This window comes from Pan troglodytes, chromosome 11, assembly GCF_028858775.2.
Source record: "Pan troglodytes isolate AG18354 chromosome 11, NHGRI_mPanTro3-v2.0_pri, whole genome shotgun sequence".
NCBI lineage: Eukaryota > Metazoa > Chordata > Mammalia > Primates > Hominidae > Pan > Pan troglodytes.
In genome coordinates, this window is record NC_072409.2 from 27,882,159 (window position 1) to 28,953,559 (window position 1,071,401).

The 1,071,401-nt window shown below is 41.2% G+C and overlaps 6 protein-coding genes, 3 long non-coding RNA genes, 3 other non-coding genes and 1 pseudogene across 28 annotated transcripts; 9 read left to right on the top strand and 4 right to left on the bottom strand.

The window, feature by feature from the left end:
• Positions 1-1,659: 1,659 nt before the first annotated feature.
• Positions 1,660-206,715, top strand: SVEP1 (sushi, von Willebrand factor type A, EGF and pentraxin domain containing 1). Of its 2 annotated transcripts, none has more exons than XM_016961409.4 (48): positions 1,660-2,669; positions 31,489-31,744; positions 35,299-35,475; positions 67,239-67,397; positions 68,240-68,419; positions 78,024-78,237; positions 82,035-82,232; positions 84,339-84,457; positions 91,512-91,641; positions 97,597-97,704; positions 98,799-98,930; positions 99,885-100,079; positions 101,568-101,689; positions 105,009-105,120; positions 109,002-109,166; positions 109,728-109,961; positions 112,222-112,383; positions 114,997-115,158; positions 121,915-122,076; positions 122,464-122,555; positions 123,659-123,755; positions 125,313-125,426; positions 129,614-129,727; positions 130,744-130,945; positions 133,932-134,089; positions 134,951-135,152; positions 137,269-137,444; positions 144,467-144,591; positions 145,604-145,727; positions 146,466-146,636; positions 148,328-148,501; positions 148,929-149,048; positions 150,512-150,688; positions 150,958-151,042; positions 151,627-151,818; positions 153,220-153,387; positions 163,140-163,812; positions 165,928-168,719; positions 170,255-170,480; positions 173,826-173,981; positions 182,969-183,032; positions 185,434-185,607; positions 186,807-186,983; positions 193,344-193,514; positions 195,483-195,578; positions 197,378-197,473; positions 202,824-202,917; positions 206,331-206,715. In XM_016961409.4, the coding sequence occupies exons 5-48, from the start codon at positions 68,273-68,275 to the stop codon at positions 206,350-206,352; spliced, it is 9,594 nt and encodes a 3,197-aa protein (XP_016816898.1). In that variant the 5' UTR covers positions 1,660-2,669; positions 31,489-31,744; positions 35,299-35,475; positions 67,239-67,397; positions 68,240-68,272; the 3' UTR covers positions 206,353-206,715. The 2 variants fall into 2 exon arrangements, with proteins under 2 accessions (XP_016816898.1, XP_520182.3); XM_520182.8 differs by having other exon boundaries at positions 78,058-78,237.
• Positions 41,604-41,712, top strand: LOC112204534 (U6 spliceosomal RNA). Its single transcript, XR_002938166.1, has one exon. It is a non-coding gene; the product is annotated as a U6 spliceosomal RNA (small nuclear RNA).
• LOC112204528 (U6 spliceosomal RNA) lies at positions 203,142-203,248 on the top strand. Its single transcript, XR_002938160.1, has one exon. It is a non-coding gene; the product is annotated as a U6 spliceosomal RNA (small nuclear RNA).
• Positions 206,716-235,878: 29,163 nt separating the features above from the next.
• On the top strand, positions 235,879-270,073 carry TXNDC8 (thioredoxin domain containing 8). Its single transcript, XM_063788429.1, has 5 exons — positions 235,879-235,961; positions 239,072-239,176; positions 247,145-247,210; positions 268,982-269,047; positions 269,930-270,073. The coding sequence occupies exons 1-5, from the start codon at positions 235,956-235,958 to the stop codon at positions 269,990-269,992; spliced, it is 306 nt and encodes a 101-aa protein (XP_063644499.1). The 5' UTR covers positions 235,879-235,955; the 3' UTR covers positions 269,993-270,073.
• On the bottom strand, positions 257,054-316,867 carry LOC134807725 (uncharacterized). Of its 2 annotated transcripts, XR_010148883.1 has the most exons (5): positions 316,564-316,867; positions 314,022-314,131; positions 298,806-298,988; positions 260,952-261,108; positions 257,054-257,483 (listed from the first exon to the last, which is right to left on the bottom strand). It is a non-coding gene; the product is annotated as an uncharacterized LOC134807725 (long non-coding RNA). The 2 variants fall into 2 exon arrangements; XR_010148882.1 differs by lacking the exon at positions 257,054-257,483 and having other exon boundaries at positions 260,693-261,108.
• On the top strand, positions 316,701-329,494 carry TXN (thioredoxin). Its single transcript, XM_001142154.5, has 5 exons — positions 316,701-317,127; positions 322,009-322,113; positions 322,612-322,671; positions 328,672-328,737; positions 329,291-329,494. The coding sequence occupies exons 1-5, from the start codon at positions 317,104-317,106 to the stop codon at positions 329,351-329,353; spliced, it is 318 nt and encodes a 105-aa protein (XP_001142154.2). The 5' UTR covers positions 316,701-317,103; the 3' UTR covers positions 329,354-329,494.
• A 4,972-nt stretch (positions 329,495-334,466) lies between these two features.
• C9H9orf152 (chromosome 9 C9orf152 homolog) lies at positions 334,467-346,268 on the top strand. Of its 2 annotated transcripts, none has more exons than XM_054658380.2 (2): positions 334,467-336,124; positions 337,596-346,268. In XM_054658380.2, exon 2 carries the CDS (start codon positions 339,990-339,992, stop codon positions 341,535-341,537), a length of 1,548 nt encoding a protein of 515 aa, XP_054514355.1. In that variant the 5' UTR covers positions 334,467-336,124; positions 337,596-339,989; the 3' UTR covers positions 341,538-346,268. The 2 variants fall into 2 exon arrangements, with proteins under 2 accessions (XP_054514355.1, XP_054514357.1); XM_054658382.2 differs by having other exon boundaries at positions 337,909-346,268.
• A 12,560-nt stretch (positions 346,269-358,828) lies between these two features.
• Positions 358,829-376,089, bottom strand: LOC134807726 (uncharacterized). Its single transcript, XR_010148884.1, has 2 exons — positions 374,789-376,089; positions 358,829-359,179 (listed from the first exon to the last, which is right to left on the bottom strand). It is a non-coding gene; the product is annotated as an uncharacterized LOC134807726 (long non-coding RNA).
• On the top strand, positions 365,050-373,796 carry C11H9orf152 (chromosome 11 C9orf152 homolog). The gene is made up of 2 exons (XM_001145187.6): positions 365,050-365,993; positions 371,903-373,796. Exons 1-2 carry the CDS (start codon positions 365,801-365,803, stop codon positions 372,427-372,429), a joined length of 720 nt encoding a protein of 239 aa, XP_001145187.4. The 5' UTR covers positions 365,050-365,800; the 3' UTR covers positions 372,430-373,796.
• Positions 374,768-374,840, bottom strand: TRNAR-UCG (transfer RNA arginine (anticodon UCG)). The gene has a single exon. It is a non-coding gene; the product is annotated as a tRNA-Arg (tRNA).
• An 18,674-nt stretch (positions 376,090-394,763) lies between the features above and the next one.
• On the top strand, positions 394,764-399,125 carry LOC129135978 (uncharacterized). Of its 2 annotated transcripts, none has more exons than XR_008537167.1 (3): positions 394,764-394,805; positions 396,551-396,622; positions 398,722-399,125. It is a non-coding gene; the product is annotated as an uncharacterized LOC129135978 (long non-coding RNA). The 2 variants fall into 2 exon arrangements; XR_008537168.2 differs by lacking the exon at positions 398,722-399,125 and adding an exon at positions 397,797-398,244.
• Positions 399,126-400,499: 1,374 nt separating this feature from the next.
• On the bottom strand, positions 400,500-931,987 carry PALM2AKAP2 (PALM2 and AKAP2 fusion). Of its 13 annotated transcripts, XM_016960329.4 has the most exons (13): positions 931,909-931,947; positions 792,296-792,341; positions 705,304-705,384; positions 692,188-692,318; positions 648,969-649,083; positions 647,737-647,758; positions 640,782-640,883; positions 629,386-630,081; positions 557,630-557,715; positions 434,434-436,846; positions 416,481-416,659; positions 410,860-410,898; positions 400,500-404,603 (listed from the first exon to the last, which is right to left on the bottom strand). In XM_016960329.4, exons 1-13 carry the CDS (start codon positions 931,911-931,913, stop codon positions 404,505-404,507), a joined length of 4,014 nt encoding a protein of 1,337 aa, XP_016815818.2. In that variant the 5' UTR covers positions 931,914-931,947; the 3' UTR covers positions 400,500-404,504.
• Positions 931,988-1,038,554: 106,567 nt separating this feature from the next.
• Positions 1,038,555-1,039,642, top strand: LOC464649 (Y-box-binding protein 1-like; annotated as a pseudogene).
• The last annotated feature ends 31,759 nt before the right edge of the window (positions 1,039,643-1,071,401 follow it).

Sequence of the window (1,071,401 nt, forward strand, 5' to 3'; positions counted from 1 at the left end):
AAATAACACAGAGTAGATGATATTTGGAAAAACTTTTTTTTTTTTTAAAGTCCCAGCTCAAATGAAGTCTTACTCATTCCCCAGGAAGAACAAGATCTTTCTCCTCCTTGCTCTTTCTTCTCTGCTTTTGCAGTCATCCTACTGCTTTGTAATTGTTTGCAAATCTATGTTCTTTTCTAATGTTCTTTGAACTTCTGGAGGACTGGAACTCAGTCTTATTCACCTTTAAATCCTCGGTATCTAACATGCCAGCACATAGCAGGTGGTCAATAAGTATTGTTAGGAAAATAATTTGAAGAACATTCATGATTAAAGGTGGCAATAAGAGCAACCAGCCAGCATTTATTGAGTACATGCTATGTTCCAAGCATTGTCCTAAGAATTTTACTTTTTTATGACTTAATCCTTATGACAACCCTTAATATGTTATCGTTATTACTCCATTTTACAAATGAACAAACTGAGTCAAGGCTGTACAACTAATAAATGGCAGAGTCATGATTTCGTCCAGGAAAACTGATGCCAGAGCCCTAACATGTTACACAATACATTGTGATACTTGTCACTGAAAGTATTTTGTTAAATACAGATGGAGTTAAATCATTCACTATTAGAAACAGAGGAAACTGAGATCACTGAATTCCATCATGAAATAGATACTGATGCTGAGCCAAGGATTGGAAGTGACTCAGTTCAGGTGGTTTACATAACCGTAGGCTTACCTACACGGTGTTCCTGACTCCCAGCTGGAATCTTTTAACCAAAGGCCCCACCCTCACGCAAAGTGCACCTTTTCTTTACACGTGCGCTCTCCCCTTTGGAGGTCTTGCTTTGGAAAAACCACCCCAGGTAGCAACTTGTTTCAAAGCAGATATATGCCAGGTACCACTTAAAGCCAGGTGGATCTTATCTGTTGAAATAGATCAAGAACACATGAAAGGGGACTGGGGACCCCCTACTTATGCTTCAGACTTCAGCACAAACTTTCCGTCCTCAGAGAAGGCTTCTCTGGCCTCTCCAAGGTCAAGTCTGTCTACCTAAACTCTCCTTTATTTAGCATGGTCACTTGTAATTACATATATTTTGTATGTTAATATCTGGTTAATGGTCACCTCACTTGTTACCCTTTAAGTTCCTTGAGGATAGAATCCCTGTCAATTTTTGTTCCTTATATTTGCAGTGCCTCACATAGTTCCTGGCACACAATGGGCATTCAAAAAATATTTGTTAAAATCAGGAAAGAATGAACAAACAGACGAATGAATAAATGCACGACTGAAGTACCATGACAAATCATTCCTATGGAATGCATAAGGTTAGATGCAACTCCTTTATGGTGTGATCTGAGGGGGCCCTTAAGGGCTTAATCTGCACGCTCACACACACCACTGATTAGAAATCCCCATCAGGAAAATGGTACAATCATCTATTTGGCGAGGGCTTTGGGACACTGAATGGGGGAAAAGAAACACAAAAGGTGAGCAAGCAGTTTTCAAAGGATGCTTTCAACTCCCTGGCCAGTCCGCGTGTATGTTTTCGTCTACAAAGTGTTTCCAATTACTGTGGCACTCTCGGTATCTGGATCCATCTCCAGTGAATTCCTCTGCAGCTCCTGCCAGACATATGGGATCAATCAGGGCTTCGGCGCTGGTGCGCTTGCTGCGGGAATGTTGACAGCCTGACAGACGCGGGGTTCTGGTGTCATGGAATCTCCGAGCCTTTGGCTTGATCCCGGGAGGAGAATGAGAGGGGGAGGAGGGAGATAGAGTCACAGATACAGAAAGGAGACAGGAGCGGGGAGAGGGAGAGAAGGAGGGAAGCGGGAGATTTTTCTTGACTGCCCCCTTTCCTTCAAACATTTTATAGGCTTCAGGGAGAGAGAGGAGGAGGAGAGAGGGAAGAAAAAAAGAGGAGAGCGAGAGGGGTAGAGAGCGCGCGCCGTTCCCTCCGGAGTTCCCGAGCTGCTGAGGAGTCTGGATTGTGTCTGTCCCCAGTGTCAGATGAAAGGGCGCTGAGGCTCTTGGCCGCTGCCCCGCGCCCAGCTCCGCGCACGCCCCTCTGCGAGTCCGGCCGCCGAGCGCCTCTTCCCGCCCGAGCCGCCGCCTGCGCTCCGGGGCAGCCGCTCTGTCTCCAGCGCGATGTGGCCTCGCCTGGCCTTTTGTTGCTGGGGTCTGGCCCTCGTTTCGGGCTGGGCGACCTTTCAGCAGATGTCCCCGTCGCGCAATTTCAGCTTCCGCCTCTTCCCCGAGACCGCGCCCGGGGCTCCCGGGAGTATCCCCGCGCCGCCCGCTCCTGGCGACGAAGCGGCGGGGAGCAGAGTGGAGCGGCTGGGCCAGGCGTTCCGGCGACGCGTGCGGCTGCTGCGGGAGCTCAGCGAGCGCCTGGAGCTTGTCTTCCTGGTGGATGATTCGTCCAGCGTGGGCGAAGTCAACTTCCGCAGCGAGCTCATGTTCGTCCGCAAGCTGCTGTCCGACTTCCCCGTGGTGCCCACGGCCACGCGCGTGGCCATCGTGACCTTCTCGTCCAAGAACTACGTGGTGCCGCGCGTCGATTACATCTCCACCCGCCGCGCGCGCCAGCACAAGTGCGCGCTGCTCCTCCAAGAGATCCCTGCCATCTCCTACCGAGGTGGCGGCACCTACACCAAGGGCGCCTTCCAGCAAGCCGCGGTAAGGCGCCCGCCCCTCCCGACCCGGCCCCTAGTCCCCGGGCCCTTCGACCCACCGCTGCCTGCCCGTCTCTATCCCGGGGTTCAGTCCTGGGCAAGGCATAACCTCCCCAGGTCAAGCGTCCCCATCCACAAAACCAGAGTCATCGCTACCCGCCTATTATTGTTGTGGAGGTTCCAATGGGATAATGGATTTTAAAACGCTTAGAGAGATGTCAGGCTCCTTAGATAGTCGGCTTCGAGGACCCTGTTAGGAAGGGATCCTTGAAACGCTAATCACATTCACGTTTGTAGGAGCAGGCGGTATCCAAGCTGAAACAGGTGAGCATGGTTTACAAAGTGTTTCTAAAGGTAGGACATGGAGTGATATAAACCTAATCCCAATTCTTTTTAAAGTTATGTTATGCTTTCAATGTAAGATTCATGCCCTTCCTATTTTTGCTCTAATCCTTTATTAGATTTTTAATATCTGGAAGAGGAAGTCAGTTTGGGATGTCGGACTTTTATAAAGTGTGTCTGTTTTTCTGATTACAAATTAATCCATATTCAGTGGGGAAAAAAGAAACATATAGAAATATCTAACACATAATAGCAAGCCAGTGTTTGTGGACCGAATTAAACAAAAAGTAGGGAAAGGAAAAAAAAAAACCCTAAAATTTCATCACTTTAAAAAAGCCACTGTTTGCAGGTTGTTGAACAGTTGCCCAGTATGTACATCCATTCATACTTTTAATATCTTGCTGTTTTGTAGCCTACGTTTTTCATTTGTTATATCCTAATTTAAATGTTCTACATTAGCTGCATACTATTCCATTGCGTGCAACAATCACCTATTGTTGGACACTTAGGATTTTTCCTTACTAAGTTATCGTGAACATAAATATTTGTGGACTCCTCTGTTTACATCTTTAGGAAGAATTTCTATAAAAGTTCCTGAACTAAAGGTTATGAACATTTGTAACTTCTTGATACTATTGTCCATTTCTCCCTTGGAGGGTTGTATAAGTTTATATTCTCATCAGCAGAGTATCTCAGCAGTAAATTTGCCACATATTCACCAATATCATACTATTCTTTTTAATATACTTGTCAATTTAAGAGGTGATAGAGGCATCATTTTAGCAAATACACATTTTTGATTTTTGAGGATGAACATTTTCCAGTACATCTACTGGACATTTGTATTTTTTCCTTTGATATTTATAGTTTTTGCCCATTTTGCCATTATAGTGCTTGTTTTTTTTTCTTAACACATTGGCTTGTTTTTTTTTCTTAATGATTTGCAAAAGCTCTTTATATAGTGAGGCCAGTAATTCTTTTGTGTATATGCTGCAAATGTTTTTCCAGTTCACTGCCTTTTATTTTTGTTTATGGAAATGTTGTTAGATGAATGGTTTACATTTTTATACACTCAAATCTATCAAACATTTTCCTTAAGATCCTATATTTGTTCATAGTTTTAGAATAGCTCTCTCATTTCCCAAATCAGAGAAATAGTTTTCCATGTAGCAGCTTAATCCATCTGGAATTTATTTTTGTGTATGATATGACAAAGAGGTCTAACTTGATTTTAAAAAATAGTTAACCAGTTGTCCCAGCACTACTTGCTTAATAGCCATCTGTCCTTTTCCAATTTAATTGAATGTCATGTTTATTATGTGCTAAATGCTTATGGGTATTTGATCTCTTCCTGGCTTTCTATTTCATCCCATTCTCTATCTAATTTGTATCATTGCCAAAATGATTTAACTATTGTAACTTTACAACATATTTAAATATCTGGTAGTGCAAATTCTCCTTTTAAAAAATCTATTCTTTTTCTAGTTAATTCTTACCCACTTATTATCTAATATGAATTTTAAATTCATTTTTACATATTACCAATGAAGTCAGTAAGGATTTTGATTTCAATATAGAAAATATTGAATTAACTTGAGGATTATATGTATTTTATAGTAATAATTCTTCCATTTCAAAAGTGTAAGACCTTATATTTTCTCAAAGTATTAGAATAGCCTTCTCATTTCCCAAATCAGAGAAATAGTTTTCTATTTAGCAGTTTAATCCATCTGGAACTTACTTTTGTGCATAGTGTGACAAAGATGTCTAATTTTATTTTTTAAATGAATAAGCAGTTGTCCCAGCACTATTTGGTTCATATAATTTGCTTAATAGCATTTATGCGTATTCTTTATACATATACATTTATACATCTTTAACAAAGTTGTAGATGTTTAGAAATTAAGTCCTGTATCTATTTTTCAAGTTTAGATCTAAATATATTCTGTTCAATATTACTGTCATGAATAGCATCTTTTAAAATTAAATTTCAAACAACTTTTCTTGATGTATAGAAACACTGATTTTTAAAAATATGCCTTCTATATTTGGATTCTTGTTGAAGTCTCTTTGATTCTTTTTTTCTCTTTATATATATATTTTATTTTACTGATAATAAATATTTATTGCAGAAAATAAAATAATCAGGAAAACTATTTCCTGAAAATATACTGTCATAGTTTGGTACATAGCTTCCTTGACTTTATTCAGTTGTCTAGGTAATAGGCATGTTTTCATACATATATTATGCCTAAATTATGTTTACCCAGGAAAAAGGATTCAATTGTACATCCTCTTGTAATTTGACTTTGTATTCCCACCATATATTTCAGTCTTCTTTCCAAAATAAGGAACATATTTCTACTATCATTATTTTTCAGGGTCACAGTTTTCCACTGTAGAATGTGCTTTTGTGTGTGAGTGTGTGTGTATGTGTGTGTGTGAGACTATTACTATGTATTTAGGCTGTTACAAACATTGTGTAACTAAATCTTTGCCCATATCTCTAATCATTTCCTTAAGGCAAATTCTTGAAGTGCCATTATTGCATCAAAGAATATTCATGTTTTTTTAAGGCATTTAATACATGTGTCAAGTTGCTCTGCAGAAAATGGTGCCAACCTGCCCTCCACATGCAGCCCCAGTGTCAGGACCTGGGGTTCAGACCAGCCAGTGCTGGCTAATATCATTTGAAGATTCCATCCCCCACCCCCTAACTTTCTAAGTGAGAAATGGAGTCCCATTTTAAATTGCATTTCCCTATTAGTGAGGCTGAATATTTTAAAAATATGTTATTGTCCATATATAGCTCCTTTTTTTGAATACCCACTAAGATATTTGAGGATTATTATCCAGTTTTTAACTCTCTATGAGAGTTATGCTCACACTATGCTCTCTTTCTTATTGATTTGCAAATGCTCTTTAAATCTTAATGGTATTAACCCTCAGCTGTCAGTGACCCAAGTGTGTGGCAAATATTTTTTCTCAGCGCTTTAATTTTGTTTAAGGTGATAGCAACAAATGTTTTGTTAGTCTATTGGATCTATTTTTTTTTTCCTTTGTGCTGTTTTCATTGCTTATGAAGGTTTAAAGGCTTTTGCCTTTAAGAGATAAATAGCTACCCTAAAAATGCTGTCTGTGTGTTGAAGCAGTCGCGCCAGGCAGGGTATAGTTTTGCAGCTGTAGTTCCCTGTTGGACCTGGTCTCCGCTCTAAATACTCATGAGGTCCTGATGGCTGGCCTTATTCCTAATGCCATGGTCTACTCCATCAAGGAAGAACCCTGCCGCATCAGGGAAAAACCTGCCATGTGCCAGCTCCTCTGTTTGGCTTGGCCAGACTTGCCCGGGGCCTCTGAGAATGTTGATCCAAAACAGTAAAATGGGTAATGAGTCGAGTACACAGTGCTCCCCTCAAGACCTACTCTGTCTTCAGCTTTCCCCTTCCAACTACTACATCCTGTCTTGAAAAGAGGAATTGCCAACAAGGTTCCCAGTGCTGCTCTTCAGCCTGGATCCATTTGTAATCTAACAAGCAGGGATTTCTCGAAAGTTTGTATTAGCTGATCTTCCCTTTGACTTTTTTATTTTTATTTTTTCTCATTTTGGTTGGGCTATGAGAAGGTACAAAAGAAGGTCAGCTGGACTCGGCCAGGCGCGGTGGCTCACGCCTGTAATCCCAGGACTTTGGGAGGCCAAGGCGGGTGGATCACGAGGTCAGGAGATCTAGACCGTCCTGGCTAACACGGTGAAACCCCGTCTCTACTAAAAACACAAAAAATTAGCCGGGCGTGGTGGTGGGTGCCTGTAGTCCCAGCTACTCGGGAGGCTGAGGCAGGAGAATGGCGTGAACCCGGGAGGCGGAGCTTGCAGTGGGCCGAGACCACACCACTGCATTCCAGCCTGGGTGACGGAGTGAGACTCCGTCTCAAAAAAAAAAAAAAAAAAAGGTCGACTGGACTCAGTCCCTGTCTAAACTGGAAGCCTACATGTCTGCATTGTAACTTTTCCAAGCCTCTGATGAGCATTCTTAGGTATAACTAAAATATAAGATTTAGAGAAAATTGGTAGATGACGACCAACATTTAGAAATGGTGTTGGTTGAGGCTTGAATTTTTGCATAGGGATCAGGCAGAAGCATTTAGCTGCAAAGTTAGTTTGAAAATGGTAAGCTATCTTGAGTGGGTTTTGACCTGAAACTTTGTACATTTCATCATGGAAATGAGATCGTTTGTCAGATTCCCACGTGTGTGCAGAGTGGTATTATTATAACTGATTGTGACCTAGCCTTTGTGTGAAATTGAAAATCACAGGGACATTTCTGAGATTATTAATTACTCCCTGGAAAAATCAGTTTTTCAAACCTTTTCTGTTTGAAACTGAATGCTCACACAACTGTTCACAGACACAATCACAGGCAAACACATAAACATGTATGGTGCATAGGCACACTGTGTAAGCACACAGTTACCCCTCAGTCAGACATCTTATTCCTCTTATATAAAAACCGCGAGATGTAGAAATTTTCTTTAACAACATGAAATTTGCTGTTATTTCTCAGCAGATGGGACTGACCAAACAAAAAGGATTAACAGTGTTGCTTCTCTTTTTAAATGATTATTGTTTGGTGTCAGAATTGGACAACTCGAGGGGTAGTATATGAGTGGGTACTCACCATTATCACACCTGATTTGAATGGATAAAGTGCAGTGTAGACATAGTCTCTTCAGAACCACCCCCTAGCACTCTTCAAAGAGCGCAAGGACTAAAGCAGTGAATTCTGTAATTAGTACACAGTCAGTAGCCTGGGGGAAAGTTTAGCACCTTGAACTTAATTACATGAAATCCTTTTACAGAATTAATAAAAAGCTCTTCAGCTGTTTGTTCCGGGGGAGCAATTATCTCATAACGACCTTTCTTCTTGGTTTTTCTTCCTGCCATGTGTTTGTAAGTTACCTTTCCTAAAGTGAATATGTTTAAGTTGGTCCCACTGTGAATGCCAGGCTCTTCTCAATCCTACGTATTTCACATCAAAATAAAACCAGAGCCCCTCATTTCCACTTCGCTTTTGCTAAATATCCGTTAAACAAACATCGCATGAAGCTTCCTTTGAAAAAAAAAAATCTGCTTTCCTCATTGTTCCAGAATTCCAGAAATGTGATCCTCTGGTGGGGGATGCGCTGTCTCGCCAAACATCCAAGCTTTAGATGGTCAGAGGACTGGGAATGTATGGGCAGAAGTGCTTCCTAGCTCAGGGAAAGAGCATCTTCCATGATGTGTCCACACTAGTAGATATTCACACCTTTACCTGGAGAGTAATCTTCTCTCCCAGGCTTATGGGAAGAAAGTGTCTCTTTTTATGTTTTCTAACAAACCCTGAAGATCTGTGAGATGCCACTAGGATTTGTTCATACAACAGGCTGATAATAGCCTTTGTATGTTTTGCAGTGGTCTCTCTGATGGCCCCAGTGCTGAAATAATAAGGAAAGTTTGGGTTCTTTTTTTTTATAGGAAGGGGTGGGGGTACTTATGTAATCTGCAGTGGACTCAGTTGTTCCACACTCAGAGGGTAGTTTTAACATCAAGAATCGCTCACTGTTGCATCAGCTAAGTTCTTTATGCTGAAAAGATATATTTCCAAATTTACGTCTGGAAATGTTCTCTCTTTTGTGCTTCTTAAGCTTTTGAAGAATTCTCAAATCATCCCTAGTATTATATAGGAATCTCTTTTTCAACCTTATCAGAACTTTAGAATTATAAGTGGAATGGAATGGAATGAATGAATAATGAAAAAATAAATCCTCAGTACGTACAACAATTCCAGACCTCACATATATTTCCCAGGCAAAAAAGTAGTACTCTTTTTTTTTTTTTTTTTTGAGAGAGAGAGAGAGAGGGTCTCCCTCTGTCACCCAGGCTGGAGTGCAGTGACGCCATCTCGGCATCACACCTGACTAAATTTTGTATTTTTAGTAGAGACAAGGTTTCGCCATGTTGGCCAAGCTGGTCTCAAACTCCTGGGCTCAAGTGATCTGCCCACCTCGACCTCCCAAAGTGCTGGGATTACAGGTGTGTGTCACTGTGCCTGGCCTAAAATTTTTAATTTGAAGAGAGAGTGAATAATTCTTAAATGTCGAATTCAAATTTCTTCTTAATCTAGCACTACATGTATTTTATTTATTAGTTTTGTTATTTCCTGCATATAGGACACTGGTAAGTAATAAGAATGTGTACCTACTGCTACTGTTAAAGGCACTTATTATTATTGGCTGCCAGTGTTATATTCTGTTTGGTTGAAATACATCATGAAAATGCTTGGTCAAAGACTATAAATGCTTAGACACATGGAGAGAGCCAACTGCTTTGTCCTCCCTCACAGCTGTGGCCAAAGGGTAGGAAAATTCTCCACCAATGACCTAATGATACAAATGTGCATAGAGAGGATTTCTCTTAACAATGACCATAATTACACACAAATCACATAGCTAAGTAAATGCCAAAGACAGTCTATCCAGTCTTCTGATTTATCACCTGGTCTTTTTGTGCCCCCTCTTTTCCTATATCTTACTATATTACCTTTGGAGGTAGGTATCAAAAGCTAAGGAGAAGTAGGGGATTCCATGTCCAGTGTTGCTAAACTGTTACACAAGATGTAAAGCCAAACAGTGTAACCCAGAGAACGTAAACCATGGCTGTAAAATATTCATTCCAAGGGTGCATTTCACTTGGCGTGTGTGTGTGTGTGTATAATTTAATCACACATTTTAAAATCAGGAGATAGCATGTTTTCAAAAATCTGGCTTTTTGGCTTACTCTTAGCAAATTGTAGCAATTCTGGGTGTGTATTCTTTCAGCTCACTGGAGTCCTTGCCTGGCACTTGGAATTTCATACTGTGGTCTTTGAGTGCTATTTCATGGCCTGACATGGAACAATCAATGGCAGAGGCTGAGATGGTGTTAACCCCCTAGATGGTGTAAACTAGAATGAATGAAGTGGCTAGGAGTAGCTTAGCTGGATCTAATAGAAAATCTGAGGTACCACTAGCTTAAACATGATGGACATTTATTTCTTTCTCAAATTAAGCCTTGAGTAAAAATTCAGAGGGAAAATGACAGGTCTGAAATGTCTTCTGGGATCCAGTTCCCTCTTTTCAGCTCTGCTCCATCATCTTCAGGTCACCTCATGGTCTCAGTTGGCTACTGGAGCTCCTACCATCAGGGATTCATTCCAAATGCCAAGAAGGAGAAAAGGACAGAGACAGTCACGCTCTTAAGGAGACTCTGTGGCAGTCCACACAGTACTTCCACATAGATCTCATTGGGGAACACTTGGTTTCATGCTTACCCTTAGTTTTATGGAGCTTTATTACTGAAAAAGAAGGAAAATGTGGATGCTAAGCTTGGCTAGGCATGGTGGCTCACGCCTGTAATCCCAGCACTTTGGGAGGCTGAGGCAGGTGGATCACCTGAGGTCAAGACCAGCCTGGCCAACATGGTGAAACCCCATCTCTACTAAAAATACAAAAATTAGCCATCTGTGGTGGCACATGACAGTAACCGCAGCTACTCAGCAGGCTGAGGCAGGAAAATCGCTTGAACCTGGGAGGCAGAGGTTGCAGTGAGTTGAGATCGCGTCATTGAACTCCAGCCCAGGCGACAGTGCAAGACCTGTCTCAAAAAAAAAAAAAAAAAAAAAGGAGCCATCTGGAAGAGTGTATGTCTAACCAGGGAGATGACGTCGAGAAATCCCATTCCATTTCTTCCTCAAATGCCACTGGCCTGGCCAGGATCAAGATAAAAGACTCTGGCCTTGACTGAAAATACCTTAGTCTTTGGGGCAGATGATGCTTCTTTTAGTAAAAATTATCGGAGTTCCTAAGCAACTCATTTAAATATTGTGGTTCATGCCTATAATCCCAGCACTTTGGGAGGCCAAGGCAGGCAGATCACCTGAGGTCAGGAGTTCAAGACCAGCCTGGCCAACATAGTGAAACCCCGTCTCTACTAAAACTACAGAAATTAGCCGGGAGTGGTGGTGCACACCTGTAATCCCAGCTACTTGGGAGACGGAGGCAGGAGAATTGCTTGAATCCAGGAGGCAGAGGTTGCAGTGAACTGAGATTGTGCTACTGCACTCCAGCCTGCACGACAGAGCAAGACTCTGTCTACACACACACACACACACACACACACACGCAACAGAAACTTTTTGTCTTAGTTTCCCAGAAGTCAGAAGCTTCTAAATAATATGAAATTCACTCACAAATAAAAGATGATACTGATAGAGACAGGGAAAATTGTATACCACAAAATAAAATTAATACTTTAGTGTTAATTTGATAAATACAAATGAACGTTTCTTAGGAAGACATGGTTCTTCATCTTTTCTCTAGTAAGCTGCCAGGTGAAGACATGTCTACATTGAAAGGAATTTCCTGTTATGTATTGTCTCTGCATTTCCCATAGATTTTAAAGACTGTTCTCTAAATCTCTCCAGACCATATGAAGACTGGATTGCCGGCATAGAGTCAGAGTCTGCTTCCATACAGTAACCTGCTCTGGTTTAGAGGTCAGCCGTGGATAGGAAAAACTCTGTGAGAGTTGTTGTTTAGCACGAATGTTGTTACAATGCTTCGCTTGAAATGAAAGATAGCACTCAGAAAATGCAATATGTGAATCATCAGTAGATGCATTTTCCCCTATCCATCTTTATGAAAAGATTTTTAAAGTATTCATCTTCTCTGCTATATGTCTTTCTCATAGGGTCATTCAAGAAATTAATAGTTTATTTCTGTAAAGGGTGAAGCAATAAAGATTTTTCAAGTTCAGAGCATATAGTTATTTCATAGATGTACTAAATGTGTAAGCTGTAAGCTTGAAGATAGATTCTAATTACTACATCTATTGAAATAGTGATAGCTACCTTGTTTTATGTGAATAAATGTAATTTGAAACTAATTAAGGAAAAATTTAATTCCACAAGATAAATAGAGAAAAAAATAATTTACGGGAAGTTCTTAGTAGGACTTATTACATGATTGAGTCATTTACTAAGAAAAAGTAATAACACCAAGTTAAATATTTTCCCAGTTGTAAGCTACTGCCAGAGTATATAAAGTATATTTTGAGGACATGAGTTTGATGAACTATTTTCTTAATTTCTCTGAAACAGCCCCAATAGCTTCAATTTTGTTTTGTTTTTGTTTTTTTTTGAGACTGAGTTTCACTCTTGTTGCCCAGGCTGGAATGCAATGGTGCGATCTCGGCTCACCACAACCTCCACCTCCCGGGTTCAAGTGATCCTTCTGCCTCAGCCTCCCAAGTAGCTGGGATTACAGGCATGCACCACCACGCTCGGCTAATTTTGTGGTTTTAGTAGAGATGGGGTTTCTCCTTGTTGGTCAGGGTGGTGTCAAACTCCCAACCTCAGGTGATCTGCCCACCTCGGCCTCCCAAAGCCTCAATTTTTTAAATTGCCCATCCTATAGCACTAGCAGATAGGATGTACCAGTTGCTAATGCCAAGTATGTTTGTTTGTTTTCTAATTTAATTTAATTTTTATTTATTTTATTTTTTTGAGACAGGGTCTCACTTTGTCTCCCAGGCTGGAATGCAATGGCATGATCATGGCTCACTGCAGCCTCAACCTCCTGGGGTATCCCCCCACCTCAGCCTCCTAAGTAGCTGGGACTACAGGGTCACAAATTATGCCTGGCTAATTTTTGTATTTTTTGTAGTGACAGGGTTTTGCCATGTTGTCCAGGCTGGTCTTGAACTCCTGGGCTCAAGCAATCCTCCCACCTCGGCCTCCGAAAGTGCTGGGATTATAGGCATGAGCCATCACTCCTGGCCTATCTTTCTAATTTCAAAGATGGTGTTTAAAATGTATATTTGTGTATCTGCATGGTTAAAATGCCAACACTTCTAATTTTATTAGATATAAACTCTTACATTTTCAGTAGTTCAACCCATAAACTTGTGCATTTGTAATCATCCTTATTTTCTTACGTTTGTCAGAGTAAGGGTCCCTTCCCTCAGCAAGGTAGAACTTTTACCAAGCATTTTCCCTTCTTTCTTGTGCATTCGAGATCTTCCTCTTCACAGGCCTTTTTCTCTGAACATAGAGCATTCACAATTTATCTACATATTTAAGAAACTGGCATCATATTTCCAGAGCAATATGGTAAATTGTCAGTATGTTTGCAATAAAAGTATAAATCCTAAAACTAAATATTTACCAATCAAGGAATTTCCCATGAGAAAATAATCTGAGATAAAATTCCCTATAAAAGAATGTTCATCGCACCCTCTGTGTGTGTTTACCATGAGTATATAAAACTCTCTAAATAATGTAAGTTCAATTTCATGAACTGTGTGCACTCTTAGAACTTGAGCGGGAGCCTTGATTTGCCCCTGTGCCTACTTATGGAAGAAGAAGTGAGCTGGAGACCCATCTGATGTCTCCATCTAGGCTCTGCCAGAAGCACAACCTAAGATGAAGATTCTAGTGTAAGTAGCTTATTTGGGAGTTGGTCCTAGTAAATATTGATGTGAGAGTGGGGAAATGAGACAAGGAAAGGAAGCCAGCCAACAGCACCATAAAACAGTTTTTGTTCTTAATTCCACTAGGGAACACTGGGAGCCAGTGTAGAATTCAGGCCTTAGAAGTATCGCAGCTTAAGGGTGATAGGTCTCAGGTATTTAGAGACTACCTCATGTCAGTCACTGCCAAGGATTGGTCCCTGGAGGGCAATAATTCTCTGTCACTTTTCTGTCCCTTGCAAGTAGGCAGAGTCATCTCCAGGAACCCAAGAAAGCCCTCAGGCAGAGATGCTGATGCTGGCAGGGGATGTCTAGGAAGTCTGGGTGGGCCATCAGCAGGGTCCTCTGTGGCAGCTTGAAAGGGAGGCTAAGAGGACCAGCCTGCACTATCAACTTTTGGCCAAGCAAGGGTATGTGACATTTCCACAGGTGAAGAACTATGGAAAATAACTCAACTGAAATCACTTTATTGCCCACTAAGCAGACAACTCCAGCAGTAAGAAATTACTAGGTACAGTACTGGAAGTGGGATCTGAGAAAATGTGGAGTGTTCTTCAAAGAACTCACACATGGGCCAGCATTTGAGAGTCCACAAACACAGAAAGCACCAATGCCTTTTTCTTTATTTCCTTTCACTTTTTCTCTTTCAATATTTCCTCTTTCTCCTATTGTTTCATGGGATGAGACGGAGTATCAAAATTTAGTAGGCAAAGGTGGCTGAAGTCACAGCAGCATCGTTCTTGTGGGAATTTTTCAGAGTTAATTTGTGTTCACCAATTTGATATTTTGCCAAAATGTGGGGAAATACTGTAGGGAGATATTAGATAAGGAAATTACAGAGATGTATATACATGGTTTATAACTGTCTTGTGGTGTTTGTTGTCTTCCCTCTGCTTGCTTAGGACAAAGATCACATCTTAGTTGACTTTGTACCTCCTACAAGACCTAGAAAATTATATTCATTAGAACTTTAGAATTCTTGAAAAGATATATCTTTAGTGCATTTCATTTTAGTATATCAAGCATTATATTGTGTTTTCCTGAATGTTTCTGTTGCAAATAACTGAAACAAAATAGTTGTAACATCTCAAAGGACTATTCAGTGGATGCTTGACTTTTGAAATGATAGGATAATTTTAGCAAATTCATCCTTCAGATCACTTTCCCGAGAGAGTAATATAAAGTGTTTAGAAGGATCTCAGACAGATGTGGACTCCTACCTGTTTTCCCACAAATTGTGATCAAGGAGGTAAACTTTACAGCACCTCTGGAGAGAGAAGCTCATCCAGTGAGTTCTGAAGAGAATCTGTAGGCTCTGGGCTTTTAAATTCATGTCCTCTCTCCATATCACTGTCACAACTGCCCTTTAACCACTCCTGTAATGTTCTCCTCAATATTGCACAGATTCACATAGTTCTTTTTCTGCTCTTCTGCCAAAAGCATTACCACCTACTTTTTGGCTCAGGTGGAGTTGTGTGGTTATTGGTTATACAGTCACAGTTTTCCCTAATCCCATGTCCTACCAGTGATAAGCATGATTACTGGTTTTCATTCACTGTTCTGCATAAAATGTTGGTTGCATTGTAATTGGTTTATCTACTTGACAGATGTATTCTAGCAACATGTTAAAAGTTCCTTGGATGAATCATGGTATATGATAATGAATGATTACTACTTGTCAGGCACCACTTTAAGCACTTTACCCATATGAATTTATTAAATCTTCACAATAGCAAGCTTTCTTACTTAGGTTATTATTTATTTATTTATTTATTTATTTATTTATTTATTTATTTATTATTATGGAGACAGGATCTTGCTCTGTTGCCCAGGCTGGCATGCAGTGGCACTATCACGACTCACTGCAGCCTCAACTTCCCAGGTTCAAGTGATTCTCCCACATTAGCCTCCAGAATAGCTGGGAATACAGGTGTGAGCCACCACACCTGGCTAATTCTTTTTGTGTTTTTTTGTAGAGATGTGGTTTTGCCATGTTGCCCAGGCTGGTCTCAAACTCCTGGCTCAAGCAACCTACCTGCCTCAGCCTCCCAAAGTGCTAGGATTACAAGTGTCAGCCACTGGACCTGGCCGGTTAGGTTATTATTATTATTACCAAAATGCAGATGAAGAAACTGAACCATGGAGAATGTAAGTAACTTGACCAGGTGATACTACTGGTTAGGTTGAGGAACTAGGATTCAAATCCAGGCAGTCTGGGCCAAAGTCTAAATTCTTAACCACCATGCAGAACTACCTCTATGTCATGTTGTCAGATCTAGTACATGTAAGACACACTGATACATACTCACCAGTGAAGTTCATTGCAAAGTCAGGAGGCAGAAACGGCAGCCATGAAAGGGACTTGGGTATGTCCATGACCAAGCGGAAGGCAGGTTGGAGCAGCTACAGGACTAAGAGAAGGGGATGTTTGGAGATTGTCATTTGAATGGGCACTCTCTAAGTTGCCTGATAATCCCAGCTGACCACCCTTATCTCACACCCACTTCACCCTCTCTCAGATGCCATTCTTACATGATATAATCATATCAGCTAGCATCTCCTGCCTCATATACTTTAACAGATATTTCTACCAGTCCTTGCAGAGACCAAGCCACTGAGGCAGTAGGAGATCATATCTTTTAGCTGCAAGATATCTGCCTCTTTCCTTTTTATTTATCTAGCTTTCTGAAGTCTTAGGTTCCTTTAATCCAAGGTCAGCACTCCACCTCACACCCTTTATTGAAATAAAATGTAACCCAAGCAAAAATCAAATTTTCTTTTAGTCCTAAGTGACCTTAAGTATTACTCTCAAACAATCATTCAGCCTACACTTAAGTTTGTAAATGTATATGCAGAACCTCAGTACAAGACTTGGTCTTCCAGCTAAATTCAATTTATCCTAATCTGAGTTACTCAGCGTTCCCCTGCATCATAACATTCCTATTCTTTTCATACACTACCCATTTCACAAAAGAAAACAAAAACCCAATTCCTTTCGACTATTTTAGTACTTTCTTCAGGTAAAAAACAAAACAAAACCCCAAAACCTTGCTGTAGCAATTAGCTCCATGATCATCAGTGCTTACTAAAATCTTTCTTCAAGTATGGTAGGTAATAAACTAGATTCATTTATATGTCCAGTGCATATTTAAAGAACACTGCCCCTATTGTAAGAGGAAGCATGTAACTGAATTGTAAGGATTGTTTAATCCACCAGAGACTACATTTTATTCAAAATAATTTTAAAAGTCAACACATTTGAAAGATAAGGTATATAAATATGACTACTGTCATTGATTGATAATTTAAATACAGATAATTAATCTTCTGATCTATGAATCATAGTCAACCCTGAATCATTTGGGGTTTAATTTCAGTTTCTTAAAGATAAGAAACAGAATATTTTGCTCCATCCTGGTTTATTTATGTGGTCATATGGTCAATCATACAAACAAATAAAAAAATGAAACAAACTTCCAAATGTCATTTATTTGGAATGCTAATAAATGTCACAAATTAAATGTGTTTTTTTATGAATTTAAGATAACTATAACAAAGAAAGTACACAGTAAGTTCATGAACTTAAAAAATCTCCCTTCAACCTCCACTCCTTTGCATCCCCCTTGTGTCAGATTTGATTTGAAATATATTTGGCTTTTTCAAGCATTCCAGAGTTGGCTTGTTGCTGAAGCCTAAGTATTTGCAAGGTAATGGTTAGATTTTCCATGTCTTTCATGTGTTCTAAATTCCTGCTAAACTTTTTCTTTATGGTAAGTATTAAAATACCTGGTAAGAAGACATTATTTCTTTTCTAACAGCTTTGAATCATAAATCACATTTTTCTTCTTTCTCAGTAATATTTTTACACTTGAATTCTCCCAATCTCTATGCATGCTTCCTGGCATTTGGTGCTCTTTTGGAAGAACAGTTTGACCTGATACATTTCCAAAATAATTGTTCTACTGGCTAAGCCTAAGCATAGCATTAAATTATTTCTTCTCTTCGTAGCTCGTAGTTTTTTGCAGTCAACAGCCACTTTCGCTGAGGACCATGCCTCTCCTCTTCAGTCCACTGCTTGCCCATGAGGATTGTCCCTTTCTGTTTGGATTGCAGGTGGCAATCCAGAGATTGAGATAGTTCATTTATATTCTTTTTCCTGGGAATTTGAATTAGGGCACAAACAACCCTGAGAGAGTAGGTGTTTTTTGGTTTTATTACTGGTAGACAGGTACTACAGAGTTAAGACTGCACAGAGAACCATAGAAATCTCATCAATGTAAGGAAGAGAGAATGAAGAAGATACACAAAGAGAAGTGGAGACACCATACTGTGTAACTCCAGAGGAAATAAATGTAAGGTTGGAGGAAGTAGCCACCATGGCTTCTACTGGCTTGCTTGTTCCTGGTTTCAATCCCTCTTGAGAACTAGCTCTTCTCCCTACTTTCAGGTTAGAAAAAAATATTCCTATATACATCCAGTAAATCTTTGTTTAAGCTAATTAAGTGATTATCCAACCACACAACAGAGTGTGGTTGCCCTCATTCTTTGTGAATTTGGCAAATAAATTTGCAAAGGCCCTATAAATTGCAAAATTTATTTACACACTTGTGAATAAATTTAATTCAAGGGTAACCATTAAAAGTCTTTACTAACTTTCTTCTTCTATTTGCATGTTTCTCTAAAATAATTTTTGCTTATTTTCCTTATTATGGAAAAATACACAAATTAATAGCTTAGATAAAGCAGGAAAACATAATAATAATTACAGTTTTTGTCTCTCACTCTTTTTATGTATGTGTGGGCATATGTAATTATATGTCATATGTAGTAAAAGCACATGCTGTCATTTTTGTTTTTAAAGTTGCATAATGAAAATTTTTCCATATAATAGATTCCTCTAAAATTACCTTTCAAGTATATTTTTTCATGTAGATATACCACAATTGAATTTTAGAAATCTCCTATTGCTGGTCAGTTACCACAAAATTTTGCAGTTGAAATAGTTATTCTTGTATATAAATTTTTCTCAATACCTCTCAATATTATCTTTCAATTTATTCTCTTTCATCTGAAACATGATTAAGTTCTTTTACACTTATTTATATTTCTTGCCTTGTTACAACAGCTAAACTTCTCACATAAAAGTGATGAGGCACTTTCAGAGGCTGAGGCAGTTGGATCACCTGAGGTCAGGAGTTCAAGACCAGCCTGGCCAGCATGATAAAACCCCATCTCTACTAAAAATACAAAAAAATTGGCCGGGTGCGGTGGCAGGCATCTGTAATCACAACTACTTGGGAGGCTGAGTTAGTGAGAATCATTTGAACCTGGGACATGGAGGATGCAGTGAGCCAAGATTGCGCCACTATACTCCAGCCTAGGCAACAAGAGCAAAACTCCATCTCAAAAATAATAATAATAATAATAATAATAATAATAATAATAATAATAAAGTGATGAGGCATTCTTGCCTTGTTCTTGAATTTAATAAGAATGCTTCAGGCATGATTTTGGTCATTGGTTTATGATAGCTCTCTTGGTCATATTAAGTAAGTACCTCTCTGTTCTTTCCCTAATTTGTTTGTAGAATCATACACTGATGTCCAAATACCATATGTAATACTTGGGCCATTTGAGATTATCTTATTTTCTCCTTTGACCTCTTGACATTAGCATGTGAATAATTTCTCTAATATCTTTGATTTTTTTGGACTAAGTGCTACTTGATCATATTGTATAGGAATTTAACATCTCAACTGAAATGATAGAGTTACTCATAACAATATTGATAATAAAATTAAATTTGATTTTTTATCCTGTAATAAATTAGCATTTGTTTAAGAATGATAGGTCATTTAGCCTCCAATTTTCATTTGGATTCTGATGACTTTTTTTTTTGCTATTCATATTTTCTTTATTCCCTATGTGCTTTTATTCCAAATGGTGGAATTTGTCATTATTAGAAATTTGTTTGGTCTTCTGCATGTTTTTTTTTAAACCATTTTAATTAAGTCTGCTACTCATCAACTCCTGTGCGTACCATTTCCCAATTTGATGTACTGTCCCTATGGGTCCATTTCAAAATGATTTGTATCCATGTTTAATAACTAAAATATGTATGTGGGTGGAAAACCTCGTGACCATAAATTTGAGACTTAGTTCTTCTTTGACCCTCTGGTTCTTCTGTGATTAGGCTAGACTATAATAAATAGCCTAAATGTTATAGGGCCAACCAACCTTTTTCTTTCTTTCTAGACTCTCAGTCTATGAAGCCCAAGTAAATACTTAAAATAAATGAAGCATACTAACAGTGATTGACTTAAAATTACAGTATAAATAGGAAAGCTCAATTACTGCAGAATGCTTTTTCCAGTTTATGCTTTTGTCATTGTTTTATCTATTTATTTACTTATTTTGTTTGTTTTTAGTTAATGGTTGTGTCATCAAATAATACAATTGGTAAATCCCTAGTATAGTGCCTGGTATATGATAGATGCTCAATATGGATCTGGTAAAATAAGTTTACATATAATATTTAAATGAATTTTCATTTTATGATTGCAGGATAGAATTTACTAAAAACGTTTTGACCTAGAATGTATTAGTTTATTCTGCATGGTGGACATATAGCTAGTACAAATTAAGGCAATTGCTTTCATTCTCTTACTTCATAGTTAATCTTTGTTATCAATAGAGTGAGAATATAAGATTCAATTCCTGCCATAGAGTATCTTGCCATCTGGCTTGGGATGTAGTCAGACCTACAAGAATTTATTACGATGGGGTTAATATAATGGAATGTGAGTGGGGGCACTGATTTTATGCATAGCAGAAGAATTTGGGAAAGTTTAAAAAGAGGAAACTTTGATCTAAAGTTTGAAGAACTAGTAAAAATCAGAGGTGGACGTATCAGGAGGTGGAAAGAGTTGTTAAGAATTTCCAAGCAGAGCAAACATCAAGAATGCATGGTGTATTTCAGAACCTCCAAATGGATTGGTGTAGCTAAAATCGAGTGCAGAAGTGGGGTTGGGGAGAAGGTAGACAGGAGGCAAGGGTGTGGTAAGGGTTGTGGTTGGAAGCATTATTTAGCACTAGATAGTAAAAGGACATGTAAAGAAGTTTAGACTTTATTTTGTAGACGGAGGGAAAACATTGGAAGTTTAAAGACAATCAGATCAGTATTTCAGAAAGATAACTTTGATGGCAGGTCAGAAAATGGATTTGAAAGAAGAACAGCTTCAGCTACAGATGTTTAAAACAACTCTTGATTTTCAAGAAGCCAGATTGAAATTCCTGAACCATGGCTGGGACGATTAGATTGTGATTTAGATAGATAACTTGGAAATGTACGCATCTGGATGGTTACTAAAAGTGATAGGTCAGAAAGAAGGCACCATAGATTACTCCCAGATTTCAGACTTGAAAGATATTTGATATATCTTGAAAACAGGAGGAGGGAACCCCTATTTGTGTGTGGAGAGGGTATGTTGAGTTTGAGGAGCCTCATGGTGCATTCAGACAGAGGTGTATACTGGGCCACTGGAACTTCACGTTGGAAGTTGAAGAGTTTGACATTGATTTAGGAGCCATTAGACTGTAAGTGAGACTCAAAGTTCTGAGTTCACATGATACTGTCCAAAGGAAGCATAAAAGAGAAAATTTGGAAATGGCAAACAACAACAAACTATAAAATAGAAGTAAATGAAAAACCCTAAAGACACTACTAGGAGACAGTCAACATTTTGATGTACAGTCATGCATTGCTTAACAATGGGGATACCTTCTGAGGAAAGCATCATTAGGCAATTTTGTTATTGTGTGAATATCACAGACTGTATTTACACAAACCTGGGTGGTATAGCCTACTAATCACCTAGGCTATATGGAATAGCCTATTGCTTTTAGGCTATAAGCCCTTACAGTATGTTACAGTACTGAATACTGTGGACAATTGTAACAGTATGTTAAATATTTGTGTATTTCAACATAGCTATAGAAAAGGCAGAGCAAAAATATAGCATTATAATCTTATGAGATCACGGTTGTACATGTGGTCTGTCATTGACCAAAACATCATTATGTGGTACATGAGTGTATACATGACTATGTACTGTATGAGTCAGTCACACTCATACATACGCAAACAGACATACAGTACATTTCCACATACATGCACACTAATGTAATGTACATATAGGTAATGAAATCATTGTGTTTGGTTGCCTACTTCTTAAATTTAATAATGTTCAATAATATCATTGTAATAATATTATGTGATTACCCTATAATTTATTTAACTAGTGTACTTGTCCTATTGTTGGAACTTTATATTGTTTCTAATTTTTTATTATTGCAAATTATTCTGGGATACACATACATCCTTTTGATCATTTTGTGTGTGTATCCGTTGTTATTTCCTTAACATATTCTTAGCTGTAGAATTTCAGTTCAAATCGTGTGAAAATTTTAAGGCTTTGATCACTTTGTCAAACCGTCCTCCAAATATTACCAGGACAGGTGGTATTCCCAACAAAAATATCTGTTTTCCTATGTATTTTGCAATTTTGAAATTTAAAGAAAACCTTGGCCATTTGAGAAGTTAAAAAAAAAACAGTGTTACTATTTTTAAACTTATGCTATTTTGGTATTAATGAAGTTAAACATTTTTCATATTTTCTGGCAAATACAATTTCTTTTTTTGGTCTTTGTTTGGTCAAAAATGCTCAACTGTATTTCTGTTATTTTTTCTCTTCTCCTTAGAGAGCTATAAAAATTATTTATATTTTAAAGACATTAATACTATATTTGATAAGCATAATACATATATTTTCCAGTTTGTTGTTTTCTTTCTAATTCTGATTTTTTTAGAGGGAGCAGAAGCTTTAAGAAGTATAACACTTTCTATGGTTTTGTGTCTTATTATGTTAGCTAGGAAGTTCAAAAGGATTTTAAATAATATTGAAAATACTTAATACTACTGATTTATTTCTTATCTACTTGGGAAATCTGCTGTTTTTCTAATAGTTGAACATGGTTTCCATTATTGTTTTGAGATAGATAATCTATCATACTAATGAGGTATATTTTTATTCCTAATTTTTATTGATAAGCAAAGCAAAAATTAATTTTATTGAATGTCTTTTCAGCATATTGGATTATTACTTCCTTTTAATTGGGGTAATAATTGTGTTGCATTGGAGCAAAAGGCTTTCCAATTTTAATATATATTTATATTTGAGGAATAAGCCTTATCACATAAACGAGAAAGTTTCTTTTAATATTATTTGAATTCAGTTTGGTAGTATTTACATAAAATTTTGTGGCTATGTGAGATTAGTCAGCAGCTTTCTACACTAAAATTTGTACTAAACTTTATCAATTTGAATTTCTGGCATTTTTATCTCACTATGAGCAATGTGGATCTCTGTCTTTCATTATTTTGAGTTTTCATGCATTAGTTTCTTATCAAATTCCTCTCTTACACATCTCTCTTTTCATTTTAGCCTATTCTCTTTCTATGGCTTTCAGTTCTTGTTTTTTATGGAGGTTTTGACTTTCTAAATCCTAGTAATACAAGCACCATTTTATTATGCTTTTTTTTTTTTTTTGAGACAGGGTCTCATTCTGTCACCCAGGCTGGAGTGCAGTGGCACCATCGTGACTTACTGCAACATTCACCTCCTGGGCCCAAGTAGTTGTCCCACCTCAGCCACCCAAGTAGCTGGGACTACAGGTGTGCACCACCACACCCAGCCTATTTTTTGCAATTTTTTTTTTTTTTTTTTTGTAGAGACAGGGTTTCTCCATGTTGCCCAGCCTGGTCTTGAACTCCTGGGCTCAATCAATCTGCCTGCCTCGGACTCCCAAAGTGCTGGGATTACAGGTGTGAGCCACAGCACCGGGCCAATTATGCTTATTTTCTTATTTTAGTATTAAATTACATACTCTTCCAAATGCTCCAGTTGATTTTGTATATCTTGGATTTACAGAATATTTTCATAGGCCTTCTCTAGATGTTTTGTGTTTTTTCATCCTGGGATGAGGATATATCTATCTTGGTTTACACTGTCCCGTATTATAGCCACTAGCCACATGTGTCTACTTAAATTTAAGTTAATTAAAATTAAACAAAGTTACTAATTCAATTTCTCAGTTGCAGTAGTCTCATTTCAAGTGCTTAATAGCCATATGTGGCTACTGTATGAAACAGAACAAATGATAATGTCAAGCATTATAGAAAGTTCTATTGGGGATTGGTGATCTAGGCCATCCATTTTCAGACACAGGCTGTGGCTTATTTGTTACAAATAAGAGGGTTAACCTCTTCACTGATCATTTGGGCAGGTTATCAGCTTGCTTTAATAATATTAATAATAATAGATAGCAAAATTTACAACCATAAATTCCAACACTCATTTTACTTTTACCCAGTTAGTTGTTCATTGTTTGTTGGAAACACTATGACTGAATATATGTCTTCATTCATGGATGGTGAAAAAGCAGAATAAAAATCCACAACTCTATCTGGCTTCTTTGAAAATTTTCTGCTAAATAAAATAAAGGTAGAATGTAAGATATAAAGTATAAGAATTCCGTATGAAAGAAAGAAAGAAAGGGAGAGAGAGAGAGGGAGGGAGGGAAGGGGTTACATGTGCTTAACATGAATTAATAAAACTTTGAAATGGAGATGAGAAAAGAGAAGATAAACAACAGATTAAAATTCAAACAAAACTGGCTGAGAAGATGAAAAGAATAAAGTGAGAACTGTATAAAAGACAGAAATATTGTAATAAGGAAAATAAATGCAATGCCGGGATTCAATCTCAATTAGAAGTAGAGAAGAGAATGACACTGCATACACCCGAAACAGTGGTGTAGAAGAAAAGCTTGGAAGTAGGATGAGATAAAAATGAAAACATACTAGAATATATGAAGTCCAGAAAACAATGAACAGAATAGATTCTTTTCCCATAAATAATGTTAAATATAAAACCAGTAACAGCCTTTGAACTGAAGAACACCTGAGATTCAAATTAGAAATATTAACTAACAGACAAAGCGTGGTGAAATTTTAGAATTTGAAGGGTCAAGTATTACAAGTAGCTTATGGTGTGTTGTTTGGACTAAATGTTTCTTAACACAGAAACAATATATGTGGAAAACAGATTGAAACACTGACATAATTTACTAATTTTCTGCCCCTTGGAAAATAGCTGTCATATAGTCATTGTAGGTATTAGTTCATTGTATTTATTTATTTATTTATATTTCTTTCCATTGGCTCATCAAGATTGATCAACTTCTTTAAAAGATAATGTTATGGCCGAGTGTGGTGGCTCACACTTGTAATCCCAGCACTTTGGGAGGCTGAGCTGGGTGGATCACCTGAGGTCAGGAGTTCAAGACCAGCCTGACCAACATGGCAAAACCCCAACTCAATACAAAAAATTAGCTGGGCGTGGTGGCACATGCCTGTAATCCCAGCTACTTGGGAGGCTGAGGCAGGAGAATTGCTTGAACCCAGGAGGCGGAGGTTGCAGTGAGCCAAGATCACACCACTGCACGCCAGCCTGGGTGACAGAGTGAGACTTTGTCTCAAAAAAACAGAACAAAACAACAACAAAAAAAGACTTTATTAGCGTCTTTAGTTAGTATTTTCAGTGAAGGCTGGTCACAATGGGTAATTGCAATTAAGGTTGTGTTGCAGTTGGTATGATATCGGCACGTAGTTTAATTAATGCAGCCCAAGAGCAAACACTGTCCCCATGCCAGATCTGCTGTGACCTCTCTTTTTCTTTCAAGACCATTTTTCAAAACAGTTCTCTTGCAGCCTGACATGGAGTGGGGGTGCAGTCTTGTGTAATGGTGATGGATCTCGGGTGTTAGAACAATATTACACAACCCTGCATTTTTGTCATTCTAATGACTGTTGCTGGACAAGGGAAGCTTACTTTCCTGCCAGATATTTATACAAGCTAATCGGAGGCTTGATACAATACAGATGGTGATAACCTTTTGCCATACAAAGTCCATGTTGAGTTTTTCTTTGGCAGCAGAGGGTTTGTCTCATTCAGTATTCTGGACCAAAAAATTCTGTTTCTTAAATGTCTCACAAAGGCTAGCAGATGTTGTAAACTATTTCAGGAACATTGAAAAGAGAATCAAGTGCTGGCCTTCTAATACATTCCACAAACATTACCACAGATCTATTTACTTCTTAAATCTGGGGTATAAAAATGTTCTGATTGAATTAATGTTTTTATTCAAGTACGATGAAGCACAAAGATTGGGGCGAGGGGTAAACTATTTTCAGTAAATCCCCCACCCCTCCTCTATCCTTAAAGTGCATTCCAAACCCAGATCTTGTGTAATTCTTTGCTTGGACTACTAGTCCTGCTATTCTTGCTATTTTAAGCTTAATATATTGTCTTGCCAACAGATGTAAGGGTTCCTGTAAATATTCACCAGTTCTCTGTAAAAAGAGAAGAAAAATAGAATCATGGCTTGAAGTGTTTTGTGTGTAATGAGTAGTACAGCAAGAAATCACTGCTAAATCCTAATGTGGATGTTAAAGAATGTTATTGACAGGAGCTAGATCAATATTAAAAATAGCATTCATTTGTTTCAGAAGGACAATAAAGGCACACATAATTTTATCTTTGGTGCACAAAACTATACAAAACATACACATGTGCATGTACCCAGACACACTAACTACTCACTCAAGACCAACTCATTCAAGTAACTCTGCTCCAGACTATCCTGTAGTTTATCCACTGCACTCATTCATTCATTCATTCATTGAAGAAATAGTTATGAACATGTACTCTGTGCCCGGCACTATTGAGAATATCACACTGAAGAGACAATTTCCTTTTTTTTTTTTTTTCCACTTCTCCTCCTTTCTAGGAAAATTCTCACGTTTTTAATGTCTTGCTTACAGTTAACTGCTGTGACCTTGTAGAAGAAGCAGTAATCAAAATAAGCACAAGCTCAGGGTGGGTGTCCGTGGAGGTGAGAATGTGACTTCAGAGGGGAACAACTCAGACAGAAAGCAAGTTTATTACTTGGTAAAGAGCAAGGATGGTGTAAACACAACTTTCCACCTCTTGGCATACTAGAACTAGGAGTTACCCTTCGAATATGGAAAAGTATAATTTTAAAGACAAATAATGTCTCATTTCATCTCAATCATAACAGATAATTGGACTTTTCCTCAAAGGTGGTTCTAAACAACAACAACAAAAATGTGTGTGTATTTGTGTGTGCATATTTCACTTTGTTCCAATTATTATTTATGTCAATAACACTTTTCCCCTGGAATGTGTACTAACTGAAAATGTAAATACATACACACACACACACACACACACACACACACATCTATACATACACATAAATGTCTATATTATACTTGATACATTTAAATCCATTTCAATTATTATGTTTATTGATACTCAAATTGACCTTTATTTGGCCAGAAGGAGCCTCTTCAGGCTGGCTCCTGATTCTTTTGGTCATGTTTTTAGGGATCTTGAACAGCATCTTTGTTTTCTGACATGAGAGGATGTTGCAAACTCATTTTGAACATTCCCTGCCATAGACCTGAAATCAACCATTTCTTCACCAATTCCTGGTTCCTTTTAGTGGGTAATAGTATTTGGAGACCACAGTAGGGGGCTTTAGAGATGCCCATTTCTACTGGGGCTGGTCCTTGGTCTGTCCATTTTTGTGTATCTGCCAGTGTATCTTTGGGATAGATTCCTAGAAGTGGGATTACTGGATCAAATGATTAGATAGAAACATTTTAGTGAAGAATTTCATAAGCAGACTCTCAAGCTCTATTGGAAAAGAAAAATTCAAAGTTAACCACAAACATTTTAATAGAGAGAAAAAAAGGTGGTAGACTTTCCTTACCAGATACAAAAAAAAATAGTATAAAGCTATAGCAGCCGAGACAGGGTGGTGTAGGCCAAGAATAAGCAAGTAGAGCAATTAACCTGGATGCAGAGATTATACCCAGGGAAAGAACAGTTTAATCAGTAAATAATTTGCAGGAAAATTGCTTATCCTGTTTAATAAAAGTAAAAGTAGTCTCTATGTCACAGCAAAGACAAAAGATATCTATTTGGACTTAAGAAATATTTTAAAAATATAAGCATTAAGGAAAAGTATGTGAGAATATTTAATAGGCTTGCGGTGGGGAAACTTTTTAAAGCAAGATACAGGAAGACACAGGAGATAAGGATGATTCCAAGGTTTTTGCTTGAGCAACTGGAAGAATTGCTGCACGATGGGCCACTCCTTAGTGACAAATATTTATTAAGCGCGTATCATTTGTCAAGCACTGTTCTAGTCTCTGGGTTTTTATGACTTTAAAAAATACACAAAAATACCTGCCTTCAAGGAAGTTACATTTAGGGAGAAGACTAGGCTTCTGTTTGAAGCCATCCTTGGCCTTGAAATACCTGGGCCTGTCTCCCCTGGATATCTTTGAACTGTGTCGCAGAGGGGTTAAAGTGACCTCCTTCTCTTCCAGCCTTGGCCTTCATCTCTAGCCCTTGCCTCTCCTTCTAAATAGGTGGTGATGGCAGGATTCCAAAAAGTTTTCTCTATTTACTTTCCAAGATATCACAAGGTTTCATCAGGAAGAGAAACTGTGTTTGTAAAAGATAAACAAATTCAGTATCTGCTGATTAAAATTTTTTAATCTCTATTTCCCCAATACTAAATTTAATTTACATTTTGTGACCCCAGTTCTCCTGATGACAGAAACCTCATGTAGGCACATCTAAGCAAACTCAAAATCAGAAGGCTCTCAAGCACTGCACTTTTGAAAACAAAGTCACGTTGAGAAATATTACCTCTTCCCTTCCTCCCTGTAGTTGACTTGAAGCTCTGGGGCTTGGGCAGTTACAGCAAAGGAAGAGATACTCACCTCTCAGCTCTGACATGTCCTGTGCTGCCATCCTCTGAGATGCCCAGTTGTCTCATCAATAGTCATGATGGTCTTGGCTGGCCATCCGCATGTCTATTGGTTAGTTTTATCCCTTTGATGCAGCTATCTCCTGGGGCTTCCAGGATCTCTTCCCATGGATATTGCCCAAGAGAGACACATCTCTTGTTGGCTCACAAGGTCTGTGGTGTCATCTACTGCCATACCTTTATTATTGCAAGACTCCTTCAGGAGTCTTAAAATTGCATTGATTCTTTCTCTGCTACACCTCTCTGGAATACATAAACTTCATCAGGTGCCCTCTCCTTTACCACCCAATGGAGTAGTTTTACTCTACTGCAGGGGGCCCCAGTACCCAGGCCGTGGACTGATGCTGATCCATGGCCTGTTAGGAACTGGGCCACACAACAGGAAGTGAGCAGTGGGCAAGTGAGCATTACCACCTGAGCTCTGCCTTCGGTCAGATCAGCGGCAGCATTAGATTCTCATAGGAGCGTGAACACTATTGTGAACTGTATGCGAGGGATCTAAGTTGTGCACTCTGTCCCTGTCTCCCATCACTCCCAGATGGGACCATCTAGTTGCAGGAAAACAAGTTGAGTGCTCCCACTGATTCTACATTATAGTGAGTTGTATAATTATTTTATTCTATATTATAGTGTAAAAATAATAGAAATAAAGTGCACAATAAATATAATGTGCTTGAATCATCCTGAAACTGTCCTCCAGCCCCATTCCACTCCATGGAAAAATTGTCTTCCAGGAAACTGGTCCCAGGTGCCAAAAAGTTTGGGGACTGGCCGGACGTGGTGGCTCATGCGGCAGGGCGTGGTGGCTCACGCCTGTAATCCCAGCACTTTGGGAGGCTGAGGCAGGTGGATCACGAGGTCAGGAGATCAAGACCATCCTGGCCAACATGGTGAAACCCTGTTTCTACTACAAATACAAAAATTAGCCGGGCGTGGTGGTATGTGCCTGTAGTCTCAGCTACTCGGGAGGCTGAGGCAGGAGAATCGCTTGAACCTGGGAGGCGGAGGTTGCAGTGAGCTGAGATCGCACCACTGCACTCCAGCCTGGGTGACAGAGTGAGACTCTGACTCAAAAAAAAAAAAAAAAGGTTGGGTACCAGTGCTCTATTGTCCGCTGTCATTATGACCAAGGGCACTTCTTTGGGACGTACCACCATCCCAGATATCCAGATGGAAAGAGGACCTGGGGACCTCTATGCCTAAAGGGAGGCTTGTCAATCATCTCTTCTGTGACAGAGTTAGGGGTGTGGAGAGAGTGTGGAGAGTTCAGGGTCTCACAGCAACATCTCACATTTCTCATTCTCCCCTAACTCTTTCCCTCTTCCTCTCCTCAGAGGTTTTTTCTTCTCTAGAGTGTGGAAAAATTTCACACTTACCAAGCATTCATTCCAAATCTTCCTGTCATTCATCAAGAGGGCAGCTTTTTAAACTTTAGGAGCCAAGAATTTTGAGAGTGTTGATTGGGCTTCTTGGTGTGTGTATTTGGGGAATGTCTCCGGTAATGTCCCGAATGCTACTCCATCGCATAAGCCACCCTCTGTGCTTGTCTTTGGTGTGGTCCCATCTGTACGATTTTCCTTGATCTCATTTGGTTTTTGAGAAAGAGTGTGGTGAAGTGTTTGAATACCTCTTCTCAAACTGCTGGCTTTCCAGATATTTCTGGAGGCATTGTTAGTTTCACTTAATTTTCCTTAAATTCAGGTTTAGCAGCGTTAGCTTTGCCTCACAAACACTAACTAAATTTAGGTAAGAATTATTGAATTGTAATGAATACCCACTGATTATATACTAATAAAGATTGCTTTCTACGGACATGAATCTCATAGTCTGAGAGAATCTGGATCTTATAGTGAGTCTGCACCCTAAAGTGAATTGTATCAAACATTTTAAAAATCACAATATTTCCTTTTCACTTTAACACAACGTAGGATGCAGTTGTCACTCTTCCTGCCTACCTTCTGAAAAACATGTAGTGTTTCTTGAATTCTTGCGGAATAAGCATGAAGTTCTTTTTTAAAAATTAATTTATTTTTTAATAGGAATTTCTTCTAAGAACTTACCAGAAAATATACGCTGGTGCTTCTTTATCTTTTCTACTCATCTGTAGTGAAAAGCAGCAACAGCAAATTGAATTAAATGCCAGATTCACCACTGGAGTTCTTGTGCCTTTATAGTCTGGTGTTACAAAGCATCAATGGCAATATATAAATGTCTTTTTAAAAGGTTTCATTTTTTAAAATTCTATCTGTAGAGAAGGAAGAGCATATATCATTGTAAAACAGAATTCACTTGTCCTAAAATAATAAAGTCCCAGTGTCAGATTTAGTGAATCAGTATTTCTGGATACCACCAAAACTAGCTATTTTTATGCTAGTACCGGGTGGTCCAAAAAGATGAAGTATTGAATCAATTCTACGTTTTTTGGAGGAGCAAGTGGAAAAACAAATATAGGAAGCAGGTCAGCCATTATTGACTCTGGAAAAGACATGTTCTGTTCAATTTCCTTCCCATTAGGATTTTGGTGTATGATCATGCAGTGGTTTGGATAGAGATGATAAGATAGATAGATAGATAGATAGATAATTTGTGGAATTTGGATTCAGATTTTGTTCATATTTTGAGAGCCTGAGAATCAATAAAAATAATGTAATAATAAGTGATAATATTGATTAAAAATTCATTCCATAAGTGTTTGTTGTACTTCATTAGCAAGCTCCATCAGCAATGTTGATGATGATGATAGTTTTTAAATGCTTTTGAGGTTTATTGTGGCTCTGTGAGAAGATCATTGTAGGCTCTCATCTGTGCCTATTTCTGTTTTACTCTGACTAGGGCTTCCATCCCTCATGCCTGTGAAATACTAATGATCTTTGCAAGTACTGCCTTACGTAAGAAGAGAAGCACACAGTAGGCAAGACAGTACACACTCATATTAACTTTCCCCATTTCATTACAGCAAATTCTTCTTCATGCTAGAGAAAACTCAACAAAAGTTATATTTCTCATCACTGATGGATATTCCAATGGGGGAGACCCTAGACCAATTGCAGCGTCACTGCGAGATTCAGGAGTGGAGATCTTCACTTTTGGCATATGGCAAGGGAACATTCGAGAGCTGAATGACATGGCTTCCACCCCAAAGGAGGAGCACTGTTACCTGCTACACAGTTTTGAAGAATTTGAGGCTTTAGCTCGCCGGGCATTGCATGAAGGTAATGGAAACCTAATGGCATCACAAAGGTACTTTTAAATGAGGCTTCCTTCCCTCTCACTGCTTGAAACCCATGGGAGGGTAATATCAAACCCTCACAAGGTCTTTGCTGAATATGATGCCCATGTGTCCTATGGGCATCATGAAATGTGCTAAACTTCACAGAGATGACATTCTGACCTTGCAACAAGAGTTCCTTTTGTTTTTTTTCTTAGCAGCTGTTATGTGTTTTCACTAAAATATCCATATGCTCCCACCTTAGAATCACTGGAATGAATTTAGGTGTGTTTTGAGGCCACACACAGAGTGGGAAGCCTTGACTTAGATCTCTTTACAGTTATCTGGACAGAGGAAGTAAACATTCAGAGACATGCTCAGTGAAACTTACCAGAATGTTTCCAGAAATACACATGAAGATACAGGAACAATAAATACTTAACACATACTTCTTGCCCTGACCATTTGAAGATAAATATGCTTATGTAAAAGCTTAAGAGCATTAACCCTAAAAGGGAAGGAAATCAGCAAATGTATCATTATTAGAGCTTTCTGTGCATCACTTATAATTTGATTATAAATTATAATTTAAAAATTAAATCATAATTATACATTATAATAAGTTAGCTATGTAATATAAATTAAACTTCCTATCAGAATATAGGTTTATGTCTTAGTGAGCTAGGAGAAGAAAATACAGACTAGGAAGAGATCACAGGAAATCTAGCCTCAGATTAAAGTGATATGGCAAATTAGGCTTGATCCTTGCAGGTATCCATGTGAAAGATTCAGTTTGAGGGGAAAACCATGGCAACATGAGTTCTAAGAAATTAGTGATGTTCATAATAAGTGGGTTAGCTCTACTGGAGTTTCTTTTTAAAAAAAAAAAAATAAAGATGGTGTCTCGCTATGTTGCTCAGACTGGTCTCAAACTCCTGGGCTCAAGCATTTCTCCCACTTGGGCCTCCCAAAGTGCTAGAATTATAGACGTGAGCCACCATGCATAGAGCAAAAAAGATTTATCTCTCTGAGGGATGATGCTGGCCAAAGATTTTGGAGGCTGGGATTTTAGTGAAGTGAGCAAGGACTTAGGACAGGGCTTAGAAGCAGCAAGAAACTGAGTATGGGAAATAAAGTATGGATTTGCGTTTAAACAGGTTTGGATCTAAGTTCCAGGCCTGCAACTTAATGAAATCTAATTTTTAAGAGCTAAGCCTTAAAAATCCAGAATGTCTGGATTTAAATCCCGATTTTGTTACCTGCTAGCTGAGGTTTTCTGTTTTTTTGTTTGTTTGTTTTGTTTTTACATATCATTTGTCTTTTATATTCCTTAAGTTTCTTGTAAATAGAATAGGAAATGAGAATACTACCTACTTCATAAAATTGTTACAAGGATTAAATGGGTTAATACATATAAAGGGATGAGAAAGTTCCTGATGGCTTGTTATACTCAGCACTCAATAACTGTCTACTATTACTGATATTTATTATTTATTAACAAATTATCATTATTAATTCCCCTAGGCAATTTATTTAACAACTATAAACCTCAGTTTTCTCTCCTTTAAAAATGGAAACTATTATTATATGTATCACAGAGGTTTTCAGGAGGATTAAATAAGATATTTAAAACACCACCAATATAGCATGTAGCACATGGAAGAAGTTCAGTAACTGGCTACCTTTGTTTCTCCTTTTCTCCAAGGAAAGTGATATGTTAAGAGGGAAAACAGGGTGGTTGCAGTTGGAGATACTGGGTGTTGCCAGATGGGATTATGAAATTATGAGTGCTATCAACAAATTTCAGCTCCTGTCATCCCTCTGTCTTCTAGGAGTGGGGACTTCTGTCCTGATGGAAGTTGACCCAGAAACTACAGTCAACAAGGAAAGGGTTTTGGTTACCATAATGCAATAGGGTTTTAGAAGACACCACATTTATTACACTAAACTAATATCTAAAATGTGTAATACTTTAGTTGAGTTTCTAGGTTTAGTAAGTAAAACCCTGTTTTTACTGGAAAGACATGATCAGATCAAAGGAAATGAGCCTCATTTCCCCTGCCTCTGTGTTCTCTGCAGCTACTTTCAATTTAGACGGATCCACTTTGGGTTTCACTGCTGTTCATGTTTCTGGCCATTCTCGATAGACATAGGTTACAGAATAATAGCTTTCCCCATTTGTACCTCCTCCACTTATCTCTCTTCCAGACCTGAATGCTGGTACACTAGTCTTGACAGCTATGTTTGTCTTGTCTTTTCTTCTCACCCTTTTTGATACAGGGTCTCATTCTGTCACACAGGCTGTAGTGCAGTGGTGTGATCACACCTCGCTGCAGCCTCCACCTCCCAGGCTCAAGTGATCCTCCCACCTCAGTCTTCCAAGTATCTGGGACAACAGGCGTGTACCACCGTGCCCAGCTAATTTTTTAAAAAATTGTTATTGTTTTTGTAGAGACAGAGTCTCACTGTGTTACCCAGGCTGGACAAGTAGGTTTTCCTTGCTCCCTAACTTGCTTTACTGCCAAATAAACCTGTGGTCCAGTGTCTCAGAGCTGAGTCCTAAGGGCTGTGTTACAGATCTTTTACCCACACCACAGTCTATTGAAAGGAGCTTACCAGGGTACCTGGTTGCACTGGTTTCTTTCCCTTGGGGCTGGAGTCTTCCCTTTGCTTTGCCCCTATCTAGATGCATGGAGATGGATGTTCTATATTTGAGTCTACCACCAATCTCCTTCCAAGGTGTCCAATTGCAGCCCGTGTGTCTTGCTGGAACTCACCCACTTGAATTCCTACTATAAGCCCATCACAGTATCTGGGCTTAGAGCCCCATGGACCTAGTATTGGAATTTAGTCTAAAACTTTCAAACTTCTTGAAAAGAATAAAGGACTTATTGTTTGTGTGATTCTAGGCCATCCATTCTGGGTCAATCATATTCAACCTTACCCACCCTGTCAAGTCACTTTCTAAACAGGTCTGCCTGAGTTATTGCATTCCCAGCATGCCTCACTTCAGAGCATGGCTCAAGTAATAAGAATGGTCTTTATTTACCTACTCAAATACCATAGAAGTGACGGTGTTTATTCCAAAGTTGGTGGCTCACAATTAACATCTCTGTGCAGTGATCAGGATGGTGGCTTTGTTTCTCATTGGAACAAGGATTTGAGGACTCGTTGCTGGGGCCTGACCTCACCCAGAGGCAGTGGAATGCTGCTGCTTTGGAAGCCAGGGGAATGACCTGCAGAACCGACTGCACTGTTTCCTGCAGCATCTGGAGATTCCTCACTACACTACTTAATTTCTGCCTGACCCTGCATGGCCTTGAGAACTTATGATGAGGTCCCAGACTGGAATAACTTAACTGGCTTCAACAAATTCCCAGAGCGCGCTAGTACAAATAACACACATTCGTATTTGGGTGGGAGCAGGAAGCAGTTGGGAATTAGAGGGATATGGAAAGATATTTTCTCCAGCTTGCACTTAAATTTTAATGACCAGAGAATGTAACATTGAACTGTGACTCATTTTTTTTATCGCCCTCTGTCATATGTTATTTGTAGATCTACCTTCTGGGAGTTTTATTCAAGATGATATGGTCCACTGCTCATATCTTTGTGATGAAGGCAAGGACTGCTGTGACCGAATGGCAAGCTGCAAATGTGGGACACACACAGGCCATTTTGAGTGCATCTGTGAAAAGGGGTATTACGGGAAAGGTCTGCAGTATGAATGCACAGGTGAGTCTCCAATCTGTGTATATCAGTTGTCTGTTGCTGTGTAACCAATGATTCTAAAATGCAATGGCTATAAGGAATACATGCTTGTTATTGCTCATTAGTGTGTGGGGTCAGTGGCACAGCTCTTTGGGGCTTCAGCTGTGCTGACTCACTTATTTGCCATCAGCGGTGAGTTGAGTAGGCTGCTGGCTGATCTCCGCTGGATTCTCTTATGTGTTTGGGTGTCTGACAATAGTCTGACCTAAAATGGCTTTGTCTAGGACAACAAGGCTGTCCTTTATGTGGCCTCTCATACTCCATCAGGCTAGCCCAGGCTTGTTCAGGTGGGGACGGCAGGGTTCCAAGAAAAAGAATGGAAGCTTGTAAGGCCCCTTGAAGCCGAGGTTCAGAACTGGGAGGAGAAAGATTTGGGGTCTTTGTAATTAGTCTAATAAAACAGCCAAATCTGTCCTCTAGGCGTGTAAACCAAAATGTGCCTCAATCTGTCTATGAGATTGGAGCCAGTGGAATTCTTGTCCCCAGGCCACGTGTAACTGGTAAGATTTACACATAAAAAAATGCATCGTTCACTTGACGGCTTTTTAAACTCTTCCACTTCAAAATGGAATTGGAATGGCTACTATCAAAAAGACAAAAAATTACAAATGATGGCAAGGATGGAGAGAAAGAGGCACTCTTAAACACTGTTGGTGGGAATGTGAATTAGCATAGCCATTATGGAAAACAGTATGGAGGTTCCTCAAAAAACTAAAAAGAGAACTACCATATGATCCAGCAATCCCACTACTGGGCAGATATTCAAAGGAAAGGAAATCAGTATGTCAAAGAGACATTTGCACATGCATGTTTCTTGTACCACCATTCACAATAGCCAAGATATGGAATCAACCTCAGGGTCTATTCAATGGAAGAACAGATAAAGAAAATGTGGTCTATATACACAATGGAAGACTACTCAGCTATAAAAAAAGAATGAAATCCTATCATTCGTGGCAACATGGGTGAGCCTGGAGTTGTTAAGTGAAATAAGTCAGGCACAGAAAGACAAACACCACATGTTCTCACTCATGTGTGGAAATTTTTAAGAGCTGATCTCGTAGAATTAGAAAGGAGAAGAGTGCTTCCTAGAGGCTGGGAAGGGTAGAAGGTATGGGGGATGAAGAGAAGTTGGGTAACAGATATAAATTACTACTAGATAGGAGGAATAAGTTTTAATGTTCCGTAACACTGTAGGGTGACTATAGTTAACAAATAATTTATTGTACATCTTCAAATAGCTAGAAGAGAGGATTCGAATGTTCCCGACACAAAGAAATGCTAATTGAGGTGACAGATATGGTAATTGTCATAATATGATCATTACACATTATATACATGTTTTTAAAATATCTTACTGTGCCCCATGCGTGTGAATAGTTGTTATATGTCAATTAAAAAATAATAATGAATGGGATTTATTTCATTGACATTTGTAATTTTTCCGTCTCTAGGTTTTCTTATAAGAAGATCTTTATATTTTTATATCTTATTAGAGAGGCAAGAAAGGAAACTTAGGAATCTTGGGCTCTACATTATATTTTAAGAAAATCGAATATTTTAAAGTAGTAAATAGTTTTTCTGTGTTGGATAGCATTTGTTGGATTTGTTTTTTACCTAAAGAGCAACTTTTTTTTATAGCTTGCAGCTCTTTCATGATTAGCTGTTTTGGAAAACTGTATCCCCATGGAAATTAACACCCACAGGGAAAATTTGGGAGGACTGGGTTCGCTTTATTTTGTACCATGTGGTCATTCATTGCTTGTTTCGTGTGAACATTATTTTATTCTGGCATTTTTTAGATGGGTCTGCTCTCCACATAGAAATGTGGTTCTCTTGTCTGTCTGAAAGTTTCTCTCTTCTTTTCTCCTTTCTTTTTTCCTTCTTCTTTCCTTCTCTTGGGACATTTCCTCCTGCATCTTTCTTTTACTCTCTTTTATTCTTGTTGCCTCTCATCTCCTTTCCCTTAATTTTTCCTGCTTCCTCTGGCCTTGATCCCAGCTGGCAGAAACCTCCTTCCTGGGTCCAACCATCCATGCTCACCCAGCAGAATCACTCCTTTCTTGGCCCTGCTCCCACCCCACCCAGCAGGATTTCTCACTTAAGCAGAAAAAAGGTGGGGGGTTGGGAGCGGATCAGCTCAACTGCCTCTGAGTTGGCAAAGTGCCTCCCCTTGTTTTTCCTTCCCTTTGAATCTTCCCACACTCTCATCAACAGCCCAGCTTGGCACTCTCTCCAACCCCCATTCCTTACTCCCCCATCCTAGCCCACCAAACCCAGGCAGAAGAGCTCATTTTCTTTGCTGGATGCTGTAGTCAGCATGTCTGCTTTCCGTGTGGTCCTAAACTGAACTGCTCCCTGCCAAACAGCCAGTGGCCTGTGGCTGCCTACAGCCTTAGCCACTCTGTGCTGCGACTCTTGCTGTTCCACAGCACTAGAATTTTGCATCCCAGGGGACAAGCAGCAGGAAGAAAGAGGGGGCAGTTCACAAAACCACTGCCCCCAGTTACCCAAGTAGCCTTGTCTACTACCAATAACACATTCCAGGATGAAAGGCGCAGCAGTCTGTGAAATATATGTAGTTGGGTGGGCCTGTCATTAGTGCATCAGTAGAGGGGACTGGAGCACTTCTGCTGTTGGTTCTAGCCAAGAACACCAGGCACATAAGGATTAGTTTATCCATCCCTGCCCTTAAATTAGTAAGCCTCAGCTTACTGATACTGAGTGATGCTTTCTTACATACAAGATTTAAATTATATAGAGTTGCATCAACACAAATTTTCATATGGTCATCTTCAATATTTGTTTCTAAGAGATTAGGAAATGTGGAACTGGAACTCCAAGAGGTGCCCCTGTCTTTATGTAGCTGTAGGAGGCAGTACTGATCACTGGCTTCTCTGGAACAATAGGAGCTAAGAGAAAAGAAATTATATCCTTCCTATGGCATGAAGGACTCATGACCAGACTCTCCTTTCAGAAAGGCAGAAAGAAATCTTAGCTCTAAGTCATCCAGGACCAAAAATCTGGAAGCAGTGAGCCCCTTTATTTTTCTTTATTTTATATATATATATATTTTTAAATTATACTTTAAGTTCTAGGGTACATGTGCACAATGTGCAGGTTTGTTACATACGTATACATGTGCCATGTTGGTATGCTGCACCCATTAACTCGTCATTTACATTAAGTATATCTCCTAATGCTATCCCTCTCCCCTCCCCAAAAGAAGACATTTGTGCAGCCAACAGACACATGAAAAAATGCTCATCATCAGTGAGCCCCTTTAAAATCCACTTGGTAAATAAATGTTGAGGATGTTCTCCACACCAAGCCCACTGCTAGGTATGAGGTAGGTATTCAATAGTGAGCAGACAGATATAGTCACTACCTTCTTGGGACTTACAGTCTAACTGCAAAAATCAGTTTGTAATTGCCAACAATGTTATGCGTTATTAAATTTTATTTTTAAATGTCCATAGTATGAAGAACAGATGACACGGAAGTTTCAAGTTAGACAGCTGAGATCTGAAGGATGACTAGACAATAGCTGTTTTATTACTTAAGGAGAGGATGTTAAATTTCATTCTGAATAGTTGGAATTCTGAGTATTTATCCTCACTGCAGAAACAATGCCTTTCAGAAGGAAATCATTCTCTTTTAGATCCAGAAGTAACCCTAGAGATTATCTGCTCTAAACTCCTCATTCTACAAGAGGAAATTGAGGCCTCAGGAAAGATGAGTATGTTGCTCAAGATAACATCCCCAAACATCAGCAGAACCCCGGGAAGAACCCCAGACACTTTTCTCTAAGTCCTATATTATTTCCAAGATATCACACTGCTGTCTTCCCCCATGTTTGAAAATAACATCTTATATACATTGCTTCTCAGAGACAACAGACACTGAACTGTTCAAAATGTTTCGCAACACAGAAAGGGCTGGCTTAAATTCAGCCTCTGCCAATTACAAACTGCATGGCTATGAGCAACTTAATTTCTTCTGTTCTGAGTTTTTTCTGTAAAATGGGCTTACATTATAGTATAATTTTATACATATCTACATGCATATATATGCATGACTATGTACATAGATATGTATAAATGTAATATGTAGATATCTATGTATATACATATATATAGATATCTATGTATATAGATGTATGTAGATATGTATATAGATTGCATGTGTGTATGTGTATGCAAAACTAGTTGGGTTAATAGAGAATATACTTAGAATACATAAGATGGTATGTGGCACATCAATTCTCAACCGGGGGTGGATTTTATTATTAACGATTATTTTGAGATAATATAATTGTCATGAGAAAGCTAATGAATGAGCATTAAGATAATTACTTCAAGTATGAAGTGACAACCGTATATCTTATGAAGTCTACTGTTCTAGGCTAGACTAGTGGTATTATCCTGTGCATTCACCAGTGCATGCTGGCGCACAGGCCTTGCACCTAGTAAAGAGCCCTTGCACCTACTAAAGGTGGAATACACTTTTAATCTGATGAGTATCCAGTGAAAAGCAAGAATATTAGATGGGAGAAAGCAGAGGAATAATGTGCCATTGAATGTTGAAGAAAGCAGATGTTATTAAGCTTCAAGTCAATGACAAGTTAAAAAAAATAATAATAAAACAGACAAAAAGTAGAGGTTGTTTACCTTGATTAGGATAAGGACAGATGCTGAGATGAGTTACGTTTGTTAGTTTCATAGACAAGTAGAATATTAGAAATGCCCATAAGGGTTTTTCCTCATCATTTGTTCAGAAGATGAGGAAATCCCATCCCATCATCATATAGTAAATTTGTGGCAGAGCTGAAGTAGAATTAAGGTATTCCAATTCCCAGGCCAAGGCTGTCTCACAGGTACCCTTGAGACCAAAGATAGCTGACCATCATGATATTACTGTGGTCTTCTCTTTCTTCCTCGTTGTTGTGGGAGATTGGTGGTCTGGGTTAATTGAGTCTTCAAACAATGACCTCTCAAATCTGTGGCCAAGGCGGTGGCTTCCCTTGAAATGAACGCCACTGTCACAGTAAGCAGCTACTTCATGGACAAGATCCTGATGCACAAAAATATTGTAATAATTGTAGATCTGTTCCATGTCATGAAAATCTTAACTTGAATACCAGTCTTTGTTAGAGGTATTTGTTAGAAATCACTGACAAGTAATAGTCTGTCAAAGAGTTCAGTTTTATAGTATATGGTATGTTTGAACTGGTTTATAATTTCCCTTGACTCAAAACTTCAATGAATTAGTTTCAAGTTAATCATGTGCTTTTAGCTAGTGGTCTTGTCGTTCTTGTTCTTTTCTCTTGATGTTACATTACTCCTTAAGAAACCAGAAATGGAGAAAAACAGGAATACCCAGATATCAATACTTTTCTTGTGGTAAATCAATCAATGTTTTACAAAAGCATTGGTATTTTGCTGTTGTTGTTGTTGTTTTTTTAAAAAACCCTACATAACTCTGTTTCATTTGCTGCAAATATTTTGGATGACTCAGGAATGTAGGTCTGGTATTTTAACACCACATAATTAGATTTAGAGGATGGAGAAAATATTATTCTGGGTTTAGTTATTAAATTTCAGCTAAGGGAACAGTATTGCAAAACTGTGGATCTAATGAAAAGAAGGTGTTACTTACATTTCTACCTCTGTTACTAGTATGACTGTCTTCATCCTTTACCTTTCACCTAGGCATTTGGATAGTGAGAATGATGATGATGATGATGATGATGATAGCAATAACTGATAATAACAATAGTAGCTAATATTAAATAGTGCTTACTATATACCAGACCACTTTCTAAGCATTGTTTATATTAACTCATAATCTTTACAATAACTCTCTGGAGCATTTTTTCATTTTATAGATAAGGAAACTAAAAGTCTGAGAACGTAAGCAATTTGTCCAGGGTAACACGCTAATAGAGCTGGGATATGAGCTCGAGTTTTCTGGCTGCACAGTCTATAGTCTAGCCACTTTGGTCACCGAACATTTAAAAATTAATTTCAATTTTTATTATTCTATGGGATAGAAATTTAACAAACAGAGTCATAATTAAGAATATAATTTTTGTGCTTGCTTTGGCAGCATATATACTAAAATTGGAGTGTTACAGAGAAAATTAGCATGGCCCCTCTGTGCAAGGGTGACTAGCAAATTCATGAAGCATTTCTTATTTAAATATACATATATATATATGTAATGTACATATATTATACATATATATGTAACACATACATATATGTGTATATATATATACTTTAAAAATCTGTAAAGTATTAGTTTGTCCCTTATAATATTATCAATATTTATTATCAATATTTGATCATTTTAAACTTACAAAGTAGCATCTTCATATTGTTCAACCTAATACTCAGAAGGAAAAGAACAGAATGAGTTATATAAAATTCAAATCTGGTCATACTCTACTCTGTTTAATGTTTTCGAATTATGACCCACTCATACAATAAAGTTCAGGCTCCTTCCCATGGTATAAAGGCTTAGCATCACTTGACCTCTCCTTTATTCTTTGAACTGAGAGCTCGAACTAATTCTAGTTTTCTGCAGCTCGTATGCTATTTCATTCCTTGGATCTTTATTCATGCATTTTCTGGCTGCCTTTCCCATCACACCTAACTATTGTCTTTGTTCCTCCTTCATAAGTGTTGCTAACAGGCAGTGACTTTCTAATTCCTTTGGTATCCCCACTGCTTGTCTTCAGAGCCTATAGTAAGTAAGTGCTCAAGAAAAAGGATGTCAGTAAGAAGTAAACTTTAATACCAGAATTTTAAGTGGAACAGAACTCATTACTGAAATCTTAGGCAATTGCAAGATTTTCATGTTTGCCTAGAGCACCACAGGATTCCTAGCACAAAGGTACTAGGTAAGAAATTCTTAAAATGCTTTTAATTTATTTAAGACCAAAATATTTACATTTGATTAACCTTTGCCAACAACAAATCAAATAAACCATGTGGTTGCTTTCCTAGATTAGTCATTTTAAGATGGATAGATCATCAAATCACATTGAGAGTAGTCAGTGAACTCTGGTCGTAAATCCAAGCAGTTGCAGCTGTTCTGAATTTCCTCTGGAGGGATTTGAGAGACACAAAGTATAGAGACAACAGGCATCTTGAGGACAGTGCTCTTTTGCAGAGATTGACTATATTTCAATGAGTTAGGCATGATTAGCAGATTGAACATTATAGCTGGATAGAGGCCAAGGCTGAAGGCCAGATAACTTGAGCCAAAGCTCCAGCTATATTATTTTCATAAAAGGAGGAAACACTATCGAAATAGAAACACTGGAATATTTATTTGGGAGTATCTTATTATACATGTAAATATATGCACACAAATCTCCACTCCTACCCTGCACACATACACACTTTCCTGTCTAAATATTATATCATTTCTTTGGAAAGAGAGAGGACAAAGAGCTCTAGAAATTCTTGAATGAAAACCAAAACATTTGGAAATCTTGTTCTGTAAGCAGAGCTTGGCTGATTTTTTTTCCCCAAAAATATCCTCAGTGGTATGTAATAATGGATTTGTAAGGTATAAGGAATTTATACAATGTATTCCCATTTGCTTTTTATGAAGGAATATTGCTAGCATGTTGACACTGGTTCCATCAACTTAAGCTGGAGAATTTGTAACTGTTGCCTAAATCAGGCTAGTTTGTTCCATTTCTATTGAATGAGGTAGGTATTCAGCCCTGATAGTGCATTTTCCAGTCTATCATGATTGTAACACACATAAAATTAGACTATTGGTGTGAAGCATCACAAACCCCCAAAGTCAGTGTGTTGTGTTCCTTAGAAATACTCAAAAAATATATACAGTTGCCAAGAATTCTCAAGATAAGGATTGTGATCAATATCTGCTTATTGTTATAAGATCTTATCTTTCTCTTCTTCCTTTCCCTAGCCCCATTATAAGAGACTCTCTCCAATAAAAATGATACGTGAACAAAGGGAAAACATTTAACATCTACTAACTGAATCATGATCTTCAAACACTTGCTCATGTAACCCCTAAAAAAAAAATGGAAAATTTACAAATCCCTTGTTGATTTTTAAATGGCCATCTAAATTTTTTGGCAGGACTTTAAAAGATGGTAATTCATAATACTGTATTGACATTTTAAAATAAAATGATTGTATCAGTTTCAAATATACCTACTAAAATCTAAATATTATAGCAAATGTTTTGAGTATCCATTTGTTAACAAGCACCCTTTTCATTACAGAAATTTTGCTGGCTTCTTATTTTCTTAGTCCTCTTCTATTCTACTTCCACTACATAATTCTATTCTAATGTAACATATTTTTTTTCCAAAGCCTTCTGTTGATCACAGAATTGTACTTCTCCACTACAAAAATTGTGGATAAAAATTGAAATTAATTTTTAAATGTTCTGTGACCAAAGGTGCTACTAGACTGAGTTATTATCACAATTGCTGTTTGTATATAATTTGTCATGCATGTTGTACATTTTGATACTTTCTCACACATAAAAATACTATTGAAAATTCACTTCTTAATAAGATGCATTGTTAATTAGTTCATGTATCCATGGATTTTTATTATTCATTGTTAGGTTAAGAGAGCATACAACATCAATTTTATTTCCTTTTTTCACTTTTATGGATTTTAGTGCTGAAAACCTTCTTCATGTAAATATATACATGGGACTTGAATAAGTTGTGTTAAATTGATGTCACTCAATTCTTGGAGTTCCTCCTGAGTTGCATGCCAAAAATAACATCGGTTATCTATCATCAAAAAAGTCTCGTAAATGAGTTATTAGCTTACAAGTCCCTTAGGTCCTTTACATCTTTATTGAAATTGAAGAATTTGAAACATTTTGACATACAAAAGGAGTTGTTACACAATCATCGCAATCATTCACTTTCTCAATTTCTGGGATGCCCTCCAAAAAGACTTTACTAGGACTGTTAAATGACTATCTGTTAGTTTTAGTTATGCAAGATGAATAAGTTCTGGAGATATGCTGTAAAACAGTGCCTGTAGTTAAGAAAAACTTCTTATAAAATGAGTTAAGGAGGATACCTAATGTAAATGACGAGTTAATGGGTGCAGCACACCAACATGGCACACGTATACATATGTAACAAACCTACACGTTATGCACATGTACCCTAGAACTTAAAGTATAATAAAAAAAAGAAAAGCTTCTTAAAGACCCTGCTTATTATTTCTTGATTAAAGAAGGGTTTCCAAATGTCAAGATTTTGAATCATGCTAAAGATTTTTCACCTCGGGGCAATGTACCCTAGTAAAATTTGAAGGGGTGAGAAGTTCACATTTCTTTTGAAAAATGAAAGGCAATTGTGAAAAGGTGCCATAGACACTTTCTCCAGCATACTAATTTAGTTATATATGTATGTTGAGGTTCTGGAAATTGGTTCTTTTAAAATGATGCATGTAACATTCACATGCCACTTGCAAAGTCTTTGCCTTACATACATTTCTCATTTGCAGAACAGGAAACAGTTTTGAATAATTTAAGTAGTTTTTCTAATGTCATTCAACTATAAAGAGGTAGAGTTCACTGTGACCAAGTAGGCTTCATCCCTGGGATGCAAGGTTGGTTCAACATAAGCAAATCAATAAATGTGATGCATCACATAAGCAGAATTAAAGACAAAAACCACATGATTATCTCAATAGATGCAGAAATGGCTTTTGATGAAATTCAACATTCCTTTATGTTAAAAACTCTTAATAAACTTGATATTGAAGAAGCATACCTCAAACTAATAAGAGCCATCTATGACAGATCCACAGCCAGCATCATACTGAATGAGGAAAATACTTGAAAACTGGCTTAAGACAAGGATGCTTTCTCTCACCACTCCTATTAAACATAGTATTGGAAGTCCTGGCCAGGGCATTCAGGCAACAGAAAGAAATAAAGGACATCCAAATAGGAAGAGAGGAAGTCAAACTATCTTAATTTGCAGAAGACATGATTCCATATCTAGAAAACCCTATAGTCGCTGCCCAAAAACTCATTCAGCTGATAAACAACTCCAGCAAAGTTTCAGAATATAAAATCAATGTACAAAAAAACCAGGAATGTAATTTCATTCACAATTGCCACAAAAAGAATAAAATACCTAGGAATACAGCTAACCAGGGAGGTGAAAGATCTCTACAATGAGAATGACAACACACTGCTCAAAGAAATCAGAGATGACACAAACAAATGGGAAAACATTCCATGCTCATGGGTAGGAAGAATCAGTATTACTATGGCCATACCTCCCAAAGCAATTTACAGATTCAATGCTATTCCTATCAAACTACCAATAACATTCATGACAGAACTAGAAAATACAATTTTAAGTTCAAACCAAAAAAGACCCAGAATAGCCAAGACAATCCTAAGAAAAAAGAAAAAAGGTGGACGCATCATGTTACTCAACTTCAAACTATACTATGGGGCTACAGTAACCAAAATAGCATGGTACTGGTACAAAAACAGACACATAGACCAATGGAACAGAATAGACAGCCCAGAAATAAGGTCACACACCTACAACCATCTGATCTTTGACAAAATGGACAAAAACAAGATATGGGGAAAGGACTCCTTTTTCAATAAATTGTGCTGGGATAACTGGCTAGCCATATGCAGAAGATTGAAACAGAATCCCTTTCTTATACCATATAAAAAATCAACTCAAGAAGGATTAAAGACTTAAATGTAAAACCCAAAACTATAAAAACCCTGGAAGACAACCTAGACAATACCATTCTGGACACCCAAAGCAATTTCAACAAAAGCAAAAACTGTCAAATGGAATCTAGTAAAACTTAAGAGCTTCTACACAGCAAAGGAAACTATCAACAGACTAAACAGACAGCCTACAGAATGAGAGAAAATATTTGCAAATGCTGCATCTGACAAAGGCCTAATATCCAGCACCTATAAGGAACTTAAACAAATTTACAAGAAAAAAAGCAACCCCATTAAAACATGGGCAAAGGACATGAACAGACCGTTTTCAAAGGCATACACGCACCCAATGAGCATATGAAAAAATGCTCAATACCACTGATCATTAGAGAAATGCAAATCAAACCACAGTGAGATACTACCTCATACTAGTCAGAATAGATATTATTAAAATGTCAAAAACAACAGATGCTGATGAGATTGCTGAGAAAAGGGAACACTTACACACTGTGGGTGGAAATGTAAATTAGTTCAACCATTGTGGAAAGCAGTGTGATGATTCCTCAAAGAGCTAAAAATAGAACTACCACTGGACCCAGCAATCCTGTTACTGGGCACATACCCAACGGAATATAAATCAGTCTACCATAAAGACACATGCATGCAAATGTTTATTGCAGCGCTATTCATAATAACAACAACGTGGAGTTAACATAAATGCCCATCAATGACATTGGATAAAGAAAATGTGGTGCATGTACACCATGGAATACTATGCAGCCATAAAAAGGAATGAGATCATGTCCTTTGCAGGAACATAGATGGAGTTGGAAGCCATTATCCTGAGCAAACTAACACAGGAACAGAAAACCAAACACCACATGTTCTCACTTATAAGTGGGAGCTAAATGATGAGACGTCATGAAGACAAAGAAGGAAACAATAGAAACTGGGGCCTACTTGAGGGTGGAGGGTATGGGGAATGAGAGGATCAGAAAAAATAACTATTGGGTACTAGGCTCAGTACCTGGGTGATGAAATAACCTGTATAATAAACCCCCATGATGTGAGTTTACCTATGTAACAAACCTGCACATGTACCCCTGAATCTAAAGTAAAAGTTTAAAAAAGTGGTGGACTTAGCCTGCAGACCCAGATCTCTGACCCTAGAGTTCATGCTGTTACTTGCAATTCATCCATAGCACTCATTGCTCAGTCATTATCCATCAAAGAAATGATCCAGAAATATTTTGCTGCTATTTCCAGGTTATATTTTCAATAAACAGTTGCTTCTAAATTGTAGCTTAGTATTCCCAGTGTTTGGTTCCACAGGGCCTGCATGGGGTTATTGTTCACTAAATGTTACATGATTAGCCAAGTTTAGATGATGGCCAATGTTAGCAATTTGAAAATGATAGCCCAAGCTAGAGGAAATCGGGCTATGCTTGTTCAAATTGCCCATCATTCCAAACTCATTGAAAACATGGTGTGCCTTATAGTGTGCTAAGTGCTGGTGATGCCAAAATACACACACACACACAGACACACAGAGATAGTAACCCCGGGTATCCACAATAGATTGGTTTGAGGATACTAAAATTCAAGGATGCTCAATTCCCTTACATGTGGTTTGTGAATGATTCAGTCATTATGCAACTCTGTGCTCATATCATGTATAGTTATTGATACCAGTTAGTGGGATGAATCCTGATTCTGTCACCTACTGTGTTTTTCTGGGCAGTTTTTCATCTCTATGACATGAGTTTCCTAGTCTATGAAATGTGGTTAATAATAGTAGGCTTGTGAGAAACATTAAATAAGATGTGAATAAAAGCTTGCTAAAGGGCCAGGCATGTAGTAAGTGCTGATTGGCATAAATTACTGTGCTCCATCAGTGGTAGTTCTCTACAGCAGGAGTTCCCAACCTCTGGGCCATGGACCGGTACTGATCTGTGGCCTGTTAGGAACAGGGCTGCATAGCAGGAGGTGAGCGGCAGGTGAGCAAGCCTTACCGCCTGAGCTCTGCCTCCTGTCAGATCAGCGGCAGCATTAGATTCTCATAGGAGAGTGAACCCTATTGTGAACTGCACATGTAAGGCATCTAGTTTGCATGCTGCTTATGAGAATCTAATGCCAAATGATCTGAAGTGGAACAGTTTCATCCTGAAACCATCCCCTACCCTAGTCAGTGGAAAAATTATCTTCCATGAAACCAGTCCCTGGTACCAAAAATGTTGGGGATTGTTGCTCTACAGGAAGCAATTTTGCCCCCTCCCCAGGGGACATTTGGCAAAGTTTCTGGAGGAAACTTTGGTTGTCATAGCTGGAAAGAGCTACCATTATCTAGCGGATAGCAGTCAAGGATGCTGCTAGACATCCCACAGTGCCCCACACAGCCACTGAGAGGCTACAAACATCAATAATACTGACGTTAAGAAACCCTGTTCCATATTAACAGATTGGATTAGTGCATTAAAATGATTCAAAAAACACTACTGTAATTCTTTTTAAAAACTTTTAGAATAAATATCAAATTCTGTGATTCTACTAGGGTTGAATGATCTCTTGGGTATGATCATTGCAGCATCTTATGCTCCACATACCCCAAGCTGCTAGTGGCTCCTCAGTCACTTCAAGCCTTTTCATGAATCCATGCTTGTGCAGTTTTGTTCCCTTTGCCTAGAATACCCTCATGCCTTGTGTGTCTGTTCATTTCTTACTAGTCCTTCTCGATTTACAGCAAACTAACTTCTATGACACCTTTCCTCTTATCCCTTCTCCCTTAGATTTATAGCTCTGACACAGCTAGACCTGAAATTTGAGGGTCATAAATATCTTCTCTCTGTTCACACTTACCATATGGTATTATAACGTTTGGTAGGTTTTCTTTTCTCTAATATTCTATGAATTCCTTTGGGGCAAGATTATGCCTCCTTTATTTTTTTATAGCCTCTCCTAAAAAACATATGGACTTGGAGTAAGCATTAATAAATTTTTGGTGAATGAATGAAGGAGTAAATAAATAAAGTGAGATGCATGTTTAGATACTAGAACACAGCATATGGGAACTCTGCTTGGTTCCCAACTTCCTGGGAATTTTCCATTCCTTTTTTGGAGAAGTGAAGGTGAACAAGTCTACTGACCCTGGGAAGCACTGGCTTAGTATCAAAATAAGCCATCTGGAAGGCTGAGTTCAACAATAGGAAGTGGCTAATCACACATTTATCTCTTTTATGTTATCTGGTTACTAAGATTGTTTCCAAATTTATTCCTAAAACCACAGTAGTGCACATGTGTGTGTCTAAAGCTATTTGCATATATTGATGATTTGGGGTAGTGTTTTAATTCATGCAACAGTGCAAGACATAGCATTCAGGGTACTGTGGATTTTTACTAAACGAGCTATTTAACAAATCCATTAATCAAACTATTTCTACCATAGGTGGCTGTATTAGTCTGTTCTCACACTGCTAATGATGATATACCTGAGACTGGGTAATTTACAATGGAAAGAGGTTTAATTGACTCACAGTTCTGCAGGGCTGGGGAGGCCTCAGGAAACTTACAATCATGGCAGAAGGGGAAGTAAACATATCCTTCATGTAGTGGCAGCAAGGAGAAGTGCTGAGCAAATGCAGGGAAATCCTTTTATAAAACCATCAGATCTCATGAGAACTCACTCACTGTCACGAGAACAGCATGAGGGTAACTGCCCCCAGGATTAAATTACCTTCCTCTGGGTCCTTCCCATGACATGTGGGGATTATGGGAACTACAATTCAAGATGAGATTTGGGTGGGAACACAGCCAAACCATACTAATGGCATAATATTTTCCAATAAAACTTGAGGTTTACAAATGTCAAAATATGGAAGCAGTTAAATGAAAGTAAATCATGAGCTATAGAACAAGTTATAAAAAAATCAAATCACTATATATGAAATATTTAAGACAAAATCATAAATGTCAATAAAGCAAGGTTACTCTATTCTACAATTTAATATTCAAAACAAAGAAAGTTGCTTTATTATTTGCATGCCATATTATCATTCACTTGGAAAATCCAAAGGAATCAACTGAAAAATGCTAATATTAATAGAATAGATGTGCAAGGTGGCAAGATAGTTTAAAATCAATAAAATTTGTTATGGAGAAACATTACACTTTTTTAAATGTGATAAAGTTCCATTTATACTAACAAGAAAAAAATACATTTTCTAAGAATAATTTGAAAGAAAATTGTGTGACCATCATGAGAAGCTGTAAAAAGCTGTACAATTTTACTGATCCTGATATATGAATAAAGACTGGGCACGGTGGCTCACACCTGTAATCTCAGCTGTTTGGGAGGCTGAGGTGTGAGAATTGCTTGAGCCTAGGAGTTTGAGACCAGCCTGGGCAACATGGTGAGACCCCGTCTCTACAAAAAATATAAAAATTAGCTGGTCACTGTGGTGTGCATCTGTGGTCCCAGCTAAATGGGTGGCTGAGGCAGGAGAATCACTTGAACCCAGGAGGTGGAAGTTGTAGCCAGCCAAGACCATATCACTGCACTCCAACCTGAGCAACAGAGCAAGACCCTGTCTCAAAACAAAACAAAATAGAAACAAAAACAAAAAACTGATGTATGAATAAGAATACCAATTTATGAATTTATGCAGGAGGAATTGCCCTTTCCAGTTATTATAATACTTATGTATACTTTTCATCATATTCTATTCCATGTATCAAAGTGTCCGTAAAGCAATGGGTAGTCATGAAGACATGTCCCTAACATCCAACCAAGCATGTCTCTGTAGTGACCAGGATATACCAATTTCCAAAACGTAGTTTCTTACAGACCAATATCTCTGATGAACATAGATGCAAAAATCCTTACCAAAATACCAGCAAATCAAATCCAACTGCGCATCAAAAAGACAATTCACTTTAATCAACTGGGTTTCATCCCAGGGATGCAGGGATGGTTCAACATACATAATTCAATAAATATGATTCAGTACATATACAAAATTAAATACAAAAACCACATGATCATCTCAATAGATGGAGAAAAAGCATTTGATAAAAATCCAGCATCTCTTTATAATAATAACCCTCAGCAAACAAGGCATAAAAGGAACATACGCAAAATATAAAAGCCATATGTGATAAACCTACAGCCAACATACTAAGTGGGAAAAAGTTTAAAACCTTCCCCTTAAGAACTGGAGCAGGACAAAGATGCTCACTTTCAACACTTTATTCAGCATAGTACTGGAAGTCCTTGCCAGAGCCATCAGAAAGAAGAACTAAAGAGCATCCAAACTGAAAAAGTGAAAGTCAAACTAACTCTGCTGACGATATGATTTTATACCTAAAAGACACTAAAGACTCCTCCAAAAGAATCCTAGATTTGATCAATGAATTTAGTAAAGTCTCAGATTACAAAAATCAATATACACAAATCAATAGCACTGCTATACACCACCAACAACAATCAAGCTGAAAATCAAATAAATAACTCAATCTCTTTTACAATAGTAACAAAAAAAAACAAACTTCCTAGGAATATACTTAACCAAGGAGGTGAACCATCTCTACAAGGAGAACTACAAAACACTGATAAAAGAAACCATAGATGACACAAACAAATGGAAAAACATCCGATGCTTATTAATGGGAAGAATCAATATAAGGAAAATGACCATACTGCTCAATGTAATGTACAGATTCAATGCAATTCCTATCAAAATAACAATGTCATTTTTCACAGAATAAAAAAAGAATCTTAAAATTCATATGGAGCCAAATAAGATCCCAAAGAGCCAAAGCAAAAAGAACAAATATAGAGGCATCACATTACTCAACTTCAAATTATACTACAAAGCTATAGTAACCAAAACAGCATGGTACTGATGTAAAAGTAGACATATAGACCAATGTAACAGAATAGAGAACACAGGAATAAAGCTAAATACAACCAACTGATGTTCAGCAAAGCAGACAAAAATATACACACTGGGGAAAGGACACCCTATTCAATAACTGGTGCTGGGAAAATTGGATAGCCACATGTAGAAGAATGAAACTGGATCCCTGTCTCTCACCATATAAAAAAATTAACTCAAAATGGATGAAAGACTGAAATCTAAGATCTAAAACCCTGAAAATTCTACAACTAAACCTAGGAAAAACTGTCCTGGACATTGACCTAGGCAAAGAATTTGTGACTAAGACTCCAAAAGCAAATGCAACAAAAATGAAAATTAATAAATTAAAAATTAAAATTCATTTTTAAAATTAATAAATGTAATTTAAATTTTAATTTAAAATATATTTATTTTAATAAATTGATTTTTAAAGCTTCTGCATAGCCATAATAATAATAATAATCAACAGTAAACAACCTACAGAATGGGAGAAAATATTTGCAAACTATGGACCTGACAAAGGACTAATATCCAGAATGCGCAAGGAACTCAAACAAATCAGCAAGGAAAACAAACAAATAAATAATCTCATTAAAAAGTAGACAATCAACTTAAACAGACATTTCTCAAGGAAGATATATAAATGGCCAACAAACATATGAAAAATGCTCAAAATCACTAATTATCAAGGAAATACAGATTAAAACCACAATGAGATACCAGTTTACTCCAGCCAGAATGGCCATGATTAAAAAGTCAAAACATAAAATATGTTGGCATGGATATGGTGAAAAGGAACACTTATATACTGCTAGTGGAAATGTAAAGTAGTAAAACCTCTATGGAAAACAGTATGGAGATTTATCAAAAAGCTAAAAGTGGATCTGCCATTCATTCCAGCAATCCCACTACTGGGTATCTACACAAAGGAAAAGCCATTACATAAAGAAGATAAACATGTGTGTTTATCATAGCACAATTCACAATTGCAAAGATACAGAATCAACCTAAGTGCCCATCAATTGATGAGTGGCTAAAGAAAATGTGGTATATATATATACCACACACACACGCACATGTGTATGTATGTATATATGTATATGTGTGTATGTGTGTGTGTGTATATATATATACACATACACCATGGAATACTATTCAGCCATAAAATGAATGAAATAATGTCTTTTGCAGCAACTTTGATGGAGCTGGAGACCATTATCCTAAGTGAAGTAACTCAGGAATGGAAAACCAAATACTGCATGTTCTCACTTATAAGCGGGAGCTAAGCTGTGGGTATGCCAAAGCATACAGTATGGTATAATGGACATTGGAGACTCAGAAGTGGGGAGAGTGGGAGGGGAGTGAGGGATAAAAAAACCTACCTAGTAGTTTTCTATAATTGTGTATGATATATACCATTTGAGTGATGCGTACATTAAAACCCTAGACTTTATACAATTCATCCATGGAACATAAACCACTTGCACCCCTAAAGCTATTGAAAAAAAAATTTTATGAAATTCACTTAAGAAAATTACAAATAGGCAATAAACATAAGTAAATATGCACAATCTCACTAATAATGGACAAATACAAATTAAAATGAAAATATTTCTGAGCCATAGTATTGGCAAACATTAATTGATACTTTCCTCTAATTAAGGATGTAGGTAAATAGGAAGTTTCATACAATGATGATGGAAGTATAAATTAGTGAATCCTTTATGGAGCACAATTTTTACATTTTTATCAAAATATTAAACATTCATACTATTCACCTCAATCTTTAGGAATCGATCATTAAAGAAAAAATAAAAATCCTTTAAAAAATGCAGTTTCTCTGCTTTGAATATTTCTGGGTATAACTTGAAATTTTCCTTCCCTGTTTTCTACTTTTAAAAAACATTTTTTATTACATTTTTTCTTTTGAAATAATTATAGAGTCACATGCAATTTTAAGAAGTAATATACAGAGATCCTCTATATCCTTTCCTGCTTTAAAGGATATCCTCTATATCCTTTTCCCCAATGGTAACATCTTGAGATACTATAGTACAGTATCTCAAACAGGATATTGACATTGATATGGTTTCAATACAGAACATTTCTACCACCACAATAATCCTTTTGTTGCTCTTTTAGAGCCACAGTCACTTCCCACCAACCCATAGCCACCGCCTCCACCTTTAACCTATTGTAACCACTAATGTATTATCTATTTCTATAATTGTGTCATTTCACAAATGTTATATAAATGGAGCCATGCAGAATGTGACATTTTGAGCCTGGCTTTTTTCACATGGCATAATTCTCTAGAGATTTTTCCAGGTGGTTGTGTGTACCAATAATTCATTTCTTTTTATTGCTGAGTAGTATTTCATAGTATAAATGTACCACAGTTTAACTGTTTGCCTGTTGAAGGACATCTGGATTGTTTCCAGGTTTTGGCTTTTATGAATAAAGCTGCTATACACATTTGTGTATAGGTTTTAATGTGAACATAAGTTTTTAATTCACTAGGCTAAATGCCCAGGAATGTAATTGTGGGATTGCACAGTAGTTGCACATTTTTGTTTAAGAACTTGCCAAAATGTTTTCCAGAGTGGCTGAACTACTTTACATTTCCATCAGAAATGTATGAGTGATCCAGTTTCTCTGCCTCCTTGACAGCACTTGGTGTCGTCACTATTTTTCATTTTAGCTATTCTGATAGGTGTGTTGTGATGACACATTTTGGTTTAATTTGCATGTCCCCAGTGACTAATGATGTTAAACATCTTTTCATATGTTTATTTGCCATCTATATCTTTTCTTCAGTGAACTGTCTCTTCATGTCTTTTGTTCATTGTCTAATTGTTGTTTTTGTTTTTCTACTTTTAAGTTATGAGAGTTCTTTATATAGTCTACATACTAGTCCTATGTCAGATATGTAGGTTGAAAATATTTTCTTCCATTCTGTGGGTTGACTTTTTAGTTCTTCTATGAGAGGCTTTTACAGTGCAAAAATTTTTAAGTTCAAAGTCCAGTTATCAATTTTATTTCTATGAATTCTGCTTTTGGTGTCAAGTCTAAGAACTCTTTGGCTAATACTGGTTCCTGAAGATTTTCTCCTATGTTTGTTTCGAAAAGTTTTATAGTTTTATATTTTATACTTAAATCCATGATATTTTGACTTAATTTTTGTATAAGGTTTGAGACTTAGGTCAAGGTTAATTATTGTACTTATGGATGTCTGATTGTTTCAAAACCATTTCTTGAAAAGGCTATCTTTCCTCTGTTAAATTGTTTTTGCACTTTGGTTAAAAATCAGCCAGGTGTAGATGACAGGTTGATGGGTGCAGCAAACCACCATAGTACACGTATACCTATGTAACAAACCTGCACATTCTGCACATGTATCCCAGAACTTAAAGTATAATTTTTTTAAAAAAGTAAAAAAAAAAAAATCAGCCAGGCATATTAGTGTAGCTCTATTTCTGGATTGCTCTTCTGTTCTGTTGATCTATCAATACTGCATAGTCTTGATTATTATAGCCGTATAATAAGTCTTGAAAGAAAGTAGACTAATTCCTTCTACTGTATTCTTCTTTATAATTGTCTAAGCTAATTTTAATTTCTTTGCCTTCCCATACAAATTTTAGAATATTGTCTACATTTAAAAAAATCTTCTTGGGATTTTCCTAGGAGTTGTATTATATCTGCATATTAATTATGGAAGAATTAACATTTTTACCATGTTGAACTTTCCAATCCACAAACATGATATATTAATTTAGATATTTGATTTCCTTTTCAGCATTGTATAATATATAAGTTTTGTACATGCTTGCTTTATTATTTTTGAGCAATCATAAATAATTGTAAACATATTTTTAATTTCATTGTCCACATGTTCACTGCTAGTACATAGAAACAACTGATTTGTGTTTGTTTCCGTTGTGTCCTGCAACCCTGCTTAACTTACCTGTTCTAGGAGTGTTTTGGTTTTTTGCTTTTGGTAGAGTACTTGAAATTTCTTATAAGGAGAATCACATCACTTATAAATAGGTATAGTTGTATTTCTTCCATTCTAATCCGAATACGTTTTATTTCATTTTCTTCCCTTACTGTTCTGGTTAGAACTTCCACTACTGTTTTAAAAGAGAATTGCTTTATTTCCAATCATAAGGGAAAAACATTTGGACTTTCATTATTAAGAATAATATTATTTGTGGCTCACACCTGAAGTCCTAGCACTTTGGGAAGCTGAGGCAGGCAGATTGCCTGAGTCCAGGAGTTTGAGACCAGGCTGAGCAACATGGTAAAACCCCATCTCTACAAAAAGTACAAAAATTAGTCAAGCATGGTGGTGCACACAGGTAGTCCCAGCTACATGGGCAGCGAAGGTAAGAGGGTCACTTGAGCCTGAGAGGTCAAGGTTGCAGTGAGCTGTGATTGTGCCACTGCACTCCAGCATGGGTGACAGAGTGAGACCCTGCCTAAAAATAATAATAATAATAATAATTGTATGATCTTGAGGTTTCTCTTCATTGAGTTGAGTAAATTCTCTTCTGTTACTACTTTTCTGAGAGTTTTCATCATAAATTGGTGACAGTTTTGTTTGCAGAAATTTTTCTTCATCAATTGACATGACCTTGTGCATTTTCTTCTTTAGCCTGTTAATATTGTTAATATGATTACATTGATTGATTTCCAAATATTGAACCAGCCTTGCCTCCCTACAATAAACCTGACTTAATCATGATGTATAATTCTTTTTACATATTGCTGAATTCCATTTGCTAACATTTTGTTAAGATTTTTTTGTGTCTATATTTCTAAGATGTTGTTCTGCAGTTTTTTGTTTATTTATACTCTGCATCTCACTTAGGTATCAGGGTAACACTAGCTTGATAAAATGAATTTGGGCATGTTCCCTTCTCTTCTGTTTTTTGGAAGAAATTATGTAGAAGTGGTGCTGATTTTTTTTGGTAGATATTTGGCAAATGTTTGGTAGAATTCTCCACTGAAATCATCTGGACCTGGATATTTTTTGGACATTTTAAAGTTATGAATTCAATTTTCTTAACCATAGGGCTATTCAAATTATTTTTAATACTGTATGAATTATCATAGTTTATAATTTTTGATGAATTGGTCTGTTTCATTTGAGTTGTCAGATATGTAAGTAGAGCTGTGCATGGTATATAGTATCTTTTCCATGTCCATGGAGTCTGCTTACCTGATATTGGTAATTTGTGCCTTCTCTCATTTTCTCTGTATTAGTCTTCCTAAATCATTTTTTTTATCTTTTCAAAATCTTTATTCTATATTTTCTCTTTTGTTTTTCTGTTTTTAATTTTATTGATTTCTGCTCTTATATTTACTATTTCCTTCCCTCTGTTTAATTTGGGTTTATTTTGCTCTTCTTTTTCAAGCTTCTTCAGGTGGGAACTTAGATTATCGATTTGAGACTTCTTTTCTAATGCACGCATTTAGCACTATAAATTTCCCCTTCAACTTGCTTCATCTGATATAACATACATTCCTTCTTTCCTTTCATTAATGTTTGCACAATGTATCTTTTTCTATAATTTTACTTTGAACTTGCCTATATTATGTTTAAGTGAGTTTCTTGTAGACAGCATGTAGCTGGATCATGTTTTTAATCCCTATCACTTAATTGGTATAGTTAGACTACTTATATTTGATGTAATTATTGATATGGTAGGGCTTAAGTCTGCCAGTTAATTTTTTGTTTTCTGTTTATTCTCTCTGATTTTTGTTTCTCTGTTTATTTTTTTCTGTCTTCCTGTGGGTAAATTGAATGTTTTTTAGAATTTTATGATTGAATGAAAATAAAAGTAATGTGACATCAAACATATACAAAATGCTATAGGCATTTAAAAATGTTTCCCATTAGTTGTGGGGGTGACAGGATTTCAACTTGGTTTGAATGATAGGATTTGGACATGAAGTTAGTTATGAAATGAAGACAACTTGCAGAGAATGAAAAGTATAAGCCTGTGATGGGGACTGGAGGTAGCTTGCATGGGTGGGAAGGTAGGAAAAATCTATGGGTATAGTGGGATTCAAGGCAAGACAAGTAAGAGTAAGGACTATAATCTAAATTGTACTGGGACTTGAATTTCAGGCTGAAGACATGGCCTTTGGTTAACTGGCAATAGTGAGCTATTGAAGATCTTGGGGCAGAAAAGTGGCATGATAAAAGCAGTATAACAATAGGAATTTAATTTGGCACCTGTGGCTGAAAGTCACCGAGTGTGAAGCAAAGTAGAAAAGGCAACCTATGTATGGAGGTTAGAGACAATCAAGGCCTAAAATAAAAAGGCTTTTAAATTAGTGTACCAATAATGGAAATGGATAACAACTGATATAATCCGTATTTCCAAACTACTACAGACTAATTTCTTATTGAATGTGAGGTAGAGGAGTGAAGAAAGAAAAATATCAAAGCCAACTACAGCCTGAATGTTACTCATAAGTTACCACTCTTTATAGGACCCAAAGGGAAACACATTTGACAATAAACACCAAACTACACTCAGAATCTTTCCTCCTTCCTAGCTGCTAAAATCAAGGGTCATTAGGGCCGACATATGCCGATTCTCTCTTTCCTTAGGACAGGCTAACATTCAGCAAGTATGCAACAATACAGTTGTAAAAGCTGTTAAAATCCTGAAATACTTATGTGCTGGTTGGTAAATTGCTATTGTTCAAGTGCCTTGAGTGCCTCTTTGCTGATCTGACCCCCTTTGCTGGCCCACTGGCCTATCCCACAATCCAGCATCTATAAAGGTTAACATCTGGCAGATAAGTTGGTATGCAGAACCTTGCTTTGCTGCTACAGTGGATGTCTGATCTAAGTGATCAACAATCATGCCGTTCTAAATTGTAATTTTTTTAATGTTATCCCCACCATGGATGGAGTTTTCTCCCAGAAGGCTCTCAAATTCTTCACACAAATCAACTTCTGTTGGGCCTACACAAGTCTGAATCCCAGGGATGGATCTACTCTAGGTTCAAGTTGAAACCCTGTTGCAACTGAAGTTCACAGACCTTCATATTTAAATAATTATCCATTGGTAATTTTTAAAACTGCTAATACCCAGTGAAAATGAAGAGTACAATAAGTCATGTACTTTCAATCTTGATAATGGGAATATAAAGTAGTTTAACAAGAGACTCGTGAGTTTAAAAATTTAATATTCCTTTGCCTAAGAAAATTTTTAAAAAATGAATCAAATATTTAAGGGAACAAAATGTTTAGAGAAAAGCTGTTCAAGTTTGTAAAAAATTAGAATCAACCTAAGTGTCAAACATTAAAAGAGTAGTTAAACCAAACTTGTTTAGCAATTTTTTTCTCTTTCTTACATGATTCTGAGTTATTAGCTATTTTAGAAAAGAAAAATAACATTAAAGATAATTCTAAAAAATCTCCAGAGGGCCTCTCCTAAAAGTACTTGCCAATGAAATTTTAATTATAAAAATCAGGATGATGTCACCTTTCTCATCCAGATGGTAAACACTTTAAGACAATAAAGAATACAGAGCTTTCAACAACAAAGGATTCATTTAAATGTTCTCTACACAGCTGGTTGTATTGATGTGTTAATATATGTGTGTATTTTTGAGTGTGTATGTGTGCATACACATATATTGATCCCCAACATATAAAAATTACTTTGCTGATGCAACCTCTTTTGTACACAGTCCTTTGAGGTTTTTGTTTTTTGATAGACTTGTCCTGATCCATCACTAATCTCCTGGCAAGTCTGAGCATGTGCTTACATTTGCAATATGGCATCCTGTAGTTAGGGTGCCATTTCCTGGCGTGGCACCACATCAGGGTTCAAATTCACAACTTTGTCCAAATAGTCTGTACTCCGGCCAAATGAGCTAACCAGTCACAGGGAGAACAACAGGCTGCTAATGCATTCTACAGAGGTACAGATGTATAGAATTCAGGGCAATTGAAAGTCTCCTTGTCTAATTCATTGAGGAAAATAGAAAGGATCTTGGCTGCCTCATAAAAAGAAAGTCCCTATATGCACACCTGGGTCCTTGTCTTATTTTTGAAAACATTGGTTCAACATGGAGAAAACACGTTCTCTTCTAGAGCAGTGTATTCCTATGTTCAAAATCTTAGCACAACTCTTTGTAGGAACAGATTCCTTATTCAGATCAAATCCATAAAGTCGAAAAGAGAATGCGGGCCCAGATTTTGCTTGGTTTCTTACCTATTTATAGCAGAAAGTAGAGGCTTGGTGTTGTACAACTCCAGGGGATGCCATTATTATTCACATAAACAGGCACCCTTGAAGTTGTGGAGTGCACAGCCTAAATGCAGCTCATGCAACTGCCCTAAAACTCTTTAAAGTGATTTGTTAACTTTTAAAGATGAATTGTGCAAGGAAATAAAGGCTCCTAATATTTATCAGGATTTTTAGAAGTTAATCTAAGACATGTATGAGGAGAAATTTTGTAAAATGTAAGTCACTGTCTAATATATGTTATTAATAGTAAAATAGTCATCTAAGGAATTGATATTTAATGGGTAAGATATATTAGAAAGAGTGGAGATTTCTTTGTGTTTTACAAATTCCAAACTGATTGGTGTTTTTATTTACTTCAGTCAAAGAATTGCATGGTCAGCTGAAGAAAAATCTAATGTTAGTACAACGTGATAACCTCAAGAATTCACACTTCCAGTAATAGTAGCTGATAACCGCCAAGATGTTTCTGAAAAGAGAAAGTGCTTACTTTAACAACAACAAAAGAACAATTAAGAAATAATATTTGGTACATTTCCAGGAAGGAAACATCGCATATTAAAAAGGGAAAACAATTCATAGCCCTTTACGGAGACTTGTGAAACTTGTTCAAACCAAAGATTTATTTCATTTTTTTCAACTTTTGCTTGGTTTGGGATGAGGAATTTTCCCCCTTGGGAATCAAGGAAGTTGATTACACCTCTCCCACTAGAATTGTGCAATGCCTTTAAATAGTTCTCCTAAAGTCTGTTTTTCATTATCATTATGAATTTCACAATACATTTCCAAATGTACTTTTGGGTATTTTTATTCAAAACTCTGTTCTCCAGTGTTTTAAACTCTTGATTATTTAAAAGATTTTGGAGAGTAATACTATAAGATTAGGTCCTTTTCATGCAGTATTATTTTAAAAAATAATTTATAAAATCTGTAGCCAGAATCTGACCATTCATATGGAGGATTTCTTTAAGTTGCTTTTTAGTATTATTCTATTTATGGAATCATCTTATGTTAGCCTTGGAAAGATCATAGACATCCTTACTTGTAACTTCTGTATATTATAGTGAAAGAAAAAAAAAGTCACTTGCCAGTGACCCCATAGCTTGTTAGTGGAAGAGCCAAGATTGCAACTCAGTTGTCTTGACTCCAAGTCTACTGTCCCTTCACTTCATTCTGTTGTTAGTCTTCCTGACTTTACTACTCTCCTTGCACACCAAACCCACCCTCCACTCTCCAGCAGGGCTTGTTTTCTTTTGCCCTCCTTTGATTGAGTGACTGCCAGCTCAGGCAATTGGCTGGACAATGGCCAGGTCAGGTAATTGGAAGACTCTTTGAACATACAGGAGCACACTTCCCACTGAAGGAATGAGAAACCTGTGTGTTACAAAGAGTGTGATGTGTGCCAGTGCAGAGGAATGGGTAGTGTACTCTGTGGGTTCCGCGAGAAGGCAACAAAATTTGTCTGAAGAAGTTAGAGAACCTTTAAAGAATGAGTTAGGGTCTTGAAGGATGCCGGAGATTCACTCAGAGGCAGGAAGGCAGAAATGCCGAAGTGGAAGATAGGAAAGGGAAAGAAAGGAAGGTAATATTTACCAAGCGCCAGAGCATCTATCTGGCACAACAAATCTATAAAAGCAGCATAATCATCTATTTTATGGTTGAGAAAATGAAGGGTTGGAGACATTATTCTAACATTTCCCAAATGCCAACAACATGCCAGCCATTGTTGCTTTACTCACATGATCTCAATTAATCCTAACAACAACAACAAAAATATACAAGGAAAGTACTACTCCTATTACACACGAAGAAACCAAGTCCCAGAGAAATGAAGTAAATTGCTCAAACTCCCCAAAAATGTGGTGGGAGTCAGGGGAAGGGGACAGTACAAAACTAGGCACTAGTTGATCTTGAAGCAGGTTCTAACCAGCTTATGATATGCCGGTTCATTGCAGCTGCAGAGGTGGGAAGGTTACAGACAGATCAAAGATATCTTTGTATTCCAGGCTAAAGAGAGGGGGGCTTATCTGGTTGGTACAGGCTTTAGGTGGAAAATGATTTGACTGAATTTATAGTTTTGAAAATTGTTCAGGTCGCAACATCACAAATGGATTGAAGGGTAGAGGTAAGGCCGAGGGACTAGTAAGGAGGGTGTTGTAAAAACCAGAAGAGAGATGATGAGGTCGCATCTAAGATAAAAGCAACGTAGAAGATTTTTAGGGAATAAGAACCAAAGAACAAAAGTTTTATTTAGATATTGAAGGAGATAGAGGAGGAATGAGAAATCATAGTGGTCTCCAAGGTCAGAGAGCCGATAACCATGAAATGAAATCTATGATTTGAAGCTGGGCATGGTGGTATGTGCCTGTTGTCCTAGCTATTTGGGAGGCTGAGGTGGGAGGTTTGAGAGTTTGAGCGCAGCCTGGTTAAAGAGCAAGATGGGGTCTACAAACAAACAAACAAAATATATGATTTGAGACAATACTCTCTTTTATATATAACTGCATTTACTTTTTTTTTTTTTTGAGATGGAGTCTTCCTCTGTCATCCAGGCTGGAGTGCAATGGCGCTATCATGGCTCACTGCAACCTCCGTCTCCCAGGTTCAAGTGATTCTCCTGTCTCTGCCTCCCAAATAGCTGGATTACAGGTGTGCACCACCATACCCGGCTAATTTTTGTATTTTTAGTAGAGACGGGGTTTCACCATGTTGGCCAGGCTGGTCTCGAACTTCTGACCTCAGGTGATCGGCCCACCTTATCCTCCCAAAGTGCCGGGATTACAGATGTGAGCCACCATGCTGGGCCTAACTTAGTTTACTTTTGGTTTTGCCCACATAATACCTATTCATTGTAACAAAACTAGAAAATGTAGATCAGCAAAAATAAACAAACCTGAAAGCCTGATAATTCTCCCATGAATACATACCTTATAAAACCATAAAGATCATTTTCTTCAAGTCTCATATATTAAATATGTATTTATAAGCCAAATAGAATCTTTTGCTTTCTTAGACTTTCTTTAGTATTTGTTTTCATTTCCACAATTATTTTAGTTAGCAATTTACTATATGTTCCACAGGTTTCCTAATCTCAAACTATTAATTAAGTACCTTTTTTTCTCATTCTTGAAATCTTTTTTTAATTTCTTTCTCAGTAAATGAAGTATGGCTTTTTTTTTTTTTAAGAGACAGGTTCTTGGTCTATCATCCAGGCCCCAGGCTGGATTGCAGTGGTGCAATCATAGCTCATTGCAGCGCCTTAGCCTCCCAAGCAGCTGAGGCTACAGTCAAACACCACCATGCTCACCTAATTTTTAAAATTTTTTTTTTTTGTTTGTTTTTTTGAGATAGCGTCTTGCTCTGCCACCCAGGCTGGAGTGCAGTGGTGTGATCTTGGCTCACTGCAACCTCCACTTCCCGAGTTCAAGTGATTCTCCTGCCTCAGCCTCCCAAGTAGCTGTTATTACAGACACCTGCCACCATGTCCAGCTAACTTTTGTATTTTCAATAGAGATGGGGTTTCGCCATGTTGGCCAGGGCAGTCTTGAACTCCTGACCTCAGGTGATCCACCCACCTCGACCTCCCAAATTGCTGGGATTACAGGCATGAGCCACCCATGCCCAGCCTAATTTTAAAAATATTTTTAAGAGATGGGTGTAGCTATGTTGCCCAGGCTGGTATTGAAACTCTTGAGCTCAGGTAATCCTCCTGCCTCAGCCTCCCAAAGTGCTGGAATTACAGCCGTGAGCCACCATGCCTGGACATAAAATAAAATGGCTTTGTTTTCGAAGCTATGCACATCCTCGAATGTCTTTCTCTTCCCACCTACTTACCAATAGCTTGCCCACATAATAAAATTTGGGGTTCATAATTTTTTTCACAAAGCTATGTATCTTATTCAGTTTTTTCCTGGCATTTGTTTTTGCAAAGAAAAAATGAAATATCAGTCTGATTTTCCCCTTTATGAGTATCTTAATTTCCTTTCCTATAAGCTTGCAATATTTTTCTTTCATCCTGGATGTGACTTTTGTTAATTTTTCCTGGAACTTAATGAGTACTTTTGCACTAAAGCTCCAGGTTAGGAATATATCTGCATTAATATCACAACCATTACTTCTCGTATCTTTGCATTAATGTATCTTTGCACTAATATCACAACCATTACTTCTACTCAATTCTCTTGTTCTGGAGTTATATGGCTTCTTTTTACTGGCCCAATGACAATTCTAATTTTTCATTTACATTTTAAACTTTCTTTTCTATCTCTCTATTTATCTCGATCATTTTCTTCTACAGCTGCTGACTCCTGTTTAAAGGAAACCACGTTGTCTTTTATCTCTTTGAGGATCCTGATCAGATATTTACTGATATTTTATAGAAAGAAATATTACAATATTATTATTCAGTAATATAAATAATTCAGTAGTTCGATATCGCTAATACAGTGCTTCAAAGTAGTGTTTCCTTTATGCTAAATTATTTATCATGTCTTATATCATTATTACTATTTTTAAGTGTTTCCTTCATTCATAGTCACAAATCTCTCCAGATCTGGAATTTGCTACTATATATCATGAGAAAATGGTATCTTTTTTTTTAAAGAAAGTCAAGAATTTTAGAAGCATGGCTTTTCAAATAATGACATATTATGAATCCCACCTTTCAATATGTTTTTTTAGTATATTATAATGTTTTAGATTTAGTTTATTATAATGTTTTAGTATATTTTTATTTTATATTTTAGTTTTAGTTTATTATATGATTTAGTTTTAGTATGTTATATTTTAGTTTTAGTATATTATAATGATTTAGTATATTATAATGATTTAGCTTTAGCATCCAAGTGGCCTGGGTTTGACTCACAGCACGTGTAGTGGTGAAGAACATGGACTCTTGTTCTGAATTGTCTGGATTCAAATCCTAGCTCTGCCACTTAACTCACTGTGTAACTATGACAAGTTATTTAAACTCTTAGTGCCTTTGTCTTCCCATCTACAAATGGGATTAATAACATTAGGTACTTCATAAGGTATTAGGAAGTTAACAAGATAATATTTATAAAATATATAGAACAGTCCCTAGGACATAGTGAATGGTATATAAATATTTGCTTTAAAATTCTATCTCTGTCACCCACTAACTGAGTAACGATAGTCGTCATTGAATCTTTCTAAGCCTCCATTTTCTGATGTTTAAAATGGATATAATAATACTAATGAAATTAATGCAAATATTGATAGTAGTAATCTTGTAATGCTGCTTATTAATACTGTGAGGATTAAATGAGATAATTTATGTAAAATATCTCCACATAGGCCAGGCGCGGTGGCTGACGCCTGTAATCCCAGCACTTTGGGAGGCCGAGGCGGGCGGATCATGAGGTCAGGAGATTGAGACCATCCTGGCTAACACGGTGAAACCCCGTCTCTACTAAAAATACAAAAAATTAGCCAGGCGTGGTGGCAGGTGCCTGTAGTCCCAGCTACTTGGGAGGCTGAGGCAGGAGAATGGCATGAACCAGGGAGGCAGAGGTTGCAGTGAGCCAAGACCGCACCACTGCACTCCAGCCTGGGGGACAGAGCGAGACTCCATCTCAAAAAAAAAAAAAAAAAAAAAAAAAAAAAATCCCCACATAAATGCACTTGCTTGGTTGCAACTGTTATTTAATAATAAAATGCAACCTGGGACTATGCCACGTTTAATTGGCTTAACTGAGCATTGCAAGTCTCTTGATTCCACAATTTCTCTATTATTGAATTTCTGAAATTTAAATTATTTTACAGATGCATAACTCCAGAGGGATTAAGTTACAAATTCAAAGCTACATTGTCTGTGCAGAGGAAAGATTTGAAGCAAGGTCAATTAGATTCTGCTTTTAATCTTTTTTTTCCATGAGCCTGGGAAAAGCAGGGTCTTTAATTATTTTTTCTTCAAAGGGCCTAGTTCCTGTCAGTTGGATTATGTCCCTCAAGCTCTTCACTTTCTCCTCATCCTTTCTCAAGATCTGTGAACAGAAACAATGGGCTAAGTGCTTTTTGCATATCTGCAGTTATTCTCCTTTGCTAAGAGAGGAGCTGGGGCTCAGGGCTAGAGATGAGGTGCATAGGATGGGGGAGTTGGGCTATAGGGGACATCATACTTATCAAAGTTTTTTTTATCTATTGAGGATCATTGATTCCTCCTGGTGACTTAATATAAGTTGCTATTTTGAATTTTCCCACAAATCAGCCCAGACATTTCATGCTGTGTTGTGTTGTATTTGAAACTAATTGTGGGACATAAGAGGCCACTTCATACCTTGCAAATAACAAATTACATCATTCTTTAGAAAACAAAAATGTTGGTTTCTCTCTTTGCTTAAATTATATTACGATTTCTTTTTCTTTCTTTCTTTTTTTTTTTTTGAGATGGAGTTTTGCTCTTGTTGCCCAGGCTGGAGTGCAGTGGTGCTATCTCAGCTCACCGCAACCTCCAGCTCCCAGGTTCAAGCGATTCTCCTGCCTTGGCCTCCTGATTAGCTAGGATTATAGGCACACGCCACCACACCCAGCTAATTTTTTGTATTTTTAGTAGAGACAGGGTTTCATCATGTTGGCCAGGCTGGTCTCAAACTCCTGACCTCAGGTGATCCACCCGCCTCTGCTTCCCAAAGTACAGGGATTACAGGCGTGAGCCACCACACCCAGCCTACATCACTATTTCTATGGAAAACTATTGTTTGGCTTTCTCTCCCATATTAATTTCAAACGTTTCGTTAACTACCAGCTGATGTGCCACATAACATGGACTTCTCTCCGGCTTGTCTGCCCACAGCTTGCCCATCGGGGACATACAAACCTGAAGGCTCACCAGGAGGAATCAGCAGTTGCATTCCATGTCCTGATGAAAATCACACCTCTCCACCTGGAAGCACATCCCCTGAAGACTGTGTCTGCAGAGAGGGATACAGGGCATCTGGCCAGACCTGTGAACGTGAGTCTCCCACTGTTGGAAAATAGGAAATATAAAAGCTGATTTCTCTGAGAGAAATAGTGCTTGTGTTTGCATCTAATTCATTTAGAATGATCTTTAATGTTCTTTTCTCTAATCATATTTTTGGGGGGAGTGGGATGATTTACTTTTATAACATTCTTATCACGGAACATATCCCTATCCTGCTCCAGAGAAAGGGGAACTGAGATGCTGGGGATAACATCACCTTGAAATCAGAAAGGCTTAGTACTTGGAAAACATTTAAAATGAATCAAAAAAAGAAAAGCCACAATTTTAGCAACAAATTTGAATAAAAATGAGCTCATCTTGGCTCTGGAGATAGTCACATTTATCTTTGAAATAATATATTTTTATAAGTAAAGGGTCTCAGTATTATTCATGTCAAAAATTACAAATATTTAAATAGCATATGCCATGTGCAAGAAGCTGTGGCTCTTGGGGTTTGTGGCAAATATACTTTGCTAGCCTTATTTGTTTTTTGTTTTATTCTACCTTAGTCAAGAGGGAAAATATCTAATGACATATAAAGGTCAAGAACTATAAAATCTCATATCCATATAGATATCAAAATAAATTTTTTAAAGCTTAAAAAATAATATTTAGTTTGTATTTAAAATTTAATTGGAAGTTAGTACCTAATAGGAATCGGATATAAGGGTTCTTCTTCCAAATACGTACTTGAAAATCCAAATGCGGTAAATGGAAATGCTGTAGGCAATTGACACATAGGCATAAATGCCCCCTTGAAAGAAAAAAAAAAAAGGATATGTCATAGACGAAAGGCTAACTTTGCTTTTCAATTTTATTTTTGTAAATGTTAGTTGTCCACTGCCCTGCCCTGAAGCCTCCCGAAAATGGTTACTTTATCCAAAACACTTGCAACAACCACTTCAATGCAGCCTGTGGGGTCCGATGTCACCCTGGATTTGATCTTGTGGGAAGCAGCATCATCTTATGTCTACCCAATGGTTTGTGGTCCGGTTCAGAGAGCTACTGCAGAGGTATGCAAACTGCCAATTTACATTGTTTATTTACTGTCTTGCCTGATTTCCTTGATTTAAACTCTAGTAAACCAGTCAGTTCTTCATTTCTTTTTGGATTTCATAGACCCCACACTACAGAAAGAGAAAAATTATAGGAAATTTGAAATCAGAATTACCAAGTTCAATTGACCACATAATTGTAAACTACGCCTTTTATAGCCCTTTTATGAACAAGCAAAGAAAAAGTTTGCCTGGGAAGTAAATGGACAGGTTACCCCAAACCTCAAATTTCAAGCCTCTAAGACATGATATAAAGGAGAGTTTAGAATAATCAGAGTGGAGACTGATGCCTCTTGGAATTGTAGGACTTAAGGAATCACACAAGTATCCTGCAACAAGAGCAGTTAGCCAACTTGTAATCTCCAGCCTTTACTTCGGCTAGTCGACCCGTTATAGAAAGTAGAGAATTTGTCAAAGCGAGAGTCCAAGGAGCCTACTCAGGCCAATAGAAAGTGGGCACCACCAATGGAATCTGAGGCTCCCATGTCAAATACAGAGAAGCAATAAAAAAAAAAAAAATAGTGCCTCAATCTGCCTCAACTTGCCAACTCCAGGACCTACTTTCCTACTTCTTACAACTGTCACACAACCAACTTCCTAGGGTTTTACAAGTAGGGTTAGAAGAGGAGGATATTTAAGAAAAGGTAAAAGGGGGGCGAGCAAAGGGACTTGAGGACCTCCATCAGAATCCCTGCCCACAAAGCTTCTCAGTACAGTACCTGCTCCCTACCTACGGTTGCCAGTTGAAACACAGGATGCCAGTTAAATTTGAATTTTTGATAAATAATATTTTAGTATATGTGGGTCCCCTGCAAGATTTGGAACCTCCTTATACTAAAAAATTATTTGTTGATTTTCTGAAATTAAAATTTAACTGGGCGTGCTGGTTCATTGGTTTGTTTGTTGCTAAATCTGGCAACTTTACTCCCACCACATCCACTAGTCATTTTTTGGCAGAACACTTTGCTGAGGATTTGACTACTCCAAAACCCCACAAATCAGCTGGACCACTGGTTAAAGATTAGTTCTGTCTTCTGGTCTTTTCTTGGCATCCATATCCATAAGGGAGAACCACCTACTCATGACTCCAAGATCATTTGTGAATCCCAGGAGACATCTATGTTGGTACCAATTTATTAGGTACCAATACTGAACTCATCTATAAATGTAAATTGGCCTACATGGTATCCCCAAAAGACAAGGAAAACTGAAAACGATCAGCAGATTGAACAAAAGAGACCTGACAGAAAAGAAAGAAAAATGGAATCACTGAGATTCAAAGGCAACTACATTGCTAAAATAAGGCCAGGATTCCAAGCAATGAAAGAAATTTGAGAGGAAAAATATGTATTAGAAGTAAAAAAAAAAAAAAAAAAAGGTACTGACACAATGAATGGACCTAGTTAGAAGTCAAATTAATAAATTAGAAAACTAACTCAAGAAATTCATTTGAAGGTCAATCAAAAAAATCCAAAAATAAAAATATGAAAGAATAAAGTAACATGAGAATAGTCACAGGAAATAGACTCTTTTCACGTGAGGAATCCAGAGAGAGAACAGAATGGAGGAGATGCACCAGTAGAAGATCTAAAGATATATCCCTGAGCTGAAATTTTGAAAATACTCACAACCCAAATCTTGGATATTCAGTTTAAAATCACTTAGTAAGTGCCACAAAAAAAATATTAAAAACAGATTTATGTCCGGAAATAATCTTAGTGAATTTTCTGAATGCCCTAGAAAAATGGAAAACTGTGTCCATTTCATAGTTAGAAACAACACTACCTACCAAGGAGAAAGAATCAGATTAGCCTTAGGCCGCTTTGTTGGCCATTCTCAATGTTAGAAAATAAGACTGTGTTGCCAGGATTCTGAGGGAAAAGAATAGACCCTAGATTTCTAAACTCAGGCAAGCTACTGTTCATGTGTGAAGGCAAAGGAAAGACATTTTCAGTCATGCAGCCTCAAGTGGTAAAAAGCCACATACCATTACTGAAAAAAATGAATCCTTGAAAACTTGTAAAATATATTTTCGTGAAGTCAATAGTTCTAAGTTCTGTGTAAAATCTTTACCCCTTCTTCCAAATACCTTATGGTAGAGGGTGGGAAATATTACATTTTAACTTGCCACTCAGTAGCCTTCCAAAGAGGAGTGAGAAAATCAGAGAAGACTGCCCTTTCAGGATAAGGTCTGGCCCCTGCCTCTCAAGCCTGCACCCTCCATAACCAAGCCTTGCGTCTGACCCTAAAGCTGTAAGAAATAGCCATGCTCTCTCAGGAAGCCGGCCCTTTGAAGCTGTTCCCACAGCCTGGCTCTGCCTTTGCTCTGGGTCCTCTCAACCCTCCACTGTTGCCAACTTCCTCCTCTTGAATGGGGTGACCTCTACACATGCATCTGCATCTGCAGACCTGCCCCCACCCCTCATTATGTTTCTTATGCTATGTGTCAGGGTCAGTCAAGGAAGCACAGTCACCATGCATGTTATGGGATGAGGGATTTATTTCAGGGAATAGAGCTTACACAATTTTAGAAGGAGCTTGGAAACAGAAGAGGAGTGGGAGGATCAGAGGAGTTCTTGACAAGTCAACTTGAGAGGCTACCCAGCTTTTGAAGTGGAATTGCTAAGGAGAAACTCATGGAAGGTCTAAGAGAAGCTTTACCTCTGTGTAGTTATGCCCCTGTGGCTCTGCAGCCAAGAACCTTGCAATGAACATGGGGCCACCACTGGTCATGGGATCAGCAGTGAGGATGTGGAATGGAGGCAAGCAAGGGCAAGCTGCAACCCCCTGGGCATCACTGCATTTTTCTATCACTGGCTCTGACGACAGTGACCACTTCCTCACTTCTGCCTTCCAAAATCAAGTGCAAGTTCCTCTTTTGATCAACCCTAACTTGGAACCACAATAAAGGGATTCTGGCAAACCTATTTCCCAATGTAACTAACTTGTCACAATACAAAGCATCACACTTTTATTGGTAATTAACTTGTCTACCTCCTCTGCTAAACCAAATTCATTATGAGCACAGAATTTATTTCTGCCCCTCAATCATTGATGATATCTCTGGTGAATGAATGGAAACTTGAAGTTAACAAATACACATATCGATAAATGTATACGTTGATGTACAGTGATAACTACAGTATATACATTGATGACCTGCTTCTGTCACTTCATATTAAAAACCATGCATGGGTGTGATGGCACAAGCTTGTAATCCCAGCTACTTAGGAGACTGAGGCAGCAGGGTCACTTGAACACAGGAGTTGGAGGCTGCAGTGAGCCATCATCACACAACTGTACTCCAGCGTGGGTTATAGATTGAGACCTTGACTACAAAAAAGCGTGCTTGTTCTCTTTTTTGTAATTTCAATTGCAATTCCAATATAAATAAAATAATTTAAAGCAGAGTAAGGAGAGATGCTACAATTCAACTTCACCACCAAAGCTACAGCTAACTTACCAGTATACAAAGTTGTACTGAATGAAGGTACTTACCCAGGCCCTTACACTTTCACTAATGCTCAGTGTATTTAGTTACATCAGATATTGTTCTATGAAACGCATACCATATTTCACTAAATCTGAAACACATGCCATATTTCACTAAATCTGAAACACATTTTTTAAAACATTTTAACATCTCTAAAATGGAGGTGCATCTTAAAATCAGTTGCAGCAAACCCTTTAATTGGCATTATTGTTTCTTTGTTAGTGGCACATAAAATAATGTTGTGTCTTACAATGGGGATTCAATGAAATATGGCCGTTGGGTAGGAATTCGTGTCTGTTTCATGGTGGGTAGTATGGAGAAAGTAGTATATTTTTACGGACTTAATTATAAGAACAGTGAATAATTTTAGTTATATTATACTTTCTCAAAAATATGTGTAAGATTGAGGCAGAAATGAAAGACCTGCATAAAATCTAAAGCCTTTTACAAATATCATGTTACATTGTTAATGTTTTTGTGGATGTTGACTAATAATTGGTAAACTTGATTCTCACTTCTCCTATGCACTTTTCATAAAGCACTTATACTCATTTTCAGTTTTATCTGAATTCTGCATTTCTTTCTTTCTTTCTTTTTTTTTTTTTTTTTTTTTGAGATGGAGTCTCGCTCTGTTACCTAGGCTGGAGTGCAGTGGCACGATCTCAGCTCACTGCAAGCTCCGCCTCCCGGGTTCACGCCATTCTCCTGCCTCAGCCTCCCGAGTAGCTGGGACTACAGGCACCCGCCACCATGCCCGGCTAATTTTTTGTATTTTTAGTAGAGACGGGGTTTCACCATGTTCGCCAGGATGGTCTCAATCTCCTGACCTCATGATCCACCCGCCTCAGCCTCCCAAAGTGCCGGGATTACAGGCGTGAGCCACCGCACCCGGCCAGAATTCTGCATTTCTTTCTAAACAGGAAAGGATTCTTTTGTGGTTTCTCAATCTTAACTAACTAAACCTGAGAAAAAAGGTTCAACCAATGAGAACCTTACATTTAACATCAGATTTATTTTATTTTCAGCAATAGATATCACAATTTGGAGACTAACAGGAAGCACGTGCCTGGAAAAAAAAAATCTGATTAGTCTTTAAGATGGGAACCAGAGTAGCTTCTTACATTGTCTACTACAAGTAGACTTTTCTCTTAAAAGTCTAAGTTGCTATTTTCTAAAAAGACCAAATAAATATTTAGGAATTGTGATAACATAAATGTAAGTCAAGAAATATTAATTGCAGGATTTTTCGGCATGTTGAAATGAAAAAACTATAAGTTGAAAATTCTTTAAGAAGTGTGTACCTATTAAAATGGTATTAAGTGTTCATTCTTGAGTGAAATGTTTAAGGAATAAGTAGGAATTATTGCATATGTTTTGTTTTCAGTGGGGAGCAATGGAAGTTTATTAATACCAACATCTGAGAAGCAGTATAATTTGCATCTATATGAGGCACCGACTCTAATTTATTATCAGTAATAAATCCATTTTGTCTCCGGTTAGGAAAGCTGGAGTCATCTTGGCAGTTTGTTGAAGCCAAAACATTGTTTAATATGGTTTTCCAAATTTTATACATCAGAATTTATCTGATTCACCTTTTAATCCCACCTCATACTTTGCCTTGTGATACACATGAAGGACACACTCAATAAAAGTCAAAATGCAGAAGACAAGATGTTTCATGCACTTGATAGACACAATAAAGATTCTATTTGCATAATGGGCACATTCAGGAAAAATTAAAACACGGAAGGCAAAATGTTTCGGATCATTTTTTATTAATACTTGACTTTGGTCCAAGCCATTCCAGGGATAAAAGAGGCTAGGGCTTATGATCTAATCTCTAATCTAACTCTTGCATTTTCTCTAAGGAGTAATGGATCCTAAACTTTTATTTAATGCACACAATACTTATGCTCTGCTGATTAATATAATTTGAATGGGTTCATTGTAGAATAAATTCAAACAATGACTTCAATTGAATATGCACTTGAACATTTTGCCCCCAGCTTCCTTTCCTGGTATTTTAAGGTTGTCTTTGACGTAACTAAATATATGCATGGTATGAACAATTGGCAAATGCAGAAAAGTAGAAGAAGAAAAAATATATCCCACCCGGAGTCTCAACAAAATTCTTGAGTCCCAAATGTTTTGTTCAAAAATCTTTAGAGATCGTTATAAGAGCTCTCTGAGAGGAAACTGAACTTTATTCTTTTGTAGGGGTTATTTCTGTCTTTTGTACGATGTCCAATGCTTGTAGGTTCTATCTATAATCTATCAAGATGAATATACGTCCCCATCATTTGGCATATTTAACAGGCACCAACTCTTTTTTCCTCTCCAATCTCTGTTCGTGACTGAAATGTGCATGCCTTCTGACTGAGAGTGCATTTTCCATGGGTCTTGACAGCTTCCCCATCTTCCTCTTTCTTTTCCCTATTTATTCTTTCCCCTACCCCTACTCCTTTCCTGCTCTGACTTCCCCTTCCCCTCACCCTGCTCTTCCTCTTCTCCTCTCCTCTCCTCTTCATCTCCTCCACCTATGTTTCCCCTCCCTTTCTCTTTCCTTTCTTCTCCCCTCCCTTCTTCACGGCTTTTCCTTTCTCCTTTATGCTCCTCCCTCCTTCCCCTGCTTGGAAACCCTGATTGGAGAGAGTCTAAGTTAGAACTAGAGGACAAGAAGTGTAGGACAAGATTATAAACTCTTTCAAGAGGGTTTTCTCTAAAGAGGAGACTACGGAAGATGATAGATCAGAGGCTCCTGGAGGGTGTGGGAACTGATGGATTGAAGCACTTGAAGGAGTGATCCCAGAAGGTAAGAGGTGATTGTCAGAGACTAGGAGACTTGGATTGGTGACAGCGAGGTCTAGAGGGCATGGCAATGGTAGAAGCTGAGATAAGGTGAAGGATATGATCATTAGAAAAGAAGAGATCATTCTGTAGGTTGCCTGTTTACTCTGATGACAGTTTCTTTTGCTGTGCAGAAGCTGTTTAGTTTAATTAGATCCCATTTGTCAATTTTGGCTTTTGTTGCCATTGCTTTTGGTGTTTTAGTCATGAGGTCTTTGCCCATGCCTATGTCCTGAATGGTACTGCCTAGGTTTTCTTCTAGGGTTCACGATAGCAAAGACTTGGAACCAACCCAAATGCCCATTAATGATAGACTGGATACAGAAATTGTGGCACATATGCACCATGAAATACTATGCAGCCATAGAAAAGGATGAGTTCATGTCCTTTACAGGGACATGGATGAAGCTGGAAACCATCATTCTCAGCAAACTAACACAAGAACAGAAAACCAAACACTGCATGTTCTCACTCATAAGTGGGAGTTAAACAATGAGAATATATGGACACAGGGAGGGGAACATCACACACTGGAGCCTGTCAGAGGGTTGGGGACTAGGGGAGGGATAACATTAGGAGAAATACTTAATGTAGATGACAGGTTGATGGGTGCAGCAAACCACCATAACATGTGTATACCTATGTAACACACCTGCATGTTCTGCACCTGTACCCCAGAACTTAAAAGTATAATAAAAAAAAAAGAGAGAGAAAAGAAAATAAGAGATCAGGAATATAACTCCAGGATACTGGAATGATCATTTACATAGATAAGGAAGTCACTAAGGTGTGGGCATATGTGTGTGTGAGAGAAAGAGAGAGAGAAAAAGGAGAAAGGAGAGAGAGAGAGAATTTAAAAAAGGATATTGGATATATAATATGATACTTCAAAGGAGCTGGAAGTTTTTAGGAAGGAAGGAGAGAGAATGATCTGGGAAGACAATCAGGAGCAACAGAGACACCTCCTCACCTCCAGTCCCTGTTACAGAAGACAATATGATTTTTATTAGGGCAATCAAGTGAAGGAAAAGTTGCTCAAAAGGAAGTTTAGGATATGAGGGGATTAACTGAAACCCATCGTTATTCTAGGGGGCAGGTCCAAGGGTCTATGGGGATAGATTTGGAACACAGCTGCATGTGGATAACCCTGGTGGATGAGGGATAACTATAGAGCCTTGGACTTTCTAAGTGATTGCCATCAACAGGAAGAGAGGGCATGATGAAATCAATGGAAATGGACTCTAACATACGTTGTTGGGTTTGAGTGGGCAGTTGGAGACTCTTACCAGGAAAACTCAGAACACAGACATCATTGGGGAACCTGCAGAGGCTGGAACAGTGTGAGTGCTCTCTGGTAGCTTCTCTGATGTAATGTTGAGGACAGAGACTCAAAGGTGGCAGAAGCGCGGAAATGCAGGTTTCTCTGGATAACTCGTGGCACTTTTTCTGATGGTGATGTTGAGGCTGGCTGAGGTATGGGGGCGTTTTCAGCATCCGCAGTTTAGTGAATATCCTTCCTACTGCTTTCTCATGGTGAATTCCAAGAAGATGAAGAAAACCATGTCACCAGTTGTGCCTGCTCACTTCTCTGGCCGGGGAAATGTGCTCCTAGATAACATGCTCTACCCCGAGCACGTTTGGAGCACACACACATCCCATGATCCAAGAAAGGGGGAAGATCTTTCCCTAAAAAATTAACAAAGGAAGAGTTAATGGATGCTGGGCAGATGGAATTAGAAATTGTGTATAGCTGGTATCAAGGACCCAAATGCTGGGCAGAAGGAATTAGAAATTGTGTATAGCTGGTATCAGGGACCCAAATAACAATGTGTTAAGCCAATTAAGGCTTCATTTTTCTTTTAACTAAAACAAGGACAGAAGTAGGTAATCCAAAGTTGGTGTAATAGCTCCACTGTCATCAGAGACCCAGACTTCCTATGCTTTTTGCTATACCATCATGGTGCATGATATGTTCCCACAGTATCATATACTTATACTCTAGTATGCTGGGCTACCATTCCTCATGTCTGTATTGTGGAAGAAAAGGAGAAGGAAGTAGGGAAGGGAAAGAAGTACTCTCTCAATTGAGACAGCCCCCTTTAAAAAGCTTTCCAAGGGCGGGTGCGGTGGCTCACGCCTGTAATCCCAGCACTTTGGGAGGCCGAGGCTGGCGGATCACAAGGTCAGGAGATCGAGACCATCCTGGCTAACACAATGAAACCCCATCTCTAATAAAAAAATTCAAAAAAAAAAAAATAGCCGGGCGTGGTAGAGGGCGCCTGTAGTCCCAGCTACTCGGGAGGCTGAGGCAGGAGAATGGCGTGAACCCAGGAGGTGGAGCTTGCAGTAAGCTGAGATCACGCCACTGCACTTCAGCCTGGGCAGCAGAGTGAGACTCCGTCTCAAAAACAAAAAACAAAACAAAATAAAATAAAATAAAATAAAATAAAATAAAAAAATAAAAAGCTTTCCAGAAGTCCTGCTCAATCTCAGCTATATATTATGGGCTCTCATTAGTTGAGGTAGAGAGTTGAGGTAATCTTTTAGCTGGGCATATTACTATGCTTAATAAAACTGGTGAGAATGGCTATTGGGTGGGCAACTATAAGCCTCTACCACAGCAGCAAAAATAAACTGATGTTAATGCATAAGTCAAGATTCGCATCATGAGCTATGATTGGCAGGAATATTTGTGGGAAGGAGAAGTGAAAAAGCTGGAAGAACAAGAACTGGGGTTGGACAGTAGTATACCACAACCGAAGATGGCAGAAGTTGGGTAGCTTTGCAGAGGCTAACACTATTAGAAGGCCTAGGATATGCCCATGAGGTCTAAGAACCAAGTCGATCATGAACCTGAAAACTCTGTCCTGGAAAATACCACTTCCTTTTGTTGGAATGTAGCCTGAAAAATCACAGGAAAGGCCCAGCTGAGAGCATCAGGTACCTCCCTTTTTTGATCACCTCTAATCTACAGTTACCATCTTCCATGTAGGGCCAGGCCTCTTAGACAGGTTAAGTTTCCCACCTATGGGCAGAGGGCTGCATGCGATGATATTATTTAGGCAATGCATTTGGTAAAACATGAACTTTCAATTGTCCCATAAGAACTCAAAAAATGGTGGTGTATTATGTATCGTTTGCTATTTTAAGAAAAGAAAATTGTCTTGCTTGCAATGTGCAGACATTGCTAAACTTGTAATTATTATTTTTATCCTTATTTAGCAAAATGTGATCGAATTGCTTTCATTTTACATAGTAAGAACATGTCCTCATCTCCGCCAGCCGAAACATGGCCACATCAGCTGTTCTACAAGGGAAATGTTATATAAGACAACATGTTTGGTTGCCTGTGATGAAGGGTACAGACTAGAAGGCAGTGATAAGCTTACTTGTCAAGGAAACAGCCAGTGGGATGGGCCAGAACCCCGGTGTGTGGGTAAGTTTCTAGAAGGTGTAATGCCTTGAGTGATTCATTTCCTCTGCTCTGATTTCTCCAGTATTCTGTGAAGACCTAAAACTAAACACTAGCTGGTCATGAGTATAAATACATATCCACATGTACAGGTGCAGGTGTTACAGATACAAAAACAAATGTGTTGTCTTACTCCTCTCCACTAGTAAAGGAACTTCTACAATGAATTCTGTTTTCTAACTCACAGAAGTTTATACCTTCAAATGACCATGCCTTTTTTCTTAGTTTTAATTGAGGCCAATTTGGATGGATTTTTTTTAAAACGCAAATGCCTCATAATACCCTTGCTTTGTTAAACATGTTTTACATTTACCTTATTAATGGAAGGACAAAATTAGGAACCAGTGAATCTTAAAAATTGCTTTATTATTAAACAAGAACAAATAAAAATAACTGAACATTCAACTGAAAAGTTAGGAAAATAAAACAACTGCAAGGAAAATTGAAAGAAGGATATAACCAGAATTGTTTAAGTAAATGAAAAAGAACTATAAAGGGAGAAGGGATGCAGTAGAATGGTTAAGAAGCAAAGCTTTAAATAAAGTAATAAAATAGAATTTAAAATATAAGTAAGAAAAATTCAAAAATAGAATTTTTCTGGCCAGGCAAGGTGGCTCACACCTGTAATCTCAGCACTTTGGGAGGCTGAGGTGAACAAATCATGAGGTCAGAGCTGCAGACCAGCCTGGCTAACATGGTGAAACGCTGTCTCTACTAAAAATACTAAAAAATAGCTAGGTGTGGTGGCAGATGCCTGTAATCCCAGCTACTCAGGAGGCTGAGACAGGAGAATCTCTTGAACCCAGGAGGCAGAGGTTTCAGTGAGCCGAGATCACAGCACTGCACTCTAGCCCCAGCGACAGTGCAAAACTCTGTCCAAAAAAAAAAAAAAAAAATTCTAAGAACTTTCCATACCATATAGTTTGGCCTAAATAATGGAAAGCCAGCCAATTCATATTCTTGAAGTATTATTATTTAATTGTCAACCTGACAATTATTACCAAAAAAGATAGAAAATTATAGACCAACATTACGTTGGTCTGTAAAAGCTGTAGAAACAAATATACTAGCAACCCACACTGAAAAAAGAAAATAGTCTGCCAATCAAGTAGAGTTTATTCTAGGATTGCAAAAAGGAGTTAAAATTAAGTAATCTATCAATATAATAAATTACTTCATTATAGCAAATTGGAAGAAAATTGTATGGTTGCTTAGTAGAAGATAAAAATTCATTCATTATCATTTAAAACACATTTTCAGTAAAATGTTTTAAAACTCATATTGATATAACTCAATAAAAAATATCAATCTGAAATCTGCAGCCACTTATGGAGAAACAATATAGACAGTCTTATCAAATTTGGCAAAAGAAAAATATACTCACATTGTTTAGTACTATTCTCTAAGCTTTAGCTCTTGTAAGAAATTATGAGATTAGAGATATTGGGATTGAAAATCATCATCATTTGTAGACTACAAGCCCGCCCCCCCAACAACAAAATAGAATGAATCTACTAATCAACGAGAGCTCATTAAAGTCATTAAAATAGCAAATTTATCTGCCAGCAGACATTAGAAAAAATAAAGAAAAATAAACAGCTTTTCTATATACAATGATAAACAGAACATATGGTAAAATATGACATTCAAAAGATCTATGGAAAATATAAAATATGTCAGAATAACCTTAAATAGAAACGTGTGGAACCTGTATTAAGCAAACCAGAAAAATGTTACCGAGAGATGAAAAGAACATTTTAATATTTATATAAAATGTTTTCAAAATGTTAAGTTCTTTCCAAATTATGTATTTATATATAAATTATTTATATTAATTTGTATATATATTACTACATAATTTATATATGTATTATAATTTTATAATTTATATATGTATATTAATTATATTAATATATAGTACATATATTTATGTTAAGTTCTTTCCAAATTAACATAAGGAAAGAACTTAACACATTACATATATATGCATTACATATATATGTACTACACTGAATGCATACTCATTCAATAGCTTAAAAGGGATTTTCTTTTTTGCCCTTCTTTTGGAATTAGGGAATGATTCTAGGGTTCATCTAGAAAAATATTGTAATGAACAATCACTAAAATCAGTTTGAAAAGGAAGAGCAATAGGAATAGTAAATAGAAAGTAGCTCTATCAGGTTTTCAAATCTTTTTTAATCTGCAAAGATTAAGAATATGCAAGGATTGCCATACAGATTACAATTAAGGAAGTATCACAGGTCAGTTGAGGGAAAAAAAATTTATTTAACTGATCATAGGGGAAATTTGACTAGCTCCTTGTGAAAAACAAAACAAAATAAAGTTTCCTGTATGTTTTCAATTCACACTGAACACAGAAATAAATTCTTCTTAGATTTTAAAGATAAGGTAAAAGATAAAACCATTACAACCTGGAAGAGAATGTATTTAACATATGTAAGCGAATGCTAACCAGTCTCAGAACTTACTAAGCATAAAAGCAATGGAATACTTCAAAAAGAAAAACACTCAGTAGATTAGACTATATAAAAGTTAAAGACACGCTCACCGAAAGTACCATAAACAAACAATAAAAAAAGAATAAAATTTTCAACAACTTTGACAGCCAAAAGGATAATTTTCTTACTTTATATAGGCCCAGCTGTAAATAAAGGATACTGAGTCCCACATTGTCATTATCGTCGAACCACAAATTTGGCTTTGATTTTCCTGTTGATCAAAGTAGACTAGGAGGTCTGGGATGGCATGCAGTTCACACCGTGCAGAAATAAAGAGACAAACCATTTCTTGGAAAAAAAAAAATGGCTTTTGCTGGCACAGTTTGGAAAGAAATTATTTCATGGAGGAAGTATGATAGTGGAGTGTTTAGTAGCACACAGATTTTGCCACTTACTTGCATGGTGACTTTAGGAAAGTTACTAGTGTGCTCAGTTTTCATTTGTAAGTTGGAATACTTCTTACAGCATATGATTAAATAATACATGCAAAGTGCTTAGAATAATGCCTGGCACATAGTAGGTACTGAATAAATGTTAGCTATTTATTCAGCTATTCCAATAACATGGAAAATAGAGACCAAAGATGTGAGTAATGCTGCCAGTAGATTCTCTACTACAAAAAACAAATGTGCCTATGGGTGTATGCACACGCTGCCCCCTCACATGCACTCCCTGTATTAAGTCCTAGCCTTGATTTTCCATTCCATCTGCATTCTGCCTAATTCATCTGCTATTCTTTTTCTGTGCTAAATATAGCATTCAAGGTCAAGGCCCTAAATATAACAGTGATTTTAGGAAGGCTATTAGAAACTTTTCTCATTATATGCTTGCTTAAAAATAGCACCAAAAAGCTCATAAAATAGAGATTGCTGAATATATCACTTAATCCATGAAATATGGAATTCGATTTATGACTTTCTACTTCTAAGCCATAAAATAATATTCTGCTAACTAAATGAATGTGCTCCAAGCAAATGATAAAAGTCAAAATCAGTGTTAATTAAAATATCAGAAGTTTTTGAAAGTTTTGATGCACTGGCAAAAATAGCAAAAGATAACTAAAGAGGTATAGGTTAGCATTATTTACAATATGTTATACATTCAATGTCATATATAGTTATCATTTAGCAATTTACATAAATCCTAAGGCAGCATAATTGTATTTTTCTTGAGTAAAAAGAATCCATGGCATTTCCAATTTGTGGGAACACAAATAACATTCTCTCTGTTTCCCTACCGTAGAGCGCCAGTGTTCCACCTTTCAGACGCCCAAAGATGTCATCATATCCCCCCACAACTGTGGCAAGCAGCCAGCCAAATTTGGGACGATCTGCTATGTAAGTTGCCGCCAAGGGTTCATTTTATCTGGAGTCAAAGAAATGCTGAGATGTACCACTTCTGGAAAATGGAATGTCGGAGTTCAGGCAGCTGTGTGTAAAGGTAGGTCTCTACACTAGTCAGGCTAAAAATCAAATTTTTAAATAATGCCATATGGGTGCAGTATAGGACAATCCTTCTTTGCAACTTTTGCTGCAAACCCATGATAATATGGTAGGTGCTACCCCAATATCCTCTATGAGGATTTCTGGTTCAAAGTGGTGGATTTACAAAATCTGATTACAAAATGCCAGACAATGACAGAAGAAATACACAAATAAGGAAAATAGTAGAGCTGAAAATCAGGTAAGTTTTCCATAAGACTAAAATCTTTAGGGAAGTCTTGGTCTATATAAAGCAGGTGAGACTGAATTGATTTTCAAAAAGAAGCTATCAGCACTTTGAAACCTGGCATCACATTCCATTCACAAGAGGACATTGCCATTTTCTCTGCAACAAGAGCAGACCGCTATGAAAAAGGAGTTACTGAAAACAGAAAAGAGTTCTTAGAAGTAAAAAATGTCCTATCTCTAAGAGAAGGACAAGGGCAGATGAATGGAAGGAATGCTGTTGAAAACTATATTAGTAATTTAAAAGACCAAACTGAGAGTTTCCTCACAATGGAGAACTGAATGAGTAAACAAAGAAAGTGCTTGAATTTCCCAATTGATCAAACCAAAAAGATGGAAGTTGAGGGATGCCAGTGGCAGAAGGAAAAACCCCAATGTCCATTTAATAAGGAGTTCCAGAAGGAGAGAGGAGAGGAGATGGAGAAAAATTTCTCTACCAAGAGAAGAAAATTTCTCTGAGCTGGAGAGTGGCTTAATCCTTTAGACCACAGATAACTCCTCAGTGTTGGGTTGGCATACTTTGACTACTACTAGTGAAATTTCTGAGTTGCAGAGTTAATGGAAAAATCTTAAATAACTTTTCATGGAGAAAGAAAGAAATTGCACAAAAGAAACAAGAATTAGACTCACGTTACCTATTTCATTTACAACTTTAAATGCCACAAGGAAATGTAGCAATGTGTACAGGATATGGAGAGCAAATAAATATAAACTTTAGATTCCAGGTCCAGTCAAGCTATTGTTTAAGCATGAATGAAAAATCAAATACTTTTTAAAACATTTTTTCAGAGTTAATACGCTATTACGTGTTCCTGTGGGAGAGAGTTGTCCAAGTATAAGCCCCTTTGAGAAAGAGAAAATATAAATTGAATTAAATTTTGAAGAAACAAGAAGACATGAGACACAATGAGATCAATTCAGATATATTCAGCCAGAAGTTACAGAAGACCTAATTTAACATAAATTAAAATAAAAGATGTATTTTATCGTATAACAAAAGCTTAAGCACTACCATAACTGGCGTGCATCTGTGTAACGTTAGCACGTCTAATTCAGCACCATAGTATAAAGTAAAAAATATCATTGGCTTTAATTTGTTGCTTGCTTTGACAGTACGTTTCAGTTTCTGCTAGTTAATTCTACTTGACAGCCTCATTTTCAAGTGTAGTTTCTTCCTGTCACAGTCAACATTTTTTAGTTTAGTTCATTCAAAAAATATTTCTCAAGCTCCTATGATATGTCAGGTACCATATAAGACAGTGGGGCAAGACATCCTGACCTTCAAATAACTTAAATTCTATTGGGGGAGAAAATTCAATTTCAAAATAGCTTGTTGAGTTTTATGGTTGGGAAATCCAGAGGGCTATGGGAACTTGTGGAGTGGGGACCTCAAATGGGCCTGGAGAATCAGCAAGAGCTTCCTGAGGAGCTGTGTCTAAGCCTGTTCAAGAGCAAGGACTAGACATCCAGGTAAAGGGAGAAGAGGGCACTAATTCAGGCAAATAAAAGAACATAGGTAAGGGCCCAGGTAAAAGAAAGGCAATGGCCTGACAGTAACTCAATGTGGAGAGTGAATTCCTGTAGGAGAAAAGGAAGAAATGAGGCTAAGAGGTCAATAGGTACTAGTTCAGGATTGGGCTCGTAAGCCATGCTGAGATAAATGATCAGGAAAGCAGGTGGGTGCAGATTCCGAACAATCAGTAACTGGGATGTACAAATGTGTCACAGTGTATTAATATAACTAGATTTGTACCTCTTCCTTAAATGATCTAGGACCACATATCAGTGTATTAATCTACTTGTGTATTTTCTGAGTTAGACGTGGAGGCTCCTCAAATCAACTGTCCTAAGGACATAGAGGCTAAGACTCTGGAACAGCAAGATTCTGCCAATGTTACCTGGCAGATTCCAACAGCTAAAGACAACTCTGGTGAAAAGGTAAGGTTTGTGCAATTATGTGCATCCTTTTCAAATGAATTCTAAATATACTGCAGATATGTGTGTTGAAGACTTACTAATATGCTCATGATAATACTTGTATTAGGGTTCTCTAGAGGGACAGAACTAATAGGATAGATGTATATATGAAAGGGAGTTTATTAAGGACTATTGACTCACACCATCACAAGGTGAAGTTCCACAATAGGCCATCTGCAAGCTGAGGAGCAAGGAAGTCAGTCCAAGTCCCAAAACCTCAGAAGTGGGGAAGCCGATAGTGCAGCCTTCAGTTAGTGGCCAAAGGCACAAGAACTCCTGGCAAACCACTGATATAAGTACAAAAGTCCAAAAGCTGAAGAACTTGGAGTCTGATGTTCAAGGGCAGGAAGCAGCCAGCACGGGAGAAAGATGAAGGCTGGCAGACTCAGCAGGTCTGCTCTTCTCACCTTCCTCTGCCTGCTTTATTCTAGCCAAGGTGGCAGCTGATTAGATGGTGCCCACCCAGACTGAGGGTGGGTCTGCCTCTCCCAGTCCTCCTCAAATGTTAATCTTTGGCAACATCCTCACAGACACACCCAGGAACAATACTTCGTATCCTTCAATCCAATCAAGTTGACGCTCAATATTAACCATCACAATACTCTTTGTGTATGAACTCTACTCGTAAATGTGAATGCGGCATCTGACAGAATAATGATCAACCTTGAATTTTTAATTAGAAATCTCAGATAAAATCCTCAAAACCAGAAACTTTTCATTCTATGGATTTGTTGTATTATTGTAGCCAGTAAGATTACTTGACGAAGAATTCTTTGCCCTTTACTAGGTTCTGAGGATCTTTTAAGAAAAGAAAAGATGTGGACTCAATCCTAATTGCTATTTATGAACCTATCTTTTAAAATATGGGCCCAAAATGATTGTGTATTTTTCAGTCAGAAAGAGATAGCATTGGTGTTTCTTCTTCAAGCTTGTCTAAATCCAGCATTATTCAGAACACAGTATTTTAATTTTCTTTGTATAGTAGCTTGAAATAATCCATCAGATGTTAGAAAAATAGTTCATTTAGGAATTTTACTTCCTCTTATATGTACATGGTTAGTATTCATATACATTAAGATGCACTTAAATATTATGTTATTTCTACACTTACCTGTAAATATATATAAGTTGTACCAATCAGGATACACTGGGGGCGGCGGGGTGGATGCAGAGCGCAACATAGAAAAAATAGCTGTTCTGATCATTGTGTTGAATATACTTACAATCAAGGTAGCTTTTAAATCTGATTTGAAAAGGGCAAATGTGATTTCTAGGGCTGAATGCACTTTAAGTGGTTTGTGTGTTGAACAGTCTCTCATGTGTGATATTTCCACCACATCTTTTTCTTTTCACTCTGACCCTCCTGCCTTCCCCTTATAAGGACCCTTGAGATTACATTGAACCCATCCTAATTTTAAGATTCTTAATTTAGTCATGTCTGCTAAGTCCCTTTTACCATGTAAGGTAACGTGTTCACAGGTTCCAGGGATTAGAACATGGATGATCTTTGGGGGGGCCGTTATTCAGCCTACTACATGGGGGAAGAACTTGAATGTGCTTAAAAGAATAAAAATAGAAATGGAGAGAACCAATTGAGATGGAGAAGTTGAATATACAAGGAAAAGAGGGGGCAATTCATTGTGAATGGCTTCTGTTCAGAAAGTGATCAAACCTGAAGCGTAACTAAAGGGAATAAGTAAGAGAGTTTTGAAGTTTTAGGAGAATTGAGAAGTTTTGAAAAACTCATTCTGAGAAGGAGAGTGAACAGACCAGAGAAATATACTAGGATTATTTGGCTACAGTTGGGGGTCCATTTGAGTTTTGTGATCATAAACTTATAGAGAGATTAATCTGCACTACTGTGTGAATTTCTCCAAAATTGATGTGATTCTCTAGTGTAGGCCTGAAAAAAGTAAATAATTGGGTTTCTTTATAATGTAGAGGTTTGAAAGAAAAAAAAGACAGAGAAGGCAGTTTAGACAATTGGGGAAAAAACCCCACTATATTTATTGTAATAATAGAACATGAACTCAAAGCAGGGTAAGAAAGAATAAAAAGAAAGAACTCACGATGCTGTCATGAACATCCTTGTACTAAGTCTTTGTCTTTTGTCTCTGATTATTCCTTCAGAAAATTTCCAAAAAAAGAAATTTCTTGGTAGAAAAGTAAGATGCTAAATTATATGTACAGTGCAATCAAAACTATAATTGTGTAACTGATATTGAATAGTCTGAACTAGGAAAGGCACCAATAGAAAATAACCATTATTCTACAGTCACAAGCTTTGGTTGCTCTAGGGTATACCAATAGTTCTTTCCATAATTAAAAACCACTTTCAAGGATTAAAAAGAAGAGTCTTGCTGTCTAAATAAAAGCTTGAATCTTGTATCCACTTCAAAGCTTTTTCCTCTTGCGGCTCAGAGGAGGCCTGACTGACTTGAGGAAAGAGGAGCAATTGATGCTATTTTCCCCCTTCTATGCCTCCCCGTCTCTGTCTCTGGCCTCTCTAGGGTCAGGGCTGGTGGGATAAACAGAAAAATGGCTACCTCAAAGATATCCTTGTCCTAATCCCTAGAACCTGCAAATATGTTTCCTTACATAGCAAAGGAACTTTGTAGATGTGATGAAAGTAAGGACTGTGAGATGGGAGGATTAGCGTGGGTTACCCAGGTGAATCCAACTTAATCACATGAGTCCTTAAAAGAGAAGTACCTTTCCCAGCTGTGGTTACAGAGCGATGCTATAACAGAAGGATTTGAGAGATGTGCAGAGAGAAGGACTCAATCTGCCATCAGTGGCTTTGAAGCTAGAGGAGGAGGACCATGCAGGCAGCCTCTAAAAGCTAGAAGAGGCAAGGAAGCAGATTCTCCCTCAGAGCCTCCAGAAAGGAACTCAGCCCTACTAACACTTTCATTTCAACCCTGTAAGACCCATCAGTGTCTCTAACCTATAAGACCACAGGATAATACATTCTTGTTGTTTTTGTTTGTTTTTTTGCTTTTTGATTGTTTGTTTGAGACAGAGTCTTGCTCTGTCCCCAGGCTGGAGTGCAGTGGCATGATCTCGGCTCACTGCAGCCTCCACCTCCCAGGTTCAAGCGATTCTTCTACCTCAGCCTCCCAAGTAGCTGGGATTACAGGCAAGTGCCACCATGTCAAGCTATTTTTTGTATTTTTAGTAGAGACGGGTTTTCACCATGTTGGCCAGCCTGGTCTCGAACTCCTGACCCAGTGATCTCCTGCTTTGGCCTCCCAAAGTGCTGGGATTACAGGCATGAGCCACCGTGCCTGGCCCATTTTTTGTTGTTTTAAGCTGCCACATTTTTAGGAATTTGCTATGGAAACAATAGGAAATGAACACAGCTCTGAAAGGAGTATTTTTGAGGAAAGGTTCAAAAGTCTTTCATTTGTTTAAGGCTGTGTGGCCCTCTCTGTATTGCTGATGCACTCTGAGAAGCAAAAAAAAAAAAAATTATCTCTCTTGTGCAGTCCATGTGCACATTCTGCAGGAGGCCCTGTAGAAGCACCACCCCCTCCCCAACCCCTTACAGTTCCCTGCCATGAAGGTGCATTCTGGCAGGACCTCTGCTCCCCTTCCCCTTAGCTCCAAGCCCTGTCATACATCCCACAACCTCTCAAAACCCCTAGAGCAGAGTGTAGGGCAGAACAACTCAAGTACTACCATCTCCCCTTTCAGCCTATGTCACTTCACCATGCCAAAAACTGGGAGTGCAGGCTGACACATTTTCAGAACAGCCTTCCTCCCAGTCTGTCCATATTGCTCAAATAAGCCTCCTGCCTTCAAAATTCACCAGGAGAGCTGCAGCCACCTGTCTACATTCATATGTGCCCCTAAACTCCAAGGCATGGGTGTCAGCCTCACCCAGCACTCCTCACATTGGGGTGAATCTATGGATTTCTTCTGCCCAGCAAGCATCCAGCCTGGGAATGGGATGCTGGTCTCCCTTTTCTGTGGGCACCCCCTGCCCCCTGCCAATGTTCTATGAGTGGTTGTCTGAAGCCCTGCCACTTGGTTTAAGGCAGTATTCCTCCCCATTCCTTGCCCCATGGAGAAGACGGGAAATATCCCAACACTCTACCCAAGTCAATTCTCCTATTTCATATATATATATATGAAATATATATATCCAGCCACTGCTGTGTCAGCCTCCTGGCGATTTTTCCATTCTTAGGAGCTCTCTTTAGAATATGCGATTACTTAACCTTTATAATCTTCAACTTTAGGACTGTAGCTGCAATTATATATGGAAGGAATATAGTCTTTTTAATAAAGTTTTAAAAACATGCATAAGCCTTTCATTACCCAATTATCTGTGGCAAAAAAAAATAAGAGTATCTATTGCATTTCACCCAAGTAAAAGGAGTAAATTATCAGTTTAACTTTTCAGCCGCTTATAGTTTGTTGATATAATCTGGGATTCTTATTCTAATTTATTATAGATTAATTAATATAGTTTTTTTACATCCCTCCAAAAATCTTTGATAACACTCGAATCCTAACAACCACAATTTTTCACAATGAGTATATGTTTACATAGTTTTGGTGTTTGCTGACAGTTCTTCACACCATGACTTTTCTCTCTCATGAGGGATTTGTTGTGATTCATCTCATTTGGTAGGTTCAAAATCCATTCTTTCAGAAAAAGTATATACAGGTGGTATATTTATTAAGCCTTTGCATGTACAAGAACATCTTTTATTTCCAGACTAGCATTTAATGACTAAGAGAAAGATAATATATGCTGATTATTATCTTTTTTTAGATAATCTGTTTTTTTTTCTTCCTGAATGCTGTGGGAATTTTTTGTTGTACATTAAGTTATCTGGGATTTGTTTAAGTGATGATTGTTCTTTATCAACTTTGGCACATCAAGAGTCCTTTTTATGTACAGTCATAGCTTTCTTCAAATCAAAGTTTTCTTCTATATCTTAGAACATTTTTCCTATTCCATTCATTCTGTTTTTTTAGGAACACTGATGATTCGTAAGTTATATCTCTAATTTCTATTCTGTATGTCTATTATCTATTCCATGATTTGTACTCTAAGTTTTCCTCTGTGTCCTGAATGAGACTTTTAAACTTACTCTTTGTATCCCTGATTTAATTTCCTGGAGCAAAATAACTATTTGACTACCAAGATACAGATAAATTCACACACACGCACACACACACACACACACACACACACCCCATTCTATAAAATATGTAATGCTATATATAGTAATAGGTTACTAAAATAGATTAAAAAGGGATTCTACTTACAATGCAAGATAAAATGTAAAATATTTAGGTTTCTATTTAAAAAGAAGGGTAAATGGCACCTTAAAGGAAAATATAAAACATTGGCAGGTGAAATAATGAAATCAAACAGAAATACATGCCATATTTGTAGATTAAAAAACAAAATGTTTCATTCTAGTTTTTCTGAAAGAAAAAAAAGCAAAATATTTATAGAATAAATGTATTTCAAAGGTACTGTTAATATATTTTTGAGCATGAAAAGTGATTCTGTAATGGAAAGTAGAAGAATACCTAGATTAAAGTATTGAAAAGAATAATAAGAAACAACTGGGTCTATTAGAAATCAAAATATTTAATGAAATAAAAATAAACAGAATGGTGCAGTACTACTTCATAATAGATGGATTTTAAAATATCATAAAGGGGAATCAGTGAGTGATTTTTAAGATGTAAAGTTATACTCTCAAATCATACCACACAGAAAATATATTTCCAAATTATAGTTTAAATCGTAAAAAAAACTACCATCAAATATATTTGGATGCTTATCAAATCATTTCATGAATAGCTTTCTAATCTTATTTGAAATATTTTTAAAACTACAGTGAAAAGGAAATTTATCAATTTTCAGTGGATGAAGAAAATAAACGTACAATTCAAGAAGTAAAAAATATAATACATGCAAACTTGAGAATTTAATCTTAGCATATGGCATTAAGAAACAGTTCATTAAAACAATGACCTGGTACCAGATTTTTGACTTACCAAAAATTGATGATATTTAATATAGATCAGAAAATGTGGTTGACAGTGGGAATATGAATTGTTACCATGCATTTGGAAATAAGTTTTATATTATCTACTAATAAAATGTTAATGGTTGGGTTTAATAATTCTGTTCATGGAACTCTATTACAAGGAAATAATAAATAAGCAAAATAAGCCAAGCACAGAAAGACAAATATCTCAGGTGAGAGCTAAAAAAAAAGTAGATCTCATTAAGATAGAGAGTAGACTGGTTGTTATCAGAGGCCAAGAAAGGTGGGGGAGGGAGAGATAAGAGAAGAGAATTAATGGGTAGGAATACATGTTTTGATAGAAGTCATAAGACCTTGTCTTACGTAGATCAGTAGGGTGACCATAGTTTACAATAATCGATCGTATATTCCAAAATAGCTAGAAGAGAAGAATTTTAAAGGTTCCAGCATAAAGAAAAGATAAATATTTAAGGTGATGGATATCTGAAGTGCACTGATTTGATCTTTATAAACTATATGAATGTGTGAAATTATTACATGTACCTTGAAACTATGTACATCTATTATGCGTCAGTAAAGAAAAGAAGAAGAAAAAATATGTTTAAATTATCTGTTCAAAACTGTTTATAATGGAAATGTTTGGGTCAAACTAATGTCCTTCAACAGATTTTTCTTAAATTATCTTATATTTATTCTACAGAACATTATGGAAACATTTAAGAGTCATCTTAAGTTTTAAGGACTACATAAGAGCATAAAAGATGTTTGAAGGTATTATGTTTAAAAAACAAGGAGAAACATTTCATATGTGTGCCAATTCTATAAATCACGTAAATAGAATAATCTGGAAAGAAATATGCCGGAAAGCTGTGCCTTTTTCCTTTCCTCTTTGTGAAATATTGTATCATTGTTAACATTACTAATAATATATAAATCAGAAAAGAATAAATGCACTTTTGACATTAACTTTCAAAATATTTGTGTATCTCCAATAGGTGTCAGTCCACGTTCATCCAGCTTTCACCCCACCTTACCTTTTCCCAATTGGAGATGTTGCTATCGTATACACGGCAACTGACCTATCCGGCAACCAGGCCAGCTGCATTTTCCATATCAAGGTTATTGGTAAGTGATATAGTTTGGTTGTTTCCCCATCCAAACATCATCTTGAATTGTGGCTCCCATAATTCCCATGTGTCGTGGGAAGGACCCAGTGGGAGGTAATTGAATCATAGAGGTGGGTCTTTCCCATGCTGTCCTCATGATAGTGAATAAGTCTCACAAGATCTGATGGTTTTATAAGGGGGAGTTCCCCTACACGTGCTCTCTTGCCTGCCACTGTGTAAGACGTGGCTTTGCTCCTTCTTTGCTTTCTGCCATGATTGTGAGGCCTCCCCAGCCATATGGAACTGTAAGTCCATTAAAACTCTTTCCTTTATAAATTACTCAGTCTCAGGTATGTCTTTATTAGCAGCATGAGAACAGACTAATACAGTAAGTCTTCATTGAATCATTTGGGCAGGTTTATGAAAGCAATCCAGAACCCCAGAGACCACTTCTCCTTTATGATCAACAACTCCCTTGTCACTGATTCTTCCAACTGGCATTGAAGCTTGCTCAAAGCACTCCCCGTTTGAAACCTACAAACCCTTTGACTATTACCACTTCTCTTTGATTTCTTCCCATATGAGCCCACATGAAAGTTCCCAATGCTTGCCATGTCTTTCTGCTTAATTGCCATTTATTCTGAGTCACCCAAATCTGGCTTCTATCCCCTTCACTCATATAAACTACTGTCATCAAAGTCACCAATGATCTCTGGTGTTACTCTGCACACTTTTTGGTCCTAATTTTACATAATCTTTCCTCATATTTTACATTTATTTAATTTTTTTCAGAGACAGGGTCTCACTCCGTCCTCCAGACTGGAGTGAGTGCTGTGCCACAATCATAGCTCACTGCAGCCTCAGATTCCTAGGCTCAAGCAATCCTCCTGCCTTAGCCTTCCAAATAGCTGGGACTACAGGCATGTGCCACCACACCCAGCTAATTTGTTTTGTTTTTTTAAATTTTTTTTGTAGAGACAAGGTCTCACTGTGTTCCCAGACTGATCTCAAACTCCTGGCCTCAAGTGATCCTCTCACGTTGGCCTCCCAAAATGCTGGGATTATAGGTGTGAGCCACCACACCCAGCTACGTTTTACATTATTAACCACACACTTCTTACCAAAACTTTTTCCTTCCCTTAGCTTCTTTGATGTTAGTCTTTCCCGTCTTTTTTTTCCCTCCATTATTTTTACCTAACCTTCTTTATCTCTTTTGTAGGCTTCTCTTCCTCAGGCTAATTCTCAAATGTTGATCTTCTCTAGGGTTTCAGCCCTGGTCTTCTCTATCGCTCTCTGTAGTTTTCCTGAGTGATTTTGTTAACCAACAACTCCCATATTCCTATTTCCAGTTCAAATCTCTTTTCTGGAATCCAAACTGGACTCTGAAAGCCTCCTGGACTTTCCCCATATTAATGTCTCACAGGCATTTCAAACTCACCTAAACCTAAATTATTTCCTAGCTCAGAAAAGGACACAGCCAACCACCTAGCTACCAAGCGAAAACCTTGGAATCATGCTTGACTCCCTGCCCTCTCACCAATATCCAAGAAGGTATCAGGTGCTGTTGGTTTCACCTACTTGATATCGCTGAAGTTTGTCCCATTCTCTCCATCCTCAGAACCACCGCTGCGGATCAGTCCTTTGAAATCTTTTGAGCCTGGTTTACCGTATCATCTCTCAATTGGTCTTCTGCTCATTACCAAAATAAAATACATGGAGAGGTAGGCTACATAGCAATCTGTAGTGGACAAGAGCATGGACTCTGAGCCCAAGCTGGTTGGGTTCATGTTCATCTCCACCACTTAAAGTCAAGGGGACCAGTTCCTGCTCTACACCTCAATTTCTTTATCCAAAAATAAAATAATGAATGTATTACCTCATTGTGAGATTTTTAATTTGCAATAATATATAAACCACTTGATCTAGTGCCTACCATACTTTAAGCTCTGTGTGAAAGCTAGATGACAACATACTGACATTTTGCAACATTTATCTCAGGTCTATTTTTCTTATGTTTATTTTAAAATTCACTATGTTAAATTCATTTTGTTTTAAAAATGTTACATAACTTATTGAAATAACTAACATATATTAAACTGGTTCCTTACCCTATACATTACAGGTTTTGGTAAAAGTAGATGAAAGAAATCCAGTAAAAATCAGACTATTTCACAATGCTTAGTTTTTTAAAATTCCTTTTTCAGTGTTGTTTTAAACATGAGCTTTACCATTTGCATGAAAAATATGTTGGATTCTCAAAAATCTGACACAGTGATTTTAGACTTGGAAATATGGTTCAGGAGTTTGCCAAGTTTTAATTTTTCATAATGAAGAGTCAGCATAGTGAAATGTGAAATGTGTACTTGAGTGACTACTAGACTTTAACTGAATTCCCAAATTCTAAAAGAGAGAGGGCCAGGTGTGATGGCTCATCCTGTAATACCAGCACTTTGGGAGGCCAAGGCAGGCAGATCACCTGAGGTGGAGAGTTCCAGACCAGCCTGACCAATGTGGAGAAACCCCATCTCTACTAAAAATACAAAATTAGCCAGGTGCGGTGGCACATGCCTGTAATCCCAGCTACTCGGGAGACTGAGGCAGGAGAATTGCTTAAACCTGGGAGGCAGAGGTTGCGGTGAGCTGAGATCGCACCATTGCACTCCAGCCTGGGCAACAAGAGCAAAACTCCGTCTCAAAGAGAGAGACAGAGAGAGAGAGAGAAGGTCCAGGCGTGGTGGCTCACACCTGTAATCCCAGCACATTGGGAGGCCGAGGCAGATGAATCACCTGAGGTCAGGAGCTCGAGACCAGCCTGGCCAACATGTTGAAACCCTGTCTCTACTAAAAATACAAAAATTAGCTGTGTGTGGTGGCGCACACCTGTATTCTCAGCTATTCAGGAGAATGAAGCAGAATTGCTTTAATCCGGGAGACGGAGGTTGCAGTAAGCCAAGATCATGCCACTGCACTCCAGCCTGGGCGACAGAGAGAGACTCCATCTAAAAAAAGAAAGAGAGAGAGGGAGAGAAAGAGAAGGAAGGAGAAGGAAGATGAAGCAGGGGAAGAAGGAAGCAGAAGCAGAGAGGGATGTAGGGAGTGAGAGAGACAGACAGAAAGGGACAGAGAGAGAGAGAGAAAGAAAATACACCAAAGCTTACATTTTTCTTATTTTCTTCAGGGTGTTGGTGTCACCCTTATGATAAATGAGAGTCAAGCCAGGAATGCTTCTCCTTGGCTGCCACAGAGTATTGTCTCACTTGCTTTGAAGTGGGCTGTCCCTCTCCTTTGGAGACAGTACATCTGCTGGCGCCTCCAATTCTTTTGACAGTAATTGACTGAGCCTTACTGCCCTCTTGCACCTGTGATTTAACTTTAAAATGTCTGAATAAAATCAGATATGCCCAGAAAATCCTTGAATATTCAATTGTCATTTCTTTTGGCAAAATAGTAAATACTGCTGGATTTGTAAATTTAGCTATGAATTGACTTGATTCAGCATTCTCAAAGTACACTTACCTGCTATGAGCATTGCTTTATCCTTTATCCAGCAACTTGTTTTGAGCACCTGTTATAGGCCAGATGCTGTGCTATCTAGTGGAGATCCAAACATGAGCAAAAGAGACTGCATCACTGGTCTACAGAGTTTACTGGTCTACAGTGAAATAATAAACTGCATCACTGGTCTACAGTGAAATAATAAACCTAAGGTCTGCACTAATAACAAACATGAGGAAAAGACAAAAATTGAACATATGTTCATGAGACTTGGCTTAAAATGGGAATCCATATATTCTCACAGGTGCAGTTCAGTTAATTTCAGAGTATGTATTTGCATATATCTTGGATAGGAATACTTGGTCTTAATGCTTGTGGCTACAATTTAATAGCTTACTGACCTCAAGCAAGTTTCTTAAGTTTGACTTGTCTAACTAACATTCCTCACCTACAAAATCAGAAAAATAATGTTTTTGCTATCTCCCTCAAACCTCAAAGGCATGTAATAAGAACACTTCAGATGTATAAAATGTATAATTAAATTAAAATTACTTTCTATACACCCTCTTTTTAATTTAATTTTATTTTAAGTTCCAGGATACAAGTGCAGGATGTGCAAGTTTGTTACATAGGTAAATGTGTACCATGTTGATTTGCTGCACCTATCAAACCATCACCTAGGTATTGAGCCCTGCATGCATTAGCTGTTTATCCTGATGCTCCCCTTCTCCCCCAACCCCTGAAAGGCCACAGTATGTGTTGTTCCCCTCCCTGTTTCCATGTGTTCTCATTGTTCAACTCCCACTTATAAGTGAGAACATACGGTGTTTGGTTTTCTTCCTGCATTAGTTTGCTGAGGATAATGGCTTCCAGCTCCATCCATGTCCCTGCAAAGGATCTGATCTTGTTCCTTTTTATGACTGCATAGTATTCCATGGTGTCTATGTACCACAATTTCTTTATCCAGTTTATCATTGGTGGGCATTTGGGTTGATTCCATGTCTTTGCTATTGTGAATAATGCTGCAATGAACATACACGTGCATGTATCTTTGTAATAGAATGATTTATGTTCCTTTGGGTATATACCCAGTAATGGGATTGCTGGGTCAAATGGTATTTCTGGTTCTAGGTCTTTGAGGAATCACCACATTGTCATCCACAACGGTTGAACTAATTTACATTCCCACCAACAGTGTAAAAGCATTCCTATTTCTTCACAGCCTTGTTAGCATCTGTTGTTTCTTGACTTTTTAATAATCACAATTCTGACTGACGTGAGATGGTATCTCATTGTGGTTTTGATTTGCATTTCTCTAATGATCAGTGATATTGAGCTTTTTTTCATATGTTTGTTGGCCGCATAAATATCTTCTTTTGAAAAGTGTCTGTTCATGTCCTTTGCCCACTTTTTAATGGTTTTTTTTTTTCATGTAAATCTAAGTTCTTTGTAGATTCTGGATATTAGACCTTTGTCAGATGGATAGATTGCAAAAGTGTTCTCTCATTCTGTAGGTTGTCTGTTCACTCTGATAATAGTTTCTTTTGTTGGGCAGAAGCTGTTTAGTTTAATTAGATCCCATTTGTCAATTTTTGCTTTTGTTGCAATTGCTTTTGATGTTTTCGTCATAAAATCTTTGCCTGTGCCTATGTCCTGAATGGTATTGCCTAGATTATACACCCACTTTATTGTTCTTTACTGACATCCTAAAAACTCCACCACATTCAATCATGGCTTTGAAACCTGGCTCACTCACCCCACCTCACATCCACCCTTCAGCCAGAATTCCAGTGCTCAGCAACACAGACTCCCAGTGCTTTAACTTCTGCTGTGGCTTTCATACTCTCTCTCCTTTCCTCACTTCCGGGTTCCCACTCTTTTCTTTGTCTTCATCTAGAATTTGTCAACCTTAGAAATCTTTAGCTCCAACGTTCCACCTCTGGACATAACCTCCTAGCCTCCCAGCAATAGCCCACTCACACTAACATCTTGCTTATTCTGCAACATAACTCAGATCTCTGGCCCATGGTCCTTCTATTTAGCCATCTATTAGCCCTTGTCTTGACCCTTCAGATAAGAGGAACATCATGGGAATGACAGATGTGGTCATTTCATTCCTTCAGCTTGTCTGGAATGGTTCTCTTCCCTTCCAGTTGGGTCAGCTCAACGACCGTGGACAGAACCCACAATTCAAATGCCCACCACATCAGGAATTGCCTTTCACACACTTGTGACCAAGGTGATTTTAGAAAGGTGGCATTTTTTTCTTCAACAGATGGGGGAAGTATAGCAAAAACAGCTCTTTCCTTTGGTGTTGGGGATCAGGGAAAAGATATCACAGGAGCCACAGAGTCAGCCTTGTTTCTTGCAAGCTCAAGGCTGTCTGCCAGCACAAGCCGACTTCAGTTCTCTTTTGAAAACCTCCTCATCGTTTGTGAATATCAGCTGTGACTTCTTTGTCTGATTTCGTGTTCTTCAGATGCAGAACCACCTGTCATAGACTGGTGCAGATCTCCACCTCCCGTCCAGGTCTCAGAGAAGGTACATGCTGCAAGCTGGGATGAGCCTCAGTTCTCAGACAACTCAGGTGAGGTGACAAGGACTTTGTTGTCAGCATAGTAGCAATGAATTCTTTTTTATTTTAAAAAGCTTTTTAATGGGATAAAAGAGAAAAAGCAAATAACAACTGTCTAGGGAGAATGAATAATTATATAAGTTAACATGTTTTAATGCTAGAATAATTATAATTTAACATTATCAATCTTACCTATCAATGAGAGTTTTCCTAATTCAGTATTTCATGGGCATTTGTTGAACCTGCACTAGGTGTTGTACCTAGCAGGGTGCTAATGAATTTCTTTAGTCTCCAAGCTTATGTTGCTCTAGAGGTATAAACCATGCATTTTATCGGCATCTCTACTGCACATCTATATATTCAGACTCAGTTCTTAAATACTTGACAAATAAAATTATAAAAGGTCATAAGAAAGTAGAAAAAAACTAAGCAAATACAACTGAAGTTTATTTTAAGGGTTTCAGTAAAACTCAGAAAACAACAAAAAATGCAAATTAACTAATTTCTTAATTTAAGTCCCAATGTCGTAGCAGACTTACCTATTGCCTAGTTGCTTTGTAGGACATCTCAAAGGACTTTGAGAAAATCAGTTGTTTGTCAAAAAAAGCCTTAATTTAATGGGGTTGTTGAATCTACTATTTCTATGTTACTACATAAAATTAAATCTTTTATTTTCTACTAGTAGGCTAAGCAACACGGAATGCCCAACAGATTTGCATAAGTAGGACATGAAACTTCAAATTAAATAAGAGACTAATAAAGTGACTATAGGCTGGGCGCGGTGACTCACACCTGTAATCCCAGCACTTTGAGAGGCCAAGGTGGGCAGATAACCTGAGGTCAGGAGTTCAAGACCAGCCTGGCCAACATGGTGAAACCCCGTCTCTAACTAAAAATACAAAAATTAGCTGGGCGTGGTGGCAAATGCCTGTAATCCCAGCTACTTGGGAGACTGAGGCAGGAGAATCGCTTGAGCCTGGGAGGTGGAGGTTGCAGTGAGCCGAGATCATGCCATTGCACTCCAGCCTGGGCAACAGAGTAAGACTGTTTCAAAAAAAAATATTGTGAATACAACCCAAAAATTGGCTGCCTTCTTTCCTTTCCAGGGGCTGAATTGGTCATTACCAGAAGTCATACACAAGGAGACCTTTTCCCTCAAGGGGAGACTATAGTACAGTATACAGCCACTGACCCCTCAGGCAATAACAGGACATGTGATATCCATATTGTCATAAAAGGTATTGTCTTCATAAGCCCCCAGAATTCTAGTTGACATTTGACACATGTCATTGCTATAGTGCTCTGTTTTATGAAAGAACATAGGCTATGAGCATTAGATTTTTACAGTTAGAAGACTGACAGGTTTTATTTAGGTTTTCCATTGTCATTCCTTGACCTTGTGATAGATAAAAATGTTTTCTCCCAGAATAGTCTTTAGTTAACATTTTGTTAACATTTTCTCTAAGGTTACAATGTATTATTGACATTATCCTATTTTAAATGTTTGAGAAGACAGATTCTGAAAACATATTTGCTGCACAATGTTATCCAGTTTTTGTTTTTATTAAAGGAATGTCAAAAATAAGGGCAGGGCATGGTGACTCATGCCTGTAATCCCAGTGTTTTGGGAGGCCGAGGCGGGTGGATCACTTGAGATCAGGAGTTTGAGACCAGCCTGGCCAATGTAGTGAAACCCTGTCTCTAATAAAAATAAAAAAATTAGCCAGGCATGGTGGCATGTGACTGTGGTCCCAGCTACTCAGGAGGTCAAGGCACAAGAATTGCTTGAATCCAGGAGGCAGAGGCTGCAGTGAGTCGAGATAGCACCACTGCATTCGAGCCTGGGTGACAGAGCAAGACTCTGTCTCAAAGTAGTAGTAGTACTACTACTACTACTACTACTACTACTACTAATAATAATAATAATAACTCCAAGTCAGAAGTACTTTAACTTTTTTATAAAAATATGCACAACCTCTAATTACACATAGGTACAGCTTTTCAATGTATGTCAATCTAGGAACCAAAAAGCATGTGTTGTCCTTCTCCTGCACTAAAGACATATGGTAAAAGCTTTTCTAGAAATAGCGATAGACAGGAGGAGTCCTTTTCAAAATTCTGCTTAAGCTCCTGGAATTTAATTTATGCTTCTTGTACCACTATATATGAATAGTACAATTTTTTTTACACAGGTTCTCCCTGTGAAATTCCATTCACACCTGTAAATGGGGATTTTATATGCACTCCAGATAATACTGGAGTCAACTGTACATTAACTTGCTTGGAGGGCTATGATTTCACAGAAGGGTCTACTGACAAGTATTATTGTGCTTATGAAGATGGCGTCTGGAAACCAACATATACCACTGAATGGCCAGACTGTGCCAGTAAGTTTTAATTTTATTCTAGACTTCTTTAATGTGTGTGAATGTGTGTACATTTCTAAGTGTTAAAGAGGAAAATTGCCTTACGATAGGAATTAATGGAAAATGGTGCCATGAATTTGAAATGTTTGTGAATAAGAGAATTACTCTTTCCTGGATTTAAAATATTAGTCACTAAAGTCTTATTATAGATTGTATTGCTGTAGGACAAGATTCAGTTTAAGGCAGAACCATCTGAGCCCTCTCATTATTTATCAGAAATATCTGGAGACTTGACAATATGTAATTCTGAACCTGTAAATATGAATTTCAAGTCTCATAGTGGCCAGGCATGGTGACGTATACCCGTAATCCCAGCATTTTGGAAGGCTGAGGCGGGTGGATCACTTGAGCCCAAGAGTTCGAGACCAGCCTACCATCTCTACAAAAATATTAAAAAAAAAAAATTAGTTGGGCCTGGTGGTGTGCTCCTGTGGTCCCAGTTATTCAGGAGGCTAAGTTGGGAAAATCGTTTGAGCCCTGGAGTTCCAGACTGCAGGGAACTTTGATCACATCACTGTACTTCAGCTTGGGTGACAGAATGAGACCCTGTTGCACAAAAAAAAATAGAGAAAAAACTCTCATAGTGTGCAGAAGAGCTACTTTAAAATAAAATCTAACATACATGATGGAATAAAATACGTCAATCATAGTCTCTTCATATTTGATTTAGATTTTAAACTATTCTATAATCTTAAATATACATTGTTATAAAAATAACCTAATGTATTCATTTAGTGTAAATAAATATTCTCTGAAGTGAATCTTTGATCCACTACCATAAACGGAATTTAAATACCAGTGTCTTGGAAAAAAATGTGAAACCCACTTAACAGAGCTATTTCCCCCCCAAACTGCAGTAGTAAATAGAAACAATACCATTCACCTCTTTCACAGATTGAGACGGTGGGATGCTAGTAGGAGACGGTCCCTGAATTCTTCAGGGGCATTTTGCAAAGTCTACCATGCAAGCTTTTGATCCAGGGAGAAATTTGTCTTTATGACAATTACACTTTCAAGGAATATGATTGCACAAAAATAATATTTAGAAATGTTTCAATGCCTATTTTTTAAAATTATTATATGTGCTATATAAGATATAACAACTTTGAGCCAGCCAGGATTTTTCAAAAATTCCCAGGAATATAATGAAAACAATTTTTATGTATCTTCTTCCCTTAAATACTCACTTTTTGTATGAATGGAAGATAAAGAATCATATATCAAAAGCAAACTCTTCACTGGATAACTGAGTCCAGTGCTGCTTGGTGCATGGTTTATTATGATCATTTAATGCCTAGAAACTCTCCTTAACTGTCATCTCTTGTTTTTATAACAATCCCACAAATTATGTTAGAATTAAAACATTAAGTTTCAATTATTTCATAGAAAGTCAAATCTTTGTTTTAAAAACACTAACCAACTGAAGCTGTTTTGTCCAACATTTTCTAGAAAAACGTTTTGCAAACCATGGGTTCAAGTCCTTTGAGATGTTCTACAAAGCAGCTCGTTGTGATGACACAGATCTGATGAAGAAGTTTTCTGAAGCATTTGAGACGACCCTGGGAAAAATGGTACATCAATAGTGGTCATTTATTGTGTGTTCTTTTATAAGGCTTTCATAACCTTTCTGAGTCATTTACAACTGCAATTTCTCATCCTATTTCCCTCTTCTTTGTGATCCAGACATGTACCTAATATTTAAAATTATTCATAGATTTTGAACTTCTAGAATGACTTAGAAGTAAATATGCATTAAAACATTTTTGAATCTTTAAAAACATCCTTAGGAAGTCAGAGAAGCTTAAGGTCTGGATGGTTGGAGAATGCCTTTATTATTTAAAGTTTGACAAAAACGCCGAACATTGTAAGTGGTATTTTGTTTATGATAAGAAGATAATTGGACACTTAAAAGATAATTGTACATTTAAAAGATTTAAAAGATGCATTTTTGTTTAGAAAGGACTCTTACAACAATTATTAAAAAAACAGACCAGGCGCGGTGGCTCACGCCTGTAATCCCAGCACTTTGGGAGGCCAAGGAGAGTGGATCATGAGATCAGGAGTTCGAGACCAGCCTGGCCAACATGGTGAAACCCCGTCTCTAGTAAAAATACAAAAAAACTAGCCAGGCATGGTGATGTGTGCCTGTAATCCCAGCTACTCAGGAGGCTGAGGCAGGAGAATCACTTGAACCTGGGAGGTGGAGGTTGCAGTGAACTAGATCGCGCCACGCACTCCAGCCTGGGCAACAGAGAAAGACTCCGTCTGAAAAAAAAAAGAAGAAGAAAGAAAAGAAAACAGAGCAATATATGTAACTGTATTGAACATCTTCAAGGCAGGAACCATGCTAGATACATATCTGTATGCCCTGCAGACTTGGTAGCACTTTATTTATTTGCTAACATTTTATTGTGCTGCTTACTGTATGCCAAGCACGTTACAAGTACACCTAACATATTAACGAATGTCCATTCAAAAACACTTGGTAAAAACGTTATATTTAAATCTATTCAATAAAACCAAATTCCAAAAAGAGAAATAATGTTGTCACTGTTACTAGCAAACCAAGAAAATATTACGCCCATTAGGCCTCTGTTACTATAGACCTATACTTGAAAGGCAACAATACACTCATACTAATTATACTCCACCCCAAAGTGGTGAAGAAATCTTTAAAATATTAAATATTTTTGTGTGTGTTAGACTCAGCGTCTATCAGACACTAAATTGTAGCAGGTTAAAGATGCTATAAGGGAATAGAATGTGCTGTTAAATGCTTATGTATTCATTTAATAAATATTTAGTAAGTAGGTCCTATTCTAGACACTAGGGATTTAGATCTGAATAAACAGGCAAAACTCCCTGTGCTTATAGAATTTACATGTTAATGAATAGACCAACAATAAACAAATTACAAGGAAAATATGTAGCATGTCAGATGGCGTATGCTATGGAATAAAATAAAGCAGAAGATGGGAAAGCCTCACTAGGTTCCTGTTTGAGAAGAGACCTGAAAGAATGAGGCAGTGAGCCACGAGCATATCTAGGGGAAGAGCGTTCCAGGCAGAGGGAGTAGCAAGTGCAAAGTCCCTGAGGCAGGAGTGTGTTTCAGAGTTTGAACCACCGTAAAGATGTCAGAGTGGCAAAGGTAGAGAAGATGACAGGCTGAGTGATAGATGGTCAAAAAGATCACATGTGGAAGAGGAGATGGGGGTAAGAAGAGAAATCAGACTGTGGAGAGCCTTGAAAGTCATTGTAAATCTTTGCCTTTTACTCTAATTAAATGGAAAGCCATTTGAGGGAACAACTTACTGATGACTTTGGGCTCTAGGAGGAGAGGGTAGGAGAGAGTAAGAAGACCACATAGGAAATGAAAGCAAGAGATGATGGTGGCTTGGGTGGCACTGGAGGTGGTGAGAAGTGAATGGATTTTTTTTATATCTTCTGAAAGTAGATTCAGTAGGACTTGCTGATACATTGGAAGTAGATAGTGGGATAAAGAGAAGAGTCAAGGAGGCAGAGCATACAAGGGCATAGGTCCAGGTACTGGGTACTCATGGGGATGGAAGTGTGTGAACGGAGGCTCTTTTCTGAGTTCAATTTTGATCGGCATAAAAAAAATGATCATCTGAGAGTAAGAATGGGGAGGAGTTGTTGGAGGCTTAAGAAGAGAGAGGTGGTGTAAAATAATTTTCTAAGAAAGGATGAATAAGTATGCTAAAGAAATGTAGTAAGATTGGCAGCCAGCAGGGTTACATTTTTTCTCAAGCCTTAGTTGACTGTGTAGTACAGGTGTGGGGAAGCAGAACGATTAATTTAACCAAGGGTAAGTGTTGTCCAGCCAAACAAATTGAGGAAGAGGCATGCAAGGGAGGAGACATTCCATGGTGATGGATCATGGAATCTTAGATGGGTAAACAAGGACATGAAGACATGAGTGGCTAAAGGAGAGGCACTAGGGTCGATGGATTATACATTCTGATGAAGTCAAGGAACTGTTGGATTCCTGAGAAGAGGAGAAGGTGCAGTTTCTGACAATGACAAGGTCTGAGGGTATGACTACAGGAGTGAGTGACAGAGTAAGGCTGGAATACAAGAGAGAAGAGGGAAAGGAACTGAGAATCCAAGGAGATGGAAGAGTTTGCTAGGTGACTATAGAAATCACCAAGAACTATAACAGGGACAGTTATCAAATGTTCTTGGAATGAGGGAGTGACGCAGAGGGGAAATGCTGCAGGTGACTGTCACCAGAAGGGTCAATGAGTGGTAGAGTTGACAGCATGAGCTTCAGAACTGTGAGCCTTTAAGGGGATGTGAGGGAGTTTGATCTGGAAACAGCAATGAAGAGTGAGAAGGACCTTCCTCCACCTTCAGGCCTGCCCCCAATTCCAGAATTCTGGAATTTCTAGTATTTCTAGAATATTATCTGGGAAATGTTCCAGAAAATTGGAAAGGTTTTAGGGCAAAGGTGAAGAGAACATAAAGAGAGGAGGTAGAAAATAACAGATTTGCTGATTACTGACTGAGCTTCAGAGGGCATAGAGGAAGGCTTGGGGGATTGGGGAAGAGGAGTGGGAGATGGGGTCAGAGAAAGGGTTCCAAAGAGCCATATAGCCAAAGTTTAGAGACAGGAGATATCCCAGGAGCGCTGGGCTTCTTATGGTGAGTGACATAAACAGAGATAAAAGGTGTGAAACTAATCCTGGTGACCAACAGACAGTTAGAGGCTGCAGGGGAGGAGGGTCAGAATCCCTTTGAGGAATGTGCAGAGCTCTGGGGCCCTCCCTTCCCTCCTGCTGATGGAGACGTGAAGGCCAGGGGAGCAAAGTGTTTATCCAAGGCATGCAGAAAAGTGATTTACACTTTATCCTCTTCATTTTTTACTTGCAGGTCCCATCATTTTGTAGTGATGCAGAGGACATTGACTGCAGACTGGAGGAGAACCTGACCAAAAAATATTGCCTAGAATATAATTATGACTATGAAAATGGCTTTGCAATTGGTAATTAAATTCTGTGGCATCGGTAGTTGGCAAGACTAATCTGCAAAATAAGAATAATTCCAGAAAAGTGAGGCAAACTAGAAACATTAACTTCTATTAATTTATTCATCAAGTATTTTAGGATGGCTAAATAATTTGATAATGTGCTGAAAGATCATTAAGGTTATATCAAATTTTAGTAACAAATTATTTAAAATTATTTGCCAGGATTCTTAAAAATGACAAAAACTGAGAAAACTAAGTCACATATGCTGGTAAAATTCAAATGTTGATGTATCCTAAAAGAGAATAGTAATAAAGTCCTAACAGCAACTTTTATATGGCATTCAGTGTAAGTTACAATGAAGTCATTAACATAAAACAGTTACACATGTAAAATATTCAGATTCCTCACCAAAAATATGTTAAGATTCCATTTATTCAAGTCTAATATATCTTTAAGTGGAATTTTGATGTTTTCTCTATGTATACTCTGAACATTTTTATTAAGATTATTTTTTGCCAGGCATGGTGGCACACACCTGTAGTCCCAGCTACTTAGGGGGATGAGGTGGGAGGATCCCTTGAGCCCAGGAGTTCGAGGCTGCAGTGAGCCATGATTATGCCACTGCACTCCAGCCTGGGCAACAAAGTGAGACTTTGTATCAAAAAAAAAAAAGATAATAATAATAATGATATTGTTATCAAAGTAGTGTAGTGGTTAAACACGTGGACTCTACAACCAACTACTTAAGTCTAAATCCTAGCCTCACTACCTACTAGCTGTGTGATCTTGAGCAAGCTATCAACACACTCTGTGCCTCAGTTTCCTCACCTATAAAATGGGTATATAAGAGTATTCACCTCATGTGACCATTTTAAGCATCAAATGAATAAGTACAAGTCATGTGTTTAGAAGGTTATGAGATGGTAAGTATTAATTCGCATTACGGCAGACATCTTTTCCATTTCGAATACTAGTCATGTCTGTAATATTTTTGGTGATTTGGCATTAAGAGTGATGTTGACTGTTGCTTTTGATTTTTAAATTTTTTTAAATATCATTTGTGCATATGTTTATTACACAATTTTTAAAATGCTTAAAAACAAAAAATGAAATCAAGATAATCCACAACCCCAGAAATAAGACTGTTAATACATGTATATATTTATAAGTATATATGTATGTAGATACACATATATATACCATACTATATATACTGTATATATACCATACTATGATATATACATATTATATATATAAAACTGCTTATTGTGTATATACTGATGCTATTTTGAACACAAATTCTTAGTTAACATTGTATTGAGGACATTTTTATTCACTAAATATCCTACTTCAGTACAGTTTGAATAGCCACATATTATCCCATCGATCAGTTTACCATAATTTATAGAAATAGTTTCCTATTGGTAGATTTTGGGTTATTTTCGGTTGTTTACTATTATGTACAGCACTTTAGTGAACATTTTGGAAATTAAGGTTTTAGATAGGAAAAAGTAAGGTGGCATTGTCAGTAACATATCTAGAATAATCAACCCTCTTCTGTTAAACACGATCCAGGTTTCCCCTCCCAGATTGTTGCGGTAGGTTTTAGGGGCACAAGGTTACACCTAGAGAGAGTCAGTTGTCATCACAAGTCTATGAGATGAGCGATATTTGTCACCTAATAAGGGTCCAAATGGCAGTTCTTGAGAAAAAAGCATGGGCAGGTGGCACATGTGATCCTGTGATCCTAAAAACAAGCATTGCTCCCCAAATGTATTCCCAGTAGAAAGTCACAAGATCAGTGTAACATTTATAACCATGCCTTGGAAGGTCATAATGTATGAAAAATAAGCAACCAGTAAATATAACAAAATCAAGTTGACTTCATAATAATCATGTAATATAAAATTAAAACTAGGCCAGGCAAGGTGGCTCACACCTGTAATCCCAGCACGTTGGGAGGCTGAGGTGGGCAGATCACTTGAGGTCAGGAGTTAGAGACCAACTTGGCCAACATGGTAAAACCCCATCTCTACTAAAAATACAAAATTAGCAGAGCATGGTGGCACGTGCTTGTAATCCCAGCTACTCGGGAAGCTGAGGCAGGAGAATCACTTGAACCCGGGAGGTGGAAGTTGCAGTGGGCTGAGATCATGCCATTGTACTCTAGCCTGGGCAAAAAGAGCAAAACTCCATCTCAAAAAATAAAATAACTAAAGTGAAATGCAATTTTTGACCTGTCAGATTAACAAACAAGAATTATAATACCCACAGTTGGCAAGAATGTAGGGGAAAAAATCATATTCATACATTGTATAGAAAGGAGAAATTAAGAGGGCATTTGACAATATGTATCTAAAGGATTTTAAATGCCCATGCACTTAGACCCAGAAATTTCATTTCTAAGAATATTTCTCAAGGTAAAAATCATGCCATTGTGCAAATATGTACTATATTTCATAAATTTTGAGATGCATATTTTTCCTTTAGACCTGAAATTGGGATGTATCTTCTAACCGATGGTATCTTAGATTTGATTAAATACCGTTATGTGCAAGGATATTCTAAACATTTGAAATAACCTAAAAGTCTAAAAATAGAAACTGTAGGTTGTTTGTGTTGTACCATACAAGAGAGTATTATGTGGCCATTTCACATAGAAATGCCATAAAATTTGAAAAAGATTACTAAACAATACATACATAGCATAATCTTGTTTTGTTAAAAGTGTGTTGTTTGTTTTTATTCCAGGTTTGTGTGTGTGTATATGTATGTATGCACATATGCATAAATGTATATCTGTGTGTATATTTATACATTCATAGTGGGAAAAAAGCTTGCCTAAAATGTTCATGGTGATTATTTCTATGTGGTAGCATTGTAGTAATTTTTAATACTTTTCTCTTTGCTCATTTTTTTTTATAACAGCTACTTAATGCTTGTGGAGAAAATGTTTAAGTAAAAAGATGATATTAATCCCAGTTAATTTTAATAGCCAAAGCATAAATAAAGCCAAAAAGTTCACAAAACAATTTACTTGAGAGGCCTATATAAATATAAATTATTGTCTAAAGTACATAACAAAACAATAGAATGGCCAGAATAATATTCATATAGTTTTATAATAAGTCAAATACTGAGTTTGACAGCTTATATATTTTGTCTCATTTAATCCACAGACAAATCTATCAGGTAAGAATCATCTCAATTTATAAATCAAGAAACTGAGGCTCAGAAAGATGAAGGTAACTTGACTAAGATTATACAGCAGCCTACATCAAGAAGCCACAATCTGAACCCATGCAGTTAATCACAGTGATATCAAGGGCATCTAGAGAATTCCATGTACCCTTGTTGCCTCCAGTGTGGTTGTATGATAGAATCATTTAACTTATGTGCTGCCTTTGAAAACTACCCTTACCTTTAAAATACGATGAAAGCATCTTGAGTAATCTTCATGAGAGGAGATCTATTTATGTATATTAATAGTTTATAAGGCCAATTTTAAAAAAAGAAAAAAGGATTGGAGAAAGCCTTGCAAAGAAATAGAAATTGACTAGAATTTTGCACCCAGCTCTTATTTACCTCTAAAATTTACCTCTAAAGCTAAAATAATTAACTATTAACTCAAAGATAGAGTGGTATAAATGCCCTAGTAGTTCCATAGAGACTTTTCTTTCTTCTTTTAGTATTATTCATTGGTAATCTGTATTAAATATGAAGTGATCAAAAATTACAATATATATAACATTGTAGACCAAACCCTGTATGCAGTATGTTATGGGCATTTGAGGAAATGGTCAAGTGTAATTTCACTTGTGGCTTAACATTAGAACCTAAACGCTGACGAAAAAGCAACTGTGTGATCATTTGTGTCTCTGCCCTGACTATCCAGGACCAGGTGGCTGGGGTGCAGCTAATAGGCTGGATTACTCTTACGATGACTTCCTGGACACTGTGCAAGAAACAGCCACAAGCATCGGCAATGCCAGGTCATCACGGATTAAAAGAAGTGCCCCATTATCTGACTATAAAATTAAGTTAATTTTTAACATCACAGGTAAGGATAAACTGTCTATTTGAAAAAGCAATATAATGGAAAATTCTTGGTTGGAAACCTGCTTCTCAAATCTTCCATTTGTTATCATTATTAGGAAATGACTCTGGAATTGAGAATTAGGGAAAGCACAGTTAACTAAGCCTTGTCATCTTTTGCTGTCAGTATCATAGATGTCTTTTGTAGGTCTCACGGCGAAAAGCACCCTACTTCGTTCTCATCTTGGCATGATTAAGGTGCGCTTTTAAAATGCAAGAATTTACAGGAATTTATTATGTTATAATAAAGAACTCCCAAAAAAGGTGATATAGATTTAGCATCTGAGAGGACTGAAACAAATTGTATAGTTCTTAGTCTTATCCGTGTACTTAACTTAATTGTTCACTAAATAGTGGTTAAATTTATTTTGAATTAATTTTTCCTGAAAGATTTTTATTTTTTTTCTATAGACCACTTATTAGTACTAAAAGATTTTAAGTATTTCTATTTGGTAAAAAATTAACTACAAATGACTTTCTGAAACACCATGTGTTTGTGTTGTGTTTTATTTTGTTTTTATCTCAGCTAGTGTGCCATTACCCGATGAAAGAAATGATACCCTTGAATGGGAAAATCAGCAACGACTCCTTCAGACATTGGAAACTATCACAAATAAACTGAAAAGGACTCTCAACAAAGACCCCATGTATTCCTTTCAGCTTGCATCAGAAATACTTATAGCCGACAGCAATTCATTAGAAACAAAAAAGGCTTCCCCCTTCTGCAGACCAGGCTCAGTGCTGAGAGGGCGTATGTGTGGTAAGACTGTTCCCTGTGATCAAAAATATTTGGTGCATACTGGGTCAAATGAGATGGGTGTAGCCATTTTACAACTATAAAGGTATATTGAAATGAAACATATTTTGCTCTTGTTGTGTGGTTGTTATTATTACTATTTTGTCTCAAGAGTCTAAGGAACTACTGTTGGTAGGGACAGGAAATCTAGTTCAGGGAGGGACTCAAATCTGATTTTTATTTAAAGATCTTTAGACCTCACAGCTTTCAGTAACAGCTCCAATAATAATAATGAATACTTTTTGACCACTTCTGTATTCCAGCTGAGCACCAGTCATGTTTAATCCTGTTTAGCACCTCTGTGAGGTACCATTATTATTAAACACATTTTACGGATGAGAAAACTGAAGCCAGAGAGGCTAAGAATTTGCCCGTAAGACTTACCCATTAAGACAGTAAGTGGGGAGGAATAGCATTAGGAGATATACCTAATGTAAATGACAAGTTAATGGGTGCAGCACACCAACATGGCACATGTATACATACGTAAGAAACCTGCACGTTGTGCACAGGTACCCTAGAACTTAAAGTATAATAAATATATATATATATTTATTTTTCTATATATATATATGAAGACAGTAAGTGGAGGCCAGGCTCGGTAGCTCATGCCTGTAATCCCAGCACTTTGGGAGGCCAAGGCGGGAGGATCACTTGAGCCCAGGAGTTCGAGACCAGCCTGGGCAACATGGCAAAACCCTTTGTCTACAAAAAATACCCCAAAAATTAGCCAAGCATGATGGCACATGCCTGTAGTCCCAGCAACTCGGGAGGCTGAGGTGGGAGGATTACTTGAGCCCCAGAAGTCAAGGCTGCAGTGAGCTATGATTGCGCCACTGCACTCCAGCCTGGGCAACAGAGTGAGATACTCTCTCAAAAATAAAAATAAAATAAGACAGTAAGTAGTGTGGCAAAAATTCCCATCCAGGCAGCCAACACGAGTCTTAGCTTTTTTTTTAATTGAGGTGAAGTTCACATAACATAAAATTAACCATTTTAAAGTGTATAATTCAATGGCATGAAGTACATTCACAATGGTGTGCAACCATCACCTCTCTTCCCAAAACATTTTCATCACCCTCAAAGGAGACTCTATGCCCATTAAAGTCACTCCCTATTCTCCCTCCCCACTCCAAACCCCTTAACTTTTAAGCCCGATTCTAGACTGCCATGATCTGGGTCAATTCCAGCCTGTTCCCCAAAGAAATCATCATTTATAGATAAGGAAATCTCCTGTAATGGAGCTGTGTACACTCAGCTGAACCGAATGGCATGAATCTTACGTTCATCTCTCCATAAACGTGGGTTCTTGTGCCCTTCTTCCACAGTTCTTATTGCTAGTCCAAGAGCTCCGTTGGGTTTTTTGTAGTGTGACAAATTCAGCCCATCAAAAGCACATTAAAATTGTTGTTCTAAGCCTGCATTTGTTTCCTCCCCACCTTGTGAGTAAAAATTAGGAATCACGTTGAGCGGTGTTTCTCATTTCTCAGTGTGATCTTGCATCACATAAAATGCTTGTAAAGTGCATCTTGACTCAGGCCCCATCCTAGGACTAATGCATTTGGAGTTGGGGTCTTGAAATCTGCGTGTTTAACAAGTACATGGGTAATTATTACACACTTTTTAACATCTCAGAATCACCTAGGTACTAATCTCAAGTGTCTTCCCCATTAAGGATATTAACTTTGGTAGCAGGCTTTTCAGTTTAATGTTGTATTTTGGTCTCAGAATTTCTGAGCCACCCCAAACCTACCAAATCTCAAGAAAAGGAGGGTGCTAACTGACAAGCAGTCAGTTTCAATGGGGAAGCATTCAGAGAAACAACTAAGAAAATGTTTGTTGTATCTGAAATCCTCAAAGGAACCTAACTAACTGTTTTTTCCTTTTTTCTCCATCAGCTTTTTCTTTGTTAACTGTCTTTCCCGTGATGATCTGGCTTATCACAGCTTTAACCCACACTTTTAAACCCCCATTATATAAGCCTTAAGCTTGGTCAATAAGAATTTGCTTTATCTTTAAAAAATAAATGAATGTCTTACTGTTGGTTCCTGGGAATATATTTCTGAAAGGTTTACCTTGTGAATAAGCCTCTGGCCGTAAAATTTAACCCATAAACAATAGCACCTTCAAGCATGCTTTATTACTTTCATGTCTTAGGAAAAAAAAGCCCAGTGTGTTCCACCATTGTAGTTTATTCAGTGTTTCCTGTTTGCTTTTTCTGTAGTCAATTGCCCTTTGGGAACCTATTATAATCTGGAACATTTCACCTGTGAAAGCTGCCGGATCGGATCCTATCAAGATGAAGAAGGGCAACTTGAGTGCAAGCTTTGCCCCTCTGGGATGTACACGGAATATATCCATTCAAGAAACATCTCTGATTGTAAAGGTAGAGGCTTACTGGACATTTCAACTAGAAGCAGCCCAATTTTTGTTTCCCTTTTTGGGGGAAAGAAAGATTTATTTTCTTCACCCAACACTCGGCTCTTGTCTGAGGCCCCTGTGGCAAAAGATAGATTTGCAAGAGAAAAGCATACACATTTATTCAATATAAGTTTTAGGTGACATAGGAGCCTCCAGAAATGAATCAGGGAAACCTGTATATTTTTATGCTAAATTGGATAAAGAAGAGGATAGTTGTGGAGAAGAATGATCTATTGGGAATAAGCTAGGTGGAGCTTAGCAAGTCTTGTTTGTTCAGATTCTTCAATGTGTCCCTGTGTCTTCAGGGCTAAGAATATTCTTTTCCTCTGAGTATAGGGTGGGCATTTCTCACATGAGGGTTTTACAGTCTGCTTCAAAGGGGAAGGTCCAAGAATTATTTCTAGGTTTTATGATCTCCTAAAGGAAAGAAAGGCAGAAGTTCAGAGACACTTTCCTGCTTCTATGGTTTTCTCAAATTTCCTTCGGCTTGAAATATTCAGTATGCCAAGGCAAGGTATGATATTTAGGGGTAGGGTGTTCTAAGCCCCATCACAGTCCTGAAATCTAAGTGGCAAATAAAATGAAATAATAGTATACAGAAAGCAATTTTATTTATTTATTTTTTCTTTCTTTTAAACATAAAATATTACCTGAGTGTTTCCCCCACTTTAAAGAAGTCCATTTAGCTTTCCTTTTGGAAATATTCCATTGCTGTCTCTAAGTCAAACTCCAATCCACATTCATCAGTTAGCCTGGTGTGTTAGGCCATTCTGGCATTGCTATAAAGGATTACTTGAGACTGAGTAATTTATAAAGAAAAGAGTTTTAATTGGCTCATGGTTTTGCAGGCTATGCAGGAAGCATAGCAGCATCTGCTTCTGGGGTGGCCTTTAGGAAGCTTCCAATCATGGCAGAAGGCAAATAAGGAGCAGGCATGTCACGTGGAGAAAGTAGGAGCAAGGGAGGGGGTTGGGGTGGGAGGGGGGAATATATGGTGGCTCACACCTGTAATCCCAGCACTTTGGGAGGCTGAGGCAGGCAGTTTGTTTGAGCCAAGGAGTTCAAGGCCAGCCTGGGCAACATGGCAAAATCCTGTCTCTACAAAAAATACAAAAATTAGCCAGGCATGGTGGTGCACACCTGTAGTTCCAGTTACTCAGGAGAATGAGGTGGGAGGATTGCTTGAGCCCGGGAGGTGGAGGCTGCAGTGAGCTATGACCGCACCACTGCACTCCAGCCTGAGGGACAGAGCAAGACCCTATCTCAAAAAAAAAAAAAAGTAAAAAAGACAGGGGAGATGCCACATACTTTTATACAACGAGGTATCACGAGAACTCTATCACTAGAACAGCCCCAGGGGTATGATGCTAAACCATCCATGAGAAATCCACCCCCATGATCCAATCACCTCCCACCAGGCCCCACTTCCAACACTGGGGATTATATTTCAACATGAGATTTGGGCAGAGACACACATCCAAACTATATCTATCAGCTGGATTCTTTTCTTGAATCTCACATTAATTAATGGAAAGAAGTCTCATGACACTTTGCAATTATTGGATTGCTTTTTGTTAGAATAGTGTCTGATGTGATGAGATCAGTTCTCAGTTTACTTGGAAATGAATAACTACAGGCACATGTGCACATATTCTTGCTACTAAAATATTCAATATTTTCAAAATATTTTCACTATTATTCTCAGTAAGAGTTCCTGATGGAAACGTTTTCTCTCATAATTAAGGCTACAGCAAGACATGCCTAAAAGAAGGAATTTCAAAAGTGTGCTTCTTTGCCATAGTTCTGAATGCAGGTGTGGGTGTTTAATGACTGATGTAAACTCTAGAGCAGTGCTACGTAATTGGAAATGCGCTAAACATGTTAGCAATGGTGAAAAGGAGAGTTGTTTGGAGGTCAAAAGCAGAAAGAAAGGCCAGTACTCTGGGAGTCAGGGCATCTGGCCAAAGTCCTGTTCTTCTACAAATCATCCTTATGAATTTTAGCAAGCTGCTTCACCTCTCTGGGCATGAAGGTATGTCTGCTTTTATGTTCTACTCCCCACTGGCCCTTGGATGAAATGGCGTGTCTAGGTAGGAGGAGGTAGCAGAGCCGGTTCTTATTTAGAGCAGCCAGTTCTTTTTTAAAGCAGAGATTTCAGAGTAGTTTATAAGGCTCTAGCTAGGTTTGGGGTTTTGTTTCTGCCACTCAGGATAACAGTGTACATATTGAGAACTTCTACATGAACAAATTCCCAGTGTACAACTTGTTCCTATCATAGTGTCCTTCTGTGCTATGTATTTCTAACTTCATTCGACAACTATTTATTAAACGTGTTCTATGCGTCAAACACTGTAAAAGGTCATAATGGAAGTAAATGGAAACAGTCTAAAACTTAGTATAGAGAAGCATGGTGGTGCCACAATATGTGTATGCTTAGCTAACAGGAGAAAGAGCTCTCTGGGTCCCTCATTCTGTCCTTCTGTCCTAAACTAAAGTGCAGAAAACCCTATCCCGCACAGTGCTAATTTTATGCAGCTTAATATCATTATTGATAGTAATATTACCTTTTTCTTTTCAGCTCAGTGTAAACAAGGCACCTACTCATACAGTGGACTTGAGACTTGTGAATCGTGTCCACTGGGCACTTATCAGCCAAAATTTGGTTCCCGGAGCTGCCTCTCGTGTCCAGAAAACACCTCAACTGTGAAAAGAGGAGCCGTGAACATTTCTGCATGTGGAGGTTATCAAAGCCTTAGACATTGATATTTCTTTAAACCTACTAGGTTCTATGCATGAAGGAGTGGCATATTTTCCGCAAAAACTTACATCTACTCTATGCACAGAATGGAAATAACTGTCTCTTCATAAAAAGGTTTTTTTGTTTGTTTAGTTTCTTTTCTCAGCCAGTTAACACTTAGGTATAAATACCTGCCGTGTAAACACCGGGCTGGGTTAGGAACACAAAAGAAGTACGAGACTTGGTCCCAGGCCTCATACAGTAATAAACATGTGGCTTCATGATATGGTAGAAATATATCTAAACTAGGAACTTCATTCCCTCCTTTATAAAGTGAAGTTCTGTCTAGTGTTTCTTGAAACTCTAAAAATATTTTATTCTGTGGATTATGAATTTCATTCCTTACGAGTTGAAGGTTTTCGTGAGTAGTTATTCAGTAAGGCAGCACATTAGAATCATCTTCACATTTACATGGGTATTTTTAAAATACTGAAACCTGATCTTCTCTCCCAGAGATTCTGATTTAACTTGTCTGAGTAGAGGCTGGGAATTGGTTTTCTTTTTTTTTTTTTTAAGTTTCTCCAGGTGATTATTTGAAGTGATTAGGAAAATATGAGAGCCACTAATTTTGGTTCTCAAATGTCAGCATGGAGAGCTTTTTAAGACAGATTGTGAGGCCCTACCTCCAGGGTCTTTGATTTGGTAGGTCTGGGGAGGGGTCTGAGAATTCATATTTCTGTTAGCAAATGGTTTCAAGTAATGCTGATTCTACTGGTCCAGGGACCACACATTGAGAACCACTGGTTTAAATAGAAAAAAAAAAAGATTAGAGTTCCAATTTTTCAGTATTTCTGACTAACATCCCTACTGAGGGATGTTTTCCAGCAAAATACTCATGAACATGTAAACAGAAACAAAAGATGAAAACTTAGAATGACAATGAAATTAGGACTGACAGTCAAGGTCAGCCTACTTCCAGAAATTCCAAAAAATTGCAACTACTGTAATTTGCAAAGTCAATAGAACTGGACTAAAAATGTTGTTGGCCTACCTCTGCTACTCACTGGGAACCTAACAAACATTCCTTGATGAAAGATTTTTTTTTTTAATTGTGTATCCTACCTCTATAGTTTTATTTAAAAACCTAAGGTCTATGGCAACTGAGAAATGAAGAAGCTGTTCCCACATTGAATGATGTTTTTAAGAAGCCAACCTACCGGTTCCCTACTTCTCTCAGGCTACACAGAGACACATAGGCACACTTCCTACTCTCACTGCACCCAGCCATGCTTAACTTCATCCAGTTAGAGAGAGATCACCAGTAAACAAGAGGTAGGAAAAGTTAATGTGCAAGGGCAGGAAGGGGCGTTTCCAGCATTGCATCTTGGAAGTTGTAGTCCTCATAAGTGCATTGGGAGAAAAGGAAACAGGCAAAACACACTCTGAATTATAGGTTTATATATACTCCATCTGTTTAAATTATCTCAGTCTAGTAGGATCAAGGTAGATATAAGTCTGAGACCTGAGGCATTGGGCAAGTAATATTCATCAACCTAATAGTTTCACTGAAGAGTTGAGAAGAAAATTTAGGGCCTAACTGAAACTCATCAACCATGTCTGTTGGATAATACCAGCTTTGGATCTTTTAATTAAAAGTCTCACAAGCCTTCACATTCTGATTGAAATAGATCTGCTAGAGACTCTTTTGTCAATATAAGAAATAATTTTGGCAGAAAGTCCACAGTAAAAAATTCTCTCTTCCTGCCCACTTCCTCCAACCACAAAAGCAACTAGGATTTTTATAGTGAAACAAGTTCACATTTGACAATTTTTTTTTTAGCTTTCTAAATAAACCTTGAGGTTTGTCTAATACTAAATTATTATAATTAAGGAGTTATAATTCCCAAAAAGTCTCTAAATTTTTGGCCCTACTCTCCTAATATTCCTAGCATAAGTTTAACCACATTCTGCTTGTCATGAGTGGGAATTAGGAATGACAAAAGTTAACATTCTTCTGCGGTGCTGGATAAACATTTTATTTTAAACTTAAATGTGTGCAAGTTCTAAAACGGTCCCTTATATATATTTTTTGTTAGTTTTTAACTCCTTTCTCACTTTCTCTCGCTTGCTTGCTTTTGTCTTTCTTTCTCTTTCTCTCTTTTGCCTTTCTGTCTTTTTTTTCACCTGCCTTTCTTTCGCCTGCCTTTCTTTCATTGGCCTTTCTTTCTTTTTCTTCCTTTCTTTCTTTCCTTCCTTTTTCTTTATTTTCTCTTTTGGTATTGATTTATTATTTTTATTACTGATTTATTTTCTAGCAGTATTGATTTATTTTTATAGTGTACTGTTTATCTTATTTTGTGCTAAGACATTGCTTATGCATTTCTCTATCACGTGGCACTTAAAATATTATTATTCAAGATAGCAATCATATTTAAGTATCACAAAGTATATTAGTTAAAGTAATATATTCTTTGTACATTTTACTTTTTATAACTTCTTAGGTTATTACATATTGGGTTTGTAGGTACACACTCAAGAGTCTGAAATTTTTCATTCATTAAAAATGATTTTCATCAGAAGAATAAGTTCAATAGGTACTTGTTGTTGTTGTTGTTAATATATGATCTATAGGAGAAGAAAAGATGATGTTTAGACTAGGATGACACCACCTTTCACCCTGACTCTCCAGGATGAAGTTAAAAGGAGGCTCGGGAAGTCATTGACCTCTGACCTCATCTTAGGAAACTGATTTATTTATTTAAAATGATCTATAATTAAGGTGTACAAAATGACGTTATGATATTCTTATGCACATATACATCATCTCACATAGTTGCCGTTCTTTGGGTGTGTGTGGTAAGAGAACCTGAAATTCTCTTAGCAAATTTCTAGTATACAATATAGTATTATTAATCATAGTCAGAAAACCCATTGAAAAGGCAAAATCCACTTGGCTCCAGGTCTATATGTGTTGCCCTTAACACTGTCAGAGAACAGCACAAGTGATATGACATTTTTTTCCTGGTCATTTCCATGCACTGTTTGTCATTTGATTTTAATATCATTTTGGCATACTTAGATTATTTCTCTCTCTCTCTCTCTCTCTCTCTCTCTCTCTCTCTCTCTCTCTCTGTCTGTCTGTCTCCAATAGAGGAGGTGAAAAGAGGGTTTTGTTGCATTTTTCTTGACTGGGAGACTAGTTTCTTTGGCCAAGAATCAAAATGAAACATTCACCCCTCTTTTCTCATGACACTAGTTCATTAGGAATTGCGTATTTATGTGTGTGTGTACATGTACATGTTTAGTATTACATACTAGATAGTGCCACTATTATGTATATATGTATGTTTATATATACATATACATATATATGTGTGTGTGTGTGTGTATATATGTTTACTACATATATAAATACTCTATTAAATGCTAATTGACCACTGCAGGAAAATATATTTCTGAACACAACTGTCTGCCCTTGGACAATAACTTAAACTAATAAAATTGCACATGCAAATTTATTTTATATTTTCTATGCTAAAAAGTATAGACATTACAATGATGAGTTGGGTATTTTTAGAAGCTAATAGATTTATTTTTAATGTTAGTATTTTATTACTATTACATCTTAGTACAATTTTTTACCTTCTGTTAGTTTCTAGGGGCATAAACTTCTTTTCTTTTTGAGCATCTTTGTGCTGAAAATTATATGTAAAAAAAGTTTAATTCATTATAGCATCTTGAGTTTTACTGATGGAATTTATCTTTTCAGCATTTCATACATACTCAGAGATATTCTCTCAAACAAAAGTTTTATACTTTTACCAGCAGAAGATTGATGCTTTCAGTTAACTAATTAGCTGTGTGTAAGTTACCTTTTCCAAATAGGCAATCACTTTTGGAAACTTGAGATTGAGGAAACCCATTTTAAACTAAGCAAGTTTACAGTTTGTGCGAATAACAGAGCTCTACCTAGCACTCTGAGATCTATCAATCAAAGAGTAAATTAGCTTGTTCTTAGTGAAATAAAGATACAGTTTAAAAATGTAAATTTTATGCATGTAAAGACCAAACCTGCAAGAAATATTTTTTCTAAATTTGCATAAAAATCTATGATATTTTCTGCCATCTCTTGATTGAATTACCATCTCTTCATTGAGCTCTTTTGTTAATTGGGTAAAAGAGCTCTTTAGCAAAAAATTTGGCTATTTTTGTTTTAAAATTTTGATCTAAATGTCTTGAGATTATCACAAATGCTTTGTTTTTTCTCAAATCAATTAAAAAAAGATGCTATGACATGGCATACCCTGCTCCCTTGAACCTCAGTCCATCTCTAAACTTTTCAGCCATACTACTAATTATCTCTGCTGTACTATTTTTATTATAAGGACACCAAACCCTAAATGATAAGGATGCTGACATCCTGAGTAGCTACTTTTTGTGTTCTGTCTTCCATATTTACATTTATGCAGACAAGTCTTAGCATTTTTAATAGTTTTCTCAGTTTATAATGGCTTTAATATCTATCCAGATGATGCCAGTTCACCCAAAGAAAGGACACACCCAACCTGAATTCATACTTGGGTTGCTGTCTAAAACCCCAACCAAAGAATTAAGTCATGAGTGCTCTGTTCCCCTGCCCTCTGCTAAATGCAACAAAACATCATGGAGGAAAACCCGAGCTTGTTTTATGTTTGAGGCCATTTTTAATTTTGTTAATATTCCACTCGTTAATGGCAAGAGAATTTCAGATTTGGTTAAATGGCAATTCTCAAATGAATGTTATTTACAAAAAGCCTAACACAAATGGCGGTGAAAGGTTAAAAATAATAAGATTTCCAGACCCATGAATACAAAAAACAAGCAGGTAGGGGTGGTAAAGGGTATTTATGAAAAAGTTCAATTCAAAGCCCAATAGCATCACATGAGGAAGAAAAGAGTTATTTTTACGTAATTCACAAGCAGTATAAGTTAGTCATAATAAAGCTTTGTCATCAAATAACAGCAGTAAAATACTTCAAAATCTGTATGTCTCACAATGGTAAATTGTAAAAATAAAATTTTCATGGAAGATTTTAATACCTTCCTTGAATTTTTTTTTTTTTTTTTCGAGACGGAGTCTCACTCCGTGGCTCAGGCTGGAGTGCAGTGGGTGCCATCTCATCTCACTGCAACCTCTGCCTCCCGGGTTCAAGCAATTCTCCTGCCTTAGCCTCTTGAGTAGCTGGGATTACAGGTACCTGACACCACACTGGCTAATTTTTGTACTTTTAGTAGAGACGGTGTTTCGCCATTTTGGCCAGGCTAGTCTGGAACTCCTGACCTCAAGTGATTCGCCCACCTCAGCCTCCCAAAGTGCTGGGGTTACAGGCATGAGCCACCATACCCCACCACTCCTTTGAATTTATAAAGATCATGTAGGCAATCAGTAAGTACACAGAAAACTTACAGTACATGATTGATAAGGCTGAACTAATAATACACGTTATACTTTTTACTCTACTGTGATAACACTTTTAATGAAGTATTTATTATTTTTATCTTTAGATATAATGAACAAAAAAGTCTCAATAAAATTCAAAAGGTAGCAATTAGTTATGCAATATAAATTATCTGACCATAAGATGATTAAAAACAGAAATTAATTAAAAAAGCATATTCCAAATATTTATACATTTTAAACCATCTTTCTGAAAAATAATTGTGTCAAAAAATCAAATTACAATTCATATTACTTAGAAAATAGCCAATAAAAATACTAGCGATAAAACTACTGATTTCGCTAAACCTCTCATAGGTAAATATATTTACCTTATATTATTGTAGTGTTAAATAAGGAGGAGTCATAATTACTTGGTCATGAAAGCAGTTAAAATTAACAGGCAAAGCACAAACTGGCAAAAATAATTAGTCTAAGTGTGTCAAAGGATTCATATTCTTAATATATAAAATAATCATAACCTCCATAAATAATAGACTATTCAGGAGAAATAAAATTTCTAATAAGTAGAAGAAAGCAACTTCATTTATCATCAAGATGCAAATTAAAATAACTAATTCCGTTTTCACCCTCAAATTGGAAAAAAAATTTAATAATACCAATGCTGAAGAGCATGTGAAAAGAGTGATTTCATACACTACTAATGGGAGTATAAATTGGAACGACTTATTTTTTTAATGATTTGGCACTATATATCAATGGCTTTAATCTTTTCAAATCTTTAGACCTAACTATTCAACTACTCAAATCCAATTATTCTAATTCAACTACTCAAAGTCAACTATTATCCCAAGGAAATAATCAGAGCTAAATACAAAGATTTATGCAAAAAATTTACTTCAGCATTATTTATAATAGCAAACAAATGAAAACAATCTAAATATCCAATAGTAGAAAAAAATGTTAGATCAATCATGGTCTGTCAATGAGATGCAACATTTTTATTTTTATTAAAATCTATACTATTCAATAATCTGGGGGAATGATTTGGGAAACACTTATGATATCGTGTTAGGTGGAAAAATCAGAATACAATTATATGGCCAATTCTAAACTTTATTAAATTAACATGTGTTACTAAAGACAGGAAGGAGACCCAACAAAACATTTACCTGGGTGATAAGATGGTATGCGTATTAAATATATGGAAGAGATTATATAGATAATTCAGTAGGTTTCTTATATGCACAGATTAAATCACTTCTTTCAAATGTAGGGTTTGTTACTTTATATGCACATATGATTTGTTTTTACCTCTGCAGTTCCTTGTCCAGAAGGAAAATTCTCACGTTCTGGGTTAATGCCCTGTCACCCATGTCCTCGTGACTATTACCAACCTAATGCAGGGAAGGCCTTCTGCCTGGCCTGTCCCTTTTATGGAACTACCCCATTCGCTGGTTCCAGATCCATCACAGAATGTTCAAGTAAGATGAACTTCATTTCTTATGTAATCCTATGTTGGACATTTACTTTTCCCTGTCTCTGTTGTAGCTTCAGTTCTGAATATTACTATTTTCGGTGGATTTGGGCATCTGGACTTGTTAAATTGTCCTTCTGAGGTATTTTTGATGACCATGACACAGAGTCTTGTTTTGGAAACACTGAACTTGATAACTTCTAAATTTCTTTCTAAGAGTCTAGGATGTAATGATGTATGCCATCCATCTCGATTTTCTTTTTTAAAATATAAGTGAAACAAAATATATGTGGCTTTACCCACTCTGACAACCAGAATCTTGACCATAGTGTTAGATATAGTCCATTTACTGGCATATTTGCCACACTGACATGTTTTTCTATTAATTGATTAGGTTTTAGTTCAACTTTCTCAGCGGCAGAGGAAAGTGTGGTGCCCCCTGCCTCTCTTGGACATATTAAAAAGAGGCATGAAATCAGCAGTCAGGCAAGTTCATTTTGCATAAAATTTTCTCTAGTGGAATGCTTGGAAAGCAATTTGTCATTTTACACATCACACACAGGAAAAGGACCAGGATTGAAACTTTAAGTAATCAAGATGTATGAATTTTATAAATGAATAATTGTATTTACAATGACTCCTGTTTAGAACATTCCCAAAATGCAACATTAGATGTTCTAAGTACCAAAAATGAGAGTTTTTCCCAGAAATGCCTGGCAATAAGAATGAGTAGATCCAGGGAGCCTTTTGATTCACTATAAGCACTTACCACAAGCACAACCCATCATTTGAGTAAGAGAATGTGGTTTAAGGAAAGGCCTTTTCTAATTGGCAGGCAGAGTTACCCAACTTTCATGAAAATTATTTAAATTTCTTTGCCAGAAAAGAAAAGATTTCTTGGGGAAAAGTAGGAGTCCTTAAAAATTAAGAAACATAAATTAAGAATATAGCTAAACCAAATGCTTTATATTTTTTACAAGACTAGTTGTTAAGTCTTGGTTACTTTAATAGATTCAGTCATTACTCTGAACTCACCTTGTCCAATGTCATGAATTCCTTGCCTTTTAGTATTTTCATGGATAATGGGGATATTTTTCTGATTACAACTTCCTACAGCCTAGTCCAAACATAATGACTTGTTAGGACTCTATAAATCATATTTCAAACTGAGCCTAGTGGACATAGGAATTTGTAGGATCCCCTAAAGCAGTGGCTGTCACATGGAGGCGTATTAGAATCCTGGCCAAGTTTTTAAGACACTAATGTACAGACTTCACTCCCAGAGATTCTGATTTAGCTGATCTGGGTTGACGCCCTGACCTTAGTATGCCTTCAAAATATCAATTGTATTCTAGCATGCAGCCAACATTTAGAAACACTCCTTAGGTTTACCAGAACATCACCCAAGAATGATATATATCATTTGCTCCCCTATATGGCAGGCACCAGTGTTATTCAGGCAGCAACCCACCTAGCTTGAGTGAACTTACCTGGAAACAGGAACGAGCTGTCTAATGTTGCAAACCTGACTCTAATCAGGACTGCTTTGAGTGCTTTGTCTCTGACTGATTTTTTTATGCTACTGGCAGGTTTTCCATGAATGCTTCTTTAACCCTTGCCACAATAGTGGAACCTGCCAGCAACTTGGGCGTGGTTATGTTTGTCTCTGTCCACTTGGATATACAGGTAAATAACCAAGAGGAATGTAGATTTTAATATATTTTATATGAAATCATTATGACTTGCAGTATCAAACTTTAGTACATTAACTATATCTGATAAGATACATTAGACCATGTAAATGTGCCAAAATTTGTTGAACAAGATAAACAATAGGTGAAAAAATTATACATACTTCACAAATGACAGTTTTCTTTGCCTATTTTGGATAAAGAATAAAGACTCATCTTCCCTATGAGTCTTTGTCATAACCCACAATTTAAATTGAAATACAGGGGTCATGTTCAAAGTTTCATTCTATCAAAAATTATATGCATGATACTCAACATAGAACAGATTGTCCAGTATAAACATTTTTAAATGAACTGGCAGCTTCTCTGATTTGCTACACACTAATAGAAGTTCTTATGAATAGCTATGCTTTGTTTCTATCTTTCTGGAAGCTGTGCTTAGAAAACAATTTGGCTTTGGGCTTTATTATGTAGGAATTATGTATGAATTATGGGGGTTTTTAACAGTTTGGTTCACATTTGACTTAAGTCCAGAAACATAATTTTTGAGGGGAAATGAACTATACCTTAAAATTGCAATTAATTTAAAATAATCATTTTCTTCTAGACAGTTTTTTTTCAATGTTATACAACCAACTTGAAAGTTTTTCATGAGAAGTGCTTTTAAGTAAAGGAATTCACCACAAAATAAGCAAAAGGAAAGTCAAAAAACAAAGTATAGCCAAGATCTATCTAGAATATTGGCATCATATTTATTATAGCTGGCTCGTGTTGTGTGCATGTGTGTCTCTGTGAATTTTTATAAAAATATTTACCTTGACGTTCCATAAGAAATAAAGGATCTTGTTTGGGAATTCTGTAAATGAGTGGTGGTTGAGAAAGGGTATAATATAGGACAGTGGTTCTCAAACAATCTTGTGCATCAGAATCATCTGGAAGGCTTGTTAAAAACACAGATTGCTGGACTCCAGCCCCAGAATTTCTAATTCAGTAGGTCTGGAGTACAGCCTGAGAATTTGTATTTTTATTACATTCCCAGGTAATGCTGATGCTAGTGAGGAGGACCCTGAGAAAGAATATGGGTTTCCAGCACAGCTAGCCCATAGAAAGCCTGTGTGCACCCTGTGGGAAGATGCAGCCACTCTGGGACACCTGGCATGTGAGCTGTGATCTGGCAGGCTTTAGCCCCACCTCCACCCCTAAGCCAGGTGACCTTGGTAGCAAGTGCAGATGATATTGTAACTTTCACTTTGAAATTAGCATAATTCCTGGCTCCATTTTATGCTTCCAAGTGCTCCTACCCGACTTCTAATTTGGGATCTTTTGCTATCTTCTATGTATCTTTATAAGAATATCTTAAATTTGTTTAGAAAGATGTATTACCCTCATTAAATACTTAATAGATGGTAGCACTTAATGAATATTACCCTTTTCTTTACCACTACCCATTTAAAAATTCTGATTATTGAGATAATTACCTTTAAATGATCATAGTTCTATTTCGGTTAATCCCATCCTTGGATTGTCCCTCAGCATTTGGTTTACATTGTAGGCTTAAAGTGTGAAACAGACATCGATGAGTGCAGCCCACTGCCTTGCCTCAACAATGGAGTTTGTAAAGACCTAGTTGGGGAATTCATTTGTGAGTGCCCATCAGGTTACACAGGTAAGGGGAAGGTCTCCTGTTTTCAACAATATAAATCTTTGAATCATTAACATTTCATCACTGAGATAAATTTGGAATGTGTCAAAGATACATTTATAGAATATTATAAACATATTGAAGAAGCATATTTTCTAATATTACTTATTTGCATTGGGAAAGTGTTCTTGTCCTTTTCCGGTTATGTAAGGAGAACAAGATATCAATATGGCAGTATGTAATTGCTTTATAAAACAAGCAGGCGTGTTCCCATCTTTGCCAGCTAGATGTGTGACCTTGGACAAGACATTTAACTTCACTGAACCTGTTTCTTCATTAGTAAAAATGGAGGTGAGGAAATGACAGAAAATATGTAAAACCTACTACAAATACAAGGTCATCCCCAAGCTTTTTACTAGTATTTTACTGAATTTATGAAGTGTGTATGCCAATTTCTGTGGATGTTCATGTGTGTGTGTGTGAATGTGTGTGTGTATAATTATTACTAACTGTGGACTTCAGGCGCATGTATCCTTGAAATTGTTATGGACCACTATGCCTCTCCTTTTAACTTAAATAAATACATATTTAAGTGTTATCTTATTTTTTAGCATTCAAAATCTTTGTCTTTATTTATAACTTAAATAATTTCAACTTTTATTTTAAATTCAGAGAGTACAAGTGCAGGTTTGTTACATGGATATATTGCATGATGCTGAGGTTTGGAGTACAGATAATTCCATCACCCAGGTAGTGAGAATAGTACCTAATAGGTAGTTTTGCAGCCCACACTGCCTTTCTTCTCCCCTCTAATAGTATCCAGCATCTATTGTTCCTATTTTTATTCCATGTGTACTCAATGTTTAGCTCCCACTTTAAGTGAGAACATGCAGTATTTGGCTTTCTGTTCCTGCTTTAATTCACTTAGAATAATGGCCTGCAGCTGCATCCATGTTGCTGCAAACGACATGATTTTGTGGAGTTTTTATGACTACATAATATTCGATGATGTATAAGTACCACATTTTCTTTATCTAATCCACCATTGATGGGCACCTAGGTGTATTCCGTGTCTTTGCTATTGTAAATAGCACTGGGATGAACTTACAAGTGCATGTGTCTTTTTGGTAGAACAATTTATTTTCCTTTGGATGTATACCCAGTAATGGGATTGCTGGGATTACTGGCCAACCATATGCAGAAGAATGAAACTGAACCCCAGCCTTTCACCATATACAAAAATTAACTTGGATGAAAGATTTAAATGTAAAACTTCAAACTATAAAAATCCTAGAAGAAAACCTAGGGAATACCCTTCTTGACATCGGCCTTGGCAAATGATGTATGGCTGAGTCCCCAAAAGCAATTGCAACAAAAACAAAAATTAACAAGTGGGATCTAATTAAATCGAAGAGCTTCTGCACTGCAAAAGAAAGCATCAATGGAGTAAACAGAAAACCTACAGAATGGGAGAAAATATTTGAAAACTATGCATCTGACAAAGGCCTAGTATTCAGAATCTATAAGGAGCTTAAACAAATCAACAAGCAAAATACAAATAACCTCATTAAATAGTGGGCAAAGGACATGAACAGACACTTCTCTAAGAAGACACACAAGCAACCAACAAACATGAAAAAAAGCTCATCATCGCTAATCATCAGAAAAGGCCAATCAAAACGACAATGAGATACCATCTCACACCAGTCAGAATGGCTTTTTTTTTTTTTTTAATTTTTGTATTTTTTGAGATGGAGTCTCGCTGTGTCGCCCAGGCTGGAGTGCAGTGGCATGATCTCGGCTCACTACAACCTCTGCCTCCCAAGTTCAAACAATTCTCCTGTCTTAGCCTCCCAAGTAGCTGAGACTACAGGCGCATGCCACCATGCCCGGCTAATTTTTTGTATTTTTAGTAGAGATGGGGTTTCACCATATTGGTCAGGCTGGTCTTGAACTCCTGACCTCAAGTGATCCACCCACTCCAGCCTCCCAAAGTGCTGGGATTACAGGCCTGAGCCACCGCCCCTGGCCAGAATGGCTATTATTAAAGAGTCAAAAAATAACACATGCTGGCAAGTTATAGAAAAACATGGATCACTTATATACTTTTTTAGGAATGTAAATTAGTTCAGCCACTCTGGAAAGCAGTTTGGAGATTTCTCTAAGTGTATATCTTAAGAGTCGCAGCTTCCAGCACCTTCTCACAAAAATAGTTCAGAAACAGTGATCTTATTCTCAATTCCCTTGTTAACCCACATTATAATTATTATAATATTGATGATATATTCTAATAAAATAGACTAGGATTTACTACTTTATAAATAGTAATGACCCCATAATATTATTATGGAGAGTACTGAGATCATCTAAATCATCCAGCATTGTACCTAACTCATCATTATTATACTAAAAAGATATCTGAATATATATTTTAATACGTGTGGGTATATAATTTTCTATATTTTAAAAAGTTTAGTAAAATCCTGATAACATTTCAAAGGAACCAGATTCTAATAATTTTATTGTGTATCTAAAAACAACTTCCATAAAGACATAAAAATGTTTAACATAACTTACAGTAGTAATCATTTGGAACAACTCATATATTTTCTCTATTTCACATCCATGCAACACTGGTAGTCCCAGGCTTATGAAAAGATATATTGAGTTTATACAGTAAAATTGCATTTCATCTGGAAGTGTAATTTGAAAGTTTATATATAGGGAGACATTTTAAATAGTCAAAGTTGCCCTTGAAAATCCTTCAAATAAGCCATCAAGTAGAGTGGACTTGATATTGCACTTGATAAAGTGATAGCATACTCTATCAATTATAGTGGACAGGCATGCTGTTTAGAAATATGCCTATTTTACCTCAACAACAGAAGAAATCATTTTTGTCTTATGAACACCAAAGCGTGTGGCTTGCATTTAGGGGCCACATCACACATATCTTGAAACAAATTTCTCTCAGCTTATATTCTAAGAGGCCCACATGCTGTGAGACCAACTGCAGACCAGCAGACTCATCACCCCTAACCAAGGGTGTGTATTCAACAGCTGGAACCACATCCAGATTGCTTGCCTGGTTTCCATTTTCTTTCTCATGCTCTTTCCTCTCCACCGTCTGCCTATGGTTGCATTTCCGTAGACAGTATTAAAATTATGCACCTGTATCCTACAATTCTTTATTTAAAATTCCAAATCTCATATTAGCGACACCTGGTGTTGAATCATAGTAAAAACTTGTGACAAGAATGGCAGACACATACTATGAGAAAAGTAGAACCAAGTTTCTAAATAAAATAAATATACATTTACTAGATGTGAAATGTATTATCTATTTTATTTATTAGACATTAAATTTATTTTGTGGATTTACTGTGAAAAAACAAGTGTTCATAATGGTCTGTATGAAAGTGTAGATTTTATGTTAGATTTACTGTTCTCAAAAAACAACTTTTATTATGAAATTTCCTTTTAGCATATTTTAATGTCAAGGTACATAAATTATTAGATATGTGTTACATAATGTCATGAGTTATAAATTTAAGCATCCTGAACTCTTCAACCCAACGAGTCTTTGTACGTCTTTTCTTGAACATGAAGATTTATGGTTCTAGGCTCATTTCTGTGCCTGTCCTTGGCAATGTCACAGACCTCTTTGGATCTGTTTCTAGATGTGTAAAATAAAGGCTATGAATAACATTAGTTGTTCCCAAATTATGTTCACACAAAACATGGGACAGCTGCACAGAAATTTGGCTGTGTTTCCCTAATTTGCAGAAGAAAGTGAGTTATTTTCTTCATTCAATATATTTCTCCCATAATTTTGCCAACTTTGTAACTGTAATGCTGTAACTGTTACCACTTAACTCTAAAGGGAATAAACTCAAAAAGAGAACAACTAGCAAACAAATAAGGAGAAAAAATTTAAAACAAAATCACACATCTTTTTCACTAAAAAAAATATGGTCAGATATTCGTGGTTATCATTTTCCATTGCATGCTGAATATGTTAGGTTTCTTGCTAGAAAAATTTTGCAGTTCACAGAATAGAAGAAACATTTTATTTCAACATGTTTGTCACAAACATGTTAGCCATGATTTCCAATTTCCCTATTCCAATGCCTGAACAACTTGCTTGGAAACTATTGGTCTTAAAGTCCTGTCAAGTTTTCTCCAGCTCAAAGATGAATGATTCTTTGCAGGTCAGCGGTGTGAAGAAAATATAAATGAGTGTAGCTCCAGTCCTTGTTTAAATAAAGGAATCTGTGTTGATGGTGTGGCTGGCTATCGTTGCACATGTGTGAAAGGATTTGTAGGTAAGATGTTTCCAGTCTTCCTATGTTGTCTTAAAATCTTGTAAACCACCGCAAATTAGTACATTTCTTAACATATATATTAATGTGAATTTTGGGATTTTATTACTGTATGGTGATTATGTAAGAGAAAGTCCTCATTTTTTGAGGACATACACACTGAGGGGTTTGGGGTAAAAGGGCATGCAGGTCTGCAATTTACTCTCAAATGGTTCAGCAAAAAATAATTTGTGTATGTGGTGTGTGTGTGTAAAGGCAAACTTTCAAGAAGGAACTGGAGACAAATCATGTAATATCATATTGCAAACAGATGTAGAATAATATGGTTTAAAAGTGTATGCTTAATTTCTAAAGAGTAAATCCAAGAAAGTGGCCAGTGAAGGAAAAAGGCAAGATCAAAGAAACAGGCAAGTTTTGAATGGAATTTACTAGCTTTATTTCTTAACATTATCTCAATTAGATGTCTATTACCAAACTTAATTTCAACAAAAAGTAAGATTTAAAAAAGCAGATTATCGGCTGGGCATGGTGGTTCACGCCTGTAATCCCAGCATTTTGGGAGGCCAAGGCAGGTGGATTACTTGAGCTCAGGATTTCAAGACCACCTCGGCCAACATGGTGAAATCCTGTCTCTACTAAAAAAAATACAAAAATTAGCCAGGTGTGGTGGTGGGTGCCTGTAGTCTCAGCTACTCAGGAGGCTGAGGCAGGAGAATCTCTTGAACCTAGGAGGTGAAAGTTGCAGTGAGCCAAGATCGCGCCACTGTACTCCAGACTGGGAGAGAGAGCAAGACTCTGTCTCAAAAAAAAAACAGATTATCAAAAACTCAGAGTCCACAAAAAAATGACTTACAAAAGCCAGAGCCCATTACAGAATGGATCTCAAACCAGTTTGATGGGCTCCACAGCCTCCATTCCAATCCTCTAGAAGCAGCATCCTCCAGGGAGTCAACACTTTAGTTACAGTGTTCCCAGGGAGTTAATCATTTGGGCTGTTTCTCTTCCTTCTCCATCCTCAGGCCTGCATTGTGAAACAGAAGTCAATGAATGCCAGTCAAACCCATGCTTAAATAATGCAGTCTGTGAAGACCAAGTTGGGGGATTCTTGTGCAAATGCCCACCTGGATTTTTGGGTACCCGATGTGGAAAGAACGTCGATGAGTGTCTCAGTCAGCCATGCAAAAATGGAGCTACCTGTAAAGACGGTGCCAATAGCTTCAGGTAAAAGGCTAAGTCTGATTCTTTTCACTGTTTTTATTTTTTAAACTATTCAGTGATAATGCAGCCTTTATGGAGCATTGCTTTGAGTCTCAAGTCAGTCATTCTCGAATGCTGGCCCGAGGATAGGCTACAGTTGAATATTCCCACCACCATTTCTGCTTCACTAAGCCTGAAGTAGAGCCTATCATTTTAAAATAGGCAACCTGTTATGGCTTAAGTTTCCCAATGATTCTGATGCACAGCCATGTTTGGGAACTAACGTTCTATACTTGGGAAGTCATAAAAGATGAAATATAATTACTCAGAAGCAAATACAGTAGTACTAGACAAAGCCCATATTTTAATTATTTATTTATTTTCTGAGATGGAATTTTGCTCTTGTCGCCCAGGCTGGAGTGCAATAGCACGATCTCGGCTCACTGTAACCTCTTTCTCCCGGGTTCAAGCGATTCTCCTGCCTCAACCTCCCAAGTAGCTGGGATTACAGGTGCCTGCCACCACGCCTGGCTAACTTTTGTATTTTTAGTAGAGACGGGGTTTCACCATGTTGGCCAGGCTGGTCTTGAACTCCTGGCCTCAGATGATCCACCTGTGCTTTAGCTAAAGTTTTTATACCAGATAAAATCAAAATGGAATCTGCAATCATACTGTGATAGTGCTCATCTTTATTCTATGTCCATGATTTTCAAACTTTTTTTTTTTAGTTTAGTAACCTTTGGTTCAAAAGAAATCTAACACGAATGTAAAAAAGTAAAATAATCAAAGCTAAGCTTTTGTGGCTGAAAATAGTAGTATTTGAGGGGCAGAAAGACTATGTCTCCCTGAGGCAGCTCTTAGGTGTCAGTAGAATACAGTTTGAAAAACAACCCTCTCCTGTTGTCATTATCAAGACTATCCCATTCCATCCCCCACTCTTTGCAGGGAAGTACAGAAGACAGCACATCTGTAGTATACAAGACAGATTTCTCTTGCTTGCAAAATTTTAGAAAACTGTATTGTCCTCAAGATGCTGCTGGTTTTATAAGTTTGCAAAAGTAAAAACCAAAAAGAAAAAAAAGATCTAGCCCAATTGCAACATTTCCCAATCCCCTTTCTTCTAGTTCAGCCCCCTTCCATTACCATCCTCCCACAAACAGCCAAGGCGCTATCCAGAAGAAATAAGAAGGCAACTCTGCCAATGAGACTTTCACCTACAATGTGGAAATGAGGTCTTATCATGTAGCATCGCTTTCTCATGGGTGTTTGACATTTTCGGGCATATAGTACATAACTGTAGACAATGAGAAATTTCCAGATGAACAACAAGAGTTCTAAATTCTTTCCTGGGTTTAAAACGATTGATGAATACCAAAGTTGTCTAAATCCTAACTAGAAGAAAGGTGAAGGTACACGCTCCCAATTCAGAAGGAACATAGGTTGTTGACAAAGTGAATCTATTTCATAGATGAGGATATGATAGTGTTGTAATGACACCAAACACAGGAGGATAAAGGTGAGTGAAATTATAGTCAAAATAGATTTACCGTCAAATGCAGAGACCCAGTAAAGATCCCTCAATTCCAACTGAGATTTTGTTTACATCCCCCAAACACCAGTTATTCCTATTAGTCACTGTTAGGTCAATATCAAAGAGGTCTTTGTATGACATGCTAGTAACAATAACATTAACTCGCATTTATTGGACCAGTCCTTTTAAATTACAAAATATTTCAGTCACACGGAAAATTACAATAATAAAAGTCATGTACTGATCACTGTGATTATCAAACCTTAGTATTTTGCCATATTTGATTCACATCTTCTGTTTTAAAGACGTAAGTTTTAAAGGTAGGGCTGGATTCCCTCCAACATAGACACATGCATACACACGCGCGCGAGTGCGCACACACACACACACGCACACACACACACACATTCACTTTCTTCCCCCAGCAGTAATCACCGTCCTGCAGTCTGAATATATCTTTCTTATTCAGGTTTTACATTTTGCTACATATATGACTTCTATAAACAGTATATAAGTTACATGTTACATAAGTGGTATCATAACATACATATTCTTTTTGCAATTCGGTTTTATTTTCCGCTCAGCATGATATTTTCAAGTATTATCAAGGAGGTTACATTTGGCTTTGGTTTGTTCATTTCAATTGCTCCTTAGTATTCCATTACATGATGGAATTAACTACACCATCATTCATTTTCTCATTCTCCTCTCCATAGACATTTAGAAAGATCCTGCTATGAACATTTGTTATATGGGTCCCTGTGCACCTTGTGCAATTATCTCCTAGAGCAGAAAACAAGAAATGGATTTATAGGGCTCTGGGAACACAAACTCTCAACTTCTCATGACATTGCCAAATTGTAGTCTTACTCACTATATGGGACTTCCTATTTTATGACACTCTTGTCAACATTTGACATTACCAGATATACTTTCCATTCTGATGAGTTTAAAATGGTTTGTTGCATAGCACAGAAACTATATAGCATCCTGATTAAGAAAAAGGGTATAGGTTGATTCAAAACCCCACTCCACCACTTGGTAGCAATAGAACTTGGGTAAATTCTTTAATCTTTCTGAGCCACAGTTTAGCTTATCTGTAAAATGGGAATAATACTAGTATTACCTCATTGTTATGAAAAGTGGCTTAACATATAAAAGCCTTTAGAACAGCATTTGAACTTTTCATATTTTTCTGATAACTCCTATGAGGAGAGAAACCACAATGTATGAATTATATTTCACCTGTACCAGAACTACTTTCTACTTTATTTTTGCTACTGCACATTTCTAATACATCTTGTCTTACATAGATTTAATCAAGTGAACTGGAAAAAGTAACCTGCAATTAAAGCACTGTTTTGGTGTAGAAAATGTGTTCCAGCATTTCGATTTTCAAAGTCTTTCAAGATAAGATTATCATAAATGGGAGACTTCCTACAACTGTTCTAATTGTTACAACATTTTGTTTTCTTTCAGATGCCTGTGTGCAGCTGGCTTCACAGGATCACACTGTGAATTGAACATCAATGAATGTCAGTCTAACCCATGTAGAAATCAGGCCACCTGTGTGGATGAATTAAATTCATACAGTTGTAAATGTCAGCCAGGATTTTCAGGCAAAAGGTGTGAAACAGGTATGTATCAACTCAGTGTTATTAATAACAATACTAACAATAGTAATATAATAACAATAATACCAATTTTGCCTGCACCAAGCAGTGCCCGTAGGCCAAAAACTATGCCAAGCACTTTGTACTCATTTAATCTTCACAGCCATCCAACAAACTAGGTACTACTACTATTATCCTCAGTGGCACAGATGATGAAATTAAAGCTTAAAAATTTAGGGGGGAAATAGAGAAAATTGAATTTAGTAGAACTCTTCATGTTCTACTTATTTATAATAGAAATGATACTTTGATAAGCCGCTTGACTTCAGAGGTGAGAATCCATGGACATGTTTGAGAATCAGCAGATCAAATCTAAATACTTTCTCAGGAGACTGGAGTCTTTTAGCTGTAAGACTTGTTTTATTGAGTGGTCTGTGCAGGTTTGGGGCAGAGCTGAATTGCTCATGAAATAGGGAAAAGCCAGAGCCTTGAGTAGGGCAGCATGTTGCCCTTGCAGCACCTCCTCCTTCTCTCCTGTGACATCAATTACTTCCTCTCTACTGAGTCATTCTCATCAGCATACAGACATGCTTTAGTATCTCCTGGCTTTAGTAGCATTTCAATTTCACCTCTCCTTCCAACTACTTCCTGTTTCTCTGCTTCCTTTCACTACTGAATGCTTTTCCTCTCTTATATACTCACTGGTTATTTTATTTAAAAGAATGCACTATGTATTTTGTAAATAATATGTATTTAATTTTGAAACTGCTTCTTAGATAATCATATTCACTGAAATGAGCTTCTTTGACAATAGCACTGCTTCCTCTGACAATTGGAAATGTCTTTCAAGTGCCACAGTCTGCACACTTTTCTTATTCATTGCAGAACAGTCTACAGGCTTTAACCTGGATTTTGAAGTTTCTGGCATCTATGGATATGTCATGCTAGATGGCGTGCTTCCATCTCTCCATGCTCTAACCTGTACCTTCTGGATGAAATCCTCTGACGACATGAACTATGGAACACCAATCTCCTATGCAGTTGATAATGGCAGCGACAATACCTTGCTCCTGACTGATTATAACGGGTAAGCAGAAGTGTCGGGAAGGCTATGCTTAAGACCTTATCTTGGAACCGAATTAGAACTGACATTGAGGATGGGAAATGGGAAAGTAGAGGGTCAGGTGTTCCCAGAAAACAGCAGGGTGTCAATAATCAAATGGAGCATCTGAACAAGTTCTGTAAGAAGGTAAATTTTTAGTGATAATACCTCAAACATGTATTGTGTTTTGCTGTTTACTAAGTCTTTTCATATGTATTACTTCATCTGATAGTCACAATGACCTGAGGAGCTGTGCCCATCTTATAGACAGTAGAATAAAGTTTCAGAAAGTCTAAATGACTTGCCCCAGATCTCACACCTTGGGAGTAGCAGGGCTAAGTCTCAAACTCTGACTCAAATACTGATGCTCTTTCTTTTATATAATAGGATCTCTAAAAGTTAAGGGATTTCAGTGACATCATTGACCTTGGGAGACAAGTGTATTGCATACAAATCAGTATACAAACTCAGTGTGCATATTTTTTTTAGAATGCACTAATTCCAACTCCAGGGCCCCATCGCCATGGGTTGTCAGGAGAGCCAACCTTAGTTGTACCCAGAGTCTTGCCGAAGAGCCACAGACTTGAGCAGGACTTCCATCGTTGGCCAACTGTCCACATTATTTATCACTGAGCTGTCCACTGACCCAGCGTTTGTGGTCCCTTTAAAACCACTGCTTTTTTAAACATGTGAAATCCTTGGCAAAACTTCAGGTTCATAACTTCAGTGTGGTTGATTCTGCGGTGCACCACATGGCCTTTTCCTCTCAGATCCACTGAAATCGTTGGCCTACTTATGAGCAGGTTGTTGGTGTTCAAAACCCACTGAGCTTTTTTTTCTATCCCCAATCCAAGGGAATCTCACTATTCTGGTAGAAGTCTCCCATCCTCAAATACTATTCTTCTTAATGTACTTGATCTGTCAAAAACAAAAATCCAAGAAGTTTGCAAAAACCCTCCTTTGAGACAAAATATATATAAAGAGAGAATTTGTCACCTCCTTGAATAAGGAGAGAAACTGGAAAAATGCAGAAAGGAAACCATTAATATTGCAAAAATATTATTTTTTCATAAACATCTGTAAACAGGATCTGATAAGATGCTGGGAGAAGTGGTCAATGAATTTTTATCTCCATTATCAACTTTCTCTAATCGTTTCTTTTTCTCCATTTGATTTTGAAGACTTTTTACTTTACACTGCTTATTAGCTTTGTCATTTCCCTGAATGACACAGTTATTGGAAACATCTTCTGGCTGGCCATCCTTGTTGTTTCAATTATTCTTTTCTTTGGATCAGCATACTTTGTCTGACATATGACTACATGAGCAACTGTCTTAGTCCATTCAGGCTGCTATAATAAATAGCATAGACTTGGTGGCTTGTAAAGAACAGAAATATATTTCTCACAGTTCTGGAGGCTTCAAGATCAAGGTGCCAGCATAGTTAGTGTCTGGGGAGGCCCTACTTTCCTGTCCACAGATGGCACCTTCTTACTCTGTCTTCACATGGCGAAGGTGCAAGTGGTCTCTTCAGAGCCTTCATGACCTAATCACTTCCCAAAGACTCCGCCTCCTAATCACATTGGTGATTACATTTCAATATATAAATTCTGAGAGCACACAAATATTCAAACCATAGCAGCAACCATCAAACAGACTAATTGTTTGTTTGATGAAGTATCTATGAAACATCTGAAATTTGTTCTTGGTCTTAAGAAACTTACATTCTGGAAGAAGGATGTCAGTTTGACATTTACACAATTCTCACCCTTTCCATTCTTGACTCATTCTCTCCAAAACAGCCAGTTGGTAAATTCTCTCAAATTGGAGCAACTTCTCTTGGCTCATCCTAAGACTTTTTCCTACCCCTCAGTGTTTAAGAAACACAAACCAATTTTCAGTGAGCTACAGTAAAGTATAATTAGTAAATCAAATCTGCTTCTACAAAATGTGACCAAATGGAGAAAAAAAAAGAGTAATGGATTTACACAAAGTACTTTACCCACAAAAAAAGAAAAAGAAGAAAAATTGTAACATGCCCCACAGTAAGGATTGCAACATATGGCTAATGACTACATTCCCTGGAATCTTTCTCTCTACAGCTGGGTTCTTTATGTGAATGGCAGGGAAAAGATAACAAACTGTCCCTCGGTGAATGATGGCAGATGGCATCATATTGCAATCACTTGGACAAGTGCCAATGGCATCTGGAAAGTCTATATCGATGGGAAATTATCTGACGGTGGTGCTGGCCTCTCTGTTGGTTTGCCCATACCTGGTATGTTTTAACAAAATGAGTATAATTCTGTTGGACTCTAGAGGTGATGCTGCTTAAATGGACATCAGGTTTGCTAGCATTGTTGTTCTTGGTTTCAAACAAAGATTAACAGCTATCTCTCTCATTTCCTACTCCCTGATTATCCTAACTGTGGGTTATTAGAAGCTTTTTTCCTAAGTAAGCTGTTTGCCTCTCTGTGTGAGAAATGCCTTTGAAGATCTACATTAAGACTACCAAGAAGCATGCTGAACAAGCAGCTGGTTGCTAAACTGTCTTCCAAGGAGATTAATTACTGGTATTTTTTGTTTATTTTAAGGATTGTTTTGTTTTGTAATCAGTATATAAGCAGGACCACTGCTATCCATCTTTTATGGCCATTTTCAAATAGATCTTGGCTTGTCTTCTAAAAAATACTTTTTAATAAATATCCCAGGAGTTTTAGTTTGAAGAATTGCAAACTAAATTTCATTAGGTGACCCAGGTTCTCAGCATTGTACATGGCAATAAGCTTGTTCTATCTGGATACATCTATAGAAGTATATGCATATGACATTATTTTTTACTTTGCTCATTTGTTTCAGGTATACTAAAGGAAAATTAAATAGACAAAAATGAATTAAAGTATTAGAAACTGACTAATACATTCTAGAAGTAAGTTGTATGAAACTAGGATACGTATACTAATAAATATAGCACAAAAATACTAAACTTCATAAAAATGCGGTGAGATGACCCTTGCGAAGCCTCAAATACAATACTTATTTTATTTATTAGAAATTATTGGCCAGGTGCGGTGGCTCACGCCTGTAATCCCAGCACTTTGGAAGGCTGAGGAGGGTGGATCACGAGGTCAGGAGTTGGAGACCGCCCTGGACAATATGGTGAAACCCTATCTCTACTAAAAACACACAGAAAAATTAGCCAGGCATGGTGGTAGATGCCTGTAATTCCAGCTACTCAGGAGGCTGAGGCAGGAGAATCGCTTGAACCCAGGAGGCGAAGATTGCCGTGAGCCGAGATCATGCCACTGCACTCCAGCCTGGGCAATGGAGAGAGGCTCTGTCTCAAAAAAATAAGAAAAAAGAAAGAAATTATTGTCCATGTATTGTTTCACTTTAATACTATGAAGATCCATGCCGATCAAACCAAAATTGATCTACTTGTGAATGTAAAGAATACGTCCTAAGCACTCACTAGGAGAGCCAGGCACCTATGCAAGGCACTGGAAACCCAATGGTGGGCAAAAGTCGTGTGGTCCCTGCTCTCCAGATGCTTTTATTGTGGTCAGGGAGTGAGGTGTTCATCACATAATCACACTAAATTATGTGTAATTTCACACCGAGGCAAGCACTATGGAGGAAAGGAACATCATTCTATGAAAGCCTGTACCCAAGGAGCTGATGTAGAATGGGGAGTCCATCGAGGCTTGTGGATATGTCCCTAACTCTCCAGGATGATCAGGCACTAATTTAGTGAAGGAGCCTGGGCCTTGTTGAAAGCGCTAGAAAAAGATTGATGTATCTGAAATGCAGGCTGAAAGAGGGAAGGCAAGGCATGCAGGTAGAGAGGGCGGACATGGCCAAATCACGTAAAGCCATGTGGTGTAGGTTAAGGATTGAGGTTTTCACCCTAAAATCAATAGGGAGTTACTGAAGCATTTTAAGATGGCTGGGGGAGATGGCAGGAAGGGCAGCTTAGGTGGTTCTGGGCACGAGCAGAAAGAAGTAATAGGGTGTATGTGAAAATTCCTAAACAACAAAGAGGTTTCCAACCAGAGGACAAAAGGACTCCCCAGTGCAGGGACAGCACTGAGAGTTAATAACTGAACTCTAAGAAGCATTTATTATGCTTCTCCTGGGAGGGAAACTTGGGACAAATGAAAAATAAAAGAGAAAGCCACTCTTCCTTAAACCCCAGAATAACTGAAGAGAGGAATGAAACATACAGACAGATCCTTGGATGTGTATCCACACACTGAGCATTTGCCAAGCGCCAATCCAGCCAGTAAGGCAACATCTGAGTGTTGAGGTTCCAGAAATGGAAGACCCAAAGGACAGAGCTGTAGAGTCAAGGACACATGCATTTTGTTATGAGGAGAGGGCAGAGAAGGAGGCTCAGGATGTTTAATGAATTTAGGGAGCAAGGGTGATTTATAAAGAAATGGATTGGGGAGATTAATTTGGAGGGGAAGGAAAGAGAAACACAGACAAACTAGAAACATTAGGTTGTTGTAAGATGGGAGTATTGGGAGATTAATATAGAGGCTGCTTTTGAAAATCATATAATTATTTCATAATACTAGGGCAATATCTAATAAGATAATTTTGATGAAAGCACTCTTGATAAATTTAAAACGTGGTCTATCATCCTTTGCTTCTTTGTAAAATATGCTTGAACAGGAAGCCAGTGCCAAAACCGAAACTTCCTTGTAATACCATTTATGCCTAATTACCCAAATATTTTTACAAAATTTACACAATATTTTTGTCACAATGATCATGTGAGTTTAATAGAGTAGTTATGCTACTATTTTAGAAATGAAGAAACAGAGAATTCCGGACGAGTTAAAATGAGTCTCTCAAATTGCATTCCTATGGCCTAACTCTTTTAATTTATGGCTGTGCCCTTTTCATGGCCCCTTCTGCCTTCACCACTTAGATTAGCTTATTGATACATGCCCACAGATGGAGCAGGTGTGGGACCATTAGAAGCTGTAGCACTCAGAATGGAAGAGGGGACCTCAGGGGATGTGGATGGACACCCTCAGTATCTACCATACACATCACGCTATACAATTCTTTCTGGCATTCTACCCACTCCTTTGCCTAGAAACTCTCTATATCTTCCTTCTGCATGAGATTAACTCTTAATCCTCAAGATCCAGGTCTGAAAGATTTCCCTGAGCCCAGCCCTTTCTCACTGAGCTTTTTCTTTCAGTTCTTCTTTGACTCTGCATGCCTCCATTGCTGCATTAACCACACTGTATCGGAAAGTATTTATGCATGAATTTTCCCTTAGAATTATCATCTCTTAGAAGAAGAAATGTTTTTTCATCTGTCTAAGTCCAGTGCCTGGTATTGTCGACAGCACATTATTGGTAGCTTCATAAACATCTGCTGAATTTAACCAGCCTGTGTCTTGAAGGATGAGTCAGAAGAACAGGGAAAGGCAGCTCAGACAGAAGGAGCTCTGCGTGCAGAGGCAGGGGGCCATGAATGGGGTTTGTGTGAGGAAGAATGGTTGGCTGATCCCCAAAGTAGTAGCATAGTGTATATAGAAGAGAAGAAAAGGAAGACGTGATAAAGAAGCTGAAACATAACATAGTGTTGGGCTGTAATGAGCCTGTTTATGTTCCCCAAGAAATGCACATTTTCTCCTTCAGTGAATTAACAGACATTAAAGGTATTTCAAAAGGAAATGGCATTATCAAGTGAGGTGGGGCAGTGGTTTGTGTTCATTTCATTTAGTGTGTTCTTGTTTTCAACTATCTCTTCTCTAAGTGGTGCGATTACAGGTGATTTTTATTGACTTCATTTTATGTTATTTTCATAATGAACGTATATTTATTTTCTGGTTAAAAAAAGCATTTTTATCTTTAAAATATAAACAATGATGGAAGAGTAAAAAGTAGATTGAAGGAACAGGAGAATAAAACCAAGAAACTCTTACAGTAACCACCTAAGGAAATAGCTTGCTGACCAGAGGCATAAGGATGGCCAGGATGTTTGAGAATCCATAAATATTGCAGAGTTCCAATTGACACCCTTCGTGGCTGTCTTAGTCTGCTTGGGTTACCATAAAGAAATACCGTACACAAAGTGGCTTAAATAACCAACATTGGCCGGACGCAGTGGCTCACACCTGTAGTCCCAGCACTTTGGGACGCTGAGACAAGTGGATCACCTGGGGTCAGGAGTTCAAGACCAGCTTGGCCAACGTGGTGAAACCCCGTCTCTACTAAAAATACAAAAAAAAAAATTAGCCGGGCGTGGTGGCAGGTGCTTGTAATCCCAGCTACTCAGGAGGCTGAGGCAGGAGAATTGCTTGAACCCAGGAGGCAGAGGTCGCAGTGAGGTGAGATTGCACCACTGCACTCCAGCCTGGGCAATAAGAGTGACACTCTGCCTCAAAAATAAAAAAATAAAAATACCCGAAATTAATGTTCTTGTAGTCCTGCAGGCTAGAAGTCTGAGATCAGGGTAGCAGTATGGTTGGTTCCTGGTGAGAGCCCCCTTCCTGGCTTGTAGACAGCCACCTTCTCACTGTATCCTCACATGGCAGGGAGAGAGAGAGCAAGCTTTCTGGTGTCTCTTCTTATGCAGGCACTAGTCCCATTACGTGGGCCCTACCCTCATGAACTCATCTAAATCCAATCACCTCCCAAAGGCTCCATCTCTAAATATCACCATGGTGGGAGTTAGGGCTTCAACATATAAATTTGGCGGGGACACAGTTCAGTGCATAGCAGTGAATGACTGGCTTCAGTTTGAGTAACCAAGTTTATTGAAGAGTCTGTTAGCTAAAGTAAGAATTCTAAGAAAAGGAGTTGGTGAGAGGGGAAAAGATTGTTTATATGGTTTTCGACATACTGAGTTTAAGGTCTATGTTGAATTTCTAGTCACAAAAATACAGCTAACGATATAGGTGTGATACTGCTTTATATCAAATTGGCAAAGTTGTTTTTAGTGACACCATAAAACTGGCTAGGATTCAGCATAGCAAACCTGTGTATAGAGCACTGGCAAGTATGTAAGTTGATACAGTCTTTCTGGGAAACAATTTAGAAACTCGTATCAAAAGCCTTAGAGAAATTCTTTGCCTGCGACCATCAGTTTAACTACCAGAAATCAATCTAATGGAAATAATCAATAATTCAAACATACGTATAATTATGTATAAATAAACAGGTTTATCTCAGTGTCATTTTAGTATTAAACTTAGAAACAAGGCCAACATCCAGTAATAAGGGGTCGTTTAATTAATGAAGCAAATTATGTTTTGTTGTCCATTCATGTGTTAAAATAGCATAGCTAGACCAGGCGTGGTAGCTCACATCTGTAATCCCAGTACTTTGGGAGGCTGAGGTGGCTGGATCACTTGAGACCAGGAGTTGGAGACCAGCCTGATCAACATGCGTGGTGAGGGTGGGCGAAACCCCATCTCTCCTAAAAATACAAAAATTAGCTGGATATGGTGGTGCATACCTGTAATCCCAGCTATCTATTTGGGAGGCTGAGGCGTGAGAATCACCTGAATCTGGGAGGTAGAGGTTGCGTTGAGCTGAGATCACACCACTGCACTCTAGCCTGGGTGAAGGAGTAAGACTCTGTCTCAAAAAAAAAAAAAAAAAAAAAATAGCATAACTACTAAAACTCATGAAATGAGAACACGTCCAAGATGGTCTCACAACACCTTCAACAATATTCAAACATTCTGTATAGTATGATACTGAGTTACATGTTTTAAAATACCTCACACATACATACACATACACTAAAAAAAACTGGAAAGAAATACAAAAAACTATTAAATAATTATTTCTAGGTAAGAGGAGTTCTTTATAATTTATTTTAAAAATTTTCTTCTGTGCATGTATTAACTTTAAAATTATTAATACAATTTAAAAACACGTAGATTGGGAAATCATGAAGGAGGGATCTTTGGACATAGATTGACCAACAAGGGAGATCAAATTGAAAGAGTAGTTGACTTTGGGGACTTGAGGGAAGGGTGAGAAGTGGGTGAGGGATAAAAGAATACACATTGGGTACAGTTTACACAGCTCAGGTGATGGGTGCATCACAATCTCAGAAATCACCACTAAAGAAGTTATCCATGTAACCCAAAACCACCCGTTCCCCAAAAACTATTGAAATAAAAAAAAAGAGTAGTTAAAGGAAGAAAGTCATGGGGTAGAATCTTGGGGTCACTTCTAAGAGGCAGGCAGAGAAGGGAGACTGAGAATGAGCAGAAAGGTTCAAAGAAAACCAGGAGAGAATGCTCTGATAGAAATCAAGCATAGTGTAATCAAGTCAGGCTCCTGGCAGGAAACAGGTAGCATCACTAAAGTGAGTTTAACGAAGGGCTGTTTTCAAAGGTGTAAGCATGGTTAAGAAGACCAAAATATGACAGTAAAACACATATGACTAGCAACAACAGATGGTTGTAAGGGATGGGCCTGAAGTGACAAGGGTTAGGCATTGTTGCCAGAATTTAGGAAACTGTAGTGCTGGAGAGAATCCCCTGATCTCTTCAGAAATAGAAAAAGCCACTCCTAGTTGGTTGCCTGGCAGGAAGGGATACAGGAGTTTCAAGTTCTCTCTCATCCCTTTTTCTTATCTCATGCTGGCTCTTCATTGGCCAGAAACAAAGAGAAGACAGGGGACAAGGAAGCTGGGTGATGCAGCTCACGGGCACAACCGTTGGGACACAAAGCTGAGTGGAGAAGGGTGGAGGGCAGTTCTGGCAGTGCAGACACAGACTGTCCAGCACACCCAGAAAGGCAAGTTGAATAGGATGAAATGCTTAACAGAAACAGCTGATACAGAGAAGTCACAGAGATGAATACTGAAATTTTTATTGAATTTGGCAATTACAAGATGCCTGGCAACTTTAGAAAGTTCCCTGGATTTGGCGATAGAAATTATATCATTGTAGCTTAAGGAATAAGAAAGATAAAGAGCAGTCACTTCCATGGAGGGTGATTTTCTACAAGAAAGTAAGCAAAATAACACCTAATTTGTCAACATAAAATATTATATGCATATATATGTATTGAATACAGTTTTTGTAGTTACAGGTTTATAAATCAACATTCTAAATCCTGTCTATTTTTAAGTTGCTATATAAAACATTGAATTTGTTCTTATTGATAAAACCTGCAGTAAATTTACAGAATTTTGCTTTTCAGTAATTTTCTTTCATTTATTTGTATTAGTCATGCTTTCATTAAATTTAGATTTTAGGAATAACAGACCATCAGGCCAGTTTTCCTCCTTTTCTTTCTCTTTCTCTCTCCTTAGGTGGTGGTGCGTTAGTTCTGGGGCAAGAGCAAGACAAAAAAGGAGAGGGATTCAGCCCAGCTGAGTCTTTTGTGGGCTCCATAAGCCAGCTCAACCTCTGGGACTATGTCCTGTCTCCACAGCAGGTCAATTCCATTTTCAGTGTATGACAGTAATGAGATGCAAAGGTACAAACCTAGTAAAAATGTGAACAGCCTAATGATGACATAACTTATTGTAAGCTCTTGGTTATCAGAATTTATCACCAGTATCATTTGATGCTGTGGTTATAGATGAAGTTAGGCAGAAGTTACAGTAATTTTCAGTGAACACCCTTTTTAGTTTCTTGGTGATATTCTTAAATTTTATTGGAAAACATTTTAGATTTTGCAAAATAATGTTCTCCAATAAAATTTAAGAATATCACCAAAGCAGCAGGAGAAAATCATAAAGAATAATGCTTCAAATCCCTCTGACTGAAGATGCAGAAATTTAAGGCTGGCACAAGATCATCCATAGAGAGCAACATACGACCTAGTGGCTAAAACCAGCCTAGAGTCAAACAGCTGGGGTTCGAATCCCAGTCTTACCCCAAACTCACTGTGATGATTTTGAACATGTTATTCCATCTCACTGAGTTTCAGTTTTCTTATCTATAAAAGATAAATAGAACTACATAGCAGAGTTTTGACAAGATTGAACAAAATACTACATATACATTTGTGGTATTATTTGGCCCATAGTAAAGGCTTAATAAATGTTTGCTCTTATTACTACAGAGGCTGAGCCTCTAAGAATCTCTAAGCCTCAGCTTCCTCAATTCTGTGTCAGAGGTCAAAGACATAGAATGAAGAAGGGGAGAGCCTCTACAACCCCTTAAAAAACCACATGGCTTTACATAGGGAATTCTAGGTGTAGGATTCCAAAATTTCAGGCAACAATGAGTCTAGTGGGAGAAGTAGCTGGGAGAGGGAATGATAGAGCTGGGAGAGAGGGAAACGGAAGAGAATCTCCTGCTGCCCCTGAAATCATACCTGCTTCCCTCCACCCCCATCTCTAAAAAATCTGTGAATGTTTTCAATAGGACTAAATTAATGTATAATAACTCCATCTTAATGGAACAAGTAAGGCTTATCTAAAGTGTTATTAAACTTTCAGGTGAAGTCACTGGCTACCTCCTGCCCAGAGGAACTCAGTAAAGGAAACGTGTTAGCATGGCCTGATTTCTTGTCAGGAATTGTGGGGAAAGTGAAGATCGATTCTAAGAGCATATTTTGTTCTGGTGAGAATTTCCTTCTTTCATAGACTCCACTATCTCTTGACCACCCTGGGACTGCCTAGCAAAAGAAGACAATTCAGAATTCTCTATCGGTCCAATCGTATGTGACTGTCAATCTACTTTTTGTAACTAGTAATTCATATTTACCCTATTTTCATCCAAAGGATTTGTTTTTTTAATGCAAAAATATATTATGTATAACAAAATATAATTAGGGAGGAAATTTGGATGAAAGTAAAATAATATCAGGAAAATTAGAGAAGAGATGAGGTTATTTTTTTCAAGGCCCACCGACATACTATGCACCTGTTTGAGATGGGGTATTCTTTTGGTTCTATAATTTGTAGAAGGTATCTAGGAACAGGTAGCACAGGGAGAAAAGCGATGGATGTTGCAATCTGCACACTAAAACTGAATGATCAAAACTGTATCATAAAATCAAATTTATTTAAATGAGTTTCTTAGACTGTCCTAGAATTTATGACTTTTGATAACTTACAAGAACATTTCATTAACATTCCTAAAATATTTTGCAAGAGGGAGAGTTATTGACTTAAATGCTTTTTTTTTTTCTTTTTTTTAGTTATTTTGCTTGCCAGTGATCTGGTTACATGTTAACTTGTTTTCACATCAGTAAGGTGGCTCTCAAATGCTGATACAGAATACAGTTTGAAATCATTGACTTGGTGATGCTACCACTATGCCGCTGACAAGCTCTGCACCTGTGTTCTTTGCCCTCAGATTGCCCACGCTTAGGAGGGTCAGTGCCTCATCTGAGAACTGCATCTGAAGATTTAAAGCCAGGTTCCAAAATCCATCTGTTCTGTGATCCAGGCTTCCAGCTGGTCGGGAACCCTGTGCAGTACTGTCTGAATCAAGGACAGTGGACACAACCACTTCCTCACTGTGAACGTGAGCTGCCTTTCTTGAAGCCATTTCAGTGACTTTTGAAAAATATTGAAAACATAAGAACTCTTTCAGGAATGCTAGACAAAGAGTGAATACTTCACAGTAGCAAATATACCAAATATTCATTGAACCTTTTCTTTGTTTAATGAACTGTGCTGGGCATCATGAAGGAGATGGGTGATTAGGATCCAAAGGGACCATTTGTGCATGCATCCAAGGTGATGCAAGGAACTGAAAGGGTTGGAAAGACACACCCTACAGGTAGAGGCCCAGAGATAGATGGGTCATTGCTGGAGGGGAAAACAGGGAGAGCCATCTTCAGTCGAGTGCATTCATTCATTCATTTATTCAGCAACTTTTAAAGTACCTATTATGTGCTAGGCACTGATCTAGGTCCTGGAGATGCAGCAGTTCGGGGGAAAAAGCTCCTATTCTTATGTAGTTTACATTCTAATAGGAGAGACAGAAAAATAAGTAAATATAATATTTATTTATAGTAAATAATAAAGGTAAGGGCTAGAAGCAAGAGCTGTGAAGAAAAATAAAAGAGGCTAGGAAAATACAAAGTGTGGCCAGGTGTGGTGGCTCACATTTGTAATCCCAGCACTTTGGGAGGCCAAGACGGGCGGATCGCTTGAGCCCAAGAGTTCAAGACCAGCCTAGGCACATGATGAAACCCTATCTCCACAAAAAATACAAAAATTGGCCAGGCGTAGTGGTGTGTGCCAGTAATTCCAGCTACTCAGTAGGCTGAAATGGGAGGATCGCTGAGCCCAGGAGGCAGGCAGAGGTTGCAGTGAATTGAGATTGCACCACTGCACTCCAGCTTAGGTGACAGAACTAGACCCTATCTTAAAAAAAAAAAAAAAGTAATACAAAATGAGGGTTAGGTGGAGGCTAGACTGCTATTTTAGATAAGCACCTGTTACCACCTGATATATTCACCGTTTTGGTTTTTTTTTTTTGGCCTATCTACCCCACTAGATAATAAGCTCCATAAGGCAGGGATTTTGTTTGTTTGGCTCACTGCTGTAACTCCAGCACCTAGAACAGTGTCTATGTGTTAGGCCATTTTGCATTGCTATAAAGAAATACGTGAGACTAGGTAATGTATAAAGAAAGGAGATTTAATTGGCTCACAGTTCTGCCGGCTGTACAGGAAGCATGGTGCTGGCACCTGCTCAGCTTCTGGGGAGGCCTCAAGGAGATTTTACTCATGGCAGAAGGCATCAAGAGTAGGCACATCACATGACAGGAGCAGGAGCAAGAGAGACAGTGGAGGGAGAGGTGCCACACGCTTAACCAGATCTCATGAGAACTCACTCACTATTGCAAGGACAGCACCAAGCCATGAGGGATCTGCCCCTATGACCCAAACACCTCCCACAAGACCCCAATTCCAACATTGGGGATCACATTTCAACATGAGATTTGGGCAGGGACAAATATCCAAACTTTATCAGCGTCTAGTGGGTAAATGTTTTTTGAATAAATGAATTGCATGCCTACTGTGAGCCAGGCAATGTGCTAGATGCTGAGGGTTCAGGCTGCTGCTATCCCTAGGACACCCTCAGTCTGATGTTTGCATTCAGTAAAAATGTCATGCTTAACTGAACTGCTAGTTTAATACAAATAAAGTGTTCTTGGAGTATTTTGCTCTTAATGTCGTTGTCTTCTTCCTGGTCACCTTACAGGCATTAGCTGTGGGGTGCCACCTCCTTTGGAGAATGGCTTCCATTCAGCCGATGACTTCTATGCTGGCAGCACAGTAACCTACCAGTGCAACAATGGCTACTATCTATTGGGTGACTCAAGGATGTTCTGTACAGATAATGGGAGCTGGAACGGCGTTTCACCATCCTGCCTTGGTGAGATAAATGTTGGCAACTACTATATGAGATTATTCTAGCTCTGTAGATGACAGTCATCCCAAATTCCTGAGGTTCTTGAGGCATTGCTTTGTTAACTTTATCTCATCCCAGTAAGCTCTGGCCAAGCCATAGTGACAAAGCAGCTGTATGTAGAGGTGCCAGAAATGTTTTAAATTTTTATCAGGCTCCATATTAAGACTATATTTATATATCCCTGTCTTATACTTGCCCACCTATAAACTAGGGAAATAATAGCTTTTATTGTATATCTGCAATGTGATTATGACTGTTATATTTAAATTCTATACAAATATATGAAGTGTTGTGCATTACGTGATATGTAATGATTTAAAAGTAAAAACAGATGTTTGATACATACGGAAAAGGAATCAACTTTAATATTTATAAGCTGTCTTCATTTTAGATGTCGATGAGTGTGCAGTTGGATCAGATTGTAGTGAGCATGCTTCTTGCCTGAACGTAGATGGATCCTACATATGTTCATGTGTCCCACCGTACACAGGAGATGGGAAAAACTGTGCAGGTAACCAATATATGTAGAACTAAAAGTTCCTAATTCCATTCTTTTATTCAAGTACATATTTTAAGTGTATGTTATTTCTAAGTGAGATAATTGTTTCAACTTCAAAGGGCATACAGGTAGGCAGATAAGAAAAAGTTCTTACAAAAGACACATCAGTAACAACTAAAAGTGCTTTAAAGTAGCATTGTGCCTCCCCCAACTTCCCAATTTCTCAGAAACAAAACTGACAGCCAACTATGATGCTACAATGTTGAAATGTCTACATAGTACAAGAATAATAGAGTGGATATAGAAATATAATCAGTGACATCCCTGCCTCAGTCAGAGCAAGGAAGATGCTTTATCACATCTTCACTATCAATATCTTTCCTCTGCCTCAGTCACATAAAATTATATCATTGAAAAAAAATAGACATCTTGCCTCCCCAAGACATCTTGCATTACAATATTTTGAAATAGCTTTGATAATACCAGATCATCTCTCAACCCGTTGTTGTATTTCTTCATTTGTTGTGAAGAGTAACTCCTGGAAAACAATAAGATGTCTATATGAACACACCATATAAACAGTTCTTTATTTTAGTTATTTCATGTAATATTATATCAGGCACATTTTTGATGTCACAAAATAGTTTGAGAGCAGGATTTTAATTCCTGTTTTATAATTCACTTTATGGATTTTCCATAAGTAACTTTTCTCTGTATGTTAATATTAGGTGATATTCACTATGGAAAACAGTTTAATAAGCATCTTCGGACATACATCTTTATGCTTACCTCTGGCTGTTTTCCTCAAAATCAGCTCATAATTGCATTTACTTTAAGAATTTGTTTAAACTCCTTGACTTATATAGCTCAAATGGCCTTTGAAAAGATTGATGCGATATATCCTCCTGTTTTGAGAATTCAAGTATTATATTCACTTTTCTTGCTCAACACTGGCCCAAACCTTGCTTTAGCCTTTTCTCCTTCCTATTATAGCAGTGGAGACCGACCCTGAATCTGTAGATAGGGAGAGCCCAGAGCCCATACTCTATTTGGGAAGGGAGGCTGGAAACTTTCCTGAGTCTGCTTTATTCAGCCTTTCCATCAGCCTGACACCAAGTCAATTGCTCTGAAAAACTGGGTATGAAGAGGGAACAGATGAAAGAGGCTAATGCCCTTCTAAGCCACTCTCTGGCACCACCACTACTTTCCCAATGAGCGCCTACCTTTGCAGCCAGAAAAATTATGTATATTGTTGTTAGGCATTGCTGTTTCAAACTATTATTGCTTAAATGCTTATTAAATGTATGTTCTGGTCTAATGTCCAGTGTGTCTCTGGGCCCTCATGCATTTCCCTTCACGAGGTTTTCTCTTGCGATTTTAACAGGTTTCTTAACTATAGTGGAATTCTTTGCTGTGAGACTTTGCATGGTTGTGTGAAAGCCACTTATTATTCCACCAAAACTGTCTGTTTCTAGAACCTATAAAATGTAAGGCTCCAGGAAATCCGGAAAATGGCCACTCCTCAGGTGAGATTTATACAGTAGGTGCCGAAGTCACATTTTCGTGTCAGGAAGGATACCAGTTGATGGGAGTAACCAAAATCACATGTTTGGCGTCTGGAGAATGGAATCATCTAATACCATATTGTAAAGGTATGTTTAGTAAATTTACCATGTTTCTTATATTTGGCAATCCTAGAAAGGTAAGGCGTAGACATATGAAGTGTTATGTTGTATCAATGTTCTTTGTATTTGAACTGAGGTATTAGGCTCATGTTTAAACATGACCCCACACACACACACCAAAAAAAAAAAAAAAGAAAACAAACAAACAAAAAAAGATCTTGAGCTGCCCCTTGAAATTTCAAAGATTTTTGCACACAGTCTCAAAAAAGTCACGTGTTTGTTTTTCCTTTGTTAAGCTGTTTCATGTGGTAAACCGGCTATTCCAGAAAATGGTTGCATTGAGGAGTTAGCATTTACTTTTGGCAGCAAAGTGACATATAGGTAAGTATCTAAGATTAAAACTATATTGTAGAAGATGTTGATGGCATACTGGTAGTGATATAACACTGAAAGAAAGGGGGTGGGAAAATAATTCCAGAGGACATTTTTGAATTAATATGTAATTAATCGAATGATACTTAGTGTGAACAAATCGTAATCCAATAATTTAATGGTAGTTATATCTAGAATCCTTAAATCCCCTGACCAATAATCTATCATTACCTCCAGTGCCCCCTTGAGGCACCCTGAGAGTGGATGCTCCTAGCTAATGAATACTCTTGATGTCTCAGAAACAGACTAGACCACACCACTCTCAAGCCAAGGATTCCCTGTTTGTAGTTACTAATCCATGACACAAACTGAAGGCAAGCCAAATTCTTAAATCTGTCCTACTTCCCTATGGGGAAGATATACAGTATTCAATCTTGAAAAAAAAATTAATTTAAAAGCATTATTTCAGTAGGAAAAAAAATCAACTTTTCCAATATGTATAAATTCTTAATATTTTTAGAGGTTTTTGGCACAGATAAAGGCATGCAAAATAAAGCAAATTATATCCTGTAATTTTCCTCTATCTTCTTTAGGTGTAATAAAGGATATACTCTGGCCGGTGATAAAGAATCATCCTGTCTTGCTAACAGTTCTTGGAGTCATTCCCCTCCTGTGTGTGAACCAGTGACGTGTTCTAGTCCGGAAAATATAAATAATGGAAAATATATTTTGAGTGGGCTTACCTACCTTTCTACTGCATCATATTCATGCAATACAGGATACAGGTAACATATGTAGACACCAACCAAGCTTTCTACAATACTGTGTTACTCGCTCCCTATTTTAATTTTTTTGAGACATGGTCTCACTGTGACACTCAGGCTAGAGTGCAGTGGCGCAATGTCAGCTCACTGCAATCTCTGCCTCCCAGGCTCAAGCGATCCTCCCACTTCAGCCTCCTGAGTGCAGGGACTACAGGTGTGCGTCACTATGCCCAGCTAATTTTTGTATTTTGTACAGATGGGGGTTTCGCCATTTTGCCCAGACTAGTCTCGAACTCTTGAGCTCAAGCAATCCACCTGCCTCAACCTCCCAAAGTGCTGGAATTACAGGTGTGAGCCACCGTGCCTGTATTCTTTACTCAATAGGTTTCATTTGTACGTGACTGGCTGACTCTAAAAACAAATTTATAAATATGAGGATGTTCTCAAATCTGTATGCTTCCCGAGGCCTACATAGCTAATGGTAAATGCCCAAGGAAATATTCTATCTAACTATGACTCTGAGAGTCCTAGTTCAATTGCTGTAAGCATTCAGACTTTAAACATGAAAGCAAAAATAGTTTATGAAGCATAAACAGAATACCCGATAAATGCTTTTGTGATGGATTTCTTTATAAACAGCTTACCAAACGTACTCAACATTGCATGGAATGTTATGAAAAAGCATGTCAAGATAAGGGGCTAGGTTCTTAACACTGTAGGAGATTAACTAATGGTGTGTGTGTGTGTGTGTGTGTGTGTGTGTGTGTGTGTGTGTGTGTGTTTAAACAGAGGGGACAATGGAGAAAGTCAGACTGTTATCAGAAACATGATCAACAGGATCTGAAGTGGAACAGATCGAGTGAAGAGACAGTGGAGTGAATTAAAGCATGCTATCAGAATCAAGTTGAGAAGAAAGGCAGATAAGCCATGGCATAGGGATGTGAGGTTTAAGTCAAAGGAATACCAGAGGTCAGAGTCAGGGGCAGCATGGTTCAAATGCCCAGGCTCATGGCCTGGACAGTTCCCTTTGACCTTAGTTGCCCTGATTTCCTGGCTACTTAGGTGAGTGTCTTTCTTCCTGCTGGATTCTAACCAGTCTAATGAACCCCTTCTCATCCAAGTAATCTGCTCTTCACAGGTCTGGAGTGCCTTACACCACTGCCCATAAGCGGATTCAATATTTTACTATGCACCAAGTGATTACTGTTGTTATATTGTTTTCACCCATTCATTGTTTCAAATGGTATATAGCTTGTTTAGATTTCTCTTGCTTTCATATAAAGCAATCTAATATGAAGAAATGCTATTTTTGTGTACTCAAATTCCTCAAATGTCCCTTATTTTCTCCAGAGTTCTTCCTGTTTTATCTCCATAGCAGCAAATCCATAGCCAATGAAAGAGTAACATCATTCTTTCCTGCAGCTTACAGGGCCCTTCCATTATTGAATGCACGGCTTCTGGCATCTGGGACAGAGCGCCACCTGCCTGTCACCTCGTCTTCTGTGGAGAACCACCTGCCATCAAAGATGCTGTCATTACGGGGAATAACTTCACTTTCAGGAACACCGTCACTTACACTTGCAAAGAAGGGTGAGTAGAGCCTGTGAAGGAAAGGATCATTGAGAGCCAGGGAAGTGGATGCTCCTGACTGCAGAGATGGGCTCCATTGGACACGAAATTTAATTTCCTGGCAGCCAAAGACAAAGAGAGCCTTATGCTTTTATTTCCTACCTGCAGAGACGGAGTATATTCTCCTGTGGAAATAATATTTTCCTGGAATTTGAGTAGTATATCAAATTAGACCCTCAATAATGGACATTGGGAAATGCAGTGAAAAAATATCTTCATATTATACTTTTTTTTTTTTTGAGACAGAGTCTTGCTCTATCACCTTGCCCAGGCTGGAGTGCATTGGTACGAACTTGGCTTACTGCAATCTCCACCTCCCAGGTGCAAGCAATTCTCATGCCTCAGCCTCCCAAGTAGCTGGGACTACAGGCGCCTGCCACCACACCCGGCTACTTTTTGTATTTTTAGTAGAGACAGGGTTTCACCATGTTGCCCAGGCTAGTCTTGAACTCCTGACCTCAGGTGACCCACCCGCCTCAGCCTGAGATTACAGACATGAGCCACTGCACCCAGCCTTATATTGTACTACTAAGATGCAAAAAGTACCTTTAAGTGGGCGTTCGTGTATTTATATTCTGCCAAACCAAAGGCAAGACTTAAGTCATAACATAAAGATGACATATCTACAGGGAGGAAAAAAGATAATAAAGTTCAGGTTTTTACATTTCTAAGGATCTTATTTAATTCAGAGATCATCTTTGGAAACCAGGAAACAAATTACGAAGGGCTTTCAGACTCATTGTCTCATTTGATCTTCGCAAAAGCCCTGTGAGGGACAGAGAAGGGAAAGACTCCCTTTGGGATGATCAGTTTAGGGTCTCAATGCAGCCAATAAAGTATGGAGGGGTGGCTAAATCTCAGGTCGTCTGAGTTGCATTTCATTGCAATCATTGTTTTTTCTCTACGCATCCTCAATAAATATTTTCATCAATAGGGCTTTCACACTCCAGATTTACTACAGTTGTTCTTCACAAGCTGACACAGCAGAAAAGTTGCCATTTTCTGGATTTGTATCTCAACTCTGTTGTTCACTAACTGTGGGGCCTTAGGGAAATAGTGTGACCTCTCTGCCTTGATGGTCTTCCTGCATAAAATGAGTTCATACTTATGGATATTGTGAGAAATACAATGATATAATACATGGCCTAACCAGAAAAAAAAAATCAATGAACCCAACAAACTTAGCCATTATTATGATGATTGGTGCAGTTTCTGTATTTTCATGGAAGTTGGATTTTACTTCACAGGAATAGAAAACCATTCCACTAATACATGACTGCCAGCAGGTGGCAACAATATTTTCTTGCGAAAAGATAATAAGAGTTAAAGACTTGCATAAATAACTGAAGCCCAAATCTTAACATCTTCTTAAGTGAACAAGGAATCTTTAATATTAAAATGTCAATGCAGGAATGGCTTTTGATGGTCCCATCTATCCCCTGTGGACTCACTCACATAAGAACTACCCCTAATGAACTGATAGGACTATTTAAAATTAGTCATTTAAATGTTTGTGAAATCTTAGCAAATATACATGTTCCAAGCAATATCTAGATATTGACTATTGCTGGGGCTTTTTCTGATTTAAAAAGTAATGCATGATCACCATATAAAACTAGAAAATACAAAATCTATATTTAAAAGTCACCCATGATTTTATTACCCAAAGACAAATATTGGTAATATTTTACTTCATTTCTTCCTAGAACTTTGTCTTTGCATGTATTTTTGAATATTAAAGATGATGCTACATGTACAGATTTATACCTTTTCCTTATACCTTTTCCTCTTGTCTTCACAAATCATACACATCTTCACAAATTGTTCACTTAGAAGATATAGTAAGATGAGTTTTATGTCTGCCTAACGTTTATCTAAAAGTGATTTAAAGAATCAATTAAGACAATTATGAAAATGATTAAAAAATCTATTCATTTGAAGAGGATTTTTTATTTAGAGGAATTCTATGTGAATCATCTCATGTACTTCCTTCTACAAAGATGGAGTTTGGCAGAAGAAATATTATTCCCACTTTATAGCTAAGACATGAAGGTGTTGGTCCACATTCTCTTACAGGCCCGTTTGTTCTATGCAAGATCATAGTCTGTGGAAACTTTTTCTGTCATTGAAAAGATTGAATCAGATCTGCCCATCTAAATTATGTAATTGTTAAAGGGTATGAGACCATTTTTATAAAAGTGTGTTATATATATGAAGTATGATGTAAATATGGCTTTATTGTTTTCTGTATCATTATTAGCATATAAAGTGATGACATTTCAATAATATATGGGGAAGCTATCTGAGCTAGCTAATCAAATTAATATGAAGTACACATGGTCCCAAATCACTACCACGTGTAGTCTTTTTCTGAAAGGAAAAAAAAATAACTATTAGGAGACAGTTTTATTTTTCTGAAATTAAAACTCTTGATGAGAAGAAAAATGATGCCCCTTTAATATGCATTTTGCCCTTTTAGGGGTGCTCTGAAAGTGGCCAGACTGGAAGGAAAGCCTCTCTCTTGTTCATTTCTTCTGGCCAAATTTTTAACAAAACATTTGAAATATATAGAAATGCAAAAATTAGGCTGGACGTGGTGGCTCACGCCTGTAATCCCAACACTTTGGGAGGCCAAGGCAGGTGGATCACTTGAGGTCAGGAGTTCAAGACCAGCCTGACCAACATGGTGAAACCCTGTCTCCACTAGAAAGACAAAATTAGCTGGATGTGGTGGTGCATGCCTCTAATCCCAGCTACTCGGGAGGCTGAGGCGGGAGACTTGCTTGAACCTCGGAGGCGGAGGTTGCAGTGAGCTGAGATCGCACCATTGCACTCCAGCCTAGGCAACAAGAGCGAAACTCTGTCTAAAAACAAAACAAAACAAAAATGCCAAAAAATAAAATTCTCTCTATTTAAAATCACCCATGTATCCATTGCTGAAATAAAAGTGCATGTTAAATTCTTGTCGTCATTACCTTAGATCTCTATTTATAAAAGAAACACAATATTACAGATATAATTAGAAGCCATTCTCATCACTCATCTATGTTCCTCAAAGTAACAAACATGGATATTTGTCTTTATTAAATACATATTCCCCCATAAACAAATATCCTATTAATTTATATATTTTAATTTTCGTATCTGTTGCTTCATATTCTAAGCATCCTTTTGAAGCTTTGATTTTTCACTTAACCTTATCTTTTTTTACGTTTATCCCTCTCGATACATGTAAATCAACTGAATTTATTTTCACTGATAGACAGTATTTTCTTGTCAGAACGAGCTATCTCTAAATTACCATCTTACTGGTAGAGGGTTAATTTATTTACTTTGTTTGAATACAAGTGCTGAAGTAAATATTCTTGCATGTTTCCTGGCACACATGTAAAAGAACATCTCTGACCTAGACACGAAGAGTTGGAATTGTCCAGTCATGGAAGATGCACATTTTTAACTTTGCAAGATAGTACCAAATGCTCCCAGGAGTGACCATACCAGTTAACACTCTAAACAATAATATGTGAGATAGCTTCCCTAGCTCCATAACTTTGCCTACAATAGTGTTTATCACAGTTGATTCTTCTTTCCAATTTCATCATTGTTTAAGGTTTTCCCATTGTTTCTTCCCAGAAATTACTTTATAAACACTTCTCAAATTGTAGTTTAACTGGGTATACAACCTTCCAAAGGGTTATTGAAAGTGCATATTTCTTATTCTAGAGATGAATTGTTTGTGTCTCTTTCCCATTTTGTTTTTCATATTGACTTATATTTTCAGGAAACCAATCCCTTTTTTATTACATGAGTTGCAAAGATATCCTGCTTATCTGTGGCTTCGTTTTTACTCTGTGGTGCCTTGTGTTATAGAATTTTTTATTTTAATATAGCCATATTTATCAGTTGTTTCCTTTAGAGTCCTTTAGGGGTTTTTTTTGTCAGGCTTAAGACATTTTTCCATACCCTAGGATCATACTTAATATTTCTGCCTTCTTCCTGAACAAGTTGAAGACTTTAGAAAGCATTAACTTCTGGCAGCACTCCCATCTTAAATGTCTTATCACTATGTACCTTTTTACTTCCCTTTTATCTTACAGCTTTCCAAATCAGTCATTTTTTAAATGCAGTCACTGCTTATGTATATTTATTTACATGTCGATTAATTTTTTCACCACTATTTCTTTTTGCATCACACTCCTTCCATTTGAGTTTCATGTTTCTACTTCCTGAAGATGTTCTTTGCATCTTTTCCAGCAAGAGTCATGAATTACACAGTCTTTGTCAGAAACTAATAGTATTTTGCCCTTGCTCTTGAATTGTAGTTTAGCTGAGTATACAAATCTACATTGACAATTTTTCCATAAGTATTTTGAAGCTATTATTCCGTTGCCTTATGATTCTAATGTTGCTATCGAGAATTCCATTATGAGTCTAATTTAGTGATCCTCAGTCAAGGACAATATTGCCTTCCAAGGACATCTGGCAATGTCTGGAGACATTTTTGGTTGTCACAACTGGGGGGGAGATGCTACTAGCATCTAATAGTTAGAATCTAGGAAAAATGCTAAATATCCTACAATGTACAGAACAGTCCTCCACAACTAAGAAGTATCTGGTCCACAATGTCAGTAGTGCTGAAATTGAGAAACTCTGGTCAAATTCTTGTTTCTGTATAAGTAATATGTTTTCTCTTTGGTTACTTTTTAAAAACTTGTCTTTGTTGTTTTAGTGTTTCGCCATGAGATGACTATGGTGTATTTATTGTCATTCATCTTGTTTGGGACTCATTGTACTTCTTACATCTGAGAATTTATATCTTTCACCAATTTTAGAATATTCTCAGTCATTTTCACTGCAAATATTTTCTGTTTCTCACTTTCTCTTTTATATCTTTATGGATGTCTTACTAGATGTATGTTGGGCCTTTTCATTCTATTTTTCATGTTAATTAATCTGTCACACTTTTCATCTCTTTCAAAACCTATTACATTTGGATAATTTCCTCATATATTTCTTCCAGTTCACTGATTTTTCTCTAATATCTGTAGCCTGTTTTTGAATATGTCCATTGTTTTTAATTTTTATGTTCCACATTTTTATTTCCAGAATTTCTATTTATTTTTCAAACATTTTTTTCATAGTCACTTTTAATAGAATTTTGAGTCTTTCTTTTGTCCTTATTTCAACATACTTATTTCATACTATTTTTTATATTTTAGAGCTTTTTTTCTATTATCTCACTTATTGGTGCTCTACCCTTGCAGTTTTTTCTGTCTGCCGACCCATTTGTGATGGAAAACATGTTTGTGTGTGTTATAATTTCAGATTGTGCCCTTATAGTAAACAGGGCTTGTTTTATCTATGGCAACCCCTTATTTTCTGAGTATGTAGATTTTTTTTTCTACCAGGTGTTTCGGGAGTATCACCAGCCAAGAACCTAATTTTACATTAATTTATCAATTTGAAGATTTTCCATACAAAGTGAATGGTGTAAATTCTAAACTCCAATCCACATGAGGTACAGACTCCACTATTGCTATTTTAACTCCGAAGCTATATTTTCTATCCTCTTGACTTCCCTTCTTTGTCTAATCCAAGGTCAACCATAGCATCCATTCACAAGTTTACTTTTCTGTTTGTAATTTCCTCTTCATTTCTGGCACATGGAAATTTCCTTTCTTGTCAGCTCAGCTATGCATTTAAAATAATTTGTGTTGTAATTCATCAAGTATTATAGAGGGAGGGTTTTCAGACTGTTGTAGAGCAGAACAAGAAGTCAGCACTCATCTTATCTCTCTTTACTTATTTTCTATTTATTTCCCCCAAGGAGTTGATTGGCATAGGTCTACATGCCCTGTGTCTTGTTCCAGTCAAGGATGGCATCGCTCTGTTCAAGTCATGGCCTTTGTAAAATATGACCTGTCTTACCGTCTTCTTCCACTTCTCAAGATGCTGTTGGCCTTATTAGAGTATTAAAGTTTATTTCCTTCTCCAGTCGCTCTTAACTGTCTCCTCCCTTGGGGCTGCCTAGCGCAGACCATTGCCCTGCACACAATGTAAGCCTCCTGGGCCTTATATAAGCCACATGCTTACCATGTGTACATACACACATTTTTGCATCTGTCTCACCGAGTTTTCCTCCTATACTGGTGTTGTGCTTTTCATTGGCCTTTCCTTGAATTATAAGGGCAAGATCCACTCTTAAGCTTAGGACAAAAATGCAGAGACTTTAAGAGACTTAAGTGATATAATGAATGCCAGGGAAAGAAAGAAGCAAGAAGTCTCATTTCTGTGTCCTACCCTAAACTTGGCCTTCCAAATTCATCTTTTATCAAAACATTTATCTTTTTTAAACCTTTTATCAAAACCCTCAAACGTAGGGGGTTTTCAGTTGTTTGCTCAAATACGTAAGTGGTCATTTGTTTCTCATTTTCCTTTTCATGCTCATGTTTATACTCCTTGGTGAGAAACGCAGAGGGAAGAAAGGGTTATTGCCACCCTAAAATCCTAATTAAATTTTTCCTTTTGATTCTTCTCAAATATAAACTTCTAAATGCAATTATTAGATATGTTCAGACAAAAATCTTTATGATTGAAAACATAATTATTGATGCTGATTTATGCTTCCTGTTGTTCTTATTAAATTGCAGCCGTTTAAATATCTAGTAGGCTGCTCTTTTAAGGCTTTTTTGCTAAGACAGAAGAGCTAATAATGCATTTGGGAGCTCTGTCATAAAGCTCTCCAGGCACATGCTCATTAGTAAGCTTCTACCCAGTGTGTCAATCAAATCATTGCAAATTGCATCTGAAAATTATTCTGCCCATTTTCAAAGGATTTTTTGTTACGATTCCAGAAAAATGCAAATTTGTTCCAGCCAGTTTATCCTAAGATGTGTTCTTCTAAAGCATCACTGTGATATTGATAGGCTATTATTCCAAGCTAAGTTCAGATCTTCATACAAAGAACTGAGCCTATCTAAAGCAACGAAATGCAGCAGGCCCTAACTGGGGGCTGTACTCAACTATTGGGAATGTCTGAGTATTCATTTTGAGACCACTTCCATCCATAGCATGATGTGTGAACTTAGGTAAGGTGGCTGCATATAGCTCTGCTGATACACTGTTATTTTTTTCCTGATTTCTCTGTCTCTTATAGATTTCATAAATATTGCCAGTTAGGATGAAGGAATTTCAACCTCTCTATGATAGCTGATGCTTTATAAAACTAAAAGAGATCTCAGGAGAAATATTTGATAACTAATGAATTAATCTTTGCTAATGGGTGGGTCAAATAATTTGCATTAGTGACACTGCAGTACAGTTTGCCCAGGACACCCAGAAAGTATGATCTAACCTTCTTCACTTTCAAAACAGAGAGACAGAGAGCAGTGTTGTGGAAAAGGTGTAGGTGTTGGAATCTGATCAACCAAATTCTGATCCCAATTCTGCTGCTTACAGCTGTGTGTCTTCAGGCAAGTTTCTAAGCCTGTCTGAACCACCATTCACTTTATTTTCTTACAATGAAAAAATCATTACATCTAAGCAGGATTAAACTAGGTACTCAATTATTTTATTTCCCTTACCCTTCATTAGTAGCAAAATGACAGGCTAATCAGGTGTTAGAGATTTTTTCAAAACTCCATCAATTTTCTGTTCAGTAAGAGATCAGTGATGAAAATAAGCATGACTCAAATATAATTATTCTAATACTGCATATCCTAATCTTTTGTTCTATCTCATTGACAGAACACTTGAGAGTAATTTTAGATTTTTGTAAGTCATCAATCCATCATTATATATGGGCCAACATCTGTGCATAACGACTGGGAATTACTAAGAAAAATTTATTCATACTGATTGAATAGCAGAGCCATATGCAGAAGACACCTTTTATTTTATTTTATTATTATACTTCAAGTTTTAGGGTACATGTGCACATTGTGCAGGTTAGTTACATATGTATACATGTGCCATGCTGGTGCGCTGCACCCACTAACTCGTCATCTAGCATTAGGTATATCTCCCAAAGCTATCCCTCCCCCCTCCCCCCACCCCACAACAGTCCCCAGAGTGTGATGTTCCCCTTCCTGTGTCCATGTGATCTCATTGTTCAATTCCCACCTATAAGTGAGAATATGCGGTGTTTGGTTTTTTGTTCTTGTGATAGTTTACTGAGAATGATGATTTCCAATTTCATCCATGTCCCTACAAAGGACATGAACTCATCATTTTTTTATGGCTGCATAGTATTCCATGGTGTATATGTGCCACATTTTCTTAATCCAGTCTATCATTGTTGGACATTTGGGTTGGTTCCAAGTCTTTGCTATTGTGAATAGTGCCGCAGTAAACATACGTGTGCATGTGTCTTTATAGCAGCATGATTTATAGTCATTTGGGTATATACCCAGTAATGAGATGGCTGGGTCAAATGGTATTTCTAGTTCTAGATCCCTGAGGAATCGCCACACTGACTTCCACAATGGTTGAACTAGTTTACAGTCCCACCAACAGTGTAAAAGTGTTCCTATTTCTCCACATCCTCTCCAGCACCTGTTGTTTCCTGACTTTTTAATGATTGCCATTCTAACTGGTGTGAGATGGTATCTCATTGTGGTTTTGATTTGCATTCCTCTGATGGCCAGTGATGATGAGCATTTTTTCATGTGTTTTTTGGCTGCATAAATGTCTTCTTTTGAGAAGTGTCTGTTCATGTCCTTTGCCCACTTTTTGATGGGGTTTGTTTTTTTCTTGTAAATTTGTTTAAGTTCATTGTAGATTCTGGATATTAGCCCTTTGTCAGATGAGTAGGTTGTGAAAATTTTCTCCCATTTTGTAGGTTGCCTGTTCACTCTGATGGTAGTTTCTTTTGCTGTGCAGAAGCTCTTTAGTTTAATTAGATCCCATTTGTCAATTTTGTCTTTTGTTGCCATTGCTTTTGGTGTTTTAGACATGAAGTCCTTGCCCATGCCTATGTCCTGAATGGTATTGCCTAGGTTTTCTTCTAGGGTTTTTATGGTTTTAGGTTTAATGTTTAAGTCTTTAATCCATCTTGAATTGACACCTTTCAACTCTAGCCACATGGGGTAAAGGTTTAGGAGACATTGGAGACTGAAATTATAATCACTGTTTTAAAGTTCTCTAGGTGTCAGTACATAACAATGAGCTATATGTAGGCTAAATATGGCATTGTACATTGTAGCTTAAGAACAAACAATAAAGACAAATGCTAAAATCAAGTTAAAACCATCTAAAGGCAGATAGAATTCCATATTTGAGTCAAATAGCACTATACAGCTTACTCCTTGATTTTATTTTTTAAATATATAGCAATTATTAGAGTTCCTTAAGTAGCAAAAAAATCTCAAATCCATTTCCCTTTCTGAGCAAATATTAATATCACAATGTATTGATATATCTCAAATGCAAGTCATTTGATCAAGAAGCTCAATATTCAAAGAGTCAATATTATTTTAAAGATAAAGTCGTTGGGAAGATTTAAATACATGTTTCTGAACAAACAATATCACAATGTATTGACATATCTCAAGTGAAAGTCATTTGATCAATAAGCTCAGTATTCAAAGAGGAAATATTATTTTAAAGATAAATTTAAAGTCATTGTGGGAAAGATTTAAAAAATAGAAGAAGACACAAACACTTTTTCTCAAATATTATGCTTAGTTATTCTTTCTTTCTTCCCAACCTCACAGCTATACTCTTGCTGGTCTTGACACCATTGAATGCCTGGCCGACGGCAAGTGGAGTAGAAGTGACCAGCAGTGCCTGGCTGTCTCCTGTGATGAGCCACCCATTGTGGACCACGCCTCTCCAGAGACTGCCCATCGGCTCTTTGGAGACATTGCATTCTACTACTGCTCTGATGGTTACAGCCTAGCAGACAATTCCCAGCTTCTCTGCAATGCCCAGGGCAAGTGGGTACCCCCAGAAGGTCAAGACATGCCCCGTTGTATAGCTCATTTCTGTGAAAAACCTCCATCGGTTTCCTATAGCATCTTGGAATCTGTGAGCAAAGCAAAATTTGCAGCTGGCTCAGTTGTGAGCTTTAAATGCATGGAAGGCTTTGTACTGAACACCTCAGCAAAGATTGAATGTATGAGAGGTGGGCAGTGGAACCCTTCCCCCATGTCCATCCAGTGCATCCCTGTGCGGTGTGGAGAGCCACCAAGCATCATGAATGGCTATGCAAGTGGATCAAACTACAGTTTTGGAGCCATGGTGGCTTACAGCTGCAACAAGGGGTTCTACATCAAAGGGGAAAAGAAGAGCACCTGCGAAGCCACAGGGCAGTGGAGTAGTCCTATACCGACGTGCCACCCGGTATCTTGTGGTGAACCACCTAAGGTTGAGAATGGCTTTCTGGAGGTAAGAGACCAATTAGCAAATGGTCTATGGCTTTTGTCACAGGGCCCATAATACATAAATAAACAAAACAAATAATTGAGTCCAAACACTGCCAAGTTCACTAAGGCATGGAAACTGGAATTTACTATTATCACTAACAAGGAATCATGATAATCTTTTTAACATTTTCATAATTAATTCATCTCTTGATGAATTAATTCATCTGCCTACGGTTGTGAATCACTTTCTGGAGGTAAGAGACTAATTAGCAAATGCTCTGTGGCTTTCATCACTTACAGGGCCAGCCCACTGTGATGAACCCACTATTCAGAAGCGGGGCAATGAACAAATTAATTATTGAAAAACAGAAATGGCTAAAATCTACAGGTAGTGAAGACTGGAAAAAAAATTAATGAAGATGATTATGAATCTTTAATATATAACTTTCTGCATTTTACTAGTGTATAGGCATTTCAAGTGCTTTGTGGCAACAGCTTAGTCCTAAATAGGAAGTTAGAATAAACCAATTTTAATATAATATTTTGTTTTACAGAGGTTTTTCAGGATGGATATATGCTTTATTTTATAGAAGGCAAGGTCTAAATGGAACCTAGAGAAATATATTATAATTTTAAATGCTTAGACAAAAGATAGGGTAAACCAAATAATGTAGTTTTTACAATTCTGTTTTGGTAAACCTAAAGGTAATTTCACTGTGATGGACAAAAGAGTTCAGTCCAACCCAAATATGTCCTGCTTTCACGCTAATGTGTGTCTTCTCAATAAGCCTACCAAGAAAATAGGAATGAGAATCTATTCCCCCAAATCAAGGGCCATTTGAAATTGACCATATTCTAATTAAACACTTTTTTAAAACCCACATATATACACAGTACAACCTTTTCTCCTTTACATTCAAAATAACAAAACAGTAAAAGCCTTTTATTTAAGGCTTTTGCTTAGATTTAGTAGCTTTTCATTGGAAGAGGGTATAGAGTATAAGTAGAGAGGTGTTCATTTATTAATTGGAAGAGGGTATAGAGTATAAGTAGAGAGGTGTTCATTTATTAATTTAATAAATATTTCTAGAGCTCCTGCTTGGCACCAGGTACAGTTCTGAGAATCAGCGACCTAGCATTTAACAACACAGATTAGATGTGTAATGGCATGGTGCTTACATGCATGGGAGACACACAAGCAATGCATAAACAAAATGAGTAATTTTGTTTATTTGTTTATGACCTGTTATATTACATGTGTTTGAATTTTGAGATCACGAATATTAATGTTTTGTTTTAAAAGATAGGATATTGTTTATTTTCTATTGTTACAGCAGTAATTTTTAAGAAATATGTTAAGAATATAAACAAAATTTTGATAGTATTCTTAAGACATACCCATAAAAACATTTTATTTGACTATTTATGATCTAACAACATTAACAAATACATGTTAATTGTTTATGTGCTTCTTTACTAGCATTTCTTTGGGCAGAAAGTTTTTTTGAACTGAGTAATTTATCATTTTTAGTGTTGCCTCCTCAGTTCACCAATCAATATATAGATTACTGATCTTTTACTTGTTATGGGCTCAACACTGTAGTAAAGATTTCTGCAGTGGGGATTACTTAATTTGATTTTTTTTTCTTTCTTTTCTTTCTTCCCTTTAGACAGAGTCTTGCTCTGTCTCCCAGGCTGGAGTGCAGTGGCACAATCTCAGCTCACTGCAACCTCTGCCTCCTGGGTTCAAGTGATTCTCCTGCCTCAGCTTCCCAAATGGCTGGGATTACAGGCACATACCACCATGCCTAGCTAATTTTTGTACAGGTTTCACCATGTTGGCCAGGCTGGTCTTGAACTCCTAACCTCAAGTGTTCCTCCTGCCTCGGCCTCCCAAAGTGCTGGGATTGTAGGCATGAATCGTCATGCCCAGCCTAAGTTGACTTTCTACTATCATTTTCACTTATTTAAAAAAATAGAATGGACCTACTGGAAAAACCATAAATCATTATTTGCTTACTTCCTAATTGATTCATTTTAACATAGACCTTTTAGTTTTTTTCACTATCCAAGGATTTAGTTAATGCCATCATCTGTTATACAAATCGCACTCACTTGCTTTCTTCCTGTTGCACAGCATACAACTGGCAGGATCTTTGAGAGTGAAGTGAGGTATCAGTGTAACCCGGGCTATAAGTCAGTCGGAAGTCCTGTATTTGTCTGCCAAGCCAATCGCCACTGGCACAGTGAATCCCCTCTGATGTGTGTTCCTCTCGACTGTGGAAAACCTCCCCCGATCCAGAATGGCTTCATGAAAGGAGAAAACTTTGAAGTAGGGTCCAAGGTTCAGTTTTTCTGTAATGAGGGTTATGAGCTTGTTGGTGACAGTTCTTGGACATGTCAGAAATCTGGCAAATGGAATAAGAAGTCAAATCCAAAGTGCGTGCCTGCCAAGTGCCCAGAGCCGCCCCTCTTGGAAAACCAGCTAGTATTAAAGGAGTTGACCACCGAGGTAGGAGTCGTGACATTTTCCTGTAAAGAAGGGCATGTTCTGCAAGGCCCCTCTGTCCTGAAATGCTTGCCATCCCAGCAATGGAATGACTCTTTCCCTGTTTGTAAGATGGTTCTTTGTACCCCACCTCCCCTAATTTCCTTTGGTGTCCCCGTTCCTTCTTCTGCTCTTCATTTTGGAAGTACTGTCAAGTATTCTTGTGTAGGTGGGTTTTTCCTAAGAGGAAATTCTACCACCCTCTGCCAACCTGATGGCACCTGGAGCTCTCCACTGCCAGAATGTGTTCCAGTAGAATGTCCCCAACCTGAGGAAATCCCCAATGGAATCATTGATGTGCAAGGCCTTGCCTATCTCAGCACCGCTCTCTATACCTGCAAGCCAGGCTTTGAATTGGTGGGAAATACTACCACCCTTTGTGGAGAAAATGGTCACTGGCTTGGAGGAAAACCAAGATGTAAAGCCATTGAGTGCCTGAAACCCAAGGAGATTTTGAATGGCAAATTCTCTTACACGGACCTACACTATGGACAGACCGTTACCTACTCTTGCAACCGAGGCTTTCGGCTCGAAGGTCCCAGTGCCTTGACCTGTTTAGAGACAGGTGATTGGGATGTAGATGCCCCATCTTGCAATGCCATCCACTGTGATTCCCCACAACCCATTGAAAATGGTTTTGTAGAAGGTGCAGATTACAGCTATGGTGCCATAATCATCTACAGTTGCTTCCCTGGGTTTCAGGTGGCTGGTCATGCCATGCAGACCTGTGAAGAGTCAGGATGGTCAAGTTCCATCCCAACATGTATGCCAATAGACTGTGGCCTCCCTCCTCATATAGATTTTGGAGACTGTACTAAACTCAAAGATGACCAGGGATATTTTGAGCAAGAAGACGACATGATGGAAGTTCCATACGTGACTCCTCACCCTCCTTATCATTTGGGAGCAGTGGCTAAAACCTGGGAAAATACAAAGGAGTCTCCTGCTACACATTCATCAAACTTTCTGTATGGTACCATCGTTTCATACACCTGTAATCCAGGATATGAACTTCTGGGGAACCCTGTGCTGATCTGCCAGGAAGATGGAACTTGGAATGGCAGTGCACCATCCTGCATTTCAATTGAATGTGACTTGCCTACTGCTCCTGAAAATGGCTTTTTGCGTTTTACAGAGACTAGCATGGGAAGTGCTGTGCAGTATAGCTGTAAACCTGGACACATTCTAGTGGGCTCTGACTTAAGGCTTTGTCTAGAGAATAGAAAGTGGAGTGGTGCCTCCCCACGCTGTGAAGCCATTTCATGCAAAAAGCCAAATCCAATCATGAATGGATCCATCAAAGGAAGCAACTACACATACCTGAGCACGTTGTACTATGAGTGTGACCCCGGATATGTGCTGAATGGCACTGAGAGGAGAACATGCCAGGATGACAAAAACTGGGATGAGGATGAGCCCATTTGCATTCCTGTGGACTGCGGTTCACCCCCAGTCTCAGCCAATGGCCAGGTGAGAGGAGACGAGTACACATTCCAAAAAGAGATTGAATACACTTGCAATGAAGGGTTCTTGCTTGAGGAAGCCAGGAGTCGGGTTTGTCTTGCCAATGGAAGTTGGAGTGGAGCCACTCCCGACTGTGTGCCTGTCAGATGTGCCACCCCGCCACAACTGGCCAATGGGGTGATGGAAGGCCTGGACTATGGCTTCATGAAGGAAGTAACATTCCACTGTCACGAGGGCTACATCTTGCACGGTGCTCCAAAACTCACCTGTCAGTCAGATGGCAACTGGGATGCAGAGATTCCTCTCTGTAAACCAGTCAACTGTGGACCTCCTGAAGATCTTGCCCATGGTTTCCCTAATGGTTTTTCCTTTATTCATGCGGGCCATTTACAGTATCAGTGCTTTCCTGGTTATAAGCTCCATGGAAATTCATCAAGAAGGTGCCTCTCCAATGGCTCCTGGAGTGGCAGCTCACCTTCCTGCCTGCCTTGCAGATGTTCCACACCAGTAATTGAATATGGAACTGTCAATGGGACAGATTTTGACTGTGGAAAGGCAGCCCGGATTCAGTGCCTCAAAGGCTTCAAGCTCCTAGGACTTTCTGAAATCACCTGTGAAGCCAATGGCCAGTGGAGCTCTGGGTTCCCCCACTGTGAACACACTTCTTGTGGTTCTCTTCCAATGATACCAAATGCGTTCATCAGTGAGACCAGCTCTTGGAAGGAAAATGTGATAACTTACAGCTGCAGGTCTGGATATGTCATACAAGGCAGTTCAGATCTGATTTGTACAGAGAAAGGGGTATGGAGCCAGCCTTATCCAGTCTGTGAGCCCTTGTCCTGTGGGTCCCCACCGTCTGTCGCCAATGCAGTGGCAACTGGAGAGGCACACACCTATGAAAGTGAAGTGAAACTCAGGTAAGATCATGGCTCTAGGGTCTCCAAGGGGTGCGGGCAGGATTATGAAATGAAATGTGATCGATCAAAAATTTTGCTGATTGGGAAGAAAACATCATCTCTGAACTGCTCTCCAAACACTGGTGCTTTTAACACTTGGCTTTATTCTACAATTATGTAGAAATCCACTGAGTATAAAAATAAATCGATACTTTTTTCAGACATGTTTCCAATGTAATTATCATGACTATCATATTCTGTTGAGCTTCGTGAAACAAACAGCAAGATCCTCTAGCTAGCTTGAAAAGCTCTGGAATCGTGAAGCTGTTTTTTAAACATCAGGATAGTAAATTTCTTTATGATTATAACTTTGTGATTATATTTACACATGCAAATATTGGGGACATAAGGCAAAAATCTGAAGAATTCAGGCCATGTTCATGCCAAATAATCAGGATTAAAAGAAATATCTTATGTAAAGGACCTAGAGCAGCACTTGGCACAAAGTAGGTATTCATAATACATATGAATTATGCTGTATTCCTACTAGTATCTGAGTCCATGTAGGTATTCATAATACAAATGAATTATGCTGTATTCCTACTAGTATCTGAGTCCATGTAGGTATTCATAATACATATGAATTATGCTGTATTCCTACTAGTATCTGAGTCCATGTAGGTATTTATAATACATATTAATTATGCTGTATTCCTACTAGTATCTGAGTCCATGTAGGTATTCATAATACATATGAATTGTGCTGTATTCCTACTAGTATCTGAGTCCATGTAGGTATTTATAATACATACGAATTATGCTGTACTCCTACTAGTATCTGAGTCCATGTAGGTATTCATAATACATATTAATTGTGCTGTATTCCTACTAGTATCTGAGTCCATTTTGGACTGTCTAGAATTTCCTGAACTGTTAGCTGTTTATAGAATAAAAATGAATTCAATAATAATAATATCCACAATAAGGTAAATAACATCAAAAACACTTAAAGTAATTTTAGTCTTGACTAACTTTTCATGTGGATAACTGAGAACTGATCTGGTTATTACCGGTTTTTTGTTTTTTGGTTTTTTGAGACAACGTCTTGCTCTGTCACCCAGGCTGGAGTGCAGTGGCATGTTCTTGGCTCACTGCAGCCTCAACCTCCTTAGTTCAAGCAATCCTCCCACCTCTGCCTCCCAAGTAGCTGAGACTACAGGCATGTGCCACCATGCCCAGCTAATTTTGTTTATTTTTTATAGAGATGAAGTCTCACTATGTTGCCCAGCCTAGTCTCAAGCTCCTGGACTCAAGTGGTCCTCCTGCCTCAGCCTTCCAAAGTGCAGGGATTACAGGCATGAGCCACCGCACCCAGCTCAACTGGTTGTTATTGTTATGTTGGTGTTTTTGCATGGCAATGCCATCCGCCTGACAGTAGAATCAATATGTTGCACAAAATATCTACTGAGCCTTGTAACAGCTTCCTAAATCCAAGGATAGATCAGAAACTATATTGTACTTCCTTTAAGGCACTCATTTTTGCATTTCCATTGCAGATGTCTGGAAGGTTATACGATGGATACAGATACAGATACATTCACCTGTCAGAAAGATGGTCGCTGGTTCCCTGAGAGAATCTCCTGCAGTCCTAAAAAATGTCCTCTCCCGGAAAACATAACACATATACTTGTTCATGGAGACGATTTCAGTGTGAATAGGCAAGTTTCTGTGTCGTGTGCAGAAGGGTATACCTTTGAGGGAGTTAACATATCAGTATGTCAGGTAAGATTCTGTCTTAATTAGAATGTGTAACGCCTACATATACATATATTGCCAAGCAAGCAGTATCTATAATAGTAATCCCAAAAAGAAAAAAAAGTCTGAAGTTGTCACTCATTTCAAAGGATTTGAGAAGTTTCTTGGTAGAAAATATAGTAAAATGTATCTTTTTTCTGCAGTATTCCCACTTTAAACTAAGAAAGCACCAGGGTTAGGTAAAATATTAAGATTTCTGTAACAATATATTTATAACAAATTAGCCACAAATCTTATTAAAAGAGGGTCCTTGTGTAGAAATCAGCCATGGGCTATGCCCAATATGTTTCCAGTTTTAGTGGAAAGACAAAAGTTTGCAGAAGCAGACAGATAATTGGTGTCAAATCCTCTTCTCTGCTATTTGCTGCTTGTAAGCAGTAGAGAAAGTTGCTTAAAATTTCTGAACTTTGGTTTCCTTATTTGTAAAAAAAAAGTGTATTATTACACGTATCTTGTATTGTTGGTGAGAAATGAGATAAATAATGGAGGAAAGTGCCTGCTTCTACAACCTTGGTCTTTCCACTAAATCTAGAAACATATTGGGCATAACCCATGGCTGATTTCTATGCATAGACATTCTTTTGCACATAAGATTTATGATTAATTTGTCATGAAATCTTATTATAGATATTTTCACATTTTTTTTTACCTAATTTTGGCACTTTTAGTTTGAAAATGGGAATCGGGCCGGGCACGGTGGCTCATGCCTGTAATCCCAGCACTTTGGGAGGCCGAGGTGGGTGGATCACAAGGTCAAGAGATTGAGACCATCCTGGCCAACACAGTGAAACCCCGTCTCTACTAAAAATACAAAAATCAGCCGGGCATAGTGGCGCATGCCTATAGTCCCAGCTACTCGGGAGGCTGAGACAGGAGAATTGCTTGAACCCGGGATGCGGAGGTTGCAGTGAACCGAGATTGCGCCACTGCACTCCAGCCTGGTAACAGAGCAATACTCCGTGTCAAAAAAAAAAAAAAAAAAAAAAGGCGGTGGCGGGGAAGGAATCAGCACCGTAGATAGCAGACTTTCCTAGCCCATCCCCTTCTCCTAACTTCCATAAGATATACCAGGAGAAGAAAAAATGTGTCACTGATACACTCTTGCTGGAGTTGGGGTTGGTGTCAGGGGATTAAAAGCAGAGGAATGTGGCAGAGTATAGCAGACTTTCACTTCAAGCATACATTTTTGTTTAAATTCCATCTCAAATATTTATAGGTTCTATGACCTTATATTCCTTCAGCTTATTTTTTTATTTGTAAATCTGTGATAATTGAAAGGATTAAATTACCTAATGTAATAGAAAATTGCTAGTACTTGCCTGACATATAGTAGGGACTCAAGAACCATTCCCTTCTCCCAGTTTTCCATTTATAAATCATGCATACTCAATGATTGGTCAATGTCAAACCTAAAAGCAGAAACATTAGGGGGAACAAGTTAAATAATTGCCAAATTATTAACTTACCTTCAAATTTTGTATGGTTTGTTAACATGCCTTCAAATTTTGTATGGTTCCAGATGGTCCCTTTTAGATATAGGGCTGAAGAAGTTTTAGAGGAAACTTTGTCTAAGACTCTGAGCTGTCTGACACAGCGTTCTGCCATAATTAAGTGAATCAAATTGTTGTTCTCCAGGTTGGGTGTGTAGACAACTGGGTCCCCTTGTAAGCCCTGGAGAACTCTGTGATACTGGCTAAAAAAGATACTAAGCTCTTTTTTTTTTAAGTCAGTAATTTATTTTTCACAACCTTCATTAGTTTCTTCACACATAGTATGACCCCCCTCTTTTGCTCAACTGGGTTTTGGTTTAAATTTTTGGTCTGAAAAGTAGAATAGACCCTTTTTAAGGTGTAAACTGTGTAAAACTATGTTCAGCACCTAGGAGTATTGTGTAATGTGACAAAATGATTCTGTAGTTCATAAAATAAATACGTGGATAAGGAGATCAATACAAATTTTGAAAAATGAATACTGAAAGAGGACCAGTCTCTCCAGAAACTAAAATATATCACAGAGTTACAAAACTCTTAGTGTAGTATTCATGTAAAATTACATAGGAGTAAAAATAAATGGAACAGAAGTAATGAGTCAGAAGCTGATTCTGATAAAGGAGTCATCACAAGTCTCTGGAGAAAAAGAAATCATTAATAAATGATTAAAATAAAAATAACCAAAATAAATTTCACATATAGCAAAAGAAAACAATAATATGTAGCTTTTAACAGTTACTGGTGTTATAATACCCAGAAAGATTTCTGCAAAATAAAAAATTATTAAGGCATTACTTACAATATTGAAAAATTAAATGCAACGTATATACTAGGAAAATGGTTAATCATGATGCAGGCATATATACAAAATTACTTTTGGTTCATATGTAGAATGAGAGTTTAGCCTCAAATCCTGTTTAAGACTGTTATCCAATTCATATATATTTCCACAAAGAAAACAGAAAAATATTAGCAATAGAATAACAATCTTCAAGAGATATATCTGTGTGTGCCTCACCTCACCCAACAGATTAACCATTTTCCTAGTATATATGTTGCATTTAATTTTTCAATAGTGTAGGTAGTGCCTTAATAATTTTTTTTGCAGAAATCTTTCTGGGTAATTATAACACTAATAACTGTTAAAAGCTACATATTATTGTTTTCTTTTGCTATATCTGGAATTTATTTTGGTTATTTTTATTTTAATCATTTATTGAGGATTTCCTTATAAAATTTATTTTAATCATTATTGATTTCTTTATGGATACAAAATTATATATATATATATATATATATAAATTTTTTTCTACATGACCCCTTCAAAAATATGTGATAAAATGTTTTCAGGTATTCTCGTTGGAATGGAGAAAAGGAAGCTGATTTTCTTAAACTTTGAGTAGTATGCCTAAAATTTACTGTTTCTCATAAACTTTATTATAAAATATAGAATCTTGAAATTTAAGAGTGCATTAGTGTAAGTTATAGAATATTTGTATTAACCTCCAGTTCTCGTGCATTATAATGAAAATATATTTCTTGTTGCTCGTGATTTTTGAATAGATTCTATTAGGAAGAAAATGCCTGTTTTATGGGCTTAAGAAATGTCTAAAATTGTCTGTGGGTGACTATTAAGACCATCTAATAATTAAAGTGTGTTTTTTAAGCCCACATATAATAAGTAGCAAAAGTAGGACCAAACTCTAGGTGCTTTTGACTATCATTTTGGAGATTATTCTGCAAATAACCAATATTTGCAAATTTCTTCATTCATATGTATTAACTTCTAAACATAACTTACATTTTGTTATTTGTCACTTAGCTTGATGGAACCTGGGAGCCACCATTCTCCGATGAATCTTGCAGTCCAGTTTCTTGTGGCAAACCTGAAAGTCCAGAACATGGATTTGTGGTTGGCAGTAAATACACCTTTGAAAGCACAATTATTTATCAGTGTGAGCCTGGCTATGAACTAGAGGTAAGCGAACAAATTGTTTAACTAGAAATAATTTGTTTTTCCAATATACTTGGGGATACTTTCAGTATTAGCACAAATTTGTTTTACTGACTTTGGTCTCAAAAGATTCTATTATACTTTGTTCCCTTATACTCTAACATTTTCCAAGAAATATTTAAGGCAACTTAGAGTTTTAAAAAGTAAAATAAACTGGGTGCAGTGGCTCATGCCTGTAATCCGAGCACTTTGGGAGGCCGAGGTGGGCAGATCACTTGAGGTCAGAAGTTCAAGACCAGTCTGGCCAACATGGTGAAACCCCGTCTCTACTAAAAATACAAAAATTAGCTGTTCATGGTGGCAGGCACCTGTAATTCCAGCTACTTGGGAGACTGAGGCAGGAGAATCGCTTGAACGCGTGAGGCATAGGTTGCAGTGAGCTGAGATCATGCCACTGCACTCCAGCCTGGGAGGCAAGAGTGAGACCATCTCAAAGAAAAAAAAAAGCAAAATAAGTCTCAAATAAAAAACATGAAAGCCACGATAAGGAAGGAAAAAAGTAAGTTCGCAAACCACAAGACAGATGCTGTGACTTCAACTGACCGTTTAAACTGTGTTTCGGCTTGCTGGTAATCATATTCTGCAACAGGGAAGTCCACCGGTCACCATGGAGAGGTAACCACAAGGATTTAGGTATGCAAAGCCAGGATTTCTTCAAACAATGGGCTCATATACCTTGGCATTGAGATGCCAAGTTCCCATAAGCAAATCTGGCTTGAAAAAACCACAGAACAGTTTTAACTAATACCAACTTCATTCCTGAGACAGCTGTTGCTTTGTAATATTAAAATCCCCTCCGCAGCACCTAAGTCTCTGTTTACTTTAGTGGGAGAGCTAGATCAATCAGTTTTGCTGAAAGCATTACCATATCACTAAATTTGAAATTTAAGAGGCCTATTTTACATTACACCATGTTGTCATTTAGTTATTCAGGAAACTCTTTTTTATTTTTATTGTTATAATGGTACTTAAAGGTAGGTTTTGGCTGGGTGTCGTGACTCACACCTGTAATCCCAGCACTTTGGAAAACCAAGGAGGGTGGATCACTTGAGCTCAGGAGTTCAAGACCAGGCTGGGCAACATAGTAAGACCCAGTCTCCACAAAAAATACAGAAAATGGCCAGGCACGATGGAATGTGCCTGTAGTCCCAGTGACTCAGGAGGCTGAGGGAGGAGGATCGCTTAAGCCCAGGAGGCAGAGGTTGCAGTGAGCCAAGATTGCACCATTGCACTCCAGCCTGGGTGACAGGAGTGAAACCCTGTCTCAAAAACAAAAACAAAAAAAGTATTCATCACCAGTTTTCTTTTTTTTTTAAATTTTATTATTATTATACTTTAAGTTTTAGGGTACATGTGCACAACGTGCAGGTTTGTTACATATGTATACATGTGCCATGTTGGTGTGCTGCACCCATTAATTCGTCATTTAGCATTAGGTATATCTCCTAATTCTATCCCTCCCCCCTCCCCCCACCCCACAACAGGCCCCAGTGTGTGATGTTCCCCTTCCTGTGTCCATGTGTTCTCATTGTTCAATTCTCACCTATGAGTGAGAACATGTGGTGTTTGGTTTTTTGTCCTTGCGATAGTTTGCTGAGAATAATGGTTTCCAGTTTCATCCATGTCCCTACAAAGGACATGAACTCATCATTTTTCATGGCTGCATAGTATTCCATGGTGTATATATGCCACATTTTCTTAATCCAGTCTATCATTTTTGGACATTTGGGTTGGTTCCAAGTTTTTGCTATTGTGAATAGTGCCGCAATAAACATACGTGTGCATGTGTCTTTATAGCAGCATGATTTATAGTCCTTTGGGTATATATCCAGTAATGGGATGGCTGGGTCAAGTGGTATTTCTAGTTCTAGATCCCTGAGGAATCGCCACACTGACTTCCACAATGGTTGAACTAGTTTACAGTCTCACCAACAGTGTAAAAGTGTTCCTCTTTCTCCACATCCTCTCCAGCACCTGTTTTTTCCTGACTTTTTAATGATTGCCATTCTAACTGGTGTGAGATGGTATCTCATTGTGGTTTTGATTTGCATTTCTCTGATGGCCAGGGATGATGAGCATTTTTTCATGTCTTTTGGCTGCATAAACGTCTTCTTTTGAGAACTGTCTGTTCATATCCTCCTCCCACTTTTTGATGGGGTTGTTTGTTTTTTTCTTGTAAATTTGTTTGAGTTCATTGAAGATTCTGGGTATTAGCCCTTTGTCAGATGAGTAGGCTGCAAAAATTTTATCCCATTCTGTAGGTTGCCTGTTCACTCTAATGATAGCTTCTTTTGCTGTGCAGAAGCTCTTTAGTTTAATTAGATCCCATTTGTCAATTTTGGCTTTTGTTGCCATTGCTTTTGGTGTTTTAGCATGAAGTCCTTGCCCATGCCTATGTCCTGAATGGTATTGCCTAAGTTTTCTTCTAGGGATTTTATGGTTTTAGGTCTAACATTTAAGTCTTTAATCCATCTTGAATTAATTTTTGTGTAAAGTGTAAGGAAGGGATCCAGTTTCAGCTTTCTACATATGGCTAGCCAGTTTTCCCAACACCATTTATTAAATAGGGAATCCTTTCCCCATTTCTTGTTTTTGTCAGATTTGTCAAAGATCAGATAGTTGTAGATATGCAGCATAATTTCTGAGGGCTCTGTTCTGTTCCATTGGTCTATATCTCTGTTTTGGTACCAGTACCATGCTGTTTTGGTTACTGTAGCCTTGTAGTATAGTTTGAAGTCAGGTATTGTGATGCCTCCAGCTTTGTTCTTTTGGCTTAGGATTGACTTGGTGATGCAGCTCTTTTTTGGTTCCATATGAACTTTAAAGTAGTCTTTTCCAATTCTGTGAAGAAAGTCATTGGTTGCTCGGTGGGGATGGCATTGAATCTATAAATTACCTTGGGCAGTATGGCCATTTTCAAGATATTGATTCTTCCTACCCATGAGCATGGAATGTTCTTCCATCTGTTTGTATCCTCTTTTATTTCATTGAGCAGTGGTTTGTAGTTCTCCTTGAAGAGGTCCTTCACATCCCTTGTAAGTTGGATTCCTAGGTATTTTATTCTCTTTGAAGCAATTGTGAATGGGAGTTCACTCATGATTTGGCTCTCTGTTTGTCTTATTGGTGTATAAGAATGCTTGTGATTTTTGCACATTGATTTTGTATCCTGAGACTTTGCTGAAGTTGCTTATCCACTTAAAGAGATTTTGGGCTGAGACAATGGGGTTTTCCAGATATACAATCATGTCATCTGCAAACAGGGACAATTTGACTTCCTCTTTTCCTAATTGAATACCCTTTATTTCCTTCTCCTGCCTGACTGCCCTGGCCAGAACTTCCAACACTATGTTGAATAGGAGTGGTGAGAGAGGGCATTCCTGTCTTGTGCCAGTTTTCAAGGGGAATGCTTCCACTTTTTGCCCATTCAGTATGATATTGGCTGTGGGTTTGTCATAGATAGCTCTTATTATTTTGAGATATGTCCCATCAATACCTAATTTATTCAGAGTTTTTAGCATGAAGTGTTGTTGAATTTTGTCAAAGGCCTTTTCTGCATGTATTGAGATAATCATGTGGTTTTTGTCTTTGGTTCCGTTTATATGCTGGATTACATTTATTGATTTGTGTATGTTGAACCAGCCTTGCATCCCAGGGATGAAGCCCACTTGATCATGGTGGATAAGCTTTTTGATGTGCTGCTGGATTCAGTTTGCCAGTATTTTACTGAGGGTTTTTGCATCAATGTTCATTAAGGATATTGGTCTAAAATTCTCTTTTTTGGTTGTGTCTCTGCCAGGCTTTGGTATCAGGATGATGCTGGCCTCATAAAATGAGTTAGGGAGGATTTCCTTTTTTTCTATTGATTAGGATAGTTTCAGAAGGAATGGTACCAGCTCCTCCTTGTACCTCTGGTAGAATTTGGCTGTGAATCCATCTGGTCCTGGACTTTTCTTGGTTGGTAAGCTATTGATTATTGCCTCAATTTCAGAGCCTGTTATTGGTCTATTCAGAGATTCAACTTCCTCCTGGTTTAGTCTTGGGAGGGTGTATGCATCGAGGAATTTACCCATTTCTTCTAGATTTTCTAGTTTATTTGTGTAGAGGTGTTTATAGTATTCTCTGATGGTAGTTTGTATTTCTGTGGGATCAGTGGTGATATCCCCTCTATCATTTTTTATTGCGTCTATTTGATTCTTCTCTCTTTTCTTCTTTATTAGTCTTCCTAGCGGTCTATCAATTTTGTTGATCTTTTCAAAAAACCAGCTCCTGGATTCATTAATTTTTTGAAGAGTTTTTTGTGTCTCTATTTCCTTCAGTTCTGCTCTGATCTTAGTTACTTCTTGCCTTCTGCTAGCTTTTGAATGTGTTTGCTCTTGCTTCTCTAGTTTTTTATTTGTGATGTTAGGGTGTCAATTTTAGATCTTTCCTGCTTTCTCTTGTGGGCATTTAGTGCTATAAATTTCCCTCTACACACTGCTTCGAATGTGTCCCAGAGATTATGGTATGTTGTGTCTTTGTTCTCGTTGGTTTCAAAGAACATCTTTATTTCTGCCTTCATTTCATTATGTACCCAGTAGTCATTCAGGAGCAGGTTGTTCAGTTTCCATGTAGTTGAGCGGTTTTGAGTGAGTTTCTTAATCCTGAGTTCTAGTTTGATTGCACTCTGGTCTGAGAGACAGTTTGTTATAATTTCTGTTCTTTTACATTTGCTGAGGAGTGCTTTACTTCCAACTGTGTGGTCAGTTTTGGAATAGGTGTGGTGTGGTGCTGAAAAGAATGTATATTCTGTTGATTTGGGGTGGAGAGTTCTGTAGATGTCTATTAGGTCCGCTTGGTGCAGAGCTGAGTTCAATTCCTGGGTATCCTTGTTAACTTTCTGTCTCATTGATCTGTCTAATGTTGACAGTGGGGTGTTAAAGTCTCCCATTATTATTTTGTGGGAGTCTAAGTCTCTTTGTAGGTCACTAAGGACTTGCTTCATGAATCTGGGTGCTCCTGTATTGGGTGCATATATATTTAGGATAGTTAGCTCTTCTTGTTGAATTGATCCCTTTACCATTTTGTAATGGCCTTCTTTGTCTCTTTTGATCTTTGCTGGTTTAAAGTCCGTTTTATCAGAGACTAGGATTGCAACCCCTGCCTTTTTTTGTTTTCCATTTGCTTGGTAGATCTTCCTCCATCCCTTTATTTTGAGCCTATGTGTGTCTCTGCACGTGAGATGGGTTTCCTGAATACAGCACACTGATGGGTCTTGACTCTTTATCCAATTTGCCAGTCTGTGTCTTTTAATTGGAGCATTTAGCCCATTTACATTTAAGGTTAATATCGTTATGTGTGAATTTGATCCTGTCATTATGATGTCAGCTGGCTATTTTGCTCATTAGTTGATGCAGTTTCTTCCTAGCCTTGATGGTCTTTAAAATGTGGCATGTTTTTGCAGTAGCTGGTACCAGTTGTTGCTTTCCATGTTTAGTGCTTCCTTCAGGAGCTCTTTTAGGGCAGGCCTGGTGGTGACAAAATCTCTCAGCATTTGCTTGTCTGTAAAGGATTTTATTTCTCCTTCACTTATGAAGCTTAGTTTGGCTGGATATGAAATTCTGGGTTGAAAATTCTTTTCTTTAAGAATGTCGAATATCGGCCCCCAGTCTCTTCTGGCTTGTAGAGTTTCTGCCGAGAGATCAGCTGTTAGTCTGCTGGGCTTCCCTTTGTGGGTAACCTGACCTTTCTCTCCGGCTGCTCTTAACAGTTTTTCCTTCATTTCAACTTTGGTGAATCTGACAATTATGTGTCTTGGAGTTGCTCTTCTCGAGGAGTATCTTTGTGGTGGTCTTTGTATTTCTTGAATTTGAATGCTGGCCTGCCTTGCTAGATTGGGGAAGTTCTCCTGGATAATATCCTGCAGAGTGTTTTCCAACTTGGTTCCATTCTCCCCATCACTTTCAGGTACATCAATCAGACGTAGATTTGGTCTTTTCACATAGTCACATATTTCTTGGAGGCTTTGTTCGTTTCTTTTTATTCTTTTTTCTCTAAACTTCTCTTCTTGCTTCATTTCATTCATTTGCTCTTCCATCACTGATACCCTTTCTTCCAGTTGATCGCATCGGCTACTGAGGCTTCTGCATTGGTCACGTAGTTCTCGTGCCTTGGTTTTCAGCTCCATCAGGTCCTTTAATGACTTCTCTGCATTGGTTATTCTAGTTATCCATTCGTCTAATTTTTTTTCAAAGTTGTTAACTTCTTTGCCATTGGTTCGAACTTCCTCCTGTAGCTGAGAGTAGTTTGATCGTCTGAAGCCTTCTTCTGTCAACTCGTCAAAGTCATTCTCCATCCAGCTTTGTTCTGTTGCTGGTGAGGAGCTCCGTTCCTTTGGAGGAGGAGAGGCGCTCTGATTTTTAGAGTTTCCAGTTCTTCTGTTTTTTCCCCATCTTTGTGGTTTTATCTACCTTTGGTCTTTGATGATGGTGACGTACAGATGGGTTTTTGGTGTGGATGTCCTTTCTGTTTGTTAGTTTTCCTTCTAACAGACAGGACCCTCAGCTGCAGGTCGGAGTTGGCTAGAGGTCCAATCCAGACCCTGTTTGCCTGGGTATCAGCAGCAGAGGCTGCAGAACAGTGGATATTGGTGAACCGCAAATGCTGCTGCCTGATCATTCCTCTGGAAGTTTTGTCTCAGAGGAGTACCCGGCCATGTGAGGTGTCAGTCTGCCCCTACTCGGGGCTGCCTCCCAGTTAGGCTACTCGGGGGTCAGGGACCCACTTGAGGAGGCAGTCTCCCTGTTCTCAGATCTCAAGCTGCGTGCTGGGAGAACCATTATTCTCTTCAAAGCTGTCAGACAGGGACATTTAAGTCTGCAGAGGTTACTGCTGTCTTTTTGTTTGTCTGTGCCCTGCCCCCAGAGGTGGAGCCTACAGAGGCAGGCAGGCCTCCTTGAGCTGTGGTGGGCTCCACCCAGTTCAAGCTTCCTGGCTGCTTTGTTTACTTAATCAAGTCTCGCCAATGGTGGGCACCCCTCCCCCAGCCTCGCTGCTGCCTTGTAGTTTGATGTCAGACTGCTGTTCTAGCAATGAGCAAGACTCTGTGGGCATAGGACCCTCTGAGCCATGTGCGGGATATAATCTCCTGGTTTGCTGTTTTTTAAGCCTGTTGGAAAAACACATTATTAGGGTGGGAGTGACCCGATTTTCCAGGGGCTATCTGTCACCCCTTTCTTTGACTAGGAAAGGGAATTCCCTGATCCCTTGTGCTTCCCGGGTTGAGTGTATATATATATATAAGTGTATATATACCCCTATATAAGTATATCCTTACATAAGTATATATATATAAGTATATATCCTTACATAAGTATATATATACGTATATATATACTTACATGAGTGTATATATACGTATATATATCCTTACATAAGTGTATATATACGTATATATATCCTTACGTAAGTGTATATATACGTATATATATCCTTACGTAAGTGTATATATACGTATATATATCCTTACGTAAGTGTATATATACGTATATATGTATATATATACTTATATACGTATATATATACGTATATAAGTATATATATACATATATACGTATATATACTTATATATATACGTATATATGTATATAAGTATATATATAAGTATATATATACTTATATAAGTATATATATACTTTTATATAAGTATATATATACGTATATAAGTATATATATACATATATAAGTATATACTTATATATAAGTATATACTTATAAATATAAGTATATATATTTATATATATACTTATAAATATGTAAGTATATACTTATATATACTTACATATATACTTATATGTAAGTATATATATAAGTATATATATACACTTATACATATACTTATACATAAGTATATATATACTTATATATAAGTATATATATACTTATATATAAGTATATATAAACTTATATATAAGTATATATAAACTTATATATAAGTATATATATACTTATGTATAAGTATATGTATAAGTGTATATATATACTTATATATAAGTATATATATACTTATATATAAGTATATATATACTTATATATAAGTTTATATATACTTATATATAAGTTTATATATACTTATATATAAGTATATATATACTTATATATACACACACTTATATAAGTATATATATACATACATACTTATATAAGTATATATACACACATACTTATATAAGTATATACATACATACTTATATAAGTATATATACATACATACTTATATAAGTATGTAGGTATATATACTTATATAAGTATGTGTGTATATATACTTATATAAGTATGTATATATACACATACTTATATAAGTATGTATATATATACATACTTATATAAGTATGTGTATATATACATACTTATATAAGTATGTATGTATATACTTATATAAGTATGTGTGTATATATACTTATATAAGTATGTATGTATATATATACTTATATAAGTGTGTGTGTATATATATATACACACACACACACACACAGACACACTTATGTGTATACATCACATGTGTTTTTATGGCCAAATAGTACTCTATTGTGTATGTATGTGTATGTGTGTGTATATACATATATTATGATACACTATGATTCATATATTTCTAATACTACTACTATTTGACTACTTCTAATGCATTCTTTGTCAGTCTTAGCTACAGATTATAATTAGTTGCCATTTAAAATAAAAGGTGAATCAAAGTCTGTACCTTAATTATACCGGTCTGCCAGAGTGTGAATTTTGAAGCAATTTGATAAAAACATTTTTGAAAGTCTAAATCTACTCCTTAAACTGTATTTATTTAACATGTTTATTTAGCATTCCAGTGCTGAGCGATTCAAGGCCATAGCTAAGATTACTTTGCATTTCCTTATTATCTTTCTATCGTAGAGTTATGATCTTGATGACCTTTCTCCATTGTTTCACAGGGGAACAGGGAACGTGTCTGCCAGGAGAACAGACAGTGGAGTGGAGGGGTGGCAATATGCAAAGGTGAGTTGAATGACACTTAGCAGCCCCCAAAATGACACTGAGGACACAAAATAACAGTGTGGCTACATTTTCTTTATAGGTTAGTTTTGTAATTAAAATGTAAGCCAACTCCATAAGCCATATGAGAACCTTTTAATGGGCTTTTTCTCAAGGGCAGTAAACCAATAAAAGGGTCAAAAACTGTAGTAGGGATTAACAATTAACTGCAATAGGACACAAGATTACTGACTCTGGAATGGCAAACAGTTTGTTTAAAAACTAGTTAATTATTGAGTTTAGTAGCATTTTGGGGGGTTTTTTCTCAAATAATTATAAATTAGAAGGCTTAGAGCTGTTGTTTTTTGGTGACAGTACTAGCCAATACTTTTAACGTGCTGTTGGTCCATCTGTCAAATCAATTAATATTAATATTTTGCATGGAATTTAACTCATTTTATGAGAACAACCAAGTTTATTTGGCAAAATGTGGGTTAATGCACATAACTTTATCCCCAGTATTCCTTTCTCTGCCAAAGGACAATGTATGTATGTATTTATGTATTTTTATTTTTATTTTTAAATAGAGTCTCACTCTGTCACCCAGGGTGGAGTGCAGTAGTGCAACCTCAGCTCACTGCAACCTTCACTTCCTGGGCTCAAGGGACTCTCATGCCTCAGCCTCCCGAGTAGCTGGGGCTACAGGCATGCTCCACCATGCCCGGGTAATTTTTTGTATTTCAGTAGAGACGGGGTTTCACCATGTTGGCCTGGCTGGTCTCGAACTCCTGGCTTCAAGCAATCCATGCTCCTCAGCCTCCCAAAGTGCTGGGATTACAGGCATGAGCCACCATGCCTGGCGCAGCATCAATAGCATTTTAAAGCTCCCTATGTGGTTTCAAAGTGCAGCCAAGGTTAAGATCTGTGATCCCAGCGTACTCAACTTTGGGCTGAAAGAAGTCTATTAGCATCTGGTCCAGGGACTCAACTCTGAGTTCACATTTGAATTGTTTGGGGAATTTTTAATATAATACTGAAAAGTAGCCCTCAATATAAAGATTTGGACTCATTTGGTCTGTGATAGGCCATAAATGCTTCCCAGGTTCTCTAAGGTACGGCCAAACTTGAGAAGCACTAGTCTAGAACCACCTTTTCTGCCTTCACAAAAATTATAAAATTAAGACTCAAGCCCATTTTTTGAGATTCTTGAAAGAGTGATCCTATTTTCCTCATAGCATCCCTGTTAATAACATTTCTCACAATAATGCAAAATCATTCTTTATAACTTTACTATAATACTCACCAGTTTTTTTTTTTTTTTTTTTTTTTTTGAGACAGAGTCTTACTTTTCGCCCAGGCTGGAGTGCAGTGGCGCGATCTCGGCTCACTGCAAGCTCCGCCTCCTGGGTTCACGCCATTCTCCTGCCTCAGCCTCCCGAGTAGCTGGGATTACAGGCGCCGACCACCATGCCCGGCTAATTTTTTGTATTTTTAGTAGAGACGGGGTTTCACCATGTTAACCAGGATGGTCTCAATCTCCCGACCTCGTGATTCGCCCGCCTCGGCCTCCCAAAGTGCTGGGATTACAGGCGTGAGCCACCGCGCCCGGCCAATACTCACCAGTTTATGAAGTCAGCATATTCCTCAAAAGCCATATAAAATGTCATTTATAAAAGCCATATAAAATGTCATTTATTCTATTCCCCACAAGCTCTTGGGTCCCTGTTCTTTATACTTTCCTATTGTCTTTTACCTTCTGATAATTTTATCTCTTTTTACAAGCAGTATGACCTTGACCAAATTATTTAACTTCTCTAAGCCTCACTTTTTGCCAACTGTTACATGAGATAATCTCAGAGTTGCTGTAAGTAAGGTTGCCAGATTTAGAAGAAACAAAAATACAGGACATGCAGTTATATTTAAATTTCAGATGAAAAATAATTTAAATGTAAACTTATAAATATGCAATATCGGAGACACGCTTATACTAAAAATGTATTTGTTATTTATCTGATACTGAAATTTAACAGGGCATCCTCTATTTTATTTGGGCTTACAACTTAAGTGTTGTAAGAAATAAATTTAGTATTGTTTGAAAAGTTCTTGGCCATTGTTAGCAACTTACAATGAGATTGTTATATTTTACCCACCTGCTCATCCATACTCCCTGTCCCCAGCATTATTAATAATACATAAAGACAGCTGGAGTCAATAAGACTAACTCCCAATCTTTAATTGCATGCATGTATTAATCCAATACTTAGGTATGCTATATTTTTCTCCTTCAATGAATATCACTGTGCTTCACACATGAGTAGGCCATAATATTTTATATATTCCATGAAATATCTTTGGCAATCATAGGAAAAGAAGGAAAGAGGAATTGGGGAAGCAATTAATATGAGGCTTTTATTCTTGTTTTTAGAGACCAGGTGTGAAACTCCACTTGAATTTCTCAATGGGAAAGCTGACATTGAAAACAGGACGACTGGACCCAACGTGGTATATTCCTGCAACAGAGGCTACAGTCTTGAAGGGCCATCTGAGGCACACTGCACAGAAAATGGAACCTGGAGCCACCCAGTCCCTCTCTGCAAACGTGTGTGTTGACTTTAGGAGAAATTTTAATCAGATTCAGTTTCACGATTAGCTTCCCGCATATCCAAAACATAGAGGAAACTCCACTCATAAGGGATATGGGCCCAGAGAAAGCAATTAATGCCTATCCAAGCTGAATTCTCTGGGATATTTTAAAAATATATTTGTGTTATCTGAGAATCAGCTTTTGTTAGATTCCATGAGTGATTACTAAGTGTTAGATTCCATGAGTGATTACTAAGAGAAAATGCAACTTAATGAAAAAATTTTGACATACATGTATCATGAATTCTACTGGGGATAGGAAAGAAATGAAAGAAAATACATTTAATATGTGATGTTAATATAATGAAGTATATATAAATATGATAAATTAAGATAATGAGTTATAACCATTTGAATGAAAACAATATTCACAAGCAACATAGAAGTTGAGACTGCTCTTGTTAACTGTTTCAAGTTTCAAGTATCATCGTAATGCAGTAACAGCGGAAGTGTACCTCACTCTAATACTTCTATGCCCATTTAAAAATCTGAAATTGCTTGAAGTATGTGTTGACATGTGTGTCACACACTTGTGCTAAGCACGCATAATGCCATCATCATTTCCTGTGTTTCCCTATAAAATGAATCCTATAAAAATGAATCCGTCTTTATCAATAAAGCATGCAAACTCCACTAATTCTAATATCCTGCCCATAGCAGTATGAGTCTAAAGTCACATTCAGCTCACATAGAAATGTCTGATGGTTTCCTGGTTCCATCCTCCTGAAGGATGTTCAATAAAAGAAAGTAAGGTGACAATGAGAAGTATTTGATATTCTTCAAATAAGGGAATATTTGATATACCCCTTGATTTCTAGTATACCTTTTGTTTTCACAATGCTGATCAAAAAATCAGTCTTAAACGAATGTTGTGGCCCATAATTTCAGGCATAAATTGTCATCTTCAACTTTTAGGACCTTGCGTTAGTGGTTGAATAACTTCATGCTTTCTGATCTTATCTGGCTTTATCTTTACACATAATTTCATGAGGATGCAAAACAAGTCTGTGTCTAATGTTTGGAGTTCCATATTTTTAAACCTTATATGATCATTATTGAGAACCCATCTCTTATAGGACTACTACTCCACCTTCAAAGAAATACATTAGGAAAAGAGGGGAAATATCAGTAAGCATTTTCTTTTCTTTTTGACAGCAAATCCATGCCCTGTTCCTTTTGTGATTCCCGAGAATGCTCTGCTGTCTGAAAAGGAGTTTTATGTTGATCAGAATGTGTCCATCAAATGTAGGGAAGGTTTTCTGCTGCAGGGCCACGGCATCATTACCTGCAACCCCGACGAGACGTGGACACAGACAAGCGCCAAATGTGAAAGTAAGTCAGCAGGCAGAAGCCAGTTCATGCCGCTAGTGCGAAATGTTTTCCCATCCCTGTGAAGTTGTTTTCAATCAAGTCACTTAGTTGTAGATACTTAGATCTCTGTGCTATCACAGTTATCATCTTCCTCATTAATGTTTGTAAATTTCTTTTAATCTTTGAATTTCAAACATTTTTAAAAAAGCTTTCCAGAACTAAACTAAAACCCACCTGACTAGGATTCACTGAACAGATTTTCAAAATGTGCTCCTCTAAGAATGAGCAAGATATTAAATTCAAAATACAAATTTTTCTCCACACTGTCAGAGTCCCCAAACTATCCTTTAGCAGACTATGAATGTTTTGCAACAGAAAAATTATTCCACAGTGGTTCTCAAACTTGAGCCTGCATCAGAACCACCTAGAGAACCTGTTAAAACACATTTCTAGATGTTGCTGATGAGGATGCTGCTGGCCCAGGAAACACAATCTGAGAACCACTAGCAAGCACTATGTTGCTAGCACCAGCACTATAGGTTAGTGCTTTGTTACTGCATTTATGCAATCTGGAGGCATCTTATGCAGCCTTGTGATAATGCAACGTTTTTTAACACACACTTTTTCTAACTCCATTTAAAACATCTCACTGCCAGCTGGGTGCGGTGGCTCACACCTGTAATCCCAGCACTGTGGGAGGCCAAGGTGGGCAGATCACCTGAGGTCAGGAGTTTGAGACCAGCTCAGCCAACATGGCAAAACCCTGTCTCTACTAAAAATACCAAAATTAGCTGGGTGTGGTGGCACACACCTGTAATCCCAGCTACTCAGGAGGCTGAGGTAGGAGAATCTCTTGAACCTGGAAGGTGGAGGTTGCAATGAGCCAAGATCACACCACTGCACTCCAGCCTGGCAGATAGAGCAAGACTGCATCTCAAAAAATAAAATAAAAATCCCCCTGCCAACATCCTGCTCTCCAGGCTTATTTGTTGTCCAAGCTACTCCCTCTACAGTAATCAATTAAAATATTCATTGAGTCTAACCAGAGGCAAGGCACAAGGCTGCATAGTGTAAGAATGTATCATGCCTACAATGGTCTTCATCTTCAGTACACTTGCACTCCACTTAATGAGATAAGAAATATGCCTGTGAAGGTCATGGGGATTCTGAAGTCAGAAAGACCTGAGTTTGAAGAAAGACCTGAGTTTGAATTCTGTCCTCAAAATGTTTAACTCTAAACTTATGCTAGTGCCTTACTTCTCTGAGTCTTAGGGCTGTCATTTGTTAAGAGTCTCAATTATACCTTTCTTATAGTTATTATAGATTTGAAGAATAAGTGAATTGGTGCATATTAGCAATATTTCCTAATAGGAAGATATACACAACAGCCCAAGTCCCTGAATTTTCAGCTAGCAGCTTATTGCAGTATTAGAATGTTTATTTTGCGGGGAGGGGGTCAAGATGGCCAACTAGAAACAGCTGTGGCCAGAGCCTCCCACCGAGAAGAACAAAAACAGTGAGTGAATCCTGCACCGGCAACTGAGGTATCCAGGTTCTCTCATTGGGACTGAGTAGGCAGTTGGCGCAATCCACAGAAAGCGAGAAAAAGCAAGGTGGCACAACGGCCCACCTGGGAGCCACATGGGGCAAGCAGAGCTCCCACCCCCAGCCAAAGGAGGCAGTGAGTGATTGTGCTACCCCACTCAGGAAACCACACTTTTTCCATGGATCTGTGCAACCTGCAGATCAGGAGATCCCCCTCATGAGCCCATACCACCAGGGCCTTGGGTCCCAAGCACAGAGCTGTGTAGATTCTTGGCGGCCACTCAGCTGAAAACTGCCTAAGACTACTGAGTTATCAGAGGGAGGAACAGCCACCATCACTGTGGCTGCCTGCTGCCTAAGATGTGACTGAGCTTCTGGGGGAAGAGGCGGCCACCATCACTGCAGCTCCAGTCTACCATTTTTTTCCCTGCTGGTGCCAGGGAGACTGGGCAATTTGGACAGAGGAGGAATTCCCCACAGTGCAGCACAGCAACTGTGACAGATCGTGGCCAGACTGCCTCCTTAGGCTGGACCCTGACCCCTTCCTCCTCATTAAGCAGGGCCTCCCTGCGGGAATTTCAGCAACTCCAGCCAGGGGTTTATGAACAGAACTCTGATCTCCCTGAGATGGAGTCCTTGGGGCTCCATGTGGCCATGGTCTCCACAGATCAGCAGGCTTAGTCCTTCCCCTGCTAGCTCTGAGGAATCCAGGCAGGCTGGACTAGTAGGATTCCCCACAGCACAGTTTACCTGCTCTGCCAAGGGGCAGCTAGAGCGCTTTGTTAATCGAGTCCCTGATCCCATGCCTCCTGATTGGGATGAGACCCCCCCCACAACAGGGGTCACCAGACACCTTATACAAGGGTGTTCCTGCTGGCATCAGGTCAGTGCCCCTCTGGGACAGAGCTCCCAGAGGAAAGAGCAGGCAGCCATCTTTGCTGTTCTGTAGCCTCTGCTGGTAACACCTTCAGGTGCAGGTGTGACCCAGGCAAATAGGGTCTGGAGTGGACCCCCAGCAAATCACAGCAGCCCTACAAAAGAGGGGCCTGACTGTTAAAAGAAAAACAAAGAGAAAGCAGCAACAACAGCCATCAACAAAAAAGCCCTCACAAAAGCCTCATCCAAAGGTCAGCAACCTCAAAGATCAAAACTGGAGAACTCAGGAAGATGAGAAAAAAAATCAATGAAGAAAACACTGAAAACTCAAAAAGCCAGAGTTCCTCTTCTCATCCAAATGACTGCAACACTTCTCCAGGAAAAGCACAGAATTGGGCAGAGGCTAGGATTGATGAATTCAAAGAAGTAGGCTTCAGAAAGTGGTAATAATGAAGTTCGCTGAGCTAAAGGAACATGTTCTAAACCAATGCAAAGATGCCAAGAACCAGGATAAAACATTACAGGATCCGTTAGCCAGAATAACCAGTTTAGAAAGGAATGTAAATGACCTGATGGAGCTGAAAAACACAACACGAGAACTTCACAATGCAACAAGTATCAATAGCTGAATGGACCAAGTGGAGGAAAGAATTTTAGAGTTTGAAGACTATCTTGCTGAAATAAGACAGGCAGACAAGATTAGAGAACAAAGAATGAAAGGAATGAACAAAACCTCTGAGAACTATGAAATTATTTAAAAAGACCGAACCTATGATTGATCGGGGTACCTCAAAGAGATGAGTATAGAACCAACTTGGAAAACATACTTCAGGATATCACCCAGGAGAACTTCCCCAACCTAGCAAAACAAGGCCAACATTCCAGTTCAGGAAATCCAGAGAACCCCAGTAAGATACTCCATGAGAAGGTCAACCCCAAGACACATAATCCTCAGGTTCTCCAAGGTAAAAATGAAGGAAAAAATGTTAAGGGCAGCCAGAGAGAAAGTCCAGGTGACCTACAAAGGGAAGCCCATCAGACTAACAGCAAACTTCTCTGCAGAAGCCCTAAAAGCCAGAAGACATTGGGGGCCAATATTCAAAGAATTTCCAAGCCAGAATTTCATAGCCAGCCAAACTAAGTTTCATAAGTGAAAGAGAAATAAAATCCTTTTCAGACAAGAAAACACTGAGGGAATTCATCACCACCAGGGCTGCCTTGCAAGACTTCCTGAAGGAAGCACTAAATATGGAGAGGAAGAATTGTTACCAGCCACTACAAAAAACATCCTGAAGTACAAAGATCAATGACAAGATGAAGCAACTACATCGACAAGTCTGCAAAATAACCACCTAGAATCATGATGACAGGCTCAAATTCACACATAACAATGCTAACCTTAAATGTAAATGAGTTAAACGCCCCACTTAAGAGACACAAAATGCCAAGCAAATGAAAAGCAGGAAAAAAATAGGGGTTGTACTTCTAGTTTCTGACATAATAGACTTTAAACCCACGAAGATCAAAAAAGACAAGGGCATTTCATAATGGTAAAGGGTTCAATTCAACAAGAAGAACTAACTATCCTAAATATATAGGCACCCAGTACAGGAGCACCCAAATTCATAAATCAAGTTCTTAGAGACTTACAAAGAGTCTTTGACATTTACACAATAATAGTGGGAGACTTTAACACCTCACTGTCAATATTAGATCATCAAGACAGAAAATTAACAAGGATATTCAGGACTTGAACTCAGCTCTGGATCAAGTGGTCTTGATAGACATCTACAGAACTCTCCACCCCAAAACAACAGAATATACATTCTTCTCATTGCTACACAGTACTTACTCTAAAATTGATCACATAATTGGAACTAAAACACTCCTCAGCAAACGCAAAACAACTGAAATCATAACAAACATTCTCTCAGACCACAGCTCAATCAAAAATTAGAACTCAGGATTAAGAAACTCAAAACCACACAACTACGTGGAAATTGAACAATCTGCTCCTGAATGACTCCTGGGTACATAATTAAATAAGGAAGAAATCAGAAAGCAATGAGAACAATGAGACAATGTACCAGAATCTCTGGGACACAGTTAAAGCAGTGTTAAGAGGGAAATTTATAGCACTAAATGCCCACATCGAAAAGGTAAAAAGATCTCAGATTGGCACCCTAACATCACAACTAAAAGAACTAGCGAACCAAGAGCAAACAAACCCTAAAGCTAGCAGAAGACAAGAAATAACCAAGATCAGAGCATAACTGAAGGAGATACAGACACAAAAAGCCCTTCAAAACAATCAATTAATCAAGGAGCTGTTTTTCTGAAAAAAGTAATAAAATAGACCACTAGCTAATTAAAAAAAAGAGAAGAATCAAATAGACAATAAAAATGATAAAGGGAATATCACCACTGATGCCACAGAAATACAAACAACAACCATCAGAGAATACTATAAACACTTCTATGCACATAAACTAGAAAATCTAGAAGAAATGGATAAATTCCTGGACACATGCACCCTTGGATAAATTCCTAGACAGATATACCCTTCCAAGACTGAACCAGGAAAAAATTGAATCCCTGAATAGACCAATAACTAGTTCTGAAATTGAGGCAGTAATAAATAGCCTACAACCAAAAAAAGCCAAGGACCAGACAGATTTATAGCTGAATTCTCCTAGAGGTATAAAGAGGAGCTGGTACCATTCCTTCAGAAACTATTCCAAACAATTGAAAAGGAGGGACTCCTCCCTAACTCATTTTATGAGGCTAGCATCATCCTGATACCAAAACCTGATGGAGATACAAGAAAAAGAAAACTTCAGGCCAATTTCCCCGATGAACATCAATACAAAAATCCTCAATAAAATACCGGAGAACCGAATCCAGCAGCACATCCAAAAGCTTATCCATCACAATCAAGTTGGCTTCTTCCCCTGGATGCAAGGCTGGTTTAACATATGCAAATCAATAAACATAATTCATTTATTTCCTTCTGATTTCTGTTGCATAGTAGGCATTTTGTCCACCTTAGAGGGGAAAAAAATTTAGAAAAATCATACAAATTTATTATCTCCTCTAACAAGTTTATGGTAGTATTATGACAACAAAGTGATCTTTTAGACGCCGGCTTATAAGGACTCTTCATTCAAAAGTTGAACAAACGGGATTCTGATTAGAATCCTGACACCAATCTAACCCTTGCCCACCACAGAATAATTCTAATTATCTTGAGGCTTCTTGTAAAATTCTCAAAACAATATCAGTTATAAAAATTTCTATTTAAATATACACATATGTCCCTCTTAAAAGAGAGGATTGTCATCCAATCTATCACAGATCCCAAAAGCAGAAAGTCACTCTTTTACAGTATTGAAAAGAGGAAAACTAACATGAAACCTTGAATTTCATAAACCTCATCAAGTTGTATTCACTGAGCATCTATAGACTAGAGACAATATTCATTCACTGACTCATTTTCAAGAGCATGTTGCATGCTAGGCACTGTTCTAGGCATTAATAAAATAGCCCTGATACAATATGCAGTACTACAATTAATGATCTTTACTCTGAAACAGTAGACTACAATCATCATGCTTTCTCTCCTAATTTAATAAGCATCCTGTTTTGAAAGTCTCTTGCAGCCATTTATTTGATGAGGTACAAGAGCTAATTCTTGGTGTCCTACAGACTGCTTTCCTTAGGTTTAAAACAGGCTCACCTTCAACATTTGAATCAGAAGACAAAAAACCTTTGATCTTTGTGTGTCTAATTTTTCTCAACAGCAGCAGTTAATTCTTTTAGTTCTTACTATTCTAGATAAGTAGGTGAAAATGTTTCCCTTATGTATTTTATTTTTGCTCTTTAATTCATTCTGAGAGATGAGACTGTGTTCTCAGTCTGTGTTAATAGCACAAGCTTAATTGTTGTTTTGTTTTCCTGTAGAAATCTCATGTGGTCCACCAGCTCACGTAGAAAATGCAATTGCTCGAGGCGTACGTTATCAATATGGAGACATGATCACCTACTCATGTTACAGTGGATACATGTTGGAGGGTTCCCTGAGGAGTGTTTGTTTAGAAAATGGAACATGGACATCACCTCCTATTTGCAGAGGTAAGGAAATATTTGGTTATTTCTTAGTGAAACTGCAGGGAAATGTGTATAGAAATCTGATTTGTCCAGCAATTAATATGCATACTACTTTATTTTTCCTTGGCTTTAAAATTTCTCTTAGCAGCTGTGTAATTTTCTTTTAATGTTATGGTTTGAGTTTTAAAAGCACATAGAACTCTTAGGTTCTGTGCTTGAAATTTTGCAAAATAGAAAGAGGTAATGAGGCACCCTAGTATTATATCCTTCTAAAACTTACTTTTATAATAAAATATGATTTTTATACATCATAATAATTATTTCATTCATTCTACAAATATTTGCTAGAAGTCAAGAAGTACGCTAGTACACACAGATAAAACCAAGGAACTAAATGAGTTGTTGGATGAGTTGACCACAAACTGTTCAGATTTGGACTTTTTTTTTTTAAATACTTTAAGTTTTAGGGTACATGTACACAACATGCAGGTTTGTTACATATGTCTACATGTGCCATGTTGGTGTGCTGCACCCATTAACTCGTCATTTAAGATTAGGTATATCTCCTAATGCTATCCCTCCCCCCACCCCACAACAGTCCCCAGAGTGTGATGTTCCCCTTCCTGTGTCCATGCGTTCTCATTGTTCAATTCCCACCTACCATTCAGGACTTAGGCATGGGCAAGGACTTCATGTCTAAAACACCAAAAGCAATGGCAACAAAAGCCAAAATTGACAAATAGGATCTTATTAAACTAAAGAGCTTCTGCACAGCAAAAGAAACTACCATCAGAGTGAACAGGCAACCTACAGAATGGGAGAAAATTTTTGCAATGTACTCATCTGACAAAGGGCTAATATCCAGAATCTACAATGAACTCAAACAAATTTACAAGAAAAACAGATTTGGACTTTAATAACTGGTGAAGCAGGGAAGATTGAGGAAGTCAATGGATGAATGGCATGAGCCTCAAAAGAAACAGAGGCTATTGCAAGAGAAAGAGGACTCATTGTCTGGCAGCAACAATGAGAAGTGAGATCACCAATACATGGGATGTAAGAGAATGTAGAGCCTTTTGAGAGGGTTGCTGAGGGGGGACATCTTAAAGGAATATCCCAGACTTCACTTAAAGTCTAAAGTCAGAATGAGTGTTGTGTGTGTGATATTGAACAACATAAATGTCTGTTGACAGATAAATGGATAAAAAAAGTATGTTGATAGATGATGATGATGATGATTAAGAAGATAGATTAGATAGACATGCAGATAAAAATAGGCAGATACAATGAAATATTATTCAGCTTTGCAAAAGAAGAAAATCCTGCCATTTACAACAACATGGACTAACCTGGAGGACATCATGCTACATGAAATAAGCCAGACACAGAATGACATATACTGCCTGACTTTGCTGATAGGTGGAATCCAAAACAGTCAAACTCATAGAAGCAGAGAGTAGATGGTGGTTCCCAGGAGCTGGGAGGGGGTGAGGATAGGGAGATGTTGCTCAAGGTATCAAAGTTTCAGTTATGCAAGATGAATAAGTTCTGGAGTTCTAATGTCCAGCAATGTGACTGTAGTTAACAATACTGTATTGTATACTGAAAATTTGCTGAAAGGATAGATCTTGTGTTCTCACCACAAAAAAGAAAGAAACAATAACTATGTGAGGGGATGAATGTGCTAATTAGCTCCATTGTGGTGATTATTTCACAATTTATACATAAATCAAAACATCAGGTTGTAAAAAATATATACAATTTTTATTTGTTGCACCTCGATAAAGCTACAGGGAAAACTGAAATAGCAGCAGCCAATAAAATGCTGTACTTCTCCACATACTGAAATTCCCTCTTGAGATTTGATTTTTGTCTCTCTTCCTGAAAGCTTGACTCAAGGAAATAGTATGAGATATAAAGGGGCAATTCTATTTTCTGACTCCTTCCCTTCATAATTCCCTACATTTGTGACCCATCCTGCTTCTTTTCCAGCTGTCTGTCGATTCCCATGTCAGAATGGGGGCATCTGCCAACGCCCAAATGCTTGTTCCTGTCCAGAGGGCTGGATGGGGCGCCTCTGTGAAGAACGTGAGTTGCTCTTCAGATCTTACTTAGAGTCCTGACAAATTGCCTGGATGCTCCCACCTGAGGGGAGTTACCAGGAAATGGTTGTACTGTTGGGAAGAATTCATTTGCTGTAAGTCCTTGTCCACACCAAACAGAGCACATATGTGTCAACAGGTTGCAGAAGATCTATAATATTAATGACTTTGAAAATACTGTTATTAAGATCCATCTAAAGTCATCTTCACATGCTCCCTGGCACAAATTTGCAAAAGTCTTCTTGAGAAGGAGCTTGTTGTAAAGTCTCCAAGCTATCCTCTTCCCTTAACTCAGGGTCTACTATGTGCTATGTCAGTCATTGCTCAGTTGGTATAAACGTGCACCACTGCAAAACATGTACTTTGCAGGTAATATTTGCAGCTCACCATTTCCTCTTTGTTGTTAAGAATAGTTTCTACTAATTAAGAAAATAAGGAAAGCTAGCACTCCTATATCCATATTTGGTAAATTAATATAGAATTTTGATCCTTATAGAAACATTTGAATTTGAAATTCCAGGGAGGTATGGATAGTGATGTTAAATTTTTAAATATCTCAACTACACTTTATTTCAATATCTTAAAATATATATAAGGATAAAATGGTTTCATATTTCAACGGGAGCAGTGTATGTAAACCATTAAGAGTGATTCATGTGATGGCCATTGGTCTATACCAGTTTTTCCTACAGAGCAGGAATTTTATAAGAGACTAAAATGTTTTAAGTGTGACTTTTTCAACTAATCTATAAAGGAAAATGTATGATGGAAATAAATTTAGGCTGCTAACAACTCACCAAAACAAGTATTCTCAAATGATTAAAAAAGAAGAGAAATCACACTTTTCTCTTCCAGCTCACCCCAATCATTCCATTTCACCTAGAGCTCCCAGACTTAGCCTGCCTTTATGTCAAGAGTCCAAAGACTTAGTGAGCATTGACTTTGGGGTACCCCACGACAGGCCTGGCTTGGCTGCCTTAGCTGGTCTGGCTCACTGAGCATGTGCCTGCCCTCCTTCATTATACCAGCGCTTCCCAAGCTTTGCTGTGCATACAGATCATCTGGGAGATCAGCAGATCTGGGTTGGTACCTGACATCTGCATTGCTAACCAACTCCTAGGTGATGCAAAGAATATTGGGGTTAGGGAACTTGATTTTGGGGAGCAAAGCAACAAACTCACATCTTTTAAACAGACTATGCCTCTTTAAAGATTTCAGTGATTTCTAGGAGGAGGAATGATAGTCATGAACGGTGTTCGGGAGGCATCATTCAGTCACCATCAGTCCTCAGCTTCTCGGAAATAAAGGGTGTGTTGTCCCATTGCTACCAAAATGTTGCAAACTCCAACCCTATGTTACAGCTTATCTGATTCCCATTCTCACATTTAGTTCAAGACAGGAAGAGCCTCAAGGCAGCCAAATCCTCTTAGAACATTTTATGTAATTTGTAATGGAAATTTGAAACTATAATAAATGGAGACCGTTCTGCTTATTTTGTGAAGAGTTAAAGCAAAGCACTTTGCAGACACTGATTACCGAGTGTCTTCACTGAAAGTGGATTTGGCCTTAGAGTCATTACATGTGGCTAAGAATCCAGGCTTACTTTCCTGATTGTGTTTTCCCAATGATACTCATTAATAAGCAGAACACATGCAGGAAAGTTATTTAGTGAGTCATATAAGGTTTCACTCCTGCAAAATGTTTTCTGAACCCTTGAACCTAAGATGTGTACTTTTATCAACGCCATTTCAATCCCCCCCCGCCTTTTTTTTTTTTTTTTTTTAGCAATCTGCATTCTTCCCTGTCTGAACGGAGGTCGCTGTGTGGCCCCTTACCAGTGTGACTGCCCGCCTGGCTGGACGGGGTCTCGCTGTCATACAGGTAGGCCTCTTTCGTGGTTTGTTTTCTTGGTGGCTCAGGCCCATGAAACTCCAGAGGACATTGAAGAGTGTGACTTAGACTCAGAAGTGGTGGCAAAGTGAAAAAGTACTGATGTTTCTCAAAAGTTCCTCAAGATGATCCCTTGATTGGTGTCTCAACACTGAATTTTATGGTTGCCTAAACATGTTTCCAGGTCATGTGCCGAAGAATAGCATCTAAGTCTACTCAATTATCTGTCTTCTTTATGTCATCTGCTTCATTTTGCAGAGCATAGAGAAGACATTACACAGAGGTTCAGAATAATACTTATTTTAATCTCTAAGAAGCTAAATTACTAAATTCATGCTTACTCTTTAGAAAGAACAAGGTTATACATAAATACAATTTAAGTTAAAATGAAAAAAAAAAAACACTTTATCCAGTCTACCATTGATGAGCATTTAGGTTGATTCCATGTCTTTGCTATTGTGCATAGTGCTGAAATGAACATACACGAGCATGTGTCTTTATGGTAGAATGATTTCTATTATCTTGGGTATATACCCAGTAATGGGATTGCTTGGGTTGAATGGTAGTTCTGTTTTTAGGTTTTTGAGGAATCGCCATACTGCTTTCCTCAATGGTTGAACTAATTTACACTCTTACCAACAGTGTATAAGTGTTCCCTTTTCTCCACAACCTCCCCAGCATCTGTTTTTGTTTTGTTTTGTTTTTTGAGAACAGAGTTTCACTCTTGTCACCCAGGCTGGAGTGCAGTGGGGCAATCTCGAATCACTGAAATCTCTGCCTCCCAGGTTCAAGCAATTCTCCTGCCTCAGCCTCTCGAGTAGCTGGGATTACAGTCACCTGCTGCCATATCCTGCTAATTTTTCTATTTTTAGTAGAGACAGAGTTTCACCATGTTGGCCAGGCTGATCTTGAACTCCTGACCTCAAGTGATCCACCCACCTTGGCCTCCCAAAGTTTTGAGATTACAAGCATGAGCCACTGCATCCAGCCTATTTTTTTACTTTTTAGTAATAGCCCTGCAGCCATAAAAAAGAACAAGATCATGTTCTTTGTGGAATATGGATGGAGCTGGAGGCCATCATCCTTAGAAAAGGAACAAAAAACCAAATACCACATGTTCTCACTTATAAGTGGGAGCTAAATGATGAGAACACGTCAACACGTAGGAACAATAGACACTGGAGCCTACTTGAGGGTAGAGGGTGGGAGGAAGGAGAGGATCAGAACAAAATAACTATTGGGAACTAGGTTTAGTACCTGAGGGATGAAATAATCTGTACAACAAACTCCCGTGACACAAGTGTACCTGTATAACAAACCTGCACATGTACCCTTGAACCTAAAATAAAAGTTAAAAAAAAGTTTAAAGAAAAAGAAATGGAAAAATATTACAAAACTCATCAAAGAGATGGTTTCTTATCATGGACAACAGTAACAAATGGTAGTTGATTGATTAGTAACAAACATCCTCTTAGCACCTCTTGCGGACCTCAAATACAGCATTTGGCCCACTATACTTTGACATCTGTTCAATTGCTTGATTATCTATCCCTTCCCCCACTAGATTATACGCCACTTGAGGGCAAGGATTTTTTTTTTATCATCTTTATATCCCCAGTGCTTAGCATAGTGCCGAAATATAGTAGATATTTATAGTAAATGTCAAATAACTCAATTTAAAATGACAAACTACCTCCTAATGTCCTAAAATTTTAAGCCACCATTTAAAACATAGGGCTTGCTATATTTATGAAGTATTAATTCTGACATACCACTATTCCTCCTATAAACAATGTTTATACCACTTCCTCAGTGGAGTAAAACATAAATGGCATGTAAAGTATAGACAGGGCTTCCTAACACCAGAGCTTGTCATGAACCCTAAGGCTGGGAAGACCATATAATTTAGCTTCCAAACCAGGACATTTTTGAGAGTAAAAGAGGCACTATTAATAAGTAAACCAGAGAAATGAGACTGAAAAGTACTGTTACAGACAAAAGCAGATGTGCAGTCGTCACCCTACCTAAAGCCAAAATTGAGCCATTCATGAACGTAGAGAAGGAAATATGTCCTGGAGGCTGAATTTGAAGGCCTTATTTGAGACTCTGAAAGCAGTCTATATAGTGTTTGTTTATAACACATCAACTTTGATATTTACCCATGTTTCTCCTGCTCATCTATAAACAAGCTCTGCTTTTTTCCAGGTACCTTACTGGTACAGGTAATGAATGAATTACTCTTGATTCACTCTCCCTTTCATCTGAGGTTACAGCACCATCACTATTTTTGTTCCTTCCTGCTCAGCATCTCTCACATTCCACTCCACACCACTGTCACCAGTCAGTAAAAGACTTTGGATCATGGCCTAGTTGACCTTCTTGTCTCCATGTCCCTCCAGACTGAACATCATCAATGTACTACTTTGGCATGTCTTTGCCATGTTTAAGAGGCTAAAATGGTTCCCTATTTTAGTCTCCACATCCACCCTGAATTCTTCTGATTTCCAAGGTGCTGCATAAGCCAGCTTCAGCACAGATGAAGCACAACTCACTTGTTATCCTACCATCACACACTGTGCCCTGCAGTGCCCCTGCAAGCAGCCTCTTCTCCTCCCCAGTCTCCTTACATTTGCACATGATCTTCCTCTTTCCTCCACCTATTCTAGCCTCACTCAACCCCCAAGTCCTGCCTAAGTTTCCTCTGATCTCTAAACTTGTTCAATATCACAATAATCTACTTTCTAACATTCCATTGCTATAAATGTTACACAACTAGTTAGAATCATGCAGTTTAAAGCTAATAAATAGATCTGATTTATTTGCATTTCTTTTAACACCTTAGCTCTCTAATAAGAATATGCTCCTAATGACACTGAACTCTGTAGCCTTCGTTTTGCCAAATCTTACAGCAGCTACCTCAGCATAGATCCTACTTACACCCTTAAGCACTAAGCATACCATAACCATATAAAACAGGGGCTCCTGCCCTCCAGAATTTCAATCTAGGAAAGGGGAAGGGATGTGGAATGGCCTATAAATAGATAACTAGGACGTGTTAAGATAGAGGCTAATCAAAATCTATAAAATGGGCTATGACAACAGTGAAATGGGTAAACTAACCAAATGTTGAAGTTCAGAAAAAGCTACTCAAGCATAGAATCTGAGGAGAAACAAAAGGAGTCCCCAGAAGAAAATCATTGCAGCTAAAGGCATGGACCACAAAATATACAGGTGTGTTCAGCAAAGGATAACCAAAGCCATAGAGGAAATGCAGGGGAGTGGCTGGAATCAAGCTCTAAAGATGGGCAGCATCCGATCAGGAAACACATCACATGCCAAGTGCAAGATGCTAAATTATGTTTTGAGAGCAACAGAAGCCACTGAAGGATCTTAAGCAGGAAAATCATGTGATCGGATTTTATTTTAGAAAACTGATTTTGGCAGCAGTATGAAAAGTGGAAGAAAGCAAGACTTACAATAGAGAGATTCATTGCGGGGTTGTAAAAGCAGAATTGGCAAGAATTAATGAAGTCTGGAGAAACAACCACAAAAGAGCAGATTTGAGAGACAGTAAAGAGTAAGAATCAATGCTACTTGGTTACAGATCTATTGTGAGGAGTCAAATACTACTTGGAAGACTAAAAGCTGTTTCCAGCTTGGGCACTGGAGTGGAAGGTGTTGCCATTTACTGAGATAGAGAAGCCAGGAGAAGCAAGCTTGAGAGTAGAGATAAGAAGTATGGACACGCTGAGTCTGAGAGGACTGTGAAACATACAAGGGGAGTGATAAGCAGTTGGATGATAGTTTAGGTTCCCAGAAAATGCATTTAGATGAAGATAGAGATTTATAAGTCATCATTGAAAAATACTCATGGGAGGAAAAAATAACACTGCAGAAGACACGCAACATGAAAAGGTGGCCCTGAATGGAACACTGGGACCACCGACGTGATAGGGAAGGAGGCTTAAGCTTTTAGACAAGGAAGTAAATGTAATGACTAGTTTGTTAGTGCAGTCAGGCACTGCTAATTCAGCATAGTCCTGAAAAGGAGTAATGTGCTCTTATATCAGCAAGCAGAAACTATGGGGAGTTGGTTTTCAATTATTGAGTTGTATTTTTGCTTGTTTTAATCCTGCTTTGTTTCATAATTTTCTTTCCCATTAGATTGCTAATAAGTGCATTCTGCTGGCCAGCTCTTACTCTTAACTTACCAAGAGAGCTCCCTAACGGGAAAGACGTATTTTACTTGTCTTCTCTTGTTCTCTCTGGACAAGGACCAGTGCTTATCAAGTGCCTACTACTTGCTTAGCAGACATTTTCTCCATATTTTATGAATGAATGACTGAAGAAAGGACATTTACTTATAATTCACCAAAAATATGTATATTATATACATATAATATAATGGTGAATTATAAGTTTTTCATCCAGGAAAGAGCCTGCCTTTCTGTGCTACAGATATTGGAATGGTTCTTACTTCCAGCTTTCTCCCAACAGACATTTTATTTCCTTCCTACAGGGAGTTCTCCTTTCTCTTTGATATGTTACACTTGCTAAAAATTCATCTAGACCAAATACCAGCATCTTCAGGTTTTTTAACAAATAAATTTATGCAGATGAAGAGTTTGGTTATGAGATTATGGATTTGTGAGAAAAACACCTAGATAGTAAATCTTTCAGTGTCCTCTCAGGGTTTTGATAGTAAATCTTTCAGTGTCCTCTCAGGGTTTTATCTGTGGCTAACCAGTTTCTGTAATTCTAGTTAAAGCTGACAAAAGCCGCGAAATATGTCTCCTCTCCAAACACAAAGGGATGTTGAATCATCTGTTATTTTAGACAATCCATGTGCCTAATTTATTATCATAAAAGTTGACGTCTGACTTAATCACCCAATCAATCATAGAGCTCAATGCTAACTCCCTCGAGGAATTTACAATCTTGAGCTTCAAGTCAGTGGAAAGAAATGTACAATCTAATTGAACACAAAAAAATTTATAGTTCAAAACATTCAAAGTGTCAGATTGGTTGCATAAATTAAAAGAGATTAGAGAAGAGGAAAATCAGTGGACTTCGAGTGATCAGCAAAGGCTTCAATAAGTAGGTAGAACTTAATCTGGGACTTAAATGTGAAAATTGACCAGCTTGGAAGGAAAAAGGGAGATGGTACCACATAAGGATGTGAAGTCAAGCAGAACAGCAGAAATGGATAATGCTAACGGTATATGAAGACCAGCCGTGGCTGCTGCAGGAAGTAGAGGCAAATCTTATCCTACGTGCCTTTATGGATATCATCAGAATTGCTAAGTATTAATTAAATAAATGCATGGGTTTTTTATTCCAGCTGTTTGCCAGTCTCCCTGCTTAAATGGTGGAAAATGTGTAAGACCAAACCGATGTCACTGTCTTTCTTCTTGGACAGGACATAACTGTTCCAGGTAAGATAACCAAAAACTAATGTTCGCCTATAACATGAAGACTCTAAAATTCAAGTAAATTGTCCTAAGAGCCAGAAGTTATCTCTGTCTAGTTTGACTGTAAGTATTTTGTATGTGAAAACATCCATTTTGAGACAGGCTCTCTAAATTTGAATTAAAGCCAAAGCTAAGAAATATTAGTTCAGGATTGACAAAACAAGAATATCTCAAAAATAAGCAGTCTTGTGCTCACTTCAGCAGCACATATACTAAAACTGGAACTTCACAGAGAGGATTAGTATGACCCATGCTAGAGGATGACACACAAATTTGTGAAGCATTCCACAGTTTTTGCAATTAAAAAAAATCGGTTATATAAATAAATAAATCATCTTCTTGAACAGAAGATTGCATCCTATAGATGCAAGGATGTAAAATAAATAAACTCAATGTAATTTTATTGAAAATGACCCAATAGATGTTTAAGTTCTTCATTACAATAAAAATAGTATTGAATTGATAAGAAACGTTTATTTTAAAGTAAAATATTTTGTATTTTAGTGTTTCTATGCGTAGCATTTCATTGACTACAAAAAGATTATGTAAAAATATGTTTTTTCATCGGTTTCTCATTTCTGACCAGATAAATATCACAGTTTAAAAATACTATCACAAAAATAAGTCAAAGGGAAAATACTTAAAAGATCATTTATAACTTTTTAAACATCAGGAAAATATCAGCCATATTGTGTAATACCATAGATAAAATATTTTCAATATTCAAACATTGTCCTCACCAATGTTGCAATGTTGAAATAGTATCAGATATATTTTAAGACTTTCAATATATATCACTGCACTTAGATTTGTATTATGTACACTTACCCCTATCATATAGGACTCATTAAAAACAAATGGGTATTTCCATATTCATTTTTTAAAGTGGGAAAAATTCAGTTAACTGAAAACAAACAACTTTTATTTTTCATTTCCTGATTTGTTATTTTGATTGGAATGTCAAAGTCAACTTGCAAATATAAAAAAAGTAATTAAAGTAAAACCTAACAACAACAAAAAAATCTGTCTAATGCCAGTGAATTTCCTCACATCATCTCAAGTATATGCCATCTCTGCAAAAGGAGAAAAAATAAACTGGACCCTAAACAGCAAATTTGAAATGGACAAATATATTTAGAAGCTGCCAAGATTATACCTTTACCTGAGAGCAGAGTTGAATTTAAGAATGAGAGCCAAAAGAGAGGAAATAAAAGAGAAAAAAAAAAAACAGTGACTCAAAAAAAAGTATTTAGTACTTTTTTATAATATTAGATTTTATATTTCAACCTCTTCATTTTTCAGATAAAGAAAAGCCCAGAGAGAGTTTGCGTGATTTAAAAACCGTCAATAGGAGCTCTTTCTTGATTGAGGAAAGGATAATTATTAGCATGTATTAAAATACTGTACATTAATCAGGAAAACAAGATCTAGATTTTTTATGCAAAAGTTTGATGTAGGCATCCAAGAAAAATGATGGCAAATTAAGCTGAGAGGTGTAGCTCACCTTCAAGGGAAGGCTAACTAGCAACCCAGAGGACCAGGCAGGTTCCTCCTCCTGTATATACTGTAATTCTTGTTAAAACTCTAACTAGTTTAAGCAAAGAAGAGAATTTATTATCACAATAGAGGGACCTTGCATGGAACCCAAAGACAGAGGAGTGGTTGAGCATCAGGAGGACCAGACTGGGGACTTGAAAGCCACGTGTACCTCTCCACCTCCCATGTCACCACCTCTTCCAGGGTCTGCTCCATCGTCTGTCTTGCTACAGAGTGGTTTTCTTCTGTTTAGTTCACGTGGAAGGGAAGGACAGAATTTCTCTTTTTTTTTTTTTTTTTTTTTTTTTAAGACAGAGTCTCACTCAGATGCCCAGGCTGGCATGCAGTGTGCAATCTCGGCTTACTGCAACCTCCGCCTCATGGGTTCAAGCGATTCTGTCTCAGCCTCCTGAGTAGCTGGGACTATAGGCATATGCCACCACACCCAGCTAATTTTTGTATTTTTAGTAGAGATGAGGTTTCACTATGTTGGCCAGGCTGGTCTCGAACTCCTGACCTCAAGTGATCTGCCCGCCTTGGCCTCCCAAAATGCTGGGATTACAGGCATGAGCCACCATGCCTGGCCAGGACAAAATTTCTTACAGAATTTTTTACATGTCACCATACAGTATCCAGAGACATATTACACTGTCCCAGTTTAAAAATCCAGGACTCTGATTGGTCCAGATTGATTGAATGGCCAAGCATGAATCAATGAACTGTAGTCCTAGGTTGGATTATGTTGTACCAACATAAAGGGTAATTTTGGCAAAAAACTGGGTAAAAGGGAGGAGAGTCTGTCAATTCCCAGAAGAAAAGAAAGTGGGAGGGGGGAAGAGTGATTTTCTGAGAAATAAACAATAAATGTTACCGTATAATTTTTTCCTGCTCTCCTATGAGACTGAATGCCTTAAAGTTTGTATGCTGGGCCGAGTGTGATGGCTCACACCTGTAATCCCAGCAATTTGGGAAGCCAAGGCAAGCGGATCACTTGGGCCCAGGAGTTCAAGACCAGCCTGGGCAACATAGGAAGATCCTGTCTCTACAAAAAATACCCAGAAAAATTAGCCAGGCATGGTGGCACACACCTGTAGTCTCAGCTACTGAGGAGGCTGAGGTGGGAGGATTGCTTGAACCCAGGAGGCGGAGGTTGCAGCGAGCCAAGATTGTGCTACTGCACTCCAGCCTCGGCAACAGAGTAAGATCTTGTTTTAAAAATATATACATATGCCTAGTGCCTTGTACAGGCACAAAAGTCGCTGCTCAATAAAGGCTTGTTAACAGATGGAGCAATTTCCTGGCATGAATGTCAGTTGGTAGAGAAATGCCTTGTGGCAACCATTAAATCCCTCAATGTTTAACCTTCTCTACTGATAAATAAGACTGACCTGGCCTTTTCCCCAGATAATTCAGTTGTTCAGAAGGAAATTGTGTTTCCTCTGACCTCTGTGCACATCTTCAGAAAACTGATCCTAAGCAAATATCATAATGAAAAACTGTAGATTGTTAATGGACTAAGAGACCTTTAGGTTCATTAGCTCCAAACCCCTCATTTTACAGAAGAGAGAATTGTAAGATAGATAGATAGAAAACTAGTGGCAGAATCAAGACTAAAACTCAGGTCTGATGCTTCTCAGATCTTTCCATAAGTTAGCACTTGTTTCCCATGCCTCTTAGTTATCTCAAAGAATGACCCCCATCCGTATAAACATCATAGATAATGCCCAGGTATCTGGGACTTTCAATCCTGTTTTCATCAACCCCTAAAGAGATGTTAGCTCTTCAGTTCAATTTTTTCTTTTGAATCTATTTGGCTGCTTTTTTTTTTTTTTTTTTTCCAGGAAAAGGAGGACTGGGTTTTAACCACTGCACAACCAGCTGGCTCTCCCAAAAGCAGGATCATCTCTCCTCGGTAGTGCCTGGGCATCCTGGAACTTATGCAAAGAAAGTCCAACATGGTGCTGGGTCTTGTTTAGTAAACTTGTTACTTGGGGTTACTTTTTTTATTTTGTGATATATTTTGTTATTCCTTGTGACATACTTTCTTACATGTTTCCATTTTTAAATATGCCTGTATTTTCTATATAAAAATTATATTAAATAGATGCTGCTCTACCCTCACAAAATGTACATATTCTGCTATCTATTGGGAAAGTTCCTGGTACACATTTTTATTTAGTTACTTAAAAAGATTTTTCAATTAAAATATATTTTGCTACTAAATAATATTTTGCTGGATAGTACCATTTTATGAGGTGGCCAAGGGATTCCTAGAGAGGACTCATGATCTTTCATCTGTGCCACTGGCACCACATAGGAGACCCCTTACAATAAAGGAGACCCCTTTGTTCTGGTTCCATCTTCTATACAATATGTGTAATAATAAAAGCTTTCTCTTTCATTTAATCAGAGAGTAACTGTTGGACCTGGTACTCTCCACCACATAATTATGTCCTGGTACTTAGGGTAGCCTGGCTAATTCTTTTCTCAACATTTGAAAAGCCGTAGGCATTAACTTCATGGATGTGGAGAAACAGCATAATGACCTTGGTTCACAATGAAAGTGCTAGCCTTCTTTCTCGTGGCTGGAATAAGAAATGCAAGAACTGGAAGATTAACAGAGAGCTGATACCCGGACTGGTAATCCCACAACTCACTATTTTGGGAGGAAGGGGAAGACAGGGAAAGAGAAGGAAAAAGGCAAATGGGAAACATTCCCCAGAGCTGTGCTCCTGGTCTCACCTGCAAAAAAGAATTGCAGCCACCTAAGAGAAAGCTGAGCTGCCCCTCAGTCCTCACTGTCACCTACCTCTATCACAATAATTGTACCAAGATGAAGACTCCCCAGACTTCAGAAAATAAAGTCAAACCCTAGATTTTGTTTTAAAATAGGAAACTCACAATCAACTTGCCTCCATCCTCTGGGAAAACTGCTCCCACACAGACCTTGGAGTGTGTTGTAGCACTGTGGAGGAATGCAGAAAGGATGAAAGAGATCTTGATTCTCCTAATGGTTCTCTTCACTACCGTAGGCATCCCTCAGCCATTGACTCCTCCTTCTTTCTCTTGACATTCACTTTCTTGACCAGTCTTACATGCTTATGAGTCTACCTTCCAATAAATTTACTCATAGTCCATTAACTTCCAAACCTTGTTGATCTTTGTCATTTATAATCATAAAAACAAAAATACAGCCAAAAAAGCTGGGTGCAATGCCTCACACCTATAATCCTAGCACTTTGGAAGGCTGAGGTGGGCAGATAGCTTGAGCTCAGTAGTTCGAGACCAGCCTGAGCAACATGGAGAAACACCATCTCTAAAAACTAAATAATATAATAATAAAATAAATTCAAAAATTAGCCAGGCATGGTCATGCCTGCCTGTAGTTCTAGCTACTTGGGGAGGCTGAGGCAGGAGGGTTGCTTAAACCTGGGAGGTCGAGGCTGCAGTGAGCTGAGATCGTACCACTTCACTCCAGCCTGGGTGACAAAGTGAGACCCTATTTCAAAAAGAAAAGAAAACAAAATACAGCCCCAAATCTGAGTAATAAAAAAATAGTAGCAGAAAAAATTAAGCTAAGAAAGCAATTGGAAACAACACTCAGTTCTGAAAGTACCTACTAAATAAGTTTACCTTCAAAGTGGAGTTTGTATTGGGTTACTTTGAATAGGCTGAAAGGTTTATATTTTCACAGTAAGTCAAAGTAGTCCTGGCGTATAGAGAATATAAGGAAGTAAAGCACCATACAAGTGAGGTGTGGAAATAATACATGTTTAGAAATGTGAGTCACAGAGTAATGATACTAAAAATAGTTGAAGAATATTATTTTTTAATCTTCCATACTATGCAGAGAAGACCAGTGTAGGAAAACAAAAATTTTAAAAAGAAATTTTAAAATCTTTCATACTAGATCTATCTTGTAGTGAATTTTTGAAGGCGGAGCCATTCACCATGCTATATAAACTATCCCACAAGCTGGAAAAGATGACAAACATTGAGTAATATTTGCCAAATATTTACCAAATGTCACTCTGATGCAAAAACCTAACAGAAGAAAATGAACTATAAATCAATCATATAATTTAGCTTTCAAACTAGTTTTTGAACAACTAATAATACATGCTACACACTGCAGTAGGTGTTTTAAAGAGATTAGGTCTTTGAATCTTCACAACAATTCTACTGAGATATGTATTATTATCTTTATTTTATGGATGAGGAAAGTGAAATGCTGAGAAGTCAAATAACTGATCTAAAATAAATGGCAAAGCCAAATGAACCCCAAGCCTGATTTACTCTAAAACTCAGGAACTTCCTACTCTACTGTTTCTGCATTTTTGGCCTACATCTAACACTAGGTAATATTTAGCAAATTTAATGTTTTAAAACAATACTTGACAGGCAGATGGTATTTTACAATGACACAATATGAAATGCATGATAAGAGCAATAAATATGGAAAAGGCATTTGATAAAATTCAGCACATTCTTAAATTTCTACAAAAGTAGTAAGTGTCTAGCATACTGAAGTTTATCTGTTTCAATTATAATCAATCCTATTATGAACCACTACATGCCTCACTTTAAAATCAGAAACAAAGCAAAATATTCCCATTCACCTTGAGTATTATTCTTCACTTCTAGCCAGAGCAATAATATATGAAATAAATAAAGAGTATAGAAATGAGAAAATTGTCACAGTTTCATTTTGGCAGGAGATATAATAATGTGTCTTGTAAGATGAAAACTCAAAGGCATGAAAATCCATTAGAAGCACTGAGTCCAGTAAACTGGATGAGAACCAGATAAACATACCAAAAAAGAGAGCTTCCCTGCATATTAATTATAAATAGAGAATATAGTAAAAATCTTCTACTCACAATATCAATAAATATATACATATGGATTATACAAATAAGAAATTTATGTAGTCTCAAGGAAGAAAATTAGAAAAACATACCTATAAACATTCATCAATGCTCAGCTCATGGAGAAACATGCCATTTCTTGGATAAGAGAACTGTATGTCCTAAAGATGTGATTTTTTTTCCAAATAAAGTTACAAGCTTCATATAGTTCTAATTATATTTGCCATATTGGGTTTTGGGGGGGATCATGACCAAATTATTTATTCTCATGTTTATTACAAACAAAAGCAAAATGGAAAATTACAATATTTTAGGGAAAAACAATGAAAAAGATCTTTTTAAAAATTAGCATAATAAAAAGCTACAGTAATTAAAATAGTATATGCTGGAACAAGAATCACAAAAGCATCAATGTGATAGTCTCTATATATGAATTCAAATATTTTATTTAAAAACTCATAAGTGGCCAGGCACAGTTGCTCATGCCTGTAATTACAGCACTTTGGGAGGCCAAGAGGGGTGAATCACGAGGTCAGGAGTTCAAGACCAGCCTGGCCAATATGGTGAAACCCCTTGTCTACTAAAAACACAAAAAATTAGCTGGGCATGGTGGCACATGCCTGTAATCCCAGCTACCTGGGAGGCTCAGACAGGAAAATTGCTTGAACCCAGGAGGCGGAGGTTGCAGTGAGCCACGATCATGCCATTGCACTCCAGCCTGGGTGACAGAGTGAGACTTTGTCTCAAAAACAAACAAAAAATCTCATAAGTGATCAAGAAAGCCTTCCAAAAAAAAAATGAAGCCTCAATAGTCAGTGAAATGTTTATCATAAAATATTAGAAAGCAAGAGAGAAAAATATTGAGTGACTGGTATTAGACAATTAGTAAAAATTTGAAAATCTTTTTGTTTGAATTCTTACCACATAAAAATAAATTCAAGGTGGATTGTGAAGTAAATATTGATATGAAAACCATAAAAACTGTCTTTAGAGTTAATTTTCTCAAACATTTGAAGGATTAAAAAACCTAGAAGTTACAGTAAAATCACAGTGGGAATGGTGAGCAGATTTGACAGCATAAGTAAATTGAGAGTTCTGGATGTCATTCAAAAAATCGTAATCAAAATGTTGTCAAATTTCTTACGACAGACCAAGGAATCATGTTATACTACCTATATCATATAAATGGGAAAAAAAAAACTTAATAAAGCTCAAGAACACAGACAACCCACCAGAGAAATGCAATAAACTCATTTTCGTATGTATGTGAGAAACTATTCCACCTCACAAACACAGCACACAAATTCAAGTAACAGTGGAAACTCTTTGCTTTTCGGATTAGCAGAGACTTATTTTTAATGTTAATAACTAATGCTAGCAAATGTGGGATGAAATAGAAAATTTTATGCATTGTCAGTGAGAGTGTAAGTTGGCATAATTTTCTGCCTATTTTATTTTTTCCAGCTTTGAGGTATAATTGACAAAAATTGTACATATTCAAGAATGTACAATGTGATAATTTGATACACGTATACATTGTGAAATGATTAGCATAATCAAATTCATGAACATAATTCATCACCATACATAGTTACCATTGTTGGAGGAGTTAGGTGGTGGTGAGGACATTTAAGATCTATTCTCTTAGCAAATTTTAAGTATACAATACAGTATTGTTAACTATAGTCACCACGCTGTAGATTGGATTCCCAGAACTTGCTCATCTTATAACTGAAGGTTGGTACCCTTTGACCAACATCTACCCATTTCCCCCACTCCTCCCCTTTCTAGCCCCTGGCAACCACCATTACATTCTCCACTTCTGTGAGTTTGACTATTTTAGATTCCACATATAAGTGAAATCATACAGTATGTGTCTCTCTGTGTCTGGTTTATTTCATGTAGCATAATGTCCTTCAGATTCATTCCTGTTATTGCAAATGGCAGGATTTCCTTCCTTTTATGGCTTAATAGTATTCTACTGTATGTGTCTATGTGTGTGTGTACCGCATTTTCCTTTTCCATTTTTATATTTGTAAATATGTTTTCATATTCATAAATAAAATCATCTTCATAAAAATTAATTGAAGTAAAAGTCCCACATTAATGTGTATGCATATATAATTTTTCTATTTACCCTAATTAACCTGACAAGCACATTGGCATCTATTCTATAAATGTAAAGATCTTGTCTCTGTTTAGTTTTGTTTAAACACAACTTTAGGAATCTGTAGTGAAGAGTTCAGATCAATATGATTAGTTTAATATAGAAACAGAAGCTATTCCCAAGAGAAAATATTGATAAATTTTGAGCCATTTGGGTACACAGGAGGAAAATATTTGCTTGTCAAGGAATTTTAAAAATCAATTATTAAAATTATCAGTACATTTTTACAGCATATCCTTGTACTTCATGGGTTCTCCAGGTAAGAGACATCCAAAGAGGTGGACACACTTATAATATCTCAAGTTTTCCAGGCAAGTTACATCAGAATCACTTTTTTATGCTTCCTCAACAACCAATATAGCAGCAGCAACACTCATTTCTTTGAAAAGATCATATTTAATTACTCATGATTTTCTCCTAACTCTGACCTTAAGCCAGGGCCGTTCATTTTTTTCCCTAATTATCTTATAAGCCACCATTCAAGGTGGCCTGGGCCGAAAGTGTAGGTTTGGATGGAACTAGAAAGAAATTGAGTAATTTGAAAATAATGAGAAGCAGCCAGTCAGGATGGTTATTATTAGAAAGACAAGAAATAACAGATGGCAAGGATTCACAGAAAAGGGGACACTTATATACCAATAGTGAGAATGTAAATAAATACAACCTCCACAGAAAACAGTATGGAGATTTCTCAAAGAATTAAAAATAGAACTACCATTCAATCCAGCAATCCCTCTACTAGGTATCTACCCAAAGGGAAAAAAATCATTATTTTTAAAAAGAAAACCAAACACTGCATATTCTCACTCATAGGTGGGAATTGAACAATGAGATCACATGGACACAGGAAGGGGAATATCACACTCTGGGGACTGTTGTGGGGTGGGGGGAGGGGGGAGGGATAGCATTGGGAGATATACCTAATGCTAGATGACGAGTTAGTGGGTGCAGCACACCAGCATGGCACATGTATACGTATGTAACTAACCTGCACAATGTGCACATGTACCCTAAAACTTAAAGTATAATAAAAAAAAAGAAAGGAAAAAAAAAAAAAAGACATCTGAGTGAACTCCCATTCACAAATGCTTCAAAGAGAATAAAATACCTAGGAATCCAACTTACAAGGGATGTGAAGGACCTCTTCAAGGAGAACTACAAACCACTGCTCAATGAAATAAAAAGAGTACACAAACAAATGGAAGAACATTCCATGCTCATGGGTAGGAAGAATCAATATCGTGAAAATGGCCATACTGCCCAAGGTAATTTATAGATTCAATGCCGTCTCCATCAAGCTACCAATGACTTTCTTCACAGAATTGGAAAAAAATACTTTAAAGTTCATATGGAACCAAAAGGAGCCCGCATTGCCATGTCAATCCTAAGCCAAAAGAACAAAGCTGGAGGCATCATGCTACCTGACTTCAAACTATACTACAAGGCTACAGTAACCAAAACAGCATGGTACTGGTACCAAAACAGAGATATAGACCAATGGAACAGAACAGAGCCCTCAGAAATCATGCTGCATATCTACAACTACCTGATCTTTGACAAACCTGACAAAAACAAGAAATGGGGAAACGATTCCCTATTTAATAAATGATGCTGGGAAAACTGGCTAGCCATATGTAGAAAGCTGAAACTGGATCCCTTCCTTACACCTTATACAAAAATTAATTCAAGATGGATTAAAGACTTAAACGTTAGAACTAAAACCATAAAAACCCTAGAAGAAAACCTAGGCAATACCATTCAGGACATAGGCATGGGCAAGGACTTCATATCTAAAACACCAAAAGCAATGGCAACAAAAGAGAAAATTTACAAATGGGATCTAATTAAACTAAAGAGCTTCTGCACAGCAAAAGAAACTATCATCAGAGTGAACAGGCAACCTACAGAATGGGAGAAAATTTTTGCAATCTACTCATCTGACAAAGGGCTAATATCCAGAATCTACAATGAACTCAAACAAATTTACAAGAAAAAAACAAACAATCCCATCAAAAAGTGGGAGAAGGATATGAACAGATACTTCTCAAAAGAAGACATTCATGCAGCCAAAAGACACATGAAAAAATGCTCATCATCACTGGCCATCAGAGAAATGCAAATCAAAACCACAGTGAGATACCATCTCACACCAGTTAGAATGGCAATCATTAAAAAGTCAGGAAACAACAGGTGCTGGAGAGGATGTGGAGAAATAGGAACACTTTTACACTGTTGGTGGGACTGTAAACTAGTTCAACCATTGTGGAAGTCGGTGTGGCGATTCCTCAGGGATCTAGAACTAGAAATACCATTTGACCCAGCAATCCCTTTACTGGGTATATACCCAAAGGATTATAAATCATGCTGCTATAAAGACACATGCACACGTATGTTTATTGTGGCACTATTCACAATAGCAAAGACTTGGAACCAAGCTAAATGTTCAACAATGATAGACTGGATTAAGAAAATGTGGCACATATACACCATGGAATACTATGCAGCCATAAAAAAGGATGAGTTCATGTCCTTTGTAGGGACATGGATGAAGCTGGAAACCATCATTCTCAGCAAACTATCGCAAGGACAAAAAACCAAACACCACATGTTCTTACTCATAGGTGGGAAATGAACAATGAGAACACATGGACACAGGAAGGGGAACATCACACACTGGGGCCTGTTGTGGGGTGGGGGGAGGGGGGAGGAATAGCATTAGGAGATATACCTAATGTTAAATGACGAGTTACTGGGTGCAGCACACCAACATGGCACATGTATACATATGTAACTAACCTGCACGTTGTGCATATGTACCCTAAAACTTAAAGTATAATAAAAAAATAAAAAATAAAAATAAAAATAAAAAGACACCTGCACTCATACATTTATTGTAGCACTATTTACATTAGCAAAGATATGGAATCAACCTAAGTGTTCATCAGCAAATGACTGGATAAAGAAAATGTAAAATGCAATACTATTCAGCCATATAAAAGAATGAAATTATGTCTTTTGCAGCAACATGGATGAAACTAGGGGGCATTATCTTAGTTGAAACACCTGAGACACAGGGAGTCAAATACCACATTTTCTCACTTACAAGTGGGAGCTAAATAATGTGCACCCATGGACATAGAATGTGGACTGACAGACAAGGGAGATTTGGGAGGGCAGTGGGAGTGGGCTGGATGAGGATAAATCACTTAATGGGTATAGTATATGTTATTCAGGTAATGCATATCCTAAAAGCCCTGAGCTCCACCACTACATATAATCTATGCATATTACAAAATTATACTTGTACTCTATAAATTTATACAAATAAAAAAAAAAGAGCAGACACATTGCACTGCAGCTACATGTTCCCAGCTGCAAGAATCAGCAGGCAAACCCACTTAAAATACATGCTCCTGGGTGCAGCATTTCTGGGCTCTTAAGTTTTGTGAAGCAAGACAACCGACTTTAAAAAGACACACAAGGCCGGGAGCAGTGGCTCACGCCTGTAATCCCAGCACTTTGGGAGGCCGAGGTGAGCAGATCACGAGATCAGGAGATCGAGACCACAGTGAAACCCCGTCTCTACTAAAGAAAAATACAAAAAATTAGCCGGGTGCGGTGGCGGGCCCCTGTAGTCCCAGCTACTCAGGAGGCTGAGGCAGGAGAATGGTGTGAACCCGGGAGGCGGAGCTTGCAGTGAGCCGAGATCGTGCCACTGCACTCCAGCCTGGGTGACAGAGTGAGACTCCATCTCAAAAAAAAAAAAAAAAAAAAGACACACAAATATATAGACTGGGTGTTTGTAAGAGTTACAGTACAAACTGCTGTCTCTCTGGAGGAACTGCTGATCACACCCACTCCTTGCAGACATCATTTTCAAGTGAGTTCACTCCGCCCTCCTAAGTCCTGACCTGTCTAATTACAATGCCGAATCCTCACCCTTCTGAATCATGCACATTCCACCTTTCATTATGTCCCCCTGGATCTTTTTACTTTCCCAGCAGTGGTCAAGCTAGTTTATGTTTCTGTAAGTTAAAGTGTATCCTATCAGCAAGGGCAATAAAGAGAAAACTGACAAACCAGAAAAACCTGCAAGAATGGATCAAGGTAAAGACCACAAAAAAGTAGCAAAAGCTACCCACATACATTTCTCAATCATACCACATTCTTCACAAGAGCGATGACTGAGAATCTATAGATCATATGTTCAAATGGGGAAATACTTCCAAAATCTTTATTACATACCTTAGAGTTTGCATTCTGCTTTGTAATTTAAAATATATTTTCTGTTACACTATCTCATAAATTGTGGGAACTAAAAACTATGTGGATGCCTAACATGTAACAATGGCTGAATAAATGTCAGTGTCCCTTTCTCTGCTCAACCCTTCTTCAATCTGTCTCATTGAATTCTGCAAAGCTTCCTCTTCTTTCCATTTAAGAAACCTGAGGCACAGAAAAGCAATGACCTGGAAATTACAGCCTAACACCTGAGACCCAAGGCTGGGGCTCAGAGCAGTCAGTCATAACACTCTTTCCAGAGAATGAACCTTAGCTAGGCCATGTCCCTGGCATTTTCAACACCACGTAAGCTTTATAACTATGGTGGTTTATTATTACAGTCTATGTTTCTGGTGTTTGCAAAAAAAAAAAAAAAAAAAAAGTTCCTAATCACAAAGTAGTGTTGGTTTATGTGAGAATTCCACCAAATAACTTTAGGCTATGTTTAAAAGACAGCACAAAATGTTCCATAAGTCATAACTGCAACATTGAGAAGACCTCATGATGAACAGCTTTCAGTTCTCTGAATACACCATGTTCTCTTCTTGAGGCCTTTGCACAAGTTATCTCCTTTACCACTGCCACTTCCCTTTACTCCCAGTTCTCACCTAACCCTACCATCATACTCACCATCCCCCACCCTATTTTTTCTACCATTTGTTCTTGAGTTCTCAGATGCTGTTGACTTTGCCCTAAACCTCCCATCCCCACTCCAAGTCCAACTTTTATGGGGTGCTGGGAGAATGCACTCTGCTCTTTCCCATTCCAGGGTTCCTTTGAACCAAGAAGTATTAGTCTGTTCTCACATTGCTACAAAGAACTTCCCAGGGGCCGGGAAAGGTGGCTCATGCCTGTAATCCTAGCACTTTGGCAGCCCAACACAGGAGGATCACGAGGTCAGGAATTCGAGACCAGCCTAACCAAGTTGATGAAACCCCATCTCTACTAAAAATACAAAAATTAGCCAGGCGTGGTAGCACGTGCCTATAATCTCAGCTACTCGGGATGCTGAGGCAGGAGAATCACTTGAACCTTGGAGGCGGAGGTTGCAGTGAGCTAAGATTGCGTCACTGCACTCCAGCCTGGGCGACAGAGTGAGACTCCATCTCCAAAAAATAAAATAAAAGAACTACCTGAGACTAGGTAATTTATAAAGAAAAGAGGTTTAATGGCTTACGGTTCTGTAGGCTGTACAGGAAGCATGGCTGAGGAGGCCTGGGGAAATTTACAATCATGGCAGAAGGCAAAGGGGAAGCAGGCTCATCTTACATAACTGGAGAAGGAGGAAGAGAGAGAAGGGGGAGGGGCTACACACTTAAACAACCAAATCTCATGAGAACTCACTCGCTAGCACAAAAAAAGCAAGTGGGAAGCTTGCCTCCATGATCCAGTTACCTCCCACCAGGCCCCTTCTCCAACACTGGGGATTACAATTTGACGTGAGATTTGGGTGAAGACACAAATCCAAACCATATCAGAAGCCAATGTGGACATCCAGCTATAGAATGAATATACTCTGTGTGTGTGTGTGAGAGAGAGAGAGAGAGACATTGAGATCCAAAAGAAGTGTGACAGATCAGATATATCCAGAAGCACTCTTAAACCCAAACACACACACATACTTGCCAAAAACATTTTGTCCTTATCAGAATAGTTTGACTTTGGTGTTAAGCCACTACCCAGCTTGCTATACTTGAACCTTGAGTAGGTCCAAAAATACAGAAATAAAACCCAGAAACCTCTCATTATGGTGCAAGATGATGCTCATGTTAATAGAATAGATTATTGGGTGCTAAGGTGTCTCCAGGAAGAGTGAAAGGTACAACAGCTGTGGTTGATTCTTCACTCTACACAGGCTGCCGAGATCATCAAACTTTGATAACCCCACGTGGTAGAACTAGGGAGGCAACAGGAAGACACACCCACTCATTTGTATTCTTGATCTCATGGAAATCACCATTCTAATATTTTGCTAGTTTGGTAGTAAACTAAAGGAAAAGCCAATCTATACAAGTCAGAGTCTTCCTTCTCCCTAGTTTAAGAAGCAGCACCAATCTTTGTGGTCTGGTCCAGCTGAAGTAGTCTAGCATCACAAACCATACCCACCTCCAAGGTGAAGCTAACTAGACCACAGGTAGTTGTTCTTCAGACTATATTTACTTTAGGCTTTATACTTTGAGACAGTTGAATACAGTTCTTATAATTTACAGTTCCTATAAGACAACCAGGGTATAAAAGTGCCCAATGGAGGAATAAGAATGAGACACTGAACTCTACAGAAACCTATTGTTATTTCTTGTTCCCATCCTCTTGTACTAAAAAAATTGCAAATCATTCTGAATAGTTCCAACTGGTTTCTCGCCTCATTTCACCTTCTGATATATGGCACACCTGAACTCACCAACTTGTTTCCTTTCCTCCCTGCTGCCTTTCCCTCCTCCTGTATAGTAAACCTTTTTTCTGAACTCCCCCTGACCAATAGTTGCCCTTCCACAATGGTTCCAGGGTTAGCCCATGGCAGACATTTATCATTTGCCTGTCTCTCTTCCTCCTTGAAGACAAGCATTATATTTGTTCACCAATGTATACTTGGTAATACTTGACATGTAGTAAACGCTCAATAAATGCTGAGGAAAGAATGAAATAATAGAGACTGATGGGAGAAGAAAAGCTTTTAAACAATTTCAAAAAGCATTTAGGAGGCCAGGTGCGGTGGCTCACGCCTATAATCCCAGCACTTTGGGAGGCCGAGGCAGGCAGATCACCTGAGGTCAGGAGTTTCAGAACAGCCTGTCCAACATGGTGAAACCCCATCTCTACTAAAAATACAAAATTATCCCAGCATGGTGGCAGGCGCCTGTAATCCCAGCTACTTGGGAGGCTAAGGCAGGAGAATGGTTTGAACCCGGCAAGCAGAGGTTGCAGTGAGCCGAGACTGCTCCATTAAACTCCAGCCTGGGCAACAAGAGCAAAACTCTGTCTAAAAAAATATATACATATATATTTAGGGAAGGTCCCAGGAATACAGTGTCATAAAAAACAATACAATATTTTACATAATGTTTCTGTACATGTACATATACACATATATATACATTTTTTCACAGAGGAAAACAACCTAAGTTTTCAATTCTGTTTTCATCATTTGCCTTTCTAAAGTCAAAGACAGAAAAACACTGAAAGATAAAATGAGCACAGTTACCTTGAAGACTGCGTTGGTTCAGAGGGCGCCTGAGAAAAGTTTAGCACATACGACATCCAAATGAGTTTTTGGAAGGCATTCAGTAATGACAAATGACGTTGATCAAAGAAAAAGCATGAATCAGAATTCAAGAGTTACTTGCTCAGCCTTCCTGAGCAAAATGACCATCTTACCCCTCAATTTGTGAATTTTTACCGTGCACTTCCTCAACAGGACTCACCTGGGCACATGCTGGGTCAGCTCTATCATTGCCAGGTGTTTGTTTTAAAATCTACTTTGGGTCTTTAATCTTAAAGTTATACTGCATGCGCTGTTTATAAAAACTATTCATTTTATTTATATTTCCTAACAGCCTAAATTGCTCATCAGAAAGGTTTTGCGTTTTTGCAAATATGGCCTAAATAGGTCTGAGAGGAAGAACTATCTACTTCTAGTCAACACAAAAGAAGTAAAAGTTTTTCCATTAAATCACATTTATTAATCAGGAAAAACTGAACAAAGACTGGGTATTAGATGAATATTTGGAATTATTGTTAATGCCTTTGGTTGGAATAATTTTGATTATTTTTAAGATCTTGTATATTAGATAACTATACTGAAGTATTTACTAGTGAGATTATGTAAATGCTTGGATTTGCTTTCAAATCCCCCCAAAAGAAAAAAGTGTATAAGGAGATGGGGAAGGTGAATATAGCCAAAGCAAGCGCAGCAAAATATTGATAATAGCTGAGTAAGGAGTAGATGGGAGTTCAGCATATGCTCCTCTCTACTTTTGTGTATGCTGGAAATTTTCTACAACCAAAAAATTTGTTTAAACCACATTTACTGACCATGAGGTAATGAGCCTTGTGTCGATATTCATGAATCTTGGAGTAAATACATTGACTATTCAGTCCACAAATATGCAAATGCATGGTATCTAGGAAACCCATGGTCTGCAATTATAGAATATTAAGATGAATCCCTTCTTAAAAAGACAATGTATCTCGCTTGCTCTTCTTTTTTTTTTTTTTTTTTTGAGACAGAGTCTCACTCTGTTGCCTAGTCTGAAGCGCAATGGCGTGATCTCAGCTCACTGCAACCTCTGCCTTCCAGGTTCAAATGATTCTCCTGCCTCAGCCTCCTGAGTAGCTGGGATTACAGGCATGTGCCATCACGTCTGGCCAATTTTTGTATTTTTAGTAGAGATGGGTTTTCGCCATGTTGACCAGGCTGGTCTCAAACTCCTGACCTCAAGTGATCCACCCGCCTTGGCCTACCAAAGTGCTGGGATTACAGGTGTGAGCCACCGTGCCCGGCCTGAGGGCTTTTATTAATATGTAAGATCCCTGAACTTAGTTGCTTTATCCTTCAGGCTCTGCATCACTTTACACACATCTCTATCAAAGCACTTTTTTCTTTATATCATGGCTAGTTTACATGTCTGAATTGCTTTGATAGCAAGGTTTATTTCCCATGGATGGGTGCAGTGATTAAAAGCACAAGCTCTGGAATTCGACCGCCCATATTCAAACCCTGGTCCTTCCCTTTACTAGCCATGTGATTTGGATGCCTCTTTCCTCATCTGCGTGATGGAAGCAATAATAGGGCCCACTCTTACTGATGTTGCTGTAAGGATTAAGGGGTCTCACAAACAATAAGTACGCACACAAACTTATGAATTTTATGCTTTAGTGTCCTTAAAAGAAAGGCCAGTATTGAGAGATGTACTCTGTCAAACCCTTGGAACTGAACTTGAAGAATACTCTTGTCCTTGCCCTGCTGTGCTGTGCTATCAATTCGCCAAGACAATCTATTTTCCTATAACTTACCCACCTGGTGTCCCTGCTGTCAACACAATACCAGTGACTCTCCCAGTGGAATTTTACAGGCTTGGTGTTCAGGATTCTTACTCAGGTATTAAAATAAAGCCTTGGGGATGAATAAACTCTTGGCAGAGTCAGCTCACCATATTCTCAGAGCAGTGTCTAGGTAGCAGTTAGACTTAAACATAAATCACAAAATTCAACAGAGTTAAGCTATTTAACCTGTTTTATTCATCCAATATAAATATAATATGTATTTTACATATCTTAACATCTCTGAAACAGGAATGCATCTTACAATAGCATGGCATAGTATGATTGGCAATTTAATGATTTATCTTACAAACATGATATCTTAGGTTCAACAAGAACTGATAAGATTAAATCTTTGCTGGGCGCAGTGGCTCATGCCTGGTGACCCAGCACTTTGGGAGGCCGAGGTAGGTGGATCACCTGAGGTCAGGAGTTCGAGACAAGTCTGGCCAACATAGTGAAATGGGAGGCTGAGGTGGGTGGATCACCTGAGTTCAGGAGTTCGAGACAAGTCTGGCCAACATAGTGAAACCCTGTCACTACTAAAAATACAAAAAATTAGCTGGGCGTGGTGGTGGGTGCCTATAATCCCAGCTACTCAGGAGGCTGAGGCAGGAGAATCACTTGAACCCAGGAGGCAGAGGTTGCAGTGAGCTGAGATCGCACCATTGCACTTCAGACTGGGCAACAGAGTGAGACGCTGTCTCAAAATAAAAAATAAAATAAAAAGAAAGAAAAAAAAGATTAAGGGCCGGGCGTGGTGGCTCATGCCTGTAATCCCAGCACTTTGGGAGGCTGAGGCGGGTGGATCATGAGGTCAGGAGTTCGAGAAAAAAAAGATTAAATCTTCAGAACCTGGCATATGTATTTGGCATATGGAAACCTACAGGCTTAGGCAAATTACTGGCCAAAGACTCAGAGGTTTTTTTCTCTACCCAGAAATAGAGGTATTTTCCAGGTCTGTGAAAAGCCTTATGGTGTTTTTCTCTAGGGCTATGTTCTCAAAGCCCTGCTGTTTCTAACAAAAAATGATCATCAAGATAAAAAAACAACATATGAGCTCTTCGAAAACCTGAGCCTTGATTTGAGAAAGGCTCTTTCCTAAGTGTCATTGTTTTGGTTTGTATGAGTCATTGTAGAATGCCACTCTAGATCTTAACAAGTCCTCTCCAACCCCCACCCCATTGGTTTCCCTAATAGCTGAGTGGAGAATATAAAAAGGAGGAGTTGGCTAGATCCAGCTTCTTCCCTGCTAAGACGCCTCTTATAATAGAGTCTTTCCCTTTCATACATTTAAACTTCCTTCTCCACCCAATATCGGCCTTGTCATCAAGCTCCCTGGTGATTCACATCCACAGGCACTGGAGGCCTGTCTTTTTTGGCAGCAATATCTAGGCTACACCCTACACCCTTACTTTGCCTTCCTATTGCTGATATGATAATTTCTCCTGTTTTTCCTGGTATGATGACCTTCAGCTTGACATGCTCTCCCAGGAAATGTGTCCTTCCCCAAAGCAGCTTCAGCAGTAAGAATCTTAACTAGTCAGTACCCTTGACAGCACAAGTCTCTGCAATGTTGTAACCAGAGGAGGAAAAGGCATTAGTAAAGTCCTTAAGATCCTTAAGGACCGGGGCCTCTCTTGATTTTCACATTTTACAAATGAGGCTCAGAGAGTGAGGGACTTATCCAGAGTGACACCGTCACTTCTAAGAAAGTGAAGAACAGAACCTTGGCCATCACCTCCAGCCCTTCCTTCAGGAGGATGTGCTTCTTCCCTCAGTTTAGATTCTCCCCAATCACAGTCTCAAAAATAGCAGATAAATTGCAATCCTGGACAGCTATCATGCTCTTTGTAATCTTTCTGGATTATAATAAAAGGGTATGAGAATGCACTGGACATCACTGTCATAATACAAAAGGTGGTGACTCTATAAGTGTAGCAGCGTGCTTGGAAGTAGAGCTTGAAGGTACATGTGCATATGACTTTATTTAAGATTAAGAAAGAATCAGTTGTCTGCATTGAAGCATGGAGGGTATGTGGAAAGGGTAATAGCATGACCCAACCTATGTCCTTGGCATCCTCACTCAACCAGGCAATAGGTTCCTCATCTTTGACCCTTTGGATGCCTTCCCCATTTGGGGATCTTCCCTGACTAGGTCCCTTTATCATCCATTCTTTATGGTAAAATTATATGACATTGACTTGGGGATGAACTCTCCTTTCCCATGCTAGCAAACATCTTGGCTGCATTCCCTTTTGAACAAAAACACATGGGAACACACACACACAATGCCAAAAAGTTTCAATAATTTTGCCTTAAATAAAGGCAAGAAACCAAAACTTAACAGGCTTAGTAATAGTTGGGAGTAAAAAGAATCTGGCATTTGCCCCTCTTATTCCAACTTAGTCCTCTTGCTCTCCAGAAAAGTAGGAGGCCTCTCTGCCCAGATGCTCATGATGTTCCCTCATAGATGTTCCGTAAAATCAAGGAGAGAGGCCCAGTCCAAGTCCCCCCTTCTCTCCTCTTCCCATTTTCCTTTCAACATTTCTTTTCCTCCAGAAGTCTCCACCTCTCTTCAGCTCTGGATCCTTAACATGAGACATCTCTGCAATCTATGTTGTGAAGTGACTTTCGACATTTGTTGTCACTGTCCTTCCCTGCCAGGAATCCATGTCCCTGCAGTTGTCCTGTGCTCAACATACTGGCTTATGACATGCTACTAAGGAAACAGAAGCCCTTTTCCCACCCACTCATTGTTGCAGCAGTGTAGCACGATGATCACCAAGGATCATGGCTCACATTCCCAACATCTTATGAGGAGTGTATGTGGGGAGGGTGTGGTGGCTTACACCTGGAATCCCAGCACTTTTGGAGGCTGAGATGGGAGGATCATTTGAGCCCAGGAGTTCAAGACCAGCCTAGGCAACATAATGAGCCCCCCATCTCTGCAAGTAATAAATAATTTTTTAAAAAAACTAGCCGGGAATGGTGCCATGCACCTGTTGTCACAGCGACTCAGGAGGCTGAGTTGGGGGGATTGCTCAAACCCAGGCAGTCGTGGCTGCAGTGAGCCATGGTCAGGCCACTGCACTCCAGCCTGGGCAACAGAGTGAGACCCCATCTCAAAAAAACAAAAAGTGGTAATATAATCTCCTCCACATGTCTGCGTTGGCTTTGCTCCTTGTTTTGTCTTTTTCTCTTCGGGGAGGAGAGGAGAATGGAGGGGAGAAAGAAAGGAAAGCAACTGGGGAAGTGATAGAGGGAAAGGAGTGCAAAAAATTTTGATCAAGCACCAAACTGTTTCCAAGTGACAGGGCTGGGTGATTAAGCACCAACTACAGGGTCAAGAACTGCTCCCACAAGGTGTTTGTGTTTCCAGAATTCATATTAGGCAAGCCAGGAATCACAGGCCCTGTGCCTTTCCCACGTCCTGCAGCACATGCAGTACACTCTGGTAGAATTCTTGATTACAGCAAATGTCCCAAGGAGCATCATTCAAAAAGTAACAGTCTAGAAAGTCACAAACAATTGAGCTACATACCTGATCATCAAAGAGCTTCTAGAAAAATGGACTTGCATACACTAAAGTCTACCTCTTCTATGACCCAAACACTTCTTTTACTTGTTACATCATATGTGAAAAAGTGTGGATTGAGACCCCCCCACACACCAAAAAAAAAGAGAGAAGGTAGCCTAGCTAAGGAGCTGTGTGCTCTAAATCTTCTATTTGAGTTGTTTTGCTTTTATCATGAAATAGCATTATCAAAATCCAGAAGAGGATTTTTCCTAGACAGGCCAAAGGGAAACTCTGTTTCAATAAACTTAAGACCTAGGTTCTACCTAACTTCTAAATGTCTTAACTCTGTCATTCATCTTTAGACCCTAGTATAGGTGCACAGTGACAGTTGGCTTAGTATTAAATGAATGAGAATCACAATCTCATGCATTTGTGGAGCACTTCATTGCTTTCAAAGCCAGTTTCTCTTTTTATTTTTACCTTGCAACAACTCAGTAAATTAGGTAGGCCAAGTCATCTAATCCCCACTTTTTTTTTTTTTTTTTTGAGATGGAGTCTTGCTCTGTTGCCAGGCTGAAGTGCAGTGGTGCGATCTCAGCTCACTGCAACCTTCACCTCCCTGGTTCTAGCAATTCCCCTGCCTCAGCCTCCTGAGTAGCTGGGACTACAGGCACCTGCCACCACACCCAGCTAATTTTTTTGTATTTTAGTAGAAATGGGGTTTCACCATGTTGGCCAGGATGGACTCCTGACCTCGTAATCCACCCTCCTCGGCCTCCAAAAGTGCTGGGATTACAGGCGTGAGCCACTGTGCCCGGCCCTATCCCTATTTTTATAAATCACAGTGTTTAGGTTTAAAGCAATAAAAGGTCATGGTATCCTTTGAGGAACAACATGATCTACTGGCACTTTAAATTAGATAGCAACTTAAATTGTAGATTCTGGGGCAGGCAATGTCTGACTACAGGTCAGGCAGAAACCATGCAGACTATTGGTGAGTATATTAGTCAAAGTTATCTGGACAAATAGAACTGATTGTGTGTGTGTGTGTGTGTGTGTGTGTGTGTGTGTGTGTTTATGTGTGTGTTTATTATGGGGAATTGGCTCATAGGATTATGGAGGTTAAGTTCCACAATCTACCATCTCAAGCTATAGGCTCAGAAAAGCCGTGGTATAATTCAGTCCAAGTCCAAAGGCTAAAAACCAAAGGAGCTGATGGTATAAATCCCTGTCCCAGCATACAAATTAGATGAGATATTCAGTTGCCGCAGTGAGACAGGAAAAAAAGGGGTGAACTCCTCCTTCTGCCTTTTTTTCTATTCAGGCACTCAATGGATTAGATGGTGCCCAATCAAATGGGAAAGGCGATCTACTTGACTGAGTCCACAGAGTGAAATATTCATCTCATCCAGAAACACCTTCACAGACACACCTAGAAACGATATTTAATCTGGGCATGTTAGCAGCAGAACACCTCAATTCAATTAAAGAAACACCTGTGCTCTGGAGAAGCATGGTTTCAGACCAACGCCTGTAAGTGAAAATACTGATTCATAAGGGATTAAGTGGCTTTCTCACGGTCACACAAGTAATCAGTAACATAGTCAGAGTTCAATCCTTTTTCCATCAGACCAAGTAGCCTCTTGAAATTTAGTTAGCATGAAAATCATTTTTTTTTTTTGAGACAGAGTCTCACTCTCACCCAGGCTGCAGTTCAGTGGTGCAATCTCAGCTTACCGCAACCTCCATCTCCTGGGTTCAAGCAATTCTCATGCCTCAGACTCCTGAGTAGCTGGGACTACAGGCACCTGCTACCATGTCTGGCTAATTTTTGTATTTTTAGTAGAGATGGGGTTTCACCATGTAGGCCAGGCTGATCTTGAACTCCTGATCTCAAGTGATCAGCTCGCCTCAGCCTTCCAAAGTTCTAGGATTACAGGCATGAGCCACTGCACCTGGCTAGCATGAAAATCTTAAAGCTTGATTAATAATCTAGGAGATATAAAAGAAAAGTGATTGAAGTTCAAATGGCTCTAGAACTTCAATAGCAGAAGCCATCTAACCCATCCCCCTCTTATCTATAGAATCACACACAATTCTTCCCAATCTGGAATGACTGGAAGGTGCTCAGATAGGGTTGTGTCACCTTATGATAAACCACTGTGTCCAACTTGATGTGTAGTGATTCACATACTTATTTATGTCTCTAGGTATTTGTGTTCTCTTTGATTAACTATATATATATTAAATAGAGACAGGGTCTAGCTATGTTATCCAGGCTGGTCTCAAACTCCTGGCCTCAAGCAATCCTCCACAGCCTCAGCATCCCAAAGTGCTGGGTTTATAGGCATGAGCCACCATGCCCAGCATGATTAAACTACATTTTAATCTAGGACGTGGACCATGAAACAAAGGCCTGTGGGCTAAATTCAGCCCAGTGCCTGTTTTGTAAATAAAGTTTTATGGGAACACAGCCATGCCTGTTTATTTATCTATTATCTATGGCCACCTTTGTGTGACTATCTGGCCCTTCACAGAAAAAGTGTGCTGACAGAGTCATCATACAATTACTTTACTTTCTCTCTAATCATATTCGAGTCTATAGGTATGCCTTTCTTACAGCAATCCTACTTACATATAAACACTGCATTTTTAATATGAGATAAAAAGGGAGTTTGCAAAAAGTGTAAAGTATTCATGCTTGCTGGCATAGCTGCAGTGATGACTTCAGAAATTTTGTTTTCTTTTTTTATAATGGTCCTTATGCTGGATTCGTTTATCGTGAAATGGCAGGCAACCGCAGCTGCAGACCTCAGTCTACAGTACATATCAAGCGATTCAGCTTTTTCTTGTAATGTCATGACTTTTCTCTGCTTCTTGGGAGCACTTCCAGCAGCACTAACGGCACTTCATATGGGTCCCATGGTGTTACTCAAGCTTTATAGTATTGCACTAAACACTATGAAAAATATGCAAGAACTGCCAGAGATCACATCTTACAGTGAGACACACTTTACTGGAGTGACAACGCTCAGAGATGATGAGCATCAGAGATGATGAGCATCTCACAGAGATGATGAGAGCATCTCATCAGAGATGATGAGCATCTCACAGTGCTTTAAGAGAATACTTGTAATACTTAAGCTCACCACAATGGCAACAGGAGATGGTTATAAAATTATTACAGTAGTACAGTTGTACTAAATTGATCTAATTTGTACTAAATTGTACTAAATGATCTAATACTGCATCTTTGCATTTGTTCATATTTCTCTCGACTATGAAACGTACCATGTGCGATCTGTTTGTGTATGTAAGTTTTGATAAATTTTAAGTTTCTATAATAGATTTGTGTCAGCCGGGTGCGGTGGCTCATGCTTGTAATCCCAGCACTTTGGGAGGCCGAGGTGGGTGGATCACCTGAGGTCAGGAGTTCGAGACCAGCCTAGCCAACATGGCAAAACCCTGTCTATACTGAAAATACAAAAATTAGCTGGGTGTGTTGACAGGCACCTGTAATCCCAGCTACACAGGAGGCTGAGGCAGGAGAATCGCTTGAACCCAGGAGGCAGAGGTTGCAGTGAGCCAAGATCACGCCACTGCACTCAAGCCTGGGTGACAAGAGCGAGGATCTGTCTTAAAAAAAAAAAAAAAGACTTGTGTCTATTTTATGGTAGTAAATTATAAAATTGGTATTTATGTGTGTTTCTTGGATTCATGACATACCTTTTTCTTAATTTTTTTATATTCCCAGGCTGCGCAGTTGGGCTTCAAGTTTTTTCAAATTGTCGCAAATTTCCAAAAATTTTTCTAAAATATTTATTGAAAAAAAATCCACATAGAAGTAGACCTATACATTTCAAACCCATTTTGTTAAAGGGTCAACTGTATAGTAAATACATTCATCAGTAGCATAGTTGTTTGTCGCCATTATCGAGTATTCTGTGCTATACATAACTGTATGAGCTACATTTTGCAGATCTGGCAGCACGACATGTTTGCAACAGCATTGCCACAAACACGCAAGTAAAGTGTTAGCAGATGACAGGAATTCTAATCCTATGAGACCATTATCATATATTCGGTTTATCCCTGATGAACCAAATTTTCTTCAAAAATGTATATTCATCTTCTAATCAAATACATGTTATTTTTAAAACTATTTTGTGAAATGCTTAAACAAAAAAATAAACACTTTAAAATTATTTCCCTCCAGAGCCTTTTCTGCTACTGCTAAGTTTTTTTCTATACGATGGTATAATATTACTAAGCCACATTATCGTGCACAAGACAGATACAAGATACAGAATTGCGCAGGAATAGACTCTTACACTGATAATACATTATAAGTTCTGTCTACAAGCAATATGCATTTGGGGACCCTCTTTAATAATGCCATCTCTTAGCCCGGCATGGTGGTGCATGCCTGTAGTTCCAGCTACTCAGGAGGGTGAGGTGGGAGGATGGCTTGAGCCTGGGAGATTGAGGCTGCAGTGATGGGGCAACTTGCATATCAGCGCCACTGCACAATGATGGCACCACTGCACACCAGCCTGAGTGACAAAGCAAGACCCCATCAAATAAAATACATAAAATAAAAAATAAAATAATACCATCACACGTTTTTCTATCCTTTCCCAATAGTAGGCTGCTCCAATGAGGCAGTTTTCCTGAATTTATTACAGTGACTTTTTTTCTTGCTAAAACATTAAAACTTGATATTCTTTCTTAACGTTCTTGTCCCTATTCCTTGGTTTATGCAAGGGCACACTGAGGTTCATTTCCGTTTTCACGAAATATGTTTGTTGAATCATTTTTTTTTTAGATGGAGTCTCACTCTGTTGCCCAGGCTGGAGTGCAATGGCGCAACCTCAGCTCACTGCAGTCTCCGCCTCCTGGGTTCAAGAGATTCTCCTGCCTCAGCCTCCTGAGTAGCTGGGATTACAGGTGCACGCCACTACACCCAGCTAATTTTTTTATTTTTAGTAGAGACGGGGTTTCGCCATGTTGGTCAGGCTGGTCTCGAACTCCTGACCTCATGATCCGCCTGCCTCGGCCTCCCAAAGTGCTGGGATTATAGGTGTGAGCCACCGTGCCTGGCCTGCTGAATCATTTTTCTAAACTGACCCACATGTAACAGCTCCCTTACTGTAAGTGCTTGTTTACTACAGAGAGGCAGGCATTTCCCTGACCTCAGTCTCTGTCCCAGCTCTTTTCCTGCCTGAAGGAAAATCCAAGGACTTTTACGATCAGAATCTACAAAGTTTTAGACAATGATGTACATGTTTGTCCTCATTATGATCAATTTCTGCATATCTCACAACAGCACACAAAGATACAGCCTACAAAAGCCAGAGGCATGAGTTTGCCCCGTGCTGGCGATAATTGCCGTCAATACTACATAACTCACTTTTGTGGAACATTTTGTCCTTGGCATAGGTTTTGCACATGTAAATTCATTCATGGCCCTTAATGCACATTGCAGGGGTAGAATGAAGAGTGAGAATGGTCTTTTCTGTCTTGGTATTTTGTTCAGTTCTTGGCCTCGTGGATTTCTTTTTCTCCACACTTTTCAAGATGTGCACTATCCATGGTATCCAACCCCTCAACTCCTGCTCAATAACCTGGGGCCAGCACTGAGTGCCCTTCAATTAATAGAGCTTTTTCCGGTCCTGTCCTTGAGATCAGCTATTGGCCCAGGGACCTAGCAGAGTTTTGCTTCCTAACAATAAGGAGGGTCACTGAAGGTTATAAATGTATCAAGGAGCCCCATGTTCATGTTGAGATTCCAAGCAAACTGACTAATTTTGTTTTTCGGGGTTTTGTTGATGTTTTGAGACAGAATCTTGCTCTTTTACCCAAGCTGGAGTGCAGTAGCATGACCATGGCTCTCTGTAGCCTCGACCTCCCAAGATCAAACAATCCTCCCTCCTCAGCCTCCTGAGTAGCTGGGACTACAGGCATGCAGTAGTCCCAGCTAATTTTTTAAATTTTTTGTGGAGATGGTGTCTCGCCATGTTGCCCAGGCTGGTCTCAAACTCCTGGGCTCGAGCAATCTGCCCACCTCAGCTTCCCAAAATGCTGGGATTACAGTCATGAGCCACTGTGCCCAGCCACTAATTTCAAATAAACATTTTTTTTCTGATAAATAAATCAATTTGTTGCAGTTGACTACTTGGCATTTAGGAAGAGCGGTTGTTGAATTTATCATCAACATCACAAGGCTAATGTTTAGCTGACACACACAGGAATGCTCATAGCAGTTGTTAAATTATTGAAATACATAATGGTTGATAAATAGGCTCTGCCCCCCACCCTATTCCCACGTCCTACCTCACTGAGGCTGACCTAATCTGTTCCCTAGGACACACTGGATCTCCCCCAAATCCAGAAACTAAAAGGGTTTATGCCTGGCAAAGCAATGAGCTGAGCAGATGCATAGCTGTTGCTCATTCTGACTGATCAGCATCCAAGCCACTCAAATTGTTAAATATTTTGAATAATAATCCTGAGCCATCACGGTGTCGAAGACATGATACACCTGAGCAACATAAACCCATCCAGTGGTTAAAAAAAAAAAAACTCTAGCCCAGCGGTTCTCAAACTTGAACAGGCAGCAGCGTCATCTGGGGAGCTTGTTAAAACATACACCGTCAGCCCTACCCTCAGAGATTCTGAGTCAGCGGGTCCAGGGTGGGGCCTGGGAATTGGCATTTCTCACAGTTCTCAAGTGGTGCTGATGCTGCTGGTTCACAGGTCCACAGGTCCACAGAACAGTTCTCTGTTAGAAATTCTGTCTCCAGAACAGTGCTTCTCAAACATCAATGTTGACAAGAATCACACAGATTATAATTCAATGGATCTGGGGTGGAACTAGAAGTTCTATAGTTCTATCAAGCTCCCAGGTGATGCTAATGTCTATGTATGACCACGTAATGAAAGTCTTACTTATATGTTTTCTGGTTTTCTTTTGTTTTTGTTTCTTTTTTTCTTTTTTTTTTTTTTTTTTTGAGACAGAGTGTCACTCTCACCCAGGCTGGAGTGCAGTGGTGCGATATCAACTCACTGCAGCCTCCACCTCCTGGGTTCAAATATTTCTCCTGCCTCAGCCTCCTGAGTGGCTGGGATTACAGGCACACGCCACCAGACCTGGCTAATTTTTGTATTTTTGGTATACTGAGACGGGGTTTCACCATGCTGGCCGGGCTGGTCTCGAACTCCTGACCTCAAGTGATCCACCCACCTCGGCCTCCCAAAGTGTTGGTATTACAGGTGTGAGCCATCACGCCCAACCCCTAATTATAAGTTCTTTATCCTCTGTCTATAATTACTTTTTCACCCTTCTTTCATTTAATTTTTAAACTTTGTCTTCTTTTGCTCTTCCTTTCTCCCTTTTCCTCTTACCAGTTTTCTTCTCTTCCTTTCCTTTCCTTTCTCTTTTTACTTCTTTTCTTTCCAGTCTGTTTTTCTTGTAGATTTTTCAAGATTTAAAATTCCCAACCCACTCTCAGGATTCTCTTCCTGGTTAAATTTTTTAAAAATCAAAATAAAAACAAAAACAAAAAATGCAACTCTCACTACTCAAAAAGAGACTCCACCCAGACTGTCTTGGAGCTTTGTGAGTCCAACGAAGTAAGAAATTAGTCTAGGGAAACAAAGGAGGCAGTCAAGTGCAAAGGGAAAGCCCAGATGGCTCTTTTCTAGAAAATACTAGGCCAGGAGCCTTTTTCCAGGACTAGAAATTTGCCATGCTTACTGACTAGCTCTGTCTGCAAAACATAAAAAAAATCAATTTTAGTGAATTTGGCCATTTTCTGGATTGTAGTAGTGTTTATTCTAGTTGAGAATAAATAAACCTCTGTGAGCCATCAACTTGTACTCTCCCTGTCCTTGGGCTAGGCAAGCTTCTTAGCAGCAAATTCCACGAAAAAGTCTACAAGCCCTAGCACTGAAAGGTAGAGGTACGGGCCTAGCCTTGCTTGACTTCCAGAAACCCCAGGGACATGACCAGAGTTTGTTGGTGTAGCAGCTGTGTCTGAGCGTTCATTATGAACCATCTTCTTTTCAAATGCTGTGGAGAGAAGTTCAAGAAGAGCTAATTCCACAAGGAAAAGGAGAATGGAAATGGTAGATGTCTTCCTGGTGCAGAGAAAAAAGGAATTCACTCTGAATTCAGATCATCCAGTGCTAAATGGCTAAGAGACCTATATATTTTAGCTGACCCTGTGTTCCTTCCTACATGAGAAGCAACCCAGGCTTGGATTCCAAATTAATTCTACCAATCGTAAGTTATCTAAACTTGCTGTACCTGGACCATCTTACCTGTAGATGGACGCAATTACCTTAGCTAACTGGGCACTTATAAGATGTATGAAAATAATGCTTACAATGGAGCTCACACTTTGAAGTAGCGGTTTTCCAGTGGGGACAATTTTGCCCCCCGGGAGACACTTGTGGTTATTACCACTTGGAGGTGCTACTGACATCTAGTGGGTAGAAGTCAGGGATGCTGCTAAACGGCCTACAATGCACAGGACAGCCCCCTATAACAAAGCATTATTGGCCCAAAGCGTCAGAAATGCTGTGGTTAAGAAACCCTGCTTGGAAGATGTTCAGTTTGTGTCAACATCCATTTTCCCTTCTTGAATGAAAATGAGAGAAAAGATGGAGGAGAAATAGATGAGGATAAGATCTACAATATATAAGCATGAATAACATTTCTGGCTGTGATGGAGGATGCATCCCAGTGAAAAAGAGAGAGAGAGAACAAGCAATGAACAAAGACATTGAAAATACTTCAAGTACCTTTTTTAATTTTTTAAGCCAAAATTGACAAATGGGATCTAATTAAACTAAAGAGCTTCTGCACAGCAAAAGAAACTACCATCAGAGTGAACAGGCAACCTAGAGAATGGGAGAAAAGTTTTGCAATCTACTCATCTGACAAAGGGCTAATATCCAGAATCTACAATGAACTCAAACAAATTTACAAGAAAAAAACAAACAACCCCATCAACAAGTGGGCGAAGGATATGAACAGATACTTCTCAAAAGAAGACATTTATGCAGCCAAAAGACACATGAATGCTCATCATCACTGGCCATCAGAGAAATGCAAATCAAAACCACAATGAGATACCATCTCACACCAGTTAGAATGGCAATCATTAAAAAGTCAGGAAACAACAGGTGCTGGAGAGGATGTGGAGAAATAGGAACACTTTTACGCTGTTGGTGGGACTGTAAACTAGTTCAACCATTGTGGAAGTCAGTGTGGCGATTCCTCAGGGATCTAGAATTAGAAATACTATTTGACCCAGCAATCCCATTACTGGGTATATACCCAAAGGATTATAAATCATGCTTCTATAAAGACACATGCACACGTATGTTTATTGCGGCACTATTCACAATAGCAAAGACTTGGAACCAACCCAAATGTCCAACAATGATAGACTGGATTAAGAAAATGTGGCACATATACACCATGGAATACTATGCAGCCATAAAAAATGATGAGTTCATGTCCTTTGTAGGGACATGGATGAAGCTGGAAACCATCATTCTCAGCAAACTATCACAAGGACAAAAAAACCAAACACCGCATGTTCTCACTCATAGGTGGGAATTGAACAATGAGAACACATGGACACAGGAAGGGGAACATCACACACCGGGGCCTGTTGTGGGGTGGGGGGAGGGAGGAGGGATAGCATTTGGAGATATACCTAATGTTAAATGACGAGTTACTGGGTTCAGCACACCAACATGGCACATGTATACATATGTAACTAACCTGCACATTGTGCACATGTACCCTAAAACTTAAAGTATAATAAAAAAAATTTTTTTTTGTTAATACGTGTATTAGTCTCTTTTCACGTTGCTGATAAAGACATACCCAAGACTAGGTAATTTATAAAGAAAAAGAGGTTTAATAGATTCACAGTTCCATGTGGCTGGGGAGGCCTCACAATTCTGGCAGAAGGCGAAAGTCACGTCTTACGTGGCAGCAGGCAAGAGAGAATGAGAGCTAAGCAAATGGGGAAACGTCTTATAAAACCATCAGATCTCAGGAGATGTATTCACTACCATAAGAACAGTAGGGAGGAACTGCCCCCATTATTCAATTATCTCCCACCGGTCCCTCCCACAACCCTTGGGAATTATGGGAGCTACAATTCAAGATGAGATTTGAGTGGGGACACAGCAAAACCATATCAATACATAATACTTCTACATATTTATGGAGTACATGTGATATTTTGTTACACGCATACTTCAAATACCTCTACAGAGGCAGCCACTGTCTCCATCTGAGAGTTTTCATTGCAACACATGACTGAAGGCCCAGAGCTGCATATATAGAAAAACAGAAAGAAGGATTTTGCTATTTTTGTTTTATTATAGAATCTACTATTTCTCATTTTGGTTGTTCTTGTTGCTCTGTAGATTTGAAGAACATTGGCCATGGCCATGTTCAGAATTTTTCTGACATCAATTCTGAAAATGGCAAACCATCAAGTGCAGGGGTCAGCAAACTGCTGCTGTTCCTTGTACATCCTACTGGCTGCGAATGATTTTTACATTTTTTAAAGGTTGCAAAAACATAAGGAACATGCAACAAAGACTGTATGAGGCCCATAAAGCTAAAATAGTATCTGTTCCTTTAGAGAAAACATTTGCCAACCCTTGATCTAGTGCATAAAAGTGACATTTCTTTACTCTCTAAATAATTAGAGCAAAATAACAAAGTTCAGGGAATTTATGACTCATGAAATCAAACTTACAGGAAACTCATTATTATAGGGTTAAGACTTTAGTATTTTTCTCAACAGCAAAATCGCATCTTCAAATTCTTAATTGAAAATCTCATCTATTTAATATTACTCTGCTTACTTCTCATTTGGTGATGGGATGGAGGGATTAGAGAAGGGAGAAGGATATTTAGAAATAGGTTATAAAAGATGAAAATAAGGCAAACACATTACTGATTCTGCATATAAAGCCCTCAGTTTTCTGATTCTTGGCTGTCCACAGGTGAACTAGTCATGGCATAAAAGTGAAATAGGATCCAAAGTCTGCCAAAGTTCCAGGTTCTGAGATGACATGTTTAATGATGTCATAGAGAAGTTACCCATGTATTCCAGGCAGGATACTGTAATAAATAGGAGACAGCTACAGTGATCCAACTAAACCAACAGGGGATTTTCATCAGCACTTCCCTGGTGTAATCATGGTACAGATTATTAAAGACATTGCAAGTATTTATTTGGCTTCACTGAATATTTCAAATGTGGCCATCTTGGGAACAGATTTGAAAAACTTTAAGAACATGTTCTCTCTATCCAGTATTCTATCATTGCACTGTAGCAAGGGGAGAGTTCTAAATTCTTGTTCTTTATCTTGTTCCTTGAGGGATGGTACTATCAAGAAAAGCAGCCAAGGGGCAAATTGATAAAGAAGGGCTTTCTTCCTCCTGGACTTTTATTTCCTGCATGACTTCAGGTGAATCCCAGACCAGCTCCTAGTACATCCCATCCTGTATCTGATCCCATGGATCCTACCTCAGTTGTGCTTGGAAAATTCCATGGAAGTAAGGAAGTCCACATCTTTTCTCTTATCCAAGGAAAAAGAACAGAAACCCCAGATGTGGAATGGGGTGGGAAAATTGGGAACAGGCCAATGTTGCTGTCACAACAAATCTAAATTCATGTATAGGACAGAGATAATTCTTGATTTATAAAGGAGAAAATTGCCTCTAAAAGAGAGGTTCAGGGCTAGTTCGTTTAAGAGGTGGTGTGGGCATTAGAACCCAGACCTTCTGATGCCTGCCCTCATTACAAGAAGTCAAGAGCTGGAGGAGGGGAGGGGGTTTGTGGCCTGAGCCTCATGTCCACCAGCACTCTCAGATTTAGACTTGTGACATTTTCCCCAAAGGTGGCTATACAGATCACAAAAATGACACCAGCTTGAAAGAGAGTACTGCCCTGTAACTTTGACATAAGAACATGTTTTGAAACATCACACATTTGCTAATGCTTTTGACACTTATTGTTTTAATGTTCTGGGGATGTCACAGAATAGCCTGGAGCCTTATTCCCGCAGAAGACCTTTCATCTCCTCCCCAGGGACCTTTCCGGAGGCCCTGATCTCCATCCCATCTTTATTCAGATGCCACCTTCTCTTTGAGGTTGACCTTGACCATCCGGACTACAGTTGTAATCCAACCCCCATTCTTCCTTCCTACTTCATTTTCTTTTTATTTTCTTTATTAGCAATTAGCACTAATATACTACAAATATTACCTATTGACCTTATAGTAAGCTTCCCATTCTAAAATGTAAACTCCATGGAGACAGAAGGCATAGTTTTTGTTTTGTTTTGTTTTGTTTTTGTCCACAGTGGTATCCTAGCAGTTTGTGCAGAAGCTGGCATAGTATAGGCCTCAATACGCATATGTTAAATAAATACCTATACTATGAGAGTATTCCCTTCAGATAGTTTAGTCAAGTCAAGTTCATGGGTCCAACTAGGCCAGCTCACACCCAAACAAAAACTATTGGAAAGTGAAGAGTGTTGGGAGCTTGTGAGGATAGCATCTACCTTACAACTTCAGAAGCAAGTGAGAAATAAAGGCTTGGCAAGGCTCTCTGAAAAGTTAGTTACTCCCTCCTAGAGGAATATTGATAAAGAAAGAGAGTGCATCTTCTTTGAGTCATCACTTTCACCTGATTGAAACTAAACAAAGTAGCCACATAATTGTCAAGGCTATTATAGAGCAGGCATGTTGTATTAGTCTATTTGCATACTGCTATGAAGAAATGCCCAATACTTGGTAATTTATAAAGAAAAAAAGAGCTAATGAACTCACGGTTCCACATGGCTGGGAAGACCTCACAATCATGGTGAAGGTGAAGGAGGGGCAAAGGCATGTCTGACATGGCGGCAGGCAAGACAGCGTGTGCAGGGGAACTGCCCTTTATAAAACCATCAGATATTTTGAGACTGACTCACTGTCATGAGAACAGCATGGGAAAAACCCACCCCCATAATTCATTTACCTCCCACTAGGTCTCTCCCATGACATGTGGGGATTATGGGAGCTACAATTCAAGATGAGATTTGGGTGGGGACTCAGCCAAACTGTATCACATGTCATTTGTATGGATTAAACCCATCCATAGTGGGAATAGGCCTTGCTTGACTTAATACAATTAACAATCCCATCCCCCTCCTCTTAATGTTTGGTCCAGGAATAAGCACACAATGCAATTAGGGCCAATGAAAGGGAGAATAAGTCCTAATTCTATAATGAACTCAGGAGTGGATTTTCTGCAGTGGTTAAGGAAATAGGAACTGGAGTCAGGCTGCCTAGGATACCAATGCCAGCTACACCACTCACCAGCTAACTGATCATGATAAAGTTAGTGAACTTCACTTTTCTCATTTGTAAAATGGAGATAATAATAGCACACACGTTGTAGTGTTGTTGTAAAGATTATGGGAGAGAATATAGGGCACAGAGTAAATTAGCTACAGTTGTTGCAATTCCAGTGAGAAAAGGAAAAATCTTGAACAGAGTACCATGTATTAGCAAATCATTCATTCATCAAGAAGACACGCAGGCTGGGCGGGGTGGCTCACACCTGTAATCCCAGCACTTTGGGAGACTGAGGTGGGAGGATGGCTTGAGTCCAGGAGGCAGAGTCTGCAGTGAGCTGAGATCGCACCGCTACACCCCAGCCTGGATGAACAGCCAGACCCTGTCTCCAAAAAATAAAATTAAATTAAAATTAAAATAAAGAAAACACTCTATGAGCACTTACTCTATGAGTACACTATGAGCACTTATGTGTCAGTTAGGGATCATGGGAGGTACAGGAATGAGTCAAGATTAAATCCTGTAAGGACTTGGGGAGATCAATCATGCATGAAATAACTAGTGTAGGACCAGTCACTTGTCATAAAGCAAGCAAATATAGATGCAGTCATCTGAGTCCCAGGAAGGGAAACCTTTATTTACTTAGATGATACAAACAGTTGATGGGAAATTCACTTGACATTCAGCAATAAGCATGTCAAATCGTTAAATGTACAGTTTTAACTGTAGCTGTAATAATGGTCACTTCCCCCCAAAAAAACAAGAAATTACTCAAGGTGTGAGATTAATTCTTCTCCTTTTAAAGTTCACTAGTCATGCATGTTTAGGCCCTTGTTTAATAAAAATCCAGTACTATAGATATCCACCCTCCAGCCCCCATCCCTCCACCCTCCAGCCCCCATCCCTCCCTGGCCAACCTGTTTCTCCTCAGAGGTAACCACCGTTATCGACTTCCATTACCAACCTTTTTGGTGCATAGACTTCCATGATTTTTATGTACTTACAAAGAGAAATATATTTGACATGAGGGACATTTAAGGTGGGGTCAGCTAGAGAACAATGGCATGGTACACCTGGTTAAGGTTTTTAAGAACTAACATGGCCAGATAAGGTGGCTCACACCTGTAATCCCAGCACTTTGGGAAGCTGAGGCAGGAGGATCACTTGAGCCCAGGAGTTTGAGACCAGCCTGGGCAGCATAGTGATACCCTGGCTTTAAAAAAACCAAAACCAAAACCAAACTAATCTGTCATCTTCTTCTCTACAAAATGTCATGAGATTCAGTGATTATGCACATTTCCTCATTTATTTTCTGTTTTCAGAATGAATTTAAAACATTTTTGACAGCTGCCGGACACAAACTCGCAGTGGTTCAATTTTCTTCAAAACGGTGTGGTCCCTGCAAAAGGATGTTTCCTGTTTTCCACGTGAGTACAACCAGTATCTATCTCATAGTTTCAGAAGAAATTTAAAGTTCCAGAATATTTTTCCCAGTAATTCTTAAAAGTTTGGCAATTATGAGCCATTCTGGAGCCATAGATTTTTGAAGCACCCTGATTAACTGAAGATAATATACTGAGATCTAATTAGATAATGAGTGTACACACCAGAAGATTAATACTACTTGTCCACAGGTAATTCTGCAAGAACATCCCAAGATGTGCAAAGGAGTCCAATTGTACAAATTAATGGATTCTTCATATTATAGCAATGACATTTTACCAAAGTTTCAAGAGTTCAGAACTTTCAAACACTGGATTAGAATACAGATAAATATGATATTTGTTTTTAAATATAACATAAAAGAATAAATTTCTCCCAATTCTTCAACCTTATTATCAGAACAAACCATATGTCTTTGTTATTTTTCCTACAGCTTTATTGATATATATTTGTTAAATATCTTTATTGAGGTATAATTGTTAAATAAACAAAATCTGTTTATTTAATGTATACAATTGATGTTGGGACATATGTATACACCCATGATATTATCACCACAATCAAAATCCATCACCTCCAAATGAAACCTTGTGTACATCTGCTTTTGTGTGTGTGTGTATGTGTGATAAGAACACTTAACATGGAATCTACACTAAATTTTTAAGTGTGCAACACCCTAATGTTAACTCTAAGCACTATGTTGTATATCACAGTGGTCCCCAACCTTTTTGACACCAGGACCAGCTTTGTGGAAGACAATTTTTCCATGGACTAGGGCTTAGGGTAGGGGGTGCCGGGATGGTTTCAGGAAGAAACTGTTCCACCTCAGATCATCAGGTATTAGATTCTCATAAGTAGCGCAACTTAGCTCCCTCACATGCACGGTTCAGAATACGGTTCTTGCTCCTAGGAGGATCTAATTCCACGCTGATCTGACAGGAGGCAGAGCTCAGGCAGTAATGACAGCTCGCCCACCACTCACCTCCCGTTGTGCAGCCTGGTTCCTAACAGGCCGTAGACTGGCCCTGGGATTGAGGATGCCTGGTATATCAGATCTCTAGAACTTATCATCCTGTACAACTGTATCTTTATACCCATTAAACAACTCATTTACTCCTTCCCTGTTCCCTGGCAACCTCAATTATATTTTCTGCTTCTGTAAGTTGACTATATTTTACATACTTCATAAAAATTGAATCATGCAGTATTTATTCTATGGTGACTCACTCGTTTCACTTAGCATGATGTCCTCCAGGTCCGTACATGTTATTGCAATGAGGTGAATAATACGTCTTGCATGTTCCTTTCTTGTCCTTGATTTACTTTGTAAAACATTCTAGCGAGTTGTAATTATATATTTATATTAAATCTTTTTCCCACATACACATTGGTTCATGTTTTCATAGTCTCCAAATGAATCTTTTAATATCTATACAATATTTTATCTGGTTAATTTCTGTAATATCCTACTTAACAGTTTTTAACATTTTATATATTTATTTTTGGTATAACATACTGCAGAAAGAATCTCAGGGCACTTTTTTTCATTTTTCCTTAGTGTATAAAACTTTACATGGTTTTATGGTCACTTTTGTAAAGTTTATTCCTTCAAATATAAAGAATACTCTATACAGCTAAAAATACTCTGGTTTATTTTTAGCAAGGTTTCTAACATTTCTACTTTTTTTAATCCACCTGAGCCTCAGTCACAGCCTGAGTTAATTTTAACCACAGTCACAATCTTTGATATTTAATTTAAAATGAACTTATATTCCAATAGAGAAACTGGCTACATAACATCACAACATCCCTTATCTGCCTAAAATTCTTAGAATATCTAGAAGGGAGGCCAGCCGTGGTGGCTGATGCCTGTAATCTCAGCACTTTGGGAGGACAAAGAGGGAGGATTGCTTGGGGCCAGGAGTTCCAGACCACCCTGGCCAACGTAGTGAAACCCTGTCTGTATTTAAAAATAAAAAATGAAGAATATTCTGAGGGAACATTTTAGTTTCTGACAGGTCCTACCATGCTGACACTCAAGACTTAGGAAAGAGGATCTCCTTGACTTTGCCACAGAATATCTAGTGTTCAGTTTTTTAACCACTCTTCAGAACAGCACAGACCCACCTGTGGAGATTCTAACTTCGCCATAACCAGTTTTTTCTTGTAATGTTTGAACTTTTGCAAAAGAAGACATTCCTGTATTATGTGTGTAATTTTTTTTTACTCATAGTATATGAGGGGGTTGGAGGAAGACTTTACTTACCCTAGATCAGGGGTCCCCAACCCCCAAGCCATGGACCAGTACCACTCCACAGGTCCATGGCCTATTCGGAACTGGCCACACAGCAGGAGGTGAGCGGCCAGCGAGTAAGCATTACCTCCTGAGCTCTGCCTCCTGTTATATTAGTGGCAGCATCAGGTTTTCATAGGAGTGCAAACCCTATTGTGAACTGCACATGCGAGGGATCTAGGTTGCACCCTCCTTATGAGAATCGAATACCTGATGATCTGAGGTGGAACAGTTTCATCCTGAAACCACCCCCCCACCCCCAGTCTGGGGAAAAAAATGTCTTCCATGAAACTTGTCCCTGGTATCAAAAAGGTTAGATGACTGTATCAGTCAGAGATCAAAGCAAGAAACATAAACCACATTAGAACCAAATTAGAAAAGAATTTTAATACAAGGAATTAAATGCTCATAAAATCATCAGAAGACTGGGTGAATGGGCTTGGGACAGAAACTCCACGAACCACTCTTCAGAGCACCACAGACCCACATGTGGAGATTCTAACTTTGCCATAACCAGAAGTCACGGGAAATGGGAGGCCATGATTGGGAGTTAAAGAACCAACAACAGAGCAGTGGTCAGAGTCAGAAGCAGAATTAGGCAGCTACTACAGCCACCATGGCCTCTGGACATCTAAGAAGTTAATTTCTGGACCCTGAGTCTGGCTGCCACCACTGCTTGCCTCTAGCACAACCAGTACCCATGACCTCGCTTTCCACCAAAAAAGAAGAAGAAAATAGCTTCTGTCTCATTTACACTGGCATGCATCTGACTGGTAAAATGAAATTTGCATCCAGAACTCTAGCTGCAAGGGAGGCAAAGAAATCTTCACCACTTTTCCTTTCCAGGCTCTCCAGGATGGTGAAATGGAAGTTAGTTAGCAAAACCATTATTCAAGAGAGGGAAAGAATTCAAGATATTTTCAGACACACAAAAACTAAAAGTTTACTAACCACAGAATCTCTCTGAAGAAATTGCTAATGGATGTATTACAACAAGAAAAAAAAAAACAGTGAATCATAAGAAAATGTGGGTTTTAAGAAGTGATTGAAATTATGCAAGAGCAGGGTTCAACAAACTTTTCCTGTAAAAGACAAGATAGAAAATATTTTCAGCTTTGCAGGCTATATGATCTCTGTCACAGTTACTCAACTTTGCTGCTGTAGTGCAAAATCCAGTGACAACACAAAAACAGATGGGCAACTAGTTCCAATAAAACTTTATTTAAAAAAACAGGTAGAGGGCTGGATTTGGTCCACAGGGCATAGTTTGCTGATCCTGGGCTAAGAGGATCACTAGGCATAGATCCCTGAAAAGAACATTTCTGGAAAAGGAGAGGCTAAAATTTTGTTGAGAAATTGTATGATGTGATCGGGGGAAGGCAATATGTAGTCTGTGAGGCTTACATATAGTGTGCAATGGAAGTGGCAAAAAATGAGCCTCAAAAAGGAAGCTGAGGCCAGATCAAGTAGGATCTTGTGTTATAACTTAACAAACTGCTGTGGAGAGTCCAATAGGACAATTTTAAGAAGGATTTTGCCACAATCAAATGTGGCATTTAGAAAATATTTTTGGAGGTTGCACAAGAATAGATTGGAAAGTCTAAAAGCAGGAAACCCAGAGTGAATGTCAGTAATGATAGGTTTTTCCAAAACTAGAGCAGTGACTTTCAGAGGAAAAGGAAAGATCAAAATTCAGGAAACATTTTAGAGTTAGATCAACAGAAATAAGCGACTAGAAATACATGAGATATGATTTTAAGCAAACAATTCAAAATGCCATCAAGTGCCCTTAAGGTATGAACACAGCTGTCTGAAAAGACACCCAGGAGCTGACATTTACAGGCCACTGTTGTCACTGCTGCTGCTGTGGCTGCTGCCACTTCCTCCTCCCCTAGGCCCACTACCAGCACCATGGTCACCGCCACTGCCAAAGATGATTCCAGAACAAAACAGAAGTAGGAGGGAGTTACTTCTTCCCTCCTCCCCTTCCATTTCCTGCAAATACTTCCCATTGGAAGAAGCTAATTGGAAGTCAGCCAGCAATGGAACCTGGAAAATCTAGTTTCCACACATAGTAGAGCACAGAGAGACAGCAACAGGAGTGCAAATAAATTAGGTTAATGGTCAGCATTAAAATGTTGTCATCGCTTCAAGCAGAACAGCCTTCTAGCACCAGTAGCACCAGCACCTCCCAAAATGCCAGGCAAGAGAAGGTAGAGTTTGGCTCGGAGAACTGTATCTCAAAGATCACTGAAGACAGACTCCCCCAACTGCTCTCCCAGGAGAAAGCTACTCTACTATCCCTTCCTCCACCCCACAAAGTAAGTCTGGATCCACCACGCACATTCTGTTATGTCTTTGCCAACCTCGAAACTCTAATCTTCAGTTTGGTTCTTTGACTCTGCTTCTGCCACTGGTCCTTACATCATCTGACCTTGGCATCATCTGGTATTTGACTTGATGCTTCAGGCTCTAGGCTGTAGTGAAATGTCAGAATGATGCTTAGTCCTCTTTAACAGCCTTTTTGTTCAATTTTCTTTTCTACTGAAAAGACACTTCCAGTGTGTATTTTAATATTAACACCAAACTAATGGGAAATATTTATTTTTTATTTTGAAGGCTATGTCTGTGAAATACCAAAATGTATTTTTTGCTAATGTGGATGTGAACAATTCTCCGGTACGAATCTTAAATCTTCTGTGCAGATACTCAAAATCCAAAGGCATTGTAATTGAATAGCACTGTCTCAGTAATTATTAATACATGACCAATTTAAAATCAACTAGAATTTTACATTTTTTCTAATAACTACAGTAAACTTCCTAATTATGCTCTTATATGTTTTGTATTACTTAAAAGCAAAAAAAAAAAGATTAGCAAGAAAAAGATTAGCTCTCCTGATACCCCTCTCCCCTCTTATGCTGTGGCAGGCCTCACTAATCAATCCCAGTTTTCTTCACCACTTGCTCTGCGTTCTGCCTCAGAATCCTCCTCAGCAGAGTTGCTCTAGGGAGACAATAGAAATCTGTTAAAGTTGAGCTCAAGGTGAAAGATGGTTTTCATCCCTGTGATGGATTGTTAATCAATTTCTTTATTTGGGGGGTGGGGGACAGAGTTTCACTCTTGTTACCCAGGCTGGAGTGCAATGGCGTGATCTTGGCTCACCATAACCTCTGCCTACTGGGTTCAAGTGATTCTCCTGCCTCAGCCTCCCGAGTCGCTGGGATTACAGGCATGTGCCACCACGCCCGGCTAATTTTGTATTTTTATTAGAGACAGGGTTTCTCCATGTTGGTCAGGCTGGTCTTGAACTCCCAACCTCAGGTGATCCACCTGCCTCAGCCTCCCAAAGTGTTGGGATTACAGGCGTGAGCCACTGCATCCGGCCTTGTTAATCAATTTCTAAAACCTACCTCAGTGCATTACAGACATCTTAATATATTTTGCTTTTCTCTTGCAATATCTTATGCTTTTTGTGTGTTTTTTTGAAGCATCATAAGAAATTCCCAGAAATCCCTTCTTCCTGTCTCTGGAGCCATCCTTCCTCATCCCATCCCCCCCAAAAATAATCAACCCCATAACCTCAAACAAAGTGTGTCTTATTAATACACACAATGTTTCTACAAAATTATTATTTTTAACATCTGTTCATTTGTAATGATGAGAGGTACCAACAGGTGGTCTATCCACATGTTAGAATGCATTTGAGCTTTAGAATGAAAAAAGTGATATCTACCATTCTGCCCTTTAATGATTTTATGACCCATTATAGTTCAACCTCCATAAACTTCAGTTTCTTCATTTGTAAAACAGGATAATAACACTTAACCGAAGATAAAATGAGATAAAATACATTAAATAAATGACATGGTGCCCAGAGCATAATAGAAGTTCCCTTTCTCCATTTCCTTCAAGCTTCATTAAAGTGTGAGTGTTTAATTGCCCTTTAGGATGAATCATAACCTATAAATTCAGAATACACAGCTAGTATGACTATCTCTTTACCTTTTCTATATTCACAGAGTTGTGCAATCATCACTACAGTCAATTTTAGAACACTTTCATCACTCTAAGAAGAAACACTGTACCCTTTAGTAGTTACACCCAATTCCCTCCATCCTCCACCCCCCAGTCCTAGGCAACCACAAATCCACAGTAAGCAAAATAGATTTGCTTATTCTGAACATTTCCTATAAAGGGAATCATAGAATATGTGGTCTTTAGTCTCTGGCTGCTTTCACTGCATACATTTTCAAGGTGCATTCATATTATAGAATGTATCAGTACTTTGGCCAGGCACAGTGGTTCACACCTGTAATATCAGCACTTTGGGAGGCCCAGATGGGTGGATCGCTTGAGGTCAGGAGTTCAAGACCAGCCTGGCCAATGTGGCGAACCCCCATCTCTACTAAAAATACAAAAATTGGCCAGGCATGATGATGCACACCTGTAATCCCAGCTACTTGAGAGGCTGAGGCAGGAGAATCGCTTGAACCTGGGAGGCAGAGGTTGCAGTGAGCCCAGATTGCGCCACTGCACTCCAGCCAGGGCGACAAGAGCGAAATTCCATCTCAGAAAAAAAAAAAAAATGGTATAAACATTAGTGTACAAATTTTTGTGTAAACAAAATTTCCATTTCCCTTGGGTATATATCCAGGATTGGAATTTTGGGGTAATATGGTAACTCTGTGTTTAACTTTCTGAGGAAGTGGCAAACTGTTTTCTAAAGCAGCTGCACCATTTTACATTCTCACCAGCAATGGATGAGAGCTCTGATTTCTCCACATCCTTGCCAACCTGTGTTATTGTCTGGCTTTTTGATTAGAGCTCATTGTCTTTGAAGGTAAAACAAAATGCGTAATTGTCTAATAGTAATTTATGTATCAGTTGTTATCACTGTGTGGTCATGAAAAATTATAATACAGTATGTCTTCACATGTGTGTGTGTGTGTGTGTGTGCATGAGTAGCAGGGCAAGAGATTTAATGCCAACAAAATGATTGGTATATTAGAGAGAGATGTCCTGTTCTGTTGATCCTGTGGGTGACTAATTTTCTTTTGACTCCTAAACAAGAAAAACAAAAACTAACCTTTGAAAGTAGTTTGAAATAGATTAAAACAATTGGGATTCTGGCATATTTTCTCATATTTTGGCTCCAAATCTTTCACAAAGATTGGCAGTGAAGGACTTAAAAGAAAGACATGTATAAGCCTTACTTAAAATGCTAGATCAGGATGCGTTCCACGTCTCAAGTAGAGTTATAAAGATTTGTTTACTCTTTTCTATTTTTGCAATAAGCCCTTCTTATACTGAGTTCCACTGGGGCCCCTCTGTACTCTTTCACGAGGTCCTTTAAATGCAGCTCATATTGTTAATAAGCATCTATTCTGTTGTGGCCTCCATCTCTTACCCACCTCCTGGTTCTATGGGATGAAAAAGCCCAGGAACGCTGTAACGATCATTTTCTATCAATCATTTTATGTCAATCATTGTGACATTCCTGAAGGAATGTCAGAAAAGTTCATAGCAGGAGAGTCTGTAAAGTGTCAGGTGTCCTTGGAATTTCAGACACGCCTCCTAAAAAGTTACCAAATAACATGCTTGGTACAGAGAGAGGACACCAATACTGTAACTTCATGCCATTTCTTTGCTTTCCCAGGAGCTGGCTGAAACTTGTCACATCAAAACAATACCCACATTTCAGATGTTCAAGAAAAGCCAGAAGGTATGTTTCCAGGGTAACCAGCAGGGTTGAATTAGATTATAGAACCATCAGAGTCCCTCAAAAAAGCCTGGCTGTCCTGGGTGGATGAAATAACTACATTTATTTTTAATGCTTACCAATATAATCCTTTACATACAAGTATGTTGTACTTTACATACAACAACTTTACATACAACTTTACAAAGGGTTAAAAAATGTATGACTTATTAATAAATCTCCCCATTCAGACCATCTGAGGTATCCAAGTCCATAAGTATTTTCCCACTATTATCTCTACACTGGGGCAAAACCATCAAGAAAGACTCTTTCAGAGAAAGACATTCTGAAATTCTTACAAAAATGTATACAAGTTGCAGGCCAGGCGCGGTGGCTCACGCCTGTAATCCCAGCACTTTGGGAGGCCAAGGCGGGCAGATCACAAGGTCATGAGATCGAGACCATCCTGGCTAACATTGAAACCCCGTCTCTACTAAAAATACAAAAATTAGCCAGGCGTGGTGGGGGGTGCCTGTAGTCCCAGCTACTTGAGAGGCTGAGGCAGGAGAATGGCATGAACCCAGGACGCGGAGCTTGCAGTGAGCCAAGATCGCGCCACTGCACTCCATCCAGCCTGGGTGACAGAGTGAGACTCCATCTCAAAAAAAAAAAAAAAAAAAAAATGTATACAAGTTTAAACAATACTTGAGGAAATGCTAACCAAAACCTATCACAAAGCAATATTGCCCAGTGGTTGAGCACGCAGGCTTGGGATTCAGGTTCCCATGATTCACATACTGCTTCTAGCACTTCCTAGCTGTAGCGCCTTGAGTAGTGTATTTAATCTGTTTATATCTTAGTTTTCCTATTTATACATGGATCATAATAAATTTTCCCCTCATAGGGTTGGTGTGATAATTAAATGAATTAACATGACTCATGTGTTTAGACCCATCCTGGCATTAAGTGCTTACTGTGTTGTTAGTTATCTTAAAAATATTAATGGAATGAAATGTCTAAAATATTCAGCAAGTTATGAAACTAGTACTTTGTTCTTTTTTTTGTCGGGGGCAGGGGGATGGAGTCTTGCAAGGTCACCCAGGCTGGACAGCAGTGGCATGATCTCCCGATCTCAGCTCACTGCAACCTCCGCCTCCTGGGTTCAAGGTATTTTCCTACTTCAGCCTCCTGAGTAGCTGGGATTACAGGCAAGAATCAACATGCCCAGCTAATTTTTGTATTTCTAGTAGAGATGGGGTTTCACCATGTTGGCCAGACTGGTCTCAAACTCCTGGCCTCAAGTGATCCATCCACCTTGGCCTCCCAAAGTAATGGGATTACAGGCATGTGCCACCGCACTTGGTGGAAACTAGCACTTTCTTATATGGCCGGGGGCATTGGCAATTTTCCATACCTTATGAAACGCGATTTTGCAAACATATGTAGGAGACACAAAATGTTTATTTTGTTTTACACAATTACCCCATTCCTGGGAACTTTCGGTGCAGAAATACCTCAAGGAAAAAAAAACAGCTTCATGTATAATAATATTTGTAGCACTATATCTAGTTTTAAAAAATGAAAGCAATCTCAATGTCTTTAAGTAAAAAGGCTAAGTAAATTCTGATACATCTACTCCATGAAATAGGATGCAAGCAAAAAAAAAGTTATAAAGAATAATTTAAAGCAAAATGCATGCTTAAGCTTTGTAAAGATTATGTCTGAAGTGTAAAGAATGAAAACATTGGATATGCTAGCTGCAGAATTTTATTTTCAATTTCTAAGTATTTTCTGTAATATAGCTGGTGCAATATATTTAAATTATTTTTTAAAATAACACTACGTATTCCCTCATTTGGATTTTTACTTGAAAATTAAAGTTATTTAACATATGCTCCCTCAACTTTCCTGACTTAGATGTCCAACTGTCTACATATCATCTTTTATTATCTTCTCCTTCACTCCCATTTTGGAAATGAGAATGCTTCCTCCTTTCAAAATCAGTTTCATCCATGCAGCTTGATTGCATTCCCTACCTTCTGCTTCAGGCCTCTATCCATCAGTTACTCTCTTTAAAACTTGGAGTTTAGACACTTCTTTTTGGCACCCAGTACCCATTCTCTATTAATAGTACTCTGATTTTCCTCCAAGGAACCACTCCCTTTTGCATTCTTATCCCATGTACTTCCTTAGGGCTCCATCTCCAGGCCTACACCAACCAGTGAACTCCATCCCCATCAGAAATGGACCCTTGACTCCAGTCAAGCCAATCCAAGTCAAACCAGAGCTAATTTCAGGACTTTGCTTAAGCAGCTAGGTAAATAACCTTCTCTTTTGATATCACTGGATTTGAATTTGGGAAGATATGAGTCTGAAGCTACTACAGCTTGTCACCATGTAAAACCTGAAAACAAATCTACCACACAGAAGAAAACAGAGTCAAGCCAAGAGGTACTAATGGCATTGACTGCACCCTGAATCTATCCATGCCTGAAGCCTACACTATCCCCATAGATTCTTCAGCTATGTAAACTCTGGGTTGGTTTCTCTGTCACTTGCAACCCAAAAAATTCTGATGAACATATCTGGTGTTCTCCCAGGCTACTCTCCTTCATTTCATGGTGTAATTGTTAAAAGAGTAGAATATATTTGCAGTTTCCAATTCTCATTTTCCACTCATTCCCTCATCTATCTATCTATTTATCTTTCTGTCCTCTCTAAAGTCACCAAGGATCTCCCTGCACCTAATTTAAATAGCCATTTCTCAATTCTTGATTCCTTAGCTACACAGAAGCACCATTAACTAATGAGCTTCTATATTCTGGAAATTTTCTTCACTTTTGACTTTATCTCTCATCCCTCCCTATGCTCTCCTCTGGCTTGTCTCCTGTTACAGTCAAATATATCCGTTTTGGATATCTATCTTTTTGATTCAATCCATTTCCCATTCTACCTCTCTCCTTTAGCAATGTCATTCCTACTTCTAGTTCCATCTATAAATACTTTTTTACTTAGACAATTGCAATGCCCCCTCCTCACCCTCAACTTAGCACCATATCTCTGTTCTCATCTCCAGATTTGTGCACAGCTCCCTGTATGGCATCCCCTTTTTTAACATGTGATGCCCTCCCCCTCCGTTGCCTATAGAATCAAGGCTAAACCATTGTATTTAAGGCTGGCATTCAAGTTTCTGCATAATTTTGACCCAATCTACTGCTCCAAGCCTTTCTCTGTTTAACTCAGATCTTCATGTATTTTTCTCATACTAGTCCAAGCACCTGAAGGAGGTCATGTCTGATTTGAAAGCTCAGTGACTAGAAGAATCCCAAGTGGATAGAAAATACTCATCGTGTGTGTGATGAATGAGTGAGTGCATGAATGAATGAATGAATGCTTCTGTTTTTTCCCTGCATCCCACTGCCAGCTCAGCCTCCCCTCCTGATTCTGTCCTGGTACCAACCTGATTCAGGGCAAGTTTCTCTCTAGTTCAGTATAATTTTCTGGTTTTATTCCTTCTGCTGCTGATATTGTTTGGTAGCTGCTGCCACTCAACAGTTTTTACTCCATTTTATGATGACACAAGACTCTGAGTTCTCAACTGATTATGTGTCTATGCTCTTGAACCAATTCAAGCTATGCTTTTGAGGAAAGGCATGGCCCTGCTTGGTCTCAATTCTGTATGGGGATGGAAGTGCCCTCAATAAGCTGGGGAGAGAGGACATTTATAAACAATTATATCTTAACTGGTCTCTAATGGATATGTATCTCTTTTGAATTGATAGATCCTGCATTCCAGAGATCACTAAAGATCTCAAATCTGAATTTTCTGCCAGGCAGCTATTAGAAAACAAATTAAACCATTAAGATGATTACACTTCCATATTCTAATTCCAGGGTCACCCAACAAGCCTCTGATTATAATGTGGATACTCATATCTCAAGAAGTTTTATTGGGGATTCAATTTATCATTGAATATTAGTAACTTAGCATCCTGGTTATGAATTAAAAAAAAAAAAAACTTGAGACCATTTATGTCACATTATACAAATGAGTCTACTTCTAAACGTTTTGTACATCGTAATCATATCTTTGACAGATTCATACCTGGATCAATTTAGATATCATTTGAAAACCTCCAGAAAAATTTGTAATACTGACTTCATTTGACAAAGAATATCAATTTTCTATGCAAAAGATACAAAAAGGAGGAGGAGATCCTAAAGAGAGGGTATTACAAATCGTTTACCTCTTGTGACTCAGCCTGCAGGATTTGGTATCTGAGCAGCACTGTCAGGGTCAGTGAGGTCCCCACTTCTACACTGCCTCCAGAGCTGCAGTTAAGCCATGACACCTCTGAAACTCTCCCCTGGTCCTACCTCACGGTGACCTGCAAGGAAAGTCACTAGAACCAGATGAGGCAGGTTTGGATGGCCAGCCAAAAAGACATGTTCCTATAAATTTCCTTTTTTTTTTTTTTTTTTTTTTTTTTCATAGAACTGACTAGGAAGGTGTCCATGAACATCCACTGTTTTCCTGGTGGGTCAAGAAAAATCAAATGCACTTTTTTGAGGACTACCTCCATACATGTGCTCCTCTCTTTTATCTGGGACAGCACAACTGAAAACTGACTTATTGAAGCAGTTAAGTACTGTGTGTACTTTATTATTTTAAAAAATAAAACCTAGAGTTCAGTTCCTATTAAGGCTTCTTACAAGAAATGTCTTACATTTCTGATAAAACATCTGGCAAAGAGCCACTTGTCCATTATACCCTTTTAAATGTACATTGTATAAAAAGCTTTATGATAATTTCTCCCAGAACACAAGAGTTAGGAGAATACTCACCTCCCTTGAAAGCATGGCTCTCTTCTCTGCATTGGATCAGAAAAGTTAGGGAATCCCTTGGGCTTCTCTTTTTGCCATGGCCACCAAGAATCTCAGGATTGCCTCCTCTGCTCAAACACAGTAATCTCCCTTACCAGCAGTTTCCTGGCACTCCCTATCAGCCACCCCCACACTGCAACATCCTTGAATGGTTTCATTATTTTTTCTTCCCCTTGATTCTAGCTCATTTCAATTATTTTCAAAGTATATAAAACATCGTAAAATAGAACTTGAAAAAACTAAAACAAACAAAGCTATATACACTGACCTAGGACCGTGGCAGATTATGGGCCATCCCTGGTTGCTGAAGTTTTCATGCAGAGATTGAATGAACATCTGGCAGGGATGCAATATAAGCAGTGGCTGAAGTTATGTCCTAGTTCTAGGGCAAAGAAGAGCCTAAGCAAATTCCAGGTAATAAATAAGGGGAGCTTGTTCCTTCCTGCTGTACTCCTTAGTGTTTTCATCTAGGACATCACACCATGTTTCAGGAAGATTAATTGTGGTGAATAAGATCATTCCTGTGGTTTCTTCCAGATGGGGGACCCAAAACTTTGTCTGGTCTTTGTAACCAGAATATTAAACTGCATTCTCTTGTAAGTTGTTCATAAATTGGATTTATAGAACCTCTTAAAATCTAATAAAGGCTATGAACCGTCTCCATCCGGACAAAAGAACATAGGCACATAAACTAAAATGTGAGATAATACTAGGATATTCAGTGACCGTCTGAAGCCTATCAATGGATCCCCAAAGTGAATAACTTTGGTTGTAGACCCATTGTATTAATCCGTTCTCATGCTGCTAATAAAGACACACCTGAGACTGGGTAATTTACACAGGAAAGAGGTTTAATTGATTCACAGCTCCACATGACTGGGGAGGCCTCAAAATCATGGTGGAAGGCAAAGGAGAACCAAAGGGATGTCTTATATGATGGCAGGCAAGAGGGTGCGTGCAGGGGAACTCCCCTTCATAAAACCATCAGACTCTCATAAGACTTATTCACTATCACGAGAATAGCACAGGAAAGACCCGCCCCCATGATTCAATTACCTCCTGCTAGGTCCCTCCCATGACACATGGGAATTATCGGAGCTACAACTCAAGATGAGATTTGGATACACAACTCATGGTTGGTGTATGTCTATGGAGTAGGGAAAGAGAAACCAAGAATTAGCAAGTTTGGGGCAACTGCTTAAATATCAGCCAACCATCAAAAGTTGACTCCATCTTTCATTCTTTGATTATAGAATAAAATAGTTTCCCAAAGCACTTAGATTCACTCATAAGAGAGATGGGATATGAGTACATAGATGCTACTAAACAAATTAGTCACAAATGAATAATTCAGGAAAACCCATCTGCTAGACTGAGCTATCACATAAAGTGGGAGGAAGCTTGTGCCCTTTGTTTATGAACTGTAGGGCTCTTGCTGAGATTATAAAAGTCATTTCAACAGCATGCTCCTTCAAGTAGGTACAGGAATTAAAATAATATCAAGGAGGTGATACCGTGGTATGCTAGAAAGAGGACAAGATTGGAAGCAAGGGTCACACACTCTGTGTCTTCAAGGACCAAGTAGGGACAATAAGGTAAACAATACTTTTGAGGAAGATGTTGGTGCCTGGAGAATCACGTTCCCAACTTCTCTCTGTTCAACTTCATAAAACACAGTGCTTGATCCATCTCCCAAAAGAGCATCTTCAGTAAGTTTTTGCCATCTATAGAGTCAGACAACTGCAGGTTGAGCCCCAGGTCTGCCTCTTATTAGTGGCAATGTACCATAACCACCTTGAGGCTTAGTTTCCTTCTCTGTAAAATGGGGACACCACCTATCTTTAAACAACTGTCAGACAAATTTGTGATATTGTATCTAAAGTGCCTAGCACTGGACTTGGTAAATACTAGAAGATGTAGCTATCATTAGAGTCCCAGGATCTAGCTGTGCACAGCCATCTCTCTGAAAATGTATAAATAAATAGTAATTTAGAAATAAAGTTTATGAAGACCTCTAAGGCTCTTTCAATAACTACAACATCCATTTAAGCTAAGTCATCTTAGCATTCAGGGGTTGCCTACCCAATAATATTTAACCTGTCAAGGATTGTGTTACACACAGATGTTCTGCATGAGGAAAAAAAGAAACCTCTCAAGTGCAGGACTCTGAAGGGTGCAGATTCCTAAAAGGGGTTCCTATCAACTCCATAAACAGTCGATGCACTGGCAGAGATTGACTGGGGGTCGGGGGGCAAGAACTAAGTGAGATGGAACAAAAGTAGGCAAAGTGTAGTAACTATTTAGAAACATCTAGCAACCTTCAGCACCGTTGCTAAAGATGCTGCTCTCTGCTTTGACAGTTCAAAGGCTCACGTGTGTCTCTTCTCCCAGGCAGGGATTAGGGTGCAGCAAGCAAGTCAGGATATGACAAGTGCAGGATTAAATCTTACCTTTATTTAAATTTTTGATATTTTGTTCATCATGTATTTTTTGCACTGGGTTTTAATACTTTTATATAATACTTATTAACATAATATTTATCTTGATTACTGAGTTTTGGCAGTTACCCCTTAATTTTTTTTTTTTTTTTAGACGGAGTCTTGCTCTGTCGCCCAGGCTGGAGGGCATGGTGCTATCTCGGCTCACTGCAAGCTCCGCCTCCCGGCTTCACGCCATTCTCCTGCCTCAGCCTCCCAAGTAGCTGGGACTACAGGTGCCAGCCATGATGCCCGGCTAATTTTTTGTATTTTTGTAGTAGAGACAGGGTTTCACCGTGTTAGGCAGGATGGTCTCGATCTCCTGACCTCGTGATCCACCCGCCTTGGGCTCCCAAAGGGCTGGGATTACAGGCGTGAGCAACCGCGCCTGGCCACCCCTTAAATTTTTTACCCCAGTACCTACCCTGCTCTTCTCCTCTGAATTTTAAGTTGTTGAAATATAGGAGTGATATGTTTGGTGATTCACCAGAAGGACTTACAAGACCCAATCACAAGTTATATTCATAGCTAAGATTTAGTACAGCAAAGAATACAGAGAAAAAGCGCAGAAAAAAAAAAGATATGCATTGATGGAGTCCAGAAAGGTCCAGCAGAGACTTCTGAGGTCTTTCCTTGTCAGATACATAGGAATGCTCTCTCTCTAGCAATGAACTTCGGGTAGCTATGTGGTATGGCCCTACTTAGGAACACCACTTTGAGCTCAGAGACTGAGGTCTTTGTGGAAGTAGGGGAGTAGTTGTGACATACACTTATCTTGTGCAACCATTGCTACACAACAGGCCATGGCAATAGAAACTCAGAACCCCAACAATAAAACCAGGGGCATATCATCAATATTGATGTGTATGCAAAGCAACTTGACACGCCAGCATGGCATGGTCCATCCCTCCAGGAATATATAACAAAGTCCGTCAATCACCAGCACAAAGAACACCTGGAGGGCCACATTTCTAGGGGGTGGTGAAGGGTCAAACATAGTTCTCTTGGAGACACACAGGAAGAAAGCAACCAGACCTGCTGCATAACTCTTTTCTCCCAAGGAGTCACGTGGCTAATCACAATATCACCTTTGTTATAAGTAGTCATAATGCTACACTGTGCTCATTGAACAATGTGGCTGGGATCTATGTCAACAGACTTCCTACTATTCTCTTGAAGCCTAGACGTTGGGGTGACCCACCTGTGGGAGAATCTGGGGCTGCAAAGAAGAAACTTACCTGTGCAGGTAAAAGAGGTATTGGTGCTTTGCACAACTATCAAGCCCCAAAAGTGAGGATATAGTATGATGGCCTTCCAGATCTATCTGGGCAGGTTTAGGGCCCACTTCCCATGTGTTGTGCAGAAAGACAGTGGGAAGAGAGCATACCTGTCCCTTGAGCAGAGCATCCCCAAAAGGAGAGAGGATAGGCACAAGTTCATTCCTTTGTGTCAGCTTAACAGATAAGCTCACCTCTAAACATGGGGAGAAGTGAAGGGATATAGGAAACAAGCATATTTTCTCAATACTGGGCATTTGAGCAGATTTTCCAGTGGAAACATGAGAACAAGTATATGAGCCATTGAAGGGAATGGCCCCCAAACCATGTTTATCCCTGAGAATAAAGTTTCACCCTACACTTCCAGTAATGGGGAAAATGACATCTCCTCTAGCCAGAGTCCAAAATCAGTTTTCCTGTTCAAGGTGTGGCTTGAGGTGAATTCCCACGACGTTAGATGCACACGCTTTTGCCCTTCCACAGAAAGCCACATTGTACTGAGTACCTAGCTCTTAGGCAGTTGCATGAAGCCTCAACAACTTCAGTTGATGGCACAGAATAAGAGTCGGTGAACAGTCCCAGGGCCAAATCCGACCCTCCACTTGTTTTTGTAAATAAACTTTCACTGGAACACAGCCATGCCCACTTGTTTATGAATTGTCACTAGCTGCTTTAGCATTACAACAGCAAATCTGAGTAGTTGCAACAGAGACCAAATGGCCTGCAAAGCCTAAAACTGGTATTATCTGATCCTTTACAAAAAAAGCTTGTCAACCCCTACACAGAAGAAAAGCACTCTTGCATTATTTATGCCACCAATGCTCAAAGAATCAGATCTGTAAGCAGAGTTTCTAAATCAGCTACAAGAAAATGAAAGTAAATTTGTATTTTGCTGATATCGCACTATTAGAACAAGTTGAGAAGAAGGCCAGTATAGATAAGGAAAAAAATTAACATTGTTTTTATAGGCTCTTGTTCTTGAATTCGAGTGCATATAAATTCAAGCTGCTTGCTTGATTTTTATTTAGCTCCTCCAAAAACTTTAATCAAGCCCCTTGCAGTTGCAAAGCCTGTCTTGAGTCTTGTGAAAGTCAAAGGGGAAGTGTTCAAATACCTGCAACGTGATGCAGATGGCTCTGGGGAACAGATGGGCGGGGAGGAGTCAGAGAAAGGGGCCCAGATAGGATCAAACAGTAATTAACGTTGCCCACCTCTCCACAGAAGGTAGAGAAATTTTAAAAATTTTTATTAGACATATTCTTTTCATCTTATTCATACTATTCAATGCTTTAGTAAACTCCTCTTTTTAAAAAAGAGAATATAATATCATTATAAATTATAAAATTATATTGTACAGGCCAGATGCAGTGACTTACACCTGTAATCTCAGCACTTTGGGAGGCCGAGGCAGGCAGATCACTTTGAGGCCAGGTGTTCGAGACCAGCCTAGCAGGTGGTAGCCTAGATGGTGAAACCCCATCTCTTCTAAAAATACAAAAAAAAAAAAAAAAAAAAAATTAGCCGAATGTGGTGGCACATGTCTATAATCCCAGCTACTCAGGAGTGTGAGGCAGAAGAATCACCTGGACCCGGGAGGCGGAGGTTGCAGTGAGCCAAGATCATACCACCGCACTCCAGCTTCAGTGACAGAGCAAGACCCTGTCTCAAAAAAAAGAAAAAAGAAATTATATTGTACATACATTTCTACAGCCTGCGTCCCCCGCCCCCTCAACCCCCTCCCCTGCCACCAAAAAAAAAGTGTCTTGTGGCTGGGCACAGTGGCTCACACCTGTAATTCCAGCACTTTGGGAAGCCAAGCCAGGTGGGTTCCTTGAGCCCAGGAGATCAAGACCAGCCTGAACAACATAGTGAAACCCTATCTCTACAAAAAAAAAAAAAAAAAAAAAAAAAAAAAAAATTAGCCAGGTGTAGTGGCAGGATTCTGTAGTCCCAGCTACTTGGCAGGCTGAGGCAAGAAGATCAAAACCAAAATTGCATATCAACTGGCCAAGATATTTTGCTATAATTATCTTTTGAGTGTGTCATTAGTCAGACTCTGAAGTCTAATTGGTACTTTTGGAAGTCCATTTATGAGGAGGGGACCGCTGTCTCCAGCCCCTTCACATTTCGCAGCAGCAGTACTAGAATTTTTGCAGGTGATTCAATGTCTTTGGCATTAAAAAAAATTGCCCCTGGGCCGGGTGCAGTGGCTCAGGCTTGTAATCCCAGCACTTTGGGAGGCTGAGGTGGGTGGATTACCTGAGGTCAGGAGTTCGAGACCAGCCTGGCCAACATGGCAAAACCCTGTCTGTACTAAAAATACAAAAATTAGCTGGGTGTGGTGGTGGGTGCTTGTAATCCCAGCTACTCGGGAGGCTGAGGCAAGAGAATCACTTGAACCCAGCAGGCGGAGGCTGCAGTGAGCCAAGAGCACGCCATTGCACTCCTGCCTGGGCAACAAGAGCCAAAAAAACAAAAAACAAAAAAACCTGCCTCTGGATGATGGGCAAATGCAGGGGATAGGAGGGTTCACTTCATTATTTTATTTTTGTGGATGTTTGAAAATGTTCATAATAAAAGACTTAAAAACTGATCATTGAGCTTAATTGGTTCTATTATGCATGGACAGCCACACCCCATTCTCTTGGTCTCAGCAAACCAGAGCTTATAATTTTCATTAGCAGTTATTACTAGGGTTGCAGCAGTGCATTGAGGAGAGAGAAGTAAACTCGCTCCCTTAATATTTCAGAGTGGAGCATGCCTTTGAGAGGCATAACCCGACATCGGAATAAAATGAGAAAACAATGTGAACCCTGAATATCTGAGACATGTCTCAGTTAATTTAGAAAGTTTAATTTGCCGGCCGGGCGCAGTGGCTCAAGCCTGTAATCCCAGCACTTTGGGAGGCCGAGGTGGGCAGATCACGAGGTCAGGAGATAGAGACCATCCTGGCTAACACGGTGAAACCCCGTCTCTACTAAAAATACAAAAAATTAGCCAGGCGGGGTGGCGGGCGCCTGTAGTCCCAGCTACTCCGGAGGCTGAGGCAGGAGAATGGCGTGAACCCGGGAGGCGGAGCTTGCAGTGAGCCAAGATCGCGCCACTGCACTCCAGCCTGGGTGACAGAGCGAGACTCCATCTCAAAAAAAAAAAAAAAAAAAAAAAAAAAAGAAAAAAAGAAAAGAAAAGAAAAAGAAAAAAAAAGAAAGTTTAATTTGCCAAGTTTGAGGACATCCACCTGTGACACAGCCTCAAGAGTCCCTGATGACATGTGCCCAGGTGGTCAGAGCACAGCTTGGTTTTATACATTGTAGGGAGGCATGAGACATCAATCAACATATGTAAGATGAACATTGGTTCAGTCAAGAAAGGCAGGACAACTCAAAGTGGGGAGGGGGCTTCCAGGTCATAGGTAGATAAAAGACAAATGGTAGCATTCTTTGAGTTTCTGATTAGCCTCTCCAAAGGAGGCAATCAGATTTGGATTTATCTCAGTGAGCAGAGGGGTGAGTTTGAATAGAATGGGAGGCAGTTTGGCCCTAAGCAGTTCCCAGCTTGACTTTTCCCTTTAGCTTAGTGATTTTGGGGTCCCAAGATTTATTTTCCTTTCACATTTACCCCCTTTTCTATTTAAAAATCTTTTGGAGAAATCATTTTAGAAGAAAATGAGTTTCTGGTCTCAGGTTTCATCTGATCTCTCATGGCTAGGATGGTTTATTCCTAGACAGGTAGGTGCCAAGTTATTAGGAAAGCTTATTTTTAGCAGCTTGTGAAGCCTCACATCCTATGAAAAGAAAATAGGGGGAAGAAGGGAGAAGAACAACAACAAACAAAAGAACAATCCTGGAAAATCTGTTATAGGCCACATTACTCCATTTTGGTTGTTTGTTATTTGTTTGTTTTGAGACAGAGTTTTGCTCTTATCAACCAGGCTGGAGTGCAGTGGCACGGTCTCGGCTCACTGCAACCTCCACCTCCTGGGTACAAGTGATTCTCCTGCCTCAGCCTCCCAAGTAGCTGGGATTACAGGCATGTGCCACCACGCCTGGCTAATTTTTGTATTTTTAGTAGAGACAGGATTTTGCCACGTTGGCCAGGCTGGTCTCAAACTCCTAACCTCAGGTGATCTGCCCACGTCGGCCTCCCAAAGTGCTGAGATTACAGGTGTGAGCCACTGTGTCCAGCCTAAGTCATATTACTCTGAAGTCTACACATGGACTTCAGAAAGTGGCTTATATATGTAAATAGATTGCTGTTATTTTCTTCGGAAGTTTAAATTGTCTAGCTTCAGTTTGCAGGGCTTTAAAAAACCACAGCTTAGTTTTCAGTGACTCCAAATTAGGAAAAATTGGGGGAAAAGATAAGAAAAAAATTGAAACATTATTTTGAAGACTTGTAGGGCCAGGCATGGTGGCTCACACCTGTAATCCCAGCACTTTGGGAGGCCAAGGTGAGCACATCACCTGAGGTCAGGAGTTCAAGACCAGCCTGGCCAACATGGTGAAACCCTGTCTCTACTAAAAACACAAAAATTAGCTGGGTAAGGTGGTGGGCACCTGTAATCCCAGCTACTTGGGAGGCTGAGGCAGGAGAATCACTTGAATGTGGGTGGCAGAGGTTGCAGTGAACTGAGATTGCAAGATCATGCCACTGAACTCCAGCTTGGGCAACAGCGAGACTCTGTCTCAAAAACAACTAAAAAAAGAAGACTTGTAGCCAAGAGAAATTACAATTTAGTCCAAACTGCAGAAAATAATATAAATGGAAAAACATTAGGCAAGACTAGAATCTAACAACAGATGTACTATAATTTTTGAAACAATTTTCTCTCTCCAGGTTCCCATTTCTACTAAAGACAAATCATGATAGGACGGATTTGCTTTATTATACTTGGACTGAGTATTTGTATACAGTGCAGCAAGAATAATTTTTTTAACATAGTCTTTTAAATTGACTTTGATGGAACTTCGTTCCATAGAAAGAATCTCAGATAAGACTTTTTTGAAGCTGAGCCCAGCCATAGATGGATTTGTATCATCAAATGCCTATGGGAATTCCTCTCTTCTTGAGGTTCCATGATAAACTTGGGGCTCCTGGGCCTGTCAGAAAGTGACATTCTTTACTTACCACAGGTCAGGAATCCTGTACAGAAACTGTGTAGACAAGGTATGAGGCCAGTTTTCCCAAGGGACTTTTATTGTTTCCATAAGTCAAATTTGATTCCTTAAGGGAAAGTACACCATTCCAAAGCTTTGGTAAAATAACCGGTTTCTCCAATTGTGTCCTGTTACAAATGAAAACAGGTTCTTATTGCACTTATGCCATAACTGTATTGCCATAAGTTAAGAATACTCACAAATAGTTTCCAAATTCTGGAGAAATCAGGTAGAGAGAAACAAATATGCTCCAAATTTTGTTCATAGGAGTATACTAAATTATTAAAAGCTGTCAATAAAGCAAAAGTTTCCTTGACTCTGAAAAACAATACAAAGGATCAGCAACATTTTAAGAAAAAGTCAAAAATATTACTTCGTTTTTTTTTTAGTTCAGTCCATGCAGATAACTCCTGCTCTGCTTGATATTCATGAACATTTCAGCTCTCCCTGGAGAACTGCTTGAACCTGGGAGGTGGAGGTTGCAGCAAGCCGAGATAGCACCACTGCACTCTAGCCTGAGCAACAAGAGTGAAACTTCATCTCAAAAAAAAAAGTTAAATTAGTTTACAATATCCATATATATATAGTATACAGTATATCCATATATAGTATATATATAGTAGATCTATATAGTATATAGTATATCCATATATAGTATATATAGTATACATATATACAGTATATAGTATATCCATATATAGTATATATATAGTATATATATGGGTATAGTTATATCCATATATATATATATGGATATAGTAATATACTATATTACTATATCCATATATATATATGGATTTACTATATTACTATATCCATATATATGGATATAGTAATATAGTAAATCCATATATATATATAGTATGGAGAGAGAGATATATATCTATATATAGATATATAGATATATATAGATAATATATATAGATATATAGATAGATATATAGATATATAGATATAGATATAGATATCTATATATAGATATAGATATCTATATATAGATATATAGATATCTATATATCTATATATAGATATCTATATCTATATATAGATATCTATATCTATATCTATAGATATATAGATATAGATATATATCTATTACTATATCCATATATATGGATATAGTAATAAAGTAATCCATATATATATAGTATGGAGATATATATATACCTCTTTATTTTTGTAACTTTCTTTACATCGCTCTTATTTCCTGGTTTCTTTTACCTTGTTTTATACATAACCTTTAAATAAGCTTCGAATTAGACAAAAATTATTCACCTTTTTAAAAAGGACACACTTCTTTAAAAAAGAATGTTTTCCTACAATATATTTTTATTGAAAAATACCCAAATAATGAAATATCTATTAATTTAATATAACTTTAGATTCTCAATTATGATGAGTTTGTCTACAAGTATTTTTCCCGTTGTATTTACCTGATTATCTTAATCATTTACCCAGATTATTTATGTAAATTGTGATAGTCATCATTTAAAGTTATGGAACGACCACTGCAAAATTATTACTGAGACAGTGAAACAGATCTGACCTAACTGAATCTATCATGCTTCTAACCTCCAAGCTGTCTTTGTTCATTCCTGGGCATAGGCCAAACTAACTTTGGGAGGAACTTAGTTTATAGCTTAGCTTTGAAACAAAGATGGTAACAGTCCTTTCCTAAAACAAACTTTACTGCCTGTGGACTAGACTGCTTGAAGCCAAAAGATTAGAAGTTACTAAATTCAAGATGTAACTATTTTCATTAAACCAATATCAATGTCTTATTTATTAAAAATTACACAAGCAAAGTTGATTCTGTTTTGGGCTGGGTTTATAGTTTTGTAACCCCTATGCCAAATTTTGACACCTTATAGTGTTTAGCAGGGATAAGTATGAAATTGCTTGATTAATAAATGCAAACAAAAATGTATGCTGGCAATTCTGAAGACATTTCTAATATTACGTTTCCAATAATTTTAAAGCCAGCTTGTTTATTAAAGATTTTACTTAAGTTACATAAACTTGAAAAAGCATTTGACCAGTCTTTTATTTTTTCCTGATAAAGTATTTGATTCAAGTGCTTTTATTTTCTTAAGCCAATTAATTAGAGCTCTTTTATATATTTTCAGGAATGAAACATTGTGTAACATAACACATAAATACATAGATGTATTAGGCATGCCAATAGAAGTACATCTTGTAGATTCATAGACTCTATTTTTTCCTATCTTATACTTTCAAATTCTTGATAACCTGTTTCACTACCCTAGACAATTGTCAGCTAAATCGCCTTAAATTTGCATATTAAATTTAAACAAGTCAGGTGAAAAGCAGCAAAATTTACATAATCAAGTATGGAGAGAAGATGTCTGGTGTGCTAGAGGGAAATTAAAATGGATTTAATTGCCAACTAAACAAAAAATTATAGAAATTATAAAGGCCTTTCCAATATACACATGCACACACACGCACACACACACACACACACAAAGATCCTATAACTTAGGAACTCTGTAGTTTGCAGATGGATCCTAGGACTCTTTTTTCTTTAACGTGAATGTGCACAAAGACCATGTTACTTCCATTTTACATAAACTCTGGCAAGTAGAGGTGCCATAAAACCTACGGAGTGCTTGAAAGGGGAGTCATTCTCCTTGTTTTCTTCTCATTCTTAGATTATTGGTTTCCCACTTTCTTTTTCTTAATAAAAGGAACTGAGATTATTAATAAGGAACTTAGATTATTGGTTTCCCACTTTTTTTTCTTAATAAAAGGAACTGAGCCGTGGCCTAGAGTTTTTGTGTGATGAATTGATGTGTGCTGCTTGTAAGCAGGACTCCACACCACTGAGTTGTTTCTACCCTCTTACATGCCTCAGTTTCTCTCTCCAGAGGTCTATTATCTCTGAGAGGGCTCAAAACACTAGGTAATCAGCCCTTATATGTGTTTCCTGGACGAGCCTTTTTTAAAATTAATTTTTAGGCCAGGAGCGGTGGCTCACGCCTATAATCCCAGCATCTTGGGAGGTCAAGATGCGCAGATCACCTGAGGTCAGGCGTTCAAGCCCAGCCTGGTCAACATGGTGAAACCCCGTCTCTACTAAAAATACAAAAATTAGCCAGGCATGGTGGTGCATGCCTGTAATTCCAGCCACTAGGGAGGCAGAGGCAGGAGAATCACTTGAACATGGGAGGCAGAGGTTGCAGTGAGCTGAGATGGTGCCACTGCACTCCAGCCTGGATGACACAGCAAGACTCTATCTCAAAAAAATAAATAAATAAATAAAATTAATTTTTGTTGGGGATTTTCCTGTAGGGCTGCTGCATATTGTAGGGGGGTCAAGCCCCCAGATACCCCCTTGAGGCCCCAGTCACCCAGGGGCAACTTTCAGCTGGAAGGAGCAAATGTTGTTTCTCTTCCGAGCTAAGAAAATTCAGTCTCTTTTGCAAATATACACAGACAAACCAAATCAAGATTAATTTTCAGAGAAAAAGCAATGGAGAAGATCCTTTAGAATGCATATCTGAACTAGAATTAGGATCCTTAACAACTTCCTAGGAGAAAAAATAAAATAACAGCCAAGACCACTTCCTGTAAACTGTGCTCAGCCATCCCTAACTTTGTAGTTCTCATTCGCCATTACACACGCTAAGGTCAAAACCTCTCACAGTACAAGGTCATCTCTGGTACCTACAAAGCCAAAGAGGTCAGGTCATGCAATACAGGAAAATAGAGCTTTAGACCTAAGAAGAATCTGCCCATGTCTCTTGAAACTCCACAAAGAAAACAGAACACATCAAAAGGGGTGAGTGGCACCTTTGTTCTGAGTTCTTTAAAGGGGTTCAAATCATTAGAAGCCTTCTCTAGATTTTTTTGGTACTGCAGGTGGCAAAGGGGAAGGAGGTATGTGGTAGAAGAAAAGTAAATGAAAGAACCTTTTTTTTTTTTAAAGACAGGAAGCAAACACAGAAACCAAGTGCATGGTTTTCTGTTTTGTTTTCCCTCTTTTGCAGCTGCAAGGAATTTTAGCCAAATTAGAGAGGCCTTGTTACCCATAATTTGGAATTCTCACTCAGATTTGAGCAAGTCAGGTAGAGTAGGTCAAATCTGATGGGAGAAAGAAAAGAACAAACAACAACAAAAAAGAAAAAAAAAAACAATGTGATCTCTGAGCATGCTAATGGTAAGGAGAAATTAAGAACAGCTGGTTATTAACTTTAGCCAAGACAAAACCCAAATTCAGATACTTACCTAGGGTTGGGTCTTGGGCTGAAGAAGCAGCAAAAAAATCAAACTTGTCTCCCTTGTTGGGAGCAACCTCAGACTCTATAAAGGAATTACCTGCCTTCCATCATCATGAAAGCAGGAAATCTTGCCTTCCTTGTTGGAAGCAAGTAAAACTCCAAAAAAAGGGAGTTGTACAGCAAAATAAACTAGATCTTGACCAAATCTTGGGAGATTGGGGATTCTCTGGAGTGGGGTGCTCCCAGGCCTCAGCAAATTGTCCTATTGGTTTGAGCCATAAAGTTAGCTCATGCTGGTATCAAGCACCAACAGGAGATTTGCCAAAGGTCAGGGGTAACTCCACTCAGAATCCCTTTGTGGTTACCAAATGTGAACCCCAAACACCTGAGATAGGTTTCAGTTAATTTAGAAAGTTTATTTTGCCAAGGTTGAGAACGTGTGCCTGTGACACAGCCTCAGGAGGTCCTGATGCTATGTGCCCAAGACGGTTAGAGGACAGCTTGGTTTTATACATGTTAGGGAGATAGGAGACATCAATCAACATATATGATGAACACTGGTTTGGTCCGGAAAGGCAGGATAACTTGAAGCGGGGAGGGGGCTTCCAGGTCATAGGTAGATAAAAGACAAATGGTTACATTCTTTTGAGTTTCTGATTAGCATTTCCAAAGGAGGCAATCAGATATGCATTTATCTCAGTGAGCGGAGAGGTGACTTTGAAAAGAATGGGAGGCAGGTTTTCCCTAAGTAGTTCCAGCTTTACTTTTCCCTTTAGCTTAGTGATTTGGGGACCCCAAGATTTATTTATTTTCCTCTCACAACACTTTGGGCAGAAATTAAACTATTTGCCTTGCATACATCTCTCTTCAAAAGAAAGCTATCTGTGCAATAAGCTCTTATCAGTAAATTGCTCCTTATCCATGAACTCCACCTATTAAGTTCCTGTATGCAAAGCCCAGTGCTGGATAGGGAGACATGAATGTAACATTTCTCTTTGGCAAACAAGATAAAGATAGAATAAGACAGGTAATACCTAGTTGCTGAAACTTAGCTCAACGCAGGCCTATGGTCATCAATGGTACACTTACTCTGTGTAAGGTACTAGATTAGATACTAAAACTATAAAGCCAGGCACAGTGATTTATGCCTGTAAACCCAGCACTTTGGGAGGGGAGGCAGGAGGATCTTTTGAGGCCAGGAGTTTGAGACCAGCCTAGGTAACACAGCAAGATCTCGCCTTTACAAAAAATTTAAAAATTAAAAAAAAAAAAAAAAAAGCCAGTGTATTGGTGCATGCTTGTAGTCCTAGCTATTCAGGAAGCTGAGGTGGGAGGATCACTTGAGCCCTGGGGTTCAACACTGCAGTGAACTATGATCGCATCACTGCACTCCAGCCTGGGTGACAGAGCGAGACCTCATCTCTAAAATAAATAAATAAATAATATATGGGAAAAAATTTCAGGTATAGTCTTCATCCTTGGTGTAGTGGGAAAGATAGATGACAAAAATTAGTTAATACTGCGATGCCCAGAGTACTATGGGATCACAGAGAAAAGGTTCAAGGAAGGCTCCATGAGTTACTCAAACCATCTTGAGGGATAGTTAAGAACAGCAAGTGAGAAAAGATGACAGGAAGCAGTGTTATAAAATAACATGGGTATATGTCAGGAATTCTTTGGATAATAACACAACGATAGTAAAAAGTTATCACTAGCAGATGAGCTCATGAGAGGATTTTGTCAGTTTTGCTCACAGTAAGTGTGGCTCATAGTAGGCACTTATTAAGTATTTGTTAAATGAACAAATGGATCTGACTGAGTTCAAGCTTTATGGCAAGGAGCAACAGGGAGGGAGACAGGACAAAATTAGGGAGACCTTGGAAGAAGCTTGGATTGTATGGTGATGGGGAAAAACTGAAGATGTTTACAAAGGATGGCATGCCTGGATTTGTGGTTTTGAGCTTCAGGGATGAGAAAGGACCTAAGTGGCACAAGACTGGAGACCAAAAGAGACAAGTTATATAGCCATTGCTAAAGTCAGGTGAAAGCTGACCAAGGTAAAACATATGGAATTCGGTAGCAAACTTGTCCCCTAAAGCCACCAGAATTGTTAACATGAAAAAGACTGGCAATATCAAGTGTTGTCAAGGATGCAGAGCTAGAGCTAGAACACTCATCCTCTGCTGGTAGAGTATAAATTGAAAATATATGCAGGCCAGGCATGGTGGCTCACACCTGTAATCCCAGCACCTTGGGAGGCTGAGATGAGCAGATCACTGGAGGTCAGAAGTTTGAGACCAGCCTAGCCAACGTGGTGAAAGCCCGTTTCTGCTAAAATTTTAAAAATTAACCAGGAGTGGTGGTGGGAGGCAGAGGTGGGAGAATCGCTTGAAGCCGGGAGGCAGAGGTTGCAGTGAGCTGAGGTTGCAGTGAGCTGAGGTTGCAGTGAGCTGAGATTGCGGCACTCCAAAGTCGGTGACAGAGAAAGACTCCGTCAAAAAAAGAAAAGAAAAGAAAAGAAAGGAAAGGAAAGGAAAGGAAGAAAAGAAAGGGAAGAGAAGGGAAGGGAAGGAAGGGAAGAAAGAGGAAAGAAAGAAAGAAAAAGAAGGAAAGAAAGAGGAGAAAGAGAGTAAGAAAGAAAGAGAAAGAAAGAAAGAAGAAAATAGAAAGAAAGAAAGAAAGAAAGAAAAGAAAGAAAGGAAGGAAGGAAGAAAAAGAAAAAAAGAAAGAAAGAAAGAAAGAAAGAAAGAAAATACTTGCAGTATAATTTCAAAAACTGTGGGTAGCTTCTACTGAAGCAGAACCCACAGTCCCACTTTTAGCTATACAACAGAAATCAGTGCTTATGTGCTCACAAAGATATCCCTACAAAGATATGGACAAGAACATCCACAGTAGCACTATTTGTCACAGCAAAAATGGATAAACTGTGTTACATTCATGCAATGGAATACCAAAGAAACACTGAAAAATGACTGTAGTGACACTATCCAGGTAAGTCTCATAAACGTCATGTTGAGTGGAAGATGCCAGACACAGAAGAATACATATCGTAGAATTCCATCTTTCTTTTTTTCTATTTTTTAAAAACAATTACATTTGAATCAGTGCACCATATTCCTCTTTTTTTTTTTTTTTTTTTTTTGAGACAGAATCTCTCTCTGTCACCCAGGCTGGAATGCAGTGGCTTGATCGTGGCTCACTGCAATCTCCACCTCCTGGGTTCAAGTGATTCTCGTGCCTCCGCCTCCCATGTAGCTGGAATTACAGGTGCACACCACCACGCCTGGCTAATTTTTGTATTTTTGGTAGAGATGGGGTTTTGCCATGTTGGCCAGACTGGTTTCAAACTCCTGATCTCAAGTGACCCACCCACCTCAGCCTCCCGAGGTGCTCGGATTACAGGCATGAGCCACTGCACCCGGCCATCCATCTTTAAAAGTCCAAAAACAGGCAAAATGAATTTATCATGTTTCCTGCCAAGTCTGGTCATTCAGGTAGCCAAGCCTTGCCTATGTTTCCACCAGACGTTCTTATCTCCGCACGAGCTCTGACCTCAGATTTTGCACAGGATCATGAACCTCCCTTCATGCCAAAGAGCCACCACCCAGCTGCCACCTAACTCTTAGCAAAGAGAAACTTTTGCAGATCCTTTCTGACACCTTCCTTCCCTGGCCAAGGCCAAAAGAACTAGTTATAGGGGAGATAGTTACAAACCAGGCAACTCAGATCAATTATGAAATTCTGCACCCACACTTAGGTAACCCTATTCTCAAGAATCAAAAGAATAATTTGCTGTTATAGAAGTGGATTCATGAGCAACCTGGTAAGTGAAATGGGATCAAGTTAGAGTTAGAAATCTGGGGTTTACTTTGAAGGAATAAATATAATGACACACTCAGGCAGAATGCTGCTGCCTGGAGAAGTAGAAGCCTTTGGTGTGGGGATGGTTTCTCCCTGCAGCACACCGGGCAGTAAAGTTAGTTCTAGACTTTTCCAGCCCCTGCCCCAAAGTCCTAACACCATTCCTGGTGGCTCAACCGCCCCTTTACTGGGAACTCAAGTTTTCACCCAATCCCAGCCTCACACTCTTCCTTGTCTTCAACCATGTAATATATTTTGAATTCCATCTTTGAATTCCATCTTTCTTCAAAAAAGATGCATTATTTTATATACCACTAAAAAGTGTTCCAAGTGAAATATAACATACCATCCACTATGAAATGCATTCTGATTCAGAGATGTAAACATTTGAAAAGAACATGTGCTTCTTAGAATCAATGAATTATAATACTCTTACCTGGGGAGAAGTCAGGGAATGACAAATCCCAAGCCATTTGATTTCAGGAGATTGTGCATATTAATTAACAAATCCTCGATACCAATGTATAAGAGCTCTGAGAAGTTCCAATGATGGAGTTTGTTTATTTCCGACATTATTATACGTTTTAGATCTTAGATTAAAGGTATATTATGGAGAATTATAGAGATCTGGCAAAGTTTTAGCAAAAGTAATTTCGAAAGGATGCCAAATATGAAAATATTATGAATTTAATGTGTTTAATGTATATTTATATTTAAAGTGTCTTGCAGATGATGGAAATGAGTAGGATTTAACTTTTCAATCAGGAATAAAATTCCTTAAAGCCTCAACATTTTCGCAGTACTTGAATCAATAAATGTTTCACCTTTGTGCATCTGTGAACAGATTTTTGAATTTTGTGGGGCTGATGCTAAAAAATTGGAAGCCAAGATTCAAGAATTAATGTAAGCCGATCTCCAAGGCAAAATACACTTGTGACATTTGAAAAGGCAAGAGCAAATGTGTTTGTGCTTTCATTTCCAGCAAATACTGCAGTGTTCTACTGGTCTCTCTCCTAATGCTTTGCTGGTTGAATACCATAATGCAATCTCACTGCACAATTGCTAAAAACTGTTGCAATATCAGAGATTGCATCATTTCCATTCTCCAACTTGGGCTTCCCACTTGCTCTGAGCACACTCCTTGGGCAGTGTTTTTATGACCTTCACAAGAGAGGTCCTGCACAGCTTAAGTATTACCAGGTCATCAAGATTTTCCAGAGATTAGCAAAGATCCAATTCTTCCCAGTGGTCAAGGAACAAATAAATGTCTTAGTGCCCTCGTGCACTTTGAACATATGAAAGCCTTCCCCCATTCAGCCATTTCTTATGGTACAAAATTCTTCTCCAATGCATCATTTTTTTTTTCTTGAGACACTCTTGCTCTGTTGCCCAGCCTGGAGTGCAGTGGCATGATCTCGGCTCACTGCAACCTCTGCCTACCAGGTTCAAGCTATTCTCCCACCTCAGCCTCCTGCGTAGCTAGGATTATAGGCAGGCATCATCACAACTGGCTAATTTTTGTGTTTTTAGTAGAAACACGGTTTCACTATGTTGTCCAGGCTGGTCTCGAACTCCTGCCCTCAAGTGATCCTCCTGCCTCGGCCTCCCAAAGTGCTGGGATTACAGGCATGAGCCACCATGCCCAGCCATCATTTTATGTTTGAACTGTGTCATTTTTCTCTCTCTCTCACTCCCTTTCTAAAGTCCTCCTATAAACACAGACACACACACAGACCCACACACATACAAACCAGAAAGTCCTTTTACTGCCTATTGAAAAAAAAAAAAAAAAAACTGAGCTAACTCAGACATTTAGAGCCCAGAGGAGATGGCTTCTTCTGTACCATACTAATTGTGTCTATGCTGAGGCTGCACCAGATAAACACTGGAGTCTTAAGTCATAGACAGAGTGGAGCTGGCTTTCCTAGGCATTAATAACTGAGATTTTGACAAAGCATAGGCTCCATATGCTTTTTTAGAATTCTGTGGAGTAGGCAGAGCACAGTGGCTCACGCCTGTAATCTTAAAACTTTGGGAGGTCAAGGCAGGTGGATTGCTTGAGCCCAGGAGTTTGAGACCAGCCTGGGCAACATGGTGAAACCCTGTCTCTACAAAAAATAGACAAATTAGCCAGGCATGGTGGCTTGCATCTGTAGTCCCAGCTGCTTGAGAGGCTGAGGTGGGAGGATCACTTGAGCCCAGGAGTCTGAGACCAGCATGGGCAACATAGCTAGACTCTGTCTCTATAAAAAAGAAAAAAAAAATACAAAAATTAGCCAGACATGGTAGTTCATGCCTGTAGTCCCAGCTGCTTGGGAGGCTGAGGTGGGAGGATCACTTGTGCCTGGAAGGTGGAGGTTGCAGTGAGCCGAGATCATGCCACTGCACTCCAGCCTGGATAATAGAGCGAAACTCAGTCTCAAAAATAAAAATAAAATAAATAAATAAATAGATAAATAAAAATAAAAAATATTCTCTGGGCTATAGAGGAAACCAGCACATACTAGTTTAAGCGAAAAGGAGAACAAATATGCATTGAGCACTTACTCTGCCAAACACTGGAATAGGCACTTAAAATAAAACTTGATTCATGGAATCCAAATGCAGAGATACATGAGATTAGAAGCAGGGAGAGGAAAGCTATGGGGGACTCAGGATATTTCCAAGTATTTCTGTCCTCTGCTTTTCATCTGAATCATCCTTTATGTTGCTACAGATAGATGTTCTTTATTTTCCAGTCTTCGTGCTGGAAAGTAGTCCCTGCCAATAACTCCCAAGCATGTATTATCTCCTCCATTCAAGACACCAGCCAGACTATTCCTTCCTGAACAACTCTAGCCAGGGGGCAGGATCACAACAATAAAGGCAATTTTGCTCCTATTATAAGGGTGCAGGTGGAGATGGTGGGCACCCCAGAAAAGCAAGAGGCTGAAAAGACTTAAAATGTTGTGCTCACTGCAAAAAATAAACTTTTAAAATAAAATAACAATTTAAAGCAAAAGTTGTCTGATAAAAATCTGTATATGCCATGCTCACATATATATTTAGTGTATTTGCTAGACAATATCCTAAACCCTTTGCATTCATTGCCTCATTTAACTTTTGCAGCAATCCTATAAGTGGAATTGTGTTGAGAAATGTTTAACAACTGGTTCTCTGGGAGAAAAATACTGCCTGGTCTGAAGTGGTTGCCAATTTCTGTGGTGTAAATACTTGGTAGATTTCAAGCTACCCAATGGCATCACTGAGCATGCAGTTGGGAAGAGATGTACACAATAGGCCCTCATGAGCTGGTAAGATTTCGCTGTAGCACACCAGTACCTACAGTGGAGGTACTACTTTTATCCCTATTTTCTTGCACAGGAGAAAACTGACACAAAGAAGTTAAATGACTTGCCCAAATTTCCCCAGAAAAATTCGCATTGGACCCCAGCTCTATGATGCCAAAGTTAAGACTAAAGGTTAAAGAAAAGTTGTATAGTCAAGCTTATAAGCATGGCATATAATGATGCCATGCTTATCTTAAATTCTACCAGTCACAGTCACTGCTTAACAAAATTAAGCATCAAAAAACTTCAGATCATCTTATCTGGTGACCTCATTTTAATAAGACCTCATTTAGAGGGGTTTAGAGTAACATATATCAATTTGAACTTTCAAGGCTAATGCCTAAGTTTCTGAACCATAACTGCGATCTACCCAATTATTTGCACCATACTGTATCTAGATCATCTCTCTCTTTCTCTCTTTCTTTCTTTCTTTAGATCATCTCTCTGTCTCTCTCTCTTTTTTTTTTTTTTTTTTTTTTGAGACAGGTTCTCACTCTGTTGCCCTGGCTGGAGTGCAGTGATGCGATCACAGCTCACTGCTGCAGTCTCCATCTCCCAGGCTCAAATGATCCTCCCACCTCAGCCTCCCAAGTACCTGAATCCACAGGTATGTGCCACCACGCCCAGGTAATTTTTGCATTTTTTGTAGAAATGGGGTTTCACAATGTCGCCCAGGCTGGTCTAGATCTCCTGGGCTCAAATGATCTGCCCTCCTCGGCCTCCCAACGTGCTGACGTTACAGGCATGAGCCACCATGCCTGGCCTGGGGCCTCTTTTTAACCTCCACAAAGAATACTGCAGTTCCGCCGGGCACAATGGCTCATGCCTGTAATCCCAGCACTTTGGGAGGCCAAGGCGGGTGGATCACGAGGTCAGGAGTTCAAGACCAGCCTGGCCAACATTGTGAAACCCCGTCTCTACTAAAAATACACAAATTAGCCGGGCGTGGTGGCAGGTGCCTGTAATCCCAGCTACTCGGGAGGCTGAGGCAGGAGAATTGCTTGAACCTGGGAGGCGGAGGTTGCAGTGAGCTGAGATTGAGCCACTGCACTCCAGCCTGGACGACAGAGCAAGACTCTGTCTCGGGAAAAAAAAAAAAAAAAATATATATATATATATATATATATATATATATTGCAGTTCTTCCATCAGAGCCCATGGGCCCTTTAAGCCAGCAGTCTGCTTTACTCATAGTAAAGTGTAGTACCCTGCAGTATTCACTGAAGCAAGCCCGCCATCTTTCCTGACAGCCTCCTGATTTCTTCCATGTGCACCGAACAACTCAACAATATCTGCCCCAACCTCCTGGCTCCCAAGCACAGTTCTCTCACTTCTCAAAGTCTGCATTCATGACAAAATGCAAAGAAAAATATGTATCCAGATTTACTGCATCATTTCCTCCCAGTGAAGTTAAGAACATTACTTAACCACAACAAAGTATTTCATCTAGGACCAGGGATCGGGGCTCATGCCTGTAATCCCAGCACTTTGGGAGGCTGAGGCAGGAAGACTACTTGAGGCCAGGAGTTTGAGACCAGCCTGGGCAATGCAACAAGACCCCATCTCTACAAAACCTAAAAATTAGCCAGGCATGGTAGCACACGCCTGTAGTCCCAGCTACTCAGGAGGCTGGGGTGGGTGGATGGCTTGAATCAAGGAGCTTGAGGCTGCAATGAACCATGATCGTGCCACTGCACTCCAGCCTGGGAAACAGAGTGAGAACCTCCTCTCAAAAAAAAAAAAAAAAAAAAAAAAAAAAACCGCCTGAACAACATGGTGAAACCCCGTCTCTACCAAAAATACAAAAAAAAATTAGCTGGGCGTGGTAGCAGGCGCCTGTAATCCCAGCTGCTTGGGAGGGTGAGACAGGAGAATCGCTTGAAATCGGAAGGCAGAGGTTGCAGTGAGCCGAGATCGTGCCACTGCACTCCAGCCTGGGCAATAAGAGCAAAACTCTGTCACCAAAAAAAAAAAAAAAGAAAGAAAGAAAGAAAAAATTTACCTAGCTCTTGTATCTCCAATGAACACACTTTTAACATGCTAAGAAAGTTCTCACTTATCGTTAACATTTATTCACCTAGGATTTACAAATTCCAGTCTAAATTTAAAATCTTCCTCCCCAAACATTTATATTGGGCACACTCACCACTAGTCCTGGAAAAGTGTGAGGTGGGTCAAAAACCAAGTTGGGACCTTCCTCACTTTCACTACCTTCTCACCCAAGTTTTTTTCCTCATCCTAATCTGCTATCACCACCCAGCACACATTTTATGTCTTATCTCCCCAAAGCCTTTCTTGTTCTTACCAAAATCCATTTCTCCCACCATTCATTCACTCATTCATCCAACAGTCATTAATGGGGTGGTTTGATGCTAGCAGTAGGCCCATCCTAGGGATGCATAGAGTATGAATACTCTCCTTGAGATGCTCACACTTCAGCAAGAGAGACAGGCATGCGCAAACAAAGCTAAAGGAATTACAGTAAGAGATGCTCTAATCAATATTTATGCAAAGGCAAAGTGATGTAGAAAAACAGGTAAGAGTGATTGATTTGCCTGGAGGTTGGGCAGGGAATGGGATTGCATTTCAGTGGCTTCTGGGAAGAGCTGACAGTTAGGCTGGGCTTGAAGGCTGGGAGGAGTCTGTTAGATACCCAAGGGAAGAAAAGGCTGATAACACAGACAAAACAGTGATTTGAAAATGGAGGGCGGAGGGACAGTGGCAGAGTCTGCAGTGCTGGAATTTGGGGAAAATAGAAAAAAGCAGCTAATCTCAGTAGGCCCCCTAAAAGGCTTAGAGTGTCTCCTTCTTAGAGGCATTTGTTTGCATAGGAGCAAAGTTCAGCACAGTAACATTCAGTGTTAGAAAGCATGCTTGATTGGCCATCAGAAGACGAGTTCTCATCATAGTATATCAGCAGCTGTGTTGTTTGAGGTATGTCAATCTCTCTGAGCTTGATTTTTCAACACTTAGGAAGAGAAGCTGGAGTAAGGTCTCTAAAAGGCCCACTCATAAATATATCTACAGGGCAGGCACAGTGGCTCATGCCCGTAGTCCCAGCACTTTGGGAGGCAAAGGCTGGTGGATGACTTGAGGTCAGGAGTTTGAGACCAGCCTGGTCAACATGGTGAAACCCCAACTCTGCTAAAATTACAAAATTTAGCTAGGTATGGTGGCACACGCCTGTAATCCCAGCTACTCTGGAGGTTGAAGTGGGAGAATCGCTTGAACCCAGGAGGTGGAGGCTACAGTGAGCTGAGATCATGCCACTGCACTCCAGCCTCGGTGACAGAGTGAGACGCTGTCTCCAAAGATGAAATTAAAAAATAAAAGGCTGGGCCCTGTGGCTCATGCCTGTAATCTCAGCACTTTGGGAGGCAGAGGCGGGTGGATCACGAGGTCAGGAGTTCAAGACCAGCCTGACCAACATGGTGAAACCCCGTCTCTACTAAAAATACAAAAAAATTAGCCAGGCGTGGTGGCATGTGCCTGTAATCCCTGTAATCCCAGCTACTCAGGAGGCTGAGGCAGGAGAATTGCTTGAACCCGGGAGGCGGAAGTTGTAGTGAGCCGAGATCATGCCACTGCACTCCAGCATGAACACCAAGAATGTAACTCTGTCTCAAAATAAATAAATAAATAATAAAAATACATTTTCACTGTGGACCAACTTCTGGTACTATTTCAGAGGAGTAATGCTTGAGCTCAGAAAGAATGTTCTCTGTGCTGCTTTCCACAGCTTGTGGTGCTCCTATTCAGCCCCACACTTCACAGGAGCAGAGCACCCTCCAGGGTCTATTATGAGACCCCACATGTGGATTGTGAGAAAGCTCAGCATGAGATTCAAACCCCACTCCTGAGTAAGCCCTATTGTGTGGTCCAGTTGTCTAGCTGTTGTCCAAAATCAGAGTTATCCCACCTAAATCTGAAGTAGGTCCTGCCTGACACTGTCAAAGGAAAAAAAAAAAATTGCATAGGGCACTAGCGAACATACAGTGGTAGGCTACGCTCATTTAGAAGTTGTCACCCAGATGCGGTGACTCATGCCTATAATCCCAGCACTTGAGGAGGCTGAGGTGGGAAGACTACTTGAGTCCAGGAGAATGAGACCAGCCTGGGCAACATAGTGAGACCCTGTCTCTACAAAAATTACAAAAATTAGCCAGGTGTGGTGGTGCACACCTGTAGTCCCAGCTACTCAGGAGGCTAATGCAGGAGGATCACCTAAGCCTGGGAGGTCAAGGCTGCAGTAAGCCATGACCGTGCCACTGCACTCTGGGTGACAGAGTAAGAGGCTGTCTCAAAAACAAAAAAAGAAAGAAAAAAGAATTGTGCTCAATAAGAGAAACTACTCTGTCTGGCGCAGTGGCTCACACCTGTAATCCCAACACTTTGGGAGGCTGAAGCGGGTGGATCACCTAAGGTCAGGAGTTCGAGACCCACCTTGCCAACATGGCAAAACCCTATCTCTACTAAAAATACAAAAATTAGCCAGGCGTAGTGGTGTAATCCCAGCTACTCAGGAGGCTGAGGCAGGAGAATTGTTTGAGCCCTGGAGGTGGAGGTTGCAGTGGGCCAAGATTGCACCACTGCACTCCAGCCTGGACAATAGAGCGAGTAAGGCTCTGAGAGAGAGAGAGAGAGAGAGAGAGAGAAAAGAAAGAAGAAACTACAACAGAGTTTGTAAAAGCCCATCTGAGGAGCAGAGTCACTTTTCACATTACACTTTTATGACTGAGTCCTAGTATCAGGCATCCTTTCCTCCAATGAGAAAGGGGAAGAACTGTTTCAGACAACATGCTTGGATAGAACTACTCATCTCCAGAAAAAACAGTGGACTAAGGCAGTTGGCCTTCTCCATGGGTTAATATTCTGAATAGCACTTTGGTCCAGAGTTGAAGGCCTTCCTGAAGCTAGCCCAGCTCAGAACTGTTGCCACCTGGGAAGTCTTGATTCTCGGTGTGTTCAGCAAGGGCAGAAGGTCCTCCTGAAGACACCTGAGCACTCTTAGGCAGTAGTGTTCTCAAGGCTCCCAAGCAACCCTGGGAAACTGAAACAAACAGACATGCATTTCCCATGTCTCTGGACCTTCATTTCCCATCTCTGGGCTATAGATTCAATGTCTATTAAGGTTCCGTGCAGAATAGTGTTCATTCTTCTTGTATGCATGCTATATGTCAAGCACTGTACCAAGCAATATACCTCAGACTCAATTTACATTGCTCATCTAAGTCTCACAATGACTGAAATTGATATTATCATGATTGCCACTTTATAGATGAGGAAACTAAGATTTAGAATTTGTCTAAGTTCTCCGCAGCAAGTAAGTGATGGAGTAGTCGTTTGAGATACTGCTACGATAGCACCATAATGTTACTCGTATATGTAGCCATCTACACGGGGTGATTCAAGAAGACTCAAAAATTTCTCTTTTCTCCAAAAGACCTCTTCAGTCTCTCTAGCCTCTCCTGATTCCTGTCTCTTGTAGAGGAGGAATGAGTTTTAACAGTTTAGTAGTTTTGCTTAAAGAATATAGAGCAAGTTTTTGAAGACACAGTATATGTAACAGGTCAGTTTTGATTAATTCATTTAGTCAGTAAACATTTATTTAACATCTATTATGTACCAGGCATGGATCAAAGTTCTTAGGATATAACAGTGAAAAAAATAAACGAAGATCCTCTACCTTAAGGAGCTTATAGTCTAGGGAAAAAAGACAGAAAATAATAAATAAGTAAAGAGCAGATTATAATAAAAGGTGACAAGTCTTGCAAAACAAATGAAAACATAAGATGGGATAAAGAGGATCAGGAATGGGGGGGTGGGGGGTGAAAGAGGCAGGTAAATAAGATGTCAGTTGGCCTTAGTGTGAAACCACTGTTGCAAAATTGTAACTGTGAAGATTATTACAGTGATACAGTGAAAGAGAGCTGACCTAACTCACTCCATCTTGCTTCTAACCTCCGAGCTGTCCTTGTTCATTCCTGGGCATAGGCCAAACTAACTTTGGAAGAAACTTAATTTATAGTTTAACTTTGAAACAAAGACATAATATCCCTTTCCCAAAACAAACGCTTTTCCTGCCTGGGGACTAGTCTGCCTTTGCGGGACTAACAGTTAGCCACAAGGTTAGAAATTATGGTTTAGGAGTCATGCAGCTAGAGGCCACAAGATTCTGATCCTCCTCAAATTGCTCCTGGGGATAACATCACTATTGTAAAGCCTAACGTCAGTGCTTGAGATGTTTTGCAGTCCCTGCACTTGATGGATCAGCTGGCACCACCCAGATTGATAAAGTGGCTCATCTAGTCTTGTGGCCCCCATCCAGGAACTGACTCAATGCAAGAGGACAGTTTCTATTCTCTCTGATTTCATTTCCGACCCAACCAATCAGAACTCTCAACTCACTGACCCCTACCCACCAATATGTCCTTAAAAACCCCATACCCCAATTGTTGGTGAGACTGATTTGAGTAATAATAAAACTCCCGTCCCCTGTACAGCTGGCTCTGTGTGAATTACACTCTTTATTGCAATTGTCCTGTCTTGATAAATCAGCTCTGTCTAGGCAGCGGGCAAGGAGAACCTGTTGGGCGGTTCCAAGTGCAAAGGTAAGACTTAAGCAAAGGTTTTGAGGAGGTAAGGAAATTAGCCAAACTCTGTGGAGAGAATAGGAATTGAAGCAAAAGGAGCAGCTGGAACAAAAACCCCAAGACAGAGCGTGCCTGGTGTGTGTGAGAAAGCATATAACAGTGAAAAAAAAAAAAAAATAAACAAAGATCCTCTACCTTAAAGAGCTCTCAGTCTAATGAAAAAAGACAGAAAATAATAAGTAAAGAGTAGATTATAATAAAAGGTGACAAGTCGGCAGGTGACAAACGGCAAGGAGGGCTGGCTGAAGTAGGAATGAGGAAAAGAGTGCTGGGAGAGGTGGTCACAGAAGTATCTCAGAAGACTAGATCATACAGAGTTTTGCAGGACATCGTCAGGACTTTGCTTTTATTCTATGTCAGAATGGGGCTGGTGAAGTTTTGAGCAGAGGAGGGACAAAGGGAAAACCAGGAGGAGCCTGTTTCAGTAACTCAGGCAAGAATTAATGGAGCTGGCCAGGCACAGAGGCTCATGCCTGTAATCCCAGCACTTTGGGAGGCCGAGGCGGGTGGATCACTTGAGGTCAGGAGTTCGAGACCAGCATGGCCAACATAGTGAAACCCCCGTCTCTACTAAAAATACAAAATTAGCCAGGCGTGGTGACACACCTGTAATCCCAGCTACCTGGGAGGCTGAGACACTAGAATTGCTTGAACTTGGGCAACAGAGGTTTCAGTGAGCCAAAATGGTGCCACTGCACTCCAGCCTGGGCAACAGAGCAAGATCTGTCTCAACAGAAAAAAAAAAAAAAAAAAGAATGGACCTGAGACCAAGGTAGTAACAGCAGAGGGGGTGAGAAATGGATTTTTTATACGTATAAATAAATTGGGATTAAATTTCCTGATGGCTTGTATGGGGGGCCTGAGAGAAAGAATAATAATACCAAAGATTTTCCTGAGCACTTTGAAGGGTGGAGTTGCCAACCACTCTGACAGAGATGGCTGAGGGTGGAGCTGGTTTCTAGAGAAAGATCAGGGTTCAGGTTTGGACATGTTAAGTTTGAGGCATCTACTAGGCATCCAAGTGCTGTCAGTGAATAGGCTGTAGAATATATACATCTGCAGTGCAGGAGAGAAGCCTGGGTTGGGGATATAAATTTTTATTTTATGTTTTTTTGAGACGGAGTCTTTCTCCATCACCCAGGCTGAAGTACAATGGCACAATCTCAGCTCACTGCAACCTCCACCTCCCAGGTTCTAGCGATTCTCCTGCCTCAGCCTCCCGAGTAGCTGGGATTCCAGACACACGCCACCACACTCGGCTAATTTTTGTATTTTTAGTAGAGATGGAGTTTCACCACCTTGGCTAAGCTGGTCTCGAAACCCTGACCTCAAGTGATCCACCTGCCTCGGCATCCCAAAGTGCTGGGATTACAGGCGTAAGTCACCGTGCCAGGCCTGGGATATAAATTTCGAAGTAGTCAGCACATAAACCTTTTAAAATCACAAGCCTGAATATGACCTTCAAGGGAGTGCATATAGATTGAGATGAGGATGAAGGATCCTAGACACTTCCACATTATGAGGGTGAGAAGAAGAGAATAACTTACAAAGAAGACTGAGAATTCATGACAAGTGAGGTAGGAAGACAACAGAGTATAGTGTCCCAGAAGCCAAGTAAAGAAAGCGTATAGAGGAAGAGGGAGTGATCAACTATACCAAACAATGGATCAAGTACAATGCAGAGTAAGAATTGACCATTAGCTTGAGCAACATAGAGGCCGCTGGCAACAGTGGGGTGGGAAACTGATTAGTTGCCTCTGGAACTTGGGTTTTACTATTCAAGAGGACAAATCAAAAGGTACTGGTGGCCAATTAGGAGAGATGTATTTCCTAAAAGAATTACATTCCGAATAATTCCTAAAAGAGTTATTTCCTGTAGGTACCTGCTGGTTAGAAATTTGTCCCCTACGACCGACCGACCGGGCACCTGGTGGGAGGGACCGGGAGCCCGCACTGGGGAACTGCAGGACGCAGGCCCTCGGGCAGTAGCGTCTGGCAGAGCCGGGAGCGCGGCAGGCTCCCTCCTTTGCAGGACGAGGTGGGGCCTCTGCGGCCGTCCTGGACTGGCCGGGGTGGCGGCAGCTTTGCCCACGTGGAAGTGGGGCTGGGTCTCACTTGCCTGGTGGTGGTCTCTGGCTCCACCTTGCTTGCTGCAGCCCTGGGGAGCAGGCAGTGGATGGTTCTTCCGCCTATTTGCTGCTGGTTTCCCGGACAGTGCGTGGGCAGCGGGGGGGTTGTGGGCAGGGCTGGAGTTTAGTCTAAGGTAATGTAACAATGTTGGTTTCTTAGTTTTGACAAATACAGCATGGTAACTTAAGATGCTAACATCAGGGCCGGGCACGGTGACTCACGCCTATAATCCCAGCACTTCGGGAGGCCAAAGCAGGTGGATCGCCTGAGCTAAGGAGTTCAGCACCAGCCTGGGCAACATGGCAAAACCCCATCTCTACAAAAATGTACAAAAACTAGCGAAGTGTGGCGGCATGCACATGTAGTCCCAGCTACTCAGGAGGCTAAGGCGGGAGGATTGCTTGAGACTAGGAGGTCGAGGCTGCAATGAGCTGAGATCATGCCACTGCACTCCAGCCTGGGCAACAGAGCAAGACCCTGCCTCAAGAAACAAAAAATGTTAATATCAAGAGACTGAGTGAGGAATACACAGGTACTCTCTACCATCTCTGCAACTTTTTAAAAATAAATCCAGGCCAGCGCAGTGGCTCACGCCTGTAATCCCAACACTTTGGGAGGCTGAGGTGGGTGTATCACCTGAGGTCAGGAGTTCAAGAGCAGCCTGGCCAACATGGCGAAACCCCATGTCTACTAAAAAAAAAAAATACAAAAAAAAAAAAAAAAAAAAATTCAGGCGTGGTGGCAAGTGCCTTTAGTCCCAGCTACTCAGGAGGCTGAAGTAGGAGAATCGCTTGAACCTGGGAGGCAGAGGCTGCAGTGAGCTGAGGTCACACCACTGCACTCCAGCATAGGCAATAGAGCAGGACTCTGTCTCAAAAATAAATAAATACATAAATTTTTTAAAAATCCAAAATAAAGTCCATTTTTAAAAAAAATGCATTTGTAAGGAGATGTGCTATGAAGGAGAAGCACTCGTGCTTTGTGAGCATGTCCTAAGGAAAGGAAATTTGAACTTGCCAGAAGTCAGAGATGGCTTCCTGATGAAATAACTGTAGACCTGAGACCTTAAGAATGAGGGGGCATTTTTGAAAACCGCAGTTCTCAAAGTCAAACAAACTCATACTTAGACATTACAAGAGTATTTTGGCCATACACAGTGGTTTGAGTCTGTAGTCCCAGCTACTCAGGAGGCTAAGGAGGGAGGATTGCTTGAGGCCAGGAGTTCAAGGCACTACAATCGCGTCTGTGAATAGCCACTACACTCCAGCCTGGGTGACATAGCAAGACCCATCTCTTCAAACACACACACACACACACACACACACACACACACACACACACACACACAAATAAGCATTTTGCTTCCGAGAAAGTTTTTCAAGTAAAGATCATAAGTATTATTGCTGATGCATTGCACATTTTCAGCCCAGACCTCTGCCTAGTGAGGCAGATGGAAACCTTCAGTGGGTGAGGAGACTGTGCACTGCTTTTGAGGCCATTGCTCTTTCCCACAAACCTGATGTTGCCAGAGACAGGACTGGAAAACTCTACAGCCCGTAATTTTTAAATATTTGGGCCCAGATGTGATGCGTTCATTAAGTAGGACAAATGAAGTGTGTTCTTCACTCCACCAAAGCAGCCTATCCCCATGCATGCCATTCTTCCAAGCCCAGGTGATATGGGAGTGAGAAGCAGACAGAAGTGGGGCCAGACAAGATTTCCATGCCAAGGATGGAAGCCTGGAGCTAGCTTGCTCTAGATAGTCAGGCTGCTGAAGGGCAAAGAATATGACCAAGGAGGTGTGGACTAAAACAAGGTCCCTGGACCTACAGCAGCACTCGTATTAGTAAAAACGACTGAATATACCTGGCACCTTGGCTCAGGCCCCACCATTCCAGAGCACAGGCCACTGTAATGAGGATGGCTGGAAAATCATTATATAGCCAGTGACAATAGAAAGGCCAAATTATGTGCATGAAGGTTTAATGTCAATGTGTAGTATGTGCAAGTTAGACAAATGAACGTCAAAGACCACCTGTAAACCCAAGCCAACACTCACAAGTCACAGGCCCTCTGGAAAGAGCAGCTGTGAAAATGTCTTTACAGAAGAACAGGATGGAGAATGAATTTCATGCCCACATGTGGCAGATGTCACATGGAATCACTCTGGCAGCTCAGGCATTTTACGTTCTGTAGCATCTCTCTACATGTTGGAGCAGGCAGATGTTCAGTTTTCTTCACTATTATTTCAGTTCTGCCTTACATTGGAACAATAAAACAAGCCATATGTCAGAATCCAAGAGAATTCTCTGGAAACCAAAGGCTTCTCCATCTCACTTTCAGCAGCCAAAGTCTCGATGTGACTTCACTTGCTTACAAGTAGAAGGATCCATGCTTTTATAATGGCCTTTCTATTATAGGAAAAGAGAGAGGTGACTTAATTTTTGCCTGTTGTCTAATGAAGAGTCATGCATTTTTACCAGTGCAATTTTTGTTTATCAAACACTAACAGTGTTTCCAGCTGGAACATGACCCAGTAATGGCTCATCAAATGCAATCAGTGGGTCAGCATTTTCTTAAAATCTGACAAACAAACAAGAAAAATCTGAGGCCATGTGCGGTGGCTCACACCTGTAATCCCAGCACTTTGGGAGGCTGAGGCAGGCGGATCACTTGAGCCGAGGTCAAGACCAGCCTGAGAAACATGGCAAAACCCTGTCTCTACTAAAAATACAAAAAAAAAAAAAAAAAAAAAATTAGCCAGGCATGGTGGTGCAAGCCTGTAGTTCCAGATACTCAGGAAGCTGAGGTGAAAGAATTGCTTCAGCCTAGGAGGCAGAGGTTGAAGTGAGCAGAGGTTGTGTCACTGCACTCCAGCCTGGGTGACAGAGTGATACCTTGTCTAAAAAAACAAACAAACAAAAAAATCAGAGTGCATCTACTATAATAATGTGGGTTCTGGTAGTCAAGTTTGAAAGTCATTGTGGCAGGGGCCTCATCTTCATTAGGGATGACCTAGTTCAGGGATTCTCAAAGTGAAGGTCTGGGACCGGGAGTGTTAGCATCACTTGGGAATATGTTAGAAATGCACACTTCAAACCCCACTCCAGATGCCCCTAATCAGAAGCTGTTAGAGGTGGAGGCAGAGGACACATGCAAGGAAAATGGAGATGATTCTGATACACACTCGCTTTTGAGCAACCCTGGTGAAGTACACCAAAGGACTGATTAAAAATATCAATGAGGCATTAAAACAAAACAGTAAAGACAAAAACAAGTTGCAACCCTTTGATAAACAATGAGGCTCAACAATCCCAAATAAATAGCCAGAAAAACAACTACAAAAACTCTTACAGGGGTAAGTAAGTTTTCTTTAACAGAGTTGCGTCTTACACAAGGCTAGGATCTAAAGACAGAGGGTAAGAAAAAAGTAACATCAGTCAAGATCCTCCATAAAGTACAGTCAATCCTGTGTCCCAGTAAGGTCATTTTTGCTCTTCTGCACTGAAACCCATCATCATTTCCTTGATGGAGGGCCAGATGGAGTAGTTGGCTTGTGTCTAGGGCCGTATTGTTCCACAAATATTAATTGAAAATACTAGAATCTGTTCTGTGCAGTGAGATGGTATCCACCTGGGCAAACAAACTAATTTCCCAGTATGTGTGTGTGGCTGGGAGTAGGAGGTGTTTATATTATTTTCTCTCTCTTCGTATAGTTGAAGTCACCACAAGTTACCTTTGCAGCAGATGCAATTCCAGTTATCCACCATTTACTTAGTAACTTTTCCTTCCCCAAAAGGGATGCGCGCGCACACACACACACACACAATTTCATTTACTCCTTACACAACTCTATGAGATCAGTAATGCTTTTTTGGTTTTGGGGGGGGGCTTTTTTGAGACAGAGTCTCACTCCGTTGCCCAGGCTGGAGTACAGTGGTGCTCACTGCAACCTTTGCCTCTGGTGCTGAAGCAATCCTCCCACCTCAGCCTCCTGGGTGGCTGGGACTACAGGCATGTACCTGTATTAGCCACCACATCTAGTTAATTTTTTGTATTTTTAGTAGAGACGGGATTTCAGCATGTTGACCAGGCCCTGGCTGAAGCAATCCTCCCACCTCAGCCTCCCGAGTAGCTGGGACTACAGGCATGCAACGCCACGTCTGGGTAATATTTTTGTCTTTTTAGTAGAGATGGGGCTTTGCCATGTTGTCCAGGCTGGTCTTGAACTCCAGAGATCAGTAATACCTTTCTTATTGTACAGACACGAAGTTTAAAGGTTGAGGTAGCTTGTCCAAGGTCACACAACCAGCAAATGGTTGAGTGTAGATGTGAACCCAGGTATGCTAGAGAAAATTAAAAGCATGGTACACTAATATGACAAAGATTCCCTCAAAGCAAAGAAAATTTACTGCCTCAGTCGATCCTTTTATTGGTGTCACCCTTGGGCCCATGTGCCCTAGGATACAGGAAATGGATTTCAGAGAAATTGCCTTGGCTAGCATATTCCCCTCTCCCAGGAGTGTTCCCGAAAATCTGTGTGTGCCACTGATAGCTTTTTAATATACTATGTGTGCTCACTCTTAAAAAAAAAAAAATCCTGAGCCTGTCTTCTTGCCATTGTTGTTGTTCACATTAGGCGTCCTCTTAAAAGGAAGCATTAATTTTATTATTCCTCATTGGGGCTTTACAGAAGAGACTGGCCAGGCACGGTGGCTCATGCCTGTCATCCCAGTACTGTGGGAGGCCAAGGTGGGTGGATCACTTGAGCCCAGGAGTTCAAGACCAGTTTCGGCAACATAGTGAGACCTCATCTCTACAAAAAATACAAAGATCAGCTGGGTGTCGTGGCATGTGCCTGTAATTCCAACTACTTGGGAGGCTGAGGCGGAAGGATCGCTTGAGCCGGGAGGTGGAGGTTGCAGTGAGCCGTGATTGTGCCACCACACTCCAGCCTGGGTGACAGTTGTGAAATCCTGTCTCAAAATAATAATAATAACAATAATAATAATTTAAAAACTTATAAAAAAGAAAAGACTGGATGGGGATGAGGGGGCAGAGAAGAGCAGCCAAGGAAAGAAGGTTTAAGCAATATACGGTACAGTATTATAAAGCCACTGCTCCCCTGGGGCGATCCTTATTCCTTCTTACTAAAGAAGGTGGGGCTTTTCTCCAGAAAATTCCATCAACCCTGGAAAGATCAGATGGCAATTTACCATGAGGTAAGAATGCAACCTCTGCCAGAATTCCTTAGCCCTTAACTTTTCAAGCTTTAGTCATCAGCAAGTCACCTTTATCATCATTTACTTCACCTATTCACTTTTTGTATATGAATAGATTTTACAATGAAAGCTTTTATCACCACGCCTTAAAGAGAAAATGAGTGTTGCTCTCAGAAGTGGAAGAAAACTTCAAACATGAGTGCATTGAAAACAAAATGACTTTTTTCAATTCTAACTTGATATGTGGCTTGTCAAAGACTCAAAACATGAGTGTTCATTCTGTCTCTTTTCTTCCCTCTCTTCTTCCCTGTCTCTTTCTTTCCCTCCCCCACCCCCTTCAGCAGATGAGCAATTATCAGAGAGATGTTAAAGATACAACAGCACCAACTAAGACTTTCTTCTTGAGTAATCAATCAGTATTGAAAGATGATTGGTTTTTTTTTCTTTTTCTTTTTCTTTTTTTTTTTTTGAGACAGAGTCTCACTCTGTCACCCAGGCTGGAGTGTGGTGGCATGATCTCCGCTCACTGCAACCTCAGCCTCCCTGGCTCAAGCGATTCTCCTGCCTCAGCCTCCTGAGTAGCTTGGGATTACAGGTATGCATCACCACGCCCGGCTAATTTTTTGTATTTTTAGTAGAGACAGGTTCACCATGTTGGCCAGGGTGGTCTCGAACTCCTGACTTCAGGTGATCCTCCCGCCTCAGCCTCTCGAAGTGCTAGGATTACAGGCACGAACCACTGTGCCTGGCTTTTTTTTTTTTTTTTTTTTTTTTTTTTTTTTGGAGACAGTCTTGCTCTGTCACCCAGGCTGGAGTACGGTGGCACGATCTCAGCTCACTGAACTTTCTTCTGCCTCTGGGGTCCCAGCGATTCTAGTGCCTCAGCTACCCGTGTAGCTGGCATTACAGGCACACGCCACCAAGTCCGGCCTTGGAAGAGAATGAAAAGGATTCAAGAGGGGTCTATATGAGAACTCTCCTTACTTTCTCCTCAATTTTTCTGCAAACCTAAAACTTTTCTAAAAATTAAAGTCTTAATTTTTAAAAAGTGTACACATAGAAATAAAATTAAGACTTTTAATTTTTTTTAATAAATTAATCTTCTCCCTGGGTAAATCAAGGTTATTTAATTCTGCATTCCCCAGACTACCCTAAATCACCAGAATTTACCTGAAATTACCTCCAACAGTAACAACAGTCCATGGCCCACATTTTGTGAACTCTGCTAAGCTGAAGTTTGAAGAAATAAAATAAAAATAAAAATAAAAGGCCAAGCGCAGTGGCTCATGCCTGTACTCTCAGCACTTTGGGAGGCCGAGGCAGGCGGATCACCTAAGGTCAGGAGTTCAAGACCAGCCTGGCCAACATAGTGAAACCCCGTCTCTGCTAAAAATACAAAAATTAGCTGGGCGTGGTGGCACACACCTGTAATCCCAGCTCCTTGGGAGGCTGAGGCAGGAGAATTGCTTGAACCTGGGAGGCGGAGGTTGCAGTGAGCTGAGATTGTGCCATTGCACTCCAGCCTGGGCAGCAAGAGCAAAATTGAAAGAAAGAAAAGAAAAGAAAAAAGAAAGAGAAGAGAAGAGAAAAGAGAAGAGAAAAAAGAAAAGAAAAGGTGTTGTTTGGATGGTTTCCTATTGATGGCAGAAAGAAATTTTGAATGGTTCACCTTCCTGCCAAATCCCTTCATGACCTGGCACTCACATTCATTTTTTCCCTCCTCCCATTGCCCACACACCCCAGGCATTATTTCCAAACTCTATGGTCTTCCCTGTGTCTGAAACTTTCTTCCCCCATCTCTGCCTGTCAGATCTTTTTTTTTTTTTACAGTTTACTTTTGTTTTTTTAATTTTATTATTATTATACTTTAAGTTTTAGGGTACATGTGTACAACGTGCAGGTTTGTTACATATGTATACGTGCGCCATGTTGGTGTGCTGCACCCATTAACTCGTCATTTAACATTAGGTATATCTCCTAATGCTATCCCTCCCACCTCCCCCCACGCCACAACAGTCCTTGGTGTGTGATGTTCCCCTTCCTGTGTCCATGTGTTCTCATTGTTCAATTCCCACCTATGAGTGAGAACATGCAGTGTTTGGTTTTTTGTCTTTGCAATAGTTTGCTGAGAATGATGGTTTCCAGTTTCATCCATGTCCCTACAAAGGACATGAACTCATCATTTTTATGGCTGCATAGTATTCCATGGTATATATGTGCCACATTTTCTTAATCCAGTCTATCATTGTTGGACATTTAGGTTGGTTCCAAGTCTTTGCTATTGTGAATAGTGCTGCTATAAACATACCTGTTAATCATCCTTCAAGATCACCCAGCAAGTCGATAATTCCTACTAGCCAGCCCACGCAGTGCTATGAAGCCTAAGCTGGCACTTCCAGGCAGGGAAAAGTGTTCCTTCCCTTCAGTAGCTACAGAGACATGTACACACCCTTGACAGCAGCCATCTTTTTGTCAAGTGTGGTGGATTTTTATGACTGCCCAGAGTTGCCAGATAAAATACATGGTGCCTAGTTACATTTGAATTTCAGTTAAACAAGAGATAATTTTTTACTACGTCTTGTGTAATAATTACCTGAGTGTCCTGTATTTTTTTACTTGCTAAATCTGGCAGTGCTATGCCTTTCTCCAGTGAGATTCAGCTTCCTAAAGACAAAGACTGTGGCGTTCCAGCTTTGTGTGTGCGGTACCTAGGACATTACCAGGGACTTAGTGAAGGTTTGGTTATGAATCATTGCATGAATGACTGCACCGAACTCACCTACGAGATAACATAGCATTTCAACTAAGATCATGAGTACAGTTCTATTTCTACCTAGAAATGCAGGTTTGGAAGGGGGAAAGATCATGTGTTCAAATATAATACACTCATAATCTATAGACTGGTCCTGAAGGAAGGAGCAAAGGCATCTGTGTTATTCTCTATCTTGTCTTTAACACATAGAATAACAACTCACATACTGCATGGTTTCCCTATACTTTACGAGTCTGCAATCTGCTCCCACACAGATTGCATTATGAAGGTGAGAACTTACACTCAGTCCAAAGCCAGGCAGAATAAATAGCAACAGCAGCCAAGAGCGAATCTACTCCATGTTGAGACTTGTTCTGTCTCTATTAATCAGGCTGATAATTAATCACTGTGTTTGGGTTTAAAGTTTTCCTGTGAGGGCAGAGTGCATTAACAGAAGAGTCAATCACAGGCTCTGAAGTTGGACAGACCTAGGTTTGCAGTTATGACTCAGCTACTGCCAAGCTAAAGACCTCTCTGGGGCTCAGCTTTCTTACCTGTAAACCAGGTTATAATGGCTACCTCCAAGAGGTCACTTTGAGTATTAAATGAGGTAAGGTGCATGAAGTGTTTTGTAGGGTCCCTGCCCATAGCAGGTGTTCAAGAGTGGTAATGATGATGGTGATGAGGATTGTATTTTCATTTCTACTTTTCCAGCTAGATTTACAATCTCCTTTAACATATTAACTGCTTTATTTGTTTTTTACTTCCTTTTGTTTTTTGAGAAAGGATCTCCCTCTGTTTCCCAGGTTGGAGTGCCTCGGTGTGATCATAGCTCACTGCAGCCTCCACTTCCTAGGTTCAAACAATCATCTCACCTCAGCCTCCTGGGTGGCTGGGACATGCCACCATGCCTGTCTAATTTTTTTATCTTTTCTAAAGATGGGGTCTGACCATGTTGACCAGGCTGGTCTTGAATTCCTGGGCCCAACTGCTCCTCCTGCCTTGGCCTCCCAAAGTGCTGGGATTACAGGCATGAGCCACTGTGCCCAGCCCTTTACTTCTTTTATATTCCCCAGAAACCTCTACTGTAAAACACAGCGAAGAGTAGTTATCCTGTATACATCCAAAAAGACCAAAGTTTAGAAAATTCTCAGCGTTCCGCCTGCCTCAGCCTCCCAAAGTGCTGGGATTATAGGCGTGAGCCACCGGACCACTTGAGGTCAGGAGTTCGAGATCAGCCTGACCAACATGGTGAAACCTTGTCTCTACTAAAAATACAAAAATTAGCCAGGCATGGTGGCACGCGCCTGTAATCCCAGCTACTTGGAATGCTGAGGAAGGAGAATTGCTCAAACCCAGGAGGCAAAGGTTGCAATGAGCCGAGATGGTGCCACTGCACTCCAGCCTAGACAACAAAGCGAAACTCCGTCTCAAAAACAAACAAACAAAAAATTCTCAGTGTTTTAGTGCCTTTCATAAAGCTGACAATGTTTAACCACCGTAGAGTAAGGTATGAACAAAAATTAACCTTTGTAGGTGACGAGTGGACTGCAAATTGTCTTCCCTAAATCACTGATAGACTGAGTTTGGGCAGATAAGAGACATGAAAGAAATAAAGAAGTAGGCACTTCTTAAAATAGAGAAGGACGATTTTGGCATAAAAACTCCTCTTCCCACATTTCCCACCAAGACATTCTATTGGATACACGCCCTAACCACAGGCACCAACTATTGCTAACACATCTCAAAATAGATGGTGGTTGCCCAGCCATTCAAGAAAAGAGTTCAAAGTGATTGACAGTCTACTCTGGGCAAACGAACACTCACCATGGAGAAGCTAGTCTCCAGTTTTAGTCCTTATTCGTTCCTAGCTTAATTTAACTGCAGCTATCATTTCATTTGTTTTTCCATAATAAAATAACTTAACCCTAGCAAAGTCCTCATTGGCACCTGCCAATGTCACCCCTGCCCCAAAGCCTCTTCTTGGAACTCTGTGGCTTTGGACAGTTTACTTTGTCTGTAAGGTAAATTTTTAACTGAGCCAGCTTCTCCCCAGTGCTAAGTGTAAGTCTAGGAAAGACTACAGTGGTCTATTTTTTTCTAGCCATTTTAGCACCCATTCTAGGTCAGCTTCTATGTGTACTCAAGCTGATGAAACTAAGAAGGATCCAAAGGTTGAGGTTTGGCTCTCATTAGCCAGAAAATCCACTGACCTCTTCCTTTTTACAAGACTTGGAAACTGAAAGGAACTTGACAGCTGGAAGACATTCAGTAATTGTTGGTTGTGCCATTGCTGTTGTACTGGTTATCACTGCCATGGGGAAAATGAATGTATCAGAATTATTCCATCCTTGTCTCTGTCTTTGATTGGGCCTAGCAATGCCATGTACCCTGCCACTCTCTCTATTTGGTGAAGAGAAAACTAAGACACAGGAAGGGAGAGGAAAAAGGATTAGCTAAGAGTAATGGCCTGGATTGTTCTATATGCAAAGTGAGAATGCAGAATAAGAGCTTCCCAACTTTTCTCTACTGTTTGCTTATTCGATCACCCTGTGTATGTAGTTTGTATGAGGAGCTTAGTCATCTTACATAATTTAAAGGGGTCCAGATGCCTTAAATTATATGAATAGTTACTCATTTCCCTATGATAAACACTGTCGGTTCCCAGTGGTCTTTAAAATGCAAACATCCTACGTGTACCATAAATCTCTAACACTTTTTTAAAGTTAAGCTCCTTTAGAAAGAAAGAAAGAAAGAAATATCTGGAAAACAATTTAAAGTTGGAGATCAAATGGAAGAAAGGTAGTAGTGAAGTGGGGACAGAAAAGGATGCTGAGAGGGTGGTGGTGAGGCAGGGACAGAGAAGATACTCTCCACCGACTTTATAGTTTCACCTCTGGGCTACCCCCTGGAAGTGAGAAGTCAGTGGATTCCATTGGGAGCCAAATCTGCCACATACAGATCAAAAAAGCTCTGTACCTGTGGCAACTGTGGCTTCTCACAGCATCTGATTGCCCTGTTCTCAGGAGAACTGGAAGAAACAGCCCTGAGTCTACTCTAGGGATATTACTGAGAACATTGCAAATCACACCACATCAGAACAGATTTATCCTGGTTTCAGCAAGAGGAATTCTTCTTCAGAGTAGCTGGTTTTCACTTCGTGGACACTATGAACCATGAAGCTGAGCACGATTCTCATAGTGGATGCTGTAATGTTCCCTAAATCCCCACTACCAAGTAGAAGGTCTCAACCACTGCTTACTGTGGCTATTGGCGGCTAATGGCTCTCAGCTGCCCCACTTCTCCCAAGAATGACCCTTGTCTGATGGAAGTGCTTTGTCTAAAAGGTTACGACGCTTCCAAAGGCATCCATAGTCGATGACTCATTTTGGGGTACAAAAGGCCCCCATTCCTTTCAGGATGGAGACTACAATCCTTAACATGGTTACAGGGCCATATGTGATCTCATCTCCATCTACTTCTCTACCTTCATCTCATAACCCTCTGACCCCCACCTATACACACACACACACACACGCACACACACACAGGCACGCACATGCACACACAGAGACGTGCCACACTGGCTTCTTTCCAATATGGAAAGGTGGTGAGTTTGGTTGGGCATGGTGGCTCATGCCTGTAATCCTAGCACTCTGGGAGGCAGGGGTGGAAGGATTGCTTGAGGCCAGGAATTCAAGACCAACCTGGCCAACATAGTGAGACCCTGTCTCTATTTTTTAAATTGAATAAATAAAAGAAAGGCAGTAGGTTCTTTCCTACCACAGGGCCTTTTTTACATGCTGTTTTCTCCTTCTGCTATGCTTCTCCCTGTACCCTGTTTGCCTATTTACCTTTAGCCCAAAGCACTCCCCCTCCAGGAAGCCTTCCATGATTCCTCAGGTTATAAAAGGGCCCCTCGCTTTTACATTTTAACGGCATGATGTAGCTCTCCTGCCACTTACTGCACATTTGCAACTTGACATCTACTTCTGGGTTTTTTTGTTTTTGTTTTTGTTTTTTTCTGAGACAGAGTCTCATTCTGTCACCCAGGCTTGAGTGCAGTGGTGTGATCTTGGCTCACTGCAACACCCACCTCCCAGGTTCAAGCTATTCTCGTGCCTCAGCCTCCCGAGTAGCTGGGATTACAGGCACACACCACCACGCCTGGCTAATTTTTTTGTATTTTAGCACAGATGGGGTTTCACCATGTTGCCCAGGGTGGTCTAGAATGCCTGAGCTCAGGCAATCCGCCCACCTCAGCATTCCAAAGTGCTAGGATTACAGGTGTGAGTCACCGTGCCTGGCTCTCCTGTTGTTATTTGATTAAGACCTATTCCCTTTTATTAAGCTATGTACTCCACAGGGCTTTAATTTCTTTCTCACCACTGTACCTGTCCCCAAATATATGCCAATATCGGGCACATGGTGGGCACGCAATGAATACTGATTCACTAAGTAAGTAAATCAGGCTGTGGTAACCTCCCTCAGCCAGCTGCATTTATACTGACAGGCAGCATAGCACAATGGTTAACTGAGTATGTGAACTCTGAAACCACACAATTCTGGATTAGGTCCTGGCTCTGCCATCTCAAGCTGTGAAGTTTGGGGCAAGTTAATTCACATTATTGTGGCTCAGCTTCCTCCTCTGTAAAATGAGGTAATAGTTCTGTATTTCATTGAATCTAGGATGCCTTTGATTACAATACACACCATGTACTACAATGAAAAACAATCCTGTTACATTAGAATCCAATGCTTACTCAGACTTTTTCCATACAAAACTACCATCTGTTCCAGCAATAGGACTGGTGAAGCCGCATTTCCTAGAGAAATGCTCCACTGTGCATGCCTCATCTAACTCCCAGCTCCATCTTGGAGACTTTCTTCCATGCCGTTGGCACCCATTCTGCAAGATGATCTGAACAGCAGGTGTCAACAGAAGGTTTCAGACAAGAACCAGGAACATATAAACAACAAGTAACCCAACACATGCCGTATCAGCAATGTTCATAATTCACCTGAACTGCTGCAAATATGAACAGCTCTGGCCAAGTGCAACACCCCCAGTATCTCCATCGGCACTTCCACTCTACTGACAGTAATAATAAGAGACCATGGCTTGTAAGATGCATCTCAATTTCAGAAAAGTTAAGATATGAAAATAGTCGGTAAATTTATGAACTATGGTAGATCTTAGGTTGTTGTGAGAATTAAGCACATTAAAGTACATAAATTTTATATATTCAAAATTTGGGATCCATGGAGAGTTCCTTTGGGCACAATCTGTTCCTGTGAAACCTTAAACATCCAATAACAAATCATCATTATCTCCAAGCAGATATTACTGCCTCTGCCAGGCAGTCCTCCACCAAGTGTCCTCTCTCTTGGCACCTCTAGAAGGAACGAGACAACTGATGTCTCCCCCAAACACTCAGCACAGCTATCGGAGAAATCTATTCTCTTTTTTTTTTTTCTCTTTTCTTTTTTCAGACAAAGTCTCTCTCTGTCGCCCAGGCAGGAGTGCAGTGGTGCCATCTCAACTCACTGCAACCTCTGCCTCTGGGGTTCAAGCAATTCTCCTGCCTCAGCCTCCCGAGTAGCTGGGACTACAGGTATGTGCCACCGCAACCAGCTAATTCTTGTGTTTTTAGTGGAGAAGAGGTTTCACCATGTTGGCCAGGCTGGTCTCGAACTCCTGACCTCAGGTGATCCACCCACCTCGGCCTCCCAAAGTGCTGAGATTACAAGCATGAGCCACCACGCCTGGCTAGATGAATCTATTCTTTCATGCTGTGTAGTAATGGAAACAATTTGGAGCCTGGAGACATTCAGGCTTGTTCAGTTGTGCAGTGGTGGGATTACAACTGCCCACTAGAATATCGGTGCCATCAAGGAAGGAATTTTCACCTGCTTATTCACTGCCATATCCTCAGTGCCCAGAAGTGTGGCTGGCACTTGGCACCAACTGCATAAAGTTGAATGAATGATGGAATAATTTCATAATATTTGCAAGAGTTAATAATGGTGGGCTGAGATAATTCACACTGCAGAGGATATGATTCATAGCTGAGTCAAATGTAAAAAAGGCTTTGATCTTGAGTCTCTCCTTTTCCATGGAAGTCTTTAAAATATCCCAGTTTTATGGGATGGTCTTAGTGGAAATAAACTTAGTAAGTTGAAATTATATAATTAATTATATACTATGTCAATTATAATTACTTATTGATCCAAGGCTCATCATGGATCACCTGGCAACAGTGAACAAAAAAAAAAAAGTAGCAGGTGTTTGGACTTAGTTCGTGCTTGCTCATTCATTAGATGAGGATTCCCGCCCCCCCACCCCCACCGCCCACCTGGAAATCCTAAGCAGTTTTATTTGGCTCAGAAATTGAAAGCTGCAATCCAAGGGCTTCAGACACCTCTGTTTCTCTTTCTGGCTTCTGGCATGGAAGATATTTTATTGTTAAGCTGCTTTTCCATATATCTAATCCTATTTATTAGAAGTTGATTTTATATTTTAAGTTTCAGTCTTCTAATGATGCAGTTTTACACAATGGATAAAAAACACAGACTGAAGTCAGCCTCTCACAGCTTGGATCGCAGCTCCATAATTTACTAGCTGTGTGACACTGAGCACATTACTTAACCTTTCTGTGCTTTAGTTTCAGAATCTGTAAAATAGGAATAAATATAGTACTTACATTACTAGATTGTAATGAGGATTAAACAAATAAGCAATGCCTTCAACACACTAAGTGTCACATAACTGGTAAATGAATAAATAAATAAAATACACTTCGGTTCCCAAAAAGCTTTTCTTAACAATTGATTATATGATAGTTTAGGCATGTGATAGAAGTTACTATAAACAGGTTTATATCAGACTTGTATTTGCACGTCTCGTGAAAACATAAATGTAGCTCCTACATGAAGGCTTGATTTTTTTTCACAGACTTTTCTGGTGGAGTATGGTCTAAGGTCTTTGGTGGCATATGACAGAAACTCACACTGGGTACCTTAAGCAAAGCCATTAGAGGAGCTGGCTAGAATCAAGCTACACAGAAAGAACAGGAATCAGGTATTTCCATTTCTGGGGATTTCAAGAACAGGGATCCATGGCGAGTTCGTTTGGGAATAATCCCAAGAAGATTTTCCCTCTTGCATCACTCCCTTGGAGATCTAAAATCTGTGAGAAATCACACGCCCACCTTCGGGGCTGATGGTTGAGAGCAGATGTGGGACCTGGGTGGCTGGTCCCAACAGGACTGCAGGGCATGAAGGAGAGAGTTATACAAAGGAAAAGCAGAATGCTATTCTCAAAGAAGTGGGGAAAGTTGCTAGGCAGGCCAAAGTAGCAGCTGTCCACCATATGAAGAAAAACGGAGGGAGGGCAGTGTTCTCTAAAATCCTGTTTATGTTTGCACTGTAGGCCTTTCCAAAAATTTAAATATGTTTCTCTCCTCAGAGGGTACTCCCTGAGAGGCTGTCTCATGCTCCTCATCCTCCAAGCATTCATGCAAAAAGAGCAAGAATCTGGCAATCATCATAAATTGCTTTCTCTGGCCTAATGAAGCAGATCTCCAGTTGTTTGTGTTGCATTAATTTAAATACTAATCTTTGAAATACAGTTTCATAATATCAATAATTTCTAGTTCAACCAAAACAACATTATGCTAAACTTTCAGAATTCAGCAAATGATAAGGTTACAAAAGCACTTCACATATTCATGAATCTTCTTTTTAGTTGGGTTGGTTTTGGCTGTAAGTACCAGAACACACAACTTGAAGTTGCTTAAGCCAAATAAAAATGAACCTGTGCACATAACTGGATATCCAGATGGAGAACAGGCTTCAGGGAACTTAATCCAGTAGTCCCAGCTCCACACCTGAGCAACTACCAGGATGCTTTCTGCCCTTGTTTTCTCTCTGTGTTCATCTCTGGCTGGAAGCAGGATGGCTACAAAATTTCTAGACCTCGCCACTACACACAAAAATATCTGGATGAAGATAAGATCATTTCTTTTCTTATTACTATTATAAATAGAGATGGGGGTCTCACCTTGTTGCCCAGGCTGGTCTCTTAAGTCCTGGGCTCAAGCCATCTGCCCGTCTCGGCTTCCCAAAGTTTTGAAATTACAGGCGTGAGCCACCACACCTGGTCAAGATCGTTTCTTTATTTGGGTATCAGGAATAAGGTAACTTTCCCTGGAATCCTCCAGCAAACCTTCCTCTCATCTCATTGGCCCAGATTGGGTCATGTGCTCAGTCTTAAAATAACCCAGTGGCCACGGCAGTGTCATCTGCTAACTGGCTTGATGAAATTTTATTTTATTTTTTTCTTTTCCTTTTCTTTTACTTTTGAGACAGAGTCTCGCTCTGTTGCAGTGCGCTGGAGTGCAGTGGCGCAATCCGGGCTCATTGCAACCTCTGCCTCCCAGGTTCAAGTGATTCTCCTGCCTCACCCTCCCAAGTAGCTGGGACTACAGGCGTTTATTACCACCACCACACCTGGCTAATTTTTGTATGTTTAGTAGAGACGGGGTTTCACCATGTTGCCCAGGCTGGTCTCGAACTCCTGACTTCAGGCGATCTGCCATTCTTGGCCTCCCAAAGTGCTGGGATTACAGGCATGAGCCACTGCTCCCAGCCTTGCTAACTGGCTTAGATGTGGGTTCTTGAACCAGTCACTGGCAAACACACACACACACACACACACACACACACACACAAATCATGCCTGGCCCCCACTCACAGGCCACTAGACAGTAAAAAAGAGGAGGGATATATGTTAAAGAGAAAATAGGATAGGCATTTGTCTTCCCCACCAGCGCTCCAATATCTGGACCTCACTGCTGCCCACCCCCATGTTTGAGAAATTTAAGATTCAGTAGAAGACAGGGGCCACTTCCCACCAACAATGCTGAAGACACCATGAGCTTTCTGCTCCCTCGAATCGGACTTGTAGCAGAGGCTACACCGATCACACATACCTGACTCAGGTTCTTTTCAGAACCCATGATGCAAAGAGCCAGGAACCACCTGGAAAATCCATTTGAGTGGCAGGTGGTGGCTAATTTACAGGGACAGCCGTGGCAGTAGCAATGGGACATCCAGTACGGGGTTGCCAGATTTAACATGAAAATACAAGAGGTCCAGTTAAATCTGAATTTCAGATAAACAACTTTTTCTTTTTTTTTTTTTTTTTTTTTTTTTTGAGATGGAGTCTCGCTCTGTCCCCCAGGCTGGAATGCAGTAGTACCATACCAGCTCACTGCAATCTCCAGCTCCCAGGTTCAAGCGATTCTCCTGCCTCAGCCTCCCAAGTAGCTGAGATTATAGGGACCCACCACCATGCCCAGCTATAGAGACAGGGTTTCACCATGTTGGCTAGGCTGTTGTCAAACTCCCAAGCTCAAGCAATTCACCCACCTCGGCCTCCCAAAGTGCCAAGAAATCCACCCACCTGGGCCTCCCAAAGTACTAGGATTACAGGCGTGAGCCACCATGTCCAGCCTAAGAACAAATATTTTTAGTATAATTTTTTTAGTATGAGTATGCCTGATATATTGTGTGGAACATATTTATGTTCAGAAATATATCATTTATTTAAAATTCCAATATAACTAGGTACCTTGTATTTTGTCTGACAACCCTTATCCAATGGCATCCAGTTTCTGGTAGCAGCAGAGTGTTGAGTGGTGAAGGCAGGAGAGCCCTCATCAGACTGGGTTTATCAGGCATCTTCCAGGCTGCTAAATACCTTCCTGTCTTCTGCTTGGTTTCCAAGCCTACTTCTGCATCATTACCAGAAATTCTGTGAGAATAAATCATACAACGTAAGCTTCAGTTGTCTGCAACTATAAACCCTGGTCATACGAACCTCAACATCCTCTACAAAAATGTGAACCTGTCTTCTAGCACTGAGATCTGTATAAAACACAAAGTGGGGGAAATTTTTGTTTTAAAGCATAAGTAGCATGGTGGAGCCTTCTAAAGTCTGGGCCTCAGGAGAACTGGGTTGTTTGCAAGTTTCTGCTTTGTCAGTGGTTGAAGGAAATTCATGCAATGCTTCCTGCTTCAACTAAGCTAAATGTAAAATGAAAACAATTCTGGAACACTAGATGACTTAAAAATCAAGGATTGTAAAATTCTGGAATAGACGAAACCTTTCCCTTACTAGGACTGTTCCTTTTCCTTTAGCTCTCTCAACTAATACAACTAAATTCTTCCAATAAATAATAATCTCATTAAGTTTAAGACTATGAATACATTGAAACCTGTAGTGTGAAAAGCATTGTTTATATTTTTGGCTCCTAAATCATATTGCCTTCCTATTAACTGTCTTACTGTCCCAGAATAATGTATCTTCGTGGTTTTTAATTCCCTTTGGATCGAGGGATGATGCTAATTTACCAGTTGTCATGGAATGGTGTGATTAAGCAATTTAATTAACTAATGGCTGGCAGACTGGAAATACCGTCCTTCTGTCTTCTCCAGATCATGAAGGAAGCATGTTGGTTCTTGATCATGAAATTAGCCACCTAGCACGCATGCCAGGGAGTGGTAGGTCTCTTGAGCTAGTGGCTTATAAAGGTTGTTTGCTGAGATTGAGTGGTGCTCCTAAGGTGGACACAGCCTCTCTAGACTCTTCCAGCTTCATCGCCTCACAGCTGGAGCTGCTGACATGGCTCTAGAAACCAAATCTGAGGCAAAGATTCTCCCAATTGAGAACTTCAAATACGAACAGGCTGCTAAAGTATATATAGGTGGAGGGTTGTTTTTCCACCCAGCATCCATCCTTCTTTTCTCACACAGCTTGATTTCCTTACACAAAATATTGCTCCCAAACTATGGGAAAGTTTAAAGAAACAGTAAAACCAAAGCCTGCCTTTGCAGGTTTCTCTGAAGCCTCTTTATGCAGGATGCTACAGAATCTTTGAATCTGCAGAATTGCCTCCAGCCTAGTCAAAGTGGAGGAGCAAGTGACCAAGGTCTGGTACAACATGTGGCCATAGTGACATATGTCAACAGTAACATAGTGACTGATCCACTCAATTAGAGTCAATGGGACACAAATAAAACTTGGGCTGGGACTTCTGGGAAAAAAAACAAAAAAATTTTTTGCTCTTTTTTTCACTGGATTTGAAGTGATAGAAAGTTAGGTTTGGAACTACAGCAACCAAACTGCTACCACAATGAAGAAGCTTGGCTGAAAACAAGACAAATCAGAGAATGTAGAACAAAAAGACAAAAGAAAGACTAGGTCTTGGTAACATGACCCACTTCATCAAGCCATCACTGAAGCCAGACAGTAATCCCCTTTTTGAAATCCCCTTTTCTAGGTCAGTTTGGTTTCTGGTCTTGGAAAAAGAGAGTTCTAACTGATACCACTGGCTTTCCCCCACGTGTAAGGATGAGGCTGTCCAGAATGAATGGTCACAGCCAGGCTCAGGGCCAAGGCCTTAGACTGCTGGATGACGATTAGGCCGTCTCATTTAGGATCTCCTGCTAAGGTAGCACATAATTTCAGGCAATCACTTCACATGAGTGTCTCTGTCTCCTTCCCTGCAAAAGGAAATACTCCTACTTGCCCTAGAGACCCGCATGGTCATAGTGGGGATAGCAATGTGCAAGGAGCAGGTAGGGAAGAGCACTCGGTACAACAGGATTCTGTTCTAAGGTAGTATTCTCGTATTTGCTTCCCAAGCAGCCTGGAAGCTTTACCAAAAGGAGTAGCTTCATTGTTTTTGTCTTTCCTAAAGGGCATGATTTGTTCCAAAATCAGAGTGTTTATAAGACAAATTACCTTTGAATTCATTCACCTTGAAGTTCATTTTTTGCTTCATATTTAAGTTTTTTGTGGTCAAATCATATTTTCCACTAAGAGCTCATGGTTTGTTTTGAAGGAGGAATGGTTAAAAGCTAAACATATCTGTTTGAGTTCTATGAATAATTTAGATACTAATGTTCAACAAGTGTTATTTCACAAAACCACACCCTCAATGTAGGATTAAATTGACCTGCTGGTTTGTTTATTTTTCTTGGGAGGGAGGGGCAGTGCTAGATTATGTTTTGGTTAATCATATTTCTCCAGAGAAGCTGACAATTTCAAAATGTATGTCTTGAAAAAATGACTAAATGTGAATAACACTACATTTTTTTGTAAATTACAAAAGTGATAAATATCCTATAATTTGCAAAGGTGATATTGAAGGAGAGAAAAATCTTGGTGTCTTCACAATTGTTTAAGAATTGTGTTAACAAGGCGAGGCACGGTGGCTCATGCCTGTAATCCCAGCACTTTGGGAGGCTGAGGCAGGTGGATCACTTGAGGTCAGGAGTTCAAGACCAGCCTGGCCAGCATGGCAAAACCCCATCTCTACCAAAAATACAAAAATTAGCTAGGCGTGGTGGTGCACGCCTATAATCCCAGCTACTTGGGAGGCTGAGGTGGGAGGATCACTTGAACCTGGGAAGTGGAGTTTGCAGTGAGCTGTGATCATGCCACTGCACTCCAGCTTGGGTGACAGAGCGAGACTCTGTCTTAAAAAGAATTTAAAAAAATAATTGTGTTAACAACGTGCCTGGTACCATAAAACAACCCTTTTTACTATTACACAAAGTAGTAGTTTGTGAAATCAAAAAACAAACAAACAAACAAACAGAAAAAGGCCTGAAGTAAATAGAGATGAAACTCTATGCCTCAGTCCTTGTATTTCTACAAGAAAATGTTGGCTCCCAAGAAGGTCTGATTATAGCTGCACATCTAAACTTGTTCTCCAACCCAGTGCTTTTAAGAATAAAGCTGATATTTTTATCTCTGTCAGTCTGACCCTTGTGTTTTCTTCCTAGTTGATTCCAAACTCATGAAAGGAGGCTGGAGTGTGATCACTTACCTCTTATAAAGCCCCCAAAGGGGGAAAGTGCTTGGAGAGATGACCTGAGGGAAGCCTGTTGTGCCTGGAGATACAGTGAGTGCAGGTGGAAAGCAGAATGAGATGAGTTCATGGGATAGATGGAGACCAGATCATACATGGTCTTGTGGCCATGGTAAGTATTAGTTTCATTCAGAGCCAATGAAAAAAACATTGAAAGGTTTCAAGTAGAGGAGTGACATATGAAGATTTTCATATAGTTGTGTAAAGAAAGGCTTATAGGGGATCAAACATAGTAGAAGGGAGATGAGTTACGAGAGTATGGCTGTGGTGCAGGTAAGAGATGAAGTAATGTTAAAGCCCAATAGGTTCTTCTTGCCCACTGCACAGATAAAGCCAATACACTGAGATAGCAGAGAAAGAATTTAATTATCACAAGGCAGCTGAGCAGGAGGACAGGTGAGGTTTCCCAAATCCGCCTTCCTGAGAGCTCAGAGGCTAGGGTTTTTAAGGATAGATTGGCGGGTAGAAGGTTAGGAAATGGGAAATGTTGTTTGGCTGGGGCAGGAATGAAATCATAGGCACTGAGTTCATTCCTAGGTGGGGGTGACCAGACAGGTGGTATCATTTGTTCCATCAGAATGCGAAGTCTGAAAAATATCTCCAACACCAGTCTTGGGTTTTACAAGAGTGACGTTATTTATAGGGGCAAGTAGGGAAGTTTTAAATCTTTTGAACACCAGCTACATGACTCCTGAGCAGTAAGCACATTAGGAAACCATGACTAGTTATCATTTAACTATGCATAGGTGTTACAGAATTCAGGCCCCTCCCAAAATTCTAATTTTGTGGACTCTATTAGTTTTACAAAGGTGGTTTTGGTCCCCAAACAAGGAGGGGAATAGTTTCGGGAAGCAGCTATTATCATCCTTGCTTTAAGGTTAAACTATAAACTAAATTCCTCCCATAGTTAGCTTGGCCTACGCCCAGGAATGAGCAAGGGCAGTTATCTTCTGAGGTTAGAAGCAAGATTAAGTCAGTTATGTTAGATTTCTCTCACTGTCATAATTTTTGCAAAGGCAGTTCCAGTCTGACTCAGGGCAGTAGTAGTGGAATTTGAAATTAAGAAATGTGGATTAGGTGAAAATATTTTTTGGAGTTGAATTAGTACAATATATTCATGTATTATGTCTGGCAGATACTATTGGTTTTTGCCCCACCAAAATCCAGTCTTCTTTTTCTGCAGTACACAGAACTCATGCTTTTTACCTGGGCACTTGGCTATCTAGAACAAAGATTATATTTCCCAGCCTCTTGTAGCTTGATGTGGCCATGTAATTAAGTCTTTGTTTGTTTGTTTGAGATGGAGTCTCACTCTGTCGCCCAGGCTGGAGTGCAATGGTGTGGTCTCAGCTCATTGCAACTCCATCTCCCAGGTTCAAGCGACTCTTTGACCTCAGCCTCCCAAGTAGCTGGGACTACAGGTGCATGCCACCACACCCGGGTAATTTTTGTATTTTTAGTAGAGACGGGGTTTCACTGTGTCGCCAGGCTGGTCTTGAACTCCTGACCTCATGATCTGCCCGCCTTGGCCTCCCAAAGTGTTGGGATTACAGGCGTGAGCCACTGCGCCTGGCCTTTAAGTTTTAATCAATGATAGGGATATAATATGTGCAACCACTGGGACATATCCCTAAAGATAGAGGGAATGCCCTCCTTTTCTCTTCCCCCATCCTGATGCTTAGAACATGGGCTTTATGGCTAGAGCTGTCTCCTGAGCCATGAAAATAAGGACTAGAGTAGATTGCTTACAAAGATGGTCCCAGTGATTCATCTAATATTTATAGGTCAGCGCCTTTGCAACATAACTGTGATACTTCTTGAATAAAGAGATGTGGTCTATTTCCCCATCCCTTGAAACTGGATAGGCCTTGTGAATTTTTCTGACCAGTAGGTACAACAGAAGTAATATTGTAGGACTTACAAATCTAGACCCCAAGAAAGCTTGTAGCTTCCATTCTCACCCTCTTCAGACACTGCCCTGAAAAGAAGCTCAGTCTAACCTACTGGAGGATGAAAGGCCATGTGGACGGGACCAAAGGGCCCAGCCGTGAGCCACCAGGAACTACTCCACATACAAAACTAGATTCTTTAAAAATTTAATTTTCTGGTTTTATTTATTTATTTATTTTTGGGAAGGAGTTTCGCTCTTGTTGTCCAGGCTGGAGTGCAATGGCATGATCTCAGCTCACTGCAACCTCCACCTCCCAGGTTTAAGCGATTCTCCTGTCTCAGCCTTCTGAGATTACAGGGATTACAGGAGCCCGCCACCACACCCGGCTAATTTTTGTATTTTTAGTAGAGATGAGGTTTCACCATGTTGGCCAAGCTGGTCTCGACCTCCTGACCTCAGGCGATCCACCCACCTCAGCCTCCCAAAGTGTGGGGATTACAGGCGTAAGCCACTGTGCCCGGCCAATTTTCTGGTTTTATTATTTAAAAGTTACCAGACTTGGAAGTTTACAATGAATCAATATAAAAGCTCTTACATTTGAACTTTTTTTTTCCAAAAATCAAAAGACGAGAAAACCAGAACTAAATCAAGATTGAAAATTGCCAAAGTGATTTTTTCCCTTTCTCCTTACTTTATTTATTTGTTTGTTAGTTTATACAGCATCTTGCTCTGTTGCCCAGGTTGGAGTGCAGTGGCCCAGTTGCAGCTCACTGCAACCTCCCCCTCCTAGGCTCAAATGATCCTCCCACCTCAGCCTCCCAAAGTGCTGAGATTACTTATAGATGTGAGCCACTGAACCGGGCCTCTCCTTACTTTAAACACCTTATCTTTAGGGCATTTATGCTTCTTATCTATTTGACTACAGTCAAGTTTGATCACTATAGAAGTTAAGCCATGATGGAGAACAAAATTGGTGGTTTAAACACAATTCAAATAATATCAGATTTCGTACAGTCATTTTAGCCAGAATGCTTTCAATCGATCAAAAGTTCTTCCTTTTTGCCATTACAGCTTTACATTTCCTATTAAATATTTCCTAATTTTTTGGTCTGGAGAGTGTTTTTGCAAACCACCAATTGTGAACTCTCAGAAACACTTTTGTTAGCTCAATAAATTTATAGCATCTTTTTATGAATTAGGCTTTCCAAGCGCTTTATTGGAGTAAAGGCATCATTTATTAGCAAAGCAAAGAGGACCTCATATCTGGCAAAAGTTACTTACATTTTTTAATCATGTTGTCTCTTCTATTTCCCTTTGCTGATAAAGGTTCTTATTCAAGCACTGACCCTGTTTCCTTAGGAGGAGGGTTATGATAGAACATATGCTTTATAAACACGCCAATTTACCATGATAAAAGCTCAAGGCCAATACAACATAAAAATCCAGTGATAACACGTTACATCTTGGCATATGCCACCTTGACTGTACCCTCAAAGTTGCCAACATCAAGAACAATTTTGAGTCAGCCAGGCACAGTTTTGGTGGCACACACCTATATTCCCAGCACTTTAAGAGGCCAAGGCAGGAGGATCACTTAAGCCCAGGAGTTTGAGACCAGCCCAGGCAAATAGTGAAATCCCATCTCTACAAAAAACACAAAAATTATCCGGGCATGGTGATGTGTGCCTGTGGTCCCAGCTACTCCAGAGGCTAGGGTAAGAGGATTGCTTGAGCCCGGGAGGCAGAGGTTGCAGTGAGCCGAGATTGCACCACTGCACTCCAGCCTGAGCGGCACAGCAAAACCCTGTCTCAAATAATAATAATAATAAATTTTTAAAGAGAAAATGTGTGAATGTACTTGGAGCATTTAATGACTTTTTTGCAGTCAAGTGATTTTTGAATGGTTCTAAGGTTAGACATCCTTGACAACCATGCATTTTAATGGCACTTTTACATTTGTTTATGTCTAAAAGATCCAATCACATAAAAAGTCTTTTTTGGGATCAGTCTCTTTTCCTTAAAGTTTATCTGTTCATGGCCGGGCGCGGTGGCTCACGCCTGTAATCCCAGCACTTTGGGAGGCTGAGGCGGGCGGATCACGAGGTCGGGAGATCGAGACCATCCTGGCTAACATGGTGAAACCCCGTCTCTACTAAAAATACAAAAAATTAGCTGGGTGCGGTGGCGGGCACCTGTAGTCCCGGCTACTAGGGAGGCTGAGGCAGGAGAATGGCGTGAACCTGGGAGGCGGAGCTTGCAGTGAGCCGAGATAGTGCCACTGGAGTCCTGCCTGGGCAAAAGAGCGAGGCTCTGTCTCAAAAAAAAATAAAATAAAATAAAGTTTATCTGTTCATAAAAATAATCGTGCGTGATTGCATTGTTCATAGAGTGCTACAGAAAGATTCAGAACACCAACACCCATATGGGTAAGGAGCAGATTAGAAATATACACTTACTGGTTAGTAGACATAGATAAGCAAGTTGTCCTCCCACCACAGCCAGGCTGTCTCCTGGCTTTAGACCAGTTGTTAATGGTACTGGGCAAAGATATTCTTCTGGTATTCACTCCTGTAGGAGTGATAAGGTTTCCAAAGTATGATTACAAGAACTGGTCTCACCTGGCTTCTACGGGAAAGGTTTCTCTTTCTTTTTCCTTTTTCTTCTCTCTTCTCTCTCTCTCTCTCTCTTTTTTATTACAATTTGCAAAGCATATTTATTTACATTAGATTATTTGGTAAAGGCAGAATAGATATCCTTATCCTTATTTTTAACAGTTCAGTAGTTTTTAGCATATTCCCAAAGTTATGCAACTATCACCATTATCCAATTCTAGGATTTTTTTTTTTTTTTTTTTTTTTTGAGACTGAGTCTCACCCTGTCGCCCAGGCTGGAGTGCAGTGGCGCCATCTCGGCTCACTGCAACCTCCGCCTCCCAGGTTCAAGCAATTCTCCTGCCCAGCCTCCCGAGTAACTGGGATTACGGGCGTACGCCACCCCGCCCAGCTAATTTTTGTATTTTTAGTGTTTTTGTATTTTAATAATTTTTGTATTTTTAGCCCGGCTAATTTTTGTATTTTTGTATTTTTAGTAAAGATGGGGTTTCACCAGTTTGAGCTGGTCTCAAACTCCTGACCTCATGATCTGCCCGCCTCAGCCTCCCAAAGTGCTGGGATTACAGGCGTGAGCGCTCCCAAAGTGCTGGGATTACAGGCACACCTGGCCCAATTCTAGAATATTTTCAAGGCCTCAAAAAGAATCTGCAACCATACCATTACTAGTCACTACCCATTCTCACGTCCCCTGGTTTCTGGACCACTAATGTATTTACTGACTCTCTGGATTTGCCTGTTCTGGACATTTCATACAAATGTGGCCTTTTCTGTGTGGTTCATCATGTTGTGGCACATGTCGGAACTTTATTCCACTTTATGGCTGAATAATATTCCATCATATGAATATATGACCTTTTGTTATCCATTCATTAGTTAATAAACATTTGGGTTGTTTCATTCAAGGCTGTTAAGAATAATGCTCCTATGAACACTCACATGCAAGTGTTTGTGTATACGTGTGTTCAACTTTGTTGGATATATACAGAACAGAATTGTTAGATCATATGGTAACTGTGTTTAACTTATCGAGGAACTATCAAACTCTTCCACAGAGCTGCACCATTCTTCAGTCCCACTAGCGATATATGAGAGCTCTAATTTCTCCAGATCCTTACCAATACTTGTTATTGTCTGTATTTTTTATTATAGCCATCTTAGTGGGTGCAAAATATCTCATTGTATTTTTTTTTCTTTCCTTCAACTTTTAAGTTCCAGGGTACATGTACAGGATCTCATTGTAGTTTTTATTTGCACTTTCCTAATGTTGACCTTATTTTCATGTGCTTATTGTCCATTTGTATATCTTCTTTGGATAAATGCCTATTCAAATCCTTTGCCTATTTTTAAGATGGGCTATCTTTTTATTGTTAAATCCTAAGAGTTCTCTATGTATTCTAGATGCAAGTCCCTTATCGGATATGACTTATAAATATGTTCTCCCACACTGCGGGTTTTTTCACTTTCTTCTTCTTCTTTTTTTTTTTTTTTTTTTTTGAGACCGAGTCTCACTCTGTTGCCCAGGCTGGAGTGCAGTGGTACAATCTTGGTTCACCACAACGGCCACCTACCGGGTTCAAGCGATTCTCCTGCCTCAGGCTCCCAAGTAGCTGCTACAGGTGCACACCACCATACCCAGCTAATTTTGGTATTTTTAGTAGAGACGGGATTCACTATGTTGGCCAGGCTGGTCTTGAACTCATGACCTCGTGATCCGCCTGCCTCAGCCTCCCAAAGTGCTGGGATTACAGGCGTGAGCCACCTTGCCCAGCCCTTTTTTTTTTTACTTTTCTACAGTAGAATCAATCTTTTTAGTTTCTTGATGGTGTCTTTTGAAACACAATTTTTTTTAAATTTTGAATAAGTCTAATTTTATCTATTTTTTATGTGGTTGTTCTTTTGGTGTCATATCTAAGAAATCATTGCCTAATCCAAGGTCATAAAAATTTACACCTGTATTTCCTTTTAAAGAGTTTTAATTTTATGTATTTGATCCATTTTGAGTTAATTTCTGTTACTGGTGTGAGACAGGACCCAATTTCATTCTCTTGCATGTCTATGTACAGCTGTCCTAGCATCATCTGTTGAAAAGACTCTGCTTTCCCCACTGAATGATCTTGTACCTTTGTTAAGGTCAATTGACTATAGATTTATGGGTTTATTTCTGGACTCTCAATTCTATTATGTCTGTCTTATGCTAGTACCATACTGCCGTTTTTTGTTTGGTTGGTTTGTTTTTATTTTTATGGATACATAATAGTTGTGCATTAATACCATACTGTTTTGATTACTGTAGCTTTGTAGTAAGTGTTGAAATCAAGAAGTGTAAGTTCTTCAACTTTGTTCTTCTTCAAGATTGTTTTTGGCTATTCTGTGCCCCTTACATTTCCATATAAATTTTACAATCAGCTTGTCAACTTCAGCAAAAAAAAAAAAACAAAAGCACCTGAGATTTTTGATAAGAATTATGTTGAATCTGTAGGTCAACTTGGAGCGTACTGCCATCTTAACAATATTGTCTTCCAGTCCATAAACATGAGATGTATTTCCATTTATTTAACTCTTTAATTTCTTTTTCCTTTTTTTTTTTTTTTTTTTTTTTGAGTCAAGGTCTTACTCTCACAGGGTCTCAGGCTGGAGTGCAGTGGTGCAATCTTGGCTCAGTGCAACCTCTGCCTCCTGAGTAGCTGGGACTTCAGGCACCCACCACCATGCTCAGCATTTTTTTTTTTTTTTTTTTTTTTTGAGACGGAGTCTCGGAGTCTCACTCTGTCACCCAGGCTGGAGTGCAGTGGTGCGATCTCGGCTCACTGCAACCTCCACCTCCCAGGTTCAAGCAATTCTCCTACCTCAGCCTCCTGAGTAGCTGAGACTACAGGCGCACGCCACCACGCCGGCTAATTTTTTGTATTTTAGTAGAGACAGGGTTTCACCATGTTGCCCAGGCTGGTCTCGAGCTCCTGAGCTCAGGCAATCCACCCACCTTGGCCTCCCAAAGTGCTAGGATTATAGGCATGAGCCACCGCGCCCAGCCTTGGCTAATTTTTGTATGCTTTTGTAGAGACGGAGTTTCACCGTGTTGCTCAGGCTGGTCTCGAACTCCTGAGTTCAAGCAATCCACTCTCCTCAGCCTCCCAAAAAGCTAGGATTACAGGGATGAGCCACCATGCCCAGGAACTCTTTATTTCTTTCAACAACGTTTTATAGTTTTTGCTGTATAAGCCTTGTACTTCCTTTATTAAATTTATACCAAAGTCATTATTTTTTAATTTTATATATTTAGTTTATATCCTGCATCCTTACTGAACTTGTTTATTAGTTATAATAGTTTTCAAGTTCCTTAAGATCTTCTATATACACCAAGAAACCATTGATTTTACTTTCTGTCACTATAGACTTGCCTGTTCTAGAACTTCATATGAATGAATTCATTTAATCCTTAGTGTCTGGCTTCTTTCACTCATGTCATCTGCAACCGGAGACAGTTTTGCTTGTACTTTTCCAATCTGGATTCCTTTTATTTCTTTTTTTAATCGGATTTTATTTTCTTGTTTTTAGACACGCCCAGGCTGGAGTGCAGTAAAGCAATCTTGGCTCACTACAACCTCCACCTCCCGCCTCCCTGGTTCAAGCGATTCTTGTGCCTTAGCCTCCCAAGTAGCTGGGACTACAGGCACGAGCCACCAAGCGTGGCTAATTTTTGTATTTCTAGTAGAGACGGGGTTTCACCATGTTGGCCATGCTAGTCTCAAACTCCTGGCTTCAAGTGATCCACCCACCTCGGCCTCCCAAAGTGCTAGGATTACAGGCAGGAGCCAATGCGCCCCGCTAGGATCCCTTTATTTTTCTTGCCCAGTTGCTCTGTTGAGAACTGGTAGCACAACATTGAGTGGAAGTAATGAGAGCAGACATCCCTGTATTTTACCTGATCCTAGCATATAAGGAGGATTCTTACCCTACCTTTCTTAGTTATGTGCAGCTCTTGAAGCATTAATGTGGATGGCTCCATCTCCTTTGTAAAGAGGACACCAAGTTCTTTTTACTTGTATGCTTCCCTCAGTGGTTCTCCACGTCTCAGCATTTAAGGTAAGTTTGGTAGATCACCCAATTAACTTGTCTATGCTTAATATCTGTATCTTATTTGAAGGCTACCATTGCTATAAAAGGCTTATCAACTTTTGCATGCACTTTCACTTAGCCATGCTTAGAATTTTTGTGGCCCAAGTTAGAGCTCTGCTGAAATGTTTCAACTTATCTTTGTTCCCTTACATATTTTTATGTTTTTATGTATTTTAATGTCTTTACAGATGGTTTTTGTGCCTAGACAGGATTATTCAAAGACCACGTTTTACAGTTTAAATAAACTTTATTGAGGGTATTATTTGTATCCATAATAAAATGTACCTCTTTTTAGTGCATTTTTCCATGAGGTGTAGAAAATGTACAGACCTACGTAATCACCAAAAAGTTTCCCGTGCCTTACTGCAATCCTCCCACCCCAACACCAAGAAACCATTGATTTACTTTCTGTCACTATAGACTTACCTATTCTAGAACTTCATAGGAATGAGTTAGTACAATCTTTAGTGTCTGGCTTCTTCCACTCAGTGGTGCTTTTTATATTTACTCATGTTTTTGTGTATATAAGCATTTTGTTCCTTTTTGTTGCTGAGAAGTATTCTATTGTATGGACATATCACATTTATTATTATTTCACCTGTTGGTGAACATTTGGCTTGTTTTTAGTTTAGAGCTATCATGAATAAAGCTGCTCCCAACATTCATATGCAAGTCCTTATATACATGTGTTTTAATTATTGGAGGGTAAATGCCTAGAAGTGGAATTACTAGGTCATATGGTAAATGTGTGTGTAACTTCATTAAAAACAAAAACAAAAAACAAAACTTGCCAAACTGTTTTTCAAAGTGGGTGTACAATTTTATAATCCTACCAGTGAAGTATGAATTATTTCCAATTAGTCACAATCTTGCCAGCATGTGGTAGTGTCTGTGTGTGTGTGTTTTGTTTTGTTTTAATTTTACCAGCCTAGAGGTCACATAGTGGTATCTTATTATGGTTTTAATTTGAATTGCGCTGGTGACGAATGATGTTGAGCAATCCATCTGTTTATGTGCTTACTGGTCATTTATATATCTTCTCTTTCTTTTGAGAAAAAGTCCCAGGCTGGAGTGCAGTGGCACCATCTCGGCTCACTGCAACCTCCGCCTCCTGCATTCAAGCGATTCTCCTGCCTCAGCCTCTTGATATATATCTTCTTTTAAGAAGTATGTGTTCAAATCTATTGCCATGTTTTTACTGCTTATTTGTCTTCCCATTATTGAGCTGTAACAGATCCCTATACATTCTGAATGTAGGTCCTTTGTTAGAAGTATGTATTGAGCATACTTTCTTCCAGTCACAGACTGGGAGAAATTTATTTATTCATTTTCATTTATTTTTAAGCAATGGTTTTCAAAGAGCAGAGATTTTTAGTTTTTATAATTTATTCTATTTATTTTTATTTTCTTGAGATGATTCTGTTACCAGTGGAAGAGATCCAAGTTACCCTGAATTATTAGCGGCGATCTGTACACATCTGCAGCAACTTCGTCCTTGCCTCCTCAGAAGAATTCGACTTCATCTCAGGATTTTATAGGCTTACCTCTTTCCCGTGATTCTTCCCTCAGGGTGGGCTGCCTGCCTGCCTAGTGCCTGCCCCCTTACCCTTGGGAATTGAGCACACACAGCGTGTTTAGGAAGTCATATGCATGCCTATCTGAGACTTTCTTCCCTTTTTCCGGAACAGCCTGCCTGGAATGTCTTATTTTGCCATTTTGTCTCTTAGTGCACATGCCCAGGCAGTTTCTTCTCCCGGGCATCTGGATTCATTTAACACTTTAATGTTAACAGCTGTGGATCACCAGGAAATGGCCTCTCCCTGGCACCCTGGGTAGGCTGCCACATTATCGTTTTTAGAGTGGTGGTGTGATAATTGTCCAACCATCACCTGACATTCCTAGTGGGTGGGTGGAGAGCCCTCTCCTGCCTCACTCATGCCTATCTAACTACTTATAACAATACCCACTAGAACATACATCCCTTCACAGGGGATGCAAGACTGCTAGCTTCCCCCATTTTTAAAAAATTATTTTTTAATTGACAAGTGAAACTTGTATATATTGATGGTGTACAACATATTTTGATATATGTATACAATGTAGAATGGCTAAATCAAGCTAATTAACATATGCATCACCTCACATATTTGTGTGTGTGTGTTGTGAGAAGCCAAATTTATTAACTTTTTCATTTATAGCTAGTGATTTCTGTGTTCTGCCTAAGAAATATTTGCCTACCTCAAGGTTGCAAAGATTATCTCTAATGTCTTCTTGCAGGAGTTCCTTGGTAAATTTTAAGTAATTTTATGGCACGCTGTAAAGGTCAAGTTCCTTTCTCTTTCAAAAAAAATTTTTTTTTTTCTTTCTAAAAATCTGGGATTTTGGAAGAAGAAAGAATCTGGATGCAGCAAAGGGAAGCACTTGCCTTACCGCCTGGCCGTGACATACATGGAGCATTGTATGTCATGCAATGATATACACTGAGAGGGGCAAAACTTTTGGTTAAAGCAAAAGAAACATCTGGGAATACAGTGGTGCTTGCTGAATCCAGATGATTCCATGATACATGGTGAAAGGGCTCAAGGGGGCAGCAAGGGTGACCACTGGACCAAATTAAGGGCTATAAGGAGCAGTGATGTGCAGGGTAGGTTACTCACGGGGGTTATTATATTATCTGAAATTTACATTAAAATACTTGGCAATTAAAGTGCGATATAGTTATGCATAAATTAGTTTTTACAATCTAAATAGTTAACATTTGATGTGTTGTAATATACAGCACATTAGCATAAGGGATGTCAGATATTTTTCACTGGTGAAATGAGGGGTACTTAATATATGCGGATGGGCTTGAAAACTGTGCTGATACTTCCCACCCTTCATGGACAGAGTATAAGAATTAGTGAACATTGGATATGACTAGGTGACCTCTTTGAATCTCAATTTCTTTCTCTGTAAAATAGGAAAAATAATGTCTATCTTCTAAGGGATATTGAGAGGAATGATAAGACACGCCCAGCTCTAGGCTTGGCATTTAATGACTGTCCCACCCAGGTTAATTTGTTCCTTTTCCTTCTACCACTTTTTTTACTGTAGTACTTTGAGCTCCTGATTTTATGTCACTTACCACATTCTCTTTTGAGTCCCCATCTCAACTCTCTTGCTAGACACAGTCTTGAAGCTTAACTAATGCTGGCCTCCCTCTGAAGGTCCCACGGCAAAGCTCATCAAATCTTAGTGTACCCAATCACCTGAGATGCTTTTTAAAAATGCAGATTACAAAGCCTTACCTCAAAAGACTGATTCTGTATGTCTGTCTGGGTGTGGTCCAGGAATGTGCAGTATCATCGAGCACGTTTGGCTATGATGAATGAGGTGGTCAAGAACCACTCAGAGACACCTGGGATGTGAGAAAAACTTGTTTCAGAAATCCTACAATTGCATTTTCTTCAAATTCGAGTTGAGACACAAACAAAGACAGCTGACCCAGTTCTCCAGTCCCATGTGGAGGCTGGACTCAGCTGACCCAGGCCTGAAGCAGGCCCATCACCCTTGTTACATGTTTCCGCCCTTCTGGGTGACATAAAAATATCATTTTTGCTGGTCTGGCAGCAATCTCCCCTTTTCTGGTAACCCCCTGGATTTTCCCTACTCTTAGTGCAAAGCTTCAAGCAAGGCTAATCCCTTTCCCCACCATGAAAGTGAAGGTCAGCCTCTCAGACATTTACAAGAACAAGGAAGAGGAACACTCTTCCTGTAGAGATACTAAACTAGTAAGAACCTAAGTCTGGAGCTGCCTACTCCACTCTTACATAGAGTGCCTACTTGAGAATGAAACTAAGAGAGACGGTGCCCTTTGACATCATTAGGCCCCTGGGGTTCTTGCTAATCTGAGTTACTAATTCTCTTTTTGCTTTACGTCAGTTTGAGCTAGAATTTCTCCTTGCAACTGAAAATTCGGACTAACACACAGAGCCTCTACATTTCTCTGCACAAATGAACCCTTCCTCTCTGGGCAGTCCCAAATAATTCCCCTGTACCTCACTCTCCTTAAAGAACGTCACCTCCTTGCCACAAATGCAGGGAACCTGCTCCTTGGGACCAGGTCCGGCCCACTTTTCTTTCTTCCTTGCAGGGAAAAAAAAGGCCTTTTCCTTTGAGGCTTATGTTACGGAGCTCACTGTTCATTACTACTGTCTTCATTACTTAATTCATTTAAGACTGACACCTGTTTTATAGTCTCTCCTTCCACCCTAGCTCTGCCATCATTCCAGATGGATCTCATCACTCATTTAATAGCCTATAATCATAGTTCATGTAGCATTCACTACACACCAGGCATGGTTCTAACCATTTTACATATATTTTAGTTCACTCAACCCTTATAATAGCGCAAGCTATTATTACGCCCACTTCTCACATAAGGAAACTGAGGCACAAAAAGTCTATTTAGACTTGCCTAGAGTTACCCAGTCATGAAGTGGTAGAGTAGGGATGAGGACAACGGAGTCAAATTGCAGAGTCCAGACTGGCTTCCCAGTTCCTTATAACTGTACCATCCTCCACATCTACTCTGCATTGGTTCTGTGGAGGTGGGAGAGAGGGAGTACCTCCTTGACTGAGTCACTGGACATTTGGAAGGTCTTTGGAGAGAAGCCAGCTGAGGATGGCCTGCATTGCCCCTTCCTGGAACTCAATGATTTGTTGTTATCACCCATGCAAATTCACCAACAAACAGATAAAAGTCAGGAAGCTGGGATGCAGCTGAACTGAAAACCCAGCAGCAGAAAAGCAGGTTATAGATTCTGCTCTGGGTGCTCCATACAGCTCCTTCCTCTCTGCCCCAATAACCTCCCTCTCTTTGGGAACATTGCTGCATTCAGGGCAGTCTGTCTTCCCTCCCTATGGGCTGTCTATAGAATGTGTCCCTTGCCTATATCCATATTCATGCTCCGTGCTCCTCAGCCCCCTAGAAACTTTGCACAATAGATTCAAAACCTCTGGTTTCCTCCCTTCCTCTGTCTGAAAGAGTGAAAGAAGGAAGCCAGGGGTTTCAGGGGGCAGCCAGGCAGCAGTATTACCACCCCTAGGCAATCACACCTAGTTGCAGCTTCATCGGGAACAGCTCAGCTCTGAAAATACAGACCTGGGACTCTCCCTCCCAGCCTTCTGGCTCTCGTTCCTGTGAGCAGCTTTTCAACCTCCACTTCCAGCCGCTGACAGGCCCTCCTGGCTCCACAAGGCCAACTAACATACCCACCTTCCACAATCCCCAGCCCTGCCAGACATAACCTGCAACAGGCATTCCTGGATCAATGCAAACTCCGACTTCTGTTCCAGGAGTCTGCCTCTGTTAGAAGAATCTCACACAAATGTGCGTGCTGTGCCATTGTAAATGCTGTATAAGGTGGCCAGGCCCAATCAGTCCCTGCAAGACACCGAATAGTAAGAACTATCTATGGAGTGTTTACTATGTGCCAAGCACGGTCCTTTGCAAGCACTATTAACCCTCAAAATACCACCACCGTGAGACTGAGACCATCATGATTCCCGTTCTACAGAAGGAAACACCGAGACTTTAGGAGGTCAGGACCTTTCCAGGGTCACAACTGCTTAACTAAGTTGCAGAGCTCAACCCGGTGGCACTTCCATCTCACACGCAGCTGTCTGATGGTCAAGAGCCCAACCAGTCCCTCGGTCGTTTCTACCGCACTAAACCGCTGTGTCAAGCTGGAGCAGCGGGCTCAGCAGTGAAAATGAAAGAACAGAAGGAGGTTACAGAGAAGAGAACGGTCACGGTAAATTCCGGAGAGGAGGCAAGGACGTACACACCGAGATACTTCCCGGTCACCGTTACTCAGCACTTTGTGGGGTTCACGTGGCTGGGGGGGCCGGGGCGTGGCGGCCGTTTTCGAGGAATCCAGCCCTGCCTGGGCGGTCCCCATCTCGAGCGTGGGCGTGTTCGATTCAGGCCCGGCGGACGCATCCCCAGGTGACCCGGCAGGGACCTTGTGTCTCTGGGGGTGACTGTCCGTCTCCCCGCCTCCCACCGTCACGCGCAGTGCTGATCCCCACTTCCAGCTGGTGTGCGAGCTGGGCTTGGGGGTACAGGAGCTGAAGCCCTGGAGCTCCGCCCCACGCTTGCGCCAGCCCCGCCCCGATCCCGGCTCGCAGGCTCCAGGGGCGGGGCGTGGCCGGGGCGCAGCGACGGGCGCGGAGGTCCGGCCGGGCGCGCGCGCCCCCGCCACACGCACGCCGGGCGTGCCAGTTTATAAAGGGAGAGAGCAAGCAGCGAGTCTTGAAGCTCTGTGTGGTGCTTTGGATCCGTTTCCATCGGTCCTTACAGCCGCTTGTCAGACTCCAGCAGCCAAGATGGTGAAGCAGATCGAGAGCAAGGTACGCGCTCCCGGGGAAGGCCAGGGTGCCGGCGCCGCGCGCGGCCTCTGTAACTGGGGAAGGCGGTGGCGGGAGGTGCGGAGGCCGCCCCTCTGCATCGCCAGGGGAAAGGGACGCGGCGTCTCGGCCTGGGACTGAGGGAAGCAGCGGCCTGGGCGCGCCCGAGGCGGTGGAGCCTGCCCTGGAGGAAGGGAGGAGAGGGACAAGGGTCCCCTGGAGGGCGGAGTGGCGGTGCCCAGCGTTTCTCGCACCCTGTTCCCCGGGGGATTCCACGCACGCGGGGAGCGTCCGGGGGATGTGAGAGCGCAGACAGCGTGAGGAGTCCCCACGCTGCGCCTCCTGCACCCTCCCGTCCGGGCAGCCCCGACTGGAGGAAGATGAGGGAATGGAAGGGGTCCGCCCTTGGCCCCCCATCTGTATCCAGATTCAGGCCCCAGGCAAGGATAGGGAAGGCCCTTGCAGAAGGCACGGGTCGCTGGCCGCCGCTGCCTTTCCGTATGTGAAGTGATCCACCCGCAGCGGGGGTAGTGATCTCCCTTTGGGAGCGGGTCTAGGCCGGAGACCCCCGCCTGCCTCCACCCATGCCCGGCCCCAAAGGTGACGCGTGCTGTATCCGCACTAAGGGGGCGGATTGCGGCTGGAGACCCCCTGGCACGTGCAGGTCTGTCCAGGAGGCCCGAGGGCCCCAGGTGACCGCGAGGAAGTGAGGTCCGGGCCGCGCCCACGGGACTCCTGTGGCGCAGGGCGCGTTTCCGGCAGCAGTGGCTTTGGAATGACTCAGTCCCCAAGGTTGGGCCCGGGGGCCTCGGCTGCCCTGCCCGTCCATGATTCACCCTCAGTCGGTGGGTTTTGCTGGAGCCAGGGTTCCTCCTGGGAGCAGCCGCGCCCTGCTGCCTGCTCGCCGACCTATCGGTATCCCGATCGTTGTTTTGTCCTCTTAAAAATGCCCAAGGCGAAACAGCCTTCCCATGTTTGAAAGTTATTGCAAGCCTAAAACCTTGTAGACTGGGAAACCCAGAGCCTAACGCGCAGTGTCTAGTCTAATGTAGCCACTCCAGAAATATTTGTTAAATGCAGCGTCAGAAAAGTGAGTGGAGGAAATTGATACTGCTCGAATGGTAGAAGACCCCTCGCCAGCGCCTACCCTGCGATTACCCCTCCCCACCTGCGGGAAGCAGAGGAGGGCGGGTCCTCGCCCGCCTCGGGTGCCCTGACCTGTTTCGTGCCGGGTGGGCTTCGGAAACAGAAGTGTGTCTGCAATGTGTCCCCGATCCTTTTGTTCCTTTGATTATTATTGACTCTCAGTATTTTTTTCTCATATGTTGATTGCCACTGTCATCTTTTATCTTCCTCTCAATCAGTTTTTTCTTAGTGGGATTCTCATTTTAGCAGCCCTCATGTGTTGAAAAGATCCTTAGTAGTGAATTGTCTTTCATATACTTTTTTCCAAGCACCTATTGTGTGACAAATTATTAATCCATTCCTGGGGAAGGGAGTGGGGCTGGGATTCTGTTCTCCAGGGTCTGGCAACCTCAGTATAACCCAACTGCTAAGAACCCCCTCCACTGAGCCAGAAGACCTTTGAGTGGTCTATGTTAGTTGTCCCAAAATCCAGACACTACAAACAAAGTTGATGAGGATTTCTGGAACACACAGTTTAGTCCTCCCAGTTGTCAGAGCATGGTGGCACCTTCCTCCTCTACCGGTGACAAAGGTGTACAAGGGTGACAGGAACTTTAAAAAAAGCACTACAGCCTGGGGCCCAAAGGCCCTGATAATCAATTAATCCTCAAAATAACAATCCAAAGTCATTGATCGAAAGTTACACTAATTTGATTGTTATTTGTTTGTTAGTTTGTCTTTTTGAGATGGAGTTTTGCCCTTGTTGCCCTGGCTGGAGTACAGTGGCGCGATCTCGGCCCACTGCAACCTCCACCTCCTGAGTTCAAGCGATTCTCTTGCCTCAGCCTCCTGCACAGCTGGGATTACAGGCATGCGCTGCCAAAATGCCCAGTAATTTTGTATTTTTAGTAGAGATGGGGTTTCACCATGTTGGTCAGGTTTGTCTCGAACTCCTGACTTCAGGTGATCCACCAACCTCAGCCTCCCAAAGTGCTAGGATTACAGGCGTGAGCCACCACGCCCAGCCTGTTATTTGTAAATATTGAATACATGTTACATTTTCATCCTAATGGGCCAAATTGGCACCATTTGCCATCCAGAACAATTCTGTTTCTGAGGTACTCTGTTGGTGCTTTAGGGCCAACTGGGATCTATTTCAGAGAGGAATGGAATAATTGACTGTAAATGTGATGAGGAAGAAATCAACACTTTTAAAAAAAAATGACACCTACCATTTATTGAACTCCCATCTACAAGGCACTTGGCTAAGTACTTCAGAAACCACTCACACTTATTACCCTCAGAGTAGGTATGTTGAGGCAACGAGATCTTAGACTCTTGCTCCTATTTACCCCAACTACACTGTTTTGCTTCCCCCAGATTATTGGTGTCAGTGATGGAGACATTTATTAATCCTGTTAGTTTCTGGGAGCTAGAAATTGTGATTTCTTCTTAGTAATACAATCTTGAATAATTGTCAAGCTGATACCCGTTTAGAAGTATCAGAAGAGAATTTGTACATAAAGCCTGCACATACGTGGGGTGTAACTCATGTTCAGTTAGGCTAAAAGTTATTGTTGTGTGCCTCTTTTCAGAAATTTTAGGTACTTGTGCTTAAATTTGATTCAGAACTGTTTTGGAAAAGCCTTGAGTATGTTTGAAATACCTTCCCTCTTGAAAGTAATCTCAAGTTTTTAATGAGGGTTAATCATGTTAAAGAAACAAAAATGTCTATTCAACCAGACATTGGCATTTCTTGACCTTTTTTCCTGTCTTACCTGGATCTTGCAATAAAGGATGCCTGGTTTAACTTTCTTGAAAATCACATTAGGGAAGGCTTTGAATGAAATTGATCTGGAACAATAAGTGATGATTTGGAAAAACAATTGCTATACTTCTATGTACCCTGCTGCAGCTCTCCCCATGTCTCCACCTCTAGAGGTGGGGTTCAGGGATTTGCATAACTAAAAAATTTATGAAAGTGTTGTCCTACCTTTCTCAGGAACACCATTTGTGAATTATTTTCCCAAAAACATGAGGTAGAAATTAGAAATCTAGAGAAGTAACTATTACTACATGAGGTCATATTAGTGTTTTCTTGTTGGGTTTTTTTTGTTTATTTGGTTTTTTATCTTATGGTTTTTTATTTATTTGATTTCTTTCTTTACGAGACCTCTTGTGGCAGTGGGGGGCGGGGAATGTTCATTTTTTATTAAACCTACTTGACCAGCATTGTTTCCTTGAAGAAAACCTAGATTTCAGATATAGATGTTTATGTTTTGATTTATCTTAATTGCTCTGGTTTGGTTTTTGGGTTTGGTCAGCACTAACGTACTAATGTGGTTAAAATGAGTCCTTTGTTTTGGGAGGCCAAGGCAGGTGGATCACTTCAGGTCAGGAGTTCAAGACCAGCCTGGTCAACATGGCGAAACTCTGTCTCTACTAAAAATACAAAAATTAGCTGGGCCTGGTGGCAGAGGCTTGTAATCCCAGCTACTCAGGAGGCTGAGGCAAGAGAATCACTTGAACCCCGGAGGCAAAGGTTACAGTGAGCCGAGATCAGGCCTTTGCACTCCAGCCTGGGCAACAAGTGAAACTCCGTCTCAAAAACAAAACAAAACAAAAATGAGTCCTTGGTAACTAGAATATTCGGTTCCCAGGGTTACAGTATCTAGATAGTAAATAATTCAGGGAAGTTAGTGGTAAGAGATTTCTTGATCATTTCTACTGAGAATTTTATTTAACAAGCATTCCTTATGAAAAATAATATCTATGAAAAATTTCCTTCATGAGGAACGAAAACTTTCATTTAATGAATGACAAGGGTGTAGTTTTAAAATAAAGGGCAAAAATCAAAGGTTGGTAAACGTGTGATCTCAGCTCTGGAAACCCCATTATGCTTATGTCAACAGTGATGTCTGAGTGTTGAGGTTTGGGGAAGGTGAGTTTCCTTGACTTTTCAAAAAATTTTAGATTTTCGTATGGTCCACCATAGACAAATGAGTTTAATCAAAAGTCATAGCTTTTTTTTTTTTTTTTTGCGACGGAGTCTCCGTCTGTTGCCCAGGATGGAGTGCAGTGGCACAATCTTGGCTCACTGCAACCTCCGCCTCCTGAGTGGCTGGGACTACAGGCGTACGCCACCACGCCCAGCTAGTTTCTGTATTTTTAGTAGAGACAGCGTTTCACCATATTGGCCAGGCTGGTCTCGAACTCCTGACCTAGTGATCCGCCCACCTTGGCCTCCCAAAGTGCTGAGATTACAGGCGTGAGCCACCATGCCCAGCCAACTTTTATTTTTAAGTAACTTGTGATGTTTCAATTGCAAAATCCTATGCCTTTGTGACTTCAAGTGACCCCTTTCATAATCCATAAGTGTTTAATGAATGTCTACCATACACCTAGGCTTGACATGGAAACATTTTTAATACAAATGTCTATTTTTATTTTCCTTTTGTTTGGTGTAGAGAAAAAATAGCCAGTTCACAATATTTTATAAAATAGTCATGAAGAGAATGTCAGTATACTCTACACATTATATCTTGTTTCATCTTATCAAGTAACACTACCAACAATGTATAGAATTTCTTCAAACTGAGTTTTATTTGGCTTGTTTGGGGATCTTTTTTTTTTTTGGCTAAAAAGTAGGTCCTGAAAGGAGGACCTCCAGAATGTGCTTTGTGTCATTGTGTCGAGTCTTTCTTTTGAAGGTTTAATATTTAACTATTTATTTAATATAAGCTTTTCTTTTGCTGTTAGACTGCTTTTCAGGAAGCCTTGGACGCTGCAGGTGATAAACTTGTAGTAGTTGACTTCTCAGCCACGTGGTGTGGGCCTTGCAAAATGATCAAGCCTTTCTTTCATGTGAGTATTAAACAATGTCTACTTTGTAAGAGATTTGTGTTTTTTGGGTTGGTAGTCACAACGGTAGGAAAGAAAGACAGTTAAAGGATTTTGGTTTCGGTGGGGGAGTTTCTTTGGCTGGATCTTTGATCTAAAAGTAGTAGTATAACAAATAATTTAGGTTTGATACATGTAGCCCATTGAAAACAAATTTTAGAAGTTAATTTTGTCTTAAATAGTTCTTTTTTTCCCCACATTGAAACATGGGCCTTATTTGAAATCCCAGCCTCAGAATTTGAATCCCAGCCTCAGAATTTGATATGCCAAACTGTTTTATACTAAGAAAAATTTGATTTAGAGAAAATTTATGTCTCTTAGATCTATGTCTCCAAAGATCTAAATTTTTGGATCTTTAATTAGTCTCTACTTTTATTAAGTTTCCATTTAAGAAGCTTGAGTATGTTGATTGCCATTACCTAGTTCTAAATCTTTTTGGATTTTTCATTTTAAATTTTCCAGTCCCTCTCTGAAAAGTATTCCAACGTGATATTCCTTGAAGTAGATGTGGATGACTGTCAGGTATGTAGCTGGAAATATGAGATACTGCTGAGCTTTTCACATTGGCCTTTTTCTCTGAATTGCACAGTGCTTTTTTCCATAAATATGTCAAATAATTCTAGAACTGTAATCCTATCTAAAAAGTTCTATCTCAGAAGAGCAGGCAAGTTAGGAGCTTAATCCTAGCTATCAGGAGCTGTATATCACATCCTAAAGTAAACAAAAATAAATGAGTGAGACTTCTGAATCTTATCGGCCACCCACCTTTCTAAAACTCTACATTCTACTTTACACTCTGAGATGTGCAATAAATGGAGATTGAATTTAGCTATGATCATTACATCCATAGGCTTGATGGAGTCACCAAATTATGAGACCGCTTGTAGGGCTCTTTGTGAACTTGCAGTAGCCTGAGAACCTGCATTTGCAAGCCTATTCTAGTCTTGGTTGATTTTAGTCAATTAGAAACCACAAATGTTTTAACAAATAAACACCAAGGTACCTGAGAGAATAATTTGGAAGAAATTCCAGGGTTGGTTGTATTTAACAAATACTTGTTTTGCACTAGGTATATACCAGGCACTGTTCTGGGTAGTTTTTAAGTATCAGTTCATTTAATCCTGAGTGCTGTTATCATCCCCATTTTATAGATGAGAAAACTGAAACACAGAGGTTGTTCATGAAGTTTCAGTGAGTATGTGGCTGAACTAGGATTTAAAGTGAAGTGTTCTGGCTTCCCAGCCCTTGACCTTAAGCACTACCCATCAGAGGATGCTCTGTCTTGTGGTGGGTGTAGATCGGGTGCTTAGCACATGACCACAGACCTAGGAGAGCTGGTTGAGGAGGTATCACTTCGGGGCCCTTTACAGATATGTGAGCATTTTCATTTAGCCCTAGTGGAGAAGGAAAGGCCATGTGGGAGGGGTGCAGTGTGGCAACAGAGGCGCTGGACCTGGCTTCCAGTCCTGGCTCACTAGCATCTGCTTAGGCCAGTCACTCCTCTTCCTTGAGCTTTAAGACCTGCCCCATCAACCTCCCAAGGTTGCTTATTCATTGAGCAAACATGGAATATCCAATAAAGGCTGAAGGGTCACTTAAAACAGGCATATGGCAGTGCTCTCGAAACATGGGAGGGCGCAACAACCCCAGATTGTGTATTCTTAGCCAGTTTTTGACTCTGTGCCTTGGGCAACCCCTGCCTTGGCTTGTGCTGTCTTCTCCATCTGGCCTGTCCTTTCCTTTCCTACCTGACTAACTCCTTGTCATGAGCTTCACCCCTTCTCCACTTACCCCCTTGTGTGCCCTAAGTACTCAGTGAATCTTGGCAATTATTATAATGATCTTTATGTCTGTCCATTACCATTAGTCTCAGTAGATTCCTAGGATCAGAGACCCTGTCTTAATTCACCTTGGTTGCCCCTTCACCTAGCACACCTGCCTTGCATGTAGTATAGGTGTGGAATGAATGAATGATGAATGTGATATGGTTGTTAAGTTACTATTCTAGATGTGTCCCAGAGTTTTTTTTTTTTTTTTTAAAGAGTGTAATTGCATTTTTGTGAAAAATCCTTATTCCTTGTTTTAATCAAACTTAGTCTTATTAAGGTCAATTTAGCTAGGGGAAAATTGCACCTGGAATAGAGAAATTCTAACTGCCACTGATCCTATCAGATAGCAACTTGATTTTTTTTTTTTTGAGATGGAGTTCGCTCTGTCACCTGGGGTGGAGTGCAGTGGCATGATCTCGGCTCACTGCAACCTCTGCCTCCCGGGTTTAAGCAATCCTCTGTCTCAGCCTCCTGGGCAGCTGGGATTACAGGCATGCACCACCATGCCTGGCTAATTTTGTATTTTTACAAAATTAAAACCCCAGTGGAGACGGGGTTTCACCATGTTGGTCAGGCTGGTCTCGAACTCCTGACTTCAGGTGATCCACCCACCTCGGCCTCCCAAAGTGCTGGGATTATCCACCACGCCCAGCCTTGATTTTTATTTGAAAGTAATAATAGGTGCCAGATGCCATGATAAGCCCTTTGCATGCACTATGTCATTTAATCCTCACAATAACTATAGGAGTATTTTTTATTAGCACCCTCATTGAACAGGTAATGGCACTGCAGCACAGAAGGTAAAGTCAGTCCTTGAGGCAGACCAATGCACCATACTGTACTGAGGACACATCTTCTTACTGCCTTTGGGAAGTACAGTCATGTATCACTTAATGATGAGGATACTTTCTGAGAAATGTTAGGCAATTTTGTTGTGCACACATAGAGTGTACTTACAGAACCTAGATGGCATAGCCTCCTGTACACCTAGGCTATGTGGTAAAGCCTGTTGCTCCTAGGCCACAAACAGGTAAGGCATGTTACTGTACTGAATACTGTAGGCGGTTAATAACACAACAGTAAGTATTTGTGTATCTAAACATAGAAAAGGTATGGTGAAAACATGATATGAAAGATTAAAAAATGGTATGCCTTTATAAGGTACTTGCCATAAACGGGACTTGCAGGACTGAGAGGTGCTCTGGGCGAGTCAGTGAGTGGGTGGTGAGTGAATGTGAAGGCCTAGAACCTGTAGACGTTATAAACACTGTATGCTTACAAATTTTATTTTTAAAATTTCTTTTTTCAGCAATAAATTTATTGTAACTTTTTTACTTTATAGTTTTTTTATTTTTTTAACTCTTTAACTCTTGTAATAACACTTAGCTTAAAACACGAATGCATTGTACAGCTCTACAAAAATATTTTCTTTATATCCTTAGTCTATAAGCTTTTTTTAAAAAGACTTTTTAAACTTTTTGTTACAAACTAAGATTCAAACACATACATTAGCCTAGACCAACACAGGGTCAGGATCATCAGTATCACTGTCTCCCATCCCCACATCTGGTCTCACAGAAAGGTCTTCAGGGACAGTAACATGCATGGACCTTTCATCTCCTATGATAACAGTGCCTTCTCCTGGAATGCTTCCTGAAGGGCCTGCCTGAGCCTGTTTTATAGTAACTGTCTTTTTAAAAAAATAAGTAGAAGTACACTCTAAATTAATAATGAAATTAAAGTAAATACAAAAACCAGTAACCTAGGTGTTTATTATCAAGTAGTATATACTGTCCATAATTGTAGTGATACGCTTTTTTAAGTGAAAGCAAGTTTATTAAGAAAGTAAAGGCACAAAAGAATGGCTGCTCTACAGGTGAAGCAGTCTGTAGTGGTATACTTTGTATGTAATTGCAGCGCACATTTGTTTGCACCAGCTAATGCGATGGGCTATGACATTAACCCATCACTAGGTGAGAGGAATTTTTCAACTTCATTATAATCTTATGGGACCACCACAATATATGCAATCTGTTGTGGACCTAAATGTTATATGGTGCATTACTATAGGTGTGCAAAGCGCTCGAGGACTTCCGTATGACAGAGCTCCTCCTTCGTGTCTGCTTGGTGCACCCTCATCACCCTGAACGTATCTTTTTTTTTTTGAGACAGAGTCTCACTCTGTCGCCCAGGCTGGAGTGCAGTGGTACCATCTCTGCTCACTGCAACCTCCACCTCCCGGGTTCAAGCGATTCTCCTGCCTCAGCCTCCTGAGTAGCTGGGACTACAGGCATCCACTACCACACCAGGCTAAATTTCATATTTTTAGTAGAGACAGCATTTTGCCATGTTGGCCAGGCTGGTCTCGAACTCCTCACCTCAAGTGATCCACCCGTCTCGGCCTCCCAAAGTGCTGGGATTACAGGCATGAGCTACCGTGCCTGGCCTGAAAGTGTCTTTTAAAACCTTGAAGTGACCCTCTGACAAACTGAGGAACTTTAACTTTGCCTCCATAGATTGATAGAAAAGTATGAGTAGTAGCCCTTTTGAAAATGATAGACCAATCTTATTTCTCTGACAGCCAACAGGGTTATGATACTTATTTTATAAATGGTAACCTCCCTCTGACCCTTACTTGGAGTGAGTTTTCAATAGTATGCATTCAATAAACATTCACCATTTTTATTCCAGCCATTACTGTCCTTGTGCCTCTTACTGGAACCTGTACTTTCATGCTCAGCAGGTGTCCAGCATTACAAGAAAAAGTAAAGATTACCTAGAAAGAACTCCTCAACAGTAGTGCCACCCACCATCCTAGAGGTCGTCATAGTGTTTGTAGCTGGCCTGTCTTCCCCTTGAGAATTCTCCGTTGGTTTCCGTGATTTGGTTATCAACAGTCCTGCCTGCTTGCTTGCTGTCCTGTATAGCTTGTGCTGCTTAGGTTCTGAGTGGTTCTATATTTCTTTCCCAGTCCTCTTTTGAGTGCCTGGCTGACATTTTCAATCTCTATTGGGCTCCCAACCAAACCAGTTTCGTGGTATTGTCCTCCAAACCTTGCCCTCTTATAGCATGAACAATGTGTTGAGCATGGGGTATTATAAGAGTTCTCATTTAGCATTCCACAGTTGAGGAATGTGTGTTACTTCAATTACCTTTGAGCTGTAGAAAAATCTTTAGCTGTGGTAACAGCCACTTCTAGGAGAGGAGAAAATACGTATCAACTAGCCCAATTTGCAATGTTAGGAATTTGTCGATTTTCTTAGTAGGATAGCTTTCAAAGGTTAGAGCATCAGAGTCACCTGAAACCCGACTTCAACTGTAATGGTTTAAGATGGGGTTGATGGGGAAACTTGTAGTACCCCTCAGGTAATTCTGATACTGCAGCAAGGTTTGAGAATTCACAGAGTCTTTTTATTTTTCCTCCCGAGATAGTCTCATTCTGTCGCCCAGGCTGGAATACAGTGGCATGATCTCAGCTCACTGCAACCTCCGCCTCCCAGGTTCAAGCAATTGTCCTGTCTCAACCTCCTGAGTAGCTGGGATGACAGATGTGTGCCACCACACCTGGCTAATTTTTGTCTTTTTAGTAGAGATGGGGTTTCTCCGTGTTAGCCAGGCTAGTCTCAAACTCCTGATCTCAGGTAACCCACCGGCCTTGGCCTCACAAATCAGTTTTTAATTAAAAATAAGCAGGAGGCTGAGTGTGGTGGCTCACACCTGTAATCCCAGCACTTTGGGAGTCCGAGGAAGGCGGATCACTTGAGCTCATGAGTTTGAGACCAGCCTGGGCAACATGGAGAGACCTTGTCCCTATAAAAAATATATATATTTTTTTTTTATAAAAAATATGTATTTTTTTTATAAAAAATAAAAAAATATTTTTTATTAAAAAAATATATATATATTGTGTATGTGCGTGTGTGTATATATATATATATATACACACACACACACACAAAATTAGCCAGGTGTGGTGGCATGTGCCTGTAGTCCCAGCTACTGGGGAGGCTGAGGAGGGAGGATGGCTTGAGTCCGGGAAGTGGAGGTTGCAGTGAGCTGAGACTATGCCCCTGCATTCCATCCAGCCTGGGTGACACAGCCAGACCCTGTCTCAAAAATAATAATAATCAGTAAACCCAGTGTGGGGTTATTCCTTTAGATTACTATTATTTTGTTCTTGAACAATTGATTTTTATTTTTTTAGACTTTTTAGCCTTTATATAATCATTCTGTGTACTCTGCCTTCATAATAAAACTGGAAAAATTATGAGCAAGAAATAAGAGGTACTAGTTCTGAGGAATAGTTAAGATTATCATACTGAGTCCAATTGTAGCAGAATTTTTTGTTGCTTCTTTGTATGATACTTAAAATAGTTGAAAATTTGATTGGATTAAAGAGCATATTGGATCGCTGGGGTATCTGATGCTAGTAACATTCTGAACATTCTGCCTGTTAATGTGCCCATCAAAGGAAGTAAATATTAATAAAACTTCTTCATTGAGAATATAACCGGTTTGGCTTTTGTACTGCCATTATATTCATTATATTAATTTTCATATGCTGAAAAATGTCCTCATGCGGAAATGTGGGGTACATGACAGGGAAAAGTTTCTGGTTTTGGATTACTTCTGTCAAAGCTCGGTACTCGCAGTCTTGTATTTAATCCTCTCCCCTTGCTACTTTCCCTACCAGGATGTTGCTTCAGAGTGTGAAGTCAAATGCATGCCAACATTCCAGTTTTTTAAGAAGGGACAAAAGGTACGTACATCTGACCTTTAAAACTCTAACTGGGCAATAGGAAACCCAGTATAAGTGAATAAATCACTGGAGTGATGTTCCCTTTAAAGATTGAGGCATATCACCAAGTTCTGCTTTTAAGAATTTTTAAATATGCCAGAATTCATTGGCTTAAGTACATAATGTGACAGCTAACTGAAAATCAATCTTTCCTAGAACTAGTCCTATTTATATCATAAAGCACATAGAATTTCTTAGACTTGGGCAGTTCATTTGTTGTTAAGTATTGTGTAAAAGAAAATTTGTACTTGAGCCTTTTGACTTTTCTCTGATATTTTTTGTTTATAACTTAAATGAACTGTATGTTATTCAGGGAAGTTTATTTTAAATAAGATTATACCTCTTCTTCCCTCCACCCCTATTCTTCCTTCATTCTATGCTGAATACATATTTATACATATGTTTACATATACATATGTATATGTATATATATAAATACATATTTATACATATTTTATGTATAAAACAGTGCTACAGTGCTACGTCTAATGTCAATTCAATATTCTCTTAACAGGTGGGTGAGTTTTCTGGAGCCAATAAGGAAAAGCTTGAAGCCACCATTAATGAATTAGTCTAATCATGTTTTCTGAAAACATAACCAGCCATTGGCTATTTAAAACTTGTAATTTTTTTAATTTACAAAAATATAAAATATGAAGACATAAACCCAGTTGCCATCTGCGTGACAATAAAACATTAATTCTAACACTTTTTAAAACCGTCTCGTGTCTGAATAGCTTTCAAAATAAATGTGAAATGGTCATTTAATGTATTTTCCTATATTCTCAATCACTTTTTAGTAACCTTGTACGCCACTGATTATTTTAAGATTTTAAAAATTATTATTGCTACCTTAATGTATTGCTACAAAAATCTCTTGTTGGGGGCAATGCAGGTAATAAAGTAGTATGTTGTTATTTGTTTTCTTTTGACAGAGAAAATAGCATTCTCTGTTTTAGCAGGTGAATCCTCTATGCTCTCCAAAAGATCAGCATGACCAAAATTGATGTCCACTCATGAAGGACTTATTCGTTTTGTTTGTTTTGCCACGAGGATCGGATCGTGATTCTCCTCGAAGTATCTGAGAAAGTCTAGTTGTATAGGCCAGACATAGGTTCTGTCTTGAGTGGTAAAAGTTGTGGGAAATTATTACTTATATCATTCAAAGAACATTGTTTCTTGTGTTCTAAGCACAGTAAGGGGTTGGGGGGTTGAAGAAACTTTTTGAGTTTACATAATAATGAAGAGCAGAATTATCATATGCCAGGTATCATCTTTCTATTAATTCATTTAATCTTTGTAACAATCCTATTAGATATAGATACTATAATCCCCATTTACCTGTGAGGAAACAGACAAAGGGTGGTAATTTCCCCAGCATCACAACTAGTCATTGGAGGAGCTGGGATTTGAACCAAAGAAGTCTGGTACCAGAATATGTGCCTTTAACTACTACATTGCCCTCAGTGCAACAATCTGAGTAAGTAGGAAAATGATGGGCCCTTAGTTGAGTTTCTTTCCTCATATGAAATTAGGATGCCAAACTTAGATGATCTCTCAAAATACTAATGGAATGCCTGTTATGTGCCAGGCATCATGCTAGGCTTGGGATAAAGCTGTGACTAAGACACCCTCATCCTCATACAGCTTACATTCTAGAAGCAGAGACAAACTGGTGAATAATAGACTGGTATATTCTACAAGGCAAAACCAAAAACTGGGCGCAGTAATGAGAAGAATAGGGGAACCCGCTGTGCATCAGGTGGTTGGACCTGGGTTCTTTGAGGTGACTGTAAACAGAGCTGTTGGATAAAAAGTACTCCAACCTGCTGAGAGCCAGGGAATCAGCTTTCAAGCAGAGAGAATGACAGACACAAAGGCTTGAGTCAAGAAAGAGCTTGGTACCTTATAGAATCATCAGAGGAGCATGAAATAAAGCTCGATAGAGTGGCAGGGCCAGGTCAGCCAGGGCGTTATTTGTTCTAGAAGGGATGAGAAACCATCGAAGGGTAAGTCAGGGTACATGCTTTGTTAACAAGTAATTTTGGCACCTGTACAGAAAACGGAAACTAAAAAGTGGAAAACCAGTTGGGCTTTTTTGTTTGTTTTTTGAGATGGAGTTTTGCTCTTGTCAGCCAGGCTGGATTGCAATGGCGCAATCTCAGCTCACTGCAACCTCCGCCTCCCAGGGTCAAGCCATTCTCCTGCCTCAGCCTCCTGAGTAGCTGGGATTACAGGCACCCGCCACCATGCCCAGCTAATTTTTGTGTTTTTAGTAGAGATGAGGTTTCACCATGTTGACCAAGATGGTCTCGAACTCCTGACCTCAGGTGATCCACCCACCTCAGCCTCCCAAAGTGCTGGGATTATAGGCGTGAGCCACTGTGCCCAGCCCCAGTTAGGCTTTTGCAATTACCTAGATCAGAGATAATGATAGCTGTGACTAGGAGGACAGTGGGGAAGTGACAGAGATGGAACAAAGCCTAAGGGCCTGTGAGAGGAAGACCCAGGAGTGAATCTCAGGTTTCTGGCAGAAGCCCTGGGTGTCGGGGTATGATGTGATGTCATGAGTGAGGTGAGGATGGGAGGGAGAAAGGGGTGGTGGTGAGGGAGTCAGTCTCTGGCCCTTCTGAGTTGGGTGCTTCTGAGGTGCACATCCCACTGAAGGTGCTGTGCAGGCTGTTGGATACCTAGTTGAGAGCTCCAAGGACAGGTCTGGACTGGGATAGAAATTTGCAAGACATTGTCATGTAGATGGCACTTATAAACAAACACGACATCACCCAGGAAGAGTCCAGAGTGAAGAGGGCTCAAGATAGCCTGACTCAATATTTGGAGATCAAGTAGAATAGGAACAGACAAAGGAGACTGAAGGGTGGCCAGAGGGGAAAGACAAAAACCAGAAGAGGGTTTTATCCTGGAAGAACAGAGGAGAACATTTCAAAAAGGAAGGAGTATCATTTACCAAATTCCCTTGGAGCTAAGAAACATAAGGTTGAGAAAACAAAATGGAGGTTGGTGATTGCAACACAAAATTCCTATGGAGTGATGGGGAAGGAAGCCAGATTGGAGGGAACAGAAATCACACTTCTCATATCTGTCAAGCAATCCGGCCACCTCGGCCTCCCAAAGTGCTGGGATTATAGGCATGAGCCACTGTGCCTGGCCCAAACTTGTAGTTATAAAATGAATAAGTTCTGGGGAGCTAATGTGCACCATGGTTACTATAGTTAATAATACCATATTGTTCACGTGAAATTTGCTAAGAGTAGGTCTTAAGTGTGCTCACCCCACCCTCCACACACACAGACACAAATGGTAACTGTGGTGATAGATATGTTAAGTAATGTGATTACGACACAGTGCATTCATATATCAAATAATTACATTGTACACCTTAAATATAAGCAATTATTGTCAAATATGCCTCGATAAAGCTAGAAGTTAGAAGAAAAAAAAAGAATAGACTCAGACCACAATAGGAGAGATTGGTGTTGGTTATGTCTTTCCTCCACCATAATCAGTGGGATGGAAGTGAGCGCAAGGTTAGAGAGCATTGTCGATTTAGGGATGGGAAGACGGCATTTCCATCTGATAGTTTCTGTTTTCCAAGCAGGCAGTTTTGAGGAGAAGGTATGAAATTGTTATCTTCACAGTGGCAAAGCAAAGCATGGTTTCTGGGCATAGTTGAGTGTCTGCATGAGGTTTGTTAGGACCTCAGAGCCCTGCTGTGTGTGCAGGCAACCGAAGGTGGAGAGTTGAAGCCGGAGCGGGATTGGGTTTTTGTAGTTGAGTCCAGTAGTGAGTGGGGATGCAGAGAAGCTGACAGTACTTTTGAGGGATTGATTATACTGATGCAGTATAGAATCAAGCCTGGAGAAGTAGAGAGGAGAAGCCAAGAAGAGGCTGGTGAGCCACAGAAAAAGGAGTGTCTAAGGATTAGAGGTCTTGACAAGGTCAAAGAAGGGTGGCAGTGGGAGTGACTGAGCAAGCAAACTTTAAGAAGATGAGAGGTGGTAAGCAGAGTGAGATTTAAAAAACAGATTTGAGAAACAAATTTCCAGAGAAGACAAAGACTAGGGTGACCATGAGAAGGAGGTGAAGTGGGGTAGAGGAAGATTGGAACTCAGCAGGTCAAGGATTTGAGGCCAGGAGCATACATGGGTTTCAGGGAAAGAAAATGGGAATAGGGATGGAAAGAGAAGTCTGTGAAGTGAACCATCTTTAGTGAGTGAGGAGGTTGATAGCAGATGGCAGCAGTAAGGCAGGTAGGAAGTTGGTACAACTTCATGAATGAGTTTCAGAGTAGTAGGAGATTTTGCAAGAAGGAGAAGTGGTTTGGAAGGGGCCTTAGGTGGGGAGGCAAGCAAAAAATCCAGTCACCTCCTGACTTGGGTATGTGGAGTGTAAAGTGTAGGGGAGGGGGAGCCTTTAGGATATTTCTGTTAAGGAAGGAGTTGATGTTCCAAGAACACATTAAAGATACAGAAACGATTCCTGATCCAAAGCAAACTTCCAGCAGGTACTGTGAAAGGGACGGGGAGGGAGGGTTTGTTCAGGTTAAGGGCATGGGTCTAAATTTTGGCAGCACTTAGAATCAACTAGGGAGCTTTCCAAAAACAAAAGTGATGTTGGGATTCCAGTCCCAGAGATTTTGCTGTAAATGGGCTTGGGTGTTGCCTGGACACTATCTGATGTGCATTCAAAGTTGAGAACCAGCAGTTTAAGGGATATGCAATATAGCCAGGAGATGATGGGTGACCAGCTGATCACCCATCTCTGGCAGTGATTGTGGTCAACACAATGAAATTCATTGATAGTCTCTTAGCATGAGATGGCAAACATCCTAATTGTTGCAGAAGGTAGTTAACAGATGCTTTTTATTTCTTGATTCAAAAGCAGTTTAAGAGACGAACATAAATATCATGGTGTTTCTTCTCATTCATATCGTTTCATAGCTGTTTACTGCCAACCTCCAAAAAATTCACAGATGCTAAACTTTGTTGCTTTGTTATGGAACAAGTGTTTAGAGTAGATGCTTTATAACTTGAATATATTATGACCTATTTAAAATAGTAAAGATATTAGAGTTAACTAAAGATCATACTTTATAAAAAAAATCTCAGTAACTGCACAGCACAATTCAATGTCACATAAATTCTATTGTCCCCAAAGTGGATTACTTATATTAATAAATCTAGAAATATTAGTGAGCACTTTTTACTTGTCAATACATAAAGTAATGAAGGTAAATATAGGATTTATAGTTCCATAGAATATAGACTAACTAGTCATTAAAATAAGGCAAATATTGGCTGGGTGTGGTGGCTCACACCTGTAATCCCAGCACTTTAGGGGGCCAAGGCGGGGAGATCACCTGAGGTCAGGAGTTCGAGACCAGCCTGACCAACATGGTGAAACCCTGTCTCTACTAAAAATACAAAAATTAGCCGGGCTTGGTGGTGAGCACCTGTAATCCCAGCTACTCAGGAGGCTGAGGCAAAAGAACTGCTTGAACCCAGGAGGCGGAGGTTGCAGTGAGCCGAGACCAAGATTGCACCACTGCACTTCAGCCTAGGCGACAGAGTGAGACTCTGTCTCAAAAAGAAGAGAAGAGAAGAGAAAAGGAAGGAAGGGGAGGCAAGGGGAGGGGAGGGGAGGGCAGGGCACAGCAATGGAGGGGAGGGGAGAGGAGGGGCAAAAAGAGTATTCTGTTACATGAATACTGCAAAATGTATGGTATAGCACACTACCCTAGAGTTGTTCGTGGTCATCCAGAAGAAGCATGAGCTTAATGGCATGGCAGTTACTTTGGAGGAAGGCCAGGAATCCAACAGCTAGAATTTGAAGCAGAGCACCAGATGAAGCTGCAACGGAAGGTTGGAGCCTTGAACGCCTTGGAAATAATGTGGTCTCTTGTTCCCTGCATCGCAATGTGTTTTATGTCATGGCACACAAAGAAAACAATATTTGAACCCCCCACTGGGTTACAGTGGAAAGGATTTGGGAACATCTGTATGTGGCTTAGTGAAAAAATGACATTTTTACTTTAAACCATTTTAACACAAAAACCAAATGGAAACCATTACAGAGACTGTTAACTCCTGAATTTGTATAAAACTTCCACAAAAATATCTTACCTAATTTTTTAGTGTGAAACTTCAAGGTCATTTTCATGAATGTAACTTCTCTAAAAATGTTTAATTGTGAAATACAGAAGAATATATAAAACACATGCACAATTTTAGAAATATCAACAAAATGGCTAGCTGTGTAGTGATCGCCCAGGTTATGAAACAGAACATTGCCAATATCTTAAAAGTCCCCAGTGTATACCTATCATACCTTCTTCCTCCACCTGCCCAGAGATAACCCCATATGGCTCTTGTGATAATTATACCCTTGCTTCTTTCTTTTTTCTTTCTTTCTTTTATTTTTTTCCTGGAGACGGAGTTGCACTCCTGTCGCCCAGGCTGAAATGCAATGGCACGATCTCGGCTCACCGCAACCTCCACCTCCCGAATTCAAGCGATTCTCCTGCCTCAGCCTCCTGAATAGCTGGGATTACAGGCATGTGCCACCATGCCCAGCTAATTTTGTATTTTTAGTACAGACAGGGTTTCATCATGTTGGTCAGGCTGGTCTCGAACTCCTGACCTCAGGTGATCCACCTGCCTTGGCCTCCCAAAGTACTGGAATTACAGGCATGAGCCACCACACCTGGCCCATATTTGTGTATCCTAAACAAGACAATTCACCTGGTTTTGAATGCTAAGTAAGTGGTGTCATCCTGTGATCTGCTTCTTGCACTCAACACCATGCTTGTGAGTGTCACTGTGTTAATGTGCATAATTGTAGTTCATTTGTTTTTCCGATCCAGAGTATTCCATTATATAGCTACACCACAATTTGTTTGTCCATTCTGCTGCTAATAGACTGGAGTTAGCCTCAGTTTTTATTTACAAAAAAAAAATGCTGCCACAAACATACTTGATCACATCACTGGAATACGTGTGAAAGAGCTTCTTTAAGGTATGTGTTTGGAGTAAAATCTCTGGGTCATGGGGCGGTGCTTCTCAAACATTAACATGTGCATGACATTCTGATTTAGCAGGTCTGAGGCAGGGTCTGAGATTCCACATTTTTTATTTACTTACTTACTTATTTATTTATCTTATTTTATTTTTGAGACAGTCTCTCTGTCGCCCAGGCTGGAGTGCAGTGACGCGATCTCAGCTCACTGCAACCTCCACCTCCCAGGTTCAAGCAATTCTCCTGCCTCAGCTTCCCGAGTAGCTGGGACTACAGGCCCACGATTCCAATGCTGCTGGTCCAGGAACCACATACGGTGAGTAGAGTACAAATTTGACCAATGTTACTAGATAATGCCACTTTTCCCAAGTACTTATAGGAATGAGTCCCTGCTATTCTACATACTCCATAGTATCATTAGACTTAAATTTAAATGAAATAAAATCAAATTTAGCAGATGTGTAATTATATTTCCTGGTTTTATCTTGCATTTCTTTCTTTTTTTATTTTTATTTTTTCGAGACAATCTCACTGTGTCACCTAGGCTGGAGTGCAGTGGTGCAATCTTGGTTCACTGCAATCTCCACCTCCCAGGTTCAAGTGATTCTCATGCCTCAGCCTCCCGAGTAGCTCAGATTACAGGCATGCACCACCATTGTGGCTTTTTTTTTTTTTTTTTTTTTTGGTATTCTTAGTAGAGACAGAGTTTCATGTGTTGGCCAGGCTGGTCTAAAACTCCTGGCCTCAAGTGATCCTCCTGCCTTGGCCTCCCAAAGTGCTGGGATTACAGACACGAGCCACTGTGTCCAGCCTAATTTTACATTTCTGTAACTACTAGTGATGCTGAACATTTTCAATATGCTATTGATTATGTAGATTTTCTCTTTTGTGATCTGTTTAAGTCTTTGTCCCCACTTTCCTATTGAATTGTCCATTCTTTACTAAGTGATTTGTAGGCATTCTTTATCCATTGTAGATACCAGTTCTTCATGGACTTTTTGGTTGCAAATATATTCTCAGTGTGGCACTTGTCTTTTCACCCACTTTGTGGAGTTAAGTAAACAGAAGTTCTGAATTTTGATATTGTTGAAACTTTGAGGTCAGGGAGATAATTGCTTTTAACATTGAAAACACTTTTTATGATAATCATTTTTTATGATAGCTTATGCCAGACACAATTCCTAATCAAGCTTTAAAATTTTATCTTTGTATTTTCACTAATAACCAATAAAAGAAAACTTTAATCCAGCTACTTGCAAGGCTGAGGCAGGAGAATCACTTGAACCTGGGAGGCTGAGGTTGTAGTGAGCTGAGATCATACCACTGCACTCCAGCCTAGGCAACAGAGTGAGACCCTGTCTCAAAAAAAGTTAAAATAAATAAATAATAATTTAATTTTTGTTTGTTTGTTTTTGAGACAGTCTCACTCTGTTGCCCAAGCTGAAGTGCAATGGCGTGATCTCAGCTCCCTGCAACCTCTGCCTCCCGGGTTCAAACAATTCTCCTGCCTCAGCCTCCCAAGTAGCTGGGGCTACAGGCATATGCCACCATGCCCGGCTAGATTTTTTTGTATTTTTAGTAGAGACGGGGTTTCACTGTGTTGGCCAGGCTGCTCTCAAACTCCTGAACTCGTGATCGGCCTCCCAAAGTGCTGGGATTACAGGCGTGAGCCACTGCACCTAGCCTAATAATAATTTTTTAAAAAAGAAAAGTTTAATCACACAAATAGGTGGCAAAAATTTAAAACACTTTGACAGCCAGCATCTGATTGTTAAACCAACATCTAGGAAAAAGCCAAGATGGCTGAATAGGAACAGCTCCAGTCTACAGCTCCCAGCATGAGCGACGCAGAAGACGGGTGATTTCTGCATTTCCATCTGAGGTACTAGGTTCATCTCACTGGGGGAGTGTCGGACAGTGGGTGCAGGACAGTGGGTGCAGCATACCGAGCGTGACCTGAAGCAGGGCAAGGCATTGCCTCACCCGGGAAGCGCAAGGGGTCAGGGAATTCCCTTTCCTAGTCAAAGAAAGGGGTGACAGAGGGCACCTGGAAAATCGGGTCACTCCCACCCTAATACCGTGCTTTTCCGATGGTCTTAGCAAACGGCACACCAGGAGATTATATCCTGTGCATGGCTCAGAGGGTCCTACGCCCACGGAGCCTCGCTCATTGCTAGCACAGCAATCTGAGGTCAAACTGCAAGGCAGCAGCGAGGCTGGAGGAGGCGCGCCTGCCATTGCCGAGGCTTGAGTAGGTAAACAAAGCGGCCGGGAAGCTCGAACTGGCTGGAGCCCACTGCAGCTCAAGGAGGCCTGCCTGCCTCTGCAGACTCCACCTCTGGGGGAAGGGCATAGCCAAACAAAAGGCAGCAGAAACCTCTGCAGACTTAGATGTCCCTGTCTGACAGCTTTGAAGACAGTAGTGGTTCTCCCAGCACGCAACTTGAGATCTGAGAATGGACAGACTGCCTCCTCAAGTGGATCCCTGGCCCCCGAGTAGCCTAACTGGGAGGCACCCCCCAGTAGGGGCAGACTGACACCTCACATGGCCGGGTATTCCTCTGAGACAAAACTTCCAGAGGAACGATCAGGCAGCAACATTTGCTGTTCACCAATATCCACTGTTCTGCACCCTCTGCTGCTGATACCCAGGCAAACAGGGTCTGGAGTGGACTTCCAGCAAACTCCAACAGACCTGCAGCTGAGGGTTCTGACTGTTAGAAGGAAAACTAACAAACAGATAGGACATGCACACCAAAACCCCAACTGTACGTCACCATCATCCAAGACCAAAGGTAGATAAAACCACAAAGATGGGGAAAAAACAGAGCAGAAAAACTGGAAACTCTAAAAATCAGAGCACCTCTCCTTCTCCAAAGGAACGCAGCTCCTCACCAGCAACGGAACAAAGCTGGATGGAGAATGACTTTGACGAGTTGAGAGAAGAAGGCTTCAGACGATGAAACTACTCCGAGCTAAAGGAGGAAGTTCGAACCCATGGCAAAGAAGTTAAAAACCTTGAAAAAAAATTAGATGAATGGCTAACGAGAATAACCGATGCAGAGAAGTCCTTAAAGGACCTGATGGAGCTGAAAACCAAGGCACGAGAACTACGTGATGAATGCACAAGCCTCAGTAGCCGATGCGATCAACTGGAAGAAAGGGTATCAGTGATGGAAGATCAAATGAATGAAATGAGGCAAGAAGAGAAGTTTAGAGAAAAAAGAATAAAAAGAAATGAACAAAGCCTCCAAGAAATATCGGACTATGTGAAAAGACCAAATCTATATCTGATTGATGTACCTGAAAGTGACGGGGAGAATGGAACCAAGTTGGAAAACACTCTGCAGGATATTATCCTGGAGAACTTCCCCAATCTAGCAAGGCAGGCCAACATTCAAATTCAGGAAATACAGAGAATGCCAAAAGATACTCCTCGAGCAGAGCAACTCCAGGACACATAATTGTCAGATTCACCAAAGTTGAAATGAAGGAAAAAATGTTAAGGGCAGCCAGAGAGAAAAGTCGGGTTACCCACAAAGGGAAGCCCAGCAGACTAACAGCTGATCTGTCGGCAGAAGCTCTACAAGCCAGAAGAGAGTGGGGGTCAATATTCAACATTCTTAAAGAAAAGAATTTTCAATCCAGAATTTCATATCCAGCCAAACTAAGCTTCATAAGTGAAGGAGAAATAAAATCCTTTACAGACAAGCAAATGCTGAGAGATTTTGTCACCACCAGGCCTGCCCTAAAAGAGCTCCTGAAGGAAGCACTAAACATGGAAAGGAACAACTGGTACCAGCTACTGCAAAAACATGCCAAATTGTAAAGACCATCAAGGCTAGAAAGAAACTGCATCAACTAACAAGCAAAATAACCGGCTAACATCATAATGACAGGATCAAATTCACACATAACGATATTAACCTTAAATGTAAATGGGCTAAATGCTCCAATTAAAAGACACAGACTGGCAAATTGGATAAAGAGTCAAGACCCACCAGTGTGCTGTATTCAGGAAACCCATCTCACGTGCAGAGACACACATAGGCTCAAAATAAAGGGATGGAGGAAGATCTACCAAGCAAATGGAAAACAAAAAAGGCAGAGGTTGCAATCCTAGTCTCTGATAAAACAGACTTTAAACCAACAAAGATCAAAAGGGACAAGGCCATTACATAATGGTAAAGGGATCAATTCAACAAAGAGAGCTAACTATCTTAAATATATATGCACCCAATACAGGAGCACCCAGATTCATAAAGCAAGTCCTTAGTGACCTACAAAGAGACTTAGACTCCCACACAATAATAATGGGAGACTTTAACACCCCACTGTCAACATTAGACAGATCAACAAGACAGAAAGTTAACAAGGATACCCAGGAATTGAACTCAGCTCTGCACCAAGCGGACCTAATAGACATCTACAGAACTCTCCACCCCAAATCAACAGAATATACATTCTTTTCAGCACCACACCACACCTATTCCAAAACTGACCACACAGTTGGAAGTAAAGCACTCCTCAGCAAATGTAAAAGAACAGAAATTATAACAAACTGTCTCTCAGACCAGAGTGCAATCAAACTAGAACTCAGGATTAAGAAACTCACTCAAAACCGCTCAACTACATGGAAACTGAACAACCTGCTCCTGAATGACTACTGGGTACATAATGAAATGAAGGCAGAAATAAAGATGTTCTTTGAAACCAACGAGAACAAAGACACAACATACCAGAATCTCTGGGACACATTCAAAGCAGTGTGTAAAGGGAAATTTATAGCACTAAATGCCCACAAGAGAAAGCAGGAAAGATCTAAAATTGACACCCTAACATCACAATTAAAAGAACTAGAGAAGCAAGAGCAAACACACTCAAAAGCTAGCAGAAGGCAAGAAATAACTAAGATCAGAGCAGAACTGAAGAAAACAGAAACACAAAAAACCCTTCAAAAAATCAATGAATCCAGGAGCTGGTTTTTTGAAAAGATCAACAAAATTGATAGACCACTAGCAAGACTAATAAAGAAGAAAAGAGAGAAGAATCAAATAGACGCAATAAAACATGATAGAGGGGATATCACCACCAATCCCACAGAAATACAAACTACAATCAGAGAATACTATAAACACCTCTATGCGAATAAACTAGAAAATCTAGAAGAAATGGATAAATTCCTCGACACATACACCCTCCCAAGACTAAACCAGGAAGAAGTTGAATCTCTGAATAGACCAATAACAGGCTCTGAAATTGAGGCAATAATTAATAGCTCACCAACCAAAAAAAGTCCAGGACCAGATGGATTCACAGCCGAATTCTACCAGAGGTACAAGTTGGAGCTGGTACCATTCCTTCTGAAACTATTCCAATCAATAGAAAAAAAGGGAATCCTCTCTAACTCATTTTATGAGGCCAGCATCATCTTGATACCAAAGCCTGGCAGAGACACAACAAAAAGAGAGAATTTTAGACCAATATCCCTGATAAACATCGATGCAAAAATCCTCAATAAAATACTGGCAAACCGAATCCAGCAGCACACCAAAAAGCTTATCCACCATGATCAAGTGGGCTTCATCCCTGGGATGCAAGGCTGGTTCAACATATGCAAATCAATAAACGTAATCCAGCATATAAACAGAACCAGCAACAAAAACCACATGATTATCTCAATAGATGCAGAAAAGGCCTTTGACAAAATTCAACAACCTTCATGCTAAAAACTCTCAATAAATTGGGTATTGATGGGACGTATCTCAAAATAATAAGAGCTATCTGTGACAAACCCACAGCCAATATCATACTGAATGGGCAAAAACTGGAAGCATTCCCTTTGAAAACTGTCACAAGACAGAAATGCCCTCTCTCACCGCTCCTACTCAACATAATGTTGGAACTTCTGGCCAGGGCAATCAGGCAGGAGAAGAAAATAAAGGGTATTCAATTAGGAAAAGAGGAAGTCAAATTCTCCCTGTTTGCGGATGACATGATTGTATATCTAGAAAACCCCATTGTCTCAGCCCAAAATCTCCTTAAGCTGATAGGCAACTTCAGCAAAGTCTCAGGATACAAAATCAATGTGCAAAAACCACAAGCATTCTTATATACCAATAACAGACAAACAGAGAGCCAAATCATGAGTGAACTCCCATTCACAATTGCTTCAAAGAGAATAAAATACCTAGGAATCCAACTTACAAGGGATGTGAAGGACCTCTTCAAGGAGAACTACAAACCACTGCTCAATGAAATAAAAGAGGACACAAACAAATGGAAGAACATTCCATGCTCATGGGTAGGAACAATCAATATCGTGAAAATGGCCATACTGCCCAAGGTAATTTAGAGATTCAATGCCATCCCCATCAAGCTACCAATGACTTTCTTCACAGAATTGGAAAAAACTGCTTTAAAGTTCATATGGAACCAAAAAAGAGCCCACATTGCCAAGTCAATCCTAAGCCAAAAGAACAAAGCTGAAGGCATCATGCTACCTGACTTCAAACTCTACTGCAAGGCTACAGTAACCAAAACAGCATGGTACTGGTACCAAAACAGAGATATAGACCAATGGAACAGAACAGAGCCCTCAGAAATCATGCTGCATATCTACAAGCATCTGATCTTTGACAAACCTGACAAAAACAAGAAATGGGGAAATGATTCCCTATTTAATAAATGGTGCTGGGAAAACTGGCTAGCCATATGTAGAAAGCTGAAACTGGATCCCTTCCTTACACCTTATACAAAAATTAATTCAAGATGGATTAAAGACTTAAACGTTAGAACTAAAACCATAAAAACCCTAGAAGAAAACCTAGGCAATACCATTCAGGACACAGGCATGGGCAAGGACTTCATATCTAAAACACCAAAAGCAATGGCAACAAAAGCCAAAATTGACACATGGGATCTAATTAAACTAAAGAGCTTCTGCACAGCAAAAGAAACTATCATCAGAGTGAACAGACAACCTACAGAATGGGAGAAAATTTTTGCAATGTACTCATCTGATGGAGGGCTAATATCCAGAATCTACAATGAACTCAAACAAATTTACAAGAAAAAAACAACCCCATCAACAAGTGGGCGAAGGATATGAACAGATACTTCTCAAAAGAAGACATTCATGCAGCCGAAAGACACGTGAAAAAATGCTCATCATCACTGGCCATCAGAGAAATGCAAATCAAAACCACAATGAGCTACCATCTCACACCAGTTAGAATGGCGATCATTAAAAAGTCAGGAAACAACAGGTGCTGGAGAGGATGTGGAGAAATAGGAACACTTTTACACTGTTGGTGGGACTGTAAACTAGTTCAACCATTGTGGAAGTCGGTGTGGCGATTCCTCAGGGATCTAGAACTAGAAATACCATTCGACCCAGCCATCCCATTACTGGGTATATACCCAAAAGATTATAAATCATGCTGCTATAAAGACACATGCACACGTATGTTTATTGCAGCACTATTCACAATAGCAAAGACTTGGAACCAACCTAAATGTCCAACAATGATAGATTGGATTAAGAAAATGTGGCACATATACACCATGGAATACTATGCAGCCATAAAAAATGATGAGTTCATGTCCTTTGTAGGGACATGGATGAAGCTGGAAACCATCATTCTCAGCAAACTATCACGAGGACAAAAAATCCAAACACCACATGTTCTCACTCATAAGTGGGAATTGAACAATGAGAACACGTGGACACAGGAAGGGGAACACCACACACCGGGGCCTGTTGTGGGGTTGGGGGTGGGGGGAGGGATAGCATTAGGAGATATACCTAACCCTAACTGACGAGTTAATGGGTGCAGCACACCAACACGGCATGTGTATACATATGTAACAAACCTGCACGTTGTGCACATGTACCCTAAAACTTAAAGTATAATAAAAAAAAAAATCTAAAATTTTATTTAAAAGAAACATGAGTTTTTTTCTTTGTCCAATGTAGTATTAAAATTTACTGTTATAATGCTGATAGATTTCAAATCCAATTTTATGTCTTCCAATCAAATTTTTATTTCTTTTTTAAAATTGTATTTTGAGACACAGTTTTACTCTGTCATCCTGGCTGGAATGCAAGGGCGTGATCAGGGTTCACTGCAGCCTCTAACTTCCAGGCTCAAGCCATCCTCCTGCCTCAAACTCCCCTGCCAGGCCCTCTAACCCTCAGTAGCTGGAACTCCAGGTGTGCACCTCAGCCCTCCCAAAGTGCTGGGATTACAGGCATGAGCTGCCACTCCCGGCATCAAATTGTTCAAAATGATAATGCAACTAATTCTAAAAATGCACATGCACTGTTAGAGCAATCACCCTGTAGCCACACAGAGGGCACATCAGTGATTATTGAGCAAAAGAATCAAATACATGTGAAGACAGAAATTTGGACCAGTACGCCAGCTTGCAGCATTCCCCCTTCCCCAACCAGCCATACCTTGGGTTGAGCTTCCTGGACACCCGGGCAACATTCTCCTTCTGCATCTCTGTGGGTAACATGTCTGCAGTGGGCAGTGGAGGACATGGGCAAACCTGGCCCAACTCAGGCTACCATCCAAGAAGCCTCAGGAGAAGCTGCTTTTACCTGAAGCTGATAGGCCCAGGAGCAGCCTGGATCACTGGCCAATTGATATTTTGTACCACACCTGTAGCCTGTTTCCCTTCCCTGGGATACAGGCTGGGAAGCTATGCTCTAGTAAAGAAGAAACCTTAGAATACTTTAGGGTGTAGTAAGAAAGACCACTGGAGGCAGTGGATGAATGAGAACAGCTGTTCTCAATTCTGGCTGCATAGTCAAATCTACCAAGTTGCTTTAAAATTATCCTGGTAGCTGGGGCCTCACTTCCAGGGAGTCTGATGTAATTGCTACGGATAAGGCACAGACATCAGTAAATTTTTTTGAGATAGGGTCTAGATTTGTTGTCCAGGCTAGTCTCAAATTCCTGGGCTTAAGTGGTGCTCCAACCTCAGCCTCCTGTGTAGCTAGGATTACAAGTGTGTGCCACCCTGCCTGGCCAGGCATCAGTAATTTTTTAAGAGTTCTCCAGATGATTTAAATAAGCAATTGGTCATGAAAATTGCTAGATTATGTGCTCCAGGGCAGGGATATCATTGGGGAGCATAGGCAGTAAGGAAGAAACTGGAGGACCTGGACTGTGTCTGCGAAGTTGAAGCGGGAGTGCTGGTGTAGACCAGTATTTTTTAGAGTGTAGTCATCTGAACTTCTAACACATATAGGTTCCTGGGCCTCATCTATATAATTAGAATGTCTTGAGTGGGACCCAGTGATCTGCATTTTAAATAAGCTCCCCAGGTGATTCTTAGAACACTGATACTTGAAACATGATAAATAATTTGCAGACAGAACCTACACCATTCTATCATTACCTACAGGTAATAATATAAAGATTTTTAAAACTGACTTCAAGAATTCACTGGAGTATCATATACCCAAATGAAATACATGAATAATTCACCAAAAGGCATGTCTTAGAATAAGCCTCAGTGAAACCAGCAAAAGAACATATCCGGCCAACTTTCAGAAAATTAATAAATCATTGCTATTATAAGCCATGGTTTTGAACTTGTTACATAGCAATATATAACGAACATAGCTGTGAATGGTATTCAATTTGCTGCCCACGCGGGAGATGAGCATTACTTCAGAGTACAGAAGGAAATTGAGTGGAAGAAGCAATAGTGCATTAGTTTGTTTTCACACTGCTAATAAAGCCATACCCAAGACTGGGTAATTTAAACAGAAAAGAGGTTTAATGGACTCACAGTTCCACATGGCTGGCGAGGCCTCACAATCACGGCAGAAGACAAAAACGAGCAAGTCGCATCTTACGTGGATGGCAGCAGGCAAAGAGAGAGAGAACCTGTGCAAGGGAACTCCTCCTCATGAAATCATCAGATCTTGTGAGACTTATTCGCTATCACGAGAACAGCACAGGAAAGACTGCCCCCATGATTCAATTATCTCCCACTGGGTCCCTCCCATGACACGTGGGAGTTGTGGAAGCTACAATTCAAGATGAGACTTGGGTGGGGACACAGCCAAATCATATCAAATAGGTAAGAGCAGAGAATAATTAACTTGTTGACTCTTCTTAGCCTACCAGCAGTTTATACTCATATTACAAAATGTCATTTCCTGATAATGCCAGAGAATCCACTTACTTGCTTTTCTTTGTGTTTCAGTCCTCAGTTCTGAGATACTCACAAATTAGTATAGTGTTGCAACAGTTGCACATAGCAGCTGAGGAACATTTTGCAAAAATCACAAAATTCATATTACTCTTGAATTTGTGTATAAATATATAGACCTAGAGGTAATGTGAATGGTGTTACTAATCATAATTCTTTCCATTGGAAAGTAGGTAGACATTGAATACTAGAATTGAGTAGTTTTATTTTCTATGAAAATATTTCATAAGATTAGTTTTTTAATAATTACAATCTTTGGCTTTATTGAATAATTTCTTCATATTTTCACTTTTTAATTTTAAGACAGTTTTGGATATTTAAAGAGAAAAGTAACTTTTGAAAATATGAGACCATTATAATTTTTTTATTTTCTAACATTTACATTTTTAGATAAAAATATATTCAAAGTTTGAATATTTGAAAACAACTACACATCATTATTTAAGCCTTTAGATCATTGAAATGAGTACAGGTCAAGACCATAACAGAAATAGGTAATATAAAAGTAAAGTTCATGGCCAGGCATAGTGGTTCATGCTTGTAATTCCAGCATTTTGGGAGGCTGACAAGGGAGGATCCCTTGAGCCCAGGAGTTCAAGACCAGCCTGGGCAACATAAGGAGACCTTATTTCTTAAAAAAAAATGTTAAAAACTAGCCAGGTGTGGTGGCACATAGTCCCAGCTACTCAAGAGGCTGAGGCGGGAGAATTGCTTGAGCCTGGGAGATTGAGGCTGCGGTGAGCTGTAATTGCGCCACTGCACTACAGCCTGAGTGACAGAGTGAGACCCTATCTTGAAAATAAATAGATAAGTAAATAGAATCAGAAGAGAAACAAACTGCAAGGGAAAAATAGAAAATTTTCAAATAAGAGGCTATTTAAAATTTTTTAACTGGCAACAATAAAAACTAGCAGACTTTATTGAGCATGTAAAGTTCAGACTTTATTGAGCATGTAAAGTTCAGAAATAAGGTATTGTAAATTATGAATGAAGACTACTCATGAAAATGAAACAGGTATTTATTCTTATCAAATTCACAACTTGAACTTCAAGTCAGATTCAATCTTAGCAACTTCAGATTATCTGGTAAATGATTCTTTAGCTACTGTATTAGTCCATTCTCATACTGCTATAAAGAACTACCTGAGACTGGGTAATTTATGAAGAAAAGAAGTTTAATTGACTCACAGTTCCGCAGGTTTAACAGGAAGCGAGGCTTGGAGGCCCCAGGAAACTTACAATCCTGGTGGAAGGTGAAGGGGAAGCAAGCACCTTCTTTACATGGTGGCAGGAAAGAGAGAGAAGGAGAGTGAGGAGGGGAAGTGCCACACACTTTTAAGCCATCAGATCTTGTGAAAACTCACTCACTATCATGAGAACAGCATGGGGGAAATCCACCCCCAAGATCCAATCACCTCTTACCAGGTCCCTCCCTCAACATTGGGAATTATAATTCAACAGGAGATTTGGGTGGGGACACAGAGCCAAAGTAAAAGTGAGATAGAAAAGAGAATTATTCATATCAAATACATAATTCAGAAGGAACAAATGTAACTCTGGGCTGCACCTTGCAAGATAGAGAAAATTATATCCATGAAATCAGCAAACTGGTCAAAAAGTTAGAACTTCTGGAGTGTCACTAGGTTTGTTGGATAATGATTCTGGAAACTGATCCTACTCCTTTTGACAGCATGAGATTCTTTGCAGCAAAACAAAATGTGCTTCAAATTAATCATTATGATTTTTCCTCAGATAATCATAACAGAAAATTTGGTATTTCATCTGTATTTGTCCGTTTTCACACTGCTATAAAGAAATACCTGAGACTGGGTAATTTTTAAAGGAAAGAGGTTGAATTGACTCACAGTTTTGCATGGCTGGGAAGGCCTCAGGAAACTTACAATCATGGTGGAAGGCAAGAAGCAGGCACCTTCCTCACAAGGCAGCAGGAGGGAGTGAGAGCAAGCAGGGGAAATGGCAGATGCTTATAAAACCATCAGATCTGATGAGAACTCACTCACTATCACGAGAACAGCATGGTGGGGGGGATCCACCTCCATGATCCAATCACGTCCCTCCCTGTACACGTGGGGATTACAAGTCCTTCCCCTGACACATGGGGATGACAATTTGAGATGCGATTTGGGTGGGGGCACGGAGCCAAACCACATCATTATCTAACACTAGTTCTTCTAAAAAGAGGGTATTAAGCATTACTTTTTATTCTGTTGTTTTGACATCTAGGGTCTTACTGACTATTGGGAGACTGGCCCTCCACAGGCTAGCCAGCCAATTCCTAGGGAGAGTAAAGGACTCGTCTGTGAGCTGTCTTTCATATGCTAACCTACTGATCCAGAGCCCATATCCCACATCCTGCTCTTACACTCAAGGCCACTATCCGCCTACCCTGGTCACCCCAGAGCCAGGTACCAGGCAACTAGGGACAGCCCCTATACCCCTAGAGACCACTGAAATTATTCAAACTAGCCAATTCTAAACCTGCTTACCCTGCCTCATCTGTTCCTTCCTGTAGAAACCACAGTACAGGCTCTTGCATATGTTTTCTCCTCACTCCTTTTGCTTCTTGACCAACCCTGGTGCTTACCTGTGTGGCATGTCCTCTTGTATTAGTCTGTTCTCAAGCTGCTAATAAAGACATACCTGAGACTGGGTCATTTATAAGGAAAGAAGTTTAATGGACTCACAGTTCCACATGTCTGGGGAAACCTCACAATCATGGCGGAAGATGAAGGAAGAGCAAAGGGAAGTCTTACATGGTGGCAGGCAAAGAGGGCTTGTGCAGAACTCCCATTTATAAAACCATCAGATCTCGTGAGACTTATTCACCACTATGAGAACAGCATGGGAAAGACTCACCCCCATGATTCAATTACCTCCTACTGGGTCCATCCCACGACACATGGGAATTATGGGAGCTACAATTCAAGATGAGGTTTGGGTAGGGACACAGCCAAACCATATCACCTCTCTTCTTGGAACTGTGAATAACAAACTGTCTTTTCAATGGCAGTCATCTCCTGATCTGTTGGCCTTAGCATACCAGAGGAATAAAACTTACATTTTAAAGCACAGAGAAAGACCCTGTAGAAACTGGCTTTTATATTCTAAGTCCAAGGAAAAGCATTTTTGTATTCCCATTATGTGTCTGACAAACCTAGTTTTCAGGATTATCTTTGGCCAAGGTGTGTATTGATGACTACCTAAACTAGATTCTGCACTAGAATTTAGTAATCTAGATTCTTCATTAAAGGAATATGAAACATCACATGTGCATAAAAGGAAGCACATATGCAATTACTAAAACTGGCGGGAAAAGGTGAGTAGGTTAGTCAACAGTTAACAATTGATGATATTGAAAAATAATAAGTCAATATTGGCTAGGAATATTGGCTTAAGTTTCTTGAAAAACAACAGTATTAAGCCAAGCATTTTTGTGTCCTCTTTAAGCAATCTTTGCTTAACTGACTGCACAATGTCTAAAGAAAACAATGGAAAGTACTATAAATGCTTTTGAAATTTGGTGCTAGAATGGCCAAATAGATAAAAACAGGGAGGCAAATGATTATTATCTCAGATGGATAATATTGATAATAATGATTGTAATATGAAAATATTACTATCATTCTTTACCTATAAATTCAAAATAGAATTTATAGGTAAAAAATTCAAAGTAAAATTTATAGGTAGAAAAATGATTGTAATATTTTCAAAAAAATTTATATTTGGTTCAATTTGATCATCAGAGACAAATGTTATTTCAACTAACAGTTATTATATGTATTGTTGAACTACCAGAAAAAGAAAACAAGAAATTTGATGTGAATATTTTATTCATTTTATACCTTTTGTAAAAAGCATAGCTATTGTCTTTAGTGATGTGGGGAGTTGAGCACCTTTCCATATGCTTATTGGCCTCTTTTTTGAAGTACTTGCTTGTTTTCTGACAATTTCTGTATTCGATGTCTATTTCTTTCTTTTTTGGTTTTTTTTTTTTTTTTTTTTTTTTAGAGATGGGGTCTCACTGTGTGGCCCAGGCTGGTCCCAAACTCCTGGGCTCAAGCAGTCCTCCTGCTCAGCCTCCCAAAGTGCTGAGATTACAGGTGTAAGCCACCATGGCCAGCCTAGATGCCTATTTTTTATTAATTAGTTCTTTATATATTGTAGGTACAAATCCATTGACTGACTTTTTATATCTACTCAGTGCCTTGCATTTTTAGTCTTAGTATCTGCGATGAGAAATTCAGAATTTCAAAATTTTAATGTAGTCCATTTTAATCAATCATATCCTTTATCATTGGTAGCTTTTCTGTCCCATTTAAACCATCTTTTCCTTCCCTGAATAAACAAAAATATTCTATGATTTCTTCTAGAAGATGTATTGTCTTTTTAGATGGGGACTTACAATTTATTTAGAATTGAGTTTTGTGTATGATGTGAGGTAGGGGTCAAGATGTGGATATCCATTAGGCTAAATACTGTTTATTGAAAAGGTCATCTCGGCTAGGCATGGTGACTCATGTCTGTAATCCCAGGCAGTTGGATCACTTGAGTCCAGGAGTTCAAGACCAGCCTGGGCAATGTAGTGAGACCCCATCTCAAAAAAAGAAAAAAGAAAAGGTCATCTCTTCCTTCCTCATTGCTCTGAAGTGCCACCTTTGTCATAAACATATTATGCTGTTTTATTCCAAGGGAGTTTTCTGTTTTGATATAAATTGGTACACGGCTTGAAATTGACTTCTCTTTGATTTAGATTCCCCTCTCCTTGGGCGCCCATGTGAATTCAATACAGGAGTTGTTTGGGGGTTTAATTATTGTCACTAGATCATCAGAGAGTGTATTCACGTAGTATATCAATTAGCTTTCAAGGTAAAGTACAAATTCTAATTTCTGGATGGATCAGAACTTTCTTCCAACTCTTACCTCATGCCTTTTTCCTTCTGCAGACTGCAGTTATGAAGATGTCAGGACTGTTCTAGTTGGTTATCTGTCTTCCATGTTCACAAACTTCCTACAGGCCCAAATTGCTTATCTTTTTGTCACAGTTTTATTGATATCTTCTTTTTCCTTTGACCATTCAAAAGAATACCCACTCCCTCAGGAGGGCTGAGCTAAAGCTGGGGACACAGGAGCTAAATAAAGACACATAAAAGACTTATTCCTAAGGCTAGGCATGGTGGCTCATGCCTGTAATAATCTCAGCACTTTGGGAGTCCCAGATGGAAGGATTGCTTAAGGCTAGGAGTTCAACACCAGCCTGGGTTAAATGGTGACACCCCCTATCTCTACAAAAAAAAAAAGTTTTTAAAAAAATAGCCAGACATGGTGGTGCATCCCTATAGTCCCGGAAACTCTGTAGGCTGAGGTGGGAGGATCGCTTGAGCCCAGGAGTACAAAGTTATAATAAACTGTGATAGTGCCAATGCACTCTAGCCTGGGCAATGGAGCCAGACCCCATTAAAAAAATAAATAAATAAAGACATTCCTTAGTGATTTTCCAGTGAGGAAGTGGGGAGGCCATCCAGGTCTGTCTCTATCCAGAGAACCCAGCAGTTGAGGACAAATTAAAACTTCCGTGAGGCTCAAAGTCCAGCAAACATCTAACTTAATTCCAATTCTCAAAGTTCCTTTAGTTCTTGGGCTTACCACATCTCCAAATCCAACAAAAGACAAACATAGCCAATTAGAATATCAGAAAGGGCCAAATTAAATGCCGAAACCCAAGAGGGAAAGTATGCCAAAATGAACAACTTTTACCGGTCTAGTTCAAGTTGGGTAATTTCTATAAGTCCAGGAGTCATTAACAAAACCTCTTGGGACCCAAAATTTATTCTCCAAAAGACACAGATGCAGCTGAAATCTTTGATAAAAACCAAAACAGAAATTAGTAGGACTTTTTAATTTCTCTGAAGTGTAGTGCACACATGTAGATTTGTGCACAAATTAACATGCTCTTCAGATGCGTCCAGTGTAGGTGAGCAACAGAGCAGAGGCCCACACTGGGATAATAGCCTAGGCAGAAGCTCACAGCCTGAGTAACAAGGCAGGGCAAAATTTACAGTTCAGATAGCTATGGGTAAAGTCTAGGCTGAAAATCTGTGAAACTGGATTCACTACTCTATTCTGAATCTGTGTGACAAGTTCAAAGTTCAAGGAGCAGTGCAGAGGGTACACATCTACCTATGTGACGACAGGGCAGAGAACTTAGAGCCGGGAATCTAGGAAGATGGAGACTGAAAGCAGAGCCCTTCCCCCCTCCCACTACTTCTCCAGTATAAATGCATTTCTGCAAACAGACCAGCCAGGACCATGAACAGAAAAAAAAGTTTCTCTGGGCCGGGAGCAGTGGCTCACACCTGTAATCCCAGCACTTTGGGAGGCCGAGGTGGGTGGATCACGAGGTCAGGAGTTCGAGACCAGCCTGGCCAGCATGCTGAAACCCTGCCTCTACTAAAAATACAAAAATTAGCTGGGCATAGTGGTGCGCACCTGTAATCCCAGCTACTCAGGAGGTTGAGGCAGGAGAATCGCTTGAATCCGGGAGGCAGAGGTTGCAGTGGCCAAAATCGTGCCACTGCACTCCAGCCTGGGTGACAAAGCAAGACTCGGTCTCAAAAAAAAAGAAGAAAGGAAAAAAGAAAAAAAAAGGAAAAAAAAAGTTTCTCTGAAAGTAGGTAGTTTGACAAGCAACCGTTTAAATAGCTCAGTGGTTCTTGACCTTGGCTGCACCCTGGCAAGTTTTGAAACAGGGTCTCACTCTGTTGCCCAGGCTGAAGTGCAGTGATGCGATCTCGGCTTACTGCAACCTCTGCCTCCCAGGCTCAAGTGATCCTCCCACCTCAGCCTCTCAAGTGTCTGGGATCTCAGATGTGCGCCACCACACCCAGCTAACTTTTTGTGGTTTTTATAGAAGCAGGGTTTCACCATGTTGCCCAGGTTGGTCTCAAACTCCTGAGTTCAAGTGATCCTCCTGCCTCAGCCTCTCAAAGTCCGGGATTACAGGCATGAGCCACTGTACCCAGCACCCAGTACACCTGCTCCTGTGATTTGGATTCAATTGGTGTGGGATGAAGCCCCAGTGTAAGTAATTTTTTTAAGTTACCCAAGTGATTCTTAACGTGCGGTCTGGGTTGAGAGCACCCGAATTTAATTTAAGCAACTTTGGACAGCAGTCATCTGACCACAGCTTAAACAGAGAACAGTCCCCAAGAGTGTGGGGCCAAATTGCTGGGAAAGACTTTTCAATGATTAGATTCAGGGTGAGTTGATTAAAGGAATACTCGAAGATTATGCAGCAAAAGATCAAGTTGTACCTAGGTGTTCACTTATTTTAAAGCTTGTACAAAACATTATCTGACAACTTGACTAAAGTTGTTTAACCTAGTAATTTTTTTAAAGAGGGTTTTGTTATAATAAAACGTGGGGAGAACATCTCATGACTCCAATAAACTCAGGCTTCAATACCATGGGATATGAGGTATGGGATAGTGGAATAAACATGAGCTTTGAGAACAGAACAAAGTAGGTATAAAACCTGTGCTGCCAGTTTTTAGCTGCAGGACCTGAGGTGGCTCACTGAAGCTTTCTGAGCCTGGAGTACTTCATCTGTAAGATGGGGATGATGATACCTGTTTTTTAGGAAGCTCGTAAGGATGAAATGGGATGGCGTATTTAAAGCATGTTTGTTGGTTAGACTCTTTGATGTCAGAGCCACCTGGGTTAATTTGGGTTTATGGTGAAGATGCTCAGGGAAGGTAACAGTCATGAGCCCTAGCTGGAATTCCTTGGGGCTACTGTACTGTCTTTGGGATGGGAGGCAGTCCTGGCCACCCCCGCATCAGGCATCATTCATTGTGGTGTTCTGTCATAATCGTGGTTCATATACTTTCCATGTCTTTTCTTTGACTGTGGATGAAGGGTCTCTTTCCTGTTTTATTTTGGAAGTCCAATTAGCTGGACCTGCTACCCTCCTGTATAGGAGCCCTGCTTACTAGAGCTTCCACCCCAGGCCACTTCACAGGCTTCTGGCTGACCCTAGATGGCTGCTCAGGGAGAGTGGTGAGGTCACATGGCACCGAGCTTGCATGGGGAGCCTTTGTGCTTCCCAGAAGGGGAGTCGATGGCAGGCAAATGTCTGGTCTGGCCTGTCTGGTTCTGTTCTGCGTGTTCCAGCCCTTAGGAGCTCACTAAATAGCAGCTGGGCCAGGCGCAGTGGCTCACATCTGTAGTCCCAGCACTTTTGGAGGCTGAGGCCGGAGGATTGCTTAGGGCCAGGAATTTGAGACCAGCATGGGAAACAGCTCAAGTGATCCACCTACCTAGGTCTCTCAAAGTGCTGGGATTATAGGCATGAGCCACCATGCCCAGGTGGCTGTTATAGTACATTGTGTTTTATCATTGGTAAAACTGTTTTTAAATTTTGTAATATCTTTTCTTAGGTATTTTAGATGAAATATTAAGTTTGGTTGTTCCATAGCGTTCCTTCAATATCTTTTATATGATATCTATTGGGGAATAGAGAAGCCTCATCTCTATTAAAAAATAAAATTAGGCCTGGCATGGTGGCTTACGCCTGTAATCCCAGCACTTTGGGAGGCCAAGGCAGGTGGATCACGAGGTCAGGAGTTCAAGACCAGTCTGGTCAACATGGTGAAACCCCGTCTCTACTAAAAATACATAAATTAGCAGGGTGCAGTGGTGGGCACCTGTAGTCCCAGCTACTCAGGAGGCTGAGGCAGAAGAATCACTTGAACCCAGGAAGTGGAGGTTGCAGTGAGCCAAGATCTTGCCACTACACTCTAGCCTGGGCGACAGAGCGAGACTCCGTCTCAAAAAAAATTAAATTTAAGTTAATTTAAATTAAAAAGAAAAAAAAAAGACCAGTTGTGGTGGCTCATGCCTGTAATCCCAGCACTTTGGAAGGCCAAGGCGGGCGGATCATTTGAGGCCAGGAGTTCGAGACGAGCCTGGCCAACATGGTGAAACCCGGTCTCTACTAGAAATACAAAAATTAGCCCGGCGTGGTGACACACACCTGTAATCCCAGCTACTCGGGAGGCTGAGACACAATAATCGCTTGAACCCGGGAGGTAAAGGCTGCAGTGAGCCAAGGTCGCACCACTGCGCTCCAGCCAGGGCAACAGAACGAGACTCTGTCCGTCTCAAACAAGGACAACAAAAAATCACCTGAAATGTCAAAAACCCTTTTTTTGTCTGGCTATGACTCAAAGTCCCCACTAGAGGGCAGGAAACTTACATTTAAGATGGATTTTATGTTCTAAAGGTTAATAAACTGGATAAATGATAATGATTATTGAAATCATAGTCACAGGTAACAATTGTCGCACACTTTCTAAGATCCAGGCACTCCTCTAAGCACTTTATATGCATTATAGTATTTAAGTTATTTACTGTATTCTCTTTACCTACTTCTTACCATAAATTGTAGCCATACAATTATCAGTTAACTTGCTCTTCACTTCTGTCCCCACCACTGGACTGGAAGTTCCATGAGGATAGTGTCTGTTTTTTTCACTATTCTATACTTAGTACTGTGTCTGGAATATTGTAGTGGCTGAATAAGTACTTGTTGAATGAATAAAAGAATCCTGACTTCAAAACCAAAAGATGGGGGCTGTTATTTTTATTTATTTGTTTATTTTTTAGTTTTTGGGACAGGGTCTAACTCTGTCTCCCAGGCTGAAGGGCAATGGCACAGTCATGGCTCACTGCAGCCTCAGCCTCCTGAGCTCAAGCGATCCTCCCAAGCAGCTGAGACTATAGGTGCACACCACCATGTCCGACTAATTTTTGTATTTTTTGTAGAGAGGGGTTTTGCCATGTTGCATAGGTTGCTCTTAAACTCCTGGGCTCAAGTGATCCACCTACCTCGGTCTCTCAAAGTGCTGGGATTATAGGCATGAGCCACCACGCCCAGGTGGCTGTTATAGTACATCGTGTTTTGTCATTGGTAAAACTGTTTTTAAATTTTGTAATATCTGTTCTTAGGTATTTTAGATGGATTATTAAATTTGATTGTCCCATAGTGTTCCTTCAATATCTTTTATAGGATATCTATTGGGGAAATCTCTGTTCTTTTGTAGAAAATTGACAGGCATTGTCAAACTAAAATAAATAAGGACCTCCTTATAGATTAAGAGCTAATTTATTATCTTGGTAATGGGTATTGTAATTATCCAGAGGAATCTGTGGATTTATATTCAACAAACGCTGACCTCATGCCAGACACTGTTCTAAAGACTGCATCCTTACAAAGTTTCTATTATTAGCTCCATTTTACGGATGAGGAAACTGAGGCACAGAGATAGTAAGGAACTTGCCCAATATATCACAAGTAGTAAATTGAACAGCTGGAATTCAAACTCAGGTATTCTGGCTGCGAACTCCAAATACATAATTGCTACGCTGCCTCTAAATTTCACTTAATGATTTTATACAATTATTACAAAAAGCAATAGCTTCATTGGTAATGATTCTGATAGGACACAGAAAAATAAATCTGGGAGAACTTCTGTGCATTTTTTCTAATTGACTTTCAATCCATTTGAAATAATAGGGATGGGAAAAGAATTACAAACAGGTCAGGAGCTGTTGTTTCCTGTCCAAATCTTGTTTCTAGCCAGGGAGTTATTTTGCCAGTTACATGGTGAAAAATTATAAACTATAATCCCCTTTCTAAAAGACCAAACACACTAACCAACTAACACACAAAAGCCAGCCTGCTATAGGGCAGAGCTCTTGGAATATCAACAGAAAAGCCAAAACATACAATGCAAAAATCTTTCAGTATCATCAAAATGCAACACAATTTCAGCCAAGTAAGTTTTGCAATAAAAATAACATACAACAATCATATGACCCAGTAATTCCATTCCTGAGTATATACTCCAAAGAATAGAAAATAGGTATTTAAACAAAAACTTAGCATGAGTATTCATATCAGCACAATTCACAATAGCCAAAAGGTGGAAACAACTCAAATGTCTATCAGTGAATGAATAGATAAACAATAAAAGATATATCCACACAATGGAGTATTGTTCAATCATAAGAAAGAGTGAAGTGCTGATATATGCTACAACATAGAACGAACCTTGAAAACATGATGAGTGAAAGAAAACAGAACAAAAAGTCACATACTGTATGATTCCTCTTATTTGAAATATCCAGAGTAGTCAAATGTTTAAAGGAAGAAAGCAGAGTGATTGCCAGTGGCTGGGAACAGAGGGAAGGGAGAATGACTTCTCTTTTTTTGAGTCTCACTCTTTCACCCAGTCTGGAGTGCAGTGTCTCCATCTCGGCTCACTGCAACCTCCGCCTCCCAGGTTCAAGAGATTCTTGTGCTTCAGTAATCCCAGTAGCTGGTATTACAGGCGTGCACCACCACACTCTGCTAATTTTTGTGTTTTCAGTAGAGACGGGGTGTCTCCATGTTACTCAGGCTGGTCTCGAACTCCTGACCTCAGGTGGTCCACCTGCCTCAGCCTCCCAAAATGCTGGGATTACAGGCATAAGCCACCGTGCCCGGCTGAGAATGACTTCTTAATGGATATGAGGTTTCTCTTTGGGGTGATGAAAATGTTTTAGAAGTAGACAGAGGTGGTGATTGTACAACATTGTGAATGTACTAGATGCTGCTGAACTGTTTGTGTTAAATGGTTAAAATGGTGAGTTTTCTATAATGTGAGTTTTACCCCACATAAATAAAAAGCTCAACCTACAACCAATTTTAAAATAAAACTTACCTGTGTGTGTTTTTTTTTTTTTTTTTTTTTTTTTTTTTTTTTTTTTTTTTTTTGAGACGGAGTCTCGCTCTGTCGCCCAGGCTGGAGTGCAGTGGCGCGATCTCGGCTCACTGCAAGCTCCGCCTCCCGGGTTCACGCCATTCTCCTGCCTCAGCCTCCCGAGTAGCTGGGACTACAGGCGCCCGCCACCACGCCCGGCTAATTTTTTGTATTTTTAGTAGAGACGGGGTTTCACCGTGTTAGCCAGGAACTTACCTGTGTTTTAAGACTATAAAATATTCCATTTTTATGTACAATGACAACCTACAAAGATTTCTGCATCCTTTTGGTTAAAATGTAACCAATCACCAAGTGCTATCATCTGTTTCTTTTGCCTTGTGTATTTGCTAAGCGGATAGCAAAGATCAAAGAACTTTCAGAAGAGATATAGAAATACAGCTAGATACAGCTAAGATCTCTTTGAACATGATAATAATTGAGTGTGCTGAGCTGTGTCCCAAAGGTCTATAGAATAATAAATGCAAAAGATATTTTGGGTGAAAAGAGTCTGAATTATGCAGCATAACTTTTTTAAACATTCCCTCTATTTTCTTGAGTCTTGCTATTGCTTGGTTATTTAGGAATTAGGATGGGTGGCTGTACTGTGGATTGCTTATTTCAATATCCATTTAAATCTTTTATCTTACAAAGGCCGGGGAGCTTTTAAAAGCTACATTTCCCAGATTTCCTTGCAGCTAGGATTCTGGACATGCTTTGGGTTGCGCAATCAGCTGTGCTTTCATAACATTCTACGGGCAAAGAGGCAGGATGCAGGCGCCCATTTTGTAGGTGTGGTTCATGGCCCAGGTGGTGTGGTTTGGGGGCAAAGAGCTGTCCTAGAAGTTTCCTAATTTGGCAGGTGGTTTTCCTGTTCAGCAGCTTCAGCAGCAGTGGTAGTATACTCATTCATAATCAGAAATATTCCAGTTATCTGTTGCTGTGTAATGAACCATCCCCAAACTTAGTGACTTAAAACAAAATTTATTATTACTTCTCATGGTCTAAGCATAAACTGGGCTCAAGTAGGTAAGCTTCCCTTGGGCTCTCTTATGAAGTTACATTCAGATGTGCACCAGGCTACAGTTATTTGATGGCTCAACTGGGCTGGATGTCCTGGGGGCTCACTCTCTGGCAGTTGAAGCCAGCTATTGGCTGGGAATTCACCAGAATTTGGTGGCTGACGCACCTACCATGACACACCTCACTGTGTTGTTCAGGCTGCCGATGACGTGGTGTCCAGGCTCAGAGGAGGCACATCCCAGCAGTCAGCATTCCAAACAGCAGGAATCAGAAGCTGCCAGAAGCCGCAGTTAGAGCTACACCAGGAACAGACACAGAGTCATTTCTACCACATTCTGTTAGCCAAATGATACCACTCAACCAACTCACACTTAAGAAAGTGATACAGGCTCCACCTCTTGATGAGGGAATGGCAAGCTCAGTTGCCAAAGGGTACATGAGATGAAAGATAGTGTTTATCCATCTTTGGAAAAGCTACAAGGGTAGAGCGAGAGTGGTCTGGAGGCCTAATGTTGCTCTTCCCGCTCTGCTAATAATTTTACCAGCACCAGTTCCCCATGTGAAATCTCTTTCTGCTTAAATTAGCCAGACTGGGATCTGTTGACTACACCTGGATCCTGATCAAGGCTGGAGGTGGGACTTTACTGTCCCCAGGCAAATAGCATTCCAATATATTACTCTTTATGTAACTGGCATAGAGCAGTGACGCTCTGGAGAGGAAAAGCATTTGGAGTTGGAAAGTCCCTTGCTGAGTTTCAAGTTTCCCATCTGGAAAATGGGGATGATAATAATAATAATTTGGCGTCTACCTTATAAACAGATTAAATGAGTCAACGCATGCGCAATATTGTCACGTGCCTAGCACCTGGAAGGCAATGCTTGATGAAGTCCGTTTTGCTTGTTTGCTCAGCTCAAGCCGGCTCCCTCTCTTTGGTAATCGCTCTATCTGCAGGCACAGTGAAGTTAAGTAACTGGCCCAAAGGCATACTGCTAAGAAAGGACATCTTAGGCCGGGTGTGGTGGCTCACGCCTGTAATCCCAGCACTTAGGCCGAGGCAGGCGGATCACCTGAGGTCAGGAGTTCAAGACCAGCCTGGCCAACATAGTGAAACCCCATCTCTACTAAAAATACAAAAATTAGCCCGGTGTGGTGCCACGCAACTGTAGTCCCAGCTATTCAGGAGGCTGAGGCAGGAGAATCGTTTGAACCCAGAAGGCTGAGCTTGCAGTGAGCTGAGATCACGCCACTTCACTCCAGGCTGGGCGACAGAGCAAGACTCCAGCTACTTAACTAACCCAAAGGCACACTTGACTCTAGAGAGCAAGGGGAGAGTAGCTAAGAATAGGGATGATAAGACGCAAACCCGCATAGTCTAGCTTCATAGTTCATGCTCTCAATCCTTACACTGTACCACTTTTTAAAGCTGAGAACTGAAGGTGTTTACAAGTTAGCTAGGGGACATGTGGTTGCTGCCAAGGATGGAAATATAATGAAGATACAGTTGAGGTGAAAGTAAGTAAAGGAATGTTCTAGAAGACAAAGAACAGCACATACCAAAGCTCCAAGGAGGGAAAGACATTGGTGGAATTCAAGAAATTCCTTCAGAGAAAGCTAAAGCGGTGAGAATGCTTTTCTCCCCTCTTTAACATCATGGCACACCTAGAAAATGACACTATTTGTATAGATCACTGGAATAAATGCAGAAGCTGTTTGTGGCTGGAGACACCTGGCCCAGGAGTTGTGGGTCTCAGTCATAGGCATATCTGGAACCCACTTATAGGAAATCTTGTCTAGAAAGTAGAGAGCAAGGGGAAAGTTGACACAGAGACTGGAAAGGTGAGACAGACCCAAGACAGGCACAACCCCCGGGCCATAAGAAGGATTTGAATGCGAGTTTGAGTGTATTGGGAGGCCACTGAAGGATTTAACTGGGAGAGAAGCCATGAGATCCAATTTGCTTTGTGTCTTTTGGAGAACACTAACTGCTGTGAGGTCAAAGGATCAATGGATGAGAGGACAGGTGTGGAAGTGGGAGGGAGGGGACAGGAAAGAGGCTGTTGCAGTAGTCTTGGAAAAAGAAATGAGGACAGCATAGGCTAGGTGGATGACAGTGGAGGTGGAAAGAAATACATGGATTTCAGGTATCTTTTTTTTTTTTTTGCAATTTCTTCCTCCTAGTTCAAGTGATTCTCCAGCCTCAGCCTCCCAGTAGCTGGGATTACAGGTGCCTGCCACCACGTCTGGCTAATTTTTTGTATTTTTAGTAGAGACTGGGTTTCACCATGTTGGTTAGGCTGGTCTTGAACTCCTGACCTCAGGTGATCCACTCACCTTGGCCTTCCAAAGTGCTGGGATAACTGGTGTGAGCCACCGCACCTGGCCAGATTTCAGGTATCTTTTAGAGCTTGTATCTCCCCGGCCTGGAGATGGTTTGGGTGTAAAAGGTGAAGGAGAAAGGATAGTAATGTTTCTTCTCTCACAGTGTTCTCATGAGAAATTAAATTTAATTTTGTCCAGGTTCCTCAAAAAAGCTAAACATAGAATTATTATATAGTCCAGCTTTTCCAAAAGAATTCACAGCAGGAATGCAAACACACACTTGTATATCAATGTTCATAGCAGCACTATTCCCAATAGCCAAAAGGTGGAAACAACCCAAATCTCCATCAACAGATGAATGGGTAAACAAACTGTGGCCTGTCCATACAATGGAATATTATTCAGCCATAAAAAGGAACGAAGTTCTGATGAATGTTTACAACATGAATGGGCTTTGATGACAACATGTTAAGTGAAATAAGCCAGTCCAATATATTACAAATATTGTATGATTCCACTTACGTTGGGTACTAAAGTCATAGGGACAGGAAGTATAGTAGAGGTTGCCAGGGATGTAGGGAAGTGGGGAGCATTATTTAATGGGTACAGAGTTTCTGTTTGCGATGATGGATATGCTGGAAATAATGGTGATTGTTGCAGGGCACTGTGAATGAATGCAATGCCACTGAACTGTACACTGAAAAATTGTTAAAATAGTCAATTTCATTTACACAAATATTACCATAATGAAAAAATTGATCATTTACATAGAGTGATTAGCACATATCTGACCCATTGCAGTTTTAGATCAATGGTTATAACTATTGTTTTCATATGTCTAGTCTAGCCTCTCTTTTTTCAGAGAGGAATCTCCCTTACTCTTAAGGCTGAGAGCTTTGAATTTTTTAGTCTGTCTGCCCTGAAGCACTTCTTGACATCCTGAGTCCTTCTTCGTCATACTTGGCTCTCCTATGGACACTGTCATTCATACACCTGCAAATCACAGTCCACTCCATAGGACAAGGTCCCCTCCTCATTGGAACCAGAGAGAAGAGAGCACAGGGAAGCCTCCATCCCTTGCAATCTTGCCCTCTTGATTCTCTAAGGCTAGATCACTAGGCTTCAGGGATGGGATAATCTCAGAGTGAACTTATTATAGGGGAGAGGAAAAGTGAAAGAACAGGGTAACTCAAGTTTTCCTGGAGTCTCCAGTGGAAAGAACCCCAAACTGAAGTTCTTCACAAGAACAGGATCCACCACTCCTGTCCTGCCCCCACTGTATACTGGGCTGACCCAGCCTGCTGCTCTCAAGCCAGCTCCCTAAGGGATTCCTTCTTCAAGTCTCTGAGTCTCTACCCACCAATGACTGGTCTTTGTATGGACAGGGTTATTGTCTGAGTCATTCTCTCTGGAGTGGTACCCCAGTTGTGAGTGATACCTGTTGCCACTCAAGTCTCACAGAATAGCTGGATCCCCTGGACAGGAGTGGACCTGGAGCCTCTGGTCTAAGTTATTTTACTGGAAGCTCCAGGGAGGGCTGTAGGGATGCTGGTTCCGGTAATGAACTAACCTGCTACATTAAGCACAGTCTTATCTCTCAACCAGAATGGGACATTTCAGGTTCCATACAGTTGACATATATACAGAAAAACAAGATATTCCCTAGAATCACAAGACATCTTATTCCTACTCCAGCGTCTCGAGCCCTGAACAACTTTGAAGCTTATTTCCAGTTCCTCTGAAGGATCTACCTGGATAATGAAAGTCACCCACTTAGTGGCAGCCACCCAGAACAAACTCCAGGCTTGATCATCTTTTTTCATTTATTTCTGAAGACTCCCTGGGATGAGATAGAGTTGTCAATTTTTTCTTATACTATTGTTATTGTTATCACAGACCAAGGAAAGGCAAGTTTATTCAGTAAGTGCTATTGAAACAACTGGTCAATTATTTGGAGGAAAAAACCCCTAGATCCTTGCCTTATACCTAACACAACACTAAAATAAATTTCAAATGGATTAAAGATTTGAGTTTTAAAAGAAAGAGGAACTATATGAACTAAAAGAAGGAATTTAAGCTCCTAAAAGGCATTCAATCAGCAGTAGATAGCCTCAATTTACTTCTCATCAAAATATCCACAAACGCACCCATATAGAAAAAGACAAAAACTGTTAATACTAAAAGATGAAGGCTGACAAGTAAATGCCAAAATATAGTAGAAATTTCTACTGCCATTATTTCTCTCCTCCTCTTCTCTTCTCTTCTCTTTTCTTTTCTTTTCTTTTCTTTTCTGAGACAGGAGCTCACTCTGTTACCCAGGCTGAAGTACAGTGGTGCAATCATGGCTCATTTCAGCCTCGAGCTTCTGGGTTCAAGTGATCATCCCACCTCAGCCACCCGAGTAGCTCAGACTACAGGCATGTGCCACCATGCCTGGCTAATTTTTGTAGATACAGAGTTTCACCATGTTGCCCAGGCTGGTCCTGAACTCCAGGGCACAATCAATACACCCACCTCAGCCTCCCAAAGTGCTGGGATTACAGTTGTGAGCCATTGTGGCCAGCCTACTGCCATGATGTCTACTGCCATGATTTCATGGCAGGTGCAGCTGGTCCAGCATGGATGGGTTGCTCTTGCCTTCATGATAGAGTGACCTACCGATAAAAAGGTATGAGGAAGCTTTGGCTATCTCTCTCAGTATTTTTTTGAGACAGATTGAGCTCTAATCCAATGTGATTGCTGTACTTATAAAAAGGGGAAAATTGGGCACAGAGACACCCACATAGGAAGAACATCATATTAGGCTGGGTGCGGTGGCTCACGCCTGTAATCCCAGCACTTTGGGAGGCCAAGGCGGGCGGATCACAAGGTCAGGAGATCGAGACCACGGTGAAACCCCGTCTCTATGAAAAATACAAAAAATTAGCTGGGCGCAGTGGCGGGTGCCTGTAGTCCCAGCTACTCGGGAGGCTGAGGCAGGAGAATGATGCGAACCCGGGAGGCAGAGCTTGCAGTGAGCTGAGATTACGCCACTGCACTCCAGCCTGGGCGACAGAGTGAGACTCCGTCTCAAAAAAAAAATAAAATAAAAAAATAAAAAGGAAGAACATCATGTCAAGATAAAGGCAGAGATTAGGCAATGTTTTTGCAAGCCAAAGAATACCAGAGATTGCTAGCAAACCATCAGAAGCAAGGTGAGAGGCATGGAACAGATACTCTCACACAGCTCCAAGAAGAAATCAACCCTGCTCACACCTTGACTTTGGACTTCTAACCTCCAGAACTCTGAGACAATAATGTTTGTTGTTTAAGACATCCAGTTTGTGGGATTTCGTTATGGCAGCCCTAGCAAAACTAACATATACTACCCAGTGAAGATTTGCTCTCCATCTTCCACGGCTCCCCCACATCAAATGACTAGATCTTGTCTGGTTAATGTCCAAAATGTCTTGTAGGTTCAGGCTCTACTCTGTTTCCATTGCCTCTGTAGACATATTGGGTAATTGGGTAATCAGTAAGCACCGTGACAGGAGAAGATAGAAAGGGACTTAGTTGACCAAATGCAGCAAGGCTAGGTCAAAGCTGGTGTAAGAGGGAGAGGGTCTGGGATTCAAAAGCAATGTGGAAATGTTGAGGCTGGCAAGCAGAGAGTGAGGGGATGCCTAATTTACCACTTGGTTGGAAAATGCTGAGACGGCAGAGGCCACACCAAATGTCCAAGGGGTAGGGCTGGCCAGAGGCCAAGATTCCCCTGGGCTCTGTCCCATGGCTGACTTTAGGGCTGAATTTTCACCTGGGGTGTGTGTTGGGGTCTGAGTGGAGATCTTGGGGAGATCTTTGCTACTGGGTTTCTTTAGGGTGTGGCCACGGGGCACACATCCAGAGGCACCGACCTTGTGAAGCTCCCGAGGGTGTTCTTTGAACTACTGCAAACCCAACCGGCAGGTTTGCTGAAAAGTGGCCACGTTCCAGTCCAAAATGTGTGAGCAGAGCGCGAGCTTAGCACTCCCCAGCCCCAGTCCCAGCTCTGCCAGGAAATGGAAGACTTCACCGTGGCACTGGGAATTGGATTCTAAACTTTAGGATCAAGCAATGGAAGGACCTGGAATAAGACACCTTCTTGACCCCCCTGAAGGGCTCTGAGCAGCTGGGCTTGCCTTTCTCTTTGCTCCCCCAGTCCTCCCCTTACTTCTCAGTCTCCCACTCCCCATCACTCCTTTCCCTGCCTCCTCCTGCCTGTCTCCATCTTCCTCCCTCTCTTTCTTCTCTCGCCCCATTAATCCCCCCTTGTCACTATCACCTCCTTCCTCCAGTCTTGCCCCCTTCGCTGCCCCTTCTTTCCTCTGACATTTCCTTCTCCTCTTACTGCCACTGTCTCCCACCTTTCTCCTCCCCCACATTTCTCCCTATCCCTACCTCCTCTTCCCCTTCATCTTTCTCCTTCCCCCTTATTTTTCTATCTCCTTCCTCAGTCCCACTCCTCTTTCCACCCTCCTTTTGCCCGTCACTTCTCCTTCTCCCTCACTGCCCCCTCCCTCTCTCTCCCCTCCCCAGGTCCTGCCCCACCCAGCTCTGTTTGCTTTTCTCCCGGATCCGGATGGAGGGGTTGCCCTGCCCGTGCCCAGCCCTGCCCCACTTCTGGCAGCTTAGGTCTCACTTAATGGCTGAGGGCTCCAGGACTCAGGCCCCTGGGAAAGGGCCCCCACTCAGCATCCAGTTCCTGCGAGCCCAGTATGAAGGCTTGAAGAGGCAGCAGAGGACCCAGGCCCACCTCCTGGTGCTTCCAAAAGGTAGGAATGGACAGGTGCTGGGGAAGGAGAGACTTACCATGGGAGACCTGAGTGGCAGAGCTGCAGGGAGGCAGAGCCAGGGCTTTGCCAGCCCTCCCTCCCAGTGGGGAAGAGCAGGGGAGGCGGGCTCAGGGCAGCTCTGCTCAGCTGTCCCACCTGCTAAGGGAGCCAGGGGCCTCAGCCAAGCACCTGGCTGCCAGCACTGTTCCTGGCCTCTGCTCTGATGTTCTAATCTTGCTAGACTGGTCAGCCTGGTGAGCCAGGCTTGGCCCCCCTGCTAGCCCAGGTATGGTGATAGGAGCTCTGCTTCCTGGCTGGGTCTAACTAAGGCACCTCCTACAAACCAGAGAAATTCACTCTGGAGGTAGAAGACATGGCGTTCCCAACAGCCTGGGAACTGTCTGGGCCAGAGGACGCCTAGGGCTCAGAGACCCATGAGGCATCCCAGGCTCATCCAGCCTCAAACATCAGGCAGGGAGGTGTGATTGGACACAGAAACCCCCTCATAGGGAGAAACCTCCTCCCTTTAGGAACTCAGATTTCATTCCAGGAGGGAGTTAGAGGCACAGGGCTCAGAAAGCAAGGGCATGTCAAATCCCAGCCCTTCCTCCTCTAACAGAGGAACAGGTTGAGGGAGAAGGGAAGATACCCTGAAAGGTCAAAGCTGGGCTCTGTGGGATTCTGTGGTTATTTGTAGAGTTCAGTAGACTCTTTGGGCTGCCCTTTGCCAGGCCAGACTGGGCAGGGATCAGGGGCCAGAGGGACCTCTCTGTCTAGGGCAGGAAGTGTGCTGCCTCTTGGGAACAAAAGTGGCACCTCTGAGCTGAAGGAGCCCTTCTCCCATTACCTGGGCTGTTGCCAACCAATGGAATCCTCGTTCCTGGCAGGAGTGAACTGGCACAGCCAAACAGTCACCATCTCTGCAGGGCATAAACTGAAAGGTTCCTAAAGCTCTATCCCCCCCTTGAGGGTATTTATTCATTCAGTTATTCAACAAACATTTATTAATTTAAATCCCTATCAAATGGAAACACAATGCTTAATACACCTGCAATTCAGACTCACAAATCTAATTGCTTAGTGGGGATGATCCAAAGACATCTCAAATTCAACATGCCCCCAGAGAATTCACTATACCCTGTGCTCGTCCTTTCTCCTGCTCTTGGTAACTCGGTACCCCCTTTCCCATCATTACTAGGTGCTAAATTATGGTTCATGCAAGGAGTGCCCAGGTGTGGCTTTCTCCGAGAAGACTTCTGACCTCCCAGCTAGGTCAGGGTCATTCAGGGCACTTTCAGCAGTTTGCAGTTCCACATTTTTTTTTTTTTTTGAGACAGATTCTCACTCTGTTGCCCAGGCTGGAGTGCAGTGGGGTGCAATCTCGGCTCACTGAAACCTCTGCCTCCCGGGTTCAAGCAATTCTCCCTGCCTCAGCCTCCTGAGTAGCTGGATTACAGGCACCTGCCACCACGCTCGGTTAATTTTTGTATTTTTTTTAGTAGAGATGGGGTTTCGCCATGTTGGCCAGGCTGCTCTTGAACTCCTGACCTCAGGTGATCCACCCGCCTCGACCTTCAAAAGTGCTGGGCGTGAACCACCATACTTGGCTGAGTTCCACATTCTTTATCTAACTGTGAGAGGCAGCATACTGTGTAATGGAGTGGTCATGTACTGGGTCTTGGAGCACAGCCTGAGTTTGAGTCCCAGCTCTGCCATTTACTTAATATGCAGCTTTAAACAAGTTACATAAATTTTCTGGGGCTCAGTTTCCTCACCTGTCAATTGGGAATAACTGTAGTACCCAAATCATAGGGTTATTGTAGGAATAAAATGAACTAATATGTATAAAGCTCATCAAGGCCTTATGCACTCACTGGCTGAGGACAAGATCACATATGTCACATGCATCTAAGTAGGAAGGCCACTTGAAACACTAGCACTGAATGTGAAGGAGTAGGTAATTCTCCAGGGAGAAATCAGGGTAAGGTGACAAAAATAAGGTGAAAATGACACTAAGGAGGCAAAAGAGCAATTAATTGTCCCCTATACTTTAGCAACAGGATAGATGGTGGTATCTTTCCTTGAGAATACAGGAGAAAAAGGCTTTTAGTAGAGAGAGATGAACTTGTTTTTGAATATACTGCATTGGAGATAGTTGCCTGTAGACCTTCCATCCAGCCTGGACCTCATTTGGGCTGGAGAGCTAGATTTGGGGTTATTCATCTATAGATGGTAGCTGAAGCCATGGGCATGGATAAAACTGTGGCAAATCCATGTGTAAATTGATAAGAAACTGGGATGAAAATTAGAGTTCTGGAATACTCAAATATTTAAGGAACAAGAGGAGGAAATGAAGCCAGGGAAGATGGAGAGAGCAGTCAAAATTTGAGGAGAGGCATATCATTCAGCCATAAAAAGGAAAGAAATTCTGCCATACACTACAACATGGATAAAACTTGAGGACATTATGCTGAGTGAAGTAAGTCAGTCCCAAAAAGACAAATACTGTATAATCCCATTTACATGAGGTATGTAGAGTAGTCATATTTAAAGAGACAGAAGGAAAGCAGAATGGTGGTTGCCAGAGGCTGGGGCATGGGGAAGTGGGGCGTTATTGTTTAATGCTTATAGAGTGTCAGAGAAACTGAAGAGTTCTGGAGATTGGTTCCACAATGTGAATGTACTGAATACTACTAAACTGTGCACTTAAAAATGGTTAAGATGGTACATTTTATGTTCTATGTATTTTACCACAATTAAACATATTTTAAGTGGTATAAGAAAATCAAGAGCAATTAATGTCATGAAGCCAAGCTGGTAGAGGGATTTTAGAGGACCGTGATCCTCAGTGCCCAGTGCAGCAAAAAGACCCAGGAAGAGAGAGTGAGCATTGAGACTGGGCTCCTACTAAAGCTAGAAGTCAATGTCTCAAGACACTGGGTTGCGTTTAGAAGCTCAGAAATTCTAGGAGCTGATCAATGAAAGGAAGGGCTCCGAAATTAGCTTTCTTCACCCTGTCTTAGCATTATGCGATGGATCCAGCTTCTGGAAATGCAGTTACAAGTAGCAGCGTGCCTTCCCTGATGCAACGTAAGTTCCCAGGGGACCTTGAGCTACTTTCAGAAGTCTGTGGAGCCCCAATTACCCCCAGTGATTGGTGTCCAAAAGGAATATGCTTTTGTCACAGTCAGACACTGTGTGACTCACCTTATGTAGAAAAAGGGATTAGGGTCGGGACTTATATCTGGGCTGGATGTTTTATATTACATTTCATTGAACATTCCTGGCAGCCTTGTAAGGTAGCTCCCTTTTTAAGATCTCCATTTATAGATGAGGAAATGGAGGCCTAGGATCTCCTAGTGAGTCAGTGGTGAACTCAGGACCAGACCTCATGTCTGCCTGACTCTGGCTTGATGAGAGAGGTTCCACCAAAGGTCTCAGGCAGTTAGGGTGAATTTCGATTCTTCTTTCCTCCCTGAGTCTCTCTACCACTCTCTTCGCTCTTCTCTCCACCCACTTCCTTCATCCCCACTGAAGAGAGAAATCAAGGAGGGGCTCAAAATACCCCTTCTCCAACTTCTATCTTCTGGCAAAGTGAATCAAGGGTGGAGAATGAAGAAGGTATTATAGATAACGAGTACATTTCCTTCATCTCCAGTCCCCAACTTACCAAAACCAAAACAAAACAGATAAAAAACATGACATGAAATTTCCCTGTACTCTTCAGTCAATTACCCTAATTCTCTTTCTCTTGTACAGTGAAGAGCAGGCACCATCCCAAGATGTGGAGGGTACTGCCACGAAAGGCTCATGGTGATTCGCAGCAGAGGCTGCTCTGGGGTGGGGTCCCTGTGTACCTCCCAGCCTAACTCTTTTTCCTTTCCTCTGAACCGCAGGCTGGGACTGACAGCTGAACAGGCCTGTCCACCTTCAGTCCTTTCCTTCTAAACTAATGCTAGGATACCAGTTTCTAGGTTCTCCTGTTGTGTCTCCCTCCTTCCTTGTTCTCAAATAAGTACATAACATGTTGGATATTTATAAAAGTTTCCTTTGGCTGGCCGCGGTGGCTCACGCCTGTAATCCAAGCACTTTGGGAGGCCGAGGCAGGCGGATCACAAGGTCAGGAGATCGAGACCATCCTGGCTAACACGGTGAAACCCCGTCTCTACTAAAAATACAAAAAAAAGTAACCGGGCATGGTGGCTGGCGCCTATAGACCCAGCTACTCGGGAGGCTGAGGCAGGAGAATCGCTTGAACCCGGGATGCAGAGGGCGGAGGTTGCAGTGAGCCAAGATCGCGCCATTGCACTCCAGCCTGGGTGACAGAGCAAGACTCCATCTCAAAAAAAAAAAAAAAGTGTTTTCGTCATTTCATGCTGGAAAATAATACTAAAGAATTAAGCAGTTACAAAGCTGGAACAAATCTTGAGTCACACTAGAGTTAGTGTTGACAGGAGAGTAATTGTTGGCTGAGATGGCTGCAGCTGGTCTTCTGTTTCTTTGGGATCCCTGAATTGGAGCTCAGGGGCTTCTTTCTGACTTTATTCTTCCAACATCATCTCCCCACTCTTGCTCTGCACATTGTCACCTCCAGGGCCTCCTGTGATAACAGGTGCTGGTACAGATAAGTGAACCTAAGTGACACCTCTGAGGAGCTCCAAGCTGGTCACACACCTGCTTTCTATAAGGAAAATGCCTTTCAGTCATTCCAATCCCTCTCACTGCCACCAAGAGTTAACAATGAACTGTCATATTCCACTAGGTGGTTTAAAAAAAAGTCCCCAAGAAAGAAAAGAGACATTGGTCTGCCTCTTCCACCTTAAAGCCAGTTCTGAGGAGCCGTAAATGCTGCAGATGTCCTCCCAGAGCAGTGCCTGTGGACTAGGAGAAGGATAATGATTGGTTCTCTAAAAGGAGCTGCTTCAAAACACAACTCCTCCCTCTTCTGCCTTGGGCGGTAAACTCACTATCAGAATCCCAGGACACAGCCGAGCACAGTGGCTCACGCCTGTAATCCCAACACTTTGGGAGTCTGAGGCGGGCGGATCACTTGAGGTCAGGAGTTCAAGACCAGCCTGGCCAACAGGAGTTCAAGACCAGCCTGGCCAACATGGTGAAAATCATGTCTCTACTAAAAATACAAAAAGTAGTCGGGCGTGGTGGCAGGTGCCTTGTAATCCCAGCTACTCAGGAGGCTGAGGCAGGAGAATCGCTTGAACCCAGGAGGTGGAGGTTGCAGTGAGCCAAGATTGCACCACTGTACTCCAGCCTGGGCAACAGAGTGAGACTCTGTCTCAAAAAAAAAAAAACAAAAAAAAGAATCCCAGAACACAAAACCCCGTAAGTTAAGAATAATCTTTTCCACTGGTGAGAATATGTGAACCCACATGTGTGTGAGTCTGTGTGTGCTCTTGTTCCTTGCCTTTCTTTTAGCCCCAAACGCTAGTTCCCTATCTCCTCCCAGAGTTTACTCCTCCACTTCAGTGTTTGACCCTCTATTATGCTTGAGATTTTCCATTGCATTGATTGCCACCCGAAATTTTATTATAAATATGCAATTTTGTCTCTACTCAACCAGGACACACCCCGGAAGGTGTGGGTTTTGTCTCAATGTTCATTGCTGTATTCCCAGGACCTAGAATAAATAATGCCTGGCACATATTAAGTGCTCAATAAATATGTGTTGAATGAATGAATAATTGTGTGTGAGTATATATGGGTGAGGTGTAAAAGGGCATGTGTGTGAGCATGCAAGTGAGATCTTGTGTGTGTACACATGTACACACACGAAATGTACCAGGAACCTTCTGGGGATGGCCTTCCTTCAGCTTGAAAGCAATGAGACCCCCTAAGTGAGAGCCGCCCCTGTCCCTTCAAGTGATGACCCTGCTGGTGCATTCTCTTTTCAGGAGGAAACACATCTGCTCCTGCAGAATCGATGGTCAATGCTGTTTGGATTAACAAGGAGAGAAGAAGCTCACTGTCCCTGGAAGAGGCAGATTCTGAGGTGGAGGGGAGGCTGGAGGAGGCTGCCCAGGGCTGTCTTCAGGCCCCCAAGTCTCCATGGCACACGCACCTGGAGATGCATTGTTTGGTCCAAACCTTCCCCCAGCACACCAGTCATCAAGTACATCATAGGGGCAAGCTTGTGGGATCTGACCAAAGGCTCCCTCCTGAAGGAGACACACACTTGTTTGAAACCAATCAGATGACTCAGCAAGGAACCGGAATCCCAGAGGCTGCCCAGCTTCCATGCCAGGTGGGCAATACCCAAACAAAGGCAGTGGAATCTGGCTTAAAATTCAGCACTCAATGTCCTCTTTCCATAAAGAACACACACAGGTCTGGCAAACCAGCTTACTATCCATTTCCCCAGAGGAAAACACCCAGGATCTCCCAAGCTGCCCGGAACCTGGGCTTATATGGCTCAGCGTGAAGCTTTCTATTCTGCCAGATGTCTTGACCTTGAGGCCACCTATGGCCTTATAGAAGAACCAAGGAGGCAGAGCCACAACGAGGTCTCTAGCTATGAGCAAGAATTGGACTAACCTAATTATAGGAATTGTGGGAGATGAACTTCACAGTGGTAACATGGTTTTACCCTTCCAATAAGAAGAGACTTCCCAGGCCAAATTGCCCACAGTTTAGGATGAAGAGGACTATCTGGTCAGTGCAGCCCCATTCTGACATTACTATGAGGTCCTGGATATCCATTCCTTGGGGAGGACCAGTAAGACATCTGCTCCATCCCTGGAACTGGAGAATTTTGGAACACAAACCAGGGACCTAGCCAACAGAATGCCTTAGCAATGCCCAGGGGTCAATGGGCGTGGCATTCTTGTTTTCAATGTCTTCTGATGATTTCTCACATATTCTGGAGAAGACAAGCTCTGAGAATTCAGATGCTTTTTCTGGTGGCTATGTCTGGGGGGCCATCTCACTTAGAAGTCACAACACTCATTGGCAGTGATCACATCATTTCAATTTGGGCTTCCCAAAGTATGGTCACCCAGGGTATGAAGGTGAGATCAATGCTACCTACCATTTTGTGTCTTTAAGGGGTCTTTAGAAAGGGCTAATCATCTGTCACTGCTCACTGAGACATGTACATTCCAGCATCATCACAGAGTTATCTCCTTCCTTCCTTCCTTCCTTCTGTCTCTCCCTCCCTCCCTCCCTTCCTCCCTTCTTTCCTTCTTTCTTTCCTCTCTTCCTTCTTGCCTTCTTTCCTGCCTTCCTGCCTATCTTTTCTCTCTCTCTGCAAATTAAGTTCTTATTAAAAACTGCCAATCATTGACGATATATAATGATGAGATCCTGAACAAAAGAGGCAAAGAAATGCTCCTGCTTGAAAAATACACATTCCCTATAGACTGCCTCCTGTTTAGTCCAACTTGGATCACTCAGATCCTTCCTGGGATCAAATACATATTTTTAAACCTAAGACAAAGCGAAGCAGGTGTCACTTGGGTGATAGGGAAAAAAGCTCGTATTTCCTGGTTAATGTTTAGCTTTTGTAATGCTATTTAAACACACCTAAGGTGCCTTTCCCTCATCTCAGGTGCTTTCTCTGTAAAGTTTCACTCCCACCTTTCTTTTCTCTGCATGGCCATCCAGTCTTGCCCATCTACATCCAGAGCTGTTAACTAGTAGTGTCATTACCTGTGAAAAACATGTAGAAGCTTCCTTGAACCACCCAGAAATCCACTCAAATTTGGGGATTGTCATTCCTTTTGTGAATAATTAATACAATTCAGTTGTTTTTTAAATATTCTAATAAAAAAGGAAATTTTCTCAAAAAAATTTGTCCTTTGCTTTTGTTTTTAAAGAAGTGTCCCACAAGTAACGTATCTTTCTATAGGTTTGCTTTTGTTTCCTGTTTTTGGAGATAGAGTCTTGCTCTGTTACCCAGGCTGGAGTGCAGTGGTGCAATCCCGGCTCACTGCAACCTCTGCCTCCCAGATTCAAGCCATTCTCTTGCCTCAGCCTCCCAAGTAGCTGGGATTATGGGCGTGTACCACTACCCCAGTTAATTTTTTGTATTTTTAGTAGAAACGGGGTTTCACCATGTTGGCCAGGCTGGTCTTGGACTCCTGACCTCGGGTGATCCGCCTGCCTTGGCCTCCCAAAGTGCTGGGATTACAGGTGTGAGCCACCACACCCAGCCAATAATTACATCTTTTTTTTTTTTTTTTTTTTTTTTGAGATGGAGTCTTGCTCTGCCTCTCAGGCTGGAGTGCAGTGGCACAATCTCGGCTCACTGCAACCTCCACCACCCAGCTTTAAGCGATTCTCCCACCTCAGCCTCCCCAGTAGCTGGGGTTACAGGTGTGCACCATCATGCCTGGCTAATTTTTGTGGTTTTTTTGTAGAGACAGGGTTTCACCATGTTGCCTGCCTCGGCCTCCCAAAGTGCTGGGATTACAGGTGTGAGCCACCACACCCGGCCCCTTTTTTTTTTTTTTTTTTTTTTTTTGAGACAGAGTTTCGCTCTTGTTGCCCAGGCTGGAGTGTAATGGTGTGATCTCAGCTCACCGCAACCTCTGCCTCCCAGGTTCAAGCGATTCTCCTGCCTCAGCCTCCCGAGTAGCTGGGATTACAGGCATGCACCACCATGCCCGGCTAATTTTGTATTTTTAGTAGAGATGGGGTTTCTCCATGTTGGCCAGGCTGGCCTCAAACTCCCGACCTCAGGTGATCCGCTTTCCTCGGCCTCCCAAGATGCTGGGATTACAGGCATGAGCCACCGCACCCAGCAAAATATAACCCCTCCACGACCGCGGCAGGACTCGAACCTGCAATCTTCTGATCCGAAGTCAGACGCCTTATCCATTAGGCCACGCGGCCAGCCGGTTGGCCAAGTCTTTGTTCAAAATGTCAAGAGCCTGGATGGTCTCCACCGATAACATTAGCAGAAGGTTTTCCTCTTCTCTTCCTAAGATAGAGAAAAACCAGCTCACATTGTAAATCCTGCATCAGGCAGGCCACCTTTACCTAGGGTTCCCCAGGCTTCCACTTCCCAGTGTGGACTCCCCATGCGGCTGCCTGGCACACACCATGCCTCAGTCTCCCCTGGCAGAGGAGGACGGATCAGGCTCTAGTCTGGGCACTGCCATTGGTAGAGGTGTGACCTTTGTTGGGTGAATTAAAGCCAGAGATTTCAGAGCCAAATCTCAGAGCCACAGATTTCCCAGTTTAACTGAAGGCGATAATCTTCCCTGGGGTGGTGAGGGACGCAGAGGAGAGACGTTTTCCCTAAGCTAGGAACAGAAAAGCTCTTTTCCAAGAACCAATTCAGCTGGATCGAACAGCCTCTTCCCCACTAGGGGACAGGCTGCCCTCACACTATCTCAGTCAGATTCCCTAACTTTTCAGTCACTTCCTGACATTAAAGCCATTCATTTCAGTTGTTAAAGCTTGGAACTGTTCAAATGTTAAAGTTCATCTCATAGTCAAGTCAGAGTCTACCAGGCTCCACCTCCTCCCAGCACAGCCTTGATTGATGCCTTTAGGGCTGGAGGGAGAGGCTCATTCCCGCACCCTTCTGTCTGTGTTTACACAGATTTTTGACAATGGGGTAGGAAGGATGGAGAGGAAGCACAGATAGCTCTTTATGTGACTGGCTGTGGTGTAGTTTTGGTCTCTCGCCTTGGCCATTTACGCTGGCCTGGCTTGTCATCTATAGGCTTGGTATGGACAGGTGGTGGCCCCAGTGGGCTCCTGCTGAGGAGGGACTCATCCCAAGCATCCCGCTAGCGTGTCTGAGGGTCTCTTGGGAAGATGGCTATGCCTGGTCAAGCTGCCTCCACCCCATTGCATCAGGAGCCCATTCTTTTTACCCTTTGCCCCAAGTTCATCTACCTCTGCTAGCCCAGCTTGGCCTGTAGACACATAGGCAGGAGACATTTTCTGCACCTATGTGAGGTGATCATCCCTGCACCTTCTCTTTCTGGCCATTCTATACTGTCTTGTTTCCACTGAAGTCTCCCCTTTCTGCTGAGCAATCATCTAGTGGGGGGATAATGTGTCAGTCCTCCTTCTTGCAGACACTACTTTATTTATTTATTTATTTGTTTATTTTTGAGGCGGAGTTTTGCTCTTGTTCCCCAGGCTGGAGTGCAATGGCACTATCGCGGCTCACTACAACCTCCGACTCCGGGGTTCAAGCGATTCTCCTGCCTCAGCCACCCGAGTGACTGGGATTACAGGTGCATGCCACCATGCCCAGCTACTTTTTATATTTTCAGTGGAGACGGGGTTTCGCCATGTTGGTCAGGCTGGTCTCGAACTCCTGACCTCAGGTGATCCACCTGCCTTGGCCTCCCAAAGTGCTGGGATTACAGGCGTAAGCCACCTCTCCTGGCCGACACTACCATCTTTAAAAGAAAGGTTCTGCTGGGTGCGGTGACTCACGCCTGTAATCCCAGCACTTTGGGGGGCCAAGGCAGGTGGATCACCCGAGGTTAGGAGTTCCAGACCAGCCTGACCAACATGATGAAACCCCATCCCTACCGAAAATACAAAAATTAGCCGGGCTTGGTGGCTCACGCCTGTAATCCCAGCTACTTAGGAGGCTGAGTCGAGGAGAATCAGTTGAACCCGGGAGGCGGAGGTTGTGGTGAGTCAAGATCCTGCCACTGCACTCCAGCCTGGGCGACAGAGCAAGACTCTGTCTCAAAAAAAAAAAAAAGAAGAAGAAAGGTTCTTTGCCCTCCCTCTTTCCCCTTTGGCTTTGAGAAGAACTAGTCAAGTGGGGTATGTGTGTATGTGGTGTTTTCTTTTTTTTTTTTCTTTTTTTTTTTTTTTGAGACAGGGTTTCATTCTGTTACCCAGGCTGGAGTGCAGTGGTGCGATCACAACTCACTGCAGCCTCAACCTCCCAGGCTCAAGCGATCCTCCCACCTCAGCCTCCTGAGTAGCTGGAACTATCCATGCATACCACCACAGCCAGCTAATGTTTGTATTTTTTTTTTTTTTTTTTTTTTTTTTTTTGAGACAGAGTCTCTCGTTCTGTTGCCCAGGCTGGAGTTCAGTGGCGCAATCTCGGCTCACTGCAAGCTCCGCCTCCCAGGTTCATGCCATTCTCCTGCCTCAGCCTCTGAAGTTGCTGGGACTACAGGCGCCCACCACCACGCCCGGCTAATTTTTTGTATTTTTAGTAAATACGGGGTTTCATCATGTTAGCCAGGATGGTGTTGATCTCCTGACCTCGTGATCTGCCTGCCTCGGCCTCCCAAAGTGTTGAGATTACAGGCGTGAGCCACCGCGCCCAGCCATGTTTGTATTTTTTGTAGAGACAGGGTCTTAATATGTTGCCCAGGCTGGTCTCGGACTCCTTAGCTCAAGTGATCCACCTGTCTCAGCCTCTTAAAGAGCTGGGATTACAGACGTGAGCCATAGTGTCCGGCCTTAGTCAGGTGTTTAATTCCATGGAGAGGAGAAGAGGGAATGAGCTCCATACAAACACTGAATGTCCCTATTGTGGCTCAGAAAACAGTGCCCCCAAGAGAAGGCCTCAGAAGCAAAAACTTTTCTCTGACCTTCTCCTGCCCTCCTGTCTCTCAGTGCCATTCTCCCCCAGGGCTACCATAGAAACTAGAATGCCTCTTTTCTAAGGTGGGTCATAGAAACCAGAATCCTGGCCTGGTGCGGTGGCTCACGCCTGTAATCCCAGCACTCTGGGAGGCCGAGCTGGGTGGATCACCTGAGGTCAGGAGTTTGAGCAGCCTGGCCAACATGGTTATAACTCCATCCCAACTAAAAATACAAAAAAATACAACACAAAACTCCAGCCACTTTCTAAGTCCAAAACTTCTTTCCTGAGTCTTTTTTTTTTTTCCCTCAGTGGCGCCATCTCGGCCCACTGCAACCTCCACCTCCCTGGTTTAAGCGATTCTCCTGCCTCAGCCTCCTGAATAGCTGGGATTATAGGCATGTGCCACCACGCCTGGCTAATTTTTGTATTATTAGTAGAGACGGGGTTTCACCATGTTGGCCAGGCTGGTCTTGAATTCCTGGCCTCCTGATCCGCCCACCTTGGCCTCCCAAAGTGCCAGGATTACAGGCGTGAGCCACCGTGCCCGGCCGTTTCCTGAGCATCCTGATTCCAGGCAGAATATGTAGAGAAAATATTGCAACTTGCCTGTGGCTGTCTCCTCGCCCTCCCTCTAGGCACTCAGGCTCCTAGGGGGATAGCAACTTAAGACCCTACCTTAGGAAAGGACTTATTCCAAGGTCCCTGCTCACTCACAAACTAGGACTTCATTAGTACCTGTGTGTGCATGTGTGTGTGGAGGGAGATTCCCTACAGCGGCCAGGGGGAGGTTGGTGGGGATGAGTAGAGAGAAGGGAACTAAGAAGTCCAGCTCCTTACCTCTTTGGGGAGCTAGAGTCAAATTCCCTCGGAATGTCACACCCATCCAGGACATGTCCCCGTGGTGGTGGGAGAAACTGCCTCAGAGAGGGGTTGGGTCATGGCCACTACTTAATGCTGTGAAAGGAAATGAAAACGCAGGACCTCGGCCGGGCGCCGTGGCTCACACCTGTAATCCCAGCACTTTGGGAGGCCGAGATGGGCGGATCACGAGGTAAGGAGATCGAGACCATCCTGGCTAACACGGTGAAACCCCGTCTCTAATAAAAATACAAAAAATTAGCCGGGCGTGGTGGCGGGCGCCTGTAGTCCCAGCTACTAGGGAGGCTGAGGCAGGAGAATGGCCTGCAGTGAGCCGAGATTGCGCCACTGCACTCCAGCCTGGGCGACAGAGCCAGACTCTTCTCAAAAAAAAAAAAAAAAAAAAAAAAAACGGCTAAAAGCTGAGTCATACAATGAAACTGCCTTTCCTTTTGTTCCTAAACAGATAGCACAGATAAAAGGTTAAATATCTCCACAGGCAGCTACTTCACTTTCGCCTTATCTTATGTAAACACTCAGTTACTGATTGCGAAACAAATCCATAATTGACTATTCCCCTACCTTCTCCTTTTCCCTTCCAACTTGTGGATTTCCAGACCCTCCCTTTTTCCCCTCCAGCCGCTTTTCCCCTTTAAATAGTGAAGTCCTGGAAGTCATCTTTGGAGAAAGGCACAGACCACACAGACTGTGTCTGTGATTCCGTATTTTTCCTTCTGGGCATATCCTTAACCTTGGAAAAATTAACTCATAAATTGATTCAGGCCCGTCCCAGAGCAATACTTGATGTCTGGTCCCTGTTTTGATCTTTCATATTTGAAAAACATTAATTTTTACTTGGTTTTCTTGGGTTTTGAGAGAAGCATCTGCAATTCTTTTTTTTTTTTATTATTGTATTTGAAAGTTTTATTTTAGGCTGCAAAAACAAAAACAAGCAAACAAACAACAAATAACTTGAACAATTCTTTTAGTCTGGAAAAACTATAAATCTTCTCCAGTGGCACCTCCAGCCTCAGGTTCTTCCTGAAAGGATGCTTCTTCTGTTCATGTTATTTGTTTAAAAATCCCTGCACCCCAGCTTGTGAGTAGGGTGCCCCATATTGAAGGTAAAAAGTCTAACAAGGTGATATCACTTGCTTAAGGTGGCACAGCTAGCAAATTGCACAAGGGAACAGCAAACTCAGGCAGCCACAAGCCATATACCAGAGTCTGAACTCTTTTTTACTACTATTATTATTATTGAAACGGAGTCTTGCTGTGGTCTGTGGTCCAGGCTGGAGTGCAGTGGCGAGATCTTGGCTCACTACAACTTCCGCCTCCCAGGTTCAAGCAATTCTCCTGCCTCAGCCTCCTGAGTAGCTGAGATTACAGGCACGAACTACCACGCCTGGCTAATTTTTGTATTTTTAGTAGAGGTGGGGTTTCACCATATTGGCCAGCTGGTCTCAAACTCCTGACCTCAGGTGATCTGTCCGCCTCAGCTTCCCAAAGTGCTGGGATTATAGGTGTGAACCACTGCACCTGGCCTTTTTTTTTTTTTTTTGAGTCTAAACTCTTAACGTTAAACTATCTCCTCCTGACTCCCTGCCTTCATTTATTTTTATAACATCATAGCTGGGAAATCCACCCTCCAAATATTTTTCAACTGAAACTGCCAATGGTGAAATTGCTGCTTCTAACTGGAGGCCAGAGAGAATCCTAAGACTTTTCCTAAATTCTTCATAAAACCTCACCTTTCCCCAGCCTCTCAGGCACTGGTTGACCCTCCACATTCTTCACAAACATTCCTTCAGACCACTTCCTTATTGAGAAAGACTCAGTCATGACTTCCAGCATTTTCTGTCTGCACATAAATTCTGAAAGCTTTCGCCAGCTGTGACTGTGTTTCTCCCACAGCTAATGAACAACACACTTCCTAGAAACAGAAAGTTCAAGGAACTGAACTTGTAATATTTTTTCTTGGCCTTGTGTTTGTGACAGTTACATTAAATTTCCCCCTCCAATTCCATCCAATAAGATGATACACCCACTGAAGTTGCCTTCAGTCTCTTCCCAGTAATTAACCATGATTTATTCTGTGTTATTAATCCTTGTATTTCTCCTCTGTCTGCTCACTGATAACTCCCCCATCCTGTGTGAATCCACCCCCTGAATTCCTCAAATCCAGGATCATAATTAAGACTTGGTAGCACACCAGCCCCCGAGCCCTGGCTGAGAAATAGGAGAAGGAGGAAAAAGCTGGTCATAGCAAATGCTGTCTTCTGCCAACCCAAACCCCAAATGTTTTTAGGGGGGGGCGAGCTGGCTCTCAAAATCAGTATCAGCCCCAGATCCAGATTAGCACATTTTCTCCCAATGCAGGAACTGCTTCTCTTTACAAGAAGTGCAGGTGTGATGGGCATGGTGGCTCACACCTGTAATCCCAGCACTTTGGGAGGCAGAGGCGGGCGGATCACCTGAAGTCAGGAGTTCAAGAGCAGCCTAGCAAACATGGTGAAACCCCGTCTCTACTAAAAATATGAAATTAGCCGGGTATGGTGGTGTGTGCCTGTAATCCCAGCTACTCAGGAGGCTAAGGCAAGAAAATAGCTTGAACCTGAGAGGTGGAGGTTGCAGTGGGCCAAGATCTTGCCACTGCACTCCAGTCTGGGCAACAGAGCAGGACTCCACCACAAAAAAAAAAAGGGAAATGCAGGTGCTCTCGTGGTGGGAGGGTTCTAAGAGCGAGACCTGTCTCTCTCTTGCCATGGGTCCCTTTCTCTGCCAGCTTCAGATTGCACTTGCTGGATTCTCCCCCAAGACTGGAGCCTTGCTCTCCTTTTAAAGCACTGTTCATGATACCAGTGGCTGCATTCACAACCTGAGGGCTGTGGGGATGCCCCCCGCAAATCCCAGGATCCTCTCTGCTGAGCATTGCCACAAATTAACAAGATCAATGAGAAGACCCCTGACCAGTCAGGTACCACTACCAGTCCCCAAAGGGTGCATGTGCAGAGGAAATTCCAAACAAGTGTGTACTATGGCAAAACCCTGATGAGTCCAGCCAGTCTTAGATGGCCTACAAGGCCTCTTTTTGTTTCTCTAGCCTCAGGCCCAGACCAAGGTGGCCCTATCCTCTGAGACAGTGTTTCTCAACATTGATTGCACAAGAGAATCATCAGGAAGCTTGGAAAATATTCAATTAAATGACAATCTCTGAAGTAGGGCTTGAGCACTGGCATTGTTTCTGTTGATCAAGGCATAAACTATGTAAAGTGTGGGAAGTGTGTTAATCTTGAGTATAGCTTATGTGTTAATTATTATGTATTATATATGTATTAGTCCATTTTCATACTGCTATGAAGAAATACCCAAGAGTGGGTAATTTATAAAGAGAAAGAGATTTAATAGACTTACAGTACCATATGGCTGGGAAAGCCTCACAATCATGGCAGAAGGTAAAGGAAGAACAAAGGCACATCTTACATGGCAGCAGGCAAGACAGCAAGTGGAGGGGAACTGCCCTTTATAAAACCATCAGATGTTGTGAGACTTACTCACTATCACGAGAACAGCACAAGAAAAACCCACCCCCATGATTCAATTACCTCCCACTGGCTCACTTCCATGACACGTGGGGATTATGGGAGCTACAATTCAAGATGAGATTTGGGGCTGGGCATGGTGGCTCACAGGTGTAATCCCAGCACTTTGGGAGGCCAAGGCAGGCAGATCACTTGAGGTCAGGAGTTCAAGACCAGCCTGGCCAACATGGTGAAACCCTGTCTCTACTAAAAATACAAAAATTAGCCAGGCGTGGTGGCCTGTACCTGTAGTCCTAGCTACTCGGGAGGCTGAGGCAGGATAATCGCTTGAACCCAGGAGGCGGAGGTTGCAGTGAACCGAGATCACGCCACTGCACTCCAGCCTGGGCAACAGAGTGATACAGTAAGACTCCATCTAAAAAAAAAAAAAAAGTTGACATTTGGGTGAGGACACAGTCAAACCATATCTGTATCTATATATACATCTATATCTGCTTATTTTCATAGATACAGATACATACACACACAGATCAAGATATACATTTTGAGCATTCTAGAAAGTCGCCTTCAGTCTCTTCCCAGTAATTGACTACAATTTATTTTTCCATTCTCCTGTTTCTACTTTTTTGCTATATGCATACAGTAAGCGTTGTTCATTTTACACATCCTTTCGTGGACATTTGCTTCCATTTCTCTTTAAATCTCCCCACCCCTCTTTTTTTACAGATGCCTGTCTGGGTGAGCTGGTTTCAAGCATGGGTATTTTTTGAAAGCTCCCTCTGGTTATTCTAGAATTCTAAGATTCAGCATTGAGACCCACTGCCTTAGGACCACACTGATTATAAACTGAGGCACAAACGTGCTCAATGGATAGAGGCTTCTCTGTGAGGCTGAGTACAGAACTTGTGGGAATCTTCATGTCCCTCCTCCTTTGGGTGCCACTCTTATATTCCACTTGAGTTCCCATGGTGGGGAGAAGGGGTTGGGGAGGGTCCTATGGGGGAGGCAGCCCCATGCGTATTTTATCACACCAGCTCTGTGAGTAGAAGGCAAGGAAGTCACCCAGATGAGTCTTTGAAAAAGACTGTAGGCCAGAAGACCCTTTTGTCCCTCCTACCAACAGGTAGGCCCTGCTGTATCCTTGAGAACCATCTCAGAGGGGACCCTCTTTTGGGATGCAGCTTCCTCATCCCAAAGCTTTGGAAAACCCTGAGCTTCCGCACTAGGGCTGACCTGTCTGCCTTTCATCATTACATAGAACCAGAAGTGTGCTGATGACTTCATGTCTTGGAGTTTCTCTAATTTCAGCATTATTCTTGAGATGAACTGGAAGTCATATGAAGATCAGAGAGAATGCAGTGATTACAACGAGGCAGGCTTCAGGGCAAGGGCCTGGAATGATTTGGGCAAGAAATTCCTGGAAAACCTCTCTCCGGTATTTAGCCAGAGGTGAGGAGGGTGGGCAAAGAGTTATTTTCAGGGTATTTTTCAGACACTTTAAAAATTTTAGGGTGGTTAATTTCAGAGTGATTTTGAATCCCAACAAATCTCCTATGTCTCACTCAGGGGCTCTAAAGTGTGTTCTGCAGGCCAGCAGCATCGGTGTCACCTGGAAACATGTCCAAAATGAAAATTATTTGGCCCCACCCAGACCTGTTGACTGAGAAACTCAAGAGGCGAGGGCCAGCAGTCCGTTTTAGCAAGCCCTCCATAGGATTCTGATGCACACTCAACTTTGAAAACCACCATTTGTGATAGAGTCTACCCCCTGCCTTAATAGGTGATCAGTATGGAGAAGTCACATTTGGTAGATTTTCCCTTGTAAACATTTCTTCTTTTTTGAGTAAAAAAAAAAAAAAAAAAAAAAAAAATCCGCCTTAGTGTCCCAAGCATTTGGACAGAGATACAGAGAATTGCTTACTAGTTTTGGGGAGATTATGACATTTTTGCAAGATAAGTAACTTTCAGCTCCATTTTCCTATCCAGTCTACAGAATGTCCATTCTGTTAGTCTCTGCTGACGGGGGAAAGGAGGTGGCAGGGTAAAAGATTCACTCCCTACCTATCCCCATAGGAAGGGCACAGAACGTCTCACCCTTTGCTGCACTAGCCTCCAGGCCTAGGGCTGTGAAGCACGCCTTGTGTTTGCTTGCTGAGTTCTAGCTGGAGTGCTTGATGAGGAAGTAAACAGAGTTTATGCACAAAGAGAGAACATGTACTCAGTGTCTCCGCATGCCAGACTCTGGTACAAAAGCAACAGATACAGAGGAAGTCACGAGCTTTGTTCTTAAGGAGGGTAAGTAACAAAAATTTAACCACTTGGAACAGGTACAACTTCTGGGATATGTCTGAGTCAGTTCAGGCTGCCATAATTGAATACCGTAGACTGGGTGGCTTATAAACAGCAGAAATCTGTTTCTGAAAGTTCTAGAGGCTGGGAAGTGAAAGATCAATGCACTCGTAAACTCAGTGTCTAATGGGGGCCTGCTTCCTGTTCATAGATGGCCATCTTCTAGCTGTGTCCTCACATGGTGGAAGGATCAAGAGATCTCTCTGGGGTCCCTTTTTTATTTTCTTTTTTTTTCCCTGAGGTCTCTTCTATAAGAACACCAGTGCCATTCATGAGGTCTCCATCCTCATGACCCAATCACCTCCCAAATACCCCATCTCCTAATATCACCAGATTGGGGTTCAGGATTTCAACATATGAATTTTGGGGTATGCAAACATTTACTCCATAACAGGAGATAATTAATTATAAACAACTTCATTTTTACCTTCCAAGGCCTTGGATGAAATTCATGGCTGGGTGTGTCACTCATAGGAATGAAAACCACTCGTTCAGTTCAGAACTTAGTAAGTCCTGCCCAGCACAAGTTTAAAAACAAAAAAGCCTTCCAACTTCTTTCTCAGGAGCTCTGGGCTGGACGTCTGCAGTGAGGAAGGACGGGAAGCTTGGTTAACTGCTCTCCCAACTTGAGCTTCTAGCTCTCATCCCAAGTTACTTAGAGAAGTTTCATCCTCTCCAGGGTTGGGAGTGTACAATAACTGGGAGGGAGGTGGGGTAAGACCTTACTTGAGTAATACTGTCATGAGATGCACGGGGAAGGAATTAAATGCTGACACTTTTTCTTTCCTCATTTTGGAAATTCACCCTCTAATGGATGGGATCCTCCCTGGACATGGGAGGAGGCATCTCTGCTTTTCCTGGTTGCTTAGAATCCATCTGCAGCTCCTCGGCATGCAGGAGTCAACCACCAGCTTGGTTTTGCTCTTGCTCCACACCTCACCCCTCCAAGGCAGTGGTTGTAACCAGGATCTAAGAAAATCTTACACCATCCGTCTTAAATGCGAAGCCCCTCTCTGCTTCATGGGTCGCACACACGCTTTGTGCTCACAAACTCAGGAGAGGAGGCCAACCTCATGCAGCCATTAGGGACACCGTCAGCTATGACCTGGAGCCCTTTGGAGTTCTCAGGTGTGTCATGTTCTCCAATTTACAAGGAACAAATAAAAGCTGCTTGAGGGGCCCTTTTGAAAACCTCTTTCCCACAGCTTGAAATGAGGCAGGCATCCCCTACTACCCGCTCTTTATGGGGATAGGACTCTCAGCTGACTGACAGTTCTCTCCAACAACCTTCTGCTAATTGCCAACCACTGATGCGGCTGAGCTTGAAAGTTATGTATGAAGTTAAACAGAAAATTACCATATGACCTCACAATTCCATTCCTAGGTATACACCCAAAAGAATGGAAAAAAGGGATTCAAATAAGTACATGTACACCCATGTTTTCAGCACTGTTCACAATAGCCAAACAGTGGAAACAACCCAAGTGCCCACCAACAGAGTATGGAGAGACAAAATGTGGTCTATCCATATGATAGAATATTATTCAGCCATCAAAAGGAATGAAGTACTGATTCATGTTACAACATGGATGAACCTTGAAAGCATTATACCAGGAGAAAGAAGCTCATTCACAAAAGGGCACATATTGTATGATTCTTTTTATGTGCAATGTGCACAATAGGCAAATTCATGGACAGAAAGCAGCTTAGTGGTTGCCAGAAGCTGGAAGTGAGGGGAATGGGGAGTGACCATTTACAGGACACAGCACAGGATTTCCGTTTGGGATAATGAAAAGGTTTTGGAACTAGAGGTGGTGGTTGTATAACATTGTGAATGTACTGAATTGTCTGCTTTACAATGGTTAATGTTATGTGAATTTCCTCTTAATAATTTATTACTTTTGTTTTTGTTTTGTTTTTTTTGAGACAGAATCTTGCTCTGTTGCCCAGGCTGGAGTACAATGGCATCATCTCCATTGACTGCAACCTCAGCCTCCTCAGTTCAAGCAATTCTCCTGCCTCAGCCTCCCGAGTAGCTGGGATTACAGGTGCCCACCAATGCACCCAGCTAATTTTTGTATTTTTAGTAGAGATGTTTCACCATGTTGGACAGGCTGGTCTCAAACTCCTGACCTCAGGTGATCCACCCACCTCGGCCTCCTAAAGTGCTGGGATTACAGGTGTGAGCCATCACCCCTGGCCAAGTTATTACTTTTTGTAAAGTTATGTGTGCTTGCCCTCTGGCTCCCCTCTGACCTTTCTGCCTGAATCTTTCTGTCTCATCCACATGGCTCTGTCCCAGGTGCTCATCCCATTTTTTTGTCTGCATTCCTCCTTGGCGAGGTGGTCCATGGCATCACCTCTCACATCTATGCAGGTGATTCCCTGGGGAATATCCTGCCCTGCTCACTCTCTTGAAACCCAGGACCCATTTTAAATGGGCTTCTGGAACGCTATGCTTTAATGTGAACCCCTTGCACCAAATTCACTCCCACATTTTTGCTCCCCAAACTTATTCTTCTCCACTTTTGATGTAGGCTCAGATGGAACTGGATTAAGCATACCAATGATAAAGCTTCCAAGGAGGGGTCTGATGTCAGAAGACGATTCATACTTGCCTCAACCTGCCCAGTGCTCACTTTCCTCTGTCTGCCTGGAGTGAGCTTCGTGCTGTGGCACCTCAAACACAGGTAGAAAAGATAATCTGAATTCTCTTTGGTGATGTTTATGGAGTCCAGAGAGTTACGGTAGAAAACCCTCATCATACCCTTATAATGAGCCTGTACCTTTCCAGTGTACCAGACTGACGGCCAAGGACCAAGTAAATCACTTAATGGTTTGGGTGACATTATATGAGTATGCAGGTGTATCTAGAAGAATATGTGCATTAATTACACATTAATTACCTTAAGTGTTATACTTAAGGTGCTGAGTTTATACTCAGACAGCTTTATTACAGGTAAAGGGTACAATAATGCAACCACAGGAGAGAGAAGAGTATCAAAAGGGATCTGCAGCTCTCAGGCACAGGCTTCTTTGTCTTCCCATTGCTGAAATCACACAAGACATGCTTGGTTTCTAGGTCTCAGACACCATCAGCGTTCACACAGAGAATATAAGAACTGGAAACCCAGGTCTACTTGCAGGGAGGGTCTCTTCTAGTGAGCTGGTCCCCTAGGCCATTCCAGCTACATGGCCAGGCTCAAAGGTCAACCCAGGCTCCACCAACATCAGATGCATATAATAATTATTATGATTACTAAACATTGCAGGTAGACTGGTACATCCTTTCGGGAAACTACTCAGGAACTCATGGTTAAAACACGTTATTTCTCTTTAGTGAATGCATTCCATAGTTTTAGCTAAGGTCACTACCATGCAGCAGGTAGCTCTGGAGATAAGCACGCAATCAATCCAGACCAGCTGAAATGAACCCAGACTAAACCACATGGCAAACGTGTTCGACAGCCACAGCCATTTTCTTCAGGTCAGTCTGCAAGGCTTGCAAACTCAGAATTAGAGAAACTGCCACAAGTACAAACACCCGCATGACCCTGAGAGGCTCTGAAAAGCCCTCCTTAGCTGCCCTGGAGTGAGACATAGGTAACATGGCTAAGGGACATCTGAACATAGTCACTTTATTTTTACATGTATTTCTATGTGTCTGTGATGGAGCCTTCTTAAGCACAAGAACACTGCTCCCATGAGATGCAGGATTTGTGGATTGTGAGCATTCAGATGATAATGCTGTCTCGTGTGCATATAGAGGATCTCCCGAGCAACCCAGAGGCCTTTCCAGGATTAATGGAAAGTTCCTCTGTGTTTCTCCCATCTGTCCTTGGAGCTATTCTCCTCATAGCTTTTGCTGTTTTAACTACGGGAAGGAATAAACTAGGTGCGGACTGAATAATGACGGAGGATGTGCACCCTTAATCAGCTTCTAACAGCTTATGCTTTGGGCTTAGTTTGAGTTGTTCTTTTGCCAGCAACTATGGTAGCAGCAGGAACCCTGGCATGGCTGTTTCCTAATCTTCAGAAGTTGGTCAGCTGTCTGTCCCAATCAAGGCAAGGAAGCTACAGCTACTGGTTCAGGGAGTGGAACCACCTGTATTTTCAATAAATGCTTTACCGCACCTTACAGTTTCCTAAGGCTGGACCATGCCCATGACAACAAGGTCGTGGAGGTAACCGAGCAACAGGGTGGAAAGAGCTTGAGCCTCTAAATGACTGCTTAGAACAAATCTGCCTTCAGATCTCAAATGCTCCCCTTGGGCTGTAACGTGAGAGAGAAAATTCTATCTTCTTTCAGCCACTGAATTATTTACTGGGTCACTTTATTGGCTGTTTAGCTTTATTCTACCCAATATAGAAATGGGCATCTTAGTACTGTGGTGATTCTGTAAAATGTGTGTGTGTGTGTGTGTGTGTACTTGTGAACAGCAGGAGGTCGGGAAACAGACACTGCAACTGCAGGATGGGGAGCTGGAGATTGTTCTTATGGCAGGCCAGAATATTTGCATAACTCGGTAGACATTTGTGATAACTTAGAAGGCAGGCCGCATGCCTATGTGCTCTCCAGGCAGCAGCTGGCAAGAGCCAGAATTTTAGCATGTGTTGGCTCTTAGGGACAGTGGGTGCTTTTTTTTTTTTTTTTTTTTTTTGAGATGGAGTCTCGCTCTGTCGCCCAGGCTGCAGTGCAGTGGCGCGATCTCAGCTCACTGCAAGCTCCGCCTCCTGGGTTCATGCCATTCTCCTGCCTCAGCCTCCCGAGTAGCTGGGACTACAGGTGCACACCACCATGCCCAGCTAATTTTTTTTTTTTTTTTTTTTTTGTATTTTAGTAGAGATGGGTGTGTCACTGTTGCCCAGGCTCGTCTCGAACTCCTGAGCTCAGGCAATCCACCCTCCTTGGCCTCCCAAAGTGCTAGGATTACAGGCCTGAGCCACTGCGCCTGGCCCAGTGGGTGCTTTTATCAGACACTGTCAGCACCCCACCCTTATCCCCATGTCTGAGCCACTTCATTGTACACAGCCTAATTTCCAACTCAGTTGTACCATCTCCCTTCTTGGCACTGGTCTGTGCTGAAGGTAGGCGCCACTGGTCTGAGAAAAAGCAGACTTGGCCCAGGACCAAGACTAGGAGTTTGTTTGCTATTGAATGAAGCTGATGAGAAGGAAAGTTTGGGAGGTAAGAGCACAGGCTTTGGCTCCGACTGCCTGGGTTTGGATCTCTCCTTTCATGCAAGTTAATTAAACTCTCTGAGTTCCTTCCTTCCTTTGTAAAATGGAGGTGAAACTAGTTGTATGTATCTCAAAGGAGCATTGTAAAAATTTAATGGAATAATCCATAGCAGATGCTCAGCACAGTGCCTAGTTCAGAGCTAGCCCTTGAGAAGGATGAGCCATGACTGACAGAAGCATGCAGGTATCCTCTGCCATCTGGCGACAAGGTCAGTTTTCTATTTAAATGTGTGTAAGTGCCACATTTGATCTACAGATAGGATGGCACACATGTGGGTGTTCATTTTAGTGTTTTGGGAATAGCTATATGTACATCTCATGGATTCCTGGTTAGTGTGAAGGGTAAGAAAAGTCCTCCTGGCCTCCGAGGAAGGCTCCTAGCTATAGAAGCTGCTTTTCCTTTAGGGACCACTGCCACCTCCTGGTCACATTCTATACTTGCAGGTAAAGGTGAACATCTTGAGTTAACTGAAAACACTGAAAGTAGTGCGAGGAACCCTTTCCATTATCTTTAAGTACCTGTAGATTTTAATTCATTAAAGAGGGATTGTAGCCACCTGGGGTTCAAGCCAGCATTTTTCCCTGAGCCTGTCAATAGTTTTGATTTGATCTTTAACCCTTTCCATTATCAACGAAGGAGCTTCTGCCACCTTCATGCTTATCTTGGGAAGTTCCTTCCTAAATTTCTCCTTTAGAGCGCCTGGAACCTTGTGATCCTCTACTAATGAGTTCTGAAATAATTCTCATTTTTACCAAACAGTCTCTCTCATGTCCAGAAGAATACACAATTAGATGAATCCAATAGTGAGTGGAAAAATTAAAAGCATGCTAAGACAGTACAGGTTCTCACTGGATGGTCTATTGAATAGTTAAGGAGACGCAGGTGTGAAAACATTGCCTGACCTCAGAGCAGCTATGTTCCCAAACTCCCAGTACTAAGAGAGAACTTAACATACTTCCCCAATTCCAGTTGAAACCATCCTAAGAACCCCCCTTTTTAATTTGTTCTTTATATTCATAGAACTTGACATAGTAGGCACTCAAATAAGTATTCCTAAATGTAGGAATTTAGAAGGAATGAACTCTAAGCACAACTGTATCAACCTCTCATCAAACACTTTGCATATGACATATGGCTTAATTCTCACGGCAACTTTGTAAGTCAGAAATCTGATCTCAAATAAGCAAACTGTCAACAATTCCACAGAAAACGCGTCAGGCCCCTAATTTGTGTTCCCTGCCTGATCCCAAAGGTTGAACCCTTGTGAGAAAAGACATCAACCCTCTAGCAGGGGCAGACAAATTAAAGTCTGGGATCCAAATCTGGCCTGCCACTCGCTTTTGTACATCCTGAAGGGATTTTACTTTTTGACATAGTTGTTGTTTTGGTTTTTTTTTTTTTTTTTTTTTTGAGACAGAGTCTCATTCTGTTGCCCAGGCTGGAGTGCAGTGATTTGCTCTCGGCTCACTGCAACCTCCACCTCCCAGGTTCAAGCAATTCTCCTGCCTCAGTCTCCTGAGTAGCTGGGATTACAGGTGCCCTCCAACACGCCTGGCTAATTTTTGTATTTTCAGTATAAATGGGGTTTCACCTTGTTGTGAGGCTGGTCTCGAACTCCTGACCTCAGGTGATCTGCCTGCCTCGGCCTCCCAAAGTGCTGGGATTACAGGTGTGAGTCACCGCACCCAGCCCAATTTTACATTTTTTAATGGTTGACAGAGATCAAAGAAAAATATTTTGTGACATGTGAAAATTATATAAAATGAAAATTTTTATGTTCATAAATACAGTTTTACTGGAACTCAGCCACACTAGTTCATTTCCATGTTGTTTATGGCCACTTTCAGGTGACAGTGGCAGAACTGGGTGGCTCTGTGACCCACAAAGGCTAAAATATTCACTATCTGACCCTTTACTAAAAAGCTTTGCAAAAAAAAAAATTAGAATGAACCCAGCTGGTCACATACACACCTGCTCTGTGTTGTTCCTAACCAGTTTTGGGTCAAAAGATATAGAGATTTGAAAACACCTTTGCAAAGATTATGACAGTGAGAGAAATCTAGCATGGCTGGCTCCATCTTGCCCCTAACCTCACAGGCTAGCTGTTATCACTCATTCCTGGGTGTAGGCCAACCTAACCATGGGAAGAATTTATTTTATAGTTTAAAACAAGGATGATAATAGCCCTTCCCTAAACTAAACCACCTTTGTAAAACTAATGAAAGGCCACAAGATTAGGATTACGAGAGGGGCCTGAATTCTGCTAAGATATAGGTGTAGTTAAATGGTAACCAGCTGCTAGGTCCGGGGTCCGGTTCCAGCCCATGCTGAGGTCTGAAGGGAGTGGGTGGATAAATGGCAGATAGCTGAAAGAACATTTGGGAGGCCGTAGGTACGTGAAATACAGCAGCTCTCTTACACTGTCTCATCAGCAGCTCTCTTACACTGTCTCATCAGCAGCTCTCTTACACTGTCTGCTCTGTCTTGGCTGCTTGCTCTGGCAGCTCCCATGCACAGCTGCATGGCCAGCTCTCCCTTCAGGGTCAGCAGCTTAACTCTTTCTCTCTCTGTGCACGAGCAAGCTGAGCGGTGTCCTGGCTCCCCTCTGTCCATCTGCAAAGTCAGCTTTGACTCTCTCTCTTTCTCAGGGTGTGAGCATCTGTACAGTGTCAGCAGGGCAGTTATACCTTTTACAGACAATAGTGGCATAGAGCCAAGTGATGGCCTTCCCATGTTATGGCTACATAGCTGTGTTTACACTATAACAAGCAGAGTTACACACCTGCACTACAAACTCGCTGAGTCATACAGGATATAAACATCCTACCTTGGCCTATCCTTGACCAAAGCACATTCATTAACTTACACCAGCCATTGTTCTGGAGGCCACAGGATCTGTAACTTCTCCGATCACTCCCATAAGTAACATCACTATTGTAGAACCTAAGATTGGTCTTTGAGATGTTTTTCAGAGTTTTGCATTTCTGCAACCGACTGACTCTGTCTGGATCCATGTGACTTGTGACTCAACAGTTACTGTGGCCCCTGGCCAGAGGTGAACTCAGTGCACAAGGACCATTTTCCACATCCCTATGATTTCATCCCTAACCAGTCAACATTCCCCATTTCCTAGCCCCCTGCCCACCAAACTATCCTTGAAAAACCCAAGCCTTTGGGGAGACTGATTTGAGTAATAACTATGTCTGCTGCATGGCCAGCCTTGCATTAATTACACTCTTTACTGCAATACCATGGTCTCAGCAAAATGGTTTTTTCTCTGCAGTGGGCAGGAAGAATGTGTTAAGCAATTGCAGATGCTACAAAGACACTTAGAATTGTAACTAGGGGTTTTCTTATGCATCCTAGCTCCCTTACTATCTTACTATCTTTTTTTTTTTTTTTTTTTTTTGAGACAGTCTCATTCTGTCACCCAGGCTGGAGTGCAATGGCACGATCTCAGCTCACAGCAACCTCCACCTCCTGGGTTCAAGTGATTCTCCTGCCTCAGCCTCCTGAGTAGCTGGGATTATAGGCCCCCACTACTACACCCAGCTAGGCTGGTCTTGAACTCCTGACCTCAAGTGATCCACCCACTTCGACCTCCCAAAGTGTTTGGATTACAGGTGTGACCCATGGCACCTGGCCCCTTACTACCTTTAGAGAGATGATAGGCTCCAGGTGTAATAAGCTCAAGCTCTTCCCCAAACCACATTCTCAGTATAAAGAGAAATTGTGTTGTTCTCAACACAATACAGAGGAGAGGTGACTATAGTCTCTTGTTCGAGCTTCAACACAAAGTTAAAATGTCTTTGCCTCACTGATAATTCTTTTCACTTCTCTGGTTAAGAACTCTGACTTTGGTAAGACTGCCTAGATACGGATGACTTTATGCGAGTCATCACTTCAACTATTTGTGCTTCAGTTTCTTAACAGTGAAAAAGGAGGAATAACATGACTTAGCATATAGTTGTAATAAGTTGTAGCTGCCTTATTACCACATTTCATCAAATCTCAGACGCCATCAATTGGAATTTGAATTTCTAAATATAACCATTAAGAAAAAGCACTGCCATTTAGACCACAACCCAATACCCTCTGATCACTGAGAATGTTTATTTTGTACCCATTGAATAGCTCCTTTGGGCTTATTTAAATATAGATATTTATGATACATCACTCTTGTGCATGCATAAAAAAAGGGAAGTACAAACAAAATAAATTGGCCAAGGTATTCCTAAGACATCTTTATGTTAAAGTCTAGCTCTCCTGAGTTCTTTTTCCACATTTTTATACACATGATCATCCTCTGTGGCCATATGTGTTGGTGCAGTATTTCTTTTCTTTTTTTGAGACAGGATTTCGCTCTGTTGTCCAGGGTGGAGTGCAGTGGCATGATCGTAGCTCATTGCACCCTTAACCTCCTGGGTTCAAGTGATCCTCCTGCCTCAGCCTCCAAGTGGGACTACAGGTGTGTGCCACCATGCCCGGCTAATTTTTTGCTTTTGTAGAGATGCAGTCTCACTCTGTTGCCCAGGCTAGTTTCAAATTCCTAGCCTCAAGCAATCCTCCTGCCTCAGCTTGCCAAAGTTGTTAGGATTACAGGCATGAGCCACTGTGCCTTGCCAGCACAGTATTTCTTAAGGGGGTACTCCACTGCTGAATCTGGTATTTCCTTCCAAGTCAGACATACCCATTCTATAAATTTGGTGACTGGCACTTTCCCACTGGACTACGCTCATAGTTAAATAAGCAGGCAGCTTCCATCAAACTCATGCTTGCCATCCTAAAAGTGATCCAAATGATGAACAAATTATTTACAATAGCTTCTCATTCTTTGAAATGTTTAAAATCTATTCTAAGGCTTGTCCATTCCTCTTGCCTTCCATTGCATGGGTTAGTATGTAAACAACACATGCATGGCCAGCAAGGCTGAAAACTCAATTACGGTGACCCCAATAGAAATAGCCACACCCAAGTTTTCCCTTGCTTAGGCCAGGCCAGGCCAGGTACTCATGTCTGTGCCCATGCAGCAGGGATTGTAAGACACATTCTAATTGCAGAGATAATAAAATGTTCAGAAGTGAGACCCTTAGAAAGGGTGGCATGTGATGCTCTTCTTTTATTGCTTCTCCTAGCATTGTCCCTTTTATGATTCTGCTTTAACTCAAACTGTCAGAAAGGGTGTAGCAACAAGCAATATAACTGTGGTGCCCAGGATTCCAAAAAGAATTCTTTAGTGTTACCATGACAACCAGCATCCATCCCAAGAGTTGCCTCTGAATAAGGTGGGTCCACCTGTGGTGTGTCAGCCACTGGCAAACACCAGAGGCTGCAGGGCACAGAAAAAAAACCCAATCTTGGCTGTACTCCTCCCAGTGCCCAGCATTCTTAGGTGTGGAGGTGACAGATGAGTCAAACAATCATAGGGCAACAAAGGATGCATCCTGTGGCCTGCAGAACCTCAGGGAAAGCTCATATCCTTCCTTTGAATTTGGAGGGTCGGGTGAAGATGGGCAGACATTTGCAAAAGTAAAGTCTATTTGAGGGTCCTGTCCAGAGACCTCTGTGCAGGAACTAGCTGCCTGCTTCCAGGTGAGACTTAAAAAAAAGGAAAAGAAAGAAACGGCCAGGCGCGGTGGCTTATGCCTGTAATCCCAGCACTTTGGGAGGATGAGGTGGGCGGATCATGAGGTCAGGAGTTCAAGACCAGCCTGGCCAACATGGTGAAACCCCGTCTCTACTAAAAATACTAAAAAATTAGCTGGGCGTGGTGGCACACGCCTGTAGTCTCAGCTACTTGGGAGGCTGAGGCAGGAGAATCACTTGAACCTGGGAGGCAGAGATTGCAATGAGCCGAGACGGTGCCATTGCACTCCAGCCTGGTGACAGAGCAATACAAACATACATTTGTTTGTTTGTATTTACCTGTATTATCTATTTAAATATTTTGTTTTATGGCACCACCTATTAACATTCATTTAATGTATTTTATATGTATTTGATGTATGCTGATCAATTATTTCACATGTTATATTCCTTCTTTTTTTTTTTTGAGACAAGATTCTCGCTCTCTCGCCCAGGCTGGAGTGCAGTGGCATGAGCTTGGCTCACTGCAAACTCCACCTCCTGGGTTCAAGCCATTCTCCTGCCTTAGCTTCACAAGTAGCTGGGATTACAAGCGTGTGCCGCCATACCCATGTTCACACTCATGTCTGAGACCAATTTAGATTAAATAAATTAGAATATCTGGGGCTGAGGCCCAAGCATTGGTTTGTCTGTTTATTTATTTTTGAGACAGTCTCATTCTGTTGCCCAGGCTGGAGGGCAGTGGCATGATCTTGGCTCACTGCAACCTCCGCCTCCTGGGTTCAGGCAAGTCTCATGCCTCAGCCTCCCAAGTAGGTGGGATTACAGGCATGTGCCACCACACCTGGCTAATTTTTGTATTTTTAGTACAGATGGGGTTTCACCATGTTGACCAGGCTGGTATTGAACTCCTGGCCTCAAGTTATCCGCCTCCCTTGGTCTCCTAAAGTACTGGGATTACAGGCATGAGCCACCACACCCAGCCAGCACTAGTATTTTTAAAATCACTTGAGCTGATCCTAATGTAAGCACAGGTTAGAGCCACTGCACAGGGTGGTATTGCTCAAGGCTTGCTGCATATGGGTCACCTGGGATGCTCTTAGAGCATATTAATACCTGGACCCCAACCCATGTCAATTGGATCCAAATTTTAAAGCTCTCTGGGTGATTCTAATGTGGAGTCAGAATTGAGACGTGCTGCCCTCGACCAAATAAGAATAACTTCTTACTTTGCTTCTCATCTCAAATTATGTAACCATGTCACTCAAACTTATGTTATTGGTCCTTATGTTATTAAGTCCAAACTTATGTTATTGTGCATCAGCCCACATAATAAAAACTTCTTCCAGTGGTCAAATGAATTCCTTGATCTTACCCTGAAATTAAAGTCTGAACATACAGAGATATTTTCCTCTTTCCCCCACTTTCTTCTTAATCTGTTTAGCCAAAGTTGGAGGGGCCTCGTTCGAGAATCTAAGTGGAGTCAAAGTTCTGCTTCACCAAGGCCCACAAAATGGTGAGTCGGTAGGCTGCACAAACACACAAAAGCCCCCAACAAATATTCACAACACCCCAGAACCACATGCGGCTGTGTTTGCAGCTTATCAGTCATGTATCAGTTCCCCCATTTTCAAACATAAGTGGCAGGCCCAGACCTATTCATTTCTTATACTCTAGACCGATGGTTCTCAAAGGAGGTCCCTGGACCAGCAGCAGCAGCATCTCCAGGGAGCTAGGTAGAAAATTCTGGGGCTTCGCTCCAGATCTACTGATCAGAAGTTCTGGGATGGGACCCAGAATCAGTGGATCTGATTCAGTAGATCAGAAATGGGGCCCAGATTTGTAACAAGCCCTCCAGGTGATGCAGAACTCACTCCAATTTGAAAGCCAGGGCTCACCAGAGGCTCTTTGATATAACCAGCTGAAGACCGCTGCAGACACTGAATGTTCCATACACGAGCAGACACAGAAAAACCAAACTGATTTGTGCTTTTACTTGTCTTGGGTAGCAGTAGACTCATTCCAGTTGTCCAGAGTCCACCCACTTTGAACTTAGAACAAAGATAACTCTCCATCCAGAGTTTGGATAACTCTCCCATCAAGGTTAACTGACATTGAGATCACCATGTCTTCGCAACATGAAACACTGCGCACCATGCAAATACTCTTCTTTCTCCCAGAGAAAGCATGTGAATGCTTGGGCAACATTTAGAAATTGCCGGTGTGGCATCTCCAGGTATTTCCTGAGTCCCCATTTTTTCACTTGGTGTCATCTTGTACATTTAAAATCTTTTGCATTCTCCTTTTCAATTTCCCATTTGTTCTCTATGTCCCTAGCAGCTCAATTCTGAATTTGGTGTGAGTTCCGTGTAGGGAGGAGTATAGTCACCGCCCTCTCATGGCCCAGGAATCCCATAACTAAAATGAGCAGTGCTCCAAAGTAACCTCATGGCCTTGTGTGTCTCACAATGACAGCCTCTGTCACAAATACAAAACAGGGGAGATGAGCTTGGGTAATGGACACAGGCCCCCATCCCTTCCCACAGATACACATCACAGAGCAAAGACCCTGCATAATTGCCCTCTACTGGGTAAAGGGTTAATGCCTTTTAACATTGGTAGTTTTGTAGTTAGAGCCTCCCAAAAAATAACTTCGATTGTGAGTGTTGTACCCTCCTCTACCATTGCAGGAGACTTGCTTTTTCACACATGGCCTGACTTCCTTCCTTCCCAGCACACCTGCCTGCCAAATCTCATCCCTACCTCTGCCTGAGGCCTCCAGATGTTAGTAGTGATGGATGGAAACAGGACCAGGACTGAATCCATACGTGGTCACAGCACCACTGCCCCTGGTTCCTGGAGGCAGCCTGGAGAGGAAGCTTTATTCCTCATTAGTGAGAGAGCTGATGGCTACATGTTGACATGAAGGACTCCTTTTGTTGTATTCAACATAAAGCCCCTTTCCCCAAACTCTTACTCTGGTTTCTTTATTTTCCTACTCCCTCTACTACCTCCAACTCTTTTTCTTTTCTTTCTTTCTTTCTTTTTTTTTTTTTGCTGGAACTTTATTGTGGTATAATTTACTTAACAAAGTTTACTCATTTCAAGTGTGTGATTCTCAGTACATTTAAAATTGAGCAACCCATATACACCATGGAATACTATGCAGCCAGAAAAAATGATGAGTTCATGTCCTTTGTAGGCACATGGATGAAATTGGAAATCATCATTCTCAGTAAACTGTCACAAGGACCAAAAACCAAACACCGCATGTTCTCACTCATAGGTGGGAATTGAACAGTGAGAACACATGGACACAGGAACGGGAACATCACACTCTGGGGACTGTTGTGGGGTGGGGGGAGGGGGGAGGGATAGCATTAGGAGATATACCTAATGCTAAATGACGAGTTAATGGGTGCAGCACCCCAGCATGGCACATGTATACATATGTAACTAACCTGCACATTGTGCACATGTACCCTAAAACTTAAAGTATAATAATAAATAAATAAATAAAATAAAAATAAAATTGTGCAACCATCACCACAGTTTAATTTTATCACATTTTTATCACCCTATTTGCAGTCAATTTTGGGTCCTTTCTTTTGGCAGCTGGGATGCCTGGGCCATCTGCTGTCACCATCTCCTGGGAGAGATGATCTCGAAGAGAAGAGCCCAGAGAAAGTTCATCCAAAGGAAGAAAGTTCTTTGTTGCTCCCACCAAAACCTCACTCTTCCCCTAGACTTGGGCTCCTATCACAGCCTTGGCTTTGATCCCTGAGAGCCTCTTTCCTGGACAGTACAGTGCGGGGAGATGGTGCAAGCCCATTTCGACTTCACACGCATGTGAAGCTGCCAATGTGTGCTCCTGTGGGAAGAGCAGTTAAGAGCCGGGGTTCAAATGCAAGCACTACCATTTACAAGCTATGCATTGAAAAACTAACCTCCCGGGGCTGCAGTTTCCTACTATGTAAAATGGAAATCAATATAAATATAAATATAAATGTATCATAGTCATGGAGAGCCTGGAGTGCCTGTCACATTCTCAGTGACATTCACAAGTGTTATGCACTGTTACTAGACTTTGATCAAATTTTTAAAGGGGTGCCCCCACTTCCAAATTCAGAACTCTCACCACTTAGAGGTTGAAAGATGTCACCCCTGACAGGTGCCACAGAACACCCCCAGATGCTCGGAACAGGAAGATATGGTTGGAAATCCTGGGGAGAAAAAGGCTGGAAGAGTTACAAATGGGGAGAGAGAGAAAAAGGCAGCTGGAAAGGAAGTACCAGGAAGAGGAGGGGCCGAGGGAAAGACTAGGAAAACTGATGGTCAGGGGTCAGGGGCCCAGGGCTCGGTGATGGGATGGAGCAGCTGGAGACTGAAGGGGGAGGGAGGAAGTAGAAGGGAGGACGGACGGAAATGTGGGAGGACGCTTCCTGATAAACTTGTGGTCTTCGCATGCTCTTGAAATGAATAAATTTTGTTAAGTAAATTATACCACAATAAAGCTCTAGCAAAAAAAAAAAGAAAAAGAAAGAAAAAAAAAGAAAAAAAGAAAGAAAATAAAAATAAAAAGAAAAAGAGTTGGGTGTAGTAGAAGAGTAGGAAAATGAAGAAACCAGAGTAAGAGTTTGGGGAAAGGGGCTTTATGTTGAATACAACAAAAGGAGTCCTTCATGTCATCATGTAGCCATCAGCTATTCCTTGCAGAGGAGAGCCAAATACAGGTGCTCAGAATGTATTTTTTTTTTTTTTTTTTTTCTGAGACGGAGTCTGGCTCTGTCGCCCAGGCTGGAGTGCAGTCGTGTGATCTCGGCTCACTGCAAGCTCCGCCTCCCGGGTTCACGCCATTCTCCTGCCTCAGCCTCCCGAGTAGCTGGGACTACAGGAGCCCGCCACCGCACCCGGCTAATTTTTTGTATTTTTAGTAGAGACGGGGTTTCACCGTGTTAGCCAAGATGGTCTTGATCTCCTGGCCTCGTGATCCGCCCGTCTCGGCCTCCCAAAGTGCTGGGATTACAGGCGTGAGCGACCGCGCCCGGCCGGTGCTCATAATGTATTCTAAAGGTTAGAGCCAAAAGCTACAGGCAAGGCTGGAATTTACGGTTCGTCCTGCTGTTTGTCCAGCTCTTGCTGTGGCTTCGAGTCTATGTCCTTAAGAGGCACTTGCAGCTTCTGGCATCTAGCCAGGGTGGCTGGGGACAGCATTGAAAAGGGGGCTGTGGGAACAGCCTGGTGCAGCAGTGCCCCCTCAGCTCGGATTGATTCCTTTGTTGCAAACATGAGGAACCAGAAGCTGTCACACAGTAGCGGCCAAGTCGGACGCTGGCGTGCCACTGTTTGGCCCAGTCTTCCACCCTCCCTCACGGTCAAACAAGCAGCCATTATTTATAAAAACTCAACACACATTGGATTTTAATGAGAAAATAACTGTATACTTGCATTGAATGCCTCACAATCACTATAAAACCAAAGCAGGATAATAACATTTAAGTGGTTAACATACACAGGAAAACCAGATACAGAGTATAATTTCCAAACACAGTATTGCTGCTTTTTCCCCCTCCTCCCCCAAAAAAAGAAAAACAAAGAAAAAATAATTTGGGTAAAGAGCAACACAAAATCAAAATTGGCAGCTCACTGAATGCTTAAAATTCAGGAAATTTGTTCTTTAACTAAAATGAAAATATTCACCATCTCTAACACTTAGGCTACTTTTTTTTCAATACATAGTTTAATTAAATCCATTCTTTAGTTGGGAAAAAAAGGTTTAATTATTTGTCTTCAGAGACAAGAATCAACACTGTTTTAGTGTTCCTTGTTACACTTTATATATATATATGTGTGTGTGTGTATATATATGTGGACATTGATCTATATACGGCTTATATGTCATTGTCTAGGGTGAGCAGCATGCATGGGTATGAAGAGGCAAGTAAATTGCATTGTGTCATCCAAGTAAAACACAGCCCGGCCTCCTGCCACTGACAGACCCTGTTTCCATAATTTCTGGATGAGAAAGCCAAGGCATGTCAGTAGTTAATCAGCTCTGGATGAAAGTGAACACCTATAAACACGGCAGAATGCAATACTTCCAGAAAGGCTTTTAACATCTACAGAATCTAAACATTTTGTAAGAGGTGGGGTTAACAAGCTTGCGTGCTATTTGGGGATGGGGCTGAGCATCAGAGGCAAAGTTTTTCGTAAGCCTCTTTCTCTCGATGGATTAGGCAGGAATGACTTTCCTCCAGGGGACGGTCCCATCTTCAGAAAGTTAAAAGGGTCCATTTGGGATCCCAGAGCCTAGCACGGTGCTATGTATAAAGCGGTGGCCCAAGGTTTCTTGAATGAATAAAAAACTCAAGAGCACAGAGAAAATCTGGCTCTCCCAAGTAAACTGTAATTTACATTTTCATGGGATTATAATAGGATCTTCAGTGAGTGGAGCAAGAAGATAGACAGCAGTAATCCGGAAGGCAGCATAGAGTAATAGCAAAAGTTAAGAGATGTAGGGACCACAGTGAAAACAGCTTTGTGACTGTGGGAGAGTCCCAGAAACAGTATTTCTTTCCTTATCCACACACGGAGCATGGCCCAAGAACCCCCAGCTCTAGAACTCTGTTATTCTTTAAGCAATAAGTGCTCTGGTTCAATCAACTGTGGTCAAAGACCACTTCATCTGCCTCTAAAGCCATTCCGCGAATAGTGTGGCCTCTTAAGCTTTTCTCTTAGCTGTACATTCTCTTGTCAAATGTAGGTTTCATGAAGCACATGGTTTCCTTCAAAACAGAGCAAAAGACTTTAAGGTAAGTCATAAGGATGGTTTCCTCTTGTGAAAAGTGGGTCTATATCATGTCTATGGTCTCTACCAGATCTATGAGTCAGAGAAAACATGAAGCACATCACATTTTTTGGGCAACCCATAGAACTATCCTACTCTCCAGCCATCCTAACTGCCACTGTGCCTGGGGCTGTGCAATGCTGCTGCCTCCTCTGTTCTTATCCCTGTGTCTGCTTTGGGAACGCCCCCTTATCGCTGGGGTTCTCAGCCCAGGCATCTGGGACCTCTGGCTAGAAATCCTCAGGTAAAGACGATCCTCCTTCCTGAGTCCTCCCATTTCACATCAGGACTTCTAATCTAACACGGATCTCATTTTCCTGAGAATTTTAGTCTCCATGCCAACCTCCCTCATTATAAAATGAATTTCTTGCAACAGGGATCTTACTTGTTTTGCGTCCCCAGTGGCTAGCACATTTTGTTGAGAATTCATTCAAAATATTCAGGAGAATCAACCATATAAAGATGGTGCCAATTGCCCATGTGCTATTTGGGCTGCCATCTGTAGAATGTGGCTTCAAGTTAGAGCTCCCTTGGCAGTTTTAAAGGATCCTTGTTAGTAGATGGTTCCATTTTTTACTTTGTGCCTACTTCTCATCTGTGAATAAATGTCCCCCCCCAAAAGTCAACACTAGTCTAATAAAAGAAGCAAAGGAAATGTGCATTAACATCTACATACAAATTTTGTGAAATTGCTACTTGTTAGAATAACATAATAGAGCTTATGACATAACAATATAAAAACAAAAATGATTTTTAGTGAGGTCTGAGTTAATTATTGCTTTTTAAAAAACCACAGTTTTAAAACAAAGGAAAAAAAAAGAAGGCTGGTTATTTTTTTTTTCCTTTCTCATGGCCAGAATTGAAAATTTTCTCATCCAGAAATTTAGGGCACCCAATTATTGAATACCCTTATCATATTGCTTTAAATGACAGAAAGATTAAAGCTGGCATCCTCTATAGTATACTAAGCATGAATGTAAAGTATGAGAATAAATAGGAGACTTTCCTAAATGTCAAATTACAAAACCGCTCAAAACTTTGTAATTGTGACTCATGCAAATACCTTGTTAGGTCAACTTAATATTACAAATACTGCATCAGCTCGGTGCCTTTATATCCCTTTTCATAAAAAAGAAATTCTCACTCCACTCCTGAAGCCAGCAAACAGCTCTGGAGGAATTACCTGTATACCCAAGTGCCACGGTCACTCTGGAATTTTAATACACACACACACCCTTACTCATGAACATATACATTTTACACAAACACACAATGGTGTACACACACACACACATCCACACACACCCCATCTTTAGGATTTGTAGCTGATTCCAAGCCTGCACTTAAATTTCTATTCTATGTTTTCCTTTGTATCATCCTGAAAAACACTGGTTGCTCAGCAAAAATAGTATCTCTTACCTCCTTATTTTGTTCCCATTCTTTCTCCCTCCCTCCCTTTTTCTCTCTCTACCTTCATGACTTTTCTTTCGTGTTTCCTTTCTGATTGATCCAAAAAGAATCCATCATTCTTCTTCCTAACTCTAAGGCCCACTTTATAATACAAAATAGTAATAAACACCTTTTTATTTCTTATCATCTACCTCTCCAAGGCAGAGTTCGCCTTTTTTTTCAATTATTGCCGCTCTAAAAATGCCCCCACCATCTTGAACCAAGTTGTTCAATGTGTACAGATTCTATACGTGTATATATTCCCCCATCCCATCATAAAAATAGTTGTTGCCCACTAAATATAGTTTTCCTATGAAGAAACATAACTGTGAAAATGTGTTCTCATAAACTGCAGATCAGTGAATATTATAAGCAGACACGATCCTAAAGCTAACATCATCCACTTGGTTTGGTTTTCTCTTCCCCTTTCTCAGCCTCCTCATGTAGAATAGATTGTGTTTGTGACATGAAGAAATATTGTCTTAAAATATGGATTTTATGAATTGCGATCATGAGTTGTTCTCAATTAAAAATAATTAAATGTAAGAGAAGTGGAATCATAACTGCCTCTTCTGGGCAAATATGGAGAGAAACGCCATTCATTTTATGGCTGCTGGAGAAAATGGAGTTAATGCAACACCCTCTGATGCTGCGAGTGACAGGTGGGAAACTGGTGCAGGGAAATATCCTGTGCCATGTAGGCTGCACCAGCCTGGGCCCTACTGCTCTCTAAGTGGCCCTACCACCATTGTCCTTCATCACCCAGAGAGGCTGGTCTCAGTTCCGCCTGCAGCAACTATGTTGATTTGCTTGTAACATGTTTTGTCCTTTTGGATCCATTGTAGATTGGCCCCAAACCAGACACTGGGATTGAGTCACCAAAAAAATCCTTTCTCTTTTGACTCCTGGGTGTCCAGAGTCTGATGGGGGGACTTCCTTTTCGTTTCATTTTCATCATTGTATATTGCAGCTTCTGGTCTACATAAGGATTGCTGAGTTTGTTTGCACTTTAATAAATAGTCCATTAAAATGCTTTCAGTTGTTAATTTCTTGGTTTCTTGGTCTCCCAAGCACCAAAGACGCTTCCTGGGTTGAAGGAAGTTTATTCGTTGTCTTCTTCCTCCTGGTTGGCATAGATCCCTGCTTCCCAGCGCAAAGCCAGTGCGCTCTTTCTTCGATTAACCCGTGTGGCCTCGAGGACCTGTAAAGAGAGGGGAAAAAATTATGCAGAGTTCATGGATGTTAATTATGAACATAAACCAACTTCTCTGTTTCTTTCTTCCTTTCTCTTTATCAACTTGAGAGGAGAAAGTGATAAAGCACTGCTGGGAGATAGGAGAGACACTGGAAAAAGGGGAATGGGAGGTTCTGGTTATGCATTCATCTCACAGCCAGTATTCATCTGCTACTTGACCCCTAGTTTTCACCATAGAGAAATTTAATTTTCATGAAATGTTCTGCAAGTTTCTTTGAACTAGCCGTGATTCTGCATCAAGTTTTCAGATAAAGCAGATCCCTACACGCAGCAGATCAGTGCTGTCCAATTGAACTTTATGCAATGATGAAAATGTATCTCTGCTATCCAGTATGGTAGCCACTAGCCATATGTGGCTATTGAGCACTTGAAATAGGGCTAGTGTGGCTGAGAAGCTAAATATTTAATTTTATTTCATTTTAATTAATTTTAATTTGAATAGCTCCATGTGACTAGTGATTACCATATTAGACAGCACACTATAGATGGTCTTAGTCTCTTCATAAACAAGCAAACCAGAAAATAATTCCAAACAATGGGACCAGTGTGGATTCAGTCCATCAAGCTTTGCAAACCTATATAAGCCATGATGATATTTATAGTATAAAAACCTACTTTGGCAAAATTAAACTAAAAAAGCCATTACATGAAAAAAAAAAAAAGTTCTTGGATCAATAGAAGCAATCTCAGCATTCTGATGCAACTTCAGACCCCACATGCTAATCAATGAAATGAAAGGTGACAACATTAAGGACAAGTAGGCTCACCACCACTGAGGGAGAGCCTCCCTTCCTCCCATTCACTAGGGCAGTCTGTGGAATCCCGAGAGGAGACTTCAGCCTATCTGGTCCAGTTTCAGTTTGATCAAGAAGAGATTCCAGATTAATGGCATTTAGGTTGCCAACATATGAAAAATGGTTCTATTTCATGACCATGCAGAAAACAAGTCCAGGCATTCTTGCCAATTGTTCTGGCATTTGCTTAGGATGTACAGTTTCTGATTTTGAAGAAAAGTCCAGTAGAGCCAACATTGGTTGATTATCCAAACTGCAATGAAGGCACTGCTCATTCTAAATATAATCAGTTAGGCAAGGGACAGTGATGTTGGTGATATGGATTGGCTGTGTCTCCACCCAAATCTCATCTTGAATTGTAGCTCCCATAATCCCCTTGTGTAGCAGGAGGGACTCATAGGAGGCAATTCAATGTGGGAGCGAGTTTTCCCAAGCTGTTCTCATGATAGTGAATAAGTCTCACCAGACCTGATGGTTTTATAAAGGGCAGTTCCCCTGCACACACTGTCTTGCCTGCTGCCATGTAAGACGTGCCTTTGATCTTCCTTCACCTTCTGCCATGATTGTGAGGCCTCCCCAGCCATGTGGAACTGTGAGTCCATTAAACCTCTTTTTCTTTATAAATTACCCAGTCTTGGTTATTTCTTCATAGCAGTATGAAAATGGACTAATACAGTTGGCAACTCCAGAGAAGCAAGGAGATGCAGTCACAGGCAGAGGTGGGAGCCCAGACATAAGCAGATTGTGGGTAGATGGGAGATCGGGGGTCCATCTCAACCTGCTTCTCTGCACCTTTGCCAAAGGAATGGACCACCCAGAGCTTCAACATATCTTCCTCTGTGAAGCCTCCCCTTTTCCTCCTCAGTCACGTTTGCTGAATGAATGATGCATTGTTAAGCACACAAGCCATGTGTGTTTTGCATAATGTGTTTTGTATGTAAGCATATCACGGTCACTCACTCAATATCCACAGATATCTACGAATAACAAATTAGTAGGAGGAAAGCATGCTTCCAAATCTGTATAGTTAAATAGAGAAATTTTCTAATAGTCTAATGTGTGGTAGCATGGAACTGAAAAACAGCACTGGACTGCACGTGGAAGTCCTGGGCTCTATTTCCAGTTTTGTCCTTTGTTGTTCATCTTTTATCTCACATTTCTTATCTATAACATGGAGAACACAGCTACCCCACTTCACAGGCTTTCTCAGAAGGCACTGTGGACTCAGAAGTCCAGGCAGGTCTACTTCAAATCCTCATGACCTTGGAAAAGCCACTTACCCCTGTGCTTCAGTATCCCCATGTAAAATGGGGATCATAAAAACTACAGCATAAAGTTGGACGGATAAATCAATGAGGCAATGTATGTAAAGTATAGTTCCCAGCACATAGTAAGCTCTCAAACTATGATGGAATAATTATTTCTATCATCATGTGAAAGGGACTTATAAATTATGAAGTGGCATGCAAATAGGGCATTTTATAGAGAACTCTACATTGTATAAAAGGATCATCTCTTTGCCTTTCAGATTGCAGATACAAACAGAAAGGTTTACATCAAAGCTAAAAATAAATCTAAAGTTCTAAAAACTATGGTCCCCATCCTCTTGGAATGTTCTTTGTCTTGTTATTTAAACCCTATTTTAATTCTCAAACAACTTGAGCAAATTGAGTTTGCTCTGCTCTTTAGGAACTCTTGTTACAAGCCATCTATCAATCCAATTTACACATATTTATTAGTTTCCTACCAAGTATAAGGCACAGTGCTTCGTGTTGAGGATAGAACAGTCCCTTCCCTCACGGAGTTTAGTGACGAAAAGTATAATGGGCAGAAAAATAATATTCATAATTATGGAAACGTTTAGTATAGCTTGGGTTTGGACATCTACTTGTCAAGAGCCCCAGTAATTCACTTATACCAACAATGAGCTCTCTTTTCTTAATTCATTCCCCTAGTATGTATGTCCATTTACCATGGTCATACAATCACTTACCATGGCCATACAATAAATTTCTAGTGAAATCTAAAGCCTCTAGTAATGGCACAGACAAGAAAATAAACATCCTTACTGAAATACCTGGCAATCTTGATATAAAGCTGTCTTTGGGTTCATAAGGCTTATGACCCAGGGGTGTCTGGGAGTAAAGCTGCACCACAACTGGTCTTCAGAAGATTCAAAAATCAAGGTATTTGAATGAGTATCTGTTCTGTAATTAATTCAGACGTGTGTGTGTGTGTGTGTGTGTGTGTGTGTGTGAATCTCTAGCAAATTTAGAGCTTTTATTACTTGTTTATTATTGCATATTAACTTCACTTTCTAAAGTTCATTCTTTTATTTTCTGGGCAAAAAGGCATATGTCTCTGGGGCTCTAATAATGTCATACTCACGTCCTAAGTACGATGTTACTGTTTGAATCCTCACTACTAGTCTATGACATTTATGCTGTTATTACTCCCATTTTTTATATGAAGAACCTGAAGCACAGGGAGGTTAAGTAACTTGCCCAGAATTACCCAGTTAGCAGAAGGCAAAACCAAGATTTGAACTCTGCACTCTGGGTGCAGAGTTGATGCTTGAGGACACCAGACTATCTGGCTGCCCAATGGCCGTAAGGAGTCCAGAAGGAGACACACCAGAGAAGAGCAATCAACACTCCCCATGGAAATGGAAAAGGGAAAACAAAAAACGATCTGATTTAAAGTTTTATTGTGGCTGGGTGCAGTGGCTCAAGCCTGTAATCCCAGCAGTTTGGGAGGCCAAGGCAGGCAGATTGCTTGAGACTAGGTGTTCGAGACCAGCCTGGCCAACATAGTGAAAACCTGTCTCTACTAAAAATACAAAAATTAGCTGGGCATGGTGGCTGCCACCTGTAGTCCCAGCTACTTAGGAGGTTGAGGCATGAGACTCGCCTGAGCATGGGAGGCAGAGGCTGCAGTGAGCTGAGATCGCACCACTGTACTTCAGCCTGGGTGACAGAGTGAGACGGTGTCTCAAAAAAAAAAAAAAAAAAAGTAAACTAAATAAATAAACAAAGTTTTATTGTTTTCACAAATTCACATTCAGGTCTGGTAGGGAATAAAAAACAATTATCTCTCAACAACCCTTTAATATTAATTTTTCTTTCTAATGCTTAGGGAATTCAAGTGAATTGCTTAACTTTGAAAGCAATCAATATAGAAAATTTTAATTTGGACATATGAAACAAAAGACAGATATGTTAAATAATATCACCCTATTCATATTAATATTTATATTTCATCTTCCAACCTGCTTTTAAATTGAAGACAGAGTGGGCCCAACTCTATCTTCCTTGGATATATTTGACCAGATTTTCATTGTTTTAAATGGACTCAAAGGGGAGATGGGCTTAGTCCTAATTCTCAAACTGCCATCCTCCAGATGAGAACCACAATTAGACGTTAAAGAAGGTACAGAATGATATTCTCAGTATTCATTTGATATCTTATGAAAGAAAATTACTGATAATCAGCAGGTCAGCTCTATATTTAAATATAATTCTTTGGCTAAATAGAGAGACCAAAAAACTTATTATGCTACAGGTTAATGCAACCAACTTGAAAAATAATTTACAATATCTAGTAAATGTTAGGATGTATCAGGCTAGTAGCCAGTGCTTCTACTCCTAAATATAGAGACAGGTTCTTCCATAGGTACATAAAGAGACATGTATAATAACATTCATAAAAGCATTATTTCTAACGGTAAGAAAAACTGGAAACAGTCTACATTTCCGTAATAGGAGATTGAATAAATAGTGATATATTCATTCAATGGAATACCATACAGCAGTTATAAAGAATGAACCAGAGCCACAGTGATCAACAAGGACACATCTCAAAACAATGCAGACAGAACAAAGTCAGGAGCAGAAGATACTGCAACATGATTTACCACTTATAGAATGTCTTCAAACATGCAAAAATAAGATGTTGTTTATGTATATACACATTTGTAGTATAAGTATAAAACCATGCATGGAAATGATGAACAACAAGCTCAAAAATAGTTACCTCTGCGAGATTGTAAGGGAGGAGGGAACTGGGAGAAGTACGAGAGGGCTTAAATTATATTTGCAATACTAATTTCTTTTAAAAATATTAAATATCATGAAGTGATAAGAATGGACAAAGCTGGGTAGGTGGGTTTTGTTATTTTATTATCTTATATTATTCTGAATGCCAGTTCCATGATATCAGGAACTTGTTTTGTTGACTGCTGTATTCTTGGAACCTAGAACAATGCCTGACACATAGTAGAGCCTTGAAAATTGTTAAATGAATGAACGAATGATTCTCTCTACAATTCTGTACATTTGAAATAATTCTTTTAAAATCAAAATAAAATACAGAAATAAAAATATGAAAAATATTGTGCTTTCTCAGCAAAAAGAAAAAATGGACAAAATAGAAAAAAAGTAAAAGAGAAAAATATTATGCCTTCTCATAGCACACATATTTATAGCACATATATTTGTGAAATCTGTGTAAAAGGAAAGAAGACTTTTGGGGACCAAGAACAGTGGCTCACACCTGTAACCTCAATGCTTTGGGAGGCTGAGGCAGGAGGATCACTTGAGGCCAGGAGTTTGAGACCAGCCTGGGCAACATAGCGAGACCCCCGTCCCTACAAAAAAAATATTAAAAAATAAATTAGCTGGGCATAGTGGCACACACCAGTAGTTCCAGCTCTTTGGGAGGCTGAGATAGGAGTATCGCTTGAGCCCAGGAGGTTAAGGCTACAGTGAGCTATGATTGCACCACTGTACTCCACCCTGGGCAACAGAGTAAGACCTTGTCTCTTAAACAAGGAGGCTTTTGGAGAAATCAAGGCTTAGAGTTTCTAAAATAAAAATACACGTTTAAAGATTGGAGGGAGGGAGGTCTAGGATGGTTTACATTTGATAAATCTGTAGATTAGGATGGTTCATCTTAAATCTATAGAATGGTGCTTTCTAGCTTTATGTTAAGGTAAACAAAGAATGGGTGAAAATCAATAGCTCAATCTGCATGAGCTGCACTGTTTTCCAACCAGGCCAAGTATACTTGCTATTAATGCCTAAAGAAACTTTAAAAACCAAAATAGCCCATCACTTGTGTCCTCTGGTCCAAACATCTTCAAGATCCGTGAGCAGGCAAGGTCTTCCCCAGTACCCTCCCACTCGCCCCCACAGCACAGCACAGCAAACCACACCATTGTATATCACTGTTGCATGGACTCCAACATTTCGAGGCAGTCCCATAAATCAGAAAAGGCACAAAAAAATACATATGGAGACAAGTCATTTTTCTTGCCATTTTCATTTAACTCATCAGGAAATGGCAAACCACAACAGCATGCACCTGAATCATGCATTCAGTAAGACCAAGACAAACAAATTGAAAAGTACCTCGGAAGTCACCTTGCAAGACAGTAACTTAGAAGTGTACTGGCAGAGAGGGAAAAGACCAGGGTTAGTACATGGCAGTGACACACTTACAGAACACCCCCTAGCCGGGAACAGGCACCACACCAAAAGAGGATGGGAGGGGAAGTAATACCAGGAGGCCATTCTACACCCATGCCAAAACTTTCTCCATCTGATATTAGTTTATTTATAAGTCTATTCTTTGCAGCAACTAGATACCCTATTGTCCACTAATAAAAATATCAGATAAGCCGTACTTTGTTAATTCAAAACGTTGCTTTCAGTTTCTGTACTTTGAATTAACAAGATTCCTTCCCCTCTGTACACAATCAGCTGCCCACCAGCAAGGTCGTTGGGGGCCATTTTGGATTTGCTGGAGTCTGTAGCCAAATAGCCTTTTCTCTTCCCGTAGGCTTCTCTGAACCCCAAAGCCGTCTTGTAACCTGTTGTTCCATTAAAAGAAGATCCTAATCATAGCAGTTGGTTTGTGGAGGCAGATTCTCTGAAACTGGCCTAAGGGTAGTCTTGCCTAGGGAGACCACACAGCCTCCCTCGTCAGAACCCTGGGGGCCTGGGTAAGTTCCTGAGAGTGGGATCATCCTTTGATAGCAATTTCTGGTGATTATATAGGATTATTAGTATGAGCACTTAGGAACTGAAATGATCCTTTAGTTCCTATAGGGGACTAAAAGTCTTACTCATAGTACAGAAAAAAATGGCCTGACTATGGAAAATGAGATAGCAGGACCAATTTGGGACATCCCTCTCCAGAATTATGGTAATGAGCGTACATTTACACTGCTTGGGGCATTTAAAGCATTTATTGGTTTGGGGCATTGATAGCCATAGACTAGTTAGGTGGGATCACACATCTGTGATTGCTGACTGCTTCTTATATGTAGCACTTAGGAATTATAGTTCTGTCATGATTGGGCTAATGGCTGGGAGCTGACAAGTCAGGAGCTCTTCTCTCTCCTTTGCATCTTCACTAGGGTATGAGTGAGAACGTAAGAGAGAGTTAGGGAAGCACAAGGCATCACTGAGCTTCCTGTAGCATCTGGGGAAACAGGAGGCAGATAGGCTTCCTTCATACACTGAGCGAGAGTATGGCCACAACTCTCAATGCATGTCCTGGTCTGGAAGGGTAATGTGTGCCAGGAACTCTCAGATTTGACGTAGCCCAGGAAAACCGACGAGGTCTTCTCTTGTTCTAAGATGAGACAGAGTGGTTGGATGACCTCTCAGTAATGAAGTCATGGGATGATAAAGAGAGAGAGAGCACACTGGAAAACCCCACTGAGAGCAGATCCTGTGCTAAAAGTAAAGATGGGGCTGAACATCCAGGAGGCTGTGATTTGGACTCTGGTCAACATCCCTTCAACTGAGAAAGGCAAAGCAAACCCTCGAGATGTTCATGAGCATCATTGACTCAATGACCCATCATCTTCACTTTCTGAGGCTCAGGTCAGGTTAGGGAAACAATTGGCTGGAAAAATACTGTTTGCCTAAATACAGTCATGTCACTCAGGATGGACTAATGAATCAGAGCTTCCTAGAGGGGTTCTTCATGCCTGAAGGAAAAACATCCAAATAGCCCATCATTTGTGCCCACTGATCCAAATGTCTTCCAGGTCCATGAGTGGGCAACCCCACCTTGGAGGCAGTCGCTTTGCAAGGCATCAAGAAGCCCTTTAGGAAACTAGGATTCACTAGTCCATTATGAATTGCATGACTGAGCAGAAATGGTATGAGACCCAGATAAGCGGACATTTCCACATAAGAGAACATTTCCAGATAAGAGAAACCCACAATATGAATAGGATTGCTGCATCTGGGTGTGTGTTGTGTGCACTGCACAAAAGCATCAGACTAAAGGGATGAATGGTACTAAAGCCCAGTCCCCTACTCTACCCTCCAAATGTGTGGCTGGTGCAGGGCTGCATCTTCATAGAGGAACAAGGGTGGTTTTTTTTCCTAATTCACACAAAGGCCTTGCATAGGTTGGTAAACAGCCTTGGGTAAGTGGGTAGGGGTGGGGATGGTAATCCTCCTGCCCTCAGAATTAGCCAAGAGGTCCATTAATAAATGAGGCTGGAGATACTCATTGGTGACTCCAATATACAGGACAAAGAAATCAGCCCAGGTGGGTGAAGACTGTGGCAACTAAAGGGAGTACTTTGCTCAAGTTCTGAGCTAGTAACAAATATGGCTGGTTGGGGATAACCTTTGGATAACACCACTCCCTGACTCCCATAAGCCAGGGGCCTCTCTGCATATGACTTTTTATAAAGTGGAAAACTGGAGAGAGCAGGGCCCTGAGCTGAGTCCCTGTGGACAGGACCCCAGAGGCCACCCCAACTCTGACGGGGGCTCGGGGGACACTGAACTTGTTTTGATGGCAAAGATCAGTTTTTCTCACTCAGCAAAACTTCAGCCGTAGCTACATTCTATCTTTCTCCTTCTGTCTTTCACTCTCCTCGATATCATTGTGTCTAACATATCACACTTTATACACATTCCAATGATCAGCACCTGTCTTGTTTTTAACTCTGCCTTCTCCTTAAAAAGAATAAAAAATAAGAATTATTTTTGCTCAATTCACAAATAACTGTTACTTTCGATGGGCAAACACATGGTTGTGTTCTAATCACGCGACAGGCATTGATTCTCAGGTGTGGTTTATCATCTCCAAAACGGCATGCCAAAATGCTGCCAAGTGGCTTACTGGAAAAAATATTAGCAAATGGAGGTGCCAGGGGTGATGCTGCATAACATGGGGAGATGTTGGGTGTGTAGGTGTGACCCACTGAGGTGCTTAGAGGGTGGAGAGTCTAAGAAGCCATGTTTCTCTGTGAGAATAGTGTCTGTAAATGGAGGCTAGAGACCAGAATTACTTTACCTTTAAGAGAATTAACTTCATGCTTCTACGGATAGGTAAGCCAGTTACACAACTCAACCCCCCAGCAATCCATCTGCTCTCTATTACTATCCTTCTGGTATTAAAGAAAAAGAAAAAATGGAAAAGGGGCCACAGATTGGTTAGGAAAAAAATGAATCTTTGTTCATCCCTACAGGTAAACTTCAACACATTCACCAGTGATTGACACAGATACAGGAGAAAAGGTCCCCTGAATTGGAAGAGCTAGGAGAAGGCTCTCATTTGAAGCCTGACTGATGATCATATCTTTGCTTTAGAAGCAATCTGAATTTGTTGTTTTAGATTTAGGTCTCTTAAATGAGCATATAGTGGATTGGTAGATTTTGTCCTGATCCTGAGAATTTTCAACAACAGCAAACTTGGTTCTGTTGTAATAGCAATAACAGTGCAAAACATTTGGCTTTGAATCCAAGATCCAGGGATATTAACAGCTTAATTAGTTAGGTCTCTTTCTTTTTCAAAATGTTTATTTACTGGAAAATATAGAGACAGGAGGCTGCCTCTTTGATTCGTAAGTGAAGGGCAATCAGCATATTAAAACGCTGATTCCAAGCAGCTTCATTCATGCAGAGGAAAAACTCAACCTGGTTGGCATTTGTTAGGTGGCTGCCAGAGTGTCAGCGTGTGCACAAAAGAGCTTCCAGCCCTCTGCCTTTACGAAATGACTGAGAACTGCCTCTACCCTTCTGTATGGAGTATTTTTCCCTATCATCTGCACTCCAACACAAAAGACATACACAAGTGACAAGTAGAGTGTGCTCAGCAAACACTCGCGTGGGTCACATGTTAAGTGGTTCTACTTGTTCTTCCCCATCCACATCAGAGTGTGGAGCACCCACTTGGCTAAATTCTACCAAAACTGCTGATGTATAGAGCAGAGTCACTGCGAGAAAAGAAACCAGACACCTAGAGCACCAAGTTTCAAAATGATTTAACTTTCAGAAAATTCTTAAGGCAAACTTTATCCTTTGAAGTGGGGCTTCAAAGAAGGGCTGGTGAAAGTGACTGAGTAGCCAGGGAAAAATCCTGCAGGCTCACGAAAGGAGCTGCTGGCTCCCCTACAGTGAGGTTCAGCAGTGGAAATGTCTGCAGCAGCTACCCAGGGCCGGGCATCATCCCACTGTCTACTACAGTGAAGAGCCCAGTAGAATAGCTGCAGCCTAATACAGCAGCTGAGCCAGTGCTCCACGCAGTTCAGGTGTAAACAAAAGGGAAAGCCTGGGAGATGCCAAGTGAGAAGCCAGGCTGCCAGATATCCATTTGCTTTCTTCCTTTCTTTACCACCATATATTTTGAAAGCAACTTTCAGCATCTGGGCTTCAACTCCAGAAATCCTTTAACTTAGCCAGCTAGGATATAAAAGGCAATAAAACAGCAGGGAATTCTTACTGTGAACTTCATAGCATTTAAGTTTAAGGTGACCAGATGGTTTATCACCCAAACTAGGACACTTTCAAGAGTGAAAGGCTGGCTGGGTGCAGTGGCTCATGTCTGTAATCCCAGCACTTTAGGAGGCTGAGGTGGGAGTATCCCTTGAGCTCAGGAGTTGAAGAACAGTCTGAGCACATAATGAGACCTCCTTTCTACAAAAAAGTTAAAAAATAAGCCAGGTATGGTGGCATACATGTGTGGTCCCAGCTATTCAGGAGGCTGAGGCGGGAGGATTGCCTGAACCCAGGAGGTCGAGGCTGCAATGAGCCATGATTACATCAATGCATTCCAGCCTGGGTGACAGAGACAGACCCTGTCTCAACAACAACAATAACAACAAAAGAGTTGAAGGGGATATTAATAACCACAACACCACAACAGGCATAAGCCAGGACTGTCTCAGGTAAACTCAGTAGGATCCTCAACCAACCCAAGCTATTTGTGACTTAAGTGCAGTCAGGGGAGGAGGTGATGACTTCAATATGTGCTAAGAGACTGGTGCCAGAAGACCCACAGGAGGTTGGCATGAACCCTGAGGCTGATCTCCAGGCTCCTGGGACTGTGTAGAGCAACAGTTCCTATGTCTCTAACCGGAGAAAGAAACCACAGAGCATGTGACTTCCTTCACAGTTAATTTGAACGTTATGTGCAAAGTTCCGAGGGCTTGGGTGTAGCAGAGTAGCCATGTGGTTTTCAACTGTCATTTTCACTGGCTCTTTGCTGTCAAGCTATGCACATGGGCTTGTTAACAGCCCCAAACACACTCAGTCTTTTAAGCACTGTAACATTGTTAGGGATTGCCTAGAGGGTCGGCTTTGAAGGAACAGCATCTTCATCCTTTTCTAGAGAAATAAAATCTCTACTGGGCAATGGTAGAAATCAGCTCCCAGGTGCTTAGGGATGATTTCAGGGCACTTGCAACCTTCTCCCTGCGTGGCCCTTGCATGCTGTCTTTCTATGCACCAAACATCTTACGCACTAGCCTTGCTGGTCGACTCCAGCTATACTTGGCAGCAAAAGACCAGCTCCCTGCAAGATCAACATTTTTTTTTTTGAAACAAGCAAAAACCCAAACCCAGTTCCAGGCATGTGAAACCACATATTTGAAAACTGATACTGGAACCCTAATGCTGACCAGACAACGACATACACATTTGTGCCTGAACTGGAATGCCACACGCCACACCAATGGCCGCGCTCAGAGAAGTGAAAGAGGAAAGGAGGAAAAACTTACACTACTATCATCCATTCTCTCGCGCCTTTTAGATTTGTGTGTCTCATAGTCTTCCATGAGGGTCTGCATCAGATTCTTGGGCCGCTGGGTTCCGGCAGCCTCTTCAGGGGCTAAGTCAGGCTGCAAGCTGGGGCCTTCAGTGGTGGGGGATGGAGGAGGTTTGACTTTCTCTATTTTCCCTGAAACAACACGAAGAGAATACCCTTTCTAAGCTTGTCTGCTCATGACTGCTTTTAGAAAGAAAACTGGCAAATAAAAGAGCAACAACCTCTGACACAGAGAGTGGTACCAGAATGATGGTTAAGTGTAGGCCATTTTATTATATTACAGGGATCAAAGCACTTAAGGTTAATGCACAAACCCATCCAAAGATCTCAAGGACACCAAGTTCCAAAAAGTCAGTTAGATCAAACAGGCCCAGCACGCATTTTGCAAATATATGTTGGACAGACCGACAGTGGCTCCAGTTGTTTTGAGATATGTATTCTATCACAGATCACAGAATTAGACTGTCAGAGGTGGTGGCACCTTGGAGACTCACAGACCCACTTCTTAACAGATGAAAGCGCTTGAGGCTCTGCCAAGGGAAGGCTGTACTCAAGTCATAGGGAGCCAGTGATGGTACCCAGGCCTCCTGCTTTCCTCACCAGGGTCTATCCTCTATAGCAGAGGAAGTCAATTGTCTGCTGACCTGCCCAGGCTTTTTGTGCAGACAGCCCAGTGTTATAAAACCTTTGAATAAGGATGAAGTTTGTTCTTCTCAGTTCGCCCCGGTCTTACACTGGCCAGCTTTATTCATTTACCTCACCTGCTGGGGTCCTGAAACATTGGGGTTTGAGGCCTCCCAGACCTTAAGAAGTGTACACCAACAAAGGCAATGGAAAAGGTGCACACCAGCCTTGGGCATGAGGAGATTTTAGCTCTTGCAATGTCCTCCAAGAATCCTCAGGATGGAGAGATGAGGTCAGTGATTAATTCAACGGTGGTGTGGTGACTCTACGCACCCTCACCAAGACCATTTCCATCCCTCCCTCCCAAGAAATGCCTGGCCCTGGCTTCTGGCCCTTCACGGGGTGGGTTTATTGACACAGAGCCCCAAATGCACTTCTGAGAAGTATCTTCAAGTACAACAATTATGATTTTTCCAATTATGCCCTTTGTGGTTGACGCGGCTAAAACCTGTGAACAAGGAATGTGGAGAAAACACACAAGATAAATGGGGCTTGCATGGCCCCGTTTGGGAGGGGAAAGGGCCATTTGACCTCTTTCAGTTCCAAGCCGAAGGGGACTCACCTTTCTTCATCTTACATCCCAGGCTTCTAACTTGGCAACTGCCTGATGTAGCAGGAATCACAAGTGAAGCCTGGTGTCCACATTTCCATATGGGCTGCTTAGCCCTTTACTGGCACAACCTCCTTCTGATGAGAGATACAAAGGCCTGGAGTCCAGGAAACCCAGGTTTTTAACTCCTGCTCTTCCAGTACTTGGCTACGTGACTGACTATAGATCATCATTTCATATTCCCACTTCAATCGTGGGCTGATCACTTAAATTCTCCTAGCTTTAACTGCCATAGCGGTTAAATGGGAATTTTGGAAGAAGTTATCTTTGTGGTCTCTTCTAACTCAAACGTTTTGCTATTCTAACAAATATGTTTGGCAGGATACACCCTTCTTGATTTTTTTAAAGGTATTTAGCTGTTACACTTGGGGATTAGGTGGAAAATAGGTTTTAATATACAGAAAAGGGCACTCCATTTCATGGCCACATTACATTAATAACAGTGAAATTAATTGCTTTGATCTAAATTACCCAGATAACTGAAAAGTCTTTTGATATTGACAGTACAATAATAAGTATTTCAAAATCTCCAAGTTCACTAGAAACAGTTTCTATTTTTTATTACGGAAATTAGGGAATGCTATAATGACCCCTATAAACATCATAAACATCACCCAGAGTAAACATTTATCAAGATTTTAGCATAATTGGCTCTTCCTTCCTTCCTTAGACTTGCTGAATTATTTTAAACCAATCCCAGACCTCAGGTCACCTCACTCCTGCACACTTAGTATGTATCTCTGAAAATTCCAATTGACTTTTTAATTGAAGGCTTAAGAAACAATATAGCACAGTGGTGAGCGTGTAAGCTCTGGAGCCAGCCGGTTTGGGCTTGAATCCATGACTTGGCAGCCAAATCACTTTGGGCAAGTTACTTACTCTTTTGATATCTTAGTTTCCTCATCTGTAAAATGGGTATGATGATAAGGGTACCTACCCTCAGATAGTTATTATGAGGACAAAGTTAATATTTATAAGGTTAATATTCAGAACAGAAAGCATCTAATGATTCTAGCTACCACTTAATTGGAATCTCAAAGAATAATGTGACTATAGGGTGAGATGAACAATTTCATGCATATTCTGCATAAAATTTTTGCATCTCTTCTGGGACCAGAAATAGACACCAATCACCAGGTTAATTTTCATCATTTTCCAGTTGACCTCTCAAGTGTCCAGATCACTTCCCACCAGCCACTCTTCCAGCGTTAAACACCTAGAAAGCACAGCCTATATTCATTGCTTCTAGCTTCTCCCTTTCACACACAGCACAGTGGAACTCCTGTTTATATTTCTGTGAAGGCCATTTTCACATACTGACTTAAATCTTATCTGGCTATTGAAGCTTTTGTCTTCTCAATTAAGCTATAATGTCATCCTGAGGACAGGGGGGTATGTTTCACCTGTCTATGAATCCCCTTAATTCATTTGAATGCAAACTCCATTAGGGTAGAGCCTTGCCTGTCTGATCATTGCCAGATCCCAGCAGTAGCTGTGGTACATGGCACGAGGTAGGCAATTCATGTTTGTTGAGTAATCAGTAAGTCCATTATGAAATATATATAACAACCACAAGTAAATGCTTATGGATTGGGACAGAATCTCCCATAGAGAATCAGAGGAAAGGGCTTAAATGCCTTCACCAAAATATATGAATTAAAACATTTTAGGCTTACAGAATCACAGACTCAATGGCTTTGGAGTAACAAGCGGATTTATATATCACTTCTTTTGTAGGCTTCATGTCATTTGAGCCTTGCAACAACCCTGGAATGTAGTTAGGGTGGATGTCGTGACACCTGGATGTCATGACCACAGAGGCTCAGACGCCAATTCCAGCCCAAGTTACATGAGACAGTAACAGTCACAGTCTGGAGCCCAAACCCAGTGTTGATGATGGCTGAATTAAATGATGGGATGTATGCAGAAAGAATGTTGTAAAGAGGGTGAAGGATTACTACAGAGAAGTGGTCAGCCATTTAATATCAAAGACATTTCCTGCTTATGGATGATTTCATCCCTTGAGCAAGTTTTTCCAGTTCTAGCCACTAGAGGTCAGAGAAGTAGCAGGAAAGAAAGGCTGGCTTAGCAGTTCTGGAGCAGGGGCTTCCAGGGACAAGCGGGCTGAGAATGGTCGCTTTGGATAACTGAGCCCATGTTCTGGTTCTATCTACCCCCTTAGGAGAGGCTATCACAGGTCCCCAGAGAGAGAAGACACTATGCCTCATCCCCAGACTTCCGGCCATCATTCTGGTCAGTATCAAGGGAAGCTAGCTCAGCCAGGCTCCTCTGCTGGGCCCTGTGATCTCTGATGATCCTCCCCAAGTATGGTTCAAACCAGGCACCAGAATTCTGGGTGCCATCTTAGGAATCACACAGGCTGCCAAAAGGCTGGAGAGAAACCTGTTCCACACCTGACAACTTCCTCAGAGGTCCAGAGTTTGCAGCCAGAGGTCCTCTCCATTAGGACGGTGACAGCACTCCGGATGCTCTTCCCCCAATAGTGGACACTGCAGACAGCACCACTGTTTGGGTCTCGAAGATCATTACATGAATGTGATGCAAATAGTCTGTGCCACAGGCCTGGGAGCTCAATCACATTCTTTTTCATGACCCCATAAGGCCCCTTGAAGTCCCTTGGCCAAGAGGACATGCCCCATTAGACTCCCCAAACCATGATGGTTATCTTTGGTGCTTCTTTTTCACTGATCCAGTGTGCATCTCACCCAGAACTTCCCCAGTAACCCCAGGTCCAGCTTTGCTTACTCCCTCAAACTTTGCTCTGCTATTGGTTTATTCACCTGTAATGATTCAATAGCTTGTGATGCCTGAAATCTGCCCCATTTTCAATGAGAACATCCTGCCATCCAGTTCCTCACCTGCACTGAACACTCTATAGAACACTTTTTTTTCTTTCATTTTTTTGAAATGGAGTCTTGCTCTGTCGCCAAGGCTGGAGTGCAGTGATCTGGGTTCATTGCAACCTCTGCCTCCCAGGTTCAAGCGATTCTCCTGCCTCAGCCTCCTTAGTAGCTGGGATTACAGGCACCCACCACTATGCCTGGCTAATTTTTGTATTTTTACTAGAGACAGGGTTTTACCATGTTGGCCAGGCTGGTCTCGAACTCCTGACCTCAAGTGATCAGTCTGTCTCAGCCACCCAAAGTGCTGGGATTACAGGCATGAGCCACTGTGCCCGGCCAGAACGGCTCTCTTGAAGGACATCGGTCACTATCCTTAAACAACAACATGAACACACAGTGCCATGTAGACCTCAGGGCAGGTCTGTATTGGTCTTGGCTGATGGCCAGTCCTGACATTTACAGAGCAGGGAACAGGTACAATGTGACCTCTATAAGGAACATAAGGAACCACTACAACAATGTTAGACTGAAATTCTGAGTGGAGGATAGGAAACGTTTGAGTTTATTTCATAAACGTGATCATATTCAAACTATTCCATCTGGAGTAATTTTAGACTTAAGCCTTTGAAGGAGTTTGAGGGTAAGTGGCTTCACTTGGTTGACTCCAAAGATGTGTTTCTAACATTGTGTCCTGTGACCTTAGCTTTGTAGGATAGTACTTGATGCCTCAAAGAAAAAAATCTTTGGTCAAATTAAGCTTGGGAAACTCTGGGTTAAAGAAAACAAGGAGGGAGAGAGGGATTTGTTTACCAGAGGACTTCTGGTTTTAGTGCTAATATGATTGTGAAGCTCTAATTCAGGAATGGGAGTGCAGCATTTCTTAAGTTTAGTTAACCAGAAAACCTCACTTCATAGAATCTATTAAGTGCCTCAAGAAAAAAAGCCAGGTGCAGAGGCTCATGCCTGTAATCCCAGCACTTCGGGAGGCTGAGGTCAGAGGATCACTTGAGCTCAGGAGTTTGAGACCAGCCTGGTTAACATAGTGAGACCTCATTTTAAAGTAAGTAAATGAATACAGAAGGGGAAAAAAATTTTAAAGTAAGTAAATGAATACAGAAGGGGAAAAAAAAAGAAAAACAGTTTAGGAAATACTGTTGTCTAATGTACAGTAGTTAACCAGCTTCCAGGGAACTTTTCTGGCCCAAGTTCATTTAATAATTAAGTATGGGCACACAGCTCATGTGCAAGAACGTTCAGCACTGTGTTTTTTTTAACTACACCAAGATATCTTCCTATTGAAGAATGGTTAAGTTAGCTATGGCTCATTTAGGCAATGAAGTATTAGTTAGCCATTATAAATGATGTTTCAGACTCTCAAACTTAGAGGAATGGTTAAGGTCATGAGAAAATATTCAAACTATATTAAGAGAAAAAGCAGACTGCAGAAGTAGATATATTGCAGGAGTTCAAGAGTGCAGGCGGGAGAGCCAGACTGCCTGGGTTCAAATCCTAGTTCACCACTTCTTAACTGTGTGAAAGAAAGCAAAAGTGCATGGCACATGGCAGACACTCAATCAGCATAAGATGAACACTATATGTTGCCTCCTGTGGTGGGCAGTACAATGGCCTCACCAACAATGTCCAAGTCCTAATCACCACAACCTGTAATATGTTGCTTTACAGGTAAAAAGAACTTTGCAGTTGTGATTAAGTTTAGGTACTTGAGATGGGAAAGCTATCCTGAAATATCCAGTTGGGTCTGATGTAATTGTAGGAGGGAACTAGGAGGGTCAGCGAGAGAGAGAGAGAGATCTGAAGATGCTGCACTGCTGGCCTTGAAGATGGAGGAAGGGGCCATGAGCCAAGGAATGTAGGCAGCATACAGAACAAAAGAGGGAAGAAAGTGAACTCTTCCCCAGAGCCACTAGGAGGAACACTACCCACTGACACCTTGATTTTAGCCCAGTCTTAGGTTTGTTTGAGCTGCCATAAAATACCATAGACTGGATGGTTTGAACAACACGCACTTATTTTCTCACAATTTTAGAGTCTGGAAGTCCAAGATCGAGGTGCCAGAATGGTCGGTTTCTGCTGAAGGCTCTCTCCCTGGATTGCAGACAGCTGCCCTCTTGCTGTGTCCACACGTGGTGGGGAGAGAAGCTGTCTGATATCTCTTCTTACAAGGGCATTGATCCTGTCATGAGGGCTCCACTCTGTGACTTCATGTAAACCTAATTATATCCCAAAGGGCCCACCTCCAAACACCACCACACTGAGGGTTAAGACTTCAGTATATGAATTTGCGGGACAGGGGTCTCAATTGAGACCAGGCTGGTCTCAATCCTCCTTCTGGATTTCAGGTCTAACTTTTAAAAAGCCAAGAATGGGGATTCCAAAAGTTCTGAAAATTATTTTGGTCAGATAGTCATCCATAGCAGATGAATTTCAGACTTCTGCCTTCTAAAGCTGTAAGATAATGCATGTGTATTTTTAAAAATTATTATTATTAGAGACAAGGTCTCACTATGTTGCCCAGGGCTTGAACTCCTGGGCTCAAGAGATTCTCTAGCCTCAGCTTCCCAAAGTGCTGGCATTACAGGCACGAGCCACTGTGCCTGGCTAAATGCATATTTTTTAAGCTACTATATTTGTGGTAATTTGTCATAGCAGCAATAGAAACGAATGCAAGTATCAACCCAATATTGGCTTCCATGAACCTATGGGCGTGGAGAAAATCTAGAAAGGTGGTTATTCCTGGGGGAGTAGGATTATGAATCACTTTTGATTCTTTTTACATTTTTTTCTACAATCAGCACAAATTAATTTTAAAATATAAAACAAACCAGAAAAGTTTTCTTGTAAATATTATTAGCCCATGCTGAGAAAAGCAGGTAAACCTGCTTGCTTTAACCTTTATGGACTAGGCAGATCCACAAGCTCTTCCATCATCCCAGGCGGTGCATACCCAGAGGAGCTCAGAAGGAAAAAAACTGTTCATCTCTGCAATGGTGGTGCTCACAAGACTGTAGCATTGCAAGGTAGACTAAGGAGCAAGGAAGCCCAAAGAGTTTCACTCCAAACTAGCTAGTTTAGTCCCATCATGAGTGGGAAAGCATAAATTGGTGTTTCCTGTTTATTTATCATAAATAGTTATACCACTCTGTGGTCCAGAGAAAGCAAGCCATGCCTTGGCTGTGCTTCTGGATTTTCCAGGCCGGATGGATTTCCCTTGGGCATCTGTGGCGGGCCGTGCTGACAGGAGGCAGAGAAAAGAATCTGCAATTCCTCCCACCCAAAGAACCCGAGAAAGGGCTGCATGCACTCAGAATACAGCTGTTGTCATCCCTGACTGTCCAAATCTTCCTTCTGGATTTCAGGTCTAACTTTTAAAAAGCCAGGAATGGGGATTCCAAAAGTTCTGCAAATTTTGGTCAGATATTATGATTTGGGTGATTATTACTCTACGCATGAAGTCTGAGGTCTTAAATCAAAGAGCCTTTGTTTCCACATTTCTCAAAATAAAAGAAAAAGCCTTCACCCACTCGTATTTAAAAACCAAACTGAACCGAACAAAATCACCCACCAGAGGACACGCCTAAGCCAGGGCCTCCTTCAATGACCTCCTTTCTTCACACAGCATTGGGATAAGGTTGCAAACATCTGAAGCGACCCACAAGTCACCAGAAAGAAATGAGCTCAGACTTGCATTTTCAATTTCGTTTCCTCTCAGTACAAGGGAACATCCTGCTTGTCAGCCCCAGAGTGCACGGACTTGTGCGGTTCCAGCTGTGACCCGCACACCAAGAGCTGGTCCCTTCTTCTTTCATCTCCTCTTTTGAAGGCCCCAGGGGTGGGAGAATGTGATGATATGAATCTTCAGATTATAAACCTAGCTCAGAAATGAGAAATACCACTGCTTGGCAAACAAGTCTGAGAAACTGTCAAATATTATTGCTTAAAGGTAAGTCAGGTTGTTGGATGAGTTGCTGATATTGGGTTTATACCTATGAACACAACTGGAAGATGATGAAAACTCTAGAAGGAAAGAAAGAGCTCTGCTCTTACAGGGCAAGCAGAGTTTAAGGCCAAAAAGGAAAAAAGTTAATTAAAACAGTAAGAATGAAAATTATGGTGAATAGTAATTCTCCACCAAGATCCTCTCTTCAAATACATTTCTACTAGCATGGTGGGCTTGGCTGTGTGAAGATTACCTCCCCCCAAAAGAAAAACATTTTTATGGTAATACATGTAATTTTATTCACTCAGTACATTTAATGATGGACTTTTTTACTCTTTAGTTTTTCGAATCATAGTGGACTACTGAAAACTCATTATTCCTGACCTCAAGTTTCTAAGAGAAATGTTAATTCTAAGGAAGTAACTGAAAAAAATCCCAGCTAGGAATAGAAAGCAATTTTATCATGTGTGTTCTGTTATTTATTTCAGGCTCACAACTGCTGCAAAAGAGCAACTCATAAATAATTCTACTAAGGCTTTCTGGCCTTTTCTTTCTTTTTAGAGACAGGGTCTTGCTTTGTCACTCAGACTGGAGTTCAGTGGCATGACCATAGCTCACAGCAGTGTTGAACTCAAGCTCAAGCAATCCTCCCACCTCGCCTCCTGAGTAGCTAGGACTACAAGTACACACCACTAAATTCAGCTATTTTTTTTCCCCCGTAGAAACAGGGTCTCACTATATTGCCCAGGTTGGTCTTGAACTTCTGGTCTCAAGCGATCAGCCTCTAGGCTTTTTCTTAAAACAAAAGAGCAACTGTAATGTTGTAATGTTGTAATGACAACAACAATAATAACTCTTACTGGGAGCTTTTTATGTACCAGGCCCTGTCTCAACTTTTTTTATGAGGTTGGTATAACTTTATTCCTATTTTACTGAGGTTTACAGAGGTGAAGTAAGTTGGTCACAAAGCTAGCAAGTGGTAGTCAGGAATGAAGCTTGAGATATGAATCCAGAGAAGTGACCGTCATATTTTAGCATGTATTCTCCTTGACCATCACACATGATTTTTTTTTTTTTTTTTGAGACAGAGTCTTGCTTTGTTGCCCAGGTTGGAGTGCAGTAGGGATTGTAGCTCACTACAACCTCCGCCTCCCAGGTTCAGGCGATTCTCCTGCCTCAGCCTCCCGAGTAGCTGGGATTATAGGCATGTGACACCACACCTGGCTTATTTTTATATTTTTGGTAGACATGGGGTTTCACTGTGTTGACCAGGCTGGTCTCGAACTCCTGACCTCAAGTGATCCACTGACCTCAGCCTCCCAAAGTGCTGGGATTACAGGCATGAGCCACCTCGCACATAAATTTATACTTGAGTAATGGGAAATAAAAGAGAGACTGGTAATACTTATGAGTTAGATACACACACATTTTGGGAACCCTTTTAAGTTTACCTTCAAGGCCATGAGAAAGAAAATCTCGTTACAAGAACTACACATATATTCTTTGGTGCTCTAATTGTCTGTCCCATACACTCTCTCCCTGCCCCACCTCACCTCCTAGCCTTCCACCCCATAAGTACGTAGCACACAAAGATCAAATAGATCTGAAATGCCAGTCTCCTTAGGGAAGTACACAGCAAGTAACTATGGCTGGTAAAAGACACAGTCATATTCTGCCCTGAACCCCAGCAGTCACAGAGGACATCCTGCTCCCAAGCCTGGTTTTGATTAGTTCCTATTTCTTACCAAGGAACTTGCAAGAATTAGGTTCTTTGATTCACCTCCTCTTTGTCACCTGAAAACTATGCATCTGTTTTTGTGCATGGCTGAGTCTGATTCCTCATAAGATGCTCCCCTAACTAACTTGCAGCATGGAGAGGCCATGCAGAAGTAGGCAATGAGGACATCACATGGTGGCCCAGCACCAGCAGGAGCCAACCCAGACACACGGATCTATCTGAAGACCCAGCACGATCAGCAGGAACAGCAGAACCTGCTTGCACCAGGGAATTCAGCTGGTGGGGAACGTTCTGCTTTTTCCAAAGTTCTGCTGCCCAGAAGCTGTGACTGCAGGCTTGTCACAGAATAAAGACTTCTGGGCCCATAGGATCTCAAGAGTGAGGCTGGGCTGCACGCAGTGGCTCACGCCTGTAATCCCAGCACTTTGGGAGGCCGAGGTGGGCGGATCACAAGGTCAGGAGATTGAGACCATCCTGGCTAACACGGTGAAACCCCATCTCTACTAAAAATACAAAAAATTAGCTGGACGCGGTGGTGGGCACCTGTAGTCCCAGCTACTCGGGAGGCTGAGGCAGGAGAATGGTGTGAACCCGGGAGGCAGAGCTTGCAGTGAGCCGAGATAGCGCCACTGCACTCCAGACTGGGCGACAGAACGAGACTCCATCTCAAAAAAAAAAAAAAAAAAAAAAAAAAAAGAGTGAGGCTGACAGGCAGGTTTAACCATGGCAGTTGCCTTTTCCAAGCCTTTAAGGGTAATATCTAAAGAGAATGTGGAATTCTATACTTTGAAAAGTCCTGATTTCATTGCACACCTTCACCCCTTGCCAAACACAGCTTCAACATAGTCTTTTCTTACCAATTCCTTTCCAAATGGCATGCATTTTTCAAGAAAACATACTTGCTGGATTTAGATAAAGAGAACACAGGGAAGTTCTGGGCCAAGGCAGAAAGATCAATTTTTAAAAGGCAAAGAGAACAGTATGTAGTCATGGTGCTCAATGATCACCAGTAGTCAACTAACTTAGTTGACTTTGACCCTAGTACACCAAAAGTGTTCATGTTTAGTTAACAGAATAATGAACACTTATCCCTGCTCATCCTCAAATTTAAAAATTTCTTCCTTGCTTGAGTACCCAGTTCTTTCGAAGTTTTCAAGGAATGAACCTGTTTCTGGAGTAAATGGCAGAGCTTCTTCCTGGGAAATAAACTTTCAAAAACAACTCACAAGAGCAGCTAGGCTAGATGGCTGATGTGGACTAAGTTAGTCCCTTGGCTATCTGCTCAGATCTTTGGACAGCCCGAGCGCTTTTGCCTACTGTAATTTGGGGCATTGGAATTGAGTTCTGAAAGCAGAAAGGAATCATCCTGGGTCACTAGGGAAGCACTGTTTCATGGCCCCTGAGAGTCAAATTTATACACCCAGGCCACTGCAAAAGTAGGATTGCAGAGCTACAGTGGCTCCTAAAAGGAGGATCAGGAAGGACCCAGGAAAATGCAGGAGTTGGGCATAAGACTGGGAAAGGGTAGAGGGAACCTGAGCTACAGGTTGGAGAGAGAAGCTATTACTGTATACCTCATAGAGCAGGCTCAACAGATGGGAAGGAGAAGGTAGGGGAAAGAAGATGGATTTTGGAGACAAATGAGAGCCTGAGTTTGAAACCAGGCTCTCCCATTTTCAAGCTGAGTGACCTTGGACAACTTAATCTCTCTGGGCTCTAGTAGTAATTCTTTGAAAAAGAATAATATTACAGGTCCACAACTCTTCATGTATAATTCCCAAATCCAAAAAACTCTGAAAAGAAAGATTTTTCATAACTTATTTGGCAGCAAAACCTGACATGAGCTGACATGATGGTCTCCTAGTCTTTACCCACTTAATGGAACTAATTCTTCTTCTCAAGTTTTAGAGTAGAAATTTAATTTGATCACAGGGTGTTGACCCAGAACCTGCCAGTTGTGTTAAATAATAGTATGTTCATTGTATTACTTTTCTAAATAATATTATATACTTTATAAATTCTCTAAAATCAGAAAAAGTCTGAATCTAGAAATATATCTGGCCTCAAGGGTTGAGGTAATTTGTGTCTTAGAGGGCTGTTGGGAGGATTCAGTGAGAAAATAAGAAATGACAAGTGTGAAATAACTAGTATTATATGCAGCTTTAAGGCCTTGATAAATTGTAACTACCATGATTAGACTTTTGTAACCAGAGAATGTTCTAGAAATATGCTGGTGGACAATAACCATCTGTGGACACTCCACAATAAGCTTTAGCTAGCTTCACACAGCCAGAAGGGCTCCTACAAGCTGCACAGTTGGTGCCTGCCTTGCAGGAAAGAGAGGCACTGTGTACTACTGATGGAGAGCTCTCTCATCATCAATCCTTCTGTCAGATGCTGACACAGGGACTTCCCCCATGGAGCAATGAGGGCACCTCAAATGAAACTGTGCCTCATGTGGCTCTAATTTAGCATGGCACACTCCACCAAGCTCTGCTTCATGAAGAATGTGTGGACAGTCGCAAACATATTTTTCCTAAGACTTTCCTTTGTGATATTTGCAGATAATGAAGGGGAAAGAACAGAGACCCAGTTAAGAATCTTTATAATAATGTAATGATCACCTCATGTCTAATCTTATCTAAACAGACAGCAGCAGAAGTCAACACTTCCTGTACATCTTACAAAAGTAACATTTATAACTATCACATCTTTCCACAAATTAGAAAACATGAACAAATACCCCAAGTTATGGAACTTAATAGCAACCTACACCTTCTCTTATGCCACTCTCCATAATGTAGGTCTCACGGGGTGAATGATCTGACTTGGTAAATAAATTCAACATCTGGCATGAAAACAGAAACTCTCAAAAAACCAAACAAATCATCACCTAACTGGGTTTCTCTGGCATACTTAGAACTTGGAAGTGAAACCAGGATATCTAATAATAGACACAGATACTAAAGTGAGAACTGTTGGCAACCCCAATATGAAAAGACATTTGAAAATGTCTTAAACTGCAACTTCAATACAATGTTTGGATATCCCACCCCCTAATTCTTTCCTCAAGGGTGTTTTACAGCACTGTGTGAGTTATCCCTTCAAATCAGGCTCATGTACCTGCAAAAGTGCTTCCTTTATTCTCTCTCTCTCCTTTTTTTTTTTTTTTTTTTTTGAGACAGGGTCTCACTTTGCTGCCCAGCCTGGAGTACAATGGTTTGATCATAGTTCACTGCAGCCTTGAACACCTGGGCTCAAGCAAACTTCTTGCCTCAGCTTCCCAAGTAGCTGGGACAACAGGCATGTGTCACCACATTCAGGTAATTTTTCTTTCTTTTTTTTTTTTTAAGAGATGGGGACTTGCTATGTTGCTCAGGCTTGTCTCAAACTTAAGCAATCCTCTTGCCTCCACCTCCAAAAGAGCTGGGATTACAGGCATGCACCACCACCCCTGGCCTTCTTCCTTTTAGTCTCTAATTCTAAGTGCCATCAGCAGAGGGCACACATGCACACACTATTGGGAGCATGGCCCCTCACATAACATACAGGGTGTTCACCAAGATGGCACCTGCCTTCGGAAGTGCTCATAAGCAGGAAGAGCTCAATCCAAGCCTATGAAATGGATGCATTACAACAGGAAGACATTTAGTCCATCAACTCACAGTGAAGGCAGGACAGCTTGGGGTTGTGTTCAGATAATTACTCCTTTAAAAACTCTCACTGGCTTCTCACTGACCATAGGGTAAACTCTAAAGTCTGCAACCCTTAACATGATTGATAGGGCTCTTGGTTGTCTGGCTCCAAATCTATTTCTGTTTTGTTTTAAATCTCTTCCATTAACTTACTCTTAAATATCTCAAATGTGCCAAGTTCTCTATTCCTTTTGAGCCTCTCTTAGGTGCCCTTCCTTCTCCCCTACACCCTGAGCCCAACTTTACCCCTTCAGTTCTCAGCTTAGACAGTAATTTCCTAAGGAAGGAAGACTTTCTTTATCCTCCAAATGATATGGTCTTCCTTGTTTGTGCTCCTACAGGTCTCTGTGCTTCTCTGTCATAAAATTGCCTCATTTGTTTAATGTTGTTTCTCTTACTGAACCATTAAGTTCCCTGAGAGCAGGGACTATACATTTTTATTCACCTCTGTATAAACAAATGTCACTCAAATTCTATATAAGTGGAGCTTCTTCCTTTAAAAGTCAAATAAGGGCCAGGCGCAGTGGCTCATGCCTGTAATCCTAGCACTTTGGGAGGCCAAGGCGGGCGGATCACCTGAGGTCAGGAGTTGGAGACCAGCCTGGCCAACATGATGAAACTCTGTCTCTACTAAAAATACAAAAAACAAACAAACAAAAAATTTAGCTGGGCATGGTGATGGACACCTGTAATCCCAGCTATTCAGGAGGATGAGGCAGGAGAATCACTTGAACCTGGGAGGTGGAGGTTGCAGTGAGCCGAGTTTGCTCCATTGCACTCCAGCCTGGGAGACAGAGCAAGACTCTGCCTCAAAAAAAAAAAAAAAAGTAAAATAAGAACCAACAAGATAATTTCTAGATACCCGGTCATTAACAATGACTATATCCTTTTCAAAACAGAACTTCTATCATTCATTGTCCATCTTTTAAAAGCAAAAGCACTAAAAGCAAAAACAAATAGCATTTCCACACCTGGGGGATGGGGTTTCTGTCTAGATAACTTTTGTATGGAAAGAATTAGAAGATTTCTCCTTCCTTACCACATCCTGGCTCTCAGTGGATTTTATTTGCTTTAAGGTTTTAGGATTCCAGCATGGCACCAGCATGATTTCTACCAGAGAAGTTAAAAATTACATTTTTCATCACCTAGTATCCAATCATCAATCTGAGTCACACAACAAACTAGTGGAGTCACTTCTTCTGGCATGAAATATGAAATGTGCCGCAGGAACTTGGTAATACCTCCATTCACAAAACCACTGAAGCCAGGAGTTCTGACCCTAGCCATGAATTGTCTAGTTTGGCTGCCCAGAGTCATGTGTCAGCCTTCTCCCCGATCATGAACTTGGAGGTTGGCCAGCCAAGCAATACTCCAAAGATTTCCAGGCGTGAACAGGAAGAAAATTGTATTTTACATTCCGTTTCTTTCAACTCATGTTGTAATTCTGGGAAGCCCGGGTGCCTGCTTTAAATGTTCTAGAGATAAACATGAAGGAATGACATGTATGCATATCATTATCATGATTGTACTCAATATGACATCGAGATTGGAACAGACTTGCACAGATGAATTACCATCCCCTTGTAGGGACCAGAAATCAATCCTATGGGGGTGGGATATGGGAGAAGAGATCAACATTAGCATAGAGGGAAGTACTGGGGAGATTGATACTGGGTTGCTGGGATGCCAGTGGCAAGCCTTAGGATGCTGACTTGTTTAAGGCAACCTCGGTCCTGGTGGGGAAGCCTGATGGACAACAGCCGGTGGGGGAATCAGAAGAAAGCACTGAAATGTCTTTATATTAGATGGCTGTTTATGTGCTAGAAATAAAGTTGGAGGTAATATGGTGAGGGGTTCAATTAAGAGATAGAGACAGAGAAGCCTGAAAATACTCATGCTACGGTCTGAATGTTTGTGCCCGCCCCCCCATTATTCATTTGTTGAAACTTTATCACCAATTTGATGGCATATATTAAGAAAGTCACTGCACTCTTCCTCTTCTTCCTCCCTTTCCTTTCCTTCCCAAACAACTCAGTCCAAAAGTCACTAGGCCAGGCTGAATAAGATGGTACCTGCTGTAGTGTTGGAGCCCAGGTAGGGTAAGGAGGGTGTCGGTGAAGGGTGGTGGCAGTGGCCACCCGGAAAATGATGTTGGAGCCCAAGTTTGGTGAGGAAAACAGGAGACTGGTTATACCGGAGTGTGGGGGAAGGAGGGCTAGTTAAATAATAAACATATTACAGATAATAAAAACTAAGTATCTTGTTGTCAAGAAGGTGGTCACAAATATGGAAAGGGAGAAAGTATGAATGAACCTTTTATTAAATAAGAATTAAAAAGCATCAGGGCAAACTCATGGTTTTCAAGAGAGATGTGTATAATTTCTAATTCTGTCCACTGAGAGTGCCTGGGGCTAGTGACAATGCAATAACAATGAGCACAGCTAGCACTCAGATCTTTGTTTCTAAATACCATTCTCCATCATCAGAAACTAGTGCTCTTCAGAGAGACGACCGATTTCAGGGTTGGGAAAGTATAAGATGAAACTGGAATATCTTGCGGTGCCAGAAATTGAGGAAGCATTCAAAGGATAACGGGGACATCTCCAAAGGACATGTAAGTTAGCCAGAAAGGGCTCCCGTGAGCTGTAACTGAACAAGTTGAGGATAAAAATAATAAAAGAAATGGATTATAATCCATTGACTATCACAGGAATCCACTGAATATCATAGGAATCCATGAGATCATACCGACATAAATAAATGAAGTTTGATAAGAAATGGGGTGAAAATTGCAGAATACCACAGTATTGCCCTACAAAATGTATATTAATTACAAAAGAAAAAAGTAACTACTGTGCAGAAGGCTGGCAGACACTCCCTCAATGGAGTGATCATAATCAATATTAAGTGATCAGAGTTGACACCTGTCACCATAATGGGACAAACTAATACCACGTGCTACCTGTTTCGATACAGTGAGAACACAGCATCAATTTGGTGGTATTCCTACCAAAGATGCACAACCTGAAAATCATCATATGAAAGCATCAGAGACCCACATTAGGGAGCAGTCTACAAAATTGGGGGTAATGGGGCATCATGTTGGCAATTTACTCTCAAATGATTCAAAACAGAAAGACATTTGTACTGTACTTGGGAACTTTTCTTTAGGTTGGAGATTCTTTCCAATTTTAAAAAGTTAATGAGAAGAGTGACCTTGAGTCATTGTAGATTTGATGGAGGCCAAGTGTCAAGATAAGATTAAGATATGGATGGACCAAGATAAGTGTCAACAATTATCCTTTAGGGTAATGATTCTTAAATTTTCTCTGGTGAAGCATCAGTTTTTCCCCACCAGTCCATTATGAAGCAATAGTTTTGTAAAATACAAAAATCCCACGCTTGGATTTCAGGACAATATCACATTGCAATAAGAGTTTTCAAATGCTTACTCTCGCTGTCTGAACTTAGAATGAACCAGTAGCAAATGATTCCTGGACTAGCTTGGACCACGCTTTGAGCAGCGTTTTCTATAGTTGAAGATCTGTGGATCCCTGATTGCCATCACATTCACATGGAAAATAAAAACAACTGGTCACACGGTTATCCATATGGTAGCAATAATAATTAGCACCCTAATTAACATCAACCATCTATACAAAGTATTCAAAAAAGGGACCACCCAGGCAATATGAAGGGATTAAAGACCTGCCTTTGGGAAGAGTAATTCAACTTCTCCAAATGGGTCACATGACAAGAACAGATGCGTCCACTCCTGATTCCAAAGTAGTTGCTTTGTGGTGACTTCAGAAGAAAAACCCAGTTACACGGAAGATGAACAAAAGCATTTTGCATGGACCAGTCTGCAATGCCATGCCATGACTATCATTGCTGGGAAGGAAACCAGCATTCAGAAGGGGTTAGTTAGTAGAGGACAACTCCCAAATCAGATGGGTTTAACTAGATACTGAGGGTCAAGCTACTGATTCCAACATAGTCCACACATGGGTCCACTCTGGTTCTATGCCACAAACAGCCTCTCCTTCAGACAAGAGGCAGGCTTTCAAGTAAAAGAGAACAATTCCTTATAATAAACCAAGGCCAAAGCAGAACAACAAAGAAGGAGCTATTGCATCCTCTGGAAAGTGGCAAACTCCATGCAAGCTCAGGGTTCTTCTAGAGGACACTCTTGACACTTTTGTTGCATGTCCCTGTATGCTGGAATTCTCATGCCAGTGTCCCCCCAACACTTATTGCAGACACACACAGAGGAGGCTCCACATAGAAACCCATGAGCTGGAATCAACAACAATAGACTGCTGTGGCATCTGTCTCTCATGTAAGGCACCTCACTTACCTGGGGCAGTTTTGTAGCATGTTCTGGAGGGCAGCGATGGGGCATTCTTTGTCCTGGGGCTCTGTGTACTCTGCAAGACTTGTCTCTGCCTCTTCAGCTCCTCTTCCCTTTCCTGAGCTGCTCGGATCTCTTCCTCAATCATGGACAAAGTCCGCTGTTTCCTGGACCTCAGCTTGAAAGGCCCAACCATCACGTCAGATTCTTGAGTGGCCAGGAGGGAGGCTGTGCTTCTCAGCTCAGCTGCCTCCGAGTACTTGCTGAAATAGCTTCCTTCGGGCCTGGTCTCCTCCATGTTAATCGGGCCACTGGGCTGCACAGCTGGCAGTGGCTGGGGGGGCCCCCTTTCCCTGAGCGCCCTGTCTTCAGCAGGCAGAATCTTTGGTAATACATCCCTTTTCTCTTGAACAGGAGAAGACACCTGAGGTGGCTCAAACATGCTCTGAGGCTTTTCTGAGCCGAACGCCCCAGCTTCAGCTTCCTCTACAGTCGCTTCAGGTCCCTGTTGCTCTGCTCCATCCCTGCTGGTTTTGGACACAGCTTTATCCACCTGCTCGGCTATGGCTTGTTGAATGGCATTCTGCACCAGGAGGCCAGCCTGATACTCCAAGGGATCATCAACCGACGGAGAGTCCCCCAGCGTGGAGGAAGGGGAATAGAAACCATGATCACTAAATGACTTGGAGACGCCTTCTCCTCGGCCCTCTGAGGGGTTGTCAGTTTGTGGCGTCTGGGGCAGAGAAAAATCAGCCAGTGAATTTTCCTGGAGGGCATTGGTTGTCTCATTGGATGCCCCGCTGTCACTGATGTTGTCCATGCTGAAATCATTGGATAGGGTCTCCAGGACTGTGGTATCCTGAGACCTCACCGACAATTCATCCAGACCAGAGTCAAGCTCCTCTTGGGTCAAGGAGACATTGACAGATCTTGAGAACTGATCCAAAATCCCATGGTCATCATCCTTGACCACGGTGAGGACGGCCCGGGCGCTCGTAAACTCTCCATCCTCAGCCCACAGTTTAGATAAGGGCCCACGTTTAGAAGGCTCGCTGTAGGGCCCTTCCTTCCCCTGAGGGGCTGTGTTGCCCTGGCTTCCTGCTGCCGATGGGGTCTCCAGGGCACTGGGGGATTTCTGTCCCTTGGCGGCTGAGGCACCACTGTCTTCTGGAGGTCCCCCGACAGAAGGTGGTCTCGGATTAGTCAGTGGCTTGTCTGAGTTGACTGACCCCAGAGGCCTGTAGAAAGGCTTGATGGAGAACAGCCTGGGTGTACTCTGGCCCTTGGCCACCGCTTGCCTGGAATTCTCCATCAGCTGAAATTGTTTGCGAGCAGCAGAGAAATCTATCTGCTCTGTGACAATGTCCTCCTTTGCTTTGTCAATCATGCTTGCGCGTTCATGAGAAGAGGCAGGGGCTGTGCAGAGCTGCGATGGGGGCTGCTGCTGCTGCTGCTGTAACTGCTGCTGCAGCAGCAACTGTTCCTGCTGTGCCCTTCTCTCCTTGCGCTCCTTGTACTTTTTGTGCGACTCCAGATGTTCCTCGTCCAGCTGCTCCTCGATGGTTTTTTCCTGCGGGGGATTCCACCATTTTGCTGCAATGCCAGGATTCTTCTTGACGGCCTGGCTGCGGATGAGTTCTCTCCTCTCCTTTTCCAGCTCCAGCATCTCTTCTGAAGGCCTCACTTTTCTAATGCAGTATTGTTCTTTCTCATGCTCGTCATCCTCAAAGAGCTTGGAGGGCTTCTTGTCCTCATGGAAGGCACGCAGCTCAAACTTGGCCTCCTTTTTCAGTGTGGTGAGAGTGAACTCTCCATCTCGGGAAGAACACCGTGAGCTGGTTGTGGAGCTGGGGCTGACAGGCGCCTGCAGGCTGTCCCCCAGCGCATCTCTAGGCTGGCTGGGGGAATGGCCATTTGTTCTTTCTGCCTCTGCCATGGGGTCAGGGCTGCTATTACTGAGCTCGATGTGAGGAGGTGCCTGCCGGCTAGCTGTTCTTTCAGTGGGTTCTGGCTGGGTCGCCTCGTGGACAGGGGGGCTTAGGCCGCCCACCAGAACCACTGCACCAGGCTCTGGGGAGGATGTTCCATTGTACGTTCCATCCACAGCAGAATCACAGCAGTTGGCCTCTAGCACCTCATCTAGATAGCGGATCTCTCTGGCGACATCATTATCCAGGGATTCGTGGTGATCAGTAAGGAGGCCATTATGGGGGGGTGAATAGAAAGCGGAGGGGTGGTCCATGGGATGTGGGGTAGAGGTGATTCCAGGAACACTTTTACATTCTGCAACAGACACCTCAATTTCCATGTTTTTGTGATCTGGGGAAAGAGAGCTGGCAGCAGGCTCCAGGAGGGTGGCACTATAGTTGTCTCCCTCGCTTTTTAGCCAGATATCATCCTCAGAAAGCTGGGGAGGCTTCTGGAATAAAGAGTAAACAAAAGTCAGGGTTAAATACTGCACCTCTTATGGATGTGAATGCTGACAAACTGACTCATAACTAAGAGGAAGGAAAATGGAAACCACAGTGACAAATTCTTTTGAATAGAAATTTCCTAATAATCCCTTAAATGTTCATTTTCTTGTAGTAACAGGTGCCCAATCCTCTCTAATTTATGGATTCCATTTTGTTTACATGCTAGTGCCATTTTTAAATTTTATCTACTAAGGTGGAAGAGATTACATCATTATTGTACCAGAGTCTTCCCAAGTATTTTGTGGCAAATGATTGCAGGCTGTGCAATACGACTATTAATAGGATTGCAAAAAGAAGGTCCTTTTGTATGAACAGATCTTTAAAACATATGACTCTCTGCCAGATGTAATGCAGTTATTCTGGAGACAAGAAACTTTTTGGAAAATCTTTCCGGAATAAAATACTGGAAAACAGTAGATCCCTTTAATGGCAGCACACAGACTACAGTGCCTCACTGCCATGGCTGTAATTGACCATGTGCCTTACGAACACCATCACCAAAGCCACTGACTGCACAGCTCTGTTTTCTGGGATTGCATCAAAATAATACTCTTAAGAAGTCAGCATTGCTTTGAAAAACTAATGGCCAATGGTACCTCTCCTCCAGTTTTTTAACTGCTTTATATGTGATATCTTCAGTTTGTGATTCAATAAGAAAACCCTATCTTCTTAATGTTTTAAAACCCATCATATTTTTCTTTTTCTTTTTTTTTTTAAGGAAGGAGGTTTTTTGTCTTGAGGGCTTTTTTTTTTTTTTTTTTTTTTTTGAGATGGGGTTTTGCTCTGTGGCCCAGGCTGGAGTGCAGTGTGCCATCTCGGCTCATTGCAACCTCTACCTCCCGGGACTACCGGTGTGTGCCATCACCCCTGGCTGATTTATATATATATATATATATATATTTTTTTTTTTGTAGAGACAGAGTTTCTCCATGTCTCCCAGGCTGGTCTTGAACTCCTGTACTCAAGTAATCTGCCTGCCTCAGCCTCCCGAAGTGCTGGGATTACAGACATGAGCCACCACGCCCAACCCATCCATCTTATTTTTCTACCAGTTATCTAGCCTATGTAATTTTGTTATTTGGCATTAGAAACATTAATTTTCAAATTATAAGATGATTTTCTTTTTCATATCAAAGGACTCTGGCTTATCTCAAAGAATTCCAGTAAAGTATAAACTTAATTTGAGTTACCATCAAGGACCTTACAACACCTAGGTTGGCTTTGTTTCCCTGTCTCAAGTTTATAATGTGCCTGGTATTATTGACATAGGACAATGCAAAATTGCAAGAGAGTGTAATTTTCATTTATCTAAGGTTTCAACAATTTTAAATGCTTAGAATATTAAAACACCACCTTAGGACGATTCTCAGGAAATTAATTTCAAAATCCTTCCCAAAAAAGTGGATAATTATGGATTTGTTCTCGAGACCTAAGAAAACACGGGAGTTCACCGTTAAGTGCTCTGCACTGCTGTCAGAATGTTGAAAAACTCTCTGAGTTATCCATGAACTGGGGGGTTTCCTTCACTCTTCACTTTCCACATTTCCTTTCAGACTTAAATTATTCAAGTAATGTATATGTCTTCTCCATTAACAGGCACAAATAATGAGTGTTCCTCTTTTGTCAACATCTTCCGTTCTCTGATTTTCTTCCAGTCTAGGTCTGGTCTTTGTTAAAGAGTGATACTTAACACAATTAATATTTATAATTACTAATATCTTTATTTTTTATTTTTGACCATCATTAAATAGTAGTTTTTGCCGCCACCTTCCTTTTTTTTTTTTTTTTTTTTTTAAGAGACAGGCTCTTGCTCTGTTGCCAGGCTGGAGCACAGTGATGTGATCATAGCTCACTGCAACCTTGAACTCCTGAGCTCATGGGATCCTCCTGCCTCAGTCTCCCTTAGGACTACAGGTGGGCATCACCATGCCTGGTTAATTTTTAAAATTTTTTGTAGAGATAGAGTCTCGCTATGTTGCCCAGGCTGGTCTCAAACTCCCGGACTCAAGCAGTCCAGCCTTGGCCTCCCAAAGTGCTGGGATTACAGGCATGAGCCACCCTGCATGGCCAGCCCTTTTAAAACTATTAACTAAACTTTTTGTTGGATGAGACATTGTCAGTAACTTCTACTCATATATCATTAAGAATTACACAAAATTTGAATGCTGAAACTTACTGGCTGCCATTCAATTTCAAGTAAACCTAGGCCAAAATTAGCCCACTCCATGAAAAATTATTATTGAAATAAGAAGACAAACAAAGACAGATTCATGGTACTGCTAAGATGAGTCAGATTACCTATGGCACCCTCACCCCTGGCTTCTTTTGGCCAATGACTCACTGCTAATATTCTGCATGGGAACAACAGAGCTCTCCTTCTATCCTCTTTGGCTTGGGGGCCGGGGTGGGCGGAGGGGAGTGGGAAATCAGTAGGAAGCTGGTAGGACTGAAATATGGTTAGAAAACACTGCTCTCCTGAAACACAAGATGCTTTAGAATACCTGAGGAGAGGAAGAAGGGCAACGTAATAGTAAAGGAAACTAAAAGGCAAGTAATTAGTTCTATAGTTTAATTAATTAATCCGTTCATTAAACATGAGGGGAGGTTATTCTGCAGGGTCATAATGAAATTAGCAGCAACAATAAGCTCCAGAAGACAACACCCTTTAAAAAAAAATGAGTTCCCTGTACTTCCAAGAAAGCCCTAAATCTATATTAGAGTTTTCTTAGTCGGAATCAGGCAAGTGAAGAAATTGCTTCTCTTTGTCTCTTGTTGCTAATCACAGAGGAAGGAGTGATGGGGCTTATCTCCAAAGCCATTTCCCAAGAACACTTTTCCGCTCCTCACATCAGCATTGTCCCTTTCTGTTGAATGTTTCACACTCCAAGTGCTCGATGATGAATGAGCAGATGCCTTTCCACGTTTTCTTTTTAGGATTCAAAAATTGTATCAGCTCTTTCCAAGGCACCCTTTTTGAACTAGAAATAGTTGTTTTGGTACCAAATATTTAAAATCTAAGACGACAATTTGACAATATACTTTTGCAATTGTTTGAAAAAAATACAAAACTGCCATTATCTTTGAATCAGAAATTATTTTACAAGTAGTTATGTCTTCTGTGATCGGTCAAACTGAGATTTTAAAATATGCTAGTTAGTTGGCAGGGTGCAATAGCTCATGCCTGTAATCCCAGCACTTTGGGAGGCCAAGGTGGGTGGATCACTTGAAGTCAGGAGTTTGAGAACAGCCTGATCAACATGGTGAAACCTCCTCTCCACTAAACATACAAAAGTTAGCCAGGCATGGTGGTGTACACCTGTAATCCCAGCTACTTGGCATGAGAATCGCTTCAACCTGGAGAGCGGAGGTTGCTGTGAGCCAAGATAGTGCCACTGCATTCCAGTCTGGGTGAGGAAGTGAGACTGTCTCAAAAAAGGCTGGGTGTGGTGGCTCACGCCTGTAATCCCAACATTTTGGGAGGCCAATGTGGGTGGATCACTTGAGGTCAGGAGTTTGAGACCAGCCTGACCAACATGGTGAAACCCTGTCTCCACTAAAAATACAAAAGTTGGCCAGGCACGGTGGTGTACACCTGTAATCCTAGCTATTTGGCAAGAGAAGCTCTTGAACCTGGAGAGCGGAGGTTGGAGCATTCCAGCCTGGGTGAGGAAGTGAGGTTCGGTCTCAAAAAGAAAAAAAAAAAGAAGCCCGCACGGTGGCTCACCCCTGTAATCCCAGCACTTTGGGAGGCTAAGGCAGGCAGATCACCTGAGGTGAGGTCAGGAGTTCGAGACCAGCCTGGCCAACATGGTGAAACCCCATCTCTACTGAAAATACAAAAAATTAGCCAGGCGTGGTGGCAGGTGCCTCTGTAATCCCAGCTGCTTGAGAGGCCGAGGCAGAAGAATTGCTTGAACCTGGGAGGAGGAAGTTGCAGTGAGCCGAGATCATGCCACGGCACTCCAGCCTGGTCAATAAGAGTGAAACTCCATCACACACTCACACACACACACACACACACACGCGCTAGTTACTTGTTAAAAGTCAAAGTTTGGGGGTTCCAGTGTAATTTGGGATGATTCCTTTCCGATACATTTTTTTAAACCTCTAGACACTGGAGGGTGTAAACAGGAAAGAGGCCCTCCTTCTTGTGAGCTATATGGCATCCAGTCCCCCTTTCCCCATAAATTCAGAAAATTCTTCATGACAATTCCATCTACTCAGGAAGCAGCAGGTTTAACCTCTAATTGGCATGGAAGTATTTAAAGAGATAAACAACTCTGAATTACTGATTCACAATCATGCACCAGAGGTCCTGAGGTTTTGTAAAGTTAGACAACAATGATAACAAAAGAGCGAATTCCTGAGTTCCACTGTCAGCAGTAAGAATTTGCCTTCATGCATGATGGCCTGATAGAATCAAAGCCACCGGCAACTACACCAGGTAAATGGAAATGGGCTGGAAATCTAACCTATCTGGATTGGGCAGGAATCTGGGCTTGGTATCATCAGATGATGTCTTGTTTAAACCAACAAATGCTTATTGCTCTCTTTGAAGATAAGAAGGTCCAGAATTTTCTCCATGCTTCAAATTAGGCGAACGTGATTCCAGATTCAGATAAGATGCACATTCATTCAATCACCAGGAAAGTCCTTTTTGAAATGAACTATGCCCCAATGCAAAAACAGGAGGATATGAAAGAATCATCAAACTGGGTTTTCTAAGGTCAGAGAAAAACTAGGGTGCAAAGGGGCTGTGGGAGCTTTTTAGATCGGCCCAGTTCACCCTCCAGGTAGAGCCCTAATACCACGACACAGAAACCTGCCCTTCCCACTAAATTCCTAGAATAGTTAACAGCTGGTTAGGATGCCTACCATTTACTTTCAAATACTTGATCGGGGCAATTTAATACAGCTGTGTGCTTCTGAAATTAGTTTAAATTACATTCCAGGGTCTGACAACCATCCTAACTGGGAATATAAACTCAAGGGATGGTCATCTAGGATCCAATGAGAGATCCCACGCCCCACAGGTGGCTTCCTCCAGTACTTAGCTCCCTTTAACTCCCAAGAACCCCTGAAGCTTTGCTAATTGGCATAATTAAGGTGAGAAATAGGTTTTCATTAGTGAAATTAGTGGCCTGTCAATTAGCATAATGAATGTTAGAAATCCGTGAAATTGGTGGTGTTCAAATTTGTGGATTAGAGATCTTCCTCACCCTTTCATAAAGGGGATATGCCAATAGAGCGAACCCTTTGGTTTATACACCCTTAGGGATGGTGTTTGAGGTTTGAGAACTAAACAATCTTGTTTCTAGCCTTTGGCTCAGGGGACTTCGGTTGCTTACCACCCACTAAAATGGTAACAGAATCCTGTCTTCATAAAGTTGCCACATCTGTCTTCAGGCAAGGTGGGGTTGGAGCATCTAGAAATTTAGAGAGCTGAGATTTCCTCATAGCATTTTTTATAAATGTTTATTTAACACAAGTCTGTATGAGTGCCAGAATTTGGTCCCAGAGACCTGTGTTTAACATAACCTGGTAGCCAGGCTGCAACTAAAGTCGCCTTTATTTACCAAAAAGTGTTTAATAGTTTTGCAAAGCAAATTAGCGTGGCTTAATTTACAACACAGGTGCCTATGTCTCCACCTAAATAATGCAGAAAATGTGGTAATTCAGAGTTTAGCGTCCAAAGACCAGAGTCTGGGGTCATTTCTTGGCTCTACCTATAAAAGTCCTACCAGACTTTTTGTAATTATGGAATTCTGCTGAGAACAGAACTCCTTCATAAGCAGGACTAATATCTCCCAAATCTGTTTTGAGAATTAAGTTAGAAAATGTACTTAAAAGTACTATGTAAACTGTAAAACGGTTAATGCAAATGTTCACTATTATTAAGCCATTTTACACTGAGGTTTAAATGACAGATATTATATTCTTTCTGGCAGCAGACTGATTTTCTTTTGGGAAAAGAGCAGGAGATTTTTAGAAGAAAAGAAATCAAGAAGAAAAGATGAAAGAAAAAAGGCCCGGGAAAGACTCAAAGTCAGAATCTATGGCAGCTCTAATCTCCCTAATCTTTCCCCAACCCCAGATCCTTACATGTGAATTTTAGTTGAAGCTGAACACGACTAGGAAGATACAGTTGTGCTGCAACAGAGGGAGTAATTTCACAAAATGTCCTTAAAAGTTAAGTCCTGAAATGCAGTAAGTAGAATGAGCAGTCAAGAACCACCCAGACCTGGGGCTCCAGTCACATGGGAAACAGAGGAGGGGTCACACATTGGATAAAACAGAACCTGGTCCATCTCCACAACTCAACTAGCCAAGTAAATGTACAGGTGAATGAGACAGCCCTGACAAGCCTGTCCTGTGGGCATGCTGTAAGTGTGACATCCCCATTTTCTGGTTGACACATGTCTAATAGCTTATCATTTCACAGTACATGCACATACATATGTCAGCTGATGCTTGAAAAATGGCCCTCTGTTAAGTAGGAAAGGCATGAATTTTATTTCAGTCTTAAAACTTCAGAATAAGAGGTATAGAGAAATAGAGGGACGTTTCCCAAGATCACCTGGCTAGTAAGTGCCCTAGCCAGGATGTGAAGGTGGGTTCTTCTCATTCTATCCTGATATATCAAAATGGAGTCTCAATATTAGGAGGCTTTTAAAATGACATGGGAAATGGTAAGAAGAGTGGATGAATCAAAACAGAGTTAGCTTGGCTTTTTGGTTGATCTTTTGCTTGCTTGAATCTCTACAGATGATGTGAGACTCACAATTTAGCTTTAAAAGTCGATGATCCCTTTACCTTCTTTATTCAGTCTTGGTCAGAAATAGATGAACTCCCTGGAGAGTTAACTCTCTGGAGACGTATCTGTTGCTCTACGTGTCAGCTAGAAATGTGACTTCTTGCACAGTCTGGGGATTTCACCCTCTGGGCTGGTCTCTGAAGGGGTTCTGTTTCCTCTGGCCATTTGCCAGAGGTAAAATATTAAGATCCCATGTCCATGTCATTTTGATGGACACTGTGGGAAAAGGCTGCAACTCTTCACCAACACTACAAGTGAGATTCTAGAAGCCTGTTTACATTTGCACAGAAAACACAACAGCAGGGCCCTGATCCCTGCCCCACTGGGCATAGACACCCATGTGTTCTTTCTGCCCAGGGTACCTAGGCCTACAGCTAGGCATGTCATGGACAGAAATAACTTTAAGGAAGTGCATTTTCCTTAGCAGGTCTGCCTGAGCCCAGGCGGAGAGCAGAAAGGTGTCCTTCACCACAAGGACAATGTTCACTGTGTTCACAGCCTCCCCTCTGCCCCACCATCCTCAGGCTGTTAAAGCTCGACAGTGTCCCTAACCCATCTCGACCTCCTAGGCTCCTAGCCTAAATGCACAGTGTGAACCAAATTACTTAAACATCAGGCTGTACAACCAGGTTTCTCTGCTTTGAATAACCCAGATTACTTCCTACTAAAGCCATGACATTTAAATTAGAAATGCTTTTCTCCAGATAATAGGTGACCCGATCCTTTAATCCAGTTATTTATAAGGTCCACCAAAAATATAAACTCACTCTTGGCCTAGGAACAGAGGCATGGCTATAAAACAAAACTTCCTCATAGCTGTGAAATCAGAGAGTATCTCCGTTTTCCCTTCTCATCCTGCCTCTCTTTTGTAAGTCACGTTTTCAGTGCACAGGACGCAATGACAATCATGATGAAGAACTGGTTCCACGAGCTATGCGTGGCTGTCTTTAGAGAGGTTCTTCCTAAACTTTTAACTTTCTGGCTAAGTCAGGATGTCTCCAGCATGAAGGCAAATGCAGAAGGGGTGAGGGTGGAATGGGAGGAAGTGCACCTGGCTGGTGGATGATGCCCAGAAACCTAAAAGATGCCCACATCAGCTGAACCTCATCAGCTTCGGACAAACCAGGCAAAGCTGCAGTCAGGTCTGGGGTGGGCTAACTCCCCAAACCGAGGGAACCCGAAGCATAAGAAAGGGAACAGAAGTTGAAGAGGTCAACACTACCTTGGATCCATAAGCATATCCTGGGACCCTGCAGAGCTATATGCTCTCAGCCTGGGCCATGCGAGGTCCTCAGAGCTCCAAGGTGATCCGCCATCCCCAGCAAGACGCTCACAGACTTGGAGGGAGTGAGTACCAGTTCCCGTAAGAAGAACGAACAGCACTAGGGGAAGGAAGTGCTGCAGCAATAGCTGGAAATAAACTTCCAGCCCTCTTCAACGGCGCAAACTGTGCCGGGCAAAAAGAATTGAAGAAAGCGCGGTGCACCAAAGTTTCTAAGCAGGCTGGCTGCACCTCCTCTGGCCCTCCCTGCTGACGACGACAGGAAGGAGAAGGAGCTGGGACTCCGAGTGGGCCGTTCCACCCTCCCCTGAAGGCACTGACAGCAGGAAAGTCTGGGAACTGCTTGCTGCAAGGGTTAGACTTGGGCCTCTAAGCCGAGCCTACAAGCGGGAAGTGGAGGAGAGGAGAGGCCCCGGGTGATAACCTGGGCCACATTCCAGTCCTGAGCAGGCTTTCCTCTTCCATCCCCCGAGCAGAGCTTCTTCCGGCCTGTGGAACTAGGGGCCCGTGTTGATTGTGGGAAACTGGGAACTAAGCCACTCCCTAAAGAGGCTAGAGCCTCCCCTCCTGGCTGATGGAAGACAGCCGGCCAGACTCCAGACCTCAAGCACTCCTGGGGCAAACGCAGGCTAAATTTGGACCCAGCAGGCTCGGGTCAATGCTGTGAGCCTTAAAAGGGGCAGATACTAAAAACACTTCTTGGTTTGCCTCCATGGATCTCCTGCCATGAAGCCATTGCAGCTCAATGTGACTAGAGCAGTTCTAAAAAGAAAACTCAACCCTTTGGAGGCCAGGAGTCCTGTTCCTGCTCCTGCAGGTCCAGCCTTTTTTTCTGAGAGCTTCTACGGTATTGGTCAAAAGAGTAATCACTGTTCTGCTATTCTCTCTGTCTTATGCCTCAGGTACAGGTCTGAAGACGGGATGAAAATACTTCTGGAACTCCCCACCCCTTCACTGGAAACAAGGCTTCCCTGTGTCTTGACCCACATTCCTAGTGAAGGAGACTGGTCAATTTCTCATAGAATGGAGTCTCCCCCAGCACCATAGCTTAGCCTATGAACAACCTCCTCTTAGCCCTGCTGAAAAGTCAGTGGCTCCAATCACATCTGGAAAATGTTAAGGTGTTATTTGATGAATATATTTACAGCTTGGGCTTTCTGTGAAAGAAACTGAAGACAGTGTGTGTGGTGGGGGTCAGCAGTGGGGAGGGGAGGAAAGGAAGGAAGCTGCTGTTGCCTTTTCTGCAGCAGCTGATGAAAGGGTTGTTTCTTTCCGTTACTTGGAGACCCACTTCTTACAGGAGTGACTGAGAGGCTTCCGGGTTTCCCGTGAATGAGGAGAGATGTGAGTTTCATGTTTTCCTCAATGAGGGATACCGAGCGCCCTATCAAGGAGCCCTCGGAGGCTCTTCTCACCAAAGGCCCTTTTCACTGGAGATTATTTTGCAAGGTAGTCCCCACCCCAGAATAAACCAAGCTAAAGGCCACAGAGGGAACTCTGGCTCCTGCAAGCTGAGATTTCTAGGGTAACCGATTCTGCTAAAGACAAAAGCAAGCCTAGTTTTTCAGTTCTTTATAAATTTGCTGTGTCCCTCTTGGTTTAAAAATAGTTCCAGATCTTGGGTTCACGCCTGGTGAGCAGGTCATGGCAGGGATCAAAAGCCAAACACCACTGTGGACCAGCAGAATCCACTATATTGAGGCAGAGCCCCAAGAAAAGAGAAAACAGTGCCAGATGCATTTGTGGTTAACCCTCTGTCTACAGATGATTCTGTGCCTATGAACAAAGCTGGCGAGGGTCTCCTTCCATACCCATGGGACCTCCAAGAGACAGGCACCACACATTCCCCCCAAAACCATATTCCCCCAGGCCACCCTGTGAATGTGGTGAGTTCCACAGCATGGAAACAGAAGGCTAGCTGTAGACCACAAGACTGAGTCTCTTGAACAAATGCTAGATGGCTAAGAAACGAGGTACCAGAATCACCGAGTCACTTGGTTCTGTTCTGGAAAAGGGCACACAGATTCTCACAGACACACTTGCACCATCTTCAAAGCGTGATCTGCCACAGACGACTCATATAGCTTTGCACTATATGTGCAGGACTGAGTGTCCTCTTTGCCTCTTAGCACAAAAGCTGAGAGTTTTACAAGATTTGCAAAAAAAAAAAAAAAAAAAAAAAGAGAGAGAGAGAGAGAGAGAAGCAAGACACCAGTTTGAGCTCGGCTGCCTACTCTCCAGCAAGAAAGGACTCCACAGCCCATGACAGACTCAGAAAACCTCCTCCATAAAGACACTGGCCTCAAAAAAAGACCCCTGTCCTTTCAAATTAGAAAGAAAAGGACACGAAGATAAGTCAGCAGACTCGGCTTACCCTGCCCAGAGCGCGCGCCTCAAACCTCCTCAGTGAGAACTGCCTTTTTCCAGACAGATTCCTGCGTGCACCCTGGCTCAAGCTGGACAAATTCCTCCTGAGCCTCCTGACGGAAGACTGTGATGTCACCGTGGGCCCTCCCTCTGCTCCCTAAAAGGCCATTCACACAAAGAAGGACTTTAACCTCCTTCGGAGAGGCCTGGCCCCTCCCTGGCTGGCCGGAGCTGGAGGGCAGCGGCATTCCCAGCCAGAGCAGGCCCGGCCTGCTCCTGTCACGCTCAAGGCTGAGCAGGGAGGCAGGAGCCGGCGGCGTTGAGGTGAATCAGTTAGCATTGATGTGAATCAGCTACCGCTGTCTTCTCGGCAATTCAGAGGTGGGCCCTGGGACAAGCAGGGAATTGATATCCCAGCGGTATTGAGGCAGCAAAAAATCTGAAAGACCCTGGAGAAGTCTCCAGTTAGACAGACTTTTCAGGACAGCCTGTGGTGTGTGCTTGTGCGTGCGTACATGCATGTGGTATGTGCACGTGTGCGTGTGTCTGTGTGTGATAACAAATGCTCACCACAGAACATTTAGAAAATAAAAAATATTCATTACCCCTCCAATCAGAAAAAAAATTAATATTTTATTTCATTCCATTGTCATCTTCTCAGAAATACGTATTTAATATCGAGACCAGACAGTAAATGCAATTCTGTGCCAACTTTTTTTTTTACTCATATCATTTCACAAGCACTTTTTATGTTATTTAATGGCCCTTGTAAGATGTGTTTTAAGTGGCTACATTATAGTCCATGCCAAAGTGGACAGATGCATCTGAAGTCTGAGATGAGTGCTCTAATTTCAAGGAATATCTGGAGGAAGTGGCTGCACCATCCCATGGCTAACAACAGTCCTCTGCCATCAAGAAAACAGATGCGCATTTGCCTTGAGTCACCTCAGAATAGGGCCCCCAGCACTACACTAAGTCTAACGGGGAGTTAGCGTGTTTATCAGTGCCCCCTGCCTGATAACACCCACTGGCTCAACTCTGCCTCCAGGTTCCGTCCACCTCATTCCCTGGAACTCTACGTTGACCTGGAAAATTTAGGGCATAACTTACGGGCAGAACTAGAAAGTCAGTCAGAATTCCAGGTCAGTTCAGTACCATGAAGTACTCACTTTTTCAGTAAGATTTTAGAGGTCAAAGAGAACTGAGATTTACAGTAAACTGGGGGAAAGATGACAAACGCCACACATGGTTCTGTGGGGCCAGCTCATTTGGGGTCAGTTTTAGAGCAGTTTGTCCTGGTGAGCAGCTGAAAGATGCAACAGGGTTCACCTGTGGTCTGCACACCAGCCAGCATAGCAGTCCTCCTGGGACCCTCCCAAGCACACGAGTCAGGGAAGGGATAATCAGAGTAGATGGAGCCCAGGAAGGCTCTTTTGAAAAGGAGGCTAAAAGTAGACTTTACAACTATTTACAGCATCTAAACAACATTTTCCATATGCTAAACACATTTTCCAAATTTATTTAGAAATATTGGGGAGTTCCTCAATGACTGACTTGGTGGTATCAAGTCACCAGGGAGCTCCAAGGGAACTCTGAATTTATGCTGCCCTGTGGAATAATTGGAATGTTCTGTTGTGTAGCCAGAGGCACTTCAAGATGCTACTTAGTCATCTAAAGTAAAATGAGGCAGAAATCACATGCCAATGGCATTGCTCTGCTTGAGAATGAAGAACCAGGGAAGGACTTTCCATTATGAGGTGCCCTCGACCAGCGATGCAAGAGGGGTACCCGGGACCCACTCCATTACCACACCTGCCCCTCCACACCCATGGGAAGATTTGTTTTAGAAAAAGGTTTTAAATCTGCCCTATTCACAAGAGACAACTGTATGTGCTCTTAAAGTACTATTTTCCAAGGAGTAGGTTTGTAAATGACCTGGTGTCTCAGAGACGCCAGAGTCCACTACACACACAAACACACATATGCTCCACCCACACACAGGCACACTTGTGTGTTGACTTGAGTCATCTCCACAAGTTCTTATGTTGAACTCCTAACACCAAGGACCTCAGAATGTGACCTTATTTGGAGATCAGTCTTTACAGAGGTAATCACATTTAAGTGAGGTCACCAGGGTGGGCCCTAATCCAGTATGACTAGGGTCTTTAGAATAAGAGGAAATGTAGACACAGAGATGTGCATAGAGGGAACACAACTACTTATAAGCCAAGGAGAGGGGCCTGGAACAGATCCTTCCCTCACAGCCCTCCAAAGGAACCAACTCTGCTGAGGATTTTGTGCTTCTAGCCTCCCAACTGTAAGAATATAAATTTCTGTTGTTTAAGCCTCCCCCCACCAATGTGTGATACCTCGTCATGGCAACCCTAACAAACTAATCTATATACTCACACATACACACCCATGCATTTGTATTTGTGCATGCACACAAAAACACACACATTCACACAGTTGCCTGAGTCTCCCCTCAACCCAAGCTGCAAAAATAGGGTTGAGGTTAGAAAAATACTCTATGGCAAAGTCACAGTTAGGTACTCCAGAAAAGTGGATTATACTCAGAGGCAGAGGGAGACATGAAAAACCAGCAAGCTAGCCTGAGGCTGCAAAAGCATAAACAGAGCCATCCCACACTTGATGACAGTGGAGTCTCTGGAGAGAAATGACCAGAGTAGAATCCAGCAGGTAACATCTAGCTGCAGCTCACACCTCTACACCCTTTAAGTGTAGACTCTGAGCTTGGGGTGGGTTTTCTGAAAATAAATTTGCACTGTTTTGCCGTAACCTGATTTCGTTAGTTTCTGAGGGTGCCTTGCCCTGGGGGAAAAGAAGCCATTTTGAAACTTGGTCCTGGTTGACTGGGAAGTAAACTTCAATTTATGAAAGTCTAGCCACTGGGGTTTAAAGACAATTGATACCATTATGATCATCACGCAGCCAATATCTATGGTGCTCCTACTGTGTGCCTTGTCTGTGCCACATACCCTTCTATACCTTCTATTTAATCCTCCCATTAATGGCAAAGTGGGGATTATCAGGCACTCTGCAGAGGGGCAGACCCCAGCCAATGGCAGCCACCTACCACCTAGGGTCACCCCGCTGGTTAGGAACAGAGCTCTGGCTAGAAGCCATGAATCCCCAAAATGCAGCAGTGCTCATAGAAGCCGCACCAGGCAGCTCAGGAAGGAGCAGACCCAAGAAGTGTTTGGGCTAATGCAAATAAAAGAAAAAAATCTTAAGGCCAGGACCAGTGGCTCACACCTGTGAAATCCCAGTGCTGGGAGGCTGAAGCGGGAGAATCGATCACTTGGGTCCAGGAGTTTGAGACCAGCCTGGGCAACATAGTGAGACCTTGTCTCTACAAAATTTGAAAAGTAGCCAGGCTCGGTGGCATGCACCTATAGTCCAGCTACTTGGGAGGCTGAGGCAGGAGGAATTTGAGCCTGGGAGGTCAAGGCTACAGTGAGCCATGATCAAAAAAGAAAAAAACTTAAGAAGTGTCTATAATGTAAGGCAGCAAGAGACGACTTTGAAAGCGTAGGCCAGCTGCTAGGAGCTTTGGGAAGGCCTCATTTCTCTTCTAGGTCTTAGTTTTCTGGTCGGTAAAATGAGATCCCAGGTACATAAACCCTCACAATTCACTTCTCCTAATCTCTGTAAGTTCTGTGCTTTTAGCATGAACTTTGGGCAAAGGTGAACTCATTTTGAGTGGGCAGAGTCTCAAGAAAGCCTGCGAGAGGATAGGAGCAGCAGCTGCCTTGGAAACCAGGTGATACTTTTGCTGAGAGGGATTTTAAGAGTTCCCAGAAGGAGGCGCAGCTTGTAGACAATCCCCTTGTCAGAACTTTATCTCTTTAATGGAAGGATTTTATTCTGCTAAATGTAACTTTCCCATTTGTGACAGTCACCAGTCACCTTAGTGTGACAGAAAGTTCCAAAAACAGGTTTGAAGGGGTCAGGAAGGAATGAGGCCCGCAGGGTACAGAGGCTGGCTTCAAACACAGTTAAGAGCCAGCCCATTGCCTGGAATTGCAAAGTAGCAGGTGCAGGGGAAAGGGCGGCACTGGGAAGGTTCCCCTCCCTGCTTCCTGGTGCTTAGGAAAGCTGGGGCAACTTTTCAAGCTGCTCCAAGGCCCAATTCAAGGCACACAGAGAAGGAAGCCTGGGCCTCACAACCGCCCTTCCTCCTCACATGCCCAGTCTTGTCCTCTCCCTCCTTACCTTTCAGGTAGGTTCCTCCTCCAAGCCCCGTCACCAAAAGACCCTACATCTCAGCATGGAGCCAGGTCTTTACAACAATTTGCCCTTACATGTGAATCAGATGGGAATACTTACAATTTAAGACAGGAGTTTGTTTATCCAAAGGAATCCCTGATTGGAGTCAAGTGTGGGAAACTAAGACACACTTAGCCCTTAATTTATTAAGGGGAAAATGATGAGAAAAGGCAAACAGAAACAGCAACTCTCTTTAGAAAGGCTTAAAGAACACCCAGACCTGGTAATGCTTCTCCGGTGCTCAGGGCACAGAAAGCTACAGAGCAGAGGGTTGAGAAGAATCCACAAGAACATACAAACATATGGACCCCTCAGCTATGTCATGCACCATGATCTCATTTATTCCTGTTAGAAATATTATTTGAAATACTATTTTATAAAAAAAATAAATAGTTGTCAACTCCCGGCCTTCGCCCTCCCCACTGCATCCTGCAGTCTTTCAGTGTTTCCTACAACTGTCTCCAATATTGCTGCTCATAAAGCAGGCTTTCGGCCCGGGCGCAGTGGCTTATGCCTGTAATCCCGGCACTTTGGGAGGCCGAGCCAGGCAAATCACCTGAGGTCAGGAGTTCAAGACCAGCCTGGCCAACATGGTGAAACCTTGTCTCTACTCAAAAATACAAAAATTAGCCAGGTGTAGTGGCACATGCCTGTAATCCCAGCTACTCGGGAGGCTGAGGGCAGGAGAATCACTTGAATCCAGGAGGCAGAGGTTGCAATGAGCCGAGATCGCACCACTGCACTCCAGCCTGGGCAACAGAGCAAGACTCTGTCTCAAAAACAAAGGGCAGGCTTTCAGAGAGAAGAGGGTCTGAAGCCCTAATGTGTGTTGTATTTCATTCCAGAACCAGGTGAAGCTACTGGTGACATTTAAGGGAAAGGCACTGAGAAGTCTAGCAGGCCAATAAAATGTCCCCATCCCCTGACATGCACCCCATTTCTACCCGAGTCTGTTGAGTTCCCTTGTCAAGGATCTTAGACTCAAAAGATGACTCTCATGTCTGCCTCAGGCATGATATCTCATCTCCTGCAGGAGCAATGGCACCATCTTGTTGCATTGGGGAGGACACAGTTTTAGAAGAAATGTATCACAATCTTATTTATAACAGTGAAAACCTACAGGTGATGAAAATGTGTAGTCTAAGTATCGGCATCTGAAAATTATGATTTGTATAACTAATAGAATGCTATGCAACCTGTGAAAAGGATATTTATCATAATTGCATGACAACCTGAAATGATGCTATATAAATAGGTATGTGCAAAAGGGGTGTAGAGTTCAAGTTAAGAATCAGCTTTGGCATCCGACAGACCTGGGGCCCTTCTCTGTAAAATGGCATAATACCACTGCTAACTTAGGGAGCAGTTGTAAAACATGACATGCTCACCACAGGGCTTGCCATACGGTAAAATGATTCAACCAATGGTGGCTCAAATAGAAATAAACTGGGAAAATATTCACAACTCACGTTATTATAATGGCTTGATGGTGTTAAAATATAAAGGACCCTTGCAATCGATAAAAAAGGTCAACAACCCAAACATAAAACTAGACAAAAGATATGGATAGACGGTTCACAAAAAGAAATATAAACTATTCTTAGGCATACAGAATGACTCTCAATCCCATTTATAAAAAAGAAACACAAAAATTACAAGTTTTCCACCTATATATTAGTTATCAGCATGTAATGAGAGAGGTAGCCTCATCCAACTCCATAAAGTTGGATGGCAATTTGGCAATGTGGACCCAACTTTAAAATACACAATGCTTTTGACCCAGTGGTTATACTTCCAAGAATTTATACTACAACCATAGAAGCACATGTAGAAAATGATCTATACACAAGGATCTCCAATGCCGCAATCTTTGCAATAATAAAAGACTAGAAATAACCTAAATTAATAGGGAACTGTTATCTTCTTTTTCTTTTTTTTTTTTTTTTTGAGACGGAGTCTCGCTCTGTCACCAGGCTGGAGTGCAGTGGTGTGATCTTGACTCACTGCAACCTCCGCCTCCCGGGTTCAAGCAAATCTCCTGCTTCAGCCTCCCGAGTAGCTGGGCCTACAGGCACCCACCACCACGCCCAGCTAATTTTTGTATTTTTAGTAGAGACGGATTTTCACCATGTTGGCCAGGATGGTCTCGATCTCTTGACTTCATGATTTGCCCACTTCGGCCTCCCAAAGTGCTGGGATTATAGGCGTGAACCACTGTGCCTGGCCTGCTGTTTTCATTAAATGGAATATCATACAACTTTAAACGAACAGAAGAACTCCCAGCTCTATGATAATTTATAGGTAGCAATCTTCAAAATCTACTAATAAATGCTATGGAACATTTTATAAAGAGCACGTTACCTTTGATGTTAACAAACATGAATATGAATAATCTTATATGTATATATTTCTATTTGTATATATGTAGGTATGTGTGTCTATATATTTGCATATTCATAAGCTATCCCTGGAAGGACACATAAGAAACCCATCACAAAGATTTTCTCTGGAATGGGGAAGGGGGTCACTGGACATCAGGTGCAGGTAAGCTTCTGTTCACTGTGTTCTTTTCTACACCTTTCCAATGTTAGAATATGTGCATATATTAACTTCTGAAAAAAGGAAGTAAGCATTTAAAAATACAGAGAGACAGGTGGGAAAGCACTAAAAGGAAATATGGCACTCCTGATGAGTGATTAGGCACCTGGAGGAGATAAATTCACTCTCTAAAAGTCAAGAAGGCTGGGCGCAGTGGCTGATACCTGTAATCCCAGCACTTTGGGAGGCCGAGGCGGGCAGATCACTTAAGGCCAGGAGCTTGAGACCAGCCTGGCCAACGTTGCGAAATCCTGTCTCTACTAAAAATACAAAAAATTAGCCGGGCGTGGTGGTGGGCTCCTGTAGTCCCAGCTACTTAGGAGGCAGAGGCAGGAGAATCACTTGAACCTGGGAGGTAGAGGTTGCAGTGAGCCGAGATTGTGCTACTGCACTCCAGCCCGGGTGACAGGCAAGACTCCATCTCAAAAACAAAAATTAAATTAAATAATAAAATAAGGATATCATTTGTGTGTGTGTGTGTATATTTCTGTATATATACATGGAATATATATATATATATAATATATATTCCATTTTATAAAAAGATCAGTTCCCTATTAATTTAGGTTATTTCTAGTCTTTTATTGTTGCAAACATTGTGGCATTAGAGATCCTTGAATATAGATCATTTTCTACATGTGCCTCCATGGCTGTAGTATAAATTCTTGGAAGTAGAACTACATATACACACACACACACACACATACACACAAAACGACATATATATATATGTATCTTACACTATATATATACACTTTATTCTATATACATAGTTTGCCCTCTCTCTATAGTTCTCTCTCTCTCTCTCTCTCTATATATATATAGCTTATCTGTGGCTGCTGTGGTTTTAATGTGTCTCCCAAAAATTCATGTGTTGGAAACTTAATCCCAAATACAACAGTGTTGAGAGATGGGACCTTGAAGAGGCGATAAGGTCATGAGGGCTCTGACCTCACGAATGGTCAACCCAGGAATGGATTCATTATCAAAGTAAGACTGGCTCTCTCTTGTCTCTCACAGGTTGTATGCTCTTTTGCCCTCTGACCTTCTTCTATGGGATGAGACAGCCTCCAGAAATGTAAGAACCAAATCTCTATTCTTTATAAATTACTCAGACTCAGGTATCCTCTTTTAGCAGCAGAAATTAGACAAAGACAGTGGTTAACCCTGGAGAATAGGAATGGGGAAACTCAGTGCTAAAGGGGTGATGAAAAGCTGAAGTGGAGTCCATGGTTTTTATTTCATAGAGATGTGGATTATTGGCAGGGTACAGTGGCTCATGTCTGTAATCCCAGCACTTGGGGAGGCTGAGGTGGGAAGATAACTTGAGCCCAGGAGTTCGAGACCAGCCTGGGCAACATAGTGGGACCCCATCTCTACAAAAAATATTTTTAAAAAATGAACTGGGCATGGTGGCATGAACCTATAGTCCCAGCTACTTGGGAGGCTGAGGCAGGAGGAACACATGAGCCTGGGAGGTTGAGGCTGCAGTGAGCTGTGATCACATCACTGCACTCCAGTCTGGGCAACAGAATGAGACCCTGTCTCAAAAGGCAAACAAACAAGAAACAAAAACAAAACAAAAACAAACGAACAAAGATGCATATGACTGAGCATGTATTAGTATTGTAATTGGAAAAGCAAGGATTGAGAGTATCATACATAAATTAAAAAGTTACAAATTCAAGCTTTAAATACATTTAGACTTTTAAACGGCCAGGGCTCATCTACTTGTTAGGTTTCACAGCACCTCTGATCTCCATTTTCCATCCACATATTAAAAAGTGAGGTCTTTAATAGAGCCACAGTGAACAAATGTGTACCAAAACTTGGCCATCTCTTGAGGAGGTTTTGCTTTCTGGCTGTAATTTATTAACTGTTTAGGGGTACTCTCACTCTACACAGCTGTATGACAATATCACCTTCCGTTTTCACTGAAGATGAGTTATTGGCTCACTGCTATACATAGACATTTTCCTTCCAAGAGCTGCCTGTTCCCAGAAAAGTTGTGAAACACGCTGTGAGTAACCAGATTCCCCCTTGGGAATCAAATGTCGTAGAATTTCATGAACTATGTCACAGACAGAATATGTCATAGGAAAATCCCATTGGATTGATCAGTCAAGTAGAGAACAAAAAATAGGAGGCCGGCTTATCCATTATTCTAAGCAATAGTCATTTTTTTTTTGTTCCATTTAACTTAAATGTACAGGAGAGTCAATCTAGTAATCTCCTCACCTACCTACAAGGTGCGCGCGCACGCGCACGCACACACACACACGCGTGCGCACACACACACACGGGTTCATTAAATTTGAGTCCCATTTTTTCTTTTAGTATTTTAAAATTTTGAGTAGTTTTAAAAATAATATTTTGGGTTTGTTCAATCTAGTCTTCCATAGGCAAAAAGCACCATATTTCTTATTAATGTTTAAAGTGAATGCTGGGGCTTGGAACAGAATGTAACTCTGCACTTAGGCAATCCCAAATTCCATACCGATTATGTATGGGATTCCTACCCTTCTGTTACTCAATTCCTATCCATCTGATGGAGCCTGAGGGTCTAAGGTCAGTGGTGGACTCTATGGGAGCTGAGTCCAGGGAACAGAACAGGACTCTCTCGTAGATTTACCCACCATGTTCTTCCCTGCTCAAAGGCAGGTGTTACATGGCAAAATTTCACTTCTCCAAGACAATGTTCACAATGCCAGAGGAGAAAGAAAAACCATCAGAGATGCTTTTTCGATGAAATCATTGGTGAGTTCTAAGAACACTTAACAAAAGGACCTACCACTTTCCAACAGGAAAATGGTTTGATCTGATGGAATCAGCTACCTATTGATTGCAGGGAAACTGGTGGAAGGTTCTAAAAGGTTTAGAGATCCCTGCACAGAACCACCCCACCATCGTGGATATCAGCATCACTGTGAATTGCCACCCACTCTGGGAACTCGTGAATAGTCTTGTCTCAAGTTTCTTCAAAAGCACAAAGCCTCATGTGAAGCCAGGCTGTGCAGCAAACAGAACTCTAATCCAATTCACTCTGACACACTCTGGCAGGAAAAGAGAACTCGAGGAAAGTCCAGATGGTCAGTCTGAGAGTCCTGCTCCACTAGGGTTAAGTGGTAATTCTGGATCAGGACAGGCACTGGGGACACTAGCCTGATGAGAAATAGGACATGGCAGGCAGCCAAGGGGCAATGAAGACTCGAGCCAGGGCCGCTAATTTTTCTCCCATCTCATGCAGCAAACGGATGCCACTCTCTACAAGGGATTCTGCGCATGGTACCAGAGGTGCACTTGTGGTTTAAAGAAAAAGATATTTGCCCTTGACACTGACGACCTGACCCTGGTTCTGACTGTGATTCTGCCCCAGCCCTGGACTTTAGCCAGAACCCGGGGGACCACATGGATTCACACCTCTCTTGCCTAGAGCTCTGCTCTCCCAAGCCCACCCTGGACCAGCACTGCTGGACCATCCTCTGGGAAAAGTTTAGGCAGCCAGACTCTGGGAGCAGCTGAGGGCTGGTCACCTGTTTCCGTCCACTGCTTTTATGGCTCTGAATGCCAGGAAGGAACCTCTGGAGGAGAAGGAAAGCATGGAATTTCTCCATGCACCACTGGGATGCATGATAAGCTAAGCCAGCAGGGATACGGGGAGCAGTGGGGAGTCGTGGGAGGGTATTTTACTTTGAGCAAAGAAATGTGCTCCTTCTCTTAATGCAAATGAAACCGACTACTACCTTCTCTCATTTATGAAGAATCTCTCTGCCCGACTGTGGAATCCCAGGAGCAGAGCCGGATGGTTGAGAGCCAATAAGTAATACTGATTATGGAAACAGGATGAAGTCTGAGAACCAGAAACAAGGAAGGGATCGCCATTTGCTTGCAAAGCCTCTGCTTCATCCTGTTTACCCTCCAGAGACCCTCTTTGATCCCAGGGCTGCCTGCTGTTGACCGTTTTGCTGCCATAGGTTTTAGACTGTTTGTTCTACGTTTGTTTATATGTGGTAAAGTGATACGGTGGGAAGTACACAAATCTAGAGAAAAGAAGGTCAGGGTTTGTGAATCCTTGGGTATCACAAACTGATTGTGTAATGCTTATGCAAGGGATTTTCTCCTCCCTGAGACTCTGGGTTATCATCTGTTAAACGGGTATAATAAGTACTGAAGCGAGTCAAATAGTGCCCCGCCCCAAAATTCATGTCCACCCGGAACTTCAGAATGTAACATTTGGAAATAGGATCTTTGCGGATATAATTTGTTAAGATGAGATCATACTGGGTGAGAGTAGGCCCCAAATCCAATGACTGGTGTCTTTATAAGGGGAAGAGAGGGCATGCAGATATACACACAGAGGAAACTCCATGTGAATCTGGAGGCAGAATTTGGAATGATTCATTTACAAGTCAAGAAATGTTACACATTGCTAGCAACCACTAGAAGCTAGGAGAAAGGCATGGAACGGATTCTCCCTCAAAGCCTCCAGAAGGAACCAACCCTGCCATCTGTAATTTCAGACTTCAGGACTCCTGAACTGTGAGAGAACAAATTGCTATTGTTTTCAACCACTTAATTTGTGAGAATTTGTTATAGCTGCCCTAGGAAATCAATACACCTACCTTCTGAGGCTGTTATGAGGATTTCCAAAAGGACAGAATGTGAAGGCAGCTGGCCCCACAATGGGAACATGGTAGGACTTCAATGCCAGGTAGTTCACTGTTGCCCTCTACTCTGGCCACAGGCTAATTATAGCATTTTTCAAGCCTTCTCAGAGGTGGGTTGCCCCAAGATATTCATGCTTTTTAAAACTTGTAGACAGGGCCAGGTATGGTGGCTCACGTCTGTAATCCCAGCACTTTGGGAGGCCGAGGCAGGTGGATCACCTGAGGTCAGAAGTTCAAGACCAGCCTGGCCAACATGATGAAAACCCATCTCTACTAAAAATACAAAAAATTAGCCTGTTGTGGTGGCAGGCGCCTGTAATCCCATACTCCCAGCTACTTGGGAGGCTGAGGCAGGAGAATTGCTTGAACCCGGGAGGCAGAAGTTGCAGTGAGCCGAGATTGTGCCACTACACTCCAGCCTGGGCAACAAGAGCAAAACTCTGTCTAAAAAAAAAAAAAAAAAAAAAAGTCCAGGTGCAGTGGCTCACTTTGGGAGGCCAAGTTGGGCAGATCACAAGGTCCACAAGGTCAAGAAATTGAGACCATCCTGGTCAACATGGTGAAACCCCATCTCTACTAAAATTACAAAAATTAGCTGGGCGTGGTGGTGCACGCCTGTAGTTCCAGCTACCGGGGAGGCTGAATCAGGAGAATCTCTTGAACCTGGGAGGCGGAGCTTGCAGTGAGCTGAGATCGCGCCACTGCACTCCAGCCTGGTGACAGAGTGAGATTCCGTCTCAAAAAAAAAAGAAAAAAACAAAAACAAAAAGACAAACAACAACAACAAAAATAAAAACCTGTAGATAAAACAGAAACAGCAAAGGAATACCTGTGGAATAAGGGCATATCAACCAGCAAAGGCTGCAGGCTTATCGACTGCCCAGCTGGAGCAGAAGCATACATGTATGCTGTTGTACGCAGAAGCCAGGTTACAAAGCCTGTCACAGAGCTGGCAATGGGAATGTACCTTGTCAAACTGGAGAAGGAACAAAGAGCCTGAGAGTCCTCAAAGGCATTAGCAACTTTAGTTGATGATGAGGTGCTCATAACCTTTGTTGAGCATTTATGATATGCTGGGCATTAGACCATGCGATTTTTATGCATAATTACATTTATTCCTCAAAACAAGCGTAGGAGGTCAGTACTCTTGATAGCTGTAGTTTACATATCAGGAAACCAAGGTTCAGAGAGTTTTAAGTGACTTGCCCAAGGGTTCCAGCCATAAGTGCTAAAGCTGGGATTGAACTGGAGGAAAGTCTGTCTCAGGGCCTTTAACCACCATCTTGCCTCTTGTAGATACAAAGGTGGAAACTGGGACAATCTTGACTGGAAACTTATCAAGGAAGACCGACTTCAAGATTCTTTTTCTACTTTATCATATACTCTAAATGGGTCCTAGAACTATTTGCATGTGCTTGCTGGCTTAGCTGGTATGCCAGTTTCCTTGACAGGAAATATAGATGATATGGATGATGATGGTAACAATTATTAATTGAATACCTACAATGTGTAGACATTTACATACATTATCTCAATAAATCCTCATGGCAACTCTGTGAAAAAGGGCTAATCCCTATTTTGTGGATGAACACATTGAAGCTCAGAGCTTAAGTAATTTGCCCAAAGACACAAAACAAGGAGGGGCACAGTTGAGAGCCAAGCCCTGGCCTGTCCAGCTCTCCAAAGCCCACTGTAAAGAAGCACATCTTGACATCCTTTTTGCTCTTCCAAAACACATGATGTGTCATGGCTCACTGAATCTAAGAATTCACTTTGAGCTCTTAGCTGTATCTTGGATGGTAATCTTCAAGGGCTGTGTCTCCTACCTGTACCTGCTTAAAGATGCCTGGAGTTCTCTAAATACTCCAGGTGAGTGACTTTCTCTTCAGCTGAGTGGTTGGAATTCTCTAGATAATGTCTGGCCACTCCCAAGAATGACTGTTTGTCTTATATACAAGTTCGAGCACAACAGCAGGGATCCTACAATGGCAGAGAGCTGCCAGTCCGTTCTGGCCATGGACCCCTCCCCAACATGCAGGGCAGAAGGTGGGGATCTGAAAACAGGAAATGACAGGGGCTGGGTGTGGGAGTGGGGGCTTCAATGCTGCAGGAACACAAGCAACAAACATCTCAAGCTGTGCAATGCTAGAAGGCAGCTGGAACAAAAACGTTGACTGGAGGATGATGCAGCTTTGTTGTATTTTAAAACGTTCATCCTTCCATTTTTTTTCCTTTAGTTTTTCTGAGCACGCTGGATGCAAAATAAAAATAAAAATAAAAATAAACATGTAGCCCTGAACCATACTCTCCACATTGGTGATCACTTGCAAAACCTCAGAATTGGTGCAGATGGTGCAAAATTCCTTTTTCTCATCTTAGCAATTCATTTTGCCATTAGGGGATGGGAAAGCAAGGCAAAGACTTTATCTGCAAAGGCTGTGGTGGTGGCAAGGGGTTTGCCAGCTCCCAACTTAGTCAAGTCCCCTCAATTTCACTACGCAATGCTGCAATGCACCATTCAGCATGTCATCATTTCAGTAACATGGCTCAACTTCTTATGAAAAACATTATTTAAAAATTACTTCTTGAGGCCAGGTGTAGTTGGTTATGCCTATATTTCCAGCACTTTGGGAGGCCAAAGCAGGAGGATTACTTGAGGCCAGGAGCTCAAGACCAGCCTAGGCAACGTAATGAGACCCCGTCTCTACAAATAATTAAAAGAAATACCCAGGTTTGCTGGTGCATGCCTGTGACCCCAGCTATTCAGGAGGCTGAGGTCAGAGGATCACTGGAGCCTGAGCCATTGAGACTGCAGTGAGCTGTAATCTTGCCACTGTACTCCAGCCTGGGTGACAGAGCAAACCCCGTCTCAAAAAAAAAAAAAAAAAAAAAAAAAAAGAAGAAAGAAAGAAAAGAAAAAAGGAAAAAAAATGCTTCCTGATTTCGCTCTGTAATTCAGGCTTAATAAATTTCTATAAGGCTAATGAATTTCAGAATTGGGATATGAACAAAAACAATATCCTGAGAGAAGAGCTGTTTAAAACATTTAGCCTAATTAGATTCATAGATCTAACTCTCCTTCCTCTCTTGTAAGCCTGGATCGCATCATTTGGAGTATTTAAGAATTCAGGAGCATAGGCCAGGCATGGTGGCTCACGCCTGTAATCCCAGCACTTTGGGAGGCTGGGGCAGGTGGATCATTTGAGGGTGGGAGTTTGAGACTAGCCTTGCCAACATTGTGAAACCCTGACTCTACTAAAAATACAAAAATTAGCCAGGGATGGTGGCAGGTGCCTGTAATCCCAGCTACTCAGGAGGCTGAGGCAGGAGAATCGCTTGAACCCGGGAGGCAGAGGTTGCAGTGAGCCAAGATCATACCACTGCACTCCAGGTTGGATGATAGTGAGACTCCATCTCAAAAAAAAAAAAAAAAAGAGTTCAGAAGCATGAATGCACCATAAACACCACGTCCACATCTAGGACTCCAGAGGTCTCAGGGGTAAAGAAAGTTAGGAGTGTGGTCCAGTCTGTAATCTGACCCCCAGCCACCCTAAAGGGTGTTCTAGATCAGCAGTGCCACTGTGGTTTGCTCTGGGTCTTCCTTCCCCCATCAAAGCTAAGAACAGACTTTTTCTGGGGATCTGAAACTCACCAAGCCCTGACCAGGGCACCATTCAGAAACCAAAAGAAGCCTAAGATGCTGCCCAACAACTAGGCCCTCAATAAATGTCCCTCGGACTATTTATTTATTCTGATTAAGAAAAAAGAAGTGTATACATTTATGGTATGCAACATGATATTTTGAAATACATATGCTTTGTGGAATGACTAAATCAAGCTAATTACTATATGTTACCTCACATATGTGTGAGGAGAACACTTAAAATCTACCCTCTTAGCAACTTTCAAGTACAATATATAATACATCATTATTAACTATAGTCACCGTGTTGTACAATAGAGCTCTTGAATTTAGTCCTGCTGCATAATTGAAATTTTATATCCATTGACCAATATCTCCCCAATCCCCCTCCGCTCCAGCCAGTCCCTCTCTCCAACATACTGATCTCATTTCCTTTGGATCTATACCCAGAAGTGGGATTGCTAGGTCATATGGTACTTCTATTTTTAGTTTTTTGAGACTGAACTTTTTTTTTTTTAAAAGAAACTCCTAAACCTGGAATTAAGGGGCCTGGCACCCTTTTCCTGTATCTGTCCCCTTGCTGGTACCTCCACATAGGCATGCCCTTTCCTCTCTCACTCCCAGGCAAATTCATCTATTTTCAGCAAGGGTTCAGGTTAAACCTGCTCCCCCTTGAAGTTTCCTGGTGACTGCCCATACCGCGGCAGAATTAGCTGCTCTGTGACACCTTGCACGTAGTTCTAGAAGACATGCCAAGCTATGGCAGAGCTCCCTGAGGGCAGGGTTTGCCTTCAAGAACTATTCATCAGTACTTGTCAGTCGTGGGCTGTCATTACTGCCCTTCCTAGGGGCTAAGAATGTCACCAGGGAAGCTTTTGTGTTTCGGGGAGGGCTCCAAATACCACACCCTGAAACATGACCTCCGAAACATGACCTCTGAACCTCAGAAGGCTTCTGAAGTTCTTCTTTTTTTTTTTTTTAATGTTTCTTTCTTTCTGGTTTTTTTTTTTTTTTTTTTTGGAGACAAAGTTTCCCTCTTGTTGCCCAGGCTGGAGTACAATGGCGAGATCTCGGCTCACCGCAACCTCCACTTCCCAGGTTCAAGCAATTCTCCTGCCTCGGCCTTCTGACTAACTGGGATTACAGGTATGTGCCACCATGCCCAGCTAATTTTCTATTTTTCGTAGAGACAGGGTTTCTCCATGTCGGTAAGGTTGGTCTCGAACTCCTGACCTCAGGTGATCCACCTGCCTCGGCCTCCCAAAGTGCTGGGATTACAGGCATGAGCCACCGCGCCGGACCAGTTTCTGAAGTTTTAACAACGTACCACCCTGCTGCTTTGAATTACAGGCTTATTATTGCTAATATTCAATAGTATTGAAAAGTTTTGGGTTTTGAGCCCCATGGAGAATAACTCCGCCCTAAAATTTTCTCCTAGCACCACAGACTCTGAAATCTGTCAATCCTTTACTTCCCCCTACCAAAAAAAAATTTCGTTTTAAATGCAGGGGCATAATTTTGATACACTTTCTTTTATTGTCATGCAATATATAACTTAAATTTTGCCATTTTAACCATTTTAAGTGTACAATGCAGTGGCATTAATTATATTCACAATGTTGTGTAACCATTACCACTATTTTCAAGATTTTTTCATCACCCCCTAGACAGAAACTCTGTACTCATTAAGCTATATGGGTCACGATTTTTGAAACATTCTATGAGGCTAATTAGGAAACAGAATCTAGGTAAATGGATTGTACCCCTGTAGCAAACAGGAGAAAAAAGAGTGGTAGGCAGTACAATAGTTATTGATTATATTAGGGTAGTAGAATAACTACCCTATTCCATTTTCTAAATTTTTGGCAATTAATTTTATTATATCTTCTTTTTGGTCTCATCAGCGTACTAGAAAAACAAAAGGCAGCCAGGCGGGGTGGCTCACGCCTGTAATCCCAGCACTTTGGGAGACCGAGGCAGGTGGATCACCTGAGGTCAGGAGTTCAGGACCAGCCTGGCCAACATGGTAAAAACTTGTCTCTACTAAAAAATACAAAAATTAGCTGGGCGTGGTGGCGGGCACCTTAATCCCAGCTACTCAGGAGGATGAGACAGAATCACTTGAACCCGGGAGGCGGAGGTTGCAGTGAGCCAAGATTGCGCCATTGCACTCCAGCCTGGGAGGCAAGAGCAAAACTCCATCTCAGAAAAAAAAAAGAAAAAAAGAAAAACAAAAGGCACAAAGGAAAAAAAAAAATAACAGCAAAATAGCTTAATGTATGCAATTGATATTTTCCTGAAAAGTTGTAGGTAAATTAACACTCATCTGCCACTACTTGGAGTTTAAAAAATCAACTTATTTCACTTGTAAAACTGAAGCACAGAATTACAAATTTGCCTCATGTGCACTGCGCTTACATTCACAATATTGTTCATATCAACTTACTCTTATAAAAATAGAGGTTCTGGTAGGGCATGGTGGCTCATGCTTGTAATCCTTAGCACTTTGGGAGGCCGAGGCAAGCAGATTGCCTGAGGCCAGGAGTTCAAGACCAGCCTGGCTAACATGGTGAAACCTCATCTCTACTAAAAATACAAAAATTAGCTGGGCATGGTGGCAGACACCTGCAGTCCCAGCTACTCGGGAGGCTGAGGCAGGAGAATCGCTTGAACCCAGGAGGAGGAAGTTGCAGTGAGCTGAGATGGCACAATTGCACTCCTGCCTGGGCAACAGAGTGAGACACTGTCTCCCCACTCTAAAAAAAAATTAGAGGTTCTCCTTACTTTTTATTTCATAAATTAGCAATGTAATCATATTATGACCAACAATTCTTAAAGAAAGTAAAAGATACTTGTTTAGAAAGAAAACTATTATTATCTCCACCCCGACTAAACTTGATCTAAGATCCTATTTCTAAACTCACATTTTTTCTTTTCTCTTATTTCTAAAATTTACTTATTATATATTACTTGTACATATTTATGGGGTACATAGTGATGTTTCCGTACATACAATGTATACTGATCAGATCAGGGCAATTAACATATTCATCATCTTGAACATTTGCCATTTCTTTGTGTGGGGAACATTCAGTGCCCATCTTCCAGCTATTTGAAACTGTATATTATTGTTAACTACAGTTATTCTATGGTGCTATAGGACACTAAAACTCAGTTTTTAAAAAAACCAAACAACTAGAATATTTTTGCATCTTTGTTACCTTCTGCCTGGGTGGAGAGTAAGTCTCCCATAAGAATATATCCCCAATAGATAATGTCAATCAGTGATTAACAGCTCAGTGATAATCCCTTCCCTGAAAAGTCTGTTTTCAGCTTAACCTTCCATCGGGCTAATTGATGACTTATCTTCCATTAGGAGTGCCTTGCACATCAAAGCATTGTTTGGGAACAAAGCAAAAACAGACTGGAGAGAGGGAGACCTCTTTCACCCTGGGGCTAATTGCTGGAATTGAATATTTCCTAATGGAGATAGGGGCTTTTAGTTTAATAAACAAGCCATTTGTTTGGGAACTGAAATGGCAATCCAATTTCTGGACTGTTGACGGATTTAAATGCACATATCCCCTTGTGCACCCATACAAAGCAACATTGCCTTTGTCCTTCAGACCTCTCAAATCCACTCATGGCTGGCTGGCATTCTCTGCTTTTCCTAACCTCCCACCTTACTGCACATGGGTCCTCTCAAGGTACCTGCAATCATGGAGCTGCACTGGGACAATGTAAGCATCAAGCTAAGCACCCATCACCACCCTCTTCTCATCATACTCCTTTGTGCACACCCACAAGGGAGTCGTCTCTTCCCTCTACCTAAAAGGGAAGGTTGTAGCCTTACACATCCCCCCAGCAACAATGATAAGACCAGCTTGAGGTGGTTAAGAGTATGGCCCTTCCCCTCTAGGCCAGCACTCATTTCACATATTTAGACGCTGCTCTTCTGAGGTTAAAATATTAATAGAATCTTCTTTCTGCCAGCTACCTCTGGACCCAACTCTCTGATTTCTTGTCTCCTGCATAGTCAGCTCTCCCAGGCTATAGTCACAAGTTCTCATTGTGTGGGAGTTGAAGCTGTGACCATCCTGGGTGGTCCCACTTGAGTCTCCATCTCAGAAAAGGCTAACCTGATGGGCACAAGGTTTTCCTCTCCAAAAATACAAAATCATGTTTGCCAAAGAAGCCAACTCTCACCAATGCAAAATTATGCAGATGTAGCCACTTACTAATTTCTAAAACAACACAGCCTCTTAATGAGTAAGGATATCTGTATTTATATTATGCAAAGTCAGAGTAGTGAATTTGGCTCTAACAGAAAGAATATGAAAAAGAAAATAGGAGCACTACATTAGACAGGATAAAGTGCATATATATATATATATATATAAAATAGCCTAGACTGCCTTGCTTTATTGGTCAGACACTTCTTTTCTTACAACATTACATTTAATTCCAAAAGACATTAGAATGAAAATCACATAGACTTAAACACAAAATTAACTAGCTGAGGGAGCTTGCAAGTCTAAAAGGATACTTGTAATAAAGTCAGTTTTCTGTGGATATGCCTGCTGATAAATTTTATGTCCACTCACATTAAAAAGAAAAAGAGAGACCTACTTCCCTACAGTAAAGAGCAATGAAAAATAGTGGTACTTAGGCATCTCATTAGCTCTGTGGGTTAAGCACCAATGAACAGCAGGATATAATTAATAGGGTCAAATATCAGGGGTTTTAAATGGATTAATTTGTAGCCACCAAATGGACCTTATTGAAAATTAACTCCTAATTATTTCTAATGACATATATACAGTATGCGTGCACATGTTGGATAAGTAATGGGAGTCCTTTAAAATCATCACCACCTAATGGCAGTGACAAAACCTGCCCAAAACTTTACAGAAAGATGCAGCTTCTATCAAGTTCACTGAAGTTAATTCAATTCCCAAGTAGGATCTACAAAGCAACCAAGTTTTAAGTAGCAATAATATAAACAACTCTATGTTATCAGGAAACTGTAACGTGGGAGCTTCAAGGAATGTATTATGTCACAAGTTCACTCTGCACGCTCTTTTCTGGCAAAAATTAACCCAAGGGCTTTTTTGCAAGCCAGTCTAAAAAGAAGACAGAGAACATATGCGTTTGAGCTTCTGGTTTATTTGGCCTCTAGGTAAAACTCTTTAGAAAACTAACCATTAAAACATATACAGAGCTCTGCCTGAATTAACAGTCTAGAAAGGGGTTCTAGCCTCGTCCTCTGGCCAACTTTGTTTCTCCTGTAAAATGGGGTTACTCTGTAGGATGACACTATATAATCTAAGAAATAATACCACTTAACCTGAGTCAATTTATCAATCTATTAACTAGTATCTCAAGTCTGGAGCTTGAGTTCTAGAGAGAAAAGTTCGAGGTAGCCTCTGGATGCATATGACACACCTGTTACCATTTTGTGTTTCTGTAACTCCAGGAAGATAGAATGAATGCTTTGAAGACTTCAGCAGCTTTATGAGATAGCTTGGAGCTATCATCATTACATTTCACAGATAATTACACAAAGTAGAATTCAAGGTTTGAAATATTCTTACCAGGTGCAAACATCTCAAGTGAGTCCAGGTTTTAAAACACATTCCAACTGAGCGAAGAATCAGGTTTTGAAACTGGTTTCATTCCACATCTGTGAGCTTTGGCAGCCCTCTATCTTGAGTCTGCCTTCTTGGAATTCCTAAGCTTGGCCCATTCTGCTGATCCCAAATATTCAGGTCTGAGGGGTTTCTAGGCCAGTGAAGCTGATAAACTAAGGGTTTATACTAGCTATAAAAACTATCCTTCAGAACTTGATAAGACGAGGTCTCCAGGGTGCTAATGCTTATTTTTCAAGTCACTGGAACACAAGCGAATTAATTGTTAACTGTTTTTACCATGAGTATGTATTGGGAATGCAGAGATTCAAGAACTGCCCTTACAGTAGCTTCCAGTAAGGTACGATTTGTGCTGTGGGAGAAATCTTAAGCATGACCTCATCTGGACCAGTTTCAATTTAACTTTCAATTTGTTTGGGGCTAAACATCTGAAATCCCAACAAAAATCTGGACAGAATCCAGTTTGTGACCAGATTGAACTCAAAATACGATACCTTACCCCCCCGCCCCCCCCCCCCAAAGAAAAGCAGAAATCTTGTAAGTTTCCTAGGCTGTTCAGTTGCAGACAAAGAGGAAAAAGTAGAACTGTGTGGCCAAGTGACAAACAAACCAGCATATGGGGAGCTCCCTGGGGGGCACTCAATAGATTCCACTGTTCCTGGAGGCAGACCCTTGAATGGTCCTAAAGAAGATGTGGCTGACACTCAAACCTGAAATGTTCCAGGGATCACAGCATAGGCCAGAAGACGGGGCAGGTGGATCCACATTCACGTGGCCAAAAGAGAAGTCTGAACAAGAAAGAAAGACAGATAGATATGAAGGATCTTTTGCCAACATAGCAAAGAATTTCTCTCTGTTCAAAGAGGCTCTGGGAACAAAGGCCCATCTAATTCTGGAGGTCTTGGCCTCAGATAGCATCTCAAATCTCAAACACAAATAAACCTGGTAGGGCAATGTATGTGTGCCACATGGATTCAAAAAAGGACAAAAATTCAGGATAAAAATTCCAGGTAAAGTAGAAAAATCAGCCAGAGGAAAAACTGCAAAGAAGATTTGTAGCAGCAGCCATACTCTACGTTTTAATTCCTAAGTAGAATACACATGAGGTCAAAGATGAAGGATTTATCAAGCTGAATCTTTGGAATTCCCCTCTTCTCTCCTCAAAGAGTCCTCCACAGGCTATTAACACTAAGAATGGCCTAAAAGTGTGGAAACTTGAAGTGAGAGGTGACATGCTCTCCTTGTAAATTTAACACCACCACTAAGAAATGTAAGCTGTTCACTTGCTTAGTGTCTCACTTGCTGCAAGGTTAGCACAAGCTATGCAGTGACTATGAGCTTGAGATCTGAGTACTGTGCTTGGCTTGGCTTTATTCATTCATTCACCAAGGCAACTGAATACCTACTGTGCTTCAGGCACTGTGCTGGGCATCGGGGACACAGGGTGGAGACTAGGCATAGAGCTGCCCTCTCAAAATTTATTGTTGTGAAAAAACAAAACAGAATTACAAACAAATGTAAAATTGCATTTATGATAAGTGCTCTGAGAGTGCCTACAATAGGAGAGTTTGGGCTACTCAGGGAGGTCAAGGGAGGTTTCCATGAGGAAGTGAAAGCTGAGCTGCCCTCTGAAATCTGGGAAGTGAACTAAGTCACAAAGGGTGGGTAGAAGGCTGTTCCAGGCAGGAGAACCAGCATGCAGAGACCCTGAGATGGGAGTGAAAGAAGTGAGGACAAGAGAGGACAATTAGCAATTGAGGGTGAAAATGCAGAGGACGCACAAAACTGTCCTGCAGAGGCAGAAAGAGGCTGGGATGTGGCATCACTGGCTTCGGTGGCTAGGATGGGGTAAGGGGCTCGAGGAGGAAGAAGTGTCTGAAAAGGCAGATGGGGCCAGCCCATGTAGGTTTGGGTCTTAAATTTTAAGTGTCATTGAAAGAAAGCATAAGGGACTGGGCTGGGGAATGACGTGGTCTTGTTTTTCTGTCCTAATAGTGACTTGCTGGTCTACCTAAGCCTCCACAAGTCTAGGAGTTGAGCATCTGTTTCACTTGTACTGGGCCCTGGCAATGCCCAATGGGGAGGGGAGGGGAGGAGTGGAGAGGAGGAGAGGTCCAAGCAAGGACTTTGGGATAACAACTCCATGGCCCCAGAAAAGCCAGGCCTAAACTAATTTATTTACTTTTGAATGTCTCATCTTTTTTTCTTGGCTTAATCTTTCAAAATCCAGCTCTGGAGGTAACACAAACAAAAAACATACAAGGCCAACAACACTGGAGGACAAATATATTCTCTGCTTGATAAAGTTTATACTCTAATATTTAATACATATTCATAAATCCCTGTATTATTTCTGAACACATTACATCTAACAGCTCAGTAAATATTGTCTAGAATACAGAAGTAAGCCTAATCCCATTAAGCACTATTCCATTAATAAGGATATTCCTGCTTTAGATGGTGTCAGATTAGCAATGGAGGCTGAAAATGCAGAGGAGACACAAAACCGTCCTACAGAGGTAGAAAGAGGCTGGGATGTGGCATCAAGATCAAACCAAGGTCAAAAACTGGTTTCAAATCTTGGTTTTGCACCTGTTCACTGTTAAGACAAGCTGCTGGACCTCTTGGAGCCTCAGCTTCCTTATCCGAAAATGAGACAAGAGTGTGGTCCTTGGAGTGTCACAGTGCTAAATGAGATCACATATGCAACATGCACAGTGCAGTGCCCATCAGCAGCAGCTCTCATGGTGGTAGACGCATTGGTGGTGGCAGGAGTAATCTGGGAAGACATCCACAGCTCCTTGGGGACCAGTGATCCAACAGGCTGCCTCGTAAGTGGGTCATATGTTATATCCAAAAGGAAAGGGAACAGTGAAAAGGAAAATGTTTCATACAGAGGATTTCCCAGATTAACCTCTGCTGAAATTCCCTTACTTACATTTGAAAGCATGCAAGCAGCTGCAGATGGTTTCAGGCTGGCCCACAGAAGCCAGCTGTGTTTCCCCTCCAGAGAGGCCGTGGGATATGACAGCAACAGCTGCCCAATGATTTCCAGTGAAAAAAGGCGGCCGCTGTTTGCACCTGAAAGCACGTGGCTTTCTTTGTCTGCCTTGGCCTGGGTCATCCATGGAGACGAGCTGATATATTTCCCTAACCTCTACTTGTCTTTCAGCCCCTGAAAGCGTGTGACTACCTTTGTCTGCCTTGACCTGGGCCATCCATGGAGACTTACTGATATTAATATATTTCCCTAACCTCTATTTGTCTTTCAAGCAGATCAGAAAGTAATAAGGAGAGAGAGAGATTAACTCCCAGCAAAGGTTCTGGCTACACTGATGGGAGTAGGTGGCTAAATTTCTGGACATCCACCCTTGGACACTCAGGAGTGGAGTGGAGGGTGCAGGACCCCAAACACACACAGCAAACCTCCCAGGAGCAGCCCCACATCCTGCGTGTCTTTTTAAAATTTCTGTTTTGGCAAGTTTTTATCCCTAACAGAAGAGAAAAGGCTGAAGCAGGGATAAGACCTGGTAAAAAGACACACACTTGTGCAACGGACCCCAGACGCATTGCAGAGGCTTGGTCTCAAGACCAAGAGCTTCAAATCCTAGAAGCTCTCAAGGGCTTCAAATCCTAGAAGATGTTCACTCTAATCTCTATTCACATTTATCCTATTCTAGATTTCCAGAAAAAATCTGAACATCACTTTGATACCAGGAGGCATCCCATCTTGGCTCTGGGAACATTCTCCTCCAGGCACTCACCTCCCCGGAAGCCACCCTTGGCTCACTCAGCAGAGGCCTCAGACTCTTGCTGAATCCACAGACCAGAATCTTCAAGTCAGCTGGGGGAATCCACCCCTTTTCCAAGTTGAGGGGGGTTTGGGCCAGTGTCACATGTCTTTGTCGTGTGCCCACTGTAAGAATATCCCAGGAATTGTAGTAGTTATCCAGAAGGATCTCTACAAAGACACTTGACACAAATTCTAAACACAATCCCCCTGATGCAAAAGAGCCCAGCTGGCCTTCAAGGGGTCGGAGAATAATTTGGGGTTGTTACATATCAGAAGCCAGGTGACATGGTTTCCTGCCTTTCTTAGATACAAGGAGCTTTCCATCTGGGACACAGCAGAGGACTGGCCATTAAGCCTTCCATTTCCAGTGGCCTTTCTCAGACCCCTACCTCACCCCATGTACACAAAGGCCTTTGTGGGGGAAGGGAATCACCATCTTATAGGAACCAAAACCTGAGCCCATTTTTCATTAAAGGCTTTTGCATTGCTATGATAAGCCACCTCTGTTGCTTCCCCTATGTGACCAAGAAAAGACTAGGTTCAGAGACAAACGCTGAAACATATAGACAGGTATCACCTTCCTTCTAGAAGTGCAGGGGGTTGCTGCACGTGTCGTTACCACTGTCTCAATCTTCCAGGACCGCAGCAAGGCAGCCTTCACCTTTTCCTAAGCCCAATAATACCCATGCTGCCTTTTTAAACATTTGCTTGGGTTAAGGCTGAATTTCTTACCCTTCATAAATCAGATGTATAAAAGGCTTGAGGTTGTTTGCTGAAAGAAATCTATTCTCCCATTCTCAACTTGATAAAATATTTATGTTTCTATATATATATATATATATATATATAGACACACATACATATGCATATATGTTTAAGACACACACACACACACACATACACATATATATGCATGTTATATGTATGAATTGAATAATTTTCCTCTGACCACCCCCCCCTCCTCCAGCTCTCGGCTTTCAGAGCTCAATTATATGCCCCAGATGCTACAGTCCTAGAAAATGAGAAAGGAGGGAACAAAGCTAAAAGGTACTTACAACTGGCTTTGTTCCTACTCACAAGAAATACAAATCAATTGAAAGCCCTCTCCATCATAAAAGCGCAAACTAGCTATGATTATTACCTGCCATGTCCAAGCAGTTACAGGGCAAGCTATGTGGCCACTTTTCATTTTTCAGATTTTGTTTTCTCGGGACTCCTAAACTGATTCATGCAAAGCAAATGAGATTTCATAATAGACTTTGCTACAATTCCACCCCCTGGGGGCAACCTATTCATTAAATGTCAGTGAGGTAATGCCACCCATCTGCTAGGAAAAGCCTGTGCTGTCTGGGCTGCTGAAAGAAAACGTGCTTCAAGTTCATCTTAGGGAAATGGATGGGCTGGCAGCTTGTACCTTCTTATGTATCCTTCCGAAAGATAGTTGCTCAGACCGCCCAGAAAAACACCTCATTCATAGCTGCCTGGAAACTTGAGTCATTTTTTCCTGATAGCAATTTCACTGGTTCAGGGAAAGCCTTTTCCCTTATCCTAAGTACCAGATGTCAGTAGAAGGAAGAAATCCCAGAAGAAAGCATGTGGCAGAGAACACACAGCAAGCTGCCAGGAGCAGAAGGCTGCAGAGTAACTCTGGATGTACCATGGTTTCTATTACTACAGAAATTGATTCCGTAGGAAAAACAGCATTACATTTCTAAGGCATTCCTCTCTTCTTATATAGCCTAGATCTTTAGACATGGCTGTGAAATCTCAAGAATGAGTAAGATTTTCTTCCCCATGAGGACAAAATTTGTTATTAGTTTTTGGTAGTGGTGGTGAGCAGAAAAATCTTTAAAGACTGTCCCTGTCTTGCAATAAGAAGTGAACATTTTTAAATGCCAAAAACAGGGGAATTGAAAGTAATCACTTAACTGAAAAAATCTAACTGAAAAATATGTGTTTTATATCCAGAGCTGGGGGAAAGAGGAAGGATGGGGTGGAAATGCTGGCCTGCTTTTCATATAGTGAATTTATATAGGTTATCTGTGATATATTTGTCTGAAGTCTTGGAAAATGTGGAGGTGCGTGGAAATGAGAATACCTGCGGAGAGAGGGGGTGAAGTAGAATGCCAAGGTCCTTAGGTCACGTCACGATTCTTTCTTAAGTTAAACTTTGGTTCTATACCAGGACAGAAAGTGACTTTAGTTTCCAATCTGGATTGCGATCTTCATTTGGATCCCTGACAGTTTGCAAAGAGCTTGGCTGATGTGTCAGAGGACTTGAGTTCTAGAACTATCTCTGCCATTCACTCACCTTGAGCAAGTCACCTGCTCTAGGCCTCAGTTTAAAAGAGCTGTGTCCAGCACATAATAGGTAATCAATTAATTTTTTTAAAACAGCTTCATTGAGATATACTTAATTTACATACCATTGATTCACCCTTTTAAAGTATACATTAGTTTTCAGTATTTTCACAGGCTTGTGCAACCATCACAGTATGTAGTTTTTGTTGAATAAATGAATGAATGGATTGGAAGTTTAAAGGTAACATGGCTTTAAGTATCACGCACTTTTTATAAGTGAATTCATGTAATCTCACATCTCCTGCAAATCTATGAAACTGGTACCATTATCATCCCATTTTACAGAAAAGTCAACTGACATTTGAGCTCAGGCAGTCTGGCTGCAGAGCCAGCATGCTAAACCAGTTTGAAAATTCTGTGATTCTGTTAAAAGAGGCTGACATCGTGACTCATTTATTACATCATTCATGCTATGAATAAAAATATCAATAGCCTTCCCATTTGCATTTATGATGAACTTGCTGTCCTGGACTCACCCCCCCCCAACCCCCCACAAAAAGTCTCTTTCCCAGAAAAAAGCAGGAAGAGCAGAAAGACCACTAGACTGTACACCCCTAGGTGCGGGGATGCGTCTCCTCATTTTGGACACATCTTACACAGAGTGGAATCACAACAGAAGACTGGCTAGTATCAAAAGAACATTACCTGCCATGCACCACATATGGGCCACCCCAACGTCCCCACCAAGGGGACAGAAGAAAGAGCCAAGGCCAGGCGTGATGGCTCACGCCTGTCATCCCAACATTTTGGGAGGCTGAGGTGGGAAGATCACTTGAGCCTAGGAGTTTAAGACCAGCCTGGGAAACATGGGAAGACCCCCATCTTAACAAATAAATAAATTCAGGCATAATGGTGCATGCCTGTAGTCCCAGCTACTTGGGAGGCTGAGATGGGAGGATCGCTTGAGCCCAGGAGGTTGAAGCTACAGTGACATATGAACCTGCCACTGTACTCCAACCTGGGCAGCAGAGCAAGACCCTGTCTTATAAAGACAAAAATCAAAACAAACAAAAAACAGCAAAAAAAGAGAAAGAGCTGGGTGCCTTTGGCAGGTTATTAAACAGAATCTAGATCCAAATCACATTAGCCATCACCAGAGCCAGAGGCCTTTGGACCTGATTCTGACGTTAATCATGTAGTTTCCTTTTTGGAACAGTAATAATAAATTGGTCAGGGTAAACCAAGGAGAAACACCTCATCCTCCGTACATAGAAAAGGGTATCATGGAACTGCCCAGCTCACTTCACTCAGACACATGCATGTGCTTGTAGATATCACAGGGCTGATGATTCAGTGACTTGATTGAACAATGTTGCACAATTAAGCTGGCAGGGAGGAGGGGAAGACTTAGAGATGGGCTACTTCAACATCATACCAGTCCCAGCCCCAAAAGAGGACAAGAAGCGGCCTGGCCAAGATGGTCCCACTCTAGGAACTCAATACTCCTTCCAAGACCCCTAACAGCTATCACTTTTCCTCTGCTATGGCCAAATATGATTCAGCCTAGAAAAAAGCAAAAGTCCTAGTACCCAGAAAATAGCACAAGATGGGGAGGAGGCAATGGAAGGGAAGAATTACTGCAATATATTTTCCTGCTTAGAAAGGTCTTCTTCCCCGTCTCCTACTTGCTTTGTGCAATTCCCCAAGAACAAAAAGGCAATTCTTATGCTTGACAGCAGGCCATATGTGATCTGTTTTCATAGCTGAGGGTCCACATGAAATTCCAGGGTTAAAAGGAAACCCAGGCAGAAGCCTGAGTGGCTGAAGGGGAGCTGGCTCCTTTCTGTTTCTAAGGCATTACCACCAACCAAAACACAAGCAGCTCAAGTTGAAGGCGGGTCTCCCCTCCAATCCCCAGTGAAACTCACAAACCTAGCAAGATTGTGCAAAGCAAGGCTGCGGTGTCCTCTTAATCTGAAATATTCAATAACTAAATAGGTTTCCATCCTGCATCATATATTCAGGATGACCCACTTAGACAATGTCCCTGTTTACATGGTTTTCAGAGACATCTCCATGGGGATTTTCTGACGTTTTCTGGCAGTCCCTTGTTCCTAGGCAAAAGTCTCTGGGCACAAGGGAACTGCTGCTTTGCACTTATAGTTGGCATAAGAAAAAAAGCCAAGCCGTCAAAAAGGGGACTTAACATACCTTATTCCTGCTCTCAGAATCGTTGCTTTCTGATTTTGTTTTCTTTCCCATCAAATATTACCAATCCAGAGTACTACACATATGGTAGGGGGAAAATGTAATGGTCAGAAGTGAGGGCAGAAGTTTTTGCCAGAGGCAGCCAAATAATGTGGCCAGGCCACCCAGTTCACCATTCAGAATGTAAAATTGGACAATAACTTAGGTAAAAATTGAAAGCAAAAGAACTATGCTAACAATACTTCTTTAATGTTTTCCATTATTTGCTATAGTAAACCCCAAAGCTCTTTTTGCAGAAGAGTGAGAAGACAAAGGCATGGCAAGATAAAGGAGTGATATGGTTTGGATCTGTGTCTCCACCCAAATCTCATGTCAAATTGTAATCCCCAGTGTTGGAGGTGGGGCCTGGTGAGAAGTGATTGTATCATGGGGGCAGATTACCTCCCCGTGGTGCTGTTCTGATAATAGAGTTCTCACAAGATCTTGTTGTTTAAAAGTATGTAGCACCTCCCCACCCCCTTTCTTCCTGCCCTGGCTATATAAGATGCTCAATCCCCCTTTGCCTTCCATCATGTTTGTAAGTTTCCTGAGACCTCCCCAGAAGCTGAGCGGATACCAGAACCATGCCTCCTATACAGCCTGTGGAATCATGAGCCAGTTAAACCTCTTGTCTTTATAAATTACCCAGTTTCAGGTATTTCTTCATAGCAATGTGAGAACTAACTAATACAGAGAGCCTCAAGTTTAAGGCTACCTAGTGCAAAGATGAGTACGGCCTCCAGTTGCCTTGTTCATTGGTCACTATCCTAAGAAAATGTATACAATCATCTTTAAACTATTCTGTCCTGAGGAACTACCCTACAGTGGTGCATTGTGGTATTAGACATACAAAGATGCAGATCACACACATGGGCCTCAGCCTAGTGGTGAAGATAAGACTAAAAACAGATGTATCCAACAATGTTGCCAGTGCAATGGTAACCAGGGTTCTCAACAGTGGTACTATTGACATTTGGGGCCAGGTGCCTCTTTGTTGGGGCTGTCCTGTGTGCTGTATGAAGGATATTTAGCAGCATCCCTGGCTTCCACCAACTAGTAGCACTCACCTGTCATGACAATCAAAAATGTATCCCAACATTGCCAAATGTCCCCTTGGAGACAAAATAGCCCTCAGTTGAGACCACTGGGAAAGACACACAAGGTATCATGAGAGTATGGAAGAGGAATTCTTAAGCCAGAGAGGCATAATCAAAGAATGCTTCTCAGAGAAACTGTCATCTGAACTGAGTCTTAAAAGATGAGTCTGGTCAACGGGAGAGGGATTCCAGGCAGAGGAGAGAGCATGAATAGTGAAGGAAACAGGGTAGTGTGATGCCTTCCAGACTACAAACAGCTCGTTGTAAGGTGCAAGGCAGCAGCAGGGGAGATGAGCCTGAAGAGGGAGATGGGCCCCAGATCACAAATGTCAGGTTTGGGAATCTGGGCTTTATTCTAGATGCAATCACTCTTCACATGATTAGAGTAGCTAGGCCAGCCTTGAATCTTCATAAATTCTCATTAAATGTCCCTGACAGCGTTTCTATCCAAGACAATATTTCTGCTATTTCAGCAATGGTAATATTGCTAAATTTTTGGTCAATTGCCAATCTCTGGTATCTTCTTTTTCTTTTGTCCTGGCTTTTTGTCCTTGAAGCCCATTTTCCCTTACTCATTGATCCCTTGACAGACACAGGACCAGTTCTCCTCGTGCCCCATCTACCCATCTTAGCCGAGTCCCGCAGTCACTCAATTTCCACTATTTTCCTCCCAAAATATTACATCTCACATCCAGTAAACAGTTGTCATCTCATAAGCCATAAAACAATCAATCAATCAACTATCAATTCTGAAACTTTTGCTTATTTGGAAGGTTAGCCTAGGGTAGGTGTTTATAAAAATTATTTAAAAACAAAGACAACAACTGGCTACATGGCCTGAACGTCCCTGCAGAGGACATGTGTTTTATTGATCTGACATACATGTCCCTCACTTTCCCTTAAAGAACCACCTCTTCTGCCACTCTTTACCTTCATTCTGCACTGTGGTCTAGGGGGAGCTCTCACTCCTTCAGCTCTAGGAGTGAGCAGGTGACCTAAGTCTGACCAATCAGAGCACTGCCGCTCACCCCCACCCCATCCCTGGGGGTCATAAGGAGCAGGAGAAGCAATCAGAGCCCATGAGACCCCATTCTGAGACTTGTTGGAACTGTACGGAATTGAGAAAGTAGAATAAAAGCCGGAAGCTGCTGTCAGTCACCTTGATACAGCAAGCAAGAGTCTACTAGAGAATAGAACCAACACAGAGGGAAACACAGCTGAGTGGGGAAAGAGAGAGGCTGATAACATGGTTTGAATTTCTAGATCCCACAATGAATCCCTGTACCTTTACCTTTCAGTGATATTAGCCAATAAATTCCACTTATTAAGCCAGTTTGAGTTACGTGGATTACAGTCCTTCTACAGCATTTCACTGCCCTTAAAACCACACAGAACTAAGCTCACTTAAAAAAAAATCTAAAGTGCAAAAAATTGACTTTTTTCACTTTCAGTATATTCTTTTTACTAATTAAAGTATTTATTACAAATTTCTTTGGGTTTAAAAAAGCACATAATACATTACACAGTTCTACATTCATTAATTAAAATACAAGGAAACAATATTCAGATTGTACAATTTTCCCATTTATAACTTTGAGAAAAGGATAAGTCAATCAGCTCTTACTTCTTTTTTTTTGAGGCGGAATCTCGCTCTGTCACTCAGACTGGAATGCGGTGGCGCAATCTCAGCTCACTACAGCCTCCACCTCCCGGGTTCATGTAATTCTCCTGCCTCAGCCTCCCAAGTAGCTGGGACTACAGGAATGCACCACCACACCTGGCTAATTTTTGTATTTTTAGTAGATACGGAGTTTCACTATGTTGGCCAGGCTGGTCTTGAACTCCTGGTGATCCTCCCACCTCGGCTTCACAAAGTGCTGAGATTACAGGTATGAGCCACCGCAACTGGCCAGATCTTACTTCTGACATCTCAGGCAACCTGTCACATGAAAAGTGTCAGACACAGCTGTGCTATTTGTTACAAAAGGGCTTGGCTCCATCTTCAGAAGTGGTAGTAAACTTGATACTCAAACATGCCAATAGAAATTTGAAGCAAAATATATTTAGGGGATCATGGAACTGTTCTCTATCTTGATTGTGGTGATGTTTCCTCAACGGTAAGCATTTATCTAAACTCATAGAGATGTACAGCAAAAAGAATGAATTTCACTATGTGTAAGTAAAAAATAAATAAATCTTGGCTGGGCGCGGTGGCTCACGCCTGTAATCCCGGCACTTTGGGAGGCCGAGGCGGGCAGATCATGAGGTCAGGAGATCAAGACCATCCTGGCTAACACGGTGAAACCCCATCTCTACTAAAAATACAAAAAATTAGCCGGGCGTGGAGGCGGGCGCCTATAGTCCCAGCTACTGGGGAGGCTGAGGCAGGAGAATGGCATGAACCCGGGAGGTGGAGATTGCAGTGAGCAGAGATCGTGCTACTGCACCCCAGCCTGGGCGACAGAGCGAGACTCTGTCTCAAAAAAAAAAAAAAAAAAGAATAAATCTCAAAGATTAAAAAGCCCATCACACAGACACACACACACACACACACACACACACACACACACACACACACACCCCAACCACCAACGATCAGAAAAGCAACGAGGATCACACACATTATAAGTCAGCACATGTAAATTTCAGAGTTTTGAAAAGGAAGTTACCTCTCTTTAGTTAAGAGGGTTTTTTAAAGAAATCTTTATTGACCGTAGACAATACCTGATCTTTGTGGACTTGAAAAAGCTCACACGTGCAGCTCCATTCTTCATTACACTACTGCATTATCACTACACTGATATAGACAGGATTGCAGTTACCTCACCAACTCTTTGACTTCTAAGAGAAGCACACAAACATAAAACCTGCCCCAAATCCCTGCAAAGTGCCAAGTGCCCGACTAGAAGCAGGTCTGAAACGGAGCTCATGTAGTTGTTTTCAAACCCTAAGGCCATTCTTTAGCTTTACCCATGCTGACCTATGTTGTCAGCATGTTCAAGGTCAATGCAAAAAAAAAATTGAGCTAGATTTTAAAGCATAGCATGTATACCGTTCATGCATTCCCAGCTTAACAGCTGTGTGCCTAGTTTTTCCACAGTGCATCTAACATTATTACTAAGGGGCTGAGAAATCATTACAGCATTAAAACATCAGGTAAAAAAATCCCAGAGAACATTTCTACTGATGCTTTGCCTCCTTGAAAAATGCTATATAAGTTGAAGGTACTAAGGTATTACAGTAATTACTAGGGAAAAATAAATAATTCACAATAAATTTAGAACTTGAAGCAGATCAGCATTTTTATAGACCTAGAGTTATTCTGCTTTACCTCTCTTAAAGAAATGTTGGCCATGGGAACACAACATTAGCTTTTTAGAACTCCCAGAAACTGAAATGTTTGGGATATGCTTTTTCTCTCTGGGTGACTCAATGCCTTGAGTTCATAAATGCAATGTCCCTGAAGAATAAAAGAGAAATGTGCCTTAATGAGCTTGAGGCATGAAAGGTGTAAGTTCCCTCTGCAGCAAGCAAAAGTCCACAATAAAAGTAACTGAGACCTACCGTGAAGAGAGAGAACAGCATCCAGGTGGCAATCATGACCTAACTTTCCCTCAGTTATACCTGATCTTCAGAACCCACTGTGCCTACAGCTTCGTCCCAGTTTCCCTTTCTTCAGTAGGACATCCGATGTAAGGACACAGGAACACAGCCCTCTGCCAGGTCACAGGATTTCAGGTGAAGCAGGACTGAGCTCGCATCCTGTACCTGCCCGCACGCACCTGGTGGACGCTGCCCCAGGAAGCACACAGGCTGCAATGTGAACTGGCCCGACTTCTCCGATTCAAAGGTACACTTTGGAACCATGTTACAGCCTTCAAGGGCAAATGAAACAGGAGTCGAGTGTATTTACGTTTACACAGATACTAATGATCAGATTACATTTTATCAGATCAATTATAATTTGACAAATACTAGCTGTCACTTGAATTCAAATGTAATAGGATAACATGCCCTGGGTAAGCAGTAGGCAGTTGTGGTTTTTTGTTGTTGTTGTTTTAGTTTTCATTTTTTAAAGTCATGATGACTTATAATGTAAACATCAGAAAGTGACCTTCAAGACTTTTCTCCTCCTGTAAAAGGCTGCTGGCTCTCCACGATAAGGAAGAGTCACTGGACACTGTTTACAGTAAAGAGAAGTAACACTATTGATTCAAACAAAGGCACCTTTACAGAGAGGAAGAAAACCTGTTTAGCAAAGAGGCAGGTGCGAAAAGGGATGAGCATCTTGTGAAACACGATACAAAATGAAGTCAAGGCACAGCTTTTCCTGGTAATGGCATGAGAATACAATTCTAGCCTCCTAAGACACAAAAGTCAAAATCCTATTTTTGTTAAGAATTGTGTTAAGAAGGGATTTTTTTTAAACACTGTCCTGTCTTTAAGATTTTAGGTAAAGTATGCTCCTGGTGTCAGAGTTAGGATGTCTGGCTTCCTCCTTCTAAGGCCAAGGGGTAACTGTGACCTCATCCACTGGCCCCTGGAATCAACTAGTACTTATCTCCATCTCAGGACTTGCTGTAGCCATGCCATATTCCTTAATAAAGATCTTTTCATGGCTGGTTTTTACCTGCTTTATATTATCTCTAGAGATCATTTTCATTCCACTTTAAAACATTCTATCAGACATAACTAGTCTTGGCTTCAGCCCCATTTTCAACAAGTGAAATTAAAGGAGGCAGTTCTTTGAAATGCATACATGTGCTCTCCAACAAGTGATCTAGTTTCCCTTTCTTACTGCTTCTCCCATCCGCCTCGCCAGTGCCCTTTCTCCCCATTGCTCTGCACTGCCCATTATGGTGCTCCTAGCCATAGGCTGGCTACTGACTACTTGAAATGTGGCCAGTGTGACTGAGGATCTGATTTTTCAAATTGTATTTAGTTAACTTAAATGGAAACTGAAGGCCGGCGTGGTGGCTCATGGCTGAAATGCCAGCACTTTGGGAGGCCAACGCAGGTGGATCACCTGAGGTCAGGAGTTCCAGAACAGCCTGATCAATAAGGTGAAACCCTAGCTCTACTAAAAATACAAAAATTAGCTGGGCATGGTGGCTTGAAGCTGTATTCCCAGCTACTTGGGAGTCAGAGACAGGAGAATTGCTTGAACCCGGGAGGCGGAGGTTGCAGTGAACTGAGATCACAACACTGCACTCCAGCCTGGGCGACAGAGTGACACTCTGCCTCAGAAAAAAAAAAAAAAAAAAAAAAAACGTAAATGCAAACTTTAATAGCTACTTGTGGCCAGTGGCTGGAGAGTGCAGCTATATAGCTCTTTATTTTGAGGCACGAGAATAGGGTCTAGAGGCAGGGAACCTAAAGCCAATTCACACTGACTATCTAGAACTGAATCAAAAGGAAAACCTCAACTTTCCACACCAAAGTAACAAAAGGACCAGAACTACTCCCTTTGCAAATCCCCCACCCTTCACTTGCGTGGCAGATGAAAAATTGTAAGTATCTCTGATTGCTCCCTTCCCACAACCAATCAGGTTGGCCGTGGGCCAAATCTTCATTTGCATAGAAGTATAAATTTGTAACTTCACTGCAGCCTCTGATTGGTTGCTTTCCACAATCAGATGTTTGCATAGGGTGTAGCTTTGTAACTTCAGCCTCTGATTGGTCCCCTCCTGCAACCAATCAGACTAATCATGAGCCACTACTTCATTTACATAGGGCATACACCAAGTAACCAATGGGAAATCTCTAAAGGGTATTTAAACCCCAGACAATTCCGTAACCAGTCCCTTGAGCTGCTTGCTGCTTGTGAAGGCACACCTTGTGGTGTGTGCTTTCATTTTCAATAAATCTCTGCTTTTGTTGCTTCATTCTTTCCTTCGTTTGTGCATTTTGTCTAATTCTTTGTTCAAGATGCCAAGAACCTGGACACCCTCCACTGATAACAATTTGAACAGCTCTTTTTTGCAATTCAGAACCATACAATACAAATGCTGTTGTCTGAGAGACCTCCTCCCTTGATCAGCACATCTAAGCAGCTCCCTCATCCCACATTCCCTTTCTTCTCTTCTCAGCACTTATTGCCACTCCAAATGGCTCTGTGTTTGCTTCCCTCCTCTAGAATCTCAGGTTCCTGAGGACAGAAACCTCATCCGTCTTCCTCACTACTGTCTCCTACATGCCTAGAACAGTAACTGGCCTATGGCAGACACTTAGTAAATATTTGTTGAGTCAATGAATGAAATGAACCAGCTCACCTAGCCAGGGTGCTTCCTTGATGAAATGGGAAAAGAGAAATCCATGCAGCTTGGTTAGTAAATGGCTTTTTAAAAGTCAGAACTCTGCCCCATGGAACCATGTTCTAGAACTCATTCACAGCATCCAGTTCTGCATTCAAATGACAAGGAAGTGAAGGAGCCTCCAAACCACGATAAGGCTGGAACCTTAGAGGCCATGGTCTTGGGACTCTCCAAGAATAGACATGAGGCTTCTGTAATAGAGTGGGGAAGAGCCACCTCTGAACAAATGATTGCAACTGTGAAGACCTGCAAGATTAGTCCCAGCCCTACTGGGAATGAGCTGCGTCAGGTACTGTGCAGTGATCAAGACAAACATGGTCCTCAAACCTTTGGGGCCTCTCCAACACATCAGACACATTAATAGTATTAAGATGATGCATTAGTTCTGTGATGCTCTTGATGGAGAGCACAAAAGGGGACACTTTTCTCCTCCTGGGGTGATCAACGAAGGCTTCTCAGAGCAAGGGCTGATAAAGCTGAGTCTTGAAGTGGGGTAGAGTTAGCCATGTTAGAGAGAAGGACCAGCATGGTGGAGAGAATTGGGAGTTGGGTGTGACAGGGAGATGTGAGATAGTTAGTCCAGGCAGGAAGGATAGCAAGAGCAAAGTCACCTGAGGTATGGAATGGCGTAGTGTTTACAGAGAATTGCAATTACTTTGGTTTTACTCGAGTGTAAAGAGTGAAGTCTGGAGTGGCAAGAAATAAAGCCAGAGCAATGGGTAGGGGGTCAAATCATTGACCACCTAGGCTTTGAATGCCGAGGATTTGGGGTCTTCTTCCTAGGGCAATGGGTGAGAGGCTTTAAGAAGAGAGATGAAATAACTATCTGTTTTGTAATGATCTTCATGACCCTAGAGATTTACTGGGGGCAAAGAAACTGGAAAAGTACATAACACTTGAGACAAATACACTCTGTAGGACAGGGATAGAAAATACTGCCTCTGTGTCCAGAAACCTGATGGTGTCAACTGGGCCAAAAGTGATATGGCTGCCAAAGACAGGTTGATAGTCATGTCATTTAGACTGACTTTGCAACTTAATGCATGTGCATGTACATACACGCACCTATGGGGTCATGAGCCCAATGCCCACAGGTACAACAGTGATAATCAGTGGAGCCCCAGCAAGAAATGCCATCTTGGAAAGTCAGCAAATGGTACAAGTCATTCTCTGCAGCTTTTCAAGGAATTACCTCTATGTAGGTCTGATCAAGCATGCTTTAGATTCAAATCCAGCAAACATTTATTTAGTGCCTACTATGTGCTGGGTGCTCTCATAGACATTAACTTCTTTAATAATCATAGTATTAAGCACATCTCTTAGACCTTTTATACTGCCCAGACATCTGCATATAGATGGCTTTTCTTTTTTATATTTTAATCCATTTTTACCTTCATTAGATTAAAATGCAAATAGCAAGCACATAGTTTTTAAAAATCAAACAGAGTTTAAGAATTAAATTGTCAAACAAGTGCCCCACACCCTCCCACTTCTCAGTCTTATACCACTTGCAATTCTTTGTAGTTATTCCCTTTTTTTTTTGAGATGGAGTCTCACTCTTATTGCCCAGGTGGAGTGCGGTAGTGCAATCTCGGCTCACTGCAACCACTGCCTCCCGGGTTCAAGCGATTCTCCTGCCTCAACCTCCCGAGTAGCCAGGATTACAGGCACGTACCACCATGCCCAGCTAATTTTTGTATTTTTAGTAGAGATGGGGTTTCAACATTTTGGCCAGTCTGGCCTCAAACTCCTGACCTCAGGTGATCCACCCGCCTCGGCCTCCCAAAGTGCTAGGATTACAGGTGTGAGCCACTTCGCATGGGCTGTAGTTATTTCTTTTTGGTATTTGCCACACTTTTCTAAATATGATGTTTAGGCTATCTTGCTTTCTATTTATCAGTTTTAGGCATTATCCATTGGCATCCCCCTCAACTTGTCCTCCCAATATTTTTATTTACTTCACAAATTTATTATTCAGTGTTTATTATTAGGTTCATATAAATTTTGTGCACTGAAGACTTACAGAGTATATTATGTTTTCTTGTCTAATTTTCTGAGTTTTTTTCCTCTGAAGTTAACTATATTCCTCAATTACTTAGTTTTCTACTTACATATTGCTAACTCGGCCCAAAGTTCCAGATCAGTGAAACATCACAGTAGTATTTTCTACATCAATACATCAAGAAATCCACCTGTTCCATTTTGTCCCACAGCCATGGGTCTTCCTGCTCCAGTCTTGCTTAGTTGACTGCTAGACTTTATATTCTCTTGAGTTTCTATATCCCTGGTTTCCTGTGTCCCACCTCTTATACTTTTTCAACTTACCCCTTCACCTTGCTGGAGCATATCCTCCAGTACCTTTCCCTTTCCTTTATACACATTCTCTTTAACTTTAATTACTATTTTTTATTAAAGACATACAGTTACATAGTTTAAAGCGCCTAATAGTACAGAAAACAACAATTCCTACAGGTCACCACTTCGGCCTGCTTCCCTCCAATTTTTCCTCCCAAGAGTAAGTACAACTGGCCCTCTGTGTCTGTGGTTACACACTGTAGACTCAACCAACCATGATGGAAAATATATTTTTTAAAGTATGGTTGCATCTAGGCTGGGTGCGGTGGCTCACGCCTGTAATCCCAGCACTTTGAGAGGCCGAGGCAGGCAGATCATGAGGTCAGGAGATCAAGACCATCCTGACTAACACAGTGAAATCCCATCTCTACTAAAAATACAAAAAAAAAAAAATCAGCTGGGCGTGGTGGCACATGCCTGTAGTCCCAGCTACTCGGGAGGCTGAGGCAGGAGAATCGCTTGAACCCGGGAGGTGGAGGTTGCAGTGAGCCGAGATCATGCCACTGTACTCCAGCCTGGGTAACAGAGCGAGACTCCGTCTCAAAAAAAAAGAAAAACAAACAAACAAACAAACAAAGTATGGTAGCACGTGTAGTGAACACCCACAGACTTTTTTTTATCATGATTCCCTAAATAATACAGTATAAAAACTATTTACACAGCATTTACATGGCATTAGCTATCATAAGTAATCTAGAGATCTTCAGAGGTTATACACAAATACTACACCATTCTATATTAAGGACCATCTGTAGATTTGGGTATCTGAGGAAGCTCCTGGAACCAACCCCCACATAGTTACCAAGGGTATCCTTGGTACTTTAACCTCTTTTAGGTAATTTTTGGTAACAATTTACATTGCTTCTTTGTGATTTTTCCATTATTGGCATTATTTATTAACTTCTCAATATGGAGAATGATAATTTAATGGTTTTTCCTATCTATGCCCTCACCATATGAGGGTACTCTTCCCAATATAATTATAAGGAAACTTTTAAAGATCAGTATTATAATAACATAATATTACCTTCAGCTAAGCCACATGGTGAATGATGGTCAGTTTTCCTTTCCTGAACATCTTACTGTTTTCAGCATTAGTAACAGTATTTCCCCACCTTTGCTTAGTGTTTTATATAGCTCTTGCTAATTCAAGCCTAAACTTTTCCATCATATCTCTAAATCTCTTCTCATGACACCAAGATGCCTCACATATTCTATCAACTCCACCTTACAAAAGAAGTCACTTCCTGAGCCTCTGGCATGCTTCAGAAGCACAGCTGTCAGCTGGGAGTTCCCGCCCTAGGCATCTAGAAATTTCCTCTGCCTCTCTCAGGTTGGATCTCCCATTTGCTCTACCGCTGGTAGTTTTCTTTCCTGGTTTACTCCCTCATCTCAGTGGACCATCTTCTCCAGTTACTTTCTGAAAACTTGTTATGTGTGAAATGCATTATTCTACCCTCACAAGAGTGTGATGGAATATACAATTCTAGTTTTAAAATCATGCTCTTCCATGCTATCAAAGGCCTTGTTCCCATTGTCTTCTAGCTGCCAGTGTTGGTGTTAAGAAGTCAAGCCCATTTTTATTCTTGACTCTTTGTATGTGATCTATTTTATCCCCCTGGAAGCTTATAGGTAGGATCTTCTCTTTGCTACCAATGGAATTTTTCAACAAAACTTGGCAAGATAGAAAGCAGACAGATAAGTAGGAAAAAAAAACAAACCAAACCAAAAAACAAAAAACTTTGCAGACTTAAAAACAAAAACAAAACAGTATCCTAGGCTGTCAATGGGGAAGGCTGAGAACCAACTGATTCATCTAAAGAAGTGCAAAGGCTCAGAAATGTTTCAACATTATTAAAACAGACTAGGCCTCCTTATTTTAGCCACACACACCCCTGTATCCTAATGCCAAAAACCACGCTGTTGTTGCCTCGTTTTCTGTTATGCTTGTGTTTATAGACTTATGCCTTTTTTAAAAAAAACTCCCCTAAGTGAAATAAGTTAGTACAGAAGGACAAATACTATATGATTCCACTGATACAAGGTACCTAGAGTAGCCAAACCGTAGAGACAGAAAGTAGAAGGGTGGCTGCTAGGGGCTGGGGGAAGTGAGGAATATAAAGTCATTGTTTTTGGTTTTTGTTTTTTTGCTTTTTTTGAGACCAAGTTTCACTCTTGTTGCCCAGGCTGGAGTGCAATGGCGTGATCTTGACTCACCACAACCTCCACCTCCCAGGTTCAAGTGATTCTCCTGCCTCAGCCTCCCAAGTAGCTGGGATTACAGGCACATGCCACCACGCCTGGCTAATTTTGTATTTTTAGTAGGGATGGGGTTTCTCCATGTTGGTCAGGGTGATCTCGAACTCCAGACCTCAGGTGATCCGCCCACCTCAGCCTCCCAAAGTGCTGGGATTACAGGCGTGAGCCACCACGCCCAGCCCTACAGAGTCATTGTTTAATGGGTACAGAGTTTCAGTTTGGGAAAATGAAAAAGTTCTGGACAAAAATGTTGGCAACAGTTGCACAATATGTTCAGTACTTAACACTACTGAACTGTACACCTAAACATGGTTAAAATGGTAGGTTTTATGTTACATACATTTTACCACAAAACCAAAACCAAAAATTCTCTTTGTATCATTTAAATGATGTTTTGTTTGGTGGTGGGTGCAAGTAGATGCCTGTGTTCAATCCACTATCTTTATGCAGAAGTCTTTTGTAGATGAGATTTTTCCCCTTATTTCTACTCTTTAGGCCAGATCAGCAGTTCTAAACTTTATTGTACGTAAGAATTATTACAAAGGGTTCTGACACAAAACTACTGGTTGTTTTTATATACTTTATTTTATAGGTGATCTCAAGGGTGATTTTATACCATATCAGGTTTCACTTCCTACGGTGTTTTAGAGCCTGACCCTCTTATGTTAAGATGCCACTGCTTGGCTGGGTGCAGTGGCTCAAGCCTGTAAATCCCAGCACTTTGGGAGGCTGAGGTGGGTGGATCACCTGAGGTCAGGAGTTTGAGACCAGCCTGGCCAACATGGTGAAACCCTGTGTCTACTAAAAATACAAAATTAGCCGGGTGTGGTGGCACACTACTGTAATCTGCTTGAATCCGGGAGGGGGAGGTTGCAGTGAGCCAAGATCACACCACTGCACTCCAGCCTGAGCAACAAGAGCGAGACTCCGTCTCAAAAAAACAAAACAAAACAAAACAAAAAGCCACTGCTTGCACTACCTTGGGATATATTCAGAAAAGTATGAACCAAAGAACCAGAGAGGTGATGTTCTAGACCAGAACACAGGTTTCTCTCTTGACTGCACACATTAAAGGTTGAAATCAGTGGCAAAGGGCTTTAACTATCAAATAAGAACACATATGGGGGAACTGGGGCTATTTAGCATGGTGAGGAAGGTTTGGAGAGGTGGGGGCTTTGGAGTGAGCATGAGAACCCCACCCCAAATCTCTAACATCGTGAGGGCTCTCACAGGAAAGAGGAGTTGCACAGAATTCTGGGAAGCCCCAGCAGGGACCCAGCACAAGTAGAGAAGCCACTGGATGTGAGATTCCAGTTAAAAGAAGGGAGAGTTTCCTGTCGCTTGGGCTGGACTGCCACTGGAGCATGAGGCCTGGTGGCTGGCAGGAAGAGCCTTTGGGAAGCGGGTGCTGGGGCCTCGACTGGCTCACCTCTAAGAATTCTTTTAGCCCTGGGATTCTCTGTGAAAAGATTCATGTTCATAGAACATTGACCCAAGCAGTAAACAAAACACCACACCCTGCCAAACCAGAGAGTAATGTGGTATGTCCTATTTTAAGAACATAATCCACTAAGAAACACAGACATCTAAAAAAAGGAATCTATGTTTATAGGCAACATGCAAGCCACAATTCTAGTCCCACCCCTGCCTTTCCAAAATCTCTCTTTTTAACAATGTAAATTCCAAAACGTAAATAACAGTAATTCTCAATGAAATGCTCTGGTGCGAGTTGTGGATTTTTTCCTCCTAAGAAAAAATATCTTTTGATACATCCCTTTTCAGATAGGAAAACCTTCAAGTTGAACTAAGTTGATTGATTTTTCCAAAATACACACCTTCTCCTATTTACTCAATGTGCATATTCTTTCTGCAAGACCCTCAAAGCAACAACTACATGTTACCAGGCTGAAGCAGTGCCTCTTCCTACTTACTGCATTCACTTTAAATATGTATCTTTCATTCAGTCTCCGGAAGGATTCAAAATATTGTAACACAAACCACAGGTTATTGAACTTCAGTTCACTGGTTTCCTCTGAGAAGCTCAAAAATACTTTTAACATTTGGCTGGGCGCGGTGCCTCACGTCTGTAATCCCAGCACTTTGGGAGGCCCAAGGCGGGTGGATCACCTGAGGTTGGGAGTTCGAGACCAGCCTTGCCAACATGATGAAACCTCATCTCTACTAAAAATACAAAATATTAGCTGGTCATGGTGGCGGGTGCCTGTAATCCCAGCTACTTGGGAGGCTGAGGCAGGAGAATCGCTTGAACCCGGGAGGCGGAGGTTGTGGTGAGCCAAGATTGCACCACTACACTCCAGCGTGGGCAACGGAGTGAGACTCCACCTCAAAAACAAACAAACAAACAAAAAACCTAAAAAAACTAAAAATTCAACTTATCACCTAAGTTAACAATGGGCACAGCTTTCATAGACAGAAGAATCAGAAAATCAGTTGGCTGACAGCAATTTCTACTGCCACAGCACTCTAAGCACAGATTTCCTATGTGAGCCACGCAGACATTTTACATCGTGTTTCCCATCTCTTACTACACCTGACATCACACCTCTATGGTTTTGATGGTCTAGAATTATCAACCTCATCGGCAACTCCTATTAAATCTTTTCCTGGTAACATAAGGCATAAAGATGAAAAGAGATAAAATGTATGGTTTCTTCTCCCAAAAGTTATCTTTCTCTTAGGAAAACAGAAGATACTAAAGACCTTAAAGCAACCTTCCCTGCCAATTTCCATCACTATCATTGGTCTCCTGGGATGCAGTCTTTGAATCACCAGTAGGTTAACAGCGGTGATAGATTACATGTTTATATCCCCAGGGCTGCCTGGCACTATGCCTAGCGTGTAGTAGCTGCTGAATGTACACTGACAAAACTGATGAAGAGAAAGAACAAAGTTGATTTTTCAGATAGGGATCCTTAATCTTCTATTTTTTTTTTTTTTTTTTTTTTTTGAGACAGAGTCTCGCTCTGTCACCCAGGCTAAAGTGCAATGGCGCAATCTCAGCTCACTGCAACCTCCACCTCCCTGGTTCAAGTGATTCTCCTGCCTCAGTCTCCCAAGTAGCTTGGATTACAGGATCCTGCCACCACGCCCAGCAAATTTTTGTATTTTCAGTAGAGACGAGGTTTCACCAGATTGGCCAGGCTGGTCTCGAACTCCTGACCTCAGGTTTTCTGCACGCCTTGGCCTCCCAAAGTGCTGAGATTACAGGCGTGAGCCACTGTGCCCAGCAACCTTCTAATAAAAATCTGTATTTTCTCAGTAGGCAACAAGTACAGAAAGACAGATACATAGAATCATGCTCCGTATATACCTTCTAGACAGATACATAGAATCATGCTCCGTTTATACCTCTGCCCTGGTCATTGGCTGAATCATGATGATTTTATTTTCCCCAAGTCTTTTCCACACTATTCCTTGTGGGAAAACACAGGGAGACTGAAGATTAACCTAACATCTCAACTTGAAGATTTTTTTTTTTCTTTTTGGAGATGGAGTCTCACTCTGTCACCCAGGCTGGAGTCCAGTGGCACGATCTCGGCTCACTGCAACATCCGCCTCCTGGGTTCAAGCGATTCTCTGCCTCAGCCTCCCAAGTAGCTGGGATTACAGGCATGCACCGCCATGCTTGGCTAATTTTTGTATTTTTAGTAGAGTGGAGGTTTCGCCATGTTGGCCAGGCTGGTCTCAATCCCCTGACCTCAGGTGATCTACCCACCTCGGCCTCCCAAAGTGCTAGGGTTACAGGCGAGCTTGAAGATTAAAATAAGCTGTGTGTCCTCATGCCTCACTGTATACCAGAAAGATACATTCGCTTCCTATCAGATGAAATGTTGACCATAACCAGGAGATTTTTGAGGTACTTCATCAAATCATACAAAAGGGAAATAATATTTCTTGGCAGGCTAATAGGGAATAATCACTGAGGGAAGCAAAGTACTGATTTTAAAAGAAAACATCCTTATTCAGCCAAGGTTGAACTGCCCAGGGCGATATTTCAAATTAACTACACACGTTTCCTAAAATTAGTTGTCATAAGCAGTTGCTATTGTTGGACACCTTTGCCGACAAAGATCAGCTAAATGTATTTCAGCCTGAAAGTCAGGAGGCCACCACTGCCATTTTCCACACCATGAGAAATGTTCTTGGAGCAAACACTCCATGTGTATCACCAGCTGATTCTTTTCTAGATTACAAAGGGAGGTTGTTTACTTTTAAAGAACAAATTACTCAGCCATTACTGTTAATTATTTGAGTCAACAGTAGTACAAGAGTGCAAGTGAAATATCTTCCTAATTAAAACAAAAGCTGTCTAAATTCTCCAGAGTTTTTATTGGAAATTACCCTCAGTGCAAGAGAATGAAAATAAAATAACAAACTGATACACGACAAACACTAAGAATATCTGAAAATATGTTTAAACCTACATCCGGGGCTAAATGCTCTTTTCCCGATCTGCTTTTAATGTCCTTTCAGAACAATGTGAAACAAAAACAAAACTTAAAAATTCATAAGTGCTAAAATAAAACAGTTATTTAAAAATAGATAAGAATACATAAATTCAGAAAAATTCACCATAGGAAAATATAGACAGAGAAGCTTTCCTGTATTCAGCAAACAGTGACCAAATACCTACTACATGCCAGACTCAAGGTTCTGGAGTGTTCTTCACTACGTCTAAGAACTCAAAAGAAGGTTGTCATGTAACTAATATAATGAAATGCATGTGCCCCCTGCCAGAATACACCAACTGTCTAAATCAGGGGTTGATAAAGACAGCCCATGTGCCAAATCTGGTTGCCGCTGGTTCTAGTAAATAGTTTTATTATAACACAGCCATGCCTATTCATTTACATATTGTCTAAGGCTGTTTTCAAGTTTGAGCAGCAAAGTTGAGAAATGTAGTTATAACAGAGACGATTTGGCCTGCAAGGCCTACAATATTTTCTTTCTTTCTTTTTTTTTTTTTTTTGAGACTGAGTCTCGCTCTGTCACCCAGGCTGGAGTGCAGTAGCGCGATCTCGGCTCACTGAAACCTCTGCCTCCTGGGTTCAAGCGATTCTCCTGTCTCAGCCTCCTGAGTAGCTAGGATTACAGGCGTACACCACCACGCCCAGCTAATTTTTGTATTTTTAGTAGAGACAGCGTTTCACCATGTTGGTCAGGCTGGTCTCGAACTCCTGACCTCGTGATCCGCCCACCTCGGCCTCCCAAAGTGCTGGGATTACAGGCGTGAGTCACTGCACCCGGCTAAGACCTACAATATTTTCTATCTGGCCCTTTGCAGAAAACATTTTTTAATGCCTATTCTAAATCAAGATATAGCTGTAGCAGAACCATTGGGTTTATTCAAAATTTGCCCAAACAGCGATGGACTTCCAGGTAACGAGTTATGGAACAGTCAGTGGATATCCTGAAGAGAGAGCCCTGACCCGCTGACCCATGAGTCAGAGACGTGAGATTAATGCCCAGCCTCACCGTTTACCTGACACATGGCTTTGTTAGTTCACATAACCCGCTTTCTGTCTAAGGTTTCTCATCTGTCAAATGGGAGAACTTGCCCACGTCACAAGATGTTAAAGTGTTTTGCTCACTGTCAATGTACAACCTCGAAATGAATGTACTATTATAGTAATTATGAAAGCTATCACTGAATGTGTACTTGCAATGTGCCAAGTAACATGCTAAGGGCTTCCTATTTGTTATGGTATTTCATCCACATCTAATAGGGTATCGCCCTATTAGAGGAGTACGGCTACAGTCTTCCTTCTACAGATAAAGGAACCAAGGCTCAGAAAGGTTAAGGGATTTACTTGTTGTCACACAGCAAGTAGTTAAGCTGAGAATCACACCCAGGATTGTCAGGCTCCAGAGCTTATGCTATGAGCTATGGAGAACATTGATTCCAAAACTCTGACTCACTGAGTGGTATCCACCAAATCTATCCACTTCACTGAATAAAAGGCCTACTGGAATTGTTTGAGACAAACGCCGGTCCTGGGCCTACCACAGGGGTGGTATACATTGTGTGACAGCCTCCTTCATGTGCTACAGGTTATGAATTGCCCACGAAATAAACATTAAAGCTCTATCCATACAGGCAAGTGAAAGGGAGCCCCAGGCAGTGATACTGTAATGTTACCTTGACAGATGCCAGGATCAATTTCAAATGAATAAGTAACCCATAAAAAGTGGCTCAACACACAAAACTCGGAGGTGGCCTTGTCTAGCTGGTCTTCCATATGCACCTAAACATCATGTGTGCATGATTTGGGACCCTATATTTTTACTTAATAAAGCACATCTGACCAAAATATTATAGATAACTGAAAAATAATAACATAGGATATATTCTGTAAGTTTTTATTTTATACTCCTGTGTTTCAAAAATGAAGTTTCATTTGGCAACTAGTGAGATTTTATTCTTGCCAGTTTCATCCTTTTGAAAAGCATCCTTTTGGAGGTATATATACCTATATATATATATATGTGTAGAATATATATGATATACCTATATATCTTCAGGAGCCTATATACCTACGCTAGTTTACCCAGTATTTTATTTCCAGGATTCTATCAGAGAGAAAATAACCAGGGATGTTTATAAAACATAAATACAAGGATGTTCACTGCAGCCTTATTTATGAAGATAAACACTAGAAACCACCAAATCACCAACATAAAGCATTTATCTAGGTAAAATTCGGTGGAATATTTTATAGCTATTAAGGACCACGTGTAGAAACCAGACTAATTCACATGGAAGGACAAATATTCTTTACAAATGTCAATTTCATGAAAGACAAAGAAAAAGGACTGATGAGCTTTATCAGATTAGAGGGTGATAAAGAGACAATATCAAAATACAAAGTGTGATCCAGGATTGGATCCTGGTGTGGGGGTAAAAAACTGCTAGAGGTCACTTTGCAAAAACTGGCAAATTTTGAAAATAAAGTTTATATTAGGTAATAGTATTGTATCAATGTCAAATTTCCTGAATTTTTTAAAACATTTTCGAGACTATATAAAGTAGTATAAAGGGGCATGATATCTGCAACTTATTTTTAGAAGGTTCAGAAAAAAATATTAAAAATTATACATCTGTATATAATATAGATATATATAAATTATATAACATGTCAAATATGAGAAATGTTAACAATTAGTGAAAACAAAAATTCTTTGTACTACTCTTGCAACTCTTTTCTAAGTTTAAAATTATTTTAAGCCCTCTCCCTCTCCCTCTCCCCACGGTCTCTCTCTCCCTCTCCCCACGGTCTCCCTCTCCCTCTCTTTCCACGGTCTCCCTCTGATGCCGAGCCGAAGCTGCACTGTACTGCTGCCATCTCGGCTCACTGCAACCTCCCTGCCTGATTCTCCTGCCTCAGCCTGCCGAGTGCCTGCGATTGCAGGCGTGCGCCGCCACGCCTGACTGGTTTTCGTATTTTTTTGGTGGAGACGGGGTTTCACTGTGTTGGCCGGGCTGGTCTCCAGCTCCTAACCGCCAGTGATCTGCCAGCCTCAGCCTCCCGAGGTGCCGGGATTGCAGACGGAGTCTGGTTCACTCAGTGCTCAATGGTGCCCAGGCTGGAGTGCAGTGGCGTGATCTCGGGTGGCTACAACATCCACCTCCCAGCCACCTGCCTTGGCCTCCCAAAGTGCCGAGATTGCAGCCTCTGCCCGGCCACCACCCCGTCTGGGAAGTGAGGAGCGTCTCTGCCTGGCCGCCCATCGTCTGGGACATGAGGAGCCCCTCTGCCTGGCTGCCCAGTCTGGAAAGTGAGGAGCGTCTCTGCCCGGCCGCCATCCCATCTAGGAAGTGAGGAGCGTCTCTGCCCGGCCGCCCATCGTCTGAGATGTGGGGAGCGCCTCTGACCCGCCGCCCTGTCTGGGATGTGAGGAGCACCTCTACCCGGCCACGACCCCGTCTGGGAGGTGAGGAGCGTCTCTGCCCGACCGCCCCGTCTGAGAAGTGAGGAGACCCTCCGCCCGGCAGCCAACCCTTCTGGGAAGTGAGGAGCGTCTCCGCCCGGCCAGCCGCCCCGTCCGGGAGGGAGGTGGGGGGGTCACCCCCCTGCCCGGCCAGCCGCCCCGTCCGGGAGGGAGGTGGGGGGGTCAGCCCCCCGCCCGGCCAGCCGCCCCGTCCGGGAGGTGAGGGGCGCCTCTGCCCGGCCGCCCCTACTGGGAAGTGAGGAGCCCCTCTGGCCGGCCAGCCGCCCCGTCTGGGAGGGAGGTGGGGGGGTCAGGCCCCACCTGGCCAGCCGCCCCGCCCGGGAGGTGAGGGGCGCCTCTGCCCGGCTGCCCCTACTGGGAAGTGAGGAGCCCCTCTGGCCGGCCAGCCGCCCCGTCTGGGAGGGAGGTGGGGGGGTCAGCCCCCCGCCCGGCCAGCCGCCTTGTCCGGGAGGTGAGGGGCGCCTCTGCTCGGCTGCCCCTACTGGGAAGTGAGGAGCCCCTCTGCCCTGCCACCACCCCATCTGGGAGGTGTACCTAACAGCTCATTGAGAACGGGCCATGATGACAATAGCGGTTTTGTGGAATAGAGGCGGGGGGAAGGTGGGGAAAAGATTGAGAAATCGGATGGTTGCCGTGTCTGTGTAGAAAGAGGTAGACGTGGGAGACTTTTCATTTTGTTCTGTACTAAGAAAAATTCTTATCCTGTTGATCTGTGACCTTACCCCCAACCCTGTGCTCTCTGAAACATGTGCTGTGTCCACTCAGGGTTAAATGGATTAAGGGCGGTGGAAGATGTGCTTTGTTAAACAGATGCTTGAAGGCAGCATGCTCCTTAAGAGTCATCACCACCCCCTAATCTCAAGTACCCAGGGACACAAACACTGCGGAAGGCCGCAGGGTCCTCTGCCTAGGAAAACCAGAGACCTTTGTTCACTTGTTTATCTGCTGACCTTCCCTCCACTATTGTCCTATGACCCTGCCAAATCCCCCTCTGCGAGAAACACCCAAGAATGATCAATAAAAAAAAAAAGAAAAAAAAAATTATTTTAAAATAAAAAGGTAAAATATCTGAAATTTTGCTACATGGGAAAATGCTTATGCTAAAGTGAGTAAAAACATTAGGATCCAAAAGTCCATTGTAGAATAATGTTACAAGAATAGGGGCAGCTTTTACAGGAGCGACTATAGAGGTTAAAAAAAAATAAAGAAAAAAAGAGAATAAGGGCAGTCTAAAATATATATATTAGGAGGAAATAAGTCTAAATGTTAAAGGGTGGCACGTCATTTCTGAGTGGTAAGATTCGGATTGAGTTTTCTTTTCCTCTTTTTATACTTTTTTATGTCTACATTTCTATAATAAACATGCATTATTTTTATAATCAGGAAAAATGAAATATTAGAGGGAAATTACACGTTTTTATGAATTACATAAACATCTGATTCAAACAATTTTATGTACGAGCTTGATAAGGCATCTAAACCCTAGATAAAATCCTGTTTACAGCAGCAATACCAAATTGGTAAATTTTACAACAAATTAGAAATTATTTTCCATTCAAGCCTTAGAAGAGTAGGGGTGAACTACAGGTAGAAGAGTAGGGGTGAACTACAGGTCTGGTGCATGAAACAGCTGGCACATCGACATTCGGCCAGAATTTTTTCAAGATTGTCAGTTGACAACAAAAATAATTGTGCCTGCATTCAAGATACATTCTTCTAATTCATCTCTTATAGTGACTTTTTTTTTTCTTTTTCTTTTTCTTTTTTTTTTTTGAGATGCAGTCTCACTCTGTCGCCCAGGCTGGAGTGCAGTGGCGCAATCTTGGCTCACTGCAACATCTGCCTCCTGGGTTCAAGAGATTCTCCTGTCTCAGCCTCCCAAGTAGCTGGGATTACAGGCACACGCCACCACACCCAGCTAGTTTTTGTATTTCTAGTAGAGACGGGGTTTCGCCATGTTGGCCAGCCTGGTCTCGAACTCTTGACCTCAGGTGATCCACCTGCCTCAGCCTCCCAGTGTGCTGGGATTACAGGCGTGAACCACCACACCCAGCCTATGGTGACTTTTTAAAAGCTCACTTCTGGTTCTAAAAATTACAATGCTACATGGTGTGTGTATGTGCGTGTGTGTGTTTATAATTTTTTTGTGAACTATTGGAGTCTTTTTGCAGACATAATGCCTCATTATTCCTAATACTTCAAGGTACATTTTTGAAAAACAAGGACTTTTTCCACCTAACCACAGTCCAGCCTCAAAATCTTGTAATTAACATTGATGGAATTCTACATTGTAAACCATAGACCTCATGCAAATTTCAATCTTGGTCCCAATGATGTTCTTACTAATAAAATGATCCAATCCAGGCTCCCATGTCTCATGTCTCTAGTCTCCTTCAATTTGGGGTACTTTCTTAGTCTTTCCTTGTCTTTCATGACTTTTACTTACTTATTTATTTGAGATGGGCTCTCACCATATTGCCTAGACTGGCCTCAAACTCCTGGCCTCAAGGGATCCTCCCGCTTCAGCTTCCCAAGTAGCTAGGATTATAGGTGTGAGCTATCATGCCCAGCTAATTTGGGACTTCTAAAGATTATAGACAAGTTATTTTGTTGAACATCCCGCAATTTGAGGTTACCTGATATTTCCTCATGATTAGATCTAACTCATGCATTTGTGCAGGAATATCACAGAAGCGATGCTGTGTTTTCCTCTGTGCATCTCATCAAATGGTGCTCACTGCCAATTTGTCCAATTACTAATGGTGTTAGATTTGATTATTTGATTAGGGTGGTATCTGCCAAGTTTCTCTACTGCCAAGTTACTATATTCCCTTTGCAATTCATGTGTATTTTGCGGGAACACACATGAAGCTGTGTAAATATCCTGGTGGGACAATATAATCATTAAAAAAAGGTATACTAAGTAGCAATCAATATTCAGCCTCCAGAAAAAAACTAACAGCATTTCATAATATGTTTGTTAGTTATATTTAAGAACTATAGTATCCCTGAAACAATTTTTCAGAACTTCCCCAGAGAAAAAACTCTGGGGAGGGAAATCCCATAATGTAGACACTGCAGTTTGCCAAAGGTAAATCTAATGTTTATCTGCAAAAGTCACAGAAATGGTGACATTTAGATGTGCAACCTTTAATTCCTGGGGAAACTTTGAAAAATAAATATGATTTGCCCTCTAGATATATCCTCGGAGCTGGCTTTCTTGACCTATCTGAACTTTCTTGTTTGTTCTCTTAACAAAAGGCTTTTAACTGATAAAACAACAAGCTAGGCTAACCCTGGCTTGAGTCTGGATCACACACAATGTGATCCAAAGAGTGTCAAGTGTCCATGTAAAACACCCTATAAAAGCTGTTTCAGCCATGGCAATTCTCAGCTCAGGTCATGAGGCTCACTTCAAGTGTCCCAGTTGAGAGGGCGTCCAGGAACTCCCAGGAGAGAACAACCTGTAGTCATTTTACTTAAGCTTCTTATTTCCTAAAAGCTTTGTGTTTGTCTGAAAACACAAGACCAGCAATGACGCATTCTTGCTCAGAACAAAAACTGTCATTAAAATGGACTTGCAGACAGAGGCTTCAGGGCTTCGCACTAAAGACTCATTCTGTGTTTTGGAATCTATGATGATGATTACAAAAGAAATTACAGAATCAATCGTAATTTTCTTTTCTTATACCTGGCAAGCACAATGGTAGAAACCTCTCCTAAGGCAATGCTTAACAGTTTGGGCTTGGTGCTGTGTGAAGTTTCTAAAAATAAATAGTGATGCATGTCTCCTCTCTCTCATTGCCTCAGATTTCCATTTCCTAATTGAATGATTCTCTTTAGAGAATCAAAATGGTCACGTGCAAAGTTAACCAAGGAAGAAGGGGAGAAAGCAGGCTAGGTAGGCCAGAGGAAAAGGGGCATTTGGGGTATCAACCAAGGTAGAGCTGGGGCAGAAGTCAGGAGACCAAGAATGCCAGCCCACAGAGTAGCCTGAGTATTGGCTACTCCCCAAGGTGGGTTATGTGGGCATGCGGCTGCATTTGAAGGGCAAGATCATGAGGACAGATTGTGGCTCCAGGTGGTTCAGACACCTCTATAGCATTTATGCCCTATGAACACTGCTCCCTCAAACAAGACACTACTCCAGCACCCAAGGATTACTACGCCTAACTCCAAATCTCACTCAAACCAATGGCTTCTTCATCTACCCCCATCCTTGCAACAAATCCTTAGCACAATTCTCAGAGATGCTAGAGGGCACAGATAAGTAAGTAATTCCTTTAAAGTCTGCCTTTAGTTTCTCTTCCTTTTCCATGCTTGACACTATAGGCAAATTCTATCATCCACATGATTCTGGAAAGATCCAAGCTTAGTAGCAGGCAGTTTTTTGAGACCTCTGATAGATCAGGGACTGCTCCATTCTGATGGGCCCCTTGCCACCCTTAGCCACAGAGCTGATCCAGAGAGAGACCGCCATCCCAAGCAACAGTGGGCAGCTTGACTTTGGGTTATGGCCGAGTCCTGTGGAAAGTGATGAAGACTCAGAATTTCTCATTTTCTCTTCCATTTCTTTCTCCCTCTCCTCCCCCTCATTTTTGCCCACATCAACAGTTTGCTTTATATTGGAATGTAGTTAAGATTCTATATTTTACCAATAGGCTTAAGATTCTATATTTTACCAATAGGTTTAGGGTTATACTGGTTCAGAGAAAAATTTTGAGAAGGAAAAATTGGAAATTCCAATCAAATGAGTTAATAATATGAACTACTACTAACTCACCTTTCACTGTTTCCCTAACACTCACTATCTGAACTATCTATAAACACAAAATGGTGAGAAAATCACAGATAGCCAAGTGTTTGACTTAGAATGATCTTACTGATCTTGTACGTACATGAACAAGTCCTACGAAGACTATATAAGGTTAGTTAATAACACAGTGATGGGCAGAACACAAGTATCTCCCAAATCACCCTCAGGCTCCTATCACTCAATAATACTACTTAAGTCTAAGGGAATTTTATAGACATAATTTTAGCCGAAATTTACCCACAAGAAACAATGGTAGTGCTAATTGGAAAATATGCCCATTTTCTATGTATCAGGGCATAGAGCAATCATTGCACAGGAAGATTCTTAAATGAAAAATAATTGATCTTCATTGAAAGAGAACTGAAAGAAGGAGGAGTTACAGAGGACTACTCCATCCAAGTGACCAAGCATAGACAGGGAGAAAGTGAACTGAGTTATGAACTGTCAAAGACGTCAATAAGATAGACTACATCCTGGGAGCCATGAGTAGAGGTGGCCCTCAGTAAGTGGCAGGCTTTCCAAAGTCAGAGAAGATCTTTACCAATGTAAAAAAGTGAAAAGCTATATTCCTGTTAGTCATTTCCTTGGGAGGAGAAAATAACATTTGGGACCTCGCTAAAGCAGCCATAAGAATTTTATTTGTATCCTCTATTACATCTCTAACAGTAACTATTTACTGAGTACCTATCAGACTCTCTAAATGTTGAGTTCAACTATATGAAATTTCTAATATTCGACCATTTGACCTATAAAAGTGGCAATTTCAGATGGGTTCTACCAATTCTTTTTTTTTTTTTTTTTTTTTTTTTTTTTTTTGGAAACAGAGTCTCGCTCTGTTGCCCAGGCTGGAGTGCAGTGGCATTATCTGGGCTCCCTGCAGCCTCCGCCTCTCGAGTTCAAGCAATTCTCCTGCCTCAGCCTCCCACATAGCTGAGACTACAGGCACGTACCACCATGTCTGGCTAATTTTTGTATGTTTTTAGTAGAGGCAGGGTTTCACCACATTGGCCAGGCTGGTCTTGAACTCCTGACTTCAAGTGATCCACCCACGTCAGCCTCCCAAAGTGCTGGGATTACAGGCATGAGCTACCACACCTGGCCTCTAATTTCTAATTCGAAACTTGCCGGATGGGTATTATTCCCAGTTACAGACAAAAAAAACAGAAATGCAAAGAGGAAGAGTAGCACGCCCAAGGTCATGAAGACATCAAAAGTGCCATGTTCTGACTGGGGTCACATAGACCCCAAAGCCAAAGGTCAGGCTCCTCTCTCTATGGTACAGCATGGAGTCATCTGAGTTAGTTCAGGCAGCTAAACATGTATTAAGCAGAACACAGAGCTTCAATCATCCCAGTGAGCCTACTAAGTTTTAAAACAGATTTTCTGCCAATACCCAGCTTATCACAATTGACCAACTTATACTTTTCTCAGTCCTCTGGTCTGTAAAAATGAGAGGATCAACTGAAAGAATTGGTGAGGCTCTTTTTTCATTTTCTAAAATTTGAATAATCACAAATAAACAGAGATTTTAAAATTTAGTTTCTGAAACTTTTTAGTTTTTAAATTTACTTTTTAAAATTCTTTTTAAAACAGTCATTGTTCTTTGGAAACTACCCAAACAATATAAAATAGTTTAAAGTAGAAAGAGAAGATCTCCCCTCTCCCCTAATTTCAGTGGTCTGTCTGCATTTGGAATTTTGCCATATGCAAGCATGTGACCTTGAACCATTCCCGTAGCTTCTCTGAGACTGCGTTTCTTTGAGTGCAGAATGGGACTGGACAATGTCAGCTCTGCTTCCTCTCAGGGGAAGATGAATGTATGAGAGTAGGTGAAAGTGTTTCCACTATGGGTTTTGTACTAGGCTGTCAGTACCGCTCTGCTAGGAGTCATGGTCACAAGCTTCCCTCTCTGGAGTTTTCCAGGATGCCCCTCCGGTGGGGATGGCCGCCAACCCTCTTCCTCTCCTGGGTCTCACGATTACTTAGCAAGCAGCCTCCCTCCATGAGTCAGGACAATAAGGGTTGGGCATCTTGAGCTAATCAAGTGACATTAGAAAAACGGAAATAGCCGCCTGATTATGATTTAACCGAAGTAAAAATTCTTATAAAACTATCTCTGAATCTTGTTTGCATCACTGCTGATAAATCATACCAGGCGGAAGCCGGTGCATGTGACTGACCACGGGGACTCACTCTGTTGCAGCTCCACCTCCAGCTCACTTGTACCCCAAAGACACAGGTTCTGCAAAGCAGATGGGCCATGTGGAAGCTGTTGTTCCCTCAGCGCCTCCTGGTTCTCCTTCCTAGTCCTCATCCCAGGGTTTTAGAGTTAAGAATCCGATAAGCAAATGCACACGTCATTTAATCTCAGAGCTGACAGAGGCCCACAAGATCGTCTAGAAATTTACACCCCAGAACGTGAACATGAAAACAGCTGAAGGTTCTGCCCCATCAAGAATATGGAAGGGTTTCAATTAACCACATTAACAAGCCACAAGAATGACATGGCCTTAACATACTAAAAATGAACCTGTCTCATGATCAAAGGATATTTCTCTTCTGTTCCTGGGACAAACAAATGTTTTGAAGTCAACTAACAGGCATACACAAATGAAAATTAGTATCTGTAGTTTTCAAAACACTTTTTGCAGGTCAACTCATTTGATGTTGAATGGTTGGGAGCAGAATTTATATTTATTGAAAACAGCATGCGCCAGCCATGTCGAACTTGTTACTGAACTTAATTCGTAACAGCAGCAGCTAATCATAGGTATTACTGGTCCTATTTTGCAGTTTACAAAACCAAGGTTTTGACAGGTGGAATAACTCAATAACTCATTGTGGCCTCCCTACCTCTACTGGGCTCTTTCCCCACAACCTCTTCTTCTTAGAGACCTTTGATCTTGGTGCATCTGTGAATTACACTGTGGCTTCAGAAAATAAAACATTTTGCAAATTAAGTCAAGGTAACACTGAAAAATGTCAGCTCCCTTCCTACACTAGGGTTTCATTTCTATACTGTAAGATCCTTCCATAGTGAACAGTCCCACATTCTCCCAACCAAGGGCTAATTATCTCTGGCACCTTGTTAACCCAGAGGTGTGGCAAACCAAGAAAGAAGTTCTCTTTTAAGAAAGTTCCAGGCTGGGTGTGGCAGCTCATGCCTATAATCCCAACACTTTGGGAGGCCAAGGCAGGAGGATCACTTGAGGCCAGGAGTTCGAGACCAGTCTGGGCAAAATGGCAAGACTCTCTCTCTACAAAAAAATTTAAAAATTAGCCAGGCATGGTGGCGCACACCTGTGGTCTCAGCTACTCGGGAGGCTGAGGTGGGAGGATCGCTTGAGCCTGGGGGAGATGGAGGCTGCAGTGAGCTGTGATGGCACCACTATACTCCAGCCTGGGCAACAGAAGGAGACCCTGTCTCAAAAAAAAATTAAATTTTTTTTTTTTTAAAAAAGCTCCAATTTTGCCCTCAGTAGAGAAAACCTCAGACCCACCACTAGAGCAAACCTCAGACCCACCACTAGAGCAGAGATTCCTATATCATCTCATTATTTGCATGATAGTAGCATGCTGTGTTACCAAATCCATTGTCATTCCCCTCAGCAACTACCACCACCCATACCCCTTATTTTCATGCTATTCAGTTGCCTCCTTAAAGGGAGAAGTACAGAAGCCTCATCAGGAAAACAGAAAAAGAACAGAAAAACAAAATCAGCCAAGTGAAATCTGCTGGAGACTTTGTCCTCCTTAATCCATCATGAAAGTTTACTTAACTAAGATACAAATCCCAAAAGGATTACACATTCCATGTTCTGTCATTCTATCTGCCCCAAGTTCTACTGATACTCAAAATTATCTTACCAAAAAAAAAAAAAAAAAAAAAAAAGAGTTTGGAACATAAGCAAATACAACTTTAAACCCAATCTGGGAAATTCTTACTTGCTAAATGCTCACTTGCCTAAAAGCCACACAAATTGTATTTCAATCACTGCAGCCTCGTCATTATTCTTAAAAGATTTTGTCAAAATGAAAGCATCAAAATTTAAACAGACAAAATTAACCTCCAAGTTTCATGTTTGTTTTTAATGACAAATATAAAAATAAATTTTAAGGCAGCACAACTACCTTACCTACTTCAGCAGATTAAGCAATTGTCAACATAAAGGAAATTGTTGATCAGAAATTCCATTAGAAAGACAACACCAAAATTCAGTTTTAGCCAGCATTTTCAGGGAAATTTTCATTCATACTAGTAAACAGAAATACAAAGCAACATCCGAAAGAAAGTTGAGACCTTGATACTTTTTGTCTCTCACAATGTTAGCTTACAGCTCAGCAACAGCCAGGGTGGAGGAGGAAATTCCTCTGTTCACACCCACCTGCCATTGATGCCTTTTTTAAGAGGACTGTGCACAATGCATTTTAAAAAATCTATTGTTGGGTGAAGGAGACTCACATGTTTTCTTCTTCTGGCTAATAATGCATTCAATTGCCTTGAAGTCAATGAACTCCTGCGTGGGAAATACCAAGCAGCAGCCAAACAGGAATAGATTAAGTAATGCACCAGCCAGACGATGTGTTTGAAACCTACATTCTAGAAGACCTTTCAATAGTAAAATACTTCATTCAGCAAACCTTTTCAATTTCACTTTATTTGTAACTTTACAAAGTTTTCTTAATTATCATTGTTAGAAAAATGAGAGTATTTCAATATTTGAGATTTAAATAATCTAAATATGAAGTCCTTAATTGAGAGATCAGCCATGATATCACTGTTCTCCCAAGAGAATGTAACCTGGCATCCTACTCTCGGTAATCTGCCCAGAGTTGGAGAAAGCTAACTCCCTCCTCAGTTCGATAAAACAGACTAACGTTAGAATGACTAATAGTCATTCTCCTTCCTCATTCTCTATCTTCCCAGTGAAAAGAAAGCCAGGCCATATTTATTATTATCTATTATCTGATAAAACCAAATGAAGAGCTCTCTCTTTCCTTGATAATGAGTCTCTAGAACTGAATACTTCTTTGCTAAAACTATCATAATCTGAAAAGGAGGTAAAATAGGAAAGGCATAACAGGCATCATGAATACCTGCAAAAACTGCAGCAAACAGATACTAAAGAGTATCTGTGGTCATTAAAAAGACAAGAACAATATATTAAAAATAGCCAAAATGTTAGTGGGCAATATGTTATCTCCTTTATATTTTAGTACTGAGTTCTAACCGTGTGCCAGGCTGTTTCAATCTTTACCTACTTTTTTTTTTTTTTTAAGAGACAATGTCTTGGTCTGTTCCCCAGGCTAGAGTGCAGTGTTGTGATCATAGCTCACTGCCACCTTAGAACTCCTGGGCTCAAGGAATCTTCCCACTTCAGCCTCCCAAGCAGCCAGGACTACAGGTGTGCACCACCATGACCAGCTAAGTTTTTACATTGTTTTTAGAGACAAGGTCTCACTATGCTGCCCAGGCTGGTCTAGAACTTCTGGGTTCAAGTAATCCTCCTGCCTTAGCCTCCCAAAGTGCTGGGATTACAGGCATGAATCACCATGCCCATCTTTTACTTACATTTACTCACTTAATCCTCTCAACAATTCTATGAGGTAAGTACTATTATCTGCGTTTTACAGATGAGGAAACTAAAGCTTACAAAGGTTCAATAATTCACCCAAAGTGACAAGGACAGGAAGTCACAAAGCCAGGATTTGAGCTTGGGCTCCTTAACTCTGCTTTAAGTCCATACTCTCTCTAAGCCATCCTCTTCCAGAAACTCCACACCAGCCATTTTGCAAATCTACACCTACGCTCATAGGATACATCTTGAAGTGTTGTCTCATACAACTTTTGCACCATGATTTACTTTTTCATGTATCTGTTCTTTGCATCTTTGCTAGGGATAGTGAACTTCTTGAAAGTAGGGAACTGGGGAACTCTTTTGATGCCTGGAGGACCTCACAGATGGATTAACCTCTCAAAAACAAGGGCAAGACAAAAGGTGGAAGCAACCCAAGTATCGAATGAATGAATGGATATACAAAATGTGGCAAATAAACACAATGGGACATTATTCAATTTTTTTAAAGGAAGGAAATTGTGACACATGCTATAACATGGATAAACATTGAGGACATTATGCTAAGTGAAATAAGCCAGTCAGAGAAAGACAAATAGTGATTTCACTTATATGAGGTTACTAGAGTAGATAACTTCATAGAGACAGAAAGTAGAATGGTGGTTGCCAAGAGCTGGGGAAGGGGAAAGAAGGAAGGGATAGTTATTGCTTAATGCATACAGTTTCAGTTTTGCAAGTTGAAAGAGTTCTGTGAATGGATGGTGGTGATGGTTGCATAATAATGTGAATGTACTTAATACCACAAAACTGGACACTAAAAAATGGTTTAGAGGGTACATTTTACATTTTATGTCACGCCATTAAAATGAAAAACAGGGCAGGCGCGATGGCTCACACCTAAGACCCCACACTCTGGGACACCAAGGTGGGAGGATCGCTTGAGCTCAGGAGTTTGCAGCCTGGACAACATGGTGTGACCCTGTCTACAGAAAATTTAAAAATTAGCCAGGCATTATGGTGCACACCTGTGGTCCCAGCCTCTCAGGAGGCTGAGGTGGGAGTATCGCTTGGGCCCAGGAGATCAAGGTTGTAATAAGCCATGATTGCACCACTGCACTCTAGCCTGGTGACAGAGTGAGACCTTGTCTCTAAATAAATAATGATAAATAAATAAATAATAAATAACAGACAAAAAAGGACAACAACTAGAACAAATGTCTACAGAAATGTCTTAATGTCTACAGCCATGCCTCCGTGGGGCTGTCAGGCTGCTGTCACGGAAGTGAAGGAAGCTGGCCCTCCACCAGAAAGTCATCAGGCTGGTGTGACACCAAAGCTTACTGATGGGGACAAGCCATTCAACGCTGTCACCGCTATGTTTCCACAGCCTTGCAACCTGCAGGTCACCCTCAGAACAAGCCCTTTCTGACAGCTGTGGAAGCAAGAGGAAACATCAAACTCCCAAGAAAGTATGTCTTTAAGACCTCAGCCTCTTCCTGTCTCATAGGCTGGTCCTGTGGAGGGCCCTGATATCTGGTGCTCAATGCCAGAAGACAAGTCCAGGCATCCATCATTTCCCTTATCATGGGGGGCCACCGAGGTCCCAAAAATAATGAATGAGGGGTCGTTTCCACCTTGGAAATGTGCCAAGTCCACATCAAATTGCAAAGGAAACAATACTGAGAAGTGTGACAGCTTGGGATTCCTGCGATGACAGAGGTGGGACAATGAAGGAACTGCCCCAGTTCCGGGGCCAGAGAGCTGCCGTGGCAGTAAGAAGCAGTTCAACCCCATATCCTTCTCTTCAAATCACAGTCCTGTGGCTTCTGCTGAGGACATACCACTAACTACACAGGCTTGAACTCCTGGCTTCAGGCAATCTTCGCATCTCAGCCTTCCAATGTTCTGGGATTACAGGCGTGAGCCATCATTCCTGGACTCACTTGAGCCCTCAAACACTTTGTGAGCCAATTCACTACTCGGTGCCTAGGACCCAATGTGTTCCAGACCGAGGCTGGGCTAGGAGGTCGGACAGGAGAGGCGCTTCCGACTTGGGAAGATGAGCGTACACACTACTAGGGGATTCAAGCTGAATTTTCTCTTTGGCTTCCAAAAATCGCCTTCTATTAACATTTTTTCTATCATAATCAATGTCTTCGTTTACTTCCACTCCTTCCTCCTCTTCCTTAGGTAGGCAGCCAGGCTTTTAACTCCTTGCTTCCAGGATCTCATATCAAGGAGATAAGATTCTTCTAGAGTTTTGTAAACATCTAAGCCATCAACAAGATTTGCAAGGTGTTCTAGAAAGGCTCCTTACCCCCTCCACCCCTGGGTGTTTCACTTTGGTCCCTGGAAGCTCCTAAGGGAACTGGCAAGGCTTCACAGAAGAGGGGCTCCAGGCTCCAGGTTCCCAGACTTACCAAGGATTTCCCTGACCTGTCCCATGCCTGCATGAACTGGTAAAGAGCCTCAAATGGGATGAACTGTGTGCACCCCTACCCCAACCCCTGCTCCACTTCCTATGTTGAAGTCCTAACCCCCAATACTTCTGAGTGTGATGGTATTTGGAGACAGGGTCTTTAAAGAGGTAACTAAATTAAAACGAAGTCTTCAGAGTGGATGAGTCTAATATGACTGGTGTTCTTACAGAAGAGGAAATTTGAGCCAAGCGTGGTGGCTCACGCCTGTAATCCCAGCACTTTGGGAGGCTAACGTGGGCAGATCACTTGAGGTCAGGAGTTTAAGACCAGCCTGGCCAACGTGGTGAAATCCTGTCTCTACTAAAAATACAAAAAAAAAATTAGCTGGGCGTGGTGTTGGGCACCTGTAATCCCAGCTACTTGGGAGGCTGAGGCAGGAGAATCACTTGAACCTGGGAGGCAGAGTTTGCAGTGAGCTGAGATCGTGCCATTGCACTGCAGCCTGGGTGACAAGAGTGAAACTCTGTCTCAAAAAAAAAAAAAAAAATAGAAATTTGGACACAGATACATACACAGAGGAGAGACCATGTGAAGACACTGGGAGAAGACACCCATCTACAAGCCAAGACCTAGAACAGAACCTCTCCTCACAGCCCTCAGAAGCAACCAACCCTGCAAACACCTGGATCTTGGTCTTCTAGCCTCTGTCAATGGAAGAAAATGACAAGACAAATCTCAATCATTTTAGATTTATTTGCCAAAGTTAAGAACATGCCTGGGAGACAGATCTATGCCTTTCTCCAAGATGATTTTGAGGATTCCAAATTTAAAGGAGAAAAGGTGGGATATTGAGAAGCACACAGTTTTCACATAAACAAAAGGGGCAGAGGAAAAAATGTGGAGAATCTGCATTTACATAAGATAGCAGAGACAAAATGGGGTAGGGGAACAATCAGATATGCTTTTGAGTCTGGCAGGGCCTGGGTGACTGCACCTGTATAAGATAAACTATCAATTTGCATTGCCATGGTGAAGTTTTAACAGCTCACCAGGAATTTCCCTTGGGCAAAATATAGGGAAGGCAGGTATTTTTTCATCTTGTAGCCATCTTATTTAGGAACCAAAGAGGGGAGGCAGGTTTGCGTGACCCGGTTCTCAGCTTGACTTTTCCCTTTGGCTAAATGAGTTTGGGGTCCCAAAATGTAACTTCCTTTTACAACTATATGAGAAAATAGATTTCTGTTGTTTAAACTACCCAGGCTGTGGTACTTTGCTATGGCAGCCTTAGCAAACTAATATAACACATGTGCTAGAAATCACTGTTGAAACCATTGTAGATAGGTGTTGGATGGACCACTTCCCACAACCTAGCACATTCTAAAACCTTAGGTCCTGCATGTAATCCTAGGGTGGGTGTGTCTAAAAATAATAGGGTACATTTTCTTACAGTTGGACAGATTGAAGGCTTGGAGATAAAATTAATTTACATAAGTTTTAAAATGCTATTTTTTATGTGGTACATATACACCATGGAATACTACGCAGCCATAAAAAGGAATGAGATCATGTACTTTGCAGAGACATGAATGGAGCTCAAAGCCATTATCCTCAGCAAACTAATGCAGGAACAGAAAACCAAACACCACATGTTCTCACTTACAAGTGAGAGCTGAACAATGAGTATACATGGACACAGGGAAGGGAACAACACACACTGGGGCCTCTTGGAGTGGGTGGGGAGGGAGAGCATCAGGATAACTAGCTAATGCATGTGGGGCTTAATATGTAGGTGATGGGTTGATAGGTGCAGCAAAGCACCATGGCACACATTTACCTACGTAACAAACCTGTAGGTCCTGCACATGTATCCTGGAACTTAAAATAAAATTTTTTTAATGCTATTTTTTGTAAGCCTTTGTTTATGGACTGAGATTTATACCCCCAACCATAGTAAAAGGAGAGAACAAGCTTAGTTTGTATTAAGCACTAAGAAGGCAGCATAGTAAAAACAGGAATGATTAAGAGACTGTCACTAACCAGTAGCCTATAGGGATTCCAAGCTTGGCTTTGCCACTAGCTGTGTACCCTTGCCCTAAACCCTTGTGTCTGTTTCTTCATCTGTAACAAAAAATTATAATAATATTGGTCTGGCATGTTGGCTTATGCCTATAATCCCAGCACTTTGGGAGGCCGAGGCAGGCAGATTACTTGAGCTCAAGAGTTCGAGACCAGCCTGGCCAACATGGTGAAACCCCATCTATACTAAAAATACAAAAATTAGCCAGGCGTGGTGGTGTGTACCTGTTGTACACATATATATATGTACACACACACACATATATATAAATAAATATATATATTATATATATATAAAATAATGGTATCTCTATCAAAGGTTGTTATGGGGGTTAAATATGACAATCCACATATGACACTGGAAATAGGGCCTGACTTTCAGTCAACATTCATTATCAAGAAGCAGCTTAAAGTCACTTTTATAACAGAGTATCTGTGCTTATGGAAGGTTAAACTCACTGAAAACACATAAAAATGTATAGTTTTTTCAAAGTTAAGTTACACCCTTCTGAACAAAGCTTGATCACAATGCATGGATGAAAATGGGCTCATGTTAAAGGTTCAAGGTTTTATTAAATTGTACCCATACATTGTATTATGTCTTCCTCCTTCACTCTGTCCTTGGTTTGGATGCATTCTTCATAAAGCTGCAGTAATTGTTAATTTGTATTTGTTCAAGTATTTGCAAGTCAGTGGTACAATGATTCTTGTTAGCATATTTTCAGGCGGACTTTGAAAAGCATAACTTGCAGCAAAGAGGGTTTAGTGGATCTTGCAAGAGGTGACACACATTATCATGCCCAAGAGGACCCTTGTGGAGTTCATGAGATGTGACAAGTTACTTTACAAGGTGTGGGCTGGGAGAGGAGGTTACCTTAACGGGACAAAGGTCTCTAAGGAAGAAGACATACAGGCAGAGATTGCCTTCAAAATTAAGGAACTGCACAGTCAGGGAAACAGACCTTCAGACAGCTTACAAGTAGCTTAACTTGTAAGCTTAACTTAATATTTAGAGTAAAAACTCCTGCTGTAATCCCAGCACTTTGGGAGGCTGAGGCGGGTGGATCACAAGGTCAGTAGATGGAGACCATCCTGGCCAACATGGCGAAATCCCGTCTCTACTAAAAATACAAAAATTAGCTAGGCCTGGTGGCATGCACCTGTAGTCCCAGCTACTTGGGAGGCAGAGGCAGGAGAATGGCTTGAACCCAGGAGGTGGAGGTTGCAGTGAGCCGAGATCGCGCCACTGCACTCCAGCCTGGGCAACAGAGTGAGATTCCATCTAAAACAAACAAACAAACAAACAAAAACTCCTGGACCTGTTGACCCTCTTTCCTCATGAGAGGTGATGGAGACAGCAGCTGTCTCAGCACCAGTTGTCACCCAGCACAGGAACAATGCAAGGGGAAAAAAATAGGGCCTGTGGGCCTGACCTTGACCAATTCATCTCACTTTTCCATCTTCAAAATGGAATTAAAAACTATCCAAGGACCCCAAAGAGTAGTTGTGAGGCTAAAATAAAATTACCTGGCCCATCCCAGTACTTTGGGAGGCCAAGGTGGGCAGATCACTTGAGGTCAGGAGTTCGAGACCAGCCTGGACAACATGGTGAATATTAAAAATACAAAAATTTGCCGGACGTTGTGGTGCACACCTGTTGTCTCAGCTACTTGGGAGGCCAAGCCAACAGAATCGCTTAAACACAGGAGGCGGAGGTTGCAGTGAGCCGAAATCGCACCATTGCATTCCAGTCTGGGCAACAGAGCAAGACTCATCTAAACAAAAACAAAAACAAAAACAAAAAAAAATACCTGGCCCCACAGAGGGCATTCAATCACAAATTACAATAATAAAAAGCCTAGTAGACCATCTTGCAGACACCCTGATCTCTGATTTTCTTCCTCTCATTTATGTACCTTTAAGACTGATATATTTTAAAATTTGTTTCTAATATTGATTCTCAAATACTTTTCTCAAGACAATTACTATACTAAAAATCGATGACCAGGTGCCAAATCTTCCCTTTCTGAGCATAACTGATAATCCTCCATAGACACTGCTCTCATGATCCCCACCCCCTAGTCATTCCCCATAGCTCCCTATTTTTCTAATGCAGGGCCCTCTGGAGCAGATCAGACGGTAAGGTGGAAAAACACAGGCTTCCCACTCCTGGGAAGACACATTCCACTCTGGCCAGAAGCCTAGCACTCTGGCTTCTTCTGCCCTAGTCTCTGAGTCCAAAGGCCAGGCTTGAATGTTCTGCAGCTGGCCGGTCACTGCCCCCACCTCCTTTCACATCCACAGCCCCACATTTCCTTTGCAAAGGAGAATGAAAGTTATAAAAAGATGATGCATAGAAATTGCAAAAAGATTTTATTTTTCTTGGAATGCCTTGGTCTTAAATCCAGTTTGGGTTCCAAAACTTGTCTAGAATAACCTATCTCAAGGATAATGTCCATGAAAAAGTAGTAGAAAATGACTATTCTAGTACCAACAACTAAAGAAAGCAGGAGGACATAATAGAACAACAACAAAACACCAACTCTGTTTTAGAATTCTGTACTTCGAGAAAGAGCAAGTTAATTTAAGAGTAAAAACAAGACAGCAGACATTTTTGGCAACTCTCAAAGGGACTCTCACAACTGGATGAATGACAGGAGCTCTTTATTGGATATAATTTCACTTCAAAACATTTTCCATCGGCTGGGCGCGGTGGCTCACACCTGTAATCCCAGCACTTTGGGAGGCCGAGGCAGACGGATCACTTGAGGTCAGGAGTTCGAGACCAGCCTGGCAAACATGGTGAAACCCTGTCTCTACCCAAAATACAAAAATTACCTGGGCGTGGTGGCACATGCCTGTAATCCCTGCTACTAGGGAGGCTGAGGCAGCAGAATCGCTTGAACCCAGGGGGCGGAGGTTGCAGTGAGCCGAGATTGCACCACTGCACTCCAGCAGGGCAACAGAGTAAGACTCCATCTCAAAAAAAAAAAAAAAAAAAAAACCAAAAAACTTTCCATCAATATACAATAAGCATACTCATTTTACTTCCCAGTATTGATACAGGTTGCTGTTCAGCTCAGAAAAGGAAGAAAGAGAAGAAAAAAAGGGAGAGAGACAGGGGAGGGAGGACAGATCTTTTCAGATGTTCTGGGCCAGGATCTAAAGAGAATGGAAAGGAAGGAGGGAGAGAGGATATGTGTCCACCAGTGGAAGTGGCTACAGTGTCGTGGAATTGAAGGAGTTGAGTAAGAAACAGTCAGGTGTGGATCCACGCAGGCAGGGAGGAAAAGATGGTAGAAACAGCGCTTTGGTTCCCTTTACCAATTATTCATTATTTGCGTTCCTCCCCCAGCCTCCAGGTGGCACAACTGACCCAGCATATCCTGCTTGAGAACGGAAAGGTAGGACAAAGGCCAGGGCAAGTCTTAGGAATAAAACGAAGAAACAGAAGGCACTGTTGCCAGGCAGGATTGGGAATGGGAGGGAATGTTGCCTTGTAGCACCCTCAATGGTGGGTACTCAGTACATGCTTAGAAACTTTTCCACTGCATCCCTGATATTATTGTTTGAGAGTCTGACACTCTCAAAACTCTAATGGAAGTCTTTCATGCTTCAGTTTAAGCTCTTTTTCTCTTTTCAAGTCCCAATAAAAAGATTCCCATTTGCATAGCACACTGCAATTTGTATCAACTCCTTTAAGATCTACTTCCTAGAGATTTGCATACATCTGAGGCTACCGAAACATATCTACAGGATGTGAATTCTACATCTAGACAATTAGACCAGGGTTTTTCAACATTGGCACCATTGATATTTTGTGCAGGATAATTCTTTGTTGGTGGAAGGGGGTGTCCTGTGTGTTATAGAGTGTTTAGCTGCATCCCTGGTCTCTACCCATCAGATTCTGGTAGCACCCTTCCTCCCTCACTGAGATAGACCAATGTTTCAGGTCCAGTCCATGGATTCAAGTCCTGAGTCTTGGCCAGGATGCATAGTGGTAATTGTCAGACTTTCCTCCTCTAAGCAGAGCTTCCTCACACAGTAACATGCTCAGGACTCATTAGGGATTTTGCTAAAATGCAGATTCTGATTAAGTAGGTCTGGGATGGGGCTCAGGATACTCTAGTTTTAACACGCTCCTGGATGACAGGAATCCTGCAGGTCCCCAGACCACACTTGGAGTAGCAAGCCCCTACAGCACTGGTTTAGTAAGAAAAGGAGGGGGCTGGGCGTGGTGGCTCACACCTGTAATCCCAGCACTTTGGGAGGCCGAGGCAGGCGGATCATGAGGTCAGGAGATAGAGACCACCCTGGCTAACACAGTGAAACCCCGTCTCTACTAAAAATACAAGAAATTAGCTGGGCGTGGTGGCACAGCTACTCAGGAAGTTGAGGCAGGAAAATCGCTTGAACCGGGGAGGCAGAGGTTGCAGTGAGCTGAGATGGCGCCACTGCACTCCAGCCTGGCAGAGCGAGACTCTGTTGCAAAAAAAAAAAAAAAAAAAAAAAAACAGTAAGAGAAGGAGCTGGGTAGGAAAACTGACCTGACATTATGTAGCTGTGGGACCCCTGGATGGTTATGTGACTTCCAAATGTCTCAGTATCTCCATTTGAAAAATGATGGTGACTATAAAGATTAAGTAAAATAGTGTAGGTAGGAGTTCAAGGTTGCAGTAAGCTATGATCACACCACTGCACTCCATCTGGGTGACACGGAGAGACCCTGTCTCTAAAAAAGTGGAGGTAAAGCAACCAACTTACCAGCCGACACTCAAGAAATATTAATTCCCTCCCACTTAGCTCCTCCTACCATCCTGCCTGGGAACCGCAAGAACAAGGCGTCCCTGGGAATTACAGGGAATTCCCTAGAAGGTAAAACTTAGTTCCTCTATGAATGGTGAGTGGAAAGGGAACGATCTCTTCTCTTTTCATTCCTCTATCTCAGCACCCTCTATGCCACTCACACTATAACACCTGTCATCCTTTGGAGGCTATAGATGGTTTTGATAATGAAACATACCATAAAAATAATATTTAAAATGATATACACATTGTGATTCCATTCAAAAGCAATGCCTGCCACTCTTGAGTCCATCTCTGCCCTGCATTTAACACTGATCTCAAATATTCTTTAAAGGAAAAATGATTCCAAACAGGAATCATCAAGTGCTTTGGATATGATCTAAGTTTCCAAATACAGTCTGTTCATTTTTTCCCCCAAAATGAATAAATTCTGCTCATCTGTAATTGTGTCTGAGGAAAATTCTTGCTAACCTTTGCAAGTATAAAATGTTCTGATGCAAAATACTACTATGCCAAGCTAAAATATGGCTTTAGAATCACACAGCACATGGCACATGGACTCCACCTTGATTTTAATTCACGCACACAGAGTGCCTTTCAATTAGGGTTGAAAAGTACTTGAATTTTCTGGAATATTAACTAACATTTATTCCTTTGGGAAAGTCATGCCTCCAACCCACCCAAATAAAAATGGCTAAACAATGATATCTTTCTCCATTTGTAGGAGGTATCAAAAAACTTACGGGAGGCACCACTCCAGACAAAGTAAGATGCTGTATTATCCCACCATGGGAATGACATCACGGTAATGTAAGCCGACGCAGTGAGCTGCACTGGGAGGCGGGCTGAAAACGGTCAGTTAAACACTGCCAGGAAAATGTGGTTTGGCCTTCCTCACACCTTCTACACACACCTCACCAGGTGGGAGCTCAGGAGGACCCTGGATGAGCTATGCATTAAGGCTGAAGTCAGGCAACTGTTGGGCGGGAAGAGGGGCAAATGAGGGTCCCTCCCTGCCCCCTACTGGGGGACGGCACGGCACTTTTCATGGGTCTGCAGGACCAGTCTCAGCTACTGAAAAAGTCTAGCTCAGTCCTAGCCCCACAGGTTTCCCACAAACGCCCTGGAAAGAGCCATGGAGTTTGGATAGGATGGCCACCTGAGGAATCCTCTCTCTTGCTGGAACTTGCTGTGGTGTGGTGGCAGTTACATATGCACACTCTTCTGACTCATAAAAGACTAAAAACTAAAGAGTCCTGACAAAATTATCTTCGAAACCCTACACTTAACCAACCCAGGGCACTCCAGGCACAGTGGGGAAACTTCTAGTTCAGCCCTTTCTGACAACCCTGGAAAAACTGCTCTAGCATCACTGTTTATCCATACTCTGCACAATGAGAATCCTTTCCAGGGTCCCTGCTAGGGTCTGAATGTTTGTGTCTCCCTAAAATTCATATTTTGAAGCCTAATTCCCAATATAATGGAATGAGGAGGTGGGTCCTCTGGGAGGTGATTAGGCCGTAAGCATAGAACACTAATGAATAGGAGTAGTGCCCTTGCCTTTTCACTAAAAGAGGCCCCCCTTCCCCAGGCGTGGTGGCTCATGCCTGTAATCCCAACACTTTGGGATTGCCCAAGGTGGGCAGATCACCTGAGGTCAGGAATTTGAGACCAGCCTGGACAACATGTGAAACCTCACCTCTACTAAAAATACAAAAATTAGCCGGGCACGGTGGCGCACGCCTGTAATCCCAACTACTCAGGAGGCTGAGGCAGGAGAATGGCTTAAACCCGGGAGGCGGAGGTTGCTGTGAGCTGAGATGGCGCCACTGCACTCCAGCCTGGGCAACAAGAGCAGAACTCTGTCTCAAAAAATAAATAAATAAATAAATAAATAAAAATTAAAAAAAAAAACTAAAAAACCAGGATTATGGTTCTGAAAATTGCAGTCCATTGTCCCAATGAAGACCAATTCCTGAATTACTCAAAGCTTAAAGAAGGATCAACTAATGAAAAATAGAAGAATTCTCAATAGTGCAAGTGCTTCAGCGTTGAGAATGTCAGCTGGCGGGTAGGGGCGGGGGGCAGTCAGGCTTAGAGAATTTCCATGTTCAAAGCTACTTAATCAGTGTGAAGGATGAACAATTGATCTGCTGCACAATTGCTAGCATTTTAAGTGTTAACTTTAGGCCAGCACATGGCGGCTCATGCCTGTTATCCCAGCACTTTGGGAATGTAATTGTGGAACTGCTTGGGAGGCCGAGGTGGGAGGACTGCTTGAGCCCCGAAGTTCAAGACCAGCTTGGTCGATGTAGTGAGACCCTGTCTCTACAAACAATAGAAAAACAGCCAGGCATGGTGGCATGCACCTGTAGTCCCAGCTACTCAAGAGGCTGAGACAAGAGGATCACTCGAGCCCAGAAGTTCGAGACTGCAGTGAGCTATGATCGTACAACTGCACTCCAGCCTGGGTGACAGAGTGAGACCCTGTTTCAAAAAATAATAATAAAAACAATTAATTTAAAAACTACTTACTTATCATTTGCATCTGTAATGAAGATGAAAGAAGGCTTTGGTTAATTTAAGAACAACCAACTTTAGGAGGAATACATGTACAAGGTGCTTCCATAACCATCTGATTTTACACAAGTTTTGAACAGGTAGGTTTTGTTTTTTTTTTTTTTTTTTGAAACAGAGTTTCACTCTTGTTGCCCAGGCTGGAGTGCAATGGCACCATGTTGGCTCACCGCAACCTCTGCCTCCTGGGTTCAAGCGATCCTCCTGCCTCAGCCTCCTGAGTAGCTGAGATTACAGGCATGCGCCACCACACCCAGCTAATTTTATATTTTTAGTAGAGACCGGGTTTCTCCATGTTGGTCAGGCTGGTCTCGAACTCCCCACCTCAGGTGATTCACCCACCTCGGCCTCCCAAAGTGCCGGGATTATAGGCGTGAGCCACCGTGCCCGGCCTGGTATCTCCATTTTTATAGATGAATGAACTAAGATTTTGTTTATGTGACAGACCAAGATCTCACAGAGAACTTGGCTGAGGCACTAGGGTGCTTTGGCCATGCCCTGGTTCTGGATAAAGGGGGCACCACAATATCTGCGTATTTGGCCTTGCCACCCCATCTGCTCCAATCAGGCATCAAAAACAACCACAAAGCCCCTGCCCATATCTAAGAAAAAAGAAGGGTTCAAAGCATAGTGGCCTTCCCCAGTAAGTTCCACAGATCTCTCTCCTTCCCTGGCATTCATGTCACACCCCCTTCAACGAGTTCATGCATCCTTCCAAGGCTTAGAAGAAAAAACAAACAAAAAACCCAACCCCTTAAACCTACTCAAAAGAAGCTACATCATCTCATCCTCATATCCAACCTCTGCCTGGTTAAGGACCCCAGCAGCAGCATTCTGCCTCCACAGGGCACCTTCTCCAGTTGCATGGCCTATGCGGGGCACTCTGAAACTGTCACCAAGATGGGAACAAATTCCAGTTACATGTCTCTTTTTTTCTTTTTCTTTCTTTCTTTCTTTTTTTTTTTTTTGAGACAGAGTTCTTGCTCTGTCACCAGGCTGGAGTGCAGTGGCTCCATCTCGGCTCACTGCAACCTCTGCCTCCCAGGCTCAATCGATTCTCCTGCCTCAGCCTCTCGAGTAGCTGGGATTACAGGCACCTGCCACCACACCTGGCTAATTTTTGTATTCTTTTAGTAGAGGCAGGGTTTCACCATGTTGGCCAGGCTGGTCTCCAAATCCTGACCTCAAGTGATTCACCTGCCTCAGCCTCCCAAAGTGCCAGGATTACAGGCGTAAGCCACCGCGCCTGGCCCAGTTACATGTCTCTTGATCCTACTCAAACTTGTCCCCACAAGGACTGGTAGCCCTGGTCCTCCTAGATGGGAGACAGGAGCACGAAAGGGAAAAGGAGGCGAGGGCAGCCTGAGTATGTTCTCAGTCTCTTTCCCTCATGCTCTGTCTTCTCCAGCCCCTCCTCAATCTCAGAATCCACCTCAACAGGAAAAAGGAACCCACCACCAAACCCTGGAGAAAGTATATTCTGTTTTATTGTAGAAAGAAAAGAGAGACTCGATCCTTTTCTTTTCTGGCACTTAACTTTCAAGAAAATGGGGCAAATGACAGAAATTAAGTTTATACTGGAGATTTTAGTTTTCTAAAAAGCTAGCCTCCAGAGTCTGCCCTGCAGGAGTTCCACAATTACAGTTCCATAATCCTATAAAATTACAACTCACATCTATGCTAATATGCTGAGACTACCACAAAATCCCGAACTGTCAATGGAATGACAACAGCATATTCACCACCAGTCAACCCATCAAGGCAAGAAGGCAGAATAGCTAACCAGGGGTTACATCTTAGAAACACTTCCATTAACAATGGGTGAAATACATTTTTAAAACTTAGATTTAAATATCAGGTGTTATATTACTTGAAGTACCCCATTTCTTTAATACTCTAATCAAATACTACTTAAAATCACATAGACAAACTCAGTAACTTTCTCTCTGAGCAAAATGGTAGATTTTCCTTTTAGAATAGAGATGGTTTTAACTTTCCTATATTCATGAAAAATGTGTTTGAAAGGAAAATGTCCAAATTGTGAACAGTAGTCTTACATGTTCATAGAGGGGATTATTTTACAAAGTAAGATATACATGTATATGGATTACCTTAACTCCCATCATGGTCCATGGTAACATTCTTCCCTGAGGCCCAAGCTACCCGAAGTGCTGCTGGGTGAGGCTCATGCCAATGAGACAAACTGAAGTTGAAGTTGTTCCTTTATTTTTAGCTTTACAGAAATTCTGCCTCTGGGTGTTGAGTTTGCACAGTATAAAGAAAATGGTGGGCCGGGCATGATGGCTCATGCCTGTAATCCCAGCATTTTGGGAGGCCAAGGCGGGCAGATCACAAGGTCAGGAGATCGAGATCATCCTAGCTAACACGGTGAAACCCTGTCTCTACTAAAAATACAAAAAATTAGCTGGGCATGGTGGTGGGCACCTGTAGTCCCAGCTATTTGGGAGGCTGAGGCAGGAGAATGATGTGAACCGGGGAAGCGGAGCTTGCGGTGAGCCGAGATCGCGCCACTGCATTCCAGCCCAAGCAACAGAGCAAGACTCCGTTTCAAAAAAAAAAAAAGGGTGCAATTTGCTACCCAAACTTACTGAAATTGTTGAAGCTCATCAAGATACTAATCAATTACTTCAAACTTCCAATAGCTGACACAGAATCCCTGATCAACAATCTAAGCAGTGAGTACTATGTTTCTTAAGATCAAAAAACAATCATTCCAAAAGCTAATTCAAGATAGAGCATCAATTCTACTGGCGTTGAGTCATGTATAAAGCTAAAGACTGGAACTAAACAGTCTATCCTTGGTCTTCGGAAGTAACTTTTTAGCATGCTCCTGTTTCAACTGTTAAAATCCCTCAACACAACCTCCATCCAAATTCAATTTCGTCTTCATTTGAAACATTTCTCATTACCTTAATAAGCAGAGACTGGTAATAACCGTGATAGAAATCTGGGACATGGGTATTTTAAGAGCTCACCAAATCCGTAATGGTTATTGTTTGGATTATTGTAATTATCTAGACAATAATTACAATGACTAGAAAGACCAAAGTGTTTGCATTTTTGGAAGTAATATTTAATGTTAGTTCTATAAGAAAATATTCAAACTTTCAGAAATAAAGCCAGTGGATTAATTCTCCCTTCATTTGATAACGAAGCTAAGACAACCTACTTCACTTTATTAGCCAGAGGTCCTGAGGCTACTGAGTCAGAATAAGCCACTTATGAAAGTGAAATAACTTCAAACTCTGCAGGCAGGAAGTGGTGCCAACTGTCATGCCAGAACTATGAGATAATGAGTATTTCAAAATGTTTGTCCCATCTCAAAGCCCAGCTATTCCTCTCATCCTAGCATCTCAGCATCTCAGAAAGAAAGTGAAATGAACTCTCCAGCAGAGTCGGTTAAGTAAAGACTGGGAGACAGGCAGCCTTACTTTTGTTGTCCCTGGCTCAGGACTAATTTTGTTGGTGCTGTCCAAGATAATTGCAGGAAACTTGGTGTGCCTCCACTCAAAGGAGAAGATGCCCTTTAAGGAAAGGGCCAGGCCGGGTGCGGTGGCTCATGCCTGTAATCCCAGCACTTTGGGAGGCCGAGGCAGGTGAATCACCTAAGGTCAGGAGTTCGAGACCAGCCTGGCCAACATGGCAAAACCCCGTCTCTACTAAAAATATAAAAATTAGCCGGGTGTGGTGGTGGGCGCCTGTAATCCCAGGTACTCGGGAGGCTGATGCAGGAGAATTGCTTGAACCCATGAGGTAGAGGTTGTAGTGAGCCAAGATCATGCCATTGCACTCCAGCCTGGGCAACAAGAGCAAAACTTCGAAAGAAAAGAAAAGAAAAAAAGAAAGAAAAGAAAAGAAAAAGAGAGAAAGGGCCAAGGGTCAAAACTGGGGAGGAGACAACCGGCAGCGGAGCATTGCTTAAAACACTCTTTAGGCCAAGTCTTTATGTTTAAAGAAACAGAGTAAAACTCCTTGCTGGATACGCCTCATTTCTAGACATATTATTATGAAATTGTATTCATGAATGTTGGGGAAGCTGCTAGAGTGGAAGAAAGAGAAGCTTAGTTAAATTTAAATTAAGAACATTTCCAGAAAGAAAAGTGTGATGCTTAAATGAACTCTAATCAGAACAAAAGACAAGGAAGCAAATTCCCTGGGATCCCAATGGTGAGAGGAGTTTGTACTCATGCAATCTCCAGGAGCCTGTGAAACGGGAGTTGGGATAGAAGAGCGCTTCCCGGGAGACATGGGCTTGTTCACAGATTCCAAGATGCAATACAGAGAGAGGTGTATAGACGTATGAGTAGGTGAAGTTTCTTTTCAAAAAGAAATATTATACATTTAGGAAGTCTTCCCAAATCACCTGTGCTGCATTTAAAACTGCTACAGGGAAGGGTAGTGATATGTCAAAGTCTGATCTGACCACGCAGCCTATCAGAGCCAAACCCATGCTACCCCACACGGGAAACGGGCTTTCCTGGGTCTGGAAAGGGAATCCACCATCTCTCTAAACGAGTCACCTCCCAGACGGCCTCTTTGTGGGTCGGGAGGGATCCCTCAGGCTGGCGAGCGCCTGGCATCCGCGTTGGAGAGCTCGGCAGCCCGGCTGCACGCCGCCTCGCTCTTTGCCTTCAGTCCTCACCCGGCCACCAGCGCCACAGCTCCCTGCTGCGGGCTTCCGGCTCTCCCGGGCTCCGTTTTACTCCCCTCCTGTCCACTCCGTTTCTCTGGGATTTCTTGGGGCCACCAGTGTCTCCTTGCTCTGGTTCTTGCAGGCGCGTCGCCTCCACGGACATTACAGGCACGGCTTGCCCAATGCTCTCCCCCACGGTCTGCTCTTCCCATACCCCAGAGTGTCCCCAAGAAGGGCCCACAGAGACGCAAACTCCGGCTTTATCTCGGATAAGATACCACATTCTAACTGCTGAGGTCCCAGCCTCAGGCCAAACTTCTGGCTCAGCTCGGACCCGGACCGCGTTCTCCCTCCCAGGGCAGAAGAGGCTGCTGGCTCCTCCTGCATCATCTCCTGAGTTCAGCTCCCTGGACCCTATCCCGAAAGACTCCGGCTGGGGCCGGGACTGGGGCCGGGGCCCGGCCCTCCCTGACTTCAGTCTCTCTGAAAAGTTCAGGACTTGCGAAAATGCCCCCGGCTCTGCCACCCAAAAGGCAGGACCCGCGCCTTCCTCGCGAGCTAGAAGGAACGGCTGCACCTCACTGCTTTTCCTGAAAAGGACACACAGCCCAGCTCTGTGTGTATACAGGGAGAAGCGGAGTCCTGCGTTTAGTTTTTAAAGCATATATAAATGATAAGCATTGAACAAAGCAGCCAAAGGCTTGGCCCTCCCACAAACCTAGGAATTCAAATCCACATGGCCACAGCCCCTCCACCCGGGCCCTCTCCCAGCACACGCTCCGCTCGACAAAGACCACAAAAAGCCCTTTAAAAGCCCGCGGTGCTTCCGAGGACTCCCAGATTTCCAGCCCTTCCTCGGCAACCCCTTCCTCGGCCACCCCTTCCTCACACTCGAGGACACTCCAGCCCCTCCCCTCCCCAGCTTGGACACCCACCTCTGGGCGCCCGCTCCCGGGGGCGCAGTCCTGGGGCTCTGCTCCAGCGCCGCGCGGCCGCTGCCTCCCGCTCCGGGGGTCCAGGAGACTCCGGGGGAAGGCGAGCGGCTGCCCCGGGCTGGGGCCAGCGCATCTGCAGGGAGTGGTAGCCTCCGGGCGCGCTGGAGGGCGGGGAGCCCCGCCCGTCTGCTCCTGGGGCCCGCCCCTTCCCCGCCTCCTCGCTTCCCCTCCAGTAGCCCAGCGCCCACGGACCGCCCCTCCCTCCCCTCCCCTCCCCATCTACCCACACCTTCTCCTCTCGGTGGCTTCGGCGGAATCGATGCACAAACGAAGAAATGAATGAATGGAGAGACTGGAGAGAGGGAAAGACGGAGGGATGGATGGGGCGGGCAAAGCTGAGTGTTTCCTAACTCAGAGGAGTGCTGTGTCTGGGTATGTGGATACTTGTTAGCGCACGGGGCTTTGGAGCGGGGTGGCGTGTCGCTGTGTGTGCATGTGGACGTGTGTGTTGGTGTACACATATGTGCGCATGAGCGTATGTGGAAGTGTGTGAGTGCCTGTGTGCGCTCAAATGCCAGGAGCCGCTGAGTTCCCACTCAGGCGGGGAAACAGCCCCTCGTCCCTTACCTAGCACCACGACTGTCCTCAGGGTCAGAGCGACTCCCGGAACTGGTTGCGAAGTGCGTCTTTGTGGCAGTAATGGTGTCTCCGCGTGTTTGAGGACTCCCCCGATGGGGTTCAGAGGCTGCGGTGTGGACAGAGATGCTTCCAGCTCACTGGCTCGCCAGAGCCTTCCTGCTGCCCTCCGTGTAGTGGCAGCCGGTGGCCCGGTGTCAGAGCGTGTGTGCTAACAAAGCCAGCGGAGGGGAAGGAGGCAGCTGATCCGCAGACTGGGGCTGTATTAGGCGGGTGGCCAGCCATCCCTCACTCTTGAGATGTCTGAAATTTCAGTCTCTCATCCCCTCCTCCACCATGAATATTTAAATAATGTTAATGACCCTTTGAAAATGAACCGTCTAGAAATCCTGAGAGAGGACACGCACACACAAACAAACACCCCACCTAGAGAGCAACACTTTTCAAAAGCAAGCTGTGGTCTTACTCTGCTGTAGGTGGCCGCATTCATTCTCAGCAGAGGAAGATCACAAAAGTCAGATTTCTTGAATTCAGCTTTGCCCTAGGCACGATTTTCCCAGTAATTCTCTCTCCCCAGCTTTGCAAGTCGCCCTTGCACTCTCAGTTAGGTTTCCACCCTAGGGCAGTCTGCTATTTTCCCCACTCCTTGACAAGGCCCTGGGATGCTCTTCTGGGAGTCAATTTTACATGTGAAACACAGCAGGGAAAGACAATAGCCATGGCCTGATTCTACTTTCCTAACCCACAAAGGTCCCTGATTTCCAATACAAAGAAATGATACCCTTGGGAACTACCCAGAAAGCCCATCCAGGCCAAGGGCACCACAAATAGCACCTTCAGAGAAAAGACTTCTTCCCTGCCTTGAGTGCTATTCACACTTTCACCCAAGGAAGAGGATGAAGTCTACAATGGGACATCAGCTGTTCTCAGGGTTCCTGAATGTCAATAGCCTCCTTTATCTTGGTATTTGGAAATGGTTTCACCATCCTTTTTGCCTGTTTGTTTCTTATACTATTGAATTTCAATAGAATTTACTGACCAGTGGTTAGAGATGCCAGAGCTTCAGCCTCGACTCAACTTTTTCTTCCTTCCTTCCTTTTCCTTCTTTTCTTTCTTCCTTTTCATTTTTTTCTCCTCATGTCTCCGATTTAAGGAATTAAATGCTTGGATGCCCTACATACTGATCTATTTTTAACATTTTAATATCATGTGAAAAACTCACATTAAAATGAGTGTGCTTGGATATCACTTATTTATTTATATGGACCATAGACTCTCTAAGGAAGAAGTTTAGAATTACATCAGATGTGAGATGTTATAAACAATATCATGGCAGGTACTTCATCACTCTCTTCTCATATTTTCCTAAATTAGAATAAGTGTAAAATTTACAAACAAAATTAGTTTCATTATTAGAAACAGTAAAGCAAGGCCGGGTGAAGTGGCTCACGCCTGTAATCCCAGCACTTTGGGAGGCCGAGGTGGGCGGATCACCTGAGGTCGGGAGTTTGAGACCAGCCTGACCAACATAGAGAAACCTCGTCTCTACTAAAAATACAAAATTAGCCAAGCGTGGTGGCGCATGCCTTCAATCCCAGCTACTCAGGAGGCTGAGACAGGAGAATCGTTTGAACCTGGGAGGCAGAGGTTGCAGTGAGCCGAGATCGTGCCATTGCACTCCAGCCTGGGCAACAAGAGCGAAACTCCGTCTCAAAAAAAAAAAAAAAAAGTAAAGCAATCATACCAACCTTATTCTGAATTGCTTCTTTACTAAAACAACGTCAATGCTTTGTTAATATTAATTTTAAAGTTCTAGAATATTCTTCAGAAAACTATTAGGAATATTAATTTAGGAAAAATATATGCTTAATAGATATTAATTTATAAGAACATTTTCTTCCACCTTCCAAATTATTAAAGAGGTAGCCATGATTAAACATTTTTAATATAAAAGGCTTGGTACATACCAGATGCTCAGAAATAGTTGTTTAATTTGTTCAATGAAATCCATGCAAGAGTATGAATGGCTGCATGCAAAAGTAAACACTGTTTTTAATTAACATTTTCTCATTTATTTTCTCCTAGGCCAGTGGTTCCCAATTGAGGGTGATTGAACTCCCCAGGGGACATTTTGGCAATGTCTAGAGACATTTCTTATTGTCACGATTAGGGGGGTTGCTACTGGCATCTACAGGACAGCGCCCCACCAACAAAGAATTATTGAGCCCTAAATGTCAGTAATGCTGAGGTTGAGATATCTTGCCCCAGAATTTTTCGAAGCCAGTACTAAAGACCACAGATAGTGCTTGTTAAAAAGGCAGATTCCGGCAGGGTGTGGTGGCTCACGCCTGTAATCTCAGCATTTTGGGAGGCCGAGGCGGGTGGATCACGAGGTCAGGAGTTCAAGACCAGCCTGGCCAAGATGGTGAAACCCCATCTCAACTAAAAAACTACAAAAATTAGCCAGGCGCGGTGGCAGGAGCCTGTAATCCCAGCTACTTGGGAGGCTGAGGCAGGAGAATCGCTTGAACACGGGCAGCAGAGGTTGCAGTGAGCCGAGATTGCACCACTGCACTCCAGCCTGGGCGACAGAGAGAGACTGCATCAAAAAAAAAGAGAAAGAAAAAAGAAAGGCAGATTCCTGGGCTCCACCTTTACTGAATCAGAATGTGTGGGGCGGGGCCAAGGAAACTGCGTTAACAGCTCCCAGATGATTCTTAAAAACATGAAAGTTTGGGAAACTGGCAATGGGCAAGGTTAGCTTTAACACCCACTGCCTGCTTGTGGTTCATCACATCATACGTGTGTTAACATAATAATGATTATTAGAGCTGAGAATATTTTATAATAAAAGAAGCATATTTACTCTCCTAGATGTATTTTAGGAGCATATTTGAATAAAATAAATGGCTATTAATTATGTGAGAGAAATATAACTCGAACGTGTAAATGTTACATGTTCCCACAGGCCCTATACCATCAAAGGCACATAATCTTCCATGGAAATTTTTTTAGGGGGAGAGGAGATGAAGATTTCTTTCACTGTGGCCTAAGTGTACATTTTTACTCACTTTGCCTCTCCCATGCTGCTGGCCCACTTTAAACTACACCCCCGAGCAAGAGTGGCCTCCAGGGGACCCAAGAAGTAGAATGTTCTTTCTAGAAAAACACACAAAGTAAAGAATAGCTTTCTGGGGAGGAAGTTAGCCTAGATACAGGTTGAGAGAAGCTCTTCTCCCTCTCTTCCCAAACTGAGCAAAATGAACTAAATCCAGCAAATAATAATGGTCTAGCAGTAGACACATGCCCCCAAACTTAGAGAACAGTAGAAGCTGAAAAATAGACTTAGAAGTGTCTCAGAGAACTGATCTGAAAACCAGAAGGTAGGGGCAAGACAGTGCATCGTAAAAGGGAATTTACTATTTCCTCCTCCTAGCAAGGCGAAAGACCAAAAAGTATCAGCTGGGAGTAATTCACAAGTGCTAAATATGTCCTACAGAAAATAAAAGTTGGCTGAAAATTAAAAAAAAAAAAAAAAGTAAGAAAAAGAGGGAAGGCCGGGTGCGGTGGCACGCCTGTAATCCCAACACTTTGGGAGGCCGAAGCGGGTGGATCACCTGAGGTCAGTAGTTTGAGACCAGCCTGGCCAACATGGTGCAACCCCGTCTCTACTAAAAATACAAAAATTAGCTGGGTGTGGTGACAGGTGCCTGTAATCCCAGCTACTTGGGAGGCTGAGGCAGGAGAATCACTTGAACCCTGGAGGCAGAAGTTGTAGTGAGCTGAGATCAGGCCACTACATTTCAGCCTGGGCGACAGAGGGAGACTTCATCTCAAAAAAAAAAAAAAGAAAGAAAGAAAGAAAGAAAGAAAAAGAAAAAGCAGGAGAAGCAAACAAAAACAGAAACAAAAAGACTCGCTCACACTAAACAAATAGCTCTATGTCCCTGGGGCTTTCCCACCAAACAGTGGGTGACCTCACTGAAAAGCTAGCAGTAATCCCAGGCCCAGGGGGATCCTCATGGGATCAGATGCACCACTGAAAATTTCAGAGAAGAAACAAACTGGGGGAAATATTTGCAACATATATGACAATGAGTTACTACTCCTCATATGTGAAGAGTTTTTGCAAATCAATAAGAAAATTGAAGAAAACTACCAACTCCTTAATAGAAAAAACAAACCTGGGCTGGATGCGGTGGCTCACACCTGTAATCCCAACACTTTGGGAAGCCAAGGTGGGAGGATGACTTGAGCCCAGAAATTTGAGACCAGCCTGGGCAACATGGTGAGACCCCATCTCTACAAAAAATAAAAAAATTAGCAGGGTGTGGTGACATGCTTGTGGTCCCAGCTGCTTGGGAGGCTGAGATGGGAGGATTGCTTGGACCCAGGAGGTCAAGGCTACAGTTAGCCATGATCGTGCCACTGCACTCCAGCAGGGTGACAGAGTGAGACACTGTCTCCAAAAAAAAAAAAAAAAAAAAAAACACGTAGTTTACAGATAAATAAGTAAAACTGACCCTTGAACTTGTGAAGAGATACTCAAACTCTTCATAATTAAAAAAGTGCAAGTAAAATATTGGACTAATTTTTTTTTTTTGCCTACAATATGAGTAAATATATAAAATACAAATATGTATTTTTGGCAAGGGAATGATGAAAATCAAGTGATTATACTTTATTGATGGGCATACAGATTGATAATAAATTGGTAAATCTGAAAGATAATTTGGTGATAACTCTAGAGATAGAAAATGTTTATACACTTGCACCTGCAATTCATTTTTGGAATTCAGAAGTTTACAAAATCTCTCAAGTTGGATGAAAGACCAGAGTGGTGGGGAGGAGTCAGTAAACAAGAAATTCCAGATCACAGAGAGGGCCAAAAGAAAATATTTAATATACACTTTTAAAGTTGTTTGAGTGTTATGTTGTGATGTAAACACTTCTTGTAACGCCCTATACTTCTGATAACAGCATTTGAAAACTGGGACACCAAAGGGAAGGAAGGGGTTTATGTGTGAGTTGGTGTGGGGTGAAGACCAGGCATAGGAGGCAAAATGGATGTAACAGTAAGAATTCAGAGGATGAACTCACGAGGATAGAGGGTAGAAGGGTGGTTATCAGAGGCTGGGAAAGGTAGCAGGGAGGCAAGGGAGTAGGGATGATTAATGGATACAAAAAAATAGAAAGAATGAATAAGACCTAGTATTTGCTAGGACAACAGGGTGACCACAGTCAAAAATAATTTAATTGTACATTTAAAAATAACTAAAACTATAATTGGGTTGTTTGTAACACAAAAGAAAAATACTGGGGAGGTGATGGATGCCCAATTTACTCTGATGTAATTATTTATACATTACATGCCACTTACTATGTACCCACAAAAATTAAAAAAGAATTTTAAAAAAAGAATTCAGAAGAAATAGGAAATCAGAACAACAAGAGTCTAGGAGAACTAACCCCAACCCATTGTGCCTCAAGATAAAAATCCATAATAGTGGGGTGAGCATCAGACAACCTCCAAAACTATGTTGGTAGGAGTGTAAGCAGGAGGACATGGGATATTTAGTCAATTAATTCCTAGAATCCGCAAAGATCATTTGCTTACTCTAGCTCAACTAGTGGTTTTATACCATCCATATGGATGATTTGTATGTTTACGGATTTCCAAAGTAAGACATTTCTCACTGATCTCTGGTTCTTACTTAATGGCAAAAAGGTCATCTCTGGATTAAGCATCATTGGCTTTTCTGTAGCAGGCATGATCCATCCATAGACTTACTGCCCAGGCTGGAGTACAATGGCACAATCTCGGCTCACCGAAACCTCCACCTCCTGGATTCAAGCAATTCTCCTCCCTCAGCCTCCCGAGTAGCTGGGATTATAGGCACACGCCACCACACCCGGCTAATTTTGTATTCTTAGTAGAGACTGGGTTTCTCCATGTTGATCAGGCTGGTCTCAAACTCCCAACCTCAGGTGATCTGCAAGCTTCGGCCTCCCAAAGTGCTGAGATTACAGGCCTGAGCCACCGCATCCGGCCCCCATAGACTATTTTAACCATCAACTTTCGGAATGCACATCCAAGACTGGCATATGTTAGTCTATGGTCTTGTTTGCATTGACTTATAGTTGTGTTTTATACAATTAAAAACACCCTTCTAAACCATCTCTTCTCCAGGGGGTTGACCTCTCCCTAAGATAAGGTGGTCAGCTTTTAAGATGTTATAAATTAGTTGTTTCCAAGTTGGCTTACATTGGGAGTAGCTGGAAAACAAGAAAAGAAAATTTCCAGGTTCCTTTCTCTAGGTGATCCAGAGCGCAGGAATCTGTGTTTGCTTAAGCTTTCCATCTGATTCTGTGACAGCCTGATTTGGGAACCACCGGAGGTGGACACAGTCACCCTTACTTGAAGAAAGGACAGAGAAGCAAGCACAGCAACAGGGATGGTGTCATAAGAGAGCACTTGGCTCTCAGACTGTGTTTACTGTGGTTCTTAGCCTAGTTTGTGGTTCCTGCTTTTCCTTTATTTCCTCTCCAGGGTCTCTGGCTTCCTGTGCCCAAGTAAGTTTCTTTCCTGCCTGTTCCACATTTATTTCCTTTCCCTGCATCCTCACACTTGGCCTCTCCTCCGCCAAACCCTTAAACATAAGGAAATGGTGACCTGATTATATTCACTGCAGCTGCTTGAGGCTCTTTAAAAGACATTTTAAAACACCCATAAGAAACATTCCAAAACCCAAGCAACATTTCCCCATGGAATTGTTTACACTGTGTTCCAGACTGTAGCTGGGCTGTGCCTTCTCGACATTGACATAACATTGTACCACCCAAATTGCCCATTGTAATATACATGTAAATGGCACCAGTATACTAATAAAAAAAAAAAACCACTATTCAAAACTAAAATCTTCAACAACAAAAAAGCAGCATGGGAAGACCTGTGTTGGAAAGAATGAAAAGTGGGTATCTATGTAGGAGAAAGACAGAGTTGGGAAATGAGAAAGAGCCCAGAGGACAGAGTCCCCTGGTGAAGAAAGCAAGATGGCACCTTGATTCCAGAGGCCTCAAATCTTGTGGAATAATGACAAGAATGTAGCCATGTATCACTTTGATAATAAACAGGAGCAAAGTCCTATGAGGTCCAAGTTCTTTGGTTCTTGGCTGAGACTTTTATCTCATTTAGCAACTGAAGCATTTAAAAAATCTAGTAAACACTCCAGAGTTCATGCTGTAATAGAGAGACTGCATACAACAAGGTACTCTTTAAGCATGGCACTGAAAACATAAAATATGCCTAATATACTTGGAATGTACACAGCTTGTTCACAGATAGAATGCTGGAAAACAGTGCCAATAGTGTGGAGTCCCAGAAGACAGCTTTTACTGAGTCAACCAAGCAAATTTCTTCTCATTAGGGACCTGTGTTTTAGATGCAAATGTATTTTTCTTTTCCAGTGGTGCTTAACTTCTTTTCAATTTTGGATAAAACAGGAAATTATTTCTTAGTTTTTGTTAAAAAAAAAATACGACTGTAACATTTTCCTAGTAATTTGCAAGTGTTTCCCTCAGAACGTTTAAGCACAGGCTGTTAATTTAAGGGAAGAACCATAAGGATTTTTCAGTCATATTAGGGGGAAAAAGACCAAATCTTGAGATTTTAAGTTTTAAGAATTCTGATTCTCTCAGAGATAGTCTTTGCGGTAGTCTTGATTTGCTTGTCAAATGTTTTAGTATTGAGAACTATCCACTGAGAAATGGGCTTTTTCCTTCTAGTATACTGAATGTATTAAATGGCTTTCCTAGCATTAACGTAAAGTTCACTGAAGATGATGGGACAATATTATGAAGGCATATTATGTTTATATACACAGAATAAATTAATTACTTCTCTAAGTAACCATTACGATTATAAGGTGTTAAGATCATTTAAATACGGAGAATAATAATAGCTTCTATAGCATATTAAAAGCCTCTGTTGGATTGGGACCATGGCCAACATAAAATCACTTTAGAAACCACAATAGCTTATAATACAATCAACTAAAGTACCTATACCCATATTGTTTTTGAAGATTTTCCAACTCATTAAGTAAATACCTTCTTTATAGCTCCCTCTCCCTCTCCTCTCTTCTCCTCTCCTTCCTTCCTTCATTTGTACTTCCTTTCTTTGTATTCTCCTGTCTTCCTTCCTTCTTTCCTTCCTTCATTCCTTCCTTCCCTCCCTCCCTTCCTTCCTTTTCTTTTTAGACCACTGCCTAGTTAATTTTAGGAGCAAGCCTTGCAAACTCAAATACCTTAGGAAGCCAGACAGATAACATAAATGAGTAAAGCTGCCAGGTATCAGAAACAGTTTGTGATTTCCATAAAGGGCTCAGGCATTGACGAGTCCAAGTGCTGACTGCTAAGCAATTCATAGAGTGGTTGAGATGAGATAGGTGAGCACCTAGACGAGAACTGTGGATTCAGATAGGTGCTGCTGCTGCTGCTGCTGCTACTGTGTTTGACTTCGGAATTTTCTTTACATTCTTGGGATGGGTGAAGGCATATCAAAATGTTAGAGACATGAAAGTTAGAACTAGGAGGAAAGTTACATGTCGCCCAAGTCATTTTTCTCATTTTACGCTATAGCAAAATGTCAGTAAAAAACAGAGAGCCAGAAGACCTGGATTGGAATCCTGACCTGTCACTTACTGGCTGTGTGACCTTAGGAAAATCGCTCAGCCTCGCCATCCCTCCCTTCTTATCTCCTCTAGGACATTGTTCCAGCAATTTTATCCTTCCCCAAACATGAATTTTCTTTCACTTTATCAAATATGCTGTGATTTCTTCTATCAAAAAAAATTTTCATGTGCTCACAGTTAATAATACTGTACTAAATGAACACTTTAAGAGGGTAGATTGTATATTATGCATTTTCTTTTTAAAATTATTTATTTATTTAGAGAGGGTCTCACTCTGTCACTATGGCTGGAGTGCAGTAGCATGATCATGGCTCACTGCAGCCTCAACTTCCTGGGCTCGAGTGATCCTCCCACCTCAGCCTCCTGCGTAGCTGGGTCTATAGGCATGTGCCAGCATGCCTGGCTAATTTTTGTATCTTTTGTAGAGACAAGCTTTCCCCATGTTGCACAGGCTGGTCTTGAACTCCTGGGCTCAAGCAATTCCCCGCCTTGGCTTCTCAAATTGCTGGTTTACCACACCAGGCCAACGTTATTAGTGTTTTCTACGACAATAATTTTTTTTTTTTTTTTTTTTGAGACGGAGTTTTGCTCTTGTTGCCAGGCCGGAGTTCAGTGGCACGATCGCGGCTCACTGCAACCTCTGCCTCCCACGTTCAAGCAATTCTCCTGCCTCACCCTCCCAAGCAGCTGGGATTACAGGCGCCCACCACCAGGCCCAGGTAATTTTTTTGTATTTTCAGTAGAGACGGGGTTTCACCATGTTGGACAGGCCAGTCTCGAACTCCTGACCTCAGATGATCTGCCCATCTCAGCCTCCCAAAGTCCTAAGATTACAGGTATGAGCCACCATGCCCAGCCTACAATAATTTTTTTAAGAGAAATTCTCTTGATCCTACCACCTCAATTCTCTGTTTCCCCTCAAAGCAAAAGTTCTTAAAAGAGATGTTTTTTCACCAAGACAGCACTTGTCAAAGTCATCAGTGACCTTGAGGTTGCCAAACCCAGTGGTCATTTCTCCAAACTCACCTGACCTGATCTTTCAGCAGGATTTAACACAGGCCATCAGCCAGTCAGTCACATTTGAACTGCTTTCTTCATTTGGCTTTCACAATAGTTTCTTGATTCTCCTCAGTGCTCTCTGACCTTTTTTTTGTTTGTTTGTTTGTTTGTTTGTTTTTGAGACAGGGTCACTCTGTCACCCAGGCTGGAGTGCAATGGTATAATCACAGCTTACTGCAGCCTTGACCTGCCGGGCTCAAGCAATCCTCCCACCTCAGCCTTGGATGACAGGTGTGTGCTGCCTCACCTGGCTAATTTTTTTGTTCTTTGTAGAGAGGGAGGTCTTGCTATGCTGCCCAGGCTAGTCTCAAACACCTGGGCTCAAGCGATCCTGCCACCTTGAGGGCCTCCCAAAGTGCTAGGATTATAGGCATGAGCGACTGTGCCCAGTCTCACTGCATTCTTTCTTAGTCCTCTTTTAAGGTTCGTCCTCATTTTACAAATCTTTAATTTGGGATGAGCAATGACTTGGGCTTGATCCCTTCTATCCCTCAGGCCATTCTCTCTGTGATCTCATCCAGTCAATGGCTGTGCACAGGCGAATCCCAAATTTATATGTCAGCTTATTTTCTCCATGGAACTCCAGACTCATACTTAACCTCTCCATGGGATGCCTAGAAGGCATTTTTAAATTAACAAGTATATTGCAAATTCCTAATTTCCTCTCAAAACCTGCTCCTCCTATAGTCTTGCCTACCTTGTTAAAGACAGGTCATCCTTTTAGCCCTAACCACATCACCCCATATTCTACAGCATTCTGATTTTTCTCCAGAGCATTAATCACCATCTTTCATATGATAGTATTTACTTGCTTGTTTCTTGTCTATCTCACCCTACTGAAGTGTAATCTCCATAAGTACAACACCTGGTCTCTTTTGTTAATTTCTAGATGCCTAGAGCTTGGCATAGAGTAGGTGCTCATTAAATATTTGTTGTTGAAGCCGGGTGCGGTGGCTCACGCCTGTAATCCCAGCACTTTGGTAGGCCAAGGTGGGTGGATTACCTGAGGTCGGGAGTTCGAGACCAGCCTAACCAACGTGGAGTAACCCCATCCCTACTAAAAATACAAAATTAGCTGGGCATGGTGGCGCATGTCTGTAATCCCAGCTACTCAGAAGGCTGAGGCAGGAGAATTGCTTGAACCCAGGAGGCAGAGGTTGTGGTTGCCGTGAGCTGAGATCGTGCCATTGCACTCCAGCCTGGGCAACAAGAGTGAAACTCTGTTTCAAAAAAACAAACAACAAAAAATATTTGTTGGAAAAAAAAAAGGAAAGTCCCCATGTTCATGTAGCTTACAACCTAATATGGCATGGACAATGAGGTAAGAAAAACAATAAGCAAGAGAAGAATGTCATAGATAACAGGAAAGAAAATAAAAGGCCAATTGAATTCACTCATGCAGATACATGAAATGTATTTTGTGTCAGGAGGCGGTAATTGTTATAAAGAAAAATAAAACAGGGTAAAGGGATAGATATTGATGGCAGTAGGAGGTGAGTACTATTTTACGTAATGGTCAAGAACAGACACTTTACTGAGGTGATATTTGAGCAGAGACCTGGAGAATGGAAGGAAGTGAGCCAGGGAGACATCAAGGGGAAAAGCATTCGAGCATAGGGAACAGCAGGTGTGGGGACACTGAGCAATCATATTTGGAGCAGCCAGGAGGACTTCAGAGCTGAGAAAGGAGGGGTGAGAGAAGACTGGCAGTGAGCCAGATCCTAAGGTCCTTGCAAACCTTGATAAGCACTTTGGATTACCTATTTTCCTGAATAAGATGAGAAGCCACTGCATTCTTTCAAGCAGAAAAATGACTTGATTTGGTTTAGATTTTTATAAGATCACTGTGGCTGTTTCTGGGTGGAGTCTGTGTTACAGAAAGGGAAAGGAGTGGCCGGGAGAGCACTTAGAAGCTATTGTAATAATCTGGGCAAGAGATGATAATGGCTGAAAGCAGAATGGTAATGGTGGAGTGGTGACATCAATGGTGAAATCAGATTCCAGACATAATTGGAAGCGGAAGCTGCACCAGGCACATGACACATGGCACAAAGCATTGCCCTCAGAAGGCATTCAACACATAATTATCAGATGCATGCCCAAATACTTCTTATTTTCATTACAATAAAGTGTTCTTATTAACGGGTTCAAAAAACTCCCACTTGATCAGGGTTTCTAGGAAGTTTCTTTTAAAAAAACAAAGTACAGGGCCTGGTGCAGTGGCTCACACCTGTAATCCCAGCACTTTGGGAGGCCAAGGCGGGCGGATCACAAGGTCAGGAGATTGAGACCATCCTAGCTAACATGGTGAAACCCAGTCTCTACTAAAAATACCAAAAAAATTAGCCGGGCGTGGTGGTGGGCGCCTGTATTCTCGGGAGGCTCAGGCAGGAGAATGGCGTGAACCCGGGAGGTGGAGCTTGCAGTGAGCTGAGATCACGCCACTGCACTTGAGCCTGGGCGACAGAGCAAGTCTCCATCTCAACAATAACAAAAAAAAGTACCAACTCACCAAAACAATATATATATTATATATTATATATATAATGTTATATATATAACATTATATATAATATATATATAATATATATAATATATATTATATATGTAATATATATATAACATATTATATATATAACATATTATGTTATATATTATATATATTATATATATTATATATAATATATGTGTGTATATAATATATGTATATAATATGTATTATACATATAATATATGTATATAATATGTATTATACATATAATATATGTGTATAATATGTATTATACATATAATATATGTGTATAATATATATTATACATATAATATATGTGTATAATATGTATTATACATATACTATATGTGTATAATATGTATTATACATATACTATGTGTATAATATGTATTATACATATACTATATGTGTATAATATGTATTATACATATACTATATGTGTATAATATGTATTATACATATACTATATGTGTATAATATGTATTATACATATACTATATGTGTATAATATGTATTATACATATACTATATGTGTATAATATGTATTATACATATACTATATGTGTATAATATGTATTATACATATACTATATGTGTATAATATGTATTATACATATACTATATGTGTATAATATGTATTATACATATACTATATGTGTATAATATGTATTATACATATACTATATGTGTATAATATGTATTATACATATACTATATGTGTATAATATGTATTATACATATACTATATGTGTATAATATGTATTATACATATACTATATGTGTATAATATGTATTATACATATACTATATGTGTATAATATGTATTATACATATACTATATGTGTATAATATGTATTATACATATACTATATGTGTATAATATGTATTATACATATACTATATGTGTATAATATGTATTATACATATACTATATGTGTATAATATGTATTATACATATACTATATGTGTATAATATGTATTATACATATACTATATGTGTATAATATGTATTATACATATACTATATGTGTATAATATGTATTATACATATGTACAATATGTATATTATATATAATATATGTGTGTATATATAATATATAATATATATGTGTGTATATATATGTGTGTATACATATGTGTGTATACATATGTGTGTATATATATGTGTGTATATATGTGTGTATATATGTGTATATATATGTGTGTGTATATATAACATATACACACACACACACACATATATATTTAGTACATTGGGTAAAGTAGTTCTTAAATTTTAGGCAGAAAAAAAAGCATTTGTAAAACACTAAACAAACTAGATTTTCCCGTAAGTTGATTCCAAGAATTTAGTATTTCATATGAAAGGATCACATTGACCCTTAAATTTCTAACATTTACCATGGGCGAATTCAATTGGCCTTTCATTTTTCTCTCCCATTAGCTATGGCATTCTTTTCCCTTTAACTCCGTAATCATAAACACAGCTATTTTCAGACCTGTCACTTATACAAAGAATATATGGCAGCCAGGCGTGGTGGCTCACACCTGTAATCCCAGCACTTTGGGAGGCTGAGGAGGGCAGATCACGAGGTCAGGAGTTTGAGACCAGACTGGCGAACATGATGAAACCCTGTCTCTACTAAAAATACAAAAATTAGCCAGGCATGGTGGTGGGCACCTGTAATCCCAGCTATTCGGGAGGCTGAGGCAGGAGAATCGCTTGAGCCTGGGAAGCAGAGGTTGCAGTGAGCTGAGATCGCACCACTGCACTCCAGCCTGGGCGACAAAACTGTGTCTCAAAAAAAAAAAAAAAAAAGGAACATATGGCTTGATAGTTATTGGATTCTCTCCATAGGGAAAGCATACGCTACGGTCTTTTCTATGCTGTGGATCTGAATTCCAAGTGAATGGCTAGTTGTAAAGTTAACTGGCTCTGCATTCCCCAAGAAACATGCAAAAGAGGCTGGGTGTGGTGGTTCACGCCTGTAATCCCAGAACTTTGGGAGGCCAAGGCGAGCGGGTCACCTGAGGTCGGGAGTTTGAGGCCAGCCTGAACAACATGGAGAAACCCTGTCTCTACTAAAAATACAAAATTAGCCGGGCGTGGTGGCACATGCCTGTAAATCCCAGCTACTTAGGAGACTGAGGCAGGAGAATTGCTTGAGCCCAGGAGGCAGAGGTTGTGGTGAGCCAAGATCACGCCATTGCACTCCAGCCTGGGCAACAGGAGTGAAACTCCATCTCAAAAAAACAATAGAAAAAAGGAAAGAAAGAAACCTGCAGAAGAGCACTTAGGGATCACAGGCAAGAGGTGCCCTGGCACTGTGGTTAGGGGACTATGCTAACCACATGAAGAATGCTAGGAATGAAGGCAGAATCCTCATTCTTCCACTGATTCTGAGCAGGACCTTCCATAGGTTACTTTATCTCCCTGTGCCTCAGATTCCTAGTCTTTAAAATAAGAACAAGTGTATAGTATCTATATCATGAGTTCATGGAACTCATTGGATAAGTTCATGCTTATAAAGGCCACAGAATATACCTTTTAGATTCTCAATTAGTATTAGCTATGTGTTATTTGTATTAATCTGTGCCAGTCCACTGGTTCATAGCCTGTCCAAAAAACTACAGTGGTCTTAGATCAGGTCCATTCTTGACTAATTCTTGCTCCCAGGATCAAAACTATTTTCCTGTCATTACATTTTAATTAAAATATTTTTTGATTCTAAAATAAATATTTACTCATTACACAGAAAGCAATAAACTGTGGGCTCTGAAATATGACAAACCTGGAATTGAATTCTGACTCTGCTCTTCCAGAATTTGTGAACTTATAAAGTCTTTACCTTCTCAAAGTGTTGATTTCTTCATCTGCACAATGGGACAAAAAATGGTACCTATCTCATGGGGTCATTTTGAGTGTTAAAGAGAGAAATGCAGGTAAAGTGTTTAACACAGTGCCTAGCCCACAGTAAACACTGGGAAAAAGAAAGGGAGTGAAGGGAGAGAAGGAAAGAGAGGAAAAGAAAGTAGGAAGAAGTCAATGACTGTTATAGGATAGAACGTTTAGTAAAAGCCACGCAAAGGAGAAAGGTTTGGAAAATGCTTAGACACAGAATGCATATTTTTATTTAAAAGAGAAAAAGATTTGTTGTGTCTTTTGCAATATCATTTCTCTTAAAAGGGATTTTCCTGTGTCACTCATGGGATACACTTAATATAAACTTAGAAACTTTTTCATATTTGGGATTTGTTTATATTTTCTTTGCAAGAACCAACTCAAACACACTAAGAATAATAAAAAGAATAATTCTTAGTGGATGAATGTTTGTCTATTTCTCAACTTAAATAAGGTTTTGTCTCCAAAATTTCAAAGTGACTTATTCACATTAATTTGAAAAGTCAGACCAAAAATTTGACCCTGCTTAAATATGGTATGCTACATATAATACGACATTCAATAAATTTATTTATTTATAATAGAAATAGGGTCTCCTTCTGTCACCCAGGCTACAGTGCAGTGGGAGGATTGTGGCTTACTGCAGCCTCATCCTCCCAGTGATTCTCCCACCTGTCTCCTGAGTAGCTGAGACGACATGCGCACACCACCATACCTGGCTAGTTTGTTTTTTTTATTTTTTTATTTTTTTTGTTTTTTTATTTTTTATTTTATTTATTTATTTATTTATTTATTTTGAGACAGAGTCTCACTCTGTCACCCAGGCTGGAGTGCAGTGGCGCAATCTCAGCTCACTGCAGCCGCCTCCTCCTGGGGTCAAGCGATTCTTCTGCCTCAGCCTCCTGAGTGGCTGGGACTACAGGCACGCACCACCATGCCCAGCTAATTTTTGTATTTTTAGTAGAGATGGGGTTTCACCATATTGGCCAGGATAGTCTCAAACTCCTGAACTCGTGATCTGCCCGCCTCAGCCTCCCAAAGTGCTGGGATTACAGGCGTAAGCCACCACACCCGGCGGTTTTTTTCTTTAAGTAGAGATGATGTCTGGCCAAGTTGCCCAGGCTGGTCTCAAACTCCTGAGTTCAAGCAATCCTCCTGCCTCAGCCTCCCAAAGTGCTACAATCATAGGTGTAAGCCACCGTGCCTGGCCAATAAGTTGATTTTTTTCAGTCCAAAAGTTAACCAAGGCTGTGTTATTTGTGGCATAACACAGACATGGAGACATTTTAGAAAAAACTAAAAGAAGAAACTGTCTTAAGCTACAGTATGATGGGTGCAGTAGTCTCTTAACTAATATTGCAGGACACCTGTGTGCTTAATTTCTCCAGATTCAAGGAAAGCTCTACTTTTTTTTTTTTTTTTTACTGTAAGCTAAGCTTTGCTTATTTACTGAGAAGGCTGTTCGGTTTTATCATACTCATGAATCACTGCAGGAGAATGATAATGAGAAATGTAATCAGAATGCTGACGGGATGAAGACTCATGGGCCAGCCTGAAGAACAACTCATTCTCAAGGATGAAAATCAAATCTTATCCCACTAGGTAAACTCCAGCTTTGCATTGGAAGAATGAATGCAAACAGAACTACATAAAAGCCTCCATATTGATCAGGACTGCGAGGCAAGGAAGACCTCCTTAGCATGTCTACATACCAGCATCATCTCATTATTCTCCAAAGTGAAGCACTGTGACAAAGTCATGAAGATCTAGTGCTGTCTGGCTTAGACCTAGGCTCCAGCACTCCTTGTCTGTGTGACCTTAGACAAGTTACTTAATCTCTCTGCACCTTGTTTTCTCTGTAAACTGGAGATATCCTAGTACCCACCTCATAGGGTTGTGGTAAGAATTAAATAATAGAATACCCTAAACACCTAGAGCACTACCTGACACATGGGAAGTTCTCAATATATGTTAGCTATTATCTCATTATTCATTTTATTAAACCGAATTTCACTAGAAAATGCATACTGTTGGAGATCAAAACTCACACTCTGGTGGGGTGCAGTGGCTCACGCCTGTAATCCCAGCACATTGGGAAGCTGAGGTGGGCGGAGACCAGCCTGGCCAACATGGTGAAACCCTGTCTCTACTAAAAATACAAAAATTAGCCAGGCGTGGTGGCACACACCTGTAATCCCAGCTACCAGGGAGGCTAGAGGCTAAGGCACAAGAAATACTTGAACCTGGGAGGTGGAGGTTGCAGTGAGCCGAGATGGCACCACTGCACTCCAGCCTGGGCAACAAGGTGAGACCCTGTCTCAAAAAACAATAACAGAAACAATAATAAACCTCACAATCTGTGAGCAGATGGAAAATATGATGACAAATCCAATACCCTACCCTCTAGCCCAGATCCCTTTGGGAGACGGAGTGGGAACTGCAGCTGCTGGTACCTTTTTCTTTTCAGAAATAGACATAAAAATGCTGGGATAAAATAAATGTCACATCTCCACTGACTAATTTCTGAGGAAGAAGTAGTTGTTGCAATGATAGTAAGCATAAGTGACCTCGAAACAGACCAGCTCGTGGTATGCAGACCTACCAGTGGCCTGCTCTGCTAGGCAATGAATCAAGCATCTTGTATGAGCATGTCATCTTTTTACATACAATTTACATGATGTCATGACTTTTACCAAGTGTATTTTTTACTACTAAGTTTTCACTACAATAAAAAGGGCAAGGGGGCAGGCCACTAGAGAATGGGTAGGAGAAAGAGATGGGAAAGGCATTGGATAATTTATCGAGATAGGAGCACTAGATGCTCACTTCAACAATCTTCAGTATTCATATGATACAGAAAGATCATTCTTCCCATTGTTAGGGCTCAGAAACCTATATCCCCAAATATGATGCTTTGATATTCTGAACCTGAAGAAGGCTCAAGGTCTCTCCGACCTCCCCTCACTCCTGTCTCTCAATCTTCTGTCTCTCCCCTAAGCACAGGATGAAATGGTTCTGTGAAGTTCCCTTATCTACCTAAAATCTTACCCTCCAGAGAAGAAAACAATTACTTCTGGTCTCTTCCTTGAGTTTTCATTAACTGAAACTCATATAGCAGGAAGAAAGACTGAATGAAGTCTGTCAACACATCTGAACAGACTTCTGTCACAAATTCTTGTCTGTTCTGTGGGCCCAACAGACTTTGTCCCAGGTCACTGTTGGTTCTTCAAGTAAAAATCATTTACGCCCTTCCCCCCACTTCCTATCTCCACACTTCCTATCTCCGTTTCCTCTAAGAAGAAGGGTATATAACCATCTGTACCCCATTGTGTGTAATTTTCTCTCTTCGCACATTAGTAAACTTCTATGCCATTTCTCCCGTTAATCTGTCTCGTGTCAATTGATTTTTCAACGAAATTTCAGAGGGCAAAGGGAAAGTTTTCCCTTGGCCCCTACTCTATGAATCCAACAACTTTTCCTGATAACTACAATCTTGATTTATGAGACCTCTCTGATACCTGACCAGTTGTAGAGGGACAAGGCTTATCGTAAGTGGCCACATGAGTTCGACCCAGGATTTCAGAAATAATTTGCAATCATTCCAAACCCTCAGGGACATGAATGGTAATTTATTCAGACATTAACTAGAGAGACAAACTGGTTCCCTGCCTAAATGGGAACCAGGCTGGCTACCTTCCAGTCGCACTAAAGACCAATAGTTTCTGTCACTGGGTTCTGTGTTTGGTTTGCGTGGCTTTGTTCTTTCACAAGTCATAGACTTTGGTACTTGCAAATGAGCCTTGTTGCAAAACTAGCTGGATTGGGACAGATTATTCTTAAGAAATGAGGCTTATCTGCAGACAGGCTCTGACATACTGAACAGCAACACGTGACAGTTTCTAGAGCTTTAGCATCATTAGTCATTCTCACTGCTGGAATGTTCAAAATGTGCATAGAAGGAAACAGACAGATGTCCTCAGGAAGCATTTGTGAATGTGTCAGAACTTTTGCTGGGAATATCCATGCCCATGTCATGTATTTTAGGGTGACCACTCAGAGATAGGGGATTTTACCAAGTAGGAGTTGATAAAAGCACAAGAGTATTTCATCAACATTTTAAAAATTGGGATGATGAAGCTATCTGCAGAAAATGAAATTAGGCTAACACTGATATCCCAACTAAAAAGAAGATCCTAGAATAAGGCTTCCAAAAAGTCATGATATACCCAGATTGAGGTAAAGGGTTTTTGTTGTTGTTGTTGTTCAAAAGAAAAAACAATCAAACAAACAAATAGAGGATAGTGTTTCTCATAGTTTCACTTCATAGAGAAACCAATGAGGTACAAATCTTGGCATGGATCAGATTTGGATTCCTAGCAAAGAAGCATATCAAGGGATGTCCCTTGATAGGTTATCAGCATATTACAAGTCCTTAAAATATACATCTGTCTGGTTTAAAGCTTAATAAAATACATTGTCATGTTTAAAATGAAAAAAGTCTTTTTTTTTTTTTTTTTTTAAAAAGAACCCAAAACCACAAATAATCCCAAAGGACAATAATCAAAACACATTACGCGGTTCCCTTCATTTCCTTTGCAACACTCCTCTTGCCTAGGGCCACTGGACTTGGCAAATAAAAATACAGAACACCCAGTAAAATCTGAATTTTAGGTAAACAACAAATAATTTTTTAATATAAGTATGTCCCATGCAATTTAATTCAAATTGAACTGGACATCTAATATTTTATCTGGCTAAGCTACACTTGCCCTGTCCTTGGAGCTCCCCTGCTTTAGCTAATTAAAAAAAAATAAACTTGCACTTATTAAAACCCAAACAGAGAGGCTACAAAGTGTCCTTCCATCTGGGTTCAAAGCTTGGCTCCACCACACACTCACTTTGAGATCTTGGGTAAGTTACTTTACTGTGCCACAGTCACCACATCTGTAGAATGGGATTAATAACAGTTTCTCCTTAGCAGAGCCATCTGGAGGATTACATGAGATGGTGTATGTGTAGCACAGTACTCAGCTCAAAGCAAACGTTCAACCCATGTTAGCTATTATTGTTGGCAAGAGAACACAGTGAAGAAATAAAACGGCAAAGAAGAAGGTACCTGAGATTATTCACTTGCCATGAATATTCCTTATCTATACATAGATTATTGAAAGCTGTCAATGGTTGTGACTTCGTTTCTTTCACATTTATTTTATTTGACAAATAGGGAGTAGCACACAGGAAAAATAAATAACCATTAATAATATAGTTTATTACAGTTTACAACAGAGCTCTTCATATTCATTTTAAAGAAAATTCAAGACAATGATTCTCAAAGACATGTATTATAAAAACTGACCCATATAGTACCGATATGCCTCCTACTCACCAATGCCAAACCCCCTCTGAGATCCACTACCCTGAATAGTTTTAAGGATTTTTTAAAAATCTTCGAAAATATTTCCTTTGGCAAGGAACCAACTTTAGAGCGATCTTTATGTATATACACAATGTAGAAAGGTTTTCTGTCCCAAATGTCTCTTTTTTGTCCAGAGTCCCTGCACAAAACAATCCTTTCAATGTCATCATCATCAAATACAAAGGGCAACCGGCTGGACACCACTGGCAACAAAAGGCCTTCAGCAGAATGTTTTTTTTAAAAGCAAAGGCCAAAGAAAGCTGTAACCTGTGGCCTCTATTCACCACCGGAAGAGTCTAAATGCTTTTCCTCTTTTGTAATAGAGAACATCTGCCCTTCTAGGAGGATAATCTGTCTTCCAACAAGTTTTACGTGTAGAGAAGCAACATCCTTTTTTAAATGTGGCTTTCCCATGTCCTTGAATAGAAATTGTACCCTTTTCAAATGGTTTTACAGCCAGAATCTCTAGCTTGCCTAAGGGCTACCAACCTTGTTTCTTGTTCAAGCATAAATGAGAAATATTGAGCATGTAAATAAGAATACCAGACTTCATTCTGAGGAAAATTCAGCTGTGCTAAAATTTTTTGTATTCTTTTCTGCAAACACTTGGTTTTTAGTCTTAGTATATATGGACAAGAGGGCAAGATAATGAGAGCATTTACGATTTAGTTGGTGTATTTGATGGAAATGACAGCCAAATCACAAAATTTTTATCCTAGAGATATTTCTTTAACATAGATTACTTGATGTCATTTTATCCAGTCATTGGATAAACAAAATTCAAGAAAATGATGCACAGCCAAGCAGGTGTGATTTGGGACTTGCAGCAAGGCACCAGCTGGATAAGGCCAAGACATTTCCAGTATGAGGGTCCTGGACAGTTCACGCCACAGAAGAAAGGAACTTCTGTAACCAGCAATATCTTTAAAAATCTAGCTTGTAGCAGCTTCCTACTTTATTTCTGAGGGGTAGCCATCTTACTGGCTTTTCTGTTTTTGTTTTTGTTTTTGAGACTGCATCTCACTCTATTACCCAGGCTGGAGTACAGTGGCGCGATCTCAGCTCACTGCAACCTCTACCTCCTGGGTTCAAGCGATTCTCGTGCCTCAGCCTCCAGAGTGGCTGAGATTACAGGTGTGTGCCACCACACCCAGCTAATTTTTGTATTTTTAGTAGAGACGGGGTTTCACCATATTGGCAAGGCTGGTCTTGAATTCCTGACCTCAAGTGATCCACCTGCCTTGGCCTCCCAAAGTGCTGGGATTACCGTAGTGAGCCACCACGCCTGGCCTTACTGGCTTTTTACTATTAACATAATGTATTAAAAATCCCTTTGAGAAGGCAATTAAATAGTAATACATTTTAGGTGTAAAATGCAACATTTAGGTGGTTGACAGGAGCTGGAGTAGGAGAGAATGGGGGGCTGGTATTTAATGGGTAGAGAGTTTTGGTTGAAGAAGATGTTGAAAAAGTTCTGGAGAAGGATGGATGACGATGATGGTTACAGAACACTTTGAATGTACCTAACGCCACAGACGGGTACCCTTTAAAAGTGCTTAAAATGGTAAATGTTATATCTGTTTTACCACAATAAAAAATAGCATTGATTAGGCTAATAAAAAAATTAAAGAAAAAAGGCTAAGATGTGAAGGGAAAATAGAAAAGAGAGATAATCGCTGGGTGTGATGGCTTACACCTGTAATCTCACACTTTGGGAGGCTGAGGAATGAGGATCACTTGAGCACAGGAGTTTAAGATTGGCCTGGGCAACATAGGGAGTCCTCCTTCTCTACAAAAAATAAAAATTTAGCCAAGTGTGGTGCTGCACACCTATAGTCCCAGCTACACAGGAGGCTAAGGTAGGAGGATTGCTTGGGCCTGGGAGGTTGAGGCTGCAGTGAGCCATGATCACACTGTGCTCCAGCCTGGGTGACATAGCGAGACCCTGTCTAAAAGAAAGAAAGAAATAAATAAAAGAGTGAGAGAAAGAAAAGAAATAGAAAGAAGAGAGATTGATGTGACCCCTGCAGAGGGACGTAGTGGTGGAGAGGGCAGTGATCTTAAAGGGGAAGTGTGAGTTGAGTGCACCCTCCTGCCACAGTCAAGAAGAGGGTCCCTCACTCAGAAAACACTGACTGGGCAGCTGCAATGAGAGAGTGCTTCAATTTAATAACTGAACAAACTATGGCAAAAAAGGAAATCAAGCCATTAAAAATTAACTGCATACAAATAGCCAATAAGCACATGAAAATAACTCAGTGTCTTTAGCCACCAGGAAAATGCAAACCAAAACCACAATGACATACGACTCCACACCCACTAGGATGGTTATAATCAAAAGATAGACAGTAGTAAGTGTTGGCTAGGATGTAGAAAACTTGGAAGCCTCATTCATTGTTGGTGAGGTGTAAAGTGGTGTAGATGCTTTGGAAAAGAGTCTGACAGCTTTTTAAAAAGTTAAACCCAGATTTACCATATGACCCAGCAATTCCACTCCTAGGTACAATCCCAAGACAAAGGAAGACCTACGTCCACACAAAGGCTTACATGTGACTATCCACAGCAGCAACTATTCATAGCAAGAATACTTACTGCCAGAAGGTAGAAACAACCTCAAAATCCATCAACTTGTGAAGGAACAAAAAAAAAAAGCCTTTCGGCGGGAGCCTCCATCTTCCAGTAATTCACCAAAATGACGAACACAAAGGGAAAGAGGAGAGGCACCCGACATATGTTCTCTAGGCCTTTTAGAAAACATGGAGTTGTTCCTTTGGCCACGTATATGCGAATCTATAAGAAAGGTGATATTGTAGACATCAAGGGAATGGGTACTGTTCAAAAAGGAATGCCCCGCAAGTGTTACCATGGCAAAACTGGAAGAGTCTACAATGTTATCCAGCATGCTGTTGGTATTGTAAACAAACAAGTTAAGGGCAAGATTCTTGCCAAGAGAATTAATGTGCATATTGAGCACATTAAGCACTCTGAGCCGAGATAGCTTCCTGAAATGTGTGAAGGAAAATGATCAGAAAAAGAAAGAAGCCAAAGAGAAAGGTACCTGGGTTCAACTGAAGTGCCAGCCTGCTCCACCCAGAGAAGCACACTTTGTGAGAACCAATGGGAAGGAGCCTGAACTGCTGGAACCTATTCCCTATGAATTCATGGTATAATAGGTGTTAAAAATAAATAAATAAAAGACCTCTGGGCTGTAAAAAAAAAAAAAAAAAAACCCAAGACACTGGCATATCTTTTTTTTTTTTTTAAGACAGGGTCATACTCTGTCATCGCCCAGGATAGAGTGCAGTGACACAATCACAGCTCACTGCACTCTCTACCTCCTAGACTCAGGTGAGCCTCCCACCTCAGCCTCCCATGTAGCTGGGACTACAGATGCATGCCACCACGTCCAGCTAATTTTTGTATTTTTTGTAGATACACAGTTTCACCATGTTGTCCAGGCTGGTCTCCAACTCCTGGGCTCAAGTGATCTACCCACTTTGGCCTTCCAAAGTGCTGGGATCACAGGCGTAAGCCACCATGCCCAGCCTGGCATATTGATTAAATGAAATATTATTCAGCATTAAAAAGAGTGAAAGGGATAGTGATTGAGGCTACAACGTGGATAAACCTCAAAAAAAAAAAATCATCATCCTAAGCCAGATACAAAACACTGCATGTTGTATGACTCCATTTATATGAAATGTCCAGAACAGGCAAATTTATAGAAACAGAAAGGAATGAGTGGTTGTTTGGGGATGGGGTAGAATGGAGATTAACTATAGGAGGGCATGAGGGATCTTATTGGAATGATGGAAATTATTTAAAACTGTGTGTGTTCTAAAACTGGATTGTGTGATGGTTAGTAAATTTATGAAACATTATTGAATCGTATACTTACCTGGGGGAACCATATGGCATGCAAATTTTATCCTTAATAAAGTTGTGTTTTTTAAAAAAAGAACTACAATTTAGAGCCTCTAACAAGTAAAAAATGAGACAGAAAAATGACCCTTATGGAAATGATATTGTAGCAAGGGCAACTGGATATTATGCAATGAAAATTATGGTTATTTTTATTTTTATTTTATTTTTTGTTTTATCACAGCTCACTGCAGCCTCAATCTCCCTGGGCTCAAGCGATCTTCCCATCTCTTGCCTCCCAAGTAGCCAGAACTACAGGCACATGCTACCACACTCAGCTAATTTTTTTGTATTTCGTAGAGACTGGGTTTTGTCATGTTGCTCAGGCTGGTCTTGAACTCCTGGTCTCAAGCGATCCACCCACCTTGGCCTCCCAAAGTGCTGGGATTACAGGTGTGAGCCACCACACCTGCCCGACGTCTATGGTTATTGATGTGAGTGGCTATGAAGGAGAGCTGTTAGGTCCTATGAGAATGTGAAACAAGCAATGCTTGTTAGAAAGTGCCACTGGAGCTGGGTGCCGTGGCTCACGCCTGTAATCCCAGCACTTTGTGAGGCCAAGGCGGGTGGATCATTTGAGGTTGTGAGTTCAAGACAAGCCTGCCCAACATGGAGAAACCCCGTCTCTACTAAAAATACAAAATTATCCGGGCATGGTGGCGCAGGCCTGCTAATCCCATCTACTCAGGAGGCTAAGGCAGGAGAATTGCTTGAACCCAGGAGGTGGAGGTTGTGGTGAGCTGAGATGGCGCCATTGCACTCCAGCCTGGGCAACAAGAGCAAAACTCCGTCTCAAAAAAAAAAAAAAAAAAAGAAACCACAATGAGATACCATCTCACACCAGTTAGAATGGCAATCATTAAAAAGTCAGGAAAAAACAGGTGCTGGAGAGGATGTGGAGAAATTGGAACACTTGTACACTGTTGGTGGGACTGTAAACTAGTTCAACCATTGTGGAAGTCAGTGTGGCGATTCCTCAGGGATCTAGAACTAGAAATACCATTTGACCCAGCCATCCCATTACTGGGTATATACCCAAAGGATTATAAATCATGCTGCTATAAAGACACATGCACACGTATGTTTATTGCGGCACTATTCACAATAGCAAAGACTTGGAACCAACCCAAATGTCCAACAACGATAGGCTGGATTAAGAAAATGTGGCACATATACACCATGGAATACTATGCAGCCAGAAAAAATGAAGAGTTCATGTCCTTTATAGGGACATGGATGAAACTGGAAACCATCATTCTCAGCAAACTATTGCAAGGACAAAAAACCAAACACCACATGTTCTCACTCATAGGTGGGAACTGAACAATGAGAACACATGGACACAGGAAGGGGAACATCACACTCTGGGGGACTGTTGTGGGGTGGGGGGAGGGGGGAGGGATAGCATTAGGAGATACACCTAATGCTAAATGACGAGTTAATGGGTGCAGCACACAAACATGGCACATGTATACATATGTAACAAACCTGCACATTGTGCACATGTACCCTAAAATTTAAAGTATAATAATAATAAAATAAAAAGAAAGAAAAAAAAAAAAGAAAAGAATGTGCCACTGGAGGAGGGAATATTTGAGCCAAAGATGTGAATATAAAGAGAGAGGGAGAGCAGGAAGATCAAGGGAGAAGTGAATGAAAGCCAGGGGCTTTTAAAAAACACAGTGCCTGCAAGAGTTGGTCTTTGTTCCAGGAGCCATGGGAAGGCCAGCAGGGCCTTAGCAGAGGGATATTATCAGCTTGATCTTTTCATTTATTTTTTTAGAGATGGAGTCTCAGTATGTTGCCCAGGCTAGGCTTGAAATCCCGGGCTCAAGCAATCTTCCCACCACCGTGCAAAGCTCAACTCAGCTTTTTAAAAAGAAAGCTACAGTATCCAGGCTACAAGTAGACCGGATAAAGAGGGCAAGAATGGGTACAGAGAGAGACACAGTGAAAGACAATGCTAAAAATGAAATTGAAGTTAAGAGTAAGAAAGTCTAGAAGGCAGGGGAAGCCTGAGGCTTATTCAGTGTTGAAATGGGAAGTAATCAAAGGGCACTGAATAGGGAAGTATCCAAATCCTGCCTCAGATTGGTTGGACAACTGGAGAGCCAAGAGCAATAGTAGGGCTCACATTGCCACCCCCAGACTGCATTAGTGGTGTGCTAAGACAAGATTTTCTGAAACTAATCATGAAAGTTACTTGGAGCACTTATTAAAAATGCTAATTCTCAAGCCCAGGTCTTCTGAATCTGAATTCTGAAAGATGTCTGGCAAGCTGTGTTATTGTTGTTTTCTACATTGCTGCAGGTGATTCTCAGGGTCAGGCATTTCAAGAAATACTGATCCATACCTGTTTTTTTTTTTTTTAATTCAATGTCTGGACAAGCAACAAAACAGAATAGGATATCAAATAGAAGCTATTCTGAGATACAGCTACCCTTTTCTTGCAGCTAAGGATGATAAATATAGGCTGAAAAAAGTTAGTGGTTCTCTCAAAACAAGAACAGGTAAAAACAATTTATAAGGGTAAGTAGAGTAAAATAAGAAATTATGTGGATCTTCGTAATATTGGTTTATCAGCCTCTATGGCATTTGCACTCAAGAAGCGTAGGTGTGATTCTTGGCAGAATCTGAGTGCATTCATTTCCCAGGGTTGCCATAACAAACTACCACACACTTGGTGGCTTAAAACAACGGAAATTTATTTTCTCACAATTCTGGAGGCCAAAAGTTCCAATTCAAGGTGTCAGGAGGGCTGCACTACTCTCCCTCCAAAGGCTCTAGAGAAGACTCCTTCCTTGCCTCTTCTAGCTACTGGTGGATCCACGTGTTTCTTGACTTGGGCTGCATAACTTCAACCTCTGCCTCAGTCCCCTTACATGGCCTTCGGTGTATATGAGTATCCTCTTTTGTCTCTTACAAGGACATGTGTCATTGGATTTAGGGCCCATCTGGTAAATCCAGGATGATCTCATCTCAAGATTATTAGTATTATTTTCTGAGACAGAGTCTCACTCTGTCACCCAGGCTGGAGTGCAGTGGTGTGATCTCAGCTCACTGCAACATCTGCCTCCTGAATTCAAATGATTCTCGTGCCTCAGCCCCCGGAGTAGCTGGGATTACAGGCATGTGCCACCATGCCTAATTTTTTTGTATTTTTAGTAGGGACAGGGTTTCACCATGTTGGCCAGGTTGGTCTTGAACTCCAGGCCTCAAGTGATCTACCCACCTCAGCCTCCCAGTGCTTGGATTACAGGCATGAGCCACCGTGCCCAGCCAAGATTGTTAATTGTATCTGCAAAGAATTTTTTTCCAAATAAGTCACATTCACAGGTGTATTAGTCCATTTTCACACTGCTGTAAAGAGTTACCTGAGACTGGGTAATTTATGAAGAAGAGAAGGTTTTTTTGTTTTTTGTTTTGAGATGGAGTCTCACTCTGGTCATGCAGGCTGGAGTGCAGTGGCGTGATCTCAGCTTACTGCAACCTCCACCTCCTGGGTTTAAGCAATTCTCTTTCCTCAGCCTCCCAAGTAACTGGGATTACAGGCATGCATCACCACGCCCGGGTAATTTTTATATTTTTAGTAGAGATGGGGTTTCGTCATGTTGGCCAGGCTGGTCTTGAACTCCTGACCTCAGGTGATCCACCCACCTCGGCCTCCCACAGTGCTAGGATTACAGGCATTAGCCACCGTGCTCAGCCAGAAGAGAGGTTTAATTGACTCACAGTTCCACAGGCTTAACAGGAAGCATGACTGGGAGGCCTCGGGAAACTTACAATCATGGCAAGAGAAATGGAAGGCAAAGAGAAAGCAAGCACCTTCAAAACATTGTATTCCTTTTTCAGAAAGAAAATTTATAAATACTAAGATAGACACCTTTATCACAAGAAGAGCAATATGGAAGAAACCCAACTATCTTTGTAATTTCTGCTGATATTTCCCTTGAAAAGTGTCAATGTATCAGGTTTTATTAACAGAATATTTTGTTTTCTCAGGCAAAAGGCAGGAATAGCTGATATTGCAAGGATATATAAAGTAGCTATTAGAAGTAGGAATAGCTATAGCTAAATGTAAGAGGGGGAGTCTGTGCTTAATGAGCTCCAGGCAGTTATATACAGAGAGAAAAAAAATAATTCTTTTTATTTAATTTTAATTTTTTTATTATAGATTCAGGGGGTTCATGAATAGGCTTGATACAAGGTATATTACGTAATGCTGGGATTTGGACTTCTACTGAACCCATCACCCAAACAGTGAACATAGTATCCAATAGGTAGTTTTACAACCCTTTCTCCTTTCTCTATTGCCCCTTCTTTTAGAGTCCCCAGTCTCTACTGTTTCCATCTTTATGCCCATGTGTAGTAGTTCCCACCTATAAGGGAGAACATGCAGTATTTGATTTTCTGTTTCTGCATTAATTCATGCAGGATAATGGCCTCCTTCTGCATCCATGTTGCTACAAAGGACATGATTTCATTATTTATATGACTATGTAGTATTCCATGGTGTATATATGCCACATTTTCTTTATCCAGTCTACCGCTGATGAACACTTAGGTTAATTTCATGATTTTCCTACTGTGAATAGTGCTACAGAAAACATATGAGTGTGAGTGTCTTTTTGATAAGACGATTTATTTTCCTTTGGGTAGATATCCATTGCTGGGTCAAACAGTAGTTTTGTTCTTTGAGAAATCTCCTTACTGTTTTCCATAGGGGTTGAACTAATTTACATTGCTACCAACAGTGTATAACTATTCCCTTTTCTCTGCATCCTCACCAACATCTGTTATTTTGCCTTTTTAATAATGGCCATTCTGACCGGTGTGAGATGGTATCTCTCTTTTTTTTTTTTTTTTTTTTTTTTTTTGAGACAGAGTCTTGCTGTTTTGCCAGGCTGGAGTGCAGTGGCGCAGACTCGGCTCACGGCAATCTCTGCCTCCCTGGTTCAAGCGATTCTCCTGCCTCAGCCTCCCTAGTAGCTTTGGATTACAGGCACGCACCACCACACCCGGCTAATTTTTGTATTTTTAGTAGAGTCGGCATTTCACATGTTGGCCAGGATGGTCTCGATCTCCTGACCTTGTGATCCACCCACCTTGGCCTCCCAAAGTGCTAGGATTACAGGTGTGAGCCACCATGCCCAGTCGTGAGATGGTATCTCATCGCGGTTTTAATTTGCATTTCTCTGATTAACGAAGTGGAGCAGAAAAAATAATACTTTCATTTGGATACAAAGACATCATGGTTATGTAAGGCAATGTGGGGTGGGAAACAACTTGATACCCAAAGGAAAAAAGTCAATGACTGCTCCATAATTGGGAATCCTAAAGGAGAAGATAGAAACAGAAGCATTTTCTGTAGTTATATCCACCTAGAAAATTCACAAATTCCTTAGTGAGAAGGAACTGGCATTAAGAGAAGAACTCTAGAATATTTGTAGGGGTTTATTGATGTGTTTAAATATATTTCTATTTTGCTGGCTGGGTGGAGAGGCTTACACCTGTAATCCCAGCACTTTGGGAGGCTGAGGCGGGCAGATCACCTGAGGCCAGGAGTTTCAGACCAGACTGGTCAACATGGTGAAACCCCATCTTTACTAAAAATACGAAAATTAGCCAGGCATGGTGGCACATGCCTATAATTCCAGCTACTTGGGAGGCTGAGGTGGGAGAATCCCTTCAACCTGGGAGGTGGAGGTTGCAGTGAGCCACGATCATGCCACACTGCACTCCAGCCTGGGTGACAGAGCAAGACTCTGCCTCAAAATGAATAAAGAAATAAATTTCTATTTTGCTCAACTATTTAAAGTGTATGGTATTTATTCCTCAGAATGAGTTCAGTTCTTATGGATGAAAAATCTTCCTGGGGTAGGGCAGGGGTAAAAGAAATCTTTTCTTGTGAGAAATTTTCAGGTATTCATTAAAAGAAAAAGAAACGGAGATCGAGAATGATGTCTAAACTAGAGGGACCCAAATACAACTTCAGTCAAGATCCTGGTACCATGGATGAGTAGCCTGGTTAAGTAGCAATCTTATCAAATGGGATTTGGACAAGACTTGCTTCTATTAGAATATGCCATTTGTGGCCTGGAGCGGTGACTCACGCCTGTAATCCCAGCACTTTGGGAGGCTGAGGCGGGCGGACCATGAGGTCAAGAGATGGAGACCAACCTGGCCAACATGGTGAAACCCCGTCTCTACTGAAAATACAAAAACTAGCCGGGCATGGTGTCCAGCACCTGTAGTCCCAGCTACTCGGGAGGCTGAGGCAGGATAATTGCTTGAACCCAGGAGGCGGAGGTTGCAGTGAGCCAAGTCTGCGCTACTGCACTCCAGCCTGGCGACACAGCAAGACTCCATCTTAAAAAAAAAAAAGAATATGCCGTTTGCTTTATAAAAGCAAACTCGTCTTTCTGACTACTTGAATGTCTGTCTGTACCACATCTGCAGCTACACTGGCAACATGCTGTCTTCTCTCCCACTAGCAACTCATCTCAAAAACTAATTCTCCAGATGATAACAGATTTTGAGATAACAAATCTAAATCCAACAGGTTTTACTATTGGCATCCATTCCCCTTCGTCCAATGTGGTCATAGACTGAAACTTGTCAATCATTGCAATAATAGCCAATAAAACACCAACGTGTCATTGCAATTTATATTATTGTCTTACAAATTCTGCTAAACGTAGTTATAGTTCTTTCAGCAGTGGATAGTTACCACTTAGATTAGTTGACTTTTTGACTAATCAGGCTACTATCCTATCTTTCATTTAGCTTTACTATGGTAACATTTGCTTGCTTTCTCTACCATTTGTAACATAGACAACACAAGTTTAGCCTTCACATTACGAAAGAAAACTTGAATAAATCCATGCTGTATATTCTTTTGTACAACTTCTACTAATAGATCTAGGAGAGAAATATCTCCAGTTTGGCTCATGCCTGTAATCCCAGCACTTTGGGAGGCCAAGGCAGGCGGATCTCGAGGTCAGGAGATCGAGACCATCCTGGCTAACACGGTGAAACCCCGTCTCTACTAAAAATACAAAAAATTAGCCGGGCACGGTGGCTGGCGCCTGTAGTCCCAGCTACTCAGGAGGCTGAGGCAGGAGAATGGCATGAACCCGGGAGGCGGAGCTTGCAGTGAGCCGAGATCGCACCACTGCACTCCGGCCTGGGCAAAAGAGAGAGACTCCGTCTCAAAAAAAAAAAAAAGAAAAGAAAAGAAATATCTCCAGTTACAGCTCTATATAAAATAAGACATTACTTCTTATTTTTCAAAGAAAAATTCATAAGTAGCATATATTCAAATTATAATCATTCAAGCAAGAATGTTAGAAAGCCCTCCCACCCCCATCCTTTGTTAACTAATATGTTAGCAGAGTTCTAAGAGAGGAAGATCATTCCTTTGTGTTTAATCCCGTAACAGAGGGGAAATGGTTGCACCTCTGATAACTTTTGCTACAGATTCTTTAATCTGGCCAGTGCTTACAAATTGATGCATTTAATTTGAACAGTGATAGTTAAGTGGATTTCTAGATGACTCATTTTGTAAACCTTTGGCCATTAGTGTTTCAGCTGGAGTGGGCCATGTGCTGCCTTCCTGCTGACATCAGTGGAAATCTTGAGCCAAGATCAAAGCTACTTTATGCCTCTCTGACCTTTCCTCACAATGCACAGTGGGGCCTGAATTCTCAGATCAGAATTTTCAGATTTGCTCCACTGTGCCCACTGGGGTTACCATTTACAAATAGCTTACGTGTAGATATTCACTGAAGACCCTACGACAGGCCCATTGGAAATCACATCTTAGATTCTGGTTTTCAAGCAGTTTCCTAATCCAGATCCCAAGTTTCAGACGAGGTCGGGCGTATTCAGGGTGGTACGGCTATAGACCAGATCCCAAATTTCAGAAAATCTTATGTACGGTTGCCTCCCTAAGACCTCAGTGAGTAGAGAGAGAACTCCAGCAAGGTGGATTGGTAGTGTTCATTTTGCCCCCAGGAAAACCTGCCATCGGCTGCCTTCACTCTAGAGATACACTTTGAGAATCAACCTGAAGAGAATCCCTTACCTTGATAGTCATGTCTGGGCCGGATGTTTCTGTGGCGTTCGAGGCTGACTCACCTTCCTTTAGCAGCACATTCTCCCACCCCACTCCTGAAAGAAAAAAAAGAAGTGCCATTTGAGCCAAGTCATTCAGCTGACATGGATACACAGTTGTTATCGCTCAGATTACAATCCCATGTGACTTGTAAAGGGAGCTGATGATGACCTATAGCTCTATACCTATCTTGCAGTTACTGGGCTAGGAAAACTTCCTTTCAGAAGTGTAGTCCTGGAGCACTTCTTTTGTTTTTACCTAATCTCCAATTCAGGATCCATTGTCTAAATCCTATATCTTATAGAGAGCTATTCCTAGCCCAGGGTGGAGAAGAGGCTGGGATGAACTCTTCGTCTTCTTCTTTTCATTTTTATTTATTTGTTTATTTATTTGTTTATTTATTGAGACCAAGTTGCACTCTTGTTGCCTAGGCTGGGGTGCAATGGCATGATCTCGGCTCACTGCGACCTCCGCCTCCTGCCTCAGCAATTCTCCTGCCTCAGCCTCCCAAGTAACTGGGATTATGGGATTACAGGCGCCCGCCACCACACCTGACTAATTTTTGTATTTTTAGTAGAGACGGGGATTTCACCATGTTGCCCAGGCTGGTCTCGAACTCCTGACCTCCGGTGAGCCACCCACCTTGGCCTCACAGTGTTGGGGTTACAGGTGTGAGCCACCCTTCTGTTCTTCTCCACGAACTCTTCTTCTTCTCCAGTTCAGGCCTCATATTGAGGACTCATTTGGGGCTTTAAAGTGAATCCCAGAACACAGAAATACACACATCTAATTCAATACCCAATAGATATGACTCCAGATTTTTCTGTGTTCTCAATATATCTACTGGAAATAACTAAGAATGTGTCGTCACTTTTAAAATCTGCCCATGTTCTCTCTCCAAGTCTTTGGAAATGCTAATGTTTCTTTCTTCTAAAGCTACCCGATTGTCTCCAAGAGTGGACATCTGGCAAGACACAAGATTTTGTTTTTTCTAATATCAAAGAAAAGATCGGGGGCCAGTGTGGTGTTTTGAAATATCTTTAAACACAATATAGTAAAATTGTACTAATTCAGATGCAGTTATGTACGTGAATAGAGTTAAAATGATCTACATTGGTGAAAAGTTTGAAGAAATGGCAAGATATATGTGTGTGTGTGTGTGTGTGTGTGTATATATATATATATTTTTTTTTTTTTTTTTTTTTTTTTTTTGAGACAGAGGACAGAGTCTCGCTCTGTCGCCCAGGCTGGAATGCAGTGGTGCAATCTTGGCTCAGTGCAACCTCCACCTCCCAGGTTCAAGTGATTCTCTGGCCTCAGCCTCCCAAGTAGCTCAGATTACAGGTATGTGCCACCACACCCAGCTAATTTTTGTATTTTTAGTAGAGACAGGGTTTCACCATGTTGTCCAGGCTGGTCTCGAACTCCTGACCTCAGGTGATGTGCCCACTTTGGCCTCCCAAAGTGCTGGGATTACAGGAGTGAGCCACTGTGCCCAACTGGCAAGTGTATATTTTTAAAAACCGTAGGTTTATTGCAAGAATAATCATCTCCTTAAAGGTTAATAAAGCAATATTTGATAGAGTTTTTCAGAGTCTCCTTTAACAAGCAAATACAAATTTTATGATTGGTATAATAACTGTTTAGAAATAAGTGCTCATAACCTAATGTATTAAAAAGATTATTTTCTTAAGGAGGTTAAAATTATCTGTGTAATATTTGTTTACATTATTGATTTTCCTAAAAAATACTTTTCTCTAAGTATTTAGATAGTTATCTAAGGATAGCTCAATAACAATATTCATCCCAGAACTGTGTGAATAACCCAAATTCCAAAATTTCAACTGTCTAGCATTATGTTAAATCAGGATTGGCTATCTTTCTTCTGCTTGTCACATAGTAAACATTTTAGGCTTTGAGTTCATAGCATTTCTGTTGCAACTTCTCAATCTGCCCTTGTAGAGTGAAAGCAGCTACAGACAACATAGAAACAAATGGGCATGAGTATGTTCCAATAAAACTTTATTTACAAAAACAGCTAGTTTGTCCCATGAGATGTACTCTACCAGCCTCTGTGCTAAATCAAGAACCCAGAGATGTGTAAGATTGCCATACTCCAGCATTTCTAGTAAGAATCAACTGAACAAAAGGTGATGAATGACTAATAATTACTTGAAATTACATGATGCTTTAAATAAATTAATACAAAATTAATGAAATTTTAATGTATTAACACTGGTTACTTTTTAAAGTTTACATTCTGGGTCCTTGAGAGCTTCATTTCATAGGATATATGCACAATGAATTACTCAAGACCTGTTTGGCTAAAATTCATTTCATGGTGCAAATAGTTGTCCTCTCTGACTAGGTTGCAGGAATTGGGTCAGAGGAGTGTTGTGCCTTGATCTACAATTTCTTCTCAAGAAATTGCTGCAAGGAGATTGTCAGCTTTATCATAAATGCAAGTTTGCAGAAGAAAAATCTTTGCTCCTACATGAATAGATTATTTCCTTGACATGCTTTGCTTTTAACCGACCAATAACCCCTCCTGGTTTAAGCCACTTTTGATACCTGTTGGATTTGGCTGGCAGAGAGACACAGATGTTGGGCATGATGGACAATCAGATGATATTTCACTTATGTAAGAGTCTGAATTACTGTTGAGCAAATATTCATTCTCTTCCTCTCCTGCTGTGGGAGAAATGATCTTCCCTGTCTCACTGATGTTTGCTTTGGCCAAAGGGATGTTAGAGGGCATAATGCAAGCAAAGGTTTGAAATGGGCTTAAGAGGTGAGGCTTGCTCTCTGCTACGGCATGAGAAGGACAAGCCCCAGTCAGCCTGCAAGCGGATGAGAGTGCTGGGGAGCATATCTGGATCCAATCTGCACCTGGAAGCCAAGCCAGGTCTAGATCAGCCAAGCCCCAGCCAACTGCATATGCATGACAACGAAAGCCAATGAGTTTTGGGATGGTTTGTCAAGCAGCATTATTGTAACAATAGCTAATAGATACAATCTATACCAAAATTATAAATGAAAATCATTATGGATCAAGTATTTTTACCTTTAACTATGCAAATATAATTCTGCATATAAAAGTTTCATTCACAAGTGTTGGTTTTCATCTCTATCATCTCTATTATTTCATTTTGGAAAGAATCTTTTCTCTGCTATTATACAATCATTCCTTTTGTAAGCAACACTACCTTTATTAAAGGCTATATGGCCATAAGAAGGAGATGTGAGACATAAATATATATGTTGTCTCAATATTTTAGTCTTCCATCAAGAAAACACTTCACATTAGGAAACATTTCATAACAAGAGTGAGAGAAAACAGACATAGCATTTCAGTTTAAAAATGCTATTTTAGTTTAAAATGTTTTAGTAATAACATTTTAATTTAAAAATGTGATTAATCCTGATGATAAGTTTGTAAGAACAGAAATGTTATTTTAAAAGCTAGAGGTAAAATTCCTTCCAAGGAGATTTTTCCAAAATGATTTCCATTCTGCCAACATGTAATGCATTGGACCAGTGGGTAGGAGGATAGCTTAGAATGCTGATTTGTAATCCCCTCAGCTCTAGAATTTTAGCAATGACTTTTAACATCAGCTTTCATGTTTGAGTTCCTGAGAAGAGTTTCCCCTCGACTAACATCCATGGTTTATAACTATAGCACCAACATTTGCACAGCTTAGATGTTCAATTGTAAAAGACACATATTCTAGGCTGATGTATTTCTATTATTAGTTATAAAAACACAGTTTCCTCTGGTTGTAGGGGAAGAGCCTATATAAAGAATCTGACCTAAGAACTTGGGGAAAAAAGTATATATATATATATAATAGAAATATATATAAATCCTATATATATTATCTCCATATATAAATTCATATATATATTCCATACATATAAAAAATTACACATATTCTCCACATATATACATTTATATATTCTAGACAGAGAATATATATGGAATATATAGAGAAATATATAATTTATATATTCTATAAATATACTTTTGTATACTTATATACAAACGTATATATATATATATATATATTATTTTTTTTTTTTTTTGAGACAGAGTTTTGCTCTTGTTGCCCAGGCTGGAGTGCAATGGCACCATCTTGGCTCATGGCAACCTCTGCCTCCCAGGTTCAAGCAATTCTCCTGCCTCAGCCTCCTGAGTAGCTGAGATTACAGGCATGTACCACCATGCCCGGCTAATTTTGTATTTTTAGTAGAGACAGGATTTCTCCATGTTGAGGCTGGTCTCGAACTCTTGACCTCAGGTGATCCACCTGCCTCGGCCTCCCAAAGTGCTGGGATTACAAGCGTGAGCCACCGTACCCAGCCCAAAAGTATATACATTCTATAAATATACTTTGGTATTTTAAAATATATTTAAGTATTCTATAAATTTAAGTATTCTATATATTTATAGAATATATAAATAGAATAGAATATATATGGAATAGAATGTATAGAACATATAGAAATATAGAGAATTTATATATTCTATATATAGAATTTATATATGTAGAGAATTTATATAATTATATTATATATTGTTATATTAACTATTCTATACATATATAGTATGTATAATACATATTATATATAATATGTATATTAATTGTATATTCTATCTCTATATATAGAAATATATATTATACTTCTATATACTGCACTTTCAAACAACCATTTTCCTCTTACATTCCTCTTCTCCCTTTGCTGAAATTCTTATTTATAATGTCTTTGAGAAGAGAAATTACATTTATATTATTCCTATAATCCCTAGCAACATTACTACAATCTTTATTCCATTTTTAAAATACAAGACCAAACCTTGAGGAAAGAAGAGAATAAGTTTGCATTTCCCTGTGATAGGAGAAATTGAGACCTGTCTACTTGTAGCTGAGGTTATGTTTATAAATATCCATCAGGGACAGTTTTATAAAGACCTCTCAGAAATAAATGAAATCAACCACCATAACATTTTTTGTATTGCTTTTTATACACCCTCTCACCTAGCTGCACAGTCAGAGGAATAAGTCCATTAGCCCAGGCTTCCAATTCCTTAGCGCCAACATCTGTGTCTCCATTCACAGGGCGTGCTCTGTTGACTTACATGGCTGCCCTCTCTGCTACTAAATTCTGTTGGGAAGAGTGCATGTGAGGGCAGACAGAGATGTGCCACCAAAACAAAGGAGCTGAGTTCAGGCCCCAGCTGGAGAAGCCAGGGACACCCATGAGGATCTGCAGGGAGAGGGATTTGGGCTGGTAGCAGGAAGCCATGAGGGTTTGAGTAGAGTACCCTGTAGACAAAATAATTTTGCATCTTTTTTTTTTTTTTTTTTTTGAGACAGAGTCTCGCTCTGTTGCCCAGGCTGGAGTGCAGTGGCGTGATCTCAGCTCACTGCAAGCTCCACCTCCTGGGTTCACACCATTCTCCTGCCTCAGCCTCTGGAGTAGTTGGGACTACAGGCGCCTGCCACCACGCCCAGCTAATTTTTTGTATTTTTAGTCGAGACAGGGTTTCACCATGTTAGCCAGGATGGTCTCAGTCTCCTGACCTCGTGATCCACCCACCTCGGCCTCCCAAAGTGCTGGGATTACAGGTGTGAGCCACCGCGCCCGGCCAACTTTGCATCTTTGAACAAAGGGAGACAATGTAACACTAAACAATGAAGGCGTCAGGTGGCTAAAGAGACCTGGTGAAGCAGCAATGGATGGCATTCCAGAAAAAATCACTGGGTGACTTCCTTATCTCTGACCTTGGTTAGTACTAAAAATAAAATAAAAGTAAAAGTAAAATTAAAGGGTCAAAGCCTCAGAGGGAGAGAGTGGCACTGCATGGTAGGACACTGACTGTACCCACACTCCCTGGAATCACCAGGCACCACCACGTGAAAACAGAGTAAGAGAGAAAGACAAGTCTGAATGGACCCGAATGTGCAAGAGAGTGGAAATTTGTTCTCGCTCATTGTCTACACAGATTTTAGATGGATCACTGGACAAAGGGGGTGACTGGTGGCCATTAATGCCGCTCACGCAAATATTCCCAGTTCTTTCTCCTTGCAGACATGTAACAGGATTGCACTTCCTGGCCTCCTTAGAGTTGCTGAGGTCATGTGACCAGTTCTGGCCATTGGATGTGGGCAGCAAGGTGCCCTACATCAGCAGTTAAATGCTCCAGCCCAGAAGTAATAGATGTTTCTGCTGCCCACACCCATTGGCCAGAACTGGTCACATGACCCTGCCCATCTACCACAGCAACTGGCAATCCTAGATAGTGGCAATTCTGTTAGCCTAAGCTCCAGCGTAAGGGCAATGCAGCACAGAGACACAAGCAACCCACCTCGGCCATGTAATATGAGTGAGAAATAAACTGCTATTGTTTGAAGCCACAGGATTGGGGATTGTTTATTACACCAGCATAGCCTAGCCCAGCCTCATGAGAAGAAGGAGTCTTTCCAGAATCGCCTTCCCCATCAACCTCCAAGTCCCATGATAGAGACTCCTTTGGATAAATTTGCTGTGTTCTAGCCTCAAAATCAATCCTGCCATTTAAGTTTTGTCTCCTCAACCAGGTTATAATGGCCCATACTTTCTTTTTCTTTTTTATTACATAAATTTAATTATTATTATAATTATTATTATTAATTTTGTAGAGATGAGGTTTCACCATGTTGCCCAGGCTAGTCTTGAATGGCTCATACTTTCTACTTCTTTTGGGCCACTCTCTGTTTCCACTGTGCCCAGTTGCACGGTTTAGTTGTGTTGGGACTCAGAAAACATACCCTAAAATGAAAACCTCAGAAACAACAGTTTTTCTCTGACATTCTTCTGTCCTCCTGTCTCTCAGTCTCATTCTTTACCAGGGCTAGCCATAGAAACTAGAATCCCTGTTCCCCAAAGAGTAGTCACAGAAACCAGAAGGCTTTATTCCCCCAGAGCCAGCCACAAAACCTACAGGTATAACTCAAACTTTCCCACCACCTTTCTGTGTAACAACTGGCCATGAAAAATTATCTGACCTACCTAATTTGACTATAGGTCATAAGACCCCCATTCCAGAAGGGGTCCTGCCTCACACTCAGAAGGAAGGAATGCATGCTTAGAGGATGCATGCTCAAAAAGAATCTAGACAGACAGGCCTTGCTGGGTTTCTTCACTCTATTAACATTAGATCATATCCTTTTTAGATCTATGTGGCTGTCCAAACTTTGTTGAACCTAAGTATAAAAATGGACAATTTCACCTATATCTTTGGGTATTCCTTCTGAAGGCTCCCATGCACATGTTAAATAAATTTGTATGTCTTTCCACCAATTAATCTGCCTTTCGTGAGTTGATTTTTCAGTGAACCTTCACAGGGTGAAAGGGAAAGTTCCTTTCAGTTCCCTACAGTGGCATCTCAGAAAAGGATTAGGTTCTAAACAGAAAGGGCAGAAGTTTGCATAGTCAAAACTCCCCTTGAAAACTCCTTAAATCTCCCAATAAGTACAATATAATGTCATACCTCACTAAAACCCAAAAGTTCCAGCCTGGGAACAGACCTCCTTTTCTCATGTTAAATACCAGATGATGTTGTTGGCTTGTACTAAGAATCATGTTGTACAAAAATATGTATCTTGAAACTCTAGAATTTCTTGGGATTTGTTTATGCTCAGAGTTTGAGAGATACAAGAGGCTGAGACCAACTATGGGAACAGTCATCCTCATACTGTATCATTTAGAATGCTTTTACCTGCAGGTGGTAGAAAGATTATTTAATGGAGCATTAAACAACAGAGGATTGATTGGCTCATGTAACAACAAGTCCCAAGGTAGTATGGCACCAGAGGTGGCTAATTCAGTGGCTCAATGCCCTGATGGCCTCAGTTTGACCTCTCTGCAATTCTCCTGGCTTTCCTCTGATGTCCCAAGATGGACACAGCAGTTCCATGTGTCATTAAAATGTTCAGAGACGGGAAAAGGGAGGATTCTCCTCTCCTCCCTTTTTAAGAAAAAAGAAGCTTTCTCCAAAGCACCCCCTACCCCTCATCAAAGCTGACCCCCCAAAGTCTCACTGATCAAAAATACAGCATAAACCTACTCCTAAACCAATAAGGGAAAGGGAATAGAATTGTCAAAACTGGCTTGGAGTTAATGAACCAAGACTAACCCCCTGGGTTGAGGAAGGTCTCAGCCTTCCCTGAGGATGTGGCCACTTGGAGGATGAACAAAGGAATGAAACAGGATCTTGACTAGCAACAAACACAGGAATAGGTAGGTGGACATCAGTTAAGCACTTAGTAGAGTCAGTCTGTCACAAGAGGATGCACATGTAGATTGGAATGGCAGGTAGAATCACTTATGTTATATAAATTTATATTTTTTTCTCTCTTGTTCTCATTAATTTAGTTAGAAATACATTTTCAGGGCCAGGAATGGTAGCTCATGCCTGTAATCCCAGCACTTTGGGAGGCTGAGGTGGGAGGATTACTTGAGCCCAGGAATTCGAGACCAGCCTGGGCAACATGGCAAGACCCCATCTCTAAAAAAAAAAAAAAAAAATTTGCTGAGCATGGTGGCACAGCTCTGAGCCTGTATTCCCAGCTACTTGGGAGGCTGAGGCACATGGATCATCACTTGAGCCCAGGAGGTGGAAGCTGCAGTGAGCTGTGTTTGCAACACTGCATGACAGAGTAAGATCTTGTAAAGAAAGAGAGAAGAGAGAAAGAAAGAACGAAAGAAAGAAAGAAAGAAAGAAAAGAAAGAGAGGGAAAGGAAAGAAAGAAAGAAAGAAAGAGAGAAAATGGAAGGAAGGAAGGAAGGCAGGTGAGAGGAAAAGAGAGAAAGAGGAAAGAGAGAGAGATAAAGAGAGAAAGAAAGAAAAGAAAAGAGGTGGAGCCAAGATGGCCAAATAGGAACAGCTCCAGTCTACAGCTCCCAGCGTGAGCCACGCAGAAGACAAATGATTTCTGTATTTCCAACTGAGGTACCGGGTTCATCTCACTGGAGATTGTCGGACAGTGGGTGCAGGACAGTGGATGCAGCACACCGAGCATGAGCCAAAGCAGGGCGAGGCATCGCCTCACCTGGGAAGTGCAAGGGGTCAGGGAATTCCCTTTCCTAGCCAAGGAAAGGGGTGACAGATGGCACCTGGAAAATCAGGTCATTCCCACCCTAATACTGCACTTTTCCAAAGGTCTTAGCAAATGGCACACCAGGAGATTATATCCCGCACATGGCTCAGAGGGTCCTATGCCCACAGAGCCTCACTCATTGCTAGCACAGCAGTCTGAGATCAAACTGCAAGGTGGCAGCAAGGCTGGGGGAGGGGCGCCTGCCATTGCTGAGGCTTGAGTAGGTAAACAAAGCAGCCAGGAAGCTTGAACTGGGTGGAGCCCACTGCACCTCAAGGAGGCCTGCCTGCCTCTGTAGACTCCACCTCTGGGGGAAGGGCATAGCCAAACAAAAGGCAGCAGAAACCTCTGCAGACTTAAATGTCCCTGTCGGACAGCTTTGAAGACAGTAGTGGTTCTCCCAGCATGCAACTTGAGAACTGAGAACGGACAGACTGCCTCCTCAAGTGGGTCCCTGACCCCTGAGTAGCCTAACTGGGAGGCACCCCCCAGTAGGGGCAGACTGACAGCTCACACGGCCGGGTACTGCTCTGAGACACAACTTCCAGAGGAATGATCAGGCAGCAACATTTGCTGTTCACCAATATCTGCTGTTCTGCAGCCTCTGCTGCTGATACCCAGGCAAACAGGGTCTGGAGTGGACCTTCACCAAACTCCAACAGACCTGCAGCTGAGGGTCCTGACTGTTAGAAGGAAAACTAACAAACAGAAAGGACATCCACACCAAAACCCCATCTGTACGTCACCATCATCAAAGACCAAAGGTAGATAAAACCACAAAGATGGGGAAAAAACAGAGCAGAAGAACTGGAAACTCTAAAAATCAGAGCACCTCTCCTCCCCCAAAGGAATGCAGCTCCTCACCAGCAATGGAACAAAGCTGGACGGAGAATGACTTTGACGAGTTGAGAGAAGAAGGCTTCAGACAATCAAACTACTCCGAGCTAAAGGAGGAAATTCGAACCCATGGCAAAGAAGTTAAAAACCTTGAAAAAAGATTAGACGAATGGCTAACTAGAATAACCAATGCAAAGAAGTCCTTAAAGGACCTGATGGAGCTGAAAACCACGGCACGAGAACTATGTGACGAATGCACAAGCCTCAGTAGCCAATTCGATCAACTGGAAGAAAGGGTATCAGTGATGGAAGAGCAAATGAATGAAATGAAGCGAGAAGTGAAGTTTAGAGAAAAAAGAATAAAAAGAAACGAACAAAGCCTCCGAGAAATATGGGACTATGTGAAACGACCAAATCTACATCTGATTGATGTACCTGAAAGTGATGGGGAGAATGGAATCAAGTTGGAAAACACTCTGCAGGATATTATCCAGGAGAACTTCCCCAGTCTAGCAAGGCAGGCCAACATTCAGGTTCAGGAAATACAGAGAATGCCACAAAGATACTCCTTGAGAAGAGCAACTCCAAGACACATAATTGTCAGATTCACCAAAGTTGAAATGAAGGAAAAAATGTTAAGGGCAGCCAGAGAGAAAGGTCGGGTTACCCACAAAGGGAAGCCCAGCAGACTAACAGCTGATCTGTCGGCAGAAACTCTACAAGCCAGGAGAGAGTGGGGGCCAATATTCAACATTCTTAAAGAAAAGAATTTTCAACCCAGAATTTCATATCCAGCCAAACTAAGCTTCATAAGTTCAGGAGAAATAAAATACTTCGCAGACAAGCAAATGCTGAGAGATTTTGTCACCACCAGGCCTGCCCTAAAAGAGCTCCTGAAGGAAGCACTAAACATGGAAAGGAACAATCAGTACCAGCCACTGCAAAAACATGTCAAATGGTAAAGACCATCGATGCTAGTAAGAAACTGCATCAACTAACGAGCAAAATAACCAGCTAACATCATAATGACAGGACCAAATTCACCCATAACAATATTAACCTTAAATGTAAATGGGCTAAATGCTCCAATTAAAAGACACAGACTGACAAATTGGATAAAGAGTCAAGACCTATCAGTGTGCTGTATTCAGGAAACCTACCTCATGTGCAGAGACACATATAGGCTCAAAATAAAAGGATGGAGGAAGATCTACCAAGCAAATGGAAAACAAAAAAAGGCAGGGGTTGCAATCCTAGTCTCAGATAAAACAGACTTTAAACCAACAAAGATCAAAAGAGACAAAGAAGGCCATTACATAATGGTAAAGGGATCAATTCAACAAGAAGAGCTAACTATCCTAAATATATATGCACCCAATACAGGAGCACCCATATTCATAAAGCAAGTCCTTAGAGACCTACAAAGAGACTTAGACTCCCACACAATAATAGTGGGAGACTTTAACACCCCACTGTCAACATTAGACAGATCAACGAGACAGAAAGTTAACAAGGATATCCAGGAATTGAACTCAGCTCTGCAACAAGCGGACCTAATAGACATCTACAGAACTCTCCATCCTAAATAAACAGAATGTACATTCTTTTCAGCACCACACCACACCTATTCCCAAACTGACCACAGAGTTGGAAGTAAAGCACTCCTCAGCAAATGTAAAAGAATAGAAATTATAACAAAATTTCTCAGACCACAGTGCAATCAAACTAGAACTCAGGATTAAGAAACTCACTCAAAACCGCTCAACTACATGGAAACTGAACAACCTGCTCCTGAATGACTACTGGGTACATAACGAAATGAAGGCAGAAATAAAGATGTTCTTTGAAACCCACGAGAACAAAGACACAGCATACCAGAATCTCTGGGACACATTCAAAGCAGAGTGTAGAGGGAAATTTATAGCACTAAATGCCCACAAGAGAAAGCAGGAAAGATCTAAAATTGACCCCCTAACATCACAATTAAAATAACTAGAGAAGCAAGAGGAAACACATTCAAAAGCTAGCAGAAGGCAAGAAATAAATAAGATCAGAGCAGAACTGAAGGAGATAGAGACACAAAAAACCCTTCAAAAAGTCAATGAATCCAGGAGCTGGTTTTTTGAAAAGATCAACAAAATTGATAGACCACTAGCAAGATTAATAAAGAAGAAAAGAGAGAAGAATCAAATAGACGCAATAAAAAATGATAAAGGGGATATTACCACCGATCCCACAGAAATACAAACTACCATCAGAGAATACTATAAACACCTCTACACAAATAAACTAGAAAATCTAGAAGAAATGGATAAAGTCCTCGACACATACACCCTCCCAAGACTAAACCAGGGAGAAGTTGAATCTCTGAATAGACCAATAACAGGCTCTGAAATTGAGGCAATAATTAATAGCTTACCAACCAAAAAAAGTCCAGGACCAGATGGATTCACAGCCGAATTCTACCAGAGGTACAAGGAGGAGCTAGTACCATTCCTTCTGAAACTACTCCAATCAATAGAAAAAAAGGGAATCATCCCTAACTCATTTTATGAGGCCAGCATCATCCTGATACCAAAGCCTGGCAGGGACACAACAAAAAAAGAGAATTTTAGACCAATATCCCTGATGAACATCGACGCAAAAATCCTCAATAAAATACCGGCAAACCGAATCCAGCAGCACATCAAAAAGCTTATCCACCACGATCAAGTGGGCTTCATCCCTGGGATGCAAGGCTGGTTCAACATACGCAAATCAATAAACATAATCCAGCATATAAACAGAACCAACGACAAAAACCACATGATTATCTCAATAGATGCAGAAAAGGCCTTTGACAAAATTCAACAATGCTTCATGCTAAAAACTCTCAATAAATTGGGTATTGATGGGACGTATCTCAAAATAATAAGAGCTATCTATGACAAACCCACAGCCAATATCATACTGAATGGGCAAAAACTGGAAGCATTCCCTTTGAAAACTGGCACAAGACAGGATGCCCTCTCTCATCACTCCCATTCAACATAGTGTTGGAAGTTCTGGCCAGGGCAATCAGGAAGAAGAAGGAAATAAAGGGTATTCAATTAGGAAAAGAGGAAGTCAAATTCTCCCTGTTTGCAGATGACATGATTGTATATCTAGAAAACCCCATTGTCTCAGCCCAAAATCTCCTTAAGCTGATAAGCAACTTCAGCAAAGTCTCAGGATACAAAATCAATGTGCAAAAATCACAAGCATTCTTATATACCAATAACAGACAAACAGGGAGCCAAATCATGAGTGAACTCCCATTCACAATTGCTTCAAAGAGAATAAAATGCCTAGGAATCCAACTTACAAGGGATGTGAAGGACCTCTTCAAGGAGAACTACAAACCACTGCTCAATGAAATAAAAGAGGATACAAACAAATGGAAGAACATTCCATGCTCATGGGTAGGAAGAATCAATATCATGAAAATGGTCATACTGTCCAAGGTAATTTATAGATTCAATGCCATCCCCTTCAAGCTACCAATGACTTTCTTCACAGAATTGGAGAAAACTACTTTAAAGTTCATATGGTACCAAAAAAGAGCCCGCATTGCCAAGTCAATCCTAAGCCAAAAGAACAAAGCTGGAGGCATCACGCTACCTGACTTCAAACTATACTACAAGGCTACAGTAACCAAAACAGCATGGTACTGGTACCAAAACAGAGATATAGACCAATGGAACAGAACAGAGCCCTCAGAAATAATGCCACATATCTACAAGTATCTGATCTTTGACAAACCTGACAAAAACAAGCAATGGGGAAAGGATTCCCTATTTAACAAATGGTGCTGGGAAAACTGGCTAGCCATATGTAGAAAGCTGAAACTGGATCCCTTCCTTACATCTTATACAAAAATTAATTCATGATGGATTAAAGACTTAAATGTTAGACCTAAAACCATAAAAACCCTAGAAGAAAACCTAGGCAATACCATTCAGGATGTAGGCATGGGTAAGGACTTCATGTCTAAAACACAAAAAGCAATGGCAACAGAAGCCAAAATTGACAAATGGGATCTAATTAAACTAAAGAGCTTCTGCACAGCAAATGAAACTACCATCAGAGTGAACGGACAACCTACAGAATGGGAGAAAATTTTTGCAATCTACTCATCTGACGGAGGGCTAATATCCAGAATCTGCAATGAACTTAAATTTACAAGAAAAAAACAAACAACCCCATCAACAAGTGGGCAAAGGATATGAACAGACACTTCTCAAAAGAAGACATTTATGCTGCCAAAAGACACATGAAAAAATGCTCATCATCACTGGCTATCAGAGAAATGCAAATCAAAACCACAATGAGATACCATCTCACACCAGTTAGAATGGCAATCATTAAAAAGTCAGGAAACAACAGGTGCTGGAGAGGATGTGGAGAAATAGGAATACTTTTACACTGTTGGTGGGACTGTAAACTAGTTCAACCATTGTGGAAGTCAGTGTGGCGATTCCTCAGGGATCTAGAACTAGAAATACCATTTGACCCAGCCATCCCATTACTGGGTATATACCCAAAGGATTATAAATCATGCTGCTATAAAGACACATGCACACGTATGTTTATTGTGGCACTATTCACAATAGCAAAGACTTGGAACCAACCCAAATGTCCAACAGTGATAGACTGGATTAAGAAAATGTGGCACACATACACCGTGGAATACTATACAGCCATAAAAAATGATGAGTTCATGTCCTTTGTATGGACATGGGTGAAGCTGGAAACCATCATTCTCAGCATACTATCTCCAGGACAAAAAACCCAACACCGCATGTTCTCACTCACAGGTGGGAATTGAACAATGAGAACACATGGACACAGGAAGGGGAACATCACACACCGGGGGCCTGTTGTGGCGTGGGGGGAGGGGGGAGGGATAGCATTAGGAGATATCCCTGATGTTAAATGACAAGTTAATGTGTGCAGCACACCAACATGGCACATGTATATATATGCAACAAACCTGCACGTTGTGCACATGTACCCTAAAACTTAAAGTATAATAAAAAAAAGAAAATAAAAGAGAAAAAATGGAATATTCCACTCAATAAATACAAAAATTTCAGTCTTTAAAAAAAAAAAGAAAGAAAAGAAAGAATCTACACTCAAAATTTGTGTAAGCTAAGTACACAGGGGATCCTGGGACTCAGCCTTCTGCTGCCAGCTCCTCCTTGGTGGTGTCTTAGCTCAGCCCCAGTGTGGCATCTCCACCTCCACCCTCTGCTGGGAGCTCACAGTTCTGATCATGGCCCCATTTAGTGGGACACAAATTAGGGCCTGGGCAGGGAGAGCCCTGACACGTGTCTCACGGTGTTTCCTGGTAGATGCTGCTTCGGCACGCCGTTCTTCAGGCAAAGCACCTGTGGGCAGGAACTGGGCTTATACACAGTTAGTCTCATCCAAGTGTCTGTTAAATGAGAAGTGTTAGTTCTGGGCAGGAAGTTTTGGGCGACAGGAACTTCAGAGAGTGCCGAAGGAGAAAAGAAGAATGCTACAAGAGAGAAGGCAGAGGGCACTGGGAACAGATGGTCCCAGGCCTCAGTCCATCCCCCTAAACTGGAGAGGCAGGAACCACATGGGTGGACTAGTCTAGACCATGTCTGGGTGGTGAGACCCTGAGCACATTTTTTAAATTTTTATTTAGTTTTATTTTATTTATTTATTTATTTATTTATTTTGAGACAGTCTTGCTCTGTCACCCAGGCTGGAGTGGTGCAGTGGTGCGATCTTGGTGCGATCTTGGCTCACTGTAATCTCCACCTGCCAGGTTGAAGTGATCCTCCTGACCCAGCCTCCCATGTAGCTGGGATTACAAGCGCACGTCACCAAGCCCAGCCGATTTTTGTACTTTTAGTAGAGATGGGATTTCGCCTTATTGGCCAGGCTGGTCTCAAACTCCTGATCTCAGGTGATGCACCCACCTCAGCCTCCCAAAGTGCTGAGATTACAGGCGTGAGCCACTGTGCCCAGCCAGACCCTGAGCACTTTGAAGATAGAGACTGTCCTCCCTGCTGTCCCACCCCAGGCCTCAGTTGGCATAGTCTGGGCTGGCATACAGTGGGAGCTCATTAAATATTTCCCAAATTGAAGTGGAAGGGGCCTCGAGGCTGCCTAAACTACTCTCCCATCAGGGCGGAAGCCTCCTCTACAAAGTCACCTGATGGATGACATGGCCTTTTCCTGGTCATGGTTCTTACTACCTCACAAGGTCATGCACATTGGGCAGCTAGAATGGACTATCCTATTTTTTTTTTTTTTTTTTTTTTGAGACAGGGTCTCACTGTCACCCAGGCTGGATGGCAGTGGTGCAATCATAGCTTACTGCAGCCTTGAATGCCTGGGCTCAAGCAATCCTCCCACCTTGGTCTCCTGAGTAGCTGAGACTACAGGCTCCCCACCCGCCCGCCCTGGTCAGAAAGTACTATATTAAGAAGAGCTGAGCCACAAACAATTCAGAAAAATAAGATCCCAGATGATGACCTATGTAGCCTGGCTTATGGAGAGGACATGGTGAGGCGCCCTCCACGGCTATTGAGTGTTCACTTTTGTTTGCTGGGACTTTGGTAGACCCTTCTCAGCCTTCCAGCCTTCCTATCCATCATGGTTATTCTCTTCCTCATCACACCCCTGCCTCTACCCTCATCAGCCCACTGTCATAGGCACAGCCAAGGAACTTTGAGGAAGTCTGGAGCCCGGCCTTTTGGGTTTCAAGGAGAGATATGAGACTCTGAGTTGGAAAATAAGTTGTCAAAGTCTCACAGTCAGTAGCCACTAAGCTGGGACTGAAGGAGACAAGAATGCCTCTGCTTTTCCTAAACCAGACTTCTTCCTGGACAAAATCATATCAACCCCATTTTATAGGCAAAAGATTGGCCCACTGGGGAATCATCTTGCTTGATCACAACAAAAAGAATGGGGTTAGCTCTCTTCCTCACTAGAGTCTCTGCACAGAGAGCCATCACATTGAGACTTGGCCAGTTATTTCTCTTCCTCTTAATTGCCTTTGGCTCCAAGTAACCCTGTGGATTTTTAAAATCTCACTTTGTTCTTGTAGGATTTCTCAGCAGGGTGGGCATTAGAACTTAGCGGAACTTCAGAACAATGATTTGCCTTTAAACACTTGGCTTTAGGAAGCCCCACCCCAGGATAAGCTGATGGGGCCTGCTTCCTCTGGATGGGAAGCTCTGCCCTGGGTTTGAAGGAGGAGGGCAGGATGCAACCCCGTCCCACCCTCCCCACTCCAGGTGGTGGCTCTTCCTTGGTCCTGAGCTTTCTCTTCCTTAGGATAGCTGTGAGGACCAGGCCCTGGGGCCTCCAAATAGAGGGCAATTCCCTCTCCCTCTTCTGCTCTCTCTGAGGAGAGCTCATTGAGAAACAGGAAGGTCCATCTTTTGGATAAGTTATTTTTCTCGAACTCACCCATAGGTTATTGGAAACCTCTCCTGCAACCCCAACTATTTCTCCTTGAGTAGGGGAGTCCTCTCTGAGTGCTTCTGAGTGGATGTTAAAGGATCTCAAATATATATATATGCATATAAAACCCTCAATGTCTTGCCAGTGTGGCCCCATGTCTTCTCCGCCCCCTTGCTCTGTTTGCCAGCGGGGCTGCAATAGTAGCAGTAATGACAGCGAGACTATCCAGAGGATGTACTATATATAACCTTTATGTGTATTACCTTACTTAATCCTCATACAACATGATGAGGTAGACACAATATTATCCCCGCTCTGCAGATGAGAAAACAGGCTTGCAAAAGTTAAAATGACTGAGCTAACAAGTGATGGAATCAATATTTATTTATTTATTTATTATTACTTTATTATATATATATATTTTTTTTCAAGAGAGGCTCTTGCTCTGTCACCCAGGCTGGCATGCAGTGGTGTGATCATGACTCACCTGCAGCCTCAACCTCCTGGGCTCAAGTGATCCTTTCACCTCAGCCTCCTGTGTAGCTGGGACTATAAGTACATGCCACCAAGCCCAGTTAAATTTTGTATTTTCAGTAGAGACGGGGTCTCACCACGTTCGCCAGGCTGGTCTTGAACTCCTGGATTCAAGTGGTCCACCTGCTTCAGCCTCCCAAAGTGCTGGGATTACAGGCGTGAACTACCACACCTGGCCCATATGTTCTTATGTACACACATGCACACACACATGCACTCTTAGACATTTATGTGCAGGCTTGTGTGTACACATGCCAACCCACACACATACATGTGCACAGCCCATGCACACACCCATGTGCATGTGCACACACAGATGCATATCTGGGCATGAAGCTGCAATAGCTTTCCAGCTACCACAGTACACTCAGAAGCTTGGACCTCTCTTGAAGGAGAAAAGAGCTTTTCTCTGTCATAGCATCTGAGAGTGGGTCAGAAAACTGGGTGTTTCAACACCCTACTCTCAAAGGTGCATTTTAAACATCCTTCTGTATATGAAGAAGGAAGCAGACTCCAATTGCACAAAATGAGAGCAAAAAAGGATCATGGTACATTGTTTAAAATGAGTTTTACAGGACCCTTGAGGCCCAAACTAATTTTGGAAATGGTTTGTTTTGGCTGGCCTGTGCCAGTCCTCAGAAATTAAAGCCTTTTTAAGCAACCATGAGACTTGCAGCAAGTTCAAGGGACTGTTCCTTTTCCCTACTCAAAGGTTAGAGAACTAACAGCTTAAAACTTGGTTTCCTCTCCAATTATTTCACAAGTATTACCATTCAGTGGGTCCCCTTTCCAGGTCCAATAAAAGATCCTGTTATATTCTCCACATACTCTAATGATTAAGTTTGCCACCCTTATTTTACTAGGCTGGAAACATATTTAATATTTGCTCCCTAAAAATGTGACATAAAATTAAACAAAACCCAGAGTCACTGTCTTGGATCTAGTTTCCATCCAGAGGAGATGTATTGAACAACTAGTTGTTAAAACAGCAGGTGGTGACAGGGACATATTTAGAGTCTTTGTGCTCTTGGAAGGGTCAGCTACCTATCTGGTGGTCTGTGACATTCCTTTTCTTGCTGTATAAATTGTGTCACTAGGCTGAAGGCAGAGTGGAGAGCAAAGCCCTTGGATTCATGGAGAAGCTGGGACCTGCAGTATCTTTCCTGCCTCATCCTTCCTCTCCATCCTCATGGCAAGTGCACCAGTTCAGGCCTCCAAGGTCCTCAGCTCAGATCTGTCTTCCGTTCCATGACCATCATTATTTTTCAGAAATGTAGCTGTGCTCACATCACTCCCCACCTGATATGGTTTGGCAGTGTCCCCACCCAAATCTCAAATTGTAGCTCCCATAATGCCCACGCCATGGGAGGGACCTGGTGGGAGGTAACTGAGTCATGAAGACGGGTCTTCCTCATGCTGTTTGCATGACAGTGAATAAGTCTCATGAGATCTGATGGTTTTATAAAGGGGAGTTCCCCTGCACATGCTCTCTTTGCCTGCCGCCATGTAAGATGTGACTTTGCTCCTCCTTCACCTTCTGTCATGATTGTGAGGCCTCCCTAGCCATGTGGAACTGTGAGCCAATTAAATCTCTTTTGTTTATAAATTACCCAGTCTTGGGTATGTCTTTTTTAGCAGCGTGAGGATAGACTAATGCACCACCTCAACTGCATTCCTTGCATTTGTGTTGTGTTGCAGGCATGGTGCTTGGGCTGGAAAGATTAAGATGGAAAGACCCACCCCCTTCCATCAGGCAGTCTGGGAGGTGGTTTTCTGTCTGGATAATCTGATTTCTAGCACTGCTCCTTCCTCTCCCTTTTCTTACTATGTGAGGCCTCTCCTGGGTAGGTGGCCAGGATGTTCCATTTCCACCCTGAGTTCTGGGTGTCCTACCAGAGCTTCCTCTCCAGTCCCTGGGTGGGAGAGGGCTGTGGCAGTGTCAGGTCACCTATGGGAGCTCACCCAGCCATTTAGGAAACTCACTTGAATCATGTAGAAGCCTATAAAAGAGAATATTTTTAAAAGAATTATCTGGAAAGTTCCAGAAGGGTCTTAGGGTAATCATCCACCCAGTGTTATAAATGGCAGCCCTGGTGGCTTGTAGACATGCTGTGGTATTTTGTTATGGCAAATGAGTTCTAGCAAATGAATGCACTTGGGTACCACCAGGTTAAGGCATAGAACAAGAGAGCCCCTGATTCGCAGCTGATGGGTGTGGGGCAAAGGTCAACTCCCAGAACCAGGTCCATGGCAGGGCTCAGGATCAGAGCCTCCCAGCAGAGTCAGACAGCAAGGGGGCTTGAGGAAGGGAGAGTCTAAATATGAGTGTTGGGGGACAACTCACCAAGCCTGTGGGTGTGGGGTGGCGGAGGGGAGACAGAGCAATGGAGAACACAGAGATGACCAAAGCAAGACCAGTGATGCAGGACGGGGGAGTAGGAGGTGGTCAGGATGGAGTCCAGGGACTGGACGCTCAATGCTCTTGGCAGGCTGTTTGTGAGTGGGGTGAGGGGGTTGGTTTGTTTAGAGGGTCTGAGTCTAAACTGCTGTGGGGCTAAATGTGCTGAAAGCAGAAGGATCAAGATATTAGTTATGTAGTTTTCATAAACTTGCTTTATGACCCAGTCATATTGCTTTATGACCCAGTGTTGCTTTCAATTCAAGAGTGCTTGTATGATTGGAAACAAAAAAGCCTGAGGTTTCTCAAGTTTAAAAACCCATTTGGGAGTTTGGCTGGACCCACTACAGAAGTCTGGAAGCTAAAACACAGATACTGTTTGTCTAGTCTTTTGGGATGTATCCATAACTTAGCATCAAAGTGGATACATCCCAAAGTCTTCCTCCGCCGTCATGTGCAAATTCATCTATCTCTGTCCTGGACACAAATGCAAATTTTTAAAGCACTCACAACTCAAAAGGACACAGGATCACATGGACACAGGAAGGGGAATATCACACTCTGGGGACTGTGGTGGGGAGGGGGGAGGGGGGAGGGATAGCATTGGGAGATATACCTAATGCTAGATGACGAGTTAGTGGGTGCAGCGCACCAGCATGGCACATGTATACATATGTAACTAACCTGCACAATGTGCACATGTACCCTAAACTTAAAGTATAATAAAAAATAAATAAATAAATAAATAGAAGCTTGCTATATAAAAAAAAAAAAAAAAAAAGGACACAGGATCACTCTGATGATTTGATATACGATGGGAATAAAAGTTACCAATGGGAGTTCCTCCCGTCCTCCCTCCCCTTAGCTGCTAAAGGAACCTGGCACTGGCAGGCTCCATTTCTTTCCCGTCTTTACCCTTAAGGGAGAGTTCAGTATTTGCCAGCCCAGTAGCTAGGTATTTATAATACTGAATTGGGAAAATAAATAGGAAGAGATAAGCTGGAGAGGCAGGAGGAAAAAGAAAGGAGAAAAAAGAGAGAGGCTGAGCTGCCTAGACTTGAAGGAGAGGAGGAAGAGGGTGAGAGACAGGGAGAAATGAAGAGAGATGTGAGGGGAGAAAAAGAGGGGGAGAGAGTAAAAGAGAGAGGAGGAGAAGAAAGGGAGACAGAGAGAAAGAGAGTGAAAAAGAAGAGGGAGAGAGAGAGGAAAGGAGAGAGAAAAACAGAGAGGGAGAGAAGAAAGGGAGAGAGGAAGGGGAGGGAGAATGAGGAGAGGAAGGAAGAGAGAGAACAGTGGTTTGAGGGGAGGAATCAGAGTAGACAGTGATTGTTTTGGCCTTTGGCCCTCCCAACACGGACTCCCCCTTATTATGTTAATAGCACTCCAATTTCCCTTTGGGCTGCTACCCTCTTCTATTCCTAGTTTATGCAACTCACATAGAGGTGCCTCCATTCCTAAGTTTTCTTCCTCAGGAGGTGGTCAGCGTCCTACTGACAAGTTTAGGGATGGGCATGTGATAAATGCACGTGACAGAGTTGGCCCAATGAGAGCCAGCCCTGGGACTTCCCTTAGAATGCTGGAAAAAGGAAACTCTTCTCAATGAGTTTGCTAAATTTCTCAATTGCTAAATAACGCCTGGGAGTCCTGGTGGCCACCTCTTAGGGGAAACACTATGCAGAAGAGAAAGCCCACAGAGAGGAAGGCAAAGCTGGGAAATGGAGTCCAAGCCAAAACAACAACTCCTGGACTTTTCAAATTTGCAAGAAGATATTATCTTTTTTTTTTTAAGGCACTTTGAACTAGGATTCTGTCATGTGTGACCAAAAGAGTACTGAGCAGAGAGACTCCAAGAGGAGCAGCTGCAGGGGACAGAAAAAGGGATCTTCATTGATGTTCTTCAAGAATTAAAAGGAGGGAGTGTATATTTAGGGCAACTTGAATCTATGCTCCTGGGTTGCAGTCCCCAGGCTTGGCCCAAATAAACTCTCTCTGCTCTCTCTCTCTCTCTCTATATATATATATATACATATATATGAATTTAAAAGAAAAGATTGAAACTCCTTTCAATGGTTTTTGGAAGCTAGACTATGCTTCTGTGCATGTGACATTTCACCAAGACTGTGTGGTCTTCCCAAGTGTGGTCCCAGGATTTAGTAGAGTCATTTACTACAGGACTCATAGCATTAGGAAATGCTATGGTCAGAAGAGATGCTAGAAGTCATCTAGTTGCATTCTCTCTTTAGCGCTTACACCTCTTCAAGTATTTTGAAAAACTCTGATTACATTTGCACACTTCCAGGGATAAGGAACTCACTTTCATAGAGGCAGCCTGTTATGGATTGAATTGTGTTCCTCAAAAAGATACTTTGAATACAAAAATTAGCTGGTTGTGTTGGTGCATGCCTGCAGTCCCAACTACTCAGGAGGCTGAGATAGGAGGATCACTTGAGCCCAGAAAGGCTGCAGTGAGTCATGATCACACCACTGCACTCCAGCCTGGGTGACAGAAGTAGACCCTGTCTCAAAATAAATAAACAAAGTAAATAAAATTAAAAAGATATTTTGAAATCTTAACCCCTAGTACCTCAAAATATGACCTTAAGTGGAAATAGGATCTTTGCAGATGTAGCCAAGTTAAGATGAGGTCATCAAGGTGGGCCTTAATCCAATATAACTGGGAGTCCTTAATAAGAAGAGAGACTGACAGCCAAGAAGATGGTTACATGAAGACAGAGGCAGAGATGACAGTTATGCTACCACAAGCCAAGCAATGCTTCAGGGAGCAGAAGCTGAGAGAGGCCCGGAAGCACCCCTAGACCTTCAGAGAGAGTATAGCCCTACCAACACCTTGATTTTGGACTTCTAGGCTCCAGAACTGTGAGAGAAGAAATTAATTTCAACCCAGAAAAAAAACAAGGTTCTTTCAAGCCACCCAATATGTGGTACTTTGCTATGGCAGTCCTAGGAAACCAATACACAGCCCATTCCATTTTTAGCAACTTTCAGGTGAGAATGTTCTTCTTGACACTGAGCTAGAATTTAACTTCATGTAACTACTGGTCCTAGCGTGGTCTTCTGGAGTCAAACACACGTCTATGCTTCCTCTACAAAACAGCCTTCAAGCATTCCAGGATGCGATTATGTCCCAGCTAAGACATCCCTTTGTTTATGTTCCTAGGTCATTCACCATCCTGGTGTCATTTAAAGCCTGATGTCTGCAGCCATAGAGCTGTTTGCTCTTTCCTTAGCGGCCACCAGAGCTACGTTGCACAAGCTATCCTCAATATCTTCTTCTTTGAGATGTACACCAGCAAGGCTTAAGATGGACTGCAGCTCAGTATTAGGGGGAGGAGTTACTCCCCCTGAGAATCTTCGAAAGTGACACCTTTTTATTCATAATCTTAAAGACGTGGTGGCCAAGTGTGGTGGCTAAGTGTGGTGGCTCACGCCTGTAATTCTTACACCTTGGGAGGCCAAGATAGGAGGATTGCTTGAGTCCAGGAGTTCTAGACCAGCCTAGGCAACATAGGGAGGCCCCATCTCTTAAAAAAAAAATTTAAATTAGCTGGATGTGGTGGTGCTTGCCTGTAATCCCAGCTACTCGGGAGGCTGAGGTGAGAGGATGCCTTGAGCCCAAGAAGTTGAGGCTGCAGTGAGCCGTGATCACGCCACCACACTCCAGCCTGAGGGACAGAGGGAGACTCTGTCTTAAAAAAAAAAGAAAAAAGAAAAAAATGTGATGATGGTTAAGGCTATTATAAAAAGCTCTTAGAGGAAGAAGAAAAACTGAGATATAGAGAAAATGCTGTCAATAGGTAGCACTTAAAAAAATAACCTGGCTCCCTTCCCAACCAGGGATGCAGAAATGTTGCTCTCTGCACCAGTCTCACCCTGGGTGAGCTGCTTCAAGAACCCCCAACAGTCAGAAACAGAGGTAAGGGGTAATTGCCCTAGGAAGCCCATATCCCTGAGCCCTAACTTAGAGGACTTCCCTACTAGCCCAAGATGGCCCTCTTACACTAGTTGAAAACAAATTACTCGGCACCAAAAGGAAATTTGGAAAATGCGGAAAAAGCCTCTCAACATTGTCTTCTAATTTTTTTCTCCAAGAGTAAAAATATTACCACAGATTTACAGGATTCTGGGCTCATGTTTATCTCACAAGGAACAAAAGGCAAAGTATTCTGGCAAATGTGCCATTTTCTGGCAATGTCACTGACTCAGCTTTACATTCCCACACCCAAATGATCTGTGGCTTTGGTCTGATGCCTATTGCAGTAAAGCGAAGCTGCCTTTGTTCAACCTAGCCAGATGGCTTCACTTTTACTTTGACAGAGAGTTGAATTTTTGAGCCATTTTAAAGGTAGCTCTTGAAGCAAGGACTAAGAATCTGAGGAGCTGGCTCTGAACTCTGCCCTGAGACCCTGCTTTTTAGACTAGGATCAACTTGGGGTACGCTTACATAGGGTCACTAATGGAAAGAGCTTTGACAACACTATACAGAAATATGTGGGCTCACTGTGCCACACCTGTTCTGACACACTGAAGTGCAGCCTGTTGCATCTTCATGAAGACATCTAGCCAACCCCTAAGAAAACAATGCGTTCAGGCAAGGCACGGTGGCTCACGCCTGTAGTCCCAGCGCTTTGGGAGGCTGAGACAGGCGGATCACTGGAGATCAGGAGTTCGAGACCAGCCTTGCCAACATGGCTGGAACCCCGTCTCTACCAAAAATGGAAAAATTAGCTGGGCTCTATAACCCCAGTTACTCGGGAGGCTGAGGCACGAGAATCACTTGAACCCAGGAAGCAGAGGTTGCAATGAGCCAAAATCATACCACTGCACTCCAGCCTGGGTGACAGAGTGAGACCCTGCCACAAAAAAAAAAAAAAAAAAAAGAAAGAAAAAAGAAAACAGTGACTTAAACAGTGGAACAGTGGTAAACGTAAGGAGTTTGTTATTCCCGAAATTATTTCCATTCTGGATATAAGAATTTAGGAAGTAACTATGCTTTCCCCTTTTGGTGTGTGTTTAGAGAAACAATCCTTAACTGACGTGGAAGTTCAGCATTTAGATTAGGAGAGGGATCTTTAGGGACATATTGAGATGTGACCTACATGCCCACGTGGCGAATGGTGGAGGGGGTAGCCATCTATGGCAACTTATATCTTAGATGGGACAAGAATGGACAGACTGTGATGGACTCACAGTAGGAGAAGCTGGCAGGGTTTTCCTGGGTGGAATCCACACAGCCAGCTGAGACTGGAGCACGGCAGGGCTCGCTCTATCCTTCACCATGTTACCCCTGACAGCAGCAAACACTCCTGAGAAGAATCTCTTACCACAATAACGTATTGAAGATAACCATTAAGTAACAAATATTAGAGAAAAATGTTTTTTGCTGTTGCTGTTTTGTGGTTGAGGCCCATCACTCTGAAGAATGTGACTGTTCCAGGCAAATGGAATTTGGAGGCACAATTCCAAAGGGGCAACAGCATGAAACAGGACTTACCATCTTGATCACAGGAGAGCAGAACTTTTGAGTAACAGAAAGCACAACCCGAAAGAAAAAGGGAGGAAATTACTGCACCATCCTCTGGAGTTGGAGCACATTTGTGACAAGCTACGAGTAGACAGTCCCAGCTGCTTGCCTTGCCAATCATTGTTGGGCAAGACAACAGGATGGCACACTTCGATGTTCAGATAAAGGTGGGAAGGGAGGGGCCCTTGGGAGAGGGGCATTTGGCAGTTTGTTAAATGGGGTGTCCTTTTCGCTCCAGATTCAATATGTCTTTCAATCCCAAAGTATCTAGAATTTTTGACCTCTCAACACATCTGTATTAGTCTGTTTTCACGCTGCTGATAAAGATATACCCGAGACTGGGTAATTTATAAAGGAAAAGAGGTTTAATGGACTCATAGTTCCACTTGGCTGGGGAGGCGCCACAATCATGGCAGAAGGCAAAAGGCACATCTTACATGGAGGCAGACAAGAGAGAATGAGAGCCAAGCAAAAGGGGTTTCCCCTTATAAAACCACCAGATCTTGTGAGACTTATTCACTAACACGAGAACAGTGGGGGAAACCACCCCCATGGTTCCATTATCTCCCACCAGGTCCCTCCCAAAACAAGTGGGAATTATGGGAGCTACAATTCAAAGATACGATTTGGGTAGGGATACAACCAAACCACATTACTATCCCTTCACTTCTTTGTTTGCTTGCTTTTTCTTTTCCTTTCTTCCTTCCTTCCTCCCTTCCTCCTCCCTCCCTTCCTTTCCCTTCCCTTCCCTTCCTTCCCTTCTTTTCCTTCCTTCCTCCTTCCCTCCCTCCCTTCGATCCTTCCTTCGTTCCTTCCTTCCTTCCTTTCTTCCTTTTTTCCTTCCTTCCTCCTTCCTCCCTCCCTCCCTTTCTTCCTTCTTGCCTTCCTTCTTCCCTCCCTTCCTTCCTTTTCTTTCTTTTATTTTCCCCTACTTTTAAATGTTAACATCTTATAAGGAAGACTTTTGGAATATTGGCTTATTTAGTAGATATGGTCTGTGACTCAAAAATGTTACAGAATAATGAGTGGTGGCAAATATTCTGGCACAATGACTATATAAAATTGGTTAGAATGGAGTTTTCAAATTCAGTGTAGGTAAAACACTAGAGGAAATGAAAACAAACTAACTCATTCTAAAAAGACTGCATATGACTTTGTTATCACTGAAGAAACATAAATTATAATAATATTTTCATTATACAAGGACCCTTCAAAGTTATAACAATAAGCAAAAACATATAGAAACTTAGCTTTGTCAGGGAACAAACATACTTATTAGACTGCAGGTTGGTACTATAAAGCAGTTTTGCCTCTTGAGATAATAATATCCTAGGCCACATGTCAAAGGACGTGTAGCAGAAAGCACCCTTACTCTGTAGAACAGAACTCATACTAAATTCATGGTAGAAATCCTATGTCCCTTGCCAGGGACTGGTTTAGGAAAGGGACTGGCCAAAGAAATGTTGAATGAACAATGAAACAGAGACTGATGAGGAATCTCTAATATTTTCTTGCTCATTAAAAGAGACACAGATGAAGAAACTTCCTTCTCTTCTTCCACTGAACATTGTCGTATCTGTGAGGTACAGTGATGTTTATGCTGTGGCAGCCATTTTGTGACCATGAGGACACCCTTCATGACAGAGATGTTCCCCCAAAGATGGCAGAACAAAAACATGGAAGCAAACTGGGCCCTTGAGGATGTCACTGTGTTGTAAAATTAAACAACTCCATAGCAGCCCTACCACAGGAATTCTTGTTATGGGCAATTATATTGTTTTCTTGTTGTTCAAGCCAACTGAGATATAATTTTCTGTTACTTGTAGAAAAAGCATTCCAGGAAATGATAAAATAGTTTATATTTTTGACTTAATAAGTCACTTTGGAGATGATATATCAAAGAAATGCCCAAAAGATAGCAAGTTTTTATCTCAAGCTGAAAAACACAGAGACGTGTACATGAAAATCACATTATGAAAAAGGAAAGCAGGCTGGGCATGGTGGCTCATGCCTGTAATCCCAGCACTTTGGGAGGCTGAGGTGGGCGAATCACAAGGTCAGGATTTCGAGACCAGCCTGGCCAATATGGTGAAACCCACTCCCTACTAAAAATACAAAAATAAGCCAGGTGTGGTGGCGCACACCTGTAGTCCCAGCTACTCAGGAGGCTGAGGCAGAAGAATCACTTGAATCCAGGAGGCGGAGGTTGTAGTGAGCTGAGACCATGCCAATGCACTCCAGCCTGGGCAACAGAGCGAGACTCTGTCTCAAAAAAAAGAAAAGAAAAGAGAAAAGAAGGCAGAACATAAAGGGTAGGTGCATGATCCTGACAATGTAAATATTCACACAGTTTCCACCAAAGATCATAAGACAATTCAATGTCATGGCAATAGTTTATTATTGAATGTCCACTACATTATGTTTCTGTAAATGATTACTCAAGTTGAAACACTTACTGAAATTTCTGAGAAAAGAGATAGCATCAGGGCACAAATATGAACTGCTGCACAAAATAAATGGCAGAGAAATGTCTATTGAGGAGGGGCATGTGCTTTAGGAAATGCTTCTAGAACTAGTCATTCCAAGCCTATGATTTAGAGCTTTCTCCTCAATGCAGTTATCCATTATAATAACTAAAATATGTGACAGAAATTTTCAAAACATATGAAACACAGACTTCAAAGAAAAGAAAGGCAAGAATTGTGATGAAGTGGGTAAAGACTCAGGGAAAATAATACAAGAGAATGTCAATATTTCTTACACAATGAATTTCCAAAAATATGTCACAAGCACAGACTGAGTCTTGTTTTAATTGGCACAAACACAAGGGAAATAGAAAATTAAAGTCAGAGAGGCCATAGCGCTGAAAATTCTATTTGCATCTGCCTGAAAATCAGAGAAAATGTTGAGAAAGGAAGAACTGGACATAAAGGAAACCTATCAGATCCATATTAGATGAAACAGCTGCATGAATCTTTTCGTAGGAGGTGCTTATAGCCCTTTATTTTTGGAATTTCTCTTTCAAGGATCACCAATGAAACTGAATTTTGTTACTCATAGTATTGACAGCTAAATTAAGACAGATCAGAAAATCAAGGCCGAGAAAATTACTGTAAAATTGGAAGGTTCATTATGAACTGTAAGAAAATCATTCAGAAAAACACATTAATTACATTCAATCAAATACACTTTTACCCCTAAACTTTCACGCAGCTCTATGTCATTCAGTTTCTCAAACGTTGACTCAAGGAACACACTATACCAAGGCTTTATTAGATATTAGCTTTCTTTGTACCTTGAACCACAGCCTAAGGTTAAATGTTTTCAGATCTGGATTTTGGTAGCGGGTCGCATTTCTTTTGAATTTGATGACGTATTACCAGTTGGAGCCAGTTTAATGAGGTGAGAAAGATGTCAGATTAACTGGGAGGTATGCAGCCGGAATAAAAGAAAACTCAAAGGCCGGGTGCAGTGGCTCACGTTTGTAATCCCAGCACTTTGGGAGGCCAAGGCGGGTGGATCATTTGAGGGCAGGAGTTCAAGACCAGCCTGGCCAACATGGTGAAACCCCATCTTTACTAACAATACAAAAATTAGCCGGGCTTGGTGGTGCATGCCTGTAATCCCAGCTACTTAGTTGGCTGAGGCAGGAGAACTGCTTACACCTAGGAGGAGAAGGTTGCAGTGAGCAGAGATCACACCACTGCACTCCAGCCTGGGCAAGAAAGCAAGACTGTTAAAAAAAAAAAAAAAAAAAGAAAGAAAACTCAAGACAGTTTTTTTTTTTTTTTTTTTTGAGACGGAGTCTCGTTCTGTCGCCCAGGCTGGAGTGCAGTGGTGTCATCTCGGCTCACTGCAAGCTCCGCCCCCCAGGTTCACGCCATTCTCCTGCCTCAGCCTCCCGAGTAGCTGGGACTATAGGTGCCCGCCACCACGCCTGGCTAATTTTTTTGTATTTTTAGTAGAGACAGGGTTTCACTGTGTTAGCCAGGATGGTCTCCATCTCCTGACCTTGCGATCGGCCCGCCTCGGCCTCCCAAAGTGCTAGGATTACTCAAGACAGTTTTACAAGACAATTAAGCATATTTCACATTGGGGAAAAAGCCTAAGCACGTTTTACCTCATTATGGATAGCAAATGTTTAGTGCAGGGATATCATACAGATATGTCAGGCTTTTAAAAAGGTAATGTACAAAATATCTAGTTTTTTGTTTTTGTTTTTGTTTTGTTTTGTTTTTTTGAGACGGAGTCTTGCTCTGTCACCCAGGCTGGAGTGCAATGGCATGATCTCGGCTCATTGCAACCTCTGCCTCCTTGATTCAAGTGATTCTCCTGCCTCAGCCTCCCGAGTAGCTGGGACTACAGGCGTGCACCACCATGCCTGGCTAATTTTTGTATTTTTTGTAGAGATGGGGTTTCACCATGTTGGCCAGGCTGGCCATGAACTCCTGACCTCAGGTGATCCACCCGCCTTGGCCTCCCAAAGTTCTGGGATTACAGGCGTGAGCCACCACGCCCGGCCTTTTTAAAATTTTTTTCTAAGAGACAGGGTGTGGCTCTGTTGCCCTGGCTGGAGTGGCAGTGGCACGATCATAGTGCTCTGTAAACCTCGAACTCCCGGGGTCAAGTGATCCTCCCACCTCAGTCTCCTGAGTAGCTGTGATTAAAGGCACTCCACCACACCCAGCTGATTTTTCTTTAACAAACAAACAAACAAAAAGTTATAGAGCTAGGTTCTTCCTATGTTGCCCAGGCTGGTCTCAAACTCCTAGCCTCAAGCAATCCTCCTGCCTTGGCCTCCCAAAGTGCTGGGATTACAGACATGAGCTACCATACCTGGCCCAAAGTTTCTAAAATTTTGTTTGTTTATTTATCTATTTTAATTTTTTTAACTTTTTTTAAAAAATTCTTTTGTAGGGCCTCATTTTGTTGCTCAGTCTAGTCTTGCTTTGTTACTCAAACTGGTCTCGAACTCCCAGCCTCAAGTGATCCTCCCACCTCAGCTTCGCACAATACTGGGATTATAGGCAAGAGCCACCATACCCAGTATCTAAAGTTTTAAAGCATAAATTCTTTAATACTAAAGAGAGACACCTTGTATCATCTTTAGAAGGTCAGTTTTCTATGGAAATAAAATATTTGATCTGCAATAATTACAAATACAAAGAAATCTTCAGGAATATATTCATTATTTAGAGGTGTATTTAAGAGACTAAAGATATACTTCACTGTACTAATTTATTTTAGCTACCCCAATAGTATTATTAAAAATATATAGGGTTAAGGGTCTCAAAGTCAATGGAGAAGTTCGCTCCAAAAAGTGGTCAAGACTGAAGAAAAAAGATGAAGTCGTATGCACATTAGGTGAGTTTTTAGCATCTCATCAGAACTATTTGTTCCTAAATTATTTTGCTCCTCTTGATCCTGAAAAATACATTAATTATGATGATTTATTCAATAAATTCATTCCTGAATACTTGTTTTCTATATGAATTATCTCCTTGATGCCATTGAGCATCTGACTCACAATTTTTTTTCTTTTCTTTTCTTTTCTTTTTTTTTTTAAGTCAGGGTCTGGCTCTATTGCCCAGGCTGCAGTGCAGTGGCATGATCTCGGCTCACTGCAACCTCTGCCTCCCATGTTCCAGCGATTCTCATGCCTCAGCCTCCCAAGTAGCTCGGATTACAGGCATGTGCCATCATGCCTGGCTAATTTTGGTATTTTTAGTAGAGATGGGGTTTTACCATGTTGGTCAGGCTGGTCTCGAACTACTAGCCTCAAGTGATCCACCCACTTCAGCCTCCCAAAGTGCTGGGATTGAAGGCATGAGACCGCACCCAGCCAGATCTTACATGTTTTACTTACATTTTACTATATTAGTTTCCATTTCTGCAAGCCACCCTAAATGCTTTGTAGAATATGGGGTTAAGAAAACAAGAACAGATAGATAGAGACGAAAAGAAGAGGGAGAGAGAGGGGGAAAAAAGGAGGAGTGGGGTGAGAAGGAAAAAGAAGGAGACGAAAAAGAAGAGAGAGAGCATGAATGGAACAAATGGTGAGAGAGGAGAGAGCATAGAAAAAGCAAAGGGATGGTAGAAGAGAAGGAAAGTGGAAAACAGATTCCATTTTATACTACATAATTAGCAAAAATCAACTCTTTAACCAGAATCAGGTATTCACATCTATGGCACATTTTGTCAAGGAAAACAATTTAGGTTTCCAGGCTAGCCCCTAACACTTTAATGTGAGTCCGCTATCCTGAAAGCCAGAAATTTTATAGAGGAATCGCCACTCTCATAGAAAGAAAAACCTTTTCTCACCCATTCCTGAATGCCTAAGGGGTTTTAGGGGAAACTTTTGAAGTAGGTGAGGCTACGTGCAGTTCTGTGCCCTCTTCTATTTCCTGTTGCTCCCTCTCCAAGACTAATGGGATCTAATCTTCATGTAGCTCAAAGACTTTCAATGGGCAGACAGCTGGCTGGCTCTTTCTTGTCAAAAACCAGACTAAAGACCAGGTGCAGTGGCTCACACCTATATTTTTAACACTTTGGGAGGCCAAAGCAAGAGGATCACTTGAGATCAGAAGTTCAAGACCAACCTACACAACTATAGTGAGACCCCATCTCTACAAAAAGTTTAAAATAACTGGACGTGGTGGCACACAGCAACAGCCCTAGCTACTTGGGAGGCTGAAGCTGGTGAATCTCTTGAGCCCTGGAGCTCTAGGCTGCAGTGGACTACGATCATGCACTGCACTCCTGCCTGGGTGACAGAATGAGACCCTGTCTCTCTCTCTCTTTAAAAAAATTTTACTGTTTTAATTTTTGTGGGTACACCATAGGTATAATATATGAAGTACATTATATATTTTGATACTGGCATACAATGCAAAATAATCACATCAGGGTAGATGGGGTATCCATCACCTCAAGCATTTATCCATTTGTCCTTTCTTTGTGTTACAAACAATCCAATTATACTCTCAGGTATTTTAAAACATACAATAAATTATTGTTGGCTGTAGTTACCCTGTCGTGCTATCAAATATTAGATCTTATTCATTCTAGTTATATATCTAATCATATTTTTGTGCTTATTAACCATACCCACTTCCCCCTCCCCACTACACTTCCGAGCCTCTGGTAACCATCCTTCTACTCTCTATGTCCATGAGTTCAATTGTTTTAATTTTTAGTCCTCACCAACAAGTGAAAATAAACAAAGTTTGTCTTTCTATGACTAGCTTATTTCACTTAACACAATGACCTCCAGTTCCATCCATATTGTTGCAAATGACAGAATCTCATTCTTTTTTATGGCTGAATAGTACTCCATTGTGTACACGTACCACATTTTCTTTATCCATTCATCTGTTGATGGACATTTAGGTTGCTTCCAAATCTCGGCTATTGTGAATAATGCTGCAACAAACATGGGAGTGCAGGCATCTCTTCAATATCCTGATTTCCTTTCTTTTGGGTATATACCCATCAGTGGGATTGCTGGATCGTATGGTAGCTCTAATTTTAGTTTTTTGAGAAACTTCTAAACTGTTCTCCATAGTGGTTGTACTAATTTACACTCCCATCAAGAGTGTTCCCTTTTCTCTACATCCTTGCCGGCATTTGTTATTGCGTGTTTTAAGGTAACAGCCATTTTAACTGGGGTGAGATGATTCTCACTGTAGTTTGATTTGCATTTTTTGGATCATTAATGATGTTGAGCACCTTTTCAAATACCTGTTTGCCATTTGAGTCCCTATCTCAAAAACAAAAACAAAACAACAACAACAAAACAAAACCTCCCTCTCAGCACTGTCCCTGTTTCAGTTCCATGCTAGGGAGAAGTTTGCTAAGCAACATTTATGTGTTAATTCCTTATTAGCCTGTTCAGAGGCATTGGCCTGATCAGAATATCTTGATTAAAGCTTTGTGGGCGATGGGGACCAGGTGAGCAGCTCAGCTAGACCTAGGCCTCTGCTCCCTAGACAAGCTCCTGCCATTCAAAGCTGCTTTCATTCCGCTACTTCTCTGTTCTCTCAACCCTTCAAGCCCATCTAAGCAGCTTAGGTGTGCTAATAACATCCATTCATATCTTCCTACAGCATCCTGCACACATCAGTAAAACCTAATAAATATTTGTTGGTTGACTGCATTTGAGGTATTTTTACTACTGCTTTAAATTCTAAGTGACTTTGAAAGGCAAACAAAGATTAAGTTCATGGAAGTGTAGAAGTAGAACCAGAAAACCTGGGTGTTGGCTGTGGTCAGTCCACTTTTTACTGTATCCTACACAAATCTATCCTCCATTTCCTCATTAGGAATAATAAATGAAGATTTATTAAGCACCTACTCCACAACAGGCACTATTCTATGTACTTTAGTGCACTGAAGTCTTCACTGCTAACAACTCTTATGAGGTAGGATGCAAAGCGCATTCCCATGGTACAGAGAAGGAAATGGAGGCACAAACCACGAAGCTGGCAGGCACCCCAGCTACAACTGGGTACCAAGGAGCTTAGCTCCAGAAACTAGGTTCTTAACCACTATATGGTTCTGTCTGTCAATTAAACAAAATAATGTTTGGCAAAGTGCCTTAACGTTTTAGAGATGGGTATAGATGCTAAGTCATTATGGAAATGGCAGAGATGAGAATAACTGAGTAGAACAATTGGCCTGTATGTGGCAGCTCCAGCCCATCACCATGGGACAGCTTGAGCTACTGCAGTAAGAAGCACCCGAGGAACCTATTAACCTGTAGGTTTCCAGGCCCTGATCTCAGATGCTCTGATTCAGTATTCTGGAGTGAGACCTATGAGCCTGCAATTAGGTCGTCATAGGATTCATTTGAGAAGGCTCCTTCTAGCGAGAAGTCAGGGCTTTTGGAGGCCAACATGCACAACTTGAGGCTGAATGCCAGCTGGTGTACGATGAGGCCTCCAGAAAGTTACTTAGCGCTCACTTGCCTCAGTTTCCAAAAGGAGCATGCAGAGCTCTTTTCAAAGCCCTTGTATAAATTCTCTTACTTGGCCCTCCCATTTGCTTTGAGGAAGAAAAACCCTCCTTGCAAAAGAATGTGAGCAGTTTAGGATGCATTTGGAGGTCATCTGAGCCTCGATGGCAGGCAAGGTTGAGATCAGCCCCATTCTTTCACTGAGGAAAGCAAGGCTCAGGGTGATTACATGACTTTATCCAGGGACACTGAGAAGAGGAGGACCCATGGCCCAAAGACTTGTTCTTTCCTTTATACTAGGGAAGCATCTGTTGTTTGCAAATCTCCTGGAACTTGAGAACCAAGAAGAGTGATGGTGGAGTGGCCTACTATGGGCACAGGGCACAGTGAGGGTTTAGGGAGCTCAGAGCAGGCCCAGCTATGACAGGGATGGGCATGTGTGGGGTGGCCTTTCTACCCTTTTGGGAATATCCTGAGGACACACTTCTTTCCTGTGTCCTTTGAAAAGCAGCCTATTCCCAGAGGATGCCGGTGTCATCCAGGCCTGTCTGCGTCTGGGGGAGAGTTTAATTCAGCTGAGGATGTATTCAGCACACAGATCTAAATCATATTCACTAATCAGCCATACAAATAAAAAGCTCATGTTGTCTCATTTTTCAATCTATTTTGAATTTAAAGGGAATTTAAGGGTGCTCTTAATTATCATTCACCAAATCCAACAATAACATCAGAAGCCCCCACAATATTGTTCCTACTCATCCCTTACTTTTAAGGGAATGGTTGAGATGATTCCTTGATTAGTTCCATTAATGGGATCAGTCATTTGTTGAATACCTATTGTGCTCCAAGCACTATGCTAGGCATTGAGGAAATAAAGACAGTAAAGACAGCCACCAAATAGAAGCTCCCAGGCAGACAGGCAGAGAGAAAGGTATCCTCAATATGGAAAGTACAAAGATGATGCAAGACACCTTTAAACTTGGTTTACTACATTGCTGCAGAGGTAGAGACAGGGGCTACTGACATTCCCAGTGGGGTAAGAGACAGGTGACTGATATCCCCACGTTGCCACACAAAAGTTTCTCAGGCTACGCTGCCCCTCAGACTCTTAAGACAGGCGGGGCTTGAGAGCAAGGCTTGCGTTCTTCCTCCACCCTCATGGCTAGACTCTTAGAAAGAGGAGACCTGAGACCAGGCGCAATGGCTAACACTTGTAATCCCAGCACTTTGGGAGGCCGAGGTGGGCGGATCACTTGAAGTCAGGAGTTTGAGACCAGCCTGGCCAACATGGTGAAATCCCATCTCTACTAAAAATACAAAAATTAGCTGGGCATGGTGGTGCACGCCTGTAGTCCTAGCTACTCTGGAGGTTGAGGTGGGAAGATTGCTCGAAACAGGGAGGCGGAGGAGGTTGCAGTGAGCCAAGATTGCACCACTGCACTCCAGCCCAGGTGACAGAGCAACACTCTGCCTCAAAAGAAAAAAAAAAAAAAAAGGCCTGGAGCAGAGAGGCTTGTGGAGAAGACAGAAAGGGAAACAGGGGCCCAGTGGTACCTGCCTCCTGTCCTCTCCCAGGGTCAACATCTGCCAGCTCAGTCAGAGAAATGGAGTCAAGCGTGTCTCTAGTGACACTACTGAATGGCTGAGGGGGCTTTGCAATGACTGTTCCATTTTTTAATAAAAAGCTCTGGAAGCCACAGCTTAAGATGGCCAACGAATCTCAGGGAGAATCCCAAGGAAATCAAAGGCAATGACATAAAGAGATAGAAGACTGTCTCCACTTACAGACCCAGAGTGAGAAAATAGAAAGCCACAGTGAGGGGACTCTTCATTCTCAGTGAGATTACCCTGCAAAAGTGAGGTAGAGCCTTGGCCTGTGAAAGCCTGAGTGGATATAGAAAGAGAGTCCTTACAGGCAACATAAGGAGGATGGGGACAGTAGCCAGTGAAGACGCAGATGCTCCTTTTCAGGGAGCTTTAAATGCATCTTTGGGAGTGATTGATCCACTAGAGACAAGGTCTGATGCCACCTTAGGGCATTCCATTAATGCTCAGCTTCTTGAGTGCAGACATGTTGTTTAACACACAGTAGATGCTCAAAAGTTGGTTGGGGGTGGGGGTGAATAGATGAGCCCATCCAGAAGAACCCAGGTTTTCTCAAAATATTTGAGATGAAATATTTGCTATGCCTCCTGCTGTGATCCACAGAAATGTCTGCCAACCTCCACTGACATCTCTGGCATGACTTGGCCTTTCTAGACTGTGAGTTCCAGGAAGGCTGAGACTTTCCTTCTCCCCTCTCTCCATCTCCCCTCTGCCACCTCAGCACCTGGTCCTGAGAAGGCATGCATCCCTCCTTCCACTCACCCACTCACCTCTGGGGCTTTATTTTCCTACCAAATATCTCTTCCTCTCTTTTCTAGAAATGCTCCTTCACTCACTCTGACATTATGGTTTGAGGGAAAGCTAACATCTTCTACAAGCCTGTCCCACTCCATCTCAGATTGGGTATGGGTAGACATCCGAAATGGCCAAGGTCCTGGTCCAGGGATGGACAACTATCTAAGCTAGGCCACCAAGAGCCCTTTCCCAGAATCCAGAAACCAGGTCTGTTTATCCCTATTTCAAGGTGGGACTGAAAACAGAGCTTGGGAGTCAAAGGCAGCTGTTTGGAGCCTGCCTGAAAGGATGCTGCTGATATCCACAGAGAGGCAGGGGGTGAAGGGCAGAGTCCCAGTGGCATTTAAAGCCCTGATGTGTCACGCTTGCAGACCAGCGGCACCCTTGCTCTTCCTGTGATCAGGATATGTACGTCAGTAAATGTCAATTTTTCCAGATCAGTTCAAATTGGGTTTTGTCACTTGCAACCCAAAGACTCCTGACTAATACATGAAACCAATTACTATTTGGTGTAATTTGGCCCCTGTGGAGCCTAGAGAACCATCAGGAAACACATGATCCTTCTCACATTGATAGCTGGAGTTTGTGTCAATTTAAGAGGCACATCAGGCTCAGAGCAGAAGTGGTGGGACATGGGCTGCCTAATTCTGCAAAAGCACTAGCATGTCGAGCAAGTCATTAAAGCCCACATGAACAGAAAGCAATATTAAGAGCCTAGGCAATCAGAAAATTGATGCAAGTATCAGAGAAAAGGACAACTGGAATAAAAAGAAGGGAGGTTGAATGTTTCTCAGTAAGTTGATCCTGATCTATATACCAAGAAGGAAGAAGCATGTTCTTTCAACTACCTCCTGTACTTGTATTCCCTGGTGCAGCTTAGGAGGACAGTACTATTGCTGTTGCTGAGAGTCAATGTGATACAGTGGTTCTCCGTGTCTGGTCCCAGGACCAGCAGCATTAGAAATAAAAATTCTTGGCCTCACCTCAGACCTCCTAAATGAGAATCTCTGATTCTAAGGTGGCCTAGAAATCTGCTTGCTTTTTTTTTTTAGACAAGCCCTTCAGGTGAACTGGATGCATTGTGAAGTTTGAGCACCACTGGCATATTGCTTTTGCTAAGCCTGAAGCTCTGGCACCAAGTTTTTGGGTTTTGCACAGACTACAAAATGAGCAGTGCCCACTGCGGTTCACACTGTGGCATCCCCTGGGTTTGCATCCTGGCTCAGCCACTTACTATCTGTATAGCTTTGGCAAGTTACTTAACTCCTTTGAGCCTCAGACTCTTCATATGTCAGACAGAAATAAGAGTAGTACCCATTTCTCAGGTTTATTTGAGGATTTAATGAGATAACACATATAAAGTACTTAGTTCAGTACCTAGCACATAGGGTAAGCACTCAATAAATGTTGGTTATTTGTATTATTTTGCTGCTGTTCTGATTTTAGGGCAACACATGGGCCTAGGGAAGCCAGAGAAAACCTCTCCAGATATATTTTCTCTTCTGAAACACTACAGCAACCTAGATTTATTATTTCTGCCTAGCAATCTTCTACTCACCCTTCAACACCCTGCTTAAAGTCACCTCCTCTGTGATGACCTCTCAGAGCTGAGTAATCCTTCCTTTCTCCAGGCATCCATCTCCATCAAAGCCCTCAAACTTCTTCATATGAACCCTGACTCTACCTCTTCCTACTTGTTTGATCTTGGGAAAGCTTCTTCACCTTTCTATGCCTCAGTTTCCTCCTTTGTAAAATGGCATGAATAACTGTTCTTACCTATGAAATTGTTGTGGGGATTAAGTGAGGTAATATGTGTAAAGTGCTAATGATAGTACTTGGCATATATTAAGTGCTCAGTAACTGTTAGCTCTGTCTCCTAGTGCCTGGCACTCTGTAGTGCTGGATGAGAAGGAAATGATGAGTGAATGGATATGAGGCAGGGCCAGGACTAAGATGAGGTGGTAAGGACTTGGCTTGGGTGTAAAATTTAAGCAGGCACACTACACTCCGTTCCAGTAAAACTTGGAATAGTTTCAGAAAAAATGCTTCCAATAAATCTTTATTTATAAACACAGGCAGATGGCCCATGGCCATAGTTTGCTAATTTGATTTTCTAAAATACTGCATTATTAAAATATGATTTATCCTGATTATTGAGGCATGGGGCATGGGACATACTTGCTTAATCTGCTCTTCCTCCTCCCCACCGGCTGACCCTGAATGCACAGGCCCTGTGGTTCCCCAGCAATGCGTAGCTCTTCGTCGCTTTACCATTTGTGTCAGAGTTAGAAAGGAATGTATGATGGTGGCTATGAACCACAATTTTTGCAGGTTCTCTGCCCATAACCCTCGGGCTGAGTCAGTTTGCTTGTCTCTCCAAGAAGGGCTCCTTTCCAAGCTCCAAGACTATTTTTAAAGCAAGTCGACACTCAAAGCCCAGTAGTGTCCATGTGTAGTTTTCAAATACAATCAAGGGTAAGAAGATACATATACCTACTGTGATGGTTAATTTTATGTATCAATTTGACTGAGCCAAGGAATGGCTAGATAGATGGTAAAACATTATTTCTTGGTATGTCTGTGAAGGTGTTTCCAAAAGAGATTAGCATTGAATTGGTAGACTGAGTAAAAAGATGGCCTTCACCAGTGTGGGTGGGCAATCATCCAATTTGTTGAAGGCCAGAATAGAACACAAAAGTGGAGGAAGGGTGAACTTTCTCTCTCCGCTTAACCTGGGATGTCCGTCTTCTGGTGCCCCTGGTTCTTGGACCACTGGACCTGGACTGGGACTTGTGCCACTGACTCCCCTGGTTTCTGGCCTTCTGGGTTGGACTGGAATTACATCATTGGCTTTCCTGGGCCTCCAGCTTGTAGATAGTAGATCGTGGGACTTCTCAACCGCCATAATTGAGTGAGCCAATCCCTCATAATATTTTTCTATATGTCTACATACATCTTATTGGTTCTGCTTTTCTTAAGAATCCTAATATACACAAACGTGTGTGTGTGTGTGTGTGTGTGCAGATACATATATATTTGGCTTTGTGATATTTTCTGCAACTTTCAAGGTTGTGTGTGTCCATAACCAAGCTGAAAGTAGAGTCATCTGTTTCAAAGACATTTCCTTGGAGATGTGACATTTGGCCAGAGGCTCCCCTATGGGACATATGTGCTCACCTTTCAGATGCCCTTTGCATCGCAAGAGGAATAGTCTGCATCTGTGCTTGCTTCTTGCTGGAGCTTCACCTCATTAAGAAGTGACCTATTTCCCAGCACACATGCCATCTCTGTTTGAGGGGCAATCACTTACTATGTAATTAGTCCTGCTTGCAAAGACAGGCCTAGTGCTGGGCCCCATACTCTGGTGCTGCAGCAGCAGTGATGAGAAAATGGTATTTCTTACTATTGCGGTACACTTTGTAAACCATGGCAGGGGATTTTTTTCCTTCTTCTTTTTATTACAATGCCACTAAAATGGAAACCATTCAGGGAAGTGAGAGTGGCGTGCGTTGGCAGTCTAAGCAACATGTGTCACTCTGCCGATTCAAAATCAGATCAAATCTGGGTTTCTCTTTCTCTCTCAGGTTGTTGTTGACATCTCTGGGTCTTTGGGGTTTTTTTTTCAGCATGCATGGCTCTGAGTGTAGGTAAGGCAGAGGCAACACACCCAGAAGAAGCCTGAAAAGGGCTTTGGGTCACTCACTAGTAGGAAGCACATGGTAGGTTCCTGCCACACAGCCACTGGTTTGTCCAGTTCCGTTAGCAACAGGCTGGGCATATGCCCATCGGCATTGAACTCTTGTGAGTGCCCTTTAGAATTCTGAATCAGAAACTGCCCTTGGCACTCACCCTGCCAGGAAGGGCCTTGACAACAGCCATGTGACCCAGTCCTCCAGCTCTTACATTCTGTGCAGTCATCAGAGACATGTCCATTTCTTATGCTCTGAGTCTGGTTGCATGCTCTCTCCATGGACTCTTGCGTTAGTCTGCATCTCCCTCATAGAAGCACATACCAGTCATACTTTACATGTGTCCTGTCTGCCTCTCTCTTCCTTTGGACTCTAAACTCCATGAGAGTAGGAAGAGTGTCTGTCTTGCACATCACTGTGTTTCCAATGCCCAGCACAGCGCCAGGCACATAGTAGATGCTTTATCAATGTTTACTGAATGACAACATCTATATGAAAATGAGTCCTCAAGAAGCCCAAGCCTGGCTATATACCATTGGTACTGGCTTCAATTCAGGCAGCTGTGCTTATTACTGGCTACATCTTGAGCAAGTTGGTTAGCCACACCAAACCTCAATTTTCCACTCTGTAAAATGAGGATAATAATACCTACCTCACAGAGTTATCAAGAGACTAAAACTAGATAGCATTCATGACAGCATGTGGCAGACAGTATTATTGCTCCCAATTCCTTTCTGCCTTCCCTGTGGGAGGATTATATATCCTCACTCATTGTCAAGAGATCTGCAGTGCTGCTCTATGGGAGGAGGATACTTCCCTACCCCATTGGTGCCAGGCTTGGCCATGTGACTTGCCTTGGCCAATGGAATATAAGCTACACGTGCCACATCCAAGCATGACTTTAAGAGCCACTATATGGTTCTCCTAGTACCCCTTTCTCTCTGTCATAAGAATGGCATGTTCCATATAGGGGCTGATCCTGCAGCCTGGGTCCAGGAATGAAGACACCTAGAACAGAGCTCCAGTCACCCTGCATGCAGTGCCAAACATGAGCAAGAAAGAAACCATTACTGGGGTTGCCTGTTGCAGCAGCATAATGTAGAGAGAAGGCCAACTGGTATACAGTGCCTGTCACAAAGCAAGGGTTTAGTAAACCTTTGTGGAATGAACAAACACATGCTGAAGTTTCTACCAGATCAACTGCTCCAGTGCTCTTGATTCTTTTGGGTATGACATTCAATCACTAAGATAAATTTAAGGTGGCACTTTGTGACATAAAAGAGAAGTAGATTTTTTTTTTTAACTGAATGAAAGCTGATCTATTCTATTAGGGTATAGCAGTGCCTGTGGCCTAAAAACCCTATCCAGGGTTTCTTTCATGGATTATTGATTCCAACTTATAGCCTATATTAACTGAGTCCTTTGGCTTATGTGTATTAAGCCATTATTGGTAAAAGGTGTATTAAGCCATTATTGGTAAAAGGTGAAAGATTTATATGATCTGAAGAGAAAGCAGAGCATTATTAAGCCATTATTGGAGAGCAGGGTGCTAAGTCCGTTATACATATTAGCATGTTTGATCCTTGCAATTGTGCAGGAGATATAGGGAGACAAAAGTCACGTGGTACCCAGGGGCAAGGTAATGTTTGTGAACTTTGTCTCCTCGCAACAGTGCACCAGAATTTGCAAACGCTAGCATCTTTGTGGCATTCCCTGCAGACTGGTGGTGGGGTCATATGCACACCCCTTGGTTTCCTCTTCATTATGCCCCTAGTGGCAGGGGTTAGGGGAGGTCCCAACATTGTCTATAGTATACCGATGGGGAAACAGGCATCAAAGCATGAAGAATACGCTAAAGGTCATCCAGCCAGTCAGCAGCAGAGCCTAGACAGGAAGCCAGATGCACCAGACCTCAGAGCACTAACCTCATGCCATGCTGTCTCACACGTTCATCCAAAAAACCATATTCCCTTCTGCTTCTGCTTCCAGACTGAGTCATACTCACCCTAAGCTGGCACAGTCCTTCAGATTGAAGCCCCTGTTCCTCCTATATCAGCAGGTTCCCCAGAGAATACTCAAGACAACGGAATGGTAAGAGACAAGTAGTACTGGGGAAGCTAGAATGAAGCTTTCATTTCCTTCTGATCCACACCTATGTTAGGCCGCTCACTGTGAAGCCTGCTGACTTATGCTTGCAGGTGGGAACCCACCAACAACTCCCACCCGGTGAAGATGTATTTATAGGCGAGGCCCTGCATGAAGCACCAATGCTCTTCAGAGCTGCTGAAGATATGGTCCCTTGTCCTTAAGGAGTTCCACCTTAGTAAAGGGACAGATGTGCAAACAATGAACTTGATTACAAGGTCTTCTGAACAGGAGCTGAGAACAGAGAATTAGTAGATGTGCAGATGAGAGACGAACTCTGGTGGAATATCAGAGACAGCTTCAGAGAGTAGGCAGCATTTGAGCCTGGCTTGGTAGAATGAGTAATCTTTCAACGGGCAGGAGTTGCAAAGGAGTGTGTCTTGGAGGAACGGCTTGCTCAGGGTAGGAGAAATGGTCCCTGTGGGGGCTGTGTAGTGTGCAGTGGGTCACATGCCTAGAAACACAGGTGGAAATCAGATTTTGGAAGGTCTAAATGCCAAGTCAACAAGATCTGGTTTTACACTCTGCAACAATGTATCTTGGCTGGGCGCGGTGGCTCACGCCTGTAATCCCAGCACTCTGGGAGGCTGAGGCAGTCGGATTGCCTGAGGTAAGGAGTTCGAGATCAGCCTGACCAACATGGTGAAACCCTATCTCTACTGAAAATACAAAAATTAGCCAGGCTTGGTGGCGATCGTCTGTAATCTCAGCTACTTGGGAGGCTGAGACAGGAGAATCGCTTGAACCCGGGAAGGGGAGGTTGCAGTGAGTCAAGACCGGTCCATTGCACTCCAGCCTGGACACCCTGCACAAAACAGGTTCAAACCTGAGAGGCAATTCAAGTCTTTCTTGAATGTGTGGGGCACTGGAGACAAAAGCTCTGAATGGCCTGGGGCTTGGAAACACTATGAACACAAAGAACACAGAGAGCAAACAGACCCCTTTTCTCTGTAAAAAAAAAAAAAAAAAAAAAAAGGACTAAGAGTGGGATAAACATGGAAGCCTGAAGTTCAGCATTGGATAAGGAGATGGATTCATTCACTGATATTTATTGAGCACTGCTATGTGCCAGGCATGGTTCTAGGCATTTGGGAAACATCAGGAAATAAAGATCCCTAACCTCCTGAAGCTTTCTTTCTAAGGAAACTTTTATTTTATTTTATTTGAGACAGAGTCTTGCGCTGTTGCCCAGGCTGCAGTGTAGTGGTGTGATCGATCTCCCGGGCTTGAGCAATCCTCCCACCTCATCCACCTGAGTAGCTGGGACTACAGGTGTATGCCACCATGCCCAGATAATTTTTTAAATTTTTTTTGTAGAGACAGGGTCTCCCTATGTTGCCCAGGCTGGTCTCAAAACTCCTAGGCTCAAGTAATTCTTCTGCCTTGGCCTCCCAAAGTGTTGGGATTACAGGCATGAGCCCCGGCACCTGGCCAGGAAATTTTTAATATTCACAGGCACTTACTATTTTCCAAGAGCAACTCTATGTGATTATGCACTTATTAACTTCAGTCTTTACAAAAACCCTATGAGATAGTACTACTATCCTAATTGGACAGATGAGTAAACTAAGGCTGTGAGCTATTAACTCATCCTGGGTCAAGGCAGTAAGTGGCAGTGCTGAATGTATCACCAGGCAGCCTGCCCCAGAGGCAGGCTCCATAGCCCTACACTGTAATTCTTTTTGCATTGTAAGTAGTTGTAAGAGGAGGCTGGATTTTAGTTTCTTGGCTCACTAGGTAAAGGCTGTCCTTGTTTCCAGCTTCTACCCTAACCCCTTGAAGATTCTACAGTTCACTAAGCTCCACATTTCTAGAGGTGAAGAAGGACTCACTGCTCCCTCCTGAGTGCTCTAAGGCAGTGCTCCTCAAAGTGAGTGGCCCACCAATCCGTGTCCCTCCACAGTTGGTTACTGATCTGTGACCAAGTGAGTGCAGAAATGGAAAGAATATGTTTAGAACCCTTAATAACAATTTATTGAATCTAATAATAAAAAATCAGTACCTGTATTCTGTGTGTCTTTCAAAAATTTTACTTTTCTCATCATTCACTTTCATTGTACTTTACGAAAGTACTGTTCTGAGATGAACTGAAAGCTTAAAAGAAAAAAAAACAAAACCTAATCCTTTACCATAGATAGAGAGGGACATTGTTCCCAGGGAGTTCAAGTTCCCTGGGCTGGATAGACTGCATCCCTGAGAACAGAGGGACCCTAAAGGCAAGGTCTAGGAAACATCTGTGTGGGCGCTTCCTGTGTTGCACTCTCCAGTCCATTTCTAGAAGATGAGTGGGTTTTGTGCTCCCTTGCCTGGGCAGAGGCTACTTTTGGTCAATGGGCCTTCAGGTCTTTTGCAAAAGCCAAAAGTTCACTAAAGAAATGAAGCTAGGCATCCTGGTGGGGTTCGGGGAGGGGTGCACTTTCTCCCAGAAGCAGTAGAGGGGAGGGGCTGTAGGCTGCACTTGGGGTGGGGTGGGGTGAGGATGTGGGAGTGCTACACTGTGGTGTAAGCAGGGAAGCTGGATGCTGATTCCAGGCTCCCAGCCTCTGCCACGGCTCCTGTCTCCAAGCTTGGCTCAGAAGCCACACAGACTTCAGCCCTGAAGGGGCTCTGAAAACCAGGACAATGCACACCCAAGGATAAATCCAGTGAGAACCAGTGATGGTGGGCCTTCCCCAAGATGAGCATGTCACCTTTGCATGACCTTGAGTGGGAGAGAGCCCCGTGAATGACTGAGTTTGAACTGCCTGCCAGACCAGCAGCCTTGGGGTACAGAGTCTGATATCACTTGATTTAAAGAAAACAAAGTGGCATTTCTTGCATAAGTGTGTGGACCAAGACTGATACTGCTACCCTTTGTGGGTGATATTCAGGAGACAGAGTGAATGAGAAAGATGCTGGAAGGTTAGGACAGAGCGGGAGGCTGTTTCAGGCGAGAGGAGACTCACAGTGGCTGAGTGAGGAAGCACAAGGCGTGGGGAGAGCCACAGGCTGTCTGTCCTATTTGGCCCAGACCAGCAGCTGTGGAGCTGCTGAGCTTTTGCAAACCCTGTTCCTTCTTTCTGAAATACTCTTGGCATGGCTGCCTTCCTCATCTTTCAGATGTCAGCTGAAATGTCCTGTCTTCAGAGGGTCCTTTCTGGGAGTCGTGTGTGTGTGTGTGTGTGTGTGTGCACGCACATTTGTAGAGGTGCAGGAAAAGACTGTCAGATCAGAGGGTCTTGCATTTTACATTCCTGCAGCTGTTCTGTTCAGTTGCTTTCTAGTCAGTTTTTTTCTTAGTCTCTAAATTACCACAGTCTCTCTGTCTGTGTCACACTCCACAGTTTTATAGCCCGGAGAGGAATTGGGTCTGGGGTCACTCCCTGGAATCTGAGGATCATGTTCTGTCACTGGAAGAAATCCTGAGATTCTTCTAATGAAGACAGAGGGCTGACATAGCCAGCCTTTCCAGGGGTCTTAGTGGCAGACTTACTGGGAGTTTTGAAGTGAAATGTAGCTGCCCTGAAAATCGCGCTGAAAATCGCGGCTGGACTCCTTAGGGCTTCCCCCCACAATTCCTGTGCATTGATTTCACATGGAGTCCCCAGAAACTTGGGGGACTGGGAGCTGGGTACAAGTGGTAGATGCTGAAGGCTGAACACAAAATCAGGGCCTCTTTCAGAAACCCAGGTTTCCCACCTCCCTTTGTAGGGTGCAGTGAAACCCAACAGAGTGGCCAGAGACAGGGACTTTTGTCTTGGGAGAGTACTGTTTCCTGTTGATGATATAGCTAGACGTCTCCGGAGAAAACCTTTCACTGAGAGATCTAGTCGCTTCTGCTCTCAGTTTGGGCTATAAACAGGAAATAGAGAGAGCTGCTTAGAAATGAGATATCATTATAATCAAAATAGCTCTTGTTGATTTTTGCTTTCTCCTGGAATTCCAGTTTCCATTTAGTGGAAGAAGGAGGTTTCCCAGCAGATCCAGGCCTTCCACAGCCTATGGGATACGCGAGGGCCTCAAGTTGTAAAGCAGGCAGGCCAGACCCCCAGGGCCATGGTGGCCTCTGAGCGAATGCAGGAGTCCCTCTCCCTGGGAGAAGTGCCAGAGAGGACTGTTCTGGGAGAGATTTCCAGAATTCCAGTATCCTTTCTTCTTCAGACCACACAGCCTCAGTCCTAAATCCTTTACCATTCATTCATTCATTCATTCATTCCCTCATCAAACAAACATTGTTTGGGTCACTTTTGTGTGCCAAGCACTGTGGTAGACACCAGAACTATTGCAGAGAAAAAGACCAAGTCCTTGCTTTCAAGAAGCTTATAATCTGGTGTGAGAGATAGATACTCAGATACACACCATCCTGCCTGTTGGAGAATAACTTCAAGTGGTCTTCATGGTACCCCAAACCCACAAATTTAAACACAACAAAGTCAACTTTCCCTGGTTGACTCATCCACCACTTTCTGTTCCTCCCAGAGCTTCCTTAAGCAGGCCATTGTGGTGGTTTTGAGACATGTCTAAAAATTCTTTGACACTTCTCCCTTCAAGACATGGAGTCTCAGCCAAGTGCGGTGGCTCACGCCTGTAACCCCAACACTTTGGGAGGCCAAGGCGGGCGGATCACCTGAATTCAGGAGTTTGAGACCAGCCTGGCCAATATGGTGAAATCGCATCTCCACTAAAAATACAAAAATTAGCTGGGTGTGGTGGCACCTGCCTGTAGTCACAGCTACTCGGGAGTCTGAGGCACAAGAATCACTTGAACCCAGCAAGTGGAGGTTGCAGTGAGCCAAGATCGTGCCACTGCACTCTAGCCTGGGCAACAGAATGAAACTCTGTCTCAAAAAAAAAAAAAAAAAAAAGACACGGAGTCTCACTGCGCTACCCTTGCATATGGGCTGGCCTTAGTGCCTTGCTTCTAATACATAGAAGGTGGCAGAAGTGATGCTGTGAGACTTGGAGGCTGGGCAAGAAAAGGTAATACAGCTTCTGCCTGGTTCTCTGTCCTGAGATACAGCTGCTGAGCTGTGAAGAGCCCCTTGCCACATGGAGATGCCCTGGGGAGATGTTCTCACTGACAGCCCCAGCTGAGGTCCCAAAAGCCAGCCAGCATCTACCACCGGACACAAGGGGGAGGAAGCCTTCAGGATGACTCTTGACTCTTGCCCCAGCTACATCTAACCACCAGCTTGTGACAGATCCCAAGAACTACATAGCCGAACTGCAAGAGATAATATTAATAATAACAACAACAGCATAGAACATAAATCATTTTCGTTTTAGCTTCTAGGTTTGGATGACCTGTTATGTGGCAAAAGACAACCAGAACAATCCTAGAAACACCGTGATGGAACTCCGTTCCTTAACAACTTTGCTACTCAAGGAGTGGCCGGCAGACCAGCGGCACCAGACCACCTGGGAGCTTGCTACAAACACAGACCATTGAGTACCGCCTGAGACCTACTGAACCAGAACCTGCATTTTCACAAGACTGCCAAACATTTCACATGCATGTTAAGCTTTAAGAAGCACTGCTTAGCAAGACTGTTTTGAAAGTACATTATTTTAAGGTCATGCTTTAAAATATTCAAACACCAAAAAATAACATAACAGACACCAACGTACCAACCATCCAGATTTAAAAGATAAAAAATAGCAAGCATATATTCTGTGCTGAATACTATCGTAAGATCTTTACAAATATTGACTCCTTTAACCTTCATGACAGCCTTGTGAGAGAGGCACTACTTTGTCATTCATTGTTATGTGATAGAGGAAGAAACAGGACAGAAAGATTAAGTCATTCACTCAAGGTCACACAAGCTCATAAGCAGCAGTACTGGTATTAGAACATTAGCAGTACTAAATGCAGGGTACCTGGCTCCAGGATTGAGCTATTCTGCTAAACATTTAACACTTTGCCACCTCTTCCTTGATATCTTAAGTCTATCAAGGCTCTTCTGAAATTAGTCTCCATCTCTCCCTTTTCTTTTGCACAGCCACCATCCTAGTTTAGTCTAGGACTTGTGCAACACTGCCCTGGCTGCCTTGAACCTCTGGTATGGCACCATTCAATCCATTTTCTACGACGCCCCAGATTGATCTTTCTGCCGACACTGATCTTATCATCCTCCCTGACCAGATAGTTTTAGTGCCTCTGCTCTGCCTGGCACCTAAACAGGTCAACTTGGACTCCAAGTCCCTTGAAACCCCATCCCAACTCTAGTCTCCAACAGAAAACAAAACAGATCACAACATCATCACCGGGTCTCCATCACCACACACAGGAGCTTCATGGTTTGCTTACACATTTCCTCCTGGCTGGGTTGCCTTTTCCCTTGCCTGGTCCTACAAACTCCATCTCAAATCCCACCTCCTTGGCAAATCCTTCGTTGACTACTTTTAGTTTAAAGTATGAACTCCCACTTCTGAACTCAGTAACACTTAGAAACATCTTAATATCTCTTTTTAGCTCTTTTTTTCCCCCCTGAGTATCTTCAATGGCCAGGTACTGCACGAGGCATTTATTTTTTTATTGTGGTAAAACATACATAATACCATTTACCACTTTAAGTTTACAGTTCGATAGCATTAAGTACATTCACACTGTTGTGCAACCATCACCGCCAGCCATTTCCAGAACTTTTTCATCATCCCAAACTGAAATTCTGTACCCATTAAACAATAACTCTCCTTTCTTCTCTCCCCCAGGCCCTCTGGTAACCTTTCTGTCACTACGAATTTGACTAGTCTAGATATCTCATGTAAGTGGAATAATACAATATTTGTCCTTTTCTCTCTGGCTTGTTTAACTTAGCACTATGTTTCATGGTCCATCCATGTTGTGACATATATTAAAATTTCATTCCTTTTATGGCTGAATAATATTCCATTGTATGGATATATCACATTTTGTTTATCCATTCATCTGTGGATGGACACTTGGGGTTTTTTCCGTCTTTGGGCCATTGGAAATAATGCTGCTGTGAGCATTGGTATACAAATATCTGTTCGAGTCCTTGCTCTCAATTCTTTTGTGCACGAGGCATTTTAAACTTTATTCTCCAAACAAATCTATGGTAGGGATTATTAGTCCCACTTCATAGGAAAAAGAGGTTCAGAGAAGTTAAGTGACTTTTCCAGGGCCATGTGTCTAGGGCTTATAAATACTGTTTTCCTGAGGATTCTGCTTTTACTAATAAACATTTTATTTTCTAGAAGAGATGAGTATCTAACTCAATAAGGATTCCATAATTCAAGGTTCTATGTGTTATCTCTGTCAATGTTGATGGTAATGACAATGGCAAGAAACAGATGAAAGATGACACATCCTTGTGTCCAGCAAAGGTGAGGAGGGAGACATTTTCTTCCCTTCCAGCATGAATCTAGATTCTAAGTGTCTGGATGAGCTAATTAGGTCCTGAACATATCCTTGACTTGAAAATCTGTAACTGTAACACCCAAGGGAAGCTCCATGGCCTGAGAGTTATTTGCCATTTTTTGATTTAGGGTCAAGGAATAGAAATAGCCAGACAGTTTGCTTCCAGGAGCAAAGTTATACTCAAGTCCAAAGCCTTGAGCTCAAGTTCCCAGCTGAGGTATAGTAAGAGCTCAATATGATGGTGGCTGATATTTAGGCGGTAGGTAGGCAAGCCAGCCTCCCCAGTGTGACCAGTACTGTGGGGTTTCCTGGGACAGAAGCTTGCAGAGCAAAAACCAAGAAAGTCACAGGCTAAATTGGGTTAAGTTGGCGACCTTAACCTAAAGATCATTGTGGAAGGAAAAGACATAATTAATCTTGCATCTGTCCCTTCTTCTCTTGTTCCTACTGGTTCAAATCTCTGACCTCCCAGCTGGTCTCCTGCAATAGCTCCCTCACTGGCCTTCCTGCCTCTGTCTCTGCCTCTGCCTGCAGTAGCCCATTTGGCACAATCTGCCCTGATCAAAAACCTTCAATCTTCTTCACCACTAAACCGATTTAGCTAGGGCCAAAACCTCTCATTCGTGTAAGCACCAGACAGGTCATGTCCATGAGAGACACAGCTCTGGTGTAAGACAATAGGAACTGGTAGGGCTGCAGCCAGGCCTACGCCGAACATTTTTGGGGCTTGGAGCAAGCGCACAAATAGATGCTGACATACAGTATATCTTAATATCTGAAATCAAATTCAAAATTATTAAATATTTTATGTTCTCTCTTACTAAGTTGGCAAATATACTTCATACTGACTGACAAGGCCAAGTTCCAATTGTGAGTTCTTGGATTCCTGCGTGTCCCATATTGAGATTTGGTGGTGCAGAGCGAGATTCTGTGGACTGTTACCTTCTTCCCTTCTCTTTGTACCCTCTGCTCTGTCCTGCACCTCTAGAGGCCTTGCACACCCATGGTGGACACCCTAGCCTGCACCTCAAAGGTCCATCCACACATACGCTACCTTCAAGGCAAACTGCTTCCCTTTGGTACACCCTTCAGTGTGGCCCATCCTTGGGAAGACAGATGCAGAGAAGAGGCCCACGTGAGTTCTGGATGTGAGCCGGGACCGTTCAGGAGACAATTCAGAGTCTTGGGAGGTGAAGCACAGTCAGGGGACAGGGGTAGGGAGCAGGCAAGTCACCTTGGCCCAAAGACTCCTCACCCCTTAGAAAAGAGTGTGACTAGAGCAAGGCCCTATAAAGCCCAGGGCCCAGTATGGGGGCTGTGCTTGCTTGAGTCTAAGATGAGTAGAGGCTCATAGGAAAGCAGATGCTTCATCTAAAGAGGGCAGCTAAACTCAACTCTAGCTAGTTCCCACCTCCTGGAAATGTGGCTGAGTCTGGCTAGATCTTGCAGTCTTTTAAGAGAAGATGAAATGTAGGATGGGCTGGTTATAAATTCAAGTGAAAACCAAAGCAAACATCCTTGTGTGAATCAATACAGTAAAGGCCAAACACAATATGTCTATGGGCTTGACCTTGAACTTTCAGTTTATAGTTGCTTCCTCGAGGAAGTACCTGTCTCTCTACATCCTGGCATAGAGCCACTTCTTTCACCTTGTCTCCTTCAGTCCCTTCAGGCTGAACAAATCAGACAACCAGAGATAGCCCAAGCTTCCTATTTCAGGCCCTTTGCTCAGTCAATTCCTTCTTTCTGCAATACCCTCCCCTGGGTCTTCTCCTTGCTTACTGAAAACCATACTCATTCTTCAAGAACAAGTGCAAACCCAACTCCTCCAGGATGTCTGTCCTCATAACTCCTAAAGTTCCAGACCAGAGTATGAATCCTAGCTCTGCAATTGTACACAAGCACAAGTGCTCTGAACCTCACATATAAAATGGGATATTTCCATTAACCTTGAAGAGCTACTTCTCATGAAAGTTAAATAAAATAATCTATGTTAAAACATTTGTTGGGAGGCCGAGGTGGGTGCATCACCTGAGGTCAGGAGTTTGAGACCAGCCTGGCCAACGTGGCAAAAATCTCATCTCTACTAAAAATACAAAAGTTGGCCAGGCTTGGTCGCATGCACCTGTAATCCCAACTACTCAGGAGGCTGAGGCAGGAAAATCGCTTGAACCCGGGAGGCAGAGGTTGCAGTGAGCCGAGATCGTGCCACTGCACTCCAGCCTGGGTGACAGAGTAAGACTCTGTCTTACAAAAAAAAAAAAAAAATTGGCACAGTTCAGGGCATTTAATCAGTGCTCAGTAACTGCTAGTGGAATAGGAATAGGAATGAGATTTTGAGTATCTTACTTATGCTTTAATTGGGGGCCAGTAAACTTTTTTGGTAAAGTACCAGACAATAAATATTTTAGGTTTACGGGCCACATGATTTTTTTCCCAACTACTCAATAAGGCATCCATAAACAATACTTAAATAAGTGGACATAATTCTGTTCCAATAAAACTTTATTTACAAAACAGGCAGAGGACCACATTTGCTCCAAAGGCCATAGTTGCTGATCCCTACTTCATACCATTCTTAGGGGTTGTTCCCTGGCTCTCAAAGCTGCTGTTACTATTCTTACTAATAGCTATATTTTAGTTCTGCCAGTATTTACCAGGCGGTGTCCAAAACACTTTGTAAGAGATTTAACCCTCTTTGCCATTCTACACATGAAGAAACTGGGGTACAAGAGGTAGCAGTCGAACCAGAACTCTGAGCAACTGTGCAGTAATGTGTTCAGGACTTGGGCAGCACCTGCACAGTCTCGGGTATGCTTCTTGGCTGTTGTTGGATGAACATACATTTGCAAACGACTTCAAGTCATGCTCCTCTCTCCCATGCAACGTTGGTGGCAATTATAACTACTGAAAACTTAGTAGGGAATTCTCCTCCGCTGATGAGTGTGGGCAGCAGCAAGTGGCACAGGCCAGAAGCCAGTGGGTCTCTATCTGCCTAGTAAGTACTGGACTTGATAGTGGTTCTGCTGTTCCTTTTCATTAGTGCCCATAGGAATATGAAACTGATAAAAAATGGTGAAGAAAAAAAGGAAATGGTTTGATGTGGATGAGGCTGACTGTCACCCTACAACACTCTGATCCTTCAGAACAGTTTGAGTATAGGAGTCCTGCCGTGCCCTCAGCATTGTGTCTGTATCATGGAGAATTGCCAAGGCATCAATAAAAGGAAAGGCTGGTTGCAGATGTGGAGTAGTTGACAAAGCAGAGATGCCCATCTCCATGCCAGAGGTCACACGACCATATGGTTCATCATCCCAACTGAACATTACTGAAAATTAGGCTGGGAAAACATGTGCAAACTGGGACATATGGTCACCCCAGTCAGAGAAATCTTTCTAAGTGGCCACTCAATAACAATTCATGCTTGGGCAATGCCGCCCCTGAGAAAAGAGCAACTGGTTCTGCCCTTTCATTCTGCTCCATGATCCCGGCTACAACATCATGAAATATCTACCCCATACCATGTGTTTATACCACGCTAAACTTCACTGGAGAAAATCAAGGAAGAATATGCCTGGTCCCTGGAAGTATGTCTTCATTACCGGTTCCTAGAAGTCAAGTCCATAGTCTTCAGGGTATAAACTGATTCCTGCAACTTGACAGGCTACAGCAAGTTTAATATATGTGCAATGCTATGATTATAAAGTAAGTTTCTGGTTGAATTTTAGCTATATGTTCCAAAGAACGGATAGGTTGCTTTTGCCTGAGCAGGTGTAGTATGCATGTTATGCATTGAACAACTCCAAGAGCACCATTCACATTGTACTTGATGTGAATGGAGCCTTCCAGGATTGTGCAGTATGCAACCTGAACAATCATACTTGGCAGCCCTGCTGGGGAGCTCCAGTTCCATTCCCACCGGCCAGAACTGGTGTGCTTCAGTAGCCTAATCCTTGCACAGCTGGTCACCCTCAGGATACCTGTTTGCCTAAACACTTTTCCCTCAAATAGTAAACAAGCACCCACACTGCAAGGCATAGGAAGACAATTTGTCTATGCTTCTGCTGCTAAACTTGCTTGGGAACTGCTGAGGGAAGTTCAGCCTCTCCTCTGGCCTGGCAAGAGAAGACCCATGGCTACCTGCACACCATACCAATCTGTTCTCTTCTGACATACGGGAGAAAATAAAACTACAATTTCCTTTTCTGGCAAGGGCTCCTGTCCCCTCCTCTCCCATCCTTCCTACTGACTCTTGGGAGCCAAAAGATAGCATTACATCTTTTTTTTCTTTTTAAAGAAATAGGGTCCTGCTATGTTGTGCAGACTAGACTTAAATTCCTGTGCTCAAGCAATCCTCCTGCCTCAGCCTCCTGAGTAGCTGGGATTTACAGGCACATACCACCGTGCTCAACTTATGCATTATATCTTGATTGTCATTTTTCATCTATGGTCTATAAGTCTGTGTCTCAGGGTGAAAGTCAACTACTTCAGAGATCAAAGGTGCTGCTACTGATCCATTTTGGAACTAAAAAATTAGTATTTTATCCAATGAATACAGAGGAGCCCCACTGAAGGGTCAGCCATATGGTAAAGACAGCAGGAGTGCAGTGTGCAGAGGAGGGCTGATAGCGAAAGGTGGGTGGGTGCAGGGGGCAGTATGAGATGAAAGCACTGCAGCTGGGCTGAGCAGGATGAAGGCTTCTCCAGGGGAAGAGGGACATGATTCCAAGTGTGCACAGAACAGCATGGGCCAAGTGTGGGGAAGGGGTGAATATGGCCAGTGAGGGCCAGGGTGGGATCCTTAATTAAAAAGAAAAATTTATGTTGGGAATCAGTGGGAACTAAGGTTTGGCGGAGGGGGGTGATGGAGAAGAAGTTGTTGCATTTTAGCAAATGTTGAATTCCAGACAGAAGGGTTTGATTTTAATTCTGGAGAAAGAGAACAAAGCAGTGATTCTCTGTTCTTACTGAGTAGGAGAGTGCCTTAGTGATGAGGATGGATGCTTGTACGCTCACAATGAGAGTTTCCATTACCCAGCCACTGCCTCAGGAAATTATCTAAAAATTCCCACGTCTCCTTCCAACATTCAATGAGGGAAATTTTCTCCTGGTAGGTGAAAAGACATGAAAACAAACTCTCTTCAGCCAAACTTCAGCTAACTAACCCCATTCAACTTGGAGTTTCTATGCCTAACTTTCTATCTACCACTTCTAAAATTCTTTGGATCAATGGAAATATTAGGATTTTTTTTTTTTTTTTTGAGACGGAGTCTTGCTCTGTCACCCAGGCTGGAGTGCAGTGGCGTGATCTCAGCTCACTGCAAGTTCCGCCTCCCGGGTTCATGCCATTCTCTAGCCTCAACCTCCCAAGTAGCTGGGACTACAGGCGCCCGCCACCATGCCTGGCTAGTTTTTTTGTATTTTTAGTAGAGACGGGGTTTCACTGTATAGGCTAGGATGGTCTCGATCTCCTGAGCTTGTGATCTGCCCGCCTCGGCCTCCAAAGTGCTGGGATTACAGGCTTGAGCCACCACCCCTGGCCTGGATCTTTATACTTAAGACAACTCTCTATGGTGTACTACAGAGCAAAGAGGCTAAGTGTCTGACCCAAAGACACAGAGCTATTAAAGAGCAGAACTGGCTTACTGCTTTCAGACCCAGTACACTGGACATTCATGGAGCAGGGAGTCACAAGTGAGAACAAGAGAAGGAGCCTGTATTTTGTCCAGAGTTAAACATTGTCTATGGAGAGAAGCACTGTCAGCCTGTTGCTCACAAACTCAACATTCCTTTGGAGAAAACATCTAGAATAGGGGAGCAGTGGCACGTGTCTGCAGTATTCTCCCTCGAGGTGGGGTGGTTTGCCAAGTCTCCAAGGAGAAAGTGGGGGCACAAAGATGGCAGGCAAAGACCATTCTGTTCATATATTTAAAAGGAAGATTCAGACTCTTATTTTCAACCATGGGGAACTACAAATATTGATCAGGCAAAGACGATTCTGTTCATATATTTAAAAGGAAGATTCAGACTCTTATTTTCAACCATGGGGAACTACAAATTTTGATCAGGCAGGTATTCCCCCCACTGAATTTCATACACAGGAAAATAGCCACAGGGTTTCAAGACCCTGGAACAAGGCAGTGACGGGCGGCTTACTAGTAACTTCACAGGGCCAGGCACAGCAGATGGCTGATGTGATGGCTTCTAAAGGCCAGGGACTTCAGCACCTTCAAGGAACAACTCTCCCCTCCTCTTAATGTCTTTCTCTTTCTTTTCCTTCCTTCCTTCCTCTCCTTCCTCTCCTTCCCTTCTTTCATCCTTTCTTTCTTCCTTTTCTTTCTCTCTGTCCCTCCTTCCTTCTTTCTTCCTTCCTTCTTTTCTCTCGCTCCTCTTCCTTTTCTCCTTCTTTCTCTTTTTCTTCTCTCCTTTCTTTTTAAATTATAGAAAAATACTCCTGAGGTTGGCATCCACTCAGAATGTCACCCACAATCACGTTGTCTCATTTTATAGATGAGCAAGTTGGGACCAAGAGAGGAAAAATGACTTCCTCTAAGTCATACGATAAAGGCATAAATGAGACAAAGCTCAGCCCATGGGTCCCTTTACACTCAAGAATGCTGCTTCTATCACATCATGTTTTTGTTGTTTTCAAAATAGACCCAAGATCTTAGAATTAAGTGGTTTGGTTGATAAAGTAGTATTATGTGGTACATTTTACAAACTGAATTGCTCAAACAAGTGAGAGAAGTAAACGTTCAGTAATATAAGCTAGATGGAGTTTTCTAATTTCATCTTATTTTTCTCTTGGCCTAATTTCTCCATCTGTTTCTTTTTCTGCTGTTTTTTTTTCAATCAACTGCCTCAAATATATTTCTTTTGTAATGGGAAGGAAAGGAGAAGGGGAACATTCCTAACAGAAGCCTTGCAAGGTAGGTATTATTCCCATTCTACAGAAGAAGAAACTGAGGCTTGGTGAATTGAAATTAATTGCCTAAGATTACTCAGCTGGCCAATGACAGACTTGGGCTTTGCTTTGTTCCTGAATCCAAAGCCCGTTTTTCTTGGCTTGCAGAATCGAGGCAAGAATCATAGCCCGGACTCACCGCGGCCAGCCCTGGGCACCCGTGTGCTGCTGTTTCCAACACTGGCTGAATCTCCATTAGAATCACCAGGAACCATTTAATAAATGTGCCAGGCTTCGCCCTACCAATTAAATAATGATCTCTGGAGTGGGGGCCCTCATAGCATTATATTTTGGAGAAAATGTCCCAGGTTCTAATACATAGCAAGCAAGAAATGAGAACCAGAGAGCTGCAGCCTGGTGCTTCCTGGGAGAATTAATAGGCTTCTTGAAAGTTCAGTTCACCCTGCAGGTGGGAATGCATCTCAGCTGAAAAATGTTTAAGTTCATTCAGTAGAAAAGAGGAGAGAAGAAAGGAGTGAAGAGAGAAGAGAAAAGTGAAGCTGAGCTGTCTTTGGGAGAACCTTTTTCTACTCATGTCTGCTGCTTCTCTAGTGCTGAGCCAGTTTACAGCTTGCATTGACTAAATCCCTGACTCTTCAAGAGTCAACCAAGAAGTCTTCTGTGCGGGAGTCAGCTTGCTAACGCCCAGGAGGCAGAACAAAGGCTAAACGCTGGAGTGTTTTATAGTGGAGCCAGCCATTTGGTCCATCAGTCTCCCCATGTGCTTGTATATTGCATTCTCTTCCCCTTCTATCTGAAAACTCACATCTGGCCACGTAACTTTGCTCAAATAACTCAGCAAGAGCCCAATCAGATCTAGCCTCCATCGGTGAAAAATTGCTTATGCCAGAGACAGCTCTTTAGCTGGAACAGATGTTACTTTTGTTTGTTTAAACGATCGTGATCTTACTGGAGAGTTTAAGTTTGCTGCTGATGTACTCGATTCAATCCTTATAAAAGGAACAGCATGACAGGCACCTGGTGCAACGGAAAGAATTTGAAGTCACCCTGCCTGGGTCTGAATCCCAGCTCTGTGTCTCTGCTCTTCTTGTGGCTTTGAGCAAGTCACTTTCTATTTCTAACCCTAGTCTCTTTGAAACGAGGAATTGGGATTTTTATTTTTTTTAAGAGAATGCAAGGAGGCAAGACAGTGTTTCCTAAATTTTGGGGGTAAGTGGGCATGGCATTATGTAACACTGACTCACATAGCAAGAAAGTTACTGCCATCTTGATTCTCTTTCACTCCCATCTGATTATATTAAAGAGATGGAGCTATGTTTTTGACACCTCTCTAACCTGGCTATTTCCTTCTTTTAACAGGAGCGAGCTGGTACACACAGGACAAAAATAACAAATATGATGCCCAAAAGTCTGAAGTTTGAGGAAAAACTGAGTTAAGGTATGTGACAGCACCTCACACTGAGTCTCTGAGCTATAGTTAGAATTTAGGCAGTCTTTCAGGAAAAGTAGAAAAGCTGACTCTATCTTTGTACTCTGATTGGAAATAAGTTCTTGAAGAAATGGAATTTGATTTGGCAGATTCTGATATTCTGAATAATTCACACTAACTGCAGAATTTATCTCACTTTCAGGTTGTCTGAGGTTGACCTAAGAACCCTGGCCTGAAGAGAATAGGCCCACAGCTCGTGTTTTTAATATTCAGTGACTTGGAAATTTTTTTTTTAAGTTGGGAAATACAATTATCATCTTAAATGTAATTAGCCTTGGCCAGATGCGGTGGCACACACTTGTAATCCCAGCGCTTTAGGAGACTGAGGCAGTCAGATCACCTGAGGTCAGAAGTTTGAGACCAGCCTGGCCAACATAGCGAAACCCCATCTCTACTAAAAATACAAAAATTAGCCTGGCATGGTGGCATGCGCCTGTAATCCCAGCTACTAGAGAGGCCAAGGCAAGAGAATCGCTTGAACCTGGGAGGCGGAGGTTGCAGTGGGCTGAGATCGTGCCACTGCACTCTAGCCTGGGTGACAGAGTGAGACTGTCTCAAAAAAAAAAAAAAAAAATTAGTCTTTCCTTAAAACAAACAAACAAACACTAAATCATATCAGTTTTTTTGTTTTGTTTTGTTTTTTTTAAGACAGAGGAGTCTTGCTGTGTTGCCAGGTTGGAGTGCAGTGGCACGATCTCGGCTCACTGCAACCTCTGCCTCCCAGATTCAAGCGATTCTCCTGCCTCAGCCTCCTGAATAGCTGGGACTACAGATACGCACCACTACACCCAGCTAATTTTGTTGTATTTCTAGTAGAGTTGGGGTTTCACCATATTGGCCAGGATTTATGACAAGCCCTGGGAGTAAAGATCTCTGTTTCATTAGTCCTTTGAATTATCAAGCTTCTGTGAGGATTATTGCTCTTAGGAAGATAAAAAAGTGGACATTAGAGAATAGTAGTATTCTACAACCACATGACCTCAGGAACACAATCAAAGACTAAGGATTAGGAAGGCATGGAAGATCACATTTCAATTTAAATAAGTATGGGCTGTGCCTCTTGTTATTTTTGCTAAGAAGGAACATGAAGCCTCCAGAACTATTGAGGTGTTGACTACAAAGTATCTATTTATTTTCCTGGGAATGAAACTTTTTACCATGAAACACAGGATACCCTAAAGTTCCTTACAAACTTACACTGTTCATTTAACCTAAGGTTAATTCATCATTATATAAGTCACATGGGTTCCTCTGTAGCGAAAGCACTAGATTCTGGCATTAGCTTTCTGCTTGTAGCCTGTTCAAAACTAAAAATGCCCTTAGAAGATTTGAATCCCAACACAGTACAAAGCCTCATTCATCCAAAGAGTTCAGGGGACTTTAGTTCTGAGTCTGCTGTTATCTTGCTAAGGTAAGTCCCATTTCCACCTAGGACTTATTGGACCCAGCCATAAAATGAGTGAATGATGGTAGATTAGGGGTCACATGCTCAAATGCCAATAGGGGCCAGGCAGGTGATACAGACAAAGGAAGTGGGCCAAGAGTAAGAATAATAGAGGGTGGTAAAAATAATAGGAGGTGGTGGTGTTGGTGGTGGTGGTGGTGATGAACAACGGAGTATGGCTCCTCTAAAGTTAGCAACCACCATCAGCTCCAGACAGTTGCCGGTGGGGAGAACAGGCTATTATTGCCAGAGACTGAATTCTCAAGAGAAGTCGGAAATATACTTTTAAAATAAGAACTCTCTTAATTTATTATTATTGGCAATGAATTCAAAATGATTTTTAATTGCTGTGCAGGTAAACTAACCTTACTGTAGGCCAGATTCAGCCCAGAATCTGCATAACCATTTTCTGACTTCTGCCCTACATGATCACTTAAGATCTTGCAACCTTAACTTCTAAATAGCAAATCTTTGCTTTTTTGTGCTGTTGATAAAATGCAAGATTTAATACTGTTTGAGAAAAGCAGGACAGAAGCTAGGGCTTGGGGGCTGCTGGGGAGATGATGTGGTCTATTAACTGACGTGCCACTCCTAGACTTTATAGAGTTGTTTCGGGCAATTTTGTTAATCCTTTTTATGAATGGTGAAGGAAAAACTGTCAAATAGAACAACAGGACTCCTGATGAACAGATAAGAAAACAAAGTGATTTTACCCTCTGCTTCTCCTTTGGTAAGGAAGCGCTGCAGAGACGCCTCCCAGCCTCCAGGGGGTGGTATAATTAACAGAGCATTTGCTTGAGTAGGTAAAGGTGCAAAATAAGAACTGGTGCCATTGGGTCTTTCTTGCGTAAATAACCTCATTATCTAAATCTTTGTGTCTCCAGTCTCAGGGGCATCTCCACACTACTTTATTTTCTTTTCTTTTTCTTTTTCTTTTTTTTTTTTTTGAGATGGAGTCTTGCCATATCACCCAGGCTAGAGTGCAGTGGTGCAATCTCAGCTCACTGCAGCCTCCACCTCCCAGGTTCAAGCAATTCTCCTGCCTCAGCCTCCTGAGTAGCGGGGATTACAGGCATGTGCCACCAAGCCCAGCTAATTTTTTATTTTTAGTAGAGACAGGGTTTCACCATGTTGGCCAGGATGGTCTTGATCTTCTGACCTCATGATCCACCTGCCTCAGCCTCCCAAAGTGCTGGGATTACAAGCATGAGCCACCGCACCCGGCCTCCAGCGCCCGGCCTCCACACCACTTTTATAACATAGCCTTCTGTGTGGGAGGAAGTAAAGACAACTGAGGTTGGAACTTGGCCCTCCTCCACCCCACACGGATTTTTAGCCCTGCCACATTAGCCAAAGTACTTACTATCTCTATAACTCAGTTTCCTCATGTATAAAAGGACAGTAACCTCAAAGGCTACCTTACAAAGTTGATGTGAGATTAAAGGAAATCCTACCCTATCAGGTGAAATGTCTAGGTCTACTTGGTAGTACTGAACTACATTCCCTTCCAAAGTTCTAATTTTCTCATCTAATTCCTCCTGCTATATTTAGAGTTCATCTGGTAATCATTTGCCCTCCATGATGAGATATAATCCCCAGAATCGAATTATGAGGTTGAACTATATGGAACTGTCAATAGTCAATATTATGGATCTACAAAATGGCAATTTCATAAGGTTCAATGTACTACAAAAGTAGTCACAAATCTAAAGGAGGCCAAAGAAGCTTCCCTTTCTATACTAGTTCTGAAACACACCTGAACAGCTTATAATCTCTATATTTGGACAGCATGAGGCCTCTGGTTGGGCAACAGACACTTTCTCATTATAACTAAACTAACATTTGTCATCTACTTCCAGCTTACCCAGTGCTTTTAATAAATATAATTTCCTTTAACTTCACAACAACACTAGGGATGAATGTAAGCACATGACTTTCCATATGCTCCTACATTTGAACCCGTTGGTATGCTCCACAACTGTGGGATGTGTAATGTGCTATCATGGTTCCAGCCTACCTAACTACACATTAAAAAGTATTTCAATTAACAAAGAGAATAATGTAAAGAAAGCCCTGCCATTCACTGTGTAAGATGAATCTGACAAAACATAGCTCCACACACAACTGCACTAAATGCTTAGGTACATAGGGAGCACCCAGTTCTGGTATCCCCAGCACTTTTGATGAGGACAAGATGTTCTTGCATTTCCTCCACGTTCTATTGGTTGAAACTCTTGTCAATCTTAACCTGGCGGTTTGAGCAATCTATAAAACACCATTCATATTTCCATCTTTAAAGTTACCTTCCATGCATAAAGACATTTAAAAAATCTACCATGGAACCCAACCAGATGAGAACTCCCAACTGCTTCATTTCCTTAATATCCTCAAAGAAAACCATTTTCTGTGACAGCTCTGCAGGTGGTAGGCATCATATCTACTCTTCATTCATTCTTTCATGCAATAATTTTTTGAAACTTTTTTTTTGGAGCACTTACTATGGACCAGGCCCTGTTTGAGGCCAGGGGTTGGCAAATTATAAGCCCATAGGCCAAATCGGACCCAGCATTTGTTTTTGTAAATAAAGTTTATTAGAACATGGCCATACTCACTCATTTAAATGTCATACATGGCTGCTCTGCAGCAGAGCTGAGTAGTTGTAACAGAGATCATTTGGCCCACAAAGCCAAAACTATCTGGCCATTTATTGAAAAACTATGCTGACCCTGTTCCAGGTAAAGAGAGGTGAACAAGAGAAACAAAGTCCCCACGTGTCTTCAGATGCTCTTAAACAGCAGACTGCACCAGATGAACCCTGTCACTTAGCCTAAGGGGCAGCCCAAGTTTGATCACAGTCTGGGCTGCTGCTGGGAGCTTGCAAGGAACAAGAAAAGGATGACAGTTGTGGAGAGAGACGTGCAAAGGGGGTTAGAGGGAGGACATGTTGGGAGATTGGATTAGTGTAGAAACCAACTACAACAGGTGGGCCATGAGGATTCCCACCAAGGGGCACCCAAACCGGTGGTCCAGGTACCACATGTATCAGAATCACCTGGAGACATTATTACAAATGCATGCTACTGGGCCCCACCTGGGAATCGGAATCTGAGTTCCAGAGGTGTGACTAAGCTTCCACATTGTTAACAGGTACCCCCGGGTGATTCTGAAGCACACTGGAGTTTGAGAGGCACTGGGTTAGTGTTTAGTTTTAGTGAACAGCGGAAGGTGCTCCCAACATGGTCTGGCCTGAAGTCCGCTAGTGGCAGGTGAGAAGGGGAAAGAATCAGGGCACAGACACACAGAGGTAGATGCAGTGAAAAGGCAGTTTATTGTCTATTAATACTGTACAGAGGAACAGAGAGAAGCTACAAGTACAGCATCAGCTGTCGCTGGCAGTGTCTTTTCTGAAGTCGGTTTTTATTTTGTTTTTCATCTGAAGGAAACAGAACAGTCAAAGTACACTTCAGGTTACAAAGTACAGCAGCTAGCCCAGTAAGCTAATTCAGAGTAAGCACGACAGGCTCCCACCCCCACCCCCACCAACCAACCACAAATGAAAGTATTTACAGAGACGTCACTCACCCCGAGTGAGATGCTAAAGCTGAAAATTTCACCAACAACCTACATTCACTGAAAAGCTGCATCAGACACAACATTTTCTGGAACCCCTGTATGATTTTGACTCTCCTAAGTCAGGAGCTTGAGAGGAGGAAAGAATGTTCCAGCACCCTGCAAAGAATAGAACTCTTCCCACCTGCCAGAATAGGATATCACAGAATTGGAGTTGGAGCTACATACAGAATAGTTTGGATCAGGCATTGCCTGGTGGCCTCTGTGTATATCAAGACCTGTCATTGCAAAACTAAGTGACTGGATGTCTCCCTGCCCACTTAATCTCGAAACCGAGAGGTTCCTTAGTAATAAGAGATTAGAGTAAACTGGCTCTCCATTAGCACCTTCAGGCAATTGCATAGTTCTTTCATTTTTGGAGTTGTCTCCATGACAGCAGTGTTCACAGCTGGGCTGGAGTTGGGCCTGTTGGAGAGATTCTGGTGATGAAGGAATTTAAGCGATTTGCATGGGAACCAGAGGGGTTATTTCTCTTGAAAATGGAGTAGATATAACCTTGTCTTGTTAGAAACAGGGTCTTGATCTCTTGGGTAGTAGAAAAAGGCCTCATCCTGAGGAAGGATGATGCTTGGGAAGAGAGTCTCACAAGAGTGGTGAGTAGTTTCTGAGACATGACAACTCTGTTAGCCAGACAGAGGAGCAGGTGTAGGGGAAGAGCTTCAGGAAACTGACTGTGATAGGGATGGGACTTCAGGAATTTGACAGAAACTTGGGGGAAAATATTCAGGAACTCTAAAAATTCAGAATCTCCTTTATGGATAAAGACAATCTTTTCCTGTATCTACTTAACTCTAAAAATACAGTGTAGCCCTGTGTTATGTAGAAGGCCAACTGATAATTGTTTTTTTGTTTTTTTTTTTGAGACAGAGTCTTGCTCTGTTGCCCAGGCTGGAATGGAGCGGTGAGATCTCAGCCCCCTGCAGCCTCCACCTCCTGGGCTCAAGTGATCCTCCTGCCTCAGTCTCCCAAGTAGCTGGGGCTACAGGTGTGTGCCACCATGCTGGCTAATTTTTATATTTTTTAGTAGAGACTAAACAACATGGTCTCAACATGTTGCCTAGCCTGGTCTTGAACTTCTGGGCTCACACTATCCTCCTGCCTTGGCCTCCCAAAGTGCTGGGATTACAGGCATAAGCCACCACGTCTGGCCCCTATAAGATTTATATTGGTGGTTTATCTGCTTATGTGTAGACTGAAGATGGTCAGAGGGCTCTGACTCACCGTTTCATATATATTTCTCAAATGCACCATAGTAAGTGGTCCCTTAACCTCAAATGTGGCAATTACTCCTTAAATATGTGAAAGATTTGGACTTTGATAGTTTCTGGGCTTTGCTTGCATTTAAAACAGCTATCTCCTTCCCAAAGATTATTATATATTATTAAAAGTATAGCCCAGAGAGCTATCAAGCCATCTATCTAATCTACCTAATGGCAGGTATAGAAAGCTCAATCTTCCAACCATGGCCTATTTGGAAACACTGGATCTCATGTAATGGCAGTGCAAGGCCAAGTGACAGGCCCTTTGTTCATGCCCCCAAGGCTTGGCCTAGTGCTATAGGACTCCCCAGAAAGTTACCTTTAATGGAATGAAGAAATAGCTCAGTCAAGGGTGTTTTCCAACTCAAGCTCCATAATGCATATAGATTTCATTATAAAAATACTATTCCTTAAAAAAATACATAACTGTAAAATATTCCATTTCTACAGCCACTCCTATTCTCACCCATATCATCCTACTCATCTTCGACTATAACGAATGGGCACATTCCTCAGTCATGGCTCAATCATATAATTTGAGTCCATCTCTCTTGCTTTTTCAAGCAATGCCAACTGTGCTTAAAAATATGCTCCCAGATCCAGTTGGGGGTCTGCAAGTTTCCTTCTCTCACAGTGGGAAGGACTGTGAGGAGATGACTACAAGAGGTCATGCGCTCCATGTGGCCTGTCTCCCTGAAAGGCAGGGTGTGATTTTGCAGGCTTATATGAGAACACAGATACGTGTTTGGTTGGTAGACGGGCAGAAGTAAATCCCAACCTATGCCCACTTTAGCCCCTTTGGGCCACGCCTGCAAGGTTCTGCCTCAATGCTCCTGTAATGAAATTCACAGCTCTGAAGAAGGCTGGGTAGGAGTGGGGAAGAGAATGTTGTGTTAATACAGCTTTGGAATACAACCTGCGTTTTTTTTTTCCAAAAAGGACAGAAAAGAAGAACATAAACAGTGATGCTAAGGCAAACTGTCAAATGGCACATCAGTACTATTTTTTGTCATTCATTTTGTTAACATCACAAGGCAGATACATTCTGTAAACATATATACCATACAGTACATTAACCATAGGAAAATAAAAAGAAAGCCACCCTGTAATTCTTTTCTTTCTGTATTTCTATTCTTTCACTCCAGAAGGACTGTCTGAAGTCTAGGGAGAATTTTATGATTTGTGAGATGTACTTTTTATTTTTATTTTTTGTAAAAATGCAGTGACTTGCAAAAAATAGCCCCAGGTGATTATGAAGAGGCAATATGAGGAGAAGACGACCCTTTATACCTCAACCTGTAAAAACTTAGAAAACAGACCCAAAATAGAAAAAGTCATTAATTTCAGAAAACATCTTGTTTTCTTGGTTAGTAAAAGAGAACATTGAAAAATTATTTTTATAAAAGTTAAGGCTGTCCAGATCTTTGATGCAGAAAGTCTGCAGTCCCCAAAATTACATATTATATTTTCATATTGAAATCAAGTTCTTTTGTGCGACAGTTCCGACCTTCTTATGTTATACTGGAAAGGAGAGGGGAAGCAGAGGCTTACTTGAGTTATATAAAAATTATGCTGGGGAAGCTGGTCTAAGGAGCCCTGGTAAAATTCCCCTTTGTAGTCTTTATTCTATACCTTTCTACATTCAAACAATCAGTATTTTGGTTTTTGTTGAAATGGGAATTTTACTAAGAAGTTTGCTGAAGCTATGAAAACACAGATACATATCTGCATTGTGCTCCTAATAAACGACTTTTCTTTTTCCCTAGACAATGCAGGAAAGTTTTCCTGGTAATACCAGAAGAAGGCCTTTGTGAAGTGAACTGGTGGTAGCAGGAATCAAACATCCCATCTTCCTCATTAATTAAGTTGTTTTATTATACAAATAACTGTGTGCTCTTGCTGTGTTGTACTATCCAATAGAACAAAGGATGTTTTCAGATTCTATCCTAATCACTGGAGTTCAATATACCTTGATTAAGAAATTGAGGAGCACCTGAAAGATCGTGTATTTATGAAGTTTCTGAAACACCTATGTCTTACTTATGCTGAGAATCTGTGGTTTCAATAGCAAATGTGCATGTGGCAAAAATACAATGTGAAATGGCTCACTTTGGAATGATTTTTATTGTAAACTAATATGGCAGGAGATGAGGTTATTTCTTCCAGGAAAGGACCTGTTAGTGAGTAAAACTCTCCAGTGGGTCCAGGGATGAGCAGAGATGACTGAGCTTCTAGATTTCAAGTAAATAAGAAAAAGTCCTCGATGCTTATTCTGTCTATGTCCATCTGCATTTTATATTGGCAGGGCTAATATTTCTTACAAAGGAAGACCTGGTATAGTAGTTAGATTTTGTCTCTATGACCATGTTCCCTCCCTCCTCTTTTGCTACCCATTGGTTCAACTGGCATTAAATAAATGGTAATTTTCAAGGGTGTGCTGTGGTCCCTTGAAATGAAATTCTGCAGGAAGTAAAGAGAAATCGTCTGTTTTTACACTTGGCCTCAACATTTTGCTCCAGAGATGATATTGTATCTCTAGGAAACTCTCTCTTATACTTCCCCTCCTTTTATAAAAACTTGACTTTAACCAAAACAAAATATTCTACTTGCTTGTAGATAAAATACATTTATCAGCAGGAAATTAAATGGAATAGGTAGACGTTTTAAGCAAATACATGTCTATTAACATTTTGGAAAGGAACCAAATCAAATTAATAGAATTTGAGTTTCCTGAAAGCTTCTGAATAATTCTAAGATTGCTCGGAAGGCTCAAGGAAACTGTGTTTTAGGTTTGGCCATAAGGGCATTCCCTACCTTCTCTTCCACCCCATCACCAATATTAAATGATGTCACTGGACACTGTCAAATCAGTTTTAGAGGCAATTATTATTTTTTTGCTTATGCAAGGAAAATAATATGGGTAAAAGAGATACAAGCTGAAAAAATTCCCCTTAGTTTGTCTTATTGCACACTAAAAGAAAGAAAATATTTTTAAGAAGTCAAGAATACAGAAGTCATTAAGATTTTTCAAGATATGTAGAATTAATCTTTATCATTTTAACCATTAAAGAATCTTTTATTAAATGCCATTGAAAATCTATTTGTATACAAATGAGATACCCCCCCTTTTCCTTTTTTTTTTTTTTCTCCTCTTTCTATTTAAAAGGGAACTGATTATATGATTTTTTTTTTCTTTTTTTTTTTTTTGAGATGGAGTTTCGCTCTTTGTTGCCCAGGCTGGAGTGCACATCTCGGCTCATTGCAACCCCTGCCTCCCAGGTTCAAGCGATTCTCCTGCCTCAGCCTCCCGAGTAGCTGGGATTACAGGCATGCGCCATCACGCCTGGCTAATTTTGTATTTTTTTTTTAGTAGAGATGGGGGTTTCTCCATGTTGGTCAGGCTGGTCTTGAACTCCCGACCTGAGGTGATCCACCCGCCGCGGACTTCCAAAGTGCTGAGATTACAGGTGTGAGCCGCTGCACTCGGCCTGATTATATGATTTTAAAGGAAAGCCCAACTAATCATTAGCTCAAAAAAGATCATGGTTTTGCAGTTTCATTACTGATTCTTTAATTAGTTTGGTTATGTAACCAAATACCCTGCATTTTTGGAGAGTGTGATACCACACATAATAAAATTTACAGAGAGAATGCCAATGGCAGCAGGAAAGGCAGCATGTTCATAATCACAGCTCCATGTACACTATCATCATGAAGGGTAGTTACTTGCTGCTATAGGTGGGATTATAGGTCTCATCCCATAGAAGTACTGGCTAAGCCTGAATTCCCCATTATGACAAGAAAATGATGGGACATATGCAAATATATACGCCATATTCAAACACACCTTCATTTACTGTGGCTACAAATAGCTCGAATAAAGGTAACACATCTTACTTCAGTCCATTAAATGATAAGCTTTACTAATAAAAGTATAGAGAGAACTCGAATTCATATAATTTGCTAATCATTATTCCCCCATAATAGTAATTAGTGAAGAGAATACAGATAATCATTAATCTTTAATTCTTGTGTGTAGTGTTGTAGTAAGATGTGCAGATCATTTTCTTTATGAGTAACTAGTTCACTTATGCAAGGGTAGGTCCCTTCAGGGAATTATCTGTCCTGGAAGATTGATTCTGTTTATCAACCAGCAAGCTTAAAGGTTCTACATTCTACCATTTCACTCACTAACTGTGCTTAACTTTTTAAAACTCACATTGAATAGCTTGAATCTCCAAGTGAGTAGAAAAGATAAGCTATGGTAAACTTTCAGATTGTTTCTTTCTTAAGTAAATCATTAAAATAACAGATTGTCCAAGACATTGAAACTGTTTTCTCCCTCTATGTAAATAGGTTTATCTGCATGCCAGTTTATGTAATGTCTAAATGATGCTTCAGTGACCACGTACTCAGGAAAATGAAGCTGAGAGTAGTGGAATTTATAAGCATCCAAACCAGGTTTCTCGATAAAATAGCAATTTTATTCCATTGCAGCTGCTTTGATGAACTTGAGATTTAGAGATATTTCCCTCAGTTATTCAAAACCAAGCTTTGGATGAAATAATCTTCAACAGCAGAACTTAGCTCCTTTATTTTTCTCTTCTTTAACGTTTTCTGTTTATGTATAGGCGTAAACAAGATGAGTATAATAAAAATAAAATGACCCATTTTGTGCTCATTAAAATGCAATTATTTCAGAAAATTAACTTTGAAAAGTAAAAACTGATGTTTTTACCTTTCCTGTTGAAGTAAATATAATTTCAAGCCAGGAGATTAAAAAAAAAGCAATAGATTTAGCACTGAGCAAGCAAAATAGGTCAAATTAGACAGCTTCTATAATAAAATTTTCTCAAGACTATCTTATTTTTTCTGATCTACTTTCCACAGAAGTTAGACTTGAAGAAGTATATCATATGTTTTTTCAAAACTATATACTATGGGACATAATTTTATGAATAATTCATAACAATGCTATAAATGGGCAAATAACTTAAAGTTAAGATAACTCTTATTAAAACCAGTAATCATGTTATATCTTTATTTCATTACTATACTATTGTTATTTTATTAAATTGTTTCCCTTTGGTTTTACTACATATGTGGCTTTTTGCTTTGGGGGAGTGCTGAGAAGGTATTTCAAAAACTGTTCATTGTGTTCTAGCTAAAAAATATTCTTTGCTCTTCTGGAATCTCCAGAAGCTAAAAACAAAACAATGCCCTAAGAAGCTCAGCTATGTGCCACTTAATATTTGTTATGAAATTAAGTGCTTAACATTGAGAAGATAGGTCTTTCTTAATTTTTTAAAGTTTTTTAAAGTTTTTTTTTTTTTTGAAGGGCAGATAAACCTACAAGTTGAAGTTACCTAAAACATTCTCTTTCTCATGGGGCCAGAAAGAAAAGAGTATGGATGCAAGGCTTTGTAATCAACTGGGGAGGAGATGAACAGTTAATGCATTACAGCACCATCCATGATGAAGTGGGAGCATCATGGCAACCACTGTAGGTTGGAAAGACTGTTTTAGAAATATGGTCACTGCAAAGATACTTCTCAAGATGATCTCCTCATTGAAAATAGATTAACATGACCAGAAAATATCCAGAAAAAAGAAACAATATAAAAATTTACATTTTTTTTAAGAGAATAGAAACAAGGCTTGTGAATTTGCCTAAGTTTGGAGATCAATTGCTACTGATGCTTCAAACAATGTTTGTTTCATGTCCTTAGAAATTTTAAAATGGTGCTTCTTATATAAAGGGTTCATCGGTTAAACCATAGAAAGAGAGACAACCGCTGATGGGCAGGTTATGGAATCAGTCCCTACATTTCAGCTGTGACAAGCTCTGGGTTCTTCTACATCGACTTCATTTCAGTTTTAACAGAAAGAAAGCCATGAATGCACAATACTGTAATCTGGAAGCTTATGTAAGGCAGCAAAAAGCATCACCCTAGATCGGACAGACTAAGTAAGGTCCACTTTTGGCTACACTAGCAACCGGCTAGAGCCAACAGCATTTTGCCACACAAGATATAAAAACAAAGATCCACAGCAAAGGAGGCAAGTGAGAAACCAGAGACATGGCAGTGTGTGACTACGTTACAGGAACACACTACAAAATGAAACCCCCAGTGCCAATGGGTTCAATTCCAGTCAAGTGAGTTAAGGCTACCATATCACTGGCTGATACGAAGAGTCCATTCCAATCGAGCAGGAAGGAAGTGATTCACTCTTGAAGACACAAGGAAAGGTTTAGAGGAAAAGCAAGTTCTTGGAGAGAATGAAGCACACACATGCACGTTGTCTCTCAGGTGAGGAAAAGGAAAAAAAATGAGAGAGATCAAAGCAATCCAACTGCAAGGCAAGGCAGGTGTTTGCTTCCAGTTCACAGTATTGCAGTTAGTGGTACAGTGAGGTCTACGTGAGTGGTGGAGAGTACAGGCTGCCCAGAAGAAAGGAGAAGAAAGAAGTGGTCACATGACAACACAGCATTGACAGCGCTTTTTCTTTTGGGTACCTGGGGCTGGCTCTGTAGCTAGGCTCTCTTCCTTCCCTTCTGGGGATGAGGGCTCTGTGGTGTCTGAGACCGGCCTCCCGGACACAAGCTCAGCTGCGTTCCCGTCAATAGTGGACACGTCCGTCACTGTCTTCTCCCTCAATGACTTCTCATCATCTTCATCAATGAGGACCAATTCAGCCTTGATGGTTTCATCATAGCCTAGCACCTTTTTCGTCTCCTCTTCATCCTCGATATTTTGGTAGCCCATAAAAATCATGGTGACGGGCTGATCCAAGTTTGCCTCCGGCCCTGCAGCGCTGGGGGCTTGGGCCTGCTGCCCTGGGTTCCCGGAAGAATGGTCTTTCCTAGACTTATGTACCATTTCTAACTTAGCTTCTTTGCAGAGCATGTGTTCCTTGGGATGGCTGAGGCTCCCATCTGCAATCACAGTCCTTTCGGACACGTGCCCTCCTCCTAAGCTTGATTGTCCAGCCTTCTGAATAAGCTCTTCTACATCCTTTGTGCTTAATTTGTGCACTCCATTTTCTACTACGGTGCCTCCTGAGCGCACCTCATACACTACTTTGGTACCGTCATCATAGACTTTGACTCCTTTCTGATGGACCCCCTCTGGGCCAATGGTAGATGTAGAGAGAATCTTGGTCTCTCCTGTTTGTTTGTCTTTCTCCACATTAATTTCCATGGCGTACACAGCTTGAATGAAAACAAGAGAAAGGAAGTGCATGTTACAACAAAAAAAGCCAGTGAATGGTTAATTGCCAAACAGACAAAAAAAAAAGGTTTTGTGCCCTTTCTATTCTAACTGCCAAGCATCTTGAGTGTTAGAGTGAGGTGCGCACTGTGAATAAAGATGGTTATATCTGTATTTTAACACAGCAGTTTAATGCACTTGGAAGACAGATGCACGGTTGCTATATCTCAATGGCACTCACACATTTAAGGAAGATCTGCTAAAATGAGGGCACAAGAGACTTTAGATCTTAGTGTGAAGAATTTCATGGAGGCTGGCAACATGCAAACTACCTTGACTGAGGGCTTCCCAGGCTGACAGACAATTTACAAACCCTTGGTTAAAATGTGTTCCAGGTCCAAAATTTTAAATAAATAAAAAAACCTCTTTCATCAAGTGTTTTCGTTTTCTCTACATTTCCACAAAGGTTTTCATAGGTGGGTCATGGCTATCCTCCACTGTACTATACAACAGAATATTTTCAACAATTGAAAAAGCATGGGAGCATTCATATTATGTGCCCTGTGAGTACTTCAGTCACTAAGCTAGGTACCTAAAATAAGAACTAAGAAAAGAACAAGACAGAAGTAACATCACATAGGACACTGGAATTTGAAGACAATGATCGCAGAAGGCCTCTTTCATCTTCCATGCACAGAGTGCCAAGTCCTGCTGCCCACAATACCTTTCCCATCTGTTGTCTTCTTTTTGTTCCATTAATACCTTTCCCATCTGTTGTCTTCTTTTTGTTCCATTGCTACTGGTCAATGTAAGACATTCACTTCCTCTTCCCTAGATTGTTGGAAGAGCTTCCTACCTGGTCTCCCCCTCCCCTTGCCCCTGTCTCTCAGTCTTGTATCCTTTCTAATTCATCCCAACTCTTGCTGCCAGTCTGGGGTTGCTAAGGACAGCTCTTTCCTGTCCTATAGACTCTTGTGACACCTCATACTTCCAAACTGGTCTCTTCACAGTCTTCCTGGATGGGAAGAAACTGTGCATCAGGCCCATAGAGCCACCAGGCTCCAGGTGCCCTTTATCTGGATGTGCCACGAACCCATCAAACTCAGCAGCTTCCAAACTGACTCCAGCTTCTTCTATCAAAACTATTCCACAGTCTCCATGCCAAATAACAGCAGCACTGCTACCTAGTCTCTCAAGCCACAGGCCTGAGAATCACACCTGACTTGTTCTTTTCTTCCTACTTTCTTTCTTTTCTTCCTACTTTCTTACAGCCAAACACTCACTGACAGTAAATCATTCTACTTCAGATATATCTCATCCATCTCCTCACCACCATTTCTGTCACCAAGGCCTTAGTCCAGGCCCTCCTCTGCTCTCTGCACAACAGCCTTGCTTTTTATTTTACCTAACACTTCTGTCTTCTTGCTCTAGTCTAGAAGACTGCAAACTGTGGCCAGAGGGCCAAAGACAGCCTGAGCCTGTTTCTGTATGGCCAGAGGAGCTAAGAGTGGTTTTACACTTGTAAAGGGTTGTTTCTTTTAAAAAAAAGAAAAAAAAAAAGAAGAGGAAGAAGAAGAAGAAGAGAAGGAGAAGGAGAAGGAAGAAAAAAGAAGAGGAAGGAGAAGAAGAAGAAGAAAGAGAGGAAGGAAAAGATGGAGGAAGGAAAGAGAAAAGAGAAAGAAAACAATTAATGTGTGACAAAGACTATATGGTCCACAAAGTCTAAAATAGTTAAAATCTGGCCATTTATACAAAAATTTTGCCGACCCCTGCCAGCCTGTGCTCCATCCTGCCCACAGTTACTTGAGTCATAAACCCTCTGTTGGTTCCTTGTGTCTTTAGAAAATAAACACCAAACTCCCCAGCATGGCATATAGTTCCCTTCAGGATGTGTCTGCAAACTTCCTTTCTAGCCTTGTCTTGTGGGCTCTCTCATTCTTTACACATTGTGGCCATAACGACTTCTCACTATTCCCAGGACACTCAACTTCCTCCCACGGCTGCTCATCTGTGTGCCTGCTGTCCCTCTGCCTAGAGAGCCTTCTGTTGCTCCTCCAAACTTCTAGAGATCTAGCCCATCTGCTTGTCATTGTCTTGAGTCCCTACCTCTTTCTGAATAAGTTCCCTGTGTTAAGAAGATCCAAACTATCTTTTCAACCATATGTTCTAGTGCTCCTTTTCCGTTTAGCACAACCAAATAACACCATCCCAGACCTAAATATCTTCTGCTTTTGTTAAGATTCCCTTCTCCTGAAATGTCTTTGTTTTGAGTTTCTACATATCCAAATATAGCCCATTGATTAACGCCAAGGTCAACTGCCTCCTCTTCCATAAGCTTTCTTTGATCCTTCCATCTCTAAGTCATCCCTCTCTTAAAATTTTCTCAATACTTTTTCTAAACTTCTCTGAAGGCTCTTAACAATTACCACTCAGTTGTATAATTATCTGTGGGAATGTTTCATCAGCTTCATAGATTTTTAGGACCTTTTGAGGGTTAGTTTCTTGCCCAACACCTATCCATGATGCCCCCTCCCTGTCAGCACCTACCTTAGAGCCATTTGTATAGCAGGTACCCAATATACACATCTCTCAAACAAAGGCTAATAATTCAAGAGTCTAATATGGTTGTTGTAATCTAGTAACAAATACTTTGTATAATAGGACACCAATGAAACGGTACACACAGTAATTAATGTTTGAACTTGTTTGAAAAAATAACAGTGATGATATTGTTCCATCTGCTTGCATAATAAGATACACTCTGTTCCTGGTTAACACTTAACTAAAAAGATTATGAAACAAAATCCCATGTTTGGTCCATTTGGAAAGTTTCACTTGTTCAGCATAAAGATCTCAAGTTTCTTCAAGTGACACAATGGGAGGCCAACCAGCATTTGTCATAGAGGTGCATGGACACACACAATGACTGTGTATCCAAATAAACATTTATCTCAGTTAGTTCCTGATTTCTCACAAAATGTGCCATCAGAAGAATAGAATAGGCATTTAAAATTTGCATGGACTCCAAAAGCCTGTTCTTGAAATATAACACTTATTTTAAAAAGCAGTTTGGGATTAGAATATATCTTATCACTATTAACACACTCATGGGACACAGTTATAAATAAGGAAAGTAATAATTGTTAGTTTGTAGGTACAATATCTAATTATTCTGCAAACATTCAGTTATCTGTGAACAAATCCACACACTGGCCTGCGATCAATACAGAATATGGAACAAAATATTTCTATTTTTATATCCATATGTGATAGGATAAAAATACAAATTATTAACATGGGGATGTTTACAGATATCCCTCTCCCTCTGCCCACCAATGAGAATGCTGATCATTGTTGGTCCAATTTTCTGTCATTTTAATCTTTGCCTGTTCTAGAATCAGAGCCTGGAAGAAAGGAGAGATGATGATGAAAAGTTCTTTGCTGGAAAGGTTAAGTATATCCACATAATACACAAATGAGAAAGAACGAGTTTAGTGGGAAAGAGAGTAAAAACTGTGTGAAATATGCATAGAGAAGGAGTATTTTGTGGTGGTAAATGATGCTTTAGAGCAGGTGATATGTGGAGGAAAGAAAAGCGAATATGAGAATTATTACTTAGTGGAGATATAAATTAGGTCCCTTTTATTTATTTATTATTATTATTATTATTTTGAGACAGAGTCTTACTCTGTCACCCAGGCCGAAGTGCAGCGGTGCGACCTTGTCTCACTGCAACCTCTGCCTCCCGGGTTCAAGCGATTCTCCTGCCTCAGCCTCCCAAGTAGCTGGGGTTACAGGCATATGCTACCAAGCCTGGCTAATTTTTGTATTTTCAGTAGAGATGGGGTTTCACCATGTTTACCAGTCTAGTCTCAAACTCCTGACCTCAAGCGATCCACCCTCCTCAGCCTCCCAAAGTGCTGAGATTACAGGCGTGAGCTACCGCACCCGGCCAAGGTCCCTTTTAATATCCTTCAGGAGAAATAGTTAAAGAACAGAACACCTTCTTAATGGTTTTTTGGTGTGCAATTTTAAGCTGTAGTTCTTTAAACGTGATATGGCTCTGGGATTGAACCACATGTGACATGGTTTTACTAGGGTTACCTATTTATATTTACATGTTGTACACTATTCCTCCAATATTCCTAGAATATGAGCATAGAATATTTTAAGAATTTTAATATAATTTTATAATAAAATAAACTTAGATACGTTATGTCACAAAATGCATATGTATTTTTTTCCTAGATAAAACATAAGGCTTCAGAGGAACCACAAATCACACTTAAGAGTGTGATTCTACATTCCTTTCTGCATTCACTCTTTCCTCCAGTAAGAACAAAGGCGAACACTTTGAGAAGCTCTGACTTAACCCAAAGGCAATATTTCGTTTTCATGGATACATATATGAGAATGTTATCTAGGCCTTTTAGAAAGCCATGCAAGAGGTGTGAATGTTTAAATGTCATCTTTATGAGTAAGCATTTATATTTTGCTTCAGTTCTCAGCCAATAATATACAAAAGCATGAACCAGAGTGCATATGAACCAATAGGAACATAAGACTTACGTTTTCAGTGCAATGTCTTATTTTTGATGCACAAGATTTTAAAAACTCTTCTACTTCCTGTTGCTGCCAAAAGTTTATACCAATGGCCTCTCACACTTATCATCCCTTTGTCTCTAACCACAAAGCACAAAGCATACTCTCTAACCTGCCCTGTCTTCTCTCCAGCTTCTCCATGTCAGAGGTACACTACAATTTGTATAATGATGAGGGTCAAAGGGCTTGCTGCCTTTGTTCATCTTATTAAAAAAATGAGGAGGGAGTGCTGTTGAGGGGTGAGGGCTTTCTGGGGAGCCCTGAAGGAAATCTTGAAACATACATGGACATACAGAAAAGTATTTGAAGGAAAGCTCTGGAAATTTTCCTGGATGAAGGACCTGGGGAAGAAGGAAAAGAAATAGAAGACAATTCAATGGAAGTTTCACTGATAGGCTGGCTGAAATCTGGAAGTATGTTCTTATTAAATTATGTATTTAATTATTGATTTCCAAACCCTATATACTGATGACAATGAGATTGGAGTATATAAAGCATATTTGCTACTCCTTCCAAGAAGCCAGCGAGACAGCTGAGTAATATGCTGTTTTTAAGAATTATTTTATTTTATTTTATTTTAATATGCTCTTTTTATTAAAGAGAGTAAGAACGAATGTTGCTAGCTTATTCAAAGGGATACAGATGAATGACTGCATGGATACTTTGATTTTGGGCCTCCGCATTTGGTTTTCTTGGTTCTTACTCCCTAATAATTCTTTCATCAATAGGGAAACGCCCTGAAGGAGTAGAGACATTAAGTTGAGGTTGAGAATTCCAGTCTCTAGGTTCTGAAAACACCCAGGTGTGGAGCGGAGTGTGAGGCCTCTGGGGAAGGTGCCCACCTAAAAACCAAGGTGGTAGTTTTGAGCAGAGAAGCGATTGCTCTGCAGGGCCCAGAGAGATGGGTCTGAGGAGCAGAGAATGTTTGGTTCTGATTCAGACTTATCCCCCTGGCTCTACACATGCCTGTGTTGCCTGTTGCCTTCACCTTTGGCAGAGTGAAAGCAACTGCAAGGGCTGTAGGGAGCCTAGAGAAGAGGGAACAAGAGTAACCGACACAAGCAAGGCGGGAAGAGCAATGGACATGAATACATTTGAGCATCAGTCCAAGAGCATACAAAACAAGACTATTCCAGGAGGATGGAAAGTTCAATCATTGATTCAGGCTTTTCCCAGCTCACTTCCTTTCACTCACTGTGATTACGGGAGGAGGAACAGGCTGAGAGCCCACATCTAAAATATAAGCACCACATGTTCCGCTGTCATTAGTCAGGGAGATGGGAGGAGGGAGAAAGATAGGATCTGAATTCCTATGCAGATCACGCCCCATTTTGGGGCTTCATTTTCTCATTTGTACAATGAAAGTTATCCAGATTTGATATTTTATGGTGCTGTGAACACCCTGCGTGGTTCACGAGTCAGTGATGCGTAAAGTACAGTAGGAGAGAAGCAGATCATAAGTGTCATCCATGGGGGGTCAGGGTCATCTCAGTAACAGAAACATCCAGGAGTTGGCATTGCACCTGGCATGTGATAGACAAGCAATGCACATGGTTGACTTATTGAATGAACACACATATGGGTAGTCTTATCCCTTCGAGCAAATGGTTATACATATAAATATGTGTTCACATATTATCTTTCGGCTGGAAATGTAAAAATGGCTATTGTGATGTCAATGACAATAAAAATGAGGAAATTAATTCAGAATGGGTTCTCCCTCTCATCCGAAAGCACAATCTCTAACTTCAAAAATATAGTTAGATAGAAGGAATAAGTTCTAATGTTCAATACAGAGTAGGGTGACTAAAGCCAACAATAATTTATTGTCTACTTCAAAATAGCTAGGAGATTTTTGAATGTTCCCAACACAAAGAAATGATAAATGTTTGAGATGATGGATATCCTCATTACCCTTTTTTGATCATTATACGTTGTGTGAATGTATCAAAATACCACATGTACCCCATAAATATGTACAATTATTATGTATCAATAAAAAATTGTAACTCCCCCCAAAAAAAACAGTGATCAAAAATTTCTGTGAATCAACTGTTTTTCCAAGACACCTCAGTAGTAACAAAAATAAGTCAGCAAGGGTGTGATGTTGATGGATAATAAAGGCAAGCCAATTTCTTGTGTCTGATTTTGCTTCTATTTTTGGTCAAGAAGGAGAGTTTTCAGCCTGTAAAGTGCCAGAAAGAAAGTGGCAGAAAGGGAAGTGAAGCCCAGATGAGCAGAGAAGATTGGAAAATAACATAGCACTGCAGGGATATAAAGGCTCTCAGTGCTTTGGGATCAGGGTCCCAGTTCCCTTGTTGAATTTGTCTCAAGAATCTTGAACATCAGGAAAGGTGCTGGAAGCTGACACTCAAAGGTCTGATTTTCAAAAATGAGAATGAGGGGATTCTAAACTACATCGAAGGAGCTTGACATCATGGCTAGCTAAATTCTAAAGTTAATCTTCAAAGAACAGAGATGACTAAGAGCCAGCATGGGTTAATCAAGCAGAAACTATGCAGATTAATCTCATTTGCTTTTCTGTTCAAGGTCTCTGGAAAGAATAGGCAAATTGCATTTGAAAAGATCCAGAGTATTTGGATTATCACAAAATCCCTTATATTCCTGTGGACTACACAGAAACATGTGCCTTGGGTGTTAAGACAATTAACTTGTTAGTGGTTGCATGATCATACCCCAAAGATGTCAATTTAGGGTTCTCGAGGGCCAAGAGATCTCTAATGGTGTGCCACAGGGCTCTGACTTTGGTTCCAACATGCAACATTTTTAGCAATGAGATGATAAAAAATAATAAAAGATTGCTTTTTCAGATTTGAGGGGGTACTAAACTGAGAAGCAAAGTGAGGCTATGAGGATACCATAATCATGAGCTACAAAGACCCTAACAATAGAGAAGAGGGTTTTCTACATTCAAAACTTGTTGAGGCCTAGATTCAAGTGAAATCTGATGTGGAAACACAATATGTAAACATGAGGATGGAGGAACTGCGCGTGTTTGAAATGGGAGGGAATGTCAGAGCCCTGTCAAATCCCATGACATCATTCCCTTCCCCCACTTCCTGCTGTGGTTCCTCAGTGCCTCCATGAAACCCGCAACATTCTTGAGAGACAATCTAACAAGAAGAAATTTAATAGTCATAGCAAATCTACAAAGGACAGAAAAGTGCATAGCTCATGCTTATTTTTGTCTTTCGAGATTAAAAAACAAAAGAATTCTGTAGGTCCTTCTATGTATGAACAGGTGAAGTAGTATATGTATAGCTAGGGGAAACAGACTGAACATTTCAACTGAAATGACTCAGAAACAACAATTCTATGGATAAACGGAGTGAGGCTGAGCAGTGGCACACATGAAATGACTTTGAGGCCTTTCAAAACTGAAGCTGAAAGGCCACATTGCCAGCAAAGTCAGCCATATGGTCTGCAGCGTCGTGCTCAAAAGTCAGCCATGTGGTCTGCAGCGTCGTGCTCTATTTTGGGGGTGAGCAGCCTAGCTCTGAAGGCATTGGGTAGCTCTGAGCATGATACATCAAGAAGACTAGCAACCAAGTGAAGAGCGTGCAAAGGGGAGGGACAGGGATGGCAGAGGGTGTCTAAAGGCAATCTCATCATCTCAATACCAGCTGGAGAGACTGGGACTGTGAGCACAAAGGGGATTTAGAGTGAGGATCTGGGAAAAACAGGAAATAACAGTGACTTTCTACACTTGAAGGGAAATTAGAACTTAGATGTGCTCTGAGTAGCTCCAGGGTGCAGGATAAGGATAAGTGGGTGGAAGATGAAGGCAGACAAATAATGGCTCCATCAGAGGAAGAATTTCCCAATAGTCAGAACCAACCAGAGGTGGAATGGGAAACTTGGAGGAAGATTAAACACGAATCACAGAGGTGTGTGACCAGGGTTTGAGGACCTCTTCACAGGGCTGCTATGTTAAGGATTCAATGTTTGGATAAAGGATTGGAATAGATGTCTCCTAATTCTGAAAAGCAATGATTCTAAATAAATTCCCATTTATACAGAGTCCCAAACCTTCCAAATGCCAAACAACCAGGATATTTGTTATACTACTCAGTAATGACAAGTGACATTTGTCAAAATGTCCCTGAGGTTATATAAATTTCCAAAAGGACATTCCTAAAGCAAGATGGACTGTATCTAGGAGAATTCCAGTGAGTACCCTTGGTTGGTAAGCCACACATGCTCTGTGTAGTCACCATTAACCATAATTGATCATGAATCTGAACATCCCATTCCCTAAACAGCCTGGACAAAGGAGTTCATCGTAACAAATACAATTCCTTCCATAGCTCTGCTTATATGTAATCCCACAGTAGATGCATTTACGCAAATTAACTCTTAACTAATCAACAGAAACATACGTAAACTTACTTTGAAAAAGATTCTGATCACATTATACTTTAAAAAATGCATTGGCTTTTAAAATCATGTTTTGCAGGATCTTCAAAGATAAAGGGAGCTGGGTTGTGGTAATAACGTGTATTGCTGCTTACACAGCACTACAATCACATTCATGTGTTACTCTTGAACTTTAAACTCTTTGACTACCCACACTGCTCAAATTCTTTTTCTCTCTCTTAAAATTATTTCTCATACATTGTCCCTACCCTCCCATAAGCTGATCCATATGTTGGATCATATCCTGTGTCCCTTGAAGTGCAGGAACTCGTGCAGAGGACCTGAGAAGTTGTTTACCCACAACTATCAGGAGCCATCAACACCCATATCTCTAATAACCAGAGGGAAGGGGTGTGACTCTTAAACACATTTTACCTAAGTTGACCTCAGAAGTGTACCTCAGAAGTGTACCCTGGAGTACTTAAAGAGTCCAATGTTAAAGTGACTGCCAGTGAGTCCTTTGAAGCATAATGCAGGTTGCGGGTTCCTGTTTATCCATCCTGTCACTGTCCAGGAAGATGTGGAACTGGCTCCGGATTGACCAGATACCACTTACAGTCCCAACCATCTCTAGGACTCTGTGAGTCTGTACATAAAAGTAATCTGCTAAGATGTTTACAGAGATGCCCAACAGATATTTAAATTAGCCAGTGGACGTGACAACTATGTTAATTCTTACTTGCCTTTTATTTTACTTTTGTATTAAAATAAGTAGGGATTCTTTGCTTCATGAAATATTCAGGTTGGCCTATATAAAAGATATCCTCTGGCTTAAACATTCATGATTGTTTTACTTTAAAAAATCTGCCATTATGTGATTTATTTTAAATGTACACTTACCTAGAATATGCAAAGCAGAATCTGATACTCATATTTGAAGTCACCTATGTTGTAACTAACCATGCAACCTTGGGCAATTCATTTTTCCATTTAACCCCCAGCCCTCAGCACATTTCTGTGTAGATCACAAGGGCTGGTGTACAGATTTATTGCTTGCATCCTTCCAGTTCTGATTTCTGAGGCATGTCTGCATTAAGCAGAGCAAAGCATGGTTCTCCCTACACTCAACACTCATAAATGTATTATTTGTAAAATTTCCAATTGTGAGACACATTAGCAAGTAACATGTGTTCTTTAAATTGCTTCTTTTCCTCCCAAATATACCACAGTGGCTAAGAAATAACTCCAGAAATGGGAAGACTTAGGAATATATGTATTCATAATATACAAATAGCACAATTCCCAAAGGATTCTGTAAAGACACCACAGGCTTTGAAAATATTTCCCATCCAGCTTCCACCATGGATGGCTCTCTGAATCTGTATATTTCCAATGAGGAAAATGAAAATCCCTGGAGGCAGAATACAGATTAACTTTGAGAATAAACACAGATATAAGGACCACAAACACCAAAGAAAGACTCCCCCGAAGTTGGAGGTGAAATGCCGTATGATTTCCTCAGAACTCCTTCCCATTTGGTCCTCAATTACCCATCTGGGGCTGATGCCTGCCTTGTGTGGCCACTGTGAAGGCTGCATCTGAGGCTGGGCTGAAGGTGAGCTCCCCCTATGTAAGGATAGCAGGGCACTCATCTCATTAATAAAGCTCAGTGAAATGCAAGCCCCTTGGACCATCCTAGCGTCCAAAGGTCCCCAGGACTTACCAGCCGCTCTGCTGGTCCCGTCCTGCCCAGGTGATGGTTCTGCTGTTCGTGAACAGAGGATTGGCAGGTCGGGAAGCTGGGAGGAAATGTAATTTACTGCATCTGGTAGCAGAGAACAGGGAATACAATTAGTCACAGTGTTGGGAGGCCCAATGGGTTCACTGCCGAGACAGCAGCTTGTCTGCCCTACATAATGGACCGCTGAGGCAGCCACTGAACAGGAGGATCAGGGTAAACAAAGACAAGCATTTGCCCAGTGACTGGTATTCAGCAGAGTAGCTGAGGCAGGAGGGATCCTGGCCAGAGAGCTCAAGCCCCAGGATGGCTCTATGTATTAGAAGAGTCATCAGAAATCTCTAGATTCTAGGAGGACAATGAGTTCAGGGATGGGGGGAAGATTCAGAGATGGGCTTGTGGGAGCCATTATCAACTTGGTGGGATTGACAAATAGAAAACATCGAACTAGAAATGTACATTAAACAGTACTGAAAAACAGATCCATTCTCTGAATCGGAAATAAAGCTTTCTGTGTCTGATTATTATGGGGTTCATTCCCTGAACTGGCGATATAGCTTTATGAGCCTGATTCATTCAAAAGACCAATTTTATATGCATTACAACAAATAAACAGACTTCAGAATTGATCTCATGTTCTCAATACCACAGGCTGGTGTTTCAGCTAGAAAGTCCTGAGATTCTAAATGACAGCACCCCTTGAGCCCACCATTAGCCCAGTTGCAGGGAATGTTGCTATGCAAAAGAAGGAGCCCATTAGATTTGCTTGGGCAAATATCTCGACAAGCCTCTTTAGGGAGGTGAGACATGAGGAGCATGAACATTAGCAAGCATGCCAAGGTATCAGAGGAAAGGAGGAAACCCCTGAGGTAAGACAAGACAAATCTGGGTACACCCCAGAAAGAAGTGGGAAAGTGAAAGCAGGAAGATTCCAGAAAGCTGGGCACCATGAGATGTGATCCCTTCCTAGCATCATGACCATATCACAAAATCCTGGAACGTCCATCAGTCATCAATGGTTACATCTAACTGCTCACTGTAGGTCTACACTGAATATCCCACAATCACCTCAAACTCAACATGCGCAAAATGGACCTTGTATCTCTGCTCACCTGCTGCTTCTCCTGTCCTCTATCTTGGCTCACGAGCACTGCAGTTCACCTGGGATCCTCAGCAGCACCCTTCACTCTTCCCCCTGCTGGTATCCAATCTGTTCAATAGCCTCTGCCTCTGTTCAAAATCCTCCGCATTTCTCATCACTGACCCCTCCTCTGACCCCACTCGTACTGCTTCCATTCTAGCAGCTTTCTTTTTCATTTCTTGCTGAAGAGGATTGCAAACACACACTGGACTAGGCTTAGTTCAGTTCTAGACCAACCAGACCCTTTTCTGACTTGCAAATGAGTCTGAACAATCCAGAATGTATTGACATTAGACCATTATGTTCATAGGCAAAGGTAGAGTATCTCTAAGAAAACAGATTTTTCGCCGGGCATGGTGGCTCATGCCTGTAATCCCAGCACTTTGGGAGGCCAAGGCGGGTGGATCACCTGAGGTCAGGAGCTTGAGACCAGCCTGGCCAACATGGCAGAACCCCGTCTCTACTAAAAATACAAAAATTAGCTGGGCATGGTGGCATGCACCTGTGGTCCCAGCTACTAGAGGGGCTGAGGCAGGAGGATCGTTTGAACCCAGGAGGAGGAGGTTGCAGTGAGCCAAGATTGTGCCACTGCACTCCAGCCTGGGTGACAGAGTGAGACTCTGTCTCAAAAAAAAAAAAAAAAAAGATTTTTCCATATTAACCATTTGGGGAGAAGGAATGAGAAAGGAAGATTAGAACAGCAGGACTTAGGGTGGAGTGAGGCTCAAGTTGCTTTCCCTCTCAGGTGCCTTATATGTGTTGGAGCTTGGATCCTGGATAAGGCAGACATGGTTGAAGGCACCCCTCACTGCAAGGAAGGAAATTGAGCCTTTGAGATGATGGTGGGCTGGGAGATGGCTGGAAAGCTGCCTGCAGGGACCCCCTGAAGATGGTTTTGGATTTGAGTCAGGGGCTGTGAGTGAAGCCACATGTCTGAAGTTGTGCATTATTCTCCATGTTGAACTGCACTTCCATGATTCTCTCTCTTTTTTTTTTTTTTTTTTTTTTGAAATGGAGTCTCACTCTGTCACCCAGGCTGGAGTGCAGTGGCGCAATCTCGGCTCACTGCAAGCTCTGCCTCCCAGGTTCACGCCATTCTCCTGCCTCAGCCTCCCGAGTGGCTGGGACTACAGGTGCCCACCACCACACCCAGCTAATTTTTTGTATTTTTAGTAGAGATGGGGTTTCACTGTGTTAGCCAGGATGGTCTTGATCTCCTGACCTCATGATCCGCCCACCTCGGCCTCCCAAAGTGCTGGGATTACAGGCGTGAGCCACCTCCATGATTCTTAAACTTAGGTCACAGACTTCTCTTTCCTTTAATTCCCACTGTGGAACGCTGTGGGAAGGGTCTGTGCCCCAAAGCAGCACAAGGTAGAACTAGAAAGAGCAGCAGCTTGAGGTCAGTGGTCCTGAGGGGGTAGGGGCAGGTGGGTGACAATTGTCCGTGGGAAGAGTGAAGCAGTAATCTAGGACTAGAGGGTCAGTTTAGGAAAGAAGGGATGACCAGAGCAGATTTGTAGAACTTCCAAGATTCACTGATAATTTCCAGAAATCTGCGGAATGGGATCTTGGTGAATTTGACTTTCTGCATTCAAATAAGATGGAGGCTGGAGCCCAAGTGAGATCTCATGGACTGGTCACATGTGTGTCTGCATACTCAATGTTTTAGCAGTTAAAAAAAAAAAAAAAAAAAAAAAACTACTTACAGACAGGGAATTTTCCATCTGAAAGAACATGTGATTCCCAGGGCTTATGTCTCAGCCTCCTCCAGGAGACAGCTCCCTGCCAGATGGGAGCGGATGATGGAGTTACCTTTGCCAGATGTTTACTGGCTACAAGCTTGAAGGCTACAGCACTTGGAGGGTTGGGCTACATGGCTTCTGTTAAGAGATAAGGGAATGGGCTGGGCGCAGTAGCTCACATCTGTAAACCCAGCACTTTGGGAGGCTGAGGCAGGCAGATCACTTGAGGTCAGGAGTTTGAGACCAGCATGGCCAACATGGCGAAACCCTGTCTCTACTAAAATGCAAAAATTTGGACTGGTGGTGTGTGTCTGTAGTCCCAGCCACTTGGGAGGCTGAGACAGGAGAATCGCTTGAACCCTGGAGGCGGACGTTGCAGTGAGCTGAGACCACGCCACTGCGCTCCAGCCCGGGTAACAGAGTGAGACCCTGACTCAAAAAAAAAAAAAAAAAAAAAAAGAGAGCGAGAGAAAGATAAGGGAGTGGAGAATGGGGCATCAGAAAGAGGACAGAGCAGCCCCCTCAATATATGATTAAGTACTAAACCCTAAGGTTATATAGACAGGAAGTGTCTGATAGGCCAGCACAAAGAGTAACAAACAGGCCTGCCAAACCTTCAATGGGAAAAACTTCTTCAGGTGGCCTCAATTAATAAGCTGCCCTCTTCCTGCCAAAGTCAGAATAGTCTAACACTATTCTCCCCACTGACAGAGAAGGTGGAAAGCAGTAACTTATACAGTAGAAATTAAAGATGAGTACTGCTTCTTAGTTCTAATCCTGCTGAAATATTTACAGTAGCTATGAAGAATCTAAATAGCTACAGCCAGAGAAACAAGATTGATGAAAACTCTTCTTAAAACATAACTTAGGCTGGATGCAGTGGCTCATACCTGTAATCCCAGCTATTCGGGGGGCTGAGGCAGGAGAATGGCTTGAACCTGGGAGGTGGAGGTTGCAGTGAGCCAAGATGGCACCACTGCACTCCAGCCTGGGTGACAAGAGTGAAACTCCATCTCAAAATAAATAAACAAACAAACAAACACATAACTTACAGGCAGCTGAAGATTGAAGTTTGCGAATAACTGGTATGAAGGTTTTGATGTGGGAAACGCTCTAAGCCACCACAGACTGGGATGGGATGGGAACCTAAGAAGATCCATATCATACACCAAGGACTGAGATAGGCCCAGGACAGACATTTTCCTTTGCCTGTTCTGGCAAGAGTTTTGCATCAGCTCCCTCCTCAGTGGGTAAAGAACAGAGTTAGCACCAGATATATACTATATGCAATTTATAGGTGTACAAGACATTATGCCTAAGACAGTGAAAACCAACCCACCCAATAGATGAGCATTCTGCTATATAACAACGTGTGTTGGCGGGGGAGGAGAGTGGGTGTCAGAATGTATATGACCAGGAGATTCTACTGAAGAATAGAATAAATTGTTCTTGATTGCCCACGCTATCATGCAATCAAAAGCCACTGGTGATCCAGCAGTACGGTACCTCTATTTCCTCTGCCATGCATAGAGGGACACACTTAGATTACCTGAGATGGGGTCATTACACACACAGACACCAGCAGCTATCTCATAGCACCTCATGAGTTGGGATGCTTTTGCTGCTTATCTGCAGTGTCTGTATAGTTACATAATCCTAACTGGACCTGGATTCTGTAATCTGCATGCATCAGAAATTAACTGTGTTTCTTAAGTCACCATTGTTCTATAATAATATCTGGTTAGTTTTTTGTAGCAAGTTGGTTGATTCTAAGAGGGTCTTGGCAACTCGGGGCCTTTGAAATTGAAGAATGAGAAGATAAAGAGACATCCCAAAGTCCCTCAACTGGGATGTGCTTCACCACATTGTGACTCTATATACATCAATCACATTCTGGGATGTATGTGTTCCCGCCTTCAAACTTCTTTCTTTGCTAATAGATGTGGTATGACAGATAAAGAGGTCACCCAGGCTTGGTGATAACCACAGATGGCAGGAATTATAATGCAGGGTGACAGGTAAGACCATGGAAACTCTTCCCTGGGCCATTTCCCAAGAAATGAGATCCCTAAGACTTTTGCATCCTCTTAAGCCTGAGCTCCCCCATCCTGGAGGATGGAGTCTGTGGGCAACTTTCCCTGCAGGCTCTTTTCAGTTATGACTAGGCTTCTTACCACCTCTACGAATGGCTTAGGTGGATGAGTGAAAACAATGGGAAGCAATGCAGAAGAAAATGAAAGAAGTTTGAGGTAAAAATGAAAGAGGTGGTGAGAGTTTATGATGCGGTTGCATTTTTGCTTGTTAACAAGTCACAGAGTATGACAGGTCTCCATGCCCCACACAGACTCCTCAGGAACATGGCATACAGGGTCTTTCCCTTCCCTAATTATCAGAGAGATGTCTAGGGAAATTCCTGATTTGAGAAGGGAAGGGAAAAAAAAAGTGAAAGCATAAAAGGCCAACATGCACTCTTTGGGTAGGTGTTCATGGGTCAGTGTCCCACACTGCATCCCAGCCTGACATGCACTGTATTATTGCTAATTGTGTGGCATGTCTCAGGTCTTCCCAGACTCAGGGAAGCCTGCCATCCTCCCCATGCTGTACCCACAATTCCCCAAGGCCACTTCCTTAATCCGTGCCCCACCCCCAAAGCACAGAACAAGTGCCCTGACTTGGTCACACCATAGAGACTTCCTAGAAGTATTGTAGGTCCGCTTTTCCTAGAGTCCTTGCTAGCTTGGACATGACTTGGCCCTGCTTACATGTACTCAGAGCATGAAGTTTAATTTAGTACCTTCCTAAAGATCACCTGGGGAGACAAAATCCAGGTCTCTTGCTAGGGGAAAAAAAAATTAAAAATCACAGGTTTGTTTGTTTGTTTGTTTGTTTGTTTTGCCAAAGTCAGAACTATCCTTCATGCAAATACCTTTGACTAATCCAGAGAAACACATTTTTAAACCTTTCCCCGTATATTTCCAAATGACGCTGGGAAAACACTGATGCCAATTCTTATCCTGGCTCCTGATCATCTTCCTAGTCTAGAGGTTGACCTTTTCTGTTTGTTTTTAATACAAGACCTTGCTATCACCCAGACTGGAGTGCACTGGTGTGACCATAGCTCACTGCAGCCTTGAACTTCTGGGCTCAAGGGATCCTCCCACATCAGCCTTCCAAAGTGCTGGGAGTACAGACCTGAGCCACCACACCCAGCCCTAGAATGTGACTTTCTAAGAGCCAGGGGAGCAGACAATATCTGGTCTTTCCAACAAGTCTCTGCACTGTAAAGCAGGTCTAGCTGAGGGCCAAATAAAAGTAGGAATCATGGGTTTGCAGCTGAGGATAGGGCGCAAGGTGAAGGGTGAGAAGTACACAATCTCAAGTTCATCCCCACGGTCCAGGTAAGGAGAGGAGAGGACAGAGGAAAGGTAGGGAAGGTAGAGAAGGTGAAAGACCTGCTCTTGCCACCAGGAAGCCAGGACCCCACTCCTACCTTCCTATGCTCTGAACCAACTATCCCACACAGGGAGGGAAGTTTTTGCCCAGCCCTGTTTCTATGGAAGAAACGACAGTTCTCTGATCAGAGAGAGAGAGAGAGAAAGCAAAGAAAATCCAGAGGCTGTAGAAAGGTTTCCCAAACACCAAATATTTTCCCCAAATTTCTTAAACTTCTCATGTGTGTTTCAACCTGAGGACCTAACCACCAAGACAAATGGGCTCATTCCTACAAGGGACCAGGTCCTGATGTTAGTACTCTTCTTTGCTGGGTACCTTTCAAGAGAGGCCCAAGCAGTGAGCGTTGGGACTAATGGGAAGGAGAAGAGCCAGGCCAATTTTGTAAGAGGAGGAACAGTGAGCCAAGAGATAGTTCCTGAAGAAGAGAGGCAGGGAAGGCTTGGAATGTGGACCTCCTCAGTGGCCTGCAACCAGCGCTGCTACTTCTTCTGATGCCTTTACAAATCAACACAGTACCTCTTCCTTAAGCCCCTGTTAATGAAACCCCCTAAGCTGACCAGGATTAAAACATTCATCTACAGTCGGGGAAGAGAGCACTTACCTCCATCTGTACTGGAGAAACCCTGTAGGAACAAAAACAAGGCAGAGCGTTACTCTACATGTGGGGGTACAATCCCATCTTTTCCCATCTTTAAAGACTTAACCCATCTTTCTCCCATGCCCCGGCCCAGAATTTGACTGTGCTGGGGAAACGAAACAATCTCTTTTCTTCTGGACACTTTATTTAGAATTCCAAAATTATAATTCCCAATTTATACTAAATTTCTCCCAATAGAGATTCATTTCAATGATCTAGCAAATATCCTTGGTCATGCTAGAGAATGATATCAGAAAATCCCATCCTAAATTGATTTCATTAGATTGCTTTTCTGTCACTCATAGGTACAGCAGAAACTGTTACAAAATGGAGGGAGGTCCTGAGATGTTTGTTCAGAGCCTACTGGTTTTACGGACTCTACTCTTTGATACACGGCACCACCTGTTTTTTTGTTTGTTTGTTTGTTTTTGTTTTTGTTTTTTTGAGATGCAGTCTTGCTCTGTCGCCCAGGCTGGAGTGCAGTGGCGCAATCTCAGCTCACTGCAAGCTCCACCTCCCGGGTTTATGCCATTCTTCTGCCTCAGCCTCCTCAGTAGCTGGGATTACAGGCGCCCGCCACCACGCCCGGCTAATTTTTTTTTTGTATTTTTTAGTACAGACAGGGTTTCACCACGTTAGCCAGGATGGTCTCGATCTCCTGACCTCGTGATCCACCCGCTCCGGCCTCCCAAAGTGCTGGGATTACAGGCACCATCTGTTTCTATATACAGTAAAATTTCATGTATTTACACTCTTTGTATTTGGAATTCATGTCCACTTCATAAGGTGTTGCTTCTGGCCTTTTATAATGAAAGACTCAAAAAGCAAACTATAATTAAAGCCACAAAGAGCATGTTTATTCTGCTTCATCAGAATTGGTTTTAGAATTCTAGAGTCCAATAAGAGAAGGCTTTTCAGGCACAAGGCATATCAGGGATCTGGAGAGCAGGCAGATGGGGTAATCTAATGACTCTTCCCTATGCCTTGCAGCAGGCCAGATGGTCCCACACCCAAAGATATGTCATGCTTAGCTTCAGGATGGCCCCTGGTCCTCACACATCTGCACCTCATTTCATAGAGTTCGTGGCTCAGATTTCTCATCAATGCCCACTGGCCTGTTTCCCAGTTGGCACCATTTTGCTAGGCCTTACTTCCCCATGGAAATAACTTTGAGAAATCGTTTTTGTTTTCTTCACCTTCTGAAAGTCCTTGAAGGATTTTTCTGTTTCCTTCAGTTTCTCTAGGATGATTTGCTCTTTGGCAGATATCTGGGACTCTTCACTTTCTAGCGTTTGTATTTCTTGCTCCAGCCTGGAAAACACACAAACAAAGGACAAGTTACTTTATTGTCCTGCCATCCACGGGCAAGAGAGCAGCTCCTTCCTGTTGGGCGATTTGTACCTTCCTGGCAGCCTTTGTTTTACATTACGCTGAGGAGCCAGGCCAAGGTTTTACATTACACAGCATCCTGTGTTTCCAGCTCTGCCACTGGGCAGACATTGGTCAAGGGAAATCAACACAGCACTGCCTCCACTGGTTCACAGCCACCACTATGCAATATGTTTTGATGTTTCCCTGCCAACACCATGCATGTGCACCTTTCTTATTTGGAGGGAGATTATATTTACATAGCATAGGACATAACATCAGAAGGAAAATAGCTTCATATTCTCCTGACCGGCTCAGAGTAAGTGCTCTCTCAGGTTGGCCAAAAAGTAAAGGGCCATTCTTGCTCAAAGGAAGTATGTTGCCAAGAAATAGCTGGTGGCCAGTACCCTTGGGAGCCTGGTGTCCTCTCCCTCTGTGGCCTGGATTCTACTGCCAAAAAGAAGGGAAATGAAGAAGACAGATGCAACTGCCCCTGCCTTTTGGAACTTTCCTCAATTTTCACAGCCATCCTATGTATTTTATAAAAGGGAAATTTCAGCACTGCCAGGAGACTCTGGAAATATTCCAGAACAGCAGCTGCAGCTATGATTTGGGGAAAGTCTCAACAGCCATATTCTTTCAGTGAAATGATAATAATTACCACCAGTGTTTACTGAGCACTTATTCTGTGCCAGGAACTGAGCTAAGAATTCATGTGGATTATTTTATCCAAACTTCCCAATGACCCTGTGAGTAGGGAATCCCCATTTTACCGATGAGATCAGTAGGGCTTGGCAAGGTGAAGTAACCTAGTAAAGTAGGCTTTAGTGCCACAGAGCCTTGAAGCAAGGATTCAAGCCAGGTGCTCTGACTCTAAACCCTGTTCCTAACCATTGAGCAACTCTTACCACATGGGATCTAAAGTGTTCTCCACATCCCCCACCTTGTTAAACATTACATATACTGGCAGAGTAGGATGGCACTGATATGCAGCAATGTCTTCAGGAATAATGAAGGGATAAATGTTCTCTTGCTAAAACTCTAGACTGCTGTGCCTCTTGAATTATTTGATCTGAATTTATTCATTGGTTCATTCATTCAATCACTCATTCATTCATTTTTTCTTTTGGTCTCTTTCCCCTCTGTTGTGCTGGAAGCTTTGCTGCTGAGTCTGTGTCTGCCTATATAAGTCCCCTCCCTTGCTTTCCTCCTTTTCCATCTTTTTTTTTTTTTTTTTTTTTTGAGATAGAGTCTCACTCTGTCACCCAGGCTGGAGTGTAGTGGTACGATCATAGCTCACTGCAGCCTCTACCTCTTGGGCTCAAGCAATCCTCCCACCTCAGCTTCCCAAGGAGCTGGGACTAAAGGCACACACCACCATGCCCAGCTAATTTTTAATTTTTTTTTTGTAGAGGTGAGGTCTTACTATGTTGCCTGGGTGGGTCTTGAACTCCTGGGCTTAAGCAATCCTCCTGCCTCAGGCTCCCAAAGTGCTGAGACTACAGGCGTGAGCCACCGTGCCTGGCCCTCTTTTTCCATCTTTTAATCTGCTCTCGGGAACTGGCCATTAGACTTAGACCTAAAATAAGGAGTTCAGAGTGGGGTTTTCTGAAAGGCAAGGAACACCAAGATCCAGGCATGAATTTATTTAGCGACATACTGTGCCCCTAAGATGGCCTTTCTGTTTCATTCCTGGGTGTCAGAAAAATGACCTCTGGAGGGATAATCTTTGCAGCAATTACTTTGGGTTATGAAGGCAAGCCCTATATCCAAATTAACCTCCTCCAAATGAACACAGCTCTGATATATTTGTCATTTCACTCAGGGTAAAAGTAGAAGTCCTACAGCTTATAAGTCCCCATGGTATCTAGCCTCCCAGTACCTATCAGCTCCACTCTAACAACATGCCTATTTCACTTCATGCGTTAGTCAAATAGAGCCACTCTTATTTGCCCACATGTACCCCATGTCTTTTCCTCCTCTAGGAAACTCAACTCAAACTCCCAACCATTCTTGAAGTCTCAGCTCAGATGCCACCTGTCATGAGGCGTTCACAGATTTCACTGCCAGGAAATAACATCGCTTCCCTCTGAACATTTCTTAGCACATTATTTTGTTTTATCAGAAGTCTTATCAAGTCTACCATATATTAGAGCAGTGGCTCTCAACTGAGGTGATCTTGTCCCTCAGGGGATATTCAGCAATGTCTAGAGATATTTTGGTTGTCCAAAGCTCAAGGGGGTGGGACTGGTGTTACTGGCATCTAGTGGGCAGAGGCCAGGGATGCTGCTAAACATCCCACAGTGCACCGGATGGCACCCTACAGCAAAGAATTTTCTGGCCCCAAATAGTAACATAAATTATTAATTTCCCCTACTAGATTATAAATTCCTCAGACAGAGGGCACAAATGCTCAATACACCTACACCGAATGAATTTAAAAAGCTGAGCTAAGTTGCGCAAAGGTGTGGCCCAGCCAAGATAAGACTTTCAGAATTTTGGAGACAAGAGTGAATTCTTCAGCAAGCTTTAACTTGAGAGGCTGTGTGTGGGTGAGACGCAAAGAGAATTTATGGAGAGGGGGCTGACCAATCTAGAGATACAAACATAGAGATATAAAACTTCTTTGCTGTTCCAGATGTTCAGCAAAATCTTCTACACACATCTGTGTAAATTATTTTGGGGGGAGTAAGTAAAGAGATATGAGTGTGAAATAGGAACAACACACGAGACAGTCACATTATCCAGAAACTGAATTAATTCAATGAGTAGAGGAGCTCTGGACTAGAGGTTCCCTGTGTAGACTGGATGATACTACCAACCAGGTGGGCTCTGAGCAGGTTTTATTTATTTATTTATTTATTTATTTATTTATTTATTTATTTATTTGAGGTGTGATTACAGGCATGAGCCACCGCACCTGGCCTGAGCAGATTTGATTTAAATCTCAAAGTACAGAGTACTTTAGCAGATATTTAGGGTGTGCAGTAGATTATATTATTCTTGGGCCGGTTGTGATGACTCATGCCTGTAATCTCAGCACTTTGGGAGGCCGAGGCAGGCGTATACCTGAGGTTAGGAGTTTGGGACTGGCCTGATCAACATGGTGAAAGCCTGTCTCTACTAAAAATACAAAAATTAGCTGGGCATGGTGGTGCACACCTGTAATCCCAACTACTCTAGAGGCTGAGGCAGGAGAACCGCTTGAACCCAGGAGACAGAGGCTGCAAGGCTGCAGTGAGCCCAGATTGCACCACTGCACTTCAGCCTGGGCAACAGAGTGTGACTCCATCTCAAAAAAAAAAAAAAAAAAAAAGATTACATTATTCTCAAAAATATTCCCTTCCTTCCTCCCTTACTTCCATGGGAAGAGTACACGCTTCCCCAAGCCACTGATGTCAATCTTGACCATGTGATTTGCTCTAGGCTCATGGTGGATGGGATACACTTCCCAGTCCCTTGACACTGGCCGCAGCCATGTGACCTGCTTTAGCCAATAGGATGTGAGCAGATAAGACACAAGCAGAGGCTTGAAAAGTGCTTGCCCAGTTGAGCTTGTCCTCTTGCACCCCTTCCAATGCCAAGACAATAACTTATCTGGGCAGCTGCTGCCCCTTCAGCCTGGACCACAGAAAGAACATACATGGAATAGACCTGAGGCAAACCCATAGATAGGCACAGTGTGCCCTGGCCCTATGGGTTTCAGGGCTCTCAGCTATATAGTTCAGATGCACCTGAAATTAGAGCCACTCAGCTAAGCCCAGCCTAGATCAGCAAATACCCAGCCTACTCACAGAAGTGTGGGCAAGAATAAATGACTTTGGGTTTAAGCCACTGAATTTGAGGGCGTGTTAGCTAGCATTATTGTGGTAATAATGAACTGGTACAGGTCAAATAGAAGTGTGTATACATTATATATATATATATATATATATATGTATATATATCCTACTAATATATATCCCAATAATGTATATGCCAGTTATATAATATATATACACATATATTTATATGTGTGTTATATGTATTTATATATATCCCAATAATACCCAAAGCTAAACGATTAGAAAGAACATAAGGCACCCTCTCTTCCCTTCCCTAATCCTGAATCCTCTGAGAAATCTGGAGGGAAACAGGGCACCCCTTCATGAGAATTAAGACTGAAAAAACAGAAAAATGTCAGTGATAGTTGTCTCTGAGTAATGGAATTAAAGGTGATTTCATTTTTAAAAAATAATTTTCAATATTTTCCCAGTTTAAAAAATTAATTTGTTACTTATCTAACCAGAATGAAAACAACAAATTCCCTTTTCAAAATACCTCCTGAGGCTTTCTGCTGAGAAGGCAGCATCTCCCAGGCTGTGGCATGAAAGAGGGGCCAGGGCCTCAGCTTCCCATGCATCTAGTGAAGGGGAAATGGGAGCACCCCAACATCTATTTAAATTCAAAATCAACATTTATGGAGCTTGTTTGGTTGGACTCTGAGCTAGGCACTACAGGGGATTCTAAAACAAACAAGATCGTGATAAAAATGGCTGACTAAAACTGAAAATGGCTGTCTCTCAGTAACTCACTTCTTCCAGTGAAGCAACCTTAAGTGGTTAAGAATTCTCTGCGACCTGATGCCCACTGGCTGGCCTATCTCCACGGCGTGCCCTGGCCCTATGGGTTTCAAGGCTCTGTGCTATATAGTTCAGGTGCTAAAGATTTGGGTCATGATACTGTGTAACTGAGAAGGAACGAAGAGAGAGGGAGAGAAAAAAAAGGAACGAAATGAAACCTTTGTGATAACAACTGAGTTTCAACCCAAATGCAATGAATGAAGGAAATGGAGAGTTTATGTCAGATCCAATAGCAGATTTTTCTATAAGTTCACATGTGGCCTTGGGCCAGGCTCTGAGGGTGTGGTCAGTCCAGGCTGCTCTCTTTCTCAGGAAAACCTGAGTCCTGGGGCAAAGCAGCTTCCCAAGGAACAGAGTGTCATGTGGTTAACAACAGTCATCCCAGCCAGGCTGCAGACGCCACTGTTTTGTAGTTTCATGACTGAAATCTAATGCAGTCTTCTCTGGAAGAGCCAAGTAGATATTGCTGTGCTAAAAATAAAGAATGGGCAGGAAGTGTAATTTATACGCAAGGTTAATTGAGGATCCGTAGGCTGTGGCAGGTGCACATAACAGCCTCTAACCTGCTTGCTCAGTTCCTTCTGAGCAAAAAGCAAACTGTAATAAGCCATAAGGAAAGGTGACACACTGCAGCTGTGTAGGTTTAATTTACTGGAGATGAGGTTGCAATCGTGGCCAAATGGTCTTATAAAATCTACCTAACCCCAATAGATCATCCTCACAAGAAAATAGAAAGGAACTCTCGCTCTGGGAAGTGCATCGATCATGCTCTTATTTCAAAGTTTATTTAGACATTCATCCATCTAACTTCATGCAAACACCTTCTCTGTATCAGGCACTATGCTGAGCACTGGGGATGGAGAAATAAATCAGACACAGTGTCTGCTCACGAGACTTCTTGGTCAAGTAATGCAAACAGCCATGTGAACACATAAATTACAATACAAACCAAAAATAGCAATAATAGAGGAAAGAACAACATGCCGTAGAATAGTTGGTCCTGCCTGGGAGTGTGTGGTGGGGACGCTGAGTGGTCTTCTCAGTATCTATTCTCCCCCTCTTCCAAACTAACAGAATCCTTATTTGGTTGGGGATGGCAACATGCCCACCTGAAAAAAATTATGTATCCTAGCTTCCGCTGAAGATAAAGCTGGCCATGGGACAGCTCTGGCCAATGAGATGTAAGTAAAAATGATCTGAAGGGACTTCCACACAACTCCCTAAAACGGAAAGGAGGGCTGGGTGCGGTGGCTCATGCCTGTAATCCCAGCACTTTGGGAGACTGAGGCTGGAGGATTGCTTGAGCCCAGGAGGATGAGACCAGCCTGAGCAACATGGCAAGACAAGACCCCCATCTCTACAAATAATAAAAAGTTAGCTGGGCATGGTGACATATACCCTTAGTTCTAGCTACTCTGGAGGCTAAGGTGGGAAGATCACTTGAGCCCAGGAGTTCAAGACTGCAGTGAGTGATGATCACAACACTGTACTCCAGTCTGGGTGACAGAGTGAGACCCTGTCTCAAAAAAAAAAAAAAAAAAAAAAAGGAAAGGAGTGTTGGCTTAAGTGACATTTGCCTTTCCTTCCTTCCTGCCAGGTACAGGGACCTGGTGCTAAAGAGACGCATTCGTTTCCAATTCCTGCTGTAACAACTACAACAAACTTAGTGGCTTACAACAATCTACATTTATTATCTTATATTTCTGTATGTCAGAAGTCTGACACGGGGTTTGCCAGGCTAGAATCAAGGTGCTGGCAGCGTTGTGTTCCCTTCTGCAGGCTCTAGGGGAGAATCCATTTCCTTGCCCTTTTCAGCTCCCTGAGGTCACCCACGTTCCGTGCCTTGTGGGTCCCTTCCTCCATCTTCAAAACCAGCACTGTTGCATCTCTCTGACCTTCCCTGCAGCCACCCCTCCTTCTGATTTCTGCCTCCCTCTTCCACATTTAAGGATCCTGTGGTTATACAAAGTGTACCCAGATAATCCAGGATACTGATCTCCCTATTTTAAAGTCAGCTGTTTGGAAACTCTAATTCCATCTGTAATTTTAATTCCCCTTTGCCATGGAACCTACCATATTCACAGGTTCTGAGGCTTAGCGTGTGGACATCTCTGGGGGTCCATTATTCTACCTACTGCAAGGGATATGATGCTATAGGCAGAGCAGTAATCCTATGTCCACAGGGGCAATAGTATGTCTGAGTGTGCAGAAAGAGAGACATTGCCTGGGTCCCAGAGGGCACGATGGAAAGACTACACCACTTCTGGAATGCCTGGCTCCAGATTGCTTGTTATGGGCTTAAGCCTCTGTTGTGATCATAGCTGAATGCAATTCTCAACTGATACAGGTGGTGAGAAAAACTTGACAAAGTAGATGATGAATTAACTGGGCCTTGAAGGATGCATTCACCAGGTAGAAAAGAGGAGAAAATGAGCCAGGCAGAGGAGACAGCATGGGCCAAGGCCCAGCATATCACATGTCCCTCCTGTCACTCAGGAGCATGTGGCCTTGTGTGGCCTTTTTGGGTCACAGCCTGCGCTGCCCTCCAGCTTCACAGCTCAGCATGGTGCCTTGGATAGGTTCTCGCCGTTTCTGTCCCCACTCCCAATGGCTCACTCATGCTCTCCTTCTGCTTTACTTGCCTGGCTCTCAAATACCTGGCCTTCAAGGCTCCGCTGAGAGCCTACCTTCCTGCAAGGCCCAAACAAAGAGAAGGGAAGACAGAGCATGCTGGCTGCTGGGGACCCGTGCCATTCAATCTCCAGTTCCTGCTTCCCAGATCCTCAGCTACTCCTTTGCCCTTCTTACTTACAAAAGCCAATACATTGGGAGGCCAAGGTGGGTGGATCACTTGAGGTCAGGAGTTTCAGACCAGCCTGGCCAATGTGGTGAAACTCCGTCTCTACTAAAAATACAAAAATTAGCTGGGCGTGGTGGCAGGCACCTATAATCCCAGCTACATGGGAGGCTGAGGCAGGAGAATCGCTTGAACCTGGGAGGCAGAGGTTGCGGTGAGCCGAGATCATGCCATTGCACTCTAGCCTGGGCGACAGTGCAAGATTCCATCTCAAAAAAAAAAAAAAAAAAAAAAAAAAAAAGCAAGCCAATATATTTTCCCTTTGCCTGGGTGTTGGTCAGTTGAATCCAAAGGAGCACAGACAAATACAACTTGGTTTTTAATTGTTTTACTGTTTGGAGAGGGTCTTGCCTGTCAACTCAGGTGGGCTTCATTTTTCCTTCCCCATCAATGATGATAATAATTATTATAATACTAACAATTCTAATATTGTTTTTGCTAGATACAGTAATATATGTAACAATAATAATCATAAGGATTAGGATTATTGAGTGCTTACTGTGTGCTTGGAACTGTTATGAGTGTTTTACGTACATTATAATACTTAATCTTCACAATATCCCATGAAGTAAAAAAATCTGCAACTCCCATGACACAGATGGATGGATACACAGAAAGAGCACTGACTTGTCCAGGGTTGCAGAGATGATGTGCAGCCAGAATTTGGACCCTGGTGGTCTGGCTGGGGAACCAGTACCCTTTGCCCCTATCCTTGACAACCTCCCATGACCACTTGCCCTTTTACCTTCATTCCCTAAAGAATGCACATTGCAACACAATATATATTTTTCAAGCTCACAGAAGCACAGGTCAGACTGGGAGTAGAAGCCATTGAACTTAATTGCTCTCCAGAAACATGAAGTCCTTGAACTGTCCTCCACCCAACGATTATTTCACACCTTCTTGAACTTCTCCACACATGGGGAGCTCACCACCTCCCATGGCAAGCCAATCCCTCTTAGGACACTTAGGCCCATTGTAATGCCCACTCACAGATTTAAGCAATGTATCCCTCCCTATATCTTTCATTATCTGAGTTCCATCCCTTGAAAGGGCAGAGATCAAGTTTAGTAAACATCATGAATTATAAAGGCTCCACTCTGGGAAATGGGAAGATCTGGGGCAAACAAAACTTATTTTCCATGGTGGAGTACAGATACAAAGAGGCCCAGCAGTAGGAGGTGGTAGAAAGAGCAGAAAAGGAAAGGAGTAGAAAAACCAAGGGGAAAGAGGACTCCTGGGACCCTTCATGCAGTGAACTCAGCACCAACTAAAAGAGGAGGCAAGAGAAGCAGTAAGAAGTGCTCACAAAATTCTCAGGACCCTATGAACACTTCTGAAAAAGCTTTAAGCAAGACCAGCATATTCCTGACGATGGGCTGAGCCTTTATGAAATAACTCACTATTGAGAGACATAGACTAGGGTTACGGCCTACCCTATAGCCAAACACATTGCTACTCAGTTGACATGGGTTTGAATCTCAGTAACTACTCTCCGAATAAAAGGAGATGCTGACCAACTGGCTTAAGGTGCTTAATTCAGACCTGTTCTCTTCTCTGGAACTGCAGTTTCATAGTTGAGCAGTCAAGTGGGGTGCCTGTCTGGCCAACCTGCCAAAACAAGAACCTCAGAAGAAGTGTTTGCTGCTCAGAGGAGAGGAAAGCTGCCCACATGTTTATGAATTCAGCACAAGTAAAAGTGGAAAGGGGACTGCTAAGTTGCTCAATTTCCATCCTCCCCTTCTCTCAAAGCAATGTCATTCCTGTGGCTGAGCTGGGCATATGGCCACACAGAGTAAAGGCCACATCTCTCAGCATCCTTTGTAGCCACATGCTCTGGCCAAAGGCATGTAAGTGAAAGTGCTATATGTCAGCTCCTAGAATCTTCTTTAGCCCTTTCTTCTCCAGTTCTTTCTTCATGTTTTGCCTGAAATGCACATGTATGCAGCTGAGGCACAAACTGCCATCTTGGTCACTGTTGACAAGGATCAGTCTTTAGGGTTAAAGTGGAACAGGTCTGGGTCCCTAAGGAATTCACAGGGCACAGCCACCAAACAGCTCTTAACTGCATGCCTGTGGATGTTTACATAACTGCAGACCTGTGGATTTTTATTGAAGGGAGAAATAAGCATCTTGGCTGGGCGCGGTGGTTCACGCCTGTAATCCCAGCATTTTGGGAGGCCGAGGTGGGCGGATCACGAGGTCAGGAGATCAAGACCATCCTGGCTAACATGGTGAAACCCCGTCTCTACTAAAAATACAAAAAATTAGCCGGGCGTAGTGGCGGGCGCCTGTAGTCCCAGCAACTCGGGAGGCTGAGGCAGGAGAATGGCGTGAACCCAGGAGGCGGAGCTTGCAGTGAGCCGAGATTGCGCCACTGCACTCCAGCCTGGGCAACAGAGCCAGACTCCGTCTCAAAAAAAAAAAAAAAAAAAGAAATAAGCATCTTGTTTAAGCCACTGTTATTGTGGGTCTCTGTTCCTTGCATCCACATGGAATCCTAATTAATACAAGACACTTACCACATATTGTTGAATTTGAAGGAATGCTCTTAGAATTGTGCTGAGAATTGGGGATCACAGCTAATCAGAGCTTAGAGTCTTATCCATGACTCAGCAGCAGAAGAAAAAAAAATGAGCAATTGCAAGGTTGTGAATTCATTACTGCTAATCAACGCTTGTAAATGGGGTTGGCTGGAACTGTGCTTTGCCCCCCTTCTACTCCCCAAATCTCTGCCACATCCAAAGTCTCAGCAGAGAAGTTTCTACTCCTTGCACAATTATAATCACCCATGTCTTAGCATCTCTTTGGTGCGCTATTTGTGTCCGTCTGGCTTCCTGCCAGAGCCTTTGCCAGCTGAATTATATCAGAAAGAGCCAAGACATGCCTAAGTATACATTTTAAACACCTTTCCAGCCTTGCAGTGCAGTGAGCTGATCGCTCCTATAAATAAGACTTAACAACATAGAGCTCACCCATGACCTTGAAGTTTCAGTTATGTGGTGGGAAGAGAAGACTGATCACATGTGGTTCAGAAGTGAGTGTGGGGACAGGGGCTAAGGTGGCAGGCAGCTGAAAATTTTGCCTGCCCAGGGTCCCTCTGCCCTTTTCTTTTAGGAACAACATCCAGCTCCTCCACTGGGAAAAAAGTCTCTCTAGGGTTCCTTGTAGATTTGGTGAAACTATTGGTCAGAAGGCTCACATCCCTGGCCAAGGAGTAGAAACGTATCTAAGCTAGGCCAACTGAACTCTTGCCCAAAGATCTTTGTCTTGAGAGAAGTGACTCAAAGAATAAAAACTAATCGGGGGTGAATTCGTCCCATGGTAAAACTCTGAAGAGACCACTTCATTAGTTCCTGCTGCCTGGAATTCCAGATCTGTCTGAGACGTGATTATCTGACCCCTTCTTCCATCCTAAGAATATTTAACCTCATCGATCTATCTATCTTATCTGTCTGTCTGTCTGTCTGTCTATCTATCTATCTAATCTAGCTCTCTGGCAATCTATCTGTCCTATCTATCATCTATCTTAATACCTCCATTTCAATATTCTACGTAGAACACTGGGAAGAATATTGTTTTCATGCAAATCAATGCTACAAAATTCATTTTCCACATTTCAGGAAGACAGCGCATTTGTTTCTATGGCACTCCCCAAATATTTATCCTTTGTGACTCAATTTGTAAGGAAACAGCTTCCTTTTATTTAGATGAGTCTATCTGGAGTCACGGCAGATCATTTGGTATTTTAATATGAAAACATGTTAATGGCCCTTAAGTAAACAGAGGATTTCCACTTTTCCTTATGAAAGAACAGGGCCTTCCTTGACTGTAAGGTGTCAGTGGAAACTCAAGCCCATTTCCTCCTCTTTTTTTTTTTTCCTCACGTCATCCCTGAGACAGAAATATGGCAGAGAAGACAAGGGTCCCTTTAAGAATTCCAAAGGTCCAGCTCACATCCTTTCCTGGTGGCTCCCTCTCACCTCCTTCCCAAACCCCATCGAACTTCTTCGGCTGGAAGTTCACACCCTCCATGTTCTGCTCCCACCCCTTTCCAGCCTTATGCCTTCCTGTCTTCAGCCAAGACCTCAAACTGCTCCTGACAAAGCCAGGAAGGACTCCCCACTCTCAACTCCATTGTCTGAAAACAGATATCATAATAAAAGCCCAAATCAAATTACATCTCTTTAGGAATGTTTTCCATAATTCCCCCAGCCCCCCCACCCAGCCTGGTATGTTCATTCATTCTGATTCTCCACAGCATTTCTAACTTTTGGTACACTCTGCCTTGTATTAGAGTGTTAAAAATATATTTATCCTTCCCAACCCTACCTATACCTCCTCTCTCCCAAGTGCAGGCTTATTAAGAGATAGGACAATATATTTTGTGTTACTGTACCTCACATTCTTCCCTGTACATACAGATGCTCAATAAATATTTGTTGAGTGCATAAAAAGCAAAGCTACCCAAGAACATGCTTCTAAAGGATTCTATAGTGAATGTAACTTGGAGATGGTGATAGTAAATGTAATTTTTAAAATCTTGGCTTGGTTTTTCTACTTTCCCCTCAAATATACAAATTTAGATATTCAGTGAGAAAAAAGAACAATATTGGACTGATTTATATCTTGATCTAAGTATACAGCTGGGACATGGCAGCACTTTTCATTATTGATGGTGATGTAATCATATTGAAGCCCAAATACAAATAAATGAAAATTTCTCTCTCCATAAGTGTGCTTCAGCCCATGGAGACACCAGCTTTTCTCTCCTTTTCATGTGTATTTACTCCATCTGGAATCACATGACTCACACTATCAGAATCTGTGCAAGTGGATTTCCGTGTAGGAAATCATTTCCAGGCTTGAGCTGAGCACTGATTTCTTTGTTGTGATTCTTATTTGAGTCTGTTTCATCAGAAATAAAGAGTTTTGATTACAGGAAAGTGAGATTATTTCATTTCAAAGCAGTACTTTTCTCAATAGCTTAAACCCCTCCTTTTCCCCCTAAAAATGTCCCTTTTTTCTAGGAAGAGAAAAAGTCCCATCCAGCCACACCTTCTGACCTCCGGCCTCTGACTCAGACTGTCTGTTGAAGGCCAGCGCCTCCACCCCTGCACCTGAGCTTGTGCAGACTGATCTGGGAGGATACCCCATTAACTATCCCCTCTCCCCTGTGTCTTCACCTCTCTCCAAGATGCCTCCTTCCTGCTAGTCAATAAACAAGAATTATCTCTTTCCATACTAAAAATAAGTGAACTTCTCTTGACCCTGCATCCTGTTCTAGTTGCTGCTGAATCCCTCTTCCAGACTTCCCCAAGGCCAGTCGTCTCTTACTGCCTCAACATCCTCACATCCTGACCCCTCCTCAGCCTCAGTCCCTCTGCACTCACCGCCCTGCTGCGTCTGCTCCTAGTCAAGTCCATGCCTCAGCCTCAGTCCCTCTGCCCTCACCGCCCTGCTGCATCTGCTTTTAGTCAAGTCCATGCCTCAGCCTCAGTCCCTCTGCCCTCATGCCCTGCTGCGTCTGCTCCTAGTCAAGTCCATGACTGCCACGTCCAGCGGACCCTCTTTGGTGTGGATCTGTTTGACTTCTTCGTTTTTAAAAACATATTTGATCACTCTTCCTCCATGATGAAGAGACCATGACGCCATGTTCTCCATATGGGCACCTCTTCTCCTACTCTACCACTAAAGGTTTATTTGTTTTATTGTTCTTATTGATTAACATTTAATTCTTGGCTACTCATGTCCAGCCTCATGCTTTAATTCCTACCGAACATGCTTAAATCTATCCAAACTATATCTTCAGCATCTCTCCTGAACTCCAGCCTTTATGTACAATTGTATTTTGAATGTCTCCACCCGGATGGTCCACATACACAACATATACAGGACCAAACTCATCTTTCTCCATAGAGCTGCTCCTCCCTATTCTCTAGCTCAGATGCTGGTACCACCGTTAATCCATTCTACTTAGGAGGGAAACCTAGATGTTGTCTTCACCTCTGGCTTGCCCCTCGCTTACTATCATCACACACATGTATCTTATTAGTCACCAGGTCAACTAAGTGTCTTACTAGCCACTAAGCCAATTTGCCCCACAAATCTCTTTTCATAGCTGCTTCTCTTCAGCCCTAGTATAGGCTCTCTCCTAAATGCCTGCAACAACCTTCTAACCAATCTCTCTGCTTCTATGCAGCCCCATCACCCTAAAATCCAGAATGTGCCTAGACACACCACAATAGCACTCCCCTGCTGAAAACCCCTCATGGGCTCTCTGCTAAAGCTCATGGATATGACACACTCCCAGCCTCTCATTTACCTGCAGAAATGAAGATTTCCTTGTTTGGCTCAATGCCTTTGCTCATACCACCCCTCTGCCTGGATTGCCCTTGTTCTCTCTCTTCCCCTTCCCATGGGTAATTACTACTCATTTTTAAAGCATCTGCTCAGGTATCATCTCTTTATGGAAGTATTCTTTGGACTTTTCCCATGAAGGTGCTCTTCCTCTTTGCTGCCATATCTCATGGACATATTTCTACCACCAACTTTATCCCACTGTATTTTAATCACTCATTCATGGATTTTGGGCTCCCTTCCCTAACTCCAGTTTACAAACCTCTAGAGGATAATTACCATCTCTTTTTCATCTTCCTTTGATGATGGCTTCTAGCATCCAGCTGGCCTGTATCTAGCAAGGAACCTGCCTCATTGAAAGTTCTCAGTAAGTGTTGGTTGAGTAAATGACTGTCTCAATAAACACATAAATTGTTTCTCAACTGGAAGTAGCCTCAAGCAGACCTTCCGGCTCAATTCTTTCAGTCAAAAATGAATCTTAAAAGAACAAATTCAAATTAACATCAATCCTGGACTTAGTAAAAACAATAGATTAAAAAGAAACTGGTCTTATTTGCTTTCTCTGAAGCAGGAGGATGCAGAAGGTAACTGCTGTGTGGCTCTGTACTCTTTACCCCAAGTTCCCCAAATATACAATTTCATCTAACCCCAGGTGTGTGTGTGTGTGTGTGCATGCACGCGTGTGTAATGTACTATTCTTATCTACTATGAGGTACTCTTATTTATTCTCACCTAAATAAAACCATAAGTAGAAGATGCACAGATATGTAGGAATTGGGCCAGAATGATGGACAGTCTCAGCATTTACTTCATTTTGCCCTGTGACGCTCTCTGAGTTCACCCCTTCATGCAGGAAGCATCTGGGCTTTCATACCAGATTGTAAAAATTGTTTATGTGGTGCATTCCTCTCTTCCAAATCCCTGTTTACTCATTGTGCCTAAATCCAGCGCTCTGTGATAGCTTTCCTGCTGAGTTAGATTTTCCCATCGACCTCTGTGTGTGTGTGTGTGTGTGTGCGCGCACACGCATCCATACAGCCTCAGCCACATCTTTCACAAATGCCCAAACTGGGAATAATCACCATATTTTTGCCTGTTGTCCATATTGGAGGTTACTCTGGAGAGACTGGTAGTGTTTTCAAGACGCATGAGTTAGTATCTCAATGAGTCATTCATTGAAAAAAAATTAACGTCAAACAACAGGGGTAAAATAGTTCACATTTATTGAGCATTTACTGTAATAGACAATGCCAGATGATATGCTAAATGGTTTGTAAGCATTATTCAATTCTTTGCACTTGGTAAAATATCTACTACTGTTATTCGCACTTGACAGATGAAGAACTTGAGGTTGAGAGAGTTCAAGCAACTTATGACCTTCCACCAGTAAGTGGCAGAGCTGGGATTCAAACCCAGGTCTGCTTGTAGCTAGAGCCTGCTTGTAGCTAGAGCTATTAACTGCTACCCTGCAGTGTGTCCTGCCTAAGAGCAAATGAAACCACTCCCAATCCAAATGTTTTCAGCATTTCCTCTTTTTGGGGTAGATTTTTCTTTTCCAACATCTTGATCAAAGGGAGCTGCTGTGGTTTAAGGAGAAAGCTGACTGGGAGCTCCTGTCACTCCACCCCTTGCCTTGCTTGGTCTTTCCATAGGATACACAGGATTTGGAAATCACTGCTCTATGAAAGCAGAAACAGCATGTATTGCTATGGCATCCACAGTGCCTAGAAGAGTATTTGCACACAGCCTGTGCTCAATCAATATAGTTCTAAAAGGGAACATTCTCTCTTGTGGTCACCTACAGCATGGATTTCCCTAAACTACCCAAAAGGACACCAAAGAATAAACAGCACCTCTGACCTTTGAGCCATCGACAGGAGAATGATATCTATCCGGAAGGCAGAGATGACGACTTAATTGTACCTGAAACAGAGACTAGGAAGGAGGTCGGCATGGGGTGCTATGGCAGTGGCTGGGAGGCTTCCAACTGATCCAAACTGCTCTTCCTCAAGAGAACTTTGTCTTGCGTTTTGTTTTGTTTTTTGCTAACTGTGTTTTCCGTGCTTGACATTACCAGGTGACAGCTTCTCCTCAGTGGAGAAATTTGTCATCCCACTGGGATAATTCCAGAGTTATTGTAAGAGTTCCTGCTCCCACCAGATCAAGCCAATCAGGAAGCTCCTCCACATGGGTTGTGCCGGGCTGATTGTTTCCCGCTTGGCTGCTTCCTGCTATTGTTCTCTGTCATGTTCTCAGAGGCGCAACTACTGAACCCTACCCCTTCCTCTCAGAAGCTGAGGGCTGCATCATGGCTTTGGGTCAAGGTATACTCGGCTCAGAGATCAAGGCATCTGGCAGAGAGAGAAAGGCCTGAAATGAAAATAGAGGCAGGCAGTTCCTGGCCCAGGTGACCAGAGCAGAAATCACAGAGCTTAAAACACCCAGAAATATGAGTCTTTCAGGTCTTGGAAGGGAAGTTTGAAATGTTCTGGGTCACTCATTCATGTTTATCGAGCATTATCAAGCAAGTGTTGGGCTATATTCAGTAACAGCTGCCCAGTCTCTACTTTTGAGAAATTCATCATCTCATGAGGGAGGAAGCTATATGAATAGTTACAATGCAGTGCACAGTAGAGCTCAAATTGCAAGACCAAAATGCTGCAGGAATGCAAAGAAGAGAGTCTGAGTAACTCTGCTTGCGGGGAGGCAGGGCAGGATTTCAGGAGGTTGGAACATGTCAGTAGGATCTTGAAGAGAAAAATGATCAAGGCATAGAGGTGTTCAGACAGCATTTCAAGCTAGGATGATAACATGGACAAAGGGGCTTTGATGCAGAAATGTGCAAGGCAGGCTCAAGTGAGTGAATGAGGATCTCTGTAGGACTGGCCTATCTGAGTGCACTCATGAGGGAAAGAAAGTGACGGGGAGGATCAGGCTCAGGATATGATGGCTCTTGAATGCCACACTAATGAGTCTGATTCGGAAAGTAACAGAAAGCCATTTGAGTTTCTTGTTTGTCTGTCTGCCTGTTTATGTGTCTGCTTTAAGTCAGTGATAGGATTGGCTATGTTCTAGAAAGACCATGTGGACAGATGTGAAAAGAACGGATTTGGATGTGTGAAAGGGGTACAGAGTGAAACCATAAAGAACAATTAGGAGTTGTCCAAGCAAGGGATGGTGAAGCCAAGCTTAGCATGGACTACTGTGGGAAGCAAGAAGGTTCCATTTATTGATTTTTATAGTATAATGATGTTGACAACTTCCTAAGCTAACCTTTTTGCATTTGTGTGGCTGCACAGGCTGGGCTGAAAAAAAGTTGGCAATATTAAAGTGTAAAACTATTGCTGGGCACAGTGGCTCATGCCTGTAATCTCAGCACTTGGGGAGGCTGAGGCAGGTGGATCGCTTGAAGTCAGGAGTTCAAGACCAGCCTGGCCAACATGATGAAACCCCGTCTCTACTGAAAATACAAAAATTAGCCAGGCATGGTGGCACAGGCCTATAATCCCAGCTACTGGGGAGGCTGAGGCAGGAGAATTGCTTGAACCCAGGAGTTGGAGGTTGCAGTGAGCCGAGATTGCACCACTGCACTCCAGCCTGGGTGACAGAGCAAGATTCCATCCCCCCTACCCCCGCAAAATTGTAAAACTATGACCAGAAATAGATTGAGGTTGCCCAGTGACTAGAGATTGGCTGGGGTTGGTGGGAGCCCTGGATTTTCCTCCTTTTCTTTCCAGCCCACCTCTCAGCCACTTCCATGTGATGGCCCAGCTGTCCCAGGCACCACGGGGCACCTCTTCTTGAGGAAAAGAAGGAAATGCAACGTAAACTGACCATTTCTTCTCTTTTTTGTAAAAAAGTTTATTTGTTTATTTATTTTTAGTAGAGACAGGGTTTCGCTATGTTTCCCAGGCTGGTCTTGAACTCCTGGCCTCAAGTGATCCTCCCACCTCAGCCTCCCAAAATGCTGGGATTACAGGAACCAGCCACCATCCCTGGCCTGACTGTTTCTTCTCCCTGTGATCATTTATGGTAAAGTGTTGGCCAAGGCATGAATTTGAAGCTTGAGGCCCTAATTTAAGATGTCCCAGGGACTGATATCATCTGAAGTCCAAGGACAGCCTGGCCCCTTAACCTACTGAGCTGCATTACTGCCCTCACCCGGCTGCAGCAAAACGGGGCTTGGGGTAGCCGACTGAAGGATGGTCATGGAGTTTGAGAAATGCTGAAACTTTTCTCCTGTATGGCTGAGAAACTGAGTCAGCATCTAACGCTGCATCCTGCATGTATGGCTGAGAAACTGAGTCAGCATCTAACGCTGCATCCTGCATGTGCTGCGGGTAGATCGCCACCCTGCACTGTTGGTTTCTCACGGGCACAGTCGTTGCATTCTCTCTGGCATCTCTCTGCCTTTTTCCTGTCTTAGATAAAATAGAGACATTTTGCCTTACAAATGGCAGTGAGAAGGGCCTTTGGGGCCCTTTTCTGGTGGGACAGATGGTGTTGAGGCAGAAGTATCTGTATCCTGGCCCTGGCTCATGCGTGCCCCCTGGGAGGCTGGACAGGGACAATGGCCTCGATGGCTGAGTCCACCTGGCCTGAGTGCAGAGAACACTGAGCTTCAGGTGTTGAGTGGGTAGGTCACTGTCCCAGTACATTTATTATGGGAGTTGGAGACAAAAACTTTAGGAACTAAAACTAAAGTTTAAAATATTCTTTGGTGAACTTTATCCCTATAGACTTAACAGCCCTAATTCTATTTTACAACAGCTATTATGTCGAGAATGATGCAGATTTCTCAGTTTTCAAATCCAAAATGTTCTGTGAGGATAGAATTTTCCTTACACCCAGGAGACTGCAAATTGGAACCTCCAGATACAAAATGATTCAGACGCAGGGATCAAAGCCTGAGGGGTAAAGCAAATTTCCTTAAGCCAAATTTTAAAAGCCCTTTTACAGCACGGAAGTGGCTTGCATAACGTCCAAAGAAAAACAATGCCACTTAAAATCCATCCAGAGACTTATGCTTTTAATTAAAGCCCTCTGTCACAGAGATGATCTGATAGTCCACTTGAAATGTGAACTCTTGGATACAGAGATAGTACATCGTGCTCCAGAATAATAATTTTTAAAAACAGCCTGCCTCTTCCCGCTGGCTTGGCTTATGTGAAATCAGCACTGGCCACCTCTGTGTTCAGCAGAGGTCCCACCCCTGAAGTTGTCCTACCACATCCATCATTTCTAAATCCTGAGACTAAGGGAGAATTACCTGCTGAAAGCACACAGCAACTTCCCTGGAACCCTCAGCTATAAGAGAGTTCAAGACAGACTAGATTTGTTTTAGAAATAGTACAGGCATCTCGGTATGAGACGTCTCATGCAGAGGCAATGACCTGGGACCTGCATAAATGTTTTCATGTGAATGAATGAATGATCACAAGCCTCCTGAGCACATACGAAAATTATATTCCCATGAAACCCAAGTCATAATAATAATAACAACATTTGTGTAATGCTTTAGAGTTTACAACATCCTTTCACAGCAATTAGGGATTATTTTATTCCCATGTTATAGGTAAGAAAATTGACAGGAAGGCAAAAGGGAATCTAAACACCTTTCATGCTGCAATCTGATTTTCTCCTCATCTATAAAATGGTTATAATGATGCATATGGAATACCTACATCAAAGTTATGAAGCTTAAATGAGCTAATGTTTAAAATACCTCAGAACACTGCCCGCCTCCATGGAGCAAGTACTATTCAAATGTTTGTGCTTCCTTTCTCTTCCAGTGCTTTAAAAAAATTTAATTTAGAAACCAGTCTGTTAAATACAGCATTTATAAGATAAACCAAAACATACTATTTAATAGAATAAATTCAAATTCATCTTAATATGTGCTTTGTGGCCCACAATATTCAGGAATATCTGTAGATTCTGATGTTAAACTGATTTTCCAGAGAATGAGAATACATTCTATCATTTGAATGCCAGAAGGAAAACTAAAGTGTAGATTATTGGCTTCAAGGATGGTAAAAGTTAAGATTGTGTATGCACATGTGTGTCTACATGTAAAAAAAAAAAAAAAAAAAAAAATCCAGAAAATCTGATGCAAGTTCGCTATGTGGGAGCGGCTTATGTGCACATGGAGGGCCATCTAGTGGCAGGTGAAGTCATAGTTCCCTAACTGAGGTAGCACATGTGGGAATTTAGGTAAAGCTGGGAGGAGACAGCTGTGATTCTGCAGATTTGGTATTGTGTACTTAGGAGGAGAAAGTTCATTAAATGTCCACAACACTGAACTCCTTGTTCCATTGTTGTTTTCAAAGGAACAGTGCACTTGCCCTTAATGCTGTGTGCAAAAATATCCAGCTAAGCCATGTAACCCAGGAACAGGGAGAAAAAGTGGTTGGGAAGGTCCAGGGATTTGGGCCTTCTAGTAGTGGGCCTATGTGAACCATCTTCATTGAGATCATCACTTTAGAGGGGGCACCTAATAAATGGGTTCCAGTAAGTGTCCCCAAAGATCAATTATGAACAACCCAACCAGTGGCCCTGTGGTCCAGTATGGCCAACCCCTCCCGGTACGCACATCCTCCCTGCCACCAAAGGCCAGTCTCGGTACTGATGTGAACCCCAAGGCTCATGGCTCTCCTGCTTCTGAAAAGCAGCAGCAAGACCCCGCAGAGCATGCTCCTGCAAAGTGCTCTTCCTCCCTGCGGCTGGCTCACCATGCTTCTCCAGCACGTGTGTCCCAGGCCCTTTGCTCAACAGCAGCTCTTTCACCATGCATCTGGTAACCCAGTGACCTGGGCCAGGAGTGATATCTGGCTCATGAGCTCAAGCAGAAAAAGATGTCCATGAAATCTCTGAGGCTCCAGAGACTGGGGCCTCTGTCATCTCAGCAATGCCAGAAACCAACACAAGGACCTACATAAAGTAGATCTGGGTATCTGTGGGACTGAGTGAGAACTGAGTAGGGACCGGCACTTATGGGCATGCACACTTGCTCCTTCATGTTCTCTTCTCACTTGGACCAGAAGGGCATAGATGTGTTCCATATGGACAGGGAATTCCTCCCAGAGCAGGCGTCGGTCATATGTATCTTTGGATTTCCAAAGTCCAAGCAGGGCCAAGGGCACAGTAAATGTCTGGAAACTGACAGTTAGACTCTGTCATGTGGCTGTGAGGTCCTCTACTCTAAAAGCTAACTGAGAAGTGGCCAAGGCACTGAATACATTCATCAATGCATTCCACCTTTCAACGCATTGAACTCAACAGAAGTAGCACTTACAAAAGAAGTCAATGCTGACACATCTCACCTAACAAAGTGCCACTAGAAGGGCTTCCTGGAGTATCCGGCTACTTTTACTTCATTACAATGATGGCTCACTGTATGGCCTTTCAGGGGCTCAGTAAATTGAGGGATGGCTGAATTGACGTCATAATGAAAGAATGCTGCTGTTCTGATTATATCCCTCCCACGCTCCCATGGAGGCTCTGCCTCTGGCCAGAGAGAAACAGGAGCCACAGAGGACAAGCTCTCTGATGCTGTAAGGAGAGAAAGATGAAAGGGTGCTATAGAAGCTGGGAACTCACTATGCGCTAGGCACTGATGAGACACTTTACATATATTAACTTGATTAAGATTTACAACAGCCAAATGAGATACATATCATTGATTCCCACTTTGCAGATGGGTGAAGTAGCTTGCCCAAGGTCCCATGTAGTTAATGAGATGTGAGGCTGAGATTCAGATGAGGTCAGTCTGATACTGAAAAACGTACCCTTTTCGCTGCATCTGTAATAAGATCCTGCTCAGTCTTTGGGAACCCTGGGGAAAGAGAAACCCTAATCTGTGATAGAACTCTATTCAGATCCAAGATATTGCTGATATTTAAAAAAAGAAAAAGAAAAGGAGACAGCGGATGCAGCAATGCTTCTCCCTGCAACTCTCCAGAGCCGTGCGCTGCTTCTGTCTGATTCTTTCTCTGGCCCAGCCACGATGATCTTGGGATTTTTGAATGACTTGTTTTATTTGCTTTCTGGTGTTCTCATCCATCCTCTATTGGTAGATTGTCTTCCTCAGTCTTGCCAAATTCAACCAAAACGAGTGGCCTGCCCAGCTGGTTCCCAGTCTGCCCTTGACTTCTCTACCTCCTGCCTTGCTCTAATTGTGACATTGAACCAGCATCCTAACCTCACAACGGCCTTTATTATACCTCTGAAACTTCTAATAGTGTTCTGTGGCCTCTGGGATAAATTCTAAGTCCCTCCACTTAGCATTCAGAGGCCCCTGTGAGCTGCTTCCAATCTGCTATTCTGACTCTTCTCCAGAACTGCTTCTGTGGTTAGGCCTGAGATTATCCCATCTTCAAAGAGACAGAAGATCCTGCGAAGAAGAACCTCCCTTTGGCTGGCCATGCCTGGACTGTTTCTCCTAATGGACAGAGTGACTCAGTGAAAGCAGGAATCAACTGTGTCCTCCCTGTTTCCACACTCATGTCCGTTCCCAGGGAGAGACAACATACCAGAGATAGTGACAACTTCCACGTGGAGCTAAGCCCCTCTCAGCTGTTTACAACAGGTGGCTGAGCTGAGAAGAGCCAAATAAACTTGGTCTGCATAGAGTATCTGTAACAACCTGCTGACATTGCCCATTTAGCAGTCCAACTCCTAGGTGGTCACAGTTTCCTAATGACAGCATTATCCAGTAACTCAGGTCCAGTTCTGGAGCTGGGATACTACTTGAGGCTGAAAGGGCCAAATCTTCACTGAGGTCAAGGAAGGACCCCCATTTTCCAGTCTGGTTCCACCTAATGATATCCAGGTACATTTGCTCCATCTCAATAGCAACCATTCAGTTCATATCCCAACATGGCTTCGTAGTTCATTTCCTATGAGCTTGAAACTCCCTTCCAATTAATTGAGACATACTGAATTTGATTTACCTTTTACTTTTTAGAAGAAGAGACCATCACTGATTTAAAAGATTCAGGTATTAAAGGTTCTGGGTGCAGACCAGAATGTTCTGTCTGAAGTCAAAGTTAACTGTCTTTTGGTGGTAAGAAATATTTCTTGGAAGGAGATCTTCTAATGTCAAATGATGGGACTCAAGTACAATAGAAACGTCAGTCCAGAAGCTTCAGGAAATCTCTGAAAACTCCAAATTAAAAAACTCTAAAGGCTTGCCTCCCATTATTATTGGGTAGATTATAGGTCTTGTGAGGGTAATGACTGTCATTTTCATCTCTGTATGTCTAATTATGCTTGGCCTCCAGAAGAAGCACTTGATTGAATGATGAATACATTTTAGAAAGATTAACTCAGCCAAACACCACTGGGGTAAAAGCCCAAGTCCTAAGGTCCTCCATGGTCACTACTTTCTTGAATTTCTACTATCTTGAGGACAAGTATGACATCTCTCAGTACTTGTTTACCCATCTATTGGGTGCCTAGACTGTCAGATCTGTAAGAGCAAGGGAGAAGATTTTACTTATTTTCTGTAACTCCAATGCTTTGCCATTGCGATGCATGACACTCAATGGATACCTACTTAATCATTTTGACTCAAGTGGATGTTATATCAACCAATTTAGAGCAAGAATTGTTAGCAAGAATGTTTGTTCATGGCAGTACTTGTCTATACTTCTCAGTAAATGTCAAGAAAACAATCTCCTTCCTTTAGTTTCTTGTCATGATTGCATGCCAATCAGAGTAATTGAGACAAAAGCTGAACTTCCCACTGGAAACGCTTACAGAGAGAAATATTACAAGCATTTATGTCCAGAGTATCCATGCGCATGTCATCTGTACTTTTGTCATTGTTTTCTCCTTTCTTTATGTAAATATGTTTGAAAACCCATTGAGCCTGGCAGTGTACTAAGATCTGAGAATACAAGGGTGAACACTGTAGTGTCTTTACCCCTAGGCAGCTGAGGCTAGAGGAGGATAGAGAAAAAAATCAGCTTCCAATGTACTATGACACAGTAAGCTCTAAGGTAAATATGCCCACAGGAAACATTAAACCAGGGTTTAGGGCTCAGGGAAAGTGGTATCTCAGCTGAGACTTGATGGTTCAGTAGGAGTTAACCACATAAAGAGCAGCTGAAGAACGTTCCTTGGAGAAGGGACAGTAGATCCAAAGAACGGGACACAGACAGAGCTTGGTACATCCAAGGAATGGCAGGTAGTTGCTGGAGTGGTCGGCAATGGAATGACACAATTATGAGAGACAAGGCCAGAGAAGTAAGAGGAGGTCATATCATAAAAGACTCTCTAAGCTAAATTAAGGAAGTTGAACTTTATCTTATAGTCCAAGGAAAACAGGTAAAGGGTTTGAAGCTGGAGAGTAGCATCATCAAATATGAACTTTGAAAGATACTTCTGCTGGGTGGCAGAGGTTAGGTCAGAAGGACACAACACTAGGGGAAGGGAGACTAGGTGAGAAGCTCTTGCGTCAATCCCCATGAAAGATAATGGTGGCCTGGACTACTGTCATGGAAGTGGGAAAGAAAAAGTGTAGAAGGAATCAAGAATCCTTTTATTATATAAAATTACTGATTAGATAGAGGATTTGAAAGGGTGAAAAGAAGCAAGGACAATGTCCTGATTTCAGACTTGGGCAACTGGGTGCATGGTGATGTTTTTCAATGAGATTAAGAATCAATGAAAAGCAATCAGTCAGAGAAAGTAATGACTAATGAATTTTTAGCATGCTGAGTTTTAGGTGTCCGGGGGGATCCAAATGGATATGGTTAGGGGGCAGTTGGCTATATGGGTAGGTCTGGAGAAAAAATTAGATCGAAGAATGCCTATATTTCAGAAGCCATGGGAACAGACAATGTCACTCAGAGAATGGGAGAAGTGAAGAAAGGAGCCCCAAGTCAAGAACCTCAAAACACCAATATTTCCCAGATGGACAGAGGAAGGATAGTGTCATCTCAAGTAAACAAGGAGAGAGTGTGTTTCAAGAAGAAATAGGGAGCATTCAGCAGCTTCCATTGCTGCTCAACAGTTGATGAAAGTGAGGATTTAGAAGTCTCCTTTGCACTTAGCCCCTAGTCACTGGTGATTTGGCAGGTGTAGGAGAGTGAATGGGACATAGAGACGCTGCTCCAAATATGGGGGAGGAGGAAGGGAGAGTTAGTGCAGAAGAAAAATGGAGTCAGTGGAGTTTGGGATGGGAAAGTGTTTTTTAACAAATGGCTGTTCCAAAGTCAGTTAGAAATTCCTAAGATCTTCATAAAGTATAGAGACTTGTTTTTTATCGAGACTCCTAATGTCTAATCTTCAGATTGATTTCTTAAAAGTGCAATAATTCAACAAACAATAGTGAGTATGTCCTGATAAAGAACACTCAGTGCCTATGAATTGAACATGAACCAGTCCGGGCAAGACTGTTTATTATTTATGTGTTTATTTCTAACATATATAAAATAAGAAGCATGAATTTAGCACTCTGAAAAAAAATGTGTTTTCAAATGTCTGAGAGAGGTCTTTTGAGAGCTGCTTCCTTATCTGTAAAACAGTCTGGAAAGAAAATTCAGGAGGATGGAAGTGTGTAAGCACATGTTTGTGCACAGGTGAAGTCTTATTTGTACTTGAAATATTGGGAGCTTGACCTTGATGTTGCTATAACCTGGGGCAGGTGCGCAGAGTACAACTGTTGCAAGGTGAATAGGGTACCACTGCTACTATGTGATCTTTCATTCATTCTTTCTGTTTTTTCTTAAACAACAACAACAACAACAATAACAACAAAGTTGTTCTCTGATTAATTCTCCTTTGAGAAGACAGAAATCCACAAATAGATTTCATAGAGCAGTTAAGTAAATTATATTTTTGCCCTCTTTAACTGTAAGTCTTCTTGGTTTGTTAATGTAATTACCTATAATTTATTTAATGCAAATCCTCATACACTGGTGATAAAAAAATTTAATCCAAACACTAAATGGGCTTCTCCACCTTGTTCAACTGAACAAGCTGGTATGAAACACAGTGGAATCTTGGTGAGAGGATAGAGGAGATGAACAATATGAGACACAAAAGTCATTTCTAAAAATGTGATTAGGAATCCTGCCCTGTCTCAAAACAATTAAACTGTAAATCTATACTTGCTTTTCATATTGAATGAAGTGAATATGATTCAGAGCATAATTCAGAATTACATGAAACCTCCTTCTAATAAATGGCTAGTGAAAAAATTTGGTCTGAGAATCATTCCATTTGCTTGAAGCAAATATAGCATTTGGGTCATGATAATAACAGCAGCTATCGTCATTGTCAAATACTATTTTTTTTTCTTTTTGAGATGGAGTCTCCCTCTGTTGCCCAGGCTGGAGTGCAGTGATGCAATCTTGGCTCACTGCAACCTCTGCCTCCGGGGTTCACGCAATTCTCTGTCTCAGCCTCCCGAGTAGCTGGGATTACAGGCACCCGCCACCATGCCCGGCTAATTTTTGTATTTTTAGTAGAGATGGGGTTTCACCATCTTAGCCAGGCTGGTCTTGAACTCCAGAACTCGTGATCCACCTGCCTCAGCCTCCCAAAGTGCTGGTATTACAGGCATGAGCCACCAAGCCTGGCTGCCAAATACTATTTTAAGCAATTTATACATGTTAACTCATTTGCCCCTCACACTAATCCCCAAAGTATACCTTATGATTATTTCCATTTTGCAGATGAGGAAAATGAGGCACAAAATCTTAACTAATTGGTTCAAGGCCACATAAGTGACGAAGGGAAGAATGCTTACTCTTAACCCTCAACTCTATACTTATGCTAGGTTGGTCCCAGAGCTTTCTGCTAAAAGGTCGAGTGATGAATATTTAAACTTTATGGAAAAATCCACATTTTCCTGTCACTATAATTTGTTACCTAGCATGGGATTCACATCTAAAGAGAGGCAAAAAAAAAAACTTGAAACTAATTACTGGATGAAGCAAAAGATAGCTGGAACTGAACATTTCAGTTAGGATATTTGAAAACCAGTGAGATTTTGCCATCTGAAGAGAAGCCTGAGAAGCATCTGCATAATGTTCTTTTGAACATTTAAATTAAATAATTAATTATTTTTTGGAGACAGGGCCTCGCTCTGTTGTCCAGGCTGGAGTGCATTGGCATGATCATAGCTCACTGCAGACTCAGACTCCTGGACTTAAGTGATCCTCCCGCCTCAGCCTCCCGAGTAGCTGGGACGACAGGCACGTACCACCATGCTTGGCTAATTTTTGTATTTTTTGTAGAGATGAGGTCTCACTATGTTGCCCAGGCTGGTCTTGAACTCCTGGGCTCAAGCAATCTTCACGCCTCAGGCTGCCAACAAACTGGGACTACAGGCATGAGCCACTATGCCTGGCCTGAATAATGTTCTTTATTAGAGCTGCATATGACTCCACTGCACACAGGACGCACTTGGAATCTAAGTGCCACCTTCCTTAAAATATGAAGATGCCCCTTCTGACTCACCACAAGTATGAAGTCATGCTTCCTCCCTGCCAGACTCTATTAATATTTGATATGGTTTCATTGTGTCCCCATCCAAATCTCATCTTGAATTATAGTTCCCATAATCCCCATGTGTCATGGGAGAGACCTAGTGGGGAGGTAATTGAATCATGGGAGTGGTTACCCTCATACTGTTCTCGTGATAGTGAGTTCTCATGAGATCTAATGGTTTCTTTTTCTTTTTCTTTTTCTTTTTGAGACGGAGTTTCACTCTTGTTGCCCAGGCTGGAGTGCAATGGTGTGATCTCGGCTCACTGCAACTTCCGCCTCCCAGGTTCAAGCAATTCTCCTGCCTCAGCCTCCCAAATAGCTGGGATTACAGGTGCCTGCCACCATGCCCAGCTAATTTTTTGTATTTTTAGTAGAGACGGGGTTTCAGCATGTTGGCCAAGCTGGTCTCAAACTCCTGACCTCAAGCGATCCACCCAACTCAACCTCCTAAAGTGCTGGGATTACAGGCATGAATCATAAGGAGATTTTCCCCCCTTATGCTCAGTGCTTCTCCTTGCTGCTGCCATGTAAAGAAGGATGTGTTTGCTTCCCCTTCTGCCATGATTGTAAGTTTCCTGAAACCTCCCAGCCATGCTAAACTGTGAGTCAATTAAACCTCTTTCCATTATAAATTACCCAGTCTCAGGTATGTCTTTATTAGCACTGTGAGAACAGACTTAAATACAATATTGTCATGGCATATGACAGCACTGACTAAAAGAAAAGCCACTCATTTACAGAATCTCCCTTCCTTCTTTAAAAGTAAGAGAAAGTAAGTATAGTTTGACCTGAAGTAGGAGGCTGAATGAGCCCTCTGACCACATTTTAACCATAGCGGATCTTACCGAATGAAAAACCAAGTTTGACTTCTGCTTTCCCAGATCAAACAAATCTCTCCAGGCTGCCTCTTCTAGCCTGACAAAAATTCTTAGGATGTCCCGAGAGAGAGCAAATCTTATTCTCGTTCCTATTTACAGATTCAGCTGGGACACTGACTGATTTTCTCCAGATTACAAGCCAAGACATCTGTGTGGCTAATATTAAAATGTCAGTACCTTTGGTTCCCATCCTTTGCTTAACAGAGCAGCCCCAAGACCAGCAGACTCCACTGCATGGAAGGCCTGAGATGCCCCCACAAAGTCATGTTTATGAAGCAGCTGCTTTCAAGGAAACCAATCATTCTGAGGGCACTCATTTGGAATCTGTGATTCCCTGTCATGGGCTAAGATTTGCTTTTGCATTAGTTACAGGAAAAGAATGGTAGCTTTGAAAGAACACTGGGTTTTGTGCCAGGAAAATCACTGACTGGCTGTGTCATTCTGAGAGTCCTGTGGTGTGTCCTGGCCTCAGGTTCTTCACCTCTATGATGGGAAGTGGTGTGGGGATAGGCCTAGTAGAAAGACTCCAAGTTCTTTTCTAGATGCAAAGGTAAATCTTGCAGAATGGTGGCAATGACAAGATTTAAACATTTAGGGAGGCTTGGTACAGTGGCTTATGCTTGTAATCCCAGCACTCTGGGAAGCCGAGATGGGAGGATTGCTTGAGCCTAGGAGTTCAAGACCAGCCTGGGCAACAGAGCGAGGCCGTGTCTCTCTTAAAAAAACTATAGGAAAAAAAAGTGTGGTCTTGGGGCACATAGTCATCTTTGCCATTTGGCTTGCTGCAATATTGCTCAAGATTTTATGGTCATGGACAAGGGTCTGATTCCAATCCATCACAGACCAATACTAGCACTCAGTCCACGACACATGCAGCTCACCACGTGAGTGCAACGACATTCAAACTTGTCTCTACCCTATTCAGTAAGATGGGTCCATCGATCACCCATTGGGATATCATATTGCCGTTAAAGTTTCTAAACACCTTACTGGCAATTTCTGTCTTTGTCACAGACTGGTAATAAACAGTTGCCTGACCAGAAGCAGTCCCTGGACCATACTTTCAATATTACTGGGTTTGGCTACTTTTCTGTAATAAAGCAAGTCCCCTATGGACTTGAGCAGGACATCACTCAGACAACTTAGATGCATTTTTGTTTGTTTGTTTGTTTTTTGAGATGGAGTCTCACTCTGTTGCCCAGGCTGGAGTGCAATGGTGCGATCTTGGCTGACTGCAACCTCTGCCTCCTGGGTTCAAGCAGTTCTCCCTGCCTCAGCCTCCCGAGTAGCTGGGATTATAGGTGCCCGCCACCATGCCCAGCTAATTTTTTGTATTTTTAGTAGAGACGGGGTTTCATCATGTTGACCAGGCTGGTCTCAAACTCCTGACCTCAGGTGATCCACCTGCCTCGGCCTCCCGAAGTGCTGGGATTACAGGCATGAGCCACCACACCCAGCCAGATGCTGCTTCTTTTTTTTTTTTTTTTTAAATAAGCAACTGGAAAGCAGAAAAGTGAACTTTTTTTCTTCAACTTTTATTTTAAAGTCTGGGGTACATGTGCAGGATGTGCAGGTTTGTTACATAGATGAACATGTACCATAGTGGCTTGCTGCACAGATCAACCCACCACCTAAGTATTAGTTACTCTTCCTGATGATCTCTCTCCCCGCAGCCCCCTCGACTGGCCCCAGTGTTTGTTGTCCCCACCACGTGTCCACGTGTTCTCATCAGAAGGCTAAACATTTTTTAAAATAACTGCTGAGATGGTTGGGTACAGTCCTCATGCCTGTAAGTAATCCCAGCACTTTGGGAGGCTGAGGTAGATGGATCACTTGAGCTCAGGAGTTCAAAACTACCCTGGCCAACACGGTGAAACCCCATCTCTACGGTGTTAATACAAAAATTAGCTGGGTGTGGTGGCACACAACTGTAATCCCAGCTACTCTGGAGGCTAAGGCACGAGAGAATCACTTGAACCCAGGAGGCAGAGGTTGCAGTGAGCTAAGATCACACCAATGCATTTCAGCCTGGGCGACAGAGTGAGACTGTCTCAAAAACAAAACAAAACAAAACAAAACAAAACGAAACCCCTGCTGAGATAACTCTAGCCTCTCACGCTTTTCAACTTGGTCTGCCCACAATTGGTCTGGATTCTTGTCAAATCCATCTATCATATTGTCCTATTTCTTCTGCCTTTGGATTTGTTCTTTTTCATCCTCTACTTCAGCTGATAGGCCCAGCAGTCCTGGAATTCCTGCTGAAGGCTGGCAGGTAGGTGGTAAACAGACAGATTAGAGCTGTTCCCAGGGCAGGAAGGAACCTGACAGTTGCTGTGGAGATGGGACGCTTCTTGGCCTTGTAAGGCAGTGGCCACTGCTCTCTCAGTGCTGCACTCCTAGCCTCCCTGCCTTCCTCTGCCCTGGACCGCAAAGGTGAGGTGTACCCCTCCAAGGCACCCTTGGACCTGGATGCTTACCGGGCCCGAGTTCTGGAATGCCATGCTAATCTCAGTGCAGTGACAGCCCTCTCAGCTGTTTCTGAAAGTGGAGAGGGAGTCTGATAAAATCAAACAATTTGAGATTGTTTATATATTGTACATTGTCATATCATTCTTTTATTTTTATAATAAAAGCCAAAACCTATTGGGCACAAAGTCCAAGACAGTTCTGGGTACTCTTTGCATATATTGACTTAATAGTCACCCCTCCCCAATAAAGTTGATCTTTATTATTATTATTATTTCTTTTTATAGAAGAAGAAACTGAAGTAGAGAGAAGCTAAAGAACTTGCCTCAAATTATACAGGCAGCAAGCAGAGATTCTGAACTTGAACCCAGCAAGTATTACGTGGATGTTCATGCCCTTAACCACTGCCTTATACCATCTCTGGATATAAATGATGGTTTCTGAACCTCATGGCAAGCTTATGGATGAACTAAGGCTGATACAGATAAATTAAATTGAAAACTATTTATTGAGCAACCTCCTAGGTGTAAAACAGTAATCTAGGCACTCAGATATAGTACACTGAATGATGGCCCCAGAAAGATATGTCCACACCCTAACCCCCAGAACCTATGAATATGACCTTATGTGGATAAAAGGGTCTGTGTAGATGTAATTAATTTAAGGATCTTGAGAAGAGATTATCCTGAATTATTTAGGAGGGCCCTAAATCCAATGATAGGGGTCTTTATAAGAGACAAAGGAGAAGACACAGAGACAAGAGGAGAAGCCCATGTGAAGACAAAGGCAGAGATTAGAGCGACACAGCCACAAGCCAAGGAATGTCTGGACCCACTAAGCTGAGAGAGGCAAGGAAGGATTTGCCTCTAGATGCTCTGGGGAAAGCACAGCCCTGCCAGTATCTTGATTTTGGACTTCTGGCCTCTGGAGCTGTTTTAAGCCATGAAGCGGGTAGAAATTTGTTACATCAGTTTCAGGAAATGAACACAGTAGGTAACCAAGACAGTCCTTACTCTGGTGGAGTTTACATCTGAGAGATGTAATCTTAAGGAGTTATATCTTAGGGATGAACAGAATGTAAATGTAACATATAATGAAAAATGATAAGGAAACATTTACCTAACAACTCAAACCACATTTTCTTCACCCTCCATCCAGGGAGTTTTACCTGGACTGAGTAGTAATGATCACTCCCTTTCATATGCACCCATAGACCCTTTCATAACATCCATCATGGGAGCCACTCCACCATTTAAAAATTGATGGGTGATGGCCAGGCACGGGGATTCACACCTGTAATCCCAGCACTTTGGGAGGCCAAGGTGGGCAGATCGCTTGAGGTCAGGAGTTCAAAGCCAGCCTGGCTGACATGGTGGAACCCCATCGCTACTAAAAATACAAACATTAGCTTGGCATGGTGGCGGGTGCCTGTAATCCCAATTATTCAGGAGGCTGAGACAGGAGAGAATCGCTTGAATCCAGGAGATGGGAGGTTGCAGTGAGCTGAGATTGTGCCAATGCACTCCAACCTGGCTACAGAGTGAGTGAGACTCTGTCTCACACACACATACACACAAAATGATGAGTGACATGTCAGTGTTCCCCTGCGACCTGTAAAAGTCTTCATCTCCATCTCCTCAGGCCTTACCTGACATTACTTAATAATGGGGGAAAATGGCATAACCTTAATGACCAACAAGAAGGAGGCACGTGGAGACCAAGAAGCCAGCAGGGCCATGGTGCATGCTTGTACAGAATGTTGTTGCCCAAGATGCCAGCCAAGGGAACAAAGGGAGGTGAAGTCCAGCCAGTGGCTTTCTAAGTGCTGCCTACCCTGTGGAACTGCATTTTCTAATTGCACAAAGGAGCCACGTGGCCCAGCAATGGCCCTGAATGCTACTGGTCTTTAAAGATGCCTGATCCTTCCAGCTAGAATCTGGTCAAGCTGGCAGCCCCATGCTGCACAGCATGGTAATGCTTAAAAGCCTTCCTCCAGGCACCCTGGCCAGGGGGACATTCTTTGCTGGCTGAATGTCCCTGTAATTTCACAGGTACTCTCTGTGCACTGGGCGGTATTCAGATATTATTTAATTTTTTCCTTTGCCTTTCTGCATAGGAGGAACAAACACAAGACTCTAGGATCCCTGGAGTGGTTTATTCCATTAGAGATTCTGTTTCAAAGGAGATAAAAAGGCTTGGCAGAGATGTGGGAGATGCTTCTGCAGGAAGCACACTGGTATCTCCTCACTCTGCGTGTGGCCTCAGGTGAATCACATTTAGGCCTCCATTCCCTGATTCTTCACTTTGCAAGTTTAACTGAATATATACTCCAAGTGTGTTAAGAAGAGTTTCCCAAAACAAGGACAGGAACTAGGATGCAGGCAGACCTCTCCTGATGAAACTACCCAAACCTAAGTCATCTCTTAGTGTGTAACCCTTTCCTCTCACCTGGTCTGAATTTCCCACTGTTAAGGTTTATACCTTTGGATGAGAGATCCAAAAAAATTCTAGATGTCGGAAGTTGCTTTTAGGATAGTAGAAGGAAGATGAGTGTTTTTTCTACCATCCTTGCATGCATTGGCTAAGGAGCCAAAATCCCATAATCAGAGACAGTTTGTATATTTTATCACCCATTCGCTGTCCTGGAGGGCTCCACGCCTAGACCTGAGGGAAAGAGAAGCTGGGAAGGCTGGAGGAAGCGGGCCTTGATGAGTATCAAGCAGCCTCAGGTCCCACAGTACTCTTCCCTGTGGCCTACACAGTGAAAAGGGGAAACCCAAAGTGGGGATTGTGCTCAAGAGATCATCTTGGCTCCGGGCCCTTGTGATGGATGTACCAAATAAGACCTCCATGCTGGAGAATCGCTGGAAAGGACTGAGACACCATCTTGTCTGCTGCCTTCAAAATGCATAATTCATGAAAACTGTGGAAGAGTATGTCAACAGGAAGCTTGCTGTTTTCATTTCATCAAGAATATAGAAGGGTTGGAAATGACCACGTTACAAGCCAGAGGGGCTATGCAAGGTGACCTAAAATTGGAAAAAGACTATTATCAAAGCTTTTTGTAGAGAGAAAACTTGGGGTGTGGCAATCATAGGCCAAAAAGCCTGGAACTGGCTACCAAAAAAGTTGACTTTGCAGAATTCCTTCCATTGCAGCAATTGTTCTGAGGGCTGGGAAATGCATGTATTTCCCAAATATGGCTCTTACACGGCCTCAGTGTATGGAAGAAATTCAACTACTATTTTCATAGTTCTGGGCACTATAAACCCAATTTGCCAGACCAATAATGAGATGATTATAATGGATCCTACAAAACCTGAGCGAGGCACGATGACTCTGGTACATCTGGCAGGCCTCCTGCTATTGTTGCTAAGTAACACACATGAAATGTTGAAATGCTGGACTGCAATTTCAGAGTGTTTCCTCCCTTACCTGTGCCAGCTTGCAAAGCTGACCACAAACCCTAAGCATCTAGATTTTTTCAGTCAGTGAAGAGGGCTTTTTCTGTGTGGTCCTTGGAGGATAGGGCAGGGTAGGAGCTGCAGGGAACAAAACTTTCATCCCAAAGGAGGATCCTCTGTAATAATTAGAGTTGTTCCAGTATATACTTGGGTTTTATTTTGCAAGTAAATGAGTTTCCTGTCACTTTCAGGCTTTGGGGAGAGACCGTTTTTTCACTCCCACTCATTACGTTCATTGCAAATTCAAGAATCAGATAGGAGTTGATCCACATAACATGTCACTTATGCATACTCTAAGATTCCATGGTTTTATGAACTGTCATAAAATTATTGCCTTTGCAAAAGCAGCACAATACTGAATGCAAAATTCAAAAAAGCAACTATTTCTTTTTAACTCTGAACAGACTTTCATGGCTCAGTGCGTAAGAGAAGCCCTATATTTTCAAGTAACTGAAACACTTTGTCATTTTGCACTGAGAATCACTAATGTTATCTTCATAAATCTTTTTAGGGTTCTGTATTCTGAAACTACTCGGTGGTGAGATTCTCATCTTAGTATCAATACACATAATGCCAGGCTTTTGAGCAGTAGTTCTCAACTTGGAGAGATTTTGTCCCCCAAGGCAACATTCAGCAATGTCTGGAGACATGTTTTATTATCATGACTGGGAAAGGGCAATGGTGCCCCTGGAAGCCACTAGGTAGAGGCCAGGGATGTTACTAAACATCTTGCAATACTCAAGACAGCCACTCACAACAAATAACTATCCAGCCCTAAATGTCAATAGCACAGCTGTTAAGAAACCCTGCTGTAGGGGGATGGAAGAAACAACAATAAGAACAGCACTATTCTTTTTTTTTTTTTTTTTTTTGGAGGCAAAGTTTTGCTCTTGATGCCCAGGCTGGAGTGCAATGGTGCGATCTCGGCTCACTGCAACCTCCGCCTCCTGGGTTCAAGTGATTTTCCTACCTCAGCCTCCTGAGTAGCTGGGATTACAAGCGCCTGCAACCACGCCTGGCTAATTTTTTGTATTTTTAGTAGAGAAGAGGTTTCACCATGTTGGCCAGGCTGGTCTCAGACTCCTGACCTCAGGTGATCCATCTGTCTCAGCCTCCCAAAGTGCTGGGATTACAGGCATGAGCCACAGTGCCCAGCCAACAGCACTATTCTTACTGACAGCCTGCTGTTCTTGGCACTTCACAAACACACCTGACCTCTACACATTACAACAGCACTGCAAGGTGGGTATAGTTTTCCCCAATGTACAGGCGAGGGCACTTAAGTCCAGAGAGTTTACATGGCTTGTCCAAGATCAAACAACTTGTAAATACAGAACTAGGACTCCAGCCAAGTTTGGTCAAGCTCTGAGGTCCGGCTCTCTAGTGAGTTTGCTACGCTGGAGCCCTTTTCAGAAGCACACACTGTTTCCAGCAGAGGTTTAGACTGTACACAGGCTAGAAAGTGCAATCAGGAACAAAGGGCTTCCAAAAGAGACAGAAAGGAGCCAAGCCCAAAATGAAACCTGCACTTCATGAAAGAACCTGAAGGGGGCAGTCTCACCATCACGATGACCACCCACGATAGGCTGAAGACCGGCACCTCCAGAGTCATGGTGCGTCTGATGCACCGCCTTCTGAAGAAGCATGTGTGGAGGTTGAGGAGGGAGAATCATGTTACCTGTCCCTCCTCCTACATCACGAGGTGCACGTTAGTGTAATTTCACTCAATATCAGAGGTCTCAAAAAAATTTAGCTTAAAATAACAACTTCTGTTGGGATTTTTGAGAACATGCTTTAGAATTAGGCAGAGTTGAGTTCAAATACTTGCTCTTTCACTTTTTTTAAATTATTTTTCATTCATCTTGTATGTCCTTCCATTGAATTTTTTTAGGGGGGGCAGCAAGTTACTTCACCTCCTGTGCTTCTCTTCTCTCTTCATCATCATCATCATCATCACTACTTCATGGGAGTATTACGAGGCTTAAATTAGAAAATTAATGAATTAAATGGAGGCAGAAAAGCTAGGCCGCTACCCAGAAGGGAGTGACAAAACAGGAAATATTACACAATATAGAGACACTACTATATAGTTTACTGTATACATAGCATATATAGTTTTATTTTGGAAGGAAACAAAAGAATGGAAACAATAATTGGGCTGCAAATGTGGCTGAACGTGGGGTGGGGACCCCGGCTGGAAGTGCACAGATGTGGAATGCCACTGTGGAGTGTTCCCCTCCCTGCTCAAAAGAACAGTGAATCATGGAGTTAAAAATAGCAAATGTGAAGAACACAATGAATTTCAAGCAAGCGTCCTTTGTGATTTCAATGAACGTTTCAGTGGTTGCCTTTTCTAGAACAGTTGTAAGTAACTGTCATCTTCTTGGTTGCCAAACCCCACAACATAACATACAGATGCTTAATAAGATACATATGCTTATGCCTGATGTCTCTACGCCTTTGGCTTTGAGCCTCCTAACAATATGGAAAATTAAGTGAATTCTGGTATTTACCAGAGACCCACACAGGTACTCAGAGAATCACAGGTCCAATGTGGAAATGAAAAGTACACTTCTATCCTGATTTTTTAAAAGCTGCTTGGCTCTCTCTAGGTTAGCAACTGAGACTTCAATATTTTATTCAATGAATATTTGATGTGACATATTTTAGAACAGACAGCTGTTCTGATGAATTAGTCATCTCTGTGATGAATCAGTTACTTATACCTAGCCTTTTGTTTTTTGAGAACTCAACCTCTTTCCTCCACTCTGACCCGTTTCCAAAACCACTTCTTTCTATAACAGTAACATTTCTCGGCATAGGTACACTGTTGAGAAAAGAGATCTCTAACCAACTCCTCAAATTAGAGAAACTCAGAATACCAGAGCTGGAAGATCCTGAGAGATGGCTCACTGAAGATATGAGGAAACTGAGACTGAAGAGAGTGAAAGACTTGCCCAAGGTCACACAGCAAATGATCAGCAGAGCTAGAATTAACACCCTGGCTTTGTGACAGCTCATCCCATTTTCATTTAATACTCCATGAAGTTTCTCATCTTCACTGGGGTTGGTCTGCCCCCAACTGATAAGGTTGGGAGATAAATTTTCCCCATATTTCTCACTAATCAAAGGAAGTTAAAAACCCTGTATTTCAAACACTTTAGTAAAACCCAGTGAAATGAAAGAGAATCTTAAGTGGGAAAGTGAAAAGGTAAGCAACAAGACTTGATGCTTGGGGCAGACATGAAGTAAACAGGGCTAGTGTGGCTCGAACTACCTACAATCTCCGAAAGTATCAACCCGAGGTCCACATGTGGCCTCCAGGGACCCACCACACACAATAATGGCACGGACAATGGCTGGCAATGGGCCCAAGCCAGAAACAATCTCTTGGGCTTTCTCAATACGTCACTCCAAAAAGAAGCAAAGCATACAGAAGATGTGGACATTCAAAAAATCAAAAAAGGAAACGTCTACAGATTTTGCTTTCAACAATTCCAATCTTATTTAGCCTATTTTAATTCTGGTTTCCAGGGAGCCAAAAATATAATCCTGACATTACCCAGGGAAAAGCTGTGCAAAAGAATGACAATCTATTTCTCCACTGTGGCAGCCGGGTTTTCCTCTTCCTTTGCAGCTGCTTTGGTGTCACCCCTTCAAGACCACATTACTTTGAATTTTAGCAAGAAATCTTGGAAGAATGGTAGAATTTTCTGGCCTTTGGTAAAGCAGACAGTTTTCCTGACCTGGATCATCTTTAGCCTGGTAAACCAAGGCTGTTTCTAATCCACTTCAAATGAAAGCTTAGCTCTACTGTGGGGCCTATGGAGGAGAGACTTCAGCTCTAAGCCAGAGCTACTGTCACCTACAGGAATCCCCAAAGCAGGTTTCACATATCCTTGGGTCAAAGTAGGAAGGCTCAGAAACAGTCTGAATCAAGGGTTGGGTTGTCCTTTATCCTTGTGTGTGAAGCCAGTTTTCTTATAAATATGATTTACTTCCCACTCTCCTTGGGGGGTTTCTAGGTATTAAAATGGGATTTCATTTATGGTCTATCCTTTTTTCCATTTACAGCAATCATTCTTGAACCTGACCATACAACAGAATTATCTGGAACACCCTTTTAAAAAACAGATTACAGGACTCCTTACTTGGATCACTAAATCCAAATTTCCTAGAATGAGGCCTGGTAATTCTTATTTTTAAAAACCTTCCGAAGTGATTCTAATGCCCAGGGTTTAATATTCTAGTTACATTTTTCCATCCTTCCTTCCTCCATTCCTTCCTTCTTCGTGGGCTGCCCTCAAAAGCTAAGCACCACATATAATAATTCTGGCAGAAGAACAACATTCGCCCTTCCAAACCACCACCAATTTATAAATAACATTTTGGAAAAAAACATGTCTGTAAACCTGGAACTTCTTGTACAGTTACTGGCACTGTAAAGAATCACAGAATAAGAATTAAAAGGTGATTATGTTCTTTCTTCTAGGAGGTATCTAGGGAAATAGACATCTAAGTAGAAATTTGCATGCTTTATTTGAAGTCTTTGCCATATTCAAAATGGCCTGCACATAAAGAATTAAGACATGGCCTAGATCCTACATACACTTGAAGTTCTGAGTTATGATACCATTATCCTTTTGTTATCTAAACGAAATGGCCCAATTTCCCTTAGTCTTTCTTTGTAGAAATGTTCCTTGTTCTTTGGTTACTATTCTCTATTCCTCCTTCAGTGTCTTCAAGCTATTCTTAGTTCAACAACAAGGACAAAAATACCTTCAGGGCACAACTGTACTGATATACTTTATAGTTTGCAACCAGTTTATGTATCTCTTTAGGAGAATCTAATTGATTGCTGGGGGTGACTTAGACTAGGGGGCCCAAATCTAAAGATCTACAGATTAATGTTTTGCCTTGAGTAATGAAGATTTCCCTTAAAATGCCTTTATTTAATGGTTCTGCATCTGATCTTATAGTTTTCAAGATTCCTATTATATAAAGATCAGATCGCAAATTTGATCTTGAAGTCACTCATATTCTCTCTTACTCTCTTCTTCCTTTCTCTCTGCATTCTTGCATTGTTTTAGTTAGTCCTCTTTATTTTTATTTTTATTCTTTGAAATGTAGTCTCACTCTGTTGCCAGGCTGGAGTGCAGTGGCATGATCTCAGCTCACTGCAACCTCCGCTTCCCGGGTTCAAGCGATTCTCGTGCCTCAACCTCCTAAGTAGCTGGGATTACAGGCGCCCATCACCACACTCATCTAATTTTTGTATTTTTAGTAGAGATGAGGTTTTGCCATGTTGAGCAGGCTGGTCTTGAACTCCTGACCTCGGGTGATCCACCTGCCTCGGTCTCCCTAAGTGCTGGGATTACAGGCATGAGCCACCGTGCCCAGCCAGTCCTCTTTCTTTTTAAATGTCTTTTCTGTAGTTTCCCTAATGCCGGTCCATTTTCCTGAATGCTTGCAGTTTTCAATTCAACAATCATGCTCCTGGAAAACTGAATTATTCATCCCCATTCTTCACCCTTCCCTGATCTGTGTTCCTTCCACTAAAAGTTGGCTGGCTGTCTCTTCCCTTGGTTTTGGGCTTGCTCATTGACTTGGTTTGGCAGATGGCTTGTGGGCAGTCTGAGCCTAGGCCTTGTTTCTGCTCAGCCCTCTTGTACCTCTCCCATTGCCAGAAAGAGACAGCATCATGGTTAGCCTGTAAGTGCAGGGTAAACAAGAGTGGACTCAGGCAACACGCAGATTAGAGTCACTTAGGTGAGCTCAGCCCTATCAGCAGAGCCATGCCAGCCAATCCACAGGGACTTTGTAACACCGTAGGGTGCTCATGTTTGCAATGAGCCTTTAGAACTATTCAAATGTCATTCTGTGAGTGAGAACTAAGCTATGTTCAACTACAGAGAAATGTCTTAGGTGACTGAGTGTCCTTTATGGGAAGAGAGATAACAGCTCTTTCTTCCCATGGGATTGAAGATTAAAGACACTAATAACCATTGTGGTAGAGAAGATGCCAGCAAGATGAAGAGAAGCAGAAGCTGACTTCCAGGGTAGAAGAAACTCCTCCCTCAGAAGGCCCTGCAGAGGAAACGATGCTCACCACAGTCCTGCTCCTACAGAAAGCAGCTCCAGGGAGCACAGCTCATCTCAGCACACATCCAGTGCCCATTTGGCCCAAAGTCATGACTAAGACAGAAGAAAGGGCCCCTGAATCCAGGCCTCACCATCCACCCCTGTAGGCTATTGTGATTTCCTTCCTCTGGCTTGGGATTCTAGCTCTAAATGGGTGAGACTGCCTGCATACATTGAGTGTGCTCTTTATTCCATTGACGTAAAGGACGTAAAGGATAAAAAGAACTTTAACAACTTTTCTTTGAGTATAATCATGACCACCTGAACAATAAACCAGCCCCTAACCCGCAACACCTCCTTCCAATGGTCAATTTACCCAGAAACTGAGTCTCAGTTTAAGACTCTAGCCTCCACATGCAATGGCTCATTCTACAAGTGCGAGTTACCACCTATTGGACCATAATAACAACATATTTGCATTCAAGCCAAGGTTAAACTGCCAATTTGATTGGAAGACCATGTTTCCCAGTGACACTTAAGAAAAACAGAATAGGACGGACACGGTGGTTCACACCTGTAATCCCAACACTTTGGGAGACTGAGTGGGAAGAATCACATGAAGCCAGCAGTTCAAGACCAGCCTAAGCAACATAGTGAGACTCTTTCTCTACCAAAATAATAATAATAATAATAATAATGCTAGGCACAGTGGCATGAACTTTTATTCCCAGCTATTTGAGAGGCTGAGGTCGGAGGATAGCTTAAGTCCAGAAGTTTGACGCTGCAGTGAGCTATGATCGCACCACTGCAGTCCAGCCTGGACAGCAGAGTGAGACCTCATCTCTTAAAAAAAAAGAAACAAAAAGAAAAATAGAAAAGGTCATGTAACTAATTTTATCCTATTTTCCAAATCCTTTCTGCCTTCTGTCTATAATAACACCTACTCTCTCTCTCTATATATATATGTATATGATATAAATGGTTGGTAACAGTTTAGCCTTTATCCTTTGTATTCTAAGAAAAAGCATGTGCATGTACACGGGTGTGTGTGAGTATACATATGTATATGTACACACAAACCCTCCAAACTTTTTCTTGGCCAGTTTCCTTCACAATGTTTAGCCAAGCTGCTCTGAAAGCTCTTTAAGACACGTGAGGACCTAAGCAAAGTAGGGACATAGGCTGACGTATGCCTTTGGGATTTACTCGGCTTGCTTTTCCCTTTAGTGACACTATTACAGGTGCCCTCAGAGTCTTAATTTGCTGTTGGTTATAAATGGCTGGTAGCAGCTTAGCTATTACCCTTTATTTTAAAAGAGCTCATGCCAGGTGCGGTGGTTCCTGTCTGTAATTCCAGCACTTTGGGAGGCCAAGGTGGGTAGATCACAAGGTCAAGAGATCAAGACTATCCTGGCCAACATGGTGAAACCCCATCTCTACTAAAAACACAAAAATTAGCTGGGCGTGGTGGTGCACGCCTGTAGTCCCAGCTACTCGGGAGGCTGAGGCAGGAGAATCGCTTGAACCCAGGAGGCGGAGGTTGCAGTGAGCCAAGATTGTGCCACTGTACTCCAGCCTGGTGACAGAGCGAGACTCCATCTAAAAAAAAAAAAAAAAAAAAAAAAGAGCTCATAAGCTCAGAAGACAGAGATGAAGCTCCAGGTGGTGAGATTTCAGGTAGAATTTGGTGGGATGGGTTGGAGGGACAGATTTGGTTCTAAGGCATCTATGCTTACCACCTTCCATCCCTATCTCATATCTCTCTGGCTAGGTGTCCTGGGACCTGGAGTGGCTATAGCTCCCAAGTAAAAACCTACATTATTGCTCTTGTGTGAGCCTGGCCAGTTATTGCCCACAGACAGGTCGCTTATCTCCCAGATTGAAGTGATCAGATCCTGGTTGAGAACCATAAAGAAACCACTCTCTGAGCAGTGAAAGCAGGCAATACAAAGTTAATTTTTAGAGCACGGGCACATAACCTACAGAGGTGCTCTCACTCAGCACTTCCACACTCTTCATTTCAATCCCAAGACTGTTGACTACAGTTTTCACATTTCGAATTGACCAAATACAGCAAATTTGAAAACAGACTCACTACAGCAGCAATAACAGCTAACAACCTGACCCGAAGGAGGAAAAAGATGAAAGCTAATATAAGAACTCAAAGGGAGCACCTAGTGAAGGGGCAAGCTGCTCACAACACCTTGTGGGCCCATGAAGCCATCACTGTGCTGTATTACAGCCCAGTGCAATAATTAGTACTCTTTGCAGCCACAAAAAAAGGATGAGATCATGTCCTTTGTAGGGACATGGATAGAGGTGGAGGCCATTATCCTTAGCAAACTAACACAGGAACAGAAAAACAAATATTGCATGTTCTCATTTATAAGTGAGAACTAATGATGGAACACACGGACACGTAGAAGGGAACAACACACACTGGGGCCTTTTGGAGGGTGAAGGGAGGGAGGAGGGAGAGAATCAGGAAAAATAACTAACGGGTACTAGGCTTAATATCTGGGTGGTGAAATAATCTGTTCAACAAATCCCCACGATACAAGTTTACCTATGTAACAAAACTGTATTTGTACCCCTAAACTTAAAATAAAAGTTAAAAATAAAAAAAAAATTATTAGTACTCTGTGTCATAACTCTGGGTCATCTGGAAAAGTTTAAACAACATCAATGTGCTTTGTTTAGGAAGAAAATTCTCAAGTACAGGAGAAGGTAACAGTATTGAGAAAGGCCACCTAGAGGAGAGCAGTAGTTACTGCACCGAAAAACTGTAGCATGCGTTCCCTGGGCTGGAAGCCACCTACCTCTGAATGTTATCTTCAAGTTGCTTGACTCTGAACTCATCCTCTTCAGACTGCCGCCTCCTGGCTTCCTCCTCTTCGGCAGTTCCAGCGGGTATGCCCTGCAGCAGCCATTTCTCCCGAAGCACTTTGGACTGTGGAAGTGAGGGAAGACAACAGACAAGATGATACTTTTCAGTCCACACTGTCCTCTCCCTCTGCAGTGGTGCTGTTTTAGCTCCACCCCTTACCAGCGCTGCCTGAATCGCTGCCTTCACCTCCTCACTAACGTGGCTCCCTACTTCCCTCTAGACCAACACCCAAGGAGATTTATTTCTATATCATTTTCTATTATTAAAAAAATTTAAAAATAGAACTGTATAATGAATGACCATGTAACCTCATCTAGATTTAACAATTATGAACATTTTGCCATATTTTCCCATATATTTTTCATCAAATGATTTTAAACTAAATAACAACCATATTTTGCCCAACAATATGTCAGTATGAGTCTCTAAAAATTAAGAACATTTTTCTATGCAACTGTAATTTAATTAAAAAACTTCCTAAGACCACCTAATATCTGGTCCATATTAAAGTGTTTTAAAAAGATTGTCAAGACTCTTCTTCAATGACTCCCTTCTTTAATGACTCCCAATCATCTTCAGTAATAATCTCCAAATGTTATAAAAATCATATGCCCCTAGATGGGCACAGTGGCTGATGTCTGTAATCCCAACACTTTGGGAGGCTGAGGCAGGAGGATTGCTTGATTCCAGGAGTTGTAGACCAGCTTGGGCAACATAGTGAGACCTTGTCTCTACAAAAAATTAAACAATTAGCTGGGTGTGGTGGTGCACGCCTGTAGTCCCAGCTACTCGGGAAGGCTGAGGTGGGAGGATCGCTTGAGCCAGGTAGGTCAAGGCTGCAGCAAGCTGTGACCGTGCCACTGCACTCCAGCCTGGGTGATAGAACGAGACCCTGTCAAAAAAACAAAAAAAAACAAAACAAAAAAAACAAACAAAAAAAACCATACATCCCATGTTTGCAAGTGTACTACGATACAGTACAGTGGAATAAAAAGCTTTTGTTTCAGGTCAATGATTTGGAGGCAGCAATTACTGCTTTGAGAAGGGAAATGAAAACAGTTCCAGAAAAAAGCATGTTGAAATTCCCTAAAAGGAAGAGCAAGGAGAGGTAGATGTGAGAGGATAATTTTGATTCAGGTTCCACTTATATGGTCCCTAGATGGCGGACGGCAGCAGCTACTGACCCTGTACATCATGGCTAAGGACCAGTGACCATGCCCATGGGCAGGTCAGAGGTCACCAGAGGGGACCACAGTGAGGATGCAGGGCACATGAACAATTCTTCCCAGATATAGTAAGCAACCAAAGGAAGAGCAGGAGCAATGGCTATTAAGCCAGCTAACACAGAATAAAGACCTGGCTCTTTGGCTCCCTGGCTCCCTGGCATCACCTCTGTCCAGAATTTCATTTGATCTCATCAGGCAGGGTGAGCGAGGTGAAAGGAAAGAACTCTTCTAAAGACTGAGAGCCAGGGAATGGAGGCTTGGAGCACTCCCTGAAGCTCTTATGAGCGAAGGATGCACAATTCCATAGACTCTCATTTGTATGCGGCATTAAGGGCATTTTATTATGAACTTATAAGATGAGTCTTTAAAAATAACCAACACTGGGCTGGGCACGGTGGCTCACGCCTGTAATCCCAACACTTTGGGAGGCCAAGGCGGGCGTATCACCTGAGGTCAGGAGTTCATGACTAGCCTGACCAACATAGAGAAACCCCATGTCTACTAAAAATACAAAATTAGCCAGGTGTGATGGCATGCGCCTGTAATCCCAGCTACTTGGGTGGCTGAGGCAGAAGAATCACTTGAACCTGGGAGGCAGAGGTTGCAGTGGGCTGAGATCATGTCACTGCACTCCAGCCTGCACAACAAGAGCGAAACTCCGTCTCAAAAAAAAAAAATACCAACACTTAGTATTAGTAAGTTAGACTTCACTAATGGTCCTGATTCACCATTCTATTGAGAAGTCCAGGGGTCATCTGGTGCTGTAGACACCCTGCTCCATGCCCAGGAGCAAGTTCAATCAACCTGGAATTCCTGCACTTCCAGGAGAGACTCTGTGTTGACAATACATCATCAGTGTGGGTTCAGGTGACCATGGTTTTTATTGATGTTATTCTTGCCTTTTCATTACAAATCATTGTTTGTAGAGATCTCTTTGATTACTCTTGCAGCATATAGGCAAATTTATGGTACTTGACCTGTAATTTTTTAATAATTAGGCTTAAAGACTTGAGTTTGTTCACATAGAATTATTCCTAACTATACTCTTACAGTGATTATAGACAGGATCCACCCCAACACCTCAATATGCGTAAACAGCTATGCATCACTGGTGACATGCTGCCTGTTGAATGTGCTCTGTATAAACAGTGTGCATCTACCACCAGGGTAGGTATTAAAATGTACAGTTTTTACATTATAGGGCATTGTATGATCGTATAAAATCATGTGTAAAAGAGGGCAGTACAATTTGCTTACGTTGGTTGCTTATCAAAGCTTTATCAGAGATTCTTTTCCATTGGAAAGTGGGAAAGGGTGGGGCAAATCGGTTGCTCTTTCTACAAAACATTCAGAACCATTGTTCTCCACAAAAACCTCTCAAAATTTCCCAGACAGACCCTGTTTTGCACATTATGAGAGGCCATTTTTTAATCAATTCATGTTTTTATATTTTTATTCAGATACTTAATCTGTTGTAGGCACAAAATAAATTGTTCATTGGTAGCAATTCTGAAGTAGAAGAATGATTATTGCTTTGCTTTTCTTGAACTATAACTTGGCTCTGAAATTTACTCTCAGGAAGAGGGTAGAGACTGCAAGAGGCCATGCTGAACAGTGGCTAACAGCCTGAGCTCTGGAACCAGTCTGCCATTTACCAGCTGAGTGAGCTTGGACAGGCTCCTTCGCCTCACTGAGCCTCAGTTTTCTCATCTGTAAAATGGAGAAAATAGCAGTGCCCAGCTCAGAGGGTTGTTATGAGGATTAAAGGAGTTTATAGGCTAAAAGGGCCACACACATACTTAGTACTATGGAAATGTTTACTATTGTTGTTCATCCTGTTCCCTTGGCCTCTGCTTTATTTACCTAAGAAAGAACAAGTAAAATACCACCAGAGAAGCCTTCCACCTCTACTGGCTCTGAGACACACTCTATGGCCCTTTCATACTATCCTCAAATTCTTTCTTTTTACATCTGTTCCCCCGTAGCCTGCTGGTTCCTGGAAGGCTGGGACTGTCCTTTATCCACCTTCACATTCACTGTGTCACCTAGAATTTCCCAATTCATCCATTTATTCATTCAGTCAATGGAATTGTAGCCCAATTCCCTAGAATGAATGAGTAAATGGATGAACTGGGAAATTCTCAACTTTCCTTCTCTCTAATTATTTGGGAGGGGTAGGGACCACACTTTCAGGGTGCTTCCTGTGCTAAAGATGTCCAAACCACAGATAGTAAAAACCTTAGGATTCTGGGGGATAGACATCCTGGAAGCCTTGGCGTTGGTGTGGACCCTTCTGGAAAGGCAGCCATGGACAGTCCTGGCTGTCTCCACACCAGCAGGGATGTTCTGCAGCCACAACTTCTTGCAATGTAAGTGGCTGCTCTTGGAATGTTCTCTCTGCTGTTCTTCACACAGTGCCTCCTGCCATCACATGAAGGGTCTAGCCCCTCACTTCTCACCAACTTAGCTGCCACCATCAGCAGGTAGCTCTGGCCAGAGCAGCCTAGTGACTCTGGTCACCCAGAGGTGCATGTCCCTCTACTTCCATCTCTTTTCTTGATATAGGCATGACATCATTAAGAACATCCCAACAGGAGGAGCCAGGAAGAGAGGCTCCAACAGACAAAGGCAGTAGTGGGGCTGGGTGTGGTGGCTCATGCCTATAATCCCAGCACTTTGGGAGGCCAAGGCAGGTGGATCACCTGAGGTCAGGAGTTCGAGACCAGCCTGGCCAAAATGGTGAAACACCGTTTCTACTAAAAATACAAAAATTAGCTGGGTGTGGTGGCGAGCACCTGTAATCCCAGCTACTCAGGAGGCTGAGGCAGGAGAATTGCTTGAACCCAGGAAGCAGATGTTGCAGTGAGCCGAAGATCACGCCACTGCACTCCAACCTGGGCAACAGAGCATGACTCTGTCTCAAAAGAAAGAAAGAAAGAAAAAAAACTGGAAAAGGCAGTGGGCCTGGTCTCAGAGAATCCTGTTTCACAAAGGTGTTTAGACATTTTTAAGAAGCCGAAAAAGCATAGTTGATTTTCTACTTGGCTCCAAAGTCATGCTTTCAGGGGAAATCACCAATTCAAAAGGTTTCCTTAACTGACTCCAGATCCCCCTTATGTTGTCTCCAACATGTGTCCAAACGGAATGGTGTATACTGAGTGCGCCATCCAAAGCACAGGGTCCCCTATACTGTGCTAGCTTGTATTGGCTGCCTCAGTGTTTCAGAATTTAGTGGAAGCAGAGCTCAATAGAAATAAAAATTTAAAAAAACTTTTCTCTGTTTGTGGCCTTTATTGTCTAAATAACATACATCAAAAAAAAGTATCATAGCTAACATAGTATCATAGATTTCGTAGAGATAGGGTTTCACCATGTTGGCCAGGCTGGTCTCAAACTCCTCCCAAGGTGCTAAGGACTGTCAAACTTCACATTTGTCAAATGAATGTCGTCATGGCAAGTCAATACAAGGAAGGAGCAGGTGGGGAGCTGGCAGCTGGACAAAGGGAACCTTGACAGGGGCTTCTGAAAGGAGGACAGAAGGAACTCCCAAAGTAAATCTGTTTCTGGCTCTACTGGCCTGGCCAGCTTTGGAAAACAAAAAGCAAGAACTGAGTTTCCCAAACTTCAGTATGCATAAGGACCACCAGGAGAACTTCCTAAGACACAGATTCCAGGACCCACCTATGGAGATGCAGATTCTCTAAGTCTCGCGTAAGGCCTGGGAATTTGAATTTTAACGAGCTCCCAGGTGATGCTGTCATTGGCAATGCCAGACTGAGGACCACGATTTGAGTAGCACAGCATGAGGACCTATGACTATCCAAATGCTTGAAGAACACACAAGCTTTCTCAATGGCTGGTCAAACACCATAATCTAAAAGAACTCCCCATCCTCTCCTTCTGTGTCCCCAACTCAGGAGCAGTGGCTCTCTTATCCCTTTCCTAGGTGCCAAGACCTCTGCCAGTCCTTGAAGTCACGGCTCAGGAAGACAGGCTACTCTCACCCAAGACTTCATCCCAATAAACAAGGATGCAAGATAATTTCAGACTACGATGCTGCCTAGGAAGAGGTAGACAGGACAATGTGACAAAGAGGGACCAGGGGAGGACATTTAAAGTGGGAAAGGTCTCTCTGATGACTTGAACATTCGAGCTGAGATCTGAGATCCGGAGGGGTGTTCCAGGTGGAGGGACTGGCAAATGTACTAGCCTGGTGGTAGGACAGAGTTTGGTGTGTTTGCGGACCGGAACAAATGCCCGAGTGGCTGGACCATAATAAGTGAGGCTGGGGTGGGAGGGCAGAACAAACTGAAGATGGAGAAGAAGGCAGGGGCCAGATTAGGTAGGATTCTGTAGCCTTATTAAGGAGTTTGCTGTGTCTTCTAAGCCCAATAGGAAGAACACATTGCAAGGGGCAGGATTACAAAGTACAAGTGATGGGAGTTTATTGCATGGTTCAAGTGACAGAGCATATTAGCTTGAAACAGAAGAGAGACAGAAGAATCAAAAGGCATGGTGGTACATTCTGGAGGTAGAATCAGTGTGACTTGTAACAGATTAGATGTGGGCTGAGAAAAAGGGAAGGATTGGGGCGATGCATAGATATTTGGTTTGAGTGAAAGGGTGAATAGTGGTATCATCAACTGGAGACAGGGAAGAGTAGAACAAATGATAGAAAAGCAGAAAATAAAATCTTTCATTTTGGGCATGTTAAGTTTGAGAGGCTTCTAAATGAAAGTGACATCCATCTAAGCGGACATGTCAGAAAAGCAGTTGAACACGGAAGACTGGGATTCTCAATTTGGCAGTCATATATACATAAATGGTATTTGCAGCCATAGTACTGGGTGATGATGGTGACAATAATGATAATTCTTATAGAACTCTTACTGCTTTATGTGCTTTACATGTAAATCCACTTAACTTTCACAAGCATCCCATGAGGTAGGTGCTAACATTAACTGACTTATCCATGGTATCACACCGAGTGAGCTGTAGATCTGGGATTTGAAGCCAAGAGGTACACTCTGCTATCTTGCCTCTGTGTAAGATCACCCAAGAATCCTTTTTTCTTTTTTGCTCAAATAGGATTTACAAAATCATCAGGTGCCACTGATCCACTTCATAACATGGAAAACTATTTTTCAGCTCCTCTAATGGTGGGTTCCATATTGATGCTCTCTCTCCCCCACTTGCCCCTGAGTTCTCACAGCCAGGGCTGTATCTTTTATTCATCCACGGGGGCTGACATGTGAGGAATTCTTGGAAAATCATGCACATACACTGTACTTTAGCAAATATAAAATCTTATCACTAAAGCTAAAAAAAGATCACAGAGATCATCTAACCCAATCTTTTTCATCTACAGCTAAGGTAACTGCAATGAAGTCACTTTTCTTACTTTCCTTTATTTTTTATTTTATTTTTGTAGAGATGGAATCTATGTTGCCCAGGCTGGTCTCGAATTCCTAGGTTCAAATGATCCTCCCACCTCAGCCTCCCAAGTACTGGGATTACAGGCATGAACCACTGTGCCCAGCCTAGATACCACTTTTTGAGGTGATCCCGGTGAAGAGTGAGGCATGTCTGGAGAGGCTGGGTGGGGCAGATTGGGGAAGTAGGAGGTGAATGAGAACTTGTAATAAGTCTCCAGTTGTTTCCTGGTCAGATGTTTGTTATTTTTGTAAAGTCATATCTGGCAATCTTTTTTACTTGCACATTCTGGCTTTGATGTCATACATAGATAACACTTCCTTACTCTCACTATAAAAATATTCACCTGTGATTCCTTTGTGTACTTTCATGATTTTACTTTTTACTCTGGATCTTTCATTCATTTGTAATCTGGCTGAAGCTGATATTGGCTATTCTAGTGGATGATGGTTGGAATATGGCTAAATTCAATTTTCTTTTCTTTTCTTTTCTTTTTTTATTGAGATGGAGTCTCATTGTGTCACTCAGGCTGGAGTGTAGTGGTGTGATCTTGGCTCACTGCGACCTCCACCTCCCAGGTTCAAGTGATTCTCCTGCCTCAGCCTCCCAGGTAGCCCAGCTAATTTTTGTATTTTTAGTAGAGACGGGGTTTTGCCATGTTGGCTAGGCTGGTCTCGAACTCCTGACCTCAGGTCATCTGCCCGCCTTGGCCTCCCAAAGTGTTGGGATTACAGGCATGAGCCACTGCGCCTGGCCTAAATTCAGTTTTCTAACAGAAAATGGGTTAAACTCAGCATGAGGCAATAGCTGTGTTTGTGTTTTCAGTCATTTATCTGTGTCCTGTCCCTCTTCCTCTTCCCCTATCCTTCCCACTCTTTCCTTTCTCTTTCTTGACTCTCAATAAATAAGATCTTGGTTTGGTTTTGAGATTTTGTTATATGCTTCAGTCCACCCAGGGAGAAGCCGACCCAAGACTTCTGATAGAAGAAATCAGGTTTTAACTTCCATTCAAGCTCTGGGTATGGAAACAAGGGAGGAGATCTAAGGTTACTTTACACTGTGTACTGTGCCTATCTGTTCAATATTTTAAAATTTGAAATAAGCCTTTCACACATCCCAGTAACAAGAAAAAGTCTAAAATTAGTGCTAAATGTTCAAAACCGGGAAAGACACTGTAATATCTTTGTAGCAAGTCTTCTGATACCTTCAGGCTCTTCAGCAAATGACCTTAGTGGGTTGACAATAAATATTTCACGGGGTCACAATTCAGCCTTTCATCTTTTTTCATTCGGCTTTCTTGGAAGAAAAGGCTGTGGTCTTCCAAATATAATGACAATTTTTATAGCTTGGATTAGAAGAAAACTCTAGTGAGGGTTCCCTACTCATGAATAAGTAATTCAAAGGCAGTTTATGTATTGAAGACGTGGTATTAGCAATTTGATTCTGACAGGGCCAACTCTGTCAGGCAAACCTTTGTAAATATGACAGTCTCCAAGGAATTCATGTTGCAGTAGGTACTGAGTGCCTACTCTGTGCTGGGACTTTGAACAGACCAATAAAATAGACAAATCTCTGGCAATTCAACCAAGGGACAGAAGGAAATATTAAATTCCTTCTGCTCTAGTATGATATAGTAGCTGATTTATTTTTAAAAAATCCATATCATCACAAGTCTCATTATAAAAACAATAAAAATAAATAATTGTTCCTATGAAATAAAAAGCCGACAATTTTTCAAAAGAATAATGATAGTTCTTGTCTTATGAAATATTACAATATATTAAAAAGCTATAGGGATTAAATGAGAACGATACTGGCACAGGAATGGGCAGATTAATGGAATAAAAAGAATCCATAAATGGTAGACTCAAATGTAAGTCAGAAATATGTAGGTGATAAAGAAGACATTTAAATCAGTGAAGGAAAGGATGAATTAATCAATAAATCAATAAATCACATTGAGACAAGCAGCTCAGCATCAGTAAAAAGTAAAGTTATATTCCTACTGCATACCTCGTCTGTAAATAAATTCTAGATGAATTAATGCTATTGAAGTATAAGAAACATAATAGCTAAGAGTTTGAGATGGAGACATTCTTTTCAAGGAAGACATCAAAGTCAGTTATCCTAAAGTAAAATAATGCTCCATGGGATTTTATAAAAATTATAAGTTTTTGTATGGGTATTAAGAAGAACCCACATAAAAAAGAGGTAAAGGTTAATGTTATTCCAATGCTAATGTTAATATAATTTCATTTTACCCACAGGTTGGTGAGCCCTGTGAATGATGGTTACATATCTTAATCTACAGAAATATATCAGGGAAAAAAGTATAGAAGGATTTACCTCTGCATGGGTTCTATCTGAATGGTAAGTATAGAGTACATAAGTTTTTTCTTTATATTTTGCTGTACTTTTTAATTTAGTTTTTGCAATGATTATACATTCTTTCCTTTTGTAATCATCAAAAATAATATAGCTATAAAAATTGCTTACTAGTTCTACTTGTAATGCTTAGAAATTATTACACCACACTACATATAGCTAAGGATGCTTTAAAAATACATCTGAGTTTAATTTGGCCTGGAGTTCAAAGTATCTTGAGGTTTCCTAATCACTGGGATGTAGCAGTTAGTATTTTACCATTTTATACTTTAGTCTTTTACTGTATTGTGGAATTTGCTCAAAGTCCATATACAAAGTGATGATATTCCATTTTGTAGAGTTGCTCACTATATGTTCCTAAATATTGCAATAAGTAAGTCTTCTAAAAATATATATGAATGCCAAAACTACTATCTTGCATTCTATTTATTTGCTTTGACCACAGACAGGTGAATCTGTCTAAATAATTCATCTCATTGCATGAGAATAAGTGTCCACAGGCTATCTGATAATTCCCACATGTGAGAATTTTATCTTAAGACACAGAATATGAGAATTACATAAAGAATATGAAAATTATATCTTATAAACATGACAACTAACTCTAATGCAAGGAGAATATTTTTTTCTTAGAGAATATCTAGGATTTTGCAAATTAGTGAAACAAATATTGATTACTGACATATTTCCTAATATTCTCTACTTCAAGGAACTTCAATAATCACTGTGACATGTCTCCACATGATCTAAATTTTCTGGAGTCCATCACAATATATTTAGAGTAAGAGAGACAGCAATGATGGTAACTGGCATCTCACTAAATGAATTATTCCAAAGGAAACATTTCTTTCAAAGAGAACAGTGGCCTGGAAAGAGCTTGGTCTTTGAAAGCAGACAGCCCAGGAGTTTCTCTCAGGCTCCCTCATGTATAGTCTCTATGGTCTTGGGCAAATCACTTGACCTCATGAGTTTGTTCCCATAGCTGTAAGACAGAGTAATAACTGTCTTGTGGTCATTATTGAGGGTATGTGTTTAAAGTACCAGGCACGTGTTAGGCACTCAAAAAAAATGGTGACTGTTACTGACGGTGGCTAACAGGCTACCAGGAGAAAACTGGCTGACTCCTTGGAGAGGCTCACAGAGAAGAAAATATAACCTCCACGAATGTACTTCCATCCAGGGGCGAGGCCACTAGGCTGCAAACTGGATGATTACAGGGAAAAAGTCTCATGCTATTCAAGTTCAGTCACCAGTTTATTGATTTAAAGTGAAACATATTCCTTCCTAGTGCCTAAAGTGATCATATCCTTCAATCAGGCAACCCTTTCCTCATATCAAAATAACTGAATAATTATAGGGAGGATGAATTCAGAACAAAGAGAGGCAAGGTCCTGAGGGAAGTTTCACTTGGGCCTCACTGTGGCCTGAGGACCCTCCTCACCTTACCACTGACCCCACCTCACCAGCATACAGAAATTCAGGACCTCCCAAAGCTGGGGGTCTCTCTGCAGGTAGTACTAGACAACCACTGCCACCTTTGGAACCTCTGAGCTTTCCTTTTTCAGTATTCAAGGCCAATAACTCACCCTCATTCTGTCCACACAAGCCTTTCCCAGAGACATACAATGCACTCACCTCCACTTAGTAAGTTACCATCACCTCCAGTCCTCCCCACCTCACCCACCTCCTGCCCTGCAATAGCAAGGTTGCCACGGTGCGAGTGTTGGGTGTTCCCTCAGATAGCCAATCTCATCAACTGCGTGAGAATTTTACCAAGATAGCCATAAAGAACTAGCTGATTCCCTTGTTTCCAAGTCCTTGAGAAAAACCTCACTGCTTCCCCATACAAGACCAAGTTAATTTCTACTGTTGTTTCTGTTGATTGGATGGATGGATGGATGGATGGATGGATGGATGGATGGAAAGATGGATGAATGGATGCATAGACGAAAAATGAATATGCAATCCCAGCACTTTGGGAGGCCAAGGCGGGTGGATCACGATGTCAGGAGATCGAGACTATCCTGGCTAACATGGTGAAACCCCATCTCTACTAAAAATACCAAAAAAAAAAAAAATTAGCTGGGCGTGGTGGCGGGCATTTGTAGTCCCAGCTACTCAGGAGGCTGAGACAGGAGAATGGCGTGAACCTGGGAGGCGGAGCTTGCAGTGAGCCGAAATCATGCCACTGAACTCCAGCCTGAGCGACAGAGCGAGACTCCATCTCAAACAAACAAACAAATAAAAAAATGAATAGATGTAATATGAACAGAATATACTAATACTGCACTGGACATCAGCAATAAATGAGCCCTTGGTATCTTATTTGGCACCCAGGATCATGAGAAGGGAGACCAAAAAAAAAAAAAATCCCTTGATGTTTTGACATATGTTTATTCCCTGACTGGATTCAGGGAATACAAAAGCAAAGAACTACGTTGAGCTTAAAGTGAGGCTGTCTAGCCCAAAGCAGCCTCTCTTTTTTCATTCGGTCCTCTTATTTAAAAGTTCACCTTTAACCAGAAATTCACTGAGGTTTTAGTACATGTTGGTCTCTTACAAGCACTGTACTGAATGGACTGTACTCTGAGCCAGAGACCTAGCTCTGTGCAGATTGACCTTGAACAATTCACTCAGTTCTATTAGGTGTTTTTAAGGCCCCCTCTCTGTGAGAAGAGGATACTAATTTTAGCCCTCCATCCTCCCTCAGGAATGTTGTGGGGAAAGAGCAACAGCACCCGGGATACAGAGCAAGCTCCTACAAAGAAAGATCTGTCAATGAATTTATATGATGAACAGAGAGAAACAGGCAATATCCTCAGTATCATGCTGCTTTTCTTCCTTTTAAGCATATTTCTCTGGTTAAGGTAAATGGCAAAAACTGATAAACATGCTAAGCAGATATAGGTCATGCTGCTATTTTCAATCAGTAACTCGCTTGCTGATGGTTCTCATTTTGGGTATTCATTTAGCACAATCCTGTTTTCTAGAAAAGGACAGGAAAAGTAGCCATAAAGGTTTATCTTGTTGAAAAAAATCTAGATAATTCATACCGAGCATCACCCCGAAAGTCAGCACTACCTTCCCACCCAGCCCTCTGAGCAATGCAGCTCTGTGCAGGCAATGTCACAGCAACATGAGGTAAGCAGGAGAAGGTATTCCTGCCAAAAAGCCCAGGAGCAGTCAAAGGCAAGCAGCAACTCCCGGCTGGCCATTGGAATGTGGTCACATTATTCTCTGAACATGTGAAAAGCAACATTCTGCAACCAGTGGGGTCCTTGTGACAGTGACAGAGCTTTCTCCTGAGCTGTAATCAATTATGATGCTTAAGTGCATCATGTTTTAAAGAAAAAATAAACAGCTCTTGTGTGCTGTCTCTCTCTCTCTCTCTTTTTAGATGGTACCATGGAGACCCGTCTGAGTCAAATCATTTCAAAGCCATCTTTGACCAACTGCTTGCTCTCACAGAACACTTTCAAAATTGTTAAAGTACAAATAAAATAAATGAATAATCTGAAATACACAGTGTTGTTCTTTTATCAGATCACATCGTTTAATCTCCCTTTTCTCCATATCAAGAAAGGAAATACTAATATTTTTAAGTGAATAAAAAGAACGTTCTGTGAAATATATCTTTTGGGGTCTCTGAGCAAACACACCCAGCACCTATGTATGGGAGAAACAATCCTGAAATGCTGCCTCACCCACCCTGTGAAGTATTCTCATCCAATTTCTATATATAGCCACCACACTTCACATGCACAAACCCTCCACCCTGTCCACATGCACACTGTAATCTTATGCTTGCAGAAATTGGAATGCTGTAATAATGCCCTGAATTTGAGAAATTCACAAGAAAAGCCAAGAGATGGTTTCCTGATTGAATGAAAAAGGCTGGTTTGGTTGGCGGCAGCGCCTTCACGGCAGGGCAGGCACTGCCCAGCTCTCCGGAGTGTGATCTGCATGTCTAATAATGGAATAGGTTCCTGGGATCAGCCGCTTACCTTGGAATGCTGCAGCAGAAGTATCTGCTCGTCAAGCTGTTGTCGCTTGCCTTCTATTTCAGTCTGCCTCTTTCTTTTTTCCTTGAAAATAAAGAGAGAGAGGCTGTAAGAGTGGGTGGGTGTTGGCTCCAGAAATTTTAAGGCAGAAAGCAGCAGCAGCAGCAGCACACATCTGTATAGACACTTCCAGAGACACTGGGCACACACGCAGTGTCACCTGCCCCACCGTCTCTGGGTGTGTTGCAAGCAGCAGCATTCTCCTAACATGTCTGCTGTAGGCTCGAAGAGTGGGAGAAATTCTCCTCACTCAGCCAGGCTGCAAGAATTTAATCCAAAAGAAAAGACGGTTTCTACACACACACACAGACACACACACACACACACACACACACACAGGAGAATCATGTTCTGTGCAGTGTTAATTTGGATACAAAGAATAAAAATGTCTCAATCCAAAAGACAGAGGTTCTTACAAACTGCAAATACCATAGAATAAAACAGTGGGAAATTCTGGGTGAGATTTATTTGATCAAAATCACAGACATAAATAAGCAGACGTTGTTTCAAATTTTGTAGGACAAATCACCCAGTTGGACATACCAAACAATGCAAATGAAATGGGTTATATTTGCTGCCACTAGCCTTGGGGTAGCATTTCATGTGGGTGGGGCAGCTGAGGTTATGATAAATATGAAATCTGGAATCTGTCTGTCTGGGTCCAACTTCCAGCCCTACCACTCACTACCTGTCTGACTTCTGACAAGTTCTTCTACCTCCCTGGGTCTTGGTCTTCTCGTACATAAAGTGGAGATAATAACTGCATCCAAACCACTTAGTTGTGGAGTGGATTAAATGAGATGATGTAACATAAAAGGCCTAGAACAATACCTGGCACAGAGTAAGTGCTCAATGTTATTTGCTGTTAGTCTTATTGTCATAAGTTTACTTCTAGGTAATGCCTAGAAGCTGGTTGTAAAGGGATATATTTTCCTTGCATTTCCACTATAACCTTTCCATTAGAGTGTACCCTTCATATTTTTCTTCTCTATACTTCTCCAATGTGGACAATAAACATCATATGAATGTGATTCATGAGAACAGAAAGGTCTGCTCTCATGATAGTTTCCTTGTTAATGTTCTGTTTCCAAAGCGTACAAGAGTGGTTTGCTGAGACATTTACTATACTGGAGCATTTTCGTTTACTCACATATGCAGGGAGAAACTTATTAGATAAGACATAATGGCATTTGACAATACAACAGCCAAATCCTAGGGACAACAACAATGTGGAAGCCTGGCTGCTGTGCTCAGTGTTAATGGAAGCTTTTATTTTATGTAGTCGCTATGTTTCCGGGGCTATGATTGTACCATTGCTATTCAAATCAATGTAATAATAATGTATATTACAACCAAGGTTTTCTGTGCAATGCCCAGACCTTACAAAATATTAGCTCATAATCTTAAGCCACTAGAATATGATATCTAAGTCACGGATATAATCTCCCTGACAAAGTAAGACACATGAATATTTTAGGAATGCAGTACCATTTACCAAAGAACTCCAATCAATGGTGCATAATTGATGTTACTTAATCCCAGAGTGTGTGCAAGACCATAAAATATATGACAGTAGATGGGAAAAGTGAGGCACAGTGGGAACAGCCCACATCCAGCATCTCAGAGATGGCACATGATAAAGCTAGGGCTTCCCGGTCCAGCTGCTATCTCTACATTCTAGAATCTCTCAAGAGTAGACTTACTGGACTTTGTCAGTCATTCCCACTGGCTATCAAGATATGTAGTTGTCCTACATTTAAATACAGAACCAAGATGTATGTCATAGATATGAGAGGCTGATGACTCAAGATTTCCACAAATATTAATTGAGTGTCATGTGTTCTCATTACATGTCTTGTCATTTCCAAACCATTCCCAGGCTTTCCCACAGCTGTGACTTTGTTCCATCAGAAAGTCCTCACTCCAGAGTTGCCCATCATCATATTGGTGAACCATTCTCTGAGCAGAAGAAACCTTACCAGGCAGTATGGGCAGTGGACCTTTACATGCTCAAGCAGCAGGCTCATTGGTGATCACTGTAACTGACATGGTCATGAAGGATGTAGAGTTCATGTTAGTCCTTTAAGAATGGGTAGGATTTAGGGCTGGGCACACAGTGGCTCATACCTGTAATCCCAGCACTTTGGGAGGCTGAGGTGGGTGGATCACCCGAGGTCACGAGTTTGAGACTAGCCTAGCCAACATGGCGAAACCCCATCTATACTAAAAATATAAAAATTGGCCAGGTGTGGTGGTACATGCCTGTAATCCCAGATACTTGGGAGGCTAAGGCAGGAGAATCACTTGAACCCAGTGGGTAGAGGTTGCCATGAGCCAAGATCACACCACTGCACTCCAGCCTGGGCGACAGAGTGAGACTCTGTCTCAAAAAAAAAAAAAAAAAAAAAAAAAAGGAATGAGTAGGATTTAGGTAGATACAAATGGGCAATACATTCCAAGCAAAAGGAACTAGGTGAACAAGGGTAGAAATGCACTGCATATTCCAGGGACAATGAGGAGGAAAATCTAACTGGTTGTAGGGCTTGCCTTTAGGAACAGAGATCAATGACTCAACAGATTGGCTGGGACTATACCATGGAGGGCCATGAAGTTTAGATTTTATTGCATGGACAATGCAACGTCATTGCAGGGTTCTAAGCTACAGAATGATATGGTGAAATGGCATTTTAGGAACATTAATCTGGCATTCATACATAAGGTGGATTAATAGGGGCTGATACACTTTTCCTATAAAACAAAAGTAAATATTTTAGATTTTGTGGGACATACAGTCTCTGTCGCAACTACTGAATGCTACCATTGTAGTTCAAAAGCAGTCCTGGACAATATTTAAATGAATGAGTGTGGCTGTGTTCTAATAAAACTTTATTTGCAAACACAGGTAGTGGGCCAGATTTGGCCCATGGGTCCTAGTTTGCTGACCTGTGGATTCAAATATCATTTAAGTGCCTTAGGAGGATGTTCCATTCACCTGGTTGTGCAGTAAGGATGGATGAACTAACAAGCCTCCTAGCTTAGAGTTGTACCAATCAGAATGGAAAGAGAAAGACAAATGGAAGAAACAGAATTGATGAGACTCAAAACTAATAGGATCTGGGGGGTTAGGCAAAGTGGTGTTTTGGCTTTTAGTCACACGGACCAGAAGAGCGCTGGTGCAGGAAGGGGTAACAGTGGGAAAGCAGTAAGGCTGAGCCCATTTGTGCTGTAGTCATACATTTCCCCTGAGGAAACTCCTTATTGGGTTAGAATTTGGAACTAAGCAGTTGTTAGCACATACAACCAGGCAGCAGCATTAGCATGTTTACAACTGCATTCTAACTGATGACCCTGGGCCTGGCCCCATGACAAGGACCCACTGTGCATCCACAGCTATTGCAGGATTCTTTGACTAGCTGAGCTCCCTTTCACAGTGATTTTTTTTTTTTTTTTGAGACAGAGTCTCAGTCTGTTGTCACAGTCTCAGCTCACTGCAACCTCTGCTTCCTGAGTTCAAGCAATTTCCCTGTGTCAGCCTCCCGAGTAGCTGGGATTACAGGTGTGTGTCACCACGCTTGGCTAATATTTGTATTTTTACTAGAGATGGGGTTTTGCCATGTTGGCCAGGCTGGTCTCAAATTCCTGACCTCAGGTGATCCACCCACCTCAGTCTCCCAAAGTGCTGGAATTATAGGTGTTAGCCTCCGAACCTGGCCCATAGTGATGGTCTTAAAGTCACTTCTAGGTGGACAAGAGGCAACCAGCCTATGCTCAGAATTAGATATGAGTCAAACGACAACAAGTTTGCATAGGACACCATTAAGGAACTCACTTGCAGTTTCTGACACTTGTTTGATGGCTGAGGTCTGAGCTGTGCTCCTCACCGGGATAGCCCACTGGTTTCCAGATTTCTCCTTCCCTTAACCAGTACAAAACCAGTAACTCTTCAGGCCTTCATTCTCATCCACTCTACAACTCTACCTCTCCTTTGAGCTGCAGATCGCTATACTGAACTGCCAACTATTCATAGTCACTCCCCCAAACTCAAACACATGCAGTCACCATCTCAAGAAATCCCCCACCCTCTACCTTCACACCTGTTCCTTCTTCTATGTTTCATCTCAGCAAATGACACTACTTAAGTCAGAAATCTAAGTCATCCTAGACACTTACTTTCCTGAAAGACCAAGTCATGTTGATTCTGCTCGCCAGTTTCCACATCTTTTGCTTCCCCACTATAACCTTGAGTATTGCCTTAACCCTCCTTCCTTTATCTCCTACCTGGACATGGAGACTATTCCATATTAGCATCTTTAGCACATTACAGAACTTATCTCCAGCTGGATTACTGTAGTGGTTTCCTTATTAGTCTCCCTGCATCCATTCTTGGCTTCTCCGACTCAATCTCCACACTGCTGCCAGAGTGATATTCTAAAATGGAAATCTGACCACCTCCGACCCTTGTCTAAAACCAAGGATGTCTCCCCATTGCCTACAGTGCAAAGAGCAGGTTCCCTAGCATAGCCAGTGAGGCTTCTGTCTATTTCACAGCTTCATCTCAAGCCATGGCCCCCTACCATGATCCAACCTCAAAGACTACTTGCAGTCTCCTGATCTTCCCGGCTGGTTCATGTCCTCTTAGTTTTGCTCTTATTGCTTCCTCTAACAATAATCGATGTGAACTGCTGCTTCATTTGACAAAAAACAATTCATCTATGATGGCACAGTTTAAATATCTATGAAGCTTTAATGAACATCTGTCAATTTTGATCTGCCTAGTCTTCTTTCCTTTGGGGAAACACATCTACCCTCACTGTAAATGGCTCTGATAGAAATGCCAGTCATGGTTAGCTCATTCCTGCCACTAGGACTTGTTTGTGAGCCAGGTTAGGCCAATCATGCTACCTCGTTTCTTTGCAATAGCTATTGATCCAAGGGATAGCTAAGTGAACTGAGAAACACCAGTTAGAGACATTTCAGGGACAGACACATGGATACCAGGAGAGAAGTGAAAAAACATACCACTAGGATTAAGCTGAGATGATGTACTTCTGAGTAGCAATTTTTCCAAGTCACATAAAAGAAATGCATCTACATTGAAGAAAATAAAGTCAACATGCAGAGGGAGGCAGAGTTGAAAGACAAAAAAGGGTCCTACTACATTGTTTGAGTCCCAGATCTAGTCATGCATGAAGCCAGAACCATCCCCAGGCTTCCTAAATTATATACACTAATAAATCTCCCATTTTCTTAAGCTAGTTTGAGTGATGTTTCTACCACTTACAACTCAAAGAGTACTGACGAATACAGAAGATTTTTCTGTTCCCTCCAAATAGATTGCATCACTCCCTCCTTTCTCTTCCCTCCCCACAGGCTGTGGATTTTTCTACATTAGACCTCAAGCACTGTAGCCCTTTATATACTTAACTATTTACACATCTTCTCTCTCTAACAAACTATGGGCTCCTTGATGACAAGGATCTTGGCTGACACATCTCTAAAGCCTAGAATATTGTATGATGAATACATGTAATTTATGCTTACTGAGTATCTCCAAGTGTACTATCCTCTTTTTTCTCTCTTCTACTTGTGTTCCTGTTTGTCCATATCCCTCATTAAAATGAATTACGAATTTGTACTCATGACTTCAATAGAAGCAAAATACATTATTAAAAACACATTGGCCATCAGTCCATAAAACCAGAAGTGTCCTAATGCTAAAGACATTAACCCACATGAAATAAATAACTGTTGCTATGCATATGAGGAAAGAGTTGAAAAGGCTAATTCTGGGAGAGAATCATGGAAAGCTTATTCTGGGGAGAAAGGCGGGGGAAGTGGAAATTCCAGGGAAAAGCATAATGAGCTGACAGTAGCAACCATTCGGGGCAGTGTGCCTCAAGAGACATCTGGAATGACGTGATCTCAGTCCATTAGAAAGACTTCCAGATTCCTCCACTATCTGGGAAGGCTAACAAGCCACTTTCATTTGCTTTCTATAAATTATATATTTTCCTGGCAAGTATTTTCTGGAAGGATTATAACATGATAGAACATGTTATAATCATAACATGTTCGTAACATAACACGTAAACTATTGTTAAAGAGCACCCATAGAGAATGAAGCACACTCTGTTCAATAAATATGATGAGAAGACAGATATGGTAAGTACCTGTTGTTAGGAAAGCCTATTTCCACCTTTTTGCTACTTGAGACTCCCTCTTCTCTCCTGCTGAATGTGCTGCAACTGGAGCACTAGGAGATGCCAGGCTGTGGCTGTGGACAAGGTGGGTGTCCCAACTGAGTGTGTGAGAAACAGGGAGACAGGGAAAGAGGCTAAGCAGGGAAGGTAGTCAGAAGCAGAAATAGGGTGTTTCCTTTCCTCCACTGAACCCCCATTCTAGCTTGCGCTGATACCTCGCGCCCCAGGGCACAGCAGTGGGAAGGGACCAGAAGACCTACTCAAGGCCCTCTTGCCATCATGAGATCACAGAATTTAGACAAGAGGAGGGTAAAGAAAATATATTAAATTGTAAACGTTGCAATCTTTATTCTTTCTATTGCTAGATGAAGATAATTCAGCTTTGACTTCCTTCCATGTGAGCTAAAGGGAATCTTGTGCCCTTGCCCCAAACCTTTTAAGTGACTTTTTGCCAGAGGATTTCTAGGCTTTTGAAATGAAGAATCAGAGAAAGAGGTAAAGTACTGAAAAACTGTGAGAAACAGACTGTTTTATATAGTTGCACTTGGAAAGGGAATGGGTGGGGATGCTATTTAGGGGGAAAAATGATCGAGAAAAGGAAAGAAGAGATGAAGAAGTAAAGCACTGAAAGGGGTCAGAGACATTTTAAAGTTCAAGAGTTTAAAATGAAAAGGCTGAGATATTAAGGCCAGGAAATCAGGAAAAGAGAATCTTCAGATATTTTACTGTGGCTTATAAAATGAATCCCCTCTGATGTTCTCCAGAAGATTCCAGTAAGGATACTGAAATTACTTTGGCCAACTAGCCTGTGTTCCTTTGAATATAACTTCATGCTGAAACTGGATTGCCAGGGTACCTAGGTTTTATCTGGGTTACACCAAGAAATAAGGTGACATTTTGAGAATTAAATTATGAAAAATCAACTTGCAAGTGGGGACCCAACAAGCTTTTTCTATTAAGAAATCACAATGTCATCTCAGGCATGGTTGGGTTATAATTACCTTTCTAACACTACTGCAGATTCAATGCTATTTATACATCTGAGGGGAAAAAAAAGAAAAATAGTCTGTCTAAAAACTGAAAACCTGAGTAATCAAGCATAAAAAAAATTGAAGAGGTGCTCACTCAGCTTTGTCCAATCGCCTGTCCAGCTAACAAGTAATGCTGAGTTTGCTCAGCAGACACATCCCTGTTCGAGATCAGTTATCTCATCTCAACACCATCAGATATTAAAACTCACTCTCCTGGCTCTATCTTCAAGATCACCAATCATAATCCTGATTTCTATTCAGGCTTCCTATGTAGTTAGCTAAATGGAGAGATGGTACTTGCTAAGACCCCTGCAGTGTCCATCCACTGAAAAATAAATAGACACTTGGGTTTGTAGATGAGTAGCTGAAAGCTAAGTTGGCATGTGATTTTCTGATCCTACAAAACTAAGGAACAGAACTCAGAGCCAGTTTAAATGACAGCCTTAAAAGGCTTGGTCAGAAGAACAAGTAAGGTAGGTTTTCTACATTGTTCTGCCTAGCCGTGTACCCATTTAACTCGCAACATCACCAGGTGAAGTGGATAATTCCACAACTCTATTTATTCCTCATCCCTTAGTTTGGACCAGCATTTCCATCTACATAACTTCTCTTTTCTTCAACTGATTATTTGGACTTGAGCTTGCCATCTATCTGTAAAAGAAGGAACTGCCAGCTTTGTATTGTTTTCTGTAGCTATTTACTTTTAAATGTTTTATTGACATATGATATTTGTACACATTTGTTGGGTACATGTAATATTTTGTCACATGCCTAGGATGTATAATAACCAGGGTGGTTAGGACATCCACCATCTCGTGTATTTATCATTTCTTTGTGTTGGGAACATTTTTAGTCCTCTCTTCCAGCTATTTTAAAATCTAAAATATATTGTTGTTAACTAAAGTCACCTTACTGTGCTATCCAACCTTAGATCTTATTCCTTCTACCTAACTGTATAATTGTACCCATTAACCAACCTCTCTCATCCTCCACTACACACACTCCCTTCTCCACTTCTTGTAACTTATTATTCTACTTTCTACCTTCATGTTTCATTTGTAATAGAAACAATATGGTCAAGAGAATTTTTAAAAGAAAAAGAAGACATTGATTAGTTCGAGCCTCAATAATGGCTTTTAGAAGGGGTAATTTAACACCCAAAACCTTAAGAAACATCCCATAGAATTTAGATGCAATATTATCATTAATTTCACCCAACAGTTAATATATCTGGCCTATTAGTGCCAAGTCAAATGCACAACACAGCAGAGTTTCCATTTAGGGTCCTTTATAGATACTTTATAGCCCATATGGGTTATATCTTAAGTCTGTTTTTTAAGGTCTGCCCACGGTGTGACCCTTTAAGTAATTATTTAACCATAGAGCTATGCTTTTGCTTTGATGGTCATAACATCAAATTCTTTGCTAGGAGTGCTTCCCTTTGGTTTCCTCTAAAGACCAAGAAGGGAAGTGGTCTGATATGGGCTCTGATGAGAAAGTAAGACCTGCTTTATGACACCACATTGATAAGCCCCTTGTGGTGGAAAAATCCAGCACTTTCTGTACAGGTAGGGAGAATGGTAGGGGACTCTGAAAAAGTCCCAAATGACAGGAATAACAGAATCAAACTCTCCCGAAGAATGTGATCTCCATCTCATCCCTCTCCGTGTGTTGCCTTATTCCCACCATGAAGTCTCGTGAGCAGAGTCAGGAGATCTGGTATCAGGTAGGGGCTCTGCCACTAACTCCCTGAGTGACTTAGACAAGTCCCTTATTGTTTCTGGGCCTTGGATCCCCAGCCTGTGAAATGAGTAGGTTGGGCCAGCTTAGCTCTAAGGTTCTTCCAGCATCACTAACATTCCACAGTGCTAAGGAGAACAACGACTTCACACGTTCCAGACTGTCACATGTGCCCTTCCTGAGTTATAAAGTAATGCGAGCAAACATTTACATAATGGTCACTGTGTGCCAGGCACTGTTTTGTGTGATTTAACATGTTTAATCTTCACAAAAACCTAATGAGTTAGGTACTATCATTATCCCCATTTTACAGAGGAGAAAACTGAGGCACAGGAAGATAAAGAGACAGGGTCACATGGCTAGTAAGCATCAAACAACTGGAACTCCGTCTGAAATACTGAAATAGAACTACCTGCAAAATGCTACTGCAGGATTGAAATGAGATACAGCAAAGATGGAACTAAGCACATCACCTGGTAGAGTGCAGGGACTTAATAAATGAAGGTGCTTCCTTTCTACCTAGCACGAAGTTTTTGGCTTAGGATTTTGTCTAAACAACTGCAATTTACTCATGCAACAACAGTTCAGTTGTGTAGTGGTTGAACCTAATAATCCCAATGATCGTAGTGGTATAAACCATAATGGTAAGAATAACAATGGCAACTGAGTTTATTGATGCCTTGCTATGTCAGGCATTATAGTAAGAATTGCCCCGCAGTTTTTCACTTAATCCTCATCACACTTTGAGGTAGATACTTTAATATCTTCCATTTTATGGATGAAACAACCTAAACTTAGCTACTGTAAGGGAAGTGCCCTTGAGCTAAGAAGTGGCCAAACAGGGGTTGAAACTTAAACAGTCTCACTCCAGAGTACTTTACCATCAAAAGAGACATGTTCAGAGCTACTAGCTTTTGTTTGGCTCTGAGTGAATTCCACTCTGGACACATGAAACCTATTACACTGCCACCTCCACATTTATCTGCCAAAAGCCATCCAGGGCAAATGAGCTGTTGAAAATGCAAAACATCTTGATGTCAAATCCCTCCAATCTCCAAAAAAGGAGGCCTCTTACATTTGTGAGCATTTCTCAATTTCAAACAAAAATAGGTCAAGGCTGTGTTGGAACCTTCAGCAATGTCTGGTGAACCAATATATTCGTTTCTTTCAATCCCTGTAGAAGACATTTACATGGGAATCGAATAGTCTAATGAAAAGAGCAAATGCAAAATATTTCTCTCCCATTTTAACTTTTCATCTGAAAGGAACTACTTGGTAAATTGAGAAATTTACCAAGAATGGAGGAGATGCTCTAAATCCAGGATCTCTGGATATCAGAATATGGCTCCCTAAAGTTGGAGGACAGGAGGAGGAAGGGGCAGAAGGATCCACTGGGTTGATAGGCCTGTCTTAGGAAGACGTGCCAGGCCTGGAGGCAGTCTCAGGGCAGGAAGCGGGGGTGGACACTGCATGGACCTCACAGTAAGCAGCAGTCCCATTGGCTGCCCGCGGTTCTCAGCACCGCAGGCCACAGAACAGGGGAGGGGATGGGGCACAACTGAACATAGCTGTCGTGGCTGGAAATGCAAAACAAAATAGTGTGCACAAAAATAGAAAGAGAACACAATGTGCAGCATTCTGATGACAACAAAGGAACGCAAACTCCAAGAAATTAGCATAATTCCAAACAGCGACATACACTCCTTTTCTGACTTTGACAAATCATGTTTTTGTTTGTTTCTTAGATGCCAGTATCTGGTGAACATTTCTGATCTATATTCATTTTTTAATATAGAAAAGCATAAAGAAGGAAACACCAATTGTCTATAATCTCCCTGCCTAGATAAATGGAGTAAGCATTACAAAACATAAATAAAAGTAATAAACATGCAGGGTAGAAAAATTCACACCATCCACACAGGAATAAAATGAACATTTGACTTTCTCTTCACCTCATCCCTACCAGCTTTGTTCCTTCAGGCAACAATTCCTATTAGTCCTTTATGCATCCTACAGGAAAAAATGGAAACACCAACATAAGTTGGGGTCTTTTATTCTTAACACAAAAGACCTGCCCTTCAGCTTACTTTCTTCACTTCGTGATGTATCTTAGAGATTTTACTATTTCATTCAGCACATGGAATCCCACCACATTCTTTGCAACTACGGCATGGCGATTCACAGATGTAGCTTAACTTACTTTACCAGTCTGCTGCTAATAGATAATTTAGGTGGTTCTCAGTGCTTTGTTTGCAATTATAGACAGGACTGCAATGAATCTTCCTCTATGTTCATCTTAGACGTACTTTTGTGATTCCATACATAGGGTGGATTTCTACCAGCAGAACTGCTAAGTCAAGGATTTGAACACATAAAACTCTAATAGGGACAAATTGCTCTCCAAAAAACAGTTTCTCAGGGTTTTAAATGATACAATTGTGAGCAGAAAATAAACTCAGCCAACTAATAAGAGTTTTGACAGTTTTTCCTCTTGTTAGCTATATCTTTAGGGCCCAAGGGGGTTTTAAATGAAAGAAACTACCACTTTGTTAATAATTGCAATGTTTTAAAAACATACTGGGGTAATTTGTCCTTATCATAGACTATTACTCTATCTTTTCAGGTTAAAAAAATGATAATTTGCTACCTTAAGAACAGAAGTCTATTATAATTTCATCAGTCTCCCATGAAGAATCAACACTGTACTTCCCTTCTTTGCACTGCTGATGTTAGAATTACTGCATAGCCAAGTTGTGCCCACTTGTCTATAAGGAAAGAGGATTTAATCCTTTTGTGGTCATTGCTGTCCTCCAATGGTTTAAAAGTAGAAAATTTTTCATCCACCAAAACAATTTCTAGATGGACTCAGGCAATGTAAAAAGTGAAAACATGAGAAAATATAGTGATTGTCTGACTTTAGGATGGAAGAGGACTTTAAAAACATAACGCATAGAAAGAAACCACAAAGCACAAAACTGATGAACTTCATTACACCCTCCCCAAGGGCAGAGACCATGTCTCTCATCCATGGTTTCTCTCTCTTGCCTAGAATCATGCCTAACACATACTCGGCCTGAATCAGTATTTATTGATGAATGAATGACTGAAAATGTATAAATAAAACACAGCCATTAAAGATAAATTCTTTTAAGGCCGGGAGCAGTGGCTCATGCCTGTAATCCCAGTACTTTGGGAGGCCAAGACGGGCAGATTGCTTGAGCTCAGGAGTTCGAGACCAGCCTGGGCAACATGGTGAAACCCCAGCTCTACAAAAAATGCAAAAATTAGCCAGTCATGGTAGCATATGCCTGTAATCCCAACTACTCAGGAGGCTGAAATGGAAGGATTGCTTAAGCCTGGGAAGCGGAGGTTGCAGTGAGCTGAGATTGTGCCACTGCACTCCAGCCTGGGGACACAGTGAGACCCTGTTTCCCCCACCCCAAAAAAAGGGGGGGGGCACCAGGCATGGTGGCTCACGCCTGTAATCCCAGTACTTTGGGGGGCCGAGGCGGGCAGATCACAAGGTCAGGAGATGAAGACCATCCTTACCAACATGTGAAACCCTGTCCCTACTAAAATGCAAAAAATTAGCCAGGCGTGGTGGCACACACCTGTAGTCCCAGCTACTCAGGAAGCTGAGGTAGGGGAATCACTTGAACCTGGGAGGCAGAAGTTGCAGTGTGCCGAGATTGTGCCACTGCACTCCAGCCTGATGATAGAGCAAGACTCCATCTAAAAAAAAAAAAAAGATACATTCTTTTAAAAACTGACTACAGAATAGCATGTTCAGTATTATATCATTTTTATAAAAAGTAAATGCATGTGTATGCACATGCATATAAATGATCATGCTACAGGATAGCATCTATCCTCTGCATAGATGCTAAATATCAACATAGGTTGTATCTAGATGGTAGGATTTGGAATGCTTTCATCTTTGCTCTTTATATCCTTCTGTGTTTTCTAGTATTTCTATGTGAACCCACCCTATTAGGTAGGCTAACATGGAAAATGTAATATACCAAGCTCAGATTAAAGCAAAGCTACTCCTTAGACACCCTGATCCTCAGCATCTTCTGAGAGAATAACCATCACCAGTGACAGTTGCCTGTGGCCAGAGGGATGTTTCTGAGAGGCTCGGAATAGGAACCCTTGCATATTTTGTAGTTTAAACCTAAATAGATATGTTTCCTAATTCAGAATCCTCAGCTGATGATGGCAAATCCGGAGCTCTTGCTCAATGCTACCTCTTCCTGCCCTTCTTCTTATGTCTCCTCTTTGGTGGTGACCAAAGTCTAAGACGATGCCCCCAGGGACAGGGAAGTGGCTCTGATCTGCTGGTAGTGACCCTGGTGGTTCAGCAGGGAACAAGGGAAAGGTACTGCTTCTCACTGAGGACAGCAAATTTCTAGTAAAGACATACTTTAGGATAAGGTAATTAAATAAGCAAGACAAAAGATTGCTGCTGGTATAGGGACAGCTCCAAGTGTCCTGCCACCACCATGTGCTTGGCTGAGCCCTGCTCTAGTCCTAGAAGACTAAGAAGAGCCTCATAGGGTTGTTTGAGCCAGTAAGAGCCCACCTAGGATGCTCCAGTAGGAAGCTCCAGTTAAAGCAAGAATCAGCACCAAGTTCCGAGAAGCCAAGCCCCAAACAGCAGAGCTCAGCTTTAGGTCAAGAACAAATACAAAATATTATAGTTTAAAAACTGTAATACCCAGTGTCAAGTATAGTGAGGGGAAACTGACTTTTTATTCCCTGCTGGTGGTGGTACAATCTTTCTTGAGGATAATTTGGCAGTCATATAGAATAGCAAACACTTTCAAGTTTATATGCGATTTGAACAACACATTTCACTTCTAGGAATTTATTCTAAAGGGGAAATTATGCCAGTGAGCAGTGCTTTTACTTAATGATATTTACTGCAGCATTGCTTTTAAAAAAGAGAAAGAGAGACTTAAGTATTAAACCACAGGTGTTTGGTTAAATAATCTATGATATATCTGCACCATTATGCAGTCATTGCAAATGAAGCTGTAGATTACATGAAATAGAAAGATATTCTCAATATAGTCAGTTTAAAAAGCAAAGAGTATGCTCAGTATAATCTCACTTTTATAAGAAAAAATACAGTTATGGAAAAGATTGGAAAGCTATACACTGAAATGCCAAAGGTTTTGTCACTAGCAATATAACTTGAGATGAGAGGTGCTGATAATTGCTGCTAAACAGCATCATCCTAGTAGTACTTGTGAAAAGGTACTGGGGGTGGGAGTGTTTACAGGTGCCACGCACAGTTCTGAGTGCTTTAAATGAACTACCTCATCAACCCTCACTGTAACCCTGGGGGGAAGCTTCTATTATCCCTCCATTACAGATGAGGACACTGAGGCTGAGAGAGGTTAGGTAATTTGCCCCTAGATCCCCCAGTTATGAAGTGTTAAGACCAGAATTCAAAGCTGTCGGTCTGGCAACTGGGACCTAATAAAACCAAAGGGCTTTTGCACAGCAAAAGGAAACTACCAACAGAGTAAACAGACAACCTACAGAATGGGAGAAAATATCTGCAAACCATGCATCTGACAAAAGACTAATATCCAGAACCTATAGGAACTGAAACAAATTGACAAGTAAAAAACAACCCCATTAAAAAGTGAGCAAAGGACATGAACAGACACTTTTCAAAAGACATACAAGCAGCCAACAAACATATGAAAAAATGCTCTACACCACTATTCATCAGAGAGATGCAAACCAAAACCACAATGAGATACCAACTCACTCCAGTCAGAATGGCTACTATTAAAATGTCAAAAAACAACAGATGTCGGTGAGGTTGCAGAGAAAAGGGAACATTTATACACTGTTTTTGGGAGTGCAAATTAGTTCAGGCCCTGTGGAAAGTAGTTTGGAGATTTCTCAAAGAAGTGAAAACAGAATTGCCACTGGACTCTGCAATCCTATTACTGATATATACCCAAAGGATAAGTCATACTATCAAAAGGGCATGTACTCGTATGTTCATCACAGCACTATTCACAAGAACAAAGACATGAAATCAACCGGGTGCCCATCAACAGTGTATTGGATAAAGAAAATGTGGTACATATACAGCATGGAATACTACACAGCCATAAAAAAGAATGAAATCATGTTCTTTGCAGCAACATGGACTTGTAAGTGGGAGCTAAACATTGGGTACACACAGACACAAAGGTGGGAACAACAGACACTGGGCATTCCAAAAGGAGGGAGGAAGGGATGGGATCAAGGGTTGAAAAACTACCTATCAGGTACTATGTTCATGGCTTGGGTGACAGGATTATTAGATTCCTAAACCTCAGCATCACACAATATACTCATGTAACAAATCTGCACATGTACCACCTGAATCTAAAATAAAATATAAATAAATAAATATTCTTTAATTATTTTTTTTTAAAAGCTGATCATCTGGCTTCAGAGTTTGTGCTCAGAACCACTTTGTTTTACCTATTGATGGGGAACCAGGTAGGATTAAGTCTTGATTTCAGTGGTTTCCATGTTGCTTTCTCATGGCTAGTTCTGTTGCTTGCCATCACGTATAGCAGCATTTTAAGGAAGTGAACAAAGACCACACAGCTTTTTACCCACTAATAGAGGTGACCCAGTTAAAGTACTTAGTCCTTTAATTTCAGGATGCTCAAGTTAGCAAACCGACAATGACTGACTGCTTTGGGGGTTTACTTTTCTTAACCACCAGGGTCCAGGCCACTTAGAAGTGAGTCAGAAGACAGCAGGGGAACTTCATTTACTGGTGTGATTATACTCCATCATCACTGGCTTTGACTGTGATCATGATGGTGAAGTTCAGGAGAAGTGCACCATCATCTTCATGCAGGCAGGTTGGTCTTTATCATGTATCAAAGGTAGGGAGCAGTCCTTCCATGGTACTTTGCTTCAGTGTGGTACTTTGCTTCCCTTTGGTATCTATCACCAGGTAGATAACATGTGTATCTCTCTTCACTGTAGTCTGGAGGAAGATTCAAGACCTCTGGCTATTAATACCATGTAAGTGGTGACCTGACCCCATTATTTCTAATGTCTGGCTTCCCGTCTCATCCAGTTCTTAACATGCACGAGCCAGTTAGATGCCTCCACATCTTGGCCTCAATTTTCCCCACAGTGCTCAACCCGGGAAGACCATTAAGATCACCTGAGGATCATCAAAAAGCACCAAACCCAGGCCTCACCTTCAGAGATTTTGATCTTATTGGTCTGGGCACTCAAGGCTGTAAACACTACCAGGTAGTGTTTTTTGTTGTTGTTGTTGTTGTTGTTTTTGATACGGAGTCTCGCTCTGTTGCCCAGGCTGGAGTGCAGTGGCGCTATCTCGGCTCACTGCAAGCTCTGCCTCCCGGGTTCATGCCATTCTCCTGCCTCATCCTCCCAAGCAGCTGGGACTACAGGCGCCCACCACCATGCCTGGCTAATTTTTTGTATTTTCAGTAGAGATGGGGTTTCACCGTGTTAGCCAGGATGGTCTTGATCTCCTGACCTCGTGATCCGCCCGCCTCGGCCTCCTAAAGTGCTGGGATTACAGGTGTGAGCCACCATGCCCGGCCACTACCAGGTAGTTTTGTCAGTCAAGGTGGAAAATCACTGCAGGGCACATGCAATCTCATGGTCCAGGCTGATAGCATTTGCTGCTGCTTAAGCTTGTTTGAGCTCTTTCTTTCTCAGTCTGAAATAAACTATTTGGTAAATTTTGTTAAAAGCCTCAGCATTGGGTCAGCCACTTTTCTATTTTTGCAGTTAAATCCTTGCTTTCTTTGCTCTTCAAAGTCTGGGCTTTAGCCACAAGTCAATGAAATTTTTGACTTAGGGCAAGTAGAGCTTGACTCTACCTAGCATGTAGCTCTCAAGGGTCAATGCTGCTCCCTTGTTGCAGTATTTCTCATCCTCACCAGCTGACATCTGATTTCTCTTCCCTTCCTTTCAGGCCCCTTCTCTTAGGATTACACTACTATTTTCAACCCAAGGACATGGGTGATAAACTAGGTCAAAAGGGACGAAGTTGGGGGTTGGATCTCAGAACCACAGAAAACGCCACCAAGACAGGTCAAACCAAATCTGGCTTTGAACTAGGATAAATAAGTTTTGTGCTTCAAAAATGTGTTTAAATGTCTCAATGCTACACTAAATTTCAAAATTCAGAAAGGTAATATTTAAGAAAAAGCTCATCCCTGGGAATGAGTTTCTTTTATGCAACCTCCATGAATGACACCTGGTGAGAGCTGAGGAAAACTAATTAACATGACCTAAGCAAGTCCTCCACCAGCTTTGAATCGCAGGCAACAGATCCTGCATCCATCTCCAAAGCCTCACGAGATCCCTTATTCGGTCTTGCTCAGTGGCTGATGACAACCTGAAACAAGGAGAGGGAATCAGTTCTACTGAGGGCCTGAGAAACCCATAGGTCTCTCTGTACTGGCTCAGCCTCCCTGGGGTACACCTGTTCTATCCTTCTCCTGGGAACTTTCCACAATCTTACCAGCATTTATTTCAGGGAAGTTCCTGATCAGGGGGAAAACTGAAGAACCAATGCTAATATCTGATAAAGGCCTAATGTAATGAAAGGTTTAAAAAATAGCGCAAGAATGAGAAACCACAAATATGGCAAATGGTATGTGTTTCTCTCTCTCTCTCCTCTCTCTCTCTTTCCGTTTATTTGTTTTTGCTTTTTGTTTTTTTGAGACAGAGTTTCACTCTTGTTGCGCAGGCTGGAGTGCAATGGCACAATCTTGGTTCACTGCAACCTTCGCCTCCCGGGTTCAAGCGATTCTCCCGCCTTAGCCTCCTGAGTAGCTGGGATTACAGGTGCACGCCACCATGCCTGGCTAATTTTTTTTTTTTTTTTTTTTTTTTAGTAGAGACGGAGTTTCACCATGTTGGCCAGGCTGGTGTCAAACTCCTGACCCCAGATGATCCACCCACCTTCGCCTCCCAAAGTGCTGGGATTACAGGTGTGAGCTACCGCGCCCGGCCCTGGTTTTGTTTTTTGACATGTGAAAGCCAACCAACTTGTGAAAGAAAAATGCTATCCAAGAAACAAAAATTTTTAAAGTGAGGCCAACTAGTAATGGGGAAGATGCCTATCTTCAAATCACCAGCTGGGTGTCTTATGCTTAGGCTGGTTTTGAGATGTCTGCCTCTTTCAAAACTTACTGATGAATGCCAATGCAGAGTCCTGGGGCTCTGGGCCCTGCATTTGATCTTTGCGAGATTCCTGTTCCCAGGCAGAAGGCTGACAGTGCCACAGGTAATCACTAGATACTGGGCATTACAGTTTTTAGGAAATAACATACTTTGTGAAGTCTCTGAGTGACCCCCCTCCCTCTTTCTTTCTCTCTGCCCCTTCTCCCTCCTTGCTTCCATCCTTGCCCCTTCCTCTCCTCTCCTCTCCTCTATGTGGAGTCAATCCTGTTAATCTTTATCCTCCAGTGCAGGAGCTGGCAAACTTGTCCTATCAAAGTTAACATTATAAATATTTTAGGCTTTATAGTCTCTGTTACAACTACTCAAGTCTATAATTGAATCAACTTGTTCTGTCAACTTTTTTTTTTTTTTTTGAGACAGTGGCACAATCACAGCTCATTGCAGCCTCGACCCCCTGGGCTCAGGCAATCATCTCATCTCAGCCTCCATCACAACACCCAACTAATTTTTTTTTTTTTTTGTAGAGATGGGGTATCATCATGTTGCCCAGGTTCATCTCAAACTCCTGGGCTCAAGCGATCCTTCTGTCTTAGCCTCCCAAAGTGCTGGGATTACAGGTGTGAGCGACCACACCTAGTCTCTGTCAATTCTTGTAACACAGAAGCAGCTATAGACAATACATAAATGAATGGACATGGCCCAGGCTGCAATTCAGAGCCCTATTAGAGAGCACCAAGAACTGACTACTGCCCTCAGTCCTGCCATGACATGAGCTCTAGGAGGCTGCAGTCTCTCCACAGGTGTGGGTGTGTGTTGGAAGTGGTGATGGCTGAGTGGGCACAAAGATAAGTCACAGGGACAGGGGACACAAGAAAACAGTAAGTCTCACAAATCCTGAGACAACCACAAACACGCAGCACAGGAAACATCTTCCAGGGCAACTGCTGTCTCCATTTCCCACAGCTGAGAGCAGGAGGACTGGGTTCGAGTCCCAGCTCCACCAGACAGTGCTGATGACCTTGGGCAAGTCACTGGACACACTGGGACCTCAGTGTGCACATCTGTAAAAGGGGTTGAACAAAAATCTGCACTCCCCTGCTCCCAGGGCTGAAGAAGAGCCATAGGAGATTAAGAAGTATCATCAATATAGGGGCCTTTCAGAGTGCAGGTCAGTAACACTCACAAGCAGGTGTCTGCATGTTTGTGACCCCACCCAACACATTTATTCAAGATACATTTACAAACTCAACTCAGCTGACTTATTTCATAGGAACAAGTTTATAAGCCAATGGGTGGGGGAAAGAACGAGAGGATGAGAGGAGTGTATTCTGTGAGTTCTAAAACCATGATCCTGGCTATTAATTTTTCTGTAAAAGGTGGACTTACTTATAAAAAGAATATAGTCTGCTCTTTATCCACAAGAGTCAAAAATGGTGGCACCAAAAGTCACCTACAGCCAGGTGGGGCAAGGTGCTCACAGGCTGTCTTCATTTCTAGGGCTGCTACACAAATAACCACGAACTGGTTGGCTTAAAACAATAGATTTTTTTTTTTTTGAGACGGAGTCTTGCACTCTTGCCCAGGCTGGAGTGCAGTGGTGCAATCTCGGCTCACTGCAAGCTCCGCCTCCTGGGTTCACGCCATTTTCCTGCCTCAGCCTCCCGAGTAGCTGGGACTACAGGCGCCCGCCACCACGGCCAGCTACTTTTTTGTATTTTTAGTAGAGGCGGGGTTTCACTGTGTTCGCCAGGATGGTCTCGATCTCCTGACGTTGTGATCTGCCCACCTTGGCCTCCCAAGGTGCTGGGATTACAGGCGTGAGCCATCACGCCCAGCGAAAACAACAGATATTTATTCTCTCACAGTTCTGGAGGCCAGAAGTCCAAAGCCAAGGCATAAGCAGTGCCACACTCCCTTTGGAGGCTCTAGGGGACAATTCATCCTTTGCCTCTTTAAGCTTCTGGCAGCTGCTGGCATTCCCTGACTTAGGGGTGCATCCCTCTAACCTCTACCTAGTGGTGATCACATTGCCTTCTCCCCTTCTATCTGTCAGATCTCCCTATATGTCTCTTATGAAGACAGTAGTCATTGCATTTAAGGCCCACCTGGATAGCACAGGATGTTCTCTGCATCTCAAGATTCCTAATTGCATCTGCAAAAAAAACCCCTCTTCCAAATAAGGTCACACACATAGGTCCCAGGGATTTGATGTGGATATATCTTTTAGGGCGCCATTGTTGGTCTACCACAAACAGGTGTTACTGACATAGCCATCTCCCCACTGGCCACATTGCTGGTGGAACGGAATGCCATGTGCCTGGTTAGGTCATCAATCACAGAGAGCTTGTGGAAAATGGAAATTGTTCAAATGACGAAGTGCTGTCCTGGCCAACATTCAACAGAGACTATAAATTTCAAACATCAAAAAAGCACATCTGATGCTCATTGTGCTGTTAGGCTGGTATTGGAGCTGCTAGAGAAGGAAGGCAAAGAAATATTCTTCAACTAGTGTACTCTTTATTCCTGGAGGAAGGAAGGGAGTGAGGGAGGATAAAGCAAGTGGATTCTCACTGAGTTCCATATGCACCTGGAACTGTCTGGTTATTCTATTTGAGCCTTACAACACTACCAGGAAGACTGCATGGTCCTTACTTTGCAGATGAAGGGATTAAGGCTCAGATGGGTTGAATGTCCAGAGCATGGAGGGAAGAATGGGTGGCACTGGTATTTGTACCCAGCTCTGTTTTCCCCAAAGCAAAGGCTTCAGTGATATGGTGCAGTAGGCCTGGTGCCTTCTCCGTTCTAACACCTGAATCCTAAATCACACAGCTTGGTGAGGGCTAAGTGTGGGGGCTCAAGCAAGAGCCACAATGGACAGAGACTCCTTGTATGATGCTGGACACTTACCAGGGTGGCTGTTCTCCCATTGGGAGACCTTTAGAATTATGTGGGTGGCAGCCATGAGACCAATCTGCCACCCACCTCCCTTTCTCTTGAAGCAGGTCCCTGTTATCACAAGCCCTAACCTTGGTGCCATGAGCTTCTTTCCCAGCCTGAGCTTGGATTTCTCCTTTGCTACTCTACCCCTCAGGTTTCTGTGCAGGACATCAGAAGAATTGGGGGGACAGAGAAGACCTGCTGTCCTACCCGGCTGCCACTCCTTCCTCCTTCCTCCTCATTCTTCCAATGTCAACTGAAAAGCCATCACCCTGATTCACCCAATCTAAAGGAATCATACTGCCCCCGACATGGCCCTCTCTATCACATCAATGTATTCTCTGTTTATTTGTGCTTATCATAATCAAATTATCTACTTTAGATCTTGCTGGTTTTCATCCATCTCCTCCTTCTGAATCTGAGACTTTTTGATTGTCCTGCTCTGTATCCTTTATGCTTAACCTAGGCATCTGGTGCATGGTAGACACTCAATAAGTAAATGAATGATGGCTGGGTGTGGTAGCATGCACCTGTAATCTCAGCTACTTTGGAAGATGAGGTGGGAGGATCACTTGAGCTCAGGAGTTCAAGAACAGCCTGGATAACATAGCAAGACCCTGTCACAGTAAATAAATAAACAAATAAATGAATGAGTGAGTAAACACACACATCCAGTAAGTTCTGTTTCCAGCAAAGACTGAGACCAGCTAGAGTTCTCCCCCTGAGGTTACAGATTAGATACCCACTGAGATCTCCACAAACATTATTTCTGTAGCCTCCTGGATTGAGTGGGTTTTCTTTGTCTCCCTAGGACTACGCAGTAAGGGTCACCCAGGACAGACTGAACACACAATTCCTCTGCTCACTGGAGGCCTCTAGCAATTATACTGAGAAGCACCACAGTAATATTAGCACAGCCTAGCCCATAAATCCTGAAAATCCCTGAATCTAGTTAATGGAGCAATTTTTTGCAAGTCAAGCACTTTGTGGCCACCTCAGAGCCATTTGGGGGAGTGACTGCTCTCTCTTAAACTGTGAAATGTCCTTACTCTAGCCTTAAGCTGCTGCCCAGGAGATAGCTCTTAGCTAAAAGGTGATCAAAATATTCTCTCAGTTTTGACACAGCACATGGTGAGAAACAAAGCAAAAGTCTGGGCCCAGAAGCTCCTAGGCTTGCCTTTCAGGTCAGTGCCTCTTTTCAGGAGGATAGAGAACGGATAAAGCAGAGGACTCTTCAAATGCACTTAGTAAGCAGAGGCAGCTGTAGTGGCCTTACTGGAGAAGAGTGTTTAAGGTGTAAATTGGTTATTTTATTCTGGATGCTACACTGCATCTTCACGAATGACTTCCTGAAACCCCCCTACCAGAGCGCGCGTGCGTGCATGCGTGCACATGCACACACACACACACACATCATTTTCTGGCATTTGTTATGGGGGAACAAGACTGCCACCTGTGACCCAGGGGTTCTACAGCACAGGTGAGGTATGACGAGAGCATGGCGGGCATGTCACCTGTGAGTTGTATAGGCTTCCTTCTCGCTGACATCCATGTAAGCCCCAGGGGCTTGAGTGGAGCAGCACACACAGAACAGCAGGGGGTGTGCAGCAAGGGGCACTTACATATGCACAAAGACTTACATATGCACAACTGTACACATGCACATGTGCGAGCACGTGTGTACTCACACATATACGCTTGGCATTTCTGTTTCTTAAATATACCTTTTATTTTAGAATCATTGTACATTTACAAAAACAGTACAGACATAGTACAGAAACTCTCCATCTATTCATTACCCAGCTTCCCATAATCCTAACATCTTACATAACCAGGATGCATTTGTCAAAACTAAGAAATTAACATTGATACAATACTGTTAAATAAAGACTCTGGGTTGCACTATTTTTTTTCCCCCACAAGTGTTCTTTCTTTGTTCTAGAATCGCATCCAGAGTCCTGCATTGCATTTGGGGTATTTCCATTTTGACGATTTGCAATGGTACATCCCCTCAGTTCCTTACATAGCTGTCAGACCAATGAGACTCTGAGATTTCTCACTTTCACTGTTAGTTTATGTTCCTCTAGTAAAATTACTTAACCTTTCTAAGTCTCCATTCGCTTATCTGTAAAGTGGTGCCAGTGGCAGAACTTAATCTACATGGTTGCTGTGAAAATTAAATAATTCCAGAAAGCACTTAGCTGAAGCTTGGGTATACTACTCGCTCAATAAATGTTAGCTACTGCACCCAGCTCTGATTTGCAAGAGGAGCAATCATATCTCACAAATAAATCATCAAAAGGCAGTTTGAGAAAGAGAACCCAAATCTGCAAAACCGTTGTTTTTGTCTAGGACAAACCAAAGAATCGGGTGTGGTTGCGGAGGTCAGGAACTGCAGATTTAAAACTTGGCGTCTCCTTCTTGGCTGTCTGGCGGTTGGATGTGAGCCGTGACAACTGTGTAGTGCTGACAGAAGAAGGCCACTGATAGGCAGCCAGCTGGCCTCGTCCAGGCTCCTACAAATGTCTGGAACTCGGTGTGAACAGCTGGGATGGGGCCAGGCCGAGGTAGTGCTGCCAGCTAGTTTGAGATGCACCTTGTTCCAGAAATCAAATCAGCCACTCTCCTTTAATAAGCAAGGTCCACACACACACTATCGACTTTATTCCAGGGAGAAAGAGGATGGAAACAAGCATTTACTGAACACGTCTCATGGGCCAGCCCCTGCACATTTATTATGCAGAGTGGTCTTCAAATTTTTTTCACATACTCTAATCTGTAAAATATTTTGAGCACATACCATGTGTGTATATATATATTCACACATGATAAATACAAGTAATACACATGTACTACTGAACTAAGTGTACATTATAGAATTATGCATCAAAATAGGCATTTAAAACACATAATTTGTAATAACATAATGAAATAATGTGTTAAATCAAATAAAAATCAATAGTGCTATTAATGAGAGGAGATGTAAATCTTTCTTTAATTCAAAAAGTCTTCTTTTTTTTTTTTTGAGACAGGGTCTCACTCTGTGGCCCAGGTTAGAGTGCAGTAGTGCCATCATAGCTCACTGCAGCACCAAAGTCCTGGGCTCAGGTGATCCTCTTTAGCCTCCTGAGTAGCTGAGACTACAAGCATCCAGCTAATTGTTCGATTTTTTTTTTTTTTTTTTTTTTTTTGAGACCGAGTTTCATTCCTGTTGCCCAGGCTGGAGTGCAATGGCGCGATCTCGGCTCACTGCAACCTCCACCTCCCGGGTTCAAGCGAGTCTCCTGCCTCAGCCTCCTGAGTAGCTGGGATTACAAGCATGCGCCACCACACCCGGCAAATTTTGTATTTTTAGTAGAGATGGGGTTTCTCCATGTTGGTTGGTCTGGTCTCGAACTCCCGACCTCAGGTGATCCGCCCTCATTGGCCTCCCAAAGTGCTGGGATTACAGGCATGAGCCACCAAACTGTTTGATTTTTAGTAGAGATGAAATCTCCCTATATTGCCCAGGCTGGTTGCAAATTCCTGGCCTCAAGTGATCCTCCCACCTTGGCCTCCCAAAGAGCTGGGATTACAAGCATGAGCCACTGCACCTGATCTTGATAATTTTGAACTTCTTGGGCTAACTTCTTGTCAGATATCATTAGTCTGTTTTTTTTTTCACATCTTACTGGGGCTGATTCAACAACGACGACAACAAAAACTTCTTCCCAGTGAAGTGTTAACTCTGTCATTTTTTGGTTTATGTGGATATTGTTCATTATAGATTTTAATTAGCTTTTAATTCATGAAAACTTTTTAAGCCACTTCTTCAGTTTGTTGAAACAGGGTTTGTTGAGTTTAAGCTGGATAATGTATTCTGCGTACTCACCTCACCAGAAGTGGCAAATTGCAATCAAACATCACAAAGGCTGCAAGAGAATGAATGAGGATAGAGCTCCCAACCCCTTCCTGTTTGCAAAGTCCCTTCTTTGTTTGAGGACATGCCCAGAACACGCAGCTGATTGTGGATGTCATGGTCCATCCATACATCAAATATTTGTAAAGCCTAATTTCTTGTTGAGTAAAAAATAAAAATGCTAAGACTTTCTACTCACAGTATAAAGGATGGTCCTGTACACTCCGCAGGGGCATTCACCCCACTTTGGACTCTAACACTGCTCTGAATTGTCACAACAACCCTCTTAGGGAAGTGGATAAAGGCCTCCCCGTCTTATATGTGAATGGGAAACTGCGGCCCAGAGAGTCTGTGCATGTCATCCACCAGGTAGGTTTTCAAGTGGGGTTTAGACCCTGGCCTCCTAACACCAGCTCCAGGCCTCTTTTTTCCCACCTCCCCTCTATCCCTCCAACTTCCCCTCCATCCCCCTCACCCTCCCCTCTTTCCTTCCACCCTCCCCTCTACCCTTCCACCCTCCCCTCTATCCTTCCAACTTCTCCTCTATCTCTCCACCCTCCCCTCCATCCCCCCATCCTCCCCTCTTTCCCTCCACCCTAACCTCTATCTTTCCACCCTCCCCTTTCCCTCCACCCTCCCCTCCACTCCCCCACCCTCTCCTTTCTCTCCACGCTCTCCTCCATCCCCTACCCTCCCCTCTTTCCCTTCACCCTCCCCTCTATCCCTCCATCCTCTCCTCTTTCCCTCCACCCTCCCTTCCATCCCCCCACCCTCCCCTCTATCTCTCCACCCTCTCTTTTTCTTTTTTTTTTTTATTATACTTTAAGTTCTAGGGTACATGTGCACAACGTGCAGGTTTCTTACATATGTATACATGTGCCATGTTGGTGTGCTGCACCCATTAACTCATCATTTACATTAGGTATATCTCCTAATGCTATCCCTCCCCCCTACCCCCACCCCACAACAGGCCCCGGTGTATGATGTTCCCCTTCCTGTGTCCAAGTGTTCTCATTGTTCAATTCCCACCTATGAGTGAGAACATGTGGTGCTTGGTTTTTTGTCCCTGCGATAGTTTGCTGAGAATGATGGTTTCCAGCTTCATCCATGTCCCTACAAAGGACATGAACTCATCCTTTTTTATGGCAGCATAGTATTCCATGGTGTATATGTGCCACATTTTCTTAATTCAGTCTATCATTGATGGACATTTGGGTTGGTTCCAAGTCTTTGCTATTGTGAATAGTGTCACAACAAACATACCTGTGCATGTGTCTTTGTAGCAGCATGATTTATAAACCTTTGGGTATATACCCAGTAATGGGATGGCTGGGTCAAATGGTATTTCTAGTTCTAGATCCCTGAGGAATCGCCACACTGTCTTCCACAATGGTTGAACTAGTTTACATCCCACCAACAGTGTAAAAGTGTTCCTATTTCTCCACATCCTCTCCAGCACCTGTTGTCTCCTGACTTTTTAATGATCGCCGTTCTAACTGGTATGAGATGGTATCTAATTGTGGTTTTGATTTGCATTTCTCTGATGGCCAGTGATGATGAGCATTTTTTCATGTGTCTTTTGGCTGCATAAATGTCTTCTTTTGAGAAGTGTCTGTTCATATCCTTTGCCCACGTGTTGATTGGGTTGTTTGTTTTTTTCTTGTAAATTTATTTGAGTTCTTTGTAGATTCTGGATATTAGCCCTTTGTCAGATGAGCAGATTGCAAAAATGTTCTCCCATTCTGTAGGTTGCCTGTTCACTCTGATGGTAGTTTCTTTTGCTGTGCAGAAGCTCTTTAGTTTAATTAGATCCCATTTGTCAATTTTGGCTTTTGTTGCCATTGCTTTTGGTGTTTTAGACATGAAGTCCTTGCCCATGCCTATGTGCTGAATGGTACTGCCTAGGTTTTCTTCTAGGGTTTTTTATGGTTTTAGGTCTACCATTTACGTCTTTAATCCATCTTGAATTAATTTTTGTATAAGGTGTAAGGAAGGGATCCAGTTTCAGCTTTCTACATATGGCTAGCCAGTTTTCCCAGCACCATTTATTAAATAGGGAATCCTTTCCCCATTTCTTGTTTTTGTCACGTTTGTCGAAGATCAGATGGTTGCATATGTGTGGTATTATTTCTGAGGGCTCTGTTCTGTTCCATTGTTCTATATCTCTGTTTTGGTACCAGTACCATTGTGTTTTGGTTACTATAGCCTGGTAGTATAGTTTGAAGTCAGGTAGCGTGATGCCTCCACCTTTGTTCTTTTGGCTTAAGATTGACTTGGCAATGCAGGCTCTTTTTTGGTTCCATATGAACTTTAAAATAGTTTTTTCCAATTCTGTGAAGAAAGTCATTGGTAGCTTGATGGAGATGGCATTGAATCTATAAATTACTTTGGGTAGTATGACCATTTTCACGATATTGATTTTTCCTATCCATGAGCATGGAATGTTCTTCCATTTGTTTGTGTCCTCTTCTATTTCGTTGAGCAGTGGTTTGTAGCTCTCCTTGAAGAGGTCCTTCACATCCCTTGTAAGTTGGATTCTTAGGTATTTTATTCTCTTTGAAGCAATTGTGAATGGGAGTTCACTCATGATTTGGCTCTCTGTTATTGGTGTATAAGAATGCTTGTGAATTTTGCACATTGATTTTGTATCCTGAGACTTTGCTGAAGTTGCTTATCAGCTTAAGGAGATTTGGGGTTTTCTAAATGTACAATCATGTCATCTGCAAACAGGGACAATTTGACTTCCTCTTTTCCTAATTGAATACCCTTTATTTCTTTCTCCTGCCTGACTGCCCTGGCCAGAACTTCCAACACTATGTTGAATAGGAGTGGTGAGAGAGGGCATCCCTGTCTTGTGCCAGTTTTCAAAGGGAATGCTTCCAGTTTTTGCCCATTCAGTATGATATTGGCTGTGGGTTTGTCATAAATAGCTCTTATTATTTTGAGATACGTCCCATCAATATCTAATTTATTTAGTGTTTTTCGCATGAAGGGCTGTTGAATTTTGTCAAAGGCCTTTTCTGCATCTATTGAGATAATCATGTGGTTTTTGTCTTTGGTTCTGTTTATATGCTGGATTACGTTTATTGATTTACATATGTTGAACCAGCCTTGAATCCCAGGGATGAAGCCCACTTGATCATGGTGGATAAGCTTTTTGATATGCTGCTGGATTCAGTTTGCCAGTATTTTATTGAGGATTTTTGCATCAATGTTCATCAGGGATATTGGTCTAAAATTCTCTTTTTTTGTTGTGTCTCTGCCAAGCTTTGGTATCAGGATGATGCTGGCCTCATAAAATGAGTTAGGAAGGATTCCCTCTTTTCCTATTCATTGGAATAGTTTCAGAAGGAATGGTACCAGCTCCTCCTTGTACCACTGGTAGAATTTGGCTGTGAATCCGTCTGGTCCTGGACTTTTTTTTGGTTGGTAGGCTATTAATTATTGCCTTAATTTCAGAGCCTGTTATTGGTCTATTCAGGGATTCAACTTCTTCCTGAAGGGTGTATGTGTCTTGGAAGGGTGTATGTGTCTAGGAATTTATCCATTTCTTCTAGATTTTCTAGTTTATTTGTGTAGAGGTGTTTATAGTATTCTCTGATGGTAGTTTGTATTTCTGTGGGATTGGTGGTGACATCCCCTTTATCAATTTTGTTGCGTCTATTTGATTCTTCTCTCTTTTCTTCTTTATTAGTCTTGCTAGTGGTCTATCAATTTTGTTGATCTTTTCAAAAAACCAGCTCCTGGATTCATTGATTTTTTGAAGGGTTTTTTATGTCTCCATTTCCTTCAGTTCTGCTCTGATCTTAGTTATTTCTTGCCTTCTGCTAGCTTTTGAATGTGTTTGCTCTTGCTTCTCTAGTTCTTTTAATTGTGATGTTAGGGTGTCAATTTTAGATCTTTCCTGCTTTCTCTTGTGGGCATTTAGTGCTATAAATTTCCCTCTACACACTGCTTTAAATATGTCCCGGAGATTCTGGTATGTTGTGTCTTTGTTCTCATTGGTTTCAAAGAACATCTTTACTTCTGCCTTCATTTCATTATGTACCCAGTAGTCATTCAGGAGCAGGTTGTTCAGTTTCCATGTAGTTGTGCAGTTTTGAGTGAGTTTCTTAATCTTGAGTTCTAGTTTGATTGCACTGTGGTCTGAGAGACAGTTTGTTATAATTTCTATTCTTTTACATTTGCTGAGGAGTGCTTTACTTCCAACCATGTGGTCAAGTTTGAAATAAGTGTGACGTGGTGCTGAGAGTAATGTATATTCTGTTGATTTGGGGTGGAGAGTTCTGTAGATGTCTATTAGGTCCGCTTGGTGCAGAGCTGAGTTCAAGTCCTGGATATCCTTGTTAACTTTCTGTCTCATTATCTGTCTAATGTTGATAGTGGGGTGTTAAAGTCTCCCACTATTATTGTGTGGGAGTCTAAGTCTCTTCGTAGGTCTCTAAGGACTTGCTTTATGAATCTGGGTGCTCCTGTATTGGGTGCATATATATTTAGGATAGTTAGCTCTTCTTGTTGAATTGATCCCTTTACCATTATGTAATGGCCTTCTTTGTCTCTTTTGATCTTTGTTGGTTTAAAGTCTGTTTTATCAGAGGCTAGGATTGCAACCCCTGCCTTTTTTTGTTTTCCATTTCCTTGGTAGATCTTCCCCCATCCCTTTATTTTGAGCCTATGTGTGTCTCTGCATATGAGATGGGTCTCCTGAATACAGCACACTGATAGGTCTTGACTCTTTATCTAATTTGCCAGTCTGTGTCTTTTACTTGGAGCATTTAGCCCATTTACATTTAAGGTTAATATTATGATGTGTGAATTTGATCCTGTCATTATGATGTTAGCTGGTTATTTTGCTCGTTAGTTGATGCAGTTTCTTTCTAGCCTCAATGGTCTTTACAATTTGGCATGTTTTTGCAGTGGCTGGTACTGGTTCTTCCTTTCCATGTTTAGTGCTTCCTTCAGGAGCTCTTTTAGGGCAGGCCTGGTGGTGACAAAATCTCTCATCATTTGCTTCTCTGTAAAGGATTTTATTTCTCCTTCACTAATGAAGCTTAGTTTGGCTGGATATGAAATTCTGCGTTGAAAATTCTTTTCTTTAAGAATGTTGAATATTGGCCCCCACTCTCTTCTGGCTTGTAGAGTTTCTGCGGAGAGATCCACTGTTAGTCTGATGGGCTTCCCTTTGTGGGTAACCTGACCTTTTCTCTGGCTGCCCTTAACATTTTTTCCTTCATTTCAACTTTGGTGAATCTGACAATTATGTGTCTTGGAGTTGCTCTTCTCGAGGAGTATCTTTGCGGCGTTCTCTGTATTTCCTGAATTTGAATGTTGGCCTGCATTGCTATGTTGGGGAAGTTCTCCTGGATAATATCCTGCAGAGTGTTTTCCAACTTGGTTCCATTCTCCCCGTCACTTTCAGGTACACCAATCAGACGTAGATTTGTTTTTTTCACATAGTCGCACATTCCTTGGAGGCTTTGTTCATTTCTTTTTACTCTTTTTTCTCTAAACTTCTCTTCTCACTTCATTTCATTCATTCGATCTTCCATCACTGATACCCTTTCTTCCAGTTGATCGAATCAGCTACTGAGGCTTGGGCATTTGCCACGTAGTTCTCATGCCATGGTTTTCAGCTCCATCAGGTCATTTAAGGACTTCTCTACACTGGTTATTCTAGTTAGCCATTTGTCTAATCTTTTTTCAAGGTTTTTAGCTTCTTTGCGATGGGTTTGAACCTCCTCCTTTAGCTCGGAGAAGTTTGATCATCTGAAGCCTTCTTCTCTCAACTCATCAAAGTCATTCTCTGTCCAGCTTTGTTCCATTGCTGGCAAGGAGCTGCATTCCTTTGGTGGAGGAGGGGCACTCTGATTTTTAGAATTTTCAGGTTTTCTGCTCTGTTTTTTCCCCATCTTTGTGGTTTTATCTACCTCTGGTCTTTGATGATGGTGACGTACAGATGTGGTTTTGGTGTCGATGTCCTTTCTGTTTGTTAGTTTTCCTTTTAACAGTCAGGACCCTCAGCTGCAGGTCTGTTGGAGTTTGCTGGAGGTCCATTCCAGACCCTGTTTGCCTGGGTATCAGCAGCAGAGGCTGCAGAACAGTGAATACTGCTGAACAGCAAATGTTGCTGCCTGATCATTCCTCTGGAAGCTTCGTCTCAGAGGGGTACCCGGCCATGTGAGGTGTCAGTCTGCCCCTACTGGGGGATGCCTCCCAGTTAGGCTACTCGGGGATCAGGGACCCACTTGAGGAGGCAGACTGACCGTTCTCAGATCTCAAACTCCATGCTGGGAGAACCACTACTCTCTCCAAAGCTGTCAGACAGGGACATTTAAGTCTGCAGAGGTTTCTGCTGCCTTTTGTTCGGCTATGCCCTGCCCCCAGAGATGGAGTCTACTGAGGCAGGCAGGCCTCCTTGAGCTGCGGTGGGCTCCACCCAGTTCGAGCTTCCCAGCCACTTTGTTTACCTACTCAAGCCTCAGCAATGGCAGGGACCCCTCACCAAGCCTTGCTGCTGCCTTGCAGTTTGATCTCAGACTGCTGTGCTAGCAATGAGCAAGGCTCCATGGGCGTGGTACCCTCTGAGCCAGGCGTAGGATATAATCTCCTGGTGTGCCTTTTGCTAAGACCATTGGAAAAGCATAGTATTAGGGTGGGAGTGACCCAATTTTCCAGGTGCTGTCTGTCACAGATTCCCTTGGCTAGGAAAGGGAATTCCCTGAGCCCTTGCGCTTCCTGGGTGAGGCGATGCCTCGCCCTGCTTTGGCTAATGCTCGATGTGCTGCACCCCCTGTCCTGCACCCACTGTCCGACAAGCCCCAATGAGATGAACCCAGTACCTCAGTTGGAAATGCAGAAATCACCCGTCTTCTGTGTTGCTCACGCTGGGAGCTGTAGACTGGAGCTGTTCCTATTCGGCCATCTTGGAACCGCCCCCACCCTCTCTTCTTTCCCTCCACCTTCCCCTCTATCCCTCCACCCTTTCCTCTATCCCTCCACCCTCCCCTCCATCTCTCCACCCTCCCCTCTTTCCCCCACCCTCCCCTCTACCTCTCCACCCTCTCCTCTTTCCTTACACCCTCTCCTCTTTCCTTACACCCTCTTCTCTTTCCCTAAACCCTCTCCTCTTTCCCTACACCCTCCCCTCTTTCCCTACACCCTCTCCTCTTTCCCTACACCCTCTCCTCTTTCCCTACACCTCTGCCAGTGTGGGTCCCCTCTGCTTCTCAACCACTGGGGCTGTTAAACACAAATGCCAGGTGTCAAAAAACCACAACCAAGCAGTCAGGCAGCCTCAGACTCAATGGCACTGTGACAGCTGAGGAATCTAAGTGCAGACCCCTCCTGGCATTCGGTAGAAGGTGTGTTTGTGTGAGAAGTATTGTTCATCCTTGAAAGTTTTGAGATTGGGGGAATCAAACTGAATCCTAAAATAAATGATTAAAGGGATGAATTGAGCGAAAGATGGGTGAGAAGCTGGATGCTGCTGTGGTCAAGTCCAGGCTCTAGACTTGGGATTTAAGTCCCAGGTCCATTCTCGTGGCTCTAAGACCATGTTTGCTAAGACTCAGTTTTTGCAGCTGTAAAATGCTGAAACGTCGGTTGTTCTGAAGATTTAAGAGGTCCTTCACCATACTCAGCACAGTGCCTAGCATGTGGCAACCCTTAGCAAACAGAAGCTGTTGCCTCTGTTTGACTTCCCAGTGTGGTGAGCTCAGGTGGAGCTGTGACAAATTCATCTCAACCCCCGACCCTGAAAGCCAGAGCCTTGGGCTGGACCCTCTATTTTCCAAGGCAATCCCCCAAGGTCCTCACACTACCAGGGGTCAGCCTCAGACTCCACACAACTTCACATCCCAATACATGATGATTGGGAAGTGCCATCATATTTACCTACAAAGGCAAGCCTGCTAAGACTCTCACCGGCACATCAGTGAAAGAAATAAAAGTATTTTCCTTTATAGAAAAAAAATAAGGGTAATTAAAATGCTTCTTAAATCCCAACTGCTTTCTGCCTGTTACAAAATGGCCCTTCTTTCCCTTTGGTTGATACCATGTCAACTTCATTTGTATGTTAAAATATATAAACTTTGTACACTGTCAAATGACATTCTTTTCTGTTTTGTTTTGTTTTGTTTTGTTTTGTTTTGTTTGAAATGGAGTCTCAGTCTGTCACCCAGGCTGGAATGCAGTGGTGCGATCTTGGCTCATTGCAACCTCCACCTCCCAGGTTCAAGCGATTCCTGTGTTTCAGCCTGCCAAGTAGCTGAGATTACAGGTGCATGCCACTATGTCCTGCTAATTTTTATTTTTTTAGTAGAGACGGGGTTTCACCATGTTGGTCAGACTGGTCTCGAACTTCTGACCTCAGGTGATCTGCCCGCCTTGGCCTCCCGAAGTCCTGGGTTTATAGGTGTGAGCCACTGTGCCCGGCCATCAAATGACATTTCTAAGAAAGCATGCCCCTTGGAGGGAACTGGTCCCTTAAGGAGGTAGCAGAGGTATGGACTGAGGAGAAAGACCTAAACCGGACAGAGGCTCTCAACTTGGGGCAGTATTATTCCCCAGAGGTCAGGGGTATTCAGAAACATGTGGCATTCATTACTTTTCTTGATTGTCACAGTGACTGTGGAGCACCACTGGTACTCAGCATTGGGAGGGCAGACATGCTAAGTACCCTGTACTGTTTAGGGCAGTCCCACACAGTGAAGAATTGTCCCACCATGTTGACCAATAACTCCCCAATTGAATCATGCTTCGAACATCCTTTGAGGCTCAAGGGGGTCTTTAAACTAGGTGAGCCCACAGACCAGAAGCTGGGACCACTGACTGGGCCTCAGGAAACAGGGTGGAGTCAGCTTGGCCCTGAAGGGTATTCTTAGCTGGACTGGGAGCTCCATGCCAACACACACCATGGCCAATTCACCTTTGTACACTGCAGGGCCACCATGGTGCTCACTACACAGCACATGGTTGGGAACTTCATGTTTTATTTTTTCTTTTTTGTTTTTGAGAAAGAGGCTCACTCTGTCGCCCAGGCTGGAGTGCAGTGGCGTGATCCCGGCTTACTGCAACTTCCGCCTCCCAGGTTCAAGCAATTCTCCTGCCTCAGCCTCCTGAGTAGCTGAGATTACAGGTGTGTGCCACCACACCCAGATAATTTTTGTATTTTTAGTAGAGACAGGGTTTCACCATGTTGGTCAGGCTGGTCTCAAACTCCTGACCTCGTGATCCACCTGCCTCGGCCTCCCAAAGTGCTGGGATTACAGGTGTGAGCCACTGTGCCTAGCCAGAGAACTACATCTTAAAAGGTGAGTCAGAGTTTGTCCTCAGTGGGATGGACTAGCTGGGCAACAGCTCTCGCATGAGGAAAACAAGAGAGCCCCTGTCTTGAGGACAGAAGGTGCTGCAGGGACAAAAGGAGCCCAAAGGCCTAGAGTAGTATATGTCCAAGTGCAACCATTGGCACACGAGTTAGTGCCCGAAGTGTTCAGTGCATATTCCACTGCCCCGCTGGCCTCTCTGAGGGTGGGGCTCAGAGATTTGCATTTTAAACAAACTCTTGCCATTTGAGAACCCCAATGAAATTGTGTCGGATAATCTGTGACTGGGGAGTGGTTTTGTTGGGATATAGGGAATTGGGTCTGATAATGTTCTTTGGCACTATGGCTGAGAAGTTTTCTGGATCAGAAATTTGCATTTTGTAAAAGTCTTTTAAGGCATCTGGGTGTTCTGTTAAGGCATGACAATGAAATTAGAACTTAGATTTCTAGGTACATTTTTCTTAACTTTCAAACACTGTTTCTTCTGAAAGCAGCAACCAACCTCAGATTATTGTCTGGCAGGAAAGAGGGGTTAATGTAGCCCTAGGGACCAAAGTTGAAAAGTTCCAAAGAGCTAGTAGCTGACATGAATGGAATGCTTAGTGTGAGCCCAGCACTGTGCTATGTTCTGACACAAATGGCTCGTTCACACCTCACAACACAGCATCCTTGTGAGGTGGGTACAGTTATTGTCATCGCCATTTTACAGACAGTGAAACTGAGGCTTAGAAACATTATATATCTCAGCTATGTTTACACACTAGTAAGCGACTCAGAGAGGACTTGAACGTAGGCAATGAGACTTGCCAAAAACCTTAAGCCTGGAACACTTCTGGTGTGTACAGCCAAAGCTGTCCAGCACATAGACACTCTGCGTGTGACCTCTTGAGAGGATCAGAAGCTTGATTCTTTATGCACTGAATCCTTTATTCTTGTCCAGCCTTGCCAATTAGTGAGCCTTCCCCTTGCCTCCCTGTCTGTGAGTGGAGGGCAGGAACTGGAATTGGGATGAAATAGAAGAATCTGTCAGTATCCCCCTCAAAAGGAAATATTTATACTCTAGATAGTTTGGCTTCCGGTGTGTGACTTTAGAATTCGTAAGGCTCTACTGCTTCAAAATAATTGGCTTTTAAAATTTAACTGATAGCTCAAGTCACTTAAAATGAGAATCTTTTAGATTGTTTTTTTTTCTACTAAGAAGCAAAATAAACAAAAAAAAAGGGACTAATGCAGCAATCAGAAAGATAGAGTTCCATACTGACTTAAATAGTTGCCCCATCAGAGGAATGAATTGATTATTTTATGCACTGTAAAGTTTAGTATTTTCCACTGATGGTCAAGAAATGCTGGACATGTCAATTATCAAGAACTAAGAGGCTTGGGTGACTTTAGACTTCCTTATTCTGCTACTCTGACTGCATCTGTCACTAGTTCGGGGGTGGTCCAGAAAGGAGCCCAGTGTCTAAAGGCCTGCAAACGACTCCCAGAAGATTCAGTAACCTCCCTCAGGCAACTGGCTCTGCTGAGGATGTATTCATTGTGATTTATAAAAGTTATCTGGCTTCACTGAATAGGTATCCACACAACAGGACAGGTGGTAGCCTAGGGGTGTCAAGTGTTTGCCTATGTTATTTTCCAAAAAGCACCTCAAACCATCAACATCTTTATCTCCCCTGTGCCAGAACTGTGAGAGGCTGAAAGGTGAATGAAGCACACTCTCCCGACCCTGGTGGGGAGTACTCATCAGTCAGTGTCCTAATACAAGGCAACCTTCAGCTACAGAGAGGCACACATTGCTATAAGTGGGAGGGAGAAGGGACAGCAGCCCTTACATGGGAGAATACGTGTGCCCTATTTATGCGTGTGTGTGTGTGTGTGTGTGTAGGGGAAGTATTAACAACCATCAATGGGAAAAAAGAATGCATTAGAAACCCCTACTAAAAATCTCACCTCCAATTGAACAGCTCCTACTTCAACAGAATTGGGTTTTCTCCCCAAAGATCTGGGGACTCAAAAACTTACAATCCACTCATTCTCCTGTTGCATGACCCCTAAATCTGCTGTTTCAATCAAATCTAGGGTCGCATGAAGGTTTACCCTTTGCCAATTTTAAGAGACTGCAGAGGGAAAAAATACAGACTTTGGGTTGGGTCAGGCCTGGATTCTAGTGTAGACTTCGTCAATGCTGACTGCGTGACCTTCAGTAGCACCTGGGCTTCCGCTGCGTCACTGGTAACATGGGGAGTTCTTCCTTCCACTTAGGATTGTCATGAGGATTAAACAGCACACACCATAAAGCAGACACTAAAATCAGTCATCCTCTTTCTCCTCCCTCTCCCCCAAGGCCATTCATTCTGTTATCCCAAGCCAGGCTTAGAAATATTGGCCAGGACTTTTCAGTTAAAATTAAATAAACATACTCCATTCTCCTTAAGTGAGTAGAACCACTGCTTGGGCTAATATTATTCTTTCTTTTTTTCCTCAATAGGTTTTTTCTCGTCTCTCTACCTGAAGTAGGAAAGGCAGGCACGAAAAGGCTATGTTGGCAGTTGGACCTAAATCAGAGCCTAGGCCTACATGTGTTTTGTTGATCAAACATTAACACCAGCCCCTGGTTTGATGAACGGACCAGAACCTCTCCCGCCCCTGCTCTCAACCCCTAGGCACATACAAAACATGTTTACAAAGCCTGCTGACCCTATGGTCTATTTGGAAAATGAATTTTGTGTCTCTCTAAGAAAGTTGCATTTGGTTCCTAGTCAATGCATAAAGTAAAAATCGTCTATAATCAAAATTACTCATGAGAATCCCTTAAAATGTTCATAAAGTATCCAACAACACTGTCTCACAAAGAGTCCATGCAGGCACATTTTTCTCCTACTAAGGACTAGGTCGTCACTTCTTTTGACCATCAGATAAAGAAAGTTTCCTTGTGTTTGGGGACCACAAGGCCTGAAAAACATACCTGCATCTTGAAAGACTAAAATCATAAACAGAGGCTAAAAGAAATTTCAGGTAATTCATGCATCTCCCACCTCATATTCTCCTGGGGCATATGGATGGAGAATTGCCCACACTATTTAAGTAGGTAATTATTTTCCTTCTCTCAACTTTGTCTGTGTTTTTCGTTTGTCTGCCTAACTGAACTCAGGTTAAATGTCAGCCTCATTAAATTCTAAATCAAGGTTATTTTGCATTGCATCTTTTCATAAAAATGAAGGATCGACTGATTTTTTAATAAGTGAACAGGGTTACCAAGCCAAGCTGGTAATCTCAGTCCCAAACCTTAATTGAAGACAATGAGAACTGCATAAGCACGCCTCAAATGACGCTCTGGCCAGGAGAGAGGATGTGTAGCCCTGATAAAGAAGAGAGAGAAAGGACAGCAGACTAGATAGAAAATTGCAAAATGGAAGACTTCTGTGTGTGCAGAAAGGAATACTTCATATTTTTTCTTCCCAGAATTTTATGGCAGATGGAGAACTTAGAAATCTGTTTTTATCCTCTATTCATAATGAGCAGGATAGTCCTAAGACACCCTGAATTACATTCACCACAAGCAACTACTATGTGCTGGGCTCTTTGCTCCAGGGTGCTGGGGAAACAAGGATGAATCAGTCACTCTCTAGTCCTTAAGGCTCTCAAAATCTAGTAGAGGAAAGCAGGAGAGGAAATAATAAATGCACTAAATGCTATGGATATAACAAGACATACTTGGATGGAATGCAAAGGATGAATTGTTGGAAGAGGTTGCCATGGGGTTTTATAGGGGAGGTGATTCCACAGGGTATGTGTTTCCCTGACCCATAGAGAAGTGAGGTGAGCGTCTCAGGGAGAGACAGCCTATGCAAACAACCAAGTATAATTTAACCAAACATACAGAATTTTCACTATCTTAAAAATTATTTAAATAAGTAAACAATATTTCCTCTGTATGCCAGTTAGCAGCTATGAACAAGAGCTGGAGAAAGCAAACTCCTATGTAATCAATAACTAAAGCACTATAACATGAATCATATTTCCTCTGCCTCACCTCATATTCTGTGATAAAAGAGTCCACTGTCAAAAAATTTCTACACCCCAACATCACATCGTCGCCTTTTGGCAAGGCCCTTTCAAGATCCATTTTCTAATTACAATGAATTGAGCTTATTTTAAGTCTGTTTCTGAAGACTCACTTTACTCTCCTTTCATTATGAGATCCACGTGCTGATATTATTCTATTCTTTCCTTTCCATGGGATCAGAAAACATGAACTCATTTATTCATGTCAGTGTCACAACATTCACTTTCTCTTACAAAAAGCCAAAGTACAATGAACTCATCTTCTTTGTGAAAGAAATTCCCATTTTGTAAAATAATAGTAAAAGTCAAACAAATATTTCTGGGTAGTGGTACAGATCTACCCCAATAGAATTATTGTATGACTATCATTTTTATATTACAGAGCACACTTAAAATGAGAGAGCAGATGGGCAGGAAGCATGCTGTTACTCACAAATCGTCATGAACTCACATGAACAGATCACTTGTTTGCATTGTCAATAAATCATTGACTGATGCTTGATGAACAGAACGCAACTAGGCTGTACAATATTGTGCTGATTCAAAGAGCTTCATGCATGGATTAGTCCTGAGAAGACACACATGCCCACTCCATAACTGGCATATAAACTCAAAGAATAGGAATAGAATGCATTTTGGTCAAGTCACATTTGAAAAACTGGAATGAGGATGATACATCTCCTTATTAATTGGGACATAGCCTGGTAAGCTGCCACATACATGGAAACATACACACATACACACCCCAAAGAAACAAACCTAGATGCCTGAAAGAAGGACACCACTTCTGTCTCACCCCATTCTAGAGAGGAAATGCAATTCAAATCCCCTAAATTCCCTCAACTACAGTATTTTAATCTGTAGAATGCCAGTGACACTACTGACCTCTGAAGATTAAAATGAGGATTAAAGGAAGTGACATATATAAAGTACTCACCCAGCACAGAGCACATAGCACACAGGTAGGCAGGTACTCAATAAAAGCTGGCTCTACTTCTCTTGCCCTTTATGGATTAATTATCCAGTTATTTCTTACAATGTTTGGTCTTTTGGAATGAATAGTTTATAATCTTTGAAGGCAGAGATCTTTTTTCCCTTTTGTTTTTAAACTGAAGTTTTACACACCGTAAAGCTGCAAATATAGTTAGGGTGGTTTTTTTTCAGTAGCAGTGCTCTAGCCCCATGGGGCTAAATCCTCACAATCCTGTTTCCTTTTGTCCGTGACTGTCTTGAGTGGACCTGTGAATGAGTGCCTGCCAATGAGATAAAGGAGATAAAGGAAAAGTTTACTGGGGGGAGAATGGATTCTCATTCAGTAGATCATCATGCAGTCCAGCAACTCATAATTTTTTTTTCTTTTTTTAGACAGAGTCTCACTCTGTCACCCAGGCTGGAGTGCAGTGGTGCGATCCCGGCTCACTGCAACGTCTGCCTCCCAGGTTCAAGCGATTTTTCTGCCTCGGCCTCCTGAGTAGCTGGGACTACAGGCATACCCCACCATGCCTGGCTAATTTTTGTATTTTGAGTAGAGAAGGGGTTTCACCATATTGGGGAGGCTGCTCTCAAACTCCTTGTAATCCACCCGCCTTGGCCTCCCAAAGTGCTGGGATTACAGGCATGAGCCACCACGTCTGGCCATAACTCATAATTCTTAGAAGCACTACAGACAATTCTGATACCCAGCCAGGGTTGAGAATAACTTTCCTAGACTGATGACTCTCAAAAGTCTTTGATCATTGTCTACTTTGAGCATCCTATGCTCCACCTACTTCTTTCTTTTTTGGAAACTACAACTGTCTACATGCATGCCACATTATAGGAGCTTTGTCACCAAATAGCAGTGAGACTTTTTAGCAGAACTAATTAGAATCCTCAGACTAATTAGAGTCTATGGTGACACACTAACTTGAGTTCAGAAAGGCCCTTAATAACTCACTTAGTAGATTACTCTAGCAAAAGTAAAAACCTAGTATTTTATGGGCTTGTTCATCACTTATTAAACCAAGGACTTATATTTTTATCTCAATTCATAATCAATCAGGAGAACCATATCTTTGAGAAGGCAGTATTCTGAAAATTGCTGCACTAGAACGCAATCATGCTGTGTTGGATCAATTATGTCTGTTTACAAAAGAAGTGAAGGGCCATGTGTTCTCAACTTCAATCACCCCAGTAAGATGATAAGAATAAGAAGAGGTGCTGCCAGACACATCCACTCTCCATTCACACCCTATTCACACTTACAGGCAATTTTCCTCCCAAATATTCACATCTTCATTAGCTTTCTCCTCATTCCCCCTTTGCTTCCGATTATTTAAGTAAACTTTCTTTCCCTATCTCCCTTTTGCAAGGCAAAAACTACCTAAGTCATAAACAGAAGTAATTATAATGTATCAAAAATGTATTTTACAGTATAATTATACATAATAAAATACTAGCATCACTATCTTCTAAAACTCTTGAGGGGTCCAAGAATCCCTTTGAGAATCACCATCAAACACTTCAGCTGCCCCTTTAGTGCCTGATTAAACATGTTTTTTCCCAAGTAGCAACAATATTCATGATACAAAACAAAACTGTATTTTATTTATTTATTTATTTTTATTATACTTTAAGTTTTAGGGTACATGTGCACAACGTGCAGGTTTCTTACATATGTATACATGTGCCATGTTGGTGTGCTGCACCCATTAACTCATCATTTACATTAGGTATATCTCCTAATGCTATCCCTCCCCCCTACCCCCACCCCCACAACAGGCCCCGGTGTGTGATGTTCCCCTTCCTGTGTCCCTGTGTTCTCATTGTTCAATTCCCACCTATGAGTGAGAACATGTGGTGTTTGGTTTTTCGTCCTTGCGATAGTTTGCTGAGAATGATGGCTTCCAGCTTCATCCATGTCCCTACAAAGGACATGAACCCATCCTTTTTTATGGCTGCATAGTATTCCATTGTGTATATGTGCCACATTTTCTTAATCCAGTCTATCATTGTTGGACATTTGGGTTGGTTCCAAGTCTTTGCTATTGTGAATAGTGTCACAATAAACATACGTGTGCATGTGTCTTTATAGCAGCATGATTTATAAACCTTTGTGTATATACCCAGTAATGGGATGGCTGGGTCAAATGCTATTTCTAGTTCTAGATCCCTGAGGAATTGCCACACTGTCTTCCACAATGGTTGAACTAGTTTACAGTCCCACCAACAGTGTAAAAGTGTTCCTATTTCTCCACATCCTCTCCAGCACCTGTTGTTCCCTGACTTTTTAATGATTGCCATTCTAACTGGTGTGAGATGGTATCTCATTGTGGTTTTGATTTGCATTTCTCTGATGGCCAGTGATGATGAGCATTTTTTCATGTGTCTTTTGGCTGCATAAATGTCTTCTTTTGAGAAGTGTCTGTTCATATCCTTCGCCCACTTGTTGATTGGGTTGTTTGTTATTTTCTTGTAAATTTGTTTGAGTTCTTTGTAGATTCTGGATATTAGCCCTTCGTCAGATGAGTAGGCTGCAAAAATTTTCTCCCATTCTGTAAGCTGCCTGTTCACTCTGATAGTAGTTTCTTTTGCTGTGCAGAAGCTCTTTAGTTTAATTAGATCCCATTTGTCAATTTTGGCTTTTGTTGCCATTGCTTTTGGTGTTTTAGACATGAAGTCCTTGCCCATGCCTATGTCCTGAATGGTATTGCCTAGGTTTTCTTCTAGGGTTTTTATGGTTTTAGGTCTAACATTTAAGTCTTTAATCCATCTTGAATTAATTTTTGTATAAGGTGTAAGGAAGGGATCCAGTTTCAGCTTTCTACATATGGCTAGCCAGACAAAACTGTACTTTAAATTCAATTTTAGAGTTCTGTTTTATTTGACTGCTAGTTTTGCAAGGTGTCTTGTTTTGTAAATTCTTTGGAAATGTGTACTAATTCAGCTACATTACGTGTTGATCAGATGACTGGCCTAAGAAGGTAAACACTTTTACATTTGAATTCTAAGCCTTCGATCCTCTTGGAGCACAACTCCTCCACAGGCTGGTAACTCTTAGAGGAATATCAAAACCTTCTTTCCTTACTTAAACATGACATCGTTAACAGCAATCATAAGAAAAGAAAAACAAAACAGTATCCCCAAGAGATCTGACCTTGCATTTTATATTTTAAAGTAACTACATGGCAGACACAGCTGTTAAATCTCTTAATAGATGAAAATTATGTAAATATTTCTGGATCCCTATCATGGCTCACAAACATACATACATCTGCCTGTTTTTGAATGACCTAATGGCTCCATTTAGTAGTTCCAAAAACCAACCAGAGATTGATGAAAACTAAAAGCAACATAAGGAGACTTAACCAAAGGGTCCATCTGTAGGGAATATTACAGCCCCAAAGATGGAAAGTGCCAAATATGTCATTAGGGCCTCACACAGGGTATTTGCTAATATGCTCTGTGAAAGCAGAACTATCCTATTGTCTCAGCTCCTCAAATGATAGCCAAGACTTTGGAAAGAAGAAATGACAGTATCAGAGGTTATGGTCACAGAGGCAGTGGTGATCAGACATCACTCCTGTCCCCACCCCTAGCAGTCTAGCAGGGAGCAGAAAGGATAAATAAGTGAAGGAGGTGAGAAAGAATTTCAGAAACTGTTATGGTGGGGACTGGGAGGAACAACTGACATTGTTTTCATGAAGAGAGGGGCATGTCATTTACATTTCCACCTTATCCTTCTGCCAGCTAGTGGCCTTGGAAACCCTTGTGGCAGACACACTAAAAAGTGTGCTTCAGCTGGGCACAGTGGCTCACACCTGTAATCCTAGGGCTTTGGGAGGCAGAGGTGGGAGGATCACTTGAGCCTAGGAGTTTGAAACCAGCCTGGGCAACACAGTGAGACCCTGTCTCTACAAAAATACAAAAATCAGCCAGGCATAGTGGTATGTGCCTGTAGTCCCAGATACTTGGGAGTCTGAGGCAGGAGGATCACCTGAGCTGGGGGAGGTTGAGGCTGTAGTGAGCCATGATCACAACACCGCACCCCAGCCTGGGCGCCAGAGTGAGATCCTGTCTAAAAAAATAAAGTGTGGTTCAAAGGCTTTGAAAGAATATACAAACTGGAGCAAAATACTTCTTTCTGTTTGTTAAGATTACAATGCAAAAAATACACATTTGTATGTAGCACTCAAACTTCTCTTTACTCCCCTCACCCCCAGACAAACACAGATAATCCTGCTAGGAAATGGGCCAGTATCTCCATTCTGTAGATGTTTTCTGAGACCCCTTGGATTTCCCACAGTAACAGGGAGAGCCAACTCTCTGCAAGGCAGGCAGGTTGAACATGGTGGGGCAGCCTGATTGGGAGAAGGTTCTTCTGTATCTCCAGCCACAAATTGCCACTCTGTGGTCTCCACTGTGGTTTCACCTTCCAACACTAGACAGGTAACACACCTATCCCCCTCCCATAAAGTGGTCCTTTAAATAATTGAAAGCTGCCTCTGTGACTCCCAGTTTATACAGAAAATAAAGACTCAGACAGGCTAAGAACTTGTTTAAGACTCTAGAGTTGTTTAATGGTGAAGCCATGACTGGAGCCCAAGTATTCTCGCTCAGGTCCAGGGCTGTTCCCACCTCAACACAAGCCCTGGGATCCTGCAGCTCAAGTCAGAACCATATCCTCCCATGTGGGTTCAGGGCAGGGTCCATTTGACCATCTCTAGTTGGATGTGTAGCCATGAGAGGGATTTGGGCATGTCTGTGTCTGTAGACTTGGGCATATTAGATAGCTTTGGCCATGTCTGTCCTGCTCAAAAATGTGTCCCTTTTCGCTGGAAGTTAATCTGCATCCAGGAACCACTATGGAACAATATGACCTCTGGCCATAGCTGATTTGACGAGAGTCTCTCTGATGTGGCTGGGCTGGTGACATGAAAACTTAGACACTATGGGGCAGCCCTATTTGATTGACCTCATGGACCAGAAAGCAGAGGAAGCTAGGTGGAGGAAGAAATACAGAGGCGGACTATGGCAAGCAGTTTGGAGACTTCTCAAAGAACTTAAAACAGAGCTACCATTTGACCCAGCAATCCCATTTCTGGGTATCTACCCAGAGGAATATATATCATTCTACCATAAAGACACATGCACACATATGTTCATCACAGCACGGTTCACAGCAGCAAAGACGTGGAATCAACCCAAATGCCCATCAATGGTGGACATCAATGTGGTACATATACACCATGGAATACTACACAGCCATAAAAAATAATGAGATCATGTCCTTTGCAGCAACATAGATAGAGCTGGAGGCTGTTGTCCTAAGTGAACTAACACAGGAACCGAAAACCAACACAACATGTTTTCATTTATAAGTGGGAGCTAAACACTGAGTATACCATGGACAAAAAGAAGGGAACAACAGACACCAGGGCCTACTTGAGGGTAGAAGGTGGGAAAAGGGTGAGGTCCAAAAAAGTACCTTCAGGTACTATGCTTATTACCTGGGTGACAAAGTAATCTGTACACCAACCCCCCGTGACATGCAATTTACCCATATAAGAAATGCACACATATACCCCTTGAACCTGAAATGAAAGTTGGAAGAAAAAAGGAGGAAGAAATACAGAGGCAGGAGCTGGGAAGGAGAGAAGGAAAGAGAGATGGATGGATAGATGGATGGATGGATGGATGGATGGATGGATGGATGGATGGATAGATGGATGGGGAAGATGGGAAGAGAGATGAAAGAGAGAAAAAAAATCTAGTGACTTTTTGACGCTTTCCTTAGGCCTAGTCACATTTCTGTTTTCGATTCTGTGGGGCACCCCTGTGCCCTTATAACAATTCCCTCCCCTTTTTCCTTGAGCTAGCTCATGCTGTCTCTATGCCTTAGAACCCCAGACTCCTAACTAATACATTTCTCATGTAACATGCAATGATAAGTCTGGTATTATTTTACCCTTCACATCTGATTAGCTGCATGGGCAGTGGATGAATAAGAGAAGGGCATCCAGGTCTCAAAGGAAAACATTAACTTATGAAAAACTGTTTTTTTCATTACAAAAAATTCCTTTGGTCCCAAAGTGCTTATTATAAGCAATGGAATCTGAGGTATTTGATGTTTTTGACACAAGAAGATCAGTTTACAAAGATCCCTAAGAGAATGGGCTCCCCATGAGGCAGAGTCACGTCCAGGGGGGAGATGAGGAGGAAGCAGGGCTGGAGCCTTGGGCAGCACAGGGCAGCTCCCTGTTTCATGGAGCCACCAGTCCCTTACTAGTCAGAGGACACAGGGGGAGGCACCTTGTCAATTTGCTGGGGTTCTATTAACACCCTCCATCCATCCCAGAGTATCTTTTATATGGTGATGTCTTGAAGGCAGAAACATGCCTTTCTCACCACTATATTCCCACCACTTCAAATATTCTCTAACACAGAACAGGTACATAATATTTGCTCAATGAATGCATGAATGGATACACCATGGCCTCTGAGGGATTCTGAAATGAGGTAGACCCCAGTAGCTCAGTTACAAAGGCTCTATGGTGGAGGGTGGACATTCATTTGACCAGATAATATGAATGTGCATTCAGTCAGCCATTCAAAGACAATTATTATTATTATTTTGTTGTTGTTGTTATTGCTGTTTTATTATAATTTCAGTTCTAGAGTACATGTGTACAATGCGCAGGTTTGTTACATATGTATACATGCGCCATGTTGGTGTGCTGCACCCATTAACTCGTCAAAGACAATTATTAAGCACCTACTCTACAGACTGAGACATCAAGTGGCCTTGCTGTGGGTTGCACCTGGTCCCACCTGGCAGCTCACAAGGCTGCCACCTCCACTGACAGTGATGGAAGTTGGGAATGGAACCCATGCCTGGTATGGGGACAGGGGAGCACTTTCAAAATGACTGGAAATTGAGAAGACTAAAATAGATCTACTTATTAGACTGAAATCAGCATGCTGTGTTATATCTAGAAGTTCCTGGGCGTAGTTGGGTGCCCAGCTGGGAGAAACTTCAGGCAGTAGACTCTAAAGTAAATGAATTCCAGCTTGCTGCACTAATTGAAATATCCAGGTGGCTTCCATGACTGCCCCAGGACAGAAATGGTAATGAAAACCAGATCTACAAAGCCACCGGTATACGTTGTGCAAACTGCTGTTCAAAGGAAAAGGTCATATCCACTCCAGTGCCTCTAGTGACTTTTTGGTGCTTTCCTTAGGCTCCAGTCAACCCATGGATTCTCCCAACGACTACAACTGAAGGAGACATGGAGTTTCTGATGTATTGGGCATAAGATCTGCTCACAAGCCAGAACTCAGATGCCAAGGAAGCAGCTAACATCACCAGCCCCTGTGGCAAGTCATTGTGAGTGACTGGAGCTGGTGGCATCTTGAATAAGAAATGTTTGGGTCATCTCCTTTTAAGGTTCCAAGAAACTCTGAGATCTGTTGGCCCTGAACAATTTTATCTCCTTTGCCCAAGGGCCTTAAGCTAACAGTTGGCAGGAATGGGGCTGAGACTGAACCCTAGGACATTGCAATAAACTAACACAATGGACGGAGGTGACGGCATCTCACCGCTGGAGCATCCCAGACAGACATACATGAGGGAACACACTGGGTGGATTTCCTCTCCAATTCTCTTTTGAGAATGTCTTCAGAGTAAATGTGCAACGAGACTGAGGATTCAGGTTACCACTGAAACTTCAATCACATTGGCATGTTTGCCTCCAGATGGCATAAATTAACTTTCAAAAATTAGATTTCAAAGAGTTCTAAGTCTGACTAACTTAATTTTTTAATTATATAAGTAATATATGAACCCAATTTTGATATTCAAATTCTAATAATACAGAAAAGACCAAAGTTCCTTTTCCTCAGCTCCTTTACATAGGGTATGTGTAAGTCTATTTTCTTCATGTCAGTACATACTGATCTATTTTACTACTTGTAACTGCTGCATCATATTCCATACTCCGAACATATCATATTTAACCACTTTCCTGTTTTCCTATTGAATTGTTTCCAATTTTTCATGATTATAAACACCTTCTGGTGCTTGTTTCTTTGTGCTCATGCTCTCACTTCAATTTTAACATTTTAAAAAGCTTATTTTTTGATGAGTGGTGATCTCACAATGCCAAACAGATCATGACAGTTTATTTCAACTCAGGGTTGCTGATCTTTGTATATGCAGTGCTATGGAGAAAGGAAAAAGAGCTTAATACATATAATACACACACACACACACACACTTAGGCCTTTATTTATGTGTGTGTGTGTTCAAACCCCTGGGTGTGTGTGTTCAAACCCCTGGCAGAGCTCAATGATGTATGCAGAAGGAGCAGCCACTGAAATGTGTGTTGCCCTTGCATCCTGTGCTTCTGAGGGGCCACACTGTCCATGATAAGGTAAAAGAAAATGATAAGGTAAAAGACATGAATGGACATATAAGATCATATTGGCCACGTCAAAATCTCATTCCCTAACCTGAGAACCTAGAAAAGAGTTATTGCTCTTCCCAGGTCTCCCTCCCACATAACCAGCTAATGAGGCTATAGAAACTTGGCAAGTCCTTCTGGAATCAATTTGGGTCTTTCAACTTTATTGCTCACCCCCCATCTTCATTTCTCATCTGGATTACACGAATGTAAAAGCCTTTGTGAAATTTCCTTTAAGATGAATTTTTAAATGTATTCTATGTCTTGAATAAATTTAGTTATGATTGAATAACTCAGAATTAAACTATGTTGGATAGAATATTACAACCAATGTCAATTTGCCATCACCTATATTGCTCTAAAATAATTTTTCTTATAAGATGCTCTGCAGGAGTTTTCACCTGTGGGGGAAGGAGTCAAATATTTCAGCATTACTAATTCATCTGTTCGCCTCTCACTTCTAAAGCAAAATGTATTTTTTCTCAAATTGGGACTCTGCAAAGGATTTTTTCCAATGGAAAGATGCCTTCGTGTCATTCTTAGTTTCTCCTTTTGACTGGTTACAAAAATGAACTTGCAACCTACATGGTCATTTCTATGGCAACTGGATGTTCCAAGTGAAATACTGAATTTGGAGTTCTCTGAAGAACTAGAAAGAAGAGAGTCTGTGCCACAGACAACATAAAAGCTCAAGTTTTAATGATATTACCAGGCCTGTCAATGTAGGTGTTCACTGGTACCTAAGTCTTATTTCGAAAGTACAGTGAAATAAAGTGTCAAAACCATGCCAGGCACGCCTGTAGTCCCAACTGCTCAAGAGAAACCCTTAATCCCAGGAGTTTGAGTTCAGCCTGGGCAACACAGTGAGACTCCATCTCTAAAAATAAAAAGTATACATGGCTTAGCATTTTTGAGTTCCTTAAAAAGCAAATTTAGCAGGTAGTATGTTTAATGAAAAGTTTTTATGTTTTTTTACCTTCTTATCAATACAGATACAGAAGCATCATAAAACCAATGTTTAGCTAAATGAATTTTTATAAGGCAAACACCTTTGTAATCACCACCCAGTTAAAAATAAATAGAACTTGCTAGCCACTTCCAGAAGCCTCTCCATGTGCCCCACGCCAATTTTAATCCCTCTTCTTCCACTCAAAAATAACCACAGCTTCAGTTTCCATGTTATTGATACCCATAGCTCCTATGTTTATAAGATGCTATGATTCAGTCATTTTTTTCACCATTAAAAGATTATTTGTATTCAAGGGCTGACTTGTCAAAAGAAAAGAGATTGTGTAGCAAGTACACTTTTCGAAAGGCTTATTTATACCTTTTCTGTTTCGCTGCTACCCACATATAATAAATACATTTATTAGCGTACACTATTTTTAAATACCTTGCCTCATTCCAAAAATATGTGCCGGGTTGAACACATGCTAAGAAATTCCCTCCACTAGGAGGCGCTACATCCCTTATGTCCTCAGACAGCTGGGAAGACTGCGCTTAATGTAACTCAGTTATCAGCGCATTTCTATGAATGAAGTCACAGAGGAACATGTGGGAGATCCACTTAACGACTTCTTTACCTTGCTGCATATCACAAAAAGGCTCACTGGTTGCCAGAAGTCCTGGTGAGTGGCAGGTTCCAAGAGTGAACTGATATTTCAACAACTACTTTTCCACTAACAACCTAAATCCATGAAATTGAGGGAGGGGGCCAGGATCATTTGGAACAAAGGGGCCCTGTTTCCAAGCGTAAATAAAATACAGCTGGTTTACAGCTGTGCTACCTTCCTCGCTGCAAGTCAAGTCATAAAACAGAATGAAACTTTCAGTAGTCACCGCTGTGAGGTTAGGGAATTCTGAGCATCCCTCTGGGCTCTAAGGTGACCAACTATTTGCTTTCCGAATTTTGTTTTTCAACCCATAGACACTGTATGGCTCATCAGAGAGGCAGATTTCCACTGCAAATTTACACAAGCCTAGACTGTCTACTTTTACACAATTGTTTGTTGTTTGCTTTTGTTTTTCAGATAAAAAAATCTGAGGAATAGAGCTATGAAGACATCTGAACTCTAATTATAGGGTTTTGAATTTTTTAGATTAGACGTGCTACCCTTGTGACTCACAGTGATGTGCCTTTCCCTGGTCTGATAATTAGCATACCAGGCAGGCTCAGATGCCCAGCATGTATCACAGATAGTAGGACATCATGCATATGCATGGGAAACTCCTAGCTCAAAATTGGCCTCAGATCAGACCAAAAGGCCAGTAACTGTGTCCAAGTAGCAACTCAACATCCACAAAGTGCCAACTGGAATGTTTTCCCATTTTAAGTGGGCACAGCAATCTAGACATTAACCAATAGACTTATAAGAATAGCTTGTATTGATTAAAGAAGCTTTATAATACATATTTTATTCCTATCATTTTATGTGCCTAAGATTTATTCCTTAAAATACTGATTCACTGATTTAGAAAACTCAGTAGGGGTAAATAAATCTGGTTGAATAAAGTTGAAAATAGACTACATCCTATAGTTTTAAAAAATATATTAGAAGAGTATTTGTACCGCCTCCAGACAAACTGGTAGTTGTCCGTTGCATTTCAGACTCAATGAATATGGGCTCTTAAGCCAGATGGCATTAGGATCAGGAAGTGGGTTTGGCACTTTTCTTACTCTTTCATGTCATTTCCAGACCATGACTCCTCTGCCCTCATGGAAAAAGTCTCATCTGTTCCCTTGTTCCCTCTCTCCTTAACTCTGTCCCCAGCTGATCTTCTGGTCACTTCCGTACATCCACTGATGACTTCATTCCTTGGCTCACAGGAGCTATATGAAATCCCACCATCATCCGGGGTGACTTCAGTGTTTGTGTTCATGACTCATTCAACCCTATTCCCACAGTTTCCTGAAAACCTCAACTCTGATGACCTTGATCTTCACTCTCCTCAACGATCTGCACTCAGGGCTGAAATCTGGCCTCATCACTAAATGTGGAACTGTTTAGGTGCAATGGCCCAGACTCCAACCACAGCCTCGCCTCTTTCCCTGTCTCTCACTGGCTTGTCCTCACACCTCTGCTCTTGGGTCTTTTCAAATCTTCTAATCTCCAGCTTCCTCTATCTTATCCCAGTCCATCATAGCCCTCCTGTCTTCACTTTTATGTCTTTTCGCCTAAGATCATGTGAACAATCCATTCCAATCACTGCACTGTCTTCCTATATCCTCAACAATCTTGCCTCCTCGTCCTTTGGCTACATCCAGGTATCTGGCAAAAATCCCAAATGAGAGCTAAGCACAGTCTCATTTCCCAAGATCAAACACCTACATAAGGTGCCCTGGAGTGTAGGAGAACGACACTACAAATCTGTGGTCTCCAACCTTATCTGAGCTCTCAACACTGTCCAGGGATCTTTGTACATGTTCCTTGTCAACTCTCTAGCTTCAGTTAAAGATACTTTCTCCCCAGGACAAGCCCATACTTAGCATAAATAGAACATCAATATCTTTTTTGTTTGTACATAAAAAGGCTAATAACCAGTACCTTGAATTCCATTATGCCCTGACCTCTCAGGGACCCCATACAATCATTTATCCTCCACTCACCTGCATTTCACCTCTTTCACTATTTTCTCCTAACTCCTTCACCTAAGAATTTAGACTTCCTCTTCTTAAAACAATCCATGCAAATCCTATGCCCTCTCTAGCTAAGACTTACTTCTCTTCTTTCCTTCACAGCCACACCACTTAGGGAGACAAAGACTTCATTCAATCCCCAACTTCCTCTCAGCTGAACTCCACACTCCACAACCTCACTGAACGTGCTTTTCCATTCTTGTGAGGGCCACCAGTTACCTTCTAGTTGATATGTTCAATGGACACTTTTTAGAATGTGTGCCATTGCCTGTCAGTGGCATTTGGCACCATGCATCACTCCCTCCTTCCTGGAAAGTTCTTTCATCTTCACCTACCCACCTGTTTCTGTCTACCCTGACTCCCCTTCTGCTTCCCTGGCTGCCCTCAGCACGGTGAGTCACCAGGTTGACCGTATATTTTGCATTCTCTCCCTGGACAGCCTCATTCACATCCATGGCTAAAGTTACTATTTGATGCAGATTTACTGAAGTCCCAAAACCAGATCTCCTTCCTGAATTCCATACCTACATGTTATTTCCTATCAGGCATCTCACATGTATATTCCGAAGGTATTATGATCTCAACATGTCCAAAATAAACTCATCACTTTTCCCCAAAATATGTCCCTCTTTCCATGTTCAACATCAACCATCCCCTTGTCTATGCTGGAAACATGGCTATTAACTTTATTTCTCCATACCTCTCACCCTTTACTCAATCAGTACCAAGTTCCAGCAATTCAACCACATAACTATCAAATCCATGCCTTCTTCACCATCTCCACAGCCACTCTCTCATGTCAGTCTATCCCTATTTCATTCTTGGATCAGTATCAGGATAGCCACCTCTGAGTGGTCTTACTGCCCACTCCCCATCCCTCCCAATTCAAATTACTTCATATACTACAGTGGAGTACTCTCTCAAAAATGCATATCCAACTAGATCACTTCCTGAGAGATTCCCATGACCCACAGGATAAAATCCAAACTCTACCTAAAATGGCATACAAGACAGTCCATCTCTCCATCATTCTTTCTCACCATTTTCACCATTATCTCAAACCTTCCAATCCAGTTACAGGGAACTGCTTATGCAATGATATAGCTTAATGGTTGATAGATGAGTCTTGGTGTCAGATATACATGTGTTCAAAATTAAATTGCCACTTACTGGTTTGTGATCATGGACAAGTTACTTCTGAGAGCACCACATGCTTCTCTATCAGAGTACTTATTGTCCCACACCACCTTCTAAATCCTCCGTACTAGCCCATCTTTTCCACTGCACTGTCCTTGAATCCCTAGCACACAGCAGGCCATCAACACTTATTCTGCATATGAGTCAATCAGGAGAATGAATGGATTCTCCCAGTGACAGGAGGCTCACTTCCTCTGAGGTCTAAATATGGCATCTTTGCATCTGTTTGTTACAGAGTTCTTCAGATTCATCATCCAGATTCTTAGAATCCTGCCACAATCGTTCATGCTCATATAGTATGTCTCGCCCTGTACTTTGATGGCTCTAGATTTTCTTCAGGTGAAAACTATATCATTGACACTTGTGCATTAAGTATATATTTAAAAGCACGTGTATTTCCATTTCAATGTATCTACCAATAAGAAAGTATAGCCCTGCAATAGAACCACGCAGACGTTAGACGATGGTACAAGTGTGCACTATGTGCCTTCTTTTGTGTGGCATTTGCTTACCCACTGTGTCCCAATATGAAACTGGGAGCTTCATTCTCATCAAGGGCATTACAAACCTTCACTGCAAAGGGTAGTGGGAGCTGGAGAATGAGTCAAGTCAGCTCAGCAGTGGTATTTGCACAAATTCAAAGGGCTGAAGGTAGGGTCAAAGTCAACTGCAGGGCCAGGAGTTCAGAATGTGGGAGTGATAAGTGCCAAAAGAGCACATGGGAACCAGCAAGAAGGATGCTGGGAACCAGCAAGAAGGATGAACCATCCTGTGGTCACCACGGCTGACTATGATCAGTTAGGGTGCAGGGCGTGGTGTGTTACACTGCCTTGTAGACCCTACATAGGACAGACGAGTAGAGTTGGGTTCCTGGTTCTACCTAGGAGTTATCGGCTTCTTGAAAAGTCCAGGACAACACGAGTTAGCCTCTTAGTTCTTCCTAAGAGTTATGGGCTTCTTGAGAAGTCTAAGATGGCTGGGAGCAGCTCCCATAGTTATGGGCCAGTCTAAATGCAGGCCCCTAAACCTGCAGCACAGACAGAAAAGAGCCATCAAGGTTCTACTTCAAGACCCATGCTCTGGGTCTTCCAAGTCAAGGCCCATAACAAGCCCTATCTTCTTACCATTTCTCATCCCTACCTCCTTAAAGGGAGGGCAGAAAATGGGAAAAATGCTGACGTCATGGTGTTAGACATTAAAAAGCGGCAGCTTCAGCAAAAAGCCAAGCATTTATTAACTAAGAGATGAACAATGCAACCAGAGGCTGTTACAGATTGTTGGCAACTGGAGTTTAAATCTGACCACTTATTCTATAGATGTGATTTAGACATCTCATCGGCTTCTGAATTAAATGAGTCCCAATTCATTAGGGCAAGCTGAGAAATGGGCAATCTTTTAATGTTTTGTAGCTCTCTCAGCTCTTGACAAATCAAGCCTCAGCAGCCACACAGTGGTTTTCCTTTCACTTCCTGTGGGAAAACTGGGGTAATCTAGGTCATTGATAGTCTGCCACTTGATTTACAGCAATGACCAATTTCTAACTTGGCTTTATCTGATCTGCTCTGGAAATGTTTTCAGCTGCTATGGGCAGTCTTGTTAAATTGTGCAGACCTGCAATCATTTTTAAAAATCACTCAACCATCAAAGATTTGATTTGGTCTGCTTAATCTGTGCTGACCTCACTTCATTTTGCAAGGCCAAGACCTCTGTATCCCAACCTACTGCTGAAGGCTTCCAGCAGTGTCTTTTATTGCATTTTCCCAAGCACTTCCCTATCTCTTATCTTATGCTACTGAGAGAACAGGTACTGCCCCTTCCATATCAAGGATGAGGTGACTCAAACATGGGAAGACCATGGAGCAAGGCAGTGATGCTGCTGGATCAGAATCAGGACTAATGGCCTGGTACAGTCTCATGCCACCTTATGACACTAATGCAACATGCGCACCTGCCCTAGGGAAGAATAAAGCTGGCAAGGCCAAGAGAAGGACCTGTGGTTTCCATTTGCACTGTCCTGATTTATGTTAAGTCTAGACAATGAGGTGAGGGATGAAATAAACATGGATTTTGCCAAAGTGAAATAAACGGTGTGCTGGCATTTAGGCCTTCCATCTGCACTGTGGGAAGAGAGCAGATGTTCCTCATCAGCTGCGCCTTGCTTCTTCTGCCCCTTCCTTTCCCAAATTGTGCCGCTGGATGGGTCAGTACCCCCACCCTCAGGCTCACTCCTATCCAATGCCTGAGCCAGCCCAGACTGTGGTGCAAAGAGTTTGCCCAGCAAAGAGACCAACCCAGGTTCTTCCCTTTCATCTGGGCTACTTCTGCTGCCTCTCCAATCTCACAAACAACCCTGACCCCGAGATCCAGACCCAGCAACTCAGGAGCAGGGCTTTGGGCTCCATGTTGTCCCTCCTTCGTGGTTCTGTCTGTAAGCTGCCTCCTCCCTTCTCCCTTCTCAGAGGAGTATTCACCCATGGCAAGATGTCCCCAACTCCTGCCAATTCTCCTTTCCTGGATGGGAGAGATCCTGGCTTCAGATGGCCAGCTGCCCTCTCCCTATTGGCAGTTTCTGCCCCTATGACCAGAAACCTCATGGGTCAACAGTTCTATTATTGTGACCGAGACTGTGGCTCTGTTGGCCAGTGGCACCAGCTGCATATTCAAGTCCAGCCTTTGGGGCAGGGCCAGTGACCCCTGGTTCACATGTGGCCTCCCTGTCCCTTCTGCCAACCATACTGGGATTCATCTACAGTGCCTTATATTTGGTTTCTTTCAGGTATACCATGACTTGCTTTAAGAAAATACAATATACCTGGGTACAGTGGCTCATGCCTATAATCTCAGCTATTTGGGAGGCTGAGGTAGGAGGATGGCTTGAGGCCAGGAGTTTGAGACCAGCTTCAGCAACATAGCAAGTCACCGTCTCTAAAATAATTTTTTTTAATTAGCCAGGCATGGTGGCACACACCTGTAGTCACAGCTACTTAGTTGGCTGAGGCAGGAGGATTGCTTGAGTCCAGGACTTCAAGGCTGCAGTGAGCTATGATCATGGTACTGCATTCCAGCCTGGACAACAGAGCAAGACTCCATCTCTAAAAACATAAAGAAAAAGGATATAATAAAAACAGCAACACAGCAGATAATTATTACTATTATATAGGATATTTAACATATAAAAATGTACTATATTTTTTTAACATACTAACTTTCCACCATGCATTAGAAATGTGATTGAATTTATAATAAGGAATCCAGTTTGTTAAGTCAAATAAAGCATAGCACTCTTTCTACCACCCCTTCACTGCCCCGCACCCACCTCATGTCCCTCTCTGACCAGCTTTCAGATTCTATGATCAATAACCATCATCATACCACAGTCCACACCCTCAATTCCCTTGCACCCCTCTCTCTCTGTCATACTCAGCTGGCAAAAGCCCAACTCAGATTAAATCCAATACTTTGCCTACCTGTACTTGCACCTATTGAGTTGAAAACACTGGAGACACACCCAAGACCTGATTTCTACTGTCTGCTCTTATTTAAATTCAAGATCCCTAATCACAGGGGAGCCGTTGGAGGTATCCAGAAATCTGACTGCATTGCCTTAGATCAATTACTCCTGAACTGTCTGAGAGGATTATTTCACACCTTCTCTTCTCTCCTCAAATTTCCAACACCTCTTCCCCCTTCCTCCCTGCCAGCTGATGACCTTGCTTCCCATTTCACTGAGAAAACGGAAGCAGTCAGAAGGTTCATCCACAGACCAAGCCACCACAGGCTCCCGCACACCTGCACTCATTCTGTGGGCTCTGCTATCACTCCTGCACAAGAATAGCCTCTCTATTTGTGCACTCGATGCCTTCCTCATTTCCCAACTCAAGTGCTTCCTTCTAGCAGTTGTCTCATCTCTCTCCTGTTTCCCAGGCTCTAGATCATTCTCTGCAGCCCTCAAACATACTGTCATATCTCTAAAAGTATCCCCTTCCAAGCCCACAATCTCCCTCATCTACTACTCCATTTTCTGTTCCTCTTTACAGCAAAACTCCTTGAAGGAGTCAACACTCCTGCTGCCTCCTCTCATCTCATTCTCACTTAAATCCAGACCTCCCAGTGTTCACCTCCACCTCTCCATCTAAACAGCTCCAGTTCAGGGCACCAGTAACCTCCTTGCTACTAAATCCAGTGGACAATCCTCTGGCCTCAGATTTCGTGGCATATCAGCAGCTTTTCATAAGGATGGTCACTGCCCCTTTCTAGAAATACTTTTTTAAATTCTAGGTCCCTAGTTCTCTTAGTCCTCTCCTAATTCACTGGCCAGCCCTTCTTATTTTCATTTCCTAGTGCCTCACCATCTCCTGTAACAGTCCAGAGCTCTATTCTCAGACCTCTTCTCTACCTACCTTAACTCCCAAGGTGATTTCATCCAACCTCCTAGCTTGAAGTACCATCTAAACATTGATGATTCCCATCTTTATACAGCCAGCCCAGACGTCTCTTTTGAATTCTAGACTCCTAAATTTATCTGCATGCTATGGACTGAATGTTTATGACCTCCCCACCACCACCAGCCAAATTTATATGTTGAAAACCTAATTATCAATGTGATTATATTAGTTAGGGCCTTTGGGGGTGTATTAGTTCATTCTCCCACTGCTGATAAAGACATATCTGACTGGGTAATTTAAAAAGGAAGGAGGTTTAATTGACTCACAGTTCAACATGGCTGGGGAGGCCTCACAATCATGGCAGAAGGGGAAGCAAACATGTCCTTCTTCATATGGTGGCAGGAAGAAGTGCCCAGCAAAAAGAGGACAAGCCCCTTATAAAACCAACTCACTCACTATAATGAGAACAGCAACATGGGGTAACCACCCCTGTGATTCAGTCATCTCCCACATGATCCCACACAGGGATTATGGGAACTACAATTCAAGATGAGATTTAGGTGGGGACACAGCCAAACCATATCAGTCCACTCCTGGCCTCTCCCAAATCTCAGGTCCTCACATGTCAAAGCATAAACATGCCTTCCCAATAGTCCCCCAAAGTCTTAACTCATTTCAGCATTAACTCAGAAGTCCACAGTCCAAAGTCTCATCTGAGACAAGGCAAGTCCCTTCCACCTATGAACCCATAAAATCAAAAGCAAGTTAGTTATTTCCTAGATACAATGGGGGTACAGGCATTAGGTAAATATACCCATTCCAAATGGGAGAAATTGGCCAAAACCAAGGGGCTACAGGCTCCATGCAAGTCCAAAATCTAGTGGACAGTCATTAAACCTTAAAGTTCCAAAATTATCTCCTTTATCTCCATGTCTCACATCCAGGTCACGCTGATGCAAGAGGTGGGTTCCCATGGCCTTGGACAGCTCTGCTCCTGTGGCTTTGCAGGGTAAAGCTCCCCTCCCAGTTGCTTTCATGGACTAGCATTGAAAGTCTGTGGCATTTCTAGTTGCACGATGAAAGCTGTCAGTAGATCTACCATTCTGGAGTCTGGAGAGCAATGGCCCTCTTCTCACAGCTCCACTAGGCAGTGCCCTAGTGGGGACACTGTGTGGAGGCTACAATCCCACATTTCCTTTCCACACTGCCCTAGCAGAGGTTCTCCATGAGGGCCCCACCCCTGCAGCACACCTCTGCCTGCACATCCAGGCATTTCCATACATACTCTGAAATCCAGGGGGAGGTTCCCAAACCTCAATTCTTGACTTCTGTGCACCTGCAGGCTCAACACCATGTGGAAGCCTCCAAGGCTTGGGGCTTGCACCCTCTGAAGCAATGGCCTGAACTCTACATTGGCCTCTTTTAGCCATGGCTGGGACACAGGGCACCAAGTCTCAAGACTGCACAAAGCAGCAAGGCCCTGGGCGCAGCCCAAAAAAACACTTTTTCCTCATAGGCCCTCTGGGCCCGTGATTGGAGGGGCTGCCATGAAGACCTCTGACGTGCCATGGAGATATTTTCCCCATTGTTTTGGTGATTAACATTTGGCTTTCTTGTTACTTATGCAAATTTCTGCAGCTGGCTTGAATTTCTCTTCAGAAAATGAGATTTTCTTTTCTATCGCAACATCAGGCTTTAAATTTTCTGAACTTTTATGCTCTGCTTCCCTTTTAAACATAAGTTATAATTCCAAACCATATATTTGTGAATATATAAAACTGAATGCATTTAACAGCACCCAAGTCACCTCTTTAACACTTTGCTGCTTAGAAAGTTCTTCTGCCAGATGCCCCAAAATCGTCTCTCTCAAGTTCAAAGTTCCACAAATCTCTAGGGCAGGAGCAAAATGCCACCAGTCTCTTTGCTAAAACATAACAAGAGTCGCCTTTGCTCCTCATCTCCATCTGAGACCACGTCAGCCTGGACTTTATTGTCCATATCACTAGCAGCATTTTGGTCAAAGCCATTCAACAAGTCTCTAGGAAGTTCCAAACTTTCCCACATCTTCCTCACTTCTTCTGAGCCCTCCAAACTGTTCCAACCTCTCCCTGTTCACCAGTTCCAAAGTTGCTTCCACATTTTCAGGTATCTTTACAGTAGCACCTCACTCTACCAGTACCAATTTACTGTATTGTTCTCACACTGCTAATAAAGACGTATCTGAGACTGGGTAATTTATAAAGGAAAGACATTTAATTGAATCACAGTTCCATATGGCTGCGGAGGCCTCACAATCATGGCAGAAGGGCAAGCAAACATGTCCTTCTTCACATGGTGGCAGGAAGGAGAAGTGCCCAGCAAAACAGGGAAAAGCCCCTTATAAAATCATCAGATCTTGTGAGAACTCACTCACTATAATGAGAACAGCAGCACAGGGGTAACCACCCCCATGATTCAGTCATCTCCCACATAGTCCTTCCCACAATATGTGGGGATTATGGGAACTACAATTCAAGATGAGATTTGGGTCAGGACATAGCTAAACCATATCAGGGGGTGAATTAGTGCCTTTATAAAAGAGGCTCCATTGGTTCATATTGATTTTCTCCCTCCATGTCATTGCTAGTGATTAAATCATTCATCCTTTTCCCAATAGATTAAAGCACTACCTTTGTTTATATTACATGCTCATAATATTGGAATTCTTTCAGACAAAAAAAAAAAAAGGTCCCAGAGAGCTGCCTTGCCCCTTCCACCATGTGAACATATATATATAGAAGGTTCCATCTATGAACCGGGAAACAGGCCCTTGCCAGACACCAAATCTACTAATGCCTTGGTCTTGGACTTCCAAGCCTCCAAAACTATGAGAAATAAGTTTCTGTTGTATATAAGCCACCCAGTCTATGGCATTTTGTTACAGCAGCACTAACAGACTGAGACACTGACCACTCAACACTTCCACCTAGGTATCAGATCAACATCTCCAAAAATTGAACTTAACATGTCCAGAATTGAATTCCTATTTTCCCTTCACAGCAGGCCTTCCCATGGTGATCCCCATTTCATTCCAGTGAAACTCCATCCTTCTAGTTGCTTACCTCAAAACCTTTGGCACATTCTGGACTTTTTTTCTCTCTCTCACATTCCACTTAGATCTTCTGGATGAGAAAAATCCCCTGAACTATATTATCAACATCAATCCAGGATTCACCATCTCCTCTGCTGCTAGCTTGGCCCACATGTATCTCTTTTCCCTCTGAATTACCACAATATCCTCCCAACTAGTCTCCTTGCTTCCACGCTTGCCCACTGCCTTACTAACTCAGCTCACCACATCAGCCAGAGTAATCTTTTTAAAAAATAGGTCAGATTGTGCAATTCTTGTGCTCCAAATCTTCCACTGGATTCTGATCTCATGTCAAGTAAAGGCCAACATCCTTACCATGGTATATAGATGCCTTCATAATCCAGCCCCAGCCACCACCTCTTTGGTCACATCACCTACCACTCTCCTTCACCCACTCCCCACCTGCCACACTAGGCTTTCCTTTTGCTTTTTGAACACACTAAGTATGATCTCAGCTCAGGCCAGCACTTGCTGTTCCTTCCACCAGAAGTGTGTTTCCCCCAGATATCCACATGGCTCACTCTTTGTTTTTTATCACAGCTCCAACACTAGCTTATTAGTAAGGTTTTTCTTGAACATTCTATGAAGGTATCCCCCTCCCCAGCACAACCAAGTCTCTGTACTACAAACTATACAAACATAGTATATATTCAATAGTTTATTCATAAATTATTCTTCCCTAGTCTCCCACCAGAATGCAAGCTCCGTGAGGGCAGAGACTGTCTTGTATTTACCATGAACATTCTCAGCACCCACAAATATATCTATAACATAGAAAATGTTCAAAAAATATTTCTTGGCTGAATTACATAAACTCAGACACATGTTTATTTATCACACATGACTTCATAGCTTTAAGGTGGAGTTCAGATAAAATGAGTTAAACTAGTAAAACTGTTTTGGAAAGACCACTTTTGCAAATAAATCAAAAAGAAAATTGTTTTCATGTTTACTGCATTTTATAATTGGGTAATGTCAAAGATAGAACTTATACCACCTTTTACATAAGGAACATGCACATTTTGTTGATACAAAAGAAGAAATCCATGGCATCAGGAAAAATAATAAAGTCATGTTAACAGGCAGTGAGGAAATCAGATATGTAACCTTGGATGGGGCTGGTATATGGGCCTGACCTAGGTAATGGCTGGTCTCAAACCCAAGATAGAGCTTTTCCATGGCCCTGGAGTCAGGAGCCTGGGAGGTGAATTCTTCCCATCTCAGGCAACTACTCTACTACAGCCACATTTCAGGCTACTATGTGACCTGAAGCAACATCAGAACAAGGTTCCACCATGCAAAGGATATCCTGGGTGCTTGGGGAAATATTTTAGCAAATGTACCCTAATTTTAAAATCATGGAGATGCCTAGGTGGTACAGGTCACCCGGTCTACTTTACCAAATGCGTAAATTACCTCTTCTGCCTATATACCAAGTATCTATTCAGTCACTGCATCTTGGGAAAGGTTGCTCACCATCCCATGAAGGAGTTAATTCCAAACTGGGGCAGCTCTAAATATTGAGGAATTTTTTCTTTATCTTGCATTGACAGCTGCCTCCCCGAAACTGATAGCCACAGGTTTTGGACTTGATCCTACCTTTATAACTAGTTGTACATTTGTGTTTCCAGTGCCAAATGAGATGGTAGTAAATGGAGCACAGGTTTTTAAATCCTGCTTTTCACCAAATAAGCAATCAGACTGGAATTTCGGGAAAAAAAAATCAACTGCTCTTTGACACAGTAATTCTAATTCAGGTCATTTTATTTTAAGAAACCCATATTCCTCCACTACAAAGGCTGGAAAGTTATCAGCTCACCTTCCCAGATATTTTTGAGCTAGGGTGATCACATGGCTTAGTCTGCAGATGGGAGTGATTCCCTGTTTTCTCTGGGAGAGCCCTGTGCTTGGCTTGCAGCCACCATCACTGAGAAAAACAGAGCTGCAGGAGGAGGTTCTCTGATGTTCTCAATGACCCCTTATCTCCTTGTCTCAATGTCTTCTTCCATGAAAAAAACAAACAAAAACCCTTAAGCTGTTTCTTCCCAGGTTTTCAGGCACTTGCAGCCAAATGTACTCCTAAAAAACAATTACATAGCCAATTAAAATTATGTTTATGAAGAGTTTATAACAGCATGAGAAATTGTTTATGGCACATGTATACATATGTAACTAACCTGCACAATGTGCACATGTACCCTAAAACTTAAAGTATAATAAAAAATAAAAAAATAAAAAAATAAATAAAAAATAAAAAATAAAAAAAAGAAAAAAAAAAGAAAATGTGAAATGAAAAAAGCTTGATGCAAAATTTATAGAGAGCATAACTACAAATATATAAAATCTTTGCCAAAAAAATTCCCCACATGTGTTTGGTGATGAGATTATGGGCATTTTTTTTTCTTTAAAAATGTTAACATACTGATTGAGTGTAAGGCCCCAAGACAGGCACATTTAAGTTATTTTATTCTTTCCACTGTTTTGTACATTTCACTTTCTTATTTAGAATGAAGAAAATATTATTAAAAATAAAAATCCTTTATCCTGGAAAGTCTAAAGGAAAAATCAACCAATTATGATTTTGGTAAAACCCACAGAAGTAAAATTTGCCAGTCTTCTTTTCCCCACCATCATTAGCATTCTGATTTGTCAGCTAACCAGAAAAATGTGTACGTAATAGAAGACTAGCAGGAAATTGACAAATTAACTTCAACTACCAAAAAGCCAAATGAAAACTGCTTGATTTCGTTACTACTGCAAAAAGAATGATTGTCAAAAAATGAGGGGAAAACAACTAACTTCTATGATTTCAGCATTATAAGGAAGGGCTGCTTATTTGCCATAGAAATAATATTTTGGAGGAAAAAGCTGTTAAAATGCAGATCCATTCAAACCCAGACTGAGATTACGGCTTAGAGTTAATTAAATGAACCCCAATTGTGTGCAAACTGAATTTAAAATGTAATAAAAGTATACAGATGATATTATTTCTGACCCACCAAGATGCCATGCTGACTATCTTATTTCCTCGATGCCATGCTCTGTTTTGTGAAAAGCTGCAGGAGGTGGTAATGTGTTTTCTCCAGTGATGAGGTGACACAGACAAAACAACATCCAGGCAGGTGATGATCTCCTCAGGATAAAGCAGGAAACTTGGCTGCATCCTGAACCTGAAGCCCCCTGGGGAATGTGCCACCACTGGGCCATTCGATTCAGCTGTCAGAGCCTGGCTGGGAGTTGTCTTTCTCTGGAGCTACCTGGGAGAAGGTGGGGACTTTCAGGATGGCCAAAAAAGCTGTTAGGTGGCAGTCTTTGATTTTCTTTGGACTCTCTGGCCTGGAACATAGCCATGGGGCTCCCAAGCTCCAAGGAATAAATTTACAGCCACTGCCTTTGTTTAGATGACAGTTAACCTCATCTACTCCCTTAACTCTGCAGGAGCACATACCCATCAAAGGCAGACACTAGGAATTTCAAGCCACTGTCTCTACCTTGTCTTCCCAAGGTGTCTACTAGGGTGGAGGAGAAGCAGGTGAAAGAGGAGAATTGGGACTATGGTGCCGGCCCACTTGTGTTGATGCTAACTTGCTTTCCTGCCTCCTGCAGCTGGTTCCCTCAAGACCCATATCAGTTTGTTGAGCTGATGAGAACTGACCAGGACGTATTTCCTACAGAACTCTTGAAGTTTTCCAGGTCTCTGATTATTACTACTTGCAAAATCACCAGCATCTCAGGGGGGAATATAAATGCATCTTCAAGGTAGACCTCTTTCCAGCGTGGGTCTAGATGATCTTGAGGGTTCCTAGTTTGCCTAAGACACACCCAGAAATGAGGCTCCACGAGACAAATTCACCAAGAAGGTGTGCTATTCAACAGGCGGTGCCTACCCTGGTTAACAGCATTTTGATTAAAATGGTCAGGCAGAACCTACCAGATCCAAGTGCCAACACATGGCTATCCCCTATGAGCACTATTAAAGGACTTTATGAAGCTAGCAAAAGGATTTGTGAAAAATTACTAAACCAATAATTCACAGTGACAATTACTAGATTTCTTCAATTCTAAGATATGCTATTGTGTTTCCCCTCACATTATAATGTTACTGAAATAGCAATGCATCTTACAGTTAATGTGTACATTTTAATGTGTTAGTGTTTCTTTTTTTTCCCCAAAAAACCTGTTCTTGGAAATAAATAAATAAGCAAGCAAGCAAACAAACACAGACTATTCTGATTCTAGTTTCTTCCTATTCTGGAACTAGCAAGCATCTTAATAATAATGAACTGATGAGGCTAAGAGACTGGCATCTGTGTTAAAAAGACCCGGATTCCTACCTTTCCTGATCCATCACAGTAGTCTGCACTGAGATACCTGCTTTTGCATCAGCATTCCTTCATGAACAATCTATGTGGCAGAGAAGGCTAATGATCCATCTAAATTTACGCTCTTCCTCCCATAGGATGGAGGCAGCCCTGGAAAGTAACCACCCAGCCAGGTACCATGTTTTCTAGCTTTCTTTGCACCTAGGTGTGGTCATATGACTAGTTCTCCAGACTATGAGAAGAATGATGTGGGTCACTTCCAGACAAAGGCAGTTAAGAAGTGAGTGTGCCTCTTCATCCTCTCTCATTTGACAGGCTGGAGGCAAAGGATTCTGAGGCCCTGGGAGATAGCAGAGTCAGAAATAGTAGAAACCACATGGAGGAAAGCTGTCCACTGGCAAGGAATACCTGCATTAGACTGTTAAATTGCTGAAAGTATGGGGGTTTATTTATGCTCTAAATTATATTTTTCCCCTATATAATTTCAACACAGCAAATGTCTGGCTGGTGTCTGGGACTCTGGGGTATGACAACCCACTGCTGGCTACATAATTTGTAGGGCCCAGGGCAAAATGAAAATGCAGGGCTCCTGGTCCAAAAGTTATTAAGAATTTCAATATGGCTATGGAGCATTTAACAAAGTCACGTGCTGATGAAGCCAGCCCTGCTCTGACCTGAATACCCAATATCATGTTAGTTATACAGCATTATTTTAACTGTAGCAACCCCATTTCAGATGCCCAGAAGAGGCTAAAATTAAGACTAGGATTATTGCTATGCATTTTTAGAGAAACACGCTCAGGGCCTTCTTGCTCCATCCCACAGTGAGAAGAATATATGGGGTATATTTGCATACACAGACTCTCCAAAGCAGCATTTTGACTGAGAAGTGTTGTTCATTTGGGTTGTTCAATGGCATTTTGTGTCCAGCTGGTCAGTCATAAATTGCCCATTCATCAGGAACTTGATCTGGTTGATTTTGGGGGGATCACCCCTCCCCATGGTCCCTCTCATTAGTCCAGGAAAAGGCTTTGTGAGACTAGAGCTGCTTGCTGGCCCAACTTCTTACCATGATGCCCATTTTTATCCCCTTCCTGCAGGCCAAGTACCACTATAGGTCAATTCACTAACCCTAACATCACACAAGGAGTATGTTAGTAGATGCAGTTCTCAGCCCTTCACACACACACACACACACACACACACACACATACACACACACACATATCAACACCTGGGCAGCTGGCCCAGCTCTGGCCTTAGCATTCTGATAATCAGCTTTCAGAATGACCCATCCCAGGTCCTGGAGTTCTGGCTTTAAAGCCCTGGCCTGTGGCTACGGTCCATGCTCCATGCTGACAGGCCACCAGCCACCACAGGCCTGAGCTTGCTATTTTGCTATGTATTTTTTTGAAAGTAAAACAGAAACATTTTAATTTTATCGAATGAATCTGTGCTGGTGATGCACCTGCACTACCTTCCATACACTGTAACTGTCCAACTCCATTTCAGCTCAATCATCTGGAATCCACCTTTCTAAGCAACATATTTCTATTACTATTTCTTGATGTTCCAGTTTTAGATATTGTCCATAGACTTCCTCCTGGACCAATTTCTACCTCATCCTCCTGCATGGCTGGGTTCTAGGTTCTCCCTTCACCACTATCCCTGGGGGTATCTTCCCCATTCTCTTGTCTGAGTTTGCTTTTAAGGAACTCCTTTCTCCCTGGAGGGACCCACAGCCCCACGTGGTGCTATACTTTTAGGACAACAGGTCTGTCTGCTGAGCTGAAATGTTTCACAGCAACTGAAGGTGTGTATGTATGCAACCCCCAAATCTACCCTGTTATCTTGCTTCTTTAACCTTCCCACCACATCCCCCAACCCCAACTCACCATCCAGTTGTAATTAACCAGACTGGGCTAATTGAAAGTTTTACTGCTATACAGCTTGAGTTCTTCAGGCTGATTCCCCATCTCCCACTCATCACTACCACACTGACACATAAGCCAGTTGCCTGTATCAAGGCTTTGAGTCCTAAGACGTCATTCTTCCCTCCAAGGCAGTTAGGATCCTCTATTAAAGCACGCAGAGTTTCCAGTGACTATAAAAGGAAATTGTATTGAATACTCCATTTCTTACAATTGTTTAATCAATAAAAGGTTACAAATACATCTGTAGAAATAAACAACAACAAACCTCTGTAGATTTAAAGATTCTATTTTGAGTAAATACAGAGAAAGATAAAGCTAAGATGACAGGTAGACGCTACTTCAAGTACTACCATTGCTCAGTTGGGAGCAGTGGCTACCTGTAGCATTGTGTTGAAAAGGATCCTGAGGTCAAATCTGAGCTGAGCAAGAAATAATTCCATGATCAATTAGTGATACATAGGAACAAAGGGTGGCAACATGTGAGTCGTTTAATTGCCAAACCCGGAGGGGTCTTTTGCATGGGTTTGGAGCCAGACAGATCTGAGTTTGAATCTGGACTCAGCTACCTGGTCTTGGGCTAACGTTAAACCTCCTCAAGTTAACAGTTCCTCTTCTGTTAAAACAGTGATAAGAATTCCTCTAACAGAGTATTATTGTTTCCATTAAATGCGGTAGTATTTGCTAAACACTTACCATAACATGTAGTATATATTAAGTACCTAATCACAGAAGCTCTTACAATATTAGTTCTTTGGCCCTAAAATTAGTTCTTAAATATAAATGCCTTGAAATATGCTCCTCTGATTTAAAAGTGTGTTTGTGTTGATCTCCATCCTCTTTTCAAATCAGTAAACCTTGTACTGGCACATGGGAGGTGCTGGGTAACAATCAGGTGATAAACACAGGATTTCTGCCCAGCAATCTCTCTACCAACAGCACATTCTGTATGGCAGGCAATGGGGAATCTGAGTGGCTCTGACTGAATTCTTAGCTTTCCCTAAAAATAAGCTTATAGTCTGAGTCACCCCTTTCTTCCCAGGCTCCTCTGAAAGTTGAACAGGATGTCACAAAGGCCAGAAATAGCCTCCACATTCCAACTCGAAATTGGTTTTCCATCAGCTCTAAGGCTTTCCACTGAAGCTGGGGAGGATGCTTCTTCTGGGTTTCAGTATAAAAAGAATGCCTTAAACAGTTAAAAACCTAATGGTGGCCGACGCGGTGGTTCATGCCTGTAATCCCAACACTTTGGGAGTCTGAGGCAGGTGTACTGTTTGAGCCCAGGAGTTCGAGACAAGCCTGGGAACATGGCGAAACCCCATCTCTACAAAAAATACAAAAAAATTAACCAGGCATCGTGTTGCATGCCTACAGTCTCAGCTACCTGAGAGGATGAAGTGAGAGGATCACTTGAGCGCAGGTGGTCACGACTGCAGTGAGTAATGGTCGTGCCACTGCACTCCAGCCTGGGAAACAGAGTGAGACCCCATCTCAAAAATAAACTCCCCAAAACTAAAGGTGACCCCTCTATGGAAATAATGGAGAGCCACTGAGAAGCCTTGAGGAATGTACCAGCACTGGCAGGGACCGGCAGTCAGGAACCTGGAGCAGCTCCCTGCCTCATCCTGCCTCCACTCTGCCACCACAGCAGTCTCTGATAAACCACAGGTCTTCAGTGGCTCTCAGCCTCTCACAGACCACATCTTTGCCCCACTTGGAACACCTGGTCTTCTGTGGTCCAGCACCCCCTGCCCATCAACCTCACTTCTCAACATCCACGAGCCACGCTGAGCTTCACATCACTTCCTGATACTGTTCTGCTCCATCACAAACCTCGTCACTTTGCCCATGCTCCTCCTTTGATCTGCATACTAACAGAATCCTCTGGCCTTGGCCACCCTCACCAGACCTAGGCTGCTTTTTTGCCCTCTTGGGGAGGTTAGGAGGTGCTGGGACTGGGTCCTAGAGCACAGCAAGGGGATCCGTGAGTCTTTGAGACTCGGGTTGCATGGTCCGCACAACAGTGACCTGGAGGGGAAACGGAGGGTAGCAGGGCAGGTGGCTTGGAGCAGTGGAAAGACAGCTGACATAGAGACATGGATGATGTGGGCTCCGGCCACAGCCTGGATGATCTTGAACAAATTACTCAGCTGAGCTTCTGTTTTCTCTGAAATAAAATGCAGAAAATAATACCTTTCCTGCTCCTTCAGGCACAAACAAATTGATAGAAGGAGAGAATTCTGTAAACTCTAAATAACTGTGAACATATGAGGAATGTTTTGTTTATTATCAATGGGGAGAAGTGACACAACACTGGGTCCTAAGCAAAAACACAGACAGGACTGGGGGCAGCTCTGTTGACATTTTGAACTCCTGTGATGTAGTTTACAGCTTTGCCCAATGTTTTTAACTGGCTAGGTGAGGGTATGTTTAACACTCATGCCTTAGCGTGAAATGTGGTTCTATGCCTTTCCTGATAAAAGGCTTTGACAGGAGACAGAGGGTTATGGGATACATCAGTGTGTAGACAAGGCAGAGGTTTGAGCCATTAATGGCATATGGCACCCATTGTTTACAGGCCCCTTAGCCATTCCCCTGGGACACAATTTCTACTTCCATAGCCAGAAGCAGAGTAGGGTACGCTTGACCATCACTGCGAGATGCAGGTATCGTCTGACAGCATGCAAGGACCCTGTCCCCAGAAAGATATATTGAAGTCCTAACCCCCAGTACCTCAGGATATTTCTGAGACAGGGTCCTTTCAGAAGTCATCAACTTATGTCATTAGGGTAGGCCCTATTCCAACATGATTGGTGTCCTTATGAAAAGGGGAAATTTGGACACACCGGCAGACGTATGTAGAAAGAAGATGATGTGAAGAGACATAGGGAGAAGCTGGCCATCCCCAAGTCCAGGAGAGAGGCCTGGAACAGATCCTTCCCTCACAACCCTCAGAAGAAACCAATCTAGCTGGACATCTTGATTTCAGACTTCTAGCCTCCAGAACTATGAGATGATAAAATTGTTGTTGTTTAAGCCACCCAATTTGTGGCACTTTATTATAACAGCCCTGGAAAACTAATACAGAACCTTTATAACAATCTAGGGGAAAAAAGAACTAGGGAAGCCACAACAGTCCAAATTAGGAAGAACACTGATGTGCTTACCTGGTGAAAGCCACAGATACTAACCCAACTCTGAACATTTTGGGACCTGATGGCCTATATGCTCAAAGGGAACTAAACTAGAGATGGCTCATTTTTGTTTGTTTATTATGAAATTCACTTGTAGCAATAATAAATCTGCAGGCCGCCTGCTTCCCACACATGCCGCTGCCCTGGCGGTTCACAGCCAAGGTGTGCAACGGGGAGGGTGACGGACGGCTTCTGCAGAGCTGCTTGAAGCTGGTGCATGTGGTGGGTGATTGCTGGTAAAGGTCCTAGCAGTCCCACTGCTCACTGCTGCTTCTGAGTTCAGAACCAGGAAAGATTCTAACTCTGTAGACTTCCAGGATCTAGGCAAACCAAATTGCAAGTTCATGCTCTAGCTGGAAATTTGTGGATGCTTTCCATGCGGAGGGGAGATATCAAGAGTGAACTGATCTCAAACACAGTCCAAGCATCCAAGAAGAGCCCCTGATAAAAAAGGTGAAGTTGGCAAAGCAACTGTTTCAATTCAAAAAGCATTCAGTGAGTATCTGTGATGTGCCAACCTCCCTCTCTCCTCTGAAGCTCAGGGTAACCCCAAGCTGGGCCTAGAAGCTTCCCTTCCCATGCTAAGCGGAGTGAGAACTTAGATAGCGGCCAAAGGACACAACCCAGCTGAGAGAGATGGAAAGTGAATGCAGAAGAAAGAACCTAGAAAAATTTGCTGGGGAAGAACCCCAAGAAGGTAACAGAGGTGGCGTCAGGCAAAGGAAAGGAGGAAACCATCAGAGCAGGGGCCCAGTTACAAAAGAAAGAAGTGAGAATTCAGGGCGTTTGGGGATAAGACAGAATTTAGGGTACCCAGCTAAAGGTTATTTTTACCACCCCCTAGCTAACATTTAGCACCGCCTTCAGTTATGAATGTAAGCACAAGCCCCAGGTAGATCATTAGTACCTATATGATATGGTTTGGCTCTGTGTCCCCACCCAGATCTCATCTTGAATTGTAATCCCCATAATCCCCATGTGTCAGGGGCAGAACCTGGTGGGAGGTGATTGGATCATGGGGGCAGTTTCTCCCATGCTGTTCTCATGATAGTGAGTGTGTTCCCATGAAATCTGATGGTTTTATAAGTGTTTGACAGTTACTCCTACACACATGATCTCTCTCACCTGTTGCCACGTAAGATGTGCCTGCTTCCCCTTCCACCATGATTGTAAGTTTCCTGAGGCCTCCCCAGACATGCAGAACTGTGAATCAATTAAACCTCTTCCCTTTATAAATTACCCAGTCTCAGGGGAAGTTATTTATAGCAGTGTGAGATTGGACTAATATACCATGACTTTATTAGGAGTAGGAATCACAGACTTTTTATATAACATTACAGTTGTTGGAGACAGCTCAAAATATCACTTACATTCACCAATAATTTGCAATTAGAGTAAGTATTAGAACTGCCACTAGATTTTACTTAATAAAAAAGCATATTATCTTTAACTTTTCTAATATTTTGCTGACTGTACATCAATCAAAGCCCATGTTATCTATCACAGTTTTCTAATATTTTTCTGACTGTACATCAATCAAAGCACATTATCTATCACAGTTTTCTAATATTTTGCTGACTATATATAAATTTCATTGGTTATATTTTTAATCCTATATATTTTATTTTGTGCATTTAAGCACTATTCTGAAAAGCGACCCATAGGTTCCACAAGACTGCTAAGGAGTCCAAGATACAGAACAAGAACTCTGCTAAAAGTCACTAAACTTGCTTTGACACTAGGCAAAATGTGTTGTGACAGGCGGAGAGTAGATAATGGTGAATATGACATAGTCATTGGCCTCAAGAAGTTTACAGTCAGGCAGGAGAGACAGACAGGAAGTTATATTCTTTGCCCCTCTCTTTTTGTTCCCTGACTTCTATTCCCATCAACAGAGTACAGCACCTCTGCTCGCCCATATGGCACTCTGTGATCTAGAAAAGGTGCCCCTTCCTCAAAACCTGCTGGAAAATTGCCCTAACAAATACACAAGGCTACAGGGACCTTGTGTGAACAGTGCCCTGGCACAGGGCTCAGCAGTAAGGCTGAACTACAGCACCAGCCTAAGGCCTGACTATAGTGAATCTCCGCAGAAATGTTAGGTAAGAAGGTTCCTTACACGTGTATGCCAACTCCCTCATCTCTTGCCCATGGAAGATAGCTCTAATCTGTCTTGATGTCCTTTCTCCAACACCTAAAATGCAGCTTCAAAGATCTTCCCACGGCGGCACTATAGATGGACACTTTCTATCAGTTAGAGTTCACATAGGAGCTGAAAACCATCTGCCATCCCAAGCTTAAGGATTTACCATTTTTTTAATTTTATTTTTTATTATACTTTAAGTTTTAGGGTACATGTGCACAACGTGCAGGTTAGTTAAATCAATATTATCGTGAGGGATTCTAGAAAATAAAAAAGACTTTGACATTTAAAGAAATTAATCCCTAATGATGAGAGTGAAGACTTAAAGGGATAAATCCCTAATGGTAAAAGAATGGGAAGTACATTTGGTCAGGTAACCTTTATGTTATACTACATCAGTGATTTTCAAAGGGGTTATTTTTTTCCCCAAAGGATATCTGGCAATGTCTGGAGACCTTCTTGATTGTCACAATGAAGAGTGGGGTGTGCTACTAGCATTTAACGGATAGAGACCAAGGATGCCACTAACATCCTATAATGCAAAAGATCGGCCCCACAGACAGCAGAAAATTATCTATCCCGAAGTGTTAATAGTACTTCAGTTAAGAAACCTTACACTATAGGGTTGGCTTCCCATTCTCCAAGCAGCTGCTCAGAAGTAGCCCATCTAGAGAATTTCAGGATCAAGCATATGTATGACCAGAAAAGCAAAGGCTGTCCATCTGCAGTGAGCAATTGTGAGTGTCCACAACCCTGTCCACTTCAGCATGGCCACAGGGCCGACGCAAGTACTGCAGCAATCATTCTTTAACCCGATTTCACAATTATGGCTCTGCTATCTTCCAAAACCTTGAGCAATTTGAAAATATTTATTAAGGCACCAAAGTCCCTTTGGAAATTTCCAGGCAGACCAGACTCAAAATTGTAGCTGGTGTTTTTGAGTAAGAAATGGAAGAGGGCAGAAAGGAAGTACTTAATGATTCAGAGACACTAGGGTCGACCCTGCTACCACTGGCCATGGGCAACTTTTACCTGGTGGCCACTCTATTTGTAAATCAAGGCACTGGTCCCAAGGGTTCCATGAGGTAACTGAACAGGGAAGGCTGGCCAGAAACCACTCCTCTCTGGCTCCCTGCTTGGACTCAGGGAATGTGGCTGGTGTGCTCTCTGACCTTTAGTCTTTCACTAAGTGTGCTTAAAGTTCCCTGAGAGAGAAAAGTGAGGGTTCAGGCAAAATCCAGGGAGAAAAAAAAAAATACACCTGGAAAATCTGCAGTGCTTTCCCTCAACCCTCAGTCCCTGTCAATAGAAAGAAATGTTTTTAATTGTATGGACTTATTTTAGATGGGCCAAACTGTTAACTCTAAGAGATCAGATTTTCTGGTTTTCAAAAAACAACAACAACAACAACAACAACAACATGCAGTTGGCTTAGATAGCAAAGGATATAATGAGAAAATTCCACAGCAGCAAAACTCACATGCCAGCTTTGGTAAACAAATCCTCTCATCATGGTAAGCCCAGAAAACAGTGAAAAGGATGTCTGAGATGCTTTATTGTTCTGGACTGTAAGCAATGAGGCAATAGTGATTTCTTTAGATAAAAGGCTCCTGGAGCCTTCATCGCAAATACAGCCATTGAAATACACCATGTAGAAAGCAGGGGTTGGCAAAGTTTTTCTCCAAATGGTCAGATAGTAAATATTTTTGGCTTTACAGGCCATAGAGTCTCTGTTTTAATTATTCACCTCTGCCATTATAGCACAAACTTAGCCATAGACAACACATACATGAATGGGCATGGTTATGCTCTGGTAAAAGTTTATTCATGGATGCTGACATTTGAATTTCATACAAATCTCATGTGTCATAAAAGATCCTTTTTTGAATTTTTTCAAATTTGTAAAAATATAAAAACCAGGCACTGCTCATAGGCCTTATGAAAAGAGGCTGCAGACTGAATTTGGCCCACGGGCTATCGTTTGCTGGTCCCTAGTCTAGACCGAAAATTGGAATTTCCACTCATTTTTCATTCTGAAGCTGCTATCTAAAATCAATTTTCCTTCTTGCCTCCTTGTGATTCTGAAATCACACTAGTAAAATGGGAAAATGAAACAACAAACAAACAAGACAAATAAATCAGCCATCACACCACTCTCCACCAAAGTATCCAGGCTGGGAAGGATCTGGTTGTGATCACTGCGTGACTCATCTTCTACCCACCACAAGGCACTGTCCTGCTCAGGGCAGTATAAGATATATGACTTGCTGAAGGCTAGCATTCCAATGTTATTTTTAAACTCATCCAGTTTGAGCAATCTCTTTGTTTAGTCTTTTCAGACTTACATTATTCAAAGGTCAGGCCAGAGAAAAAGGGTAGAGGAGGGGCTGTAACATGAACCAATTTCTGAAATCCAGTTGTCCTCCTTCCTTGAGCACATATTAGATCATTTCTTGTTCTCCGGAAAGGATATAACCAGTTGGTCACAAAACATTTCTTGAAAATCCATTTATGTGTATAGAAAGCACTCTTATCCTTCCAACACTTGCCCTATCTCCCTATAAACATGCTACTATTTAAAATCAAAGCATACAATCACTTCTTGGCCTTTGGCTAAGATTAAGTGTAATAAAATCAAAGAGTATTTTCAAAGAGTATTTTCACCCTTTGGTGAAACACAGAGAAAGTAGGTTTTGAACTTACATGAGAATGTGGCATGAATGTGAAGAAGAGGGGCTTGCCAGATAAAATATGGAATGTCCTGTTAAATGTGAATTTCAGATCAACAACAAATAATATTTTAATATAAATATGCCCCCATGGAATCACTGGGCATCCTATACATTTAGTTGCCAAATGGAACAACCCTAGTAGGGGATAGTGAAAAGACGACCCAGGCTGGAGCAGAAGGTATGTACTAGGAAGAAGCAAAAACTTGTTATATAGGTATGGTAGGGTGCTCATTATGAAACAGTTCCCCACCAATGGCTGGGAACCCAAGTTTCGCGTTCTGGTTAACCCTCCCACCCTCAACTGATTCTTAGGGTCTTCAAAGTCAGGGTATAAGGTAGCCCCAAGCAGAACGACTTAGATTCCAGTTAGAGTTTTAAAATCAGCCTTCCTGGGAGACTTTTGGGGGTGATGGAACTGTTCTGTTGCCTGAGTGTACCAGTGATTGCACAAATCTATGCATGTGTTCAAATTGAGAGAGCTGTACATCAAGAAAGTCAATTTTAGTGCTGGGAGCAATGGCACATGCCTATAATCCCAGCTACTTAGGAAGCTGAGGTGGAAGGATCGCTTGAGCCCAAGAGTTCAGGACCAACCTGAGCAACATAGCGAGACCCAGTCTTCCAAATTAAAGAAATTTAATGAGTCTATTTTTCTCTTCATTCATTTTCATTTTTTTTAAAGAGTGCTTGTAGTTTTTACTTCTTACAGAGAACTCATGAGTTCATCCAGCATGCTGGATCAGGAACTGATTTAAGTAGCAGCCCTGACTCTGACCCAAGACTATGGTTTTCTTATAGGGTATGGATCCCAGAGGGCCCTCACTGCTATTACAAATGGCCTTCTTGCAGGCCTATCCCACCAAGGTGCCCAACATACGTAAGTGTATCTACATCTCACATAGCTTTATACTGTACCAACCCCCCAGCCCCCATTCCCACATACTATTGGCTTTGTAATTAAATAAAATAGGTTGTGACATGCAGATGTGGAAAACTGGTGGCCCAGGCTGGGGGTAGAGAGGGAGGGTCATTGAGACAGGGAACAAATCCAGCCCACACTGTGTTAAAATCTGTGTTATGTTTGGTTTGGCCCATACAGTATTTAAACTGTTGTGAGCATTTAAACATCAACAGACTTCCTTCAAAATTGGATTTCCAGGTTCTCTTGGAAAAGCAGGAGACCCTGGGCTCAAATTCCCACACAGTACCCATCAGCTGGAGTTGAGTGCTCTCTGTCCCCTCAGGAGTCTGCCCTCTCTTGGCTACCACAGTCCCAAAAGCTCAGCCAAGTCAACCTGGTACCTGTGCACATCTGAGATCTCACCCCCCTAACATAAGGCATTCAGCAGGGTGGCTGGCACATGGACCCTCTCCGGAACTGGGAGCCCTTCCCTCCATCCCCTTAAGAAAAGCTACATGACGAAGTACCATCTTTCCCTTGCTTTCTGAAGCCTGGGGTGCCCTATCTCCCTATAGGGGAGAGGGCCCACTTCTGCTGGAGGAAGGCTGGAAAAGGCTCCCTCCACTGCCATGCCAGGCTGCTTCCTGCTTTTCTCTGTGGACCCAGGCTGAGAGGGGATGAGAGATAGAACCATCCAGAGGCAAAAGCAGGAACATGTCAAGTAGAAAGAGATGACGGTGGAAAGAGAGAAAGGCAGATAATTAAGCAGTTTACATTACTTTCAACTTTGCCTCCTCTTGTCTGTATTTTTCAGAGTCACTATTGTCTCTTCATTCTCCCTCATCGCATCCAATACTGATCTGACATATATCATTCTCACTCCAGTGTAAATAAGGATGCGGAGTAAACAGGCTACTAGTGTCTTATCTCTAGTCACCAGTAAGATTGGAAAGTACATTCTACTGCTGCCTCCAGGACCTCCTCTGTCTTCTGACCCATCCCCGCCAAACCTATCTCATCTATTGTTAAATATCCTTCGGGTTTTGTGGTGAGTTTTATTTGATTAACAACACTGAATTTTGAACACACATGCTCAGACATCAATGTTCATGAACAAGACTGCCTGCATACCACCTGGAAAAGAAAAATAGGCCATGCAGGTTACGGGAGCACTGCTATCCTAGAGTATGCTTTTGCTTACCTGGATAAGCAGGACTTCCTTTTAGCATCACTCATATTAGCCTTATGCTTTTTAGATATGTCTCACAGTTCCACTGGAGCAAGGACATTTTCAAAGCACTTCCCACCACAGTAGAAACAGCACGTGATATCAGCCCAAGATGTATGTCAAGTCACACCACAAAAACTCAGTGTTTAAGGCCAATCAGGTGCCTGGGGAAAGCCAGCTGACTGAGTTCATGCCACCCAGCCAAGAGGCACCTTTCTTAAATCCCGGCATCTCTCTCTCTCATGTCACGTGCAGGACACACACACTATCACAGTTGCCCAAATCCTAGAGCCCCGTTTGGTATTTATTGGCCTCAAAGTTGTCGACATTAGCACTCAAACACAGACAAAGAAAATCCCCTGCCTGCCACCAAAGGGGTTAAGTTTTCAAGCATGTTTTTCTCTTAAGAATAACATTTTTTGGTAACCCTCAAGGTTTTAAGTTTCAGCCCTGAATTTAAAAATAAAGTGAATACTTAGATGACTGGTTATAATTTAGCAGAGGGGGGAAAAAATCCCACCCACCTAGAATAGTAAGTAAACCAGTATAATTTTTTTTTTCCAGGAAAAAAGTAAGAGTAGGTTTTACAAATGCCTTCAAGATATTTGGTATTGCACAGGCTGTCTAGAGCCTAAAAGCCTGCAGGGTAATGAAATAGGCTTCCACAAGGGAAATGATGGACAGGAAGATGTGTTCCGACGTCTGGCCCACAGCCTTTTCATCTACAGCTGGGGCTTTTATCTTGGGCCTCACATGGCTTTTCTTTCCCCTTCGATCTTATGCAAAAGAAAGGTACAGATTCTCTATTCTTTTCTTCTAGCTAAACTTATATGATCCTATAGAAACAGTGATACTAGGGTCAAAGAGTAATCCAAAGTATTTTTAATATATGTTCAAGCATTATGTAAATAGGCTGTAGGCTTGTCTCTGGGTCTGTCAGTCTGTCTCCCTTTCTGTGGGTATTTAATAATCTCCTTTTGAGCATTTTAATTCAACAAGAGACTAATGAGAAATACTGAGATAATAATTAACCAAGGGCACTGTAGCTCCAACACGCACTGCCCCACACCACCCTCTGCTCCTGCCGGCATTTCCTGTCAGAAATAGATCTCAGCTGTGTGGTCTTCTCCCAAACCCAGAGCACTTAGGAGCAACCTTTCCTCTACAAACTCCCCCGTGCTGTGTGGCCCATCCCCTACAGTCTCCACGTTCTCTTAGGCCTCATCCTGTACAGTGCAGCCTCTGTGCTTTGTGTTTTAAGATATATAAGAGATCCGGTGAGGCAGAATCCTTCCAAAAATGAAGGGTTAGCTCAAAAAATGCATGGTACAAAGACAAGTGAGGGAAGCCTGCATGACATCCTTGGAAGAATAAACTTGTCCTTGATATGCCAATAACAAGTCATACTTGCATATACACAGACTGGCTTCATAAAATATTAACTATCATTAAGTAAATGAACATCAGTTGCTGCTTCTCCTGGCATCCTATTGGAGTTGCCCACGTGAGAAGCAATCACATCGTGAATTAGCACCTGCAGGCTGGAGAAGGGGCCACCAGGCTTGATGGGCTGATCTGCTATTTGATGTCTTCATCTACAGCACCATCATATGTATGGCACGCCTCTCTCAATGGGGCTGTCATGGTGTTGCTGGATATCTTCTCTACTGCATGACTTCTTATCTCACTGAGGTGTCCTCTAAGGCCTCCCCAAGGGAATTTTGTAGCCCATAGTTTCAGTCAGTCAATCCCAGGCAAACTCTCTCAACCTGCCCAGCCAATCCCGGGCAAACCTTCCAAACCGGTGTTGTCAAGTAACCAACAGATATCTCACTTTATTTAAATAGATTAAAGCAAGTTCCCGAGATAAGCAAAGACCTCTTCTTGATTAGCCAGTGTAATATGAGAAGGACACAGCTACACAGGGTGTCACTCTTGCCCAGTCTGGAGTGCAGTGGCAGTGATCATAGCTCACTGCAGCCTTGAACTCCTGGGCTTAAGCGATCTTCCCACCTCAGCCTCCCAAGTAGCTGGGACTATGGGAGTGCGCCACCGCACCCGGCTTGCATGACTTCCAAACTGGGCTATGTTTAAGGCTCTCATTAACCAAGACTAAATTTGGCCTTTTATTCTATTTCACCTCTTCAGAATACACACACCACACAAACTCCTGGGCATATCACAATGGGCATGTGATGCATATCAGGACCCAGGTCATAATCTTCCTTTACTATTGATCTCCTACACTTCACCAGTCGTTTTCAAAGTGTGTTCCCCAAAATAGCAGTTGCAGCTGGGAACTTCTTAGAAATACAAATTCTCAGGCCACATCACCCTAGACCTACAGAATTAGACACTCTGGGAGTGTGCTCTTGCAATCTGTGTTTTAATCACCTCCAGGTGATCCTAATGCACTAACGTTTGAGAATTACTGTTCTATACCATACATGACAAAAACATCAGTCAAATGGCAGTTGCTGCTACTATGAGTCCTGAGCCCAGCAGAATCTCCCTACAATGTCCATTACTTGAGGCTAATAATAAATCAGGATCAACTCAAACATCCTGGCTGACATGAGTTAGGCTTGGGCTTCATATCAGGTTTGCATTTCAGATTTGCATACCTTGAGTATAGGTTCTTAAAGATTCTTTTCTAATAAGAGGAATTTCCCAAATTAAGGTGCTGACTTGATGTGGTTTAGATTTGTTTTGGTTGAGTTAGAGAGCAATTACCTATCTAGATGTGAGTATTCTGAGTTTCAATAATGTCAGTGATTTGCAAGGGCTCATTTAATGTCAAAAGATATCGCAAATAAGCACCATTTATCCAATGATCCAAACATCTGGACACCAAACTCACAAAGCTCTGGTGAAAATGCAATCCGATATTACAACATTATGAAATATCTCAGGGGTGCTGATAGGCTTACTTCACAGTATCCTTATGAAATCCAAATAAATCAATGCATAAGGAAAGCATCCTGTAAAGTTCAAAGCTCTGTCTATATCTAAAGGTCACAAAATGTCGGCCTCTTGATCAAAAGGAATTGTGTTGTGACTGCCAATCTTTTTAAAGTTTTTAAACTAGTTAATACTGTTCTTTTTTAAGTGGGAGATCTCACATGTTAAAAATCAGATTTCTGGCTTCTCTTGAAAATGAGTTGATGTAACAACATAAGACCCACATTCTCACAAGGCATAAATTAACTGCATCTTAACTGAGAGGTGGCATCTGCTCTCTAGGGACCAATACTTTCGACTCAATCTGTGTCCCTCATTTACATTGCATGCTGGCCCCCTGGCCTGTTGAGTTTACTACTCCTGCTTACTACAAATAATCCATTTTTTATTATTAATACTATCTTCATGCATTGAAAACTCAGGAGTTACAACATTTATCTGATTTCCTAGCATTTATCTAATTTCCTAGTTTGGCAAAAATGTTGTGGCTAACAAAATTCTCCTTTCACTCTTTGTGTTCACTTTCTGTTTAAAGATGCATAAGTTATGATTTGTTGGTTTGCTTATTATAAATAGGAAAGTTTGTGAGTGCTTAATGCATGCTGTCTCTGAGCATTTCCCAAGAAACCTCTAAAAGAACCATCACAACGAGACACTGAAGTGGGTATGATCATTAGCCCCATCTTACAGGTGAGGAAACCAAGGTACAGCGACATCATACAGATACCAATGGAAAGGCCAGGACTTGCGCCAGGTCTTCCTGACACCAAAATCCATGCTGGTAACTACCCCACCACACTGACAGCCCTTGGGACCACCGTCTCTGTGCATCAATGTCCATCTACTGTCTCAGTCAATTTCATGCCACAGAATGACCAACTCTTACTGCCAAGCAAGTTCATCAACATTCCCAAATGGGATCAGTGGTGAAATATGGAGAGTTCAAAGGGGCCAGCAGTGACCCCAAAGCATTGAGTAGCCCCCAAAGAAATATAGAAACAACTCTACTGGGCCCTAGTTTTCCTTTAAATATTGACAAACTATAACCCACAACCCCCCTCGCTTAGCTTTTTCTATGATGACTTTTTTTTTCCATGATAACTGCTCTATTTCTCAGATCATTTTAAAGTTTGTCAGAGTAGCTGCTCTTTGTCCCAATAAGCTGAAGACTGAAATACTCAGAGGTACAAATAAGTAGCAGGGAGGTGTGTGACCCTTACGCATGCTGGGTAAGGCCTGCCTTGGCACTCCCAGACACAGCAATGACCCTGCATGGGCCCAAAGTGTCACCTATCCAGTGGGCAGCTTCGCAGACTCAGCCAAGTTGAACCCTTCCTCAGCACCAATATACCACGCAAATGATTTTTTAGGCCTTAACATGGAATTTTAGAAGCAGGGTGTCATCTGCATCTCTGAGATATAAGATAACAGATGAATGACCAGGATCTTAAATTCTCCAGTTCTCTGACAGCTGCATACCAATGACACAAGTCCACAAGGAACATGGATGGGGATGGTCCCCACATGAATCACAGTGCCTGTTTCTACAGGGCTTGGGTTTGAGTCTCTAACCCCTCTGAGGGATCCTTGGGAAGCTGGACTGGATAGTATGTAAATCATTGCAAGGACTTTTGCCCATGCTGTGCAGGTCGGCCTAAAAGGCCTGGACCAAAAGCAGGGTGGTGGCCTCCTTGGCCACTGGCCCCACACTCCAAGCCTGGTACTCAAGGCTGTAATGCTCCCAGGCAAGAAAAGGCACGGAGAGGCGAATCCAACAAAAAGCCAATCAGCACTTCTCTGTAAGCCCACGGCACAGCCAGCCTAGGCCAACAACGTATACCCAGGTCTACGCAGGACTGAGAATAGAATCAGATGAAAGCCATAAACTCACTAGCTGACCCCTTGGTGAGAGTTTCAAGAATGAAAGAGGCCGAAAGTGAAATCCTAACAAGGGCATATTCCATAGAGACACATCCAAGCTCACTCCTCTCCTCCCAGCCAGAAGATTTTAGTCCAGCAGGATCTTAGTTGCAGTTTCAGCCCGTATCAAAGCACCCTTCCAAGGCTGGATGTACCACTAACACAAGTGATACGGTTTTGCTGTGTCCGCACCCAAATCTCATCTTGAATTCCCACGTGTTGTGGGCGGGACATGGTAGGAGGTAACTGAATCATGGGGACATGTCTTTCCCGTGCTGTTCTTGTGATAGTGAATCAGTCTCACGAGATCTGATGGTTTTATAAAGGGGAGTTTCCCTGCACAAGCTCTCATTTCCAGTCTGTTGCCATGTGAGATGTGCCTTTCACCTTCTGCGATGATTGTGAGGCCTCCCCCGCCACGTGGAACTATAAGTCCATTAAAGCTCTTTTTCCTTATAAATTACCCAGTCTCGGGTATGTCTTTATCAGCAGGGTGAAAACGGACTAATACAAGAATTGGGAGTCAGGAGAGGCTGGGATTTACTACAACTCTTCCACCTCTATCTGTGTAAGCTTGGATAGCTCTGAATACTCACCTGTAAAGCATATAAGATTTGCTCTACACACCTCAGGAAGAAGGTAGCATATACAAGGTTTTCATAAATTATAAAGTACTGCACAAACGCAAAGATCATTTTTATTACTTCACAGAGTGGGTTCTAATTAAATGACAAAATTCCCTAAAGAACAGCATAGGTTAGATTAGCATTTCCTATTTCCGCACATATATAAACATATTCATGCTGGTCCCTGGTGTAGCCTGAGCCTTGTCCACGTGGCTCTTAGGAGTTTCACCCAAGACAATTTATATAACATTTAGTTATTTTCACTCATGCCCAAAGAAAACTATCTTCCTCTCCAATGTGCAGACATAACAGCACCCTCCCACAAGGTTAGTTTCCACTGAGACACAACAGCTTCTTCCCCATGGGAATGTTACTCGTTCCATTAAATTTTATGTTGGGTATTTCTATGCACTGAATCCAGGCTTGAAAGACTCTCAAAAGGAGGTAGGCCTCCTGGCTTGTCTCAAGCTTTCCCATTGCAATGGAATCAGTCTGTGGCTCACACTCAGGCTGCTGAGACCACCTGCACAGTGTGCTCATGGGAAAAGTGCGAGACGCTGCTGCCATCTTGGGTGGCAGCTCAGGGCAGCAGTCAAAGCAAAGGCTCCAATGGCCTGCTGCGGGCAGCATTCAAATCCTGGCTTTGATACTATCAGTTTAATGTTAGACCAGTTCTAGAACCTCCTCACCTATAAAATATGAGTAATACTGTAGTGCCTACCTCATAAGCTTCTTATTAGGATTCAATGAGATAATACATGCTGAAAAGCATTTCAGTGTTCACTCTGAGTTTGTGTCTTTAGCTACTGACTTAACTTCTTCATGCTTTTGCCTTTCCCTTTCTCACACTAAATGTCCTGAATAAATAATAATCAAATAACGAATAAACAAATGCCTCCTGGTAATTGGGAAGGTTATGATGTTATTTTATATTTTATTTTACCCAATTTTCAGGACTTACTCTAATGTCTTCTTTTTGGGGAATTGTTTCACAACTCTGAGATTGGTTTACATGTTCCTCCTGGATGCTCATTTTCATAGTATTCCTGGATAGTAACTGCTTATGTGCTTTTCTATTTCTTCCATTAGACTATAAATAACGTTAGGTGAAAAACAAAAAGTATTTCACACCGTGCCTTTCTGAATGAACAATATTCAATAAATGGCAATTGTCGTTATTAGTCCCTGGGATTACCATTCTCATTCATGCTGTTTCAGAGGCTTTTTACCATGTTCTAAATGTAAAGTTTGGGGAGTATCCCTACAGAAGAAAGGAGCATGTGAGTGTAGAGATCATTGTCAAAGATGGACTTGCTCTTCTTTTGGCAGAAATTAGGATAAGAGTCATCTTTTCTCATTGATTAGTTCCTGGATCCAAATGGAAGATTCCATTAAAGCACTGTAGTTTCTAAGTATTTAATTCAGTTTTGTTGGGGGGGGGGGGCGGATATTCCACAGATGTTCATGTGACAAGCATCTTAGGTGTCAGGACATCTGTCCTTCAAGAAATTATGTGCAAAAGGTGAAATAAAGGTTTCAGCCTCAGGCGGCTGAAACTTGGGGACACCAACTTTTCAGTGTTGCCAATACCTTCCCAGAGGAGGCAATCTGTAAATACCTACTGAACAAATGGATGAATGAATCCTCAAGTCATATCTCTGCCTCTATCTAAAGCAGTTAGAGAAAGTGATGCTGGGCAGGGCCCTGACTTTCAGTCAGTTGAAGGAAGGGATTAAAAAAAAGCTGTTCAGACCGACTATAGTGGCTCATGTCTCTAAACTCAGTGCTTTGGGAGGCAGAGGTGGCAGGATCACTTGAGGTCAGGAGTTCCAGATCAGCCTGGGCAACATGGCGAAACCCCACCTCTACAAAAAATTTAAAAATTAGCTGGGCATGGTGGCACATGCCTGTAATCCCAGCTACTGGGGAGGCTGAGGTGGGGGGATGGTTTCAGGATTCAGTGAGCTGTCATGGCAGCACTCCAGCCTGGGTGACAGAGTGAGACTCTGTCTAAAAAAAAAAAAAAAGTCATTAATACACATTCCACTTCAGAGATGTTGCTTCTGACCCCCCACAGGACAAGACAGCAATACAGACAAAAGCTAAGGGCTCTGCTCAACACCATCCAATGACAGCTACCTGCCAGGTGCTTCACCTCCATCCTAACTAAACCTTACAACCAGCCCAGGAGGTAGAACTCATGAACCCATTCTACAGATGAAGGAGCTGAGACCCAGACTAAAGACTGCCCAAGGCCCTGCAGACTGGAATCCCAGTCGATGCTCTGCCTCTGAGAAGCCCAAGTAGGTGAAGATGTGAGGACCTATTCTCTTCTTCCCTCACATCTCCAGAGAGACTTCAGGAGTGCTAGGTTATGGGGGCAGCCTTGTGATCTCCTCAGGGTCCCCTGAGAACTCCAGGAAGGTGATGAGAGAGTCAGGGTTTGCAGAATTCAGAAGAGTAGGCACTAGACCAAAGCATAGCACAAAACCATTTACCGATGTGGCCATAAGTCCCCCCACCCAACTCCCTCTGTCTCTTAATTGGCTCTCTCTCTCTCTCTCACACACACACACACACACACACACAAACACACGCTGTTAGCAAATCTGTCCTGACAACATCATACAGTCATCCCTCAGTATCCTCAGAGAATTGGTTTCAGGACCCCCTTGGATACCAAAATCAAAGGATGCTCAAGTCCCTATAAAATAGCATGGTATTTGCATATAACCTACTCACATCCTCCCACATACATTAATCATTTTCAGATTATTTATAATACCTAATACACTGTAAATGTGATGTAAACAGTTGATTATACTGTATTATTGAGGGAATGATGACAAGAAAAAGTCTGGACATGTTCAGTACAGACTCAGCTATCTATTATTTTTTCCAATAGTTACAATCCAAGATTGACTGAAGGCGTGGATATGGAACCCATGGATAGGGAGGGCAGACTGTATAGGTGCACATTCATGAGAATAATCAACAGCTCCCCAGATACACAGGACAAACTCAATTCTTCAATAACTGAAGAGGCACGAGTGAGTATTTGTGTGTATTCTTATATGCTCAAGAGAATTCCCAAAGATTTGCCTAGATCTTTCTTGGAAAATCGACTTGGCCTCTGCTGGGATTACTCAACAGCACTTGGAAAAGGGTACCCCAGTGTTAGCAGCTACTGGCTCCATGTTTGGAAAGCAAGTCCTTTCATGGAGTTCAGCTGTTCCTCAGGCATCCAGTAAAGCTGGTTGTGCAAAGGCAGAAAATGTGACAACTGTTGGAAGCCTTCAGCAGCGGCCAATGGGAACAGCCACTGCATCAACAGTTAAAGCAGCCTATTATCCAGTTCACACAAAACACCCACCAGCTACATGGCACCATTAACTCAATATCACCATTCTTATCAAGTTCATGACACACTGGCCATGCTGCCTTGCCACCAACTTTAGAAACCACAAATAACTTCACAAACCATCAAAATACACATGCACAGGGGGAAAGAGAAAGAAGAAAAAAACAACCTTTCTGAGTTCAGAGCACCACGTTCAAAGATTACCTAATAGGCAAACCATGGCATTTCAATATTGCCAGCAAACATCTCTCTCACTTCAGTGGTGAAGTCTCCAAGACATTTCAGATTTGAGGCGTTTGAGAAAGAGGGTCTCAGAGCCATGGAGACCATGTCAAATGCTTCTAAAAAAGGAAGGGTCTGTGTGCATTTTCCCAATGAAGAATCTGTCCAAAAAGGTTTTGGAAAACGCTTCAATATACTTTGGTTCCAAAACATTACACACTATTTCTCCAACAAATTTATATGTGTTTCCAGAGAACTTCCGAACTGAAAAACACAAATGTATTTAGGTGGAAGAATGTCTGGAGATTCTTTTATGCCAATATGTTAACGGACCTTCTTTTTTAATTGTTACTATTTCATACGGCAGCAGTAATCATTCCCTCATCCTCGAAGGAAGTATATAATCCAGCTGTGGTGGCTCCAGTAAAAATACCACATCTGTGGATCATTGGCAACACTGTGTTAAGATTGCTCAAATCTAGGCAGTCTCAGAGAGTTCTTTTTTAAACCCAAGATGCACATGGGTACACTTTTCTGAAAGTGCCTACGAACTTTGCCAAAACTGACTATTCCTTTGTAGGCTGAAAATAGGTTTTCCGATACTCCACACCATAAGAAGGAGGCTCTCATGGAATATTATAACCAGGACCCAGTTGTATGAAGTCCCCAGACCTCCAGGGTGGTGGCTTGCGCCAGTGCCCTTGTCAATATCAAACAGAGAAGGGAAAACTAACATTCCCGGTTTCTGGGAGGAGGTTCTACCGCGTGGCTGGCTGAGTCGCTGACTCCTGGTTTTCCACTTAACAGGAGGACAGCTTCCGCAGAGAGGATGGCAGCCACCGTTCAGGTCACCCTTCTCTTGGTTCTCCAGGCTATGAAGCCAACGTATGCCTGAGCATTCGGTCATAATATTCCTGGAGTCGTCCCCCAACCCCAAGCCTCTGTTTAGTCCTTCCCCAAAGCCCAGCAGCAAGCATCTTTTTTTTAAGCCAATCTTCCACATTCAAATCCTCAGTCCAAAGCGCGCCCTTGGGGGTCTCCATCTATAGACATAGAAAAGAAAAGGCAGCCTAGCTGAGCCCTGACAGAGTTTTAGCCCCTGGAACATATGACCTGCGGCTACTGTGCTGGCATGCCGCTTGCCCCGAAACCCTCGGGGGCCCCCTTCCACCCCAGACAATAGAGCAAGAAAATAAAATGAAAGTGGACTTACTGCTATGGCTTGCAGCCTTTCCTTGTGCAATTCCGCCTCTGCCATCCTGGAGAAGGGCACACAGGCAGGGGAAAGAGGAAAGAAAAAACACACGCTGTAGTCACCCAAGGAAACTGATGGGCACCCCGGGGGGCTTTGCTAGAACCCGGGAGAACGCCCAGGGACGGCTGGGGATCCGCTCCAGGGGCGGCGGGCAGAGCTGTGCGCACGGCGGGCTCGCCCGGGCTCAGCCTCTGGCCCCCGCCCTCCCGGCCGCCTGGCTGCGCCCCAGCGCCGCCGCTCACTGCATCTCCCGGTCGCCGCCGCCGCCGGCCGCGCCAGCCGAGGACGTGGGACGCGGGCAGCCGCCGGGAGGGCGCGCTAGCCCGGCGCTAGTTCTCCGCCCTGACGTCTCGGTGCCTCGCTCCGCCCCTGGAGTGTGATGGACCCGAGGCCGCGGTCCAGGGCGGCTCCGAGCGATCGCCGCTGCGGGTCTCCAAGGCGCAGACGGAGGGCGCGCGAGCCAGTGGGCACCTGGGGCGCGGGCGCACGGCGAGCCGCTGGGGCGCACGGCTGGCGTGGCGCGCCCGCGTGGACACGCGCTTGCTGGGGCGGAGGCAGAGCGCAGTGGCGCCTCCACCGGGCAGATGCCAGTGGAGAGGGGCGTCTGACCGAATGTGGGACCCGAGCACGTGCTGTTACGTGGGGGCTGGGGCCACCGAGTGTTCAGGGCAACTTCTGGCTCAAGCCAGACGCTTGAGCTCCACGTGGGGACATTTACAATTTGGGAAGGGCTGCCTTGCCCAAGTGGCCCACATGCTTAAGATGACCAAGTTCTCAATATCAAGTCGGCCGAGGGTAGGGTATATCTCCAGAGAGGCCATCCTTCTGGTGAGGCGATATGTGGCCTTAAAAGAAGCCGAGACTTTTTAGTCCTGGGTGCTAGACTAGATTTCACAATGTGTTAGCTGTGAAATCTCAGGCAACTCGCTTAATCACTCTGAACCTCAGTTTCCTCATCTGAAAAAAATGGAGGATCACATAGGTGTCATTAGAGACGAATGAGAGACAGTATGTAAAGGTGCTTTGTAAAGGGCATCACAGACATCTGCTCTTATTATCATTATCCTGTGACATTCTGGATTGAAATCCTTTCAGGGTCTTCTGTTCATTGCATCTGAAAGGAAAAGTAGGATCTACTCACTAAAATATTTCACCTATTCTTTACTAAAACAGGATACCATGTGGTACTAATGTGAGTCTTTTGTGACAGGTCCTGGACTGGATGTAAGAAGTGGATCAGGCCCAGTCCAAAAGGAGATCAATGCCAAAGACAAAAAAAATGCCTCTTCACATTGAGGCAGGACCTGCTAGAATTCCCAACATTCATATGCAAACGTTTCTTCATCAAATGAAATAAACACTGAAATAACTAATATGGCCTCTTTAGAGCCACAGGATTTAAAGGCATGTTAAAAGATATACACATCAGGCCGGATGCGGTGGCTCACACCTGTAATCCCAGCACTTTGGGAGGCCAAGGCGGGTGGATCACCTAAGGTCAGGAGTTCGAGACCAGCCTGGCCAACATGGTGAAGCCCCTTCTCTACTAAAAATACAAAAAATTAGCCGGGCGTGGTGGCAGGCACCTGTAATCCCAGCTACTTGGGAAGCCGAGGCAGGAGAATCACTGGAACCTGGGAGGCAGAGGTTGCAGTGAGCCGAGATCACACCATTGCACTCCAGCCTGGGCAACAAGAGTGAAACTCTGTCTCAAAAAAAAAAAAAAAAAGCACATCAAATTTTCCCAAATCACCTGTTTCCTGAATAAATGCTTCCATTTCAACTAAATTGCCCTTTCAGTTTTCACAGAGGTTCACCTGTCACTGATGAACAATTACTCCTCTGACCAAAGATGGAAGCACTCACCAAAATCATTTACTGATGGATTGTTTTCCCATCTTTTTCATAACAAGTGTAGGTGGAGCTGATTGTTTAATAAATCCAAGCCAGTGCCAGATTCTACATCCCACTCCAATATATCAGAAACTTCTACTTTCTGGCTAAGCCCATCCTTTTCTTCAAATGCATCCTTTTTTCTTCGTTTCCAGCACAAGCCCCAGCAGGACAAGTTATTTAAAGGGGGTTTGCTCACAAATAAACAAAGCTGTTATTGCTTCAGCAGAGTGATTGTAGAGAATACCAAGATGAGGAAAATGAGACCAGAGAGGTTGAAAGACTCAACAGTTATAGAGCTGAGATTTAAACTCAGATCACACTCACCAGAGCCCATGCTCCTAACCATTAAGCACCAGGCTTGGCCAATGATATGGAGATAGAAGCAGGCCCCAGGAATAAACAATTGAACCAGAAATGGTCCTTCTACTCCCAGCTATACGGATATTTAAAAGGTATGATTGAGCACAACAGTGTGAATGTACTTACTGTCATCAAACCATATGCTTAAAAGTGGTTGAAACGGTAAATTTTAAGTTTTGTATTTTTAACCGCAATAAATTTTTAAAAGGAGTGATGGAATGGGGAGATGGAGAAGGAAAAGGGCCTGGGCACCCTTTGGAAGTGATCAGTTGGAAATATCTGAACTCTGAATAGAAGAATTGGGGTTGGGGACACACATCCAAGTGTCATCTACTTTGCGGTTACAGCTAAAGAAATGAGAACAGCCAGGATGAGAAAACAGAGCAAGAAGAGGAGAGAGCCCAGCAAAGAAGACTGATAAAGCATCATCTGAGAAGTAGAAGGAAAAATCCAAAGGGATTTGCACCAAAAGCCACAAAGAAGGAAAGAGGTTTTCAACAGGGTCATATGCTTCTGAAAGGTCATGGGGGATGCAGATGAAGAAGAGACCATTGGAGGGCTGTCAGGAAGCCATGAGTGACTTGTGTCCAGAAGATGAGCTTGGAAGCACTTACAAGAGGTGAGGAATGACTGCTACCAAGTGAATGTTGAAAATAAAACAAACAAAAATGGGGATGAGCGAGAGATCAGAGAAGCAACCATGAGTACAAACTGCTTCTTTCAGCTCTTCAGATGTGAAAGATGAAGGTGGAGAACAGGAACATAGCCCATGGGAAGCAGGGTCTAGTGGAAAGGGTTTTTAGGTCAGGCAAGACTTGGATGTTTGGGGGTCAAAGCAAATTAGACAACAGGGAAATTAGGCCAAAGACACAGTCAAAAAGGAAGGTGAATATTAGGCAAAGTCTCTAATTAGTCGAGAGGACATTCAGATGAGCATCACATTAGCCAGTTAGCCTTGGGAAGAAGGAATAACGAAGTAGGGAAGGAGGAAGAAATGGATAGAGACAAGAAGAAAGTTTGAGTTCAAGTCTCAGGAGAGAGGTTAAGTGAATTTGCATCAGATGGACTGGTTTTCCCAATTGAACAAAGAGTCATTGATTAAGACTGATGGCGTAGGGTTGGGGCTTCAGAAAAATAGAAATCGTTTGTAAAGAAACTGTGAAAGATGAGAAAGACTAAAACATGGTTCCTAACCAGAAATCTGCATCAGAATCTCCTGAAGACCTGTACAGAATTAAATTTCTACAGGGTGATGTGGGAGTTAGGGATGGGTTTAGAACCTTTGTACTAATTGAATTTACTAGGAATAGACTAAAGACTCATGACCAATAGTGTGTACTTCCTAAGTGATTTTTAACTGCCCTGAGACCCACAATAAAAAATGCTTGTGTTTATTCAGTGTTGCGGATTATCAAAGCAGGTAAGACAAAAAGCCAAAGAAGAGAGGAAATTCAAAATGCTTCTGGCCAGGTAGGAAGTGTAACAGACTTGTTCATATACACATTTTTTTTTCCACTGGCTGGCCCATTTGTGAACTCCTTCCCATCTTTGGGGATTTCCCATATTACAAGCCATAGTGAGAGGCAGAGCCACATCCTGTGGTAGAAGCTGGGAGGTATCAGACACTTGTTCCCCAGATCCCCCTGAAGCCATGGTATGGCAGGCAATCTGGGCTCAGTCAGGCATGTGTGCCTGCCAAGAATTTTGGAGACTGAGCATTTTAGGGAATTCCTTCAGGCTATTAGTTCACCTTTGGTTGTACCCATTGCCCAAGCTTCCTTCTTTGGACGTTCCATCTCTCCTGTGAGCTATCTAATACAATTTCATTTCATTCTTTTTCTGCTGCTATCAGCCAGAATCTATTTCTGTTGCTTGGGACCAAGAACCCTAGGTGAAACAGGAAGGCACATGAAATGACTGCCTGATGGTTGGCCAAGGAGCAGAGGGAAAATCTTTTCTCCTCTTCCAGCACTTCTTTCAACTTTCTAAATTTTAGTATTTTAAAATCTTTGAACCCATTACAAACACAGGCATTTAAAACCCAAACTATGCTATTTATTTAATAAACATATTGTATAATTATTTTATATTAGATGTTTGGCCATGGCCTGGTATTAAGAAAAAAAATCATAGTCTAGTGCCACAATGATATTGGTGACTATTTGCCCTCCAAACATTTAAAATCTGGAAATATACATCACAATGATGCATAATGTATGTAACAAATCACTAGTTCTTGCTGGGACATTAAATTGTGTTGCATAAGCACCATCTGTACGGTTTAGTGGTTTTTATGATAGATGCTTCATTGCAAAGCATTATACGAAAAGGATACAGAATGCTAGATATGCAAAATAGATGTTTTGTTAATAAAAATTTCAGAATCTATTTTAGAACATGAGTCCTTTGAGAATCACAAACGATCATAGCCAATTCCTTTGTGGGGAAAACAAGAGCTCTGTATACCGAAAGGGAAATGACTTGCCAAGGCCCGTTGTGTGAGTAAAAGTCAGTCTTGTTGAGCAAGAGCTATGAGTGTGACATTTCCCAGCAACCTGAAGCTTCCCTTGGACAAAAGTAATTTTGAAAGGAATGCCAGGATCCCCTCAAATGTTTATATTTGTGTTAGTTCTTTTTTGCCTGGGATCTTTTGAAAATAAATGGTCATTTAAAACATATGTGATAGCTGCACAGAATCAAAAGAAGGAGAACATTGCCTGTGGTCCTCTTGGCTCCTGTGGTTGTTAGCTCTTTAGGAAAGTTGATGGGATTTCAAGTATATGCTATTTTTCTCCATGGGATCCAAATGATAGATTCATTTAGGGAGTCCCCATGGAGCAAGAAGATAGAAAGAAGTCAGAAAACAGCACCATTGTGAAAAATAAACTAGGCTGAATGTTGCTTAAGGTATATAGTGGCTAAGGTCTTTACATAGCAGATTGAAAATGAGCAATTGGAAATCTGGCTAGAAATGAATATCAATATTTCACTGTGATGACTTCCTTTTCTCTTGGTTAGCTTTGGCAATGTCAGTTGATCAACATGAGTCCCTAGAGGAAACTGGGTAGATAAGGAGAGTGTACGGGAATCAATTAGAGCCGAATGGTTAGAGATCATTCTACATTTACTTTGTTGTGGTAGTATGGACAAATCACATAATAGATTAGAATGACAGTTTCCTTACATTAAGATGGAAATGAAAATATGTGATGTCCAGTCTCATTGGGTTGTCATATCTGATAAGTTTAAATACTGTGTTATTCAGATGTTGGTCCAGAGTGGTAGTCCTGTTAATGACAAAAGTTTTGAAAAGTAGGATTAGGAAGTAGGAGGTAGATATGACACAGAAAAGACAGGAACTCTGAAGACAAGTTGGAATCTCAGCCCTCTCACAGGGATGTTGTAATAAATAAGGATAACAGATGTAAAAGGCTTGTGATTGGCCATGGTAGGTGCTCTGGAAATGGTAATCTTGATCACTCAACCCAATCATTGCTTCATGAAAAATGCCATAGACCAACTTAAGTGAATGACTTCATTTTATCCACCCTTTTATGTAGGCTTTTTTTTTTTAAGGGGTGAGCTATCGGTATTCTTAACATTCCTCCCATTAGTCAGTACTTCTCATTTTCCATCTTTTAAACAAGAGGATTCTGCCCTATGTCATTCATTATCTAGAAACACCTTTACTAGACTCTGCTTTTAATGATTCTTAGACATCTACAGTCTTATCTTTTAGTGTGGGTCAATCTAACAATTATAAATAAGAAGGAATTTAAAAATTTAAGAGGAGATAGATTAAATCCTAGGAAAATATGGGAAGAACAGCTTAATTTTTGAGTATTAGGAAGAGAGCTACATGCCTACATATTGAAGGTGCTCTGTGGTAGAAACAATTCTAGGTTTGGCTATGAATTAGCTACAAACTAGAAAGTCTTTGGAAGGCCAGGTTCTACTCCAGCCTGGTTATCTGACGCCAGTAGACACAGTCGGGTCATTGGTTTCTCAGAGAGCTTAGGGGCCAGTCTAGTTTACCTTAGCACAATGACCACGATGTGCTCCGTCAGCTTGGAATCCCTTTTGGTAGTGTGGCCATCAACACTTTCATTGTTAACCATGTTTCAATAATGCCGTGTACATTCTGCAAGTCAGCACTGCTGACAAGAGAGAAATTTCCTGCGGGGTTGGCAGTGGAGGGATGGTGGCCTGCCCACTAAATCCTGTCCACCCTGCTGGCTGGGGAATGAATAATGAAATTGGGAAAGCCTAGCTTCAGCTCCTACCACCTATGGATGCTGTGCCTGCCTGACACCTTTGGGAATGACAGAGGTCTCAACTGCCCCTTGCACACCCTCCATATATTGACTAAATGGATCCTGGACCCCTCTGAGCCTGTCTCACTGAGAAGTAGCTAGCCAGTCTCAAAAATTGCTCATTACTAATGTGTGACCCTCCCAGCCAGGGCCTCCCGGACAAACTGCCTTTCCCCAAAGCAGCTCATGGTAGAGTGGAATGAACATAAGACAAAGTATCAATCCTAGGTCCTAATCCTAACTCTGCCACTTACTGTGTGACTTCGTACAAGTCACTTGCCTGCTCTGAACTGAGGTTCTCTATTTGTAAATTGGGAATAGGTTTTCCATCTGTAAACTGGGAACAGGGATAGCTAACTAGCCCCATTAGATTCTTGTAAGTTTAAAGTTCGTGAATGAGAAAGTGCTCTGAGAACTACAAATGCTGTGAGAGTGAAGAACTACAGTGAAATAAAATACTTCAAAAGTAGGGCTTAGGGACATGCTGACTGGTTGGTGGGAAGATGTTTAGAAGGTGTTGCAGGCCAGGTGCAGTGACTCATGCCCACAATCCCAGCACTTTGGGAGGCTGAAGTGGGAGGATAGCTTGAGGCCAGGAGTTCAAGACCAGCCTGGGCAACATAGTGAGACCCTACCTCTACAAAAAAAATTTAAATTAGCCAGGTGTGGCAGCATATGGTTGTAGTCCCACCTACTCAGGAGGCTGAGGCAGGAGGATCATTTAAACCCAGGAGGTCGAGGCTGCAGTGAATCATGATCGTGCCACTGCACTCCAACCTGGATGAGAGAATGAGAACCCCATATCAAAAAAAAAAAGACTTTGCAACATTCTTTTTTTTTTGAGATGGAGTCTTGCTCTGTCACCCAGACTGGAGTGCAGTGGCACGATCTTGGCTCACTGCAAGCTCTGCCTTCCAGGTTCACGCCATTCTCTGGCCTCAGCCTCCCAAGTAGCTGGGACTACAGGCGCCCGCCACCACACCTGGCTAATTTTTTGTCTTTTTAGTAGAGATGGGGTTTCACCATGTTAGCCAGGATGGTCTCCATCTCCTGACCTCGTGATCCGCCCGCTTCGGCCTCCCAAAGTGCTGGGATTACAGGCATGAACCACTACACCCGGCCCGACCTTGCAACATTCTATAGCCACTGTAGACTCAGTGCACCGGGAGAAAAGGTTGTGCTAACACATAAGATAAAATATGCTTTCAAGTTTTTGGAAGGGTTTCTAAGATGATCAAGCCAGTAAATGAAAATGCCAGCACCACCTGGGGCTCTCATTCACTCCTTGATGTTTCTCAGTCACTCCAGTGATTTCCCCTTCATGGGGTCTGAAGACCAACAGCCCCACATTCTGATCTACATATCTAATTAGCTTAAATACATGCAGAAAAGAGTGTAGCAGTCAGAGGATGAGATGGGAGAAACAGAGATAAGCAGAAGAGAAGGAAACAGAAAAACTTGGATCTTTTGTCAGTTGTGTGTGTGTGCCAAACCTATATTTGAATGCTGTTTGGTCTGTGTTTACTTTAATGTGTTCTTCTTTCTGCATTCATTCAGAGCTAAATTTATCCCACTAGAGGAGAAGGCATACTTGGGGAGGTGGGGGTGGAAAAAGAACAGACACAAAGGCGGCTGCTTGACTGGGAGCCAGGAGCCTTGTGGAGTTCCCTGGAAGAAGACGGTGGGAGCCAGCACATGGAAGGTAGCCACTCCAGAGGCTCTGTGAGGACTCTGTGCAGACTTCACAAGGGAAGGTGTTTCCACAGGAGCCTCTGCGCCCTTCGCTTTTGAGAAGGAAGTGACCAGGAACAAGACTTTAGAACTTGTAAATTAGAAAAAGCAGTTCTATAACTCCCATGAGCTCCCAAATCTGGCCCAACCCTTCAGGAAATGAAGACTCAGCAGCTCTCTGGCCTCCCCAAGGAAAACAGTGTCTGTCCCCACGGAAAGAAGAAGGGCAGCTGGCAGGGCCACTTCTGCTGCAAAGGTGATCTTGCTTTCTATTGGAGGGTCATGCCAGTTGTTTATCTGCTGTGGTAATGCCTCTGGGGTGGGAGGGGAGGAGAGGGAGGTTGTTGCATTCCACCTTCTGGGTCGGATTAAGTATTGTGCCCCTAAAACTGGAGGTAGGATCATTAATGCTCCCTGGGCTGCGACCCAGGTGCCTCCTGTTGGTCCTTCATGATTTTCTTTCTTCCCACTCAGTTATCATCTTTCCTCCGCTAATGCCTTACTTCTCACTCCCCCAGAGTGAGCCCTTCTTACACTATTTTCTGTCAGTGGACAAGTCATTGAAATTGAGATAGCTTTTCCTGCGATCAGAGAGTTCTCTGTTAGAATTGAAGACCTTTCTGTAGAACAGGTAGTCAGTTTCCATCTGGGACTCTGTCCTTCATTATGAAACTTCCCTTCATTGATTTGGGGGAAGGGAGATTTCTAGGATTCTGGGATGGTTCTCCTTTGTTTTAGGCTCAGATAAGTCACCACAGCATCTTGCCAGAGTTTTACCCTGTATTTGGTGTCTAGTACCCTCCACTCCTCCCCAGAGAACTTGACACCTTCTTCATCTGTTCGTCCTATTCCAAATTTGGTGCTTTCTCATACCATGAGCTATGCTTGGAATGCAGCTCCCCCTCCTTCTTCTAACTTTCCAAGTCCCTTCTTGTTAACTTCACAGAGTTCCAGAAATCCCACCCCCTCTGGGTATGCTTGTCAGTCCCTTTGGGAAGGAAAAGTGGTTATCCCTCCTAATTCCAAACATAGCATGACTTGCAAATTGAATGCTCAACTTGTCACTCTTTCAGTTAATTCTAAAAATTATAAAGTCACAGCCTCGAAGGAGCTCTTGTCAGATTAATTGGTGTCCCATAAGCCACCATGATCATTGTTTGCATGTGATGAAGCTACTTAAGTTGGGAGGAAGCATATATTGGACAAACCTGACCTTATCTTCCAGTTCTTACCAATTAGTGACCTTGAGAATTTTACTTGACTTCTCTGAGTTTAAGCTATGCTGTCTGTAAAATGGGAAAGACAATAGTATTCATTTCATAAGATTATTGTGACAAACAAATGAGATAATGTATACAAAGCTCCTGGCATATTGCAGATGCTCAATGAATTCTATTTTCTAATTATGAGCATAATCTTATCTGTTGACACCTGTATCCTTCTGGATGTTGACACCTATATCCTTCTAGATGTGTTTCTACATGCCTGTGTTCCAGTAAAAACTCCTGAGTGGCATGTTCAGCCCAGCACCAGTTGTGCCCAAGTGTACCCAAGATGGCCCTTCAGACTAGACCAGCATTTGCTCATGAATGTTCTTGACTGGTTGCTAACCTGGTCATTGCCTCTTACCTGTAAAATTTGCAATCCAAGGTCTTTTGATGCTGTACAAACCTTTTGTAACATTTTGACTATGCCAAATTCTGCATTTATTATCAGAGGTGGGAGACAAAAGTACAAAGTGTTCTACTGTGTGGTTTTTGGTACCATCCAGAACAGTGATTCTAAGCTTTAGGGGAGAAGAGTTCACAGAATCCTTTCGAGAATCTGGTAAGAACTATAGACTCCTCAGAGCAGTGCACATGCATACAGCATTTTATGTATAGTTTCTGGGGTATCAGGAATTCCTTGAATTCTTCCAAGGACATTCTTAGAAGACTCATGGACTCCTGGTTAAAAAAAAAAAAAATCTGCTCTGGGTCTTAGAATATCAGAGCAACTGAGAGGAACAAGAGAAAGTGGGTTTATCTTCAAGACCCAGAAGCTCCTTTTGGGTATGAATGGAAGAGCACAAGAAGTCTGGCCAACTCCAACCCAGCCCAAGAGCTCCTCTGACCTAGCCAACCATTGGCTGTCTGAGCTCTGAGAGCTGCCCTTCTCTAGTTCTTTTCACTGTTGATGGCACAGAAAAGGCACAAATGCCAAGGAATCCCCTCTCTGGGCTTGGGTTACTGCCACTGTCTTTCTCCCAACCAAAGCTTCCTCTGACTCCATGTCTACCCAGTCTTTAGTTCTTCTAGGGAGAACAGCCTTCACCCGATCTCCCCGAGAAGGTACCTCCTTTGCATCTACATACAGTAGTTATCCTTCCAGTCTATTCTTGCCTCCCAGGATAAGCTTGAAAGTGCTTTCTATTCCAGGTGGAAACAAAAACAAAAATAGATTTCAGGACCCCAAGTTGAAAATTCATTTAAATAAAACATAGCACTATGTTGAAACAGAATAAGAAAACGGTTTGTCCACATCACCCTCAAACAGTGTTAGGTCCATCTCATCAGGCACCTTCACAAATATCCTCCAATATTAAAAATCCACTTTCCAAAAGCCTGCCTGGCTTTTCCCCCCAACCACTGTTGGGTGAAGTCATTTTACTTCCAGTTTGGAAGTTCTAGCCAGAATCTGAGCTTAGTCCAAAACTATTGGACTCTGTGGCTTCCAAGGAAAACAGTCTGTCGCTGATTTAAAGACACTGTTAGGTTGGTGCAAGCCAAAACAAATGGAGCAGGCTTTTCATTAATAAGGAGGAAGCAGCCCTTCCAAGGTGGTGACTTAATAAAGCAAGTGACACATGGGCATCAGGTTTCAAACCCCAGCACCAGACAGACTCAAGATTTCACACTTGCCCTCTGAGCCAATAAAACCCTAAACTTGATAATCCCACTATTTAAAAACATTGTAACACCCCCAGCCCACAGAGAAAACGTTTATCTGCTAAGAATATGACCATTGGTGGGGAAAAAAATGTGCATAGGTACACTTTTGCCATTTTACTTTCGTAGGAGTAAAAAACTAGTATTTTTATGGGTTCTTATAAGGCAGAAACAAACTAATGCGAGTAAAAACTACTATTTTTATGGGTTCTGATAAGGCAGAAACAAACTAACGCAAGTAAAAACTTGAAAGTTTCCAACAGTCTTTTTAAATTATATAAAAGTATGAATAGAAGACTGGAGAGGATAGTCTTGAACTTAAGTTGTTTTTATATTTATTTATTATAAATAGAGATAGGGTCTCACTATGTTGCCCAGGCTGGTCTCAAACTCTTAGGTGCAAGCAGTCCTCCCACCTTGGCCTCCTGAAGTGCTAGGATTATAGGCATGAGTCACCTTGCCTGGTCTATTTTTAAATTTAATACACACTTACATGGTGCTGACTATATTACTGAATTCATTCAAAGTGCTTTACATATATTAACTAATGTAAACCTCATATCAGCCTATGAGAGTAGCACTATTATTATCCGAATTTTACAGATGAGGTAACTGAGGCACAGAGTGCTTCCAGTCACACAGCTTCTAAGTGGCAGATGTAATAATATCAGGTGATGAGCTTACTGTTTGTAGTACGTGACTGTGTGGAACTATTTAAGTATCAGGAACATTTAGCAGTATTATTTAAAAAATTGCATATTTCAAAAGAGCTAAAAGAGAGAACTTGAAATGTTCCCAACACATAAAAATCATAAAAGCTTGAGGTGCTGGATACCTCACATACCCTAACTTAATCATTACATATTTTATGCATGTAACAAAATATCACATAAATCCCATACATATGTACAAACATTATGTATCAATAAAAAATTTAAGAATAAAAAATATGCATTTGAAAGAGGCAAAAGGGATACTTTTTTTTTAAGTACTTGGACTGTCATCCTAAGGAATAAGGCCTCAGATAACAAACATTAAAAGGACAATCAACTGAGCTGACTCCCCCATCCTTCCTTCCTTCTTTCCTTCCTTCCTTTTTTCTCCTGCCTGCCTGCTTTACTCCCTCCTGATCTCCTACTTTCCTTCCTCCTTCCTTCTTTCCTTCCATTTCTTTCTCTTTCTTTCCTTCCTTTCTTCTTACCTTTCTTCCTGCCTGTCTTCCCTCCCTTCCTCCTTCCTTCACTCTTTTTCTTTCCTTCCTTCCTTTCTTCCTACCTACCTGCCTTTGCTCCCTCCTTCCTTCCTTCCTTCCTTTCTCCTTCCTTCTTTTCTCCCTCTCTCCCTCTTTTCCTTCCATCCCACCTTCCCTCCTTCCATCCTGCTAAATGTATTAGCCCACGCTTTGAACCAGGCATTGTCCCATGTGCTAGAGATCAGCTGCCTTTTTTCCACCTAGAATCCAGGGAAGGGAGAGAGACATTAAGAGTAGAGAAGTGCACACTGTAACTTAGGAATGCTCTGAGGCAAGCCAACACTAAGGGGAGAGAGTGGCATGGGGGTGATGGTTTAGGTATGGGAGGAGGAAGTGACAATCAGACAGCCCCGAATGAAGCCAGCGATGGAGTCATGTCAGGGCAGAGGGAGCGAGGGGAGGGGTTCAGGGAGAGGAGGCCAGAGGGTGGCCCCACCAGATCTTGGCCTTGGGAGGGGTTAAGCAAACTGCAAAGTAATGTATTTACATTTTAAAAGGTCACTCCAGCTGCCAGGGATGAGGCAGGGAAGAAGATGTAAGCAGGGAAACCAGCAAGATCCTGCAGGATTCATGTGAGAGACCTGCAAAATGGTGTGGTAGGGGTAGACGGGGCAACAGCCCCCAAAGATGCCCACGCCCTAATCCCTGGAACCTGTGAATGCATCATCTCCAATGGCAAAAGGGACTCCAAGGAAGTGGTATTAGGGTGGGCACAGGCCGGTGGGGCGGCCCTGATGGAACTAATGTTTGGACAAAGCCAGGAGACCTTCACTCTGGGGTTGGAGGGAGCAGTAGGAGGGGACAAAAATCCAAAGTCAGCTGAGGAGGGGCCAGAACACATGAGCAAGGGGAACATGGACCCCTAGGGTTCCAATCACAGCTTTGAAGCTTACAAGGTGAGTTTAAACTTGAGAAAATCACTGCATTTCTCTCATATCAGCTCTCTCAATCAGAAAATGAAATTAATAGTGCCTAACTCATATCGGTGTTTTGAGGGTAAAAGTAGATAATCCATGTAAATCCCCAGGCACAGTGCCTGGCAGGTACTAAGCACTCTCATAAATGCCAGTCAGCAGCATTCTCACAAATGGAGTCGGGGACAGTGGCTAACAGCACTGGCACTGCAAGGCTCTGGGTTCCAATGTCAGCTCCATATTTATTGGCATGGGGGAGCCCTGGGCAAGGTACTTAACCTCTCTGTGCCTCAATTTTATCCTGGGTAAACTGAGGACAATAATATCTACATTATGGGGTTCATGAGAAGATCTGTGTTGGCTTTTATTATTCTGCTGATGAGGATGATAAATAATGCACAGATTCTTTATGAAATGAAAACCTAGAGGGTAGATTTACTACATCAGAGTCTTTGTAATCCGCTATTTAAATGACTCACTATTTCTGCCTTATCAACATGCAGCAAAAGGATGATGAGGCTAACATGAAATCCATGCACAATAAATAAAGATGCTGTCAGCTTTGCCTTAAGGGTGATTTCACAATGCTGTGAACTCTATGATGCACAACCAGGCAGTGAAGGCCTTGCTTTGAGGAAATCACAATGAGTCTGCAAGAAGATGCAGAGCCAACCTTTGAGAATTAATAGCCTATGCCTGTCAGTCATTCCCATTTTAATCTTCTACCCCTCCCTTGCCCAGTCTAGCTGTGGGCCTCTGAGTCCCTACACCTGAACCACATTTAGGGTCAGGGACCTTGGCATTTAATGATGTTTGGAAAACACTCAAATCATTTGTGCCAAAAACAGGGGTGACAATACTATTCCCACTGGGCAGGGTCATTGACTCGGCAGTTTGACCTACACAAGTGGCCCTTTTATGGGCAAAACGTTGACCCTGAGCTCCACAATCTAAAGAGCTAAGTGCTCAGTGCGTAGCATGTCCTTAAGTGCTTTCCGAAAGGACTCCCCAGACAGTAGGGAAAGTAATGCATGTACACTTGACATATCTTATCAGAGAAGCCCAAGACAGCCTGCCTGCCTCTCCTCCCTGGGACATTAGTGAGGAGCTGGGGGAATTCCAGAAGGAAGGCATGTGACACTCTGCATATGACAGGCCTGGGTATAACCAGGAACCATGTGGCCTCCATCACAATTGGTCACTGGGTTGATACCAAGTCCCCGACCATGTTGTGCGTTGCATCTCAGGCTCAGGAAGTTTTACTCATCCCCTAAAACCTGATGCCTCATACTGTGGTCTGTGACAGCAGCAGCAGCATTACCTGGAGCTTGTTTGAAATGCAGATTATCAACACCCTGAGACCTTCTGAATCAGAATCTGCATTTTTTACAAACTGCCCTAGTGATCTGTGCACAATTCAAGTTTGAGAAGCACAGATCAAGACTGGGTCTCAACTGTGACTGCACATCAGACTTTTAAAGGCGGGTTGCTCTAAAATTATAACCTTACCCAATGCCCACTCCAGACTAACTATATCAGGATCTATTTGTAAATTTCTCAGGTGATTTTACTATGCAGCCACTATTAAAAACCACAGATGTCATTGATGATGATGATGATGATGATCATGATGATGGTGATGATGATGGTGATGAAGATGGCAATGATTGCAGGTAACATTACTGAGCACTTACATGTGCTGAACTCTTCTTACTAGTATTTAACTCATCACAATTCTGTGAAGAAGTACTAGCATTGTCTCCACTTAAGAGATGAAAAATTAAGGAACTGCCTAAGGTCATATAGCACAGATGTGGCAGAGCCAGAATTTGCAATTTTAACCTCTTCACAAATCACTGAGCCTGCCTCAGACTGACTTCATCAGAATCTCTGGGGGTGGAGCTTAGGTGTCCACATTTTAAACTTATGGACCAGGTAAATCTAATTCATACTAAAGTGTAAGATGCGAGAACCACGTTTTATCCACTCCCAAAGGGGCTTATTTTAAGGCTTTAGACATTAAAAAGAATCAGAGCTATAATGAGTTTGCTCAGCAGTTACTTTTGGCATCATCTATGGGGCAGTTCAGATACATGGCTGTTCATTATTTATATGACAAAGATATGAATCCTGAGTATCCATATTCCTTCCTCACTAATAACTGCTCAGGTCTTCTCATCACAGATGGTCCTAGCTTTAGTCCAGGTTTCACCTTGTAGTTCCAAATGATTCCTGACTCAGAGTTTTCTTTTCTTTTTTTAAAAAATATTCATCCCTTTATCCGTTCATTCATCTACCCATGCATCCATCTATCCATCCATCCCATCCCATCCATCCATCTGTCCATCCATCCATTCATCCATCCATCCACCAGTCATTCATCATTCAACACCTTCCACTACTGCACTGGCATCGGTGAGGCAGAGTTGAATAAGGTGCAACTCTCAAGGGGCAACAGAAACATTAACAGATCTTTGGGAATCAGTTGATACAGTTTGATGACAGGGGTGAGCTCAAGAATCAGTAAGGATAAGGAGGCAGTTCTTGGGATCTAGGGGAACTGCCAGAGAAGGGTCCAGGAAGGCATCTCAGAGGAGATGAAATAAGAACTGAATTTCAAGGATGCATAGGCTCTCAATGGGGGCTAGGGGGGAGGTAGTATATAGGCAGAGAGAACAAGCTGTGCAAAGGCCAGGAGGTGTAAAAGAGCGCAGTGTGTTTAGAGTTCTGGGAGACACCCTGTTTTGGAGAAGGATGTACAAGATGGAGGGGGGTGGGAGATGGCCCTGGGGAGATGAGATAAGCTCCAGGTTGGGTCTAGTTCAGCATGTCAGATGTTCCCCTGCAGGTGACAAGGAGCCACTTGAGGGTGTAAAAGAGGAAGATGTTTTGGAAAGCTCACTGGGGATACTTTACTGAGAATGGATTGCTGTGTGAAGACTGCAGGCAAGGAGACTATTATAAGAGTATAGTCAAGAGACAATAGGAGCCTGAATTGAAAGTAATAATTATGATGACTGTACCTGGGTGAATAGTGGCTGTCCAAAAGATCTGTCCAAGTCCTACCCCTTGTACTTGTGAATGTGACTTCACTTAGGGTCTTTGCAGAAGTAATTTAGTTAAGGATATTGAGATAAATCATCCTGAATTTAAGGTGGGACCTAAACCCAATAACCAATGTCTTCATAAGAGAAAGAGATTTAAGACACACACACACCCAGAGGGGAAGGCCACATGGAGACAGAGGCAGAGATTGGAGCAATGTGTCCATGAGCCAAGGAACTCCACCTACTTCCCTCCCACCCCACATTGAGGGCCTATGCATCTCTGAAATTCCAGCAGCTGCCAGAAGCTAGGAGAGAAGCAAGGACAGATTCTTCCTTAGAGCCTCCAGAAGGAACCAACCCTGCTGACACCTTGATTTCAGACTTCCCACTCCCAGAACTATGAGAGAGTGAATTTCTCTTGTTTTAAGCCACCCAGTGAGTGGTCATGTCTTACAGCATCCCTAGGAAACTAACATAGCTAAGAAACTAATATTAAGTACCCTGTGAATGCTTCACAGGTGTCAATTCATTTGGCACCCCAAACAATTCCTAAACTGGATATGGTAGTATCATTCCCATCTTTCAGATGAAGAAACTGAGGCACAGAGAAGTTAGGTATTTGACCTAGGGTTGCAAAGCAAGTAGGAGGCAGGGCAGTGTCTTACCTACCGACAGTCTGGTAGTATAGCCCGTGGTCTCAGCTCTATGGAGATGGAGAGAAAAGGGCAGATTTGAGGAGACGGGGAGGATGAATAGGGCCTGGCAATGGAGGGTGGGCAGGAGGAGGCCAGCCTTCCGGGTTTCAGGCTTTTGTGGTCCCTCCGCCCTCTGAGTTTCCTTCAGCTTCTGTTTTTCATGCCACAGTGACCCCCGGGATATGTTAACCTGTCCAACTCTCTAGCCCTGCTTTTGGGACCTGCTTCTCAAGGAGTCCTTTGCTCTCTCCACTTATATCCTTGAAAGGGCTCTACCCTTATTGACTCCCTGAAAGTGCTGCCCTCTGGTCTCTCTTGGCTTCTCTGTCCACATAGGCACGTGCCTGGCTCTGATCATGTGGCCAGCTCTGGCCACATGGTCTTAACATCTTTGAGCTCTTTCCTGACCCTAAAATCCTAATGTTTACTCTGGTTTCTGTTCTCAGCATTCCCATCTCTTTCCTCCCCTCCACCCCCTGGAGAATGGGAAGGAGGGGCATTGAGATAAAAGGAGGGTAGGAAAGCCATGTCTGCCAAGGCAAAAAGTCACTTGTCTATGTCATTCTCCTATTTTCCTTTTTAAAATTTCCCATTATCTCAGCTCCAAGGCAAGAGACTTCTTAAAAGTATATAAAAGTAGCTTTTGCCCCTTTATAATAACTTAGGGTTTTTTTCCTGCCTCACAGTGAGTGACTTACATTGGCCTGGGTTGCAATGACAAAGCACAAAGGCTGCTGTATTAATGCCACTTCCATGTGGACATTGCCATTTCAAGACATTGCCAGCTCCGATAATCCCTTCTGTGGGTCTGGGGTGGCAATTCAGTGAGGATAATCGATCAATTAATTTAAAGGTGAATATCTATACTGCCGTATACATCTAGATTAATAAAGACTTTTCTTATACTCTAGGATGGAATTTCATTGGAAAGTTCCAGGGTGTTAAATAGACAAATATTTAAATTAAAAGTGGAAACTTAGACCTAGAATCCAGGTGTCACTAGTCTTCCACTGATCAAAGTTTATTGCCAAAAGAGGAGCCATTTTGGAGACATAATTATGTAAAAAGAAAATGAGAAATTCAAAAGATCAAAAACTTCCCAGGGACCTAAAACATTTTGAAGACCTCTTTGGGAACTACATAGGTTTATATGACACAATACCATTAAAAAAAAAATTCTGTCCTTCTAGATCCTTGAGGAATCGCCACACTGTCTTCCACAATGGTTGAATTAATTTACACTCCCACCAACAGTGTAAAAGCATTCCTATTTTTCCACAGCCTCTCCAGCATCTGTTGTTTCCTGACTTTTTAATGATTGCCATTCTAACTGGCATGAGATGGTATCTCATTGTGGTTTTGACTCGCATTTCTCTAATGACCAGTGATGATGAGCTTTTTTTCATATGTTTGTTGACAGCATAAATGTCTTCTATCTCATTACTGGGTATATACCCAAAGGATTATAAATCATTCTCCTATAAAGATACATGCACATGTATGTTTATTGCAGCACTATTTACAATAGCAAAGACTTGGAACCAACAAAAATGCCCATCAATGATAGACTGGATAAAGAAAATGTGGCACATATACACCATGGAATACTATGCAGCCATAAAAAAGAATGAGTTCATGTCCTTTGCAGGGATATGGATGAAACTGGAAACCATCATTCTCAGCAAACTAATACAGGAACAGAAAACCAAACACGGCATGTTCCACTCATAAGTGGGAGTTGAACAATGAGAACACGTGGACACACAGAGGTGAACATCACACACCAGGGCCTGTTGGGGGTGGGGGACAAGGGGAGGGAGAGTATTAGGACAAATACCTAATGTATGCAGGGCTTAAAACCTAGATGATGGGTTGATGGGTGCAGCAAACCACCATGGCACATGTACACCTGTGTAACAAACTTGCACATTCTGCACATGTATCCCAGAACTTAAAGTAAAATTGAAAAAAAAATTCTATCCTTGTTTTCAGACATCACAACAATCCACAAAGTGATAGATATTGTTATAATTCCTGACCTATTCATCTGCTTTCAAACATTCAGATTGGTTTTAGGAAAGCAATAATATTATTTTGGAAGGAATTTTCCACATACCCTGTTGGTTTGTCAGCATCTTAAAATGCCATAAGATTAGATTTTCTTTTCATTTTAAAACCATTTTATGTATAGCCTGTTTTTCATTCAAATAGATCGCTTTATGTTTGATCATTACTCCACTGGTCTAGATGAAGAACATAAGAAATGATTAGCTGAAGGTTACCTCTGGAGTGGTCCTTAATGAACATAAACCATATTCTTTATTCAAATGACAGACAATCCAAAAGGTGGTATTCAGTCACACGCCTTCAATGCATGTGTTGGGATAATGTGCCCTGACACAAAGTTACAGGAATTGAGAAATCATTTGTGTTTTACTTTGAGTAAAAAAGGAAACTTTAAAAAATGAGGAAAAAAATGCAACAGTTGAAAAAAACTCCCAGTGAGCTCTTGGGGAGGAAAATTGAGTGCATTTGTACTCTAAGGATCTGAAGGACAGACACTTGTTTCGTGAGTTCATTTAACAATATTTAATGAACACCTCTTATACAGTGGGCTAACACAGTGCTAGTTTCCGGGTTTACAATGGTGAGTGAAAGCGAGAAGCTCTTCCTTCCAGAGCTGACAGCTCTTCTCGTTAACTCTCTCTTACTAGAATTTGGGGAAGAGGAAGCCTGAAGGAGTCCACAAAACAATGTCCTTCAAATCAGAGTTTATTCAATGCTGATTTTTCATTTTTCTATGGTTCTGTTTGGGGACAAGTCAGTCAAATAACTTGAACCTCAGTGTCCTCATCTGCAGAATGGGAATAATAACAGTTTGTAAAGTTATCGTGAAGATGACACAAAATGCTGGAGACGTTGGACGTGCTCTATAGAAAATAATTTCTAAACAATAAAGAATATTATAATAAACATTAAACTTTCCTTCTGTGTTTTTCTCAATTTCTGTTCTCCCTCCCTTTTCCTCTTTGTTCCTTCCTTTTGACCACTGCCTAACTACTGGCATGATTTTGGTGAGCAAGTCTGCTTAACCTAAATTCCACAAAGCAATGAGTAAATTATTTCCCGTGTTTAATTTTAAAGTACTGTGGTTTAGAGTAAAAATAGACACAAAATGCTACAGAATGCATGATTCTTTTCATACAACATTCTGGAATAGGCAAAACTATAGGGGCAAAAATCGAATCAGTGATCAATAGGGGCTGAGGGTGAAGAGGGTGGCTTGACAACAGAAGTACCAAGAGAACACTGTGGTGACGGAAATGTTCTGTATCTTCATTTTGGAGGTAATTATATGCATGTATACATTTGTCAAAACACGTTGAACTGTACATTTGAAAAGAGTGAATTTTACCATATATAAATTACACCACAATAACCTTACTTCAAAAAAGAATACTTTGCCTTGGGACCTTTGAGCCTTTCATTAGGAAAAATCTATGATCAGTATAGGAAATTGGCAGTGCTCCTGGAAATACTCATGTACATAACTAACTATAATAAAAGACAGACATTGATAATTTCCCTAAGAGAGGTACAAAGTTCTCTGGGAATTCAGAGGCAAGAGAAACAACATCCATCCAGAGAAACCAAGAAATATTTCATGGAGGAGGATGCATTTAAAATGGGCCTAAAAGATTACAATTAATCACTGGTTGGTTTTTGTTGTTGTTGCTGTTGTTGTTGTTTGTTTGTTTGCTTCTCTACTGTCACCAATATCTTAGATTCTAGCACCTGTTTATAAATTGCTTGCAAAATTTGTTACAGGTTTGATTATTTTTCTAATTCTAAAAGGTCTTATATTATGATGGATGCATTTGCTGGAGACTAAATGATTCACACTATCTTGCACCTTAAAGAATCACCGTTTTGATGCTATGTTTTCTGAGTTTGTGGTGATTCTGGAATTGATTAATTTTTACATGTACACTTACAAAACATTCTACCATTCTATGAAATGAAGAAATGTGCAATGAAGAAATGAGGATACAGCACATCTAAGTGTAAGAGGCTGGGAATGGGGTTCCAAAAATCTGGGTTCTATAATGCATAAATGACTCCATACATCAAGAACAAAAAGATTCACACCCCAAAAGAAGAGAAGGGAAAACTATACCAACAGACAGGTCAGGAGAGAAAATACACTGGCTCTCAAACTATGAAAAGATGTTCTATTTCAATATAACTAGTGAAAAAGTTACTTCTCTTTCTATTAATTAGTAAGCAAAAAGACCAATAGCTCAGTTTTTTAAGAAAATGAGCAAAGGAACGAAATAGCTCACAGAATAGAAAATACAAATAGCTTGAAACACAAGAAAAGATGCTTAAACATACTCATAATAAGAGAAAGGCAAATGAAAGCTGCACTATCTCACATTATACCCCACAAATAGGTACAACTATCATGAGTCAATTAAAAACAAATGAACAAAAGAGCCAACATGAGACTCAAATTGTAGGAAAGAATAGAGGAAGGGCAGAATCTGATCCCCACCCTTTTACTTTATCTTTCTAAATCTTTAAATGAGAATACATGTTAAAGCTGGGAGAAGCTGAGATTTCATTAAACAGCAAATGTACACAGTGGATGATTAGGTCACTTATAGAAATAAACTACCACTTCTTTGCACATCTGAATAGGACTGTGAGAAAATTTCCAATTCCACTGCAAAAAAAAAAATACAAATACATTATTATTTAAAGAAATATTTGTCTTTACATTGACACACACACACACACAAACTGCACTCTCTTGTATGCATTGGGCTGGCAAAATGTACCAAGTTTGCTAGCAGTGTTAATGATGATATAAGAAAATCAGCTAATAACGGAACAACCTTTATAGAGAACCATTTGGCAATGTCTATTAAAATTACAAATGTACTTTGACCCAGCAATCCCACTTCCACAAATTTTATCCTACAGATGACCCATGCTCAAAATGATATGAGAACAACATTATTCACTGTCGTACTATTTCTAATAGCAAATGAATGTCCATCCATAGGGTTAAAAGAGTTGTTGTATATCATACAATAGTACACAACTTCTCTTTAAGACAGGATGGAAAAACTCTTCATGCACTGATGGGGAGCAAGCATGAAGATATATTATAAATCAAAAAGTCAAAATGCAGAATAGTGTGCAGTATGTTAGTATTTAGGTTAAAAAGGGGAGTGATTGGAGAATGTATGGCTGTATTTGCTTGTATATACTTGGACTATCCCTGGAAAGATATGCCACCAACTGGTATTAGGGTTTGTTTATGGGAACTCTCAGTGGGGTTGGGAGGGGGTTAGGATGGGTAAAGCAGTTTTTGTGGATATAAATTTTGAATTTTGGGCCATGAGAATATATTACCTTCTTGAAAGTAAACAAAAAATAAAATAGATAAATCAATGAAATACATAAAAAGTTACATAGATAAATCAATGAAAAAAAGAGAAATCTGGGATCTATCCCTTTTCTATCACTAAGTCTTATGACCATAGACAAGCCTATACCTTTTTGGTGAACCTTGGCATGTTTTGCTGTAAATGATGAAGTTGATCTCTAAGATCTAGTAAGCTCTCGAAGACCTCGTGTTGGTTTTCTTGAGGGCTGAATTGGGAAGTGAACATGGATTCTCTCTTCATGATCAATGCACACAACTGTACATATTGTGGACTATCAAACTCTGGGGCACCATTTATATAACTTGCTATGTGATAGACACTCCTTGGAGTTGTGCAATGCACAGCTTGAACTTCTGTATGGGGCAGACCTGCCTCTCTCTTTGCCTTTGGATTTTTTCACAAAGGACTTTGTGACCATAGGAGACTTTTAGTGGTGGAAACCGATGGTTACTTCATAAGTGGTAAGGGCACCAGGCATCAAAGCCTTTTATTTCAAACAAGGTTATTATATATTAAACCACGCACTGGTATGAAAGAAGGAGATACAGTATGGGATTCTTACAAAGTATTCTTTGCCACTAAATGTTCTCTTGAAGCAACATGATGGAACTGGAGGTTATTATGTTAAGTAAAATTATCCAGGCACAGAAAGGCATATGTTGCATTTTCTCACTCATACGTGGGAGCTAAAAAAGTTAATCTCATGGAGGTAGAGATTAGAATGATAGTTACTAGAAGCTGGGAAGGGTGTGTATGAGGGTAGGTGGGGATAAAGAGTGGTTGGTGAATAGGCGCAAACATACAGATAGATAGAACACGTTATGTTCAATAGCAGAATAGGTCACTTATGGTTAACAGCAATGTATTGTATATTTCAAAATAGCTAGAAAGAGACTTGAAATGTTCCCAAAACATAGAAACTATAAATGCTTGAGGTGATAGACGTCTTAAATACCCAGATTTGATCATTAGGCTTTCTATACATGTACTCAAAATATCACATGTACCCTATAAATATGTACTCATCAAAAAAAATTAAAGATGGTCAGAATTACTAAAAGCTAACCATGCATAAAACAATCTCAAGTGATTCAAAGCAATCAGTATATGATAAATCTTGAAATTCCAACTGGTGGTGAAATAATGGGATATCCAGTAAAGTGCATAGAGTATCTGGTTAACTTCTGGGGAGAAATTAACTACAGTTTGAATCCATATCCCACAACTGGCACTCAGATAAACTCCACATGGATTAGAGAGTTAAGCATAAAAAGTAAACACCTAATTTCAGGGTGAAAAGTGACTTTTGGGTGTAAAAGGAACAGGACATATCCTAAAAGAACAAACTGATAAAATTGGCCAAAAGCCAATGAACATGTCTATAAAAGATAGCACCACAATAAAAATCAAAAGGCAAACAACAAAATAGGAAAACATATCCACAACATCTGTATGTAACAGATCAACAGTTCAGCCCTTATGAATCAATAAGAAAAAAGATGAAGATTAATAGTAGAACATGGGTCCAATCACACATTCACATACAAATAAATACCTATGGCAAACAGACACGAGAGAAATGTTCATTTCACAGATATCCAAAGAAACACAAAATGTGACACTGTTATTTTGACTATCAAAGTGGGCAAGATTTCAAAAGCAATCACACTCAGCATTAGTGAAGGTTTGAGGAACAGACTTACATACTGTTGGTATCCGTATGTATATAAATGGTGCAAGTCTTCTGGTGAACCATTTGGTGATGTGAATCAAAAGTGTTATAACTATATATACCCATTGATTTAGGTGATTCTGCCCCTTGGAATATCAGTAATGAACATAACTAGAGATGGGAACAAGGGTTTATGTATAAGGAAGCTCATCAAACCATCATGTGCAGTGATGAAAAATCAAAACGAATCTGCATGCTTATCATGGTACATCTCTGTGATAAAAGATTGTGCTGCCATTTTTACAGTTTTTCACCAAGTATGTATTGATGATGATTACTCTGTGCAAAAGCACTGTTCCAGGGGTTTTGAAGTCTTCATCAGGTTTACATTCTAGCGAGGCTCTCCTCACATATAATAAATAAATAAATAAATAAATAAATAAATAAATAAATAAATAAATATTTAATGTTACATAGTCATGAGGGCATTATGGAAAAGTTAAGCAGGGTAAAGGGATACTAAGGGGGTGGAGGTGGGGGCTGGGGACTATTTTATTTTGCTTTTCTATTTTTTGTTTTGAGAGACAAGGTTTCACTCTGTTGCTCAGGCTGGAGTGCAGTGGCATGATCATAGCTCACTGCAGCCTGAAATTTCTGGGTTCAAATGATCTTCCCACCTTACAAGTACCAGCGACCACACCTGGCTGTGGGCTGTTTTCAATAGAGTTGTCAGGAAATATGTTCCTATACTCAAATGACAAGGTGTGCGCCATGCAAAGATGAGGGAGAAGAGGTTTCAGGCAGAGGAAACAATGAGACCAATAATCTAGGATGGTAACCAGCTGGACACATTACAGAAAGAGTCTGAAGGCCACTGTGGCTGGAACAACATGAATGGAGGGGGAGTGGTGGGAGGTGAGGAAAGAGGAACTGGCAGGACCAGTTATAAAGAGCCTTGTTGGTCAGGATAAGGAATTTGGATTTCAGTTGAATGAGAAGCTGTTGGAGTGTGAGCAGGGAAGTGGCATTGTCTGGTTTACATTTTAAAAATACTTGTGGCTGCTACGTATGTGGGAGTGGGGATGGGTGAGTGAGAAAGGAAGCAGGGAAACCAGGTAGAAGGCCAATGAATTTGTGCAGCTAAGAGGTGATGGTGGCTTAGACTCGGGTGGCAGAGGTGGAGGTTCTAAGGAGCCCTTGGTGTTGGCAGGAGAGTCAGCAGAACTTGCTTATACACAGGCTATAGGGCAAGAGGAACTAGAGGCAGCAATGATGCCTAGGTTTGGAGTCTGTGCAACTGGTTGGATGGTGGTGCCATTTATTAGGATGGTGCTATGGCCTGAATGTTGTGTTCCCCAACATTCGTATGTGGAAACCCTAATCCCTAATGTAATGGTATTTGGAGTTGAGGCCTTCGGGGAGTAATTGGGTTGTGAGGGTGGAGCCCTCATGATGAGATTAGTGCCCATATAAGAAGAGACACAAGAGAGCTTGCTTCTCCTCTCAGTTATGTGAGAATGCAGCCAGAAGGCCATCTGCCAACTAGGAAGAGAACCCTCACCAAGCTGGCACCCTGATCTAGGACTTCCCAGCCTCCACAACTGTGAGAAATGAATTTCTGTTGTCTCAGAAATCTCAGTCTATAGCAATTTGTTGTAGCAGCCCAAACTGACTAAGACAGATGGGAAGGAGGAAGTCAATGACAAAATGCAAGATAAATAAGTTCTAGAGATCTGCCATAGAACACTGTGACTATAATTAACAACACTCTATACTACGCTTAATCTGTGAAGAGGGCAGATCTCCCATTAAGTGTTCTTACCATAATAAGACAAAAAAGAGAGAATGAAGAAGTTGAATTTGATCATTTCTAAAATTACTTCTAGTTCTCAGCTTTTGGATTCTGTTATAGGATTCACAGTAACCAAAACAATGGACTTAATATAAGTTCTACTTTGTAGTCCTGCTCAGTTCCTAACTAATGTGATCTTAGAGAAGTAGCTTAACTGGTCTTGATTTTACAAATAAGAGTCCAAGCTACCTTGGATACCTTAGAGGGTACTTTTTCTGTTTTATCTTTCATGCCACATGTTTTGTATTTGGCACTCCAATAAAATCTAATAAAGGAAAAATCAAGGGAAAACTTTTAATGTACAGTAAGTGAGGAAGCAATGTGCAGAGTACAGTAACAATCACTGAAAAGTTGTGTATATGCAGATTTATTTAAAAGATGGAAAGGTCATATGCCAAGGTGTTGACAGTAGTTATACCGGGGCAGTGAAATTATAATTACTCTTTTCTCTTCTTTAGTCTTTTCTGTATTGTTTTCAAACTTTCTACAATAAACTTGTATCATTTTTGAAATCCGAAAAATGTAGTATCCTTGATTTTTAAAAAGTTAAGAGCTGAATTCAATTACTTTAAAGAAGTGAAGAAGTCCAATGCTTGGATGGCTTTTAGTCTTAGTTAATCCTTTTTATAATTTAGTAAACGATAGGCACAATCTCTAACTGCCTTGATGAGTTAACTTTAAGTGACTCTGAGATATATAGATCAAATTCCCCATGATATACGGAAAAGCATCCAAAATGAATCTGAACAGTGCTTCCACACACACTTGCAAAGGTGCTGGAAACAGGTCAGAAACTGTCAACGTGGCTTGCTGCAGGCAGATCATCAACTGCAAACATCTTGAGAAACTCACAGAAAGCCCAAGGGCGCAGAAAAGCCTGTTTTGTCACAAACTGTCTTTCAGTACTAGGGAACAGCTTGACAGGTTTCCAATGGCTTTCCTCGAGTATGCTTTTGTAAGCTGGAAAAAGAAGATGGCAAACTGAGGAAGGAGGCACCCTCTTTTTCCCCCTCCCCCATTATTAGAGCAGAACTGGAACTGTTTTGGAAACAACCACTAAGTACCCCAGCCACTCTGATTCCCTAAAGCCTTGATCCCTCCCCTGTGCTCCAGCGCTCAGTAGTAAAACCTCTAAGACTCAACTTGGGTGGGAACTTCCGAATTTCTCCTCTCTGGCTTTAAGAAAGCCACTGAGAAGCAATGGAGTATGGTAAAATGAACATGGGCTTTGAATCAAGAAGTCATGGGTACAAATCCTGGCTCTGGTATTTTCTCTTGGAAACTCCAAGTGGCATCTTGGTTCACCAATCATTATCTTGAGGAAGCGGGACACTATGACCAGGACTGAAATGGAGTGAACTTCATCTAAAGCCAGAAAACAGGCAGTTCTTGAACTTGCCTCTCCTCTTCTTGACCAGCTAGTACTCCTCATCATTTAACCTCTGTAATATTCCAAAGCCGGTGGCTTTTTCTCTCTACTCACTGCTACTCTTTATGTTCAGGACCTCATCTTTTCTCAACTGGATGAACAAGATTGCCCGGCTACTGGTCTCTTGCCTCTAGGTGGCATTTTCCCCAGTCCATCTGTTGCATCGCAATCAGAGTAATCCTCTCAAAATGAAGTGGTTCTTATCATTCCTTTATATAAAACTCTTCAGTGTTTTCCTCTTGTTCTTAGGAAATAGCCCCAAATCCTTAGCACCACCTTCAAGGTCCTTCATAATATGATGGCTGCTTCCAGCTTCAAGGTCATCATTCCCCCTCATCCCCTTGGGCTTCTCCCATTCTGAGTTATTTGCAACTTACCAAACATTCCACCTGCTCCTACACCTCTAGGCTTTTTGACACACCATTCCCTCTACCTGAAATGTTTTCTTCAATCCCTCTTTCTCTTCTCCCATGTCAAGTCATCATTTAGCTCCTTCCTACCCAAAGTAGCATTGGCCTCACATGGGAGCTCCTTAGAAATGCAGACTCTCAGGACCCATCCCAGACCTGAGTCAAAATCACCAGTATAGCAAGATTCCCAGGAGATTCCTGTGCACGTGAAAGTTTGAAAAGCTGTGGCTTGCTAATTCCTACTCATGGTCACTTCAGGCTCCACGTCTTCCCAGAAGTCTTCTTGCATTCTACCTTCACTCTAACTGGTCTTCATTGAATGCCTTTCTCCAGTGTCCCATTATCCTATGTGTTTCTCGCCATATAAGTTACCACACTAAAATTTTCTGGACTCTTCTGCCACCTCCACCAAGAGATATGCACTACAGGTGCTCAATAAATGTTTTTTGAATAAACAAATGAATACATGAATACATGAAAGGACCAATCAGGCCAAATAGAGTGTGAGTAGAAAAGCTTTGCTTAGTTATCTTTATGACTTTTACTTTTTCTTAGACTTAGATAGCTCACCTTTCTGGTTCTTGCTACACTTTGAATGGCCAACCACTAAGAAAGAAAAAGGGTATCCTTGGGAATAGCTATTCTCCCCATATTCCCTCAGGCCAATACCTGCAGGCATTTGAACAAATGAGTTCTCCCTCCTGCTCTTTACTCGGTGATGGATTCAGCTCAGCTTAGAAATAAAAGCTTTGGGTTCAGATGACATTTTTGAAGGGCCAGAAATTCCCTAGAAATCCTAGCTTCATCTTGCTCTATGAGATGGGTATCATGAACTGACTCAACTTCTTTAATTGAGAGCATGATTGAACTGTTACTCAAACTGCTGCAAAACTCCAACCACATGGAAGAAGAACGAGCTAGGAAAAGCCCAAGCGCATGAGGTCTCAGAAACGATTTACTATTATGTGTACATATGACTTTCAGGAGTGAAATGAAGGGGATGCTAGCCAAATCACAGCATGGCTGGAGTTCCCTCTAGAGTCTGGCCAGCGCGGATGGCAAAGAAAAGCAAACAAAAGAAACATTCTTTTTACTAGTGAGTAAAACAAAGACCCTACTGAGAAAACTGAAGCGAGCAGGAGAGCTGTAAAATCAACAGAAACAGGGGCTGTCTGTGGAGCAGGCATCTGGTTTCAATGTAAACATCCTTAAAATGTTTCAAGAACGAATGCACATTTGAATAATTTATTATTAAAGTGGGGTTTTTTCCCTTATGGATATTTAGGGAAGATTCAAACTGAGGATATCCTTGTATATGCCCAACTCAACCGCAGTTCCCCACTCAGTTTAGACATTTTCTGAGTGGAATACTGAATGAAAATCATTTGAAAGCAAACAAAACAGAACTGAAAATCTAGGGTTGCCTGGCTGGATTCAGGTATATTTTGAAAGACTCACATGGACATCGCACTTAAGTAGATTGTACAGTTTGCTTAGGAAGCCAGAAGCAGGGGTGAGGGTGGGATGCAAGGGTCTCTGCCTGCATTGGGTCCTATCTTGTATTTCTTCATTGGGAAAGAAACCTGTCTTGAATTGCACTTTTTGCCTCAGATCATTAATGTAACCATAAAGATCTGGAAGATGCTGTAGAACAGAAATTGCAAATTAGTGACCAAGGCATGGTTTTGTTTGGACCATACTATATCTTACAAAAGAATGTCTTAAGTTGATTGCCAACATTTTAAAAATTTCTTCATGGTAACAATTGGCTAGATCCAAGTAGCTATCATGACCTTCAGAAAAAAACAAATTATTTTCCAGAACTTGCCTCAATCTCAACCCCTCTCTTTCATCTAGCCCAGAAATTTCATACAGGCTAACATCCTGGTATACACACAGACACACACACATACACACACACACACACACACACACACGTCCTAGGGCAGAGCTCTGAGGATGAGAAGGAAATTAGTTTTGTCTCCACTGGTTGGCCACCCTTGACCATTCTAATTCAGGTATCATACTTAGCGTTGCATGATTTTTTTAACATGGTAGCAGAACTTTTTTTCCTCTTTTTCCTTTACATTATATTACTTTTGCAGAATTATATGAATTTTGCAATTGTATATATTTTATCTTTCTTCAATAAGGAATCAAACATGCCAGTATGCAACAGGGCATCTCCAGGCTATTCCAACAGGCTATTGAAATTGGCCATGTGCCCCCACCATATTGGAACTAATTTCCTGTGCTTGAGCAAGTCCCTATTGCTAGAAAATAATCACTGGACTAAGAATCAAGAGATTCTAGTCAACAGTCTTTGTCTCAAGTCCGGGAAGCTATAGGCTTTTCTTGGCATTTCCTGTTTCACGGAGTTTCTTTCACTCCTTGTCTTTCTGTCCTTAACTATAACCATCCAGGGGTTTACCTACAATTTCAATTTCTGTATTTTTCAATATTGGTGACACTGAAATCACTACTTTTGATCTCATGCAGATGGAGGGGTATAATTTTCACTCATGGGAACAATAAAGTCATGTCAGTGATGTCTACCAGCCCAGAGCTGTTTAGGTTCTAAATGCCAAAGGACAGCCAGAAATTGAAGCCCATGGTCTCCAACATAGATACCTTTGATATTATCCAAGGCTTCTAAACATCCAGTGATGAAAACAGGTTGACAACGAACTCCTTGGGAGCAGGGGACTAGAACTTATTAGCCTCTGAATTCCCACATCCTTCTCACAGTGCTCAGCACTCTGCCTTGTGTGGAAGTGACTTGTGGCAAATGTCTGTCAAATTAAGAAGATGGAGATCACACATCTGATTTTAGACAACAGCAAAATGGTCCTGAATTTTTCTATAGGATTGCATAACATTTTAACTTTTATAATAAAGTATATTCTAGAATTGTAGGTGCTTACAACTCTCAATTCCCAGAAAATACTTTTTGGGCTTTTTTTTTTTTTCTAACCTATGAAAACACATTTGCACTTACTAGGGCAATTCACATATAGCCAACCTCAGAAATCATAAAGCTCAACATTTCTTAGGTAAGAAAATCAGCCCCAGATGAGAAAAAGACTTGCCCAAGAGCGAGCCAGCAGCAATCTAGACAAGAACGAGATCTCTTGATCACTAGTCCAGTGATTATTCCCCAGCACTAGGGACTTGCCTAGGCCCAGGAAAGTGGTTCTAATATGGTGGGGCGTGTGACTAATTTCAATAGTCTGTTGGAGTAGCCTGGGGAGGCCCTGTTAGATACTGTGAGAGACCTGGGTACTTCTGAAGGGCATCATGATCTGTCAAGTGGACTCCTTCTAGAAGGACTAACGGGCAGACCAAGGGACTAAAGACAGAAATACAAGAGCCGCTCCTATCGCCTCATGTTTAAGGCTGATGCCCCAGTTGTCTTAGAACCCCCTAAGGGAGAGCACATCTGATATGGGCTGAATTGTGTCTTCCCAAAATTCATCTGTTGATGTCCTTATCCCCAGTATCTCAGAATGTGACCGTATTTGGAGATAAGGTCTTTAAAGAGGCAATTAAGTCACAATGAGATCATCAGAGTGGGCCTTAATCCAATATGGCTGGAGTCCTTATAAGAATAGGAAATTAAGACATAACCTTGCACAGAGGGAGGACCAGGTGAAGACACAGGGAGAAGATGGCCATCCATAAGCCAAAGAGAGAGGCCTCAGAAGAAACTAATCCTGCCAACACTTTGATCTTGGCCTTCCAGACTCCAGAATTGTGAGCAAAAAAGTTTCTGTTGTTTAAGCCACCCAGTCTCTGGTACTTTGTTATGGCAGCCTAGCAAGCCAATATAACACCCTCTACCCCAAAATCAAAGTGTAATTCCCAGTTTCCAGAGCAAAATTGTGTAACTGTCAGCATCATGACAGATAGGACACATGACAGTACATGCAATCTGCCATTTAACTTAGGAAGCATCATGATTCTATTTCCAATACAATGATGTTAGCATTACACATTATTTGATCAAAGTAGAATAAAAGCAAAGGTAAACTGGGATCGCCATCTTTTAGACTCCTGACCCATGTTATCTCACTCCTCTTCTGTACAAGAGCTGCTCCTATCGCCTCATGTTTAAGGCCGATGCCCCAGTTGTCTTGGGAACCCCTGTAGTGCGTCATTCCCTGCAAACCCTAGTGTCCTTTTGGGAATGAGAAACTGGGCTGTTCATGTACCCTCAACTGCAGAAGGGCAGCCCAATTCGCCAAGTCCAGATGGAAAGAGTATAGGGGGTATTTGCATTTGCCATGGATCATATTCTCTCTCCCTCCTTTGCATGCTTGGTCACTCTGCTACAGTTAAAAAAAGAAAAAAAAAGAAAACACAACTCTACTTCATTCCAAGTGGTTAATCAACTAAGTATCCTAGAATAAACTAAACATACATATAAGAAGGTGGCCACCAGCTTCCAAGAGCATAAAAATCAGTTTCAACTGGTAAATATTGTGTTGAAACTGTCAACAGAATAACTTTTGATAGAGTCATTTGTAATCTTTAAAATTATGGACATATAGCCAGCTGGGCTCAGTGGCTCATGCCTGTAATCCCAGCACTTTGGGAGGCTGAGGCAGGCAGATCGCTTCAGCTCAGGAGTTCAAGACCAGCCTGGGCAACATGCCAAAACCCTGTCTCTACCAAAAATACAAAAAATTAGCCAGGCCTGGTGGTGAGCACCTGTATTCCCAGCTACTTGGGAGGCTGAGGTGGGAGGATCCATTGAGTCTGGGATGTGGAGGTTGCAGTGAGCCAAGATCATGCCACTGTACTCCAACCTGGGTGACAGAGTGAGACTCTGTCTCAAAATAAAAAAGAAAAAAATTATGGAGTTACAGTATTTTAGAAATGAGAAGAACCTTACTTCATGATTCAATATTTCTTGGCCTCTAACTCATATATGCATCAGTTCATGAAATCATATTTGATTATGCCTTCTACTCAGAAATGCTGTTTTGTAATCTCCAAGTGACTGGCAAGAAGAACTATTTGGTTCTTTGGTTCTTCTTATGAGTATATATAATTTTATATCAAATTCTGCATGAATGCCAAGACAGGAACCCCAAGAACATCAAGGCAAATTTGCTAACCATTACTAGAAATTGAATAGAATATATTTTTAAAAACATTTCTAGAGTAAGACATCTGTTTAAGAAGGCATTTATAATTTTAAAAAACCTCAATACCAATGACTTTTTAACTGAAAATCAGCGTGGTGGCCTGGGGGCTAGCCTGACATCAACCACTTGAAAGACAAGGGCAAAGAGAAATGAGCCTAGTGAATCCATCTGCTGGTGGCCTTTTTGGGCACCTGTAAAAACAAAGCTAGACTATTACAGATATTATACACAATATAAAACCATAGAAATATTGGCTTTTATTATTAGCAATATTTATTACAGTATATTCACATCAGCATTCATGGCCCTCCACAATATGGCAGTAGCTTGTGTTTATGGTGTAATTTTCCTCCAACCCTCTTACCCATACTCCAATCCAACTGGACATGTCCCTGTTCTCTACTCCATGCCTTTCTCATGTTCTTTCTGAAATCTCTGCCACACGCACTGCCCTCTTCCACCTCTGCCTGTTAAAATCTTCATAGAGCAAGACTGCCTGTATTTGAACTCTAGGCTGCTGCCAACTAGAAGCCACATCTAGCCACACCTAGCTGTGTGACTTTGGGCAAGTTTCTTAGTCTCCCTGTGCCTTAGTTTCCTCATTTGCAAAATGAAGATAAAATAGGACTACCTCATAGGGTTGTGGTGATGATTCACTGAGACAGTAGATCTAAAGCATTTACAGCAGTGCCTGAACCAGATCCACATCAACCTCCCTTCAACCTCCTGGGGATATCATTGGTGTCTCTCTACTGGGCTAGCACACTAGACTCTGAGTGTGAGGACACTTCTTTATGGTTCTAATAATTATTGATCAATAATAATAATAAATATATTTATTTCTGTTAGCTCTGACCTTAAGATTGAATCAAATTAAATAATAAAATATGAATGTGTATGATCAAACACCTACTTTGTAGCTTGCATTTTGCACCATTTCTTCCATTTATTTGGGGACCTATTGTGCCCTGTGCTTGTTAACTAACTTACCAGGATTAATGGGAAAGACATTCCCCCATGCTTTCTAAAATGGAGTTATCTGGCTAGCTTTTCTAAGTGACTCCTATTCCTCCAAACCTGTTGGCATTCCCAAATTCATTATCAGAGAGCAAGCCTAAACAGCAAAAGTTCAAGTCAGATAGGACATCCTGGGACCAAGAGCAGAGTGGATTTTTGGCTGTCATCTGTTCCCTGCTGGCTGACACTCTAAGTGGTTGTCATTCTCTTGTGCAGAAGGAAAAATTCCATATAAGGCAAGGCCCGAGCAAGTCGTTAAGCAGTCTGAAGTGTTCCTCCCGGGCTGTGAACCCTCTTGGGAGAGAGCAGCACACCCCTGGCAAAGATTACAGCACACTTCACGGCAAACCTGCAGAGTAACAAAGCACATATTGTTACCTCTGAATGCCAAGCTCTGCAGGCTAGTAAAAATACATATTATACCTTTTTAATGGGATGAGGGGAGTTGGCTTCTTTGCAACGTTTTGGATGGAGTCATAACATAAATAAACTGTATTCTGGGGTCTGAATTTATGAAGCCCAGAGCCAAGCTGCATGGTTACAACTAGGGCAACCCAGACCATTGCGTAAATCAAGTACAGAAGCCAGGGAGTTCTGGCAGCCACACCACTGTGTGCTCATGTGAGGAAAGACTCCACTGAAACACTTCCCAGACGTCGTTATTGTCTGCCACCTTTTTCTAAATGTGTTTACTATTCATAGTGTTGATGACTTCTGCCTATTTTTATTATTGCTGTAAATGTGGCCACTGAATAACATTTTGAATAACCTAAAACAGGACATGGCAAGACAGGAAAGGGTGTGTGTGTACATTCTGGCTGGTAAATTCATGCCTATTCCTACACACACACACACACACACACACACACACACACTGACAGCCACTAGAGTCGACTTAAGAGATCAGAGAAGAAAAGAAGTGAGGCAGCATTCACTCCAACCTAGAAGCCAAGCCTCAGAAGAAATGAGAGCCTGGAACTATGAGCCTTATTTTTATTTTTTTTTATTTTTGAGACAGAGTCTCACTTTGTTGCCCAGGCTGGAGTGCAGTGGCACGACCTCAGCTGACAACAACCTCTGCCTCCTAGGTTCAAGCAATTCTCCTGCCTCAGCCTCCTAAGTAGCTAGGATGACAGACTTGTGCCACCATGCCCGGCTACGAGCCTTATTTTTAAGTGGAGTCCATACCTATCGCTGGTCATGGCAGTGGTCTAAATGATCTGGACCTGATGCCCTGCCATTCTATGAAATCGCTGGCCTCTGAAAATGAGCAAAAAGGAAGGCTGTGTTCACTGTTGAGGTTGATTTAAATGCTGAATAAATGCTGAAAAGTTGCTTGGTGCCTGGGCTGAGAAGAAGGAGCTCTGGAAGCCAAAAATTATTGGGACTGAGGGCATGCATGGACTTAGAGGGAGCTCATGGAGAAGATGCCTTAGTCCTAGAGTCTTCCGGAAGAGAGGAGAGAGCAAAAAGTGTGCCAAAATCTGCTGGGAGGTTGGAGGGTCCTAGTGTTCAAAATCTTAATGCTGGATTTGACAGACATCATTGTGATCAGGAGGTTTCTGCTCCACATGAAGTCAAAAACAGGTAGTGTTGCCAGAGGCTGTGAGGTCCTGATGTTACTATGAGAACATCTGGGGTGCTTAGAACATTCCTGGAATCCCAGTTAATGCACTGGAGCAAATTATATTAAGGGGCAATAAAGCCTTGTTTGGGAGGACTTGCAATCGTTCTTTGCTTGTTTTATCTCAAATGAGATGTTAAAATAGTCAATCGCTGTCTTAGACCCTCTAGTCCTCCAAACATTTATGAAATCATAAAACAGTCACGTCTAGCAGGGATCTAGTGACTCTCTGGAAACTTTCCCCTTTAAAGATGAAGAAAATTAGGCTCCGAAAATTGCCCACGCCATGCAGCTAGATGATATCAGCTGAGATCTGCAAGATATTTTTCTTTCTCTTTGTCATAAAAAAATTGTTATTCATTTTGCCTGGAGTATGACAACCATATTCTTTGTTTTAGTACAGAAAATTGTTTCTTCAAAGTCTTTATAATTATTTCTGTTTCAGTTATTCTTACTAACTCAAAATACCTATAATTTTGAGGTTGGAACTCCATTCTCTGCCCTCCACATCTAACAATATCTCTCCTATCACATGGATAGCTTTTTCCCTTTTCTCTGCATTCTGAGAGAGATTTCCAGTTTATCCTCTCCAATCATTATTCAGTTCTTCTCTGGTTTAGTTCAGTTATTTGTTGACTCTAATACGAATTTTAATTCTGCTCTTGAGTTGTTAACTTTCAGTCAGATTTTATCCATTTCACATTTTCATTTTCACCTCACTCCCACTCCCATGCCTATGACCTTGTGGTTTTCCATTTCTGTTTTCTTAAAGGCCATACAGAACATAGATAAATGAGAACATCCACATACTCAATAAGAAAAAAAGAGCAAATTTTGTCATTTGCTGGAATTCATTCATTATTCATTCATCGAGTTCCTATGACATTCCAAGCAGTGTGCTGGGCTCTGATATTAGGAATGTAAATAAAAGAAAGACATGTCTCCTGTTATCAAAGTGTGCGGGCAGATGTATGTATATGCCTATGTGTATTAAGACGTTGCACACAAACAACCATAATGCAAGGTAGAAAGTGTTGCCTGCCTAAGGAAGGCTTACATTTCAAAAGATATTTTGAAAATTTTTGAAACTTTCTCCTGGTTCCTGAAATAGACATCCTGGGGTCTTCAACAATTTTTTCACTGATTCCAAGTAGTCTTTCCTATAACTTACTTCTTCAATATAAATATTTAAATAAGGTGAGCTTTCTTGAGACTTTGAGGCAGCAGTCATACATGGTATGGAGTTGGCTTCATCAATGCCAGCCCTCCATTTGTATGATGATCTCACCTGCAGCTGCAGAACAGGTGTTTGCACAGCTTCTAACCTAACTCTAAATTCTAATGCAGCTCTGTACGGGTAGGGCATTGCTCCTAACCGTCATTGTCTGATTCCTTGAGACGCTAACTCAACACCCTGTGCATGAAAAGCTACAATCCCAGCATGTAGAATACTTCTGCCATAAATCTTACTTCTTGGATCCACCTAAGTGCTGGAACTACACTTCCCAGGATGCAGTTAAGCTTTACACATGCTTCAAGGGAGGGAGAAAGATCCCTCCCTTTTTTCATCCTACTGGATTTGGGGAGTTGTGGAGGTTGGGTGAATAGAGAAAGAAGGAAGGGTGAATGGGAAGCAGCTTTTTGCCTGCCTTAAAAGGAAGCAGCTCCTTGAAAAATGGGAGGGGGACTCAGCTTTCTGGCTGGAATAGACCAAGGGGCTCTGTAAATGGAAAACTCCAGGGGAGGCATAAAAGCCTTTCTCCACTCCCTCTATCTCTGCTTCCCTCAGGGAGGCGGCTCCTGGGTCTTGGCAATAGGCTGTCTGACAAGCATGCTTTTTGTGGCTGTGGTGAGATTTTTTTTCTTGTTTCTGAGCCTTTCTGGAAATTTTCAAGGGAAGTTGAGAGTGCTGCAACACGGCTGCTTTCCAGATGCCATTTCTGTGTTGTCCACATATGCTTTTTAATCTTCTCTACCCCAAATATGGCATGTAGAAGTGAAAACAAAAATAGCAGCTAAGTTAACCATGTAAGGGGCCAGCATAGGTTTATGTGGTATATATAAGAAATATATAATCCTGCATGTACATTATCAATGACCCATAAATCTGAGACTAACAACCTCAAGTGGAAATGGTCATAGTATGTGTGGGAGCCATATAGAACACAGACAAATGAGTACATTTGACAAAGAGAACATCACATGTACTCATTATTTGATCAAAGTAGGATAAAAGCAAAGGTAAACTGGGATTGCCATCTTTTAGACTCCTGACCCATTTTATCTCACTTCTCTTTTGTACAAGAGCTGCTCATACATAAGGCTCATAGTTCCAGGCTCTCACTTCTTCTGAGGCTTGGCTTTTAGGTTGGAGTAAATGCTGCCTCACTTCTTTTCTTCTCTGATCTCTTCAGTCGACTCAAGTGGCTGTGAGAGTGTGTGTGTGTGTGTGTGAATACATCACATGTACTCATTTGTACATGTGAGTACATACATGTGAGTACATCACAGACAAATGAGTACATCCACAGGCTACACAGGAAAATAAAAAGTTATGTCATTTGCTGGAATTCATTCATTCATTCTTTCATTGATTATGGTTTGCCAAGCACTGCTCTAGGTACTGAAGTTGAGGATAAAAATAAAAGCAAGATGTAGTTCCTGTTCTCAAAGTGTGTGCAATGTGCATGCACATGTGTATTAAAAGTGCAATAGACATCTAATATGCAAAGTAGACCACTATTATGCAAGACAACTATTATTGCCTTGAGGAAAATTTAAGACATCCCAGCAACTTTCTTCTCACTTGGAATAAAAGCAAACTCCTTCTGCTGAGACAATTCAATGGGAAAATACAGTGTTTTTAACAAATAATGTGGAATTGGATATCTGCTTCTTTCCTCCACCTTACAGCATTCACAAAAATTAATTTAAGATGGATCTTAGAGCTAAAACCTAAATGCTAAGACCTATAATGTTTCTACGAGAAAATCCTTTCACGATCTTGGAGTAGACAGATATTTCTTATACAGAACACTGTCCAGAATGATTAGAACAACAACAAAAAAAAACCCACCAGACATAACCAAATGTCAGTGAACATGTGGAACAATGGAAGCTCTTATGCTTTGCTGGTGGGAGCATAAAATTGTTCCATCGCTTGGGAAAACTGTTCAGCAGTTTCATATAAAGTTAAAACATCTGTCGCCCTATGACCCAGCAGTTTCAATCCTAGGTATGTACCCAAGAGAAATGCAAACATATATGCACAATAAGACCTGTTCAAGAATATTCACGGCAGCTTTATTGAAAATAGCCAAAACCAAGAAACAATCTAATTACCCATCAACAGGAAAATGAATAAACTTGTGGTGATATAATTACACAATGGAGTACTACCCAGCAATGAACGATGGATATTTGCAACAACACAGGTGAATCTCTAAAACATTCCATTGAGTGAAAGAAACCCAGACTCAAAAGCATGCATAATTTCATTTTTACAAATTTCCAGAATAGTGATAGAAATCAGAACACTGGTTACCTCTGGGCTGGGAGCAGGTGGAGAATTGACTAGAAAGCATCACAAATAAACTTTCTGAGGTGATGAAAATCCTCTATGTCTGGGTTTGCATGATAGTTGCAGAGTATAAGATTACCAGATACCTTCAAAACAAATTTGAGATCTGTGCATTTCATTGGATGTAAATCATACCTCAATTTAAAAAATCTAGTTTTTTAAAAAAGCAAAAGTCTGACCGGGTGCAGTGGCTCACACCTGTAACCCCAGCGCTTTGGGAGGCCGAGGTGGGCAGATCACGAGGTCAAGAGATTGAGACCATCCTGGCCCATACAGTGAAACCCCATCTCTACCAAAAATACAAAAATTAGCTGGGTGTGGTGGCATGCGCCTGTAGTCCCAGCTACTCAGGAGGCTGAGGCAGGAGAATCGCTTGAACCCGGCAGGCGGAGGTTGCAGTGAGCCGAGATCGCACCATTGCACTCCAGCCTGACAACACAGTGAGACTCCATCTAAAAAAAAAGGCAAAAGTCCTTATATTATTCTATAAAGCCCTATATAACCTGGTCCCTGCAACCTCCCCAGACCTCATCTTCTACCATTCCAGACCTCACTCACTCCACTTGGTATTTTTTAGCTGTTTCTTGGACATACCGAGCAGTCTCCTAGCCTCAGGAGCCAGTCCTTGTTGTTGCCTCTGTCTGGAAGTTGTTACCCCAAATGGCTACATGGCTTGTTTCTTCCCTTCCATCAGGTCTCTACACAAAATGTCACCTTAGCAAAGAAGCCTTTTTAACCATCCCAATCAGCAGCATCCACACAACACTCCCTATCCTCACTCACCCTACTTATTTGCTATAGTACTCATCAACATCTGACACATAAAAAATTTATACCTTTGTTTATTATCTGTCCCTTTTCCCTGGAATGAAAGCTTCCTGACCTTGCTTTGCTCACTGCTGTTTCCCAAGCAGCTAGAACAGTACCTGGCATGTAGTAAATACCCATTAGGTAGTTGCTGAATGAATCAGTGAACAAATGAATAGAAAGTGATGATAGATTAGATGAAAGCTGTCAAATTGGACTGGTATACTGATTTTCTATTGGACTTCTCCCTCAAATTGCTGGCCAAAACACTTACATTTTAAAATGCAAATAAGATGAATCACAGATGTGTTTCAAGAAAAGTAAACAACCTACTTCAAAGAACTCTATGATATTTTCAAAGGCCTACGTGGCCAGCTTTGACAAGACCTTAAGGTGAGAAGTCACAAAGCAAGATGACACATGACAGTGTATTTTGTGTTCCGGGTGGGAAGCTCCAGGGCCTCAAAAGCCCTGGGAGTTGCCCACGTTCTGCAGCCCTTCCCTTGGGTGTCTAGAGAGGGCCAGGCATGGAGTTTCTGAGCTAGCATCACTTGCATTACAAAATCATGGCCACTCAGAACTAGAGACCTCAAAGTTATTATTGAAACTGTCTCATAGAAATTAAAAAGAGGAGGAAGAAATTCCTCAGCTTGGGGTGTATCATAGAACTGGCCTGGAGTCTGGCTCTAATTGGATTCCAAGACCAATTCTGCCACTAATTAGTGGTGTGACCAGAAATAATCATTGAAAATCCTGGAGCTTCTCTTCCCTCAACTAGGAAAGAGCAGGTTCAACTAGGAGACCTCTAAGATCCCTTTCTAACTCTTGAATGTTTTGAATCAGTGATCTATACACCTATATACCAAGGAATAGTTCAGCTTTGGATGAGTAAAGCCGTCAGTCATGACATCTATTTTTTTTAAATAGGCATATTAAAAATGAGTTTCCTATTTCTTTTTACAATTGATGGCATTCTCTAAAACATGAGGCCACACTTCCGTTTCCCCATCTTCCTTAGAGTACTGGTTTAAGTAAATGAATATAACAACCTGTACTTTCTTAAATAAATTTCAATGCTTAGATGTTGTCTAAGTCAATGAACTATTTGAATTAACAAAACCCTGTCTATGTCAGCAAAGTCTGGTGCTCTTTCTGAATTGATGTTTTCAAAGTAGATTTTCATCTGGGTCTAGCTATGCATCAGCTATAAAATTGAGATAATTTTAACCATTTCTTATCCACAAGTTATTGTGAGAACCAAATGAGGTAATTCATGGGAAAGTTTAATAAACTATATTGTTCAAATATGAGACAGCATTATTATACTATTGGACTTTGAATGCCAACCAAGAGCCAAATGGAAATTCTGAGAGTTCGGAAACAATTTTTGAACCTTTGGGCTCTTGGAATAAAGAGTAGATAAGGTGTTCCACCATTTGCAGTACACAGGGAAACACTTGAATTAATTGCAGGGGCGCTGTGGAAAAAACTAGAGATTTTTTTAATCAAAGATGCCAAAATTCAAATCCCAGTTTCTGGGCTTACTAGTTGTGTGGATTTGGGCAAATTATTTAGTATCTCTGGGCATGGTGTAAAGAGTCTGAGGATTCTCAACTCTTTGGAAGTAAAATGTAGACATTTGACTTTCCTAGCAACTCTTCTCTGTTGACTCCCTTTTTCTTCTGGATAGAAGACTACTGTAATGATAAATGATTCAGATCCTAATGCTTTCCAGGAATTCTGTAAGTGAAATGTTTTTAAATGTCATTTTTCAATCATCCATTGCTAGTGTATAGAAATAGACATTTTTATATTGATCTTTTATCCTGAGACCTTGCTAAATTCACTTATTAGTTCTAGTAACTTTTTGTAGATTTCTTAATTTCCTAAACAATCATTATTCTATGAATAAAGACAGTTTTATTCTCTTTTCCTAACTGTATGACTTTTACTTCTGTTCATTCTTCAAAAAGAGCACACCAATCAGTAAGCCCCTGGTGGCAGCTGTCGTTTCTCCAAACTGTAAGTTCTCAGCGGCAGGCTCTGGGGGCAACTGTGAGAAAGTGGGTTGAAGATCTCACTTGAAACTTTACACCACTGTTTCCTTATCTTTAATAGAGGAATAGTAATTCTACCTCCCAGATATACTGTGAGGGAAACATAAGAGTATATAAAGAAATTCATAGCAAGTGCAATAGATTATATATAGTTGGTGCTCAGTAAATGAGTATCACTTCTTTTTTTTTCAATATTGGTACCAGGAACACTTTCAGTTTAGAGGCCAAATATATAATGATTGTCTGTGCCTCTTGCCATCTGGAAGACTCAATAAAGATTTTCCATGCCAAGGCATCAAAGCCATGCTAGTCAGGTTGGTGTCCATCCACCTAATGTCTTTTGTTTCCAACACCCAAATGTTATGATGGTCTTGAGAAAACACAGTTGGAATAAAACCTTCAAACTGGATGGCAACTGCCCATTTTAAGATTAGTAATAATGTTTGAACAGAGTTCTTTAATTTGGTTCTTTGAAAGCACAAGCCTTGGAACCCTATGAGTGAACTACTTACATATTTGCTAAACAATGTAGGATGAAAAATAACTAATTGACTGTGTGCTAACTAGTTATTGTTCTCGTTGGACTGTCAATTACTGTTACTATGAGGTCAGTAGATGCACCTAGCTAAAATTAGCAAAGCCCTAGTTCCAGCCCTTGTCCTGTTTTCCTTCAACCTTTCTTTCTTGTGTGCCTGGCTTGCTTCTTTTCATCTGTGGCAGGTCTCCTGGCATGCTTCATTTCCATTTACAGTGGCTGCTGCTGTCTCTAACATTTCACTTGACTCTTCTTCCAAATACACACTCAGCAGAGTGAGTGACACTTTGTACAATCAAGCTGAACCTCACCCTTGGCCACATGGCCATGGACTCAGTGAGTTTGTTAGTCAACTCCCATGACTGCACAGTCCTAACTGTGCTGTCACAGAACAAATAGATCCATGGGTCATTTCTTTCCCATCGTGATGACCACTCAGGCCACCCAGTTTGCTGGACCTGTAAGTTGGTCATGCTGACCACTGGTGCTCACATTTTTCCTACCACATCTCTGGAAGCCACTGTAATCATAGCGTTTCCAGGATCCCTTTGGTGCCTTATGATCCAGAGCACTCATCCCTAGCTTTCCTCCTGTGCCTCCTAGGATTTAGAATGAGAAAGAACGCTTCCTGGCAAAGACTTTCCTAGATGATGCCTCCCTAACGATAAAATCATCTTACACTATGCTGTCCTTATAATCAATTTTCAAATGCTTTCTAGTTCTCAATGATGTTAAAGATTAGCATGGCCAAGGCTAATATACAAAAGAGATGGCTACAGCGGTGGTGATTCAGTTCCTTAAGGCTATTTCCTGTCAATTGCTCTTGGGTTGCATATTCACACCACATGTTAGCTGTAATCATGGGAAGAGATGCTTTTCTCCAGGCTTCAGAAAATGGCAGTCAAATACAGACCAGAATAATAAACACTGGAGACTACAAAAGGTGGGATGGCGGGAGAGTGGAAGGTTGGGGTGAGGGTTGACAATCACCTGTTATTAGGTACAGTGTTCACCATTCACGTGATGGGTACACTAAAAGCCCAGATGTCACCACTACGCAATAGATACACTTAAGAAATCTGCACTTGTACCCCCTAAATACATAAAAACTTAAAAATAAATTAAATTTTAAAATATATAAAAATAAAAGTAAAAAAAGAAAATGGCAGTCAAATATTTTCAGTCATGAAGCAAAAATGGCTCTACGTCAAGGCCTTCTACTAAAACTAAAGAAAGAATAACTAATCTTGCTTAGACTATTGTTTGGCCAATAGTGACTGAGTGGTGGTCTGAATTCACTTTCAGTTTGGAAGATTAAGCCCTTTCATAACACCTAGACCATTCTTGGAACATGTCTTCCAATAAATCATCAATTTATTCAATTTAAATGTAAATGATCAATTTCTCTCATGTTCATTGTCGCTACAGAAAACTTTTATAGTGTGTGTTTATACGTACATGCATATATTCACAAATTATATGTATTTATAATAATTCACTTTTTTGTACAAGACTAGTCCCCTGGGACCTATTTTCCACATATAAATATACAAAGGCAAGACAAAAACACAGGGGATTTTAACCGTCGTTGTGCCTGTGAAGAAGTCTGATCCTACATGCTGGAATGGTTGGTGATTTCCCAGACTTCAAGAATCAGTGTGAATTTGGCCCCAAGCCCATAAGCAGGCAACTTTCTTATGCTGGGACATGACCTCAGCATAGACTAAAGATAACTACCGTGGGAGAAACGCCTACTTGGCTTTCTTCTTCTCATTTGGTCCCAGTCCTTAACATCTGAGAACCAGAGAGATGGCCTGTCTTCCCAAGCCTGTTGCACACAAACAGAAGGCAAACCCAAGTTACAGTCTTAAGCAGCAGGGAAAGAAGGATTCTTTTTTGTTTCTCTTCCTCCTATCAGCATGATGAAAAGGTGCATGAAGGCATACCTACCATTAATGCCTGGGACAAAACTAACAAACATCCCAAGGAAACTCTATTAAGTGAAAATCAGTATCTACACCATCTTCCCTTTTCCTCTGGGCACATAAAGCTCCTTTATAAAGAGCAGTGCAAAATGAAAAGAGGAAACTTCTTAATCATGCAACAGACATTTCAGCCAAAAAATCATTTTTTGATTCCATAATTAACTTGCTGTGTGATTACAGGCATTTCATTTAGTCTTTTTCTACCCAATTCCATAGCATTGAAGATTAAAGTTACTGGATTCAGGGCTCATAGCTCCCTGCAGGACAAGATTTGAGCTGAGAGTTTGTCCCATGAAACTGCCTTTAACCCAGACTCGCCAGATGCAGGAAGCCTTTGAAACATGACCTCCCAGAGCCCCTCAGAGAGCATGTATCCCAAGTGTGCGAATGTGCATATATACACAGTGTGTCCTTCCCTACAGTGCTAGGAGATCATAAAAGATGGTGGGCCGAAAGCTCTACTTGAGTTTGAGTTGCTGGAGAGCAGGCCCAGCTTGAGCTACAAAGGAGCTTCAGGAAAATACCATGAATCTAGTATTCAAGGCAGTAGCCAGGCCCTGAGGGTCTAGCCAGAGTCAAAGACACAGAGAACTGGAAGAAGACACTCTTTCAACTATGCTTGGGTAACAAAGTTAAGGATATCATTTGCCTTGTCTTGCCCAAGGTAATATTTGGAGTTGCTATTATTTCTCAATGCTCCTTGAGAAACAGCTTGGCCCACCAGAGAGTCTCATACTGGAAATTTGTTTTCTTCCCAAGTCAGCTGAGCAATGTAAATATGTCTGACAAGATGGCAGTGGAGAGGCTTGGATCTATTTCTCCAGGGAGGGGAAGAGGTTTCAATCTATTTCTCCAGGGAGGGGAAGGTCCTTGTGATTATTTGGCAGAGGGACCCTCTTTCCATGTGCTGCAAATGCTTTTGGCCATTTTGCAAAGTAACCTACAATCTGGGCAATACTAACACATTGGAAATTGTGGGAAAGTTATCTTCACTTTTCTTCCTTTGGGATAGCTAATTGGTTCTAACACATGGATCCATCGCTGAAGAAGTCATGTTTAATGAAATTAAAATGTCATGGAATCTGTTTGATGAGACTCTCCTGCCTCTTTATACACTCTAAAGGACTCTTCTCTTGACTCCAACTATTAAAATTCCTAAATCAGGCTGCCCAATTGAATTGTCTGCAAAGAGGAAAATATTCCATATCTATTACATCAATGTGGTAGACACTAGACACATGTGGCTGTTTTGAGCACCTGAAATGTGACAAATAAAGGACTGAATTTTAATATTATTTAATTGTAATTCATTTAAATTTAAATTGACAAATGTGCCTATTGGCTATCTATTAGCACAGTTCAATGTTAGTTTCAATGTTTAATTTGTAATTTACTCTCTTTATACTAGCTGCAAGATGCCAGTTATGATGCATTTCTTGTTCCTAAGTGATCGTCTAGATTGATTCCTCAGGATAGCTGAAAAAAAAAATGACTACAAATTCTTAAAACATTTAAAGCCACTGCAAGGGGAGGAAGAGGATTATTGATCTAAAATGGAGATAATCCAGTAGTGGGAATACTTTAAATGAAATGAAAACAAAATGGACTGTAGACTCTGCCAAGAAAAATGGAAGTTAGTTATAATTATGGTCTCCCCCTCGGGCTTACTTTAAGTCAAGGTTAAATCATCTAGAATCTGTTTTAGTTGTTCTTTCATCAAATTACTCAACAATGGCCACACCTCTCCTTTGCAGTGGTGCATTCATCATTGAATGTATAGTTGGGTTACCTGGAACCATATTCCAGTCTCCTACAAGTCTTCTTTTGTGGTGCAAAAGAAATGTAACTCTGACCAAGTGGCTGACAGCAGCAACTTTCTATTTCCTGCTATTGCAACATCAAAAACACAAGTCTTTCCCCAACTCTGTTGCACAATCAGTATTCGTGGTAGCAGTAAAAAGAAAAAAGAATCCCTGATGATTTTCAGATTGACTCCCCCAAATGATTACATTAAATGCTGTGATTAAAATTGAGGGAAAAATTACATTTAGAGAGAGTTCCCTTGTCTGGGAGATAAAAGCCATAGGCCATAGGGTTATAAACTGACAGCCTTGAAAGGAACTCAGGCTGGTTGAATGTCATTCCACAAACAAGGAGATGGCCCTACACACAAATTGAAAACGAAGTAAGGACTACGGAAGGGGAAAGGCACACTTCTTGAGTCTCTGCTTTGTACCACATCAGGGTATTTCCACATGTGTTCCAGCCTCTGTTCTCACTCTGCCTAGCCATTAAGCCAGACACAACACTTCCTCCCACTCACCATTCAGGATCTACTCACCCTAAAGTGTTGTTAACCAGTGTGAGATTTCTTGAAGATTCTGTAGCGGAGATAGAGGCAAGAGCTCTCATTATACACCATACTTTGAACAATCTAACAAATGTTCTTTGGTCACTTCTCTTCTCCCCAACGACCCTCTTTGACCAAGCCAGTGGGAAGATAAGGTAAGGGATATATTTTTCCCTCAACCCCTTTCCAGGATGCATCTAAATTACTCTATTTCCCATTCTAGTTTCCTCATTCTTCCTTCTAGGCCTCTAAATCCCTGCCCTTTTCTTATATACATTAATGGAATCATTCTTTTCAAATCATTTCAATGGCTTCCCAGCCCCTATAGGATATAATCTGAACCCCTAACTTGAGCCTCTCAATATTATCTGGGTCCTGTCTACCTCTCAGAACTCACTTCTTACCATGCATGCCTCATTCTACTCCTGATCCCTTGATCTCCCTGGGGAATTTGTCACACATACCCACCCCATGCCCACTGCAGGGTCTTTATACCTCAGCAACCTCTGCCAGGAACACTCTTCAACACTGAGTTTTGCACAACTTGCTCCACCACCTCAGAAAGAGGACTTCTCTGAGCATCTTGAAAGGGAGACCTTCTCCCTGCTACCCTTTCCATTACAGCCATTCTCTAACCCCTCCCCTGACTTTCTTTTTCTCCATAGCACTCATCATTACCCGCATTATATGGTTTTTCTATTTGACTATTTCTTTATTATCTGTCTTTCCCCAACTAGAAGGTAATCACCGTATCATCAGGGTCTTTGTCTGCCGTGTTCATCTATATCCCAAATATCCATGTGTTGAATGAATGAGTGGAAACAATTTAGCTCTTTCCTAACTAGTCTAACCTTGCGTGCCCACCACCCATCAATCTAATAAACAAACAAAAAGTCTTCCAACTACTGTCATCCACCCATTCTTAGGTGACAGCAATCAATTATAAATAAAAGCTATTTTTCCCCAAAGATACCTCATTAATCATCACAGAAACCTTGTCATGGATATGTTATTATAAATAATGAACATGCAGGGACACAGTGAAGACACAACTGAGCTTTCAGACTGTTTGACTCCAAAGCTGGTGCTATTCCCATCACAGCACACTACCTTCCCAGCCTTCTGAGGCAATATACCTGAGAGCTTTGGGGAAACCACAGAGCTAGGTACACGTGGAAGGAATGCTATTCTTACGTGCAATGTCTTTCACTTCCATTGATCTGTACATTGGTCTTTGCACAATTTCCAGCCCTGCATATAATGACGCAGGTAATTTGAATTTTCTTTGAGGAAGACAGGTCTCGTTGGGGTCTTCCTGTCTCATTGTCATTCCTGCCAAAGTGGCTCCTGCTGAAGGCACCAAAGTACCCAGCTTCTCAAATCGCAGACCTGGCTGAAATCTGGCCAGGACGTTATTTGTGGCACCATCCACAGTCCCCATCCAGCTCTGTGGCTGGAGCAGAATCAAAGCCAATGTCATCTCATACATAAGCATCTCAGGCCAAAACAAGACACAGATCTTACCCTCTCTTCTCCCTTGATGCACATGCCACACATATGAATATTAACCTGCACCATGGCTAACTTCAACATTTCCTCACCTGAGAACATGTGTAGGAGTATAACATGCTTATTCTATTCCAGTTTATATTACAAAATTTTTCACAATGTTCAGCATTTCATAAATAATACTATTTACTTATAAATTATAAATTATTGTTTATAGTCAAGAAATACTACTATTAATAATAATAGCATTGGTAATAAATTAGATGTAACATAACTCACCCCTAATGTCCACTGAGGTAAAAGATAATCAGGCAATCAGACTATACAAAGAAAAGCATATTTTAATTTACCATTTCACTCCAGTTTAAACATTGTAGTTCACCATTCTTTTTACTGGATTCAAAAGGTGATTATGTTAGGGTATTGGAGCCATGACTAGTTTTTTTCTTCAGTTTACTTTTCTTCATTTTCAGAAGAGTAGGAAGATGAGATCAACAGGATAACGAATGAATTTGTTGAGAACTAAACTACTATAAGAAGTTTGACAACTGCATCATTTGACACAGAAAAGAGCAAAATCATGTCCAGTATAAGTTGGTTAATTCATGCAGCCTTATTGATTCCATTATTTGCTGGCAGTAGAGGTAGAGATGGAACCATTAGGAAAAAATCAGGAATTAAGACACAATCTCCTCTGTAATTACTTCAGAGTAGTTCAGCATAGACAGTGTGTGTCTGTATGTATACATGTATATAAGTTAACATCAATATACACTCCAGGTGTAATTAGTTTAACATCTGCATTTCCTAATAAGAAATTCACACAATTCATGCTTCAGGATGGTTGGTTAGCATTTGACAGTCCCCGGTTGGAAAGCAAAGGCAAGCACTTCAGGAATAGTTATCTAAATATGCACCAGATGGTTTGTTAATTAGTATAAGGGATGTTATGTTATCCTTTTTTTTTTTCCACTGGCAAATGAGTGCTATTCAAGATATGTTGTTGGTTAGAAAGATTGCAGACATCTCCACCCTTGCTTGAGTAGGGAATATGCTCTGGTGTGCCCAGCAGCCTAACATCTTTGGAGATTATCCCCATTCTCTTTTGCAACACCTCCCATTGGCCTGAGAAATGGTGATTATCATTCCTTAAGGACTCTTCTTATTCATATCCTAAACTTATAAAAGGAGATAAATGTGTTTAATGGTTTCTAAGACACATTGATTTCTAAAAATTGTCTTAGATTTCTTAAGCCAAATCCAAACTGTCAGAAGTACACTACTGGCAAAAACACAGCAATCAGCCAAAGACCAATTGTAGAAGAATTTCCCACTTTATCAAACACAGACGGTTAATGTATGTTCCTGACCAATCCTTGAATCCCAGTGATGCAGCCTCAGGCAACATTCTAGAATAGGTTGACATTATGCAATAGCCTATAAAACCAGCACGGAGGACCCTGCCAACTTCTAGAAATGGTTCATTACCTCACAAAGGTACTTGACCTAGTATAATGCTTATGTTTTGGCTAAAGTCCAGCTTCTGACCAATATTCACAGCAAGACATTTATGAATTGGGATTTTGTTTGCACTTTTATTGTGAAGGTTTGTCATTCATAACTTTGTGCAAGATTTTCCTTATAGATTCCTGCTATGAATTACTAGAAGCTTGAAATCCATGTCTCCATTCCTTTGTGCATTCTGTTTCCTTGACTACAATTCTTTTTCTCCTATTACTCCTCTTTCCTTTCATCAAGAGAGCCCCTACTCATTCTTGAACACCCAGTTCCAAAAGTCTCCTTTGCAAGGTAACTTCTGTCTCCTCAAGACATTTGCTCACCACTTTAGCACATTTGTTCACTCAAGAAATAATTAGTACACGCTTGTTGTATGCAAACAAGTGATCATTTCTAGGAACTCAGCAATGAGCAAACAGGTCCAGTCCACGCTCTTTCATTAATTTGGAAGAAAATCCAGTTAACATAATTTAGAATCAACCTATTGCATTCTCACCCACAAATTTCCACAATGCTAGTTCCTTTCTTTAGGAGACAAAGTGTCCTCCGGGGCAGGAATGTATTTCCTGGCAGCCTACTTGCACAGAAATGTAAACAGGTCCTTCAAAGATACCAAACCCTAGCCTAGGAACCATCCTGCATTCTGGGAGAATATGCACCTTGTGGTTTAAATGCATGCACCTTCAATTAATCCTCTTTTTAAGCTGCAGTCTGTCATACCGCACTGACAGAATTACTTCTGGCCTCCTCTACCAAGGGGCTGATGGGGGAAGTCTGATCATATTTATTTCTTCAATTAATTAATCTAATTAATATTTGCTTCCTCAATCAACTGGTGAGGAAACAGGAATCGAAGAAAGTTGAGTGATTTGCTCAGAGTCAAATGGCTAGAATCATAGAATCATCTAATGTCCACTGCCTGTGGAAGCGATCCAATCCTCATGATGCCTTTGGCTATATTGGCCAGTTTATGCCTGTGATCACCTGCACTTATGTTTTCAGAGAATTAATCAGCGGTTTTAAATGTTAGAAAATTGTGTATTCATCTTAAGTACCCAGCACCCACTTTAGGACACGTCAAGTTGGAGGGGACTACTGGAGGCTCAGGTGGCCATGGGAGGTCAGTGGCAATGTACCTAGCACATTAACAGAGGAAAGGCTTTATGAGGAGTCACTCTCTGGAGAGCTTATCAACTGCCTGCCTGTCATCTTTGATAAAGGGACCATTAAATAGCATGAAATATGCGGCAGTAAAAAAATCTTGAAAGTGTCCTCATAGAAACTAAAAATTCCAACAGGATTTGAAAAAACGTAGCAGCCAACAGAGACCAGAATAAATCTCATCAGGACTATCTCAGTTTAACATGTTGTTAAAATATCCCAAGACCTTTCTCAGCACATATATTATTCAAAGGTCAAAAAATTCTCTGTGCAAATACCTAAAATATCCACAGGATGTTTCAGTAAAATGCCACATTAAATTATTTCTCCAGTGCAATTCAGGGCTTAGGTTCCTGAATGAGGAAATAGGGGGTGAGTGTGACATACAAACCTCCATGTCCAGCCAGCTTATGGGAGCCACAATGGGGGTGGTGTGGTTTTAAATTCAACCACAATAAAAAAAATTTGAACTATTTTTCTGCACACTCCTGAATTAAAACTTATCCCTTGGATAAGGTTATGTATATTTTCACTGGTAACATTAAATAAAACAAGTTTAGATCAAGTAAAATTCTCGAGAGTACATATTAAAGAAGAACTAATACCCAAAGCTTAAGTGAAAAGGGTTGGGACTGATTCATCAAAGCTTCAGTGTGCAGGGATAGAGCTGGCTTCAGGCACAACTGATTTTAGGGCTCACTTGCTGCGTCAGGATGAGATTTTTCTCAGCTCGCTTCTTTTACTTCTTCCTTCTGTGTGTTGTGATCACTTTCCACCTGGAAGTAGGAGCAAGATGGTTGCAGCAGCTCCAAGCTTCAAATCCTCTCAACTTCACACCATTGATTAACTATGAGATGTAAGGCAAGGCAGTTGCCAAACCACTCTGCATCCCTGTTTCTACATCTGTAAAATGGGAATGCTATAATGCATATAAAGTGCTTAACACGTAGAAAATGCTTAATGAATGTTGTTATCATAACACAATTCCCTAATAACAATAAGGGCTGTCCATTTTCCTGATAGAAAGTTCTAAAAAGATATTCTAAGCTATCCAATCTGCAAGACCTGAACACATTCTCACCTAGAATACCCTTGCTTCTCAAGAAGCTTCAGCTTAACATTTTAATCTGGTAATAGAAACTGTGGTGGAGGAGACTCAAGAGAGACAGGTTGACACTGTCGTGTGTATTTGAATTCCTGAATAGAAAGCCCTTTGCGGAGGCTCAAGCGGCTTTCTCTGGGATGGACCTGGCACTGATCTAAAGGGGTTACCTCTGAAATATGTGTTTAAATTTTTTAGAAGAACATATAGTTAGTTAGAACAACAATGGAATCATTTTCAGGTAGACTGTGTTCCCGTAGCAAGGAATGCGTTGCCAAGCATGAAGCTGGGCATCTCAAAAAGAAAGAGATTAAAAACTTCACGTATTTGCAATTTCTTCTGAACATTTAAACATTAACTACGGTGCATGAAAAATATGACCATTGAGTGATTTGAGAGAAAGAGGTTGTAGTATAAGCTTTCACTTTGCTATTCTGCCTTTTATATTCGTTTTGCCTCTAGTAAAATGGGCTAGTGCCCATCAAATCCTGAAAAAAGACTCATTCTTGATTATTGTCATCTCTACCTGCCTCATCATTGGCCACCTGCATCAGAACTCCTCAGCTCTGCTGAAGAGATCATAAATAAAGTATTTGGGGCTCTATATAAAATAAGATAATTTTTTAATGTTGTTAACGGAACTTAGAAATTATCTTATTCAACTTCTTCAATTGACTGGTGAGGAAACAGGAATCCAGGAAAGTTGAGTGATTTGCTCAAAGTCAGATGGCTTGAATCATAGAATCATCTAATATCAGGGCTCATTTCAGACCAATCATGAATATAAAATTCCCTCCCAAATTGTATTATTGGCTCACAGCAATCCTGTAAACTTGGTGGGGCAGATACTATCATAAGAAGACTTAAAGCATATGGCCAAGTAACCTGAAAAAATTCAAAGTCCTGGCAAGGAAAGAAAGAGAATGGGAGGCTGGGAGGCAGAGAGCAAGAAAACAAGAATAATTTAAATAGAGAAGTAAAACACACTCTAATCTAGTTAGCAAGGTTACTTCTCTGTTGACACAAAATTTCTGCGATATGGTTAGATAGTGCAATGCATGTAACCCAAAGTGGTTTTTCACTCTCTGTGATGGTTCAGTGAGGTGGGCTGGTGAAATCTCAAGATCCCTCTAGATTGTCCTGTCCAATGGAACTTTCTGCAATAATGAAAATGTTCTAAATCTCACTGTCCGGTTTGGTACCCATAGCCACATGTGGGTTTTCAACACTTGAAATATGGCTAGAGTTGCTGAGAAGCTGAATTTAAATTTTATTTACTTTTAATTAATTTAAATTTGAATAGCCATGCATGCCTAGTAGCTATTGTATTTGACTATACAGTTCTAGATGAATGAAGCTTCCCCAAGCATATCAACTTGATTTAACCTATACACTTGTTTTTCTTTGGGAGAGTATGCTATAATGGGTGTTGAAATCAGATTTCTACACACATACACACATATATATGGCAGTACCAAAAACAACTATGTATTAGTGAGGATTCTTAGTTGAAAACAATGGAAAGCAAACATTTAATTTAAGCAGGAAAGAGATTTGTTAAAGAATGTGAAGTCACTCACAGAATCTCCGGAATGGTCAGCAACCCAGGCGTGGAGGCTGCATGGCCAGAGAAGTCCCAGTCATACTGCAAAGCTGGTCTGGAGGAAACACAACAGCCCCACCACTGAACGCAGTACAGGAGCCTGCTCTGCTGACCCAGCAGATGCTGGGCACTGGTTGCCTCCACCGGGAGCCCTGCAATTGCTGCTTCTGAAAACTGAAGGCATCAGCTGCCACCACCACAACCAGACTGGATTCTACATGGCACCTGCTGCTTTCAGTCACTAGCTTCTGATTGCAAGTCTTGGGCAGGGGCAGCTGATTGACTGAGCCCAGGTCATATGTCTATGCTCAAGTGGAAAGGGAGGCTGGAATAAAAAGAGTCTGGCTTCTATAGAGGGAGGCAGACTCATAAGCCAAGGAGTTCCCCTAAGAAAAATAAATGTCTGTTACACCTGCCTTGTAGGAAAGAAGACTGATGTGTTAAAGGTACTAGTCCTCCTGGATGATGGGCAGAGCTATAGAATTGAAAACATGGGGGCAGATTAAATGCAGCCATATGAGGCACTACCTGCTACCATGGGGAAATTGAAATATGTCAAAAAATTGTAAGAGGGTATGTTAGCAAAAGGGAGTTTTGTGAGAGAAAATAAAATAGCTGCCACGATGAGAGACTGTGTGAAGTGTGACATTCCATTTTGCTACTTTTTCATGTCACTCCAATAAAAACTTATTACTTTTTAAGACTTTTTTTGGAGTTACATGTGTGTGTTGCATAATTGGAATTATTGTACATATTGTACATATTCTTGCTTTTTTATGTACTCTTTAATGCAACACGGATATCTTTTCCTTTAAATATGCACACCTCTATGACATCATTTTTAATGCCTGTATAGTATTCTAGCGTACAAATATATCATACTTTAACCAATCTCTTAATGATAGTTTACAACTTTTTCTTATGAGTCGTACCATAATGAGCATCTCTGTACTTTTATCTCTGTGTGCTTGATGAGTTATTCCTTTAGGTTAAATTCCTAGAAAAAGAATTGCTGTGCTAGTAGTGGCTAAGCACACCTAAACATTTTGATTTATATTTGCAGACTGTCCATGCAGAGTTGGGACTAATATGACATGAGTGAGGCACTTTTCCTTGGACACAAAATTTAACGTGCTATAAACAAACCTCAGTAATCAAAACAAATATTTTGATACAATATTTTTAAATCAAAATTCATGCAAGAAAAGTCCATGATGAACAAAATATCAACATTTGAAATAAAGGTAGAATCAATATTATTGATTTTTCCTTTTACCTCAAGCTCCAATATTGTTGGCTTGATACTGTTCCCACCATGTTCTTGCCAACCCTAGGCTCCTACCTTTAATTCTTATCATTCTGATGGGAGAAAAATGACATCTCATTTTAATTTTCTTTTTTTTGATTGCCATTGAGATTGAGCATCTTATATGTTTATTGGCCATTTGCATTTCTTCTTGTATAAATTGTCTTGTTCATAATGATTGTTTACTTTGTCTATTTAGGTGTTCATATTTTATTGATGTGTAAGAATTCCCGTATTTTGCAAATATTTTCCTAGCTTTTCACTTTTCATTTAACACTTTTTTTCAGGATTGATGCCTTAAATATTTATATAGTCAAATTTGTCTCTTATGTTTTGAATGCCTCTGCTTTTTACCTGCAGAAAGACCATTTTATTGTGATTGAAAATGAAGGCTTTTGAGTCAGACAGCCTGGATGTCACTCACCAGCTCTGAAACCATAGGCATGTAGCATAATCTATGTGTGCTTTGTCATATATAAAATGGGGATAATAACAAGACACCCTTCAGAGGGTTTTATGAGAATAAAATGGGTAACACAAAATGCTTAGAAAAATGCCAGGCACATAGTAAGCACTCAATAAATGTGAGCTATCACCACTGCTAACTATACACAAGATTTGTTTTTAGATACTTGATTCTGTTCAATTTCTGTGTTCCTGCTCTAGTACCTTACTGTTTTAGTTACCATAAATTTATTTGGTGTCTTTTGATCTGGTTAAGCAAGCTCCTTTCTCATTTTTATTGGCTTTTCAAGTTTTTCTTGGCCGTTTTCATTCACCTGTACATATAAATGAATTTTAAAAGCTATTCGTCAAGTACCACAAAACCTCACTGGGATTTTAATTGAAACTGTATTACATTTATATATTACTTTAGGGAAGCGTGACATCTTTACAATATGAGACTTCCTGCCCAAGAACATGATGTTTCCCTTTATTTAGTCAAGTCTTCTTCTTTTTATTCTTTTATTAAGTTTTATAGTTTTTAAAGATGTACGTCTTGCACATTTTAATTTTACTTGGTGTTTTAAATTTTTATTGCTATTTATTTTATTATTGGATATTACATATATGTATAAAGAGATGATGTCTGTGTGTTCTCTGTAAGCCTTCACATTGAGCCCCTTTATATACTTTCATTTGTTTTCCAGTTGATTACATGCTTATCTGAAATGAACGTATGACCTAGCCATTGAGCTGACTAAAGTCCTTCAATAACCCTTTAGGTCAAAGTCCAAACTTCTGGTCCTGACATACATTTATTAATCCATTTCCAACATTGATTTGTTTTCCTATACAACAAATATATATTTAGTACCTGTTCTGTGCCAGGCACTATGGAGCACCCAGGATCCATCAATAAACAGACAAAAATCTCTGCTGCTAAGGAGCCTACACACAGGAGGAATTTGTTTTAGCTCATGCCTATGGATCCACCCTCACCACCTTTGCTTTTTTGCAGGTGCTGTGTACTTCAGCCATACTGAATTAGTTGGAATTCTCCTGAAACACCTTCTTGTTAAATGCCTTTTTCTTTTTCCGCTTGTTTCCACTTGAAAAGTTGTACATATATATCCTCATGACTCATGTCAAGGACAGTATCCCCTTAGCAGCCCTCTCGGGTCTTCCATGCAGAGCACAGAGGTCTCAATTCCATGTCGCACTATCTTAGAGACAATTTCTTCAAGTACAATTGTTATTTGATTCTCCTATGAGTTCCATTGTCAGCAGGAATGGGGTCTTGGTCATCTTTTGCTACCTGGTAACATGGTAGCATGGTGGTGTTCATTAAATATTTGGTAAAGACATAGATGTATTGAGTTGGTGGGGGGACACAGCACGATCACACATGTCAATGTATGGCTACATAAGGTCGGTGCTGGGCGGTGGTATGGGTCATCATAATTAGACTTATAGGAGCCAGGGGAGGAGATCTCCATGGCTGAATGGATAGGCCTGGTTTCCTAGCGGAGATGGGCCTTTAAGCAGATACTGAAGAAGTTTGAAGCTTTTGTCAGCTCTTTCTACCCCATTTATTTTCCTTCCCTCCACAAAAGGGTCTAAGATCAAGGATGTTGCCCTAACAAATTTTACATGCCCAGGGAATACAAAGTGAGAAAAGGCTAAGTTGAGAGTATAGCCTGCAGCTGCAGGCACAGTGCTTTTTGCGGAGTTTCCAGAAAACGCGAGTTGGGTAGAATTGGAACTAGAACCTGGCAACTTGGCTTTGAAAGGACCTAAATGGAATCATACATGAGGCAGGAGGTGCTTGGTGGGCAGAGCAGAGGGCTTGTGCAAGGGAAAATGTGATATTCTAGAAATATGCCTGATAATATAATCAAGGGCAGATTGTGAGGGGCTTTCAAATGCCAGGTGAAGAATTTTAAAATTTAAAGTGTTTTTGTTTGTTTATTTATTTATGAGACAGGGTCTCACTCTGTCTACCAGGCTGGAGTGCAGTGATGCAACCAAGGCTCACTACGGCTTCAACCTCCTGGGTTCAAGTGATCCCCCCACCTCATCCTCCCGAGAAGCTGGGTCTACAGGTGCATGCCACCACGCCTGGCTAATTTTCATATTTTTTGTAGAGATGGGGATTTTCCATGTTGCCCAGGCTGGTATTGAGCTCCTGGATTCAGGCAACCCGCGTATCTCAGCCTACCAAAGTGTTGAGATTACAGGTGTGAGGCATCTCGCCTAGCTCCTATTTGTATATTTATCTGTAACAATTTACATGGCTCAAAAATCAAAAGTTCCCATAGCATATTATAGTGAAAAGTTCCCCTCCCACTCCTATTCCTCAGTTACCCTACTCTCCACTCCTGAGGAAACTGATGTTTCTTATGTATGCTTCCAGGGATATTAAGTACATATTACAAGAAATTGGATATGCATGTGTGTATGCGTGTGTATTCTTTTTTCACAAATTTTAGCTGTTTTCATTTTACAGTATAGTTTAGAGGTCATTATCATCAGTATATAAATAATTTCCTTTTTAACAGCTGCATAGTACTCCACTGTAGAGATGAATCATAATTTATTAACAGTCCCCAATAAATGGACAGTTAAATCACTTCCTGTATTTTGCTATTACATATAATGCTACAATAAATAATTTTTCAAATAGGTTATTTTGCATGTATGACTCTATTGGTAAGATAAATCCTGAAAGCACTCATCACTAGGTCAAAGAATAGGCTAATAAATTTGGGTTCCAGTCTGTAATAGGGATGCATTAAAAGTTACTTGCTAAAGCATGCATGTACATATAGCATTTTAAGAAATCTAATTCATATATAATTATTTAGGTATGACAGATGATGGAAGAGGAAGGAGTCTAAGGTTACTTTAAGTTCATTAATTAAAAGGACTGGCATAGCCAACACTTTAGCCATAATGGAGCATATTTTCACCCAAAGACTACTTTCCAATCTCCACTGCCATGTAGGCTTTCCACTAGATCTCAACCAGACAATGGAGAAAGAAGCGGGTGTGGGGGGCTTCATGCATGGGAATTACTTTAAAGAACCAGGGAGATTAGAGACATCCTTGGATAGATATTGATAGAAACAGAAAGTTCTAGAGATGAAGTTGGCTAATTAGCCAATGAAAACCCAAAACATACCAGCCCCAAAATGAAGAAAATCTCTGATCTACTAATTATCTGAGAAAATTTTAAGAAAAATATTAATCTGGGGGAAATAACAAGATAGAAGGTAGATTTCTGCCTCAGTTTCCTTGGAGTTGGAAGGCCTGGAGTTGGAATATTCTGACAAGGAATTAAAATGAGAAAGTTCCCAATAGAAAGCGATCTCTGCAGGCTTTGTCCTCAGAATCTGCCACCTCAGATTTGAACCATGACCTTTGCTGCTCCCTGTCACTCAGCCATGACTTGGGAAGGGAGATCAAGGTCTTGCTGAGCCTTCACAGTGTGAGCTCAGCCTGCAAATGCCCAGCTTCTTAGGAATGGAAGACAGTCGTCAGCTCAGCTCAGCTGACTGATTAGCTGGGAATCCTCTAGGGAGCACACTTTGGCTAGAATCCTGTAATTCAGCCATCCAGTTAACCTTTTAAGTGAATAAAAGTCAAATACAGCACCAGGGCCAAAGCTATGAGTTGGTGTGATGACAAGCAATCCTTTAGGAAGACACAGGATTCTTGAGAGGTAAAAATACAGAGCCTGTCTACATTCTGCTCTCCCTCCTGGAGAGCAAGCTCTAAAGTATTTAGTGGTGTGTGTGGTGGTATGTGCCATAGTAAAACTCCGCTAGGGAAGGGACGTAACCTGTTTTGCTTACTGCTCTAACCCTAGTGGTTAGAATAATGCCAGGAACACAGTAAGCGCTCAGTAAACATTCATTGAAAGAATCAATGCATCCACTGTGAATGAGTGAATGAGTGAACAAATCCACAGCATGTGGGTTCCTTTGCCTGCATTTGTGTATATCCTTACACAACACAAATCAAATCTATATGTGGATATCCATTGGTCTTATGTTTTTCACATATGAAATGACTTTAAATCACTGTGTAAGTAGCTCTAAATGAACCCTATAGATTTTGCTAGCTCCTTCTCTTTGCCAGCTCCTTAAATATTAGTGTTCCCCTGAGCTTTATCCTTGGCCTCTTCTCATTTTCTCTCTTTCAGAGAAACCTCATCCATGGCTTCAACTCTCATCTATATAGGCTAATGACTTCCAAAACTCTCTGCAGCCCACAATTCCCTCATGACTTCCAGCTCTGAGTATCTACCAATAGTCTCAATATCTACATTCAGATGCTTCAGAGGTATCTCAGAATCAGTGTGTCACCAACTGTATTTACTATCCACCCCCTTCACATCATCTGTTCCCTCTCATTTATTCTGAATTTTTTTTTTTTACAAGAACTAAAGAATGAAAATATAGGCCAGGCACAGCAGCTCATGCCTGTAATCCCAGCACTTTGGGAAGCCAAGGCGGGCAGATGACCTGAGGTCTGGAGTTGAAGACCAGCCTGGCCAACATGGTGAAACCCCATCTCTACTAAAAATACAAAAATTAGCTGGGCGCAGTAGCATGTGCCCGTAAGCTCAGCTACTCAGGAGGCTGAGGCAGGAGAATCACTTGAACCCAGGAGGCAGAGGTTGTGGTGAGCGGAGATCACGCCACTGCACTCTAGCCTGGGTGACAGAGTGAGACTCCATCTCAAAAAAAAGAAAGGAATAAAAATATAAAGGCATGTTATCTTTAGTAGCTATCATGTTTATTGTGTTACATGTCACTCTCCATTCTAGAGCAAATTCTGGTCCATAGTCAAGAGCTTCCTGACTGTTGGGCTAGGCTATGCCATTACTGGGTTATAAGTTGTTACCTAAGAAATCAATCCTCTCAGCCCTTGGAGGATCTAGGAAGAGCTTAGGGAATCTAAGTATGAGCCCATGGAGGAACTGGGAATAGTTTAGAGAATCTAAGTATGCCCCAGGTCTAGGCATCCTCATCTGTTTACCCCTGTTTTCTATGTGTGCCACATCATAAAGCAGATTTGAAAGCATTGATCTTGTGTTTGATCCTCCAACTATCCATGAATTCTCACCTATACGTTTCATCATCACAATAGTGAATATTCATACTGGTGACCCTCTTCCACAGCAAGATCCTAACTGCCAAGTGAATCATCCAATAATACTCAATTAAACTCCTGAGTGTTTAGGGAATTGGATTTTGTTATGGAATCAGAATCTAGAATTTGGGGAAATCTTGAGCCACTTCTTTATCTCTAACTATCTCTTATTTACAAGTGAAGACATCAGGGCTTGAGATAAAGTTGCTTGCCTTGGAGGATACAAAGCATTTGTAGCAGAATTAGCCTGAGAAACTGGAAGTAGACTCTCAGCCCAGTGCTCTCATGTATTGTACCTTCCTAACCCACTCACTAGAGCCCTCTTTCACAACTGATCTCTTATTTTAGAGTGAACACACAGTGATTGTCTATTAACCTAAACACTTAGACTAAATATGCTTTGGCCTTTTCATGCTAACTAACAGAGTTTTATTGTTTTTGTTCCTTGATATCTAATTTCCAGGCTCAATCAGTGATGAATTAAGTAATTTTCAAAAATTGTTTATTTTTTTATAAGAGATGATTAAATTCCAGAGTTTGGCCTTGAATATGAAGTGACTGTTTTTATTTTACTCCTGTTAGTATATTTTTCCTTGCCAGAACAATGCATTTTTTTCCTCTGTTTCAACTCTAGAAGTACGAAAAAATCATTTTGAAATAGTTTATTTTACATTTGGGAATGTAAATCGAGATATGATAAATACAAAAATCAAATAAGAAAGGAAAACACCATTGGAAAAGGGACCACACATGGATACCAAAGCCAAGGGTGGGAAAGTTCAGGCTCCCAGAGCAAGAAAAAACATCAACCTGAGTAGGGCATTTCTCCACTCCTGAAAGCCTGGGCATTTAGAAGCACATTTAGAAGTTAGACAAGCCAGTTTCTCAGTTGTGACAAATATACTTGGTATTGTTAAGATGTTAACAATGGGGAAACTAGGCAAGGGGCATATGAGACTTCTCTGTACTACCTTTGCAACTCTTCTGCAAATCTAGTATTACTCCAAAATAAAGCTTATTTTTTAAATGTTAAAAAAAAAGAAGTTAGACAAGCAAGTGTTCAGGGCCCAGCACAGTCCACATCCAGACAGTGAGCTTCTCAACACTGTAATATAAATCAACTTAGTGCAAAGTAAACAAGTAAGGAATGCCTTATAGAAGTTGATAATTACATTGCAAACATTTTTGTGTAATATCTAACTTAAATATTGAAAAAGAAGGTAACTGGGGCCAGGCATAGTAATCCCAGCACTTTGGGAGACCGAGGCAGGCGGATCTCTTGAGCTCAGGAGTTGGAGACCAGCCTGGAAAACATGGCAAAACCCCATCTCTACAAATACAAAAAAATTAGGCAGGCATGGTGGCATGCACCTGCAGTCTCAGCTACTCGGGAAGCAGAGGTGGGAGGATCACTTGAGCCTGAGAAGTTGAGGCTGCAGTGACCCAAGATCGCACCACTGCCCTCCAGCCTGGGCAACAGAATGAGACCCTGTCTCAGCAAAATTTAAAAAAAAGAAAGAAAGAAACGAAAAATAAGGTAACTGAAGATCTAGCAAACGCTAATCTTCAGAATTTTTAGTCAAAAAGGCCTACATCAGTGAAACTAAAGGCAAAAACCACCAAAGTTTATGGCCTCCCTTTCTCTCTCTCTCTTTCCACATATCTCCTTTTATCTCTCTTACTTTCTCTCCTTCATGTCTACAAGATTCTCTTCTTTATTAACTCTGGTGCCCACAGTGCACCTGGATTTGTTTCTATGACTTTGCACAAGGCAAACTCCATGAAATGCAATCATTTGAGACTTCAGACTTCATGGAAACATGTGCTTTTCTGTCGAGGGCTTAGGCTGCCCAACCTGCAAGCTCTCCTCAGGGAAAGGCTTTGTAGGACAGGCTCCTGCTGGGCTTGTGAGCCTAGCCAGAGATCAGACACAACCTTCAAAAGCCTATCCCCACCTTTTCATAATTGTTTCTGCTTTTCAAAAGAAGAAGACCTTCTATGGCGTCTAGTGCTATCTTTATATGATGACTCATCTGCCTCTTTGGCCTGTACTTTCCTGTTTCAATCAGTCTTGCCTCTCCAACTGTTTCTGCTACTCCTTCATGTGGTGTCTGGTACATTGCCTACTCTCTACCCCACACACCTTCCTGGCACAAATGAAGATGATTTGGGAGCTGTTCCTCTAGCTTCCTGTGAGCTACTCAGATCTTGACTGTTTGGTCTATCTCATGGGCCTCCCACCTCCTAAACTCTGAGCCAGCCTGACCAAAGCAGATAGGCCATGAACTGCCTCAACTCCACCCCTAGGCTAGACCCAGAATTAAACAGGCTTCCCTAGAAGGATCCTTAGAGTGTTGGGAGAAGCCTAGGAGTCCAAGAGCTTTAAGCTGGTGTCCTCATTAACTCCCTTCTCCAGCCTTCAGCTTCTTTCATCATGACCTTTTATGTTCTCCAGGCCCCTACTGGGTCAAGAGTTATGACACTTAACCCTAACTTGCCAGCGCTCTCTGTGGGAGCCAAGCCTTTCTCCCACAACCAGCCTGCCACATTGGATCTCATTGAATTGCATAGCTTGCCCATACCAAGGCCAAATTTGCCCTGTAACTTTCAATATAGATGTTAAGAAAACCAGACATCCCATCAGGAGTTAGTCCTTCTGGCAAGCCAGCCCTGCCCTTCTGATTCCCCAAAACCTCATTTTTCTTCACTTACTCATAATATTGCTAGGATACCCACATAACCAAAAGCCAAACCTAACCACATCACCCAACTGGTTTTCTAGATGTACACATGTGGGACCTCTGTCTCAACCTCCAACTTTCACAGATCATTGGTTAGGCTCACCTTCCTGTAATTGCTTCTGTTTTTCAAAGGGAGAAAGGCATTTGATGGGACAACATGCATTACTTTGACCTACTTGGCTGCCACTAAAAAATATTCCTTCCCCCTATCCCTGACTAAAGCCTTCACCCATGACCTGGTTTCCTCCTTGGAAGGAGGAGTCTTTCCAGGTACCTGCCAGCTTATAGATGCCAGATTTAGCAAGTGAAATACAGAATGCCCACTTATGTTTGAAATTCAGATAAACAGCAATATAAGTATAGCCCATGTGATACTTGACATTTATACTGCTGTTTATTGGAAATTCACTTGTAACTGGGAATCCTGTATTTTATCTGGTAACCCTTCTCCAGCCTAATGAGTGGATCCAGACAATAGACAACCAAAATAGACTCCTTGGTTCTGGACATAGAGTTTATCTATCTATTTATCTGGATTCAGTGGCCACAGGAACCATGCACAGTTACGCCTTCATCATGTAATTCTGACCCTCAATAATATTATAAACATAGGAAGAGATATTAAGATTTTCTTGGGTATAACACGACATAAAGAGGAGAGAGTTACCACATAAAACCCCAGTTGTCACAATTAAACTTTTTATTTTTCCAGATTTTTACACAATGCTCACTCCTAGAATTGCCTTCTGGAACAGTTTTGGCTCATTTAAAATCTTACTTCTTCTTTGGCTGAGATAAGAATCACTCACATAGGAAAACATTCAGGCATTTCTTCTATGATTTCCCAGCTGCAGATGCTAAAATGTTCTACCAGTTCCAGTCAATCTGGCAGAAAAGACCAGGTCTAATGGCATACGAAAAACACTTCAAAATCACATGGGCACCACAGAAGTGGTAACACATAGAGAAGAGTATATTTGCTTAACAAAGAAGAAGAAAGAAGGAAGAAGGAAGAAGAAAAGAAAGAAGAAGAAGAAATGGTCTGAATTCTAAGCATGACCTCTAATGGATATGAAATAGGCTAGAACAACTGGGGCTACAATGAGTGTTTAAGTACTTGGGGAGGTGAATTGTCCCTCTGGAAATAGCACCAGAAAGTCCTTTCAGAAGGAGATCCTTTTTTAACCAAACTGAAAGGAACATGATGGGCATGGGCAGAGAAATGAGCATTTCAGAAGACAAAACACGACACGCACATAAGGCAGGGGCTGGGCTGGGTTGCACTGCAGGGAGTGGACAGCAGGCTGAGCGGCTGGATTGGAATGGAATGCTCACATGTAGTCAGAAGAAGAGCTAATGAGGATGCATCCCTGGGAAGAAGAACGGAGATAAGCAGGGAACGTTGAACGACTGCCCAGCCCTCCTAACCCCTCTTAGGATCTGTCCCTGGGCAGGGAGAAGTAAATGAGTCTGAAGTGAATAATCCAATGTCAAGTCACTTGTATTTCATGCCTCCCAGGTGCCACGGACTGGCCTTCCCTAAGTCCCCAAAACCTTTTTGACTGGACCACTTTTGTACATTTCCAAATTCTCTAATTCTTAGGTATTCTCATCTGGAAAGCGGGCCTATGTCACAGGGTTGATGTGAAGATTAGAATTTGTATAAATAAAATATCCTAGAAGAGCACCTGGAACCAAGAAAGTATTTGACAGCAGACAGCTATTATTATGCCTGTTTTCAAAAGATAGTGTAGATCAGTGGACATAGCACAAACTCAGAGTCCAACTGACTTTGGATGCTGTTGCAGGGCTTATTCTCCACAAAGCAGATGCCCAGATGGGATTTGTGTGCAGGGAGATTATTGGCTGGCACAGTAGGATGCAAGTGCTGTGAGGAAGTTGGGGAGAAGCTAAACTTTGATGCAGTCACAACAGGGGCAGCCCATCCCATGGGAACTCTCATGCTCAGCTGACCCTTCTGAAGTATCTTGCTTCATGGCTAGGAGATGGGGCCGTTATTCCTCCTCATCCACCAGTCATCAAGTCTGTGCTGGCCCTGGGAGGTGGCTGCCTTCAGGTGAGGGCAATTCCTAGAGAGGGGCTCACCTGAGAGTGCCAGCCACTGGGTGAGGGAATGAGAACCTCATCCTGGGCACAAACCACAGCATCCTCTACTGGTGTTCAATACATGGTCATAATTATCGGTGTTAATTATCTTTGTTGGATCAGCTAGTAGCTGCTCATCCAAGTCCTTGTCTTGACTTGGTGGGCACAGGTAATATCCAGGTCTTTGACCATTCCACCCACTTGGATGGTTGGAAACAGAGGTTTGCAAATTCTCAAGCAAAGAAGGAATTGGGTGAAATTGGTATTCAAACCTGATTTTAACAGCTGTTCATGGATGATCTTGGAATGGAGGAGAAATTAAAGATAAGAAGACCATCCAAGAGGCAATCAGAGTAGCCCAGGCTTGGAGTGATGAGAGCTCCCAGTCCATGGCAATAGTTGTGGAAATTGTGAAGGTTTGGGATTCCAGAGACAGTAAAGGGAGGGAGTAGAGGGACAGAGAGATTTAGTAATGAACCTAAGGTGGTAAATTAAGGAGGAATAGGAGCACAATATTCTCTAAGGTTGGGAGGATCTCAGAGGTTAGCAATTGGAAGTAACTAGATAGCAGTACTCTTCTGTAGAGAAAGGTGACTAATTTGGTTTTTGACATGAAATGTCCCCGAGACAGATGGAGAAATGGCAGTGAATAAACAATCAGGCTGGAAAGTTGTCTAGCTCATTAATTTTTTTTAATTAATAGACTCTTTCTGCAGTATTAGGCTTACAAAAAAACTGAACAGAAAGTACAAAGAGTGTCCATATACCCTCAAGTTTCTCCTATTATTAATATCTTGCATTAGTATGATACATGTGCTACAATTGATGAGCTAATATTAATATCTTATAGTTTACTAGACCTATTCTTTGTGTTGTACATTCTATGGCCTTTGAAAAATGTAATATGTAAAAATATCCACCATTACAGTATCATACAGAGTAGTTTCACTGCCCTAAAAATCCCCTGTGCTCTGCCTATTCATCCCTTCCTCCTTCCAGGTTCCTGGCAACCATTGATCTTTTTACTGTCTTTCTAGTTTTGCCTTTTCCAGAATATCACATAGTTGGAGTCATACACCATGTCGTTTCTTCAGATCTGCTTGCTAATGAGATTTTGAAATAGACTTTGATTTGCTTGGAAACTCATTTGATTTTCAACAAGGTAATAATAACAGCTTTTGTTGTACTTGATTTGCCTTTATTCTTAAATAACCTTATTTTAAAGGAGACTTTATATCACTAGCATATATAGAAAAATAGTATTCCCTGACATAATACAGGACAGCTATGAAATATATCATTTAAATAGATAGATTTATATTTAAATTATAAAATGATCACGCATGTGCTATCTAAAAATAACCTTTCTTACCACCTGTTGATGCCCACACTTTAGGAGACACTGACTTAGATATTTCCCAGCCCCCACTTTCAGCTCCATTCCTTTGATCTGCAGCATAAAGGCTGGGAAAAGAGAAAACCAAAGGAAAATAGACTTGCTGCCTCCAAGTGTTTGAAGAGCTCCCAAGAAGAAGGAAGAAGGGAGCATTCAATAAATGCCTGCCATGTGCCAAGTACTATGATAGATGGTTAAAATATATTATTTGGCCCAAACTCCACAATAGCCCAGGTGATGGGGATCCTGATCTTCGTCTAAGAGATCAGAAAGCCAAGATTCTGAGAGATTCTAACATGCTCTGCTACTTAAGTGATGGAGCAGGGTCAAACCCAATATCTCTATCCATTCATCTGGACTGTGTGGCCCATCAAGGTGAAAGAGATTTATTCTTTGTGCTTTAGAAAGCAGGACTAGGACCAAATGTTGCATAAGCATATTTCACTTCAGCTCAGCTCAGAAGTACTTTTCTTGTGTTATCATGGTCTAACAGTGGAAATAGACTGCCTTGGGGAAGTAGTGAGCTTTCTCTGCCCTGAATGTGCAGAAACTATGGCTGGAGACCACCTAAATGGGGAGCCACAGAGGGCTCCCAAATGTGAGATGGGTATGGGATCTCTAAGCTCTTCTGGGCCAAACATTCTGTAACTCCAAGCCTCTGTGCCTCCTTCTACTAACACCTAAACTTCCAAAGAAAAAGCCATTGGCTTGTTTGAACATCAGCAGGGCATTAATACATCTTTGGGTCACCTTAATCTTTCTGCAAACCATATTCCTTCTGCAGCCTTTATTAGGGCACCACATGAAAGACAGCAGGCATCAAAACAACTGTTTCCAGATGGATCTGATGAGTTGAATTATTGGAAAAAACACGTCATTGGAAAGCTGACACACTTCTGGAGACCGGGAAAACGTATTCCATAAGTCTATTAGTATCACCTTGGATAGAGATAAAAGAGCCTCCTTGCAAAAGAAATATGTTGAAACGTGACTTGAGCATCAGCTTGCTGTTTAGCAAAAAGCTCTGAGGTTAATCTTCTCTTTTGTCAGTAGATATTACCACTGACTCTGGGATAATACATGGATAATGTTTTAGCTAATCCTTTAACATCTTTATTTAACTACCCTGTAAGCAATGAACTTCGGCCTCAGAATTCCTGGTAATACTGACATGAAACATAAAGATTTAGAAGACTCTTGTATTACCCCTGTTTTATTGGGTGAAAAAGTTCACAGTTCTATAAAGTATATGTATCTGTCAGTTCAAAAGGCACAGCCAAGCTCTTTAGAGCCTACTTTTTAGGTGAGTTGCACACACACACACACACACACACACACACAAGCACTCACACAAGGACAGGCACATGCCACAAGGATAGCTCAGGAAGTCATCATTCATTTGGAATGTCTTCATTAATAAGTATATATAGATAGATAACAAAAGCCATGATTTTGCTGTCTCCTGCTCTGAAAGAAATGGAAGATCCCAGTCGCTGGACAGCCTAACACCATCTCACTAAGGGCCCTGTTAATCCAACAGAAATGTGTTCAGAGTACCCCGAAGGATTTCCCTGGAGGGAAAAGCTGATGCATGTTTAGCTCTCTCTGCCATAAGTGGAGCCTAAGCTTTCTTAAGGCAACTTTCACAGGGAGAAGGATGCCACCTTTTCTCTCTCCTGTTAGTTGCTGGACTCCCAGCTCTGTTATGTCAGGTGCCTGTGCACCCCTTTAACCAGCACACTCAGGACCAGCCTTGGGGCCCTCATAATCCTTCAACTCAGACTCACTAACCACCCTCCAATGTCGTCTTGAAGTAGTTTCTTAAATAAATAAATAAATAAATACTTGGATTCCCTTTATCTACCAAATATCTATAACACAACACCAAAATATAATCAAATGAAAAATGTATACACTTTGTACCTCTAATTAATTGATCTGTGAGACTCCAGTAACTCTCTCATCCATGATTCATGAGGGTTTTATGAACCATCAAAATCTTCTCAGTAGTGCATATTAATATTGTATTTCAACAAACTCTCCTGTTTATGTTCAGAAGACATAGAATGTCTCTATGCTTCAGAATAGCCAGACAGATTCCACTTGGTAGAAAAGTGTGAACCCATAATCTTTTAACCAAGGCTACTACCAGGCTACTACCACCACCTTTCCATTTTTTTTTTAAATTAAGAACAAGGTCATTCCCTCTTGTCTGGCAAGGGCAACAATGTCCAAATATGGGCATCCTGGAATAAAGAACCCTTTTTCCACTTGAATTCCTATGGAGATCAACATGGCAATTATAATGCTTGTGTTCATCATGGAAACTGTCTTCAACCAGTTTTGCATGCATTTAGTGCTACAAACAGAATAAACATGCAGTGTAGATTTCAAATTGTGGCCACGTTGGAGAAACAGAATTTATAAACTGTAGCTCCTGCTTTTTCCCTGCTCTTTCTTTTCCAGAAGGTATATCAACTTCATGCTCCCTGCAAGGCCCATGGAGCCAATGGCAGACACCACTGGCTGCAATTTCAAGAGGCTCCAAATATTTCTGAGCTTAAGCAAAGTCGTAGCAGAGTTCAAGTATCCTTATTGCTCCTGCAACACTAATACCAGTTACCCAAGGTGAGGAGAGGAGGGGACAGGAAATAAATATCTGTTGAGGACAGACGGGAAACCAAGCACTGTACTCTGTCATCCAATCCTGAGAGCCATCCAGTGAATTCAAGGGAATCATCATTCCCAAAAGGTGATCAACAAGTGCTACTTCCCTTCCCACCCCGTCTTGCAGGTGAAAAAAACTGATGCTCAACATCATACTAACTTGCGACAGTGTCAGAATCCCAGGCTTCCATCTGCCTATAGAGTTCATTCTTTTCCTGTTACCAAATGCTGACTCCTTTAATTCTTTCTGTGGATTTGGGCTCTGGTTTCTCAGTCTCCATCAGAGCCTTGATAAATTGTGGTGTAGTTTGTGCCTTGCACAAAGAAACCAGACTGCTGGGCAGGAAGGGCTGAAAGTTAGCCTGTGCTCTACCCAAAAAGCCATGTCTCCTTCTGGGGCTGTGCATTACTTTCCAAAGTCTGCTTTAACAAATTACCACAAACTGACCAAAAACAACAGAAATTTATCCTCTCACAGTTCTGGAGGCCAGAAGTCCTAAGGTGTTGGCACGATTGGGTCCTTCTATAGGCTCTGAGGAAGCATTTGTTCCCTGCCTTTCTCCTAGCTTCTGCCAGCTGCCAGCAATACTTGGCATTCCTTGGCTTGTAGTTACGCCACTCCAATCTCTGCTTCCATCATCACATGGCCTTCTTCTCACTGTTTCTTTTCTTCTTATAAGGACACCTGTCATTGGATTTAGGGCCCATCTGGGTAATCCACGATTATCTCAATCTCAAGATCCTTAATTACATCTGCAAAGATCCTTTTTCCAAATAAGATCATATTCACAGGTAGTAGGGGTTAGGACTTGCACATATCCTTTTGGGGCCAACATTCAAATCGCTACAGGTTGTATACACCTGAAGGAAGAGCAGCTTTTTTTAACTGTGGATGTGCTTTCCTCTTTAGCACAGGGACCTGTGAGCCAATGAAGCCCTGGTCTCCTCGGTGCATTCCCTGATGCCTGTGTCCATCAGTCTGGGCTTCTGACCCATTCTTTCTATTCATGCTACCAAAGCCTTTAACCCATGCCTGGGCCCCTGACAGCCTCCTCAGCTCCTGCTACCCCTCTGAGGAGTAGAGCCTGGTGAAGTCAACACATGGTCAGGGTCTGAAATTAGGTCTGTTCACAGAGTTGTATGAAGGAAGACTGGCCCTGAGGGCACAGGCTTGACTTGGCAAGAGACGGTAAAAGATAGTGTTGATGGAAAGCCATGGCCTGAACAACAGGCAGTGGCCCAGGTGAGCAAGCGGCATCCAGGGGAGTTGTCCAAAGGGGCTCAAAGCTCATAGCAACAAAGACGGAGTGACAGCCATCTTGACAAAGTCACATGGGAGGCAGGAAGAAGCATACAGAAAGAAGATGCAAGTGTCAGGCATCCAAGCACTAGGCTGGGCCTTACAAGGGGATTTGATAAGATAACTACACAGGGTGTCACAGTCAGGTCCCAAAGTTACAGCCAGATCCAGCAATAAAAGGAACATGCTACAGTGCCCCAGGATGTGGGCTGTGGTCTCTTCAATCTCTCCTGCTAATGGCCAGGATCTGTTTGGATTCCCCCAGTATTCCCACTTGAGAGAAGAGTAGTGCAAGGTAGGAGTCAGGCCAGGCCTCTCTGCTCAGCCCCTTGACAGGCTCAAGTACCACTATAGCTGGCCCCATCCCTGCTGACCAACCCTCTGTGAATTGCCCTTGCATTCCAGGTCTACCCTTAGCAGTTGTGGCCCAGTCCTCTGAATTCTCCTGCACAGCCTTCCTGACGTTCACACCATCCCAGATCTTGTCCTGAGTCTAGGTTTCAACTACCCAATGCTGGCAATGAGAGAGGCAAAGGAGAACTTACAAAGTACATGAGCTATCCCTGGAGGATTTCCAGTGTCGCTAAAGCAGGAAGCAAGCAGAACCTCATGGTAATTTTATTTTTGGATTTTGTGCCACCCGTAGAAGTGAGTAAGAATAGACATTCAAAGACTTTCTAAGAATGCTCATGTGCAAAAAGGCTTGCCCGGATTGATTTCAGAAAGCAAACCTAAATTCCATTCCAGGAATTGTACAGCCTCGCAAGTTCCTCAGCTTCTAAATAAAAATCCCTGAGAATCTAATAATAAAGTCTTGGCGGTGCACATGGCTTTGCAGTGTTTATATTTAGCAAACATTTTCCACTCTGAAATGATTTCCTGCCAAAAATATTACATTCCAATAGATTTTGCCATATGATGCTTGATGCTTAATTTATTGTTTCCAAAATCATCATTGTCACAGAATTTGGGGTTTATGATGGAAACATGAAGAGTGAATTCAATATTTTGTCTTTAGTCAGCCTCCAGATTAAGGGTATTGATTGAGGTCCTGCTGTCTATAGTAAGTTGAGCCAGACTAAGAGAAAACAGGACTTACTCTTGTAGCATGTGATGGGCTTGTTTAGAATTAGCAAGAGATGTGGCCAGAGACAAAGGAGGCATTGGATGTGATCAGGAAATACCTTCCTGAGGTCTGATCACCTAAACAGTAGGGAGTCATCATCAGCTGTTGTACAAAGGAATCAACAATACTCTTATGATGAAATATGGCAATGATGCCCACAGCGATTTAAAGAAGAAAGATAGTGGAGGGAGGGAGAGGAGTGGGACCTTTGGTTCTGTAAATAATGAGCGAGATGTGGTGTCAGTGAAAATGGAGAAGGGGCCATGAAGATCTTATGGGAAAGGCACTGGGCTTGGCCTGGGTTTGAATCTACAAGCTATTCATTTCAATGAGCCTGTTTCCTCATCTGTGAAATGGGAGCTATTGGTATCGGTGCCACTATGCGATTATGAGATCATTTATTGGATGGCACAAAGTAGTCACTAAATAAGTAAATGCTTACAGAATCTAAAGAAAGATCCTGGAGACTGGGGTGAAAATTATCCTGCCTTGCTGACTGTATCAAACAGGATTCTTAGGAGCAAGCAGAGAAACTGAGCATGGAAGGAAAGGAACTGATCGGAAGGATATTAATAAACTCACACAATTAGTGGGAAAGTTAAAGAAACAGGCTTGGAAACAGGCAGGACCAGAAGACTAAGTAGCATTTAGTCACAGGCAAAATCAAGCCAAAAGTCAATGTGGTGAGATCACTGCTGCTGAGCACAGTGGGGCCATGCCTTGCGCTACCTGGCACAGGACATGGACGCTGTCCCTGGAAACCAAGTTGGCTGTTGTCACTGCTCACCTGCCACCAGAATGGATTTCCCACTGTCCTCACTTCTTTGTATCTGAAGTGTATCTTTGTATTTGAAGTGCCTGACTTCAAAGCTGGGGCAGGGTGGGGGCCTCTAAACTTTAGCAAGCAGGTACCAGCGTTTTCCATTTTATAATGGGAGGCAGCTGATGCACTCCACCAAGACTCATAAATGGTGGTGGTAGGGGGGCAGTTCTCTAAACTTGGAAATGGATTCAAATGCTGGCAGCCAGAAAAATGACACATGTCCACTGCCATCACCAAGTGGAAAGAGAGGCCATGCAGAGAGAGGAGGCAAAGGTTATTTATTCTAAAGATTAAAGCCCAAGGTCAGGGAAACTGTGACTCTGTTTTCAAAACTTGGAGAATAATAAGCTGATTCTTAATAACTTACTGAGATATAAATTTACATACTCTATAAAGCTCACTCAGTGTACTAGTCAATGGTTTTTAGCATATTAAAATAATTGTGCAACCGCCACCATAATCTAAATTTAGAATATTTTTATCACCCAAAATACTCTTAGTAGTCACTTCCCACCCCAGCCCACACTCAGCTCTAGGAAACCACTAATCTAACTTCTGCCTCTCTAGATTTACTTATTCTGGACATTTAAAATAAATGGGATCACACAATATATAGGTTTTGTGACTTGCTTCTTTCATTTAGCATGTTTGTTAAGGTGCATCCAGGTTGTAGCATGTATAAATATGTCATTCTTTTCATGGCAAAACAATATTTTATTTATGGACATACCAAATTTTCTTTATCTATTTTTCCATTGACAGACATTTGTGTTGTTTCTACTTTTTTGGCAATTATGGATAATGCTGCTATGAACATTTGTGGACAAGTTTTTGTGTGAACGTATGTTTGCATTTCTCCTGGAAATATATCTAGGTAGTAGAATTCCCAGCTCATATTGCAACTCTATGTTTAGCATTTTGTGAAAGAGTCAAACTTTTTTCCAAAGTGGCTGCACCACTTTATATCCCCACCAGTAATGTATGAGTATTTGGGTTTCTCTACATCCTTACCAATACTTGTTATTATTTGTATCTTTCGTAATATCCATCGTAGTGGATATGAGTTATATCAGTTTGCCATGGTAGTGAATATCAAAAAAAAATCCTGAATTCAGCTAGCTACCATCATCATCATTATTATGAGTATTACTGAGGAATCAAGTTGGTGAATTTAAATGAAATCATTTTTATTTTTCTAAAAAACTGCAATACAGCCTTTTTAGTTCGTAATTACATCTTGAACATATCTCATAGCTTTCCAGGCATTTTTTTTGAAAAGGTATTAAAATTTCAAACCAGTTAAATGTTTCTATCTCAAATGTGATTGAAATCTCACCTCTTCCCCTCCCCTTCCCTTCTACACGATTTTGATCCCTTGCTGGGGAGACTTGAAGTTAGAGGCAAGCATGGTTCATTCCTTCTTTTCTTCTCTCCTCCCTTAGTGGGACTTGGGGCAGGGCAGAAGGATTGGGGAATTATAGTGACATAATTGCTGTTCTTAACAGTGGATTCAGTTAATTCAATTGACCTATGGAGTAAGAAACTTTTATTATCTCTATTTAACAAATGAGAAACCAGAGGCACAGAGAAGTTAAATAATTCAACTAGGTTAAGTGACTCAACTAAAAGCATACAGTTAGTAAGTGGCAGAGGCTGGATTCAAACCCAAGTAGTCTGACTCCAAATATCTGTGCATTTAACCACTATGCTATCTTTGGAAAAGGACAAATACCACCTTCCTTAACTGGGTAGTTCTGCCTCCCAGTGGTAAGTCATAGGGAGGTGCCTGGATCCAACTGTCATTGGATCTTCTCAAATGTGGGTCACATAGCAATATTTTGTCCCATTCAACATCCTCTGGAAGCCCTTGGAGTGAATGGGTCAAAAGCAAAGACTGAAACACTAAGACCTGAACCACAGGAGATGACACAGGAAGAAGTGGGGGACACAAGTGACACATAGTAGCGATGGTGCCAGGTCATCCAAGAGAAGACAGAATTTCAGCCCACTTGTTTCAAAGTATAAAGTTTTCCTAAAGGCCAAGGAAAGTCCCAGAGAAGGTGGGATAATGATAACAACAAGGAGTCTGAGGCACAAACAATGGCATCCAGTAACACAGGGGTGGAGGTACATTTTGGAAAAGGCGATTAAGTGGAAAGAGTGAGTTATATGTGGAAATTAATATCAAGTAGTTGAAGGAGCATGCTAGGGGCACTTGTTTTCCAAGTGAATGTGGAGGGTATTGTTCACTCATTTGAAGGAAGGGTACCCACAGTCACAGATGACATTCACGGAGCCCTGTCCTGGTGGGCTAAGTTCTTTCCAGACATCTTTTCATGCTCATAAAACCTTCAAAGGTTAAGTTCTAGTTATGATCATCTTTCTTTTCCAGATGTAGTTAGGAAATGCAACCAAAGTCCTGCAGCTGGTGAGTGCTGAGTTCCATCTGATGCCCACACCTACGTTCTCACACATGTTCTCTTGACTCTCAGCATGTGGGACTGGGGGCTAAGGAGAGAGGAATGGTTTAAAGCAGCCCTTTTGGAGACCTGCCAGGGAGAAATGGAGAGAAGATGTGTCAAGCACTGGTGAGAGCCAAGTTGAAGTGAATGGCAGCTCATGGGGAGCTGAGTATTTATTGTTTTATGTTGTTCTCAAATCCTTTGGGGCAGAAGGGCAGCAATGGGGAAGGTAGATGGTGGCAGAGCTGGGTTTGAAGATTATCACGCATGTGAAATGACACCAACAGGTGAAAGGCCTGAGAAGAGGGGAAGGACAGCCTTGAAACAGTCAGCAGGGGCCACCCTCTGGCTCCCTGTAGCCTCACTGACCTCCCTAAAGAAGAGTTATTTAAAATCTGTGAGGGTGGAAACATTTTCCATCAGAAACTCCATTCTGCAGTATCCTCCCTCTAAAACTTTTTCTCCCTACAATGAAGGACCAAGGACTACTTCTTGCTACCATTCCCCATTTAATTGGATCCATGTCAATAATTCACACATTTATACCAGTGAATTTACAGTCTGTGGCTCATCTGATTTCAATCATTTACACATCGTGCATAGGGAAGTAATTCAGAGCCAGCACTGGCTTAGCTGTGGCTTTACAGGCTAAAAAGGGGGGAAATTTGGAAGAAGTATGTATCTGCTGACTTCATGGTCATAGTTGAGAACTTCTCTGAGCACCAACCCGCCTGCCCAGCTGGTAAATATCCGGCCTGAAGAAGGGCATCTTCTGTTCTTTCTTTCAGCCCTTGAGTACCTGCTTTTTCTGCTGTATACTCCATCTCAAGCTCCCAGTGCCAGGAACTCATCTATCTATTCTCTCAGAGATGTCCCCTCACCACTGTCCTAAAACTGCAAGGCTCACAGAGTGAGGTCCAAGATACAAGAAACCGGCCAAGGAGCCTTTCAAAAGTGAACAGTGTGGACTGAAGGCAAGTGGATCCTTCTCCAGGGGTCTGGACTATGAAAGACCTCTTAATTTTTGTATGACCTTCAGTCTAACATAGTTTCAGGAAATAAAATAATACAAATTTTCTTATATCCAAGGACTGCATAAACTAATGTCCTCTGTAGATTAGTTAACATATTCTCAAGTAGGTTAATTTTTTTACCTCAGTACCTGCCCATCATTTACAAATATTAAACTGATATATCTAAAGTTTATATATGTTCATGAAACACAACCACACTGCAGGATCTTTCACACTAACACCATCCCCCTGTCTTTTAGAGAATGTGTTTATTTCTGATTTTCATAAATAAGCACAGTTATTCTCGGTGATTCCAAATTAGTCATTAAAGTTGACAAGATGATTTGTCCAATTTCTATTTTTTTGCCATTGAATAAAGAAGTTATTTTGAAAAAAAGTACATACTTGTGAAACTTGCCAAAAATTTTGCCATTATAAAATACCACTGTAAGACATTTTCAGGACATAATAGAATTATCATAAAAACATATTGCCAGAAACATACTGGGTATGCAATAAATATATTTTGAATGAATGAGAACCACTCTAGGATCTTATATATAGAAAACTTAGATAGTAAGAAAAATCCTTCTCTTTAGTCACAACAGAAATACATACCAAACTGAAACTACACACTTCAGATAAAGCCTGGAAAATATTTTTATGTTAAGTTATATCATGCTGAATACATTTTACTGGGAATACTGACCTGAATATCAGCAATATTGCAAAAGACAACTCCAAGTTATATATATGTATATTTGAATTTCTGAATTCAACCAAATGGGAAATGTCTTTTAGAAATGGTAAAAAACAGGCCAGGCATGGTGGCTCACGCCTATAATTCCAGCACTTTGAGAGGCCGAGGCGGGCAGATCACTTGAGGTCAGGAGTTCAAGATCAACCTGGCCAACTTGGTGAAACCCCGTCTCTACTAAAAATACAAAAATTATCTGGGCCTGTTGGCATGTGCCTGTACTCCCAGCTACATGGGAGGCTAAGGCAGGAAAATCGCTTGAACCTGGGAAGCGGAGGTTGCAGTGAACCAAGATCACACCACTGCACTCCAGCCTAGGCGACCAAGTGAGACTCTGTCTCAAAAAAAAAAGAAAGAAAAGAAAAAGTAAAAAAAAAAAAAAAGTTACATCATCATGCCCAAGGATTTATTTTCTTTTTTTTATTATTACTATACTTTAAGTTTTAGGGCACATGTGCACAACATGCAGGTACATGTTAGTTACATATGTATACATGTGCCATGTTGGTGTGCTGCACCCATTAACTCCTCATTTAACATTAGGTATATCTCCTAATGCTATCCCTCCCCCCTACCCCCACCCCACAACAGGCTCCGGTGTGTGATGTTCCCCTTCCTGTGTCCATGTGTTCTCATTGTTCAATTCCCACCTATGAGTGAGAACATGTGGTGTTTGGTTTTTTGTCCTTGCAATAGTTTGCTGAGAATGATGGCTTCCAGCTTCATCCATGTCCCTACAAAGGACATGAACTCATCATTTTTTATGGCTGCATAGTATTCCATGGTGTATATGTGCCACATTTTCTTAATCCAGTATATCATTGTTGGACATTTGGGTTGGTTCCAAGTCTTTGCTATTGTGAATAGTGCCACAATAAAACATACGTGTGCATGTGTCTTTATAGCAGCATGATTTATAATCCTTTGGGTATATACCCAGTAATGGGATGGCTGGGTCAAATGGTATTTCTAGTTCTAGATCCCTGAGGAATCGCCACACTGACTTCCACAATGGTTGAACTAGTTTACAGTCCCACCAACACTGTAAAAATGTTCCTATTTCTCCACATCCTCTCCAGCACCTGTTGTTTCCTGACTTTCTAATGATTGCCATTCTAACTGGTGTGAGATGGTAGCTCATTGTGGTTTTGATTTGCATTTTTCTGATGGCCAGTGATGATGAGCATTTTTTCGTGTGTCTTTTGGCTGCATAAATGTCTTCTTTTGAGAAGTGTCTGTTCATATCCTTTGCCCACTTTTTGATGGGGTTGTTTGTTTTTTTCTTGTAAATTTGTTTGAGTTCATTGTAGATTCTGGATATTAGCCCTTTGTCAGATGAGTAGATTGCAAAAATTTTCTCCCATTCTGTAGGTTGACTGTTCACTCTGATGGTAGTTTCTTTTGCCATGCAGAAGCTCTTTAGTTTAATTAGATCCCATTTGTCAATTTTGGCTTTTGTTGCCATTGCTTTTGGTGTTTTAGACATGAAGTCCTTGCCCATGCCTATGTGCTGAATGGTATTGCCTAGGTTTTCTTCTAGGATTTTTATGGTTTTAGGTCTACCATTTAAGTCTTCAATCCATCTTGAATTAATTTTTGTATAAGGTGTAAGGAAGGGATCCAGTTTCAGCTTTCTACATATGGCTAGCCAGTTTTCCCAGCATCATTTATTAAATAGGGAATCCTTTCCCCATTTCTTGTTTTTGTCAGGTTTGTCAAATATCAAATGGTTGCAGATGTGTGGTATTATTTCTGAGGGCTCTGTTCTGTTCCATTGGTCTATATCTCTGTTTTGGTACCAGTACCATGCTGTTTTGGTTACTATAGCCTTGTAGTATAGTTTGAAGTCAGGTAGCGTGATGCCTCCAGCTTTGTTCTTTTGGCTTAGGATTGACTTGGCAATGTGGGCTCTTTTTTGGTTCCATATGAACTTTAAAGTAGTTTTTTCCAATTCTGTGAAGAAAGTCATTGGTAGTTTGATGGGGATGGCATTGAATCTATAAATTACCTTGGCATGCCCAAGGATTTATTTTCTAACCGTGGTATCTTGTAGATTGTTTTGTTGTCTGTATCCATAATATATATACCCCAACCTTACATTATCTCTTAAAATTTAATACTTAATACAAAATATTCTTTAAAATATTCCCTTTTCCAACTACAAAATGTTGCATTTCAGCTTTTATTTCCATGCCTATCATATGCAATATCCCATACTTTGCTCTTGTTATGATTCCAGTCATATTATTGACATAGTACATTTTTGCCAGCTACACTCATGTTTGACCTTCCAGTGAAAGGCTAATTTTATTTGGTGTTAAAATGAACACTTTGAAAACATAAGAGAGTGGTGAAAAAGAAAACAGAGAAATAATACATCTGCTTTCCTGGATTAAAAGGATATGAAGCATCCAAAGAGCTCCAGGTGAGACAGACACAGCCCAGCAAAAATTTTCAAATAAATATTTGGGGAGGATGCCAAGAGCTTTTTAGAGTAAGTTTTTAGAAAGAGCCCAAGCTTTCCAGTGAGACAACAAAGTGTAATTGTGAACAAACAATCTATCCGAGAGGAATTTTGAGATGTCATGGGGCAGTTGTATTCAGAAGGACATAAGAAATCATTAAAGAGTTTGAGCAAAAATCATTTAAAATATTGGATTGAGTGCTGTATTAGTCTGTTCTCATGCAGCTAACAAAGACATACTCAAGACTGGGTAATTTATAAAGGAAAGATGTTTAACGGACTCACAGTTCCACATGACTGGGGAGGCCTCAAAATCATGGCGGAAGGCGAAGGAGGAGCAAAGTCACGTCTTACATGATAGCAGGCAAGAGAGTATGTGGAGGGGAACTGCCCTTTATAAAACCATCAGATCTTGTGAAACTTGTTCAGTATCAGGAGAGCAGCACAGGAAAAACCCACCCCCATGATTCAATTACCTTCCACCAGGTCCCTCCCATGACACGTGGGGATTATGGGAGCTACAATTCAAGATGAGATTTGGGTGGGGACACAGCCAAACCACATCAAGTGCAGAATGAATTTGGTGGTATTTATATCTCTTCCTTCCCATTTGGTACAATATTTTAATGTATTATAAGAGTAGGCCAGGCACAGTGGCTCAGGCCTGTAATCTCAGCAATCTGGGAGGCTGAGGTGGGCAGATTACGAGGTCAGGAGATCAAGATAATCCTGGCCAACATGGTGAAACTCTGTCTCTACTAAAAATACAAAAATTAGCCGGGTGTGGCAGCACATGCCTGTAGTCCCAGCTACTCAGTAGGCTGAGGCAGAAGAATTGCTTGAACCCGGGAGGCGGAGGTTGCAGTGAGCCAAGATCATGCCCACTGCACTCCAGCCTAGGCGACAGAGTGAGACTCCATCTCAAAAAAAAAAAAAAAAAAAAGGTAATGGCTGCTGACAGTTGATATTGGAAAATACAGGGGAAAAATATGGAAATAAAAATCACTTCTTATTCAATCACCTCTGAATAATCAATCTTAATATTTTGGCTTCCTCTTCTCTGTCTGTCCATTTGGGTTCTTACTGTGTTGTCATGCTTTCTTCACTTAATAATATACTTTAAGTGCTTTCTCATATTTTTACTCTGAAAATATGGATTTTAATGGTGGAATAATGTTCTGGCCTATAATTTTGTCAGCAAATTTAATCATCGAATTTTGGAATAGATTGCTTGCAATTTTTCCTAATTATAAATAATGCTACAATAAACATCCTTGTACAAAAATCTTTATTTACATCTCTGATTATTCCCTCAATATAAAATTCTGAAAAGTGGAATTATGACTCCAATGGCAAGAATTAGTTTCAAGCTTTTGATTTGTACTGCCTGATTGTCCACCAGACAGGTATCAGAAAAGAGGTACCAATTCTACTAACAGCTGTGTTGAATCTTTTCAACTACATTCTTGCTTCATAAGGTAATACAGTTACAACATTTTGCCAGTTCAGTGGGTGAAAATGGTTTGTGTTTGATTTAATGTGATCATTCTTTGTGAATCATCTGTTTGTGTCTTTGCCCATTTTTCTTTTTGCCCATTTGTCGTTCTGTTATTTTTAAGCACGACTTGCCCATAAAAATGTCCTATGTGCTGCAATCAAGTTGTCATCTTTAGCCTTTCAACTTTATTTCTTCTATTTCTTGTGCACAGAATTTTGAAATGTTATGTAGTCAAATTACTTATATAATTATACATGCATATAGCATTAAATTTCACAGTGTTTCCCCCTCTCCTTTTTGTACACTGAAAAGACATTTACTTACTCTCTGACTCTCAAAAGTAAGTCTCTACCCCTCAAGGCTAGATACTATATTCACTATGGCTTGTCCTTTCCTTTAGCACAGTGCCCGGCACATCACAGGAATCATTAAATGCTTATTGAATCAAAGAACATGTGAACAAATAAATGACCACCACTGCCACAAGAGCATTCGTACCAGCCTTCCCACTCTGCATTTCCTGTGCCGTCTCTGAATGGATATACCAATGTGGCAGGAGTGAGAGGCAGGAAGGGGAGATGGTAGGGTAAAGCATTTTGGATGTGTGTTGCCTGCCTCAAAGATTAGCAACCCGGCTGGGTGCGGTGGCTCACACTTATAATCCCAACACTTTGAGAGACCGAGGCTGAAGGATCACTTGAGGTCAGGGGTTCAAGACCAGCCTGGCCAATATGCCGAAACTCTGTCTCTACTAAAAATACAAAATATTAGCCAGGCGTGGTGGCATGAGCCTATAATCCCAGCTACTCAGGAGGCTGAGGCACAAGAATCGCTTGAACCCGAGAGGCGGAGGTTGCTGCAAGCTGAGATCACGCCATTGCACTCCCAGCTGGGTGACAAGAGCGAAACTCTGTCTCAAAAAAAAAAAAAAAAAAAAAAAGTAGCACACTTGCAGGCGAGGGGTAAGGCCACTGGGGGCTGTTATATATCCTGGTCTCATGAAATGGACAGTGAGAGATGTATGAAATATATTCAACCATGTCTCAGCTGCAAAAAGGTTTTTTGTATAGTCATGACCTCTGTTCTGTGAGGCAGAGACAGTGTGTGGTCTCATGTTTCAGGACTGTGCATTGACATCACTTTCTGTGTTGAAGCCCTAAATCCAGTATGTTTGATTCTTAATGTAATCCACAATTCACAGCAGATGTGTGTGTATAATTTGTAACCAAATGCCAAAAGCACTAATAATGGTGCAATGTCTATGTGGCCACAGGTATGAAGGAGGCAGGAAATCTATCATAATTAATGTGGTAAAATGAATGGTAATTAAACTCAGGTTAAGAAAAAGCACATTCATTTAAATGGAGATACATGGCAATTTGTGATCATTTAAAAAGGGCCAGCTGGAAGTTGCAATGCCATTATCTATGAGAGAGGTGTTTACTAAGAAAATTAACAGAATTGCAGAGATAATTCTTAAGATATAGATAATGAGATAGTTTTTTAGCACCCTCTAGGGACTTCAAAAACATACTTTTTCATTTAGAGTACTGACATGCTAATTTTTTTAAATGTAATTTATTCCTGAGGGCAGAAGAAATATTTCTGATAAATGACATTATCCTAAACTGAAGATATTTGATACTACTAATGCTTTCAATTTCAAAACACTGAAGCTATTTGAAAATACTAATGCTTTTTTACCACTGTTGAAATAATATAATTTAACAGATAATTTATTTACATAGTAGAATATTTAAAAGGTAGAAAAAGTATATAGTGCAAAATTCACTCTATCTTCTTCCTTCTAATTTCATAGACCCCAATTGGCCTCCCCTCTGCAACAAGCAAACACTGTTATGCAGAGATATTCTATACAAAGAGATATTCTATGAATATTCAACTATATTTGTAAATTGCCATTTTAACATAAATGGTAATATATAATTCATATTAATTTATAACTTGCTTTTTTCACTCTATTTTGAGACTTCCATGTCAGTATATAGAGAATAGTTGCTTCTCTCTTCTTAATGTCTAGGTGGTACTCCATTATATGGAGTACTGTCATTTATTTAACCGGTACCCTGTTGATGACTGTCTTAGGTGAGATTCTCTAGAAGCACAACCTAAGGGGGAGACTCTCATGCCAGCGATTTATCGAGAAGTGCTTTCAAGAGAATCTTATATAGAAACCAGAGAGAAAAGTTAGGCTGGGGAAGAAGCTAAGCAAAGATGTGGTTTTAGTCAAGTCAAACCTGATCACATGGGGAGCACTGGAGCATGCATGGCAGCAGGAAAACATTTTGAGTTTTTGTACCACAATATACAATAGACATTGGCTTTGTATATTGCCAATATACAAAGAAATGGTCGTCCGGATAACCTCCCAGCTACTTCCAGGTGAGGAAGTTCCTGGTCAGTTGAGGATAATTCTCTGGGGAAGGGTGAGCTGTGAGCCGTCAGCAGCCAACACTCACAGTGGCGGGAGACAGATGCACTGGCCCAGGGAAGGGGATGCAGGTGGAACACCACATTGGATATTAGGTCCTTTCCAATTTTGTAAGGACAGGCAATGCTGATATCCTTGTAGATGCATGTCTTTGTATATGTGTACCAACACCGCTGAGTGATCAATGACTAGAAGCGAAATAACCAGGTCAAAAGCTATAAACTTTAAAATTCTGATAGATATTGCCAAATTGCTCTCCAATTTACATTCTGACCCAAAACATGAGTTTCTGTCTCCTCGCACCCTTGCTGAAAACATATGCTACTAAATTTTTTAATCTTTGTCAATCTGATAGACAGAAAATGGCATCTTGTTGCAACTTTAATTCACATTTCTCTTACTATGAGAAGTTCTGAATATTTTTCAATATGTTTCAAAGCTATTTTTATTTCCATTTCAATGAACTGATTGTGTCCTTTGCCCACTTTTAAAATTTGGCTAGTGGGCTTTTTTTTCTTGCTGAAATATGAGTGCTCTTGACATCAATGATGTTAGCCTTTCTTTGTCAAAAATATTCACAGTTTTTTTCAAAGTGACTTTTCTATGTATATGTGATAGTTGTACATATTTTGGGGGTACATTTGATATTTTGATACATTTATGCAATGTGTAATGATCAAATCAGGATAACTGGGAGTCTACTACTTCAAATATTTATCCGATCTTTGTATTGGAAACATTCCAATTCTTCTCTTCCAGTTATTTGGAAATATACAATAAATTATGGTGAACTATAGTCTCCCTAGTGTTTTATCAAACACTAGAACTTATTCCTTCTAACTGTATGTTTGTACCCCTTAACCAACCTCTCTTCATCACCCCCACCCTTGTCAACCTCTGGTAACCACTGTTCTACTCTCTACCTCCATGAGATCTACGGTTTTAGCTCCCACATATGAGTGAGAACTTGCAATATTTGTCTTTCTGTGCCTGGCTTATTTCACTTTAAATAATGACCTCCAGTTCTATGCATGTTGTTGAAAATTACAGTATTTCATTCTTTTTTATATGGAATAACATTCCATTGCGTCCGTATAACACATTTTCTTTACTCATTCATTCATTGATGGACATGTGGGAAAACCTGAATAGACATTACTCAAAAGAAGACATACAAATGGCCAACAGGTGTATGAAAAATGTTAAACAACACTAATCATCAGGGAAATGCAAATCAAAACCATAGTAAGATACCCTCTCACCACAGTTAAAATGACTATTATCAAAAAGACAAAAAATGACAATGCTGATGAGGATGCAGAGAAAGGAGCATGCTTATATGGTGGTGGGAATGTAAAGTAGCACAGCCACCATAGAAAACAGTATGGAGGTTTCTCAAAAAACTAAAAATAGAACTGCCACATGACCCAGCAATCCCACCGCTGGGAATACATCCAAAAGAAAGGAAATCAGTTATAGAAGAGACATCTTCATTCCCATGTTTTTTGCAGCTACTATTCACCATAGCCTAAGTCGCTTTTGACTTTGCTTATGGCATTTTATAAGACAATTTAAAACATTTTAATAGTCAAGTGTTATTCTTTTTAATAGCATTTCAATTTTGTGTCATGTTTCCAAAGTCTCCAAGATTATAAAAAATTATTCAGTTATTTTTGTCTTGAAATTTATGGCTTTATTTTTTACATTTAAATATTTGATCTGGCTGGAATTTATTGTGGTATAAGGAGTAAAGTAGGAATCCAACTTTTTAAAATACTTTTTTTTTCCACGTGACATCTCACTTGTCCTAATACCATGCATTAATTAAGTCATCATTTCTTCACTAAAATGAAATGGTGTCTTTGGGATAGCATAAGTTCCTATAAGTATTTGGGTGTATTTCTAGACTCCCTTTCTTTTTCGTTGACTTTTTCATTGTCTAAGTCTGATTCTGTACTACAGAGTTTGAATTACAGCAGTCATAAACTTGAACACATGGAGGGCCAGTTACCACTGACTCTTGGTCTTCTTTTTCAGAATCTTCCTTTCTACTCTGGCAGATTTCTTTTTCCTGATACACCAGAGAAACCTTTAGTATTTATTTTGGCATTATTTTAACTTTGTAGATTAATATAATATGAATAGACAGCTGATAATATTGAGTATTCCTTTCCAAGAAATAAGCATTTATTTAAACTTTTCTATCTCTTAATAGTGTTTTGAAGATTTCTTCATGTAGATCTTAAACATTTTTGTTAAGTGTATCACTAGATTTTCTTTAATGTTGCTAATGTAAATGAGATCATTTTCCATTATATTTTATAGTGGTTGTTGTTTATATTTCCCCTCTTAATTCTATAAATAAATTTTGACAAATGAAGTGGGTTAGTATTTTCTTGAATTCTGAATTTAAGAAGTAATTGTGTGTGACACATACAAATTATTTTTCTTAATGGCTGATTTTTTAGGTAAATATGTACATGATGTAAGTTTTCACATTTTTTATTCTAACCAAAGAGGAAAAGTTTTAAAGTACTCATCTGAGCCCTATGGTCTAGCCTGTACATAACTTCTAGTATATACACTTTCTTGATGTTTTGAGAAAAGTTCATGAATTCATCCACTCATTTATTTAATCATTCAGGAACTGAGAATACTGGAGTAAACAAAACAGTCAAGCTCCTGCCCTCACAGAGTATACATTCCAATTGTACGGTGGGGAAGGGGGAGATTGGGGGAGCAGAAAACAAGCCAAGTAAAGAAATAAATCTATAATATCATATCATATGGTGGTATAAGTGATGTGGAATGAATAAAGGAAACCTGTTGTGGTAAAGAACACACTACTCAGAACTGGCAGAATGTAGAATGTATATTCATTTCAAGTATACATGAAACATTTACGAAGACACTATAGTCTAGACCATAAAACAAGTATCAATAAGTTTAAGGACCGAAATTTTACCACAATGGAATTGAACTAGAAATCGATGTTAGAAGAATATCTGAAAAAGTCCCAAATATTTAAAAATTAAACAACATATTTCTAAATAATGCATGAATCAAAAAATAATCACAAAGGAATTTGGAAAATATTTAAAACTGAATGAAAATGATAACACAGTGTGTTACAATTACAAGAGGCAGCTAAACTAACGACTAGAGAGAATTTATAGTGTAGAATATCAATATTAGAGAAGGTAAGTTTAAAATCAGTTATCTAATCTTCCACCTTACGGGACCAGAATTAAAAAGTAAGTTAAATCTAATGTAAGTGGAAGAAAGGAAGTAATAAAGATAAGATCAGAAATTGCAAAAATAAAAAACCAAGAAAAAATAAAGCAAATCAATTACAGTTCTTTGAAAAAGTCAGCAAAATTGATAAAACACTAGGTAGACTGATCAGAAAAGAGCAGACAAATTACCAATATTAGCAGTGAAAGAAGGAAAACTGCTCAGAGATCCTACAGACAGAATAATGAGAGAATTGCAAGAAAACTTTGTGACAACAAATTTGACAAAGATTAAATTGGCAATTTTTTAAAGATAGAAACCACCAAAAGTCACTCAAGAAATAAATAAATACATAACCTGTATAGGCCTATATCTATTAAATAAATTGAGTTCAGCATTGGAAACATTCTCACAAAGAAATATCAAGCCCCAAATGTTTCTCTAGGTAATTTCTACTAAGCATTTACAGGAGTGCAATGCCAATTCTACACAAATCTTCCAGAAAACAGAAAGAAAGGGAACACTTTCAAGTTTATTTTATAAGGCCACCATTAAATGGTTAGCGAAAGAAAGAAGAAAAAGAAAGGAAGGAAAGGAAGGAGAGAAAAGAGAGATGGAGGTGGGGGGAAGGGAAAGAAATCACAGATCAATATTCCTTGTGCACATAGATGCAAAATTTTAAATTTTTTTAAAAATCAAATAAACCAATATAGAAAAAGTATAATACATCATGACCAAGGGAGGTTCATCCCCAAAGGCAAGGTTCATTTAACATTTTCAAATTAATTTATTAATGTAATTCACCATATTAACATATTTTAAAAGGAAAACCATATAGTAATACCAACAGGTGCAGAAAAACCATTTGACAAAATTAAATATCCACTTATTAAAATAACTCCCAGCAAACTAAGAGTTGAAGGAAACTACAATTTCATAAAGGGCATGTATAAAAAACCTATAGCTACATGATACCTAATGGTGAAAAACTAAATGCTTTCTCCTAAGATCAGGAATGAGGCAAATATGCTTGCTCTCACCACTGCCATTCACCATTTTAATGGAAGTTTAATAATAATACAACGTAAAGAAGTAAAAGATAGATATAAGAAAAGAATAATTAAGACTATATTTTTCAATGATGACATGATTGTATAGAAAATCCTATGGAATGTAAAAAAAACCCAAACCTTATTAGAACTAATTAATGAGTTTAGCAAGGTCTCAAGATACAAAGTCAAAATGCAAAACTCAATTGTATATCTAGGTAGTACCAACTATGATACTATATGTAAATAATTGGAAATTGAAATTTACAATAAAATTTTAAAACTATGAAATGGTGATTTTTGCACAACTTTATGAATATAGTAAAAACCATTGACTTACATACTTTACAGGGATAAATTTTATCATGTGTGAATTATATCTCAATTTAAAAATTTTTTAAAAATGTAAATACTTAGAGATAAATTTAACTAAATTATATCAAACCTGCACATTAAAATGATTAAAAGCATTACTGAAGCAAACTAATGAATACTGAGATGGAGATATATGTATGTGTATATATATATATATATCTCGTCTTTCTGGATTGGAAAATTGATATTAAGATGTTAATTCTCCCCTAGAAATGCCACTTCCCGCTATGGGCAGTATTTGAATATAAGCATGGGTGGTGTGGGGGCAGGCTTACCATAATATGAGAGGTTACTTCCAACATCGAAGAGTCTTGTGAGAAGGAGGGGTTGGGGGAAACTAAATTTAGTCTTTTTGGTTCCTAACTTCCAAAAGACTGAATGAAGACCATAGACTAGAAATTATGGGGAGAGAAAGGTCAAATTTGATATAAGAGTTTTCTAATTGTTAGCAGCATCTACAAAGAACACCATTGTCCTTAGCATTTGGGAGCATCCCTTTCCTACCTGTTCAAATACAGGTAGGAAGACCACAATTTGAAATGCTAGAAAGAGCATCCTTAAATTTGCTGGGAAATTAGACTGTCTTTCTAAGTAAGGTCCCCTCTATCTCTCAAAGATCCAAGAGGCTATGTTGTAAATAAACATAGGTAGAATATTCAAAGAGGAAAGAAAAAGACAGGAAGGAAATTTTCTACTTTACTGTTAAATCTGATACTGATTCTCACTCCATCCCAGCTATTGTGCTGACAGATTACAGTTCGCTGCAGGATATATGAAGCTGTGTGTGCACGTGTGTGTGTGTGTGTGTGTGTGTGTGTGTAAAATTCAAAGTAATGCAACATTGGTACCTCTCAGAGATCGAAGCACTTTTGAAAGAGAACATTTGCAAATCTTATACTGTGATTATGTTTTAGCCTCCTCTGATTTAGTGCCAATAGCAAATTCTTCCACTGCCCCTTCAACTTCCCCCCTTCTGTTTCTTTCAAGATTTTCCAGGCTTCTTTACAGGGCACTAAAAATCCATTTTTACAGCTTTTGTTCTGAAACATATACATCCATTCCTCATGCTGAGAAGTGGCCAGTGTGCATATGCTGAAGTTAGGAGACATATCACAGACAAGCAGAATTGCTGTCACAGAACAAAAAACATGTAAACTTGAGATCTTGTTTCATCTTTAAAGGTATAGGATGTGATCCAAACTTAATAACCAGTTCCCATGGGTACTGGGTGCACATAAAGGGAGAGAGTCTTTATAATTTATATACTTGTAAGCTATACTAATTCCGCTATACTTAGTTCTTCAAAACATTTAATCCCAGGTCTCCATGTACCCTAGGTTAATTTTATCTTTGAATTCAGTTTGAAGAGGGAAAAATCATAAATGTGTATCCAAGATCAATTACAATTGCATATCTATTACAAATTATGAGCATTAGGCAATCTTCCTGATTGCATAGTATTAAGCTATAACAACTAAAGGAAAATAGAAGACCATTTCAAAATTATAAAGAGTTTTAAAGCCAACTATATTTTTTGGGATTGAGAGACATAAATTTGGAGCAGAGAACAGATGGGCCTTTGGAGGAAGGCAAGAAAGAGACAGAGAGAGACAGAAAAAGAGAGAATTCTCAACCTCCCTTTTTAGCCAATATCCTAAAAAGAAAAAGATTTATTCCTCTAACTTCATAATTATCAAGATATATTTACCTACAGCTGATTTCTTTCAAGATCTATACCAACTATTAGAAATTTTCAAAGTACATATTTCTAGATTGTGAACTAAACTACAAGCATTATCTTGTATATAAACCAAGGCAAGATGCTGTGCTGGTGAGCAGTGGCTGGTATGGGGAACAGCCTCCTGAGGATGGGAATGGGACAGCCCTGCTGACCCACTGATCCCCTCTGGCAGGGGGAAAACCACTCCATGGATAAGCACAGGTTTAGGGGTTAGTCCTGATTGTTTAAGAGGGAAAAAAAAAAAAACTCTTCCCCATTCTTGATGTCTCTTTCTGTATGGAAGACTCTCTATCTCCATGACATTCCTGGCCTCATTCCACTTCTAGCTTACTCCTCCCCTGGGAGTCATTCAGTTGGGTGGTGAACTTGGTGACATAAATTTAACATGCATAATCCTGCCTCTTCCTCTCGGAAGTTGGCCAGATCATAGAGAACGTGAAGTTTACCCAGCTCCTCCAGAGACAGGCTCTGTCCCCACAGCAGGGTCCAATGTGGCCTGAGACTGGAAAGGTAGGTCCTCCCCAGGCTGGGATTTACAGCCTCATGTGAGTCTCACACTGAGCTCATCTTAGCCTTTATTAACCATGAAGATGATACTTTCATTTTCCATCTATTGATTCTTTTGTCCTATTTCTCAATGTGTTCAGAACTCAGGCAAGTAATGGAGTGCTATTTATTGTGTTCTCTTAAAAATATATATCACACCCATCTCACGTTGGGATCTCTACAAGGCTTTAAAGAAGGTATTGTTTTTGGCCAGGAGCAGTGGCTCACGCCTGTAATCCCAGCACTTTGGGAGGCCGAGGCGGGTGGATCACCTGAGGTCAGGAGTTTGAGACCAGCCTGATCAACTTGGTGAAACCCAGTCTCTACCAGAAATACAAAAATTAGCTGGGCATGGTGGGCGCCTGTAATCCCATCTACTCAGGAGGCTGAGGCAGGAGAATCGCTTGAACCCAGCAGGCAGAGGTTGCAGTGAGCTGAGATCGCACCATTGCACTCCAGCCTGGGCGACAGAGCCAGACTCCATCTAAAAAAAAAAAAAAAAGAAGGTATTGTTCCATTTTACAGATGAAAAAATTGAAGATCAGAAGTTATTAAAAGACCCAGAGTCAACCACTGAACTCGCTTAGTTCTTCTTATTACCACTAGCCCTCTTATGGGAATGTGATCCTTCAGAGCCTACCTCCACCCTGAAGAAAAAACAGTAATCCTCCTACTGACTGATGGTGGCGAAGTATGGAAGAACTGCAGGATCTTTCCCAGATGATGATAACAACTGGAGTCTCAAACTCACATAATCAATTATTGCAGAAAAATACATTTGGCATCAAAAAGATTACAACGGAATTTGCCTCTCCTTTGAGAGTTTCAACCTTCTATTATCTTCTCTACAGGACCTAATTTCTTGGCAGGCTGATGAATTGGACCATTATGTACTTTTTAGAAGCAAGCATTTATTTGCCTTTCATTCAACCTATAATTATTTGTTAGCATCTACTTTCCATAAAGTATATCCCTACTCATACTGCAAGCTTAATCTCTCTGCCCCTTTTCAGGGAGGTCAAAATTAAATATCTTCTTAAAACTGGAGGTCTGATGGCCTCATCGTAACTCAAGTGGGGCTTAAATGTCTGTTCTTGGATTGTATTTGCAGCCAAGCAGACATCCAACCTGGTGTTTCCAAATATGGGCCTGAGCAGCAATTTCAAACCCTTTGCAGGACTATTCTGAGGGATCAGGCTGCAGTGCTGGTCCTTGCACTAAAGTCCTTGACAATAACCTCCTAAGACACTCAAGATAGAGCAAGGCTCTGAATGCCACCCTATGGGCGCTCCATCATCTAGTTCAATGCTTCTCAAAGTTTGGTTCACAGACCAGTACGGGTTTACAAATGATTTATTGTTCATTTGCAACAAGATACATACAGAAATCAAGAACACAGGCATACCTTATTGTACTGTGCTTCCCAAATATTACATTTTTTACAAATTGAAAGTTTGCAGCAACCCTGTGATGAGTAAATCTATCAGCACCATTCTTCCAAGAGCTTGTGCACACTTCGTGTCTCTATGTCGCATTTTGGTCATTCTTGCAATATTTCAACTTTTTCATCATTATCATATCTGTTATGGTGATCTGTGATCCGTGATCTTTGATGTTACCATCGTAATTGTTTTGGGGTGTTACAAACCACTCACAAGTAAGATGGTGAAATTAATGAATGCTGTGTGTTGTCTGATTGCTCCACTGATCAACCATTCCTTTGTCTCTCTCCCTCTCCTTAAGCCTCTCTATTTCCTGAGACACAGCAGTTTTGAAAACAGGCCAACTAATAACCCTACAATGGTCTCTAGGTGTTTAAGTGAAAGGAAGAGTCACAACATCCCTCATTTTGAATCAAAAGCTAGAAATAACTAAGCTTAGTGAGAAAGGCATGTTGAAAGCCAAGACAGGCTGAAAACTAGGCCTCTTGTGCCAAACAGTTAGCCAAGTTGTGAATGCAAAGGAAACGCTCTTGAAGGAAATTAAAAGTGCTACTCCAGTGAATGCATGAATAAGAAAGTGAAGCAGTCTTATTGCTGATATCAAGAAAGATTTAGTGGTCAAACCAGCCACAACATTCCCTTTAGCCAAAGCCTAATCCAGATCAAGGCTTTAACTCTCTTCAATTCTATGAAGGCCGAGAAAGGTGAGGAAGCTGCAGGAAAAAGGTTGGAAGCCAGCAGAGGTTCGTTCATGAGGTTTGAGGAAAGAAGCTCTCTGCATAACATAAAAGTGCAAGACAAAGTAGCAAGTGCTCTTGTAGAAGCTTCAGCAAATAATCCAGAAGATCTAACTAAGATAAGGAATGAAGGTGGCTTCACTAAACAACAGATTTTCACTATAAGGACAAAACAGCCTTCTATTAGAAGAAGAGGTTATCTAGCACTTTCACAGCTAGAGAGGAGAAGTCAATGCATGACTTCAACATTTCAAAGGACAGGCTGACTCTCTTTTTGGGGGCTAATATAGCTGGTGACTTTAAATTGAGGCTAATGCTCATTGACTATCCCCCAAATCCTAGAGCCCTTAAGAATTATGCGAAATCTACTCTGCCTGTGTTCTATCGGCACTATTCACAATAGCAAAGACTTGGAACCAACCTAAATGACCAACAATGATATACTGGATTAAGAAAATGTGGCACATATACACCATGGAATACTATGCAGCCATAAAAAATGATGAGTTCATGTCCTTTGCAGGGACATGGATGAAGCTGGAAACTATCATTCTCAGCAAACTATCACAACGACAAGAAACCAAACACTGCATATTCTCACTCATAGGTGGGAATTGAACAATGAGAACACATGGACACAGGAAGGGGAACATCACACACCGGGGCCTGTTGTGGGGTGGAGGGAGGGGGGGAGGGATAGCACTAGGAGATATACCTAATGTTAAATGAGGAGTTAGTGGGTGCAGCACACCAACATGGCACATGTATACATATGTAACAAACCTGCATGTTGTGTACATGTACCCTAAAACTTAAAGTATAATAAAAAAATAAATTGCAAAGGTTAATGCTCTAAAAAATAAAAGTAAAAAAATTAAATAAATAAATAAATAAATGGAACAACAAAGCCTGGATGGCAGCACATCTGCTGTTTACAGCATGGTTTACTGAATATTTTAAGCCCATTTTTAAGATCTACTGCTCAGAATGAAGACACCTGTCAAAATATTACTGTTCCTTGACAATGCACCTGGTCACCCAAGACTTTGATGGAGATGTACAAGAAGATTGATGTTGTTTTCATGCCTGCTAACACAATGTGCATTCTGCAGCCCATGGATCAAGGAGTAATTTCAACTTTCAAGTCTTATTGTTTAAGAAATACGTTTTATAAGGCTATAACTGTCACAGATAATGATTCCTTTGATTAATCTGGTCAAAGTAAATTGAAAACCTTCTGGAAAGGATTACCCATTCTAGATGCCATTAAGAACATTCATGATATCAACGTTAATGGGAGTTTGGAAGAGGTTGATTCCAACCCTCGTAAATGACTTTGAGAAGTTCAAGACTTTAGTGGAGGAAGTAACTGCAGATGTGGTTGAAATAGCAAGAGAACTCAAATTAGAAGTGAAGTCTGAAGATGTAACTAAATTGCTGCAATCTCATGATCAAACTTGAACAGACAGAGAGTTGCTTCTTACAAATAAGCAAAGAAAATGGTTCCTTGGAATCTACTCCTGGTGAAGATGCTGTGAGCATTGTTGAAATCACAGAAAGGATTTAGAATATTACATAAACTTAGTTTACAAGGCAGGGTTTGAGAAGATGGACACCAATTTTGAAAAAAAAAATACTATCTGTAAAATGCTATCGAACAGCATTGCATGCTACAGAGAAATCTTTCATGAAAGGAAAAGTCCATCAATGCAGCAAACATCATTGTTGTCTTATTTTAAGAAATTGCTACAGCCACCCCAACCTTTGGCAACCACCATCCTGATCAATCAGTAGCCATCAGCATCAAGGCAAGACCCTACCACCAAAAAAAAAATTATAATTCACTGAGGGTTCAAGTAATTGTCCACATTTTTTAGCAATAAAGTATTTTTTAAATTAAGGTATATATATGTGTGTAAATATATATATGACAGAATTCTATTGCACACTTAAAAGACTATAGTCTTTAGAGTATAGTGTAGTTACAGTATAGTATACTATAACTACTTTAGTATAGTATAGTGTAAACATAAATTTTACATGCACTGGGAAACCAAAAAAAACTTGTGTGACTTGCTTTATTGCAATAGTCACTTTATTGTGGTGGTCTGGAACTGAACTCACAATATCTCTGACATATAACTGTGTATATTTAGAAAGTTTTACAGCAAGTAAAAAATCGGCTTTTTCAAGGTATAATTTGCATAAAATGAAATTCATATATTTTAAGTGTCCAGTTCAATGACATACACGGTATGTGTATAAACATACACAGTCATGGGATTTCCACTATGGTCAAGATACAGAACATTTCTATCACCACAAAATACTCCCTTCTGTCCCTTTGCACTCCATTCCTATGACCACCCCTTAGACTCAGGTAATCACTAATCTGCTTTTTATCACTATAATTTTGTATCTTCTAGAATTGCACATAAATGGATCATATAGACTGTAATCTTTGAGATCTGGTTTCTCTACTTAGTATAATCCTTTGAGATTCATTCATGTTTTGTGTGTATCAGTAATTTATTTATTTTTATGGTTCAGTAACATTTTATTGTACGGATGTGCCATAGTTTGCTTATCTACTCACCTGCTGATGGACATTTCGATCATTTCCAGTTTAGGATTCTTAAGAATGAAGCTGCCATGGACATTCATGTGCAACTCTTTGTATGCTTATATGTTTTCACTTCTCTTAGGTAAATACCTAGAATGGAATTGCTAGTTCATATAGTAAGTATACGTTTAACCTCTTTTCAGCAATTTGACAAAATGATTTATATCTGTTTAATGTAATAATCAAAAAGAGGTTTTATTTTGTGTGTGTTTTAAATTTTGTTTTTTAAGTAATTCATTTATGAGGAGTACTTGTCAGGTACTTGGTAGAATTTGTGTAGTCAACTTTTTATTGTATTTTACTAACATATTGGCTGTGATGGATTAGAAATTTTCTTAAAGTTGGTAATTCACCTTGGATAGAAAAATTCTGCTCTAGGTGACAGCTCCTATTTCCTTGCCTGCCCCCTGCAGTTTCTCAGATTAGAAACTCCAATGAGGTGTGTTACCTGAACCATAGCTGAGCCCTTCTCCCTGTGGTCACTGAGCCTGTTCTATTGAAAACACTCTGATTCAGAGGGGTCTAGAGTGGGGCCCGGGCATTAGCGCATTAGAAACTCCACAGGTGGTTCCAACGCATAGCCAGAGATGAGCACCACTGCCCTAGATGCTGCAGGAAGAGAATTTCTCAAGGAGGGTTCATCAGGGCCAAGGGTGTGTTGGGGCCATGAGAACCCACTGATAGAAAGGAGGGCAGAGCCCATGTATCAGAAAGGACTACCTTCCTACACAGAGTTTGCCACACCACAAGCAACAGCACATATGCCATTCATCAGGCTAGGAAATGCTTATGAATCCCCTTTCTACAAGCAAAGAAGCAAGCAAAAGAGGCTGGCGACATTATAATAATATCAGCTCACATTGTTAAACATTTGGTGTGTTCCAGGACCCATGCTAAGCATTAATATACACTGTCTCATTATGAGATATACATTATCTCATTATCTCATTTTTTTCAACTGTAAAATGGGGATCATTACCAGTTATAATATAACCAATATACACTATATAATGTATATTATACATTATCATGTATAATTAATGCACATTATCATAACCAATAATGATCCCCATTTTATAGTTGAAAAACCTGAGTCACAGAGCAGTAATCTAACCTACCAGCATCATAGCTCTAGTCATTGTGGGAGCAAGAACATGAACATGAGTCAGCTCCCCTCAATGCTCACACACGTGGCCTCTACAGTGCCCAGTCCTCAGTGTGGCCCAAGGAAAATGGCTTATGAAGCATATTTGATTCCTAGGGCTGCTGTAACTAATCACCACACACCGGATGACTTAAAACAGCAAAGATGTATTCTCTACAGTGCTCAAAGCCGAAGTCTGAAATCTGGGTGTCAGCAGGTTTGGTCCTTTTGGAGGTTATGAGGAAGAATCTATTCCTGCCTTCTCTCCCTGCTTCTGGTGGAGGTTAGCAATCCTTTCTGTCCCTTGGTTTGTAGCAGGAGAACTCCAATCTCTGCCTCCATTTCTACATGACCTTCTCTCATGTGTCTCAAATCTCCCTCTGCACTTCTCTTATAAGGATATCTGACATTGGATTAAATCAAGAATGATCTCATCTCAAGATCTGTATTAATCCATTCTTGCTATGTTATACAGAAATACCTGAAATTGGGTAATTTATAAAGAAAAGAGGTTTAATTGGCTCACCATTCTGCAGGCTGTACAGCAAGCATAGTGGCATCTGCTCGGCTTCTGGGGAGGCCTCAGGAAACTTACAATCATGGTGGTAGGCAAAGAAAGAGCAGGCACTTCACATGGTGAAAGCAGGAGCAAGCGGGGAGGGGAGGTGCCACACTTTTAAACAACCAGATCTCGAAAGAACTCACTCACTAACATAAGAACAGCACCAAGGACATGGTGCTAAACTATTCATGAGAAATCCACCCTCGTGATCCAATCACCTCCTACCAGGTCCTACCTCCAATATTGGGGATTACAATAATTACCTCTGCGAAGACTCTTTTTCCAAATAATGTCATGTTCACAGGTTTCAGGGATTATGACATAAGTATGTTTTTTGGAGGGCCACTATTCAACCCACTGCAAGAAGGATATTCAGAAATAAAGGCAAGAAGTCAAAGGAGAGGAAAGGATGCTTCGTCAACGACGTTATCTCTCCACTTGGTGCAAAATACAAAATGGCACTAGGCCAGAAGATTCTGGAAACCTGACAGAGAAAAATGTTATTGTGCAACATAAGGTACTCCAAAAAAATAAAAGATCAAGTGCCCTAAAAACTACTCAGTGTGGAACAAATGTGTGGGCCTGAGTCCTATCCCAAGTCTAGTAGTAAGTCGTCAAATGGCCTTGGTTAAGTCCTTTCTCTCTGGGCCTCAGAATCTTAACTGTAAAATAAGACAATTTGATGAGAGAGCCTGTAAGCCCTTTCTACTCAAATATCCCATGACTTTACATATGCAAAACCCAAATATGTACATAAACAGATGATTCTGAGAGAAACATTTTCAGTAGAAGATGCAACTGTATGATTACCTAGTGCATTATGTACAAGGCAATATTTTTCCTTGAGTGAATGAAGCAAAGTGATCCAGAAACATCAAAACAGCATATATTCTGAGAAGCAGTTCCATTTATACCATTCTTATGGCTAACATTCTGGTCATTAGAGTTTACAAATTATGTTTTGAGCTACATTAAGCTGCCAGCCTTCATTATCAATCCACGCACTTCTCATTAGGATAAACAGAGGCATGGCATGGATGGTGGCTCCTTAATTGGTCTTGACTGGTCCAAGAGAATAAAGTTGGATCAAATTACTACATGTTATTAATTCTCTTAAACTTTTGATTTGGAAAAATTACCAGGAACCACTACTATGATGCTTAACCACTGAATCCAACAGCAAAGCAGGGCTTCAGGTTAGCATTATTGGGTTGGTAACAGAAGGCATTTAAATGCTTCTGTTCTTGTGAGAAATCCAGTCACCTGAATGCTTTGAGCAACACTTACATTAGGGATGGGGAGAGGGATGCTGATTAAACTTAATCTGAAAACATCAAAATTCACAATGGTCTTCTCAGAGGCTCCTACAAAATCATTATCATCTAGTGTACAGTGATTTGGAATGAGATATACAATTGGTATGTGGTTTGAAGGAAACAGTGATATTTTTGAACTACCCATATAATAAGTCTAAAATACTTCGCTCCGCAGTTCAAATTTCAGCCTATCCATCCAGCTTTCTCTGAAAAACCCATTGTAAAAATGAAAACTCCATCCTGCCCTAGTGTCTTTTGTCATGCTGATCCCCCAGCCTGCCCTTGTTTACCTTGTCTCATAATTAGGCATATCCATGTCTTTCCACCCTACTGGATTGTATGTTATCTGCAGGCAGGAATCCTTTTCATCTCTACATCCCCACTGTGACATTGTGCTTAGTGCAATGCCTGCCCTGGCTTACCACACATAAACCCTCAACAACATTTGAATTGTATCGTTGAATTGGAATAATGTATACCTCTAAGCTTATTGTGAGTATTAAATGACATTATATCTCTGACTTATAATAAATAACCAATTACAGCTATTGAACAGAATTCTACCAGAAATTCATGAGAGCTCTCTCTTTCCTGTCTAACAGGATGTTAAAAAGCTGTACAAATGATGTGTGGGCAGTTAATGTGTCCTCAATGAGCTCATAGACCAGTGGAAGAAAAAGACAAGTAGATGGATAATTACAATGCAAAACAATGTTTTTGTTAATTTCTTCAAAAGATATTTATTGAGAGAAAACTATGTAAAAAGCTGTGCTAATCACTAAACTGGAACACATTTAATGTTATTTGTTTGAAATATAATTAACTGTCAGATAACTTTACATTGAAAAATAAGACTTTCCATTTTCCTTATACTTACCTTTTCTTCTGTTTTCCTTATTGTCTAACTCTGGGATCTTTACCTGGGATGGAATCCAGGGGAATCTATGAACTTGGATAGTAAAAAATTATATATTTACTTTCATTAATCTCGAATGGAATTTTAGCATTTCTCTCAGTTGCAATTGTAGATAACAAACCTCAGGAGGATTAGCAGTACCTGTGACCTTGTCACCAACAGAAACCACAGACACTTTCATATTATATTATACTTTTTGTAGATATGTTAAAATAACTATTATGCACACCACAGCTTTTAAATTAGTTATTCTATTTGCTGTTTGGCTTAGTATTTAGTTAATGAATAAAAAATACATGCCTTACAATAGCACAGATTTGTTTTTAAAATATTTTAATGACTTTCAATATGATTGCTTCTTTAAAAAAATTGTAATCCTAGATATTTTATAGGATTCAAGGAGTCCATAGGCTCCACCAAACTGCCAAAGAGATCCATGGCACAGAAAAAGTTTATGACCTCTTATGCCCTGAGAGTAGTATTCTCAATTCTTAACACACATTTGAGACCTTTCTTTGAGTTAATGTCCAAAGACAGAGCTGAGCTTTGGGTTACCTGCTGTGGAACAGCCATGTGTTGGGAGCAGGTGAGACATCACTCATCTATACACCTCGTGTGACTGTCCTGCTCTGACCACCCATGAGATAAAATGGACCCATCTGCACGTATCTCTGGGCCTGCCTGCCTGTGTGCCTGGGCTTCGTTCAGAGAAAGGAGTTTGAACATAATCTGCACCATTTGAATCAAAACCAAACCATATATATCCCAGGTGGGAAGAAATTAACTGGACAGCCCCAGATGTAGCCAGAGGCACCTGGGAATCTTGGTGCACCACAAAGCAAATGTGAGTCATTGATGAAAAGTGGTTAGTTCCCAGAATAAATGTGAACAAAATATAAAGTAGCATTAGCACATATGAGTTGAAAAACTCTCTCCTTTTGCATGAATCTAGAGAGGTAGGATTATTATTCCATTTTACAGATGAACAATTCAGAATGATCAAGGTAATTTACCAAGTCACACAGCTAATAAATGAAGCATCTTGTCAAACTAAAGGATACTATCTATATTATCTTACTTCCAGCTCCAGTAACCATATTTCTTATAACAAAGAGCATATACTTGCATAAGACCAATAAGATAGTCTAATAATCAACCAGAGAAGTTTCTTTACCCTAGGGGAGAAGAGGAGAGTTTTGGTTTTTTTGTTTTTGTTTTTTACCGCAGGTCCAATTGTGATGGAGAGCTCATACCCCTGAGCTCACATACCTGGGGCTAGACTAAGCCAGATGACTTTTGAGCTTCAGAATTCCATGCTTTGAGTAGCTCTGCATCTCCCATTGGGGTAAGAAAAACCCAATATTATTAGTCTAGATCATACTCAAGAGGCATCTGAAGCCCAGAAGTTCAATTACTTTCTAAACATCATATTATAAGTCAGAGTTTTCGATGGCAAAACTCAGTGATTGGGATCTAAGGTATACATGGGTTCTCTTCTTAAAAGGGAAGTGGCAATTTACTCCCACCTGTGAAAGACAAGGTCTATATCCATGGAATAGAAGAGAACAAAGTCATCTGGCTAGGGAAGGAACCAGATCCAAGTTCTTCTGATGGCTTCTTGCTCTACACATTGACTGCTCTTGTTCTCATACCACTTGTCTCTTTGTAAATCTTTGCTCTTCCCACTTCTGCAACAGCTATTTCTGAGAATACCTTCCCTCTAATCTGGTACAGCTCCAAAATAAAAACACTTTCATTTAAGTTGGTGCTCTCGGCCGGAAGCATAGCCACAGCCTGGCAATACATAATCTGGAAAACTCATGAGAAGCAGCATAAGCAGAAAGCTAATGTAGTTTCAGACACATAAAGACCTTGTTCCCAGTAACCAGAGGCAAAGCTTTTGGTGCATGAAGACTTCTAAAATAATTATCCAAAGACAAGGGTCTACCAGGGCATATCTAAGCCCTAAACGTGAGTTTGCCTTTGCCCTATTGCATTTTCCAGAGCTCTCACCTCAAAGGAATATGAAAGCCTTTGCACGTTGTATCTCACACTTAGATAAAATATTCCAAAGCAAACATGTTATTATCTGCTGAAAAAACATATTGATTTTCAGCCACCTATGACTTATCATCCATTACACTTATCAAGCCCAAACCATCAGGAGTGTAATTAAATTTTGGCTTACCTCCGGCCAGAAAAAAAGAAAAGAAAACAACACTATAACATTGGGACTAACAATGATTTCCTCTTCCCAGAATTTTAATTTCCTCTGTCTGTACCTTGTCTCTGCTGGGCACTAGCAAAGGCTCATTGATCACCTCTCCTAGATAAGGATGCGCCCCCCAAAACAGCATCTATCTGAAAATCTTAACGATTATAAATGAAACCCAACGCTGTTATCTCCTAGTAACAAGTGCTTTGCTTCGCTCACCTTGAATATAAAGCATGGTAAACAATGAGAAAGGCAATTGAAATTGAGACAATTTTTAAATCCATTCTAAAGTGAAATGGGAATCATCTTCATCTCAGGAGTTTTAAAGAAAATGAAAATTAAGAGTGGAACACTGGACAGATGTTGTTTGAGGAACAATTCAGTGTAAGTAATAAGACCCATTAAAATGATCAAAATCTTTTAAGTATTTAGTACCTATTACATGGCCCTTGCTGACACTTCATTCTACAAAAAGTGATGTGGACAGTCATGTTGCCGTCCACTTTCAGTGAGGGGTATTGTAAGAAAATCCCTATAAAACCTGGTTGTGTATTTATTGTGGAAATGCAGAACATCCATGAAAGAACCCTTCTCTCAAGCCTCACTACTAAGAAAAGCTGTGTGGCCTCCTTAATGACTAGTTTGTTTTCGTCATTTAGACATTCTGAATCTTGTAACCAATTGTTTTCCCCCCTCCTTGCTCAGGCCACTAACAAGCTTAGAGGCAACTTGCAGGCTCCCTGTAACAGCTGAACAGAACAGTGTACTATGAATTTACCGAGTACTAATTTTGCCCAGCTTTAATTAATATTCCCAAACCTAATTTCCCTTTTGTCTTGATTTTATCACCTATGTCTTTTCACCCATTTGTATTACATATTTTAATCATCTCAAAGTCTTTTCAGAATGAAACAATTCCTTCTAGGTTGTTCTGCTACTGTGATGAATGTTGATGATTTCAGGCTGAAGTTAGGGGCTTGAGGCAGAAGAAACCTCTGTCTTAAAATGCAGGACCAAGTCAACCCCATTCTTGGTATGGCAAAAATTCTTTTTTTTTTTTTTTTTTTGAGACAGAGTCCCACTCTGTTACCCAGGCTGGAGTGCAGTGGCACGATCTCTGCTCACTGCAACCTCTGCCTCCTGGGTTCAAGTGATTCTCCTGCCTCAGCTTCCAGAGTAGCTTGGATTACAGGTGCCCGCCACTGCACCTAGCTAAGTTTTGTATTTTTAGTAGAGACGGGGTTTCACCATGTTGGCCAGGCTGGTCTTCAACTCCTGAGCTCAGGTGATCCACCAGCCTCGGCCTCCCAAAGTGCTGGGATTACAGGCATGAGCCACCGCGCCCAACCTGGTATGGCAAAAATTCTATAGCCAAGTCAAACTTTACGTTAAAGCCCTCTATGAGCCCTAGCACCAACCTAATTTCACTTGAGAACTCAAGGATCCAAAAATCTCTAAGTTGGGTCCTGTGAATCACAGAGTAAGTTGTCTCTTTGCCAATAAATGTACCTGTTCCTCTCTAGGTTCAGAGAATGAACATGCTGTTTATTCTCTCTCCTGTCAATCTCTTTGCTTCCTTCCCTCAAAAATATAAATGTATTCAAGCCTTTCTCACAAACAATAAAAACCTCCCTTGATCCTGCATAACCTTCTAGCTACTGCCCCTTATTTTACTTTAAAAGTGAAATTTCTAGAAAGATTTTTGTGACCCTTATTTCGGCCCTCTCATGCACTCAACTCATGGGAATCTCTCCTACCTCCACCATTCCTCTGAAATGTTTTTGCCAAAGATAATCAATGACTAAATAACACTCAATTACAGTAAGCACTTCCCAGCATTCATCTTACTTACTCTTATTTAATACTTGCTTAATGCATACACACAACTTACATACCTACTTAATCTGAAGCATTTCACACTGTGATCTATTCCTTCTTTCTTGAAACACTTTTCTCCCTTGGATTCTGAGAGATCACTCTCTCTTTGACTTGTTTCCATCTCTCTTTCTGTCCCTCCTTAACTCAGCCTGCTCCTTTTCCTTTGCCTAAATTTAAAGTTGGTGCATCTTGGGGATTTATGCAAGCCCTTTTCTCTTTTCTCATCTATATCCATGGTTTCAACTATGACATGTTTTCCAAATCCATATCACTTCCACCTTAAAGTCTATTCAACTGGCCAAGTTCCTACCAATAATTTCACCTGATTCTATATGAAAAGTCTCAACGATGATACAATGTGAAGTGCCTCAAGTCTCAATGATTGCAGTAAAACGCAGTATATACAAAACTGAAGTAATCATATTTCATCCAAATTTGCTCTTCCATCCCATGTTCCCTATCTTCATTAAGGTGCCTCCATCTACGCTACTCTCTTTTCCTCGTCCTGGACTACTTTTCTCATTAGCTACACTCCAAGATTACAGTGGACAAACAATAATTCCTCCCTATTTTCTTCTAGTATAATACAAGATCATAGAATACATGCCTTGAAATGAATAGAGATAAAGCTGCCCAATTTTTTGAATAATACAGATGAAGGAGCAGAGTGTGAGGAAGTGAGGAACTCTTGCTCTACCTCTTTAAGGAATGTGAAGCTATTCTCTTTTCCTGAAGCAGAGCATGGTTAGGACCCTGACTACTTTTCTCTACCCCACTCCATTGACTATAATTAGTGAAAATTCCTTCTAGAAGGTAACAATAGGTCATTTGTCTCAATTTGGGGTGTTGAAAATTTTTGTTTTTGGTATCTTTCGATATTTTATTAAGAAATTTAGCATTCTTTAAAAGCTCTTAGGATACCATTTAGTGTGGCAGTTTTCCATCATCATTTGAAAAATTTCTATAAATGTGGTAAAGGTAAAGAGTCATCAAAGGGGGACAAGGCATAGGTAAGTGTTGACTAGCACAACTGGAGAAGAGGTACGCAAAATGCCCACTTGTGTCCAGGCATAATTGGAGACAGTATGGACTAAGCAAAGTCTGATGGGAAAATGTTCCTGTCAATAATGTATGAACATCTTTGTAAGAACAAATGTTATAATTAAAACAATGATGATAGGGATGCTAAAGTAGAAATACACCTAGTTGACTGCAATGTTACAGCTGAATAACTCTGTGCCTAAATAAAAGGCAGGATTCTGCTAACATAATGAAGAGACATTTTGTTAATATGTAGTAAAAAGAAAAAGAGATGATTAAAAAACTAAATACGTATGCCAACCATGGCCAAACAAGTACGGAGGCAACTTTTGCCTACTCAGAACTTTTCCAATTATTATATTAGATTGGCATTTAGCCTACCAATATATAGCTTATCAATAATCACCAAAATTGGTAATTAACAGCTAGAAAGATATACACATATTTTCAGAAGAAAATTTAAGTATCTTAGTGTCTTTTAATAGATAATGTGCTTAAGATGTTTGAAAATATTACAAATAAAACATAAAGCAATTGAAAGAGCAGTGGGCTTGCATTCACCCACCAAATTTGAACATGATAAGTTTTCTATTTGGGTCAGAAAATACAGACGCTCCTTTACTTACATCAGAGTTCCATCCCAATAAACCCATCATAAGTGAAAATATTGTAAGTCAAAACTGCACTTAATACACCTAACCTCTCAAGCATCATAGCTTAGGCTAGCTTACTTCAAATATGCTCAGAATACTTGCATTAGCCTACATTTGGGCAAAATCATCTAACACAAAGAATATTTTATAACAAAATGTTGAGTATCTCATGTAATTTATTGAATATTATACTGAAAGTGAAAAACAGAGTGGTTATATGTGTACTTGTAGTATGATATCTACTGAAAGAGTATTGCTTTTGAACTATCATAAAGTAAAAAAAAATTATAAGTCAAACCATCATCAGTCAGGGACTATCTATATTTGATTTTTAAGATGCGGGATCTCCTCTATTCAGGTAATATTTATTTTATTCATATTCTTATAAATGTTTCTTAAAAACATATGTGATTAAAACAAATAAGCCAAACCTAGGGCCTAAATGGAATAGAAAGTAGCCTATGTGGCAAGACTCCCCCATAATATAATTACATATGTTCTTGCCAATTACCTATATAAAGGGACTTGTTGAACACCTTGGACTTCCCATTAAACCCCCAAAAGGTCCACACGTTAGAAGAAAGTATACCCTAAGCCTAAGAGCAACATCAGTTTAGGACAGTCTAACAAAGCCCAAAATCAACCCTCCACAAAGTTAAGGGAGGCCACCAGTAACTTAACTGCCTGATAGTTCAACAGTCTTCAGAGGAAGATAAATCCCAGGTCTCCTCAATATATTATTTTTAATGTACGGAATATAATTAAAAATCACTAAACATATAAAGAAGGAAAATGTGACCTGTAGCCACAAAGAAAAAATAGTAAACTGAAAGACTTACAGATGACTCAGATATTGAAATTAGCAAATAAGGACTTTAGAATAACTATAGTAAGTATGTCAAGGAATCTATAGGCATATATGGATATGATGAATAAAAAGATAAGAAAACTTAGGAAAGATATGAAATCTAACAAAAAAACAAAAAAGAAATCCTAAAACAGAAAGCTAAAGTATCTGGAACCAAAAATTCATTGAATGAAATTAACAGCAGACTGGACAGTACAGAAGAAAAACACCACTGAACTCAAACACAGGTCAAAAGAAATTATCAAAATGAAAGACCCATTGGTATTCTGTCTCCAAGAGACTCATCTCACATGAAATGACAAACATAGACTCAAAATAAAGGTATGGAGAAAAATCTACCAAGCGAATGAAAAACAGAAAAAAGCAGGGGTTGCAATCCTAGTTCCTGACAAAACAGACTTTAAACCAACAAAGGTCAAAAAAGACAAAGAAGGGCATTACATAATGGTAAAGGGTTCAATTCAACAAGATAATGTAACTATTTTAAATATATATTCACCCAACACAAGAGCACTCAGATTTATGAAGCAAGTTCTTAGAGCCCTACAAAGAGACTTAGGTCCCCACACAATAATAGTAGGAGACAATTAACACCCCACTGACAATATTAGACTGATCATCAAGACAGAAAATTAACAAAAATACTCAGGATCCAAACTCAGCACTCGATTAAATGGAAATGACAGACATCTACAGAACTCTTCAACCAAAAACAACAGAATATATATTCCTCTCATTGCCACGTGGCACATACTCTAAAATCAGTCACATAAAAAGTAAAACACTCCTCAGCAAATGCAATACAACTGAAATCGTAACAGTCTCTCAGACTACAGAGCAATCAAATTTGAAATCAAAACCAAGAAATTTACTCAAAACCATACAATTACATGGAAATTGAATCACCTCTTCCTGAATGACTTTTGGGTAAATAATGAAATTAAGGCAGAAGTCAAGATCTCTGAAACTAATGGGAACAAAGATACAACATGCCAGAATCTCTGGGACACAGCTAAGTCATTGTTAAGAGGAAATTTATAGCATTAAATGCCCACATCAAAAATTTAGAGAGATCCCAAGTTAACAACCTAATATCACAACTAAAAGAACTAGAGAAGTAAGAGCAAACAAATCCCAAATCTAGCAGAAGACAAGAAATAACAAAAATCAGAGCTGAACTGAAAGAGATTGAGACACACACACGTACACAAAAAGCATTCAAAAGATCAACAAATCCAGGAGTTGGTTTTTTGAAAAATTTGATAGACTGCTAGCTAGACTAATAAAGAAGCAGAGAAAAGATTTAATAAACACAATCAGAAACACCAAGGGGGATATCATCACTGACCTCACAGAAATACAAACCACCATCAGAGAATATTATGAACACCTCTATGCACCTATACTAGAAAATGTAGAAGAAATGGATAAATTCCTGGACACATATACCCTCCTAAGACTGATCTGGGAAGAAATGGAATCCCTGAACAGACTAATAATGAGCTCTGAAATTGAGGCAGTAATAAACAGCCTACCAACCAAAAAAGCCCAGGACCAGAAGGATTCATAGCCAAATTCTACCAGATGTACAAAGAATAGCTGGTACCACTTCTACTAAAACTATTCCCCAAAAATGAGCAGGAGAGACTTCTCCCTAACTCTTTCTATGAGGCCAGCATCATCCTGATACCAAAACTTGACAGAGATACAACAACAAAAAAAGAAAACTTTAAGCCAATATTCTTGATGAAAATCAATGCAAAAATCCTCAACACGATATTGGCAAACCAAATCCAGCAGCACATCAAAAAGCTTATCCATCATAATCAAGTAGGATTTATCCCTAGGATGCAAGGTTGGTTCAACATATGCAAATTAATAAATGTGATTCATCACACAAACAGAATTAAAGACAAAAACCACATTATTATCTCAATAGATACAGAAAGGCTTTTGATAAAATTCAACATTGATCCACGTTAAAAACTCTCAGTAAAATAGGTATTGAAGGAACACAACTCAAAATCATAAGAGCCATCTATGACAAACCCACAGCCAATATCATACTGAATGGGCGAAAGCTGGAAGCATTCCCCTTGAAAACCGGCACAAGACAAGGATGCCCTCTTTCACCGTTCCTGTTTAATGTAGTAGTGGAAGTCCTTGCAGGGTAATCAGGCAAGAGAAAGAAATAAAGAGCATCCATATAGGAAGACAGGAAGTTGAACTATCCCTGTTTGCAGACAACATGATCCTATAGCTAGAAAACCACATAGTCTCAGCCAAAAAGCTTCTGAAGCTGATGCTGATAAACAACTTTAGCAAAATCTCAAGATACAAAATCAATGTGCAAAAATCACTAGCAGTTTTATATACCAACAACAGTCAAGCTGAGAGCCAAATCAGAAATGCACTCCCATTCACAATTGCCACAAAAATAATAAAATTCCTAGGAATACAGCTAACTGTGTTAAAGGTGAAAAATCTCTACAAGGAGAACTACAAAACACTGCTCAAAGAAATCAGAGATGATGCAAACATGTGGAAAAATATTCCATGCTCATGGATAGGAAGAATCAATATCATTAAAATAGCCATACTGCCCAAAACAATTTACAGATTCAATGTTATTCCTATTAAACTATCATTGAGATTCTCCACAGAACTAGAAAAAAAACTATTTTAAAATTCATATGGAACCAAAAATGCCAAGGCAATCATAAGCAAAAAGAACAAAGCTGTAGGCATCACACTACCTGACTTCGAACTATGCTACAGGGCTACAGTAACCAAAACAACATGGTACTGGTACAAAAACAGACACATAGACCAATGGAATAGAATACAGAACCCAAGAATAAGACTGTACACCTACAACTATCCGTTCTTCAACAAACCTGACAAAACAAGCAATAAGGAAAGAAATCTCTATTCAATAAATGGTGCTAGGATAACTGGCCAGCCATATGCAGAAGATTAAAACTTGATCCCTTTCTTATACTATACACAGAAATTAACTCAAGATGGATTAAAGACAAATGTAAAACCCAAAGCTATAAAAACTCTAGAAGACAACCTGGCAATACGTTCAGGACATAGGCACAGGCAAAGATTTTATGATGAAGACAACAAAAGCAAAAAAATGACATGTGGGATCTAATTAAACCTAAAGAGCTTCTGCATAGCAAAAGAAACTATCAACAAAGTAAACAGACAACCTAAAGAATCAGAGAAATTTCTGCATACTATGCATCTGACAAAGGTCTAATATCCAGCATAAATAAGGAACTTAAACAAATTTCCAAGAAAAGAAACCAAACAACCCCATTAAGAAGTGGGCAAAGGACATGAACAGACATTTTTCAAAAGAAGACATACATGTGGCCAACAATTATATGAAAAAGGCTCAACATCACTGATTATTAGAGAAGTGCAAATCAAAAACATAATGAGATACCATCTCACACCATTCAGAATGGCTATTATTAAATAGTCAAAAAATAAAAGATGCTGGTGAGGTTGTGGAGAAAAAGGAATCCTTATACACTGTTGGAGGGAGTGTAAATTAGTTCAACCATCGTGGAAGACAGTGTGGCAATTCCTCAAAGACCTAAAGACAGAAACACCATTTGACCCAGCAGTCCCATTACTGAGTATATGCCCAAAGGAATAGAAATCATTCTATTATAAAAACATAAGCATGCATATGTTCATTTCAGCACTATTCACAATAGCAAAGAAATGGAATCAACCTAAATATCCATCAATGGTAGACTGGATAAAGAAAATGTGTTACAGATACACCATGGGATATTATGTAGCCACACAAAAGAACAAGATCATGTCATTTGCAGGGACATGGATGGAGCTGAAGGCCATTATCCATAGCAAATTAACACAGGAACAGACAACCAAATACCTCATGTTCTCATTTATAAGTGGGAGCTAAATGATGAGAACACATGGACACATAGAGGGGAACAACATGCACTGGGGCCTATTGGATAGTGGAGGGTAGGAGAAGGGAGAGGATCAGGAAAAACAACTAATGGGTACTAGACATAATACCTGGGTGATGAAATAATCTGTACAACAAACTCCCATGACACAAGTTTACCTATGTAACAAACTGGCATATGTACCCCTGAAATCAAAAGTTTTTTTAAAAAAATAAAATATTTCAAGCTAAATGACAGCTAAAATAAAACAAATCAAAATTTGTGGCATGCATCTAATGTACTTAAAAGGAAATGTATAACTTTAAATATTAATATTAGAAAAGGAAAAAGATGTTTGAATGGCCTAAGTTTTTAAGATGCTAAAGAAAAAATTAAACCCAAAATACATAGAAGAAAAAGAAAAAAAAGATAAGAATGAAAATGAAAGATAAACAATAAAAAAATCAATAAAAACAAAAGTTGGTACTTTGGAATAGTTAATAAATCTCTTAAAATTAATAGAAAAGAAACAAAACAAATATCAGGAATGAAAGGGGGCATCAGTATAGATTCCTATGCAAATTAAAAAGATTAAGAGGATATTATGAAAAACTTTATGTCAATAAATTTAAAAAAGTAGATGATATTAACAAAAATTTCCTGAAAAATGCAACTTATTGAAACAATACAAAAAGAAATATAAATATCTGAGTAGTTCTATATCTATTAAATAAATTGAATTTGTAATTAGAAACCTTTCAACCAAGAAAAATTCAATCCAGATCATTTCACTAGTGATTTCTATCAAACATTTAAGGAAGAAACAATAGCACTTCAACCTAAACTCTTTCAGAAAATAAAAGAGGAAGACACCCCATTCCAGCTACTTTTATGATGCCAATATAACTCTGAACCAAAATTTGATAGAGGCATTATAAGAAAAAAAATTACAACAATATTTGTTCACGAACATAGATAAAGAAGCCTGAACAGAATATTAGCAAAGGGAATCCATATGATTGTCTCATTAGATCTAGAAAAGAGTATATGACAAATGTAACATGTATTCATTGAAAAAAAAGGAAAAACAAAAAAAAAAAAAACACTTTCAGGAAACTAGGAATAAATGGGAACATTCTGAAGATGATACAGAGTACCTATGAAAAACCTACAACTAAAATCCTACTTAATAGTGAAAAGGGCAGTTCTTTTACCCTCCACAAATGTAGACCTGTGTTTAAGCTTACCTCTACGTCCCTAAAGTATAGGTGAGTTTTCTTCATCAATTGCAAGCCAAATCTTCCATTCCAGTGCTAAGCAGACTTGAGGTAATGATATTACCCATGATCTCTGGTTTATACTTTTCCACCCCATAGAATTTTAGGAATGAAAATCAGTGATGACCTAAGCTTTGAGAGTATCAAGATAGGTCCCAGCTGTTGATGATCACATGGAATCTGCACCTTAGTGCTACCCGGAAAGTCAAGGTCTAGGGACAGGTCTTAAGATACAATCAGAAAATGGTGCAGACCTTGTCTAACCAAGGTGGAGGCACCAATGGAAAGAAAGCAGACAATGAACATCGTATACCCTCCAACCTGAAATCACAACACTCTCTGGAAGCCCTCATGTAACTAAAACTGCCTTCCCTAATCATATACCTTCTTGATAGTGTTGGTTGGCTAATCAGTTTGCCCACAGACCAAATAAAAAAAAGACAGAGACAGACAGACTCTATGTGCCCCAGACAATGGATTTTCCTTTTATGTATCCTGCACTCTGCTTTGCCTTTGCCCAGACACACAATCTATACATAATTAATCTCCCAATACATATGATTAAGCTTCAGCTGTGCTCTGACTAAAAGTCTGAGTTATGCTTTGACAGGCTTCTTAACAGAGAGCATGATATTTTCCAGTGGGATAAAACAAGAATGTGTTTTGTTCCTTTCTCTTTGGGATGTGCTAATTGTAAGCCCTCCTGCTAGAAAGAAACAGCAAATTAAGTTTTCCTCTATATGCAAATGACAGTTTTATAAACAGATTAGTAGTGAGTTTCCATCTTTTCTCTCTAGTTGTTGGCAGAGGGATATGTAGCTCAATTACTTTAAAACCAAAGCCATCATTTTCAAAGGTATTCCCAATAATTCCATGCATATTACCTCATTTGTTTATATTTTACAACTAACCTATCCTGAGCTATAGGTTTCTGGTTATATTTACCTTATTGTTGTTGTTGTTATTTGTGTGAGACAGGGTCTCACTCCAATGCCCAGGCTGGAGTGCAGTGGCACCATCTTGGCTCACTGCAACCTCTGCATCCCAGTGTCAAGTGATTCTCTCACCTCAGCCTCCTGAGTAACTGGGATTACAGGTGTGTGCCACCACGCCCAGCTTATTTCTGTATTTTTTTTTAGTAGAGATGGGGTTTCACCATGTTGGCCAGGCTGGTCTCGAACTCCTGACCTCAAGTGATACACCTGCCTTGACCTCCCAAAGTGCTGGGATTACAGGCGTGAGCCACCATGCCCAGCTGGGTTACATTCGTTTAAAAGGTCTTGCTTGTTTGTTTCCTTCGTTTTGCTTTTAGAATAAAATTATTGAACCATGACCTCTGGTGTAGGTCTTCGGGCCTAGGTCTGTCCTGTCTTTCTGTATTAGAAAAAAATCCAAAGGTAATTTTTGAAAAACATCTTGGCCTAGCCTACAGCTAGGTACTCGTTCAGGTCATCTCTGGGTGTCAGTAGGGTGGTGTCTGTGTCTTCCTTTAGGGGATAGCTGTTCTTTTTATCTATCTGTCATCATTCTCTTTTCTTCCAGCAACATAGCTTACATTTTCCTTGTTCTCCTATTTCTCTCTCTCCTCCACTCTCCCTCTGATTCCAGAGGAGGGCCTATGAATCTTGAATTGAGTGGCTCAGAATACGAGCATTGTTGGAGGTTGTTCATTCCAGCTGTGGGTCCTTGAAGAACTGTCCACTGAATCCTGGTACTTAGATGCCTGCAGTTGCCTTCGCTTCTGTCTTTTCCAAAGACTGATGTTCACCACTTCCTTCTGTTAGGAAGGGGGCTGTTAGGTCCCCAACATCCTTTCTAAACATTTATTTTCTGCACAAGTTATGCAGAGCTGGTTTCTGTTGCTTGCTTCTGTCGCCTGCACACACAGAACACATCTAACTGCTTTGTTCCTGTTGTGCTTCTTTGGTGGGCTGGCTCTTATGCCTGATTCTTCTCTGGGTCACCACCTTTGTCCAGCTTTTGCTATGTTTTTTTCCTCTGGTAATCCAGCCTGGTTATTCATTGGGAGCCTTCTGCTGACTCCCAAGGCTTCTGCTAACAAGGGTGCCAGACCCATAAGGAGCAGACACCTGTAATGGCAAATCCAAATTGCAAGTGGGAGCCTGGACATTTAGAACCAAGAGCAGTGGCATAAAGCGTGGAGTCAGCCCACCAGAACTGAGAGTGGGAGAGAAGTGAAATTTACTACAATCAACAAATGTGAAATAAGCTTAACTGGTTGTGATATCATCTCTGGTTTCTGTGTAAAATAATAGTATAAGAGCATTTTCATTCATTCACCTGGGCCTATACCCTTCCTATACCCTTCCATTTAATGAAAAATACAGAAAGCATTTAAGAGTTGTTTTTCCAAATTGAGATTCATCAAAAAGAGGCACAAAAGACCTCCAACTGCATTTAAAAAGATACTTTGTGAGGGCTTTCCAAGATGGCCGAATAGGAACAGCTCTGATCTGCAGCTCCCAGCGTGATCAATGCAGAAGATGGGTGATTTCTGCATTTCCAACTGAGGTACCTGGTTCATCTCACTGGGGCTGGTTGGAGAGTGGATGCAGCCCACAGAGGGTGAGCCGAAGCAGGGCAGGGCGTCACCTCACCAGGGAAGCTCAAGGAGTCAGGGGATTTCCCTTTCCTAGCCAAGGGAAGCCATGACAGACTACCTGGAAAAACAGGACACTCCTGCCCAAATACTGTGCTGTTCCCAAGGTCTTAGCAACTGGCAGACAAGGTGATTCTCTCCCGTACCTGGCTGTGCACCTCCCACACCTATGGAGCCTTGCTCACTGCTAGCGCAGCAGTCTGAGATGATCTGTGAGACAGCAGCCTGGCTGGGGGAGGGGCATCCGCCATTGCTGAGGCTTGAGTAGGTAAACAAAGCAGCAGGGAAGCTCGAACTGGGTGGAGCCCACTGCAGCTCAACAAGGCCTACTACCTCTAGACTCCACCACTGTGGGCAGGGCATAGCTGAACAAAAGGCAGCAGACAACTTCTGCAGATTTAAATGTCCCAGTCTGACAGCTCTGAAGAGAGCAGTGGTTCTCCCAGCACAGCATTTGAGCTCCAACAAGGGACAGACTGCCTCCTCAAGCGGGTCCCTGACCGCCACGTAGCCTAACTGGGAGATACCTCCCAGTAGGGGTAAACAGACACTTCATATAGGTGGCTGCCCCTCTGGGACGAAGCTTCCAGAGGAAGGATCAGGCAGCAATATTTGCTGTTCTGCAGCCTCCGCTGGCGATACCCAGGCAAACAGTGTCCGGAGTGCAACTCTAGCAAACTCCAACAGACCTGCATCTAAAGGACCTGACTGTTAGAAGGAAAACTAACAAACAGAAAGGAATAGCATCAACATCAACAAAAAGGTCATCTACACCAAAACCCCATCTGTAGGTCACCAATATCAAAGACCAAAGGTAGATAAAACCAACAAGATGGGTAGAAACCAGAGGAGAAAAGCTGAAAATTCTAAAAATCAGAACGCCTCTTCTCCTCCATAGGATCGCAGGTCCTTGCCAGCAATGGAACAAAGATGGACGGAGAATGACTTTGACGAGTTGACAGAAGGAGGCTTCAGAAGGTCGGTAATAACAAACTTCTCAGAGCTAAAGGAGGAGGTTCAAACCCATCGCAAGGAAGCCAAAAACTTTGAAAAAAGATTAGATGAATGACTAACTAGAACAAACACTGTAGAGAAGAACTTAAATGACCTGATGGAGCTGAAAACCTTGGCACGAGAACTTTGTGACACGTGCACAAGCTTCAATAGCTGATTCAATCAAGTGGAAGAAAGGGTATCAGTGATTGAAGATCAAATTAATGAAATAAAGTGATAAAACAAAGTTAGAGAAAAAAGAGCAAAAAGGAACAAACAAAGCTTCCAAGAAATATGGGACTATGTGAAAAGACCAAACTACATTTGATTGGTGTACCAGAAAGTGATGGGGAGAATGGAACCAAGTTGTAAAACACTCTTCAGGGTATTATCCAGGAGAACTTCCCCAACATAGCAAGGCAGGCCAACACTCAAATTCAGGAAATACAGAGAACACCACAAAGATACTCCTCAAGAAGAGCAACCCCAACACACATAATTGTCAGATTCACCAAGGTTGAAATGAAGGAAAAAGTGTTAAGGGCAGCCAGAGAGAAAGGTTGAGTTACCCACAAAGGGAAGCCCATCAGACTAACAGCAGATCTCTTAGCAGAAACTCTACAAGCCAGAAGAGAGTGGGGACCAATATTCAACATTCTTAAAGAAAAGAATTTTCAACCCAGAATTTCATATCCAGTCAAACCAAGCTTCAAAAGTGAATGAGAAATAAAATCCTTTACAGAGAAGCAAATGCTGAGAGATTTTTGTCACCACCAGGCCTGCCTTACAAGAGCTCCTGAAGGAAGCACTAAACATGGAAAGAAACAACCGGTACCAGCCACTCCAAAAACAGGCAAAACTGTAAAGACTATCAATGCTATGAAGAAACTGCATCAATTAATGGGCAAAATAACCAGCAAATATCATAATGACAGGATCAAATTCACACATAACAATATTAACATTAAATGTAAATGGGCTAAATGCCCCAATTAAAAGACACAGACTGGCAAATTGGAGAAAGAGTCAAGACCCATCAGTGTGTTGTATTCAGGACACCCATCTCACGTGCAAAGACACACACAGGCTCAAAATAAAGGGATGGAGGAAGATCTACCAAGCAAATGGAAAACAAAAAAAGGCAGGAGTTGCAATCCTAGTCTCTGATAAAACAGACTTTAAACTAACAAAGATCAAAAGAGACAAAGAAGGCCATTACATAATGGTAAAGGGATCAATTCAACAAGAAGACCTAACTATCCTAAATATATATGCACCCAATACAGCAGCACCCAGATTCATAAAGCAAGTCCTTAGAGACCTACAGAGAGACTTAGACTCCCACACAATAATAATGGGAGACTTTAACACCCCACTGTCAATATCAGACAGATCAATGAGATGGAAGGTTAACAAGGATATCCAGGACCTGAACTCAGCTCTGCAACAAGCAGACCTAATAGACAGCTACAGAACTCTCCACCCCAAATCAACAGAATATACATTCTTCTTAGCACCACATCACACTTATTATAAAATTGACCACATAATTAGAAGTAAAGCCCTCCTCAGCAAATGTAAAAGAACAGAAATCACAACAAGCTGTCTGTCAGACCACAGCGCAATCAAATTAGAACTCAGGATTAAGAAACTCACTCAAAACCACACAACTACATGGAAACTGAACAACTTGCTCCTGAATGACTACTGGGTAAATAACAAAGTGAAGGCAGAAATAAAGAAGTTCTTTGAAACCAATGAGAACAAAGACACAATGTATCAGAATCTCTGGGACACATTTAAAGCAGTGTGTAGAGGGAAATTTATAGCACTAAATGCCCACAAGAGAAAGCAGGAAAGATCTAAAATCGACACCCTAACATCACAATTAAAAGAACTAGAGAACCAAGCAAACACATTCAAAAGCTAGCAGAAGGCAAGAAATAACTAAGATCAGAACAGAACTGAAAGAGATAGAGACACAAAAAACCTTTCAAAAAATCAATGAATCCAGAAGCTTGTTTTTGAAAAGATCAACAAAATTGGTAGACCGCTAGCCAAACTAATAAAGAAGAAAGGAGAGAAGAATCAAATACAAGGAGAGAAGAATCAAATAGATGCAATAAAAAAAGATAAAGGGGATATCAGCACCAATCCCACAAAAATACAAGCTATCATCAGAGAATACTATAAACACCTCTACGCAAATAAACTTGAAAATCTAGAAGAAATGGATAAATTCCTGGACAATACACCCTCCCAAGACTAAACCAGGAAGAAGCTGAATCTTTGAATAGACCAGTAACAGGCTCTGAAATTGAGGCAATAATTAATAGCCTACCAACCAAAAAAAGTCCAGGACCAGACAGATTCACAGCTGAATTCTACCAGAGATACAAAGAGGAGCTGGTACCATTCCTTCTGAAACTATTCCAATCAATAGAAAAAGAGGGACTCCTCCCTAACTCATTTTATGAGGCCAACATCATCCTGATATCAAAACCTGGCAGAGACACAACAAAAAAAGAGAATTTTAGACCAATATCCCTGATGAACATCGATGCAAAAATCCTCAATAAAATACTGGCAAACCAAATCCAGCAGCACATCAAAAAGCTTATCCACCACGATCAAGTTGGCTTCATCCCTGGGATGCAAAGCTGGTTCAACATACGCAAATCAATAAACGTAATCCATCACATAAACAGAACCAAAGACAAAAACCACATGATTATCTCAATAGATGCAGAAAAGGCCTTTGACAAAATTCAACAGCCCTTCAGGCTAAAAACTCTCAAAAAACAAGGTACTGATGGGGCATATTTCAAAATAATAAGAGCTATTTATGACAAATCCACAGCCAATATCATATTGAATGGGCAAAAACTGGAAGCATTCCCTTTGAAAACTGGCACAAGACAGGGATGGCCTCTCTCACCACTCCTATTCAGCATAGTGTTGGAAGTTCTGGCCAGGGCAATCAGGCAGGAGAAAGAAATAAAGGGTATTCAATTAGGAAAAGAGGAAGTCAAATTGTCCCTGTTTGTAGATGACATGATTGTATATTTAGAAAACCCCATCATCTCAGCCCAAAATCTCCTTAAGCTGATAAGCAACTTCAGCAAAGTCTCAGGATCCAAAATCAATGTGCAAAAATCACAAGCATTCTTATACACCATTAACAGACAAACAGAGAGCCAAATCATGACTGAACTCCCATTCACAATTGCTTCAAAGAGAATAAAATACCTAGGAATCCAACTTACAAGGGATGTGAAGGACCTCTTCAAGGAGAATTACAAACCACTGCTCAACAAAATAAAACAGGACACAAACAAATGGAAGAATATTCCATGCTCATGGACAAGAAAAATCAATATCTTGAAAATCGCCTTGCTGCCCAAAGTAATTTATAGATTCAAAATGCCATCCCCATCAAGCTACCAATGACTTTCTTCACAGAATTGGGAAAAACTACTTTAAAGTTCATATGGAACCAAAAAAGAGCCCACATTGCCAAGACAATCCTAAGCAAAAAGCACAAAGCTGGAGGCATCACGCTACCTGACTTCAAACTATACTACAAGGCTGCAGTAACCAAAACAGCATGGTACTGGTACCAAAACAGATATAAAGACCAATGTAAAAGAACAGAGGCCTCAGAAATAACACCACACATCTACAACCATCTGATCTTTGACAAACCTGACAAAAACAAGAAATGGGGAAAGGATTCCCTATTAAATAAATGGTGCTGGGAAAACTGGCTAGTCAAATGTAGAAAGCTGAAACTGGATCCCTTCCTTACACCTTACACAAAAATTAATTCAAGATGGATTAAAGACTTAAATGGTAGACCTAAAACCATGAAAACCCTAGAAGAAAACCTAGGCAATACCATTCAGGACATAGGCATGGGCGAGGACTTCATGTCTAAAGCAACAAAAACAATGGCAACAAAAGCCAAAACAGACAAATGGGATCTAATTAAACTAAAGAGCTTCTGCATGGCAAAAGAAACAACCATCAGAATGAACAGGCAACCTACAGAATGGGAGAAAATTTTTGCAATCTACCCATCTGACAAAGGGCTAATATCCAGAATCTACAAAGAACTCAAACAAGTTTACAAGAAAAAAATAACCCTATCAAAAAGTGGGCAAGGTATATGAATAGACACTTCTCAAAAGAAGACATCTATGCAGCCAAAAGACACATGAAAAAATGCTCATGATCACTGGTCATCAGAGAAATGAAAATCAAAACCACAATGAGATACCATCTCATGCCAGTTAGAATGGCAATCATTAAAAAGTCAGGAAACAACAGATGCTGGAGAGGATATGGAGAAATAGGAATGCTTTTACACTGTTGATGGGAGTGTAAATTATTTCAACCATTGTGGAAGACAGTGTGGGGTTTCCTCAAGGATCTAGAACTAGAATTACCATTTGACAAGGATCATAAATCATGCTACTATAAAGACACATGCACACGTATATTTATTGCAGCACTATTCACAATAGAAAAGACTTGGAAACAACCCAAATGTCCATCAATGATAGACTGGATTAAGAAAATGTGGCACATATACACCATGGAATACTATGCAGCCATAAAAAAGGATGAGTTCATGTCCTTTGCAGGAAAACGGATGAAGCTGGAAAGCATCATTATCAGCAAACTATCACAAGGACAGAAAACCAAACACAGCATGTTCTCACTCACAGGTGGGAACTGAACAATGAGATTACTTGGACACTGGGTGGGGAACATCACACACCAGGGCCTGTTGGGAGTTGGGGGGCTTGGGGAGGGATAGCATTAGGAGAAATACCTAATGTAAATGATGAGTTGATGGGTGCAGCAAACCAACATGGCACATGTATACCTATGTATCAAACCTGCACGTTGTGCACATGTACCCTAGAACTTAAAGTATAATAATAATTTTTAAAAAGATACTTTGCTAGGGTTTGTATCTCAAGAAGCCACACATTTTTCTGAAAGAGTTGTTTTTGGGTCAGGTGCAGTAGCTTATACCTATAATCCCAGCATTCCGGGAGGCCAACATGGGAGGACTCCTTGAGCCCAGGAGTTTGAGACCAGCCTGGGCAACATGGCGAGACCCCCATCTCTACAAAAAATTAGCTGAGTGCAGTAGTGCGTGCCTGTAGTTCCAGCTACTTGGGATACTGAGGGAGGAGGATCACTTGAGCCTGAGAGGTAAAGGGTGAAGTAAACCATGATCACACCACTGCACTCCAGCCTGGGCAACTGAGCAAGACTCTGTCTCAAAAAAATAAATAAAAAGTTTTTTTGAAGTGCACTTATAGTATTTGTATTAATGCGCAGTTGTATGCTTTGTGTAAGCATTTTATCTGAATTTTCTATAAAAAGTTTTTTAGTGGAGCAATATGAATTTTAGTTAGAATACAATCTAATTTATAATTATGGATACATCATTTTACTTAGAGCTGACTGACATCTTTGCAAAGTGTTAAATGTTTATAAAATTCTACTATACATTGAAATATTACTCAGCAATAAAAGACCTGGACTACTGATAATATACTATGGTGTAGAAAGACCTTGAAAACATTATGCTAAGTGGAAGAAGCCAGTCACAAAAGACCACGTATTGTGTTATTCCATTTATATGAAATGTCCAGAATTTAAAAATCTATATAGATAGAAAGTAGATTAGTGACTGCCTAAGGCTGGAAAGATAGGGTATTGGGAGGGGGTGGGTAAGGGAGTAGGGGGGATTCTTGGGCTTAAAAAAGTGTTCTAAAATTGATTTTGATGAAGGATGCCTGGGCAACATGGCTTTGTGGATGGACTTTATGGGCAACTTTGTGGATACACCACTAAAAGCCACTGAACTGTACACTTTATAAATGGATTAATTGTGTGGTATTTAAATCATCTCTCAAAAAAGCTGTTTAAAAATTCTGCTTAGTTTGGTTTAACCTATTCTCTGAAGCAATCCCTCCTTCTCACACAAAAAAAATCCCATTACATAGCATTTTTACCATTTTTAGAATATGAAATATGTATTTGGAGGTGGACATAATGAAGAAAGATTGAGCATTAATATCTTTTCCATTCATAGTTCATGTTTGTTTGGAAGATATTTGCTTTATTTACTCTCAAAGGCAACTTTCTGTAGAGATACATGGAGTTAAACAATCTGTAAATGTACTGAACTTTATTTTTTCACATAAAGGTCCTGCAAGTTTGTGCTATATTTATTTATAAGTACTTTTCGGATTTTGTTATTATTGAAATTGTATTTTTTCTTAAAAATTAGATTTTCTACTTATTATGGGACTGTTGAAATGAAATTGATTTTTTATATTCATCATGTATCTAGCAACCATATTAAAGTCTCACACGATCTGACGGTTTTTCAAGGGGAAATCCCTTTCACTTGGCTCTAATTCTCCCTCTTGCTTGCTGCCATGTAAGATGTGCCTTTTGCCCTCCACCATGATTGTGAGGCCTCCTCAGCCGTGTGCAACTGTGAGTCCATTAAACCTCTTTTACTTTATAAATTACCCAGTCTCAGGTATGTCTTTATCAGCAGTATGTAAGTGAACTAATAAAATAACTTTCTTCTATTTCTAGTTTGCTAAGAGTTTTTTATTATGTACGGACACTCATGTGCTAAACTCATTATTCCTAAATTCCCTTGAGACATGAACATATTATTTAAATATCTTTATATCTTTATAAGATTTTTGGAAAGGTCAGAAGGGATATTTATAAAATTGGCTATATTGATACAGGGAATGAAAACCTGATTACAGAATACTACAAATTTCTGCCTATCAACTTGAATCTTGTCTCTGTCTATACTACCTACACTCAATACCAAAGTGATCTCATTCATCCAATGGCCTTAAACACCATCCATGGACTAATGATTCCCCAGTTGAACTCCTGAACCTCCCTGAACACAAGACTCATACAGCCAACCACCCTCTCAGCATTTCCATCTGAATGTCTAATAAGCATTTCAAACTTAACACGCTCCCAAACCAAATCTTACTTTCCCACCCCCAAACAAGGGTTCCCTATTTGAGCAAATTGCACATCATTTACCTACTGCTCAAGCCAAAATACTTTGGCCTCCTCTGTGAGTCCTCTCTTTTTGCCACAATATACATACAACCTGACACACACACACACACACACACAAACACACACACAAATCTGTGAGCTCAATCTCCAAAACTTACACCAAGTCTGACCCTTTCTCATCTCCCCAGGGATGACATGCCACTCCCTAGCTCCCAGCCATCCTCACTTCTTGCCTGACATCCTGAGACCCAAAGAAAAACTGCTATGAGCAGGGAGAGCTTAGGTTCTAGCACTCAGTTACCTAGCCTTCTGCTCATCAGCAAACACCCAACTATCATTGCCTCTACCTGAGCTTCTCTGAGGATTCAAACCCCCAAACTCTATCATTTAACTATACCAACTCACTCCCTCAAGGCAATTAACCTGTCTTTCCGTTTCTGTTTCCTAGAAATGTGTTTACACAGTATGGGTATGTTCTTTCTGTCTCTGTCTGTCTGTCTGTCTCTCTCTCTCTCTCTGTCATCCTCTCTTCTGCTGTATTTCTCTCCCTCTGTCTCCCCTGCTCCCAAGACCCTCCATTGATTTTACACACACACACACACACACACACACACAAATACCATATTGCTTTTGTTCTCAGAAAACATAAAGCCACCACACTAAACAACTGGCTGATTCCTCCCAAGCAAAGCTTCCTTCTTAGCCCCCAGATGTGCTGGTTTGAAAAGTGTGAACATTCTCCCTCCTCAAAAAACCAATCAGTCATGATATTTCATGGTCCAGATGAAAGGCCATCAGGCTGGTGCCTGAAGAAGCAAAATATCATAAATTGCAAATGACAAATGGTTGCTTTGCTCCTGAATCTGAAACAATCTCACAGTGGTTGGGAATTTTTTTCTTACAAAATGTTTGGCTAGGACCACAGAGATTCTGACCCTGGGGCATCTCTGACCTTTAATATGATGCACTGACATCTCTTTTACAGAGAATACATTTTTCAGTGTCAAAGCTTTTAGCCACAAGGCAGTGTAACTTCATTTGAGAAATAAGTGTTGACTGTATCCAAGGTGAACATCATACAGCTTCAATATAGTTGGGAGGGACCTCTTAGCTCCTAAACTCAAATGACTGACAATATTGCTACAGTATAATGGGTGAGACCAGGGGCTTGAGGAGGCTAAGATGAAAGGAAAGGAAGAATCCTCCTCATCAATATCACAGTGTGTTTGTCTATTATGCCATCATTAGCAGTATCAATTTTGAATTCTCTCCTCAGAGACTGTTGTGAAATCCGACCACTTCTCACCATCCGGACTGGCACAGCCATCAATCACACCCATCAGTTCTCACCTGCAACAGGTCTCCAGCCTCCTCTCATCTCCTAATTCCTCTTTGCCCTCTACAGCCTGTTCTTCACACAACAACCATAACCATCTTTTTAAACTACATATCAGATTGTGTAACTTCTCTGCTTAAAATCCCCCAATAGTTTCCTTTCATCATCTAAACAAAAGCCAGACTCTTGCTACAGCACTCAGAGACAGATCACTGTGGACCCACTGAAGCTTAAGAGCCACGGCCCCTCACTTGGAGCCCCTGAAAACTCTGGAAGGGACCTAGTAATGTGTTTTCAAGGGATGGGCATGTTTTTGTAAAGTTTGCAAAAGGAAGATACGTTTTTATTCTTCCTCTGCAAGGGCCTTCAAAGTTGCATAAACTTTGAGCCTTGTGACACCTGGACCTAAGTGGCCTAGAAGGTCTGGCTGACCTAGCCTCTGATCTCTTCTCCCCCAGCATCTCCCCCAGTCACCACCCTTGAGCCCCTTCCACCACCATGGCGCCCTTTCTAGCTCAGGCTTCGCACTGGCCATTCCTTTTGCCTGGAGCTCTCCTTCCTCCTATGTTACATGAGGTTGCCCACACCCACTTTTTGCCCCAACGTCAGATACTCTAACCCATTTTTAAATTTTCTTTTTCTGGTAGGATTTTATTGGTATCTAGAATTGCTTATTTATCATTCTTGTGTTTATACAAGGGCTGGGATGCTGTCCATTTCCTCAATAGCCTCAACTTCTAGAAAATACTGTACTGGCTCATAATAGGCTTTCAATAATATCTATTAACCCTTATGCCCAAAAGAATATAAAGCTCAAACACATACTTGTACACCAGTGTTCATGGCAGCACTATACATGATACCCAAAAGGGGGAAACAACCCAAATGTCGATCAATAGATGAATGAATAATAAAATGTGGTATAGCCATACAATGGAATATTATTCAGCCTTAAAAAGGAATAAAATTTTGACACAGGCTACAACATGGATAAACCTTCAAAGCATTACACAAAGTGAAATTATCCAGACACAAAAGAATAAATAGTGTTTGATTCTACATATATGGGACACCGAGAGTAGGCAGTTTCACAGAAACCAAAAGTAGAATGGGGGGTAGGGGATGGGGAGAATAGGGAGATGATGTTTTATGGGTAGAGAATTTCAGTCTGGGATGATGAAAAAGTTCTGGAAATGGTGATGATTGCACAACATGGTTAATGTACTTAATGCCACTGAATTATGCACTTATAAATGGTTACAATGGTAAATTTTATGCTATGTATATTTTACCACACACACAAAATACATATATAGAGAGAGAAAGAGACCCTTTATCCATATTTTGTAAGATGGACTATATAAATCTCTGTTCCTTGTCACCCAGAGGGCCTATGGCTGCCCTTGAGCAATCTTTTTTTTTTTTTTTTTTGAGACCGAGTCTCACTCTGTCGCCCAGCCTGGAGTGCAGTGGCCGATCTCGGCTCACTGCAAGCTCCACCTCCCAGGTTCATGCCATTCTCCTGCCTCAGCCTCCTGAGTAGCTGGGACTACAGGCGCCCGCCACCACACCCAGCTAATTTTTTTGTACTTTTAGTAGAGACATGGTGAAACCCTGAGACCATCAGCCAGGATGGTCTCAATCTCCTGACCTCGTGATCCACCTGCCTCGGCCTCCCAAAGTGCTGGGATTACAGGCGTGAGCCACCGCGCCCGGCCCCTGCCCTTGACCAATCTTAGGAAGCAGGAAAATGTGGGGAGAGAGTGACAAGTGCCAAAGCTTTTCCAGAAAATTGGGGATTTTGATCTTAGGAATCCTTTTCTAATTCCCAAGAGATGGTTGAATGGGGAAAGAAAAGAAAAACTACCAAAATAAGACACAGATAGGCACATCTGAAAGATGGCATTTTAGAAGGAGGCTTTAAAAAGCATGAAGTTTAATACACATACACACACACACACACACACCATACACATACATACATGCACCTCTAATTTGTGTTATTCCAGGGTAGAACACTCCTCCTCTACTTGCACTGAAGTCATAGACACACCATCCTGATATAACAAAATGCTTTTAATTTCAAGATCTAAAGTAAAACTAACAGGAAAGCAAATTGTACAGCTGATGAAGGCTGGGAGTGAACATATTCAGTCCTTCAGAACTGTGCTTTAGCTCACCCAAATGTAATTAGGTTTGAAGAGCCATCATTTTACCAAGCAATCAAGAATCCATAACTGAACCTTGTTCTGTGCAGTCTAATTAACAAATATGCATTGTCTTTATAAAGCTTAGCTCCCATTACAATGAAAGAGTTTTGGAGATAATTCTCATCTCACATAAATGAAAACACAACTTACTAACATGTTTGAATTATCTTTTACAAAACAAGTTGCTTTTCCCTTGCTTTTAATAGTAAGGATCCCAGAGTTTATTGATCTTGTTCAGAAAATGGAATACCACGAGCTTCTTGGGCCTAACACATCATATTCATATTATATCCATATAATCATAACTAGAGATTTATACCAAGATATTATGGCTTACAGCCACATGAGGCCATAAACAATTAGATTCACTACTTTTAAAATATTAAAGGACTGACCAAAGAAGAATATTTTTAGGATATAAATTATTTATGACCACAAAATTTTCAAATCATATTTTAAAAGATAAGATTGCATTTATCTATCTCATATACACTTATTGGCTAACCCCTACCCCATTCTGATTTCCTAAAAAATACAGACTTTGCCTATCCACATGTAACTGCTAAGTTGTGCCAATTAAAATGAAGAGCCAGGTTTTGCTCTGTGTGTTTACTTGTTCCACACACAGATTGTTGAACTCCAATTCATCATCAGACTCGCCTACTATGAGATTGTCTTAGGATGGGAAATGTAAAAGGATGAGGAACCCCACACCCGCGTCTTGTGTTATATAAAGCCCTGTGCTCTATATTTGCACTGAGAATGTTGCTACTCAGAGTGTGGTCTGCAGACCAGCAGCATCAACATCACCTCCTGGGAAGCTTGTTGGGAACACAGGAACCCCCCAACTACACTCCCTATCTACAGAATCAGGATCTGCTTTTCAACATGACCCCAAATGATTCATATGCACATTACAGTGGGAAAGATGCTGTCTTAGGAAATGAGACCTTATTGTTAATGTCTTTGATTTTAAATGCTGCACCTCCCGCTCAGAAGCAAAGAAGTAAGAAAAGTATTGAAAGGATGGAGGACTTCAAAAGTGTTTCTGGACCAACTTATTTAACGTTTCTCTGGATGGCTCATAGGTGCAGTGGGACAACTTTTAATGCCTTTCAGAGGATCAGAGGCTTTCGATGTGATCTCAGCAAACGTGACTAAAACCAAGTATCTACAAAGGGTTTAGCAGTGCCCACCAAATCTTCATATCGTTTTGTTTGTTCTGTTTTGGTTTTTGTGTTGTTTCCTTTTTGTTCTTTGTTTTTTGTTTCATTTTGTTTGTGATCCCGCTTTGCACCATCATCTGAAAGCTGAGTTTCTGATTCCTCAAGGGGGCAGGCATTCTCCACAATGCTGCCTCACCCATGATCACGGAGGCAGCATTAGTCATAGTGCAAACTAAAAGAGTTGAAGGTTAAGTCAGTTATTCAAACTAGTTTTAATACAGGATTTGGGTTGCTAATTTTTTAAGTAAATGACTTAACCAGTTGTAAGATGACTAGTCCAAACATTAAAGATTTTTTTATGCTAAATTAATTTCAAGGGCTATGAAATAGGCTTGGATTTTGACCTCATCTTAGAATCCCTGGACTCCTAAAAATCATTTAGGCTCCTGCCCCAATGCTATGTGCCTCTGACAGATAGTATTCCATCAAACCTTTCCTTTGCATAAACACTTGCTATGTTTTATTATAATTACTTGACCAACTATGTTTCTCATTAGGTTGTGACCCCTATGAAGGCAAAGACAATGTCTTACTCCTATTTGTACCACAGATACCCATAAAAGTGTCTGGCACATACCAGGTACTTACTAATTATGAGTTGAATGAATTAATAAATAAACATGATTGACAGAGAAATTGAAGTATTAAAAGTAGGGCAAGCAGTCTAAACAACAACTGACTTTTCAAGTATGAGATATGTATTAGTCTGTTTTTGCATTGCTATAAAGAAATACTGGAGACTAGGTAATTTATAAGGAAAACAGATTTATTTGGCTCACAGTTCTGCAGACTGTACAAGAAGCATAACACCAGCATCTGCTTCTCGTGAGGCCTCAGGAAGCTTCCACTCACAGCAGAAGGTGAAGGGGAGCAGGAGTGTCACATGGCAAGAGAGAGGGGAGGAGGTGCCAGGCTCTGTTAAACAGTCAGCTCTTGCATGAGCTAATTTATTACTTCAGGGAAGGTACCAAGCCATTCATGAGGGATCCACCCTCATGACTCAAACACTTCTCACTAGGCCCCACTGCCAACACTGGGGATCACATTTCAACATGAGATCTGGGTGGGGGGACAAATATCCAAACTATATCAAAATACTATATAAAAGTCAGTGGATTGTGATATATTTAATTTATAACCCATTTATTCAGAACTTGTGAAACACACATTTTCATTACACTATATTTTATGCTTTTGTACTATCTGTGAAGAAGATTACACATGATGGTATAGACTTAATTGACTTGGCAGTAATTTAGGTAGCATCCATTTATGTACTATTAATAGGTTAAATTATCACATTTTTAAATAGCACATCAAATACTATAAAGACCTATTTACAAAAACAGAATTTCGACCAGGAATGTTCCTTCCTATAATGAAGAGAAATAAGATTTCATTTCTTTAAATAAAATAAAATTTTGATTAAGCCTACTCATAACTGAGATTGGTCTTCCCTCTAAGGCATCAAATTTGGGGAATTTTTATTATAAGTTATATATAAGAAAATGACATCTTTCAGTGGGAAGTAAATGAGCACTTTGATATCTGTGGAATAGGAGTGTCTCCTTCTTAAATATTTGAGTGTGCACATAACAACACTCAATATCTCTTCCCTATATTGGAACCTTGAGGTCCAATGACCAGAATGTATGAACAAACAGAAATCACCAGATTCCATCCCGGCAATAAGAAGGGTTCTCATAAGACTTTCAGTGCTTCTATCCTCACATGCTGTGTGAGCTAGGATCCCAGCTGGAAGCAGATGGCATACTCCAACTGGATAATTGAAATAATCTTAATAAAGAGACTGCTTTACAAAGGCAAAGGCAGAGCTGACAGTAACCCACAGCAATGGTGAAGCACCCAGGGGCTAACAAAGTGATAAGGGAGCCATCGCCACATCAAGTCCCAGAGGAGCAAAGGAAGGAAGTGGCTACCAGCAGTGGGAGAGAGCTGTAGCTGTAGCAGTAGGAAGGGCTGCTGCGGCCTTCAGAAGAAGAAAGATGCCCTGGCCAACCCACTGCCCTGTAGAAAGAGAAACCATAGATTAAACCGTACACTGACCTCAATTTTCTCTCATCCATGGTTCTCCTGCTGGTGCCTTCCATTGAGCCAACTCAACAGGAAGTCAAAGAGTAAGAGAGGCAAGCTAAGGGAGTCCATAGAGGTCAGCCTCACAGGGCACAAAGCACAGCCTCATGAGGCATAGGCAGGGAAGGGTAGAAAATGGATTTGAAGGATGAGATGGAGAACATCACCAGATACACCCTTTCCAAAATACTTCTACTGCAAAGTATTTATAATCTCATTCATGAACTCTTTTTTTGCCATACACATTCCTAAGAATTGAGAGAGAATAAAGATATATAATAACAACAGATTTGTTAATAACAATGACATTTGGTAGTTACTAATATTATTTTCGTAGAAACACAAGATTCATTGATTCATTAACTCAAAGATATGGTAAAGTCTTCTCTGTGCTTCCCTCAAAGCTGCTGAAATGAACTAAAAGAAGGAAAAATTGGAAGGAAAATTGTATCTACTGTGAGGCTAGGTATGGTGGCTCACATCTATAATCCCAGCACTTTGGGATGCTGAAGTGGGAGGATTGCTTAAGGCCAGGAATTTGAGACCAACTTGGACAACTTAGTGAGAGCCTATCTCTAATAAAAATGAAAATAATTTAAAAATTAGCCAGGCATGATGGTGTATGCCTATAGTCCCATCTACTTTGGGCCCTGCGGCAAGAAGATCTCTTGAGCCCAGGAATTCAAGGCTGCAGTGAGCTCTGATTGTGCTACTATGCTCCAGCCTAGGTGACAGAGCAAGCCTTCATCTCTAAAAAACAAATAAATAAATGAATAAATTGATCTACTATGAAACTAGCAAAGAGCTACAATTCTCAAATCACAAGCTATAAGAATTATCTGCCAAACAGAGTATAATTTTTATTAAATCAGTGGACAACCCTAAAAGGTGATATAGTCCTCTACAGATCTTAACTGGCTTTCAAATTTCTCTCTAAGTAAGGAGAGAGTACACAAAGGCCCAATGTTTGGTGGTGAGAACTGGCAAAACGTGGGGGACATCTGTGTGAAGGGGCTGGTTCCCTACCAGAGTGAACTGATGGAGAAAGTGACACCGATGGCACTACTGTGTGAATCCTTAATGTTTATTATCTGCAAAACCCGAAAACTGAAAACCTTAACATGGAGGAATCATCTCAAGGCAAGAGATGTAGGAAAATAGAAGGAAAAGAGCAATTACCTTTGTAGTCGATTTGCCCTGCCACTCTCTTCATAAATGCTAAACCAAGTCATCAAGTAGTGGTAAAGCACCAAAAATCTGTCTACCCTCCCGCAACTCACACACACTCAGTAAGCTGGGATATGTGATCTGTCTGAATGATCTGCTCACTCTCTACACAACTTTTTTGAACAGAAGATATTGCAGAGTTGTAAGAATTTTTTATGAGACAAAATATCCAATCCAAAGCTAATGTCTCCCCCAAATCACTGTCTCCATCCCCTCTACCTATTCTTGGGCAAATAGTAGGTTTGGATAGAATTACCTCTATTTGGAAATGGATAATAAATGCAAAGCCATTAACATGCATAGATTCTATATGCAGAGTTATTATTTTTATAAAAATGAGTTACCAGCAAATGGCAGATAAATACATTTCAGAAAAATAGCCCAAGAAATACAGATAATTTTCTGATAAATTATTCTCCATACATTCAAAAAAATTGAATACATGAACTCTTTATTTAAAAAAGTGCAAAATGTGCTAGCCAAGCCAGAAAATAAATTGAAGATAACCATAAAACCATTTCAGAAGTGAGCCCTACTTAGAAACTGCTGCTTAAAAAGAGAGTCAACTATCTACATGACAGACTTCTAAATGTAAGGAAACTCATAGGAACATCAGGAAAAAAATGAGAAAAATTCAGAATTAATAGTTATGGAGAGCAATGGGTAATAGATGTCCCTGTAGTAGATAACAGAACAAATAGATTCTTCAATTGAAAGCCACAGGGAAAATATCTTTACAAAAAAATAAAGGAAAATATGACTCTTCAGAACAAAGGAACTACCATTTTCCAGAAAAAAAAAACAACACCACAATGACTTACAGTAAGAAATATCAAAGAGAAGTTACCAAACTTTCAGTGTTTAAAAATAACTTGATCAGCATCAAAGCCAAAAAAAAAATTGCAGGAGTGGGAGGGATGGGAGTAGGCAAGCCATCTACAAAGAAGAAATAGTCTAGCCTCAGACTTTCCCAGAGCAAGGGTCAATGCCAGAACACAATGGAATGACATCTTGGAGAATTATGAGGGGCTAAAAACATGATTCTATAATTTTATACACATTCAACTTGTTTGTTCATAGAAACAACCAACAGGCATTTAGAATTTAATACACTTTGGCCCTGTTTGAAAACAAACCCTTTTAACTAAACACTAAATCAACCTATAAGATGCTCAAAAAAGAGGATGTCACTGATGAAAGGGCTGGTGGTGTTCTGACTGCATTTAGATCCAAGACTAACACTCAGCCCACAAAGCATGGCCCTGCCTCAGGACCTTTGCAACTGCTCTTCCTTCTTCTGTATGTCTCATCCCCTCACCTTGTTCAAGTCTCTATCCAAACTTACCAAGTCAGAAACCTGTTCCCTGATGACACTATCAAAAATAACCCTCCCATCACTCTCCAGTCTCCTAATGTGCTTAATTTTTTTAACATTTATTGCTTCCTGACAAAGTATATATGTAATATATGTATTGTCTGTCTCCTCTAACACAATATAAGCTCCTTTGCCTCTTTGACAATTTACTGCTGTATTCTCAGTGCTTGGAGCAGTGCCTAGGATGAAAAGGGCACTCAAAAAGAATCCGTCGATTGAATGAATTAAGAGAATTATGTTCAAATTTGCAAATGCTAAAAACTTTGAAAACATAAAACTAACACTAAGTATTAGTCCATTTTCATACTATTATAAAGATACTACCTGAGACTAGATAATTTGTAAACAAAGAGGTTTTATTGACTCACAGTTCTGCATGGCTGGAGAGGCCTCAGGAAACTTACAATCATGGTGGAAGGGGAAGCAGGCACGTCTTACATGGCAGCAGGACAGAGAGAAAGAGCAGGGGAAACTGCCACTTTTAATCTATCAGATCTTGTGAGAATTCACTCACTATCATGAGAACAGCATGGGGGAAACCATCCCCATAATCCAGTCACCTCCTAACAGGTCCCTTCCTGAACACATGGGGACTACAGTTTGAGATGATATTTGGGTGGGGACACAGAGCCAAACTATATCACACTATAACTGCAACAAATGATAAAAGGGGGGCTAAGTGACATGTGCTCATTTCCTCAACTTTAAGGTAAGAAATCTATCAATAAAGTCTAAATTTGATGAACTGTAAAACAATCACTTGATCACTTTTAAAAGTCAATGAGATATTTTAAGCTTTGTCTTTGTAAGTGATTTTCACTGTCTTCTGAACATTTGCACCTTGTGGCTTACTAGGGCTTTCTGAGAAAGTGACAAGTAGAGAGAGCAAGAGCACAGACCATGACCACTGACAGTGATAATGTACATCAAGTTAGACTAGTCAAACATAAATATTCAAATATGAATATATAATGTGGCTAGGGTTGTCAAGGATTTGGGGAAACAGGGGCTCTCAAACATGATGAATGGCAATGTAAAGGGATACAATACTTTCGGAGGCACCTGGGCAATATCTAACAAAATTTACAATGTGCATATTCACTCACCCAGCAATTTCATTTCTAGAAAATTGTATGCAGATTTATTTGCAGTGTGGACAAGGATGTTCATTGTAGCATTGAAAATAGTAGCAAAAAGTGGAAACAAGTCTAACTCTTCATCATGAAGAACTGGTTAATGATATTCCAAAAGTAAATACTAAGCAGTTTTATAAAAGTGATGTTTATTGCGGCATTATTCACAATAGCAAAGACTTGGAACCAACCCAAATGTCCAACAATGATAGACTGGATTAAGAAAATGTGGCACATATACACCATGGAATACTATGCAGCCATAAAAAATGATGAGTTCATGTCCTTTGTAGGGACATGGATGAAATTGGAAACCATCATTCTCAGTAAACTATCGCAAGAACAAAAAACCAAACACCGCATATTCTCACTCATAGGTGGGAATTGAACAATGAGATCACATGGACACAGGAAGGGGAATATCACACTTTGGGGACTGTGGTGGGGGGGGAGGGGGGAGGGATAGCATTGGGAGATATACCTAATGCTAGATGACGAGTTAGTGGGTGCAGTGCACCAGCATGGCACATGTATACATATGTAACTAACCTGCACAATGTGCACATGTACCCTAAAACTTGAAGTATAATTAAAAAAAAAAAAAGTGAATGAAGTAGATGTGTATATATTGATATTCAAAGCATGTGCTTTACCACTGAGCTACACATGCTGACATATATTGATAAGAAAGTATGTAGAATATAATATGAAGTGGAAAAAGCAAGCTGCAGAACAACATATGTGGTATGATTTCATTTATGTAAAAGAAATATTTAAACCTATATATATATATAAGTGTTTCCAACTCTATGATGTTTGCATGGAAAATATCTGGAAAGAGGTTTCCCAAGTGTTCATGGTAATCACCTCTAGGAACTGAGATATGAGTGAGAGAATGGAAAATGGGGATATTTACTTCATAAACTTCCGTAATATTTGAATTGTTTTAAAAAGCATACATTACTTTCATCATAGAAATTAACTTCTAAAAGTCTTACACATTTCTAAACATATTTGTTTAATGCCCACTATATGCTGAGCACACGAAATGCCACATTTTGTGTCATCAGAAGACTGATTCAGCAAGAAAAATAGTTCAAACTCACAAAGTATCCATAGTCACACATAGACTAAGCCGTAAGCTCCTTGAAGACAGGGTAAGGGATGTTTTTAATCACCATTTATCGCAAGTGCCTATCACAGTGCTTCATACATAGAAAGTATTCAATAAATATTTGCTAACTAAATGAGTTACTGGATGAATGAATGAAGGCATATGTTAAGAACCTTAAGTTATCTGTAACTTAATGTCCCTACTGCACTTATTCTTTCATGAACCTAGATTTATTCATTTGCAGAATCAAACTTCAGATGTTTCGTGATCACCACTGGATGCTATAAGCCTAAGTCCATGTGATAACAGGCATCTGACTGGTGATGGGGAATGCCACTTCTGGTCCAAGGCTGCCACCCACATTGTCAGAGCCCCAGGGCTTACAGGGATCGCAACAACTTAGAGTTCTCGTGTTATGTTCTTTGTGCCTTTTGGATCCCATACTGTTTTGAAGACCATTCCAGAGAAGTGTGAGGCAAAATCTATAGGTTTGGCATCAAATTAATAACTGCAGGTGTTAAAGTGCATTCCTACAAACACATGGATCTCATACCCAACCCACCCAGGAGGGCAGCAAGTACCTGCCATTGCCTGATGTTTCATGTACCACACAAGAACACTGACATGGTACAGAACATGACACCAACCCCACCTTCTGGTTTTCCAGTAGGTCTTCTCTGTTCTACACATCCAGTACAGAGCATGTCACTAAGAAAAATTTTAACTTCAATCAGTTAGTACCCTCTTTTCTTGTTTATTACCTAGATTTTTCTTTCTTTCTTTTATTTCTTTTTCTGCTTGCTTTGGATTTAGTTTGCTCTTCTAGCCTCTTAAGGTGGAAATTAGACTTTTCTTCTTTTCCAAGATAGACCTTTTGTAAATTTTATTTTATTTTAGATTCAGGTGAGTACATGCGCAAGTTTGTTACATGGGTATATTGTATACTGGTGGGGACTGGGCTTCTAATGTACCCATTACCCAAATAGTGAACACTGTACTCAATAGGTAATTTTTCAACCCTTGTGCCTTCCCACCCTTCCCTGTTTTGAGGTTCCCAGTATCTATTATTTTCATCTTTATGTCCATGTGTACACATCATTTAGCTCTCACTTATAAATGAGAACATGCAATATTTGGTTTTCTGTTTCTGAGTTAGCTCATTTAGGATAATGGCATCCAGCTCCATCCACATTGCTGTAAAGGACATGATTTCATTCTCTTTTATGGCTGGGGTTTTTTTTTTTTTTTTTTTCTTAAACTAAGAAGCTCTTATTTTACTAAAACCAACAATGCTTGTGAAAAAAATGACTATGTATCCTAATTTTCACTAGGTTTCATTTTAAATTGGAAACCTTGGTGATATGGTTTCTCTCTGTGTCCCCACCCAAATCTCGTCTTGTAGCTCCCACAATTCCCATGTGTTGGAAACCACCTGGTGGGAGATGATTGAATCATGGGGGCAGGCCTTTCCCTTGCTGGTCTCATGATAGTGAATGGGTCTCATGAGATCTGGTGGTTTTTTAAATTGAAGTTTCTCTGCACAAGCTTTCTTTTTGCCTGCTGCCCTCCACATAAGATGTGACTTGCTCCTCCTTGCCTTCTGCCATGATTGTGAGGCTTCCCCAGCCACATGGAACTGTGAGTTCACCATTCAACCTCTTTCCTTTGTAAATTGCCCAGTCTCAGGTATGTCTTAATCAGCAGCATGAAAACAGACTAATACAGTACATTGGTACCAGTAGAGTTGGGTGTTGCTGAAAAAATAGTCAAAACTGTGAAGCCAACTTTGGAATTGGGTAACAGGCAGAGGTTGAAACAGTTTGGAGGGCTCAGAAGAAGACAGGAAAATGTGGGAAAGTTCAGAACTCCCTAGAGACTTGCTGAATGGCCTTGACCAAAATGCTGATAATGATATGGACAATGAAATCCAGGCTGAGGAGGTCTCAGATGGAAATGAAAATTTTGTTGGGAACTGGAGCAAAGGTGACTCTTGTTATGTTTTAGCAAAGAAACTGGCAGCATTTTTCCCTTGCCCTAGAGATTTGTGGAACTTTGAACTTGAGAGAGATGATTTAGGGCATCTGGTGGAAGAAATTCCTAAGCAGCAAAGCATTCAAGAGGTGACTTGGGTGCTGTTAAAGGCATTTGGTTTTATAAGGGAAGCAGAGCATAAAAGTTGAGAAAATTTGCAGCCTGACAATGTGATAGAAAAGAAAAACCCCTTTTCTGAGGAGAAATTCAATCAGTATACACACACATTTACTGATTTAACATCTATCTCTCATCAGACAAAGAGAATCATGACTGTTTTGTTGACCAGTGCTAATCTCAACAAACATTTGTTGGTTAAATTAAAATATAAAAGAAGTGAATTTAATTCCCTCTTTTAATAAATGTTTATAAATATAAGTTGGTTACAGTAAGTAAGGGGAATGGAGTCCCTATTTCACTCATATTCAAAGTGGGCTTTCCTACCGGGGATGAAATTTGGGGAGTGTTTAGATTGAAGGGTAGGGGCAGTATTTGGCACAAGGGAAATGTTGTGAGACCCAAGGAGGGACAGGAAAAGATGATATTCTAAAAGGGAAAAAAAGAAAGAAAAAGCTCACTATATTAAGTGATGTAGATTGGATGTCCCCCTCCAGGTATCATGTTGAGATGTAATCCCCAGTGTTGTACATGGGGCCTGGTGGGAAGTGTTTTGGTCCTGGGGGTGAATCCTGGGGATGGGGCCTTGGTGTTCACTCGCAATAGTGAGTGAGTTCCCCTGAGATCTGGTTGTTTAAAGTCTGTGACACCCCCCGCCACCCCTTGCTCTTGCTCCTGCTCCCACCATACAACTTGCCAGCCTTCTGCTTCACCTTTCTCCATGACTGAAAGCTTCCTGAGGCCTCACCGGAAGCTGAGCTGACTCCTGTACCACACTTCTATACAGCCTGCAGAATCATCAGCCAATTAAAGCTCTTTTCTTTATAAATTACCCTGTCTCAAGTATTTCTTTATAACAATGCAGGAACAGCCTAATACATTAAGGAAGCAAACGAAGTAGGGCAGAAAACAGAGTTGGAAATTGGGAAGGTTAACCAGGAAGTGAGAACTTTGGAATGTTGCTTGGGAATGGGAAAGCTGAGGCCAAGTTGTTTAGGGAGAAGGAGGCTAATTGAGGCAGTAATTTGGATCCTGTGGAGCAAGAAGAATGTGATGAGGAAGGTCTTTGTTCACAAGGAGTTCCAGGTGTGAGCTTAGCACACCTGGAGGAAACCTTAGCCAGGAGACTCAGAGGGAATGTGGGAAAAAGCTGAGGACCTTTGTAAACTTACCAATCCTGTGTGCTGTTCCAGTTATTGAGCACCCAAGTGCTAAGTCTGGGAGAAACATATCAAATATTAGATTATCCATGTGAGAGCATAAAGATGAAAGTTGCTGCCCTGGCAAATGACCAGGCTCTCCTTTAGCGCTACCCAGTGAGAGGACTAGATCTATGTTCAGTCTCTTGTAAAGGACAGTCTCCATGTCTAAGAAAATGACAGTGAGGAACAAGAATGAAGTGTGCATCAGGCCGAGTCTGTTCCGTATATCCAAGCCTGCTGTGGCTTCTTGCTAGTTCTCACATCTACAGTGGTAACTTGGGAATTATGTTACTCTCAATTGCCCTTCAGGCATTGTCTTTCCCTTTCTTTCCTTCCTTCCCTCCCTCACTCCCTCCCTCCCCCTCTTTCTTTCTTTCTCTTTCTTTCTTTCTCTTTTTCTTCTTCCTTCCTTCCTTCCTTTCTTTCTTTCTTTTTTTGAGATGAGGTTTTGCTCTGTCACCCAGTGCAGTGGTGCAATTATAGTTCAGCGCATTCTCAAACTCCTGGGCTCATCAAGACTTCCTACCACCTCTGTCCTCAAAGCACTGAGATTGCAGTCATGAACCACCACACCATGTATTTCTTTATAAATTAAAAAAAAAAAAAAAGACTGGGCATGGTGGCTCACACCTATAATCCCAGCAAGACCGGGGCAGGAGGATTGCTTGAGCCCAGGAGTTCAAGACTAGCCTGAGCAACATAGGACAATCCCGTCTGTATGAAAAATTAAAAATTAGCTGGGCATGGTTGTGCATGCCTGTAGTCCCATCAGAAGGCTGAGGTGGGAGGATTGTTTGAGCCCAGGAGGTCAATACTGCAGTGAGCCATGATAGCGCCATTGCACTCCAGCCTGGGTGACAGAGTGAGACCCTGTCTAAAATGAAGAATAGCTTGGTGCCAATCCGAAACCCCAATAAATGCTGTAGACTGTAGTATTAGGTTGGTGCAACAGTAATTTGCGGTTTTTGCCATTGAAAGTAATGGCAAAAACTGCAATTACTGTTGTACCAACCTAATAATAATAGATAATATCCATAGATAATAGATGATATTTATTGAGCTTATTTTATGCCAGGCTCTGTTCTAAGAACCTTATATGTGTATGTATCAATTTACATCATTAACTTCCTTAATGTTCACAAAAAGTACATGAAATAGTTACTATTATTATTCCCATTTTGCAGATGGGGAAAATGAGGCCCAGGGAGATTAACATCATTCAGCAAAGTGTCAGAAGGCTCAAACCAGCCAATCTGACTCTAGAGCCCAGCTCTTAAACATGACACTAGTTCCTTAAATTTGTACATATCTTACAATTTACAAAGCCCTTTGGAAGAGATACAGATATTACATGATCCTCTCAATAATGCTTCAAAGTGAGTAAGGAACATCTTTGTTTCCATTGCAGAGATAGGGAAACTGAGGCTCAGAGACATTCAATTGCTGGAGTAGGAAATCAATAACAGCAGTATCAGGCTAGGTGGGGCCTGAAATCCATGACTGTGACTCCTACAATGCTACACCATCTCTCACTTCTGCTTTAGCAGCCTTTCTGAGGATTAAATTGCATCTACACAATCAGATACGCAGAGGGATAAAGGCTGCATCTAAGGTTTCTTGGGTTTGGTACGAAGGTCCTGATGTCTGAAAACATGACTTTATCTCTAACTTGAAATATGATTTCAGACGGCCTCAATGTCAAGGAGTAGTGTGGGAAGAGAACGGAAGAGGAGAAGCTGACCAAGTGAGCGGGATCTAATAGCTGGCTCCAAAAATGACCCTTCCTTGGAGTGGCTGGCTGTCGCCTGTCACAGTGGTCCTGCTGTGGCAGCAGCTCGAGAGAGTGTCCAAAAAGCAATGTAGGGATGCAAACACAGAGAAAAGAGGAATCCTAGACCAGACCCACAACCGGAGCCCTTTATTTAATGTCTTTTCTGGTTAACGCCCCTCTTGTCTTCCCCACCCATCCATGCCGTATTCACGGTGCCAAACGTTGTAATTCCACTCCGGGCTGCCGCCAATATGTTTCTGTCTTATTTCTCCAATACCCCGGGAACAAATCAATTCTTTTGGGTCTTCTGATGGTTTCTAGTAGCCAGGACATTGCAGCCCTGGCTCATATTACCCACTAACTCATCCTTCCATTACACGCTTCACACTGAACCGCGTTTGCTTCCGATCCGCAGTGACCCCCTCCCTCTTTTTTTAACTGCAGTCCAATAATGCTGACATGGTTAGGAATCGGAAGTCATGGCTATTGCGGCCAACTCCCCTATAAGCGGAAGCTTGGGGCAGAGATAGGAAAGCCTAGAACGTGCCTCCGTCCTTAGCAACATCATCTACTCCCCTCACTCGCCCCCCAGGCCCTGCTGGCCAAGGGGCAGCCGCAAAAACCACGCCACCCGGGGCTCCCACCCCTTGCCTCCTGCTGCCGCGGCGGCTGCTATAGAAACACCAGGCGTACACACGGGGCTGAAATTAAACACCCATCCTGGACGCGGACCCGAGCGGGATCTGCCTGCCGCCGCGGTCACCATGGCAACATGCCGAGAGGAGAGCAGCTGGCTGCGCGGCTCGGGGATACTCACTCCATCGCGGGGCTCGGCGGCCGGGTGCGCTGCTGCGGGGCTCACCGGCGCTGCTCGCCTCTCTCGGAGCCGAGTGCACTGGCCGCGCCGCGCGCGAGGTGGAGCTGGGAGCCGTCTCCCCTCCCCACCCGCACCCCCTCCTCCCCTGGAGGGTTGAAAGTGAATGCTCAGGCTCTCTCAGCTCCCAGCCTGCGAATAAAACGGGAAGCAATTGGATAATGTTGTTCGCTGGGCGCTAGACAAGACACCCCACTTCAGGGTTTCGGGGAGGGAGCGCGCTGGCAGCTGCGCGTCGGGTGAGGTGCTCACCAGCGCGCAGTGCTGTGCGCCCTAGGCGCCAGGTGCGCCGGCGGCTCCCCTGGGACTGGCGGCGCGGCGCGGAGCCTGGGGAGAAGGGTGGGTGGGGGAGCAGGGCGGCTGCGGCGGGTGGCACAGCCCAGAGGGCATAGGCAAACGGTTGAGTCATTGGCAAGGTGGCAGCTCTCGCCGCTTAGAAGTTGCAAGAAGCGTCTGGCCTCTGCAAGCAGCAAGGACTGCCCCCAGTGGGCTGGGCATGGGTTCAGAAACGCCATTGTGCCGGCCGGGCGAGATCCCTCTGAGTTTCCCAAGCAAAACTCCAGCTATCTTGAAGCGCCTTAATGCGGCTTTCACCACCTTGGCGACCCCATGCCCCTTTCCGTTTCACTCCAAATTCTGCGTGTTCCCGCCTGCCAGGAAGACATTGTCCAGGGTCAGTTTCCCTAGTCTGCTATTTGAAAACAATAGCTATATTGACTATGGTTTCCCAAATTACCACGGCCCCGGCCCCGCGGTAATAAGCCACCTGGAGTACGCACTCCCTGCCTCCACCCCCTCTGAGAATCCTCTACTCCTAACGGTTTCCAGAGCAGGGACCTGGTTGTCATCCAGGTGTCCTGCACCTGCTACAATGCAGAGTAGATGGGACAGCTTCAGGCTTTTCTTCTATCTTGCAGCCGGGTCCCTCTGTGAGTCGGTGTCTGCCAGGTGCTGAAAACGCAGCACCAAGCATAAGCATAGCCATCACAGTCCCTGCCCTGCAGGAGCTCACGGGTTAAAGTAGAAAGGCAAAGCACAGATAAAGACAAAAATAAACATATCATCACAGGCTGAAAATATTGCTATAAAAATTAAGTAATTAGATGCTGTGATGAATGTTCTAGAATTAATTTTTGGTGATGATTGTGCAACTGAACATACTGAAAGCTATTGAATTATACACTCTGGGTGAATTTTGTGGTCTATGAATTATGTCTTAATAAAGACGTGGTTTTTTAAAAAATGCTTTGATGGAGAATAAAAGGGAAGTGGATATGCCTAGGTAGGTGTTCAGGAAAAGCCTTCCTGAGGGACTGGGGTTGAAAGGGGAGAGGGCTCAGACATGCAAGCCACAGGGCTAGGGCTTTCCTGCCAGTCAACTCTGTATGGTGGCTCTAGATGGGAGACAGCTCCACATGTCAAGGGGCTGGGAAGAGAACCGTGCAAAATGTTCTCAGTGGATTCACTGCTCCTCATTTTCCTCTGGAGAGTGAGATGCAAAGTCAAACCCAGTGAAGATTCAAAGAGCTGTTTTGTGGAAGGAAATTCTGGATCAACTCCAGGTTTCCCTTCACAGAGAAATTCTATGTGAATTCGGAGATCATAAAACCCTCCCCCAATCCATGTCCCTTTCCAGTTGCATATAGGATTAAGTTCATGTGTGAATAATTAAGAGGCTTAAACAGGAAAAAGATGTGCTTTTGTGTCTTAAAAGTTCAGAGACAAGCTGTCCTGGGCCAGTTTATCAGCTCAACTCCTGAAAGAGCAAAGAGATCCAGGCTCCTACAAAACATTGCTCTATCATATGTGGTCTCCCTTCCTAAAATTGTTTCATGGTCCAAGTTGGCTGCTCTGGCTCTAGCCCTTATGTCTGCATTCCAGCCAACATAAATGTGGAAAGAGGAAAGAAAAGTAGGTAAAGGAAGCACGCCAGGTGCCTCTTAAGAAAGGCTCCCAGAAGCTGCCTCAGGACACTTAGATCTCCTTGGCCAGAATTCAGTCACATGGCTACATTCAGTTTCCAGGGAGAGTAGACAAAGAAGTCTTTACTCTGCATAGTCATGAGCCTATCTAAAAGTTGAGACCTCCATTCCCATGTAAGAAGGGGAAAATGGGTATGGGGGACAGACAACCAGTAATCTTTGCCATTCTCCTCAATGCTTAGCGTTCTGGCTTCTGCCTCCCCCATGCCACTGCCACTGCTCCCTGTAAAGTCCCCAATGCCAAATGGATATGTCTCAGTCCTCTTCTTATGTCATTTTAAAGCTGTGTTGAACATTTTAACAGCTCCCTTTTGTTTTTGATTTTTTTACTCGAAGTCAGGTTTATTCAGGTATAATTTATATGCAGTGGAATTCACCCTTTGTAGGTGTACAGGCCTATGAGTTTAGATACATTATGCAATCATGTAACTACCACCATAGTCAATATATTACATGACCATCACCCCCAAACAGTTCTTTTAAGTCCCTTCATAGTCAATCCACTCCTCCTACCTCCAGCCTCTGGCAACCACTGGTCTCATCTCTGTTCTCATGATTTTGCTTCTTCTAGAATATCATATAAATGGAATCAGACAGTATGTAGCCTTTCATGTTCAATTTCTTTCACATTGCAAATGCTTTTGAGATCCATCCATGTTGTGTATATAGGTAGGTAGGTCCTTTTCATTGATAAGTACAGCTTTCAATTGTATAGATGCACCACAATGTGTCTATCCATTCACCACTTGAGGAATATTTGTTGTTTTCAGTTTATGGCAATTATGAAATAAAACTGCTATAAACATTCATGTACAGGTCTTTATGTGAATAAATGTATTCTCTTTGGGGTAAATATTTAGAGTCATCCCTTCCATCTTGAAACAGTCTTCTGTGACAACACAGTACCACACCTCTCTAGCTACCCCTTCTATTTGTCTCTTAAATCTTGGTGTTCTGTAGGATTCTTGCCTAAATTCTCTTCACTTCTCACTCTACATACCCTCCTTGAGCAATTTCATCTACTTTTATGGCTTAACTTAACCACCAATATGATGCTGACTTCCAAAACTAAGTTTGTAGTCCAGATCATGCTCTTAAACTTCAAAACCGATTCCCAAAGGTCATTGTAACATCTTCACAAACACCTCAAACCCAGTATGTCCCAGAAGCACTTGTCATTTTCACCTATAAATCTCTCCCTAATAACCTGCCCCCTATCCTAATACCAGAAAGGATGTAAGGCCTCACCCAAAAATCTGGGTGTCTGTCTTGATTTCTAACCATCCTGACCTCCCATATCCAGTCAATGAACAAGATTTATCCAGGCTATCCTCTAAATAGTCATCAAGGCCATTCACTTCTCTCCAACCCCATTGCTATTGTTAAAAAAGCCTCTCTCTTGGCCTCCTTGCCCCCAGTCACATCCCATGCCAACCCACTCAACCCTACAGCCAGAGCAAACTTCCAAAGACACTAATCTGATCATATCATCCCCCTGCCTGAAACCTTTCAAGGGCATTTCTTAACTTTAATATAAAGGTTAAATTGAGTTTTAGGTACATCCTAAGTTTTTTAAAGTTAGTAGACTGACTGTTACAATTTTCAAATGCAATAGGAAAATAAGAAAAATTCATTTTATAGGGCTGGGTTATGCCTTATTAAGAGTCACAAATATATTTTCTGCTATATTAACTGTAGGAAAAAAATAACAGACTGTAGAGTCAAAAAGACTTTGATTAAAATTCCAGCTTTACATTTACTAGCTTTGTGAACTTGGATCTATTACTTAACCTAAGTCTCAGGTTTCTTTACCTATAAAATGAGGGCAATAATACCTATCTTTAAATGTTGTTTTGAAAATTAAACACAAAGTGTATTAAATGCCTAGAACAGAGTCTGGTACTTAGTAGATACTCAATAAACAATAACTCTAATTAGCTAATCCTCATCATCATCCTCATTACATTGCAATTTTCCCTGAAATTTCAAACATTTTAATAGCTATATCTTTATTTATCTTCATGATATCCCTTTGAAGAAAGGAAACCAGTACAGATAACAGACACTGAGAAGACCAATTTGTTTATTTTCGTGAATGAAGTAAGAATGTTAGCCCAGGTAATCTATTTATTTACTTAAAATAATATAGATTATACTGGTAAATATAGCATAGCTATCTATATCCATTAGTCTATTTGTGAACTATATGCTATCACTAACGGTGTTAGTCCATTTACATTGCTATAAAGGAATACCTGAGACTGGGTAATTTATCAAGAAAAGAGGCTTATTTTGGGTCACAGTTCTACAGACTGTACAGGAAGCATGACGATGGCATCTGCTCCTAGTGAGGTCTCAGGAAGCTTACACTTGTGGTAGAAAGCAAACGGGGAGCCGGTATATCACATGGCAAGAGTGGGAGCAAGAGAGAGGGAACAAGAGAGAGTAGCGGTCCCAGACTCTTAAACCACCAGATATCGCATGAACTAACAGAGCAAGAACTCACTCATCACCAAGGAAATGGCTCTAAGCCATTCGTGAGGGATCCACCTCCATGATCCAATACCTCCCACTAGGCCCCACCTCCAACACTAGGGATCACATGTTAACATGAGATTTGGAGGGGACACACATTCAGACCATATCAGCTACAAAGTAGCAGAGTATGACTATGCAGATACATGGGTACACATTCTCTAATAGTTAATTCATTAGCTAGTTAATTAGTGAAATCATAGTTAATTCATTAAGCTGAGTTCACTGAGGATCCTTTGCACACCAAGTACATATTAATGCCTCTCTAACCTGGAAGTCAGTAAATTAACAGCTCTTCCTATCTGAAATGTAGTTTAGAATTGGGAAATAAGCAAAACAATGATATCATAAAGTCCATGCTAGAAGCACTTATTCTTACTTTCTTGAGGTCATAAACTTCTGATGAAAAACACACAGGTGGCACAAACCCACATTTTGCTGAAAATATCAGGGCATTTGCTGATGCTCTGAAGCTCATCCCTTGTCCATGGACCTTGGGCTAATTTCTACTAGTCTGAAATTTGCAATTTCCTTGCTTTTATGTTGTTTTATATTCATCCTGCAATTATCCTATAGGACAGTTATTTATTATCATTTTATAGATGAAAAAACTTAAGTTTAGAGTAGTTAAAAACTTGTTCAAGTCATAGCAGTAAGAGTCAAATTCATCAACAGAACCGAAGTCTTCAACCTCCTGATCTATCAAAGAATGATTCACCTTAGACAGCAAAGCCTAATGGGATTTCACATAGGCAAAATGCATGAGCTTTACAACAGAAATACTTTCTTAAAATTTTTTTAATAGTTTTGAGGGTACAGGTGGTTTTTGGTTACGTGGATCAATTCTTTAGTGGTGATTTCTGAGATTTTAGTGCACCTGTCACCCAAGCAGTGTACACTACACCCAATATGTAGTCTTCTATCCCTCACCTCCCTCCCAACCTTCCCCCTCAAGTTCCCAGAGTCCATTATATCATTCTTATGCCTTTGCATCCTGATAGCTGAGCTTCCACTTAGAAGCAAGAACATACAATATTTGGTTTTCCATTCCTGAGTTACTTCACTTAGAATAATGGCCTCCAGCTCCATCCAAGTTGCTGCAAAAGACATTATTTTGTCCGTTTTTGTGGTTGAGTAGTATTTCATGGTGTATATATACACCGTATTTTCTTTGGTTGATGGGCACTTAGGTGAGTTCTATATCTTTGCAATTGTGAATTGTGCTGCTATAAACATGTGTGTGCATGTGTCTTTTTCATATAATGATTTATTTTCCTTCAAATAATTACCAAGTAGTGGCATTGCTGGATGGAATGGAAGTTCTATTTTTAGTTCTTTAAAGAACATCCATACTAGAACAGAAATTCCTAAACTGGGGGCCATGTATGGGTGTCAGGGATTTGGCTGAGACTATAGATAGAATTATGGCTTGGGAGGAGGTAGGGGATAGAGAAGAGGGGTCCACACTTCTCACCAGGATCTCAGTGTTCCCTGATTCAAAACAAACAAACACAACTCTATATATGACTAGATATAACACTTAGTATGTTTGGTTAAATGGTTTTCTGGTTTACTAAAAATAGAAATACACATGAGAAGGGGTTGGAGAAAAACAGGAAAAGTGGTACTTTAGGCAGTAACCACTACAAGGAAGAAAACTGTGAAAATGCACACAAGGCAACAACAGCCACCAAAACATCAGTTCGGGACCACACTTCAACATGTGTGAAGGTTGTTTAAAAGGGGAATACACAGGCTTACGTATCTCAGTAGTTCCCGAGAACATTAAGCAGTAACAATGTTCAGCACCCGTGTTTAACTAAACAGGCTGTCACAATTTTCCATTCAGATTAGGCTCTTAATGTTTCCAATTTGGCTAGGCTAAAATTTAGTTGTTTGGAAAATGTATTCATTTCCATATTCAGGTGGCATTGTTGTTCCTTGTCAGTGTTGGATGAATGGACATATCACCATAATTTAAAATGTCTATCTGAGTATGATGGGAATAAGAACCAGCACAATCACTGTCAAGCTCAATGCAGCCTTCCAATGTATTAACAAAACAAAAGCAAACCACTAGATTGATAATCAAAATGTAAAAACAAGTAGTCTTCTCATCTACTTGGTATTAGTGGATTTCAGTTGTATTCCTACAGTAGGAAGTATTATATCCTATGGAGCTTCCTGTACTTTTTTACTTTTTATACCATGCACTGTTTTGCCTTTTTATATTACCATGTACATAATGCTACTGTTAGAGACGTGTAGAAAAGAAACATCTCTAACTGAAATTAGGTATTTGTTCATCTAGCGCTGTAAGGTGGAGGGGGGTCAGAGGGTGTAATTCAATAATTTATGGTTCTGGGCACAGTGGCTCATGCGTATAATCCCAGCACTTTGGGAGGCTGAATCAGGAGGATTGTTTGAGTCCAGAAGTTTGAGACTGAAATGAGCTATGATAGAGCCATTACACTCCAGCCTGGATGACAGAGCAAGACGCTGTTACAATAAATAAATAAATTCATAATATAAACATATTAACATGCCAAAAGCAAACCATCAGATTGATAATTAAAATGTAAAAACAGGCAGTCTTCTCATCTACCTGACATTACTAGAGTACTTGACATGACTGTCGTCCAGCCTGGACAACAGAGCAAGAGCCTGTCTCAATAAGTAAATAAATAATGGATGGAGTTTCGTTCATCTGTAGACTTCCCACTTGGTTATAGGGCTGGAGTTAATATCATGGAGTCACTGTTAGCCTTCATGTCTTAGTCTTCTACCACTAATAAGTTCTCTCTGAAATACGTCACTCAAATGGTCTCTTGCAATTCTGCAGACATTGGGTAAAAGTGGCCTATAGATTGTGACAGGATGTTGGGAAAATGCAAATCAGTCTTTTCTTTGGTTAAACATGGGCAAAATTGATCTCTCCCCTTCACAGTCTTTCTATTGATTTCTATATATATTTATGGGTATGCTCACATCAGACACTGAAAGCATTGGCTTCTGACTCTGGATAATTCTTGGAATCATAGTCTATTGAGGATGGAGGGATCCCGGGGGTGACTTAGTCCCACAGCCAACACAAACTTCTGCACTTGACCTGGGATCATCCTCTTTGTTGCAGCATACTTATTGTTTTTTCTAGCTCAGAAAGCTGAAAAGACCTATTTGTTTTTTGTTTTGAGAATCCACTCACACATCCACAAAATGACGTATGTGTTCAGAACAGCTCATGATTATGTGTGTACAGATGTAGCAAGAACATTTATTTCACTACTGCCAAGTCTGACCTATGATGGAAGAAGAACAATGACCTCTCAGAGATAACCCAGTGACACCATGGACTCATCAAGGGGACTTTGCCGAGGAAAATAGCTGCCCCTTAACCACACATTAGAGAGAGGCAAGGGCAATGTCATCCAGATATGCTGCACATTGGTTAAGCTGAGAGCCAGAAGACATCAGTGATGTTTAATTGATATAAGGCCATTAATACTTAACTCGGTATAATCCTATCAGCTCCACCATCTCCTGCATGAAGATGGAGAAGCTATTTGGTTACTTTGTGGTATCTTTGAAGGGAGGCTTATGTATATCATCATTAAATACTTTCATCTAATACAGTATTAAATGTCAATTTTTTTTGAGATGTAGTCTTGCTCTGTTGCCCAGGCTGAATTGCAGTGGCACGATCTCGGCTCACTGCAACCTCCACCTCCTGGGTACAAGTGATTCTCCTGCCTCAGCCTCCTGAGTAGCTGGGATTACAGGCGCTGCCACCACACCTGGCTAATTTTTGTATTTTTAGTAGAGACAGGGTTTTGCCATGTTGTTCAGGCTGGTCTTGAACTCCAGACCTTGTGATCCGCCCACCTCCACCTCCCAAAGTGCTGGGATTACAGGCACGAGCCACTGCGCACAGGATAAATGTCAATATTAAAAGCAACTGTGGCAGAGATTATCGGGGGAAATTCAGCCAGATATTGGGGAAAATTTACCCCCGATATTTCATGTAGGTTCTTTTCTATTTTCCCTAAGCATCGGCCAGTTTGAGAAATAAAGGGACAGAGTACAAAAGAGAGAAATTTTAAAGCTGGGCATCCCGGGGAGACATCATATGTCAGTAGGTTCCATGATGCCCCATGAGCCGCAAAACCAGCAAGTTTTTATTAGGGATTTTCAAAAGGGGAGGGAGTGTATGAATAGGGTGTGGGTCACAGAGATCACGTACTTCACGTGCCTTCACAAGGCAAATGGAGGCAAGGTGAGATCACAGGACCACAGGACCAGGGTGAAATTAAAATTGCTAATGAAGTTTCGGGCACCATTGTCATTGATAACATCTTATCAGGAGACAGGGTTTGAGAGCAACTGGTCTGACCAAAATTTATTAGGCGGGAGTTTCCTCATCCTAATAAGCCTGGGAGCACTATGGGAGGCTGGGGCTTATTTCATCCCCACAGTCTCGACCGTAGAAGATGGTCACACCCAAGGGGGCCATTTTAGAGGCCCACCCTCAGGGGTGCATTCTCTTTCTCAGGGATGTTCCTTGCAGAGAAAAAGAATTCAGCGATATTTCTCCCATTTGCTTTTGAAAGAAGAGAAATATGGCTCTGTTCCGCCCGGCTCACTGGCAGTCAGAGTTTAAGGTTATCTCTTTTGTTCCCTGAACATTGCTGTTATCCTGTTCTTTTTTCAAGGTGCCCAGATTTCATATTGTTCAAACACACATGCTCTAAAATTTGTGCAGTTAATGCAATCATCACAGGGTCCTGAGGCGACATACATCCTCCTCAGCTTACAAGATGACAGGATTAAGAGATTAAAGTAAAGATAGGCATAGGAAATCACAAGGGTATTGATTGGGGAAGTGATAAGTGTCCCTGAAATCTTCACAACTTATGTTTAGAGATTGCCGTAAAGACAGGCATCAGAAATTATAAAAATATTAATTTGGGGAACTAATAAATGTCCATGAAATCTTCACAATCCATGTTCTTCTGCCATGGCTTCAGCTGGTCCCTCCATTCGGGGTCCCTGACTTCCTGCAACAGAGATGGACCTCAAATTTTTTTTGGAAACTCTTTTGAGGAGGATCATATGAAACTTAAAACTCATTTCTCCCTTCTGAGAGTGGAAAATTGGGGTTTATTCCTGAGGCAGAATGTTATCTAGCCCTTGGAAAAATGTGAGTGGAACATCTTCTACAAATACAGTCAAGGACTCATTTGAATGTAAGCCCTGAGGGGTTGAGGATTTATTTTTCAATTTTATTTATTCACATGTTCCCTGCAACAGTACCTATCACATAGTAGGATCTCAATAAATATTTGTTGAATAAAATAATGAAAAAATTCCTCCTGAGCAAGACCCCAAGAAGTTGTACTTTCTTAGATGCACCTTTAATCAAATCGAAGTCATAACAGTTGATGGCTCCCATAGAAATGTTTTTTTCTCTAAGCATGCACTGACTGCCTTATGCCTGTATAGTGTTATCTGTTTTGTGTGTATATGTTGCTAGCTAAGGGATCAAGAACATGACCCATGTGAACACACACACACTCACACACACACACACATGCACGATATGCAGGAAAACATGCAAATCTGTCTTCTCTTCATTTGATGTTGGAGAAAATTATGAAAAGGAACTTAACTACATTTGAGGCAATACAACATGGTCTAGATTGTTAATGTTCCACCCATAGTATTAATACTCAATTAACCTAGACTTTGGGAATATGTTTGGGAACAAGTATTATGTATAATGTATAATCCATAGGATCAGATTATATCCCTATAGATAGGGCAGGGTTTCCAGTGAAGGGAATAGATAGTATCGCTCTCATTCTGGGAAAGGGTCAGTTTCAGGATAGGAAACCTGCCAAGAGGGTTGTTAGCACCGAGTTAAAGGAAAATTGGTGTCAGGTCCTATAGTAGAATATGGGACTGCAATGGTGCATAAGACATGCCCCTAAGGAACTCAGGGTTGAGTGGGGGAAATACATATATTTATATATCTATAAATATAAGTATATTTTTATATATCTATAAATATAAGTATATTTTTATATATCTGTAAATATAAGTATATTTTTATATATCTATAAATATAAATGTATATTTTAAATAAATCTATATAATCAAAATCATCTGATTACATATATGATTAAAATTGCAGTTCAAGGTTGTTAGTGATGACAGAGATGACGAGTAGATAAATAGGTAAAACTTACTGGAGTGGCTGATACTTAGACTATGTCTTTAATACTTGATCAGGAAAGACAGAGAGAGAGACAGAGAGAGAGAGAGTGTGTGTGTGTGTGTGTGTGTGCGCCTCTGTGTGCCTGTGTGTCCAAGAATTTAGAAAAATGTCATGAGAACGTTTTCCAGGTAGAGAGACCAGCAAAATCAAAGACCAAGGAACAAGAATCAGTAGGATGAAGTCTACATATTTCTGGCAATTGCTTGAATGTGAGGCACAGAGAAGGACCACAGTATTGCTCAATTCCAGTGGTACCATTAACTTAAAATACAGGGTGATGGTGCCCCCTGGGGTTGTGCAATGCAGTGGTCCTGAAGGAAGTGGTTAAAGATGAGGCTGAAGCTAAGGCTGGAAATGAGACTAAGTGGATTTGAATGCAGAAGCTTAACTGAGCTCACCTCCAAATGACAAGCAGACCATCATAACTGGAGACAGTCATAGTCTTCCTTAGTTTATAATTTTTATTTCCTTGAAATTTTTGAGACACATTCAGAACAAATAGAACCATGTTTCATGATTGACATAGCTGGTTTTATCTATAACCATAATTTATATTCTATCTCATTTCAAGTAGTTTAGATTTTCTCCCCACTGTGAAACTGGGACAGTATATTGTGACGTGGAGGAAAGTATCATCTGGAGGTTGGACTTCATATCTCCCACTCAGTCTTATGCTATGGCTTCTGTGTCATGTCCACAAGGTACTGGCATGCAGTGCAGATGGTGGATTTTAGTGTACACAAGACTGGAGGCAGGAAAGCTAGTGAGAAGGCTGCTGCAATAGTTTAGACAAGCAACGATGAGATCCTAAATTAGGGCAGTGAAAGTTGGCATGGAAAGGAAAGAGAATCAAGAAATATGCCAGGACTCAGAATGTGTGGGTAAGAGAAAGGCATTGAGCCTGATTCTCACGGCTCGAATGACTCAGTTTGAAAGGCGATAGCACCAACTGAGCTCCGCAGAGCATCAAGAGAGGCCCACAGGTGCCATTAGAGGATCCTGACCTCAGCAAATGAACAGCAGCTTATCATCACTTTCCTCTGGACTAGGACCACCTTGTATTCTGTGTGTGACCTATGACATATCTCACGCTTTTTGCATTAGAGCTGTGCAAAGAAGTCTGGAATGTTTGAGGTATTGATTGAACTTGATTTTCTGCAATACACTCTCCTGGAGAGCTGTGAAATTATAGTATCAGAGGGCTTGGGGGAAAATAAGTAATGCAACTGGTTATTCACAAGTAGCATTTTCTGTTATATGTTAATCTAGAGAACTAAGTAAGTCACTCCCAATAAGAAATAACTTGGCTTTCAGGTAGTAAACTTTCTATCATTACAAAGATCAGCAAATTGGGCTAGGCATTTTTTAGCTACTGGTTGCCACTTCTTCCTGTTATACCTCCATTCTCAGATAAAACTTTTAAATGTCTTCCTTTTAACCAAGTGAATTATACCAACTTTTCCCTCCCACTTCCTTTTCCAGTTGCCCACCTTCATCAACACTCCAAGAACTCTTCTTTCTGCCTATATCATCCTCATATCACTGACTTAAATGGCGGTGTGAATGCCTTATGCAAACCTTCCTTCAAAGTTCCTTGACCTCTTCAACGTCAAAAACTTTACCTCCATTTTACTCCAGCCAACTACTCCCAACAGGTTTCATGTTCGCATGCCAAATGCGAACATGACCTGCAAACTTACTGCAACATGAAAATAGCAGGGGTACTCCTGGGTTGAGGATCAAATCCTGGGAAAGGGACAGTGCAATACCAATCCCACACTCTACTTGCTGTCTCCCTCACAGCCACGCCTGATGTGTTAGCTATCCCTGGGGACACAGGTTAGTGGAGCAGAAGTGGATGGGAGGTATGGAACAAGGGCAGCTTCTCTCCTTGCTTCCCTGACCCCATATTCTTGGTCCCTGAACTGTAAGACTGTTTTGTGAAAATGGAACTACACCCTGGCCTCTTTCCAATGAGTGAGAGAGGATGCTGACACCCCCCACCTCCAATATTTGCCCAATGACACTGACACAGATCTGGGCAGTGAACCTGAGTCAGTGAGAACGTCCAAGTCAGGATCAGGCTAAGGTTCTGTGGCCTGCAGGCAGGGGAATGTCCTGCTTAAACATTTTGAAATAGGGTAATTTTGTTCTGGAGTCTTCCCCACCCCTTTTTCATCCTCTGAGTTATTTTCTCTTACCTTACCCCAACCCGGCCAGGATAATTTGGGGTGAGTTTTGAGAGTTCAGCAAACAGAAGTCAGGCATTTTAAAAGAGTAAAGTGGGCCAGGTAGAGGGACCATAGGAAATGATGGGGGTGGTGACAAGGAGACTATACACCATATACAGGGTTAACCTCTACTCAGGCCAGTCAACCATCACCGTGCAGGAGTATAGACAGATCTGGTGTGTCCAGATCTCCTGAATTTTCTCTAGGAAAACAAGAAAAATCTTTATCTTTGTACAAAATCTCCCCCTAGAAAATGACAAGTAAAAGTTTTAAAGTAATCTGGTGGATCCTGTGGCCATTTTGGTTTAAGGGGTCAGCTCTGGTTTAAGGGATCAGCTGCGATGGGTTTGAATTTCACAGACGACATCAATTTTCATAGCTTTCCTGCAGAATCACACAGTTTACATACACTCCATGGCTACTTGGTGATGGATTAGAAGAGGTAGGTGCTGGGCTTCTTTAAAAGGTGTCAGTTGTTAGGAAGTAAAAGCATTCAGGGCACACACAAGGTTGCTTGTCGGAGTCAAGGGTTTCAGGACATGCCACTTTCTGGGCTCTGAGCCGATCAGTGGAGAGGAGGGGAATGAGGTGCCTCTCACAGACTCAGGGTGGCAGCAGTCCTTGGCCGTGAGATGACTGCCCTGAAGGCTGCTCTGTCGATTGTAGGCGTGATGTGTGAGATGGTGCTCAGAAGCCCCTTTGTCCCAATGGTTAGACCCTCTGCCCAGTGTGGCAATTCTGCTTCCTGAGCCATCCTTGAGGCCTCTCCAAACTATTCCCCTATTCTCTGGGCCCCCTGCCTTGACATGTGGTTCTATTTAACATTACAGATTTTTTTTTCCTAGGCATTCCTTAACTTAAGATAAAACCCTTCTCTGCCAACAACTTAAAAAGATGAACTTGAACTAAATGTGTTTGTCCTGCTTCCCTTTTAATTTTTCATATTCATAAGCATCATTTCCACTGCACTCCTAAACCAAAACATTAAAAAGTATTTGAGAAGTTAAAACAAAAATAGTGGGCAGGAGACAGTCTGGCTCTGAAACATGAAATTTATCTCAAGAACTCCAGAACCTTTCTCAGCCTCACAGTACTTCCTTGGAAATTAATATTTCCATGGAGGGCAATTAAGGACCAAGAATATTTTAAAGCTCTCCTTTTTCATCAGATGAATCTCTGATGTTCTGATGTCAAACACTGTGACTGGTCTCAAGAAAAATAATTTGGTCCAGGAAAGGCTCTCAAATAATATCACTTTTTAAAATGAATATTAAATTACAGTATAAAGGAGCAAGGTTGACCAGATCAAATTTAACACTGTACAAATCACAGGACTCTCCCATCTAAATTAAATGCTAGCTAGCCTTTTTAGAATAGTTCTGGGCTTTCACTCTCTGTGCTACAAGGCAAAAACATTCTAGAATATGTTCTGCTCTGTGCCTTTCATTCCCTTGTGAAAAAGAGAGTGGTCCCTGCCCCAGTCAGCACTTCCAGAGCCAAGTCAGGGACTGAAACAAAAGCAGTCTGCCACGTCTAAGCAGAGGTGAGGGAGGACACAAGAATTAGCAAGAGCCTGAGGTCACAGCCAGCAAACTTGAGGCGGTACAAGGTGAGAATCCCAAGAAACCCAAAAAATATGATGAATCTCACTAGTTGCATAATTGAAGTCCAATGAGGTAGAGTTTGTGAAGGGAAGAGTCAAGGAAGTCCAATAGGTCCTCCTGTAAGCATTTATAGGGTGAGAACGCAGGAGTTTTCATGGATCAATTGTATTGTTATAATTACAGCTAAATGTAATGAATGAGCTTTTCTAGAAATCCAGATAGTTTTGATTTTAACATACCTGTAGCTCATTCTGCCTTGACAGAATCCTGGAGTCCATATGAACCATGATTAGATGTTCATATATCAGTCATTTGGAGCATTTTCTTTCATCGAAGCTTTTATCTTAATAACTGAGATTTTCTTTAGATGTTGAAGTATCTTTAATAGGTTATTACCCTTTTTAAAAAAAATTTTACACCATGTCAAAGTCACAACCAATCCTGAAGACATATTCACTATTGGTATAAACGTTAACTCTTGAACCTCTAGTAATGTGGCTATCTGAATGGAATAAGCTGTAAGTAAAATATGTTTATGTATATATGTATATATAATAAAGTATTTTAAATTTATAGTATCTCAGAACAAAGTATACCTTATTTTTCATATGTTAAGCATTATCCAACAATATCATATTAGGATTATCATCAAGGTTGAACATCAGTCTAGTCAAAATGAAGATGGTGGCACAGATGGGAGATTTGTTACTGGCAGGAAGATTGAGCAAATAAGTGAATACATTATGGATAAGGGAGCTGGGTTTCTCAGTGTCAGAGAAGGGAGTTATATAGACAGAAAGGGAAAAACTAGAATGAAACCTGTGGGGTTGGATTGGAATTAGTGGTATTGGTGTTAATACACGGTGATAGATAGATGACAGATAGATAGACAGAAACAAATGTATGCATATCTGTATGTACATGTAATATGTACATACAAACATATATTCCCTAGTTCTGTCCACTAAGAGAGGGTCTGGGAGCAGTAATATCCCAATAAAAATGAGGACACTTGGCCCACAAATCTGGGTTTCCAGATATGATTCTCCACAAAAAGGAACCAAAGCTACTTGGAGAAATGACTCATTCCAGAGCTAGGACTGGAAAAGTGCAAGATGAGCCTAAAACAGCTTGTGCCAGAAAGCAAAGAAGTACTCAAAGGATGATGGAACATTTCAAAAGAACATAGGGACCCACTTGAATTGATCTTCTCTCAAGGGTCAAATTAGGGGCAATAGAAAAAAAATGACAGAAGCAGATTATGAACCATTGAATAAAATACAAATCCATGAGTCAATAGAATGGAAGGAGGGAGGGAGGGAAGGAAGAGAAGGGAAGGGAAGGGAAGGGAAGGGAAGGGAAGGAGGGAGGGGAAAAGGCTTAGTTGTATGACAAATGGGTTATGGAGAAGGGTACTGATATGATTTGGCTCTGTGTCCCCACCCAAATCTCACCTTGAATTGTAATAATCCTCTCATGTCATGGGAGGGACCCAGTGGGAGGTAACTGAATCATGGGGGCAGGTTTTTCCCCATACTGTTCTCTTGATAGTGAATAAGTCTCATGAGATCTGATGGTTTTATAAAGGGCAGTTCCCCTGCACATGCCCTCTTGCGTGTCAGCATGTAAGATGTGCCTTTGCTCCTCCTTTGCTTTCCACCATGACTGGTGAGGCCTCCCTTGCCATGTGGAACTGTGAGTCCATTAACCTCTTTTTCTTTATAAATTACCCAGTCTCAGGTATGTCTTTATTAGCAGCCTAAGAACAGACTAATACAGGTACCTTTCCAGTGGAGAAGGCAGGCAGATGCCACCTTAACCTCGTGACCAAAGTGAACATCACCAGTGATAGGACAAATTGACATTATGTACCATCCGAGGGAGTGCAGTGAGAAGAACACATCATCACTTCTATGATATTCCTGCCAAAGGCTCAGAACCTGTGTTAGTCACTAGGGAACATTGGACAAAGTCAAACTGAAGGACATTCTATAAAATAACTGACCTATAATTGTCAAGGTCATGAAAATCAAGCAAAGAGTGAAGAACTGTTCCAGACTGAAGGAGATAAGAGAGAAATGACAACTAAATGTGACTTGTAATTCTGAACTGGATCCTTTTGCTATCAAGGATATTATTAGGAAATTTGAATGCCATTCAATGATTGTATGGTAATAGTTTTATGGTAATAATATATCAAGTTTAATTTCCCAATTTTAACAGTTGTATTGTGGTTTTATGCAAGAATAGCTCTGTTTGTAGAAAATAGTGTACATAGTAATCAGGGTGATAGGGTATTGGGTAATGGGATAGCCATTATTCTCAAATGGCTCAGAAAATAAAAGGTAAAGGTCTTTGTAGTATTTCCAACTTTTCTATAAGTTTGTAATTGTCTAATCTGTATAATATATCAGACCGTGTATATTTGCCATATTAATAAACTGTAACAATTTCCTTGATAAAGACAAAACATATTATCTTTGTATACATATATTTATTTTTTAAATTGTTACACTGTATAATCTCAGCATTTTTATTAATTGCTATTTTTAACCAAAGAAACCAACATTTTCTCCACGGAAAGCCTGAAAGCAGAAAACCAAGGACTATATAGCTATTTTTGTTCACAGTAACATTATTTCTTTTTATAAAGCAATTACCTTTTATAATTGAATTTAGTTGAACACATAATTTTGTAATTTTATGATTTTAAACAAAGTGATGTTAGTTTACCTGGCATCTAACAGAGTGATGCTAGTTTATCTATGAATAGAAAGAACTTAGGAAAATAAAATTTATTAGGCTTTTCATGAAAAAATATATTAAAGGCTGTCATGGAGGGAAGAGGTAAAGTTGTCCTTAAACAAATTAATTAAATCAGTCTAATTATCACAGTCATCTTGATTATGAATATTTTAAAAGCTCTTTTCTATACCTTTAAATTGTCGTATATTAAATCACCTGACATGTTTAAAAAGAAATATTTGTATTTTATATTCTAACTTAGTAACCAGGTCATTAATGAAACTTACAGTGTAACTTTTTCCCCCCAGAGTTACAGTTTTAGCAAGAAAAAGTTTTTATAGTCAACATATGTAAATCTATTTAGAATTTTAAATTTATCTTACCTTACATTTTTATAACCACTTAATATTTTGATATTTTTAATAAAAACTAACTGGAAAAGGTACTTGCTCCATTAGATATTAGAAGCTCTTACAATCTGTTACTAATAACTCTCTCTAGAGGCAGAAAGTATATCTGTTTATTTGCTCAAAAACTATTTTATATTTATAAACAGGGAATTTTTATCAACTCTTATACGAGTCAGAGAAGCTAATTATGAGAAGCAGCAGAATTTTTTTTAAAGTTTATATTAAGCTTAGGGGTACATGTGCAGGTTTGTTATATAAACTCATGTCACAGGGGTTTGTTGTATGGATTATTTCATCACTCAGGTATTAAGCCCAACACCCATTAGTTATTTTTCCTGATCATCTTTCCCCTCCCATCCTCCACCTTCTGATAGGCCCCACTGTGTGTTGTTCCCCTCTATGTGTCCATGTGTTCTCATTGTTTAGCTCCCACTCGTAAGTGAGAACATGTGGTATTTGGTTTTCTGTTCCTGCTTTAGTTTACTGAGGATAATGGCCTCCAGCTCCATCCATGTTCCTGCTAAGGACATGATCTCATTCTTTTTTACAGCTGCATAGTATTCCATGGTGTATATGTACCACATTTTCTTTACCCAGTCTATCATTGACGGGCATATAGGTTGATTCTATGCCTTTGCTATTGTGAATAGTGCTGCAATAAACACATGTGTGCATGTATCTTTAGAAAAATTTACATTCCTTTGGGTATATACCCAGTAATGGGATTGCTGGGTCTAGTGGTATTTCTGTTTTTAGGTCTTTGAGGAATCGCTACACTGTCTTCCACAATGGTTGAACTAATTTACACTCCCACCAACAGTGTATAAGCATTCTTTTTTCTCCACAACATTGCCAGCATCTGTCATTTTTTGACTTTTTAATAATAGCCATTCTGACTGATGTGAGATGGTACCTTATTGTGGTTTTGATTTGCATTTCTTGAATAATTGGTGATGTTGAGCTTTTTTTCTTATGATTGTTGGCTGCATGTATGTCTTCTTTTGAAAAGTATCTGTTCATGTCCTTTGCCCACTTCTTAATGGGGTTGTTTGTTTTTTACTGGCATATTTGTTTAAGTTCCTTATAGATGCTGCATATTAGATCTTTGTTGGATGCATAGTTAGCAAAAATTTTCTCCCGTTTTGTAGGTTGTCTGCTTATTCTGTTGATAGTTTCCTTTGCCACACAGAAGCTCTTTAGGTTTAATCAGATCTCATTTGTCAATTTTTGCTTTTGTTGCAATTGCTTTTGGCATCTTCATCATGAAATCTTTGCCTGTTCCTATGTCCAGAATGGTATTGCCTGGATTGTCTTCCAGGGTTTTTATAGTTTTGGGTTTTACATTTAAGTCTTTAATCCATCTTGAGTTGACTTTTATATATGGCGTAAGAAAGGGGTCGAGTTTCTATCTTGTTTTTTTTACCTAGGACTGCCTTGGCTATTCAAGCTCTTTTTTGGTTCCATGTGAATTTTAAGATGGTTTTTTCTAGTTCTCTGAAGTATCCCAATGGTAGTTTAATTTAATTTGGAAATAGCATTGAATCTATATATTAGAAGCAGCAGAATTTAAGGCAGAAATATAGAGCACCAGTATTAAGGATATTGGTCAAGTAAACAATATTCTCAATTTCAAATACTATAAGATATGCAATTAATCAACACTATTTCCTTTGGGGAAGCATCATTGCTGATAAATCTATATGCTTTTGCAATCTCCCTCTAAATTTACCAAAATAGTATTTTTTCTGTTTTTCTAGTGTCTATATTTTTGCAATAGTGATAATATCCTTTCATTAGCCTTATTTTATACTTCCTGAAGAGAGGAATTTTGGAATTATTCAGTTGTGTAGAGAAATAAAAGTAAATCATTGAATACTAGGGGTTCTACTTCCTTTCAATTTTGGTGCAAGAATTTTAGCTTTACAGATATTGGCACTATTGGGTTTAGAATAAATGTACATGAAAACTTAATTTTGGAATAAGGAAAAAGTCTCTGAGCTTTAGAATCAGATAGAGGACATCAAATTCATACAAACCAAAACATGTAAACACAGAGAATTCTATCAATAGTAAGAAAAACTCCAAAAACTTTATGACTCTATATTATCAAGGACCAAGAACCATCAGAATTCTCAGCCAAATAACAAAAAGTTAACAGACACTAGATTTCATATTTCCTGTCAGCTGCCAATTAACAGAAGTCATTCAATGGTCCAGCCATAAGATGAAAACCCAGGTTCCACCATAGTTCCCACCATGATGGATTAAATCAGCTCTGTTCAAGCAGACCAAGAATCAGAAGCAGAAACACATGTAACCAAGATTCAGATTTAGCGTGTGAGAGCCAAAGAGCTCAGTTGCCACCCAAGACTTATCACAGGAGCCAAGAGATGAGCCAAGGATCCAAGAGGACCAGGTACAGACCAGATTCAGACCAGGTGCCCTTGAATCTGCACATTTTTCTGAAGGGCTATATCACAGCAGAATCTCCAGGATAACAAAAAATAACTCAAGAACATACAGTAAAATTATTAGCATACTGTTTATTTGTATACAGTGAAAAATAATAATAGGTTGATTTCCTCTAATCAAGGCAAAAAAAAAAAAACCTCACAGGATTTACATATAAGAAAAGGAAGAAGGAAAACAGAAAAACTAAGTCACTTTGGAACACAAACTTAGATTTTCATGCTCTGGGTAAAACATTACTTAGCTGGAAGCTAGCAAAAAGGCCAGTCTGGGGCCTCTACCCTAGGGCAGCCGAATGGGTTGTCAAAGGAAGCAATTTCAGTTGTCTATGTATTCTCCAGAAGACTTCAGGGGTTAGCTCTGACACATTCAAAACAGTCAGCCTCTGCATTATGTCCTTAAGCCTGGTCTGCACCATTTCCTTATTCGAATTATTCATTCATAGTAAAATCTTTTTTTTAATAAAATCCAGGTCCTACACAATCATTGGTAATAAAATCTTAAATTAAAGGAAGCCAAGGCAACCCAGATTTCAAGTGAAATTGCAAACAAAACAAAACAAAAACACATCTTCTCTAGGAAGTGTATCTACTTTGAAGTTGGGCTCTTCCTTTAACTTTGACATGCCTGAGACCTCTTCCTTGTAATTATTATATAATATTCTATTGTTAAAAATTTTAATACAAAAATATGAATTCTACCTTAGGAAAAATGTTACAAAGATAGGAAAAGCAGTAATAATTTCCTACATCCCCAATCCCCCAATTAGGTTAAAAAAAAACAATATTAATAGCATGGAGTTTTTCTTCCACCTGTTTCTCTCATAAAAATATTATACCATAATATTTCTTAAAAGTCACAAGTTTACATCATGAAATATTAAATAAAACATGTATACACATATATGGATTCATATTTTATTATATTGTGTTGTATTACATTGTATTATATTCGTCATCTTAAACTTGTTCTTTTTCTCTTTAGTAGCCCATAGAATTCCCACTCTCAGTCTTTGCAATTCCAAAACTTTGGTTTGGTTTCTTTCAGAGAGAATAACAGCAGCGGGTACTCAGGGCATGATTTAGAGACATCAATACAGAGGAGACATTGTCTGGTTGTCCAAAGCTGGCATTATTTGTCTAGCTGTGAAAGGCTGCTGGCTTTCATTCATAAAGTATAGGTGACTACGTTCTTGAATGAAAGAAAAGAAAGGAAGTGAATGAATGCTCCTTGCCTGGAGTAGATGAATAACTGAATTAAGTAGCCAGTTGGTTTCATTTCAGCTTTCAGATCTCACTCATCAATAAGCACTGCAGTCACTCTACCTCTGGTCAAAAACAAGTAGACTGTATTGAGTTTGGGATTATATATCTGAAATCAATGAAGGGAAAAACAAGCAGTAAATGTATTCCTTGGATTCTTTCTTCTTACGGTTTACATGTAATCTATCTATTTTGCTAAAGTCCCACTGTTTCTAAACGTGGACCTCCAGCATCTGAATTATGAGAAATGCAAAATGCAAATGCAGACTCCTAGGCCATATTTGGGCCCCTGAGTCAAAATATCTGTGAATGGAGACAGATAATTCTCATTTCAAAATACCTTCCCCCAAAGGATTCTAATGTGCACTAATGTGTTTGAGAACTACCTCTAGACCCCTACAGGCTCAGGGATCCACCATCTTGTCTTGCCTTTTAAAGGCTCTAACACCCTCTCTAGCCTGCAAGATCCTAACATCCCTCCCATTTCCCTCTCTTCTCCATCCTCTACCCCCAACCAGGTTATGAAAGGAGGAACCTTGCAAACTCTTGGGTCAGACCCAAACGCAGTGCAGGTGGGCTCCTGATAGCACCTGGGTCCCCAGAAGAACCTGCAGAAGGGGCTGCTGATTTGATTGGGCCTAAGAATTGCCCTTGACTCCCTCTGTTCAGACAAAGGAAATGTTAATTCCATACCAGGCACTAGAGATAAAATACTATTTCTAGGAAAGGGCAGAGCAGTGTGCAGGCACCTTTGTTCGCACTAAGAAGAAATACCATGAGGATGGGGAGAGCAAGGACCAGTAAGAGCAGTAATTTTGCCTTTGACATCTTGTCACTCTCAGCAGCTGCAGTGGGCAGCCAATGACTATTCTTGAATGAGTAGAAGGTGACTGTGTGAATGAGAGATTGAATGAATTAGTCTAGTGCTTGATTGTTATGGCAAACAAAACAATAACAACAATTTTCTAATCCCTGATATAACTGACCATTTGAAAAAGACGTGTAGGTTTTTCTACTTGAATGCCATCTGTAACTTTAACTCACATCTACCAGGAAAACTGGCAGGAACAGATTCAATAGGTTTTAAAACTACAGAAGATAGAGCATGGAATTCCCTGGAAATCCTTTGTCATGAAGACAGCTCTAGGAAACAGCTCTGGAACTGTGTGGGTGTCTGATTCAGAGCCTCATAAGCATAAAAGAGAAATGGTGAAACTGTGAAATCCAAGGTCAGGAAGCTTCCCTAAGCAGACACAATACCACCCACCAGCTAAGTTCTAGTCTACTCTGTCCAACCTCTAGGAATCAGAGCTCTTCCCAGATTATAATTTGACCAGCTATTTCCCCAACTAGGTTAGTGATAAGGGGAGGAATAAAAGGAAATAGATTCTGGAGAGAATAGAAAATAGCATTTCATGAGAAAGATGAGAAGATAAATGAAAATATAGAGACATAAGTTTGCCACCAGGACATCACAGTTTCTTCAAAGATATAATTTGCCTGCTGCATGAATATTTTTGAAACTCAGGAATATGCAGCATATTTTTTATAAGAGGATACTGCTGTGACTTCTCCAATCAGGGATAGCCTCCTCATGGCAGGCTGATGCTAAAATAGTCCCCAGTGATCTCCATGTCCTGGTATCACTCCCTTGTGCAATCCTCTCCCCTTGAGTGTGAGTTGGCCAATAGGATACAGCAGAGGTGATGGGATGTGATGAGGTTATAATCTCCATATTGGCTAGCAAACTTTCTTTCTTGCTTCCTCACTTGCGTATTTTGATAAAGGAGATGGCCATGTTGGAGAGGCCAACATGGAAAAGATCTGAAGGTGGCTTATAGCAAATAGCCAGCAATGATCTAAGGCTCTCAATCAAACAGTCCTCCAGGAACTGAATTCTGCCAACCTGAATGGGCTGAGAAGCAGATCATGGATTCTTCTGCAGTTGAACTTTCAGATGAAACCACAGCCCTGGCTGACAACTTGATTGCAGCCTTGTGAGAAACCCTAAAGCAGAGGACTCAGCTCACCGAGCCCAGACTCCTGACCCAGAGAAGCTTTAAGCCACTAATTTTGTGGTGATTTACTATGGAGCAGTAGAAAACTAATACAATCCTGATCCAAGCTGAGGTATCCAGGAGGGAATATCTGGTTTTTGAAGTTCTGAACAATTGTTATGGCTGCCCTTGTCCATGGTAGAGCCTGTGAAACAAGACACACTTTCCCAAGCAGCCTCTATCCAACACATCTATGGCAACATCTACAGCCAAGTTTGTGGGGATGCTGAGAGATGCCAAATGGGGAAGCCCTCATTAAGCCCATGAAATGATACTTACAGCTTTATTAAAATAGCAACTGGTCTGGCTTATGTTCTGAAGAACCCTTTAAACCTCAGAGAAGAGGATGATATATTGAGTGTCATGTCCTCATTTTCAAAGGCTTCAATTTTAAATAATTCCACATGCTTCAACCATCAGCTGTATGCGAGGAGACTGCCATGTGAAATGAGTCTTCATTTGATTGAAGCCAAGATTTATTTTTTCTTTAGGATGAGATCCATGTCAGCACACACACACACACACACACACAAACACACACACACACACACAACTGTCTCTGTGGCAAGATAGATTTATTGAACTCATTCTTCAATTGTGTCAGCTTCTTTTTTAATGTAGCAGTGAATGAATTCAATTAGATGAAGACCATATTGGTGACTGGCTTATCAAAAATGCTATTTCTGCCCACAGATATCCACACATGCAATGACTAAAGACATTATCCTTCATTGCTGTCTCTCCAGGTTACATTATAGACAGCTCTCTGGCCAGAAGAGTTTAGATTATTCTCAATGTAACATGGGTGTAGAGGAGAAAAAAATTCCCTGAGACAATTGCCAAGGGACAGCAGGGTTCTTTACTCTCTTCTCACTCCTCAATCCTCCTCAATGGCATATAAGCTGATATTGGTCACTCAGGGCTTCCCTTTGTCAGGTTTTTTTTACCCCCATCGCAGTTTGGGGATCCCCATGACCACCCTCACTTACGATACCAACTGCAAGTTCAGGGGGCTCCAAGACCATCCTCAGATTTGATAATTTGCTAGAAAGATGCACAAAACCCACTGAAAGCCATTACACTCAAGATTACAGTTAATCACAGCAGAGGGCTACAGATTAAAAGCAGCCGTGAGGAGAGGAACATAGGGCAGGGTTCAGGAGAGTTCCAAGCATGGAGCTTCCAGTTGTCCTCTCCCAGGGGAGTTGTGCAGCTAGTGCTTACTTTCACAGCTGTGATGTATAACAATGCACACAGAGTATTGCCAATCAGGCAATCTCATCTGAATCTTGGTGTCCAAAAGTTTCTACTGGGACTCAGTAACATGGACATGTTTGGCTGTCCCCTTAACTGACCTTAGTCTCCAGCCCTTCCAGAGGATGAGCTGATACTTCATGGCCCAAGGCCCCCCATTATAAATCATATGGTTAGCATGGACTATCTAGCATGGCCCAAGGCTCCCAGGTAAACAAATCAGGCGGGACATTCCAAGGCATTAGAGGTTACCTCCCAGTGGCCAAGGACACATGCCAGACCTGCTTTTGGGCAAGGTTAATCCTTTATTGCATGCCACACCCATCCAGACTTTCCTTATCTGCTTGGTGGAACTTCTCTGTAGTATCCCTCCTAATCTCCTCTATCTCCCAGAACAGCACAAACACCTGGGTAATTAAGTCGCTACTACCCTAGTCCAAGCCACTAGTGATTCTCACCTGGACTATTTCAGCCTAAACTCCCCTTGTTTCCATTCTTGCCACTTCACAAGCCACAGTATGGAATTCAAATCATTCTTCCTGTGCTTAAGCCCAACCTTCTCAGTCCACAAAGGCATTCCTTCACACTTAGAATAAAAATCAAAACTCTTTTTCCGGCTTATAGAGTCCTAAGTGCCCACTCTGACTGCCTCTCAGCTCATCTCAGTTCTCTCGCTATGTCCACTTTGCTCTGGCCACTCTGACCTTTCTCTTCCTTGATACCCTAAGCTAATCTTCACCTTGAGGACTTTTCACTGCCCAGATTCTCTGCATTAAACCCTCTGCTCTTTACTTTCCCAAAGCTTCTCCTTCTTGACACTCAGAGCTCAGCTTAAATGTCACCTGGTGGTATCAACCTCCCTGATAATTCAATCCAAAAGAATCTCTCAGACACCCTCAAACACACCATCCATTCATAATGACATCCAACACACTTAGGAGCAGTTATTATTTTTCTGGTTTGTTTCTTTGATTGTTTGTCTGTTTATTCTATGCCTCCCCCATAAAAACTGTAAGCTTCATGCAAACTGGGACCAATCTGCCTTTTGCATTTCTATATTCCCAACACTTAGAGTCTAACACATAGTAGATGCTCAAAAAATATTTACTTAACAAATGAATGTATGCCCTTTTCTTTTTAAATTTATTTTTATTGTATAAATTTAAGATGTACAATATGATGTCTTGATATGTGTCCATACTTAAATGACTACTACAGCTAAGCAATTTAACATATCCGTCATCTTCCATAATTAACTGTGTGTGTGTATGTGTGTGTATGGTTGTGCATGTGTTTGTGTGGTAAAAGCACATAAAATCTCTCTTAGCAAGCTTTCAATATATAATACAATATTATTAACTGTAGTCCTCGTATTGTACATTAGATCTCTAGACTTACCCTACATAACTGCAAGTTTGTACCCTTTGACCTATAGCTTCCCATTTCCTTCCCCTCCCCATCCCTGGAAAGCACCGTTCTACTCTGTTTCTATGTGTCCTTCTTTTTAAGATTCCACATATAAGTGAGGTCATGCAGTATTTGTCTTTCTATGTCTGGCTTATTTCACTTAGCACAATGTTCTTCAGGTTCACGCACGTTGTCACAAATTGCAGCATTTTCCTTTTTTAAGGCTGAACAGTATTCCATTGTATATGTACTATGATATATATATGTATCACATTTTCTTCTCTCATTATCCATCAATGAATGTTTTGGTTGTTTCCATATCTTAATTATTGTGAATAATGCTGCAATGTTCATGAGGGTGCAGATATCTCTTTGAGATACTGATATCATTTCTTTTAGGCATATACTCAGTGAAGGGATTGCTGGTTCATGTGGTAGTTCTATTTTTAGTTGTTTGAGGAACCTCCATACTCTTTTCCATAATGGCTGTACTAATTTGCATTCCCACCAACAGTGTACTAGGGCTCCCTTTTTTCAACACCCTCATCAATACTTGTTATCTCTTGACTTTTTGATAATAGCCATTCTAACAGGTGTGAGGTGACATCTCACTGTAGGTTTGATTTGGTATGCTCCTTTCTTGAAAGTCGTCTGGCAGCCATTGATTTATTCATTCTTTTATTGAATTGACAAATATTTAGTGAGTACGTACCCACTGACTGGAAGGCCAGACATAGGCGAATCTAGGCAAAACCTGCCCTCGGGAGCTTAAAGGAGTCTAGCAGCAAAGTCACAGAACAGAATAGGCAGCACTCGTTTCAGTACCTCCCACAGTGTCTAGCACAATCTTGAGAGCTCACTAGGGAATGAATGAACACAAAAAGAACTCTGCTAAAATTCTATTCGAAATTCAAATGGAGAAAAGATTTCTGAAAAATGAAAGGATCAGGGAAGACTTCGTAAAGGATTTGTGTTGATGGGAAGTGGGAGGTTCTACATTCTAAGCAATGGAATAGTACAAATAAAGGCACAGATACAGGAAGGATACCTCTGGGGAAGGTTGAGTAGTTCTGTTTGGAAGGCACCTAAGGCATATAAAGGGACTTCTAGGAGAGGAAGCAGGGAAGGTTGACTGGGATCAGAATTCACAGGACCCTAAAATTAGCACCCTAGACAATGTAGAGCTATTGAAAGTTTTTGAGCAAGGGCTTACTGTGACCAAAACTGTGCTTTAAAAGAATTGAACTCTGAAAGGACTGGCTTCATGGATATACAACCAGTGCAGTCACATAGACACAAAGAGCCCCATGCACAGAAGGGCCTTGCACTTGGTTAATGCACTGCTATTGTGTTGAAAGTTTCAATACTTTTGAATAAGGGGCCCTTCATTTTGCACTGGGCCCCGCAAATTATGTGACTGCTCCTTAACTCAGGAGATGGAGGCTGAGTGAGTAAAATGAGGGAGAGTCAGGAGGCAAGGAGGCTTAATAATAATTCAGGTGAGAACTAGAGAGGATCTGAGGTGGAGTAGCCTTCCTAGTTTTATTAGATTCTGTAAGTATTTAGGAGTAATAAAAGAAGCCTTGGGTCATAGACCCAAGGAAATCCTTTGAATCCCTCTGCCCCACCCTACACAACATGATTCTTAATTATGCCTAAGTCAGCAGGAAGTCTACGGGAAGCCATTGAAAATTTGTAAGCAGAGACGTTATAAAATTTATTCAACAAATGTTTATTGAGCACCTACTATGTACCAGGCATGGTGGTGGAATTAGAAACCTACTGGTAAGCAAAGGAGTCATAGTTGCTGCTCTAAATGCTGGCACAGAGGGGAGAAATTTGAAAACAGATATTACTGAGTTATAATCACTGCATAATTTGATCACAGTGCAAAGTGGCAAGCTGAAAGACAATGTAATGGTATGTGGGGGGTATTAGTCCATCCTTACACTGCTATGAAGAAATACCCAAGACTGGGTAATTTATAAAGGAAAGAGGTTTAATTGACTCACAGTTCCACATGGCTTGGAAGGCCTCAGGAAACTTACAATCATGGCAGAAGGTACCTCTTCACAGGGCAGCAGAAGAGAGAATCAGTGAATGCCAAGCGAAGGGGGAAGCTCCCTTATAAAAGCATCAGATCTCATGAGAATTCACTCACTATCACAAGAGCAGCATGAGGGGAAACTGCCTTCATAATTCAATTACCTCCTACTAGGTCCCTCCCACAACATGTGGGGATTATGGGATCACAATTTTCAAGATGAGATTTGGGTGGGGACACAAAGCCAAACCATATCATGGGGGAAAGAGGTGAGCAGCACTCGCTCTGATAGCTGCTTCAAGGACATGTCGGTAAGAACCTGGGCAGGAGGTGAAGAGTTCACTCCAGAATGAATTTAAATCTCATGTCAAGCAATGTGCCGTTTCAAAATGCAGTGCTAGCTTCCGGGACTTTAAAATCAGATCAACAAATCTCTAAGAATACAGCAGCCTTTGTAATATGGGTCAGCTGCACTATTTTTTTTTTTTTTCATTTTCAGCAGGCACAACTGACAAAAAATGACCAGCTGGGACCTGGCTGAAAATATAGAGAATCATTTAGGATCATTTCAGCCTTTAACACTTGTTAGTTAGGACAGGAGCTAAGCAAAAGAACAGAACCTTTGCCCAGGGGATAACTAGACCTGCAGCCTTTCTCAACATTCCAAAGAACAACTGCCAATGGTCTAAGACCAAATGCCTTGCCAAGACATTAAAACTAACTTTATCTTTTGTTTATTCTGCCTACCCCAAGTCAGAGTTCCACACTATTGGCTTATACAACATGGAAGAGTCTAACAGAAATCTTGTCCTTGGGAATGAGCTGGCTAAGTAAGCTCTTGAACTTGTATCATCCCTGTCCCAAGAGCAGGGCTCATCTGTCTTACCATGATAAGACGAAGTTGGCAGAGACAGCTGTGAGCAGAGCAAATGCAAAGACGTAGCTGCAAAGATGTCTGAGATCGTCATCTCCTCCTCAGAAAGTAAACAGATGTGCTTCTCTGTATTGTTCGCATGTTTGTCTCTTCCTGTCTTCTTCCCTTATGGGAAGAAATTCCTTTAGCATAATAATGAATCAAAATTAAATTTTCAAGGTAATGAGCATTAGCAAGAGAGAGATGAATTTTTCTGGTTGGTGCCCTGTTCTGAAGGATGCAAGGAGCCACTGTTAATCTTCCCAAGATTCTGCAACCTCAAACCAAAGGAATGGAGAGGTCCTGAGCTTCACTGTAAGGAGTAGCAGCTCAATGGAACCAGAGCCCAGGGAGTGGAATTAGAGGCTGGGCAGGAGGCAGAGGAGCAGAAGAGAAAAAAGGGAGGGAAACTTTGGAAGCATTCTCTGTGCCGCAACGCAAGCTGTCATGCATATATACTACATTTTTGTTTAACCTTCCCCGCCAGGATTGTGATAATTGGTTCTGAGTGAGACTCGGGCCTCCCTGACACACAGCTAATCCTGCCTGCCCTTCTAGCTCTGCAGGGCATCATGACCCCAGTTATACAAATTTCATAACATAAAGTCTTCCCAGGCTCTAGGTCTTTATATGTTCTACTTCTTTGCCCCTAATTCTCTTTCTCTGTATTGACAGCCATTTGGTCATTCTCAAGATTCAATGTACATTTTATTTCACACTAGAAGCTCTTCCTGACCTCCAAAGACTGGTAGGCTCCCCGTGTCTACAGTGCCAGGACACTCAGACACACTTCTCAGACATCTCTAACATGTGCATGGAATCGTTACTTGCATCACAGTCTCCTCCATTTGATGTTAACTGCTCATGGGCAAGCTGGTCTTATTAATCTTGCATCCATACTAGCTTGGTCACTAGCACAGTGCTTGATGCTTTTAATTAGTGTTTAGTGAATGAAAGATGATAATAACAAAGGGCTAGCTTTTGAGAGGCAAATACGCTACCCACTTGGAGATATTGACCCAAGTGATCTTCCCACCTCAGTCTCCCAAGTAGCTGAGACCACAGGTGCATGCCACCACGACTGGCTAATTTTTTTTTATTTTTGTAGAGATGGGATCTCCCTGTGTTGTAAGTCTCCAGATTACAAAATCCTAGTAGAACTTTCCATGATTTTTGCCAAAATTATATATGCTGAAGTTTCCAGATACGATTCGAGTGTAGCACAGGTATCTAATTCACTTCAGCAGAGAGCACAAGTTTTCCACATGGGCATACAGTGGACTTACACTTTCCTGCTCTCTGAAGTTAGATGTGGTAATATGATTTGCTTCAGTGAATTTAAGTTTTAAGAGTCAATGCATGGGTTGTGACACTCCTTTTCACTCTGCCACAGCAACCTGCACCTATTAGATGGTTACTCTATCCATTTGGGTTCCATGGCAAAGACAATGAGGACCAAATCCCCCAGTTGACCCACAGTGGACACAGGCAAGAAGTAAACTTTTGTTTATTGAGGTAGATTATTACCACAAGTATAACCTAATTTTCCATGACTGATACACCACATGCAGGGTCTTACATTTTGTAATGACAAAAGGACCATTAAAATAGAGGGAAATTGCATCTCTCTGAAAGCTAAGGAAGAATGTCATCCACAAGTCATAGTTCTGAGGAATTTCAGTAAGATAAGATGAGATTAAGGAAAGGAAAAAAGGGATGATTTAAGTTACCTTCAAATAAATAATGCCTAGACATTTTTATTTCTCCATGCTAAATATGAACATAGTGAGGAAGCTCCCCAACCCCACTATGAAAAAATAATAATGGCCAGGCACGGTGGCTCACACCTGTAATCCCAGCACTTTGGGAGGCTGCAGGTGGATCACCTGAGGTTGGGAGTTTGAGACCAGCCTGACCAACATGGAGAAACCCCGTCTCTACTAAAAATACAAAATTAGCCAGGCATGGCGGCACCTGCCTATAATCCCAGCTACTCGGGAGGCTGAGGCAGGAGAATCACTTGAACCCAAGAAGTGGAGGTTGCGGTGAGCCGAGATCATGCCATTGCACTCCAGCCTGGGCAACAAGAGTGGAACTTTGTATCAAAAAATAAATAAATAAATAAATATTAATGCTCTCCCAGTTTATATTGGCTTTGGAGAAAGAAGTGCCTTAATAGTTGCTACTTGGGCACACTGTAACAAGCCCTAGCTTTGTTCCAGAACACGTGGCTTTACCTTCCCTAAGACAACACACAATATGCTCATATATGAAAAGCAAACTAGACTTCACCTCCCAGGTAGAGGTGGTGGTGTGTGGTGACTGAAAAACTTTCTGTTGCAGCTAATGCAGTGTTGAGGGACCGCCATACTGAGCCACCTGTTTTCCAACCAGTATTCATATGGTCCCTGTGTGGAAGATGCTGTCTCCTGAAACAAACCTTTGAAGCATGAAAGCAAGAATATATTTGGCATATTGCTGTTGGCTTTTAAGTCACAGAGAATAAAAATAGAAATGACACTATGTGAAATGTTATTCACATTCTGAATAAAAATTTGTCTGAGTGAAATGGAAACACACACAGATTGATAGGGTATGCCCATCACACAGGGAGCAGGGAAGGGATAGGTGATGTGGCATATTAGGTAATGGAAAGGTCATACAAAAGGTTTAAAACCAGAAAAACATGAGACAACACCTATCCTCATTTAGCAGCTGAATTATTGCTATGATTTAAATATGTCCCCAAAAAGTTATGTGTTGAAAACTTAATCCCCAGAACAACAGTATTGGGAGGTATGGCCTAATGGGCAGTGTTTAGGCAGAGCTCTCATTAATGGTTTAATGCTGCTATAAAAACAGCTCACGGGAGTAGACATCCTCTCTTTCTCTTTGCTTTTCTGCCATTTAAGGCCATGGCATTCCTCCCCTCTGGAGGACACAGCATTCAAGGTACCATCTTGGAAACAGAGAAACCAGGCTCTAACTTTCTGGTGCCTTAATCTTGGATTTCTTAGCCTCTAGAATTATGAGAGAATAAATTTCTGTTGTTTATAAATTACCCAGTCTCAGGTATTCTGTTACAGCAGCACAAAATTGACTAAGTTACCCTGGCTAAAATTCTTGTTAAAGCTCAGGTTCTTGATTGATGAAGATAATAATAGTGCCTACCATTGCGCATTGCTGTGAAGGGAAAATAAGGTCATATGTGCACACAGGCAATTTGTAAATTGCAAAGTTTTGGTACAAATGGTAATTGTCTCTGGGAAGGTCTGAGCATTATAAAGTCCTTTCTTAATCAGCTAAAAGCTGCCTCCTATATCTCCCTAATTCTCCGAATTCAGTCTCTGCCACATAGTTGGCATATGACAAATATTCGTTGAATAATAGGAAAAAAGGGAGGAGGGAAGGAAGGAAGGAAAGAAGGAAGGAAGGAAGGAAGGAAGGAAGGAAGGAAGGAAGGAAGGAAGGAAGGAAAGAAGGAAGAAAGGAAGGGAGCATGGCCCTGCTGACATCTTGATTTCAGACTTCTAATCTCTAGATTCATAAGAGAATTTATCTGTGTTGCTTTAAGTCATGAAGTTTGTGGTACAGGCACACCTTGCAGATATTGTGGGTTGAGTTCTAGACCACCACAATAAAATGATTATCATAATAAGCAAGTCACACTAATTTTTTGGTTTTCCAGTGTATATAAAAGTTATGTTTATACTATACTGTAGTCTATTAAGTTTGCAATATAATTGTCTTTGCTAAAAGTACAGAGCTTAATTTTAAAATGCCTTATTGCTAAAAAAAGAAAAAAGAAAAAAAAAAGCTAGTCATCATGTGAGCCTTCAACAAGTCATACAATATCTTCACAGTATCTTCGCTGGTGGAGGGTCTTGTTAATGGCTTCTGACTGATCAGGTTGTGGCTGCTGAAGGTTAAAGTGATTGTGGCAATTTCTTAAAATGAGACAACAATAAAGTTTGCCACACTGATTGATTCTTCCTTCATGAAAGATTTCTCTGTAGCATGCAATGCTCCTTGATAGCATTTTACCCACAGTAGAAATTTTTTTCAAAATTGGAGTCAATCCGCTCAAATCCGGGTGCTGCTTTATCAACTAAGTTTATGTAATATTCTAAATCCTTTGTTGTCATTGCAACAATGTTCACAGCATCTTCATCAGGAGTATATTTTATCTCAAGAAACCTCTTTCTTTGCTCAGCCATAAGAAGCAACTTCTTGTCCATTCAGGTTTTAATCATGAGATTGCAGCAATTCAGTCACACCTTTAGGCTCCACTCCTAATTCTTAGTTCTCATCATTTCCACCACATCTACAGTGACTTCCTCCACTGAAGTCTTGAACTGCTCAAAGTCATCCATGAGAGTTGAATAATCAACTTCTTCCAAACTCCTGTTGATGTTGATATTTTGACCCCCCATGGATTACAAATGTTCTTTTTTTGTTGTTTTTTTTTGTTTTGTTTTTTTGTTTTTTGTTTTTAGACGGAGCCTCGCTCTGTGGCCAGGCTGGAATGCAGTGGTGCGATCTCAGCTCACTGCAACCTCCACCTCCCAGGTTCAAGCGATTCTCCTGCCTCAGCCCCCCAAGTAGCTGGGATTACAGGCACATGCCACCATGCCCAGCTAATTTTTGTATTTTTAGTAGAGACGGGGTTTCACCATGTTGGCCAGGATGGTCTCTATCTCTTGACCTTGTGATCTTCCCCACCTTGGCCTCCCAAAGTGCTGGGATTACAGGCATGAGCCACCATGCCTGGCTGGATTATGAATGCTCTTAATGGCATCTAGGATGGTGAGTTCTTTCCAGAAGGTTCTCAGTTTACTTTGCCCAGATCCATCAGAGGAATCACTGTCTATGGGAGCTCTAGCCTTATAAAGTATATTTCTTAAATAAGAAGACTTGAAAGTAAAACTTACTCTTGGATCTATGGGCTGCAGAATGTATGTTGTGTTATCAGGCATGAAAACAACATCAATCTCATACATCTCCATCAGAGCTCTTAGGTGACTAAGTACATTGTCAGTGGGCAGTAATATTTTGAAATGAATCTTTTTTTGAACAGTAAGTTTCAACGGTGGGCTTAAAATATTCAGTAAACCATGACGTAAACAGATGTGCTATTATAATGTTTTATTGTTCCATTTATAGAGAGCCCAGGCGGAGCAGATTTAGCATAATTCTTAAGGGCCCTGAGATTTTCAGAATGGTAAATGATCATTGGCTTCTACTTAAAGTTAGCCCCTAACAAGAGTCAGCATGTCCTTTGAAGATTTGAAGCCAGACATTGACTTCTCTTCTCTAGCTATGAAAGTCTTACATGGCATCTTCTTCCAATAGAAGGCTGTTTTGTCTCCACTGAAAATCTGTAGTTTAGTGTAGCCAGTTCCATCAGTGATCTTAGATAGATCTTCTGGACAATGTTGCAGTTTCTACATCAGCACTTGCTGCTTCCCCTTATACTTTTCTGTTATAGAGACAGCTGCTTTCCTTAAACCTCATTAATCAACCTCTGTTAGCTTCAAACTTTTCTTCCGCAGCTTCTTCACCTCTCTCAGCCTTCATAGAATTGAGGAGAGTTAATGCCTTGCTAAGGATTAGGCTTTGGCTTAAGGGAATGTTGTGGCTGCTTTGATCTTCTGTCCAGTCCACTAAAGCTTTCTCCATATCTGCAATAAGTCTGTTTCGCCTTCTTATCATGTGTGTGTTCAATGGAGTAGCACTTTTAATTTCCTTTGAGAACTTTTCTTTGCACTCAGAACTTGGCTAACTTTTTGGTGCAAGAGGCCTAGCTCTTGGCCTATCTCAGCTTTTGACATGTCTTGCTTACTAAGCTTAATCATTTCTAGCTTTTGATTGAAAGTGAGAGATGTGAAACACTTTTTTACACTTGAACATTGCAGTGTTATTAATTGGCTTGATTTCAATATTGTGTCTCAGGGAATAGGGAGGACTAACAAAAGGAAGAAAGACAGAAGAATGACCAATTGGTGGAGCAGTCAGAACACACCAACATTTGTCTATTAAGTTCATTGTCTTATATGCATGTGGCTTGTGGCACCCCAAAACAATTATAATAGTAACATCAAAGATCATTGATCACAGATTACTATACCAGATATAATAATAATAAAGTTTGAAATATTGCAAGAACTACCAAAATGTGAGACAGAGACACAAAGTATGCACACACTGTTGGGAAAATGGCACTGATCGTCTTGCTCAATGGAGGGTTGACAGAAACCTTTAATTTGTAAAAAACACACTATATACAAAGTGTAATAAAATGCAATAAAATAAGGTGTGCCTGTACATTCTTATGATAGCCCTAGGAAATTTTACTAGGGGGTGAAAAAAATCTTACTCTTTTTATGTCTAAAGAACAAATATACCTACAGTACATAAACATCAATCTCATATATCTATATATAGCTATATCCATGTTACTAAGATTTCATAGGCAGGAAGAGATTAGAAAAAAATGTCTAAACAAGCTCTTTATTCAGCTATAATAGATAAAAGGTTGAGAAATACTGCTCTAGGCTGTGAAGAATTTGAGGAAGCCTGGGGGACCGGAAGACTAATTTAGTCAAAGGCTACTTTCTACTGCTGTTAAATTGCTGTTCTTGTTCTTGGCATTTAAAATAAAGATTTCTGATTGTTTCTTCTTCCATTCTGGCTCAGATACAATTATCACAAATTCCAGAAAAAAAAATCTGGCTATCTACTTGTAATAGGATTTGTCTTAAAATGAGGCAGAACAATCACTGGCAAAGTGCCAATTTTCAGTTTTGGGTCTCTTTGTTACATGTTCTCTTCTTGCCACAGTTATTGTTGTAAGGCAATGGATTTTACTTTTGGTCTCTGGAATTGCCAGTTTTGTCTCACAACTTTGATGTCTATAGGAAGACTAAAGGTAGCTGGCTATTTCTCCATTAGCCCTGCTTTTTACTTCTGACATTTTACATATAGCTATAAGGAAATTGTTTATGGTTGTTCATCATACTGGCCCTCCAGGAAAGCCATGGAGTTAGGTCATATTCTATAAAGACCATGCAGTGAGCTGCCTGTTCTGGCCTGCTTCGAGTCTCAAACAGAGAGATGGTTGGCACAGCTCTAACTTTGTTAGGGATATTGACAGAAACTACTTGGCAGTCGATGCAAAATGGAAGTCACTAGGGAGCCCCCAAAGACGAGTAACCCTGAGTCTTTAATGTGCTTGATTTACGTCTCCAAATTCTTTACAGTGAATTACAATGAGTGCAATGATGTTAGCTGAGTAGATTTTGACAGGCATTACCCACCACTTCCATTGTAGTAGACTCTTAATCATCACGACTCCTCTGCAATGTTTCAGTTGAAACACAACTGCCTCCAAATGGGTGTGTGTGGTTAAAGTTACAGGATATTAAATGTGATCTTTCTTTTCATTACAGAGTTTCAGCTGAGAACAATAGGACGAGACCACCTACGTAGGATGGGCTAAGCATTGTGAGACAGGTGCTGCAGTCCTTTACTCATCACAGTGGGACAAGCCTGAGGATTTGTTAGAGATTGGGAAGTGGGAGCTTTTTAGAAAAAGACTTGATGTGCTGTGGCATTTCTCCCTCCCTTCCCACTGGGAAGTGGGAAAGAAGTAGGAAGTCATTCTCCAGTGTAATGCTCCCCCAACTGAGCTATTTCAGCTGCCAATGTAGGAAGTCACTCTCATATTAAGCCACATGAGCATGGGTTTCAGGTCTCAGAGAGCTTCATAGGTATACTTTGGAGTTTGAAAAACAGAATCTAGAACTGCCCCAAACCTGATACTGTCAAAATGTGAGATGCTGGCTGGCTGGCCAGAGGAGCAGTTGGTGGCAGATTGAAGAAGGCTGCCTTGAAAGGCTTCCACTTGAAAAGTGTGGAAAGGCAAAAATGCATATCTTCTTCCCATGTGTTAGATATGGATCCATCAGAAGGGAGGAGGTCTCAGGTTACCTGGAGGGATAAAGTGATGCCACCAGAGAGGATGACAGGGTGTCACTGAGGGCCAGAGGTTGTCCTAGGAACATGCTACATTAGGGAACTGCAGTAGGAGGACCCCAGGAAAGACACCTCAGAGGAACCCAAGAACAAGCCCTGGAGAGAAGGGACTGGCATTGGTTCACTGCCCCATCCCCAGAGGGCACCAATGTAAATAACAACTGTAGCAGTCAAAGGAGCCATTTTCTGCCCCTCACCCTCGTTGCCTTTCGAGCCCTAATACTGGAGAAGCCAGCGCAACAGAGCAGAAGAGAAAGAGTGGAAGACTGAGAAAATAGTGAGTGATCCAACCCCGACCCCCTTCCCCACTGCTAGTCTCCCGCCTGATATGGGTCCAAGCTGCAGGAGGGGATGAAAGATTGAAGTTTGCTATTCAACCAGTCTGGGCTTAATGCCTGGAAATTTAGACAATGTATTAACCTGAGCATGACAGAAAAAGCTCAGGGAGCTTTCCAAAGTTTCATCCAGGGTCAGGAAAGGATGAGTCAACAGAGAAGTTCAAAGGGACAATAGTGAGAAAAAGTTGAGCTTGTTTAATAAGCTGATCATATGACACCCTTTGGAATAGAAATGCATCCGAAAGGTGTATCAGGATAGCCCACAAAACGTATCCTCAAATATAGGCAATATTATTCAGCTGCCTCAATATCTTAGAACAAAGGCAGAGTTTGAGCAAATAAAAATATTGCTTATATGTGACTTCATATTCCATTGTTATTACAAGGATTGAGAGACTTTAGACAATGCTGAGAAATCCTAAGCAAGTTCAGGCTGTAAACAGACTTGACAAGCCCATCATTACTGATGTTTTATTTCTTAATTTCAGGAGGCACTGATGTCTTAGAGGACTTAACTTCTATCTGCTGTCTCCTGAAGATACTCAAGGATCCTCAGAAGCCACATTTTTCCTTTCCACCCAGAAATTATTTTCCTAAGCATTCTGCTCCTCCTCTGACCTGGAAGGGTCTGCCATCTTCTTCCAGTCATGTTCAAGCTTCAGATCCTACCCTATTGAAGCTCTGTTCTGTTTTGCTCTCTACCTGCAACATACTGGTCTTAGAAGCAGGTAAGTACCAAGAACTCTACAAAGTCACAGGACACAATGGACAATAAGTTAACTTTTTTACTTATGATGAACATCTCATTTCTGCTCCATACTCTTTAATTATTTCATTTTTGACTGGCTTTCCATCCTATTTTGATCCTCAAATAGCTCTTTTGCAACTCAGAGTCTTCCAAACACCTCTCTAGAAAGTGTCTGTGCTTTGGAGTCCAAATATTCTATGTTGCAAATAGACTTAAGCTTTGTTGTTCATCTAAGACTTTCAGGATCATTGTCTTGGCCAAAAAGTTTAGGTGTCCAGGAGATGGTAAGCTACCCCCATAACCTTGCTATCTGGTTGTTATGAAAGCAAGTCTCAGCCAGGGCTCGGTGGCTCATGCCTGTAATCCTGGCACTTTGAGAGGCCAAGGCAGGCGAGTCACTTAAGCCCAGGAGTTCAAGACCAGCCTAGGCAACATGGCAAAACCTCACTGCTACAAAAAAAAAAAAGCAAAAATTAGCCAGGTGTGGTGGCATGTGCCTGTAGTCTCAGCTACTCAGGAGGCTGAGGTGGGAGGATAAATTGAGCCCAGGAGGTAGAGGCTGCAGTGAGCTGATTGCTCCACTGCACTCCAGCCTGGGCAACAGCACGAGACCCTATCTCAAAAAAAATTTTTCTAATTAAAAAATAAAGTAAGTCTCATGCCACATGTATCTATCTGCCACAGATATCAATAAAACAAATTTTTATTAGTGAGTAGGCATAAAACCAATCATACAACCTCTTTTGTTTTTTAGGTGCTCTGACCCCACCTTTCATGCCTGAAGCAAATACCACAATATTCCAGAGGCAGGATTCTGTCACCCTTATTGTCCAAAGAAAGCACCAGAATCATCCCACACCGTGGCTCAACTCAAAACCACTTAGGGACTAAGCCTCAAGTGCTACCCCTAAAAGGACAGGCTATAGGACTTGCTGGGGTGGTGACTGTCTCTAAAATATTCTGGCCAATCCACACCTCTGGAAAATCTTTAATTTCAATAAAATGAGCCTATATCTAACATCTGTTATCCAGATTAACAAGACATAAATTTTATCCATGAAAATGCTTTTCTGACAGTTGATATGTTAATTAATGAAGTTTCTGATGGTGATTGAGATGTAGACAACTGAAATGAGGTAGCAGATGCCTTTGGAGTATGGCCATGCTGATCACCCATGGAGTGTGAACTGTTGATTAAGGCAAACTGACAGCCTCTAGAAAATAGCTCAGACTAAACCACACACACACACACACACACACACACATTCACACACACATACCTTCACATTCACACACACACACACACACAATCTCTACGCTAAAGTAATTTAAAGTAAATTACAGACATCATAATAATATCACAACAATATACAGATAGGAACAAACATCTGCCCGAAGTAACTATTCTGTGTTGCTATAATTGACATTCACAACATTAACGAGAAAACTGATTTAAATACTGTAAAAATCATAAAATGTATTGATTTTATTCTTACAAAACTCAACTACCTTTTCATTTTTTAATTCAAGAAACAAAAAAGCACAAATTAAGTTAAATTCAACTACATCCTATATAGAACTAATGTCAACTTCTAACCTTTTTCTATGTGCTCATACACATAGACACACACTACATTTTACAAAATTGGAGAACCCTGAATATTATGCTATACGCATTTGTCATTAAATGTTTTTTCAAAAATTTGAATGTACAAAGCTACAGTAAACTATGATCTCACCACTGCACTCCAGCCTGGGCAACAAAGCAAGATCTTGTCACTAAAAAACAAACAAACAAAACTTGAATTCAGATATCTATGTATTATTGTATCTGATAACTACATCATAATTTGGTAAACTAGTTCCCTATAATTTGGTAAACTAGTGCCCCATGATTTTTTATTATTTTAGGTTGTTTTGGTCTTCTACTATCACAAACACTTTGTAACACTCAGGAGGACACAGTGGCACACTTACATTGGGACTTTTAAGCAGAGTTTAGTGAAAGTACTATTTACAAAGTCAAGGGGAGGAGTTAGGAAAAGCAACCTCAGATGATGCACCATCCTGTGGCTGGAAATGCTGGGGAGCTGTTACCTCCCACAGGCCAAAATGTCTGGAAACTACAGAGAGCATGAGAGAGGGCTGCCAGACAGGAGCTGCAGCCTGCAGTAGGGGAATGCAGCCAAGCCACAATGACCTGGCAGGGAGGGAGCTGCAGGAATCAAACCACAGCCTTACTCCAGGCCCCCTGCCTGTGCCTCCCATCAGCCAAACCCAGCCAGAAGCCTGAGAACACGGAAGCCCATTGATGTGGCCCATATGGTCAGCCTTCCAGCATGGAGCAGGGTAAAGGATGCAGAGCGAGGCAGGAGGGGAAAATATGCCACAACCATCAGATATATTTCTCATCTTTATGCACAGAGTTCATCAAAACTTACGTTTAAAGAAAGATAAGTAGATGGTAAATAACTTCAATAATATTGGTGAGCACAGTGGGTGGTGGAAAGTGAGTTCTTTTCGGGACATGTTTAGAGGGCTCAGCTGCCTGATCTGGTGAATAAAGCTACAGCTGAATTCAGATCCAAGACGGAGCAAGCCAAGTCCCCGTGTGACTGGTGGTGAGGAAGTATTAACATTTGGCGGGGATTCTTGTGTTTCTGGATGGATCTATGGGGTGCAAGACTGTTTCAAGAGACTTCTCATGATAATAGTTCCCGTTTTTCTAACCTTACTACCTGCCAGGCTCTGTGTTAAGCACCATACACCATTATCTTATTTAACACCAAAACACTCAATATGAATACTATTATCCTATTTTTCACAGGGGAGAAACTAAAGCTTGGAGAAGTTTGGCAATGTAGTCAAGACCACACACCTACTAAGTGCTGGAGCCAGAATTTGGATGTAGATAGACCAGAATTCAAAGCCAGGCCACTTAACCACCCCCAATAGATGCTTCCACCATCAGCTGTCCCACTCCAAACTGCTTTATGAAGGAATAAACAGTGGAAGCCTGGTGAATTCAGATTAAACCACTACAGGATGTGTGGTCAATAATTAAAGAAATAGTAAAACTCCCTGAGAGTGCTACCCAGGTTACACTACAGTATTTTTTAAATTAGTAATAACAATAGTAGCATGCACTGGCCATTTCTTGGAGCCTTCTAGGCCATTGACTCACTATTCAGAAAACTGATGACATGCTAGGATCAAGCATTTATCCTGCTTTTCCTGTATGAATTGTATTTCAGGGAAACCAAACAGTTGATAAAGGTATACTGTTTGGTTTGTTTGTTTGTTTGTTTTGAGACAAAGTCTTGTTCTGTCACCCTGGCTGGAGTGCAGTGGAGCGATCTCAGCTCACTGCAACCTCCGCCTTCCGGGTTCAAGCAATTCTCATACCTTAGCCTCCAAGTACCTGGGATTACAGACGCGCATCACCGAGCCCAGCTAATTTTTTGTATTTTTAGTAGAGATGGGGTTTCGCCATGTTGCCCAGGCTGGTCTCAAACTCCTGAGCTCAGGCAACCCACCTGCCTCAGCCTCCCAAAGTGCTAGGATTACAGGAATGAGCCACCGTGCCGGGCCAATAAAAGTATACTTTTGTTGTTGTTGTTTTTGTTTTTGTTTTGGGGACGGAGTCTCGCTCTGTCGCCCAGGCTGGTGTGCAGTGGTGCGATCTCGGCTCACTGCAAGCTCCGCCTCCCGGGTTCACGCCATTCTCTTGCCTCAGCCTGCCGAGTAGCTGGGACTACAGGCGCCCGCCACCACGCCCGGCTAATTTTTTGTATTTTTAGTAGAGACGGGGGTTCACCCTGTTAGCCGGGATGGTCTCGATCTCCTGACCTCGTGATCCGCCCACCTCGGCCTCCCAAAGTGCTGGGACTACAGGCGTGAGCCACCGCTCCCGGCCAAAGGTATACTTTTTTATAGAATTCCGGATAATATGGGCAGAAGAAATGATAGAAATGACACTTAGCAATCCCTAATGGAATAATCATTAGGACTAATCCTCTTCTTCTTTTACACATTTTGGGGTCCCTTCTTCCCCTCTAGAACATTAAACAATCATTGGTGAACACTAAAATCATTGAATAACGGGTGGCAGGTGGTTAAACTTATGTAGAATGAATCAGGCTGACAGCTATTGAACCCACTGCTCATCTCGGTATAACGCAAAAATTGGGGCCAGGCACGGTGGCTCATGCCTGTAATCCCAGCACTTTGGGAGGCCAAGGCGGGTGGATCACGAGGTCAGGAGTTCGAGACCAGCCTGACCAACATGGTGAAACCCTGTCTCTACTAAAAATACAAAAATTAGCCGGGCATGGTGGCACATGCCTGTAATCCTAGCTACTGAGGAGGCTGAGGCAGGATAATTGCTTGAACCCGGGAGGCAGAGGTTGCAGTGAGCCGAGACTGCATCACTACACTCCAGCCTGGGTGACACAGCGAGACTCCATCTCAAAAAAAAAAAAAAAAAAAAAAAGAAGAATTGGAAAATCAGGACACTGTGTATGTTGATGTGAGGCCTAGGAGCTATACAGCAAAATCTGTGAATTATCCTTGCCAAAGTAACTGCTGACTTTGGATCCAACCAGGCCTCCAGACACAACTACCAGTCTATAGAAAATACAGGAGAGAGAGGAATAGAAAAACAAGTTAAACACCATAGGAAGCAAGTAGCCAAATTCAGAATGTAGAAAATTCTGCAGTAGAAATGACCACATTTCTTTCACAAATAAATGGCATGACAAGGGAGATGAAAGGAAAACTTGTAGATTCACAGACTTACGAGAGGAACTGCTTAGCGTGTCTGGGGTTTCCTTTTGGGGTGATGCAATGGTTTTGGAACTAGATAGAGGTGGGAGGTGCACAACATTGTGAATATATCAAATGCCACTGAATCGCTCACTTTCAAATGATTGGTTTTATGTTATATGAATTTCATCTCAATATAAAGGAGAAGATATATCAGTCAAACATAATGGGTGGAGTTTGTTTGGCCTGCCTAAATGGAAGAAGGAAAAAAGAATGGCCGTAGAGTCTGGCAAATTAGAACCACAGGCTATCTCTGCTGCAAATTAGAACCACCAACTCCAATGATTTTAAGTTGGGAAGAGATAGTAAGGGTTTAAATGAGAATTTAATTCCTTTCTCAGGCTTAATACTTCCCAAAAATTATCTCCTAAAAAAATCATCCAGCCTGTTTGTACTCGTCAGGGAGGGGGAGCTCATTACCTCTCAGAAAGCATCCTTTTCACCACAGAACAACCCTGCCCTTCTAGAACTTTTGCTCACTGGTCTTAATTCAGCTCTACTGGCTTACATTGATTGTTTACTAATCTTTCAACTTAAAGCATTTTGAAGCTATTGCCATATGAAAATTCTCCTTTCCGAGGTGACCATCTTTTTTTTTTTTTTCATTGAGAGAGGGTCTTGTTCTGTCACACAGGCTGGAGGGCAGTGGCACCGTCAGGCTCCACTGCAGCCTCAACCTCCTAGACTCAAACAATCCTCCTTCCTCAGCCGCCCATGTAGCTGGGACTACAGGTGCACGCCACCACACCTAGCTAATTTTTTAAAATTCTTGTAGAGATAGTTCTTGCCGTGTTGCTTAAGCTGGTCCCAAGCTCCTGTGCTCAAGCAGTTCTCCCACCCTCACCTCCCAGAGTGCTGGGATTATAGGCATGAACCACCACACGTGGCCAAGCTCATCCATCTTGAAGCAGAACTCAACACTTCATCCCGGCCTTCAGCAACAAATACCTTCCACCAAGCAAAAGAAAGGATGTAAATTGACCAAAGATTTTATTGATGTGGTGGAAGGAAGATTCACAGCCCACAAATCCCCACCCAGTCCATCCCTTCTCCTCCACATCTTTCCCTTTGGCTGTTCTCTATTTGGTGTCTAGCCTTCTCCCCAAATCCCAGAAAGCCAGAGACCATTATTCCAAGAATGACTTTGCTTTCCATAAACAAAAGAGTGTTCAACCATGATGACTCAATGGGAAAGTTACCAATTACAAGTAACTTTTTCTTGTATAATTTTCTCTGTCACAAAAGCTAGTATCTCCAATTCCTTAGACTGCTATATAAACATAATTTCCATTTCTCTTACTTTCTTAGACAAACATTTCAATTTACTCCCGGTAGTTATATTTATCTTCAGGTGTGGGGCCCAGAATCAAATGTAAAATCATGGTCTGAACTGAAAAAAGCAGAATAGGGCCCTCACCTCTATCATTCTAATAATTTTATTTTCATTGTTGTGGTCTAGGACCCCAAAAACTTTTATAGGGATCACTTTTCACTAGTTATTTATATTGAGGCTCCTGGCAACAGAATTCTCTTATTCATGTTTCTAACTCATATCTTCCCCCGTTCTATACTTATAACATTGTATAATGGCTGAGATCTACAAGTTTTCTCTATTAAATATAATTTTAACAAATTAATCCATCATTTCAGTCTGTCAACGTTCTATGCACCCAGTTCTATTACCCAGCCTCTACCCACTCCTAGCATCGCATCTGAAAATTTAAGGCCCATGCTGTCTAGAAATTGCTAAAGATGGCAGAACTAAGCAAAGAGCACTATAATCTGCCCTAGAAATCTCTCTCCAAGTTAACTCTTCTCCATTAATCAACATTCTTGATGAATTCTCACGTCGGCACATTACTTTCTAAATGTTCCCAAGTAGGATCGTGGAGTGTTCAGTTTTTCTAAGGATCAACATCATGTTCTTATTCCATAAATTTTTTTTTTTTTTTGAGACGGAGTCTTGCTCTGTTGCCCAGGCTGGAATTCAATGGCGCAATCTCGGCTCACTGCAACCTCTGCCTCCCAGGTTCAAGTAATTCTCCTGCCTCAGCCTGCTGAGTAGCTGGGATTACAGGCACACACCACCATGCCTGGCTAACTTTTGTATTTTTAGTAGAGACAGGTTTTCACCATGATGTTGGCCAGGCTGGTCTTGAACTCCTGACCTCAGGAGATCCACCTGCCTCGGCCTCCACCACGCCTGGCCTTATTCTATAATTTCTGTAACCCACCCTTTTCCTGTCCTGAAACTTAGAGGCAGGGTGTGCAGATGCTGTATACTTAAGAGTGCCCACATATTAGGAGGGACCATATGCATAGCAGATATCATAGATTGGAGGATTGAATATTATAAGACTCTTCCGGCAGGTGGCCATGAAGTATCCTATTCTTTAAAATCTGTATATTATGGTAATTTCCCAACAGATGGAAGAAAAGCGTCTTGATGAAGGGGTGCCTTTTTCTAATTCACATAAAGACTTCACTCTGCTGAAAATCATGTTGACTCAGCTCCAATCTGCTGGCCAGCACCAATTTTCTACAATTTCTCATAGATTATTGACAACAGCTTCATGTAGTTCTAGCTCCTGTAATCTCTGGAAGATAATTCATCTGGGCCTGGTTCTAACTATTTTCTGAACTTTATTTGGCTACAGTTTCCTTTTCACATACTCTTTGTTCTGCGCTTTTCAATTTGAAGACCATATCCTTGAGAGAGAGGACAGGAGAACAGATTGGAATCACTCTGTCTCCTTTGTCAGTAGCCTCTGGGTCCAGCTGTGGACTTATCATTCTCTTCTTCTTTTACACACTTTGGGGTACCTTCTTCCCAACTTTCCTCTTCCCACTGTTTTAGTCTGTTCTCACACTGCTAATAATGGCATACTCAAGACTGGGTAATTTATAAACAAAAGAGGTTTAATGGACTCACCGTTCCACATGGCTGGGGAGGCCTCACAATCATGGCAGAAGGTGAAGGGGAAGCGGGACACATCTTACATGGCAGCAGACAAGAGTGCAGAACTCTCATTTATGAAACCATCAGATCGTGTGAGACTTATTCACTATCACGAGAACAGCACAGGAAAGACCCACCCCCAAGATTCAGTTACCTCCCTCTGGGTCCCTCCCATGACACGTGGAAATAATTGGAGCTACAATTCAAGATGAGATTTCGGTGGGGACAAAGCCAAACCATATCACCCACCCTCCTCGTAAGTGTGCTCCACTAATCTCTGCCCATTGTCCAGGGCTTCCTCTCTGATCCCAGTGCACTGAAAACTGCCATTGATTTAGCTTCTAATCTCACACCTGCTTCATTGACATTCATCCTCACCAACTTCATGTGATTATCAAGCTCTCTCTCCTCTTTGGAATCAAAGGCCTCTATTTTAATTTCCCCACAACACCTAAGTTTAAATTTCTTCTGAGTTGGTTTCATGTTGTGAAGAACCTGCCATTCAGTCTATATGAGAACTGCTGCCCAGTTGGCCTGCAACTTCCCTGGTAATGGTGCCTTTCCCTGTCATCATGAAAACATCCCTGAGGCAAATCTGTCACTACACCTGGTAGGCAATGTGGGATGAGAAACCCACAGTTCCTTTCTTCACACTTTTAAAATTCTACTTGATTTTTCTCCACAGAGACGATAAAGCATTTCTGCCATAAGGTGATCAATGTCATTTCTTTCTCTTTTTTTAACTTGCCTTCCATTTGTCACTTCCTTGATGTTACAGCTTGTCACTTCCACAGTTTGTTTGACTTGCCCAATCTCACACTGAAATGTGATCCCCAGTGTTGGAGGTGGGGCCTGGCAGGAGGTGTTTCTGTCATGGGGACAGATCCCTCATAAATGGCTTATTGCTGTCCTTGTGGTAATGAGTGAACTCCTGCTCTATTTGTTCCTGGAGGAACTGATTGTTAAAAAGGGCCTGGCACCTCTCTCCTTTCCTTTGGCTTCCTGGTCTCACCATGTGGCAGACTTCCCTTTGCCTTCCTCCATGAGTGGAAGCAGCTTGAGGCCCACACCAGATGTAGATGCCGGTGCCATGCTTCTTGTAGAACCTGTAGAACCACAGGCTAAATAAACCTCTTTTTCCTTTATAAATTATCCAGCCCCAGGTATCCTTTTGTAGGAAAACAAGAGGACTAAGACACTTGGAGAAATGTTTTCTCTTCAAGCTCCCTCTTTCTAGTTTTGCCGTTCATATTTCCCTTGTGCTCCCTCTATCAGGAATGTCATTGTTTATCACTAACTTAATTTGGGGCTGATGGTCAATGTTATAGCACCTCCTCCAACCATTAGAGTTGCCAAATTATTAAGGATGGAAGACCTCAACAGCAGGATTTTTATCCTAACAAATTAACTCTTATTCACTCATCCATGAATTCATACATTTGTTATACAATATGTATTGAGGACCTACTCTATGGCAAACTCCGAGATGAATAAACTCACCATCTCCATCACCGGAAACCTAAAAGCAGATTTCAGATATAACTGGAGCACTGTGTGACTCCATTTTGTGCATGGAACTATATTAAAATATAGCTTGATAAAAATAAAATAAATTAAAAAGCAATTTAAACCATTCTTTCTGGAAGGTAGAGGATCACATTTTTAGTGCCCAGTAAAACACCTTTCCATTCCCTTTGCATAACTCTCTCACTATCAGTCTCTCCCAGCATCTGTCAAAACACTCCTGGGCACTTTGGGTCACCATGACAAAGTGACCTGTCATGGAAGGACCTCCTCACTCCCACCTCAGCCATCAGCATGCAGAAATCCTAAATAAAAATGCACAAACTCCTCAAAATAAAGTTTTTAAATACACAGATGAACTAGAAAGCAATAAAAGAAATTCACCGATACCAACAATGAAAGAAGGATGCCCAGCTCAACTGGAGGGGCAAAAATGAAAGCCAAATGGCTCATAGAAGAATAGTAACTAGACCTGGACCCTAGTGGTTGGGAGGCTCAGGGACACATGGCAAAGCCTCACATTCTTGCAAAAAAGGAAGATAGAATGGAGCCCCCACACCATGCCATGAGCTGTGAAGGGTTGCCTGAGATACCCCATTGGGGCATGAAAAAGCCACATGCTGACCTGGAAAAAGGAAAGGAGACATAAGCACCATGGCGTTGAGCTGTTTTGCTCTCTGGTGTATCCCCACATCCTAATACAATGCCTGGAACATAGTAGCTTATCAGTAAATAGTTTCCAAATAAATGAATGAATGAGGAATGGAGAAAGCCATACAAAAAAATAAATAAAAAGGAGAAAAGACTAATGTGACATAATCTTTGATGTATTTACACAAAATTATATGTGTGTATATTATAAGGAATTATATTAATTTTAACTATTTAGTGGAGATATACATAACTATGTATATATTATATATGTTTATGTGTGGATGTGTTTGTGTGTGTAAACTCGTACATGCAAAGAAAATTGCTGGAAGAAAACAAAATTTTGAAGAATAGAACTAGGGATCACAGGTAACAGGGAGAGTTTCTTTTTATTGTTTACCCCTTTGTGCCATTTGATATTTTTCATGCATATGTATAGCTTTTCACACACATGCAAAAAAGTTTTAGAATAATTAGATATCTACTTAGTTACATAAAGAAAAAAATGTTTTGTCTATGTCACTCTCCAATTTTGTGATGATTTTAAATGGGGCAGAATATAAGAAAAGTGCTCTCTAAACTGTAAGTTCTATGCAAATATGAATTGTTAGCATAATTCCTTCTGTTTAAATACCAGGTGTGGTTTCTGTCTCTGACTGGACCCTGATTGATATATGTTGGCACTTACCATAATAAGGAGCTGTAAACTTCCTTTTTGGGTGAAATTCTATTGGCAGTTCAAAGGGCCAAGTAAGGTGAATGAAGGCTGTCCCATGTTTCGTGCAGGATGGATTTCCTCTTAGACTGAGAAGTAACAGATCTGGACAACCTCCACAGTCTTGGATAACCTTTTTTTTTTTTTGTAACTGAAACATAATGATTCGCTAAGTCAGGGGTCAGAAATGGTTTGAAACACAAGAGAAAATCTCCCTCAGAGTAGCTCCTCTAGCTCCTCTCAAAAATTCATGAGTTGCTGTTGGATGGATTCTTTTATTGTGATTTCAGCTTTCCCTGTCTAAGTTACTGCTTCTCCTGCTAGATTTACTTAGAGATGGGACTGTCTGTTCTGGAACCTTCTTCCCAGTCAAAAGCAGAAATGCAATAGAAGTTTCTGCTATGAGAACACAGGCTACTAGACATATTTTTTGGCCTTGCAATTTTTTTGGATAAATATTTACTAAGCAGCCGCAAAGTGACTGGCACCATTAAGTCTGCATGTCAGAAACTTTCAAGTAATACTTTCTGCTTTGCGCCAGGAAAAGCAAATACCTTGTGTATTATCTCTTTTGTGATGAGAAGAGCAGACATCCTGATGGAGACAGCTCTTAGTGGAGCCATCACTCACTGTCATCTCGGCCCATTTTATCCCTGTGGTCATAGGACTCCACTGCCAGGGATCCAGGCCCCTACGTGAACATGCCACTAGCCTGGTGACTGTGCGCTGGCATTGGCTCGAGACTTTGGTGTTGGCTTGGGCCTGAGCCAGCCCAGCACATATTTTCTTTTTTTTTTTTTTTTTTTTTTTTTTTTTTTGAGACGGAGTCTCGCTGTGTCTCCCAGGTTGGAGTGCAGTGGCGCGATCTCGGCTCACTGCAAGCTCCGCCTTCCGGGTTCACGCCATTCTCCTGCCTCAGCCTCCCAAGTAGCTGGGACTACAGGCGCCCGCCAACACGCCCGGCTAATTTTTTGGCCGGGCGCGGTGGCTCACGCCTGTAATCCTAGCACTTTGGGAGGCCGAGACGGGCGGATCACGAGGTCAGGAGATCGAGACCATCTTGGCTAACACGGTGAAACCCCGTTTCTACTAAAAATACAAAAAAACACATATTTTCTTTGTAGATTAAACCTGAACTAAAAATCAGACCACAGGCAAAGTATGGCCCATAGTGGGAAAGAAACCTCTTCCCCACTCCTGCCCGGAACACTGCCGGGCAGTGCAGGGACAACACAGGAGCACTTCAAGAGTTGGCAGCTTCAGCAGCCCTAGGAGACAGACCCCTTGCCATGAACATCAGCATCCCACCATGAGTGCTCACAGCAGCGGCAGAGTTGAGGCACTACTTCATGAAGTCTCATAGGCAAAGGGATCAAGAGACTCCTCTGAAGGCAGGAGAGAAACTCACGGCAGAGGATTAGAGGTGGCCAAAAGTGCTGACAGTTCAATGGAGGAACTCACATGAGATGTGCCCTGGAGGCTAGTGGACTCAGGAGAGGTTCAATTAAACACTAGCTGAAGGCCAAGGTGTCAGATCCTACAGGACACAAAACGCGACTGGGTTTTTTTTCTTTGGTGAACATGTGCTAAATCCCAAAGATGGAGTGGGAACTGTAAGCTTAAAGAGAAGACTGTAGTTCACCACTCTTAATCAATATAGTACTAGAAGTCCTAACCAGAGCAATTAAACAAGAGAAAGAATAAAGAGCATCCAAACTGGAAAAGAGAAAGTCAAATTGTCCCAGTGTGCAAACAACATTTGTATAGAAAAACCTAAAGACTCCAGAACTCTTAGAACTGATAAATGAGGCCAGGAGTGGTGGCTCATGCCTGTAATCCAACACTTTGGGAGGCTGAAGTGGGTAGATCACTTGAGGTCAGGAGTTGGAGACCAGCCTGGCCAACATGGCAAAACCCTGTCTCTACTAAAAATACAAAAAATTAGCCAGGCATGGTGGCGTGAGCCTGTAGTCCCAGCTACTCAGGAGGCTGAGGCACGAGAATCGCTTGAACCTGGAAGGTGGAGGTTGCAGTGAGCCAAGATTGAGCCACTGCACTCCAACTCCAGCCTAGGTAATAGAGCAAGACTCTGTTTCAAAAAAAAAAAAAAAAAAGAACTGATAAATGAATTCAGTAAAGTTGCAGGATACAAAATCAGCATGCATAAATCAGTAGCAATTCTGTATACCAGTAACAAACTAGCTAAAAAAGAAATCAAGAAAGCAATCCCATTTACAATAGCTACAAAACAAATATCTAAGAATAAACTTAATCAAGCAGGTGAAAGATCTCTACTTAACTGTAAAACGCTGATGAAAAAATTGAAGACACACACAAAAAATGGAAAGACATTCCATATTGATGGATCAGAAGAATTAATGTTGTCAAAATGACCACATTACCCAAAGCGATCTACAGATTCAATGTGATCCCTATTAAAATACCAATGACATTCTTCACAGATATAGGAAAAACTGTCCTAAAATTTGTATGAAACTACAAAAGACCCCAAAAAGCCAAAGCAATCCTGAACAAAAATAAAGCTAGAGGTATCATGCTATCTGACTTCAAAATATACTACAAAGCTATAATAATCAAAACAGAATGGTAGTGGCATAAAAAGACACATAAACCAATGGGAGAGAATACAGAAGACAGAAATAAATCCCCTTATGCCAAGTGCACTGTAGCAAGCAAGGAAGATGCAAAACAGAATCTCAACTCTCTATTCCTGCCTCACCTTCTTTGCCCTCTCCATTATTCCAGCTCTAGACATTTACTTAATCTCCTGCAGAAAAACAAATAATGGGATCTCCATCAGAGTCAAACGCATAATCAACCCAGGGAATGCAAGCAATGCATAGGCACCTGACAGGCATCAAATGGATCGATAAGCAGAGAGGATAACTGAACAGCTGGCAACTCTTTAGTCCAAGATAAGCATGAAGCTGATTCTCCAGGTTCATTGCCCAAAGCACCTTAAAGAACAGTGAGAGAACTCCTTGCAAGGCAAAAAGAAAGTGGCCCTGCCCTACCCATAGGTCACTCCCCCTTCAAGCCCTGGTGTGTTCTCTTCAGCATTTACATGCTTGTAGAAGAGCCAGGTCAACCTAGATTCAACTAAAATAGTGTTTAAAAACAGTCATTGCTTGGTCCAGAATATGCTGAGAAAAAAGCCAAGATCTCATTTTAGCCCAAACTACCCCTGACTGCCATGAGAGTGTGCATAGAGGCACAGGAAAATCAGTCCTACTGGGAAGCCTTAGTAATTACCACTGGAACCCACCGGATCCCACAAGCCTGGGAGAAGATGGCTTAATTAAGTGTAATCTCTGACAGTTCTGATTGGGAAATTGAGGACACAGTAACTGGGTGCCTTTTAGGCAACGATCTGTTCCTTTTGTTAAGACACAGCAAGGGTCTCTTCTTTTGCCTACAACAAACAGGAGAGCTGTAATTATGCCATGTCAAACTGCAGCTGGGTGTGCTATTTTGGATCTCATATTTTCCTGGCAAGTTTTACAACCAAAAAGATAAAGTGCCTCCCCACTTGAATGGAGGCTATATTTAAGGTACTTGAAGCACCGTAACACTCTACAGGCCTAACTCCACTTCTCATGGTAAAGAGAGGGTAGAAGCCAAAATCTGGCAGTTTATACTGTATGTGTATGCAGAAACCTTGTGTATTAGCTTCCTAGGGCTGCTGTAGCAAACTGTCACAAACACGGTGAGTAAAACACAGAAACTTATTGTCTTACAGTAATGGAGGCTAGAAGTCTGAGATCAAGGTGTCAGTGTGGTTGATTCCTTCTGAAGGCCGTGAGGGAGAATCTGTTCTGTGCCTATCTCCTAGCTCCTGGTTTCTTTCCGGCAATGTGGCATTCCTTGGTTTGTAGATGTATCATTGCAAACTCTGCCTTTATCTTCACATGGCTCTCCCTGTGGGCATGCCTATCTCTATGTCCAAATATCCCCTTTTTATAAGGACACAGTTATGTTGGATTAAGGCTCACCCTAATGATTTCATTTTAACTTGACCATCTGCAAAGATCTTACTTCCAAATATGGTCCACATTCACAGGTACTGAGAAGTAGGGCTTCAACATCTTTTGTGGGGACATAATTCAACCCATGACACCTTGGTTCTAATGAAATGTTACATAGATGCTCCCTGCTGGAAAAAAGAGAACAGTATAGACAAGGGTAGAGCTTCTCTGGTTGACATGAGGGTATGGAGTGGATGTTCTCAAGCCTCTCCCCGTCCATCCTTTAGGTACCACCTTCCTCCTGCAGTCTCTGAGGTCTCTGCAGAGTGTGGTTCAACTTTCCCTGGTTTTAGAGCAGCTAAACAGAGACAGAGACCCTGGATTTATTTATCCTCCTTTTTTTAAATAAGCATGGGTCAAAGATTTATTTAACTCATTAAGAGAGCCAGTAAGAGGTTATAACCAGGTCAAAGGATCATTCCAAGAACACACATATCTAAGTAATCTGGAATGCTGAAATGAGTCTACAAATAAGTGTAAAACTAGTCAATATCCACAGTGCAACAACCAACTGCATCTCCACTGGACAAAATTCATTTGCATTTCTATGGGTAAGAATCATGTGTATTACTCTCAGTGTTCTACAAATTGCAGAGTTACAAAATAAAACTCCAAGGTAATGCAGATAACCAGGAAGTGTGCCCTAGATAAGACACCCAGTAGTCTTTTTTGCCCACTTCAAAGTCTTTCACAATTTTTCCTAGCAGAATATATGCCTCCCAGGTGCTAAGACTACCACAGATACCATCAATTACTTAAGGCCTTTATGTCCCTAGGGGATGTGGTGGTCTGCTGGCTGGGGAAGGGTCAACCTCTTTCAAGTTTCAAGAACTATTAGGATGACACCTCTACCCCACCCAACCTATGTTGCTCCCAAGACCCTAACATCAGGGAAACAGAAATTCCTCTGTGGTTACACGGATTCCTCGGCTCCTCCTGGGAGACAAGGATTTCTGGAATTCAGCACCAATATTTTCTCTCCCACCCTTTGCCCCTGCTGCCAAGCTCCTTCCCTTACACACCTTCTCTCCTCCAGTATACACTTCAGCGATCAGTCCAGTCCTGAACAGGCATCCCCCTGAGGCCACCTCCCTAACTGGAAGTCCATCAGCCTCAAGAGCAACCTTTCTTTTTTTTTTTTTTTTTTTTTTTGTCCTCTCTGTTGTGCCTCCTTATGACTTTTAGCCTTCAAGCTGAAAGCTGAGACCCAGAGACCTGAATTTTTCTCTTAGTGGCTGTGTGACCAAAGCTTCAATTTCTATCATCCTAAGCTCTGAGTGTAAATGTGAGCACAGCCAATGCTGCAGTCTTCCATCCAGATCCTTTCCAGGACCTAGGACTGAGGACCTAGGACTGGGGCACTCACTCCACTAGCCCTGGAAACTGCCCTCTGCCAAAGGGGGCTACCTCATCCAAGGTTACCACCCCTCTCTGGGAGCAGCACACATGCAGTGACTGGTCCAGGTAGGGTAGAAAGTCCAGCCCTCTTGCCTCAACTTGGGACATCTCTGAATGGCCACTCCAGCTTCAGAGGTCCCCATGGCATCAGCTGAGGTGTCTGTTGCTACTACACACAGTTCAACTTCTCCTTCTGTCCAGTCCTGCCTCTTTCGCTCCTTCTCAGGTGTGTTCCCAAGGGCTCTATCCAATAAATGCATTTCTTACACACAAGCCTTAGAGTCTGAGTCTCTTTTCTTGGAAACATGATCCTGAAACAAAGAGATAATGCTAAGCATGTAATAAGGGCTCAAATATGCCACTAACAAGTTCTGTGAACTTCATTGAGTCACTTCTCTCTGGCCTCAGTTTTCTGAACTCTATAGTGAGGTTATCAGCCCAAAATAGTCACTAATATCCTTTTGAGCACCAACATTCTAACAATTTCTAAATCTACACAGTACAGAGCTGGGCATAGGCTTGGAAGACAGACACCAGCCACATCACTGCCCAGGCTTCCGCAATACGTGATTCTATGCTGATACAGTTCTCAGAAAAAAGTGGAATGGTAGGGCGTGGGGGTGGTTTGTTTTCTGCTATGCTCCAATAGAGATTCCACATGGCAAGGTGGGAGGGGGACCTTCCCTGAGCACGGTAAGACAACCTGAGATTGTTTTCCTTCCACATGCTGCCAGGCTCCTGAAACTGATATCCCTGGGAAAGGCTGGCATCTTATAGAGTTACATTCTCCCATAAGCCAGCCTCATCCTTAGCCAGGCCCTCCACATTGCAGATAAGAATTGGGATCTTGTCGATCAGCACCACGGCTGCACACACACTGGGGAGGGAGTTTTAGTTGCTTTGGGGTCACTGCTTCTTGCTCAGCAGTGCCCAGAAGCAGAAGCACATGGTGTAGCTCTCCATCCCCTAACAAAGGTACAGTATGGTACCCAAAACTGACATTTCTCATTCCCTGTTTAAGATTAAGAGGGACTTCAGGAACCTTATAGTGCCCATAAACACTAATAGATCAGTGCTATACACACACACACACACACTCACACTCACACACTCAAGGAAATACAAAAAATCTAAGGTTACATACAGCTGCTGATTAGTTGTAAGAATCTGGATAACACAAATGTTCCAAGGCTCAGCTTATTCTTGTTTTTTTTTTACCTTTTTGAGACAGGGTCACGCCCTGTGCCCCAAGCAAGAGTGCAATGGTATGATCATAGTTCACTGCAATCTCGAACTCCTAGGCTCAAACAAAATCCTCCCACCTAAGCCTCCCAAGCAGCTGGGACTACAGGCACACACCATCACATCAGCTAATTTTTTTAATGTTTTTTTGAGACGGGGGTCTCAAACTCCTGTCCTCAAATAATCCTCCTGCCTCAGCCTCCCAAAGTGCTGGAATTATAGGCATGAGTCATGCCCAGCCTGGCTCAGCTTTGTAACCTGTAAAATGGGAATGTATTACAGTGTAAGTTTTACTATGTATTGCTAAGTATTACTATGTATTTTACTAAGTATTACTATGAGCTGCTCTAATAACCTATTAGAATAAACCCTAAAAATCTCAGTGGCTTAACACAATAGGAGTTTATTTGTTGCTCTCATAGGGTCCGAAATGGGTGGCAGCTGTCTTCCAACATGTGATTATAAAAGCAGCTTGCAGCTTCCAATATTCTGGCACCTGTCTGCACAAGATGGAGGAGGAGAAAAGAACGTAGAGAGTCAGATATGGGAGCACTGTTTAGCCCAGGCCTGGAAGTAACACACAATACTTTCACGCACACACCTATAGCTAAAACTTAATCGTGTTGCCATGCTTAGTAGTGAAAGAGTCTGGGAAATAGAGTTTAGCTGTGAGCCCACAATGGGAAAAAGGTTTGGGAGAAGCTACCCAGTCCCTTCCAAGGGATGATAACCTTATAGGATTGTTGTTGACTTAACAAAGGCAATAAGTAGTTCAAGTGTACAGCGAATATTTAATAGATACTAATTGCTGCTCATATTATTACAAGGGCAACTCAACAGGACCCTGGGAACTGGCTGGGGATGCCATGAGCGAATATGGGTCCCAGAACAGACATGGGTCTCAAGCTTGGGAGGGCAGCTCTGTCTTACTTGGACCCACATAACACTCATAAAAGATTCTGGGTGGCCAACTCAATCTCACAAGCCTGCTGACTCCCCTTGGGCAAGGGAGGGAGTGGTTTCAGTTCCAAGTTAGGAAGGGGCAGGGAAATAGTAAGTGCTTTGACTGCAGTTCAAATTCTTTCCACCAGCCAGGCATGGCGGCCCATGTATGTAATCCCAACACTTTGGGAGGCCTAGGTGGATGGATCACTTGAGGCCAGGAGTTCCAGACCAGCCTGGCCAACATGGTGAAACCTCATCTCTACTATAAATAGAAAAATGAGCCAGGCACGGTGGCACATGCCTGTAGTCCCTGTTATTCGGGAAGCTGAGGCTGGAGAATTGCTTGAAGCCAGGAGGTGGAGGTTGCAGTGAGCCAAGATCACGCCTCTGCACTCCAGCCTGAGTGACAGAGTGACAGAGTGAGACTCTGTCTCAAAAAAAAAAAAAAATTATCTCCACCTACCATGCTGTGGCAATTATTCTTCTGAAAATACCGGAAGGCTAACAAGACTTGCAAACAGAAAAATTAATTATCCTTCCAAAGATACCCAATCAGGCTACCAGAAGGATATATGTTCTTCCCACTAATTTGATGTTGGCCTCACTCCTTGAGAAACAATAGCCCTGGCCTTATTTTTCTAGAGGCATATTTTTCTCTTTACTTTGTTTTTTTTGAAGGGTCTCTATGTTAATCCCAAATACCTCTGCCTAAGACATTTGGGGCAAAAGCTTTATGATCAAATTTCTTCTCTCTCATCTCCAAGTTGCTCTCTTAATAGTAGGTCAGAGAAAAAGGTTTGTATTAATGCCAAGACATGAAAAAGAAAACAAAAACAGTAATTATTTGTCACCCTCCAATTCTACATTCCCTGAACACATGTGCACGGGCACACAACACACATACACACCAGCAACAGCAGCAACCCTTGGCTAGATTTGACGTTTTGGCTTTGGGGCATTAAAAAAAGGGGGGAAATAGGAAAAGAGGGAAATGACAGAAAAGGAACATGAAGTATAAAATAATTGGGGGGAAATGTTAGAGAAACTTCTTTGGATCTTTATGTGCTGCAAATTGTTGCCCCACTCCTCAATAACCTTAGTTCTATTAATCTAGGTTCCTTATAAGATAAGCTACTGTGTTAGTTTGCTAGGGCTGCCCTAACAAAATATCACACACTGGATGACTCAAGCAACAGAAGTTTAATTTCTCACAGTGCCAGAAGCTGGAAGTCAAAGACGAAGGTGCCAGCAGGGTTGGTTTCCTTTGAGGCCTCTCTCCTTGGCTTACGGATGGCTGCTTTCTCACTGTGTCCCCACACGGCCTTTTCTCTGTGTGCAATGCCTATGGTGTCTCTTCCTCTTATTATAGGGACACCAGCAATATCTGGTTAGGGCCCACTCTAATGGCTTTATTTTAACTGAATCACTTCTTTAAAGGCCCTGTCTCCAAACACTGCAGTCATATTTTGAGGTTCCAGGGGTTAGGGCTTCAACATATGAACTGGGGGGAATATAATTCAGTCCATAACAGCAAGCTTGCAGCAAAAAAATTCTTCAAGTTGAAAATGCAGTAAAACAAAGAAAAAAATGGTTTTGTAACAAAACATATAGATCATTTGGAAAATAATGGTTCACCAGCCATTCAAATCTTCCAAATGTTGGCTCATTTGATTAGACAATATTAAAAGAATCCCATTTGTCAATATTACCACTGATCTTACCAGAAAAGTCTTTAAGTATTTGAGTTGTCAAGATCATGATGGCAGAAACAAGTTTTCCAAAATTCTAGTTTTTGCTTGAAAACTTGTATTTTATCATTGGTAACAAATACTGTCAGTTGTTTTTCTTGAAATGACAGGCTCCTTTTGTTCATTTTCAGGAAAATATCTGCCAAATACCCTAGTCTGAGTAACCACAGTTTGCCTGACAGTCATTCTTTTAAATAAAAATGGTGTTTCATGGAAAAAAGCTCTCAACTCCAACACACAAGTGCTTTTTTCTTAAGGCAATTATCGTACTTTGGAATGCAGCAAAAGTACTTTGTGCATACTTCATCACCCAGAATATCCTTTTAAAATGTGTACACAAGGGCCAAATTTAATAAAAGTAATAATTTTCTTACTGTCTTTTTTTTTTTTTTTGAGACGGGGTCTCACTCTGTTGCCCAGGCTGGAGTGCAATGATGCAATCTCAACTCACTGCAACCTCCGCCTCCAGAGTTCAAACGCTTCTCCCGCCTCAGCCTCCCAAGTAGCTGGGACTACAGGCACCCACCACCACTCCCAAGTAATTTTTATATTTTTAGTAGAGACAGGGGTTCGCCATGTTAGCCAGGCTAGTCTCGAACTCCTGACATTCAGTGATCTGCCCACCTCAGCCTCCCAAAGTGCTGGGATTACAGGTGTAAGCCACCATGCCCGGCAATTTTTTACCACTTTTTAAGTGAAATTGGCAGGCTTATTTTTTCACTTCAACTGTGTGGCAGTGCTGTGGCAGTGATGACCAGCACAGTTGGACCCCATTGCCTGATTTCTGCTAAGGCCGCCAGCAGTGCTACATACCACTGGTTTCACACCCTCAGTGCAAATGTCAACCCAGTGAACAAGGCAAATGGCATCTTAGTGTTTGCTATAGACTGAATGTTGTGTTCCCCCCAAATTCAAACATCGAAAATCTAATAGGCCATGTAATGATATTAGGAGGTGGGGCTTTGAGGGGTGATTATATCATGAGTGTGGAGCCCTCCTGAATGAGATAAGTGCCCTTAATAAAGAAGTCCCAAAGAGTTGCCTTCCTACTTCCACCATGGGAAGACACAGTGAGATGCCGTCTATGGGCCAGAAACTGAGCCCTCACCACATACTGAATGTGCCAGCATCTTGATCTTGGACTCCCAACCTCTAGAACTATGAGACATAAATTTCTGTTGTTTCAAAGCTACTCAATCAATGGTCTTTTATTATAGCAGCCCAACTGGACTAAGACAGTTTTTACTTTGAAGATCCCCTGAAAGAGTCATAGGAACTCCTAAAAGTCCAGGGACCACACTTTAAAAATAGCTGTTGGCCGGGCATGTTGGCTCACGCCTGTAATCCCAGCACTTTGGGAGGCCGAGGTGGGCAGATCACCTGAGGTTAGGAGTTCGAAACCAGCCTGCCCAACATAGCGAAACCCCATCTCTACTAAAAATACAAAAAACTAGCCGGGCATGGTGGCGGGTGCCTGTAATCCCAGCTACTTGGGAGGCTGAGGCAGAATTGCTTGAACCCATGAGGCGGAGGTTGCAGCGGGCCGAGATCGCACTAGTGCACTCCAGCCTGAGCAACAAGAGGAAAACTCCGCCTCAAAAAAAAAATGCTGTCATAGATCAAGCTGAATTTCTCTTAAGTCTCCAGTAACCCCAGTTCTTCCAGCACCCATACTTCCTCACAGCCGTCAAGTAACCACAAATGCAAGATTGGCATAGAGCCTTCATACATACGACTTAATACATACGACTTAATACATACGACTATATCCATAGAAAATACATAGGGTTTTTTTTCTCCATTTAGGTAAATATCATAGTGTACATGTTATTTTGCAATGTGCCATTTTCACATAACAATGTATTTTTTAAGATCTACTCAATTAGTTCCGAGTGCAGTGGCTCACGCCTGTAATCCCAGCACTTTGGGAGGCTGAGGCAGGTGGATCACAAGGTCAGGAGATCGAGATCATTCTGGCTAACACCGTGAAAAACCATCTGTACTAAATATACAAAAAATTAGCCAGGCGAGGTGGCGGGCCCCTGTAGTCCCAGCTACTCGGGAGGCTGAGGCAGGAGAACGGCGTGAACCCGGGAGGCGGAGCTTGCAGTGAGCCGATATCGCACCACTGCACTCCAGCCTGGGTGACAGAGCGAGACTCCGTCTCAAAAAAAAAAAAAAAAAAAAAAATCTACTCCATTAGGTTCAAACAGATCTTGTCCATTCTTTTAACTCTGTAGTATTGCATGAAATGTATTAACTCCATTTTTTTTAACGGTTCTTGTACCACGGGAATTTATCTCTTTTTCTTTTGAAAATATTGGTCCTACTTTCTTGTTTATATTTTTAAGTATGCATTTTGAAATGTATTATGAAATGTTCCATACACCTAAAAGGCTCTATATAACATGCATGTAACGTGAAGAATAACACAGGTATGAAGGCCCAAGGACAACGGTGTACTAACACCCCTGAGGGAGCCTCATATTTGGCAGGGACTAGTAGTGCAGGGTAATTTGGGTCTGGTTTTCCACTCATGAGTTTTGGCAGGGCTTCCAGTACCCCATGAAGACATGAAAAGGCATCATTCTTGAAGGCTAAGATGAAACTTGCTCTTTAACTCAGGAACAAGGCTCCCCTTTTCTGGAACTGAAAGATACACAAAGTTTCCTTGTTTCCCTAAAGTGGGGCTCAGGTGGAAATGGCAGGTCTTTTTCCACTGTCCACTCTCAGCACAAGAAAGCACAATGACTTTTTTTTAAATGCCTTTCATATTTCTGAGGTCCCCAAGTTGTGCTGTGACAAACAAGTGATTGCCTTCTTTGATACTTATGTGAAGTTTCAGCATTTTTTTATTTTTTAAATCATCACCATGTAGCATGCGCTTTCGAATTTTTTTTTAGATACTTAAAAAAGGAGGGGCATTTTCAAGTTGGAGTTGAGGTTCAGAGGAATGAACATGGACTTTGCAATGAGTCAGCGATAAATGCAACTTGCAGCTCTAACCCTCAGCAGTGGTATGATATTAAGCAGATCACTTACAGTCTTTATCAGTTTCTGTGTTTGTCAAGGGAACACATTCCTCAGGCAGTCGCTGTGAGCATCATATAAGACAATATGTGCAAAGTGCCAGGCACAATATCAGGGCACAATAAATAACACCTTAGGGATGCTTATATGTCAGCCAGGTGAATCATATCAAAACTTTTTAATGGATTATTTTAATTATCAGACTTACAGATTTGCCTTGAACCTACGCTATTCTGAGAAACTTTATACAACTCTTCATTTCTCCTTAGCTGCCCTTCAAACTAAACTCTGCCATCTGCTTCCAGCCCTGCCAAGTCACACAAGCTTGCTTTCTGAAGAGGCCATGACATGCACATGGCCGAGTCCAACATCATGCCCTCTTGGTAGCGATGACACCATTAACAATGTACTGCCTCTTAAGACACTTCCCTCCTTGGCTTCTGTGACCCTCATTTCCCCTGGTTTACACAAGTTCCCAGGTACCAACATCCTTCATGGATTCTTACCTGGCCCCAAGTTTCCTCAGGGCTTGGTCTTGAGTCCTTATCTCTTCTCACTTTTCAATTCTCTCCCTGAGTGATCTCATTCACTCCCACACATAGGAAGATCCATATCTCCATCTCCAGGCCCAGCCTCTCCCTGAACGTCAGAATCTGTTTTCCAATTCTCAAGTGAACTCCTCACATTGCAAAACATGGACATCAGAGTCAACATGTCCAAAATTCACCATCCCACATAACTTCATCCCAAATCTGTGCTGTGGGCTTCACTTCGGCAAATTCTCTGTCACCACCCCCTCAGTCACCTAAGTTGGAAGCACTGGGATACATTTAGAAGCATTTTGCTGATACCACTTGCATCAATGCTGCGTCTTTTAAAAAAAAAAAAATTTTTTTTGAGACAGAGTTTTGCTCTTATTGCCCAGGCTAGAGTGCAATGGTCTCAGCTCACTGCAACCTCCACCTCCCAGGTTCAGGCAATTCTCCTGCTTCAGCCTCCCAAGTAGCTGGGATTACAGGCATGCACCACCATTCCTGGCTAATTTTTGTATTTTTAGTAGAGACAGGGTTTTGTCATGTTGGCAAGGCTGGTCTCGAACTCTTGACTTCAGGTCATCCACCCACCTCGGCCACCCAAAGTGCTGGGTTTACAGGCATGAGCCACTGCACCCGGCCTTTTTTACAAAAATTCTGTTCAGAAACTCTCCAGTCAGTTTCCACTAGCCAGGTTCAGGCCCTTCCTACTGACCTCTCTGTCTCCAGTCTAGTGTCCCTTTATTAACTCCATTCTCCAACATGCATTCAGAATGACTTTTCTAAAAAAAAAAAAAAAATCACATACAGTGCGAACCAGATGTGGTCATATCATTTATCAGCCAAACTGAGACACCTCTGATAGTGAAAGGGTGTGCGCTATGAGTAATTACACTGGAACAACAGACAAACCCTCACTTTATACCAGGCACTGTGCTAAGTGCTTTACATACCCAATAAACTTATCCAGTAGCTATTATTATTATCTAACTGTAGATGAGGAAACTGAAGCTTAGAGAGATTAAATGGCTTGCCCATGGGCATACAACTAATATGTGGAAGAATGGGATTTGAAACCACCACCATCTAATTCTAGAGTTCATCACCTTAACTACTTCTTATGCTGATCTTCTTAATTCTTTTAAAAAATGTGTTATTCCTCACCATCCATTTCACAACAAAGCTTTCTGACACGGCCACAGCCTTCTCCCTGACCACTCATCTGCAGGGACCCTTCCCTGAAGCTGGGCACAACTAGCTCTTCTCTCCTCCATGCACTTGGTTTTTGTTTCTCCCAGAAATTTCCCACCATATCCTAATCTAATTCATCAAATTCATCAAACTCAGCTCATGTGTCACCACTCCCAGGTTAACTGCCCCTGCAGTGGGCTCCTTCAGCATCTTGTGTGTGTATAATTCAGAGCATTAATTATGCTGTATTATTCTATATCCTCTTCTGATAAGGTTTCTTTTGTTGCCTTCTTCCAACTATTGTAGTTGAATATGTTGCTTATTTTCCTTCAAAGTTTCCTGTCTTCTGATCAGTTTATTAAAAACTCTAATTTCCCCTGTAAAAACTGCTTTGGTTGTGCCTCATGCATTTTGACATGTGATAACCTCTTTAACCCAAGGAGTTAAGGGACTTTTTACAAATTTTGGTTTTGATTTGGTTCTTGTTGGTTAGTTGGTTGGTTTTCCAGAAAATGGAAAACATTTTAGCTCTTTTGGAATATTCCCTGTCACCAGCTTTTATTGTTATTGATTTTTAATTTTATTGCATTATGACCACGGAATATAGTTTGCCTGATGATACTGAATCTTTGGAATAAATTGGTGCCTTTTCTGTGACCTAGAACATGGCCAATTTTAATAATCATACAATGTGTGCCCAAAATGTATATATTCAATTTGTTGAACATAAAGTATGATATATATCTATTCTCTCAGGCTTATTAGTAATGTTATTTAATTCTTCTGTGTCTTTCTTTGCTTATTTTATGTCTGCTCTGTCCATTGGTATCCAAGAAAACTGTTAAAATTTCCAATTATCTTATTCAATATTGTATTCCCAGCACTTAGTACAGGTACTAAGTGCATTACAGTTTGTTATTGAATAAATGGAAATACTGCCCTGATGTATTTGATATCTAGGACTCACCTTATTAGAAACAAGTCATTTAGAAGCCAACTCAACTTAGCTTTGATTCAACATGCCCTTGGCCACGCCCATGCCACTCTCCAAAGGGAGAAAGGTTACAGAGCAGATCCAGGCCAGGGCCTTGGAAAGGGCCCGTGCAACGAGGGGCACTCACAGTTCTTTCATTTGTGAAAGTGCTTTCTCATGCCTTAGCTGTTTTGTGTTAGCTTCATGGCAGGACTACCAGGGAGGCAAATCGTATTTTATTATCCCAAATACACAGTTGAAAATCTAAAGGGCCACATCATGCTACAGGGTCACACAGTCAATGACAGAGAAGCAAGCAGAAGTCCCTTCACTGTTTTTAAAAAATTAGGCTGGGCATGGTGGCTCATGCCTGTAATTTCAGCACTTTGGGAGGCCGAGGAGGGTGGATCAGTTGAGGTCAGGAGTTCAAGATCAGCCTGGCCAACATGGTGAAACCCTATCTCTACTAAAAATACAAAAAAATAGCTGGGCGTGGTTGAGCATGCCTGTAATCCCAGCTACTAGGGAGGCTGAGGCCAGAGACTCGCTTGAACCCAGAAGATGAAGGTTGCAGTGACCCGAGATTGCACCACTGCACTCCAGCCTGGGCTGCAGAGTAAAACTCTGTCTCAAAAAAAAAAAAAAAAAAATTAAAGGGCATCTTACTTTAAGAATTTGGTGATTTTCTCTTTAATTTATTATCAACGGGGTATGACAGGCTGGGCACAGTGGCTCACATCTGTAATCCCAGCCCTTTGCAAGGCTGAGGCAGGAGGATTGCTTGAGCCCAAGAGTTTGAGACCACCCTGGACAACACAGCAAGACCCCATCTCTACACAAATAAAAAAATTAACTGGGCATAGTGGCACACGCCTGTAGTCCCAGGTACTCGGGAAGCTGAGGCAGGAGGATACTTGAGCCTAGGAGTTTCAGGCTGCAGTGAGCTATGATCATGCCACTGAATACCAGTCTGGATGACAGAGGAAGACCCTGTCTCAAACAAACAAAAAGAGTATGGTTAATCAATAACAAGTGTTGGCAAGGATATGGAGTAATTGGAACCCTCAGACATCACTGGTGGGAATGTAGAATGGTGCAGCCTTTGTGGAAGACAGTCTGGCAGTTCCTCAAAAAGCTAAACATAGGACCCAGCAATTCCACTATTAAATATATACTGAAGAGAACAAAAAACATATGCTTACAATAACTTGCATATGAGCATTCGTAGCAGCTAAAAATGGAAACAACCCAAATGTCCATCAACTGACGGAGAGACAAACAAAATGTGGTATATCTATACAATGGAATATTATTCAGACACAAAAAGGGGTGCAGCACTGATACATGCTACAACATGGATAAACTTTGAAAACACTGAACTCAGTGAAAGAAGCCAAACACAAAAAGGTCACATATTGTATTATTGCATTTATATGAAATGCCTGGAATGCGGAAATCTTTAAAAATAGAAAGTAGATCAATAATTGTTAAAGGCTTCAGGAGGGAGAATGGAGAGTTGCTGCTAATGAGTATGGGATTTCTTCTGGGGACTGTATTAGTCAGGACTATCTAGAGAAACAGAACTAACAGAAGACAGATGATTGATTGATTGATAGAGATAGATAGGTAGATAGATAGATAGATAGATAGAACAATTTATTATGTGAACTGGCTCATGCAATTATGGAGGCTGAGAAATCCCATAATATGCTGTCTGCAAGCTGGAGAACTGAGAAAGCCAGTGGTGTAATTACCCTAATTCTGAAGGCCTGAGAACCAGGAACTCAAACATCTAAGACCAGAAGATGGATATCCCAGCTCAAAAAGAGGGATGATAAAATATTCCGCAATTAGATAGCGGTGGTGGTTGCAGAGCCTCGTAGTTATTCTGAAAATGTCGAAATTGCACATTATTGTTTGTTAATCATATCTCAATTTTTTAATGGTATGGCAAATCAATAATTCTGTATCACTCCTCTATATCCCAACAGAAAATTCCCTGGAAGCAACACAAAAGAGTGTAGACTTTGGGAAAAGATGGAGCATTTTTAAATTCTTCCCTTCCACTATGACCTCCAGAACCTGAGCATTTTATTTAACTTCTCTAAGCATCAGCTTTCTTACCTGTAAAAGGAAGGCAAGATTACCTATCTTATAAAGTTGTTGTGAGGATTAAATGAAACCATCTAAGTAAAACAGCTAGTCCTCTACCACACATTTAATAGGTATGAATAAATGACTGCTCTTATCATTATGCTTTTATTATTACTATTATTATTTTCACATATTTCTGATCTTTCATATCTAATAACTTTAGTAATATTTTTATTTGACACTTCTAATCACAGAGGTATCAAATGTTTCTTTTCTGTGAACATAATCTTGGTGAATTCTTAGAAAATATGGCTTAAAGGAAAATCTATTTTTAGCACACTGAGACATCTACTGTGCCTCCTCCATGGAATAAATAATAATTAACAAAGCAGCTGCGGGGAAAAAAGCACATCCCATGAATTTATTCAATGCATTATGAATAGCAATAGAATTGTTTGCCCATTGCACCCCCTTGTGAGAGCTCAAGGTAACTACCTTTATTCAAGAGAGTAGGTGGTTTTAAGCCTTGCAATTCAAAGTTTGGTCCTTAGTTCAGCAGTATGGGCATCACATAAATGATTGTTAGAAACGTATTTACTTATTTTTCTCCCTTTAATTTTAGGTTATTTTAGGTTCAGGGGGTACATGTGCAGGTTTGTTACATTGGCAAATTGTGTGTTGCAGGGATTTGGTGTACAGATTATTGCATCACCCAGCTAATAAGCATGGTATCTGATAGGTAGTTTTTCATTCCTTACCCCCCTCCCACCTTCCATTCTCAAATAGGTCCCAGTGTCTATTGTTCCCTTCCTTGTGTCTACGTGTACTCAATGGTTAGCTCCCATTTATAATGAGAACATGTGGCATTTGGTTTTCTGTTCCTGTGTTAATTCACTTAGGGTAATGGGCTCCAGCTCCATCCATGTTGCTGCAAAGGACATGATCTCATTCTCTTTTATGGCTGCATCATATTCCATGGTGTATATGTACAACATTTTCTTTATTCAGTTCACCATTGATGGGCATTTAGGTTGATTCCATGTCTTTGCTATTGTGAATATTGCTGCAATGAACATACATACGCATGTACGTGTCTTTATGATAGAATGATTTTTATTCCTTTGGGTATATACCCAGTAATGAGATTGCTGGGTCAAATAGTAGTTCTGTTTTAAGTACTTTCAGAAATATCCAAACTGCTTTCCACAGTGACTGAACTAATTTACACTCCCACCAGCAGTGTGTAAGCATTCCCTTTTCTCCACAACCTCTCCAGCATCTGTTACTTTTTGACTTTTTAATAAATAGCCATTCTGACTGCTGTGAGATGGTATCTCATGGTGGTTTTGACTTGCATTTCTCTGATGGTTAGTGATGTTGAGCATTTTATCATATGCTTGTTGGCCATGTGTATGTCTTCTTTTGAGAAGTGTCTGTTCACATCCTTTGCCCATTTTTTAATAGAGTTGTTTGCTTTTGCTTGTTAATTTGTTTAAGTTCCTCACAGATTTTGGACATTAGACCTTTGTCGGATGCATAATTTGCAAATATTTTCTCCCATTCTGTAGGTTGTCTGTTTACCCTGTTGATAGGCTTTTGTTTGTGTTTGTGGTGCAGAAGCTCTTTAGTTCAGTTAGATCCCATTTGTCAATTTCTGGTTTTGTTGCGATTGTTTTTGGCATCTCCGTCATGAAATCTTTGCCAGGGCCTACGTCCAAAATGATATTTCTTAGGTTTTCTTCTAGGGTTTTTATGGTTTTGGGTTTTACATTTGTCTTTAATCCATCTTGAATTAATTTTTGTATATGTTGTAAGGAAGAGGTCAAGTTTCAACCTTCTGCATATGGTTGGCCAGTTATCCCAGCACCATTTATGAATAAGGATTCCTTTCCTTGTTGCTTGTTTTGTCAGGTTTGTTGAATATCAGATAGTTGTAGGTGTACAGTCTTATTTCTGGGTTCTGTATTCTGTTCCATTGGTCTATGTGTCTGTTTTTGTACCAATACCATGCTGTTTTGGTTACTGTAACCCTGTAGTAGAGTTCAAAGTTGGGTAGTGTGATGCCTCCAGCTTTGTTCTTTTTGCTTATTATTGCCTTGGCTATTTGGGCTCTTTTTTGGTTCCCTATGAATTTCAAAATAGTTTTTTCTAGTTTTGGGAAGAATCTCAATGGTAGTTTAATAGGAATAGCATTGAATCTATAACTTGCTTTGGGCAGTATGGCTATTTTAACAATATTGATTCTTCCTATCCATGAGCATGGAATGTTTTTCTATTTGTGTCGTCTCTGATTTCTTTCAGCAGCATTTTGTAATTCTCATTGTAGAGACCTTTCACCTCCCTCATTAGGTATATTCCTAGGTACTTTGTTTTTGTGTATGACTATTGTGAATGCAATAGTCATGAATTGCATTCTTGATTTGGCTCTCAGTTTGGACATTGTAGGCATATAGAAATGCTACTGATTTTTATACATTGATTTTGTATCCTGAAACTTTGTTGAGGTTGTTTATCAGCTCTAGGAGCTTTTCAGAAGAGACTATGGGGTTTTCTAGGTATAAAATCATATAGTCTTCAAACAAAGATAGTTTTACTTCCTCTCTTCCTATTTGGATGCCTTCTTTTTGTTTTTGTTTGTCTGTTTTTGGGACAGGGTCTGACTCTGTCACCCAGGCTGGAGTGCAGTGGCATGATCTTACCTCACTGCAACCTCTGCATCCAGGGCTCAAGCCACCCTTGCACCTCAGCCTTCCAAAGTGCTGGGATTACAGACATGAGCCACCATTCCTGGCCTAAGATGCCCTTTATTTCTGTCTCTTAGATCTGATTGCTCTGGCTAGGACTTTCAGTACCATGTTAAATAGGAGTGGTTAGAATGGGCATCCTTGTCTTTCTCTGGCTCTCAAGAGGAATGCTCCCAGCTTTTGCCTGTTCAGTATGATGTTGGCTGTGGGTTTCTCATAGATGGCTCACTATTTTGAGGTATGTTCCTTCAATGACTAGTTTGTTGAGGGTTTTTAACATGAAGGGATGCTGAATTCTATCAAAAGCCTTTTCGGCATCTATTGAGATGATTATGCAGTTTCTGTTTATAGTTCTGTTTATGTAATGAATCACGTTTATTGATTTGCATATGATGAACCAACCTTGCATCCCAGGAATAAAGCCTACTTGATCATGGTGGATTAGCTTTTTGATGTGCTGCTGGATTTGGTTTGCTGTTATTTTGCTGAGGATATTTTGCATCTACATTTATCAGAGATACTAGCCTGAATTCTTTTTTTGTTGCGTTTCTGCCAGGTTTTCATACTGGAATGACGCTGACTTCATAGAATGAGGTAGGGAAGAGTCCCTTCTCCTCACGTTTTTGGAATAGTTTCAGTAGGATTGGTACCAGCCCTTCTTTATACATCTGGTAGAATTCGACTGTGAAACCATCTGGTCCAGGGCCTTCTCTGGTAGGTAAGCTTTCTATTACTGATTGAATTTTGAAAATCATTATCAATCTGTTGAGGGTTTCCATTCCTACCTGCTTCCATCTTGGGAGATTTATGTTTCAAGGAATTTATCCATTTCTTCTATGTTTTCTAGTTTGTGTGCATAGAGATGATGATATAGTCTCTGAGGCTTTTTTGTATTTCTGTGGGGTCAGTGGTAATGTCCTCCTTGTTATTCCTATTGTGTTTATTAGAATCTTCTTCGTTTTTTTCTTTATTTGTCTAGCTAATGGTCTATCAATCTTATTTATCCTTTCAAAGGACCAACTTTTTAGTTTCATTAATCTTTTGTGTGGTTTTTCATGTCTCAGTTTTTTTAGTTCAGCTCTGATTGTGATTATTTCTTCTGTTAGCTTTGGGGTTGGTTTGCTTTTGTTTTTCTAGTTGCTCTAGGTGTGATGTTAAGTTGTTAATTTGAATCTTTCTAACTTTTTGATGTGGGTGTTTAGCACTATAAACTTTTCTCTTAACACTGCTTTAGCTGTGTCCCAGGGATTCTGATATGTTGTATCTTTGTTTTCATTCATTTGAAATAACTTCTTGATTTCTGCCTTAACTTCATTGTTTACCCAAAAGTCATTCAGGAGTATGTTGTTTAATTTCCATGTAATTCTATGGTTTTGAGAGATCTGCTTAGTATTTTCTATTTTTATTGTGCTGTGGTCTGAGAGTGTAGTTGGTATGATTTTGGTGTTTTTTAATTTGTTGAGATTTGTTTTATGGCCAAACTAACATGTGGTCAATTTTAGAGTATAAGCCATATGCAGATGAGAAGAATGTATATTTTGTTGTCGTTGGGTGGAGTGTTCTGTAGATGTCCGTTAGGTCCATTTAGTCAAATGTTGAGTTAGGGTTCTAAATATCTTTGTTAGTTTTCTGCCCGGATGATCTGTCTAATACTGTCATTGGGGAGTTGAAGTTTTCCTCCATTATTGTGTGGTTATCCAAATCTCTTCATAGGTCTCTACAAACTTGTTTTATGTATCTGGGTGCTCCAGTGTTGAGTGTATACATATTTAGGATAGTTAAGCCTTCTTGTTGAATTGGACTATTTATTATTATGTAATACCCTTCATTATCTTTTTTGATCATTACTGGTTTAAAGTACGTTTTGTCTGAAATTAGAATAGCAACCCCTGCTCTTTCGTTTTCCATTTGCTTGGTAGATTTTTCTCATTCCCCTTACTTTGAGTATGTGGGTGTCATGGCATGTGAGATGGGTCTCTTGAAGACAGCATGCAGTTGGGTCTTCCTTCTTTATCCAATTTGCCATTCTGTGCCTTTTAAGTGGGATGTTTAGCCCACTTATGTTCAAGGTTAATATTGGTATGTGTAGATATGGTCCTGTCATCATGTTGTTAGCCAGCTGTTCTGCAGACTTGATTGTGTAGTTGCTTTACAGTGTCAGTGGTCTATGAACTTACATGTGTTTTTGTGGTGGTTGGTAATCTTTTGTTTGCATGTTTAGTGCTCCCTTAAGGACCTCTTGTAAGGTAGGCCTGGTGGTAACAGAAGCCCTTAGCATTTGCTTGTCTGAAAAGGATTTTATTTCTCCTTCACTTATGAAGCTGAGTTTGGCTGAATATGAAATGCTCAGTTGGAATTTCTTTTCTTTAAGAATGCTGAATATAGGCCCCCAATCTCTTCTGGCTTGTAGGGTTTCTGTTGCAAGGTCTGGTGTTTGCCTGATGGAGTTCTCTTTGTAGATGACCTTCCCTCGTCTCTAGCTGCTTTTATATTTTTTCTTTCGTGTTGACTTTGGAGAATCTGATGACTATGTGTCTTGGGGACGGACGTCTTATATAGTATCTCACAGGAGTTCTCTGAATTTTCTGAATTTGAATGTTGACCTGTCTAGTGAAATTGTGGATATTTTTGTGGACAATATCCTAAAATATGTTTTCCAAGTTGCTTGCTCTCTCTCTCTCCCTCTCTTCCAGTTATGTCATTGAGTCATAGATTTGGTCTCTTCATATAATCTCACATTTCTCAGAGGTTTTGCTCATTCTTTTTTATTCTTTTTTCTTTATTTTTATCTGACTGAGTTGATTCAAAGAACTGGTCTTCAGGCTCTGAGATTCTTTTCTCAACTTGGTCTATTCTGCTATTAACACTTCTGATTGTATTATGAAATTCTTGTAGTGAGTTTTTCAGCTCTGTCAGATCAGTTTGGGTCTTTCTTAAAATGTCTATTTTATCTTTCAGCTCTTGTATTGTTTTCTTGGATTCATTAGAGTCCTTGGATTGGGTTCTGACTTTCTTCTGAATCTTGATGATCTTCATTGCTATCCAGGCCCTGAATCCTATTGATATATCTGTCATTTCAGCCATGTCACCCTGGTTAAGAACCATTGCTGGGGAGCTAGTATAATTGTTTGGAGTGGAGACACTTGGCTTTTTGACTTGCCAGAGTTTTTGCAGTTGTTCTTTCTCATCTGTGTAGGCTAATGTTTCTTTAACCTTTGCAGTTGCTGTCCTTTGGATGGGGTTTTTTGCTTTTACATTCCTTGATGCCCTTGAAAGTTTGACTGTGCTAGATTTTGGGTTCAGTTGCTGGCTTTGTTTCTGTATAATATCAGCAGGGCAAGTCTCAGCTCAGCACTCCGGGGTTGCATGTTCTAAACCTGGAGGTCTGGTACCAGGCCTATGACTTTGTCCTCTGGCTCCTCACGCAGAGGTGTTCCCAATCCACTGGCAACAGCCCTCCAATGCAGGAGGTGCTGGAAAAAGCACTTCACTGGGCTGGTGGAAAATACACACATGCTGCCTGGCAACAGTGGCACAGCAGGATGTGTGCACACCGGTGGGGGTAGGGTGGCAGAAGCAGGTTTCATGCACATGCACCAGTGGCAAAAGGGTAGTAAGGTCCATGAGTGCACAGATGCACATGGGCAATGCACTAGGTGGGAGGCTGCAGGCAAGTGTGTGCACTGGCAAAGCAGTTGGGGGGAGGCTGCAGGTGGATGCACATCAGTGGGCCTGTCTGTCGAAGTTCTCCAGTGGTTAGGCAGGGTCTGCTGGTGAAGGAGCTATGGCAGCAGCCCACAGGAAGTGCCCTGTGCATCCAAGGCTGCACTTCCAGCAGATAGTCAACAAAGGCCAACACCACCTAAAGGAGCATGGTAAGCCTTGGGGAATAGGCATCCCTGGCTGTGCTTTGCTGCAGCTATACCCACACCACCCCACTGGGCTCTGCACAGGCTAGAGTCCTGTCCCTGCCACCTCTCCAAGTAGCTCTGCCTGTCAGCCCAAATGTCCATGAGGGCCGTGGGGTCTCCTGCAGCTAAGATTCTAGGATTCTGGATTCTAGGATTTTATGGCAAGAGTGAGCCACTCCTCACCTATATAACTCACCCCTTCCCAGGAGCTGCTAAGGGCCATGCACGAGTCCTGCTGCTCGGCAGCCCTGTGCAGGGTTCCAAGCTTCCTCCCCATCCAGTCCAAAATCTGCCTCCTCCCTCTGTCCACTCTTACTGCCTTCCTTCTGAAGATCTGCTTGGAGCATGCCAGTTTTATTAATGGTTCGGTCTCTCAGTGAGAGATGCTTTTCCTGGCTCTATCTAGTCAGCCACTTTAGTTCCTCTCTGTGAGAAATTTAGATCTCAGGTCCCATCTTCTAGTCAGAATCTGCATTTTTATCACACTCCCCAGGTGATTTCTATGCACTTTAAGTTTGCAAAGTACTAGCTAATAGTGTATAGTAAAACACTCAGACTTTTATTCAGGAAACATTTATTGAGTGCTTTAGAAGCACTTCTTTTAAATAAAGAAGATAAGTATAATTCTTTCCATAAAGATAATTGGGATTTAAAACCTATAATAATTAGAATTAACTGTGTACTTTTTAAAAGGATAATTTTATGGCAAGTAAATTATCTCCCAATTTTTAAAAAGAAGAGTATGGCAAATCAAGAATCACAGACAACCATTCTAAATCCTAATAGAAAAGCTCCATGGAAGCAGCAGAGTACACACAAAAAAAGTGTACACTTTGGGACAGAAGGATCATATTCAAATTCTACCCTTTCGAGTCAATGAAATCCAGAGGAGAGTTATGTACACAGTTCAATGGTACACCAAGAATAAAACAACCAACTGTGATTGGAAGAACTGAAGGAGGGTTTAAGGGGGAGATAGCATTTGAGATGGAGCAGCAGCAGGAGCAACTTAATGAGCAGGAAATTACCAGGTGAGCAACACTGAGCAGAGTATTCCAGACTGGAGGAATGCCATGAGCATAATGCCCGGTTCAAAGGCATGTGATGTGTTAGAAGAATGTCAAGCTCTTTAGTGTGTCTTTGGTGGGTAAGATATAGGTTAAAAGGCAGTTGCTTTGGGGAATGTGATTGTGGGAAATTCTCACTTCCTAAGGTATACATTTCTATAAGTTTGAAAGGTTAACAATGATGTTTTATTTCTGAAAAAAAAAAGCAAAATGTTAATTAAAAGGCTTTTCTAAAGAAGGCATTGAAAGCTCTGGAAAATTTGGAAGACTTTCACCCTGAAAACTATAAATAAATTTTGTTATACTAACCATATATTACTTCTCATAAAAACCAATAGAAAAAAGATTAGCATTAAAAAATTAAAGATTATAAGCTAACTGTAAGAATAATTATCTCTGATGATTATAGGAATTTGCAGTTTTGAGTTATATATTCTTGTAAAGTTTAATGTTTTCTTTTACAACAATCTGGAGTTATGTAGATAACATTTTTTTTCGAACTAAAGAAAACAGAAGACAAATTTTTAATGAAGTTGTTTCTGGAAGGAAGGATATTCACAAATTATACATAGCTGCAAATAATAAGAGTTACTTCTAATTTTTTAAATTATTTTAAAAGTTAATTTATATAAATTAAAATAAGATTTTTGTCTGTATGCTGCCATATCCCACAAAATCACTGGATACATTGTCATCAAATCTGGGAGTGGGGATGACATGGAGGTGAAGGGGAGGAAGGCAGGAAAAGGAAAAGTGACTATAGGCAGGTGGCAGGGAGTAATTAATGGGTGACTGAGCTGTGACACCCCTGAGCAACTCTGGATATCCATGCAGCATACATGTGTTGGAATTTATTAACTGATAATGATATTAAAAAGTATAACTGTGCAACCATAGAAGTCATACTCCAATATCTCATACCAAAGAAAAAAAATCCCAGCTCACCAGCCAATCAAGAATGACAGCCAGCTCTTCTTTACCAAGTGAACTTGTTGCCCTATCACCCACCACTTCCACTCCTGAGGATGGAAATGAAGACAACTCTTGGCTGGCTGTTGAAGGAGGAATGATCACAGGTGGTGTATCCCACCCCTCTCTCCTCCTAGAACCTGGTCCAGGACTGTTCTTTGCAATGATGCCCCATGTCTTGCCTATTATTTTAGGCTAGTGACCATTCTTTTTGCTCCTCGCCATACTGTAATGATTGTTAAGTATTTTTAATATTACCCTTCCTAGGTCCAAAACCTAGGAAGTTTCCTTTGTCACTAGAAGGACCAGCTTTGGGTCCTTTTGTAATTGACCAGCTTCCCTTGTCAATAAAAAGAGAAACAAATTAAGAGTACTAAGCGTAGCATTACCCAGTTATAACTACAAAGGTGGAAAACAGCACACATGGGGTGGGGGGAGGGGGCAGGAGGGCAAGAGATAAGCAGAAAAAATATTTGAGAAAATAATGGTCAAATAGCTTCTAGATTTGATAAAAACTATAAACACACAGACCCAAGAAGCTCAACAAACACCAAACCGAGAAAACTTAAAGAAAATCACATCAAGGCATAGATAATCAAATTGTTGAAAACTAGCAATAAAGAAGAAACGACAACAATAACAACAAAACCCTCTTTAAACCAGCCAGAGGAGAAAAAAGCACATTTCACAGACAGGAACAAAGATATGACACTAACTTTTTGTGAGAAATAAAAGCAGCCAGAAAACAATGGAATCCATCTTTAAAATGCTGAAACAAAAGTCAACTATAATCCTAGAATTCTATGTCCAGTAAAAATACCTTTCAAAAGTGTGGCCAAATTAAAACCTCCTTAGAAAAAAAACCAGAACATAAGGAAATTCATCACCAGCTAAATTGTTCTACAAGACATGTTTTTTTGTTTGTTTGTTTGTTTGAGACAGGGTCTCACTCTGTTGCCTAGGCTGGAGTGCAGTGGTGCCATCTCGGTTCACTGCAACCTCTGTCTCCTGGGTTCAAGCGATTCTCCTGCCTCAGCCTCCCGAGTAGCTGGGACTACAGGCACACACTACCACACCTGGCTAATTTTTGCATTTTTAGTAGGGATGGGGTTTCGCCACATTGGCCAGGCTGATCTTGAACCCCTGACATCAGGTGATCTGCCCGCCTAAGCCTCCCAAAGTGCTGGGATTACAGGCGTGAGCCACCGTGCCCAGCCCAAGACATATTTTTAAAGGAACATCTTCCAGGGGAAGGAAAATAATATCAGATGAAAACTTAGATCTACATAATAAAATTAAGTACACTTGAAATAGTAATGATATGAGTAAAATTAGATTTTTCTCCATTTTTAATTAAAACGATTGACTATTTAAAGCAAATAAAATATATTGTGGGATTTATTACATGTGTAGAAGTAAAATGTATAATGCCAGTAGTGAAAAGGATGGAAGGAAGAAAGAAAAAATTCCTGTTAAAAGATTCTTGGTCTAAAAAACAGAGATTATCAGATGAGATAAAAATGTTAGACCTAACTATATATTGTCTAGACAATAGCAACTTTAAATATAAAGATACAGGTAGGTTAAAATTTAAATTATGGAGAAAATGCCATGTTAACATCGAGCATAAGAAAGAAAATATCATGTTAAGATTGAGCATAAGAAAGGGTGACATTCAGGATAAAGAGATACAGAGGGACATTTTATTATAACAAAGACATAACAATACTAATTGTGCCTACACCCAATAACAGCACTTTAAGTTGCATGAAGCAAAAACTGACAAAAAAGAGAAGCTAAATTGGCAACTATAACTGGAGATGTCAAAATTCCTCTCTCAGTAATTGTTAAAACAAGCAGCCACAAAATTAGGTAGAACATAGGAGACTAAATAATACTATCAATCAATTGGACTTACTATATTTATAGAATACTCAACCCAACAACAGAACATACATTCTTTTCAAGTGTACATGGTACATTCACCAAAATATATCATGTTCAATCATAAAGCAAGTCTCAATAGATGTCAGAAGATTTAAATACTACAGAGCCCCTTCTCTGATTACAATGGAAGTAAATTAGAAATCAATAACAAAAAAATTTGAAAAAACTTCAAATAGTTGGAAATTAAATAATACATTTCTAATGAAATCATGGGTCAAAGGATAAATTACTTGGAAAATTGTAAAATATTTTGAACTGAATGAAAATTAAAACACAACATATAAAAATTTGTACATACAAATAAAGCCATGATTACAGGGAAATTTAAAGCATTATCTCCTTATATTATAAAATAAGAAAGGTCTAAATTAATTATCTACACTTTCATCTTAACCTAGGGGAAAAAAAACAAATTAAATGCAATGTAAGTAGAATGAAGAAAATAAAAACAAAAGCAGAAATTAATAAAATGGAATACAGTTAAACAAAAAAATCTATTAAACCAAAAACTAATTTCCCAGAAAAAAAAATCAATAAAATTGATACACCACTAGACTGATTAAGTTAAAAGGAGAAAATACAACCAATATCAGAAACAAAAGAGGAAACACAAATTTCCAATATTAGAAATGAAAGAGGGATGCTACTATCGAGCTTACAGTGATTAAAAAGATAATAAGAGAATATTATTAACAATTTTTAGCCTATAAATGTAATAACTTAGATGAAATAGACAAATGCCTTAAAAGAAACAAATTGCCAAAAATGATTCAGGAAGAAGATAGCAAATCTGAGTATCCCAATATCTCTTTAAAAATGTAAGTTTATAATTTAAAACCTTCTGACAAAGAAATCTCCATGCCCAGTTACCTTTACTGACAAATTCTATAAAACATTTAAAGAAGAAATAATACCTATTCTACCCAAAGTCTTATAGAATATAGAGGAGGAGGAAACACTTTCGAATCATTTTATGAGACCAACATTACCCTGATACCTAACCAAAATACATGACAAGAAATAAAAGCAGAGATCAATATCCTTCATGATATAAATGCAAAAATCTGTAAAATCTCGACAAATCAAATCCAGCAATGTATAAAAAGGATAATACATCACAGACCAAGTGGTTGAATATTTAACATTTGACATTCAACTACTGTATTTCACCATATTAACAGACTTAACAAGATAACTTATATGACTTTTTCAACAGATGGAGAAGAATCATTTGACACAACCCAAATGTCTTATAAAGTTAAACATAAATGTACAGCAAGACAGCAATTTCCACTCCTAAGTATTTACCAAGAAAATGCTAACTTATCTACACAAAGACTTGTATGCAAATATTCATAGTATTGTGGCTTTATTCATACTAAACCAACACTGGAAATAATCCAAATGACCATTAATAGCGAATGGCCAAACAAATTGTAGCTTATCCATAACATAAGGTATGCGACAATAATAAAAACAACCTGTTACATGCAACAACGTGAATGAATCTCAACATTCTTATGCTGCTCTGAAAGGAACCAGACACAAAAAAAGTACATAATGTATGACTTCATTGATATGAAAGTATAAAAAAGAAAAATCTATTATGACAAGAAAGCACATCAGTGGATGCTTAGGACCAAAAGTGCATGGAAAATTAAATAAGGGCACAAGGAACTTTTTAGGATGATAGAAATGTTCCATATACTGATTATTTCACAATTATATTGCGTGAAAATTTAAGGTATATAAATATGTCAAAAGTCATCAAATGTGCACATAAAATGGGTGCATTTTAATATGCAAATTATACCTCAATAAAAATTTTTTTTCCAAAAGTGCACCATGGGGGTTTTTATTAAAAAGAAGAAGAAGAAGAAGAAGAAGAGGAAGAAGAAGAAGAAGAAGAAGGAGAAAAATTGTCCTTGGAGGGTCTTATAGTAGCTGGATAGAGTGTGAGCTGGACCACAGAATATTCTGGCATCACCAGTGAAGTCAGAGAAGGCTTCCTGCTGGGGCTTTGATGGTTGTTTGAAATCCTAACAGTCATACCAGTGTAGTGGGCATGGAGCAGTGCTGCTGATATTGCCAGTTCAGTGAAAATGTGAAGGTCTTAAGGCATGTGAGGAGCTTTGATTTACACTTTTATACTTGGGTCATTTCCAACAATTCTCAGAGAAGCCAGACCTGCCTGGCTACATGGACAAGGGGACCATGTCTCCAGCCACTTTTCCAGGAACCTCCTGGTGCTGGTGCTGATGCTGTGATAAAGAGGGATGGAAAGAGAAATACCTGGGTAAGGAGGACATAGCTTTAACAACTGAGGGTCTGGTATGGTAGCACAGAGCTAGCTAGACAGGACTGAGTCTCTCCTAGGGAGGAAGTAGGAGTGAGAACCCAAGATTCATGGCTGGAGAAACAGGTAGAGAGGCACAGAGACTTGTCCTTCCTTCGGGACCCAGATGGTCTTACATGTCCCAATCCCTACATCCTAAGAACTTCCCTCCTCCCTCCTAATGCTGCTGGTGCCAAGTGCCAGCCTCTGGCACAGACCTCTCGCATGGATAACTCTACCCAGTCACAGAGCTGCTGCTTCATGACAATGGTTCTTTCACACACTTTCCCATTTTCCAGCACTTGATGGCCACTTGTAGTCATTGGGGGTTAGAAGCATGACGTTAAAATCAGTTTCACTCTCCCATTTTACCGAGAAGGAAAGTGGAGCCATGGGAGGTGAAATCCAAATTACCAATTACAGAACTTCAGATGCAAACAGACCTGAGTTCAACTTCCACTCTCTCACTTACTCGCTAAATAAACGTGGACAAATCCCCTATGCTCTTTGAACCTCCTTTGCCTTACCTGTAAAATAGGTACAATGACCCCTAGGTCATAAGGTTGTCCCTAGGATTACATAAGACAATTCTACCACACAGTAGCCCATCGACAATGGTCTTAGGCCAGGAGGCAGGAGATAGGGAAGATAAGGAGTGTTGTATCCTGCCGGGCAGTTTCCTGTCTTGACCATATCTCATTGCCTTCTCTGACTTTTGCTTCTGAATAAATGGACTTCAGTGTTCATTCTGGTCTCTCATTGCTCATTAGTGTCTTTTTTCTTCTCTTTTCTTCTTTGATCTAATTAGAGGAATCTGAATACTTGAAGGTAGTTTTCTGATCTAGCCAATTCCCTTGTCCGGCTTTACAAATGAGAGTGGTGACGGTGCCAGTAACAACAACGGCCACATTAATAATCCTGTTGACTTCCTATCCCTCCCTCTTTAGAACTGGCAAAGGGCAGGGAACATGACAAGGCAGCAGACTGCCCTGGTCACTGGCAACCTAAGCCCTCTCACAGGAGCCACTAGAGCAGTAATTGCTACGTTCTCCCAACCCAGAGTGTTCTTTCCGCCAGAGCACAGGCAAGCAGGAGGGACTGGGGAATGAGGCTGATTTTCGCAGGTCCCAGCCATGCCTGGAGGAGAAAGTACAGACATGTAGGTGTTCAAGAGGCTTTCAAACTCCAGGCCCAAGGCTTCCCTTTATCTGGAACTCACATTCTTCCCCAGGCGATCTCAGTCACTGGCCCCTTCCATCCACTTCCAACTCTACCCAATCCCTTCCTCCAGGTGGGGCCTGTGAGCCGCCTGGTGCTCGGACCGTTGTTCACTTCTCTGTGCATGGCTTTGCTCTGCATGATGTCATTAGCACAAGGAAGCAACTCAAAAATCGGCAACCAGAAGGGGCACTCAGGCCATCTGTCCTTAGCCAAGACCCTTGGGTCAGATTCCACTGGTGTCCTTGGTTCATTTCACTTCTGTGGTCACAAGAAAGCCAAAACTGCACAGTCTTCTAACCAAGTACATTTCATGTACCTACTGCCGAAACCTAGTAAGTGTCTATATTCTAATACTATAGATTTATCTGATGATTGATACTGCTCTCTCGATAATATCAATAATAGCTAATACTTACTGAGCATTTAACCCTGTCCCAAGAACTGTACTCAATGTCTGAAATGCACGATTTCACTTAACCCTCACAACACTCTGTGAGGTAGTTACCATTATTATTCCCATTTTACAGATGAGGACACTGAGGCTCAGAGACACGGAATCACTCACCCAACTAGGAAATAATAGGGGAGAAATTTGAACTCAAGCCTGAATGTTATTCTAATTATTATTCCCACCCTCACCCCATCATAATCAATTATAAAGCAGAGGGGAACCTTTTCTCTGATCTAAGCTATACTACGTCTTATATGTGAACAACTTTTTAATGAATGAGACACATGCTCTCCTATTAATGAAAACAGAGAGATACCCTTCTTTGTGTTGACAATGTAGCTTTACCCTTCAGGCCCAGGATTGGGATCAAGAAACAGCTGAACCTGGTAGTACACTGCTGCCAGAGAAAAGAAGAAACTGGTCATTTGGTTGCAGCTGAAATTGCCATTTTTGATGCATGTCTTTGGTATACTAACGCAGGCAATGACTCCGATTTTGCCAGGTGTTGCCATTGTCTGGGCTTTTATCCTGATGGCGTCGGCTGGATTCAATGCCCTGGAGGGCCACATTGAGGATCTAGTAGGACACAGGGGGTTCTCAGTCTCCTGCCTCAACCCCCTGAGGGTGCTCTGATTTTCTTGCTCCCTGGTATCAACCCTGGAGGCTTCACTGCATGAGCGTATAGAAGAAATATTTTAAGCTCTTTCCTGAGAAGAGACTGCACCTAATCTGCAGGCTCCCAGCACCCCTCAGTGAGGCTGGATTTGGTGGGGGATGTGGACAAGCAGTGGGATGGGGAGGATTTTATGACAGCAGGACTAATGAGGTGCTTCCTTATGTAGAATCAAATGTCCTACTGAGTGATATAGGGTCAAAATACAAGTGTTGAAGAAGTCCAAGGAAGGGAAGAGGAATTCAGGCCACAGCATAGGAAAAGTTTTCAGAAAAGCAGAGAGACAGCATTTAAGCAAAGGGACAGCATTCGGGTAAGAAGGACATTCTTAGCAGAGAACATAGCAGATGAAAGATTATCCTGAATGACGACCAAAGGAGAGAGATGAGAGGTATGATATGTGGCTGGGGACCCCATGGGAATATAAGCATCAGTGGCCCTGGAATGATAGCAAGAGGAGACGGCAGGCTGCCAGGCAGTGCCATGAGAGGAGTGGCTTCCCAGGAACACCAAACTCACAGGGCGTGCTGAATACAGAAGACATGGAAACAGGAGGCCAGTGACATCACTGCCTCCCACAGTCATGGGGGCCTAACATGGGACCCAGCTCCCAGCCCCTGGGGACACAATGAAGGTCACCTACGGGCAATGAGGCTGGAATTCAGAAATTTGAGAAAACACTGAGTTGTGAAATCTTGTCCTCTCTCTGTATCTTTCCTTAATAAGCCAGGCTAGGCATTTGCTTTCCAGTTCACAGTAAGAGGCAGGAAATTGGACTCAACCTTGCAGTCTTCCCAGGCTTTTGGCTCCTCTGTACCCACCCCCTCCCTGGCAGCCAGTGGGCACAGGCCTTTTGCCCTGGAAGCTCACTTTACAAGCCAGGGACTAGTACCATCACTGATGTCTTGGGTGCCTGTGGCCAGTCTTTCCTTCCTGCCTCATGGACAAGGCCATGGGCCTGGGAAGCAGGAACCTGTCTCCAACCTATGGTATCATGGCCCCTTTCCTTCAAGTAAGACTCATGGGACATGGATCCCAACACCTCCCTCTGCAACCTCCCCCAGGGCAATTGCCCCCTGAGGTCTCATTAGAGTTTCTCAAAGTCTCTGGCGCAGCACTCAACTTGGTCTTGGAGACAAATCTCATGAAAGGAGTCTGCCCAGAACTGAGCATCCTAGGATGGTTGCTTCCTGGGAAAGCTCCCTGGGACCCTCCTTTCCATCATCAGAGATACAGGAGCCCATGAACCTGGATCCTTCCAAACACAGGAGACTGGTTTCTCAGAAACCATTTCCTTATTCCTGCCTCCAGCTCCAAGGGCTTCCTATAGAACCTGGAAAGTTCCCGGCAGCTATACCTTGACTTACAGTTGGGGATTCTCAGGACTGGAACAGAGTTGTCTAAATGATGGTTGTTCAGTGCATAGGAATTTGAATAGGTGTCTGCAAATAGAAGCCAATCTTCTGTTGGGCATTTCTACCTGCAGGCACTAGGGCAAGGAGGCCGGTACCATCAGCCCTGTTTTAAATAAGAGAAAACTAAAGCACAAAGAGGTCTAATGGCTTATCTGAGCTCACAGGGGTAGCCAGGGAGGAAGGCAAGACTCTCTATCTTACTCTAAAGCTCAAATTCCTGCCCCCTGTTCTCTGGTACTTTGCTGTCCAGTATGGCAGCCCCTAGCCACTACAGTAGCTATTTATATTGAAGTCTAAATTAATTAACATTAAGTAAAATTTAAAATACACGTCCTTGTTGTCATAATCACGTTCCAGGTGCTCAAGAGCCATAAGTAGCTAGTGGCCACCATGTCAGAACATGCAGACTTAAAACATTTCCACACTTAGGCAAATTTTCTGGAACAGCCTTGTAGTCTGAAGCTTGTTGTTCATACACTTGGGCAAGGAACTGGGCCACTGCCTCGACTCACTGCCCTCTCCCTACCCAATCCATTCACTAAAATAGCGCCACATGCATTTCAGGGCTGCTTACTCTGATTTGTCTTTCTTTCCTTGCTTCCAGCTCTCTCCAGTTTCCAAGAGTGTGACTGCAACCCTCACCACTACACACAAGTAAAGAATGAGATTTGCATGCTAAGAACGTGATTGTGTGGGCTTGGGCCTCCCTGCGCACATACTGGCTATCCAGCAGGAGAACTGCCATGAGTGAGGTCCCCAGCCAAGGGGCAGGTCTTCTCAGTCTCAGCCTGGACATGGCTGATGTTTCTCAGGAATCAGTGTCCTCTTGGGCCCCATGCTGTGCTGTGGGTAATTGTCCCTGGAAACAAGACCTCTACTAGCTTCTGGGGTTGCAGAGGCTGACAAAGGTCAAGTTTTCCTAAGGCCTTGCATTCCTTTTGGCCTCTCTACACTCAAATCTTATGTCTGGAAAAGCACCCTCATTCTCTGATCAGCTATCATGTGGTTCCTTTCTACAAATAAACTGCTGAAAGGATTTGCCCAGCACATGGCCTGCTGGTCTTCCATGTAGAAGGCATTTAGGCTGGGTCGCCTCTACCTTCACAGCCACAATCCCCAATGCTGTCCAGGTATGGAGAAAGGATGCTGTCTCTGCTTTTGGCTGCTTTCTAGCCAGATGGCCCATGATAAAGTGGAAGTCAAGATGCCAAAGTTCTTCCTAACCCAGCGTTGAGCAGGCAATTCCAGGCTGCAGGCTGCAATGACCAGCCAGTCAAGGGATCCTGATAGTTATCTTCTCTTTTCCTTTCCTCTAGGTTTGCCTCTTCCGTATCAGACTCAGACAGGTTTCCAGTGGACACATTCTCTGAAGGAAGGATTTCTTTCCATGTGACTCTAGTCCTTTTCTCACAACTAGGAAGTTGGTACATGCTTTAAGCCATTGGAACCACAAGGAGTAGGCATTAGGGACCCTTTTCCTGCCTGAAAAGCAGACCAAGAGTCTGTAGGAAGAGCAGCAGGATGAGGAAAATATTTTGGAAGAAAGGCAGACTGAAAGAAAAGGTATTTGTAAACGTTTGCTGAAGAGCCACACATTGATAGCCTATATTCATAACTATTCTATTAACTATAAAAAGAACCCCTACAAGTTGATAAGAAAAATTTCAATTTGCAAACTCGATGCTGGGGAATTTTGGTTCAAATAGGGGAGAAAAGTGCATTCCAGGCACCAGGAACTGCCTGTGTATATACAGAGAAACAACTGGCCTGAGCATGCTTTGAAATGACAAGGAGCTGGGTGTGGCTGTAGTACAGGAGAGTGGCGATTGCTAAAGCTAGGGAGGTAGAACTGGGACAGGCACAGAATGCCTTGCATACCATGCTGGGGAGTCTCACTTATAGGAAACCAAGATCATATCCTGGATCTGATCAGGTTAACTTTGTAGACGATGCCTTGGGCAGGAGCGTGACTGATGAACTGAAGCCTTCTTTCACAAAACCCCTACCAGGAATGTAACACAGACCACAACAGGATATGTCTGTTTTCCCACCTTTGCCTTTACACTTTTAAATTGCCTTTTTCTTTCTGGCATCATTGACAAGAGATCCTAGTTGCCTAGGCCAATATCCATTTCCTGTCTCTTGCATAGTAATAGAGATTCCAGCTTTAGCAGAGCACTAAACTGCTTGGAATAACAACCACACTCCTCAGCCTCCCTCTTACCTAAAGCTAAGTTTCAGCTGTGAAATGTAAATGAGAGCATTGTGAAGCTGTCTGGAAATATTAAAAGACCACTGGAACATGTCTTCACCCCCTTTCTTCTTTTATCCCTTTTATTTATCTGGTGTGAACTGAGTTTTCTATTAAAAAGGATGTTAGCATGATGGTCAGAACTTATGCCATCGCCTTGGATGGGCCAACAAGATGGGAGAAACAAGAAAGAGCAAACCTGGCTCCCCAGTGATTGTGGAGCTGCCATTCCAGCCTTGATTTCTTACCTCTGAACTTTGTTTAAATGATAAATAATCTATCATATTTAGTTTAGTGTCATTTGGGGTTTTCTGTCACTTGCAACCAAAGTCCTAGACAAGAAAAGGATATGTATTTTTTAAATTTTGTTTCACTAATATCTTCATCTTCCAATGTTGCTGCCTTTAGAGAGGAACAGTTTATTCCAATGAACCAAAAGTTTAAGGAGGGCAGAGTACTCCCTGGAAGCAGTCATACCAGGCACACCCAGTGAGATATGGCAGCTGCAGCCTCCCACAGCACTTCCACATTCTCAGTCCAGCTGGTCGCATCTCCTCTGCTGTATATTATTGATCTCACAAGGGCCTCCTTATCTGCCTTTGGGAGAAGTGTTTAGGCAGGATTGGCCTGAGAATCACGTTTATCCTTTTATTCATTCACTATTTATTGGACACCTACTCTGGGCCTAACACTGTGACAGCCACGTTGAGAACAAGGACAGCAATGGGTCTGTTATGCTCTGCGCATATCAGACCACTTGAGGAACAGCAGATTATGTTCAGAGTAGAGGGTCACATTTTGAGAGGGATATTGACAAATTTGAGCACATCCAAGGAGAAACTAGGATAGTAAATGTCTATGCCCCACTCTAATCCCATGTTTTAATAAACTTGAAGCATGAAGATAAGGGAAATTCTGGCTATGGAAGATGTCCTATTTGGGTCTAACCAGAATCTTTTGTGTCCTTATTTTGGTAACTGACTCTCCTGCTTTGTAGAGGACATGCACCTTCCCATTCCTTGGGATTCTGGTGGGGCTGCAGTACTCTGACCTCCAGCTACAGGCACAGACACATGACCTGAATGAGACCAATCAAAGCCCTTCCCTGATATTTTTGTCTATATCCTTTCGGATTGTGAGTTAAAAGATATGTTTGCAAGGCAGGCCATGGTGGCTCATGCCTATAATCCCAGCATTTTGGGAGGCTGAGGTGGGTGGATCACTTGAGGCCAGGAGTTCGAGACCAGCCTGGCCAATAGAGTGAAACCCCATCTCTAGTAAAAATTAAAAAAAAAAAAAATGAGCTGGGCATGGTGGTGCACACCTGTAATTCCAGCTACTTGAGAGGCTGAGGCAGGAGAATCACTTGAACCCAGTAGGCAGAGATTGCAGTGAGCTGAGATTGTGCCACTGCATTCCAATCTAGGTGACAGAGTGAGACTCCATATAAAAAAAACAAACAAACTGTTTGCAGAGACAATGGGTACTTATAATCCCAGCCATTCAGAAGAGCTAGAACTAATGGAGCAAACACCCATCCAGAAGGCAAGCTGAGATGGAGTGCTTGGGTCCAGTCAACTGTGGAGATGGCACTGTCGCCATTCAGCCATTGGCTTACAGGAGGTAATAAGTGTCTGTTTTTATTTACCTGGTTTGAACTGGGTTTTCTGTCACTTGCAGTAGAGCCTTGAGCAATGCAAGCTATGATCCCATATGTTAAAATCTACTCTGTGAAACAGGGATTAGTCATCTGTATTGGTTCAAAAAGCCAAAAACTGGACTCAAAGGCAGAAACTTCAGGGCAATAGGCTTGGGTTCAGTATAAGGAGTTCCTTCTAGCAACTGGAATATTATTAATATGAGCTAGGAATAAGATTGACAGGTCAGAGGCTGGGGGCTGAAACAGGTGAAATTATGTTTCCTCTACAGCACAATGAGTGTATTATTCTATGCGGAGAAGAAGGTAACCCCATTTCCTACATTCTTTTGAAGAAATTTGATTATTTTGTCATTGGAGAAAATAGAGGAAGAAGAGGAAATGCATTCTAACTGAACAAATACCTAGATTTGAAATGACAACTTGAAGTTCACTATCGCATCCATCTATTCATCCATCCACCCATCATCCATTTACCAAGCCATCCATCCGTTCATCTATCTATCTAGCCATCCAATGATCCACCTGTCTGTCCATCCAATAAACATCTACTATCTCTCACTCTATGCTGGACTTGTGCTAAATACTGTGTCTATAAACACAGAAGGCTTGGGCCTCATTTTTAACCTTAAGAGATACAGAGATCTTCAGAAGGAGGCAGACAGATCATCAAAACAATACCACAAAGGGTTAGAGGTGCTGGGACAAAAGTGTACAACCCACTCAATTACACCATGAAAGAGCTACTAGGAAGAGTGAGGATAAAGGTGTGTTAAAAATGGCTCCAGAATAGAGATGATACCTGAGCGAGATAGAAAAGAAACACTGGTCAGGCAAAACTCAGATTGGTGGCTGGGGGGCGGGGGATAAGGTCAAAGGGGCACAAAGGCACGAACCACTTTTGGCCTTTAAAGAAAGGTAAGTGGTAGTCTTTGCTAAAATTTGTGGTAAAACAGGTCTTGGGTTCAACAGAACCTCATGTAACTGGATGAGAGACTAGGGTCCACTGAAAGGTTGTAATCAGGGAAGAAATCTGACCTGAATTTAAGCTTTTAAAAAGCTGTGCTCAGCCAGGTGCAGTGGCTCACGCCTGTAATCCCAGTACTTTGGGAGGCCGAGGCAGGTGGATCAGTAGGTCAGGAGTTCAAGACCAGCCTGGCCAACATAGTGAAACCCCATCTCTACTAAAAATACAAAAATTATCTGGGTGTGGTGGCAGGCACCTGTAATCCCAGCTACTTGGGAGGCTGGGGCAGGAGAATCTCTTGAACCCAGGAAGCAGAGGTTTCAGTGAGCCGAGATCACGCCATTGCACTCCAGCCCAGGCAACAATGCGAGACTCCATCTCAAAACAAAACAAAACAAACAAACCAAAGCTGTGCTCACAGTAATACAGAGAATCAATTTAAAGAGGGCATGTTTTAAGCTTCACAATCAGATATATCTGTTTTTCATCAAATATGCCTAATGCTTTACTGTCATGGTGAACTCCAAAGAGTTCAAAGCCCTAGAGTCAAAGATCTCCACTAAGGTCCATGCTCTGTCATTCGCTGACCAGGAGGCCTCAAGCAAGTCATTTAACTGCAGTGAGCCTCAGTTTCCTCATCTCTAAAATGGGGATAATAAATCACAAAGTTATTATCAAAGGTTTTATGAGAATTGATGAAATAAATTAAATAAATTATGTGAAAGCATCTTGTAAATATCACATAACCACACAAATGCACAGATTTGTTGTTTTGTTTTGAAGGACATTTTTGTCAAGATGTTATCATAATCATATAAAATTTACAATAATGTTTAATGTCTATAGATTAGAACCAGGGAATTTGGAGGTGACAGGGTTTTTTTTGAGGTGACAAGATAGACTGGATGGAGATGCCTGGGCTTTGGAATTCAGGCAGATCCAGATGACAGGGGATCATCGGTTTACAGGGAGGGGTTAGACATATGAACCTAAATTACTAGATTAGTACAAGAACGAAGGAAGAGGCAGGAACTGAGCATCACAAGCCAATGTCCAAACTAAGTACAAGATCCAGGTGCCCATGTAGGCAGGAGACAGAGGCAATCAGCAGAAGTCTAAGTAGAAACCACAGGGCAGAGATCTGAACCACCAGGGCCGGTAGTATGAGAAGAGTTTGACCGCTGGTACCAAAGAACCCCTTCTGCAAAGACTCAAGTTTGTTCATTCAACAAACACGTACCAATTGCATTTGAGACTCTAGGAAGACAAAGTTGAATGAGTCAAGGAGCTTACAAGCCAATAAGGAAGATAGACACACACGAGATAATTCTAATACAACCTGCTAACAACAAAGAGAAACAGAGTATCTTTGGAGGACACAGGAGGTGCAGCTCATCCAGGCTACATTGTGTCAGGGATACCTCTGGTAGAGTCTTAGAGGATGAATCAGAGTTAGCCAGGTCAACCAGATACTTTGGGGAATGAAGGAATGGCAGGCAGCAGGAATAGCATGAGGAATGGCAGGGAAGCAAGAAGTAGGAAAAAGAAGCAGTTCAACATTGCTGTGCCATAAATCAGGGACAATGGTCAGGGAGAGGTGGTTGCAGGTGATGGGAGAGGAGGCTAGAGGGGTTGACAAGAGAGCTACCAGGGCCAGCCTAGGAAAGCTGGGACTTCATCCTGAACACATAGGAAGACAAGGAAGCATTAAGCAGATGAGTGATAGGACAGGAAGTGCATTACTCAGAACCAAATTGCTATGACTGTGGAGACAAAGCAAGGGACTTGGGCACCGAAGAGGTGGTGGGCAAGAAGACACAAAGGAACAAAGTAGGAGGCTAACGCTTGGAGTGAGGTCAAATGGAAAGGCCACACCTGGAGAAGGAATGAGAAGCAAGTCAAAAGTGAGCAAAAGAGATAGCAGAAATTATGATCAAGGTTTAAATCTACATTTATTGACAGAGAAAGATGTCCACTAAATATTGTCAAGTGAAAAAGGATTGAAAGGCAGTATTTCACAACATGTGTGAAACGACTTCATTTAAAAATGTGTTATATGGCCAGGCACAGTGGCTCATGCCTGTAATCCCAGCGCTTTGAGAGGCCAAGGCAGGTGGATCACTTGAGGCTAGGAGTTCAAGACCAGCCTGGCCAACACAGTGAAACCCCGTCTCTACAAAAAATACAAAAATTAGCCAGGTGTGGTGGCATGTACCTGTAGTCCCAGCTACTTGGGATGCTGAGGCAGAGAATCACTTGAACCCAGGAGACAGAGGTTGCAGTGAGCTGAGATTGTGCCACTGCAACCCAGCATGGGCAGCAGAGTTAGCCTGTCTCAAAAAAAAAAAATTAATGTGTTATGTGTATGTGCAAGTGGTTGGATATACACATACCTAGACAAATATCTGGAAGGATAAACAAATTTATTTAGGTTTGCAGATTTTCTCTGGCTGTTGGAATTCCAGGTGCCTTTTACTTTCTTCTTTATATCTTTCTGTATTATCCTTTTATTTCCACAATTGGAGTGTGTTACCCCTATTTTCAGAAAAAAAATCAATAAAGCTATTTTTCCATTTTGAAAAAATAATTTGCAATCCCAATGAAAAGTTTACCAAGTCACCCTTTGCTTCCACTCTTCCATGGTTCCTCATTGATCAAGTTTCTTGACACAGTCCACAGGGTATTTGTGATGTGGCTCCTAATATGGGAATGTTGGCTACTGACCACTATTCTCACTATATAGCCTCCCCTCTCACAAGGAGCCAACATCTCCCTAGACATATCCTGCTGTTTCTCCTTGTGAGTACCTCCCACTCCCCTCTTTTGCTGCTAATATTTTCCCTTCTTCCTAAGGAATGATTACTCTCCACAAGACTCAGCCCAGGCACCTCTCCTCCTAGAAGCCATTTCTTGATCTCCCCCAGTCTGAGTTTGGTGCCACTAGTTCAGTCTTCCATTTGTGCCCAGTGCATAACTCTATCACAGCACCAACATATTGAATTCTGGTTGGCTGTGGAGTGTGAGTGTGAGTCCTTCTCCAATAGTAGATGATGTGTCTTTTTCCTCTGTCTCTCTCCAGTGTTCTGATACACAGCCAGACTCAAAAACTTTTGGTTAACTAAATGGATCTGTGAGTGATCTGTGAATCAGGAGAACTGGGATCCAGGTTATATTTGATTATGATAGTTAACAGTGGGCCCATGAAGATTTAGAAAGGTAGGTTGCTAATCTACTCCAATTCAGTAGTAGCCCTCCTCTCCTCTTTTTCTCCTCCTGCTTTGTCTCCTTCTTTCCTTTCTTTTTCCTCTTCCTACCCTACATCCACCTTTTTCCCTTTTCTTTCTAGAAAAGTATTTCTCACATTTTGATTCATGAAAGAATTACCTGGGAAGCCTATTAAATGCAGATCTCCAGGCTCTAACCACAGTTACGATTTCTTAGGTCAGGAGTAGGGCCCAAGAATCTGCATCTTAACAAGTATATCAGTTGATTCTGATCCCACTTTGCAAAACACTATCTTAGAAAATGTAGAAGTCTTCATTTTCCTTATCTACTAACATCAACTGAGTGAGGTGTGAATGGTGTTATCTACAACACCCTCCATTTCCCAGTGATATTTTCTGATCCTACAAACTCAAACTTATCTCATTGATTCAGACTTCACATACATTTTGAGATACAGAGCAGCTTCTGGCTTGTTTCAAGTATGTACTGCGGCTAAGAAACATCTTCCCAAGGCTTCAGTGTGGTGGCCTGACTCACAGTGTGGTGACTTGGACTTATTACACATCATAACAATAATTATCAGCATGTTATGACCACAACAACTGCCACTTGTTAAGCCCCTACTGGGTGCCAGATTCAGTAAAAAATATTTTACTAGCATTGTCTCACTTAATACTCACTTAATACAGCAATTCCATAAGGCAGATATTATCATTAGCCCCACTATCCCAATGAAAAAACAGATTAGGAGAGGTTATGGTCAAGGTCATAAACTTACAAGTGGTAGAGCCACTTGAACCCAGACAGCTCTAACTGCCCTTCCACTAAGGCTCCTAATTTACTATTCTGCCAAATATTTCCTATAACAATAATAACAACCACATTAATAATAGTAACACTACATTACTACTTGCACCAAAATAAATTCCAGAAGGATCAAAGTTTTAAAGGTAAAAAGATGAAACATGAAAAGTATTAGAAGGACTTCAGGTACCAGGCAAAATGAAGAAAGCGCACTACACCCTATCTCTCCCTAATCTCTAGTTACAACTGAAAACTATGAACAAAATATAAAAAGCAGTTACCTGAAAACTAAACAAAAGCATACAGATAGGGAATGGGGGTCAAATTTGGAGCAGCAAACCAAACAAAAATACATTTCCCAAGTTTTCCTCCCTTTTCTCTTTTCTCTTATGCCCAGCCATAGAACTGTTGTGGTGGCAGTGCAGGCAGCCCAAACTGTTTCTCTGGCCAGGATAATTGGGGAAAGAGGCCCCTGTAGTCAAAACATGTGAGAAGAAACCCTGTTGTTGTTTTTCTCTCTTTCTCCTTTTGCTTCTTTGCCTTTAAACTGTGGGTTCCAGTCACGGAACCGTGTTACAGCAGCAATGGTATAACAGATTTAAAACTCTAAGTAAAACCCTAATTTCCTGGCCAGAGCATCAGAAAAAAAAAGGTCCTCTGTGAGCTGGGTCAAAGGGGAAAGGAATTCCCTAATTCTGTGTATGAGACTGCACAAGTCCCAGGCTTAATCTTGAGCTGTGCATACACAGGAAAGACTCAGAGCAACATAGAAAAGGTTTTGGGAACTGAATTATTATTTAATCGCCCCAGTTTAATATTAACCCCTAAGTGGCACAAACAATTAGGGGTTAATATGAGGCTTGAGTGATTAATTAGACAGACCCAAAACACCATAGCAAAGGTTTGAAAAATAAATTTACATTGGAACAACCACCCACGGAAGGGGATGAAGAACTTGCAATTTGGATCTAATGGGATCTGCTGGAACATAAAAATCAACATTTTCTATAGATTTTAATGAGACCCAGAGTCATAAAACAATATTTTCAAATGTCCCAGAATACAATCCAAAATTACTCAGTATAGAAAAAAGAAGAAAAACATGTCTAATTCTCAATGGAAAGACAAAAGATGCCAACCCTTAGATGACCCAGATGTTGTATTATCAAACAAAGATGTTAAAGCAACTATCATAACCATAGTCCATGAGATAAAGATGAACACTCTTGAAATTAATAGCAAGGTTAAAAATTATCAGCAGAGAAATAAATCCTATAAAAAGAACCAAATGGAAATGCTGAAATTTAAAAATATGTAATCTGAAATAGATGATTCACTAGACGGATTCAACAGCAGAATGGAGATGACAGAAATAAGTCAGTGAACGTGAAGATGGATGCATAGAAATTATCTAATCTGAAAAACAGAGGAAATAAAGATTGAAAAATAATGGACAGAGCCATAGAGACTTGTGAAACAATATCGAAAGGTGGCCAGACAGTGCCTCACGCCTTGTAATCCCAGCACTTTAGGAAGCCAAGACAGGTGGGTCCCTTGAGCCCATGAGTTCAAGACCAGCTTGGGCAACATGGCAGATCCCAATCTCTACAAAAAAATTACAAAAAATTAGCTGGGCTTAGTGGCATGCACCTGTAGTCCCAGCTACCCAGGAGACTGAGATGAGAGGATCACCTGAGCCCAGGAGTTCAAGGCTACAGTGAGCCATGATGACATCACTGCACACTAGCCTGGGCAATAGAGCAAGACCCTGTCTCAAAAAAACAAACAAACAAAAAAGCCAGTATCAGAAGATTTAATGTTCATGTCATTGGACCCCCAAAAGAAGAAAAGAGATTGGAAAAAAAAAATTTAAAGAAATAATGTCCAGAATTTCCAAATTTCTTGAAAAACTTAAATTTACAGATTTAAGAAACTCAGTAAATTACAAACAAGAGAAATTCAAAGAAAACCATGCCCAGACACATCATAATAAAACTTCTAAATACAGCTCATCCTCAAATAATGTTTCATTTAATGTCATTTTGTCATAAAGTTGAAAAGAAAAAAAATGAATTTCCAGGTGGGACCACTGTCTGTGTGGAATCTATACATTTTCACCATATCTGCAGGGTTTTTTGGTCCAGTACTCCAGTTTCCTCCCACATCCCAAAGCTGACCATATTAGATTAAATGGCATATCTAAATAGTCTCAGTATGAGTGAGTGTGGGTGTGTACGAGTGTACCCTCCAGTGGAATGGCACCCCATCTGGGGTCAGCTCCCATCTTGCACTCTGAGCTGCCAGGTTAAGTTCCAACCACATGCAACCCTGAGCTGAAATAATTGGGTAAATAAGTATCTTACTTGTGTGTGTTTGCTTGTTTGTTTTGTTTGTTTTGAGGCAGGGTCTTGTTCTGTCACCCAGGCTGGAGTGCAGTGGCACAATCACAGCTCACTGCAGCCTCGACCTCCTGGGTTCAAGCAATCCTCTCACCTCAGCCTCCTGAGTACCTGGGACTACAGGCGTGTGACACCACACTCAGCAATTTTTTTTTTTTAGTTTTTTATAGAGATGTCTCACTATATTGCCCAGGCTGGTATCGAACTTCTGGACTCAAGCAATCCTCTCACTTTGGCCTCCCAAAGTGCTGGGGTTACAGGCATGAGTCACCATGCCCAGCCCCTTTACTTAATCTTTCTTAAATGTCTGTATAGCTCACACTTACTTCAGTGTTTAATGTTAGAAATGTTTTGACCTTTATTTGGAAGTTGGATGATGTTTTTGTGACCAGAAATATACCATAGGAACTTAACTCATTTATTTCAATTAGCCTATGGTCAAATTAATGTTGTCATATGTCATTTTGCTTAAAGTCACTATAAGTAACTACTTCCAAGAAAACATTGTGAAAATTTACTGTACCAACAAAAATACATATATTGTAAAGTCTTAAGAATCTAGAGAAAAAAATAAATTACTTCTAGAAGAACAATGATTCAAATGACTATTGATTTCTCATTATAAACCACAGTGGCTACATTAACACTTTAAAGTGCTAAAAGAAAATAACTTTCAACCAAAAATTGCATATCCAGTGAAAAATCTCTTTTTTTCTTTTTTTTTGAGATAGAGTCTCACTCTGTCACCCAGGCTGGAGTGCAGCGGCAATCATAGCTCACGGCAGCCTCAAACTCCTGGGCTCAACCTATCCTCCTGCCTCAGCCTCCCAAGTAGCTTGAATTACATGTGTGCACTACCACACCTGGCTAATTTTTTTTACTTTTTTGTGGAATTGGGGTCTCACTGTGTTGCCCAGGCTGGTCTTGAATTCCTGAGCTCAGGAGATCCTCCTACCTTGTCCTCCCAAAGTGCTGAGATTACAGGTATGAGCCAATGTGCCTGGCCTCCAGTGAAAATATCTCAAAGGAATTTAAGTGAAATGAAAACATTCTCAGATGAGAGAAATCTAAAAGAAGTTGTCATCAGTATGTAGGCTCTAAAATATTTGCTATAGGAAATTCTTCAGGCTAAAGGGAAATAATACTAGAGGGAAACTTGGAACTTCAGGAATTAAAGAAAAGCAACAAACGAGGTAAAAATATAGATATGTAAAATACTATTTTTTCCTCTTAATCTTTTAAAGTATGCATGACTATTGAAAGCAAAAATTATAGGATTGTCTGTTGGGGTTTTTGACATATGTAGATGTAAAAAATATGATACCTATAAAATAAAAGGGTAAAGAGAACTATATGACTGTAAGATTTCTACATTTCACCTAAAGTAGTAAAATACTAATTCTAAATATACTGTAAAAGTTTAGGTATGTACACTATGCTCCCTAGAGCAAATGCTAAAAAATAAGTAAGTAAATAAACAAATAAGATACAAAAAATATATATAGCCAGAAAGCCAATTGATAAATTGAATAAAATACTAAGTATACTTAAATAATCCAAAAAAAAAAAAAAAGGGCAGGAAAGGGGGAACCCCAGAGCAAAAAACTAGAAGAGCGAACAGAAAATAAGTAATAAAACAGCAGACCTAAATCCAAATATATCAATAATTATACTAAATGTAAATGGTCTAAACACAGCAATTAAAAAATAGAGACTACAGGGCATGGTGGCTTACAGCTGTAATCCCAGCACTTTGGGAGGCTGAGGCAGGCAGATCACCTGAGGTCAGGAGTTCAAGATCAGCCTGGCCAACATGGTGAAAGCCTGTCTCTACTAAAAATACAAAAATTAGCCAGGCATGGTGGCATAAGCCTGTAATCCCAGCTACTAGGGAGGCTGAAGCAGCAGAATCACTTGAACTCGGGAGCTTGCAGTGAACCGAGATTGTACCATTGCACTCCAGCCTGGGCGACAAGAGCAAGACTCCCTCTAAAAAAAAAAAAAAAAAAAAAAAAAAGTCATCTGACTGGATTTTTAAAAAAGAACCAACTATCTACTGTCTACAAGAAACCAACTTAAATTATTTATTTTTTAGAGACCAAATCTTGCTATGTTGCTCAGGCTAGCCTTGAGCTCCAGGGCTCAAAGGATCCTCCTGCCTCTGCCTTCCAAGTAGGTGGGACTACAGGCACACACCACAGCACCCAGAAAAGAAAAAAAAAAAATTAAACATAGAGACATAGGTTAAAAGTAAAAAAATAGGAAAACATATACCAGAACAGTAATCAAAACAAAGCTGGCTGGGCACAGTGGCTCACACCTGTAATCCTAGCACTTTGGGAGGCTGAGGTGGGAGAATCTCTTGAGGCCAGGAGTTTGAGACCAGCCTGGGCAATGTAGTGAGACCCTTTCTCTACAAAAGATTTAAAAATGAGCCAGGCATAGTGGCGCACACCTCTTCCTCCCTATCACCCTACCCCTCATCCCCAGCATGCAAAGGATGGTTCTGTCTTCACTAGATTTTTCCCCAGGTCTGTTACACAAATCACTTGAGCCCAGGAGGCCAAAGCTACAGTGAGCTGTAATCGCACCACTGCACTCTAGCCTGAGCAAGAGAACAAGACCCTGCCTCAAAAAGAAAAAAAGAAGCAGCTAATATGTCTATGCTAACATCAGGTAGAGTAGACATCAGAACAAAGAATATTACCAGGTATAAAGGAGGGAAATTACATAATAATAAAAGGTCAGTTGGTCACTTTAACCAGGAAGAGGAAGACATCACAATCCTAAAAGCACATGCGCTTAAAACAGATCCTGAAAATACATGAAGCAAAACAAAAATAATAGAATGGAAAGGAGAAATAGATAAATCTACAATCCCACTTGGAGGGTTCAACATTTCCCTCTCAGAAATTGATAGGACAAGCACAGAAAATTGGTAAGGATGTAGTAAGCCTGAACACTCTCAAACAACTTAATTTTTTTTCTTTTTTTTTTTTTTTTTTTGAGACAGTCTCACTCTGTCACCCAGGCTGGAGTACAGTGGTGAGATCTCAGCCCACTGCAACCTCTGTATCCCAGGTTCGAGCAATTCTCCTGCCTCAGCCTCCTGAGTAGCTGGGATTACAGGTGCCCACCACCATGTCCAGCTAATTTTTGTATTTTTTGTAGAGACGGGGTTTCACCATGTTGGCGAGGCTGGTCTCAAACTCCTGGCCTCAAGTGATCCACCCACCTCAGCCTCCCAAAATGCTGGGATTACAAGCGTGAGCCATCAAGCCCGGCCTCAACCAACTTAATCTGACTGACATTTTTAGAACATGCCAAGAACATGCCACCCAACAACAGAAGAATATACATTGTTTTTCAGTTCACATGGAATATTCAACAAGATAGTTGATATTCTAGGCCACGGAATAAACTTTAACAAATTTAAAAGAGTTGAAATCAGACAAATTGTGAATGATATTCTACTATTCTACCACCATATTAGTACAGCTGTTTACTGACCTCCAATGATTGACTTAAGATTTTCAACTTCACAATAGTATGAAAGCAATATGCATTTAGGAGAAACCATCCTTTAAATTTTCAATTTTGATTTTTTTTCAGGCTAGCAATATGCAGTATAATATTTTCTCACAAGGCTAGGCAGCGGTAGCAAGCCACAGCTCCCAGTCAGCCATGCAATCACCAGGGTAAACAACAGATTCTCAACCATGAACTGTGTTACCAGCCTGTATTAGGCCATTCTTCCATTGCTATGAAGAAATAACTGAGATTGGGTAATATATAAAGAAAAGAGTTTTAATTGGCTCATGGTTCCACAGGCTGTACAGGAAGCATGGTGCTGGCATCTGTTGTTTCAGGGGAAGCATCAGGAAACTTACAATCATGGTGGAAGGCAAAGGTGGAGCCTGCATGTCACGTGGCCAGAGCAGCAGGAAGAGAGAGAGGGGGAAGTGCCACTCACTTTCAAACAACCAGATCTCACAAGAACTCTCTCAGTATACAACGCCAAGGGGGGATGGTGCTAAACCGTTCATGAGAACTTCGCTCCGTGATCCAATCACTTCCTATCAGGCCCCAATTCCAACAATCAGGGTTACAATGCGACATGAAATTTGGGCAGGGAAGCAGATCCAAACCATATCATAGATGATTTTGCCCAACTATAGGCTAGGTAAGTGTCCTGAGCATGTTTAAGGTAGGCTAGGCTAAGCTATGATGCTCAGCAGATTAGGTATATTAAACACATTTTCAACTTACTGCATTTTCAACTTACTATGGGCTTATTGGGACATACCTCCATTGTAAATCCAGAAGCATCTGTATTTGTACAGGAAAAAAATATGGAAGATTTCTTATGACTTTCATTGGTATGTGGGTTGGGGTATTAGAGGAGCTGTTTACTTTCTGCTATACACTTTTGTATTTCAATAGTTAATAAGGTCTATGTATTATTTTGTAATCAGAAAATAGTCCTGGGGGCTTTCTATTCTCACTGCTTGACAGGTATAGACATGTTTTTCCTCATCAGTAACCCAGATCTCTCAAGTTTCCCCATGGCTTGGAACACTTAACTCTCTAGACTATTGGAACCCATATGATTCCAGTAACGTTAAAACCCAATGCCCTTTGGGTACACGCAAGCACAAAGATGGAAACGATAAACATGGGGATTCCATAAAAGGGAAGGGGAGGGGAGGAAGGGTTGAAAACCTACCTATTGGGTACTATGTTCACTACGTGGATCATTAGAAGTCCAAACCTCAGCATCACACAATATACCCAGGTAACAAACCTACACATGTACCCCCTGAATCTAAAAGAAAAAAAACAAGCTGGGTGCAGTAGTTCACACCTGTAATCCCAGCACTTTGGGAGGCCAAAGCGAGCAGATCACCTGAGGTCAGGAGTTCAAGACCAGCCTGGCCAACATGGTGTACTAAAAATATAAAAATTAACCAGGTGTGGTAGCGTATGCCTGTAATCCCAGCTACTTGGGAGGCCAAGGCACGAGAATTGCTTGAAACTGGGAGGCAGAGGTTGCAGTGAGCTGAGATCGCACCACTGCACTCCAGCCTGGGCAACAGAGCGAGACCCTGTCTCAAAAAGTAAAATAAAAAGAAAAAAACACAAAACAAAAAAGAAACCCAATGCCCTCAGCTCCCTTCACCTCACTGCCTCTCTTGGTTCATGCCTCATTTCTGGCAGCAGGTGGCCATCACCTTCTCCAAATCAAGAACCAAAATCATGGTTCTCATGTTAGGCTTTATGTGTTTTTTTCATTAAGCAACTTCTCCTTTACTGCTTTGGGTTGGGGAGAAATCAGTTATGTGAATTTTCCTCTTGTTTGAATTATGTAGAAACCAGGAATTTACTCCAATTGTGAGTAGAAAGAACACAGTACTTTGTGTCAGAGATCCAGATTTAAATCACAGTCCTGTCACTTACCAGCTGTGTGACTTTGGGCAGCTTATTTTATTCTCTGGGCCTCAGTTTTCCCATCTGTAAAATAATTGGAGAGAGACTAAAACGATGCACGTGCAGACACTGTAGTCCACTGTAATCATACCTCTTCTCCTTCTCCATCCACCAAGGAAAGTTCTGTCTTGTTTTCCTTGGGCTCTCCTTCTTCTACCCCACCACCCCACCCCTCATCCCAGCATGTAAAGGATGGTTCTGTCTTCACTAGATTTTTTCCCCAGGTCTGTTACGTAAATCAAAGTAATTTTTTTAATATTTCAACTTATATGGGAAAGACATAGAGCTACTAGGTTGCAGGGAAAAGAAGAAAGAAGGAAGAAGGAGGAGAAGGAGAAGGAGGAGGAAGGAGAAGGGGAAGAGGAAGGACAAGGAAAAGGAGAAGAAGAAGAAAATGAAGAGCTGGGAGCAGTGGCTTATGCCTGTAATCCCAGCACTTTGGGAGGCTGAGGCAGGCAGATCACCTGAGGTCAGGAGTTCGAGACCAACCTGGCCAACATGGTGAAATCCCATCTCTACTAAAAACACAAAAATTAGGTGGGCGTGATGGCGGTCACCTGTAATCTCAGCTACTCGGGAGGCTGAGGCAGGAGAATGACTTGAACCTGAGAGGCAGAGGTTGCAGTAAGCCGAGATAGTGCCACTGCACTCCAGGCTGGGTGACAGAGCGAATTCCATCTCAAAAAAAAAAAAAAAAAAAAAAAAGTTAGAGGAAGCTGAAACAGGAATGTTTATTTTTTAAAACCAAGCTAGCTTGAAAGATTTGGGCTATGAGTTTGGACTGGGGAAAGAAGCTGCATGTGAGACAGGTGACTGGATGAATGGATGGTTGATAGATAGATGAGAGACAGATAGAACAAATAAGAAGGGAAGAGGAGGAGAAAGGAAAGAGAAGATAAAAGAAGAAAGAGGAGTTTATGTAATGATATACTGTCTTTCAGTCCTTTTTTAAGAGACGGAAGTAAAAGTTCAAATTATTTTGCAGTGCCAGATTGCCATTTATCAGCACACAATGGTGCCTAGAAGAGGCCACTGAGTAACGCTAGTTTTGTATAGGCCACAGAGGAATAATCCTTTTAGCTCTCACAGAGATAGAGAAGGTCCAATGAGATCATAGATACAAAATTATAATTGTTTTATTATTAAGTTTTTTTTGGCTTTCCAGTTGAATCTGAGCTCAGATCAGTTACCCAATGTTGTGAACACCAAATAGCTTGGGTAACAGGGAAACTGTAGAATCATAGTCTTTGCTTAGGTCTTTGAGGAAGGTACAAGTGTCACTTTACACATCTTTCAATCAGCCAAGCCCTACTGCGTTGGTTTTGATCATGGGATCTCTCTTAGCCTGCGTCCCACTGTAAGGCCAACCTCTGCCTTTTCTCTTCCTCTCCCACTAGACTGAACATTTTAAGAAAGGGATGCTGCTGCTCATCTCTGTGCACCCCCACCTAGCAGGAATCTAAAACATGTTAGGCAAATAAATTTGGGATATTATGAGTCATTAACAGATGTTCTCTGTGTCTGCCTCTGTCTCTGTCTCTGTCTCACTCTTACTCTCTCTCTCACACAAACACACATATACCCAATGGCTTGAACTTATATACAAACCTGGGGGGAAAGGGAAGAGGGGCAGCTCCCTAAGCTGCATGAGAAAACCTGGAGTTGATTAAGTTTCTGCCATCAGGAGGACTAAGTGCCCAAGAAACGGTTTAATTAAAGTTATAGAAAAAGATGGCCAGGTGCAGTGGCTCACGCCTGTAATCCCAGCACTTTGGGAGGCTAAGGCAGGTGGATCACAAGGTTAGGAGTTTGAGACCAGCCTGGCCAATATGGTGAAACCCCACCTCTACTAAAAATACAAAAATTAGCCAGGCGTGGTGGCATGCGCCTGTAGTCCCAGCTACTCAGGAGGATGAGGCAGGAGAATCGCTTGAACCCGGGAGGCAGAGATTGCAGTGAGCTGAAACAGTGCCACTGCACTCCAGCCTAGGTGACAGAGTGAGACTCCATCTAGAAAGAGAGAGAGAGACAGAGAGAGAGAGAGAAAGAGAGAGAGAAAGAAAGAAAGGAAAGAAAGAAAGAAAGAAAGAAAGAAAGAAAGAAAGAAAGAAAGAAAGAAAAACTAATTTTGTTTTACAGATCTGAATTTTGAGCCCCAAAATTCATACTCACTACAAGTGTTTGTTGAATGAATGAATGAATGAATGTGGGGGGTAGGGAGGTTCTGCTGCAGCAAGCTCTTGGTGGAGCAGTCTTGGCTGCTCTCCAAGGAAAGTGGTAATTACCAAAAAGAGCATCTGCTTTTTAGTCCTTTCTTGGCCACTTATTATCTGTGGTTCCTTGAGTAGGTTACAAATTTCTTTGAACTTCAGTTTTCTGGCTTGTAAAGTGGGGATAATGATACCTGTCCTGCCCTCCTTACAATGTTATCATGAGGATCAAGTGAGATAATATATATGAAGATACTTTATATGAGATTATAATAAGGGCATGGGAATCACTCCTATCTTGTGGTCCAAGAAGCAAGAGAAAAGTGAATGAACTCAAGGATCAGAGTTCCATGGTACCCCTCTTGTCAATCAAACTGTTTTTCTAGAACTGGCAAGGAATAGCAACTAAGTTTTCCCTGGAACCACATCAGTCCTAACTGGTGGATATCAATGATCGCATTCTCAACATCAGCAAAGAACATTTCATCAGGAAGAAATTCTCGGGGCATGAAACAGATTTATTTTCATTGTGAAATTGTCTGCCTGCTATGTGACAACAAGCTAAGCTCTGGGTGACTATTCCTGTAAAACACGTCCTGTGCTTAGCGCTGCTATTATGGGGTGAACAGACACAGCAAAGAATCAATTAAAACTCTGACACATTAAATGGAGCTCCAAGACCTGTTTCACAGGTTTCCAGAAAGGAAAATAATCATGTTACATTATACTTTGGAAGCCGATTGAGGCAAGATTTCTGAGACAAGTTCTGAGGTTTCCAAGACAGACTTTAGCTTTTCTAAATCATTTTTTAAGTGCTATGTAAAGGATTACAGCATTCAATTCTCCAGTAGTCCAACAGCATCATGGTGGAGCAAGAGGGATTATCCTGTGGGCATCCTCCGGAAAACTGTAAGTTCCTTTCAAAAACTGCATTTAAAGAAATGATGAAAATATTGCAGTGCTTACATTTATGCCCATTTTGAAGTGAAAGCCAACATTAAGGAAGGAAAATCGGAAGCATATTAAAACTGTAATTCCTTTCTATGTTATAACAGGGCTCTAATACAAAAAGAGGCAGCCATTGCATAGGAACTCCCTTTTAGGAGAAATTTTGGAATTTTAGGAAGTCTCACAAAAAGTGAATGAGAAGGCTAATGGTAGAATATGAATAATGTTTGTGGTTATCATGGCTTAAACTACACTTCTATGACAGCAAGTGGGAATGTTAATGATAAAGAACAACATGGTTTTGGCTCATTCAGACATCTGTGTAAACCATCTCTCAGTCTCATTGCCTGAATAACTTCTCTCAACCTGAACAAATAGAAGATTTTGAAGTTTGGGCAGTATATTTTCAGAAGTGCTGCCTACAAATGAGCTTCAGTGGAAATAAGGAATTGAACTGGACCAAAGGAAGTCAAGTGTCAGCAATGATCATTGTTGAGGGACCAATAAGGCTTGCCAACACAATTGGCGTGTCAGGAAGTGATCTGGAGGACTCAGCTAAGCCCCAATCTTTCAGATTAATTCAGAAGTAAAGAACTAGAAAGAAAAGACAATGTGACAGTAGAGTGTAGATGTCATAATTTCAAGCCATTTCACCAGGAGAGAGAGAGTCAGGCAGACAGAGAGAAAGAAAAGGAAACCCGGAATGGATGGACAAGACTCAACCTGCCCACTCACATGTTCAGCTTTGGTTTAGAGCCGGACATTTTCAGAGGAAATGCTCTCATGGTGCAGGAATCCGTTCAGCTAGGAAAATAAAAATGTTTGACAATTCTATTCAAGTAATATGCCCTACATCTTTTCTTTTTAAGCGTAAGAAGTTGAGGAGGGGGTTGGAAACTCCCTTTTTAGCCAAGGGTACTAGTCACTATAATTTTTTAGAAAGACTTTGGTTCTTTTCTTGTTTAAGTTGCTATGTAAATCCTTAAGGACCCCTCTACTACTTGGAAAAATACTTTTTGCACAATAATGTGTACTTGTGTTTGTTAATGCTTTCTTAATCTTTTTAGAACAGAGGCTTTGTAGGCTATTGATGGAGGCTCAGAAAATGCCAGGACCTTGGAGTCTTGGAGTCCTGCCAAGGTCCTTGGGGCTACAGAGAGGGAGCCAGGTCCATGCCCTGCCCTGCACCCTTCCCTTCCCTCAAATGCACACTCCAACCACACTGGGCTTTCATTTGCGACTTCATATTGGGGGGGGTGGGGGAAAGGGAGGGGCAGGGAATATTTCCACAACTTAAAGCAAACAAAAAAATTGAATATCACTAAAATATTCAATCTTCTCATTGACAGAGGGGAATTTAACTTCCCAGAGACTTACAATAAGTTCATCAAAGGCAAGGCAGCAAGAGAAGCCAGGTCTAAGGGGAACTAGTTCTACCATACCTTCTTCCTTTCCTTTTGTTCAAAGGAGTTGGCAGGGTCTCTTCTGCCTTACCTACCCCTACCCCCACTTAACTCTTCTCATATTCAAAGCCTTACATACACCATATCTTCCCTAAGGATAAAGCTGTGTGTAATCCATCCAATCCCACAAACATTTATTGAGCACCTTTGTGCAGCCCTGTGCCACGTATTGGAGATTCACAGATGGCACAGTCCTTGCCCTTGGATACATATACAGCCTTTTATAATTAAAGGCATCGTATCATTGCGCTGTGACAAAAATTGTCTTGAATGTACTCTATTATTGTAACACAAGAGAAAGGAGGGGAAATGGTTTGATGGTTCTTCAAAATGTGAAACAGAATTACTGTGTGACCCAGCAACTCCATTTGTAGGTATATACCCAAAAGGATTGAAGATCGGTATACATGGATATGCATACACCATTCACAACAGCTAAAAGGTAGAAACAACCCAATGTCCATGAATGGATGAATGGATAAACAAGTTGTGTGATATATCAATACAACAGAATATTACTCAGCCATAAAAAGGAATGAAATTCTGATAAATGTGACCATGTGGATGAACCTTGAAAATATTATGTTAAGTGAAAGAAGCCAGACAAAAGGTCAAATATTATTATTATTCCATTTATATGAAATATCCAGAATAGGCAAATCCATAGAGACAGAAAGCAGATTGGTGTTTGCCAGGGGCTAAGGGAGTAGAGAATGGGGAGTGACTGCTTCATGGTACAGGGTTTCCTTTTGGGGTGGTGAAAATGCTCTGCAACTAGACAGTAGTGACGGTTGCACAACATTGTAAATGTACTAAATGTCACAAATTTTCTGTTTAAGTGGTTAATTCTATGTTATTGAATTTCACCTTAATTTTAAAAAGAGAAAGAAAGAAAAAGAGGAAGTAGAGGGCTCTAAAGAGAATGTATGTCCAGGTGCAGTGGTTCACACCTGTAGTCTCAGCACTCTGAGAGGCCGAAGCAAGCAGATCACTTGAGGCCAGGAGTTCAAGATCAGCCTGGCCAACGTGGTGAAACCCCATCTCTAGTAAAAATCCAAAAATTAGCTGGGCATGGTGGCACGCACCTATAGTCCCAGCTACTCAGAAGGCTAAGGCACCAGAATCACTTGAACCTGGAGGCGGAGGCTGCAATGAGCTGAGATCACGCAATTACACTCCAGCCTGGGCGACAGAGAGAAACTCTGTCTCAAAAAAAGAAAAAAAAAAGAGGATGTGTAAAAGCCAGAAGATAAGCTTATCAGATCAACTGAAGATCAGCTCTTGCAAGCCTGGAATGTCTTTGGACTTTATTTATCCTGGGAGAAGTGGGAGAGCTAGTAAGGATTTTTAAGCAGGAACATAACTGGATCAGGTCTATATTTTACACTGAAATTTTTGAGTGGAGGCTGACAACAGCAGGGAGGTTCCTGGACCCATGGAAACGATATGTGGAGTCTGCCGGCCAGTGAATGATCATAAAGAACGTACCAGAATATGAAATACCTGTCTGATCATGTTTCAGTTAAGTCGTTGTAATGATCTTTCACAAAATTCAAACTCGGGAATATTAACTGAGATGAGAAATACGAACCACAATTCTTTTCAAACTGATTTTTTAAATACCATAAGCCCATCTTTTCGCACATCCTACCAGCTCTGGCATCCCACAGAGCTTTTAAAGTAAAATTAACCCACTTCATCTTCCTCCAAAGATTACTCATAAAGACCTGTCTTTGAACAAATACTTTACCAAGGAAGTAAGCCTGCTTTTTATTAGAGCAAAATGCAATCCAGAAATAGGTTTAGAAAAAGAGCTATGACCCACGATTAATACAATTATTTTTCTTAGTCTCAATTTTAGTCACTTTAGCATGTCCAAAACTACTGCACACTAACTTTTTTTTCTTTTTTTTCTTTTCTTTTTTTTTTTTTTTTTTTTTTTTGAGACGGAGTCTCGCTCTTGTCTTCCGGGCTGGAGTGCAATGGCGTCATCTTGGCTCACTGCAACCTCGGCCTCCCGGGTTCAAGCGATTCTCTTGCCTCAGCCTCCCGAGTAGCTGGGATTACAGGCGCAAGCTACGACGCCCAGGTAATTTTTTTTTCTTTTTCTTTTTCTTTTTTTTTTTTTTTTTTTTTTTTTTGTATTTTTAGTAGAGACGGGGTTTCACCATGTTAGTCAGGCTGGTCTCGAACTCCTGACCTCAGGCGATTCGCCCGCCTCGGCCTCCCAAAGTGCTGGGATTACAGGCGTGAGCCACCACGCCCGGCCACACTAACTTTTTAAGAGAGCCAAGAGTTCGATCGGTAGCGGGAGCGGAGAGCGGACCCCAGAGAGCCCTGAGCAGCCCCACCACCACCGCTGGCCTAGCTACCATCACACCCCGGGAGGAGCCGCAGCTGCCGCAGCCGGCCCCAGTCACCATCACCACAACCTTGAGCAGCGAGGCCGAGACCCAGCAGCCGCCCGCCGCTTGCCGCTCGCCGCCCCCCGCCCTCAGCGCCGGTGACACCACGCCCGGCACTACGGGCAGCGGCACAGGAAACGGTGGACCGGGAGGCTTCACATCAGCAGCACCTGCCGGCGGGGACAAGAAGGTCATCGCAACGAAGGTTTTGGGAACAGTAAAATGGTTCAACTTAAGGAACGGATATGGTTTCATCAACAGGAATGACATCAAGGAACATACATTTGTACCCCAGACTGCCAAAAAGAAGAATAACCCCAGGAGGTACCTTCGCAGTGTAGAAATGGAGAGACTGTGGAGTTTGATGTGGTTGAAGGAGAAAAGGGTGCAGAGGCAGCACATGTTATAGGTCCTGGTGATGTTCCAGTTCAAGGCAGTAAATATGCAGCAGACCGTAACCCTTATAGATGCTATCCACGTCGTAGGGGTCCTCCACCCAATAACCAGCAAAATTACCAGAATAGCGAGAGTGGGGGAAAGAACAAGGGATGGGAGCGTGCTCCCGAAGGCCAGGCTCAACCACGCCGGCCCTACAGCAGGCGAAGGTTCCCACCTTCCTACACGCGGAGACCCTATGGGCGTGGACCACAGTATTCCAACCCTCCTGTGCAGGGAGAAGTGATGGAGGGTGCTGACAACCAGGGTGCAGGAAAACAAGGTAGATCAGTGTGGCAGAGTATATATCAGGGATATAGACCACGATTCCGCAGGGGCCCTCCTCGCCAAAGACAGCCTAGAGAGGACGGCAATGAAGAGGATAAAGAAAATCAAGGAGGTGAGACCCAAGGTCAGCAGCCACCTCAACGTCGGTACCACCGCAACTTCAATTACCGACGCAGACACACAGAAAACCCTAAACCGGCCAGGCGCGGTGGCTCACGCCTGTAATCCCAGCACTTTGAGAGGCCGAGGCGGGCGGATCACCTGGGGTCAGGAATTCGAGACCAGCCTGGCCAACATGGCGAAACCCCGTCTCTACAAAAAATACAAAAATGAGCCAGGTATGGTGGTGGGCGCCTGTATGTAGTTACAGCTACTCAGAAGGCTGAGGCAGGAGAATTGCCTGAACCCGGGAAGCGGAGGTTGCAGTGAGCCGAGATCGCGCCATTGCACTCCAGCCTGGGGGACAAGAGCGAGGCTCCGTCTCAAAAAAAAAAAAAAAAAAAAAACCCAGAAAAGAAAACCCTAAACCACAAGGTGGCAAAGAGACAAAAGCAGCCGATCCACCAGCTGAGAATTGAGAATTAGCCCGCTCCCGAGGCTAAGCAGGGCGGGGCTGAGTAAATTCCGACTTATCATCTCTATCATCAACCGATGCAGTCATCCAACAAGAAGAAATATGAAATTCCAGCAATAAGAAATGAACAAAAGATTGGAGCTGAAGACCTTAAGTGCTTGCTTTTTGCCCATTGACCGGATAAATAGAACTATCTGTATTATCTAAGCAGCATGGGGTTTTTATTATTTTCACCTAAAGACGCCTCTTTTTGGTAATAACAAATGAGTTTTGTTTTGTTTTGTTTTTTTTAAAGCCTGTTTTTTTCACAATACGCCTTTAAAGATTTTTAAATTGTTTCCTATCTGGTCAAGTGGAGATGTGTAAGAACTTCATTTTTAATTTGTAATAAAAGTTTACAACTTGATTTTTTCAAAAAGTCAACAAACTGCAAGCACCTGTTAATAAGGTCTTAAATAATAATAGTAATAAAAAGAGCCAATGGGATTACTTTGTACAGAGAATAAAAATCTGAATGAAACCAGAATGAAAATCTAATCTGTTCCATACTTCCTGAAGTAGCAAATTCAATGGAACTGACCAGAACCATTAAGAATCTATCAAATCAAACTTTAAAGGGGATTCAAAATATCTCCATCTTGTAGTTAGTGTATCTGCCAGCCAGCTTCCATTTGTCTTTTGAGAGTGGCCAGATGTACTGACAGAAAGCCCAGGACTGAGGGGTTTTCTGGACTTTCAGTGCTAAGATCGGAACATTTGGGCACCCAGTTTCACTCCCACCAAAATCCCTTCTAAAATTCTTACACATAAGACTCATTCATTTGGAAAGTAAAAATTAACAGCAGAAATGAAGAGGAAAGAGGAAAACTCAGGCATTCTTTGGTATCCATAATGTGGAACGAAATACATTCAAAGAGGTAGAACACATTTCAATTGAGTTCTCATACTCACAACTCCAAACCTGTGTCCCATTACAGTGATGTGGCTTTCAGGCAGAATGCAAGGGATTTTTTTTTTTAACCTCCAAGTCAATCACTTGGCAAATGTCTAGTGAGGTCCTACCATGTGCCAGACTGAGAATCAAGTGTTGGGATCCAGAGATGAAGATGTACCAGCCTAGCCTGGGGAGATGCTCACAGGCTAGAGGCCAAGCAGAGGGGATGTACTGGGTAACCATATCTCACATGATGTAATTAATATAAGTAGAGCTCCCAGCTTCTAGGAGCCTGACCATACATTATCTGATTCTCAAAACTACACCTGAAGGTAGGTGTTATTATCCTCATTTTAAAGATTAAAAATAAAACCAAAACTGAAGCCCAAAGAGGTTACAGAACTTGCCCAAGACCCCCTAGCTAATAGTGGCAGCAAGTGGGTGTAAACCAAGATTTTGAGCAAGAACCAACTGATTCCAACAGTTTTGGCTATTCTGCTATTCCCAGGATGCTTTTGGCGTGATCAGGGTTAATAAGATCAAGGCCATCCAGATTTCTGACGTTAGTCCATCTTGTCTTAGCCCTTCATCAGAGAGCACCCTATCTATACTCTGAGCTGACAGCAAAATTGCCAGGTTTTCAACATTCATGCTATGGTAGGGGCAGAATGGGGGTGGGAAAAGCTAGATATTATTGAGATATAACTAGTGGACAATTGAAAACTGCTGTTAGGGGTTAGATCAAGATGACATCTACAGAAGAAAACTTTGGAGAAAAGCTTCATGACATTGGATTCGGCAATGGTTTCTTGGATAAGACATAAAAGGTACAGGCAACAAAAGCCAAAAGAGACAAATTGGGCTTTGTCAAAGTGAAAAACTTTGATGCATTAAAAGACACTTTCAACAGAGTAAAAAGGCAACTCAGAGAATGGGATAAAATATCTGCAAATCACATATCTGATAAGGCATTAATATCCAGAATTTATAGAGAACCCATAAAACTCAACAACAACAACAAAACAACCCAATTCAAAAATAGGCAAAGTACTAGAATAGACACTTCTCTAAAGAAGATATATCAATAGCCAATAAGGACATGAAAAGTTGCTAAACATTACTAATTACTGGGAAAATGCAAATCAAAACCACAATGAGATATCACTTCACACCCATTAGAATGGATATTATTTGTTTTAAACCCAGAAAATGACATCTTAGGAAAAGGATGTGGAGAAATGAGAACCCCTGTGCACTGCTGGTGGGAATGTAAAATGATGCAGCTGCAATGGAACATAGTATAGCACTTCCTCAAGGAATTAAAAACAGAATTGCCATATGATCCAACAGTTCCACTTTTGGTTATATTCCCAAAAGAATTGAAAGCAGAAAGATATATTGATACAACATGTTCATAGCAGCACCATTCACAATACCCCAAAAATAGAAGCAACCCGAGTGCCTACCAACAGATGAATAAATAACACAATATGGTATATTCATAAATGGAATAGTATTCAGCCTTAAAAAGGAAGGAAATTCTGACACATGCTTCAACATGGATGAACCTTGAAAACATGCTAAGTTAAATAAGGCAATCACAAAAGGAGAAATACGATTCCACTTACGTGAGTGGTCAAGTTCATGGAGACAGAAGATAGAATGGTGGTTGCCAAGGGTTGATGGAAGTGGGGGAATGAGGAAATGTTGTTTAATGGGTACAGAATTTTAGTTTGGGATGATAAAGTTCTGGAGATGGGTAGTGGTTAGTGGTGATGGTGGTGAGTGAACTCAATGCCATTGGACTATAACTTACAAATAGTTATACTAGTAATGTTATGTTATTAATATTTTGCCACAATAAAATAAGGAAAGATGTGCTAGACATGGTGGCTTGCACCTGTAATCCCAGTGCTTTGGGAGGCTGAGGCAGGAGGAATGCTTGAGGCCAAGAGTTCAAGACCAGCCTGAGCAACATAGTGAGATGCCCGTCTCTACAATAAATAAATAAATAAATAAATAAGAAAAGATGGTATGCAGAGCATATGCATCTAGTAACTTTAAATCCCCACCCCCAACACATTCCATTTCATATGCTTTTAAAAAATCTGTTAGATGATGTGTTGTTGTTTAATAGGTATACAGTTTCAGTTTTGCAAGATGAAAGTTCTGTGGATGGTTATTGGTGATGGTTGCACAACAATGTGAATGCGCTTGACACTATTAAACTGTATACTTAAATGCTTAAAGTGGTAAACTTTATATTACATGTATTTTGCCAATTAAAAAAAGTTTTAATTCATTAGAAGCCTGGAAAGCAAGAGCAATTGCTAGCAACCCACCAGAAATGATGAGGAGTTTCTGAGTGATAGAGAACAGATAGGAATGGACTGAAGGAGAAACAGGAATAAAGGAGCCTTTGCTGGAAATACTTACGAGAATTCCTGCTATGAAAAAGGATTGAGGAGGAGGAGTGATTTTCCAGGAAATTAACGGGGGCACTCTCTCGGACAGTGGTTCTCAGACTTGAGTGGGCATCAGTATCACCTGAAGGGATGGTTAAAGCACAGATTGCTGTGCCCCAGCCCAGAGTTTCTGATCCAGCTGGTGGTGGAGCCTGATAATTTGCATTTCTAATAAGTTCCCTGATGGTGCTGATGCAGCTGATTCAGAGACCAAGATTTCAGAACCACTTTGAGAAGCTGCTGGACCTGCAGCCCTTCTCCCTCCTTCATGTGTCATGAGAGACAGAGAGCAGCATCTCTCCCAGGTGGAAGTGCTGAGTATAGATACTGAAGTCCCAGGTTCCTAGAAAAATTCAAGGGGTGGAAGACAAGGAATCCTCACACCAGAGAACAACTACCAACATACAGCCTGTCCTTCCCCCACGATGATGGGAGGCACTTACTTGGACCGTATCTACAACAATGATAAGCTTAACAGAGATTTCTAAAGTCAAAGAAGAGTAGGCAGCCAAGAGTAGCCAAATATTTAAGGAAAGCCAACATCAGAGAAGAGCACCAGTATCAAGAAAGAAAATTAACACACAAGGAAGTAGAATTAAGATGATTAGATATGTACAACTAATACTTTCAGACTCTAGAGGTGCACATATACACACACACAAGGAAGAAGGAGGAGGAGGAGAAGGAAAAGGAAAGGCTGTTATACACACACAGAGATTTGAAATTTTTTAGACATAACATATATATACATATATATAGAAAAGTGCACCAACATGAACAGCGAAGCTCAGTGAATGTTTGTTTACACTATATATACCCTTGACATGACCATCCTGATCAAGATAAAGAATATATCCAGCCCTCCCAAAGGCTTCTTTCCCAATTAAAAACTGCCAAAGATAAACACTATTTTGGCTTTCCTCACCATTGATCTGTTTTGCCTGTTTTTGAACCTCATATAAGTGAAATCAGAGATCATGTACACTTTCGTGTCTAGCTTCTTTGGCTCATCTATGAGATCGGTCCTCTTCATTGTGCATAGCAGTAGTTTGACCTTCTTCATTGATATGTAGTATTCCATTGATGAACATAACACAGTTTATCTTTTCTCTCTACTGTTAATGGACATTTGCATTGTTTCCAGTTTGGCTCTTTTAAATGATGCAGCCAAGAATGTTCAAATACATGTCTTTTGCTGAACATTAGAACTCATTTGTCTTGGGTATTTGCCACGTGACATTGTTTGGACATAAGATTACTTTTGCTAAACTTGAGTAAATACTGCCCAATAATTGACCAAAATGACTGTATCCACCATTAAAGTATGACGATCCCAGTTTGTTCTATATCATTGCCAACACTAGATATTATAATGCTTTTAATGACAAGTGATGGGGGAGATATCATGTGCTTTTAAACTGCATTAGCCTAATGCATAATGATGTTGAACACTTTTTCATTTGCTTATTAATTATTTGGATGTCCTCCTCTGTGAAGTAATCTTTACAGTTTTTTGCCTATTTTTTTGAATTAGATGGTATTCCTAATGATTTGTAAGAGTTCTTTATATATTCTGATTATGAGTCCTCTGTCAGATATACGTGTATTGCTAATATCCCTTATCAGTCTGTGGCTTGGCTTTTCACTCTGTTAATTGTGCCTTTTGATGAATGGAAGTTATTCATTTTACTTATCTATTTTTGTTGATATGTAATAGTTGTACATGTTTTAAGGGTACATATGATACTTTCATACCTGCACACAATGTGTTATGATCAAACCAGTGTAATCAGAATATCCATCACCTCAAACATTTATCTTTTATTCCAGTTGGGAACATTACAATTCTTCTAGCTATTCTGAAAAATATACAATAAACTACTGTTAACTATAACTTCCCTACTTACTATCAAATGCTAGAACTTATTCCTTCTATTTAACTATAAGAAGTTATTCATTTTATTTTATTTTTAAATTTTTATTTATTTATTTATTTATTTAGACAGTGTCTCGCTCCGTTATCCAAGCTGGAGTGCAGTGGCACAATCTCTGCTCCCTGCAACCTCCCCGCCCCTGGCTCAAGCAATTCTCATTCTTCAGCCTCCCAAGTAGCCAGGATTACAGGCGTGCACCACCATGCCCGGCTCATTTTTGTATTTTTAGTAGAGACAGGGTTTTGCCATGTTGGCCAGGCTGGTCTTGAACTCCTGGCCTCAAGTTATCCGCCCACATTGGCCTCCCAAAGTGCTAGGATTATAGGTGTGAGCCACCACACCCAGCCAGAAGTTATTCATTTTAATGAAGTCCAACTTATCAAGTTTTTCTCTCATGACTTATACTTTTTTGTATCCTATTTTTAAATCTTTGCTTATCTCAAAACCATAAGGATATCCTGTTATGTTGCCCTTTAGAATCTTCATTATTTTAGCCCTTTTACGCCTATGATTCATTATGACTTTTTGTGTATGGTATGAAAGATCTAGCTTTCTTTTTTTTTATGGATATCCGATTGACCCAGCACCACTTACTGAAAAGTTGATACTTTCTCCACTGACTTGCTGTAGAATATTTGTCATAAATCCAATGACCATTTATGGCTGGGATTGTTGCTGGACTCTCTATTCTATTTCCTTTGTCTACTTATTTATCCATGTACCAAACTATCTTAATTGCTATAGCTTTATAAGTTCTTATCAGATATTAGAAGTCCTCTGTTCATCTTCTTCTATTGCCTTGGCTCTTCTAGATCCTTTTCTCTCACATAAATTTTATTTATTTATTTATTTATTTAGACAAGGGCTCACTCTGTCACCTATGCTGGAGTGCAGTGGCATGAACGCAGCCCACTGCAGCCTCAACCTACTGGGCTCAAGGGATCCTCCTGCCTCAGCCTCCCATATAGCTGGGACCACAGGTGTGTGCCACTATGGTCGGCTAATTTTTTGACTTTTTTTGTAGAAATGAGGTCCTACTTTGTTGCCCAGGCTGATCTCAAACTCCGGGGCTCAAGCAATCCTCCCACCTCAGCCCCACAAAGTGTTGGGATTATAGGAATGAGCCACTGCACCCAGCTTCACATATATTTTAAAATAAACTAATCATTTCCACTTTAAAAAAAAAACTTGCTGAAATTTTTATTGAGTTTGCATTAAAACTGCAGATCAATTTAAAGTAAATTAATATCTTATCAATATTGTGTCTTCTAATCCATGAACATGATTTATCCCTCAATTTATTTTAGTCTTCTTTACTTTCTCTCAGCAATGCTTTATGGTTGTCAGTGTACTGGTCTTTGAAATCTTTCATTAGATTTATTCCTAAATATTTTGTGGCTTTTGTTGTTATTGTAAATGGTATTTAAAATATTTTATTTTCTAGTTGTTTATTGCTAGTATGTATAATACACATACAAATGAATTTTGTATATTGACCTTGCATTCAGTTCCTTTGCTAAATTTACTTATCAAATACTTTATAAACTTCACATTTTCTTCATATTAAAACATATAATCTGTAAATAAGTTTTATTTCTTCCTTTTCAAGAGTCATAACTTTTTAAAGCCCAATGAAATATAATGAACAAATAACAAAATTCACCAATTTTAAGTATACAGCTTAAGGAGTTTTGTCAAAGGTATACAGTCATGTAACTACCACAATCAAGCTATAGAAAATTTCTATCTCCCAAAAAGTTCTCCTAGTGCCCTTTTGCAAAAACGACTAGAGAAAAAGTCATCTTGCTAGACCCTTCCTGAACACAGAGGGAAACGCTTGAGTTAATTAGCACGAGGCTGCAGAATATAGGTCAGCTAGGTTCTCCTGAAGAGGAAGAGTAGCAGGCCAAGATTCTCCATGAAGTTGTTTCCCAATCCTGGTTGCACATAAAACCAATGGGAGGACTCTTTTAAAATACCACTCCCTGGGCCCAGCTCTTAGAGAGTCTGATTTACTTCATTTGTGATGGAGCCCTGGCATTGGGTATCTTTTAAAAGCTCCTCAAGATGATCCTCATGTGCACCCAAGGCTGAGAACTATTGGACTTTAGAGGAAGTTAATTTTTGCAGGTGGAGTTAGCTTTTTAAAATGGCAAAAAGTCTGTAACAGCTAGGTGCAGTGGCTCACGCCTGTAATCCTAGCACTTTGGGAGACTGAGGTGGGAGGATCGCTTCAGCTCAGGGATTCAAGACCAGCCTGGGCAACATTGTGAAACCCCATTTCTACAAAAACTTTTTTTTTAATTATCTGGGTGTGGTGGTACACATGCCTGTAGTCCCAGCTACTCAGGAGGCTGAAGCAGAAGGATCACTTGAGCCAGAGGGGTCAAGGTTGCAGTGAGCCATGATCATGCCACTGCACCTCAGCCCAGGTGACAAAATAAGACCCTGTAAAAAATAATAAAAATAAACTGGCCAGGCAAGGTGGCTCACACCTGTAATCCCAGCACTTTGGGAGGCCGAGGTGGGCGGATCACTTAAGGCCACGAGGCCAGGAGTTTGAAACCAGCTTGGACAACACGGCAAAACCCCGTCTCTACTAAAAATACAAAAATTAGCCAGCTGTGGTAGTGCATGCCTGTAGTTCCAGCTACTCGGGAGGCAGAGGTAGGAGGATCACTTGAATCAGGGAGGCAAAGGTTGCAGTGAGCCAAGATCATGCCACTCCACTCCAGACTGGGCGACAGAGCAAGACTCCATCTCAAAAACAAAACAAAACCCAAATCAAAAAACTATATAGCTGTCACAAAAGGAAATTACTTAAAAGGAAAAGAATCCATAACGATCCTATCAGTCTTGCACAGCAAATATTCTCAAGGCTTTGTCCACATGCAGACATATTTTTACACAATTGTATTCATTGTGGCAATGTGACTTAGCTTTTACTTTTGCAGTTACCATTTATTATAAACTTCTTGTTTATATCCCTACACAGGGAGGCAGTTTAGGCTCATGATTCTGAGTGTGGGCTTTGGAGTTAGACAAACCTGGGTTAAAATCTCAGGCATTTCACATGAGTAGTGAGTCTTGAGCCAGCTCCTTAATGTATCTGAACTTCAGAGGCTCCAGCTGTGAGATGGGAATAATAGTACCTCCTTCATAGGTTCATTCTGAGGATGGATGTTTGTAAAGGCACAGCAGCAAAACAACTGGCACTCTTCAGGCTTTCAATGAATGGCAGCTGGGTTGGTTTGTTTGTCTGCTGGTTTTTTTTGAGACAAGGTCCCACTCTGTTTCCCAGGCTGGTGTGCAGTGATGCAATCATAGCTCACTGTAGCCTTGACCTCCTGGGCTCAAGTGATCCTCCCATTTCCATCTCCTGAGCAGCTGGGACCACAGGTGCACATCAGGCCCAGCTAACATTTGTATTTTTTGTAGAAACAAGAGTTTCTTTATATTACCCAAGCTGGTCTTGAACTCCTGGGCTCTAGCAATCCTCCCACCTCAGCCTCCCAAAGTGCCGAGATTACAGGTGTGAGCCACCATGACCAGCAGCAGTTGTTATTGTCATTGGACCAAGTAGTTATCCACTGAAAGGAATGACATCCCAGGGAGGTCATTGCAAACAGACCAAGGGGTTGAAAGAGGAAGGAAAGAATCTCATTCATGCTCAGCAACTGGGACTCAGGGACCCTCAGGAAGAGACTTGCAGAAGGCCGCATACACTATGTGTGTGTTTGTCTGTGCATGTGTGTACACATTTATATAAGCTCTAAAGATCCGGGAGTCTAGGCATGTATGGGGTGAAGTTACCACATTTGAGCATAATTCTGGAAAAGGAGAATTCCAGAGGGTCCCCAGGTCACCTGTTTCAATGGCCACACAACATAGCAACAAGAGCCATAAAGAATGAAATGCAGAGCCCAGTTGAAGACATTCTCTTGTTTTCTCTCCTTGAGTCTTCAAAGGAGTCCTTGGGAAATATGCCTGGAGGGCTGAAACTTATTAGGAGGTCAGACTCTGAAGACGAAAGAAAAGCATTCTTGTACCAGGTGGTATGCGACTATCAAGCCATTTAATCTGACTGTTTAAAAAAATGATATAGGCTGGGCACAGTAGCTCATGCCTGTAATCCCAGCACTTTGGGAGGCCAAGGCAGGCAGACCACAAGGTCAAGAGATGGAGACCATCCTGGCTAACATGGTGAAACCCCATCTCTGCTAAAAATACAAAAAATAAGCCGGGCATGGTGGCACGTGCCTGTAGTCCCAGCTACTCGGGAGGCTGAGGCAGGAGAATCGCTTGAACCTGAGGCGGAGGTTGCTGCGAGCCAAGATCGCACCACTGCACACCAGCCTGGGCGACAAAGCGAGACTCCATCTCATTAAAAAAAAAAAAAAAAGATATAAATTTATAGAGAAGCACTATTCCAGGCACTTTAATGAACGTAATTAAATAATTTAATCCTCACAACAATCCTATAAAATAGGTATTGCTATTATCCCCATTTTACAGATAAGGAAACTGAGGCATAGAATAGCTAAGTAAACTTGTCCAAGGTAACACAGTAAATGGTAGAGTCAGAACTGAAAACCCACAGATCATGTTCTTCATCACTATTGCACCCCAAGCAGGTGAAGTGGGACATATTAATTATATTATAATTAAAGTTGAATGGTCTTCATGAAGATACCATGTCATAATTTGCTCAACCATTCCCTTTTGATTTAGTATTTTCCACTTTTAACTTTAATAAACATCTCATGCATGTGGCTTTTCACTGTGTTGAATTATCTCCTTAGGATGGTTTCCTATGAGTAGCATTCCTTGGTCTGAGGAGATAAATCACTTTATAGTTGTTATTACATGTTGTAGTGTTTTCCAAACAGGCTGCAGTTTACAATGCCACTAGCAGGTACGCGTATATTACTTTCACCACCACCTTGAGCAGTGTGGGTGGAATTCTTTGTATAAATAAATATACATTTATAAAAATATTTGTTTAGTGTAATAGCTACAAGGTTGGATGCTACAATGTACAGCATCAGGCGTGCTAGTCAGCTTTTGCTGTGCTTCCAGGAGGTCCTCTTTATTCGAGGCCTCTTTATTCACTGAGTCAGCTCACCTGAATCTTGGCCATCATCCTCCATCGGGCCAGGCCCTGGACTTCCAAACTGTCTGAACTTTGAGAGGTGAGGGGCCCACACTTTTGGCCTTTGGTCTATAGCCTGCACTTAATGCCACAAGACATTGGCTAGGATTTCTTTTCCACTTGACCAGATGGCTTTCCTGCAAGGAACTGTAATGATTTAGAAGCCTAGATAGCTGCCCTCCTGGTCTAGGGTAAGTCCTGAGAGTTTAACATATTCCCAGGTGCAGTTAATGCTGATGGTCTGCCGTCCACACTTTGAGTCACAAGAACCTAAGACACCTTTATTCCTTAGACAAATCAGACAGCAAATAAAGCCCAGAAAGTCCCCATTATAACTCGCTAATTCCAGCTCTGCCACTGACAGGCTCTAGCCTCTCTAAGCCTCTGTAAGCCTCGGTTTCCTCTCTAAGGAGAGGTACCCTCTGTAAGCCTTGGTTTCCTCATCTGTAAAATGAAGGGATAAGACTAGATGCTCCCTGAGTCCCTTCTATGATTTTCATTTCCATCTTGGAATTTGTTAGCCCATTCATATTAGTTCTAACATAATAGTCATTCCACAAATAAAAGGATGAACACAAGCACCCTTGTAAGCACTGGGAGTACCAGGATGAGCAAGCTAGACCTCGTCCTTGCTTTTGTGGAAATTCAAGTCTAGTGGGAAAGACAACTAAATCAGAGTTGGAATATAGTTTGATAAGTATTTTGGTAGAAAAACCTCAGGATGCGAGGAAGCAAATAGAAAACAGATCTCACTCAGACAAGTGGGAATCAGAGAAGGCTTCCCAAAGGGATCATTCCTAAGCTGACACCCCAAGGATGAGAGGTGTGATGCAGGTGAAGTTGGGCAAAGGAAGTGGGACATGTTGCAGGCAGAGGGAACCTTACTGAAACTGGGATGCAATAGTTCCAAACTCAAGGCCGGGCGTGGTGGCTCATGCCTGTAATCCTAGCACTTTGGGAGGCTGAGGCGGGCGGATCACCTAAGTTCGGGAGTTCAAAACCAGCCTGAGCAACATGGTGATACCTCATCTCTACAAAAAATACAAAACCTTAGCTTGGTGTGGGGGTGCGCACCTGTGGTCCCAGTTACTTGGGAGGCTGTGGTGGGAGGATTGCTTGAGCCTGGGAGGTGGAGGTTGCAGTGAGCCATGATTCCACCACTGTACTCCAGCCTGGGCGACAGAGTGAAACCCTGCCTTAAAAAAAAAGTTTTGAATTCAGAACATCCCCCTCTGGCTGCAACTCTTTACCCCAACCTTTCTCCAGATTGCCATCTCTTTTTTTGTTGATTCATTGTTCTCTACATTCCATACACTTGAGTGGAGGGTATACATGTCACACACTCTCCTACAGGGCAGAGAGAGACTATCAGGGTGAGTAATGCCAGGCCTTGTGCTTAAAAAGACATGTCAGCCGGCAATTCCTATACAATGTGATAACTCTAATAACAGGTGGTACTGGGTGTGGGTGTAGAGGGCGTGTGTGCAAGTGCACTCAGGAAAAAGCACTTAGGAAAATAATTGAAATTGTGTGGGCAGGATCAACAGGACTTTCGAGTCTTTGCTAGGATGGAAGAGGACTGGCTTTTGCTTAGTGACATTGTGGCCTTCTGTGGACGCACTTTGTGGCTCACCATCCCCTTACCTTAACGTACGTGAATTTAACAAACCAGGCCACGGACAGTGCTATAACTGAACAGTAGAGGGCGCAAAGAGACTGTGTGCTTGACACAAACTGTCCCACATACTTGCCAATCCAAAAGGAAACACTGTCAAGAAGGCTCTGAAAGAAAGATGAGGAAACAGTTGAAGCCCAGAGAGGGAAAGGATCACACAGCTGATCCCAAGCACAGCAAGCATGTTCCGCTAGGCGCCTGCAGTTTACTCTGTCATGCTGTCAATTTTCCAAACTCTCAATTCATATACTTCAGGATGCTCCTAGAAGCACTATTCTTTTTTCCTTTCCATTTCTTTCTTTCTTTATTTTTATTTGGGGAGGTAGGGGAGCCATGATGTAGAGGCATATTTCTGTTTATAAATCTCTTACAAATACAGTACAGTACAACACTGAGCTGTGTGCTGTCTTTCTTCCTAATCTGAAATTGGAGTCAAGTTCCCTGGGGAAAATGCAATGGCGCAGAGCATGGGCTCTAGATAAATCTAGGTAAGTTTTGCCTCTTCTTGGTATGATCTTGGAGGCATTTCTTTTTTTTTTTTCTTTTTTTTTTTTTTTTTTTTTGAGACAGAGTCTCGCTGTATCACCCAGGCTGGAGTGCAGTAGCACCATCTCGGCTCACTGCAAGCTCCACCTCCTGGGTTCATGCCATTCTCCTGCCTCAGCCTCCTGAGTAGCTGCGACTACAGGCACCCACCACCACGCCTGGCTAATTTTTTGTATTTTTAGTAGAGACAGGGTTTCACTGTGTTAGCCAGGATGGTCTCGATCTCCTGACCTCGTGAACCTTACCAACTCGGCCTCCCAAAGTGCTGGGATTACAGGCGTGAGCCAGCGCGCCCTTGGATGCATTTCTTAATCATCTCAAGGCTCTGGATCTTAATCTGTCAAACTGGGCATTGTTCACACATATACCTCACAAGGCTGTCAGGGTTAAGTGCGTTGATGCAAATGTGCTCTTAACAGTTCCTGGCAAGGAGCGCTTGCTCCATCAAAGTGTCCTCTTATTCTCAATCTCCTGGCTGAACAGCACTGGTCAGCCTCCCTGCACGGGTCAGCCTCCCTGCACTATGAGGAGTCCAGCCCTTGCAGTCAGCAAGTTTGTTTGGCTTCAAGTCCCAACGCTACCATGTCATTTATAGGCTGTGTGATCTTGAGGAAGTTCCTTCTCTGCCCTGGGCCACAGTTTCCTCATTCTTCAAACATGGCTGATAAGGTCACTGGTATTACTACTGATGCTCCTCGACCTATGATACAGTTACATCCCAGCGAACCCATCATAAGTTGAAAATGTACTAAGTCAAAAATACATTTAATACACCTAACCTACTGAACATCATAGCTTAGCCCTGTCTCCCTTAAACATGCTTGAAACACTTACATTAGCCTACGGTTGGGCAAAATCATCTAACACAAAGCTTGTTTTATAATGAAGTATTGGTATCTCTTATTGATGTTCAGCTGAATGTGTATTGCTTTCACACCACTGTAAAGTCGAAAGTTGTAATGTGAACCCTCTGCACTACTTCTTCTGTTGCAGGAAGAATTCCTTTTGACTCAGTTCATAACACATTTTCTGATGCCCTGATATGCCTTAGGCCCAGTGCTGGGTCCTGGAGAGAAAGAGACAGATGTTTGAGGAATCTAGAGGTCAAGTGGACTAGGCAGGCTGGTGGTCATGTTACCAGAGACTATGATGAATACAAGAGAAGGAGAAGTTAGGGGGCTCCAGGAAGTCTTCCTGGAGGAAGTAAAACGTTCAGTTGGCTTTTGAAGGATGAATAGGAGTTTGCCAGACTCCTTTAAAGTATGCTCTTTCTTATTCTCAGTCTTCTGGATGAACAGCACTGGTCAGCCTCCCTGCACTGACCTTATCAGCCCTGTTTGAGGAATGAGGAAACTGTGGCTCAGGGCAGAGAAGGAACTTGCTCAAGATCATGTCCTTCTTTAAATTCAATGGAGATGGTTTGTGGAATTATGAGCCCTGAATGGGAGGTTTGTGACACATACCAGCCAGAGCTTTACTTCAGTTGTAACCTCAGGGCCCTCAAGCCCATTACTCCAACAAGTGTTCCTCATTTCTCCCAAACACCCCTCTGGATGGAGGCAGGGGAGCCTTGGCAGGCTGGTGAATTAAACCTGCTTTAGAAGGAAGGAAGCCTTAATTACGGTGATTGGGAGATGGCAGGAGGCACCCAGACCACACAGATCACCTAGATGCTGGGTCACCCTGATCAGCACCTGTCCAACGGGAGCATCCTATGGCCAAAGGTTCTCTGCATCTCTCTGCCTCCCATTGGACTGGGCATGACAATCTCAGCCTCTACTCCACCTCCAGTGCAGCCACACCAGGGGCCCTCTAGCATCCTATGAAGCTGTGAACTCTGCAGGAGGTGGGTGCCATGTCTGAGTTCTTTTCTGTAACCTCAGCTCCTGGCATAGAGCCTGGCTGAGAGGACCTCACTCAGTAAATGTTTGCTGAATTGAATTGAACTGAGCCCAGAATTCTTGACTCTTTCCAGTCAATGTTTTTGTTTTCCTGTCTTGGCAGGAGCAGAGGGAACAAAGAGGTAACTGGAGAGTATGTAATGAAGGGATTATTTAGAGAGACCTGAGCAGGGTTAAAGGAAACCATAGTGAAGCACCCAGAGACCAGCCACTGCAGGAAGCCGTAACCACCCCTAGGCCTGCAGGGGAAAAGAAAGGGAGCTGGTGAAGGATTTGGCAAGAGCTGCAGCCAGGAGAGAGGACCTGCTTGACAGGCATCATGGATGCAGTCATTGCCAAACCACAGCCTGCAGGGAGTGGCCAGGAGACTCAATGTCCACCCTCTCTCTCATCCTACCCAGCTTCTGCTAGGGTCTCCCACTGATGGAACCCAATGGCAGCCAGAGGCCAAAGAAGCCCAGATGGTCCAGGCCACAGAAGGCAGCTGTGCAGGCACAGGCCAGAGTGACTAGAAGTAGAGAGCACATCTGGATGGGCAAGGGAGAACAGCCAGCACCAGAGGCTTTCCCCAAATTATGGTTTCCATCACATGGTCATCAGAACTACTTCAGGAGCTTGTTTCAAAAGCAGACTTCCTGGGCTCCAACCCAGACCTACTAAATCAAAATACCTATCTCCAAACTAGACCTAAATCAAATACCTATGAGGCTTGGGAATCCATAGTTGTAGGACATTTCCCCAGCTGATTTTAATTCACATTCATTTTTGATAACCACTACCTTGAACAGGCGCTTTGGATGGTATAGCAGTGGGTACCGTTAGAGGGTCTCTAGAAGTATAGAATTACAATAATTCTTAACTTGGTTAATTCATAATTTGAACCTATAGCATCACCTCCAGGTATTGGGACCTGATGATGTTGGTTCCCCAGGCCTGGGGGACCTCAAAGGATCAGGGAACCTCAATTCATTCATCCAATGTAACTGAGCATGTATTAACTTCCAAGCCCTGTGGAGAGTTCTGGCCACACAAAGGTGAATAAAAATGGTCCTTGCTTGGGATTTCCTAGGATAACTCTTAGATCCATCTAGGGATTCTTCTGGGGCTCCAAAGATCATCCTCAACATGTGAGGATGAGTTTTCAGTGCCTCTGCAAGCACCAGCTATGGCCAGGCAAAGTAACAAATCAAACCCATGGCTTCAACCACTATCTACACACTATGACACCCGAATACCTATGTCTCCTGAGTTCTGAGTATTCAGCTGCCTATGGAATATATGCTTGGAGGCCCCACAGTTCCCTCCTATCCACATGTGCCTAAGAGGACCCCTATTCCATCCCTGCTCACCTCGCAAGTCCCCTAACCTAAATGAATGGTGTCACCATCTGCCCAGTAGTTTAAGTAGAAACCTGGGAGCTCTCCCATTCTTCAGTAACCAGGTCTACCTCTCCCATCCCTTCACTTCTCTTGTTTTCCACCAGCCTGCCAGGTGGTCTTCATTGTTCCCCTTTACTAGTGCAATGACCTAGCAAGAGTCTTTGCCTTCTCCACAATCATTATTGCCCGATGGTCTTTTAAATAAGCAAAATACAAATGTGTTACTCCCCTTCTTACAATCTTCAATGCTCCCCAGTGCCCTTGGAACCAAGTCCAGACTCCTGGTTGTAGTATACAAGCTGTGTACACCTGGCTATGCCTGAGTTTCCACCTCATTTTCTACCACTTCCCACCATCCCCCTACACACACCCTTACACCCTCACCATGGATCTTAAATGTATATGCTTGTTCACCTTCTTCCAAGAATGTTCTCCCCTTTCTATACCTGGTCAACTCCTCCTTGCCTGTCAAACCCATTTCAAGTATCATCTTGTCCTTGAAAGCTTCTCTAACCCACCAGACAGGATTAGTCTCCACTCCCTCAGTATCGCACTCGTACTTCTTTAATTTTTATCTCACCACCTTATAATAGTTTATCTGTCCCTTCTATTAGCCTATGATCTTTATAAGGAATGGATCAGCCATGTCTAATTGGCCTTTGTATCCCGGTGTCTGGCAGACCATCTTCCTATCATCATGAGTGAATGAGTGGGTTGGTTTATCAGTTGAATTAGTAATAGCCTCTTGCATGGAAAGGGATCTTCCAAGAGTGGACCTAGGACAGATGGCTTCATTAAATTTACTAATTTTGACAGGAGTGACATCTGGTTTCACAGCTAGTGGAGTGCACCGGACACCCCAGCAGGTTCTGTGCCGGTATAGTAATCAAGAGCAAACCCATCCCTCTAGGACTTTGTGATAGACAGGGCAGACATTGTCTTCATTAGTGATACAGTTTGGATACGTGTCCCCTGGAATCTCATGTTGAAATTTGATCCTCAATGTTGGAGGTTGGGCCCAGTGGGAGATGTCTGGGTCATGGGAGTGGATACCTCATGAATGGCTTGGTGCCTTCTCCAAGGTAACGAGTGGGTTTTCACTCTATTGGTTCACCTAAGAGCTGGTTGCTAAAAAGGGCATGGCACCCCTCTTCTCTTGCTTACTCCCTCTCTTGCCGTGTGACACATGGTCTCCTCTTCCCTTCTGCCATAAGTGAAGCCTTCCTGAGACCCTCACCAGAAGCTGAACAGATGCTGGCATCATGTTTCTTGTACAGCCTGCAGAACCATGAGCCAAAAAACCTTTTTTCTTTATAAATTACCCAGTCTCAGGTATTACTTTATAGCAACACAAAATGGATTAACACAGTTGGGCTCTTTCGGGCTGCAAGGAAAAGACAAACTCAGGTTTCTCAGGTGATGATGTAAATGGCTAGATTAAGATAGTGTTTCTTGTATGGAGAAGTATAAGACCCCCCTGCGCTCGGCAGTAGCCCAGTACCTCTGGAGCAGCAACTCCAATGCAGGCACAGCAGGTAGATCTCATGGAGGATGGAATTAAAGTTTCTTGTGCTAGGCATGGTGGCTCATACCTATAATCCCAGCACTTTGTGAGGCTGAGGTGGGCAGATTGCTTGAGCCTGGGAGTTCAAGACCAGCCTGGGCAACATGGTGAAACCCCATCTCTACACAAAAATTTCAAAAATTAGCTAGGCATAGTGGCATGTGCCTGTAGTCCCAGCTACTCGGTAGGCTGAAGTAGGAAGACAGCTTGGCCCCGGAAGGTTGAGGCTGCAGTGAGCAGTGACGGCACCACTGCACTTCAGCCCAGACAATATAGAGTGAGACTCTGTCAAAAAAAAAAAACCTCTTGTATCTGCCAGCTCTGGCCCCAATAATGCTGCATTACAAACCACCCGAAAAATTTAGTGTCTTAAAACAACAACATTATTTGCAGTTTGGTTCTACTTCACATTTTTTCTCATTCTTCTAGGACCAATTGTTTACTGGGCAGTCTTTTATGTCAGAAGCAGAAATATAAGCTTAACCCCATAAGCATATTTCAAGCCTCTAATTGCCTCACATCTAACATCCCACTGGCCAAAGCAAGTCACAAGGCCAAGCCCAAAGTCAAGCAGGGGAAGTCCATCTACCTCCAGTGGAAGGAACTGCAAAGTCACATAGCAAAGAACATGGCTACAGAGAGGAGCAAAGAACTTGAGCCATTAAAACAGTCTACGCACCTACCACACTCCTCATTTTTCAGGATGGAGCTCTAGTTACCTGGTCATCTTAGAAGCAGGTATCAATGACGCTATTTTGCTTCTCCTCCATACAATAAGCTCCACAAAGTCAAGGTCTTCACTGTATTCCCAGAACCTAGAACAGTAGTACATGGCATAGAGTTGGTGTTAATCAATATTTCTTGAATGAATGAAAACCCCCTCGCCACTTCTTCACATTCTCACTTCCCAAGAGAAGGCCTCTGATTAGATACGTTTGTTACCCTCAAATATGGCACAGACTAAGGAGTTTGGACTTCAACCAGTATGTAGGCCATGGGGAGAGCCTACATTGCAAGTTTTCAAGCAGAGGAATAGCTTATTCAAATCCATGCCTTAATAACATTAAAATGTTATCAGTATTTGGGGGGAAAAATGAGAGGAGTCTGCAGATCAATTGGGAGGCTATTTGCAAGAGCCCCAGTGAGAGACAAGAAGGTCCTGAAATAGAAAGTGGGGCTTGGGAAGGATGTGAGAAATACTGGGGAGAACAGGTCATTTCTTTGTTTGGCAAGAGAGAGGGAGATCTTGGGACATGCGGCTTGGAGTCCAGACAACTGGGTGGATAGTTATGGATAAGGAGCAGGCTTGTAGGATGGAGTTGATCTGTTAGCTTGGGGCTTGTTAAGCTTGAAGTACATGTGGGACACCCAGATGGAGCAACAAAAATTCAGAACTGGCCCTCAAAAGAGATTTCTCATTAATATCTTAATTAGCCATTTACATCAAATATTATATTTACATATAATATGCAAACTCTTCCAAACCTGCTAGACACCCCAACTAGCTAAAGATCAAGTAAGCAGCTTGTTGCATGTTGTTTGATTTTCATAAGTCTCTGCACAGAAAGCAGAAAAAGACAAAGGCCAACATCAGGAAATCAGGATCAGAGACAAACACATGACTATGTCCAGGAGTAAACACCTTTCTTTTTTCAGAAGTTTAAACCCACCAAAGACAATCCCTAACTTTCATACACTCAGTTAACAAGTATTTACTAGTCCATTCTCTGGGTTAGGCACACTAAGGATTAGAGACCTGGGGATGAGTAAGGAAAAGCCCCTGCCCTCAAAGAGCTTGGACTCAGTGAGGAAGGAAAGGTTATGTACTTAGGTAAGTGCAACCAGGTGTTCTGGGGGGTGGACAGGATAAATGTCTAGGGGAGCTCGTAACAGGGGCTAGTCAATTTCATCTGACCAGAGGGTGGGAGATAGCAACAGACATCAAAGACTCTGAAGAGTTCTAAGTGGATGGGATGGACAAGAAAGAACATTCCACGCCGGATGTGGTGGCTCATGCCAGTAATCCCAGCACTTTGGGAGGCCAAGGCAGGAGGATCATTTGAGGCCAGGAGTTTGAGACCAGCCTGGGAAACACAGCAGGACTTTGTCTCTACTAAAAAAAAAAAAAAATTTAAGATAAATTAGCCAGATGTGGTACACATACCTGTAGTCCCAGCTACTCAGGAGTCTGAGGTGAGAGAATTGCTTAGACCCAGGAGGTTGAGGCTGCAGTGAGCCATGTTTGTGCCACTGCACCCCAGTCTGGGCAACAGAGTGAGACCCTGTTTCAATAATAATTAATGAATTAAGAACACTTCAGATATAATACACAGCTTGAGCCAGGGCTAGTCAAAGATGTGAACCAGCCTACTGCATTAGTGTTTTGGAAGGGCTGACACTTAGGGGCAGGAGGAGGGAGGGAAAAGGACCAGGGGAAGGAAAGAACAAGGTAATGCAGGGTTCAGAGCATACAGTGCTTTAAACACCATGTGCAGGAACAAGAAATGTGTCCACGGTTTCCCTTCTCTGAAACATTTTGTGTAGGAGGTCCCAAAGGCCTGTCTCTCCCTGATTAAGGAGGAACAAGGTACCTCCTAAAGAACCCTGAATAATTACCTAAAAATGGATAAACAATTTTAATCTCCTTTATGTCATACTTATGATTAAAGTCTTAAAAATCCTGTGCTTGGTGTTTCCGGTTTCAATGTGTGGTCACACACCTTACCTCATGTAGTCTTCATGGCATTCAGGAAGCAGGTGTTACCAAATTTTGTTTGACAGATGAGACACTGAGATTTAGGAGTCCCTAACAAACATTTCTTGACGTAAAAATGAAAGCTGTCTTTCAAAAAGCCTTAAAGATTAGTGTGATAATGTTTAACTGAGTAGGTGTGTGTTCTTCTCAGGAGTGAGAAAAGTGTGTTTGGCTGCCAGATGGCTTTTGGAGACTTGTGTTGGTTAGGCCAGCAAAAATGCCCTCCAATCTGTGGACCAGCTGCACCAGCTGCACCCAGGAGCTTCTTAATAATGTAGAGTGTGAGTCTCCCCCTCCAGAGGTTTTCAGATTTGGTAGGTCAGGGGTGAGAATCTGGAAGGAATATCGTTAAAAAGCTCCTCAGGTAATTCTGATGCACGGCCAGGTGGAAGATTGGTCAATTGCCTCTTTTGGTTGCAAGGATAATTTGAGGCCCTGATGATAAAAATGTGGTCTGCAAGCCACCTGTCTCAGCTCACTCAGATGCAGTTTCCTGGACCTCGCCCTACCAAATTAGACCTACCAAATTAGAAATCTCCAGAGGTGGGCATATTTTAAACAAACTCCCAAGATCCATTTGTTCATTTATTTACAAATATTTCTTCAGGTCTAGGTATGTGATAAACACTATTCCAGGCACTGGGACATAAAGGCAAATGAGGCCAACAATGTCTCTCCCCTAAAGACACTTGAATTTTGACCCAGCTCTTTGAATGCTGGAGTTTGAGAACCACTATCTTAAAATAATACAGGGATTCAACCAAAGTTCCTATTGGGACTGCCTCAGTTATCCATTGCTGGTAACAAAACACTGCTAAAACTTAGTGGCTGAAAATGACAATGATTTTTCCCGTCCTCATGATGCAATGTGTTGGCTGGTTGATTCTCCTACAGGTCTGCTCTGGGTTCGACTGAGATAAACCTGGCCTGGCTAGGCCCCTCTCCATGAAGTTGTTCATCTCAGGCTTCTTAGGGCATGGTGGTTTCAGGTTTCCAAGAGGGCCAACCCCAATGTGCCAATGCCTATCAAATATCTGCCTGTCCTATGACAAACATGGCAGGTAGATATTTGATAGGCATTGGCACACTGGCAAAACGAAGTCCTATGGCCATGCTCAGCCTCAGCATGAAAGGGGAATTCACAGGAGTGTAGACACCAGAGAGTCACTTCTTTGGGGATCACTGCATTCTGTCAAAGTTAATGTGGCTGCCCCTTGAACCTGGCATCTCTTTGTGTATCTTCTCACTTCCCCACTGTTCTCTAGTTTAAACTCCTAGGTGAAGGAATCCAATTGGTCTTGCTAAGCACGTCCATGGCTCACAGTCACACCTACTCATGGGGATTTTAGGACTCAGCAGGATTGCAAGCAGAGCTGGTGTAAAGGAGATAAGAAGGACACTAGGGGTATCTTAAGCACCATGGCTAAACCTCCCATAGGAGAGTCATAAAATTCCCATGGTCAGTGCTTTAATCACCTTGATATAAAAATATGCCCCTAAATATTTTATGTATTTGTTGCTGGGAGCAAAGTTAAAGTTTTGTGTTTGATATTGATTACGTGGATTTTTTTAATGTTTCTTTTTGATTTTTGGAATAACACATATATGTTGTAGAAGCTTTAAAAATACAAAAACGAAAATTAAAATCACTAGTCATAGCATTATCTAGAAAAACCTTTTAGCACATTTGCTTTCACATTTTTGCTCATAAATGTGTTCTTCTTTACAGAATTAGGCCAGCAATACAGCTTTCTGTCTTACACTCTTTGAATGCTGGAGTTTGAGAACCACTATCTTAAAATAATGCAGTGATTCAACAGGAGTTGAATCACTAGCATTATCACTAGTGCTAGCATTTTCCCACGTCATTACAATCTCCTCGTAAAATAATTTTGAGTTATATAACAATCAGTGAGACATACTATTTCATAATCATCCAGTTGCTTGTTTCATATATATAAATATAAATATATATATATATATATATATTTTTTTTTTTTTTTTTTTTTAAAGACAAAGTTTCGCTCTTGTTGCCCAGGCTGGAGTGCAATGGCGCAATCTTGGCTCAATGCAACCTCTGCCTCCGGGGTTCAAGGGATTCTCCTGCCTCAGCCTCCTGAGTAGCTGGAATTACAGGCATGCACCACCACACCTGGCTAATTTTGTATTTTTAGTAGAGACAGGGTTTCTCCATGTTGGTTAGGCTGGTCTCGAATTCCCGACCTCAGGTGATCTGCCCGCCTTGGCCTCCCAAAGTGCTAGGATTACAAGTGTGAGCCACCACGCCCAGCTGTTACATATTTTTTGGCAATTATCAGCAGTGCTATAATGACTCATTTCTGTTCATAAGCCTTTATCTGCATTTGGATTTTTCCATTGAATAGATGGGGTTCATATCTTTTCTTTATATAGCACAGTTTTTAAGATTACTTCAATGTTTCCTAATAAATAGCTAAAGAGATATTCTCCCTCCTGAATGGGACCAACACTTCCCTCTGCTGCATATGCCATATGGCTTTGCAGAATGGGTCTATTTCCTTTTGCTCCATTTCCTCTTGTTTGACAGGCCTTGTCTATCCCCATTTCCTTGCGGGTACAAAAGAGAGCCGGGCTGGGTTAGGTTTTCAGTGACTTTACCAGAACTACAGACAGAGCTGTACATGTTCCCACGGTCACCTCTTTATCCAAACCATGGAAAACTGCCCTTTTTTTTTTTTTCCTTTCCATAACTGGCACAAGCTGTGTTTGGGTCAGGAACCCAACATCAACTACAAAGACTGACCTCCACCCAGGGAACTTGAGAAGAAGCTAGATAACACTGTTGGGAAATTATTCCCTCATGTGAATTGGCATTTGAATATGTGCTAGTATTATGCATATTTTTAAAATATCACTGAACTAAATGTAATGGAAAATAATACACTGGCCTTAGTAAGTCAAGGAACTTGGCCTGACTTGGGCATATCAATAAGGCAACCCAATGTCAACTAATTCACTCACTCATCACATTCTCAGTAAGTGCTAGATTCTATCCAGGAGCCCAGCATAAGAAAAGATGTTAGACAGTTAACAGTTGGAGTAGCAGACTTAAACAACTGTATATAATGTGTTAAAGTGAGAATCTAGTAGATAATGCAGAGGGAGAGGCCCCTGAGCCTATCTAGGTAATCAAAGAAAGCTGGTTACTGTAGATTGCGCAGGATTGAGAGAAATATGAAGGTTGCCTCAATGCATTTACCCTACAGTGTGAGAATAAAATACTGTCACAGAGGCTGACAACACTGGGGCAGCTTCCCATGATTGATACTGCACTATATACAATTCTAGATTGCAATGAAATCAAAACCATGAGACACTAAGAGGGTTTTAGCTTCCCTTTATTTCCTGATAATTTCAATGAGGGATTTTACTGACTTTTTAATTCTTCTGCTCAAATATGGAGGTCATAGGCCCCAGAGCTGGTTTGGAATTAGCTCACTCAGCAATACAGGTGGACAACAAAAGAATGTGCCCTTCACCTGTAGATCTTCCTTTAAAAAAAAATAGAGATGGGGTCTCACTATGTTACCCAGGCTGGTCTCAAACTCCTGGCCTCAAGCAATCCTCCCACCTCGACCTCCCAAAGCACTGGGATTACAGGCATGAGCCACTGCCCACCTGCAGACCTTCTAACACAACTAGATGACTCTTGGGTGTGGAGGTTGGTGGGTGGGGGGGACATCCTGACTTACTTGTTACACATAGGCAAGAAATTTAGAGTGCACAGTGATATCCAATCACAGATTAGTTATACCTTATTTGGGACACTGCTGGACACATCTTTCTACATCTATCTATATCTCTTTTCTATCTATCTACTGATTGATTATTAAGCTAGCAAGAAAAATTCTGGAAGGACTTTGACAAAGAACCTTTAGATACAACATCACCCTTCTTGCTCACTGCAGAAAAGCAAGCAATTTTTTTGTAAGGGGCACATAGCCCTTTACATATCTTGCTTAGACATAATAGTCACAGCCTAAATGGCTTCAGGAAGATCTTTCTGAAAGGGGCACACACATTGATAACTCAATGCAAGTCAAAATGTGATGAGAAGCATAAAAGAAAACAGACCAGGCCAGGCGCGGTGGCTCAAGCCTGTAATCCCAGCACTTTGGGAGGCCGAGGCAGGCGGATCACAAGGTCAGGAGATCGAGACCATCCTGGCTAACACGGTGAAACCCCGTCTCTATTAAAAATACAAAAAATTAGCCAGGCATAGTGGCGGGCACCTGTAGTCCCAGCTACTTGGGAGGCTGAGGCAGGAGAATGGCATGAACCCGGGAGGCAGAGCTTGCAGTGAGCCAAGATCGCGCCGCTGCACTCCAGCCTGGGTGACAGAGCGAAACTCCGTCTCAAAAAAAAAAAAAAAAAAAAAGAGAGAGAGAAACAGATCAAATACTCTCTGGTGCAGGGATTAGAGAGCTCATAGCCAGTGGAGATAATCGGGGAAGAGGCAGTTTCTGAGATGGACCTTAACCAGGATTTCAACAGGCAGAGACAGTCGAATGTGTTGTTTTGGGAGGTTGATATAGGTGACCTTCATTTTTCAAGGGGAAGCAAGAAAGAGGTTTCTGCCTGTGCTTGGGCTGGGATGACCAAGGCTGGACAGGGGGTGACATTCAGGACCCAACTGAGAGACACCCAAGAAGGTGAAAAATGGGGAAATAGTAATGTTTTCTGATATGATAGCTGGAGAACTTCATAGGGATGAAGAAGAGTGTTATGGATGGAGGCCTCAGTGGCTGCTGCATAAAGTGAGTCCCGGAGCACTGCTTGGGCATCTCAGCAGGAAGTCCTATGACCCTTATCAATCTGCACCCCTTATGTGAAGACGATGTGCCTTAGGAACTCTGCTGTCCCTGGCTGAACACAGATTCCTTTAACTTCACATGTGACTCATGTTTACAAAGGCATCGCTGGACAGTCCGTTTGGACTGTGATGCAATGACTGTGTGTACCATGGAAAAAATGAGAAAGACATCCTAGCAGGACGCCAGGGCGCAGTTGAGGAAATCCTGTGGTGTGTCATCCGTGCAACACTAGAAGCACCAGATCACTGGGCAGGCTGGATAGCATCCCCCGTTCTTAAAATGTCACCAGGAATTCGGAGCACAGTGTTCTCCTGGGCCCAGGACAGGTTTCCAGTTTCTCAGCAATGAAATGGTAAGCCAAGCAAGAATAGGTTTTCAGATGACTGTCTTTTCATGGATGTGACTTCCAGCAGAGGGCTGAGCAGTTGGAATTCTCCCTCTCACTTCTCTGGCCATTCTGTTACCACCTGTATCAGGGAGGCATCATTCCTGATCCCTGGGTCACCAAAACCATTTTTCCTTTTCTTTTATCCTTATCCAAAAGCTCTCTTCTGTTCCATCCCTCAGCCACATGAATTTCCAGTAGTAGTGAGAGTTCTTGACCTCCAGCTGTTTCCTTCAAGCAAAGTATGGATTGTTGTGCCCTGGTCATAGTTAGAGCCTTGGCTTGTTAAGAAACCCGGGCTTTGCACTTGGTCAGCAAAATTTGGAGGCAGCCAAGATGGAAAACAAAACAATTCTGAAAAAATATTAGGCATGCTTCATTACTTTTTTCCAAATGAGAATGTTTTTATTTAAAATAGGTTATACATCACATGGTAGAAAATTCAGACTGGGCACTGTGGCTCATGCCTATAATCCCAGCACTTTGGGAAGCCAAGACGGGAGGAATGCCTGAGCTCAGGAGTTCGACACCAGCCTGGGCAAAAAGGCAAAACCCCATCTCTACCAAAAATACAAAAATCAGCCAAGTGTTGTGGCATGCACCTGTAGTCCCAGCTACTTGGAAGGCTGGGGTGGGAGGATTGCTTAAGCCTGGGAGGTTGAAGCCACAGTGAGCTGAGAATGCACCTCTGCACTCCTGCCTGGGTGACAGAGATAGACCCTGTCGCAAAAAAAGAAAGAAAGAAAGAAAGAAAAGAAAGAGAGAGAGAGGAAGGAAGGAAGGAAGGAAAGGAGGGAGGGAGGAAGGGAGGAAAGGAGGGAGGGAGGAAGGAAGGAAAGAAGGAAGGAAGGAAAAAAGGTAGGAAGGAAGGAAGGAAGGAAGGGGAGAGAAATGAAAGAAAGAAAAATAAAGGAAGAAAATTCAGAAAGTACAAAAAGGTTTATGTAAACTTCCATCCCTCCTCTGCCCCACTCATACAGTTCCTCTTCGGGAGGAGATGACCTTTCCAGTTTCAGTTTTGTGTGTATCCTGCATACTTTGATGTGTTTATTTTAAGGTCCACTGCTCTTAGCAAACATCACCACTACTATCCCTATTACTGCTGCCTTTCCAGTCACATGGTTAGCTTGCTTCTGGTCCCAGGAGAGCATGGTGGATGACATCAGAGACCCAAGGTCAAGAGCAGAGAGCCTGAGAGCTGAGGGTCCGTATATGTGGTTGGGGCATGCCCTTTCTTCATCTCTTCTTCCCCTCTCCTTCTACCCCTTTCTATGGGCACCTCCTTTAAGAAGCTGATGTTCTGGGCCGGGCGCGGTGGCTCACTCCTGTAATCCCAGCACTTTGGGAGGCTGAGGCAGGCAGATCACGAGGTCAGGAGATCGAGACCATCCTGGCTAACACGGTGAAACCCTGTCTCTACTAAAAAAATACAAAAAATTAGCCGGGCATAGTGGCAGGCTCCTGTAGTCCCAGCTACTCGGGAGGCTGAGGCAGAAGAATGGCATGAACCCGGGAGGCAGAGCTTGCAGTGAGCCGAGATCACGCCACTGCACTCCAGCCTGGGCCACAGAGCAAGACTCTGTCTCAAAAAAAAAAAAAAAAAAGAAGTTGATGTTCTGATCCTCAGTTCCATCCATCCAAGCATCAGTAATACCTAGAAGACCATTAGTAAAATTTTCCATCCTTTAGTTTATTACTCAGACTATGTTCTTGGTGTACGTATATTGGAGGTCATAGGACAGAAGTTAATAAATCTTTTGGTGTACAAAAGATTCTTATAGGCTGGGTGCAGTGGCTCACGCCTGTAATCCCAACACTTTGGGAGGCCAAGGCAGTAGGATTGTTTGAGCCCAGGAGTTTGAGACCAGCCTGGCCAAAATAGCAAGACCTCATCTAAACAAAGACACAAACAAAAAAAATTAGCCAGGTGTGGTGGCATGCGCCTCTAGTCCCAGCTACTCCAGAGGCTGAGGCAGGAAGATCACTTGAGCCTAGGAAGTGGAAGCTGCACTGAACCATGGACACATCACTATACTCCAGTCTGGGTGACAGAGCAAGACTCTATACCAAAATAATTACTATAGTAAATTATAAAATGCAGGTTCTTGGGTGCCACACCCAGAGATTCAGAAGGTTTATGGCTCAGGTCAGGAGTCTGGTTTTCCACACAGACTTCTTCCCCCATGGTGACCTGGTGGCTGTGATCTACATGGCTCCTGGATCACACTTCCAGAAACACTGCCTTCACTATTATTACTGACTCTCCTCCCTAGAATCCTCTATTAGGGATTACTGAGTATTTCCTTCATCACTGCTGGTTTTTCAAAGCCATGACCACTGTATGACTATTCTACATTACCTAGGTGTTTTCCTCTCTCTTTGTTTTCAGTATATGAACTTTGAGGCTGTGGTTGAGAGACTCCTGACAAACCCATTTTCCCTGGGTTTTGTAAGATGACACCACCCCTTTCAGGGAAGGCGATTGTTTCGGTCAGCTGCAGTTCAGGACACCATCTTCCACTCTCTGCATGTCTCATCGTCTCAGCTTCTGTTGATGGAAGCATCCTCAATGATCTGAGTTTCCAGAGAAGGATCTTAAAGTCCCTACACTTACGTTTCTGTTTTCCCATGTGGTAGCAAATCCACATGATGGTTCACAGGTCCATTACAGTCTGGTCCTCTGTCAGTTTTACAGTGTGGACACCCAAAGAGTGTTTTTCAAACTCCCTCCATCCTTGAGGGTTCCCACAAGTGTCCTTGAAGGTCTGGGAATCATCTGAGTTTATTGTTTAATGTCATCTTTCCATCTCTATGATAATATTAAAAATATATGCATAATCTGGACTGTCTGGCTGACCCCCTTATAGCGGAGGGCTGCTATATAATTTTGGTTCCCTTATTTGAATCTGTGTTTACCACCAAACTGGCATCAACTGACCACCCCAAGGGAAAGAATTTACTTTTTGATGAGTTGACAAGCACATTTGGCAGCCATGAGGTTGGCTTGGCTCCCTGTCCAGCTGAGACTGAAAGGCTGTCCTTCTTGGGACTAGAGGATGAAGGGAGGGCCCTACGGGTCTGGTGCCTGATACCTCTCTGACTCCATCTCCTGCAGCTTTCTCCCTTGCTCACCAGCTTCTTTAATCTAGAGAGGCTCCCTCAAGGGCCTTGGTATCACCCATCCTATTCTCTCTGACCAGAAGATTCTTCCCCCAGATACTGGCAAGAATAACACTCTCATCTCCTTCAGGTCTGCTTAAGTGTTTGCTTAAGAGATTACGTTTCTCAATCCTATTTAAAATTACAACTCTCTGCCCCCATCCCTCTCCCTACTATACTTACCCTGCTCTTTTTACAATTCATTTATTTATGATGTTTATTGTTCCTTGTACCTTGCTCTATTAGACCGTATGCTCCATGAGAGCAGGGATATTTTTGTTTTGTTCACAGATGTCTCCCAAGCACTTAGAGTAGTGCCTGATACCTAGTAGGGTATATAATAAATATTTAATGAATGAATTTACCAATGTCTAATTGACAACAATCCCTTTATCACTGCTCTTGTACTCATACTAAATTTATCAGTTTTACAGACAAAATCCCTCTTTTACAGTGATAATTTGCAGAGGAAAGACTTTTTTTTTTTTTGAGATGGAGTCTCACTCTGTTGCCCAGGCTGGAGCGCAGTTAGTGGTGCAATCTTGGCTCACTGCAACCTCTGCCTCCAGGGTTCCAGCGATTCTCCTGCCTCAGCCTCCCGAGTGGCTGGGATTACAGGCATGTGCCACCACACCTGGCTAATTTTTGTATTTTTTTTAAGTAGAGACAGGGTTTCACTATGCTGTCCAGGCTGTTCTCCAACTCCTGACCTCAGGTGATCTGCCTGCTTCGGACTCCCAAAGCGCTGGGATTACAAGCATGAGCCACCTTGCCCAGCCGAGAAAGACATTTTTCAATGGATGAAACATTAGGCTGAAATGTTTGTGTTTCTCAAAGTGAGATCCATCAAGTTCAGGAGCCTCAGAACACAGGCTCAGGGGATGAAGTGTCCTGAATTTGACTAACACTTCTCTAGCATGCTCCTGGCTGACCACCTTCTCGCTCCTGAGCCAGAAATAAACATCTTGCTGTCATTCACCATGCCTAGTGACTCTTTGTCGGTAGGCAGGGTGGGCTTCACCCTCCATGAAAGGAGCCTCTCACTTTTTTTTGAGCAATTCTGGAGTAGTCATTTTCCCTCTCTTTACATCATTTTCTTTAGCTTGCCAACTTTTGAATTTGTTTCATTTTTCCAGATTATGAAAGAAACATACATAAGATTTAGAGAACTATAAAGACATACAAAAAATAGACACCCAAAGACTTGAAATTCTCCTAATTTGTAAAAGATAACTTCTGTAGACTGCCTCTCTGCACATAAATGCAATAGTCAGACACACCACCAATAATATTTTGGTGCAGTTTTTCTAGTTTTTGTTCTATGTGTATGCATTAAATTGAAATACAGGAAGTTACCGATGTTCAACCATTTTGAGCCATAAAATGGCAATTTCATATTTATTTATTTGAGACAGAGTCTTGCTCTGTTGTCCAGGTTGGAGTGCAGTGGCACAACTAGGACTCACTGCAGCCTCAACCGCCCTGACTCAAGTGATCCTCCCACCTCAGTCTCCCAAGTAGCTGGGACCACACATGGGTGCCACCACATCCAGCTAATTTTTTTCTTATTTGTAGAGACAGGGTCTCGCTACATTGCCCAGACTGGTCTCAAACTCCTGTCCTCAAGCAATCCTCCCACCTCAGCCTCGCAAAGTGCAGGGATTACAGGTGGGAGCCACTGCACCCTGCCTGGCAATTTATAGTTCAACCTACTGAATTCCCACATACCATACCATGTGTATTTTACATCATATTCTTTTCATGTCATTCTAACAGCACCACTTGCCCATGTATTTATGGATTCTTGGGCTCTTCATAAGCTTGCATTAACAGCACAAATAATTGATGAGCATTAGCATCTCAGCTCAGAGCACTGCTTTGTAAATCACTGGAGCAGTACAAGTAGGGCAGACTTCCCAAGTCTTGATGCGAATGACAATCCTCAGTGATTCTTCCAGGAAACTCTTCCTATAAATTCCCTTAACCAATTGCCTGCATACAGTGCCTGGCACCTGATTTTCTGCCCCAATGGCAGCTTCTGGGAATGCTGCTAATAACTATGTTTAGATGTTCATCTCTTGTTCCTCTTTTACGAATCTGGTCCATTACCTGTGATGTATATTCAGTTTGTAGCGTATCTTACTCTCCAATAAAATGATGCTCTTTTGTTTTCTTTGTTGTTATTGTTTTTCACAGTTTCCGGATCTTTCAGCCAGGTACAGTCTACTGGCACTAAGAGAGAGAGGTGACTATATTTTTGAGCTTCGCAGGAGGAGGGCTGCTCTTACTGTCCTGGCTTTCTCTCAGCAAACATCATCAGGACTATCAGCTCTCTGTCATTTCATCACAGAAAAGTCCCTGAGGAGTCCATGGACCAGGTGGTTCCATCATGTTGTGATCCTGCCTCCAAAGTGAATGCCCAGAGACGATAATCTATGTGGGTCCTCTCTGGACCAGTCGATCTGGGACTGAGTACAGCTCTATTCCCAATTGGGCTTTAATTTGCTCTACACTTGGCTGAGTTCAACAATAGCCTAAGAAGATTATGTGCCCATTCAAAAGCCCCATTTACGTAAGGTTTGGGAGCTTATGATATAAGATCAACTGTCATTGGTAATAATAACCTTATGTCACTCCAGGTGCAACAGCTTAAAAGGATAGACTTTAACATTTTGGCCCCAAGAATAAAACAGTAACAGGAGACTAGA

Coding starts and splice junctions, on each gene's coding strand:
- SVEP1 (XM_520182.8), top strand. CDS start 2,139: ATGTGGCCTCGCCTGGCCTTTTGTTGCTGGGGTCTGGCCCTCGTTTCG. Junction 122,077..122,463: donor ATCCATCACAGAATGTTCAA/GTAAGATGAACT, acceptor TTAATTGATTAG/GTTTTAGTTCAACTTTCTCA. Junction 163,813..165,927: donor TTGAGAATGGCTTTCTGGAG/GTAAGAGACCAA, acceptor CCTGTTGCACAG/CATACAACTGGCAGGATCTT.
- TXNDC8 (XM_063788429.1), top strand. Junction 239,177..247,144: donor GGATGTTTCCTGTTTTCCAC/GTGAGTACAACC, acceptor TTGCTTTCCCAG/GAGCTGGCTGAAACTTGTCA. Junction 269,048..269,929: donor GTGGATTCATGAGCAACCTG/GTAAGTGAAATG, acceptor ATCTGTGAACAG/ATTTTTGAATTTTGTGGGGC.
- TXN (XM_001142154.5), top strand. CDS start 317,104: ATGGTGAAGCAGATCGAGAGCAAG. Junction 322,114..322,611: donor TGATCAAGCCTTTCTTTCAT/GTGAGTATTAAA, acceptor TAAATTTTCCAG/TCCCTCTCTGAAAAGTATTC. Junction 322,672..328,671: donor TAGATGTGGATGACTGTCAG/GTATGTAGCTGG, acceptor TTTCCCTACCAG/GATGTTGCTTCAGAGTGTGA.
- C9H9orf152 (XM_054658380.2), top strand. CDS start 339,990: ATGGTAAAGGGATCAATTCAACAAAGAGAGCTAACTATCTTAAATATA.
- C11H9orf152 (XM_001145187.6), top strand. CDS start 365,801: ATGGAGGGGTTGCCCTGCCCGTGCCCAGCCCTGCCCCACTTCTGGCAG. Junction 365,994..371,902: donor CCTCCTGGTGCTTCCAAAAG/GTAGGAATGGAC, acceptor TTCTCTTTTCAG/GAGGAAACACATCTGCTCCT.
- PALM2AKAP2 (XM_016960329.4), bottom strand. Junction 705,385..792,295: donor AAAGGCTGCAAGCCATAGCA/GTAAGTCCACTT, acceptor TTTATTTTCAAG/GAAAAAAGAAAGAGGCAGAC. Junction 640,884..647,736: donor TTTCTCCAGTACAGATGGAG/GTAAGTGCTCTC, acceptor CTCTGCTACCAG/ATGCAGTAAATTACATTTCC.